A 1,095,470-nucleotide genomic window follows, 5' to 3' on the forward strand; every position below is an offset into this window, starting at 1 on the left:
TTAATAGCTTTAACCTTCTTTCCTCTTCTGGGGGACGGGCAAAGGTTCCCCTGGGGCAGATGTCATGGGGAAGGAGGAAGGGGTGGGTTGATTTTGGGGTTCTCTCCCTGCCCTTAATATAGGGGCACCCTTTGGGGTCTGACCTGGCTGCTCTGGACCGCTGCCCTGACCTGCATCTGGCCCCACTGGAGGGACCACATGGGGGTCTCTCTGAGTGTGGGTGGTCCCCCATTTATCCCAGTTTCCAGGGGCCCCTGGGACTCACCTGTCTCCAGGTAGTGAGAAGAAGGGCTTTTGCTCCCCCCACCCAGAAACCCTGGGGAAGGGGGGTTGAAACAGGAGCCTCATAGGAAGCAGAGAGGAGCCACATCGTCTGTCCGGCAGTGCTGGAGTGGGACAGGGGCTCTTTAGGGGTCAGCTCCAAAGCACTCCCACCCTGGGACTGGAAGAAAGAAGGAGGACCTGGAATTGGGAGCACCCATTAAACCAGGTGCTCCATTGTACAGCTGGGGAAACTAAGGCCCAGGTGCCCAGACTCAGGAACAGACCCAAGCACCCTGGCAAACAAGCCCTGAGGACCCCTCTTTCTGCACCACTCCCCCCAGAGAGGTCCTGTGAGGGGCTGTGCCTCTGCGCCTGCGGGTAAAAGAAGCTGAGTTTGCAGAGGGATCCACTGCCTGGGGTCTGTGCGCTGGGAGTAGAGGGGGACACGTGGATGGCAGGCAGCTAAGCAGCCACAACCCCTGGAGATGGACTTGGGGGCGACAGGTAGGAAAGTACCCTTCCTGCGGAGAGACACGGAATCACAGGCACAGAGAGGAAGCCCCCAGCCCCACCTCGCCAGAGTCTGTCCTTGGACCCCTTCCCGTTATCCCCAGGCGGCCGGAGCTGTCGCTGAGGCGGGAGACCCCAGGTGCCCCGACTCCGGCCCCCTCCGACCGGCTTGGCGCTCGAGGGGGCCGGGGCGGGCAGAGAGCTAGGCGGCGGGAGGCGGCGGCGAGGGGAGCGGGTGGGCGGGGGCGCTGACGTCAGACCCGGGCCGGGCCGCCGGCCGCGGCTTCCCCGCCACATCCTGGTGGCCGCGCTCGCAGCCGGCCGGGGAGCGGGCGGGGGCCATGCATTGGCCTTGAGCGCGCACGGCGGGCGGGCGGCCGAGCATGGAGCTGAGCCTGGAGAGCCTGGGGGGCCTGCACGGCGTGGCCCACGCGCAGGCGGGCGAGCTGCTGAGCCCGGGCCACGCGCGCTCGGCGGCAGCTCAGCACCGCGGCCTGGTGGCGCCCGGGCGTCCGGGCTTGGTGGCGGGCATGGCGAGCCTGCTGGACGGCGGCGGGGGCGCGGGCGGCGCCGGCAGCGCCGGCAGCGGCGCGGACTTCCGTGGGGAGCTGGCGGGCCCGCTGCACCCGACCATGGGCATGGCCTGCGAGGCGCCCGGCCTGGGCGGCACCTACACGACGCTCACTCCCCTGCAGCACCTACCGCCGCTCGCGGCCGTAGCCGACAAGTTCCACCCGCACGCGGCGGCGGCCGGGGCGCACAGCGGCCACCCGCACGCGCATCAGCACCCGGCACCCGCGCCGCCCCCGCCGCAGCGCCTGGCCGCCAGCGTGAGCGGCAGCTTCACTCTCATGCGCGACGAACGCGCCGCGCTCGCCTCGGTGGGCCACCTCTACGGGCCCTACGGCAAGGAGCTGCCCGCAATGGGGTCGCCGCTGTCGCCGCTGCCCAACGCGCTGCCTCCCGCGCTACACGGAGCCCCGCAGCCCCCGCCGCCGCCGCCGCTGGCCGCCTACGGCGCTCCAGGACACCTTGCCGGGGACAAGCTGCTGCCACCCGCCGCCTTCGAGCCGCACGCAGCGCTACTGGGGCGCGCCGAGGACGCACTGGCCCGCGGGCTGCCCGGAGGCGGCGGAGGCGGAGGCGGGGGCGGCGGCGCAGGCGGCGGAGGCTCCGCCGGGTTGCTGGCACCGCTGGGCGGGCTGGCGGCTGCCGGGGCGCACGGGCCGCACGCGGGCGGGGGCGGCGGGGGCGGCCCCGGGGCTGGCGCGGCGGCGGAGGAGATCAACACCAAGGAGGTGGCACAGCGCATCACGGCGGAGCTGAAGCGCTACAGCATCCCGCAGGCCATTTTCGCGCAGCGCATCCTGTGCCGTTCGCAGGGCACGCTCTCCGACCTGCTGCGCAACCCCAAGCCGTGGAGCAAGCTCAAGTCGGGCCGCGAGACCTTCCGCAGGATGTGGAAGTGGCTGCAGGAGCCCGAGTTCCAGCGCATGTCGGCGCTGCGCCTCGCAGGTAGGAGCGCGGAGCGCACCGCCAACCCCGGGGCGCCGGCCCGGGGCTCCCCAGCACCATGCCGCGGCCGTGCGGCCCTCCCTCCGGCTCGGGTCTCCCTTGCCGGAGGTTAGAGCGTGGTCTGCGACCCTGCCCGCCTGTACCGTCGCCAAAAGGGAGAAAGGGGTTGTGCCGCCTTTCCCCCTATAGCCTCCCACCCAGCCCCTCTGGGAACCGAGAATCCCCGAAGAAGCAGTCTGCAGGGTTGCTCATTGTGTCGTGTGTGTGGGTGTGGGGGGGATGAGGGTGCTGTGCCCCAAACGCGCCGCAGCTGTCAGCTCCGGGGTGCCACTCCCCTCTTCCCGAACAGCCCCTTGCAGTGCCTCCAGCCTCGGGGCAGAGAGCCGGGATCGCGCACCGAGCACCGGCGCGGTGGCAGCCAGGGCCAGGCCGGTGCTCAGCACCCCCGGCCCTAGCGCGCGCATCTTTGTAGCTCGGCCTCCGCGATCGATAGCCCCCTCCCCCTCTCCGGCCGTTGGCAAAGGTCACCCGAGAGCGGGCGGGGGAGGAGCGGCCCGGGGGACCCTCGTCCGCACTGTCCCGAGGCCTTCATACCCTGGCCTACCGCCCGCCGGCGCGTTTGCTTTTGGCCCGGGTGCGCGCCCCGCTGCCCGTCTTTCTTTTCTTTTTTGTGTTTCTCTCATTTCTCTGTCGAAACAACCTGGTATCTTTTTTTTGCATGCTCTCCGTTTTTGTCCTGTTCCTCCTCATCCTTTCTCCTTCTCTATGTCAGTCTCTCTTTTTGTGTCTCTCTCTGCTTCTGTGTCTCTGTCTCACTCACACTGACACTCAGTCCCTACCACCCTGGGGACCCGACTCCCACCTCCCTCCCAGCTGACAACAGCTGGGTCCACACCTGCCACCAGAGAGGCGGCCTGGCCAGGCCCTTCTCCTGGGTGCATGTAGGGTTTCAGGAGAGTCCCCCACTGTCACTGCAGTGGGCCTGGCTTGGGAGGGGGTTCTTTCCCTGGCCGCACTGGGGAGGAGGCTGCAGCCACCCCAGCCGCGGGGACAATAGCTGCCGCGGGCGCTGGATCGATTGCTTCTCTGCATACAGGGGCGATGGGGCTAGATGGAGAGGGCTGGGGCTCACACTGGGCACAGTGGAGCAGCAAGGCCGGGAGGGCCATGGCTGTGCCCCCTCCTGGGCAGAGGGCTGGGAAGAGGAAGGCACCGGTGGGGCAGAAGAGGAGTCTTGTGTTCATTCCTCCCAGGCATAGTGGACAAGCCAGGGAGCCTGCACCACACACGAGCCTCAGTTTCCCCCTCTACGGAGTGAGGTGACTAGCTGAGCCACTTATAGGCTTCTTAGATTCTCCACTTTGGGGGAATAGGGAAATAAATTCTCCTTCATATGTGGCAGGTGACCAAGTATGCAGGGAGGCCATTGTGACATGTTAGAAATGGCACCAGGAACCTGGACAGTTTTATGTAAGGGCGGGACCGACTCTGCCCTGCTCCCCATGATATATGCAATGACCAGGTGTGCTCAAAGGGACACTCAATCATATCAACACACAGCCGTGTACAGTGTAGGTGACATCAGGTAGCAGAGAGCACAGCCCCTACTCCCTGGCCAAAGGCATAGCCTGAATGCATTAGACACTAAGTGGTACTCATCAAACGGGTAACGCAGGGCGTTCGACATACAGCCATACTGGCCAACTTCCACTCTTTCCCAGCACATATATTTCGGAGACATTGAATCCAACATGGGTATACCCCAAAGAACACATGCCACTTGCCATTTTTCTCACTGTCACATTATGCAACTAACATGGCCTATTGGTGGTATCTCAATTGCACATTTTGGAGCCACCCAAAAGCTAGGCCAGGGCTTCAAAAAGACAACGCGCAGGTGAGAAGTCCTGTCTGTGGGGGGGGGGTGACACTGCAGGAGGTAGTGCCAGCCTTGGCAGGTGTCCTGCCATCCAAGTCTGGGATTCCCTCAGGCTGCCAGTATAATTACAGATGGGGAACAGAGGCCAGTCAGGGTCCCAGCCGGGCAGCCCCGGCTTCTGCGGGCCCAGGAGCAGCCTCGCCTCTCTGAGCTTCGGCTTCCCATTTTGGAAAATGATTAACAATCGTAGCCCTGTCAGGGGAAAGTGGGAAGGGTGAGCGCGGGGCCTGGCAGTCCTGGGGTACCAGGGATAATGAACTGGGCTGGCGGGACATGTCCTGCGCTCCTCCCACCTAGGCCCATGTCGTGACCCCACCAACCCGCCCGGTCCGTGTGCGGCTCCTGGGCTCCTGCCGCACCTCCGGAGCAATCGGAGCGCGTCCACAGCTCAGGGCTCGGACTGGGATGTGAGAAGTGGCCGAGGGCCTCGGGGTAATTAGGCACGAGCCCAAAGGCCTTTAGTTCCGGTCGCTGCGCAAATGAAAAGCGGTTAAGTGGCGGCAAATCGCGCGGGTTGGGGGGAGGCGGTAGGGCGCATCCCCCTCTTAACTGCGCCACTCCGCGAGCCACAGTCCCAAGCGCCTCAGGTGCCCCTCCCGCTCCCCTTCCGCACATTTCAAACCCGGCAGGGAAGGCTCACCGCCCTTTCTCCTCCCCTGACCGCAGCCCGGGCCCAGCGAGAGCCGACCGCCTGCCCACAGCCTCCTCGCCCTCGGGAATCGCCAGGTTAGCCCTCCAGTCTGGCCAGCGCGCCTGTCCGCCGCGGAGGTGTCGAGGCGGGGTGTCTGTCCTGGCGCTGTGGCCAGGAGAAAGGGACGAGAAGGGAGGGAGACACACGGAGGGAGAGAGAAAGAGACAGAGATAGGTCGGAGAGACAGAAAGTGACAAAAAACAGGACGAAAATGAAGAGGCAGAACTGGATAGACCAAAGCAGAAACAGAGAAAGACAAAACGAGAGAGTGAAAGACAAAGAGAGACCTAGAAATGGGAGGTGAGAGTTGGGGGGGCTGCAGCCCCTCTGTGTGGGGTCCACTGGTCCTGGGTCTCTCCCCCCACCCACCCTCTTAGCTCCCCACTCCTCTCTCCTTCCGAGATCTGGGACCCAGGGGGGAAGGGGTGGTTTCTTTGTTTCTATGAGGTACCCGCGAAATCTGACCAGGTATACCTCAGGGTCCCTCACCCTGTTGCCCCCCCACGACTGCCTTTTCTGTGTGCCTCAGTTTACTCATCTATAAAATGTGTGCATTGGGGAGCCAGGTTCTGAGTCTGACATTTGTAGATTCTGGGACCCGCTAGTCCGTTCAAGGCCGGTCCTATCCCACGGGGACCTCACCCCACCCCATGGTACCCGAAGTCTGACAGTTTCCTAGCCGCCTCCTCTTCGAAGGCCTCCCCGCTCTGTCTCAAACAGTAATTATGGGAGAGGGGCTGGGGGAGGGTCGGCGGGCTCCTGGGCGGGGGGCGGGGCGGTCGATGAATTCGAATTACCGTCTCTAATTCATCACCGTCCCTGGGTCGATAGCTTCGGCCGGCTTCAAATATTGTTTAAATTGCAACTCCGGAGAAAAAATATTTTGTGTAACCGATCAGAAAAAAATATGTATAAAATAAAATATCAGAAGGAGGCAATTGAAAGAAGGGCCCTCTCCTCCTTCGAGAGGCCAGAATCCCTGAGGGAAGAGGGAGGCCAGGGTAGGGGAAATTGAGGCAAGCAGAGAGCCATTTCTGGCAGTTGCTGATGGGAGCAGTCGCAGTGATTGTGGATATTAGGATTGGTGGTAGGTGCGCAGAACAGTGGCCAGGGGTTGGGGGTCTGGAGGGGATGGTAAAAACCTAACTTTCAACTGCAAAAGGCCACGCCTCTTATAGACCCGTCCCCCAGAAAAGACATTCCAGGAGAGCTTAGCCACGGGAACTCACCTGGGCTCCCACACTGCCTGGGAGAGGGTCTGAGCCTCAGTCTCCTCATCTGAGAAATGGACAGAATCAGATGCCAGCTACCAGACGCTTGCTGAGGTTACTCTAATCGAGCCTTTTCCCCTCCCCCCACGGAGACCCTCAAGACACCTTCACAGGCCCCACACCTTAAGGCCATGTTGCTTAATCACCCCCTCACACCCACTTATCATCTTCAGGGGGGTCCTGGTCACTAGCAGCAGCTTGGGCTCAATGGGATCCACAAAGAGTGGGCAGGGGATGCTAGAAGGGTTCTGGGGACTGGAGGGAACACTGTAGGCCCCCATAGGGATGCATGGAGTAGGGGGACACTGGGTCTCTAGGGCTGTGTGTGCCAGAGCCATATGGGGCTGTGCACGTGACTCTAGGTCCCTTCAAAACCAGACTCCTTCTTCCAGACTACAGACCTGGGTTGAGGCTGCCCCAGGACCTGCCCAGGTTCAGTGATTCTGGTTCCACCCACTTCATGCTGATGGGGAGGGAGAGGAGAGGGGCCAGCTGGGATGTGGAAGCCCCACCTCCCCCAGCTAGCCCAGGAATGAGCGATGGAATCATATGGGATGACCTTTAAGCCGAGTGGGGTTATTGTGCGTACTTTACTGACCAGCAAGCCAGCCAAGGCTGAGAGGAAGGAAGGCACTTGCCAAAGCCACACACCCAGTGTGAAGCGGGGACTGTTCCTACAGGGGGACAGACCGAGCTCCCAGAAGCAAGTGAGGTTGCAGCTCCTCCAGCCCCTGAATCTGGTGGAGCTACAAACCTGGCTTGATGTGCTTGAGCGCCTGCCATCGGCAAAGATGGGGACGTGCAGCAGGTGGCCAGTGGGGACAAAGGCTGGGAGGGGGCAGCTCAGTGGATACAGGAGGGTGGCTTTTAAAGTTACGGTGGCTTGGGTAACCACAGGTGAGTGCCTGTGCCTGTTCTCCAGGCTCCTCTGAGGGTGGCAGGATTAGTACTCAAGTGGTACACCAGAGACCTGTGAAGAGAGTTGTAGGGACCAAGTCCCAACTTCCTCCTGTCCAACTCCAAGCCACCAGGATTGCCCCCACACCCTGCTTTTCCTGGCGAAGTGCCCTCTCTTCAAAGCCAGCCCTCTGGGTGGGTGCTAGGCCAATGATAATCCCTTCCTGCCTGAGAGACACGGAGGGTCACCCCCACTTCACAGAGAGGCACACAGATGAGTCTGGGGGAGCCGCTTGCAAGGCAAGAGGCTGAAGCTGGCTTTTGGCTCCTTTATTCTGAAGGCATAAATTCCTAGAACTAACAAAGACCGAGCCATTCTCATTTTTAGTCTCTCTTCCACTCCTGTGCTTCTTCCCTATCAACCATCACCACTCTAGTCTGAATGACCCACCGCCTGCCACCACCTCCTCCTCGCTGGTCTCCAGCCTCTGCTCTCACCCCAGGTATCCTCTTCCCCAGAGGGGGCTTTTTATGTCACTTTGGTGCTCCATCCCCCCTCTGTTTAGCGTCTGGGCACAGGGCTCCCAGAGCCATTAAGATGTGGAGGAAGGCCTTGTGGCAGCCTTCCTTGCCCTAACTTTCTGTCCCATGTGGATATGGGAGGGCAGTGGTAGAACCCGGAAGAGAGGCTGGGAGATGGGAAGCCCAGACCGGCTGTATGGGTTGAGGCTGGGCCCCTGCGACCTGCCTGTTTCTTTGAATGTAGCTGCCATCCGGGCTTAATCAGGGGAGCTCAGGCTGTTTGAATCAAGTTTTTAATTAAACATGGCCCTTGATCAATAAGGAAGGCAGCGCTAGTGGGGGAGGGGAGAGGCTGGGCTGGGAGACCCACGTGACCTTGGCCAGCCCCAGGACACCTTGCAGCCTCAGTTTCCCCTCTGCCTAGTAGTTGTGGATGGCGCTAGGAAATGGGACCCTTCTGTCGCTGGATTCTTGCCATGTGGGCAGATGTGGGGGAGGTGGGGGGCCCCTCAGACCTATGAAGTCACACCCACAAAGCCACAGATGCACAGCGAATGGAAACAGGGACGAGAGGGGTCCGACTGGCTCAGGCTGCTGGAGAGGTGCAGGGGACACAAGCGTAGATGCGCACAGGACGCCCATATTCACACTGGGACGAGTGCGCGCAGACTCCGGCACAGGACCCCTTTCTGCCCTCCGGCCGGGTCTGGCATATTCGAGGCCGCACGGGGCGCGGGCACATCAGGAAGATCCCCTTCTGTCTCCCGGAGACCTGCGCAGATTGCTGGGAATCACCGATACGCCCCCCAGTGGGCTCGGGGGACCACCTCTCCCCTGCGTCCAGGCAGATGTTGTCTGACCCTACTTCCTAGCGGTGCAGGCTTGGGAGGGGGTCGCATCCACCCACAGTGACGGGAGTGCGTGCATAGGGGACCTGGTTCCACGCGTGTCCAAGCGCTCTTGCGCATCCGCACCGTGCGTTGGGGAGGATGTCCGTGCCTCAGTTTCCTCACCAGGCGAACGCTACCCCTTAGTGCTAGGGAAGCCAGCCGCGGAGTCCAGCCAGGGGGCCTCTCCACATCCGCCTAAACCCGAAAGAATCGAGCGTGCCTGGCGGGACCTGGACCCTCCGCAGCCTGGCGGGACCTGGGCTCATGCCGCCGATCTTAAGGAGACAGGGACCCTTGCCTTGCACACCCTCGGCCTGGGGCCTCAGGGTTATGCGCACGCGCTCGACAGGAGAGCGAAGCCCACGACAGGCGCCGGCATCCCGCCCTAGGGAAAACCACAGCCTTCCCCGTGGGAGCCTCTTTGGGGCAGTCTCCCTCCGCGCTTGGTGCGGTGGGCTCTGGGCTCCGAGCGAGCGTTAGGGGCGCAGCGCCGGGGGCTCAGACTTGGGGACGCGGACCCCTTGAGGCGGACTGCAGGGGGGTGGGGCGGGGGACGGGCGGGGGGGAAGGGAGGGAGGAGAGGCGCCGGGAGCGAGTCTGGAGGCCGGCGCTCGGAGAAGTTTGGAAGGATTGTGGGGCGGCGGCGCAGACCGGTGATTTGGCCAAGTCGTTTACCCCGCACTTCGGTTCCTCCAAATGGAGAAGATTCCCCAGTCCAGACGGCGCAGGAAAGGCCCCCTTGCGCAGCAAGAGCAACGGCAAAGCCTCTGCTCTCTCCCTCCACCTCCCTCTGTCCCTCTTATTTAAATATGTTGTAGTATTTTTTAAACGGACGCATTCATCAGGCTCCAGATTTAAATGAGGCAAGAGGGCTTCCTCCCTTGCTCTCCTTTCTGCAAACCAGTTTCTATTTCTCCTTCTAGAGAAAGATTACACTGAATCCAGCTGCTGCAAAGGCACATCCTTTTAGTTTACTTTAAAAAAAGGTCCGTGTGTGGGGGGGAACCCACCACAATGGAGAGCATCCGATTTTGTCCCCTTCCAGACACCGGAACATTCCACAAAAGGAAAGAGGGCTCCTCAGGGTCATTTTTTCTGGCTGTGTAGTATTCTTCTCTTTGGCCATTTCCTCCTTTTTCAGCCACCTCCCAGCCCAGCAATGGTTTGTGGTCGCCCTGGCCACGGTGAATACGTCTGGGGCGGACCATTTGGCATGTGAGTTTATCTGTGGATTTATTTCCCAATCATTGAAATGCTGTGTTCCCCCCACCACCCCCACAAACACACATTTTTCAGCAGAGTTGGCCTCTGCTCTTTTTCTTATCACTGGTTCCTTTCCTGTCATCTTTTTCAAATCCATTTCAAACTGCCAGCTGCTGTGACTTCTCAACATTTTTTTTAAAGATAAGAGCACTGTGTGTGTGTGTGTGTGTGTGTGTGTGTGTGTGTGTGTGCCGATGTGGCTTGCCGCTGTGTGAGGGTGCCTGAATAGGGGGAGTCTCCGTGGCTGAAGGTCCAAGCATGAGTGCTGCCCTTGGGCGGACACACTGTGCCCCCACCCTCAGCAGTGCAACCTCCAGATGGAGCCCCTGGGAGGGGCAGCCCAGAGGCCAGTGGAAATGCTCATTTCCCTGATAAGTCTTTGAAAGGCTCAGAACTAATTTGAAAATGCAGCCATTAAAATCCCATCAGGGGGAGAGAAGGGGAGGGCTCTCCTGAAGGCTAGGCTGGGGCCAAGGTGTGTGCAGAGGCCAGGAGGGGAGGTGAGGTCCAGGTAGGTTGGGGATGGGGAGAAGGGGCAGAGAGTGGAGAGGCGTCGGACGGAGGAGTGGGGGCAATGAGGGGCTGCTGAAAGTCCTCACTTGCGGTCAGGAGTCTGGCTCAGCACTGACTCGCCCCCGGCTCCCTCAAGGGTACAGGGTGTGGATAAAGAGGAGGGACACAGGTAGTGCTCTAGGAGCCCCTCAGAGTAATCTCTGTGTCACGTTGAGCAAGTCACCCACCTTTTCTGGCCTGGGGATGCCAGTGGGGGATGCTCAGGTCAGCTCAGCCCAGTGGGGACAAGCCACCAGGGTGGGGGCATCAATGTTCGCCACATCTGGGGCTGGCCAGCTGGTAGCCAGGGGTGGGACATGTCGCCAAGGAAACCAGTCATCATCCCAGCCGGAGACCTGGCTCCGTATTGAATTGTCTGCTCGGTGAAGCTGGAGCTGAGCGCAGTAGGTGGTCAGAGGGGAGGGACAGCCAGCTCCAGCTCTCGCTTCCACACCCCCATCCAGTCCTCAGGTGGATAGACACTAGGGTGTGGGGGGGAGACAGACAAGAGATTTGGTTGCTGCTTTAGATGCTGCACAGAGTATGACACTGTCTGAGGGATGAGGACAATCATGCAGGTGCCCCCATGTACAAATTCTGGGGCCACCCTCCCACTGTTGTCCTTCCATGTCAAACCCAGCCTTCATGGGGGGGGGTGCTCATCTTCCTGGTGCCACTTTGGCCCAAGCCCCCTCGCTTCCCCTGGGCTTCACTATTCCCTCTTCCCCACTGTCACTGACGCCCAGGCTCCGTCTCCAGGTCTCCCCTCCATGCCCAGGTCTGTCCTCACAAGGAGGCCTCTGGAGCCCAGCCCTGCTCATGTCTTCCCTGCAAATACCCCACCCAGAAGGCCTCCACTGCTCTGAGAGAAGCATCAGCAGCCGTGTTCTGGAACCAAGTCAGTCGTTTCTATTTATCTCTGTGATTATTAGAGCAACGTGGCTTTCACGTCAGTTTGTGGCTCCTTAAAGCAGGGACTGCATCTGTCTTGCTCACAGCTGTCCCCAGCAGTGCCTCGTGCACAGTGCATATAGTAGGTGCTTGGTAAATGTATGAGGAAAGAAGAAAGGAAGGGAGGGATGTGTTGCAGGGTCCCAATCATTCAGTGTTTGCTGCACAGATCTCATGACCCCTGCACGGTGGGACGGTCACCCCCACTTACAGATAAGGACGTCAGGATCATGGGGCACAGCATCAACTTGATAAACCAGGAAACCAATGTCCACAGAGTGTGTGTTCAAGGCCTCTCGGCCCATGGAGCCCAGGCCTGGTGTCCCTGCTGCCTAGGAATGGTGAGGGGGTGGGTGGGCAGCCAGCCGTGGGTAAGCAGACAGGAACCATCCTGGGGGGTTTAGATGGACACAGCCTGCATCCCATGCACTCAGCGGGCTTCTGCTGGGACACCACCCACAGCCACTGTCACACTCAGTCATGTCACATCACACCCCCTGTTCTTCACACTACATCCTCCCGTGTTACAGCCACACTGTGTGTCCCCAAGGCCAGCTAGAAGTGAGTGGCATGCTGAGCTCTGCTGGCCCCTGGGTCTTCCCCCACCAGCTATTTCAGGCCTCTGCCCTCCGCTGCCACTCCAGGTGCCCACGCCACTGCCCGCCTCTCCCTGGATGGCCCTTCTTACCATCACAGGTTGTGTCTGTAACACATTCACATGCATGTGGTTTGGTTGTGTGTGGACACCTCCCACTGTGCCGAAGCGCATGGCACACAACACTCGCCCACACACCACCCTCCACCTGGCCAGGCCCCCTTGCAGCTCCACCAGGCGAGGGCGGAACAGACAGATGGACACCTGCACAGTCAACCTGCTCAAGACCAGGGATAAGAAGGAGGAGCAGGAGAGGAGGAAAGGACAGGACTGGGGAGGGGGAGGCAGAGAGGGGGAAAGAGAGGAGCGGAGGGGGGCGGGGAAAAGGGGAAGGGAGGAGGAGCAGGAAGCAGTGGGGAGGAGGGAGAAGGAGGAGAGGGGAGGAGACGGGGTCTATCAGAAGATGATAGACCTCCAGTGCATACCTGATTCTATCTGACTCCCTGAGGAGTGACTAAATCTGGGGCTCCCTCCCGCATGCCCATCAGCAGGTCCAGACTACTTCCTCACTGATGGGAGAGGGTGCTCCTTGCTGAGGGTGCTCCCAGGGCTCCCACTGGCCCTCCAGGGCAGTGGCTGGCTGGGTCTCCCTGGGCAGGGTCTTTGAGTCTGGGCTGAGTCCCCTCATTGCCCCACCCTCATATGGGGGCGGGTCACCAGGGGCACCAGTCACTGCACAAACATATCCAGCCCGCTATCTCCTGTGGACCCACTCCATGCTGGACAACAAAGGGGTTTCAAGCCCAGGCCTGGTCCCACAGGGTCAGGGCTGGGGGTCCCAGAGGAGGGAGCTGGGGCTCTGCTGGGGTGAGGGGAAGGGCTTCCTGGGTTAAAGACCACTGCTGCAGGGCCTTGAGGGATATATAGGAGTTCTCTGGCTGGGGCAACCCAACTCCCTGCTGCCTTCCTCAGTTTCTCCATCCCTCCCCACTCCAGGAAGACCCCAGGAGAGGTGCTGAGGCTTGAGACCTGTCCTTAGAAGGGGAGAAACTTCATGTCCTCTCAGCATGTGGGGCCCAGAGCTGAGCTCTTTCCAGGGACCCCAAGAAGGGAGCTCCGGGCCTCACTCCAGCCTCTCTATCAGGTTCAGCACTTTTCTGGCTAAACGCTTTTCCACAGCCGGACAAGACAGAGACAATGATTAAGACCATTTTCTAGTTGAGGAAACTGTCTCAGATGGCCAACACTGTGCAGTAATCCCCGAGGGGTGGGATCAGACCCCCTCTAGGGCCCCTGAAGGGGTCCCGGTGGGTGGGGGTGGTCTGCTGAGCCCAGAAACTTTCCAGGAAGGCAGGAAGCAGGAGGAGACAGATGCGGGGGGGGCGGGGGGGGGGCGGGGGGCAAGGCCCTGGGGGTCTGAAAGGAAAGGGCTTCCATCTGGAACTTGAGGGCCCCCCCATTCACCTCCCTTTGCCCCCACCTGGAATATGGATGAGCAGGCCCCGCCCCTCCTGCCTGGGCTGCTTTGAGAGCGCTGCTCTCTGCCGGTCGCGGCGGGAACCGCGGGCCACACGCTACCGAAAGGCCCCCGTTAGCATGCTTTCTGGGCGCCCCGTGAGGGGGCTGGTCTGGGAATGGGGTCTCCATCTCTTCTGGGTCGCCTTTGATCTCCCAGAACCTCTGCCCGCCCCCAGAAGCCAGCCCCAGACCCTGCTCATGTCTGGACTCCAAAAAGACTGGGAGCAGTGGGGAAGACCGGATGGGGTGCGGCACCGGCACCGGCACCCACCGAGATGAGCGTCTCAAATTGGTTCTGAGTATCAAGTTTTCAGTCCCTGGCGTCAAGGAGGGTGGACGGGAGAGAAAGTTGGGACCCAAACCCTTACTCGACCAGTCCCTGGACAGGGTGCGTGAATCATTTTAAGTGCTACAGAAAAAAAAAAGTAAAAGAAAAATTGGTGAGGGGGGAGGGAGAGTTGCAGTATTAAATTGGGGGTTAGAAGGAGCAAAGGCTGGAAGGAGGGAGGGAGCAATGGAGAAACAAGGGGAGAAGCAATGCAGGCGGAAGTGACAGGCAACGCAAAGGCCCTGAGGGTGGACCATGTCCAGGATGAGATCGGTGTGACAGCAGAAGGGTGAGCAGAGTGAGGGCCAGAGGTAGGAGATGACGACAACGAGGTGACTGGCCGGGACGCAGGGAGCGGGGCAGGGGCTGCGTGAGGCGAGCAGGGCTTGGAGTAGCTGCTGTGCACTACAAACATGTCTGAAGGGGGCAGAGGGTCCCAGTTTTGCAAATGAGGGGACTGAGGCTCTGCAAGGGACTGACTCACCCAGGGTCCCAGAGCGTGTCTAATGCCCCAACTCTGCCCCCAAAAAACAACCCCACTAGCCAACCTGGCTGGCTCCTCCTCCTGCTGTCATGGCAACTGTGCTTGGTGGTGAGGGTCTTTGGGCCACTCCTGGTGAGGGGCCTCATCCTCCTGTGCTGGGCACATACATGCAAGATGGGCCCTCTGAGGGGGCAGGTGATGTAGATGAGAATAATGGAGGAGATGGTGCTGGAGGTGCTGGTGCAGGGGATAGTGATGGAAGTGAAGAAAACACAGGAGGAGGATGGTGGAGGTAAGAAAGGTGAGAGAGATGAGGTGATAAAATGGAAGTGGAGGAGGTAATGAGAATGGAAGTGATGTCGATGTAGTGACGGAAGCAAGGGTAATGGAGGTGGTGCTGTTGATAGAGGTGATGGTGGCACAGGTGGTGGTGATGGTGTATGTGACGGAGGGAAAGGTGCTGGTGCTGATGGGGTGGAAGGGAAACTGATGGTGGAGGAGGTGCTGGTGGTAGAATTGATGCAGGTGGGGGAGGTGGAAGTGAGGGAGGTGGGGGAGGGAATGAGGTACTGATACTGGTGGTGGAGGAGGTGATAGAAACAGGAGGGATGCAGGTCGTGGAGGAGGTGATGGTGGAAGAGGTGATGCAGGTGGCATTCCCCAGTGGAGATCATCATGGAAGAGGTGGCCATAGCAGTGGCTGCGCAGTCTGAGACTGGTGGTTGGTGCCTTGGTAAGTCCAGGGCTTCTCATGCCAGCTTCCACTGCCTGCCCTGCTCCCTGGTCAGTCCTTCTCTCCCAGCCTCAGTTTTCACTTGGGTAAAAGGGGTTCATGCCCACAGCCTCTCCTCCTCCTGGGCTGCCCTGGGCGGCACAGAGACTGCAGTGGCCTTGGAGCTGGTGGGGGTGATCCTGTGCGCCAGGTGGGATGCTGATGGGGAGCCTTTGGGCTGCCTCCCCCGACACACCTCAGCAGCAGCAGCCTCCAGGCAAGACTCTGAGGGGCTGTGGGGGATGGAAAGGATGACAAAAGCTGCTCGTGGTAAACAGCTCCAACTGGAGCCTGGATCGATTCAGGCTGTGACGAGCTGTAATTAGATTGAATGCCAGGAAGGAGGGGGGCAAACAGAGCCCCTTTTTGCTGTGATCGACAAAACGTGAAGTTTTTCTCGACTCTGCTTCACCCGGCCCCTCCCCCAGCCCCTGCCTCAGGCGTGCCCATTGGGCACTTGATTGGAGAAGGGGGAGACAGGAAGGAAAGAGGCGACCTGCATCTTACTTCCCTCCCCATCTGGGCCAGTCAACCCTGATTCCTGTCCTGTAATTCCGTGCCCAAGATTGCTGAACAACTCTGGGCAAGTGGCTCACCTTCACTGAGTAGAAATATTCACCTAAGAAGAAATATTCCTGCTTATGGAATTACTGCAGGATTAAAAATAGGACACATGTAAAGTTCTTGTGAGTTTTCTGAGGGGCAATTGTATCTCTGTCCCTACAGTAAATGTAGGATGAATCTGTGAGTAAATTGTTAAGTGAATGAATGAGCGAATAAATGCATGAGTTGAAGATTACAACAGGTAGGAAAGAAGGGCTCCATTGGAATTTAAAGGCCTGGGGCTGAGTTTTGATTCTCCCCCCTGGTCTCACTGCCTAAGACCCAGCCTTCCCTTTGAAAGAATGGGGACCTGGCCCCCTCCCATGACCCAGGTTCCAAGAGTATGGGAGGTCAAGGCAATTGCGTGCATTTCCTTCCAATGTTTTTTCATGCAGATAAAATATGAACATATGTTCTTGCTCTCCCATTTTGTATACAAAGGCTGCTTGCCCTGTTCATCCCCTAGGTTTGCCTCACCGTTTTTCCATATCCATACCACACCCTCTCTCTCTCTGTCAACTTTTCAATATAGTTAAAAATACACTCTTGCCTAAGTCAATTTTCACTATTTACATTATGATTTCTGTGAATATCATCCATTGCTGAGCTACATAGAGTACTGGGATTGAATTTCCTTTCATGTACAACTGTTTGTTTTTCCAGGACTTAGTAGTTTCCAATCACAAATTCTTCCCACACTTCCCAACAAAATGCGAAATGAGCTCAGTAGGATTTCCCACACATTTAGGTTATCTCCCCTTCAGACTTTCCTTGGCGCTTCTGCTCTGATCTGGGTGGAGCTGCCCTCCTTGCCCCTGGTGCCTTTGTGCTGCTGTCTCCCAGCTTCTCCCCTCCTCATTTGGGTGAACCTCTTTTCCCTTTCTCCTAGATTGAACCACACATATCCTGAATTCCACACCTTCCTTTTTTGATTTGCCCCCTCATTTTGATGGAACAGCTCCTACAGTAGCTTTCTCACAAAGGGCGCACAGACGTCAACTTTTGGAGACCTTCAATGTGTCTATAGCTTTATTCCACCTTCATGCTTGAAGTTTGGCTGGGCATACAATTCTAGCTGAACATAATTGTCCCTCAGAATTTTAAAGGCATTGCTCCACTGTCTCCTAGTTTTTGAGAAGCCCAAAGCCACCCTGATTCTTAGTCCATCATATGGCTTTCCTCTCTGGGAGTTTTAACAATCTTCTCTTTTTTCTGGGTCTCTAAAATTTCACAAGGATAAGCCTTAGGGAGTGTCTTCTTCATTCCTTGAGCTGAGCACTTTGGGCTCCTTTAAACTGGACTTTCATGCCATTCAATCCTGCATTATTTTTTCATTATTTATTTGACAATTTCCTTCTCTAGTTTTGGATTGATTGCCTCTTGACAAAACCTGCTCAAGTTATCCTCTAACTTTATTATCATCTTCCTCTTATTTTCCATCTCTGCATCTGCTTTATTCTGTTTCCAGGAATATTTGCTTAACTTTATGTTCCAATCCTTACATTGATTCTATTCCCGCTATTATATTATATATTTAAATTCCAACGCATTTTCTGACCCTTTCATTGTCCTTTTTATTGAACAGCATCCTGTTCCTGTTTCATGGACACAGTATTTTTCTTGTACCCCTCTGAGAATATTAATTATAGCTTGCCCGATTTGTCTGTTTCTTCTGAGATCATCATGCCCCTCGCCTCCTACCACTTTTCTTGTTTATTCTCTCTCTCTCTCTCTCTTTCTCTCTCTCTTTCATTAGAGGCTTTTCTAAAATGTCCAGTAACCTCCAGCCATCACTCTTACTTAATCATAAAACCTGAAACAGCCAATAAGAAGTGTTGTGTGTTCCAAGTGAGAGGGCGATAGAGAGTGAAGTGGTGAGTCGGGTCACATGGGATGGGAGAACCTGTTGTCCCTGAGAAGTGAGCCACAGCACAGGGAACATTCATCTATTTTTGTGGACATGTGTGGACATTGATCTGGCATGCCATCTGGTTCAGACTGTTCCAGAACCAAAATAAGCCAGCTTCGTGTGTGGTCCCAGCAGGCCACTGAGGCTGGCAGTGGGGATCTGCGAGTATAGCCTGCACTCCTGGTCACTTCTGGGGAAATAGCTGGGGGCATGCAGTAGATGGGGAGGCAGGACAGGGCAGGCTCTCCAGCACCCACAATCCCGGACTGGTATGTGACAGAGAAATTGAGACTCTGATAGAGTTTGTGCTGATGTCACAAGCCTCCCCCAGCCCCTGTCTGATGAAGCCCATCTTTTTTACCCGCTGGTCCCCACTGCATTGGGGAAGGGAGTCTACTTTGGAACTGGAGCAGGGGAGAGCAGGAGCGTAGGGGCCAGCTCTGCTCCAATACCCAAGCTGCTGCTGTTTCCCCTTTGCACGCATCTGCTGGCCATGGGGCAGCTTCCTGCAGCTTCTCCCTGCTCTGTGCCAGGTGGTCCTGCGAGAGGGAGGGGTGGTCTTGCACCCCCGCATTCTCCTTAGATCCTCCCAGCTCCACAGGGCCCCTTGGGCACTTGATGGGGGCCAAGTCTGGGTCGCAGTCTGCAGTGGGAGAGGCAGGCCTGGGTGTGGGGTTCAGATATTGGAATCAGGCTGTTGAAGCCAATGTCAGCCTAATACAGGGTCCCTAAGGAGGTCAGGCCTCAGAGGACAGCCCAAGGAAGGAAGCATGGACTGTCACTACCCTTCTGAGAACTTGGTTGCCCCATCACTCTAGGGGGAGATTCCTGCGATTTGTGATGCCCCCAAGGACCTATTAATGAACTGCCTCTTTCACCCATCTACACTGAGCCAAATAACTCACATGGAGACCTTCTGTGTCATTTCCCCCAACATTGCCCGGATGTGGGCTGCAGAAGGGAAGGGGGAGCCACCAACACCAACTGTTGTACTCTTTGGGGTGGAGGTTTGGGGATATGCGCGGGGGGTGGGGGGCCTAGGCTGCAGAATGGGGATTGGAGGGTGGTGGTCCATGCCTGTGGAAGTGTGCTCACGCTGTGTCCCCTTCTTTGTCCCGTTTCCCCACCCCCACTCCTCCATCTACCTTCCCTGTGCCTCTATGCTCTCTCCCACGACTGTCGGCCCTCTCTCCTTCCATTTCTTGCTGTCTCTACTACCTTTTTACTGCCCCTGGTCTCTTCCATGTCGCCCGTCCTATTCACATTTCTGTGTTTCCCTGTGTTTTTCGGCCCTGTCTCTCCATCTCTGTGCATTTCCCGTATTTCTGCTTTCCTGGTGTCTCTGTCTCTGCACTGGGCTGTGTCCGTCTTTCCCATGCTGCTCTCGCCCGGCCACGCGGTGGCGCTGTCTCCCGGTCGCCTGCCCGTGCGTGCGCCGCCACTCGCCCGCAGCTTGCAAGCGGAAGGAGCAGGAGCAGCAGAAGGAGCGCGCGCTGCAGCCCAAGAAGCAGCGCCTGGTGTTCACCGACCTGCAGCGGCGTACGCTGATCGCCATCTTCAAGGAGAACAAGCGGCCGTCCAAGGAAATGCAGGTCACCATCTCGCAGCAGCTCGGCCTGGAGCTCAACACCGTCAGCAATTTCTTCATGAACGCGCGGCGCCGCTGCATGAACCGCTGGGCGGAGGAGCCTGGCGCAGCCCCCGGGGGCCCCGCCGGCACCGCCCCCTTCTCCAAGGCCTGAGGCGTCCGGTCCCCGCGCCCTTCCTGCCTCCACCGCCTGGGCGCTGCCCTCCCACGTCTCCCACCCCACACTCCAGGCCCGGAGACCCGCCCCAGGGGGCGCCTGGAGGAGGTGCTGTCCGGGTCCCCCACACCCAGGGAGAGGACGCAGCACCCCCCCCCCCCAGCCCAAGTGCACAAAAAGGGCCCTTGTCCTCTCTCCACGCCTTCCCTCCAGGCCAAAGGAAGCCCTCCACCCTCCCCCAGAGGGTAGGGGGTGACAGAAAGGGGCTCCCCAGCTCCTTCTGAATTCAGGACGCGCAGGGGCCTCCGGAAAACCAGGGCTCACCATGTCCTCCCGAAAGCGGGTCAAGAAGCACATACTAGAAATATAAACCGGGTATTTAAAAAAAAAAATTAAGAAGAATTCCTCCTTTGCCAGCCCCTCGCCCCCGTAGAGGGAGGCAGGAGGAGGATTCCTCCCCACTCGTCCTCCCGTCCTCCCGTGGACCCTTCCCTGAGAACTCAACCCCTTCCAAAGTCGCCACGTGGAGCCGGATCCCCATGGTGCCCCCACTCACACCAAGACCCACCCCATCCGCTGGCAGAACTGACCCCACAGCCAAGAAGCCAGCTGCCCCTCCCAGCGGCCAGGTTTCCTTGTGCCAAGAATTGCCTGCCTTAACGTCTGGGGAGGGCCCCCCTCCCCCCGCAGCAGCGAACGCCCAGCACCCACAAGCGAGCACCCTCTCCCTCCCTATCTGACTGGAGGGGACTGCACGCTCAAACATGCGGGTAAATTCCAGACGCCTCCCCCCCACCCCCATCCCTCAGTCAGTTCACTTTAGCTTTAGGCACCTTGATGAATGACACACAGGGCGAGACAGACCATAGGAAACAGAAGAAGACATCCAGATTCCACAGAGAATTCCACGGACCCAGAGAGAGCATCAGAGCCCCCAGAGTCCCTGCATGCTGGGGGCATGGCGTTGCTATCTGCTTGGAACTCTCTGGAAGTCACCCACCAATCCCCAGCACTGGGGCATGCTTTGCTGGGCCAGAAGGGGTGACGGGGTGAACCTGTGCTTGCTACGTCTCTCTCCTCAGAGAAGAAGGTGGAATCTGCTTGCTCTGTTTTTTGCCAAAAAATAGAAAAAAAGAAAAAAGAAAAAATTGATAAGGGGGAAAGAAGGGTCAGAAATGAAGATGAGCACCCCATCCACCTCCCCTGCTCGTCTGGTCCAGGTGACCCCCAAGACTGGCTGGCAGCTGGATCCCAAGAACCTGCCTCCTCGGGGTTCAAGATCTGGAGGCTAGAAGGAACCTCTCCCCCCACAACCCAGTCCCCTCCCCTGCCTCCCAGGGAGGTGGCCACCCCCAACCCTTGAGAATGCAAGAGACATTTCTAGTAAAATGCCCCCCCCACCCAGGTAAAGGCTACCTCACTCAAATGTTCATGTCTGTGATTGGAAAAATCACGTCTGATACCAAAGATTTTCCCCCAAGGACTTGTGCTGGATGCTAGAATTCCCTCGCCTCCGACAGTGTGTGCAAGACCCTGCCCTGGAACCTGCCCTCCAGGTGCCACCGCCCCCACACACACCAGAGAGAGAGAGAGAGAGAGAGAGAGAGAGAGAGAGAATAGTGAGGTCGATGAGTGCCTTTTTCTTGAACCAAAGATGTGTGTGAAATGTTCTCTTGTCCTTATCGACTCGCTATTGTCCAGGCTTTGTAAGCAACTGGATCTGAGTGATGCTTCTACAACCGTGGGTGTTGGGGCATTATCCTAAGAGTCCCCATTCCCGCTCAGCAACCAACGCCTCCTCCCAGACACAGGTGGACATAGTCCCTTCCTTCTACCACCCCCCCCACACACACCCCGCTAACACCTATGCCCCACTGGCCAGAGCACCTGCTTGCAGGGGACAGGGCTTCTCGGACACCTCTTCTGGGCAAGTCACTTGCTCTTCCGGCATTCAAGGTCCAAGGGTCAGAGGCCAGGACCCTCCTGTTCTATCCCTTGCTGGAAATTTAGGAATTGTCTTGAGATCCTTCTGGTTGTAGAACATTATAGTGATGGTGAATTGTGGTCAGATGGGGTCAAGCCCCATTGATACAGGTCACAGAAGCGTCCCCCCCATTCCTGGGTCCCTTTCTAACACCTTCATATCACACACGTGCACACACGTACATATATACCAGCTCCCATACCCACTTCCCCACTTGGCCAGGCCCCTCCAGCAGGCTCACAACCCAACCTGAACCCCCTTGAACCCCCGCCTGTCCCCAACACCCAGCTGGTCGTCACAAACCAAAGACCATTTTCCACGCAGGGAGTGACACCTCCAGCACAGCTCCTTTGAGCCTTTGACAATTTTCTCTGAAATACCTCAAAATAGTTAATGTATAGTTTATGTGATTAAAAAAATCCTTAGCTAGTTTTTGGAATACGTGACTTGAAGCTTTATACCGTTAAATTATAATTTTGCAGACGATGGTATGTCATTTCTTTGACGAGTTCTGTGGGAGACATATTGAATGTTGGGGCAGGGAAAGCTGGGTGATGGTCAGAGGCGAAAGGTCAGAGGCAAAGTCGGAGGGAGCGGGAAAGAGAGAGACTGAGAGTAAAGGACCAGGCGTTTACAGATTTCTTATTTAAACGGGTCCTTTAGGAAAGAGAGGAAGAGAGAGAGAGAGAGAGAGAGAGAGAGAGAAGGACACCTTTGTGTTCTCTGGCGTGTTCTGTTTTGGAGTCGTGTCTTATAAGAGTATTTATTATTCTATGTGTTCTGTGTTCAAATGTAATTTAAGAAAAAAAAGGAAGAAAAATGGAAAAAAAGACGCAATGGAATTTGATTTGATGCATGACTAATGTAATCTTTCTTGATGATAATGTACTAAGTGGAGGGATGGGGGGTGGGGACGGGCATGGGGCCGGAGCCCTGGGTTCCATGTGCATTGTTGTGTTTTGTGCCCGATGGTGCTGTTCGGGCCCCTTTGCGCTGCTCTGTTAATTTCCCCCTTTCTGAGGGTCTGTGTCCAGCTGGTGGGAGGTGGGGAGGAAGGAAAGAGAAGGCAGACAGTATGGTCTAAGCACCAAGACCGGGTTGCCACCTCCAAGCACCCACATGCTACCCGCCTATGCCCACAGGTCCTCCTTTTCCTGGTTCTTGGGCACAGGGGGTTGCCACTGCCATCTTGGACTGGTTGGTTTCACATTAGCATGAATTCCTAAGTGTCTTGTTCAGAGGAGAGAGACAATCAGTCAATTCAAGGCTTGTTGCCCCAGGCAGTGGGGCGCTGGGGTATACCCCAACTTCCCAAGATCCAAAGAACCCTCCTGAGACACCCCCCAGGACAGGCACCAGCCGAGTTCACCCAGACACCCCTAGCCTCCTTGGCCCTAGGCTGGGCCTGAATTCACTTTTCTGTCTGGCCTGGGAGGTGGGGGGATGCATTTCTGTGGAGCCCTCCTCCCAGCCTATGTTGGGACCCTGGACAACAGAGGAGCCCCCCAAAAATCATGAAAGAGGGTCTGGGACTGCCTGTGACTATTTCTGCCATGAGGCCCCACACTCCCACCAAGGGAGAGCCCACTGTCCAAGACAGGCACTTAGAAAGGGGTCGCCTCACACCCTGAAGATCAGAGGTCCCAGTTTGGAGGGCTGGGCTTGGGCTGCAGGCTCAACTCGACCAAAATGAGTGTGGGGGTGGGTATGCCGCAGGGCCCCTGCCAGCCAACCCTGCACTAGCTGGGACTGTGGCCAGTGCAGTTTCTCTGCCCAAAGCATTTAAACCACACCAGCCCATCAGAATTCTGGGTTCCTCCTTGTGGCCCCAGCAGACCCACCCCCCTCCAATACCAGAGGGAACAGAAGCCCTCTTTGCCCCACCCTCAGATGATGGGCTTAAAAGTTAAAAAAAAAAAAAATCATCATCATTGTTAACCATTGCTGTGCTGGATTTGTTTTGTTTTTCTCCAATAAATTATTTTCTAGTCACTCACATGAGTATGTCTGTTGGCTGACCGGTGTGTGTGTGTGTGTGTGTGTGTGTGTGTGTGTGTGTGTGTGCAGGAGGACGAGGAATGGAGCTCACCTACCATGAAGATGGGCAGAGAGGGAAGGGACGAGGGAGGAGGGAGTCCGCCTCACCCAGCCTGCCTCTCTCCACTCTGCACCCTGCCCTCTTCGGGCCAAGGCCTTCCCTGAGCCCCCACCCCCTCAGGGCAATACCTTCTACAGGAACAGTTAAGAATCAGAAAAGCCTGGGCCTTTGAGCCAACCAAGCTTCACGACAAACGTCTTGTGGGAACCTGTGTCTGAGGCGTCACTGCCCATTGCTTTCTGGAGCCTGAAGTGAAAGGTGGTTTATTTGAGGGGAAGAAACTAGGGCAGCCTGGTGGGGAAAGAGGCTGTGGTAGTACCGGAATTGGACTTTATCAAGTGCCCTGGGAAGGGCCAACAGGCAGCAGCTGGGGAGCCAGGGGTGGTAAGCAGAATCTGCTCAACACCTTTCTCCCTTTTGAGAGCAATAAAGTTTTATGCACATTAGGTACTCCAGGGTGAAGAAGGAAAAATAAACAAACAAATAATACAAGCTTTCCCTGTAAATCCCCCCCCACCCCACCCCCGCCACTAGAAGACAGTGCTCCTTGAGACTCTTCCAGGATGCATCAGGGAAAGAAGCATTGGAAAAGAGTGAGATTCAAAAAAAAAAAAAAAAAAAAAAAGGAGTGAGCCTCAAGGAGCTCTGGGGTCAAATGGACCCCAGTTTATTAGTAAAGGAAAAGGACGTGGAGCCCTTGTCCTCGGGGGATGCCTTGTGCTTGCTGGTTGGCATTTACTGAGCCTGGGCAGTCACTGTTGCTTACGAGGCAGGGGTGGCTGTCCCATCAGAATAGGTGGAACTTGGCTCCTGCCAGGCACTGGCAGCCGCTCCACGGGTGACGGCTGCCTCTCGTCGTGTGAGGGCTCCACCTCCATTGACTGCTGGCTTGTGGATGAGTCTTCCCTACTTGGTGGCAGAGTTTCCACCACAGGAGTGTGGGTCTTGTTGGGAAGTGGTGCCTTCCCCTCCTGTTGGGGCTGGGGCTCCTTTTGCCCGATATATGACCATCTTTTCCCGGACAGCAGCGACATCTTCCAAAAGGTCATCTTCTCCTCCAAGGACGCTGGCTGGCATTCTGAAGACGACTGGCCTGAAGGCAGTGGCTGGCTCTCAGAAAGTGGCAGCTGGCTTTCTCTGGGTGACGGTGGCCTCTCCTTGGTTGTGGGCAGACTATCGGGAGGAGAATAGAGCCCCTCCTGCTTCATCGGCAACTTCTCATGGAAAGACCTGGATCGCCAGTTTGTGGAGGCAGCCACATGTTGCCTCTCCGCAGTCGAGGAGCTAACCACGGAGGCAAGCCGCATGTCCTCGGACATCTTCCCCCGGTGCTGGTGCCTCTTCTTCCCCAGGAATGACATCTTCCTGTGGTACCAGGGTGTCTCCTTGCTGCTCGGGTCCAACTCTTCATCGGGTAGGCTCATGTGATCAGACAGCATGTCTCCGTTGACCCCTGGTGACCCCCGAAGAATTGTGCCCTGTGTGATGAGGTGCGCATAGCCCTCCCGGTGGGAGAAGGCATAGCTGGAGCGCCGGGCATGTGACGCACGCTGTATGTAAGGCAGAGGCTCCACCGTGATGATCCCCTCTGTCGGGGTCTCCTCTTTCTCCTCCTCCTGCAGAGCAAAGGGGTGAGCAAGGGTTATCAGGCTCCCACACTGTTGATTGCTCTCAGGTCACCTGCTCCCAGTTGGGGCCATTCAGAGCCCTTGGCCACCATTTATTGGCCAGGCTCTTCTCTACCCAGTTGACTCAACCAGAGTCCTCCCTGGGACCTGACTTTGGATGAGCCAAGCACAGTCCTTCACTGGGACTTGACTCTGGACCAGCCACCAGGTGCCTTAAGTGCCCTCAGGTGGCAAAGCCAGGAGCGGTTAACCATGTGGCAGCCATGTGTCCAGCCTGTGTGGCAGAATGTGACAGGTTTGTGGCCATAACTTGGCCCACTATTCCAGCCAATTCTGCAGTCCCTCCCAGCTGCTACCAGTCCTTCTAGGTTTTGGTCACCTGAGCCAGTAAGTCCCTGTCACCTTTTTTCATTGTGGTAAAATAGACATGACTTAAAACGGACCATTGTAACCATTTCTAAGCGCACAGCTCAGTGGCATTAAGCACACTCACATTGTGCTGCCATCCCCACCATCATCTCCAGAACGTTCCATCTCCCCAAACTGACATTCTGTCCCCATTAAACACTCACTCCCCTCCCCTCCCCCAACCCTTGGCCCCACCGTCTACTCTCTGTCTCTGTGAATCTGACTCCTCTGGGACCTCCTGTGAGTGGGATCACACAGTGTTTGTCCTTCTGTGTCTGGTTTGTGTCGCTGAGCATCATGTCCTCCAGGCTTATCCACGTTGTACCAAGTGTCAGTGTCCTTCCTTTTAAGGCTGGATAACATTCCATTGTGTGGATGGACCACACTGCATTTCTCCATTCATTTGTCCATGGATACTTGGGGTATTTCTAAGCTGCCCCTTTGCCTAAACCATTTCTAGGTCATTTCTGTCATCTCAACCCCCAAGTCCTAGAGAATTTATGATGAAAATCTGACGATGTCAGCACTGGAACAGGCTAGCCTCCTCCATCCTAGGAAGGACGGTTTCCCCCTGGGGTCCTGGAGCCTTTATTTGGCCTGATGACACTAGGTGTGCATCTGGGTCTCTGCCCCCTTCCCCCAGCCTCGTGTCTCCTTGGAGTCCTTGTTCCCAGCACAGGCTGGGATCCTGGGAATGTGCAGTGGGGACCCCAGCCTCCCTCACCTTGGGGTATGGCTTCTTGAGGGCTTGGTAAATGACACGCAAGGCCAGTACAGGCAGAGTGTTCAGTGACACATTCAACAGGACCACCAGCAGGATGGAGGGGCGGGACATCACGTTGTGGTCAGCATCTGGTGACAGGATAGGGTCACGGCCCAGCCTGAGGTGGAGCTACCCAGGGCCTGCTCGGTACCCCCTCCTCCTGACACCCCACCCTCTTGTCCAGTTTTCACCCCCAGGATGCCTTTGTACAAACTCCATGAAGCTACAGGTGCCCCCCATCTCCAGGGGTGGCTGCCCTGTCCCCCGCTGGGGGCTCACACAGAAACGGGAAGGTGTTGGGCGAGATTATGAAGAGCTGGAAGCTCTGACTGGCCCAGGTTACGACCGCGTAGAAGAAAAAGCTGAAGAAAATGGCCAGCACGAGCAGGGCCGTCCAATACTTGATGATGAGGATGACCTGAATGGGGAGGGAGGGGTAAGCCAGGGGCGGGCGGGGCAGGCTGGGGCCAAGCCCCTGGGGTCCATGAAGGGCACCTGCTAAGGCCTCCCAGGCAGAGTCACCATGTGGTGAGACCCCTGTGGCCTGTGTCGCAGGCCCCGCCCAGGGATGGGGCAGGCAGCAGCCCTGCCTACCTCTATGGTGATGGACAGCAGGCACGAGAGGGCCACCACCACAGAGAAAGACTGATAGTCACTGAAGCTGAGCGGCCCGGCCGTGTCGTAGCTGATCCACAGGGTCATGAAGAAGTTGATCAGCGAGGTGGCCGTGCCGTGGGCGATGGCTTGGAGGAAGACCCAATAGTTGAAGAGCTGGTCCTTCTGGCCGGCGACATACAGCTCAGGCAACTCCAGGCTCTGCTCGGCACTCACGTCCTGGGGGAGGGGTGAGTTCTGGGAGTTGGTTGCACAGTCATGAGCACGTACTGGGCTGCTCTTGGTGTGCCTGAGTGATGCACGTGAGAATGGTGGAGATGGTGAATTTTGTTATTGGTGTTTTACCACAATTTAAAAACTTTTTAAAACATGAAATATAAAATCTCATTCCTCAGGCCACATCAGCCACACCTCAAGTGCTCATCATTAGAGACCCTTGGAGGGTGGCTCCTGTCTGGACAGCGAAGGCGTGGGGCACCTCTATGGGATGGCCCTAGTCCAGCCCACTTAGCCAGGGCCTCTGGGTGATGGGGGTTGGGTAAAAAGGAGAACCATCTCTTCTGATCCCCTCCCCCCATTGTACAAAGGGGCAGATAGTGGGACTGGGATTTGGGGATCCCACAAAAGGGTGTGGGTAGCTGGGCAAGAGGGCTCCACCCACTGACACCGCCATCAGGCTGGGCTCTAATGGGAGCAGTCACATGGTAACGGGCAGGGAGTGAGGTGCTGAACTGAACTCCAAGGCCTAATGGTCTCCCAGCCCCACCCCCACTCCACCTCAGGTCCCCGGGGGGCCAAGGTGGGGCCAAGACAAGAGCATCTCCAGGGAACAAGAAGGGTACTCCTGCACTGGCTCACCTGCTCAAAGAGCCCGATATAGAGAACTGGAAGGGTGGTGTACAGCACATTGTACAATGCCAGGAACCAGCCTTCATACAGAGGCTGGGGAAGGGAGAAAGAAGGGACACTGCAGTTAGTGGTCAGCCCGCAGATGCCAAATTGTCAGAAATGGAAATGCGTCTTTACCTGAGGAGACCCACCCAAGCTGCCTTAGCACCTGTGGAGTAGTCTCAGAAAGTCACATTTATAATCAAGGTTGAGGCTAAGACCAGGGTTGGGTTAAGTGAGATTTGATAAAGGCTGGAAGATAAAAGGCAGAGAGAAGAAGCATGGTCCTATTCTTTTAAAACAGCATCTTTGAGTCTTTGTTTTAATTGGATGGCTTCAATACAGAGCTACAGGAGGGAAAATGGCTAGAGAATGTGTTTTTTTGTCATTTTAGATTTAGGGAGTCACTGATGGGTAAAAGAGTTGGAAGAGACCCTATGGACAAGTAGCCCAACTCTCTTCCTGATGCATGAGTCCAGTCCGGTTAAAAGGATATGGGTTTCAGTTCCAAAAACCATTTTATGTACATTCTGGGATTGGGCAAAAATACATGATGATCCAGAATCTTACAAGAATCTAGTTTCTCATTGTTGAAGACAAGAGTCGCAAATGAATACCTGGAAAGGGCTAAGCTGAGCCTCGTCCTTCGGGACTGGGATCAGAGGGAGCAGTGTGAACTCACAGCTTTTAATACATACAAGATAGACAGATGGATAGACACAGATATGGAAATACAAATAGGGACAGAGGCAGCGCGTCTGCCCATGGGCTAGGATGTGCACATCTAGCTTTGTCTACTGAGAGGGAAAAAGCACCGCAGGGGCAATGAGCATGCCAAGCACTTAGCTCTTGGTGTCTAACGACCGTTCTCTAATGAAAAGAGCTCCTATGGGAACAGCCGATTCCAGGGTTGGGGAAGGGAAAGAATAAAATGAGCCTGGAACTTCTTGTAGCACCTGGAAGTGAAGGTGTGCTCAGGGGAGAGCAGGCACAGGTCCAAAGGACAAATCAGGGGAACTAGAGCAATGAAATATACAATAAAATAAATATCCAGGAGTCCATACCATTACTGATCAAAGGAATAATGGCACAAATAAATAGGGGGAGAAGGGATGGTTCTGCTCACAGAAGAATTCCAGTTAACAAACGTAGAAAGACTAAATGCTGTCCCACCAAGATTGGGAACAAGACAAGAGTCCCGCCTTCCCCACTGCTGCTCCACACGGCACTGGAGGTGCTAGCCAGTGCAATCAGTAAGGAAAGGAAGTAAAAGGCATCCAAATTGGAGAGGAGAAGGAAGACCATCTCTGTTTGCAGGTGACATGCAGAAAATCCCAAAGGATTCACAGGAAAGCTCCTAGAGCCAATAAATAAATTCAACAAACTTGAAGGGCACAGATTGACATTCTCACACACACAAAAGCAGCTGTGTTTCTACACACCAGCAGTGAACACCCCCAAAGGGAATTAACAAAACAATTCCATGTATAGCAGCATCTAAAGGAATAAAATATCTGGAAATAAAAAATAAAAACGTCACCCCCCTATGACTTTTCTAGGGCTGCAAGGGGCACATCTAGTGTTCACCATGATACTGTCAAGAGTTGTGACATCAGGGACCCAGCCCCCACAGTCCTATCTTCTCAGGATCACGCTCTTCTTCTCACCCCTAGAAGGATGTGCCTTTGGAGCTCTGCCTTGGGTTTCAAAACTCAAATTTGCCAACTAGCCACGAAAATGTCGGGCAATGCTGGGCAGGAACCACACTCTCCCCGTATCTGGATTCTATATCTCTATGAAGGCAGCCACAGAAAAGGCTACGTTGCCCTGTGACCTCAGACAAAGCCTGTCCCACGAGGACCCCAGTGTCAGCGTGACTGCTGCCCTCCTGGAGGCCAGGGAAAGGACACAGCACCCTCAGGCAACCTGAAGGGCTGTCACTGCAGCTCACCTGGGCAGTGAAACCACTGTAGAAGGCATACCAGATCTGGACCATCATGCTGGCCAGCGTCTTGTACACAAAGTAGCGCAGGAACTTGCAGATGCGCATGTAGGACCAGCGCCCGTGCACCAGCAGCAGCCGCCTCAGGAAGCAGAACTGGGCCAGCACGTAGTCACTGCTCAGTACGGCCTGCATCCCTTCCTTTCCCGCCAGCCCCACGCCGATGTCCGCAGCTGCGGGGACACACGGCCCGTGTGTCAGCCTGGGCCAGCCCCAGTGCACCGCACACCTCCCCGGGCCTGCTGCCTGCCACCTACTCTTGATCATGTTGACATCGTTGGCGCCATCGCCGATGGCCAGGGTCACCACATTCTGGTATTGCTTGACCAGTGCCACAATCAAGGCTTTCTGCTGGGGCGTGAACCGGCAGCAGATGACTGCATGGCACTGCAAGGCCAGTGCCATGAAGGCCTGCTCCCGCCACGCTTCGGGGCTCTCGTGCATGTCGGAGTCCTTGCTCTGCGGCCCCAGCCCTGTGCTCTTCAGCTGGGTCCCGAGGATCCGCCACATAAGAGAGATACGCCTGGCCTGTAGGAAGCTTGTCCTCTGCTCCTCCCGCTCCTGCCAGGACTCCATGTCCGTGTTCACACTTCTCACCAGCGTCCTGGGCTCATTGCCCAGGGGCAGCAGGAGCTGATCCTGGCCAGTGAGCAGGGTGGGGGTAAGGCGGCGTGTCACTCTTCCTGCACCCCTCTGTCAGCTCCCCCAACTGATTACCCCTCCGGGCTTCTGTCCCAACCCGAGGCTGGACTTGACTGCACCCCTCTGAAAACCGTCTCTCAGGGCGGCATTCCCTGGCTTTTCCAACAGTCCACCCCCACCCCCCGCATGCTGCTCCTCCCAGCCCATCCCAAGTGCCGGGGCCCGCCTGAGGTCAGCCCAGAGCTGACACTGACCAGAAACTCCCCACTGATGACCATGGCCACCTTGACCTGTGGCAGGAACCAGTTCTTCAGAGAGCCCTTGCCACTCAGCAGGTTGTTGTTCTCCCAGTAGGCCTCCAGAACTTGACTGTGGGGACCAAGCTGGGGTTTAGCCATCCCAGGCACAGCTTCCTTCCATCCCCTCCCCAGCTATGCCTCCCTCTGGGAGTCCAAGCAGCTGGAGGCTGAGGACATTCTGCAGACCCCGGGGGCCACATCTGAGCCATGGGTGCCTCCCCACCCTGCCCCCACCAGCTCATCCACTTCCACACCCCCTCCTTACATTATCTCTTTCTCCTCCAGAATGAACATGTCCTCAGAGAGCAGCTGGCAAGCAAAGCCGATGTTCACTGCTGTCTCTGCAAACCAGCCCCGCTCAGCACCTCAGCAGCTCCCTACCTGGATGTCACACCCACCTCGCCATAGGCCAATCACAGCAGCATGCAGTGGCTATGGTGATTGGTTCCGAGGAAGACATGTGACCCAGGCCGGCCAATGAGAGCCAGCCCTGAGACTTTGGCTGTAGCTCTGAGCAAAGGGGCCTGCATGCCGGCTGGCTGGAAAGGGGCTGCCAGACTGAGGTGGGTCTGGGGCCAGGGCCAAGGGGCCATTAGACATACTGTGCCTAGGGCCTACTGGCATTTTCAGGAACCCACAAAAATGACTTAATTTCTTTTAAATCAGAAGGGAAAAAAAAGTGAATATAATCCAGTCTGGTCATTTGTCTTTATACTAACACAATTGTAAAATGTCATTTTAAATATTTTGTTTGTGCGTCGTGCCCACAGAAGTGCTAATGTGGCCCTGCTGGCACCCACACCCAGTGGGGACCTGGAGACCCTGCAGTGGGGTGGGGAGCATCAGGGCTCCAGGGCCATAGGAACTGAGGTTCCGTGCTAGCTTTACCCCTATGTGGCTGGGCAACCTCCATCAGGTGCCCTGAGGCTCTGAGCCCAGCTGGACCCATCTATCACACAGGGTAAAAAGGGCCCCAACTCATGGGGCCGCTGTGAGGGCCAAACACTCTACAAATGCTTGGTACAGTGCCACAGCCTGATGGAGGTGCCCGCAACTCTAATTGTTCCCATTTCTCCCTTCCCAGGGACAAAGTGGAGGGGGTGGAGGCAGTGCTGAAGCCAGACCAGTGGGACATGCTAACGGTAGTGCCCAGGCACATATGAGCTCTCTCCCAGCAGTCTCCCTTCTTCCCTGTTGGGGGCGCTGCCCCGGACCCACCTTGCTTGTCCCCTGTGAGTACCCACACTTTGATGTTTCCTTGCTTGAGACACTGGATGGTTTCAAGGACCCCGTCCTGGAGCTTGTCCTCGATGGCTGTGGCTCCCAGCAGCTGGGGGGTGGGGGCAGGGAGCAGACTGAGCAGGGACTTGGCTCCCCTGGCAGGGGCATGCAGGGCTGGGGCCGGGGTCCTGGTGCCCACCCATCACGCATGCCCACCTGGAGGTTCTGCTCCATCTCCTCGTACACTTGGTGCAGGGCGCGGGCCCGGTTCTGAAGCAGGATGCCAGCCTCCTGGAGCCGATGGTGCCATTCTTCGTAAAAGTCCTCATCCACCCTTTTGTAGGCCAGGCACAGCGTGCGCAGCGTCTGCTGCGCAAAGGACTGGGAGCCGGCCGGGCATTCTGTCACTACCTGACTCCCCTTGCACTCCTCCCAGCCCCTTGCCCTCTGCCTGGGCTTCCCAAACCTTGCCCCCCACCCATGGTCTGTCCTCACCAGAGAAAGTGGGATCATATGCTGCCCTGCTCCCCACCTGTTCTGTCTCACACCCCCACCAGAGGCCCAGTTCTATTCTGCCTTCAGAACTTTGCTCTGCTGTGACCCCCCCCCCCCCCAGGAACACCATCCCTATGCTGTGTGGAAATTTCTAACTGTCCCCGAAGACCCTCTCAGCGCAGCCCTGCCAGACCCCTCCCCAGTCAGGGATCCCACAGCGCTGGACCCCTCCCTCTGACCCCTGGGCTTAGGAATGGCTGTACCCCACACTCTGCCTCACTTTTCAAGGGCTCTGGGGATGGGGAGGGAACAGGAAGAATCCTGAAGGACCCTGTCTCCAGCCCCCCAGGAAGACCCAGAGCTCACTCTCCCCAGGGACACCTTGGGGGCTGCATAGCCACAAGGAAGGTACCCATCATGGCTCCTTACTTCCCTCTTACTCCCTCCCACCAGGCTTTCTACCCCAGTGGATGGCCCAGGTCTTGCTTTCCTTCTTAACTGGAGGTTCCCTGGCCATCAGGAGCTCCAGACAGGTCTTTGCCCCTCTTGTGCCTCAGTTAACCCATCCGTTCCACGGGGTGGTCAAGCCAAGCCATCTTGCTGGGCTCTGGGTCATTGTTCTGACTGCCCTTCCCCAGTTCTTAGTCAGAGACCAGCTGCCTGTCCCCCACAGCCCCTCCTGGCAGAGCAGGGCCCTCTGAGAGGTTCCAAGTGAGGGGCACAGGGCATTCTTTGCACAGACATCATCACTGGCCCATATGCTAGGTGATGCTGGGGGCCCAGCAAAGCCCTTGGGGAAGCCCCACAGGATCGGGGTTGGGTCAGAGAGGGGGAGGCTGGCATGACATGTCAGCCCCATGTTAGGGTCAGGCAGGAAAGTCTTCCTGGAGGTGGGGTCCTCATGGCAGAGCCTTGAGGACCAAAAGATCCTGAGTGACAAATGAAGAAGGCATCCAAGCAGAGGGAACAATATGTGCAAAGGTCCTGGGGCATCATCTGAGCATGGAGGAAACTGCAAGCCAGAAACTGGGGTCCTAGGGACCCCCACCCCCCAGAGGGGAAGCAGAGACCAGTCTAGAGAGGTCAGCAGGAAACAGAAAGACACAGCTTCAAAAGCTTGGCTGAGGAGTTTGGGCTACACCCACGAAGATGAAAGATTTGGGGCAGGGAGGGTGAACGTGTCCTGCAACCCAGACATAGCTGGGATAGGTAGGTGAAATCCAGGGCCAAAGCCCAACCACAGAGTGTCCTTGTGTGACTTAGAAAAAGACACCCCCTCTGGGCAGATGTAGCTTGGAGTTCAGCACCTCCTTGCCGGTGTGTGGAGGGGACTAGGGGAAGTTCTTTGTGCAGTACACAGCCTGGCCAAATGTACATGGCCACGCTGGGTACCTGGAGCCATTTCGCTGTACACTGTCCTCCTCTGCCTCCCTCTCTGTCTACCTCTACCCTTCCTCCCTTCCCACAGGAACTCACGGCCAAGGCCTGCTCTGTGGTACATTTTGTCAAGCCCTTCTTGGACAAGCGATCAAAGATGACGGTGTCAGCGCCTTTTGTGTAGAGGTAGATGGAGCCCTCGGGGTTGCGGACTGTGGAGGGAGAGGCCTGGCTGCCCACCTGTGCACTCTCCTCCCCGCCCACCTCCATCCTGGGGCCACGGTGCTCACCCAGCACAGACATCCGCTTTCGGATGCTGTTGAAATCCATCATGGCCAGGACCTGGTACACTCGCTTCTCCCCCAGCTCCATCACCGTGATGCTGTCCTGGGTGCGTGCCAGGAACACGTAGCCGAAATTCCTGGCCGCTGTGACCAGTGCCTCCTCATCAGGGGAAGCTGCCTCGTATACCAGCTGGTCTGGTGGGAGAGGGGACCCCAAGGTGTGGGGTGTAGGGGCTCATTCACTGAGAGCCTGCCATCTTTTAGGACCCACTACCCATCTGTGGCAGGTCCCGTTTCCATCTCTATAGCCCAGGGGAGAAAATGGACACAGTGGGCGCTTACTGGGTATTGACAAGACAATGGTCTCTTGGGCCAGCACAACCTCTAAGCCCAATAAAAGAAGGTAGACACTTGGGTCCCAGTCTAAAGGACCTTCCCCTCCCAGCTCAGTAACAGAACTTGAGCCCTAGGCCTGGACGCCCTCTAGGTCCAGTAGAGATGGGGCTTGGGACCAGAGCCTGAGCACCCTCTAAGCCAGATGACAGGAGCCCTGGGGGTTGGGCTGGACCACCTCAGGAGCCGCCTGAGCACTCTTGCAGGAGGGGAATGGCGTGGGGTGGCCCACAGGCGCTCACTGTCTTTCTGTTGCACCATCACGGTGTGGCAGATGGCCAGCAGGCGCCAGAACTCCTGCACCATCCGATCTTTTTTGTCAAGCACGGTGCTCAGGAGCCTCGCATTGTGGAAAAGCAGTTTCCCATCGGCAAACCTGTTCCACAGGTAGGGGTTCTCCTGCGGGGCAGGGGCGGTGGGCAGGCCGATTCTGGGTGGGTCGCTGCCTGGGCCCCCACCATCCAGTGCTGCAGGGCGGCCAGCACTCACCTCACGTAGGGCCTCCTCCTCATCTGGGCCTGGGGAAAGACCCTGCTTCAGGCCTTGACTCCCCAGGACCACTCCGGGTCCTGCAGTCCCCTCCCTGCAATGTCAGGCTTCCTAGAACTGCTGCATGCAGACAAGCCAGGCCTGGACCTGACACCTGGACAACCAAGGACCCCGCCAGCTTTGCCTTCTGCACAAAGGAGAGAACGACGGGCCACGTCTCCCGGGGGCCTCAGAAAAGCAGCTTTGAGTGGGACTTGGCCCCATGGAAGGAATCTTGTTTGATCTGTTTGTGGTGTTTTTTGAAACTCAGACTTGGCCGCCTACTTTGAAAAATTAGGTGATTTCACATAGAAACGTAGGCCCCAAGCGCTTCTAGAAACATGAGAGAACCCAGCCAGGGATTGCTGTCGCTCGCCACAGATACCACCACTCCCTATCACCCACATCTCAGACCCTGGTTGAGGGTCAGGTAGCATTTCCGTTTGTCATACTGGTGACTGCCCACTACACCCAGTTATCACCCAGCTGGGTCCTCTGTGAGCTCTCACTCTAAACGTCCCTTAGTTATAAACTAGACTAGGGGTCAGCAAACTACACCCTGCGCTACTGCCAGCTTTCGTGTGGCCTGCGATCTAAGAAGGGCTTTCATTTCTAATTGGCTGGAGGGACATTGAAAGAATATTGTCTCGTGACATGTGACAATGCTATGAAATTTGAAGCTCAGCGTCCACATGCAGTGGCTGCTTTCCCAGGACAAGGGCCGAGTCTCCAGAGATAGTGTGGTCGGGGGGACCTACTGACTCGCTGGCCCTTGACAGGAAAAGCCTGCTGACACCTAAACCAGCCGATGCCTTTGGCTGTGGTTTTGCGACTCAGTGGGAGTGGGGCTGAGCGCAGGGCATGTCACATATCCCTGAGGCCCACTCAGGTCTCCATGAGGTCTCAGCCCCCCAGGGGTCCTCCTGTACCCCAAAGCCAGTCCTTGCTGGGTGGCCCCGTGGGGAAGGGACATGCCGGGGCTGGTCCCCACCGTAGATGATGCCATCGATGCAGCATTTCTTGAAGGTCATGATGTTCTCTGTGAGTGTGCCCGTCTTGTCTGAGAAGATATACTCCACCTGGCCCAGCTGGTCACTGAGGCTCGTGGTGCGGGCCTTGGCAGGCATGTCATGGGGCTCGTAGTACATCTGCACATCCCAGCTGATGAAGATGCTGTTCCCCAGGTAGATGAACTCAGCTCTGCAAATGCACAATGCTCACATGTGGCCTGCTGCCCTGAGCTTCTACTTGTCCCGGCTGAGGGGGGGGTGGGGTGACTCACATGATAAACATGGCCATGGGCACCATGACACTGAGCAGGATGACAAAGCCCCAGAAGATGAAGAAGGACTCGGTGGCCACACTGTACATGTGCATCTTGGACACGTAGTGGTGCTTGGCCTTGAATTCCGTGACCTTGTACCAGAAGCCCAAGGTCAAGGCGATAGAGATCAGCACCAGGGTCATGAAGATCTGCACAGCGGACAGGAGATGGTGGGGTGTGTGTGGGGGCTCCGGGCAGCACCAACACACCCCAGAGACTTGCCAGCGGGGACACACTCAATATGAAAGGACAAACACAGAGTTGGAAAGCCCCCCCCCCCCAGCTCTACCATTAGGACAGAGAAGGAGGACTGGTGGGGGGAGGTGGCTGGCAGCCCCAGGGGAATTGCAATTTGCAGTGGTTTTGCTGGGTTTTATGGCTGCTACTTTTAAAATTATTACCGTACACTTTTAAAAAGTTAAAGTTAGGCAAAAAGTTAAGAATTATTAAATGTCCGTGGAAGGTAAGTGAGCATTTTATTATCTCCTGTGGTTTTGGAAACATGTCAGGATCAAAATTTATTTTACAAAGACTTTTTTTTTTTTTAAATCATGATTGTAAGAAAAGATTCTCTGACCCACAGACTTGTCTGGAGGATCAGGTTGCACATTTTGCAGACGAGGGAAACTGAGTCCTGGAAAATGACAGCTGGAGCTTCTATCTGTGAAGAGGGGCCCTTTGCCTCCCCCCTCCGGCATGTCCCCCCACCCCAGGGCAGGGGCTCTGGGCAGCTTACCAGGACCACCAGCCTGTTAATCAGGCGGGCTATCTTGGTTCTCTTCTGATGGATCTTGCCACAGTTCCTCATGATCTTTGTGTCAAAACCTGCAGGGTTTGTATCCATCCATCCATCCATCCATCCATCCATCCGTCTTCCATCCACCCACCATCCACTCATCCATCCATCTACTAATCCATCCATCCATCCATGAATCCATTCATCCCTCTTCCATCCACCCACCCACCCACCCATCCATCCACTCATCCATCCATCCATCCATCCATCCACCCATCCATTCATTCATCCACCCCAACCTCAATCCCTCTGTCACCCCACTCCTCCACCCATCCATCCACCTTCCCAGCTGCCCATCCTTCCATCTACATATAAGCACCCCACGTTTTCCAGCCAAACAAAGGTGCTGGCTCAACATGTCCATGTCCATAGTTTTAGAACTCAGGTTCATAGAAGCCATGCCAGGAGCCCCACATCTCATGGCAGCAGACATGCAGCAACCAGGCCTGGCCTTGTGACTTGCTGCCAACGACTTCAGCATTCTCACTGCCGCCCTCCCCCACCCAGGACAGCTCATGCTGCGGAGGCCCCAAGTGGCTGTACCGGCATAGATGACCATTCCATAGCAGGTGTTCGTGTTTCGGATCTTGCAGCCACGTAGGAGGATGTTGCCAATATCCAGGGGGTATTTCTTGCCCTCCCACTCCAGGCACCCCACAAAGTGGTGCATCCGGCTGTTGGGTTCCTCACACACCACCTTGCCTGTGGGTGACCGAGCAGTCAGGGAGCCCATGGCATGGCTGGGCTTGGGACACTTCTCTCCAATGCAGGGTGGGGCAGAGTGTGGGGAACATTCTGTCACCCTCTGGCTCTGGCCACCCTCATGGGTCCCACACTTCCCTAAACTTACCTTGCTGGCACCACCCTTCTCTGCCACCATATAGCTTCCTCCTGGATTCTCCAAAGCTGGCTCTGTCTAGCCTCAGGGCCTTTGTGCATGCTGTTCCCCCCCCGTGGCAGGACTCACACCTCTTCAGGGAAGCCCTCCTGATTCTTTACCCATATTAGTGCCCCCATACCAAGCCCCTTTCTTCATGGTTGCAATCCTGAGATGTCACTAGACATTTTTTCCTGCTGGTGGTGAGCTCTGTGAGAGGAGGTGCCAGCCTCATCCCAGTCATGCTGGGAACCCCAGGGCCCAGCCCAGCACCTGGCACATAGTGTCTGGCCCTCTGAGTAAGGGAGGTCTTTCCCCAGATATCATGAACACACATACAATCAGTGCTTGGATGTCAGAGTGAAGGGGCTGTGGTTTAAGAGAAAGATTCTGCTCCAGCACCAATTAGAGTGTAACTTGCCTTTGCAATAAGACAGGGGAAAAATAGTAATGTATTCCCTTGCTCAGCCACAGGAAACAGTAACTGTACCCACAGGTGTGAAATGTCTCACTTTCCAGGTGGAAAATAAGAAATTGCAGGGGTGGATCATTTTCCTGAACCTGTGCACACAGACTGCCTTTTTGATTAAACAACCAAAAACATCTGCTTTAATGTGACGACATTTTAAAAATAAAATGCAATGCCAGATAAAACAGTGCAGCATGTTTTGCAACAGTAACAGAAAGCACCCCAACTGTTACATGGATTCAGAGGACATGAAACAGGCCTGGGATAAGCCAGCCTGTTAAAAGTTATCCTGACACCCAACACCCCCAGCATATTCCATTGTCATCCCCAAAACCCAGTGAGGTGGGGATCTTTCACACCCGCTGCACAGAGGGACAGATGGAGGCCCAGATGAGGTTGATAGACTGCCACCTCTCACCTTGGAAGGAAGCCACCTTCCTTAAATTGGTCAGTTTGTGATGGGTGACCATCAGGGCCTGCCTGAACTTCAAGTTTGTCTCCCTGGTGATGAGAAAGGGAGTGAGGTGAGAGGTGGGGACAGACGGCACCCAAGCAAGGCATCCCTAGCCCCCTTCCAGAGTCACTCAAACATTTTTGCCAAGCCCCTACTGTGCACCAGCTGCCAATCAAGAGGCTGATACCAAGAGAGGGAGAGGGCCTTGCCCAAGGACACATAGGGTGTTTGAAAAAGGGCTGAGGCCCGAACTTTCTTGCTTTTAGGGTGGCTGCACCTGGCACACAATAGGGCCTCCAGAAATACTGGTGCAAAGAAGGTGGCTCCCTTCATCTGGGTCAATGTTATTGCCCTTGCCAGCCTGCAGGTGCCCCATAAATGCTCCCAGGACAAATGACCTAAATATGCAAGAGGGCTTGAGGAGCCACATTTGGTGGCTGTTGGGGAAGGCCTCGCTGGTGCCCAGGCTCCCAAACCCCTAGTGATGACCCACGCCTCACCCATCGATGTCAGCTGTCTCCACGTAGCACAAGCTGTTGGGCTCCGTGCTGGCCAGCAAGAGCATGTCAGCCTGCGGTGGGGAGGAGTGGTGGGAGGAAAGGAACAGCATGGCCGGGAGGCAGGAGGAAAACAAGCAAGAAGGCAGACCTCCCCCAGGAGCAGGGAGTTCTGGCCAGGCTGACAGCAGCTCACCGGGATGATGTTGTCTTTGTGCAGACAGACGAGGTCCCCCACACGCAGTTTCTTCCATGTTTTGCACAAGAATCTGGGGTGTGGGGGTGGCAGGCGTGAGAGGAAGCCCCAATCAGGCCCAGCTCTGGAGCTCCCAGCCCCCATGTCACCCCCAAACTGGAAGAACACGGTTGGGCAGGGGCTGCAAATGGCTCTGTGGTGCTTTGGTTCCCTGAGTGCCCACATGTGGCAGGGGGACTCAGCCCACACAGGAAATCCAGCCTTCCCTCACACCAACCCCTCCTCCCTGTTCTGTATCCAAGGCCCTTCAGACCTTCCCTGCCTCTCCCTTCAGCTGAATTCTCAGACCTGCGAGGGTTAACAATCTGGTCCTCAGCCCATCATAGGGCCCACTCCAGGCCTGGTAGACAGCAGGCATCTAATAAATGCTGGTTGGGTCCCCGTCAGAATCAACCAGGATATCCGGGGGAGGGCATGAAAGGTTCCAGGCATTCTGCTGGGCACCCTTCCCCGACATGACCTCACCCCTCCCCGACATGACCTCACCCCTCCACCTCCTGGACTGTGCTGGAGTTCCCTTCCTCGGGATGGACCTCCTACACACACGGGGAAGCCTCACCTCTTCCCCACCAGCATCTGGCAGGGCCTGTTGTTGACAGTGTTGTCGCTCCTGTGTCGCCCCTGAATCAATAGGTGGATCTGAGGGGTGCTCCGTCCCCAGCCATGCTCCCTCCCCACACCCACACTGCCCTGGTGTGGGCCCAGGTGCAGAGCACAGTTCCAGATTACACAGGTGGCCTCACTAGTGAGCCCACCTCTGTCCATGGATCCCTGGGGTGGGGTGGGGCTGCTGGGACAACTCCTATCAACAGCAGAAGGAAGGCAGGCTCCACCTGTCACTCAGTGTAGCCACCAAGATGACAGGACCAAAGAGCCATGGGGCACCTGTCCCTTGTGGTAGCAGAGAAGGACTCTGCCCTGCCCCCCATCCCCTCCCCAGATGCTCCCTGACCCCACTTACGATGTCGTCCACCAGGTCTCGGGTGCCCCGGATGACAAGGAGGCAGATAAATGGGGTGAAGAGAGTGAACCAAGGCAGCGTGGAGATATCAGGGATACCCTGACATGGAGGGTAGGTCATTCTGGATGCCCCTCAACCATCTCCCAATGCCTTCTCACCCTGCCCCTCAACTTGGCATCCTGTGCCCCACCTGCCAACCACCTGGGCCCGGGGCCAGCCACCTTCCCCACAAACCTTGGGACAACCGCCCCTCTAGTTCTTCTCCCTGCCTAGAACTTCTCCCTAGCAAACTCATTTTCCTTCTATGCCCAGTTCCTGCGTCACCTCCTCCAGGAAGCCCTACCGACTCTAAGCTTGTTCCTTCCTCAGAACCTTGGCTGTACTGTTCCCTCCCTATAAACCTGTTCCTTACAGTCACCCTTCAGACTTTAGCACCAAGTGAGCCCCAGACCAGTCTGGGGTGGGGGCCATCCCCATCACTGGTACCCACCATGTGGTTTAATGACAGTGGTCCACTGCCGGGTCCCCGGTGTCCATCACAGGACTTGCACGCAATAGGTGCTCAGTGTTTATTAGATGGATGGATAAAAGCAGAGGGAGTCGTGTGGCTGAGGCTGTCCATTCTGGGGAGGGGCTGCACCCTCCTCAGACCTGGGGAGCCAACTAAGCACCTTCCTCATTTAACATATATTGAGCACCTCATATGTGCCAGGACCTGGGCTGGGCAGTGCAAATGCAGCCATGAGGTCACACCCAGTGTGTGAGGAGCTGGACACTTACCCCCAACCACATAGACAAACACACTAAAACAGCCGTCGTGTGTCTGCAGAGCCATGTGATGTGGGTGGTCAGGGAGGGCTGCCTGGAGGAGGTGACTTGAGCAGGCGAAGGAATGGTGTGTGCACAGACACTGACCCCTGGGACTGCCACCACCCCACCCCACCTGGAGGATGATGATAAGAAGGAAGTAGAGGTTGGACACGTGGTGAAACTGCTCGTACAGGTTCAAGGGCAGGAAGGAGAAGAAGTTGTATTTGGCCGTGTGGATGATGTTGCCCTGGAATGAGAGCCAATATGGGGGTGCTGCCAGGTAGGGTTCCTACTGCCTGCCCCACCCCACCTGTCCTTACCATGCCTTCTGGCCACAACCAGCAATAATCGAGCACCCACTGAATGCAAAACCTTGAGCCAGCATTAACTATCTACCAGATCTAAGAACTTAAGCCAGCTATCCCGAGCACCCGCTGAATGCGAGGCCCTCAGGCCAGCATTTACTGGGTGCCTGCGGAGTGCAAAGCCTTGAGCCAACATTAATTGATCCCCTACTGGGTGCAAAGGCTCATGGAGCAGGGCCGTGACCCCAGTATTTTCCAAAGTGAAGCACATGAAAGGGGAGTTTAGGCAGAACCTGATGAACATATTGTGCTTTTAAGGTTTCGTATTAACTTATTTTAACTCGACTGAAGTGGGGCTAATGAGACGAACTCCAGCACTTAAGTTCATGATTAAAATTGGGGAGGGGGGAGGCTGGGTGAGAGGAGAAAGGGGAGGGCAGTGGGCCTGGGTTTACGCACCTTGTACTTCTTCCTCTGCCAACACAGGAAGGACTTCTCCTTGAACTGGTTGTTGTAGGCCCGGTTGTTGGCCTTTACCTCCCAGGTAAATGCTGAAGCCAGGGAGAGCGGGATGTCACATGGGGCATGGACAAACATTGCCTAATGATCCCCCAGAGGAGGGTTAATGGGCCCCAAGGGGACCCAGGCGCTAGGGATGCCCAGCTCATGGCCAGGAGTGTGGAAGCTGGTAAACAAATGCCACCCGGAGCCAGTTCCTAGGCTCAGAGGACAGGCCCTGGGAGACCCATTCATGCCCACTCCTTCTACAGAGGGTAGGTAAACTGAGGCCTAGTGCCAGGCTCCTAGGTGTCTTAGGCTGCATGCCCAGCACAGGTATTTCAGGTGTGCAGCCCCTGATTCCTAAGTCTAGCATTCAGTCATGGGGTTTGGGACTATCTGTAACCCAACAAGAGCCCCATGCTGGGCCTGTCTCCCAGTCGCCACATTTCAGCCACCACATTCTTCAATGCCATCGGCTTCCTCCGTGGACGCGGCACCTCACACTTGGCCCCAGAACATGCACCTGAGTTCTTCTCCTCCTCAAGGTCCTCACGGTAGGTCAGACTGCCCATGCTAGTGGAGCTGTTGGGGAGAGGAACCCAAGGTCACACCAGCAGCCCAGGTCTTGCCAGACTTTGTCCATTACTCTGCCCGCTCCAAAATGTCACCTCCCACGTACATTGGATGGCTCCTCCCCGGGCTCTGAAGTTCCAGCCACTGGCTGTGCATCCTTGTCTGGGTATCTGGGGCCCTGGCTGATCCCCAATCCTGCAATAGCTCCACGTCCACTAGTCCCCCCAGCTAGCATGCTGAGGTTGCCTCACCTCCCATTACAGCCAGTCCCCCAGGGTGAAGGATTCTACTTCCGTTGCTGCCCACCCCCAGGGCTGCCCTTGGTCCAGGCCACCATCTCCTCTCCTGAGATGGCCATACCCACCTCCTCCTAGTAGCCCTGCTGCCCTCTCCTGTCCCAATCCCTGGATGGTACATAATGCCCACCTCAGTAAGGGGCTCAATCAGTGTTGGTTCACTGCCTACATGGGGCCCCAGGGTAATACATTATATCTCTAAGCATGTATAAGAGGGCCAAGTTGTTCTGAGAGGTCTCAGATGGTCTCCGGGCAGTTAACCATGATGGCGGCAGACACCAGACCTTCGACAAAGCCTGGAACCTTCCCACTGGCTAGTTCATGGTCACTCCTTCAATTGCCAGGAATTTGAGTCTCACCAGGGGCCCTCAGCAGCTCCCAAAGTGATCCCTCCACTCCACAGCACTCATCAACTCTGTCCTCTCCAAGCCCTCGCGGGGGCTATTCCCTTCACACAGAGCACCCTTCCCACATGCCTGGTCACTGCTTCCTCACCCTTCTGGTTTCAGCTTATACATCTCAGATGGTCCCGGCTTGTTCAAGTGCCTCCTCTGGGCTCCCCCTCTGTCTGGGGTGTCCCCCATCCCGGGTCTCATCACCCTCTCTCCTCTGTTTCTTTCCCTGTCTGGATCGCCTGCTGAACTGGGAACCTCCCAGGGCAGGGACAGCTGGCATCTGAGTCATGGGTGCCCCCAGTGCCCATAGGGGAGGACCTGGCTCAGGGCCAGCTCTGATGCACCTGGGAGCCTGAGCAGGACCCGTGCCCATTCATCAAATGAGGAGAAGTGAGGATCTGGGTGAGTGAGGCTTAGCCAATGGAACCCAGAGTCCAGAGACCCGGCGCAGGGCAGGTGGGATTGGAGAGGTGCTGGAATGGCCAGAATGCACCCAAAGTGTATCTGCGGCAGCAAGATGCCCCTAGTGCTTGCCCCCTCCTCACTCCCACTCAGCTCATTAGAGCTCCCCATTAGCCCCCGGAAGCCCCAGCATTCCCGCAGCCGCAGGGCGCAGTGTTTGTGGTCCAGCACCCCGGAGCCTCCCTGGACCGGGAGATCCGAGTCCACATCCCTCCGGATCCCGCCCCGCGCGAACCTCTAGGGGAGTCCCCTCCGCTGCCTCAGCGACCTCCAGTCCTCTCTCCCTAAGAGAGGGTGCCCGGGAGCCCGGGAACGCACAGCAGCGGCACCCCGCCGCTCACCTGTGAGGGGGGGGACGGGAGGCGCCGAGCTGCCTGGGGAAGTCCACAGGCGTCCAGGGTGGCGGACGTGATGTAGTTGTCAGCTCGGTGCCAACCGGCCTGAAACGGGCGGTGCGGGTGTGGTCGCGGGGCGGCGAGGAGCCGAAGGGCGGGGCCGAGGTTGAGGGGGTGGGAGATGAAGGCGGGGCTAGGGCAGGTCGGGGGCGGGGCTGTTGGTGGGACCATGCCAGAAGGCGGGGCCACGGTAGGGGCGGGGCCAGGGCAGAGCAGGGCCTGGGAGTGTCTCTGGGATGGTGACCGCGTAGGCGCGAGCCAAGATGGGGTGCAGAGGTGTTAGGGTGGGGGCAGTCTGGGGCTGCGGTGGGCCAGTGGACCGGGCCTCGCACAGCGGAGCGGGATGAGGGCGTCTTAATATCGCCAGGGTATTAAGGGTTCTGTCATTAGGGGCGGGACCTTGTATAGCTCTGCCCAGGAGGGGGTGGATTGGCGCCAGCTGAGGTCGGGCTGGGCCCATGTGGGGCCAAGGGCGGAGGAGGGAAGCACAGGTAGGTAACCGCAGGTACCTACCTGGTCTTGAGTCTGAGCTGTGTGCCTGGGTTTTCACACCTGCTATGCGCTGCTGCAGTGCTGGGCGCTGGCCTGGGAGAGGCCGTTAAAGCCACCGAGCCCTTCCTAACGCCAAGAGGAAGCCCACAGTTCTCTGTCCCAGTGTATGCCCACCCCGCCGGCAGCCGGGGTTCTTGGAGGGAGGGAGGGGCCTTCTTGAAGGAGGTAATGGGGATGGGAGACAGCGGTGAGGCTGGGACACCCTCCGACCAGAGATTGGGGAGCTAGAGCCAGGGTGGGAGTGTGTGTAGAAGGGGCTATTAAAGTTAGGGTCCCCCTGATAGTGAGGGCTCAGGGGAGGGGCAAACGGGACAGAGGGGAGATGATTCAGCTGTGTTTTTCGTATTTGCACTTTTAGGGAGCCCCTGAAGCCCAGAAATAAGGATTGGGATGCCTCCCTATGGCCCAGCCCTGACCCCGCAGGTGGGAGTGCCTGTGTCTGACTCTGCCCTGACTTCTCTGGGGCTGGGATTTCTGAGGCGCAGCATCACCTAGGAGCAGATGTTAAATGAATGAGTGGGTGGGGTGATGATTGCACACAGGATCCCACCGCCCCCGTCAGAGCAGCAACTTCCTACTCAAATTTCTTTGGAAGGTCTGTGCATTCTGCTTAGCCACTGGAGGTACCGATAAACCTCTCCTTTCATTCATTCACTCAACACATGTTTATCCTACTCAACGGTTAATAAAAAGACCCTAGGGGTGGGGCTTGAGCAAACTGTCCTAATAGCCTTTAGAAGAGACCTTGCTGGGTACAGTTGTGCGGAGTGGGTCAGGGGACCCAATTTTCTCCCTGGGGTAGTAACAGAGGGGACAGGAGCTTCCCAAGTGGCAAGAAATGGGTTTTGGTCTCCAAGAGGCAGCAGGTTTGGCAAGCTGAAAACACCCATAACCTTCTGAGCTGGGGAGCTCCTCCCCCAGCTGCCCACAGCCTTCCCTCCCTCATTGTGCCCGGAGGAGGGAGTGCAAACACAACACAGACTCAGGGTTTCTGTGAAGCCACAGGCACATATTTAGAAAACAACTCTTGTTTACCGAAGAGGCAGGAGAAAGTCAACTGGTTCCAAGAGCCACAGAGGGATATGACAGTGGTGGGACCTGATTAGAACAAGCCCTCAGGGCCCCCAGGACCCAGAGAGGAAACCGATGCAGCCCTAGCCCAGGAAGCCCCTCGGGAAGGGGCTGCCATGTCCTCAGTCTGGGATCCTGCCCTGTTGGCCCTTAGCAAAACCCCAGGAGGGTGACAGCGGCCTCCTCCAGGCAGCCCTCCTCCCAGCACCTTTGTGCTCTGGCATCCAGTCCTAAGGCCCCCAGCATCACCGGCCCGGTGAGGCTTTTTCTGGTTTCACTTTGAATAAGTTGAAAGTTGTGACCTGAAAAGTCCTTGCCCTCCTACCCCCACGACCAGAACAATGCACGAATGGGCTGGGTTCAGGGCACTGGGCACACACACATTTTCGGGGAGCACCAGATGATACAGTGGGCTGGGTCTGCCCGGCCCTTTCCGTGGTAGATTGTCAGACGAGCAAGCCCACTCACAGGATTTCGCTGCTGGCTCCACAATCACAGCATCCCAAGAGGCAGGAAGAGTGACAGGCCCCAATCCAGACTGCCCAGAGCTCTGGATCTGCTTGGGAACACTGGGCAGGGGGGTGGCCTGGGTGCTGCGCTGGCTTTCCTGCAGGTGAGCAAGGTTTTGTTCCTGTTCCCCCATTGGGGCAGGTCGTGGTCACGGGGACAGTGACCTCCACAGAGGGTGTGCAGCCACACCAGGCTCCAAGACCACCACCAGACCAAGGTAAAATCCATACAAACATTTATTGTCCCTGCCTGGGGGTAGAGGAAAGGGGGTCAGGGTACTGGGGGGGCGGGGCTGTGGGCCTTGACAGACAGCCCCCAGGAGAGGCTGGAGCTCTAGTGGGAAGTGTCCAAAGGCTGAGGCCCTGTGGGCTGGGGGAGGGGCTGGCTCGGTTCCCAGAGGTCGTGTGTGGGTGGGCTGGAGGAGGCCAGTTCCCACCCACCCAGGCCTAGGCTGGGCTGGACTCTTGGGTCCTGGTAGCTGTCAAGGCGCTGGGTGACCGCTCCCGCCCCCTTGCCCCCATCCCCCAGGAGGGAAGGCAGCACCAGGGTCTTGCTCCTCTGGGTCGGGGAAGATAACTGCACAAGTCATCAGGTTTAAATTAAAAGTAATAAAAATAACAATACAAAAAAAGAAAGCTAACCCCTGTCTAAACAAGCTTGCAACAGCCCACCTGGCCCACCTGACACCCTGGCAGGTGAGCAGCGAGGAGCAGGTAGTTTCAGTGCCTGGGACACAGCAGGGCCCAGCTTGTGTGCCAGGCGGGTGGTCCCGGCCTCGGCCTGTCGTCGAGTCAGCAGCAGTTTCCAGAAGACAGAGGTCTAGGGCAGAGAGGCAGGGGGGCACGAGGGGCCTCAAGGGTGCTGTCTCTGGTGCCGTGGGCTCCTGCCATGCTCGAGGCCTCTGTGTCTTGGCCACGTGGACAGGGTTAGCTCTGAGATTTATTGCACTGTTTTGGAAGAGGCCTGGGACTAGAGGACGGGCCGGGACAGCGGGAGGCAGGAGGCGGGTAGGCGGCAGTCACCGCTTGGTCTTGGCGTCTTCTCGGACCTTCCAGATCACCAGGTGCATGCAGGCGCTGGCGTCCTCACTGGAGCTATGGCCGTCCACTGTGGAGTGGGCAGAGAGTCAGGGTGGGCCAGCCCGGTCTCTGGGCTGGCCCAGCCCGGCCCACCACCCACCGTTGTCCTGGATGATCTGTCTGAGGTAGTCAGCCATGAGATTCCGCAGGGAGCGCTTGTAGGGGAGGCCCAGGCGGTGCGGGAAGAGCACAGATGTGTCCACGACAGTGCTGTGGATGACCTGTGGGAACAGCCAGCACACTGGGGCCTCAGGACAGCTGGGCTGCAAAGGAGCCCGGGGCTCCTGCCCGCTCGCTGTCTCCACAGCCCCGCCGGGCCTCTGAGGACCGAGGAGGGCCAGGTTACCTTCAAGGCCAGAAGGTCGCTCTCCAGGCTGTGTCCGATGAGGATGGTGTCGGCGCTGAACAAGCTCAGCAGGACAGCCTGGACGTCCCGGAGCGAGATGCTCGTGTCGGCGAGGTCAGCCTCAGTCACCCCCGAAAACCTGGGGAAGGACGGCAGGGACCTCAGGGGCCTGGAAAGGCCCCGGGAGCCCCGACCCGGGACCTGGGGTCCTGGGGGCCGGCCATACCGCGTGTTGTAGTCCACCACCTCATTGTCCGGCTTGACAAAGGTGTCGTAAACCACCTGCATATCGCTGTCTACCACGGTGACGCGCGTCAGCTCCAGGCCGTATGTGGTGTAGGACTGCGAGCGAGAGGACGTAACTCAGACATGGCCCCGACGTGGCCCCACACATCAGACACCCCAGCCTCGTGCTCATGACCAGGCTGCCCCTGGACCCTGAACCTACGGCAGACGTTGCCCTGAAGGTCTCTGGCCCGGGGCCAGCATCTCTGGGGGTCAGAGTGGGGGTTGTGAACAGGGCGCCCTTCCCCAAAGCCCGCGCTGCACTCACGGGGCCCGCAGAGCCGCCCAGTGCAGGGGAGCCTGAGTAAAGCCAGCTCTATCAAGAGTGTGTGGTGTGTACTGGGGGTCAGGCGACAGTATCTGCTTGATGACAGGACAAAAGCCCGTTGTGACCAGATGATGGCAAGGCTCAGAGCTATAGACAGCACGTCCCACACAAAGGCGAAGACCTGGCTGCTGTTCACGGCTCTTCGTCCGCTCTTTATACTAAAACCTGCACTGCCCCAAAGCCTCAGAAAGGGGAGCCAGGATAGCCCCATGGAGCAGAAGACCCTTGCAACCTGCAGAGGCCACGAGTTCTCAGCAAGTTCCCATGGTTGCCGCCTGCTGACTCACCATTTCACAGTCAAGGGCGTAGATTCCGGGGTGAGCATCTTCTGGAAGCTCTTTATCAAAGGTCTTCACGAACCCTTCCAGGTTTTCCTTGCGTCCGTCCTGCACGTGTTGCTAAGGGTGAGGAGAAGGAAGGTGAAGGTGGCAGGTTTGGAGGGCAAGGCAAGGAGGAGGCCTCAGGAAAAGCCAATGAGGCCGGGCTCACGGGGCCAGGCCTGTGCTGGGGGTTTTCATGGACCAAACTCCCCTTCCCAAGGCCGATAAACCAAAGGACAGGAAGCAGACAGCTCAGGGGGACCAGCGCCAGATAGGAAAGGGAAGGGGCTTCCCAGGATGAGGAAGCATCCATAGATCAGGGCATAGGGGACATACCTTGGCGACCTGGCAGCCCACAGAGCCGATGGCAGCTGAGCAGCACATGTACTGAGTCTCCCAGCCACCAGCCACTGAAAGGGAAACAGTGGTCAGTGGCTGTCCCCACGCCTCCTGCAGGCAGTTGCTGACACCCAATTTGCCTGGGCTGGCAAGGGTTTCCAAGCAGAGTGGACCCCAGCCCTGGGTTGAAGGGTGGCCCCAGGGAGGCCACGGATTCCAGCCCCCTTTCTGTGGGGGGGAGCACTGGGCCCTACAGAGGAGTGAAGATTTGGGACAGGTGCAGCCCCCCGACCCTGCACAAGCCCTTCCCCAAGTTGGCAGTGAGGACATGTGCAGGTATGGGTCCCACGGGGGCCTGCCTGTGGGAATGCTGTACCCAGGGAACCCTCCACGTGCCCCACAGAGGTGGTTCTGCAGGCAGCAACGGGCACTCCGGGAGACCCATGAGTTCATGAGGGTGGGAATTGGGCCATGTGAGCCACTAAGTGAAACCAGCAGCTGCAGGACAGGACAAACCCTTTGTTCCCGAATGCCCATGCATTTCTACAAGCACTTATGCACAGAGGAAGGGCGGGCGGGCGGGGGCACCGGGCTGTGGGAGGCCTTTCTTTTGTCTGCATCTGAACGTGTGACAGGAAGGTCTTTATGTTACTTTTGTCACAACGTACAACAAAGGGAAAGAAAATTTAAAAGGGGTGGGGGAGCAGAGGGGAGGGGGCCCGCTGGGGTCTCACCTCGGTTTCGGCGGAGTCGCCCCCAGTGATAATAACACTCCTCATCCCGCACACAGCGGCCCGAGGGGGACACGAGGTACTCGGTACCACAGCGGCAGCAGACCCTACAAGAGGCTGTGGGGTGGGGACAGGGGACAGGAGGGTGAGGAGCCATGCCCTCCATCCACACCCACCCCCTGCACCCTCTGTGGAGCACAGGCGGCAGGGGTGACTCACAGTCCTTGGGGGGCTTGTCCTCGGTGGTGAAGATGACAGCACCGCCCGGTCGCTCGGGGTGCAGGAACGGGTAGCCGTTCTCCTTGAGCTGCTCCTCGGTGAGCAAGTACCCCTTGAGGCGGCCATACAGGGCGGCTCCTGTGGACAGACGAGCGGTAGAAGCAGTCACCCCCTGATGAGGCTGGGGGGGGGGGCACCCAGTCCTGCTGTGTCCCAGGCCGCCGGGCTGCTCTCCAGAGCCAGGCTCACCTTTCAGATCCTCAACCCGGGGGCTGCCCGAGCGGGTGATTGAGAAGCTGGTCTTGGCGGCCAACTTGCCCCCCAGCACCACCTCATGGGACACAACCCTCCGGGCACCGGTTTCTGGAAGGGGATGAGGGGAAGGATAAAGTAGGCTCAGACTCCCTCGTCCCTCCCAAGTGCTCCCCCACCTCCTCAGTGCCGTTCCCAGGACAGGGCCTGACCTTGTGTGACCCTGGGGCAGTCACCCCGCCACCACCTTAACCCAGGACCAGCAGGCCTTGGGCTGCCTGGAAGCACCTCAGTCTCCCCTCCATCTCTCCCTGGGTGGGGGTTTTTGCCCTTGTAGAAGGGAAAGAATTTAACACCAGATCTAATGGCCGTCTCTCTCAGGAAGGGAGGGGGGCGGGCCAAGAGCAGAACGGGGAAGCGTCCGCTGATGGCTGATGGCTTAATGCGCCCTGGAGAGGCACCGTGAATGCCTTCCCAGGTTAATGCACAGAGCAAGCAGGCAAGCCTCACGCTTTGAAGAGGCTGCCCCATTAGTGGCAGGCGGCCCTCGATGGAGGAGGGAGGAGGAGGAGGAGGAGGAGGAGGAGGAGCAGGAGGAGGAGGAGGAGGAGGAGGAGGAGGGTGCTTACGAGTGAGAAGAGGCTGTTCTGAAGGCTCGGGCCAACGGCCGCTAAGACAGAGCCTGACAGCAGCCTCTTGTCTCAGAATCTCACCAGGAGGCTCGTAGCCACCCTCTGCTGGCAGGGTGGGCCTGAATCTTCTAGACGCAACACCTAGGCCACCCCTGCCCACTGACTTACTGCTGAGACCTGGCACAGCGCTGGGCGCCAGGCCCCGCAGCTTCTTGAGGGTGTTCACGGCCACGTTCAGATAGATGTTCTTGCTCGGGCTGCGGTCATACGCTGCCTTCTCCTCATTCAGCGCCTGGGGGGACACTCCACTCAGCCCTGCAGTCCTGGACACCCCGATGGGCGGTCCTAGCCCCTCCGTCAGGGACCGGGCTGCACCCCCCAGCCAGCTGCCATCTCCCAAGGTCACACACCTTCTCTATGGCTTCCTGGTTCGAGGAGCAGAACTTGAGACACTCCTCGATAAACAGGTTGAGATATCGTTGGCGGATGACAGTGGGGACTTTGCCGCCAAACTCTTTTGGGATAATGGGCTTCTTTAGACTCTGGAGGGGACACAGAAACAGTGGAGGGTGGCAGCCCCTGCCTGGTCTCTGACGTACTTCTTGGAACCCCCGGCATGTCCCCCACACAGGGTGGAGCCTGCTGGAAACTGGGCCTCCATGACTACGGGGGTGGCCCTGGGCTGGCAGGACCACAGCAGTGTTGACCAGGGGAAGCAGGGCAGAGGGAAGGCACATGGCAACTGTCCTCTGTCTCCGCTCAGTATTTCTGTAGATTAAAATTGCTCTAAAAAGTGAAAGGCTGTGAATTAAAGCAACAACAGAGGGGCGGGAAGAGGGGAAAGCAAGCCTGCGCTGCCAGGTATCGCGAGGGCAAAGCAGTTACCTGTAAAGATGGGCTGTGCGCCACACGTTTGGGGGTGACGGTGCTGGTGGTCTTAGATGCCATACCCGACAGCGTGCGTGTCTTCAAGGGCTGGCTACCTGGCTCAAAACCATTGGGAAGCTGGCTGTTGCTAGCCGGGAGGGTCCTCTTGGCACCTGTGGGGGCTGGCGGGGGACAGGGACCGTGAGCGCAGGAGGACAGCGCGCCCATCACCGAGCTGCAGAGCACCAGGTGGCCACGGCCATTCAGAGTCAGCAGGAGGTGCATCTCAGAGCACAGGGGGAAGGGGCGGGGGCGGGGGCGCAGGCTGTGGAAGGACATTAGGCTCTATGTGCTTTGGGGCAAGTCCATCGAGAGCAGGGACACAAAAATGAGGCTGTGGAGGCCGGTGGGGTGGTCCAGCGAGTGTCGGGGGGTATGGGGAGCCTCTGCCACATATTCTGGCCCCAACTCCGAGGCATTGACGTCTGAGGGAGGAAAGGCCCTGGCTCCTGGGCTGAGGACCAGAGGTTCTGGGACAGGCCGCTCATTGTGACCGGCCAGCCTCTGTGTTCTGCCTCTCCCTTTGATGACGTCACAAGTGAGACAGTCTCCTCCCAGGGACGAGGGCTCAAGGTGGGGGTAGGGGTAGGGAGGCTGGGGAAGGTACACCCCCAAGTGTGTGTGCAGCAGGTCTGACCAGCTCTGAGCCTGGGCTTGGCCCTGCTGAAGGGACAGGAGCAGACGAGGAGACCAAGGCACAGAGCGGAGGGAGGGCCCAGGTCCATGGCCCCTAGGAGTCCTATACCAGTGTTGGCGTTACATGCCACGCAGGAAGGAAGATGCCGACCAGGGAGGATGTGCACTTTTCAGTGGTGAAAGGATAGCTTTCAGGCTCACGCTGACACAGACTTCCCTGCATTTCAAGTGTGCAGCACCGGATGGAACCCAGAAACTGCAGGACAGCCGGCTGGGCTCCAAAGAGCTGGGCAGCAGCTAGGAATTCGGGTGGTGCAGCGGCAACTGCAGATGGCCAGTGCAGTGGGGCAGGCTTATGAGACGAGACCTGTCTCCAGTACACACAGTTCAGGGCCATCTCCCTTTCCTGGGCTAAACCACTGCTACAAACCCACAACCATGCCGGTCACTGTCAACTTCTAACTCAGGCACTGGGGAGGGAGGGAGGGAGGGACGGGGGGGGGGGGGAGGGACGGGGGGGGGGAGGGAGGGACGGGGGGAGGGAGGGAGGGAGGGAGGGAGGGAAGGAGGGAGGGAAGGAGGGAGGGAGGCAGGGAGGGACAGATCAGAGTCTGGAGATGCCAGGGAAGGAAAATCAGGGGAGGGTTGGACGTCTGTATTTGCAGGACCACCACATGGGGCCCGCCCGCCCCCTCCCCCCTTCCCCCCCCCCCCAGCTGGATACGAAAGAGGATCTCTGAACCAGCAGCAAAAACATCCCAGAGTGGGGCCGAGCCTTGTGCTGCGGAGGCAGAGTCTGCATCTGAAGAGGTCTCCAGGTGGCTCCAGCAGCCTACCTGGCGTATTTCCTCAGCTCCAGGCACCACCACATAGAGACACACCCACTGAATGTGCAGCCAAACTTTCTGATAAGGCCCAGTGGAGAAAAAGTGCTCCTCAGAGCAGGACAAGCAGCCAGTACAGCTGCAACCCCTCCCCCAGATCAGCTTCAATTCAATCAGGGCCTGAGCCTGGGCTACTCCGGGGCAGGACCTGGCCTCAGCCCTGCACAGCACCCCCCGGGTGGCTCCCCGTCCCCAGCACTGCTGTCTGATGCCCAGCGCCCACACTCAGACCAACCCCTGCCAGGTACCTGGGGGAGGCAGGGACACAAAGACCAGGCAGGGACAGAGGGGGAGGGCCACAGGGAGACCTCTGGGTCAGGGCCTTAGAGGGAGGCGGAAGGCCAGTGCAGAAGGAGCTTGGGTCTGGCAGACACACACCCCTCAGACTCTCCACAGCCAGCCCCCTCCTGCCAACACCAAAGCCCAGAGAGGCCCAGGGCCGCTGGGCACTGCGCCAGGCTTGCTCTAGCCTCCTGCTAGCAGTCGGGGAGACGATACCATTTTATAGACAAGCACACAGAGACCCAACCAGGCCCCGCCCAAGGCCACCACCGCCACCGTAGTAGGAGCCTGCCACCGTGGACCCGCATTAGGACTCACCTGCAGCCAGGCGGGGGTTGGGGACGTGGGCTATCCTCCTCTTCTCACCGGGGGCTGAGATGTGGACAGAGGATGGCTTCTCGGCTGACCGTGGGGCCGCCTGGAGCCAGTTGGCCGACTCCCTCTGTGCCTGCTGAGCCCGCCAGTAGCACACCTCTTGGGCGGTGGGGGGTCGGGCGGGGGGTGCCGGGCCTTTCCTCACAGGCTCCAGCTGGGTGAGGAGAGATTCCGGGGCCAAGCTGTATGTCAGAGGCACCCAGAGCAGGCCGCCAGGGGAAGCAGGCTGGTAGTAGGGCCATGGGCTGGGCAGCAGGGGCTCTGGGGTTGGGGCTGGGCAGGACGCCCCCAGCTCGGCCTTAGGAGCTTCCAAATGCCCCGGCGGGAACCAGCTCAAACTCATGTCGTCACTCTCCCAGCCTCTAGCTTCTGAGAGCCCAGGCCATGCCCTCAGCCCTGATATAGGCACAGGGCGGGTGGGAATCCCTGCCCCCAATTAGATTGGCATGCTGATCCAATCCCACTTGATCTAATCTTCTCTGGACTGCCTTCCAGAATTCCAACTCTCCTTTGGGACTGAATCAACGGTAGCTTCTGGTTACACAGCTTGGGGCTTACCCTCCACCCAGCCCTCTCTGTGCTAGTTGACAATCTGTCTTGGGGCCACAGGGGAGGAAGCCAAGGCTCAGAGAGGTCTGGCTACTTGCCTAAGATCACACAGCACAGCTTGGAGCGAGACAGGGACTGGGCAGTGTGACCCTGTGGGAGGGCTCACCTGCATCTCACTCTCCCTGCTCTGGGCCCCACTCCCCCCAGCACGGAGCACAACTGGGACTGGAGTGGATGTGGTCCCCAGGCACTTCTCTGCCAGAACACAGGGAGTGCTGGACCCGCGTCTGCCGAAGGAACCCACAGCTCTGGTTGCGCAGACGGGGGTCTCTGATCGCAGTGTAGGCACTTACCCCCTTGCCATGCTTGGACAGATGAGAGACTCTCCTCTTTTGCCCGGGGAACAGAGTGGTTAGGCCTGACTGCTCCCTGTCCTCGGCCTTCTCTTCCTTGGGGGGCTGGAAAACACGTGCGTCCCTCAGCAAGGCTCCCTCTTCTGGCCACACCACCCACACCGACACAGCGTGACTCCCAGGCCAAGAGGGAAGAGGTGGGAAGAGTAGCTTGAGAGGCCACTAGATGGGTGTCTTCACCTCCACCCCAGGAGGTACTCCCAGCCCAGCCTCACGGGAGGAAACAGACTCAGTACACCCCAGCCCAGGACCCCTAGGCCAGCCAGGGTCCTGAGCGCACCTCCCAGGCCTTGCTCAAGGCAAGTTCAGCAGCCGTGCCCCAGCCCTTCCTGGACCACCTGCCTCCTGTTCCCCTCCCTTGCCTGCCCACCTGCCTACCCACCCTGCCCAGGGAAGGGCTCAAAAATGTAGGAATGAAGGGGAGAAAAATCACAGGGCAACACCTCGAAGGGCCATGAACTGGGAGATGCTAAAGGATCACGGACCCTGTGAACCCCCCTCCCCTCGCAGAAGCTGCAGGTTTCTGAGGTTCTGGCGTGGGGACAGCCTGCTGTTGAAACCAGGCTCCCTCTGGTGGCCGATATGGGGACACTGGAATCAAGACCCCGAAGGGCTGGCACAGGTTTGGGAGGGAGGGGAGATGAGCTGGAATGAGTAGGAGAGAGAGGGGAGAGGAGGGGCCAGGGAAGGGGGAGATGGGTAGAGGGGAGTAAAGGGTAATGGAAGGAGAAGAGAGAGGGGAGAAGGGCTGGGGGAGTGGGGTAGGGTGGGGGGAGAGGGAACGGGATGAAAAAGGAGAGAGGGGTTGGGGTACAGAGGAAATAGGATACGGGCTGAGGGGAGAGGGGCTGAGGGGCTGGAAGAAAGGGGAGAAGGGCTGGGGGAGTGGGAAGAGGGGTTGGGTGGCTGCCCAATACCCCACTGCCTGCCGCTCTTGGACGCTACCACAGAAGCCCCGCCAGGTGGGCCGGAACCCCAGGTGGCCCAGAAACCCGGCAGGTGGGCCTTAAGCCAACATCCTCTTTCTGGACAGGGTGCAGGAGGGCAGCAGTCGGCCACCAAGGGTTCCTGAATTTTGGACGACTTAAGAGGCCATCTCCATGTCAGCACTGAGACTCGTCACAGGGAAACTGGGCCAGAGCTCCGGCAGCCCGCCCGCCCACCCATGCCCAGCCCAAGCACCGATCCTCACCTGCCGGGCCAGCCGGCCCCTGTCCTCTGTCTTGACGCAGGTGGACTCGTTGAAAATGCGCAGGCACTCCTCCATGGGGTCTGAGTCAAAGTCAACCTCTCTCTCCAGGGCTGAGTAGTCCACATCGGTGCCCGCCCCCACGGAGGAGGGGGAGGAGGGGGAGGAGGAGGAGGAGGAGGAGGAGGAGGAGGAGGAGGAGGAGGAGGCCTGAGCAGCCTGGCCAGCCAAGGCTGAGGGAGGCGGGGAGGCCCTGAGGCGCTTGTGGGGTCCCCGCGTGGCCAACAGGCCCAGGCTGGAGTCAGAGTCGTCAGAGGCTGAGCTGGAGCTGAAGTTGGGGGGTGCCGAGGGCTGCAGCCCGGGTGTCCTGGACCCTGCGTCCTCGTCCTCACTCTCGTCCCCGAAGAGCTCTGCGTGGCTTAGGGCCCTCGCCTGCAGCTTACGGGTGGCCTGGGAGACGCCCTCGTCTAGTGAGCGGGTCTTTCGCTCTGCCAGCTTCCCTGGTGGGGTCTTCCTGCCCGTCCTGTTCGGCAGCTGGGGGGTGTCCCCATGTGTGGGGCTTGGCCCCAGCCGGTTAGGCCGGCCTTTCCCTGAGCTGGCCACCAAGGTGGCCAGAGATGGCTTTTTCTTGGTCCCCTGGGGAAGCTCTGCCCTGCGCCGGGGGCTGCTGGCCTGTGAGCCCCTCTTGTCCACACGCGGTCTCCCATGCTGTGTGTCTTTACCTCTGTCTGCCTTCCGGACACTGCCCTTGGGGCCAGAGGCCAGCAGCACCCCACTTTTCTTCTTCTTGGGCTTTCCTTCCTTGGGGCCGCTGTGCTCTTGCGAGGCCCTAGCTGGCGCGTCAGACTTGGCAAGGGACACGCCAGCGGGGCCCCTGGGAGGCTGCCCGAGGTCCCCCACATCGTACTGCACAGCCATTTCCTTGGTCTCCCGCAGGCTGCCCTCCTCGGCCTCCTGGCCCTCCCTGGAATCCAGCTTCCCAGAGCCCTTGCTCTCGGTGCCTGCCCGAGCCCTGGGGGGGCTGGCAGTGGTAGGCCTGGCCCCTGGAGCTGGGGCAGCATCGTCATCTGAATCAGAGAACCTGGCATCACAGCCACCAAAGGGGTCGCAGGGCTTCTTGAGTGCGGGCGTATAGGGCTCGCTGTTGCCGCAGGAGCCCCGCGACCGCTTGGGGGGCCGGTCGTCCTTGGAACTGGCCCTGCTGAGCAGCCGGGCGGAGAAGTTGGATAGTGGGTCATACTCCAGGTCCGTGGATGGCTTGGAGTCGTCCACAACGTACTTGCCGCTGGAAACCGGGCAGCTATACCGCCGGGGCTGGCTCACGGCCTTGGGGACGTACTCCAGGGCTCCGCTGCCCCCTCCCCCGTGACCCTGGGCCTGATCCAGAGAGGCCAGTGAGTACTTACTGCCTGGCTCGGCTGGGGCAGCCAGTGGTGTGGGCTGGTAGCTGGCATCGGGGCTTAATAGGTCGCCACCACCAGGGTTGTAATCAAAGGACAGAGGGAAGGTGTCCTCATCCAGGCTGGCAGTGGGGCCGTGGGGTGCCAAGGCCGGGACCTCCGCCGAGATGTGCTCACGCGCTGTCTCCAGGAGCTCCTGGTAGCGCCGCTGCTCCATCTCTACCTCGGAGCGCACGGCCTCAATGGCCTGGTTGACCAGCTCCAGCTCCAGGATGTCCGAGCGGGGCTCCTCCCCTCTGCCCAGGGCGCCATTCTCCCTCTGCACGGGGGCCTTGGGCAGCTCCGGGTTGTACGGGTCATAACCAAGCCCTAGAATAGGAAGGAGGAGGAAACAGTGGTGAGCAGGCCTGTGAAGAGGCAACCACTGCCTTCACCCAGAGAACTGGCCTTCCAGAACCTAGCGGGGGCCAGGCCTCCAGCACACCCCCACCCAGGCCCTGCACACATAGCAAGGATTCCAGAGCACCCCCTTCACAGTCTGCAGCCCACAGAGGCGAGGATGTGCAGAACCCTGGCCTCGAGAGATGGCCACAAGCTCCAGCGACTGGCGTTGGCCCCTGGGACAAAGACTGGAAGGATAGAGAGGACAGACAGGACCATGAGTGGGGTGAGAAGGCAGTGGGATCCCCACTACACAAGCCCACATTGAAGCCACAGCACGCTTCCTACAGCTGGGGTTTGGGGGGCTGGGAGGATGGCACGGTGCGGGGGGCTTGACACTCAGGCACAGAGACACTTGATGGGGTGGGACGGGAGTGTGTGTGGAGCTCCCCGAGTTCAGGGCTGGGGCTGGGAGGGGAGCAGACAGCCCACCCAGCAGGGTCTGATGTGTGCAGGGCTGTCCCACACGCCGCCCTCAGGCAAGTCCGCCAGGCTGTGCCTGTACCAGTGAGAAAACAGACACCCCTTAAGTGTCCACCGCTAAGTAGCACTGAGTAGAAAGATACCCACACACTTTTAATGGAAAACAAGAGGCAGAAGGCAATCTATGGTATGATCCCGTGGGTGTGAAAAAAACGAAAAGGTAGTGTATGTTCAAAAAACGTCCAATAGTCAGAAATAGTCATAAATGCCTGCATCCATCTGTAGGGCCCCAGCTCTGCCCCCGTGGTAGGGGGAGAGATAATTCGTGTGATTGTCTGTCCCCTGCAGTCTACCCTACTCCTGGTTCTAGGGCATGTTCTAGAGGTCAGCACAGCCCATGGCACCGGGCTCAGCAAGAATGTCAAGGAGACTCACTTATGAAGTGCAGACATTCTCAATAAAACGTGAGCAAATAGTGACACTCTGAGAAACGAGTAATATTCCATATTCACATATACCAATCTACCATAAATACTCCAGAATTTAAAGAATTCTCATCACTAGAAATTCTATCAGACACAATCCTGCAGGATCTCTGAAGAAAAGGCCAATAGAGTTAGTTGGTCCCTGCAGGTAGAGAATGACAGCGACTCGCCCAGGAGCCAGCCTTGCTTACACCTGGACTTAAGCCATGACGCCTAGTGTGGAATGGGGCCTCCAGTGTGTGGTGACCTGGTGCAAATACAGCAGTCCCAGGGAACTCGTTTAGGGAGAAGCCTGCAGGTGACAGCTTTGCAGAGGGCAGTGGCTGGGCCTGGGCCGCCGGGGGTGTGGGGGGTGGCCAGGGAGAGACAGGGTCATTGTAGGCGTGTCGTTCGTGTTTTTGAAATTCTATCTGGAAAGGAGAAGAGAAGCATGTATCTACGCTTCAGACCACGAAAGATGCCAGGACTGAGCATGGGAGACGGGAGGTAAAATACCACAGAACCCAGTGCCAGCAGCAGGACAGGTGTCAGGGGCTGTCCTAGTTGGGGTGTTCACACTGGGAGCAGTCACTTCATGCCCCCCATGTCAGAGCTACGGATGTGGGGCTCGCGGACCTGGGGTCAGGACTCACAGCCCCTCTGCCCTGGTGAGGGACAAGGTGATGTGAGTCCTGAGGGAAGGCTAGAGACCCCAACAGGATCAAGACTGCCCTCCCAGGCCACCCTGACCCAGGATGGGTCACAGGGCACCAATGGCAGACCCATCCCCAGCCTGGCACCCAGTGTGTGAACAGCTAGGAGCCAATGCCCTCTCCTCATGCCCTGGAAGTCCTGGCTGCCAGCAGAGTGGAGCCCAGGCCATCAGCCATGAGCCGGGGTCACCTACTGTGCATGTCCACTGGTGGGTGGGGGGGGCCTCCAGTCTACCCTACTCCTGCACCTCCGTGGTGGGGGCCAAGGTTTCTCACGCCCCTCCCAGCCCTCCCAGCGGGGGATGGGAGCAAAGGCCCACCTAGTGTGAAGGCCCGCCCCAAGGGCAGGTAGGTGGAGCTGATCAGGATCAATGGATGGGGGGTCAGGACCCAGGCACAGCCCAAAAAGGGCCACAGGCCACATGCAAATCAACCCAGAGACCTCACCCCTTTTCAAGGTCAGGAGGTCAGAGTGCAGAGTTCTAGGGATTTCGGATTTGAAAGGAAGGGGTTTCCTCAAGGAGCTTGTGCTTTGGAAGAGGCAGCACTGTGCCCTGCAAAGGCCCGAGGCTGCCTGGGGGACCAGAGCCTGAGCTCTGGCCTTGTCACTGGGATCTTGTACTGGCATGTTTGTTTCCTCAGGGCCATCATGCCAGCTGTACCACCACCAGCCTCCCGGCAGCCCAGGAACTAATTTGTACACTGGGGGTCTGAGCTGCTCACTCTGAAGGGGCATGGCTCCTGACCAGAGCACCCAGGTGGAAGCTGCCTTCCCCAAAACAAAGGAAACCACCCCAAGCAGGCCTGAGTCAAGGTCCTGATCCTGCCCCTCTGGGGCCTCGGTTTCCTCACTGGTACCTGAGGCTCCCTCACCAGCCCAAGGATCTCCAGACAGGTTTGAGAGTTTTGCGCTTACAGCTGCAGGGGGCTCTGCTGCAGCCTGAGGCTTAGAGGTGAGCGAACAGGCCCAGAGCTCAGAGGTGAGCGAACAGGCCCAGAGCTCGGTCCCTGAAGCAGATGGCACCCAGCCCCCCAAGGTTACCTGATGGGGGGATAGGGGGGACACAAGCATAGAAGGTACTGGTTCCTGCCGTCTAGCCCCCTGCCTCAGAGGGCCAGGTCCCCTGCGGTCAGGGATCATCGGAGCTGGAGAAGCTGCCAAGAAAATGTCTGCAAGCTGCCTGGTGTCCTGGGGGCCTTGCCCGCCTACTGGTGGAGGTGTCAGAAGGCAACTGACGGGTGACCCTCGAGATATGGGTGACCCTTGAGGTTGGGAGGGCCATCAGCACCTTGGAAGGTGTCCTCCAATTACTGGGGATTAATTTGGGTGAAAGTAAACGTGCTCCTTTGGGGGTTCGCACCAAGTAAGCATGCCTGTGGTAAACAAGATTAATTAAGCTGTTTTTTTGGAAAAGGCGGTGATCTGGGAATGACTAGCAAAGCCCTCAAAAGGCCCGGCTGTGAGACTTACACTCTTAGGAGAAGTCAGACCCCTGGGCCTGGTCCCTGTACCCCACTCCAGGGCAAGTGAGGGCCCGGCTGCTACCCAGCTCCAGGGCTATCTGGCGGTCACTTGAGGGATGTCCCTTGGGGAGGTCCCTCGCCAGGGTGGAGGGTAAGACAGCCCCCACAGAACACCTTCCCCTGGCCATCCGTGCCAGTGCTGTGCACCCAGCACCACACACCCACCAGGACCTGGCCTGGCTGCAGGGACACAGGTGGCTCCCCCAGGGACCTTGCCCCAGGGACTCTGATCATCAGCATCTGGGACAGACGTCCAGCACAATGGAGACCAGGGCTGCTTCTCCCAGCTTCCTGGGCTGGGGGACCCTGGGTGGGAAACTGGTATGGACTGGTGCTACAGAGCCCCAACCCCCACCAGGCCGAATCACAAACAAGACAGGCGGGAGGCCTTCAACAGGTCCTGGCAGCCACCGCCAACCCCTCCAGGCCTAGCATCTGCTCCCACACACCCTCCACTCCAGAAAACGCCCGCACCCTTCCCTAACTGCTGCACGTGGAATCAATGACAAGACATGGAGCATGACGACGCCACTCAGAGAGGATGCGACCTAACTGTCTCTGGCTTCTGAAGGCCTTCATCACCCACCCCTCCTCTCCTCAGTCTGCCCAAGGTCTGAAGATAAGCCCAGGACTGCACAGGGGTCCCGCCCCAGCTTCTTGGCTGATAAGACGTCAGCAGGGATTCCTTCACCAAGCCAGATGGCGGTCACAGCCTGCTGACCCCCCATCCTCAGTGGGGTGGCAGAACACCAAGGAGGAGACACAGTCCCTGCCAAATAGGAGATAAGCGGGGACACAAGGGCTAGTCATGGCAGAGAGACTAGACCCACCCTGGGTGGCAGAGCCCTTAAGGTGGAGCCAGGAGACCGAGGACATTCCCTAAGCCCAAAGTGGTGTAACAGGCTTGGGTCACTGGCCAGCCAGCCCAGCTCAGCAGGAATGCAGAGTGGCAGGCCGGGGGCTCAGAGTTAAGAGCACCCCACACTTTGGACTTTTCTGAGAAGTGGGATCTAGCAGACAGTGCCCCCGAAGGCTATCCCCAATGGAGGGCACAGTAGCCCCTCAGGTCCTCAAAGGGGCCGGCTGCTACACCTTCCACCCTGGCCCAGCTTCTCTGCTCCTGGCAGCCTCCCTCCACCCCAGTTCTGGACATCGGGGTGCCCCACCAGACAGGCCAGAAGCCTGAAGCCCAGGGGTGAAGGCACCTGGCCACTCACTCATCTGACCGAGAGCCCCACACTGCCCAGGGCACCTGACGCCCCGGAGGGAACAGGGCAGACCCCAGGAACGTACTCCCAGGTGTACATGAAGGCCATCTGAGATAAGCCACCGCTGAGGCTGGGCTGAGCCTACAGGAGCAGGGTCCACCCCTGCCTGTAGGGTGGGTGACGTCACTGGAGAGCCCGGGACACTGGTTCGAGGCTCAGACCCCTGAAAGCCTCCCCTCATAGCCCCAGGGCTTTCCCTCACCTCTATAGCTGCCACCCCAGAAGCAGCACAAGGACAGGGCCTCAGCTCAGGTGGCACCACGCAGCCAGCTCCAGGGGAAGGACAAGAGGACCCCCGGCCAGACCTGGGGCCACCATCAAGCCTGTTCCCTCCACGTCCCCAGAGCCACCCTGGTGCAGGTCGTCACACAGACTGTGGGACCACCCTGCTCTCTGGAGCCAAGCAGCCAGGATTGTAATGACAGGCTATGCTTCAAAATCCACAGTAACACACAGGATGGTATAACGCGCAGAGACAGAGCCCCAGGGCTGGGCTGAAGGCCTGTCCTTGGCACCTCTCCATCCTCACAGCCCGTGACAACATGAATCGCTTCCCTGGGCCCACTGAAGAAATCTTCAAAACAGTGCTCCCACTCTTTATGGCCCTGGTGCATTGCCAACTCCCCAAACACATGGGTTTCCAGTGGGTGTTTCTAAGATCACTTCCTCCACCGTGCAGGTTCCCCCGAGACACCCCCAGCCCAGAGGCCTAGCAACTCGGAGCACCTGCTGACGTTCCAAGTGAAGTCAGGTGGGGGTGCGGTCCCGGCCAAAGGGGACGGAAGGCTGCTGCTCTCACAGCGTTCCTGGGACGTGGGGCCAAGGTGAGGGGGAGCCGGTTGCATCCCCTAAGAAAGAGTCCACACACTGGGGTCACACGTGAGCACAGTGGCTTTTATTATCTGACTCCTCAGGCAGGTGCCAGGGAGAGTGATGGACGGCTGGCTCCAGAAACACACCCCTGCTCTGTGAGGGCCCTCTGGGCCACTGCCAGAGGAGGGGACAGTGGTCTCTCCGGACAAGTGACTGTGATGTGTGACCGTCAACTGGGCAGGGATGGATCTCACTTCTAGGACACACAGGGCCAAGCGCCACCAGAATGTGCCTGGAGTGAATGCGGTCCACAGCCCTCGTGACACCCATCACCTTCCCGGCCCTGCCTACTCCTCCCCCTCCCGTCTAGCAGCTCAACACGCTGACCCCAGGCTCCTCTCTGTACCTCAGCTGGCTAGTGCAAATGTCTGCAAAGGTCTGTGGGGTGAATGAGTGAATGAATAAATGAATGAAATACCGACCGAGTGCCACGGGCCCCTCAATGCCTGGAGCACATCCACTCCGCGGACACAGGCCTCTGTGGTGATCAGAAGAGAGTCCCTGCAGGACAGACAGCTCTCAGCAGCCACATGAGAAAGTTAACTGGCTCTGAGTCCCCCCATCTCCCCGTCTTTGGGGCGGACTAGCTGGACCGCGGCAGCACTCTTGGGGCCTGTGCTAGAGAAGGACAAGTAATAAGTCAGTGTGACAATGGGGACACCTGCCAGTCCCGCTGGGAATGGCAGTAATGTTAGGGGCAGACTCTCCTTCCCCCTCCTCTGCCCCTCCAAACCAGAGCACAACATTCCAGGCCTTTCGCTGCTTTCCCTGCCCAGGATCCTGGAATTGCTGCTGGCCTCCCAACCTGCTTCTAGCCACCAGGTAAAACTCCTACTCATCCTTCAAAGCCCAGCTCAGTAACGCCTGCTGGAGGACACACACTTGACTAACTATAAGCCAACTGCCCTCTCATGGACCCCGGCCCGTGTCTCTAATGTTAGACACCCGTCCTTTGTTTCCAGGGCCCCCCTGCCTGGTCCACAGTTAGGTACTGAATAAATACACCCAGCAGGGCCCTTGGAGGGACCCAGGGTCGGCTCCTGATTTTATAGATGACATGGAGGCCGGGTTGTACCAACGCTTGTGGAATGGCCAGTTCCCTGCCAAAGAACCCAGATTCGGGCCCCTCTGGCTTCTTGTCCCGCTCCCTCCGCAAACTAAAGCAGCAGGCAGGAGGGTGCTCACCCTGCAACGCCCCTTGGCCTTCAATCCTGCCTGCCACCCAGCTGTCTCCAGAAAACCCAGTGCCCCCAAAGTGCCAGCACACACGCCTGCTTCCTCAAACGGCACAGGCTGACCACCACAGGACGCCTGAGGACCCAGCCATCAAGGAGGACGGTGGCCAGGACACGCCTCCACGGTAAGTCGGGCCGAGTGTGCCCTGACCGGCCCTAACCTGTGCTCTTTCCACACTTTCCACTTCCTTCTCTATTCTTCTCTGTTATGAATCAGATCACACCAGCCAGTCCACCTGCCACAAGCGGACAGCTCAAAAAATAACAAACCCAACTCCTGGATACCCACCACTCAGCTTACAAACCATCTGCTGGAAATTATTTTGTAAAGGAGATTCCGATGGCGTGGGGGGTGGGGGGGTGGAGGACAGCAAAGCAAGAAGCAGCATTTCTGCAACACAGCGTCTCAGATGGAGGGGGCAGCACTGTTTGTTGAGGCCAATTTTGCAGAAGAGATAACTGAAGCTGATTAATACTGACGAGCTGGAGGCTGGGCCATCTCCTCCCAAGCCAGGCTCTTGGCACAACAGAAAGAAAAGCCAAAAGGCCTTCACTTGGGGCTCCACTCCATCACAGGAGCTGAAAGCCTGCTGGGCACCCCACCTCTTCTCTGGAGCCCTGCAAGGACTTGGGGTGCCACATCCAAGCCCCCTCACAGGGTACCCTGATCCCTCGCAGCTGGCCCATATCGGTGCTTGGGTTCCTGTGTCTCTGGCCTCTGGGCCTAAGGAGCTGGGGGAAGCAATGCTTTTCACGGTCTGTCTCTTCCCTGTGGGCCTCAACCAGCCTGCCTATCCCATTCCAAAATACACAACAGGTCAGCACTGGGGCGCTGATCATGTCGGCACCATTGATATTGGGATGGGATAAATCTGTGTTAGCGGAAGGGGCCGTCCCAGGCACTGTGGGGTGTCGAGCAGCCTCCCTGACTCCCCACTCACTCAATACCAGGAGTACCCCCAGTTGTGACATGCACAGACATGGCCCAGTGTCCCCTGGGGGGGGGGGGGCCGACTCGTCCAGGTGAGAAGCTGCTGCACAGCTAACGTGCACACTCTGCATGACACGTCCACATCCCTCCGAGCAGCCACCTCCCCAGGCCCTTCCGTGCATCCCACCCACTCACCTCCCATTTCCAACGAGCCTGCACCAAGGCTAAGGCTGCCCATTGAAGCCTGGGCCCAGAGTGAGACCCATCGCTCTACTGATCGACAGTAAGCAAAGAATCCTAAAATACCCAAGCCTGGATCTGGGCGAGAAGGCAGGTTTTAAAGCTCCCAGGCCGTCTGGAGGAGCTGCCAGGGGTGGGAACCAGACTAGCGATGGCCTTTCCTCACGGAAAACAGAATCCAACTTAATCAGCGTGGCAGGATCACAACTTTGGTGAAAACACACGAAGCTTTCTGTTTTTAAGGCTGGGAGGAAGCAAAGCAAGATGGCATATGTGGGACTCAGGCCATGTACAAAACACGTTCCTTTTGACTTTCCAGATTCTCCAATGCTTTAAAAATGGACATTAGTCTCAGTCCGGAAAAACAGTGCTTTGAATGGAGGAGGTTTGTGCAGGGCTGAACCACAAACAGAAACCCAGGTTTTTCCACCAGTGATAGCTTGTATGAGAGGTAAACTCAGCGCTGCCCACACTGACAAAGAAACGACTGCTTTGACAAGCCCCAGCACCTGTAAGCTAATCCCACCTTTACAGAAAAACCCAGAACAAAGCAATAGAACCAACCACCCACCAGGTGCCTGCAGGAGTGAAGGCTCCTCCTCCGGGAGGTCCCAAGCTTCAATCCCCTGAGACTGGTGACCCCTGCTCCCTAGAGCCACACCTGGTCACACAGTTTCCTGGGAGGGGCAGGGAAGTGATGCTTAAAAAGTGGCCTCAACAAGAAAAGAAACAGCCCATGACCAGCTCTCACCCTACACAAGGTGGGAGGTGCCACTGCCCAGCCCAAGGCCACAGTGACCGCCAGCTGGCAACACTCTGCAGTCCTCTCACCCTGGCCAGGCCTCCAGACATAAAGGCAATACTGCTCTCAGCATCAGCTCTTTCCTTGGAAGGGGGGAGCCGACCACAGCAGTTCACTTTCCAGGAAAGCACATTTTGTCCTGTCTCTGGAGACTCTCACAGAGCGGTGAGAAGTCGCCCACATGAAATCCACCAACACCAGCCCCAGGGAAGCGGCTGAGGGGCAGTGAGGCCAGGGGCCTGCCTGTTTCAGCAGCTGCACACTTCTGTTCCAAGTCAGCTTATGGAGAAATAAAATACTGACCTTCTGCTGGGAGGCACTAGTTTCTCTGACTCCATCCTCCCTTCCTTGGGGAAGCAGGGAATGTTCTAAGGATGCCAGACCACTGGGAGACTAATCTGAAGCCTGGGGGAGAGGGCTTCCCAGGGAGCTGCTGCTGCCACTGACACAGTTACCCAGCTGGGGCCCCCTGTCTTCCATTGTGAGCCAGGCCTTCCCTCAGGTCTGTCCTCAGGTTTCAGAGCTCTGGTTCTGTGATTCTGACTTTCCCAGGTCTCACTGCTACCTGCCAGCCCCAGGGCAGAGCGCTGAGCCCAACACACAAAGAGTGCCCCATGTGTGGAGGACCCGCAATTGATGAGCAGGGCAAGGCCTGGCCGCCTGGATTCAACCCCATGTCCCCCACTTACCAGCCATCCACACACAGGCTAGTGGCTTCCCATTTCTGGGCCTATTTCCTCATTTGTAAGGTGGGGACAATCATCCCTACCATTAGAAGGAAACACAGAGTTTTACCAGACCAAGTGCTCCCATAGCCGGGCTCTACCACACCCAAGTGTGGAGGCACACGGGGCAGGGGGGAGGGGGGAGGAGGGGGCGTGCCGGGCTGGATCTGAAGGGCTAGAAGGAACAGGATCCTTGCCCAGCCCCCTCATGGGCCTCCGACTGCTGAAAGGCTCAGGCGGCCAATGGCCCAAGGCCAGAGGTGCTGGGCCACACAGGGACCCTGGCATTCCATCTGCAGGCGGCTCCCACCCAGGACCTTGGCAACCCTGTCAGCTGCTTGAAAACAAAACGTGGCCCAGACCACCCCTGCCAGAGCCTCTGTCTGGGCCATGCACATCTGGTCACAAGTGGATTGGCTGAAACCTGGATTGTTATAGCCTCTTCAAGCCAGACAGGAAACTGGGCTTTAAAAAATCTGGAGCAGGGGGAGCTGAAAGGAAGGGGGAGGTCTAGACACATACTCTCCCCTGGCATCCTCAGAGAGCGGTTACATGAGCATGCCACAGAGGAGGAAACAGAGGGTCAGAGAGGACCCACAGCAAGAAAGAGGCTGAGCTGCGATTTGACTGCCCCATTGCAGGGGGAGGTGGCGTTCTAGCAGATCTTCTATCACAAGCCTCGATCAGAGGCCTTCCTGCCATGCCCCACAGATGGAAAGAGGTCTGCTCATTCTCACCTACAAAAGGAAATTGCAGAAGTAGCAGGGTAAGGGGTAGTCAGTTGCATTTTTTTTCCCCCTGGGAAAGTAGGGCAGACAGCACTGCATCACCAAATGAGCTCCCAAAAATGATCCTTTGGGAAATGAACTGGCCATTTGTGATGTAGAAAGAAATCAGAAGACTGACTTGGCATGGAAGACTTGAGGGGAGAAATCAATGCTACAGAGTTGGGAACAGACGGGGAGGCAAGTCAGAATGTCAGTGGTAAAGAAAGTGGTCCTGCCCTGTTTGTCCCAGTAGTGAAAAACCCGGAAGCGAAGCTCTGCAGAACACTGCATACAAAGCCAGTAAGTAAATAAATGGAGTCAAGACACAGAGCTTTTAACAGGATAAAAACAAACCCCATGAGCTGGGTGTCACCACCTCCCATATGCACTGTTCTCTGCTAACTTCCCAGCCTCCGCCAAAGCTGGGGGTAAGTTACCATCTATGCTAGCAGCTCTGAATGCCCCACCCTGCACAGGTGTGGACCCAGACAGACTGCTTGATTCCCACCAGCTGCAGGTGCCCAAGGTCTAAGTAAATTTGTAAGGTAAACCTGAGAACATTCTACCTTGTTGTCCCCCCCCCCCCCCCCCCCCCGCCGAAATGGGAAAATAGGCCCATTATCTAATTCTAGCAAGGGTGCTCCTCTTTTTAGGTGTGAAGGTTCTAAGATGAGAATCGTTGTTTTATGGAGAAAAAGAGAATATTTGAAACTGAGACAGAATGAGATCTGGGTCTGATGGAAAGGGAGAGCCGGTTCTGAAAGACGGAGGTCACCAGTGGGAGCCTGAACTTCCCTGGGAAGGAATGACGCCACACTTAATCCTCCCTCCAAGCCTTTCCTTGTCATGCCCCCCTTGCCCCGTTCTCACTGTCTCAGCTCAAATCTCACACCTCCTACAAGAAGCCCTGCCCGATCCCTCGCAGCTCTCACCAAACTCTGCTGTGACACTGACAATCACCACGATGATGTGATGTGCGATCCATTAACGTTCTCTGCTCAACCCAAAGCAGGGCATTCCTTGGAAGCCTATGTCTCTCCCATCCCTGTCAAGTGGGTTTAACTTACACCCTGTGCGGTCACGTCCGACATTCAGCTTGACACACAGTAGGGACTCCTAAGTAAAGCGCAGACGGGAAAATAGCGCGGAAATGAACAAGAGCTGCCGCAAGGACTTGGGGTCCGGGGAGGCAGCGCGAATGGTTTCACCTCCCCAGGAGCTCGGGCGCGAATAAGGGCAGAAAGAGTCGTGGGCCTGCCAACCAGTGTCACCCGCGGTTGGCTTGCGTTATCTCACTCCACCCTCGCAACAGCTCTAGGAGGGCATGTTCTTTTGTTTACATTTTACACTCGTGGAAACGGAGGTTCTGAGACTTGCACCGGGCCCCGAGGTGGGTGGTCCCGTCCCCGGCTGGGGGACGTTGCCCGCGAGCATGTGGGGAGGGGGGGCTGGGCCGGGAACGGGGGGCCGGCGAAGCCCCGGTGGTGGAGTCGAGGCCCGGGCCAGGAGCCGAGCCCGGGGAAGGCAAGCGGGCGGGCATTACCTGCTGCGGGGAGTGCCGCTCCGCCGCCACCGGGTGCGCCCGGGCCCCGGGCCCCGCGGTGCCGGAAGTGGCAGTAGGGCCGCCGGCAAGGACCCCCGGGCGCCCCAGACCAATAGGGGCAGTCGATGGCCCGGAAGAAACCAGTGGAACGTAGCATGGTCCGTCCCGCAGCGAGGCCCAGGCCCGGAGCTGCCCGGGCCCCCGGGCCCCTCACTGGCGCCTCGGTCGCCGCCGCCCGCGCCTCACGGACCCCGCCGCCGCCATCTTGCTCAGAGGTCCCCGGAGGCCCCCCGGACGCCTTCGCAAAGAACCCCGGGAGCGGCTGTCCGCAGCGCGCCTGATCAGAAACGCATGCTCTCGAGGGACCGAAGCGGATCGCGAGCCCATGGGCCGGGACAGGCAACCGCGAGAAGAATGGTGGAGGGTGCAGACTGTCCTACCTGAGGCATCCGGGAGCCTCGCCGGCGCCACTTCCAGGTCCTCCGCGAGGGCGGCAGCGCCATCTTGAACCGCCAAACGCTGCGGCACCTGGGCTGTCCACAGCGCGCCTGACAACAAAAAAGACTCCACAAGGCCCAGTCGTGGCTCATTTGCATCATTAGCATGTTGCTCTTAAAGCGCCCTCTCCTGGACGAGACGAGTCCTGTACCCGTACCCGGCAACCCCAACATCTGAGTTACCCATTGACTCAAAAACTCGCCTCTGCCCTGGTATACAGTTGGCTTTCAATAACTGCTTAATTTCTCCCACCTGGATTCGTGTCAACAGTCTAATCCCCAGGTCCACAGGAGGAGTCCTGTTCTCATTCACTCTTTTGTCCACCAAATACCTACCTTGTTTCCCCGAAAATAAGACCAGGTCTTATATTATTATATTAAGGTTTGCTCCAAAAGACGCGTTAGGGCTTATGTTGAGGGGATGTCATCCTGAAAAATCATGCTAGGGCTTTTTTTTCCGGTTAGGTTTTATCTTCTGGGAAACGGTACTGAATGCCTGCTCTATGCCAGGCCCTGCCATAGGTGCTACACTCAGCTGTATTTTGTTCATGCATTCATTAGATGCCTGACGTTTGGGTTGTTTCCATTTTTGTCTATTGTGAATTGTGCTGCTATGAGCATGCGTGTAGGTATATTTGTTTGAATAGCAGGTTTATGTCTGTAAGTTTTTTTAATGATGTAAATGTGAAAAAATACATTAAAAAGCAAAAAATATAAGAATGCAAAAAATATTAAAAGACAAAAAGTACATTAAATTTTCTTTTAAATGATGTAAATGTGTTTGTTGCCCATGTTTATAACCTGAGATGTCACGTAAAAACCCGAGGAGGTGGGAGCCTTGGAGGACTGTGGGCAGATGGGCGGGGCCTCACTCGGGTGCTCACACGCGCCCTCGGGTGGCTGCTGCGGGTAGTACAAACTGGGGAAGGGCAAGGGCAGGACCTGACTCAGGCGCTCATATGCACCCTCTGGTGGCAGCTGCGGGGAGGACACACTGTGGGAGTGAGGGTGGGAGCCCAGGACCAGAGCAGAGGGGACTAAACTGGTCCAGGTGGACGATGATGGGGGCTGGACCTGGGTGGAGGCAGAGGAACGAGGAGAAGTGGGAGGATTCTGGATATGTTTTAAAGGTACGGCTTCGGCGAGATTTCCAGATAGACTGGATGTGGGTGGTGAAACAAAGAGTCAAGGTCAAGAGTCACCCCAAGGATTCTGGCCCGCCCACTTGGAAAGATGGAGCAGCCAGTGACTGAGGTGGCGATGGGGAAGGGAAGCCTGTGGGTGGGCTGGGAACATCTGGGTCTGGAGTTGAAGGCAAGGTAGGACTGGCGATGGACCAGGAGGTGTGGTAGGCACACAGGGGGGCCTGAGTATGCAAGGAGCACAGCAAGATGATGGGAAAGTCAGGGGTCTCGGAGGCCGCATCCCAACGGAGCATCCAGGAGACAGGAAGGGACATCTTTGAGCTATTCCCAGGGCACATGGAGAGTGCCCAAGAGAAACTGAGGGGAGAGGCAGCGCACTTGGACCCCGCATTCCAGGAACTGCCACAAAGGGACAGACGCCACATGGGTCCAGGGAGCGATGTCTACAAGCTTGCAGGGCAGAATGCAATAGAAAAACAACATGGGTGAAGCAGGAGCGAGGGAGGTGCAAGAGGAAGGCCGTCCTCGAATAAAGGTGAGGACCGGTGCTCAGGTTGGGGGCGACCTTGGCGGCCACAGTGCAGGACTTTGGGGAGGGTTGGGCTGGAGCCGGCGGTGCAATACCAGGGACGGCCCCCAGATGGCAGGGCCGCCGCCTTCCCGGGGGCGGGAAGCAGAGAAGCGCCCCGGGTGGATCTGCCTTCCCCCTACCTCATCCCCACCTACTTTGGGGCTATGGAGATCGCTGGAATCGGGTTCATTTTTCCTATGAAGGGGTTCAAAATTCGCACCAGCTTCTCAATGCTCATGAGGATGCTAATCCCGCTACCCAAGGGGCCCCTCCCCCACACCAGCCCTCATCCCAATTGGGAGCTGGCACAGAGGAAGCGTACAATACAGGAACGGCCGTATTACTGGGCAGAGGAGCCTATTGGGGTACTGATGGCGGGGCGGGGGCCGTCGGGGGGGGTCCCTTCGGGGAGAAGCCCTGTCGCGCCCGCGGCCTCAGGGGCGCGGGATCCCCCAGCACCCCCCCCCCCCAGGCCGGAAAGGGGCAGGATGCGGACGCCCCCGGGCGTCAAGTCACTGCACCTCGGCCTCGGTTGCCGGGTAACGGAGCGGGAAGGTGAGCGGGGGCGCAGCTGCGTGAGGCGTAGGTGACACAGGGCGGCAACGGGCGCTGCTGCAGGGGGCTGTATTTTGGGTCCCAGCCACTGTGAACTTGCCAAGAACCCCACCAGGTCCGTGCATTCACTAGCTCACTGCCTGTTTTCCCAGGTTGGTGGCCTTGGAGCCACATTGGTAAGCAGGGCAGAAGGGCTCAGAGGACCCACCCGCTGGGGGCCGGCGATGGGAAAAACCATACGGGCACTGAATGGGGGTTAAAAAAGGGCTTGTTTAATTAAATACAAGGATGAGGCCAGGCAAGGCTGGGGGGAGGACACCTCCCCAAAGCACAAGTCCTTAGGGGCCCTACCCTTAAAAGGTGACAGGTAAGTGGCTGGAACCAGGTCCCAATTAACCACCGGCCCCTTGGGACATAAGGGTTTGGGTCTCTCCAGGCCCCTGGAGAGGAGCCAGACAGGGTTCTCAGCCGCCTGAGCCCTGGGCCCAGCACACCACCTCCTACCGACAGGCACCCGCCAGGCCTGTGACGACCAAGATGTCCACACTGACACAGATGAACGGGCCCGCCCCCTTCTGCCCCCACAGACAAGGCACCTCACCACCTCTGAGAGGAAAGATTGACGGCAGATGGACCCGGCCTGCAAAAACCGGCTCAGGGATGGGACCCAAGGACCCTCCCCAGCCCAGCTCCAAAAGGGTTTCCCACCCCTCCCCAGGACCCCAGGCACCTGTCCCTGGATCCTGCCAGGCTGGGTTGGGGTCTGAGTCCACTACACCACCCCCCGAGCCACCCAGCCCCCAATCGGGAGGCTCTGGAATACACGGGGATGCCACAAACCTGCAGCCAATGGTGGTGGAATAGGCCCTTTAGGGTCTCAGGGCACGGAGCCTGGGTCCCCTCCCACTTCAGGGCAGGGGTCCTGAGTTTCTGTCCAAAATGAAATCCAACGGACTCCACCAGGAGAGGGCATGGCATTCACTCCCCACCCTAAATTCGCACTCACTCCCTACCCTAAATTCGGATCATGTGGACCCACACCCCGAGGACAACGGACCACCACAGGCCCGTATCAAGAAAGGGATTGGCGCCTGAAAAAATATTCTACCCGGTCCAAAAAAAACGAGCTATTCCCCAGAGGTCGAGGCCAGTCCTCCTGCCTCTGGTCTGCGTGTGCAGGACGTCAATCGCTGGTCCGGACCGCCCAGGGGGGCATGCAGAGCCAGGGGCAGGATGGAGCCAGGGCTCACACCTCCCGGTGCAGGCTGCAGAGAGGTGTATTTCGCCCAGTGGCTGTCTGGTCCCTAAGGGAAGGGAATGATTGTCACGTGATGCCGCGGAAAGACAGAAGTCAGGGACCCTAGCCCTGCAGTAGGTCTGGCGCCAGCCTCCCTGCACCATCTTTCTCACTCACACACCCACCCAAGTGGGCAGCGCGGTCCCCCAGCCAGCAGAGACAGGAAAATAAATAAGCCAGCATTCATTCCATCCCAATATCGCACCCCTCCCCCAAAGTGAGTCAAACGCTCTTTGGAAGAACCCTAGTTCCTCTCCCTCCCTCCCCCATCTCAGAAGCAAAAACCCAGACCTTACGGACACCCTCCCACTCCCCTCCTGCCCCCACGGCTGTGGGGCCTAGGAGTCCCTCCGTGGGCGGGCAGTGGGGCAGAACCCACGGACACCTGAGATCGAGTACCCGAATGGGGGCGGCTGGGCCACACCCCATTTCCCTGAACATCTCCAATGGCTTTCGGTGGGGTAAGGGGCCAGGGCAGGTGGGAATGGGGACAGTGGGCCCTCAGGCACCCCTGGTTCCTCTATGGCTCTTTGTACACTTCATCCCAACCTAGAGAGAGAGGCCTGGAGGCCGAGTTCAAGCACTGGGGAGGGGGTGCCTTTCCCGGGCTGCCCCTACCAAGGCCCACACACACCCCCAAAGCAAGGAAGTGGCAAATGGGGGAGAACACCTGCAGGCGACCCACCTGGAGTCCCAGTTTAACAGATGGGAAGAGTTACCAATCATGGCTATTTACAGACACGGGCCCCAGCCACCCCTCCCAAGGGCCAACTCCAGGTGACCCCAGTCCAGTCTCAGACCCCCTCCTTGCTTTCTTGAGGGGGCAGGGGCATCTTAGTGCCCTCAGAGGAATGCTGGAAGGGGCGTTAGTCTGTGCCTGCCCTGGGGCCTGGACAGCAGCAGGCCTGTTGCTGGTGCTACGAGCGGGGCTGGACTGGGCCCTACAGGCCAGTGGGGGCCGGGCTGGGCGCAGGGCTGGGCGCTGGGCTGCCAGCCAGGCTGCAGGGCAGTGAGTCGCTGGGCGAGGTGCTGCGAGTGCCAGGGCGCCGCAGCAGTTCCGGGCGGAAGCCAGGGTGGCGGCGTGCGTGCTTGGTCAGGTGGTCGCTGCGGGTGAAGCGCTTGGAGCAGAGCGGGCAGGGAAAGCGCTTCTCCCCCGTGTGCGTCCGGTGGTGGCGGGCCAACTCGTCGGAGCGTGCAAACTTCTTGTCGCAGCCTGGCCAGTCGCAGGCAAAGGGGCGCTCACCTGGATGGAGGAGGCAGAGGAGAGACAGCAGTGGTCAGTGGGGCGGAGGTTGGGGGACAAGGAGAGGGGGTGTCCCATTAGATCCCAATGCATCCCAAGCACTTGTCTCACACACACACAACCCTCGTTCTAGAGACTGGATTCTGCATGTGAACTTAAAACATGTACATGCACAAAAATAAACAAACCCCTGCTCATTTCAGGAATCCCTAATGAATATCGCCCTTGATTTCCTAGGAACTTGTATTAATTACATAACAGTGAGCACTTTTTGTTGGTTAAAGTATAATCAACAAAGGCTGGGTTCTACCAAGCGGCCACCCCATACACGCCCACCTGGAAGGCACTACCCCAGTGACGAGGGTCTCCTAGAGTATTCGCCACACAGATGTGCACGCTGGGTTTTTGGAGGGGCTTCTCCTCCTGCAAATGGACCATGGACCATGCCGTCCCCACCCTCAAAATACTCCTTTCCACTCCTCCTTTAGGGTATTCGGGGCCTATCTGAGACCCGTTAAACCCTTTCCTTTTGGAAATGACCACCTGGGGCGCAAAGTGGAGGGCACAATCTGGGCAGTTTCTCGTGCTCCAGCCCTCCCTGCTGACCCCTGTGGCCCCTCTATAAGCAGAGAGACATGTGAAAGACCGCCCGAGCCACCTGCAGCCCCGCAGAATCAGGTATAGCATGGCCCCACTGGCCCAATCCGGCGTGGGAAAAACGCAACACCTCCGGGAAGGGGCGGGGCGCAGAGGCTTCTGCCACTGGACTCGCCCCGCCCCCGCAGAATAGAAGGAACTGCCCCGCCCTCGCCCCCCCTCCCGCTCAAGGCCGCCACCCTGCAACTTCCTTTGCAGACCCCTCCCATTGCCCAGACCGGCCTCGCCCATCCTGCCCCGCGAGCTTCCGCCATCCCTGCACCCCCATCCCTACTACTCCCCACCCTGTATGGGGTCTCTGCCCAGAACCGTGCGGTGTGCCGCCCGACCCCCAGGTTCTTACAAGCGCCAAGGGCTCCACCGTTAGATTTGGTCCACCCGAGACCCTCGCCATGCCCAGGCCAAAGGGGCCAGGCATCCGGAGCTTGTGCGTTGGCGGACCCCGCCCCAGGTACCTGGGACCGTAGAATCCCCGGGCGTTGTTCCTCAGGTTGCCCAGGGGTTTTGAAGTGCGTGGATAGAATGTGGACACGCGTGCTGGGTCACCCACGCGCGTGTGCAATGCCCCTCGTGGCACTGGATGGAGCCCCGTAGAAAGGGAGACGGACGGAGGGGGTAGGGGCCCACACCGGGGTCAGTGTGTCTCCTCATGGGTTACACACTGGGAGGCCCACTCCGGAACACTTTAGTGACAGGGACAGGCCCTGTTTCAAGGAACACGCCCACCGGTACGGGGGCAGGTAGTGGACGAGACAGACAGACGGGGGCCCTCAATAAGCGGTCAGATAAGACCCCCAAAAAAGGACCCATAGTGGGAGGTGCAGAGGTGACCAAGAGCCAGTGGGAGTGGCCATGGGACAGACCCGCAGCCATGGGGGGAACAGGGCCTGGATTCTCAGGGTGACCCGGTGACATTTCTGCTCTGAAAGCTGAAGAATTGCCCTAGGGAGAACGCCTGGGGGGAAGGGGGGAAGATGTAGGCGCCAGTAGACTCCAGAGGGACTCAGCCCTCACCCAAGCCCAGGGAAGAGCTGAGTGAAAACCTGCTCTCTCCCACCCTCCTTGCCAGTCAGAGGTCAAAACCCAACAACCCCCCAGGTTTCTTGTGGGGCACCTGTCAGTCATGCTCATAGCTGGGGGCGGACAGGCCCAGGAGGCTGTGAGCCCAAGTGTCCGGGAAGGAGCACACTGGTGCCACCTTCCCCAGGGGGTTACAGGCCACAACTATGCTGCTGTGCGGAGAGCAACTGTCCCCAAGACCACAGGCAGCCCTCAATCCCTGAGGCTGCACCCTTCACGCCCCATGCCTCCCCCGAACAATCCAGAAGGCAGGGTCAGCAGCAGTTGGGGGAGTGGTCACCACAAGGATGTCCTCTCCATAATCAGGGGGTTCGAAACAACTCCAGAAGGGACTCCAACCCCACCCCGACAGCGACCACTTGGGATCTGACAGCTCCTGAAGGCCGCAGTCTGGGGGAAGGGAGTATGATTATGGCTTTCGACCAGACCCGGGACCTAGGACAGCAACGCCCCCTCCCCCCAAGGGGGCATGCAATCGTGTCGCCATCTTGCAGGCGCAAGAAGGAGAGCAGAAGGGAGGGGGGCATCCCGCTGTTAGTGTGCCCCGCAGTTGGCTTACTTCCCTATTTAGGGTGGCGGGGCTATTTCCCGCCCCTCCCCCTCCGCCCCGCAGTTACACTTTGAAACGAGCAGGTTACAAGAGCGGCGCCTGCGTCCGCTGGGGCAGGACACACGCAGCCGGGAACACAGCTGCCGCACGTAGCTAGCGGGGGGGGGGGGGGGGGGGACACACACACACACACACACACACACACACACACACACACATCCGCAGCCTCAGCCCGCCCTGCTCACGTGGTCCTGCTCCCGTTGGGGCTGGGGTCAACTTGCCGTCAGGAACGCCTATCAGCCCCTCCCCACACTGTGGCTAGGGGAGCGCATGTGGGTGGTGGGTACCCATGTGCGCAGACTTCAGCCCCCACAACGTTGGGCAAGTGCCTACAAGATGCCAGGACCTGCCACCCTCTCACAGTCCACTGACTGGCCAGGAGGGGGGTAATATTTGGGGGCTCAGGGCATGCCCGGGCCCCAGATGCAACCATCCGGCTGCTCCAGGCCAGCCGACTAGGCTGGAACCGGCGCTGGGGTGCACGCGGTGGGCGGCGCGGTGGGCGGGGCCGCGGTGGACTTGACCCTGTGACTTGGGCTGGGCCGGGGCTAACTCGGGACAACGGGCATGGCACCACGCACGGTCAAAAAATGGAGGCCAGGAGACCTCGTAGAGGCGAGCCTGTACCGTGTGCCAGGCCAGGCCTAGCCTGCTTGGCCTTCACAGGGAAGAGTGCCCCACCTCCCTGGGCTGGAGCAGGGGCCAAGGGCCGTGGGTCTGACAGCTAAGCTTCACCATGACCTTCTGAGGTTATCTCTAGCAGTAGGGAGGGAAGTATGGCAGGCAGCACGCCCTTGCACAAATGCCCACCTACCCGGTGGACTGCTTGGGTGGGGGAGGGGCACAGGTAAGGGACCATCCCAGGAGAGCTGAAGAAGGCTAGGGCTGCAGACTTGGGGGGCGGGGCGCCAGGGTTCAGGGGGCTTCCCAAAGGAGATGGTCCCTGAGCAGGTGGTAAAGAACTCAAAAGAGTTTTGAAGACACAACAGGAAGCATATAGATGGTTAGGTCTGGAGGGCAGGGCAAGGGGGGGGGGTCCCCTGTTGTTGGCCACCCTGATAGCTTTACAAAGGCCAGAGTGTGGGAGGGTCATCTGCTCTGTGATTTTAAATACCCGCTGGGATCTGCTCCCCAAAAACCCAAGGCTTACCACCCACCACCCTCCCTGTTCCCCCACTCTTCCTGTAGGCTTCCCCTTTCAACCACTCTGCTGTTGCCACCAAAAATTTAGGCAGGCATCTCCCCAGGGCCATCTCAATCCCTCACCTCCCCACATGGTACCTGGCAGCAAATCTAGTCAACGTCCCCCTTTAAAATATCTCCAGACCCTACTCTGGCTCCAGTCCCCAGCTCATACTTGAACTGGTCCAGTAGTTGTCCATCAGCTGGTGCCTGGGCTGCCCAGTCTTCGCTCTGCTCCACACCCTCCCAGAGCTGCCCCTGGCTCAGAGTCAAAGCTGGAGTCTTAACCTTGACCGCTCGTTCTCCCACCCACCCCCAGGCTTCTCTTCAGCCCCACCAGCCACTCACATACCTGCTGCCTGGAACCTCTCCCTGGTCACCTCTGTCCCTTCTCTGTTTAGTATCACTCCTCAGAGTGGTCTCCTTACACTGCTGGTGTCCCCACCCTCCACTGGCCCCCATCCTGGGGTTTGCACCCCAGTGCTCAGCATCTCCTGAGTGTGCCACTGCCCTCCCCCCCACCTGACTGTGAAGCTGAGGGCACCCACCTGGCATGCCTTGGATGCTTGACACATCTCTGGAAAGAGTCTACAGGCCCAGAGACTAAAGCTCAGGTTTCTGGCTCAGCAGCAGCTATCTTCTTTATGCATGCCCCCCCCCAACACACACAGGTAGGAGCTATGATTACCCCCATTTATTTAAAAGGATAGCCATCTGCAGCCGCTCCCTCTTCCGTCCTCCCTCCTGGAGGACCCAGGCTGCCCCAGCTCACTTCCCACCCAGACTAACATCTTTGCCATGAAGGAGGGGTGGGGGTGGGACTCTTAGGGCCTGGGGTGAGGGGGCACAGCTCCCACAGGCCCCCAGACACACGTGTTCCAGAGACTTGATGTTTTGGAAACAGCACTGAGCGAGGATGGCCCACCCAGCCCCCTCCCTTCCTGGGAGGCTGGCTCCTCACCCCGTATCATTTGCCCACTGCCGGGCCATCTGGGCTACCTTTATCAGGGAGCCTGGGTGGCGGGTGGTTATCAGCCCCTACAATGTTGGGGGGCCCTTCCCCCCAGGTAGGGCACAGGCACTTGCAGCCAGTTCCAGCTGCTCTCCCTATCCTACCCACAGGAAGAGGCAGCTAGGTGGGGAAGCAGTCCCTGAGCAACCTGGCACACCTTGAGCATGGCAATGTCCCCCTGATCCCCTCCACACCTGTCTCTTGAGCCCCACCTGACACTAAGAGAGTTCTCAACTCTGATTGGGGTGGGTAGCTACTTCCCCTCCAGACCTGTTTTCCCATCTGCCTCTCCTTCTGGGGGCCTCTTCATCAGACTATCACCACCACCCTGCCCCTTGGGCTGCTGGATCAGAAAACTGGGGGTCACTCTAGCCTCCTCCATCCCACGTTCTGAGGCTTCTGCCTCCCACCTCTCTCCAACCCCTAATCTCTTCTCCATAAACCGCTTTGCCTCTGCAAAGCCTGGCCTGTCTCCCAGCCTGCTCCCTACCGTGCCCTTGGGATTAAATGGAACCCTTCATCGCCTCTGCCCCCTCCCCACCTCACCTTAAAATCCATGCCCCAGGGCCACACCCCCTGCAGCCAAGGTGCTGTTCCCTCTCCAGGGACACACCCCTCCCCGCCTCACCGGACCCCTGGGCTTCAGATCTCTACTAAGAGGCCTCTTCCAGGAAGCCTTTTCCTCCATCAACCCCCTGCCCGCAAGGTTCCAGGGTCCCAGGGGACAGAGTTGGGCCATCCCCACAGTTGAGCACACAGTAGGTGCTCAACTAGTATTTCTCGGACTTAAGTAGACAAGGTTTTAGAGTAAAACACAGGGTCTCAAGTAAGGGTGATCCTCCAGCCCTCTAGGGGACACTGGGCAATGTCAGGGGACAGCTATGCTGTCAAAACAGAAGGGAGCCCCTGGCATCGAGCAGGTGGGGGTCTGGAGAACTGAGGCCCCTCAAGGCGCACATGGCTGAGTGCGAGCTGGGCACTGGGGGCGCAGGCGGGGGAGCCATCTAGAGATGAGTGAGGCTGGGAGAGCAAGTCGACAGCCAGCCTCTCCTCCCGCCCCCGCCCCATCTCCCTGCGCTCCCTTGTATCCACGGCAACGGCATCAACATTTCTTTCAGCTTCCAAAGTCCTTGCCCACCTCATGCAGGAGAGATCTTCGCTGGGCCAGGGGCTGCAAGCAGGGCAAGGGGGATCACAGGACAGCCCTCCCTGCTCCCTGTGCAGCTGAGTGGTCCTGTTAAAGGATCCCATGGCCCCTTCCAGCCTCCCCACCCCACTGCACCCAAGGAGCAGGGATGATAGGGCACCATGCTTGACTCCAGTGCCTCAGTCTACACATCTGTCAAACAAGCCTAGGTCAGGATTGGCATTGCCTTTGCAGAGAGAATAGTCCTCAAGCGGGGGTGGGGGGTGGAGGGTGGAGGTGGGGACAGGACTGCCTCCCAAGGGCCCTCAGCTAGCATCTAATTATGCTTCTTGTCAGATCTGCCCCTACCCTTGGGACACCCAGGGCAAGCATGACTTTCCCACCCCCAAAAAGAGCTTAACAGCAGCTGTCCCGTCCCCTGGGGGTCAGAAAAAGCAAAAGGCCTTTACACAGACCCCAGGCAGGCCTTGGTGGACCTGGGGGTCGGGGAGACATTGCACAAGCAATCATTAAGCACACACGTGTCCAAAACCCTTGGGAAGCAGCTGTGGTTATCATAGGTACCTGCCAGTGGGTCCGGGAGCTGTGCCCACCAGGTCTCTGCAGCAGTGTTATAAAGACAGGATATCCAGAGTCACAGCTCCCACGGGTGCAGGACGCAGCAGGGATGGCACCCTGCCCTCCCACAATCTGCACTTTCCCCTGGACACACTGACTTGGCCTCCTGGGCCTTAGTTCTCATTAAAAATGGGATGGCAATACTGATGTACTGGCCCCAACAAGGAGTCCACAGCCTTGGGGGAGGGTGTGACCACAACTGCCCGGGGTGGGGGGGCTACCAAGGCTCTGAAGGATCCTAGGACACCCGAAAGAAGTGTCCCTTGGTGGGAGGAAGCCTGGCTTCACTCCACCAGGGAAGTCTAACAGGGTCTGAAGAAAACCAAGCCAGGGCACGGGGGGTCCTCCCAAAGGCTCTCAGGAGCCACACCATGCAGAGAACAGACATCTCAGGCCAGAGGTTGGACTGGCGGAGGGGCAGAGGAATGAAACGGGGTCTCTCTGTCCCCTCTGTCGAGAATCTCCAACTCCTACCCTCCATGCTGTTCAGATGGGCACACTCACCCCAAATGAGCCACACAACCCACCGCCCGGGGAGGAGCCTCCCCTCTGCCCTCCACAGGGGCACCAGGCCGTCTTCATGGACTCCCAAATGTCTCTGCCACAGACACGAGGACCCCACTACCTTTAAGAGGAGATCATATTCAGTGACCACACAGAGAAGGATGGTGGCTCCTTGGAAAAAAATGTAAACCCTACCCGAAGTCCTGTGGTGGCAGTGCACACAGGTGGGCGAAACCGCCAGGCCCCAGGGTCAGTGACTGAGCGAGAAGTAGGAAGAGTGTAGAGAGGGGAGGAGAGCTGCCGCATTTGAGGTGTCTGCCACAGCACTGAGGCCAACTTGCTTTCTTGCACCCTCTCCACGTGTTCCCACAGTAGGAGCATGTCCACCTAGCTCCTGTTGCCCAATGTGACACCCAGTGACCCTCAGAGAAAAGCAGCCGTTTGTGCACCTTTTATACAGATGAGAATACAGACCTGGAGCAAGTAGGTCACACACCAAAAAGTGGCAGAGACAAAGCACCAAATCCAAGGGCACCCTCACAGCCTGCTCCCAGATGCCCACCCGCGGAAGGGATCAACACTTCCAACACTCAAACCCAGGCTGGCCGCCAAAGTGCGGTCTCCTGTGCCCCAGACCATTTTCAGGGTGAAGGATGGAAACCTATAAGACCCACAGGGAAACAAGCGTAGGGGTGACAGAGTGAAAGGGTGACCCGCGCCCTCCTGCCTCCCGGTTCCCCTAGCTGCCCCACCCCACCCACAGCTGGGTTGTGAGAGGTGACTGTCACAGAACCCTCCCCCTCAACCCGGCGCACCTTCAGGGCTCCCGCAGCAAGTGAAGGCAACCAACACGCTGCAAACATGGTGAGTACCTGACTCCCTCTCAAATCCCTCTTCCCCAGACTCAGGCCCCAATCCGAACTCCCAGCCCCGCCCTCCGCCTTATTAAAACACAGAGGAAACGTGTCGGACACCCCCCACGCTGGCCCTGCGCCAAGCTCTCCGCCGCCCTCTGGGGTGAATCCACGAGACTACCCGAGGCGGCGACGCGGCTCCTCCTCTCTCTACAGAAAAGGAAACTGAGGCAAAGCAAAAGAAAGAACGAGAACCTCAGAGCTGGATGATCCAATCACGGTGCCCACCACCCAGATCCGAACGCAACAGAAAGTAAAAGAGAATGAGGCCACGGGGAGCAGGGGCTGCCGGGGAGCCCGGATCCCACCCGCGGACCCCGCGGAACCGCGAGCCCAAGCCCCAGCCCCAGCCACTGCCGCCGCGCCCGCCCTCGGCGCGCCGCCCGACCGCGTGGCCGCCACGCCCCCTGCGCGCGCCCCACCCACCGAGACCTCACCCCCCCGCGGCCGGCGCAGCGGCGGTGGCTCCGGCGCGCCCCCCTCCCCACGCGCCACGCAGTTTCGGGGTCCCTGCGGGGGTGGGGACACGAGAGGCCGCCCACGCGCGGGCCCGGAGCACGGCCGGACTCACCTGTGTGCGTTCGCAGGTGCGATTTGAGGTGCGAGGACTTGTAGTACGCTTTGGCGCAGCCCGGGAAGGGACAGCGGTGGCTCTTGGAGGCCGCGGGCGCGGCGCCGGAGGCGCGGCCAGAGGACGGGGACGAAGCGGCCGATGAGGAGGAGGCGGGTGAGGCGTCCCCCGGGGCAGCGGCGGGCCCGCCGCGCAGGTCGGCCAGGATACTGGCAGCCAGCAGGTGGGGTGCGGCGGCGGCGGAGCCGGGGGCGACCCCAGGAGGTGGCGGAGGCGGCCCCGATGGCCCAGGCGGGGAGGCCTCTCGGCGCGGCGCGCGCATTTCCAGGCCGGCGGCAGGGCCCGCGCCCTCGGGGCCCGGCCGCCCGCGGTGCACCACGGCGCCCGAGGAGATGGCCATGAGCACGTTGGCGGCGAAGTAATCCACGCACGCCACAGCCGCCGACATACCGGGCAAGGGCGCGCGGCGCAGACAGAGCTGACGGAGCGGAGGCGGCGGGAGCAGTGCCCGTCCGGCCGGCGGCGGCTGCTTGAGTGCGGGAGGCGGAGGAGGAGGAGGAGGAGGCCGGCGCGCGCCGCCGCCGCCCGCGCTCGACCCGCCCCGCCCCGCCTGACGCGCCCTGACGCACCGGAGCCCGCGGGGGCGGCCACGGCGCGCCCCGCCCGGAGGACGCCCCCTCGGGGCGCCGCGGCCACGCCCCCCGCCCGGCGCGCCCTCCACCTCGCCGCAACCCGGTCGCGGTAGCCGGGGGCGGGGCCCGGGTGGGAGGAGCCGCCCCCGGCGCGTCCCCTCCTGCCCTGAGCGCGCCTTCCCCACGCGGGGCGCCGGGAACCCGCCCCTCCCAGCGAGACCCCTGCTCCTGCGGCACGTCTCCCAGTCCCCTTCTCTGAGAACCCCTCTGTGTGCCGTGAAGCTCCGCCCTCTCCCTGAAACGGCTCTCCCTCCTCGGCACGCACCCCGCCTCCTCCCGGCACGCTCCGCCCTCTCCGGGCGGTGACGGCCCCACCCCCTGCCGCCGCACCCCTTATCTGCGCGCGTCCCGCCCCTCACGGGCGCGCCCACCCCACGCCGGGGCGCGCGGCCGGCGGGAGCCCGCCCCTTCCCTGGGAGCTTCGTCTCGGACCCCCGCGCGCCCCCGTTTGCGATGGGGAAGGGTTCCGCACCCCACGTGGCCGGGGGGTGCGGATGCGGTCAGCCCCGCCCCCCGGCCACGTGCGCGACCCTTCCCCCTCTCCTCCTCCCCGGCCTAGGTTCCTGAGGGACCGTGTGCTTCTGCGTCCCCTCACCCTCTTCTGTGGGGCGTGCTCCTCGCCGCTCCGGGAGCCCCGTGGGGCCTACCCGGCCGAGGCACCGGGAGGGATGAGGCGCCTCGCCCCGCCGGGTCGAGAGAACCTACGTTCGTTCCTCTTTTTGCGTCCCTTTCGGGAGTCACTCGTGCGCACCTAAGGTTGGGGAGGATCGGTGTCCGCTCGGGGAGGGCCAGGGTAGGGGGGGGGTCGGAAAAAGGAACCCATCAGGCTCTCAGAAGGCTGGGCTAGGGACTCCCTTGCGAGGCAGAGCGTCCTGGCCTTGTTGGAATACGTGAGTCGGGGGCATCACTCCCCGGCGCTGGGCAGGGATCTTGGGGGTTCGGACCATGTAAGTGGGGTCTCTCCAAGCCCCCCCGAGGACGTGCAGGCCAAGTTGTTTAATAGCGGCAAGGACACGGTAGACGCAGATAGCCGGGGTCCGCCAAACCCTCAGGCCCAAAGTAGTGGGTGTGCGGAAGGGGACGACAGCACGGCCCTCTCCCTTGTAGTCACGCCCTAGCCCCTTCCTAGGCCGTCGGTAGGGGCCGTGCAGTGACCCCAGTGGCCTCCAGAGGGCAGACCTGCTTGGGCCTGAAGGCCTCCCAGCCCGGGTCCCAGTCTCTAATGCTTGCTTGCTTGGTCACTGGCTCTGAGCTGGGTGTGGACAGGGGCTGTGACCCTGTTCCCGGCCCCATCCCTATCCTTACTCCACCTGCAACCCCTGCTAATTGACCGGAGCAGGCTTGGCCCCTTTGCCCCCAGGTTGGTCACTGTCCCCTCAGCCCCCTTGGTCCCCTAGGTCCTACTTTCCTTGGTGGTGCCAGCTTGTGCCAGTCCCCTCTGGCAGCCTCCACGGAAGGAGGAGAAGGGAGTACTGACTTCAGGCTCCCTTTGACAGCTGAGCGCAATCTGGACAGCCACTATCCAGGTGCCACTCAATGGCACGGGCAGCCAGCATTCCTACTGGCCTGAGTTCCCCTGTGCCTTTGAAGATCTAGGCGGTAGATCACCTGGGCAGGCCCCCACCCACCCCATTTGAGTCCTCAGGGGCCTTGGATCCCGCACCCACAGGTGTTGCCCGATCCCCACAGCCCAACCCCTCTAAGTCCAGAAGTGTCAGGAGGTACCTACCTCAAGGGCTCTCCTCCCAGGCACATAGGCAAACAGCAGGATGAGAAAGAGGCGGGAACCCATTCCTTCCATCCATGTTTAGGACTAGAGCGAGCCGCTCAGTGGCTGCCCTCCAGGAGCTCGTGGTCTAGGGCAAAGCATCTGTGAGTCAGACAGTGGCACAGAAGGGCGGGCACAGACCTGACAGGTGGAGGAAGTGGGGGCAGCTCCCACTTGGGGCCTGAAGTGTGAGAACCCCCAGCCAGCATGTCAGGGATAACGGGCAATGACTGAGGAGGTGCCCTCTTCCCACAGGCAGAAGGGGATGAGTCGTGGCAAAGCAGGGGTCCAGGCTGCCGTCCTGGTTGTGCCTGGCAGGCTGAGTGGGCCAAGACAAAACATTCTCTTGGGGCCTCAGGTGTGCACCACTCCCAGCAATAATCAGGGTCTTGGGCCTATGGCCTTTGTCTACAGGCCACGCTGGTCCTTCCGCATGCAGAAGCCTTCATTTGGGGACCCACACTCCTCTCCTGGGGTTTTTCTTCACACCCACGCCCCAGGAACACCTGGGTGACCATAGACATAACCCTCAGAACCCAATGACCTCTCTGACCTCATGCTCAGTGTGGTCTTGTGCCTAGTCACTGTTCTATGATCCTTCAGGAGTTGTCACTCCTATTTCACAGGCTGGGAGAGGGCTGAGGAGCGGCCAGCCTATGCAGCACTAAGAGGCAGTGAGTGGGAAAAACACAAATGGAGGCGGCCTGAGCTTGGTCCAGGCTGGACACACCCGGTGTCTGTCCTTTCTTTCTCCAGTCCTCAGTTCCCTCACCTGTAAATGGGGGCCCATCTCTACCCTTCACTGACAGCACCAAGGAGCTCAAGAGGGGCCTGTCACCTGGCCGCTGGGCCCACGGAGCTGAGCTGAGGGGCAGATGTAGCCAGTTGTGGAAGTAGAAGGCATGCAGTTTCCTGGAGTGCAGGTGAAAGGCAGGTTACATAAAGTGGGGTGCACCATGGGACCCACTGGCCCGCAGGGAAGGTGTATGATAGGTCAGGTCAGAATTAAGGCTCCAAGGTTGTGTGTGTGTGTGTGTGTGTGTGTGTGTGTGTGTGTGTAGACAGGCTGGAATGGCCCTACCTTATTTTTAAGTGAAGCCTTTAGTATTTAATAGTTTTAGTAGTACTTTCTGTTCAAGTCAAAATTTTTTTCTACCTATGTGTAGTTTTTACTTTTATTTCCTTTAAATGTCAACAGGTATCTAGACAATGCAATTATGGGTCATGTATCCTTTTTTATATTTTTCTGGATGAAAAATTATTTTCTAACTACCCTTTAATGTGGGCTGGGCTCAGCGACTCGCTTCCAAAGAACAAGACAGGGAAAGGAGAGGACAATAACCTGCCATAGGGACACTCTGTAGACCCCACCTCAGCCAGGTGGTCAAGGTCAACCTCAGGGTGATGTCAACCTCAGGGTGATGTGTGCATGTCAGGGAGCCCTGATGGGATGTGGCCAGAAGAGCACCTCACCTCGGTATGCTCTTCCCCAAAACCTACAACCTTGGTCTGATCATGAGCAAACAGGCCAAATTAGGGGACATTTCACAAAATGTCCCCCAAACTATCAAGGTCATGAAAACCAGGACTGAAGAAGTACCATTAGATTGTATTAGATTGTAAGAGACTAAGTGATGACTAAACGCCACAAGGGGGCCTGGGTTGGATCCTGGGACAGGAAAGGGCATCAGTGGAAAACCTGATGAGACTGGAGTACAGCCTAGCATGTAGTTAGTGGCAACGCACACAAGTTAATTTCTTGGCTTTGACACAATGTTAACGAGGGGCACTGAGTGAAGGGTAAACTGGAACTCACTGTACTGTCTTTGCAACTTTTCTGTAAACGCCAAATGATTCCAAGATGAACATTTTAAAACAAACGTGGGTGTCATTTAATAATAATGAACGCATCAACATTAGCTCACATCAGAGGCCCCACGCATGATCTCACTGCCCTGCACGTAGCTTAACAAAACTAAATGTTGTGCCCTTTGACACAGCAATTCCACTCCAAAAAAGGTACCCAAAAAATATTCATAAGGAAGGAAGCATGTGTAGTTGCATTGTTTGTAATGGGAAAAAAGAAAGAAGGAACCTCAATGTCAGTTACTGAGTTACGGAGAACATGCTGTGGGAGAACCAAGACATGCGGTCAGGTGGGAGGTCAGCTCCAGCTCCAGAGGAGATATGTGCCCTGTTCATGTTGTGATTTCTGTGTTTTCGCTTCTATCTGCAGCCTGTCCAATAGTGGTTACCTCTGGAAGGACCTGCAGGGACCTGCTCAGGAGGAGCAAGAGGGGAGTTGGGGTTTAGGAGGTGGTGGACCAGCTCCTAAGGGGCACGCTGTGCAGCACGCACCTGATTCTGCCACCTGCCTGGCATCGGGCACTGACAGGCGCAACCTTGACCTCTCAGTTGGTCCTGCTCACTGCTCTGGAGCAAATACAAAGCCGCCGCCGCCCCTTGCTCCAGCAGGATGTCCAACTTTGGTGATGGAGTATTTTAGAAGTTAATGCACTCTTCCGTAAGGCACCCATGTTTATTTCTAACGTGTGTGAGACGACCAGGGTCTGGGGGTCCCTCACACACAGGAGCAGCCAAGAGTGCAGGGTAAGAAAATGGACATGCCCGGGCACAGCTGGCTCCAGGCCAGCCTAGCCCAAAGGTGGGCATGTGGCTGTCCTCTACTTGGAGGACAGCAAGGCCACTGCTGGCACACCGCACAAAATGTGACAGCCCCCTGCTCAGAGCTGCTGGGGACAGAGCCAGGGTCCCCATTTCTTCTCCAGGAGACAGGAGAGGGCAGGATCCAACTTCCTTTCATGTGGGGACACCCCTGCCCCCAAGCTCCTGCTCATCCTCACTCCTCGGCTGGCCTGGGACCCTGAAAGCAGTGGCTCACAGCGGCATGAAGGGGGTTTCAACTGCCCAGATCTCAGGGATACCCATGGACTTGGTCTCAGGCCACCTCTGACAGGCCCATCCATGCTCCTCTGGTGCCCACCTGCTGGAGGAGGAAAGCCCTCTTCAGGATGCCCTCCGCTGACACAGGTGTGGGGGGGGTGCTCTGCTAAGTACGCTGGGCTTCAGACAACACCCACTTTAGCTGCTCTCAGCAGTGACCTCAGCCAGGCCCCTTCCCCTCCGAGTGCCACTTGCACATGCTATGGACAAACACGGGGTCCCAGGGCTTGCTCTCTGGGGGCAGCTTGGCCTGAGCTGTCTCACCTGTTAACTAGGGGCCTGGGGGGGGGGTGGGGACAGTGACCCCAGGGGTCCAGGGTTGTCATGAAGATCGACCTGGAACATGGCAGGAGCTCTGAAATGTAAGGGGGGCCAGTACCGCTCTCTGATGGATCCCACAGCCAACAGGTCAGCCCTGCACCCCGACTGTGAAGCAGACAAGTGCTGCCTTGTGGGGGCACCCACACCTTAGATCAGGGTGCTTGGGCCCCTGAAGGGTGGCACCCACTGGAGGCCTCATCTGAAGTATGTCAGACAGGACTGAAGGTTCTGGGTTGCTGTGTGCTGCCCTGCCGGGTTGGGGGGACATGCTCAGGCGCCTATTGGGCAGCAAGAGAACGCTGCTGCTGGGTATGAATACACGTGTCCAGGAAAACTCACAAAATGGAGAACTGAAAGTTGGCCCTTCTCCCAGGTAGCCTGGCCCATGGACCATACCAAATGGAAGGGAAGGGGGGGTGCATCCTGGAATGTACCACTGGCTTCCCCAGCACTGTCTCTGTGTGTGTGTGGTTCCCCAAGTCCACAGAAGAGGACCGGGGCAAGACCCTCACAGGCACTCCATGTGGAGAGACGAGTCCCTGCAGACAGGCAGAGCCCACAGGCCAGGTCAGCCCAAGGAGCTGTGGTCCACAAGGTCCTGCCTCAGTTTATTCCTTATGTGCAATGGGCTGGCAGAGGTAAAAGCAGGGGTGTAAGTGCTACTGAAAAAAGGGCGCTGTTCATATCAACTTGAGAAAAGCCACTGTTTCACCAAGGTCAACACCATGCACTGTGAATATTTGGGGTAGGATGCACTCCCTTAAGTTTTCAGAACCCTTCCTATCACAGAGTGTCTTGTGGAACTGGCATTGTGTGGAATATGTGCAAGGCATCAACTCTTCATCATAAGATAGCAGTTTTCTCTCGAGTTACTCTATAAATCTAAGCAAGCCCACTTTCTGTAAAAAAAGTCCAGGGTAAGAGAAGTGGATAAGTCTGCCTGAGGTTGACAAGGAAAAGGAACATGGAGGAGGGGAGATGGTCTCTGGACCTCAGTGATGAAGACAGTGGGGCTCAGGCTAACGGATGATGCAGGCCAGGTAGTCATGCGACAAAGACAGCACTCCAGTGCGGAAAGACGACTGCCAGGAAATGGAGTTGGGGCAAACAATTTGGAAAAAAGGAGTTTGGGTTCCTACCTTAGTCCTTCCCAGAAGTGCTTTCTAGAATTACACCAAAAATGTAAATATATATATTTTAAAAACCACTATATTTCCAGAAGAAAATATCAAATATAATCTTGAAGCAGAGAAAATATTTCTCAGCATGACAATGCAGAAGCCACACATGAAAAAACTAATAACTTTAAATGCCTGGCAAAAGTAAAATTTGAAAGAGAAAAAGAACACAATTGAGTCAAAGACAAATGACAGATCGGAAAAAAGAGTTAACAGACAATGGGCTAATTTCCATAACATGCAAAGTGCACCTAGAAAATAACACCAACAATCCAATAGAAAAATGGGCAAAGAATATGAAATACAAACAGCTTTTAAATATATGCATATTTATAATAAATATAGATCTTTCCAGTTTCAAAATGATTGTATTAGTGGTAGAAATGACCGACATAAAAAAGTAAATCTGACAAAACCATTATACTTCTAGGAAACACAAAGCTACAATAAAACTATTTTACGCCTACCATCTCTGCAAGATCAAGCCAATGGGGGACACCAGCCCCTTCCTTTGTTGGGCAGGGGGCAATGTGGTACTACCTGTCAAGAGATCATGTACCCAGTCAGAGATCCGTGGAAAGCCTTTTGACCCAGCACTTCTGCACTAAGGAATTCAGCCAACAGAAGTATCCCTACTTGGCTAGAGACATTTGTACAAGGATAGTCAACATTCCTTGTTACAAAAGATGAAATAACCTAAATGTCAAACAACAGTCAACAGTACAGATAAATTATAGTACTAATAAAATATGGTACAACCATTAACACGAATGAATCCAATCTGTTGGAACTTAGCAAGCACCTCCAAGAGGGATCACATGCACAGTGAGCGACATCCTGTACAAACACATTAGGTATACATGAAGATTGTTGATACACGAGAAACTGGTTTATCTCTGCCCCAGGGGAGAGGGATCAGGGTCTTGGAGGTCAGAAGTGGGAAGGACACTGAGTTTTCACCAGACACCCTTTCATAGTCTGAATTTTTTACTGTGTACCTGAAAACATTTTTGTTCAGTTGTAAGCAGTTGCTTTAAACTTGCTGTTTTGCAGGGCCCTGGCTCTCAGTAAACTTACATTCTGATGAGGTGAAAACATGCTGTGACAAGTACATCACCAGTGGTCAGAGTACAGGGCTGAGGGGTCAGTGGGGGTTGGGGAGTGGTGTTTCAGGGAAGAAATACTGCAGCAAGAGAATGAGAGGAAGTCAGACCTGTTAAAAAACGTTAGCAATGCTGAGGAGCTCTGCACAAGACCAGGATGTAGTGAGGGCATGTCAGACACAAAGGCCAGTCTGTGCAAAAGTCCTGTGGTGAGAAGGGTAACCGAAAGCTAGAACCACAAATGTTCTCTGCTCTAGTGAGTACACATTTCACATTCAGTTTTGCGTCTAAACATCGTGTAGTATAAAAATGACCCTAGATTATCAGCAAGAGTGGCCCGTGGGACTCGGGAGGGACGAAGGCACCAGCACCTTCCCCGCCCACTCCCAGGCCAGGGGACTTTCCTGTGTGACAGATGGGCCGGACGGGACTCCATAGGCTCAAGGGCTGGGTTACCCCAAAGAGGCCAGAATACTCGGCCAAGTCTGGATGAACGGCAGTGGGAGGGGTCGGTAGGAGGAGCGTCTCTAGCGTGACCTCCCGTTGAGTTACCTCCCGTCAGTAAGAACAGTACCACTCTTTAAGCGCCTGGCGGTCCGTTCTAAGGTCCCTGAGCATCGGACTGGCAATTCCCAATTGTGAGTAACAAGAAACTGGGGAGCAAAGTACTCGGCGGCCTAATCCGGCCGGATTGACGGGGAGCGACCCACCGCCACCTGATCCTGCGTGGTGTCAACACTGAAACCGGCGGAGATTGCTGGACTGTGTGCGGCCCTACCCCGCGGCAGCTCATTCTGCATATGGGGACGTCGAGGCGCTTGGGGACGGAGGGGAACCGTCGGAAGCGGCGGGAAGGGCAGGGACCGGCAGGACGCAGCCCGAGCCGCCGCCACTTACCGGCGACGCCGCAGTCTCCTCCACGGTCCGCCGCCACCACTTCCGCCCCAGCTTCGCAGGTGACGCGATCTCCCGAAGGCCGCGCCCCCTCGGCGGCGTCCCCGCCCCGACTGAAGCACCGCCCCTCCTTAAAGGGGCCCAGGCACCCCCGCCAGAGGCCTCGGACCTGGGAAGCAAGCCGCTCCGGGTCTGGGCCCGGCCACCGTCCGACCCCGCGACACAGGTTGAGCCGCCACCCGACCCCGGTGGACGACAGGCCAACCGTATCCGAGGTGTTCCCCGCTCTAGGGCTCTGTCCCTGGAGGTCACAGGGGGCACTCTAGGCCTGGTGGTGAGCCGGGCCTCAGTTGGTGTTCAGAGACCCGGGCCCTCAAGGGCAACCCGGACGAACACGAGATCCCGCGGCGTGTTGCGGGAGCCGAGTCCCACGGTGGCTCCTTTTCCTGGGGAGAGCCCACAGGCCCTTCGGACCTGCCATTGCCCTCAGCCCGGACCTCAGCCTCCCCATTTGCGAAAGAAGAGGCCTGGTCCAGGCGCTCAGGATCCCGGTGGACTGTCTTAGCATTCTGTGCAAGGCGGGCGAGAGCAGGCGGGACAGTAAGGGCAGGCCTACGATTGCAGTGTCCTTTTCTACCACGGGAGCGATTGCGCAGCGCCCTTATCGATCATGGGAGCGGAAGGGTGCCTCCTGCAGCCCCAGAGCAGGCAGAGCACAAACCCACTGCAGCCATCCCCCGGGGTTGTTTACAAGACAGGGAGCCCACCTTCCCTGGAGGCGTGCCCAAGCTAGGCAGGGGGGGTCCTGGGTTGGAATGCTGCCCATCCAGCCCCCTACCCCCATCGCCACCCAGGCAACTAGTCTCAAGGAGCACTCCTGAACCCCACCCCCTCTTCTGCAGGGAGAGTTAGATGATATCTGCATTTGTGCTGAACTTTCCTGGAGGTTTGGAGGCAAGCCCAGTATCTATCCTCTGTAACTCACTGAGCCCAGGGGAACAAACACACGGACAACGAATGCAAGAGAAGCAAGAGGAACCCTAAAACTTTAAATCTTTAATTTGTTTTCACCGTTTTTTTGTTTTGTTTTGCTTCCAAAAGGAAAGGAGAGCGTGGCTCTGTCGCTTGCTTGTACATTGTCCACAGCCCCTGAGCCAGGGCAGTTCCCGTCCCCTGGCCCGCCTGGGGGCCTGGGGTGGTTCACATGCAGCAGTTGGGCCTGCGCGGCCCGGGGCGACTCCAGGAGCCGCCTTATTGCTCAGGTCCCTCCAGGCGCGGCTCCGGGTGCAGCTTGTCCGCTAGGCTAGGCGCGCTGGCTGGGCAGCTCCTGGGAGATGAAGCGGCGCAGGCGCTCCAGGTACTGGCTGTAGAGCTCAATGTCATTGTGCCCGGCCCCCTCTACCCACAGCGGCTCCACGGCCTTGGGACAGCGCTCGTAGAGTGCCAGCCCGTGCGAGAAGTCGATCACTTCATCCTCCGTGCCGTGGATGATGAGCACCGGCGACGTGATCTTGGACACCTTCTCGATGCTGCGGGGCGGGGTGCGTCAGGCCTCCGCGCCCTCCCCCGCCGAGGCCCCGCCCCCCCGGGCCCGCCCGGCGCTCACTTGGGGAACGCGTCAAAGCAGTAGGTCTTCTTGGTGTCGGGGAAGGCGACACGCATGCCAGAGGTGAGCGGGGAGTGCAGCACCACGGCGGCACACTCGTAGCGCGAGGCCAGGTCCACGGTGGGCACCGTGCCGATGCTCTGCCCGTACAGGACGATGCTGTCCGGGCTGATGCCGTACCTGGCGGCGGGGCAGGGTCAGCCGCAGCCACAGCATGCACATGCCCCTCCCACCGCCTGCCCTCCTCCCTGGTTCTCTGCACAGAGCCTCCAGGAAATAGGGCCTGTCGAGGGATCCTCCCTTGCCCTCCCCCAACGCAGGTTCACGTAGTAGGCAGCCAAGGACTGGCAGGTGTGAGGACAGCTGGCCAGGCCACAGCCCCAGCTCACCCGGCTCTACCCTTAGTTTCTCCAACACGATCTACCCGGTCATGCGTAAGGAGTGCACCTAATGAGGGCCCCACAGTGGCTCCTGCCTGCAGGATAGCCTAGGCGCCTCTCCTGCTCCTCCTGGTCGCCCCACTTGCCCCCAACCCTACACATACTTGACCAGGGCCACACCCAAAATCTGCTTGGGGTTTTCCTGTCCCTGCTGTTCCAGATTAGATATTCCTTCTTGGTCGCAGTGACAGGGGGCCTGTATTCGTCCCTGAGCCTCTCACCTACCCCCCTCGTTGTGGGGAATCAAAGGCAGCTGTATCCCCCATGCCCAGTTGGTGCTTAGTACAACAGGTGAGAGAGTGGTGGCTGCTGCGGGGAGGTGGCTGGGCACCACATCCTTTTCTATTCACCTTCCCTACACAGTAGCCAGGTCCTAGGCCTCCCTCCTCAGTACCAACACCCACCTCCAGGCTCCAGCCCCTTCACCCGCCCTGCCACCTCCCCTAGCATCCTGAGCCAGCTCCACCATGCCTGTTCTCACCAGCACAGCGACCCACTCACCACCTCCCCATGCAGAAGGCCTCCAAGGCTCTCCTCCAGCATACCTCGATCCCAAAAGGCCACCCCTCTTCCTGGTGGATGGGGCCAAGGCAGATGTGCATCTTACCTGGGGAGCCAGACTCCAACTCCCTGTCCATCCACGGGCATCCCCACCTGTCCCTGGCCTGACAGCACTCCAGGTTAACCCCTGCCTGCCCCCAGGCCTCAGGGATGCCACCTGGCCTTGTGCCTACCACCCTGACCACTGCTCCCAGGCTGCCACGGCCACCTCTGTGCTAAGCACCAGCTCAGCCCTGTCACCCAGCTCCAGGCAGGGACTGCAGGCAGCCCCTGGAAATCTCCACCTGGATAAACGCGACAGGTGCCAGATGGAGCGAGCAGCTCTTCTCCAGGCCTCCCAAGCCCCGGGTACTTGGGCCCAAGCATCCCATCCTCCTGCTGCCTCTCAGTTGCTGGGGCTGAGGGATCAGGTCTCTGGAAGTCAATGCTAGCAGCAGGACAGATGGATGATGGACAGAACCCAGAGCTCTCATCCCACAGTGGGGTATGATTCTGCCAGTGACACCGGCCAACAGGGATGGCAGGAAGGGTTGAGGCAGCCGATGGCAAGCACATACCTACACCACACTACCCAGATGGGTCCCTGGTGCCAGGGTGGTGCCAGGGGACCCCATTCCCAGGACCTGCTGCAGGGACTGCCTAGTGCATCACTGTGGCAACCAGGGCCCCATCTCCCCAGGGCAGGCTGACTTTGGTCTCTGAAGGAATGGGTCAGGCAGATCAGCTAGGCAGGGCTGAGGTGGCGCAGCCCCCAACAGACAGCAGGCAGGGCACCACCTCCAGGAGGGCTGGGGTCACTTCTAGAGCAGTGCGCGTGCAGGGCCGCACACTGCAAACGCTGGTTCAGAGACCGAGCAAATGTGCTTCGGTAGTGAGCATTAGGGTGGGAGTCACCTTCCCCGGATGTGGATGACCAGAACGGTGTGAGTCCAGGGAGGTGTGGGTGTGTCCTCTGCTTGCTGACCTCCCATCAGCCACCAGAGCTGTGCTGGGCACCAAGCTGCCCAACACAACCCTCCAGAATCCTCTAGACCCAGAGGAACTCCACCCTCGCCCAGTCCCCCCAGGATGAGGCCAAGTTCCACAGCCACAAGTGCCTCATGAGCCCACCCCCAGAACCACATATAGCAACTCAGTCCTGCCCTGCACCCCAAGTGCTTCCTCGGCTTTGGGGCTCCCAAAGTCCATTCATACAAGCCTTACAGCCCCCTCCTAGGCCCAGGTCCTCTGCCCACTGCTGCTTCCCAGAAAAGTGTCCATTCCCCTGAAGATAGCCCCATCCTATGCCTGCCACAGCCCCAGGAGGTTTGGAGACTGCCCACCACAGTCTCCCTGCTGAGGGAACATGGGTCAGGCCTCACCTTCTGGCCTAGTGTGGCTGCTGACGGCTCCCTCTCCCGCAGGGCCACCCACTGGGATCTAGTGGGCACTTCGTCCCTCCATAGGTAGGCCAGCCCGAGTTTTTGGTGGGCACCTTCCAACCCACCCAGTTTCAGGGGCTCTGGTCCCCTTGGAGGGGACGCTCTCAGCTGACTGTTCCCCTGGCACACAGCTCACCGGGTGCGCAGGGCCTGCCAGGCGGCGTCAATGTCAGCGTAGAGGTTCTTCTCAGAGGGCCTGCCCGAGCTGACGCCGTAGCCCGAGTAGTCGTAGGAGAAGATGTTGCAGTTGATCCGTGAGCCCAGGCCAATGTAGAAGCTGCTCATCTGGCCCAGGTCCACGGCGTTGCCGTGGGAGAAGAGGACTGTGTACCTGGGGGCAGGAGGCACAGGTCAGGGGCAAGGTAGGGAGGGGCTACTCACGCCCCACCCAGTACAGGACTGGCAGGCGGCCTGTGCAGCCAAGTGGCCTAGCTCCTTCAGCCTGTGTGATCTCGGGCAGGGAAACGCCCGCGGAGCCTCAGGCTTCCCCTCTATGAAGGGGGCCGTTGGGACCATGGGTCACATTCTCAGCACAGGGTGGAACCCTCTCCTCCGAGGCATTCCCTTTGGAGAGGCTCCGGCAGCCTGAGGATGGCAGGCACACAGGCCCACTACTCAGAGCCTTCCTGGGGAATGAGACAGTGGCTTCTAGGCTGGCAGGGCTGTTTGTCTCCTCTCTTTCTGACAGCTGGCACCTGCCTCACAAGCAAATAAAGCCAACCCGTGATCACAGTGGTGCAGGTCTCCCCCTCTCCTGCAAGAAATGACCATGACACTGATTTCAGCCTTTGCATCCCATGGTGGCTCTGCCAGGCTACCGCTAACAGGACCTGCACAGGACATGCTAACAGCAGGCACCAGGCTGGTGGATTCCTGGTCTTCTGCCTCCAGCACCACCCCACCCCCAGCCCAGGCCAGCCCAGAGGAAAAGTCAGAGCTTGCCCTTTGGACTTAGACCTGGAGACAGAAGCACTTGGAAGGCCGCGCCTCTGCCCCACCCCTAGGCTCAGGGAAGAACTCTGCTTGCAGGTCCTGAGGCGCCTGTTAACAGGGAGCCAGACTAGGCCTGAGCCACTGGCTGGCCTCAGGTGTGAAGACCTCACTGGGCACTGAACACCGGAGAGACCCTGAAGCAGGTGGCTCCTTGTCGAGCAGGTGGTGTGACACAGCCCCTCAAAGCCACTTCCCTGAGTGTTGGGGTCCTCGTCTTCAATATGGGATGCTGAGAGGGCCCCTTACAGCTGCACATGAAAGGGCCCAGAGCAGCTGGGCAGCAGCTGTGGGCAGAGCGAGGCCAGCCCTTGGTGGTTCTGGTCTGCCACCCCTTGTCAAGAAGCCTCCCCAGACACCGGCACCACCCGGTGGTCTTCACCCAGCTCTGGCACTCCCAGGGCCCTCCCCCCCACCAGGGTGGGTCCGGGTCACATCTGAGAGGCTCACCTGGCTCCTGGCACGCAGCGTACGTACATACAGGCAATGCGGTTGCCCCGGCTGCTCTTGGTCAGGAAGACCTCCACGGTGTCCAGCTCGCGCTGGCTGTACTGGAAGTCAGCGCGCTCCATCAGGTGGAGCTTCCAGCGCCCGGGGGTGCCCACAGAGGCCCGCAGGGTCCCTGAGGGGGCAGCCCCAGCCCCGCCAGGCCCCGCCTCGGGCTCGGGCACCAGCGAGTAGGTGGGCTCTGGCGGCAAGAAGGCGAGCTTGGCGGCAATGCGGCCGGGACAGGGTGGGCAGCAGAATAGACAGCAGAGCTCGGTCACTGACAGGCCGTTCATGGCGGGCACTGGGCACCAGGGTGGGCGTCGCTCGGCAAGGGAGGGGGAGGGGTGCTCCAAGACACGGGCGGGGGGGAGGGCGACCCCCAGCCACCACCCCAGATGAGAGCCCCGTTAGGAGGCTGCTGCCCAGCCCCATCGTGGTCCAAGCCGAGCCCTTGGGAGCCTTGCCACCGCACGTCTCCATGTGGCGCACCGAAAAGCCCTGCAGAGAACAGCAAGATGTGGGTCCCCAAACACCACCGGAGCCCGGGACCCAGTCTTGCCTGTACTGAGCCTCTTGGCCTTCCCCATGGCCCCCTGCACCCTTTCCTGCTCAGACTGCTCCACCCTCCACCCCCATGGACCTGCAAACCCAGCCTGCCCTCTGAGGGGACCAAGCACCTCCCAAGTGACCTCTGTGGGACCCAAAGCTGACCTGGCCCTGCCTGCTATCGCCCTTCCTCAGCATGCAGTCACTTAAATCCATTCATCACCCTGAGCATGGCCTGCCAGCTGTGCTGGTAGAACAGACCCCTGGCCCACCCACTCTCCCCCACATGGCCCCTGCTCCGGGCTCAGGGAAACACTATCACTCCCCCATGCCGGTGTCCACAGGGTGGGCCCAAACTCTCCTGCCAGCCCATCTCTGTGCTGTCCTTCAAGGATCCATCCTACAACCCCAAGTAACACAGAACAACCGAGGTAAGGACAGACTGCTGACTGGAGGGAACCAAGGGCACGCTCCCAGGGGCCAGAACCATGACAGGGCTGTGATGTCCAGAGACAGAGGAGCCCAGGCAGAGGAAAACAAACAAAGGCTCTGGGAACAAAAGCAGGATACATCTCAGGCTTAGAGGCCTATGGGCTAGACAATGGCTCTCCCCTGTGCTGGGGGCCAGGCTGCTTGGAGGGGGAGGTGTCACAGGCGATCCTCCAGCTCTGCCAACTTAGGGGTCTGAGACCTTGGGCAAGTCGCTTACCCTGCTGGGGCCTCAGTTTCCTCATCCATCCATGCAGATACCACTCACCTCAAGGGGGAGGGAGTAAACAAGATGAGAGTAAGGGGTGGGTGGGGCATGGCTCAGAGTAGGAGCTCAAACGTTCTTCCTTCAGAGCATCGTGAAACGCTGTATGACATAGACTACAGCTAAAGTGCTAAAGCAACTACAGTCGTATACAGAGCTGCCAACGAAGAAACTAAGAGAACTGAGGTTTGAGAAAACCTGCCCACTTACTACACGTTCCCTACAGACTGGACCAAGGGGGAGACACACACCACTCGATTCTAGCAGTAAAGCACCTTGGTACGTTGAGTTTTGGGGCCACAGCGTCTGAAAACCACTGGGCCAGGAACATTCAGCTTCAGAACAGGTCAGAGCAGTCTGAGGCCCAGAAATATATCTGCTCCCTCTGGACTCGTGACTGGAACTGTGACCTGTGACCGAGGGCTGGAGAGAGCCACATCCCACAGTCACCTGGATTAGGGGCACATGGGGGGAATGTGAAAGCTGCCAAAGCCAAGGTTGGGAGGGACAGACATGGATGGCTTCCAGGAGTCCCCGAACTCCCAAGCAGGACACATACTTTATGTGCAAGTATTTTACAGAGGGGAGAACACTGGTTCTCAGATACAATGAGTTTGTCCCCCGGGGACACTTGCCAACAACTGGAGGTATTTTCGGTTGTGAGGATTGGGGAAGGGAGCTCCTGGCATCGAGAGGGTGGAGACCACGGATGGTGTTCAACACCCCACAGTTCACAGGAGAGAATTATCCCCAAATGTCAACCTACATATTCTCAAAGGGGTCCAGCCCCAACAGGTGACACTCCGCTGGTGCACGGGGGTACTGGAGGGTCTGGTGTTTGGGGACACAATGAAGGCTGGTTTTGACAGGAAGGCCTGGCTGAGAGACAGCGCGCAGGGTAGGAGGCCCCCAGCCACCTAGAGGACGAAGGGCACACCGAGGTGGCCAAGCCCCATGACCAAGCCAGAAATCCTGATGTTGTCCTTGACTCCTCCCCCCACCTCAGACCCACCCATCAGCAGAGACTGCTGCCTCTTCCTCTCTCTCCTTTAACTGCCACCTGGTCCGCGCCTGTCACCTTTCACCTGCACTGCTTCTGCAGTCTCCTTCCTTGCTGGTCCCCACTCGGCCACTATCACCTCGCTCCAGGCCATTTCCCCGCCAGCAGCTGAAGGATCTTTTCACAACACAAATCTGATCACGCCACCTCCCTTTTGGGGTGTCCCAGTGGCCTCCCACTATTTTCAGGATAGAGATCAAATCCCTTGTCACAGCCTGCCAGGTTGGCAGTTGGCTGGGGCAGCCTCCCCAGCTTCACTCATCTGGTACCCCACGCCCCCTCACTCTCCCGAAACAAGCCACACTGCCCACTCCTGCCTCAGAGCCAGAACCCAGATAGTTCCCCTCCTGGGGACCCCTCCCCAATTTCACTAGACAGGCCTTGCCCTTGTCCTGTTCACCGTTCAGATCTCATCTCCAATGCCCTCAGAGAGCCTTTCCAAGCCAGGTCAGGTCCCCCCACCCCCAGGCCCACCATGCTCTCATGGTTCCAGGTTCCAACTAAAGAGAAACTCCATGATGGCAGGGCCGTTACCGTGTTTCCCGAAAATAAGACCTAGCTGAACAATCAGCTCTAATGCGTCTTTTGGAGCAAAAATTAATATAAGACCCTGTCTTATTCCGTAAACACGGTATCTGGCTTTGCTCAATAAACACCGGCTTAACGAATGGGCAAAAAACAAGGGTCAAAGAAGAAAAGGAAAGGCTACAGAGTCTGCCAGGTTTGACAGAGAAGGCGGAAAGTCTCTTCTCGGGACACCAGCACCTGTGACCTCCCGCATGTTATTTATGGGTGTCACTGTGTGTGCCCCAAGAGCCAGGCCTCAAACTGGGCAGTGCACATCCACGTGCCTCTCTCACTGGATACACACCCAGAGCCCCAGCAATTCTGCCCACAAGCACATACTGGGCACCCTGCTGCCAGGCCCTGTGCGGACTGGCGGGTGTTCTGAGGACTAACGAGGAAACAAGCAATTGCAATACTGTAGGACGACCTAAATACGAAGGACCGTGAGGGCACCTCACCCAGCCAGTCAGGGTGAGAAAGCTGCCTGGAAAAAGGTGCAGTCTGAAAGGTGCAGAGAAAATGGCCAGGTGACAAGGGACAGAGCAGAAGGGAGAGCATGGGCAAAACCCCAGAAGTGACAGCCCGTTCCAGGAACTGCGGGTACCGGTTAGAGAGGACACCGGGAGGAAGAAGCATACAGAGGACTCGCAGAGGGAGCCGCGATCGGGTCACGCCCGTGAGCCCTGCTGCAGAAATTGGACTTCAAACCGGGAGCCCTGGAGGAGTCCTGGGCCGGACAGCCTGCGAATGGGCAGAGGCGGCTGGGAAACGTTCAGAATGCAGTGCTCGGATTCGGGCTGCTGGGGCAGGGCCGAGTATTGGGCTGGGGGGCCGATTCAGGGGTAGGGGCAGAGTCCGCGGCTCGGACGGCGCACTCCCGGAAGGAGCAGGTAGCGTCCCGGGTGGGTTGTCACCCACCCCTCGTCGGAAGGCTAAATGGAGGGGACACAGGGCACTGCTAGAGTCGGAGATGCTGGCTCGCGCGGTTCCTGCCCCTGGTCTGGGGGAGCCCACCGGCCCGGAACATGAACGCCCCGGGAGTACGGGATTTCGGGGGCGTTCGACCTGGCTGCCCCGGCCTCACGGCCCGGCCCGGCTCCCTAAACGGCGACGGAGGCACTCAGGTCAACCCGCGCCGCCGTGCCCGCTCCTGTCCGGCACTCACCGCCTCAGCTTGCGCACCCCGGCCGCGGGGCCGCGCTCCATGGCTTCCGGCCGCCCGCCCGTGCGTCCGTCAGGGCCCCCGAGCCGCAACCCGGCCTCCTGCGCCGCAGCTGGCGCTCCCCCGCTAGCGGAAGTGAGCCTCTCTCCCGCCACCGCCCCGGAAGTGACGTCAGGCGCGCGCGGAAGCCGAAGGGGCCGGGGTCCTGGCTCCCGCACCGCTAGTGACTGGGGGCCCGGACCAGGATTCTGGGGGCGGAGTTGGATTGCTGATGAGGCAGGGCCGGGCTTAGGGGCGGGGCATGGCTTGGGGGCGGGTTGAGCGTGGGCTGGCCCGGCTGAGTTGTGGTTGGCGGGTGGTCCGGGATTGGGAGCGGGGCTGGCTCGCGGATCGGAAGAGGCGGGGCTGTGGTGGGTGTGGCTGATACAGTCGGGCGGGGCCAGACTGTTGTGGGCGGTTCCTCGCGGGGTGGGCGTGGTCCCGGCTCTGGGTTCTAGCGTTGGTTTTCAGACGCAGTCTGCTCTTCATTCATTAGTTCTTTTACTCATTCCAGGGCCTGGACTAGGGTGAGGCGAGTGAGGTAAGGTTGTGCAAGTGCAGGAGCGGATCCTGTCGTTATTTAAATGTTCCTCACGGGTTCTTTTTTTTTTTCTTTTTAAATCAGGCATTTATAAACAAGAAAGCGTACATTAATTACATAAAAATAGTTCTCGAGTAGTAGAGAAAGTCATATTGTTTATTAGCAGCAAAGGAGAGAACAGGTGGTGATGCAGCCGCTCCTGGCAGGTACAAAGGTACTGCTGTTTTTTCCCTTAATTGAAAAAAAAAAATTTCATTTGTGACTCCTGACCTTGAGCAAGAACAAGCCGCCTCTCCAGCCCCTGAGCCTGGTGGACGTGGCGGTGGGAGGGAGAGGATAGGCCCAACCCAGAGCTCCGGAAACCGGCAAAGGGCATCTGCGGTGTTCCCTCTGACAGACGAGTGTGTTCTTCCTCAGTTAAAAACAACCCAAAAAACAAAACAACTGCCAGGTAAGAAAAGGTTTCTGGAAAAGGAACCACCACACACACGTGTGACACAGAATGCAAAGGGAGTATTTACAGGGCGATACTTGTACATCAGCTAGTTCTGTACGAAAAGCAGAGTGTTATGTGTATGAGTTACTTGCTCCATAGATATGTTATTGCTGTTGTTTTTTCTTTTTGTTAAGTTTTCTTTCAACATAGAAATAAAGGATAATTAAACTGAATACACAATCATTTCGATAGTGGGTGTCACACATAGGGAGTCGACAGCCTACAGGTTGGATCCCTCTCCTCCCTTCTGGAAAGATCTGAGCTGCAGCTGAAACAACAGGAGGCAGGTCTTGAGATTGGGTCCTACCTGGGCCTGCAGAGTGGAGCTGCACCCTGAGAACTGAAGTGGCCGAGGCACCCTCCATCCTCCTCATCCAGGTAGCTGCCCCGGAAGTCTGAGCTGCTGGTGAAGGGGAGCCCACCTCATCTGATTCCCACTCCACCAGCTCCACGACCCTCAGGAAGGGTGGGCCTGAGTGGGACAAAGCCTTCCCAGGGCTCACATCCTTCAAGCTCTTGGGGACAGGCTGCTGCTGTATATCCAGGTCTTTCCAGACGTATGGGTTCAGAGCCAGCTATCATGTTTCCCCAAAAATAAGACTGGGTCTTATATTAATTTTGCTCCAAAAAATGTGTTACAGTTTATGTTCAAGGGATGTCATCCTGAAAAATCATGCTAGGGCTTATTTTCTGGTTAGGTCTTATTTTGGGGAAAACACGGTAGCAGAATTATGGACCTGATGAATGGCAGAGATGTGTGGGTGACCGGAGGGTACTGCAATGGCAAGGAGAGGCAGTGCCCTCACACACCATTCAAAACTCAATGGGTCTAGAAATAAACAAACAAACAAAAAACAAGTAAAAAAGAAAAAAACAAATTCAAAGGATCTAAAAGTCTGAGCATAAAAGGCCTCTTCCCCTCCTACTCAGTGCTGAGAAACCCAGCATTTGTGTGTACCTCCCAGCTTTAAACTTTTTAAAAAACTTTCATAGCTTTCCATAAACAGCATGCAGATGGTCACTTCTGCCTTGGCCTATCTGCGATGCTCTAACACAACCCCCAGGGGTGGCCAACTGCTGGTGTACTCAGTCCCCACTTGCTGGACACGAAGGTTGGTTCTGGCTGTGGCCAGAATGGAAACGGCACATGAGGCATTTAACACTCTCAGGCAGAGACCTTCGGGAAGATGCCTGGAAGCAAACCTTCTAATGAGAAGGTCCACCCAGCTGTGTACAGGAAACAAAGCAGCCATAGGCCCCCCTCTAAGAAAAACATGCCACAATGAGAACAGAGGGTGATGTGGGGGTAGGGGGAGATGAGGGAATGGGTGATTTTTTCTCTCTTCTTCATGCTTTGACGTCTTCTGAGTTTGTTTTGGTTTTGCTTGGCAAAGGATGTGTTGCACTGCTAGGATCAGGAAAAGACTGAAATAAAGCTAGATGGCCAAGTAAAGACTGGCTGTTAAAAATGCACCTTGGTTGGTACCCAAAAAAATGAAAGCAGGGACTCAAACAGAGACCACTACATGAATGTTCACAGCAGCATGATTCACAATAACCAAATGGTGTATCCATGGCTGGATGAATGGATAAACAAGATCTGGTTCATCCACACACTGGAATAGTACTCATCCTTAAAAAGGACAAACATTCTGACACCTGCTACAACTGGACAAACCTGGAGGACATGATGCTCAGTGAAATAAACCAGACACAGAAGGGCAAACACTGTGTGATCCCACTCACAGGAGGTCCCCAGAGGAGTCAGATAGAGAGAGGAAGTAGATGGTGGGGGCCAGGGGCTGGGGGTCGGGGGAGGGAGTAAGGGTTTAATGGGGACAGAGTGTCAGTTTGGGGAGATGGAAAATTCTGGAGATGGATGGTGGGGACAGCTGCACAGAAGTGTGAATGTGCTCAATGCCACTGAGCTGTGCACTTAAAAATGGTTATAATGGTAAAGTTTATGTTATGCATTATTTCACCATATCAAAATAAATAAGAGTTTATGAAACCATGGGGCCAAGGGAGAGCCCCAGGTGTTTGGAGCAGTGCCAGCTTCATGGGTTGAGACCTGTGCAGTCACCCAGGTCCCCTAGCTCAGAAGGGCTCCACCCATGATTACTGCCCTGTGGCTGCTGTTTTGAAATTCCTAATAATTTTTTAACAAGGGGCCCTGTATTTTCATTTCGAATTGGGATCTGCAAATTACTGTTTCCCCGAAAATAAGACCTAACCGGAAAATAGGCCCTAGCATGATTTTTCAGGATGACATTCCCTGAACATAAGCCCTAATGTGTCTTTTGGAGTGAAAATTAATATAAGACTCGGTGTTATTTTCAGAGAAACACAGTATGTGACCAGTTATGGTTTGAAGAAAGGACAGGGAAGCCCAAGTTCAGAGTCTGGGACCCTGGGGCTGGTGGAGAAACACCCGAACTTGTGAGTTGTCTTTGCGCCACCACGAGGGGAGAGAGTGAGACCCAGTCAGGAAGTGGGCTCCTGACACAGGCCAGGAAGGAAGTGGTGGGATCCTAAAATAGCACCAGTAGCCCAACTGATTGGGTGGGGGTTGGGGGGTAGAGAGGGGAGGTTGGACAGGAGTGAGCCAATGCCAGGAGGCACAGGGGCTTTCCTGAGGAAGCCCCTTCCCCGAACCCAGCCCCTGGGCTTTGGTCTACATCACCAGACCCAGCACCCACTGCCCCACCTGTACTCCCCAAGAATCAGATTTTAAAACAAAGAACGGGGCACCCTGGAAGCTTGTGTTAGACAGCGTTCTCCAGAGAAACAGAACCCATAGGACATATAAGAATAGAAATAGAGATACACATGAGGTGTGATCAAACAATACAGTGAATGTTTAAATAAAAGAAAAATTATTATAGTAAAAGACATATTGCCATTAATCCCCCTCAAAATACTCCCTCTCACTTCAAACACACTTATCCCGTCATTCTTGCCACTTTCTGAAGCAGTTCTGGAAGTCCTGTTTTGTAAGTGTCATTAGATGTGCTGTCATGGCTGCCTCAATGTCCTGAATGGATTGAAAATGTTTACCTTTCTTGGGGCGGCCGGTTAGCTCTGATGGTTAGAGCGGGTGCTCTTAACAAGGTTGCCAGTTCGATTCCCACATGGACCAGTGAGCTGCGCCCTCCACAACTAGATTGAAGACAACAACTTGAGCTGAGCCACCAGTGGGCGGCTGGATGGCTTAGTTGGTTAGAGTGCAGTGCTCTTAACAACTAAGGCTGCTGGTTCGATTCTTGCCTGGGATGGTGGGATGAGCCCTCCACAACTAGATTGAAGGACAACTTGACTTGGAGCTGATGGGGCCTGGAAAATACACACTGTTACCCAATAAAATTTTTAAAAAGGTTACTTTAAAGAAAAAAATATATATACCAGAAGCGATGTGTGACATGGAACTTCATGACGCTGGATGATTTACGGCACACTTTAAAACACACCTCTCAACCGTAGCTCACACCTAACTGCACCAAACAAGTTGAAACTTGTCACACACTGTTACTGAGGTTCGAAGCTCCACTGCTATATTGAAGATCTCTGTCTTTCCCTTGGATGGCACTTGGCAGCAACATTCACCATCTTTTTTTATCACAACGGAGAGGCTCCGTGTCACGCATTCCTTCTAGTATATGGCAATTTCTGCCAAATAAAAACATCACAGTGTGTCCTCATCCACCTTATTTATTGGATCTGGCACCGGCTGGCTTCCAGCTCTTCCCCAAAGTCAAAATGACCATCAAAGGTAAACTTTTTGAATTCATTCAGGACATCAAGGCAGCCATGACAGCGCAACTAAAGACACTCATAAAAGAGGACTCCCAGAACTGCTTCAGAAAGTGGCAAGAATGATGGGATAAGTGTGTTTGCAGAAAGGGGAGTATTTTGAGGGGGGTTAATGGCAATGGGTCTTTTACTGTAATACATTTTTTTTTAATTTACCGTATTTTGCCATGTATAGCGTGTACTTTTTTTGCCCAAATTTGTGAGGGAAAAATAAGGATTCACATTATATATGGGTAGTACTAATTCTGTACTTATATAAATGTTTTAATTCTTTTATTTATGCTTTGAGTTATAAGTGTAACTCTAGAAATCAATAACGATATCCGTATGCAAAATAATACCCTGGAATAGGATCATCTGTTTTGTTGAACTTACAACGAATTTGTAACAATGAAGAGTTCTTGGCCTTCTATGATGCATAATATTGTAAATTTGTTACTGGTACATAAAATTTCTTGTACCTTGTATCTGTTTTTGTGTTTTGTAATTATTTGTTACATAAAATTTCTTTTTCCGTAATATGTTGAAAAATAAATGCTAAAATTCCTTTATAATACAAAAAACAAGTATCTAAATGTAAGCAAATAAAAATTTTAACTAAAAAAATTGAAACGAGGGCCGGCCCGGTGGCTCAGGCGGTTAGAGCTCCATGCTCCTAACTCCGAAGGCTGCCGGTTCGATTCCCACATGGGCCAGTGGGCTCTCAACCACAAGGTTGCCAGTTCAATTCCTCGACTCCCACAAGGGATGGTGGGCAGTGCCCCCTGCAACTAAGATTGAACACGGCACCTTGAGCTGAGCTGCCGCTGAGCTCCCGGATGGCTCAGTTGGTTGAAGCGCGTCCTCTCATCCACAAGGTTGCCGGTTGGACTCCCGCAAGGGATGGTGGGCTGCGCCCCCTGCAACTAGAAAATGGCAACTGGACCTGGAGCTGAGCTGCGCCCTCCACAACTAAGACTGAAAAGACAACAACTTGAAGCTGAACGGCACCCTCCACAACTAAGATTGAAAGGACAACAACTTGACTTGGAAAAAAGGCCTGGAAGTACACACTGTCCCCCAATAAAGTCCTGTTCCCCTTCCCCAATAAAATCTTTAAAAAAAAAAAATTGAAACGAAAGTCTTTTCCCCCTGAAAGTGTGGGCCAAAAACGTGGGTGCGCATTATACATGGAGCACATTATACGTGGTAAACATTCACTATATTTTTTTATCACATTTCATAGATACAGATTTAATATGAGGTATTGACTCACGTGACTCTGGTAGCTGAGAAGTGCCATGACCTACCATCTGCCAGCTGCAGACCCAGAAGAGTGGGAGGTGTGAGCCCAGTGCAAGGGTAGGAGACAGTGAACGGCCCAGCTTGATTGGTCAGGCCAAAGGGACACATTATCCCTTCCTTTGTCTTTTCTTCTATTCAGGTCCACAAGGACTGGGTGATAGCCACCCAGTTTGGGGAGGGCCATCTGCTTACTGAGTCCACTGATTCAAGTGCTAATCAGAAACCCCCTCACAGACACAGCCAGCAATATTGTTTTTAAAAATGAAGCTATAACTTACAGACTGTACTGTGCACAGATTCTAACTGTACAGCTTAATTAAACTGCACACATATAGGTAAAACATTGGATACGATAAAAAGACAAGGGGGTTAGGGAGGAGGGATGAATGGGTGGAGCACAGGGGATACTTAGGGCAGTGAAAATATTCTGTATGACACTAATGGTGGACACATGTCATTACATATTTGTCCAAACCCATAGAATGTACAACACCAACAGTGAACCTTAATGTCCACTGTGGACATTGGACGATGATGACGTGTCAGTGTAGGTTCATCCTTGTAACAAATGTCCCACTGTGGTGGGGGTCATTAATAGTGGGGGAGGCTGTGCATATGTTGGGGCAAGGGGTATATAGGAAATCTCTGTACTTTCTGTTCAGTTTTGCTCTGAACAAAAAAATATATATATATCAGCCTGTGCACTGCCACCCACTTCCAATCCCCACACCCCTGCCCTGGAGGCTCCCTCCTGGTCTTCCCAGAGGTCACCACTAGTTGACTTCTATTACAGTTGATTCATTTTGCCAAGTTTCGTAATTTCTGTAAATAAAGTTATGCAGAGCATTCTCTTTTGTGTTAGCTACTTCCACTCTACATTGAGCCTGTGTGATTCAGCCCTGGGGTTGTGTGTAGCGGTCATTCACCTTTTTCATTGCTGCATAGTAGTCCATTGTATAACCATACCACTTTTCTTGACACATTCTCCTGCAGATGAATACTTGGGTCGTTTTCAGTTTGAGGCTATTATGAACAAAGTTGCTGTGAACATTCATGCAATTCTTTTACTGGACATAAACACTCATTTTATTGGGCGCTGTATTATTTTGCTGAAACTGCCATAACACAGTAGGACAGATGAGGTGGCTTAAACAATAGTCATTAGTTTTCTCCCAGTTCTGGAGGCTGGAATCCAAGATCAAGGTGTCAGCAGGGCTCATTTCTCCTGAGTCCTCTCTCTTTGGCGTGTAGACACAGCCTTTTCCCTGTGTCTTCATATGGTCTTCCTTCTGTACAAGTCTGTGTTCTAATCTCTTCCTATAAGGACACTGTCATATTGTATTAGGACCTGCCTCAATGACCTAATATCACCTTAATCACCTCTTTAAAGGCCCCATCTCCCAATACAGTCACATCCTGAGGTCCTAGAGGTTAGGGTTTCAATGTATGACTTTTGGGGGACACAATCCAATCCATAATATCCTTTGAGGAGTTGATTTCCTGCATCATAGAATACAATGACTGGGCCGGGCCAGTGGCTCAGGTGATTGGAACACTGTGCTCCTAACACTGAGGTCACCAGTTCAATTCCCACATGGGCCAGTGAGCTGCACCCTCTACAACTAAGATTGTGACCAACAGCTCTCCCTGAAGCTGGGCTGGCATGAGTCGCCGTGGGCTACCGCTGGCTGTCGAGTGCTGCTACGGGCTACTGTGTGCCGCCATGAGCGGCCGGTGGCCAGCATGAGTGGCCGGCAGCAGGCATGAGCTGCCAAGAGCTGCTGTGAGCGGCTGACTGACGACTGGCCACCGACTGCCTCAGCCGGGGGGAGCGCAAGGCTCATAATACCAGCAGGGGCCGGGTAGCTGTGTCCTACACAACTAGACTGAGAAACAACAGCTTGAACCAGAGTGTGTGTGGGGGGGAGGCAGAAGAAGGGGGGGAAAAAATATAATGACCATTAGTTGAAACTGCCAAATGGTTTGCCAAGTGGCTGAGCTCTTTGGCTTCATCTCTTTCACGCGCCCCTGTGCTCACCAAACTTCACCCTGTAGTATTCCCAGTTTGAACAGGCGTAGCCAGGGCCTGACTCAGGATCTTTATGTGGGCTGTTCCCTCTGCCTGGAATACTCTTCCCACAGAAAACATCTCATCATTCAGGGCTCAGGGAAAGTGTCCTCTCTGCAGAGATGCCTTCCCTGACCACTCCATTTACCATGATGGCAACACCTGTGTTCAGCTCTCTATAGAGAAGTTACTCCATTGGAAATGATCTGATCTCTATTTTATCTTACTTGGCACGTAGTAAGCATGAAATAATGATGGTGTCCTCAACATCTGAGCCATCAGGGAAATGTGAACCTGAACCACAGTGAGATGGGCACTTCACACCTGCTAGGACAGCCATACTCAAAAAGATAGACAATAACAAGCATTGGGGAAGGTGTGGAGACACCAGAAACCTCGCACGTGGTAAGTGGGAATGTAAAACAGGGCAGCTGCCATGGAAAACGTGGAAAATGGCGTGGCAGCTCCTCAAAAGGTTAAACACAGAGTCACCATCTGATCCAACAAGACCGTTGCCCAAGGTCCCCCACTATGATCAGTATATTCCCCTGGCTCCAGGGCAGGATTTCTCAGCCTTGGCACTATTGACATTTGGGTGGATGATTCTTTGTTGTGGGGGCCTCCTGGGAATTGTGTATGTATGTGGGGGAGGTCTTTGAGCAGCATCCCTGGAGCCAGGCGCTGGAATGGCGGTGGCTGTGGCGGTTTTGGGAAGCACTCAAATAACCGTCCCCACTTATCCTGCCTGAAGCCACGGTTTTGGCCATGCCGCCTTTGATCGGTAGGTGGCGACAGCGACCGCTTCATATTTGGATAGTCGTGAAGAAGGGGTGGGGCGAGGATGTGAGGGCAGTTCCACTTGTCTTGCTAAAACAACACATTGTCTGTTCACGTGCTTTGAGTGCTCACTCTGAGCTAGGCAGTAGGGATCCGCAGTGAACAACATTTCCAGCCCTCGTTGAACTGACGTTCTAGATAAATGACATGTCACCAGATAATAAGTATTGGGAAGACAATAAAATAAAGGAGTGGTCCAGGAGAGAACAGGAACATTTTTCCCCCCTTCTTCTGCCTCCCCCCACCCCCCATTCTGGTTCAAGCTGCTAGTTCTCAGTCTAGTTGTGTCACAGCTCCCTGGCTCATGCTGGTATTATGAGCCTTGCGCTCCCCCGACTGAGGCAATCGGTCGCCAGTCGTTGGTTGGCCGCTCACAGCAGCTTATGGCAGCTCTTGCTGGCTGCCTGCTGGCCACTCACGCTGGCTGCAGGCCACCGGCTGCTCATGGCAGCACACGGTAGCCCTCGATAGCCCACGCTAGCCAAAGGCAGCCCACACCAATCTCCGGCTTTTCACGGCAGCCGAACTCCAGCGAGAGATGTTGTTCACAATCTTAGCTATAGAGAGCGCAGCTCACTGGCCCATGTAGGAATCGAACCAGTGACCTCGGCATTAGGAGCACGGCGCTCCAACCACCTGAGCCACTGGGCCGGCCAGAGAACAGGAATATTTGAAATGGGGGTTCCCCCTAACACTCCAGTTCCATGTGGTCAGGGCTCCGGGGAGAATCAGTTGGAACTGTGTGCCTCTTGGGGTGCATTTCCAGCCCTGTAACACATGAAGAGGTCATTTCAACTCTTCAGCACTTGTACTGTCCTAGAGAGTTGTAGTAAGGATTAAATGAGATAATATAAGATGTGTAGAACCAGAACAGTGTCTGGTTTCAAATAAGCACTCAATAAATATTAACCCTTATTAATTAGTAATAATGGTTATTATTATATTACATTATCATTTCATTAGTGTCAGCTTCTGGGACTTGGGAAAGCAGAGAACCAAGTGGGTTATTATTGTGTGCAGACTAAGGGTTAAAGGGCTGTGAGAAAAGAGGTCGAGTTTTAGAATTTGGGAACACTTGAGCTTGCTTTTCAGAAACTGTTTTCTGACCAGAGGCAGTGACCAATCGTTGGCAGCTGATCATTTGTGTGTGTGTGTGTGTGTGTGTGTGTGTGTGTGTGTGTGTGATGGGGTCATGGAGCCTTCTAAGAGTTTGGGTAGGTAGGAAGGAATTAATTTATCAAGAGATCTGTTGGGGGCAGTAAACCTCTGGGAAACAGGAGATGGTACTCTCCCCTCCTTATCAGGGTCCAGTGGGCTTTGATCGGCCTTCCTGGGCAGTTGAAGGAAGTCCTGCCCCAACTCACCCCATTTCCAGGAAGAGCTTGGTCTGAGGATTGCCGCAAAAGCGGGAAACACCTGGGGCCCATACAACTGCATGTAGCAACCTCAGAATGTCAACAGGATGATGAGCCGGATAAACACAGGCTGCACAACGTGGCCCCTCCTCGGACTCATTTCTCGATGGTCTTGCAGATGTGGATGAGCTTATGGCCACACAGCCGGTCAGCAGTTGACCCAGGTTTCTAACTGATGCCAGGGCGCTTTCCACTGCCATTAAGCTTACAACTGGGGAACTAATTCCACGTTTTTTCCAACCTTTTAGCGCTGGTCATGAGCCTGTTGCCATGAATTTTGAAGGTCACACTTGTGAACGGTGTTGGAGTGAAAACAAAAGGGATCCTATCAGTCAGAGCTCTTGGTGTATAAAGGACTGAAATCATGACTCAAATTAGCTTAAGTCAAAAAAAGAAAAGCAAAAAAACAAAGCCAAAAAACACAGGAAAGCTGAAAGGCCTCCTGAGTCAGTCATGTCTGGATCCAGGTGCTTAAACAATATTGTCAAGGCATGAACCAATCTCTCTCTCTGGGATCTGCTCTCTTCTGTTTTGGCTTCATTCTCATACAAGCTTCACTTTGGGATGGCTAAAATAATTTTTGGCAGCTCCAGGCTTACACCCTAAAGCAAGAGATCAACTCTGCTTATATTTCAAAGTCCCAGGGATGACTCTCATTGGTCCCACTTGAGTCACATGACTATTCCTGAACTAATCACTGTAGCTAGGGGTAGGGAAATGCTCTGATTGATGGGGGCTGAGTCAGCAGTGGGGTCTTGGAACTGCAGTGATAGACTTGAGTGTGGGGAAAGGACAATCTCCCACAAAAAAACTGGGGTGCCAGATCCAGAAGGGGAGTTGGGTGCTGAGGGGGCAGAATGCAAATGCTACTACAGGGCACTGACCTATAGCAGGGCTTCCACTTTAGGGGATGCTAATCCACTTCCATTCCCACCCCAATCTGTGTCCTGGAAACATAAGCTCAGGTGGTTCCTTCACTGCTTCCTGATCAGGGATCAATGCTGTATAGTATTTCAGTGTATGGATGGACCACATTGGGTATATCCACTCATTTGTTCATGGATATTTGAGCTGCTTCCACCCTTTGACTGTTGTGGATAATGCTATGAACATAGGTGTACAAATATCTGCCTTAGTGCTCGCTTTCAATTTTCTTGAATATATACCTAAGAATGGACTTGCTAGGTCACAGGGTAATTCTATATGTATTTTTGAAGACCCATCAAACTGTTTTCAATGGCAGCTGCACCATTTTATATCCTTACCCATGTCTTTTTTGCATTTTGAGAAATTAAAAACAGGCTGAAAATTGCATTGAAGGGATTCATTTTTTTTTTTTTTTTTTTTTGGGGGGATTCATTTTTTATATGCAGAAAATCTAGGCATCGTTTTTAGTGACATTGTTAAGACAGGGGATTGTAATGGTGGCACTAAATCTTCTATTTTTGAGATTTGGATCTCCGGTATAATTCAAATTAATAAGTGTAATTTAGCTTGGAACTTCTTGAAAGATTTCTTTTCTTTGCCTCTTAATGATTCTGCTTCATATACATTTACTATGCAGTTTCAATGTTTCTATTTACTTAGGCCCAGTGCTGGCCCTGTGACTTGGGAGAAGTTTTGCCATCTGTATGGGATCCGGTCCTGGCTCCAACTGAAATCTACATAACCTATGCAAAGGTTGCCATAACCAGTTTTACTGCAACTTCTCCCACCCCCAACTACAGGAAAACATAAAACTTGAGACCAAACAAAGATGCAGTAGTTTCCAGCAGACTCTACCCAACCGACCTTCCTTGTACTTTAATACATCTTCTATATTTCTATGACTCGTGAATTCTTTCACGGCCCACGAGCGAGCAGACACAACAGGTATGCCAAAGACCATCATCAATTTTTTTTTCTTTTTTAATAATCAGCGAACAGAGGTCCTTTTAGACCTGAATTTTTCTCCTTACTTAGCAATGGGGTTAAACCAGGGATTTCCAACCCTGTGGACATTTGGGGCTGGTTCTGTCTGGGGCACGTCCTGTGCATTGTTGGGTGCTGAGCAGCATTCCTTGGCCACCAGGTTTTGATGCCATTTGATGCCAGGTGCACCACCCACTCCCCCAGTCGCAACAGCCACAAACGTCCCCAGACATCGGCTTGTGCCCCTTTGGCTTTGTGCGGACAAATTGCCCCTGATTGAGAACCACTAGGTTAAACCTGTTTAAACAATGAATAACTGGATCTCCCCGTAATATTAGCATGTTTTGCCCAGGAGCGTCAAGAGGTTCCTTTTGCCTACTGTACAGATGGGAAAACTGAAGCCAGGAGTCAGCCAGGGCCCCAGACCAGAATTGGAAGCTGACCCCATACGGTGGGGACAGCCCCTCCGAAACTATGTGGCAACAACAAACTGGCCTCGGTGACTGACTGCAGCGGGTGTCGTGTGCCTCTCTGCCTCAGTCTCCCCATTCTGTTGATTTCCCAAAAAGTCGACTTTCCCTGCCCCTCCTGTTGGGTGTCGAACCTTAACTCAGCGCTCAACCCGTGCTCCCGCTGGTCACGGGAGCACCCAAGTGGAGAGATGCGGAGCGAGGCGGCTGTGGCCTTGGCCTTGTGGGGATTGTAGTCCCGGCCTCGCCTCCTCCCCGTGCAGACCCCGCCCCTGTAACTACGCTCCCGTCGTGCACCGCAGCGCCAGGGTAAGGCGGGGCGGGCCGGTTGCTAAGACTGTGAAGCGCAGGGCTCGTGCCCGTCTCCTCAGGTAAGCGCGCGGCCCCGTGGTCTCGGGCTCTTGTGGCCCAGGCTCCCTCGGATGGCGGCCGGGGTCGGCGACGGGGATCTCGGCTTTGGGGGGCACCGGCCGCGCGCAAGGGGCGAGGGGGCAGCCGGGCCAGGCTCGCGCACGCCTCGGGTGGGCCGGGGGAGAGTCGCGTGTGCGCGTGCGCGCGTAACGTCCGGGCCTCAAGACCCCGTTTCCCGCTCCAGAGCCCTGCTACGCTTGCGTCCCAAAGGCTCGGCTTGGAGATTCTGTGTGTCCAGCTGCTTCCGGCGCGCCCTGCAGTCTAGTCATTGGGCCAGCTCCCTGCCTCGCGGGGTGCCTGTTTATTAGCTTCCCGCGCGCGGAAGGTCCCCAATGTTTCTATACGTCCTAAACATTGATGATCATTCCTGATACTTGTGGGATGTGGGAGTTTTCAAGGCCTTTTCTTATCCAGCTCCAGGATAAGGAGCCTCTGTCACACCCCACAAGCCCGAGGTTCTCGAACTTTTATGCACAGAAGGCCCACTTGTACGGTGCCGGGTTCAGCAAGTAAACATGCAGGACGCCCTGTTAAATTCTAATTCTATGCAGACAACGAGTAATTTTTTAGTATTGATGTGTCCCAAAGATTGCGTGGGACACACAGTAAAAAATCCGTTCACTTGGAATTTGAATTTAATGGGATGTCTCATATGTTATATGTCGACTGCAGGCCATAGGGGAGCTTGTTAGAGATGCAGATTGCAGCCCCCTCTCCTTTCAGTGGGTCTGAGTCCTGGAAACTGCATTAGAAACTCGGCACATCTGAGACTCCAGCACTGGCTGTTCCTTCTGCTCAGGCCTCCCTACCTTGCTTTGCCCACCTTCCAGGCCCAGCTATGGGTCACCACCTCCGAGGAGCCCTCCTGGAATCTGCTGCCCTGGGCCCCTGAGGAGCTGTCAGGTTGTTTACTGCCCAGGACAGTACAGGGCCTCGCTCCTAGGCCTTTCATGGATTTTCTCACTTTCTGCTGAGGACAGCCCTGTCTGATGGTGATGGATTCCCATTTCACAGAGGGTGAAGTGGGGGGTTAGGACAGATGCCTGAGGTCTCACCAGTCAGGAAACGGCCAGGGTGGGGCCAAGACACAGCTGGGTCCAGGCTCTGGCCTTCCTAATCCAGGGAGAAGATAAGGTCTCCTTCCTGAGGTTTACGTGGTTGCCTGCAGAGCCTGATTCACCTCACTGAATAAGCACCATTTCCTTTGTTCCTCCCAGAGCCAGAGTCCATTCCTGCTGTGACCCCAGGCCCACTGCCCTCTGGGTGCTGCCACCCAGTATCCCCAGGAGTTCCAGCACACACGTGTTTTCTGGTGGGGTGCTATGGGTGGTGGGTGGTCCTAAGCTTGCTGAGAGGACTTGTAGTTAGGGGTTCGTCCAGGGGCTGCTGATGCAGTTGAGCCTCTCTGACTCTGGACAGTTGGCACTCAGGGCAGATGCACCACAACTATAAATGTGACGGGTTTTCTACGGAAGCTGTGGCTGCCCCCTGGAGACTGGACGGGCAGAGGGAAATGGACGTACCAAGGGAAGGGACTGAGCTGGGCGGGACTGGCGGAGAGCTCAGGGGAAGGGTCATGGGGGCAGTCAGGTCACCGGGAGCTGGAGGTTGCTTTGGTCCTTTGAGGACAAAAAGAGGAACCTGGCGTCAGCAGCTGCCTCCAGCCACGCTTCAGCTCCCCAGATGCATTTAAGTAAAATGTTTATGCACAGATTCTGTTCGCAGGTGGACTGGGTCTTCCTTTGGGGGCGTTGGGGTCGGGGGCTTGGGCGGGTCACCCTCTGTGGAACCTGGTTATTTCTCATCTGTGGACTCAGGACACCCACCTTGCAGATGGGCTCAGAAGGCAGAGTCCAGGTGCCGATGAGCACCAGCCACATGCCCTTGTCACCTCAGGGAGCCTCTTGTCCAATAGAAAGGGGACAGTCCTAGGATCTCCCTCCCCTGTTGTTGGGAGGAGAAGGGGAGCCCATTTGTGGAGCGTTAGGACACATGGTCTTGCAGTAATGGCAGCTGTCATCCAAGGCGCTGGGCCTGGTTTAGGGTCTGCTGATCTAGCGACTGCCAGATGTCCTTTCCTCTCTCCATTTTTCTTTCATAGCATCTTTACTGAGATACAGTTCATATACCATGTAGTCCACTCGTTTAAAGCATACATTTTAGTGTTTTTTAGTATAGTTATAAGGTTATGGAACAGTTATCATTATCTAACTCCAGAACATTCCATCACCCGAAAAAGAAACCTGTCCTCATTAGGAGTCACACATCCCCTTCCCCCAGCCCCTGGCAACCACTAACCTATTTTCTGTCTCTCTGGATTTGCTTGTTCTGGACATTTCATATAAATGGAATCACACACTGGGTCTTTTGTGTCTGGCTTCTCTCACTGAGTGTCATGTTTTCAGGGTTCATCCATGTTGTATCAGCACTTTACTCCTTTTTAAGATTGAAGAATATTCCCTTGTGGATGGATCTCATTGTTTGTGTCCATCACTTGCTGATGGACACTTGGGTTGGTCCCACCTTTGGGCTGTTGAAAATCCTACTGCTGTGAACACTTGTGTGCAGGTTTCTATGTGGATGTGGGGTTTCAGTTTTCTAGGCATATACTGAGGAGTGGAGTGGAATTGCTGGGTCAGATGGTGACTGTCTTGTGATTTTTATCCATCCTCTCTAGGAGTTGGCGGCCCAGCTAGCAGTGTCCCAAAGGCAGCCTCCTTTATCTGTGGCTTGTTTTGTTTTGATCAGACAGAGGTTGCACTCTTGGAGGGACAAATGAGACTGTGTCTGTCTTTCGCCTTGCAGACAGTGGGAGCTTTTGTGGCCTGGGGCAGGCCATGCAGGCTGTGGGATCCTGGGCATGGTGTGTGCCGGGAGCAGGTTCAGTCGGCACCATGGACTCCTGTGTGCCCTGCCCATCACAGGCATCATGGGCACACTAGGAGCTCCCTCTACGCGTTCCACTTCTCCTGGCTGCCTCTGGCGCCGGGTTCAGTATGTTTGCCAAACTTGCATTGTGAGCTCAGGACACATCATGGTGGGCGAGGACCTCACATTCTCTCTGAAGGTCTTGGCTGATAAATAAACGAGGGCCCGTGGACCTGAGGAGTGAGTGGAGGCCATATCACAAGCAGTAAAAGCCCACAGTGATTTCAGCTGTTCTGACCACTCCAAGTCGCCGGTGGGGCAGTGTGTTCTGGGTGGGTAGTGGCACCTGAGATCCTCGGAAATCCTATTGAGATTTTCTGTAGTTTATCTCTAACATTATCGACGGCAGTCTTGACCAATAGAAATGTAATATAAGGCACATCCTTTTTTTTTTTTTTTTTTAATTTATTGGGGAACAATGTGTTTTTCCAGGACCCATCAGCTCCAAGTCAAGTCGTTGTCTTCAATCTATTTGTGGAGGGAGCAGCTCACTGGTCCACGTGGGAGTCAACCCGGCGTCCTGGGTGTTATGAGCACTGTGCCCTAACCAACTGCGCCAACCGGCTGCCCCATGAGGCACATACTTAATGTTAAGTCTTTTAGAAGCCACATTTTTAGAAAGTACAGAGAAATAGGTGAAGTTCATTTTAATGTGTTTAGTTAACCTAAAAAATGCCGTGTTATCACTTTAACACGCAGTCAGTATAAGCAAAATTTTTGAGACAGTTTGTGTTCTTTCATTTTAAGTCTCAGAGATCCAGTGCGCATTTTCACTTATGGTATATCTCAAAGAAAGAGGGCAGGTGGGGCGGGGAATCAATGGTGGTTTAAATTCTGTGCAAACCAAGAGTTGGTAGGATGTGAGTGAGAGCATGACCGGTGATGCACGGTGCTTGGGCTGGAGCTCTCAGATGAGCCCTCAGATTCGGAACGCTCCTGGGATGGACTCCTCAGCTCCCTGGGTGTCCTGCGGCTGACAGATGACGCTCTGCTCCGATCTGTCTCCCACAGTCGGAGCCATGCCTAGGACGGACCCTCCCAGCGGCGTGGAGCACCATAGGGATGAGAAGGTTGGCAGCTCGGAGCCAGAGCCCCTGCCGTGGCAAGCCCTCCCGGTCCTGTCTGAGCAGCAGTCTGGGGGTGTGGAGCTGGTGCTGGCCTACGCCGCGCCCATCCTTGACAAGCGCCAGACCTCGCGCCTCCTCAAGGAGGTGTCGGCTGTCCACCCGCTGACCGCCCAGCCTCACCTCAAGAGGGTGCGGCCAAGCCGCGATGCCAGCCACCCACACGTGCTGGAGATGCTGCTGTGCCTAGCAGGACGGGCCCCAGGCATGCGATCGCTGGCCGAGCTCCTCCCGCAGCCAGCCGTGGACCCCCACGGACTGGGGCAGCCCTTCCTGGTGCTTGTGCCCGCCCGGCCGCCCCTGACCAGGGGCCAGTTCGAGGAGGCACGCACCCACTGGCCCACGTCCTTTCACGAGGACAAGCATGTGACCCGTGCCCTAGCCGGGCAGCTCTTCTCAGCTCAAGAGCGGGCTGTGATGCAGGGCCACATGGAGCGGGCTGTGTGGGCAGCGCAGCAGGCAGCTGCCAGGGGCCTGAGGGCCGTGGGGGCTGTGGTGGTGGACCCGGCCTCGGGCTGCGTGCTGGCCACAGGCCATGACTGCAGCGGCACGGCCAGCCCCCTGCTGCATGCCACCATGGTGTGCATCGACCTCGTAGCTCAAGGCCAGGGCCGCGGCACCTACGACCTCAGGCCCCACCCCGCCTGCTCCTTCGCCCCGGCCACCACCCCCCTGGGCGTCCGGATGGGCCCTGTGCACAAGCTGGATGGGGACATGGACACGGAAGCGGATGAAGATGGTGAAGATGGCCTCCCCTACGTGTGCACCGGTTATGACCTCTACGTCACCCGTGAGCCCTGTGCCATGTGTGCCATGGCCCTAGTGCACTCCCGCATGCAGCGTGTCTTCTATGGGGCGCCCTCCCCCGACGGTGGCCTGGGCACCCGTTTTCGCCTCCACACCCGGTCCGACCTCAACCACCGCTTCCGGGTGTTCCACGGCGTGCTGGAGGGCCAGTGCCGTCGTCTGGACCCCGACACATAGGCTTATGCCCACCAGCTCCAAACCGTCCTCTGCTCTGCCAGCCTCAGCCTCCTCTTGGATCCACGTGGGCCCTGGCTCCCTTATTGTCGTCCAGGGGCTGCAATCCTGTCTGTGGGTTTCAGGGACACTCAATGCCTCCCAGGCCTGGAGCCTCACCCCGCCGTTTCTGCCAGCACATGGGGCCATGTTTCTGCTAAACTGAGCTTTTCCCTGGGCTGGAGCATAATGGGGGTCCAGCTGAGCCTCATTGATGCGCATTTGGGCCTTGCTTCTCTGGCCACCTCCACCCTGAGCCCGTGGGTCCGCTAGGATTGTGTCCCCTTTGTCTCAGGTTTGACCTGTGAAAATAAACACAACCCAAAACCAGGTCAGTGTCTGTTGACAGTTGTGGGGACATTTCCGCCGAGGGCCTGGGTGTACACAGGGGGAGGGGGACTTCTGAGCTGAGCGTGGGCAGAACGCTGTCTGTGTCCTGGGTCTGCAAGGGTGTGGCCAGCCAGGGTGTGTCGACTCAGCTGACTGAACAGCTCCTTTGGGACTGTCCCATTTCCTGTCCTTTCCAGGTGGCCAAAGGGTCCTCCCCAAAGGGAACCAGCGGGTGTCAGTCATAGAGCAGTTAGCACTAAAACCAGTGTGTTTGTACGGGACTTGGAGTGGGCCATTTGTTCATCCAGCAGACATGCTCTGTCTGACCATGTGGGCACTGCAGGGGCCTGGGACATCCCCGCCCCAAAACTACCCTTGAACCCCAGGCTGGGGGATGTCCCCAGCTTGTGGAGACAGGGCAGGCGGGGCAGTGGACAGATACAGGGGGTGTATGAGGCCACCATGTCTGCAGGGAGGGACAGCCAGGGATCTGGGGGTTGGGGACCTGGGAACTCCATGTCACTGGAACTGTCTCACCTTGACTGTAGGTGAGAAACTTGTCCCCAGTGCCTGGCCCCAGGCACAGCTCTCTGCCCGCTCCAGTGCCAGGTGCTGGGATGGTTTAGGCCCAGCTGTGTCGTATAGGCCGGTTGGGCCCCTTTCTGAGGGTGGCACTGTCTAGCAGCAGAGCCCTTTTGGATCCAACCATTCTGCTTAGTTGTACACATTGGTGGTGGCTTGGAATGTGGGGCTGTTCTGTGACACAAGCTCACGTGACTCCTAAGTAGGGCTGCTGAGTGTCAGGTGCGTCTCCAGGAGTTTCACTTGGGTTGCAGTGGGGTCCTTGGCTCTCTAAGGCTCACAGGGTGAAAACTACAGACCAGAGAGGTGGTGTGATTTGTCTAAGGTGACACAGCAGTGAACGTGAACCTAGGCTTGGTGACTCGGAAGGCGGGTGCTCAGCCATCTGTGGATAAAGGTTGGGGAGGACGAGGAGGCGGGAGGGCAGTGGGGTGGTCACCAGGATTTTAGAAGCAGCCTGGCTTCAGGCTGGGTTGTGGGCGGCAGGGTGCTGCAGTCTGACCCTTCTCCTTCGGCCATTGCAGAAGCTGCCCAGGGGGCTCTTAGGTGAGGTAACAGCTGCGGTCACCCATTTGGGGTAGGCTTTCAGGTGAGAGCCCAGACACCCCTGTGGACAATCTGGCAGTTAGGATTCCACCTGCAGTAGCCAACTGGGCCTGCAGCTGGGCTCAGGGTCACTCTGCAGCCATGGGCACTCCCTGACTGTGGCTGTTTCCCCTCCAGGTGGCTGCAGGCTTCAGCCCCACCGGGTTGTCACAGCGGAAATGTCAGGTGAGTCTTGCCCAGGGCCCTGCAGTGGGTTCCTGTGTCTGTGTCCCTCTGGGCAGTGTCCCCGGGTGGGTGTAGCCCCTGCAGCCCCTCTTGGCACACACCTCATGTTCCTCTTCCCATGAAGGGTGTTGGGGTCGCCCTCCAGCACCAAGTGGACAACAGGGAGGCACTGCACTGCCCATGAGTTGTCACAGCAGGTGTGAGGCCCAGCCGGCACTCTGCCTGTGCTCTGTTGTGGGCACCGTGAGCGAGCGCACGCCAGGTGCCGAGCACCTGGCTTCATGCCTGCATGTGAGACGGCACCTTCATTCCCTCGGAAGCTGCAGCGAGCACCCAGAGTGGCCTGCCTCGTCCTGCTTGGAAATGGGAGAGGGCATGCCAGTGCAGTGAGGCGGCCCTTGGTCATCCCGCTGGTGGCAGAGCTGGGATTTGAACCTAGGCCCCCAGGCCCCAAGTCTGCGCAGAATGTTTAGAGAAGAATACAAGCTTTCGAGGAGCCACGCAGTAATTTGCAATTGGCAATTTGGCAGGTGGTTTTCTGCCTCCTTCCTGGCTCTGCCAGTGCTTGCGGACTGACGGCTGGACTCTCTGTGGGTGGTGAGAAACGTGGGGGTCAGACCTCAGTCAGGCCAGGAGAGGAATGCTGATGGCCAGGGGGCCCGCAGGACTGGAGGATGGGGGCTGGGTGGGGGCCATTTTCATGGCTTGGACAGACCATAGTGGGGGGGGGGTGTGAGCAGAGCAGAGTGTAGCAGGCTGTGTCCATGCTAGGAGACCCCCTGAAGGCCTGCTCACTGGGAGGGCAGGAGGCCAGAAGCCCCACCTCTCATGGTCTCATCACCGAGACATCCAGCCAGCAAGCTCAGGACTCTCCCTCCCCCTTGTCACTCGGTAATGCCTGAGGCTGCTCAGTGGTCAGCAAGGTGTCGCTGACCCACCTGCTCTGTCCTTCAGCCCCTGAGCTCCTTGCTCCTAGATGGGCAGGCACTCACCCTAGGGTCTTTGCGCTGGCAGCACCTCCCCCAGAATCCGCTGCACTCCCGTCTTCACCTCTTCAAGTTTTCGTTCAAATGCCACCCTTTGAGTGAGGCCCGCGCTGACCGTGCTCTCTGAAGTCACAGCTAACCAAGCCCCAGCATCATCCCTGGTGGCCCCCAGCTGCTCCAGTGGTTCTTTACAGCACTTGGCATGTTTCAGTACACCGTTTGTCATGGTGCTTGTCGGTGCTCTCCCTTCTCTGGCTGGGACAGCAGTCTGAGGACAGGGCTCCCTCCATCTGTGTTGTCCGTTGTCACCCTGGCAGGTGCTCAGGAAGCTGCCCTGCAGCAGCACGGGTGCATGAAGGTACCTGAAAGGTGACAGGGCAGCACTGATGTCACACTGCTGTTGGTCAAATTGTGGTCCCAGAAAGACATGTTCAAGTCCCGAGCCCCGGTAACTGGGAATGGGACCTCATTTGCAAATAGGGTCTTTATAGGTGTATTAAAATGCGGTCACTCTGGAATAGGGTGTTTTTAATCCAGTGGCAGGTGTCCTTCTAGGAAGAGGGAAATTTGGAAATTTGGACAGATACACAGGGAGAGGCCACGTGACCATGGAGGCAGACACGGGGTGACGTCACCACCCCAGGGACTCTTAGAGCCCCCAGAAGCCGGAAGAGGCAGGAAGGACCCTCCCCTACGGACTTGGGAGGGAGCGGGGCCTGTGACATCTTGATCTCAGGCCTCTGGCCTCCAGATTGTGAAAGAATAAATCTCTGTTGTTTTAAACCATTTGTTACAGCAGCCCCAGGAAACTCACACATTCTAAGTGCCAGAACCCTCCCTGAAGACATAGGTGTTAACAGCATCTGGGCTGTGCCACTGAATCTGTGTGTTTCCTGTGATGGTTCCAAGAAATCATGACAAATGTAGTGACTTAAAGAGAAATTATCATCATAGAGTCCTGGAGTCAGGAGTCCCACACGGGCCTCTCGGGGCTAAACCCAGGTGCGGGCAGGGTTGGTCCTTCCAGAGGCCCCGGGAGAACCGTTTCCGGTCTGTTCCAGCTTCTAGAGGCACCGCGTCCCTGGCTCGTGGCCCCTCCTCCATCATCACAGCCAGCAGTGCAGCCTCTTCCATGTCTCTGACTCTGAGCCTCCTGCGTCCCTCTTATGAGGACCCGGTGATGACACTGGGCCCCCTGGAATCCAGGGTCATCCCCATCTCGGGGGCCCTGACTTAATCCCACCTGCAAAGTCCCTCGGCCACATGAGGCAACATGTCCCGGGACAGGTCGTGCGTCTCTAGAGCCCTTGCTGAGGGGCCCCAGCTGGCTTAGCCCCTGTGCTCTATCCTTGCAGAGAAGAACAACTTCCCGCCGCTGCCCAGCTTCATCCCGCTGAAGCCCTGTTTCTATCAGAACTTCTCAGATGAGATCCCCATTGAGCACCAGGTCCTAGTGAAGAGGATTTACCGACTGTGGCTGTGTGAGTGGCGGGGTGCTGTGGGCCAGGGGTGGGGGGGCCTCTCTGCACCCCCGCAGAGACCCAGGCCCGGGCCAGCCCTGGCCACAAAGCTCCCAGTCCTTGGTCTGTGGGAGCTTGAGGCTTCTGTAATCTACAAATCTTCTCCCTGATAAAATTGGTCCTGGAGGTGGCATGGTGTGGGGGGCGGAGTAGGTGGGCTGGCTCTGTGGGAACCTGTGTCACCTGAGCCCTCTGGCCCATGGCGCCTGCGCAGTGAGGCAGAGGTGTCCCAGTGCCCGTGCCCTGCCGACCCGGCTTAGCCTCCTTGCCTCCCATCCACAGTCTACTGTGCCACCCTGGGGGTCAACCTCGTCGCCTGCCTGGCCTGGTGGATCGGCGGTGGCTCAGGATCCAACTTCGGCCTGGCCCTGGTGTGGCTGTTGCTCTTCTCCCCCTGCGGCTACGTGTGCTGGTTCCGGCCTGCCTATAAGGCCTTCCGGTAAGTGGAGGCATGGTCAGTGCCTTGTGGGGCGTCAAGGCGAGTCTGATGGTGGAAAGTGTACTCAAACTGATAAGCCGGACACTGCCCAGATGCAGAGCTCGGCTGTGTGCCGATCCCCACACCCAGGACCTGTGCCTGGTCTGCCCCTGTTACCCTGGCCCAGATGTTAGAAAGCATCCCACTCTCCTCTCCAGTTTGGATGACAGCTTGTGTCAGGGTCTGCAGACTGGCCCACTGCTGCCTATTGTGTTGTGTCTTTTAATAACTATTGAGTTATACTTTCCATTCCACACAATTCATCAACCTCACAATTCATTGTTTCTAGACTGTTATACAACCGTCACCTATAATTCCAAAACATTTTCACCATCCCAAAAGAAGCCCCATCCCCATCAGCAGTCTCCCCCAGCCCCCATCAACCATGAACCCACTTCCTGTCTGTGGATGTGCCTCTTTCGAACATTTCATGTAAGTGGAATCACACACTGTGTGGCCGTGTGTGTCTGGCTTCTCTCATGAGCCCCGTGTGTTCAAGGTCCATCCACGTTGTGGGGAGTGTCACACCTCCCTCCTTTTCACGGCTGAGTGACACTCCCGTGTGTGGATGGCGGCTGTTCCTATCTTTGGCCTTCGTGAATCCTGCTGCTGTGGACATATGCCCCCCGCCAGCCCCTACTACTCAGGCTGCACCATTTGCCTCAAATGGTCCCTAAACCCCAGACTCTCATGAGTCAGAAAGGGTCCCTGAGGGGACAAGAACCTGACACCCACTCATATTTGCTGAAGCTAAAAGGGGCCATCACTGGAGGGCAGGCTGCCTGGAGCAGCCTCGCACAGGAGCACTGTACACAGCAGGCCACGGGGACCGCCAGGGAGCAGTCCCGCATGACCAAATGCTTCCCTGCCCCCTCCTCTTTCATCGAACTGGAAACAGCCTGGGTGAGGACCCTCTGGACTTCCTTGGGGTGCAGCATCTTCTCAGAGGGACCGTGTTTAGGCCCCTGAGAATCTGACCACGTGGTCAGATTCTGTGTGAGTGCATGCAGTAATTTGTGCGCGTGGACACACCTGAGGAAGGGGATTTCCCTGTCCTGCTGCCCCTGCCTCAGGTCTTCCTCTGGGTCATGATGCCTGAGTGGCCAGGGCCAGCGTTAACAGGCGTTTCCTTCTCCAGGGCCGACAGCTCCTTTAATTTCATGACGTTTTTCTTCATCTTCGGAGCCCAGTTTGTCCTGACCGTCATCCAGGCCATCGGCTTCTCGGGATGGGGCGCCTGGTAAGTTGGTGACGCATTGACTATACACGTGAGTAGTTATGTGTGTTGGTCGGTGTGGGCTGAGCGCTGTAACACAGACCCCAGCTCCTGACGACTGAAGGAGAGCAGAAGTTGGCTTCCTGCTCCCGTAAACACTTTGAGGACATGCCTGGGCGTGTGTGGCACTCTGCTGGTGAATGTGTGGTCCGTGGCCACACTGGTCACAGGAGCCCGGGAGGTGTGAGCCAGCACCATTAAGAGAGAGCTGGTGTCCTGTTTGCTTGGTGGGGTATCATGAGGTTTCCATGGCTGCGGTAACAAAGCACTCCAAATTCAGTGACTTAAAGTGAAACACATTTCTCCTCTCCAATTTTTGGGTCTGGAGTCCACACAGGCCTCTCGGGGCTAAACCCAGGTGCGGGCAGAGCCGGTCCTTCCAGAGGCCCCGGGAGAACCGTTTCCGGCCTGTTCCAGCTTCTAGAGGCACCGCGTCCCTGGCTCGTGGCCCCTCCTCCATCATCACAGCCAGCAGTGCAGCCTCTTCCATGTCTCTGACTCTGAGCCTCCTGCGTCCCTCTTATGAGGACCCGGTGATGACACTGGGCCCCCTGGAATCCAGGGTCGTCCCCATCTCGGGGGCCCTGACTTAATCCACGTGCAAAGTCCCTCAGCCACGTGAGGTGACACGTTCGCAGGCCCGAGGACTGGGACGGGGGCACCATCAGGACTGTTGCTTAGCAACCACAGGTGGTGTCTGGCATCCAGCGTTGGGCAGGAACATCTGGCTGGATCTTCGTGTGCGTGCAGCTCAGGATTGTCCCAGCGTGCTTTGTTGCGTTTTCTTAGGACATTGGGAGTCATTCTGTCTGTGCAGTCAGAGCCCCCGATTCAGGGACCTTCCCTTGTATCATGTCCTCTGGTCCTCTCGCTCCACTTGTGGTGTTTTCTGGGTCTTGGTTTGAGGCACCCTCTTGCCGTGATTTCCGTGGGTTTCCTCCCTGTCACTCTTTCCTTTGGCCACTGGCAGCGCCACCATGGTCTGTCCTCAGCAGTGGGAAGCCACACACACTCTTTTGTTCCTTGAGGCTGTGTGGGTTTCCATGGCCTCTTCAGCCTCTCCCCTCAGCTCCTCCCTTATGGTTCTTTTCCTGCTACGTCTTCTGCCCTTCTCTGCATGGACTCTCGAAATCATCTGCTTTTCACCCAAGTTCATTTCCAGAATGCGTCTGCCTGAGTCTTCCTGACACTGCTCCCTCCCCCATGCTGAGCACATGAGCTCTGCCTAGACCCTGAGTACTGGGTTTCTTCTTGGCTGATGACCTCCCAGACCTGGGTCTGGAGGATTGGTTAGGTATTGTCTCAGGGTCCCTAAGACCACCCCCGGGTGCTTATATTCACGAGGAGGACCCCAGGACTCAGCAGTGGTTGTCCTCACGGCTGGAGTTTCTACAGAATTAGGACAGAGCAAGATGAGCTGAGGGAAAAGGCACGTGGGGTGAGGCCCAGAGACCACGCAAGCTCTCCTGGTGGATAACCACAGAATTTGGTTAATTCCCCCAAAACGAGACATGACGGTGTGTGTGAGGTACGGTCCGCAGGGGGCTCCCAGGGACCCAGGCAGCGCCCACGGTTCTCACCAGGGGCCTGGCATGTGCGAGATCCCAGACTCCAGGAAGAGTGGGTGGTCAGTGTGAACCACGTGTTTGCACACACCGTTTAGGGCCAGGGAGCCCCCCTGTCAGTGAGGGTGGTAGGAGCCCCCCAAGTGCACTTCCAGACATCACGAGGGCCAGCCTTGCAAGCCAGCCTTTCCGAGGTCTTGGCCTCAGGCCTCTGTTCAAGCTCTTTTCTGCCTGGTGCCTCCACCGCCTTGGTTTCCACACTGGGCAGATGGGAACAACTTCCTTGGGGGCTGAACAAGGCAGGGGACGGGTGCTAAGCAGCAGGGGACCTCAGGGAAGGGCCTGTTGGTGTTTCCCTTTTCTGTGCGATTAGGAGGAGGAAGCGAGAGATAAGACACGGATGCTGCTTGTGCAGGTGGGGCCTGGGCACCTCCACGTGTTGACTCCCACCCACAGACGAGGCTACGGACGCGGTGCAAGACTGGTGTCCAAGGCCCTGTCACTCCCTCGAGTGTGTGGCCAGCAGCCCCTCCTGGCTCCGGTGTCTTTGATTGTTCCTGCACTCAGACCTCTGGGCTCTGCACAGGGGCATTGAGGACACTGTGCTCAGCCCCTTGGCCTCCTCGGGGCTCAATGTGGAGACCCCCAACCAGCCACAGCTCTGCTAGCCTGCACTTGCCCCCTTCCTGGGTCTTGCCCTCCTGGCCCAACGTGACTGGCAGTCCCACAGCTCACCACCAGGGGGCAGGCAGACCACAGGCTCCTGTGGGGCTGCCTGTGGGGCAGGAGCAAGGACCAGTAGGAACAGTTTGCTGTGGAGACCGTCAGGCTCGTCTCCAAGCAGAGGAGATGCTCTCAGGAGCGCCCCTGTCACGGTCACCCGCTCCAGCCATCCTGTGACCTGGGGACCTGTCACTCCCTGCACACCAGATGTCTGGTCTCCTCAGCAAACACTGCCCTGTGAATCTATAAAGAAAAAGGACGCTTAGAACATGTGACCATATGATATGTGTATGTAACTGTGATGTGATCTCACCCCTACGACACCCACAGTTGGCCCTTCATACTCTCAGGTGCTCAGAAGTGCTCATGCTGTCTCACATTTCTTGTTCCTTTTGAAGTCACCTTTTAACCTTGGGGATTTTGAGGTTTACGGAGGGTATAGAGACGGGACCAAGTGCTTGTCTCACCCCTCAGCCTGACAGCTGGACGACAGGCTCTATTTGCACTTCTGCGTTTCCACGAATACCTTTTTCTGCTCAGGATTCTGTGTGGCATTAATTTAATGTCATTTTAGCAGTGTGTTCACATCAGACCCAGGCGAGCAGTGCCTGTTTCAGTGGGTTGGTGTCTCTCCAGCTCTCCCTGATCTGTGGGCTCAACCGTCCTGTGGGGTGTCCCATGTTGGGGTTTTTCCAGTAATAGCTTTATTGAGATACGCTCCACAGACCAGAAATTCACCCTTGAAGTGTACAATTCAGTATTTTTAGTACCCCCACAGGTTGTGCAACCAGTACCTCTGTCTAGTTCTAGAACATTCCATCACCACAAAAGGAAACCTTATCCCCATCAGCAGTCATCTACCCATCCCCCTCCCCAACCCCTGACAACCACGAATCCACGTCCTGTCTGTGGACACGCCTGTTCTGGACATTTCCCATAAGTGGAATCACACACTGTGAGTCCTTGTGTGTCTGGCTTCTCTCATGAGCACCGTGTGTTGAAGGTCCATCCACGTGTGGTGAGTGTCAGCGTCTCCTTTTCATGACCGAGTGACACTCCCGTGTGTTGACGGAACACACTGTGCTTGTCCATCGCCCGCTGATGGACACTTGGGTCGTTTGTACTTTTTTGCTGCTGTTAGTGCTGCTGTGAAATTTCTACACATTTCTATGTGAGTGTGTATATTCATTTTTTTTGGGTGTACACAGCAGTGGTGGCATTGCTGGGTGACATGGTAACTACTTTAACTTGCCCATAGATTTTTCAGGCTGTGTCCCTCTGCTGTCCTTTTGCAAGTTCTGTCCCCCTCCCCCTGCTTCTAGCTGCTCGAGCTCCTGGCTGAGTGGCTCTGGGGGAGCACCTGGCACCCCATTGTCCCCACCCTAGCCCTGCCCTCCGCCACCAGGCCTCTATCCATTCTCCCTGCTCCCCGCACTGCACACCTTGGCCTTTCTAGATACAGTTGGGGTGCAGCAGGCTCACTCACCCATTTGTCACTGATCAAGGCCAGTTTATTAACCGCTGCTCTGAGTGACGTCATCCTGGGTTGTAAATGAGCTTGTTCTCTGGGAAGAGGTGGCTGCTAGCTCACGCCTGGGCAGGTCTGGGAGACTGGTGCTGAGGGGCTCCCTGTTCTACGTTCCCACTGTGGTACATACACCCTCCCCAGAGACTAGCTGTCCCTTGTTCTGGGGCCCCAGTTCTGGTGGGAGATCACTTGTCCCCAAAGTGACGATCCCCCAGGAGAGCCAGCTCCTCCTCCCCTCCCAGGAGTCTGAGGGCACCGCCCCACCTGGCCAAGCCCCAGCTGTCTGTCCATTCCACTCAGTGCCCACCCGAGCTCTCCGCTGCCCGTCTTTGCTCACACCCCTCAGTGCAAAGCAGTGTGCATAGAATTTCCCCTTGTTTCACAGAGCGGGGATGGGTACTTTGTTCACATGTCCCTGGGTGCACACACACGTTTTTCTAAGCTCTCTATGGAAGGCTCCATAACAGACATATCACATTGGTTCTCTTTGGGCCAGGGAGGGGGTCGGCAGGAGAGAGATTGTTTATTGAATATTAAGTTTCCTGACTCTTGAGCCATGTGGTTTTATTACTTATTAAGAAAAAATAATTCTCAAAAATACCATGTTTCCTGCCTCCGCCTCCAAGAAGCAATCATGGATGAGTGGACGGATATGCTTCCTTGCGCAGGCCGATGATGCACCGGTTTCCTAGGACCCTGCTGTGCTGACTGAGCTTCAACTTCCTGTCCTCCCTCTTATTTTTTAATCTCTCCTTAGTATTGTGTTATGTGGCTGTAGCATGACTTCCCAGCGTCATTCCCAGTCAGGGCACAGGGAGGGCACACCCAGCTTTTCGTGATTCCAAACAAGTTTTAGACGTAGAATCGTTGGGGTAGGAGGCGGGACATTTAAGGCTTTGTATAGATTTTGCCATTTCGCTCCAAAAAGGGTGTACACCAGTACTAAGAGAGTGTGTTCGTGTGTCCCTTCCCTCACACACGACGTTGGCGGGCACGATCCTTGTTGTCACTTACATGTCTTCGTTGGTGGGTTTGAGCATCATTTTGTGAGTTTATTGTTACTTTGGAAGTCCTTGTACGAATTGTCCACATCTCTGGGTCGTTTATCTTTTTCTCATTGGTTTTTGGGAGCTCTTTACATGTGAAGGATAGTGGTCCCTTGTCTGGCAGATGTACTGGCACCCACACTCTCTCTTGCCCCTTGCAGTGGTTGGCTGGCAGCGATTGGGTTCTTCAAGGAGAGTGTCGGGGCCGCCGTGGTCATGCTGCTTCCGGCCATCATGTTCACCATGTCATCCGCCATGATGGCCATTGTGATCATGAAGGTAAGTCCTCTGGGTCCCAAGACATCCAGCTTCTTCCCATGTGTCCTGTCACTTGACCCTCCTGGCCCTGGGGACTCGCCTTATCCCCGTTTCAGGAACAAGAGACTGAGTGTCTGGGAAATGACGTGATCACCATTAGCAAGGAAGACCCTCTCACAGTCTAGACCCTCGACTGCTCCGGGCAAGACCCTGCCTGTCCCATGCACGGCAGCCTTCCAAAGAGGAAGGCCTTGGGGACATGGCTCAGTGTGGGCCGCCAATAATTGCGCCTGCCTTGGGGGTTGCTGTCTACCAGAGCCCTCAGCACACACACGTCCAAAAGTGTCGCCCACGCCGCCTGATTTGGGCATCATTGGCCACATCTTGCCATTTGCAGTTAAATTAAGTAAAATTAAACGAAATATTAAGTGCTCAGTGGCCGTGGGGGCTGGTGGCTTTACATCGACTGTCTGCACCGTCACAGAAAGCTCCCCTGTATGGCACCACTCCAGATGTGTGGGGACTTCCAGCGAGAAACATCTGCCCCGTAGTCCCAGAGGCATCGGCCATGTGTGGGCTATCCCAGAGCCACGTGAAGGCCAAGGGAGACGACGAGGCTGGCAGCGCACACGCCCCTCCCACCCGCCGAGAGAGGGCCATCTTGGCTGTACATGCAAGTGCGCTGCTCAGGGCAGCCAGCTGCACTGGGCTGCAGGGTGGCCAGGATTTTTAGAGCTGGGTTTGGGGTCCCTCCCAGCCTCCTTGCCATGTGGTTCTAGCTGTTCCAGCCTGCGTTGAGGCTGGATTCAGTCAGTGTACTTGGCAGTCAGTGAGGACAAAGGAATGCTTGGCTCCCCCATATCTGCACCCCAACATCCTTTCAGCTGTGTGGACAGTCTGAAGGGAAAGATCAACAGAAACCATGAACATACTTGGAGATCCCATGGTCAGTGTCCGTGAAATTCCAGGGCAAAGTCCACGGGCGAGCTGACTGTGCGTCCACCAGCAGCTTCCACTCAGTGGCGAACGTCATAGAACGAGAACTACAAGCCTTGAACACCCACAGGCATAGGAGAGAGGGGTTTTGTGGGCTCACAATGGAGTGAGTGCCCCCAAAACAAAGGGACAGATGACCCCTCTGTCAGGGTCCACAGGGCCACCTCAGGTTTGGAGATTTGTTGGGATTATAGTTGTACAGAAGAAGAAAGACATTCCTTCGGAAAACGCAACTGTTCAATTTCACTAGTAATCAAGAGCTTTGAGCTAAAACAAAGTGCCATTTTGTCAGTATTGAATTTGCCAGGATTTCTAGAAATAGTATAGCCCAGTGTTCCCAGAGGCACAGCCCTTCTGGATGATGGGGAGGGAGTGGGTGGTCCATCCCCAGGGCGCTCTGCTGCGGAGACCATCGCTAGCACTCAAGGATGGCTGTGTGCCACATGCAGGGGCCAGGGCCTGATGGTCCCCTGCTGGGAGGCCGTTTTAGTCATCGTCATATAAGTTCCCGGCGGGTGTCTCCATGCCAGGCACTGCTCGAGAGTGCCCAGAGCTGCCTGTGAGGTGGTAGGTGTTGGTGGGGGCTGTCTGCAGGGAGAAGCAGAACCCTAACCTGCGGCAGTGTGAGCCCCTTTCCAGGACACGCACTAGTGGGCTGCTTAGGGCAGCGGAGGTCGGCACTGAGAGCCACCAGGGCCTGCGGCCCGGGGTGCAGCTTTGTAAGGCCACCATCTTGGCTTCTGTGTTTTCTAATGTTTCCACAACGACCATTCTGTGGCTTTTGTAATTCACCTTAACCATGAGTGGCCTCTCTGTCACTCACAGATGCACTGATGTCTGTTCTCTGCTCTCTCCCTCGGCCCTGCAGGTACACAGGATCTACCGGGGAACTGGTGGAAGCTTCCAGAAGGCACAGACAGAGTGGAGCACAGGCACTTGGAAGAACCCTCCATCTCGGGAGGCCCAATTCAACAACTTCTCAGGGAACAGCCTGCCCGAGTACCCCACTGTACCCAGCTACCCGGCCAGTGGCAGCCAGTGGCCTTAGAGGGAGCTGACCGGCCCTGCCACCTGCCTACCCCTACCGGCCCACCTCCTCCTCCCCATCCACTCCTGCAGCCCCGCTGGGTCCACTGAGGCTCTAAGCATCTGTCCCCTGTCCCTCCCAGGTGGCGGGTAGGCCCCTCACCCCAGCCAGGAGGCAGCCCATGTTAGTGGCCACCAGGAGCTCCCCCAGCTATGACCCCAGACCTCTGCGACTCTTGGGGAACCCATGCCCATGCTCATCTCACGTCCAAAAGTGGAGCTCCTTGCAAGCAATGCCCAGAAGCAGGCCAGCCCCTGCCGTCTGGTAGAAGGATACCCCTCTTACTCCTAAAAATGTTTGGTCACCATGACGTCCACTGCAACAGCCACATTCTCTCCCCTCGGGGTATCAGAGGGCTGACTCCTGGTCTCCCCTGGAAGTCAGAAACAGGCCGGCAGCCCTCCCTCCCAGGGCTGATGATGCTGAGAAGAGCTTCTCACGTTCACCCCATCCTGCCCCTCCCAGTGCCCAGGAAGAGGGGGCCCTTCTCAGCACCAAGTTCCCGTCCCCTGCTGGCAGCGCAGGAACTTGATGTATGGTCGAGTCCTCAATATTTTGGTCCTCTTAAGTCCCCCCACCTGCAGCCAGGGGCTCATGGATGAGTCCATGGGGACGGCCAGAGGCCAACTCACTGCCTCAGTGTCATGATCTCAGCTTCTCCTTGTCCGTCTGCTCCAGTCACTCCGCACTGGGTCCTCAGCCATGTGCAGGGTCATTAGCCAGCTCACCTCCAACCTTCCTGCCCACGGTTACTCTCCCCTCGTAACGGGTGTTCAAACTTGCACCTGGCTGGTTACGCCCATGCCGGGAACCTGGCCAGGACTCTGAAACCTGGGACAGAATCCTTTGGTGGGGTGTTTGGCCTCTTCCCCACATTGTGCAAACAAGAAAACAAGTATCTCAGCAGAGTGCATGTGGGCCTGTGGTCACTGCCACCCCAAGGCCTGAGTGCTGGGCTGCTCGGGCTGTGATCCACACGGCCCTCTTCTGGATGTGGAAACAGGAGACCATGTTTCTCAGAATGGCCTTTGGGAGGAAACAAGACGTGACAAGTCTCTGTGCCTTACTGAGGAATCCAAACCCTGTCACTTGTCTTACCCCGATTCTTCTAGCTCCTTTTGAGATGGGGACACCAGATGTCACGTGGGCATCTCTACAGCACCTTTGCGCTTATATGGTCCAAGAAAGATGTCCTGGTGGCCTATCAGCCCTCATGGCCAGGCTTCCAGGAACACTGCCCCTCGGCTCCTGGCTACCCGCTCCCGGGGCAGGAGAGTGACCCGACCCTGGCACCCTGCTGGGCTGCCAGCCTTTTCAGAAGCCCGGCATGGCCGGAACATGCTTTCACACCCACGCTTGCTTTGGTTTCTTGTGCTGAATGCCACGTGGTGTCCAAAGGTGGCCATGGTCCCTGAGGAAGCACCCGGGCCTGGGTCTCCAAAGGACAAGGCCTCCTGGATGGAAAACGCAAGCCTGGAGTCTCCTGGTCCCCCGTAACGCCCCCAAGCCAGCCTCCTGTGATTGCCAGAGGCCCGTGCTGCACTAACCTTGGGCTGGATCTTGTCATGACTGATACCAATGGTGACAGAGCCAGTTAACCAGGTGCAGGACGAACGCCTGGACTTGCCCACAGCACCCCCTCTGCCTTGCTGTACTTGGCACCTTTGTTACGTTGTAGTGGTTTTTGTTACGTGAAAATATTCTGGAAGTAAACACATCCTTTATTCAGCAGACCAAGCCTCCCAGGGGCTGTTTGTGGCATGTATGTGTGTGTGTGTGTGGGGGTGTTTCCCCACTTGGGCCTTCCCCCCATGAAGTACCCCCAGTGCATATGGCCTCCAGCAGAATAAGACCAGGACCAACTTGTGCACCTGAACCTGGGTCCTGTCATTGGGGTGGCAGGTTTCACTGATGGGCCACCCCAGTCCCACGGGCGCGGCCCCTGTCTGTGCACCCTGGGTGGCCCTGTCCTCATGCCACGTCCACACACCACAGCAGTGCAGTTTCCTTCAGGTTTTTCTTTTAAATCAACTTTTCTTCACATTAAACAATTTTCATTTGAAAAAGGAAATTAGCAGAAAATGAAAAAACAGTTTGCTTGCCATAAATGAAAAGTAACGGTGAGCATAGCTGGACTAGCGATGACTGTCTTACAGAGAACGGCCCAGCTGGAGAACCACACACCCCAGGGCTCCCGGGGAAAGTCGGTGGCAGAGGTTGGACCCCACACACAGACACAGGAGGGAGGTGGCAATCTGTTACTCCACAGGACATTTTGCCACCATGGGAAGGAAACCAGACCTGCAGAGAGAAACCAGGCACTGTACCCTCCAGATTCACATGTAGAAGTCCTGACCGCCGCCCCCACCCTGGTCTCAGAACGGGACCTTATTTAGGAAATGGGGTTTTTGTAGATGTAATTAGGGTGAGTGGGGTGGCCCTAATCCAACATGACTGGTGTCCTTATATGAAGGGGACATTGGGCACAGACACACAGGGAAGCCCCATGTGAAGGTGGGGGCAGAGACTGGGGTGATGTGTCTACAAGCCAAGGCCACCGAGGATGCCAGTGCCACCAAAGGTTGGGAGAACATAGGAGTAACAGCAAATATCAGAGAAGTGGAGAGACGGAGATCAAGAGCAGTGAGCTGTAGGGACACAGGATGGATATGCCTCGAGGACGGATAGCAGGCGTCCCGAGCTGGGCTTGGTGATGGGACAGCAGGAAAGGAAGGAACTGGCAAAGTGGGGGGCCAAGGACATAGCTGACACCTAGGCCTGGAAAAACCAATCTGTGGGTCATCAGCTCAAAAGTGGCATGTAAGGACACAGGACGAGGGAGAAGAACGAGGATGGAGTTGAGAAGGGGGCTGTTGGCTGGGGCAGCTGTGACAGAGGACCACAGACTGGGAGACTTAAACTGGAGGGATTTATCCTCACATTCTGGAATCCAGAAGTCCAAACCCAAGGTGTTGCAGGGCCCCACACCCTCCAGAGGCTTCAGGGGAGGGTCCTTCCTGCATCTCCAAGCTTCTGGGGGCTCCAGTGTCATTGGACTTGTGGCCACATCCCTCGTCTCTGCCACCATCTTCACACAGCCTTCTCTGCCTCCTATTCTGTCTCTTACAAGGGCACCATCATTGGATTTGGGGCCACACTAATCCAAGATATCTTGAGATTCTTTTTTTTTTTTTTTTTAAAGATTTTATTGGGGAAGGGGAACAGGACTTAATTGGGGAACAGTGTGTACTTCCAGGCCTTTTTTCCAAGTCAAGTTGTCCTTTCAATCTTAGTTGTGGAGGGCGCAGCTCAGCTCCAGGTCCAGTTGCCATTTCTAGTTGCGGGGGGCACAGCCCACCATCCCTTGCGGGAGTCCAACTGGAAACCTTGTAGTTGAGAGGATGTGCTCCAACCAACTGAGCCATCCGGGAGCTCAGCGGCAGCTCAGCTCAAGGTTCCGTGTTCAATTTTAATTGCAGGGGGCGCTGCCCACCATCCCTTGCGGGACTCGAGGAATTGAACTGGCAACCTTGTGGTTGAGAGCCCACTGGCCCATGTGGGAATCGAACCAGCAGCCTTCGGAGTTAGGAGCATGGAGCTCTAACCACCTGAGCCACCGGGCCGGCCCTATCTTGAGATTCTTAATCACATCTGCAAAGACCCTGTTTCCAAATAAGGTCCCATACGCAAGCTCCGGGATGTGGACATGTCTCTGGGGCCACCACTCGGCCCCTGCAGGGGCACCATGGGCTTCAGAGCAAGAGGAAAGCAGAAGGATTGAAGCATCTGCTGACCAGGCCCTGCTGAGGTCTCACGAAGGGACTTGGCCACGGCGGACAGTGTCCCTGGGATGGGCCGAGAGCCACGTTGATGGTGCAGTGGGTGCAAAGTCCAAGGGGGCCTCAGGTAAGAGAGGAGGGCACTTGGGGATGCCTGGGGGAGGCATAGGCTGAGAGGACTTCTCAGCAGGATCCAGAGGGAGGCGCTGACCATGGCCTGGTGCAGGAACAGGTCACCCCTAGTGACAGGAGGCTGGTGGTCCTGCTACTAGAAGTGAATTGCTAGTTGCCAGCTTCTTGCAAACCTTCCTTTAGCACGAGTCCCCATCTCGGCACTGCAGACATGGGCTGGGTCACTGTGGGGATCCGCCCTGGGCACTGTGGGGTGTTGAGCAGCATCCCTGGCCCCACCCACTGCTGCCAGGATCATCCTAGTCATGACAACCACAGATGCCCAGACATCACCCGGTGTCTAAGGGGCAGGATCACTCCAGGTGAGACCTCTGCTTTAGCTGCAAGATTTGACCTGGCAAAGCTGTTCTTAGAGGAAGTCAACAGCAGTAACTGAATTGGAAAAATTGATATATGTGTGTGTGTGTGTGTGTGTGTGTGTGTGTGTGTGTGTGTATATATATATATAATTATATATATACAATTATATATATACAATTATATATATATATATATATATATATATATATATATATATATATATATAAATCTGATTGAAGGATCATGTACTAGTTACATAGAAAAGCATCAGTCCTGATGGTCACTCAGTTTTCAATGCTCTGCCTCCATCAGCCCAGACCCATAGCCTCCCCAGGGCCAGGGGCAGAAGGAACATCCATGGCGCACACAGTGGGGTGTGAATTAGAGCCCGGGCCACGTAGCAAGAGGCCCGCAGACCAGGCAGCATTAACGACAAGGACTGGAGACTGGTGTCCTCGGTCCAGGTGTCACAAGGTGAGAGCTCTAGGGGAGGGTCCTCCCTGCCTCTCCCAGCTAAATAAAGATATGTATTATATTAGGGTTGAAGACAGAAAATTTAAAAACGTTTCTTAATGTCCTTTAAAAATAAATTCATTGTATTTTAACATTTTTTAAAAAGCCCTCGTTTTAAAAAAGGATGTGTGGCATTATTTTCATTTTACAAATCTCTTTAATGTCTGGCTTACAGAGGGCAACAGCTAGATCCCCCACTGGCTGCTGCACTCACTCGGTTGCAACATGATATTTTGGCCCCAAGACAGAGATTGAGGGCAAGAAGTTTATCTGGGAGGCATAAGTGAGCAGGTCGCAGCCGTGGGCAGTTTGGGCCCAGTCCCTCTGGACCCTTTGGGAGGTACTGAGACCTTGTCTTCCGTCCACAGGCAGGGGATCTAGGGGGGGCATTTATCCTCCAATTCCCACACAGCCAGGCTGGGGGGCATTGACTCTGCCCTCAGGTGGGAGCTGGTATGTGTACATCTGTGCATGTTCATATATGTGTGCATGTGTGTGGCTGTGTGTGTGAGGTGCATTCACGTGTTTGCGTGTCTACATGGGTATATGTATTTGTGTTTTAAGTCGAATTATAACAAAAAGTCTGTATGTTGAAGTCCCTAACCACAGTCCCTCAGAATGTCACATCTTTGGAGACAGGGTCATTGCATGTGGGATTTGTTGAGATGACACTAACAGGATGGGTCATGCACTGTGGCTGGTGTCCGTATAAAAGGGGACATGTGGACACTGACTGCACACAGAGACGCCATGGGAAGACTGGAGTGATGCTGCCACAAGCCAAGGAGCCACCAGAAGCGCGGAGAAAGGCCTGGAACAGACCGTCCCCCAGCACCTTCAGAGGGAGCACATGCTGATCTTGGGCTTCTGGCCTCCAGGACTGTGAGAGTCTTCATTTCTGTCTCAGCCTGTGGTACTTTGTTACAGCTGCCCTGGGAAACTCACAGATGGGTCGTCTTGTCACCCAGTCAGTCTTTATCTCTGCTCCTATGACTCTAGCCACCACCCACCAATTCCTTCCCCCACGACCCAGAATATGTCTCACTACCTCATGGCTTCTGTTTACCCATCATGTCAGCCAGGCACCTCACCTCAAGCACTAGAAACCAATTTCGGCACTTCAAGGGAACCAGGAATTCATTTTTCAGAGTGAATTTACTTATGGGAACTTAGATGTCTGTGGACCCTGAATCGGACGCTGGCAGAAGTGAAGTTGGCTGTGTGAACCAAGAGATGCGAGGTGGAACGTCTCGAGCGTCTGTGTGGTGAGCAGGCGGGACCCACAGCCTCATCGGGTGTAGCAGCTGTGAGCTGGCTCTTTCCATCCCACGCTCCAGTTTCCAAACCCCAAACAGGACTGTTTGATGCTGTTCTAGTCTCCTGGGGCTGCTGTAACAAATGACCACAAACAGGGAGTATTAAAACAGCAGAGATTTATTTCCTCTCAGTGCTGGAGTCCGGAAGTCTGAGATCAAGGTGTTGGCAGGGCTGGGTCCTTCTGAGGCCGTGAACAAGAATGTTCCAGGCCTGTCTCCCAGCTTCTGGTGGCTCCAGTGGGCCTCGTCATTCCTGGATTGTAGATGAATCACTTCAATCTTTGTGTCGTCACGTGGCCTGTCCCTGAGCACTTGTGTTCAGATTTCCCTTTTCATATAAGGACACCAGTCATTGCGTTAGAGCCACCCCCCCTCTGGTGTGACCTCATTTTAACTTAATTACATCTGCAAGGACTCTATTTCCAAATAAGGTCCCATTCACAAGTACCGGGGGTAAGTATTTCAACGTATGTTTTTGGGGGACGCAATGCAACCCATAACATTGACCAAATCCGGGTCCACACCTGTATGATTTTCCTGGGACCACCATAACAAAGCACTACAAACTGGGTGGCTCAAAACAATTTATCCTTGCACATCTGGAGCTCAGAAATCTGAGGTCAAGGCGTCTCAGTTCCCCACTCCCTCCTTCCTGCTTCTTCCAGCCTCTGGGGGCTCCAGTGTCCTTGGGCTTGTGGCTGCATTACCCCAATCTCTCCCTCTCGTTTTATGGACATCTTCTCTCTCTACCTCTGTCTCTGAGTCTCTCTCTTTTTCTATAGTTTTATGTCCTTTTAATAAACACCCTTGCATAGTTATATGCATGTCTCTCTTCTTATAAGGACACCAGTCATTGGATTCAGGGCCTACCCTAATCTAGTATGACTTTATCTTAACTAATTACATCTGCAGAGACCCTATTTCCCATTCTGAGGTTCTGGGTGGACATGAGTTTGGGGGGATGTTATTCAACCCTCTACCTTTTCCAAACCTTGGTCCTCTGGGAGTGGGGTGAAGGAGCTCCTTGTAACTCCTGGTGACAGGCAGGACACTGTATGCCACGCTCAGGTACTGAGTCATCCTGGTTTGCTGGGAGTTTTGGGTTTTAGCACTGACAGTCCCAGGAGACCTGGGCAAACTGGGGTCCCCTACACTGTATCACAACAATGGGGAAAGTAGATGCCTGAGAAGCCACACATGGCAGAAGGTCACTATCTGGTAACAAGTCAGGTAGGATGCTTCCTCCTGCTCAGCAATCTCAGACGAGGACCTGATTGGCTCACTCTGGGCCAATCAGAGATGGCTGGGTGGTCACATGGTACAGACCGGAGTGCTGGGGGCTGTTCTCAGAGGATGGGGAGACCCATAAGGTGGACAGTTCACCCCAGGAGCTTCTGCATCCTCCAGGCCTCAGTTTCTTCATGGCTGCCCCTCACCACCTCTCTCATGTGTCTTCTGGCCTCCGTTTCCCCTCCATTGCTCACAGTGGAGAGAGAGAACTTTGACTTGTCCCAATCAGTCGTGAGCATATGGCATCAGGCCGTGCCTTGGGTGGAACACCCTCTTAAACTACAGCCACTGGGATTGGGCTGTGTGTGTGGGGGGGGTCCCAGGCTGCCCCTCAGAATAGTTGGAGCCAGCAGTACCCACCTGTGGAAGGCAGCAACATTGCAGGTTTGAAGCCAAGGTACGATGGGCAAATCCCTTTGCCTCTTAAACCTGTTTCCATCTATAGCTGCAAAATAGGAATGTGCATGTCCAAATGAGTCCCTGACCCGTGTGGGGAGGGGCCTGACGGCAGGGAACACTCATTCCATTCAATTGGACAAAACGGAACCAGGACACCTGCTTGTGCCTGGGCCGGTGCTGGACACAAGGACACAGCCCTGGGCCTCTCCTGGGGTCTGTCCAAGCAGGGGGAGACTGATGGATCTGCCTCTTGTAAGGGTAAAGAGGCAGAAGGGATGCTTCCTGCCATCTCCTCCCCGAAATCCACAGCTGTTTAGGATTTATTGGGAGGCCAGGATATTGACTTTCTGGGGGGTGGCGGGGAGACCAGCTCATCCTCTTTACAGTGTTCTTATTATTTTAACAAGAGCCCCAAAGGGGGTTTCCCACTCCAGCTTTCCCAAATGGTGTCCCCATGATCAAAGCCAAAGGATGCAGGAACATGTGGAGAACATTTGATGCAGGTTAAAAATGAGAAAGCTGGAAAGGCGGTTTGCTTTTTCAAAGATCCCAAGTGATTAGAAAGAAATATGTTCGTTTGAGGCAGAAGGTCCTATGCTGACAGTTCTTTATTCATTAACTCATAGATTCCCGCCATGAGGGGGCTATCGTTAGTCCTAACATACAGATGAAGTTGTGGAGGACCAGAGAGGCTCAATGATCTACTCAGAGTTACACAGCTTCTGACGGGCACAACCCCTGCCTTGGCCTCACTTCCTGTGTTCTTTCAGCTGCACAAGCCTCCCTGCCTTTTACAGGGGCAAGGATGGAGCTGGGGCTTAGGGCTCAAATACCACTGGAGGATAGACCCTTTGCCCCCCTGGGAGCTGAATTGCTTAAAAGCAGATGTTCCTGAATGTCAAGAAAGGGAAAGAAGAGGAGAGATAGGGCTTGGAAATATGAGGAAATGAAACCCTAAGTTATCCAGAATCTGGGAGGACCATGGAGTTCATTTGTTCTTTCATTCATTCATTTGCTACACAGACTGAGTGCCTAGTGTATGTACAGGCAAAGCAGTGAGCAAAGCAGACCTGGTCCTGACCTGGCGTGGCTGGCAGAGGAGCTTGATTTTAAACAAACACACTCCTTTATGGTAAGGCTCAGGTTGGAGAGGATCAAGAAGCAACGAGAAAGGACAGTACGGGACATGGCTGGGGTTTCCTGGAGACTGCAACATTGCAAGTGGGACTGAAGGAGAAGGACTGGGGCAGAATAAGCCCTAATGCCTGCCTCTGCAAGGGCCTGGCTTTGCCCCAAACCATTGTCATTCCACGGTCCCATTCCAGTTTAATTGTCTTCCCCATCTGGTTACTGGTCAGCAGGACAGTAAGTAATCAGAGACCATGGAATCTTCTTCTCATCTGGTCACACCTAGCTTTAGCCTGTAGGGTGTGGCTCTCGGTCACGGCTCCGCGCTGCCTTGACACCTTCTGAAACCACTGTATCTACTTATTTAATGTCCTGTCTCCTCTTCCTCCCCAGGACTGAGGACTCCCTGGAAAGTGACGCCAAGAATACAGCTCACATTCTGTTCTGAGAGCCGCTGGCAGGTACTTAATACTTGAATGGATGAGTATCCTCTAACGTTAAAATACCCCCAAGAGGCACGCCGGGCATGCGGGAGGGCAGGCACCGTTTCTCCAGGTCCTGTCGAGGGTGGAGCAGGGCCTCACCGCGGGGCCTTGGTCAGTCACCCCTCCCCACGCCTCCTCTCGGTCTAGGCCGTAGGCGGTGGCGGTGGATGTTATCGAGTGCCAGCTGCGTACAGGGCCTGTGCTCCGCCGGGCGGCCCAGCAGCACCCCAGCCAAGCCAGCTGCCTTGGGTGACCCACGGCGGAGGCAGCCCGGTGCTGATCCCTCCGTTATTCCTCACTGACGTCACCACTTATTAGGACACTGCGAAGACCATCCACACCGATTGCCCATCACCCTAGACTGTTTTCACATCCCGGCCCCACCCGACCAGTCCCCAGCCACCAGCCCTCAAAGTCGACCCATCTCGGCGCCGACCACACCCCGCGGCGCCGCCCGGCTGTGACGTCAGGTGGCGAGACCGTGACGAAAGAGAAGTGCGGCCGGTCACGCGTCGCCATGGCAACGGCGGGGCGGGCCCGAGCGGGTGGCGAGAGCACCGTCCCCCCGAAGGGTGGACGCGGCCCGTCTCCCTCCGCGCGCCCGCGCGTCCCGGCACCCGTGTGCTTTCGCTGGCTCCGCGGGCAGCAGCCTGACTACCCCAAGGCGGCCGCAAAGCACAGCGGTCGTAGCGCGGCGCCACCCGCTGCCGCAAAGCAGCGGGCGCGCCGCCGGGCCCCTCCCCCCGCGCTGTGACGTCGGCGCGCGCCCTGCGGCGGCGGAGGAGGCGGCGGCTGCGCAGTGAGCGCCGGGTCCTCCCCACGACGCTGGCGGCGTAAGCGCGGGCCTCGGCGACGCTACGAGACGGGCAAGCCGGGCGCCCGCGCGGCGGGGACGGCCCGCGCCCAACATGCGGAGGCCGGCGGCGCGGCAGCGGAGGCTCGAGCGGGCGCCGGAGCCGGAGCGAGAGCGGGACCCGCAGTGGGGGACCGCGCCGCGCTGCTGAGGGAGCCAGGCCGGCCGGCCGGCCGCGGGGCCACGGCCACGGCCACGGCGGAGGCCGAGAGGTAACGACGCGCGCGCCCTCGCCGGCTGCCGCGGCCACGCGCCCGGCCCTGCGGCCCCACCTCCGCGGACTCCGGTACCCCGCCGCCCCTACAGTACCTCAGCACCCCGCCGACCCCCGCACCTTCGACCCCACTACCCTTACAACCCGCACTCTGGACCCCCTTACCCCAGCTTCCTTTGCCCGTACAACCCGCAGAACCCCGCACTCCGAACCCTACTGCTAACCCCCACCTCCACTGACTCCACACTCCGATCCCGTTGCCCCAACAGCCCCGTGACTCCCACACTCCAACCCCTCTGCTCCTACAGCCCACTGACTCCCATACTCTAGCCCCAGCCCCTCACCCCTTACTCCCTTCACTCCAGACCTTGCCCCTTCAGTGACCCCCAAACTCAGGCCTTGCCACTTCTGCCTCCCGCTTATCCCCACAGTCCAGACCCCGTTTCCCCCCACTGTCTCCTCACACCAGGCCCAGCTGCTCCCACTGATCCCGCACTCCAGACCCTGCTCTCTCACTGCCCACTTAGCCCCACCTCACCTGCCCCCATCACTGCCCACTCCCTGTGACCACTCCAGCTCTCTCCCTTGGATGCACACATTTCCCCCCACCCCGCTGTCCTGAAGGTCTTGTGGCAAGAGCTGGAGCCTTGGGGTGGGGAACGGTTGTGCAGCAAAGAACGGTCTCGACCGGGGTGACCTGTTGCGGGGTGCTGCTCAGGCTCAGCCTTGCTGCGCCCTCCCCCTTCCGCCCTCACCACTGGCTTTGTTTTCCGGAAACACTTCAGATCAGGGAGGGGGTGGTGAGAGGTCTGTGCCTCCTTGGTGGCCACACTCATCCCACCGCTGATCCCTGCCCTGCCTGGAACGGCGCTTTCCCTGCCCCTTCTGCTCCAACTTTCTTCCTAGGGAAGCTTTCACGTTACGGGCTGGGGACCTAAGAGAAAGCCTCACGGTGATGTCCAAGCTGTCATCCTGGGCAGGCTCTGGGCAGCTGGGCTATTCCCGCGTTGTTTGCAGGAAATGGCCCTGGAGGATTCTGTGATTGTAGGTGGAGTCTGGCATTTTCTCCCCAGTGCCTTTCACAGGGGAACCCAGGCCTGGCCAGTGTCTGGAACTCTGGGGGTGGGGCTCCAGCTTCCTGGGTCCTCCATCCCTGTCCCTGGGGACACAGACAGGCTCAGTTGGCGTTTGCCAGCCCCCCCAGGGCCTCCGGTAGCTCATGGGTGTGAGGTGAGTGGGGAAGCACAAAGGCTCCGATCTGGGGGCAAACCGCCTGCCGCGCATGGGGAGCGCTCCTCTGATTAGGGAAGGGGTGGCCGCCACTGGGGAATGGAGTCTTTGTGAGAAGAACAGATTGTGAGCAGGCCCACAGGTTTGAAAGGGGGAAGTTTGCCGTTGTTGCCAGTAGTTGGTTTCTGTTTTTCGTACTAAATTGTGCCCTGAGAAAGGAACCACTCTGGGTTCTGCAGAGCGAGGGGAGGGCGGTGGGCAGGGCTGGTGCAGCACCCCCAGAAGTCTCCAGGACTGCAGGTGTTTGTTGCCCTGCCTTCAAGGAACCGAATGGGAGGGCTGCTAGAGGCACTGGGGGTGGGTTAGATGCCAGTTTTGGGGGCCAGTTGTGTCTGCTGCTCTCGGCAGCTGGAGGGAGATCTGGAAGGAGCTGGTTGGACCCTCCACCCCAGGATGGGGGAAACCCCTGGGGCTCTGCAGTGGTGGTCACGCATGGGTTTGGTTTTTCCATGCACCATTGTCAGTCTGCCCTTGTAAAGCGTCTTCTTGTCTGCTTCTGATTCCTTTCATTTCTCTGAAGTGGATGGGACGGGCATTTCATTACCTGGCTCTGGGCGTCCCTTCACGGTGACGACAAAACCCTGTGCAGACTGACTTCTTTGAATTGCCGGTTCTGGTTCCATCTGACTCTTCTAATTACATAGTAATTATCTCTGGGTTGCAAGAGGAAGCAGGTAAGTTTTTTTTGTTTTTTTTTAAACTAAAAGCCTTCCTATGTGCTCCTTCCAGTTTTGGGGGAGCCAGCACGCCAGCCAGTAATTTGGGAAGCAAGTCAGCTGAGAGGTGTCCCAGACAGCTGTAGAGCCCCTTGTGTCCGTGCAGGTTTACTGGTGGGTCTGAGCAAGGTCCCTGAGAGGCTGACCTTAGGGACAGTGGCCTCTCTCCCAGAGACACCCAGTCATACCTTGTCCCATGGTTAACTTTGCCGCCCCTCTTGGATCCCAGGCCACCTCAGGAGCAGTGGGGCCCCTCATCATTGTGGTTGTGGAGTCGGTCCCTGTCTTGGCATATCCATCCTTTCTGGGCCAAGAAAACCCAGGGCTAAGCAGGCAGGGCAGGGAGCTGGGTGCAGGGTGCAGGGTGGCCAGGGGCCTCCAGCCTTCAGGCCTCCCGGGACATTGATGGGATGCAAGGCGCCTCTCAGCACCGGGCCTCGGCTTCCCTGTGTGATACAGTCACAGTAGTCACAAATGGGCAGTGACGAGTGCTTTGGAGGGACAGTATGCCAGTAGCCTAGTTAAAAAAACAAAAAAACAGATGAAAATCATTCTAATATACGTTGTTCAACTCGGTATGTCCAGAATATCATTTAGACATGTGATGGGTGAGAGACAGCTTATTATTTCTTCTTTGGGTATGCATTTTACGCTCAGGGTTCATTTGGACCCTACATTTTCATTGGAAATGCTTAGTTTTAAGAAATACACATTTTTGAGTAGAAAACAGCGCCTTTGGGACCAGCGAGTCCTGGGAGGTCTGCCAGCTGCTCTGGGTCGTGCGTGCCCGCATAGGCAGCTCAAGGGTGCCCAGGGGAGGGCAGCTTCATGTAGGTGCGGCCAGACGAGCAGATAAAAATGCAGGCGCCCAGCTAAATTTAGTTTCAGACAAACAACCCAAAATTGCTTGGTATAAGTATGTCCCGAATACTGCATGGGGTACACTTACTCTAAAAGTTGCTTATCTGGGCTTCAGTATTAACGGGGCACCTGCGTTTTTGTGCCTGGGCTGGCATGGGCACCCTGGCTGTGCCAGGCTCGGGGAGTTTGGTTTGGGGCAGGCGGCTGGTCGGCCAGGTGGAAAATGGAACCTTCACGACTGAGTGGTGGCTCCCAGCCCAGCTGCTGGTGTTCACTGGGCATAGGTGCCCAGGCCCTGCCCAGTCCCCGGCAGCAGCATCTTGGCAGGCCAGGAATCTGGGTTTGCAGTGATTTTGATGCAGCCTTCTGGGCACGGGGCTGTTCTACCCTAGGGCTGATCTCAGAGACCAAAGAGGGGTGCTGCCTCCTCATCAGGATGAGCCAGAGAGAGGGCTGGGCAGCTCTGGGGTCTTCAGGTCTTTAAGTGCTACCTGAGCCTCTAGTGTGGCCCTGGGGGACTGGCTCCCTGAGCCTCCTGATGCATGAACCCCATTTGTGCACAGGTGTGTGGGAGCCATCAGGTTCAGGAACCTTGAAGGTGCTATGTGAACTCAGTGTCCCAGGTCCTGGGGGCTGGCCTGTCCTGGGTGGTTGTGGGGGGCCTCTGCGTCTGCTTGGGTCTCTCCCAGGGCCTCTGAAAGGGCTGAGGCTGGCAGGCTAGTGTCATCTTCTCAGGCAGCCAAGAGTCAGCCCCTCCTCTTCCCCCCCACTATCTCGCCAGTTTCTGTGTCTGTTACTTCCTCTGTGGGCACACACCTCGATTCCTCTGTGACAGAAGCTGGTTCAACACGGGCCCAAGGGCAGGAGGTGTGGCTCTGGCAGCTGTCCTGCGAGCTGGTTGCACTTCGATCTGCACAGGGGTGAGCCCTGCTCTCAAGGCCTCCAGCCTCTAGAGCCGCGTGCTCTCAGCGCCTTGGCACCAGCTTTATTGGCACGCCACATGCTCCCTTTGTAGTTGACATGTAATTCACAGACCATAAAATTCATTGAAATGGACACCTCAGTGATTTTTTACTATATTCACAATGTTTAGCAACCAGCACCTCTGTCTAGTTCCAGAATATACCATCACCCCAAAAGATACCCCATCCCCCTTAGCAGTCACCCCCATGCCTCCTCCAACCCATGACCATCACTAACCCACTTCCTGTCTGTGGACGCGCCTGTTCTGGACATTTCCCATAAGTGGAATCACACACTGTGTGTCCAGCTTCTCTCATGAACACCGTGTATTCAAGGTCCATCCACACTGTGGCGAGTGTCAGCGCCTCCCTCCTTTTCACGGCCGGGTGACACTTCTGTGTGTGGCTGGGCCACACTGTGTTTATCTGTCATCAGCTGTGGGACCTTTGGGTTTGTCCACCTTTTGGCCGCCATGAGTTGGGCTGTGTGAGTACCGTGCAGTGCTGTGTGGAGGTCTGTCTTCCATTCTCGTGGGTGCGCACTGAGCAGCTGGTTTGCTGGGCCGTTGGCGTCTCCGTGTTGAACTTTTTGAGGAACGGCTGACTGTTTCTCATGGTGGCTGCCCGATTTTACATCCCACCGCTGTGGGCAAGGGTCAGTTCTCCTGTCCTGGGCTGGGCTCTGACCCTTTATGGTGGCATCTCTGCCTCCTCAGAGTCTGGGAACCTAGACAGGATTCTGGCAGCCTGCCTGCCCGCCACCCTGCACTTTCCAGAAAGCCAGTGCTGGTGCACAGCCACTGAGGTGGCCCTGGGCTGGATCTTGCACTTCAAGACTTTCACAGACTCATGCCTGCCTTTGGTCATGGTGAGTTTTGGGGCCCAGTGCCCTTGACCGCTCTCCTGAGAAGTGTATCCGGTGTCTTTGACCGACAGGACCAAGGCCCACAGGACCTGGTGCCCCCGGTGAACGAGACCACAAAACCCACATCCTGTTCTTATTTTTAAGTAGCAAAAAGTAAAGCATGCACATTGAAGAAAATGAAAATTACAGCAAAGTGTAATGAATGCTTTTGAAAAACCACTCAACACCCAAGAGGTGGGTAGCATTCATACTGGAGATCCTTCCAGACACCTGAAAACACGAGTGTGTTTATAAGTGGGACATGGCACACAGTGGTCCTGCGTGTTCCGGGGAGTGGCCCTGGGCCGCCTCCGTCCCAGGCTGTGCCCCTCCTGCCTGTCGGCCTCCAACCAGGTCCCAGTCCAGTCCTGAAGCCATGTTTCCAGAACTCTGGGTGAGAATTCTTCTCTGGGAAAAGGGGTTGGGTATCTGGGAGGGGGGCCCTCAGGCCTGCGTGCTAAGCATGGGCTGGGCCTCCCAGTAAGGCGGCTGCCCCAGTGTCACGGGTCGACTCAGTGGGCAGCCTTCCTGGCCTGGTCCTCGGTCCAGTGTGCCCAGTTCTGGGGGACGAGTCTGGACTGAAGGGTGGAAGCTGGCCTGCCCTGCCCCCCTCCTCCTCCTGCAGATGGTCAGGTCCCCTGGGCAGGCCTGGCCCCTGGAGGTGACGTAGGGTCCACCCCAGTAAAACCGGGGAGCTAGGCATTGTCTCGTTCTGTGCATTCTGGCTGGTTTTCAGGTGCCTTGGGGGCCCTTTCATTTCCTCCCACATAGGTCCCAGCGGAACTTCCGGCCGTGAGATCTCCAACCCTGCACACCCTGAGCCTCCCATCTGCTCACACCCACCTGGCCCTGACAGCTCTGAGTGGGGGGGGCGGGCGGCTGCCAAGAGCGCCTTCCTCATCTGCCTTTTCCCCAGCTCTGAGTTTAGGAAATGCAAAAGCATTGTTTGCATGTGAGGTTTGCAGGTGCTCACTAGGAGGGAGGAAAGGGGATTCGGGTGGGGGAAAGGTGGAGGGAGGGGCCTGCGCCGAACCCCAGCCCCAGAGATCACTTCCGGGGCCCACCCACCTGTGGGGATGGATTTGTGGGGCTGCACCATCTGCCACTTCCTTTCTGTGCACAAGCTGAGAGGGCAGCACCCACATAGCTGTCGCGAGTCCTGCACCATTTCTCTGGGTGGTGTGGCCTGGATGGAGAGCCGCATTTACCTGACCGACAGTATTTCCCTTTAAACCCAAGTCCCCCTTCCTCACGCTCTCACCCATACTGAATGTTACTCCTGCTGTAGCCCCAACGGGCAGAGAAGTCTGAGCATCTGTGCTGCTTTCATCTGCTTGTCGTGTTGCAGTGATGTGCCTCCGGGAGGCTGGCTGCATCGCCTGCGGATTTGCCCGCTTTCTCTTGGATTTGTTGGTCTGCTTCACATCAGGTGTTCACCAGTCTCTGAGTTGCTGCCTGGTACCTGTACCAAAAGCCTCTGTGTCCTTGAGCTCAAGTTTGGGGCAGGCGTCCCGTGACCACATACATGCTGCTTCACGGCAGCGGGGTGCAGGGCTGGGGGTGTGTGAGGGGCTGGAAGGGCAGTCTTGTGACGTTTGAGTAAGGAGCCTGAGTGGGCACCATGTGCGTATGCCTGAGGGAGGGGCATGCCACTGTAGTGGGTAGGGAGGCCACTAGGCGATGGAGGTTTAGGTGTTTGTTTTGTTTTGTTTTAAAGGGGGCGCAGCTCACAGTGGCCCGTGCGGGGATCGAATCAGCAACCTTGGTGTTATTATCACCACGCTCTAAGCAACTGAGCTAACCGGCCACCCCTGGGATTTTTTAAATAAACTTTGTTTTAGATGCACAGAATTACTGCGATGGTGCAGACCCCGTGTCCCCCACCCCATCTCCCTGTTCACACTTTCTTCAGTGCGGTACCTTTGTCACAACTGACGAGCCAGGACTGAGATACCATTAATAACCAAAGTCCATATTTACTCGGATTTCCTCAGTTTCCCCTGACGGCTTCTCTCTGTCCCAGGTCCCCATCAGAATTCCACGTGGCACTCTGTCGTTACGTCCCCTTTGTGCCTCCTGTTGAGACGGGATCCGTACCTCTCCTGTGTGGATGCTCTGAACCATCGTCTCCTGCAGGACATCCCCACTTTGGGGTTTTAGGTGTTTCTCCATGACTGCACTGAGAAACGTGCCCTGCTCGTCCGTGACGGCAGGGTCCCTGCTGTCCCATGGGTCCTCACGGCTGATGTTGACCCTCGTCTCCTGGCCGGGGTGCTGGTCAGGCATCCCCACTGGGAATCCCTTTCTGCCCCCTTCTCTCCCAGGTCTGGAGGAAGAAGTCCGAGATCAAGGTGTTGAGGGCCGCGCTTCTTGCCATGGCTCCTCCAGCTTCCTGTGGCTGCCGGAGTTCCTTGGCTTGTGGCCGCATCTCTCCTGTCTGCCTCCATTGTCACAGATGAGGGCCCACCCTGACTTGTAAATAAGGTCACACGCTCAGACGCCAGGGGTTCGGATGTGTCTTGTCGGGGACACGTCTTAGCCCACACCCAGACAGCTGCAGGGCTGGAAGTGCAGCTGCATCGGACAGCAGGCCGGCCGGGACGGGCCTGGCAGGCCAGGGCGAGGGGCCCGCAGGGGCCGGCATGTGCTGTGGGACACCCTGCCCCTCGACGGGCAGTTAGCTCAGTGTGAAGCTGAGAAGGAGGGTTTAAGGGGTGTCTGTGGAGGCTGTGGGGAGAGGCTGGCACTGTCAGGAATGTGCTCTGAGGTGATGGAAGGTTCCAGATGTGCTCTTTCCAGGACTATGCATACCAGTCACCCAGGCGGTGACACCAGAACCTGTCATCGAGCCCTGTCTCCCAGGGCAGGAGCCTGGGTTCCCTGCCCCCCCCCCCCCCAGGCTCCCTCATTTTCCTTTCAGCTCTCCAGGGAGCGATTTTCGAATTTGCCCAAATGTGGAAAGAGTACAGTGACTCCCGTGGGCCGCGCCAAGTTACCAGCATTTGTTCCACAAGCTGAGGCCTCTCCCATGGACTCAGTGTAACATTGCAGCAGCTTCTCTGTGGCCAGGTCACCGCTGCGCCTGCAGGCAACACTGCCACACACCAGGGCCACTCCTCTGTCCTTAGTATTTAAAAGATGCGCTTTTACTACCCAGACTGTCGCTTGGCGTTTGGGTGCTGTGGTCTGAGGCTGTGGAACTTGTAGCAGCAACCTTGTCTTTTTGTCTTAATTTTGAAAACGTTTCAAATCTCTTGAAAGCTTGCAAGGAAAGTACCTGAGTACCCTCTGTCCTCATGGGCTCACTGCAAACTGTGGCCACGCTTGCTTTTCCTGAACTGTGAGAGTAACCTGCCACCTGTGACTGTCACCTATGAATCTCCAGCCCTCTCCCAAGAGCCTCAGCGCATCTAGTCCACCCTTTGGCTCCTTCTGTGACAGGCACGTGACAACTGTCCCATCTCACAGACCAGCCTCCTTCCTCCCGGCTGGTCCCAGTCAGAACTCTGGGCACGCCTTCTGGGGCGGTGCTGGCTGGTACCCGCACCCCAGATCACTGACAAGTGACTTCGGGCCACCACCTTGGCACATTTGGCTCCGTGCTGCCCGCTGGTGGAGGTTCCCCCCACCTCCGGGGGGTGGGGGGGTGCTACTTCCTCTCCCTCATCTGTAACTCGGTGTATTATGATCATTTCTGCTTAATCCGTTTTGTCACTGACCTCTACCGGGTGCTGAGCAGGCAGACTCTTGTGCAGTCATCCTGGGGCACCACTTCTCTGCCATGACATGACCTTGCAAGTGCCCTTGGACTTCACAGCTGTGGCCCCAGGGTCCAGGTCCCTCTGGGGGAGCAGCGTGCAGATGCCAGGACGTGGCACATGGGGGCTCCTGGGGACGCCTTGTTTCTGGGCCCGGAAGAATCCTGGGGAGGAGGCCCTACCTCCGTGTGTCACCGATTCCCAGGCAGAGGTGGGCTCCCACTTCGGGGGGGGGGGATGGAAAGACACGTATCCATAGTTGCCTAGAAGGGGCTGTAGCTGGGATCACCTGAGTCCGGGTACTTCCAAGGCGGCACCTGCAATGGGGTCACCATCCGCTGTGGAGCCAGGTGGCTTGCGAGGGGCCACGCCCAGGGAGGGAGGCCACCTGCCCCAGACTTGGCAGGCTATGGGCCTGGGTGGTGCTGGTGATGTCACCAGGGACTGTGACATCACTGAGTGGAGATGGTCAGAGGGGTACCTCGGGCCCCCACCAGGGGAGCGGGCCCCCAGCCCTGACAAGATGGAGGACCCCGAAAAGAACAGGGCAGGTAACTCACCTGAGAGGGGTGCTGGCAGAGGAGCACGGCCCTGACGTGGAAGCAGACTCTGTGAGACCCACTAAGTGTGAACCTGGGCAGGATGGCAGCTTCCAGGCGCCAACCCCTGGGAGCCATGTCAGTGCGGAATGAAACTTGGCCATGAGGGTCCATGCAGAGCCCATGGCCCTGGAGGGCCTACCCTGCATCAGGGAGGCTCCAGGGATGGAATTGGAGGTGTTGTTGGTGGGGTGGAAGCCAAGTGAGGGATGGGAGGCTCCCTCCCCCATGATAATTACTTTTAGCTCCTGGGCCTGGGCCTCAGAGGCCTCGGGGAGCTTTCACCCAGGTGTGCTGGGCTGCGCCCCTGCTGGCCTCCTGGTCTGGGTGGGCATTCGGCTATGGTCTTAGCCCTGCCTGGGGCCCTCTTTCCGAAGGTCAAGGCCAGTGCGTGATCTGCTCTTGCTATGCCCCTGCAGGTCCCGTCTGGCTCAGCATCGGGAGAGAGCCCAGCACGCGCCCCCCGTGTGGCGTGGGTGGTGGGCAGCGCCTTCCAGAGTGTTGGCGGGTCTGTGCCTCCCGCTGGGCCAGGGTGGCTGCTCTTATTTGTGGGGTGAGCAGGGGCTGGTGTCCTTGGGGAGGGGGTCAGCTTTCTTATATGCTTCCCAGTGCCCGCTGTCCCCTGCAGGCAGTGAACCACAGGTGTCCACACACCTGCCCTGTGTAAGGGGCCTGCAGGGGGCCCGGGTGCACGTACTACAGTTGGGGTCACTGGGATCGTGCTGGGGACATGTGGGCTGAGGGCCCAGGGGGTGGGGTGGGGCGCAGCAAGTGCGCCAGAATCTCCAGTTTCCCAGCTGGCTGCCATCTCCTTGCCGCCTGCTCGGGCCAGGTGGTGCCGACGTACATGGACCCTCTATGCTACATGGGGCCACAGCCCCTCCACATTGGCTGTGCCTCGGCTCCAGCGTCACTTGGATGTTAGACCTCTCTTGGTGCCTGGTTTATACACACGGCCCCTCTGGAGAGGACTGCCGGGCATGGGAGGGTGAGAACATGTGTGCGTGTGGGCGTGGGAGGGTGAGGACACGTGTGGGTGTGTGCGCATGTGAGCGTGGAGGTATGTGCATATGTAGGGGTGTGCATACATGTGGGTGTGCAAGCACAGGAGGGCGTGTGCACACCCCTGGGTCCCTGCCATCGTGTGGTTTCACTCTCCATGAGCAAGTGGCCAGGGTCTCCCTCAGTGGGGTCTCCACCTCATCTGACAGGCTCGGAGCCGGTTCCCAGAAGCAGAGCCACGGGTTTGTCCGACAGCAGGCTCTGTCTTTGGCCTGGTTCTCAGAGACCCCTAGTCATGTGTCCTCTTGTCATCCCCAGGGCCCTGCCTTGCCTCAGGGTGGGGGGAACCCTGGGTCAGGGGTTGAATCCCCCCGAGTTCTCCCCCCAAGGCCTCCAGGTGTCACCATGTCTGAGTCATTACAAGTCCGTCTGCAGCTGGCTAGGCCCTCGGTCAGTGGGGGCCTGTCTCCCCACTCGGCCATCTGTTCTCTTCCCTCTTCAGAGGAGTGACCCCTCTGGCTTAGGGGAAAGGGCCGTGGGATAGGTGGCTCCCACTCTTCTCTGCACCCAGGTTGGGGCTCCCCACCTGGTTCTGGGGCCTCTGTCATTTGACTGGCCATCACCCTTCCGGCATAACCGTCCTTGAGCTGTGTTGTGGGGGGGCATCTCACCACTTTGACATGGGAATTCACCGCGGCCTCTGTCCCATGGAAAGCCAGGTCGCACTTACATCTTCAGAGATCTTTCTAGAATACCATCCTGCCACACCAGCCCTGTCACTTAATGCCACCCTACCGGGCTATCCTCGCTTCTCTGGGCTATGTCATGGGCGGCCAGGTGGTTGAGTGGGTCTCGGCCTTCTAACCTGTGCTTTTGTTTCCCCCCCAGCTGGGAGCCACGAGATTTGAGGCAACGGGACCTGTCAGCAGAATGTGTCCTTTCCCTGTGCGAGACCCCGAGGCCACCGAGATGAGAGCTGAGGCCTGGCCCTCACAAGCGCCCGCGTCTCACTAGCCAGGAGTCTGCCGGGCGCCATGGTGTACTAGCCCCGAAGAGCCGCCCGCAAGCTCAGGTCTCCACAGACCCGGGATTTGCACGGCAGCGGAGTCACCGTGGAGAGGCCAGGGTACCACAAACTTATGGATTTTGACAAGAAAGGAGGGAAAGGGGAGTCAGAGGAGGGCCGGAGAATGTCCAAGACCGGTGGCCGGACCAGCCACAGCGTCCGGAGCACAGGGACCAGCTCGGGGGTCCTGATGGTGGGCCCCAACTTCCGGGTCGGGAAGAAGATAGGCTGTGGCAACTTCGGGGAGCTGCGGCTAGGTGAGCCCCACTCATTTGCATTTGGGGGGTGGGGGAGGGGGAAGGCCGCCGAGGGGATTGCGGCCCCCGATTATCAGGCCTGGGACACAGGTAAGTGTGTGAATTGCTGCTCCCTGAGGAGGAGGTTGTGCACGAGGGGTGGACCCCCAACCTCACTCCTGTGTGTCTGAGGAGCAGCCATGTTGGGGGGTGTCCAGGACCACACACAGGAGGGCTGACACAGAAACTGCCAGTTCTAAGCTGGTGGGTCCAGGAGCACTTGCAAGCTCAGCTACTTGCTCAGCACTTAGCTTTTGGGAGCTCTGGGCAACTCCAGGTTTGGGGTTTCTGAATCCACGAACTGTCGGGTTGGGGGCCCAACTCTTTCTGCTGGTGGGCGGAGCCGTCACATCAGTCACTGAGATTCGGTGGGCATGGGACAAACTGGCACCTTCCCTGCCCGGTCCCCACAGCCGGGCCCCGAGCAGCATGGCAGCCAACTCTTCAGCTTCCCTTGGATGGAGCCACCCTGCTGCCCTGTTAGGGTATCCATGTGTGTGAGCACACACGCAGGCACACATAGGCCTGCAGACACATGCACATGCCCCCAGGCCCGGTCCTGACCTGCAGCCTGGGGGCGGCCTGTACAGCTTTGGGGACTCAGATGGTATCATGGGTGCTGTCCTGGGGCGTCGGGAGCACCAGCCTAAACAGTACAGGTCTGCACAGAGGAGAGGGTGTGTGGAGGGGTCGTGCTGGGTAGCAGCTTTTGGCTTAACAAAATCAAGATACGAGTTTCTTTCCACATGGCTTCTTTTGTTCTGTTTTTGAGAGTCTCCATGTTGTCATGTGTGACTGCGCCCTGGTTTGTTCATCTCTTCTGCACAAGGACATTTGGCTCTGCCCAGGTGTTGACTATTGTGAATAAAGCTGCCCTGCGCATATTTTTCCCCAGTCTTATGTACAAGTGTTTTCGTTAAAGTGCTGGGTCACGGGGGAGGTTAGTCTTGGTAGGACCACCAGCCTGATTTCCAGACAGCTGTACGCTTTAAACCCCTTTGGGCAGCGTCTGAGTGTTCTGGGCATCCCACATGTTCACCAACCTGGGGTTGTCAGGCTTTTCCAGGTTGACCGTGTTAGTGGGCGTGAAATGGTGTCTCACTGTGGGTTTTAACTGCATTTCCTTGATGACTAATGTTGAACATTGTTCCCCTGTATGTAATGAGTCTTTTTCTCTGGTTGTTTCGAAGATTTTCTTTGGTTTCAGATTTTCATTCTCCATTGTTTAGGTGTGGTTTTCTTTGTATTTATCCTACTTGGGGTTCTTTGAGCTTCTTGGATCTGTATGTTACACTTTCTTATTAAATTTGGAAAAACCTCAGCCATTTTTTCAAATGTTTTTTCTGCCTCAGTTTACTGTCTTCTTATTCTCAGACTCCAATCACACGGATGTTATGTATGTTTATTGCTGTCCCACAGATTTGCTCAAGCTCTTTTCCATTTACTTCAGCCTTTTTCTTTTTGCTTCTGTCTGGACAGTTTTTATTATCCTGTTGTAAGTTCACCTTTTTTTCTGCAGTGTCCAATCTATTGTTGGAGTTATCCAGTGAATTTTTCATTTCATACCCAGTGTTTTATTTTATTTTTATGTTATTGGGAAATATTGGGGAACAGTGTGTTTCTCCAGGGCCCATCAGCTCCGTCGTTCTCCTTCAGTCTAGTTGTGGAGGGCGCAGCTCAGCTCCAAGTCCAGTTGCCATTTTCAATCTTTAGTTGCAGAGGGCGCAGCCCACCATCCCAAGCGGGAATTGAACCAGCAACCCTGTCGTTCAGAGCTCCTGCTCTAATCACCTGAGCTACCCGGCAGCCCTGACTCCCCTATTTCTTGAGATTTCCCATCTATTCATCCATTTTGCCCTTTGTGTTGAAATCTTTGAACATACTTGTAGCTGTTAGAAATGCCAACATCTGTGGTGCCTTTGACTTTATTTTTCCTTGTTACAGTCCTATTCTCCTCCTTGTTCATGTGTCTAGCAATGTTTTATTGTATGTTGGACATTGTGGTGCCACATGTCACAGACTTTTAAGTCTGGATTGAGGTTTGTCCTGATGACTTATCTTGACTCCGTCAAGGACTGGTTTTGGTTTCATTGGGGCAGGCTGAGAGCAGACATTATTCAAGGGCTGGGGTCACTTCTCTCCCCACGTGTGGGCTTTCTGGGTTCTCAGCCTAACATCGGAGGAGAACAGGAAGGAGGCCTCCCTGCTCTGCACAGCTGCAGCTCCAGCGTCGTCCCATCTCTGTGGCCCCTGGAATCTTCCTCCTGCTCACAGCCCCTTAGGAGTGGTTCTCTGCCAAGCCTGTGGACTCGCCTTCTGCGTGCACGACTGAAACTGCTAATGTGAGCGTCATGAGACTCTCGGAGCCCAGAGCCCTGCACTGCCCCGGGAGTCTGTACGTGCAGACTCCGGATGCCTAAGAGGCACACATGCACACGCACACACACGCTGATACACATACTCATCTGAATCTCAGGCTGGACCCCAAGGACTTGGCCTCTCCCAGAACTCAACATGCAGTCAAAAAATGAGGTTTCCTCAACAAGTAACAGAATAAAATATGACCAAGTGCCATAGGGGATGAGTTAGACTTCATCAACATTTAAAACCTCTGCTTGTGGCAAACATCGTTAAGAGTGGGAATGGGCAAGCCAGAGACGGGAGGAAGTGTTTTCAGAGCACCATTTGACAGAGTGCTGATGTCCAGGATACATGAAAGGATGACAACTCAGTAATGAAAGGACAGACCCCACTTAAAAGTGGGCACGAGATCTGAGCAGAGAGACAAATGGCTGAGAACACAGAAGGCACCCACCGAGTTATGCCCCACATTTGCAGAGGAGCCAGCAAACCTGCTGGAGAAGCAACCAGCCTGCCTGCAGAAGGCCCGTAGACAACACCCCCTATAGCTCTGCCTGCGACAGAAGACAGAAACCACCCAGGCATTCCCCGTGGTAACTATGTCCCCACGCTGGGGTAGGGCGCCACTCAGCTGTCAGCAGCAACCACGGACACACCTCAATACAAGAATCTTGAACACATCATGCTGTGTGAAAGGAGCCAGGGGGAGAGAACATGCCAGATGATCCCACCTCGATGCAGGTCAGGGGACCAGGAAGGGGCATGAGCAGTGGATATGGTCTCCGGTTTTGCTAAGGGTGGGGATTGCATAGGATCACGCCCTGACCACAGCTCCTCAGGTGGCACACTTCAGACGTGTGCATTTCATCTCCCATGGGACAAACGAGAACTAGAAGTACACATTGAACTTGGCCTGCATGCTGGAGATTTATGGGTCAGGGACTCATGTCTGCAACTTTGACATTTATCTAAAGTCAGAGATTCATGGGTGATAGATGTGCAATAGAACAGGTATCGAATTCTTCACTGTATAATCTAGGCAGTAAGAATATGGCTGTTCACTGCACGGTTCTTCTGTTTTTCTGTGTACTTAAGACTTCTATAATAAAATGGTAGGGTGAAAACACAAGAGGCACACCTATTTTTTATCAAAACCCAGGAATCAGGACTAGAAGGGGGCTTTCTTTCCCTATTAACTGTGTCTCTGAAAAGCCTTGGGTTATCATAATGACTAGACACCTCCACTCACACCTTACGGACAATGGCAAGAAATGGAAATAAAGGGCAAAGAGATTGGAAAAGAAGAAACGCCACTGACCAGTCCCCGATCATACCCATGCAAAAGCCAGAATAATTTTAGTAAGTAAGCAGAGGAGAATGAGTTTGGCAAGGCTGCTGGTCCTACCAGCACTGAGACTGGCTGTATTTCTGTACTCAAGCAACAAACAATTGGATAATAAAGGTGTAAAAACAGTGCCAATCTAAGAATGCCAAAGCCCATGCATGCCTCCAGAATAAATCTAACAAAGGCTGCACAAGCCCTCAACCCTGAGAGCCACATGGCTGGGAGAAGTTAATTCCCAGGGCTGGATGGGACTGTTCAATGTGAGATGTCGCCTCCTCCGGTTCTGCTACAGATGCCAGGACACCGCAGAGCGCAGGGGAAATTGACAAGCTGACTCAACCGCTGTGGAAACCGGGGCCCAAGAATTGCCACGGCGCAGCAGAAGACACCCCGACCTCTGGGTGCCCTAGTGATCTGGGCACCTGGGCGTGCACTGGGGTGAGGCAGTGACTGGGGCCAGTGGGGCAGATGTGCAGTGGGGGACCCTGGCCTCAGCCTGTAGGGTCAGACATAGTGGTGTCTGCTGCCATATGAGTGGGGCTGGACCAGGCTGTCCAGCTGCGGCCTAGAGGTGCGGGCACACGATGTGGGCTTGTGTTTGTGATGGTCAGGACCTGGCAAAGGCGGTCCCATAACAAAGTTAGGACAGGACAGCGCTGGGAGAGGCCGCTGGACCAGGGACGGTAGTGCGAGTGTACATGGCACTGTGCACAGGAACTCGCAAATGCACACGAGGGGCTGGGGCGGCTCCTTGTTTGTGTGGCAGGTGACCCAGCAGTGGTGGCTGGACCATGTGGGACTCTGCCAGCATTAGGGAATAACAGGTAAAAAACTGGACTTCATCAGGTTTTGGAACTAGTGTTTGTGCAGCTCCGTGAGGTTGGGCACTTGGTTTTCTCTGTGGGCACCTAGAAGACCTGGTGGGTGGGCTCTTTCTCACCTGGGAGGCCTGCCAGGCCCTGCTGCCCGGGCAAGGTGGCCCTGGACAGGCCATGGGCAGGCAGGGTCGTACCTGACTTTGCCATGGGGTCCAGCATGGGAGCCGAAAGGCTGCACAAACCCTCTGCCCGACCAGGGTGGGCTTCCAGGAGGAAGATACAGGATACCTGGGGGAGCCCTTTGCATGCCATGACAAACCCCCCAGGCTTCTGGCCAGGGGTTCTTACTTCATAGTCATTGTGGGGATGGGGAGGAAGGTGCTGGGATTACCATGGGAGGGGGTGGGGAAGGGAGGCTGGGGGGCGTCCATCGGTGCAAGGGACCTGCTGGATGAGAATGGGAGGGGGGCCATGGGCTGGTCCACACTAGTTGCCACCTCCTGTCTGCTGGTCCCACTAGGAGGCATTGAGCACACTACTAGGGCCTAGCTGCTTAGGGGTCGGGCTAGCTCCCGTTTGCTGCAGCAGGTTCTGAGAAGGGCTGTTGGTCGCGGGGCCTTTGTTCCATTTTCACTGTTGTAGATGGGAGAACTGAAGTGGGTTATACAGGTGAGGATTTGGGGATGGCCCCCATGAGTGGGCAGAGGTGGGAATGGGGGGTGCCTGGGTGAGCTGGGGCTGGGGTCTTAGAGCGCTGAGAGGGAGGCGAGTCAGAGCTCGGGAGGTGCGGGTGCAGGGCAGATGGGGACCCTACAGCTAGTGCAGGCACCATGTGGGCACCCTTCTCACTTCTAGGGTCTGGGAGGACGGCCAAGCTCAGTGGGAGCTGCTGGGAAACAGGAGGTGCCCCTTGGAGTCAGTGGGTCACTCAGGGTGTCCTGCCTGTTGAGGTGGGGGTGAGTGGGGGGCGGGTGGCCCTAACGGCCTGACTCCCTTCTCCTCCACAGGAAAGAATCTCTATACAAATGAATACGTAGCTATCAAATTGGTGAGTATGAGCCCTTCCCCGCAACAGCAGAGACTGTCCCCATGTGAGGCCCATCCTGGTGGGGTGTGGGGCAGGATGAGGGGTGAACCACACCCCAGGTAACTCGCCACTTGGTCCGCCTTGGCCTTCAGGAGCCCATCAAGTCTCGGGCGCCGCAGCTGCACCTGGAGTACCGCTTCTACAAGCAGCTCAGCACCGCAGGTACCCAGCAGGGCCCAGTGGGGCGGTAGGGCAGTGGGTGCCGGCTGCAGGCCTCCGTACTCCGTACGTATGTGTGTGTGCTCGGCCCCCAGAGGGCGTCCCGCAGGTCTACTATTTTGGCCCATGCGGGAAGTACAACGCCATGGTGCTGGAGCTGCTGGGGCCCAGCCTGGAGGACCTGTTCGACCTGTGCGACCGCACGTTCACGCTCAAGACGGTGCTCATGATCGCCATCCAGCTGGTGCGGCCCGGGACCCCGGGGAGGGGCAGCCTGGGCGGGGGGCGGGGCCCGTGGCCAGGCTGGCGGTGGGCAGTGGGGGCTGGGCGGGGCCTGAGCAGGTGGCCACACTGCGGCCCGCCCCCAGATCACGCGCATGGAGTACGTGCACACCAAGAGCCTCATCTACCGCGACGTGAAACCCGAGAACTTCTTGGTGGGGCGCCCAGGCAGCAAGCGGCAGCACGCCATCCACATCATCGACTTCGGCCTGGCCAAGGAGTACATCGACCCCGAGACCAAGAAGCACATCCCATACCGCGAGCACAAGAGCCTGACGGGCACGGCGCGCTACATGAGCATCAACACACACCTGGGCAAGGGTGAGCGGCGCGCGGGCCGGGCGTGGGGGCGCGCGGGCCGCGCTGACCTGCTGTCCCCCCCCCCCCCCCCCCCCCGCAGAGCAGAGCCGCCGCGATGACCTGGAGGCGCTGGGCCACATGTTCATGTATTTCCTGCGTGGCAGCCTGCCCTGGCAGGGGCTCAAGGTGGGCCGGGGCTTGCGGCGTGGGTGGGTGGGCTGGTGAGCAGCGACGCCAGCTAACGGCTGTCCCCGCAGGCGGATACGCTCAAGGAGCGCTACCAGAAGATCGGGGATACCAAGCGGGCCACACCTATCGAGGTGCTCTGCGAGAGCTTCCCAGGTGAGGGAGGGCTGCCTCCTTGCCCCCGCTCCGGGTGTCCCATGGCCGCCCCCCATGTCCACACGCCCGCCCTGCCGGCTCTCTGCAGAGGAGATGGCCACGTACCTGCGCTATGTGCGGCGCCTGGACTTCTTCGAGAAGCCCGATTACGACTACCTGCGTAAGCTCTTCACTGACCTCTTCGACCGCAGCGGCTTCGTGTTCGATTACGAGTACGACTGGGCCGGGAAGCCCCTGGTACGTGGGGGCGGGTCCTGGGGGCGAGGGCGGGGCCCAGGACGTGGCGGGGAACCCAGGTACTGGGAGCCTTGGTGCGGATTCAGGTGGGACCTTGGTTTGTGGGGGTGGAGTGGCTCCCTACCTCAGCGTCGCGGCCTGCCGCCCTGCAGCCCACGCCCATTGGCACCGTCCACGCCGACCTGCCCTCGCAAACTCAGCCTCGGGACAAAGCCCAGTTGTACAGCAAAAACCAGGTGAGGGCGGGGCCAAGGACCCCAACAACCCGGGGCGGGCGGGGTGGGGTGGGGCGTGGTGATCACTGCCCACGTGACTCCCCTATTGCCTCCGCCCCCCACCCACCCACCCAGGCGCTGAACTCCACCAACGGGGAGCTGAATGCAGATGACCCCACCGCTGGTCACTCCAATGCCCCCATCACAGCTCCCGCAGAAGTGGAGGTGGCCGACGACACCAAGTAAGGCTAGGGTAACAACCGGGGGCTGGAATGCCTTGGACCCATCTGGCTCCCTTTTCATGCTCTACACCCCTCTCGCCTCCCAGGTGCTGTTGTTTCTTCAAGAGGAGAAAGAGGAAATCGCTGCAGAGACACAAGTGACCCTGGCGGTGGCGCTCTGCGCCTCCCGCTGCAGCCCTTGGGGGAGCTGGTGCGCCAGCTGCCCACGGGCAAGACTCAGACCGGGCTCCGAGCTACCGGGCCGCCCGCCCCCACGTGGGTCACCCCCTTCACATAAGACTTTGGCCGAAATTTCTACACCTGTGTCTAGTCCTCCCCTCCAAGAGCATTAACTATTTAAAACAAGGAAAAGAAAAACAGCGGCCACCTGCCCTGCGCCCCTCCCGCCGTGTCTGCTGAAGTGAGTAGTGTGACCTGGAGGCCCTGGCCCCCCGCGCCGTCAGTGTCATAAAGTCCAGCTTGTCTCCCTCGATCCAAAGGCCGTTTTCTCGAGGGCACTGTGGGGCGTTGCTGCGAGGGTGTGCCCGCCCTGGGCCTCCCCAAACCAAAGGGGAAGGTTGGGCTGGGGGCAGTGCCCCAAACAAAATGCTGCACCAAAGCTTGGGGGATGGTGTGGCCCACAGGTATTCTGCCACACCTGCTCCTGGAGCCCGGGGGCAGCCATCCGCATGGGCACTCGGCGGGGGCTTCTCATGCCCGCACTCAGTGCTGCGGAGCGGTGGGAGACAAGCGCCTTAAAGCCCCATCCCAGCCCGCAGCTGCAGTCCCTGGGGTCGGGGGTGGGGTGGTCCTCGGGGTCCCCTGGAGGCCACCGTGCTGCCCGCGGAGCAGCTGGAGTGCCGGCGGCAGCGTGTGCGTCTAGGTCTTGCTTTATAAAGTGTACAGAAATGGCACTTCCGTTTCTCTGATGCTTCTTGGAAGCCATAGAACTTAGGGGCTTTTTTAAAAAAATAAAAGAAAATGAAATCAGTTCTAAGTGTGGTGTCTCAGTTTTTCCCAGAGGCTTGGCTGAGCAGGGCAGCAGCTCAGATGCCCACGTCCCTGGCAAGGGACAGGCTAGGAGGTGGTGATAAATGGGGGAGGGAGTGGTAGCCAGAGAGAAATGGAAGCTCAGAAACAAAGTAACAGAGCTACTTAGAGTGTGAGAGCTGGGCTTGGTCATGTTATTGGGGTGTTAGTAGGAAAAACCACCATCAACCTGATGATGAGAAGGGGAGAGGTCACAAACACGGGAACTGAAGCGCAGCTGAACCGCAGCGGGTCACCTGCTGACGACACTGCCTTTGGAGTGCTAATGGCTCGTCCTCTCGCCCCCTGGGAGGCACCAGGCACCAGCTGCGTCAGGATGCTGTGTCCTGAGTGCACCAAACAGCACCAACTGGGAGGTGGCTGGAGGTAGCTGGGAGAGGAGCAGACGGGAAGTCCCATCCCCTCAGTGGACTGAATGTGGTCTCCCTAACCCCAGGGCGGGGGTGAGGGTGGGAGGAGGGGGGGTCTTTGGGAGGTGACAGGGTTCCATGAGGTCATAGGGTGGGACCCTGTGATGGGATTGGTGTCCTTGTCAGTAGAGGAAGACACCAGGGCAAATCCAGACTTCTCTACCTGGGGACAGGAAACCCGCCAAGCTCAGCAAGACAGCAAGACTTGGCCCCAACAGCACTTGAAGGTGTGAAAACCATCTTGGATTAGACATTCAAAAACTAAGAACAGAAATGGGCAAGAGACAACCGAAAACAGCAGCTTGAATTCAAGAAGGAAATGTGAGTAAACAAGCGATTTTAGAAATGAAGACTACAGTGCAAGGTCTGAGGATAGGCCCTGACCCAGCACAGGAGGCGGAAGACGGGCTGACCACGCAGGGCGTCGGCAGGCGGCGGAGAGGCGGGACTGGCCGAGTTCTTGAAGAAGAAATCCACACCTAATGTTTAAACCTTGTTCAAAGAAACCTTCCAGGCAAAGAAAAGAGCCTGCATCTGTGTTGAAGAGACACCGGGGGAATTAAAGCCATCACGAAAAGACACAGCCTAGTAAAAGGATTCTATTTTTACAGATGACAATCCTCGTGGCCACCAGAGTAGACAAAACAATGTACAGAGGGAAGAGAATTTGTCGCCAGACTTTTCGAAGCTGACACTCCAAAGCAAGGTGACAGTGGCTCGGCAGACCTTCCTGCAGGTCCAACCGGCAGTCAGCTGGTTAAAATGCAAACATGCGTCCAGAGGACCTCTGACTATTCAGCTTTTGGTTGCCTGAAATGGCTTTATTCCACCTGCATTAATGAAATGTGTTTTCACTGGGAGTGGAATTCTCAGCTGGCAGGTGGTTTGGGTTTGGGTTTTTCTGGGAGTTTTGTCATTTAAAAGACATCATTCTGTTGTTTCTGATGAAAGCTGAGTTGTTGGCAGTATTCCCTTTAAAGTAATGTTCCCTTTTTTCTGGCTGCTTTTAAGAACGTTCTTTATCTTTTTTTTTGAAGTTATTTGACGATGTATTTGTTATCTTTGTATTGTCCTACTGGACATTCACTGAGCTTCTTAGATCTGTGGGTTGGTATCTTTCATCAATTTTGGAAAATTCCTGCTGTTACCTCTTCCAGTAGTTCTTTTGCCCATTTTCTGTCTTTTTTCCCCAGAACCCCGGTTACCTAATATGTAGAACAATCTTATATGATTCCACAGATCTCTGATACTCTGTGCTGTTTTTTTCTATTTTCCCCCTTTTCTATTTTTTTTTAAATCAAAATGACTGGATATACAGACAGTCCCCAACTTCATGATGGTTCGACTTCACGATGGTGCGAAAGCGATATGCATTGAGTAGAAACCATACTTTGAGTTTTGACCTTTTCCCGCGCCAGCGATTTGCCCTACGATACTCTCGCGATGCTGGGCAGTGACAGTGAGATCGTTTTGCCCAACTGCGGGCTAATGTGATGTCCTGGCACGCTAACCGGGGGCCGGGCTGCAGGCTCCGCTGTGATACGCAGTAGGTTAGTGTATCAAATGTATTTTCCACTTACGGTATTTTCAGCTTACAGTGTGTTTATGGGGACACAGTCCCATCATAATCAGTCAAGGCACATCTGTACTTTTCCTATTGTGTGTTTTGTCTGCCCGTAAGCTATTCAGTAAAATATGTTCAGATTTTTTCAGTTCTACGGTTTCTGTTTCTCTTTGTGGAGTTCCTATTTCTCAGTTGAAATCTGCCATTGCCCCACCCCATTTTCCTCTGTTCTCTCACAGATTCATAAGCGACGTTACTATCCTTGACCTCTGATTTCAACATCCAGGTCCACTGCAGGTCTGCCTCTGTGGGCTGTTTTCCCTCTCGTTTATGGGTAATGTCTTCCTCCTCAATGTCTTCGTCATTTTTATTTTATTCTGAACACTGTGAAAGGATAAGCCAGGTGCATTTCTCCCCACACACCCCTTCCTTTACCAGGCAGCTTGGCCGAGTGGGCTGGGCTCTCAGGGCTGGGCTGGCTTCCCACTTGGGTTAGCGTCATTCACCCCTTGTTCGGATGTCTTGAAGTTTGTGTCTTGACCTGTCTTATTTTTTTCGCCAGCGCCACGTTCTAGCAGGACTTTGATTTCTATGATTTTCTATGAGTGGAAAGGCTGCAGGAGATTTCAGTCCACCTTTCACCCCCACCCCCACCTTACCACCCAAGCACCAAGCAGAGTCCCATGGGGAGAATCTGCCGATCTTTCCAAGCTCCTCCAGGTCCTGGCCCATTCTACTGGCCCACACGGCACCAGCCTTTCAGCAGCTTCTCCCTAGAGAATGCCCTGCCCCCAGCGCGCCCAGCTCAGATGCTGCTGGGGGGACGCTCCGCAGCCTCTGCTCCCCGGGAGGGGCTCTCTTCTCCCTGGACTTCAGTCCCTCTGGATTTCTTAGCACCCCATCCCTTTGAAGTATTTACAATTATATGTGATTTTTACATTTAGGATATACAAGGTGATGAGCTAATATCCATATACGTTGTGAAATGGTCGCCACCATGGGGTAACTGACACCTCCAGTGCCCCACTCTGTTAGTTACCTTTGTGTATGTGTGGTGAGAACGAAGATCTACTCTCTTAGCGCCTTTCAGGGACACCATGCTGTACGTGAGATCCCCAGGACTGAGAACCAAGCGTGTACCCTTTGGCCAAAACCCCCCATTTCCCCACCACTGCCCTGCGATCACCACTCTCGGCTCTGGTTCTATGAGCTCAACTTCAGTTTTAAATCCTCCTGTAAGTGAGATCATTCTTACCCCACTCAGCACAGGGTCATCCAGGGTCATCCAGGGTGTCGCAAATGGCCGGACCTCCTCTTTTAAGGCTGAATCATTCTGTTTATACATACACATGTATGACTGTATGTGTCTATGTAAAATGTGTGTATCACCGTTAGTGTCCTCTCCTCCATCTAGGACACTGAGGTGGTTTCTGTGTCCCAGCTGCTGTTAATCGTGCGGCATTGAACATGGGAGTTACTGAATATTTGAGTTACTGATTCCATTTCCTTAGAGATACACCCAGCTGTGCAATTGCTGAGTCGTGTGGTAGTTCTAGGTTAAATTTTTTGAGGAACTTCCACACTGTTTTCCTATTTCTGCAGTGAATGTGTTCTTTTTCTAGCGTTTATTTTTCACCAGCTGAAGTCATGGTCGACCGTGACAGTCTACTGCTAACCGGAAATCCAGCCCCTTACCATCTCTTCGATATCTGTAGGACCTTTGCTGGTGTTCCCTTTGCATTCCTGGCACTGGTCTTAGTTAAAGTTTTAAACCTTTCTGCTTTTCCAATCTATACATAAAGTGTAAATTTTCCCCCAATTCTGCTTTAGCAGGATCCTCAAATTTTGGTGAATTATAATTGCAGTATCACTCAGTTCCAAGTATTTCCTAATTTCCATACAGTTTCTTTTTTACTCTGTTTATGTAAAAGTGTCTCTTGATTACCAGACATTTAGGGGTTTTCGTTGTTGTTTTCCTGTGGTTGATTTCCAGTTTGGTCCCACTGTAGTCAGAAATTATATTTGTTTAGAATTGCATTATGATACAGAACATAACCTGTTTGGACCATTGTTTGATGTGCACTTGAAAGTAACGTGTTGTGCCATTGTTGGGTGTACTGTCCTGTGTGTTTGTCGATTAGGTCAGATCTGTTGTTCGTGTGCAAATGGTAAAGACACGTCCTGATTTTTGTCTGCTTGTTCAGTCACTTAGAGACGGGTATTAACTCCAACTCTGATTACAGACTCGCCAAGTGCTCATTTTTTGTTCTGTGATCTCTTGATTGAAATATTTTGAACCTGTGTTATGGTGCATAAATATTGAGGGCTGCGGTATTATGTCCTCCTGGCGAATTGCCCCTTTTATCATTGTGAAATGTCCTTAACTTTTACTAACTACTTACTGTCTTAAAGTCTGCTACTTCTGATACAGGCACGTGGACTTGCTTTTGCTTAGTGTTTGTACAATGTAACTTTCATCATCTTTATAACTAAAGTGAGACTTGTCATTAGCAAATAGTTTTGTTTTGTTTTCGTATCCAGTCTGACAATCTTTATCCTTTAAGGGGAGTGTTTAAATCTTATAGTTAATGTGATTACCGATACAGTTGAGTTTGTCTACCATCTTGCTGTTCCTTTTCTTTTGACTCTATCCATCTTTTGTCTTTACTTTCATTTTTGAAGGGCATAGGATTCTAGTCTGGTAGTACAGTAGTCCCCCCTTATCCACGGTTTCAGTTACCTGTGGTCCAAAAATACTAAATGGAAAATTCCAGAAATAATCCATAAATTTGAATTTGCACACCTTTTTGAGTATCGTGATGAAATCTCGCTGTCGTGCTCCGCCTGCCTTGGACATGCATCACCCCTTTGTCCCACGTCTCCGCGCTGTGACGCACCTCACCCGTTAGTTACTCAGGAGCAGCGTCTGTCGCACTACTTGTGTTCACGTCACCCTTACTTAATAGAGCCACAGTCACATCACTTACAATTGTTACAATTGTTCTGTCTTAATCTCGTACTGTGCCTAATTTATGATTAAACTTCATCATAGGTTTGTATGTGTAGGAAAAAAACACACTATATATGGGGTTTGGTACAGACATCCACAGGGGATCTTGGGACCTGTCCCCCACAGATAAGGGAGATGACTATACTTTCTCCTGGCTGCTTTTAAGATTTTTTTCCTTTGGGTTTTAGCAGTTTGAATTTGTCTTTTGTTGTTGTTTGTTTATAATCCCACTTTGGGTCACTGGGATTTGTAAACACGTGGATTGATGGTTTAATTCTGGAACATTCTTAGCCACCTTTTCATGTACAGCCTGGGCCCCACTCTCCCACCCTCTTCTGGGACCCACTGACAGGTGCTGGGACCTTCATGTCCCCATCTCCTGTGCTTTGCTCTGTTGTCCATTCTTCTTACTTGTGCTTGACCTTGGGTATTTTTCACTGCTGTTTCCTGGTTCACTAATCCTGTCTGCTGTGAGCACCTCATCACAGATACTGTGTTTTTCAGTGGTAGAAGGTCAAACAGATACATTCCAACTCTTGAAATTCTCCATTAATGCATCGATTCTGTTCTTCATTTCCTCCACTGCCTTGAACATATAAACTCCCAATTTCTGACCTATGTGTGGGTGTTTCTGTTTTCTGTTTTTTCCCTTGCTTTGTAGTTCTATTTCTCAGCATGCTTTGTAATTTTTAACAGGATGCTGGACATTGTCATGACAACTAGCAGTGACCAGCAGGGGCCCAGGTCAGGTTACCCACCCCTGCACAGGTGCGGCCTGGGGACCCAGCTGAGCTCTTCTGGGTGCCTATACACACCAGGTGCAGCCCCAACTCCAGAGGGCGGAGCCTACAAGGTCCCTACACAGCTCATTGCATGGGGTCCGTGCTGACACTCCAGAAAGTGCTAGCAGGCTCCAAGGGGCACAACCTGTCTGGGCACAACCCCACAGTGTGGCCTCCTCTGCGGGTGGCCGTGGCCATGCTGCCCACCCACCCAGGTCCCCCTCTGCTGCACTGCAGGGGCACGGCGGGTCCCCAGCCTCCCTAGAGTCCCCAGTGCACTGTGGATGCCTCCAGGTGGGAGCCTGGGTTGGGAGACAGCAATTCCAGATGGAGGCAGGGGTGCCAGTCTCCCCTCATACAGTGCTGGAAACAGCTGTGGAGAGGACAGGCCCAGGTCCCAGAGCTGCCAGGGTCCTGCCGGCTCTGACGGGAAGAAGCACCCAAGTCAGGTTAGGTATGTTTTCCTTTATTAAAAAAAAAAACATTTTGGGGTGTGGTGTGAGGCCACACATGGCTTCGGGGACGACACAGGTTCCAAAAGGAATCACTGGGGCAGAAACACATGGGAAGGACCAGGGGGTCAGGGGAGGGGCTGCACCCTCCAGCACCTCTGGGACGGGTGGGGTACAGTATGTACAGGTGGGTAGTGCCCTCCAGACCCCATGGGCCAGCGGGGATGTGGCCACCATGGCTGGCCCACAGCGTCACCCCTCGCAGGCAGACGGGCTGAGGCCTATGCCCTTAGCTGTGGGCCAGGAGGGTCCTGTCCAGAGAGGCTGAGTGGGGCCTGGCGGGAGCCAGCCTGCAGGACCTCGAGGGGGTGCAAGCCCTCCATCAGTCCTACTGCGCAGGGCTCAGGCCTGCATCCTGTGGCCAGAGTCAGGGTGGCCTGTGCGTCCCCAGTGAACAGACCAGAATGAAAGGAACACAAGACCCCAACCAACACACTAGGGGTGTCTCCCACACCCGCTCCTGCCGGAGAAATGGAAAGCCGAGATGCACTGCCATGTGCAGTTACACAAACGAGACAATGGCCCACATGACCCACCATCAGGCAGCTGGTCAGGTGGCCCAGGGACCTGGCTGAGGCCTCAGCTCAGGCAGGGTCAGGCCAGCCCTGCCCCCAGTCCTGAGGGACTGTCACACAGCCCCACCTGCCCAGCCACTTCCCAGCTCCTCTGAACAGGCACCCATGCTCGCCCTGGTGCAGATGCCTGGAAACGTGGTGGGAGTGGACACTGCCTGGGGCCCGGTGGGCTGGCGTGAGACCTGGGGCAGCCTACTTGTCTCAGGTGTCTGGGCCGCTGTCCTCACAGCCACGCTGGGGCCGGCGCACCTAAGTGTAGAAGATCACTTCTGGGATCTGGCCGTCCTCCACAGACGTCCCATTGTTGTTCCCTGCTGCGTAGCAGAAGGTGAAGCACGTCTTGGCCCCCGTCGTGGGCGACTCATGGGTCACCTTACGCAGGCCTTTGGTGCCGTAGTGGGAGTCTGGGCCCTGTGGGGTTGGGGCCACAATGTGATCAGGACACCCCGGGACCGGGACCCCAACTGGGTGGAGGGCAGCAGAACCCCAGCCAAAGGCGTCTGCTGTGGGGAACCGCAGGTGGCAGACCCTCCACACCCACAGCAGATGGCCATCCCCTCCCTGCCCCACACCATTGCCGGTGAGTGAGGGAATGTGGGTTGGGGTTCAAGTCTGGGTCCTGGAGAGGGATCAGGGATCAGAGTCAGGGTCGGGTCCTGGGTGGGTTCAGGTAGGGTTTTCAGGTGGGAATTCCCGCCTGTTCTCAGGAGTTTCGTTCGCTTTCCCGTTCCCAAATCCCAAGCTATAAACTGTTTTCTGTTCTCCACGATGAATTGTCTCCACAAAGTGACGGCTGATACTACCAACCACCTGGGTTCACAGAGCCAATTCTCCCAATTTCCCAGCCAACTTTTCTCGGGATTCAGGAATGGAAAAGCAAAAAAAAATTCCCGAGAAAGGGCGGGAATTCCCACCCGGAAACCCTAGCGATAAATAGGAAAAATGTCTAAGAGATACATTGTGTGTAGTACATTTCCCATTGTGGGTATTACTGGGTTCAAGGAGTCGATTTTCCCGATTTCCTGACCAACTTTTCTCGGGATTTGGGAATGGGAAAACGAAAAAAATTTCCTGAGAATGGGCGGGAATTCCCACCTGGAAACCCTAGGTTCAGGGATCAGAGTCAGGGGCCTGCATAGGTTTCACTGAATAGAGTTGAGGTTCAGCAATCAGTCGGGGTCAGATGTCAGGGTCGGGGTCCTGGGTAGGATTCATCGAATAGAGTTGGGGTTCTGGGTATGGTTTAGGGATCAGAGTTTACTTCAGGGTCGGGGTTGGGACCAGGCACACCTTGAGTGTGGCGCAGGCCGTGTAGTTGACGTTAGGCAACACTTCCACCGGCTCCTTGAACATGACCCGGAAGGTGCTGGCGGAGCCGTCGCAGCTGAAGCCCGTGTCGTTCTGGCCTAGGACTGTGTTGCTGTCTGTGTGGATGATCTGTGAGGCAGGAGCCAGGCTCGCTCACCTGAGGCCTCCGGGCGCCCTGCCGCCACCCGCGGGGCACTACAGAGGCCTGACTCGGCTGAGCCCCACCCCAGAGCTGGCAGTGCACCGTCCAGCCTGTGACCCACAAAGGAGGCCCATGGGGTGAGAGGCATACTCCCCATGGACTCCAGAACATTCTCTCCACTACGGGGTGTGACACGGAGCAGATCCTAGAAGAGGAGGGGGCAATCTGAGGGGGAAACTAGGGGGGCGGGGCAGAATGGGGAGGCAGGACACAGGATGGAGGGGCTCGGGTGGGAACGGACTGAGTCTGAGGGTGGGGCGGGGGCAGGACGAGGGTAGGAGTGCACCTGGATGTTCACTTGGTAATCCGTGGGCCCGTGGATGGAGCCGTACAGCCCGAAGCCAACCACGAAGATGCGTTTGTTGACCGAGAACCTTATGGACAGGAGCAAGGTGCTGAACTCCGGAAGACCGCAACCCGCCGAGAGAACATGGGCGAGGAAGCCCCACGGGCTTCTACCCTTCCCTGTGCTGGGGTCTGGAGAACCCCCAGGGTGGGGCTGGCAGCAGGAAGCCCCCTTCCAGGCCTATGCCTCACTCCCGATAACCCAGCGCTCCCCTCCCCCAGCACCACCCTCTCTGGCGCCCGGCCTGTCCCAGTGCCCACCTGATGCGGTCACTCGTGCCGCTGTAGCCCCAGCGACTCTCCACCTGCTGAAAGCGGTTGATGCTGCACTCCTTGCCGCGGAGGCAGCAGCGCGGCCGGTCGATGAAGTCCACTCGAGGCTTTGGGTTCACGGTGAAGTGCAGGAAGAGGCTGACCACCTCCCGGTCCACGAGGATGCCCGACTGCGCGGGCCCTGCGGGCATAGGATGGGTGGGTCGGCCCAGGCAGGGTCTGGCCTGAGCTGAGGGGGGGGGAGGCAGGGATGAACGCCCGGCACAGAAGACGCCAGAATGCACGGGCATCTGGAGTTTGCAGCATCTCTGAGATGAAAACGGATTTTCTGCAGAACGCGAGGGATCCAGGCAGCCCTTCTACCCGACCATCGGAGAGGAGTCCCACACAGGCGTGGGGCTGACGCTGATTCACTGACTCATTGGGTAAAATACCCCATTGTGCCCAAGGTCTCCTGGGCTGCCCTGGGGACCACCCCTCAGGTCTACCCCTACTTGACAGAGCATGTGGCCATCAGCAGCCATGGGATGACTCCCAGCTAGAAGTGGCCGGGGAGCTCTTGGCCAGGCAGCACTGACTTAGCAAGGGGGAACAGGCCAAGACAGTCAGTGAAGGGGACCCACATGAAGAGATGTGACAGCAATAATGAAGGCCACACGAGAGGACCGGCGGGGCTGGGGGCTGCTGGCCACGGGCAGAAGCGGGAGCCTAGGATGCTTACACAAACCCCCAGGGGACAGAACACAGGACACAGGCCTCACACTTCACAAGAACGACTCATTCCCCAACTGCAAACCCATTTCCGCAGAGGGCCACAGCGTCACTCATGGCCGCCCCAGCGCGACACATCAACAAAGGCCCTCACAACGGGACAAGAGGCGGGTAAGGATTCAGTGAATAAGGAAGATACAAAATTGAATGCAGAATGTTGACCATTGTCGTTTTTAATCTCTGCATAGAAAATGGAGAAAAAAAAATACATCAGACCTCAACAGTGATGCACAGAGCAGGGTGGGGGTTTCGGGGTGGTGGTGGTGTCAAACTTCTACTGTACTTTGAAATGAAACATAAGTCAGGGAATCCCCCGAAGCAGAGTGACCAAGGACCAAAGCCCCACGGGACCCACCACACAGGGACAGGCCCAGAAGGACATACACACTGTCCTTCTGGGAGCTTTCCAGCTGGGGGGAGGAGTGTGAGGGACTGGTGCTTCCAGAAGGTGGGCCGGATGAGCTGTGTCACAGGGCCCTGAGGCTCTGTGGGGGCTGGGTAGCCAGGTGGGCTGGGGAACCTTGAGGAGAACCATTCTGGGGGTGAAAGCCAGGCTGGAGAGGGAGGGCCCAACAAGGCTCCTGCAGATGTCTTAGCACAGGACAGTCCAATGCTGTACCGAGGGGTCTCCCCCAGGGGATCCTGGCCCCCCAGGGGACCCTGGGCCATGTCTGGGGACATCTCTGGTTGTCACAACTGGCATGTTCCTGGCATGGGGGGGCATTGATGCCGCTCAAACCCCACAGTGCCCAGGAAGTCCCCACACAGAGTGAGGCAGCCCCATGACTCCTAGGACGCAGACATTCTCTGAGGCGTCCCCTCAGCACTGATGTAACACTGGGCTGTCAGAGAAACGCAGGAGAGCTGGTCCAATCTGACTTGCAGATCAACAGGACATCTGCAGGGTAAGTCTGTCCCAGCTGGTGCGCGGGAGACATTTATGCTCAATTATTTGTTTGCTATTGTTGTTAAATATGGTGACCCTGAGCCCAGGCAAGAGCAGGACAGCATGAACCCAGGACAGACAGGACAGCGGGTGTGCCCAGAGCCCTACCCAGAACCTTCCGGGCCTATCTGACTCCCGGGCCGAGGAGGCAGCGCAGCCCCAGGGGAAAGGGTTCCAAGTCGGCCACTGCTGCCCAAATGGCCCCAGGACTTGGGCGTCCACATGGGGCAGGAGGCACAGCCTGGACCCCAGGCCCTGCAGCAGGGTCCCCACAATGCCAGCCCCTTCACACCCCTTCACAGGCTCGTCAAGGGCACTGAAGCCGGAGCCAACCCCCAGGATGTGAGCCCAGGACAGGGACCCTCAGTGGCGAGTACAATCATACACATGCATGTGGACATGGGACACACGGAGGAAACGAGATGCGGGACGCACAGATGACATCTGTGGGTAGTTCCATCTTTATACCTTTGTGCACAGTCCGAGCTTCCTGTCAATATGGCGAGTGTCATCAGTAGAGAGGAGCATACTTGTGTTCCTGGCAGGGGCTCTCAGGCCAACACATGGCCAGCGCCAGACCCAGTGGGACACGTGACTGAGTCACACACAGGGTCCCCGGGCATCACACTCCTCCAGAGAGGCCCTGCGGCCCCCCCGACCGTTACCTGCAGCAAACTCCTCGATGGTCATCAGCGGGAAGCGGATGAGGGCCAGCGCCTTGCCCAGGACCTTCCGCTTGTTCTCGGGCGTCACCTGCAGCTGCTGCCGCTGACACTCAGCCTCGGACCAGCGGACAACGGCATTGAACAGGCGCACCTCGCGGATGCCCAGCGTGTCCCGCTCTAGGACGGCCACCAGTGTGTCTGCAGAGGACAGGGAAGCTGCGTCAACGTGGACACTGTGGTCTCAGCCAGGGGCTGTCGGCACCCCATGCACGGTCTCTGCCTGTGCTGGCGAATGAGGTTCACCAGCTCGTGGCCACACCCGTCCACCGTCCTGTCACCAACGGCTGCACAGTGGGGTGTACCTGGCAGAAGCCCTGTGGCCAGCAAGGCCGAAAACACAGATCACTGCCTGTGCAGGAGGAGGGTGCCCACCCTGCTTGAGGATGGCGGGGTCCCACGACACGAGGTGACCCCCCCCCCCAGGCACCCCACCAGCCTTACCCAGGTCGATATCTGTGAAGCCCTCTGCGGTGATGGCGTCGGCCGTGTTTTTGTCAATGTTCTCCAGGCACAGGCTGGCAAGCTGTGGTTCATCAAAAAGCCGGGCCTGCAAGGGACAGTGCGTCATCATCAAGCCCCGAGACAGGACCCAACACGCATCCCCTGGTTCAAAACTTGTCACAAATTTCAAGTCTCAGAGCCTGCAAAGTGTCAGCCCCAGGGGCCAGTGAGATTTTCCCCAAGTTCAGAGACAGGGCTGGGGTCTGGTGAATGAAGGACAGGCTCCAGCAGGCACCTCTAAAGCCGGGCCACCTCACGGGTCAGGGCTGGAGGCGGGGACAGCAGACAGGGCCAACCCCCAGGGAGGAGCACCACACCCTCGGCTCAGGCAGGAGCCCCTGGGGAGAGGACCATAAATGACCAGTGGGACACGGAAACCTGTGTCCTGAGATTGCTACATTGGGAACCCACACACGAAGCGGGAGCCAGGGAGGGGAGAAGATTCTCATTCATTCTGCCCAGTAGCTGGAGGTAGGCGAGACCCATAACCCCTTGGCCTCCACTGTGCCCAGGGCCTGGCTAGGACACCCCACATGACCACAGCTCTCAGCAGATGGCTGGGGGCAGCTCTGGCCCTTCAGAGCAATTCAGTAACTGGCGGGTCAGGGCCTGAGGCCCAGGTGCCATCCCAGCAAAGGGTTTGCAAATCCAACCCGTCTGGGGGTAGCTGTGACCCATCCAGGAGAGGGCGCCCCCCCCCCATGCCTATTTGTGCCCAGGTATCTTCCCAGCCTCCCAGTCATCACAGCCCCACCAGCCCCACCACAACCCGGCTGACCACATAGAGCCTGAAAGGGACCCTCTCAAAGAAACAAAGACAAACCTTTCTCCCCACACCTGAGCCAGCGACTAGGTGCCAAGGAGGCCTAGAAACTCACCCAGAAAACTCAGGGGGGCTACCATGGCGGGGCGGGCACAGGGATGGGGAGCACTCTCCCCGGCACAAAGTTTAAGGGGAGTCAAAAACTCAAGAAATTCCCCCCATGCACCTGCTCCCGCCTCCCTCGCTCACTAGCGCCTGCACACCTGCGTCTTCACTTGTCTGCCCAGCCCTGCCTTTACCTGCCCTGCCCACTGGAGCCTCCACCCGGTGTCCCCCACCCCCACCATGTGCCACTCCCGCACCCAGTCCCCCACATCCTTGCCGTCCCCACACCTGTGTCAGCAGCATGAACGCATTGTCCGCACGCAGGTTCTTCTTCAGGAACTCCACACAGTGGGCCTCGAGCGCGGGCACCGCGTACTTCTTGGCGGTGTACAGCGTGGTCATGACCGTCTCGGGCCCGATCTGAACCTCATCCGAGTAGAGGAACCTGGAGGGGGCGGTGGGGAGGCCAGCGGCCATGAGGCAAGGGCCACCCAGCCTGCTGCGGCTCTACTGGGACCATCAGACCCCCAGTAGGAACTCACACCAGCCCCCACCCCATGGGCCAGCCTGAGGAACCTTCCAAAACCAATGCCTGTTGTCCTCTGACCTGCAGACAGGACCCAGCAAAGGCCATTACCAGTGAAAACCCATGAGGCTAAACCACCCACTTTCCAACACGGGAAACACATCTACTGCATAGGCCTTCTCCTTTCCCAGGCACGAAGGCTGAAGGCCATCATGGGTTTGCTGGGGAGACGGGACATTTCTACACCTCTGGACCTGCACAGCAGGCCTGACGGCAAAGCTCAATGAGATTTGGGCAAATCACGGGACTGGAAGTGCCAGCCTGAATCACGGAACACTCATGGACACTGACCACTGCCATCGCTGGATTCTAAATGTGGGTCAGAAGTTGGGGGTCATAAAAAAAAATGGTGAGGCCATGGAGATATCAGAGACCTTTTGCATGGCGGATGGGGGTGCAGAACCGAACAGGCCAGGAAGGGGGCATCCAGTCCTGAGTCCAGGCCCCAGCGTGCGCCAGGAGCCCAAATACAGCCCAGTAGCTGGAGTCCCTAAGGCCAGAGAGACACTTGAACCCTGCTGGACACCCCACCGTGACCCATCCTAATGTCAGCAGCGCAAGGGGGGACCCTGTAATGGGGACAGGCCCGATTACATGCAAAGGGACCGGTGTCACACATGAAGGGTGACAGTGTCAACCTTCTCAGGAGGGCACATCAGCGTATTTATCAAAAGGCAGAGACAAAGTCTAACCTAAGGCAAGGTTTGGCAAACTGCAGCTTGCCACCTGTTTTTGATTTTTTAAATTGATATCATTTTATTTTTTTAAATTATGGTAAAATACACATAACATGAACTTTACCATCTTAGCCAGTTTTAAGTGCACAGCTCAGTGGCATTAAGCACATTCACACTGTCATGCAGCCATCCCCACCATCCATCTCCAGAACTTTCCATCTCCCCAAACTGACACCCTGTCCCCATTAAACACTCACTCCCCTCCGCTCCCCCAGCCCCTCACCACCACCTACTTCCTGTCTCTATGAATCTGACTCCTCTGGGGACCTCACATAAGGGGAATCACACAGAATTTATCCTCCTGTGTCTGGCTGATGTCACTGAGCATCATGTCCTCTGGGTCCGTCCACGCTGTAGCGTATCAGAATGTCCTTTATTTCCAAGGTCGAGTAATATTCCAGTGTGTGGCCGGCCCACCCTTGTTGATCATGCATCTGTCTCTGTCTGCCTTTTGGCCGCTGTGAGTCGTGCCGCTGTGGACACGGGTTTGCAGGTATCTGTTCGAGTCCCTGCTCTCAGTGCTTCGTGTGTACACACAGCAGAAGGACTGCTGGGTCATATGGTGACTGTGTTTAAATACTTCAGGAACCGCCATCCCATTTCCCACAGCGGCCACCCCATTTCACATCCCCCCAGCCATGCACAAAGGTCCCAATTTCTCTATGTCTTTGCCAACTCTTGTCATTTTTCTTTTTAAAAAAAAAATTATAATTGCCATTCTAGTGTGAAGTGACATCTACTTGTGATTTCGTCACCTGTTTTTTTTTTTAAAGATTTTTTATTGGGGAATGGCAACAGGACTTTATTGGGGAACAGTGTGTACTTCCAGGCCTTTTTTTCCAAGTCAAGTTGTTGTTCTTTCAGTCTTAGTTGTGGAGGGTGCAGCTCAGCTCCAGGTCCAGTTGCCATTTTCTAGTTGCAGGGGGCACAGCCCACCATCCCTTGCGGGAGTCGAACCGGCAACCTTGTGGTTGAGAGGACGCATCCAACCAACTGAGCCACCAGGGAGCTCAGCAGCAGCTCAGCTCAAGGTGCCATGTTCAATTTTAGTTGCAGGGGGCGCTGCCCACCATCCCTTGCGGGACTGGCGGAATCGAACTGGCAACCTTGTGGTTGACAGCCCATGCTCCCCTCGCTCCAACCAACTGAGCCATCCGGGAGGCAGCTCAGCTCAAGGTGCCGTGTTCAATCTTAGTTGCAGGGGGCGGAGCCCACCATCCCTTGTGGGACTCGAGGAGTTGAACCGGCAACCTTGTGGTTGAGAGCCCACTGGCCCATGTGGGAATCGAACCAGCAACCTTCGGAGTTAGGAGCACGGAGCTCTAACCGCCTGAGCCACCTGGCTGGTCTTCGTCACCTGTTTTTGTAAATAAAGTTTTATTGGCACACAGCTCCACCCATAGTTTACGAACTATCCTGACTGCTTCTGTAGTCACAATGGCCATAGTGGAGACAGAGCCCACCAGCTGCCCAGCAGAGAAGCATCCACCCACCATCTGGGCCTGGGCAGAGGGAACCATTTGAGAAGGTGCATAGAGACGGATAAAGGAGCTTGTTCCTCAGAGTGCTGTTGTGACCTGGAGGACACTGGGGACAGCCACAGGACTCAACAGAGAGTCAAGGGTTACGGGGCATCCACAGACGGAACCAACTAGAACAAAATTATACCCAACAACGCACTGTGGACACCAGAGAGAAAAGGGGGTAAGGACACAGGGGGGTGGAAGGGCGGCTGTGACACATTACACACACGGAACATGAGCCAGGAGGGGCCAGCAAGGTGGTGTCCTGGCTGTCTGAGAGGGGGGCACAGGGTTAGCCCACTTTGTTCTTTATGCTTCTCCGTATCAACTTTGTGTGTGTGAGAGCCTGTGCCATTTTGATCACCGGGAGGAAAAAAATAAACTGCATTGAAAAAGATGTTTTCGGGGTGGCCGGTTAGCTCAGTTGGTTAGAGCACGGTGCTCTTAACAGCAAGGTTGCCGGTTCGATCCCCACATGGGCCACTGTGAGCTGCGCCCTCCACAACTAGACTGAAACAACTCCTTGACTTGGAGCTGATGGGTCCTGGAAAAACACACTTAAATAAATAAAAGTTTTTAAAGAAAGATGTTTTCACTGTTTGGGATAATCTTTAAAGTTACCTATGACAATTTACACCCAGCGTTCCTGGGAGCCAGCTGGGCAAGGAGATGGTACGGACATTCTCGAGAGCTCACCCCGCTGGGCAGCCAGGACCTCGGCCTGTACCTGAAGCCACTGCCTGCGGTCGCCACCCAAGCTTTGCCTCTCCTCCCCTCTCATCCAAGTTGGCTCCATTTCCTACAACTGTGTGACAACCCCCATCCCCAGGCGTTCATTGTACTTGAGAAAAAATTCTGAAACTTAAAGGGAAAAAATAAAGGCGGCATATAAAATCCTTCCTTTATGCTACTTCTTTAACTCTATCGACTACAAAGGATCAAAATGAAGGGTTCACATACACACGACATACAACGTGAATGACCTTGAAAATGACGCTTAGTGAGACAAGCCGGACATAAAAGTCCACATGGCGTGTGATTCCATTTACGTGAAATATCCAAAACAGGCACATCCACAGACACACAAAGGGGTTAGTGGTAGTCCGAAGCTGGGGAGGGGGATGGGAGTGACTGCTGATGGGGACGGAGTCTCCTTTCTGGGGTGATGGAAGCTTCTGGAATTAGATAGAGGCAGTGGTTGAACATATCTATGAATATACTAATAACTATTAAATTGTACACTTTAACTGACTAAATTGCATGGTATATGAAGTACATCTCTATTAAAACCACAAAAATTAAAATTGGGTGGGGGCTCCCAGAGACACCCCCCCACACACTGTGGAAGCAAGTTCTAGAAACTTCCAGGGAGCCAGGGCTCTGGAGGCAATGTCACCAGGGTCACTATTTTCTCCAAGTCCCATCTGTTTTCCGATGTGTAACCATCCGGCGTCCATCCCGCCCCTCGGTGGTGAGGCCCCAGAAGGTCTTACTTGAGCAGTGCCAGGAAGGCGGCTGGCTCCACATCGGGCAGCTCGATCTCGGTGGACGTGGTGGCCATGCCCCCATTGAACATGGCGTCGAAGACAGCGCTGCCCACAGCCAACACAAACCTGGCAGAAGAGAAAACCTGGTTACCTTCTGCGTGGCCCTGCCTGTCCCCTCACCCGAGCATGGGGCTGTGGGGAGGGGGAGGAATATGTGTAAAGTGAGTGTCCCCAATGGAAATTCCCCCACCGGAAAGCCTGGGAGGCACTGCAGCAGCAGCTTCTCTGCCAGCTGCCCCCCTCCCACACCGTGCCCAGAGCATCTCCGTTCATCCATCCATCCACCCACTCACTCACTCACTCACTCACTCATTCACTCACATGCTGGCTCTACAACACCTGCCCTGTGCTCAGGCTTGGGGCACTGGGGCCCCCACCTTCTTGGAGGGGAGCAGACAGAGGTCAAGAGCACAGACAGCCTGACAGTGGGGTAGGAAGGAGAATGCAGGGCTGTGAGGGGAGCAAGGGGCAGGGGAGGTCTGACAGGGAAGTCTGAGGCAGGCCGAGTCTGCGGGGAAGGGTGTTGAAGGTAAGGGAACGGCATGAGCACAGGGGAACATTAGGAGGCAGTGGCCGTGAGGAGACCTGTGGGTTCTGCCAGGAATGACTCACCCACTCGGGGCCACCTGCCCATGTTTTCTTCAACTTGAGGGGCAGGAAGGCCCAGTGGGTGAGGAGCCCCCAGCCTTCCCTCCAGCCAGCTGTGAACCCTCCTGTTGGCCCTGCCCATGGGGGCCGGTAGGATTGTAGGGGGACTCCATGGCGTCTGCACTCAGGATGGGGCCACCAACTCTGCGGTCCATGCGGCCCTCCAGGCCCCCAGGGAGGCAGAGGACTCAGGGGCCACAGCTCCGCAGCCGTCTGCTGTACAGCATCCGTCCCCGGGTCTGCGAGGCCCCTGTACCAAACCCCTCCTGGGATCACCACTGTGACAAACGCAGCTCTGAGCAGCCACCTACTTGGGAACCTCCAGAGTCAGCAGACACCGGCAGGTGGCACAGAGCCAGCCCCACCCCGCACCTCCCGGCCTCTGCCCAGTGCCTCGGGCGCCCTTCCCACAGCTCCCAGCAAACCCCAGGCTGGGCCTCCCCTCACTTTCCCCAGGGAGAAGCCCTGTCTCTCCCCAGTCCCCACGTCCTCCCCCATCATGAGACACTTGTCCCCTGGCCCTTCCAGGCCTTTTTCTGGTCCACAGCCTGGCCTAGGACTTGGCCCCACTCTCAGGGCCACATGGGAAACCAAGTGTAGTGGGATGAAGTGTGCCCTAAAATGTACACGTACGGAAAGTCAGAAGGGAGCCTCATCTGGAAATCGGGTCTTTGTAGGCGTAGTTAGGATGCGGTCACACTGGAGTGGGGTGGCCCTGATCCAATGACTAGCGACCTTATGAGGGGAATGTGGGCACAGACACACAGGGAGAGGCCACGTGACGATGGACACAGAGACTGGGATGGTGAGGCCACAAGCCCAGGCTTGCTGGAGTCCCTAGAGGCGGGAATGGGCAGGAAGGCCCCTCCCCTGGGGTCCTTGGGAGGGAGCGCGGCCCTGTGACCCCTTGGGCATGGGCTCCTGGCCCCAGGGCTGAGAGCACCAATCCCTGTGGTTTGCCCACTCATCTGGGCCTGGCCTGTGTTTGTGCAGAGACGCCCTACACTGGACTGTCAGGGGCCTCACACGCCCTTGGCGGCAGATGTGAGGACAGATCCCAGGTCCTGGAAAGACCGCGGGCTTCAAGGCGGTTATGTCCTGTCCCCGAAGCTCTTCCATGCAGGCCCTGCCCACCTGGCCCCTCAGGGCCTTCATGTTCTGGCCAGAAAGTCTGCTCCCTCGGCTCCTTGCTTGTTCCTGCCTCCGGCCAACCACAGGCCCCAGCCCCACACTGAGGGCCTCCCCGTCATGTGTCTTCTACCCTCCTTCTCCAAAAACATAACAATAAATGCAAATCAAAACCACAGCGAGGCACCACCTCACCCACTAGGATAGCTAGAATTAAAAATAAGGACAATAACAAGAGCTGATGAGGACATGGAGAAACCAGAACCCTCGTTTGTGGCTGTGGGAGCCACCACGGAAGGCTGGTGGTACCGCAGACAGTCAGCCATGAGCGGCCATCTGACCCAGCAATTGCACGCCTAGGTGTCTGCCCCACAGAAACACACGTCCACACAAAACGTGAACACGCGTGTGCACAGCAGCATGATACCAATGATCAAAATGTGAAAAGAAATCAGCAAACATTTGGAAATGGAATGACACACTTCCAAGTAACCCAAGGGTCACAGAAGGAACACAGGGACATTAGAAAATGAAGATAAGACACATCCAAATGTGAGGGAGGCAGCCAACAGTGCTCAGGGGTAAATACCTCGTACTTATTAAATAAAGACCCAAAGTCAACAAGGTTAGCTTCTACCTCGAGAGTCTAGAAAATGAATGGGAAATCAAACCCAAAGAAAGACGGAAATAATAAAAGTAGGAGCAGGAATTAAGGAAATTAGGAATGGGGAAACAGAAAACCAATGAAACCAAAATAGCTACTCTTTGGGGGGGAAAAAAATCAGTGGCTAAAACTTCAGCCAGACCAACCAAGAAAAGAGAGAAAAGACAGCAGTTAGCAAAATCAGTAAAGAGGGAACTTCACTGCAGACTCTAAAGAAGATAAAAAGTCATAAGACAACTTCATGCCGACAAATTAAGACAATTAGATGAAACAGACTATTCTTAGAACGACACAAGCTGCCCAAAGCAACTGATGAAGAAACAGAAAATCTAAACAAATACATAACAAGGCAAGAAAATGAACTCAAACGTTAAAATCTTCCGCCAAAGAGAAGCCCAGCCCCGGGTGGCCCCACAGGGGGTTCTGACCTACTTTTCGGTAGAAATAACACCACTGCATCCACATTCCTCTGGGAAATAAGAGAAAGGGGAGCAGTTCAACTCATCTACGAGGGCTGAGGCTCCACAGGAGTCTGGGGGACAGTTTCTCACCATGTCACATGTAAGACTTATGCTGTTGGGTCGACCGGATGGTTAGAGCGCAAGCTCTGAACAACAGGGTTGCTGGTTCGATTCCCACATGGGCCAGGGAGCTGCGCCCTCCACAACTAGATTGAAGAAAACGAACTGCTGCTGAGCTGCCGAAGCGGTGGCTGGATGGCTCAGTTGGTTAGAGCACAAGCTCTCAACACCAAGGTTGCCGGTTCAATCCCCACATGGGCCACTGTGAGCTGTGCCCTCCTTAAAAAAAAAAAAAAATTCCAAGCTTGCACTGTCCAAGATGGTTGCTACTGGCCACACACGGCTATTTAAGTCTAAATTAAAATTCAAGTAAATAAAAGGTTCAAGTCCTCGGTTGTGACGGCTACTTATTAAGTGCTCTGTAGCCACATGTGACTAGTAGTGGACAGCATAGATCTAGAACATTCCCATCTTCACAGAAAAGTCTACTGCATGGGGCCAAACAGATGAGATGAACAATTATGAATACTAACTGTTCAGAAAGAAATCGTTCAAATAACATAAAAATAAATATGCCCCCAAATCTATAGCTTCCCAGCTAGAAAAATGCAGCAGAGAAAAACAAAAAAAACCTGAGCAAAAACTCAGCAATAAACGTGCAAGAGCTACACAATGAAGAAAACTACAAAGCTTTTGTAAGGATGCTGAAAAATGCCCTGAATACATAAGTGGATAGAGATCTCATGTTCCCAGATATATTCTAAATTGCCATTTCTCCTCAACCAGGCACCTTTGGGAAGACCAATTCCCCACTAAATTCCGTTAACGCGGAACAAATTGATGCTAAAGATCATAAGGAACCACTAGAGGGAGCAGAGTAGCAAACTCAGCCCTGGGACCCAATCGAGTCCACCACTTGCTTTTGTAAATAAAGTTTTATTAGAACACAGCCATACTTGTTCATTTATGTCACTGTTTTTTGCACTGCAAGACAGAATTAAGCATTTGGAACAAAGAAAATATTTATTATGTGGCTCTTTACATATGCTTGGTGCTGCTGTGCTAGAATGTAAATTCCACAGGGAAAGAGATGTTTTTCTGTTCGCACCATGTTTCAATGGCTGTTGGGTGGAGGCGCAGACGGATGGGTGATTCTGGAAGACTCAATGTGTTAGACCAGCTGAAAAAGTCTTGAAGCAGAATAAAATTGGGAGCAACTTCCTCAGCAATTCTCAAAACACACCACAGAGCCACCGTCATAATAAAAAGATGTCACCGGCCTAAAAACACACAAACAGGTCAATGCCACAGAAGAGACCCCAAACACAGACTACTCCACATTCTAGACTCTCAGCCTGGCGACATTTTCCATGAGACAGTGAAGACAGTCATCTGAGATGTTAATTGTATGGGGCCACCCGATTTGTACACCCATGAAAATGCCACAAAGACATTCGCTGTTTGCTCAGAGCGAACCTGAGAAAGAAGACACACGTTAGATCCCAGCATGCTGGCCGACGTGTATTTACTGAACACCCGCTGTATACCGGGCATTCTCCTGGGCATTTGGTGTGCAGGACAGAATGAGACAGGCAAAGCCAATGACAACATAATATCAACATCGAGCGTTAGAAGTTAGAAGGAAAAGGTGTGAAGAAAAAAGAAAAGTGGGGACTGCAAAGCTAAGCAGAGCAGGAACTGGGATGGGAGCTTAGCCAGGGACAGCCCCTTTCACTGTCAAAAGTGCCAACCTGTGTTCTGGGGTCCCATGCCCCACTTCACCCTGCACCAAGTTCACGGGTCACTCTGAGCCCCAGCAGTGAGCACCCCAAGCCTGGCCCTGGGAGCTGTGGCTCCAGACCACACCTTGAAATCAGCACAAGCCTCAATCTCACTCTGCTTTTCAATCAACCTCAGGCGTTGTTCTCATGTAACCATTCTGGCCCAAATGTCCTTTCTGCCCCAGGGCCCCATCCAGGACCCCACGTGGCATCTCATCGTCCCTTAGGCATCTTGGGCTGCGACAGCTTCTCCACCTTTCTCTGATTGTCCTGTCCTGGGCAGTCTTAAGAGCACTGGCCAGGGTCCAGCAGGTCTCCGGTCCGTGTTTGTTGGGGATTTTCTCGTGATTAACAGGACAAACTGGTCTCCTGGGGCTGCTATCCAAAGTGTTGGCAAACCAGGTGACTTGAAACAACGGAAATCTATCTTCTTACATGCAGGAGGCCAGACAACCAAACGCAAGGTGTTGCAGGGCCACGCTCTCACTTGAGGGTCTTTCCCGTGTCTTCCAGCTGCTGGGGGCTCCAGCATCCCTGAGCTGGGGACCACATCACCCCATCTCTGCCTCCGTCATCACATGGCCATCTTCTCTGTCTCTCCTCTGTGTGTCTCTCATGAGGACAGTTGTCATTGGGTTTAGGGCCTACCTGGATAATCCAGAATGATCTCATCTTGAGACCCTTAACTTAATCACAGCTGCAAAGTCCCTTTTCCCAAATAAAGTGCCAATCACAGGTTCTGGGGATTAGGATGGAAACATATAGGTTGGTGCACAAGTAATTGCGGTTTAAAAGGTTAAAAATAACTGCAAAAACTGCAATTACTTGTGCACCAGTCTAGTATCTTTGGGGGGACACCATTCAACCCACTACACACCAGGGTTATAGATTTTGGGGAAGAGGACACCAGGTGAGATACCTTCCCGTCAGAGGTCCCCGACATACACACATCACCCTGAGATTGACCTTGACCACCTGGCTGAGAAGGGGGCTACTTTCCATCCTACTCTTTACATGGAGTCCTCAAATCCAGCCCCCCAGAAGGGGGTGGGAACAAGGTCCAGCCAGGGGTGTCACACATACCATGTTTCCCCGAAAATAAGACCTCACCAGACAATCAGCTCTAATGCATCTTTTGGAGCAAAAATTAATATAAGATCCGGTCTTATTTTACTATAAGGTCGGGTCTAATACAATACAATACAATACAATATAACATAATATAATAAATATAATATAATATAATATAATATAATATAATATAATATAATATAAATTACCATTGCAGGTAAATTTTTCACAATTCATATGAAATAATAACCCAAAGGCTAAAAATAAAAAGAATTTGAACCTTCTATTAGGGGATCCAGAGTAGGGAATCAACACCAGGGGAATGGGACAAGAAAAGTGCCATTGGCCTGGCCCCAGACACCCTCTGGACATTAAGCACACAGGGAGACAACTGATGGGTGCAGGGACCTGCGAGGTGTGCCAAGGGAACCAGACAGAGCGCCATCAGGAGACATGGGACTTATGAAGTTACAAGCACAAGAAAGTAACAGGTCCAGAGGTGGGCCAGTCTGATGGTGAACGTTGGGGTGCAGGCATGAAGAGCCTGCACCCCATACCCCATTTCGGGGTGGCTCCTGGCTGCCATTCCTAAGCACCCTTTTGTCCACACGCTGCCCCCAGGCTACACCACACACTCCCATCAGTACGGACCCCCACGTGCTGCAGACCCGTCACCCATCCCTCTGGTCATACTGTTTCCAGTCATCTCTCTGGGGTGTCTCAGCCCCTCCCCATACAACATGTACTTCCATGCCTGTCCTCCCCTGGGATGCTCAAGCCAGGAGTCCAGGAACTTCCGCTTGGTCCCATTTACCCTCACCTGCCAAGCTACCTCCTCACATCACAGAGAAGTACCATCCCCAGAGAAGCTGAACCCTCTGCTTCCCAGTTCTGCTGCCCCCACTAAGCCCATCATCTCCCATGGTGTCTCATTCCAGCCTTCAAAGCAGAAGAGGTCACTGTGCCCCCTCTGCTCTGGCCTTGCTGTGGCTCCCGCTTGCCCACCCCTCTGCTCTCCAGGCCTCACATTCCTGTGCTCCCCTCCCCTTCCCCTGCTTTGCTCAGCGCCACTTGCTCAGAGGTGTCCGTCTGGAGCAGGTCAGCCCTGCCATTACCCCGGGCCCTGTCTCCCTCCTGCACTCAGAAATTCTCACTAAATGTCACACCCATCCTTCCTCACGTAACCTCCACCTCTCACCAGAGCCAGGCCCCTCTTCTGCTTCTCTCCGGGGGTGTTCATATCTACCTTTCTTATCCCCACTTTGCCACCAGCCAATGGACCTTGAAGCATGATCGAGTATGTATCTCAAGGTCAGCCGGCATCCAGGGAGGCCCCCACCAACTCCCTTGCTCCCCTCAAGTAGAAAACCTGACGTTCCCTCACTGGGTGGGGTTTCCAGCCATATCCACCTGCCCAGTGAGGGTTCCAGTCAGGGGTCGGGTGGGCAGGAGAGCCCAGACTGGACTGAGCACCGTTTAAGAATGGGAGAGGTGAGGGAGGCCGGTGGCTCAGGAGGGACTACTAGGTGGCAAACAGACCAGCCCCTACTCCAAGCTTAGGAAGGTGGCCCCCATGGGTGACGGGACAGGGCTGCACACACACCAGGGAGGGACGAGTCAGGGGAGGTCCTGGGAACCCAACCACAAGCCTGGAACCTTCTGAGGACAGGAAGCCAGACTCAATTGTACATAAATAACCAAGAAAAAGACACAAAGACTGTCAACCACACAGGTTAAAGGCCACATGCCAGAGAGGTGGGACGACCCTCACAGCAGGTTGGGGGACACTCCAAGCAGAGCCAAGACCCCCCCCCTTCCAGGGTGGAGCCCCCAGCGAGCCTTCCCCACCAACGTCCCTGGGATGCAACCGGGAGCAGGGTCAGGGAGTGGGCAGGCCGGTGTCTGACAACAGCTCACCCAGCCCAGGAGTCTGGGGCTGCACCCTAGAAACTGGCAGAGGGATGGGGCCTGGAGCAACAGTGCCCCCTTTCCCGGAGGGGACGCCTGAGGGTTAGGGGGTGAAGGGACTGGGGAGTGTCAAGGACTGGGGGAGGGGCAGGAGGGTGAGAAGGCTGGAGGAGGGTCAGTGGGCTGCGGGTTCAGGGGGCTGGGGAGTCAGGGGGCTGGGGGCTATGTGGTTTGGGAGTCTGGGGAGTCCTGGGTTTGTGAGGCAGGAGTCTGGTGGGGATGTGGGGGTCATGCACGCCTGGACAGCATGGGTTACTTAGTGGAGGAGGTCACTGGGGCAGCATGGCAAGGCCCAGGGTGGAGAAAACTGGTGGGGTTCGCAGGGCCTGGAGATTCTGGCAAGAGTGGCAGGGTGGAGAGTGTCCGATGGCGGTGGACGGGCGGGGGTCCAGGGGCTGGGGAATGTCTAGTATCTGGGGGCTGCGGGACGGATGGAGCTCCAGCAGAACCACAGGGCACGGGGATAATGGGGCCTGGGGAAGGGGGCGCCCTGGGGTACTGGAGGGTCCGAGGGCTGCAGATAACGGGGATGGCGGGTACCAGGATGGCGGGGTCCCAGGGAAGAGGGTCTAGGGATGGCGGGTCCGGGGGATGGGGTCCCGGAGCCCGGGGGCCCGGGAGCGGGCGCGGCCCACCTGTGCGCCGGGATGCGCTGCGCGCCGAGCCCCTTGCCCACCAGGAAGTGCACGTCGCACAGCACCTCGTTGTTGAAGAGGAAGGCGAAGCGCTCCTGCACCGTGGGCTTGGTGGCCTGCCAGTTGTACACGGGCTCGCGCAGCAGCGCCGCCGCCCCCGGCTCCTCGGCCGCCCGCTCCCCTCCCGGTGCGGCCTGTGCGCCGGGCCCTGAGCCCGGAGAGGACGTCCCGGGGGTGGCGGGGACCGGGCCGGCGGCCGCAGCCGCATTGCTGGGGGCGGGGGCGGCGTTGGCACTGGGACCCGGGCCGCCCCCCGCGCCCGCACCGACCGCCGGCGGGCACGATGCGCGGCCGCCGCTCCCACCCGCCGCCATCTTGTCGGTGCGGCGCCGCGGGGCGGGCGGGGCTGTCGGAGCGGGCGGGGCTGACAGGGAGGGAAGGGGAGGGACGAGGGAGGAGGGAGGGGTGAGAGGACGGGCATGCGGAGAAACGGGAGGGGATCCCGGAGGACGAGGAGCGGGGACAGGGGAGGGAAACGGGGAGGACGGAACTAGGGGCTGCGGGGCAGGAGAGGAGAGAGGGAGGGAGGATGCAAAAAGGAAGGAGGGAAAGGGCGCGGGGCAGACCATAGACCCCGGGCCCCAGATCACAGACCTCAGACTTCAGACCTGGGACCCAACATGCTAGATCTCCTACTTCAGACCACGGACTTTAGAGACTCCAAACCTCGGATCCCGAATCCTGGACCCCAGGTCCGGGACCTCAGACCTTGGCCCCAGATCCTAAATCCTCAAACGCAGGCCCCAGACATCAGATCCCAGATCCCAGACCTGGTACTTCAGACCTAGGCTCCAGACACTGGACCTTAGATCCCGGATCACCAGACCCAGATCCTAGATCCTCAGACCCAGGGGCCCCAAACCTCAGGTCTCAGTCTGCACCCCAGCCTCCATAACCCAGACATCAGATCCTACATTCCAGACCTCAGGCCTCAGAGCCCCGGCTCCAGATTCCAAACTCCAGACACCAGACTCCAGACTTCACACATTAGACCCCAACCCCAAACACTGAACCCAGTTCCCTGGACCCCACAGCCCAATCTCTGACCCAGATTCCCAAATCCCAAATTCAGATCCCACCCCAGACCTTGAGTCCTGGGCCTTGGACCCCAGAGTCCAAACCCCACACCTGAGACCCTGGACCCCAGCCCTTAGCCCCCAGCCCTGGTGGTCTGCCTGCCCAGTGGAGGAGACCCCACTGTACAGAGGGGTCAAACTGAGGCCCTGGGAAGTTGTGGCTGAATGGGGCGGGATGCTCTTTTCATCCAAGACTCAACAGGTATACAGGGCAGGGCTTGGGGCCAGGTCCAGGACACAGCCCTAGGGATCCTGGTTCAACTCTTTCCAGCCGGTCACACAATAGGTGCATGAAAAATAAAGGCAGGAACTTGGAAATGCCAGAGAAACACAGGAAAGCAAATTAATATTGTGTGTCATCCTGCTATCCATAAACAACTAGTGTTAACACTTCAGTGTATTCTTTGTCTCTTTTGTGTGTGTGTGTGTGTGTGTGTGTGTGTTTTGTTTTGTTTTGCTTCGTGTTTTACGAAGAGTAGAGTCTTTTCATATAGTTGGGATCACTTGAATACGTATCACTTGGTAAAACGATATCAGCCTTTTTATGTGGCTGATGCTGAAAAATGGTTCATCTGAATAAAATCATGTGTGGATATAATACTAGTGACTCAATAAAGAATGAACATCCTGGGGTGGCCGGTTGGCTCAGTTGGTTAGAGCGCAGTGCTCATAACACCCAGTTCGCCGGTTCGATTCCCACCTGGGCCAATGAGCTGCACCCTCCACAACTAGATTGAGAAAAAAAAAAAAAAAAAACTTGACTTGGATCTGATGGGTCCTGGAAAAACACACTGTTCCCCCAATATCCCCCAATTAAATAAAAAAGAGAGAGAATGAACATCCCGATTCTTGCCTTTTGAGGATAATGGATTCATGGCATTCAGACTCCGGTCATTTTAATTCCCTGTAATCATTATTGATGAAGAATACCTTTAGCTGGGCTTCTGCTTATTCCTACAACCCCCGGGACGTGGAGAAGCACCCTTGCCTGCTGATGAGAGATTCCATCCCTTGTACCTTCTTTGCCCTGAAACACAAAACCAGCTAGTCTCCAAAGAGCCCTCATTCCTTGGGGTGGGGGAGCGTACTGATGACTACATTTTGGATATTGGACATAATATTGCACATAAATTTTTGGTGGAAAACTGATTAAAGGCTACTTCAGTGGTTAGATAGAAATGGTAAGTTTTAGAGATTGTGAGTTCATAGTGTTGTTTCCAGTTCATCTCTAACACTACTCCTTAACAGGTGTCCTCGGTAACTATGCCTGACCCGGCCCACCACCTGTCGATTTAAAGAAAGTTTTATTGACATGCCGCTATGCCCAATCATTTGCATGTTGTCTACGCTGCTTTCCAGCTTCCGAGGCAAATCTGAGTAGTTGCTTCAGAGACGATATAGCCGTCAAAACCAAAAAACTTACTCTGTGGCCCTATACAGAAAAGGTTTGCAGGGTAAATTATTTTACCATTTTCTTTCATCATCTGGTGAACCACATTAAGTTTCTGAAGATCCTGGTTATAACTTGTGTAATTTCTCATTTGTTTTATCTGTCAACATAAAATTTAAGTCCAGACCATAATAGTCATATCAACAGTATCTAAAATAACTACTAGTTGGAAAATAAGATCTAAGATGCAGCTCTCGCGGCATCAATGATGGGCCAGCTGCTGGGTTCAGACCGGGCATGTGACCAATCCTGGCCAATGAGGTGAGAGGACAAGTCTGCATGATGGGGGAGTCCAGGAAAGGTTTCTGCAGAATGATCCCCTGAATGGCAGAGAAGGGAAAGGGAAGGGATCTGGGTCTGGAATGACATTGATTGTCTTGATCGTCCTGAGCCTAGAGGCTGCCATGGTGTCATGCAGGGTGGCCTGCAGGGTCTCTGCTCCCGCTCCCCATACAAGAACGCAGGATATGGTGAGGCCAAAAAGGAACACCCACGGAGCCATAGGTAGGGGAGTCATACCACTTTATTCTCTCTGGCGGCACTATACTCTCACTGGAGGCTGGATACACACTGTCCGCAAACCGCCATCCACGCTTGCCAGCCCAGCCGCCATCTCCTTGCTAGCCCCATCCTTCTTCTCTTTCTCTTCCTTCTCTCCCAGCGTAGCCACAGCAGTTATATTAGTGGCCAATGGCTCACTGGTTACAGCTGACGGCCAACTAGCCACAGCTGATGGCCATGCAATCACAGTTGGCCATTTACTACCTGAGCCAGCACCTGTCTATGTGAGGCCGAGAGCCTGGAAACTACTCTCTGGGGCTCCGCCCCCACACATGGCTTGGGGCTGTTTGTTCTCTGAGCTAATAAACATCTTTATGGAGTTAAGCAAGTAGAGTCAGGTTTTCTGTTACTCATGGCTAAAGGCATGTAATTGATGCAATTGGCCCTGGTGGCCACCTTTGAACACCTGTTGCTAACAACAGACAAGAAAGTGACTTAGTGTTCACCTCCCTTATAATAAGCTCTGAGGCTGTATGATTACGTATATAAACAGTTGCCTGGTGAGTAGTTTCAGTTATCTATGAGCACAGAGCAAAACCACCTACAGATTTAGACACTTCACTCTAAGAGCAGGCAGGGAGGGGCTGACTGGGAAGGGACAGGAGACAAATTTCTGGAGGTGTGTATTAGTTTCCTAAAGCTGTTGCAACAAATTTTCACAAATGTAGAGGCTTAAAGCAGCATAGATGTGGTCTGGCCCGGTGGCTCAGGGGGTTAGAACTCCATGCTCCTAACTCCAAAGGCTGCTGGTTCGATTCCCACATGGGCCAGTGGGCTCTCAACCACAAGGTTGCCGGTTCAACTCCTCGAGTCCCACAAGGGATGGTGGCCTCCACCCCCTGCAACTAAGATTGAATACGGCACCTTGAGCTGAACTACCGCAGGAGTGCAGTTTCCAGGCTCTCGGCCTCACATGGAAAGCTGCTGGCTCAGGTAGTAAATGGCCATCAACTGTGATGGGATGGTCATCAGTTGTGGCTAGTTGGCCGTCAGGTGTAACCAGTGAGCCATTGGCCACTAATATAACTGCTGTGGCTGTGCTAACAGCAAATGGGGGCTAGCAAGAAGATGGTGGCTGAGCCTGCAAGCGGCGCAGTGAGGGTTGAGAATTGTGTGGCTCCTGTTTCCTGTTTCTCCAACACAGCCGCCAGCGAGAGTATAGTGGTATGACTTCCATACCTATGGCTCCATGGGTGTTCCTTTTTGGCCTCACCATGTCCTGCGTTCTTATGTGGGGAGCGGGAGCAGAGACCCCGCAGGCCCCCCGCACGACATTGACTCCCGCAAGGGATGGTGGGCTCTGCCCCCTGCAACTAAAATTGAACATGGCACCTTGAGCTGAGCTGCCGCTGAGCTCCCAGATGGCTCAGTTGGTTGGAATGCGTCCTCTCAACCACAAGGTTGCCGGTTCGACTCCCGCAAGGGATGGTGGGCTTCGCCCCCTGCAACTAGCAATGGCAACTGGACCTGGAGCTGAGCTGCGACCTCCACAACCAGGACTGAAAGGACAACAACTTGACTTGGAAAAAAAGTCCTGGAAGTACACACTGTTCCCCAATAAAGTCCTGTTCCCCTTCCCCAATAAAATCTAAAACAAAAAAAAACAAAAAAAACAGCATAGATGTATTATTGCACTGTTTTGGAGGTCAGGAGTCTGAAATGGGTCTCATTGGGCTAAAACCCAGGTGTGGGCAGGGCTGGTGCCTTCTGGAGGCTCCAGGGAGAACCATTTCCTGATTTTTCCACCTTCTAGAGGTGGTTGCTTTCCTTGGTTTGACTTCTGCTTCCATGGTCACATCTTTTTCTCTGACTGACCCTCCTGCCTCCCTCTTACAAGGACCCTTGTGATGACACTGGGCCCCCTGGGGAATCCAGGATAATTCCCCCATCTCAGTATCCTTAACTTCATCCCATATGCAAAGCCCCTTTGCCATATAATGTAACTATCAGGACTTCTCAAACAGCTATAGTCATTTAGAAAGGGGCTAAAGGACAGACAAATAGATAGATCAGGAGCCAAGATGGACTATATTCACATCTAGAGGGTTGATTTACAATAGAGGAAGTAGTGCAGAGCAGTGGAGAGCAGACAATCTGGTCAATAAATGATTCTGGGACAACCAGATATCACTATAGAAAAACTATGAAAGGTCACCCCTGCCTGACACCATACACAAACCAATGTGGGGAGGACTGCAGACCTAAATACAAAAGATAAAACGGACGGCCAGATGGCTCAGTTGGTTAGAGCACGAGCTCTGAACAACAGGGTCGCCGGTTCAATTCCCACATGGGCCAGGGAGCTGCACCCCCTGCAACTAGATTGAAGGACAACGACGTGGAGTTGATGGGCCCGGGAGAAACACACTTGTTCTCCAGGTGTGTGTTCCCCAATATCCCTCAATAAAAACTTTTTTAAAAAGATGAAACAATAGCATTGTAGAAAGTGATGTAGGGTAATACTTTTATAACTTTGTGGTAAGGATTTCTGAAATACAAGGTCTGACAATTAAGTTTGTAAAGTCATCCTAGAAAAAGCGCTACATACCTCATTGCTGAATATCACTATGGTCACCTTCGAAATACTCCCCTTGGGAAGCTATGCACCGACGCCAGCGCCTAGTCCACCCTTCAAAGCAGTTTTGGAACTCTTTTTCTGGAATGGCCATCAGAGCTGTCGTCGTATTACCCTTGATGCCCTGAATGTCATCAAAATGTGTTCCTTTCAATATTTCCTTTCTCTGGGGCCGGCCCAGTGGCTCAGGTGGTTGGAGCTCCATGCTCCTAACTCCGAAGGCTGCCACATGGGCCAGTGGGCTCTCAACCACAAGGTTGCTGGTTCAACTCCCGCAAGGGATGGTGGGCTGCGCCTCCTGCAACTAGCAACAGCAACTGGACCTGGAGCTGAGCTGCGTCCTCCACAACAAAGATTGAAAGGACAATAACTTGACTTGGAAAAAAGTCCTGGAAGTACACACTGTTCCCCAATAAAGTCCTGTTCCCCTTCCTTAATAAATTCTTTTAAACAAAATATATTTCCTTTATCTTTGGGTAAAGAAAGAAGTCATTGGGGCCAGATCAAGTGAGTAAGGAGGGTTTTCCAATACAGTTATTTGTTTACTGGCTAAAAACTCCCTCACAGACAGTGCGGTGTGAGCTTGTGCATTGTCGTGATGCAAGAGCCATGAATTGTTGGTGAAAAGTTCAGGTCATCTAATTTATGCACGGAGCATTTTCAGTGCTTCCAAATAGTAAACTTGGTTAACTGTTTGTCCAGCTGGTACAAATTCATAATGAATTATCCCTCTGATATGAAAAACGGTTAGCAACATTGTTGCAACAAAGTTTGCGAACTTAATTGTCATACCTCGTAGGTCACATAACAATAAAGGAAGAGAATTATACATTGGGTTATATTAAAATAAAGAACTGTTCAAAGACACCATCCATTAAGAGAGTGAAAAGGCAAGTCACAAAGGAGATGTTTGTAATACATGCAACTGATACAAGGCTTATATAAAGAATTTATAAAGAATTCCTAGAAATCATTGAAAGTCAGGCAGCCAAGTTGAAAACTGGCCTATACTTGGCTAAATGAATTTTGAAAAGTTGTCCAGCCTTATTAGTAAATAGGGAAATGGAAATTAAATCACAACCACAATGCGATAGCAATACAGACCCCACATATTGGGAACTAAAATTCAGGCGAGTAAGCAAAGACACAAGGCGACGGGAGCTACCTCATGGTGGGTGGGGGTGTAAATTCATGCAACAACTTTGAGAAAGAGTTTAACATTTTTAAGTGAGTCTGAACATATACAAAAACTACAGCTTGCAAATTCCACTACTATACCCTAATGAAATAAATACACATATATAGCCAGACACATTCACAGCACCATTTTTTTGGTAATAGCCCAAAACTGAAAACAACTCTAGTCAACCCGATGGTATATTCATACAATGTGATATACACAGTTATAAAAATGAATACATTCAGCTACATGGAATAATTGAAATAAACTAGACACAAAAGAATACATGCAGAATCATTTCACTTATATACATTTTTTAAGAGGCAAGAATCAATTTATTTAGACTGCATGCTCATGTTTTCAAACTATAAACAAGGTGAGAAAGTCATAACCATAAAATTTAAGCGACAGGCTACACTGGGGAAAGAAAGGACTGAGTCCAGATGGGTTTTAAGGTTGCAAGAGGGTGGGTGGGAGGGGACTTCTTAGGTCCTAGCAGTGCTATGTGTTGGCTTTATAATAACTTGTTAAATTATCCATTTGCCTGGCGTGCACTCTTTTGAAAATGCATTACATTTCACAATAAAAAGGTTTTCACAAATGATGTTTGCAAAAATATGAGTCAGATTATTAGTAGTTCACCTACTTGTAGAGTTTTTGTTTAAAAAAACAGAGAGAGAGAATTCAGAAAGCTTTAGCCATGTCAACTTGGTACAAAAATGCAAATCTTTGCAGTAATTAAAACATGATGTTTGACCCCAATGTTGCATCATGTTGTATGTGCCTTATTGCTACAGAGATGAATAAAAAAATTAAAAAAAAAAATCTTTGGGATGTATTCTTCTTAGCAATATGTAAGGAAATATTCTGAAATGTGAGGAAAAAATGTTCAATTTTAATATGCCCTATTCTTGATTATATTTTAAACTGAAAGCTTTCCTAAATTTGAAATGATTTTTAATTTGTAAGTAAGTATGCACTTTTTAAAAATCAGCTGTGGTTAGAGAAGGGGACTACCATTGTCCTCTCTTTGAAGTGCCAGAGCCTTGGAAAAGGTTGAGCAGATCATTTGGATCAGAGAACGTCTTCCTCATGACCAAGATTGTCTTTTCAAGTCAAAGCCAGGATGAAACACAAAGCTGGTGACCATCATGCTATCTCACACCACCATTGTTAGGGTCCGTGGGTGGTCAAGGTAATCAAATTACTTTCAAGGTATAACTTACATGATCTTTATTTATTGTTTAAACATCTCACACTTGCATGTCCAGCCAGGGAAGACAGCAATGCATCTATCAATAAAGGTGTTTATGTTTCAAGGGGGGAAAATGTTTAAAATTTCTCTCAACATGAACTTTTTAACCTCACTTTGTCTTCCGTTTGCAACATCAGTTCTTTAGCAGATGCTGAGGAAATCCCCTGTGTGGCCCCAGCTAAATGAATTTCCGGAGCAGCATAACTTCTGTGGTGACAGAAATCAGGACAGTGGTTGTCTGGGGAATGGAGGCAACTTTCTGGGATGCAGGAATGTTCTAGATCTTGATGCGGGTATAGGTGACATATGTTCCTGCCTAAATTACACATCAAACTACACTTAGGATAAGTGAAGATCCCTGTAACTAAACTATACCTCAGTTAAGTTCAATTGGCATAATAATAATATTGCATTTTTTTACCTTCAGGTCTGATGTTTTTTCCAAAACACAAAGATTAGCTGTGACTACAGAAAGCTGAGCTCACCCTGGCGCCAGGTGTGACAAGGGAAGGTTGCCAAGCCTTTTTTCCTCACCTCATTGACATGTTAAGCTGCTTGCTGATCAAACACCTGCCCTGAGTCCTTTGCAGCCTTGCAGTCTTTGACAGTGTGAGTTTTCCCCCAGGGTCCTTAAATTACCACAGCCCTGTCTAAGCTGGTGGTGGCCTCTAGAGGGGGCTGTTTACATGCCAATCCCAGGAACTCATTTCTGGAGCTTCTATAATTTCTGTGAAACTCTTATTGGTGAATAAGATGGGATGTCATTTCCCACCCAACTGCCCCAACTCTAGGACACTGGGGCTATCACACAGGGATATCATTCACGCCAAAAATGCCTGACGTTGAAGAAAAAATTGGATGGTTAGCAAAATCTGGGGGTTGGCGTGGGGGGAACAACTGAAAAGGACCAGGATATGCCTCCCCAAAATATGTCACTTTGGCATAAGAATAGTTTTGAACTGAAGGCATTTGAGTTCCTGAAACCCCTTATGTCCCTAAAGGCAGAGCCTCTCAGAAGGAAAATGTCACGAATCTTTTCCTGATATCAACTCTGATTTTCTCTTCTCAGAAAAGAGAAGTAGGCACTACTCCCAGACAGACTTTGTCACAAACTGTTATCTCTCCTGTCTATTCTCCTGAGAGCCCGTTTATCTTTCGTAAAATTAATTTGCTCTCCCGCACGTGTCCATTGTCACTCTCCCTTCTCTTTATTACTATGTATACAAGCTCTCCAAACTCACCATTACTTTTGGTGTTCGCTTCTTTCTTTAATGTCCTGAGCACATAAAATTAAAAATTAATACATTTAATTAACAAAATTAAAAATTGATAATGCCTGCTGTTAAAAATGTCTTTCATCAGTTTAATTTGCAAGCCTCCAGGAAAAAAACTTAAGAGGGTAGAGGGAAAGGTTTTCTTCCCCCACACAACAGAAGTTTGCCAATGAGATCAGCTGTGTGTTGATGCTGCTTGGTTCCACTTGGCCTACATTAGCCAAGGTCAAAAGTGGAAATGCTTCTGGCAAGCCGGCCCAGAATTCTCCTTGGTCCAGGAGGGGACCTCCTACAAGTGGGTCAGTGACCCCAAATAGGTGGAGCCCAGTCCAGGTGCCTGGTGCCAGAGGACTCTGCCTGGATTTAATCTGCGGGCCATTTTACAGTTTCACATCCCAGTCAGGTTGTGGAATTTGCCTGGACACTGAGCAGAATCTTCACCCATGGGGAAAACATGGTCCCTGTTAGGTCATGAACTGAGTGTATGACTGGTGTATGACTTGGTTTGGGGAAAGGGAGACATCACCTTTGATAAAGACTAGCAAGACCAGCCAAGAGTTTGCAGCTTTTCATGAAATTCTTTTTTTTAACTTATATTTATTTAAGTGTGTTTTTCCAGGACCCATCAGCTCCAAGTCAAGTAGTTGTTTGTTTCAATTTAGTTGTGGAGAACGCAGCTCACAGTGGGCCATGTGGGGATTGAACTGGCAACCTTGTTGTTAAGAGCACCGCGCTCTAACCTGCTGAGCTATCCGGATGCCTCCATAAAATTCCTGATTGAGGCAATGACATTCAGTGAGTGGTGTTGAGGTAACAGGTGAGTTGTGAAAGGGCAGCCAGTCCACTGGCTGGGCTGGGATTGTCACATGAGTCACAACCAGGCTGCTTGTATCACGCTAGGCCAAGGATGAATTTCCATGAGTCCTTGTCTCAGGTCCACTTCTGGGAAACCGACCCAAAAGAAATATCAGAGGAAAAACCGGTACTAGGGGTCTGCAGTTCTTCATACGAACAGAAGGGCCTATGAGCATCAGCATGATGGGTCTGATTGATGCATTGATTTGTTTACAACTCAGCTGAGCAAATTCTATTCCCCACAAAGAGACTCTAGAGATTAGCCCAGTGACCTATTTTAAACGCTTCAGATAGACTGCTATGGTCCATGAAGGCTGACCAGGAATGAATATTTAACAAGCTGGGATGTTCTGAAAGAACTTCGCACTGTGATCAGAAAGGACAGTGCAGCTCTCAGGACCTCAGGAAAATAAGTGAGGGCACCTGAGCCAAAGCAATGGGGACCCCACCTCCCTCATGCTTCACACTGATCTCTCCAAAGTCCTCGTGTAAGGACATCCTTTCCTCAGCGACCAGACTGCATACTGAGGTCTGCTTCCCCCACCTGGTGGAGGTTGCATCCGTATCATAATATTTCTTTCCCTGAAGCAGCACTGGGGAGAGTGAAACTCTTGGCATGTGTGACCAGGAACTGGCAAGAGGCCAGCTCTACAAAATGTGGAGACGCTGGCGTCCTCATGTGGGGGCGGAGGCTATGAGGACCTGGCGTTTCCATTCTGTTTTCCACGGTGTCTGAAGGATGCAGGTCTCCCATTAGAACTCAGAGGAGAACAGGACAGGTTTGTGAACCAAATGGCAGCTGAGCAACAGGGAGTCTTGCCTCCCTGTCTGTAGAGCAAGGTGGGTGTCCATTCCACCCTGGCCAGCTGGTGATGTGAAGGAGGTGGCCCCACCCCCACCTGTTCGTCTCTGTGGGGTTCCTTGCGCTTCCAGTGCTGGCAGCAAGACCCCTTCTCTGGACAGCTTCTGTGCAGCAGCCCCCATCCCCAGCAGACAGCTGGGCATGACCGTGGCCTGGGGGAGCAGCCCTGCGCCACACAGGGGCCGGTGCTGTTGGTCCCCACTATTCTGGGCACTCTCAGTGCCACTGCAGGGCTGCACCCCAAGCCTCTCGGGGCTGCGTGGGCTCTTGTGAATAGTAGTCTGGCCGATGAGCTATGGATGGAAGGCACGTGACTCACCAAGGTGCGTTCTTCTAGGAGCCTGTCCCCTGTGTCCCATTGCAGATGGAGGCTGCGTGCCCGGTAGGTAGTAGGGAGACAAGCCCCAACACCCCGTGAATAAAGCCAGAAATAAACCTGTGTGGAGTTTGTTTTACTTTACCTTTTTTTACTGTGGTAAAATATACGTAACATAACTTTTCTGTGTTAACCATTTTAAGTGCACAGCTCAGTGGCATTAAGTAGTCACGCCATTGTGCAGCCATCCCCTCCATCCATTTCCAGAACTTTCCTTTTTCCCAAACTGACACTCTGTCCCCATTAAACACTCACTCCCAAATTCTTGCCGTTCTCATGGAGAAATCAGTCCTCCCCAGCTCCCACCTGCAACCTGGCCACCGAAGGGCTAAGGGCAGCCCAGGTGCTAGGACTCACCTAACTGAGAGGGCAGAGCAAACTGCAGACAAAGCACAAACAGTGTCACCGGACTTATGTGGTGTGGTGGGGAGAACTCCTTGTAGACAGAGACCCTGACATGTGCAACGGAGCCTCTCCACACCACGGGCTGTCAGGAAAAGCATCACGTGGACACCTTAAATGAAAGCATTTGTTCACTTAGGAATTTGTTAAAACGCACAGCACAAACATATTTGATATGTTTTCATTCTGGGAAATAAAATAGTTCTGGGTATATAGCAAATACATATTGCTTTTATGATAGGAAGGCAGGGAGAGGAGAGGGAGGCAGGGATCACGGAGGGGTGGGGGAAGAGGCAGAGGAGACTTAAGAGTGAAATAAAAAGAAACTTGTGTTTGGTCAGAGAGCCCAGCTCCGATTGTAAACACATTAGCTGTGTGCCTCTGAGCAAGTGACTTGACAGCTCTGTACCTCAGTTTCCCCATCTGAAACTGCCTCCTCCTCCCTCTTTGGGATGCCTGGAGTGGCCCTTCCCACCCCAGGCCCCAAACACAGGGGTTAGGGGCACTCTATTGTCACTGGGTCCTTCACTCTAGGGTGGGGCCCCAGTGGATCCCCTCCCCATGCCACGCCCTGCTGCAGAGTGTGTTACCCCAGGTGGCCGTCACAGGATGTGAAACCCGAGGAACAGCACCAGTGAGGGGTGAAGGTGTGGAAGGCAGGAGGATGGCCCCCCGGTTTTAGAGATGGGCATAAGTGAGACCTAGGCTGGGGCAAGTCCAGTTTCATGTGGAGGGAACAGAGTGAGGATTAGGCAGCCATCCAGAGACCTCACTCACTTAGCCTCTCCCTCCACAAGCATTTATTGAGCACGAACTGCGTGTCCAGAGCTCAGGACAAATGGATGGAGGACATGAGAGCTGGGGACCAACCAAGAACTCGGGTGGAAACCAAAGACAACACAGAGACTGAGCCTCCTCATCTGAAAAAGAAGGGATTGACCTGCATTTCCCAATGGGGGCCCCAGCAGCCCAGCTGGGCTACATAAATTTAAATCAGTGAAAATGAAGTGACTGAAGCATTCTGTTCCTCATTTGCATTGGCCACATATAGTGGCTGAAGTGTTAGTGCAGATGGACACATCCATCATTCCAGAAAGTTCTATCAAGAAGCTGCCAGGTTTGATGATCCAGTCTGATGTTCTTTTATCTCCAGGTGAGAAGAGAGGGAGAACTAGGTCTGTAAGGTTGAACACATGTGTGGTTTGCTTTGAAACCAGAGGGGTGGGTATGGGAGGAATTGCACACATAGCGGATACAATTGACAGTGGCCACTTTTGAATGAGATGCATTGTAGCAATTTCAATATCGTGGTTGTGATGTTGTAATAGAGTTTTGCAAAATGTTACCATTGAGGGAAACTGGGCAAAATGCTATTTCTTGCAATTGCCTGTGAATCCACAAGTCACTGCAAAATTTCCCAGCACAAAATATTATCATCTTGTTGACTGCACTTTTTTGTGCCTCCTTACATTGCCTGCCCAGGTGAGGGTCTCGCTCAGCCCTCCCTGGTCCTGGTCCCAATTTGGAGTGGTTGGGAGCCAGTTTCTTGCCACTGCGCACCCAGCTAGGGGGTAAAAACATCCTGGGACACAGGGACTGTGATCAGTGATGAAAGACCATGGGCTGCCCAGGGTTGAGTCACTGGGCTGATGACCTCAGGCAAGGAGTGACCAGGGCTCCAGCCTGCAATCCTTATGTGGCTCCAGCACCCGCGGGGTGGGTGCCACTTTGAACATTAGTCCCCGTTTGTCATTCTGTTCTGGGGACTTGCTAACCTCTCACCAGATGCTCTCCCCAAAAGCTTTCTGCATGGGTCCTGGGACCCCAGACTCCGAGGCCTCCCTGGCCCCAGAGTCAAGTATACAGTGCAGGGCAAAACCCCTCTCGTTGGTATCTGAGCCTTCTGCAGTCTCACAGGAGGTCACAAACGGGAAACTGAGGCAGGGGAGAGCTGGAGGCATTGCCCTCCCATTCCACATGAAGAAACTGATTCTCTGTACGAGACATGATGGATGTGACAGAAACCCCATGGCATCTTCCCAGGGTTGCCCACAAACCCCAAACCCTGCGTGGGGAAGAGTGCTATGTGAGTTTGACAGTGGAACACAGCCCAGATTGGGGACCACACAGTGCCAATGCCAGCACATGATGGGCTAAGAGCCCCAGAGGCAAACAAGGCAGGTTGGGCAGAGCCCTGGGTTTACCCAGGTGTCCCGGGGAACCAGAACCGAGAATCTGGTCCCCCCTCCCTCTCTCATACCCCAGCTCCTTCCATCCAGGCTTTGATCAACTGGGTAGGTTCTTCCCCACATCTGACCTATGAACGCTTTGCTCTAAACCCATTTTCTCCTCCTTCTGAGTGAGTCCAAGACCAGTGCAGGCCATGGGTTTCCTCTGGAGACAGGAGAATTAAGGAGAACAATGACATGCAGTGATCCATGGGGAGGGCTTGTCACAGTGATTAGTGACAATGACAGGAATGAAAATGTGCACAAGTCCCTAAGCTCTGGGGAGAAGATGCCTATGGTGGCCTCCTCCCCACCCTTTGGAGTGATAAATTGCTCCTTGGTGCATTTATTGAGCAATTACTGTATACCAGACCCAGCAGACTCAGTCCCGTTGTCCTTTTAATGTTTATTAAGAAAAAGTTCACCCTTTTAAAGTGAACAATTCAATGATATTTACTACATTTACCATGTTGTGCAACCATCACCTCTAATTCCAGAACATTCCATCACCCAAAAAGAAACCCGTTCCCATTAGCAGTCCCCCTACCCCCTCCCCAGTGCCTGACTAGCACGAACCCACTTCCTGTCTGTGAATGTGCCTGTTCTGGACATTTCACATATGTGGAATCACACACTGTGTGGCCTTGTGTGTCTGGTTTCCCTCACTTCATTTAAAAAATAAATTAATTTTCAGAAAAGTTTTAGGTTTTCAGAAAAACCATGAAGACAATACAAAGTATTTCCATACCTTCACCCATTTTTCCTATTAACGGGGACATCAGTGTGACACTTTTGTCAAGGGAGCAGAGAGAGCAGCTCCCCAAGGCACAGAAATGACGATTCTGACATGATCTTGGGGTGACGGGTCCCACTTGCACAGCCTTTACTGGGATGTGCGTGGCCAGCGCCTGCGGGCAGTTGAGGAGCCTGAGCTGGTGTCTCCATTTATCCAGGTGAACCCTGGGCCCAGGGGGCCAGGGAGGCAGCCGTCAGAACCGGGAAAGGCTCTCGGCTCCTCCAGCTCCAGGATTTTCCTGCTGCTCCTGGAGGAGGGAGACGTGGAAGGGGCGGGATCGACTGAGAGGAAACCACAAACATAAAATCCACAGCAGTGGCTCAGAGAACAGGCTGTGCCCTGCTGCAGGACTTGGCAGGCGGCAGGGGGCAGGGAGCGGTCATCGCTGAGGCCTGGCAAGGCTGGGCAGGGCTCTGTGCCACCTGGGAGGGCGGTGGCTTGGCATATGGCATGCACCCCTCCCCCATACACACACATGCTAGGGCAGGCAAGGAACAAGGGAGGGACCTGGGGGAATTGAGGAGGGCTGATGGGGGCTGCTAGGGGCCTGGTGGAGGGCGGAGTAGCTGTGAGGTCTGAGGTAGCTGAACAAATGCAGGTGGCAGGGGCCTGGCTCAAGGGTGCCCAGGGTTCCTCCTGAAGGTCTGGGTGGGGGGAGGGTGTGCCACCTACTGAGCTCAGGCTCTTTTGAAGGAGGGGTGTGACCTGCTGCCCCCTGCCGTCCCAGGGGTCCTGTTGCCTCCTCCTTGCCAGGTGCACCTGCCCTCTTGACAGCCTGGAGAGCCCCTCCCTCATTCCCAGCCTTCGTCCAGGCTGTCCCCACGTGCTGGCAGGTCACCTCCTCAGCAGGCCCTGAACTTGTCGTTTTGTGGTCTCCTAGCCAACATCCCTGCCAGGCCTCACTGGGCTGGCTGCGAGGGTGACAACAGTTCACCAGGTCCTTTAGGCCCCAAGTCCACACTCCACATGGTGGCAAGAAAGGTCCTTCCAAAAACATGACAGGCTCACATTCCTTCTGTGGTGTCCACTCAGGACGAAAACAATGGCCACACAAAACCTGTGCGCATATGTCCACAGCAGCATGACTGACAACGGCCAAAAGTGGGGACAGCCTAAGTGTCTGCGGATGGAGGAATTGATAAACACGTGGTCCAGCCACACACAGGAGTGTCCTCGGCTATGAAAAGGAGGCATTGACACTCGCCATGTGGATGGACCTGGAACACAGTGCTCACGAGAAGCCGGACACAAAAGGCTCTCAGGGCCACCACTGGCCGCACCCCCAGGCCCTGCAGACAAGCCAGACCGGTGCCCCTTCTGCATTCCTGACTCAGCCTCATCACTGCCCATGAACTGTTTGAAGCCACTTGGTATGCGGCATCTTGTTTCACAGCAACAGAAAACTAGGATGCAGGTGCACCTGAGGTTTTGAGTTTTATTAAATCCTTATAAAACAGAATACAAAATTCCGGCATTGACAGTTGGTGTCAGGAAAACTTCTGAGCTGTATCAGTTCACCTGGTACAGTGGAGTTAAAGTGCTTGGATGTTTTTCCCCCCACTTAAAAAAACGCTTGAGTTTTTTTTTGTCTTTTTTACATCTTAACATTTAAACACTGCCGTTCCCTTCCCCCGGCACCGGAACAGCCTGGGACCCTGACGTTCATTCACAGTAACGGTTCTAACCAGACAGCCCCGAGTCACACTGTCATTGTGACAAGGGGGAAGAAAGTGGATGCCCCACCTTTGGGGGGGCGGGGAGAGAAAGCTGTTCACAGCTCAACTTTCCAGAGTAAAATGGCCATATCACCTGCAGCCTGCAAGGCTCCATTTCTTTTACAAAAAGGCAGAACCCCCAGTTGTAAAAATGTGGACTCACTGATGGGTGAGAAATGATGAGGGGGAGGGCAGCTGCCTCTTCCCAGGGACCTTTGGAAAGGCCAGTCCACAGATCCAAGCAGGTGGGGACGGGGAGCAGCATGAGCCCCCACCAGCCACCAGATTGCAACAATCATACAAGATTTGGGGGCCCAGGCATGGCATCTGGGCCCCCAAACCCTCGAGGCCCCCCTGACTTTCAAGTATTCTTCAAGAACAAGGAAGGGAATTCAACTGTTCTTAAAATACTAACGAAAGAGGATGAACTAGAAGCCAGAGGGCCGTGCGGCCCGCCAGCCTGGACGACTGGGCCAGACCCTGGGCCATCTGCCCTGGTGGGAGCCGGGCTGACCAGCAGAAGCACGTGTGCACGAAGGAAGAGGAAGGCTGTATTGCATAGTGTTTCCCACCCGAGGACAAAGAGGGGTGTCAGAGTCTCCCCGAGCCTGGCGGGTCACACGACATCTGACCTGGGTGCTGGGGTGGGGGAGGGGAGCGCTGGTTCCTGTGTGCCCAAGGGAGGCCGTTTTCCTGAAGGTGGGCAGAGCAGGAACACTGCCATGGCGGTGGGGGAATTCAGCGGGTCCCCAGTCAGCCCTAGCTCTGGGGAGGGGCAGAAGCAGGGCTGGCAGAGATTCCATGCCAACCAGAGGGGCGATGGGGGCAGGACATGGCCATGGTCAGACTGAGCCCTGAGAAGGGGCACTCGGGTGCCTGGGTGGGGGGTCTGCAGGACCCCCCTGTTGGCTGACGGGTGCCTGTCCAGCCCTCCCACTTCCTTCAGCGCCCTGCTCCTGGGTGCGTGGAGCCCCTGGTGGAGAGGGCTGAGGAGAGGCAGTGGGTGCACGCCCGGGTCAGCTGCAGCTTAAGGTCAAAGTTCGACAGAGCCCCGATTGTCAGTCAGCGAGGGGTGGGGGCAGGGGTGGAGGGAGTGTCCAGTGGGTGGCCATCCACCCCACCTGCCTGCACCCAGGCCCCCACTGGCCACCAGGGTGTCTTTGGGGTGAGAGGAGGTGCGAGGTCAGCCCAGCCTTGGAAACACTGCGGGCAGGGGAGGGGGCGTGGGCCCCAGCTCTGGAAGACAGCAAACGGCCTCCTCTCCTGAGTCACGTGGGGCGGGGGCTCTGGGCCCAGGGCCTTTCACAGTACAGGTGAGCGTGTGGAGCTGGGGTGGTGAGGAGGGGCACACGCAGCCACACGTGCCCTCCACTCTCCTCCCCGGGCGCCTGTTTGCTTTCAACACCATTCAAAGGAAAAAAGGAAAAAAAAAAGCATGGGGGAAAGAAAAAAGGAAAAACCCAACAGCAAAAACTTTATATAAAAAGACCCCCCAGCTGAGCCGAGCGCCTTGGAACCCAGCCAGGGGGAGCGCAGCCCGCTGGTCACCGGCTGGCAATAGCTTAAAAAAATCTTTAGCTCTGACAGGGAAAGGGGGGACCTATGTACAGAGGGGGAGAGGGGTCACGCGTGGTCCCCCACAAGGACCACGGGGGCCGCGGACAGGCTGGCTTGCTGTCGCCGCTGGGCCAGCTTGGACTGAGATGGCGGGGACAGCTGCAGGCAGCGTGAGGTAGCTCGGATGACTACGGGCTGGCCCTGTCCTGCCTCCTCCAAAGCGTCCTCTTCACGCTGGGCCAGCTGCCGGTTCATGGCGATGGCCTCGGCTGCGAAGGACGTGAGGTCTTTGGCACAGCTATTCCTGGGGACAGAGAACGCGGAGGTGGCCACCAGATGCATCCCTGCTTCCTTTGGGACCCTGGGGTCTGCGTAGTGCCCTGGAGGAGGGGCCACTGGGCCCAGGCACCCCCAGTTTTGCGGGAGGGGGCAGCTGGGGGCCCAATCTATCACCAGGTACAAGGACACCCAGCGCCTGAATGCCTTCCCCCACAACTTAAAGAGGGAGTGTTTGATTTAGACAACTTCACGTTTAACGCCCCCTCACATTAGGTGCCCCCCTCTCCGGGCCCCAGACCCCACGCAGGCCTCACCTCTGTAGGACCATGGGTGTGGGCAGGGTGTTCTCCGGGGCACACTGCAAGGAGAAAGGAGGAAAGGGGCTAGAAAGCAGAGCCCAACCTGTCCTCCCCAGGGAAACCATCCCAGTTCCCCAGCTGGCTGTGACACCACCATGGTTAAGGGGTGCACTCTCCTGGAAACAGGCAGGCTGGGGAAAGGCAATGTTGCAGGAGCCCCAGTGCGTGTGGTTGGGGGCCAGTGGCTCCCCAACCACCCCTTCCTGACTATACCCAGCCCAGCCCCTCTCCCTTCTCAATTGATGAATCTCCTGACACCCTAGGCAGGGCTTCAGAGCCTCCCCCACTAGCTTGCTCCCTGCAGGCGGTCCTTGCTCCCCATGGGGGTCCCTTCCCTAGTGGCCTCAGCTTTAGACAACCACTGGCCGGGAACCACCAGGCTCTTCCTGGATCAGTGGGGACAGAGCCTTGGAGGCTGGCCGCCCACCTGTCTGCCCCTGACTGACCTCAGCTGGCTGCTGTGTGCCAGGCAGGGAGAGGCCCCAGTACCTCCAGGGTAAGGGCAGCAGCTCCTGCAGCCCACACCCCAACCTGGTCAGCAGGTGGGGGGACTTCACAGCTGTGCCCACGCCTCCAGAGGATGTCTGTAGCCGACCCCCAGACCCACGCCACATCTGGGGGTCCTGAGGATGGTCCCCCTCCCCTGAGGGTTCTTGAACACTTGCTCTGAGTCATCCCCGACCCATCAGAGGCTAGGCGGAGGTGGCTGATCCCCATGCCCCCTGGACCCAGTGCAGTGGGCACTTACCCCCTGCACCCAGGGATGCTGCAGGACCTGTGCAGCGCTCAGCCTCTGCTTGGCGTCGCGTACCAGGAGCTTCGAGATGAGGTCTTTGGCAGCGAAGGAGATGTGGGCCCAGTCCTTCTCAGGAAACTCATACTTGCCCTCCTGAATGCTCTCGAACAGCATATTCTGGGGGAGCACACGAGGTACGGTCAGCCACAGCCAAGGGCTGAGGCCCAGCCCCCCATACCCAATGGGCAAACCTGGACCAGGGCGCTACCACACTGCAGAGTGACAGGCTCTGTCAAGGCCCCCAGGCCCAACCACGTGGCCTGACCTGTGGCCCTGGTACAGGGACGTGGGACTGGCCATCCAGAGAGTGGGGTGGGGCTCAGGCCCAGGGTAATGGGATCCGCTGGCAGGACGGGAAGTCCTGAGGGTCCAAGGAAGGCAAGAGGACAAAGGTCTGAGGGCAGCAGAGTGGGACAGCCGGCCTTGAGATCCTCAGTAGGCTCTGCCCAAGTGGGGCCTGGCTCCAGAGTGGGAATCGTGAGCCTTGCTTGAGCCCTGCACAAAAGGCTGGAACCTGGTCACCCCAAACCATAGGCCTCACCCTAGCTCAGCTCCCTGATCTGACTACTTTCTGCCTCTGCGGTGGGCCAGGGGACCCAAAAAGCCTCAGGAAACACAGGAAGGTTAAACCGGGATTACTCTGCAGACCTGGTCACTGTTCCCCAGCCAGGCCCTAGGGGTTGCACGGGCAAGGAGTGGGGGATGCACCTGGCAAGCTGGGCAGGCTTCGCCGCGGTCCCAGCCGCAGTCACTGCCACAGTGGCCCACAAAGGGCGGGTAGCCGCTGAGCAGAATATAGAGGATGACGCCCAGGCTCCAGAGGTCACAGCGCTTGTCGTAGATGCTGGCCTCCTCGCTGAAGGCCTCCACCACTTCGGGGGCCATGTACTCCGCAGAGCCGCACTGTGGAATGGGCGTGGGGAAGGGCGTCAGGCTGGGGAACTCGGCAGGAGGGGAAGGGGAAAGCCCAAGGGAAGGTGCGCCCCAGCAGCTGGGACTTCCCGGGGTCACGTGACGCGAGGGAACGCCCAGTCACCTGAGCCCGAGCCGCTGTGCCTGACAGTCCTGCTCAGCCAACCACAGACTACTGATGAGGGACGACCCCACCCCCACCTGACTGTGGCCCCTCCCCAACCCTCACCCCCGCCCAATCAACAGGTGCTAGGAGCCAGCCCCTCCCCGCCTGACCGCAACTCCGCCCCGTGACGCCCAGACAACCAATCAGCAGCTGTTGCTAAGCGGAAACCGGAGTTCTGAGGCCCCAGGCGGCTCAGCTGAGCCATCCACAACCGCTGCGTGGGACCAGAGGCAGTCCCGTCTCCTCGCCCCCTCCCATCCCATCCCTCTGACCCTGCAGGCTCTCACCGGGGTGAGCAGCTCTGGGGTGGAGATGGGGGAGCAGTCTCCGTTGAGTTTGATGCCACTACCCAGGTCGAAGTCACAGATCTTCACCGGGGAAACCTGGGAGGGGTTGGGAAGGGGCAGTGAGGTGGGGATCCCAGCCCTGAGGGTCCCACCCAGCGTGTACCTGACCCATCCGCCCCATCCCACAGACAAGGCCACCCCCCCAGCGTCCCTCACCTGGTTGGGGTGCTCACAGAGAATGTTCTCTGGTTTTAGGTCCCTGTGGGCAATGCCTAAGAGGAGAAGCACGAGGGAGAATCAGAGGCTGGGGTGGGGCCACCTTCCAGGAGTCCTGGACAGGTGCATGGGGGCAAGGCTGGACACCTGCGGAACCCAGGGATCTTTGGGCAGGCTGGCGAGAAGTAGGCAGCACCCTGAACAGCAAGCCTCACCACCCACCTTTATTGTGCAGGAAGTCCAAGGCACTGGCCACGTCTTGAACGACCACACTGGCCTCCAGCTCGTTGAAGTGCCGTCGCTTGTGGATGTGGCTCAGGATGGAACCTGGGGCCGGGCCACAGTGAAGGGAGAATATGTAAGGGTCACTTCTGTGTCCCCAGGCCACTGCCCAGCAACAGTACCCATTTCCACCTGGCAGGGAAGCCCCCACTCTGGCCTCCCTGGGCCCAAAGTCCTTGAACCTGAGTTGCTGTTTGGACACGAAACGGACTACACAAGCCCCTTCCGATGTGCCAGACCCTCTGAAAGGTCTTCCCTGGTGGCCCTGAGCCCACAGCCCATTAGGACCAGCTGGACATGTCTCCCAGGTCCCACATACCGCCCCGCATCTTCTCAAACACCAGGTAGAAGCGGTCCTCCTCCTCGAAGAACTCAATGAGCTCTAGAACATTCCTGGGGTGGGGGTGGGGGGCAGGATAAGAATTAGACTTCTTGGCCCTTGTGTACACCCATCCCAGGAGCTTGTCCTCCCCACCCCCACGGCCCACAGGAAGACGGACTGGGTCCACCGGCCGGCTTCCGCCTTGCCCACCTGGGACTGCCTGCCCAACAATGGATCCACCCTTGCACAGGGCCTGGCACACAGTGGGTGCTCCCTAAATGCTTGCTGGAGGTGAGGAGGCATTCAGGCCCATTCATCCACTAAAGGTGGTTTGGGGCCCAGTGCTGTGGTGAGGGTCACGTTACCTGTGTCCCTGGCATTGATACAACATCTCCACCTCACGGAACACTCGACTCCGAATGTGGCCGGGCTGCTTCTCAATGATCTGAAATATGTGGGGGTGGGGAGACACACCACCTGGATCAGCCAGACTTTCCAGAGCCCAAAAGGCCCCAACCAGAAACTTCCCCTATACCTCGCCTGAAACCTTTAAGCTCTAGAAAGCAGAGCTCTCCTATGGGGATCCAGAATTTGCCAGAAGTCAGAACTGCAGCATCAGCACAAGCAGGGGGCAATGTGTTTCCCAAGCAGCACCAGAGGCAGGATGAGTGGGACAGGAAAGGAGCCAGGCCCTCTCCTCTCCTGACCCCAACAGGCCTCAGGGGTATATGTGGGGCCTGGGGCCCCTGCAAAATAGCCGTTTAGAATGTCAGGTTTCCTTGGACAGAGCAGCCTCCCCTCCCTGACCAGGAGACTGGTGGCCACTGTGCTGGCTCCCACACCACCCAGGGGACTAGAGGGGCCGCAAGGACCTGGCTGCCAGCCAAGCCGTGCCCGCTTGCCTCAGTGCCAAGTCCTGCCTCCTGAGTTCCACATCAGTCTGGGTACATGTCCCTAGCCCCATGAGCCTGGGTGTTTCAGGCCAGCCCAGATTGGCACCGCCCAGCAGACACAGCCTGCACCTCTGCCCCCAAACCCCTCTGGCACCAGGAGCATTGAGGACCAGAGGGTTCTGGGCTCATCCAGCTTCCCTCAGGCCCACAGAGAGGTGGGGTCAGAAGGTGCCTGATGGCTCTCACTGGGCAACCTCAGGCCCTCTCACTAGGCAAGTGGGCAGGCTGAGTTACCACCCATGCCTGGGGCACTCTGCCCACCACAGCGGCCTGGAGGAAGGAAAGGTGGTGTGTTCCATGCGTCAGGCCCCTGCAGCAGGAAGGCACACAAGTCCACTGGTCCCCAGGGCCTGGGCACTATCCCACTTGTCTTGTGACAAACACACCTGTCGCAAAGATAGGCAGAACCAGATTCCAGGGACTCTGGAGACAATGCCCCCAGCCATGCCCTTCTGGAGTGAACTGAGCCTTATCCTGTCCCTTGGAATCTGGCTAGCACCCCATTTCATGAGGACTGCAGTCCCTTAGGGGAGGGAGGGAGAGGCCTTCTGGGAGGTCACATACGGTGTGATTCAGGCTACCTAATCCCTCCGAACCTTAGGAAGATCCTCAGGAGGAAGACATTCAGAGATACATGGGTGTGTAGAAAGCGCTCGATGCTGTGTCCAATTCTCCAGCAACACTGCCTCACCACACCTGGGAGCTCCCAGGGGTTAGGGACCAGGGCCGTCTTTGTCACGAAACTTCCACCAGGGCCTGAGGCTTCTGGTCAGTTCTGCTCACCAGGGAGCACCTGGCCCCCCTGCCTGGGCAGCCAGCCTCCTGTGACCCACCCAGCCCAGATGCAGGGTCATGAGGAAAGCCTGGAAGGTTTCCTGGAATGCAGGGTCTGACAGTCCAGCCAGATAACACAGGTCATGAGGCTACAACTGCCAGGTTGTACCCTGGGTCAGAGGCTGCACAGGGGCACACAGGAGGCTCTCGAGGGCCTGCCTTGGTCTCCCCAAATGCCAAGCCCCCTGGGTCCCGAGTACCACGTGGCCTTTTAATCCTTGTAACCAATATGGGGAAGCATTTGTCAGCCCTGTGAACCGGTCTGAGGTAACCCAGCAGGCAAGTGTCAGCTCTGAGCAAAGCCTCCTGCTCTCAGAGGCCACTCTGGCACTAGGTCCTCAGCTACCCGCATTAGGGGCCACCCGTTGTGGCCACTTCCCACCTATGCCTGGACTCGGGGGCTCAGCCCAGGCTGACCTGGATTCTTTGGGATAGCCTGAGTCACCGGCCCTGGGGACATTTTTAGACACTGGTTTTCCCCGGTTGCCAGTCCAGGAGCTCATGTGAGCTCCCTTCCTCCCACCACCCAGGCCAGTGCCAGATCGCAGAGGCTGCTGGGGAGAGGTGAGGGGAAAGGTGAGCGTGCCGAGCTCACCTTGACAGCATACTCCTGGTTGGTGATGAGGTTGATGCAAGTCTGCACACGGGCGTGGGCGCCCTCTCCGAGCACATCCTCCTGAAGCTGGTAGACATCTGGGGAGAAGGGGAGCAGTGAGAGTCGTCCCAGGGGGCCCCGTCATCTCCCTGCCACCCCCCTCCCTGCCTGCCCCACTCACCTTCAAACCTGCCTGAGAAGCTGTCAGTAGCCCGGCACCGCTTTTTCTTCTTGCCCCTCTTCTTGGCGTCCGGGATGTCGATGGGCTGGCTCGTGGGCATATCTGTGCCAGGAGGCCCAGAGGTGAGGCTCACTTGGCCCCTTTAACTCTTAGGACCGACCCAGTCCTCACCCACTGCCCCTCCCACCTGGGCCCTCACCAGGACGGGCTGGGCACTCCAGGCTGAAGTCAGTCTCCCCGGGGTGGGCTTGTTCTAGAGAGAAGGCCAGCTCAAAAGGATTCTCCCCCTGCAGGGTAGAGAAGAGAGCTCTCATGCCCCATCGCTGCCAGGGCGGTTCCACCACAGTGACCCATATGCCAAGGGGAAGAAAGCCAGGCTTTGACTGACCATGAAGAAGTGGACCATTAATCCCTAGCACAGGGCCCTTGGGGCCTCTGGGAAGGAGGCGTGTGAGTCACCATGGACACCTCGGTTTGCTCACCTGCAGAGTGGGGACAGCTGGTTGGAGATCAAAGGCGCAGCGAAGTCAGTGGAGGGTGAGTCACCAGCTCCAGGGGGCGGCTCCCAGCCGGCTGCCCAGCCTGCTTTCCCAAGGCCTCATGGGCTCAGCCCTACCTGTGCAAGGCCCTTGCTTTTCTGGCCTCAGTTTCCCCTCTATGAAATGGGGCACCATCAATCTCCCTGCTGTTCCCTCTGGAAGCTCACAGGAAAGGTGCCCAGAGGCTCCAGCATGAACATTGGGCCACCCTCTCCTCAGACCAGAGCATGCACTGTTCTGTTTATCCCCAGACACCCCCCAAGTGGGAGCCCCTCACAGGCTCAGTACCCAGTGAAGAAACCAGCCCTGCCAGGGAGGGGCCTGTTCAAGGCCACCCGGCGACCCTCAGGACCTGGGCGAGGATTCCAGACTCTGACCAGGGCAAGCAGGCAGCTGGGGGATGGAGAAACCTCGTGCCCAAACCAGAAACTTGCTGGGATAAATGCCATTTCTGCAGAGCATATGATCCCACGGAATACTGATAACCCCTTGCACAAGGGGTGAGCCCTTCGAGGCTGGGACACTGAGGCCTGGCCAGATTCCTACAGGAGTTAGCCCTAATTCAGCTCCCCTGATCCAGGTGGACCAGGAGGCCAGGTCCCTGGTGGACATGGGGGGGGGGCTACACACACACTGGTGGTGCCAGTGCTGATGCTGGGTGACCTGGACCAAGTCACTGCCCTCTCTGGGCCTTGTGACAGCTGGGGCCAGGGCTCTGGCAGTAGAGTCATCCAACAGAAGAGGAACTCCAGGAGAGCCCTAGGGAGATCTCCAGGGGCCCACTCTGCCAGGTCAGATTCCTGCAGATGGGAGGCCCGGAAGCCAGGCTGGCTGCAGAGGGGGCAGGTGGAGGTCAGAGGGAGCGGCTGAAAAACAGGCGGGCCCTCCCAGCCTCCCCACCCACCCTGCCGATAGTTGCTAGGAGGAAACCCAGGCGGGCAGGAGAGGAAAGGGAGCACTCCCGCCTTGCTGGGGCTTATCCACCAGCCCCTGCCCTTGCCCACTGAGGAGTCTGGCCCCCACAGGGAAGGCAATCAGCTCCGTCCTTCCACCTGGGAGGAGGGACTTCAGGGTGGCCACAAAAGGAGGTGATTAGGATGGAGGATGTATGTAAAGAAGCTGCCTCGATCTCATGGGACCGCATAAAGACGCAAGGACTCAAGGGGACTACAAGTCCCCTTATCACCTCCATGCGTCTGTCCCAGCCCCTAACTCAGAAGAGCCGGGCCCTGGAGGGCCACCGCAGAACCAGCATTCCCTGTCCAGTGTCCCTCCTCCGTCCCCTGGGACTCCCAGTCACACTTCAGCACAGGGCACAGGGCTGTAGGGTGGCCTGCAAAGGCCAGCCTTCAGACCTGAGCAGTGTGGGCGGGCCAGGCCCAGGGCTGGCTGCGGGCCTCCAGTCAGCAGGCCTTGGCAGGAGGTGGCTGGAACCATCCAGAAAGCTTGAGTTTGTGTTGGCCGCTGAGCTGGCCCTGCGCACTGACCCTGTCTCAGCTCAGGCACAGCCCCAGGAGGTGACAGACCACTGCCACTGATGTCTCACGTCCACCCCTCTCCCACCCAGCCTCAGACACTAGGACATGCCACGGCTGTTGCTGTACTGGGGGGAAAGCAAGGATGACAGGCGTTTGGAAAGGGTGGGGCACTGGCCTGGACACTGGTTCGACAGGCCTGGGAATTCTAGCCCAAACAGTCTCAGCTGGCTCCTCCCACCCTGGTGCTCCGCACACACCCCCAGGTCCTCCTCCTCTACAGGGCAACAGGTCCCTGCCCAAGGAGGCCCAGAGAAGCCATTACATAACTCTGCAGAAGGGTGGGGCAGCCGCTGACATCACTGCGTCCCCTAAGCCAGGCCCCAGGGGGCCCCTGCCCAGCACCTGCCCGACCACCCTAGACTTGTTCGTCTGAGACCAGGACTCAGTAGCTGCAGGGCAACCGCAGCAACTTCCCACTCTGACAAAAAATAGTGGTGCTTGGGCCTGAGGTGTCTGGGAGATGTAGGGCTGAGGCTGAGGGGAGCATTCAATCCATTCCCCCCATTCTGCAGACCACCTAGGAAGGAGTAGGGGAGGGTCTGAAACCCTGCCTGGGGTTTCTGGAAGGACCCCACAGACCCTATAGCACCGGGGACAGAATTGTGGCCTGCACACCACCCCCAGCACTGTACATCCAGCTAAGGTTTGAAAGGGACACGCAGGCAGGGGGCCCCCTTCCGCCTGTGGTTCCTGGAGGAAAGACCCCACAGGCCCCAGGGCGCTGGAGGCACGGCTGGGGCAGCCCCGGGCACAAGGTGGGGGTTGGGCACGAACCCCAGGGGATCCTGAGGGCGGGCTCCGCGCCGCCCCCACTCCCGCACCGGCCACTCGGGTGGTCCAGCTCCGGACATCCCCCAAACCGACCCGGCCCTCACCTTGAACGAATGGTGGAAGCCCTGAATTTCCGCTGTTTTCTTCTGCACCATCTTCTGTCCGGGCCCCGCCAGCGGGGGAGAAGACGCAGGGCCCGGGGGTCGGCCCGTGGGCGGGGGGCGGCTGGGGAAGGGATCCTGCAGACGGGAGCAGACAAAGGAGGGCGTGAGTGACCGCGACCGGCGCGCCGGGAACCCAGGCGTGGGCGGCGAGGCTCCGCGGGGCCCGATCCCCGCGCCCAGGTCCGGGATGGGCCCAGGTCGCCAGGCCTCACTCACCGGAGTCAGGCTCGGACTGGGGCTGCAGTTCCTCCGTCGCCGCCGTCCGAGACACGCAGCCCGGACCCGGCTGCGCGGACCGCGCGGGTAACAGCGCCGCCGCCGCCGCCGCCGTCGCCGCCGCCACTGCGGACTCCTCCGCCTTGGCCGCTGCCGCCGCCGCCGCCGCCGCCGAGAGGAGTCGCGCGCTCAGCGCCGCCGCCGCCTTTATGGGGCAGGCCCGACCCCGCCCCTGACGCAGGCCTCGCCCCTCCAGCCCCGCCCATACGCGCGCGGCTGAGGCGGAGCTGGAAGGGCGCTGCGGGCTCGAGTGCGGCTGCGCGCTCCGGCCGTGTGGCAAGACCATGCGCCTGCGCTGTGTGTCACGCCGGGCTCCGGGCACGGAATCCGGGAAGGGTCTCGGCGGATGTGGGCGGGGCGGGGATGTCTCAGGCTCCGGGAGGCCCGCGGGACCCTGATACAGAGCCGGAGCTCGTCCCGGTCCTCTGGCACCTCCCTCAGTTTCCTGGCGGGGGCCTAGTATACACCGATGTCTTTTGACGACACCCCTGCTCTAGAACCTGTTGTGGCTCCCTCTTGTGGCTCAGGGAAAGGGGACCACAGTAGGGAATGGGGACCGAGATCTGTGAAGGAGCCTCCCTCAGTCCAGCGAAGGAATGTTTTGCCTGGACTGATAGGGGAAAAGCCCTAGGGCTGGGGGGGCCAGGACAGAAGGTTAAACAATCCCATTTCGGCTGGGATCCCGGACCCAGGCTTGGATAGAATCAGCCTGTCCTGAACTGGGCCAGCTCCCTGTTCCCATGGCATGGTGGAGGAACAAAGTCCTCAGAACCCCTGTCCTGGACACATGGGGGCACAGGCCTGCGGGCTGGACAGTCCTCCCTGTCTTCCAGCCACAGCTTGTCCTTCCAGCCACCCACCCCCAACTGCCAGGCCCCGCTGACCTGAAGCTGGACTGTCCTCTCTCCTTCCAGCTGCCTCTATATGCTGCCCCACAAGGCTGCGGCTCATACCTCAGCCAGCCCCAGAACGTTTGGCGGAACCTCCCCAACCAGCTCCCTGCCATCCCCAGCCAGTGCCCTGCCTGTTCATGCGTGCAATTGTGTGTGTGTGTGTGTGTGTGTGTGTGTACAACATACATTGGCTCCAGGTGCCTGGGGCGGGGCTACCAGACCTGCCTACCCAGGGGAAGCCTCCCTGTCCTCTCCACCCCTTGGCTGTTCCCTCCTAACCTCTCCTCCTGTGTGTACGTGGTCACCTGCAGGACTTCATGCATTTGTGGATGGCACGAGTGGATACAGATGAACCATTGCCCCTGCCCAGAAGGTCAGCTCCACGAGAGCACAGATCTGTCCACTGCCGGTCCAGCGCACAACATAGGGCCTGGCACACACACAGGAAGTGCTCACTGAATATTGATGAAAAGAACGGATGTGTTTGAGTGTTCGTACGTGTACGTGTGTGTGCACGTGCACACCTGCATATAAGGGTTGTGTAAATGTAATATGTTCCTGAGGTTGCTGTAACAGAGTACACACACGGCGAGGCTTAAAACAACAGAAATTTATTTTCTCACATTCTGGAGGCCAGAAGTCTGAAATCAGGGTGTCAGCAGGGCCACACCCTTGCCAGAAGGCTCTGGGGAGGATCCTTCCTGCTTCTTCCAGCTCCTGGTGGTGCCAGCAATCCTTGGCGTCCCTTGGCTATAGACACACGGGGCTGAGCACTGGGAGTGGCCTGGGTGCAGGCATCGGTGGGTGCCTGGACTGTGCTGGCCGGTTGAGGCAGCCAGGGCCAGCCCCAGCCTGGCCTGCATGGGGGTGAAGGGAGTTGCTAGTGGGAACCAGGGAAGGGTGGGACCTCTGTGCCCTGCCTGCTGGCTCTGAGACCTCTGTGTTCTGCTGTGGGCTAGCCGCCAGCCCCAGAGAGCTGATACCTGCCATTTTCCTGGAGGATGGCCCTGTTTACAAGTCCAACCCCCAGAGGTGCTAGGCACCCAGGAGATGAGAAGAGAGGGAGGGAGAGCTGGAAGGTACCTGGGGGGCGCAGCTGGGCCTTCCCTCTCTGCCTAGCTTTCCCGGGTCCCCCAAGGGTCTCACCTGCCTCAGGGAGGGAGACCATACCTGCTGCTGGGTGGAAGGGACCTGCCAGGCAGGTGAGGCAGGAAGCCTGGTCCCTGCTTCTCAAGCCTTCCTGGTTGCTTTACAGGTGGCAGGTTTCCTCCATCCAGACTGGGGCAGTGACAGCGAGCATGGGACAGTCCAGCCAGGGCTGGTGGGCAGGATAGGTGGGCCCAGGACAAGGATACCTCCCAAAGGATACCAGGGGAGATGGTCAGCCTGGGAGGTACCTCAGGATTGCCCTGGGGGGGCCTGGGGCCAGCTTGAGGTTCCCAAAGCGGGGAGAGGTCCTAGGAGGCACTGGCCAGAAAAAAGGAGGGGCTGGTAGCAATGCCTTTCCTGCCCCAATCATGGAGGGGGCTTTGCAAGTCTTGGGCCAAAGGTGCAGGGAGCCAGCTTCTGCTGGGTGACTCTCAGCCTATGTTGTACGTGGGGTCACCCAAAAACCCCAGAAGAGATTCCAGGCAGGTCCTGACTGCATCCCTGGAGACTCTGCTCCCCGCTGAGCCAGGAGGAGGCAGGCTGGCTGGGTGGTGTCCACTCTGACCTGATCAGGTGGCCAAAGCCCTAGCATCCTAGGGGCTCAGTTGGTGCAGAGCTCACCTCGTGGTCAGTGTCCGGGGACCCTAGGGCAGCTCAGGGATTCCACAACCAGAAAGTAAGGATCCCATATTTAGCATATAAAAATACAGGATGCCGGGGCTGCCGGATGGTTCAGTTGGTCAGAGCGCAAACTCTTAAAAGGTTGCCGGTTTGATTCCCACATGGGCCGGTGAACTGCGCCCTCCACAACTAGATTGTGAAACAACGGCTTGAGCTTGGAGCTGAGACTTGAGTGGGCCTCCAGTTGGCTCAGTGGTTAGAGCATGGTGCTCAGAACACCAAGGTTGCCGGTTTGATTCCCAAATGGGCCAGTGAGCTGCGCCCTCCACAACTAGATTGAAAACAATGATTTGATGTGGAGCTGATGGGTCCTGGAAAAACACACTGTTCCCCAATATTCCCCAGTTAAAAAAAATACAGAATGCCACTTAAATTTGAATTTCAGATAAACTATGAATAACTTTTCAGTATAAGTCCCATGCATAAGCAAAGCATAGCAATTATTGTTTATCTGAAATACAAATTTAACCGGTGTCCTGCATTTTATCTGACAACCTTAGCAAGGGGTGACAGTAAAGACCTTTGTCCTCCAACATTTAAAAAAGGCACCATTTTGGTGCTTGAGCAGGTTTGGGTGTGTATGTGTGTCTATGCACGTTTAGAGAGGCACCGAGCCTGGGTCTGTGTAGGGCAAACCGTGAGCTTGTGTGGGAGTGTGGAGGAGGCATGGGGGCCATGCACTCACTTGCTGGTGTGTGCACACGAGAGCAGTGGGTGCCCATGAGTGGGGCTGGGCACCTTCGGGCTGGTGCTGGGACCACTGCAGTATCCTCACAAAGCCTGTGCTGTTGAGAAGGCTGGGACCCTCCCTCCTCTGCTCACAGCCAGCCACCTGAGGCTCAAAGGGGGCATAGGGCTCACCCTCAAGCACTGAGCCAATGTGGAAGGAGCCTGGATCTCAGCACAGCTGCTAAGTGAGGATAAGAGTGTCAGAATCAGGGTCAGCACTAGAATCTGGGATGGTTGTGGGGATGGGAGGCAAGTGGAGTCGGAGTCCCGGGCTGGCACCCAGCCTTGCCTGCATCCCCTCTGCATGTTCCCACCTGTCTGGCCCCCCAGGTCCCAAGAGGTCCCCAGATAAGTGAGGTTCATGGGCTTGGGCCTCCAGTCCTGGGGCCAGGAGGCAGGAACATCTGATGCAAGTGCTTGTAAGTGTCCCTTCCTGCTGGCTGACTCATGGCTCATTCTAGCAGTCCTGGGGACAGAGCCAGGGCCCCTGTCCTCCTTGAGGGTGGGGGTAGGGCAGGGAAAGGGAAAGCAGGAGTGGGTGTGGCCACGAGCTCCCTGCCCAGCTCTGGCTTCGGGTGTCTGGGCAGCCTTGGGACCTGCCCTGCTATGACAGAGGGTAGCACTGTGTACATCCTGCTTCCCAGGGGTCAGTCACTAAAAGTTCCCAAGGAAGAGGTGGAGGTGGAGCCAAAGGGTGGCCAAAGGCCACTCCCCTGCCCCAGTGACCAAGAACGGGGTGTTTGGCTTGTCATCACTTCCTCTCCGCCCTGTCTAAGGCATTGGACACCCAGGTGGCTCTTGGAGGAGCCAGGTCTCCTGCTCCCAGCTGACCTGCTCCCCAACAGTGACCTGGTGCATCACATACAAGGGCCCCTAGTTTTGAAGAGGGTGGAGGGATTTCACAGCATGTGTATGTCCTGGGAGGGGCACAGCCAGAGGAGGGGTGGGGTGTGGCTAGACAGGTATTGGGGGCTTGGAGGAAAAGGGAGGCAGATGTGGGAGGAAACCCTATGCCTGGCCAGGCCACACCACTCAGGTCACCTGCTCCCAAACTCTTGTCACGAAGCCAAGGGCCTCTCTCTGCTGGCTGACTCCAGGCCTGGTTCAGAGGCCACCTCTTTGGGGCAGCTCCCTGCCTGGCTGGGCCCCAGGTCTGGAGTAGCGCTGAGTTCTGCATGTGCTAGTGACACTTCTCCTAGGACCAGGCAGAAGGCAGAGCTGGCTCCATGATGTAGAAAGTCAGTCACACCCTAAGGTGGGCAGAATAACGGTCCTCAAACACATCCCCTTCCCAGTCCTGGACCTGTGGATGTGTGACCTCACAAGATATAGGGACTTTGCAGGTGGGATTAAGTCAGGGTCCCCGAGATGGGGACGACCCTGGATTCCAGGGGGCCCAGTGTCATCACCGGGTCCTCATAAGAGGGAGGCGGGGGGCTCAGAGTCAGAGACATGGAAGAGGCTGCACTGCTGGCTGTGATGATGGAGGAGGGGCCACGAGCCAGGACACAGAGCCTCTAGAAGCTGGAAAAGGCCGGAAACTGTTCTCCCTGGAGCTTCCAGAAGGACCAGCCCTGCCCACACCTGGATTTTAGCCCAGTGAGGCCCATTTTGGATATCTGGCCTTCAGAACTTTCACAGAATAAATTTCTAAGAAAGCCCCTAAATCTGTGGTAATTTGTTACAGCCGCCCTAATACAGGCACTAATACCTGAGCATCCCAGAGTTCCCATTTTGCAGATGAGCAAAACAAGGCAAGACCAGCCAGGCCAGGAGGAGGCAAACCAGTCTTCCTGGCAGGGTCCCTTGATGGAGCCGGAGACAGGGGCGATGTGTCTAGGGGATAGGAGAGGCCTGGAAGCCTGGACAGCTGGGCCTGGCTCCTGCTCACCTGCGAGGGCCATGGAGGTCGCTGTGGCAGGAGGCTCCAGGTTCCTTCTAACCACGGGCCGTGCAGGGACCAGACTCCAGGAATGTACTCCTCCAGGGTTGGGTTTACTTGTACTGCTAAATGCTTGAGCCTGTCTGCTGCCGGGCGTGTGACCCGGAGCCTCTGACCCCTCCCTGCCCTCTGCAGCCCGAAGCCCGCGGCGCCCAGCCAATTCCCACGCCGTTACCCCCACCAGGCATGCAGTCCCCGGGATGCCTCCTCATCATCCACATAGCGGGGCCTCCTGGCCAGCTGTCCTGGGGTGACGGGCAGTGGGGGTCGGAGGCTAGGGTTGCCGTGATCTCCCGGGTCCGGGCCAAGAGCCCAGGGGACCCGCGGTGGCGGCGCTTGCGCCCTAGATCGGGCGCTGGGCGCTGGGTACCTTCTGTCCGATGAGCCGAGTGGTTGCCAGGGCAACGCGCTTGCGTCAATGCACCTGGCTCAGCGCCCGGACTCCCAGAGAGTGGGGGGCGTGGCCCTGGCGTTGGGCCAATAAGATTCCAGGGACCGAGTGTCAGAGGCGAGGCCTCAGCCTGCGCTCCAGCCAATAGGACTGTTGTTGTCGGGACGCGCGAGTAGGGCCGTGCCCCTTTTAAAGGGAACGCACGCAGCTTTCTGAGCTCTTCTTGCTTTAGGGTTCAGGGCTCGAGGCGCGGCGTGGGTTTGGGGGTACGCTGGTCGGGTTCCATCTGCCCCCGAGCCTCAGTTTCTCCAGGCGCGCATATCACGGGCGCGGGGGAGGCGCATCCAGAGCTCCTTGCTTCCTTGAACGACGCCCCTGCATTTACGCGGCGCCCATGCAGCGCCCGCCCCTACCCCGGGGGTCACCCAGGCCCCGTGGCTTTATGGCGAGCGCGCACTCCAGAAAGGCATATGGCAGGTGGGGGATCGGATTTGTCCCCAGGCCTGGGTCCCTACTCCCACCCCTCTTCCAAGGCGCCAGGAAACAGCCCTTGCAAGAACCCTTGGATCACTTGGAGGGGCGGGGAGTTTGGTTCTCTCAGGTCTCAGGTCTCAATGCCTGGAACTCCCCTTGCGGGGGCTCTATCTCCTGACTGCGGAAAGCAAAGGTGGGTGGTAATGAGTATCTGGACCCTGTGGACTCCCAGGGTGCAGTGGCCATGATCACAATGTCCCACCACCCTGGACAGGCTCTCTTCTCCACTCTCCGTGTCCTAAGCCTGGGCTGCCTCCTGGGCGTGGCCGGTGGGAAGTGGCCATGTCTGGCCTCAAGGTATAGGGGTGGCAGGGCCCAGAAATTTGGGGAGGAGGGGGTAATTAGCCAGGTAGGGTCTCTGGTCCATGTCAGGCTATGGCATGTGGACTCAGCTTCCCCCTGGTGGCCCTCCTTCCTGTCCCTCCGTCATTCCCCACCCCAGCATCCTCAGACACCAGTAACCTGGGGTGACTTGCTTGATCCTTGTTCCCTGGTGATGTAAGATGTTAGTTTTCGGGGAAACTGCGTAGGGGGCATCCAGGAACTCTCAGTATAATTTTGAAACTTTTCTGTAATTCTAAAACTAGTTTAAAATAAAGTGAAATGAAAAAGAAAGTTCACCACTAGTGCAGCACAGCCCTCCAAGGCACACAGCTGGACATGCCTCTGAGGTGCCACGGGCCTCCAGCTGTTCTAGAAGCAGCTTTCCAGCTTCCCAACAGGCCAGGTGGAGAGGGTTGGCTTTAGTCTGGGTGCGCTGTCGGCTGTTTGTGGTCTCCACACTTCTCTGGGGGCCCTGGCTAGTAGAAAATACGCCGATGTGTTCAAGATTCTTCGGGGTCTGTGGCGATACCACTGGGGTAGGCTGTGAAGATGGAGGAAGGAGCCACAAGCCAAAGATTTGGTGCCTCTAGAAGCTGGAAATGGCCAGAAACAATTCTCCCCTGGAATTTCCAGAAAGAAATAGCCCTGCCCACACATGGGTATTAGCCCTGTGAGGCTCATTTTGGACAAATGGCCTCCAGAACTGTGAGATGATAAATATGTGTGGTTTTAAGCCACCAAGTTTTGGCAATTTGTCATGGCAGCCCCAGGAAACCACCATGCCCTCACCCTAAGGGATGAGGGTTCATGGATCTTCTGTTGCTGCTGTGACAGATTGGCATGGCTCCTTGGCAGCTTTTGGGGATTGGACTGATAGATGAGGATGGTCATTTGATAGAGGGTAGGAGGGGTTTGCCCGCTCTGGGCCTTTCCTGCAGGACTCCTAGCGGAATGTGTGTTCTTCCCTTGGCCTGATGGAGTGGTCAGAACTCATGGCGGCCCCCAGAACTGAGTTGAGGAACAGGCAGGAAGATCTGCTCATACAAATGGGCCACATGACAGGGTAAGGACAGGGGGTCCAACACATGCAATGCATCTGCAGGGACCCTGAGCTCATTGCCACCTCTGAATCATGATAGACCAGGGACCTTGCTGTGAGGTCCTGGCCAGCCTCAGGGCCCATCCCTTGTGAGGTCAAGACCAGGGCCTGGCGAGAGGGAGAAGTTTCCAGCAACTTGGTCCATCAGGGCAGGGGTCCTGGACTAGGGGTTCAGGAGAGAGGATGCCTGACTCCATCTCCTCTTTCCAAGGAAGTGCTGGAGGGAGCCAAGTGTCGCTGGAGTGAAACTCAGGTCAACCTTGGCATCTGATGAAAGCTCAGATCCCCAAGGCCTGGCAACAAAGCGACGGGGACCCTGCTGGCCTGGCAGGCTTGGGGACTGGCATCCCCCTCGTCTGTTCGCAGAGGACAGAGCTGTTTCTGGCTGTTTTCCAGGGTAGGCGGCATTCCTGGGATGCCCCCCCAGGGACTGAGGCCCCAGGCAGGGAGGGGTGGAGCGCGACAGCTGGTTTTGTTTTTCATCGGCTGTCTTTGGTTTGGAAAAAAGGGCAGATGGCTCCAGAAATAAATATCTAGGAACGTGCCCCTCCCCCCTCCCCAGCTGGTGATGGGCGGTGGCATCAGAACCCTGGCAAAGGTGCCATGCAAACAGCAACTGCAAAATGCAGCTCCTGGCACAAAACTGCACATGATTGAGATGGCAGAGATGGACACAGCCCTAGTATCCATCAAACTACCACAGATTTAGGGCCTTTCTTAGAAATGTATTCTGTGACAGTTCTGAAGGCCAGAAATGCAAAATGGGTCTCACTGGGTTAAAACCCAGGTGAGGGCAGGTCTGGTCCCTCTGCAGGTTCCAGGGGAGAACCGTTTCTGGCCTTTTCCAGTTTCTAGAGGTGCCATGTCTTTGCAACAGAGAGGCAACATGTCCGCAGGCCCCGGGACTAGGACGGGCACGTCTCTAGGGGTCGTTATACCAAACAACAGTAATAACTCCTAAATTCTTAAACCGGTCCTGGAAGTTGTCATACCGTGCTTGCAAATCAAAGGGTAAGGCGACAAGGGCTTCTTTGGAAGGTATTTCCAAATAATGTGGAATTAATTCACTTGGAAGAGAACTCTCCGCTTTCCCACGGAGCCAGTGCGCCCTCTGCGGGCTAGAAGCCATAGCAGCTCGCAGGCTCCTCCTGGTGGCCGGCAAACCCGGTGGCCTAGCATCCACCTCTGCCTCATCTGCCATCCTCCCGAGGAGCACAGGCCGCAACCCCCCTTGCAAAAGACCAAATGCTGTTGGCTCTGGAGCCATGAAATTTGACGTTTGAAAGGGGCGCCTGAGTAAGAAATCGACTCCCATTTTTCACACACGAGAAAACTTTGAGGGTGACTTTGTCCTGTGCCCAAGGTCGCAAAGCTAGATAGTCACAGCTGGAACAGAAACACCCCTCTATCTGTCCCCTCTCAATCTATTCTTCTGTGCTCAGCCCATTTTCTGGAAACTTCTTTCACATGGCAATAAGGCAAGGAGTTAGGATCATGTTTGGTAAGTGCGGGAAACAACTCAGGCAGGACGATGGGAGAGCAGAACCCCGGCCTGTGTCTGACACTTTTATCCTCATCTCCCCCGACCCTGCTCCCTATCACATTCTAATGCCACCCACATTCTGTGCATCTGTTTATGTATTTGGGGCACTTTGTCAGACCACAAACTGTTGTGACATCTAGTATTTCCTTGCCCTTGGGGCTGAGAGCACTCTGACAGGAAAAAAGAGAAATGACAGCGAGCAGCCGTGGGTACAAAAATGGCACAATTTATTTGGATACTCATGTGGGAACACCCACAGGTGTGGGAGAGGACAATCCCTGCCCACAGTCCCCACAGTCCCTTCCCTGACTTGACCGGGCGGAAGGGAAGAGCGGGTGATCTGGGGGTGCACAGTGGTTATGGCGTTTGGGCATGGTTTTACATTTAAGAGGAGCTACATTCCATAAGACGGTTTTCTGCATCCTGCGGGGTCTGTGTGGACCCAGTGGTGTCTGGGAGGACCAGGCCAACGCCTTGATAATCACCCTTGTTTGGTGTTGGGTGACAGCGCCCTTCTCTTCTGCGAGCACCCCAGACATCGGAGGTCCCTAGGGGCAAGCGTGGTCGGGGGAAGGGCTGCCAGGGGAAAGGCCACTGCAGGTACCAGTGGGTGGGTGGAGCTGGGGGCAAGGTATGGCTTCTTCCATCACTTCAAGCGGCTTCACACAAGCCCTGGCCACACCTCCTGTGGAGACAGTGCTGGGACTCTGGTACCGTGACCATGGAGGCCACAACAAGGTTTCCACACAAAGCGGGCAGCCAGGCTCCGTGCAGGGTCATCGCGTTATTCAGAACACAGGGGCATTTGTCTAGAGTGGTGGTAGGCTCACTATTTACAGGTAGAAAACTTTCTTCCCCCAACATCTCAAGGTGGTCGTTAGGGAGACTGCATAAAACCTCAATCTTTCATGATATGTGAAAGGCCACAGAAAACCTGGGGTATAGGTGTGGGGTATGGGAAGCCCTGACAGATGAGCCCAGTGTTTTGGAGGAACTGAAGGAACAGAAGGAGACTGAGGAAGAAAGGTGGGGGGGAGGGAGCAGGGGACATCGTACCTCTGTGACAGATACCAGGCTACGGGGGGCCTGGTGGAGGTGGGTTCCTGTCTCGCTGACCTGGAGCCCACAGCTGGTCCCCTCCCACTCTGAGCACGTTAGGGGCATGTGGGCCAGGCCTGCTGTGTCTGGTGAGTGGGGGCTGAACTCGCCCTTGGGCAGACGCACGTGCTTCACAGAGGAAGTGGTTTTCCCGGTTGCTCACAGCGTACAGAGTTAGAGCCCAGGTTCACTCTTCCCCACCGTGGAGCTCGGGGAGGCCGGGCCCTGCTATGCATAGACCCATGGCTGCTGCCACCTTGGAATCAGAGAGACGACTCAATGCCAGTGTTCAGTGGAGCTTGGGCAGCACAGAGCACGCTGTCCGATGGCTGTGGAGGTCACTGAGCTGCTGGGCCAGAAAACACGGTCCATGTTCCGGGGAGATGGCGCTGTCACTGCCTCGGGAACAGTGGGGCCAAGGGGGCCTCAGTGGCACATCCGTGCAGTCATTTCTTTCTGTTAAGAACAAGCAGGACATCAGGTATCATCATAAGAGGCAATGGAAATCACTCACACACACACACACACACACACGGAAAAGCGGGGACGCAGTCTCTAGGGAAGCACGGGCTTCACTGCTTCATTTAGAGCCAAACCTTACAGAACAGGGAACAGACAGCAGCACTCCTGCGAGGGCAAGCTCTATGACGGGCCAGAGAAGCTACTGGTGTCTACAGACACCAGCTGTTTTCCATCCGGCTGCTCAACTCTGCTGTTGCTGAAAACAGCCACAGCAATGAGTGTGTGGCTGCATGTGCCAATAAAGTTTTATTCACAAAACACAGTATACTGGCCCCCGTCTCATACACTGCATCAGACACCAGAAGGAACCTTCTGGAAAACAGCCTGGGCATAAATAAAGACGAATACCCGTAAAACGACCTTTCACCTGGCGAACCCACTCTTGGAAATCTGTCCTTGACAGGTGACTGATAAACAAGACATGGAGACATGAAGACGCCCACCGCCACATTATGCAAGCTCGCAAAACCCTGAAAATCTTACAAAAGAGCTGACCAGATCGTCATACAATCTGTGTGATTCACAGAAAACCATGGGAAAAGTCAAGACCTTATTACGTTATTGTCCAGCTCCTTCCAGACAGAACTCTAGGCATCTATACCAGAGAAATGATGATGGGACTACGCCACTAAGTTACAAAGCACACCACAGTGGTCAGCATTTGGTGAGTAACAAGCTGAGGAGACATTCACATAAAATGAACCATTATAAAGTGAACGATTCAGCGGCACTCATCCACGATAGTGTGCGGCCTCACCTCCCTGGTCCAGAACATTCCATCCCCCAGAGTAAAGCCCCTTCCCCATTAAGTGTGTGTACTAGTAACTTTAACGGTGGAAAAATGTGTACTGATAGCCAAAGCCTGTAAGGGAATATATAAAACTGAAAAAGTGACGGGAAGATGTTTTTAGCAATTTTTAAAAATTGTAAAAGAATAGCCTTTCAAAGACCCAAATCAATGGAGGAAACGCCAGAAAAAGCGCCCATATGGACTCCAGGGCCCCTGCGAGGGTCTGAGAAGGGGACCCAGAGTTACGATGTCGGGGCAGCCCCGGGTCACCCCAGCGTTTCCAAGCTGGGGAGGTGCCCAAAGAGGGGCATGTAGATGCTCCCATTACCATAATAACTCTGGGGGTTCTGAGCACCAGCCCTGGGTTCTCACACTGGCCCCACCAGGACCCCTGAGGGACGTTCCTGACCCTTGTGAACAATGGTGGTGGCTGGTGGGCACTGGGCGAGCAGCCACCTGCCGCCCTTTGACACCACAGATCCTGCTCAAAGCAATTTGGGGAACCCTGCGCTGGACCTGGGGCAGTGTGGGGCATCCAGCACTGATCAGGCACTAAGTCTACAGCTCATGTGATGAGGAAGGGTCCCAGGTGAGCCACTCCTGCTACCTGAACCATCCCCTCTCTAGGGTGGGGTCAACATTGACTGATTTGGCAAATCCGCACACAGAGGAAGTGGATTCATAGTTCTCAGGGTGATGGAATATTCTGGAATGAGCGGAGGTGACAGTCGCACACCCTGTGAATTTACTAAAAGCCACTGAATTATTCAGTTCACAATGGCTACTGTTAAGGTATGTAAATTTTACTTCAATTAAAAACAAAAATTATTCCTTGTTCTCTGGCCAGGCAGAGAGGAGGAGGTTGGGGAGATGGGGCCATTGGGGCCACGGGCCAGCGGGCCACTGTGTGTTCGTTCAGTGCACGTTCTATGTGGTTCAGTGTCTGTGGAGACTCAGCTTCTCCTACCGGGATAGCGAGTGGGGTGTGGCTGCAGGAAGGAGCTCCTAGTACCATTCTGGGCCAAGCAATGGGGGTGACCCCCCAGGGGACCTGTAGGCACGGCAGCCCCAGCATCCAGGGCCTTTGCATCACATGGGGCTGCATCCCCATGACACCCACCCACAGGGTGGCAGCTGAAAGAACCAAAATCAAACCTAGCGGATGGGTCCCAGGCACCAGACTCTGGAAACCAAGCGACCTATGCCAGCTGTGGCCACATCCAGTGTCACCATCACAAATGTGGGCCAAAACCTAAAGAGCCAACGTCTGCTTCACTTGCTGACTCTGGGCATTTGGGGCCCCAGGATCGGGGGCCACAGTGACCCCGCCTGCCCACTCACCAGCGGCTCCAGCTCCTTGGTGTCGATGAGGCTGAACTCCTTGACGAAGTAGTAGAAGTGCTTGTAGCAGGTGTTGACGTGCGCCTCGGAGCCCATCTGTGCGATGCGGTCGAAGTGGTGGATGTACACGTGCACGAACACACGGAATAGGCGTGACAGGATCTTCCTCACCACCTGCAGGAAGTTCTTGGGGAACGGCGTGCCTGCACAAGAGAGGGGTCACCTGAGGCTCAGAGGGGCTGACAGCCTACTGTGGTCACACAGCCCGCCATGGCTGGTGACATTCCAGGAGGAGCCCCTTTCTCCAGGACCCCCAACCCTGGTCTTTGCGCCGCCAGCCCCAGGGAGCCCTCTGAAATGCAGCACCGCTCTGCTGCCTGATGAAGTCCAGGGGACAGGACGGGGACAGGTAAAGCCCATCCTCAGGGCACCTGATGTCAGCGGCTCAGATCCCGGGTGTCGAGGCTTCGCTGGGAACGCTCTGGGAGCCACGCATTCCTTCTGCCTTTGCCCAGAGTCCTTTCAGAACGAGAACGTTCCCCGCCTGCAGGTCTGCCAGCTGTGGGTCTGCTGTTTCCACTTCGGGGTCCGGCCATGGGCTTCTGTGTGTGGTTTTTCTAGTACGGTTTATTTTTCTTAATAGATATTGGACAACCCATAAAAACATATTTTTTTCACTTGGTATTTTCCACTTGCTATCTTTCTCTCTCTCCTTCTTAGTATGCTTTTATAATATTTAAATTTGATGGTCTTGTCACAGCTTAACTGAATGCATAGACTATGCTGTAATTTCTTCTCCTGTTACTGAATACTTGATTTCTTTATTTGTTAAAACTGGCAAAATATACCATGAGATTCCCCATCCGAACCATTCTAGGCGACAGCTGGTGGCACCTGGCACGTTCACAGCACTGTGTGCCCTCATGGGCTCCTTCCCACTGTCCACCAACACTTCATGCCCCACAGGACAGATGGAAGGCGTGTGTTCATGAGATCCAACCAGAGCTACCAGGTGGGCGCCTGGGACCAGAAAAGACAGACCAGCCCATCCTCGAAGAGAGGGCCTCAGGGGCTCATGGCCCAGGGGACACATAGATGTCGCTAACCGTGGGGAAGCCCTAGTGCACCAGACACATGCCCCCCGGAGATGGGATGTCAGCAGCTGGACAGCACTGCTCACGGGGCCTGTGGTCAGCTAGGTAATGACCCAAAGATGTCGAGGCGAGTGTGGGAAGGCTCACAATGTGGTGTCCGCAGCAAAACCGAGACCCAGAGCCCCGACCAGGGAGCCGACAGGGCTACTCAGAATGGGAGAGGGTCTGAGACGTGTCCAGTTAAAAGGAAGTGGGGAGGAACTGGCTCTCTGCGTGTGCTCCCTCCTGCGTGAGAACTGATGGTGGTAATGTATTCCCTTGGCTCCAAGCGTCTGAATGGTGTTGTCACAGCGGCTCGTGGGGGACCTGACTCTGAGGAAGGTTCCGTCAGCATCAATGAGACTTCTCAGTTTTCTCCACCGGACAGGAGAAAAGGCTGAAGAGGTGTGCTTGACTCTCCAGAGAGGAGCCCATGTTCACGGGTGTCTGAGGAACAGGTGCTGTCCTTGAAGGCCTTTGAAAGCCATGTGGATGGATGGTCCCCTCAAGAGGGTGGTGACCCCATGCACTAAGGGCCTCTAACAGTGGTTAGAAATCAGAAAACATGGAGCAGAGAAAGGCAAAACAGAGTGCCTGGCTCGGCGCCCAACCTACATGAGACCGGGTCTGATGCTGACCCCACCCCCTGCCTGCTCTCCAGGGTGGTGCTGGGGGAGGGGGCCATGTCGAGCAGCCCAGCCTACGACAAGGACCTAGAAATGGAATCCTCAGGACTGTGCTGCCTGTGCTTGCAATGGTACCCTCACGCTGGGGGTGAAAATCTAGGCCACCCCTGCTTTTGTAAATAAAGTTTTATTGGAACACAGGCCTGCCCATTTGTTCATATACTGTCCATGGCAGCTTTCAGGCTACATGGCAGACCTGAGAAGCTGAGAGAGAACATCTGACTCATAAAGCCAGACAGATTTACTATCTGGTCCTCTTTGGGAAAAGTCTACAGGCCTCAGTCTAACACTACAGAGCATGGGCTGGTGGCTTGGCGACTAAGTGGGTGGATAGGCATCGACGGCACTTGGAGCCCGTCCTTCCCTGGCTCAGCCACAAATCTAACCCCAAGGGATGCACGGCAGGCTCTGGTTTTCAGAAGCATCATGGACAAGAAGCAGGTACCACTGTTATGTCCACAGCGTTTCATTCCACCTCCCTAGCTGGGGTCGGAACAGGCTGAGGGGCCCAGGATTGGCAGACAGGGCAGGAAGGTGAGGCCTGGGCCAGGCAGGCCCCCGGGGAAAGCAGCAGCAATCCCAGAACCCACGACGAGAGCCTGGACGTCAGGGTGTGGCCTCAGAACCGCTGCTGGGCAGCCGCGTGGTGCCTGCCAAGTTCATTTTCTATTTTTTGTCAGTTTCCTCTTTGATAAAATTGCTGGCATTCTCCTTCTCAGGCGAGGGGCTGACAAGAGGTGCTCAGGGTCTAAGATCTAGGAGGAGGCCCTGTGTCGGCAGGCCGAGTCAGGACAGGGAGCACGTGCAAACCAGGCTTCAGGGCTGCAACACAGTCTTGGTGACCTGTCTGGGGGCTACCCAGGAATCCCTCCTTTGAGAAAGTGTCCATCGTGGGCCAGCCTTTTCTCAGACAGGCCTCTGAAAGCCCTCTGCTAGCGTCTGGCTATTTCCTGTACAGATGGCGAGTGAGGTCCAGAGGGGTGAGAAACTTGACCAGCGACCAAGAGCAGGGGCCCGAGACCCGCAAGGACATGGGCGCCCAGACCCATTCACCGTTTCCCATGAAGGTGTGTTGAGACCGATGGTGAAAGCGAGAAGGGCCTGAGTTGGTCTCCGGGGGCTGCTGTAAGAAATTACCTGCGGCTCAGGTGCTCCCTCACAGTCCTGGAGGCCAGGGCTCCCACATCGGTCTCGGGGCGCTGAGGTCAAGGTGGGGGCAGCACTGCTTCCTTCTGGAGGTTCCAGAAGAACCCGTTTCCTGCCTTTTCTGGAAGCTGCTGGCATTCCTGGGCTCACGATCCCTTTCTTTTGTCTGTTGTCACATTACCTTCTTCTCTATCTGTCGCATTTCCATGTGCCACCCCTTTGTAAGGATCCTTGTGGTGACATTTAGGATCCACCTGGATAATTCAGAATAATCGCCCCATCTCAAGAGCCTTTACTTGAAGCAAACCATGGCCCATCCACACATGGAGTGTTACCCGGCCGTGGAAAGGAGGGAGGCACCGACACTCACCACAACGTGGATGGACCTTTTTTTTTTTTTTTAAAGGAGGGCGCAGCTCACAGTGGCCCATGCAGGGATCAAACTGGCAGCCTAGGTGTTATTAGCACCACGCTCTAAGCAACTGAGGTAACCGGCCGCCCCCATGTGGATGGACCTTGAACACACGGTGCTCATGAGAGAAGCCAGACACACAAGGCTACACAGTGTGTGATTCCATTGATGTGAAATGTCCAGAACAGGCACATCCACAGACAGGATGTGCGTTCGTGGTTGCCAGGGGCTGGGGGAGGGAAGGGGGGTGATGCTGATGGGGACGGGGCTTCTTTTGGGGGGTGGAATGTTCCGAACGCCACTGAACTGTGTACTGTAGGCAGGAGGACTTCTTGCCTAGGACTGCTCTTGGTAAAGCTGGCCGCAGGCACGGCCCCCGCCCGACTCACCGACGCTGGTAGGGAACACGTCCTCGTTGTTGATCTGCACCTCGATCCAGTCCATCAGCAGGTCCATGTACCGCGGGGCGGACAGCGCTGTGGGCCTGCGGAACTTGTGCTCGTCCTGCCAGCGGTACTCGTACTTGGGGCCGCCCGACATGACGGGGCACGACTGCTCGGTGCAGCCGTCGCTGATGGTGCCGTAGATGAGGTTGACGCGGTTGAAGAAGTCCACCACGTGCACGGCCACCCAGTCGTTGAGCTCCTCGCCGGCCGGCAGCTGCACGGCCAGCTTCAGGTCCAGCCCCGCGTTCAGCGACGCCTGTGCCCTCTTGTGCAGCTCGAACCGCTGCGTGCCCGGCTCGAACTTGCGCTTGGGGCGGAAGGTCTTGTCCTTGCTGAAGACCTGCTTCAGGAAGGGGTTGGACATCGTGACTCGGCCTCGCCGTGCGCTGCTGGAGGGGTGCTCGTGCCGCTCACCAGCCCAGAGGTGACGGCAAGCTCAGGGGCCCGGGGTCTTCCCTGAGATCTGAAATAAAGAAACAGGAAGAATTGTCATCTGTTCCCAGAAACCCTGTTCTGGAAGCATGAGTGGGCTGGACTGGGGAGTTCCCCAGGACTTGCGTTTGTTTTTTTTGTTTCAGTTTGTACAAAACAACATAAATACACATTTACACCCCTCACAAAGTGATAACCCCTTCAAGTCTACTACCCATCTGACACTGTACACAGCTGTTACAATATCATTGACTATATTCCCCAAGCTGTACTTTACATCCTGTGACTATATATACAATATATATATATACATACATATATATGTATATGTATATCTATATGTATATATATATGTGTTTATATATATATATAAGTTGACATTCAATATAATTTGGTATTAGCTTTAGGTGTAAAGCACATTACTCTGCCATAAAAAAGAATGAAATCTTACCACCTGCAACATGGATGGACCTAGAGTGTATTGTGCCAAGTGAAATAAGTCAGACAGAGAAAGACAAATATATGATCTCACTTATATGTGGAATCTAAAGCACAAAATAAATGAGCCAACAAACAGAAGTAGACTCAGAAATACAGAGAAAAAACTGATGGTTGCTAGATGGGGGGGGTTGGGGGATGTGAAGGGATGACAAAGTACAAACTGATCGCCACTAAATAGTCACAGACATGAGACACGTATGGAGAATATAATCAATAACGTAAAGATGTCGGGTGCCAGATGGTGCTGGACTTATTGGGGGGATCACTTCATAGATTATATAAATGTCTAACCAGGACTTGTGGTCTTGAGTGTCACTGAAAGGGTGCCAGATCCACAGGGCACAGAACAAAACTGCCCCGTGGGTGTCCCGACTTCTCAGAGCAGGAGATGCTGAGTCAGGGCCCCTGGGTACCCAGACCATCCAGGGTCCTCCGCCCCTGCCCAGAGGCTTTCTGTGAAGTGGGAAAGAGCGCTGAAACATGTACGGCCACTAAGGGTAACTGCAGCGGGCTAAGCAGTGGCATCTGTAAAGATATGTCCACATGCCCGGGAAGTAAGAACAGGACCTTATTTGGAAAAAGGGTCTTTGCAGATGTGATGAAGGATCTCGGGCCGTGCTCATCCTGGATTATCTGGGTGGCCCTAGGTCCAATGTCCTTATAAAAATGAAGACAGAGACGCACAGGGAGACGGCCATGTGATGATGGGAGGCAGAGGTGGGGTAATATGTCCACAGGCCAAGGGACGTCAGGGATTGCCAGCACCACTGGAGCTGGGAGAGGCCTGGAACAGACACTCCCTGGAGGCTCAGAAGGGATCAGCCCTGCTGACACCCTCCAGCGGGGCTGGCGGGGAAGAAATTCCTGTTGCTTCTGTTCTTCCGTGTCCAATGATGAAAGCAAACACTCAGGCCGCAGTCACCACGGTCTCCCCATCAGCAGCCAGTTTGCTGCTATGTTGGTGCTGGCCGGCCACAGCCCCCAGCTCTCTGGGAGTGTGTATGTTGGGGTCTCTGGGGAGCTCCCCAGGGAGAAGCCGCAGAAGGGGAAGTGCAGAAGAGAGGAAGTGAGAGCAGGGCATGTGCACCTCCCGGCTAGCTGCAGTGTGCGCCCGCGGGAGGAATAACCGTTGACAACATTCTAGTGAGTTCCCAGACCCCTTTTGCTGCGTTTAAATTTCAGTGTGAACAAAGAAGGGGCAACAGGGTAAACCTGACAAGCTCAGTGACTGACAGTAACCACACGGGGTGGTCTGATCACAAATTCCTCCTGGGCAGGTCGTGGTGGGCACTCACGCCCCACAACCAAGGCTTCCTCAGAAAAAGTCAGCCTGTACCCTAAGGGAGCCCTGTCCAAATAAATGCTCGTGTCCCTAGGATAACACAGCTTGAAATGCCAGAGCCCTTGTAGGCGTAACCACCCTCACAGTCACCCTGTCGCCCACATACCATCTCTATGTGCCCTAAATGCTAAATGTCAACTGTCCTGAACTATCCTGCACCCACCCGTGTCTCTGCATTTTCCTTTCTATCCAATCCTAGCGATTTCCTGCTTTGTTTTCTCCTTAATCTCGTTAACCTCCCACCAGTGGTTTCATGTACTTTCTTCCTGTTCCTCCTTTGAGTCCAAAAGCAGAAAGAACTGCAAACCGCCATTCTCTAGAGTATTTCCTCAGCTCTTTGAGACCTTGCTTCTGGGCATGCCCTCAGTTTCACTCAAATAAACTCTTATAAATTCTTACAGGTTCTTCTACAGGTTTGGACATCCTTTCGTCGACAGTGGGAGTTCACAGTTGTGACCTGCAGCCTGCCCTCCAGACTCAGCACACTGTGCAGCAAATTACCACTGAGGGGCTTTGAATAGCCGAATTATCAGAAAGTTCTAGATATCTTGTGTCTGAAACGGGCCTCACACCTCTGTAGGGACACTGCTCAGCCCGCAGCACCCAGGATGGCCCCCAGGGACAGTGAGCCAACGAGTCTGGGCTCAGCCAGGGCACGGTGCGGCCCTATACCCAGGTCAAGTCCAGTCCTTCCTGGGCCCAGAGGCTCCTGCCCGACTCCATGGCAGCCAGCACATATACACCATGTCCTGGGGGCAAAGGCAGAGTAACTCTGAGGACAAAATGGCCCAAGGGCACTGATGATTTCAGCCAGTGTTTAGGGAGAGCTGAGTGGTGACTTTGCCACCTCCTGGAACCCAGCATTCCCTTCCCATCTCTGGGTGCAGGTAGAAGAGTATCTACGAGGGTGGAGGACTCCCAGGTCCTGGCCTTCCAGAAATTCCTCTAGAACTGCAGGCAATGCGAGTCTCTCTCATTGTTGGGGTCAGAGGGGACGCAGCAAACTGCCAGCACAATCTTTCTGTGCTTAACAAAGACTTTCCAGTGGAAGGCCAAGCTCTGTCTTCTGGAAGCCTTTGGTTTAATCCCAGAGACTAGATATACAATACAAAATGCCTACCCCAGTGTTCTCAGCTGGGTGAGCCTGCCCCCAGGGGATGCTGGGCAGTATCTGGGGACCTCTAGGATTTTCAGACTGGGGGTGCTCCTGGCATCAAGAGGATGGGGCCAGCATCCCAGTGTCCAGGATGTACCCACCCGCCCCCAGAGAGTGACCCGGCCCCGGTGTCTCAGTGCCGTGGGATGAGGGTAGAGAACAATGGTGGGGAAGAGACCCTGGTTTAGGTCATTGCACACAATTGGTGAAATTGGGCAGAGCTGCTTTTCCGTGTGGCCCGAACCATGTAAAACCCAAAAGCTGCGCATGGGGACAGAGGAGCCAAGCAAAGACAAAAGGGCCAGAAGGATGGGAGAAACACAAGTGCAAAGGGGAGGAACCCACTCAAACATGAGGATGGCTATGATCAAAAAGGACAATCAGTGGTGCTGGTGAGGATAGGGAGAAATCAGAACGCTTGTGCCCGGCTGGTGGGAATGTGAAATGGGACAGTGCTGTGGGAAATGGTCTGGCAGTTACGCAAACAGGTACCACCTGACCCAGCAACTCACTCCTAGCCATCTACCCTAGAGAAATGACAACACATGTCCACACAAAACCTGTACATGGACGTCCACAGCAGCAGGATTCATAATCATCGCTGAAGGGTGGGGTCAGCCTGAGTGTCCATTAGCAGGTGATGGACACACACAGTGTGGCCCATCCACATAAGGCATATTACTCAGCCGTGAAAAGGAGGGAGGCGCTGACACTCCCCACAACGTGGATGGACCTTGAACACACGGTGCTCATGAGAGAAGCCGGACACACAAGGCCACACAGTGTGTGATTCCACTTACGTGAAATGTCCAAAGAGACAAATCCACAGAGACAGGAAGTGGGTTAGTGGTTGTCAGGGCTGGGAAGGGGGTGAGGGTGACTGCTGATGGGGATGGGGCTTCCTTTAGGTTGATGGAATGTTCTGGAACTGGATACGGGTGGTGGCTGCACAGCACTGTGAATGTACCAGATGTCAGTGCACTGGGCACTTTCAGTGAGTGGAGTGTAGGGTACGTGACTGATATCTAATAAAGCTGTTATTTTTTAAAGTAGGGGGACAAGCAGAGCAAGTGTTAGCTGAGCCTGTGCCCCAGGAATCTCAAAGAACTAAAGATGCTCCCTCTCGCTCAAACTGAGGCAGGCACCCCTGTAAAACGGCTGTCTGCTGTGAAATGTAACCCAATTACACAAAACAAAGGTACAGTGAACGATTTGCCCCGAGTGCGAGTGACACCACCCGAGGCAGGCTGTGCTCTGGAGCAAGGAGGGCCCAGTGCCGGCCACCAGATCAGACATACCTTCACTTCCTTCCCCAAAGCCAGCCCTGGTGCCCTGGGCCCCACTGTCACTTCCTGCCACCTTGGTTAACACCCAGCTAGGCACTTTATAGTGACTCTGGGAGGAAAACACTATTCCCACTTTACAGATGGGGAAAATGAGGCCCCAATAGGGTCTCCCCTCGGCATTGCTGACATCAGGGCCAGGTCACGCTCTGTGGGGGCGTCCTGGGCACTGTTGGGTGTTAAAGAGCATCCCTGGCCCCCCACTTGATGCCAGGAGCACCTCCTGTGCTGACAACCACAGAATCGCCCAGTGTCCACTGGGGGCATCACTGCCCCAGGTGAGAGCCCCTGGGTTAGAGGATAACAACTCAGTACTAACTAGTTTATGATGATTACGTAGGTCAGTGATTCAGGCTGTGCAGGTGGTAGACGAGAAGCCTGACTGAGCGGGATGCCTGGGTCCTGTGGGTGAAGCCACGGTTCTTGCTGTCGGGCCTCGTACTGCCATAACTCACCCGCTCTGTTATTCCGGCTTCCACCCGTTTTACCCCAAATCCAGGGCCAGGAGCCCTCCGGGCTGGGCTCTCCCACACTGGGCACCTCTGCAATGACAGCCGAGTCTGGACCAGTGACCCGCTCTGGTTTTGTGGGTGGGCATGGGCCCAGGTGCCTCGGACCTGGAGGGTGGAAGGGGGTGCCTCCAAGAAGGGAAAGGGACCCAAGAGAGGAAAGGGCAGATGCAGCCATAAACACCCACCTGCCCGCTTCTGTCCTACCATGGAAGGGCAAGATGGGGCCCAGCCCAACACCCTCCAGAAAGCTCCAATTAAGAGGCCACCTCCTAAACCCCGTCTCGGGGACTGGCTGAGGCCCCAAGGGCTGGGCAGCCCAGGACCCTCCATGCCATGGGCGTGTGTGCCAGACCTGACGGTAAAGACACTGAGGCACCACCTGGACCCGCTAACAGCCCCAGCAGCCCTCGCACCTGCTCAGGTGATGAATATGCAAACAGCTGCTCAGAAAAGCTGGGAGCTTCCTAGAGCCCTCACTTTCTCATGCTTGGTCTTATTGCAGCCTCCAAACACCTCTCCACATGGGCAAGGGCAGCTCCACTTGGCAAGATGAAGTGGGGTGCTAGCCTGTCTACTAGCTGAGGGGGGCTGGCCCTGTGCCACAGGGCCCCGCAACTGCCTCTATTACAGGCTCCTGTTTACCCTGCAGCAAACCTACCTGATGGGAACCCCAACACAAACAAATCTGTACCCACCTGACCGGTTGCTACCTTCTATTTATTATGGGGCCTCTTGGGTGACGGTTGGGAGCTGAACCTCTGACAAGGTCATCTGGGGATAAGTAACCTGCACAGACAGAAGCCTCAGGGAACCCCACAGCCTCTAGGCCGGCCACCATGTCTTTGTTCACATCTACTTAAGGCTGTCGCCCAGAAAGTTCTAGAAGGTTCTGTAAGACTGGGCAGGGCAGCGGAAGGGGCTTGCAAGACTGCTACTCACCTTTCTGACTCTTCTCAGAAGGTGGGAGGGTTTTTTTTTTAAGTGGAAACAACAGTTTTCTGGAAACCTTCATGGATGGGCAATTCCCGTCAAAGCCAAGAACTTTCTATCAGAAACACACACACACACACACACACACACACACACACACACACACACAAGTTCTGTGCGGCCCAGGGGTGGCTGGCCGCCGACCCCCATCGCTCCCACCACATCCCATTACCATCTCTGCAGAACCTTTCTCCCAGCTCCTTTTAGAATACCTCCAAGGGCACCGCGTGGGGAAGGGTGGGACCAGCGTCTGGAAATTCAATGCTAAGGGCTCTCCTGGCTCCCAGTCAGACAAGATGTGCTGGCACTTAGAAGTTTCTAGAGTGACAGAAGTAAGATGACAAAATTCCACTGAGCCAACATACACCCACCCCCTTTTTTTTCTGAAAACAAAACAAAACACAGTTCCTCTGAGCAACCGCCTCTCATGACCCTCCCAGAGAGGTACAGCGGCCCAGCCCATTGCCACTTCCTTCCGGTGCCTCCACATCCTGCCTCTGCTGCTGACACTGCCACCACCTCAGGACACTGACCCAGACCTGCTGGGGGTGGGGCTGGAGGGCCAGGCCCCACCCTGCGGGGCACTCACAAGGCAGTTCGGCTTGGCCTTTCCCCCCACTCCCCATCCGCATAGGGAGGGGGAGGGTGTTTGCATTTTGTTGGTGTTTTGTGCTCACATCTTGGTTTCCTGGGTGAAGTTCTCCAACTTGTATTGTTTGAGGGCAGGTAGTGAGGTTTGTGGGGGCCGCTCCAGGCGTTACTGAGGGGTTCCTTAGATTCCAGCCCAATTGAGATATAATTTACATCCTTTAAATTCCTCCTTTTTAAAGTACACATGCTGGTGGCTTTTAGGAAAATCAGAGCGTGCAACCATCCCCTCTAATTCCAGGCCACTCCCATCATCCCAAAAGACACTGTGCCCATCAGCAGTCACTCCCTATCCCATTACGGGTTGAATCATGTCCCCAAAAAAGATATGTTCAAGTCCTGTGAGTGGGACCTTGTTTGGAAGTGGGGTCTTTGCAGGTATAATTAGCTAAGGTGAGGTCACACTGTAGTGGAGTGGCCCTAATGCAATGACACATCTTTAAAAGAGGGAGATTTGGACACACATACACAGGGAAGACGGTCGTGTGACGACGGAGGCAGATGTGGTGATACATCAACAAGCCCAGGGACACCAAGGGCTGCCAGTAAGCAGCCGGGAGAGGCCGGAGGGACCCACCCAGGGCCTGTGAGCAGAGAGCCCACAGCAAATGGAAGTAGGCTGGGACCTGAATTGGGGTCCCTAACCGTCCGTGTTTGCTCCAGAAAGATAGAGGGGGCCTGAGGTGTGCACAGACCAGCGTGAGGATCCTGCACCTGAAAGAGACCTCCTCCCCCTGCCTCAGTTTTCCACAGGGCAAATACAGATACAGTGTTTGACAAGACTGTGCTGCCTGGGGAATAGACAGGAGAAGAAGGTGAGTGGTTATGGGTCCTTGTGTCCACCTCTGAGGACTCGGCCCAAGGTTTCAGGAGATGCCACCACGTCCTAACTGATCAGAGCCTGTGTGTCAGGACACATGGAACAGCGCCCCTGAACACGCACACACTTGCCCTCGCTGGCTGTCCACGCTGCCCTCTGCCATCAGGATCCTGGGGCCGCGGACTTGACTGTGACTGACCTCGGAGGAGGGGAACAAAGGGTAAAGGAGTCACAGCTCTGAGCCGTCCACCATGAGCCAGGGCCTTCCACTCAAGGGTCACACTCTCTCCTGGGTGCTGTAAGCTCCCAGCAAGTCAGCTACAACTGTGGGTCTCACCAGGTGGTCATGTCCCCAGCGGACTCTGGGCGATGTCTGCATATCTGTAGATGTCATGACTGGGGGCTCCTGGCATCAAGTGGGTGGGGCCAGGGATGCTGCTCAGCGCCCCACAGTGCCCCCGACACTGCCCCCTCAGGCAATGGCCTGGCCCCGCCCCGATGTCTTACATGGGACTTGGGTGGCAGGAGTTACCCTGTCCTTTCCAGAATGCAGTTTCTTAAGTCAGATTCCCCGCTTCTGCTTAAGCAATCTGAACTTTGGGATTCCAGGAAATCAGGAACAGGGCTCACCAGCTGGGGCTCATCTGGAACTTCCCAGAGTAAACACCCAAGTTCCCAGCCGCTGCTGGGGAATTTTGTTAAACCTCCATTTTATGAGGCTCTGGGGATGTGAGAACAGCTCCCGAAGGATGATTAATGGCTGACTTTTCCGCGAACTTAAGAGCACAGCCAAAGCGTTTGCACAGATGAAACAGCCCGCCCTTCACCTGTCTGAATATGAATCGTCTAAAAAGTTCAGGAACTGAACTGGCACTTCTGTGAAACCCTCAGGGACTGAAATGACCTCTTTTGCTTTTGTGGGGGCAGTGGGGCGGAAGAGGGCAGAGAGAAGGAGAGAGAGAAAGGGGAGAGATAGAGAGAGAGAGGGAGAGAGAGAGAAAGACAGGGGAGGAGAGGGGAAGAGAGAGGGGGAGAAAGGGGGAGAGAGAGGAAGAAAAGGAGATAAAGGAGAAGAAATGGGGAGAGAGGGGGAGAGAGGGGATGCCACTTAAGACTGCAGCACAGGGAGAATTCTCGCTGCACTTGGCTTTGCAGGAGATGCAAAGATGATACAGACACAGTCTCTTCTTTAGGGAGGTTCCAATAAAAAATAAGCTATCAGCCATGAAAAGATACAACTAAATACAGATGACTAATGGAAAGAAGCCAGTCTGACAGGGCGACAGACACACTGGGATTCCAACTCTAGGACATTCTGGAAAAGGCAGAATGAGACAGACAGTGAAAGGATGGGGATTGGTGGGGAGGAGGGATGAATAGGGGGAGCACAGAGGAATTTTAGGGCAGAGAAACTACTCTGTATGACACTTGTGGGGACAGAGCCCCAGAAAGTAGTTTACAGGCTCTCGGCCTCACGTGAAGGGGTACTGGCTCGGGTGGTGAATGGCCCTCGGCTGTGGCCGGTTAGCCGATTGGCCGCTGGTATAACTGCTGTGGCTACGAAGGATTGCCGAGGAGCTGAGCAGAGCCGAGGAGAGCGGAAGAGGAGAGCCGAGAGAGAGGAACAGAGTCGAGAGAGTGGAGGAGAGTCGTCGGTTGGTCGGTTGGCGGAAAGGCGGACGGCAGGTCACGTGTCTGGTGAACCCAGCCTCCAGTGAGACCGTGGTGGTGTAGCTCCCCTACCTATGGCTCCGTGGGTGTTCCTTTTCGGCCTCACCATATCCTGCGTTCTTGTGTGGGGAGCGGGAGCAGAGACCCCGCAGGCCGCCCCGCCTGAAAGATGGCGCGGCGAGAAGGCCTCCGCGCACGACAAATGGCGCAGCGAGCAGGGTCCCCCGCACGACAACACTAATGGTGGACACATGTCATTATACATTTGTCCCCATCCATAGAATGTCCAACACCAACAGTGAATGAACCTGATGTCAACCTTGTCAGTGTAGGGTCATCCTCGTAACAAACGTCCCGCTCTGGTGGGGGACGTTGAGAGTGGGGGAGGCTGTGCATATATGGGGGCAGGGGCTACTGGAAAATCTCTGTACCTTCGCCTCAACTCTGCCACGAGCCTGAAACTGCTCTAAAAAGTAGTCTACTAAAAAAAATTATAGCTAATGCCGATTCACCCATCACAACACACCAAGCATTTGGCTAAATCCTTTGAATAGCTCACCCCATTTAAGAAATTAGTAGAGCCACAAACAGGAAGCAAAAAAAAACAAAGCCTATGAAAGCAGGAGATGGACATACATTTGTGGAAAGAATAAGCACCATGGAAGGCACTAGAAATACAATGTGCGCCCCATGTAGAATTTCAAATTTTCCAGTAGCCACATTGCAGAGTAAGAAACGAAACTGCTGAAATTAATATTCTAATGCCATGTTTCCCGAAAATAAGACCTGGCTGGACAATGAGCTCTAATGCATCTTTTGGAGCAAAAATTAATATAAGACCCAGTCATATTATATTACATTATATTATACTATACCGGTCTTATAGTAAAATAAGACCAGGTGTTATATTAACTTTTGCTCCAAAAGACACATTAGAGCTGATTGTCTGGCTAGGTCTTATTTTTGGGGAAACAGGGTATATTCTATTTAACCCAAAAGCAGCAAGACACCAACCATCTCAGTAGAGAAAATACTAAGGAGATATTTTGCCTTTTGTGAACAGACCAATCTCCGCGACCTGGCGTGCACTTTGCACGCACAGCACATCCTAATTTAGACCAGCGATGTTTCAAGGACTCATTAGCCACGCATGGCCGGTGACTGCTGTCCTGGACAGTTAGGCTCCAGAGAAGTTGTTGTGTTTTTTTTAATTAGTTCCAGGTGTACAAAGCAACACAATGATTAGACATTTACATCCCTCACAAAGTGATAACCCTAACAAGTCTACTACTCATCTGACCAGAGGTTTTTAAAAGAGGGGGGAAAACCACCTATTGGAAGACCAATGGGACAGGTGTTGTCTGAGGTGGGTGCTGGATTCCTACCCCAGGGAGGGGAGACCACATCAGAGTAGGTTCCAGGGTAAAGAAACAAAGGGGACTTTTCCAGAGGGAGGAGGGAAGCTGGGCCCGCCCTGGGGGTTGCAGGCAGAGGGGCAGGGCAGCCAGCTCTTCCACTTGCTGTGTTCTCACTCCATAATCAGTACACACATTTAGTAAGTTCTGATAACAGACCCTGACAGGATAGCGCAAACAGGTGAGGGAAAAACATCAGTCCTTAAGACGTCAACTAGTGGGGAGGGGTGCTGGGGCTCCACCAGGCTTTGGCCAGAAGCGGGACCCTGGCATCACTCAGCACAGAATCTGTAAAATGGGCTGATAAGAGCCCCCTGCATGTTAGGTGGACTGAGGAATGAGGGAGCAGTTGCCCGGAGGCCACGTGTTGGCTTCTGTTGAAGCAGGTCCAAAACCAGATGGTGCAGGCAGGCCCCTGGGCTGTGAAATATGCCAAAGTGTAAGTGCATCATGTTCAAAATTTACCTGACAGTATGCTTTCAAAATGTGCAGTTCATTGTGTGCCAATTAACCTCCATAAACATGATAAACAAAAAGACAGGAAGAATCTTACTCCAAAGTTAACAGTGGCTCTCTGGATAGTAGGACACCCCTGATTTACTTTCTGCTTTGTGACTTTCTGTATTTTCCATCCAATCCCCTTCCTCTTTCAGTGACACTTGATAAAATAGTCATTTAAAACAAACGCCAGCCCTCCAGGCAACGCAGAGAGGAGGCTGCGAAGCCCCCTCAATGGGCAGTGCTGACACCGCCAACACCTCGTGCACAGCCCTTGCCCAGTGCTCAGTGACTCCGGAGCCAAGGAAGCAAGAAGCGCACTTTTAAAAACCTAGTCCCGGTGGTTTGGCAGCCCTGAAATCCTGCGGACTTGATCCAAACCAGGAAGCGGGGTCCTGGCGATAGTTAGTGTCACGGCCCATGGTTGACCACAAAGTGACATTTGTAGCCACGAAATCGACCGAAAGCCCACTACAGCTCCCTTCCGGCAGCCCGCCTTCACCTCTCCTGAGGGACTAGAACTCCCATTGCCCGTATTCGCTCATCTGAGAACCCACCTACCGTCCTACGCCGACGGGCCGTGCCGCAGTCCCCTCGGTCCTCTGTCTCCTGTCGTCAACCCGTGTTCGGATTGCTTCGCCACCCGCTAGCGCCGGCCGCATAGCCTGCCGCGGAGGAACACCGCGCACGTCTCGGACACGCCCGCCCAGCCGGATCTACTTCCGCCACAGACCGAGTCTTTCCCGGAAGCGGAGCTGGGGGCGGACGTCTAGCCCGGGGGGCAGACCCGGTTACCGCGCTCTACGTTACCTGACCTTCAAAGAAGGGCCGTAATACCATTGGCTGCTGCTCGCAGCTCAGCCCGTGGGAGGAGCTTCGCAATGCTGGGGCTGAGGGGCGGGGCCTCCAGCAGAAGCCGTCCCAGAAGAAGTTTGCACGGGTCTGGGCGCGTGCAAGGGGCGCGCTCTGAGGGCGGGGCCAAGCTGGGGGGGGGGGCGGATTGGAGACGCGGGGGTTGGAGGGGCGGCTCGTGGGCGGGCCATGGAGGCGGAACCGGCCTCGTCAGTTGTCCGTTGCGGGGGCGCGGCCAGGATCTGGAGCGCGCGGTTGGTTGCCGCGCGGCGGGCGGAGACGGGTCATGGCGCTGCTTTTGTGTCTGGGCCTGACCGCGGCGTTGGCCCGCGGCTGCCTTCATTGCCATCGCAACTTCTCGGAGAAATTCTCCTTCTATCGCCATCACGTGAACCTCAAGTCCTGGTGGGTGGGCGACATCCCGGTGTCGGGCTCGTTGCTCACCGACTGGAGCCAGGACACGATGAAGGAGCTGCACCTAGCCATCCCCGCGGAGATCAGTGAGTGCGGGGCGGGGGTGCGTCCCGCCACGGAGCGCTCCCGGACCAGCCAGACACCGGCCGGGCAGCTCACCCGCTTCCTCTTCCCGCCCCCAGCCCGGGAGAAGCTGGGCCAAGTGGCGAACGCCGTATACCAGAAGATGGATCAGCTGTACCAGGGGAAGATGTATTTCCCGGGTAAGGGGCTGCCCACCGGCCCGGGACACGCCCCTCTGCCCATCGCCTGAGCTAGATTTTCTTCCTCCTGCCACCTCCCATTAGGGTATTTCCCCAGCGAGCTTCGAGCCATTTTCCGGGAGCAGGTGCACCTCATCCAGAATGCCATCATTGAAAGTGAGCCAATAAGGACGGGGAGGGGGAGAGCGTGCTGCCCAGGGCCTTGGGGACGCGGCCACGGGCGTATTTCAGAGTCCGCATAGAGGCTGGGGTGCCGGGCCAGGGTGTGGCTGGGGCTGGAGTGATGTGATGTGGAGAGGGTATCAGTGCAGCTGGGTGATAGAACTCAGAGCCTGCAGCTAGCACGAACAGCACAGAAAGCGGGGAGCAGAGCAGCTCCCCTAGGGAGGGACCCTTTCATCTCATGGACACCAACCGGCAAGGCCCCTTGTAGGATAAATCCCACGCCTCCCTCCCCGCCACCTCTCCCAACCAGTCCCCTGAGGTACCAGTGAGTATTGCTGCACCCCAGCCCCGTGGTAGCTCCATCCCAGGCTAGGGGCCATACCACAGGGCTGATGGACAAACCCTGAGCCTTGGGCGGACCAGAGAAGGTGGGCTGGAGTGGGGGACAGGCTGCGCCCTGCTAGAAGGCGCCCACCGTGCTCTTGTCCCCGCACAGGCCGCATCGACTGTCAGCGTCACTGTGGTGAGTGCGCCTTTGTCCAGGCTGTGGGGTGCAAGGGCGACAGTGTGGGGCCCTGGAGGATGAGGGGAACCCGCAGCCACCTCTCGTGTTGCAGGCATCTTCCAGTATGAGACCATCTCGTGCATCAACTGCACGGACTCACATGTCGTCTGCTTTGGCTACAACTGCGAGTAGGGCTCAGGCGTGGCAGCTATGCTGAGGGCCCCGCTGTCCACGGGGTCTGAGCCTCTCCCCAAGGGGACCCTCCTGTGACTCCTCCCTGGCCTTGCACCACCTGGGTAGGGTGGGGTGGACCGGGCTGGTCCTGTGACCTTGGGGCCATACCACCTCCACGCTCCATGTCCCTGCAGGTCATCAGCGCAATGGGAGACAGCTGTGCAGGGCCTCCTCCTTTACATGTGAGTTGGGGCAGCCCCGCTCGGAGAGGGGACCCCGACTGAGGCCACTTGACTCCTGACTCTAAACCCACTGTCATTATAGAAATAATTGGCACAAGTAAGTTCCCTGTCGCCCCAAACCCAACGTGAGTGTTGTCAGAGGCAATAGGGTGAGTATGTGCAGGGTCGGCCGCCAGGAGGCAGGACCTGGCCCCACTGCTCAGGGCCCAAGCCCCTTCCTCCCTCGAGGGTCTCTGAGCTCAACTGGCACAAGAGGGTAGATCATCCTGGTCAGGGGGACCCCATCAAGTCTGGGGGTGGCAGGGCTGTGGTCAGAACGTAAGAGGACACCCCACCCACGATGTGTGGGACCTAAGGAGGGGCCTGGGGATCACAGGCACAGCCTCAGCCCCAAACTTGGGGCTGACCAGGGCCTGATCATGTCTTTCAGACAGGACACCAACATGAGGTAAGGCCCCCTTGGCCCGTCTTCTGCAAAGCCCTGGCCTGGGTGGGGGATAAGAACGGGGGAGTGGGGTCTGATGGATGGGGGTGTTGGACTGGGTGGGCACAGGCAGGCAGGGCTCTCTCTGCACCTGGGACGTGCCAGACATCACTTGTGCAACATCCATGTGATCACTTCATGAATAAACATGTCCTCCTCCTCGCCACCTGGATGCACAGTACCACTCCAGCCTTGTGAGTCACCCAGAGGGAAGAGGCTGCAGAGACCTTGGGGGGCCGGGGTGGGGGTGGGGGGGCTGGGGCAGGGCTCCAGGGAGAGGGGTTGTGCTTAAGCCAGAGATCAAAACCCATAGGCCAATTTACAGCAGACTCCACCCATGCACTTTTGCAGCCTGTCATGGGAATACTGGGTGGGGACCAGAAAACAGGCAAGGCCTCCCAGTTCAGCTTTGAGGGTCTGTGTGCAACCTTGTTACATACCCCTACTGGGAGGAGAGATCCAGGTCCCCAGCGGAGATCCAGTAGTTGGGGAAGGCGGGGAAGGGAGAGGAACTACTGAGGCGCCTGTCTCCTCACAGCCTGGTATCACCAAGCTTCACATGTCTAGAGCCCCCACACCTGGCCAACCTGACCCTGGAAACTGCTTCTGAGTGCCTGACGCAGCACTGATGGCCGCCGAGCCCACCGGCCCCGCCCCAGCCTTGATGTGGGGCTGGGACTCAGCTGGGCTGTCCCAGCCTGACCCTGTGGAGCAGCTTGCTGCTCCCTGGGGTTCCCCCACCCCATCAAAGCCTGGGCAGAGGTGGGAGGAGGGGAAGGGAGATGGGTTTGTATATAGCAGATGCCAGGCTGGATCAGAGCTACTGGATGGATGATTAAATGTCCCTGACACTTCTCATCGCGGAGCAGTCCCTGTGGGGGTGGGGAGAACCACATGGGGTGCTGGGGCCAGACAGTGGGTCCAGGGGATCTGCCTAAGTATATCTGGACAGGCTTTCCTGGAAATGAGTTTGGGAGCGAGTGGGTTCTTCCTATGACTCAAAACCAGAGTGCTGTCTGATGAAAATCAGGGCTGGCCTGTGTTGTGGGGTTCAGATCACCAGGTCATGTGGGGCTGGCTGAACCTCAGCCCAAGGAGCCCCACTGCACTGCTGCTTTCTGCAAACACTACCTGTGGGTGCTGAAGGAGGCTTCCCCTGAGGAGCTTGGTCGGGACTGGACTGCTGTTTGGGAGGGAGGCTAGCTCAGAAGCAAGCACGGCCCGGACCTGTCTGCGTGCCTGTCTCGAGCCTGGGGACCCTGCATGGCTTTCTGCTGAGGTTTCGCGGACAATGCTGGCCACCATTTTCACGGGAGCATTTGTGTTTAGGTCAGGAAAACTCGGCAGGGGTTAAAACAGCGGTGACACCCCGGGTAGACTGTCCAATGGCAGAGTCACAGGATGTCTTGAACAAGTGCCCTTCTGAGGGCCACGTGCCAGGGCAGGGCGGGTAGATGACCAGAATCATGGTCACTGCTGTTCCTGCTGCCTTGGCCTTTTCTAGCCCGTGCGGCTGGCGCCACTGCAGGACGCACCTTTTCCCAAAGAACAGCAGGAAAGAGCCTCCTGGTGAACGCTGGTAAAAGGTGGCCTTTCTCCTCATCAGGGCACCCCAAGCTGGGGTCTACTGTGCGGCCGGTCTGTGCTCGCTCCTCGACCTCTCACACTCTGGGATTCAAGCTGTGGCTGGTTTGGTCTTTGACCACTTACCTAGCCTGACTCAACTCAAATTATCCCTGTCCACGCAGCATCAGGAAAGCCTGTGGAAACATGAATTAATGCAATACCAGCAGGGCCTCCCAACATCTGCTCCCACTGCTCCTCCTCTCACCACTGGGGTCCCAGGAAACAAAAGGAGGATGATGGCCACCATGTGTTGTTGGTGGACCCCATGGGGCCCTACTACCCTGAACCCAGGGGCCTGGATGGCTGATGGGGTCATGTCATCTCCTGAGGGGATGGGGGTACAGGGGGCAACAGGGGCAGGGCTTCCCAGCACACTGACCTCCGCCTGGGTGCCCCACAGCCCACATTGAGACCCCGAGCAGCTCAGGGACTGTCTAGAAATGCCGGCTGTGCAATAACCACCACCTCCCCCACTGTGGCGTGATGACCGGGATGCACACTGCCACGGGCGTGAGACCCAACAGGTAAATGTATGTTTTGCAAGTTTATTGGTCATGTTGACACAAAATCATGACAGCAGCGTGATAATGTCTGTCTCTCCTTTACACGGGAATGTTGACAGCAAATAAATTCTTATATAACACATCATACAATTTTGAGATTCTAGAATCACTGCACAGGATTCTGCAATAGATTACATGCTAAAGTGACAGTTTTCATCAAAAGGAAAGTTAAAACGTCATTGAGAACCATCATCTCTGAGGAAAGTTCCATCTTACTGGGGTGGGCAGGGTCCCCTTGCCCTGCCTGTGAGGTGCATTAAAGGGGCCCGGCCTCCCCAGGACACAGTTGCTTCACCACCGGGGCATGGAGCCGAGGACTAGGCCCTCCTGGCAGCTGCGGGCATACGTGGGACAAACCCTGTGGAGCATTCAGTGACGAGGAGGGGACCTGGAATCGTAGCACTCTACCAGATGCTCCTAACAAGGCCAACCAAAACATATTCTACTGAAAGGAAACTGACAAAAAGGTCAAGTCCCTGTTCTGTCAGGGGTCCCAAATGGATCCCTACCCTTGGTATCCACCGCCATTCTCCTCCCGGCACACGAACACCACAGTGGGACACAGAATGCAATGGACAGTGGCCTGCACGACCCTTTTCCCACCATGTGTCCTGGGGAGAGAGGACCTGACTTACAACTGTGACAGGTGGAGGGTAATGTCAATATCACCGTGGTGAGCAGCCGGCCTGTTCTTCACTCCCCAACTGCCACCAGGCAGTGGACTTGGGGACTTGTGGGACTGGATGGCTTCACAAAAGCAGGACGCTCCCCCTCCCAGCCACCCATCTGCTGACGGGCCAGCGGTCATGCTGGCTCCTTGGGCAGCCCCTGTGGCTGGCATGTAGCCAGCCCCAGCTACAGGAGCCACTGCTGGTTTGGGGACTGAAAAGGGGTTTCTCCCCAAAGAGTGGGAAGGGGCAAAGTAAAAGAGATGACAGCAGAAATCAATGAACACATGACCTCGATGTCTAACTGGTGACACGGTGACTTTAGATTAACGCGGGGCTGGATAAGTACATGCGACAGGAGAAACCTAGCACTTGGAAAGTATCTCTCCATCACAGTCTCGCCAACGACACTCAGCACTTGGCCAGTGTCGCCTTCACCTCTTCCAGCAGGTTGCTGAGCAGCGTCGAGTCGCTACACTTTCCATCCACCGACACAGACTTCTCACCCTGAAAAGGGAAACTGCCGGGAATGCTGCAGCCCCATGGCTACACGCTGTCCTACACGTGGGGCTTTGCTAATCAAACAGGAGGGGTCCCAGGTAAACGGCAAAGCATGTGCACGTCTCCCACCAGGAGCTATGAGGCCTGAATGGAGGCCTACGGCGGTAGCCTGGGCAGCCTGGGCCTATGACCAGACCCGGTGTTGGCGGTAAAGAGCTCGGCAGAGTGGGGCGACTAAGCCCTGTGGTCGGTCCTGGGAGGAGCTTGGGGCAAGTGACCTGCAAAGCTGTTCATGAACCGAGTTCACCCTAACGAGCCAGTGCACCAGATGCTGAGAATACTGAGCATGGGTGGGACAAAGGCTATGAAGACGGACAGATGTTGGAACGAGACATCCTGCAGCAGAGCCTACGTACTGACATTTCCCACAGGATTTAAACAAGGCCCGGAGTCTTGTTTAAGTCAAAACATCCAAGATATAGTCTGAAATTACTCAGCACAAAGACCAGGAGGATCTCAGCTCGCTGGAAAAAACGATCGGTAAGCACCCACAGCACAATGAGGCGGATGGCAGCTTGATCTTACCGGTATAAAGCAGCTGTTACAAGAGTCTCCAACAAGCAATCACAACACTTTGACACAAAGAGAAAACAGCATCTCAGCCAAGAAATGGAAGGTATACAGAAGAACCAAATGGAAATTTTAGACCTAGACATATGATAAGCAAAATAAAAAACTCACTGGACGGACTCAACAGCAGAACGGATATGACAAGGAAGAGTCAGTGAACTTGACAGCCCGTTAACAGACAATCCAGTATGAGCAGACAGCACAGGGACCAGGGTAGGGCGTGGGGGGCAATGCCCAGAGACCTGAGGAGCGGCAGCAGAACCTGTGGGTTCAGGTCACAAGACCCCCGAAGGAGGGTAAGAATGCAATGCTGAATAAGTAGTTAATAACAGCCGGGACTCCCCATATTTTGCAACAGATACACATACACAGGTTCACGAAGTTCAGCAGACTCCAAACAGATAAACCCAAAGAAGCCATTGCCCAGACACATCATAAACTGCTCAAAACTGGAACAAAGAAAAATCTTGAAAACAGCCAGAGAAAAAGCCACACTCCCTATAAAAAGAATAAAGGTGCAGGAGTGTGGACTTCCCATCAGAAACCATGGATGCCAAACGGAAGTGGCATGTTTTTTAAAGTACAGACGGTCTCTGACTTAGGATTTGTCGACTTTACGATAGAGCGAAAGCATTCCACAGAAACCATACTTGGAATTCTGAATTTGGATCTCTTCTGGGTTATCGACAGGAGGCCTGATCCTGGCCCCGCGATCACAAGGGTGAATGATGCAAGCTGTGTTGCAGCGTTTTCTGGATCTTGTGTTTGGCACACTTTTAAGGTCGGCCTGGCTAAGCTCTGGCGTTTCGCAGGTTAGGTCAACAAACGCATTTCTCACTTATAGTATTTTCAACTTATGATGGGTTTTTCAGGACATAACCCCAGTGTAAGTCAAGGAGCACTGACCAAGAGAAAAGACCAGAATTGTAGATGCAGTGAGAGGAGCCTTGAGGAATGTTGAGATGAAGAATAACCGGGTGAAGGACAACTAAGAGAACTCCTGGATGGCAGACCTGTTCTAAAAGAACTGCTGAAGAAAGTTCTTCAGACAGAAGGGACTGAGCCAGAAGGAGGACGGAGAACATTAGGAATGAAAGAGCAACAGACGTGCTAAATGTGGGCGAACACATAGACCCCTTTCCTCAAGTTCTCTGAAATCTGTTTGAGGGTGGAAAACAGAAGTGCAATGTGCTGTGATGGTGTCTTTGACGTCTACGAATACAATACAGGACAACTGTTCACACAAGGGAGGATCAAGGGACAGACAGAGCAGTGAGATATCCATGGTCTACCTGAAGAGGTGACGTATCAGCTCCAAGTTGGCCGTGATGGGCTAAGAGTGTATGATCCCTAGAGCACCACACAACAAACACAGAGACAATGTCCAAAACACAACACCGGAAACTAAATAGCAGTCACAGAAGCCAAAAGGGAAAAAGAGGAATGAAAAATAGAAGGAACAAACAGAAAACAAATAAAATGGGAGACTGAAATCCAAACACAACAGCAATACTTTAAATGCAAATAGTCTAAACGCACCAGTTAGTGGACAGATTGGCAGAATGGATAAGGAAACATAACCCAAACTATATGGTGTCTCCCAACAAATTCGTTCAAATGTGATGATAAAGTGAGACTCAAAGTAAAAAGACATCCCGTGTAAGGACCAATGAAGAGAAAATGGGAGTGGCTATACTGATATCAGACAGAATGGACCTCAGAGCAAAGAAAATTCCCTGGGATAAAGAGGGGCATCATGTACTGATTTTGCCACAAAGACCCCTGATCCTAGTGGTCCATACAACTAACAACTAAGAAGTCGTAGCCATGTGTGAAAGAGGAAGTCTTGACAATGTTTTGAAGTGCACAGAGATGAAAATAAAAGACGGGGTACAGCTAAAGCAGTGCTTAGAGGGAAATTTATAGCAGTAAATGCTTTACGAGCAAAGAAAGGCCTCTTGGAAAGGTCTAAGCTTTTACCTGAAGAGACTCATCAAGGAGCAAACTAAACTCAAAGCTGGCAGAAGGAAGGAGACAAAGAGAACTCAGTGAAATTTATTTATTGTTTAAAAAACTTTTTTTTAAGTTGGATTTTAAAAGGTTTTGAAAAGGTCAATGACATCAATAAACCTCTAGGATAACCAAGAAAAATGAGAGAACACAAACTGCCAGCATCAGGAATGAAGGAAGGCTATAGCTACTGACTGCTTGGACACAGTTCGAACACCACCTGGACAAGAGAACCACAAATGACTCTGCCCACACCCATTCGGTAACTTAGGTGAAACAGACCACAAACTATCAACACTCACCTGAGGGGAAATAGAGAAATCAAGGACCCTATGACTATTAAAGAAAGTGAACTTGTAGGTAAAACCCTCTCAAAAAGAAACCTTCAGGCCTGGATGGTTTCCCTGGTGAATTCTGCGAAACGTATTAAGGAAGAAATACACGAATTACACATGATGTCTTCTAGGAAACGCAGGAGGGGACAACAGCTCCCACCTCCTTCCATGAGGTCACGAGTGCCCTGATCCCAAAACCAGACAGAAAACTCAAGGCCCATCGTCTCCAGAAACACAGGCCCATAGCCCTCAGCAGAGCTGGCAGACTGAACTCAGCCATGTTACACAGAAGAATCTGAGGGGGGAAGGAGCAGACGTGGCGTGAGGGGCGAGAAGGCCGCCTTCACACAGGCTCACCTTCTTCACCAGGAGGCAGACGTGGTGGCCCTGGATGGAGCGGCTATACAGGGAGGCGCAGGAGTCCACTCGCTCCACAACTGTAACAGACCAGGCAGGGGTGAGGCTGTGCGGCCCCGCAGGCAGATCCACATGGGCGCAAAGGCTGTGCCGTTAACCAGCCCCATCAAATCCCTTACCAGAAAAATGGTGGTGAAAACAGATCTTTGCCAGAAGGTTCTGGAAGCACATACTAATGCCATCAACTTTGATTGAACTCATGTTCAGGTCCCCAGACTCTAGCAACTTGGCAAAGGCATCGCTGTGGGAAGGACAAAGGCAGGACAGAGATGCTGACAACAGGCAGGTTCCCAAGCATCAAGATAGATAAAGCCCCAGCCCCAGGGGGTGGGACTTCTCCTATGTGCCTGTGACTTGGGAGGTCTCCAAGGGTCTTATAAAATGTCATGTGCTGAACCCCAAAATGTCAATGTCGAAGCCTAAACCCCCAGGACCTCAGGATGTGACTATTTGGAGACAGGGTCTTTACAGGGGTGATCAAGGTAACATGAGGTCACTAGGGTGGGCCCTGATCCAATCTGACTGGTGTCCTTCTTAGAGGAGATCAGGACACAGACACACAGAGGGACAGGGACATAGGGAATAGACTGCGTCCACACGCCAAGGAGAGAAGCCTCAGAGGGAACCAGTCCTGCCAGCACCGTGACCTCGGACTCCAGCCTTCAGCACCGGGAGAAGCAGTGTCTGCTGCTGGAGCTGCTGGGCCTGTGCTGTCTGTTACACGGCCCGAGCTGCCAATGTCAGAGGAGCTGGACTTTCTACACTAACTACAAGCCAGTCGCCCAACAACTGTGCTCTTTCACTTCACATCTTAGGGCAGACGACTTTCTGAAGTGACTGCGCAGAAAGCCTGACGGCATGAAAACAGGGTGGGCCCGCGCACCTGTAGCATGGTGTTGCGATCAAATACGAGGTGCAACTGAAGTGCAACTTGAAGTCCAGCTTCTCGTGGGTGGACCCTTCCTCGTTCTGCTGGGAGCAGGGGCGCAGGGTGAGTGAGGATGAGCTCGGGCGCATCCCGGTGATCTGGGAAGGGCTCCCACCCAGGGCCTCACGTGCCCTTAGGATGCCCGTCCCCGGGTACTGGGTGCACCTGGAGTGGTGTGAAGGGTCCTGCAGGCCCCACCACGGCCTCAGGCCCTGTGTACCTTGGCAATGAAGGACAGGGTCCCCTTGAGTTTCTGGGCCATGACGATGCTCTGAATGGTGAACACAAACTGGGCTTCGTTGGAGATTCCTGGCGAGGGTAGGACAGAGAGCGGGGCCTGAGAGGTGTTGTGCCACGGGCCCAGGAGGGGCTGCCAGCTCCCTGGCAGCAGGTAAGTGGGCACCTGGGACTGAGGCAAGGCGGTGTGATGAGGAGCTCAACCTCTCGGTAGCACCGGGCCTCCACCAAGCCCTGGATGTCATGGCTGGCTCACCTGGGGGCAGCTGGAAAGGCACAGGGACGCCATCGTGGACGGAAGAGCCCTCAGGCCGGGCCAGCTTGGTGTTGAGTGAGTCCAACACGTTGAGCTCCATGTTCTTCAGGACGCTGTGGCCCTGGTTCTCCAGGACGATGGACACGGTGACCTGGCTGTGCTTCTGCAGGCTGCCCTGGATGTCGTATGTCTGCACAGCAAGGCCTAGGTCAGGGGGTGCAGCGGAAGCCCATGGGGCCCCTTCCTGGCCTGCACAGGGTCCCGAGGGAGCGCGAGCAAAGCTCGTTGTCAAGAAATGCTCCCGAGTCTTCACTGAAAACCATGTCTCCATTTTGTCTGTATTTTCAAGTGTTCTTGTCCTTTCTTCGAGAACAGTTTGCCATCCCATCAGCCCCTGGCCCTGCCCTGCCCACACCGTCAGACACGTGGTATGGGGTCCTTTCACCAGAGAGGTTGCTGATGCTCCCATGGCACAGCTACCTGCCCTCACGTGCAAAGGGCCCCTAAGCTGCACCCCACACCCTGGAACCATCCACATCACTCACCATTTTAACGTAAGAGTTCTCAGCCAAGAGACAGTAGCTGGACATGGGCTAGAAACAAAGGAAAACAGCTCAGCTTTGGATCGCCGGGGCCTCAGAGTGCACCCACCCGCCCACAGAATGAAGCCTGCTGTGTGCTATCAAGTGCTCTGGGTTGAAATACTAGGACCATGAGATTCAGGGGGCAAGGAATCCCCCAGACAACGAGTTTATGCCCAGGAGCTCCTGATACCGGCATAGCAGGGCAAAACTCCCAGGCAAGAGCGATGTCCCCTGACACCCAAAGCCAGGCTCTGAGGCCCACCAGTCCGCCATGGCCAGCTCCTGGACTTGGCCTGGTTCCTGCATGGAGGCCAGGGCCCCCAGGAGGAGAGTGAAGTGCCCTCACCGGCAGAGGCTCCTCCTCGAGTGCGCCGTTCTCCACGGGCCCCGCTGCCCCCTCACATGAAGGTAGCTTCTTCTTGGCTTTCTTCTTTTCTTTGGGTCTCTCCTCCTTCTCTTTCTTGTGCTTCTTCTTATGCTTGGAAGGTTTCTGAAGCCGGAGAAGAGGTCAGCGTCAGCCCCAAACTTCTTCGACAATGCCCTCCCCTCCCATCCTGTGGCCTGAGATATAGCAACCAAGTGAGCCTAGGTAAGGGGCACACGTCAGGTGGACAGGCCAACAACCCCCCAGGGTCCACGGGGAATGCACAAGGCCCAGATCGCTGAGGTTAAGAACACACAATGGCCTAGCAACTACCAAACTCCTCGAAGCACACTAGAGAAGAAAACCTATGTCGACATAGAAACCTGCACACGTGTGTCCACAGCAGCAGAGTCCCAACACCCAAGAGGTGGGAACAACCAAAATGTCCATCAAACGGATAAACGGACACACACAGCGTGGCCCATCCACACAATGGAATACTACTCGGCCGTGAAAAGGAGGGAGGCGCTGACACTTGCCACGTGGATGGACCCTGAACACACAGTGCTCATGAGAGAAGCTGGACACACAGTGTGTGATTCCACTTACGTGAAATGTCCAGAACAGGCACGTCCACAGACAGGACGTGAGTTCGTGGTTGCCAGGGGCTGGGGAGGGGGGTGGGGGTGACTGATGATATGGACAGATTTCATTTTGGGTGATGGAATGTTCTGGAATTAGGGGGATGGTTGCACCACTCTAGGAATGTGCTAAGACTCAGTGAACGGTTCACTTTAAAAGGCTGAGCTTTGTGTTAAGAGTTACAGCTCAATAAGCTGCCATGAAAACCAGAACGTCCCAAGCACAGCAAGAGGGGGCCACTGTCAGCAGGCCGAAGGCCCCAAGTGGAGGAATTTGGGCAGCAGGGGACCACCCTCCCCCCCTCCGGCCTAGGCTCTCCCTGTGAAGATGGCCAGGTGGGCACCCTCACCTTCTCAGGATCCTGCTGCGGCTCCTCGTCATCCTGCTCCAGTCTCCTGGGTTCCTCATGCTCTTCCTCGGGGGCAGTGACAACGGCATTCACCCCTGGCTCTTCCTGCAGGAAGCCCAGTGGTTGGGCTCAGAGGGTTTCCTCTACCCTTGTGCTGACCCACCCTCAGCCAGGACACCCTGTGAGTGACAAGCCCTGGGCCGCCTCTGCCCGGCTTCCTTCTGTGTCAGGTGCTTTGTCAGAAGGCAGGTGTGTGGCCACCAGGAAATGCAATGGCTGGCAGAGAGGAAAGGCCTGGCCTGAGGCCAAATGAGCACTAACTGGGGTCACCGCCGGGCCCTACCTACTTTCACAAAGCGACTGCTCAAGGCTACCGCCCAGATCGTGGGCACTGCACTAAGGGCCAGCCACTCAACCACTCCATACTGCTACAGCCAGTGCCTAGGCAAGCCCTGGGGCATGGGAGCTGGCCCCAGTCGGGCCCCCCACATCTGCCCACCCCAGGGGCCTGAGTAGCTGGGAAGGTCCAATGGGTGACGGAGGGGGAGGGCCGCTGCTGACAGCACCCAGAGGGAGAGGCAGACATGTAGGGGCTGGGAAGCACATGCGTTCAGCAGAGGACTATGTGGGGTCAGCACAGTGCACCCGCACCCTAATCTCTTACCATGGACAGGCTGGGGACAGTGGCAGGCGGTGGCGAGGTGGACAGCCAAAAATCTAAGTCCTCGCTCTGAAACCACAGAAAGACAAAGCTTGACCAAAGCAGCAGATGGGCCCCACCAGCCACAGGGCCCCGGGGATGAACACGCATGTGAACACAGGAAACATCCAGTGTTCCACCAAGGGCGGGGCTTGCCACCCCTCGACTGTGACCGGTGCGACAAGTCTCAGGGCCTCACCTTCCGCTCCTTCTTCTTCTTTTTCTCCCGGTCTTTCTCTCTGTGCTTCTTCTCCTTTTTCCTGGGTTTCTTGCTCTTCTTCTCCAAGGCAGACACGTCCTCTTTCTCAGGAGACTTGGAGGGCTCAGCGTTTCTGTGTTTCTGGATGGGCAGCTTCTCGCTGTCGGCTAAGGGCCTGGGGGTGGGGGGACAGTCACAGGAAGAGCTGGCTGCCTGCCCGTAGGCCCCGAGCCCATCCTCCCACATGCAACCCCTGCCACGTGGTACACGTATGGCCTGTGACGAGGCCTGGAGGAGGGGGAGCCCTCACCCAGCCCTTCTGTCCGTATGTGTTGTGTAAGTGCAGAGGGGGGGGGGGGGACAGCAAGGACACACGGACACGGGGAAAACCTACGCCCAGCCAGCCCCCACTCACTTATCCAAGTCGATGTCCAGGGCCCTGTAAGGGTCATTGGGGTCTTTGTCATCCTCATCACTGGGCAGAGCATTCTGAGGGAAGAGATGGACTCGGCGTCCAGTTCACCCAGCCCCTGCCGGACCCCAAGCTCGAGCCTAACAGGAATCCCGCCCCCTTTCTCAGAAACAGACACTCAGGTCACACCCATGAGGGCATCTGACGTGGGTCAGGTGCTCAGAGTGGGCAGGGAGGTGGGGCTGGGCCAGCATCCCCAGGCTGCGGGACATAGTGGAAGTGCAGGGGGGGATGTCCAGTCATAGCCCAGCCTGCCACACCCCCAGCCATGGGCACAAAATGGCAAGCGGCAGGCCCGCTGGGCCGCACGGGGGAAGAGGGAGCCTGACCTCGGGCATCTCCTCGGTGACAATGTCCACCTGCTGAGCGGGGGCGATGTCCTCATCGCTCTCTGTGTGCAGTGAGCTGTGGCGCCGCGGCTTGCCCTTCTTCTCCTTCCGCTTTTTCCTCCGCCGCTCCTTCTCCAACCTCTGCCGGTGCCGCCGCTCCTCCTCCAGCTTCACATATTGCTCGGACGTGGGCAGCCCTGCAGGCAGGCATGGTGCTCAGCCCCACGCAGCTGGGAGCCATACACTGGCCACCAGGGGCTCAGGAGGAGCACCCCCATCTGCACTAGAGAGCAAGGGGACACTGTTCCTTAGGACCACCTTGATGCAGGCAGGGCTTTCTGAATGTCGTCCGAGAACTGGTGTCCAGGAGTCCCGCCACACTTGCAGCAAGGGGGCTCCCTGTCCCCACGCCTCCCGCCATCCCTCACTGTCTGCGCAAACACTTGCCTGGCACTTTCAGGGGCACCGAGAGGTCGATCTGCACCACAGGTATGTGCTCCACACCTGGTGCGTCCTGGTACCGCTGCAGAGGGAACGCAGGTGTCACTGGGTGGGACAGTCAATGGCAGCCTGAGGTGGGGCCAGGGGGGGCTGAGGGGGGGGGAGTCGCCGCCCAGCGGGAGGCACAGACGCCAGGGGGAGCAGTCTGTAGCATGAAAAAGTATGTCCATCAATTTTTCCCTCTGAATTTTTTCTGTCCTAGTTAGACAAGCAAAGCAGGCTCGACATCTTGGTGAGACAACAGATGCCCCCTGGACGGCAGGATCAAGCAGCCAGATGACACAGCTACCAGCGGGTGTGGAAATGCAGCCCTTGTGCACGGTGGGTGGAGAAGGACCTGCAGGCCCCTCAGGAGGCTGAGTAGTCACCAGGGGAACCAGCAATCCCGGGGGGACACACGTGAGTACCTGCCACATAGAGCTGTGCCCTGCGGGGAGCCCTATGCACCCTTAGTGGGGGTGCACTGTGTGGAAGGTGCTGATGAAGGTAGCAGGTGCCACCCCAGACCAAGATCTAGAATGTTCTGGCCAGGCGGAACACCCCGCCCTCCCAGGCACCACCTCTGCAGCCTCTCAGCGTCCAGTGGTCAGAGCAGCCTGAACGTGGGCACCGTGCTCAGGACCCCCTCACAGTCTTGCCACATGGCTCAATCGGGAGAGCCCATTGCTTGCCCCACTGACAGGAGCTCCTGGTGTCCACCCGAGAATGGCCTAGGACCCTTAGGGCCAGGGGGACAGCCCTGGAGGATGTATGGGCTGGTCTCACCTTTTGCGGGGACGGGGAACTTTTGATGTAGAATGGGTTGTTGGCCTGCTCCTGCTTCCGGGCTTCTCGACGCTATGGAAATAGGATTCAAGGTCAGTAAACACATGGAATTCAAGCCCTTGTTCCCTCCTGAGTGTGGGCCACTTTCTCACTCCATGTCCCAGGTGGAGGGGCTGGGTCCCTTGATACTTTCACTGTGGCTCTTTGACCGACAGGGAGACTGAGGTCGGCGGTGGGAAGGGGCAGGTGTGGGGACAGGCAGCAGGTGGCAATAACCCCAGGAGAGGTGATGACTATCTGGTTTAAGGATGGGGGCACAGCCGAGACGGGAGCTAGGTCGGCCCCTGAGGGTCTCTACGGAGTTCTGGGGCCAAGAGAAGGGGAGCTTCTCGTTTCAGCAGAACCCGATTGATGCTGGCAAGAGCTGGTGCAGCACTGGGCTCACCCGGGCCAGCTCTTCCTCCTCAGCCTCGGGTGGCCGCTGCTTGGCGTGCCGTGTCTCGTCGTCGTGGAAGATGGCCTTGGGCATCTCGTCCTCAGACTCACTGTCTGGGGGCGGCTCATTGATCCAGGTGTCCAGGTCCAGGCTGCAGGGCACAGCGAGATCACACAGTGCCTCTGGCTTGTGTGCCCAACCCTGGGACATTCACTGCAGGGCTCATTGTGGATGAGTCAGCACCCAGGGGACCCTGGAGTCTGGGCTGCCCCTCACAGCCCTCCCCACAGCCTGGCGCTCCCACATAGGCTCACACTACCCCCGAGGTTTGTGGGTGAGGGCTGTCAGCAGACCCACTTCCCGGGGTGGCACCAGGGATGGGACCAATAGGGCCCCACGAGAACTGGTGAACACCCAGTATGGTCTGTGTGATGGGGATCCATCCAGTCCACTGGGGGCTCAGGCATGGCGGGGTGGGGTGGGGTCATTCCTCCTGCGTTTCTTCATTTTGTCCACACCATTCCGCTTGGGACCACAAACCCTGCCCCCAACTCCATGTTCTGACAGCCGCCCGACTCACCCTTCAGGGACCGGAACCTTCTTTTGGGCCTTTGGAGCTACTGGATTCAGCTCCCCAGCAAAGAGGGCACTCACTTCTTCTGCCACTGGCACGTCCTTGGCCTGAAGCTTCAGGATGTGCTTGACCAGCTGCAAGATGCAGGAAGCCTGTGGGGGCCACAGAGGAGCCATGGGTCAGTCATGGAGAAGGGGGCTCTGAATGCCAGGTGACAACTGTAGGACCGTCAGTCAGGCCATGTGGAAGCCCCCGCTGCCCGAGGAAGGAGATGCTGAGCCACTCAGCCACACCAGGGCCAGAGCCCTGATGAGACCACCCAGGAGGCTCCATGAGCGGCCCTCGGCTGTGGAGGGGCCGGCCCAGGAAGGAACCAGCCCCATAAGCAAGACTCCGGGGTCACACCATCCTGCAGGGAAAGCGCGTAGACAGGGCAGCGCCCCAGATGCCCAGCAGCGTCATGAAGCTCCAAGTCAGGGCTCCCAGGGCTGTGGCATCTGGCCTCAGCCTAACACAGGAATCAGGGTCCCCGGCCACTGGACGGCTAACGTCACACACCTGCCCTCAATGTCAGAGAACAGCAGGGTCCACTGAGCACTAGTAAGTACTATGTGTTGTGTCGGAAACTGAGAACTCCCTGTCAGCAGGGTGTCAGAAGCAAGCCAGGACGTCTAGCCATCAATGACCACGTTACCACCCTCAGCTGTCACCCCATGGTCACAGCTCGTGCCAAACCAGCTTTCTGTGGTGAGAAACAGCATCCTACCCCCAGCACCCACCAGAAATCTGCCATCCCCTTGGACGTTTCCCTCTTGAGCTGATCAACCCGAGTCCGGCCCAGTGATCCCGAATCACCTGATCACACACCCTGAAATCGTGTCCCATTTGCCCACACACCCCTGGCAGGCTTCGCTCACCCCCTCAGAGGTGCCCTGGCTGGCGGTGCATACCCTCTCCTGGACCTCCAGGTCTGCGCTCTGCACAAACTGCGGCAGCCGCTCCACCATGAGCCGGGTGAGCTCCTGGGCCGCCTCAGTGTCCGAGCCCCGCTCCGTCTGCTGCAGCATGGATGCATACAGCTTCACCACATTCTGCACATACACAGCCTGGATGTGGCCGGGCAGGGTGGTGACCTTGGGCCGCAGCATGGCCTCCAGGGTCTGCTGGGGCTCCTGCAGGTGCCTGAGGGCAGGGAGGCCAGGTGAGCACATGCCCCCGCCACGGGGACTCCCGGGAGCCGAGAAGGGACCAGGTATTCTGCTAAAGGGGGTGGGTGGGTGTGCTCCAGACCCTATCCTACCAGGGGCTGAGGGAGGGGATCTGAAACAGGAAACCATAGCAACGATGTGACAATCATGAAGTAGCCAAACGGAGAAGAATGAGGGGAAAAAAGAAAGGAAACCTGTTCACTGACATGAATATACGATGGACACCCAGCAGCAGGCAGAAGGAAGCTGGGTCCCACGGCCTGCAGACTACTTCCCGAGGAGAAAGCGGCTGCAGCACGCTGATGGGGGAGCCGGTCTGCAGACCAGGCTTCGGCGCAGCAGGTGCCGGCACAGGCCCAGGGCCCCGCGCCCACTCACTCGGAGAACTCCCCGCAGATCCAGGCAGCCGCGTACAGCACCTCGCAGAGCCCGTTGCGCTGGGTGCTGCTGGCCACCAGGTGAGCGCTGTCGAGCAGCGCGGACATCTGCGACACAGCAAACCTGCGGATGGCCTTCACGCGGATGGCCACATCTAGCATCTGCGCGGCGATGAGGTGGCCATGGCGGGTGCCTTCCAGCCGGGTCAACTCCACCAGGATGCTGATGTACCTGTGGGCGGGAGGGCGCCAGTGAGCTGTGCCGGCTGGAGGCAGGTCCCCGCTCTGGCCGCAGGCACGCACCACTCGAAGTTGGTGATGTGCTGGTAGTTGGACTGGCTGCAGATGTCAATGATCTTGGTGAGCAGCTCGTCCCGGTAGGTTGTGCCCTCTGCCTTGTCCACGTGCATCATCAGCTTCTTGACGATCTCCATCAGGTTCTTCTTGGACACCTGGGAGGGTGGGGTCACGGTGAGGGTGGGGCAGGCCAGGACACGGAGCAGCGAGCGCCCACCCAGGAGGGGCACGCACCATTCCGTACAGGAGGTCGAGGGCCCGCAGCCGGATGGACTCGTCCTTGTCGTCCAGACACTGCAGGACGAGGTCCTTGTGGGCCTGCACGGACTTGGGGTGCGTTCTCAGGATCTTAGACATGGCCAACAGCCCCAGGTACTTCACTGAGGAGATGTGAGGCGTGGTTAAACCCGTGTGTGCCCCGCCAGTCTGCAGCACTTCGGGCCGACAGTCTGCAGCACGGCCCCCGCCTGGCCCTGACAGCCTGGGCGCACTGGGGCGTGTCTCACAGCTGGCACCGAGGGGTCCTGGACGGCTGGTGGACTCGAGGTGTGCTCTGGAGGGTATGGTGGGAGAGGCAGCCTCGGGGCACGTCACCAAGAAGGAAGGCAGGCTACCCTGCACTCTAGCTGTCACCTCTGTCACTCAAAGCGGTCACCAACGCTCTCCAAGTGTGGCCATGAACATGACACCCACCTTCCTGCGTGGCCTGTGCCAGGGGAGTTGACAAGAGTATCCCAGGCTCCATGGGCCCCACGAGGACTTCACATACCAGGGACCACTGTCCACTGCGGAGTGGCCCCAATACAAATCATCTAAACCAGGGATGGCAAATTGTAGCCCATAGGCCACGTCCAGCCAGAAGCCAATTCTGTGAACGCAGGTGAGCCGGCACACGGTTATGCCCGTCACTCACAGGTGGACTAGGGTGGCTTCTGGGCTCCAGCACCAGAGACTATGTGCTGCGAAACTCAAATGTTACTAGCTGACCCTGCTCTAAACAAACAGATGTGCACTCAAAACGAGCAGCCAACACGCCTGGGCCTCCGAAGCCCCGGTCAGTGCAGTCAGGCAGCAGGCAGTGTCACTGGCTGGAACCTCTCAAGAGAACACGTCTACGAAGAGCACGCATGTGCAGAGTTGCGGTGTGCCAGCTGGGACAGCCACCAGGGAGCCATAATGACAAGATAGCCTCACACCTCCCAGAGGGAACACATACAGCTCTACAGAGGGAGGGCAGTGACTTACAGTTTTGATCGGAGTCTTCTATTAATATCCTCAGCTTCTGAACACAGAGCTGCAAATGAGGAGATAACACTGGTCACGTCTCCTGAAGCCATGATGAGTGCAGCGACCCCTGGCCTGCCCCACTGGCCCGTGGACAAGGAGGCCTGCATACATCGGGGCCTCACTGCGGATGGAGACCCACCATACAGGAGACACCGCAGAGGACAGACAGCAGGTCCCAACATGGATGCATGGGAAGCACCCACAGAAACATGCACGGGACACCCTGGCGCTGCCACGGGTGCCTGCATGGGTGAGGACACAAGACGAGCACAGTGGTGCCTTCTGGGGAAATGCTGGGACATGGGGACCTACTTACAATTTAGGTAATTAACTCCAAACCCCCCAAAACAACGGAGCGACCACTGCAATTGTCCTTAGGCCACTCAGGGAACCCCCGGGGCGCTGCACTTAAGGATGGATGCAGCACTTACAGGGCTGACGAAGAAGCTGGAGACCCAGGGTGGTGGGGGATAAGACACAGGTATGTGTGCCAGTGGCTGAAGGGGGAGCCAGGAGCCACTAGAGAGCTCAGCTGGAACTGTCACCAGGGCAGTCAGCCATTGGTTCGCTCCCTCCCAGGCCCAGGGCAGGGCCCTGGGCATGAGCATGGTGGCGTGCGAGGCTGGGCCGGCTTCTGTCAGACCACAGGGGCAGGGGCTTCCCAGGGGGGACACTGAGGGGAGAAGAGGCCCAGCAATGGCAGATCCTTGGGACCCTGTGCTGTGTGTCTGGCCCGCAACGTACCTGGATGCTGGCACTGTGGTTAGGCATGCCGGAGGACAGGGAGATGAGGACTGAAACAGACAACCTTGGGTTAGGAGCTCACTTGACGTGTCCATCGTGCGTCCAGTGGGAGGGACTCAAGACGGAAACACCATCACACTGGGAACTGCATGGCCCAGTTGACGTTTGTGCAGGAAAGGGTTAACACAGCAGTCCGACCGCAAGCATGCCCTGGAAAGGCAGGCTTACAAGGCCAGCCCTGAGGCAGTATCTGGGAAAGAACTCTGGGGGTGCCTGCCACCCTCACTGATGGCAGTGGCTTTCTGTCCCTAAACGGTCTTTGCAAACACATGAATCATGCTGAGCACCAGCTCTTCTGGAGTCCGGTGTCTCATATGTCCTGGGCCCCAGTGAGAACCCTGGGCGTTGGGTCTATGGCCAAGAGAGCAGATCGAAGACCTAAGGGCACTGTATCTGCCCAGAGCAGTTATATGGAACTCAAACTTCATACTCCTGCTGACGCTCCGCAGAATCTCCTGAGACCCGCTGCCCCTACGATGTACCAGCCCCTAGACAGCCCACCCAGGCCCACCACCACCCGCCCTGCACCCCAAGTGCTCCACCCATCTCCAGGGCTGTCTGATCCTGCCATGCGCAATCCTCCCCACTGACTTTCCAGATGCAGAGCCCACTCTCCAGGGTCTGCAGTCTCCACCACCCCGCCCCGCACAACCACCCTTGCTCTTCTTTACTGTCACCAAGCCACAAGGACACTCACAACCCAGGCCACGCAGCTACAGACACGGAGCACAGACCCTGGGCCAGCCTCCTGTGCACCACTGCATGTAAGGCTGCCCACAGGACCGTGAGGCTGCCTCCCAACATCTTTGGGAAGGGACTGGCAGGGACAGGCAGGTAATGAGAGGCCGAGCCCCTCAAACCACCAGCTCCCACTGCTGGTCTACAAGGCACGGGGCTGCAGAACACGGGACCCAGACGGCAAACCAGGAGATGGCCAGCTGGGCCCGGGAGCAACAACTTGGGTCCCAATAGATATGGAGTAGAGGGGCCTATAACTCAACGGTACGGACACACGTCTGTAGCACACTGTGCGGCCCTGGGTCGGGTCCTGAAGGCAACACATGGCCTCTCAGGAGACCTGAGCAGCACGTGACTGCACCTCACTCACTGTCTGCTGTGGACTCCTACACCTAAGTACCCAAAGGTCAAATGGAGGACGTCGGAGGTCTGCTCTCAACAGAAAAACTAAGGCCTGCAGAGGCGGTGTGACAGGTGGACCAAGAGTGGCAGGGTTTGACATGGGGACTGGGAGAGGGCAGTGGGCTCTGGCTGTGACACTTCCCAGGGAGTCTAGATGGGGGTGCGCACAGCTCAGCAACGGCAGAAAGCTCCATGCACTGAGGGCAGATAGGAACCTGCGAGTCCAGGTAAGCTTGCACCACACTGGTGGGGCCTGGGGACGGCCATCAGGGACGGGCCTGTCACAGACCCCACCACCAGGACCAGTACCCTCCCCTCCCCGCCTGAGTACCCATTCCAGAACCAGGTACCAGTTCTCACCTGCAATGACGGTGTTCACACACTCGTAGAGAAGGGACATGGCAGACGTGCTAGAGAAGGGAAACGAGAGATGTGAGGACTGTGCTGGCCGCTCTGCACTGTGCCTGGGAAAGTGCAGTCATGACGGCAACAGGGCCCTGACACCTACTGCCTGGAAGCCACACTGGGGACGGCACTGCCCTTTGGCTCAGACCCCTCACCTCTCCCTTTCTCCAAGGCGGGACTGTGGTGGGTCCTGGATGCTGTCCATGACCCTGGCACCTCGGTCCGCTCAGCACGGCCCAGGGGCCGCTCTCACCTGAGTCATCAGAACGTTCCAAAGGACAAAAGCATCCCCCTTCTAGTCACCACAGGCAGCCGGAGGTGCCTATTTCCCTAACCTTCCAACTATGTGACACCCATGAAGAAAAGACCAATCCCCTGTGCGCTCCGGCAGCACGGAGACGGCCGCAGCAGCCCAGATGCCACTGCCTATCCCTACTCCAACGGGGGGGGGCTGAGAGGCAATCGGACAGAGCCACACAAAGGCAGGCAGAACACTGTGCTGACCCAACATGACCCCAGGGCACCTAGGGGACACGGGGAGCACAGCCCAGACCGACGACTGAGGCGGGCACCCAGTGGGTCTACTCCACTGATATTCTCGTGGCTGATGCTCTCGAGCCTCATCACCAGCATGTCCCAGAGCACAGGCCACCAGAGCTAGGCCAGATCCTCGGTCACGTGACCGATGGCCTCTCGTTAATCCTCTCTGAAAACCATGGCTATGAACTCCATGACTGGTTATTCATTTAAAACCAAAATGTCCCAAGCCCAGATATCTGTTGTATCTAATTATCTTTTAACATCTGATTGGTTTATGAGCCAGGAGACTGAAGCCCAGGGGATGGCAGACTTGCCCAAGGCCAGGCCTTACTCGGAGGAGCGGTTCCTCCTGCCTCCCATAGCTACTTGTCATTGGGACCCTGGGAGCAGATCTACTGAGCCACCTGCTGCTCGGTCCCCATAATTCAACCACAGGCACCCAGGGTGGTGTTGAAACCCTTAGAACATTCCAGAACTGGCCAGCAACAGTCATCTAAGGCTCTTGACGAAGACCACTGAGGTCCACTGTGACCAGGGAGCTGAGCGGGGTACCTTTCTTCCTTATTTTTGCTGTTTCAAACGTTGAATGAGAGGGAAAGCCAGCCCAGCCCATGTCCCAGGAAGGCCAGCGGGTGCCAAGGCACAGCTCCTCAAAACTCATCTGGAGCAAAGTCACCCTGTGTGCCTGCTTCTCAATCCCGAGACCTCCCTTAGGCGTGCCTGAGGCGGGCGGAGCTGAGGACGGGGCCCCGAGGCTCACCTGTGGATCAGGTTGGTGAGAGGCTCGATCAGCTTCTTGCCCAACCTTGGCTCCAAGGGGGTCAGAGCACCAAACTAGGGGATGAGAGGCCAGTGGGTCACAGGCAACAGGAGCAGGGCTGCGCGTCTGGGATTCCACACAACCACGTTGACCAACCCCGCCCCCTACCCTCCCGCACCGAGCTCCCAGGACACCCCCATGGCCTTTCCACACGAGAAGAGGGAAGGTCGGGGACACGTGCCAGTTTGATGATTTTGATGAGGACCCAGTTGTTGGTGGAGGAGGTCATCAGTTTGAAGAACAGTGGGGCCAGGGAAAGGTAGTTTTTGGGATTGCGCCTGGCCAGCTCGCAGATGACATTGACAGCCGCCGACTGGACCCCTGTGAGGCAAGGGACGTCTCCATCAATAAGGGGTGGTGCTCAGCAGGCTGGCCATTCCGTGTGCAGGGCCCCTGCTGTGCCTGGCGCTGCGCCCATCACTTGTGGGCACAGCTCAAACCCCAACCGCTTAGAACCCTGACCACCACCGCGCCCCCCAGAGAAGGGGGCCCGAGGCTGCAGGACTGGGCCTGGCAAGACCAAAGTGACTCCAGCAGTGGGACGCCCACTACATGAAGTGACTGTGTTCCCCTCCACCTGGGGTGGCCACCACTTTCGCCCCTAGCCTGCTGTGCCCAGCCAAAACTTTCCGCACATATAATTCCCCGTGATGCGGCACAGATCCCCGAGATACATGGGAACCCACAGCAGCTTTAGAGAAGCTACCTTACAGCTGTTCAGCCCAGAGTCTCCCCAGAGGAGGAGTAACAGAAAAGGATGAGCAGAGGGCAGGCTGCAAGGAGCCCTGCGCGGTGGGCTGGGGGCGGGGGGGGGGGGGGGGGCAGAGGCGTGGGAGGAAGCTCCTAACGGCCACTGTGTGGACACCCGCCCGGACAGGCCCCCAGTGCGCCTAGAGGAGCAACACTGCAGCAGCATGGGCACACCCAGCACCTCCATCTTGGTGTCTAGAACCTGCACCAATAAATGGGAGCAGGGCTGCGTGGAGACACAGCGGATTCCAAGGCCCAACCCGTCCCTTGTGGCACCAGGAACTTCGTGGCTGTGCGTCTGGTGGGGAGCGGAGGTCCCGGACCAGCGCCACCTACAGCTTCCTCACACCAGGTCCCTGACAATCCCCATCTGAACTCAAACCAACAAACCGGGGTCAGGGTCCTCCAGCTTCTCTTTGAGGCGAGAGAAGGCGGGGCGCAGGGACTCAGGGTACTTCAGGAACACCTTGTACATGATGAGCACGGCCTTCTTCCGGATGTACGGCTTGGTGTGCGACATCTGCAGGGGCAGGCGACCATCAGGCTCCCCTGGCACTGCCCCACGCACCCGCGCGCTCACCTCCCACCCTGCGCCGCGCACCCACCTCCCACCCTGCCCCCGCGCACCCGCGCGCTCACCTCCCACCCTGCCCCGCTCACCTCCTACACCTGCCAGTGTCTCACCTCCGTTCCTCGGAGGAAAGCCCTCTCCAGCTCCAGCCTTCGAACCCCACATGCACACTTGCTCTGCACCCCCACCAAGTCCAGGGACCACACAATGGTGTCCTGGGCACAAGCGAAACCTGCCTCCCAGTGTCCATGCCCCGCGGCATGTCACCCGCAGGCTGAGCCCCTCCTCCTAAACTCCCCGGGGACCAATGAGACATGGGGAGCAGGCGAATGGAAGGTCACACTAGACAGCCTCTGCCCATCAACAGTGGCATACACCTCTTCCAGCTGCCGAGGCCTGTCCCCAGAGCAGGGTGCTGAGGGGCGTCCCAGGCCCCCTCCCATGCCTTAGTCCCCTCGGCGACTCCACACTGCACTGCCCTGGACTGTCCTGCTGGGACCCAGCTCTGGTCGGGGAGGCCTCTCAACACCATGTGGGCACACAGCTTATCCACCAAGGCCCCAGAGAGGTTCCCCTGAGAACACCACCCCAGCCCCCCAACACCAATACGACTGTGAGCAAATCACTAACACCCCTATGGGTTCGAACCACTGTCACCTAGACCAGGTCAGCACACTTTCTGAAATCACCTGATGGTCACTATTTGCGGCTTTGGTGGGCCAGGTCTGCTCAACTACTCGGCTCTGCCTTTGAGCGTGGAAGCTGCCAGGAGGTGCGAACGAATGGGCGGATAAAATTTTATCCGTGTTTGGATAAAGTGATTCACAACAGGTGGCTGTGATGTGCTGCCCTGATCTAGAAGCTGACGGCACTGAGATAGACCATGAGCCGACACCTGCCCACTGCACAGCAAACAGGCTGACTGGTAAGGACAGAGCCTCCAAGAGGCTTTAACGTGACCCGAGAGGAAAGAAGCCCCCAACCCCGCAAGGAGCTGGAGACCTGGCGCAGTCAGTGTCTCCCTGAGCACGCTGCCTGTTGGGCCAACTGCTACCGTCACAGGCCTCAGAGAGAGAGTAACTGGGTCACGTGCCTGACCACCCTTGGCCAGACCTGACCCGCCAGCAGCATCCACTCCTCCCCCAAGCAGACTATTTCAAAGGAGATGAAACAATGCAAGGACGACAGTGGCCCCAGGCCGGCCCCACCAAGTGTTGGAGGGGAAGACAGTGACTCAGTTTCCCCTCTCATCCTGGGGTCCCCAGTCCATTTGCGCATGCCTGTGTTCTTGGTGTGACGTTTTAGCCTCGGTTTTCCAGTACCCGTATGTTCCCAATCTCCTCACGGAGCAAAGGCTCAGGGGTGACAGCACACTGACAAACTCACCAGTGTCATGATGTCATTGGCCAAGTCTCTGGCAAGATCTGGGGTAACAAAACAGGACAGGCCAGTCAGTGCAACACCAGTGTCATACTGGCTGGGGCTGCTCAGGTCCTGAAAAAGGAGGGAGAAGGGTTAGGGGCGAGTGCCGACCGAGCATCGCCGGGGTCCCCGCTGCCCCCACCAGCCCGAGGAGTAACACGGAGCAGCCAATTCCTCACTGTCACTGAGAAGAGCAGGATGGGTGTAAGAGGGCTGCCCCTGGCTCCCCACACAGCCCATGTCCCAGGGGTGCGACCAGGGCTGGGTTCTTGAGGAGGCTCCCTGCCTAAGAACACAGGGCTAAGGAGACGGCAAGGCCGACTATTACTAGCCACCCATCGGGCATAGGGTGGGGAGCCCCGGCACCCCTGCTTCCATTGGGGTGTCTCCCTTACAACAACCAAAGCAGAAGGTTCAGCCTGTGCCCCATCCTCCAGGTGAGGAGGAAGAGCACGTATCTGCCCTACCCTCCTCTGACGTCTAACCTGCGGCCGGCCCTCCATTTCTAGTTCTCACTAAGACTGACAGCACGAGTGCCGTGTCTCAGCACAAGGGAAGTGTTCTCATCACAGACTTGCTCTTGCGGAGACATTTTCTAAGGAACCCCCCAAAACTTTTTACACATGCATATGTGGTAAAAATACACTGAGACGCATTTTAAAGAGTTAAGCTTCTAGACTGCGGTAATGATTTGAAAACACGGGCTTCTCACTTCCCTCTAGCCCAGGCTGAGGAGAGAAACCACATCAGAAGCCGTGGTACAGAACTTGGCCCGATGGGCCGAACTGTGCACCTGTGCGTGGTTCATGAAGAGCAGAGCAGAGCAGCAGATGCCAGGGGAGCTGCCATGGGGCTCCTTGGCAATGGGGCTTTGTACAGAGAACTCAGTCATTGTCAAGCAGGAGGAAGCCCAGCCCTGACGGGCAGGTCTGTGGCAGCTGTGTTCAGAAGTCTCAGGTTCATTTACAATGGTACGTACGCACAGGGACAGCCAACACTGGGGACGTGAATGGAGTGGAATGGCAGTGGCAGGCGCGGCTGTGGCTGCTTAAAGATAGGACCCTTTGTGCGAGACTGAGACAGCAACAGGCAGAGGGAGCAGCAGCAAGGGTCAAGGTCACCTGCCCAGATCTTACTCTAACAGGATGTATTGTTCCTTCAATTATGAGGACATCTCAGGGTGACCTGCCTCTAACACATCTCAATGTGAAGTGGTGACAAATCTGTGTCTGAATCAAGGCTGTTACAAAGGGGCAGGCAGGGAGCAAGGCTGTGCCAAGATGAGCAGCAGAAAAAACAAAGGTGGGCCTCAGCGAACGGGCTGGCCGGCTGGCATCTGGGTATCCAGGCAGCTCGAGCCCCTCCGCCCTCCTCTCTCCTGCCACCCTTCCATTTACTGTCCCAGCACCCCACACCCAGAGCGCTTGCTCGGCCCTCCCTTCCACCTATCCAGAGCCACTCCAGGCCAAGCTCACAGCTCACCACCCCATGGCATCTATGACCCCCAGCACTGGGCACCAGTACCCATACACCCAGCCTGCCTGCCCACAGCATCTGCCCGGGAGCCCATTCCCAGTTCTCTGGGTTACTGTGTGGGGTAACCAGAGCTCACAGGCATCTGTCTCTGGCCCTCGGCTGCTGAGAGCCTGCAGCTACAGGCTATGGCTTCCGACTTGTGGTCTGGGGCTGGGAAAAGGTGGGTCTCTGATTCTCGCTGACACCCTCTGACCACTCTGCCATGAGGCAGTAAACAAAAGACGCTGCATGTCCTGGGACCAAAGAGGAAATTCATGACTCGGTGTTCTTCAAAGCCCATATCAAAACATGTGACCAAAGTACACCCAGTGGGCAGAAAGCTACCACACTTGGGGTGGAGGGTGAGGGCAGGTAACCTCAGTGGGCACTCCGGCCAGAGGGAGAGGACCAAAAAGGAGGAGTGTGGCCACGCAGACAGCCTTCCAACACCAAGAAGAGAAAAGGAAAAGAGAGCAGTCCAGTGACCTTCCGCCTCTCCCACCCGCTGGGTGGAAGGGCAGACCGCTCTGCCATGTCTGGGTGTGTCTTGGGGATGACGAGGCTGCAGGTGGAAGACTGCTTGCTGTCGGAATGCTAACAGTGAGATCTTGCTGACCTCAGCACTTTCTACTCACACATAAGTGACAGGGAAACCAGCATGCAGCACAGACACTCACACGGGGGCCCAAATGAGCCCGGCCCCGGGGCCGAGGAGGCGGCAGGAGTGCGGCAGGGCGGGCCTACCTTGCGGATCTGGTTTGTTGTCAGCATGATGACATCAGTGCCTTCGTGAAAGCACTGGGAAGCAGCGAGGTAGCCAATGCGCTGTCGAGTTGAACAAATGAAGGTGTCAGAGGGGAGACTAGGGGACAACAGCACCCTTCCAGGAAGCTCCCAGCCCTTCTCGGGATGGGCCCCAAGCAGCCGCAGGCCACAGGTGGGCGGGCACAGGGAAGTCATTCAAGAACCGAGCCGGGAGTCTATAAATCTCCAGGAGCACAAGTGTGTAGTCTTTGAAATACCATGTTCCTTTAAGATTTGCCAAACCATGGAGTCCAGTTAGTAATGCTGCATTTTCCCCTTCAGTCAGAAACTGCTTTTATGACGTCAAGTAGTAAGTCAGCCAGCCTGAGTGCAGGGCTGTCTAGGACAAGCGGACGTGGCCACCTGGACACACGTGCACGTGTATATATGATGCTTTAACACACGTGCAGGCACCGCCCCAGTTTTGGCAAGTGTGCCAATTTGTGTCTTCAAGCTCACAGGCATCTGTCTAACCAGCAGGCAGCTAGAGCCCAATCACAGCAGGGATCACAGGCAGGCGCTCAGGGCTGGAAACAGCCTCCGCCACCTGGCCGCTGTGCCTTCACACAGAAAACCAACCCAACCCAGGAAAATGACAGAGCACCCACAAATGAGCCAGGGTGCCAAAAATGGTTTCTCAGAGTATTTACTAAAACAAGAGACACACTTGTAATATCAAGAGAGAAGAAAGCAGTGTCCCAAACTGCTCACGAGTGGGATCCCTCAGACGACGAACAAGAGGCTACAGGACAGGGTGACGAATGATGGTGGCCTCTGGGTGAAATGATCAGCGTTTGATTGGTTTCTCTTTTTTCATTTTTGAAGAGTTATGAACTTATTTTAATTTGTATAAAAAACACATAACCAATCCCACAAACCCATAATTTCACTGACATTACTTAAAATTAAAAGTGTTACATACAGTTAATAAATAATTTGACAAAAACTATGAAGGTGTGATGTTTGAGTGGCTATAGTTGGACTGAAATAGCTCACTTGTGTTTTTGTTTTTTTCACAGCACAGCCTGTGGCTACAGGACACTCTGCAGGAATACCCAGGGGACCCACCCCGCCCTAGTCCCCATCAGCACGGGGTTCAGGCCCCAGAGCAAGCTCACCTTGAATGTGAACTTGGAGGCGCTCATCACTTCTATGATGTTGAAGGCGGCCCAGCTGATGTCGTATCCCAACATCTGTAACTGTTGAAGGGACACACAGTGACTCACTCACCAGATAAAGCTTAAGCCCTAACATCCAGCATCCCATCCCGGCTCGCAAAGGCTCGCAAAGGACACTCGTCATTCACAGTCTGAGCACTCAGGCTTCACTCGACACAAACCCCTGGGCATTTCATGTCCTCTGACCAGTTATTTTCACACTGGAGACTGTGAGGACAGGTTAGCAACAAATATTACAGGAGGATGAATGTCTGAGCTGAAATCCTAGTGGCCCATGTCTGGTTAAAAGTCCCTACAACGATACTCATAAAACCTATAATGTGATGGGATACCCAACCCACAAACCCTAAGTCTCCCCTCTCTGACCAGGAAAGAGGCCAGGAGGGGGTGCCCAGCCCAGCCTAGGCTCACACTCCAACCAGGACTGCAGCCAGGCAGGGAACCCTGTAGAAAAGCCACCCTGGGCAATTCAGAGCTCCACCCACTAGGCTTCCCAGCACAGTCCCCAGGAGACCTGAGGGCACTCCTGCTGGCTTCCATGTGCTAAGGGCTCCACATGCCCAGTGATACCTGATAATCATGGCACATCTCTCTTGACTCTTAAGAATTAGCCGTGTGCCTCAAGGCCAGCTCCTAGAGCTGATGGCATTAATCAGTTTTTAGCAGGTGGACAGATGCACAATGGGTGGAGGGATGGAGGGGTGCTGCAGTTGACAACCGGCCTGACAGCACGAGGCGCAGAACGTGGGCATGGCTAAGCCGCACTGCCTGAGCAAGCAGCCCTGCGGCACTTACATACGTCAGCTTACAGACCGCATTCGCTTTCACCGCGATGTTGTCTTGCTTCAGTTCTTGTTTGATTTCATCAATGCACTGAGAGATATACTTTGCCTAAAAGAAAAAGAAATTAAGAAACTAGGAGTGCCTGGCGAAAACCGTGAAGAATAATTATTTCAGAAAGAAGCCAGACTCAAAATAAAAGGCCACACAGCATTTGATTCCATTTATGTGAAATATCCAGAACAGGCGACTCCAGAAGTGGATTCCTGGTTGCCAGGGACTGGGGAGGGGTGGGAGGATGACCGCTAACGGGGAAGGGGTTGCTTGTTGGGGTGACAGAAGGTTCCAAAGCTGATTGCGGTGACAGTCACACGACTGACTCTACTAAAAGACCACGGAATTGCACATCTAACACAGCTGTTGTTAAAGAAACGATTTCAACACGATAAGATCCCTGTGATTCCTTCAATCCCGAGGGCAGGAAGGGCCATGGGAGTGGGGATGGAACCAGAGTGCTGGTTGAAGGGAGAGGAAGCGCCAGTTCCCTGTGGCCATCCAGGAACAGCATCAAGGCACACAACGCACAAGCAGGCCAGATCACAGGCAGGCCAGATCGTGTTGGTGCTGAGGGCTGCGACCGGTGTGGGGACACAGACGAGGACCGGGCTAGGGGAAGATCGGCTGTGTGCAGCCACTTTTGTCCTTGGCCCCCCAGGTATCCAGTTGCTTCCAGGGCTCCAGCTATATCTGGTTGGCTGTCCACTGGGCCCACCACCCAATGGGCATGCTCCTTGAACCTGCCGCCTACTGGCTCCCCGGTCCCCTTTCGCAGAGCCTGTCACCCAGGCAGCCTCTCCCACAGCAGCAGTAAGCTTAATTAGGTATCTCTGTCTGTGTCTCCCCACCTCTTTCTGGGCAGCTCAAGGCTCTTCCAAGCTGCAGCATCAGCCCTTGGCTCCTGTCCCATCGTGTGACGCGGACCACACTGTCTACCGACTTCCCTGTGGACACTTGGAGCTTTTCCACTTTTTGGCTCTTGTGACTTGTGCTGCTGTGGACATTTGTGTACAGGTGTGAACATGTTTTCGATTTCCTTGCTGAATCAGCACTTCTCAAACACCATTCAAAAAGGTTTGACCTGAAGCAGTACTGATCCACAAGGTCCAGAGTGACTGATGTGCTCCTATCACCCCCTGCAGGGACATGCCATAGCAGCCGCAAAGAGCACCGAAACCTGTTGCACGGTAAGCGGCAATAGCCTTGGGATTCAGAACGAATCCGTCCAGTGCTCCATGAAGCACAAGGAAGCCTCTCAGTTATGTGACCAACAGAAACAACGGCCGTCCAGCTGGTGGCAGGTTTCCATATTCCCCATTTTCCCCCAATGCGCCATCCAGACAACCTGCCTCCGAGAGACCAGGCTGGCAAGCATGCAAAGCAAGCGCAGATGGCGGGCTCCTGCTCTGTCAGGGCGGCCCCAGCGGCTCCCACCATCACGTGTCACTTGGACTACCCCAAGACCCTTGGAAAAGAGCTGCTCAAGTGCTCTCTTGGCCACAAAATGTTTTATGAATATTTTATGATCAAGAGTTGGTATAATGGAACAAGTGTCACCATATCCTTCCAACGGACTTCAGATTACTAAATCCTGCTCAGGGGACCTCAGATCCTGTCCCTGTGCACGAATGACCCTTCCTGCCTCCCAGATCAAAACTGTTAATGATTTAAAAGGGAAAGAACAAGAAGACAATAACAAGTGTTGGAGGAGAAATGGCCCCACACACAGCAGGTGGGGGGTGAACAGTGTAGCAGCTGTGAAGGACAGCTGCAGCTCTTCAAAAGGGTAGCACAGCTCCCACTGCCAGGTGGCCCCCCGAGATTACTGACAACAGGTAACAGGTGGTCAAACACACATTGGCACCTGAATGTACAATTAGTGACAACCCCAGAGCAGAAACCCAAATGGTCCCTGGCTGATGACAGACAAACACAATGTGATCCACCTCCCTGTGTCAGCTTCCAGGAGGGCAGGACAGGGTCCAGTTTCAGGAATGTCTGAGCAGCTCCCATCAGACCAAGCCCCCCACAAGTACTGTTTTAACAACTCTCTGGAGCCACTGGAGACAAGCAAAAGCACGGTCGAGTGTCCTGTTTATCGTGGCTTTTATCTTGCGCGCTGTGCAGAGCAGCTGAGACCGAGAGGAGACTCGCGTCCAACTGGCTTCGAGAACCAGACAGAGCAGAGCTTGCCGTGAACACAGTCACTGGAAAGTGAAGAGGGAAATCCCAGAGACGAGACAGATGGGAGTGCTGTGACATGCTGCATATAAACTCAGCCCAAAACTCTGGCCAACTGAGAACTACCGTGTTTCCCCGAAAATAAGACCTAGTTGGACCATCAGCTCTAATGCATCTTTTGGAGCAAAAATTAATGTAAGATCCAGTCTTATTTTACTATAAGACCGGATCTTATATAAGATTATATAAGATCCGGTCTTATAGTAAAACAAGACCGGATCTCATATAATATAACATAATGCAATATAATACCGGTCTTATATTAATTTTTGCTCCAAAAGATGCGTTAGAGCTGATGGTCCGGCTAGGTCTTATTTTTTGGGAAACAGGATATGCATGAACAGGCACATTCCACACAGCCCAGTTAAAGGTAAAAAAATAAACCTATCTCACAGGCCTTGTGCCCCTGCAAGAGGGTCAGAGCTGGAATCTCAGCCCAGATGAGTTAACAGTCCACCAAGTCCCCTCCCACAGAATCAACACCCTGCCAGAGAACACAACAGAATCCAGTCTCCAAAAACTTCCCATCCGCAGTATCTAGGACATAATCCAAAAATACTCAAAATGAGAAACAGGAAAACATAACCTACACTCAACAAGAAAAGGACAGCCAATGAGGACTAGCCCTGAGAGAACCCAGATGTCGGAATTAACATACAAAGATATCAATTTAGCAACTGTAACCATGTTCTCATGGAACAAAAAGAAAACATGCTCATAATGAATAGAGAGGAAATCTCAGCAGAGAAAGTGACAGAAAACAACCAAATGGAAACTCTAGAATTGAAAGATAATTTCCGAAACAAAACATTCATCTAATAGACTAGACAGCAAATTGGAGATGAAAACAGAAAGAGGGGGCAAATTTAAAGGCGGAACTACTGAAATCATCCCATCTGAAGGAGAGAAGTTCGAAGATGACCAGCGCCCCAGGGACTACGCAACAACGACAAAAGGTGTAACATACACTTAATTGGGGTCCCAGGGAAGGAAAGGATGGGACAGAGAAAATATTTGAAAAAATAATGGCTGAAACTTTCCCAAATTGGGAGAAAGACCTAAATGTACAGATTCCAGAAGCTCCACATCCCCAATAGGAAACAAAACCACACCTCGGCAGATCATGGCCAAATCGCTGAAAACTAAAGGGAAAATCTTCAAAGCAGCCAGAGGAAAAAGACATGTCACATACAGAAGAGCAAGGACCGGAACAGCTGCCAGTGTGTTGTCAGAAACACTGGTAGGACAAGACGCTGGACAACACTGCCGGCCCAGACCTGTCCAGCCAAGAACACATCCCTGAGGAGTGACGGCAAACCAGCCTATAGACATCCATCCCTGCTCAGCACAGCTCTCAGGGGAGGACAAACGAGACCCACAGAGAGTGGCTGACCTTCAAAAAGACCCTGCCTGAAGCTTAGTTTTAGGTATAAAATAGCTGCACAAGTTCACGGTTTCTCCACACTGGAAAAGGGAGGAAAGGGTTATAAAATATGGAAAAGAATATTGGGAGTGCTAAACAGTGATCTAAAACTGAGTTATATGAAGTTAAAGTGAGGAACGTGGGAAGGAAAATATTAATCTTTTATTTCCATATGACACTGCGAACTGAAAGTAGATTATTTACTCCCCCTTTTACAAGAAGGAAAAAAAATGGTTAGGGTATGCAAACATGATCTAGATTGAGAAAATTATATTATGAACATAAATTAGAAATATTTTAAGGTACAAAGTATGAATGGCTACGTGTCACTGGTATATTTTTAGAAGGAGAAGCTAGCAGTGCAGCATGACCAAGGCCCCAGCCGCCAGACGCTGTACCAGCATCATGTTCACTGCCACAGAATTCCGTCTGCAAGAGGCTACAAACACCCTTCACAGCTGTGCCCCTCAGGCTGTAATAAAACAGACGTTTCAACCCTGGCTGCCCAGCAGACTTCCTGGACGAGTGGAGGCAGATCTCTAGGGGTGAGGCCAAGTCTGTTTTTACAAAGTCCTGCAGTTGATTCCAAGACCATGTCCCTGACGTAGCCCAGTGTCCTCAGGGGCAGAAGTGCCCAGGGAGAGCCACTGCCGGAGAACCAGAACACGCAGTGGAAGGACATGGGAACCAGCAGGTTTGGTGGCAACAGCAGCAATGAGAAGGGCCCTGAGTGGCTTCTATGCGCTCAGGAAACCGGGAAGCACATCTGTGAGAGGGGGGTGGGTAGTTTGAGGACTTTTCCAGCACAAGTGGGGACAGGGCGCACGGTGGGCCAACCCAGGGCTGGTGTCGTGTGTGCAAGGTAGATGGCAAGCGAGATAGTGGTAGGAAGGCAGCTGGGCTAGGCTGATGAGGGATGAAGGGGTGTGGTTGCACTGTGTGACCTGAGGGGCTTAGGGCGGGAAGCAGTGGCTGTGGGAGCTGACTGGAAAGGAGGTGAGACCCAAAGGCCAGCAGGCTGGTCAGTGTGAGTCTCCTGAAGCTGCTGTAACAAGTCACCACACATTTTATAGATTAAAACCACACACATTGATTCTCTGACAGTCCTGGGGTCAGGAGTCCCATACGGGCCTCTCGAGGCTAAACCCAGGTGCGGGCAGGGCTGGTCCTTCCAGAGGCTCCAGGAAAACCGTTTCCGGCCTGTTCCAGCTTCTAGAGGCACCGCGTCCCTGGCTCGTGGCCCCTCCTCCATCGTCACAGCCAGCAGTGCAGCCTCTTCCATGTCTCTGACTCTGAGCCTCCTGCCTCCCTCTTATGAGGACCCGGTGATGACACTGGGCCCCCTGGAATCCAGGGTCGTCCCCATCTCTGGGGCCCTGACTTAATCCCACCTACAGAGTCCCTCAGCCACGTGAGGTGACACATCCAAAGGTCACGGGGACTAGGATGGGGACATCCCTGGGTGCCATTATTTAGTTGACCAGTCAGATCACCCAGGGCCCGGGGGGAGACTAAGACCAGGAAGGAGGAGGCCACAGCCCCCATGACCACAGCAGAGAGGCCAGCGCCACCCTTGTCCTCAAGGGCACAGGCAGCCCATCTAGAGGACCAGGTGGGTCCAAAGTGACAGTCCCAACCCCGGGGCCCTGGACAACAGGCAACATCAGCCCCAGGGGACAAAAGGGGAGGCTGCAGTGTCTGCATGGGCTTTGGAGACTGGTGACAGAGAGTGAGGCTAACAACTCAATCCAGGGCCTCCCAGTAGTAGCTGACCCCAGGATGGGGTTAAATGTACCTGGATATTGTTGGGGACAACTCCTACAAGAGGAAACGGGAGGGAGCTGGGAGATAGCCATGTGGGTCTGGCCCTGAGTGAAGGGCCAGGAAGGAAACGCTGGATGGAAGTGGCTAAGGAAAGTTTAGCAAGGCCAGTCACCTGCCTAGGTGGCTCTGTGCACTGTCACCAGCTGGGAGTGGGCAGCGGCAGCGTGGCCTTTGGAGCACAAGGTGATGGACCGCAGAGCCCTGCGGCTGGGCCCCTAGAGACGCCAGCTTGGGGGCTCACCTAGAGGCACAGAGGGAGGCCTCCACAGCCTCGGGAAGTGCAGGGAGCTTCCAGGAGCGGGGCCTAAACCGAGTATGAAAGCAAAGGCAAGGGAGGGTGTGCAGTCACCGGGTACTGAGCACCAGGCAGGGGCAACAGATGCCCACACTTACAATGCTTCCCAGAATCTAAATACCAACAGGTGTGTGCAGAGTTTGTGCCCCATGGAGTGAACGGTGGCCCCAGACAGCAAACAACTAGAAGCACTTAATGCCCATCCGAGGGGGACTGGCTACGCTCACATGGAAAGCTGGCAGTGAGACGACACTCATGGCAAATCCCAACAGTCTAAACCTACACTCAGAATCACGAGTGATTTCTACAAACAGACAACAATCTCGAAGTACAGACACCAAACTGATTCACAGGGAGAGGTATTGTCCTTTTTAACTTAATGAACATAGCTTATTACAAAAAGTTATGGGTATAGATTAAAAGAAAAAGTTTCCCCTGAAATATAAAAAGTACCGTGAGAATGAAATATTGAGTTACTTGGGATTGTTGCCACGCAGCAGCCTACCCATCTGCCCCTCATACCTGCCCCTAAAGAAAGGAGAGTCTGTGAGACTAATCCTTTCAGGGACTTTGCTTCACCTTTGTGCTTGCACCTCATGTCTCCCTGTTTGGCCCCAGAAAGATGGCTGGTCAGCCAATGACGAGTAAGATTCCCCATGGGGAGGGGGGCGGCAACCCTACCCAGACACAGCCATGTGGGGACCATCTGGGGAACTCATGGGGTCGACAGAGGTGGGCACAGCCCCCACCTTCCCCTGACTAAGGAGAGCCTCTGCCTTGGTGGCTGCATTCCTTCCCACACCCTGCAGGGGAAGAGATTCAATGGTGTGCCTCCATTTATTCATATGCATATAGGTTTTGTCCCTTGGGGAAGAACACACATCCTGAGACTTAGGGTTCAGCTGCTTGCAGGCAAGGGTGATTGGCTTGAATCAGTTTCCTATTATGATGTGTGGGATTCACAGATCCTGAGATTGACAAGCTTTATCCCTTTATTTCCTCACCTAAATAATAAAAGCTAATGCGAGGCCCGATTAGGCGCCTAGTCCAGTCCTTTGAGGCTGCAGGTCCCTTGGCCCCGCTTAAACTCTATTCATGGCGACTGTCTTTCTTAACCCTGCGACTGTCTTTCTTAACCCTGCGCCGCCCTCCTTGCTCCCCACAACTCTCGTCGTGCGGGATGCGACAGGGATTTCTCCTAGTCGTATCCAACTTTTAGAAGCAACAGCATTCCCCAGTGGATTTCCCCCCTACGTGCCAACATCATCCTTGCTGTATCTTAAGAACAATAAATTCAAGCACCCATAAATGTGTGAATTAGGCCACTATTTTTCAAACTTTGAGGACTCATTTCAAGAAATATGCTTTCCATGCTAACCCAACACACATACAGGTACACTTAGTATCCTAAGCCGAAGTAAAAGCTTATCAAGAAACAAGAGTTACCCTACGTGCTGCTTGCGGTCTGGGATTTTCTTTTTTACATAACCCATTAAGTTGAATTCATAACCCACTATGGGGTCAGAGGATAAGATTCGGAAATAGCAAGGCAGACAACTTCCTGGGGTACTCTGGCACTCATAGAAGCCTGCATTATGTCACTTACTGCACCCTCATAAGCACTCTGTGAGGAGGGGAGGCAGCTGTCGCCCCCACTTTACAGGTGAGGAAACCAGTCAGGGGCTCTCCCAAGGTCACACAGTTAAACAGGTCCAAGAACTTGGACTCAGGTCTCCTAAACTTCATACAATATAACTTCCACTAAATCACCCTGCCTTTCCACATGGCTTTTGAAGTTACTGCTAAGCCTCATTTCTACGATAGCATACGGATGTTTTAAGCTAAAATCTATCATAAAAAGTAAACTTTGCGAGGGGGAGGGAATTGTACTGGTACAGAAAAAGGATATTGTCAGAAGTCTCTTGAAGAGGTGTAGTGGGGTGGGAGGGGAGAGCCTATTTTAGAGAGTGGGGGAACTAGCAGAGTAATTCAGCAATCCTTGCCTGCACTGCCACGGGACAGAGATGAAAGTCAAGTCAGAAGTGACACCTCAGTAATGACCCTCAGACCATGACAACCTGAATACAAAAGATCTGTGCCACGTTCTGCTGGGAATCGCCAATAGGCCAAGGGCAGGGTCCATGCAGAAACCTGACTTTTGAGGACTTCCAGCACCAGCCTGGCACTGTGCTATTTGAAAAATGCTTCCACCATCAATACACCCGTTTAATGGGCCCCAAGCCTGTGGGAAAGACGTTATCAATTTCCACCAATTCCAAATGAAGAAACCAAGGGTTGGGGTACTGCCCAGTGATGATGGACACACCCTCCTAAAAACCCAGATGCCCTAACTGCAGTGTGTTTCTCTGCAGGAAAGACCCAGTGGCCTGTCCTCAGAATCGGGAACAGGCTGCTCAGTGAGGGAAATCAGGGAGGATAACCAGTGCAAAAAAAGAAATCTACGGGTACAAACCAAATTTGCTTAGCCACTGCTCGGTAATAAAGGCCAACCAGCTAATCTTTTAACTCAGAAAGAAACTTAAGATCAGGACAAGAGTTAGCTGCACATTGTAACACTTGCCATTAGGCAGAGCTTCAACATAAGGCAAAACCCAGGGAAGGGAAAGGTGATGGAAATGAGAGAAAATAACCTAATTTCATTTCAGTGAAGTCACACCTATTCTGAAAAAGTGCTACAGAGGCAGGAACTCAGGCTCCCAGCACAGGGACCTGGGCTGAGGGTGCCTATGCCTCCCAGCAAATTCAATTTCCTCTGCACCTTGCATTCTGTAAAGCACACTTCCCTGGGTGCCATTGTGAGGAGGGCATTAGCCTCAGGCAGTGGGACCTGCACAGCACCAAACAGGTGCTCTCCTCAGGGCAGCCTCTCTCCATGCAGCCTGTAAAGTGGAGACTTTCTTTAATGTCCCACTGTATAACAGAGGGCTTGGGCCTCGTCCATGAAACCAAAGGTCTGGTGGCTACTAACTGTCCCCATTCCTCCTAAATCTAGGTCACAGGTAGGGGAGAGGAGAAAAAGAAGGAAATGGTGCCCACTGTTACAATTTTACTTCTGGAAAACCTGTCCCTCATCCTGGCTTTTGGGTTTCTAGTTAAAGTCGGCTTCCCCATTCCAGGAACCCTTAGCGGCTTCCTTCTTTTGGCCAGGAACACTCCTAGCCTCCCCTCCCTCTCTAAGAGGGGCGGCCCCACCTTCCCCAGGACACGTGCCCACGAGGCAAGGACCAGTTCCGGGCTAGGCCGCAGGGATCGACCTGGACACGCACTAATCCCATAAGGGGTTCCTCTGGGGGCGGCCTGAGGACAGGAAGGTCCCCCAACCAGGAGTCCAGAGGCTTAGGGCGAGACCGGGGACCCTATGTTTTGAACAGGGGATCCCAAAACACAAGGTTGGAAGGCCGCCGCTCGAGGGGACCTGCGAAATCTCTTCCGGAGTCACCGGCGGGGAGAGGGAAGCAGCCCCCATGGTCGAGCGGATAAACTGAGACTCCTGGAGAGAGGCCACCCAGCGGCAGGGTCACGCAGGCAAACAGATACATGGGGGGGGTCTGAGAACCGCAGCTTGGAGGGCCTTCGGGGTCTCTTCTGGGGCCGCCTTGGGCCCTCAGGGGTACACTGAGGTTCGGACAGAGGGTGTGCGGCGCCCAGACCGCGGGCAGGTGGGACTCGAGCCGTGAGCGGGACCTCTAGGGCGGGCTGCAGGCCGGGATGGAGGGTCGGGGTCGCGAGCAGAGCCAGGCCGGCCCCGCGCGGCGCTTCGGGCTCACCTCGTCCTCCTTGTGGTTGCGGATGCCGCGCACCAGGTCCTGCAGGTTCTTGTCGAACATGCGGTCGATGCTGCCCTTAACCATCTTGAGGGCCATCGCGGCGGCCGCCGGCAGGCTCGAGCCCCGGGAGGCTCGCGGGTGGGTGCCGTGCGGGGGTCTGGGTGCTGTGCCTGCCGCCCGCGGAGTGCTTGCTGCCGCGGAGGGACGGGATCCCAGGCCAGGCCCGCGGCGGTCCGCGAGGAGGAGGAAGAGGCGGCGGCGGCGGCGGGCGGAACCCGCTGGGCAGGCCGCACTGCCCTCCCCTCCCGCTCCGCCGCGCTTGCAAATGGCGGACAAGATGGCGGCCGGTCAGCTGACCGCGCTGGTGCCGCGGCGGTCGGCCCTCCCAGAAGCCCCGCCTCCCACTAAGACCCGCCCCCTAACTCCGGACATCACATTTCCCTGACGACGCCAAGCCGCCCAATGGAAACGCAGACAACCCATTCTACGTCCACATGGCCCCGCCCACTCCTTCTCAGGTCTCTTCCCTCTCATTGGTCAGTGTCCTCAGGAGCTCCACCCACTTCCTCGTTCCGGTTCCAACCATGCCCCCCTAGGAGAAACCTCCCAGTCCGCCCCTCAGTTAAGTGACAGAAGTGGGCGGGGCCTGCTGTGGGCGGGGTGCTTACGTGGAGCTTCTTCGGCAAGTTCCTGGAGAAGACTCCAGCTCCGCCTTTCTGATTCTAAAAGCTGACGCTGCTTGAGAACCTTAAAACCTACGCTGCAGAGAACCGTTTCTGCGTCTCTTGCAAGTCTCACAAAATCGTGTGATATGAGCAGGAAAAGGATAACCATGGCCCAGAGCTAGGACTCCCAAGCAGTCATTCATTCAACATTTATTGCAGGACCTGCTATGTGTGCCAGGCATGGTAGCGATCCCTGGACACCCAGCAGTGAATGAGATACCTGCGGTGCTTGCCCTCCGGATACACCACTAAGAGAGTAAAAAAGCAAGCCACAAACTGGGATAAGCCATTTGCAATACATATATTTGACAAAGGACTTATTGCCATAATATGGTTCAACAAGCAGAAAACAGCAGAACAAGACAAAAATGCCTACAAATCATGAAGAAAAATACCTACTTAAAACATGGCAAAAAACGAACGTGCGTTTCACAAAAGAAGACATCCATGTGGTCAGTGGATATATACAATGGTTATATGCTCCATCTCAGTCATCAGGAAAATATAAATTTAAACCACAATGTGATATGTCTCTGTACCCCTATGAGAATGACTAAAATTAGAAAGACTGATGACATCAAATGTTGAACTCTCCTCTTTTATACTTCAGGTAGAATTGTAAAACTACACAGCTAAATTAGAAACCCACCTGGCTGTTTCTTAAAGCTAACATATACATATCCTATGACCCAGCAATTCCAGTACTGTTCCTAACAATGCATTAATATATCCATCAAATATTTGGACAAGAATATTCAAAGTAGTTGTATTTATATTAGCCAAAAATCCAAAATAACCCAAATGTCCATCAACAGAAATTGATAAGTAACTTTTGACATAGTCACACAATGGAATACTATGCAGCAACAAAAAATAACAAATTATTAATACACCGAACAAAATGGATGAATTACACAGACACGTTATTATGTTGAACATAATAAACCAAGTACAAAAGATTGTACAAAGTATGATTCTATTGATGTGAAGTTCAATTACAGGTGAAACTAATCTAAAATGATAGTTAAGTATTAAGAATGACTAAGATTTTTAGCATAAATAATTCATACCAGAAGACAATGGAATAATAGTTTTAAAGTACCAAAACAAAATAAACCCCTATAATTCTATATCCAGTAACAATGTATTGTAAAAAATGAAGGCAAAATACATATTTTCAGACAAATAAAAGCTGAGAGAATTTATGAGCAGTAGACCTACATTAAGAAAAATGTTAAAGAATATTCTTTGGGACAGAAGGTAAATGATGCCAAACAGAGATTTGGATCTATGCAAAAAAAAGAACACAAGAAATGTTTAAAATGTGGAAAATATAATTATTTCTCAATTTATGAAAATGGTAATTGACTCTTTAAAGCAAAAATAACAATAATGTATTGTGAGTTTATTTGTAACATATTTAAAGTAACATAGTAGTATATATAAGAATAGAAGGTGGAAATGGAAATGTACTCTTGTAAGGGTCTTACATTATGTGTGAAGTAGTGTGGTATAACCCTAGGAAAATCACTAAAAATAAAGAGGAATCATTAATAAGACAATTATAGGTATAAATGGAATAATAAAAAGATGGTCAATCCAAAATAAGGCAACGAGGAAAAAGATTACAAAGAACAGGAGGGAAAAATAGCAAGATGGTAGATTTAAACCCGACCATATTGATACTTCCATTAAATGTAGTAAGTGGTCTAAACACTAATCACTAATTTAATGGTGGAAACTGACAGCACTGGTAATACACACACACACACACACACACACACACTCACACGGTGCAAAAATCATGCATACACATTTTAAGAAATGTTAACACTTTGGTCAACGTTGCTCAAGCAGTAGTTCACCGTAATCAGAAGTGTCTGGACTCTGATGGTAATCACTTTGAGCACCTCTTGTAATTGCGGAAGTCAAACATGACTTGTAGGGCCGGCCTGTGGCTCAGGCGGTTGGAGCGCCGTGCTCCTAACTTTGAAGATTGCCGGTTCGATTCCCACATGGGCCAGTGGGCTCTCAACCACAAGGTTGCCGGTTTGATTCCTCAAGTCCCTCAAGGGATGGTGGGCTGTGCCCCCTGCAACTAGTAACAGCAACTGGACCTGGAGCTGAGCGTGCATTGCATGCACCCTCCACAACTAAGCCTGAAAGGACAACAACTTGAAGCTGAATGGCACCATCCACAACTAAGATTGAAAGGACAACTTGACCTGGAAAAAAAGTCCTGGAAGTACACACTGTTCCTCAATAAAGTCCTGTTCCCCTTCCCCAATAAAACCTTAAAAAAACACCACACACACAAAAATGTGACTTGTATTCATTTTTTGTTATCGGTATATATTGAGTGTTACAATTTTAATAGTTTTCCTTTCTTAAAATGTGTATAAGTATTTTTGGCACCCTCCATATATATGTTGCCCACTTTATTTTATTTTTTAAAATATTTTTATTAAGATATAGCCAACATATATTAGTTTCAGGTATTACATCATAGTTATTCAATAGTACCCACCTGGTACTGTACATAGTTATTACCCTATAATTGATTATGTTCCCTATGCTAAAGAAGTGATCACCATTGATAAAAGCGAACTGGCATTTTAAGGAAACTGACCAGGGAGTTGGGAGGTCTATGGATGGAGCTGGGCTTCCTGTTACTCTTTAGTCCCCACTTCCTGGTCAGTTTCCTTAAAGTGCCAGTTTACTTTTATCACCATGATAAGTCCAGCAACCATCTGACACCATAATCACGCTATCACAATATTACTGACTATATTTCCTATGCCGTATGTTACATCCCCAAGACTTTTTTATATCTGGAACTTTGAACCTCTTATTTCTCTTTATCTTTTCCCTCTTTTTAAAAATTTTCAATTACACTTGACATTCAAAATTATTTTATATTAATTTCAGGGGTACAGCATAGTGGTTAGACATTTATATAATTTACGAAATGATCCCCCTGACTAGTACCTACCTGGAACTATACCTAATTATCACCATATTATTGATTATGTTCCCTATGCTTTACATGCCCATGACAATTTTATAACTACCAATTTGTATTTCTTAACCCCTTCACCTTTATCATCCTGCCCCGAAACACCCTCCCATCTATCACCCCAACAAATCTAGCACCCATCTGACACTATACATAGTTATTACAATGTTACTGGCTATATTCCTTATGCTATACCCTACATCCCCATGACTACTATGTAACAACTAATTTGTACTTCTTAATCCCTTCCCCTTTTTCGCCCACCCCTAAACCCCCTCCCATCTGGCAACCATCAAAATGTTCTCTATATCTATGAGTTTGTTTCTGTTTTGTTTGTTTGTTTGTTTTGTTCTTTAGAATCCACTTATAAGTATAATCATATGACATTTGTCTTTCGCTGTCTGACTTACCATACTCAGCACAATACCCTTTAGGTCCATCCATGTTGTCGCAGAAGGCAAGACTTCATTCTTTTTTATGGCTGAGTAATAGTCCATTGTACATACCAGGGGTACCAAAAAAATGTGTACAAGTGGACACTTTGGTCAACGTTGCTCAAGCAGTAGTTCACCATCATCAGAAGTGTCTGGACGCTGATGGTAACCACTTTGAGCACCTTTTGTAATTGCAGAAGTCAAACGCAACTTGTATTCATCTTTTGTTATCAAGTATATATTGAGCACTACAATTTTAATAGTTTTTCCTTTCTTAAAATGTGTGTATATTTTTTTGGCACCCTCTGTATGTACCACCTCTTCTTTATCCATTCATCCATTCAGGGACATCCAGGTTGCATTCATATCTTGGCTGATGTGAACATTGTTGCAATGAACATGTGGATGAGCATGTCCCCTTGAAGTAGTATTTCGGGTTTGTTCAGATAAATACCCAGGAGTGGGATTACTAGGTCCTTCTTTGTGTCTTGTTATAGTCTTTGTTTTAAAGTCTATTTTGTCTGGTATAAGTATTGATACCCCAGCTTTTTTTGGTTTGTTTTTTTCCATTTTCATGAAATATCTTTTCCATCCCTTTACTTTCAGTCTGCGTGTGTCTTTTGATCTGAAGTGAGTCTCTTGTAGGCAGCATATGTGAGGGTCTTGATTTGTTATCCTTTCAGCTCCCCTATCTTTTGAATGGAGCATTTAATTCATTTACATTGAAAGTAATTGTTAATAGGTATGTAGTTATTGCCATTTTATTATTCTTATTTTTTTATTTTTTATTTTTTTCATCTTAAAGAAGTCCCTCTAAGAGTACTTAAAATATTGATTTGGTGGTGATGAACTCTTAGCTTTTTCTTGTCTGGGGAGCTCTTTATCTGTCCTTCAATTCTAAATGATAGCTTTGCTGGGTAGAGTAATACTGGCTGTAGGTCCTTGCTTTTCATCACTTTGAATATCTTCTGCCAGTCCCTTCTGGTCTACAAAGTTTCTGTTCAGAAATCAGCTGATCTTCTTATGGGAGCTCCCTTGTAGGTAACTAACTGCTTTTCTCTTGCTGCTTATAAGATTCTCTGTCTTTAACCTTTGGCATTTTAATTATGATGTGTCTTGGTGTTGGCCTCTTTGGATTTATCTTGTTTGGGACTCTCTCTCTGTGCTTCCTGGGCTTGTATATCTATTTCCTTCACCAGGTTAGAAAAGTTTTCCATCATTATTTCTTCAAATAGGTTTTCAATTCCTTACTCTTTCTCTTCTCCTTCTGGTAACCCTATAAAATATATATTGGTATGCTTGATGTTGCCCCAGAGGCCTGTTAAACTTTCCTCATTTTTTTGGATTTTTTTTTTCTTTTTGCTTTTCTGATTGGGTGTTTTCTGCTACCTTATCTTCTAAATCACTGATTCGATCCTCTGCTTCATTTAATCTACTGTTGAGTCTCTGTAATGTATTTTTCATTACCATTATTGTATTCTTTATTTCTGACTGGTTCTTTTTTGTTTTCTATCTCCATTTTTATATTTACTATCTTTTTGCTGAAGTTCTCCTTGAGATCCTTTAGCATCCTTATAACCAGTGTTTGGAACTCTGAGTCTGGTAGATTGCTTATCTCCATTTTGTTTAGTTCTCTTTCTTAGGAGTTTTGTTCTGTTCTTTTATTTGGGACATGTTTCTTTGTCTCCTCATTTTGGCTGCCTCCCTGTGTTTGTTTCTATGTATCAGGTAGAGCTCCTTTGTCTCCCAATTTTAGTAGAATGGCCTTATGTATTAGGTGTGCTGTGGGGCTCAGTGGCAGTCTTCTTGGTCACCTGAGCCATGCACACGAGGTGCATCCTTTGTGTGGGTTGTGTGTGCCCTCCTCTTGTAGTTGAGTTCTTGGTTGCTATTTGCACATCAATGGGAGGGATTGACCCTAGGGCTCATTGGTTGTGAGGACTGCCCTTGACTACACTGGAGGAGTTGTGGTGCAGGGGCTGACCCTACAGAGCAGGATCTGCCTCACCAGGGTGCCTGCCAAATCCGTCCCCTCAGGTGTGTCATCCTTTCAAAGCTGGCCAATGGGTGGGCCACCGGGGAGGGGACCCACTGTAAGTCAAGTTCAGCCACAGCCCATGTCCCTCCCACCTGGGGCGACCCAGCAGGAGACACAAAGCAATATGCAGAGGCAATCACAGCCACTGCCTGTGCTGTGCTTGGAAGTAAGTGCGTCCAGAGGCCAAGCCATGAACCAAGGTGAGCTGCAGCTAGTGTTGGGTTTAGGGCTGCTCAGCCAGGGGTACGGGACACACTCAAACCAGATGTTGCTTGTCTGGATTCTGCGAACCTTTGAGAGACCTTAAGAAAGCCTGCAGCTTGAGCCAAGGTAGGCGGTTTGAACAAAAGAGCCACTGGAAGCGGCTTGGGTGTGCCTGAAAGTTGAGTGGGGCAGGATCTCAGAATCTTCAGGACTGGGTCAGGTTGATGGAGACTCAAACATGGTGACTGCTTATGTCAGCACACCAGTAATGGGGAGGACTAAACAAACAAACAACGGCTTCTGCAAGCTCCTCCATAGGGGAGAGAGCTGCTCCTCCAGCCCTCATCCTGAAGTCAGACAACTCAGTTAAACCCCCCCTCCCCATATGTCATTGTCACCTCTCCAGCTGCTGCTCCAGCATTGGATCTCAGAGTCGGTGAGTCTGTTGGTGAGTAAGTCCATGCACAGTCCCTTTAAGAGGAATGTCTGGGACTCCAGCTGCCTTCCATCTCATTCAGCCACAACCTGTGCTGTTTTTCACAACCATCAGCTGGGGAGCTTGGTGTGGTGCTGGGACCCCTTGTTCCTTAGGGGGACACCTCTGCAGCCGAGATATGCCTCCTGATTCTTAATGGTCACACAGAGGTGTGGGACCAGCCTGTTCCGCGTCTCTGCCCCTCCTACCAATCTCGAGGTGGCTTCTTCTGAATGTCTGTAGAGGTAGGATTATCCATGTTGGTTGTTTTGTAGTTTAGTTATAATTTTGATGTGGTCATGAGAGAAAGTAAGCGTGGCATTTACCTACTGCACCATCTTGACTGGAACCCTGTTATCCACTTTAAATATAAAGACATGGATAGTGTAAAAGCAGAAAATGTAATAAAACCATTTAAAAATGAACAAGATTGAAGGGCCAACTTGTTTTTAAGACTTATTAGGAACCTTTGGTAATCAAAACAGTGCAAAGACAAAAGAGAGTCAAAAAGTGGACCCACGCTTATGTGGTCAATTGATTTACCACAGACGTGCCAAATAACTCAACAAGGGACAGAAATCACTTTTTCAACAAATGGTGCTTAACAACTGAACATTAAAATGGAAAGAAAAAAATTGTCCTTGACTCTTAATGTACCATATACAAATTTAACTCAGAATGGATCATAGACCTAAATGTAGAAGCTAAAAGTATAAAACTTATGGAAGAAAACATAGGAGAAAATCTTGTGAATTTGCTTAGATTTTTTTTGATAAGACAAAAAGCACAAACCATTTTTTGAAAGGAATAAGATAAACTATCAAAATAAAAAAATTTTTTTCTCTTCAAAAAAATGTTAAGAAAATGATAAAGTAGGCACCAACTAGGAAAAAATATTCACAATACATATATCTGACAAATAATAAGAAATAATTTTAAAATGGGCAAACCAATTTTTAAAGCAGGTAATATATTTGAATAGCAGATCTTTCACCAAAGAAGATTATGAGTGAACAATAAGCACATGAAAACATGACAAGATACTCAGCATACTTAGTCCTTAAGGAAATGCTCCCCAATGGGATACCACAGTATATCTATTAGAAAGACTAAACTAAAAAGTCTATTAACACCAAGTATTGGCGAAGTTGCAGCACAATTGGAACTTTCATTCACCGCTGGAGGAAATGCAAAATGGCACAACCACTTTGAAAAATGGTTTGGCAGTTTGTTACAAAGTTAAAGATACATCTACCTGTATGACCCAGCAATTCCACTGTTGGGAATTTACCCAAGAGAAATACAAACCTATTTCCACACTCGAACTTGTATGCACACAATCATAGCATCTTTATTCATAGTAGCCGCAAAGTGGAAATAATTCACGTATCCATCAACAGGTGAATGGTATATCCATCCAATGGAATAATCCTCAGCAACAGAAAGCAATGAATCACTGATACACACAGCATCCTGGATGACTCTTCAAAGCATTATCACACTAAGTATAATAAGCCAGACTGAAAACACTACCTACTGTATGATTCCAATCTTTGGAATTCTAGGAAAAGGAAAACAATATTGACAGAAAACCTACCAGTGGTGGCCTGGAGTCAGGCTTCAAGTGAGAGTTGACTGCAAAGGGAGAAAGAACTTTGGGATGACAGAAGTGTTCTGTATTGTGATTGTGATATAGTTACACAACCATAAACAATTTCCAAATTTTACTGTACTGTAATCTTACAATAAGTGAATTTAATTGTATGTGAAGAATACCTCTATAAAGTTGAGAGGGAAAGGCTATAGATGGTGAAAAAAACTTTATATAGACAAAAAAAACAACTAAAAGATGGAAAAAGCTATGCCTCCCAAACACTAATTGTAAGAAAGCTGGAGTAGCTCTGTTTCTATCAGGGAAAAAAAAAAGCCAAAGCAAGGAATATTAAGGAACAAAGAAGGGCATTAAAATTAGAAGGACGAAGAATTGACCTAACATCAGAGGGATCAATTCATCAGGAGGATATAACAATTCTGAATACGTATGACCCTAAACTAAGTTCAAAACACACAAAGCAAAAATTGATGGAACTGAAATGAAAAAAATAGTCAAATCCCTAATTATGGCTAGAGACTTCAACACCGCTTTCTCCATGATTAGTAGAACAAGAGAATCAGTAAGGCTATAGAAGCTTTGAACAATACTTTCAACCAACTTGATATTTACAGAACACTCCAGCAAAAACCAGCAGTATGTCTAGTCCAAATGCACACGAATATTCATTAAGATGGATGGATAATGTGCTGGGTTGTAAAATAAGTCTCTACATGGAAAAGGATTAAAATCATACAGAATATGTTTCCTGACCACAATGGAATTAAACTAGAAATCAATAACAGAAATATAATTGGAAAACCCCAACATATTCCTTTGCAATTAATAAATATTTCAGGGGAGATACTTCGAGACTATATGTTTATCTTGCTTCTTATCATATTTTTCCCTGAGACGTTAGCGTTTGATGCATTCATTGGTTTCAGACTTGCTGAGACACTGCACAGCTTCTGATTTTTCTGTCTCAGGGCCTTCTCCAAAACCTATCCACCCAATGCCCCAAGGTCTCCTCCCTAGAGAAAACCACCCATTAGCAGTTTGGGATGTCTCCTTCCAGACCCTTCCCTCTGCATTTATATACTTCAGCCTCTACCTGTTCCGTTGATGGGCGAATGCATTTTCATGTAAATGAGATCACACTGTCTGTTCCTTCTCTTCATGCTGTGGTGGGCAGAATAATGCCCCCCAAAGATGTCCTTGTCGTCGTTCTGAAACCTGTGAATGTGTCACCTCACGTGGCAGAGGGACTTTGCAGATGGGATTAATTAAGTCAAGGTCCCTGAGATGGGGACGACCCTGGATTCCAGGGGGCCCAGTGTCATCACCGGGTCCTCATAAGAGGGAGGCAGGAGGCTCAGAGTCAGAGACATGGAAGAGGCTGTGCTGCTGGCTGTGACGATGCAGGAGGGGCCACGAGCCAGGGACTCGAAAGCTGGAAGAGGCCGGGAAGTTTCTCCTAGGGCCTCCGGAAGGACCAACCCTGCCCTCACCTGGATTTAGCCCGGAGCTACCTGTGTGGACTTCAGACCCCAGCATAGTACGAGTGTGTTATGTGCTGTTATAAACCACTACATTTGTGGTGATGCATTGCAGCAGCCGCAGGAATCTCATACAGATAGTTTTCTGCAACAGATTATGAAGCTCTTGTCTTGTTTTCTGTTTTAATTGCTGTACTGTCATTTTCTCTAGGTGGAAAGATATGTTGTTTCCATATTTTCCCCTTACAACCACTGCAGCTACTGTGCTACAAGGGTGAAGGGTGTTCTGGGGAGAGGAGCAAGGAAAATAAAGGCTGGAAGGTGATCAGCATCATGGCAGAATTGGGGCCCGCTCTATGTGTGTGGAGGGAGGCAAGATGTGGGGCCTGGGGGGCAGCAGGGAAGGGACTTGGGGTCCTGTGAAGAATGCCCTGCTGGGGTGGGAGCTCCGTGTCCCCTCCCCTGAGAGCTGACAAGGCAGCACTAGGTCTCCTTCCTCCTTTATCCCCTACCCTCAGGGCAGGATTAGCACATGACAAAGTTCATGACGGCTGGGAGGTGACTTACATGAGTGAGTGAAGCAAGTATTCCTAGCTCGGCAGTCTAGAGCAGCTACAGAACTTTCTTCTACGATGGCACACCTCCACCTGCACTGTCCAGTGTGGCAGCCACCAGCCACGTGTGGTGACTGAGGACTTGAAATGTGGCCAGTGAGACTGAGAAACTGAATTTGAAATCTTACTTAAAATTGAATACAATATCAAGAAACCAGACATTAACAAGAGTAGACAAGGATATGAAGAAATGGGGAGTCTTGTGCAGGCCTGGGGGGATGGGATAGAAAAACAGGGCAGCCACTGTGGGAACTGGTCTGGCGGTTCTTGAAAGAGTTAAACACAGAATTACGATATGATCTAACAGGTCCACTTCTGGGTAGACAGCCAGGAGAATGGAAAGCAGGGACTCAAACAGATACCTTCCCACCTGTGTTCACAGCAGCACGATTCGCAACAGCCAAAAGGTGGACACAACCCAAGTGTCCGCGGATGAATCCGCAGGACAGTGAAATAACCCAGGCACGGAAGACAAATACTGTGTGAGTGCACTCACAGGAAGTCCCTGGATGAGTCAAATCCATAGAGACAGAAAGATGGGCAGGGGTCAGGGACTGGGGGAGGCAGACGGAGAGGGGAATTAGTTTTTAATGGGGACTGAGTTTCAGTTTGGGGTGATGAGAAAATTCTAAAAATGATGGTGGGGACGGCTGCACAACAATGTGAATGGACTTAATGCCACTGAGCTGGCACTGAAACTGGTACATGTGTATTTTACCACAATAAAACATTGAATGTGGTGGCTACCAAGGGCCATGTTGGAGAGCACAGCCTCAGAGGATGGTCAGGTGGGGAGGCGTGAGGCACAGCGAGGGGGTCTGCAGTCAGAAAGACCCTGGTTATGCTCCCAAATCTGTCGGGAACTCAGGCAAGTCATTATTGAAGCCTCAGTTTTCTCATCTGTATTGGGATCAAAATTAAACAAAAGCCTCAATTCAGGGGGCAGAACTAGGATTAATCCAGGATTTCTCAACTGTGGGTAATTTTGCTCCCAGGTGACACTGGGACATGTCTGGGGACATCTGTAGTTGTCATGACTTGGGGTGCTCCTGGCATTGAGTGGGTGGGGGTCAGGGATGCTGCTTAATCCCCACAGTGCCCAGGATGGCCCCCCAGGGAGAGTGACCCCAGTGTCAGTAGTGCTGAGGGGAAGCGACCGGATCTAGAAAATGCAAGTTAACATATAGTGACAGAAAACAGAGCCGTGATTACTTGGGGACCGGGGGCTGGGAGGAAAGGGAAGGAGGGTCACAGATGGGCACGAGGGAACTTTTGAGGATAATGGAGACCTTCATTACTTTGATTATGCTGAGGGGGTATACATATGTCAAAAGTTATCAAATTGTATGTTAAACATGTGCATTTTATTGTATGTCAAATATACCTCAATAAAGCTGTTTTTTCTTTATAAATTGAAGCCCCCATTGTACTCTGTTCCCTTCCGTGTTGGATTTTTCTCCTTAAAATGTATCACCTTCTAGCGCACCATATTTTTTACCTTGTTTTTGTTTATTACTTTGTTTATTTTCCGTCTCCACCATGAACACAAATTCTGTGATCTAGGGATCTTTGTCATTTTGTTTGCTGCAGATGCTTAATAAATGTTTAAGCTGATGAAGACTATAGGATGGTTTTGATAAGAGCTGATTTTTACAATACGGGGAGCTGGTAGGTTGCCTGCAACCCCCAGGATAGCCAGCAGAGGGCGGTGCTAGCCAGGCTCAGAGTGGGGAATAGCTTCCAAACATCGCGGCCTGGAGCCCTGAGCCTGGGGACTGGCCTGAGGCCCTGACATCTGCGATCAGTTCCAGCTCCACCGTGAATCACTTCCGTCATCCACAGATGACCCATCCACCCATCCATCCATCCACTCACCCGCCCACCTATCCATCCACCCACCCACCTATCCATCCATCCATCCATCCATCCATCCACCCACCCATCTCTCCATCCACCCATCCATTCATTCAGTAACAACATACTGAGTGTGTACTGTGCCAACTTTGGCAATGAACAGAGATGGAGGACAAAATTGTAGCCAGGAGATTTGGGGGCAATGGCCCAGGTAGACTTCAGGACACAGTGACAGGTTAGAACAAACAGCATGGTGGAGGAACAGAGAGGAGGCTGGTGTGGTTGGAGCTGAGCAATGAGGGGAGTGAACAGAGGTGAGCTTGGTGAGTTCGACAGGGGCCAGATTAGGCATTACTTTCCAGGAGCATTCTCGCCCCTGGAACGCTTATGGTATACCCCACGTGTGCTAGTCTGATGCACAAGACAATGGATGAGGGCCATCTCTTTTTGCTCTTGACAGAAGAGGCTCAGAAAAGTGAGGTCAATTAACCAAAACCCCACAGCTGGCAAATTGCCAGAATCAAACCCAGGGCTCCAGTTTTTCTCCTACTCCCAGCTACTTTTGGATTCAAGTCAGACACCATTAACAGGTGCTCCCATCAGCACTTGGTCTCACAGCTTTGAAGCTTTCTCAGCCCAGTGAGGGGGGACACCTACTTATTAGTCAGCAAGTGTGATCATTCTGCATAATAAACTACACCAGAGCTCAGGGGCTTAGACCATCATCATCTACTCCATTTGTGGGTCAGCTGGGCATCTGTAGATCTAACCATGGCTCAGCTGGTCTTGGTTCCAAGCTTTAGGTTAGCTCACACATGTTCCATGGAGGGTGCACTGGCAAATACTGAACAACTGGCCTTTGGGAGGCTGACATTCATTTGTCAACTTTGCCAATTTCCATGGTGTAAATATTCCTACTGTGGCTGATTTCAAACTACCATTGTGACATCAGTGAATACAGAGTTGGGGTGACACATGTGGTAGCAGGCCATTGTTAACTATCTCAGTCTGGTCAGGCAGTTATAACAAAAATACCATAGACTGGGTGGCATAGAAACACAAGCATTGATTTCTCACAGTTTTGGAGGCTGGAGATCCAAGTTCAAGTCTCCAGCAGATTCAGTGTCTGGTGAGACCCGCTTCTTGATTCACAGACAGCTGTCTTTCTGTGTGTCCTCACACGGTGGAAGGGTAGAAGGAGCTCTCTGGGGTTTCTGTTATAAGGGCACTGATCTCATTCACGGGGGCCCCACCCTCAGGGCATAATCCCCTCCCAAAGGCCCCACCTCCTAACACCATCACATTGGGGGTTAGGTTTCAAGATATGAATTTGGGGGGACACGTTCAGTCCACAGCATATACTATTTCCACCATAATGACACAATAGGTATAAATAACACCAAGAGAATAGTACAATGGTAAAACAAATGGGAATAGTGAGTTTTGAGTATTGATTATCTTTGCTTTAATTACAATTAATGTAATTGTATATTTATATAATTTAATTTTTAATACTGGCTGTGTTTAAAAACCAGTCACAAAATTCCTAAATATTTAACAACGCACCAGTGTGAGGCAGCTTCAGCACACGTCGGCACTCATCTTCCCGGGGCCAGCCAGATGCAACTTTTTTTTTTTTTCCAGAGGCAACTTTTGAGCACCATCATTTCATTGACCAGAGCAAGTCAGGGCCACACACACACACACACACACACACACACACACACACACACCCGTGAGTCAGGGGTGGAGTCTTCCTACGGTTGGGAGATTTCAATCTCACCTGGAAAAGTGTGTTGACACAGGGAGGGGTAAAGAATATGAAAGAATAAAACAAGGAACTACATGTGCCATTGTGCCCCCCCCCTTTTAAAAATAATGACCATTGAGATATGTCCAGGAAAAACTTACTTCTCCTGTTTGTGTGTCCTTTACTCTCACACTACCTGCCACACTCATAACACTTCTGACACCAGACTGTGTAGTTTTTCCCCACACAAAGCAATTCTCTATGACATCAGCTGGGAGTCCTACAATACAATCACTTCTGCCACCACCTCCCTGGAGACAGCATCATACCCAATGGGTTAACAGTTCAGCCCCACTAGACTGCCCCCCCTTCAGACACCAATCCATGCATCTAGGTTGTCACCTGTGCTTCTGACCGATAGGCCATAAGTCTGAGGTTCCCACGATTCCCTCCTTGGTTTCAATTAACTTGTTAGAGAGGCTCACAGAATTCAGGAAAACAGTTTATTGGTTTATTATAAGAGGATATGACAAAGGATACAGATGAACATCCAGATGGAAGAGATGTGGGAAGGGGCTTGGAGCTTCCATGCCCTCTCCCAGCACACGGCTCTCTCCACAGTTCCACCTGTACACCAACCTCGAAACTCCCCAAATCCCTTACCTTTGGGGTTTTCATGAAGGCTTCCTCACGTAGGCATGCTCAATTACTAACTCAGCCTCCAGCTCCTCTCCCCTCCCTGGAAGATGTGTGTGGGGCTGAAAGTTCCAACCTTCTAATCAAGGCTTGTGCTTCCTGGTGGCCCCCATCCAGAAGCCCACCCAGAGTCACCTCATTAAACAAAAGACACTCCTGTCACCTAGGAAATTCCCAGGCATTTAGGAGCTCAGGGTCAGGAACCAGGGGCAGATACCAAATATTAGAAAAAGAGATGCTCCTAGCACTGTTATCACTTGAAATTATAAATGTTTTAGGAATCTTGTGTCAGGAGCAAGGGGACAGAGACCAATATGTACTTTCTATTATTTCACAAGGTATACTTTACATACTATAAAACTCGTCCTTTTCAACGTCCAACTCAGTGGTTTTTAGTATACGTATTCAGTTGTGCAACCATCACTGCTATCTAATTCTAGAACAGTTTCAACACCAGAAAACAAAAACCAAGCCAAAAAAACCCTATACCCTTCAGCAGTCACCCCCACCCCCTTCCCAGCCCCTGACAACCACGAATCACTTCCTGTCTTTGTGGATGTGCCTGTTCTGGACATTTCACGTAAGTGGAATCACACAGTGTGGCCTTTTGTGTCCAGCTTCTCTCATGAGCACCGTGTGTTCAAGGTCCATCCACATTGTGGCGAGTGTCAGCGCCTCCCTCCTTTTTATTGTCAAATAATAATCCATTGTATGGATAGACCACATTTTGTTTATCCGTTCATCTGTTGATGAGCATTCAGGATGTTTCCACTTTTTGGCAATTATGAATAATGTTTCGGTGAAGTATTTGTGTGGACATATATTTTCATTTCTCTTAGGCATATACCTAGGAGTGGAATTGCTAGGTCATATGGTAACTATATGTTTAGCCTTTTGAGAAAATTGCAGACTGTTTTCCACAACAGCTGCATCATTTTACATTCTCTTTAGCGATGTATAAGTGTTCCAATTTCTGCACATCCTTACCAACAGCTGTTTTATCTGTGTTTTTTATTCTAGCTGTCCTAGTGGGTATGAAGTGCCATCTCATGGTGGTTTTCATGAGCATTTCCCTGATGGCTAATGATGTTGAGCATCTTTTCATGAGCTCATTGAGCATTTGTATGTCTTCTTTGGAGAAATGTCTATTCAGATCCTTTGCCCCTTTTCACATTGGGATTATTATTATTAAGTTGTAAGAGGCCTTTATATATTCTAGATACATGTCCCTTATCAGATATCTGATATGCAAATATTTTCTCCTATTTCATTGGCTGTCTTTTCATTTTCTCAATGGTGCACAAAAGGTTTTCACTCTGCTGATGTGCAGTGTAATTTATCCATATTATGTACATTCTCGTGCACATCTTTTGAGTACTCTCATTTCTGTTGGCTATGTTTCCAGGACTGGAATCTCTGGGTCATGGGGTAAGTGTGTTAGTTTTAATAGTTGATGCCAAACAGTTTCCCAAAGCATTGTAAGAATTTACAATCCCAGCAGCAGCAGGTGGTGGGTGTTCCAGTACTATCTGTTCTCGCCAACACTTGGCTTTTATCAACAATGTTTGATCAATGAATATACACACATAGGTGACTGCTAAGGTGCCCACCTGGCAGACAAGGAAGCTGGGTCTTCGAGAGGTAGGTGGTTTGCCCTGGTCGCCCAGAAGGTCAGTGGCAGAGCACAAGCCATGTGGCTCAGTAAGAAAACACCTCCTTTGAAGGGCAGAGTCTTCAAGGCTATGCCTGGTACCTGGGTGAGTGATTGGGCACCTCCAGCCCCAGAGACACCAATTAGGCTGCCTCAGGCCCTGGGTGGCTGGGGAAAAGGTCCCAGCAATGAACCCATCATCTTGCACTACTTGTGTTCCTGGTATCCACAGGCACCAGGTCTGCAGGGAGGACACAGAGAAGCTGGCAATACCTGTCAAAATGGCAGTGCAAGTTGGGCCACCAGGGAGGTGGCTAAGAAGCCTGGAGGAGCATGGTCTTAGCCAGCGCTCCACCAGGAACTCAACCTGACAGCAGGATCCTGGGCCTCGCTTTCCCCAATTGTAAAATGGAGTTATGATATTCCTTATTGGCCTAGTCTCATGGGAAGAAAGAAGGGCAAAGGTTTTCGTTACGTTGACATGGATAATACCAATGGGTGTATTTATTGAGTATTTACTGTCAGCTTTGTCTACAGTGACTCATTTAATGCCCTTATGTGGTTCGTATAAAAATCAGAGGCTGAGGATCCTTGTCCAAAACACAACCATTAAGGGGGCAGCACAGGGATTTGAACCCACTTATATTTCTACCCGAGAGTTCCACCTTCATTATTCCCCAGAGGGAGGCTCTGATTGGGCCACTAAGTAACCTCCAATACCTGTACTGGCTAGAACTCCAGGCCTCCTGATAGGCTGCTTTCTCAACCTATGGCTGGCTGCTTTGGTGAGGGAGCCAATCCCTGTCAAGGAACTATGGTCACATGACAGTCACATGATAACAAATATGGCCCTGTCCTGACCATTGTGCACTTCACTTGTAAAGCCCATCTGATAAAGACCTCCAAGGGCACAACTGTGGTCCCAGAACATTAGGTTTATTAACTTGTTGCAGCAAGAGAGACCACAAAATAGAGGAAGTATGGGGCACCTCACTGAGAGAGAGGCGAGGGAAAGGGAGAGGGAGATATCACAGGATTTGGGGGGAAATTAGAGTTTAGGTAATATTTACATGAAACGTAGTTTGTAGACTCCAAAGCTAGACAGAACTAAAATTAAAGAGGTTGTCATTAAGCTTGGGCTGAGTGAGATGCAGACGCAGGGTCCTGGAAACTACCAAGTGAAGTGTTGTGTTTAGACATGTTGCATTTTGAAGTTCTGCGCCTGGGTTGGAAATCCAGGTTTCTACTCTGGGTCAAAGTAATCTACAGGGGTCAGACCCTCCAGACAAGAGCATGATGTTGCCTTCTCACCAATGAGACTGAAAACAACAAAGATTCTGACAATCTATGATTTTGGAGAACGTGTTTTTTCCCCCCTCTCACTTTTTAATACTTTTAATGGTTGGTGCCAAGTCACCCTCCAGACCTCTAGCCAGAATATAAGAGTGTCTATTTCCCCCACACTTTTGCCAACACTGAGAAATAAAAATATCATTGTTTTTCAAATTTCTATTTAATAGTTGAACATTTCTTCATTAAGAATGTGTCCCTTAATATGCTAATATCCTTAATGTGATTAACTAAATCCATTTGTACAGACTGACATCACAAATCTTTGTCACATCACACAGAACTCCTAATAGTTCACAACACCAGCACCCAGATTTTGGTTTCTCACTGTTCTCCAACAAAAGCTAAGCTTGCTGGAGAAATGGCTGAGTCTAGACTTAGGCAGGAAATATACATGAATAGCCTGGAGCAGCTTGTAGTACCAAGAAGTAAGTGTTTAAAAATCCACAATGATGGGGTATGTCAAAGGGACATAGGAACCAACGGGAACCACAAGATAAAATAGTATTAGACTCTGGGGCCGGCCCGGTGGCTCAGGCGGTTAGAGCTCCGTGCTCCTAACTCCGAAGGCTGCCGGTTCGATTCCCACATGGGCCAGTGGGCTCCCAACCACAAGGTTGCCAGTTCAATTCCTCGAGTCCCGCAAGGGATGGTGGGCTCTGACCCCTGCAACTAAGGTTGAACATGGCACCTTGAGCTGAGCTGCCTCCCGGATGGCTCAGTTGGTTGGAGCGCGGGCTCTCAACCACAAGGTTGCCAGTTCAATTCCTCGACTCCAGCAAGGGATGGTGGGCAGCGCCCCCTGCAACTAAAATTGAACACGGCACCTTGAGCTGAGCTGCCGCTGAGCTCCCAGATGGCTCAGTTGGTTGGAGCACATCCTCTCAACCACAAGGTTGCTGGTTTGACTCCCGCAAGGGATGGTGGGCTGTGCCCCCTGCAACTAGCAATGGCAACTGGACCTGGAGCTGAGCTGCGCCCTCCACAACTAAGACTGAAAGAACAACTTGAAGCTGAACAGAACCCTCCACAACTAAGATTGAAAGGACAACAACTTGACTTGGAGAAAAAGTCCTGAAATTGCACACTGTTCCCCAATAAAGTCCTGTTCCCCTTCCCCAATAAAATCTTTAAAAAAAATAGTATTAGACTCTAACCCAAAATATAACATAAATATCCATGACTCCATGTTGATAATACAAATGATTAATAAATGGGAGAATTGACAGATCTCCTACAGGGAGAAGAGTTCAAAATAATTTACAGGAATACTCAGCCTTCAAGGAGAAGGAGCATAACTCCCGACCCATAAGTGTGGGCCGTGCATAGTGACTTTCTTCCCAAGCAGACAAAATGGAAAGGGGGAGAGAGGGACTTCACAGTGGAGAAACCTGATGAACACACTCAGCCAGGGAGTCAAGGTCAACATCAATAGTGACAGGTCACGGTGACACATCACCCCTCATATGATGGGAGGAGAAGGGCCCTGAATTCTGTGGTCTTCCTCCCAGAAGCCACCATCTGGGCTAACCAAGAGAAAAACCCCAGAAAAACCCCAACTGAGGGACATTCTATAAAATCCCCAACTAGCCCAACTAGCGCTCCTCAAAACTGCCAAGGTCACCAAAAGCAAGAAAACCTGAGAAACTATCTCAGCCAAGAGGAGCTTAAGAAGATACAATGACTAAATGTCATGTGGTTCCCTGGAAAGGATCCTGGGACAGAAAAAAAGACGAATAAGCAAATTCATAGAGATAGTAGATGGTGGTGCCAGAGGCTGGGGGAGGGGGATGGTGAGTTAGTGTTTAATGGGGACAGAATTCCAGTTTGGGAAGATGAGAAAGTTCTATAGATGGATGGTGGGGACAGCTGCACAACAATGTGAATGGACTTCATGCCACTGAGCTGTGCACTTAAAATGATTAAAATGATATATTTTATGTTATGTGTATTTTACCACAATTTAAAAAAATAGACAAAAACCAAGAGACACTTAAGAATCCCATGTGCTTGACCAGGTAGCTTCTGGAGGTTGCCATGAGGTCAAAATAGCAAAAGAGTGTCTTTTTGTTTATTTCTCCTTTGTTTTTAATCAGCATGTTCAAACCAACTGGTATAGTTTGAAGGCAAAATTTGGACACTGAGTTTGTACAGGAGTGACCTTGACTAATTCCTAAGAGGTGTGTCAGGTAAGGAGGGCTTCCTTCAATCACAGATCACCCTAAAATATTTAGATTCCAGGAAAGCTCCAAGGTCTTGGGCTGCCCTACAACTCAAGGCTGACTCCCAGCTCGAGGCCAAGTAAGGACCTGGAAATAGGAGGTGTGGGGTGTAGTTAGCAAGACAAAGCAGGAGCTAGGACCCCAGTGACCCCAAACCATTGGCCAAGAGAGGCAAGCTGGGGGGTATTTCAGTACCATGGAGAGCTCTGAGTTGCCGGAAAGTGGCAAGATCCCATATCCTGCCATAGTGAGGAGGACTTGGTGGTCTGGACTGAGGGAGGTGGGGAAGATGCAACCGCAGACCCCAGGGACTTTATTGGGGGCTGTACTCTAAAATAGCTCTGCCTACTTTACTTAGTGAGGGAGCAAGTCACCACTTTTTAAAACCCTACACTCAGCCCTCTCTTGCCTTCCTCCTGCCCACAAACTCTTGGGGCACTGCCTGTCTAGCACACTGGCTAACAGCTCTAGCTCTGGAACTAGACCAACCCAGCTCAACCACCGACTGGCCACTAGTGCCTCAGGCAAGTCAGTGAACCCACCTAAACCTGTTTTTTCATCTGCAAAATAAAGTATGGTAGGCAGATAAATGCCCCCTTCCCCCAAAGATGTCCACATCCTAATCCCTGGAACCTGGAACCTACATTAGGTTACGTGGGAAAAGCTCATAGATAGAATTAAAGTTGTGAATTAGCTGACCTCAAAATGGAGTTCACCCTGAACTATCCGGCCAGACCCAAGGTAATTAATCACAAGGCTCTTTAAAAGTGGAAGGTCAGAAGAACAGCAGCTTGAGAGGGACTCAGCCTGCTGCTGTTGGCCTTGAAGATGAGGAAAGGGGCCGTGAACCAAGAGAAGCAGGCACCTTCTGAAGCTGGAAAAGGCAAGGGATTGGACCCTCCCCTAGAGCCTCCGGAAAGGATTGCAGCCCTACAGACACCTTGATTTTAACGCAGCCGGGGTTCTCCAGAGAAACAATATATGTGTGATAATAAATTTGTGTTATTTTAAGCCACTAAATTTGTGGTCCTTTGTTACAGCAGCTGTAGGAAATGGATACGAAAAGAATGTCCTTCACAGGATCCTTGTAGGATCAAGAGCAATGCTGTGCAAAGTGCATGGCCCAGCATTTAATAATGGGAAGTGGTTTAATTGCCAACCCCCCCCCCATTGCAGGGAACTTGGAAGCCCTGGGTCCCAATGGGGTCAGTGGGCTGGATCCTGGAGCAGAAGGAACCTGCAGCAATTCTTCTGTTCTGTGCAGTCACAGCTGTCACTTCTGAGACTTCAACATAAGCTGTGAAGAGCTAGCAGCTCCATCATTTCCCTTCCGAGGGAAATTTGGTGAATTCAGAGATTTCCCAGAGCACCTGGCGATGAGATTTCATCCTTGGCGTGCCTGTCTTTGCCGTGGAAAAGAAAAAGAAATCCCACTTGTGGGCCATGGGGTGGGAGGCCATCAGCGTAGCAGAAATGGTCACAAGTTAAATTACCACTGGAAGAAAATGCTGTGTAATGGGGAGCTGAAGTGTGTGGTGTGAAAGAGGACAGATAAACAATCCACTGCTTCTTGTGCTTTGAGTCCCAGCAACCAGGAACTCAACAAAACACAGCCCCCGGGGCCAAATCCAGCAGGACGTTGGTGAGGTCCCTGCTTTGTGTAGGGACATGGGGGGGCTTTGCCCCAACCCCCTGCAAGCTTGTTGGGTACAGCTAGGCAGCTGATTCCAGGTGGCGAGTGTCCTGATGCCTTATACATCAGGGGCTGGCATACTTTATGCAAAGGGCCACAGAGTAAAGGTTTTTGGCTTTGCGGTGGGAAAGCAGCCACAGATCATGTGTAAACTAACACATGTTGTGTTCCAATAAAACTTTATCTACAAAAACAGGGCTGGGCTGGTTTAGACCGTGTCTTTAAACAACCCTCCTTAGGGAAGAAGGAATGGGCCCTTAAAGCCTCGCATAATGACCTCGGGGTCTGGAAGCCCCCATTCTTGTCCTCTAACTGCCATTAGAACATCAGGTAGGAAAACCTGGCGCGCCTACTGCAGGATGAGACCCCAGACAGCAGAGATGAGCCCTCTACACCAGCCAGCCTGCAGCCAATCCAGTAAATGACCCCAGACACATAGTGACCCCAGGCAAGACAGGCAGAACTGTCCAGCAGGGCCCAGTGCAAATTGCTGACCTATAGGACAAGGAGCAAATTGAGTGATGGTTGTTTTAATCTTCGAGTCACTGGGGCAGCTCTACCAGGAGGCCGTGCAGACTCACAAGGCCCTGGGTGTGTATGTGCACAGTCCTACTGCAGGGAGACTCGGGAGTCGGGAGCAGTGCTCACCACGGTCACGTGCTCTGGTGGGTCAGGAAGAGCCTATGTACACGCAAGCCTATTGTGTTTGTATGCACATACTTACATGCAAGTATGCGCTGCTTCTACACACTCATCAGCACCTTGCTCCTTTCACATAACGTCATGTGCACCTTTCTCCACGTGGACAGCTTTCCAGTTATGTCTGCTGGATGACCTTAAACATGGTGTACAGATTTATAACCCTCCTGCCCTGCTGACAGAGGTATCCGTGCCCCTAGTCCTGCCAAGAATGAGCTCAATGACCCCAGGACATTGCAAATGAGGCAATGGGAATGCAGCAAGTGGACTCGCAGAGCTCCACATTTCTGAGGCAGAAGCCTACCTTTGCCTGCAGAGCTCGTCAGTATGATTCTGTGTGCTACCACTGTTCTTTTAAAATTGTGGTAAATCACACATGACGTGAAATTACCATTTTAACCATTACAATTCAGTGGCATTAAGCATAGTCACGTCGCACAGCCATCCCCATCGTTCATCTCCAGAACTTTCCATCTCCCCAAACTGACAGTCCCCATTAAACCCTCACTCCCCTCCCCCAGCCCCTGGCACCACAATCTACTCTGTCTTATGAATCTGACTTCTCTGGGGACCTCCTGAGTGGAATCACATAGTATTTGTCATTTTGTGACTGGCTTACTTCACTGAGTATAGTGTCCTCCAGGTTCGTCCACGCTATAGCAGGTATCAGTGTCCTTCCTTTTTAAGGCTGAGTAATAAATATTCCAGTGTGTGGATGGACCACACTGTGTTTCTCCATCATCTGTTGGTGGAAATTTTGGGGGGCTTTTGCCTTTTGCTTATTGTGAGTGATTCTTCTATAAACATTTGTGTACAAGTATCCAAGTCAGTTTTCAATTCTTTTGGATATATACCTAGGAGTGGAATCAGCGGATTGGAGGGTAATCCTGTTTAACTTTCCAAGGAACCACCAAACTGTTTTTTCAGTGGCTGCACCATTTTCTATTCCCACCAACCCAGACCTGGTGTTTATGTTTTTCTTTCTTTCTTTGAGGGATGACATACATACAAAGGAAACAAATACACAAATATCAAGTGACTAGTTTGATAAATTGTACCTCTATCTCTATTTCTCTTGCTCCAAGTAATTACCACTCAGACCACAATGTAGAACATACCTGGCCTGCCCCCCAAAGTCCCATATGCCCCTTCCCAGGCAACATCCCCCCGAGACAACCTGTGACTTAAACACCATTTATTAGTTTTTCCTGTCTTTGAACTCTGTGAAAATATCGTAGTAAAGGAAGTCCTCTTTTGTTGTGCTTGACTACCTTCACCTTACCACTGTGGCTGTGAGATTCCTCCGAGCTGATGCACGCCACAAGTTCCCTCCTTTCCTACGCTGTGTGGTGTCCCTTTATATGATTGTACCACAATTTATTCACCCACTCTCCTCTGGAAGGACATTTAAATAGTTTCCGGTTGCCATCTATCGTGAATAAAGCTGCCGAGAACATTCTAGTGCCGTATCTTTCAGTGCGGACATAGGCACTTATTCCTCCTGGGCATACCCCCACATGGGGAACGGCCAAACGTGGCTGCTCCAATTTGCATTCCCATCGGCAATGCGTGGGCGTTCCAGTGGCTCCCCAGCCACTGGATGGACCAACAGTATGGACCAACGCTCCATACTGCCGGTCTCTTTAATTTTGGCTCTTCGAGGGAGGGGAATGTCCACCATGCTTTAAAACAGTGGCCAGGTGACCCAGGTTACATCATCAGCCCTAAGTCCCATTGCCGGCATGTACCCTCATGTGACATGATGAGAATGGCATTTTGTCTCTGTTTGGGTCTTCCTCCCCAAACCCAGGAACCCCAGACCAGCCACCAGAAAAAAGCAAAACAAAACACAATTGAGGGACAAAATACCTGACCAGGACTCCTCCAAATTTTCAAGGTATCAAAACCCAGGATAGTCTGAGAACCTATCACAGCTCAGAGGAGACTGGGACAGAAAAGGATGTTAGGGGCCGGCCTGGTGGCTCAGGCAGTTAGAGCTCTGTGCTCCTAACTCCGAAGGCTGCCGGTTCGATTCCCACATGGGCCAGTGGGCTCTCAACCACAAGGTTGCCGGTTCGACTCCCGCAAGGGATGGTGGGCTGTGCTCCCTGCAACTAGAAAACAGCAACTGGACCTGGAGCTGAGCTGCGCCCTCCACAACTAAGACTGAAAGAACAACAATTTGAAGCTGAACAGCACCCTCCACAACTAAGATTGAAAGGACAACAACTTGACTTGGAGAAAAAGTCCTGGAAGTGTACACTGTTCCCCAATAAAGTCCTGTTTTCCCCTTCCAAAAATAAATAAAAAATAAAATAAAATAAATAAAATAAAATAAAAAAAGGGACCCCAAAGAGTTCCCTCCCCACTTCTAAAAGAAAAGAAAAGAAAAGAAAAGGATGTTAGGAATAAACTAAGGAAATTAAAGTCTGGACTTTCGTTAACAATGTATCAAGATTAGTTACTTAGTTGTGAAAAATGTATCATACTAATGTGACATGTTACAAATAAGGGGAGCTGGGTACAGGGTCTACAGGCATAGGAACACACTGTCCAATCTTTGGTACTTTTTGGTAAAATGTATTTAACAAAGACAATAGTGTATTTCCTTGATTTGAACATGCCTGGGTTTCTTTTCGTCTTATAAGCAATAACAAAGGCTTGTTGCCAGCCCCTGGGAAGGTGTGAGTTATGGGGGGGAGGGGGGTTGCTTTAAAGCTGGAGACCAAGATCCTGCGGGAAAGTGTGAAGCCTGTGGAAATATTTAGGACTTTAGGAAGGATAAGCCAGGTCACTTAAGGGCTGACTCCAACGTAGCTGGTGCCCTGACCTTTTCTCTTGGACGTGACAATCTCTAGAGTCCAACAGCCAGCATCTGCGTCTTATGCTTGAGGACACGTCCAGGACTTGGCACTTCAGACCTACACCCAACTCCACCAATAACTGATCGGACTTGGTGTAGAAGTACGCAAGTCCTTCACTCCTGGGGGCGCTAATCTCAAGGTGCGTGTTTGCACTGTCACCCAGTCCCTCAGATGGTAAAGTTCCAATTGCCCCCTGCGGCAGCTGGTGTGAGAACCAGCCTTTTTTGCTGCCTTCTCTTACCTGTCTCACCACCCACCATACCTCAACAACTTGTATTCAAGTCCTTGTTCTCAGAGTCTCCAGGAAACTCAACAGGGACCGTGACAGTGACAAGAGGAAATCTCTGGAAAGAGGTGCACGAGGGGTGATAGAGGCCATGACAGCTGAAGTCCAAACCTACCGGTCCAGCTCTGAGTAGTGGGGGCGATGGGCATTGCATTTGTCATTTCATCCCCAAAGCTTGTCTCTGCCCTGCCTGTTTGCCCAACTCTGGTCCCCTCAGGACACAGAGGTGACCAGGCTAGAGTCCCTACCCTCACAGGATTCTACAGGAACCAACTGGTCAGAATAACGTTAGAGTAGGGTCTCCCCCGGGCACGGCTGCTACTGGGGCTGGGGGTTCTGTACAGGAGGCCGTCCTAGGTGCTATGCTGCTGAGCAGCATCCCTGGTCCCACCCACTGATGCCAGGAGCACCCCCAGTCATGACAACCACAGATGTCCCCAGATAAGGCCTGGTGTCCCCTGGGGGCAGGATTGCCAGGGTGAGAACAGCTGTGTCTAAGCTGCTAGCTGGGCCCCTGGCCCCAGTCAGTCCTTTTTGCATTAGTGCTTTGTGTTGAAAACTGCCCCTCCCCCCCCCCAGCTTTAAACAGCCCTGTGACATCATCCCCATATAATGAATGACATCTTATCAGTTAACTGTTTGCCGCCCTCTCTAGAACTGGAGCTCTAGGCTATTACGTCCCCAGCAGCTGGAAGAGTGTCTGCTATATAGAAAGGTGCTTGATAAATACCTGTTGAATAAAGGAGTTGAACAAAGGGGCGAGTGGATGAAGGAAGGAAGGAGGGGGGAGATTTCCTTTCTGGCTGCGTGGGGGGATGGAAGCTCAAGCAGAAGGGCAATCCTAAATGGAGTGACCCAACCCTTGTTTGCCTGGCACCCAGATTTCCAAACCTAAAACTGGGATTTTCCCAGGCAAACCAGGATGGTTGGTCAGCTTACCTAACCACAATAACAATTCCAACAGCAAATAAAACTTCTGTTGACCAGGCACTGTTCTAACACTGTTAACCCTCACAAACATCCTGACACTGTGGGGACTATTAGCAGTGGCTGTTTGACAGAGATTAGGTGACCTACTCAAAGAGCCCCTGCAGGGAGGGATGCACCAGGATTGGAATTCTGGAGGCACAGCGGGGTTCTATATATCTTGGGGCCTGGCCTTGTTGGGGGTGGAACAGGAAGGTTCTGGAGGAAGTGAGGGGGGAAAAAGAGAGACAGGAAGGGAGGAATCTAAGGAAGAATGTTCCATGGGGCGGGCTGGGGACAGGGAGCTACAGCACGTGCAAATGGCCCTGGGCCTAAGGTCACCAGCTAGGGCTTGCTTTGACATCCCTCAAAAGGGAAGTGGGGGTGGGCAAGGGGAAGGGTCGGATAAGAGCAGCTGTTGTGAGCCACTCGTTGGCTGCCTGAGTCAGGGTCTGAGAGGACTCTGGGAGTCGCTCTGCAGAAAGTAGGGGAGAGATAGATGGGGAGGAAGAGAATGAGAGGGGAAAGAGATGAAGGAGGAGGGAAGGGGAGAAAGAGATGTGGATGGGGACAGAGAGATGGAGGAGGAAGGAAGAAGGAAGCAGGGAGAGAGAGGGAGGGAAGATGGGAGGGGTGGAAGAGAGAGTTTCCTGTGTCCCTGGTTCCAGCTGCTGTCATGTCCTATGGGATGAAAGCTTAAAATAGTCCCTAGTCCCGAGCCTAGGAGCCTGAGCGACTGGCTCTCCTCCTTGGTAGAAGGGTGGCTCTGGGCTTTGGGTTTCTCAGGCTGGGAAGGGGGTGCTGGGAAGGGACCCCCCTCTCTAGGACCTCCCAAGCCATCCTTGTTCTCCCGGATTGTGAACATCCCTGTGTAACCCCTACACCTACCCCACCCTAACCACTGCCTTGGCTTCTAACACCCGCCCTCACCCTGTCAGTCCATCAGCCTAAGTTGGGGCTCTGCACAAATGGAAGTGACTGCATCTCCTCCTTCAGATTTGATCTGGTCCCTCTCCCTCAGCACTGCTTGTGAGAATCACCCATGGGAGTGTGCATGCTGCTGTCACAACTCCACGGGGCTCCCCTCTCAGCCTCCCCACCTCACCCCTGTGTGACCTTGGGCAGCTGCTGCACCTCTCGGACCCTCATGCACCTCCCTCGGGAAGGGCAGCACCATTTGCCCTCCTGGGAAGTTGTGACACTTAAGTGAAATACTGAAAGGACAAGCGGCTGGCTCTCTAGCAGGGCTGGTTGCTCAACTGTCATAGTCAGGTGACTGTGTTAGTAAGGGTCTCCAGACAAACAGAATCCATGGGGTGTATGTACACACATGTTCGTACACATAATAAATACATACGAAAGTCGGACAATTAAGTTCGCGAACTCACCCTAGGAAAAAGTGATACATACCTCATTGCTGAATATCGCTACGGTCACCTTTGAAGTACTCCCCTTGGGAAGCTATGCACCGACGCCAGCGCCTAGTCCACCCTTCAAAGCAATTTTGGAACTCTTTCTGGAATGGCCATCAGAGCTGTCATCGTATTACCCTTGATGTCCTGAATGTCATCAAAATGCCTTCCTTTCAATGTCCTTTATCTTTGGATAAAGAAAGAAGTCATTGGGAGCCAGACCAGGTGAGTAGGGAGGGTGTTCCAATACAGTTATTTGCTTACTGGCTAAAAACTCCCTCACAGACCGTACCTTGTGAGCTGGTGCATTGTCGTGATGCAAGAGCCATGAATTGTTGATGAAAAGTTCAGGTCGTCTAACTTTTTCACGCAGCCTTTTCAGCACTTCCAAATAGTAAACTTGGTTAACTGTCCAGTTGGTACAAATTTATAATGAATAATCCCCCTGATATCAACAAAAGGTTAGCAACATCATTGCAACAAGTTTACAAATTGTCACACCTCCTATACACACCTATACATATGTAGAAATATATTAGTGTGTATTATGCAGTATGTGTACACACATATGTACAGATATACAGGTGTGTGTATTCAGTATATGTACACATATGTGCACATACTTTTACATGCATGCATGCATGGAGTTTTAGGTGAAGGACTTGGCTCACCTGACCATGTGCTGTCAGGTCAGAATCTCCAGGGCAGGACTCAGCTGGAAGCGGGGGAAGAGCCGATGTTGCAGCTGGAGTCCCCAGACCATTAGTGGCAGAAGGCGGAAGTCTCTTTCTAGGAAACCTGGTTTTCTTCACTCTTCAGCTCTTTGGACGAGGCCCACCCACTCGGTGGCGGTCACAATCTCCTTTACACAGTCTACTAGTTTCCGTGTTAATGTCATCTGAAAAATATCTCCGAGCCACATTTGGGATACAGTGTGTGGGCGCAGGGCCCAGGCAAGTGGACGCATAAGACTGACAACCCCCGTGGCGTTTCTGACACTTGCTTTGTCTTCCCCCATGACCACTGTCATCACCTTTCCAGTTAAAACGGCAGCTCTGTGTGGGCAGGTGATTGCCTCTTTGCCAGCATGGGCTTAGTAGATGCTGTCAATAAGGAGCATTCCTGTTGAGCGAATCCTGTACTTCGACCTGGAGCGGAGGCCCGGACTCCGACCATCATATTTAATGAGGAATTATGGCTTTATTATGGGGGCGGGCCCTTCCTCAAGGGTGGGGCTCGAACCCGCCACCCCAGGCCCCGCGGGGTTTCCCCGGGTCCCCGCTTCAGCCAGCTGAGGTGGCCGAAGGCAGCCGAGGACGCGCGCGCGCGCGTGCGTGCGTGCGTGCGTGCGGGCGAGTCCACGGGGCGGGGCGGGGGGAGGCGCGCGCGGAGCGGCGGGTGGGGCAGCAGGCGCGCGCCGCCTCCTTGCGCCGGGCCCCCCCGCGCGCGCGCGGCGAGTGGTTCGGCCCGACCCCGGCTCATTGTGCTCGCCTCACGCCGGCCCAAGATGGCGGCGGCGCTAGAGGCCCCGGGCCTGTGACTACAAAAAGGGAGCCGTGGCCGGACGGGAGCGCGGCGGCGGCCGAGGACCAGGCCGGGTCCCCTCCCCTCAACCTCCCGCCCTCCAACGCCCGCCCGCCCCGCCCCCGCCGGCGGCGCCCCGCCCCTCCCCCAACCGCTTAACTAGCATGGTGCGGCGGTCGCGGGCGCCGACATGGGGGAGAAGCTGGAGCTGAGGCTCAAGTCGCCCGTGGGGGCCGAGCCCGCCGTCTACCCGTGGCCGCTGCCGGTCTACGTGAGTACCGCCCCTCCTCTCCCCCTCCCCGCGGCCCCTCCTCCCGGACCCCCGCCCCTCCCGCGGCGCGCGCAGGGCCCACCGAGCAACGGAGCAACTCAATTCCAAAATCACTCCTGGGGACCCCCCGGGAATCCCCGCGACTGTTACCAACCCTTTACGGAGGTTGGGTAGCAGGGAGCCCCGGCCGAGGACAGACGCGGCCACGGGGACCCAGCGCCTCGGAGGGGCGCCCGAGCCCAGGTTGCCGTTGCTTGTGCGGGGCTGGGACTCCCGCTCTCTCCCGGCGCCCCCCGCCCCCCAGGGCGGCCGGTGAGCTTGCCTTCCTGTTTCAGGTTTTGACATTCAGGGGTTCTTTTTTTTTCTTTTCGGTAGTTTATTCTTTGAGCTGTCGATGTACCTCGCTTTATTTTTGAGGACATCCTTTCCTTCTCCCTCTCTCTAGTTGTTTTTTTTTAAATTAGGTATTTTTGTCCCCCTAATCTTGAGTGGCAGGACTGGCGGGACCTGAGTGAGTCATTCTGTCCAGTAATCTTGAGTGGGTGGGCTGGCCGGACCCTTGGAAATGAGGCATTCTGACCTCTTAATCTTGAGTGACCCTCGTAAAATGACAGGCTGAGCGGAAATTTACAAAGGCGTCTGTCCCTTGGTGAGTCCACAAATGCAGGGTGCGGGATGGGCGCCCGAACTCTCGCCCGTGGGTGGTGGTGTGGTGCGTGTTGGTGTCCCTGAGTCCACGCTTGGGCTGGGCAGCGAGCAGCTGGGAGGGAAAGGGCAGCAGGCGCCACGGGCGGGCGTTTTCGGGGCGCCCTTTCGCGCGCTGGTCTTGCGGGGGTTACGGGGCCTCCAGGGGACCCGGCGGGGAAGCCCGCGCGCCCCGCCCCTAGCGCGCGCTCGGATTGTGTCAGTTGTTGGAAACGTCGGGGCCGGAGGCGGAGTCGGAACGCGGGGACCGCCCGGGAGTCGGTGTTGGCTCCTGGCCACGGGTTCTCCGTGGTCGGAGGGTTTCGTGGTGCCCAGCCCGCCGCGCGCCGGCGCTTTGGGGTATTGCTCATCCCGCACCGGAGGCAAGGTTGAGCCTGGCTCTGGCTGTTCTGTTTGGGCAGCTCCGGTGTGTGTCCTGCGGAGGGCCTGAGCAGTGGGCAGGCGGGGGCAACGGAAACAAAGTGGAAGAACCTTCAAAACTCCAACCGTTTCACCAGCCTCCGCCTGTCTCTGCCCCTGTGGCTGGTCAGTGCGTTGTTTAAAATTTAATTGTTTCTTTATTCTAAGTGGACATGCGGTATATAATTCACTCTGTTTAAAGTCTGGTTCTAGGGGTTCTGACAGATCCATGGCAATAAGGCAGCAGAATAATGCGTTACTCCTCAGTGACTCTTCTGCTGCCCTTTTCAGCCCACCTACCTCTCACCTCCTGGTCAGCACTGACCTGGCTATCCTTACAGTTTTGCCTTTTCCGGAAAGTCAAATTAATGCATTCAGCAGCACACAGCGTTGTAATTCTGGCTGCTTCCACTCCAAAAGTCACTCCTTTTTCTTGCCGTTGTATTACAGTTTTTCAATGATCCATTCACCTGTTGGTGGCAGGACATGTGGAATGTTTCCAGTTTTGGGGGGATTATGAATAAAGCCACTCTACACATCCCTGGGCAGGTTTCTAGGTGAACCTGTTTCACCTGACTTAGGAAATGCGTGGGAGTAGGACTGGGGGACTGTGCCGAGTGTACATGTAACAGTATTTGTGAAATCAGAAACTGGTATTGTTGCGTGCGGGAAGAGTTAAACCCACTGTGACCCGGCGTCCAGGCGTCTTATACTAAGGTGAAAGTTCACCTGCAGACACCATGTTGTCCTTTTACTTGGAGCGGAGCCAGACCACAGGGATTTGTAACCTTGTGAATGAGGCCTCCTGGGCTGGGACCTGGCTTTCTAGTGGCGGGTGCTTCTGGACTCCAGAGCTTCGTTCCCTTGCTGGCCCTGGCCTCACTTGGCTTGGGACGAGGCTGTGCTGCCCGCCTGGCCAGGTGCTCTACCTGACATCAGCAGGCCCCTTCCTGGTGTGGCTGTCCCACTGCCAGGCCCCCAGTGAAATTCTCAACTAGCTGCTGGGGCCAGCAACAGCCTTACAGCTTTGCAGTGACTTGTCAACCTTCTGTGTCCCTACTGAGGAATTTTGCTTTTTCACGGGAAATGAAGGGGCTGTACTTGATAAGAGTTCCTATTCTGTGATGACTCAATGATGAATACATTAAGAAAATGGACTACTTTAGTAGCTTCACTTTTTGGAAGGTCAGATTACTCATGTGACCACACATTTGAAGTGACTGAACTTGCTTGTTCACTAATTAATTCATTCTACAAGCACATCCTGAAAATGTGCAGCGTTCCCAGGGTCACAGAGGACAGTAGACAGTGTTCTTATTCTCGAGAAACTTATCTGTGAAGGAAGGTGGGTGATGCAGAAACACAAAAGTTAGCAGCCTTAAAGTGCCCGTGTATAGGGCCAGCTGAGGTCCCAGAGGGAGGAGCTGCCTGTGGGGTATGGGTGGCTTCTTGGAGGAGGGGGCATCTGCAAGAGGAAGTGTGAACAGCCACAACTGGCCACACTCGGAAGTGTCCAGCCTCGGAAACTGACTTTTGTGCAATTGACAAACAGAAGAGGGGGCCGGTCGAGTTCTATTCCTTTAGTGACTTTTGAGTTCCCACTACCCACTTGTAGTTCACGGTGGCATCATTTCTAAAGCAGGATGATTCTTTCTTGGGCAGGAAACTAGGTCTCAACTCCAAAGGGAGTAAGTGGCATCTTGAGTTGCCTGCTGGCTGGGCAAGAGCCTATGAGGGGAGGTTGTGCGGGTCCTTTGCCAGTGACTTAGTAAGGCTGTGGGTTGGGGAGCAGTCCCAGCGTGACTGTTCCCACCCCTGGCTTCCTCCCTGGAGCCCACAGTTCTCTGATGAGTACCCTCTGAGCAGTCCTGCCCTTAACACGGGCTGTAAGTAGTAGCTGAGTGGGCGGCCTAGTCAGTCAGCCTGTGACTCAGAAGATATTTTCTGACCTGATGTCTGTGTGAGTCTGCCTAATCCTCCCTCAGGTAGAGGCAGATTAACCCTTTGGAGACTTCGTAGTGGTGAAGTAGTGGGTTTCAAAGGGGAAGAAGGCATGATCAGAAAAGTCTGGTGTTCCACGTGTGGCTGTCAGTTCGGGCATTCTGGTCCAGAGGGTGCGGCTGTCTGCTGTGCACTCTGTTCCCCGTGGGGGGAGTGGAGGGGCAGTAGCTTTGGATGTTCACCCGTGAGCCGAAGGCCCAGTCTCCCTCTGGGAGTACCACCCTTTTTTTCTTAATTAAACTTGTTTTGAGGCAATCGTGGATTCTTGTGCTACCATAAGAAGTAACACAGACACCCCGTGTTCTCTTTATCCAGTTTCTCCCAATGGTGACATTTTATACAATGAAAGAACCATATATAATTATTTTCATCTAATTCCAGAAGCTCCGTCCCTCTTAGGAGTCACCCCCAACCCCTGGCAATGATGAACCCACGTCCTGTCTGTGGACGTGCCTATTCGGGACATTTTCCGTAAGTGGAATCACACACTGTGTGTGTCCGGCTTCTCTCATGAGCACCGTGTGTTCAGGGTCTAGCCACGTTGTAGCGAGTGTCAGTGCCTCCCTCCTTTTCACAGCTAAGAAATATTCCCCTATAAGGACAGACCAGGTTGTGGGGTCTTGAGGCCCTGTTGAGGCATTCATCTGGCCTTCATCCTGGGGGTGAAGGTGACCCCAAATGAATTGGTGTGGCGATAATAATGATCCCTTGATGGAGGTAGAAACAGCTGGAATTCCCAGGGGCACAGCAGGTATTGGCTTTCTAGTGTCTGTACCCGCCACTTGGTGGCAGGGCCTCCTGGGTGGATCGTCCAGTCAGAGGAGCCCCATCCCTGTGCTGTCTCCCTTCCCATCACACTCTTGGCCTTGACCTTGGGCTGGAATGATCTGTGGCAATAAACTGTTTTACCTGATGAGGGCAAGAAAAGTTTTGGGGATGAACCTTTGATCATATGTCCCACGGTCCCACCTATGTCACTTCACAATGGCCGCTCGTGAGACCTCCAGCATCAGGTCGCTCGGCACTTGTAGAGGGGCTCCCTGGGGGCCAGACATCTCGGATTGTTACTGATTGGCTAGTTTTTATTAAAGCAACTGAAGTTTTCTTGTCAAGGCACCTTTGGTCTTAGCTCTGCCCCTGGGGCTACAGGTGGCACCCGTCCTCTTGTGGAGATCTAATTCCCCTTTTTCCACACTGCCCCTTCCTGTGAAAGATGGCTGCCCAGAGCAGGGGCGTCCCATGTCTGGTCCCAAACCTACAAATGTTCTGTCAGTGCCTGGGGTGGCGTGAAGTACATGAGGTGACCAACTGGTGGGGCTAGCACGAGCCATTAGTGTGATTTCGGCATTTCTAGTAGCTGCATTAAAAGGGTCTAAAGAAGGTGGGAGAAGTTTTCCTAAGACATTTTATGTATGATCAAAATACTATCATTTCAACATGTAATTAAAAAATTATGAACGGGGGTTTAACTTTCTTTGGTGTGTGTCCTAAGTTGGAAATCGGTGTGTTTTGCACTCAAAGCACAGTTTGGTCCAGGCCAGTCGCATATCCAGAGTCCCATAGCCCCAGGTGGCCTGTGGCTGCCTGGAGACTACATGCCTCTAGTCCCCTCTTCCTCGCGGGGGCTTCTTCCTCTGGACCCCCTGGTTGTTGCAGGATTGTGGGACTGTGTTTGCTCCGTGGATGCCACCACCCGAGTGAGGCTCAGAGCCCCAGCTGCCTGCTTGCTCCATGAGGTGGGCGTTCATGAAAACTGGAGGTGCTGGGACGGCCTTGGGTGGGGCTACCTTGTCTGAGGCGTTGGGAGCCGTGCTTCTGCAGGTCTCGCAGGCAGAGTGTGTGTGGAGGCAGTTTTCTCCTCCGACCAGCCTTGTTTGTTGCGTGACCTGTGCAGGTCAGAGTGGGCGCTGAGAAGCAGTGGCTGGGGCAGCGTGGCCCTGCAAGGAGAGGTGCCATAGGGGTGGTGGCAGGAGCTGAGCCTTCCATTCTGGTGAGGCACTGCTGGCCCTTCTCTCAGCTCTGTCTTCTGTCTGAGCAGCAGGAGGAAGCATGGGTGAGGGCTAGACCAGCCCAGGGCTAGACAGCGACGACTCGGACCCTCCTCCCCGCAGCCGCCCGTTTCTGTCCCCTTTGCAACGTGACATTATTGTGGGGGCCATGTAAGCATAGTTCTTAAAACTGGTGAGCTCAGAAGCAGTGAGTGGGTGAACTTGACTTTTTCTGCAGCTTCTGGGAGTGCGTTCACTGCAGTCGATTGTCTTGCCTCGCTGTCCCTTCTGTCCCGGGCTGCCCCATCCGGGACAGCAGGCTGAGAGCCTTGGAGTCTGTTACTGTGTGGACATGGGCGCTGTGAGCCGGGATTGTCTCCACCGGGCATATCTCTCCTCAGGTGGGTATGTGACAGCAGAGGTCTGGCAGAAGGACCAGGACAAACAGGAGGGCTTTGCAGCACAGGCACGTCCCCATAGGGTCCAGTGTACGGATGACGGAGCCATGCGCAGGGTCTGTGTGACCCATTTGAGGTCCTGTTTCTAGAAGCAGCATTGTTGGATTCAAACTCCAGCCCGTCCTGCCTGCAAAGCCTCCTTGCGGAAGGGCCGCGCTCGGTCAGTGTGCTGTCTTAGAACTTGCTGTCTTGAATTTGCCGACATGTGTCTTCCTCTTGTCCCTTGCTCCACAAATCTGCTTCTTCTCTGGTCGCCGTCGGCCCGTATGACCCACCATCTTTGCTCGGGTGCCGCAGCAGCCAGGCCTCTCATCCCACACACTTGAACCCTAACTGACCCGATGTCCCAGCAGTACCTGCTCTCTGCCCAACCCTCTCCTGTACTGCCGTCTTCCAGTTGGTTTTTGCTCTTTACTTATTTGGACATGAAGCCTCTGTTTTTTGGTTCCTGCTTATTTTGAACTAGTTAAGGTGCTGTTGTGATCCCTACTTGAATTGGCCATATAAAGAATAAACCACAGGGTGGATGGGTGGCTCAGTTGGTTAGAGCACAACCTCTGGGCAACGGGGCTGCCGGATCGATTCCCAAATGGGCCAGGGAGCTGCGCCCTCCGAAACTGGAATGAAGTCAATGAGCTGCCGCTCAGCTCCCTGGTGGCCAGATGGCTCAGTTACTTGGAGCGTGGGCTCTCAACCACAAGGTTGCTGGTTCGACTCCTCGACTCCTGCAAGGGACGGTGGGCTGTGCCCCCTGCAACTAGCAAGGGCAACTGGACCTGGAGCTGAGCTGCGCCCTCCACAACTAAGACTGAAAGGACAACAACTTGACTCGGAAAAGTCCTAGAGGTACACACCGTTCCCCAATAAAGTCCTGTTCCTCTTCCCCAATAAAATCTAAAAAAAAAAAAAAAGAAGAAGAAGAAGAATAAACCATAAACTAATTGCTTATGTTCCCATCTGAGTAGCAGAGGGCCTCAGGCCCAGCAAAGGTGCTTAGCCTAATCCATGATCCTGTAGCTCCGCTCTGGGGTGCCCACATTCTTGGGGGTGGGGGACAGGGCGCAAGGTGCAGGCTGGTGAAGATGAGGGCCCTGGGGAGCAGGTACCTATGGGCGGGCCTCGGGATCTTCTGGGCGCCCATTGAGTTTGCACCACCTCCTGTTTGCTCGTCCAGCCAGGTCTGCCCACCAAACCCCTGCCGTTAAAACACTAGAGAAGCCGGCTGCCATGAGCCGTCACCCCACCTTTAACATCTTGTCTCCCCCCTTTGTCATTTTCACTCTTTAAAGCTGTTCACACATCACATTTCCTGTCTACTATGATTCCCACGTCACAGCGTCCATCTGCCCCTGTGCTTGTCCCAGCCAGCTGGTCCCACTGCGTCCATGTACCGCCCATGAGTGGGCCTCTTGCCCAATGGCCTCTCATGTGACAGCCAGTGATGGCCCATTCTAAGTCCATGTGGTCTGCACCAGGAACCATTTTGTTTGACTTGCTTTAGCTGTGGGGACCGTATGTGACAGAATCATCCCGACCCCAAGGCTCCAGAGTTGAGTGGAGCCACCAGGAAAGAAGGCAGTGCCCACGAGATCGGAGAGCAGGCGCCCTCCCTGCGGCCACTAGGGAGCCAGAGAGGCTGGTCGGAATGGTCCCAGTTGTCCCCACTTCCCCAAGAACTAAGGGAGCCGTTTCTGTCAGCTGCCAGCATGAGCTTCTGCCCATCAGAGTGAGTCCCTGGGAACTTGGTAGGAAACGCACGTTCTGGGCCCCAGACCTGCTCACGTGGTACTCAGAGCGGGCGCAGGCGTCAGCTGTCACGAGCCCTGCGGGGATGCTGATGCTCGTCACTGTTAAGACTCTGCCTCGTAGGACCCTGGGGTCCTGCCCTCCCAATGTGAGTGACCTCGCAGGGCCCATGGCAGGCCTCGCATGTCATTTTCTTGTTGCCAGTGGCAGTGAAGAGAGGGGAGCTGACAGTGGATTTGCTGCAGTGGTGCATCTGCAGTGCCCACTGTGGGCTCCATTGGCTCCTGTGTCTGCCTCTCCCTCCCCTTGTACACTGAGCACACACACGCCTGAAGTCTCGTGGCCTCAGCATGAATTGGGTATAAGTGCTCAGAACAGGGACTCGTGTCCGTGCAGGGCGTCTAAGAGCCTCCTGTCCACACTCCTCAGAGGAGATGGGGGACAAGCTGGTTTGTCCTCCTGGTGATGGAGAAAGCCAGGCACCTGTTGAGATGAGAGCCAGGCTCCCCACCCCACCTCCCTCCCTCTGTGTGTGCCCCCTCTGCATGCCGCCTCCCTGAATACATGAGGGGCAGCGTCTAGAACAAGCCATGGGCCTCACACCCGCATCTGAGTTGGGAAGGCGCATGGTACCAGAGGGCACAGTTTGGTGTCATCTCAGGGCATGACGACTGCCTCCTGTGCAGTGTGTAGTTTAAGGTGGAACAGTTGCACTTAGCTGGGGACATTGTCACATGATCCCCAAAGTAGGGGACCTGGTGAAGTCTGGGTACCCACCACCCTGCTTTCCCAGCTTCCAGGGTTCCGTCAGATGGAGCTTGGGTCAGTTTGGATGCAACCAACAGGTCTTCCTGCTGTGGGTCAGTGCGGGGCAGGAGCCGCGGACTGGGAAGGAGGCGGTGTGGGGGTACCCTGTGCAAAGGGGCGAGGGCTGGGCCCTAAATCCAGGGTTAGCTAAAGTACTGAAACCACCCAGTCTGAACTTTCCTGGTCTGTTTCTGGAGTCTCTCTTGCAAAGGCCTGTAGAGCAGTAGGAAGCTACGGCCAAGAGGTGATGAGAGCTTCTGACTCATTGATGGTGACCAGGCTTCTTAAGTTGCACCTCTCAGGACTGTGGCTGGAAACTGGCCAGTCCCTGGAAAGATCACTCTGACACCTCAGAAGGCACAGTTGTCAGCTTCTTTGTCCCTTCGTTGTGGTTTTTAAGCTGGGAAAGCACAAGTTCTTCCCATCACAGATGAGACCAAAGTCTAGACACCTGAGCCTTTCCAGGTCTGCATGCTTTGGGCCAAGAAAGTTACTGCAGCTGAGGGCCTGCAGGGGCCTGGTGGTGGCTGTGGCCTGGGGGCCTTGGCCACCAGCAGCCAGCGTGGGGGGCATGCAGCTGCGTGGCACTCTTTGGCGATTGTGAATCACGCTGCTGTGTATGGACGAGTTTGTGTGCGGATGTATATTCTCGTCTTGCCCCCACCTTGGCTAAATAATAGTTCTGTTAGTATTTGCTAATTGATCCTTAGAAAATTGGAAGACATTGTTAAGAACACTAGAAGGCTGGTTTTTCCTTTGCGTTAAAAAATAAGGCTTTGCACAAAAGGCCACACCGTGTCTGATCCCATTTACATGAACTGTCCAGTACAGGCAAATCTACAGACGGGAAGTGGGTTAGTGGTTGCCTGGGACTGGGGAGGGGAATGGGGAGTGACAGCTGATGGGGGCAGGGCTTCTTTTTGGGGTGATGGAACATTTTGGAATTAGTGCAGTGGTTGCACAACTCTGAAAGTACTAAAACCCACTGACTTGTGTACCTGAAACAGGTGAGCTCCCTTCTATCTGAATTCTATCTCAATAGAGCTGTTATTTAAAAGTGAGGCTTAGGATGCAAGGATGTGTAAAGAGTTGTTTTCATACTGTTTTGAGCGCTGGAACACGCGAGGCACTGTTCCAGACCCCTGCCCGCGCAGACACTTTCCTTCTGCGTAAAGGGTAGAAATGGTGGCCTAAGCGAGAGCGTCTTCACTGTCACCCAGCAGCTATTATTGGTGGGCCTGTCCCCCCAAGCCCTTCCTCTTCACTCACCCGCTGCTGTCACCGTTGTGCAACCCTCCCCTGCAGAGTCAGCGGGTGTGTCCTAATCCTGGTTTCTGTGAGGTTTGGGTTAGCTCGCTGTCTGCAGCGACCCCAAAGGCCTGGAGCAGCCCCTGAGCTTCCCTTTAAGAAGAAGCCACACAGTGGGCACTGTGCTGGCCCGGCAGTGTGATCAGCCATGGAGGTGGGACGTCGCTGCGTCCACAGGAGGACAGCCACGTGCTCTCCTGGTGGTTGTTACTGGTGTTTGCCATTTTATAGATGAGAAAACGGAGGCCCGAGAGGTTCATAACGCAAAGCCAGGCCTGTGGCATCCAGGTCGCGGGAGTGCTGGGAAGTGCCAGTAGACATCAGCGGGTTGGGGAGAGGAGGGCGGGGCATAGACTCCACCCAGCCCCTTCCCCACTGCCCGCTGGCGAAGGAGCTCTGGGAACAGGCCCTCCCGAGACTAGCATGTCCCACGTGGGCAGGCCTCTCAGGATGGCACCCCAGTGCCACGGCGGGGCTCATTGGGCGGTTTGGGGGGGGTTAAGAGCTCTGGAGGTCAAGAAATGCAGCGATGGAAAGGCCCAGGGGCTGCAGTGCCTGCCTCCTCTGGTCTCAGGGCCCTGACATGGCCAGCCCACCATCACTGGGTCTGCTCGGTCTCTAAACTCTGTCCCTTTGTCTTTCAGGACAAACACCATGATGCTGCTCATGAGATCATTGAGACCATCCGGTGAGTGCGGCGCAGCCCATCCCTAGTCTTCCGAGCTCCCCCAGCCCAGTCCCTCCTGTGCTCCGTGTCTGCCTCTCAGGAAGGCTCGAGAAGTGGTGTGAGAGTGTGGCCAGCAAAGCCCAGGCCATCTGGTTGTGGCCTGGACGAAGTTCTCCGAGCTTGGCTTCCCTTGAAAGGGGACGGACACCTGAGCTGGCAGGATTCGCAGGGAACCCCCTCTTCCCCTTGTGTTACTCTCTCCTCCACACGTCTGTCTCCCTGTGGGAGTTAGTACTAATTCAGCGGTGGCCCCTGGGTGGGCTGGTCTCCCTCTGCCTGTCTGCGCCTGTCCTGAGTGTGTGGGACCAGTGCAGGGTGTCAGCTGACGACCTGACTGAGCAGGAGGTGGGTGCCCTCCGCTCTGACTAGCGGCCTCCTCCCTGCGCTGGATGAAGGGTCTGGATCAGCCTCAAGCGCTAACAGAGGCTGCTGTTCACATGTTCTGTGGTGGGAAAACCTGTTCTCAGTTCCTGCGGTGAACCTGCGTGTGTGCGGGACCCTGGCATGTAGCTGTGTCGACTTTTAAAATCCTTGACCACGTAGCCACCACGTGGGCCACACGCCATGACATGCACACGAGCCTGCAACGGCTGGTGGCAGGGCCAGGCTGTGGTTCCTGTGAAGGAGGCAGGACAGGCGTCGTCACGCTGCCACCTGGGACTGGTGACCTCACGCAGCCCTGCAGCTCCCCAGGCTGCGGTGCTTTGCTCCTGGGACTGAGCAGGGCTTCCTCGCAGGTTGTTTTGAGGATTAAGTGGGATGCCTGTGTGTGACTTGCAGGGTGGGCCTGACCTGGTGTGAGTTTGAGATTGGGGATCTAGGGTCCAGAAACTGTTCAGTTGGTGGAGCAGCATTACCCGTTGCTGAGTTTGATTTGTTTGATTTTAGAGGCTGCTGGTAGCTTGTGGGGGTGTCGTGGTGAAGAGGCAGGGCTCTGAGCAGGTAGCCTGGTTCTCACCCGCGCCCCGCGTGTGTTCCATGGCGGTCAGCCTCTCCACAGGGTTTCCTCTGCGAAGTGGGGTGCTTCCTTTCTTTTCTACTTTTTATAATGGAGAATTTCCAATATGCATAAAGCTACTCGAGGGTGTCATGAGCCCACAGAGCCGTCACCCAGCCCAAAAGTCACCAGCTGGTGGCTGCTCCTGCTTCATCTGTGCCCTCTCCATGTTCCTCTTGGCCATGTCAGCACTTTTTAAAGTGCAGCCGGGGTCCAGAACTGCACGCGTGTGAAGTGCGGTCTGTGCGGCGTGGCCATGCGCCTGCCCACACAGCACTGCGACAACAGACCCCTCCCCCTGCTGCTGCATGGCCCCTGTGCTCCCGTCCACCAGCTGCCCGGCTGCCTCTGACCTGCTCCCTGGTACTGCGGTCATTGCATTTCTTAGAACTGTCCCCACGTTGCATCTACAGCTGTGCTGACACATGGCATTGAGGGTCCTGTTGTGTGTGCCCGTGGTTTCCTTCTTATCACTCAGGTGTGTGTTGCTATAGGAGGGACCACAGCTCCTTCTCCCGTCGGCCTGGTGATGGACGTGTTTGGGCTGTTTTCCACTTCTGGCCGCCCGCTGGGGTCCTTCCGGTTTGTCCTGAATCCCTCTGACTTGCCCCCGTCTGTTTGGAGCACAAGCTCACTTTCTGGAACCACAGGGTGCTCCACAGTCATCTTGATTTCCCACAGCCACTTCTCCAGGGAGCTCTGTCAAGAACAGAGCTGCTTCTTGAGCCGGGGCTGTGAGAATCCCTGCCCGCTCTGGGGGCCAGTGCGGCGGGTGCCTGGGAGGTGTCATGGCGCAGCTGCTTGTGGTTGGCACGGCACCTCACCGAGTGGGAGTTCCTAACTCACTTCACTCTTTGATGGTTAGGTGCCTGGGTCGCGTCCAGGAAATCTTTTCCTCCCTGAGTCGCAAAGATACTCTCTTTTGTTTTCTTCACGAAGCTCTGTGGTTTTAGCTTTTACGTTCAGGTTTCAGATCAATTGTGAATTAATTTTGGTTTATGTCAAATAGGGGTTTATGATTATGGGGGGTCAAGATTTTTTTTTTTTTCCCATCCGATACTCATCCGTTCCAGCCTCATTTGTTGAAAAGACTCCTTTCCCCATCAAGTTGCCTTGGTGCTTTTGTCAAAAATCAGTTGTTTAAATATCCCTCTCTCTCTGGACCTATTTGTTTACCGCTACCCAGTACCATCCTCTCCTGGTTACTGCAAATTCACAGTAAGTCCTCAAAGAAGGAAGGACAAGTCTTGCAACCCTGTTGTTATTTTAAAAGACTGTTGTGGTGGTTCCAGACTCTCTGCCTTTGTATGACAATTTTAGAACCAGCTTGTCTGTTTCTCTAAAAAAGCCTATTGGGCCTTTCATAGGGAAGATTGTGCGGTTCAGTTTGAGGAGAAGGTTTAACCTTGAACCTTGTATCCCGTGAACAGAGCCTGCTTGTTCATATTGTCTTTAATTTTCTCAGCAGTGTTTTATAGTTTTCAACACAGAGGTCTTACAAATTTCTCATTAAAATGAACCCTAAGGACTTATGTTTTAACGCTATTTTAAGTAGCATTTAAAATTTTTCTTTTTTTAATTCTTTGTTGCGGTTATATGCAATTATAGCTCATTTTTGCATGTTGACCTGTGCCCTGCCACCTTGCTGAATGCACATCTCCAGTTCTAGAAGCTTCCTGTAAATTCCTTATGGTAGACTGCACTGAGCTGTGTCTGTGAATGGGGACGGTTTGCCTCTCCCTTTCCAGTGAACATGGCCCATTCCTTCCTCTGCCATGTGCACTGGCCGGGACCTCTGTCTCCAACAGTGTTGAAGGGACGTGGGGCCCACAGGCATCCTCACCGGTTCCCTCCCTCTGGAGGTGCTCATTCGAAGTAAAGGGGTTTATTCTATAAGCAAAGGAAGAGAGCGCAAATGCAGCCCAGGGAGTGACTCAGGGACCGTGGGATCTGGGGAGCACAGGGGAGGTGACACATGGACTGCCTCGCTGGCCCTGGTGACTGTGAGTTTGGGTGGGGCACCCAGACCCCTGAGGTGGGAGTGTGGTCTGGTGGGGGTGAGGCCCAGGGTTGGGGGGGGGACGCGGAAGCAAACTGCTAGGTGGATTCAGCAGCTGTTATGAGAAGTAACGCTTCCTGCAGGGTGAGGGAGTCTTTTTTTTTTTTTTTTTTTTTAATTTTATTAGTTTCAGGTGCACAAGACAAAGCAAAACTTAGACGTTTATCATTTATATCCCTCACACTATGTGAGCCCCCCTCCCCCCATCCACTATCCCTCTGACATCGCGCAGAGAGGGTGAGGGAGTCTTGATAGATGACACAGGGACCCAGGGATGGAGAGCCATTCCTCCCTCCTGTGAGGTCTCCTGTGCCCTTTGGCGGAGCCCAGCATGGAGCCCTCAGGCAAAGCAGAGGAACATGGGTTTCTGGCTAAGGGACAGCAGCTCCACACCTGGCCCAGCTCCCTTTATTGGGGTGAAGACAGCTCTCCCCATTACTACTTTCCTGGGTTTCATCATGAGTAGGGATTGAATTTTGTCATGTGCACTCCTGCATCTGTTGAGATGAGTGTATTATTTTTTTTCTCCTTTATTCTATTAATGAGGTGAATTGCAGTGATGAATATTTTTTTAGTGTTAAACAGCTCTTCATTCCTGGGATAAACCCCACTTAATTGAGGTGTGTTGCTGAATTTGTTCGACTGATATTTTTGAAGGATTTTTGTATCTGAGCACAAGGAGTACTGGTCTGCAGATTTCCTTCCTCTCATGTCTTTACAAGGCTTTGTCTTTCTCTGGTTTTGGAATCAGAGTAACGTTGGCCTCATAAAACTGGAAACATTTTGGTGAGATTGACGAACTCTGATAGGGTTCACCAGTGAAGCCATCTGGGCCTGACATGTTCCCCGTGGGAAGGGATTGGATTAGGAAATCACGTTCTTTGACAGGGAGAGGGCTGTTTGTTCCCCAGTCAGTTTTGGTAATTGGTGTCTTTCAAGGAATTTGCTCACTTCATCTAAGTTGTTGAATGCTTTGGCTCGCCGTTTTCATCTTTTGCCTTTTATTCCGTGTATGCTGTGTAGTGATGACTCTGCCTTCATGGTTTTTACAAGATTATATCAGGATCCAATGAGCGTTATGCCTTGGGATTAGCTGATGTAGTTTTCTGCCTCTTTTAATCTGTAGGTTCTCCTCCAATCTCCTTTTTTCTTGCCATGTGTCTGTTGAAGAAGTCCCATTGTCACGGGCTAGATAATTCTTCAATAATAGTTCTCTTTTGTTTCTGGTTGATATGTTACTTTTCAGCCTCTCCGGCTTGAGCTGGCTGAGTTCCTCCACCCGGTGACATGTAAATCCACGCAGTCCCTAAGCCAACGTTGTTTGAACTTGAAGCTACATAAAATTTGTGTAATTCACAACGATTTGAAGCAGCGCCTCCCTTCTCTTTCACATTGTGATTTGGGTAATGAGGATGTTTTCGTTCTATATTTGGGAGTAAACAGTGTTTAAGAAAGTTGAGAGTGAAACATTGAGCCTGAATAATCATCTCCACTGTCGTTTCTGCTTTTGGATTTCAGATGGGTCTGCGAGGAAATCCCAGACCTCAAGCTCGCTATGGAGAATTACGTCCTGATCGACTACGACACCAAAAGGTAAGCGGGCTTCTGCCTGAGCTGCCTCCCCACCTGCTGGGGACAGGCTCAGTGCCGGCGAGGGCAGCCTGCAAGTAGTTCTTCGGTGCTGCAAGCTGGTCTGAAATTTCCTTTCAGAGTTGGCTGTAGCCTCCGTGCAGTTATTTTGGTAGGAAATGGTTTATCAAATATTGGCAGAGGTTGTCAGAGTGAGGACCTAATTGAGAACGCCTCATTGTGGAAACTAGAGTTGGTCTGTGTGAAATGACCCGACTTAGTAGTCACAGTTTTTGCAGCAGGCGACTCCAGCAGCCAGCCTCCCTGCCCCCACGCCCCCACCCCGGGGAACCCGCGGGCCTGGCTCACCGAGCCCCAGGCCCTGCCAGCCCTGGTCCCGGTCACACTGTGTGCCCAGCCCTTTGGCTGAGTCCAGCAGTTTCCTGCAGACACATCCTGATCTCGGAGGAGTCCTGTGGGTGGAGATGGGCGAGGCCATCTCTGGAATGCCTGCCTGGAATTTTTTTGTTTTTCTTTGAGAAGAAAGGACAACATTCCAGGCTCGTGCCTGTTTTAGCTCTTGGCAGGCTTGGAATTGGCACTGCATTCTCCCTGAAAGCGGTGGTGTTGTCTGTGGGCACAGGGAGCCACTCTTGACAAAGAACATGACCCGGAGGAGCCCAGAAGCTCCCCGCACAGGACCCGGCACCCAGGCATTCCTGACTTGATGTCCATTTTGGGTTTGGGGGCTTTGGTCCGCAGGTCAGCATGTCCCACCTCAGTCAGCCCCTGATCCTGTCCCCTTCGCCTCCCGCCTTCCTCCCCACGTAATAATCGTTACCTGTTGTAGAAAGCAGGGGACCGTGCTTTCCTTGTCCAGGACACCACATGCTGAGGACCTCGCGACAAAGTCCTCTTGCCCCCAGGTGAGGGTGCATGTGTCACGTGGTCAGTGAAGCGCACCTTTAGTACCAGGTGGTTGCTGCATGTGGGGCTTCCAGCAGCCGCAGGTTTTAGAGGCACTTTTGCTACAAATCGCTGCAGTGGGTGTTTGGTGTTGTTCCCTCCATGTTTACGTCAGCTTAGAAAAGACTGGAAGGATGAGAGAGGCTGGGAGAAGGCAGCGGGGTCAGTCTGATGGCATCCTCCAAGGGACCGGTGTGACCTCAGGGTCAGACCTGCAGTGGAGACCATTTCTCTCTCAAACAAGGGGACAGCAGGGCCAGCCCGGGAGCTGAGCTCGGTCTGTCAGTACGGAACCCCGTTCGGGGCCAGGGTGCAAGGACCCTCGTTGCCTGGGTGCTCTGAGCTCCCGCCTTGCTCAGTCCTGCAGGACAACACCTCCCAGGGCTGGTGGGTGGCTATGAGTGTCACTGTGGCTGGGTTGGAGGGTCAACGTAAAAGTGGTAGCACAGGAAATAAAATGCAGAATAGTGACTAGTGCAGTGGCTTTTCTCTGTGGCCTCAGGAAACTCTGACTCATCCTCCCGTCTGCACAGTGGATACGTGGGGCCTGACAGCAGGGAGGGCCTGTGTCCCCTGTGAGCCTGCAGCCCCCTTGCACCCCTCATCACCTCCCCCAGTCTATGTATGCAGTTAGTCCTCTAGAACGTGCTGGCCTTGTTTCTCCTGGGTTTCTGATTTGTCACATCAACCTTCTCATGTTGTTTCTGGTCACCGTCACTGTCCTTTGTGAGAACTCAACAGGCTTTGGTGGTGGCTGCTCCTTGAACTCTAGCTTTTTCAACTGCACCTGCCATCCAAGGAAGTTGCGACCTTGTCAGGTGGGCGCTGGTCTTAGTTGAACGCATTACTTCCGTTAGAAGGGACAGTGCCTGTAAACTCAGTAAACTGGGGCAGGAGCGAGGATGCGGGTGAGGATGGGGCCATGTCCTGTTATCCAGCCAGTGTCACCGAGCATGTCCCAGGGAGGAAGCACCTTCCTGCTGTGCGTGTAGGTGGTGTAGACAGAGGCCCCATGGATACGCCCTGGGCACAGTACAGACACCTGGTGCCCGTCACCCTCCAGCACTGTGGACATTCAGGCCGGGTCACTCTCTGGGGACTGTCCTGGGCACTGGGGTGCTAAGCAGCCTTCCTGACCCCCACTCACTGATGCCAGGAGCACCGCCAATTGTGACAACACTGATGCCCCTAGACATGCCTAATGTCCCCTGGGGGCAGGCTCACCCTAGCTGAGAACCTCTGGGTTAGGAGACTCGTTCAAAAGTAACAGCTGAAATAAAATGGATCATGTTTGGAAGAATGTAGTTTCGTTGAAAAACTCCGCACTCTTTCATTAGGTGTCTAACACATGCTGCTTGTATCTTTGAAAGTCTCGGAAACTTGTAAAAAGATTAAGCAAACAGAAGGAACGCCCGCGTGAAGCGGGACGTGCTCCCCGTCCTTTCCTCAGAGTCGGTGTTGCGCATGGCCCAGCAGTGCCAGGTGCCCTTGCTGCCTACAGGTGCCCTCGGTGGAGTCAGGCTGCTGCGCAAGCCTGCAGCAGCAGCCAGGGGAGGGAAGGCCTGTGAGCCCCCCTGGCTTGGTGGGGAGTAAGGGCCTGTTCGGGGTCCTGCCCACCTGGGGCACTCCAGGAATGGCTGTGCGAGCCCCTTTTCTGACCTAAGGCCTGCTGGACACACCGTGACCCTCAGCTTTGGTGTGTGAGCACACGGTGCAGCCTCATCACCATGACCACCTCGGCCCAAAACTCCTGGCCCAGCCTCGTGCCCATGTGGGGTGCTCCATGGAGCCCTGTGGTCTCTGCCCTCTCCCTCGGTGGGAGCGGCTCCGCCCGACCCCATGCTGCCTGTCCATGTGCCATCCCCTCCCGGTGGCCTGTTCTGAGCTTGGCAGTGACCAGAGCCTTCCCTTTGCCTTTTTCAGCTTCGAAAGCATGCAGAGGCTTTGTGACAAGTACAACCGGGCCATTGACAGCATTCACCAGCTGGTAGGTGCCTTGTCCTCCCCTCAGGCCTGTCTCCTCATCTGGGCAGTGCACTGTGGTTCCGGACCCCCCCCCCCCCCAACATTCACGTCACCTGAGCCCAGGGCGGCAAGGCCGAGGGGCACCACCCACCCCACATCCCATTTCTTCTCCTGGACAGATTTTCAGGATGGTGGCCGTTCTGAGTCTGGGGTGGGCGGGGCATTGTCTGGTGAGGTGGTAGTGCCCACAGGGCCTGGGCAGTGGGCATTGTGTGCCCTGTGGGCCTCGCTGCTCAGCATTCACATCCATGCACACTCACACACATACATACAGACATCACACAGGCTCACACACAGCCACATATACACATACCAGTATATACATGCTCACACACGTATACACACTCATGTATACGCGTACACACACAGTCTCGTGTATACACAGACATATACACTTGTATATACACTTGCATACACATGTACACAGACACTCATGTATACACACTCGCACACACGTACACAGACACTCACATAGACACACACTCGCACTTTTTTCAATAGGGAGTCATAACTAGGTGTCGGGGTGTGAGGGTCTCACGGTGCATTGTCCCCTGTGTGACACCTCCCGGTGCTCCCTTGATGTCCACAGTGGAAGGGCACCACGCAGCCCATGAAGCTGAACACGCGACCGTCCAACGGACTCCTGCGGCACATCCTGCAGCAGGTGTACAACCACTCGGTGACAGACCCTGAGAAGCTCAACAACTACGAGCCCTTCTCCCCGGAGGTGTACGGGGAGACCTCCTTCGACCTGGTCGCACAGATGATTGACGAGATCAAGATGACTGAGGATGACCTATTTGTGGACCTGGGCAGTGGTGAGTGTGGGGCAGGTGGCCCCAGGGCCAGGCTCTCCGTCCCAGCGCACTGTCTCTGAGAAGGGCCCAGGGCTGGGGTCCACCCTGCCCCAGAACCCCTGGCTCCCCCAGACGTGGGGTGCTCCATCCCAACACGCCCCTGCCAAACCCCTGCTCTCTGGCTTCTTAAAGCCAAGGGGTCCCCAAACTCTCCAGCTCCCACAGCCCCCACCTCTTTGTTATGGGACATCCTCCAGCACCAGAGTGGAGGCTCCTGGAGGCAGGGCCTGTCTTAGCAGGACGTCTGTGGGGGCCTGGCAGGTGTACACGAGATCAGCTTTCTAGAACGAGCAAACATCAGGCTGACTGATTCCTGATGGGATGGCCCAATCAGGGTGACAGGACGGATTACGTGGCTGTTTGTCAAATACCAGACTGCTCCACTGGGAACCCATGCGTAGCCCTCCTCTGGGGCGTCCTTGCCGTCGCCACGTGACCTTGTTTCCACATGAGAACGTTGTGCTTTCAGACTCGAGTCCTATCTCCAGCAGGCACGAGTGGCCTCGGCACTCAGGGACAAGATCGCTTCTTCAGTGGCGTCGTCCTTAGTTTAAGCCCTCACTAAGCACAGAATTCATGTTTTAGTTAGAATGCATGGGGTTCAAAACTCCCTTATCTGAAAGGCTGTGTAACTTACCTCTCTATATTGAAAGGGTGCTGGTTTTTGAAAACCGCCAGCCTTTTAGTGCTCGGCTCTTACCACCTCTCCCTTGCCCCTGGCAACCACGGGCCCCGGGCCTCCATTTAGTGTTTCCAAACAATATGCTTATTTTTATTGTTTGAGTATGTTCTATTCATAATGGGTAATCGATGGGCTCCTAACTTACTATGAATTGCAGAGCTGGCCTCATGTAGGAGGAGGGCTTGCCGGCTGGGACCTGTGGTCTATGTGCTAGTAGGCCCTGCCTCCCACCTGGGCTCGGACACCCAGGGGTGTCAGTGTGCTCGGCCTGCGTGTTGGGTGGCACAGTAAATCTGTCAGCAACAGTGGTTTGGAGACCCTGTTTCTGTTCTTTGGGGGGGCTCCTGCCACCTCCAATCCCACAGCAAACCCAGTCGATGACAAGCATTGATGGTATTCTCAAGGCCATGTTAGACCTAGTCAGCCCTGCCACACTGTGGTGCCAACAGGTGTGGATTTGGGGTGGATGGGAGGCTTCCCAAGGCGTCACTGCATCTCGCAGAGCCATGTCTGTGTCTGGACAGTTCATGCCACGTCTGGCCGTAGACCAAGAACGACTCAAGTTGTGGGAGCCAAAGCGTGACAGCCATCCCATAGTGGGGGCCCTGGTCATGGCCTCAGCACCTTGGACAGCGCTGGCGCCTTTGTGGAGAACCCTGGACCTCAGCCTGTTGACTCTCGTGGCCACCGCCCGCCTGGCCCAGGCCCGACTTCGGCGTGGGCCTGCCGCCATCACAGTGTGCGTCTGTGACGGCCCCCCCCCCTCTCTCTCTCTGAAGGAGTGGGCCAGGTCGTGCTGCAGGTTGCCGCGGCCACCAACTGCAAACATCACTACGGAGTCGAGAAAGCCGACATCCCAGCCAAGTACGCGGAGGTGAGTAGTTCTGGAGACATGTGTTTGTGCCTCCTGACCCACGGCGTTCGGGGGGCTCCCAGGTGGGGCCTCTGGGGGCTTCTTGGTCTGGCACACATATCTGGGCCCCGCTCGGTGTATTTCTGTCCCTGTGGATACTGCAGCCCCATTGCCCCCAGGGTGGCATTAGTGGGGTCACTGCTATGCCAGCTCCCACCTAGGCTGGGGTCAACGGGGTCTGGGGAGTACATGTGTCTGAGCAATGTTTTCTCTCTCTGAAATGTGTTTAGAGTTTATAGGTTGGACTTTGGTGGCCTCAGGTTCCCTGGAGGCTGGGAACTGTTGCAGGCCCCACAGTCTGCTCTCCCTGGGCCCCCCAGCATCCTCCTGGGGCTACTGCTCACAGGGCTTGTCCTGGGTGGTGTTGCGGGGCAGACCAGCAGTCCCAGCCCATTTCATCTTCTGGAGCGGAAGAGGGGCCAAGGGATGGACGGGGCCAGGGGAGCCACCAGCCGCCCGCCCAAGTACATGGAGACACGCCCTCTGCCCCCCTGGCCATCCTGGGTTTCTGACGGGTTGTCTGGTTTCATTCTCTTGCAGACCATGGACCGAGAGTTCAGGAAGTGGATGAAATGGTACGGAAAAAAGCATGCAGAATACACAGTGAGTGCCATCGCTCCATGCCCCCACTGCTAATGAGTCCCCTGTGGCCCCTTCTCCTCATGGACCCGCCATTCCTTTTTCCCCTGGACCCTGGCTCATCCCCACTGGGGCTGCCCCTCCCGGACCTGTTCTTGCCTGGCCTGGCCAGAGCTGGACATGCGGTGTCTGGGGAAGAAGGCCTGCTCGGCCCCCTCCAGAAGCCCCTTGGATGGGGCACCTGGCAACACCCGGAAGTTCCCCATTTTCCCTTTCCCCATCTCTTTTTCATCCTTTCTTGGCTACACTTGTCCTCCTTTCTCAGGGGCCACCTTGGGGGGTCTAGCTCCTCCTCCACCCTCTCAGAGAACAGAGGTGGCACATGGCAGCGTCTTTTCTTCTCAGCTCTCAGCTGTACAAGGTTAACTGCCCACCGTCCGAGTATCTCTGGGAGCACTTGGGGCTCCTTCCAAAGCAGCCTCTCCTTCATGCACGTGTGTGTAGCTGGAGCCCCTGTGAGTTGTGCGGTGGGGTGTGTAGGAAACGGCCTCTTCCCCCATCCACTGGCCAGCTGAGTGGCATCTTTCTCTTAACTGCCTTCCCAGAAACACGTGACCCAGCCTCTGCCTATTTTCCTGGCAAGGCTGGGATTAGCGGCGGCAGGCTCCATGGCTCTCCCGCTGCCCCGTGCCCGTCAGTCTCCAGTGCTCAGGCCGGCCTCGGGCCTGGGTCCTCTGGTCTCTCACTGCTCCTCCCGCCCAGGGGGCCTGCACCCGTGCCTTGAAATGCGTTTCCCGCTCAAGATGCCCCGCTGTTCTCTCCCAGGGGTTCTGTTGCCCGTGGACATACAGCTGCCATGCAGGCTCCATCCACTTGGCGTGGGTCCAGACTGGCTCCTTAACGTGTGCTTCTCTCCCGTCGTGGTTCAGCCCCTCACATGGTTGGGTGGTTGAGGCCCAAACCATTCAGATTCCACTTGGCTCCGCCCACTGGTCCTGTGGCTGCTCTTTTCCGAGAATCCCAGGACTGACTGTTCAGTCCTCTCCCTCCCACTGTCTCCAGCCCAGAGCAGGCTGTCCCGTGAGGTGTTGACTGTTGAGCTGGAACCTACACTCCTTATCGAGTTAGGGAAATAGAATAAATCGTATAACTACAGACTGGGGGCCGATTAGAGGTGTGAGGAGAGCTAGTAAGAGGCATCCTGTTCCTTAGAACAAACCAACAGCTCTTCTTTCACGGATCATGCTTTCGGAGCTGTGTTCAAAAGTCATTGCCAAACCTGAGGTCACTTAGGGTTACTTTCACAGTATCGTATAGAGTTTTACAATTTTGTGTTTTACATTTAAGTGTGTAACCTGTTTTAAGTTATTTTTTGTTGAGGGTGTAAAGTCTGTTTCTTAATTCATTTCTTTGTACATGGCGGTCAAGTTGTTCGAGCACCATTTGTTGCAAAGACTGTCTTTGCTCCTTTGTCAAAGATCATTTGACTGTGTTTGTGTGGGTCTGTTTCCAGGCTCTCTGTTCTGTTTATTGACATATTTGTTCTCTCACCAGTATACACTGTCTTGATGACTGGAACTCGACAGTAAGTCTTAAGGTCATGTAGTGTCAGTCCTCCAACTTTGTTCTCCTTCAATGTTGAGTTGGCTATTCTGGACCTTTTGCCTCCATATAAACTTTAGAATCAATTTGTCCATAGCCAAACAGTAACTTGCTGGGATTCTGATTGGGATTGTGTTGAATCTGTAGATCAAGTTGGGAAGAACTGACACGTTGACAATATTGATTCTTCCTGTCCACGAACATGGACTGTCTCTCCATCTTGTCGTTTGATTTCCTTCTTCAGAGTTTTGTAGTTTTCCTCATATAGGTCTTGTACGTATTTTGTTAGGTTTATACCTAAGTATTTTTTTTGTTTTGATGCTGATACAAATGGTATTATCTTTTGAATTTCAAATTCTGTTTGTTCATTGCTGGTTTATAGGACTTGACCTTTGCAGAATGTATGTTAACCTACAGTAACACCTTTATTCTGTAACCTCACTGTAATTGTGTATTAGTTTGTTTTTTGTGTTGACTTTCTCAGATTTTCTACGTAGAGGACCATGTCATCTGCAAACAAAAACAGTTTTATCATTTTCTTTCTGATCTGTACACCTTTTATTTACTTTTCTTGCCTTATTGCATTAGCTAGGATTTGCAGTATGGTGTTGAAAAGTCATTGGTGAGAGGGCACATCTGCCTGGTTCCTGATCTTCGAGGGAAAGCTTCGAGTTTCTTGCCATGGAGTATGTTACTAGCTGTAGGAATTTTGTAGATGTTCTTTCTCAAGTCTTATTTTGCTGAGAAACATTATCATAAATGGGTGTTGGAGTCTGTTAAACACCTTTTCTGCGTCTGTCGATGCCATCACATGGTTTTTCCTCTCTGGCTTGTTGCTGTGATGGAGTGTGGATGTTGAGCCAGCCATCCACGCCTGGGTTAAATCCCACTGGCTCGTGGCGTGTGTTCTTCTCACACGTTGTTAGGTTTTCGGTTTGTTCCCATTTTGTTGAGGATTTTTGCATCTGTGTCTACTAGGGGTCCTGGTCTGTAGTTTCCCTTTCTTGTACCGTCTTTGGTTTTAGTACCAGGTGATGCTGGCCTCGTCTAGTGAGCTCAGAAGTGCTTGCTCTGCTTTTGTCCTGCTTTCCTGGAGCAGGACTTTCATGCCCAGGGCATGGGCCCAACTCCCCTTCCCTTTCTCTTTCTGTTTTTTTTTTGTGTGTTTTTTGTGTGTGTATTCGTGTTATGTATTTGTAGTCTTACATAGCATATATAGTGCATTGTGAATTGGTTTTCTGGAAGTGGTGGTGCTCTTTGCTAAACCATCCTGCTCTCTTGCTGAAGAATCCCAGGGATCACAGGCACTAATCAGCAAATAGTACAAGAACCCCAAAGAGTTAAAAACTATAGAGGCTTCAGTCGGATAGGTTTGCCCCCTAAACCTGGGTCCCTCTCTAAACCAGAGCCCCCATGGCCACTGCAAGTCAAGCCCGGGACTCTATGTCAATCACTGACCAGGTCAGCTAGCAGTTTCACAGGGAGAAAGCAGCCTGTCTAGATGTCCAAGTAAAACCCTCATGCAGGTAGGGCAAACATTTAAGCAGTAATTGTGTGTTCGTGTTGCTCAGAGGATGGTTGGTACGATTCCCAGAAAGCATCCCAGTCTCTTACAGACAGAGGGGTCATCTTCAATGGATCCTGCAAGTAGGATTCTTCCACCCAAGGGGCTTTCACGTTCTTCCCATTATCACTGTGCACTGAAGGAACACAGAAGCTCAAAGGAGATCAAACCCAGGCCATTCCAAGGAGAGGAAGACCAGGGGCTATCTGTGAGCAGAAACACCAGGCTGAGAGATAAGAGAAGCAAAGTACAAGGAAAAAAATGTACCTCAGATCACCTGGGCCACAACTGCTCTGGACTCAGGAAAGGACACAGATCAGACCAACAGATGCAGAGACTGTCTCCCAAGCCCTGCAAGTTGTGGATTTCCAGTCGGTCTTCCCAAGGAGAGACTGGAGAGGAGCTGGGAGCCTCCAGGTTCTCCACGCTGCTGACAAGGCAGGTCCTGAGCGGACGGCTGGGAGATGCATCTCAGAATCACCTGTTGTCCCCTGTGTTCATTTTTTCTAGGGCTGCCATAACAAGGTACCACAGACTGGGTTGCTTAGACAACAGAATTTTATTGTCTCGTGGTAATTGAGGCTAGGAGTCTAGGATCGTTAGCAGTGTCAGTTCCTTCTGAAGGCTGTGAGGGAAGGGTCTATTCCAGGCCTCTCTCCTCAGCCCGTGGATGGTCATCTTCTCCCTGTGTATCCTCCTCACATCATCTTTCTTCTTTGCTCCTTTGTCAAAGATCATTTGCTCCTTTGTCAAAGACCTTTCCCTTTCTCTTGATAGAATTTCTTCCGGAATTCTCTTTGCTCAGTGAGAAGTCATAGCCTTGACCTCTCCTGTTCCTTCCACATCTAAAGTTCTCTGGCATTTGTACTGTGGGCTGGCCGGCAGTAAGACCAGCTAGTTTCCATTCCCACCTGGTCGCCATGTGCACTGACTGAGAGTTCCCAGATGGCTAACTACTTTTCTAAGACTTCATGAGTTCCTAAAACACAGGATTTTAAATTCAGAGAAAACTTCCTCTTGGTGAGCGAGCCTACCAGCTCTCAGCACCAGCATCAGAGTTTTCATTGGCCTGTTGCCCCACGTAGCCCCAGCGACCCCTGTGCAGTCTCTAGTGCCCCATTCGCAGTGCGGTTTGGAGGAGGCTGCAGGCCCCCGCCCTAGGTGCGTCATTTCTCCTCCTTTCTTCTCTGGGAGTTACCCTCCGGTGGCAGTGTCTGGCCTGCTGGGTATTTGGGGGTCAGTGACATGTCTGAATGTCGTGCTGCTTTGGTGGGCGCACAGCAGGGTCTCCCTGCTTGGGAATCATCTCGTTTTCTAGGTCTCGTGGGGTTTATGGTACTCATTAGCCCTGCATGGCCCTTGTGAAGTGGTGGGGAACAGAATTTGGCTAAAGAACACTGGGTCACAGCCGTGGCAGGCGTCTGGGACAAGCTGGCCACGGGAGGAGAGTCGTCTGTGTCTCTGGCATCCTCGGGCCCGTTTCTAGAGCTTTTCCTATTGGATGCACCCCTGCTCCAGGAGGGTGTGGTGAGAGTCTGCCTGATCACTGAATGCCCAGATTTGGCGGGAACTTGTGTCCTGGGTCTTAAGAGGCCTCCCAGCAGCTTGCTGTGGCTTTGACGAGGTGCCTGGTTGGCAGGCAGAGTCCTGCCTCCTGTTACTTAAGAACTGGAGAGGAAGCAAAGCCAACAGGAACCTAAAAATAGCCCAGTATGCTTTTCTAGGCACCAGAGCCTGCTTCTGGAGGCCAAGGATCCCCTGTGATCCTGTCCTCTCCCTCTGGCAGAGGCGCTGCCCAGCCAGGCTTAGCCCGCTGCTTACCCCAGTGGTTCCCAGGTGGCCAGACCCTTCCTGCCCACCCACAGCCCTCCTCCCATCGGAGCCCTGTCCCCTCCTTCCATCTGGCTAATACCTGCTTATCTGTCCACCTGGGAGACGTTCCCTCCAGCTCCCTGCCCCGGCTGACGTCTGGGCCCCCTCAGGGCCCCCACAGCACTGCAGCCGTCTGCTCACGGTGGATCTCTTGGGTCCTGATGATGGGACTGGCGTACAGCAGGTTTCAGGTGTCCAGAATGTGCCACCTTGGGTGGCCGTGGCCTCATGGAAGTGCCACGTGGGGAAGGTGCTGAGCCGCTGCGGACCTGCCTATGGCCCCTCGGGCAGATCCTCTTTAGGAAGCATCTTGGGGCCTCTCCCTGGGTGAGAGCTGCTCCCGCAGCTGGTCCATGTTAGGATGGCCCAGTGCTGCCGACAGACCACAAAGGTGCAGGGCCCACGTGGCCGTCAGAGCTGCCGGGCACTGGAATGGTGGCTGCTTCTTCCTCGGGAAAGTTATGGAACTGCATGCATTCCAGAAGCCTCGGTACACCTTTACTGGTCCTGCTATGGGCTGAGTCTCTGGGAGTCAGGCAGTTCAGCTGAGCGGCATCTATGTGGGTCTGTGGTGGGTCCTGGGCAGGTTGGCAGAACGACGAGCCCAGGGCCTCCTGTCAGAGGTTCTTGCCCTCCAAGCTTTGGGTGGGGTCTGCCCCAGTCTCCCGGTTGGAGTGGATGTGTCACGCAGGCCATGCTATGTGTCTTGGATGTTGAGAGCACATGTATTCTGTGCAGATGTGGGTGCCTACTCCCAAGAGGATGTCTGGCCAGGCAGAGCCAGCTGGGTGTGCCCACCCTGCCTGAGTCAGACCCTGTTGCTGCCTGCTGGCTTGGGACACAAGCAAATCAGTGGTCTCCTGAGGAAAGGACAGTGCGTGCTGGGGGTCTTCCCATTTCGTTCCCCTCAGGCATTTCTCCACACATGGGAGAAATAGGAGTCTCAGCGACATTGGGGCTAGTCCTCGGGGGACAGGAAGGCCGTGCATATCTTCATGGCCACTGTTAACTCAGGTGCACTGGCTCCAGCAACAGCGCCGACTCAGCTCGTCTCTCTCCTCGGACGGTCGGGACCCACGAGCAGAACTGTGGTGAGGCTGGGCAGGCAGAGGCCAGGACTGGGGCTTTATTTTCTTAAGCCTCGAATATGAAGTCACCATCCGTTGGGGTCCCTAAAACCACTCCAGGATTTGCAGGGAGGACCCCAGGACTCAGCAGTGGTCCTTCTCGTGGCCGGGGTTTGTGCAGAATCAGGAAAGAGCAAGATGAGCTGAGGGAGAAGGCAGGTGGGGCGGGGCCCAGAGGAGACCAGGCGCAAACTTCACGTCCTTTCCTGGTGGGGTCACCAGGATGCACTTAATTCCCCGAAAATGAGATGTGACAGTGTATATGAGGTGAGGTCCGCAGGGGGCTCCCAGGGACCCAGGCAGCGCCCACGGTTCTCACCGGGGGCCTGGCACATGCGAGATCCCAGACTCCAGGAGGAGGGTGGGTGGTCAGCGGGAACAATGTGTTTGTACAGACTGTTTAGGGCCAGGGAGCCCCGCTGTCAGCGAGGGTGGTGGGAGCCCCCAGCCTCCAGTTCCAGACACCGCTGAGGGCCACCCCTACAAGCCAGCCTTTCTGAGGCTAGACGTTAAGCTTTGTCTTGCACAGCACCGGTGAGCACTTTGGATTCAAGTCACTCCCCAGGCCTGGCCTGCATGTCCATGGGGCATGAAGGCAGATTCAGAAGGTTCCTCAGGTGGGGGAGAGGCAGGGGACGACCAGGATGTTAGCAGTTTAGAGTGGGTGCCTCCCCACCCCCCCATGTCCTGTGTTGTCACATCATGTCACGTCACATCACGTCACGGGATTCCCTCAGTGGTTTCCCTGTGAACACTGGAGGACATAGGCTTTGCAGCTGCTTCTCTGTCCCCCCAGGCACAGGGCCTTACTGCATTGCAGTGGCAGCACCCACAGGGCCCTTCTCTGCTCGGGGTCTTCCTTCTCCCATCCTGAGAGAGGTGCAGTGCCCTTCGGGCTCCTGTGGTGGTGTGCATGAGGTCCATGAACAGTTACCCCTACCCCCCTCCCCAGCCCCGACAACCACTAACCCACGTTCTGTGCCTGTGGATGTGCCTGTTCTGGACATTTCCTGTAGGTGGAATCACACACTGTGGCCTTGTGTGTCCGGCTTCTGTCATGAGCACCGTGTGTTCAAGGTCCATCCACGCTGGTCCATCAGCGCCTCCCTCCTTTTCACGGCCAAGTAGTAGGACCACCTCTTGCTCTTGTCCATCATCTGCAGATGGACACTTGGCTGTTCCTCCCTTCAGGCTGTTGAGAATCCTGCTGCTGTGGATGTACGTGTATAGGTTTCTGTGTGGACAGACGTTTGCAGTTCTCTTGGGCAGACACTGAGGAGTGGTGCTGATGGCCTTTTTGAAGGATTACAAAACCAGATTTCTTGGTTTGCTGAATGTTACAGCTCTGGACACTTAGGTTAGTAAAAACTGTGTGCTCTGGATCAGACTCTGCCCTTGAGGCAGAAGGACATCAGTCTGCCAATAATAATAGCGGGGAGAGCAGGCACTGAAGGTGCAGATGGCCCTGTTCTCAGGTAAAGCTGCTTAGAGCCACAGTCCAAGGGTGACCCCATGTCACAGAAAGGAGCCTCACCTTTGTGCGCACTGGTCACAGTGCACTGGTCACTTGGCATGCAGGCGTCTCTCACTGTTAGTCACAGTCACAATGCAGGTGTCTGTTGTGGCCCTTGCCAGCCACCTCTGTCCACAATAGCCTGCGGTGGGGACTGCCCTTGTTTGTGGGGCGCCCTCTGCTGGCCCCACGTGGACATGGCACTGTGACTCTCTACCACATTGTCTAGTGTCCTCGTGGCTCCATGCACCAGGGTGCTGCTAGGCCCCGTGCCCACGCCGGTGGCGTGTGACCTGCACGGAGGTGGGTCTTAGCATATCTCTGTCTGCTCCACCCCATGGAGCCGCCGGCAGCCGTGCCTCAGTTTCACCTGAAGTCCTGCCCACTTTAGCGACTTTGTGCTCATTTCATCTGTTCCTCGCCGGGTTGGGGGGCACAGGGCCGAGCAAGACCCGTGACAAGTGCTTGTCCCTGTTTTCTTCCTTTCAGCTGGAAAGAGGCGATTTCCTCTCGGAAGAGTGGAGAGAGCGGATCGCCAACACAAGGTACGGGGCCCGCAGACAGCACTGGGGCCTGGCGGGGCAGGCAGCCTTTCTCGTGGCACAGCTGGATGGCGGAGGCAGCCAGGGCTTCCCTTCCCTTTCTCAGCTTGGCCTCCCTGCGTCGCCTCCCGCCGAGGGTCACTCTCAGGACTCAGCAGGGCAGGTTGTCAGTGACCGGACCCAGGGTCAGTGTGGCCAGCCTTTGTGGCCTGTCAGGAAGGGCGCTTTCCTGCTTTTCGTGGCCTAGGGGAGCAGGCGGCCCTGTGGTCTGGTCACGCTGTGTCTGCATGCAGACACAGTGCCTGGTGCCTCCTCTGTGGCTTGGTTGGGGGTTGGCTATTTCTGCATTCCCCGTGGTGACCATCAGCAGCCTGTTCTGGCCAGAAACCCCCACGTGTCCTACGTTTCCTTGGACAAGAAGCCGTCCCAGAGCCCTCCTGGCTCCTACAGGCCCCCCACCCCGAGGGCGTCACATGGGACCTCGATGTCCACTAGTTCCTGAAGCTGTGTCTGCAGCCCTCCGCTGTCCTGTGTTTTGTCGTCTTCTCTTTGTCCTTCCTCTGGCCTTGGGCCGATCGCTGCGCTCTGCTGCAGCTTTGAGGGGCCTCGCTGGGCCGGCAGAAGGCAAGGTCGGAGCATGAGGGTCTTGTGTGTATCAGCCAGAGAGGCTGCGTTGCACACGGGAGTGCTCCTGAGGGCAGCTGGCCAGCCTTGCTGCAGTGGCTCAGGTTGCAACCTGAGCTGCTTTCTTGTCTCCCCCGTCCTTCTGGGTGCGTTAACTGCATGTCGCCCCATGTCCCCCACCGTTCGATTCTCCGGGCAAATAGGAGCTAGGCATTGCTCTTTTCACACAAGTATCCCCCTTCATTGCTCTCCTGTGAGCCCACTGTCTCCACTGGCCAGGTCCTCCCCTCTTGAGAGAGGCCTGCTAACCCCATGGGTGTCCCCATCAAACAGGGTCTGGGGCTCTGCTGCTGCTGTGGGAGACTGAGCCAGGCTCCTCCCCCCTGGGGAGGACCCCACGCTCACCGATCGAGTACGGACCAGAAATATCCAGGCCGCAGAGTCGTGTCTTCCACGCGTCTCTGGGATGTGAAAGCCCTGAGATTGCACTGCAGCCTGGCCTCATCTGCCCGTTGTGTGCCTGGCCTGGGGCAGCCCTGTGGGGCCCCTTCAGCACTGGGGTTCAGGCTCTTCTTCCTTGGCCAGACCTGGGTGATGGGAAGACGTGGTGAGGCCCAGAGGCTGGGCCCCTGGACATCCCCCCAGGTGCTCTGCTTCCTGTCAGGGTTGTCCCCTCCCACCAGCTCCTTACCGCCTCAGTTTCCTGGTTTCCTGTGTCCGAGTGTGAGAGGGCAGGAGTCCCTGGAGGCCTTTCTGGCTCCGCCTGCGCGCTGCCTGTGTCACCTTGAGACTCTGGCGTGCAGCCTCCCCAAGCTCGGTCCCTTGTCTGGCACTGTCCATCTGTACCCGGTGGCCGCCGTCCCGCTTCAGCTGTCTGCTCCCCTCAGGGATGGCGCATAGAGAGGCGCTGATCTTCACACCCCCGCACTCTTCCCGCGGCTCCGCGCTCACTGTCAAGTGCCCTGCTGGTTGTGAACAGTTCAGCCGTCTTGATTTTAAAGCCATCAAGACTTAAGCAGTGTGAGGGTGGCATCTCACTCTGTTTTCTGTCACATTCAAAAGAGGAAGTGACCCCTGTCCTCACTTCTGCCATCCGTGGCCCGGTTTTAATCTGGAGGCACTTACAGAGGGGAGAGGAAAGGAGAGCCATGTGACTCAGTGTGGGACTGTCTGTCTCACCTGAACCAGCTGCATGTTGCTTCCAGAGTTTAGCCGTTCAGAGTCCTCCAAGAGGGCTGGGCCGGATCCAGTGGTGAGGGAGTGGGTGGGGGGCACTTCCCCATTCCCCAGCGGGGGCAGCAGCCTCACCCACTGCCCTAGCTGGGGTCTGCAGACTGAGGTTCCCTCGGTCATTGAGCCACTCTGTCCCTCCGAAGAGCTTTGCTTTTGGTCACATGGGCCCTCGGGCAGGGGTGGTGGTGCGGGGGGGCAGTGGCAGCACGTGCAGACACAGCTTGACTCGGTCAGCTGCTTTCCTGCCTGGATGTTTGGTTATCCTCACTCCGCTGTCCCAGGTGACAGTTGTGCTGCCCTTATTCTAGCCCAGAAATGTCCGAGGGGCAGGTGGTAGCTGCCTGGGCCTGCGCACATCCATCTTGGCTTTTCTAGAGAAGCCAGCAGTCTGGTGGTCACTGGAAATTTCCAAGTTGTTGTATGTTAGCAACAAATTGGAGCCGTCCTAGGGACTGGCCCTACAATGGAACTGGCGGTGGAGGCGGTAGGCGTCGTATGCACAGGTGCTCTGTGCATGTGTGAAAATGGAACCTTCGTTTTACTCAACTGGAATATTATTTTGCAGTGTTATATTTGTGAATAACTTTGCCTTTGGTCCTGAGGTGGATCACCAGCTGAAGGAGCGATTTGCAAACATGAAGGAAGGTAACGTGTTCCCCTTTAACCCCGTCCTGCCGGGGCTGCCTCGTGCTCGCCACCTAGTCGGTCTGGCTAGGTGTGGCACTGATCCCAGGTGTTGGAATTCTTCTCAGTTTCCATACCCATCCATTGCAGGCCCAGTTGAAAGACCTCAGGCAGCAGGGATCCTTGGCTGTGGTTGTCATTGTCACCTGGGTGGCCGAGCCAGGTGCCTCCCAGCTCAGTGTGTGCAGTAGACCCTTACTGCTCAGCCAGCCTGAGGGATTTGGGGTGGGTGTCCAGATTAATAAGGAAGATAGAGGCTGTCCGGTTAAATTTGAATTTCCTGCAGACAACGAATAGCTTCTTAGTACAAGGATGCCCCAGCTTATACTAAATGATTATCACGTGTATCTGAAATTCAGACTTGACCGGCATCCCTGCTTATCTGGCAACCCTAATCTGGCATTTAGGCCCGGCTCTCCCACATTTTCTGGGCATCTTTTGTTTGGAACCACGCCCACCTGGCCAGAGCGCCCTGCTGCTTCCCTCTGCTGCCCTTCCCTCGGTCCCAGGTCCAGTGCAGGCAGCAGCCCAGTCCAAACCTGTGTGTGGGTGGGGAATGTCACAGACTCAGGTAGCTTTTCTCTGCCTTCAGCACCACTGGCTTTATGTGTGTGTGCATGCACGCGAGTGTGTGTGTGCCTGTGTCTGTACAGGTGAGCATGTGCGTGTACGTGTGTGCATGGTTGTTCCTAATTATTTGTAAGAGCGAGTGGCTATTGTTCACTGCACCCTGCAGTGGATTTCCAGGGCATCCTGAGGCACTCTTTTGGCTGTTTATCCTGATTCTGCAGCCAACAGTCACCCATGGCCTTCGGGCCACTATGGAATTTTATTCGAGAATGGCCCCTCCATCTTTTTGGACGACACCCGTGGGGCATCCCGGCTCGTTGTCCTGTGGGATGTCACTCATTCTGGACTCACCCTTCATGGTGACCTCGACCTTGCCCTACACAGCCCTGTTTCCCAAGGGCTTGGGTGCCTGGTTGTCACATGTGGGCCAGCTCAGGGTCGGGACTCCCTGCCAAGCCTTCCCATCACCAGCCATCAGCTGTCCTGCAGTGTCGTGCCCTCAGAAGTCCCCTAATGCATCGTTGTCCTATAGGTGTTGCAGGGTGGTAGGTCCCAGATGAGAGCGGTCTGTGGACCCCTGGTTGTATCTCATCGTGCCCCACACTTTTAGGTGCCACCGTGGTTCCAGCGCCCACTCATTCCTGGCACAAGGTCACTGCCTGACCATGCTCCTGCCAGCCCTGGGACCCATCCTTCCTAGTGGGGATGGCGCGCAGAAGCAGGCTGTGTGCTGGGCTGTCATGGGGTGTGTAAGTGCGTGCGTGCGTGCCTGCATGTGCGTGTGTGCGTGTGTGTGTGTGTGTGTGTGTGTGTGTGTGCCTCAAATGGATTTATCCTGGCCTCCTATTGAAATGTAATGTTATTATTTTCTTTAACTTTTATGTTTGGCTTCTGTTCTCATACTGCAGAGTTTGGCGTTAACGTGTGTAGTCGATGTTTTCAGTGCAGGAGGAGCGGTGTGGTGCTCAGAGCGTGAGCAGCACTGTGCACGCGCTCTCACCGTGGCAGAGGCCAGGGTCCTTTTCCTCCCTAGAACTAGCACCTGGATGTGGGGGTAGTGCAGTGACTCGGGAGCAGCAGGGTCTGACCTGACAGCCAGGCTCTGCTTCCGTCTGGCAAGTGTCAGATCCGGGGTTGGGCATAGGCGGGGTCAGTGCCCATGGGCTTTCAGGGGCCTTGGGTGCATTTCTACAGGAAAGCGATTAGTAGGACAGGCTTAAGCGTGCCTTAACTTTGCTTTTACCTGGAGGAAACGGACAGGACCCGCGGTCCTCATGCAGTCCACTCAGTGTACCTGTAGCCTCTCCTCCCCTGCTCTAACTCCACTTTCCTTTCATTGGTGTGTGTGTGGTGGTTCTCCCCGAATGGCAATGATCAGTTTTTGTGTTTCAGGTGGCAGAATTGTGTCCTCGAAGCCCTTCGCACCTCTGAACTTCAGAATAAACAGTAGAAACTTGAGTGGTAAGAAAGTCCTGCATTGTTAACTCTGAACATACGTCATTCTTAGCACTGACGTGAGAGTGTAGCCCAGCACTGCTGACACAGGCGGGTCACTCTCTGGGGGGCTGAGAAGCCTCCCTGGGCCCGCCCCCTCGATGCCAGGAGCACCCCTGTATGACAACCACAGATGTCCCCAGACATCGCCCCGTGTCCCTTGGTGGCAGAACCACCCGGGTTGGGAGCCATGAGCTTGACAGGAGGCTGTGGAGTTACAGGGAGTGGTTTACAAGCTGCTTTGCAGCCATATCTGGTTGGCCTTCGAGGCAAGTGGCTCGTTATACAGCAGGCGGGGCTGCAGCTCCGGCCCCTGGGGAAGAGCCCTGTCGCTGTGTGGCACTCACCCTCGAGCACAGACCTGTTGGGTGCTGGGTGTGCGGGTAGCTTGTTCTTCCTAGGTGCTCCCCAAGTGCTTTCCCATCCCTCCCCGTCAGCTCTCCGCGGTTCTCCTTGGACACCCACCTGGGTTAGTGGGACCGTTGTGCTCATCATGCGCCTCCCTGACCCGCCAGTGTGCTGATCAGGCGCCTCGCTGTCTGGCGGGTGGGATGGCTGCACGTGATGGGGCCTGAAGCCTGACCTGTCCGTCCTTGCAGACATCGGCACCATCATGCGCGTGGTGGAGCTGTCACCGCTGAAGGGCTCGGTGTCATGGACGGGGAAGCCAGTGTCCTACTACCTGCACACCATCGACCGCACCATAGTGAGTGTCTGCGGGCGAGGCCCAGGCCTCCCACAGCACAGGTGGGCTCCAGTCCTTGTGTAGGCTGGATGTTGTCCCGAGTGACATGTGATGACAATTCCCTCAGTGTCAGAGGTGTCTGGTATCCAGGGAGCCCCTGGGCCAGCTGGGCCCGGTCCTCACCCAGACTCGCCCCATGTGACATGGCCCTATGGGTCTGCACGACCCCCAAGAGCCGGGGCCTGCAGTTGGGGTGGGTCTCTGGGCAGAGACATGTCCCTGCCAGGCTTGATGCCACTCTCCAAGGACATCTACTGTTGGCATGTGCAGGCAGGTTGGCGTTGACTTCCAATAAGATGTTTTCCTTTCTTTTCCATTTTTAGCTTGAAAACTATTTTTCTAGTCTGAAAAATCCAAAACTCAGGGTAAGTGTGTGCTTTATTCCTTCACTGAACATCGTGGGGTATTGCTTGAGGCGCTCCGAGCTGTGGATGGGGAGCACCGCTTTGAGGGGTGGGGATTACGGCGCCCACTGAGCCACAATTCCTGGGAATAGTGTTTTGGGAACTAGGTTGAGTGAGTTGCGACCTTTGAACAATGTTTGGGTAACTTGGTGCGTTCTGCAAAGTGTAGGACGAGTGAGCCGCTCACGGTACACTGACCCATCGCGTCCAGAACTGAGGCCCGAGGCAGTTGGAGCACCCGCGGTCCTCTCTGGGTGTGGGCAGCCCCCCGCTCAAGGGGAGCTGGTTTAGGCCCTGACATGGTGGTTTTGCTGCTGGTCTCAGCGTCCTACAATGCCCAGTCCTGGCACTACACCCACCACCACCACCACCACCATCACCACCCCCACCACCCCCCAGGCCTCACAGGGCATCTGCCCAAATGCCTGTCTTTTTGGAGACTCAGGCCAGCATCCGAGCAGGAAGAGGCCCCCACCACACCCCAAGCACAGAGGACAAGCTAAGCCGGCGGCACCGTCCTCCCTCTTCCCGGGGCCTGTCCAGCAGCCTCCCTGGGACGGCACCGCTCTGTGCACAGATGTGCCCCAGTGTGCGCCCCCACCCCTCAGAGGAGAGGACTGGCGGGCGGCTTCTTCATCGCTGCACCCAGGGCCTTTTGTCTTTGATTTTGTTTCCTTTAATGTGTCACAGTTTTGAGGGCCACCGGGTTTCTAACTGACAGATTTGGGGGTGTCTGCTCGCTCATGATAGACATGCGTGTGGCTTGTGGCCAGCTAAGGGCCAGGGGTGGCACACGGGCTTCTCTGCCTCAGTTTCCTCACCTATGCAATGGGCAGAGAAGTTGACATGAGTGGAGCGGGGCCTGCTAGCCCACCTCAGGGTTGAGGGGGACCCTGACAATGCCGGCACTTTGAGGACACGTCCAACACTTGCTTTCCAGGAGGAACAAGAGGCAGCTCGGCGTCGGCAGCAGCGAGAAAACAAGAGTAACACGACCACCCCCACGAAGGTGCCTGAGAACAAGGCAGCTGCACCCGCGGACACCCCTGTGGTGAGCGCCCACACCCTGGGCCCGCATGGCTGCCAATGGGCACAGTGTCCAGTTGCCCTGCCCTCGCCCTGGAGGGCAGCAGTGCTGGAGAGCCCACACATTGGTCAGCACTGGTCACCGGCCTCAAGACAGAGGGTTTTCCTGGGGTGCAGGGTGCCTTGTCCAGTCACTCTGGAGCCTGTATCTCGGGCTCATTAATAACGATTTTGATCCTTCGACATTCCATCCACTAGGATTCTGGTGCTGAGGAAGAGAAAGTGGGGACGACTGCCATCAAGAAGCCATCCCCCTCCAAAGCCCGGAAAAAGAAGCTGAACAAGAAGGGGCGGAAGCTAGCCGGCCGGAAGCGCGGGCGCCCCAAGAAGATGAGCACTGCAAACCCTGAGCGTAAGCCCAAAAAGAGCCCGACTGCACTGGACCTGCTGCGTGCCCAGACTGCGTCCCAGACGGCTGCCGCCTCGCCACAGGGTGAGCCAGCCACAGCCCCTGAGAGAAGGTGGGGGGAGCTTTCCCAGCACACCTGGCAGGAACCACGTGCTCACAGGGATTTCGTAGAACTACCAAGACGCGGTACCTGGCCGTGCCCTTGGACCCCAGGAGCTGTGTTGAGTCTTGTCTTTGAAAAAGGCAGAGAAGCCCCGTAGAAAGTCTGTAATTCCCCGGGAGGGAGTACTGGGCAGTTGTTGACACATGGGTGCTGTTGTCTCCCCAGATGCGTACAAGTCACCTCACAGCCCGTTTTATCAGCTACCTCCCAGCGTGCAGCGGCAGCCGCCTGACCAGCTGCTGCTGGCACCCACCCCGCCTGCACTGCAGAAGCTGCTAGGTGAGCCGGGATGGAAGGCGCAGGGCTGGGGGTCTGCCCCCAGGGGACACTGGTCAGTGTCTGGGGACATCTGTGATCACATTGGGAGTGCGCCTGCATCAGATGAGTGAGGCAGGGCTCCTGTGGCCCCAGTGAGGGGGCTGGGCCCGTCGGGGATGAGCCCTCCCTCACCTTGTGGACCTCGACCTTGAGACCTCTCATCTCTTTAAAAACTGAGTGAAGGAAACCCTTTTGAATCATGGGAGCTACCGGTTTCCCCAGTTCCACATCTATAGCCTGTGTTTACTGGGAAATTTGGCAGATCTGGTCATGGAAACCCACAGTCCCGGGGAGAAAGAAAACGCAGGTGGTGATGGCAGGAGCTGCGAGCCGCTCGCAGGAGGATCCCCCTGCTGAGGGGCTCCGGGCGAGGGGGGGACCAGCCACAGCTGTGGTGAGGGACATCAAGGCAGTGACGGGACCAAGGGTGCCGGCACCGTCACCGGCAGTTCTCCACAGCATCTGACGACGGCCGGGGGAGCTCCCAGAGAAATTGAAGCCCGCCCGCCAGCCTTTTAGCCTCAAGACCTCGAGGCTTCTGCTCTGAGACCTTGTCCCCGGCTCTTCTAGAATCCTTCAAGATTCAGTACCTGCAGTTCCTGGCATACACGAAGACCCCTCAGTACAAGGCCAGCCTCCAGCAGCTACTGGACCAGGAGAAGGTGAGACCCACCGGTGGCTGCATCCCCAGCGCTATGCAGAGGGGCGAGATGGCCAAGCCCTTCACCTGCCAGCTACCGAGGGCCCCAGCCCACCACAAACAGACTGCGCTCCCTGTCATGTCCCCTGGTCCCCACTCAGAGGGCCCGCCCGCAGTGGAGGCCATCTGTGGTGGCACTGGGAGTGTGGGCGTGCTCAGCCCCTGAACGGGTGCCGCCTTCTGATGGCATCCTGGGGACCAGCTGGTCCTCGCATCTGGGTGCCACGGCTGCACATAGGGAGGTGGTAGCGTTCATCAGTGAGCCTGTTGGAGAGAGGGGACAGGGTGGAGTGCGGCCGCACGCTCACCTACGTTGTCTCCGCAGGAGAAGAACGCCCGCTTGCTGGGCGCTGCACAGCAGCTGTTTGGCCACTGCCAGGCCCAGAAGGAGGAGATCAAGAGGCTTTTCCAGCAGAAACTGGATGAGGTAGAGCTGCCCAAGGCTGGGTGACCCAAGCGCAGGATGGGGGGAGGCAGCTGGGGGCACAGCCAGGACGGCTGAGATCCAGAAGAACCACTTCCTTTGTGGTGCTTTTTCCGGTGGCTTAGAACCGGATTCTGGTCAGAGGGCTGCTCCCTACATGGGGCCGGCACAGACTTGTGTCCTGGGGTCACCCCTTTGCTCCTTTCTCTGGAGGGCTGCAGCCTCTGTCATGTGTCCGCAGTTGGGAGTGAAGGCCCTGACCTACAGCGACCTGATCCAGGCGCAGAAGGAGATCTCGGCTCACAACCAGCAGCTGCGGGAGCAGACAGAGCAGCTGGACAAGGACACCCGGGAGCTGCGCACCCAGAGCCTCCAGTTGGTGCGTGAGCGGTCCCGGCCCGGCCCACTGGCCTCCTGCGCTTTCCGAGGGCCGCTGCTTTGCGTGGCTCTCTGAGCTCGTGAGCGTGAGTGGGGCCCAGGGCCCACAGGCGGCACCTTAGCTTCCTGTGGGGCATCCCAGAGGCTCTGATGATTCACTAGACAAGCCCCGGAGGGGGCTCAGACTCTCCTGGTCCTCAATCTCCCAGTACTGGACTCCTTCATGAGCCACTAGGGCCGGGGTACAGACCCCTGTGACCTCACTCAGCGATGGGGACCCATTGCGAGATGTGCAGGGGCCTCCCTTCTAGGGGGCTATCCTGCCCCATTCCGTGGGACCCCTCACCGTGCTCCTCAGGCATTTCCTACGTTGACCCTGGTCTTCTCTTTGGCCCTTCTCTACAGCCTGGCCTTCCAGAGCAAGAGGGAGAGAGGGACCAGCCCCTGGAAACACCTGCCCAGATGCCCTCCCTGTCTCTCCTCAGGGGCCCAGTGTCGGGGCGGGAAGCAGACCCCCTGCTGGGCAGTCCATCATCCCCATAGCACCCATATTGCAAGGCTGGGCCCGCCTGGCCCAGGCTCATGGCCGTAACTACCCCTTCCCCACAGCTAAAGGCTCGGTGTGAGGAGCTGAAGCTGGACTGGTCTACACTGTCCCTGGAGAGCCTGCTGAAGGAGAAGCAGGCCCTGAGGAGCCAGATCTCCGAGAAGCAGAGACGCTGCCTGGAGCTGCAGGTAGGGCCCGGGACAGATGCATCGGCCTCTCTGGGCTTCAGCCATGGTGTCGGGAACATGCTCAGAGCTGTCAGCGTGGAAGCTGCCCTCCTCCCAAGGACAGGGCATTGGCTCCCAGTGTCACAGTAACTGACGCCCCCCTGTTAGCCCTGGAGGGGAGCAAGGAGCAGGGCAGGTGGGGCCCCCCACTCGCCCCCAGGGCATCTCGCTTGATCCCAGACTTCAAAGGTTGCCAGAGCACCTACTGAGGAAGTGTTTCTGACACTGTCACGGAACAGCTTGTGCTTTTTTGATGGGGTGACCCGTTTCTCAAGAGCAGCTAGAAAAAAGTGCGGGGTAGGGAAAGCACAGCACAGAGGCTGTGGCTGAGTCCCCAAGTCCGGGACTTCTAAGCAACAGAATAAAGGCAGGCATCAGCCATCACGACTGTTCTGTGTGTGCTGGCTCTGGCCCTCATGGCGCCTCCCCAGCCTGGCTCTGCAGCAGGCAGAGCACTTCTGGCCAGCAGACCGCTGGGGCTCTTTCAAGTGGGTTATCCTTATAAAATGACACTGCAACGAATTTCTCTACACTGATGACTCCACTGAAGGGTGTTTCCCTAAAGTCCTTGTCCTCAGAGTAGACCTGTGAGCAGTTTCAGGTCCCACAATACATGTCTTGTGCTTGCCGAGCAGCAGTGTGCATCATGGAAAGAGGTTTGCTGACTGTCACCAAAGCCAGGCCTTGTTCCTACTATGCACGTGCCTGCAAGAGCAGTCTCCACAGGGGGATATTTGAGTTCCAACCCTTCAATGTAATCAAGAAATGGTACATGTTCTTATGGGGGAAAAATCAAACAGAGTGCGTGAGCTGAAAGAACAGAAATGTGGTTGGGCAGGCAGCTGAGACAGGTAACCTGTGTGCTCCTTGTTGAGTCACTGCTTTCCTCAACTCTGGTGCTGGAATGGCGGTGGGCACAGCAGCATCCCATTCTGTAGCCTGCTCCTACCCCAATCTTTCTTCGATCTTGGGGTCCCCATTCCCTCTCAGTCATCCCAGACTCCTAGGGGCTGAACCCATCCTGGGGACTGGACTAAGCAGTCACTTCCCTCCACCTGGGCTCTCAGGGGGGTGATGGACTCTGGCTCACCTCTCCCCGGTAGCACAGACCCTCCTTTAGCCTGCGGTTGTCACCTTCTTCCTCTCTAGCCTCCAGGCCCATCTCACCCTCTCCTCTCGGCTCCTAGCTTTGCGGGGCCCAACTGAAGTCTTGTTGAAGCAGACAAATCAGTTTCAGGTTCTGCTCATTTCCACTTGCAGCAGAGCCCATCCCCCACCCCTCTCCCCTGCTCCTGAGGACCCTTACTGAGAACATGAAGTTTTCAGTTTTGCTGTGCCTAAAGAGCATTCCTTCTCTGGCAGTCTGGAGTTTTGCTCAGTAATGCGTGTATTTGTTGGGTAAGGGGGTGGCGCTGTAATGTCAAAATCTGTTGTGATAAATGATTCACATGGGATCCAAAAGTAATAATAAATAAAAAAACAAATGCCCCGTGTCCTGACCCCTGGAAGGAAACTCCTCCAGGGTTTTTCCCAATGTCTTACACTCCGGGAAGCACTGTGTCCTCTGTCTTGCTTTCCGGGGCATCAGCGGATGTGCGTCTGCAGAACTGCCCTTGACCCTCACATGTTGTCTTGCCCAGAGCGCCTTGATTGAGTTTGGGCAGCCGGCTGTCCTGGCCTCCATGTCCCTGCAGCCAGTGTGACTGACTGTGCTTTCCCCCCTTCCTGGAACGGTCCCTTCCGGTGGGCTGCTGGGTGGGGCTGGGCCTTGGGCCTGATGCCCTCTGTCTCGCAGATCAGCATTGTGGAGCTGGAGAAGAGCCAACGGCAGCAGGAGCTCCTGCAGCTCAAGTCCTGTGTACCACCCGACGACGCTGTGCCTGGTCACCTTCGCGGGAAGGGTGGCTTGGGCCGTGAGCTGGAGGCGGAACCCGGCCGGCTGCACCTGGAGCTGGACTGCTCCAAGCTCTCACTGCCCCACTTTAGTAGCATGAGCCCGGAGCTCTCCATGAATGGCCACGCAGCCAGCTATGAGCTCTGCAGTGCGCTGAGCCGGCCCTCGTCCAAGCAGAACACCCCCCAGTACCTGGCCTCACCGCTGGACCAGGAGGTTGTGCCCTGCACCCCTGGCCACAGCAGCCGGCCCCGTCTCGAGAGGCTGTCGGGCCTGGCCCTGCCTGACTACACCAGGCTCTCACCCGCCAAGCTGGTACTCAGACGACACCTGAGCCAGGACCATGCGGCCAGCAGCAAGGCTGCCACCGGCGAGCTGCACCCACGGTGAGTGTGCGGGCTGGTTGGTCTGCCCCTGGCGCCCTTCGGCCGTTGTGGGGTCTTGGGAGTGGGAGCTCATCGGTTTGGGAGGAATTCGGGGGGTTGCTGGGCCCAGGCCACCAGCTCTGAATGCAAAGTCCAAGCCGAGGGAGCTCCAAGAGTGACCGAGGGGTGTGTCTCATTCCAGAGCCGAGCATACCAAGGAGAACGGCCTTCCATACCAGAGCCCAGGCCTCACCAATGGCATCAAGCTGAGCCCTCAGGACCCACGGCCCTTGTCCCCCGTGGCCTTACAGATGACAGGAGAGAAGGGCAGCGAGAAGGTACGTGCAGCTGCCAGGAGGGGCCCGTGGGGTGGGGGCCTGGGGGTGTGTTCACCTGCACCCGAGCCGGGGCTGTGGGGACACTCAGTGGATGTCTTGAGTGGGTCTATTAGGAGAGGGGTCCAGGTGAGGGCCCAGGAGGGGGAGTCCAGGTGAGGACCGGTGGAGCCAGGAGAATGCCAGGTGGGGGTGGAGGGCTCGGGAGTCCGTCAGGTCCTAGTCCACGGTCACCTCACCACTGCGTGGGGACGAGACTAGGAGAGTGTCTTGATAGCATAGCCCTGTTAGGGAGGTATTGCCCTATGGGGACAGAAAGAGGAGGGTAGCTCTATCTGTGTGTGTGGCTGCAAATTTAAGAAACATTGGAAGGTCAGAGCTTGAGGACCTGGTGATTGGTGGCTATTGGGTTGATGGGCGAGACCCTGGAAGGTCAGGAGGAGCTGGTTGGGGTGGAGGGCTGGGTGTTACTGGGTTGAGGGGACGATTTGTGGCTGGAGGGTCGCTGTGTCCTCTGGGTGGTGCTCGTGGCCTGGGCTTTGCTGGTCAGCAGGAACAGGCAGTCTGCTATGTCTGCAGGGTCTGAAGGAGCGCGCCTACGCCAGCAGTGGGGAAGCCATCACCAGCCTGCCTGTCAGCATCCCGCTCAGCACCGTGCAGCCCAGCAAGCTGCCCGTCAGCATCCCCCTGGCCAGCGTGGTGCTGCCCAGCCGTGCCGAGAAGGTGGTAAGTGCGCGCCGCGAGGGCCAGGCCCGGGCTCTAGGGTACTGCTGCGCCCGGAGCGCCCGTGCAGGCAGAGGGGGCTGGTGTCTGCTTTTTGTCCCCTTCTGTTAAACTGCATGCTATTGAATTTTGAACACACCATGGTACCCAAGAAAAACAGCATCCAAAATCCAGATCTAATTACCATAATATCTTGCTGTTTTCATCTCAGATATTTTTTTGTAAATGGGTGTGTGCCAGTGGAGAAGGGATCAAACTGCCTGATACGGTAGAAGCTGGAAGCCCACCCTTTCCTTCAGTCTACACGTGCCTTCTCCTGCCTCACATGTGTGGACTCATGAGCACAGAACCTCATACAGTGCAGCTTCTTGTCTTTACTGAGCTGTAATTCACATACAATTCACCATCCAAAGTGTGCATTATAGTGGCATTTAGTACATTCACAGGGTTGTGCACTTACCACCTCTCTAGCTCCAGAACCTTCCATCACCCAAAAGGAAACCTCATTCCCGTTAGCAGTCACCCCCACCTACTCCCCAGCCCCTGCAACCATGAACCCACGTCCTGTCTGTGGATGTGCCTGTTCTGGACATTTCCCATAAGTGGAATCACACACTGTGTGTCTGGCTTCTCTCATGAGCACCGTGTGTACAAGGTCCGTCCACATTGTAGCGAGTGTTAGCGCCTCCCTCCTTTTACCGAGTGACACTCCAGTGGGTAGATGGGCTACATCTTGTGTATCTTTTCATCTGTCAGAGAGTTCCCACTTTTTGGCCGATGTGGACATGCGTGTACAGGTTTTGTGTGGTCAGTGTTTTCATCTTGTTCCACATAGGAGTGGAATTGCTGGGTCAGAGCGTAACTGCAGCCCGTCACTGCTCTCCCTGCCCCCTTTACCCATAGCCTGAGCCCATTAGCTAGAGCCATTCTTTAGGACCCAAGTCAGACATCTGTCCCTCCCCTTATCAGACCCTTCTGGTGGCTGTCCCCCATGCCCACACCCTGAGCAGGTCACTCCCCGCTCTGCACACTGCTTCTCACACACGTGCCCTCTCCCTGCCGCATACCCTCAGCATGTTCTGTGGCCTGTGGCCCCTCCCCAGTGTTCAGCCGCTGGCCGTCTCAGGTGACAGTGTGCTCTCTCCACAGAGAAGCACCCCCAGCCCTGTGCCGCAGGCACGAGAGTCATCGTCCACACTTGAGAAGCAGATGGGTGCTAATGCCCACAGTTCTGGGAGCAAAGGCCTCGCCCTGGCCCCCGCAGGTGAGAGTGATCCTCCGACTTCCCCCAGGGGCCAGGCCGGAGGTGCAAGTGAGGCCCCCAGAGATGCTGGGCTGGGTTCAGAGCCTGACTCCTCCTGGCTGTTGGGTCTGCGCTGAGTCAGGGCAGTCGTCCCTGCTGGCGGCAGCAGCACAGCATTGCTTGAACCTGTGGCTGGCATCCGGATGTGGACGTGCTCGGTCTGGCTGTATTCCAGCCTATGTGGCTGACTGGGTGGCATGGTGGCTGTCCTTGTCAAACCACTGTGGGCGCCTGGACTGCTCCATTTCTGGCTGGTTCTGGTTTTCAGAGAGCGCCAATTCTTGGCACATGTATGTGTTGACACGGGGCCAGGGGCACTATGGCTCTGCAGCCGAGTGGGTCTCTGTCACAGCTGCTCAGCTCTGATATGACAGCCCGTGGGCAGGTGGTGGGCCTGTTCCAATACAGGCCGGGCTGCAGTTTGCCCACCTGCGTGAGCACATGGCCTATTTGGAAATTATTTTCCTAGGCATAAAGAGTGACTTGCACAAGCCAGTACTGAGACTAGGTCCTTCCCTGGTCTCCTGGTGCCCCACTACTCCAACACTGGGGCACAGCTTTGCAGCAGGCGACATAACCAAGTTCTGGGCAAGAGACAAATTATCAGTTGGACACCACCCAGGTTTTTGAGCGTCTGGGGAGGCCCCCTAGAGAGGGGTTGGGGTGGGGAGTTGGGGACCGGCTCCAGGGCTTCCGATGGTGCCACACCCAAACATGGGAAGGAGCTCCCCGCACCTGGGCACTGTCATGCCAGCCCAAGGGCACCTGCCTTGTCCCTCTGTGCCATCTCTGGTGGCAACCACAACATGGAGGGTGGTTCTCAGGGCCTGAGCGTCCTCACCAGTTCCACCCCAGGTAGCGCCATCTTCAGCCAGTCTGAGCATCCTCTCCTGGGACTCGCTCCCCTGAGAAACAGTGTTCTTCTTGACAGGCTTCTCCTACACCGGTTCAGTGGCCATCAGCGGGGCCCTGGCAGGCAGCCCGGTCCCGCTTGCTCCTGGAGCCGAGCCCCCCGCCTTTGACGAGTCCTCTAGCTCGGGGAGCCTCTTCGCCACCATGGGATCCCGCAGCTCGACCCCACAGCATCCCCCACTGCTGGCACAGCCCCGGAACTCTGGCCCGGCCTCACCTGCCCACCAGCTGTGCGCCAGTCCCCGGCTGGGCACCGCCCAGGGCCCGCTCCCTGATGCCAGCAAAGGGGACCTTCCCTCCGAGGCTGGCTTCTCAGATCCAGAGAGCGAGGCCAAGCGGAGGGCCATCTTCAGCATCTCGGCCGGCACCAGCAGCACCAAACAGTCGCCTTCCAACAAGCATAGCCCTCTGCCCCCGGGCACCCGCGGGGACAGCAGCCAGAGTCACGGGCAGGACAGCCGTAAGCGGGGCAGGAGGAAGCGGGCGTCGGCAGGGACCCCCAGCCTGAGCTCGGGCGTGTCCCCTAAGCGTCGGGCGCTGCCGTCCGTCGCCAGCCTCTTCACGCAGTCTTCAGGATCCCCGCTCAACCTCAACTCCATGGTAAGTAAGGCCAGGAAGGGGCAGCCTTCCCTCCAGGCCGGCCCACACGCAGCAGAGAGCAGGGGGCGGGCTTCCCGGTTCCCGGGGCTCAGCCCACCAGAAGGCTCTGGGCAGCAGGGACCTAAGCACAGCCCGTGGGGTTGGTGTGTGTGGCTGTTGACAGGGTTGTGCTATCTGTGCTGCTCTCTCAGGTCAACAACATCAACCAGCCTTTGGAAATCACGGCCATCTCATCCCCCGAGAGCTCCCTGAAGAGCTCTCCTGTCCCTTACCAGGACAACGACCAGCCACCCGTGCTCAAGAAAGAGAAGCCCCTCAACCAGACCAACGGAGCCCACTATTCCCCACTGACCTCGGATGAGGAGCCGGGCTCTGAGGACGAGCCGGGCAGTGCCAGGTGAGGGGCTGGGCTGGGCTGGGCAGTGGGCACGGCAGGGCTCTGACGGACAGGTCCTCGTGGTCAGGCGTGACCCCCGAGGGCAGGCAGCTTCCCCTTGCCGACTGTGGGTGGATGCAGGGGTCCTTAACAATCCCTCCCCTCGCCCTGCCCCAGCCCCTGGCCCCTACCTTCTGCTTTCTGTCTGTGAATCTGACTCCTCTGGGGGCTTCCTGGGAGTGTGATCACACAGTGTTTGTCCATCTGTGACTGGCTGATGTCACTGAGCATAATGTTCTCAGGGTCCGTCCACTCTGTAGCAGGTGTCAGTGTTTTTCCTTTCTAAGACTGAGTAATATTCTGTCGTGTGGATGGACCACGTTGTGTTTCTGTGTCATCCATCCACGGACACGCGGGTTGCTTCCAGTTTTAGCTACTGTGGACCGTGCTGCTGTGCACTCACAGACATGTTTGTCTCTGTTTCCCTCATCCTGAGTGGTGGAGTTGCTGGGTCTGTGTTTAACTTTGTGAGGAGCTGCCTCCCTGTGTTCCACGGTGGCCACTTGCTGCACGTCCCCACCAGCCGCGCTCCTGCGGCTCCTCCCCATGTCGCGGGCCTGCTTCTGTCCTGTAGTGTAACAGCTGCTCTTGTGGGTGTGGAGCGGAGTGAAGTGTCGTGGTCCTGGCTTCCATCTCCCTGACCACCAGTGGTGTTGAGTGTCACTTCACGTGTCATCTGTGTCAGCTCAGGTCCTTGGTCCCCTCTGTCCTTGGGTGTCCTTTGCTGCTATTGAGTTATGAGAGTGCTTTATGTGTTTCTAGATCCGTGACCCCGTACAGACATACGGCGTGTGAATGTTTCCTCCCCTCTGGGCTGTCTATTCACTCTCTTGCTGGTGTCCTTTGAAGCACAGAAGTGTCACATTTTCATGAAGTCCCATTCTTTTGTGTTGTCTTTTGTTGCCTACGCTTGCGGTGTCTTGTCAACGTTATTTCTTTCTGTTCCTCATCCACATACGCACATTGCATTTTAGAACTTGCACGTGGATGCTCTCCACTTGTGTTGGGCACATCCAACTTAGCAATTTCCGAATTCTTTCAGAAGCTCTCCTATGCCTGGCGGTCATAGTGTCCTTTGGGACGGACTGCACAGCACTGATACAACGCACACTACTTATAATCGTGCTGCTACAAATCCCGGCCACTGCAGCGTCCTGCATGCTGTGTGTCATGTGCACCACAGCAGGCACACGTGGTCTTCAATAGCGTGAGAGAAGTGAGCGGAGTCGGCCCGTAGGGACAGTGTGTCTCTGTATATGTGGAGATGGAGGTCCTGTCTCTTCTGCAGTGGCTGAGCCTTCAGCCCTGTCTCCCACCAGAGGTAGCTTTGTGCTAGCGCTGGGGCTGCGCACAGGTGTGAGGGGCGCCAGGGTCTGCCCGGCCTCCTGGGCAGCTCGGTGCACACGTGCCACTCTCCGCATCACGTGGATTTCAAACAGTCACCATCCGTTTTTTTTCTCGATAGAATTGAGAGAAAAATTGCCACGATCTCCTTGGAAAGTAAATCTCCTCCGAAAACCTTGGAAAATGGTGAGTAACAGTGCTCCCATCGCTTGACCCCCCGGTGCTAAATGACACAGCCCCCGGATAGCAGTGACGCCCAGGCTCAACCCACTGCCGACCTATGAGGGGACCACACCAGGCTTCTAGAATTGCCTCTGGGGGACGTTGGGTACCGCCTGGCCACCTCCCCTGGGCAGACAGCGCTGTCAGAAGGGCCGTCCCCAGGACAGGACAGGCTCAGTGCTGCAGGGCTCCATGTCCTCGGTTGCGGGGGCAACGAGTCTGTTTCCTTCCTGGTTAGATGGGCCAGAGCCTGATTTCTGTGCTGGCCCGCCACACAGCTGCGTCTGTCCTCGCCTTCTCTTGCAGTCCCACCCTCACCACATGCAGGGCCAGCACGACCTCCCAGGACAGGCCCACGTGGACCTAAGTGCTCTTCTCTGGCTGGAAGGGCATCTGAGCCATGGTGGTCTGAGCCCATGCAGCTCCCTCCTGGACCCCCTCACAGAGCCCACACCACAGCTCCTGCCCCACTCGGCCCCTCGGAGGCATCCAGGCCTCAGCCCCTGCATTTCCTTGTCAGGTGGTGGCCTGGTGGGAAGAAAGTCAATGCCCGCCAGCGAGCCTGTCAACAGCAGCAAGTGGAAGGCCACCTTCTCGCCTATCTCCGACCTCGGCCTGGCCAAGGCCACTGACACCCCATTGCAGGCCAGCTCTGCTCTGAGCCAGAACTCCCTATTTGCTTTCCGGCCTGCCCTGGAGGAGCCCGGCTCGGCCGACACCAAGCTGGCTGCCCACCCCAGGAAGAGCTTTCCCGGTGCCCTGTCAGGGGCCGGTGGGCTGAGCCCAAGCAGCAACCCTCCCAACGGCTTCGCCTTCAGTGGGGGCCTGGCCACTGACCTCAGTTTACACAGCTTCAATGATGGTGCTTCTCTCTCCCACAAGGCCCCCGAGACGGCCAGCCTGGGCACCCCTTTGAGCTTTCCCGCCCCGCGGGGCAAGGAGGGCGGCACAGAGCCCAGCACCTTTGTGAACAAGAGGCAGCTGGATGGACTGGGAGGCCCGAAGGGCGAGGGGGGCAAGAGCAGGGAGGCAGACCTGGGCCTGCCCTCTTGCACACCCACGGACAAGGCCTCGCTGGCACATATCAAGGCGGGCAAGGGCCGGGACCGCGAGCCTGACTTCAAGAATGGCCACAACCTCTTCATTTCCGCCGCCACCGTGCCCCCCGGGGGCCTCCTCAGTGGCCCGGGCCTTGCCACGGCAGCATCTTCGGCGGGCAGCGTGGCCCCCTCTGCCCAGACACACCGGCCCTTCCTGGGCACCTTCGCCCCCGGCCCGCAGTTCTCCCTGGGCCCCGTGTCCCTGCAGGCCAACCTGGGCTCATCCGTGCTGCAGTCTCTGTTCAGCTCTGTGCCGGCCGCCGCCGGCCTGGTGCACGTCTCGTCTGCTGCGACCAGACTGACCAACTCACACGCCATGGGCAGCTTTTCCTCCGGGGTGGCAGGCGGCGCAGTTGGAGGTAGGCAGGAGCACATCTTTCTCGGCTGCCTAGGGTTCCGCGAGACCTGCTCGGGGGTCCGAGACGCCAAGCCGCAAGCCATCATCGCGGCCTCTTGGACCACTGGGTTTAATCACTACTGCTTTACAGGTTCCCTTCCAGAGCCCCCTAAGGGTCGAGAGGCTATGCCTGCGTGTCCTCTTGTGCCCACTTTGCACCCACCACCTCGTTCCTTTTCATAAAATGCAGATGTGACTGTCACATGGGCAGAGCACTTGCGCGTGAGTCGGCCTGGCAGGCTCTGGTTATGACAGCATCTCATACCTTCAGGAGAGCTGGCACCGAGACTAGAGCTTTCCTGCCTGCCCGGGAAAGTCACCATCAGACCTGACACACAGCCCATGGGCTTTGGGCGGCTTTGGGGGCTGGCACTAGGAAGAGTGGCCACAGTGCCTGCCGCAAGAGGGCTCCGTGTAGGGTGGAGTGGGGCCTCGAACTGGGCCCTCTGTGGTCTCAGACCACTGCTGCAGGCCCCTTGCTGGGCACAGGCAAGGGAGATGCTCACAGCTGGGACACCGTGCGGCCTGCCTGAGGGGTTGTGGCCGTCCTGCAGGCAAGTTTCACCTGGCCACCTGCACCCTGCCTACTGCTTTGCCCCTGCACCTGCGTGCACGCGGAGCTGCGACTGCTGTCCCTTTTGCGTGTGTCGCATCGCTTGCCTGGAGAATGCCACCTGTTGAAGCTGAGTTTTTCTCTCCTGTTTGCAGGTGTCTTTAACCACGCGGTGCCTTCCGCCTCCGCTCATCCGTTTGGAGCCAGTTTCGGCAGCGGGGCTGCGTGTCGCAGCGCCACGCTGAGCTTAACCCCGCTGCAGGCGGTGGCCAGCACCCCCGCCTCTTCCTTTCAGGCCCCGCCCTCCATGGAGCCGAGGCTGCCCCTACCCCCGCCTGCTCCGCCCCTGGGCCGGCCCCCTGCGGGGCCACCCACCCTCCACGCGCCCCCTCCTCCTAACGCCGCCTTGCCTCCCGTTCCCGCGCTGCTCCCCGCTAACTCTGAGCCCGCGCTCCTGCAGAACCTGGCGCCCCTCCCTGCTAACCAAGCTTTCTTACCCGCCTCCTCTGCCGCCTCTCTGCCTCCTGCTAACGCCTCTCTGTCCATCAAGCTCGCCTCCCTCCCGCACAAGGCCTCCCGCCCCTCCTTCACGGTGCACCACCAGCCCCTGCCTGGGCTGACCCTGGCCCAGGCTGCTCCTGTGATCCCACAGGCCAGCTCCACGGGGCCATCCGCTGTGTGGGTTTCCCTTGGCATGCCGCCTCCTTGTGCCGCGCGCCTTGCGGGGGTTAAGCCGCGATAAAGACCTTGCTTAGCTAGCAGTTCTGTTATGTAAGGTAAGGCTAGAGCCAACCAGGTGGCCCATATGAGAAACTCAACTGTCCTTCCTTTCGCAGAGAATAGATGGGCCCACAGGACTGCGCAGAGGCCTGGGGACCGAGGCTGCTTTGCCTTGGCTGAAGGGTGGAGACTTGGGGTTCTGAGAAGTGCAAAGGAAACATAAGCGCAGGGTGGGAAGGGAGACTGTGGCGGCCGTGCCCATAGGCCGCTGAGGGCTGCCTGAGTGCCAGCACAGAGCTAGGAGGGGTGTGACTGGCCCTTGCCGCCCACCTGGACCTTCACACTAGGTCCCAGTAGCACTCCTGCCCAGGGGCGCAGCACATCAGGAAGGCCCCACGGGCCTGCAGGCTGGAAGCTGCATTCAGTCTTGCAGGGAGGGGACCAGGAGGAAGTGCGGGCGTCCGGCTGTGGGCCCCAGCTCAGTGTTGCCGCCGCTCTCCAGCTGTTGGTCTCTGGTGGTCAGGGACCGGGGCAGCCCCAGTGGGGCCATGGGGCAGCTCAGAAGCCCACCTTGCTGTCTGTCCACTGTTGTGCCTCTCTCAGCCTGTTTACTTAACCACACGTTGGGTGCATTTAAGGCCCGTGGTACTTGATGGGCCTTTAGAAGACAGTTGTGTGTTATGCTCCTTGGCTAGAGGTCCCTGCTGGCAGGCCCCCACCCACATGCCCTGGGGGCTGTTGGGCAACAGGAAGGGCTGCCTGGCAGGTGGGCGGTGCTCCTCCGGCCTCCAGGGAACTGGACCCGTGCAATTTGAGTGTCAGTGTGGAGTCAGTGGACAGCAGTGTAGGAAGGGCCCGCCTTTGGGAATGGGATGAGGAATGTGGCCGTGAGGCCTTCGGGAGGGCCCTAGTCCACTGCTCCGCTGTGAGGGCGGTAGGGAGCTGGGCCCTGGGACAGCTGATCCAGCCACTGCTGGGTGCCACCTGGCATCCCCTGGGGAAAGGGCCTTCTTGGGCAAGTCTACCGCTATGGGCGAGTGCTTGAGGAACAGAAGCCGGGCACTGACTGGGCACTGCAGGCTAGGCGTCAGGTCTGTCTGCCATCCTCAGCCCTTTGCATGTGTTTAAGTGGAAGTAGACGTGAGGCCGCAGGAGTCTGACGACCTCCCAGTCAGGGCATGGGTCTGGGGATGGGCTGTGCCTTGGTCCCATTGGAAAAGCCTGGAAGGTAGGTTGGCAGTGGCTCACAGAGGCCTCACGCCATCAGAGAAGGGCACGGTGGCCAGGACTGGCTGGAAGAGGTCAGGGCTGTGCACGCGGAAGCATTTGGGCATCGGGCCCCCAACCCAGTCTGGCCCGCAGTGGACACCTACCTTCTATCCGCCCAGCATAAGAGGTCTCCCTGGGCTGGATGGCGACACCTCACTCCGGGATATGCACACCTGTCAGTGGGGGGCTGCTCACAGGACCCCCTGAGCAGTGCCTAGCTGGTGGTGACCAGAGAGGGTCTCGGGTTCCAAGATTGCCAGGGAGTGGGGGAGGCCAGGACCCAGAGCCCCATGCGGGCCTTGGGACTGTGACCTCCCACCTCTGACTGGGCCAGGGGAATGGCATGAGAGTGTCTGCGACAACCACATTCTGTCCACCCATCTGTCCATCTGTAGGCTTTGCTTCCCCGGTCTGGGGACATGTGGGCTGCTCTGAGTGAAACACTAACGCTGTGCTGCCTTTCCTCCCGTGCCGGTCTCTGCAGGTAACTAGGATTTCTACCTCAACGGCGACACCTGTGCGAGGACAGGTGGGCCACAGGAACGGCAGCCAACCACCGGACAGCGGGACAGACCGAGGACGAGGCTGTGCCGTGAGTCCACGCTGCACAGATATGCAGGAGATGCTGGGCCTGGCTCCAGCGTATACTGTTGATAGTTTTAGATAAAGTATTTATCGTTTTTTAAAAAGTATAAACAATTTTGACTTATTTTATTCCACCGAAGTCATAAAGGCAACCTATTGAGAAATGTAAATACTATATATGAGAGGATCTATATAAAGACCTGGACCCGACAGACTGGCCGCCCGCGGAGACCCCGACAGCCGGCCCGGTGCTATCTCACCGCCAGGCCTCGCCGCCTCCACGTTCTCTTGGTGCTGACTCGAGGTTGACCAACGCCAAAACCAGTCCTTGCTGCGCCCTCCCCGTCATCCTGCGCTCTCCCGTACCAAAGGCACACCTGTCTTCAGGTCAAGGGTGGTTCACTCAGTTTCTGATGTCCCTCAGAAAAGCCCCTCTCCCCCATCACTGTGAACACTCCCGGCCAGACTGTCAGCCCTGGATCCTGGGACAGCTCCTTTGGTGTGTGGTGTGAGACGCGGGCGAGCGGTGGGCTCCCTGATGCTGCAGGAGGAGGCTGCTGTGAATGGTGCTTGTAGGGGGGTCTGGTACCTGTCGTCGCGTGTGTCACGGAGCTGCTGGGAAACAAGTGCTTTACTTTGTACGTGCTGTCTTGGACTCGGGCTCACGCAGCCCAGCAAGGCGTGTGGCCGCCGGCCGGGGCATGTGGCAGGTCAGCCGTGGGTGCCTGGTGTGTCTGTACAGAAGAGAGTCACACTGACGAGTGACAGTATTTTATAGAGATGTGATGAAAATTTATAAATTTCATAGACTTGACTTTGTTTATTTTTAGATCGTATAATGCACAGTAAACTTAAAAGGGAGAAAGAAAAGTGAGGGGGGAAACCTTTTTATTTATTCAAGTGCACACAAGTGGCGTTGGCCCAGGGCCAAGCAACCCTTGTCCCTCTGCTCAGCCTGTGCCACTGCTCCATGTCTCCATTGGCCCTCCAACCCCGCAGCTGGGGTGACACCTGCCCCCACTGGAGTAGCCTCCATGGTGCTTGGGAACCAGTTCCCCGGGGTGGGCTGGCAGGGCAGAGGTGGGCTTCGCAGGAAGGCAGGAGAGCTGTTGCCGATGCTTCCAGAGGCTGCTAGTAGGGTTCTCAGGTCCCTCTAGCGCAGCTGTCTGTGACTAGTTCTGGACCCTGTGTTGTCTGCGGAGTCCCTGAAAGGGCAAGTCCAGAAGCCCTCAGGACCCCATTGTGTGAGCTCCAGAAAGGGCTGAGCAGGTGCAGTCAGAGCTTTGGCCTCAGGTGCTTGACCCCAGGAGGTGGCACCCCCCCAAGGAACAAAGAAGTCCTTTTTCTAAAGGTGGGGCTGTGCAAAGGGATTTGACCTGTTCCTGGAGAAAAGGCCTGAGCTCCGCCTTCCCCAGCCTGGCCAGCAGGGGCTTCCGCCAGGCCCCTGCCTCCTGATCCCTGGGGGCAAGGCAGGCCTTGGCAGATGGGAGGAGGGGGGTGGAGGGCAGGGGGGGGCGGGGGCCTGGGAGAGCCCTGCCTCCTGTGTGCCCTGGGGTGGTGCCTGGCCCAGAGCAAATCCAGGCTGAAGATGGTGCTTGGTCAGGTTCTTGGAACCGGCTGCCCTGTAACTGCTGCCCTGGCTCCCTTCCCTGCCGGTCAGTGCACGAAGGTGCTGTGCTCACCCCAAACCCCATATCCCCCCACTCCCTTGTCAGGAGCACAGGGCCCCCTAAAAAGCTGCAAGGCTGACAGTAGCAAAGTCACAGCACGTGGCGAGTCCCTAGTCTGGAACTAAGCAACCGTTCTCAACAGTGCTTCTTTTCCAGCCTGAGGTCCTCATGTGGACTTCATACTGACATGCCATATCTGCCCCACAGCAGTTAGCACTGGGGGTCTCCTTTCTGTGCCCGCGCTCAGCCCCCAGGCCCTCCTGACCAGGAGATCGATCAGCCACTATTGGCTGCCAGGGAGGGGAGGCCGCATGGCCCTGTGGGGAGCAGGGTCTGGTCTCTGTGCAGAGACTCGGTGCTGCTGTGACTGTGGGCAACTTCAGGGAAGCCCAGGGCTGCGAGGGCGCTTTGCTCAGGAAACCTAAGTCGGACGACCCTCCCAGTCAGGAGGAGCCAGCCTTCCCTTCCAGCTATGACTCGTGATTTATTTAAGACCCACTCACCCCTTTATTTATCCACGCCATCTGCAGTAGGAGACTGTTTTCTTGTCCTTTTACCACCACCCGCCACCCCTGCCATCATTCCCATTCAGTCTCAACCTTGACTATTAACTCAGATGGGGCCCTGCCTGCTTTGTGGTTCTGGTAGACTGTTTCAGATGGGGGTGCTGGTGTGGCCTTCTTTCCCGACGGGAATCCCACTGCACTCTGATTTCCATCTCTAGACTGTAATAAAAGACTTGTTTTCACTTGAACTTGGTCTGCTGGCATTTCTTCCTGGTTACCACACAGTGAGACCTTAGCCTTGAGGGCCCAAGTACAGAGGACGGTCACTCCCAACAGGCCCCACGGGCTCCTGAAAGCAACCGCTGTGACTAGCAGACTGCAAGTGCCCACCTGAGGGAGGCCCAGCCCCTGCAGGGCTTACACCTGACGAGGTCCAGCACCCCAAGGACAGCCCTTTTGATGAACTAAAACCAACCGACTGGGACTTGGACACGGGCAGAACCCTTTCCAAGGTCCCACATGCACCCAAGGGGAAGGCCTGTGACGAGGGGTGGGATCACGGGCCACCTGAGGATCCCATCACACCCCCGCCTCCATCCTACCTTAGTACCTGTGAGCACCAGAGGCCCCAGGGGCCAGCCTCCCTGATTTTCCAGGCTCTGGGGTTCTGGGTCTCCTCCCCTCTATTTGGGCAGCCCAGCCCCTTCTTCCCAGGCACTTAAATCTCAGGCCTGGAAAGGACCTGTCCCCCAGGAGCCTTACTTCCTTCAGGGGCCAGCTCCAACGGCCTGGGACCACCAACCTGTGGAGGATCCATGTTCCTCTCTGCATTCACTGCACCACCAACCCATGTGGAAAAAAGAGGTACCTTTATTTGAACAGAATAAGTACACGGGCCCAAGGGCGAAAGCTCCCAGCTCTGCCCAGCGGCCTCCAGCCAGGGCCTGGCCCTCGTCCTCAGCAGGACAGTTCACAGCCCTGATCCCTTCACAGCATCGTCCAGCTTTATACAGTCAGCCTGCACAGAGCAGGAGCTTCGGGCCTCCCTCACCAGGCCCTGGAGGGATGTGCCTGAGGGGCCAGGCACAACCGCTCCCCAGCAGCAGCATGTGGCACCCAGAGGTGCTGGACCAGTCTGGCGGGTCCTGAGGCACAGCCCCTGCCCACTCTCAGCAGCCTGGGGCCTTTGAAGTCTTGAAGCCAAAACACCTCACTCCGTAAATCCAGGCTTGAGGAGACCCAGATCCCAGGGAGGGTGGGGGGGCTCCTCTCAAAACTGGTGAGTAAAGCTGAGGAGCCTGATCGTGGACTCATGCCTTCAAGCCACTCAGCTGGAACCGGGCCTCCTCCGATATGCCGAACTGCTCCAGGGGGTCCTGTGGGGTGGACAGCATAACATGAGCCCCAGCCCCCAAGCCACCCCCGTCCTAAGCCGTGTGCCCCATGCCCACCTTGCCGGTCATCTTCTGGATCTCATTCCTATAGAAGATGAGGCTCCGGCGCATGAACTCGTAGCTGGGGGAGAAAGTGGCCTGTGTTCACAGGGCTGGCTCTACCTCCACCCCAGGCCCCCGGGCCGCCCATGCCCCACCTGGCTCGACGAAGAGCCCCCATCCACTCCTGACACTGCTCCTCGCTACGGCACTCAAAGTGGTACTTCCTCTCCGGATCCTCGATGAAGCCTGCAGAGGGAGGGGCCCCGTGTGTCCCTGCTCACTCCCACCCCCACCAACCACAGGTTTCGCCTGTCTGCTGCCACTGTCCACAACTGCCCCCTCCTCCAGCCCGGGCTCGTCGCTTCCCACCAGCTGTGGGTTGAACTGTGTCCCCCAAAAGGGTAACTTCAAGGCCTAGCTCCCAGAATCTGGGAGCAGGGTCACTGCAGATGTAATTAACGTGAGGCCACACTGGAGTGTGGTGGACTCCTAATCCAATAGGACTGGTGTCCTTACAAAAAGGGGGAATTGACAGACACACAGGGAAAAGGCCAGGGGGACGACGGACGCAGAGAGGAGAGTGATGCTTCAACAAGCCAAGGAATGCCAGAGGCTGCCAACAGCCTCCAGAAACTGGGAGAGCCTGGGACAAATCATCCTCAGAATTAACCAGTCCTACCGACAGCGCAACCTGAACTTCTGCCCTCCAGCAGTGAGAGAAGTTAAGTTTCTGCTGTTGAAGCCCCCCAGTCTGTGGCAGCCCCAGGAAACTAAAGTTCCGGCCTTCCCTGAAAACTCCATCCTCTCAAAGAGACCCAGAAGAATCCTCCGGGGTCCCCTGCACAAAGCCCGGCACTGAAAATGGGTAAAAACAGCAAGCATTGACCCGAGGGCAATGCTCCCCAAGAGAAGATAAAGTCCTCGCGGCCTTGCGGTGGCAGCTAGGGAGTGGCTGGGACGGATGCGCGCAGCCTGCATCACAGGGAAGGAGCCCAGCCCTAACCCCGACAGCAAACTCTGTTCCTGGGGCGGGGAGGGGCAGGGCGGAGTTGGGGGTCATGACCGGCATAGCCCCACCCCCCGCACTCACTGATGGAGAAGCCGCTGGGCTCTTCCTGGGTGATTCTGCAGTGCTCCAGCAGCAGGGCTCCAACGGGCTGGGGGCAGACGGGGCGCATGGGCGGGTCACCCGAGGACCCCAGGACCCCAGCCCCCAGCCCGGGACCCGCCTCCCCGCCGCCCTACCTCTGCCTCATCCGTCCGGAAGTAGAAGAGAAAATTAACCACCAGCTTCACCAGTCGCCGCTTCACCACTGCGGACACAGGGCGGGCTCGCGAGGGCTCGGCGGCCGCCCAACCCGCCGCTGCCCGCCCGCCCCGACCCCCGGCCCCTGGCCTGCTCACCGCTGCCCTTCTTGGGACCCCGCATGCCCAGTTCGGCCGCCAGCTCGGCCGGCTGCCTAGACAGCGCCTGCAGCTCCTTCTCGTTGTAGCGCATGGCGCCCCGAGGCCGAGAACGTAGAGTACCGGCCGCGCCCTACCGGCCGTCGTCCCCGCTCACGCCAAAAACGTCCCAGGGCACGTCCCGGAAGTTCTCCCAGAGCTACTGCGCCGGCGCGCCCCAGGCCTGCCCATCCTGTCAATCACCGGCGAAGGGAGCTGGTGTCCCGGGGGCTGCAGAGACCGAGGGGAGCCCTCGTGGGGTCCACGGGAAAGTCAAAGACAGACTGTTATATGTATCATGCAGTGTTAGGCCCAGGATAGAAAAAATAAAACACCCCTACGACCCGTGGCGCCCTTAACTGAAATGGACAAGAATAGGCGGAAAGTCTGGGGACAAGTCGCTGCCCTCCTTCCCGCGAGAACTGGCTTTAGCGAGTACAACCGACCGAGAGGCCATGGAGAGCCCGTTGGGCATGCGCACTTCAGCTTCCGGCCTGCCCTCTGTAGGTCCTCACACCTACAGAGCTTCTCGTTCGCGCTACTGGGTGGGCCGGACATGCGCACATGGGAGGCCCCGCCCCGTTTGCCCCGGAAGTGCATTCGTAGCCCGCGGCGCACGTACGCAGGACGAAGTCGTGGCGGTAGTGGAGGCTGAAAAGGCAACGGGACCGCTGCATCCGGTGCAGGTGTAAAGCGGAGCGAGAGCGGCGGCCCCGGAGCCCGGAGTTCCCTAGGAGGTAGCAGACGTGAGCGAGGGGCGCCTGCGGCGCCTGCGACGGGGGCGCAGGCTGAGGGCGGGCCGCCGCGTCGCCCCCTCCCCGGAGAATGACGGGCCTCTGGGTCCCCGGAGCCCTCCGCTCGCTTGGGATTCTCCAAAGACCCGTTGGGATTGGGTCGGGGTAGCAGCTCACATGGCGCCTTCCGTGTAACCGAGGACCCCTCTGAGCATTAATTTGTATCCGTTAGTTGACAGGCTCTGTGGTACGGGAGTCACTCGGTTTCTCTGAGCCTCAGTTTCTGTAACTGGAATGGGGGTAACAGTGATCACCAGTTCCAGGCCAAATAAATAATACATAAGGTCCTGGGAGTAGAGTGCCCACCGCCGTGCCGAAGGCCACCGGAGCCAGTTAGCTGGCTGCATTTCGCCGGCGAAGCCCCGAGGTTAAATGACTTTTCCACCATTCAGACTGCGATGCCCGGTCAGCTTCTTTCTTTTATCCATTGGCCTTGCAGAACGTGCGAGAGGAGCTCCCGATAATAAACTGTCTGCCAGGTTTAAGGAGGTAATAGTATGTTCATCAAAAGCTGCCATTCATCCGTGCTCGGTCCTCTGCCCCGGAGGCCGCCTCTGCTCAGTTTTTTAAAGCCGTCTTTATCTTTGTAAACATCATTCTTTCTGGATGTGCTGGTGTTAGACGCGACCTGCTAACTTCTTACGTGATTGATGAGGGCGTATTTCTGCCTCCCACCCACTCCCACTTCAGCCTCCTACCCTGGATGCGTTTACATATCACAAGCTTTAGTCAAATTATTAGTTCTGTTTTCTGAGACTGAAAGTATTCTTCGTCGCTAAGGCAAGTTACAAGTTCATCTGTGCGGTTTTTCCTGTACTGTTCTCCCCCAACCCCCACCCCGAACTAATTAATGTTTTCATTTTTTCTGTTACCCTGACTTTCTTTTCCTCCTGTTAATTTTTCCTCAAAGTTCCATCCACCTCAAATGGTGATAGACTGTATTTTTCCACAGGTTTAAACGAATTGGTCCTTTTTTAAAAAAAATTTCCCCCATAGAAACATCTCTCCCAAATGCTGACATACTTCTGCTTCACTTTGTTCTGGTTGCTCACCTTACAGAGAAGCAGTTGTCCTAGAACTTTCTGTCAGTGCTCTCCCGGGTTGGCTTGTTTCCAGTCTAACTATCTCCTCTTCCTTGTGTGAGCCCATCAATTGCAGGGTAGCTTTTGAAGAAATTGATTGATGGATTGATTGATTGATTTTGAGTCCTGAAAATGGCTTTATTTACTTACACTCACAGTTGGGGCATAAAATGGAAACTCTGGGTTAAAAATCTACATTGAAAACTGTGGGAGTATTGCTTCTCTTACATGCTCAGTTCTGAGAGTTCTGGCCCCATTCTGCTTTCTAACCTCTTGCTTCTGATATTCTGTCTGTGCAAATGGAAGATGTTTCTCATTGGTGTGAAGTTTCATGATCCATTTATTGAGAGTCTTTTTGCTTCTATTGGAAGGAATAGGTCCTGTCAGTCCTGGGGCATTTTCTTTCAGTTTTTTGGTAATGCTTTTGTGTTAGCTCTTTGATAATATTTCTTTGATAATATTCTCTGTGTTTCTGTCTGTTTTCACTCTGGAATTTCATCAAGGTTCTTCCACTGCCTCATATGTTTTCATTTTTCTGTTGTTTTCCTTATGAGATATTTATTTGACTCTTACCTCCGAGCTCTCATATTCAATTTTTTGTTTGGATCACCCTGTCTTTCCCAGGGTTCATTGCGGTTTTAATTCACTGTGCTAACCCTTGGCAAGATGTTGTCACCATCTATTGAGGTTTCCATCAGGTTTATTTTTTTTCCTCAGCTGAATAGGGATTTTTTGTGTCTGTTACGTGAAGTTGCCACCTCTGTGTGTGAGAGCTGTCTATGCTTCTCATCTGATGGGTCTCACTGCTCAGTCGGCCTGGCAGGGAGCTGGTATTTTATTTGGGGCATGAGGGACCCCAACTGTTAGTGTCTGAGAATGCTTTCCCTGGCGCTCCTTCCCCAGAAAAGTCTCCTGAAGTCCTCCCTAAGCTGGGGGCCTCTGACCTGGGCCACCTGCCTTTGGACATGGTGTAGGAAAGGGCAGATTGCCTGCTGGTCACTGGGCAGCTTTTGATGAAATCCCCTCTTCAATCTGGCCCTCACCCACAGCCTCTCTGTGCCTGGCTCTCAGCCCAGAGGCCCCTCATTCCAGTTCTTAGAATCAAACTGATCTGCCCAGGAGCCCAGATACCTGTGCAAAGACCTTCACCCCAGGCTGTGAGCTCTCAGTTCACTCGGGGTGGGAGTACTGCTAGGGGAGGAGGGACAACACATGAGCAATGGTCTTGGAGTAACCAGCAGTTTTGGTTTCCAGTGGTTACTGGTTTTGCCCTGATTGGTGAGCGGTTGAGTATTTACATGGGTTTAGATTTCCCTAAGTCAATCAGATTGTCTGGACGAGCTTTTCCCAACCCCAGCCAGCCACTGGCAACATAGGAGCTTATTCTGGCCATTTAGGATGGAGGGATGCCGGGATGGGGCGGGGAGGGGGGTGCTGCGGCAGGAGTCCGGGGTGAGAGACAAATGTGAGGGGCATGGTCTCCTTGCCTGCCTGTCTACCAGTCCCGGGGAGGCCCCAGTGACAGCCACCAGGTTCTGCAAGCTCACTGCCTCTCCCCTTTGCTCTCCAGGTTTCTCCCCGGTCCAGTAAAACCCCAAAGCCCTCACCATGGACTTCCAGCATCGCCCCGGGGGCAAGACCGGGAGTGGAGGGGTGGCCTCCTCTTCGGAGAGCAACCGGGACCGCAGGGAGCGTCTCCGGCAGCTGGCTCTGGAGACCATTGACATCAACAAGGTGAGGTAGGGCTGGAGGGGGCTCCCCATAACCTCCTTTCTCCCCGGGGAGTCATGGTCCAGATGTCACGCCTCTACCCTTGAGCAACCACCCAGCTCTCTGGGCCTCGGGTTCCTCACCTGTAAACGAGGGAACTTAACCTAGAGCAGCAAGTCTCCACTGCCCACCCAAGACCGCCTGCTGTCAGTGACCCCATGTTTGAGGGGGTTTCCTCTGTGTAAGGGGTTTTGTTTTGTTTAATTACCCAGCGGCGTGGAGAAGCAGTGGTGAGGGCCATGACGGCATCATGTAGGTTGGTACCATTCCAGCCACGGGCAGTGAAGGGCAGCATGTTTGTTCAGCTGCACAGAGCTGTTGGTAGAGCAGGTCTCCCCCGGCACTGCTGAGGGCCATCCTGGGCACCACAGGCTCCTGAGCAGCATTCCTGCCCTTACCCACTCGATGCCAGGAGCACATCCAGTGTGATAACCACAGATGTTGAGTGGCCCAGGTGAGAGCCCAGCAGTCAGTATATGGCTCCCTTAGACTTTGAAACCCTCTGAGGTGTGTGGGGCCCATGCCTGTTCTGTTACTGTCCCCATTTTGCAGGTGAGGAAACAGTCATGTGGAGGGAGGGGTCATCATTGTCAAAGATGACACAGCCACTGGCCAGTGGAGTTAGGGTTTGGACCCTGCCAGTCTGCTCCATGCCTGCCCCCGCTGCCTTGGTTTATGGCCAGTAAGCTGTCCAGCCCACAGCACTTGCAGAGACATGGGTCTCCATGGTCTTTCCCTTAACCCGCTTACTTATCCAGCTTGTGCTGGGACACTTGGAAGGCTGGCAGGGTTTGCTGCCAGAACCAGGCCGAGGAGCTGGATGACCAGCAGTGCTGTTTGGGCTCTGCCTCCTTCTAGACCCCAAACTGCCACAAATATGTGGCCAGGGATTCCCTGGAGATGCCCACTGCTAGAGTGGGGGCCAGGGACCAGCAGTGTCAACCCCAGCCCTGCCAAGTGGTCCCCATCTCCACAGGGCCCCAGGTGGTCCTGCAGTGCTGCCCTGGGAGTCCCCTGCCGGGACAGCCCCAGGCTTCTCCTAGCCCTCCGTCCCAGGCAGACGGCTGTGGGGCCGCAGGGCGCCGTCTCCCACAGTCTTAACGGGCTGTGCCTCCGTCCCCAGGATCCTTACTTCATGAAGAACCACCTGGGCTCTTACGAATGCAAGCTGTGCCTGACACTGCACAACAACGAGGTGAGTTCTCAGCACTACTCCCTGTGCGGCCCACATCCTCTCCCCAGGCCCCGCCGGCAGGGTGCGCTGCTCCCCCATCCTCAGGGCTCTTATTAACCTGACTCGTCGTGGTTCAGAATGCTGCCATCGTTCAGAATGCTGCCGGTGGCAGAGGGGCTCTGACTGGGGCCCGCTGGTCACTCCACGTGAAGGCCACGCCCCTTTGTACCCAGCCTCTGACTGGCACTCCGGGCCCCGGAAGTCACCACTGCTGTGGATTTCTTGCTTGCACGTTTTCCTTTAACACCGTTGGTGCCATTGCCACACAGGTGTGCGTCTGTGAGCACGGGGCACTTCCGGAACATTCTACATTGGGGTTTGAGGTCTCATGGCGTGGTTCCTGTTCATTTCCTTTAATGACCGTTAGGTCATCCATACGATAGTCTGACAAGTGCTCACTGTGCAGTAATGAGCAGGCTCCGTTTGTCCTTTCCCATGTTGTACATTTGCTTTGTTTTAGAATTTATTTACAACCATGGACAGTGCACTATTGAATAGCCTTGAATGTCAGAGTCTCTCCCTTCTGCACTGTGGACACTGGGGCCCTGCTCCCAGCAGGCGGACAGGATGCCAAGTCCATCCTGCTCACTTTGTCCTTAATTGTGTCCCTGTGTTCCCACTCCAGGGGAGCTACCTCGCGCACACCCAGGGGAAAAAGCACCAGACCAACTTGTGAGTACATCACCCCCACGCCCAGGGTCAGGAGCTGACACTTCCCTAGCATCTGTGAGCCACACCAGACGACAGCGCAGAGGTGGTCTGGGGCCAGCCTGGCCTGCAGTCGGAACACTGAGCCTTGCCAGGGGTGGGGGGGTGGGAGGTACAATTGCCTGGATGTGAGAGGACCAAGGGGATGCACCTCTCACTTGGCAAGAGTGAGGGTTCTGTGGAGAGAAGACGGGTGGGATTCTCCGGAGGCGCCTCAGTAGGAAGTGGGAAATGTGTTAGGAAGAGAAAGGTGCTCTTGTCTGTCCCATCCCCACCCAGCCCCCTCACCTGGCAGAGGCACTCCAAGGTCAGTGAGGGGGCAGGGTAGCTCCTGGCACTGGGGCCTGTGGCCTTGGCAGCGTGTGTGTGTAGGGACCACAGTGCCATGTGCATCCCGCCTGCAGGGCCCGGCGAGCTGCCAAGGAGGCCAAAGAGGCCCCAGCCCAGCCGGCGCCAGAGAAGGTCAAGGTGGAGGTGAAGAAGTTTGTGAAGATTGGCCGCCCAGGCTACAAAGGTAAGTCTGTTGGGGGATGTGGGGGGCGCCACAGCTGGCACCAGTGGGAGTGACCCTGTCCCTGAGCCACACAGACACTGCTGTTCACTGGTCTTCACTCGCCCACCCACCTGGGATCTGTCCCACCTTCCTGACGTGAACTTTCCCAAACACAACTGCTGAGTACAGCATCCCTTGTGCACGTCTTAGTGTCGTGGGAGCTCATAATTCTTCACATTCCTGGGAAGATGAGTGAAGGGTGGGAGGGACAGCAAGCCTGCTGTGTCTCTCCCCTGGGAGCTTGGAGCGTGGCTCCTCTTAACCTAGACCGGAAGTGGAGTGGGCGAGAGAGGGTCTGTTCGCAGCAGCTTCCTCAGTAGGACCTGGCAGAGAGGAAGGCTCTGGGTTACCTGGGTCGGAAAGCAGGCCCCGTGACCCACTTGGAACCCAAGGGACTGTGTTCTAACAAGGTGGGGGCGTCCTGTGGGTGACTGGCTTTGTAAACAGGACGTAGCGTGCAAAGGCCCTGGGGCAGGCCACCTTGCTGAGTGAGGGCGGGAGTGTCAGGATCCAGGTGGTCAGCCACCAGAGGCCTCTTGGCCACAATAGGCTGTCTGGTCTCTGTCCTGAGTGTGACGGGGAGATGTTGGAGAGTTTAAAGAAGAGTGTGAGATGCTCTGGAGCTGTGCGGAGAATGACTTGGAAGTCCCAGGAGCTCTGCTGCCAAGGGCACCCTCCCTGGGAGGCAGGGGTGCAGGCCCTCACTAGTCCCCCGCCCCCAGTGCCTGGTCCTCAACTCCTGCTCAGTGCGGTCCCAGGCCTTGGGTGAGGGTAACATAGCCCGTTCTCCCACTGCAACCCGCGACCTCCAGGTGACTTCCCCTAGTGTCCCTCCCTCCATTTAATGGGTCCTTAGTTTCTGGGGGGGGGGGGGCAACCAGCCGGCCTGGACCTGAGACCCTCGTGTGTTGCAGTGACCAAGCAAAGGGACACAGAGATGGGGCAGCAGAGCCTCCTCTTCCAGGTGAGATGAGTCCTGGGGTCCGGTCATGATGGGAGGGGCTCCGGAAGGCTGTGCTGCCACTTGGCCGTGTCCCCACAGATCGACTACCCTGAGATCGCCGAGGGCATCATGCCTCGCCACCGCTTCATGTCAGCCTACGAGCAGAGGATCGAGCCCCCTGACCGGCGGTGGCAGTACCTGCTGATGGCCGCCGAGCCCTATGAGACCATTGCCTTCAAGGTAGCGTGTGCTGGTCCCCATGCCTGTCCCTTAGTGCAGCCCACTCCAGAGGTGCTCCTTCTGGTAGGGCCTTGCCTGTGGGGTGGGAATCAGCGTCCCAAGGTAGTGCCTGCCAAGAGTGGACCCCCCCTGCATGTCCAGCAATGACAAGCCTCTATGCCAGGCTGGTCAGGGATTCTGTGACCACATCGTGTGCCCGGGCAGACAACAGTGAAAAACAGCATTAACCGTGACTTCCCTGGGGCGGTGGGGTCGCTAGGCAGCAGAACCAGAATGTAAGCCATACCTGCTGCCCCAAGAAATTGAGCTCTAGCCCTTCTCAGGGCCTGGTCCCCTGGGCCATCTCCAGGGCTGAGGGGCAGTCTCTGCCTGAACCTGGGCCCTGGAGGGTTTCTTAAAGGCCCATCTCCACCCCCCCACATACCCCCACCCACCCACCCAACCTCCCCACGCAGGTGCCGAGCAGGGAGATTGACAAGGCCGAGGGCAAGTTTTGGACTCACTGGAACAGGGAAACCAAGCAGGTAAGTTGCTCCAGGTCTAGGCAGTTCCAGGACCTTCCAGCCACTGCCTTGGCAGTCCTGTCCCCCTAGCCAAAGCCCCGAAGAGCACTACTCAGTCTTCCCTTCCTCTCCAGTTCTTTCTCCAGTTTCACTTCAAGATGGAGAAGCCTCCGGCCCCACCGAGTCTCCCTGCCGGGCCTCCTGGGGTGAAGCGGCCACCGCCCCCACTGATGAATGGTTTGCCCCCACGGCCGCCATTGCCTGAGTCTTTGCCCCCGCCCCCGCCAGGAGGCCTGCCTCTGCCCCCCATGCCACCCAGTGGGCCTGCGCCCTCAGGGCCCCCGGGCCCTCCCCAGCTGCCCCCACCAGCTCCCGGGGTTCACCCGCCAGCACCAGTGGTCCACCCACCAACATCTGGGGTCCATCCCCCTGCTCCTGGGGTCCATCCCCCAACACCAGTGGTCCACCCACCAACATCTGGAGTCCATCCTCCTGCTCCTGGGGTCCACCCTCCAGCTCCAGGTGTCCATCCTCCAGCCCCAGGGGTCCACCCTCCTCCATCTGCTGGAGTCCACCCGCAGGCGCCAGGCGTGCACCCACCGGCTCCTGCAGTTCACCCCCAGGCACCAGGGGTGCACCCACCAGCTCCTGGGGTCCACCCCCCAGCTCCAGGGATCCACCCTCAGCCTCCTGGTGTCCACCCACCCCCTCCTGGGGTTCATCCTCCAGCTCCTGGGGTCCACCCCCAGCCTCCAGGAGTTCACCCCTCCAATCCTGGGGTCCATCCCTCAGCTCCCATGCCCCCGATGCTGAGGCCCCCACTGCCCTCAGAGGGCCCTGGGAACATTCCACCCCCTCCCCCAGCCAACTGAATAGCCGCACCCTGACTCTGCAAGTCTGCATTTCTGTTTTCCTATATTTTCTCCCAGAGCGAAGTTTGATGTTTCTGTATAGAGCTATGCTGTGTGCCCAGATCTCATTAAACAGCCTCCCTGGCACCTGGATGCACTGCTGTGGTGGTGGGTGGGCTGGGGGGCTGACGGGCATAGTGGCACCACTCTCCTACGGGGTCCTTCCACCACGTGCAGGGTGGCTCAAGGTCAGGCTTCGAGTCCTTGTGGCCCACCAGACTGTGGGTGCCCTGATGTGTTAGCTGTGTCCTGGAGATGGCAGGGTGGAGGACAGGCTGCCAGTTTGCAGCAGGGCCGGGGCCGTCCTGCGGGGGTAGAGCAAAGCACAGGATCTTTGCTGTCCTCGGGCTCTCCAGGCCAAGATGTCTGTGCTCCCGAGAGCCTCCGGTAAATGGGCAGGAGATCCGAGCCCTAGTCGGATCTAGACACTGCCCTTCTCTGGCCAGGCCCACCCACCCGGTGGTCTGAACACCCAGACATCTGGTGCCCCTCAGGGCCTGGTCTGTCCTCCAGCGCATGGGCTCTACCCCTCTGTTCTCCTACAGACCTGATTCCACTGATGTTTGGCCCATCTGGGTCGGTCACTCCCTGCTTACATTCCCACTCTGGAGAGAAAAACTCGTCAAGGACAGTTGGACAAATCAGTCACAGGCCACACTTTGTATCACTGGTGGGAAGGAGATAGAGGTGGGCGGTCTGGAACAGAAGGGGCTTTGAGGAGGCCCAGGGTTGTGGCAGACACGGGTGCTGGCTCCCAAGGTCACATCCCAGGAGGAGATAGGGGCTGTTGTCCAGCACACACACACCAGGCTCACCGATCCATATAAGCAGGGGCAGCCCAGCCCCTTGCAGCTCCCAGGATGCGGGCTGCACCTCTCTCTCGGTTGGCCCTGGTGCTGTGGGCCATGGGGGCCCTGCTGAGGGCCAGGACCCCTGGAGAGGAGGCCTTGCCTGGGGAGCCCCATGCAGGCACCGGGGGTCTCATCTTCCACCAAGACTGGGACTGGTCGCCCCCAGGTGTCTGGCCCCCAGGCAGCCCGCAGGACCCCCTGTGCCTGGTGGCACTGGGCAGGGACAGCAACGGCAGCAGCACCCCACTGCGGGTGGTGGGGGCCCTGAGCCGCTATGAGCGGGCCTTCCTGGAAGCTGTGTGGCACGCCCACTGGGGGCCCCGCGACCTGGCTACCTTTGGGCTCTGCACCCCCAGCCATGGGCATGCTGCACTGCGCACTCTGCGGTGGCTTCAAGAGTGGCTGGGGGAGCCCAGGGGGCAGCGACTGGTGGTCCTGCACCTGGAGGAAGGTACGTGGGGGCCCAGGCTGGGCGGGAAACCCCACTCTGGTCCCCAACCACCACTTGTTTGCATGGTGACCACCATTTTCCCAAATAAGAGCCAAGGGCCCTCCCCAGCCTCCTGGGGAAGTTGCTAATGGCCCGGCTCCCCTTGACTGGGCTGTGGGTCTGGCCGGAGGGGTGTGTGCCCTTATCTTTGCCATATCTGGGGGTTGATGGTTCCCAGTGCCGGGCTCCCAGATCTCTCCTGCATTGCTGGGGAAGGTGCCTCCTTCATCTGGAAGGAGCCCAGGGGTGGGGCCAGCAATCCTAAAGGTTCAGTGGAGGAATGCCCCTTCTGCACACTAGGCAGCCTGGGGTGGGAGGTGGCTGTTCCCTAGGGGCCACTGGCCTCAGATCCACTTCCTAGAAAGGGGCTGCCCAGGTGATCCTTGTGGGCCTTCCCCTAGTTCCCCAAACCCAGAGACTCTGTCAGTCCTCCCAACCCCCCCTGTCCCGGCAACGTCCTGCACCTCGTGTCGGGCTGTCCAACCTCTCCCGCGGGCTCCCCAAGGCTCCTAGTGGCGGTGAGCTCCTTGCAGGCCTGCAGGACAGACTTGGAAGAGGGACTCGGCCTCAGTGGCTCAGGCGTCCCCCTTCCCCATTGTCCTGGCGGCAGTTACATGGGAGCCAGCGCCCTCGCTGAGGTTCCAGGAGCCCCCACCTGGAGAAATCAGCTCCCCGGAGTTGGCGTTGCTGGTGCTGTACCCCGGGCCAGGCCCTGAGGTCACTGTCACAGGGGCTGGGCTGCCCAGTGCCCAGGTAACAGGGTGGAGGGTCATTTCCCCGCCCCCAGGAACCCTCACCCAGGGCAGGGGAGGAGGATCGGGTTTCAAAGGGTCTGCACTGAAGAGAAAGGCTCCAGGTGTCCAGGGTGGAACCGTGAAGGGCAACCGACAAAGCAGGGGCACCCCTGCTCCCACCACCCCCTGCCCAGCCAGGCTGAGAGCACCAATTTCCTCAGAGTCTCTGCCTGTCCGGGGACACCCGCTACCTGGCGCTTGCCGTGGACCACCCCCCAGGGGCCTGGCGCAGCCCTGGGCTCGCCCTAACCCTGCGGCACCGCGAAGAAGGTAGGCTCCATCGAGAGGGAGCGGACTGGGGCGGCTACCCTGGGCCCAGACCCTGAGCCAGCCACTCTCCCGCGCAGGTGCCCTCCTGAGCACCACCCAGCTACAGTCGCTGCTGTTCGGCGCCGACGGCCGCTGCTTCACGCGGATGACCCCGGCCCTCCTCCTGCTGCCGCGCCTGGGGCCCGCGCCCCTGCCCGGGCATGGCCGGCTGGACAGGTTGCCTTTCCCATCGTCCAGGTACGCGCTAGCTGGGCCCAGGAGCGCGGAGGAGGTGGGGGAGGCGCCGCCTTGCGCACACACCCGACCCCCCTCGCCTTCCAGACCGATCCTGGAGCCGAAGGAGCCACCGCCCAGCACCGACCCCTTCCTCGAGACGCTCACGCGCCTGGTGCGCGCGCTTCGGGGGCCCACGGACCGGGCCTCGCCTCCACGCCTGTCCGTGGACCCAGGAGCGCTAGCCGGCTTCCCGCAGAGCCTTGTCAACCTGTCAGACCCCGCGGCCCTGGAGCGCCTGCTCGATGGCGAGCAGCCCCTGCTGCTCCTGCTGCCGCCCGCCGCGGTGGATCCCGCGCCGCAGCCGCAGGGACCTATGTCCTCGCCATGGGCCGCGGGACTGACGCGCCGTGTGGCCGCCGAGCTGCAGGTGGCGGCCGCCGAGCTGCGTGGCCTCCCAGGGCTGCCACCCGCTGCCCCTCCGCTGCTGGCGCGTCTGCTCGCACTCTGCCCGGGGTCCCCGGGGGACCCAGGAAGCCCCAGTGGCCCGCTGCGTGCGCTGCTTCTGCTAAAGGCACTTCAGGGCCTGCGCGCCGAGTGGCGCGGGCGGGAGCGTTACGGGCCGGCGCGGGCGCAGCGCAGCGCGGGGACCGGGGCCGCCGGCGGGCCTTGCGCGCTGCACCAGCTAAGCATAGATCTGCGCGCTGAGCGCTCAGTGCTCATCCCCGAGACGTATCAGGCGAACAACTGCCAAGGTGAGTGCGGCTGGCCGCAGTCTGACCGAAACCCACGCTATGGCAATCACGTGGTGCTGCTTCTCAAGATGCAGGCCCGCGGGGCAGCCCTGGAGCGCCCGCCCTGCTGCGTGCCCACGGCCTACGCGGGCAAGCTGCTCATCAGCCTGTCGGAGGAGCGCATCAGTGCGCACCACATGCCCAACATGGTGGCCACCGAGTGCGGCTGCCGATGACCCTGTGTCGCGCCCCGACTGGCGCCCAGCACTGCCCATATTTATTCGAACCCCAATAAAGACCATAGCACGCGGCAGGGGTGTCCATGAGTGTTTGGAGGCAGGCGGGGTCGTCGTTCGCCAGCTGTCCTTTGGCGCACAGGACTCCGGTCATCACCGTTGGCACCCACTGCCTCCCCCCACCTTTCCCATCCGCCACTGAACCCCCATCTGAAGTTCCCATCCCCGCCATTCAGGTTCTGGGGTCAGGACGCAAAGGAGCAGGCAATGCAGGGGGCCGCAGTACTCGCTTTATTTTGCTGGAACCGGGGGCCACCGAGAAGATGTCCCAAGATTCCAGCGCAGGATCCAGACCCAGCTCAGTCCCGCCACTTGCCAGAGCGGTGCTTCTGGCGGCCCCGAGGCCGGTCTTCCTCGCCAGGGCGCCGTGGGGAAGTCCAGGTCTGCCTTTTCCTGTGCTCAGAGTCTCGGGAGTCCCTCACCCACTGCCGAGGGCCTTCTTCGCGTGCCTCCCATCCCCGGAGTAGGGTTCCCTGGGGCTCCCTAGTGGCCAGTGGCTTTTCAGCCTTCCGTGGTCTCTCCTTCCGGCGCCTCTCCTTCCGTGGACTCTCTTTCTGCTGCCTCTCCTTGGGCCCTCGGTAGGCCAGGGGCGAGCGCTCCTTCCCAGTGGCCTCCCCTTCATCCTTCTCTACAGCCTCCGCGCTCCCAGGAACCTCAGTCTTCTTCCCTGCCTTCACCTGGGGCACAGGGGATCCGGATGGGGGCGCCAAGGCCACGGGCGCTGGCTGCCACGCGGGTGTGTAGGGTGGTGGGATCAGCGCAGGCCTACACTACTGGCCTAGGCCCCTTCCCTGAATGAGGGCCCCTCTGCCCAGGGTCGTTGAAAGAAACACTTACCAGGAGCGGAGCTGGCTCCTTTGGGGCCGAGCTTGGTAGGACCCATGGCTCAGGGACAGGTGCAGGGGCATCGGCCTCCCCAGACACGGCATCTGGGAGAGGACCAGAGGTGATGTATGTCAGCCTTCACCAAGAGGCCCACCACACTGTCCTTTCCAGCCCCTCCCGCGAGAGCTCCCTGCCTGGGGACAGGTGAAGGGGCCAGCCGCACTCCAGTGGGTATGCTGAGGTTGGGCTGGATCCCTCCAGGCTCTGGGAAGCAGATCCGGGTCTCCCCTGCTGCGGGGCCCCTCCTTCCCCCCAAACCTCCCTCATTCGGGTTGCAAAAGAACAGATCATGTTTCTCCATGGGCTGCAGAAGCACCCTGGTGCAGGAGAAAGGAGTGCCTCACCAAATGGGGGGTGCACACGGCCCATCCTGGGCATGCAAGGTCCATGGAGGGGGGCTGTTTATCGGGGAGGGAAGTACACTAAGGTCCATACTGGGAGGGGAAGCTCCCTCAAGGTCCATAGTGGGGGAAGGGGGAGGAAGCAAGCAAAGCTCGTCCTGCAGAGAGGGGCCCAGGCCCGACTTTGGAATAACATGGTTGGTCTCTAAACAAGGTGCACAAGGCAAGGAGGGCGGAGGAGTAACCCTGCACAAGGTCCATGCTAGGGGGAAGGGGACTCTCAAAGCAGGGGGTGGGGGTGACAGGGGCCTGTCCATGGAGGGGAGCACAGACCCGACCCTGGGAGTGCAGGCTCACCGTGGCATAGCTGGAAGGCTGAGCCCAGCAGCGCCACCAATGAGGCGAGCACCAGGCACTTGTTCAGCGACAGGTCTCCCCAGGGCAGCTCCTCGCTCAGGGCCGGGGGTGGTGGGGGCGGCTGCGGGGGTGGCACGGCCTGTGCCTTTTTCCGCACGGGACTCCGGGGGGCTGCACGAGCAAGTGCTTGGCTGAGGGTGGCACCAAGGAGCAGACCGGCACCCTAAACTTGGCTCAGTCCTGCCCTGGCTGTGCAGCCCTGAGTAGGGGAACTAAGTTTGGCAGCTTCAATAGGATGTGGAGAATATTCTAGAAGATAATTAGCTGAATCATGAATTAGCAGAGGCTCCCAGCCCTTTTAGTTACTGCCTGTGACACCTGGACACCACTCAGCCAGGAGCTCCCATTGCACCCTGTCTCCCCCTGCCCCCAGGTCCAAAGACCCAGCCCAGGACTGACTCCCCATGCCAGTCCATAGCCAGCCCCCACCTCACCCCTGCCTCCTGCAAACCCACTTGCTCCTGCTTTCAGCCTCTCCTTGCTGGGTCCTGGGGCCACTTTGGCCACAGGCCCCTTTTCTGTCTTCTTGGGCCTGGCATCCACTCCGCCTGTGGGACTGCCCTCAGCCTCAGGCTCCCGAGAATCCTGTGGGGAGTCATCAGTCATCCCAGGTGTTTCCTTCCCATCTTTCCTGTGAGGGAGCTCAAGCCTTTGCCATGGGTTGTAGAAACCCATCCCTTTGGCCAGCAAGTCCCTGACTCCAGGGGCATTCTGGGCTGAAACCCGAGGGCCCCAGCTACTCACCTGGGGCCAGCCGCTGGAGTCAGCCAGGCTGGGCATCACTGTTGGTGGGGAAAAAGGGAGACTAAAGGTCATGAGGTTCCCAGGCCAATCCCACCCTCCACTGGGCTCTGCTGGGCAAGGGCCTGCTGGCTGCTCCCACTTTATAGATTGTAAAACAGACAGACTCAGAAGCAGCCTTGCCCAAAGGCACACAGTATTTCCCTGGCAGGCTGGGATCTGAACCCTGACCTGTGTGGCCAAGCCCCTCTGCTTTTTGGGCTCCTCACAGACCTGAGGCTCCCTGAGGCACCAAGGGGCCAGAGGTGAGAACCAGGAGTACAGTTTAAGCCAATGTAGGGGTCCAAGTCCTGGTCTCTGAAGATGAGCCACCTGGCTCAACGGGAGGATGGGGGCATGAGTTTCATGCTGCCAGTACCCCCGCGGGTACCTCGAGTCCTGTTCTCCTGAGGCCGGCCTGGATAGCGGTCATCCAGTGCAGAGAGGTCCGCACTTGCCTGGCAGTTGCCCAGGCCTCCATCCAGCTCTTCCAAGGCCCTGGTTGTCATGGAGCTGTCTGAGAAGCAGTAGGTCCAGATGTGGGCTGTGGAGGGTTGGAGACAGGAAAGACGCGGCTTGCATTTACTAAGCCCCACTGTGCCTGGGCCTGACCTGGGGAGTGGGGGGCTCTGCGTACATGAATTACCCAACCCCTGCCTCCTCCCAGCCCTTTAATGTCCTTCTGCACGCAGACTCTTCACTTGGCAAATTCAGACTCATGCAGGGCATGGCCCAGGCACCCTTCCTGACTCCCCAGGCCTGCCTTGGGGCTCCTGCCCATCGCCAGCCTCTCTGGGGCCCCAGCATCCCTGAACCCACAGTGGAGGCTGCTGCAACCCAGAAAGGGCTGGGACCCACCCACAGTCACACAGAGATGAGCAAAGAGCCCAAACCAGAACCCTGGGCCCCAAGGTCGACTCATGTTCTCTGAGACCAGGGACTATTTTTATCCAGTACCCAAGGCCTGCAGGACAGGCCAGTGTGCAGCACAGCCCCTCCCCGGCCTTTGCCCCCACAGGGTCTCTCTTTAGACCATCCTCACCTGCCATTCCTGGCACCCAGTTCTCCCATGACCTCCTAAATCTAGGAACTCAAGCCCAGCAGGCAGGACCAGCCTCATTCTGGCCTCAACAGGCAGAGGGAGGGTGAGGGGGTCCTAGGCATCTCCCAATCCAACACTGAGGTCCCTGTCTCTCACTGCGTCTGCTCCCACAAGCAGAGGAGGAAACTGAGGCTAGGGACAGAGGCATTGGCCAGAGGTCATGCAGAGCTTGAGATCAAACCCAAGTCTGTCGGCTTCCCAAAGTCCTGCTTTTCAATTTCCCTAGTGCCTCAACTGCCAGCATTAGTTTGTGCCATCCCTGGGCAGAAAGACGACCCTTCCCTGGGGCTGGAGCAGGACAGTGGGGGAGGGGTCCAATGGACAGGGATTGTATGCCGCTAGGTACGTACAGGGACAGCCACAAGAGTTGTGGATATCCCTGGACCTCAGAGATGCCTTCCCCAGACCCTGGAGACCCCAACCTCTGTCCAGGCTTCCCCTGCCCCACTTACTCCACAGCCGCTTCGCTGGGCCTTGTGGACAGGATGGAGGGTGGCCCCAGGACAGACAGCAACAGGTGGCTGGAGGCAGCAGGCTGAGCCAATCAGCTCTGTGGCTGGAGTAGGAGGGGGAAGAGGGCCAGGCATAGCTGCTGCATCCCCCCCTGCAGCCGGAACAGGCATTGGCCAGGGGTTACCCACCCCCACTTCAGCACAGAGCCACTGTCAGGCTGGCCACGGTGACCCTGGGAACATTTCTTCCTGTCTCTGAGCCTCAGAAAAAAGGGCTCTGGGGGTGAGGGCACCCACAAAGGGTGGACTCCTTGGCTTCTCTCATGGATTCAATCAGCAAGACTTTGCAAAGCATCGCTTGTGTGCCACCCACATAACCAGGGTGACATATGGAGTCCAGGGGCATCAGGAAGGGCTTCCTGGAGGAAGACCACTGCAGGAATCCAGGCTCTGCTGGCTGGCCTTGGCAAGGCCACCAGCTCAGAAGCCTCAGTTTCCTTATCTACAAAGTGGGATCACTTTCTCCCAGGAGAGCAGTAAGATTAAAAGGCATTAATCCGTACTAAACAACCACTCAATACCTGTAGGCTATTTTGGTGTCACGACACCTATTCACACAAGCACACTTTTATTTAGTTGATGACCGAACGCGTCACACCAAGCCCAGCCCCGCTGTATGGGAAATCATTTGTCATCTTTTAAAAATAACAGCTTTGGGAGGCCGGCCCGGTGGCTCAGGCGGTTGGAGCTCCGTGCTCCTAACGCCAAAGGCTGCCGGTTCGATTCCCACATGGGCCAGTGGGCTCTCAACCACAAGGTTGCCGGTTCGACTCCTCAACTCCCTCCAAGGGATGGTGGGCTGGGCCCCCCTGCAACTAGCTACGACAACTGGACCTGGAGCTGAGCTGTGCCCTCCACAACTAAGATTGAAAGGACAACAACTTGAAGCTGAGCTGAGCTCTCCACAACTAAGATTGAAAGGACAACAACTTGACTTGGAAAAAGTCCTGGAAGTACACACTGTTCCCCAATAAAGTCCCCTTCCCCAATTAAAAAAAAAAAAAAAAAAAAAAAAATATTTAAAAAAATATAACAGCTTTGGGCCGGCCCAGTGTCTCAGGTGGTTGGAGCGCAGCACTCCTACCACGGAGGTCGCTGGTTCGATTCCCACATGGGCCAGTGAGCTACGCCCTCTATAGCTAAGATTGTGAACAACACCTCTCCCTGGATCTGGGCTGCCGTGAGCAGCTGGAGGCCGGTGAGAGCTGCTGAGTGAGAGCTGCTGAGTGCTGCTGTGTGCTGCCAGTGGCCAGTGGCCAGCATGAATGGCCAGCAGCCAGCATGAGTGGTCGGCAGCCAGCGAGAGCTGCCGTGAGCTGCTGTGAGTGGCGGATCAACAACTGGTGACCAACTGCCTCAGCAGGGAGGAGGGGGAGAGCGTAAGGCTCATAACACCAGCATGGGCCAGGGAGCTGTGTCCTACACAACTAAACTGAGAAACAACGGCTTAAACTGGAGTGTGTGGGGGGGGAGGCGGAGAAAGGGGGGAAAATAAATAAAAAGTAAAAATAACAGCTTTATTGAGATACAATTCACGCACCATACAATTCAGTCTTTTAGAGAATACAATTCAATCACGTTAAGTACACTCATACAGTTTTGCCACCATCACCTGTATCTAATTTCAGAATATTCTATCACCCCCCAAAAAAGCCCCTTCTCTTAGCAGTCACTTCCCAAATCTCCACCTTCCCCAGCCCCTGACAACCACTAACTACTTCCTGTCTGTGGATGTGTCTGTCTGGACATTTCACATAAGTGGAATCACACACTGGGTGGCCTTGTGCGCCTGGCTATACACATACACATATAGAGTATAACCACAGATATTAGAAATATACACAGAAAAAAAGGTCGGGTAAGAAACATACCCACATCTATTTAGCTCCCTCAATGAGTATCCATTGCTCTTATACTTAGCAACAACTTGCTAAAAAGAGAGCCCTGGGCAACATGGGGCAGGAAATTGATGGCAGAGCAGTTACGTTCACGCTCAGGCTATGAATCTTTCTCTTTTTTCTGTGATGAAACCTTTGTGAAAATATTTGAAATATCAAAAGTAAAGTACTGAAATGTGTATCGAGGAGCACAGAAAAAAATACATACAAAGGGTGCCAAAAAAAGTATACACTTTTTAAGAAAAGAAAAAACTATTAATTGTAATAATATATACTGATAACTAAAGATGAATACAAGTCACGTTTGACTTCTGCAATTACAAGAGGTGCTCCAAGTGGTTACCATCAGCGTCCAGACACTTCTGATTACGGCGCACTACTGTTTGAGCATACATAACATCTCTTAAAATGTGTATACATTTTTTTGGAACCTCAGTACACACACACACACACACACACACACACACAAGGTCTGGCAATTAAGTTTGCAAACTCATCCAAGAAAAGGCGCTATATACCTCATTGCTGAATATCACTACGGTCACCTTTGAAGTACTCCTCTTGGGAAGCTATGCACCGACACCAGCACCTAGTCCACCCTTCAAAGCAGTTTTGGAACTCTTTTTCTGGAATGGCCATCAGAGCTGTTGTCATATTACCCTTGATGTCCTGAATGTCATCAAAATGTCTTCCTTTCAATATTTCCTTTATCTTCGAGTAAAGAAAGAAGTCATTGGGGGCCAGATCAGGTGAGTAGGGAGGGTGTTCCAATGCAAGTATTTGTTTACTGGCTAAAACTACTTCACAGACAGTGCTGTGTGAGCCGGTGCATTGTCGTGATGCAAGAGCCATGAATTGTTGGCGAAAAGTTCAGGTCGTCTAATTTGTTCACGCAGCCTTTTCAGCACTTCCAAATAGTAAACTTGGTTAACTATTTGTCCAGTTGGTACAAATTTATAATGAATAATCCCTCTGATATCAAAAAAGGTTAGCCACATTGTTGCAACAAGTTCACAAACTTAATTGTCAGACCATATGTGTGTGTGTGTGTGTGTGTGTGTGTGTGTGTGTGTGTGTGTGTGTGTAATTAAAACAAAAAAAACAGTCACCAGTTTGAGATAAGCACTGTTCATTTCTGGCCAAGCCCTGTCGTCCTTGGCAACTGCATGTTTTTACAGCGCTGTTGCAATGCTACTGACACTTTATCATCCCCCACAGATGTGTGTGTGGATTTGTGGCCCAATTGCAGCAACTGGAAGCCTTCCTTGGGCCTGGTTCTTGCCGCAGGCTGTTTGACGCAAATTAATGATAGTTGGTCCTTGTTTACTTCCCCCTTTTCTTGCAGCTTGGCTCAAGAGTTTTGTTCCTGAGAACAATGTTAGGAGAAGTGGCCAGGCTTGAAAATGGCAATGAACGTGGTGAAACAATGCCCAGGTTTTTTTTTATTTTAACTTTTTAACATTATATTCTGACATTTTTCAAACATGCAGAAAGGTGAGGGAGCTGCTATAGGTGATATTCTGCTGTGTTCACCCGGGGCCGCCTCCGTCTGACTGTCCATGGCTCTGTCTACCCATCTTACTTTGTAAACTTTGTTTCAAGGTCAGCTGCTGGCATATAACCACTCCAGCGCACACCTCGTGCTAGAGATCAGTCAGAACCTGTCTGTGGCTTTCGTGTTTACATGAAATTTACAGTGACTGGAATGTAAAGTCTTAAGTGCACTGTCGGATGGCTTTTGTCAAATGCATGCACCAAGTGTCATCTTCCAGTGATATAGTCCCATCACTTCATGTATGAGTCTCCTGCAACTGCTGAAACAAATCACCATTAACTGAGTGGCTTAAAACAACACATTTATCGTCTCACAGTTTTGGGGTCAGGAGTCCCACTCAGGCCTCTCGGGGCTAAACCGAGAGAGGGCAGGGCTGGTCCTCCAGGAGGCCCCAGGAGAACCGTTTCTAGCATTTCCCAGCTTCTAGAGGCACCGCGTCCCTGGCTCGTGGCCCCTCCTCCATCATCACAGCCAGCAGCGCAGCCTCTTCCATCTCTGACTCTGAGCCTCCTGCCTCCCTCTTATGAGGACCCTGTGATGACACTGGGCCCCCTGGGGAATCCAGGGTCGTCCCCATCTTGGGGGCCCTGACTTAATCCCATCTGCACTTAATTCCCTTTGCCAAATAAGGTGGCATGTCCACAGGTCTCACGAATTAGGGGTGGACATCTTTGGGGGCTCTTATTCAGGTGACTACACTCTGCGAATCTTTTTAAAAAATCATAGTGAGACCCTCAGCCTCCCCCACTTATCCCCATGTCCTAACCTCGCCATACTGGACACCCAGCATGGACCCTCCAGCTTTGACCTGCCATTCCCACACTCTCCACTGTCCATTCCCAGCAGCTTAGCTCTCACCACCTCCAGGAAGCCCACCTTGATGTCTTCTTTCCCTCCCTGCAGTCTGGGGGCCCTTCACGTCTCACAGACTCCCTTCTCCCAGCAAGTCACCTCCCCTTGTCTGATTTCCCTCAGTCCTCGTCAAGCCCAGCCAGAGCAGGCTGCCTTGGCCACTGTGCCCATCCTGAGCCTTTAACTAGGGTGGTCTGCTGAGCGTGAAGGTTGCCTCTCTTAGAATCAGCATTTGTAGGCATACCCAGATTAGGCAGAGGAAGGAGAAAGTGACACTTGGGGGACACTGGGTGGTGTCTGGGGACATCTGTGGTTGTCACGACTGGGGGTGCTCCTGCCATCGAGTGGGTGGGGGCCAGGGATGCTCCTCACTTTCCCCCACAGTGACCCCAGAGAACAACCTGGCCCCAATGTGGAGAGTGGGAATTTTCTGCCTCAACAACTGAACACTGCACGCTCCATAACCAAGATCCAACAGGAAGTAAGCCTTTCAGTGCCAGATGAAATCTGGAAGGAGATTCTGGTCTGGCTTTGGAGTTTACAATGTTGGGGGTGGCAGGTGCCTCCGTTCCTTCACCCTAACTCCCCAGCCCCCGCCCCGCCCAGCGTGCCCTCACCACCACACACAGGGAGCAAAGCAGAGGACAACATTCCCCATCCTGCAATCTGGTCACTTCCAGCTCCCTGACATCAGGCAGAGGCTAGCTAGCTGTCCAGGAACCAGAGCCCACCATCCCCACAAGGGTGATATGGTAGTGCTCCTCCCTCCCTCTGGGAGCCCTCAGAACCCCTAAGCCCGGACATGCCCTGCCCGGACCCTACACACACTTCTTTTCTCCTCCACCCCTGCTCTTTTACAACCTGTTTCAGTCTGTTTTTTACCAACAGGCTGCGTTTTTATCCCCTTTCTACACACGCTGATTGCAAATTACCCCATACTTAGTCCAGAAGCAGCACACAGCTGCCACGGAAGAAAGAAGTCTCCTCACTTGGAGTCTTAGCACCTGAGGTTACTGGGAGTTCCCCAGCAAATGAACGGGCCTGAGTGTTGCCTAAAATTCATCCCCTAGATTCTGGCCCACCAGGGAAGGAATTCTTGGAGACACCCCACTGGACCTATTCTGTGTGAGCTGCAAGGGCCACAGTCTTGAATCCACTGTGCTGGGTGTCAGGGATGACCTTGGTCAGTTTCTGGCCTCACTTAGGAGGTGCAAACACAGTGTGACCCAGTGACCAGTAGCCAGCCATTGGCAGGTCTGCATTCTGGACTCTTGGCCCAGAATCCTCTGGAGATCTACCAAGAGGAAAAAAACACATTTTGAAACCCGGAGGCTCTTCCAGCCTCAAGAAAACAAGGCCTAAATAATAAGAAAGATACTAATTCTACAAATATAGAGGACACTTAAGAAGCACACTAGGATGGGTGGGTGGGTAGGTGGGAGTGAGCCCTCCCAATAAAAATGTGTGCCTCTATGGAAAAATTGAAAACAATTACAAAGTTAACTAAAAATGCATCTGCTTTATGTTTTCACATTGAGACCATGAGCTGCAATTCTAAGTAATGTCATCCATTTAATAGTCTTCCTCTGGGAAAATTATTTGGTTTGTCCAATATTTGCAATTGTTACAGTTTTTGTTGCGCTTTAATAATGTATATTACTATGCATTAGATATTTTTATTACTTATAAATATTGTATAAGTAAATAAATACTGCATTCCACAGGGAAGGGAATTTTGAGATACACAGGGTTTCAGACACATGGTGTGCAGAGTAAATTTCTATCCGTTTTGTAATCATTCAAGGTCCCTTTGGGGAAAGTTTGTGTGTCTAACCCAAATAGACACAGTAGATTGGGAATAAAAATGAGATAAAAAAGACAAAGAAACAAATAGGAGTTGCTTCAATTCCATGTAACATTTTAAGTTTCTATTTGTGCCTAAAACGTGAAACTATGAAACAAAGTGGGACCTGAAAGGAACAGTATTTTCACTTGGTAAGTGCAAAATTTAGTTCTGATATGTTTTTCTAACTTAAACTGCCAGGAGTGATATCTTTGCTTGGGGATAGTTCACACATGAAATATCCGAGTTTATCTGCAAGAAGTAAAATTTTTGTTAAGCCCAAATGTTAGACAAACTATCTTAAAATTTGAATATCTTTAACATTGAAAGCTCTTTTCTCAATTGTAAGTTGTTTTAAGACGTGAAAGACTGAATCCAGAAAACCATCATTATGACCGATCATTATGAGGTTATTACTGAATATAATTTTGACCTATTGGTGAGTGAGGGCGCTAGGACCCCCCTCCCCCCAAATACCCACGGTCTTGTCGCCACAAGCTGCAGGGGAGGGGGCCCCTGCTGGAGGAAGGGACCCCAGGGAGGTCGACAAGGACCACGGCGGAGACTGGGCCACCGCGAGACCCCGGAAAACGAACCTAGCACGGCGCCCCTGGTGATGGGGGCGGAGCGGACGGAGGGGGCGGGTTGGGCGCGCGCGCGCGCGTTCTCGGCGCCACGGTGGCCCGCCCCCTAAGCATCTCGCCCAATTCACGGCGTGGTCTCGCCCCGACCCCTCGCGGTCCGCCAATCAGACGCCGAGAGGGGCGGGCGCGCCTGGTTTCCTGGCGGCCTCGCCCCCTCGCGCAGCCGTGTTCCCGGAGGCGTGGGGGGCGTGGCCTGGGCGCGGCGGCTATAAAAGTGAGCGGCGGTAGCGGCGCCATTTTGCGAACGGCGAGCAGCGGCGGCGGCGCGGAGAAGCGCAGCGGAGGTTTTCCTGGTTTCGGACCCCAGCGGCCGGATGGTGAAATCCTCCCTGCAGCGGATCCTCAACAGCCACTGCTTCGCCAGAGAGAAGGAGGGGAATAAACCCAGCGCCACCGTCCACGCCAGCCGCACCATGCCGCTCCTCAGCTTGCATACCCGCGGCGGCCGCAGCAGCGAGAGGTGAGCGCCCCGCCCCCGCCCGAAGCTTCCAGAAGCGCCGCTGCGCAGGGCCGCGGGGGGCGGCCTCCGGGCGCCACGGAAGTCCCGGGAACGCGAGATCCGCTCTTTTGTCGAGGCGGCAATCACGCGGGTGGCGAGTTCTTGGCGAGCTGGGGGCGGGACGGAGCCGGGGTCCAGGGCCTGGCAGGCGATCGGGGGGCGCGGGGGCACCTGGCTGGGTCTGGGTGCCCGCGGGGGTCCGTGGTCGAGTTTGGGGAAAGGCCGCGGGATCGGGGGTCGGATTTAGGGAGTGGTTTGGCCCGAGGCCGAGTCGGGCCCGTGAGTCCCATGAATCTGCATTTTGCGGGCGCGGCCTCCTAGCGTTGACCGGGGGGATCTTGAGCACTCCGCGGGTGGGAAAGTTCAACCAAGCGGGGTTTCGTACCCCGCTCTCCGTTGTGGTTCCCTTGGTGATCCCCCTTTTTGGCCCCAAAGGGCGTCTGTCCGGGTGCGCCAGGCCTCCGAGGACGCGCGGGGCGAGGCGGCGCCACGTAGATGCCGCCTGGGACCTTTCTCGGGGTGGCGGCCCGACGGCTCCCCGCGCACTTACGACCCCCGGCCCTTCGTCCCTCTCCTTCCGTTAGGGACGTTTTGGTTGAACGTGGTCGTGTCCGCCTCCGAGGAGCGGGGGACCGAGATGAGGTTTGCCTGTTGTAGTAGTTGGCAGTATCCTAGACCTCCCACTACCCCGGCTTTTTACTAGCTCCACAGGGCTGTCGGGAGCTGCAATTCCCGCGGGCCGCGGTTTGGGGGGGCCCCGATGGGAGTCGTGCAAAATGGAGGCGACTTTGGGGCTTGTTTACACTGCGCAGCAAATGGCTGCTGGCGCTCCAGACTGCGCGATTGTGAAAATCTCCCCCGGGGCACAGGGCTGCTCTGCCGAGATGACGCAACCCCGAGGCCTGCGGTGGGGAGGGGCCCCTCCGCAGGCCTGTCCCCGCCACGCGCCCTGCCTAGTGGTGGGCCGGCAACAGAAGGGCTGTCAGAGAGGAGGCTTCATGTAAAAAGACAGGTTGCTGGCCGCCTGAGAAAGCACTAGAACTTCGACTTTTACAGCGGACAGCGAAACGGGAAAGGGGAAGCTAAAGTGGTGTGAGTTAGAAATGGGAAGTGAAGTTTGTCAGGGAGGTAGGATTGGGTTGGTGAGCCTTTATATATGTCTTAAGATAGTTCAAGGGCAAAAGACCACCAAGTGGGATTTTAACTCGTTAACAGAGGTGTCCAATTGAAATTACTGTTTGTCTCTACCTGGGGTGGAGCTTTTGAGCTGACTTAGGGCAGATTGGGAGGGGGGAGGCGAGGAGTCCTGGGTGGGCATGGAGTCTGGAATACCTTGGCCTTCAGCCGAAGGCCGGTGCCACTAACCACAACCCGTTTTTCTCCAGTTCTAGGGTCTCCCTTAACTGCTGTAGTAACCTGGGTCCAGGGCCTCGGTGGTGCTCCTGATGCCCCTCACCCACCCCTGAAGATCCCAGGTGGGCGAGGGAATAGTCAGAGGGATCACAATCTTTCAGCTAATTTATTTTACTCTGTAAGTATTGGGGCCCTGGGCTCCCCAGCAGGGCCAGTGGCTGTCCACCTGCTGGCCAGCCCCTGTCTCTCTGACATTTCTTGTGCACCCACTGTGAGCCAGCTGTTCTGTGTACATGACTTCATTGATTCTCAGAATCCTGGCGTGGGGGTTGGGGGTCAGGGACACGCAGGCTGAGCTGCAGCCCAGGCCCTGCCCAAGCCACAAGTAGCCCTTGGCCAGCTCCCATTTGTGCCTCAGCGTGGGGCTCCTGCCCTGACCCTGCGTCGGAGGCCCTGCAGCAGATGGCAGCACTGCACGGGGCTGGGTAACTGGTCATTTCCATACTTTTCCGATTTCCCGAATTGTGATGCTGAGGGGGAAAGACCCCAGTGTCCGTGTCTAAGGTCCGTGTCTTTCACAGGATAATCGGCTGACTGTAACAGAGGAACTAACATCTAACCACAAGACGAGAATTCTCAATGTCCAGACCAGGCTTACAGACGCCAAACACATCAACTGGAGAGCGGTGCTGAGCAGCTGCTGCCTCTACATCGAGGTCCCTGGTGGCGCTCTGCCTGAGGGGAGCAAGGACAGGTGAGGGCAGGCCCAGGCGTGTCCCCACTCCGGGGGAGGAGGGAAGCCCGAGTCAGCCAGACTGGCTATCCTCATTTTTCGGGTCGGGGTTCCCTTTTGAAGCAGTGCACCAGTAATTCTCAGGGGATTCCACCCCAGGGGACACTGGGCCATGTCTGTGGACATCTGTGATTATCATGACGGGGTGTTTTGGGCATCGAGGTGGGGGATAGGGCCAGGGGTGCTGCTTAACCTCCCACAGTACTGGGGAGGACCCCCACAGAGTGACAGGCCCCAGTGTCCCCAGTGCCCAGGGGGAGACCTGCTATAGACCTGGAAGAATGGTGCACCCTGTGAATCTGGCCCCGGAGAGAAGTGGGAGGTGCGGGGCTGGGCTCCTCCATGGGGGGCAGGCAGGCAGACACTGATGGTGGCACTTCAGCTTCGCAGTTCTTCTCGAATTTGCTGAGGAGCAGCTACATGCTGACCACGTCTTCATTTGTTTCCATAAGGACCGCGATGACAGAGGTAGGTGATTGCCCATTGCCAGCCAGTCCTGCTGGCATGAGAGGAGAAGGCATCATCCATTCCCCCTAGGTGGCAGAACCGGGGTGCAGCCCAAGGTCCCGTTCTCAAATCTTGGTTTCTCAGTCCTGCTGTCCGTGGGTCTTGCCACACCCTGTTGGGTGTCCTCAGTCTACACTGCCCTCTTCCCATTATTGCCAAAGCTCCTTGGGGCCTTGTGTTAGGGGGCCCGCTGGGCGGGTGGGCACAGCCCAGGGTACTGGAGGCCCCACTGGCTCTGACACAGTTTGCTCTGCAGCCGCCCTGCTCCGTACGTTCAGCTTCATGGGCTTTGAGATTGTGAGACCGGGGCATCCCCTTGTCCCCAAGAGACCCGATGCTTGCTTCATGGCCTACACGTTTGAGAGAGAGTCTTCTGACGAGAACGAGTAGTGACCGAGCCGCCTGCGCCCCCTCACCTTCACCTCCACCCGCAGATCATCACAGACCGCAGCCCCTTTGTGTGTTACCCTTTGTGGGTGGTGTGACCATTGGCTGGGGCTGCAAAATGCCAGGCCTGCTCCCCTCTTCTGGGTTTGTCTGCATGTTGTAATTGTGCAAATAAACGCTCACTCCAAATTAGCGATATATTTCTTGAAGTTTAATATTGTGTTTGTGATACTGAAGTATTTGCTTTAATTCTAAATAAAAATTTATATTTTACTTTTTTATTGCTGGTTTAAGATGATTCAGGTTATCCTTGTACTTCGAGCAGGAGTTTCTTATTTGAAGTTTTAGAAACAGTCTTAGATCTTAACTTGGAAAGACAGGTATTATTAATCTATCCTATTGATCTCAAAAATCTGAATAAAAGTGATTACACCTCCAAGACCTGCTTTGGCTGCCTGTGTTAATGTGCCAGCTGGTACTTTGGGCCAGAGGGCAGGGCCTCGGTTACCTGGGCTGGGGTGGGACAGCGCCTTGTGCAAGGTCCTGAGTGACCCCTTTTGAGAAAGACTGGCCTGCGATGGAAAGCCAAGGGCCTGGTCTCTCTGGCCACAGCCAGGTTGCTGTGGGATGTGTTGGCTGGTTCAGCCCCCCATGGGTGTGAGGCTGTCTCCACACCCTGGCTGCCTCTACACCTCACCTGCCCACCTTCAGTGCAGCTCTGGGTGGCAACCTGCCGCTCCTCTGCTCCTGTGCCCTTCCCTGCAGTGGCTAATCCTAGACGCTGTCCAGCTTCTTGCCCACCCCTAAGGGCCTCACCTTTGGGGCCCACTGGGACTTTGCCAGCTGGGGTGTGGGAGTGGCTGTGGGTCCCCGCACGACCTAGTTGCTCTTGGTGAGGGGCTTGCAGTGCTGTGCTGCGACTGGAGCAGTCTTGGCAGAAATGGGTGCTGCAGTGGGGGGGGGCTGGGGTGTGGGGGGGCTTGCTGAAGAGGCAGGATGGGCGGACTGCAGCACCACCTGCTGGCAGCATCTGGGAGCACCGCCCACAGATTTCATATCCAGGGCTTGAGTAGGAAACAGACTGCAAAGGGAGCATTTTTTTTTTTTAATTTGTTAGGGTGACAGTAAATAAAACCATATAGGTTTATAATGTACAGTTCTATAATACATCATCTGTATATTGCATTATGTGTTCACCCAAAGTCAAATCTGTCACCATATACCCCGGGGGGGCCAAAAAAATGTATAAAACTGGACCCTGGTCAGTGTTGCTTAAGCAGCGGTTCACCGTAATCAGAAGTGTCTGGACGCTGATGGTAACCACTTTGAGCACCTCTTGTAATTGCAGAAGTCAAACGTGATTTGTATTTATCTTTTGTTATCGGTATATATTAACAATTTTAATAGTTTTTTCCTTAAAATGTGTATACGTTTTTTTTTGGCACCCTCTGTATTTCACTTTACCTTTTTTACTTCCCTCCCCTTTTCCCTCTGGTAACCACTAAACTGTTGTCTGTATGAGTTGTTTGTCTTGTTCATTTGTTTTATGTCCCACATACGAGTGAAATCATGATTCTCGACTTTCTCTGCCTAACTTATTTCGCTTAGCATGATACTCTCAAGATCCATGTTGTTGCAAATGGCACTATTTCATTGTATGGCTGAGTAGATTCCATTGTATATATGTACCACACCTGTGCAGAGGGAGCATCTTTTACGGAGGAGGAAAGGTGCTGGGGGAACTTGAGTATATTTGGGGGTGGGCTGGGATACTTAGCAGCTACCTGAGTGATGATGGATCCAGTGTTCAAAGGTCTGGGAGGGGACAGAACTGGACACACACACTCCCAGTTTATGTGAGCAGGGCAATGGCAGAGAAAGGGCACTGGGGTTGGGACATTGAAGGATGAAGAGGAATCTGAAGCAGAGGAACAGAGGGGAGGGTGTTTCCAGTGGAAGAAACAACTTGGGCAAGGCCTGGAGGCCAGAAAGTACCTCCAAGGATGAGCAATGTAGCAGGAGGGGTGGGCCAGAGAGCTTGCAGTCTTTGGAGGAGCCCCACTGTATTCTGAGGGTATTAGGGAGTCATGGGAGATGTCTGAGCAGGAGAGGGACCTGGTCATATCTGAGAGTTAGAAAGACACCCCCCCCCCATCACCATGGTTGGGGAGGGGGAGTGAGGAGGCATTACTGGAGGCTCCAGGCCAGGGCAGTGGGACCTCTCAGCACTCCTGTGTCCACTTTTCAGAGTCATAAACTGAGACCCCATTCTCTCCTTCGGGACCCCTGATGAATCTTGCATGCAGTTTCTTTATTCTGTCATCCTGTGCTATTAATTAAGCACCCTGTTTTCAGGGAACTCACAGTGACAGGTAAGAGACAGTAAATAATTCCAGGTGGTGATTAGTGCTCTGGAGGGGAAAGAAGGCGGAAGCAGGGTGAGGAGCTTAGAGGGCCCAGGAGGGGCAACTTTATTTACTTAGAGGGGGTGGGATTGGAACAGTCTGGCCGGGGGAAGAGCCCATGCAAAGGTTAGGCGGCTGGACAGAATTTAGTGTCACAGAGGAACAGCCAGGAGGCCACGGTGGGTAGAGAGTTGGGGAGGTGGCAACTCCCCAATGGGAACATTTGGGAGGTGAGTTCAGACTCCAATAGGGTGGGCTATGTTGGGTGGGCCTACCCTCCCCCTGGAGACCTGAAGCAGCTCTTGAAGGACATTCACACTGGAGGAGTCGGCACAGGGGGGTGCTCCAGGGCCAGGAGGGCCTCGCATGTTGGCACTGGAGGGGTGTCCGCGCTCTTGTGGAGACAGTGACTGGCAGACCCCAGCATGAGAAAGGCACCCTGGCTTCTGGAAGTGGGGAGAGGGGTTCCACACACTCAGAGACACTGATCGGCAGGGAGTGTTCACACCTGGAAGAGATGAGTGTCCCTGGCATCAAAAAGCCTCAGCTGGCACTAGCCATTAGCCTCCTTCCTTCTTGGGGAGGCCTTGGGGCTATGTCCCCAACATAGAAGGGGCAGGTATTGCGGGGGCAGGGAAGGGGGTGGGAGGTGTGCCCTCTTCTGTATTCTCTGCTAGCTTCTTGCTCCTTCTGGAAGGAGGGATCCACCCTATTGTAGAGACACTGCCCCCAGCCCCAGCTCTGGGAAGGGGTGCCTGCCTCTTGGAGAAGTCCTGGAACAGGCGCATCGCTCTGGGAGGAATCAGCCCCACAACAGCTCCAGGGCGTGGCCCATTGAGGCCTCGGTGGCCTCCACCAGGTATTCACAACATAGCCAGTCCTCCAGGCCGGGAACCTCACCCCCAGCGGCCCGCTGCGCGAGGTGCAGGACCAGCAGCGCGCGGCGCACCCGCAGCCAGGGCCCCAGCGGTGTACCGCGGCCTCGTAGCTCGTACCCCGGACCCCAGAGCAGCGCCTGCAGCGCGCCGCGCGTCAGGGTCGCAGAGGGTTGTACGCGGGCCAGCTGGGCTGCCAGGCGCTCCAGGCCCGCGGTGAAGGGCGTGGCCAAGGGCACGCGGGCGAGCAGCGTGCGGAGCAGGCGGCCCAGCTGTAGCGCGTGAGCTCCCAGGGCTTCCGAGGGCCGTGGGTGGACACGGCCGAAGTCTGCTAGCAGCAGGCGCTGGGGCCCGGAGGCCGCGCAGCCCCGCGGCGCCACCAGCAGCAGGTTCTCGGGACGCAGCTCGGTCAGGGTCGCGCCCCGGGTCTCCAGGTGCTCCAGTGCTCTACTCAGCTGCAGCAACGTCAGGGCCACGGCCCAGGCAAAGTCCGGGGGCCTCTGCGCGCCTGCCTCCACCAGCCACTGGGCCACCGTGCGCTCTGGTACCTCCGCCGCCAGCACCACGGGGCCGATCCAGGGCGCCTCTGGCAGTGTACCTTCGGGCACCACGCCACACAGCCCCTGGAGGTTGAAGTGTGGGGGCAGTGAGGCCTGCAGCTCCAGTCCCCACGGGTGGGGCTCCTTGGCTCCTGGCTTGGGCACCTGAAGGGCAGAGGGGGCCATCAGTGTCTGACCCAGGAGCCCCCCCCCCAAGCAACGGAGCCTGCCCCAGAGGCTCTATCTGTCCTGAAGCCGCCCACGCCCACCCCCACCTATTCCCACTCTAGCTTTGGAGGGGCATCCTGCCCGCCTCCAGAAGCAGGGGTTAAATGTAAATTCAGTTGTTAGTTCCCAAGATGTGGCATTAAACTCCTGCCTGCCAAAGGAGTGGATTCTTCCTACTTGGTAAAGTGGGAGGGGACAGCTAAGGTGGCAGAGCTGGGCTGTCCAGTAGAAATACAATGCTGGCCATTTAAATTTTTCAGTAGCCACATTAAAATAAAAATGGAAAACAGGTGAAAGTAGTTTTTATAATATATTTTATTTAACCCTATAGATCCAAAGTGTTATCATTTAACAGCTCATCGATATAAAAAATATTGAGATGTTTTACATTATTAGTATGTTTTGATACTAAGTCTTCCAGACCAGGTGTATATTTGACACTCAGAGCATATCTCAGCCCTGGACCAGCCACATTTCACGTGCTTAGAAGTTGTGCATGGCCAGCGGCTGCAGTACTGGACAGCAAAGCTCTTTCTAGAAGATCAGGAGATCAGCAGGTCGGTGGATTACATTAGAATCATCTGGTGGGGGTGTTTAAAAATTACAAGTGTTAAGGAGGGATTGGGGGGGGGATACTTAAAAAATAAAGTCCCCAGGGGCCTCTGAGATGGAGCCAGGATCCTGCTGTCCACTAAAGAACTCACAGCCAGGGCCTTTTGTAGTTCGTAAGCCTGATGATTGGGTGTTCACGCTGTTGTGTGAGATGTGCCTCCCTCAAACCTTGTTGTGGGCTGGGCTGGTGGCTCAGGTGGTTGGAACGCCATGCTCCTAATGCCAAGGTCACCGGCTCGATTCCCACATGGGCCAGTGAGCTGCTCCCTCTACAGCTAAGATTGTGAACAACAGCTCTCCCTGGAGCTGGGCTGCCTTGTGCTGCCACTGCAGCTGCTGCGCGGGCTGCCAAGAGCTGCCGCGGGCTACCGTGTGCCACTGTGAGTGGCCGGCAGCCATCGTGAGCGAGCCAGTGAGAGCTGCCGTGAGTGGCCGACCAACGACTGTCCACTGGCTGCCTCAGCCAGAGGGAACACAAAACTCATAATAGCAGCATGGGCCAGGGAGCTGTGTCCTACACAATTAGACTGAGAAACAACGGCTTGAACCGGAGTGTGGGGCGGGGCGGGGCGGGGCGGGGTGGGGCAGGGGGGGAGGGAAAAAAGGGAAAAAAAACAAAAACAAAAAACAAAAAAAACCTTGTTGTGACATCGGCACATTGCCCATCTGACAGGAAAAAAAAAACTCAGCCAACAGCCCCCTCAATGCTCCAGTCTGCAAAATGGGCCCACAATAACACATTCCGTCCAATTGATGAGGTTCCCCCATTTGGTGATGGTTCTGACGCTTCGTAGTATGGCTTATTTAACAGGATTTTTTTTTCTTAGTGGTACGTAAAACAAAAGCATCTTAGGACCAAACGTGCTGATATTTGCATTATTGTTATTACTTAAAGTGGTAGCTGTCAGCCTGCTGTGGCTGGTGAACTCAGTGGCTTGCTAGCCAGAATTCCCTGGGGAGTGAGTTAAAATGCAGATTCCTAGGCCCCTGAGTGGTGTGAGGAAGGAGTTTTAATGAGACTCCCAGGTGATTGAGAACCATGGTTCCAATGGCTGACAGTGTTAATTTCTGTTAGTTCCAAAATAAGCATTTGAGCCCAAACTGCAGGTGTGGGTTAAGCCTAAGACGGAAAGTTGGGGAGCCCTCTGAGGAGGAGGGCTGGTGGCTGGGCTCACCTTGGCGGCCAAGACGTGCCACGTCTCCTTGTCCGCCTGCACAATGCGGTAGTAGAGGGTGTCCCCGCTCGTCACACAGGGCAAACTGTCCAGGAGGCGGAAGCTGCGGTGGGAGTGACAGGGGCCTGGGCGGCCCCCTAGGAACCGGGCCTGGAGCCGGATGTGCACAGCGCGGAGGCCCTCCAGCTGCCTGGCTGCCAGCACAGCATGCACAGCCTCTGGGCAGTGCAGGTCATGGAGGGACAGGCCTAGCTCCACATCCAATGAATAGATGGGCAGCTCTGCAGGGGGACAGGCTGGCCTGGCCTCATCGCCACCTGCCTGGCTCTCATCCACACTACAGGACCCCAGAAGGGGCCTCGGAGGCTGCCCTGCTGGAGTGGGGCTGGGGCTGAGGACCCCGTGGGTTGGCAAGGACCAGGCCCTGGCCAGGGTCTTCTTAGGGAGGGGGGGGGGCAGGGGCTGTGGGCCCGTGGAGGAGGACCCGGATGTCGGGGTTCGGCAGGCCTTGGAGGGCAGCAGGTGGGCACGGACCTCACCTGTGAGGAGAGAGTGGGAGGTGAGGGGGGTGAGGACATGCAGAATATGGGGCCCTGGACGCACGACTCCACTCTTCAGCTCCATGCCCCCATCTCTGAAATGGAAATCAAACTAACACCCAAGTGCCCCGTGCATTGGGGGCAGAGACGCCATCCCCATGTATAGATGAGGAAACAGGCTCAGAGGAGTGACAGTGAGTGGCAGAAAAGCATCTGGCCCGGCACCAGGTGACCCCACATCCCTGCGTGGCTCTGGGCAGCTGACCACACCTCTCCGAACTCCAGTTTCCTCATTTTTACAAGCCGATGAGCCCAGACTTATTTTTTTAAAAAAATCAAAGTTGGGGAAAAAGCTAATATAATTGAGTTAAACGGTCATTAGGCAGAGAGTTCCTTAAATGGTAAAGAGAGACTCCACCCCTTTGCTCGGGGCACCCGCCCTCCTCCCAGCCCAGACCCCTCTCCATGGCTCACCGAGGTTGCTGTACATGGGCTGAGTTGGCCAGGTGGGAGCATTGAATCCAGGGGTCTCGGTGGGAGGGTCGGGGCTGCTCATGCTGCTGAGTGGGGGTTATTCGTGGGTAGGCACATGCAGGGTGTCCGTGATGGCAGTGGGTGGGTGTGCACGGCCCTATGTGAGAGCAGGGCAGTCTCCCATACCTTGGTCCTCTTGCCCAGCCTTGACCCTGCTGTGTGACTCTGGGAGGGTTTCTTGCCCTCTCTGGGCTCCTTTCCTCATCAGCAAGACAGGAATGTCGCTTATAAACCTTTCAGGGTGGTGGGAATGACCCTATACTTTTGTGACATGGATAGAATGTCCAGCTGTGACCGTGGGCTCTCTGGGGGACAGCTGAGGGCCAGTCACAATATTCAGGGAGCCGAGCTTGGGTCTTGTCGTCAGAGCTCAGCCCTGTCAAACCGATAGCAGCCAAGCCCCAGCCCTGCCCCACCCAGATTCCAAGTCACCCCAACCTGCAAAAGTGGCTTCTACCCTCTCCCTGCCCCAGCACCCCCCCAGGAGCCCCCTACCTTTAGGACAGGAGTGACCACGGGCAGGGGACCTTGCGGACAAGTTCCCAATAGCTGCAACCCCTGGCTTCCCAGGACTGTCTGACCTGTCACCGGCAGTGAACCGGAAACGCCTTGCAACAGTTAGACCGCAGGCCGGGGCTGGGGTGGGGGGCCTTTCTGTATCACTTCCCCAGGGACTGACTGCAGGCTTACTCAAAGGTGGGGACAGCTTTCCCGGCAGAAAGAACAGCCTGGGCAAAGACCAGGAGGTGGGACCTGGAAGTGAACAGTTCCAGGGCTAAGAGCAGGATGGGAGCATGTGGGGAGATGGGCTGAGGTCCTGAGGTCACTGGAGGTGAGCAGCAGTGAGGAGCCTGGGGAGATTGGGAGGGCCATATATTTGAGGCCCCCCACCTTTGAGGAAGGAAGGGAACCCCAGCAATGACTGGTTAGGGAAAAACGCAACGAGGGTTCTTTCCTCTGTGGCTTTCACTTCCTGGAGAACCACCTTCCCTTCTGTAGGACCACCTGAGAAGGCCCCAGTGTGCGCCCCCCCCCACACCCACCCACCAGGACCCTTGAACTGGGACCGAATACTTCCTGTGTTCTGGGTAGGTGCGGCTCCATTCAAGCCCAGCTCTGTTCTGACTTGCTGTGGCAAGTCCCTGCCCCTCTCTGTGTTCAATGAAGAAAAGTGTCTCCCACTCTCTTAACAGCCACACTAGCTAGATTTCTCTTTAAAAAATTGAATCATCTCACCCAGCACTGGGATCTCCCCTTCCCCCACCCCGCACCCCAAGAATAAGACAGGATTCAGGAAAGTGGTTTGAACCAGGGACTTGGCAACACCTATGGGTGGGGAAACATGAAGCAATCGTTTTGCCTGTCTTTGCTGTAGGAGGAATAGGGTAAATGAGACTCCTAGGGAGGGTCGCACAACCTAGCACCCCCCACCCTCCAATTTCTTGGAAATCAGGCACAGAGGGCGTCCATCCTACAGCCCCTGACATGTCCCTACCCTGCTTCTGCCTCCTGCAGGGCAGTAAAGAAACCTTCTTCTCATGCTCAAATGGGGAAACTGAGGCCCAGAGAGCAACTATTGGGTGGCAAATGAGAGGCTGTCCTTGACCATGGTTTCTCCTGACTGCTCTGAGTCGATCTACCTTGTTCCAGAAAGAGAACAGGCCTTCAGGGACCAGCAGGATTTGAGCCCTGACACGGCCCTGTCCCTCAGTTTCCCCATCGATCAGGTGGAGGTCAAAGTGAGGACGAAGCACTTCTCAGTATTATGTGCAGCGCTCACGGCTGCCTGCCTTTCCCCGAGTCCCCCAGAGGAAAGGACGCTGACGGGCCCCCCTTAGAAGAGGAGATCCCCCACAAACCCCAGGGGAGGAAGCCACCAGCTTCAGGAATATTGGGAGGGGGTGGGTCTGTGCCTCACTTCTCCTTTCTTCCCCACCATGGGCTCTGCCCACAGCCCAAGTTTGGGGCAGGGGGTTCCCTGCCAGCCCAGTTCCACCCACCCCTCTCAAAACCCACCTGTCCCTAGATGGGGGACTATCAGCAAATGCCCTCCCTTTGCCCATCTGTAAAATGGGCTCTTATGTAGTAGGACCCAGCACACAGGGTTGTCATCAGCGTGAAAGGAGTTAATGATATAGGAAAACAGCACAGGGAACAGCATGGGCGCTCCTGACATGCCACCTCTAACTTTTCACCCGATTCATTCACTCTCTGTCTATAAACACCCTGTGACTCGGGGTCAGTGCTGGGCCTGGAGCCAGGAAGCTCCCTCCAGGGAACCGAGCAGACCTTATCCCTTGTCCCTACTTTCTGGGACTACTCCTCCATGAGAATAAAAAAAATCTGAGGTTTGTTATTAAATTGGTTTCATTTTTATTAGATTCCAACCAAATACAGCAGGGTGGGGTGGGAGATGGGAGGTGTTGATTCATATTGGAACAGGGATGGGCAGAGGGGGCTGGGAGACCCCACTACGTGACATTCTGTAAATCCCAATGCTGCAGAGAACATACCCCCTCTGGTCTTGATGATGCTAAAGGCACTTGGATGTCGTTTTGAAAGGCCCTCCGGGTTGTCATGGCAACCAAGGTCAGGAGGATGCTAAAGGGAAAAAACTAGTCGGTTCTGCTCAACTTAGGTGGAGTTTGGGGCTGCTAGACACCCTCTTTGGCCCTCATTCACTTCCCTCCTCAAGGGGGGTTGGGACGGTGTCCCCACCCTGGCTGGCCATGGTCAGTGGCCCACCACCTGGCCTGCTGGCCATGTGTACATCGTGGGAGCAGGACCTGGGCCTCCAATGTCCTCAGCCACAGCCCAGGGAGAACTGCTGGTGTCTCCTTCCCAATTCTGTCTGAATCCTTTGCTGAAAAACTCCAGGTTTTACTCAGCTTTCTCTCTGGCTCATCTCAGAAAGATCATGAGGGGTCCAGGATCCAAGTTCACCATCAAACCCATCCATGGCCTGGCCCCTGTGTATATAGTGATGAGTTTAACCCTCAGACCCATTTTACAGATCGATGGACATCGATGGTCTAAGTGGTCCTCAGTCTAAGCGATCACCAGGGAATACACAGCTGGGAGAAGGCTTCCAGTCTTCCCACAAGGTCCTTGAGAATACTGTCCTAACCTCCTGGCTGGTGGCCAAGCTCCTTTCTGGCTGAGGTCAGACCCCACAACGTTTCCTGTGCCCTTTCCCCCACAATGATGCCCTAACCGTTGTCTGGCCGAGGTAGAAAGTGGGGGCAAGAACCAGGCTGGGAGGCAGGGTCATGAACGGTCCCTCTCCGGTGTCTGAATACTTCTGCAAAACCTCAGCTCCTACTTGCTTACCCCCAGTGACAGGGAACTCACTATCTGAAGAGCAATGGGGCAGTGACCTTGGGGAAACTCTTCTTTAACCTGAGTCACAGTCTGCCTACTCTTTGGTCCTAGATCTGCTCCAAAATTGCAGAGACCAAGGTGCCTCTGTCACCTCCCATTGATGCAGATCCAGGCCTCCCTGTAGCCTGAGCCCCTGTTTTGGCCTTTCTCCCCATTGCTGTCCTACAGTGCACATAAGAGGGACCTTGAGAGTTGCCCACACTCTCTAGTCTCATTCCCCAGGTGAGCTATGGTACATGGGCTAGCTCAGGGGCAGTGTAGACTCAGGATTGAGGGTCACTCCAGCTGGCCTGCTGGAGAGGGACACCCTAGAAGCCAAAGTCTTGGTCCAGGGGCCAGGTCAGCTGCCCCTCCTGCATGGTGTGGGCTCAAGAAGGAAGTGGCAGGCTGGCCTGGTGGGCCAGGTGGTTGGAGCGCCGTGCTCCTAACACCAAGGTCACGGGCTCGATTCCCACATGGGCCAGTGAGCTGTGCCCTCTATAGCTAAGATTGTGAACAACAGCTCTCCCTGCAGTTGGGCAGCCAGCGTGAGTGGCCCGCAGCCAGCATGAGCTGCTATGGGCTACCGTGTGCTGCCATGAGCAGCCGGTGGTCAACGTGAGTGGCCGGCAGCCATTGTGAGTGGCCAGCAGCCAGCAAGAGCTGCCATGAGCTGCTGTGAGCAGCCAACCGGCGACCAACTGCCTCAGCCGGGGGAGCTCAAGTCTCATAATACCAGCATGGGCCGGGTAGCTGTGTCCTACACCACTAGACTGAGAAACAGCGGCTTGAGCCGGACTGGTGGGGGGAGGCGGAAGAAGGGGAAAAAAAGAAGCAAGTGGCAGCTGTGAGGGTGGAGGAGGAATCTGGGGAGATGGCTTCTCCTGGTGGCGGCCTGCCCAGTGGATTCTGGTGAGAGGGAGTCTGGGGGTGGGGGTGGGTCCAGCATGTCAGGTACCACCTGGTGCGCTGGGCCTTCTCAGGGTGACGCTGACCTTAGCCAAGCCCCCAAGGTCTGTCCGGCCCCCGACGGCCAGCTGAGCAGGAGCTGGGTGTGTCTCACGTGTGAGCCGGCTGTGTTCTGAATTTCAGCTGCTTGTCCCAGGTGTGAGCTGAGCTCTCACGAGAGCCCTGAGTGCCCGTGGTGAGCTTCAGAGTTCAGGGCACCTGTTTAATGTCAGCTGGGTGTCAGGTGTTTCACTGTAGAGCTATGCATACGATTGTATCCTGGGATCCTGGGTGTGAATACGTGTGCACTGGGTGTCAGGTGCAGGTGTCCAGATGTGAACAGTATAGGCTTTTGTGCACCCTCCCCTTGGGGCTGGGCTGCCCTCTATGCATCCTGGGTATAGACCATCTCCGCTGGGGTGTGAGCTGTCAGGGGACTGTGGGCAGCTGTGTACCTCCTGGGAGTGAATTGTGAGCCCTGAAGACCCTGGGGTCTTCGAGCCCCCACTATACCCCCACACAGCTCAGCGATCACCAGGGCCTGGAAGGGCGGAGGCCTCAGAAAACGCTTGAGAAACTCTGCAAAAGATGCCTCCTGATGAAAAAGCAGTTCTGTGGTTGGGTCTCTACAAAAAAAGGGAAGTTCTGCCAGGAACCGGCTTGCAGCAGCCCCTATGGAAAATGCATAGGTGTCATCAACGGGCTGGTGAGGGGCGGGTGGGGACTGGCTCTCCGGGCTCCACTAGGAGCCCACAACCCCAGCAGGGAAGGGCAGTTTGAGGTCGACCCCAGAGTCCTCAAATCATCTTCATGTTGAACTTGCGGGCGCCCCCCTGGCCTGAGGCGGCAGCCGGCCCGTCCACCTTGCGGAAGGAATACTCCACAGAGAAGTTGTTCTTGTGCTGCCCGCGGCCGCGGCTCCACACGAAGAGGAGCAGGAAGCAGAAGAGGACGACACCCAGGAAGGTGATGCAGCCCATGGCTGTGGACACCAGGATGGTGGTGAGGTCCAGCGGGAAGCGTGCAGCCGCCAGCGTCTCGTTGTGACCCTCACCCGGTGTGGGGTTGGCAGCTGGCTCGGGCTGCACGGTCAGCGTGGCGAAATACGTGTCGTTGCCGCCAGCATTGCTGGCCACGCATGTGTAGGTCCCGCTGTCCTGCGGCCGTGCGTCGCGGATCTCCAGCGTGCCACCCGGCAGCAAGTGCGCCCGGCCAGCGCTGGCGGCGGTCACCGCGCGGTGCTGAGGCGTCACCCAGGCCACGGTGGGCGCCGGCTCGCCCTCCGCGCGGCACTGGAAGCGCACGTCCTCGCCTGCGGTGGCCGCGACCTGCTGCAGCCTCCGTTCGCGGATCTTCGGCTTGCGGCACACGAAGTACTCAAAGAGCGCAGAGTCCGGCAGATTGCGTAGCGCGTCTCCGCGGACCTCGGCTGGGGAGGCGCAGGCCGGCAGCCGCCCGTCAAAGTTGAGGGTCTTGCGTCGCTGCACGATCCACAGCAGGCGACAGTCGCAGGCCAGCGGGTTCCCGTCCACGCGCAGCGTCTCCAGCGTGTTGACCGAGTGGAAGGTGCTCTCCTCCAACGTGGACAGCAGGTTGTTGGAGAGGTTGAGCAGGCGAATCTGCCGTAGCCCCAGGAAGGCCTGTGGCTCCACCACGGCCAGCAGGGCCCCAGCCAGGTGAAGCTCACGCAGACGGACCAGGTCGCGGAAGGACCCGCGCGGCACCGTGCTAATGGGGTTGTGTGACAGGTTGAGGCAGGTGAGGTGGGCCTGGTGGCGCAGCGCAGCAGCCGGCACGGCGGTGATGTTGGTGTGGGTGACGGACAGCGAGGTCAGGTTGAGGCCCTGTAGGCTGCCCGGGGCCACCTCCTCCAGCAACGGCCAGTTATCAATCTCCAGATGCAGCAGCCCCGGGAGCCTGCGGAAGTTCTGGTCCTCCAGGGCCGCGATGGCCAGGTGCCGCAGCCTCAGGGTGCCCAGGCCCCGCAGGTGTCCCAGCGACTCGCCCGATAGCGCTGTGAGGTTACAGCGCTCCAGGGTCAGCTCCTCGAGTGCCAGCAATCCTGCGAAGGCCCGGCGCGAGATGAACACCAGGTCGTTGTCGCCCACCTCCAGCCTGTGGAGGCGGCGCAGGTCCTGGAAGGTGTAGTCCAGGAGGATGACCAGCTTGTTCTCGCTCAGGTCCAGCAGCGTGAGATTGTCCAGGCGCGTAAAGACCCCAGGCGGGATGAGCTTGAGCAGGTTGCCGCGCAGGCGCAGGACGCGCAGGCACGGCAGGTTGGCAAAGGCGCCGGGCTCCACGTGCGCAATCATGTTCTCGCTCAGGTCCAGCTCCTCCAGGAGCGGCAGGGAGGCCAGGTCGCCTGGGTTCAGGCAGCGGATGCGGTTGCGGCTGAGCTCCAGCAGGCGCGTTTCTGCAGGGATGCCGTCGGGCACGGAGGTCAGCCGGCGCCGGGGACAGGCCACCGTGCGCGTCTGCATTGTGCACTCGCAACGCGCAGGGCAGCCCCCTGCTAGGGGCGGGGTAGCGGGCAGGAGCAGGAGCTGCAGGCTCAGGACGCACAACCAGCAGGTCATGGTGTGGAGCCTGGGCCTAGGGCCACGCCACCATCCTCATGGGCACCTGGAGATGGGGGCAGCGTTAGCAGTGTGGGGCCTTCTTGCCCCGCCCTAGCAGTGCACTGGAGAAGCATTTGTCCACCTGCAATCCCACTCCTGGGTGTCTATACAAAAGGACTGAGCACACAGGACCTCACAAAAACCTGTACACCCATGTTCACAGCAGCAGCATTCTTTTATTAGCCAAAAAAGTGGGAACAGCCCAAGTGTCCATCCGCAGAGGAACGACAAACGCAACATGGCCTGTCCAGAGACTGGGGTGTCACTCGGCGGTGAAAATGAGGGAGGCGCTGACACTCGCCACAGCGTGGATGGACCTTGAACACACGGTGCTCATGAGAGAAGGCAGACACACAAGGCCACACAGTGTGTGATTCTATGTATGTGAAATCCACAGACAGGAAGTGGGTTCATGGTTGTTTGGGGCTGTGGAGGGGTGGGGGTGATTGCTGATAAGGATGGGGCTTATTTGGGGGTGATGAGAATGTTTTGGAATTCCACAGTGGTGATGGTTGCACACCCCTGTAAATATACTAAAACCACTGAATTGTGCACTTTAAAAGGGTGAATTTTGTTTTGTGAATTTTAATCTCAATGTTAAAACTTGCAAAAGAAAGCATTTATTGAACTGGAGAAGAACCATACAAATATAATGTAAAACATTTTGGTATCAAAGAACCCCCATTTATTGAGTGCCTACTGTGTACCAGGCTCTGAATATACCAAAGAACAGGGCAGACACAGATCCTGCCCTCCAGGGGCTCACATCCATCAGGTGGGGATACCGGGGGTCTACATGTTCCCCTCTCTCCCCCAGAGTCCTTACCAGCTCCCCCACTCATCTTGTCCTCCCTCTGTTACCTGTCTGTACAAGTCGAACCATGATGTGACATGATAACCCATCTTAAAACCTGTTCACTGTCTGTCTCCTCCAACTGCCTTGTAAACTCTCCAGGGCCTTTGTGTTAGTCCAACCTGGAACTGTGCCTGAGACAGAGCACCTGCCTGACAAATGTCAACGCGTTCGATACACAGATAACAAGACCAGAGGACACACTGCAAGGGGCTGTGTGGGGAAGCAGTGTGGACAGACGATCAGGATGAACAGATGCAGGGGCGACTTCAGACCAGGAAACGTGACATATGAGCTGAGACCTTGCAGTGGGTGGAACTGTGTCCCCCCAAAAGACATGTTCAAGTCCTGATTCTGGTTCCAATGAACGGGGCCTTGTTTGGAAGTAGGGTCTTTGCAGATGTGATTAGTTACAATGTAGTTAGTTATATTGGGATAGGGTAGCCTTAATGCAATGACTGGTGTCCTTATAACAAGAAGGGGATTTGTCCCTACATATATAGATTCACACAAGGAATAAGGCCACATGAAGATGGAGGCAGAGACTGGAGTGATGGGGTGGGAAAGCAGCTGCCGTAGCTGAGAATGTGCTCATCACACCATGAGGAAACTGAGGGACTCCTAGTCTCCAGGAGGTCGTAATTCTTAGGTCCCTGTCCCCAGCTGGAAAGTATAGTCGGGAGGCTGAGAGAGAGAACGAGTCCTTGGCCGTGCCCTCCCACATGGTGATTATTCTTAATCCCGACCTGGGTATTGCAAGGAACATAATCCTTCCCCCAGGCAAACCTGCCTTCTGAGACTGTTTTTCTAGGTCATTCTCTCCCATGTTGTTGCCTCGGACAGCACATGGTGAGGCTGTGTCCCAGGTGGGGACAAGAGAGCCAGAACGGATGGTTCCCTGTTCAGCTGCCCATCTCGTGCCTCTGGCAACTTCCTACCTGAAACCTACCCCCGAGTCTGAGGTCACTCCCAGTTCCCAGTTGTGCTGCTCTCTGTGGTCAAGGGGAGACTATCCCCTCACGCAGTAATGGGGGACAGGGCCTGAGAAGCCTGCTCTGGAGGAATTGGGACCTCCTGGCTCTGTCTCTAGGAGGAAATGGCTGGTATTGTTCAGCCCCCCAAATATAGAGTCCTTGTGGGGCAGAGCGGCCTGATTTGTTCTTTCTGCAGGAGAGAATTTCACGCCCCTAGAATAAAATTGAAAGTCCCCCCCACGGCCCACAGGCCCTGTGTGACCTGCCCCAGTCCCCTCCCTACCCTTACCTCCTCTCTGTCTCCGCCTCACTCACTGTGCTCTAGACACATGGGCCTTCTTGCTGTTCCTTCAATATGCCAGGCACCTTCCTGCCTGAGGACTTTTACATCGCTAATACCTGGAACACCTTCCCTGCATGGCTCTCTCCCTGACTCTATTTGGGTCCACCCCCAATATCACTGGTTACTTTCTGAACTAAAGTCCCCACCTTAGTCTCCCAGAAACACCATTTAAACCTTCATTTAATGAATTGTCATTACCATCACCCTCATCACCATCATCACCCTCATCACCATCATCACCCTCACCCTCACCGTCACCATCATGGCACACGCTTCTACAGCCCCTGCTCTGTGCCAATGCAGGCTAAAGGCTCCACCTAAGTGTCCCTTTTCATTCCCACAACAACCTCATGGGGGGCCCACTGTCACCCCTACTTTGCAGATGGCAGTAATGAAGCTCAAAGCAACAAGTCACCGGCTCAGGTTCACACAGCCCATCAGAGGTGGGGCGAAGTGGGTGGCGCTCTCGCCCCTGTAACACTCACTAATCTCCTTTTTCTTTTTTAAACACAGCCTGGACAGGGTCCTGACTGCTCATTCAGCTGGAATTTAAAATACAGTTCTGTTTTTGCTGGACCAATTTTTATCACCACCTTTGGAAATACTGTAACATTGGTTCCCTCATACGTTGATTCAATGTGTCAGTCAGTCAACAAACAGGTACCGTGTGTCAAGCATGTTCCAGGTGCTGGGGACACAGAGCTCAGAAGACAAAGAGGTCAGCTTTCTGGGAGCTGACGGATAGTAATACAGCCTCTCCTGCCTAGAGTGCCATAAGTGGAGAAAAGTAAGTCCAGGGAAAATGCCACGCTGGTGTCAAGTGATTGCAATGATCTAATTTACTGAGAAAGGGATGTTCTTGCAAAGACTTAAAGGAGAAAGGGAGCTGAGCAGATGGTGCAGGAAGGGCAGTCCATGGGAGGGCACAGCACGGGACAACGCGGTGAGGGGCCCCGTGCAGTTCAGGCATGGAGGGGAGGGGATCGCTGTGGTCAGAGATGGAAATGGACTTTTCAAAAATTTCGTTTTTTTCAATTGGAAATAATATTTTAAAAAAATAGTTGCCATAGAAGGTGGATAAGGATGAAGTCAGAAAGTACTGAAGTGAAGAAAGGTCGGGACGGCTAGGGCACAGCTACTGTGATATAGTGCAGAAAGGCCGGTGGGAGACCTCAGTTCTGACAGGCTGTGTGACCTCTGATGAAAAATGCACCCTCTCTGGACCTGGCCTGTCAAAGGGAATGAGAACCCTTGGGGTGTTTGAGCTCCAGCTCTATAATTACTCGCAGGATGAGAGGACAACTGCTTCACAGCACCCAGTGGGGGCCACTCAAGCTGTGACCCCATTTGTCAGCTCTGACCTCTCCTGTGGGCACAGCTCTGTCATCTCCTGTACAGGGTTGGAGGCTAGTGAGAGGCACAGGGAGGAGGCTTGCTTGGGCTACAGCCTCTGATGCCTCCCCCTAAAGTTCTGGCTCCTCGCTTCGGGGTAATTCCTGGTTATTGGAGTGGGAATGGTGGGGACTCGATTCTGCCTGTAGGACCCCTATTCCCTCACTTTCCCTGACACTGGCTGGGCCTGAAAGTGGGAAAGCACGTGGGATGCTGGTCTCGGGTGGAGGGCTGCAGGGGGCTGTGGCCCAGACACTCGAATGCCCCTCAGTTCCTGCTACTCTCAGATGATAAAGGGGGTGGTGGCCTGCCATGTGAAGGACCCTCTCTGGACCTGTTTCCTCTCCCTGGAAGGCTGGACCTTCCAGTGGGGTTAGAAGGCCAGGACCCCCACTTCCCGATTAGGGTGGGGGTCTGAATTCCAGTCCTGCTTCTGCAGGGCTACGTCTTTAGCGCCCTCCAGACACCCCTGTCCCTCCCCAGGGAGCTGCCACCCACCTGGGGCCTTTCCTCACGTCCTCACAGGACTCAACACCACTGTTCACTGATGACTCCTGATTTTGTGTCTCGGCCACCAGGTGTCCTCTGAGCTTCAGCCCTGGGATGCAATCACATCTCTGACCTTTCTCAGGAGGCCCCGCAGTGTCCCAACTTTACCACTGGCAGTGGGAACAGTCCTTGCTCACCCCCTCCTGTCTCACAGGCAACTCCTGGCTCACACCCTTGGCAAACCCATCACCAGGTGCTGTCCAGGTACATCCCAGATCCACCCGCTCTACATCTCCTGCCTTAGCCAGGCCACCCCAAACCTCTCCTCCCAGCACAGGCTCGAGCTCATACCCCAGCACTCAACAGACGCTCATCCTTCCTCTGGCCTCAGTGTTCCCACCTGCAGAATGGGACGGGGGTGTGTGTGTGAGGGTCTGTTCCCCTTGGCACTGCTGACATCTGGGACAGTCATTCTCTGTGGGGAACCAGGCTGGCCACTGCGGCATGCTGAGCAGCCTCCCTGGCCCCCACCCACTCCATGCTAGGAACACCCCCAGTGTGACAACTACAGATGTCCGAAGACATGGCCCAGTGTCCCCTAGGCACAGGACCACCCTGGTGAGACCCCTGCTCTGTGTGTGTATGTGGGGGGAGGTGAGGGGAGCTGGGCACAGAGCAGCCATCCCTAGCAGGAAATAGACTGATAGCCTGTGTCTAGATGGGAAAGCAGGGCCCAGAGAGGGAAAGTGACTCGCTCAGGGCCACACAGCAGGTGAGAAGCAGATTCAAGACTCAAACCCAGAACTCCAACCCTATATTCCCACAGCTGTCCCAGGGACGGGGCACTCCCGTCCCCCGTAGATCCCTGACTTCTGCTGGCTCTGCAGACCCAGGAGCCTCTCCTGTGCCAGCTGGGAAGAAGTGTGAGGCTCCAGAGCTGCCCTAGCAGAGCAAGTCTCCCTCCTCCCATACCACAGAATGCTTCAGGGTCAGGGAGCTCATGGCAACATGGCCGAGGGCAGAGGAGCCCTGTGGCAGCCTGCTCCTGGGCTTTCTGCATCCTTGACCACAGGGGCAGGGCTGGGGTGGACGGACAACACGTGTCTCAAGGACAGAGATTCACCATCATGCACAACGAGCCACAGTGGAGGCCGTAGTCACTGTGGGCAGAAGGCAGGGGCCTGCCTGGAGACGGCTGGGGTGTCCCACGTACAGACGCCCTGCTACCCAGCCAGTCACATCCGGGTCTCCATTTCTCCTGCTGAAACCTAGTGTGCGGGGCCCTGAGCTGGCATTGGGGCATAGTGGCACCCCGGCCTTCATGGGGTACATTTTCTCCCATTTCAAGTGTTCAAGTCAATGTTTTTTAGTACATTCACAGATACATGCAACCACCACCTCTCTCTAGTTCCAGAACATTCCATCACCCCAAAAAGAAGCCCCATCCCCATCAACAGTCACCCCTAACCTCCTTCCTGGCCCCTGACAACTACGAACCCACTTCCTGTCTGTGGATGTGCCTGTTCTGGACATTTCACATAGATGGAATCGCACACTGTGAGGCCTTGTGTGTCTGGCTTCTCTCACTGAGCATCGTTGTCAGGTGGGCAAGCAGATAAGAATCATGCAAACAAGTGAATGAAGTAGATCATTTGGGAAAAGGAGGGTCACATGGCTGGGGGAAGCCAGTCTGAGTTGATAACTGAATGGTGGGCAGTAGTCCATCAGGCAGAAGTCTGGGAAATAGTGTCCGAGGTGGGGATCCCCGCTGGGCAAAGGCCCCATACTGGAAGGAGCCTGGTGCCCCGAGGAGCAGAGAGGTTGTGGCCCAGGTGTGTCCGAGTTTGGGTGTGACAGTTGGGGTCTGCAAGGGTGAAACCACACAAGGTGTTGAACCTACAGTGAGGTGTTCAAACTCGATTTGGACAGCAGCAGGGAGCCATGGGGGGTTTCGAGCAAGAGCACGGCAATCTAAGTTGCAGTTTGAAGATGTGTCCAGTTCTGCGTGGTCTGACCCTGTCACCCTACGTCATTTGAGCCTGGAAAGTCTTGTCTCCTGCCTGGATGGCAATGTCATGAGAACAAGGACCACATTATCCGTCTTTCCCTCCCAGTATGCACAGAGCTGGGTCTTGGAGGGCCCAGTACTATCCAGCAAGAGTGGGGCAAGAGTCTGCAGCCTGGACGAGACTCCTGGGTCCCTATCGGAGCCTGCCCAGTGCCTTGGGCAGAGGTTTTTAATGCCCTGAGCCTCAGTTTCCTCTTTTGAAAAGGGGGCTACCATGACCACCTTGGGATCCGTCAGAAAAAGTCTCCATTGGGTGCCGGCTGGAGTCAGGAGCCCTGAGTTCTAGGTCCTGTTCTGCTCTTGGCCAAGTCTTCACTTCATTCATTCATTCATTCATTCATTCATTCATTCATTCATTCATTCATTCTATAAGCATTTAATGGGTGCCTGCTGTGTGCCTGGCACTGTTCTCGTTTGAGCGGGAAACAGCTTTGAACAAACCCCCATTATTCTGTCTATGGGTGAGAAACAGAAGAAAGAGTTAAATAGACCATATGTGGGCAATACTATGGAGAAAATCAACAAGGAAGGTGGGGTCTAGGGTGGGAAGAGCAATGCCCCCCCACCCCACCTTCAAGATGCCTGTGTCCTAATTCCTGGAGCCTGTGAATGTTACCTGATGTGGCAAGGGGATAAAGTTTGCAGATGAAATTAATAATGCTAATGAGCTGACCTCCAGATGGGGGAGATTGTTCTGGATTCCAGGGGGCCCAGTATCATCACAGGGTCCTCATAAGAGGGAGGCAGGAGGCTCAGAGTCAGAGACATGGAAGAAGCTGCACTGCTGGCTGTGGCGATGGAGGAGGGGCCACGAGCCAGGGACGGTGCCTCTAGAAGCTGGAACAGGCCGGAAACGGTTCTCCTGGGGCCTCCAGAAGGACCAGCCCTGCCGGCACCTGGGTTTAGGCCAGTGAGACCATATCAGATTCCTGACCCCAGAACTGTGACCTGACCCCAGAAATGTGTGGTTTTAAGCCACTAGGTTCATGGTGACTTGTTACAGCATCTGCAGGAGACTCACTGAGGGTCTTGAGCAGGAGGTGGGCTGTGCGTCTGCTTCCAGGAGCCAGGAGGTGGAAGGGGCCAAACTCCCTGCAGGGTCTATGAGCAGCCTCAGCTCAAGTGTATAGACCTACCTGGGGAGAGGCCCGGAAATCTGTCCATCACGGCAGGACCTGAGAAGTGGAGACCTTTCCTCTCATCCACCCTAAGCTGTTCTGGACTAATTTGCCATGAAACTCTCAACCCAAGGAGGAGGCAGACTGTGGCTCGGGGTATGTGAGCCCTCTCCTTGAACTCCAGACCCTTCTCACCCACCTCCTCTATTCTGAATGAGCTTTCTCACAGGCCACATGGTCCCTTTCCAGGCCAGGGGATGCTGAAGACTCCTACGCCTGGCTGGGGTGGCAGCTGAACCCACAGGGAGGGTGGGGGCAGGATGGGGAATAGATACTGGGAGCTTGGCAGCTCTGTCCCCAGGCCACCGCTCCCTCTGCCCTCCACCACCATTAAGGCCAGAGGGAGCAAGGGGAGCATAGTTTGTCAGTCTCTCAAAGCATCCCCCATTCAAGCTTCCAGACAGACTTGGGAGGTGGGGGCCCTCCAAGGCCTCCTTTTGGGAACACACTTCTGATAGCCCCAGGACTGTGGTGCTTCCTGTGTCCTAGATCTGAGTCCTCCTGAGGCTCTCATCCATGACAATTTGTTAAGTTCTAATTAGCCTCAGTTTGCTGTTAGTCCCTGTTAACCCTTATGGGGGGCTGGGGGCCTCCCGACCCACTTTCCTTGCCAACCGGTGGGGGGTGGGGAGGCCGCTGACTGCCCTGTCAGGTGAGGCCTCTAGATCTGGAACCACATTTTTAATGTCCACAGTATACTGTGGCTGCTCACCCACTGGACTAGGGTGGGTGGGAATAATGGAAACCACTTGGAGAAAAGGAGACTGAGGGTCAGAGTGGTCCCCAGCTCACCTGGCATCACTCAGCTTGAGAATCAACTTTTGAATACAGGTCTGATGCTCACTCCTTTCCACTGAATCCCAGAGCCCAGCTGGAGGGTCAAGGGTGGAGGGTACTCTTTTGAGGCCCGGGATTGACACATGGTGGTGGGTGGCTCCCTTGGGCCCACCTGGGACAAGCTTTGCTTGGAGAATTCTCTACCTGGTGACTAGGTGGTGACTCAGGGGCACCCAGAAATGACAGGATTGTGGGACGAGAAATTAAGCTGCTGCCTCAGATCTGCTTTTTATTCCCACTCAGCCAGGCACCTTCAGATCCCAGGCTTAATCTGGGGGCGGCTAGGAGCAGCCACCCCCATTGTACAGGAGAGCATACTGAGGCTGAGCTGGTCCAAGGCAAAGCTGCTGTAATAACAATAACATAATAAGAATGGCCCCTATTAACTGAGCATCTAGCTTACAGAAGCACCAGGCTGGGGGCGTGATGTGTGTCCATTTGTCTCATGTCATGTGAGGTAAGTCCAGGTTTGTGTTTGTTTAGTTCCAGAACTGGAGCTCAGAGAGGGGCTGTCCTTTGCCAAAACTCACCAGCTGGGACAGAGAACAGAAAAGCAGGATGAGGAAGGCTGGGTTTAGCCCTTCTGAGCCCTATCCAGTGGCCGGGTGGCCTCTTCCTGTCACCCAATGTTACCCAGATAGAGTGTAGGCACTGTATCTGTGGGGGGCCCATGGGCACTATGTGGGCCCATGGGGACTACCAGCTCAGATCCTTTCACCTGGCTGCTGCTTCAAGGCAAGGAGCTCACAGCCCACCGTCCAGACAAAGGAGGGTCTGACTCCAGACAAAGATCAGTCCTGACTCCAGACAAAGATCAGTCCTGCCCTCCCCCCACGGCTGCGACACCCCTCCCCACCCATACACCTGGTTTCCACCTGCCTCATCCACACTGAGACCCTATGTCTGCCACCTTTGGGCACTCATGCCACACCCTTCCCAGTCTCCACACCTCCTCCATGAAGCCCTCCAGGGTTGCCCCACATCTCACAGCCCTGCTGGTCCAAAGCTCCCTCCATCAAGTCCCAGATGGTCCCCTTGTCACACCAGATGCCCCTTTCCCACCCCTTGCCAGAAGCAAGAGACTCTCAACCATCTCTGTGCACACATGGATTCACTAGGGTCTTACTGTTAAAAATACAAGTTCCAGGGCTCAACCCCCTGAAGTTCTGATTCATCAGAGCTGGGGAGCTTGGATACCTGCGTCTATCATGCAGGGGAACATGTTGAAAAAAGCAGTTATAAGTCACTCTCCAAAGCAAGGCCAGGTCTGTTCTTGTGCCCAGATCCAGACACTAGGTGCTGTCCCCCAACCCCTCGACTTGTTGAATGGGGCTCAGTGGCCTCCCCAGGGGGGCACCCAGGCTCAGCCTCAGAGGATGGAGAGAAGCCCCCCACCACCCATGTTGCTGCTTGGACACAGGCCCATAGAGCAGCCCAGTGCCCTCAAATCTATCCCACCAGGCTAAGCTGTCCCCAGCCCCAGGGATGTAGCAGGTCCTGGTCTGGATCTCAAACCCAAACACCCCCTTCGCCTTCCTAGCAGCTCCGACACCCCCCAGGCTGGACCAGACCCCGCTGCGGGGAGGACCGAAAGACTCTGGGCTGAAGCCTCCATCCCAGCCTCCCCACCTCCTCAGACCCAGCCAGTGTCCCCTTCTTCCCCCCATGGATGGGGGGGTGCATGCCCTCAGGCGTCTCTACTGCTCCAGAGAGATGCCCACCCGGCTCCCGGCTCCACGCCCCAGGGGAGGTGCGGGGTCACCCTAGCGTGGTGAATGGTGCTCAAAGTTTCCGGGGGAGCGCTGGGGGCCTGGTGAGGGGCAATGCGCCCGGGAGGAGGGCGCGGGGCGAGTGCCCCCAGGCGACTATGGGGGCGCGAGTGGGGGCTGCGGGAAGCCGGTGGAGTGGGGTCACCGGGCCCCGCGCGGCCACTCACCTGGGCGGCTCCGCCGCGGACACGGCGCGGGCTGCGGCGCGGGGGCCGCCCGGAGCCGACTGGAGCAGCCGCTGCTGCCGCCGCCGCCGCCGCCGCCGCCGCCGCCGCCGCCGCCGCCGCCGCCGCCGCCGCCACCGCCGCCGCCACCGCCGCCGCCACCGCCTCCCGGGCTCGCCGTGCGCGCTCCCACCGGCGTGTGCCCGCTGCCACTCTATCTGGTGCGCGAGGCGGGGGCGCGCGGGGCTGCGTCCGGCCGTGCACGCAGCCTGCTGGCTGAAGTGAGGGCACTAAGGGCCGCAGGTGTCTGGGACTGCGGGACTCGCGGGGACACGTGCGCGCAGGTGCCAGGACGCGTGCCAGGACGCGCGCCAGGGCGGCGGGCAGGGCCGGGGGACCAGGCCTGGGAGCGAGTGGGGCTCTGGGAGCTCCCTGCCCGCGTTGGCGCGCCTCTGAGGACCTCTGTGGCTATGGCCTTGGTGTGCCTGCAGAGACCCCAGACCCCCATATGTGCCCCTCTGGGACCTGCTCCCTCCTCGTTGCTCCCCAGTCCAGGCTTCCACCACCTGGTACCTGGACACCTGCCTCAATCTTGTCCACTAAGGCCAGCACGCCAGGCCCATTCCCCATGTGGGTCACAGAGGAAGCTTAATCACCGGACTCCAGAAACAACTGTGGTTCCCTACGGCCCTCAGGATCTCATCTAAATTGTGCCCTGCCTTCTTCCCACCCCCCCTCATTCCCATCCCAATGCAGGTCCCTTTGCTCTTCGGTAAATATGCTGCCCTCCCTCCAGCCGGTCTCAGAGCCTTTGCATCTGCTGCTCCGGCTGCCTGGAATGCCTTTGCCTCCATCCTTCCTTGGCCAGTTTACAATCGCTTCTGTTTATCTGTCTACTGGGGCTTTTTCAAAATCACCCCCTTGCCTGGTCTGTGCAGCATGAAAGACACTCAAGAGGTGTTTGCAGGAGAATGAGTCTTGCTTGTATACACGGAGAATGGTTGGGGGGTGGGGCTGTGGGCTCCCCAATGCTTGGGAACCTCACGTTAGGAGGGAATCCACCTCGCCCTATGAAAGGTGTCTTGTGGGAACAGACACCCTAGAATCATGGAACATCAGGGTGAAGGAGCCAGAGCAGAAATGGGACCAGGAGTGGGTCTTCTGAAACCCCTAGGTTGGGGCCTGCCCCACATAGGCCAGGAATGAGTGGTGTCCGATTCAGGAGGCTCACGCCGTGGAGTCCACCAGGGGAGGTGGGTTTGGGGTGCCTGGGCAGAGGACAGAAGTTGGGGGCGCATCCCCCATCATGCTAACAATCCCAGCTGAGATGGCTAAGTGCTTACTACATGCTGGTCTCTGTTCTAAACAGGGGCTCTCAGCTCCTTGCTGCACCCTCACTATCACAGGCAGACACTTTTATTGTTCCCATTTCACAGATGAGCAAACTGAGGCTTAGAGATGCCATTTGACCAAGGAAGGGGTGAGAAACAGGACTGGCTGCCCTGGGGGATGGGCATGTAACCTTGTACTGTTCCCTCCCAGCCCTCCCCAACCACTGTGTCCTTCCAGCTACTCTGATGGTGGCCTGGCGTCAGCTCAGCCACCTGTGACTCAAGCAGGCTCCATTCCCAGACTGTCGTGTTGGCTGGAGGCCCAGAAATCACAACCCGGGAGGCCACAGGCCAGGCCCCCCACAGGCTGAGGGGGCAGTTCCCTTCCCAGCCTGGGAGGTGCAGAAGGAGGATGTGGTTCCCTGCCCCCAAAGCCAGCCCAGAGCCCTGCACAGAGAAGTCATCCCCTGGACGTACTGAGTGACCTAGGGCAGTCACTTCCTTCCTCTGAGCTTCTCTCTTCCCCCTGTTGCCTGACTTTTAGGGCTCTTGGAGGAAAATGTTTATTGAGCACCTACTGTGTACCAGGAAGAAGGAGGCACTGGGGGGAACAAAAGGGCTTGCCATGGAGCAGGTGGAACAGACTCATGAAATAATTACAAAGTGAGGTGGAACACTCAGTGAGATACCCAGTGCCCCACCTAGGCTGGGGTTTAGGGACGCTTTCCCAAGGAGGGGGTGCTGGAGATGAGTCCTGCAGGGTGAGGGGGTGTCAAACGATGTGATGGGTCCAAATCTTGGTCCTGTCACTTCCTGGCTGTGGGACTGTGGGAGACCCCAGCCTCTCCAGCCTCAGTTTCCACATCTGTAAAATGGGGATCAGAACAGTACTCATCTTCTAGGACCACAGACACTCCACCCCCAATGACAGAGCAGGACACCAGGATGCTGGTGTCTCTGCCCAGCTGTGGTCATTGCTCTTGATACCTGGCTGAAGGACAGAGTGAGGCCACGGGCACACGCCTGCCTTAGGACCTTTGCACGGCTGTTCCCTCTGCCCGCACCATCCTTTCCCCAGATATCTGCCTGGCCCTGCCTGGCTTCCTGACTCCCATTGCCCACTTGCCTACTTCTATCCCATCTCTGCCTCCTCGCCACTTTCCCCAGTTAAGATACTCTGTAATTTACTGGTTTATCTTGTTTACCGTGTGCCTGTGGCTCCAATAGGCACACAGTACATGTGCAATAAACACTGGTTGAAATGAAAGAGAGACCTGGTGATGCTGAGGGTGGTAGATTTTGCTCCCGGAGGTGGGGCTTCTCGGGGTCTGAGTGGGGAAATGGCACCTATTTCCCTCACAGGGTCTTTCATTCCCTGAAACCACTGCGTGTCTTCTCCTTTCTGTCCTTGGCCAGTGTCTCCCTGCTCCCTGTCCCCAGTGGGAGCCCGCTGAGGGCAGGGACCACTCCTATCTTGCTCACTGACATGTCCCCTGAGCCCATAGTAGGTGCTCAGCAAATGGCTAGAATGTGTACATTGGTTTCCAGCAGGAGAAGGAGGTGGGTTTGGCTGCTGGGTGGCCTCTGCTGGGTGGGATGCTGCCATTGGGGGCGAGGGGAGCATGGGAAAGGGGTGCAGTCATGGGTTAGAGCTTCTCAGGTGTTTCGGGGCCAGTACCTGGTTGCTGAAGTTACAACCATCTGTGATGGGGATGTTACCATGGAGACAGACCACCTGGGAGGAGAGGGTAGCTCCAGACGGAAAAGCTGTGGGAGAGGCTGGGGGGAGGAAGGCGGCCACCTGCCCAGGGGGCTGCCAAGTCCCCGTGTGCCCCTCTGGGTAGCCAGGTATGGCAGGGGCCACGAACTCTCCTCATCCTGCGCCCTCATTCCTAGGAAAGCCAGTGGGAGCCCTTATGTGGCAGTAATTATTTCTAAAATTAAAAGTCCTCCTCCTCTGGCCATCTCTTCTCCATCGAGATACGGAGGATTGGCAGTCGAGGCTGGTGCAGGGAGGCTGTGGGGGCAGGTGGCCTGGGAGCCACCGGTGTGGCCCCAGAGAAGTGGCGCCCACTCTGTCATTGGCTGTGGAGCCATCAAGTGTAGGGAGGCAAAAGTACAAAGTGATTGAGGCCTTGGGCTCCTGATTCAGATCCCTGGGGTCACACTGGGTCCCTGCTGTAAGACCCAAAGCAAGTGACTGAACGTTTCTGAGCCCCAGTGGCCTCATCAGCAAGTGGGAATAGCGAGTAACACCTCTAGGTTGTCCAGCAGGCCAGGAAGGTTGTGTCCTGCCTCTGGCTCTTTATTCCTGAGTGAGGCCTGACCCCTGCTGGCTCCAGTCAGCATGGCAGGTCCGGAGCGGCGGGCCGCCGCGGTTGGGTGGGGTGGGTAAAGAGGCCCCAGGTTGCTGACCTGGGTCCTGAATGAAGGTAGAAAGTGAGGAAAGACAGGAAGGTACTCCTTCAGCAGCCGAGGACGTTTATTGGGCGTTAGAGACCCTCACCCATCAGCTCCGAGACCAATGGTGGGGGGAAGGAGGGACCTGTTCCTGCAGTGGGGGGAGGGCGCCCTGGGTGGGCGTGGCGCTGGGGAGGGACGTGCTGAGAGCAGCAGGAAACAGGAGGGCCAGATTGGGGGCAGTGTCCTCTCTCAGCCTGGGCTAACCCTGAGTTCCAACCAACACCCCCCTGGATCTAAGACCCCCCCAACACACACATTTGTAAAGTTTCCCCATTCACAGAACACTCTTCCTCTTACGTCCAGGCGGAACCCAGGACCCCAAATCAGACAGCAACATGCCCCGAGCTGCAGGAGGCTTAGTGGCTCTGCGGTAGAGGGTCCCAGGCCTTTTGTTGGAGGTGGGGGTTACAGTGAGGTCTCCTCTTGGCTGTTGGCAGCAGGAACGGACCTGCAGCGTGAGAGTGAGGACACCTGCTTCCTCCCAGCTACTTGGGCCAGGGCGGTGGGCAGGGGCTCCTTCCCTTCTCTGTTTGCCTCCCCCACATGTGGGCCCCCACCCACCTAGCTTTGGGCTTCAGTTTGTGCACCCATGAGACGGGAGCAGTCAACCTCAGTAGCTTTAGAGCACAGGAAGTGTATGGAGGGCAGAAGGTGCAGGAGGCAGTGTGTGTGGCAGTGTGTGACCCTTCGAAAGTTGCTTCACCTCTCTGGGCCTCAGCTTCCTGATCTGTAAAGGGGACTAATGAGAGGGTTTGGGGGAGGGTGAAGTGAACCAGAAGGGGAGAGTTAGCCCATCCTGTTATAAAAGGTCTTTTGGGGAAAGGCAGTTGGGTGGGGGCGTGGCAGGGCTGACCTTCACCAACGTCAAGATCCTGTCTACCTTTCGAAAGACTGGACTCTGCCCTGGAGCGGTGTCCTGGGCCTCTCCGACTGGTCTGAGCTCTAGCCGGGGTCTGCCCCTTTTTGCCCACCTGCCAGGACCTCTGGCCACATCTCCCAGAGCGGGGCTTCCATAGACAGCACTTGAGGCTTCTCGGCTAGCACCTGGAACCCGTGAGCGGTGGGGATCATCTGCACATGCAGCAGAGCTGGCCCCTGGTCCGTTGGCCGCAACCCCTGCCCAGTGTTCCAACGCCTGCATGGACCTTGGGCCGGGAGCTGAAAGGGCGGGATCCGGGCAGGAGCCATAGGACAGCCTCCCTTGGGCATGGTGGGCTGGCTGGTGGCTGAGAGGGCCAGGGATTTATACCAGGGCTAGGAAGGTGGGGAGGGCAGGATCCAGTGTCGCGGGCCAGGTGGCTGTGTCCTCATTTCTCTCCCTCTCCCTGTCCTGCCTTGCCTTTCTCTGTAAATCTTTCTCTGCTTCTCACCAGGTGCTTCTGGCCTTCTCTTTCTCAAACTCCTTGTAAAATATTAAAATCTCCATGTAATAGTAAATGTCAAATATGAAATATTACATTTCTCCTTGTGAAATATTAAAACATGAAGAACAGGCTAATAGGCCACTTTGATCACCATCTTCAATTCCAGGTCACCAGGTGTCTTTCCAGATCTTTCTCTATATATTTAAAAACATAGAAACATAAGATTTTTAAAAAAATTATCTCCCCCCCCCCTTTTTTCCGCCTCTCCCCCACACTCCGGTTCAAGCCGTTGTTTCTCAGTCTAGTTGTGTAGGACACAGCTCCCCGGCTCATGCTGGTGTTATGAGCCTTGCGCTCCCCCCGGCTGAGGCAGTCAGTCACCAGTCGCAGCTCACCACAGCTCTCACCGGCTGCTCACAATGGCTGCTGGCCACCGGCAACTCACGGCAGCCCAGCTCCAGGGAGAGGTGTTGTTCACAATCTTAGCTGTAGAGGGTGCAGCTCACTGGCCCATGTGGGAATCGAACCCACGACTTTGGTCTTAGGAGCACCCGTTCCAATCACCTGAGTCACCTGGATGGCCCTTAAAAAATTATCTTAATTAAATGGTATCATACCCTATGTATCAGCGTGATAAACTTGTGTTTCCCTCTGCAATCTGTCATAGGCCTCAGTCAGCAAATCTCAGGGACCTGTCACTGCGTAGCAAACTTCCCTCAAGCTTAGTGGCATAGAACAATTTATTATTTCTCATGATTCTGTGGATTGGCTGAGAAATTCGGCTGCAGGTGTCACCTGAGTTAACTCGGGAGGCCTCAGACGCCTGCAGGGTGGACTCTTGCCAGTGCGCAGGCTGTTGGCTGGGGGGCCTCAGTGCTCCTCCATCAGCTTCTCAGCCTCCAGGAGGCTGGTCCAGCTCCCTTGCATCACAGCGGCCTCAGGGCCATGTTCCCAGAGGACAAAGGTGGAAGCCACAAAGCCCTTTTGCAAACTAGGCTCTGAGTTCCCACACTGTCACTTCAGCTATATTCTTATCAGCAATGCAAGCCCCCAGATCCTAAGGGGTGGAGAAATATCCCCTCCTCTTGCTAGGGAGAGCTGCAGAGAATCTGCGGCTATATTTAATTCACCCCTGCACAGAGAGAACGTTTTCGTGAAAAGTCACTTTGTAGTAGGTGGAAGAACCAGAGTTTATATAGCAGATCCCCGGGGATGGACAGCTAGGTTACTTCCAGTCTTTTACAAACTAGGTCAGAGTGACTCTCTAGGGCAGATATGGTTCAGTGGAATGATCTCATCTTATCCCCTTTCTGGGGAGTTCTGCCTGAGCCCCCAGGAAGTTGGGATCTCCCTCTTTTGGGCCCTCACAAGATTCTGCTTTCGTCCTCACATTTGAACACAAAGCTTTGTGCTCTTACCCATCTCCCCACACAGCTGTGGCCCAGTGCCAAGTCAGAGAGGACATGCAATGCCTTTTCTTGAACTTGAGAGAAGAAACTGGACCTCAGAGAGGTGGGGACACTTCCTATAAGCCACACAGCAAATGGTGAGATATTTGAACCCTGGACTTGGTGGCTGCTTGTGTCCTCATCGGCTCTATGGGAGGTGAAGGGGTGGGCAGAGCAGTCTGGAGCCTGGGGGCTGCTTTGAGGGGTGTAATGGTGGGGCAGAGGGGTACCAGGGACAAGTTTTGCTTCCTGTTGGAAAGCTGGACGTCTCTCTATTCTGGTGCCTGGGCTGCCCAGGGGCTCTGATGAAGCCTAATTAGCCTGCAAACTTGCTGCTTCCCTTGTCGAGGTGAGCCCCTGGGCCCCCTGACCCTCAGCTCAGACTGTCTTGTCCTCAGATGGGGCAGGCTGGTGTCGGAGCAAATAGACCAGGAGCCCAGGTTCTCAGTGCCTCCACGTGGCCTTCCTGCCCGAGTCCTGGCCCCACAACTGTCAAATGGACAGGGGAGAGTTGCTCCCCCACATCGAGGCATAGAGGGTTGGATGATGGCATGCTGGGTACACCCAGGTTCTAGGTCACAGCCTTCCCTGGGGGTGCGAACCACCCACAGCTAGGCCAGCACCCCCACTACCCAGCTGTTGGAGGCTTTAGCTCTGGGCTAAGGCCTCTGCTAAGGGACTGGAATAGGCGGGTAGGGTCAGATGGCAGGGAAGGGGGCAGGAGGGATGAGGGGCACGTGCAGGGCCCCCTAGTTAATCCCCAGCAGCTGGCACTAAGGTGCCCAGCCATAGCAGAGCCCAGATACTGCGATAAGCCAGGTGCCAGCTGGTTTGCTTATCTGGTGGCCATGATAGACAGGTAGTGCACCAGCCCACCCAGACCCATCCTGCATGACCCCAGAACCTCTGTGTCACCAGCCATTGGCTAAGGGGTTGCTGGCTGGCAATTCCCAGCCTCTTTCAGGCATCCTGAGTGACAAATCAGACAGACATGGCTGCTGTCAGCAACGACAGTCCCATGTGGGACAGAGTCCTAATAAGGACACTGAATTTAGGAAACAGAGGCCACAGAAAGCCCTTCTTTTGAGGGGCATTGAAGGGTATTTATTAGCCCCACCTGGTTGAGCAGCCGAGGGGAGGGGAAGGGTGGGATGTTGTGTTGGGAGGAATAGGGGAAGGGCCCTGGGTGAGCTGGGGCTGGACTAAGGGCAGGTGAGAAGGTTGGGCCAACGTGGAGGCTCCATCTGCTCTGTTCTCTGAGGCGAGCATATGGAGGCATTGAAGGGACAAATCAAAGGGAGGACGGGCTGCTGGGAGGGGAGCTGCCTGCTGAGAAGCTTGGTGGCTGGTCCACCGTCCCGGAAACACTCTGCAAAGACTCGGACTCACATGTCCCCATCCCCTGGCCTGGACGGTGCACACCTGGGTCTTCACACCCCAGTCCCCAGCATGGACCACAGCTGGCACTTGACAACTCTGCTGGGCCAAACCCAGACTTTGCCAGAATACCAAGGCCAAAAGCAAGGCTCTGGGGCTCCTAGAAACGTGAAGTTTGCAATTTTATTAAGAAAACAAAAAACGTAACCTATACAAAAAGGAAAGCGCTGTTCCTCTGAGTCACACATAAGGGAGGAGGGGCAGCTGCGAGTCCAAGGGCAGCCCTGTCCTCTCCTCCGTCTGCTAGGCCTCCTGCTGCTGGATGAAGGGGTTGGGGATGGCCTCCATGCCGTCCTGTGGGCAGATGAGCACGACAGAGGTGCCCCTGCACACCACCAGGCCCAGCTGGCGGGTGTCCTCCGTGAGCTTATACTGGTCGTCAGGGTCTGCGGAGGAAGAGGGTGGGAGTGAGGACCTGACACCGAGCCTGGGGTGAGATGGGGTCTGAAGACCCAAATCGAAGGGAACCCCGATCATTCCCTCCCCTCTCCCTCCAGGAACTCAGTGGGGACATGCTGGTCGGGCGGCAGGCCAAACACCTCCCAAACCAGACATGCAGCCTTTCTCCCTGCATCAGCTTTCAGGGGAGAAGCCTGCCCTGGTTCTGCAAGTGAGAACACAGAGACCCAGGGGACTGTGGGCTATGGGGTGGAGCTAACAGGGGCACTGGCACCAAGCCAACAGAGGGCAGCTGGAATACAAATTGGTCTGGGGCTCTGGGTTTCTGCACAATGGCAGAAGCCCTGTGGGGCCCATTCACCTGTGTCAGTGGGGTGTTAATAGCAGGGTGAGAGGGACCCCATGGAAGTAACAGCAAGTTCGAGGGAAGCTCTTCAGAGGTGACAGTGACTACAAGTCCCCATTACTGTTACTGCAAGATGTTGGGCGGGGAGAACCAGGTGGCCCGATGAAAGCAGGCAGATCTGAGAGGCAGTCTTCCACGCTCAGATCCTGCAGGGACAACGGCTGTCTGGGCCTGACCCTCCCCTCCCGGGAACCGTGCGGTGTGTCAGGCCTCCGCTGGGGACGCACTCACTCAACAAGTGAGTCCGCTGCCTGGTAGGAGACACTGAGGAAGGAGCAGCAGCCACACCACTTAGGGCCTAAAGGCCCTAAGTGCTTTGCACACTCAAGCTGACTTGGTTTCCCCACGGGCCCCATGCAGTGAAACTGTCCTACAGACAAAGAAATGTATCCACCCAAGGAGGCAGACCCAGGCAGGAAGAGAAAAGATGAGGGCAAAGAGAGAGGCTCCCCGGAATTGGCTAAGCTGAAACCATGCTTCTCCCTCAAAGAGGGCCTCTCCCCTCTGTCCCCATGACACTCATGTGTGGCTCCATTAATTTTTCACCAGAGTAACGTGTGTGTCAAGACACTGACGGTCCCCTGAGGGACACCGCCCTCCCTCCCTTCCTCCTTCCTAGGCCTTGGCACCCCCTTACTGCCTGGCTCAGGCTGAGCCAGAAAACTTGCTGGCTCATGGGCCAGGGCTGGCCTGACTGCCGTGGGCTGCTGCGAAGGGTCTGGGGACTTGGAGGGACAGGAACTAGGGTCAACACATGGTGACAGCAGGAGACCAGCTGACATCTTTCTAACCATGCCGGGTACACTCTTAGTGCCCAACATGGGCCTCAGGACCAGTGAGGGTGGATCAGCAAAACACCTCCACATCCTTTCAGTCCCCAGACAACAGCCTATTGAGCTTGCCTGGAATGCTGGGTTAGTGGGAGATGAAACACACCTGGTAGAGGCCTGCTCTACAAGGACCATGCTCACCACTAAGATGGCAGGTGAGTGGGTCTGGGACAGTAACAAAGGCCCGGCAAGGAGGCCTCTGAGCCCCGTGGCTGCACTCACCTCTCATGTATTCGATGGTGCCATCAAGCACAAGGTTGAGGAGCGGGTCAAACCCTTTCAGGATTCCACTGGCTTGTGGGAATGACCAAAAAAAGAAACAGAAAGGGGTAAGATCAATAGTCATTTGGGCGGCAGGTACCAAATGCCACTAAATCGCATACATTAAAATGGCTAATTTTATGTTCTGTGAATTTTACCTCAATTAAAAAAACAAATAGGCATCCTAGGTTATGGCTCCTTGACCAAGTGATGTATCTTTGCACCTGAGAGGTGGTGCGGTCTGCGTGCCCCTGACAGGCCACCCATCCTTCCACGCTGATGCCTCTCCCAACCATTCTCTCTGGCCTGCAGACCTTCACATCAACCTGTGCTTCTACTTGTAATGCTCCACCTCCCACCCCTCCTCTTCCAGGCCTCCCTTTGCCCTGGTCTCACCTAGTGGAGGCAGGTACCCCACTATGTCAGCACTCTGCTTGCCCATTTTCCCTGAAAGGTGGGGACCAGACGCTGTACTGCCCTCTCCTCACTAGATTCCAGCAGAAGATGCAGTTGAGCACCATGTTAACACATAAAGCTGCAAACTGTGACAGGTGTTACCAGGAGGTTAAGAGGTTATGACAAAGAGGATTAACCCAGGCTGGAGGGTCAGGAAAGGCTTCCCAGAGCAAGAACCTTGAGCTGAGAGCAGGAAAATGACTGGCAGTTAACCTGGTAACAAGTTAACCTCCTAAGAGTACTCCAGGCAGAGAGAAAATAGTACCTTTACAGCCCGGTGGCAGACGAAAGCTCCACTTGTTGTTACTCTGAGGTACAAAAGGTTTGTCCTTACCCTGCGACAATGGGGAGCCCCAGAAAGCTGAACAGCGCAAACAAGATTTGATTTGTTTTTAACAGGTTCCTCTAGTCCATACCGGGAGTCTCACTGTAGGACTCTGTGGTCTCAACAGGGGCAAGTCTGCCCCCCAAGGGACACTGGGTGAAGCCAGGAATGCTGCTCAACACCCCACGGTGCCCAGGACCGACCCCACGACCTAGAACATTCGGGCCCCGACGTTAACAGTGCGGAGCCTGAGGAACCCTGGTGTAGGGAGACCAGTGAGGAGCTGCAGCGACAGAACCGCACAGGAGGCAAAGTCTGAACCTCGGACGACCCACTGTGGGTTGGATTAAGTTTGGTCCCCTTTCCATATCTCAGTTTTCCCACCCGCAGAAGGGGCATACCAGCTTCGAACTCCCGGCGTCGCTAGGAGACTTTCGCGAGTTATTTGGGCAAAGCGCCTAAGCTGGGCCCGGGCATCAGCTGTCACTATCGCCGCGTGTTACTTTTCGTTAATCGTTAGGAGAGTGCGGGAGTGGGGGGCCTCACCTTCGCGGCCTCCCTGAAACTTCACCCGGATCGTTTTGTCGATGTACTTGGACAGATCTAAGATACTCTCCTTCTTCTTCTTCTCTTTGTCCTGCAGGAGAAGCAGAGCGTGTGAGGCGAAGAGCGCCGCCGGCCCTGGCGCAGCCCGCCCCTTCGGCCCCGCAAGCACAGCCTCGCACTCACCGCCATTCTGCCGTGTCGCGCCGCTCTGCGCAGGCGCCCGCGTCGCGCCCTTTGACCCCGCCACTCACGCATGCGCGGAATATGTACGGCGCTGGCGCGGCGCGGCGCACCGCGCTGGGGCGTTGCTGGGAAACATCTGGCGACGCCTGCGGCGGGGACCAACAGACATGGCGGCGGCGGCGGCAACCGTGGTTTGGCTCTGGGCGGCCATCCTCCTCTTCGTGGCCCAGGTGAGGGCTTCGCCGGCCCCGCTGGCCCCGCCAGATGCGGTGATCCGGCCCCTCGGTCCTCGGCCGCGCGCACGACCCGCGCTGGGCCCGGCCTGGGGGCAGCCTCTGGGACCCGAGCCCCCCGCGCGGACGGTCCGCGGGCCCGGAGCTCCGCCGTGACCTTGCGGGCCTGTCTCTGGCCCGGCTCCGTTCCCCGCCTCGGAAGTCCTTCCCAGCCGCTGCGTCACTCATTTCCGTGCGGGTCTGAAGTTTGGGGACCCCTCTTCCTCCCCCCGGGCCCTGCTGGTCTCGGAGCCTCTAACCGCTGCCGGAGACTCCCGTCTGTCTCCGTAGCCTTGACCAGGTGGCTGCGCCTCAGTGACCCCTTAAGCACGATGCTAGCGCCCACCCCGGTGGTTTTGGTAAGCTGTCCAGCGCGGCACCCAGTGCCTGGCACTGACGGGGAGCGGCCAGGAGTCCAGCCCTGGAGAGGGGGTCGAATTTCCTTCTCACTTTTACTCCATGACCTTGGGCAAAGGAGTTCCCCCGCTTTGGTCGTCAGTTGCTCCTCCGCAAAAGGAGATAAGAGTACAGCGCGGACTCAGCAAGATAGTGCATGGGGTGATGAAGGCGCAACATACTACTTTTTTGTCATTTAACGTTAAGGGTCTTTGGTGCTGGTGGGGGACTGACCATGAGATGGCTGATGTACATTGTCATAAGCGCATCTTTTATTTCCAAATCCTTCCTCTCCCTGGATTCAGCAGCTCAGGGAATGGTGCCCCTAACAGCTGTAGAAACACAGCCATCAACCTTGACCTGTCCACTCCCGCCCACCACCACCTCTCCGCTGTAGCTCCCAGTGGGCGGCCAGCGTTCTCCCTGTGGCCACTTTTGTCCGCCACGTCCCAGTCCATTCTCAACACAGCAGTAGTGATCTCTTTCAAAGTGTCTCAGGTCTTGTCCAGATGACAGCTTTCAGGTGGCATCCTGGTGCATTTGGGAGGCCTCTGATCCCTCTGACCAGGAAGTGCCCCTCCCTTTCCAGCTCTCCTTTATTGGAGGCAAGCTGCTTTGTTTTGTTTTTTTCTGTTTCCCTGGAATGCCGGGGTCATCCTGGTGTCAGCTTAGCTGTTGTCTCCCCCCAAGCTCTCCTTGTACTTCCCCCGAGCCTGTTTAATCATCTTCCTCACTGGCCTGAGCAATTTGAATGCCAAGAGTTGGACCTCTCCGCACGTTTTGAATGAGAGTAGAGAGAGGGAATGAAGGGGCATGGGAACACCTCAGAGCGAGTGGGAAGGCTTTTCAGAAGCAGTGGTGCCCGAGGGCTGTTCTGAAGTAGGTGTAGGAGTTTGCTAGGTGGTGCAGGCTGAGGGAGGGCACTGCAGGTGGTCTGAGCAACGTGAGCTGGCGGAGGTGTGAGAGCTGATGACTTATTTGGGGACGGTGAGGGGTCCACTGTGGCTGGTGTGGAGGCTGGTCTGTTGCCTAGATCCTGAGATAGATGTCACTCTAAAGGAGGCCCTGGGAGTGCACTGGAAGGCAGGCTGGGGTTTCCCCCTCAGCTTGAGGGCCACAGGAGTAAATGATAAAGACAGAGGGTAAAGGGGCAGGCTGGGTATGTGGCCTCCCTGGGCTGGGCAGGGAGTGGTGGACGGCTCATGGTTCTGGGGCCTTTGCACTTTATCCCAGGCAGGCTGAGGCTTATCCTTAGCACGTAGTGTTGGGAGAGAGTGAGGAGCACAGTGGGGCCTGCTCTTCCTAGAACAGACCCCTGGATGTAAACACACGCTGACACAGGACGGTGCCCTTCGGGTGGGTCTGGTTCTTCCTGGTACCTGGGAATAGACTACCGCCGCACTGGGCCCTAAACTCACTTGCTACCATTTTGAGATCTGGGCGATGGCTTTGACCTTCCCCAATAGGCCCACATCCCCCAGTTGCTATGAGATGTGTAAACAAAGGCCTGAACAGAGGCTTATCAGCAGATTAACTAATGTCAGTGCCACCCTGCCCTCCTCCACTAACCCCACCACCACCTGTCCCCCCCCCCCACTGCTCCACTGGAACTTCTGCTTCCCACCTGGGTCCTCGTTTCTCCACCGCCTCCCAGAACTCGCCACGTCCTATGAGAAGGAGCCCTGCCCCAGCCTGGGCTCTAGCCTCCCTCAATCCCCAGATATGGATGCTGTCATGGTCACCCTAAAGCACAGGTTCCGTGGAAGTTCCTGGACCTGCCCGGTGTTGTGACGTGTCAGAAGCTGGCTGGTCCTGGTTCTCCAGGTGGGGACGGGCCGTGCTGGGACGCGGGCACTTGCAGCACTGGGTCCTTTGGACGAACTTCTGGTTCCTGTAAATCAGCAGTCAAGGAACCCACATTCAAAGTGAAATTGTGCCCTCCCTAGCGTTGGACACAGCACACGTTTAGTTGTGCAGGTCGTGGGGAGGAAAGTCTGTAGGTGTGCTTGTGTACTCCTAAATGACCTTTTTATAAAGAACTAGTTTCTACCCATTCCCATTTTACACAAAGGACACTTTTTACCAACAACCCAGCTCTCATGGATCAGGGCTCAGCAAACATTTTCGGAAAGGCCCAGACTGAATATTTTCGGCTCTGCGGGCAACTGTCCAACTCTGCAATGGTAGCTGAGAGCAGCCAGAAGCCCTGCATACAGGCACAGGGCAGCCATGTTCCAATAAAACTTGATTTGCAAACACAGAACGTGGGCCGGATGAGGCCTGAGAGTTGAGGGACCGTACACTCCCCGCAGTGACCCAGGGTCAGGAGGTGGTTCTGACCATGGGGGTGTCCCATCAGAAGAGGGATACACTGAGCACGGTAATTGGGGGCAGTCTGGTGGGGAGAACCTGGAAGAGGGACCTGCTAATTCTGCCCGGCTGTTAAGGGACCGAGGTGACATGAGAAGTGTGGAGATTCTGTGGGAGCTGAGGCAGGTGGGGGCAGGATACTGCCTTAGTGAAGTGCTCTGACACCGCCTCCGTCAGCTTCAGGCAGCCCCCACCCCACCCTCCTCTCCTGTGAGTGCTCGTGGCAGTGGCCCTACACACCCAGCTTCTTTGGAGCTTGGTACCCTGTGAGCACTGCTTTGGCAGTTGGCACCTCACTCAAGGTGACAAAAGGAAGTGCCCAAGATGACAGGCTAGCTGGAGCAGTGGCAGTCAGGGACTGTGGGGCCGGGACTTGCACTGGCGCCTGGTGTCAGCCTCTAGGCTGTGAGGTCAGGGCGCCTTCACCACCACTAGGTAACCAGGCCAGGATAAGAAGCTGCCGGAGGGCCTGGCTGTCTGAGAGCCAGTCCGTACCCCAGGCTTGGTGTCAGGGCCCACGGCCCATCAAGGTGGACGCCCCACCTTGGCAATGCAGCGTCCGTGCTGTGGGTATGGGTCCTGAGGTGCCGACTGGCATCCATCCCCATCTTATGCCCATAGCTGGGAGCAGCTGCTACCTATTTGTCTCCGTGGCAGGCTCTCTGGCTCTGTCTGGAGGCATATGTAGCCCAAGGACAGCAAGGCTGCAAAAGGACGTGTCCCAGGAGCGCGAAGCATGCGGAGCGCGTGTTAGGCAGGAGGGTCCAGGGCCCACAGCATGATGCAGCTGGGCACTAGCAGGGCCGTGGTCACACCCGGCTCTCCCTGGGGACACTTGTCCCTGAGCTTGCCACCCTCCCTCGTTTTCTCCCCCCGAGATACGTACGATTGTGCCCCATGTGTCCTGTTGGAGGGAGGAAACCAGCCTGACCCCCATGGCTGTCCTTGTTTGGTTTGACCCCTCCCTGCCCCATTGCTCCAGGTGACCTGTGAGTACGGCATGGTGCGCGTGGTCTCTGAGACGGGGGGCCCCAAAGGCAAGGACTACTGCATCCTCTACAACCCACAGTGGGCACACTTGCCACACGACCTCAGCAAGGCGGTGAGTACTGCCGGCCCTCAGGCTCGGGGTCTTGTCTGTCTTGTGGCTGTCCCCCTTCCCTCCCCGATGTCCAGAGGGGCCCTCTAGGAGACTCATCTGCAGAAAGCAAGCTGTGGGGTAGGAGGACCTCAGCTGGGAGACCAAGGTAGGATCGGGTCACACTCAAGAGGCCGTGGGGCCTCTGGAATCTGGGGCATTCCCAGAGGGGCCCTGCAACCTTTCCAAGCCTCAGTTTCCTTGGTCATGAACTGTCAACAGAAAGGCCCTGCTGGAGGCACTGGCCAGGCTTCCCTGTGCTGGCCTGGGGCTGGCTGGCAGAGGCGGCCTGGGAGGAGTGACAGCAGAGGGCATGGGTGAGCTGAGCGCCTGCCCCTTCCTCATGGGAGCAGTGCTCCTCCACCCAGAGGCCCGGGTGCTCTAGCGAGGTGGGTTCTCACCACCGAGGCTGCTGCCAGACCCTCATGTCCCCCGTGGACGCGGGAGGTAGAGCTGGAGACACAGGGAGGATTCCTGAGGGGTTGGCTCAAGCACACGCTGCCCTGTCCCTCTGTCCTTGGCTTGGGCGTGTGCATGTGGTGTCTGCAGGCCCCACCCACCTGCCACGTGGGGCTGAGACCTGGTGGGGTTGAGGGCGGGGGACTCAGGGATGGTCACTGCAGTGGTCTGGATACTGAAGCCATCCAGCAGACTTACAACTTGGTTCCCCTGAGGACTTGGCCCCACCCTGGCTTTGCTAGAACAGCTCATGTGTGCGCCCCCTTCCTTCAGTCTCTCCTACAGCTGCGGGACTGGACGGTCTCCATGCTCTGCTCCCCATCGGACCTCCCCGCCAAAGGCTTTAGCAACCAGATCCCTCTGGTGATGCGGGGGAACTGTACCTTCTACGAGAAAGTGCGGCTGGCCCAGGGCAGCGGGGCACGCGGGCTGCTCATCGTCAGCAAGGAGACCCTGGTACAGCCGCCTGGGTGCCCCTGCTGGGTATTGAGGACCCTGGGCGACAGCTGCCCTGCAGGGCAGCAGGACCTGCCAGGGGCAAGGGTTGGAGGCAGGGAGGAGCCCGAGGGCCTCAGTGCCATGGGGTTGGACGGCCATGGCTGAGGGAGACAAGTTCAGTTTGCTGACCATGGCTGTAGACCTGGGCCTTTGGACCATGGTCTTGGAGGGGGCTTGTCCCAGAGCAGTTCTGGGGCTGGGGGCTATGGGGCCTCGGAACGGAGCTCTGGGGGCACCTTCTGAGGAGCAGGTGGAATGTGCCCAGGTGCCGGCCTCTCCTTCAGGCATTCCTAGGGCGGATTGGCCCCTAATTGACCTGACCCCAAGGTTTAAGTGAAGGGCAAACTTTTCCTCCCCCGGTGGGGGATGGGGAGGAAGGATGAGCCTGCCAGTGTCCCTCCTGGCAGGTCCCCCTCCCTGCCTGGCACCTGATGACCCAGCACATGCCTGGGACTGTTCCATTCCCTCAGGGCTGGCTCTGCAGGCTGCCCCATCTTGGGTGGGCTTTGGTCAGCCAGCAGGTCTGCCTCCTCTGGGCCCTCAGGTCCCCCCAGGAGGCAACAAGACACAGTATGAGGAGATTGGCATTCCTGTGGCTCTGCTCAGCCACAAAGACATGGTGGACATTTTCAAGGTAGGGTCCCCTGTCCCTTGCAGTCTGAGTACATGGTGGGTGGAGCCATGACAAGGCTGCCCCTCGCAGGCTGGCTGTGGGTGATTCTTGGCTACTGGCCCCTTGAGGGAGGGCCCCCAGTGCCCCCCAAAGTCAGGAACGTAGGCCCCGGAAGCACTCTGTGGACGCCCAGGCTGCAGGCTTGGCAGGCCTGACGCCACCCACACACAGACTGAGCGCCACCCCCTCCCGTCATTCACAAATGCTGGGCCGGCCTCCTGTGCACCCAAGGCCCATGTCCATCTGTGACGTGGAGTACTGGGTCTGGAGCAGGCAAGTGGCATTTACAAGTCAAATGGGAATGTCCAGTCTTGGTGGAAACTTTCAGAAGGTCACAGTAAACGTTCCTGACAGCAGGCTTCACGCCTCTCCCCATGGGGGCCTCCCTTGGCCTCCTGGATGCTCCCCAGGCCACCTGCACCCTCACACACACACACGGGGCCGCTCTCCTGCCTTCAGAGCAGATGGCCTGGGGTCAGTAGTGGTGGGTGAAGGTGTGGGGCAAGGGGCCTACGGATGGCAGCCGACCTCGAGCTCCTGTGCGTCTTCCGAGGCAGAGTTTTGGCCGAGCAGTGAGGGCAGCACTGTACGCCCCCCATGAGCCCCTGTTGGACTACAACATGGTCATCATCTTCATCATGGCCGTGGGCACCGTCGCCCTCGGGGGCTACTGGGCCGGGAGCCGGGACGTGAGGAAGTGAGTACCCCACGCAAGTGTGTGTGCGTGTGTGTATGTGTGCGCACGTGTGACGGACGGTGGCCGTAACTCATGCTGGAAAGTGAAAACATGAAAGTAACAGGACTGCCCACATGCCCAGAAAACCTTCTGGAATACTGCCGCTGTGAACACCCAGAAGACCTGGCCAAAGGCCCTGAGGGTCCTGCTGCCTGAGATCCTGCTCTGGTTCTGGGGTCTGGGCCAGGCCTGCCCAGGTGTGGGCCGCACATAGGACGGGGGTCCCTGGGTGGTCCCAGCAATAGTCGGCATCCCCTAGCTTTCACAGCATGGCCCTCAGGTGACCGAGGACATGTGCAGGAGCCCTCCCTGCAAGGCCCCCGAGCTCCTGGACAAGGATCTGCGGTCCATGGGGCAGGTCTGGCTCTCCTGTTGTGGGGTGGGGACACTGGGGACACGCGGGTGCGTACAGGGCAGACAGGCCAGGGGAACAAGTGGCATGTCATCGTGTTCTGGGGAACCTCCTTCCCCGTCTGTGGCCCTCGACCCCTGGGGCTGTGCCAGCCAGCCAGGCATCCTTGTGACTCATCTGTGCCTCACAAGAAGGTACATGAAGCACAAGCGGGACGATGGGCCCGAGAAACAGGAGGACGAGGCCATGGACGTGACGCCCGTCATGACCTGCGTCTTCGTGGTCATGTGCTGCTCTATGCTGGTGCTTCTGTACTATTTCTACGACCATCTTGGTGCGTACGCAGCGGCCGCAGCCCCGCTAGAGAAATGCAGCAGGTTGCGGGTGAAGGGGGTGGGCCTTGGGTTGGCCTGTCCCTTCCTCTCACTGGGCGCGTCACTCTGCCTGGGTGTGTGGGTGCCCGGGGCCCCGGCAGCCCTCTCCTCCCCTCACTGCCCCCTGCCCACAGTCTACGTCATCATTGGGATTTTCTGCCTGGCCTCCTCCACCGGCCTCTACAGCTGCCTTTCACCATTGGTCCAAAGGTTGCCGTTTGGCAAATGCAGGTGAGCCCTTGTGGGCGGACATTGCCCGGCCCTGCCCGGCCCCTCGCCCATGGTTCTGCTCGCAGAGGTCCTGCCTCACAGCCAATCACTCTGTCTCCCATTCCCTGGGCCCTGAGGCTCCCAGCTGTGCTTCCACAATGCGAGGACCCCTCTCTCTCCCATGGCCTCCAGCCATTCTGGCACAGCACGTGCATACAGCAGGTTCTCACTCAGTGCTGGCTGGGGGGCTCACAGGCCTTGGGAGCAGGGCAGAATGGGGAGGCCCCTCTCTCCCCATATCCTCTTCCGAGCAGGCCCAGTGTGGATGCAGGGATTGAGTGGGTGATATGACTGCATGTGGGTACTGGGCAGGGGTGGGCCAGGCCTGGAGGCTCCCTGCTGTCGGGGGCTCCGTCTGCTTCTCACAGGGCAGGTGGGCAGCTGCTCAAGGATTTAGACAAGGGTGCTGTGTGCTCTTGTGGGCAGGCCAGCTTTGTGACGCCCAGGTGTGCTCACCCTAAGTGCCTGTCCACACCTGACTCTGTTCTGCCCTTGGCAGCCTCCCTCCTAGAAATGTAACAAAAGGCGAGGTGATGGTGGGTTTAACAGAGAATGTGAAGTGGAGGAAAGGGTAGGGTGAGGTAGTCAGTGTGGGGGTTCCGAGGGCCTTTTGGGCAGGAGTCGAGATGACCTCTCTGGGCACTGGGTGGAGATGAGGCTGGGGTCTGGATGGTCACGGCTGGGGGAAGACGAATTTGGTCAGAGGTCGGAGGTGGCTGGTGAGTGGCGTGCTGCCCCTGACAGCCCCCCCCGCCCCCCTCCGCAACCCCAGGGTCCCTGACAACAACCTGCCCTACTTCCACAAGCGTCGTCAGGTCCGCATGCTGCTCCTGGCACTGTTCTGTGTGGCCGTCAGCGTGGTGTGGGGTGTTTTCCGGAACGAGGACCAGTGAGTGCTGCCCCCTGGGAGGCCCCCAGCTGATGGGTGGCCCCTCCCTCCTGAGGGCCGTCCTCAGGCGCTCCGAGTGCTGGACCGTGACTCCCGGTGCCTCCCCCGAGGCCGTTTAGGGGCACCTGGAGTCGGTTCACCGCCTTGGTTATTAAAAGCCCTCCTTTCAGTCCTCTGGAAGTGGTGGCCTCCAGGCTTCCGCCCTGCCTGCCTGCTGCCCGCGTCTAGTTTCCTTCAGTTTCTCCAGGTGCCATGTGAGCTGTGATTAGAAACTAGATAGGAGGTGCTGCAAACGCTCCTGGCCCGGGCACCCCGAGCCGAGTCCTGCAGGGTCCCATGTCCTCCAGGACACTCCCCGGCCCTGGCGCCACTTGTCCCCACGGCTGCCGTGGGGGTGTACAAGGGGTGTGCTCAGCCAGCGTCCCTCATGAATGGTGCAAGGAGGCCGGCTGGCTTCCCCCGGCTCGGCCTCCCCTGCGAGGCAGCGTGCCCACGGCCATGGCCTAGAGCCCGGGCTGGGCCGGGAGGACAGAGCAGGCCTGTTCCCACTGGCCCCTCCTGTCGCTGACACTGTCTGGGACTCTTTCTCAGCCTTTCCCAGGGCAATCAGTGCTCTTGGCGGCACCTCCGTTTGCAGCCGCAACAGTTTTAACTGGCAGAAGGAAAGTGGGAAAATATTTAAAATCCTTTGTACACAAAGAGAATACTAAGTCACAGTTAAAGCTAAGCCAGGAGACTTTCTCCGTCGTATAAAGTTAGAACAAGCCATGGTGCCTGTACCTCTGGGCGCAAGCAGCTCACGGCTGCCTGCAGACCTTCCCTGCCCAAGTTGTCTTAGCCCGTCTCATGGGAAGCATCTGATAAGTGACATGGGCAGGCGGAGTCCAGACCGGGGTGCAGGGCACTGCAAGAAGGGGCTCACAGTCTGGGCAGGGGTTGTGGGGCTAGGACAGCATGATCCCCAAGGCCAAGCAGGTGGGGCCACACGGCAAACGCCACCTGTCTCCAACAGCCCTTGTGTTGAGCCAGTTATGTCTTAGAGCCTCGGTGTGGGACTTCACAGCACAAATACAGCTTGTGTGGCTATGGGATGTCAGCACCGACAGTGTTGGGGTAACGCAGACATTTGGGGTGTGTCTTGCCTCTGCGTCCTCCTCTGCTTCTTGTACCCATGGGACTGTCCTGGGGGACTCCAGACGCTCGCCCTCAGGGCCTGCCCCTGGCATATCAGGCCCCGAGTTCCCATGGGCAGAATCTATAGAACCTGGCTGGGTACAAGTTTGTAAATTATTTTTTAAATATCATGGGAAAGAAATTGGAATCCAGTAGAGACAGTCTCCCCACCCTGTCCTGTGATCTGGGTGTAAAAGTCACACCTATAGAGGCACGGAGGCCCTGTCATGGGTCCGCCTCTTTCTGGCCTCTGGCATCAGGGTGCAGGAGTCATTCACCCCCTGTCCCTGCTGTCCATCTCTAGCCTGCCTGTCCCAATGTGGTGGGCCCGTCCCGCTGGTGTCGTGCCGGGGTCTTGGGCTCATCCCACAGGTCTTGGACCCACACTACTGCCTCTGGCAGTGCCTGAGTCTTCACCGCACAGCAGGGTTAGGCCGGGTGTAGGATGTTGCAGACTGCTTGGTGGCCGAGGAGAGAGGGACCCAGTGGATGTGGCTCTTGGCGGAGCCCCTGTCCCAGTGGTTGATGCTGCTCTGCCCTTCCAGGTGGGCCTGGATCCTTCAGGACGCGCTGGGCATTGCCTTCTGTCTCTACATGCTGAAAACCATCCGCCTCCCCACTTTCAAGGTGAGGGCCATGGGGGGGGCCTGGGCGGCCTGAGGCCGGAGGACTTCTTCCATGCCAGTCGTGGGCCTTGAGCGGCCCAGGCTTGCCTGCCACCAGGCTGTGCCTTGGTCTTCCCCTCTGAGCCCACAGACCCAATTCCCACTCAGAAGCACACGGGGACCGTGAAGAGGGCCGTCACCGGCCCACACCCATAGCTGACCCGTCACGAGCTGTGTCTCTCAGCACTCACCTTTGCTTCCTTTCCTATAGCTGGGAACCCTAGAGTGGGACTTGTCCTCTGTCCCTACCCTCCATGGGGCATCACTTGTGGAACACTCTCCTGTTGCCTGAGGGCCAGGGTGGGACTTGCTCAGGCTTTCTCAGAAAGGCTTCGTCCCAGTGGGGACGGTCTGAGCCTTGTGAGGGAGCCGAGGGTGTGGGGGTGCGTCAGGGTCCCAGGCCAGCCCCTCAGGACACTGTCCGCAGGCCTGCACGCTGCTGCTGCTGGTGCTGTTCATCTATGACGTCTTCTTCGTGTTCATCACGCCCTTCCTGACCAAGGTGGGCGCTCTGCCCTGCACCCCACACCCTCCCCCCATGCCCCACCCTGCCCGCATTCTGACGCGGTCCCCTGTGTTAGAGCGGGAACAGCATCATGGTAGAGGTGGCGACTGGTCCCACAGACTCAGCCACGCATGAGAAGGTATGTTCAGGCCCCGGTGGCCCGAGGGGGGTGGTGGCTCGCTGGGTCTGCAGGTGCTGCCTCCTCCCCACAGCTGCCCATGGTCCTGAAGGTGCCCAGGCTGAACACCTCGCCACTGGCCCTGTGTGACCGGCCCTTCTCCCTCCTTGGATTCGGGGACATCCTGGTCCCAGGTACGGGGGCTGGGCACAAGAGTGGGTGCCCCATGGTCCTTGTGTTGGGCCGGGGGGCCAGTAGGTGGACATGGAGCCAAGCAGGTGGGAACAGGATGGTGCTGGTGGGGCAGGTGGTGGGGAGGGCTGGTTGAGGGGACCCCGGGGGTAGCCGTGCCTGTGTTGATCACGGCTGCACAGATGTGCCTGCCTGGGTTGCCATTCCCCCCGGCCCCCAGGATCCACCCAGGGCAGGACCCCTGTTACTCCGTGCTGTGGGATCTGTGCAGGCCCACTGTCTCATGCTACAGTGTCGTTCTGAGCTGGTGGCATGGCCATCCTGAAATAGCAATGACAGCTGCTAGATGGGGTGACACACAGCACCCGGCCCTTTCCCACGGGGGTCCCCGGCCCACGTCCTCTCCCCCCAGGGCTGCTTGTGGCGTACTGCCACAGGTTCGACATCCAGGTACAGTCATCCAGGATCTACTTCGTGGCCTGCACCATTGGTAAGCACTGAGCAGGAAGGGCGGGGCCATGGCGTTCACACCTCCATCCGTCCCGTCCTTGTCCCCTGTCCCCTGTCCCCAGCTCCTGGAGCTGGGCAGGGGCCAGCCTATGCTCACCACACAGTCCTTTTTCTCACTTTTCCATGATTGTTGTAGTTTTTCTTTTCTCTTGTCTCCTTTTTTTCTTTCTTCCACTGGTTTTGTTACCAAAGCCATTGACACAAGGTGACATTTCCTCGTTTTCTCTTGAGCCCCAATTGTTTTTAAAAACTTTCCAGCCAGTTTGACTGTGCTAACCAAGAAGTGAGGTGCACACTCAGCCCCCCTCTGCTGGAGCAGGCTGGTGGGGGCGCATGTCCCTGAACCCAGGGGGCAGAGTACACAGGCCCAGCAGCCCTGACACCAGTGGAGGGGGACCCGTAGGTGCCACTGTAGCACCAGGCTGGCCTTCGGGTGTGTTTTTTAGTTACTACTGCCTGCTGCTTCCCACCCTGGTCCCTGCAGCTGCTGGCACGTTGTACCTGAGCCTTCCCTCGGGTTCACAGTCCTTGAGATTATTCTGCAAAGGCACAGCTGCATAGGTTTCCTGTGAACTGCAGTGTTGGTGGCTCTTGTAGTCCCATCAGTAGGACCCCTTAGGCCTGCAGCCACCAAACACTGTCCTTCCATCGCCTCTGAGTCACTCTCTTGGGGCGCTCAGGCAGTGGACACCAATATGTAGGAAGCTTCTGAGTGAGTACGTCACTGGGAAATGTGGGGTGTGGCCCAGGCAGAACACAGCCGAGTGGAAGCTGGAGACTGGCTCGACCCTGGAAGTCACAGGCTTATTTTCTTGTAACTTTTACTTTGGAACAATTGCAGGGTCACTGTTGTACGATGAGTACCAAGGACTCCTGCTGTCAGCTGATGGAACAGTTGCTGATGTTTTGTCATATTTGCTTCTTTGTATTCTCTCTCTCTGTGCGTGTGTGTGTGTGATTATATGTTCACACTCAACACACGTAAGGATCCCCACTGTTTTATTCTGAGCTGTGAGCACACTGCAGACGTCAGGCCTTTCACCCATAATGCTTCACCAAGTGTCTCAGGAACAAAATGTTCTTTTTCAGGGTCACCATTTAGTTATCAAATATTTGATTTCCCAATTCATTACGTGTGTTACTGTAATTCAAAATTATTTTTCTAACTAAAGATTTATAAAATACAGGTTATTGGGGCATATTCATGGCTCTTTTCTCCAGCTGCTTCTGTCGGTCCGGACCCTTCCACAGCTGCCAGCTGCTGATCAGAAAGCCCCGTGGTCTCCTGTCCCTGTCCTCTCCCCAGTGTCCTCAGCCTTTTGGCTGCACCATCGCTCCCTCCCCTCTTCTCACTGACACCTGACTCACATCTTACCTGCCCCCTCGGGGCCTAGTGGGAGCATGTGTCCTGGAAGATGCTAGAAGGTTCTGTTCATTTCTAGAAGCGCCTAACTCTTGTTGGCTTGCCCCTGTGTCATGTCTGTGGTGGCCCCTGCTCTGGGCATCCCTGCAAGCAGCAGGGTGGCCTCCGGGACTGGCCGGCCCGGGTCACACCTTAACTGTCTCCCTCCAGCCTATGGCATCGGCCTCCTGGTGACGTTCATGGCCCTGGCCCTCATGCAGCGCGGCCAGCCAGCCCTCCTCTACTTGGTGCCCTGCACACTGACGACCAGCGGTGCCCTGGCCCTGTGGCGCCGGGAGCTGGGCATGTTCTGGACGGGCAGCGGCTTTGCGGTGAATACCAGTTTGCTATGACTGTCTGCGACAAATAATAACCCATAAGCCCTAACTAGAATTAAAGTTGAGTAAATCCTCCAGTTTTACACCTAAACCTGCAGCCCCTGTCCAGTGGTCCATGTCTCCCCATTTCTGGAACGTTTTCATGTGGGTGTCATGTCTGTGGCTCTGGGGACTCCAAGCCGTCCCCACGGAGGGGACAGCTCGTGGCTGTCGTGACGGGTGGGACTTGGTGGTGGCAGTCCTGTAGCACGGTAGCACCCCATTTGACTGGGCACCGGCTCCGGCTGTTTCCACCACTGAGAACACAGCACCACACTGGGCAGGGGTGGGCACTGGAGCCCCTCTGCCAGGGCGAGAACTGTCATAGCTCAGGCTCTGGGCTCTGTAGGGGACCTGGCACCTCCTGGCCCAGCCAGGGAGACTGAAAGCAGGGAGAGTGTGGGCCAGCCCAGCCCTTCCTGGACTGCAACCTCAGCTCAGCACACTGCCAGCAGGAAGGGGCGCCTGGGGCGTCCCCACCTGTGACGCAATGCCGTCATGCTCAGCAATGCTGCCAGTTATGTCACTGTGTTCTGTTCTTGGGGAAGGTAAAACATTCATCCCGTCCATCCTGGCATGGAAATGCCAGGAAAGAGCAGAGCCCCGGGTGTAACCAAACAGTGAACCCTACGCTCGGGTCTGTGCTCACCGGCCCCAGCCAGACCCTCTACCAGGCCCTTGGAGAAGTCTTGGGTTCAGTCCCAACAGGTGGTGGCTTTGCCACAGAGCTGGCGGGCTCTTCTAGAAGGTTTAGGAGGGGGAACAAGCCAGCAATGTTGGAGTCGGGTTTCTGCCTTGGGCCCCCTTCCCGTGGCCCACACGCTGGCCTGTGGGACTGTTCCCACTCATCCTCGGCCTGGAGCTTGAGCTTCGGGCCTGACTCCTTTGCCCTGCCCGTCACCCCCACCACCAGGCCCTGCTGGCCTGCCCTGCTCAACCTCACCGCCGACCTCTCTCTTGCAGAAGGACATACCTCAGCCTTCTTGGGCACCGGCTGCAGCTCAGGGCCCACAGCCTCCAAAAGAGTCTGAGGCCACGCTGTCCCAACAGCCTCCGGGTGAAGCACAGGTCATGCCTGCCCTGCCTGCCGAGCAGCCTCCAGAACTGACCAAGCCCAAGGACGTAGCTGGTGTGTCTACCTAGGAGCCCGTGGGCCTGCCGGGTGCCTCAGCCTAGGGGGCAGTGCAGTCTCGGCCCCTTGCTGCCGTTTCCCCCACCCTCCACCGAGACTGGCCCCCCTGGCCCCCAACTTGGTGCTCTGGTCTGGCCAATGCTCACATCTGCCTCCTCGAGCCCAGCCGCACCTGGACCCCAGCCCTGCTCCCAGCTCACGTGGCTGCTGCACGCCCCTCAGACCACCGACGTCACCGTCCCATGACTCCAGCCCCATCATCTTTCTGGTGGGAGTCTCTTGGTGGAATCTCAGAAGGGGCAGGAAGTGTCACCTCACCCGCCGATGGCTGCAGATCCGCCACATTGGTGCTTACCCACACGGCTGCTTCCTCCAGGTCTCCCTAAAGACGCCTTGCCCTGGGCAGGGGGCAAGGTGTCTGCCCTGAAGCCGAAGCCGTGGCTTTCCCTCTGCGGTCCAGCCGGTCCAATGCCGAGAGCCCAGGTCCCAGAGGTGTGGACTGGGCCATCAGCCCAGCTGGCGGAGGCCGAACCCGCCTCTGGGTTGGTAGTGGGCCCGTGAGGAGGGGGAGCTGGGCTGAGGGCTGCCAGCAAGGCTGGCAGTACGTGGACAGCGCTGTCGGGCCGGGCCCTGAGCCCGGTTCCTCCATCAGCCCTGGGGGCATTGGCACCTGTGCTCCATCCAGTCCCTCCATGTCTTAATAAACTGCCACGACTTTCTGAAATTTCGGTGGTGTCGCCTCACTTGGACTGCCCTTCCTAGGGTAGGGGTGGGCACCATGCTGGGTCGACATGCCCTTGGGGTCCACAGGGCCCTGTGTCCCCAGAGCCCTCAATGGCCGGCTCTGCCCTTTGCATGGGCTCCACTTTGCCCCCTTCTCACATCACGGGCATCTGCATGTTCTCACCCCATCCTAGTGACACAATTCGCCGGCCTCCAGCTGCAACGTGGGCAAGGCGAGCCCACCATCACCATGAGGAGCTTTTGGGATGTGGGAGAATATTCTGGAACTGGCCTTTCATCTTCTACCTCACCGACAGGGCTCTAAACCTCACGACATACGGGCGGTAGAGTTGGTCCAGAGGCGCCCATGCCCTGGCACCCCCCTCCCATTGTGTCACATGTCACCACCACTCTGAAGCCAATGACAGTCACCAGGGGCTGTGGACCAGCAGGGATGTCTTGGCTCTGGGGCCTCCCCCTCCCCTTTTGTCCATGCGGCCTCCAGACTCAAGTTTGGAAGGATATTTCCTTTGGCGTGTCCTGAAGGCACAGACCCTCCAGCCATGTGGTGCCCACGCATCTGTTGTAGACCGTGAACGCCGGGCCAAACCATAACCCACTCGGAGAATACCAGTGCCAGATAGACTCACACACCCCCTTTGTTAGCCACGCTTCTCGTGGGAGACATTTTATACCTAGGAACACAAACAAGTCATCTTCCACCTGTTTCCGTGTATCTCTCCTGGAAGGGAGAGCAGCAGGGCCAGCAGGCCCGCGGAAGCTCCTGGACTTGGGGGCCGGGACCCAGATGCAGCCAGGGCGGAGGAGCCGCATGGACCCTGCCTGCCCCTCGGCCTTAACCTAAGCCATTTTGTAGGTCGGTGTCAGAGCTACCAATCTTCTGTTTTGGAAATTTGACAAACAAATGTCACGACTTTAGAAGGCGATGTTAGTTCCTAAAGTTTCCGTTTCCAGTTTTGGCCTTGCTTCTGTTCCAATCTTATAATTAAACAGCACTTTTGATTTGTAGGACTCGGCCTTTACCTTTCCCGCGGTGCAGTGAGCTCGGTAGCCGGGAGACGGCGGGTGGGGGCGGGGCCGTCGGCGGGGCGGGGCCGTCGGCGGGGCGGGGCCGTCGGCGGGGCGGGGCCGTCGGCGGGGCGGGGCCGTCGGCGGGGCGGGGCCGTCGGCGGGGCGGGGCCGTCGGCGGGGCGGGGCTGGCTCATCCTGCCCGGACACCTGCAGTAAGGTATGAGTGAAATCCACGATCGTACCCGCTGGCGCTGAAGGGGGGGTTTTGCTGCAGTGCTGCTAACTGTTGTGTGGGTGTTGTGTCCTAATGAGTGGCTTAGAAGTAACAGTATGTTCCCTGTGTTTTGGATACTGTTAGCTTATTCGCTGTTATCTAAGGCGTCTGGAGGGGGATCCCCACAGCAGGAGCCGAGACCTGTTGTAAAGGGCCAGGTAGCCAATGTTTGGGACTGTCACACAGCCTGCCACAACTAGTGAACTCTGCTGCTGTGGCCGGAAGCATTATAGACAACGTGTGAACAAATGGCAACTGTGGCCAAAACTATTAGTGGACATCGAAACGTGAGTTCTCTATACCTTTCACATCAAGAAATACTTTTTTGGTATTTTCCAAATGTGTAAAAACATAAAGCCCTTTCTTAGCAAGCAGCTGTGCAAAGACAGGCAGAGGGCCAGATTTGGTCAGCTCCACCCCACGTGCCGACCACCAGTCTGCAGGAATGCAGATCCTGAAGACATGGGCTCGTGTTTGGCCAAGGGAGCTGACCAGAGTGTCGGGGGCCAGTGTTCCGTTGTCACCAGCCCCTCCTTTCCATGTACAGGAGGCGAGTCTCTAAGGCCACTCAGCCTGCAGAGGGCCAGCCCAGGTTCACGTGAACTCCTCCAGGCTCACACTGAACCGTGCTGCTCACCGGCATCACCATCCCTTTCTGGGGCAAAAAGACCCCAACCCCTGTGAAATGGGCCAAACACAAGAACACAGCCGCCAGTGAGGTTCAGGGCAGACGCCGCAAAGCCTAATTTAAACCACCTGGGAAGGAATGGCTTCATCACTGCAAGGTAATTCTAGAATATTTAAAGTCACAGTTGTTTGTAAATTTTAACTATTAGCGATCCACCACTAAACTATCTAAAAGGAGAGCCTCAGCGAGGACTTGGGCAGGTGTCACACCCTGACTCTGAGTCCTCTGTGACATGGGAGTGGTGGCACAGAGGACAGGCACGGGGGACAACCCTGAGATCTGGTGCCTGGAGTGGCACTGAGCAGTTGGACTGACCTGGCTGTCTGTCCGTCCTACATGACAACTGATGGTGGGTTAGGCTTTTGTGAGGGTGGTGGGCCCCAAGAGTTCACATCTTGCACTTAAGCTAAAGAGTGGAACGATGCTGTGAAAACAGTGATTTCCTTTTACTAAGCAGGCCAGAGCTTACACAATTTTCATTCATTCATCCATTCATTCAGACATTCAAGCAGTCTTCACTGAATGCCTTCTGTGTGCCAGGCTCCCCTTCTCCGACTTGGGCTGGGGATGCGTGAGTCTCAGAACCCCTCTGGCCCAGGTGGCTCACCCTGATGAGGAAGGACAGGATACAGGTCAGTGCAGGAGAGGCCCCCAACTCTGACTTGGGGGGGCAGGTATCAGGGAAGACTGCCTGGAGGAGGTGACTTTTGGCTGAGCCCAAGGGATGCAGGAGGGGTGGTTCCAGGCCATGGTGGGGGAAGTGAGAATGGCTGGTGCCAGTGTTCAAGGATGGGGGGTGAGGAGCCCGGATGGAAAGTGATAGGGGTTGCCAGCCACATGGGGAAGTCAGTAGCATGTCACTAGATGGTTAGGGGGCTGTAGCTCCAGAAAAAAACAGTGGCTAGAGGAGAGAGAGAATGGTGGCCCCCAGGGGTCACAGGCTGCTCTTCACACAGCTGTCCTGGCTCAGAGAAGGAGGCAGCACAGGGGAAGAACACAGGTCTGGAGCCAGATGACCTTGGAAACGTCACTGCCCTCTGGGGCTGCAGCTGCCTTTTCTACCAGAAGGGGTGACAGCTACTTCTTCAGGGTCATCAGAAGCACCAGAGAGTCTGCACATATTCAGTAAATGGGACCACACTGCATGCAGCTGGGACCCCGGGGGATGGCAAAGATGGCAGTTCTAACAGAGGGCACAGGCTCGCAGAAGGAATAGGCAACGTGCTATGGAAGCTGGAGGGGAAGGCTGGGCTGCCACATGGCCATGCTAGGTGCCCAGGTGTGTCAGAACAGACCAAGCCATTGCTCCAGCCAGACTGTGAGAACGAACCAGACGAACCCCAATAGAGGGGCAGCTACCAAATTCCTGACCCCCCTCACCACTGCCCAAGGCGTCCAGAACGAGGAATGTCTGAGAAACTGTCATAGCCTGGAGGGTTCCAAAGAGACAAGAAACCTGTCACGTGGGACCTGGGACAGAGGACATAGGGAAAACTGAGGAATCTGAATAAAGCACTTGTGTTAGTTAATAATGTGTTGATATTAGTTCATTAATTGTGACACTAATGTAAGGTGTAAGTAATGAGGAGACTGGATGTGGGTACAAGAGAACTAGTATCTTCTCTGTAAATCTAAAACTGTTCTAAAGTCAAAAGTTTATTTTTTAAAATATTGTAGTTATTCACACAAGACACCGCTCCCCCATCTCTCTGCTGCCCTGAGCATCTGCTCTGTGCAGGTCCCAGCTCCCCTCCTCTGCCCTCTGTCCACGGTCACCTGCCTGTGTGGGCTCCTGCCCAGGCCCTCCCTCCACCCGGACGACCGGCTCCATCCGCAGCAGCCCCAGGGCCCAGGGACGGACCACCCCCGTGGCTCCCGGGCACCCAGTGCGTCCACTCCTTTCCCTCTGCTGGTCGGGCTCCTTCCCGGAACTGGTGGTAGACTGATGGGACCCGCCTGGGCCCGGGGCTCCTGACGGGCTCACGGGGCCGGCTACCCCAGTGTCCTTTCGAGTCCCCACCCCGGCGGTGCTGAGGGAGGCAGGCCAGGCTCAGGTGCGCAGGGGAAGGGGCAAACAGGAGGTGGGCAGGGGAGGCTGGGGAGGCTGGTGACTGAGGGTTGGGGGGTCGCCCCCAGGCTGAGTCCCGACCCCAATGCGTGATAGTACCCCCAGCCCAGGCCGGGCCCCAGCCCAGGCCCCGCCCCCAGCCCGTGCCACCCCCCCCAACCCAGGTGCCACCGCCCCCAGCCGGTGATGCTTCCAGCTCAGGTGCCGCCCCCGCCCCGCCCGGCTCCCTAAGGCCCCGGCTCGCTTCGCACGGCGGCGGGAATAGGAAGCCGTGCAGCTTCAGGCGTAGCACGGTGAGTCGGGCGACCCCGGGCGCGGCGCCCCCGTCCCGAAATGGGACGAGGGCAGCTCCTCCCTCCCTGTGCCTCAGTTTATCCAAGACCTCTCTGTGTGGTAGCGGCTTTGTAGACGAGTGAACGGGCTGTGTGGACGCGGTTGCGGTGTGTGAATGAGGCCGGGCTGTGTAGACACGGGTGGGCTGTGTAGATTGCGGCTGTGCAGAAATGTGGGCAGGCTGTCTGGACGCAAACAGGCTGTGTAGACGCCGCTGGGGTGTGTGAATGTAGCCGGCCGTGTGTGTAGACGTGGTGGGAGCACACTGCCAGTGCCGGTCCCCCCAGGGCTCCCCACAACCCACAGCAATTTTCCCGCATTTCTGAGAATTAACTTGGCTAAAACCAAGCGCGGTGCCTCAGCCTGGACCTTTGGTGGGGGCTGCGACTGCGGCAGGAATGTGCTGGACAAAGACCGGTGAGGATTGCCCTGTGTGTGATAAAGGGGTGCCCTGCTTCTCTCCCTCTCCTTTGTCGCAGCCTTTTAGTGGCTGGTGAGTGAATAAATGACAAAAATTTGGGGGTAACCATTTGGGGAGGGTGTGGTCATAGGTGTGAAATTGGGGGTGGTGTTATCTTTGCCTGGGGAAGGGGCTGTCATGCATTCAGTTACATGTGGCAGGAAAGCCGCCTTGGGCACACGTTGTGTGCTGTCCTGGAAGTGCCCGGAGCTCGGTGAGGATGGCCAGTGCCGGGGTCCTCTGGAGCCAGGCCCTCACCCTCCTTTCCCATCTCACAGGGGTCAAAGCTAGTCTCCAGGGTGGCAAAAGGTTTGGGGAACATGTGTTCACATCCACACAGGCCCCCTTTGTGAACCTGGACACAAGTAATCCACGTTTCGTGCATCATGACCATGGGACATAATATCTGACGAGCAGGGCTGGCAGCCTCCAGAGCAGATCTATCTATGCCCATGGGGCATGGAGCCTGCAGACCCGCCGCCCACCCTGCATGTCTGGGGCCTGGCCAGGTGTGGTGTGGGTGTGAGATTGTGAGTGTGACCATCGTGTGTGTGAGATTGTGTGTGACTGCGTGTGGGCATAATTGTGTATGGTTGTGTCATTGAGAGTATGTGGTTGTGTATGACTGTGTGTGGTTGTGTGTCTGTATAACGGTGTGAACACGTGTATGATTGTGTATGGTTGTATTGCAATAGTGTGTGGTTGTGTGAGGTTATGTGTATGGTTGCATGTGTGCAAACTCCCTGTTACTAGTTTCCTCATCTGGAGAACGGAGCCAGAGTCAAGGCCACTCACACAGCTCTGACGGCCACACAAGTTAAGTCCACCTTGAGGCGGGCAGCGTTCTTGTCCCATCAAACAGAAGCCCAGACGTTCGTCCCGCTTGTCCGACCACAGTGTATGGATTTGAGCAGGCGGATATGCAGCCCATGCTGGCTCTTGCCCCATCCCTGCTGAGCATCTGTGTGGCGTTCAAAGCTCCTCTGCAGAATTCTGAAGGTTTAGGGCATAAAGCATGGAGCTTGGAGACTGCAGATAGAAGCATGTTGGGTGGCCTTTTGTCAAGGCTGGGACTCCAACTCAGAACAATCTGCTTACAGAAAGCTCTGCTCTTGTTATCACAGCTGTCCGTCAAGAGTCTGGATCTGTGGCAGGGTGGTGGAGGCCTCGTCTGGGACCCGGGGACCACAGAGTGAACAGGCAGAGGCAGGCATTCCCTTGACGGCGGCCAGGTGAGTCCTGGGTCCTGGAGAAGGAAGCTGGGAGCAGAAACAGGGGTGGGGGGTCTGGGCAGTTGTTCTCACCCTGCAGTAAAGGAAGGTGAGAGAGCCGTGTGGATGCTACTGTGTCAGGTCCCCATCTTCGTTGCTCACCTGCCTCACTTGGACAGCAGGGCCCTGGGGTAGCAGAGGCCCGTTTCATGATAGAGAAGCAGCAAGCAGCAAAGTGGGGTAGGGGGGCATCCTGGAATTCTAAGAACTGCGCGTGTATAAGAGAGAGGAGAGGGAGAGAGACAGAGACAAAGAGAGGCAGAGAGATAGCTATACAGAGACAGAGATATATAGAGAGAGGGACAGAGAGACAGAGAGACAAAGAGGCAGAGACACAGTGGAGGTCATCTCTCCAAGGCTCAATTTTATCATCGATAAAATGGGGAGAGTCATGCGGGTCCCTGGAGGGCTAACGTAACTCACTGACGTCCACGGCCCACACACACGTTAGGCTTGGGCTTTGTGCTCTCCTGGCATGAGCATCTCATGCACATATGTGGGAATAGCTGTGTGGAGCAACATCTGTGAAATGAACCTGCGTGACCCTAAAATTAACACAGAAGATGACCACTTCTGGGTCGTTGGCTGATATCCACATAAAGCTTTGTTGTTTTTCCCATTTTACCTCTGTTAATTAAAGATAATGATTCTGGAATTATTTTAGTTGCAAAGACGGCAGGGAGAGTACCCGCCTACCCTTCACCCAGCTCCCCCTGGTGTTCAGATCTTACCTAACCACAATGCAATGGCCACTAGTAAGAAATTAACATCGTACGACACTCAGCAGACTGCATTTTAATTTCCCATGTTCCCACTCATGTCCTTTTTCCATCGCGGGATCCAAGCCTGGATCCCCCATTGCATTCAGGACCATTGTATTCCTTTAAAGTTACACAAGTCCTAAGAGATTGGAAGTTTCTTTTTTGAATCTGCACGCTTTATCCATTTTCCTGGGTATCACCCATGTTTATTGTCTTCTCCTCTTGACACCCCCCACCCCCGGATCTCTGACTCTCTTTTCCCCTGTGCACGTTAGAAAGTTACAAGAACACAAGATATCATCGCCACAAATAGTTTTCTCACAAACAACGCTTCCCATGAAAACTTAACAAAAAGTCCATAGACAAAAAGAAGAAAAAGCAGACCGAGCTTATTAAATTTCCTTTAGGCTTGCTGAGTGATTTATTTCATGAAGTTGGGGCAAAGGGGAGGGAGGTTTCCTGGCTCGGTTCGAGTCTGAGGACGGGGACTGGGAGAAACCGGAGAGGCTGCGGCACAGACAAGTGATGTCTGTTCCATAAACAGGCCTTGGCTGCGGTGGGACTGAAAAAGGGCAGGCACGTGGGATGGCAGAGTGGAAAAACCATGATCACCTTGGATTAGGAGAAAGACAAAAATCATACAGAGCAAGAGTTGAGAGTGAGGAGGAGGAGAAGTTTAGATGCCCGGGGGGCAAAGCCGAGATGAAGCTGGGGTTTTATGGACGTTGAGAGCTGGCCCTGCCTGGAAAATGGGAACCCGAGCACTGTGTCTCCCCTTGGAGAGGCTGAACCACTGCCGTAACCAACTAGGTAAAACCAGGTGGTAAGGCAAGGAGAAGATTCACAGCCGAAGGACAAGGGACTAAAGACGACATGAAGAGAAGGGTGCAGGATGGGCTACCGAGAACAGAGTACTTGCTTCCTGGGAGGTAAAGTGGAAAAGCAGACAGAAGGGTCACAGGCTATGGAGTCTTGTGCATTAGTTATCGGTTGCTGTGTCACAAATTATCCCCCAAATTTAGCAGATTAAAATGAATGTTATTATGCGTATTTCTGTGAGTAAGAATTAGGGAGGATTATCTGGGTGGTCCTGCCTCAGGGTCCCTCATAATGCTGCAGTTAAGCTGCCAGCGTGGACCGCCTCATCTGAAGGCTCCACCAGGACAGGAGGGGCCCCTTCCAGGATGGCTCCCCCACAGGGCTGCTAGCGGGAGACCTCAGGTCCCCCATGGGGCCCCATGGTGTCCTCACAACGTGGCGGCTGGCTCCCCCCAGCCCCCAGAGCAAGTGGTCCCAGAGAGAGAAAGGCAGAAGCCACATGTCTTTTATGATGTAGTCTCAGAAGTTATACTCCCTTGCTTCTGGTACATTAGGAGCACGTCATCAAGTCCAGCTCACACTCAGAGGGCGGCAAATTAAACTTTGCTAAAGAGAAGACGGCAAAGAATTTGTGGACATGTCTTCAAACCACCACATCTTGTGACCTTGGGCAGGTCACCAGGCTCCTGTGTGACTCTGTTTCCTCCTCAGTCGGATACAGCTGTCTCCTAGCAGAGTTGTGGTAATAAATCAGATATGCATGTAACTGTCATTTAGTGCAATGAATTTCTCCCAGCACGTTTCCATTCTCTTGAGGAATGACGTACCAGGTGTAGCTATCAAACAGCAACCTTGGAACTGCAAGGCAAGAGTGCAGAGTGAGCTAGCTTGTTCTCTTGGTCAATATTGTGCTAAAGAGTGGGGAGCATGTCGTGGCTGTTCTCTCCGTGGCTCCCTTCTCCCAGGGTTAGCCACTTCTCCCAAGGGGGCCCCAAGGGACCCCAGGCTCTGGACCTTGGCAGAAGCCGTCCTGCCATCTCTTCCCATGGGTACAGCTTATATAACCCAGGAGAAAACAAACAAAGCAGGGGAGGCGGAGGTGACCGTCATGAGGATATAGATAAGCACATCAGGCAGAGGGCGCAGCACGTGCAAAGGCCCGGAGGCTGAACTGTGCCCCCTGTGTTTGAGGAACACTGAGGAGGCCCAGTGGCTGGAACTGAGGGAGGGAGGAAGTAGGAGCTGCAGACAGACAGCAAAGAGCGGGTGGGACCAGGTCACGCAGGGCTTTTGCCCTGAGGGAGAGCCACATGGAGATTTGAGCAGAGGCGGGCATGGCCTGACTCAGATTTTAGCTGGCAAGGATGGAAACAGCCAGCCCTCAGTGAGGCCGGGACAATGCTCTCCTTAGTCCAGGGGAGAAGTGAGGGACGTGGCCCAATTCTAGATATCCTTTGAAGGTGACTGACAGCATTTGTTGGGCAGACTGGTGAGAAAGGCCTCAGGACCCCAGGGAGTTTTGGAGATTCTGTCTGAGATGGGGAAAACTGGGAGGAACAGGTATTTGGGGGGCACATGAGAAGAGATATCAGGAACTCAGTTTGGTGCATGTCAGAGTTGAGAAGCTTGTCAGTCATTGGATTGTGGTGAGAAGTTGCTACAATTTTGGAGGTTTGAAACAGCTCCTATCTACCATCTCCCAGTTTCTATTGGCCAGGAGCTCGGGCACAGCTGAGCTGGCTTCTCTGCTCAGGGTCTCACAAGGCTGCAGAAGCAGTGCTGCCCGGGCTGCCATCTCATCTGAAGGCCTGACTGGGGAAGGACCCACTTCCAAACTTGTTCAGGTTATTGGCCAGTGACAAAGGGCCCAGCTTTGACTGGCTGCCAGCTGGTGGCCACTCTCAGCTCCTAGAGCCCTCCCATAGCTCCTTGTCCCTGGGCCTCTCCAGAATAGCCCCTAGTCGTTTAAGACGGAGTCTTACCTAATGTCATATAATCGTGACAGTGACATCCCATCACTTCTGTCATATTCTACTGGTTAGAAGCAAGTCACAGGTCCTGCCCACACTCAAGGGAAGGACATTAACACGGGGGTGTTAACACCAGGAGGTGTGGGTCATGGAGGTCACCTGAGGTCCCCCAGAAGGAAGTTCCTGTAGCCAGTTGGACTTGAGTCGAGAATTCAGATGAGTCTGGGCTGTTATTAAAACCACAGACTGGATGGGATCCCGGGGGTGGACACATAGCTGCAAGTAGTCCATGAAAATAGTTATTTAATCTTCTTTAAATGGCCTACTTTTTAAAACTGAAAAAAAATTTTTTTAAAGAAACTTTGTCACTGACATGTACAAATGGAAAGCATGTAAGAGAATGCTACTGAAAACATAAAAGAAATGGGAGGAAAACCAAACAGTGTTCTTAAATTGTTACTGTCCTCCAGGGCCCAGATGTAGGTAAAGCAAGCAGGGCTGTCACCGTGTGCCAACATTTAGAGGGATGCCGAAAATCTCAGTCATAGAGAGAAATAATACTGTAATGCAATATTGTAAAATATATGGGTGCACAGGGGACCTCAATAAGCAAAATTTCACCATTTTAAGCAAAGACAGCAGTGGACAGGGCTGGGATTAGTAGAAGAAGAACCAGGTGAGTTGGGCAAGTGCAAGGTCGGAAACTGTCTTTATGTAAAAATGCTGACATTTGGTTGGTCATGGATTTTAATTTTTTATTTTTAAAAATTGTTGCATGAAAATGTCATTTATCTCGTGGCCCGAGGTTTTTGGTGTCCCCTTAACTTTTGCCCCGAGGCCAGTGCCTCGGTCACCTTGGCCTGCTCATCCCCCTGGAAGGCCCTGTGCCTGAGGCTCACTCTCTCATTTTGGAAACAGATGCTGGCAAGCGTGAGAGTGGCATTAAGGACACACTGGTCTTAAACCGAGATTCCCCGCGTCATCGCCAGGAGGCTGCGAGCAGATGTGGTTCCTGCCTCGTCCATAATTTCGGCTCAGTTCCCAAAGTCCTCTTGTGTAGCACCTCCTTAGAAAGCCCCCATATTGCTCCACCCTTCTGGCAGATGAAGACAGATGGGTGGGTAGGGTGACCAGATGTCCCGATTTCCAGGTTCAAACTGGAACAGTTCCAGGTAACCGAGGATGATCTGTCCCCCAAGTGGGAGGGACTTGCTCAGTGTCACGCCATCACCAACAACCGAGTTGGGATGAGAATCAGGCCTTCTGACTCCAGCCTGGGACAGAGGACGCCAGGACAGTGGCATGTGTTCAGCTGGAGGCTGGTTGAGCCACAGGCTCAAGTTGGGGACATTGGTGCTCACAGTTCACAAGTTATTCCCGCACTAAATGTTGGTCCCTTCCCTGTATCTTGGTGCGCCCTTCAGATCTCAGATCTGGCACCGATCCTTCTTGAAGCTGCTAGGACCATTCCTGTAACCGGGGACAGACAGTGAGTGCTGAGTGCACCCCTCGCCCACCCATGTCTCTCATTCTGCAACTCCAGTTTTGTCTGGAGTGTTCTCATGTATCTCTCAAGCTCAGGTGGTAACTTATCCTCCTACGTGGCTTTCAAAAAAAATCGTTATGCCCCATCCTATCAAGGGCTCTCTCGTAGCCTGAGGTCGCCGTGTGGAGCCGCCACCGCCCCCTGTGCTCCCTTTCATTCCTGGTAATCAGCTATCTTCCCTCTTTCTACTTGGCTTTTGTTTTCTATTCTCTCCCACTCCAAATCTCTGCAAAAAAAAAAAAAAAAAAAAAAAAAAAAAGAATACAAATAAAGCAAATTCTAGAAGCAATTTTGTAGCCTAAGATTAGGAGTGTCAAGGACCTTCCGGAACCTTCCATCCCTTTGCCGCTCTCTCTTAAGCAAAACACCCACTTATCTGAGACAGGCTGTCTCCAATCCATCTGAGTGAAAAGAAAAAGATACATCTAAACAGGCAGATTTGGTTTTTGGTCTACCCAACACCAAAGAATTTATTTGGCTGCCTTTTTTTTTTTTTTTTTTTTTAAAGCCCTGAGTGAGCTTTACATGTTGGTCAGAAGTTTACTTGGATTTAGAAATATGGGTGTTTGTGGAAAGTTAGGTGTCAAATGGACGCTGCCTTATGCCTGGAGACTGATAATTAGCCCATGACGATTCCAGCTTCTGCTTCTCAACGTGAGGTGGAAGAGAAAGCCAGCCACACAGGTCGCTGCTGGGCAGTGTGGGCTAATTATCATCTTGGCAAAACTACCGATCTCATAGCCCTTCACCTTTGGCAAAATTGTCTGCTTTTCACTCAAGTGGCAACTGTCTGCAAAGACTGCAGGGAGATGAGAGTGTGAGGAGGTGCAGAGGCTCGTGTCTGACCTTGAGGAGCTGACGGGGGTCGAAAGACCCTGTAAACTGGGCATGTCTGAGCAGCACTTCATAAGCCGGGCTCCACTGTCTTCTGTGCTTTGAGGACTGCATCCGCACCAGACATTCCTGGTCTTGTGTTCGCCGTGGCGAGGAGGGCCATAAGTTTCCACCCGTCCATTCTTTGCTGACTTTTCTCAACAATTTTTTCACTGTGATAACATAAAATTCACCATCCTAACCATTTTAAGTGCACAGCTCAGTGGCATTAAATATATCCACACTGCTGTGCTGCCATCCCCACCATCCACCTCCAGAACTTTCTCATCTCCCCAAACTGGCACTCTGTTCCCATTAAACCCTCACTCCCCTCCCCTCCCCCAGCCCCTGGCCCCCACCACCTACTTCCTGTCTCTGTGAATTTGACTCCTCTGGGGACCTCCTGTGAGTGGGATCACACAGTGTTTGTCCTTCTGTGACTGGTTTGTCTCACTGAGCATCATGTCCTCCAGGTTCGTCCACGTTATAGCAAGTGTCAGGATTTATTCCGGAACAGAATAAACGTGGACGGGCTGGAGGTGGGAGCAAGTAGTGCTGCGGAGGGAGTTGCGGCTGAACATTTGAACTTGGTGCTAAGCGTAGTGAGGAGCTACAGAAGGGCAGGGAAGGAACATGATCATATTCGTACAGACCACGCTTTCTCCCCCTCGGCACAGCTGGCATTTGAGGTCCTCCTGCGCACTGTGGGGGTTGAGCAGCATCCCTGGCCCCACTCACTTGATGCCAGGAGCACCCCCAGTTGTGATAACCACAGATGTAACCAGATGTTGCCCAATGTCCCCTGGGGGAAGAATCATCCTGGGGGAGAACCCCCACTGTAGGCAGATATCCTTAGTTGTATGAAAAAAATGGATAGGTGGGGGCAGACCTGGAGTTAGCAAGAACACCACTAGCCCAGGGAAAGGGTGAAGGTTGTGAGAGTGGGGATGGGTAGGTGGAGTCCCTGGAGAGGAGGAAGGAAACAGAGTGGCCAGATTTGGAGGTGACCAGCAAGGAGGGGAATAAGAAGGAAGGGTGACAGAAGACTCCAGGGGTTGGTCTACAGTATCCACCGATGGGAGAGGTAGTACCCATGGGATGAAGGAGTGGGTACTGTGATTGGCAGGCCCGGGTCCATTGGGGACCAATCACTGATGGGGGATAGGCATGGATATTGTGATTGGCAGGCTTGGACCCAGTGGGAACCAATTACCAATGGGGATGAAGGAGTGGCTACTGTTGATTGGCAGGCCTGGATCCAATGGGGACCAATCATGGATGGAGGGAAAAGGGGTAAATACTGTGATTGGCAGGCCTAGCGGCCAAGTGGGTGGGCCACTATGATTAGGGTGTGACTTCCCCAAAGAAAGAAATTCTGGGAAGACAAAAAGGACATTGTCACCTACATGCCATAGAAAATTAGAACCAAAGGGTCAAAGCTGATCAATGATCAGCTGTAACTGAGGCTAGGAGAGGTAAACTGCTTCTGGAATTCACAGAACCAGTCAGATTGAAGCCAGAGTGTGGACGTTGGTCTTCGGGTGACCAGCATTCCTCCCACTCAACCCCAGAGGACAATGGGGAAAGGGCAGGTCCCATTTTCAAGTTTCTCTTCCTACAAAGTGCCCAGAGCCTGGATCAGCAACCAATCCTCTCAACCAAGTCAGCGCTGGGTAGTATTGCCCACAGAGCCTGTATTAGTTTCCTGTTGCTGCTGTGACAAAGTGGGCCAAATAGGGCTAAACCCAGGTGAGGGCAGGGCTGGTCCTTCGGGAGGCCCCAAGGAGAATCGCTTCCGGCCTTTCCCAGCTTATAGAGGTGCCACATCCAGTGCAGCTTCTTTCATCTCTGACTCTGAGCCTCCTGCCTCCCTTTTACGAGGACCCTGTGATGACACTGGGCCCCCGTAATCCAGGGTCGTCCCCATCTCAGGGGCCTCAACTTAATCCCACCTGCAAAGTCCCTTTACTCTGGGAGAGGACATGTCTACAACTCCCGGTACCAGGATGGAGATGTCTTTGGGGACATTATTCTGCCTGCCACAGTGTCCAAGCAAAATGCCATTTCTATGGAAGCACCAGAGACACTGTCAGAATTTTTGGATCAAACAGCCACTGCCTTTTCTGGGCCTTGCTTGGTTCAAAGGCAGATTTTGTAGCCTGATTTTTATCTGCTCCCCATCAGGCCTGCCAACTGCTGGATGAGGTTTCTCTGCCCTTCGAGGGTCGGGCCGGGGCACGGGTGCACTGGCGCATGAGGGACGCCGAGGGGGGCAGAGCTGTCCCAGCTTGCCTGGGTTTCCTTGTTTGTTCATAGATACTCACTGCTGGCTCCCCTCATTCTGGATATTTCTGTGTGGAAACAGTTCCAATGTGTCCCATTGTCCCCTGTGGTTCTTGGGCTTCCAGCTCTCCCTTCTCACATTCTAGTTTCCAGCAATTTCTCTCTCTCTATCTCTCTTAATTATTTTCTTTTTTATTACGGTTAATTATATGTAACATAAAATTCACCATCTTAACCATTTTAAATGCACAGCTCAGTGGCATTAAGCACATTTATGTTGTGCAACAATCCCCACCATCCCCTCCAGAACTTTCTCATCGTCCTAAACTGACACTCTGTCCCCATTGAATACTCAGTCTCCTCCCCTCCCCCAGCCCGGCCCCTACCATCTGCTTCCTATCTTTGTGGATTTGTTTGTGGCAATTTGTTACGCAGCAGTAGCTGACTGACACACTTTCTCTACGTTGTCCCTTCCTTCCTCCCTCCCTCCTGCCACAGGCTTTTGGCACGTTTTGTTCTCGCTGTATGGGCAGCTGTTCCTTCCACTGGGCACCTACCGAACTCTTCATTATCCTCCAGAACTCAGATAACTCATTCCTCCCTCAGGAAGCCTCCCCTGACTTCCTGTCTAGTCCCATGGATGCATCTCTATTTCAGAGCCTTTATTGTCACTGTAGTTTTCATTTATTTAGGTCTCTGCCAGTAAGGTTTAAGCTTTATGAGCTCAGAGAATCACATAGGCCTCATTCTGGGCTGGGTACCCAGCACAGAGCAGCCAGGTTGCAAATATCAGGCAGAGAGAGCGCGAGTGAATGGTGCTTCTATATTCAATGCTAAGTAGCAGTGGGGCCCCTTGTGTGCCCTAATGATGGTGATGACAAGACAATTTAGAGAACACAGGGATCCTTAGAAAACCCACTGGGTGGGGGGAGCAGGGGCAGCTGGGGTTGAACAAACTTAGTGTGTGTGTGTTTGGGGTGGGGGGACATCAATGAGCTCATACACTACATTTGAGTTTCCAGCCCTAATCACAGAAGTGAATCTTGGTGTCTTTGTCCCTAAAACATTTCATCAGTGATTCTTAGTTCAAGTGTGAGAATAAAGGGGTAAGTGTTGTGTAGCCTCACTCCCTGCCAGGCCCTTGCCCCGCCACCCCCACGCATCTCCCCTTTCTGTCAGCTCTGGATGGTAGCAGTGAGGCACAGAGCAGCCATCCCCAGCAGAGACACGTTCCCTTGATAGGATGGAGCATTCTGGCTGGGCTCCAGCATGCAGTTCCAGAATTAACAGGAAACATACTGAAATTTACACTCGGGTAAATTTGAATTTCAGATACACAACAAATACTTTTTTTTTAAGTATAAGTATGTTCCAAGTATTGCACAAGACATACTTATACTGATTAGGGACTCCAGAGAGTTCTCCAGAGAAATAGCACTAATAGAATGGAGAGAGGAAGGGAGGGAGGGAGAGCGAGAGATTAGGACGTGGATCATGCTATTGTGGGGCTGGCAAGTCTGAAATCTGCAGGGCAAACTGGAAACTCAAGAAAAGTTATGTTGCAGTATGAGTCCAAAGGGAGTCTGGAGGCAAAAGTCCTTCCTTCTTGGGGGAGCTCAGTCTTTTCTCTAAAGCCCATCAACTGATTAGATGTGGCCCACCCACATTCCAGAAGGTCATCTGCTTTACTCAACATGTACTAATTTAAATGTTAATCTCATCTAAAAATTACCATCATGGCAACATCTAGAATAATGTTTGACCAAACAATGTGGCACTGTAGCCTAGCCGAGTAGACACACAAAATCAGTTATCCCAGGGACATACTTATGCTACAGAAGTATGTTTTGTTTATGTGAAATTCAAGTTTAACAGGACGTCCTGTGGGGCCTGCCATGCATCTCTAGGGGCCTGCAAAGCAACTCCATAGCTTCCCAGGAGGACCCCAGCCGAGAGGGCACCTTCACAGAACCCCATCAAGGGAAATAAGGATCTGATTATCCCCCCAGCTTTGTTCCCTGTGGTTTTCTAACAGGGAAAAATATGTCGAGGCCAGATATGAATCACCCTCCACCCACACAGTGCAGGGAGATCCCCAGCAACCGAGGCAGATAGTGGGTAATGAGGGCCACCTCTGCAGAAAGCAGAAGGGTGATTTGGCCCCTGGGGAGAGGAAGGCTCCTCTGTGGACTGAGAACGCCTTTGGTTTGGTCTCGGGAACATTAGAGAATTATCCAGCGAGGGGCTGAATTGGTTATGCATTCAAGGCTCTGTCTTAGGGCTCTTCTAGTCACAACTGTCAGGAAGAATTTGTTGGCTCTTGACGGTAAGTTTCAGAAGCAAAAGTACCAGGGCTCAACCTGTCACCTCCTCCCAGCTCTGCTTTCTCAGAACTGAGACTCTGGAGCTCCCAGAAGCAGCAGAGCCCTCCATTTGGAGACGTCTGACTTCCAGAAAAGCAGGATAATAAATCTGTGTTCCTCTAAGCCTCTAGGTTTATGGTAATTTGTTACAGCATTCCCAGGAAACTCATACATATTCTTTCCATAAATGGACCCCAGTGACCTACGGGGAGCCCACGTGCACCAGCCTAGCCAGCATGTGGAATCCATTTTTTAGGGCTATTTTTTTTTAGTTTCAGGTGTACAAAACAATGTAATAGTTAGACATTTACACCCCTCACAAAGTGATAACCTCCCCCACTACTACCCCTCTGACATTGACTATAGCTGTTACAATTCCATTGACTATATTCCCTATGCTGTACTCCACATCCCGTGACTATATTTAATTATAGGTGACTTTCCATTTTTTGAAGGCTTTTTGAGTGGAGTCCATTGGTGCCTAGGGCACTGTTGATGGCTGTCACATCTGCACATGTAAGACCCTGGCTTAGGGGAAAAGAAACGCCCTCCTGTGCTGATACCATTTTTCTGCCCCTTTATTGCTGGCATCCAGGTGGCTGTCCTGGGGTCGGGAGCCATGGAGCCCACCATTGGTGAATTACAGCTCGTGCCCGGGGCAACAAAGGAAGTCCCTGCTCAGGACACCGCGTGCTGCCGAGCAGCTCTGTCCGCGGCGGTGGCCACCAGCATCGTCATCGTCACCCTGGCAGTCCTTGTGGGTAAGTGGCCGAGGGCTGGCATGGGTTCACATGCCAGGTGCCTTGCACAGAAACTCTCAGACTTGCCTCAGTGTTGTCTGTGTGATGGTCCCAGAAACAGAGGGCTGAGCGTGCCTACATGGAATTGAAGGCTGGCCCTTTGGGCCACCCAAGGGAGAAGATGAGCTGGACAGTGCCCAGGCACACAGTCTGGGATGGGTGGGCACGCGGGCACGTATATGTGGGTTTCTCACCAACAGCGTTCTCCGGGGACGTTTTCATGGCCAGGTTGAAATGGAGACAAATAGGGATAGGGAAAAAAGCTTTTTAAAAATCTTGAGAAATTTGAAGAATACCGAAAAGTATTTTTAAAATGAACTGTTGTCTATATTCCCACCACCCACAGTCACAATGGTTCCCATTTCATATTTGTTTCCAGTCCATATTCATAGAATTTAAGATGAAATGTGCAAAATGATGACCCATCTATATGGTGTGGGGCTGCGGTTATAAAATAAACAAGGAAGCGCTTTTTATATTTCAGTAGAATGATGTAAAACTTCCTACAAACTGGGCTGCTCCCCGGGCGGCCCTTTGTCCGTGCTGTCCACAATGGCAGCCCCGAGCCCTGGTGGTTATTTAGAGTTAAATCCATTACAATTAAATAACCTGTAAAATTCAATTCCTCTGTCCTCGCCAGCCACATTCCATAGTGGCTCAGGCTACTGTACTGGGCAGTGCAGATCGAGAACATTCAATTATCACAATAATTTCTGCAGGTCAGTGTGGCTCTGAACCAGGCTTATTCTGAGCTGAAGAGGTTCCTATGGTTTGGGGAGAGATGTGAAAACCACCTTGCTTTCATGAGATGGTGATAATAAGTGGCAGTTTCCAGGAAGATGCTCTCATGAGGCAAAATAATAAGTTTACAATCCTACGTGGGTCTCCCTAGTTATTATTTTTTGAAATGTATGTGTGGAACAGTAAGACTGTCTCACAGCCGGGCACGGTTGACTGAGGCCCCCTATTGGCTGTGGGAGTCAAGGGCAGGAAAATTCGGCTCTGTGTGTGTGTGTGTGCACGTGAGCATGTGTGCGTGTGTATGTGTGTATACATGCGTGTGCCTGTATCCTTGAACGAGGGAGGGGTGGGAGCAGGGTTTCACACCTTTATTCTAGAAGCACAGATACATTTTTGGAACAAGAGATAAATTCCCGTATTTTGCTGTGTATAATGCACACTTTTTTGCCCTAATTTGTGAGGGAAAAATAAGGATGCACATTATACATGGGTAGTACTAATTCCTTATCTATATAAATGTTTTTAATTCTTTTATTTATGCTTATGAGATAAAAGCTCTGTAACTCTAGAAATCAATAACTATATGCATATGCAAAATAAAGCCCCGGAATATGATCATCAGTTTTGTTGAACTTACAACAAACTTGCAATGAGGAAGAGTTCTTGGCCTTCTATGATGCGTAAATATCGTAAATTATTTTTTTAATCTGCCCCTTTTCTAAAAAGTTTTTTTTTGGAGGGGGGATTATTGGGGAACAGTGTGCTTTTTCCAGGATCCATCAGTTCTAAGTCAAGTCATTGTTTTCAATCTAGTTGTGGAGGGTGCAGCTCACTGGCCCATGTGGGAATCGAACCCGCGACCTTGGTGTTATGAACACTGCACTCCAACCAACTGAGCCAACCGGCTGCCCCAAATGTCGTAAATTTGATACCGCTACATAAAATTTTTCGTACCTTGTATCTGCTCTTGTGTTTTGTAATTATTTGGTACATAAAATTTCTTGTACCATAATATGTTAAAAAAATAAATGCTAAGGGTGGCTGGTTGCTTCAATGGTTAGAGCGCAGTGCAAGGTCGCCAGTTCGATTCCCATATGGGCCAGTGAGCTGCACCCTCCACAACTAGATTGAAAACAACGACTTGACCTGGACCTGAGCTGCACTCCCCACAACTAGGTTGAAAAAACCAATGACTTGGCATGCAGCTGATGGGTCCTGGAAAAACACACTCTTCCCCAATATTGCCCCCCCAAAAAAAATAAAAAGTAAAAATAAAAATAAATAAATGCTAAAATTCCTTTATAATACAAAAAACATGTACCTAAATGTAAACAAATAAAATTTTGAATTAAAAAATTAAAACGAAATATTTTTTTTTCTGAAAGTTTGGGCCAAAAACGTGGGTGTGCATTATACATGGATACACGTTATACACAGCAAAATATGGTAATCCCCAGCAGGATCCCTGAAACCAAGGAAGGCTTTAAGATGCACTTAAAATTTTAAATTAAAAAAATATATATTTTAAACTCGAGGTGAAAATGTGTCTCTTTCCCCTTGAAGACAGCTCACAGCTTCCAGTGGAGCTGTTAGCCTTGGGGGGACGTAGGAGTAGGGCCCTGGGACCTCTCTGTCCGGTTTCTCCAACCTCTAGGGGTCTGTGATTATTTTGGGGGAAAATGTAAAGGCTTAGTTGGGTACAGAGCATAAGCAATTTGGTTTACATGACAGGGTGCTCGTTTTTCTTTATATTTAGCTTTTGAAGAGAAACCAAACCACTTTTAGAATTGGTTTTGAATATTCGTTCTATTGAATAGACAAATATCTAAATATCTGTCTAGATGGGTACTCATTCAGAATAAATAGAATTGGGAGCCGGCTTTCACGGTTTATGTGGCTGCTGCTTTCATTTTCTTATTTTGCAATTATGACCATTTTTTGCTAGTGTGTCCTTTTGACAGTTCCAATATATTTTCAACAGAAACGTGTTTTCACAGTTTACGTGCTTGCTATCATATTCTTTTTTTTTTATTAGTTTCAGGTGCACAAGACAAAGCAAAACTTAGACGTTTATCATTTATATCCCTCACACTGTGTGAACCCCCCTCCCTCATATTCTTTATTTACATTTTTTTATGATTGTCACTCCTTGCTAGTGTGTACTTTTGACACAGTGTTTCCGACAGTTGGAAAGCCATGTGTTTTCAGAGGGTGGCATCCTGGGGCGGTGGTCTGAAGGTCCTGATACCCGTGACTGACTGTAGCTGTGCCCCTGTGGTTTTTGATGTCCCTTTCCCAGGGAGCAGGTGGGGACTGTTGTTCCAAAGTGGAAGGAAGGTCTCCTGAGGCCATTTCAGCCATTTTTGACTGAAGTTGGTTTCAGGCCCTTGGGCCAGACACAACTGGTGAGACAAAAATGACCAGGAGCTAGTTCTGCCCTCAGGCAAAGCCTGGGGAGCTCTGGGGCTTTGTGTTATACCTAGGGGCCTCCAGGTGGGTGACATGTGAAAGCTGAAAGGGGGGCACTGTTAATAATCACTCAGGACAACCCCTGGGAGTCAGCCCACTCACCTGTTTGTCTGGGTGACCTAGCCCCTGGGTGGTGGGGGCCTTCAGGGCCCCCTAGCTGAGCCCCGACTCCATAGTTGGGCTCTCTCACGGGGCCCTGGTCTCCCCCGCAGCCTCCCTCTCTACACAGGGTGTCGCTGTGGAGCACACGGCCGAGCTGCGGGGCATCTGGTACGCCTGCAGCCTGCAGCAGGAGGCCTCCGACTACTACCGTGCACTGACGCCTGCCCTGGAAACGCTGGTGAGGGCCTCCCGGATGCAAGGGGGCGGCCGGGGGCTTTCACCCAGAGGAGCCCCCCAGGCCCGAGAAAGCCCAGCAAGGCAACGCCCAGGCAGGAGCTGGGCAGGGAGGTGGGCCTGTGGGGGAACAGGACAGGTGGGTGTGGCGGGACTGGTGTGTTCCGGAATGCAGGGGAGAGTGGTGTCGGTGGGAACTGACTCCAGCAGGCCACATTTAAAGGTTGCAAACTATATTATGGTAATAAATCAGAATCCTCATACATGGCCAGTAGGAATGTGAAATGGGGCAGCTGCTGTGGAAAACTCTCTAGCTTTCATCAAAAACTTGTCAAATATAGAATTACTACCTGACCTAGTAGTTCTGCTCCTTGGTAGATACCCAGGAGAAATAGGAACACACTTCACACATAACTTGCTCACGTGTCCACAGCAGCCAAAAAGTGGAAACATCCCAGATGTCCCTCAGCTGATGATGGACACACACAGCGTGGCCCACCCACACACTGGACTGTCACTCAGCTGTGAAAAGGAGGGAGGTGCTGACACTCGCCACGTGAATGGACCTTGAAAAAATGATGCTCAGTGAATCAAACATCCATTTTAAAATTTAAGCATGAATTAATTAAAATGTATAAATCAGTTCCTCAGTGGCACCAGTCATGTTTCAAATGTTTGGTAGTCACCTGTGGGTGGTGGCTGCCATACAGGGTGGGGCAGATGTAGAACATTCCGAAAATTTGTGGAATGTTATATAAGACAGAGCAGGTCTAGATGCAGGCAAGCCCTGTCCCCATCGCAGTCGCTCCCCATGACCCAGTCCTACTTCCAGCCCCTGACAATCACTAACCACTTCCTGTCGCTGAGGATTTGCCTGTTCTGGATGTTTCATATAAGTGGAATCACACACTGTGACCTTTTGTGTCTGGCTTCTCTCACTTGGCATCATGTTTTCAGATTCATCCACATGGTAACGAGTGTCAGTGCTTCACTCCTTTTCGTGGCTGCATAATATTCTACCTTGTGGATAGACACATTTTATCTATCTGTTGATGGAGCAATATTTTCATATGAATAACTTTGAAATGCCCTTTCCTGTCGTTTACATTGCTCAATGAAGTCACTGCATGAATTGGGTCTAAGAGGAGGTGATTTTCCGCCCCCCTTCTCCAGCTCTCTGCACACAACAGGCTTCCTCAGGGATGGGAGCCCATGCTGCCGTCTCAACATTGCTGCTGTGTTTCCGTTGCAGTTTGTAAGCAGCTTTCGGAACACAGAGTTGGAGGCCAGCTGCATGGGCTGCACGGTGCTAAGTTACAGGTGTGTCGGGGCCTCCTTGGGGGTGAAGGAACCTTGGTGGACTCCCCAAGGTGCCAGAAGAGTCCAGGGAGAAGAGTCCTCCCTTCAAGGGCCTCTCTCCTGCCTGCAGGGATGGGAACTCCAGCGTCTTTGTGCGTTTCCGTCTGCACTTCCTGCTGCTGGCCCTGCGGTCACTGGACCTGGGCCTGGAGCGGGAGCTGCTGCAGCAGGGGCTCCGAACAAGGCTGCAGGGCCACAGCATCCCCCTGGGTGCCCACGGCACCATCGTGTCTGCCGAGCTCACAGGCAAGTAAGCTGTAGAGGCCCAAGATGTCGTGAGGGACATGCTGTGGGAGGGGAGCGTTAAACTTGGGGTTTTCAATAATCACCCACTCCCATGAAAAGGAAACGCATGTGCACTGCTTCACCCTCCAGGGCTTCACCTTACAGGGCTATTGCAACCTGTAAATGGCCAGAGTGTGATTATTTCCCTCTTTGCAGCCCACTTGACTCTGCTATTGTAGCACAAAATTGGCCCAAGACAATGCATAAGTGAATGGACATGGCTGTGTATCAATAAAACTTCATTTACAAAAACAAGTGGGGGGCCGGATTTTGTCAACTCTGGGTATAGAGATAAAAGTAAATGCTAAACTCTAAAATCTGAGGATGCATCAGGTTGTTGTCAGATTGAAGGTGGATCACCTAACCCTTGCCCTACAGGACATTTATGGTCCCCTCCCCATCAACGCTGACACACCTGAGAGTTGAATCTTAGTGACTTAATAGAATTTCCAGTGGTGGTGGAAATGTTCCATGTCTGCGCTGTGGTAGCCAGCAGCCCCCGGTGGCCGTGGAGTACCTGTCATGCAGCCAGTGAGACCACAGTGCTCCATTTGGTTTGCTCTTAATGGATTTCAGTTAGGCTTTAAGTGGCTCCTGTGGTGGACAGCTCTCTGCTTTGCAGAGTAATGTTTTCAAAGAACATTGCCACCCACTGACTGAGCTAATATCTCTTCACAGGAAGCCAGAAGGGGCCGTTGACAGAAAGAGACTTGAAATCAGGTATGCTTTCTCTCTGTCATGGGCTCCCTGCCCTCTGCCAGGTTTCCTGTGATTGTGGCCACTGCCAGAGGGTTCCTAAGACTGGGTTCTCCTAAGAAGACGCCCAGGGTGAGCTGGCTGTGCACCCCAGCCTCCTCCGGGGGACAGATTCACAGTCCCGTGTGCACACAGGATTGTGGATGAGGCACTTTGATTTATGTGGCCAAGCGTGAGTGAGAGAAACCTTGTTGGGATTTTAAAAGCTGTTGTTAAAGAAAAGACCACAAAAAAAGTTTATGGGGGAAAAAAGGAAAAAGAGTAAATGTCACCTGGACTCTCATCACTTTTAATATTCTGGTGACTATCCTTCCAGACAGCTCATGACATATGTATAGATACACTTATTTAGCGTCACATCAGTGGTCCTCAACCAGGGGTAGGTGATGTCTGGGGACATATGTGATGGTCACACTGCAATGCTCCTGGCATGCAGTGGGGGGGCCCCCACAGTGCCCGGGGATGGCCCCCCACAGACAGTGACTGGGCTCCAATTAAAGTGGTTAAAACGGCAAGCTTTACATTATGTGTTTTACCATAGTTTAAAAATTTTAACTGCAGCTTTCTCACTTTTTTAAAACATGGCTTCTAGAAAATTTGGGGGTGCACACATGATACACATACACTTACGCTGCCCAGCCCTGGCTCCATGCTGACCGACATTCTCGTGCTGTGTCCCTGCTAATTCTGAGAAAGTCATCTCAGAAACACCAGAGGCTGGGAGCGATGGATTGAGGGTGGGAACCGGCTCTGCTCTGCCTTCAGGTCGCTGTCCAGGGAACGCCTTCTCCTGCAGGGACAGCCAGTGCGTGACCAAAGTGAACCCGGAGTGTGATGACAAAGTGGACTGTTCCGACGGATCTGACGAGGCCCACTGTGGTCAGTCCACCCCTGCGGCAGGAGCCCACCCCCATCCCTTCCCAGGGTCAGCTGCCGCTGGGCTTCCTGGCCCACCCTGTACAGCAAAGCCAAGTGGGGGACCCTGGGCATGTCCTGGAACGTGGGGGCCTTGTGGATGAGAGACTTGGGTGCATATGTGCCGAGGGAGCGTGGCCGTGGTCCTGCCTTCTTGGGGTCCTGATGGGTGATCTGTGTCTTGCAGACTGCGGTTGGCAGCCGGGCTGGAGGACAGCCGGCAGGATTGTGGGGGGCATGGAAGCGTCCCCTGGGGAGTTCCCTTGGCAAGTCAGTCTCCGAGAAAACAGCGAGCACTTCTGTGGGGCTGCGGTGATTGGGGCCAGGTGGCTGGTTTCTGCTGCCCACTGCTTCAATGAGTGAGCCCCAAGCCCCTGTGGCCCAGAACCCACCCCACCCCTGTACCACACCTGCCCTGCCACCCTGCAGATGCCACCTCTCCTGGGTGTCCTCAGAGCCCCTTGGAACTCACTTTTGTCTTTCTCTCTTTACTTTTTCTTTACTTTTTTGGTTGAATCCAGATACATTCCTTTTTTCAAAAAATAGTTTTTAAATGGTGGTAAAACATGTATAACATAAAGTTACCATTTTAACCATTACAACTCAGTGGCATTAAGTACATTCACACTGCTGTGCAGCCATCCCCACCATCATCTTCAGAACTTTCCATCTCCCTAAACTGACACTCTGTCCCCATTAATTAAACACTCACTCCCCTCCCCTCCCCCAGCCCCTCGCCCCACCGTCTACTCTCTGTCTCTATGAATCTGACTCCTCTGGGGACCTCCTGTGAGTGGGATCACATAGTATTTGTCCTTCAGTGACTGGCTTACTTCACTGAGCATAATGTCCTCCAGGTCCATCCACATTGTAGCAGGTGGTGGAGTGTCCTTGCTTTCTAAGGCTGGATAACATTCCAGTGTGTGGATATATAATATTTTGTCCCCCTTAACATTTCTCACCCTAATCGGAGCCCTGTTGGAGCCTGTGTTTGTTTAAAATGTTGCTAATTCCAACACTGTGGGTCTTTGTTGCATCATGATTTTTGACAATGTTGCTTAAAAATATCATCCGTCTCGATGACTGAGTTTTGAGGTGCCCCTTTACATTTGCCTTGCCCTCCGCCGGTCCCGCCCCCCAACCCGCCCCTTTCCTGCGCCCTCTGAGTTGCGGTTTGTTCACCCCACAGGTTCCAAGACCCCACCGAGTGGGTGGCCTACGCGGGTACCACGCACCTCAGCGGCTCGGAAGCCAGCACGGTGCGGGCCCGCGTGGCACAAATCATCACTCACCCCTCCTACAACTCCGACACGGCCGACTTCGATGTGGCGGTCCTGCGCCTCGGCAGCCCCCTGCCCTTCAGCAGGCACGTGCAGCCCGTGTGCCTGCCGGCCGCCTCACACGTTTTCCCGCCCAGGAAGAAGTGTCTGATCTCGGGCTGGGGCTACCTCAAGGAGGACTTCCGTAAGCTCTCACCTTCCCAGAGAGAAAACCCTGCGGACAGGACAGGTCGTCCTCTTTACCCTCCTTATCCGCGGTTCCTGATTTGCGAACTCACCTACTTGCTAACACCTATCTGGAACCTCAAAGGGGCACAAACGGCAATCTGTGCGCACTTGCGGCCGTGCACAGAGCAGTGACAAGTTGCAGTTGGAACCAGGCTACGTCTGCCTCTGTTTCAGCTCAGATGTGAAGCAGGGTCCTCTTCCTGTATATTTCCTGCCACTTTTTTTTGCATTTTTGTGCTTTCGTGGCAGATTGTGATATATGGCCCCCAGCGTAGAGCTGAGGTGCTGGCTGATGATCCTGAACCAAAGGCTGGGATATGCGCTCATGAAAAAAACATGTGTTAGGTCAGCTTCCTTCAGGCATGAGTTACAGCACTGCTGGCCTTGAGTTCAGCATTAATAAGTCAATGATACGTTAACTTGAAAATAAAAAGCCTTTCAAAGTGAGAGGCAACAAGCATTTACTTGAGATCAATAACAATAGCTACTCAGGAACCATTCAGACAGAAGAGGGGGAACAGATTTAGGAAGGGGTACAGAGAGGTGACACCTCAGCTAAGACCTGGCCAATTAGGCAAAGCCAGACAGGCAAAGAGTCAGAGGACAGGAGAGTGTCCTGCAGAGAGAATCCCCATCATCGAGCAAAGTTCTATTGGACAATGTTGGTCCAGAACAGCCTAGAGCTACAGTGTCCAATACAACAGCCACTAGCCTCAGGCCAACTCAGCAGGTGAACAGGTCTACAAAGACATTGCCTGTCAATGACTCTGAAGCCTGGGGGTGGGGTACCCAGGTCTGAAGCCCTAGCAACTTCCCCCACACACACACCCCGAGTTCAATGAGAATCTGAGAATCCGACACAGCCTGACCTCCCTAGCAGTGCTCATTGGCTTCCGTTCTGGAGTTTTCTCAGGTCTATGTCTGCCTGAGAAGAAAGAAAAATCCTGGAAGAATAGGATTTTTGTGATAAGGAAAGATATTTGCTACAAAGACAGGAGGTCTAAATATCTAAGTAGGAGAGAAAGTCTTTGAGGACTGAATTCAGTCAACAAACATGTGAGCCCCTCCAGCTCACCAAGCATTGCTCCAGTGATAGGCAGGAAGCAACGCATATGTAAACCCCTGCCCACGTGGTGCTCACTGTCTGGACCAGCGCCATCCAGCAGAACTTTCCTCTGTGACAGATGTTCTCTACGTCTGTACCGAGCACTAATGGAAGACACCAGCCCCATGAAGGGTGGCCAGTGTGACTGAAAACCTGACTTTTACATTTTATTTCATTTGACTGCATTTAAATCTACATTTACATAGCCACATGTGGCCAGTGGCTACTGTGTTGGACCTGGCAACTCTAAGGGCAGCAAATACTAAACAAGATAAGTGATAGATGGTGATGAACACAATGGAGATAAATAACCAGAGATGGGGTGGGGGAGAGATGCAAATTTAAATAGGGTGTTCAGAAGGGGCCTCCTTGAGAAAGGAGAGGAAGGAGGAAGGCAAGCCGATTCTACAGGGACAAGCACGCTAGGCAGGTGGAGCAGATGGTGCAAAGGCCCTGGGGTAGGCAATCCAGACTGGGTGTTTAGGCTAAGTTGGGGTGGGGGGAAATGCACTGGAGTGTTTGAAGAAACACACAGTATAACCTGATTTAATGTTTAGCCAAGATGGCATTGGCTGCTGGTCTAAGAAAAGACACCAGCAGGGTAGGACTAGAGTAACAGCGGGTACAGGTAAGAGGAGAGGAGCTGAGGAGCCCAGTCTTGGATGTTAACCTGGATGCATCTTTTTTTTTTTTCAGTCTTTTTTTTTCTTCCTACTTTTTTTTTGTGGGGTGGGGGAAACAGGACTTTATTGGGGAACAGTGTGCACTTCCAGGACTTTTCTCCAAGTCAAGTTGTTGTCCTTTCAATCTTAGTTGTGGAGGGTTCTGTTCAGCTTCAAGTTGTTGTTCTTTCAGTCTTAGTTGTGGAGGGTGCAGCTCAGCTCCAGGTCCATGTTGCCGTTGCTAGTTGCAGGGGGCACAGCCAACCATCCCTTGCGGGAGTCGAACCGGCAACCGTGTGGATGAGAGGACGCGGTTCAACCAACTGAGCCATCCGGGAGCTCAGCGGCAGCTCAGCTCAAGGTGCCATGTTCAATTTTAGTTGTAGGGGGCGCTGCCCACCATCCCTTGTGGGACTTGAGGAATTGAACTGGCAACCTTGTTGTTGAGAGCCCACTGGCTCATGTGGGAATCGAACCGGCAGCCTTCTGAGTTAGGAGCACGGAGCTCTAACCGCCTGAGCCACCGGGCCGGTCCCTGGATGCATCTTAATTGTCCCGGTCAAAAATGTTATAATCAGTAGGTGTTTGTGGAGCGCTTACTCTTTGCTAGTATCTGAGGCCAGTGCTGCAGCAGCTCTGCTTACCACTGGGGAAACTGAGGCTCAGAGAGGAGCTGTCCTTCAGCCTCCTGGCTTGGGGTGACTGCCTGGGGCCATGGAATGCTCACCCTGCTTGTCTCTTCTGTCTTTGGCAGTGGTCAAGCCGGAGATGCTGCAGAAAGCCACCGTGGAGCTACTGGACCAGGCCCTGTGCGCCAGCCTGTATGGCCACTCTCTCACAGACCGGATGGTGTGTGCTGGCTACCTGGATGGGAAGGTGGATTCCTGCCAGGTGAGTCCTGGTGCCGCAGAGGACCCAGACAATGGCACACCCACTGAGGTGGACTAGGAAAGGCCCCCAGGTTTCTGCCCCATGGCTCCCCTCCCGCCAGAGGGGAAGTCCTCAGTTTCTGGTCCATCACCAGGGTGTCCCTTTGCTTGATTTTTAGCACAGCTGTGGATTTCCTTCCTTTTAGTTTATATTTTTTGCTCTCATTTCTAAGCCTGGTGGGTGGGGAAAAGGTAGAAACGAGACTGCTACATATGCTCAGGTCGCCATATCAAAACCAGAACCTGCAGGAAATGTTGGGAAATAATAAGAGAGTACTTGTGTTTGAGAGTGTAAGAGTCAAGGTGAGCTGTGTGTGATCACAAGACAGGAAGGGTGAGGGCAGATCAGGCACTTCAGGAGAATGCCACAGCTCCCAGTGATACTGTCAACTTAAGGAGTGATATTATCAAAGATCTACTGGGATTAGGAGGGGAGGGATGATGTTGATTGCGACTGGGTTTTTAACTGCCAGTAGTAGAACTGAAAGCTATCTTAACGGTCCCGTAGTCTGACTGTCCTATTCTATTTTTACAGGAGAGGAAACAGGGTCTGAGATGTGAACTATCAGCCCACAGTTTATTCATGAGCTCGTGAGCTCACATGGAGAGAGGTCCCTGTCCATGGTGCTTTCTCTGACCCTGCAGCTCTGGGATTTGAGGCTGAGGCCAGGGAGCTCTGACCCCTCCTAAGGGTGTGCTTTGTCTCCTAGGGTGACTCAGGAGGTCCCCTGGTCTGTGAGGAGTCCTCTGGCAGGTTCTTCCTGGCCGGCATTGTGAGCTGGGGCATCGGTTGTGCAGAAGCCCGGCGTCCAGGAGTTTATGCTCGAGTGACCAGGCTGCGAGACTGGATCCTGGAGGCAATTGCCATGACAAGCAAGCCTCTGGCCCCCACGGTGGCTCCTGCCCCGACCATCCCCAGCACTGCCTGGCCCACCAGCCCCGAGAGCCGGGTGGTCGACACCACCACCAAACTCACACTGGACCCCAGCTCTGTTCCTCTTGACTCAGTGACTGCTTCTAAGCCACAAGGTATTTCCTGGGGAGACAGGCAAAAGTAGGTGTCCCCTCCCTGCAGGGTCAGATCAATTGGTACTGGCTTCCTGAAGCACTCATGGGAAAAAGATGGGTGATTGATTAGTGATGTGTCATGAACACAGGCTAGGTCACATTGACCATCCTTCAGATTTACTGCCTGGCAAAGTCAAGTAGTCCAAGAATATCCTGAATATCCTGAATACACAGAATATCCTGAAGGGTCATCAAGAGGCTAATGACCTTGACTGTGGGACCAGGATGGGAGAGAGACTAATTTAGAGTTTTCTTTCACACGTGGGTGTCCTTACATTTTAATATCTGAGAACCCTAATTTCCCTTCTTTTTACCCAGGATTTTCCTAGACACACTTGTGTGCTTCTTTTTCCATGTGAAGAGTAAAACCAGCTTATCTAGTTTTTAACATTTATTTTATTTTTAATTGTGGTGACAAACACATAACATAAAATCAACCATTTAAAGGTTTGGTATCTGGTTCAGTAGCGTTAAGTCTATTCACATTGTTGGCCTGGGGAAGCTACCTTGATGAACACCTGGGTCTGGTCACATGTTCTACATCTGTCTTCACTTTGTGGTTTCCAAAGAGCCAGGTCCAATCACAGCCCAGATATGATATTGACCCTTCTGTATGGTCCCATAAACCTGCATTGCTCTGAGACCATCAAAACTTGGCCTTATGTAAATGTCACCTACATCCCACCCTGTCCCCAGATCTCACAATAACCTAACTCTTCCTTTGTTTGGTGAGCTGCCCCATAGTTCTGGTGTGTGCCCCCACCCCTTGTAGCCAGCCATAAACCTGACCTTGGGGATGTAGGTCTATGTCTGGCAGGGCTTAGGCTGATGGGGCCAGGGCGCTCTATAATTTTATCTCATCCTTTTTAACCTATACCCACAGCTGTGTCACATATGTGCTGTGAGACATTAGGACACCTTTAAGCCTTGGTTTCTTCATCTGTATAATGGGGGTAATTTGCCCCAACCCAGCCAGAGCCAGGAGGCTGCACCCTGGTGTCCCCAAAACTCTCTGGGCCCAGGTGCTCTCACTCTGAGCTAAAACACCCAGACCCTCCTCTCTTGTCCCCTCACAGAGTGTGGGGCCAGGCCGGCAATGGAGAAACCCACCCGGATCGTGGGGGGGTTAGGAGCCGTTGCCGGGGAGGTGCCCTGGCAAGTCAGCCTGAAAGAAGGTTCCCGGCACTTCTGTGGAGCGACAGTCGTGGGGGACCGCTGGCTGTTGTCGGCAGCCCACTGCTTCAACCAGTAAGACCTGCCTCGGGCCAGAAGGGCTGCTCAGCTCCTCCCATCATCACGGGGTCCCCACCCCAGCCCCATCAAATCCCCATGCATTCAGAAACCACTATGACCAAGCCTGTGGCTACCTGTGTGATAGGGTGGCCACAGTGGAGGCAGCCCCCTGGTTCCCACCCCACCCCACCCCAGGGCATCTGGATATCCATATGCAAATGAGAGGGTGGAACATGGCCTTGGGGGTGCCACCTCAAGGGCCCAGGCCTGGGCTGCAGCTTCTGGGAGGACAATCTGTTGAGCTGGTCTTTGGGGGACAAATAGGGGCTAACTGGGGGTGGTGGTATGTGTGACAAGTGCTCCTTCCCCTCAGCTGTACAGCCAGGGGGCTTTGGTCTTTGAGACTCATAAAGCTATAAGGGCCTCTCGTGCTGCTGGGCCAGTTCCCTCTTGTTACAGAAAAGCAAATAAGGCCCAAAGGGGCTCCCTGCCTTGCCCTGGTCCTCTAGCCTGGGACCGCTTTTGGGGAGCAGCCATTTGAGGGTGGGACCCGTTTTTGGGGGGACCCGTTTGAGGGCCCCTCATCCTCATGGTGCCCCTCCTTAGAATCTGGGCCCTGAAAGTCTACCTGGGTCCCTGGGGGCAGCAGAGGTGTCTGAGCGGCCCCTTGTCAGCAGCACAAAGGTGGAGCTGGTGCGGGCCCACCTGGGCACCGTGTCCCTCACGGGCATTGGTGGGAACCCAGTGAAAGTGGGGCTCAAGAGGGCAGTGCTGCACCCCCAGTACAACCCCAGCATCCTGGACTTCGACGTGGCTGTCCTGGAGCTGGCCAGGCCCCTGGACTTCAACAAGTACATCCAACCCATCTGCCTGCCCCTGGCCATCCAGAAGTTCCCTGTGGGCCGGAAGTGCATGATCTCTGGCTGGGGTAACACGCAGGAGGGAAATGGTGAGTTCCTGGCAGGATCTCTGCTCCCCACACCTGCAGACCACGTGCCTCTACATTCCTCCATGGGTCGCAAACTTTGGCCTGCGGGCCCAATGCGGTTGCGTTTTATAAATAAAGTTTGGTTGGCACACAGCCACACCCATTCGTTTTACAGATGGCTCGGGTGGCTTTCCTGCTACCAAAGCAGTCCCGACAGAGACTGGCTCATAAAGCCGAAAATACTCTGTGGCCCTTTCTAGAAAAAGTTTGGAGACCCTGGTGCTATATCCTTCAGAGACTCCAAGAATTAATGCTTCCTTTGAAACCTCAGAGTTGCCTCCCCGCAGGTCACCCAAGGTGCTGGGGACAGTGGCGAGATCCTAGGTCTCCGAGTTGGGACCCTGGGCTCTACTTCCTTCTCGCTGTGAGCCTCAGTTTCTTCGTCTGCAGGATGGGGGTGGTACCTCATGCCGAGGTTGTTGTCAGAGCTAACGTGGGTATTGAACGGTGACCACTCTGTAAGTGGTGTGGGGGGGTGTCTCCTTCCTGCAGCGACGAAGCCAGACACTCTGCAGCGAGCGTCCGTGGGCATCATAGACCAGAAGGCGTGCAGTGCACTCTACAACTTCTCGCTCACAGACAGGATGCTCTGTGCCGGCTTCCTGGAGGGCAAGGTGGACTCCTGCCAGGTAGCGTTCACAGACGGAAAGGGGGTATCTGAACGCAGTGCCCACACACCCTCCCCCCCCACCCCGACCGGCAAGGCTACTTGTGTGGGCACAAGGACAGGAGGAAAATACTTTTTAGTGCAGCAGAGTTGAGCAGGGAGAATCTGGGATGAACCCAATGTCTTGAAATGTATAATTCGGAGAACTGATAGTACATGTGAGCAGTTGGGTATATGTGAGTACAAGGCAGAGCCACATAAGTACTCCACTGCGTTTAAAGGTGCACAGTAATGCTAAGTGCAAAGCTAACCACAGATGAGCGCACAGACTGACCGTGCTGCCCCACAGGGTGGTGAGCGCTACTCCCCCCGGGAGGTGGGGCACTGGGTGGAGGCGGGGCGGTATCAGTCCCTGTGACCATGTGTCCCCAGGCCACGTCCTCCTGCCCCACTGATGGGTCTCTCCCACTGTGAGGACTCAGGAGGGCCTGGCAGCACCCTCTGCGGAGAAGGGGCCAGATGTTCACAGCCAGCCTTCTTTGCTTCTTTGTCAGGGTGATTCTGGGGGGCCCCTGGCCTGTGAGGAGACCCCTGGTGTGTTTTATCTGGCGGGGATTGTCAGCTGGGGGATCGGCTGTGCGCAGGCCAAGAAACCCGGCGTGTACGCACGAATCACCACACTGAAGGGCTGGATCCTGGACACCATGTCATCCCAGCCTCTCCCCACACCTGCCCCCTCCACGACGAGGACACCTGCCACCAGCAGTCATGCTGGCCTCACAGTCCTGGGTGTCACGGCCAGCAGACCCCCCCTGTGGGCCACCAGCAGGGCCACCAGCCAACCTGCCAACAGGACCGCCACAGCCATGAGCACCACTGCTAGGGGGCACACGCCACTTCCAAACACCCCCTGGACCACCATGGGGTCCCAGCTACCAGGTACCGGGAGGACGCGGTGACACGTGTGGGTGGCAGGGGCCCCATATCAGTCAGCTAGGTCTGCCGTCACAATGTCCCAGTCTAAGTGACTAAAACAACTAACATTTGTTCTCTCCAAGTCCTGGAGGCTGCAGTCCCAGGTCACGGTGCTGGCAGGGTTGGTTCCCTCTGAGGCTTCTCTCCTTGGCGTGTGGACACCGTCTACTCCCTGTGTCCCTGTCCCTCTGTGCGTGTCTGTGTTCTGATCTCCTCTGAGAAGGACACCAGTCAGATTGGATCAGGGCCCACCCTAGTGACCTCATGTTACCTTGATCGCCCCTGTAAAGACCCTGTCTCCAAATAGTCGCATCCTGAGGTCCTGGGGCTCAGGATTCCCACTTCTGGATTTGGGGGGACATGGTCCAGCCTGTCATCAGTCCTGACAGCCAGGGGCATGGGCACTGATTGGGCAGACCTACACTGTCTAGTGGCAAATGCCTTATCCTGCAACCCGTCTGCTCCCATTTTAAAAAGGAGACTTCAGGGCACCGTGGGCACAGGGAATCCCTGGGCAGGGGTCTCTGTTAGGGCAGTTCTCCTTCCATTCATCCTGTGCTTGCCTAGCCCTCCTTTCTGCCAGGCCCCGTGCTAAGCTTGGGTGCAACAGGGAGCCAGGTGCTCGAGAAACACACACCTAATACAATGGCAGGAGTCAGGAGTTAAAGGAAGACAACGCAGGACAAAGCTAGGGCAGGGGTCGGCTGGCCCCCAGGTTCCCTGCTATGTGCCTAACTGGCTGGTAGAGACACTGAGAGAAAATGTACCCGAGACCTTTCCGCTCACATCGAAATACTGGGTTCACTTTTACTGACTATTAGAACTCTGTGAAATTGCCACATTTGTATTATAGTTCAAAGCCCCATCAGATACAGGCAATGTCATGTGGCTTGAGCTAAGTCAGAAGCCGTCTGTACTGTCTGGTGGACTAGAGAGAAAGGACTCTGGCTTCTGCATGACATAGGGTGTGCCGGGTGGACCCCCATGACAGATGGTGCCGGGAGACACCATCCCCCTCACCTCAGTCTTGAGGGACAGGATGGCCACCCAAGCAGAGCTCAGTGGAGAGGACGTGGCTCTCTGGAAAAAGGTGAAAGTGGGCGGGGCCCAGCAGAAGGTACGGCTCCCCCTACCTCCACCCCTGCCTGGCTCTGGGTCACAAGCTGACCCCCAGTCCCTGCCTCTGCGTCTCTGTGCACACAGCCCCAACAGACCTGGATTTGGTGCTCTCACAGCCAGATTCTGGGCACCAGGTCTAGTCTGGGGGGCCAGGGGTGCTGGGCCCACGCTGCTTCTGGGGGCCACCAAAGGAGACAGGTGCTCAGCCCAGAGGGCTGCTGGTCTGTGCAGGCTGCACCCATCTTCCTTCACACTGCGGACTTTCCCAGAACTCCCGTGTCTTGGTCCCTGTCATCCCCACAGTGACTCCCCACAGGACTGATCCAGAGAAATGACTCCGCCCCTTTCCTCTGTCATCAGCCCCCCCCCCCCCCCCCCCCGGCCTCCCCTAAGCCGCCAGTCCTTCAGATCAGTGGCTGCCAGAGGTGTGTGTGCATAACTTAACCCCATTACAGAGAAGTTGGGGGGAAACCACCCATAATCTTACTGCCCTATCCTGACCTTCATGCCGTGTCATGAGGGTGTTTTTTCCTCCCTCCCCCCCAACATATATTCATAGTGTCCTTGTCCCATCAGCCCAGGTCACCCAGACACAGACCTGAACCCTAAGGTTTGTGGGCTCTTTGCAATGAGGCAGCCCAAAGGAACCAGGGGTGCCTCGCCAAACAATGGAAGTCAGGTTGTTATGGGATCTGGGGGGAAGAGTGTGGTGTAGGTAACTTAGACGAAGCAATTTCGATGGGCTCAGAGCAAAGCAGACCATGTGCCAAAGGCCTGGGAGTGGGTCTGGATGGTGAGGAGGACCCAGATCCTGTCTCCTTAGAAACCAGTTAAGACAGAGGTGACAGGTGAAATCCAGAAGCCCCTTATCTGAGCCCTGCTCCTGGACTGGAAATCCAGGTAGTCTCGGTGACTTAGACCCTCCATGGCTCTGCTTGGTGACAGCAGTTTCTGCCAGTCTGAGTTTAGGGCACAAGGTTTCCAGCAGGGCCCTAGGAAACCAGGTGTTTGATACTTTATAGCTAGCCCATTCTTAGGAGAAACAGTTTCTTGTTAACTCTGCAGCTGACTTTATCTGGGCTTGGCCTCCAGCCTGATGATTTTCACTTTTCTAGTATGTACAGGCTGCAAATTCTTAACTTGGGGGCCCAGACTTGGAGGAAGGCCCTGAAAGGGCAGCACTGTCCATTGTGGGAGTGGTGTTTCCAGGAGAGGGGCTGTAGCTTCCGCGGGCCTCCTGGTTCTGGGCGAGGTCCAGATGGTGTCAGGAAGGTGGAGGAGGTGGGGCTGACGGCACTGGGCAGGTGGCTTCTTGTATCCCGTCCCTCCTTCTACCGGAGGCGGGGACCTTTCCCAAAGCGGCGCTACAGGGGAGACAGGCGGCTTTTCCGGCGGCCGGGTGGTGGGAGAGTGCTGGAGAAGGGTCGGAAAATGAGCTCCAGAGCCGGAAAATGCGCTGTGGGGATCGGGTGGGTAAGAGCACCCCTGCTGGGTGAGAATGGCGCCCTGGCAGCATCCTTTTGAAAGCACCTTGTTTCTTCTACAGTCGTGTTCGTCTGGGCAGACAGGTTAGCGCAGTGGGACGCAGCAAGGTCCTCCTGGGCAGTGGCTTTGGGTGTGCCAAGGCTTTTCGAAGCGTGTCCCCCACTCAAGTGGCTGTGCGGAGGGGGCCCAGTGCGTCCACCCGCCGACCCGCGGCCCTGCCCCCTCCTCCAACAGACTGCGGCCTGGCGCCAGTGGCAGCTCTGACAAGGATCGTGGGCGGCAGCGCCGCGGGCCGCGGGGAGTGGCCGTGGCAGGTGAGCCTGTGGCTGCGGCGCCGGGAGCACCGCTGCGGGGCCGTGCTGGTCGCCGAGAGGTGGCTGCTGTCTGCGGCGCACTGCTTCGATGTGTGAGTCCGGCCCGCCCCCAACGCCCCGGCCGGTCTGTGGGTCACCGGACCGACCTGTGACCCGAAAACTTACTGTCATGCCTCCGCGTCTTTGCCTGGAATGCTCCCCCACCCCGAGGCTGACCATACGGGAATTCAGGGGCCCAGTCCGTCCCCGGGCCCCCACCAAACCCGGGGCCGCAGCCTCTCCCAGCCCAGGGTCAGGCTTCTCCGGGTAACTGTGGGACATCTCCATCCCCGGTGCCAGCCCCCAATGGCCATACTCTGGGGGGTCCCCTTCTTGGAAGGCCGCTCAGTCGAGTGGACCAGGCAAGGGGCCCTGCCCTCCATGGAGACACCCAGCTCTTGAACGCGCACTGTGCGCCTCGTGGGGCGGGGCCCTCTGGCCACCAAAGCCCTAATATTGGGCAAAAATGAAGACGGCTTGTGGTGTCACCTCGTTGCCCGAGTGGGCGCATCTCCGTCATGGGCACCCCTCGCTGTCCTAGGAGGGGAGGACTCAGACCCATTGACCCAGGCCGAGAGGTCAAGTGCCCAGCCCAAGGCCCCCAGCCGGCCGCTGGGGCACAAGCAAGGCCTTGGACACAGCATCACCGGGCAGCGTCAGGCGGGCGGGGGCCGTGGCACAGGGATCTGGGCCAACGCCTGTCCGCGCACCCTGCAGCTACGGGGACCCCAAGCAGTGGGTGGCATTCCTGGGAACGCCATTCCTGAGCGGCGCCGACGGGCAGCTGGAGCGTGTGGCGCACATCTACAAGCATCCCTTCTATAACCTCTACACGCTCGACTACGACGTGGCGCTGCTCGAGCTGGCGGCGCCCGTGCGCCGCAACCGCCTGGTGCGGCCCATCTGCCTGCCCGAGCCGGCGCCCCGGCCAGCCGACGGCGCGCGCTGCATCATCACTGGCTGGGGCTCGGTGCGTGAGGGAGGTATGCGCGGTCAGATGCCCGCAACCTCGGGGGTGAGGGGTCCAGGGGCGTCGGGAAAGCCCCAGCCCGTGCCCCGCGCGGCCCCACCGGCCCGTGTCGCCTGCAGGCTCCATGGCGCGGCAGCTGCAAAAGGCGGCCGTGCGCCTCCTCAGCGAGCAGGCCTGCCGCCGCTACTACCCGGTGCAGATCAGCAGCCGCATGCTGTGCGCCGGCTTCCCGCACGGCGGCGTGGACAGCTGCTCCGTGAGTGTACCCTACTGCTGGAATAGGGGCTCTGCGGGGTCCAGGTCCCACCCACCGAGGGCGAGGGCGAGGTTCTAGTAACTCTAAAGCCCATAAGCCAGGCGCTCCTCTCCAGTGCAAACCGGGGCTGATCAAGCAGGGCACCTTCTCCGTCTCCGAGTTTTCACTCCACCATCGTTTATTGCGCATGGGCATCCGTCACCAGCCAGTTCCCACCCATCCCACCCTCCTGTCCCCTGGACCTGCAGAGGAGGGACAGGGACATGCTGCAGTGTGAGGCCCTATTCTGCTAGGGGACCACAGGGGCAGGTGTCCACAAATGTCCACCAGCCAAATGAAATGGCTCATCCTGGCACTGAACCCATTTCCCAGATAATAAAAGTGAGGTTCACAAGGGTAGTTACTTATCTAGCGTCACAAAGGGACCACAGGCAACACTGCTGTGGTGGCCAGCAACCCAGGGGTGTACAGATCAGGTCAGTCCTTCCTTGGCACAACAGCTGTTGGGGAGGTACTGGCCTGCTCTGAGCGCCCTTCCTCTCTCCTCCCCTCAGGGTGACGCTGGAGGACCCCTGGCTTGCCGGGAGCCCTCCGGACGGTGGGTGCTAACTGGGGTCACCAGCTGGGGCTATGGCTGTGGGCGGCCCCACTTCCCAGGCGTCTACACCAGGGTGGCTGCTGTGAGAGGCTGGATCGGACAGAACATCCAGGAGTGAGGGCCCATAGGCTGCCCAAGCTTGAGATGTGAAGGCAGCAGGAACCAGCCGGCCACCCCGCCCCAAGGTGGAGTCCAGGTGGTGGGAGGGCAACGGGCGCAGTTTTACTGCATGTTTCGCTCCAATAAACAGCCTTGTCCATAGCTTGCTGTCTCAGCACCTCCGTATCACAGCAAGAACCACTTGCCTGCATATCACCCAGGGCCCAGAAATGGAAGGAAGGATGGGGTAGGGAAAGCAAGGCCTCCCAGGGAAAGGGCTACCCCACAGCCTTTGGGGCTAGGGGAAGTTCAGCCTCATCTTCAAGGCTCCCTTTTGTCCAGAGAACGCAGTAGCACCAAGGGGAAAGATAGTGGGGGTGGCTCAATCTGGGCAACCATCTCCCACGGAAGCCTCCTGCAGAGAAGACTCACAGGGCTCTCTCCGCCCCCCCTCGGCAATTTATTTGTCAGCCCACCCCCAGAAGGTCACAGCTCAGGTGAATCTAATCACACCCTACATCCCCAGGTCCACAGGAGGATTTTATGCCCAAGGACTTGAGGTTGCCCGGGCACACTAGGGTAGGTGCCACCGGACTGCCAGCACTTTGGGAAGTTCCAGGGCCCCCAAAGTCCCCAGCTACACTCTCTGGCAGTGGGAGGTGGGTTGGGCGAAGGGGAGGGGCAGAGTCCCAACTGTCCCAGCACCAGTCTCATCCTCATAAACCAAGGGCTGGCAGCGCGCACACGCAGGCGCCCGCCTCACAAAGAGAATTATGGAAATGTTGTAGGGGGTGAGGGTGGCCTGCAGGCTGGGCCGGGCCCGGTGCGTCCGGGTCACATGTTGGCTCGTTCCCGTTGGAGCCGCGAGTTGTAGGCGCGGGACACGGTGTTCCAGGCGTCCATGTAGCGGTCCATGCACATGGCGATGCACTTCTGGAGACGGGGAGAGCGCGCGGCTCAGCTCGGGCTCCCCCACGACCGGCGCCCCCAACCCCGGGCAGTGGTCCGACCACATCCCCCCCTTAGTACGCGTACGAGCACAGGTCCCGGCCCGCGGCCCCCACCAACGCCGCGGGTCTCACCTGCTCCGAATTGTCCAGGGAGCCCCCCGGCTTCCCAATGCACTTCCGGAAGCACTTGTCAGTCATCCTCTGTGGGGACACGCGAGCCCTCAGCCGCGACGCCCGCCCCCTGGCGGACCCCGCCGCCCTTGGCCCCCGCCCCCGGCCCAGCCCCGGACCTGCAGAAGCTCCTGCGCGTTGGCCACGGCGATCTGCACCTTCACCTGCTCCATGATAAGCCCTGGGTCCAGCTTGCCACCGCCGGAGCCCCCGAAATCCGAGCCGAAGCCGCCCTCCATGGCTCTGCAAAGTCAACCGGACCAAGGCCGCGTGCGCCGACCCGTACCTGCGCCGGAAGTCTGCCGCCCAGAGCTCCATGGGAAATGGAGTCTGGGCGTGCTGGGGGCGGGGCGACGGCTGGACTACGATTCCCACAAATTCGCGCGGACTTTTCCGCGCATGGGCAGGCGAGACTGCGCAGGGAGGGTGTGGCTACGACCTAGCTCCGGGAGAGGCACTGGACCCGCGGAGGCCTGTCACTGTGCTCAGATGCGGTGCTTGGCTCATCCCACCGCACGTGCCTACGGGGACAGTGACACGTGTACCCTGCGCCCTGCAGTGAGGGTGGAGCCGGAAGGAACCAGTGCTCCTTGCTTGACTGAGAGCACAGGTCATGTAGGAAGCTCTGGTAGGAAAACCATGCAGGGCCCCACGCAGGGCGCGCCGGTGGCTCAGGCGGTTGGAGCTCCATACTCCTAACCCGGAAGACTGCCAGTTGGATTCCCACGTGGGCCAGTGCCAGACGGCTCAGTTGGTTGGTTTGTGGTTAGACTCCTCCACTCCCTCATGGGATGGTGGGCTGCACCCCTTGCAACTAAGGCAACTGGACCTGGAGCTGAGCTGCACCCTCCACAACTAAGACTAAAAGGACAACTTGAAGCTGAATGGCACCCTCCACAACTAAGATTGAAAGGACAACACCTTGACTTAGAAAAAGCCCTGGAACTGCACACTGTTCCCCAATAAAGTCCTGTTCCCCTTCCCCAATTAAAAAAAAACAAAAAACTGCAAAACACTAGGGTAGTGGTAGCACCAGGGAAGATTAGGAGGTGGAGCTTGTCACCTGTGTCATGCAGGGGACCCTGCTCGCTGCGTCATTTGTCATGCGGGGCGGCCTGCGGGGTCTCTGGTACCGCTCCCCATACAAGAACGCAGGACATGGTGAGGCCAAAAAGGAACACCCACAGAGCCATAGGTAGGGGAGTCATACCACTATAGTCTCGCTGGTGGCTCAGTTGGAGACACAGGGAGCAGGAGCCACACGATCCACAATCCACACTCGGCCGCTTACTGGCTCAGCCACCATCTTCTTGCTAGCCCCCATTCTTCTCTTCTCTGCTAGCCTAGCCACAGCAGTTATATTAGTGGCCAATGGCTCACTGGTTACAGCTGACGGCCAACTAGCCACAGCTGATGGCCATCCAATCACTTTGATGGCCATTTACTACCTGAGCCAGCACCTGTCTATGTGAGGCCGAGAGCCTGGAAACTGCTTTCTGGGGCTCTGTCCCCACAACCTGCCACTGGGACTTATTTGTATGTATGTGGTGGTGCTGGTGGTGCTGGTAGTGGTGGTGGGTCTTAACCACTTGTTTACCCTGAGAAAGAATATTCCAGCCGAGAATAATTGGGCTCAAATTCATAACCAGCGTCTAGCAGCCATTGTTAACAGGGGCCCTCGACACTGCATTTTAGGGAAAAGCCACAGACCAAGCTGCCAGCCTTGTGCACTGTGTTCCTGCTGGCTGAGTCACCCTTATGAGAGCTCCTAGGATTGTAAGTCTACCAATGGACTGAAGATCTGCCCCTTCCAATCAAAGCTGCACAATTACATCCTTATTTGTATATTTACTGACTAATCAATGTATGAAGCTGACCAATCAGGACAATTCTTTATGGACCAAACTGTGCAAATTTGGAGTCCTCATTTGCATAGGAAGGGACCAATTGGAAACAGGGGCAGGCACTTTTCTCTAGAGAAGGCAGCCTCACATAGGCTTAAGTAGAGTACTGTTTTCCCTGTTTGCAAATGGAGCTTGAACACCTGGAGCCGCCTTCCTGAGCCACTGCTTCTACTCACCTGTTTCACACCTGAGCTGGTCCACAGCCTAAACGGACACTTTCATAAGGAGGGGTGTAGTGAGGACTCTTACCTTACTAGCACTGGTGTGTGTGTGTGTGTGTGTGTGTGACCACCCATAATTTTGAATGCAAAATAGGTAACACATGCTAAAATTCTCATGTTAATCAGCTACCTCCTGGTGGCAGGGGAGGGGACTTTGGCTGATTACATGTCCAAAAATTATGGTCCAGAGAATTGCAGCCGGCTAGGCCTCTGGACAAAAATCACGAGATGATCTTGAGCTTTCTTGGCTAAGATGAGGTTCCTTTGAAGCCCCAAAGTGTGTCTATTTGTAAAACAAATGGGATGGTATGCATATTTTAAATGACTTCTGAGGCCTCTTTTTTTATTTTATTTTATCGGGGAATATTGGGGAACAGTGTGCTTCTCCAGGGCCCATCAGCTCCAAGTCATTGTCCTTCAATCTAGTTGTGGAGGGCGCAGCTCAGCTCCAAGTCTAGTCGCCATTTTCACTCTTTAGTTGCAGGGGAACTAATGCGGGAATTGAACTGGCAACCTTGTTGTTCAGCACTCTAACAAACTGAGCCACCCAGCTGCCATGTGGCCTCTTTTTCTCTGTCCCGTCTTCTTTGGCGAGGGAGGGGAGCTGCCATTTTGTGCTCAGGCTCCATGTCCAGAGCAACCTCTCTAGGACAACCTGCCCCTATAATCAAGCCTTCTGAGGCCATTCTCTGCTTTCTGACCTGTCCAGCTTTACTGGGCATACTTGTCTTCCATCTTTGTTTGTGTTTGTGGACAAGTCCACCTTATGGGGCACCCTTAAAGAAGAGGATCTCAAGTTTCTCAGAGAGGATAGACTGTGTTTTTGATTGATTATCGTATAGAGCATTAACTATGAACACAAAATGGACTCTAATAATTCTGATGGCTATGTCAGTCACAAAGTGACATCCCGTGAAAGGCATACCCAGTGAATGCCCTACCCAGATAACTCCAGACGCAGGGTGGAGTGTGACCATCTGGATGGCTTCATTGGATTGCAGATGGGGGCACCGCACCCCGTCCTGAGCATAATAACATCAGAGCTCTCTGATGGCTCCTCCCTCAGCTCTCAACCAAGAAGCTGACAGCCACATCTGCACTCGTACCAGATGAAGCCTTGAAGCCTTGACGCCTGACAATCCTGACACCCCACACTATGCACCCCAGCGCCGTAGGGACTCTCGCTGAACCCCAGACTTTCTCATCCTTCTTGCGTAAGACTGTTTCTGTTTGCCTTGCCTAACTCTACTGCTTGCACACCTGTATGACCCTCTTATGTGAAACCGCTCTACCGCGACTATTGGAGACTGTTCTCCGGCTGGAGCCTTGTGGTAAACCGAGTCAGTAGGACTGGATCCATGGCTTTATTCTGATAAAGTCTGATCTTGTGGAAAGACACAAACGTGTGTGGGACTGCTCCTTTGATAGCTCTGTCCCACTCACGACAATTATAAATTAAAAACAGCTTTAAAGGAATTCTTACAGTATGCAAAAGCTTTGGCCACCTGACAAAACCTTAACTTACTCCATCTGCCAGAAACATAATTTGGATCCAAATTTTTTTCCCCACTTTTTTCCCCTTCTTTCGCCCCCCCCCCCCGCCCCCACTCCGGTTCAAGCCGTTGTTTCTCAGTCTGGTTTCTCAATCAGGGACACAGCTCCCTGGCCCATGCTGGTGTTATGAGCCTTGTGCCGCCCCCCTGTCCCCTGGCTGAGGCAGTCAGTCGCCGGTGGTCAGTTGGCCGCTCACAGCAGCTCACGATGGCTGCCGGCCACCCCACAGCAGCACACAGCAGGCCTTGGCAGCTCACACCAACCTCTGGCTGCTCCCTGCAGCCCGGCTCCAGGGAGAACTGTTGTTCACAGTCTTAGCTGTAGAGGGCGCAGCTCACTGGCCCATGTGGGAATCGAACTGGCGACCTTGGCTTAGGAGCCCCGCTGTCCAACCACCTGAGTCACCGGGCAGGCCCTGGATCCAAATTTCAAGTTTTGTGTTATTGTGCTGTGTTTGTGTACATCCACGTATTTAGGTTATAGATGTGGTATATTTCTGCTGCTGGTCAGTATTGCCAAAGTTGATTTGTAATTTCAAATTAGGTTGCAAAGAAGACTTATTTAATTGGCTTAAAACACATGAGCACTTACACAAATTTAAGAAATAACAGAAAGTAACCCAACTGTTTCTCAAGTGCACATGACCTAGGGTCAATCTTCAGTGAGTAAAAGCTGGCTAACTTAAGGTCATTGGATTGATTAAAACGGGCATGTCTTTAGAGAGAGCGGCTAATCTCGTGAAACCATCAGGGAGTAATCTAAAATTACAAGCAAACAGTTTAAAGATAAATGGGATGAGAGTGCCACAATTTCACCCAGACAGTTTCCCAAATCCTTTGGTTACTCGAAACCTTAAAGTCTATGAAGATCTAGACACTTAAGACAAAATGATTGCATATGGAGAATAAAAGATGTGTGCTTTGTAAAAGAAGGTATAAGGAATGGAAGTACATTCTGTTGAAGGAAATGAGTAATTTTGTCCTAGAGTAAAACGATCTAGAATGAGAAAGGAAAAAGATAAGACAAAAGCTGAAAAGTTTATGAAAGTTGGAGGTTTGTGGGAATCTTAAATTTTGTGTTCAGGCTGGCTAGGATTGGAAGGGATTTGTTTAGGTTGACTGATACAGAATTGGAATATGGATTTCTCTCCCTATAAAAAGACAGTTTTCCTAGACTATTGATATGCTCTTCATAAGAAATTATAAAGGGAAATATTTTGTTTTGGTAAAATGATTTCCTGTGCTTTGCACAATTAGGTCTTTGATGGTTTAGGTAAAGCAAACATTCCTAATACTAAGAGCTAAATTGCTTCCAACCATTTAAATTCCTGCAATTGCTCGTGAAGTCTTTAATTGTTACCAGGATGAAATGAATAACCAAAGTAAGGGACTCTACACAAAAGGGGGAAATTCAACTAATTACTATTGATATGCTCAAATTGTGAGGTTTGGAAAGTGGATGTTATCCAATTGCCCCCTTCTGAAGGACATAAATATATGTTAGTGAGGATTGTATGTATCTCTGTGTCGAAGGGCTACAGCCACAACAGTTACTAAAATAGCTCTAGGAAGGATTTTTCCAAATTGGGGAATCCCATTAGCTCCATAGTGGTCAGGGGGACCCATTTTACAGGATAAATTCTGCAACAGTTTTGTGAAAATTGGGCTGATATTGCAGTATTTCCATTGCACTTATCATCCCCAGTCCTGTGTATAAGAAAGTGATTATAACTCAATTGGTGAAACTTGTTGAATCTTTTAATCTGCCTTGGCCTAAACCCTTCCCTTGATATTGCTTAACCTGAGATCTACTCCCATTGATAAACATCGACTGTCTCCTTTTAAAATGGCCACCAGGAGGCCCAGGAGGCTAGATCAGGGAATGTATGAACCTGCTTTATTGAGGAGACCCCCTGACTTATTGTAAAGAGCTTATCAAAGGCTTGAAATTAAGGCAACGTTGTAGACCTCTGCACAGGACTCCCTCCAGCCTCGTGGAAGGGGTCATCCTGGGTATTGCTAACTGGTTCCTGAGCTTCAAAGTTAAAAGGTGTGGACTCGTGGAACATGTTTCTCGCTTAGAACGGCTCCCACGCTTGCAGCTCGCTTGCCGGACTGGACCGCCCGCCTGCAGGAAATTGTCCAGAGCACTTTCCTAGGACCAGCTGCCACAGCCCTCTTGTGCGGTGTAGTCCCTACGTTTGTTTCATAGTTATCATAATAATACAGTGCTGGGTACACGAGTGATCTGAATTCTCCTGCAACAAGATGGTCACCGTCCCTCAAATTTAGACTGTTATTTAGTTATTCCTTATAATTAATCCCTGACTACACAGGACGACCTAATTTTTCTGGTTTTAACCCTGTAAATGGGAAACCGGCCCTGACTTTACTCTCGATTTCACCAAACCCCCTCCTTCTGAGACTTACTGGGTTAGGCTACAAAAGGGGGCCCAGCTCTCCCTTGTGTCAACTGAAACCCACCCTCTCCATTGATCCCAGTACATGCTCTCCCGCAGTGGAACCTGGCCACCTCCTACCACTGACTTTGTCTCTAGCCGTCCCTAATGGCATCACGACCTGTATCTTAAATGCCTTAAATCGGCAGCACGTGCCTCACCCCTGACTGCTGTGGAACGCCCCGTTTTCCTGCCAGCAGGGCAGGAAACAGTCCTATTCAGCACAGTGTTCCCCGCCCCATTGAAATTGACATTGTGGTATTTTCCCCACAACCCAGTGGGGAAACAGCCAGTTATTAAGGAGAAATCCTAGGTTCATGTTCACCCTGAACAAGGAGCTGTTTTGGACCTGTGTCCATGTGCCCTTGTTTCTGACTCATCAGTGAAGACACACTTGTGTGTCCTGGTCGGACGAAGTGCTGCTGGTTCATGGAAAGTACGTTATGTTCCTTCTATCTTGCTTCTCATGCTGGAAGGGTTTGAAACCTCTCTATGGATATCGGACCAATTTTCTAAGTGGAAATGACCTGTATTTCAATTGAGGTGATACAGAGCAATGTGGTAACAATTGATGGCTGAAACTGTTGTACACGATCTTTATGAACATATGAGAATGCTTATTATCCTCTCCCCAATACCTTCAACTGAAGAGAGGCAGTTTCAAGTATAAGAAAATCTCCTGATACAGGAGCAGTGTCTCAACAGAGGTCACTGCTGGCTGAAGGCTCTATCCAATACAGGTATCTTCCCTTTGTCAGTTCCTTACCTTCTACCTCATGCCAGTGTTTTTAAAAAATTGAAATGCATTTTAAGTGATGTTAGAATAAGCCTAACATTTCAAATATCTATTAGTACGGATAACATTTTGCAGTCTCAAATTCTGTAAATTGCATTATTGGAGTTCAAATGTACTATATGATGGGTTGTCTTTTGTGGGGCAGAGAGGAAAATCTTTTTCCAGATGTTATCCACCCGATGGTACTCATACCCCCACACTTCAGTGGGTCCTGGAGAGGACATGGGAGCCATGACATCTGATCCTATTCACTATATTTTATTTTTTATTGGGGAATATTGGGGAACAGTGTGTTTTCCCAGGACCCATCAGCTCCAAGTCGTTTTCAATCTAGTTGTGGAGGGCGCAGCTCACTGGCCCATGTGGGAATCGAACCAGCGAGCTCAATGTTATGAGCACTGCGCTCTAACTGAGCCAACTGGCCACCCCCACTACATTTTAATTTGATAGAAAACATCAAACTGTTATCTGACAATTACGAACAAGCTGACTTCATTCGCAGCTGGTCTTCACTTCTCAATCATTGACCCACAGACATATTTCAACCAGAGGCACGGCTTCCTGGAAAACAGGCTTATTGCAGAATACCAGGAATATTCTGGAAACAAGAAATTCAATTCAGTGGATACTTCAGAGCGCTTACCTCAGCCCAGACACTATAATAAACTGCATCAGATGATGAGCATGTGCAGAAGTGGTAGAGAAACTGACTTTGTCCCCCTTTGTCTATGAAAGCAGAATGATAGTGAAAGGGAAAGATTATTTTTCTTTTTTATTCCCTCTCTTTTGGCAATCAGCAGCTTGTTCTTTGCATTTAAGGGTATGTTTCTGTTTTAGTTATTAATTTGCTTTTTTTTATTTTAGATTTCACATATGAGATCATACAGCATTTGTCTTTCTCAGTCTGACTTACTTCACTTAGCAGAATGCCCTCTAGGTCCATCCACGTTGTCACAAATGGCAAGATTTCCCTTTTTGTGGCCGAGTAATATTCCATTGTATGTATGTACCACAGCTTTATCCATTTGTCTAACCACGGACACTTAGGTTGTTTCCATATCTTAGCCATTATAAATAATGCTTCCATGAACATAGGGGTGCAGATATCTTTTTCAAATTACTGTTGCTTTCTTTGGATGAATACCCAGGATAGGAATTGCTGGGTCATAAGGTAGTTCTATTTTTAATTTTTTGAGGAACCTCCATACTGTTTTCCATAGTGTCTGCACCAATCTGCAATCCCACCAGCAGTGCACGAGGGTTCCCTTTTCTCCACATCCTCGCCAACACTTATTTGTTGATTTATTGACGATACCATTCTGACAGGAGGTGAGATTGTGGTTTTTATTTGCATTTCTCTGATGGTTAGTGACATTGACCACCTTTTCATGTGCCTATCGGCCATCTGTGTACCCATGTCTAGTCAGGTCCTCTGCTCATTTTTTAATTGGATTTTTTGGGGGGTGTTAAGTTGCATGAGTTTATATAGTTTGGATGTTAACCCCTCAATAGATGTTATCATTGATTATCTTCTCCCAATTGGTAGGTTGTATTTTCGTTTTGGTGGTTTCCTTTGTTGTGCAAAACTTTATTTTAATGTAGTCCCATTTGTTTTTGCTGTTGTTTCTCTTGTCCGAGGAGATATATCCAAAAAGATACAGTAGTACCTCGGTTTTTTAATGTGTCCATTGACGAACATTTAGGTTTACGAATGCTGTAAATTTTATGGATTTATGGTATCATTAGATAGTAAAATGTATGCTAAATTTGCAGTTTTAAAGGTTGATTTTAAAGGTCTGGGATGGATTAATCCATTTTGCATTACTTTCTATGGGGAAAACATGCCTCAGTTTTTTGAACGTTTTAGAACTTGAATGGACTCCCAGAATGGATTACGTTAGAAAAGCGAGGCACCACTGCATTGCTAAGACGGATGTCAGAGGTTACTGTCTGTTTACCTCTAGTTTCAGGGTTTCAGGCCTCACACTAAAGGCTTTCATCCATTTTGAGTTTATTTTTATGTATGGTGTAAGAAAGCGGTAGTTTCATTCTTTTGCCCATGTCTGTCCCGTCTTCCCAGCACCACTCATGAAGAGCCTGTCTTTCTTTACCCTGTTGTACATCCTCACCTCCTTTGTCAAAGACTAATTGACCATATGAGCATGGGCTTATCTGGGCTCTACTTGGTTCCACTGATCTGTGTGTTTTCATGCCAGCACCATACTGCTGATGGCTGTAGCCCTGTAGTACTTTCTTAGCAGGGTGCATGATACCTCTCACTTTGTCCTCCTAATTTCTTTGGCTATGTGGTGTCTTTTGCGGTTCCATAGAAATGTTGGGATTAGTGGTTCTGGTTCTGTGTGTGCGCATGCACGTGCGCCCAAGGTGGTTCACACCAGAAGAGTTGAGGAAACCAAGCCCTTTGCGATGGCCTCTCTCTGGCCAGCATTCTAAGTCTTGTAAGTGACCTGCAGGTATCTCCACCCTCTTCCGTGTCACACATGGACCCCGAGCACGGTTGAACCAACAGGATGTGGAAAAAGCTGGTTCCTTGTAATGTTTTTCATTTCAGTTATTGTATTCAAGTCTGCATGGTTCTTATACTTTTTGTTGAAGTTCTCCCTAAGGTCCTCTATTCCATTAAAATTTAGTGAGCCTCCTTAGGACCATTTATTTGCATTATTTATCAGGCAAATTACTTACCTCCTTTTCCTTCGGTATTTTTTTCTGGTGATTTTTCTTTTTCCTTCATTTGAGAGATTTTGCCTTTTCATTTTCACTTTGTATATAGGAATTAAACAAAATAGCTCTCTCCCAGGCTTGAAAAAGTGGCCTGATGCAGAAATGCCCTGTGTGGAATGAGTACGGGTGGGAGCCAGTCAGGCGCTTGCAGAGCTGCCAGGGGGAGGCAGTGCCCTGTGACATCGCTTGCTCCCTTTGTTGGGCCGGGAACGCACTTCTACCACTTACTTCTACCAGAGCCCCTGGTAGAGCCTGCTGCCCTGTGGAGGTGGGGCCGATGAACAGCCCCAGCCTTCTGTTCGTCTCGTTTGCTGTCAGCTGTTCAGTCCCTCGCTTGTCCTGCAGACTGTGTTCTGTGTATGCGTGTACTGACCTTGCTCCCAGGAGCAGTGAGGGCAGCAGCCCCAGCCCCTCCAGTTGCTCATTTGGGGAGGTCATTGGCATTTTAGCAAATGGACTCCAGCAGCCCTGCGTCAGTGAACTCAGGCAGAACTTAAAAGCAAAATGTTTATTGGAGTGTTGTACAAAAAAGTTTCCAATCAGAAAACGTGTATTACAAATAATGGGAGGAAGAAAAGACCACACGTTGGGCACGCACCTTAAAGTCGCCACCACCCGCCTGCCAGGTAGTCCAGCCGTGGTTCTGCAAGCTGATGCCACTGCCCAGTGTGCACGTGTGCTGGGGCCGGCGTGATGTGCTGCCTGGAGGAGTATCAGCTGCTTGGCTGTGCCAACGTGGGCAGAACTGCTGGGTCTCTGCATCAACCTTGGCTAAGAGCCGAGCTACTGTTTTCTAGGTAGGCACCCATCCCTGGCTCCAGACTCAGTGGGAGGGCGTCAAGTCACCCCCCCTCCCAGCGGCCAGTCCAGCTCTTTTCTAGGAGGGGTGCTGGGCTCGGACAGAGGAGTGGCTTAGGGCTAAGCTTAAGTACACGTACACTGTTTCCCAGGCCATAGCCAGCAATGTCACACTGGATTCTGCTCCGTTTCCAAATGATTATCCATGAGTGCCACCAACCAACTTCCAGTGGCCAACTGGCCACCCAGTCCAGCTGCCTCTCCCCCAAACTGCCAAGAATACCCATCGCTGCCCACACCCTTTTCCTCTCTTCCTGTCCACAAGCTCAGCTGGGCAGACTGTTCCAGCAAATCAGACCAAAATTCCAGAACAGAACTCTGATCCCCCCGATTCCTAGTGTCAGGATGTCAGTGCCCCACGTCTGGGGTCCACTACGACCCTCTTCTATGGCTGCACCTCACCCTGGCCAGCCACTCAGTGTCACATGGTTCCTGCTATGGGGGTGGGGACGGGGACAGCCCTCAGCCTCAGGGGCCCTGGAAGCACTCCTGGGAAAGATCACACATGGGGTACAGGGTGCTCCATTGCCAAGGCAGGCAAGCTCTCCAGGGCCCACCAGAACTTTCCATTAAGTTATTCTGATGCCCCACCTCCTTCAATGGCTGGGAACATAGGGTGGCCAGGCCACAGGAAGATCTCAGATCTGTAAAGACCCATAGGCAAAGGCTGCGGGCGGACTCGAGACGAAACAGCTCATGGGTAGTCAGCTAGCACTCTCCTGGCCATAAGCAATTCCTAAGGAAAGCCAGGCCTGAGGGTGCGCCCAGGACAGGGCAGGCATGCTGCTCCCGGCCGCCCAGGCAGCACGCCACCACGGCTCAGCGCTGCATCTGTAAGACTTGAGCTGTGCTTCTGGAAGGAGTTTGCTGTCTGGGGCTCAGAGCTCACCGAAACAGCCCCCCGCCCCGGGACTATCCCCATGACCCTGGCCCAAGCCCCTGAAGCAGGATCAGCAATCTGAGTACTGACCAATGTAAAAAAATAAATATCCATTAAAAAAATAACTTCTGTGTAGTAGGTGGGGGGTATAAACGGCAGGCTAACGCAGAGGGGGTCGCTGGGCAGCCAGAGCTGGCCTGTGTAATGGTGAGCCACCCTAAAGGGGTGAGCTGGTGGTGGCCTGTCTGAGTAACATCATTTCAGCAAGAGCGGTACAGACAGAAGCAAGGTTAGCGATATATACGCATAAGAATATACATGAGCCGGCGGGAGGTGGCACTCAGCCCTGGGCACAGACGCGGCGGTCCACTGCTTCACCCTGAAGCCAGTATCTTCAACAGGAGGGCAGGAAGTGGTTGTTCCACGTGGACACTGTTCTGAGATCCAAGGCGTTTGCTGCTGAGCTTGTCACACTTGACCCCTCACTGGTGACAAATCTTTGATCGGGAAGTGTCCCTATCCCCAGGTTTCCTTCTCGCCTGTCCTGTTGGTCTTGCTCCAGAAGCACAAGGGTCAGGCATCCAGAAAGGGAACAAAAGCCCCCCCATGGTGCCCCGATTCACATAGGCTGACAAGCCCCATCTGCCACCTGACGCCATCAGAGCAGGAGTTGGGAACCTGCAACTTCCAAGCACCCCGACACTGCCTTCTGGTTTCCAGTTGACTGAGCTGCCAAACTCCACAGGGGACGCCCCTGCCACTGCCAGGCAGGAACCTGGATTCTGAATTTGTTTTTTAAAAGCTTAGTAACACAAATAGCTATTGAATCCCGGCACAGTTCCTGTGCCCACCTCCAGGCCCGTGGGTCAGCCCTGGTCTGCGATGGAGGCAGGCCCTCCAGCCTCCAAGCCCAAACCCATCAGCCATTCAGTTCCTGGGCCTCAAATCCAACCAATGGGAACTGTCACCGAAAAAAGTCTGGATAGTGGTGAAGGGGGAAGAGGAGCCCATGGAAACCCACCCCCACATTCTGATAGTTTGCTTAAAAATTCTCTAGAAATGTATCAAGGACTAAAGAAAGCCAATGATATAAAAATAGTTTTCAGTGGCTCTGGGTAAAGAAAGATGTGTGATGAGGCATATTCTGTTCACATCACACGGCAGCCTCGTGAGGTGGTCCTGGGGTCCCCCTGGGAGGAAGAAAGGATGGCAGCAGTTAGGTAGGTCGAGGAGGCAGGCGTGTGCCCCCCTCGCTAGGCAGGTAGCTGGCGGCCCCCACCCCTTGCCAGGGAGGCCTGGACCAGGCCCAGTGCCTGAGCCACCTCAGGAAGACCAATCCTCCACCAGATGACAGAGCCAGTGGCGACAGCCTCAACTGTCCCTGTTGTAGACCTGTCTATGTCTCCCTTAACTCTGTTCTGAGCTACACATCACAATTTTATGTCTCATGCACCACAGGTCTCATAACATCTAATACAGTGTGGTCCTGGGCTCTCAATCTTCTCCCTAAAAACCATTTAAGTTACTAGTCTCAGACAAGGAATCATGCTACCAGAGAACATTCTCTGAGATCCCCAGGGCTATGCTGGTGCCACTTCAAGAGGCAATCAGCTTTTAACACCCCACTTTTGGCGCTCCGGGCCACTATCCCAAGGTCCACACAGGTTAAGACTCAGAGGCAAGGAGAGCTACCCACGGCCGTCTCTGGGTTGTGGAGCCCAGTGGAGACAGGGCCAACGGGTGGGCGGTACCAAGGAGAGGCCAAAGGCAGCTCTGCCCAGAGCTGTGGCAACCCACGTGAGCATGGCTTTGGGGGTCCAGCCAGCAGGGCTAAGGGGTGTGCGTGAATGCATGTCCACGCCCCAGTGTGTCCCTGGGATCCCTACCTGCTGATGGAAAAGGTCCTCCTCACCAAACTCGGCTCCCTCTTCTTCTCCCTCCTCCCCATTCTCAGCCTCCCGTGCCACTGAGGACTGCTTCACTGTTCTGACCGCCACTTCCTGTGTGAGACAAGAGCCATGGCCACTCAACCCCCAGGTGGGGGCCCAGCCCATAGTGGTGGCAGTCAGCATGCTCTTGCAGGTGTCACCAAGCTACAGAGCGCCATCCAGGGACCACTCATGGGCTCTGCCGGCCTATGTTCCAGCTCAGAGCTCCTGCACCAGCCTGTGGGTTGGGGTGGGGTGGGCTGGACAAAGGAGACCTCAGGACTGCGGCAGAGGAACCCCACACCCAAGCCCCAGGCACCCACCTCCCCAGTGGCGTTGACCAGGACAGTCCGGAAGCTCTCGCCTGTGCTCCAGCTGTTCTGGCTCTTCCACACGAGCGTCGAGGGGGGACTGGGGGCCACCCCCGCACCAGCTGCCCACACCTGGGGACACAGGAGGACCTCCTCATCAATGCTGGCTCTAGTCCTGGTGATATATGCCAGCAGCTGGTCTTCCATCACAATCCCCCTTCATTGCCCCAGGAAATTTATTGGGGAATATTGGGGAACAGTGTATTTCTCCAGGGCCTATCAGCTCCAAGTCGTTCTCCCTCAATCTAGTTGTGGAGGGCAGAGCTCAGCTCCAAGTTCAGTCACCATTTTCAATCTTTAGTTGCAGGGGGCACAGCCCACCATCCCACGCGGGAATTGAACCGACAACCTTGTTCAGAGCTCGGGCTCTTACCAACTGAGCCATCCGGCCACCCCTGCCCCAGGAATTTAATCCTTCCAGCCCTACTGGGTCCTGCCCAGGGACGATGGTCACCAGGGTATGAAAGAAGAGACTGAGGTCCACAGTAGCCAAAGATAGTCATTTTGGCAAACAGGCCAGCTGGACTCTGAAGCCCGTCAGCTCCAGGGCCCACGCCCATGACTGTTCCATCTCTTACCAATGCCTGCCGGCCCAGACAGCCTGGACCCAGACTGCCTCTACTATGGGACCTGCCATGTCACCCAGGCCTCCAAAGGGTTCCAGGGAGGGTGCAATGGGGCAATGCTGGCACCGATGATGTGTGACAGCAGGCAGCTGTTCCCAGAGCCAGGAGCTCAGCCACCACCCAGCCCCAAGCCGTGTCCTGCTTCTCACATCCTGTCGCCTGTGTGGCTGCCACTGTGACCTCCGTCCCACTGCCTATCAGTCCACCAGCCCTTCTGCAACCACCTACCGTGACGGTCTGGCCAGCACGCAGCACATACTTGGGCGTGAACTTGTAGGCAATCTCCTCCCCTTCCAGGACCTGCCTCTTGACCTTCCAGTTCCCCAGAGACTGGTCCTGGAAATGGGACACCGTCTGACACAATTCTGGAAGACCCAGCCCACAACCCCAGCGCCTGGCCCCTCACCTTGTCGGAGCTGTTCTTCAGCTGCACAAACCTGCCCTCCAGGTCGACCTCCTCGATGCTGATGCTGCCCGAGGCCGAGGTCTGCTGGGCCCGGTGGAAGCTGCCACTGCCACCACATGCGCCGATGCTGCTGGAGCCTGTGCCTGGCGGCTCCTCAGCCTCCAGCCGCCTCCGCTTGCTGCGGCCTGAGCGCCCTGCAGTGGCCATACTGCTGCTGCTGCTGCTGCTCGAAGTGGCCCTCGAGATGGTTACCCGCGACGACGGGCTGGGGGACAGCTTCAACCTGGGAGGGACATGGGGTGACTGGCAGTGAGAGCCAGGACAGCCACTCCTGACCTGCCCCAGGTCCATCCCTTCCTCCTCCCCTCCCCCGCCCAGTCTCTCCTGGCCCCGCCCCCTCCCCCAGACCCCCACCTCTCCTCTTCGCCCTCCAGCAGCTTGCGGTAGGCACTGATCTCCATGTCCAGGGCCAGCTTGACATCCAGCAGCTCCTGATACTCGGCCAGCTGCTGCTGCATCACATCCCGCATCTCTGTCATCTCCAGCTCCTTGGCGTCCAGCATCTTCCGGAACTTGTCGCGCTCCCCAGCCATAGCCTCCTCCAGCTCGTGGATCCGATCCTCGGCTGCATTTGCCTGGGGAGGGGTCCGAGGTCCAGGTCAGGGGGAGATAGGGTTCAACAGCGGGCCAGCCCCACTCAGGGCACAGAAAGGACAGTAGAGGGCATGGCCGGCTCCTGACCTCCAAGGCTGCATGTACTACCCAGGGGCAGAAGGAAGGACCTGCAGGGATCGTGGGGCAGGAAGGGGCCTCCATGCGTCACCTGCTTCTGCAGGCCAGACAGCTGGTAGCTGAGGGACTCCACCCGCACGCGCGCCTCCTTCAGCTCCTCACGGGCGGCGCTGGCGGCCTTGTCGTTCTGCTCACAGCTCAGCTTGGCGCTGTCCAGCTGAGGGGACAGGGCGAGTGAGGGGCCAGGTGTGGGGCAGAGGGGCCGCCACCCCCCTGCTGCCTGCCCACCCACTGCCCTCCTCCACCGCACCTTGGCCTGGTAGGTCTGCTCCAGCTCCAGGCGGTACAGACGCACTTGCTCGTCATGCTGGCTGCGCAGCTCCTCCAGTGCCTGTGCCATCTTGAAGTCGTACTCCTGCTGCCGGCTGCTGTCCACCTCTACCAGACGCCGCTCGTGCCGCCGCCGCGTCTCCCGCACCTCCTGGGGACAGAGCACGGTGATCCCATCCTGGTCACCAGTACCCTCGACCCAAGTGCCAGGTGCGAGCAAGGGTGCCAACAGTGACCTCTGGGGGTAGCCCTGGTTACTTGTTCACATTTCACAGTCACCAGAGAACACAGCCCAAGTGTCTGTCAGCAGGTGACAGACAAACATAATGTGTCCCATCCACACTCTGGAATATTACTCGGCCGTGAAAAGGAGGCGCTGACACTCGCCACAACGTGGACGGACCTTGAACACACGGCGCTCATGAGAAAAGCTGGACACACAGGCTTCACAGTGTGTGATTCCACTTATGGGAAATGTCCAGAACAGGCACATCCACAGACAGGACGTGGGTTCGCGGTTGTCTGCTAATGGGGACTGGGCTTATTTTGGGTGATGGAATGTTCTGGAATTAGAGGTGATGGTTGCTCAACTCTGTGAATGTACTAAAACCACTGTAAATCACACACTTTGAAAGCTTTAAGGTATGGGAATGTTTCAATAAATCTGTTATATAAGAAAAGAATTCCTGACTGGGCCCATCCCAGGTGCCCAGAGCCTGAGATAGAGACCTGGCTATCAGGACAGCTGTGGAACGAGACAGTGACAAGCTGAATAAACCCCCACTGTGGCTGACGGACACCCACATCACATGTCCCATGAGTGCAGCTGCCCAGGCACGCAGCAAGCTGGGGACTTTAGGGGAGAAGGCTCCACTCTCACACTCATGCCACCTCAGAAATCAGTCACTGTTACTGTGTCATCGGTCCCTAAGAACAACAGAAATGCTCCTCAAGGAAGCCAGTCCTGCTCACAGGGAACTGACGCCGCTGTCCGTGGGAGCCACGACAACACACCCACCTTCACCACGGCCCTCCAGGCTCTCATCATGGTCCTCTTCATGGCCTCCCTCCAAGAGCTCGTCACAGCCCACCCTGGGGACCCCCTCCAAGAGTCCTTCCTGGGTGCCTTCCTGTTTCCTTGTGTGGGTCTCTTCATGGGTCCCCTGACATATAGGGGTGCCTTGACTGGCCCCCCCTCAGCTGCCCTCCTGGCTACCTCCCGAGCTCCCCTGGTGGCCCTGGTTGTCATGGGGCCTGGTTGGAGCCACAGACCATTCTTCGGCTGCATGGCTGTCCTCCCAGCAGCAGCTCTGCAGGGCAGTGACCACATAAACCAGTCAGGCCCCAGGGTTCCATTCTGGGCCATGACAGCACAGTGGGCTGGGTGATGATGAAGTGGGAGGGTCCTCATGTCGGCCCCCTCCCAGAGGGCACAGGACCACTGCTCTACTTGTAGGGACCTCGGTCTCTGGCAGCCAGGCCTGGCCAAGCCCAGGGGCAGAGGCCCAAGGGTTAGGAGGTCAGGGGAGGGAAGTGCATGGGCCGCACCCATCCTTTGACAGGGAGGGAGTAAAATAGGCTTAATGGTGGCCCCATAAAGTATGTCTGTGTCCTAATCCCCAGAACCTGGACCTTATTTGGAAAAAGGGACTTTTGCAGATGTGGTCGCAAGATGAGATCATTCTGGATTATCTAGGTGGGCCATAAACTTAGTTGATAAGTGTCTGTGTTAAGAGACAGAAAAGAGACATCAGCCCCACCCTGGAGTGAGAAGACCCCTCCCTCGCTCCCCTTAAAGTTACAAGTCTGACAACTGTAACTCAACCAAGGACCCTGCTCAGCACACAAACGTGTCTGAGATCCCAGCATGGGGACATGTGAAGGTGATTGAATGGAATGAGCAGCAGAGGCGGGAAGGGCAGACCGGGCACAGATGCAGCCAGTGCTCCCGGCCCGCTGACGCGTTGGCAGCGGGTGCAGGATTGGGGCTGCAACCCTCGCATAGCAGCCGGGGGCGGAAGGGGCACAAGCCACATTCCGACCTAAGTGGTGACGGGCAGAGACGCGGCACACCCGGGTGGGAGCCGTGGACTCGAGGCCGCCCTTACCAGCCAGGCGGCAAAGAGCAGACTCGCGAACCGCCTTGGACAGCACAGCGTGCTGGCAGCCACTGGTTTCAAAGAGGAGGCGCCAGGAGCTTCACCGACCGCCACATTGCACCACAGGGGTGGGGCTCTGAGATCCAACAACCCAGATACAGAGGGGACGCCCACCACCTCGGGGAATACTGGACGCTTTCCATGACCGAGGCAACACCACCCCCCCAGATCCGGGAGGTGCCCCATGCAGGTGAGAAAACAAACTTGCGCTATAGCACCACCTGCTGGAAAGGAGAAGAAAGACGTCTACTTATCAGCCTGATGATTTGCTAAGAGCTAAACAGCATCTAAACCGGAGTTCACTGCCTCAAATCCACAGGCAGAGAAACAAGCCATCAGGTACCATGAATAACCAAGGGTACCACACTCCCTGACTTCAAACTATACGATAAAGCCACAATAGTCAAAACATGGTACTAGCAGAAAAACAGACACAGACCAAGAGGACAGAACTGAGACCCCAGCAATAAACACACTCAACATGGGCAATTAATTTTCAACAAAGGAGCTCAGAACATTCCATGGAGAAAGGACAGTCTCTTCAATAAGTGGTGCTGGGAAAACTGGACGGCCACATGCAAAAGAGTGAGACTAGACCGCCATCTGATGCTATAGACAAAAATTAACTCAAAATGGATTAAAGACTTAAATATAAGACCTGAAACGATAGAACAGAGAATAAAACATAGGCACTAAATTTACAGACCTTGATCTCAGATGGGTTTTTGTGAACTTAACTCCAAAAGCAAGAGAAAAGAAAAAATTAATGAACGGGACTATGTCAAACTAGAGAGCTTCTGAACAGCCAAAGAAACGATCAACAAAACAAAAGGCAACCAGATGAATGGGAGAAGACATGTGCAAACGATATTTCTGATAAGGGGCTAATATCCAAAATATATAAAGAACTCACACAACTCAACAACAAAATCCAATTAAAAATTGGGCAGAGGACCTGAGCAGACACTTTTCTAAGGAAGACACCCAGATGGCCAACAGATACATGAAAAGACGCTTACCACCACTAGCTCTCAGGGAAATGCAACTGGAAACCACAATGAGGTACCACCTCACACCTGCTAGAATGGCTATTATCAATAAGTAACTAGTGTTGGTGAGGATGTGGAGAAAAGGGAACCCTTGTATACTGTTGGTGGAAATGTAAATTGGTGCAGCCGGTGTGGAAAATATGGAGGTTCCTCAAAAAATTAAAAATAGAACTACCTTATGACCCAGCAATCCCACTTCTAGGTATTCATCTGAAGACATATGCAGCCCTATGTTCACCGCAGCATTATTTACAATAGCCATGATATGGAAGCAACCTAAGTGCCCATCAGCAGATAAAGACAATGTGGCATATATACAGTGGAATATTACTTGGCCATTAAAAAAAGAATGAAATCTTGCCATTTGAATGAAATCTTGCGACAACATGGATGGACTTAGAAGGTATTATGATGAGTGTAATAAGTCAGACTGAGAAAGACAAATACCATATAATTTCACTTACATGTGGAATCTAAAAACAAAACAAATGAATAAACAAAACAGAAACAGACCCTGTGGTGCAGAGAACAAGCTGATGGATGCCCAAGGGGACAGAGTGGGGGAATTGGAAAATAAATTGTAAATCACATACCTGTAAGGAATTAATATAAGTAACAGATTAGCACTGCACTATATATTATTCATAAAGTGATCATTTTAGCACACTCATTTTTAGATGTGGTTTTATCACCTAGATAAAAGAAGAAAGAAAGAAAGAAAGAAAGAAAGAAAGAAAGAAAGAAAGAAAGGAAGGAAGGAAGGAAGGAAGGAAGGAAGGAAGGAAGGAAGGAAGGAAGGAAGGAAGGCCACATAGATATTCATTTCCTTGGTTGGTTTCAATATTGAGTTCTGTTTAACTACTACTTTCTGCACATCCAGTTGGTTCAACCGTGCTCGGGGTCCATGTGTGATACGGAAGAGGGTGGAGACACCTGCAGGTCACTTACAAGACTTAGAATGCTGGCCAGAGAGAGGCCATCGCAAAGGGCTTGGTTTCCTCAACTCTTCTGGTGTGAACCACCTTGGGCGCACGTGCATGCGCACACACAGAACCAGAACCACTAATCCCAACGTTTCTATGGAACCGCAAAAGACACCACATAGCCAAAGAAATTAGGAGGACAAAGTGAGAGGTATCATGCACCCTGCTAAGAAAGTACTACAGGGCTACAGCCATCAGCAGTATGGTGCTGGCATGAAAACACACAGATCAGTGGAACCAAGTAGAGCCCAGATAAGCCCATGCTCATATGGTCAATTAGTCTTTGACAAAGGAGGTGAGGATGTACAACAGGGTAAAGAAAGACAGGCTCTTCATGAGTGGTGCTGGGAAGACGGGACAGACACGTGCCCACAGCACCCTGAGACCCACCTCCTCGAAGACACTCTTGCGGAAGTCCAGCTCCTCCTGCAGGCTCTGGCAGCGGTTCTCCAGGTCCACGCGCATCAGCGTCTCCTTCTCTAGCTGTTTTTTGGCCACTGAGTGACCATCCTCTGCCTGGGAAATGCAGGACAAGCTGAGGTGACTCTCTGCTTCACCACATGGCTCTTCGTGCCTGGGGGAGCCCCTTAAATACACAAACTCCAATGTGGGTGTCAACTGGGTTAGGGGTCTGCAGGCCACTGGCACCTGAGCCCCAGGCCGCTCACACCTACACGACATCCGTCAGCCACCCGCACATGCACACCAGCTTGAGGCCTCCCGTCTCCAGAGTGGGGGCTGCCCAGGGCTTACCTTGGCCAGCTGGGCCCGAAGCTCAGCCACGTCGCTCTCAAGGCTGTGCTTGTCACTGAGGGCAGCAGCCAGCTCTGCCTCACTCCGGTGGAACAGGGACTCCAGGTCCTTCACACGGCCCTGGGCCACTGTGAGCTCGCCCTCCCTCTTCTTGGAGCTAAAAGTCAAGGGCAGCAACAGCCAGGAGGGGTAAGCAGCTGTGCACACAGGAAGGGCCAACAAGCTCACTTGGGCCTCTGAGCAGTGGGCCCTTTTGCTCAGGGCGGGCCTGAGCCACCCTGGCTCTCAGGTAAGGGAGCCTCACCTATCGGCACAAAAGGTGACCCTTCTTCAAACCTGCCCCATACCATCGGGACTCTGTTAACTGACAGATACAAGCACTCAAAAAACCCTCAAGGCATGGGTGCTCATGTCCCTTCCTGAGGTTTTTGGACATGGAAAGATCATTTAGGGGAGAACTCTGATTTTTTTAAAATTAATGTATAATTTATTAAAGTTATAAACTAAAACCCTGGTCTCTGAGAAGCTGACCTCCTTTGTAAACTTAAGCTATGTTAAGAGGGTCTCCGTAGTCTAACAGACCGTTATCTCTAATATCGAGCATTTAAGATGCCAAATAGATTCTTTAACAAATAACTCTTAATAGTGTGAACGTTATGCTCTTAGACATTTCTGAATGTAATTCTAAATCTTCTCGGGGTTGAAAGCTTACCCACCTCGCCCTCCATGGAACTGACTGGACCATACCCAGCAACTGTGGCAATATCCAGGCTCCCCCTCGGCACTGCTGACACCGGGGCCGGGTTGCTCTCTATGGGGGTTGTCCTGGGCACTGTGGAGGTTCAGCAGCACCCTGGCCCCACCCACAGATATCAGGAGCACCCCCAGTCATGACAACCACAAATGTCCCTAGACATCACCCAGTGTCCCCTGGGGGCAGCCACCCTGGGTGAAAACCACTGGGGACACGGCACTGCCTCAGCTCGCATGAGGTCGGGTGGCATCAAGACCAGTGACTTCAGCCTGGAGAATGCCATCCTTGTGCCAGATACATCTGGAAACAGCCCTGTCCTCACGAGACAGAGATGACAGTGAATATGCTGCCTGCTAATCTGCAGTAAGAACAGATGAGTCGGGGGATGGGGACAAGGCTTGTGCCAGGTGAAGGCTACACCTTTAAGTGGAACAGGCCCTGCAGGAGGGGACCCTGGGAATGAGCCAGGCCCAGTATGTCCAGAACTGCAAAGTGGGTGAGCTGTGCCCTGCAGGTTCAAGACCACCAACAAGGCCAGGGTGACAGAGCAGAGAGATCAGGATATGAGGAAAATTTCTAAACAACTTTAGGTTCTGCAGAACTACATGGAATGGTCCAGAACGCAGGGGCACTCACTGGCTTACGCACCTGTCTTAATTTGTTGGGTCCTCTACAGCGCCACCTGCGATTCTGTCATCATGGGGATTTAGTGATAAATTTGTCAGGAAAAGAAAAGCACTGGATGTGACCTGTCGGGAAATTCAAATTTGGGGTGACAGCTCACCCACTTGCAGTCCTGGAGGGGCTCGCAGACCTGAAACAGGAAGTCAGGCCGCCAAGAAGTACCTGCAGATCTGTAATTGCTCAAGGCGGGAGACTGGAATGGGTGCCTCGGGGCCCAGTGAGTCCAGCAAGCCTCCTTTCTAGAGCAAGGGCCTTAACAATTAAGTCACCAGCCCAGATGTTTACAGTCCCTCCCTCCAGGACCACTGCATTCAACACTCTTTGTTGTCCTCCTGTTTTAAATGTCTGCAGACCCCACCACGCCCAGAAGGAGGCCAGTCTCACTTAGAGGCCAAGGAAAATGACTGGTCTGAGGGCACAGTTGCCACCCAAACAGGTCACAGAACAATGGGACCAGCCTAACCAAGCCACAGGAGCCACTGGTGACAGACTCCGAGATGCTGGAACATGGCAGCAGCCAGGACATCAGGTCAGAGGACATGGATGAGTCAGCAAGCTGCCTAAGAGGCTCGCTACGTCAAAGAGCGTCATCGGCATCTAACTGTATCCACTTTAGTTTAAAAGGCGGACAAGAAACGCACCAGGTCTGCCAGCAATCCGTTGGGGTGGGGCTGGCAGCTCACGGAGACCTTTATTTTTCTCTTTAAATCATCTTGCCTTTCCCGCTTTCTCCACAGTGAGCATCTATGACTGACAAGCAGAAAAAACGTAACTTCTTCTTCCATGAGTAGCCGGGCCAGGTCAACCCTGAACTTCACAACCACGTTATGATTGCGGCTCATCCCACCATAACAATGTAACACACTCATTAACCAGGCGGATTTCCGAAACTAAACTGTCCACTCATTTTCCTGTAAACCTAAATCTGCTTATAACCTTGCACCACAAACATAAATACTATTAATTAAAATGCCTATTAATAAAAAAAAAAAAAAAAGAAGAAAATGCTGCTAGCGTGAAGGTGGCTGTTGGCTGCTGGGACGAGAGGGCCTCAGGAACCAGGGTCCAGGCCTGGGTCACGGCCGAGCTAAGGGACCAGTCCCCAGCCCTGTGCCTCAGTTTCCCCCTCTGTAAATGGCGATGACAATTGGGCCTGCTGGGGTCACTGTGAGGATGAAAGGGGATCACACCTGAACTGGTGTTATTCATGGTATCCCCTTTATTACTTTAAATTGTATTTAAATAACTTTATAACTTACTTTATTACTTCTGTATTTAAATTACTTTATTACTTCTGCTATCACCTCCAGCACCACCTTGCTCTCCAAATTTCCAGAGCCCTTGTGGGGGCAGAGCCCCAGAAAGTAGTTTACAGGCTCTTGGCCTCAAGTGGAGGGGTGCTGGCTCGGCTGTGGCCGGTTGGCCGATTGGCCGCTACTATAACTGCTGCGACTACGGAGGAGAGCGGAGGAGAGTCGTCGGTCGGTTGGCAGAAAAACAGACAGCAGGTCGCACGTCCAGTGCGCCCAGCCTCCAGTGCGACCATAGCAGTATGACTCCCCTACCTATGGCTCCGTGGGTGTTCCTTTTTGGCCTCACCATATCCTGCGTTCTTGTGTGGGGAGCGGGAGCAGAGACCCCGCAGGCCTCCCCGCCTGACAAAATGGCGCAGCGAGCGGGGTCTCCTGCATGACAGCCCTTTACTCATAAGCAGGCAAGAGAACATGCTTTGCAAATAAAAGCCTCCAGCCTGAAGGTTGCCTGTCCCTGCCTTGGCCTGTTAGGGCAGGGGCGTGCAGAAGCTGGCCCCAACGTTTCCCAGTGTGGGGACCCTGAGAGGAGGCACAGAGGACAAAGCAATGAGGGTCGGCACACCAGTGGCTCCCAATTCCAGGGCAGAGGAGGGAGGTGGTGGGTCCTTGAGGAGGCTGAACTCTATAGCCTGAAGGAGGAGGTGGTCCCAGCACTCCCAGCTCCCCTAGATTCAGTCTCAGGAGAGCTGCTTGGGTTGAAAACCCTCCTCAGGCCAAGTTATTGTTGGGGTGGGGAGAAGTAAGGTGGTTGGGGGCAGATAGAAGGTCAGTGCTGCCCGAGCGGGGACCCCGCTCAGACCCCATCCTGATGTTCTCAGAGTGGTCCCTGCCACGGGAGTTGAGGTGATAAGGTGGTGGTGACAAGCCACTGCCCCCAGCAGCCATTCCGCCCTGCACACACATGGCCCTGGAATTGGGACATTATGCCAGCTGCACCCCATACCTTTTGTTGGCCTCTTCCACCTCAGCCTTCAGTTTCCCTATTTCGATCTGTAGCTGGGCGCGCTCTCGGGCAGTCTCATCCAGCAGTCTGCGGGTGTCAGCCAGCTCTGACTCGTACAATGTCTTGATGCCACTCACCTGAGAGGACAGCAGGGTCCAGGTGAAGGAACCCCCCCCAACCCTGACAGCGTGTGTCCAGGCAGGCCTGTTGCGGGACACAGGCCTACTGACCCCAGAGGCCTCCCAACCAGCTCAGTCCTGCCCAACCTGGCCGACCCCTGCCTGCCGGACCTGGTCCTGTCACTTGTCTCCTGCCAGGTCATACCCACCAGCTGGGTGCATAACTCATATTTCCTCTTGGCCTTCTTGCCCCCACCCTCCCCCTGTCAAAGTGCACAGGGCCACGCACATGTGTTCACAAACCAGGACAGTGAGACACCCCCACTGGGTTAGCTAGAGTCAAAAAGATGGACAGTTACAAGTGTTAGCGATGACATGGAGAAATGGGAACCTGCGTCTGTGGCTGGTGCAGCCGCTGTGGAAGACAGTCTGGCGGATGTTCCCTCAGCTGGTTAAACAGGTAAGGTCAGATATGGACTCCTGGCCCCATTTCACAGATGGGAAAACGAGGCACAGAACAATAAACTGCCCTCACCTGACCTGAGAAGATACAGGACAGAGCAGGTCTGCTGGAGGCAATTCCAAGAGGACACATGAGGTGGGAGCAGACAAAGCAAGCTTCTCCCTCCTGTACTCTGGCTACCTCCGGCAGCCCCCACCCACACACAGCAAGGGCCCTCGCTCCCACGAAGGTGTCACCTTGGGCTGCCCTCTCCATTTCTGTCCTCTGGGAACTGCCTTCTGGAATAAGCTCTGAATTCACAAAAAGCCGCTGGCTACACTCTCTAAAGATAGTTGCACCTGGGTTCACGTGCCTGTCTTTGCCCTGTCTCCTGTCATTTTACCTTCCAGAACTCTCCTGAGCCCCAGGGATGTTCTACACAGACAAGGTCTCCTGCCCCTGCCCCGATGGCATGCCTGCTGGGGCCCCTTCTCTCACGCCCTCCCTTCCCTGGACAGGAGGATCTTGGGCTAGACCAACACAACAGGAAACTAGGGCAAGATCAGAACTGAGCCGGGTTGGACCACAGGGCAAAAGGGGAACCAGCAATTCTCATACTGGACTTTAGGTTTTGATCTTTTGTGCACTGTGGATTTGTTGCATTCATTTTAATTTTTAAAAATATTTCATTAAAATGTTACTTATCCCATCAGCCCAGCCTAACCATCAGAAAACACGAGACCCCAATAGAGGGGCATTTACCAAAATCCTGACCTGCTGCCCTCGTGACTGCCCAGGACATGAAAAATGAGGAAGGTATCAGAAACTATCACAGCCCAGAGGGGCCCAAGAAACCTGTCATGTGGGATCCTGGATGGGGTCCTAGGACCTCAGGGGAAAACTAAGGAAAGGTGAACAAAATGTGGGTGTTGGTTAAGGAAGATGTATCAATACTGGTAAGTTAGTCCTGAGAAACACTAACTAAAGATGTAAACGGGAAACTGGGTTGGGGTACACAGGAACTCTGTACCGCCTTTGCCATTTTTCTGTAAATCTTAAACTGGCCTAAAAACATGGTTAAATGTTTAAAAATATATCATACAGTTCATCCCCATTACTGAGATTTTGGCCCTCCCATGAGATTATGAGCCTGAGGCAAGTGCCCCCTTACCCTTCTCCCGGACCCTGGCCCATCTCAGTGTCTTGTTTAAAGCACTTATGTTCTTGGGGTATTTCCGGTGTGTGTGCTAATAAGGCAGTTACCTATAACCAGGCCTGCAAACTCATGTCCAGGGCAGAAACTCCAGCCCACTGCCTGTTTTTGTCCAGCCTGCAAGCCCAGGATGGTTTTTAAGTTTTTAAATGACTGAGGAAAAGAAAAGGAAAGAGCTATTTTGTGACGCAGGCGATTACATGAATGCCCACTTCAGCACATATACACAAAGCTTTACCGGCACAGGCCGGCGTGCTCCTCCACATGCCATCTGTGGCAGCTTTCCCACTGTAAAGGCCCAGTCAAGTAGTAGTTGTGAATGAGACCGTCCCACCCACAGAGCTCAAAATGACTCTGGCGTTTTTCAGAAAACGTCTGCTGACCCCAATCTATGGCACTGGGATGATTTAGAAAATTCTTGTGTAGAGGACGAGCAGACAGCGGATCTCTTTCAGACCACTAACAGGCGCTCCCTGCACCTGTGACCCTCACTGTGGTCACTGCTGAAGCCTGGGGCACCACCTGGGAGAGGGACAGCTTGGGCCTTTTGTTTTTTACTGCTTGCATCAAGCTTGAGGAATCCCGACAAATGTGTGAGTACTGTTGGCTTGGGATGGGGACAGACAACCCCAGGTGGCCTTTTCCTTGTTGCCTATGTCCCTCGGGGGACAAAATCACTCCGTTGAGAAACAGCTCTGCATGTAAAGCCAAACATGCCTTCCCATGGGCAGACACAGGCTCCCTCCCCTAAGCTCCAGGAGCCCAGCCCAGTCCCTCCTCTGTTCCTCTTGGGGAACATCCTCCCACCCCCAACCCAAGCAGCAACAAGACACCTGTGCGGGTAAGGGAAAAGAAACTGAAGCCTGGAGGAACTTAACACCCGGTTGGGAAGGCTCCCTGGAGAACCTTCCCCCCCTCGCTGTTCCACCCCTCCCGTCTCCCAGCACCCAAGAGCTTCCTCAAACACAGATCTGGACAGCATGCCACCCCACCACCCTGCTTCCAGAGCTCCTCCAGTAACAGCAGCGGTGACTACTCACCCCAGTGCTGCCCACCCAAGTACTGCCCACCCAGCCAAGAGGTACCAACTGACATCCAATGGGAAAGGCCTGGAAAGTACGCGGGCTCGGTTTGTGTGTGAGCAAGTGTGAAGGAGAGAGACAAAGGGGCAAGACGGCCCCAGCTGCTGGCAAGGGACACGAAGCTTTCGTTTTACCTCGGGCATCTGAATTGCTCGGGTTGTATTACAAACATATGGGATGCTTCTAATATTTTAAATGGCATCTTCAAAGTGTTCCTTAAGTGGCTTCTCAGCCCTGATACTAATGGTATTTGGGGCCATCCTGGGCACCGTGGGGTGTTAAAGAGCAGTCCTTTATGCCAGGGGCAGCCCCAGTCGTGACGCCCACAGATGTCCCCTGGAGGGCAGGGTCACCTGGTGGGAGTGTCCAGGTGATGTGCACACTCCTCGGTGTGACGTGTCCACGTCTCTCCTAGTGCAGCCAACTGCCTAGCTCCCTGCAGGCCTCCCACGCACTCACAGCCCACTCCCTGCCAGCCTGGCCAGCCTGAGCTGAGGCTGCTCACCTCTAATGGCCTCATCCTGTCACTCACTGACTTCCTGCCCGGGCCCCACTGTCATTTCCAGGTCACTCCCTCCCGACAGCCCTCAGTGACCACCTATACCCACTGCTCCAGGTCCCCTCCACTCAGCAGTAAAGACAAGCATTATCACCCCAATCCCTCAAGTAGTAGGAAGCTCCTGGAGAACAAGCTAGTTGAACCTCCCTAGCCCTGTCATTGCCTAGAGCCCCCCATAGCCTTTGAGCCCTGAAGCTCACAGTGCAGCAGGCTTACCCCACCAAAGCCCTTCGCTCCCAGGTGTTAGCTGCATTCCAACAACCCTTAGTAACAGAGAAATAAGCAAAAGCCAGACAGGTAGGGGGCGGGGCAAGTTGCCTAGGCCGGCCCCTGAATGTGACCATGCCCATCCAGTGGGGCCAGTACCCTCCTCCCTTGCCACTTCCACCATGCTCACCAGGCCCAGCACTACAGCAGGTCAGTGCAAGTCTTGCCCCATTTGGAGGTGGGGAAACTGAGACCAGGGGAAAGACAAGAAACCAGCTCAAACATGTGGCGCGTATCAGCCGGGCAGGAACGGGCCGGCACGCTGAGGACCCTCGCACTGCAGAGGCGGGCAGCAATGCTCAGGGTGGGACAATTCACCATGTACAGGTGACAAAACAGGCTTCAAAAGGCCGAGTGACCTGCCCAAGGTCACAGATTAAAGGCAGAGTTTGGACCCCAAGTCTGAATTCAATCCGGAGCAACCTAGAACACCCCCAACCGCCGGATCGTTTTCCTTCCCCAATACCCAAGCCCCACTTTCTGAGCTGTTTCCTGTCCCCGTGACTATTAAACAGGGACAACAGAACCCAGAACCCAGACGAGTGCCTCTGCTGGACACCAGTCCTGTATTCTATGGCGTTTACAGGTAACCCCTGTAAAACACAATTGTTAGGGTCCTAAAAAATGCCATGTTACGTAAATCCGTGTTATATGAAACAAAAAACTAGAACAAAAAAGGGGGTTAGGTTCCAAAAATTAAACAAAAACCATACTATTATATTTTTATAATTAAGAGAAGTATCTTTATTAAAGCGATTTTCACCAAAAGTATAACATGTTAATATGTATTAAATGTTTTTTTCGTCATCAATACTAAGCTTTTATTACATTCTGTGTTCTTCAGGGATTTCCCTAATCTTGAATGAGATATTTTTTTGCTCTTAAAAGCTCTTATTGGGACGGCCAGGTGGCTCAGGTGGTTGGAGCTCCGTGCTCCTAACACGGATGTCTCTGGTTGGATTCCCACATGGGCCAGTGAGCTGTGCCCCCTACAGCTAAGATTGTGAACAATGGCTCTCCCTGGAGCTGGGCTGCCCTGACCCAAGGTGGGGAGCAGCAAAAGGTTGGCGTGCTGCTGTGAGGCACCCACCTGCGAACAACGGCCTGGGTGGGGGGGGCTCTTATTATGCTCCATATTGTTCGGGGATTTCTCTAATTCTCAAACTGTGTTTAGAATGAAACCCTGTTCTAGGATCTGTGTTGTAAGAGGGTTTCCCCCAATTCTTCAGCTGTGTTAGAGCAAAACTGTGTTACAGAGGTGCGGTGTTATGGGGGAGGGCGGAGGGGGTTACTTGTATTTTACAAAACAAACACTAATTCATCGTGGCCCCATAGACAATCCTAAAAGGTGCGTATTATTTCTACTTTACAGAAAACGCAGACTCAAAATGGTTAAGTGACTTGCCCAAAGTCACACAGAGGGCAAGTGGTTCTCAGAAATGACCACCCTCCCATCTGCTTCTCTCCCAGAAGTCCGTCATTTGGCCCATTCTCCCGATGGGGAAGGCGAGGCTCTGAGTAGCTGTGCAGGCTCCCGGACCCACCTCCCACCAGGCTCACCAGGAACCACGTGGTGGGCACTTCCCACTTTTTCAAAGGACCCCCTTGAGTTGGGCGGGGCCAGCGGAAGGGAGAAAAGAGGGGAGGGGTTTGAGTTGGCAGCCACAGTCCCCAGAGCCCGACATACCTCACCCAGGTCCTCCCGGACCCCCCCCCCCACAACCCCTTAGGGGGCGGGGCTTACCCAGCCCCTTCGCCTTCAGTCTGCAGTGAAGCTGGGCCTCACGTGACTCCTTCCCCAAGACCTCGCGTCTCCTCTCCTCACATCTCCTGGTGGTGGGGAGGCGGGGTGGACAGGGCCTACCAGGCTTCTACCCATCAGCCAAGGGGGTCCGAGGCCAATTAAGGGCCTCCCAAATTTCCTCGGGACCCCCGAGGCATCAGACCCCCTCTCCTCCGATCCCACCCTACCCCAGGCCCGGGATGAAGACAGGTCTACTGCCCAACCGCCAACCCAGTCCCCAAACGCCCCAGGACTCATCAGGGGACACCTGCAAAGTTCCACGGAGAACTGAAACCACGTGATTCTCCCAGGGACAGCCCCTTAGTGAGCCCCTCTGCCCCTCCTGAGGGACCCTCAGAGGGCATGAGCCTCCAATCTCCGAGACCAGAGAACCGCCTCCAATTTTCTCCCCGGACACCCGAACCACCAAACGCAACCCCGGAGACTCCCCAGAACTCCCTTGGGGGCGGGACCTCGCCTAACTCACACCCCCTCACAGTGCCCCCCCGATTTCCTCGAATCCCTTGGTGCGTGGGGCTTGGCCCGGCGTGCACCCCTCACTCAGGACCCCCCAGGCCTCCTGAGGACCCTTCAAAGGACGGTTCTACCGCAGACTGCACTCCTCAGGGGATACCCGAAACCCCCTGGAGAGCCCTCGGTGGGCGGGGCCTGCCCCAGCGTGCACCCCTCACTGAGGACCCCCCAGACTTTCTGGGGACCCGTCGGTGGAACCCCCCCCCAGAGGCCGGGGCCCGCGCCCACCTCGCGCGTGGTCACCTCCTCCCTCTCGGAGATCTTGAGCAGGAGCCGGTCGTTCTCCAGCTCGAGCGCGCGGACGCGGTCGATGTAATGCGCCAGTCGGTCATTGAGCTCGCGCAGCTCCTCCTTCTCCTGCAGTCGCGACAGGCGCGTAGGCGACAGCGGCGTGGCGGGCCCGCCCGCGCGGCCGGGCAACGGCGTGGCCATGGCGGCGGAGGCGACGGCACCGACGGCTCGGGGCCTGCGCGGCTCGGGACAGCTGCCGCGGATCAGCGGGCTCATTCAATCCGAGCCTCCGACCAAGATGGCGCTCGCTGCCCGCTGCTGCCGCCGCGGGGCAGCTTAGGACTTGTAGTCCGGCGGCGCGGCGCGCGGGGCACGCCGGGAGCTGTAGTTTCCTGCGTGGGGGGGAACTACAGCTCAGTTTTCCCTCGGTCATTAGCTACTATTCATTAAACATTAGCAGAAGGTGCGGGGTCCAGAACCAAAGCACCGGTTTCAAAATCCCAGTTTGGCAACGATTTGAAACTGGGTTTCTTTCCAGTGCCTCAGTTTACCCACCTGAATCACCTACCTATCTCTTTGGAGTCTCATTAAAATTAAAAGTGGTGAAGGACCCTTAAAAACATGCTCAGTGATTTCACTTATTTGTGAAATCTTAAAAAAAAAACCAAAAATGAGCTCATAGAAACAAAGAACAGATGGGGGGCAAGAAATGGGTGAAAGGGGTCCAGTTATAAGACAAGTAAGTCCTGGGGATACAATGTACGGCATGGCAACTATAATTAACAATACTCTATTGTATATTTGAAAGTTGCTAAGTCAGTAGATCTTAAAATTCTCATCACAAGAAAAAAAATTGTAACTATGTGTGGCTGTTAACTAGACTCGTGGTGGTGGTCATGTCACAATATATACAAATAGCAAATCATTGCCTCACATACCTGAAACTAATATCATATGTCAATTATACCTCAGTTTAAAAACATGCTCGGTGAAAGAAGCCAAACACAAAAGCCACATACTATGTAAAATCCCCACCAGAGGCCAATCGATAAAGCGTGGAAGCTTGGGCCCCATCCCTCCCTGCAGTGGGGGTTCGTCCTGTTCCTTATAGGGTATGGAGTAGCATCCCTGCTCTCCCCTCACCTGATTCCAGTAGCACTAACCGCCTCCAGTCTGGACAATCAAAAATATCTCCAGACGTTGCCCCATGTCACCTGGGGGGAGAGGAACAAATTTCCCCCAGTTGAGAATTACTTCCTTCCTGTACCCCTGGAAGTTGCCAGGTGTTCTTTCTGTCCAAAGAACCCCTCCCCACACATCACACCTGGGGAACTGGCTGTAACTACCTCCCTCAGGAACCCTAGCCAAGCCACCAAGGTGCTAACCAATCCTGACACCTGATACGCACTCACTAATCCCCTCTAACCAGAAACAGAGGGCTGATCCCTAGAATCCAGGCAGCACGGAGTCCCTGGCTAAACTGTGACTACGCTGTCTTTTTGAAAGTTACCTTGTGTTTGTGGATCTCCTACTGTTTTCTTTCCCTCCTACTGGCAGGAATATAAAATATTAAGACAAGGGGCAAAACGTGGGTGTTTAAATCAAAACATGAATAAGTGATATTACAGGAGGCAGGGCAGAAGGGGAGAAAAATGATTGAAGTTTGGGGGTGAAATGGGGTCACTTTTCCTACCCTCCACCGCCCCCCCCCCACGTAGCTAAATCCACTCCCCATCAAAGCTCCAAATGACCACCAAACCTGATCCCCACTCGCCTGTCATTCAAGGCCCAGCAGGTCCCACCCGCCGCCTGCCTCCCACCGCCCTGGCCCCTCTTGGCACTTGGATATCCAATCCGCCTCTGGGTCTTTGCCCGTGCTGTCCCCCGCCTTCCCGTCAGGATACCGTTCCCTCCTATATTAAGGGTCGGGCCTCAGTCTTCTCCTCGGTTAATTGAAGTCTGGCCCCCATTCCCTGCCCCGATCTCTCAGCACTAGGCGGGGCCTCAGGGTGCTCGGAGCACCCCGCCCTCCGCAAGACCACCCACCCCGGGGGCTGGACTCCAAGTCCCAGAAAGCCCTGCGCTTCCCGTGGGTGGGGCCGGGGCTCCTGCTCCCCGCGCGCAGTTTGGGAGGTACTAGCAATTTTCAAACTTTGGCGCTGAACGCGGGGGCGGTGTCAACTCCGGCGTAGCCCGCCCCTTCCCTGGAGCCAGAGGTGTGGGGCACCCTGCCAAGTTGGCGTGTACGCTCCACGAGCTCCCCAGGCACGACACGGGGCGCTGACTCCGGGAAATGGGTTTTCGAGCCCATTTCCAGGGCGGGAAACTGAGGCACACAGGGATTTACGGGACCTGTCCTGAGACCCCAGCAGGGGCTAGGCGGGGGCGGGATTCGAACCTGGGACCTTCTGACCCCAGGGCGCTAGAAAGTTAATGGGCAACTGCTGTCTGCTTTGTGGGTATGGGGTGCCAGCGGTGGGCGAGAAGTCGGCGAGCCTGGGACTGTCCAGCCCCGCGAGCTCTGCCTCCCCGGTCCTTCCCTGTCTCCCACCCCCACACGCGGCGCCGCCGCCCCGACTCGGCGCGGGAGTTTGGCGCCACATTTTCCAAAATCTCTGCGCATCAGCAGCCGCTGGCTTCCGGCCTGGATCCTGAATTCCGGAGCCTGGATCTCGGGATCTCGGATTCCAGAGTCTGGATTAGGGGAGAGGTGGAGGCAATGGTTGGGAAGCCTGGATCTGGGATCCCCGATTCTGGCGCATGGATCTGGGAACTCCCGATTCCAGAGCCTGGATCTGGGCCCTCCCTCCATTCCAGAGCCTGGGGAAGATTCTAGAACCTAGATTCCAGAGCCTGGAGGGTAGACCTGGAATCTAGGATCAGAATTCGGGAATCTGGGGATGGAACCCTGTCATCCCAACTGATTTTGGAGGTAGGTCGAGTGCAGGAGCTTATGGGAATAGCTTTTTGTTAAGTGGGAAAATGGAATAATGAAGTCAATAAATATTGATTGAGCATCTCCGTGTGCCTGCCACTGGGACTGCCTCAATGACTAAAACAAAAATCCCTGCTTTTCGCCAGAGGAGGGAGACAGGAAACAAATGAAGTGAACAAATAAGTAAATGATAGGGTATTGGAAGTTAGTAAGTATGGAGAAAAAAAGCAGGGTAAAGGGGCTTGGGAGCATGTAAGGTAGGGGGCTGCATTCTTATATAGGGTGTGCCTCTTAGAGAATGTGACATTTGAGCAAGGACTTGGAGAGACTCGGGGATGAGCCAGGTGAACATGTGGGGAGAAAGCCTTTTAGGGGAAGGGACCAGCCAGTACAAAGTCATGTTCTAGGCACAGTGGACATGGAAATGAATGAGAACTTCCAGTGCGCGGAGACATATTAAAGAAGGAAATAAATATGTAATATAACATCAGCGTATTAGTTATCTATTGCTGCATAAAACCTAACCTCAAAATATATAGTGGCTTAAAGCAACTCATATTTCTTACCCGTTTCTGTGGGTCAGGAATCTGGGAGCAGCTTAGCTGGGTGGTCTGCCTCCCGGCTTCACAAAGCTACAGTCAAGGACTCACTTCCAAGCTCACTCATGCAGTTAGTGGAAGGGTTTGGGTCCTTGCAGGCTGTAGCTGAGCGCCTCGGGTCCCTGCTGGCTGCTCTCCAGAGGCTATCTCTTGTCCTTAGCACATAAGAGGATCTGATTTGGGTTGAAAGCTTCATTGTTTGTTGTAATAGGGAAACAAAAACTGAAAATAACCCAAATATCCATTGGTAAATATAGCCCGATACCCTTGTGTATATTCACACAGTGGAATATTACACAGCAGTAAAAAGGAATGCAACCCAGCAACACCCATCCACAGGGTGACCTCCCCATTATAGGATTGTACAAAAAGGCAAAGTGTAGAAGCATACCTACAGGACCCTGCCGTTTTCATAACATTCAAAACGTGGCCAAACTAGCTGTGTTATTTAGGGGTGCTCCCAAATGTGATATAATTGAAAGGAAAGTGGGGACTGGTTATCCTGGAAGTCAACATAGTGGTTGCCCTCTGTAGGGGGGGGGGCAGGTGGCACGTGGTCCTCAGTCTCTAGAGGGAACCAGCTCCGTTGACATCTTGATTCTGGATGTCTAGCCTCCAGAAATGGGAGAGAACGAATTCCTGTTGTTTTCAGTGTGTGGGGCTTGTTTGTGGCTGCCCCAGGAGACTCATACACTGTAATTGCAAATAGAGCACTTTCCTGCATTCTGAGTTGTCCCAGTGAAACTTTGAGCCCCAGGGTAATCGTGGGGAGCCCTGGATTTGCAGCCAGCTGGTCTGAAGTGAGCCCTGAGTAGTGAGCTGACTTCTGAAACCAGGCCAGTCTGACAGGAACTGTGCCCTCAAACCGTATAAGTGACTAAACTCCACGTGTCCAGAGAAACAAATTATCTGACGGAAAGTTGGGGTCTGCTCTCTATCAATTTGTACCTACTAAGCAGATTCATTTCCCGATCCTGATTGCCTAGAAATGTGTGGTTCTTTGAGTTCTTTGAACCGGTGGCGACATCTCTCTGTTCTTCTTGTTAATTAAATACAATCTTTGACACATGTTCATCGTATATGCACATAAAAATCATGCTTTTTCATTTTTCAAAAAAAAAGTGTATCCTTTTAAAATAATGCCCAGACCCTCAGAGTGACGTTGGGGACTCATTCAGTCATTCAACCAGCACACATTTATTGAGCACCTACTTGTGTACCAGGAACACCACGTTGAGCAAAACAGACCAAAACTCCGCGTGGCAAAGCTGATGTCGCAGTGAGGGGTGCAGATAACAGCTCTGGCGAATAAGTTGAATAGGTAGTACGTTATGTGGTATTTAGTGCTAAGAAGAAAAACGGGGGGGGGCATGAAATGTGTGGGGTGGGGGTGTGTGAAACATACAGTGGGTGGCCCAGGAAGCCTGACAAAGAGGAGAGACAGAGGCAAGATGACATGGGGTGGGCAAGGGAGTCCAGGGGTGGGGGGGAACCAGCAAAGAAAAGGGCTGGACGGAGGACATGCCTGGTACAGTCTAAGAACAATAGGGAGGGTTTCCGGTGATGTTTGTCTTTGGATGGTGAGCAGAGGACACACATGGTGAGACAGGTTCTGGAAGGGGCCCTTTGGGCGCTGCAGAGAGAGCCAGCTGAGGTGGACACGGGCATCCAGGGAGGGAGGGGATGGCTTCAAGTGGCTTTCAAGCTAACTACAATAGAGAAGGTATACGGAGCACTTTCTCAATGCCAAACCCAGTCTAGGTCATTGTTTATGATTTTTGGACAACCTGGTTCTCCCACGTCGAGAGGGAGTTTCAGGGAGGTTAAGTCATCAAGGACACACAGCTTGCAAGCAGGGGACATGGGATTTGAACCAGGCTAGCCTGACCTCATAGCAGAGCTCCCCGCATTGTCCCCAATGTGCGTGGCCTCTGGCCTCCCCACCTTAGCTCCTGCCTTCTCCCATACCTGGTGTGTCATCCCCACCTCCTCCAAGCCCACCTTATCTTACCAACATCTCAAAGTTCAGGTGACTCGCCTCCACCAGGAAGCCTCTCCCTGGGGACAGGAATCATGTCTTGTTCATTTCTGCAAAACAAAACAAGCATGATGTCAGAGGCCAGTCCTGCCCCTGCTTCAGACTTGACAATTCCTTCCTGGTGCATCCAGAGTAAACCCAAACCCCTGGGCCTGCAGCCACTCAGGACTTGCTGACCTCATCTCCCGACGGTCCCCTCATTCACTCTGCTCCGCCACCTGGGCCTCCTGGGACTCCTCAAATATGTCGGCTGCTGTCCCGCCTCAAAGCCTTTGCACATGCGGTACCTGGAACACTGCCCTTCACAGCTTCCCAAGCCTGGCTTCTTCATGTCACTCAGGTCTCCATTCAAAGGTCACCTCCTCAGAGAAGCCCACCCTGACCACCCCACCCAGTGCCAAATCAGCACCTAGTAGGCCTGTAGTGTCTGAGAGTTAGATAACAGCCCCCATTTAGAGGTCGCACGACCAGTGTCTTCTAAAGTGGATAACAGAATGAACTCATTTTGTGCTCAGAACAATCCTAGGCAATGCTACGATTTCCATTTGCAAGGGGGAAACTGAGGCACGGGGGTGGAGGTGGGATAATGCCCAAGCTCACATGGCTGGTCAGAAGGAAAGCTGGAATTCAAACCCAGGCAGTCAGAAGTCTTCTTGGTCACCCCCATCCCTCCCATGTGCTGGTTGGGGGGATCTGTCTGCCCCCCATTTTTTTCACCCCAGCCCCTCACACCCCTCCTTCCGTAGTCTGCTCGGGCTGCCATAACAAAATGCCATAGACTGGGCAGCTTAAACAACAGACATTTATTTCTCGAAGTTCTGGAAGCTAGAAGTTTACAGTCAAGGTGTTGACAGGGTCAGTTCCTGGTGAGACCCCCTTCCTGGCTTATAGATGGCCACCTGAGTGCTGTGTCCTCACACAGTGGACAGAGACTCTGATCTCTCTTCCTCTCCTTGTAAGGACACTGATCCCGTCATGGGGACCCCATCCTCATGACCTCATCTAACCTTTATCACTATCCAAATGCCCCACCTCCTAATACCATCCCACTGTGGAGAAGGGTTTCAACATATGGATTTTGGGGGGACACAAACATCTGGCCCACTACATCTCCCACAATATAGGGGCCTTAACTTTGCACTCACATCTATCAATGTCCCTCCCCAGCTCTGGACTCATAACCCTCCTGAATTCCAGCCACCATGCTGAGAGGGAACCCAGGACTCACCTTCCTCCCAGGCAGACCAACTCCCTACCCTTCTGGAGACTTGGTTTCCCAACTCTGTCCATTGGGAATATCTACCCCCTGCCTTCCAAGTTTGCTTGTGGGGGGCTGGGGTTTAAAAACAGGGTCCCAAGAAGCAGGGCTGGGACTAAGGTGAGGCAAAAACTCAGTCATGATGAAAAATCATAACTTAATGCAACATTAAAAAAAATTAAAACACATGCAAAAGAAAAATGTCATGCTAGAGATAGTTTCACAATTTGAAATCAAGACAGGATCAGTCATACTGATTTCCCCTTTCAGCTGGGTTCCTAAGGCTTGTGGGCGCTGGCACTGACCGTGCCTTGGTGGGAAACATTAATATTCCATTCGTCTGGGTGTTGTGACGCGGGTTTTGATTTAAACTATTGCATTAAAAATATTATTTATCTCAAGCTGGAGTAGTGGTGACAGTTGCACAAACTTATGATTATACCAAACCCCAATGAACTCTTTTGGGTGAATTTTAGGATCTGTGAATTAAATCTTGATTTTAAAAAATGGGAGGAAAAAAGATTATTTATCTTGATACTGAGTTTTTTGGCGCCTCTTAAAATTTGTGCCAAAAATGTGAACGCTCTCCTCAGCTAAGGAGGGCAAAGTAGTACCTCAAAGAATATGTGTCCAGGTCTGTCCTCTGCATCAGTGATGACAGCCTCACCCTGAGAGGCCACGCCTCTGTCTGCACTGGGTCCTCTGCATGGCAATCGGTTTCCTATCTTTACCAGGAAAACAAATACTCATCCTTCAGGGCTCATTTTGCTTTGTCCTCCCCTACTCTGACTTCCCTGACCTGCATTCTCCTCAGCTCTTTCCTTCTAGACTCCAAACATCCTGTCCTAACCTTGGAATATCTACAGTATCTGGGAATATCCTCAGGGAACTCCAGCTGTGTGCCCTTGAACCAGTAACACTGTCTTCTTGAGTCTCAATTCCTTCCTCTGTAAACCTGGAATAGTCACACCAGTGCTACTCCATTGAGGGCAAAACTGCTTACAAAATACTTAGCATGTAATAAGCGCTCCCTAAATGTTTGTTCTTATTTGTATTTTCAGTGCAATGCAACATTGATAAAAAAGTAACTACGTTAATGGATTCTCATTTGCAAGGTAGGTATGAATATACCCACCATTTTCCTGACCGGGGAAGTCCCCGCCTCACACATTCTCTCATGGGGGTGGTTCTGGGTCCCCTCACCCTGGTAGATGTGTCACCTCTCCTTGGGGCAGACAGGGCCATCCTCAGGGATGGGCCCAGGGCAAGGGAGGCATTGGCCTCAGGAGCAAAACCTAAGGAGGCACCAAAAAATTCAATCAAGGTGAATATTTTCATGCAGTATTTTAAAAAAATCAAAATCAACACAAAAATCCACGGTGAAGAAAAAATCAAAATTGTAAATAAACAGGATCTGACCCTGCACCGGTACAGCTCACCTCCCAGGGCTTCTCCTAGTCCTCACCCTTTTGAATCCTGTCTACATTTAAAATCTTGAACTTTTTTCATCATGGATGGGGTTTTGCATAAATTTTGATTTTTAAAAAATATTGCATTTGGATATTATTAAATACATGTTGTATCTGTAAAATATTGTGTATATCAAATATTGCAACTGTTACCCAAGTTCCAGCCCTCCTCACCCCACCACCCCAGCCGGTCCTTCCTTCCGGCGCTGCAGCCGCAGAGACACCGTTCGGCCACCAGGTGGGGCCGCCGCGCCTCGCAGCGCCTGGGACATTTCGCGCCCCCAAGGTGGGCGGCGCGGAGGCGGCGCGATGCGTCAGTGAGTCCGCAGGCTCGGGTGCCTGGGGAACCGAGCGGTGGGGCTGAGGCAAGACCCCAGGCTTAGCGGGGGAAGGGACACAGCTGTGAGTCACCTGAGAGCCCCCAATCGGCCGTGGGGGACAGTCCCACGCGGGCCTGCCAGCCTGGTTCGTGAACTACGTTCGCGTGAGACTGTGAGACTGGCGGCCGACCCTGCGTGTGGCTGTTCCTGGCGCACACGTGTGGCTCCAACACCAAGTAGCTGGTGGCTCGGGAGAGTAGCGACCTCACCAAACCTCAGTTTGCCCTTTTTCATCATGCAGATAAGTGTGGCTTCCCGGGTCCTTAGAGATTAAATGAACCATGATACAGGGAGGCTGGTACATACATAGTACGCGCTCAGTACATATCAGCGCCCACCCTGGACGGAGGAAATAAAAGTGAAGACCGTCGTTGCAAGGGGACCCGAGGTGACAGCGTGCGGCACAAACATGAACCATTTCCTTGATTTCTCCCAGGCCAGGTGTCCAGGTACAAATGGTGGCACGAGAGGCGCCGGCAGGGGGCGCACAGCTGGCTGAAGCCCAGCCACCTGCGCCTCCCACGCGCACCCCACCCTGAAACTCAAAGCTGGTGGGCAGGGGGCCTCGGGCTTGTCCTTAGGGCTCCTAGGGTTTTGCAGCCCCTGCTGCTGGGGACCTCGAGATGGCCTCTCGCGACCACTAGGTGACATTTATTGAGTGCTTACTCTGTACCCCTTATTTTATGTCATGCTCCCTGCAACCCAATGAGGCTAGTATACATTCTCATAGGACAGGTGGGGAAACAGGCCGAACTTCGCAGCCCCCAACATTGGGGACCTCGAGGTGGCCTCCGGCGACCACCACCGTTTATTAAACGCTTACTTGTGTACACCTTATGTTTTTAACGCTCCCGTAACCCGAGAAAGCCGGAGTTGCATGCCCATTAGACAGGTAGGGACGCAGAAGTTTAGTCACCCAATGTCTAGGGTCCTGCATTCAAGGGAGACCCTCACCATCACCACCTGGGAGGGATCAGGCTGCAAACCACGCCTGCAAGCCCCCAGCAGAATCTGGGAAACTCGCGGCCCGGGGACTCTCCAGGGACTGGGAGGGGATTCCGGCGCCCCCCGCCCCCGAAAGTCCGGTATGCCTCGCGCGCTGGAAATCCCGCGCGCGCCCCGAAACGCGGCGCGGCTGCCGGGAAATCAGGAGAAAAACTTCTGCTTTTTTTTTCTTTTCTGGCACTCTGGCTCCCCCCCCCCCCCCCCCCCGCACCCTCCTCCTGGCTCTCGCCCCCACGTGGGACGCCCCCGCGCGGCGCCCCAACGCCGACCAATCGCCTTGTGGGTTCGCCAATGGGCGGGGAGGACGGCCGCAGAAGACACGCCCTATTTTCCAGTTTATAAAAGGCGGCGCCCAGGGCTGCGGGCTTAGATCGCTGAAGCCGGTAGCTCGACTGTTTCCTTTGTTGCCACCTGGATTATTCTTGCTGAGAACTTTGCAGTCTTTTTCCGCCTTTTTGGGGGAGGATTTCGCTGCCATCCGAAGGTCTGGGACGAGCGCTCAAGCTCCTTGGGAAGGTTTTGGGCTCTCCTGCTTCGGATTTTCTATTTTCTCTTTGGGATTGTCGTGGGGCTGCTTTCCACTGTGGATTATAACTGCAACATGACACTGGAAGAGCTGGTGGCGTGCGACAACGCGGCGCAGAAGTAAGTAACTTGAGGTCGGGCGTGCCGGGAGGGGATCCGAGCGCCGAGTGACCGGCCGGGCGTTGACCCCCTCCTCTTCCCTGCCCCAGGATGCAGATGGTGAGCGCCGCGGTGGAGGAGCTGCTGGTGGCCGCGCAGCGCCAGGACCGCCTCACCGTGGGGGTGTACGAGTCGGCCAAGCTGATGAATGTGTGAGTCAGACCCCGTCCCAGGGCGGGGCGTGTGTGGGGACCCCACTCCGCTCTGCAGGTTTCCTGCTGCACCCCTCTCTTGCATGGGCCTGGGACTTCCCCAAATGTCCCCATTGTGGATGGAGGACCTCTCTGCTATTTTGGGGGGTTGAGGGGCTGCAGTATCCTGACGCTGCATCATTTGCAAGCGTTCTCTCTCTATTATGCTTCTACCGTACTCCCCAATACTTTGAACCGTGGTCTTACCCCTCCACCCTGCCAGCTGCTTGCACACCTGCGGTTTCTCTGTTTTTGCAAATTTCCACGTGCACGGTGGCCCCTCCCCAGGACCCCAGCTGACCGGTTCCCTTCCTCTGTCTCCCTCAGGGACCCTGACAGCGTGGTCCTGTGCCTCTTGGCCATCGACGAGGAGGAAGAGGACGACATTGCCCTGCAGATCCACTTCACACTCATCCAGTCCTTCTGCTGCGACAATGACATCAACATCGTGCGGGTGTCAGGCATGCAACGCCTGGCGCAGCTGCTGGGCGAGCCCACTGAAACCCAGGGCACCACTGAGGCCCGGGACCTGCACTGCCTCTTGGTCACGGTGAGCTGGGCCTCCTGGGTCTGCCCCGCCCCGCTAGGGCACCTGGGCTGGTGTTTGTCAACAAAGTCCTGCACCAGCTCAGCCCTCAGCCATGATTGGCATGTCCCGTGGGCAGCCCCACAGGGGCCTCGTCACCCTGCAAGCTATTTTGAACCAGCCTGTTTTCCCTACAGGGGCCCTGGGAGAAAGAGGCCACTCCTGGGTCTACCACTGAACCTCATCTTTTTCCCATCCCACAGAACCCTCACACAGATGCCTGGAAGAGCCACGGCCTGGTGGAGGTAGCCAGTTACTGTGAAGAGAGCCGGGGGAACAACCAGTGGGTCCCCTACATCTCCCTCCAGGAGCGCTGAGACGCCTGCCAGCATCAGAACCGGTGGAGTTGCTGCCAAAAATAAATAAATAAATATTTGACCCCCCTCCCCCCAGAACAACCCCCCAAAACAACCTAACCCATGAGACCATCGGGGGCAGAATCATTGGAGACAAGGAGAGGGGAGTGCGCGGCCACCCCCAGGGCGGTGAGCCTGGAGCAGCGCCAGTGGGCGGCCACCGTGAGAAGAGGAGAGGGGTCCCAGGCCAGCAGAAGAGGGGACCCTGGAGCTCAGGCCTTGTGACAGAGCAGAAGCTGCAGTGGGGGAAGGCCTGGACTCCACGCTTCAGTAGTGGGGTGAGATTGACGGCATTCCCCCACCCTTCTTGAGGTTGGAGCTGACATCTGCACGCGGGCCTTGGATGATGAGGGTTGCAGACCCTCACCAGGACTAAACTTTGGGACTGGGAGCTGGGGCTACTGTTGCTCTGTACCCATGAACTCCCAGTTTGCAAACTAAATAGACAATATTTTGTTACTTGCACTGTGACTTGAACCACTGAGAGACGGGAAGCTTACAAATACATCTATTTTTACTTCTATGAGGATGGCCTTGTAATAAACTTCTAAAGCTTCTGGGTTCTTGTGTGTGCGTGGCCTCATAGAGGGACCAGGACCCCGCCCCCCCCACTCCAGCCGCCCTGGCCCGCCCCCCTCCTGCAGGCTCACCAGGAAATGTTACTTAAGTCCCTGTTAGCAGCTCCAGGCTCCTTCGCAAACACAGTGCCTCTTCTCTGTGCAGCCGGCGCCACCCAAGTCCAACAAATCTTTGCCTCTTTTTTTTCTTTTCCCTCCTCCTTCCCTGTAGCAATTAAAAGACCGGTTTATTACGAAACCTGGCCGCCGTGCCACTGCTGTTACTGGCTGTGCTGGAGCCAACCCCAACCTCTGGGCACATACAGATGCACCCTCCCCAGGGCTGGCTGCAGCCCCTGCCTGCCCAGCCACCACCGCAGCCCAAGGTCCAGAGAGGTCAAGGGGGGGGGCATGTGCGACCACACAGCGAGGGCTTGGGCCTTGCAGGAAGTTCCTCTGGGGATCCCCCCCCCCCCCCCCCCGCGCCCCCGATCCCCCCCCCCCCCTACCCCGGCCTTCTCCTTCCCAGGATGGGACTCTTCACTGCACTAAAGAAAAAAAATTTTTTTTTCTTTTCCCAAACTAAAATCAACAAGCAGAAAAATACCCCAGGAAGTCTTGCTCCTGGCCCAGCTGGGCTTGGCACGTTACAGTGTTTTGCCTCCAAACCGAAACTGTTGGGCTTGCCTCCTCCCTGTTCTCCCCAAGTTGCTTGCAGTGACTCCCACTGCCCCGGGCTGGAAGCTGGCAGCGCCCTGAGTCTGCAGGGTGGGCTCCTGCCTGGGCAACCTCACCTCCCCTCTGCCTGGTCCGGGAACTGGGGGAGATGGAGTGAGGGGACTCCTCCCTCAGGCCGCGACCTTTCCACGGAGAGCCCCACGTGGGCGCGTGAGGAAAACCCCGACGCCCCCCCCACCGAGTCACAGGACTAGGGGAGCCCCGCGGGGAAGGATGAGGGGAGGGAAAAAGAGAGGGGGAAGTCCCAGAGGGAGGGGGAGGGGCGGGGATCCTTTCCGGGGTTGGGAGGAGGGGAGAGCCCAAGGGGGGAGGGGCGGAGAAACACCTGTACGAGGTGGGGGAGGGGAGATGCTAAGTGGAGGGACCCAAGCCCCCGCGGGGAGGAGCGGGGAGCACAGCTGGGTATGGCGGAAGGTGGGGGGGAAACCCAGAGGGGCTAGGGGTGGGTGAAATAAACCCCTGTAGGAGGTGGGGGAAGGGAGTGAGGAGACTGAAGTGCCTAGGGGAAGAAAGGGGGACTCCACCAGATTGTGGGTGGGCGCTGGCTGAGCTGGGCGGGGCAGCAGAGGCTGAAGGATCTCCTCCTGAGGTGGGGAGCTCAAGGGGAAAGAAGGAGCAGGGACAAGTGTCAGTCCAGAAGCTCAGGCTCTTGGTGTCAGATCAGCTCCTTCCAGGGAGGCTTATCCCCGTTGACTCCTGCGGGCTTGGGACCCTCTGTTCCCATCGTGACCCTGGCCATCCAGAAGGGCTGTGTGACCTCTGACCCTCTCATCCCTCAGTCCCCTGTACAGTGGGTGCAAGACCCCAGGCTCCTGGGCCCCAAGGAGATACAAGGCATGGATGGGACTCCAGTTGTGTGACCCGCTGTGGATACGTCTGTGTCTCAGTTTCCCCTCTGCAAAATGGGGATAATAATATTACCTACTTATATATTTTTGAGACAGTTCAATGAAATATAAGAGTCTATTCCCTAGCTCAGCGCCTCCTACATAGAAAGCATAGAAAGGATTGGCCATTATTGCTAATACTACTATTATCAGCACTATTATATCCCTGCACTTCCAGATTCATCTCTAATCCTCTCACAGTCACCCTGTGAACCAGCCCAGCTGAGACCAGGGTGAGGCCAGGGTGACACGCCTTCCATGCAAAATTTACGAGAGCAGCACTTCAAACCTCAGTCATCAAGTTAAAGAATATTTTCAAGCACTATTTTTTAAACTCGAACGATGCAAACCAAAAAGAGAAAATGCCGTGGTAAACAATTGTGAATCAAGTTAAGAGCAGCAGTGCAGACTCTTCCTTTTACCAGGCTCCAGCACCTCTCAGCGGCCCTGGCCCGATCCTGTGTCATTTAAACGCTTGATACTTGGTTCATTCATTTTTTGGGGTGTAGAACTGAAGGCTCAGAGGAACATGTGACTTCCCAGGACCCCAGACTCTCCCCTGTCACCAGCATGAACACAGAGGGTCCTGGCTCTTACGAGTAGTCCTTCTATCACCATTACTGTTGGTATTGTTGTTGCTGTCATTAAGAAAAGTATTAAGTCTAGGAATCGGCTTGCAAAGCTGCTGTTTTGCTGAGTTAATAACGGCAGTTAGGCTTATTTGGTCTTCCCTGGTACAAACACCCTTAACCTTGACGGTTGCTCCATGGGAATGGTGCTGATATCTCACTTTCCAGAAGAGGAGACTGAGGTCCAGAGTGGAGCTGCCACAGCCTGGCCAGGAGTCTTGAATTGTTGGTGGCCAGCTAGCTAGTCAGCCCCTGGGGAAAACCCAGGGGTGGAGGGGAGCAGGTTGCACCACCCTCAGTACCTCCCACCCACCAGAGTTCACGCTGGACTTGGTAGAAGTTGTCACAGGTCACCAAGGCTCAGTCACAGCTGTAGGTGACTCCCCTGGGCTCCCATCACTGGGGTGCCAGGAGACATTTTGCAACCTCAGCAGGAGGGTGCAGGTAGCTGGGGTGGCTGGGGTACATGCTCACCTCGGGGTACCTACACCTGCCTCTGTCCAGACCCACACCCATGGGTCCGAGACATACACACACCCCGTACGAGGTTATATGTACTCAGAGCCGTGCACACAGCTACCCAAACACCATACACACTGTCACGTACTCAGGTCCACGCACTCCCAGGCAGAGGGCTCAGATTCCAGCTGTACCCCGATCTCCTGGAGACAGCAGCTTGGCTTCTCTGAGCTGCCTTTCCATGTCTGTCAATTAGACATACCATCTCTCACCAGCGTATGTCCACACGAGTACACACATGCCATGGACACAGGGACACGCTCGTGGTGCCCAATGTGTAAATACAGATATGCTCGCTGCCACCAAGCCTCAAAGGTTTGTAGGATTCTAGCTATTTCCCTGAACCCTCCCGGCCTGGAGAAGAGGGAATGGGTTTGTAAGCATGTCATAAAACACATAACACATCCCTGGACTTGGGGACCAGGCTGGGGGCCAGGAGGAGACAGCCAGACACGGCCTCCCTGGTGGGAGGAGTAGCACAAAAATAGCTGATGGTGCCCTGGGCCTGCCCTTCCGCCCTGTTATCGCTTTGTTCTAGAAACAACCCTACAAAGTAAGTACCATTATCATAAGTGCTTTTTACCGAAAGGGAACACAAGAGCTAGGAGAGGTGCAGTGACTTGCCGAAGGTCACATAGCTGGACGGTGGCAGAGTCAGGGACCAAGCGAAGGCCTGCGTGATTCAGAGTTAGACTTGTTTATATTTATAGACAATGGAGCTATAACTCACATACCGTAAAATTCACCCTTTAAAGGGTAATTCAGTGGTTTTTAGTGTACTACACCAAGTTGCGCAATCATCCCCACTAGTTCCAGAACATTCCATCACCCCAAAAGGAAACCCCAGGGGCAGGAACTCTCCCTTCCCTTCCCCCAACCCCTGGCACCCATGAATCCACCTTCTTTCTCTGGATGTGCCTGTTCGGGACATTTCACATAAATGGAATCACACACCAAGTAGCTTCCTACCCTTGCATGTTTGGGGACTCATCCCTGTGGTAGCACGCGTCGCTCTCAGAGTCTGGACTCGGATTGCCGCCCTGTATCTGTGGCCCCCAGTGTGTGTACTACAGCACCCTCCCATGTAGACGGGATATATAGGAAGTCACTCCAGGGACGCAGTTTATGGTCAGAACACACCTCCACGTGCGGCATTGCACACACCCCCTGCCTCCAGACAATGCGTGCACACCTGGCTCTCTAACCTCTGGCTTGTGCATGCTGACCCCTCTGCCTAGAACCCTTCCGCCCTACCTTTCCCCCAAGCCAATGCCCACTTGCCTTTTTGTTCTGTCAGTGACCCCTCCTCAGGGAAGCCCTCCAGCAAGACCCTGATAGCCACCCAGCTCCGTCCACCTTCTCTTCTTGGCACCTGCCCTAATGAAATGACATTTTGTCCTGCCATCATTGACTTCTTCACTGTGTCCTGTGTTAGGCTGCAGACTCCAAGAGTGCTCAGAGAGGGTCTGTTTTTCTGGCCCCCTCGGCCCCATGTGGCCGAGCTCAGGGCCTGGGACTTAGCTGACATGTCATAAAAGCTTGTGACATAAAGACTCAAGCCTGAGCCCCAAGTTGCATCAAACTAGAGATTGACCTATCACTGACCTCCTTCTCTGGGACCAACTGTTTTATCCCTAAGGGACACACGCTAGCCTGCCAAGGGCTGAGCCCTGGCCAGAGACAGTGACACCAGCCAGCGCAGAGAAGCTGGGACCTGGACCTGTGCCCTCATGCAAGTTCCTTCACCTGTTTGGATTAAGGCTTACCTGCCAAGTGGGGACAGGAGTGGGAGAGCCATCTCTTGGGGCTGTCATGAGCATTAAACCAGTGAGAATATATCAGGCATTCAGAACAGTGGGGAGCCTTCCGGAAGTGTTAGCTATTACTGTGTGAGTCGGTATGAGACTGCTCAAGGTTCTTTCTACCTGGACTGGGTGTCTACCATCTGTTTGCCTTAAGTAGGGCTAGTCTCTGAAACCTCTGCATACAGCTGATGTTCGGGCGGCAGTACCTGTACTGCGACATGGGGTGGTGGCAGTACACATGCATGTGTGGCTGGGCCTCAATTCCTGGACTCCCCAGAGCAGGCCTCGGCTCCCAGAACTGGAGCCCAGGGGTCCCCCGATTCTACCTAGAGCCTTCTCCCCGCAACTCTGCATCTCCCTGAGAAGTCAGGTGGCCCGGGGGCCTCACCTCCGCGGGGAGGCAGCAGATGTGGCTGGTGGTCCGAGGTCTATCTCTTCTGAGCTGCGGACATGGAAGGCCACAGACACACACACACACACACACACGTGTGCAGGGCATACACTTAGGTGTGCATACTTGCAAATAGGCATGGACACACACACACACACACACACACACACATACACACACACCACTGTTCTTAACCCCTACACACCCACTGCATGATTTTCCTGGGGCAGCCGTAACAAAGAATACGGAAGGGGGGTGCGTCCCAGAGATGTATGGGCTCCCCGTTTTGGAGGCCGAAAGTCCGAGCTGAAGGTGTCGCCAGGGCTGGTTCCTTCTGATGCCGTGAGGATCTTTCCAGGCCCCTCTTGCTCCTGGTGGCCTCAGATATTCCTTGGTTTGTAAATGTTCTCCTGTATCTTCACATGGTCTGCCCTCTTGGTGTGTCTCTGTGTCCAAATGTCCTCTCATTATAAGGACACGAGTTGTATTGGATCAGGGCCACCCTCATGGCCTCATCTTAACTCAATTATCTGCGAAGACACTAACTACCTCCAAATAAAGTCCTATTCACAGGTACCAGGGGTGAGGACTTCAACATCTTTGGAGGAGACACAATTCAACACCTCACCCAAAATACCCAAACAGCACTCCCAGGCACACAGAGACGCGGGGGTGCTCGGCTCACGTGACAGGTACACAGGAACACAGGAACACACGCCAAGAGACACCTCTCCTTATCTTGTTCCCTCTGGTTCTCCCAATACTAGCACAGACTAGTGCACAGTGGGGGCCCAATAAATGACGAGAGAAAAAAACACAGGGCTACAAGTTCTCAGACATACAGGTGCACCCAGCCCCTCTTCTCCTTCCTGCCCACTCAGAGGGGTCCAGATAGAGAAAAGCCCCAGGAAAGTTGTGGGGTGTTGGGAATCGCCCGAGGCAGCCGTGATGGTACAGGGGTAGCATCTCTGAAGAGTAGGTCTCAGAACTCAGGGTGCATGGGCAGCCAGGGGCACAGCATTACACTTCTGGCTCCTTCCATTTGGTAGGTATGATGGATCCTCAGACAGTACTGTGATTTGGGGAGACCCAGTATCCCCAGAGTCAGAATGTCCCACTCTGGTCCTCACCTTCTCCCTTCCCTCTTCGAACCACCACCAAGCACTTTTAGGCTCCCTGCCTTGGTTCCTGGGGTGTCTTGGCTGGGTCTCTGGCAAGTGCCTCCCCTCTGCTTCTTTTCTCTCCATTCCCAGGCCGAGGATGTGGCCTCCCTGCTAGATTTTCGGGATCCCAGTGGTGCCCAACCCAGAACTGGGCACACCTGGCAGTGTGGAGGCAATCAAGGAGGGTGGTGGTTTTATCTGCTGGAATTGGAGAGTCTGGGAATGTCGCCCCCTGATTTGTGCAAGATGGGGCCTCAGAGACCTGTGAGCTGCCAGCCCCAGCCCCTACCACAGTGTAGTGAGACAGGCCCTCACGTGGAACTGTATGCCAGTGACAAACAGCTTTACAGACACCCAGGGTCCCAGGGTGACCTCCAGAGACCTAGATAACCCAGAGTGACAGCCCTAGTGACATCCCTCCCCCAAGGATGACGAGCCAGGAAGCCTGCAGACACGTTACAGACTCTCAGAAGCTCCATCTGCACAGTGGGGGGGCGGGGGGGCGGGGGGCGGGAGGGGTTTCCTTTCGCAGCCCCTCCCTGTGCTTTCCCTTCATTGTTCGCTCCTCCTCGTTCCCACCCCACCCCCTACTCCGGGCGCTGGAGGTTCCCAGGCTCAGGGGCAGGGGTACGGTGCGGGGCACCGCAGGCAGTCAAAGACCCTTGTGCACCAGGGGCTGCGCCGCCCCATGCGTGAGCACACACGTGTGTAAGCGCGAGCCTGAGACCACGTGCGTGCTCACGTGGGACGGTGTTTGTGCCTCTGCGTACACAGCAGGCGCGCCATAAATGCCTTGGGGATAGCAGCAGCGGGGAAGGGGCAGAGTTCAGGCCACACTGGGAGAGACAGCGGCAGCTTTGGATTAGAATCTTTTCTCGGCGGTTTACTAGCTTGTAGCATCATGCGGCAAGTGTGACTCAGTTTCCCCATATATAGAAGGGGAAGTCTCATCGCCTTCCCACGTGGCGACGTGAAACCGCATAACGCACGGAAGCGCTTAACACAACGCTGGGCCTTGAGAACCCTCATTACGCCTTCCCTCCGCCCCACCCTCTCTCCAGACACTCTGGGGGTGGAGAGGGGCGCTGACCCAGGCCCCAGACACCCCTCCCTAGCAGGCAGGAGTCCTGGCTTCCTCGGTCCCTAAATTGGATAATTGGAGACAGAGGCGGGTGTGCAAGAGACAGAGAAATCCCTGAGTGGGCGAAGTGCAGGGGCCTGTCTCCCTAGTTAGTCTTCCCCACTCGCAAGTCCCGACCCTCACCAGCGCCCCCACGGGTGCGCCCTGGGCGCACAGCCCGTGCCCTGGGCCGCCGACCCCCTCCCGTGCCCGGCGGTGCCAGCCTCCCTTTGGTGCCCGCCAGGCGCGGTGTCTGCGGCCGCCCGGGATGGGGGGGTTCGCGCCGGCGGCGGCCCCGGCGGCGTCTCCCTCCCCCGGCCCTTGGCGGCCGGGCCCAGGGCGGGGCGTCTGCACAGACCCTCCCTTTGTGAGCGGCGCCTTCCCCGGGCGAACTGGCGCGCAGGCCCCGGGCACCGCGCCAGCGCCGGGAATAGCCTCCCTGCCCCGCCGGCCGCCCCACGCCCCGCGGGAGCCACCTGACCTGCGGGGCCGGGCAAGGGGGTGGCGAGGTCGAGCCGCGTGGCGCGGAGACCCAGTGCGTGCTCGCGGGCTGCGCCACCACCCGCCCCATGTGCTGCAAGGCCTACTGTGTACAGACCCCCCACCTACATGTAATCGCCCACTGTGTCAGCCCCCTGTCTGCGTGCAGTACATACTGTGTGCAGCCCTCTGCTGGGTGCAAACACCCACTGTGTGCGAACACTACCTATGTGAGAACACCCATGTGCAGACTTTTACCTGCATGCGAGACCCACTGTGTGTAGACCCTGTCCTGCAGTGCAGCAAACACCCATTGTACGCAGACCCTCACCTGCCTACAAACACCTACAAAGAACAGACACCCTCATGTGCTCAAATGCCCACTGTGTGCAGACACTGACATTCAAACACCCACTGTGTGTGGCACCTGAATGTGTGCCCGCACCCACTGAGCCAAGGCACAGACATGCTTACACACCCATTAGCAGGGACGTCCTATACTTTCAAATGCCCTGGTCTGCAAGCACCCACATGGCGGGCAAAAACCCTAACGCGTGGACATCTGCATGCGTGTGGTCATCAGGACAGTGCAAACATTTTCCCAGTTCAAATGTTCGCTGTGCAGAGTCCCTGCAAATGCCCACTGTATGCAGAGACTGTCTCCGAGGGCCCTGTGTATGTGTGTATGTCCTTAGTTGATTCCCCTTGCACACTCTGCTCTGCCTGATGCTCTTCTGGTCCCCATGGTGAGGGGCTCTGAAGGTGTGGGAGGAAGTAGGTTGCACACCCCCTGCATTGTGTGGGTCTGGGTGGTGGACTCAGGCATGCAGGGCTGTGGAGTGGGCCTCTTGGGGCCTTCCTGGAAGCCCAGGGGACAGATGCAAGGGCAGGCGGGCTCTGTGGGCAGGATGCCAGCGGGTGGCTTCCCTGAAACTGGGCACAGCAGCTGGGAGAGGTTTCCGGGCCCGCCTGGCCCCACCTGGCCCCGGGCACTCTCGGCAGATGGGAGGGGCAGGCGGGCAATGCCAAGGATGAGCCAGGCCCCAGCTTGCACAAGCCCGCACAAGAGCCTGGTGGACCTGTGCACCCACACCTGTGTGCATGCATGTGCAAACTCTGCACCCAACGTACAAATGTGCATGCTCGTACATACACACAGGCTTGCCCTTTTGTGTTGCCTGTAGACCACAGGAACAGGCAATGGCCCCCGGGGTCCACATTCACCCTGAGGCTTCACAGGACAGATATTTGTCTGTATTGCTCACTGTGTGTCCCTAGCATCTGACGTTGGTTGGTGCTCCGTAAATATTTGTGGAGTGAACCTTTGAATAAAGGGAGACATCATTTTGCAACTATGTACTGAATGTCTATATGTGCTGAGCACGTGTACATCTGAGAATAACCAAAAGATCCTTGGGTGACATTCTAGACACTCATGCAGGAGTGTGAATCAGCTCACACCCACACTGATCAGGAAACATGAGTCCACTTTAATGCAGTCACCTGCAGAAATCAGAGCTAGATGTATGCATCCAGCCCATGTGGACGTGCACACATTTTCAGGCACTCGATTTTCCCTCTTCCCTCCCTGGCAGCTGCTTGTGCTATCCGCTCAGCTACCGGCTCCTGACCTCCCCCTCAGAGGCCACTGGGTGTCCATACCTGGGATTGGAGGTGTTCCTCAGGGCACAGCGAGCCCCACACCTCACTCCCCAATATCTCTTACCAGGTGCCCCCCATTGCACCTGGAATCTCCACCACTTGAACTCCTCTGAAGGCTTAGGTTATGTCTACAGAAGGTTGGTGGGATCAGAGCTGTGAAGGATGAGGGGCTCAGAGGACCAGCTCCTGGACACCCGCAGAAAGCAGCCTGGGAAACTGAGGCCCAGGACACCAAGAAGCAGATGCCCTGCTGGGCCCCCTCTACCTTCTCATCCCCTTGTAGCCTTAAACAGTAGGTTCCCACGGCCTGGGCTGGCTGCCTGAGGTGGGGACAGGAAGGTGGGGGACCTTGCTGGGAGGAGGAGGCCTGCAGGGGGAGGAGGAGCCTGTGGGTGCCTGGAGACAGATACAGAGACGGGAGGCCCAGAAATACCCAGCTTACTTACAGACAGACACACAAAACGGACAGAGACCCTATCTGGGACACATAGACACTCACTGTCCCCTTCTGTCGCAGGTGCTCCCTTCAGATGGGACTCCTGGGGCCCCTGTATTTCCTGGGGGCGGAGAGAGAGAGAGAGAGGTGAGTGCCTATGTGTATTTGGTGTGTAGGTGTAGGTGACATGCATTTGTGTGTACTGTGTGTTTGTGTTTTGCAGGCATAATTACGTGTATGTGGGTATTTGTGTAGGGGTGTGTGTGCATATTTTGGAGGGTGCCCATGTGTGCACACATGCATTTGTGTGTATGTATGTATATGGAGTATAATTGTATGCATGCATGGGTTTGTGTAAATGTTTCAAGTGTGTGTGTTTCTATGCATACTATTTTCATATACATGTATACACATATGCTTGTGTGCTTAGTGTGTGTGTCTGTGGGTGAGTATGTGTGTGTGTGTGTTTAATTAAAGTTTCTTGGGATGACAATTGTTAGTAAAGTTACGTAGATTTCAAGTGTACAATTCTGTAATACATCATCTATATATCACATTGTGTGTTCACCACCCAGAGTCAATTCTTTCCCTCACCATATATTGGATCCCTTTTACCCTCATCTACCACCCCTCTCCCCGGTGTGTGGTTTTTGAGTGTGTGCAAAGTAGTCTCCAACTTCCAAGCTCCAAACTCGAGGATCTGGTTTCATGGGGCCTGGGCAGCTTGCATACACAACAATAGCAACAGCAGCAATAATAACACAGCTATCATCTACTATTTCTGTATTGTGTATGGAGCATTTTTATAAATACCTTACATTCATTTTTCTAAGCTAGGTTTATTGAGGTATAATTCATAAACAGTAAATTCATACTTTTGTACAATTTGACGCATCCTGACAGATAGTCATGTAACCCTTACACAATAAGCCTGAGAGCAGGTCCACCATCCTGGAAGACCCCTGCGGCCCCTCTGTGCAGTGAGTCCCCTCTCCCAATTACCAGCCTCTGTGACCACCAGTCTGCTCGGTCCCTATAGGTTGGCATTTTCCAGAAAGTCACAGAAATAGAGTCACACGGTGATCACACAGCCTTTTGAGTTAGCTCTTCAAACTCAGATGATGCATTCAAGACACAGCCATGTTGCTGCATGTATAAGTAGCTTGTTCCTTTTTTTAAAAAAACTGAGATATAATTCACATCCATAAAATTCACCCTTTTAAAGTGTATAATTCAGTGGTCTTTAGTGTATTCACAGTTGTGCAATCATCACCTCTAATTCCAAAACATTGTCACCCCCAAAAGCAACCCTCTCCTCATTAACGGTCACTCCCCAGCCCGGGACAGCCATGAACCCACGTCCTGTCTGTGGATGTGCCTGTTCTGGACATTTCCCATAAGTGGAATCACACACTGTGTGGCCTTGTGTGTCTGGCTTCTCTCATTAGCTATAGTGTTTTCAAGGTTAATTTGTTTCTCTTTATTTACTGACCAGTAGTCTATGGTATGGGTGGACCTCAGTTTACCTTTTCACCTACGGATGGATAGCCTGGCTGTTTGCAGTTTTTTTGGCGGGGGTGGGCAGTTAGAAACAAAACTATGAGCATTCACCTGGGGTCTTGGTGTCGACCTGTTTTCACTTCTCTTGGATCATACCTAAGGGTGGGACTCCTGGGTCCTGTGATGAGTAAACACCTCCATTTATTAATTCATTGGTTCCTCATAATCTAGGAGGTAACTACTATTATTAGATCCACTCTCTCTATAAGGAGAGTAGACGCTCCCACACATCTCTCTCTCTCTCTCTCTCTCTCTCTCTCTCTCTCTCTCTCTCTCTCTCACACACACACACACACACACACACACACACACACACACACACAGCAGACAGGAATGTTGGGCGGATCACCCACCAGAGGCCCTCCAGGACTCAAGCAAACGCCCAAGGCTCCCCCTGCACATACAGCAGCATGGTTGTCACGAGTCACACCCCCAGAACAGACGCTGGTGCGGCCTGCAGACCCAGACGTGCCGCAGACACACTGCGATTTGTTCATCTTTCCAGCCAACCCGTCTCGTCCTGACAGTAATTAGCTCCCAGACTGGCGGGGAGACGGTGAACAGGCTCCGAGTCATCACCGTGGCCCCACGCCCACAGGCCACGGGCACCCGGCTGTGTGTTCATCCAGGCTGGATGCCCCCACCCCCTCCACCCCAGGTATTACAGACAGGCCTGGAGAGTCAGGCTAGGGTTTCCCACCGTTCCTAGAGCCAGCCAGGACTGTACGAGCCCACCGAGCTGTCAAGCACGATCGTGCCCTGGGGGTTTCAGGACGTGCTTTTGTCCGTGAACTTGTGCTTGCTAACATACCCTGGGCACGCCCAGGTGTCTGTGCATTAAAATGGTGTTTGTCCCTGCGGTCGCCCGGGCACTCCATACTAGTGGAGTGTAAGCGCGCAGGGCTGGCCGTGCGTGGAGAGGACCACGCGAGCCCTGGGCTGGCGTGGGGGGTGGGTCACCGAGCGAGAGCATGCCCCGCCCCGCGCCTGCCCGGGCGCGGGCCGGAAGACGTGAGGTGGCGGGCGCTGGCGTCACGGGTTTCCACTGGGGCCCCCGCGCGGGGGCCGGGATTCCCTGGCGCAGGAACGCCCGTGACGGCGGCGCCGGCCTGCGTCGGCGGTGCTGGGAGGCTGGACCCGGCTGCGGATGACATCAGCTCCGGCGTTTCTGGAGCCGGCCTGGGCAGGGAGGAGAGACTGGAGAAACCAAAGTGACACCGACTAGCAACGCGTGCGCCTGCGCTTTGTACCCGCCCCATCGCGGGCTGAGCGTTGTGCCCCATAGCTACTAATCCAGGTGCTGCTAAGGACTCCCATTTCACAGATGCAGAAAGTGAGGCCCGCGGGCTCTCATCTGTGAAACTTCTTTAAAGCTCTGAACGCATGGCTGGCACATAGGCCGATGCTCAGTTCTCATCGTGGGGTCTTCAGAGAGTCCCCAGTCCAGAGTGAGAGCCTCCTTTGCCCAGCGCTTTCTGGGGTCCAGACCCCCTACGCGCGTGTCTCCCTCTCTCTTGTGAGTGGCAACCAGGCTCAGAGGGCATGTGGGTGCCCTGGCGTCCTCCAGCAAGGCAGGCGCTGAAGCCAGATCTGTCCACCCCGTTGGTCTCTCCCCAGCCCTGGCCCAGCGGTGGCCAAAGGCGGTGCCTGCGTCTGAGCCAGGGCGCCTGAGCTGCCCGGCGGGGTGTGCCCCCCGGCTGGCTTCCTTTGTGCTGAGGCCTGGGCAATGGACTCTAAAAATAGCCCGGGAGGAGGCAAGGGCTATTTTTAGTCCCGGTGGCTCAGGGCCCTCCCAGTTCCTGGGTCAGCAGATCTGGGCCAGGGCTGTGGCGGGGGAGGGGTTCACTTTCCAGGGTCTCCACCCCTCTTGGGTGTCCTCTCCCCCGATCGCGGGGTCAGCCAGCCCTGAGAAGGCCAGCTGGAGAGAAAGGTCCAGAAGTGGGGTAGGTGTGTTGGGGGTGGGGGAAGGGGTCGTCCGAGGCCACCTTTCCTCAAGCCCCACCCCTCAGCTCCCCCTCTGGCTGCAGAACGGCCCGCCCTGGCGTTTTGTTGGGCAAGGAGGCTGCTTTCTATTTTGGGAAGGTGTTGGAATAATTTCCCCGGCTATTTTTAGCTGCTTTGGGGATTCCTCCACCCAAGCTGGCCGCCCCGCCTCTCCGCCTTCTTGTCATGCTCGTCCTCCTCCTCCCAGCTGACCCAAGGCTCGCCTGTTCATAAGGGGCAGACAAGGACACACAGCCCCCTGGAGCATGGGTGGCAGGGTGTCTCCCCTGGGGAAGGCCTGGAGTGGGGAGACCCCATATTTCCTGGTTGTAGTTGGTGGGGGCTCTCAAGGGCGTTCCCACGTTCCAGGTGAGCTACACATTTGGGCTTCAAGGAATCTATGACTCCCTACATCTGAATTCCACCTCCAGGGCAGGGTGGGGGCTTCCTGAAATTCTGACCTTTCACCTCCTTTCAGGGTTGTGACAGTTCCACTCTGCTGAGAACTGAACTTGACCCCCACACGAATTGGTTGGAGGCTTCCATGTCCTCAAGAGGAAGATCTGCTTGGTGAGAGTAAACTGAGGCACAGAGAAGCTGCAGGAGTGGCCCCATCTTAGGCTCACTCCCTGATGGTTCCATTTCCATCCATATCCTTAACAGCTGGGTGGCCTTGGTGGGAGAGACTTCACCTGTCTATGCCTCAGCCTTGTTTGGGAAAATAGGGTAATAATAGCAATTGAGTTGTAGTAAAAATGTGAGTGAGTATATTAACAATCTTAGATCCTGGCAGGAGATGGAGCAGGTGGACCCAAAAAGGATGCTGAGTCTGTCTGGAGTCCAGAGGAATGTTTTGGATTCTAGCTGGCTCCACACCTTGAGCCGATTCTCCAACTACCTGTGTACTCCTCACAGTGCAGGAGGCCGGTGAGAGTAACCACGTGCAAAAGATGAGGCCTTGGAATAATTTCACAGGCCCAGGGTCTCATGACTGGTGACAGATGGGAGGCCGGCACAGTCTCCTGACTATTCTGGCTCTGACCCACACGGTATTCCACAGCTGCCTTTTGCATTCTTTCATCCGGTCCTTCACTCATTCAGTAAATATTTGTTGGGCACTGTATGAGTTTCCTAGAGCTACTGTAACAAGTCACTACAAACTTAGTGGCTTAGAACAACCCAAATTTATTCTAATCTTACAGTTCTGGAGGTTAGATGTCTGGAGTCAGTTTCACCAGGCTAAAAATCAAGATTTCTACAGGGCTGTGGTCCTTCTGCAGGCCCTAGAGGTGCGCGCATCCCTTGGGTCATGGCTCCACAACACAAGGCCTTTTTTCTTGCTCCCATCCTTATGTCACCTTTTCTTTCTTCCTGCCTTCCTCTTACAAGGACCCTTGTGATGACACTGGGCCCACGTGAATAAGCCAGGATATTCTCCCCATCTTAAGCTCTTTCATTTAATCCCATTAGCAAAGCCTGCAAAATACTCACAGGTTCTGAGAAGTAGGACGTGGACATCTTTGGGGGGGCTATTATCTAGCCTACCACAGGCACTTTCTTTGGTCAGACTCTGCTGGGTGCTACACTGTGAGGAACAAAAGCTGAGGCGTTCCTGGAACTCACAGGCCGGGGCCCACTGATAAATTGATCACATGGTCACAATGATGAACAAATAATTATAAACAGGTTGCCAAATAAATACAGCACAGCTGGTTAAATCTGAGTTTTAAATAAACGTATTTATTAGTATAAATATATCCCATGTAATATCTGGGGTATACTTATGTTAAAAGAAAATTTAGTATATCTCATTTAATATTTGTCATAATTATACTTAAAAAATTTAGCTGTATAAAATACTGCCACGCGTGACTAGACCACAACACAAGTTAAAATTGATCATAGCAGGGTTTTAATCAGAGGTAATAAATAAGCCGATACGTGTGTTAGGATAGCTCTGGGTTTAGCATGGGGACTGGGGCTGTGTTCTCCACCTGGGTGCCCACTTAGTGCTTTTCTAGAGGGTTCTTATTAAGTGGGTGGGTCCTATGCGGAAGGCTCCACACCTCACACCTGCACGGGTTCACCCTGCCCTTCAGCGTCCTGAGCCCTTGGGCCAATCAGAAGCGGAGCCTTAGCGTTAGGTTCTGAGGATGCGCATACCTAACTAACTCGGGGCCTTCTGCTCAGCCTCGCGGAGGGCGGAGCCTCGCGGAGGGCGGAGCCTCGCGGAGGGCGGAGCCTCGCGGAGGGCGGAGCCTCGCGCAAACGGCCCTAGTGACACCACTTAGCTGAAGTGCACTGATGATGGGCAGCGACCACGGAGCTCTTGGTAGGCTCGGCGGGCACCTGGAGACCGTGATTCGGGGTTTAGGCCGGTGGGGACTCCCGTTACCGCTCTGAGAGCCCCGGCCCGGCTCTGGGCACCAGTCTGAGGAGCGGCGCCCGCTTGGCCGCCATAGCCCCTTACCAGAATGTTGGGCGGTGTCCTCCAGACCTGTTTGTCCTTCTGAGAAAAGCCGCAGATTCTCCGCCTGGGTGGGTGGGTGGGGAGCTCCTGGATTCGCAGAACGGAGGCAGGATCGCCCTAGCTGCCTGGGAAGGGAGGTGGTTGCCTGTCTTCGCCGAAATGGGCCGGAAACACAGAGGAAGCAGCGGCCGGCCCAGGCGGAAGTTAGCTCAGCCCGAAGGCCTGAGTCTGTGTCATTATGTACTAGGGTCTGTGATGGAGGAGCTTGCCCTCATCCTTCCCGCCCTTTGCAGCGCATTGGATCACAGCAGCCACGACAGTAACAGTGGGCTGTGTCGTTTGTTTAATTAATTTATTTTCTGTGGTGCCATTTGATTTCTGTGAGCCTTCTCTGTGTACCTTCTCTCCAAGAGAGGATAGTCTGCCTGCAGAGATAAGACCCAGGAACAATAGTAAACATCGTTCAGCATTTGGCAGGAAATGCTCACAGGAGTCAGAAGAGGCAGTTGTCACTTCTTTGCACCACAGGCCACTTGGAGGGTGAGGGCATTACAGCATGTCAAGATTGTTGGCCAGTTTTACTTGTATGCTCATTATGTACTTTACGCCTACTACATATCTTCACAACAACCTCAGTGCTACTAATTATCCTCATTTTACAGAAGAGGAAACTGCCACCGGAGCCAGGAGTTGCTGGAAGTCCCCCAGGAAGCTGGTGGCAGAACCTGCCCCACTGGTTCCTTTTCCATCTCACCTGCCACCTCTTGTTTGAATGGAGCCACCCTGTTCCTCCCCTCCCCCGCCATAGTCATGGGAAGGTAGTGGTGTTCCCTAATCGATCCTGGGCCAAGCCCACTGCGCCCTCCAGATCTGAGGTGTCTTCTGAAAACAAAGAGTTCCCGAGAACCCACCAAAGGAATGTTTCAAAGTGTGCTGGCCAGGAAAGAGAGCAGACACGAAGGGCACTTCCTCCCTCGCTCTGCTCCAAAGGTCGCCCGGATGCGACTGGCAGACGGGACAAGACAACAGGAGTGTCAGGAGGAAGGCAGCTTCCACTGCTTCCTCCCGGTGGGGGGATGTTGCTGGGAGAGCAGTTCCATGACCCAAGGGTCAGGCTTTGGCTTTTTTTGGCTCCTAAAACAGTCTGTTTCATGCCTTCTACAGCATGGGTGACTGTAGCGCTGACCCCATAGTTGTGCCGAGGTTGTCCCACGAAACTTTTAGACCCTGGTCTGAGAATTCCTCCTTCCCAGAGGCAGCTGCACGTGGCTTTGAGGATGGGGACGTGGGTGTTTGCCAAACTCAGAACCTTTCTAGATTCTCCTGCGACTTGGGGAGTAGGCTGGGTTCAGGTGAACTGCCTGGCAGCACTGGCAGTGCATGCCGGGCTTTTCCTGAATGTTCCCGTGAGTAGGAATTCATCTTTCTCCTGCTTAAAGCTGATTTCTTACGTAGACTTGAGCTTTAGGAGAGTGTCCCTACTACTTGCTCCAGAATCCCAGTGCTGCTCAATGTGTGATTATTCGTTTTCTTGATCACAGAAAAGGAGTAAGACGATGTCACTGAGATCATCTGTGGGAATGAAGGTACGAGAAGGGATGTGGCTGCCATATGAGATCACAGAGCAAGTGAGGGGCAGAGCTGGACACCTGTTAGCTAGCCTAGTTTTCCACCTCACCCTGTCCTGTGTCATGTAGGCTGACAGGCTGTGGTGTTCTGACCAGAGGAAACATTTCTTTCTCAACCTGGGGCTTGGAGTTCTTCCCAGAGTGATACATTCTGGCGAGAAAGTGCCACATTCTTAGGGCTGGCTCGCCAGTGAGGCCTGGCATCACTCTTTCCACTGTAAACCCTGTGCTGACTTCCACACACCAGCCACACATGTACTGCAGAAAGTGCTGAGCCTGATGTGGCCACCCAGGGGGAACCCCCATCCTGGAGACTTTGATGCTGCCTCAAGGCCCTGAATGTGGGATATTTTTCCTCAATTCTTTGGATCACTGGGGGACACTGAATCCTGAACCTGCTGCACTGGCTGCCAGGGCTCCAGAGCCCAGCCATTGCTTGTGAAGGACTTTCTTGGAATCTATGGACTAGCCAGGAGGGTGGAACTGGCAATCAGGCAGGTTCCTGCAGGACGGAAGATGGCAATGGCCAGGAGTTGAAGCTGGCAGTGGGTCAGAGGCACAAGCCCCGATAGGATTGAAGCCATCACTTAGAGAAATACTTTTGCTTCTGTACAACAGCCTTACAAAAGTCTCATTTACCCTTTCTTTGGTACAAAAACAGACTTACTAATGATTATATTAAATAAAGTGTGTGCAACATGAAGGTTGGTTGGTGATCCTCTGTTACCCTTCTTTCATTTGCATCAGTTTCCAAAGGTTTCTCTTTAGTGCAGTCGATTGGTGCCAAAGGTTTACGTACAGAAGAATGTTAACTATAAAAACTAAAGACGGACGAGGCTGGTGGGTATGGGGATGTGCTGCCCACATCCCTTCAAGGACGAGCTGCCCTGCTTCTGGGAGTGTTGTCAGTGGACACCCTTCAGCTGTCAGCCCCCACAGTAATTGCTTCAGCTGCAGAGAGCGGCCTGGCCCAAGGTCAGGATCAGGGCATTCTGGAGGCAGCCCATTCAATGGCTGATCAAGATGGAGGCCTAAAGGCCTGCAACCCCTGGGCTAGCTTGAGGCATTCCCACTCCCACATGTTTTGATCCCAAAAGTCCTAATAAACATCCTGAATGCAACACCATCTGCTTCCCAGGGAACCCAACCTGCTCTTATAACACTGACATAACCACGCTTGTGTGTCTGTTTACTGCTTTCCTTTTGTAGAGCAATGAATTTGAAGTGATAGAAATGACAGAATGTGAGGGTTAGTCTTCTAGAACTACTGCAGGACCCTTAGAGTTCCTCTTGTTCTGACTTTTGGTATTTTAACGCCGTGTTATTAGTGTGAGAATTTCATCTTGGTTGTGTTTTTTATCGTTATAAAGAACGCTAGAAGGTCTCCTTGGATGTTTCTGACCTTGCTCTCAACTCTAAAATTAAGCACCAGTTGTTAGTGACTTGCCCAAGGTCACAGGAAAGCTGGTCTGTTTCCACTTGTTAAGGGTTTTTAATGTACTTTAAAGAAGAGGAAGAGATACCAAAACAGGATGAAGAAAGTGTAGCAGAAAAGAAATATATAGATTGTAGGAAGAAAAAAATTGAATACGCTATTATCACAAAGCGAGGGCAGGATTTACAAAAACAAGAATTCCTCGTGCCCTGCAGGTGGTGTGGTCTGCTGTGAGGAATGTGCTCTTTCAATTTTGTCTCTGCGCCTTTCCCTTCCAGTTTCTTTTGGAGAGAGCACAAAAGTCTAGAGATGTTATCGTCAGTCACAGAGTTGAATATAGGTCTGGATCTTAATTCAGTGGTGTCGCCACCATATTCACGCCTCCATCCTGCACTGTTCGGTATTTTGTGTTCATAAATTAAAAGAATAAGCATGACGGGCCTGAACAGCCATTGAGCCACTGACCAGGCTGTGAATGCTGCTGTGATGTGAGAGTTTTTATCTTTAAAAAGTGATCCTGAGTGAAAGATTAGCCTCTTAATTTGATAAATGTAGTCATTTTGATTTGAGAGGTTTTAAAAAAAAATTATACCATCTCCTGAGCAAAGAGGTTTTGTGAACTAGAATGCAAGGTCAGTGAACGTTTTTTGCATTTGTTGAAAAGCTGGTTGCATTGCAGGAGGGTTACAGGTTCCCTGCTTCTGAACAAACCATCTTCCAACTTCCTGCATCGAGAGGCAGGGCAGGCTTCGCAGGCGTGCGGACTGTGCAGCCGCCTGGGTTTAATGCACTACTATTACCATCTTGAAATTCTTAACTTAAAAAAATTTTCAATTACAGTTGATGTTCAATATTAGATTAGTTGCAGGTGTACAGTGTAGTGGTTAGACATTTATATACCTTCCAAAGTGATTCCCTCCGATAAGTCTAGTAACCCCTTGGCACCATACATAGTTATTATGATATTGTTGATTGTGTTCCCTGTGCTGTACTTTACACCCCCCGAAATTCTTCATTTTTGAACAAGGGGCCCCGTGAATTCTGTAGCTGGTCCCACTGAGAGGCTGTGACTCAGAATTTGCTATTTCTTCCCTCTTGGTTTCAATAAACTCTTTGAAGGAAGATTCTGAAAATTGTACTGGTGTCTTGAGTTTGTGCAGTGAGCGCGTGGATGATCATTTTGAATTTCTTTGTTTACTCTCTGCGGGGCAACGTACGCTTAATTTGGGAGTGCACTCATACTCAGTTAGGTCATACCCTCCCCCTCTCAATGCCAGCAGGCCCGACCCCGTGGCCCCAGGCCTCCTGCTTTATGGGGCAGGACGTCTGCATTCTGGATGCATGCGTTGCCGTCCATGGCTTATCTCAGCTTCACGACATTCGACATACGGTGGGCTTCACCAAGTGGATAATGTCACGTCTCCACCATGACCATGGCCTTCACAAGTGTCACTGCCACACCTATTCATCCTTCCCCCAACCCCTGATCTTTTTACCTCCTCCATGGTTTTGCCTTTTCCAGAATGTGATAGAGTTGGATTCATACAGTGTGTAGCCTTTTCAGACTGGCTTCTTTCCCTTAGTATTTCCTTGTTTCCAGCTTCTAGAGGCACCTCGTCCCTGGCTCGTGGCCCCTCCTCCATCGTCACAGCCAGCAGTGCAGCCTCTTCCATGTCTCTGACTCTGAGCCTCCTGCCTCCCTCTTATGAGGACCCGGTGATGACACTGGGCCCCCTGGAATCCAGGGTCGTCCCCATCTCGGGGGCCCTGACTTAATCCCACCTGCAAAATTCCTTTCATCCCATGTAAGGCGACAGAGCCACAGGCTCTAGAAATGATAGGATGTGGACACGTTTGGGAGTCACTCTTCTGATGGCACAGCCTGGGCACAGGTTGCTGTTCTAGAACTTCACAGCATGGAATCACACCGGCCATCCTCTGTGTGAGGCTTATTTCATGCGGCACAAAGTTTTGGGAGTCACCCAGGTCACTGTGCTTTTGTACTAGTTTATTCCTTGATATGCTGCGTGGGATTCAGGAGCATGAATGGACCGATCACAGTTTGTTATCCACTCACCTGTTGCTGAACACCTGAGATGTTTCCAGGTTTTCACTATTATCAGAGCTGTTCTGTACATTCCTTCCAGGAGTTTTTGTGGATATGTTTTGATTTATCATGGGGAAACACAAGTGCAACTGCCTAGTCATAGAGATGTGTGTTGTTTGATAAGAAATGGCCAGACCTTTTCCCAAAATGGTTGTAGCATCACTCCCTGCAACAAGCTTGGAGTCCAAGTTGCTCCACACCCTCAACAACTCCAATCTTTTACATTTCAGCCCTTTAGGTGGATATTGGGTAAGGTTGTGTGTTTTTCTTTTTGTGGTAAAATATATGTAATATGAACTTTATCATTTTAGCCAGTTTTAAGTGCACAGCTCAGTGGCATTAAGCACATTCACACTGTCATGCAGCCGTCCCCACCATCCATCTCTAGAACTTTCCATCTCCCCAAACTGACACCGTCCCCATTAAACACTCACTCCCCTCCGCTCCCCCAACCCCTGGCCCCCACCACCTACTTCCTGTCTCTATGAATCTGACTCCTCTGGGGACCTCACATAAGGGGAATCACACAGAATTTATCCTCCTGTGTCTGGCTGATGTCACTGAGCATCATGTCCTCTGGGTCCGTCCACGCTGTAGCGTATCAGAATGTCCTTTATTTCCAAGGCCGAGTAATATTCCAGTGTGTGGCCGGCCCACCCTTGTTGATCATGCATCTGTCTCTGTTTGCCTTTTGGCCGCTGTGAGTCGTGCTGCTGCGGACATGGGTTTGCAGGTATCTGTTCGAGTCCCTGCTCTCAGTGCTTCGTGTGTACACACAGCAGAGGGACTGCTGGGTCACCTGGTAAGGTTTAGGTTTTTGAACTGCCTTCTAATCTTATACTTTTTGATACACTGGGGATAATTTTCATGTAGTCGAATCTGTAAATGTTTTATCAGAGAAAGTTCTCTGCTTTGAGGTCAGAATCACCCAATTGCAGACATATTATTAAAACTTGAAATCTTTGTGTCCTGCTGAATTGGGCCACGACTCACTCCTTTTCCTGGCTGTCTCCGGTGGTCGTGATGGTCTCTGGGTGATGGGCAACAAGACTGCAGGGGTGAGATTAAGATCTTCTCAGGCTCCCAGGCCTTCAAAGAGCGAGGCGTCTTCTCATGGGCCATGCCAAATAGTCCAGAGCCGTGGGACACATGGATCACTCATACGCAGACTCTCAAATAGCCTTTCCCCTACATGCTCTAACTACAAATCACAAATCCCATCGAGGCTGAAGGCTGCTCATGTGTGCTGCTGCCTGAAGCAGGTCCCATCCGTGTTGCGTCTTCTGAGGGACAGGTGGGGGGAGTGGGTGGTGTGGGGCAGCCCCTGCCCCCCCCCAGCAGCGGCCAGGGAAAGAGTGGAAGACCCAGAGCTGGGAGAAAAGGACAGTGAGCCTTTTATTGTGGATTAATTCACTTTGTATTAACAATTCCACACAATATTAAAACACTGAGAGAAAGTGGGTGTGATGCACCTGGAATTTTAAAAAAATAATAAAAACCACCAGACATCCAAACGCAGATGGGGTAGAACCTGCCAGAACCACAGATTGCTTCTGAAAACTGGGAACTGGTTGTTACAACATTTGGCAATGGGTTCCATGGACGGAGAAGGAAGAGGGCCAAGTGTCTGACATATGGCTTGTTTTCAGGGGATCCTGTGGCAGGCTGGCTTTTTATTAAGTGCTCTGGAAGGACCTTCTGTGGCCTCACCTTGGCCTAGAAACTGCCCCTGATCACTCATGCTTGGGGTGAGGGCCCCAGGGCCTTCTCCTGCAGCCTCAGAGCTCAGGGCAGGGCTGACTGAAGCTGGTCACAGGGTGGATGAGCTGCCTGGAGGCCCAGCGCTGTCCTGGACAGGAGGCTGGCTGGGACATCAAAGCCACAGACAGCACCTTCCCAAGCAGCCCTGGTTTATATCCCCTGGTGCTGGGGATTACAATGCATCACTTAATTCTTAGCCTCTGGATCACCTCTGGGAGGATGGGGGAGGGGTACATGGACTAGATTCTTCCTGGGGTGGGGGGTCATCAGATTGGGCAGCCCCACTGGGCACACTGAACCGGCTGCAGAGGACAGGGAGGCCCCATGTCTCCCACCCCTGCCTGCTGTGTATGTGTCCTTAATATTTTTCCCCCATGACATGGTGGGGAGAGGATGGTTTCCGCAAGGCTCATATTGCCACCCCGCCAGCTCCATAATGCAAAGGGCTGTTCCAGGCCACGAAACGCCCCATAACCATGTTTCCACGGCGAATACTTGTGTGAGGAATGGACAAGCAGCATATGTTGTCACGAGTGCTCTGATGCTTCAGGTCTAATTACGGACAGTGACAATTACTTTAAATTTTAAAAAAAAGGAAAGTTTTGTTTTGGTTTTCCTCAGCCAGAAAGAAAACAATGGTGGGGTTTCTGCCGATCGCCACCTCCCTGGGGTCCGAGGCTGTGGGCACCTGATGGCCAGGCTCAGGGGACAGGGCACTGGGCACCTGGGGGAGGCGCTAAGCAGGTGCAGTGAGAGGGTGGGTAAAGGGCTTCAGTTTCCCCAGACCACTCAGTGTCTGACTGGGAAGCCTCTCCTGGCCCAGGACGCGGTTTACTGCAGGGTTGGGGGTGGGGGACACGTTGGGCGACTGAGCCCAGAGCAGGTGATGGAGCCGATCAGCTCAGGTTCAACCCCACCTCTCAGCCAGGGGTCCTGGGCTTTGCTTCCCACTGGCTTCTCTGGGGTCACTTGGGTGGGGACACAAGGTGGGGCTGGGCAAGGCCGGGGGTGGAGAGAGGGGAGGCTGGGCCCCAGGGTGCTCCTGTCACTGATATCAGGACCTCCCACCCTCTTTGGGCCTGGTGGCCGGACAGTGGGGGGACGCAGGAGGAAGGATGGGCGTGCAAGGATCTGATGTGGGTTCAAGGGATTAAGGCTTTTGTCACAAAGCAAAAGGGGAGCACTCGTTGCTAGTCACCAGAGGGCTGGTGGGAAGGGCCAGCAGATGCCCCCCACTTCCCACCGGCCCTAGGACTGGCTTTTGTTCCATCCTGCCGGGGACGGCGAGAGGTGCCCAGCCGCCTACTCCCTGCCCAATGAGACGTGGCTGCAGCACTGGGCACCTTCACGGCTTGCCCCCTCCAACTGCAGGTCTGGAGGTGCCAGGCTCCCCGAAGCCCCTGGTGCTCCCGGACCGGCCGGGGAGAGCTGGGTGTTGTGGAGAAGGACTCGGCCTTCCAGCCTGTGCCCTCGGGGAGCTACATGGAGGGTCATCCTCTGGAGCCATCTCAGCTCTGGCAAGATCTGAGCCTTGGTCCTGGCCCTGGCCCCGCGGCTGTGAGGGGAAGGCCTGGGTCTGGCGGCTGTCCAGGACCCCGCTGACAAGGGCCTCAGACTCTGACGTCCACTGGGGCCACAGGGGCAGAGCTGGGCTCGTTTCTTCCCACAGTTTGCCTCCAGGCCCAGGGATACGACAGGCAGGGACCCGAGTCGAGGGCTGTGTGGGGTTCTGGTGGGTGCAGGTGGCACTGGCAGGGGAGGGAGGGGGTTGCTTTCGGCCCCTTCCTCCAGCTGTTTTAACTGTCCATGTTGTAACAGAGGAAAAAGTAATTTTAAAAAAGGGCCCCTGCCTCCACCCCCTGATTCCATGAAATCTTAAATTTCCAAGGCTGGTGGGAAGAGTGATGAATTGTCATAATTCCTCTCACTTCCTCCAACCAGACGTTCTGGGTTTGTGGGGTATGAAAGCAGATCCCCCGTTAGTAGTGAGTGAGGTGGGGCTGCAGGCCCTCACCGTCCAGGCCTTCCAGCTACTTCCAGACCAGTTAACACCTTTTCAGTCGAAGCACCAGGCAGCCTAGCCTACCAGACAGGGCCTCCCCAGGTTGCAGTTCTGTGTGAACAGTGGCCATGCCTCTGACACATGCCGTACAAATGCCATACAGCGGGGTGACACTTGGTGACACAGGGAGTGTTTTCCAAAGCCCCCGCTCAGCCCCCTAAAATCCACTTGTGCGTTATTACATAGTACAGCTTAGCTGCATGTTCAGCCATCAAAATCTGATTTTAGCAGTATGGAATAACTTTTTTAAATGAAAAGGAGAGATTTTTCCAGAAAAGCTCATTATGTGCCACCCTCCCCGCAATTTTACTCAGCTTAAAATAAAAAACGGCACGGTAGCATCGACTTGGCAGAAGTCTTCACAAATGGCCCAGTTGTGTGAGAACGGCCAGCCAGCCAGGTGGCCCAGGTTGGGGGACCAGCGGCTATCACACCTGCCCCTTCCCTTCTCCCAGCCCAGCTCGGGTCTGGACCACAGCTCAAGCGGCCACTGAGAGTTAAAAAAATGGTTACCACATTGCTTGGGCATTTCAGTCATTCCTAATCGGAAGTGGCTGTGAAGCCACCATCCCTCTTTTGGTTGGGCCCTGAGGGCTGCACTGTTTGGTCTGAAAATCCATCATAACCCAGAGGATACATTTCACCCCAGCTGGGTGGTGACAACTTTTTGCATTTCTTTTGGCATTAAAAGTTTCAGGGATTCAAAATGTGTTGCATACTGAATGATGCTCTGACTGAGACGGGGTGGGGGGAGGTGGCGGGAGAGCAAGAGGGAGAGAGGAGAACACACGAGAAAACAAAGCTATAGAATGATACAAGGCTTCTTGTCCTTAAAGGGGTTCTCGGAGGCGGGGACTCCGACCAGCAGGGGGTCATTCCGGGCGTGCTGCTCACAGTAACTCATGAGTTCCGACGAGGCTTTGGAGACCTGAGTGTGGGCACAAGGATGAGAGGAAAAGTAAGGGGCTGATACACGTGTTCGTAGCAGCAGGATTCACAATGGCCAAAGGCAGACACAGCCCAAATGTCAATCAACAGGTGATGGACACACACAGCGTGGCCCGTCCACATACGGGAGTGTTACCCAGTCGTGAAAAGGAGGGAGGCACTGACACTCGTCATAATGGATGGACCTTGAACACACGGTGCTCATGAGAGAAGCCGGACACACAGGCCACACAGTGTGTGATTCCACTTATGGGAAATGTCCAGAACAGGCACATCCACAGACAGGACGTGGGTTCGTGGTTGTCAGGGACTAGGGAGGGAGATGGGGGTGTGACTACTGATGGGGGCTTTTTTGGGGTGATGAAATGTTCTGGAACTGGATAGAGGTGATGATTGCATAACACTGAACATACTAAATATCACTAATGGTAAACATTATGCTCTGTGCATTTTACCACAATTTAAAAAGATTACAAGAAGAAGGACCGAGCCTCCCTCAGCAGTTGCCCAGATTTTGAACAGAAAGGGTCAGAGCTAGATGCAGTCTCTTTAGGATCCAGCCGAAGACTATCCTCCTCAAGAAAGGGCCGGACAGGAAGACTTCCGCCTGCACATCGGTGCAATTGAGGGGACGAGACAAGCCTGTCTGTGTCTCCTTTCTGTGCAGTCTGAACCTACTGGGGTTCAGTGACCCCCAGCGAGGGCACTGACCCTTCGAACTACCTGCATTGGGATCCCCAAAAGAGGAGGGAGAAGGGAAGGTGCCTGGGGAAATTGACATGGGTAAAACATGGTGCTGAGCGTCCGGGGAGCGGAGGAGCACTAGCAATGGCGCCGCTCGGCCCCAGGCAGCCCCTTGGCCACACGCCCCAGTCCGCCCGGTCGTGCATTTGGGGTGCTGCAGGGGCCGTCCCGGGCTTGGGTGAACAGGGCATGTCCATGGGATCTCATCCCAGGGGCGGGAACTGTCTGTCCGTGGGGCTCCCTTTCTCAGTCCCCCGCTTTCTCGCCCATAAGGCCAGACAACAGTGGCAGTTGTGCAGCGGTTGCTGGGTGGGACAGATGAGGCGGGGGGGGAGAGCGCTCTTTGAAAAGCCTCTGCAGTGTCTGCGGCCTGCAGAGGTGCATCTGCAGCCTAGGCCCTGCACCCCAAGGACACCTCTGCCCGGTGCTGCTGAGGTCTGCACGCTTGCGGGTTCAGCCAGGGGATGCTCCCACCCTCAGATAGCGACAGTTGCCACTGTCATGAGCGTGAGGCTGCTCCCAGGCGGCCACCTCTGATGAGCAGACGGAGCTCGGCGTTCCAGAGTCGTATTTGGAAAGTACCCCTCCCAGATGACAAAAATAGTCTCCAGGCCCTGAAATAGCTGGTGCTGTGGCTCTGGCGTGTGGTAGCCCCCTGCCTGTCTCCGGCGTTGACAGGAAGGCTCTGCCCACAGTGTCAGGGCCACCATGCCCGCAGCGCATCCCAGGCCACATGACCAGGCGGACCTTTCAGACAGGCCGATGGTCTGTAGTTCTGGTCGCTGTTTTGGGAGGACACAAAACCTCAGGCGGGACTGGGAGGGCGAGTGGGTCACGTCCTGACTGCCCTCCTCCCCACTTTCAAAGGGGCGGCCGGAGGCTGCTCCTGAACTTCAAACGGGCGGGATGAATCACTGCTCCGCCAGGGCTGGGGGCTGGCACCGCTCACAAAGCAAAACCACTTCAACCGGGCCCTTCTCTTTCTTCAACCCAAAGGAATGCTTTGAATGTGCAGAGTTCTGGTACATTCACCAACCTCCGGGGAGGCACTTCCCCCCATGGGGGCTCAGCCCTCCCACCTGGCTGGGTGGAGGCCCATGGGCCTCCCAGAATCGTTCCCCACTCCCTTCCACTACCTGGCCGTCAGGTGTGAGTCTGTCTGCACCAGGGCCGGGCTGGCCCTTCCTAATCAATTCCTGTGACCAGCCACGACTGCGGAATGACAGGTGCTCAGGAAGACAAGGTCTCAACAAATACGTGAGGTGGTGGTTGATTTTTATGTGTCCACTTGGCTAGGCCACAGCATCCAGACAGTTGATGTAACACCACTCTAGATGTCTCTATGAAGATACTTTTTAGTGACATGAACACTTAAATCAGTCAGCTTTGAGTAGAGCAGATCAGCCTCTATAATGTGGGTGGGCCGCGCCTAATCAGTTGAAGGCCTTAAGAGCCTAAGACTGAAGTTTCCCCAAAGAGAATTTCTGCCTCCAGGTGGCCTTGGGACTCAAGCTACAAGTCAATTCTTCCCTGGGTCTCCAGCCTGCTGGTCTATCCTGCAGACTTCAGACTTGCCAGCCCCCACGATCACATGAGCCAATTCCTTAGAACACATCTCTCTCTATGTAGATATGTACACACAGCCTGTCAGTTCTGTTTCTCTGGAGAACTGCGACTCACCAAGCACATAGCTGGAGCAGGGCTAATCGAGACGCGTAAAGCGCCAGGACCTCCTAGTTGGAGACTCCCTGGCCCTCGCCTGGCAGTCTGCAAGCTGGGGTTGGGGGCAGGAAATAGCCCCTTGGAGGTGCCTCACTGTCCTTTGCAAAGTGTACACGGGTTTTATGAGAGGGTGCCTTTGAACAGTGTCAGCACCTTTTTCATGTAAGAAGCTGTGACTGGCCCACTGGCCCACGTCCTTGGAAAGAGGGAAACTTGTGAGTCTGGGATGCTGTCCTGATGTCCCCTCATGAACTTAAAATTCATCTACATAAACACAGCATGGCCCGTCCACACAATGGGGTGTCACCTGGCCGTGAAAAGAATGGAGGCGCTGACACTCGCCACAACGTGGATGGACCTTGAACACACGGTGCTCATGAGAGAAGCCGGACACACACAGTGTGTGATTCCACTTACGGGAAATGTCCAGAACAGGCGCGTCCATAGATAGAAGGGAGGTTAGTGCTTGTCAGGGGCTGGGGGAGGGTGTAAGGGGGAGGGATAGTCTTTTGGGTTATGGAATGTTCCGGAATTAGACAGAAGTGGTGGTTGCACAACCCTGTGACTGCACCCAATGCCACTGAAATGCACACTTTAAAATAAATGGTTAACTTCATGGTATGCAAATTATTTTTTAAGACCTTTGTCTGCAGACCTGCCTGTGCAATGATGCACTACCCTACTTTGCTTTGCATGTTCCTAGTCTCTGACGGGTTAAAGTCTGTGAACAGGAACTGCTGTCCTTTTTCTTTTTTTAGCATAAAAAGCAAATATGTTTATTTCAAAAAATTGAAACAGCGTGGAGGTGAAGAAAACTGTCCCCTCCCCTCCCTGGACCACGTCTCTATCTTCTAGCTGCATTTGTTGTCAGAGGGAGAGGAGGGGACACAAGAGACAAAGCGCCTGCTTCAGGCTGGCCCTTCTGGCAGTGCCTGAGGCGACCTTCACTGGGGCTTCCAGGGAGAGATCCCAGGGGCTGGGGGGGCGAGTTCAGTGTTTATAAATTACCTGGCACCTGGGATCATCACCACCCATGACACAGGTTTACATCAGCTGTGTCTTTCTGCTAAGGACACTGAGGCTCAGAGACATTAATTGAGTGGCCTGACGTTGCACAGCGAGAGGCAACATTAATTGAGTGGCCTGACGTTGCACAGCGAGAGGCAAAGCTGGAGTGCAAGCCCCACCTCCTGCCCAGGCACCCTCTGTGGGCCCGTGGGTCTCCCCCCACCCCCACCACTGCTTGGCTCACCTTGATGCGCTCGATTCCGGCTTCAATGCGGAGCTGCTCCACCAGCTTCCGGGCCTGGGCTATGTTGTTAGTGGCTGACATTGTCTGCCATCAGCTCTGGGCCTCCGGCGTCCAGAGAGCTGTGGGGGGGAAGCAGACAGCGTGAACCAGCTCGGCAAGCCCCAGGATCTCATGCAGCCGAGGATGGAGAGGCAGCATGCACCCCCCCCTTCTGAAGCCCCCTAGTCACCCACCCCACCACCCTGCAGCTCCACTCTGGGGACTGGTCACATTGTGTGTCCTCAAGGTTGGGGGTGGGAGGCCCAGCGGAGACCCTCTTGTCCCGTAGTCTCCTCCTGTGGCCAGTCACCGGTTGTGACTATCAAGGGTCCCCCAGGAGAGTTCGTGAAACCACAGCATCAGTTCCTGGTTGACTCCAGAGGAGGACTTGGTAGGGAGAAGCAGCAGGAGTTTCCTGAGCCCTGCCCCTGCTCCACGGTCCCCTCTCCACCCAGCTGATGTGGGGCCCGGTCACTGTCTATGGGCAGCCGTCCTGGACACGGGGAGGTATTGGCAGCATCCCTGGCCTCAGCCCTCGATGCCAGGAGGACGCCCTGGTGTGATGACCGCGCTAGTCACCAGATGTGGCTGTCTCCCCTAAGTGGCAGGTCACCTGGGGAGACCACACACTGTGGCTCCTGGGTCCGTCACCCCCTGTTGGAGGGCTGGGGCTGTTTCATTCGTTCCTTTATTCACATGCTTGTCTGTTCAGCAAACTCTCACAGAAAAGGTCATGCCATGTGCCAGGCACTTCTCTGAGAAGCAAGCTGATGATGGTTGTGTGTATGTCTGTGGGGGCCCAGTTCAGACTTCCGCCCTGTCTGCTGGCCCACTCCCCACCTGAGGCCCGGCTGTTTCTGTAACAAACCGGCGGCAGGACCTGGTCTTCCACACCTGACTGGCTGTCCGGGGCAGGGCAGGAACAAGAAGTGCTGGCTCTTTTCTTCTGCTCAGGAGTGGCTTTGGGGGCGGTAGGGTAGCCATGAGTAGGGGATTTGCGTCAGAAACTCTGGGACAGCTTGGTTCTGCAGGGTTTCCAGAGCTTTCCAATGAGCTCGGGCTCATGTTCCTCCATTAGTGTCCTGGGGCAGCAGTGACAAATGACCACAGACTGGGCAGCTTAAAACAACAGGAATTTATTCTCTCATATCTGGAGGCTGGAAGTGTGAGATCAAGGTATCGCTGGGCCGTGCTCCCTGAGGGCTCTGGGGAGGGTCCTTCCTGCCTGTCCCAGCTTCTGGTGTGGCCAGCAATCCCTGATGTCCCTTGGCTTGTGGCTGCATATCTCAATCTCTGCCTCTGCTGTCACATGGACTTGTCCCTATGTGTCTGTTTCCAAATCTTCACCTTATAAGGATACCCGTCACTGGATTCAGTGTGACTGCATCCTACCAATCAGATAAGGTCCTGTTCTGCGGTTACAGGTGGACATGAGTTCTGAGTGTGGATGGTGTACTTGGAGTAATGCACTTAGCGTGGATGGATGGTTCCAGATGAGGCCCCCCCCGCCCCGCCCCCGGCAGACCTTCAGTTAGTTCAGCTCTAGGACAAGGGAGTGCATGAATGCACCAAATCCCACCTGTGGACCTGTCTCCCCAGAACCCTTAGGAATCGGGTGTCACACGTCACAGTTTAGGGGTCAGAGAGCTTACGCACCTGCTCCCCCACCAAGAAGAAGGCCCACCCTTTAATACAGCAATGATTCCTGCTTTGTTCTTGTTTGGGATGGTTTTTATGTTCTTTCCAAAATACTTTTAGTAATTTATTTGAAATTAGATTTAAAATTTTAAGATGCCTTTAGATTCCCATCAGTTGTAGGAAATGATAGAGAGAGGCTGAGAACCCTTTGCCCAGTTTCCCCCAAGGGTGACACCATGAAAACTGTAGTGAGATCACAACCAGGACGGTGACACCGACACAGGAAAGACACAGGGCACTTCCAGTCCCAGCGTCCCTGCTACGACCCTTTAAGGCACAGTCACACCTCCCCCAACCCACCTCTACCCCTGGCAACCACTGACAGGTTCCCCTTCTCCACGAGTTTGTCACCTGGATGTTATATAAACGCCACCCTGTGGTATGTCACTGCTTTCCCCACTCGATGTGACTACCTGGAGTGCCATCCGGGCTGCTGCCTGCACGCAAGGGTGGCTGCGCCTTTGCACAGCTGACTGTGCTCCAGGGCGTGGGTGTGCACAGGAAAACACGGGCCTGTGCAAAGACATGCGGGCGGATCGCACATTTCGGCTGTCATGGATAAGCTGCCATAAGCATTCCAGTGAGCACAAGTCTTTGTATTTCTCTGGGAAAAACGCTGAAGACTGTGATTGCAGGTTTAATTTGTAAAGAAAACGCCAAACTTGTTTTTAAGAGCGGCTGTACTATTTTATATTCCCACAGTGATGTATGAGTGATGATGTTAACTTGTTTTTATAATTCAGTTATGCAAACTTTTTTCTGTTCTTTAAGGCCATGAAAATTCTACTTTTCCTATCCAGTTTTCATTTAGTGAGCCCTAGGGTGTGGTTCTCACCCGGGACAATGTCTGGGGACAACTGTGGTAGTCACATGGGGGTGCTCCTGGCATCAAGTGGGTGGGGGCCAGGGATGCTGCTCAACCCCCCAGAGTGCCCAGGACGCCCCCACAGACAGTGACACGGCCCCGAATGTCCAGTAGGACCCTCACGGGCATTAGTGCTAGAAGAGTCGGCAGCCCTGGCCCCAGGGGGCAGGCATCTAACGCGGAAACTAAGTAGCAGTCTGTGCTTCTGTCACGACACACTGTATCACTGTCCGCTTGGCAGTCAGTAGGGCCAGGTGGCAACAGAAAACTAAAGATGTTCCATGTCAAGATTTAAGGTTTTCAAAAAATTTTTCACTTGGCAATTAAGAGGGACGGTCTATTGATCAGCACGCCTTGGACGGGCTCTACGGAGTTCCGCTGAGTGCAAATCGCCGCTCCCCAGAGGTTACACACTGTTCCCTGCCATTTTATGGGCTATTTTTGAGACAAGATTGTGGAGATGAAAGATAGATGGGTGGTTGCCGGTGGGGCGAGGGTGGGTGGGGCCTGGGAGAAAAGGGCGACACAAAGGTCCTCATGGTGCTGGCAATGTCACATATATATTGATGTTGGTGGATCCACGTGCTCCCCAGGTGACAAACGTGCAGAGAACTTAATACACACACACACAACTGCAGAAATCGGAACAAGGTTGGGGGACTGTTCCATGCCAATATCCTCGCTGCGATATTTACTGGGGACTTTGACAAAATATCACCACTGGGGAAAACAGAGTGAATGACACATGGAATTTCTCTCTCATTTGTCACAACTGCATCTACAGTGACCAAAGTTTCAGTTAAAAAAAACAAACAACCCTTCCACACCACCGGCTCCCTGTGTCCGGCGGACACCCAGCCCACTTTCAGGTCAGAAGAGGCCCGAGTGTGTCTGGACCAGGCTCATAGAACCCACGTGTGGGCTTCTAGAGCTCTGATTCAGCACACAGCTTCAAAGCAGCCACAAAACATCCAACTCAGAGAAAACTGCCCTCCCTTCGGCTCAAAAATACCTAAATTACTCAGTGCTAAATATAGACGCACACAGAGAACAAACGGGGTGGCCCCAGGCGTATTTTCCTTGGAAGGCCGGGGAGTCCTGTTCAGCATCCTGAGTGTCCCCCAGGACCCCCGGCAATCCCAGCTGTGGTCTCCCTCCTGAGCACAAAGCCTGATGCAGGCGGTGCTGGATTCCTGCCCAGGCATGCGGCCCCAGGCTCCCTCTGGGCTGGTGACAACCCAGGCCCGAGAGGCTGCAGGGAAGGCGCATTAGGATGTGCTTGTGTTTGTGCTATCAGTGTGTGCGCGCATGTGCACGTGCGTGCTATCAGTGTGTGTGTGTGCACGTGTGCGCGTGCATGCTATTAGTGTGTGTGTGTACGTGTGCACGTGCATGCTATCAGTGTGTGTGTGCATGTGCACGTGCGTGCTATCAGTGTGTGTGTGTGTGTGCGTGCACGTGTGTGCTATCAGGGTGTGTGCACGTGCGTGCTATCAGGGTGTGTGCACGTGCGTGCTATCAGTGTGTGCGCACGTGCTATCAGTGTGTGCGTGCACGTGTGTGCATGCTATCAGTGTGTGTGCACGTGTGTGCGTGTGCACTATGAGTGTGTGTGTGCGCTATCAGTGTGTGTGTGTGCACGTGTGTGCGTGTGTGTGAGAGCACTGAGATGCCGAGACCCAGACACTGGACGCGTCACTGCAGCCAGCGTGGCAGACTCAAGTCCTAGTCCTGGCTGGTGTCACAGCCAGCCACTGACTCATGGACCACTGTGTCCCCCACCTCCCCTAGTGAGGCCAACATGCTGAGTCAGCTCAGGGAACATTTCTCACCAGCTGTCTCTTAGCAGGAGGCACGTGCCAGCATGGGCACCTGACCTGCCTGGGCCCAGCAAAGCCTCGGAAGGTCATGGAAGGCGGCAGGCCCTTGGGAAGCTGGGGGGTAGAGAGGGGGGACAGGCAGTTCCAGGAGGGAGGGGCGAGGCGGTCGGAGCTGCAGGCGGTGGTCACATTCCAACTCTGGGTTCTGCCTCTGCAGAGAGGCTGGTTCAGGCCTGGTGAGGCCGAAGGCACGACTTGGGGTGAGGTCAGCCCGAAAACAGAACCTAAACAGATGTCACCAGGCTCTGGGCTGGCCTCCCAGTGAAGGGCTAGGAAGTCACAGCAGGTTGAAGCTGGCTCCTGCAGAAGCGAACATGCGCAGAGCAAGGACAGTGAGGCCGACCCTGTACTGCAGGCCCTGTGACGCTGTGAGAAAAAGAGGTGGTCACCCCACGTAGTGCACTCAGCCGAGACACGCAGCTCCAATGCACATGAGGATTAAAACCGGGGACAGAATTGCCCTTTCTTCAGTAGTGGCTGTGGGGATGGCAAAATGGGTTTTGCCCCAAAATAGTTTAGAACAGTTTTTCCCCCTGGGCACTGCTGACGTGAGGGCGGTACCACTCTCTGTGGGGGGCTGTCCTGGGCACTGTGGGGTGCTGAGCAGCCCCCTCGATGCCAAGAGCACCCCTAGTCATGACCACCACAGATGTCCCCAGACATGGCCCAGGGGCTCCTGCAGGCAGAAGCTAAGGCCTGGAAGGAACTCTGTTCTTGCTCATTTAGGCAAAATGCAAATAGCTTTTTGGGAACTAAAATGGCTCAGTTTGAACTTAAATGAAATGAAAACAAAAACAAAAACCAGAAGCATGTTTCCGAAAGGGGTTTAATTTTCTTAGCATCTAAATCCTCTGTGACTAGAAGTTGCACTGGGTCAGAGCTTCCCCATGATGCAACCAACAACACATCTAAAGGGGGCGAGAGGACAGAAGTGGAAGGTGGAGCCACCATACAAAGCAGAAGACCTGAATTCTGCTCCGACCCCCAAAGCTGTGTGGCTTTGGGGAAGTTACCTCCCCTCTCTGAACGCTGCTGGAATGCTCAGAGCAACCCTCCCTCCATACTGGCAAACCTCCAGGTCTCTAAGCCCCTGTGCCAGAGAACAGGCTGGGGCGCGCCCAGAGGCTGCAGCCACTGAGAGGGCCCTTTTTCAGGGACTCATGGCAGCTGCCAAACACAAACACAGCTGCCAGAGAGGTGGAACGAAAGACAAGGTGACCTAGACATTGCGCCCAAGCGAATGTGGAAGGGCAGGCTTGCTGGAAGCCATTGGGAAATCCTGCTCCTCACGATCAAGATGGCCACTCCCCTCACCTGTCTAGGGGCCAGGTCACAAAGCCTACCTGGCCCAGGGGAGACCTGGCAGAGTTTGAAGTTGGTCAGATTAAAAATATGGAGTGGACGAAATTAGTGGGAGAGTCAGAATTTGAGAGTCCATTTTCATGCTTTCTGACATAAAGTGTGCAAATCCCTTCCTCTTCTGAGCCACAAAGTGAGACTGGATTCTTTTACGCTCTGCGATGAATTCCCAGAGTACATGGTGGCAGCCACACCCAGGTCACTTCCATGCCACTTTGGGAGACGTTTAGAGCTGTTTTATCCTCCAGTGACCCTGAGCTGCAAAACTCTCTTCCTGTATCCACAGAACTTTCGGGTATCAGGAAGAAATGGGGCACTTTCCAGGGACCTCATTCCAAGGGACAGAGGCAGCTGGCCACTGGTTCTTGAAGACACACATGCAGGGCATGTCCGGAAGTGGGAAACCTGATTTGCATCCTGGCTCTGCCCTGACCTGGATCTTAGCCTCTTCAACTGGAAAATAAGAGGTTGTTCCAAAAGGGTCCCAGTGTGTCTCCTGTGGCTCTAAAGTCAAGATGAGCTACATTGATGACCTCCTCCTAAGCCGTCTGGACTTTAGGTAAAACCTCTATCTGCAGATTTTGGCTTGCTCAACAGTAGACGGTTAATATGGATAGACTCCTGCTGAGGGCAACTGGCATAGAGACAGACACATGCTTGGAGGCATTGGAGGGCTATTAAGATGGTGAAGAATTTCCCGCCAAGGTCTGGGGGAAGATGGAAGCCCAGGAGTCTGGCTTTGGGGATTACTTTTTCCCAGGTGGAGGGTTTGCTGAGAGGCTGTGATGCCTCTATCAGCCTCAAAAGGCTAGGGGCACAGAGGTTTAGAACCAGGGCCTTCGAAGGGGAAAGAGCTTGGTGACCCCCCGCCCCGGTCTGAACTGGGACAACAAAGTGTTACACTCTAAGAATGAGGGGATACAGGAAGTACACAGGCAATGACAGTGACTGGAGCTCAGTTTTGAATAACCTCAGTCTCTGATACTGAACTGAAGTGACCCTAGATTGCTAGCAGCCCTGGACAGAAGTAGACATAAATCTTCCCTGGTGGAAAAGAAACCCATCATCTTAGCCTTCAAATGATTTCTACAAACAAGTCTGCAATCATAATGTGTAGCACACAATTAGAAATAACCAGACACACAAGGAAACAAATGAACAAAAATGAGCAGAAATAATGGGCAAGACAAACAGACTCACAGTGGTACCTTTCATGGGAGACTTTAAAATAATTGTATTAACTATGTTCAAGGAGATATTTGGGTGAGATTGGGATTTTAGCAGTGAGTCAGAAACTATAGCAGAAAGAATCTGTGGACATGTGGAAAGTGCCAACATCTGAAATGTAAGAACACTGGAAAAAATAGTATTGTTAAAGACAATTAAAGAGAAGATTAGTGGGCTGGAAGATAGTTTAGGGGAAAATATCCAGAATGAAGCATGGAGACACAAGGGGAGAGAAATCACAGCAGAGAAGGTAGATGCAGGGGATGCACTCATAATTGGAAGTCTGGAAGGAGGAGAGAGAGAATGAGGCAGAAGTAATCTCTGAATAGACAATGATGGATAATTTCCCAACACTGATAAAAAAGACCTCCCGCCACAGATTCAAGAAGCCCTAGAACCTCAGGCAGGATAAATATCTTAGAAACAGATAGAGAAATGGCCAATAAGCCCATGAAAAGCTGCTCAATGACTAGTCATCAGGGAAACAGAAATGAAAACCACAATGAGAGGCTGCTTCATAACCACCAGAGTGGCAAAGATTAAAAAGGCTGACAATACTCAGTACTGGGGAAACGCTGGGAATTCACACATTACTGATGGGTGAAACAGTACAACCACTTCGAAAAACAGTTTAGCAGTTTATTATATGGCTACACATATACTTAACCTATGATCCAGCAATTCCATTTCTAGGGATTTAACCAGATCAATAAAAACATATTTCCGCAAAAGGACTTGTACAAGACATTTGTACATCTTCATTTATAACAGCCACAACTGGGAACAATGCAGATACCCATCAACAAGAGAACGGATAAACAAACGGTGGTCATCCACATGACGGAATGCCGCGGCACAACGGGAAAAATCAACCTACTGACAGATGGAGCCACACGTGTGGATCTCAAAAGCATTTTGTCAAGCAAAAGAAGACAGACATTAGAAATGTTCTGTATCTTGATTGAGGTGTTGGTGTACACAGGTGTATCTATTTTTTCAAAGTTCATTAAACTGTATATTTAAGATCTATTCATTTTACTATGAATTATGCCTTAATAAAATCAGTTAATTACAAAACATACAGACAAACATAAGTTGTCAGAGGAAAAATGACCAAGAATTAGGCGGACCCAGTGAAAATTCTAGACCTGGTGAAAATAAACTTCAAGAATTAGGGGAAAATAAAGACATTTTCAGACAAACAAAAACAGACTTTCTCACCAGCCGACATGCCTTATTAAAGGTAAAAATGAAAGGATAGTAGAGAAAAATGATCCCAGATGAAAGGTAGGAAATTTGAGGGCTGAAAACAAACGAACAAACAAACAAAAGTTGAGTAAGGAGAGGAACTTGATAAAATAATGAGAAAGTTCCTGTGGAAAATAAATGAGTGAAAGCCTTTGGAACACACATGAATCATGAGCCATCAATTCCAACCAGTTCGTCCACAGACGATGTTCTATGCTTCTGCTTTAAAAATTTTCTTAAAAAAAAAAAAAAAGAAATTTTCTGACACTACTTTTTATCATGCTGTTTTGATGGTTAGATTCCAGTAATTAGAGCCCTCAATATTATTTTAGGACTTGGCTAGTGACATCTTATTTGAATTGAATGACTTTACACACAGGAAAAAATGAAGTCAGCATCTGAAAAAAACATGTATTCATCTCCATGTGCTGCGACTGCCCCAGGGCAGTGATGACAGGGCCCAAGGCCAGCTGGCCCCTCCCTGCACGGTCACCACAGTGGCCCTCAGTTTCCATCACATTCAGAACTAGAAAGGGGTTTCATTTCCATTTGTTTCATATGTAAAATTTAAAAATTCTTAGAACAGCTTCGTACTATAGAAATGTAACCAACACACACTAAACTGAGTATTCGTAAGCTCCCGATTTGAGGACCGTGGGCATGGACACACACCTGTGGGACCGTCGCCACACTCACGAGAATGACCACATCCATCATACCCACCGGCTCAGGGCACAGCCAGTTTCTCGTACTGCTCTGAAGCCAGGGGTTTCTGCTCTGTCCTAATTCATGTCTCAGACGAGGATACTGAGGCTCAGAGACAGTGATCTGTTCAAAGTCGCCCAGCTATCAAGTTGTAGAAGCAGAATTAAAAGCAGTACGAATACGGGTGCTGGGCCTGGGCAGTCCTGTGCAGCTGCCAGGGTCAGAGAAAACCCTGAGTGACATTTAGTAACAAAAAGCCTTAGCTTGGTGCCTCCTGTCCGGCGGATTGTAAGGGGCGCCGGGGACCTCTGCGTCCTGGATGTTTCCTCCCCAGGACTAGAGCACTCTCTTGCCAGCTTCTGACAGAGCTGCCCAAATGTGCACTCCCTGAAAGGCATCGTCATCTCTGCATGACGTGGAGGACCCCTGCGACAGCTTCTCAAGGCTGTATTTCTGTTCACTTTCTCCTCCTTACATATTTCTGTCCCCTTTCTTCTACGGGGTTTTGTGGCGGCTGAGTCCTGCTTCCGTCTTGGAGTCAGACAGAGTAACGGGCACACCCTAAGGCTGCAGGACAGGATCAGATGTTGTGGGTTCTAAGATGTCATTTGGACTCTGGTTCTTGCCAAGACACTGGGCTGTGTGTCCGCATTGCCCATGGTGGAGATGCATGGCAAGTAGGTACCCCAAAACCCCTTGGGGGCGGCAGGCTGAACCTCGGCATCCTAGGGTGCAAAGCCAAGATGCAGACAGCAAGCCTGGGGTGGCCCCAGCCCCTGCAGGGACCGTTGAGCTCCGCGGTTGCCAGGATGTGCTCCCTGCCTCCCTGGCACGCTCCCTGGCATTCCGGGGAAACTCAAACCTGCCAGGCGTGTCTCGGCTAGGCAGACAGAGGCCCACTCAGGGCCAGGCTGGCATTCCCCGGAGACTGAGAGCTGACGAAGCTCCTCTGTGGGTCTATGATGCCATCTCCACCCTCGGAGGTGTCTTCCGGCTGCACAGGAAGAATGACAGTGAGACACAATAATGCCGGCAATCCCTGTGAATTCCACACATAGCTCTCATAGCTGGGACGAGCGCCACTCCCAGCCTGCTGGATAAACCCTACGCGAGCCACTGCCGGGCTGTCTGCTTACCAGAAGAGAAAGAACTGGATGCCAGCAGAGGCTTCTGAAAGTTGGCCAGCTGGGCTGCATAAAAGCAGAAGAATGTGAAAAATGCTCCCGGTGGGGCTGAGGAGGTGGGAAGGGCCTTCGAGGAGTGAGGAGGGGAGAGGCTCCTGGTTCTGGTGGCCCCAGAAGCTGAGCATCCGGTGGCTGCTGAGGACCCCTCCCAGGTGTCCGAAAGGAGGGATGTGAGGCTGAGGCCAGGCTTCCCTAGGGCTGCCTGCCACGGGCGAACACCCAGGAAGCAGCTCTGTGCCCTGAAGGTTTGATGGCTCTGCAGACTGAGAGAAGGACAGGCTGGCCCCTTGCTTCTCCGAGGTTCTCAAGGTTCCCAGAGGCAGCCCCAGGGTAACTCCTAAGTTCATGAATAAGGGGGCTGATGGGGCTGGAAGATGAGAAAAGCGGGGCTCAGGAATCAGTTCTCCCACCAACCTGCAGTTTGACTGCTGTGTCTCAGAGAGATGCCCTTTCCAAAGCAGCATGGCCACCGGGCCTGGCAAGAGGCCAGTTGGGAGCCCTGTGGCTCTCAGAGCACTCCGAAAAGGCTCCCCACTGTCATGAGCAGGACGGACAAGGGCGGGGTCCTTTGCCCTCAACCCTGCTGACACTGGGGCAGGGTTATTCTCCACGGGGGGCCGTCCTGGGCACTGTGGGGTGTGGAGCAGCATCTGGCCTCACCCACTCAGTGTCCCAGTCATAACAACCACAGATGTTCCCCAGACATGGCCCAGCATTCCCTGGGGGACGGATCGCCCCTCAGTTGAGAACTACTGGGTTAGAACCCCTCAAGAGAGCCTCACCGCAATGCTTCTTTCCTGAACTTTGCTGTTAAATAAGGAGAATCACAGGGAATGGGAAACCAGAGGTGTTTCGGGCGGTGTGTTGCTGACTTCAGGCCCCATTCTGAGTCAGGGCCTCATCTCACCTGCAGTCACCATGTGCACAGGAGGCCCCCACCTCTCCTGGGGACTGTGGTTTGGCAATTACGAGGCATGTGTCACACCCGTTATGTCACACTGAACCTTCCCCAGCAACTCAGCAAGGGCTCAGCAGGGTTACCTGAGACAAGGTGTGGCAGGCACAGCTCCATGATGACCCCAGTGACCTTGTATAATCACCGCCCCTAGGGTGCGGTGGGACCTGAGAGTATGCTGGGATTTGCTCGGGGCCAAGGCCCTGTCATGTGGCACAGAGACTTTAAGTGAGGGAAACAATCCTTGGTGGGCCTGATCTAACCAGGTGAGCCCTTAAAAGGGAGCAGAAATGATATGAAGCTTGAAAGGGATTCAATGCAAGGGAGACCCTCTGTTGCTGGCTTTGAAGACAGAGCAGGTGGCAAGGAATGGGGTGGCTCTTAGGGGCTGACAGCCAGCAAGGCATGGGGACCCGGGTCCTGCAGCTGCAAGGAATCGAATTCTGGAACAATCCAAATGGGGTCAGAAGACGACCTCAAGCTCCAGACAAGACATTTCAACTTCAGCCCATGGCAGAGAAGCCAGCGTTGCCACGGCCAGGCGTCTGACCTGCAGACCTGCAAGGCAGCACATGGGCAGTTCTATGTGGCTACATTTGCGATAGTTTGTTCTGCAGCCCAGACAGCTCATCCACAGGCCAGGGTGACACCAGGATGGCGTCACCTCACTGTGGGACTAGAATCTTTCTAGTGTCCTCCATGCTACGTTGGTCCTGCGGCCCAAGCTGATTACAGCCAGCATTCACTGCTGGCCGCTGAGCGTGGACACGACACTGGGTGTGCTACACAGGTGATTCCTGCTACTCTCCTCTGTAGCAGCCCTGAGACGCAGGAACAACACTGAGGCCAGAGGGCTTTCTGGTAGCTTCTGCACTGGTGGGCTGAGCCATTCCCTGTGGTTCCCGTAAACTGGGGCATGAAGGCCCTGTGCATTTAATCCCGATGGCACAGGCCTCAGGGAATTCCAGCTCAGAGAGAGCCTGGCTGCTTCCAGGCAGTTCCACAACGCTCTTCTGCAGTCTCATCCAGGCAGACAGGGCTTGTGCGGCCGGCATGCTGGTGAGTCAGAGCCTGGGGAAGGTGGCCTTGCTGAGGGCGGGCGGGAGGGGCAGCAGCTGGCAATCCTAGAGGGCTGCAGAGCTTAGCTCACATTTCCTGGCAGCACCTCGGGGAGGAGGGGAGGCGGGCAGGCAGGCAACACTGACTCCTCGTCTTCAGAGGGAACAGACACAGCCTTCATTTTGCTTTAAAACTTCCGGAACCGGTAGCTTTACAGCTCACCGAGCTTCTGAATTCTTTCCTCCCAGGGCCCCGTGGTTTGACCCCCCCACCCCTGCCTGCCATTAAATAGGAAAGAAAAAAACAAACAAACCCCCAAACACAAACCTCCAGCCAGATTCGACAGGAGGACAAAGGATGAGGGTGAGGACGCAGGCTGTTCCCCCAGCTGAGCTGACTGTTCCTGGGAACGCCGTGTTCACAAGAAGAGACAGGCTGTTTTGTTGAAAGAAGAAAAAGAAATCCCAAACCAAAACAAAACGAGATGGAGGTTTGGGAGAAAAGACGGCTCCAAGGTACTATTAGGGCAAGCCGCCTTCTCGCAGGGCCGAGGAGCTGGGTTTGCAGATGGCCCGTCCGCAGGGACCTTGATCAACATACATTTCTTGCAAGCCTATTGTGTGTACATTTCTTGCACACTTACTGCGTGCACAAAACGGCCCCACACACCTCCAGGGGTAACATTTGCACCACAGTCCATGTAATAGAAGCCCCTAAGGGTCTCACCCCAGGCAGTCATGCCCCCCGGGGGACATTGGGCCATGTCTGGGGCATCTGTGGTTGTCACACTGGGGGTGCTCTTGGCATGGAGTGAGCGGGGCCAGGGATGCTGCTCAGCCCCCCACAGTGCCCAGGACGGCCCCCCACAGAGATGACCCGGCCCCAATGTCAGCAGTGCTGAGGGGAGACCCTGCTCTAGACTGCACAGAAACATACACACAGTGTGGACAGCACACGCTGGGTGTTAGGGGGGCATGTGCTTCCATGTGTCCCCAGCAGCTGGGATGGGGTTGTCCGCTGGCCCCCTGGACCCACCCCATAGAGGGTACTGCGTTGGCATTTGAACTTCAGAACAAGGCAGACACAAAACCTCTTTGACCCGCACTCCCCTGATAGCCAGGGGCCGAGTGGGCAAGCATGGGGAGGGAATGCCACATGAGGTCCTTCTCTGACCCTCTGTTATAACTGTGACCTTTTGGTGGGATCGCGGGGGCCCTAAAACCCTAATGGGGACTTTGCGAGGCAGATGCTTCCCAAGAGAAGGCACGCACCCACTGGAGAACGGCATCTTGTGACTCTCTGTCACCGGTCCCTTTGTGCACAGGCTAAATCCGTCCCCAGGAAGCTATATTTAGAAAGAGTCAGAGAAAAGGGAATGAATGAGGTGCCCAGAAGCCAGAGAAAAACAGCAGCGGGGCAGGCGGATGCTGCCTGCAGCAGGGAGCCTGGAGCGCGGGAATGAGCGGCTGTGGGCGCTGGAGGACAATGAGCCTGTGGTGACGAAGGGTGACGATGCAGCTAATGAGCGGGCAAGAGAAAAGGCTCTCTCTGTCCACCCGGGGCTGATGCAGTCATGTGAGAGTTTGCAAGCCCAGGGACTGGGCCAGGCCAGGGCGCTGAGCATGCATGGCTCACGGCTCTCAGCTCTCAGCTTCCTGGCACTGACAATGTGCTGTCACCCTGGCCCCGTGACACAGCAGCTTGGTAGCCACTGGGTAGGAGGGCTGGGGAGGGAGGAGGGCAGATTCAGGCCTTCCCACCTTGGCTCAGGCAGGTCCTTCTCCGCCTGGGCCCAGAAAAACTCCTACACATCCTGCAAAGCCCCATGAAGGGCCAATTCCTCTGAGAAGTCCCTAGCCTGCTGGCCGTGGACAACCAGGCCACACTAAAACCTCTTCTGCTCCTTAGACATTCCTAAGGAACTGTATGCACTTCTTGTGACTGCTGTCACAAATTACCCCCAACGGGGTGGCTTAAAACCACACATTGATTCTCTGACAGTTCTGGAGGTCGGAAGTCCTAAAACGCAGGTGAGGGCAGGGCCAATCCTTCCAGAGGCCCCAGGAGAACTGTTCCCTGCCTTTTCCAGCTTCTAGAGGCACCGCGTCCCTGGCTCGTGGCCCCTCCTCCATCGTCACAGCCAGCAGCGCAGCCTCTTCCATGTCTCTGACTCTGAGCCTCCTGCCTCCCTCTTATGAGGACCCGGTGATGACACTGGGCCCCCTGGAATCCAGGGTCGTCCCCATCTTGGGGACCCTGACTTAATCCCACCTGCCTGCAAAGTCCCTCTGCCATGTGAGGTGACACATTCATAGGTCCCAGGGATTTGGACATGGGTGTCTTTGAAGGCTATGGCCAGGAAGCTGGGGACCAAAGGGCCACCTGGATGGAAAGGACTGGTGGCAGCACTGCAGGTATTGACTAAGGATGCTACTTCCAGGAATTCCCACTGTCCCCAACGCCAATCTTGCTCCCAGGACAAGAGCTTCCAGGACCAGGCAGCCCAGGGCAGAGCACCTGGCCACACCTGATGGCCTGCCTGGGGCACACACATTTTCGAGGACCGACCGGGACCTGGGTCATTGGCTGCAGCTTCTTGCTCTGGGCTCTGGGTCGCTGGTCAACACCCACCAGCATACTGGATCACAGAATGTTCAGTGCTTACCATGCAGGTGTACGGCACCTGCAGGGATGCCCACCCCACTTGTGGTGCTGTTGGAAAGTCCTGGAATGAAACAGATCCAGAGAGGTTTTTCCTAAGGCTAGTTGTAGGTAGGGTTATTTCCCATGTTAAAAATTAAAAACCAAATAAAAAACAACGCAGCCAGCAATGGGATTAACTGAACAGTTTAGGGAGTTCTCACCCAGGTTGGTTCTGTCCCATAGGAGACACCGGGTGATTTCTGGGGACATCTGTGGTTCTCACAACTGGGGGTGCTCCTGGGATTGAGTGAGTGGGGCCAGAGATGCTGCTCAACACCCCACAGTGCCCAGGAGGACCCCCAAAGAAAATGGCCCTTCCCCAGTGTCAGCGGTGCTGAGGGGGAGAGACCCTAATCTGAGGAATGTTCCAGCCTAGGGGCCAGTTTCCTGGGAAATGTGTCCCTTGTTTTGGTCCCATTGGGGCCAAGTGAGAAGCCTGGGTGTGCCGAGGCTGCCGACGTGGTTCCCGGCACCTGTTCTGGCTCTTACCTGAATCTTCAGTGTCCAGGCAGGTCCCAACTCTGAGGGGCCCCAGGTGTGGACAGGAGGCTTTGGGCTCAGATGTCAGGGCACCCCACCCTACAGCAGAGCATGAGGACAAGTGGATGGAACCCCTACATGGGTGCCCACTGACTTGTGTCTGGCTGGAAACTTGACCCTCAATTGTGGGGGTGGGGGGAGCAGAGAAGCAAATGTCTAGGTTCGGGATGCAGGTTTTGGCCAGTGCAGGCGGAGAGGGCTTCGCAAGGCCACCACCAAGGTGTCGCTGGGCTGTGTCCTCATCCGGGGATATGAATAAGGAGTGAAGGATCCATATCAGCTCTGTGGTGGTAAGCATGGCATTTGGGGTCTCCTGTGGAACCTTCCAGAGAAGGACAACTGCAGCTACCCTTGCTGAGGATCCCAGTGCACTGAGCCCAGGGAGGAGTGTCCCAATGCCCAGGGGCCCGCAGGCGGCAGCAGGACCTCCGTGGCTGGCTCTGGATTTGCAGAAAACCCCTTGCGGGAGTGAATTCATCTCAGCTGCCCAGCAGCCTCTGCCCCGAGACGAGGTTTCGATGACCCACATGGAATTTCTAACGAGACTGAGTGTCTGCTTCTGTTCACACTGACACCCCCTTTTCTCGTCCGTCCAAATTCTAGTACGCCTCATCTTGTTAATGCAGAAACGCCGCCAAGCCCTGGGCTGCCCCGGAAGTGCTGAGGTCTCCCAGGGCGCTCACTGGAAAAGGGAACCGTGGTCGCCTTGGGGCTGGGTGCCCGTGGCTCAGAGCCTCTGCAGGACTTAGGAAGGACAGTTTGGGCCAAAAGCAGTACACAGGAAGGGTGAAGGATGCACAGAATTGGGCAACGCAACCTCTGCCAGCTGGCTTCATGAGGTAAGCAGCTATGTTTAGGAAGCCCACCTGGCAAGGTGCTGTGGGAGACCCCAAGTGGCTGATGGCAGCCTCCAGCTGCCAGGTGGCAAGCACACAGGTGTACAGTCCCACAGCCACAAGGAGACAAATTTTGCCAACACCCCGAGGGAGCTTGGGAACAGGTTCTCTTCCATTTGAGCTTCCAGGTAAGAACACAGCCTGGCTGACACCTGGATGGTGGTGGCCTGGGAAAACCCAGCTGCTGTCCCCGTCCTAACACTCCCATGGAAAGTGACCATGGGCATGGGTGGCTCTGAGGGGACCGTCCAGATTGGCAAGTGGTCACGCAGCCTGGGAGGCCAGGTGATAGTTATTTTTACATGTCCACTTGGCTGGGCCAAAGAATGCCTTCTATGTGGTCAAACATTGTTCTGGATGCTTCTGTGAGGGTGTTTCTGGATGAGATTGACAACTGAACCAGTGGACCTCGAGTAAAGCAGATTGTTCTCTATAATGCTGGTGGGCCCCGTCCAGTCAGTTGAAGGTCTGAATAGAACAGAATTCCCACTCCCCGAGCAAGGGGAACTTCTCCAGCGACGGCCTTTGGACTGGAACTGCACCTCTGGCTCTCCTGGGTCTCCACCCTGCAGATTTTGGACTTGCCGGCCTCTATGATCAATTCCTTAAAATAAATCTCTCTGTAGATACACCTTCTACTTCCGTTTTTCTGGAGAACCTGGCTAATACAAAACACTAGGTGCTTCATGGTCAGACAGAAATGAGCTCAAATCCTGGCCCTGTTGTCCACTGGCCACTGAGTCATGCCGAGTCTGTCTGCTGCTAGGCCTCAGTTTTCCCACCTGTAAGATGGGGATAAGGGAACCTGCTTCCTGGGGCTCCTATGGGGATGAAACGAGACACAGCAGCTGGCATGGCCCACACTAGGTGCCCAGTAAGCATCTGCTGAGTCGCTGAGTGGGGTCTGTAGACAGGGGAGCGCAGTTGGAGGGACGAAGAGAGGGGACAGCGGTCAGCAGCCAGCATGGCTGGGCTGCCTGGGAGTAGGGCCACAGGGCTCAGCGCTCACTCACAGCCACAGCCTGACTGGAGCTAGCTGATGTCAGGGGCTGGAGCTTCGTGTCATTCTGCCCTCCTCCGCTGGCAGGTGTTACATGCAGGAACCTAACCCCACAGCAGGCAGCTGAGCCTGCTCTCCTGACCCCTGAACCTGGCAGAGGTAGCCTAGCCCCCCTGACATCCTCGCATACATGTGTGTCCCAGGGGACCCCACGCTTGCTATCGGACTTCAGGCAACCGAGCCTTGCTCTGTCTGTCAGGAAAATAGGTGCATATCTATGCTTCGCCGATAGAGAGCATGAAAGGACCAGAGACTGCAGCTCCTGGTAACCACAGGGAACTGGCCACCTTTCAGATCATCATCCTCTTCATTGTCAGGCTGGGCTGGGGTGATTCATCTTGGGCGTAAAATCTAAGGGGCACCTGTAGCTCAGCCACTGGGATAACTCAGACTTTCATGCAATGTTTTTATACAAAGTCAGAATGAGTGCAAAACATCCATGTTTTGAATCAATATCAAGTTTTCATTAGAGACAGGTCCTGATAGGGCTGGGGTGAGGGCAAAGCGAGCCCCTCTTCATTTAAAATTTTGACCTTCACTGTGATCTTGGCATTGATTTTGATTTTTAGAAAATATTGCTACATTAAAATACAATTTATCACGCTGGGTCTTTCATTCTGTGCCTGGGCCGAGTGCTGGGCTCTCCTCCCCCAGCCCAGGTTCTACCTGAGACGCTTGCAGGCTGCAGGCAGCAGTGTGGCGCCCTTGGGGCAACTGAGACCCAAGAAGCACAAGCTGGAGGGGGGTGAGCCTCCAGGGTGGGGACGGAGGAGCCGCTGGGGACCAGTGTGTGTCAGCGCCTACAATATTCCTTAGAACCCCCACCCCCAAGCCAACCCTCCCTGCACCTCACCAGCGAGCCCCCAAAGGTCCTGAGATAAGCCTGGGATGGGAGCCAGTTCCAGCCACCCCGCCACTCAATGTTCTTGACTGAGCAAGGCGTCCCAATGCCCTTTCCTTTACAAATGGATCACAAAACTGATGGAAATTAGGCAACATGCTCTTAGACAAGTGACAGTTCCCAGAAGAAACCCCAAGGAAAAGTAGGAAACACTATGCATGAAAATGGGAACACAAACGTAAATGCCTGTGTTCAGGACGGTCTCCATCCACCACCTAACTTCACACCTTAAGGAACTAGAATGGGAAGAGCAAGCGAAACCCAGAGCCAGAAGGAGGAAGGAAATGACAAAGATGCAGAGAAAACGAAACGGAGGCTAGAAAAGCGAGAGGAGAGTCAACAAAACCAGAAGCTGGTTTCTTTGAAAAGGTCGGCAACGTTGGCAAAACCTTAGCCAGGGTGATGGAGAAAAAGGAGGGAAGACGCAGTAACTGAGGTGGGAAGGGAAAGCGGACATGACTGATAGATTTTGGAAATGGAAAGGGTTAGAAGAGGAGCCGTGAAGGACAGCTCCCACAAATTAGGTAATCTATGTGAAATGGACAAACTGGAAATGCACTTGTGACCCAATCCACCATGGTTCCAGGTCCCACACACATCCCAGACCCACTTGGACGCTGGCACTGTGTGTTTCTGTATCTGTGGGCTCCGTAATCTTTGTGACATTCTTGGGAAGTGGGAGGATGCTATTTCCGTGGCAGAGATGAAAAGAGCCCGCCCACACGTGACAGCCGCTCAGAGGCGGACCTGAGGTCTGAACTCAGGTCTCCTGGCTCTGAGCCCAGAGCTCTTTTCACGGTGACACAATTCCCAGTGTGTCATGTGCGCGTGAATGCTGTGGCTGTTTGTTCTTTTTTCTGAAAAACAAGAGATTCCAAGCGCATGAAGTAAAGATAAAATGCTACATACCTTTTTTAGTTTTTCCAAGAAGCACTGCTCTACCCTGTTGAAAAAAAGAGAGAGAGAAAGAAAGTACGGTTAAATTTTCTTTACTTAACCATCTCCATGTTTTCACAGAGAAATACTTTCCTGTCACCAAAAATATGGCACGTGTCCTCCAGAGAAACTGGGGGCAAGAGTCCAATTTATTCTTCACGACTGATCCATTCAGAAAGACAATCCTGTGTCTTTGGGTGGGGGGGAAACAAGTCAAGTTTTCTTATGAAACTTGTATTATTCCATTTCGGAACATGGGGACCCCAAGCTGTGGTCCAGCCCATCAGACGCGCCAGCACGAGAAAAACAAAGTATCCAGGAACCGAGCCTTGAATGTAATGCATGGTGTTTTTCCATATCTGTTTTTTTACTTTGATGGAAGCCACGTGCCAGGGCAAAATAGGGAGAGCTGGAAAAAGTGAACTCGGGGGCAAACCAATTAACCTCGTGTGGAAGAGGTGACAGGTATATGGGTGCAGGAAGGCGCGGGATCTGAGGCTGGCCGCCTGGGGCCAGGAGGTCAACAGGAAAGAAAGGAAGTCGCTGTGATTGGACCCCGGGGGTGGGTGGGCTCCGGCACTTTGGAGCTGCTACAAGCGGAACCCTGGATAACCCTGGACGGAGCTGCAACCCTCCCTGATTCTTGATGCAAACAGCATGAGGGTCCCTGGAGGCCACCGTGTCTACCTGCTGGGGTGACCCCAAGACTAAAGCCAGCCTACATCCTGCTCTCCACGCTGCACCAGCTGCCTTAAGAATGCACTGCCTGGGGAGGCACGGAGGAAGGGGCGCGGTGACCCTGGCTGTCCGGCTGCGGCAACGGCCTCCTATTTGCGGACAAGGAGGCTCCAGGCTACGGCCTGGCTGGAGTCTGCACGTGCAGATGGTCCAGACAGATGCCTGGAGCTGCGCTCCCATGGGACCCCTGCAGCTGCTGGCTCGGATCACACTTCAAAAACCGGCAGTCGACCACCCTCCAGTTCTAGGGGAGGCTGGTCCTTGGGACTCATTCTGCTGCAGGCTTGCCCTGGGGAGGTCAGCACAAGTCCCTGCCCCTTGGCCAATGCAGGCCACACTTCCTGAGCTGCGAGGACCACTGGCAAGCGAGGCTGTGTCTCTCTGGCTCTGAAGGTCCCCTGTGGCCTCTGAGAGCCGGCCCCTCTTCCTTTGCAAACATTTGCTCTTTCCACAAACCAATGGGTTTTTTTCCACCTACACAAAGGGACACACGACAGCTGCCACTCCTGGGTTAGAGCTGAGGGCCACTGAGCTTTTCTCAGTGGCTGTGGGCCAGGGGTGGGGGTGCAGCGGAATCAGAAGCAGGGAATGGGAGGACTGAGGTCAGGCTGGACCTCTCACCCTGAGGCTCACCAAGGGAGGCCCAGCCTGAATGTCACAGAGGCTCCAGGAAGGAGGTGACTGGGGGTGGCTTTCTCTAAAACAGGGGTCTCTCCCCCTCAGCACTGCTGTCCTGGGCACTGAGGGGATTAAGCAGCTGCCCTACCCTTCGATGCCAGGAGCACCCCCACTTGTGACAACCACAGATGTCTTCAGACATTGTCCAGTGTTCCCTGGGGGCAGGCTCACTCTGCCTTAAGGGAGGGCTGGGGACACACACACACACACACACACACACACACAGAAACATGGCACCAAGCAGGGAGAGCTCCTGCCACAGTCCCAGGCAGCCTGTGGACCCCAACCCTGCTGAAGGTGAGCACTGGAGCTCCCTGGGCCTGGTGGGGACACAGACCATGGCCAGGCCGGTGCGCGCGGCATCTGAGAAGTCTGCCCTGGGTGTGCTGCGTGTGGGCACCAGACTGGGGGTTACATAGAGTCTGCCCTCATTATCCGTGAATTCTGAATCTGTGAATTCACCCAGTCACTAAAATTCATTTGTGACCCTCAAATCAACACGGGACGGGGTTCAAAGTCATTCAGGACATGTGTGGAGTGGTGAAAGATCTGAGTTATGACCAGCACACAGGCCTTGCACTGCCTCCTCTCAGCTCAGACTGTTAAACCTGGGCCCTTGTCCATATTTAGTGTCATGCTTTTTGCATCATAGTCTTTTTGTGGGTAACTGAAATGTCCCCCAAGTGCAGAGCTGAAGGGCTGTCTAGGGTCCCGAAGCCCGAGAAGGCTGTGACATGCCTTCCAGAGAAGATGCATGTGTCAGAGAAGATTCTTCATGCAGTTTAGGTGTGTTATAGCGCTGTTGGCCTGCATTCAATGTTAATGCAGCAACAGCGTGTATTAAATAAGGTGTCTTTAAACAGAAACAGGGTAACACAAGGTTATGTGTCCACCACTTGACTAAAACGTTGTGACCAGAGGCGGGCAGGAACCTAACTCTATTTTCCCATGAGCAGTGCTTCCATAGCCACTAATTCAGTGTTTGTTGTAAATAACGAGAATCAACTACATCTATCCATATAAGTGTATATATTATCCTTCTTCATGACTCTGAAAGGTACACAATTTCATTTTAGAAAATCTGGAAATCACACAATCATCCACAACCCCAGCACTTCATTGTTTCCAGGCGTGTACACGTGCCCACCCGGTTTTTACACGTGCAGGTCTGATATCCTATTTGATCACCTGCCTTTCAATTCTTCTTGGTTTACATTACATTGTGAGGCAAACGTTATTTTCCCACACCATCACAAATTCTTCGAGCATCTGACTTAAAAAAAAACAACCTTTATATTGTAGTAATTTTAGATTGACAGAAAAGTGGCACAAATAGCACAGCGGGTCCCCATGTGCCCTTCAGCCTGCTTTCCCTAAGGCTGACAACTTGTAACAATGAAGAAACAAATACGGGAGCATTACATGAGTCACACTCTACCTGGATTTCCCCGGGTTTCCCAGAATGTGTTTTCTGGTCCGAGATCGAGCCCGGATATTACACTGCACTGAGTGACTTCTAAGCCTGTGTCTTATACTTTACGGATGTATCATAGTTTATATTATTATTGCTATTATAGACATTACTGCCCATTATCGGACATTTAGGCCACCCTGGGCAGGAAGCTATAGGTGTTGGGTTCAGATGCCTTTTATTTTGCCACAGCCTGAAGAGTCACAAGCACACAGGCGTGTACAGACCATTTAGGCACAGCTCCGTGCACTTGCAAGTGTGCGCACCTGTCCCCGTCACCCGCAGCAAGACACAACACATTTCCTGCACTGCTGAAGGCACCTGTGGCCCCTCCGAGACTGAGTCACTACTCTGGGGTAATTACTCTGATTTTCGTCATTATGATTCTCCTGACTTTTGCTCCTGAAAATAGAAAAGAGGGGACAGATGCTGACTGCAGGATGAGATGTCTGGGTGAGAAGAAGAACTGCCTGTAAGGTTCTAGAAGACAGCTAGGTGGCACGGACTCGGAGGCGTGGACTCGTCAGTCTTCCCAGGCTGAGGCAGAGCGAGGAGATTTGGAGCCAGCCCTGGCTCTGCACTGCTGTCTGGACGCCTGCCCACTTGCTCTCTGAACCTTGATGTCCTGTCTGTAACGTGGGAACCCCACTGCCTCATTCTTGGGGTCACTGGAAGGATGAAATGAAATGAGCATAGTGCCTCGAGCTTCGCAAGGCACCACTTCATGGCAACAATGATAAAATATATATACCCGGGATGCCAAAACAATGTACACAAGTGGACACTTTGGTCAACGTTGCTCAAGCAGTAGTTCACCGTAATCAGAAGTGTCTGGACGCTGATGGTAACCACTTTGAGCACCTTGTAATTGCAGAAGTCAAACGTGACTTGTATTCATTTTCTGTTATCGGTATGTATTGAGGATTACAATTTAAATATAGTTTTCCTTTCTTAAAATGTGTCTCCATTTTGTTGGCGCCCTCTGTGTATAGCCACAGGCTAATAACCCCAAATTGTTAGAAGTAGGGGCTCTCTGAGGGTCAAAGGCTGACGGGCCTGGGTCGTGGCCAAAGGCTTTCGTTCTGGGGCTGCAGCGGAGAGCCCCCTCCCCCCCCAGTGCCGGCATCTTTAGCTGGTCCATTATCCTAATTTTATCCTAATTTTATGATGTTGGAGCAGCTGTGAGGGACACAGCTGGGCTGAGGTCACACGGGGTTGGGCTGGGGACGTCAGGCTTACTCAGTGTTTATTACAGGTCAGAAGTTTAATTTCTCTTCTTTCTCTACAACACTGCTCAGGAAGGTGTTCCGACTGCTTGCACAGCCGGCCTGGCAGGGCCCCCAGTGCTTCTGCGACACGTGCTGTCCCCTGGCTCGCCTGTCAGAAGGAGGAGAGGAAACTTCCAGAACCCTGGTTACTTGGCTCTGCTGTTTCACGGCCAGGCCTCGCATGCTATGCAGGTGTGTGTGTGTGTGTGTGTGTGTGCGCGCGCGCGCACGTGCGTGCAGGTGGAAGGGCAGGTCACGAGGTCACCGTCTCTCCTGGGGTAACCCTGTCCCCCAGGGGATACTGGCCCATGTCTGAGGACATCTGTGGTGCTCCTGGCATCAGTGGGTGGGGGCCAGGGATGCTGCTCAACCCCCACAGTGCCCAGGACGGCCCCCCACAGAGAATAACAAAGGGGTCCTGGTTTGGTCCCACAAGCACTGGTGCCACCATGCAGAGCTGCCCCTGAGCCCAGGACAAGTGGCTCTGGGCCTTTGCTTCACCTCTGGTGCCCTCACCTGGGCCCTTGTCCTTGCAGGGCTCAGCCTGGCCTCCCTTAGGAGGGTTTCAAAATAGATCATCTGCTGTTTTTTTTAAGTCTCAGAAATGCCTGAGAGGAGCTGCCGGTGAGGAAGCTGCCCTGGGCAGTACATGAAACCGGAAGTGCTGCAGTTTGATTTTTAGCAGCTGTTCCGGGCAGCAGGTGGGTAATCCCCCTCTGCAGGCATTTCTCTTAGAAGGCTCTCTGCTTTCTGCTTCTCAGAACAAAACTGGCTCCATGCATTCACATCCTTCGCTCACTCGGGGCTTTGAAGGGGTTCAAATTGGAGCCAGGACCTAGGCACCCAAATACTCAGAGTAGCTGCCCACGCCACCCACCCCCTGCCTGGCCTCAGCCCAGCTAGGGGTGGGGGTGGGGTCCCATCTTGTCTCAGCTACAGGGAGATACCTACAGCTGATTCTTTATTTAAAAAAAAAAAAAAGACCAATAAATAAACATCATTTTAGTTCAGCTGAAAGCTATCCTCACTTTCAACAGCTATGACAGGGTCCCCCCTCGGCACTGGGGACACTGGGGCCAGGTCACTCTCTGTGGGGCCGTCCTGGGCACTGTGGGGGGGGGTTGAGCAGCATCCCTGGCCCCCACCCACTTGATGCCAGGAGCATCCCCAGTGTGACAGATGTTCCCAGATGTCACCCAGTGTCCTCTGGGGCAGAACCACCCTTGCCCCCATTCCATTGAGAACCACTGTGCTAGGATTACTGAGCTAATACCTTTGAACCCCTCCAGTGTATTCACTTACAGTGGGAATTTTTAACATAACTCTTAACTGTCAACTTACTTTTTAAAAATTTATTTGTATTGAAATATAGGGGACACACACCGTTGTATACGTCTGAGGTTACAATGTCCAGACTTGATACTGTACATGCTACAACACAACCGCCCACTGATTTTAACGTTCCTGCTGATCCTCCCACCCCTCCCTGGCCCAAGATGAATTTGAGGCACTGACAAGTGCAAACACAAAGAGGAAGGAATAATAGGAGAGGTCACGAAGTGGGAGTGACAATGACGGAAAGGACTGCTTTGTGTCCAGCTAAACAAAGGTAATGTCTGTTGGTTGTAGTGGGTTAGACACGGTCCCTCAGATACTCTCCAGGAAGCTCAGCACACGGTCTAATTCGGAGAAAGGGTCTTTGCAGATACATGATGCTAAGAATCGAGAGATGCACTCGTCCTGGATTTAGGGCGGGTCCTAGACCCAATGACTGGTGTCTTTGTAAGAGAAAGGAGTGGGACACTGAGACTTAGACACACGGGGAGAGGGGAGGCAGAAGCTGTAGGAACGCGGCCACAAGCCCAGGGACACCTGGAGCCCCCAGAAGAGAAGCTGGGAGAGGGAGGAAGCACCCAACCCTGGGACCTCGGGAGAGAACGACTCTGGGACACCTTGATCTCAGACTTGTGGTCCCAGAACTGTGGGAAGATAGTTTCTAAATGGCTGTATTACCCCATCCTCACCATCCAGGAGTGCTGAACTCATTGAACTTAGGGAGTTTTCTGTGCAGGGGAAGATGGGACAAGGGAGGGATTCTTAAGAAGCAGAGACAATTAAAGCATGTGATATAAGTGCTAAGTAACAAACACTTTTTTTTTCTGTAAAAGGCCAGATAGTAAATATTTTTGCTTTTGTGGACCACATGGTCTCTGTTGCAAAAACTCAACTCAGTTGTGCCAGAGCCACTATTAACTAAATGCAATGGGTGTGCTGTGTGCCGATAAAACTTTATTTGCAGCAACAGGCAGAGGGCCAGATTCAACGGCCTGGCTGCAGTTTGCAGGATCCTGAGCGACACAGAGATGAACAGCCTCTGAGGCTAAGCAATGGCAGCTTCTCAAAAGGTTAAAATGGAGTTACCCTGTGACCCAGCAATTCCACAGCTAGGTACACGTACAAGAGAAGTGACAACACACGTCCACATAGAAACAGGTGTACTAATGTCCACATAGCACGGTCCACAACAGACAAAAGCTAAACCAACCGAAGTATTCACCAACTGGTGAGTAGATAAATCAAATGTGGTGCATATGCACACACAGGAGTGCCACTCGGCCGTGAAAAGGAGGGAGGTGTGACACTCGCCACAACATGGATGGACCTTGAACACACGGTGCTCATGAGAGAAGCCGGACACACAAGGCCACACAGTGTGTGATTCTATTTATGCGAAGTGTCCAGAACAGGCACATCTTGAGGTTTGGGGGGACAAGGGGTCCCCTCTGCACCTAAACCACAGGAGGGTTGTGGGGGATGGGAAGAGGTAGGCCGAGATTGGGTAAATCAGGGGTTCTTTCAAGCAGTGCTGAGGCCATCGCCAGATACATCCTTTTTTTCAAGTCACTGAAGCAAGGGGAGCAAAGCCTGGCCCCCAAGCACAGAGAGGCCCCCACCCCGTCACTTGGCGCCCCACCCAGTGGCCTTTGGCTTTTAGTCTAGCTTCTGAGAGCACCGCAGAGGCCACGTGACACAGGCTCCCAGTGAAAAGGAGTCTAAAGCACACCTCTACAGGATGTTTTGAGTAACTCTCTGTGGCCTTTCATGATCCTGTCCCCACCAGGCCTCATCACCGTCACCTACTACAGTGTCCGCTCATCAACACTGACTGAGCCCAAGGACCCTGGCAACCACTAACTCACTTTCTGGTCATTTCTGCGGGTGGCTTTAAATTAATACAATTCTTGCCAATTACCTGGTCTGGCAGCAGCAATCAAATAGAGAAAGTCCATTCTCTTTAAGCCAATACAATCCCGCAAAGCCTAAAATACATGCATTTACTCTCTGCTTTTGTCAAGCCGTGGAATATTATGCAGCTGTGAAAAAGAATGAGGCAATCTATGTACTGATGTGTAAAGTTCCTGGAAGAGATTATTCGGGTCAAAAGGACTTCCTTAATTTAACAGGTACCTTGCGGGATCATGGCTCTGAGCACCTCTCCCCCATCAGGTTTACACGTTGATGGAGGAGGGTGTGCTAGTCAGAGGGAAGTGACCGAAAGACACAACACCTTTCTGTGTGGGCCTTGTCCCTTCTCATCTGCATGCCCCTGGTCAAATCGCTTTTTTATTCTCTGCATAGAACCATCTAAACACAGGACTGGTATTTACCTCCCTCATTTTGTCTGAGGGATCCGATGAAACTCAGTCTGGAAGAAGCCAGAAAAACTATGTGAATATGACAGACTGTGGGTGGTCGAGACCAGTTGCTAAGAGGGGCCATGGCCCTGAATACTGTAGCCCCGAGGAGCCAGGAACATCCCAAATGGGGGGCTTCCTTTTTTCCTCCGTTCTTGGGTCTAGCCAGGAGCATGACACACCTGTGCTGGGCGGAGTCCAGGTAAAACCCAGCCAGCTTCCCCTGCTGTGGTCCTCTCCCCCCTTTCTGGGGGTCTCTCCTCTAGCTGCACCCACCCTGCCATCCTGCCCTTACACTCAACAAGGTGGGGGGCGGTGAATCTATGGCATGTGTGCTGAGCTGGAGTCTTAGCTAAGCCTTTCTCACCAGGAAAGCTCAGCTTTTTATCATTGAGTTAAAAAAAAATTTAATTGTAGTAAAATGCACATAACATGAACTTTACCATTGTAACCACTTTTAAGCGCACAGCTCAGTGGCATTAAGCACACTCACATTGTGCTGCCATCCCCACCATCATCTCCAGAACGTTCCATCTCCCCAAACTGACACTCTGTCCCCATTAAACACTCACTCCCCTCCCCTCCCCCAACCCTTGGCCCCACCGTCTACTCTCTGTCTCTGTGAATCTGACTCCTCTGGGACCTCCTGTAAGTGGGATCACACAGTGTTTGTTCTTCAGTGACTGGTTTGTCTCACTGAGCATCATGTCCTCAGGGTCCGTCCCACTGTAGCAGGCGTCAGAACTCCCTGCTTTCTAATGCTGAGTACTGTTGCCCTGCATGGCTGGACCACGCTTTTCGGCTGTCGTGAATGCTACTGTGAACAGGGGTGTGCAAACACCTCTTCAAGTCCCTGCAGGAAGAAATGACCACAGGTGCACTTGCTGGGTCACATGATTCGATTTTGAAGTGTTTGAGGTCCCACCATCCTGTTTCCCACAGTGGTTGCCCCATTTTCCATCCCCACCAGCCATGCTCAAGGGTCCCCATTTCCCCACACCCTCACCACTTCTAAGCACCACTGGAATCTGAGCCTTAGTACCCTCACCTATTAGGTGGGGCTGGTGGCTCCTCCTACAGCCCTGCAGGAGACCCCGCGGGTGGGAGCCCGTGTTTGTGGGGACAACAATGGCTGTCTCTGAGCTGTCAGGAACCAGGGAAGAAATGCTGGTTGGCCTTTGTCTTTTGAGATTTTTTTTTGGCCGTTCTTGAGCACCGATTTGGAAGGCCACCGGGAGAGGAACAAACCAGGAGCACGGACGCCACCCTCACGCACGCAAGCACGCACACGCACACACAGATACATGTCGCATACATACGTGTTCCCAGAGAAGGGGTCTTGGGGCTGGCGGCCTTGGAGACTGAGTTTCCTAGCTCGACGCTAGGTGGCCCTGGGTGACGTGCAGGCATGCGGCCTGGGTGGTGCCGGAAGCCAGCAACACAAACAGACAGGCCCGGCCGGCTGAGAGCTCCCACAGCCTGCACGTGGGGCGCTGGGACTCTGCTCCTTCCTGCAGGGCCACCGTGGTTCCTGGACACGTGCAGAGCCCACCGTCGCCAGGGCCTGCAGCACGGGAGGGGAGAGGGACTAGAAGCAGCTGCTGGCAGCCCTCACACGTCATGGGAGCTTGGGTGTCCTTCTGAGTTCATTCATATGCACTGCTCATCAGGGCCCTCCCTGGTGTGTGCAAAGCTCTGAGACTCCTGGTGGCCCCGCCCATGGGCTTGCAGGCTGGGGTACAAGGTCAGTGCATTCGATTTCTGTGCTGTGTACGGAAGGAATCACCACAAACACGGTGGCTGCAAACACCACCCTTTTGTGTCTCCCAATTTGGGGTTCAGGAGTTGGGACACAGCTAAGCTGGGGTCCTGGACCCAGGAGGCTGCCATTTCATCAAAAACACAAATAGAGCAGGGCCCGCCTCTGAGCCCCCTCAGGTTGCTGGTAAGATTTACCTCCCTGAGGCTGCAGGACTGGGTTCCCCAAGTTCTTGATGACTGTTGGCTGGGGTCACGCTCAGCTCCTACAGGCGTCTGTGGGGTCCTGGCCATGTGGCCTCCTCCACCAACCCTCTCATACTGTGGCAGCTGACTTCCTTCTGCAAACCTGCTGCATTGGAGTCTTATGTGACATAACTAACCCACAGGTGTGACACTGTCACCTTTGCCACATTCTGCTGGTTACAAGTAAGTCAAAGGATTCTCGCACAGGAAGGGGGAGAAGATTACACAGGCCTGTGCCAGAAGGCGGTGCAGACTGTCACCTCCTGGGCCCTGGGCGCAGATAGATGGAGAGCTTACCGGCTGCCTGACGCCAGCTGTGCGGGCCCCCAAGTGGGCCCGAAAGTGGGGGTACATATACATGTAATGTATATGTAACTTACGTAGACACATACACTTACATATACATATGGTACATATAAATACATAGGTAATACATGCATATAAATATGTAATATATACACACAAATATATGTACATAAGTACATATTTTTATATATTTAGTATATTTATATATAATTATATATAAATATAAATATATATATTTATATGCATATATTACCTATGTATTTATATGCACACAATATTATCTATCTATACTGTATACTTATATTTATGGATAAATCTAGTAAGATTTATTCTAACCTAATATTCATTAAGATACATATAAATATGTAATATATGCATATAAATATATACTTTTATATATTTAATATATATTGTTTTATATTCTATTTAATAGTTACATTTAAATATATATTTATGATACATATAAAGATACATATGAACATATATTTAAAATATGTAAATGTTATTTTATGCATACGTTACATATTTATTCATATGCGCACAATATTATATTAATATATACCGCACGCTTATATTTGTGACTAAATCTGAACAAATGTAAAAGGCACAGCAGTCCCATTAAAGCGCTATGGCACGTCCGCAGCACAGCGACATCATGGACGGTGGTCACTTCCAAAGGCGGGGCTCTGAGGCTCACAGATGCTGAGTTTCGGGGGAGCCCCTGGAGAAGCTGGGCAGGAAGCTGAGTGCAGCGGCAGCCATGTGGGCTCCCTGGTACTCGATTTTATAAAGTCATTTGTATTTTTTTATCGGGTTGTATCCCTTCCTGAACGCTCACCTTGGTTCTTTGTGGAACGAAGCGCAATATGAAAAAATCAACACAAAACTGCGCTCAGGCATGTGCAGCAAGCGACTGGTCTCCTGGGGCTGAGCGTGTCAGTGTGCAGGGCTGCCCAAGCGCGTGACTGGATGCTGGGTGGCATGGACCCCGGGTTCTGCTCTCAGAGTCCCAAGACCTGGATAGGAAGAGCGGGCCTGTGTCCCTGTAAACCATCTCAGCACTGGGGACACTGGGCGGCCGTCCTGGGCACTGCGGGGAGTGGAGCAGAATCCCAGCCCCACCCACTCAGTGCCAGGAACTACTCCAGTCTTGATGACCACAGATGTCCCCAGACATGGCCCAGTGTCCCTTGGGGGCAGAGTCACCCCAGGTGAGACCCCCTGGGCCAGGGGGTTTGCTGATCCCGGGAGACTACGTTCCATACCCACCTGACTGAGGTCCCAGGAGGCTGCACACACTTAATACACAGCCTGAGTGGGAGGGGGTGACTCACAGATGCTGGGGTCACCCTGGTTTACCTGGTTTTACCATCTGACTGACCATTGGGGACTTATTCTGGTGTCTCCTGTGAGCCTAAGGATCTAACTCAATTTTTCCCCCAAATAATGAATGCAGGGTCATCCCCTTGGCACTTGGGGCCAGGTCACAGTCTGTGGGGGCCCTCTTGGGCACTGTGGGGGGTTGAGCAGCATGCCTGCACCCCCCCCCCCCCGCCCCGATCATCAGGCCCCAAATGTCAACAGTGTCAGGTGGAGAAACCCCGCGGTAAAAGATTTCCAAGTCACACAGCTAGGAAAGGGTGGAAGCAGTGCTTCCTGCCTTCTGGGCTGTGGCAATGCAGAACCCAGTCTGCCCCCGGCATGGAGGACCACCAGCACTGGTGGGGCGCCAGCTGCGAGGGGCCAGGAAATGCCAGGGAGAGAGGATGTGAGACAAACAAGCAGCCCAAGAATGCAGCCCGCGCCTCTGGTCCAGCCTTGCCTGCCAGCCACTGTGTACTCTGGAGGGACCCGTTACTCTGGGGTCCTGCCCCTGCTGGACATGTCCAGGCACAGAGGCCACCCGGTGCACTGACCTGTGTCCTGTGGCCCTGTGTCATGCGTTAACAAGAGCAAAGAGACACTCCCAGCAGCATGGGCTACCATCCTGGGCCAGGGGTCACCCTGTCCTGCAGAGCAGCTGGCCAGGTGGGCACCCAGAGCTCTGGCTGGTAACTCACTGGGACCCTGAAAGGGACACAAGCCCCCTCCCAGGCCACTGGGCATGTGCCAGAAGCCGTGTGGCCAGGGAGAAGGGGAAGCAGAAAGTCAAAGAGGGGACACCAGGAAGGCGGACAGGGGGTGTGCAGACTGTCTGGCAGGAGCTGGACTCAGGTTTGGGGGCTCTAAGACCTAGGCACACAAGTGGTTTCAGTTGGGAAGCTTTAGAGCATTTGCCCTCGAGGCTGGAAGTGTTCATGGTGACAAGATAGGGAGATACACAGTTCCTTGTGCTGGTCACCTCCTCGGGGACACATCAGGACGGGCCACCCACCTGAGGGGCTTTCCAGAAACGAAGAAGGAGGGCAAAGGATGCTTTTCTAGTCACCAAACAAGCAAAAATCCAGTTTCTCAGTCACTCTGTGTCTGGGTTTCCTGGGGGTGGCCGTAACAAGTACCACACATTTTGTAGATTAAAACCACACACATTGATTCTCTGACTGTCCTGGGGTCAGGAGTCCCACATGGGCCTCTCGGGGCTAAACCCAGGTGCGGGCAGGGCTGGTCCTTCCAGAGGCCCTGGGAGAATGGTTTCCGGCCTTTTCCAGCTTCTAGAGGCACCGCGTCCCTGGCTCGTGGCCCCTCCTCCATCGTCACAGCCAGCAGTGCAGCCTCTTCCATGTCTCTGACTCTGAGCCTCCTGCCTCCCTCTTATGAGGACCCTGTGATGACACTGGGCCCCCTGGAATCCAGGGTCGTCCCCATCTCAGAGGCCTTGACTTAATTCCACCTGCAGAGTCCCTCTGCCATGAGAGGTGACATGGTCCCGGGAATAGGACAGGTACATCTTTGGGGCTGTTATTCTGTCTGCCACACACACTGTTCTAGAAGGATTTTTTTTTTTTTTTTTTTTAAAGATCACCCATGTTTAAAATCAAGCTGTTGTAACAATAAGGCGTGTCTGGCAGGGAGGCTGGGTGTGGTGTGACATACCCTATGGGTCTCCGGGAAGCCTGATGTCCCAGGATGTGCAAACACCGACTGGCCCTGCAGACCACGGAGCACAGGGGTCCATTATGACCTGTGGCATGCACAGAGCTGTAGGGCTCCTGGCTGCTTATATGCGTTTATGGGGGGGGGGGGGACGGGTTTAGGGGTTGAATTGTGTCTCCCCCAAAATTTACATGTTGTAGCTTAACCCCCCAGTGGATTGGTGTTAGGAGGTGGGGCCTCTGGGAGGTGATTAGGTCACGAGAGTTGGGGCCCCCACGAATGTGCCCAGGGCCTTTATCACAGAGGCCCCAGACAGCTCCCTCACCATTTCCCCCATGTGAGAACACATGACACCAGCTAGGCTACATCAGGACTTTTAAAGATCTTTGCATCCCCATTGCCAGGCCCTGAGCAGACACTCAAGTAAATGTTTTAACGAACCAAGAAGGGAGCCCTGGAGAAACATGTGCAGGGAGATCAGGGACCAAACACTGCAGGTGAGTGGGACCCCCATACCCCCACCCTGCCACTGGTCCTTGCCTCTGACATCGGCCCTGGCCTGCCCGCCTCTCCTAATCTCTTCCATCATGCCCCCCACCTAAATGCAGGGGACAGAGGCAGTCCAAGTCCCTGAGCCTCTAGAAAGCTCATCTTGCTTCTCTTTTCTTATGCCCCAAATCAGGCCACAAAGAAGTTTCAACTAGAAACTTGTCCCCAGGGCACAGCGCTTTCTTGGGCAATCCAGTCCTGACAAGACATTAATCTGTAGTTTGGCCCCTCCCAGACCCCTAAAGAGTTTTCTTTAAGGACATAAAGTTCCCAATAATAAGACAGGAGAAAAAAACAACAACAAAAAAGACAGTCTAGGTGACAGAGTGATGGGAAGGGGTGGCCTGGGGAGCCAGGTGTCAATTCCAGCACTTGCAAATTGCCCAGGAGGGCTCCCAGGAGGGGTGGGCTGAGTTCTCAAACCACAGGAGGGTGAGAACTGGTCCCTCACTGTGGGGTGGGGCTGTTCCTCATCCCTGCGTTCCCCAAAAAAGGCAGCAAAGTCTCACCTGCAGCCAAGCTCCCCACTGCACCCTGAATGCCTGTGTGCCCTGTAGGAATGAGGTTTTCTGTATTTATAGGGACACCTGCCCTTGAGGGTGGAGACCATGAGACATGCCTCCTACCTCTAAGTGTCTCACGGGGTCCCACTCACTCCTCATCACTCAACAGATGTGGGATCAAAGGGTGAACCCCAATTCGTACAGGTCATAGCTCTGCCCATGGCTGGCACACCATCGTAGGGTAAAATATGACAGTTTTTCACAAGGCAATGTGTGGCTGCTTGTTCACTGTGGCTAGAGGCCCAGCGGACGCTGGGAGGGGATGGGGAGCTGTGTGAGGGAACCGTCTGTGGAGGCCCACAAAGTGGCCTATGGCCTGCGGGCTGCCTGACGATTGTTCCCATAACTCTCCTTAACACGGGACGCCGCCATCGTCCTATGACACCTGTTCACTGTCTCCAGCTGAGATTAGGACTGTGGCCTGTGGGATTCCTAATTCACTGCAACAAAGTAAAAAGGCAAAATGGGAAATGCTTTGCCACATGTACGAAGCGCAAAACACTGAGTTCCTTACTATATAAAAATCTCCGATAAATCACTGAGGGGTGAACAACCGACTTAAGGGATCCTAAATGGGATGGATGACTGAAAAAGTTCATTAGTGGAACAACGGGTGAGATTCCATCAGTTCTATGCTTTAGTCAATAGTACTGCAGTAAGGCTGATTTCTTAGTTTTGATAAATGTGCTGTGGTCATGGAAGATGTCAGTGGGGGAGACTGAATGGTGAATGGGATAGGGGAACTCTCTTCTGTAAGTCTCGAGTTACCGCAAAACTTAAAAAAACGAACTGTTTACAATGGACAGAAACAACCCACAAAAAGCACTGTAAATATCCATTGTGAACATTTCACTCTAATAATGAAAAGATAATAGATAATGCAATGAGATGTGACTTTTCTCCTTTGAATCCAAGGAGACTGACGCCTGGACACAATGGGGGACCCTGGGTGGAGGAAGGGCTGCGAAGGACGGGCGTGATGGACCGCGGATTGGAGCGCTAGGGTTCTGTAAGAGAATGTCCTTGTTCTTAGTTAATGCTCACGGGGCATTCAGGGGCTAAGGGGTATGATATCTCCACCTCAATCTCAAAAGGCTCAGAAAAAATTAATATGCATACGTGTATAACTGCAAATGTGTACCACTGTATGTGTGTAACTACGTTACTATATACACTATAAATAGAACTCCATATACATACACACACACACACCTCTGTACATGTAACGTACACACACACGTATCCACATACAAAGAATAATGGAAACGGCTGGCATACCTGGATATAAACGGTATATGGAATTCCTGTACTATTCTTGCAACTTTCCAATAAGTCTGAAACTATACCAAAAAACAGTTAGAAAACGTCAGTGTGGAGGATATTTTAACAGTGGTTATCTCCAGGACAGGATGGCTGATGAACTTCTAATTTTTAAAAAATTGGGATATTGTTCACATACCATAAAACTCACCCTCTTAAAGTGTAAGTTCAGTTATTTTTGGTATTCTTTCTTCTTTAAGCCTTTGTGTGTTTTCTGAAACTTTTTTAAAACCATGAGTATGTATTACCTTTACACATAGGAAAAAAGCTAGTAAAAAAAAAACCCAAAACACCTGACCGTCTGTGCCCTTTACGGACTGTTACAAACTGGACCAAGGGTTGGCCCAGACGTCTTGAGGGCATTGTGATGGCATGAGAATGACCTCAGGAGGGACGGAGAGGGCGGCCCTTCGCAAGCTTGGCCCCCAGCCCACGCTGTGTGACAGACGGGCCCATGTTGGTGCAGGTGCCAGGGCTGCTGGCACCTCCCACCTTCCAGAGCGACTGTCACCTCCCTGATGAGTTTCCCATCTGCTCAGCAGGGCCATAAATTTGGAGGGTGGGCCACACATGGGAGTCGCCTGAGACTGTGTCTGCCTGGAAAGCTGTGAGCCAGGATACGGGACATGGGACATGCCGCTGGTGTGGTCTCAGGCCCCTGGAGCCAGCTGAGGCTGACGGACTGGCGGGGTGGCAAGGGCACACACAGGCATGGGGGTGGGCCGGCCTGGGTGCGAAGCCCAGTTCTGGTGTCCTTGGTTTTTTCTGAGCCTCGAGTTCCTCAAATGAAAAGGGAGACAGACAGACGCACATATGCCTCTCAATGGGAACTCAGAATAAATACTACATTTGGGTCCAACTGAATAAGACTTCAGAATCATAATTAGAGTGGAGAAACCTGGCCAACACAACCTCAGACAGGGGTCGAGGTCAACATCAAAGGTGACAGGTCATGGTGACATATGACCCCGGATATGATGGGATGAGAAGGATCCTGCACTCTGGGGTCTTCCAGAACCCACCAACCCAGTCTCACCACGAGAAAAACACCACATAAACCTACAAAATCCCTGCCCAGTCCTCCTCAGAACTGTCAAGGCCACCAAAAACAAGGAAAGTCTGAGAAACAGCCCAGAGGAGCCTAAGGAGATGTGACACCTGAATGTCAGGTGGGACCGCAGGACAGGAAGATGCAAGAGCTGGTGACATCGGAATAAATGGTGGAGTTCTGTTAATGCTATCGTGCTGGTGTGGCGTTCTTGGCTGTGGCAACTCACGTGGTGATGTCAGATGCTGACACGCCACGAGGGGAGGCTACATGACAGGCAGGTGGGGGCTCTGTCCTGTCTTTATGACTTTTCTGTAAATCTAAAATGATCCCCTAAAAAGGAAAGGTTTACTTAGAAGATGATCAGAGCTGCCAAAGCGCTTCACTCGGCGTGTCCTACAGCACTGCCCCTGGCTCCAGTGGACAGATAGCAGGACGGTCGGACACCAGAACATGTTCAGTTGAATATTCTCGAGCTGTGCGATGTCTTGGGACATCTGTGGTTGTCACACTGGGGGGGGGGGGTGGCCCTGGCATCGAGGGGGTGGGGCCAGGAATGCTGCTCAGCCCCCCAGTGCCCAGGATGCCCCCCAGAGATGACTGAGCCCCAGTGTCTGCAGCGCTGAGGGGGAGAGACCTGCCTTAGGCCTCAGGCAGCAGCAGCCAGGATGTGTGTGCTCCATGGAGACGCCCACCTGGCTGGGGGGGCCCAGCCACGCGCAGCTTCCGGGAGTCAGGACACAGTCCTGACACTGCCGGGCCTCTCTTCCCAGCAGGAAGGCCTCATCCCAGTCATCTTATCAGTGTTATGACACGCACGGGGATACGGGAAACACGGGAAACACAGACCTGCTCCTCCCTCACAGAGCTCACAGTCCCAGGAGGAACCACATAACCTGAGAATACAGAATCAGAAACCACGATGACACTTTTGAAGGAAAAATGCAGGAAGTCATGAGCACACATACCAGCGGTCCTGATTTTGCTTGGGGAGTGTCTTTTGATCGGAGAAGGAGGTTTAGGAGGTGCAGAAGCTGAGGAAGTGGGAGTGGGGACGTGTTAACCCACGAACCGCATGGATGCAGTTTCACTTTTTGGACTTTTGTTTAAAAATGGGGGTTCACATGCTAGCAGCTGGGCTCTAGGACCCAGCAGGAGTGAGGGGATGACTCCCCAGGCCTTGGGATGTTATAAAGCGGCCGCCCAGCTGCTGGTAGGTGACCAGAAATGATGCAGGATCATTGGTGCCGCTGCACTTGAATTCTACGGGGGCTCAGACCGGGGAGGTGATGGGGGCTCAGACCGGGGAGGTGATGGGGGCTCAGACCGGGGAGGTGATGGGGGCTCAGACCGGGGAGGTGATGGGGGCTCAGACCGGGGAGGTGATGGGGGCTCAGACCGGGGAGGTGATGGGGGCTCAGACAGGGGAGGTGAAGGGGGCTCAGACTGGGGACGTGCCAGGGGCTCTGCCCTGTGCTGCTACTGGGTCCAGGTCCTGGGCCACCAAGCAGAGGTCCGCTTCTCCCCTGCCAGGGTCAGCCATGGGGTCTGCTCTCCTGTGTGGCTTTGGTGACTCTTCCACTCAACTCTCCAGTGCCCTTTTGGTTTAAATGTCTACCTTTTTAGTTAAAACTTTGTTTTGAAAACTCATAGAGTCATAGAAGTTGCAAAGAAAAATGCAGGAAGTCCTGTGCATCCCTCCTCCAGCTTCCCCCAATGGTAACATCTCGTGTAACACAGTTAATATCACAGCCAGTTTTAGTCTGCTTGGGCTGCCATAACAAAAGGGCACATGCTGGCGGCTTAAACAATGGGCAGTGTTTCTCACAGTCCTGAAGGCTGCGTCTGAGATCAAGGCGCTGGCAGGGCTGGTTCCCGGTGAGACCCACTTCCTGGCTTCCTCACGTAGTGGACAGAGATTCTGATCTCTCTGCCTCTCCTTCCTGATCCCATCATGGGATCGGCTAACCCTTATCACCACCCAAAGGCCCCACCTCCCTTCCTTCCGGGGGGCAGGAAGATGGAGTGAAAGTCGTCCAGATTGGAGAGGAAGGAGAACCATGTCTCCTCTTGCAGATGACACGATCTGGTATAAAGCGTCCCTGGGCACACATTTCACGGCAGGCAGCGGTACAACGGGCGCTAAGAACCCTGGGGGAGCCTCTGGAGTCAGAGCTCTTTCTTAAGGTTGGTGGGAGCATGGGACGGGGGCTGTAGGGGATGATGGGAGCCCTGCTGAACTGCAACTGGCCTTTACCTCTAATCAGCTCCCCTGGGACAACCAGAGGGCATCAGATTAAAAAGTCACACTGAGATAAGCCTGTGAAAGGATATCTGCAGAGAGACAGGTAGTAAACAGACCTCTTAAACACGTCAGGAGGGCTTTTTGCTTTTTTTTTTTTTTTTAAAGTCAACAGCTGCCCAGAACCCAGCAGGGCAGTCAAAGAGCCTGTTCCTTGGCCGGGAACAGGGTGGGGACAGAGGGCAGCTGGAGCTGGACGCCAGCCCTGTGGGAATGTTGTCCCGTCAGGGGCTGTATTTCTTCTCCATCGTCCTCTGACCTTCGTTCCAAACTGCCTGCTGACGTATCTATGCTTGGCTGCTTTGTGGGAACCTCAAACTCCGAGTGACCAACTCGTCCTGGTTTTAGCCCTTCAAGTGCTGGGCCCCCTCAGCCCCTGCAAACTGGGACGTCTGGTCCCCCCACCCGCTCTCCAGCTGGTCATCATTCCCCCCAGGCTCTCCCAGTTGGCTTTGTGGCACCATCTTTCTCCCTGTTTGCTCAGGTGTGACACTGGGGGTCCCGTGCTGTCCACCGGGCCTGTCCAACTTCCAGGTCGCCTTCCTATGGCTCCTCAAAGTGTCCCACCTGCCTCTAGACTGTCCCGCATCGTCCCCACTTCTGCTTCCTGAACCTGGTCCCTGCCTCTCCTGTCCAAGCCGTGGAGAAGGACAATAAAACACTCATCTGGTGCTGCAGCCCTGTGCACGGGGGGTGCATGATGTCTGTGATCGCTTACAACTGCAGCGTACACTCGCTACAACATGGAGGAACCCCGAAAATATTATGCAGAGTGAAAGAAGCCACACACACAAGGCCACACAGTGTGTGATTCCACTTATGGGAAATGTCCAGAACAGGCACGTCCACAGACAGGACGTGGGTTAGTTGTTGTCAGGGGCTGGGGAGGGGGTGGGGGAGTGACTGCTGATGAGGACGGGTCTCCTTTGGGGGGGACGAGAATGTCCTGGAACTAGATAGTGGTGATGGTTATAAACTCTGTAATATACTAAAAGCCACTGAATTGTATACTTAAAATGGTGAAGTTTATAGTATATAAATTTTATCTCAATAAAAGTTACTAGAAAATAAATGATAGGTAACAACATTATCAGGTTGGGCTCTTTATCCAAATGGGCTTTTCAAGCAAATATATTTTTAAAAGTATCATTAAAAAAAAAAAGAAAAAAGAAAAAATAGAAGTGCGATGGAAAAAATAGAATAGGTAAGGGAGAGCAGGTCACTTTTCAAATCACTTTATCAAGCACATAATCATTTTCATATATTTTTATAGATGAGGAAACTGAGGCTTAGAAATGGTGGAATTACGTGAATTATATCTTGATAAAACTGTCATATCTGTCTGTCTGTCTATCTACCTATCTACCTACCTACCTACCTATCCATCCATCCACCCACACATAATGGAAATAAATGGTAGAATTGCAACTAGAATTCAGGGCTTGCAAATCATGGTCCAATACTATTCTTATCCTTTTAAAATGTCAATACCTATTTTGTTTCTCAGAGTTGAACATGACTGTACGTTGTTCTCTGGATTCCTGATGCTCATGGTAACCTAGCAACTCAACATGCTCAGAGAACGCAGTGGAACATTCTCGCACAGCATGTTCGACTCGCAAACAAGGATTCCAGGCTCAGAGGGCTTGTGTGAGCCGATGATGCAGATGTTAAAAATAATCTACCCTCCTTGCGACTTCTTACAAGATTTGTAAGGAACACTCCTACGTGCCAATACTATCTGCCAACATGCTACCCCGTCTCCACTCACAATGTGTTCTCTCCTGTAAGATGCCGGCGAAGCATGTAGGATCGGACTCCGCACTCAGACCCACAGCGCCGGCCAGGACTGAGGCGCTGCTGCCCACCGTGTCTGCCAGGACCGGCCGGCCTGCAGAGCTGCAGCACAAACCTTGGTTTGCTGAAGCTCACTTGAAAATCAGTAGTGGCATTTAAGAGAAAAACCTGATTTCTGTTGCTTCTTCATGCCTTTTTGGGTATTTTTAGGTTGTCTAGTAAGGTGTTGCTTTTGTAATTTGAAATCAGATTAAAATGGGTCTTAGAACAGCTATTGATATGGAAAAACTGGAATCCTCGTGCATGGCTGGTGGGGATGTAAGATGGGGCACCAGCTGTGGGAACTGCGAGGAAATAACCTCAAAAAGTTAAACAGACAATTACCATGTGACCTGGCAACACCACTTCTGGGTTTATACTTCAAAGAACTGAGAGCAGGGACTTGAAGAGATACTGGGACTCCCCTGTTCACAGCAGTGTGATTCACAACAGCCAAAAGGTGGGCACAACCCAAGTTCCATCCACAGATGAACAGATAAACAGTGTGGTCCATCCACACACTGGAGTGTTACTCAGCCTTGAAATGGAAGGACTCTGACACCCGCTACAGTGTGGACGGACCGAGGACATGATGCTCAGCAACATCAGCCAGACACAGGAGGACAAACACTGTGATCGCACTCACAGGAGGTCCCCAGAGGAGTCAGATTCAAGAGACAGAGAGTAGTTGGTGGGGCCAGGGGCTGGGGGAGGAGTGCGGAGGTTGGCATTTAATGGAGACAGAGTGTCATTTTCGGAAGATGAGAAATTTCTGGAGATGGATGGTGGGGACGGCTACGCAATGGTGTGAATGTGTTTGTCGTGCAGGAGACCCTGCTCGCTGCGCCATTTGTCGTGCGCGGAGGCCTTCTCGCCGCGCCATCTTTCAGGCGGGGCGGCCTGCGGGGTCTCTGCTCCCGCTCCCCACACAAGAACGCAGGATATGGTGAGGCCGAAAAGGAACACCCACGGAGCCATAGGTAGGGGAGCTACACCACTATGGTCTCACTGGAGGCTGGGCCCACCGGACGCGTGACCTGCCGTCCGCCTTTCCGCCAACCAACCGACCGACGACTCTCCTCCACTCTCTCGACTCTGTTCCTCTCTCTCCGCTCTCCTCTTCCGCTCTCCTCGGCCCTCCTCGGCTCCTCGGCAATCCTCGCAGTCCTTCGTAGCCGCAGCAGTTATACCAGCGGCCAATTGGTTAACCGGCCACAGCCGATGGCCAATCAGCCACAGCCGACGGCCATTCACCACCCGAGCCAGCACCCTTCCACGTGAGGCCGAGAGCCTGTAAACTACTCTCTGGGGCTCTGTCCCCACAGTGCTCAATGCCACTGAGCTGTGCTCTTAAAATGGTTAGGATAGTGAATTTGAGGTTGTATCTGTTTTACCACACAAAAAAGCTATATGTATTTGTAAAAGGCCAGACCCTCGCAGGGCCTCACCCCGGGGAAGAAAGACTACGCAGACCCGCGTGGCATGCAGAGGTGCAGTCAGGGTGCTGCCTCGACGCAAGTCTGCAGGGCTTCTCTGAGGACCGGCAGCCTGTGCTCACCCCACGTGGCTCAGAACCAGGAGCTAAGAAACCAACAGAGACTGTGGTTCTGCACATGTGGAGAACCTCCCAGAAACCCAAGCACCGTGAAGGGACATGTTCTCAACCCGGGCCAGAGCAGTCAGCCTTGCTAAAGCTCAGGAGGCCCATGTGCCGTGCACGTGTCCCACAACGTGTCCATAGGGGTGCGCGTGCCTTGGAAGAATCTAGAAAGAAAGTTTCAGAGGTGACGGGAATGGTGATGACGACAACGCAAAAGTGGCATTATTTAGCGCCTCCTCTCCTCAGACCTCCTACTTAGCTGTTACTGTCCCTGGTCCCAGGTCATGCTCACAACAGCCCTGTGCAATACATGGCTATTCCTCCTGTGCACACAAGTGTGGGGACGTAAGAAAACCAAGACACTGGCCCAAGACTCACGTCAAAACCTGTGGGCACACTTACACTGGACAGTCGGCCTCCTGCCACTGCGTTAATGGCCGGGAACATGCGCCCTCCCCACACGCTCAATGGTGGGCCGTCCAGGGGCAGGTGTGTGATGGGAGCTTTCCCATTCTCATGCCTGTTATTAGATTTAGTTATAAATACATTCTCAACGGATGGGGGCGAAAATCGATTCTCAGGGAGGCGAAGAAGACCTTACTCTTTTATGTGGAAAGCACAGCTGTATGGATAGACCATGAACAGATACACAGTACACCGAGCTATTAATATTAATAACATTTCATGGGATTCCCACAAGGACACTTTTTTTCCCATCAACTCTTTGATTACCAGACCAGTTTTTCCCAGCAACCAGCAATCTGCACAGGTGAGCAGTGGAGGGTTTTTTTTTTTTTAAGTATCACTATGAAGTCAGGACATTTTGAGATGTGAAGTGTCTTCATCCATTACTGGCATTAATCTTTTTGATGAGCAATTATGAAGAAAAAGTCCTGAAAAGGGTCCTTGGGGAATGGGGGGATGGTCACCAAAAAAAGAAAAAACAAGGTTGAGAAAACACTGATGTATGTTCAGCTAGTATCACTTCTATATCAATTTCTTTTTTAGTGAAGGGGAAAAAACTGGAAGCTGAAGGAAAAGGTCATCTCGTTTCAGCTGGAAACAAGTCTAGTTTCGAGAAGCATTTCCAAAAATGGGAAGTTGAATTTGCAGCGTGCCACTGAGTGCTGGAAAGAGAAGGGGTTGCAAGGCGGGGCAGGCACAGCCAGAAGTGGGGTGCCCCATGCTTGGCTGGAAAGCCAAATGCCATCGGGCCGTGGGCACACAGGCGGGAGTGGGCTTGGGGCACAGCTCTGGTGCACAAACACGACGTGGCATTTTGTTAGACGGCGGCCCACTGTCCTGGGCTGACCTTGGGCAGCACTGCACTTTCCCTCACTGACTTGGGGAACGTCTGTGTCCTGGAACATCTACATGAGGGCTGAGGTTTCAATTTCACCAAAATAAACACTGCAGGGGCCCACCCCTTCCTGCGAGCTGGGGCTCCATGAATCTAAACAAACCAGGCGGGCTCTGAGCGTGGATCCAGGGTTTCTAGGGGAGAGAACGCTGCCCTGCCAGGCTCCAGAACGTAGGACACAGGCGCTGGACTTGTGTGCCCATGTCAGCCCTGCGTGCAGGTGTTCTGTCCCCCCAGTGGTACTAAAATTTGGGGAAGTCTGGGCATTTCTCTAAGGTTGTTAGTGATCAATGAAACGTGGGTTTCATCCATAACCGTGAAGTTCAGAGGTAGCATGGAAGCCCCTGTAGGAGAGCATCTGTTACAAAGGAAGGAGCCTTCAAACTCCAAGAAGCAAAGACCCCGGGGTGCGGGGTGGGGAAAGGGGGCAGTGACCACTCGGGCACACCTGCGTAGCTCAGACCCCAGGGGGTAGGATTTCTAGAAGAGGGTCTCCCCTCAGCCCTGTGGATATTGGGGCTGGGTCATTCTCCATGGGGGGCCGTCTTGGGCACCATGGGGTGCTGAGCAGCATCCCTGGCCCCCACCCACTTGATGCCAGGAGCCCCCAGTCATGACAACCACAGATGTCCCCAGACATGGCCCAGTGTCCCCTGGGGGCAGGCTCACTCCAGGTGAGCGTCCTGGTCTGGAAGAAGTCATGATACACCAGCAAGCATCTGTCCTGTGCTGATTCAGCTCAGGGAGTGTCCACTGTGCTGGTTCTGAAGGCCTGACCTGGTGTCCCCTCCCTGCTGGCACAGCCCTGGGCAGGCAGGACATCTTGCAGGGCTGTGTGGGCAGCGCCCCACACGGTGCTTGCTCCTGGAGAGGCCTGGGCATGGCTGGATGACAGACACATGAACAGACAGTGAAGAAAGGGTGCTGTGGTGACGCAGGGTGTCCCGCTAACAGGCAGGTCAGTCGTGTACTACACCCTCTTCTCAGGAGAAGACCGATAATCACAAGAAAAGGAGCTCACCCTCACTGGCCACCAGGACCGCCGTGAGCTAGCGCTTCACCTACTAGGAGGGCCAGCGTGGGAAAGACAGGCAGTAACAGTGTGGGGGAGGTGGGGACAGACAGGGACCCTCAGGCACGGCTACTGCTGGGAATGTGAAATGGGGCAGCTGAGGTGGGAAAGTCTGCGGGGTCCTCAGAAGGTTTAACAAGGAATTTCCCCGCGACCCAGCAGTTCCACTCCTAGGTGTCCGCCCAGGAGAAGTGAGAATCCACGTCCTCAAAGAAACTACACAGATGTTCACAGCAGCCAAGGAGTGGACAACAACTTAGGACAGATGACAGGGGCATAAGATGTGGCCCATCCACATACTAGGGAGTCACTTGGCCAAGAAAACGAGGGAGGCGCTGACACTCGCCACAGCGTGGATGGACCTTGAACACACGGTGCTCATGAGAGAAGCCGGACACACAGTGTGTGATTCCACTTAAGGGAAATGTCCAGAATGGACAAATCTTTAGAGACAGGATGTGAGCTTGTGGTTGCCAGGGGCTGGGGGAGGTGGGAATGGAGAATAACTGTTAATAGATATGGAGTTGTTGTTTTTTTAGTGGAGGACAACATTCTAAAACTTAATTGTGGTGATGATTGCACAACTCTGAATATACTAGAAACCGCTGAATTGTACACTTTAGATACGTGAATTGTGTAGTGTTCGAAAATCTCAATAAATCTATTCTATAAAAATACACAGCATATGTACATAATGATGATAAAAGCTTATGAGGGAGGGTACGTGGGACAGCAGAGGGCAGGAGGGAAATCTCTGTACCTTGCACTCAATTTTGCTGTGAACCTAAAATTGCTCTAGAAAATAAAGTCTATTTTTTTTTAAATGACTGAGGACCCCAAACAGTGTGTGTTAAAGAATAAACTATTGCTAACATTTTAGCAGGACTACGTTTTTAAATGAAAAATAATAGTTTATCAGAAACAAGATTTCTTTTAGGAGAAGCGTGGCGTTGTCCTGCACCTGAGACCCTTTTTCATGTCTGGCTTAAGAGGAGACAGTTGGTCTCTGCTGCTGGCTGCTGCACTCCACGGGCTGTGCTACCTCCTTCCCACTGGAAAGATCCAGCACACAGACCGGAACACGAGAGTGAAAGGCAGACAGCATATCAGCGCTATCATGTGACAACAGGGAGGACACTGCCACACAGGTTTCTTCTGTGCTCACAGAAAGCACGTGAGCAGCACAAACCCACCGAGTGTAGTGAAGGTAGACCTTTCCACCTGCTCTGCTCTGTCCAGGTGGCCTGGGGTACATCTGGGACTTGCGCCGCCTCCAAAGCCCTCGGACATGAAGAGGTCACCCCACATGACCTCCTCAATTCAATCCAACCAACATCTGACCGCCCTCCCTGGACCAGGCCCTGTGTTGCCATAGCGATGGGATGGGGTCCAGCTGAGGCTCGTGCGGATTTGCAGATAGACACACGTGCATATGTGCAGTGTACGTGCAGTATACGTGGTCTGTCCCCCTTGCTCTGCCGCCAGGGTCCCCACTGCTTGGCAGCAGGAAAAGAGAAGCGCTTGCAGGAAGGGAGTTGATGTCACCTCCCCAGTGCAAGATTCTGTTGAGGAAAAGAACAGGCGGCGGCCTCCCAGACGGTCATTAACGTTCCTTCCAGAAGCTACAAGGAGTATTCTGGAGGCATCGCCAGGAAGGAAGCCTGCTGGGTCCTGAGACGTGCTCCTGGCGGAGGCTGAACGGTCTGCAGGCCCCTGCATTCTCGTACATTCGCTGCCTCCCTTCAGAGCCCTGGGGAGAAGCTGCCAGTAGAAAAGAACAATCTGTGAGAGGGCTCCAGATTACACTAGCCCCCCTGCCCCTCAAGTCAGCAGAGCAAATGAAGGCGCGGCGGGGGCACCTTGGGTGGGGCCCTCAGCACACGCTCCGACGCAATCGTAACAGCATGTGCTGCCTCCGACGGTATTCTGAGAATCTAAATTAATGCCAGACACCCTGCTGCAGTGCAAAAGCCGATGTCAGCCCAGGCAGCGGGCCACCTATCCTCTCTCCCCGCTTTCTTAGATCAGAATTGCCTTTTATAGCCAGGCTGGAAGTTAACAATGGGGAAAAGGTCAAAGGCCAAGGGAAGTAAGTCCGAGAAGTGTAGGGCCCTGGGCTCTAGGGCAGGTGCTGGGCACAGAAGGGGCGAGAGGACACGGGCCCAGGGGCTTGCCAGGGTGAAAGGGCAGGGCCTGGGTGGATATCCTGCTCCGTGCTCCTCACTGCGCTGGAGGGAGGGTGTCTCACCCACCTTCTCTTATTTTTAACAAGAGGTGACATGCTTCACGCTGTGTCTTGCACTGCTGGGCAGAGCTGAGGTTCAAAGGCAGATCTGCTGTGCTCCTTCCACGCCATGGGCGTGGAGGGGACAGTGGTAGCTCTCTGGGCTGCAAATGTCAGATGGAGATGCCCGAGGAATCCAACCATCCTGGGCTCGGAAATGCAAACTCAGGACCGTGTTTTCAGAGCCCACAGTAGAGACCGACCGAAAGTATGCAGGGCTCATGGGTTCAGAGGGGCAGCTAAATTTAGGAAACCCAACTGTCTGAGCATGCCAGCAGCCAAAGCCGGGAGCAGCCTCTGCCTCTGGGAAGAGCATCTAAGTTTGTTTTTATTCACCCTGCACAGATTGTTTTTTTTTTTTAGTTTCTTGTAGGGCGGTAGAGCTGGGAGGAATGTCAGAGTTTGTGTCACCTTGATTCATTTCACAGATGGGCGAACTAAACTGGCGAGTCAAGGACCTTTCTTTTTTAAGAAACTGAAAGGTTTTGACTTCTGATGGTGGTGTGGAGGCCTTTCCCACGCCCTCCACTTCTCACTTCTCACCGTGCCACAGTCACGGATGAAGTGAGGCCTGTTGGGACGCTTTTCCCAGAGAGAGATGGAGGACGACGGTGGGAAGAGTGAACCCCAGCCGTGACTTCTCGCCCCTTAGAAATACTTGGCTATGGGTCCAAAGAAAGCCCCCGAACTCTGGGGGTGCATTAGTTACAGTGACTGGAATGCAAACCCTTTGGGTAGTGGGTCTTCATTCCTGGGGCTACTGTAACCAATCACACTGATTTGGTGGCTTAAAAGAGCAGAAATGTATTCTCTGCAGCTCTGGAGGCGGGAAGTCTGAGATCCGTGTCACTGGGCTGAGATCAAAGGGTCACAGAGCCACGCTGCCTCCAGAGGCTGCAGGGAAGGGTCCTTCCTGCCTCTCCACCTGCAGGGGGCTCTAGGCGTCCCTTGGCCTGTGGCTGCATCACTCCAGTGTCTGCCTCTATTGTCACACAGCTGTTCTCTCTGTGTGTGTGCAACCTCCCTCTACCTTCCTCTTCTGAGGACACTTAGACTGAATCTAGGCCCACCAGGATCAGTGATCCATTGCAGAATCTTTAATTTCATCCCGTCAGCAAAGGCTTGGTTCAGGGATTCAGGACCTGGTATCTTTGGGGGTCATTCTCCCGCCAACAGGAACGTCTGCTTTCAGGATAAATGCACGTGCTAACCAGACACGACCCGCATGGGCCAGCAGCCAGGCGGGCCTCTGTGGGAGCACGCTGCTTGGACGGGAGGAGGTGGTGGCGGCAGTGAGCCACGGTGGCACGGTCTTTCTGGAGGATGTCCCAAAATGAAGACCGGAAGGCTCCCGTTTCAGCTGATGAGAAAGTTCCAGAACTAGATGGCTGTACAATGCTGCTAATGTGCTAAATGCCAATGAGTTATCCACTTGAAAAAGATGAAAATGGTGGACACTTTCTGAAAAATGAAGCTGGGCGATAAAACTGTCTGATGTCGGCCTCCATCGGGAGTTCAGTGTGGCACACCCCTTCCTTTCCCGTGGCAGTGCTGCGACTGACAGCACAGACGTATCATGACTGACCCTTGTCACCACCAAAAACAAGGCACAGGCTCTCGAGGCAGCACCCACTTTGACAGCAAAACTTGCAGCCACAACCAACCAAGGGTGGGCAGCAAAACGGGTTCTTCTCGGCCGGCAGCACACACGGCCTCAGCAAGTTCCTGGGATTGGGGTACAGCTCCTTGAGGGGGCGCCTAAGATCAGGTGGCATTTGAGGAAAAAGGTTAGGCTGAGTTGAACACGACACAGAGCAAACCACAGAGGTTTCCACCCTGAAAAGTCAGAACAATGTGCAGGTGGTGAGTAGGTGGAGAGGAGGAGGGGGAGGGCTGAGGAGGAGAAAAACCGAAACGCGAGAGTAAGATCTGATTCAGCAAAGCTTCTGCCCACACATGACCTTCCCTTCGAGAAATAGAAGCCCTACGCCATTCACGGGCAGGCCTGCAAACCGAAATGACAAACGGACCGAGGAGGCTTCCTGCACACAAACACACGTGCACACGGGAGGGCGTGGATAGTCCACGGGGGCAGATGGGCCAGCCTGCACGGTGGGAGCTGAAGGTGCAATGATCCCTGAATGACGCAGGTTTGTAATCTGGGGACAGGCGCTGGCTCACGTGTCCCCAGATGCAGGCACACCTGTGCTGTCTTGGACGCATCCCAGAGTCATGAGGCGGGAGCCCTGGCAGCTGCCGTGCTGCTTCTGTCGGACACCTGGGTCAAGGTGCTCAGAGTCTCCTCCAGGAACTCCTGCTTCTGCTAGGAGCTCAGAGAGAGTCCCAGTACCCCCTGGGGCGGGCAGAAGTGCAGGACACAGTGGCCCTCAGCCTCCAGGCCTGCGGTTTGCTGCCACCCTCTCGGCCAGCACCAAGGCCTCCACCAGGTCCCTGCAGGCCTGTGGACAGCCCAGACCTGCAGGCCTGCTCCAACGCCATGCTTCCCTCGACCTTTGCCTTTTCTTTTTAAATTGAGGTAAGATTTGCATAAAATAAAACAAACCATTTTGAAGTGAACATTTCCGTGACATTGAGTGCATTCACAATGTTGTGCAACCAGCACCTCTATCAAATTCCAGAACATTCCCATCAACACAAAAGAAGCCCTGTCCCCATCAGCAGTCACCCCCACCCCCTTCCCAGCCCCTGACAACCATGAACCCACTTCCTCTCTGTGGATGTGCCTGTTCTGGACATTTCCCATAAGTGGAATCACACACTGTGTGTCCGGCTTCTCTCATGAGCACCGTGTGTTCAAGGTCCATCCAGGTTGTGGCGAGTGTCAGCGCCTCCCTCCTTTTCATGGCCGGGTGACACTCCTGTGTGTAGACGGGCCACGCTGTGTGTGTCCATCACCCTCTGACGGACATTTGGGTTGTTCCCACATGATTACAAAAAAAAAAAAAAAATCAAAACCAACAATGAAATCCACCATGAACCAAACAGCAGCATGTGAGAGGGAGGCAGGTGACAACGCCGTATCGGAGGGCCGTCCTGCAGTCCGAACCAAGAGGGAAACCCAGAACTGACCCTACCTTCATTTACAATTTTGAAATTTGGTTCATCACGGATTTTCACATTGACTTTGGATTTTCAATGGAAGTAATAAACGTTACATTAAAATGTTTTACTTTTACATTAAATCAAATTAGAATTAGATTAAATAAGTAAAATTAATTCACATTAGTTAGTTTTCATTTTACACTATTTATGTTGATCACTCAGGTATTTGGTGTTTGCTTAGATTTTGCCTCTCTTGCCACCCCCTGAACCCAGCATTGTGATTTGTGGTCTTGATGTCTCTGGAGGGAAATCCCAGCCCCACCGGTTACTTGCTGGGGGGACGGGTCCTCAGGCTCCTTTCTCTGAGCTACATTTTGGCCGTTTCTAGACTCCCAGGTGTGCATGGCAACTGGTGGGTTGAAGCGACGCTTGCCCAGAGTGTCCCAGTGCCCAGAAGGGTCGGTCCCACCTGTGAGCATCAGTCAGGTTGCCAGGGCCTGGAAGGGACCGGCACAACTCAGAACGACTAGCAGGGACAGGCTGCAAGCAAGGCTTCTGTTTCCTCTTGGTACAGAGGACGAGGGAGTGACAGCGGCCGCCGTTATTTCCTGAGGCCCCATTTCATTGTCAACAAAACTGGGGTGATAGTAAAGCTTCCCTCGCTGGGATTGTGGGGGGGGTGGGTGGGAGTTCCAGGCACAGGGCAGGTTCCCATAAATGCCAGACCTTATTGCCTTGGCCTCCCGGGCCCTTAGGACAAACTTCCCAAAGAAGTGGGCTCAGGGTAGGTGGTCCCCAAAATGCATGCAGCCAGATACACCATGCTGTTAAGGGTTAATGTCCCTCTAGACACTTCTGAAGAGTCCTGGCATGGGGAGAGGAAGAAGAGGCGGCCCCTGGCCTCTCCCCGAGTCAGCAGGGCCTTTGTCAGGAACGTTCTACCACGCTGCCACCCTATGAGGCTTCAATGAAGGACGTCAGCACTTTCTTAGAAAATGATCTGTTCTGCAGCTGGCACCAGAGGGCACTTCCCTCAGCCCGCCTGGCCCTGAGCTGTGTTCGGTAAGGTCCTGGCACCTGCCTCACCTTCCTCCTCAGGGCACGTGGCATTCTGGCTCCCAGAAATTAAGGCAGGAGGTGCCATCCAGGTCCCCACAGGACAGGTGTCCCAATGTCTGGTGCCAGGGATTGAATTGTGTCTGTGCCCCAAGTTCATATGTTGAAGTCCCAACTGCCAGTACCTCAGAATGTGACCTTATTTGGAAACAGGGTCTTTACAGGTGTGATGAGTTTCAATGAGGTCACTGGAGTAGGGTGGCTCTAACCCAGTATGACTGGTGTCCTTATAAAAAGGGGAAATTTGAACACACACACACACACACACACACACACGTAGATGGCCACGTGACAACAAGGCAGAGGTGAGGCGTGACTGCCAGCGAGCACCAGCAGCTGTGTGAGAGGTGGAACAGACACTCCCGCACGAGCCCAGAAGGACCAGCCCTTGATCTCGGGCTTCCGGCCTCCAGAGCCGGGAGAATTTCTGTTGTCTCAGCCCCTCAGTGTGTGGTGCTCTGCTAACGGCCGCACTAACAAACCATGCACTGGGTTAATACCCTGGAATGGCCTTCAGAGCCCAGGACCACAGACTGTCCACCTGGAAGGTTCTGGTGGGACCTGGTGATGCCCCAGTGTCTCTCCCCAAAGCCTCAGACACTCCTATCATTGGATCAAGATGATGACATTTCAGGAAAAGCACCTCTTGAGGGTCTCACCCATAGGGGGCGGGCTGGAGTAGCCTAAGGAAACAGGAAAAAGACCTGCTTTAACTTTTGCAAGATGCTGCCCCATTTCAGAAGGGGCTGGCACCAAGGCGGGGCTAAGCTTCTCCCAGGCCAGGTGTGGTTTCAGTGTGGCTGAGGGTGCAGACACCTGTCTTCTGAGCATTCAACCTGAGACTCTCAGTTCCCAAAAAGCAGCAAGGGGGAGAATTCAAGGCCAGACCCAGAGCAGGCAGTTGGGGCTGGGCCGAGGGCCAGCTGGGAGAAAGGCCATGGGCTGGCTAAGCTGGTCATGCTGGTCTGAGACCTCCCTGGCTCTGGTGGCGGGTCAGGCTCATCTGTACTAGCTGGAGGGTGGGTCCCCTTTCCTCGCCCGCTTTCCGAGAAGCAGGGCTCCCCCCAGGGTGCTGTGTCCTGGCTGCCCCCACCCAGCCACTCAGGCCAGACAGCCTCGAACATGCACAGTGGGGGTAATGACCCAGAATGAGGATCACGAATGTCTCCACGCAGACTGACTTAAGGAGAGAGGAATCCCGCCGGCGGGTGTCTAGACTGCGGCGTTTCTGGGATGCTGGGACTTGGAGCCAGGAACTGCCCCCAGCAGGAGGGCTGTGCTGCCACCTGCTGGCCGCTGCTGGAAGGGCCGCATGGCCTGGGCCCAGCAGAATGTCAGGTGTGTTGGGGTGTTGCTGTGAACGGTGCAAAGAGGGGTGCTGGCCCTCCTGGGGACTGTGACCCGGTGAGGAAGGGCGTGTAAAACCTGCATTTATTAGGGTGAGACCCCTGGGCCAGAGGGTTTGCTGATCCCAGGAGACTACGTTCCATACCCACCTGACAGGTCCCAGGAGGCTGCACACATTTAATACACAGCTTGAGTGGGAGTAGGGAGGGGGTGACTCACAGACGCTGGGGTCACCCTGGTTTACACCGCTTACCATGGGGGACTAATTCTGGTGTCTAGTGTAAGCAGGGATCAAATTCAATAGTTTTCCAAATAATTAGCACAGGGTCTGTCCCCGCAGCACCGCTGACATTGGGGCAGCACCGCTGACACTGGGGCCGGGTCACTCTGTGGGGGGCCATCCTGGACACTGTGGGGGGCTGAGCAGCATCCCTAGCCCCACCCGCTCGATGCCATGGGCACCCCCAGTGTGACAACCACAGATGTCCCCAGACAGCGCCCCGGGAATTGTCCCAGGTTAGAGACACTGGCCATAGGTAATTATACTTTTGTTATTGGAGCCAATGTCCCTCCTTGTTAAGTAGAAACCTTCCAGGCTACTGATGCCAGCATTACCGACAGAAGGGGCCCCTCCCCTCCCTCTGTGGGGAGCCTCCATTCAGGGATGGATGAGGCCAAACCCGTGCTGTGGGGTACGCAGGAGGACAGGGGTGCGGACTGGAGGACCACCCACAGCTTGGTCTGCAAGCAGCAGTGGGAGCGGGAGGCAGGCCAGGCGAGGGGCGGTCTGAGAGGAGGGGTGTTTGCTAGTTCAAAGGGGCACAGGGCTGCGTCCAGCCAGGAGGGTAGCCTGTCACCACACAACTGTTTCTGACTGGTTTTCATGGCCTGTGAGCTCAATCGTTCCCTCTGGCTTGACCTGTGTGTAGGACCACGTGGGGACTTGGGCCGGCCTGCGGCCCCGCCTCCCCCACACAGCAATGCCGAAAACTACGCTTCACAACTGCATCGGTGTAAAGGTGGTTATAAACCAGGCTGGACTCATGATTCTATATTCACTAATATAGTATTCATTTTTTGTTGGCTGATTTTAAAGGAAGTTAAACTTAAAACGTTGTGATGGGCCACTAAATGTCTCTCTCCGTGGACATGGGCCCCTCCTGGAGGTCAGCTTTGTCTTCGAGGCCTGGGACTCTCCCCTAGATCCTTCTCAACCTGGGGTACTGAGCAATGTCTGGGGACATCTGTGGTTGTCACACTGAGGGTGATGCTGGCATCGAGTGGGTGGGGGCTGGGGGTTGCTCAGCACCCCACAGTGCCCAGGATGGCCCCCCACGGAGATGACCCAGCCCCAAAGTCAACAGTGCTGGGGGAGGGGGGACCTGGTCAGGACCAATAAACCCAGAGCCTGAGGCTTGTGAAGTCTCGAAAGACTCACATCGCTAGGAGCTCCGAAAGGGACTGTGGAGCTGGCTGACAGCTGCAGGCAGAGTGACATCTACAGGATGGCACACATTATACAAAAAGTCAACCGAGGAGCCACGTCCCCTGGGCTCACCCCCAGGGCTCCTCAGGAGGTGGTGACGATCCACACATTGGAGCAGGAACCATGTGTCCCACTGCGTGAGAGGCCACTGCAGCCCAGGGGGCACCTCTGGGAGCTGACCCAGCTTGGGAGGGGGAGGGAAAGTGGGGAGTTGGTGTTGCACTGCCACGGAGCAAGGTCACATGACGCCAACACCCACTCCTTGCCCCCGACGTGCTGTGCAGGGCGTCCTGCACGTTACAGCCCAATGTGCATGCAGTTAAGGCGGGAACCCCTTGACACTGCTGACATTGGGGCTATTCTCTCTCTGGGGGCCGTCCTGGGCACTGGGGTTGAGCAGCATCTCTAGCCCCCCCACTCGATGCTGGGAGCACCTCCAGTCATGACGACCACAGATGTCCCCAGACATGGCCCAGTGTCCCCAGGAAGCAGGATCACCCTGAATGAGACCCCCTGCCTTGCTCCAATAATAGAAATGACTTCGGAAGCAGCTGCTTAGACCCTCAGGCAGTGCCCCATGATGGCAGGGGTCTTGTGTGAGGTCCCGGCATCCTGGGCTGCTGTGTGGGAGCTCTCAGCACAGAGGCTAACATCTCTGTGGCGCAGTCCCTGGAAAGCACAGTTCTGGGCCCTCCTGCCAAGGGGCCTGGGTGGTGCTCCTACACTGCCGGCGGCTCTACTGGACCCCATGTTGCTCCCGGCAGGTGCAGGGAGCAGCCCTAGCTGCACAGGAAGGTGGGACTGGGCAGCGTGGTCCCTGTCTCCCCCTTCTCAACAAGCCTGCACTGGAGGTGGCTCTCACCTGGGGTGACTGCACCCAGGGGACACTGGGCAATGTCTGGGGACATCAGCGGTTGTCATGATGGAGGGTGCTCCTGGCATCGAGGGTAGGGCCAGGGATGCTGCACAGCGCCCCACAGTGTGCAGGACAGCCCCCCCAGAGATGACCCTGCCCCAGTGTGCGCAGTGCTGAGGGGTGCCCTGTGCTAATTATTTGGGAATAAATTGAGTTATGTTCTTAGGTTCACAGGAGACACCAGAATAAATTCCCAATGGTCAGACAGTACAAACCAGGTGACCACAGCGTCTGTGTGTGTACTCCATCCATCCGCAGGTCAGGAATATGATTGTGGGAAGAGGGAAGAAGCTGCAGGCCTGAGGCAGGCAGGGAGAGGTCAGGGGAGTGGCACCAGGGACGCACTGCAGGCAAAGTGCATGTCCCCATCGCTGCAGCCATCGCAGGTTAGCACACAAGCAGGAGAAGTAAACACGGACGGGCGCCAAGGACAGCCTTGCCGCAGGATGACCCACGCGGGCGCTCATGGGGACGCAGCCTGGTCTGGGTGGCCTGGCCCTGCAGAGGGCGAGATGGTCCTGGGCCTGAGGCCCAGTGTCTTGCCAGAGCCCTCCCCTCTCTGGCCTCACCAGCAGAGCGGACAGGGCTGCCCTGTTCACTCTCATGCAGGTGCTCAGGGCCCTGCAGTGAGAGTTCGGCCCTGGTTGCAAGTCCTGCTCACGGTCTAGGATCTCCTGGTAATTTCTGAAAAGGGCCCATGTTCTCGTTTGGCGCCAGGTTCTGAAGATTCTGCAGCGGGTCCCTCGGCTACAGATAGGGACTTTCTGAGGCCTGGCTCTGAACCCCATGTGGACACGACTGTTGGGGAAGCTCAGGCTGAGCCGGTGGGGGGGCCAGGGCCAGGGCACTGAGCGAGGAGGGCCACACCCGAGTCCACGCCCTGCTTTATACCCAGGTGTCCAGCGTGAGCAGGAATCGGCCTGATGTTCTTCCAGACAACGCAGGGTCTCCCCCCGGCACTGCGGACCTTGGGGCCACAGCGTTCTCTGTGGGGAACCCTGGGCACTGTGGAGGGGGGGGCTGAGCAGCATCCCTGGCCCCGCCCACTCGATGCCAGGACAACTACAGATGTCCCCAGATATTGCCCAGTGTTCCCTGGGGGCAGAATCATCCCTGGATTAGTGGTTGCCAGGGGCTGGGGGAGGGAGATGGGGAATGATGGCTAATGAGGACAGGAATCTTTTTGGGGTGATGGAATGTTCTGGAATTCGAGCAATGGTTGTACAACTATGTAAATATACTAAAACCCACTGAAATGTACGCTTTAAATGATGAATTGTATGGTGTGTGAATTATATCTCAATAAAGCTGTTATTAAGAAAAAAATTTTTTAACTTGAAGAATTAAAGAAGCAGATACGCCTGTGCTTTGGCAGCAGGTTTCATTGCTCTGCCCACTAGGTCTCACTGCTCTGCCTTGCAATCCCCACCACAGACAGTCCAGCCCTCACCCCACCCCCACTACAGCCCAGAGCAGGGCCCACCCTCTAGGAAACCTGTCACCTCACTGGGTCGCTCAGGCCACAAAATCAACACGATATAAAAGAAGGGGCAAAACAAATTAGAAAGATCTCAGGCAAAAAGGCACCATTTTAAAGCAGTTAAGGGCAAATGGAAGACTTCAGGGAAATGTGCTGGCTGCCGGTGGGCTTCAGCGATCAGGGCGCCAGCCACACTGGGAGACCCCATCAGCATGCCTGGCTGGGTGGCTGGCCTTGTGCACAGAACCCATTCGTGGGGCGGAAATGCTGCATCCACTCAAGGCTGCTCTGTGACCTTGGATAACCTCCCCCAGCCTGAGTTTCTACTTTCATTTATAAAAGACTCCCCCGCTCCCCCCGGCAGTGACCTTTCTGAAGGTCAGAGATTACATCTCAGCTAAATGACTCACATGGGGCTTGTACAAACAGGGTCCTATCCATGGTGCTTTTACCAGCTGCAGGGGCACCCTCCACGCTGACCTACTCCCCTCCCCTCCTGCACACTCTCACAGGTCCCTTACTAAGGACAAGTTCAACCCACCTCCCCCATGGTGGGTTAAATAGAGTCCCCCCAAATTAATGTTTATGCAGAACCTCAGAAGGTGACTCGTATGAACTAAATTGTGTGTCCCCCACCAAATTCACAAGGTGGGAGTCCTGAGCCCCAGGACCTCAGGATGTAACTATTTGGAGACGGGGTCTTTAGAGGGGCGATCAAGGTAACATGAGGTCACTAGGGTGGGCCCTGATCCAATCTTACTGGTGTCCTTGTCAGAGGAGATAAGGACACAGATACGCACAGAGGGACAGGGACACAGGGAGTAGACTGAGTCCACACGCCAAGGAGAGAAGCCTCAGAGGGAACCAGCCCTGCCAGCACCGTGACCTGGGACTGCAGCCTCCAGCACCGGGAGACCACATGTCTCCTGCGTAAGCTGCCCAGTGTGTGGTGCTTTGCTGTGGCGGCCTCAGCAGACACATACGGGGACCTTATTCGGAACATCATTCTCACTATATACCATCTGCACCTGTGAATTTTTATACCATGGACGAGGTATTTTTCCCCCCTAAAAGTGTGTGGGCCCAAGTGAGGGTGGACGAGGCAGAAGCTGCCTTGTGGCCCAGGTCCCTGACTACACAGCTCAGACTGGGCTCCCCCCGTGTCCTGGGCGTGGACGGTGCCCTGCAGGCTGCACTCAAGGTAACAAGCCAGAACACAAAGGTGTTTCATTCCCAAAAGAATTAAAACCAGGGTCTCAGATAATTGTATACCTACGTTAATAACAGTATTATTCACAACAGTTGAAACGTGGCAACAGCCTGAATGTCTATGGATGGATGACGGAGAAACACATTGTGGCCCGTCCACACACTGGAGTGTCACTCAGCCATGGAAAGGGGGCTCTGACACCCGCTACAGCGTGGACGGACCGAGGACATGATGCTCAGTGACATCAGCCAGACACAGGAGGACAAACACTGTGTGATCCCACTCACAGGAGGTCCCCAGAGGAGTCAGATTCACAGACAGGAAGTAGATGGTGGGGCCAGGGGCTGGGGCAGGGGAGGGGAATTAGTGCTTAATGGGGACAGAGTGTCAGTTTGGGGAGATGGAAAGTTCTAGAAATGGTGGAGATGGCTACACAACGGTGTGAATGTGCTCAATGCCACTGAGCTGTGCACTTAAAAATGGTTAAGAAAGTACAGTTAAGTGCATTTTACCACGACAGGAAAAAAAAATAAGATGCTCCGAAAGCTCCTTGTTTTTCCTGTGTGGAGCAGCACAGCCCATGGGTAAACACGGCAGCCCTGGTGCCTCGTAACGCAGGTGACTTCCCTAGCTGGCATCCCTACCAGGCTCACCCAGGAGGTGGCTGAGCAAGCCTGAGTGTTCAGGGAAGGGAACCAACTGGCTACCCTTTCCTGATAATTCCCGGGGACAGGGAAACCTGGCTCCTGCCCCCCATCTCCTGGTGTTTACTGAGCTTGCAGAGGTCCACTCCAAGGGCTGGGCTGTTCCTGAGGACAGGAAAACAAGGTCGGTTCAGGACACAGAGCCCCCGCCTGCTGCCGTCCTTCCTGGTGGATGCAGGGCTGGGCCACAGAGCATGGATTCCTGCTGGTCACTTGCAGGGGCTTGGCTCTGGGCCAGAGGGCAGGGGTCCAGGGCTCACCACCAACCTGGGGCCTGGGTCATTCTCTCAGTCCTGGTGTTTCCATGGGTACTAGAGAAGCCAGAAGACTTCCACTGCCTTCGGGAAGGACTGGTAAGGCAGGGTGAGAAGGGATGGGCGTGGGGGCATGGACTGCAGAACGGATGATGTCATCCAGTCCTTGCAGCAACCCTGGATGTCAGGGATGGTTATCACCCCAATTTTATCAAAAGGAAACTGAGGGCAGGAGTAAGTGCCGGACTGAGCAAGGGTCTTGGAGCTGGGAGTTGCCGAGGCAGGCGCTCCTTTCTGGGCCTGGCTCCAGTGCCCACACGCGCTCCTACACCAGCCTGGCCAGTGGCACTGTGGAGACAGCCGAGGCCCGCTGGTACCTGTGCCCACCACCGCTGGGGGCAACTGGGGCACCCTCAGCTTCTGGGCGCTTCAGTTGCCTAATCTGTAAAACAAGGTCAATTGATTATTGCCAGGGGTGGGGCTGGAACCCTCTATGGCTCCCTACTGCCCTCAGGATAAAGCACCATCTCTGCCTGTGGCTTCCTTGCTCCTTCTCCCAGCCTCTGCTGCTGTGCACACACAGCTCCCACCCTTTGGAGGGTCCGCCCACCCTCATTAGCTCCAGGGCACTGCTGAGGCCTCAGACAGACTCCCCTCCCCCCCGCCGCCCCCGGGGTGAGCACCTGCTCTCACTTTCAGGCAACGTTAGCATCATCAGTTCATTCAGCCAGGGTCTCAACTAGGGTGGTCCTGCTCCCAGGGGACACTGGGTGCCATCTGGAGACATCTGTGGTTGTCACAGCTGAAGGTGCTCCTGGCATTGAGCAGCTAGGGCTAGGGATGCTGCTGAGTCCCCCACAGAGAATGACATGGCCCATGTCCCCAGTGCCGAGGCTCCCAGCCCATTCCACCCTGGCACCATGATGCAGGAGACCCAGTAATGGTTTGCCCGGGGCACTGGTGCGTGTGGCCATAGTCCCAAGTGCCCAAAGCCGCCTCTCTTTCCTCCTACTCTATGTGCCAATCTTCACACCTGCAGCCCCAGCTCCTGTCAAGAATACCCACCGCTGGCAGCTCGGGTGCCATAAACCCTTGCCCGGACCTGGCTGTCTGTCCCTCCCATGCCTGAGCTTTTCGAGACTTGTGGCTCCGGGAGCTGGTGTCCAGTCCCAGCAGGGCTCTGAATCAGTGGGACGTCAGGGGCCAGGGAACAGCATGTCGCATCCCAGGCACCTCACCGACTCAAACCTCAGGTCCACGGTGACTCACCAGGGAAGCTCCATGGGAGCGCTGCTCTTTTCAGGTACGACAACTATGTCGTTGGGGTTGCATTCACTGTCCCCGGCATGTCAGCGGTCCTGGTCACAGGCTCATCTCTGTTCAGGGGTCAGGTAAGGATTCTTTCATTGTCTCACTCACTCGCCAAACGTCTGGCAGGTGGGTGGACAAGATCCCTGGCCTTAGGGAGCTTACGGGCTGGCCAGCTAATTTGAATATCACAAAACAGTTATTATGTGGCCCTAGGCAAGTGAGCCTCTCTCTGCTACTGTTTTCTCATCTGTGACTAGATATAATCAGCTCTAATTTGCATGGTTGTGGTGTGTTTTAGACTAAATGTGTGAGAAGCCAACACAGGAGGTGAATCAGTGAGCTACTACTGAGTAACTAGTTGTCACAAACTTAGAGGTGTCGTCTCACTGCTTCTACGTCAGGAATCAGGGCACAACTGAACTGGGTCCTCTGCTCAGGGTCTCAGAAGCCTGAAATCAAGGGACTGGTTGGGCTGAGTTCCCATCTGGAACTTAGGGTCCCTTCCAAGCTCTTTCAAGTGGTAGGCAGAATCCATGTGCCAGCAGCTGTAGGACTGGGGTCCCCATTTTCTTGCTGGCTGTGGGGTAGGGTCTCTCTCAGCTCCTAAAGGCCCCACGGCCTCCTCCACCGGCAGTTCACAGTGTGGCTGTTTGCTTTCTTAAGGCCAGAAGAGAGGGTCTGCCACTGTCTGTTTCTCCCCGTCTCTCTTTATTAATTGGGAAAAAAGCACGTAACATAAAACTTAGCACTTTAGCCAGTTTTAGTTTTAACAGCTCAGCGTGTTAGTACATTCACACACGAGTAAGAAATGCTCTCTCCACTCTCCAGACACGCGCTGGTCTTGCACGCTGCTAACTCCAGCGAAGGCTGGTTTGCACCTGTGAGGACTGTGGGGACCTCTGTGCACGCTCAGTCCCCGTGCTGATTTCAGGGTCTGTGCTAGTTAGGATGCGCCTCCACCGGGGGGAGCTGGGGAAGGGTGCATGGGACCACCCTGCACAATTCTTGCAATTTCCTTTGTAATTATTTCAAAATGAAGGTTTTTTTGTTTGTTTGTTTTTTTAATTAGGTGAAAACACAGGTACATTTAGGTGTACCTGGGCTGAAGCATGCCTAAATTCTCTAAACACCTCCTTTCTCCCCCACTCCAGACCTCTCCCCAGAGTCCCAGCAATATTCCTTGCAGGGAGGGGCGGAAGGCTGAAGGAAGGTGGAGATGCCCCTACTTGGCCCCAGTAGAGACTCAGCGCTGGCTGTCTCGAGCAACTACGGCCTCCTTTCCCCCATAGGGCCAGCAGGATCCTCAGAGACCCCACATCCCTGCCCCCAGTGAACATGCCCTGTAGATGAACCCCCGAGTGTGAACAGGACTTGTGAACACGATAAGATACCCCTGATTGGGGTATTTTGTACAGAAGAAGGGATTTGGAGGATGTAATTAAAGTCCCAAATCAATTGACCTTGAGTGACTCAAAAGGGGAATTGGTCTGGGTGGGCCTGGCCTAATCAGGTGAGCCTCTCAAAGAGGCGCGTCTCTTTCTGAAGCGAGAGACTGGAAGTATAAGGGGGCCTCTGGAGGAGACCATGTGGCCAGGACAGGACCTGAGATCCACCCAAAAAGCAGAGTCAGGCCGTGCCTCGCTGGTATCTGGCAAGATGACTGAAAGGCACTGGGTCCTGCCGACAGCCTGAATGAACCTGGAAGTGGGTCTTTTCCCAGCCGAGCCTCAGATGAGAACTCAGCCCTGGCCAAGCCCACTGAGACCCTGAGCAGAGGCTTAGCCATGCTGTGTCCACACTTCTGACCTGCAGAACCGGGAGCTAATGGGCAGGTGTGGTTTCAGCTGCTATGGTTATGGCAACTTGTTACATAGCAACAGCTAGCGAATACACTCTGTGTGAGATGGCAGGGCAGAGCACTTTCATGTTAGTCACATACGTGGGACGCTCCCATCCCTCCATTAATTCCAAGCATTCTGGGGGCTGTGAACCAGGGACCATGGGTGAAGACCAAAATATGTACATATTATAAATCACAATCACACCCCCCAAAGGACCCACCTCCAATTAGCATCACGTTGGGGGATAGCTTTCAACATTTGAATTTTGGGGGGACACCAACAGCAATTAGAGATGATTGGTAATTTGGTCTACGGCAATGAGAGACAAGCTCCCAACATACCAGGTTCCCGCAGGCCCTGTATTTGACCCACCAGCTCAGGCTTCCACTGAGCTGACAGCAGCTCAGGAATCCCGTCCCCCAAACCTCCCGAATCCTGAGCACACCCCACCTGGGCCCTCTCCAGGTACACAGGTGTTTGATGACTATAAGAATGAAGTGGGAGGGGTGGAGGGATGGCTCAGTTGGTTAGAGCACGAGCTCTGAACAATAGAGTTGACGGTTCGATTCCCACATGGGCCAGGGAGCTGCACCCTCCACAACTAGATTGAAGAGAAGGAGCTGCTGCTGAGCTTCTGGTGGGGCGGCCGGATGGCTCATGGCTCAGTTGGCTCAGTTGGTTAGAGCACGAGCTCTCAACAACAAGGTTGCCGGTTCGATTCCCGAAAGGGATGGTGGGCTGCGCCCCCTGCAACTAAAGATTGAAAATGGCCATTGGACTTGGAGCTGAGCTGCGCCCTCCACAACAAGATTGAAGGACAACTTGGAGCTGATGGGCCCTGGAGAAACACACTGTTCCCCAATATTCCCCAATTACAAAAAAAAAAAAAAAAAAAAGAATGAAGTGGGAAGGGAGATGAGGCGCCAAAGCCCACCACCTTGGTGCCCGACGGCTCAGAGGGAACCCGGTCGCTGCAATGCAGGGCTGGGATGAGCCCTAGGGTGATGTGGGGACCCCTGCTGCCCACCCCAAATGAGCCCCTCCCCTGCCGCATCATGGCTTCCCCGTCTGCCCCTGCCTGCTTGTCATACGGGACTGTCATCCTATGTGTGTTTTCAGTCTGCTGACTCCTCGATGACTGCAGGGGTGCATCATCCCATCCTGAGGGAGGCTGACTGTTCAAGTGGTTGCCTAGCAATGAGCACATGGCTGGATGTGGTCCGTGGGTGTGTGTGCCTTTGTTGCCGGTGGGCTGCCCCACTGGTGGATCCCCTCTTCAGTGACCTTGGACATTAACTTTTCTGGGCCTCGATTTTGACTTTCAAACCAGTAAAAGCGGGTGGTAGTGCTAACCAAACTGTGAGAGGACTAGCTGACAGCTCAAGAGTGTGGCCTATTTACTGGGGCCTAGGTGGGGACAACAGGAAGCAGAGAATAACGAGAGTGGTATTGAGTCACCCTGTGAGGCAAGAATCTCGTGGAGCAGGGTCTCCCCTCAGCACTGCTGACCTCTGGGCTGGGTCATTCCCTGGGGAGGGGGGCCGTCCTGGGCACTGTGGGGGCTGAGCAGCATCCTTGGCCCCACCCTGCTGATGCCAGAAGCACCCCCACACAGGACAACCACAGATGTCCCAGACATGGCCCAGTGTCCCCCGGGGACAGTCATCCCAGGTGAGACGCTGCTGTTGGGGGTCATGCTTGTGTCTGAGCCGGGCCCACTCCCTTAGGAAGCACCATGTGGCCTGGGCTCCAAAATCATAGGCCACAGGCTGCAGGGAGAGGGTTTGGGACACTGTGGGCTGTGCAGGGAGCCCCATAATTACATTCATACTGTACACGTTTTCTGTTGGGACGGCGGTGGCAGCCGTGGCTGCTGCCGTGACCGTCTATGAGCTACGTTTTGACTGTATGAGTGTATCTTGGCAGTACTTTCAGGAGAACAACGTGTCCATGGAAAGAGCTGATAATAATGTGCATTTCAACACACCCAGGCCAGACGGAAAGCGGTAACCAACCAGGGAAGACGAGCACTGTGCTTCACATGCCGGCTGGGGTTGGAGTTTGTTCCCCACAAAGGGCCACTCTCTCGAGATCAAAGTTCTGGCAGTGCTCTCAGCAGAAATGCTCAAAAACTCCCAGAGAACAGGAGGATCAGAAAAACACGCTCTGCTGTTTGGAGGTCAGGCAGTTTGGTGCTGTACGCAGTGACTGAGATGGCTGCAGAAATGCTGGTCCTCAGGCAGCGTCTCCCCACGGCGCTGCGGACATGGGGCCAGGTCACTCTCTGTGGGGGGCCGTCCTGGGCACTGTGGGGGGCTGAGCAGCATCCCTGGCCCCACCCCCTCTATGGCAGGAGCATCCCCACTCATGACGACCACAGATGTCCCCACACATGGCCTAGTTCCCGTGGAGGCAGGATCACTCTCAATTAAGAATCACTAATTTAGACCAAAACATGCAAAAATATAATCATTTCCCTTCATGGCCCCCTTCTAGGTACTAAACAGCGCCCTGTAGCTAGTGGCTACCACTTTGGAAAGCGCAGCTCCGGACAGGGCATTCAACTCAATGCTGATGTCACCTTCCAAAGGAAAGCTAGCACCACAGTGGTCCGGACCTCTGAGCCAGATGACCCCAAGCTGTGAGGGCAGTGCACTCAGGGCACGGCGACCCAAGGCATCCTTGTAAAGGCCCAGCCCTGCACGCTGCCATGTGGGAGGGGTTCTCGCTTCCATTCCAGAGGCAGGAATCTGCCAGCTGTGGTCCAGGCCAGCTCCCTGGAGCTTCCAAGACAATGGGAAGTTGCACCCACATGTGGAAATTTAACCACATCCACTGTTTGAGAGGAACCAGTAAGGCAGGGGTCTCACCCTGTGACCCTGCTGCCAGGGGACACTGGTCCATGTCTGAGGACCCCTCACGGTGAGTCCACAATTGTAGCTAGTATGTCAGCTCTGTGCAAGCCGGGGCCTTTGGCGGTCCTGGTCACTGCTGTTTCCCCAGGGCCTGGCCCAGGTGGACAGGTGGAAGTCCTTGCTCAGTGAATGAATGAAACCCCTGGGGATCACCACATGCCAGGCCAGGCCAAGCACAACTACTCAGGTGACTGTGCCTGAAGGGGACACCGGGCAGATTCCATATGCCCAAGGGGGCTTCTGAGGGCTGGTGTCATTTATGAGAGTCCCAAAGGAGGGGCTGCATGGGGCTGGCCTGGGGGAGGCCTCACATGGCCAGACCTCTAGCCACTATAAGAGCCAGTCTTTGAGGGGTGGGAGAGCCCCCGACCTTACCTTTTTGCTTCCCTGTTGCAGCCTCCTCCGCTCTAGCCACTGGGTTGTGCCCGGGTACAGGGTGGATTTGGGGGGATGCAGCCCCCCAAACCCCCAAGGCTGAACAGCCATGCTTTCTGCCTCCCTCCTAAACCCAGCAGAAGGAGACAGCTGGCAGATACTGGTCCTGACCAGCAGAGGCTCCAGGTCTGCCAGGCGGGCGCCACCCAGATAGGGTGACCATAGGACTCTTGGTACTGAAGCAAAATGTCCCAGAGATTGGAGACAGGGTGATTACAGGGCTCCAAGAGGGGCGAAGGGCTGGCTTAAGATATCTGTGAAGCCCACCTACACCCACCTTCATCTCCAGCCCCTGGTGGATCCCATGGACCTTCTCTGCCCCCTAGTGGCCGCCAGAGGGAACAGCAGCTCTCTGGCCAACGTCACCCAGCCTGAAACCCCTGAAGCAAAAACCCCACCAGCCCCAGGAATCTGCAGAAATTCAGAGGAGCAGACAGGAGCGCTGGTTCTGCCTCCAGGACCAGCGACCGTGACCCTCACTCAGCGACACACCCGCTTTGCAGAGACATGGCCGCTCAGCAACGGGAGACCCTGACTAGTCCTGTTCGTCTCAGACCCTCAATCTGCTCCTCTGCCTGACGAAAGTGAACTTGACTGTGACTCCCAGCACTGTGCGGGAACTGAATTCACGAACCCCGGAAGACGACTAACACCGCTCTGGCAAACGGTGGGCTCAACGAGTGACTAATATTCAATTTTTTTTAAATAATCAGGAAAAGCCCTGCACACAGCGTGTGGTTCAGCAAATAATTGTCTCCTTCCATAGGGTCCCCCCTCGGTACTGCAGACATTGGGGCCGGTCACTAATTGTGGGGGGGCATCTGGACACTGTGGGGGGCTGAGCAGCCTCTCTGCCCCCATCCCCTCCATGGCAGGAGCACCCCCAGTTGTGACAACCACAGATGTCTCCAGATATCACCCAATGTCCCCTGGGGGCAGAATCCACCCCCAGTTGTTTGTAAAGGTATTAAAACCAAAGAAAATGCATTTGGAATTTTCAGCTACTCTGGGATGCCCCATTGACATGTTAGAGTGAAACTCAAGCTCCACACTGAGCTCAGACTGCTGGAACGTTCTGTCCCCGGATGATTTTTCCCAAATCATCTTCCCTAGAAAAATTCTCGGTAGCACGTATGGAAATGTAATTAAACGGCCATTTTTCCTCTGCGGTGATGACACAGTTTGGGTCTGTAATAAAGACAGACGAGTCCCTTTAGAGCTGAGGCCAGACGGGCAGGGCCCCCAGCACTGCTCTCTGTGGGGGTGTCCTGGGCGCTGTGGGTGTTGAGTGGCCCCACCCACTCATTGCCAGGAGTCCCCCCACTGTGACAACCACGGATGTCCCCAGACATGGCCCAGTGTCCCCTGAGGGCAGGATCGCTCCAGGTGAGACCCACTAGCACAGCTGAATTTCATATGGCTCACGGATGTAAGTGCAAAATACACAACCTGAACACAGTGCAGATGAATTGTGTTTTTATCATCTTGAAGTTGAAGAATACCTCCCAAAACACAAAGGACAACACTGGTGTCTGTGAAATGTTTACAATTCCCTATGACAGAACCACCGCCCGCCAAGTGGAAAGATGCGCTCAGAAAAACAGTCGCAATGCATGTGATGGACAGCATCCAATGGAGAAATACAGAAAATGGAATAAATGTGTCCGAGGAGCTCAAGCAAGTGCATGAGAGAAAAGGCAAGCGAAGAACACGGCCAGGCCTTTCGCAGCAGAAGCTCCCAGAGGAAATGCTGAAGTCACGGCTAACCCAGGGGACCCAGCCACGCCACAATCCCGGCTGGTTGGATTGGCAGAAATGTGAAGACTGTGTTGGGAGGGAGGGACCAAGGCCCTGGGAGTGAGAACACCCTGATTTAAATACACCCCCCCCCCCCAAACCTACATATAGAAACTTACAATAACCAACCAAGGCCATACAGTTTGCACAAGGGCATGCATCCCACAGCACAGCAACAAAGAGAGAGAGAGGGGGAGAGAAAGGAAAAGAAAAATACCCACAAAAGCCCACCAATAGATCAGTCAACTCAATTATAAAATTATTTTAAAGAAAAGAGTTATAATTTGTCTATAATGTTAAGCCGCTATCAGGAAAGATGATGGAAATCTAGGTTTATTGACAAGAAAGGTGCCCATGAAACAAAAACCGCTCATTAAAGTGGAAACCTACTCGTCTAAACTCACGTGTGTGAGTGTAACTCAGAGAGACGGCTGGATGCTCACCAGACGTCAGCAACGGTCACCGCTGGTGGGTTTTGGTGACTTTGCCTTCTCTGTACTTGCCCGCACCTCCACTTTCTTTTTACAGGAAGTCAGTCTGACACTGATGTTGACGAGAATGGATGAGTGGGGCCCGCCCTCCTCAGGCCACGCAGACGGGCAGGTCCGCCGGCCACCTGTGGCCACCTGTATGCGCGGCTCCCGCGCGGGCCTCTGCCTGGCAACTTTGTGAAGAGAGTTAACCCGTTAAATCTGCTCTGGACCTAGGCTGAGCAGAGGAGTCTGACGGACCCCAGGGTTCCAAGCTCGGCCTTAGGGCGGTCCTCAGGGACGGCCTCTCTCGCGAGCTTAGCTAAAACACCTGTATTTTTAACCTTACTGAAGTGCACTTTACCTTTTGTAAAATTCACTGGCAAGAGTGCACAACTCAAAGATATTCTAGTAAGTTCACCCAATTGTACGATTATCCTTGTCACACAGTGTTGGACCATTTGCTTCACCCCATCACATTCCTGGTGCGGTCACACTCACCCCTTCCCATCCCAGCCCCTGGCAACCACAAGTCACCCTCCTGTCCCTAGAGGTTTGCTTTTTCTAGAAATGTCATCTAAATGGAATCATTCAATGGTTGTCTTTGGAGTCTGCCTTCTTTTCCAACATCTTTCCTTACACACACACACACACACACACACACTGAATGGGAACAGCCAACATTATAAAGATAGCAGATCTCTCTCAAATTTATTGATAAATGAAACACAACCTTAATAAAAATTCCATCAGAATTTTTGTTAGAAACTGGGAGTTTATTCTAAAAATTCTAAAAACTCCGTGAGGGCAGCAAAACGTTTAAGGAAAAAGAAGACAAAGCTGTGGGGCCTGCAGGCCAGGCAGCGAAGCACAGCGGTGACAGTGAGTCCCCGGGCGGCAGCGGCCACAGCACCTGCACTCTGCTCAGTGCCCTTTGTTTCCTCTCCCCACATTACAAAAGCCACTCGGAAGACTTTGGGGAATAAGACCAGAGGTAAACAAACACACAGGAGCTAAGAGACCAGACCTGAGCCTTAGCTCTGCCCCTCCCTTGTTAAAAACCAACCTTCCTGAGGCCACTGTGGAGTCTGCAGGGTGGGCGGCAGGTTTCAGGTCACATCCAGGGACTTAGCCCTGCTCCTGACAATGGTTAAGGATGGTCCCCCTCTACACAAATGGGGAATGGGGTGAAGGGGCTCCCTAATTAAGCCTCTCTAGGATGAAGCTAACACAGCGAAAAGCAGGTGGCACAGTTGTGCACGCTCTGTCCAGATGCCGTCCTGGGGTACCCAGGACCAGTCCACGACCCCTGCTTTGTGATGACCGGCGCCAAAGAGCAGAAGACAGCCCCCGTTGCTCCCGGGCACTCTGGGCAGACAGGACAAGCCCCTGGAAACGAGCAAGGCTGGGAAGGTACAGGCGTGCCTTGTGAGGACCACTGCCTCGACGGCAAACCAGCCTCTTAACTCTCACGTGGGCCCAGAATGGCCAGCTCAACGCCCGTGTGAACATGGAAAAGAGAAAACCACTGTGACACTGACCTGTGCGTGAGGCCTGGCTGTCTTCAGCGCCGAGGTTCCAGGAACCAAACGTCCGCTCCCTGGAAGAAAAATGTAACACTTCAGTTGAGTGTCACGTGGCTAGAAATGTGGGTGTTTCTGAGGGCATCCGCATGGAAGAGCCCCACACTCACAGGGGAACAGTCGTTTGGGGAACTGTGCCTTTTGGTTACTCTGCCAGACACTGGGGACAGCACAAGTAGGGTGCTTCAAGATGCAGAGAGGGCAGATTTAAGAAGGCAATTAGAGATTGATGATGTTATCCCTGATAAAGTTTCCACGTTTTCCAAAACTCAATTGAATAAGATGATAGGATGTTTATAGGACCTTTTAGAGTTTATAAAAGATGCCCACTGGCATCCTTTGAACCTCATGGTCCCCTGGAAGGCAGAGGAGGAGACTGAGTCACCCCCTGCCCCAGGGTGACCAACTCACCCGGGTTGGCCTAAGGAGACATGAGGACCAAATGTAAGGTGGGATCTTGAATGGGGTCCTGGGGCAGAAAGAGGGGAAACTAATTAAATCCAGAAGAAGAATGGCGCTGAGTTCACAGGAACGTCCCCATGTCTGTCTCTTGGTTGTCACAAATGTACTGTGATTATGGAAGATGCAACCATTGGGAAAATGGCTGATGGGTAGATGGGAACTCGCTGTAAAATCCTGAAACGCTTCTGAAAATCTAACACTATTCTAAAATAAAAAAATGTATTTAACAAAATAACTCAATAAAAAGTTTTAAGAGCTGGTTCCATTCTCTGAGTTCAGGCTAATTCGTAGTCAGTGACAGGCCAAGAGAACTGAGATCCCCACCATCGCCTGCAGGTGGCGCCGTCGCCCCAGGAACACCCCAAGCCCTCTGGGATCCTGGAGCTGCTAGAATGTCACCCGGCAGGGATTGGCTTTTCTTGGCAGCCACTTAGGAAAGGACTTGCTGCGGCACTGGGACGAGAGGGGCACCCTGGACGACCAGGATGGGCAGCAGTGGACAGCAGGGATGAGCGACGAAAGGCCTGGAGCAACATGCCCATGGGCCTGGAGGCCAAGATTTGCCCCAACCTTGCAGGATCTATGCGTTTGCTCCTTCGAATGTTTATTTTTAAATGAATTAAAGACTCACAAGAAGTTACAAAATTAGTAAAGAGGGGTCCCAGGCACCTTTCACCTAGTTCTCCAGATGGCGGCTCTTTATACAACTAAGGGAGGTTATCAAAACCAGGAAACAGCAACTGATAAACTAGGCATCATTGTTTTTAGACAATCTTATTGAGATGTAATTCTCATGCCACACAACTCACCCATTTTGAAGCACTCAACTCAGTAGTTCTTAGTATATTCACAAAGTTGTGTGATCGTTACCCCAACCCATTCTAGGGTATTTCACCCCAAAGGAAATCCCATCCCCATCAGCAGTCACCCCCATCTGTGGAGTGTCTGTGGACGTGCCTGTTCCGGACATTTCCTGTAAGTGGAATCACACACTGTGTGTCCGGCTTCTCTCATGAGCACCATGTGTTCAGGGTCCATCCACGTTGTGGCGAGTGTCAGCGCCTCCCTCCTTTTCACGGCTGAGTGACACTCCAGTGTGTGGACGGGACACACTGTGTGTGTCCATCACCTCTGATGGACACCTGGGCGGTTCTCACCTTTGGCGGTTGTGACTTGTGCTTCTGTGATCATGGGGGTCTTATGCATCATTTTAAAGATGATTTTTCACTTCCTGCCCTCACATCTACCACCTGCAAATCTCCCCATCCCCAGCCCTGTAACACTAGTTACTAGCTGCTGTCCTTGAGCCCTTGAACTTGGACTTGAGCAGTGAGGTGACCACCACAGACCCCCACCCCAACTCTGGCTGCATGCAGCCCAGACCAGCTTGGGTGGAGCAGGAAACGGTGTGGACAAAACACAGCCCGGCAGCTCTGAGCCCAGGGGCCAGGGGACGGCAGCTGCGCTGCACCAGCTACCACCAGGCTGTCCCCATGACCTTCACCAGCTCTACCCCTGGACAGAACACTGGGCTTTCACTTTCCCCATCAGGATGGATCCCAAGGCCCTGGAAGGACACGCAGTGGAATGAGGAGGAGGTGGGACTCTCCACAGGACCTGCTACAGAATTTACAAAGCTGGCGGCAAAATGAAACGGTGGGACCTCTGGTTCAAAAATTTGTGCAAATTTGAAGATGGCGACAGCAGAGCCCTGGTGCTCGGGTGCCTGCAAACCCCACACAGACCTTGCCCTCAGGAATTGTCCTCCAGGCAAGGTAGACAGACCTCAGAACCAAGCAATGAACATTCCAGGAGGAAAGCACCGGGTGCCATGAGGGAGAAGGAGCCACGAGCAGAGACCAGCATCACTTATAAGGGTGGCGGCCAGGGACGCCTCCAGATGCTCCCATGACTCCTATCGTGGGCAGTGCTTCCTACCGCTTCAGGCCCCACCTTGTCCACAGCCTTCTTTCTCTTTTTAAATTGAGATATATACATATACATATATATATAATTCACATACTAGAAAATTCACTTCTTTAAAGTATCCAATTCAGGGGCTTTTAGGACATTTACAAGGGTGTGCAACCATCACACTATGAAACCTCAGGACACGGTCACGGCCTCCTGAAGGGAGCCCATGCCAAGCAGCATGTGCTGGTTGAAAGCTGAGTCTCCTCGGCTGGACGAGATCCCCAACAGCAGGAATCTCATGTGTTTTGCTCACCCGGGCGGTTCCAATAGCTCTCACCAAACCCACCCCCAGGAGGAGTTCAGTAATTCCTGAGATTGTGCTAAGGGACAGCCTGCATTGTCGGACGACCTGGGGGAGAGCGGACTGACCCCAGAGGTGGGTGAGGTTGGGCCCGTTCCCACCTGGAGCCCGGCTGGGCCTGACACCTGGGAACCCCACTGCGTTTCTATGGGCCGGGTACAGGGCATGGTCAGCACAGGCTCAGCCTGGAGCCAGCCCTGAAAGGCAGGCCCGTTCTCAGCCGCAGACTTCAGCTGTGTCATCTGTCACCTTGACCAAGGAACACAGAAACCACAATCTGAAACCAGGAGTGCTCCAGGGTTTTCCTCCGTTAATTTCCTGGTGGTTTTGTTTTCCTCATAATTCAGAAAGGGTGCGACAGATTTGTCAGATTGTCAGCCTAATGGCTGCAAGTGTTGGACAGCAGGTGGGAACAGGTGGCTGGACCCTTGCTACTGCCAAAAACAGGGCCATAAAACTGGCTGTTATGGGTGATGGGGGATCCCTGAGAAGCCGATAGGCTGGAGGGCTTGATTGGTCTGGACCCGCCAGAACCTCTCCCCAGTAAGAAGCGGCGGAACCAGTGCTGACAGACACAGGGTGGCACACCGGGGCAGGAAGCCAGCAAGTCACAGCACAGTTCTCTAGATCTGAGCTTCCAGAACTTTTTCAAAGGGTTTGTACAACCGACACATATCTGCAGAGGCCTATTGTGTGCAAACGCTGCCGTCCCTCCCTCTAGAATTTCGGAGTCCCCCCACCGCTGACATGGAGCTCAGGTAACTCTCTGTGGGGGGCCGCCCTGGGCACTATGGGGGCTGAGCAACATTCCCGGCCCCACCCACTCAATACCAGGAGCATCCCAAGTAGTGACAACCACGGATGTCCCCATATGTGGCCCAGTGTCCTCTGTAGGGTAGAGCGTACTGCACTACAGCTTCCTGAAGTTTCTATTTGCGATTCTGGGCCTGCTGGACACAAGAGCTCATGAGCTGCTGTCCCCTCTTGGAGGGCAAACCCTTTTTCAGGCAGGACCCTGTTATCAATCTCGGGGGCAAAGGGGTGCTCACAGAGAACTTGGGGGCACGAGGGCTCGTAGGCTGTGCAGGTGGGATGTCATGTGGCTTTAACCTGTTAATACCAAAGCCAGGGGCCCCTGGACAGATTTCAACACACACCTGAGACCTAGGATTGATTACACTCTCACTGAGCAGTACAGAAGGGACATGCTGGCCTGTCATTCCCGTCGAATATAAATACTTTCAAATCATGTGCTCTCTGTAGAGGGAGTTTGCTTCTTGGTGCAAAAGACAAGGAAATCTTAGATATCACAATGGTTGTGGCCCCTGGGGGCCCCAGCACATAATAGATACGCAGAATCAGCATTATGAGAATTTCCTACCGGGGGGCTGATACACACTGGTTTCTCCTGAGGAAGAAAAAGAACACTCTACACTAATTATATGGCAGGAGTCGCTGGGCAAAAGTGACGGTGCCACGTGGCTGTGGGTCAGGAAGACGTGTGCTGAGTGCCGGCGATGGCACCTGCTGGCTGCGTGTTTTGAAGTCCCCGGGCTCCGTGTTCCCAGCTGAGAAAGAGCAAAGACTACTTGGGGGGTCGTCTACTTGGGGGGTGGGAAAAGAAAAATGAGATCTGATCATGAATGCAAACCCTGCAGCACGCAATCGGTGCTCTGTGAGAAGCGCTCCTTTAACCCCAAACAAAAGACACAGAAACAAACTTTGTTTCTGGTCTGCCTGGCCCCTGTGACCCTGCCTCCTGGTGGTCACGCCTTTGTCTAATTCCTCCCCTGGAGTGTGCTCAGCCAGAGGGGTGTCACTCCTGCCAGTTCCTTGTAGAAGAGTGTGACTTTCAGCTGGCTAACAGACTCAGCTGCCAGCTCAGCCTGCACGCGGGCAGGGAGCCATCAGCCAGCTTGGCGAGGTCTGCGTGGCCTCCAGCCAACAGCCGAGAACAAAGGCCCTAGAGGAACTGAATCGTGCCACAGCCATACAAGCTGCGTGTGGCAACTGCCCCCATTGAGCGTTCTGATGAGACCTCCGCCCCGGCTGCCACCCTGACTGCCACCAGTGAGAGATCCTGAGCAGAGGTCCCAGCTAAACCAACATCCGGACTCCTGCACCACAGACATGGTGAGACACTACATGTGTGTTGTTTTAAGTGACCACTTTTGGGGTGATTTGTTACCCAGCACTAGGTAACTAATAATATAACAGGAAACCATTTATCTAAATCATTCATACAACAGAATAAAAGTATCTTAACACCTACTCAACACTCACGTGCCACTCTCTGGGACAAGAGTTTAACATACTCATATGTCTGCTCATTTAGTTATAACAAACACCATCACTCACTTCACTCAGTCCATGTGTTTCTGAGGGGCCCCCTCACCACACAACATGGACTGCCAAATTCTCTGGTTTATCCTGGTATAGTGTAGAAAATTATCTGTATGACTAATGAAAATAAAACACACCTCGTGGAGATACCTATATCTATTAGGTTAGTGCAAAAGTAATTACGGTTTAAAAGGTTAAAAAGAATTGTAGGGGTGGCCAGTCAGCTCAGTTGGTTAGAGCGCGGTGCTAATAACACCAAGGTTGCTGGTTCAATCCCCACGTGGGCCACTGTGAGCTGCGCCCTCCACAACTAGATTGAAACTACTACGTGGCTTGGAGATGATGGGTTCTGGAAAAACACACTTTAAAAATAAATAAATAAATAATAAAAATAAAAATAATTGTAAAAACCACAATTACACTTGCACCAACCTAATAACTATCGACAGATATAGATACAGATATATAGACACAGATATCTCCATGAGGAGTATATATATATATATATATATATATATATATATATATATATACACACACACACACACTAGAGGTGCCAAAAATATATATACAAGCAAACACTTTGGTCAACGTTGCTCAAGCAGTAGTTCGCTGTCATCAGAAGTGTCTGGACGCTGATGGTAACCTCTTTGAGCACCTCTTGCAACCGCAGAAGTCAAACATGACTTGTAGTCATCTTTTGTTATCAATATATATTATTATCATTTTAATACAGTTTTCCTTTCCTAAAATGTGTCTACATTTTTTTGGCACCCTCTGTGTATCACTTATGAATGAAGAAATTGAGTCAGAGAAAGGAAGTAAGCTGCTAAAGGTCACATGCTAGCACAATGGGACTTGCCACCAGGCCAGACAGACCCCAGGCCTGAGTTCCTAACCATCTCCCAATACTGGGCTGGCAGATAACAAATGTTAGCTAAAGGTAATAGGATGACCTAGAGGAGAGGTTGGCAAGCCCTGACCCCCTGCTTGTTTTTGTAATAAAGTTTTATTGGCACACAGCCATGCTGCTTCATTCACCAATCTTTTGAGCTACAATGGAAGAGCTGAGTAGTAATGACAGACAGCATGTGGCCAGCAAAGCCAAATATTTACACTCTGGCCTTTACAGAGAGTTTGACAATCCCTGAACTAGAATTCCATTCCAGAGGGCTTCAAATGCTAGGAAAAGGGAAGTCCCAAAGTTTTCTGTGCAGAGAGAGACATTGCAAAAACAACGTAGGTGGCTTTCGTGTGCTGGAACCCTCTGGTGGGGAGGTCCCCCTGAACGTGAAGCAGTGTCACAATAATTGTTGAATGATGGTCCTTGAAATTACAAAATAATGGCACTCGTAATAAAAAGAAACACAAAGGCACATATGTATCGATACTGGCTCATCAGTTGTAACAAATGCACCACACCAACGCAAGATGGTGACAACAGGGGGAAGCGTGTGTGTGTGTGTGTGTGTGTGTGTGTGTGTGTGTGTGTGTAGGGGGAGAGGAGAAATATGGCAACGCAGTGTACTATCTACTCACTTTTTCTGGAAACCTAAAAGTACTCTAAAAAGTAGTCTATTAAAAGAGGATCTTGAAGAGATAAATTGGAAGTTACATCAAGAACCAGGAATTCTGATTTTAGGGGGCCGGCCCGGTGGCTCAGGTGGTTGGAGCTCTGTGCTCCTAATTCCGAGGTAGCCAGTTTTGTTCCCACGTGGGCCAGTGAGCTGCGCCCTCTACAGCTAAGATTGTGAACAACGGCTCTCCCTGGAGCTGGGCGCCCTGAGCAGCCAGAGGCTGGCGTGAGCTGCTGTGACTGGCCAACCAACAACCGGCAGGGAGCGCAAGGCTCATAACACCAGCATGGGCCAGGGAGCTGTGTCCTACACAACTAGACTGAGAGACAATGGTATGAACTGGAGTGGGGGGAGGGAGAGGTGGAAGAAGGGAAAAAACAAAATCCTGATTTTAGGAAGAAAAGAAGTTAGGAAGGAGGGAGGGAGGGGAAAGCCTGTCTTAGACCAGACATTCCCTAAGTGTTCACATTTTTACCAGCTCACTCCTTCAGTCACTGTTATGAACAAGACCCAGAGAGAAGCCAGGTCAGTCCTGGACAAATGCATTTCCTACTTCTCCTCCTAGTCCCCTACGAGTGTCATAACAATATAATACTGTGAGGATCAGAATCTCCTGACTGCTCGGGCCTGCGTTAACCAACACCAGAGCCCTCGTGTGGCCCAGGGACCACACAGGCCCAGGAGCAGATCAGAGAAGAACCCTAACCGAATCATCGCATGTGCCCTCCCGTGGATTACTCCCAAATCCTGTTTGGTCAATGGAAAGCACATGCTGGCCGGGGATGAGCCGCTTCTGTAAGATGGCACTGAGCAGGACACCACCTCCTCATCCTCTTGTTACCAACCAGGCTCTGTGCAGTCCCACCTGACCCTCAAGCCGTCCCTCCCATCTTGCAGCGTGAAGGTCTCGGGGAGACCCCCCCTTCATCCTTCTGCCTCAATCCCACATGGACACATGCCTCTTCTCCACCATCCCATGTCTGTCCTCCAAGTTTTGCAGGCAGAAGGGTACAAACAGCTGAAATAAGTGGGCAAAGACATCCCAAGGATGGTTCCAGAAACTGCCATTCTACCCAGAATGCCCCGGGAACGGCCTGTGCTCAAAACACCAACTGCCAGGGCCGGCCCGGTGGCTCAGGCGGTTAGAGCTCCGTGCTCCTAACTCCAAAGGCTGCCAGTTCGATTTCCACATGGGCCAGTGGGCTCTCAATCACAAGGTTGCCAGTTCAATTCCTCGAGTCCCACAAGGGATGGTGGGGCGGGTTGGAGTGCGTCCTCTCAACCACAAGTAGGCTCTCAATCACAAGGTTGCCAGTTCAATTCCTCTAGTCCCGCAAGGGATGGTGGACTGCGGCCCCTGCAACTAGCAATGGCAACTGAACCTGGAGCTGAGCTGTGCCCTCCACAACTAAGACTGAAAGAACAACAACTTGAAGCTGAACAGAACCCTCCACAACTAAGATTGAAAGGACAACAACTTGAGTTGGAGAAAAGTCCTGGAAGTGCACACCGTTCCCCAATAAAGTCCTGTTCCCCTTCCCCAATAAAATCTTTAAAAAACAAAACAAAACAAAAAAAACCACCAACTGCCAATTCTAGGCGAAATCACTAAATCCATCACTTCACATACCACTTCTTTGTGATGGCAGGTGGTGCGCGCTTCTGTTTTTGGGACATTGGGCAAATAAATTAAATGTCTCATTTGACTGATTTTCAGAGATAAGTTCACCTGCTGTGGTAGCCGGTACTCTGATATTCATACCCTGTTGTAGTCTTTTCCCGCTCTGTATCACAGTTGGTCTGTGTGATCAATTGCATGTGGCAGAAATGAAAGTGTGTCACTTCCAAGACCAAGTCATAAAAGACACATGGCTGGGCTGGCCCAGTGGCTCAGGCGGTTGGAGCTCCGTGCTCCTAATGCCAAAGGCTGCTGGTTCGATTCCCACATGGGCGAGTGGGCTCTCAACCACAAAGTTGCCAGTTCGATTCCTTGAGTCCCACAAGGGATGGTGGGCTCCGCCCCCTGCAATTAAGATTGAACACGGCACCTTGAGCTGAGCTGCCGCTGAGCTCCCAGATGGCTCAGTTGGTTGGAGCGCGTGCGGGCTCTCAACCACAAGTTGCTAGTTCGACTCTGTGCCCCCTGCAACTAACAACAGCCACTGGACCTGGAGCTGAGCTGCGCCCTCCACAACTAAGACTGAAAGGACAACAACTTGACTTGGAAAAAGTCCTGGAAGTACACACTGTTCCCCAATAAAGTCCTGTTCCCCTTCCACAATAAAAACATTTTTTAAAAAGTAGAACATAAAAAAAAAAAGTAGGTCTGAAGGGGCAATGAGTCAGTTGACTTAAAAAAAAAAGGACACATGGCTTCCTCCTCACTCTCTCTGGGGATCACTGGGGGGGCGGGTAGCTGCCACGTTGTGAGGATGCTCAAGCAGCGCTGTGGAGGGGCCCCTTGGGGGAGCTGAGGCCTCCCACCAGCAGCCATGTGGGGGAGCCATCCTGGAAGGGGCTCCTTCAGCCCTGGTTGAGCCTTCAGATGAGGCGGCCCTAGTCGGCACGTGCTCTGCAAGCTTCTGAGAGTCTGTGCCAGAACCACCCAGTTAAGCTGATTCCAAATTCCTAACCCAGAGAAGCTGTGGGGTAATAAATTCTTGCTGGTTCAACTAAGTTGGGGGTAATATGTTACACAGCATTAGACAACTGATACAGCTGTACCTGGGCTGATTCACCTGACATCTCCACGTGGACGTCTGATCAACCATGCTGTATTTCTAATGACAAGCACTGAATAGCACTGGGATTTTCATTTTCTTGTTTTCTCAGCCTCTATCACCCTGATATTCTGGGGCGACTCAAGAGCCTGACAGCATGCAGTAAATTCAATGAGGAGAGAGCAGTAGAACAACTGGGGCAAGAAAGTGAAGGCTTAGGGATTTCACAAATTATCAAGATGTCAATGCCAGCACCAACTTTCTGAAACTGAACAAATCCACTGCCTCTCTGCTTCCCCCAAAGCCAGGTTCCTCCCTTCCGGCACTGCTGACATGCAGGGGGGGCCCCCATGCGGGGGGGAGCCGTCCTGGGCACTGGTGGGTACTGAATAGCACTGCTGGCCTCTACCCCCTCGATGCCAGAAGCACCCCACTGGTGACAACCACAGAGGTCCCCAGACATGGGGCAGGATGGCCCCTGATGGGATCCTCTGCTCTAAGAAGGCCCCTCACAGGCAGAGACTGCCAAAGAGCCAGCATTTGGTGACAAGCAGCTCTCCCCACCCAGGCGCAGGTCCTGCCTGTGGAAGCTGAGTGGGGAGACCAGGGTGCCTGCGCCCCTTCCCTTCCCACACGGACATCCCACACGCACGTTGCAGGAGCACTTCCTCTCATTGGAGGCTCGATATAGAAACAGCGCTGTCTTTACGCACTCGCTGCAGCTATCACCTCAGCCTTCACTTATCACCACAGCAACCATCAAAATATGTCACCCTAACGAGCTCTGACTGCAAAGGAAGGGGGACAAGTGTTGGGGACAGGGCAGTGATACGCTTCTCCAAAGCCACATGGCGATTGCAGGCTCAGCCCGGAGTGACCCAGATCAGGTGCCATCACACCCCTACTCAGACAAGGCGAAAGGGCACGGGTGCTTGGCCCCAGGGGAGCCAAGAGGACAAGGGCAAAGAATGCTGCTGCCCCCGGTCCTATGAGCTCGGTGCGTTACAGGCCCGACCCTCTGCTACGTAAGCTGGCGGGGGCAGGGGGGCGCCCTGGTTTACACTGACCATTGAGATTTATTCTGGTATCCAGTGTGAGTAGGAATTGGCCTCAATTTTTTTCCAAATAACTAACACAGGGTCTCCCCCTCAGTACTGTGGACATTGGGGCCGGGTTGTTCCCTGGCCCCCACCCACTCAATGCCAGGAGCACCCCCAGTGCGGTAACCGCAGATGTCCCCAGACATTGCCCAGTGTCCCCTGGGAGGCAGAACCACCCCACCATCGCTATCACACCCCCACTACCTGGGATTGCCATATATGGAGGGATAGGCAACTAATTTGGGAAGAGGACCAATTTTGGACAAAAAAATAAAATAAAATGAGTACAAATGAATTTCTTTTTCCACTCACAATTAAAAGAGCTACGCTGAGTCCCAAGGGAGGGAGTGGGTGGGGACATACACTCTTGCATCTGACAGGAAGCACAGTGTCATGCTCTCTGCCCTGACTTCATGACTTACTCACTCTTCCACGCCTGTTTCCAAATCTAGAACGTGGAGAGGATGGCAGCACCTCCTGGACAGGTTTTTTTTTTGGATTAAATAAATGAATATCTATAAAATGCTTAAATCAGTGCCTGACATATTGTTAATAGCATCTAATTGCTTTATTATTATAATTTCTTTATTATATATATTATACATATCTGTATCTTAGTATGTTGTGAGGTGATGTGATGTGATGTGATATTATGTTGTATGTTAGAACTTCTATTACCTGCCTTGTTAACAAGACCAGTGCCCAGCAAGGTGTTTCTGAAGGGCCAGCTGGTAAATATTTTCAGCTTTGTGAGTCAAATGGCCTGTGTCACTACAACTCAAATAGACTGTTGGAAACAACTGGGTGTGGCCATGTGTCAATAAAACTTTACTTACAAAACCAGGTGGTCTGCATTCGGCCCCTGGGCTGTAGTTTGCAACCCCTGAACTGGAGGGTGGCCTACAAGAAAATGGCACTATTTTAGCCACAAATGCTCCCATCCAGGTGCCACTGCAGACACATCATTCCACTCTCTCATTTGGAAATTAGATCCCGGGTCATAGGGGTAGCTCAACACTGCCCCTTGGCACTGATCCCCGGCAAAAGGATCTCAGACCATCCTGCAACACAAAACACAACCAGAGGTGTCGCTTCTTTTAAATTCAGAAGAGGGCTGTTGCCTCCCCATCACCGTGAAATACCTATCGCTCAACTTTTTGTTAGTAAATACCTTGTCTTTATCAACTGGCTGAAAAACTTTGACTGCAAAAAGCATCCAAAATACCTAAATTCATCATCAATAAATAAACAAACAACAAGTGTTGGCGAGGATGTGGAGAAAAGGGAACCCTCGTGCACTGCTGGTGGGATTGCAGATTGGTGCAGCCGCCTATGAAAAACAGTATGGAGGTTCCTCAAAAAATTAAAAATAGAACACTTTATGATCCAGCAATTCCACTTCTGGGTAATTATCCAAAGAAATCCAAAACACTAATTCGAAAAGATATCTGCACCCCTCTGTAAATAACGGCACATTATTTACAATAGCCAAAATATGGAAGCAACCTAATAATCCACCAATAGACAACTGGATAAAGAAGAGGTGTTACATATATACAACGGAATATTATTCGGCCATAAAAACGAAATCTTGCCATTTGTCACAACATGGATGGACCTAGAGAGTATTGTGCTAAGTGAAATAAGTAAGATAAAGACAAATAAAGTATTTTTTCACTTATACAAATATGTGGAATCTAAAAAAATTTTTACAAAAATGAGTAAACAAAAGAGAAACAGATCCATAGATACCATGTTTCCCCGAAAATAAGACCTAGCCAATTAGCTCTAACGCGCCTTTTGGAGCAAAAATTAAAGTAAGACCCAGTATTATATTATATTATATTATATTATATTATATTATATTATACCCAGCCTTATAGTAAAATAAGACCGGGTCTTAATTTTTGCTCCAAAAGACTCATTAGAGCTGATTGTCCAGCTAGGTCTTATTTTCGTGGAAACACGGTACAGAAAGCAAGCCGATGGTTGCCAAATGGGACGGGGGTGGTGGTGGGAATACAGAACAAACAAACAAATAAATAAATAACAAACTACCTAAATTTGGTGAGCAAAATTTTCATATCATTCGAAATAGGACAGTGTATCATCTGTAAAATCGCCACTGGTCAGGCTCCCTTATAACCCACCCCTAGAGAGAGAACTGGTTTCTGCATATGGAAATTTGAGAAACCATCGCAACCCAGAAGAGGCCTAAGGAGATATGAGGACTGAATGTTACCTGAGGTCCTGGACCGGGTCCTGGGGCAAAAAAAGAGTGTTAGGGGAAAACTACGGAACTCTGAATGAAGCGTGGACATTAGTTAATAAGAACACATCAATATTGGTTTGTGACGAATGTACCTGAGTGATGTGTGATGTTAACCAGAGCAGGGCAGGGTGTGGGGTAGATGGGAACTCTCTGTACTGTCTTCTCAATTTTTCTGTGACTCTAAAATGAAAGTTTACTTAAAAAAAGAAAAGAAAGGAGTGCCGACTGACAATTAGCTACTTATGCGAGAGAATGTTTGAAGACGTGACTGAGGGAACATGAAGTGCCTGTGACAGCATCTAACAATGACAGGATTATATAAAACCTAGAAAAGAAAGACACTAATAACAGGATATGCTAATCGGAGGGGAAGTTTGCTCTTATGAAAGAGCAAATGAGGAGGGGGAGAACAGACAGGTGGCTGAGTGGCGCCTGCGCCAGCCATATCGGCCCTGACGCAGGGACTGCTGCTGGAGGAAGCCTCTGGAACACCCAGGCAGACCCGGGCAGTGGGGAACATCCACTCAGGAGGCCAGGGTGCCCAGGCGGCACTCAACCAATGCCTGCTGAGTGTGCAGCCAGTGCCCAGGCCTGGAGGAGGGCAGCGGTTTTATGGATGGAGAGTTCTGGAATATAAGAGTGAAACCGTGGTCCAAAGAAAGAAAGACAACTGTCATGAAGTGACTGATACCCTGTCTTACAAGAGAACTTGTTAGACACCAAGGTCCCCCCTCAACCCTATGGATATTCAGAGCTGGACTGCTCTGGGGGGGGGCATCCTGGGCACTGGGGGGCTGAGCAGCATCCCTGGCCCACACCCACTCAATGCCAGGGGCACCCCCCAGTTGTGACAACCACAGATGTCCCCAGACATGGCCCAGGGTCCCCTGGGGGCAGGATCATCCCGCATGAGAACCACTACCCTACAGGATTTAACAACCTACATAGGACGCCATTAAGGAGCACAGTCATCCTCATTCCACAGATGAGGAAACGAGCTCAGAGAGGAGACAAAGCCAGCCTGAGGTTCCCAAGCTAGGAAGAGGCCTCAGAGAAAAATGAGGTAGTCATAAGTGTCAAATACCACCTTTAATAAGGGGCCTCTGCATTGGGAAGGAGAAGGGCCATGCTGACCTCTCAGAGCCCACAGGCGACATCTGGCCCACCATGTGTTTATAAATAAAGTTTTATTAAAACACAGCCATGTCCATTCTCTTAAATAGTCTTAAATAATGAGCCAGTATCGATACGTTATGATTAACTAAAGTCCACACTTTATTCACATTTCACTAGCTTGTCCCTAATGTCCCGTTGTTGCCCCAGGAATCCATCCAGGATCCCGTGACATTAGTCACCATGTCTCCCTAGCCCTCTGGGCTGTGACAGTCTCTCTGATGTTCCTTGTCGTTCATGCCTGGATAGTCATGAGGGGTCAGGTCAGGAGAACGTCCCCTGATCAGGGTTTGTCTGGTGTGTGCTCACGGTCAGACCGGGTCGTCGGTTTGGGGGCAGAGCACGCAGAGGTGAGGTTCCCCTCTCATCACAGCTCAGCAGGGCCACCTCCCGTCCGCAGGACTCATCACTGTCAGTGTCAGCCTTGAGCCTTGGCTGAGGCAGAGCCGAGTAGCTACGAAAGAGACTGTCTGGCCCACAAAGCTGGAAATATTTACTCTCTGGCCCTTTATAGAAGTTTGTTGATTCCTCGTAAAGAGAGATCTGACATCACCACCACAAGGCCCTACAGGGTTTTCTCTTCAGACTCTCAGTCTGTGTGCTCAGTGAATATTTTGTTGAAGGAATGAAGACGGCAGAGGCAGCCTCCCTAGGAGTGAAATGAGTTTGGCCCGATTCAGCCTGGTTCTGGCCAAGGAGCCCGCCCAGGTTCCTCTGCTCAGCCAGCTGGGGATCTGCCTTTCCCGGAGCCCGTCAGGTGGCTGCCAGCCCATCTGCTGTGGAGGCCCCACGGGGGCGTGGGCAGCGCTGTCATCTCCACCCAGCTCTCCCGTGGGGTGGAGAGGGGGCTTCTGCTCGGAGCTCTGGTGCTCCGGGAACCACGTTCACCTGATTCTGCAAGGTCAGCCCCTGGAGGGCAAACCGCGCTGAGCGGGACGGGCTCTGCCCATGCACCAGCTCATCTTCCCAGACCCCCAGCGGCCCAGGCGCAGCTCCAGGTCCCGGGGCGAGACCCACAGAGTATTCTCTAATCTGAAGTTCACCTTGGTCCACACTGCGGACACTGGGGCCGGGTCACTCTCTGGGGGGGGGGAGGGGCTGTCCTGGGCTCTGTGGGGGGTTGAGCAGCATCCCTGATGCGGGTGGCTCGGGGCCTCGCTCGCATGGCCAGCAGTGGCTAGCCGTGTCCTTCGCACTAACCACAAAGTGCTCCCAGGTGACGTGCACTCACCTGCCTTCCAACGTGCTTCTCTGATTTCCAGCCGGGAACAAACTGCATGGAAACACTCCCCTCAAGGGCAGAGGCTGGGGTTGCTGAGCTCCAGTGCCCATCCCGGGGTCATGAGTTTGAGGTGGGTCCAGGGCAGGCAGGTGACAGCAGTGTGGGGCCCCGGAGAGATGACACCTGGCTCACTGGAAGGGGACAATGCTCCTAGGGCAGCTCTGTCACCATGTGGGAAGGGGCCTGATGTCATTAGCACTTCCAGTTATCCTGAGAAGCTGGGAGCGTTTTTATTGTACAATCTCCTGATTTTTTAATGTTGGCAATAATTCAGAGTTTAATCCACTCAGCTCTGCCTCAGCCAAGGCTCAAGGCTGACACTGACAGTGATGAGTCCTGTGGACGGGAGGTGGCCCTGCTGAGCTGTGATGAGAGGGGAACGTGACTCACCTCTGCGAGCTCTGCCCCCAAACCGACGACCCGGTCTGACCGTGAGCACACACCAGACAAACCCTGATCAGGGGACGTTCTCCTGACCTGACCCCTCACGACTATCCAGGCATGAAAGACAAGGAACATCAGAGAGACTGTCACAGCCCAGAGGGCTAGGGAGACATGGTGACTAATGTCACGGGATCCTGGATGGATTCCTGGGGCAACAACGGGACATTAGGGACAAGCTAGTGAAATGTGAATAAAGTGTGGACTTTAGTTAATCATAATGTATTGATACTGGCTCATTAATTGTGACACATGTGCCACACTAACGTGTTAACAATGGGAAACTGGCTGTGGGGCACTGGGGAACGCTGACTATCTCTGTAACTTTCCTGTACATCCAAAGCTACTCCGAGACAAGTTTATTTTAAAGAAGAATTTATAAACTATATTGCCATAACATACTGCAGGATATTCACAATTTCCTTATAATTTGCTGTTAAAAAGCCTCGATTTGTCTTCCAAACTCAATGGGCTTGTTCTCAAAAGTACTGTCAAATAAATATAGTCATGATGCACTTTTTAGAAATTACAAAACTGCTGGGTTGGTCAAGCTCCCAGGAGTGAGGGCAGGATTTAGTCTAAGAACCACCAGACCCAGTTTGGAGGGGATGGCACAAATGTTCGAGGCAGGGAGCCCCTGAGGGGCATGGAGGCCAGCCCTCCGTAGTACAGAGGGGCACAGAGGTCCCCGGCCCCCAGCAGCCTCTAAGCCAAGGAGGGCCACGAAGCCACGTCTGTGGACACCATTCTCGGGTGGAAACAGTGACCACAGCCGCCGGGCTCTGAGCTGGGGCCCTGCGGGCTCCTGTGGCTTCCTGCCCTGACAGCAGTGTGGCTGTAAGGTCAGGGACCTTTCTATTTCAGATAAGGAAAAAAGCGCTTTAGAAAAAAGGCAAAAAGGCAAAAGAAAATATAAAACACTGTCTAAAGTTAAGAGGAAAAGGAAGGGTTCATACTCAGGTTTAATTCCGAAGCTCGTGAAGGAGATATCTGGTGTAACCCAGGGGTTCCCACATGAGCACACTGCGTGGTGTCACTACTCGGGGTGCTCCTGGAATTGAGTGGGTGGGGACACCCTGCAGTGCCCAGAACAGCCCCTACAGAGAGTGGTCCGCCCCAGGGTCAGCAGTGCCGAGGGGTAACCGTGATGAACAAGAAAGAAGTACTGTCTTACACACTGAGACCCTGACACCACAGAGCCGGGGTGCTGCTGAACCCCGAGAACTGTAACCAGTACGCTGACTTGCACAGCCATTTGGGTTCAAACGCTTTTCTACAAAGATGAATTTGTATACACACACAAAAATTCTAGAAGAAAACACAACTGTTAACAGTTCCAATGGTGAGTAGGACGACGGGTGGGGAGTTCATTCTTGGTTTTATGCACTCACATCTTATTTGAAATTTTACTTACCATGATAATTAAAATTTAGTTCCACTAACTGGAGATCTGATGATATTCAGGAAAGCTCTGGCCCAAAATATCAACAGTGCCCAAGTAGAGAAATGTAGATGTGTGGGGCAGATGAGGACAGGTTTCAGGTCAAGGGCACAGCCCAGCCTCTGCCTGTCAGGCCGCCCTGTGGAGACCACGTCCACGTGCGGCTCAGCTGCAGGAGGCTGCTTCCTGGCAGACAGCAGGGCAGACACTGCAGTCAGTGAACAGGCTGCCCCGTCTACCACACACGGAAGGTGCCTATGCACCCCAAAAAGCAGGCACCACACAGAACTTACTGTGTGTTGACCACAGCATTTTTACAAAACCAAACTTGAGGCTTTTCAGCCTGAGCTTTTGGCCTCGGTGAGTAGCTTTATAAGGAAAGCACCGAGGCTAACTTTTGTCCTCTGCCATTTTTATTTAACATTCTTATTATTTAACATTCTATCATTGGCATTTTCTCACATCACTAGTGTTCTTTGAAAACATGGTTTTTCACGGCAGCCCACGTACTTACAGAGTTAATACTCGTATATCATTACTGATGAACCAATTTCCTTATGAGTGGACATTTAGACTGCCCCCACTTCTTGCTTTATAAATAATGCGCCATGAGCATGTTTAGTCCCGTCTGTAATTACTAATGTACCCCTTAGTACACACTTTTAGAGATGCTATTTCAGGATCGGAGAGCGGCAATATTTTTAAGGTTCTTGAAAACACACTACTAAACTATTGTCGAGAAAAATTATTCCATTTTATACTGTCCTTCTGTCCACACCCTCATCCGCACTGTATCATATTTTAATACTTGTCATCTATTTTAAAAGTGAGAAATAGAATCTTCTTGGCGTTTTCCGTTCATAAACGTTTCACTTGGAAATCATTTTAGATTTGCAGAAGAGCTGCAAAGACAGTGCAGACACCTCCTGTATCCCTCACCGGCCTCCACGAACGTTAACAACTCACATAACCAGGGCACACTTGTCACAACGGAGCGTGTTGCCACGCTACCACTAACCAGACACCACAGAGATCCAGAGGTCACGAGTTGCTCCACTAACGGCCCTCTTCTGTCCCAAGACCCCACACTCATTCATGACACTTCCTGTAAGTTTTCCCTAGTCCTTAAAACAACCTTGTAAGCTAAAGTTTAACATCCCCATTTTGCTGATGAGGAGATGGAGGTTCAGAGAGGCTAAGTGACTTACCAAAGTCACACAGCTGGTGAGGGGCACAGCGTGGATGCAACCCCCACCTGAGGAACTCCATAACCAGGACCACTCCCAGCGTGCTTCCCTGCCTCTCATCCTGTCCTGAGTCCCCGTGCAAACATGCAAGGGCTGGCCTCTCATTGTCCTCTGACACACGAGGTGACCCAAGGCATGGTACTCCAATGTGTGTAATTAACCACCAGGACAGAATGCATGGTGGCACCTTCCCTTCAAATAGCCACCTTGAGAAACGTTCAAAGCAGCATGCCATCTCATGACATTTCTGGATGCTTCCTCAGAAACCGCCTTCAGACAGTAGAAATGTTAACACTGAGAGAAACAGTCCTGTGACTTGGCAATAATAATATCTCCCATTCAACCAAAATCAACGCTGCTACTGTTGGTCTTCCACCTCATTCACCACCGAATGGCCTCTGGCTGGGTGAATGGCACTCTAGGACAGTCCCCCAGCAACCCCCAACTCCTCACGCCTTGTGTCATTGCCTCCGGAGCAGGGGGTGACCTGTGCCTTGCTTCTACCCACTAGAATCCGGCAGAGGTGATGGATGTTGTGGCGCCGCTATCTTACGTGAGAATGTCAGTCCCACCTTTTTAGCAGACTTCCCCCTTTGCTGCTGTAAGGAAGCTGGGATAGCCACCAGCCACCAGCCAGAAATCTGAGAGTGGCCTCCAGTCAGCAGCCAACGAGAAGCTAAACCATGTCCACAGCTACACAAGAGAGCTTGGCAGTGGCTCCGTCCCCAGCAGCGGCGAGGCTGCAGACCAGGCGACAAACTGATCGAAGCCTGAGAGACCCAGCCGAGCCGCACGCAGACTCCTGAGCCACGTGAGCTGCGAGACAGTAAACTGTGTTGTTTCAAGCCACTATATTTGTGCTGATTTTTTATGCAGCATTAGCAGGCTAACACAGGCTGTTCCCCAAATTGAAGTCTACCCTCAAAAGATAAAACTCTAAAACACATTTGAAACATACAAATTTATATATCTGAATATATAAAAGCACAGCAGCTCGTGAAAGGCCGTCACAAGTCAGCACTGTTGGAAGTACAAGGTCTCCCAAGGTGACTGCAAAAAGAGAGGACAGCTGCTTTGATGTGAGATCTGGGGGTGGTGACGAAAACAGAGCTAGCCTTTGTGAATGCTCAAAACTCAGATTTTCGCACTCAGTGGCCTTTTTCTACATCACCGGGTTTGAAAGCGGTGCTGTTACATATCCCCCAGAAGAAAAGCTGATTAAGGAAACAATGCTATACGTTATATATATATCGTACTACTTTCCTTAAAACAGAACTGGTCTAACACCTCTCCCTCTGGCTGAGACTAGAATAGATAAGAAACCAGATTTTTACACTTGGGACTGGCACAGTTTTAACACATGGAAACGCTGTGGGGTAGCAAACTGCTTTGTATTCCTCACACACACCACCAGCCACGTCAACCCCCCTAACAGCTGGACATGTTCGTAAATTATCCAAAACAGATCACGTTCTTGGAGACAGACGCACAGCGGGCTCTCTGCCAGATGGGGGACTAATTAAATCCCCGATCCATCACAGAAAACAGGAGTCTGGCTTTATGGGAATAGAGCGGCTCAGGGAACATGGGGAAAGGAGCGTGCCACAGCCAAGTTCAGTGTTATCCACTGAAAACCTGTCACCGCCAAGACCAGGAAATGCCAGCCGGCAAGGAGACAGAGAGGTCACTCAGAGGTAAGGAAGCTGGGAACATATTTACCAAAGCAGACTGCCTGGAGACTAGAACTGCCACCCTGCATGGCTGCTCTCCTGAGGGCAGCTCTGAAGGGCGGCCATGACCTAATCTGATGCATCTGTGGGTCTTGACACCCAAAGAACTGGCAAAACATTTCCCCAGGGTCCTACAGGATACGAAGAAAAACATACTCCTTGCATGGGGGTTCTCCATGGGGGAAGAGGGACAAATCTGCCCCCAGGGGACACTGGGCCATGACTAGGGACATCTGTGGTTGCCACACTGGGGGGGGCTCCTGGCATTGAGTGGGTGGGGCCACTCAACACCCACAGTGCCCAGGACACCCCCACAGAGAGCAGTGCTGGGGGCCCTGCCCATCTGGCCTCAGCTCTAAAGGGACTCGTCTGTCTTTATTACAGACCCAAACTGTGTCATCACCGCAGAGGAAAAATGGCCGTTTAATTACATTTCCATACGTGCTACCGAGAATTTTTCTAGGGAAGATGATTTGGGAAAATCATCTGGGGACAGAACGTTCCAGCAGTCTGAGCTCAGTGTGGAGCTTGAGTTTCACTCTAACATGTCAATGGGGCATCCCAGAGTAGCTGAAAATTCCAAATGCATTTTCTTTGGCTTTAATCCCTTTACAAACAACTGGGGTTGGATTCTGCCCCCAAGGGACATTGGGCGATGTCTGGAGACATCTGTGGTTGTCACAACTGGGGGTGCTCCTGCCATGGAGGGGGTGGTGGCTCAGCCCCCCCGGTGCCCAGGACGGCCCCCCATGGAGATGACCAGCCCCGATGTCCGTAGTGCCGAGGGGTGTCCTGTTTTACAGGAAATGAGTCCGCAGGACAGCATGGTGTGGAGGGTCAGAAACGTGGACTGTGGAGATTGTACCTCAGAGTTAATAACGCTGATGAAATCCTCCAGAGAAGCACCCACAGTGCTGACAATGATCTCATTCCGTCCCCGCTGTTAGTTTGGGCTAAGTTTTATCATTTCTCCATTTTACGGAGGGAGGCCCTGGGGGACACTGGACAGAGCTCTGGAGTGGGTTGGTTTCCAGTGTAACACCTGTGGTCACCAAGCACTCACTGTATGACCTGAGGCAGGTTTTACAACTGCCTTAAAACGGGACTGTGACATCCATGTCAAATGTTTCAGGCAGGGCCTCTCTCCCTCGGCAGCAGACACGGGGGCCACACCCTTCTCTGGTGTGGGGCCGTGTGGTTTAAGGACTGGACCAACTGCTTGGGTGGCTACCATGGCGTTTGGCACATACAGGTACTTGACGAACAGTTCGGTCCTTTCTCATTTTACGGGGGGTGGGGTATAGAGAAGGCCTCACAGTCAGGCCTGGGTGCTGTGCTCCTGACACGTGTTCAGACCGAGCCCTCCACAGCCCGTGTGCTGACATCACAGAATTATCCCCACGCTCTGTCACCCAGATGAGTCTCCCAGCCCTGCCAGCTGGCTCCCGGGCAGAGTGTGGTTACCTGACACCACCCTCTGTAGAACCTGTGTGGCCCTGTGCGCTGCCATCCTTCACAGACATGAGTGTCAATGTCCCTTTGGCTCAAGGGACAAATTCATCACTGTGACACCGTAAGCCCCTCGTGTCCCCTGCAGAAATGTCCTTCACAGAAATTCTTCGGCCACGTGTGTCTGACCACCAGGGTCAGCAGCCTTGGGAAACGCTGACTGCGGTCCGGTCCCTTTGGCCCTGAGCAGCGGGGGGCTGGCTGTAAGCTGATAGCAATGCGATCTGAGCAAGACACTGCAGGAGGGGACGTGCAGCGGCGGTGGGGACAATAATGATATGTATACTGTATACGGACATTCGCTATGACCGAGTGTGAGCAGTACTACCGTTAACCGTGATGACAGCAATCATGGCGACAGCCTGCCCACCCCCGCCCAGGCCACTGCCTCGTACACCATCTCGACCTTAGGACGATCCTGAGTGGTGACTCCTAGCCAACTAGGCTCACAAGGTAAAAGAAAAAAAGAGGTGCAATGTTTTGCCCAAAATCACAAAGGGAGAAAGTCATCCAGTGGCTAAGCAAGAATTCCAGCCCTCACTATGCCACCATGCTCTGTACATTCCAAAAGGTTCCATAATCCCCAACCTTCCACCTCTCACACATCTTACTTTCTGGTCCCTCTTCCTCAAAGGAGGACAGAACTTTCATCGGTCCCACATCTTCACCTTACTCACTGCTTTCTCTCAGGGACCTGGGTGCACCTTCCTTCCAAACCTAAGTTACACGCATGGCCGGTTACAGCCCAGAAGGCTGTGACCACTCAGCAGCCCCCCACACACAGGAATTCATGACCTTGTGTCCAACTCACAAGGACAAGACTTAAAAAGAGACCACGCTGCTCCACAACCAGGCTTGACCTAAGGCAGAGGGCGGGGAGGGGATCCCAGGGGAAAAACAGGGACGGCCCCCACGGCCCACTAAGGACAGTCAATGGTCTCATGCCCTGAAATGTGACCACTTCAACCAACATGTTGTTTTGTTTCTTTTTGGGTAAAATACATATAACATAAAATTTACCATTTTTAACATTTTAAAGTGTACAATTCAGTGGCATTCACAATGTTGGGCAACCACCACAGCCATCTAGTTCCAGAACATCCTCATCTCCCCCAAAAGAAATTCCATCCTCCACAGCAGTCACCCCCACCCCACCCCCCGGCCCCGACAACCACGAACCCACGTCCTGTCTGTGGACGCGCCTGTTCCGGACATTTCCCATAAGTGGAATCGCACACTGTGTGTCCGACTTCTCTCATGAGCACCGTGTGTTCAAGGTCCATCCACGTTGTGGGGAGTGTCAGCGCCTCCCTCCTTTTCACAGCCAAGTGACACCCCAATGTGTGGACAGGACACACTGTGTGTGTCCACTTGGTTGCTGATGGGCACTTGCGTTGTTTCCACCTTTTGGCCTTTGTGAACAGTGCTGCTGTGAACATTTGTGTAGTTGCTGTGTGGATGTGGGTTACTGCTGAGTCACATGGAAACTCTGTTTAACCTGCTGAGGACCCGCCAGCCTTCCCCACAGCAGCTGCCCCACTTTCCGTTCCCACAGCCGAGCCTGAGGGCTCTGATTTCTCCCTGATCTCGCCAACTCTTGCTATTGTCTATCCTTTTGATTCTCGCCATCCTGGTGGGGTGAGGAGTGTGCAGAGGTTCCCACCCGCTCGTCTGATTTGCATTTCCCTAGGGACAAGGATGCCCTGCATCTTTGCATGTGACCCCGAGAGTTGTTAATACGAGGTGGCAGGTGCACCAAGCCGGCCTCCGTACTCTCTCCCATGGCCAGAAGGAAGTGTGGCTGGTTCTGTCACCAAGACAAAAGTGCAGGCAGTGCCATCAGTAGCCTTGTCTCACAGACGAGCTATGAGGTGGCAGAGGCCAGGGGCTGAGGTCCCTTTTGGCTCAGCTCCCCATGCTGAGCCTCAGTTTCTCAAGACAGACCCTCAGGGGGCTCTCCAGGCCGTGCTTTGGGGACAGTACAGCCGTGGGTGGGAGTCATTATGCAGAACGTTTACTGAAGACAAGAGTAACAGCAAATCACAGAAACTGAGACATGGGGCAGGCGCAGGTGGGGGAGAAAGATGCCATTGTAGCCCTGGGGGAGGGAAGGCATAGAATTAGCCCCAGAACCACAGGCTAGTGCATTCTGGAAGGGTCAGCCCTGAGCTGAATGAACAGGCACTCCTCTAGAGAAATGCAGCTAACACAGCTTTAATGGGAAGGTCAGGTCCGAGGCAGCAGGGGAGAGCCCCGCGTGGTGGCCCAGCCGTGGGCTTTGGCGGCAGTAAGCGGTAGGAATCCCACTCACTCGTCGTGGGGCAGCACTGCCCATGAGTGGGGGGCACTGTGAGCGTGTGTGATGGACGAGACGAGACGAGAAGCTAAGAGGACACAGAACTTTATCTGTGATGTAATTTCCTAAACTAACTATATGGATTGCCTAGAGCTGCTGTAACAAGTCACCACACATTTTATAGATTAAAACCACACACATTGATTCTCTGATAGTCCTGGGGTCAGGAGTCCCACACAGGCCTCCCGGGGCTAAACCCAGGTGCGGGCAGGGCTGGTCCTCCCAGAGGCCCCGGAGAACCGTTTCCGGCCTGTTCCAGCTTCTAGAGGCACCGCGTCCCTGGCTCGTGGCCCCTCCTCCATCGTCACAGCCAGCAGTGCAGCCTCTTCCATGTCTCTGACTCTGAGCCCCCTGCCTCCCTCTTATGAGGACCCGGTGATGACACTGGGCCCCCTGGAATCCAGGGTCGTCCCCATCTCGGGGGCCCTGACTTAATCCCACCTACAGAGTCCCTCGGCCATGTGAGGTGACATATTCAAAGGTCCTGGGACCAAGATAGGGACATCTTTGGGGCCACCACAGTTTCTACCACAGCTTCTTCAGCCTTTTTCACTCTCCCATGCTTTTATCTGAATAAAAAAGCCCATTCTTCTGCACATTGCCCCCTGCTGGCTACTTTGTACACATTCTGTGAGGTCTTCTCAATGCCCTTGAGGCAGGAGCCTCTTTTACAGAAAAAACAAACCCACCAACCAAAACCTAAAGCTTAGGCGACAGAACACTGGGCCAGGTCCCCCAGGGCTACAGGGTGGAGGTGGCTGGAGGTCTGGCAGGTTTGAGGCACAGGAAAATACTGGACACAAGGGTAGGTAGTGGGCAGGGGGAGATGGAGAGGCGACTGCAGGAGGGGCAGCTGAGAGTGAAAGTGGAGTTTGTCAGAGCAGAGAGCAGAGGTCCTTCCAGGTGAGGAGGACAGGAGTGAGACCCCAGGACGGCAGGGAGAAGACCCACTGCGCTGCGAGAAAGCTGCCTGGGCGGCGGACGCAGGGTCATGGCTGCTCCGCAGCGTAAGCGATGGGGGCAGCCAGTGGACGTCAACTGGCTGGATGGACATCAAGGATGAATGGACTCAGCCAGTGGATGTCAACTCCTTCCACAGCCCCCAAGGGCTGAACTGCCAAAGCAGCAGCAAATGGACAAAAATCCCAGTGGGCACAGAAGCACAAACAGTCCACAGGTTTAAAAATAGATGATGGGCCCCGCAAAGCCACTCCTGGGTGTCCATCCAGGAGAACTGAAAACATCCACATAAAAACGTACACCCAAGTTCACAGCAGGAGGATTCACGACAGCCAAACGGTGGGAATGACCCATGTCCATCTGTGGATGGTGGATAAAGACAACGTTCATACAACAGAATATTACTCTGCTACAAAACATAAACGAGGATGGGCCTGAACACACGGGGCTCATGAGAGAAGCCGGACACACGCTGTATGATTCCACTTATGGGAAATGTCCAGAACAGGCGCGTCCACAGACAGGAGGTGGGTTCGTGGTTTTCGGGGCTGGGGAGGGGGTGGGGGTGACAGCTGATGGGGACGAGTGTCTTTTTAGGGTGATAAAAACATTCTAAAATTGCCTGTGGTGATGGTTGCACAGATCTGCGAATATGCTAAAAACCAATGAATGGTACTTTAATGGATGAGTTGGGTGGTATGTGAATGGTATCTCATTCAAGCTGTTAAAAAAAAAACAACCCTACCCAGCACAGAAGCAAACCACACACATAGTCCATAGGTTTAAAAATAAACGACAGGGAAAAAACAAAGAGAACCGACCTCCTAGAACAAAGCCCACAGAAATGCACATGAAGAACATGTGTGGGATCTCATTTGGGGCTCAGCTTCAGGATACTGAGGGCCAGCAGCTCCGTAAGGCTGTCTGTTGCTGACTTACGTCATTTGATTCTCCACGGTAACTTACTGAGGTCAGCATTTGTGCCCATTTTAGAGAGGGGAAGACTGAGGCTCTGTACTGGCTTCCTGGCATGCCCTCTTTCCCCTTCCCCCTCCGTCATTCAACTAACCAGAAGTGATGTAAAGTCCCTCACAAATCTGCCCGGCGAGGGTCACCTAAAATCATCTCATCACCCTCTAAACAGGCTGTCCTTTGACGTTTCTGTCCTCCAACCAGCTGGCCCTGCTTAGAAACTAGCCATTGGACACGCAAATCAAAGCTGCAGTGAACAACCACCTCCTGCCACCAGGAAGGCTGGACTCAAACAACCACAAGTGCCTGCGAGGCTGTGAGAACCTGGCGCCCCGTGAGCGGCTGGTGGCAGAGAAGACGGCCTGGTAGTTTCTCAGTGTGTTAACAGAAGCTGGTGAAATGACCCAGCAATTCCACCCCTAGGAATCTACCCAAGTGAAAGGACAAATCCTGTGATTCCACTTATACAAGGTCCTCAGGGAGTCAGAGTCACAGACAGGAGGTAGATGGTGGTGCCAGGGGCTGGGGGAGGGGAGGGGAGTGTGTGTTTGATGGGAACAGAGTATCAGTTTGGGAAGATGAAAAGTTCTGGAGATGATGGTGGGGACGGCTGCACAGAAGTGTGAATGTGCTTAATGCCACTGAGCTGTGCACTTAAAACTGGTTAAGATGGTGAATTTGACATTATGTGTAATTTAGCACAATGAAAAATAAAACAAGCAAACTGGGATGGGCAGAAGAGGACACAGGGCGGTGAGCGGGGATGTTCCCGCCGCCCTGGGCAGAGAGATGGAGGTGGTGAGAAGGAAACTGGACGATGTCTGGCGTGTGATACATTGATTCATTGATCCACAGTAACTACCATGACTGACAGGTCCCCTCCCCTGGGGGTGGGGGTGAGGGACATGGCAGGGGACGGTCCCATACACTCAGCACATGGCAAGATCCTGCTGTTGTTTGCTGAGTAGAAAGAGGCCACTGAGAAACAGGCCTTGTGCAACAAAGGGTCCCATTCACTGTCCCAAAGTGGCTGCAGAAACTCCTGCCCTATCCCCAGGGAGACTGCCCGTCCACCCAGTTTCACTTCTAAAGGCCACGCCGAACACCTCCCCACAAGACAGCCAGCTTCCCAGCAATGCCCTGCCTTCGAGGAGAATGAAGATGCAGGGCTGACCCTGAGCAAGGGCAGGGGTACCCATGCTGTCACATAGCTTGAGCTTTGGGCCACCTGTGCTGCAACTGTACCTCCAGATCTAAAGCCCCCCTCATTAAAATATAGCACCTAGGCAAAGCTGTGCTACAATACTCGGGGCCAGATTATTTCAGTCACCAGTGATGGGACCCATACACGCCTCCCCCAACCCCCGCCACACACGGATTTGGGACAGGTGGGACCCATGCGTCTCAAATTAGAAGGTGTGTAAGACGATGAGTTTCCAGCTCCCAAAAGACTACCTGGGCCTGGAGATCAAGGTCACCCTCAGGGTGACATCCTACGGGGGGGCAAGGATCCCCAGGGGGCTATGACGAGAAGGACACCACACCTCTGTATTCTCTTCCCCCAAACCCATAATAAGCCTGGTCTGATCACGAAAAACACCAGACAAACCCGGATCCAGGTACATTCTGTAAAACTCCTGAACTGTCTTCCTTACAACTGCCCAGGCACAAAGACAAGGAAAATCAGAGACGCTGTCACAGCCCCGGGGAGCTAAGGACATGTCACGGCTAATATCACGAGGATCTTGGATGGGGTACTGGGGCAGCAAAGGGACATTAGGGACAAGCTAGTGAATGTGAATAGTGTGGATTTCATGGGCTAGTAATGCAGCCATGTTCATTTCTTAGCACGGCCAAGGTGCTACAGGAGGGAGTATAAGATGCTAACGAGCTGATGTGGATACTCGGAAACTCTGAGACTTACCTGTGCCTCTCAAATTAGTCCAAAGTAAAAAAATTAATAATAATAAGAAAAAAACAGGTCCGGTAACTCAATCTGCTGACTTTCTTAGAGATGCACGTGCGGGGTGCTGTGCCACCTTACACAGAGAGAGGGGTACGGATGTCCCCTTATCCTAGATAGTCCATTTCACAGCGAGGGAGACAGAGGGGAGGAGAGGAGACTCTCTGCTGTGGAAATGAGAGGTGGAGCCAGGGCTGGAACCCGAGGTTCTGGAACCCCCATCCTCTGTCCCTCTGCGCCCCAAACCTACACAGCTCTGAGGCTGTGGACACCAGGGACACGCTTTGGTTTCCTTTACACAGTCCCTGAGAGCCTGCTGAACCCTTCAGTGGGAGGGAGCGACAGAGAGAGAGAGAGATGGACGGAAAGAGAGGGGCCAATCAATTTTTTAAACAATAAACAACCCTGACCAGCCCCATTTCTTATCACCTCCTGTTGTCCACTTGAAAGTTAGAAGTCAAAAGCAAGCCTGTATTTCATTCAGTAGCAATTTGAAAAAAAAAAAAAAAAGACAGAAAATCTTCCATTTCTCGTCCCTGCCTCGAATATTTAAAACTCAGCCCACATGAAGAACTAATGGCCTGTCAATTCTCAACCTAAAGAGAAAGGCATTTCGCAGTTCAGCGGGTGCTGAACAGAAACTGTCCTCGGCACCCAGCCCAAGGAAACGTTTGTCTTCACTGTAACTGGCCGATTTGCAAACTTCGCTCAGGGACAGTCTGCCTGGCAAACTGTGGCTCTTGGAACATGGTCGGAAAAACACCCATCACCGAAGGTCAAGATTGTTTCTCTAAAAACATGGTTGGATGACCGCTGCTTTACTGTGTTACTGGTTTGTTTTTATTTATGTTATACACTTTTTTTCAGTTTATGGCATAAAAGCTATGAGCACAGCACATCTACACACAGTTTTACATTCGTATGCCTTTAAGTAACATTACAATAAACATAGCTGCCATTTTCAAATGTGTTCTAGATTTGAACTGAGATGCTCCAGCTCATCAAATCTCGGAGCACTATTTCTAAGATGAGCTGTTCTATGTTATAAAACTAATGAAAATAATTGTTCATCTTCTTACTAAGTATGTATAGCAAGGGCTGTGGGAAATAATCATTCTAAATGTCTGTTCCCACACGATTACCCTGCTCATCCAGGCGGCTACGGGCATGCCAGCTCCTAGCCAGACAACATTAGGGGCAACATTAGGGGAAGTTAAATGTTCTTTGCTCACCTAGTACTGGTAGTTAAATGAAACGATAAAAACTATGAAGCCGCCAGTTCAAGTCCCAGCACTGCCAAGAACCCATGAAACCACTGGGCCTCAGTTTCCCCATCTGTAAACCATGCACGTTACACCAGAGGGACTGACAGACTTTCTGTAAGGAGCCAGAGAATCAATACTTTCAGCTTTTTGAGCCACACGGTCTCGTATGTGGTACCATGAAAGCAGCCACAGGTGACGTGTGAACAAATGCGTGTGGCTTTGTGCCAATAAAACTTTATTTCTGGACACTGAAATGTGAACTCCACATAATTTTCATGTATCACAATTCATATGCTTCTTTTGATTTTTTCCCCAACTATCTAATAATGTAAAAACCATCTCCGCCCAGGGGCCATATAAAAACAGATGACGAGATGGATTTGCCACATGGGCCATGCTGCTCCCTTGGACTGGACAATCTGGGGGACCATTCCAGAGCTGACTTTCTAGGATGCTCTGATTCTCAACCCACATTTCCAACCAGCAGACAGATACTTTGAAAGCTCTAAAAACAAGCCATCACATGTCCAAGCGCTAAGCTACACCCATATGCCTCCAGAGGTCTTATTTTCTCCTAAAATTTCCTCTATTTCCTAGACCTGCAATGCCCAGTGTGGCAGCCACTGACTGTCACATGACATTGAGCACGTGGAATGTGACTCATTCTGAGATGTAAAAATCTGTGAGTGTAAAAAACACACCAGATTTCAAAGGCTTTGTACGGAAGAAAGAATGCGAAGTGTTCACTGACACCTTTACACTGATGACACGCTGCGATGCTCATATTCTGGGTGCACTGGGTCACGTCAAATACAGCATTAAAGTGAGATTCACTTGGTTTGCTTTTTGGAATTCTGTTTCCGTTGGAGAGACTGCTTTTTGGAGAGGAGAAGGGGAAGAATGGTTCATATAAAACTCCACAGCTTACAGAATGATATCTCCCCTCCAGGCACTTGAGGTGACTATGTCTCATCGCTTTGTCCATAAAAACAAAATAATGGGGAGAATGAAGAGGTGGAGCACAGAGGATGTTTAGGGAGCTGAAGCTACTCTGTGTGACACTATAATGGGGGGTACGTGTCTTTACACATTTGTCCAAACCTACAGACTGCCCAATGCCAAGAGCAGACCCTGATATCAACTACGGACGGTGGAGGCAATGCTGTGTCCATGTAGGTTCATCAATTGTAACAAATGTCCATTCCGGTGGGGACGTTGACAAGGGGGATGGCTGTGTACATGTGAGAGGCAGGGGATACATGAGCAATCTCTATGCCTTCTGTTCCATTTTGCTATGAACCTTTAACTGCTCTAAAAATACAGTCTATTTTTAAAAACAAACATCATTTTACTTTAATGCAATCATAAAATCTTATTAGAAATAGTTTACCCCAATGGTTCCCAACTGGGGTGGTTCCGTACCCAGGGGATCCTGGGCCATGTCTGGAGACAATTGTGGTTCACACTGCAGGTGCTCCTGGCATCGAGTGGGTGGGCCCAGGGTGCTGCTCCGTCCCCCAGTGTCCTGGATAGCCCCCCGCAGAGAAGGACCCGGCCCGAGCATCCACGGTGCCCAGGGGGAGACCCAACTGAAGACAACACGGAAAGACCCAGGCCCAGCTTGGTGCTTACACAGGTGGGCAGCTCCCTGCACCTGTCCCTGGGCTAATCTGTCACTGCAAAGCCTCTCTGGTGTCGTCCTCTGATTATCCATCCTATGCACAGGTGTCACCCCCACCTCTCTGCTCCCTGAAAAACTTACTGCCATTGCACCTGTGGAGCTTGTGGACGACACAGGCCTGGGACCCTGGCTCCGCCACCTCCCCACATGCGCACACAAGCATCATATTCCCGGTGCTCCCGGTGCCTGGCTCACATCCTGAAGCCTGATATAGGCACACAGCCAGCCTTTGTTGGGGAGAGGGGGAAGGAAGGAAGGTTTCAAACAAAGGACACAGCAAACCAGCTGTCCAGGAACCCTGGGCATGCGCTGGGGTGGGCAGCAGAGGAGAGCAGTTCCTGGAGTCAAAGTGAAGGTCGCTCTGGAAAGGTAATGTGGGGCCAACTCCCACGGTGCCTCGAAGGCCGTGAGGGATTCTGAATCTGTCAAGTGGGTGACAAGTTAGTGAAGGTGGCAGGGAAATGACAAACTGATCTGTGCTTTAGAAAAAGGATCCTGGTCATGTGGGGTGGACCCAGCAGAGAGGGAGAGAATGCAGGCTGATCCAGGGCTGGGATGCTCTCAGCAAGAGACAGGAAAGCACTTAACTCAGGGGAAAAGAAACACAGACGGAAGAGAGAGAGAGAAAACCCAGAGGGGTGACGCCAGACAAACCCCCCAAGCTTCGGTTTAGTGGCTGTGGAGTGCCCAGGGAAAAACCATTTAAATAGCCGCACGATTCTTCACTTCCAAAGGTCGGAGCAACCCTGATATCTGTCAATAAATGAGCGGATAAACACAGCGTGGCCCAGCCACACTCTGGAATATCACCCGGCCGTGAAAAGGAGGGAGGCGCTGACACTCGCCATGTGGATGGACCTTGAACACACGGTGCTCATGAGAGAAGCCGGACACACAGGCCTCACAGTGTGTGATTCCACTTATGGGAAATGTCCAGAACAGGCACATCCACAGACAGGACCTGGGTTAGTGACTGTCAAGGGCTGGGGCCTGACTGCTGATGGGGAGGGGACATCTTATTGGGGTGACAGGACGATCTAAAATGGGTTTATGGGGATGGTTGTCCAGCTTGTTAAACTTACCAAAAAAATGAACTGTGTGCTTCAAATGGCTGAGTTGTATGACATGAAAATTGTACCTCAATTTAAAAAATTAAAAATAAGACTTTCCCTTTTGCAAGGTCCTCAAGGAGAACTAGTAGCCATTTCTGTAAGTCTCAGAGCTGCCCAAAGCCTGTGCCCACCTGCTGGCAGGACAAAAGGCACTGACAGAGTGGAGCTAACCAAGACCATGCAGGGAAGAGGACGGAAGTAAGTGTAAGTGACCGCCTGGGACCGGTCACCCCCTTTCAACTTCCCGTCTCAGCTCTGAGGTCTCCGGGGTGACATGTAATGAACACTTTTCTCTAGACCCTGAAGAGAGAGAGGCCTCACCAAAGAGTAGCATGAGAAAGAATTGGTGAAGCACCAGAATGGTGAAAAGGAACAGGGGGAACGAGAGAGGCTCCCCAACAGAGGGTGGGCTATGAGACTGCAGGAGCCAGTCTTTAAAGGACCCAGGAAGGGGACGATGGGACACAAGCTTCACTGCTATGGTCAGTTAAACACACAGGAAGGGGGAGATAAGTGTGTGTCAACACCCATCAGTCACACAACTATCCTGGTAACCCATCACTCTAGAAAGCTCTGCAAAGTTCCAATGTCATGGAGGCCAGGCCCAAAGACCCTTTCATAAGAAATTATAATTGAAAAATGGGCAGAGGACCTGAAGAGACATTTCTCCAAAGAGGACATACAAATGGCAAATAGACATATGAAAAAATGCTCAACATCACTAATCATCAGAGAAATGCAGATGAAAACCACAATGAGATATCACCTCACCCCAGTCAGAATGGCTATCATCAACAAGACAAATAGTAACAAGTGTTGGAGAGGCTGTGGAGAAAAAGGAACCCTCATACACTGTTGGTGGGAATGCAGACTGGTGCAGCCGTTATGGAAGGCAGTGTGGAGGGTCCTCAAAAAATTACGAATAGAATTACCATATGACCCAGCAATCCCTCTCCTGAGTATCTACCCAAAAAATCTGAAAACATTTATACATAAAGACACGTGTGCTCCAATGTTCATTGCAGCTTTGTTTACGGTGGCCAAGACATGGAAACAACCAAAATGTCCTTTGATAGATGAATGGATAAAGAAGTTGTGGTATATATACACAATGGAATACTATTCGGCGGTAAGAAAAGATGAAACAGGACCATTTGTGACAACATGGATGGATCTCGAGAGTATGATGCTAAGTGAAATAAGTCAGACAGAAAAAGCAGAGAACCATGTGATTTCACTGATATGTGGTATGTAAACCAAAAACAACAAAAGAACAAGACAAACAAATGAGAAACAAAAACCCATAGACACAGACAATAGTTTAGTGGTTACCAGAGGATAAGCGGGGAGGAGGGGTGTTAGATGAGGGTAAGGGGGATCAAATATATGGTGATGGAAGGAGAACTGACTCTGGGTGGTGAACACACAATGGGATTTATAGATGATGTATCACAGAATTGTACACCTGAAATCTATGTAACTTTACTAACAATTGTCACCCCAATAAATTAAAAATAAATAAATAAAGTGATTATTGATAGGTGAAAAAGAAATTATGTAAGAAGTTACAATGGAACTTCAAGAATATGAAGGACCTAGTGAATTTTAAAGACGATTATTTGTTTCCAGGTGCAAACGAGAAAACCTGTCATAACACCTTGAATGGAAGAAGCTTTTACACTACTACATGGTGGACCAAAACACAAATGCCTCCATTCAGTAAACACGGAGCTGAATCATCTGTGTGTCAGGGTAATTCAGGTTCAGCTGTCTTTCCCTTCAAAGGAAAGGGCCCAGGAGTTACGAAACAAGAGCAGAAAACAATGGTGTCAGTCACAGGAACTTTCCTACAGAAGACAGAGAATTACCTAAGAACTCAAGCCTCCCACTCTGGGTTGAAAACCACGGAGGCAAACTGCACACTTGGGCATTTCAGTGTCTGCAGCTGACCAATTAACCCCAGTTAAAAGCAGTGCAAGTGTTCAAAGACCTCATAAAAGACCCACCTAGAAAGAGGTCAGTGTTTCTAAAATTCTCTAAAAGCAGTGTGATTTTCATTTTCTTTCTTTTTCCTCTCAAAATGAGAACACTAGATGATTTAAAAACAAACTCCAAATCTGGGCCGAACTTCCCAAGCATCTAAGGGGAGATGTGGTCTTTAAAAGAGAAAAGAACTCAGTTTGGTTTATAACCGGGGTTTCAACTGGGGTGATGCTGCCCCCAGGGACACTGAGTAATGTCTAGGGACTTTTGTGGTGGTCACACTGGAGGTGTCGAGTGGGTGGGGGCAGGGATGCTGCTCAGCCTCCCTCAGTGCCCAGGGTGGTGCCAAAATCAGCTGAGCCCATGGAGGGACCTAGGTTTATCCTATCAAGTTGTAAAGCTCATATATTTAAAGAGCAGATAATTGTGGCCCAATGCTTCCCTTTGGGGTACACAACTGAAGGGCTCCTGTGGGGTACACCTAAATCAGAATGCCCATGAAGCCTTCTCTTAAGTAGACATACTTGTTCCTTAACAAACCTTCAGAACGTCCAGGCAGATTCTGCTTTTTCTGTTTGTTTTTCCTTACTTTTAATAAGATGGACTATTTTTTTTTTTTTTTTTGGTGATTCTTTTTGAAAGCTCCAGGGGTGACTCTGACGTGCACCCCAAGGTTGAAAGACTGGAGTCAAGTTCTAACTAATTCCCTCCCGCCCCTCCCTGACACATCCAGTCATCATTTTACCCACCCACCTTCCCCCTCCCAAAAAACCTTAATTTAGACCATTATTATCAAGGCAGCACGTAGCCTCGCCATGTGCCAGGAGCATACTAGGTGCACGTATTTGACTTACATGCGACCCTATGAGGTGCTGTGACTGTTTCGTTAGGCCTGTCTCACAGAGGAGTACACTAAACCTCCCAAAGCCCACTCGGCCAAGCACGAGTCCGCTACACTGTTCATCTCTGCAAGACCTCAGCATCGCACTGAGCACGTCTGTGAACTTGGCCTTTGCCTGGCTGACACCTAGCAACAGTGGGAGCCTTTCCCTGCTGCTCATCACTCTGTCTTCTCCCGCCCACCGTCCAGCCCCTAGCAACCCCCGCTCCCCAGGAAAAACAAAGTGCCGCCCACATCCCTCAATGTCATCATCCCCAACTCCCACTTTGGTTCCTCACTCCTGAGCCCAAAAATTCCTGAAAAATTCAGTCACCAACACGAGCCTTTCCTGCTTCCCAAGATGCTCTCGTCCACACTCTCCATCCCAGACACAGACCCAGCAAAGTACGTTGAACCCCATCTCCTCCAGCTCACTGGTGCCAAGGGGTTTCTGCCCTATGCCCCCTACACTGAATGATTAGCCCCCAAAAGTGGGGGCGTCCCCTCCACAATCCTTATAACTGACTTCTAACCGAGAACCCCCATTTCCTCCTGATTAGTCAACCTCCCGAAAAACACCCGCCATTCCTCTATCCAACAATCACTGGGTCCCCCACCTCCTTTCTCATCACCCCAAGCACTCCAGACTCTCCACGCCTCCGGATATCCCTCCCGCCTCTTCTGAAAGGAGCCTGACCCCACCTCCATCCTGCAGCCCTCCCCTAACTCTGCCCTCTGGCCCCTCCTCAGCTCACCCCAACCCTGGGTTCCTCAATCACCCTTCCCTGCCAGCTCCACTCCTCAGCCTCCTCCCCAGCTACCCTCCACCTTCAAGCCCACTCCCTGCCCCCTCCTCAAATAACTTCCACCCTCAACTCAAACCCTGTGCCCCTCCCCAGCTAATCCCGACCCCCAACTCCATCTCCAGCCTTCTCCCCAGCTACCCTCCACCTTAACTTCAGTCACCTCCCTAGCTGACCTCGACCTGGCCCCATCCTAGCCGGGACACCCAACTCCAACCCCAGCCCCTCCTCAGCAGACCCCGACGCCCAAGTCCGCAGCCAAATAGGAGCCCTCTCTGTGCCCACTGCCTCGGCCTGCCTTCCGCCCAGCCGCGCACTGACCCCCGGCGCCTGAGTTGGGGGCGACGGACCCGAGCCGGGACCGCGGCCGCACGAACTCCTACCTGCTTTCGGGCCGCCGCGGCCGCCTCAGCCCCGCCGCGCAGCCGAACCCCTCGCATGGGGCCGGAGCACTCGCTCCCCTCCGCGGGGCGGGGCCGGTGCGCGGGGGGGCGGGCACTGGTGGACGGCGCAGCCAATCACGGGCCCCAGCGGCGGGAGCCCAGGCCAAGGGCGGGGCGCAGGGCCGGCAGCGGGGTAGGCTGCGCCCAGGAACTGGGGCCGGGCTCCGGGCGTGGGCGGGGCCTGAAGGCGGAGCGCTGAGTGGCACAGTCGCTGGCCAAACGCAGGCCGGGACCGCGCCGGGTGGGAGGGGCTATGCTAATATGCAAATAGAACGCTGTGGCGGACTCCGCGGCTGGGCGACTAGCGGATTTTCAGAGGCTACTCGGTGACGTCAAGGAGGCGCGAGGCATTTCGTGAGTTCGAATCCCGAATCCTAGCTGCTAGGGCTCACTTAAGAAAAGGAAGAATGTCACCTCCTAATTGGTCTCTTGACTTGCAGTGCGGGACAATAATAACTGCTCCCTCTCGTTGAACCTTCTGCATAAGGCTAGGGAAAGGTATAATCCCCATTTTACAGAGGTGGAAACTGAGTCTCACAGAGGTTAAACCCAAGGTCATTTGCCCAACCGTATCTCCTAATTTCCAGGGTTTTTCAAGTTTCTAACTCCTGGGCCTGGATCTTAAAAAGCAGTGTCCTGGGGCCCCACCCAGATGAAATGATCCAGAATCCTGTAGGAACTGTATCTCTGAAATGTCACTTTTAACACGCTCCCCTGGTGATACTGGAAAACATTTAGTATGCCTCCAAAAGCATCCGGCGCTCACGGAGGGGAGAGTTTCTTACACAGGAGGATTCAGCCACTCTATTCTGGGCTTAGGGAACTTTGTGCAACGATGAGGCTCTGTGATATGAGCAGCTAGCCTCCCAGCTGAGCACCCTAGGGCTCCTGTCATCCCAACAGGAACTTCCCAGCTCATCCCCTGCAGCACACAGAGAAAACGAGGCTCCTGGGGTGGGGGTGGGGGACATCTCACTCCCCAGCTCGTTTTTCCAGAGGAATTACTGTCTGAACAAAGGGTTGCCAACTGGTGCACCCCCCTCCCCTTACCATCTGAACAAGGATCTCAAACTCGTGGCCCCCAGGTGAGATGTGGCCCAAACATCCTTTAAAAATTCTAAATTCATTGTCAGCATTAAGTCTAGGATTTCTGCAGCATCTGAGTGAAGCGGCTGCACATGCTTCAGGCCCCTAGGGCCAGGCCTGGGGTGAGGCATGTGAGGAACTTTTCTCAAATCCAAAACCCAAAGGGGCAGGAAAAAAAGCCCTCGCCATCAAGATAAATGTTAATGATATATTTTTAAATGTCAAATTAAATGCAGAAATAATCCAAAATGAACAAAATACCAAAATTTTCAAGAAAGACACGATCTGATTCTGTGCTCATACAAACCACCCCACGGCCTCTCCCCAGCCCAGGCCCTGTCAGATCCTGTCCTTAAAAGATTGATATTTTGTTAATTATGGCTTCCTCTGCATTACATGGTGCATTAAAATGTCTCTTGATGGCTGAATTTTTTGCCAACCCCTCTTAAGATTTGCTCCCATGGCAATTGCCTTGCTGTCCTCACCCTAATCCTGTCCCTACTCAGCCGTGAGCCATTTAGCAGATGGGAAAACTGAGGCCCTGTGGTTCTTCTCCATGTATGCATAATATAGGGCTCATAGTGCCTGCCCAATCCCCTCAACTGGCTGCAGTAAGTGCGGGGTCTAGCTGGCCTGTGAAGTCTCTTCTGGGGACGATCATGTTCCCATAATGCCTTGATGTCCTCGTCATAAAAGTCCAGACTCCCCCCACAGCTCACTGGGCCCTTGTTGGACCCCTGCTCACCTCCCTGAACTTCACTTCCACCCTCCCCTCACTCCTCTCCTGACACCCTGGCCTTCATTGGCTCCTGACTCAGGGTCTGTGCATGTGCTGTTCTCCCAGCCTGAGGCTCTATCCCAGGTCATCCTCTTGGGGCTGGCCTCTATTCCACCTTCGTGTGTCAGCTGAGTGTTACCTCCTGAGTCAGCGCAGCCTCCCTGACCACCGGACTCCTGCCCCCATGTAACTTTTGTGGTCAGGTTTCCCTTATCCACAGCACAAATCTGAGATGATCTGATTCAGTTGTGTGTGTGTGTGTGTGTGTGTGTGTGTGTGTGTGTGTGTGTTGGGGGCAGAGGGTCCTGCATGCTAGTAGGTTTTGAGCTCTGAGAGGGCAAGAACCCTGGGGTTTTAGGCAGTCATTGCTGTGTGTCCAACATCCAGGAAAGGACCAGGCACACAGTTGGTGCCCATTACATACTGAATGAATGAGTGAGTAAATGAATGAATGCAAGTGAATGGATGGTATCTCAGTTCTTCCTCTCAGTTTTTCCCTGAACCAGGCCGTATCTCTTACCACTGAGACACCTGCCGAGCCTGGTCTGGATGGGCAGGAAGGAGGCTGGAGTGGCAGATGAGGTCACATGGGATGGGTAGGGGGAACAAAGAAGACAGTCCCTCTGCTCAGTTCCCTCCGGGGTTCCTGTGAGCACCCCCAACATACCCCTTCTGCTGGGCCCTGCAGGGAAATGGCTCAAGTTCACAGAGTCCAGTCTGGGAAGGTGCCCCCAGGTAACGTGTGCAGAGTGAATGAAGAACCGAAGGCCCCGGGGAGGAAACTGGCCGGAGCCACACGGCCCGGCTAGCAGAGCCGAGTGCTCCTGCCTCTCCCGCTTCCTCATGGCCCTGTCTCTCACCTCATCTGTCCTCTCCACCTGTAGCATCCCCACCTCTCACCTCCCCCAGACCCACAGGGCTCTCACTGCCCACCTCTCAGCTCCTCCCTTCTCCACCCCACTCTTTACCCATGTCCCTCACCTCCTGTGTCCCTCAGCTCCATACCCTTCATGTCCTCATCCTTTGCAGCTAGCCAGCTGACCCCCCGCCCCCACCCCAAAGACAGCGCACCAATGGAGAATGTAGGATCCACTTCTTTATTGCAGGAAGACTATTTCTAGAGTGAACACTATACATACCCCACAGTGGGGGGCAGGGGGTACCCACATGCGGGGGGAGAAGGGGTAGGGGTGGAATCACAGCAAGCATGGCCTGGCATGTCCCCAGACCCAGGGATCCCCAGGCAGGATAGGCCAGCAGCCAAGGCAGGCTCTGGCCCCCTCCTACTGCAGAAACCCTCTGTCCCCAGGGTCGGGGCAGGGCCTGAGGTGGGAGAGGCCTGGAGGGGTGGGGCCCCAGGGAGATTGTGCTATCAGGGTGTGTCCCTGAGAAAGGGCCGCAGATCCCTGACCAGCCCCACCCTCTCCAGCACCTTCAAGGCCCAGGAACCACTCCCGGAGTGGGGGAGAGGGAAACACCAGCTGCTGGTGGGCCCTGGATCCTCTACAGGATAAGGGGGCTCAGCTGTGCTCAGACAGGATGCTGCCAGATCTGTGGGCCCATCCATGTGCCCAGTGTTTCTCTCTCTCTCTCTCTCTCTCTCTCACACACACACACACACACACACACACACACACACTTTTTCTCTCATAGTGAGCCCCATAAACATTTGTGAACAGTCACATGAACAAAAAGAAAAACAAACACACTGCCACCAAGTTGAACACAGAATCCCTCTGACCTACATATACTTCCACATGGCCACACGACTGGACAGCCACATAGCCTCTCTCTCTCTCTCTCTCATGCACAATTCAGTCTCAGTGTGCACAAGCGCACACAAGCACATACACACAAACAACTTCCTCACACCCAGTGCTTCAACCGGCCCTGGGGAGAGGCCCATGGGGCAGGGAGCAGAGGGCAGCTCCTGCTGACAACCAATGAGCAACTGAGGCCCTCATCCAGCAACCACAGGGGACTGAGTGTTGCTGACAACCATGTGAGCTGGGAAGTGGGTCCTTCCCCAATCAGGCCTTCAGATGAGACTGCAGCCCAGACAGTACTATTTCTGCAGCCTCGTGAGACCCTGAGCAGAGAAGCCAGCTTAGCTGTGCCCAGGTTCCTGGCCCACAGAACCTGGGAGATAACAAACATGTGTGGTTCCAAGTTGCTGAGTTTATGGTCATTTGTTACACAGTAATAGCTGACTGATACAGATTTTGAGCCAAGAGCCACCTTGCTACAGAGTCAAACAGGCTTAGTGTTCCTCACACAGTGACAACATACCGGTTCACAGATGCTCCCCGATAGATCACGTCACCTGCTCCCAAAAACACAGTCACACTCATGTTGGTACATCCAAATATCCAGTCCTGTCGACAACCACACCACCCACCCCTACATGTACCCCACACATACACAGACTGTCTCACGCACATACCACCCCAGTGACAGCCACACACAGGTGCACACACAGACACAATCTTACACACAAGCCGTCAACCTCTGCACAGCAACTTGCACAAATATACCATCCCATGGTCACTACCCCCTCCAGGCCTACAAGTCAACATCATTGCTAGACAGCCCCGTGGGGTCCCATGACTGTAGAGTTATCTAGACACTCTCACAAAACACTCAGAATCTCATGGTGGCAGAGACATCCCAACTCTAGAACACACGCCTTTCTGGGGGCTCCCCTCTGGGGTGCAGGCGGTGGGAAGAAGTGGGCTGGGCAGGGTTCTGCCTTGAGCCCCCTCAGATTCTGCTGATGGTGATTCCAGTGCCCTGCCCCTGGAGGAGGCCTCAGGCGCCCCTCCCAGCACCACAGACCCCTGCCCAGGGCTTGCTGATGATGCGCTGTGCCAATCTCTGTCTGCAAGCCATCTCCAGGAAGACCCCTCACATTCATGCTGAGCAGTCCCCAAAGTTGTGCTGTGACCATTGGCTGGTTCTGGGCCTCCCCTGCCTGCACGCCAGGCCCAGGCTGGGCGAGGAGTAGGGTTCTGGGCTGGCAGGGTGCTGCTGCGGGCCCTGTGGTTATTGCCTGGCAGCCTGAGGCCTGTCCCGCAAGGCCCCCCACCCCAAGCTGTGGGGACAGAAGCGAGAGGGGTGGTCTGGGACCCAGGGCAGGGAGCACAGGCCAGAGGTCGTGAGGGATGGAGGTGGGTGGGCGGCGTGTGTGTAAACACCAAATAGGAGAAAACGAAATCTGAGGTCCATGTGCATTTCAACTCCCTCCTCCCCAGCAAGGTCACAGTGATCTAATGGGTGGGTGGCACAGGTCTAGCTGGGGACACCCAGGGGAAAGGGACAGAGATGGGGGTCCAGGTTGACACGGAGATGGGCAGAGTTGGGGAAAAACCGGCATCCTTGGTCCCCATGCAGACAGGCAGCTCCTCCATTTTCCCATGTGCAGATCAAGGGGCCACCTCCAGCACTTGGCTTTGTGGGGCACGGACAGGAGGGTGGGACAGAGGATGGGGCGGAAGGATATGACAGAGCCGGGTTGGAGCCTCAGACCTGCCGCGGGCTAGGAGGGGCCTCGGTGTCCCCAGTGGAGATGTTGGATGATGTCAGAAAAGTGGGAGGTGAGAGAGGGGAAGGCAGCGCTGGCTGCAGGGCGGCGTTGGGGGAGGCATGGGGCTGGGCCGGGGCCAGGATGGGCGGCTGTGGGGCGGCCGGGGCTCACATGAGGACGCATTTGCCCTTGATGCCGTCTGTCCTCTTCTGTTTGCTGGAGTGCTTGCCATCGATGTTGAGACTCATGTTGCGGCGCGTTTCCAGCGTGAGCAGCTCCTGGAAGAGCTCCTTGACGTTGTAGTTCATCTTGGCTGACGTCTCCATGAAGGCGCACTTCCACTCCTGGGCCACGGCCTGAGCCTCACGGGTGTCCACCTCCCGCTGTGTCTCGTCACACTTGTTGCCCACCAGCATGACGGGGATGTCCTCCACGCTGCCCTTGATCTGCACAATGAGCTGGTAGATGGGCCCCAGCTCTTCCAGCGACTGCTTGCTGGTGACGGAGAAGACCAGGATGAAGGCATGGCCCTTGGAGATGGACAGCCGCTGCATGGCTGGGAACTGGTGGCTGCCTGTGGTGTCGGTGATCTGCAGCGTGCACACGCTTTTGTCACAGCTGATCACCTGCCGGTAGGTGTCCTCAATGGTGGGGATGTAGGTGTCTCGGAACGTGCCCTTCACGAAGCGCAGCACCAGCGAGCTCTTGCCCACACCGCCTGCACCAAACACCACCACTCGGTAGTCGTTACTCTGCTCAGGCATCTTTCACTCCGGGGTGGGGGTTCGTGCCAGCTGCTAGAACCCCAGGCCGACCCTGCACAGAGAGGAGTGTCAGACACAAAAGGCCGCCTGGCCAGGAGGGGACAGCTCCAGGCCCAGGGAGCAGGAGGGGCAGTTTCTCAGAGGAGGTGCCGTGTTTCTCCTGCGTCCTGGGAAGGCCCTTCTGGGTAATTGGGCTGACTTTGCAATTCTGCCCTGCATGCAGGCTCGGAGCCAGCCCCCTCTGCTTGTTCCCCCCACCCAACAAAATCTGGGGCCTAGGCTCCTTCCCAGGGGACTGTGGGCTGACAGAGGTATGGAGATGGGTCCTTCCCCACCTTCATGTTTCCTAGACCCCCAGGCTGCATCGGCTTTTCCCTCTCTTCCCAGTGTGGCCATGGGCTCCCACAAGCCAGCAGGCCTGGCTCTGTGACCTGGGCAAGCCTCTCTGCCTCCTGAGCCTCAGGTTGCCCCTCTGCAAAGTGGGTGACATGGTGCCTCCCTCCAACAATCACAGGCTCCCTGCTCTTCCCCAGCCCAGAGGCTCCTCAACCTTGTGGGAGCCACGTGGTGGGGAAACTTTAAAAATGCAGCTTGCAGGGCCTCAGCCCTGGAAGTGATGAATCAATTGGCCCAAGGCCACAACCCTGGGAACCTGCATTTTAAAGCCATTCTCCTGCCCTCATCCCATAAGTGTGATCCTAATGCTGGAGGTCCAAGCATCCCAATTTGCAAATCATGGCTCTGATTTGGGACAGCAGCCCTGGGTGGCAGGGGTGCACAATCCAGGTTGGATATGAGAAAATGAAAGCTGAGGCCACTGAGAAAACTCTCCACTCCCTAAACACTGCACCGTGACCATGGTCTGCCTGCCCTGGCCTCCTGTTTAGGTCCAAGGTATCCATAGGCACAAAACTCCCCAGGAGGGAGTCCTTGTATCATCTATTCCTCTCTTGTGCTCAGAGAGGTCCAGCGGCCTCAGGAGGTCACACAGCACAGCAATTCCTGAAATGATGGAAGTGGAGGAGGAACTCCAGGGTGGGATTGGGAAGGCAGGAGACCTAGCTCCAGTATCCAAGTAGTTATTAACAGACAGCAGGAGAGACCCCCTCCCCTTCCTCCTTCCCAGCCATCTCTGAGGGTCCCTCAGTACAAGGGGTGGTCTACAGTGGGAGAGGAGACACGATAAGATTGCGTCTTGGCCAAGTTCCTTCCCTTAGGTGTGTGTGTCAGGTGTGTGTAAGTGTGTGTAAGACCCGAGGTGTGAGCCTCGTGGCAGGAATGCGAGCAGGTAAGTTGGTGTCCCTGAGCCTCGAGCCTCGGTTTTCTCTGTGAAACATGAGCAGTCGCAGTGCCCACTCCCCAGAGTTGCCAGATGACAGTGTGACAAGCTGGAGAAAGCCCTTAGGCAGGTGCCTGGCACATGGGAGCCCTTGCTAAGGTTGGATAATCAGGATGATCGATTACAGGGGGTCAGGGTGGGAGCCTGTAGTGGGCTGAGAAGGCATGTTCTGAATGATCAAAGGTAACAGGTTTGTCAGAAAAAGGTATATGACGAAAGTCACCGCAGGCACATACCCCACAAATTATGTGCCAGCCAAACTTCCAGGAGCTTTAACATTACTAACTCAAGGTTGACCACTAGCATGGGAGGACTTTGGGTGGGGGGCTGGCGAGGGGTGCCAGCCAGCTCTGCAGTCACTGCCCTTTCCTGGGTGGGCGCCCCAGGGAGCGGGCACACGTGCAGCCAGGCACTGCCATGACTGGCCTGGGACCCAGGGTGGCAGGTGACATTCAGTTCTGCCATCCCAGACCCAGCCCTGGCCTTGCTCTGGGTGCAGACCCCCAGGCAGGGCTCCAGATCCATCAGCAGGGGTGTCCGCCAGGAGGGGCCCTGTTGAGGTCTGGGATCCCTAACTAGGAGGCCCCATTCAGTAACCCACAGTCCATGCCAGGCACCCACCTGGTGCTGTTGGAAAACCACCCTAACCTCCTGCAGAGTTGGGGTGGGGGCATCTCAGGGACTCATGCTCAGAGAGGGGAGGCAATGGCTCAAGGTCACAGAGCAGGGGAGGTGGCAGAGCAGCGCAGGATTTGAACCAGCCCTGGTTGGCCTCAAGGCCCGGGGTCTTCTCCCTGTGCAAAGCAGCCCACCCTGAGACTCCCAGATAGGGAATCAGCCCAGCCCTGGGTCCCCGGAGCCCAGTGCCAGGAAGTTGCAGTCACCTCAGGTGCAAGAAAGCAGGCCTGACCCACGGGAGGGCCTGGGGGTCAGGATGCTTGCCCAAATTAGGGGGTGGTCAGACCAAGGGACTACGTGACTAATGAAGGGCTTGGTGAGAGAGAGCCCGCTGGAGGGGCCTGAGAGACAGGAAACACACTGGGGGGGGGGCCAGCCCAGAGACTCCCCTTGGTTGGAGGAGGATCTAAGTGGTGGGGGAGGGTGTTGACCAGGGAGGTTCTCCTGAGTGAGGCGGTTGGCTTGGCCCAGGGGGCAGGAGGGATGAGGAAGTCGTGGTGGGGGAGATAGTCCCACGGCCCAAGTGGCTCCTCGTATAAGGACCCTGGCTTAGCAGGACCGACCAACCCGGAGAGAGTGCTGAGGGGCACTGAGGAGGATCTGGCTCGGCCGCGGGGAGCCCTGTGGGTACCGTAGGGGAGGGGAGGATGCGGAGAGGGAGCTGTCCAAGGTGGGAGCGAAGGGCGGTCGGGGCAGGGCGTCGTGGACTGGAGAGAGGTTCCGGGTGGAGGGCCCCGCCGGGAGGGTGGGGCTCTGACAAAGGAGGGGGCGTGCAGGGAAGGGCCCCGCGGGCCGCGCGGGTGGGATGCAGCAGGCCCACGCCCCAGCCCCCGCCCCGGCCCCGGCCCCGGCCCCGGCCTCCTACCTGGGCGCTCGTCCCTGAGGCGCCGCCGCGGCTGCTGCTGCCCGGCTCCGTGTCCTCTCCGGCGCCGCCGCCCCCCGCGCGCTCGAGCCGCTGCCGCGCCCGCGCCGTCCCCGCCCGCCGGGCGCCGCGCTCCGCCCCTCCCTCGGGACCCACACCCCCAGCCAAGGTCACTTCCACCCGGCGCCCCGCCGCCAGCACAGCCCCTCTCGGACACCCACCCGGTGTCCCCAGCCCGCGACCCGCGCCCAGCCCTGCTTGCGTGCGGCCCCTCCTGAATTCCTACCCCGCGCACACAGGCTCCTGCCTGCCTCCAGGGAGGTCGCCAGGACGCGGGGACGCAAAGGGGGTGGGGTGTGTTTCTTCCCGAGCCCCGAGTGGGAGCTGGCGCGCCCAGGGTCACCCCGACAACTAGGTATCTGGCAAGAAGGGGACAGAGCCGAGGTCACGGGGAAGGGGGGGGGGGTTGCAGACAAAGGGAAGGAGCGGTTGGCAGAACTGCAGATAAGGGGGTTTGGGGAGCAGACTGGGACACCCTGGGGTTGGTGGGGTCGTGGTCCAGCTCAGGGCCATGCACCAGAGGAGGGGCCTTGGTGGAATAAATAAGTAATCAACCAATAAACAAACAGACGTATGAGAAGTCAGAGGTGGCCACAGGAGGCTGGGGGAAAGAAGTGTACCTGGAGACTACTCCCCCACCCCAGGGGTTTGTGGGAGGGAGAGACAGAAAGGAAGTAAAGATGACCTAGGTCTGGGTTGGTGCCCCTAAGGCAGCCCACCAAAGGGGAGATGGCAGGTGAGCCTTTTAATGGGTCTGGAGGGCAATTTGGTGGTGGTGGGGTGGACAAAGGGGGCTGAGGGAATGGTTTTTCCATGTCCTGGTGTGAAGATATTTATCTTCCTCAAATAGGTAACTGAAAATAAATGTTCGTCTTTGGGAAGCATCTTGTGCATTTGGCATATCTGTGTCCCTGTTTAAGCTCACAAGATGTCGTCTATCCCTCCCTCCAGAAGAGACCAGACTTCAGGGTGTAGCCCCGGGGCCAGGGTTGTGCATGAGACAGCCCCAGGCTCCAAGCCTGTTAGAGGACAGTGCCCCTTGACTGTGAGGCCTAAAGTCCCACCAGGAGGGGCTTTCTGGGGTCAGGGCAGTCGGAGGGTGAGACGTGGTGAGCTCCTCACTGTGAGAGGTGTGAGCAGATGCTCAGCTGGAGCCCAACGGCCCCTCTGGCTCTTGGCTCTTTGATTCTCGCTGACCCACCATTTCTGTTGCTCTGGCTGAGGCAGATTCTTCTGGGGCTTGAAGGGCTCCATTTCTCCCTGACTCAGCGCCTCCACTGCATCCCCAGGCCTCTCCCGCCTGAATCATCCCACCCGCCTCCTTCCCGGGCTCATCCTCATCAGCCCTCTTCCATTCCGGCATTCAGTGCCCCGCTTCCAACACAGGCCTCCCTGTTCTAACACTGCCTGTGGCTCACTTTTCCTCTGGCTCAAGGTCCAGCTTCTCAACCACTGGAGTTCTCCTGCTTCCTCCACCACTGGAGGTCTCCTGCTTCCCCATCTTCACCCTGAATACCTCCCTCCTACCCTGTCCTGGCCCCGTGAGGCACCTCAGAGGGAGGACTGGTCCCCACTCTTCATCTCGATGTGCTACCAGCCAGACATGGAGACAGCCCGTGGGTAGACAGATCGTGGCCTCTGGACTGGGTTGCCGTGTCCCTGCCAAGTGCCCCTCTGAGCCTCAGTTTCCCCATCTGTGAATGAGGCTCACTGCTGTCTGGCCTCTCAGGGTTGTTGGGAGCAACCAGGATGATGTCCACTTACGTGGGGCTGCTAGGCACACAGGCACTCACATGGCAGCCCCGCTCCCTACTACTCCAAATGCCTGCCTGCCTTTGTCTCCCAAGTGACCGTCCGGTGCTGGGCCAGGCCTCTGGCCTCTGGCAGCTCTCTGGCTCCTCCGGGCGCCAGCCCGGGCTGGGGCAGGCTGACTCATACGCAGGAGCGTGGGCACAGCAGCAGTGCCACTCTGCGGGTGCTATTTATAGCTCCCAGGACAGGCTCGGCCTCAGTAGCCAGGGGAGGCCAGGCCCCGAGTCCCCTCCTTGTACTTCCCAGGGCACGGGGGCCCAATCCCCACTCCAACACCCCAAACTAGAATGGTGGTACCCCTTTCCCTGTGGCCAGAAGGAATAGGCCTGGCTTTCATGAGTGTAGGAGTGTGTGTGTGCGTGGGCCGGGGATAGTCACTAGCTCTGCCCTCCGTGGAAATGGAGGCTCAGAGAAGGGAATCAGCCCAACTGCAAGGGACGGCCGTGCACCTGCACAGACCCTGTTCCTTGTCCAGCCTTGCAGCCCATGGGACTTCTCCCTGCCCTGGTGTTCTGGGCGGGGGCTACACCAGCCTCGCTTATCCTGCCCCAAATCTGGCCCAGTTGCAGCTGCCTGGTGGGAGGTAGGCAGCTGGGTCGAATTCTCTGCTTTCTGTGCTCCCAAATTAATGCAATTATGCAGTCAAAGCAGAGGCTGGGCCCCACGACGATGGCCTCTCACAGATGCATTTTGGCCCACCAAGGTTTTTTGTTTGTTTTTAAGTTTAGTGTCAACATTTTAAATTAAGGAGGTCATTTGTCAAAACTCAGTTTGCCTGGAAAAAACGAACGGGCTAGCATCTATGAGCCTGAATTCTGTAGCTCAGTATCTGCAGGAGCTGGACCCCAACCCAGGGTGGAAGACGCTGGGTTCTCACCAACGCTACCCGCCTGGCCCCTGGAGGCAGCCTGCATTACCCCTCAGCACACAGGTTGTGTTATTGTCACCACTGTAAGGAGTGGGGTGACCAAAGCCTTCGTCACTGGCAGGATGAGTCCCTAGAACGCTCGGGTCTTTTTACAGAGAGCCAGGAGTGCTTTGGTCAATCAGAAAAAAGGACCGTGACCTGCAGAAAGACCTCAGGGCCTTTGCACAGGCTACTCCTCCTGCTGGAACTCTCCCCCATCTTCTTGTGACTCACATGGCCCTCAGAGATTTCCTCCCTGACCACGCAGCTAAAATCGTCCCCGCCTCCTGTCACTTTGCTTTTTTGTCTTCAGGGCTCTTATTGCTCCCTGATATTGGTCACATGCTAATATGTCATCTGTCCCCTTCCCTAGAATGTGAGCTGCCTTCCATTCTAGGGCAGTGGATCTCACCCAGAGTGAGCCTGCCCCCAGGGAAAACTAGGCCATGTCTGGGGACATCTGTGGTTGTTATGACTGGGGGTGCTCCTGCATTGAGTGGGTGGGGGCAAGGGAAGCTGCTCAACACCCCTAGTGTCCAGATAGCCCCCCCATAGAGAATGACCTGGCCTCCGTGTCCATAGTTCCCAGGGGGAGACCTTACTATAGGGTCCCAGATTGTAGGGCTTGAGTGGCTGGACCTGAACTAGCTCGGAGGGGACCCAGGTGGCCAACTATGGTGGCCAAGTGCAGTTCCTCAGCCATGCCTCCCCTGCACCCAAAAATCAGGAGCTCTGGACCGCCCACCTGCCCAACTGGTCTTCCCCTGCCAGGCTGGGCATACAGTAATCACTTCGGCCCTCGGCCAGAAAAGTGCAGCCTACCAGGTCAGCTGTTCCTGCTCTGGGAGCTGTGGAGGCCTGGGGGGTGGCAGGGACCCCAACCCAGCCCAGTCTGACCTCAGCACCCCAACAGCCAGGAGAAGAGTTCTGGGGTCCTCACAAAACCACCGACAGGCCCTGCAGCGTCCACCCTCTGCTGTCTGGAGTCCCTACCTCCTTCCCTCCCGCAAGCGGCTCTGGGAAGGTGAGATGGGTCTGTCACTAGCTCTGTCATGAAGCTGGCAGCCAGCTCAGGGCGGGCACAGGTTGGGACAGGGAGGATGCACGCCCCTCTCTTCCTGGTGGGGCTGAAGGTCCTGAGCTGGTGGCCAGCACAGGTCTGAAGGTGCTGTGTGCTGGGAGACACCATCCTATCCCTCACCTGCTTTTCGGGGCCTGCAGATGCAGACAGGCCCAGAACTGCGCCCCCCCCCCCCCCGCCCTGCTAATAACTTCTCCACAAGAAACGCAAACAGCAGACAACAGAGGCCCCAACACGCTGTTATTATAGTTGATTCAATCCTCGAGGCCTGGGCGCCGCCTTCTAATTTTCTCCTCTTTTGTCTCCAGATCGGAGAGAACTCAGTCGACTCCATCCAGCTGTGGCTTGTGCCGTGAGTCCCCACATGGGGCAGGTCTTGGGGGGCAGAGGGCGGAGGGGCAGGCTGGGTACTCTCTAGGGGGCCGTCCTGGGCACTGTAGGGGGCTGAGCAGAATCCCTGGCCCCACCCATTCCATCCCAAAGGCACCCCCAGTCCTGACAACAGATGTCCCCAGAAGTCACCCAGTGTCCCCTAGGAGCAGAATCACCTGGATTGAAAACCCAGTTTGCAAAGACCCCTGAGAAAGAGGAATCGCTGCTTCCACTAGCCATGTGACATTTCCTTGATGTCGAGAGATGGATGAAGGCTTTTGTGGCCGACATCTGGTTTTGTGGTGGGGGCTGGTCCAGCACCGCAGGTGGAGACCAACCCACAGCCTTATTCAAGACAAAGCTCTTGTCACCACGTGGTAGTGCTCCCTTATCAGAATCAGTGGGGGGTGGAGCCTGTGACCTGGCCTCAGAAGGCCCTGGTCTAGCAGCATTTGGCCACCATTGGCTGGGGGACCTCAGGAGTGAGCATTGCTTCTCCAGCCTCTGTTAGATGGGACAATCACTCTTCTTACCCTAACATGGAGACATTCTGACCCTTGGCCAAACTTGGGAAAGCTGACCCAAACCGGCCAGGAGACACTTGTGGACCGCCAACACGAGGTGGTTCCCGGAGCAGATTCCAGAGCTGACCCTGCTCCTCCAACCCCAGCAGACAGGAGGGATGGCCTTGGGGGGCCATTGGGGCAGCCTGTGTCCTCCTACAATACCACCTCCCAAACAACTCAGGATCTGTGTGCCTGGGGGGCCTAGAAGCAGATTTGCTGGGGCTGGTTGGATCCTAGGGAGAGAGGGGCAGCCCCAGCTCAGCAGAGACAGGGCAGGCACCAGCACGCCAGGGACCCAAGGATGCTGCGCCCCAGGGTGGTGATGTCTGAGAGACGAAGAGAGGGGCACTAGGGTCTCTCCCTCTTCACTGGAGTGGTGGTACCCTTTCTGCGCCTGTTGGTCTAGAAGCCAGCTCAGAGGGGGTTGGAGGCTTCAATGGGAGGACAGAGCAGCGGGGTGTGAAAACTGGTGGAGAAATAGGCAGTGGTGTCCCTGAGGCCACCCCAGGGAGCCAATGGATGGCATCCTGCTGTGCGCTTTTGGTGATGGGGGTAAGGGGTACGGAGCTGGGGACCCCTGAAGCAGACTGCTGTCCCCACATGTGGTTCCTACTGGATTTGGGGGGACAGGGGCCTCCTGAGCTTCCCTGTATGGAAGGCCCTGATGCCTCCACCCCATACCCTGCCCAGCCCCGTCCCCCAAACTGAAGGCAGACTCTAATCTGTCGGCTCCACAGTGACCTGCCCATCCAGGCCAAAGGCCAACCGTCATTCCTAGAGGAGTGAAGTGGGGTCAGGCAGAGGTCGCAGCACCAGATTTAGCACTCGGAGGAGAGGCTGATGTTCCCACACCCGTGGGGTCATTTCCTGGCTCAGGGTCAAGGCCAGGCCATGCGGGACTCAGAGATGGGTTCCTGGGAACAGGTTCAGACACGAGTTTCTACAATGGGCCCAATACTTCCAACAGTGCCGGGGGCGGGGGGGGGGGGGCTGACACAGTGGAAGGCCCCCAGACTCGTGTAACATCAGTGGAGGAGGCTGGGGCTGTGTGAAAGTCGTGCCTTCTTGCACCTCGGGCTGGCGGACTAAGGGGGCCGCAGTAGGCCAGCCCCCAGGGACCCATGCTCAGACAAGCAGCTAACTGCTCCTGGAGCTCCCAACCTGGCTACAGTGACAACTGGAGGCCCTGCCGAGCTCAGGGCCACGGGCGAGGGGCCTGTCCTTGTCGGGAAGCCTACACGGCTCTGCTGCAGCCATTCTTGGCACTGGTAGGTGCAGGAAAGAAACCTGGGACTCCAGAAAGGCGCACACCTGGGCCCTGGGCCCCGCAGCTGAGCTGATGTGTCAGAAGACAGGAACGGCATGAGTAGTGAGCAGGTGGAGTGGCCCAGGTCAGAGCAGGGAGAAGCTGATGCCGTGGGAACCCAGCCCAGACTGCCAGGCCCAGGCTCCCTCCAGCCTCGCCTCCGAGCCAGGCCAAGCAAATCCCTCAGGAAAGGCTCACCGAGATGCCCACTCCCCAGGCATGGCCCAGGTTGCCAGGACGACAGTCCAGGCTAATGAGAGGTTGCCATGGCACCAAGGGTTTGTACCAGCCTGACACTTGGCTGTTAGTCTCTGCTCTCCTACACGGTCTGGTACTGGCTTCATTTGCCTGGTGGGGGAAACCATGTCAGGTGGCCTCTGCCCGATAGCCTGGTCCATCTTGCTCCAGAGACCCTGGGTACACACGGGGCTGCGAACCAATGGCCAAGCCACGTTCTGGCCCTGCCTGCGTGTCTCAGTCCATGGGTTTCTGTTCCCTTGGGGAACCCACATGCTCAGCCTGGCCCAGCAGCCCCGGCCCCCTAGAGGTCTATCTCCCCATGGAGGAGGCAGCACGAGAAGGCAGGGAAGGAGAGGGTGGTCCTGAGGACCCTGGGACCCCGCCCATCCGTTTGGAGGCACAGCCTCAGGTGATAGGAGTCACAGCACCAACCAGACCCGTCGAATTGCCTGAATGAGGAACAGATGCTCCATGCTGGTGGCCTCTCCTGTTAGCAACACAGCCAGCTGGGGCAGAGGACAAAGGCCTGGGAGCCTCCAACAGCTCCTGTCCTGTTTCACATTTGGGGTGCGCGAGGAGAGGAGGTTCTCGCCTGACCCCATGAAGATGCCCAGCCCTGCCTCCCGTGTGAGTGCCGAGGGTGACATGGCCAGACAGCTTTGGTAAATATCTTTAAGAGAAGTATTTTTACAAGTAGTAGCGGTGCCCCGAGGCTTGGGGTACAAGATCTGGGGTGTGGCCTGGTTCCGGGCAGTCCCTCTGTGCACCGTGGAGGCCTGGGGCTCCCCGAGGGCTCCGGCAGGGCGGGGCAGGACAACCACCATGAGGACGGCCACAGGACGTTCACCACTTGAGGAGGACCATGCCGGCCAGCACGGCGTAGCCCAGCACCAAGAAGAGAACTTTGAGCAGGCGATCATTCTTCTCCTCCAGCTCCTTCCCCAGGATCTCGAAGAAGGTGACGAACAGGAAGGTGCCACCCGCCAGGCCCTGCAGCAGCACCGAGGCCACGCTGCTAGGCACGCCCTGGGCACTCTCGATGCCCAGGCCGAGGCTGATGCCCAGGGGGATCATGGCGCTCACAGTGATGGCCAGCTTGGCCGAGTCCCTCAGGGCCATGGAACTCCGGGCCATGCTGATGCCCAGGGCCACGGCCACCAGCGTCTCGTGGATGGCCACGCCCACGAACAGGCTCACCACCTTCTCCCCCTCCTCCTGCAGGCCCAGGGCCAGGCCCTCGAAGACGGAGTGTGCCGACAGCGCAAAGACCAGGCTGAGGAGACGCAGGGGGCTGGAGCGCGACAGCTCCTGGACGCTCAGCCCGTGGCTGTGGGTGTGGGGCTCCACATAGAGCGCGTGGCCCCGCGCGGCCCCCATGAAGGGGCTCTCATACTCTGAGTCGCTGCCAGCGTCTGAGCCTGCATTGAAGGTCTCCAGGTCGATGAAGGACGGCTTCTCCTTGCGGAAGGTCAGGATGAGCTGCTCCAGGAAGACGGTCATGAAGAAGCCCAGCATGACGATGGTCTCCGCCAGCGGGTAGTCTGTGCTGATGTGTCCGAGACTCAGAACTTTCTGTAGCTGGAATGGAGGACATGAGACAGGGAGGGAGGGGAAAAGAGAGGCAAGAGGGGTTCAGAGCCGGGACCCCTGCCACCAATGCAACAGGGTTTGTCCAACGTCACTGTTCAATTAGCAAAGCACAGTAATACCCAATTCACACAAGAAGGTAAAAAAAGGGAGGGGGCGCGGGGCCCATCCTTGACAAAGGAAACACAAATCCTATTACAAAGAGTCCTGAGGCCTCACTGCAGTGGGCTACATTGTGGCCCCGCAGATACGTCGGCCCACAACCTCAGAATGTGACCTTATTTGGAAGAAAGGTCTTTGTAGATATAATTAAGGTGTTAAGGCCTGAATTGTGTCCTCCCCAAAAAATTAAAATTCAAGTCTTTCAGCCTCTTGTACCTCAAAACTAACTGTATTTGGAGGTAGGGGTGATTCAGTTAAAAAGAGGTCGTTAGGATGGGCCCTATTCCATCAGGACTGGTGTCCTTCTAAGAAGAGGAAGAGATACCAGGACCACCCTATGGACAGGCAGCAAGAGGGGGGCCTCAGAGGGACCCAGCCCTGTCAGCACCTTGATCTGGGGCTTCTGGCCTCCAGCACCGACACCGACCAGCCTTTCCAGCCCTCATGTCTGTGTGAGGCTTGCTTCCATATACCCAGGTGGGGCTCTGCTTCTGGGGTCTTCCCAGCACTCCAACCTCCTGGGTGACACCTCACTGGCATTCAGCCACCCATCAGAGCCAACACGGTCCATTACAACATTCTGTCTGTGCTGTCTCATACAGAAGCCACTAGCCATGCATGGCCCATGAGGACCTGAAACATGGCTGGTATGTTGAATTGTATATATTTCGTTTTAATTCACTGAAACTTGACTAGCCAGGCACGGCTGCCATGCTGGACAGCACAGATTTGGAAGCTGACAGCAAGGTGGACAGTGGGCTCCTCAGAGCCTGAGTTAATTTCCCTGGACTCAGAAGGATGTTTGCATACACCAAGCTCTTTCCAGCTGTGGGACCATGCCACTGGCTCTGTCCAGGACGTTCCACTGTGGTTTTACTCATGGCTAGTAGATGCTCATGCTTACGTTTAATTTCCAAGTACTCTACCTGAACCAGGTGCCCCAGTCTCTGCTCACTGCCCCAATCTCTTCTTTTCCATCACAACCTTCATTACAACCTGTGAACACATGCACATGTGTGCGACACACACACACAGTTCTCAGCTGGGGTGGTCCTGCCCTCCAGGGGACAGGTGCAGTGTCTGGAGACGTTCTGGTCGTTGTGACTTATGGGGGGAAGTGGTGACACTGGGGCTGTCACTCTGTCCTGGACACTGTGGGTGCTGAACAGCATCCCTGCTCTTACTTCTTCAATGCCAGGAGCTTCCCCAGTCATGACAACTAGAGATGTCCCCTGGGGGCAGAATCACCCTGGATGAGAACTCTGCTGCAGATGGCTGTGTTTCTGTAGAGAAGGCATTCATTCATTTACTAAAGGCCTCATGGAGGCCTGCATGTGCCACACTGGGGAACACCAGCTCATGAGAGACACTAACTACCCCCAGAGGGAAAAACATGGGTTGGGAGAGACAAGGCAGACACACAAAGGTTACAGCTTGCGGTGCCATTCTTCATGGGGTGACTGGGACCAGGTGCTGCAGCTGAAGCTGGGTGGGAGCCGGGAGGGGGACCCTGACCTGCTGTGGTATGGAAAGCCTATGGACAGGGGTGCAGCACGGGAGCGGTTTTGGGAGGACCCTGAGAGGGCCACATGCACTGAAGTGGGGCTGGGAGGAGGAAGGCCATTGCAACAGGCCAGGCTTGAGGTAGGAGGGTGACAAGGGGTGACACTGTGGGGATGTGGAAATGGAGGGGCCTGGAAATGGCACTGGGAGTGCAGAAAGCATCAGAGAGGACTGAGCTTTTATCCTCGTTGATGCCAACTGTATGAATGTGCTATGCTGCTAATGAAGGAGCACAAGCTTAGCAGCATAAAGCAGCGTAAACGCGTCATCTCACAGATCTGAATGTCAGAAATCCAGGCACAGGGTACAACTTGCGGATGAAGCAAAAGGCCACACTGGGGAGGCCCATCTGGCAAGGGGCTGAGGGCGACCCTCAGTCTGACAGCCAGGAGGAGACTGTACCCACCTGACAACCACGTGAGCTTAGGAGCTGACCCATCCCCAGTTGAACCTTGAGATGAGACCACAGCCCAGTGGACACTCCAACCGCTGCCTCCTGAGAGCTTGGAGCAGAGGACCCAATTAAGCTGTGCTCAAACCCTTGACCCACAGAAACTGTGAGATAATAAACATGCATTGAAATATATGGTGATGGAAGGAGAACTGACTCTGGGTGGTGAACACACAATGGGATTGATTTATAGATTATGTAATACAGAATTGTACACCTGAAATCTATGTAATTTTACTAACAATTGTCACCCCAATAAATTAAAAAAAAAAAAATTTCCTAAAAAAATAAAATAAATAAAATAAACATGCATTGTCTTAAGGTGCTAAGTTTGTCATAATTTGTTACTCAGCAGTAGCTGTCTAACACAGAACTTGAAGACAGGCCACAATCGCCAGCTTCAGGACACAATGTATGCTACCAGGAATAGGTGGTCTGGTCAGACAATGACTGATGAGCCCAGTGGTTGGGAATCCCTGGTGGACTTTAAACCCCTTATTTACCAGATAAGGCCTAAAGAGGGGAAGCAACCAACTCACGGTCACACAGCAAATTCATTTTCTACTTCCTATCACCCTGTGGTGTCAAGGCCCTTACCAAGCTCAGGGTCAAAGTTGAAAAAGTGTTAGAGACCCTTGGCCATAGGTGCCAAGGGCTGCTGTGACCACCCAGGAAATCCTTACCTTTTCTCTCACGGCTGGCAGTAAAGCATTGAAGCAGGTGGCCAGAAAGACCCCACCTCCAAAGGTGTTACAGAGAGAGAGGATCTTTTTCGAGCGGTGGACCTTCTCAAAATCTGTCTCGATTATCTTCACGGGGAGCAGGGAGCCCAGCAGCATGAAGAAGAACACAACCACCATGCAAAGGATTTTGGCCACCAACAGCTTCACCATGGTGGCGACGCCAGCTGCTGCAGTCACTGCAGGGCCAAACCATGTGCGGGCGCACACTCCTGCCCCACGACGTGCTACCGGGGCCTCATGCTTCAGTCCAGCCCCTGTAAATGCCAGGGTCAACCACGTCAGTTTTTGGAATATCTGATCAGCTTTAGTGACCAAGCCCATCCACCCCAGTATTTCACCCCATTCCAGGCCTGGCACAGGTCCCCGCCTCGTACAGAACATTCTCCACAGCTACATGTCCAATATGGCAGTCATTAGGATGTCTGTTTATGTCAATGAAAAGTAAATAAAAATGTAAAATTCAGCCCTTCAGTTGCACTACCTGTATTTCAAGTGCTTGGTAGCCATGTGAGTCTAGGAGCCACCATTGACAGAGAACATTTCCATCAGTATAGACATTTCCATCTGATAGAACATTTGTTCTATCAGGTGGTGGTGTTCCACCGATTTCCCACTGCCTTCACATAAAATCCAAACACATTCCCCTGAGGCGAATGCTGTAGCCCATCAGCTCCTGCTTCCCCTCACCCCACTCTGGCCTTCGTGGTCCCTGAATATGCCAAACCCGGTCCCGCCTCAGGGCCTTTGCTGTGGGTTGTTCTCTTGGCCTGCAACACTTCTCTCCCTGACATTCCAATGACATCTTGTCTTTCATGTCGCTGCCTCCAGAACTCCTCAGAAAGGCCTCCCCTGGCTGACCCCTGCCCTAAACTGTATCTTTTGTACCCACCGTGAAGCCTGGTGCAGAAGAGACGCTCAGTAATGGCTGACTGAACAACGGCTGAAGTATGCAGTCCTCTTTACATGACTCAATGAGCCAAAATGGAGCAGACTTCACCTTGGACCTGAAAATGTCACCGACAGTCTGAGGGACCTCGGTTGCTCCCCTGTCCTCATGTTTGCCTCCCCCGCCCCAGCTTCCCAGTTCTCACCTCCTGCGCCCTCACTTCAGTAAGCTCTTCAGGTCTCAGCTCAGATGCCACTAGTTGGAGGCCTCTCCCACCCCCTTCCTTGCCATTTTTCTGGCATTACTTGTGCTATAGGGAACTACATAATTTAAAGCCCTGAAATATCTTCATTTGCTCTAGGCTGCTCTAGTGTCTCTCACAGGGAACAGGGAATCAGTCTTTCCTAGCCCAAAGCCAGGTACACAGTAGATGCCCAGTAAATATTTGCTGGGTGCCCATATGCCCCAGTCTGTAGTGTGGAGGTGAGTGGCCTGGACGCTCTGAACTCGGGGGTTAATGGAGCTGGACTCATTCATTCATTTATTCATTCATCCTGCACTTATTGAGCGCCTTCTGTGTGGCCCGCGCGGCACAGGACGCCTAGCGAGGGCGAGGCCGACCTGGCCCCGCCAGAGAGGGGACAACTCGCGCTCTGCTGGGGGAACCGGACGCAAATCACACACATCTCGCCGATAAAGGTGAAGCCAGGGCGGACGCCGCGGCCGAGCCTGGGCTATGGGCGACAGAGTCCTCCAGGCCCCGGACCGCCCCGCGCTCGCTCCCAAACCCTGGCCGGACCCCAAACCCTGGCCGGACCCCAGTCCCAGCCCGCATGTACCTCCGCCGGGCTCCTTGCCCGCCCACAGGCGCTGTCCGCCGCTCAACCGCCGCGCGGTCACGACTCTACAGCAGCGTTCCGGTCGGAGCCCTAGCTCGGCGCGCCGCTGCCTACACCCCGCCCACGCCCCTGCCTATTGGCCTCTCCAAGCGCGGCGGGCCCAGCGCACCATGCCAATGGCTGCTGCAGGTGCCACTCATCCTGCGACACCACCCCTCCTACCGGCACGCAAAAGTAGTTTCCTTCTGCAAAGGGCTAGGTACAGCCAGAGGGCGGCTCCGGCGGGAAACTCCAACCTTAGTGGAAGGGTTCCCGCAAGGTTTGCCTTCCAGAGCTGTCCAGGGGCTCCTGGTGCTGAATCCCGCTCGGATGGAGGCTTGGGAACCTCCATCCAATCCACAGGGAACCATTTCCTTCGGGAGACTGTCCCTCTCTGAGTGTCCTTGCTGCTGATTCCTGGAGCTTACGTTCTAGGAGAAGACACAGAAAATAATGGATAAATATCATAAGTAATGGAATTATGTCAGAAGGGAACAAGTACTCTGGAATAATTGAGCCCAGTAAGGGAGGTGGGTATCTATTTTAAATAAGATGCCTTAATAGACTTTATTAGAAAGAGAGATTTAAGCAAAAACTTGAACACGGGTAAGGTAGTCAGGTGGCTATATGGAGGCAAAGCATTCAGTGCAGAAAGAACTGGGAGTATGAAGGTCTTGAGGCAGGAGTGTACAAGAATGCCAGTGTGGCCAAAACACAGTGAGGGGAGGAAGCGTATTTGGAGATTTAGAGGGTACTGAAAGGACTTTGAAGGAAATGGGGAACCAGTGCAGAATTTTGATCAGAGGTGTGACAGATCCAATATATTTTAACAGAATCATTTGGTTATTTTGTCAATGCTGCCGATAGGTCAAGTAAGATGAAGACTGAAAATTGACTATTGATATCTTTAGATGGGAGAAGGGAACATTGAAAAAAATAGTTTTCTCTACTGCCCTATAAAAACAACCAGATTTATGAAGGAAAAGACTATTCATTTGTTAACTAAAATCTTATTGTCACACTACCATGAGCCAGGTATGGGGAGAAATGCTAAGAATAATGTGGAGAGGGCTGGCCCGGTGGCTCAGGCGGTTGGAGCTCCATGCTCCTGGCTCCGAGGGCTGCTGGTTGGATTCCCATGTGGGCCAGTGGGCTCTCAATCACAGGTTTCCCGGTTCAACTCCTCGAGTCCCGCAAGGGATGGTGGGCTCCATCCCCTGCAACTGGGATTGAACATGGCACCTTGAGCTGAGCTGCCTCCCTGATGGCTCAGTTGGTTGGAGCACGGGCTCTCAACCACAAGGTTGCCAGTTTGATTCCTCGAGTCCCTCAGGGGATGGTCTCGAGGAGGGTCCTCGAGTCCCCCTGAGGCTGGGATTGAACACGGCACCTTGAGCTGAAGGGCGGCTGAGCTCCCCGATGGTTCAGTTGGTTGGAGCTCATCCTCTCAACTGCAGGGTTGCCGGTTCGACTCCCACAGGGGATGGTGGGCTGCGCCCCCTGCAACTAGCAAGGGCAACTGGACCTGGGGCTGAGCTGCACCCTCCACAACTAAGACTGAAAGGACAACAATTTGAAGCTGAACAGCTTCAAACATGGATGAACTTTGAAGACATTATGCTCAGTGAAATAAGCCAGTCACAAAAAGACAAATACTGTATGATTCCACTTATAGGAGGTCCCTAGAGTAGTCAAATTCATAGAGACAGAGAGTAGATGGTGGGGGTCAGGGTCTGGGGAAGGGGGGCAGGAGTTACTGTTAAATGGGGCAGAGTTTCCGTATGGGAAGATGAGAAAGATCTGGAGATGGATGGTAGGGACCGCTGCATGACAGTGTGAATGTGCTTAATGCCACTGAGCTGTTTGCTTAAAAATTGTTAAAATGGTAAATTTAATGTTGCTCTTTCACCACAATTAAAATTTTTTTTAATACAATGAAGTAAAAAAGCAAAATCCATGTGCTGACATTTAACAATCTAGTGGGAGATATAAGTATTAATGAAATGATATACTGCCGTAGGCAGACTTTAAGGTGATTCCAAATGACCCCATATCCTCATATTCATGCACTGGTGTCACTCCTCCTTGAATGTGGGCTGCACCTGGTGACTTAATTCTAACAAACAGAATATTGCAAAGTAATGGGATGTCATGACTGCTGTCTTGCTAGCACGACTCTCTCTATTGCCTTTTCAGCTTGCATGCTTTGATGAAGCAAGCTGAGAAATTGGAGAAGCCCATGTGGCAAGGAACTGAGTGTGACCTCCCACCAATAGTCAGCAAGGCACCGAGACCTTCTGTATAAGAGGCTGTAAGGAACTGAATCCTGCTAACAACCCCATGAGTGATCTTGCAAGGAGGTCTTGACCCAGTAGGGCCTTCAAATGACTGGTGCCCAGCAGACACCTGGATTGCAGCCCTTCAGAGACCCTGAAGCTGAGGAACCAGCTAAGTGCACCTGAATTCTTGACCCACAGAATCTGTGTGATGATAAATGTTGTTTCAAGCCACTCAGTTTTGGGGTAATTTCTTATGGAGCAAAATATAAGTAATATGCATACATAAAGGAAAAAACTACAGGTTGTAATAAGTGCTACGCAGAAAAAAAGAGAAAGAGGGCTCTGTGTGTAAATTAACCAAGTAAAGAGTGGTGAGAAGTAGGAGACAGAGAGGGTATTTGATGCAACAGTAAGAAAGAGTTGGCCATGTTTGAGGAACTGCAGATCCAGTCTGGCTAAAGGTCAGTGAGCAGTGGGAAGATGAGAGATTGGGGCGGTCCTATGGACTGTGTTAAGGAATTTGGATCTTACCAGAAATGCAAGCTGACTCACTGAAGGGTTTTAAGCAAGTGAGGGTTGTGATCCAATGTCTGTTTTAAGGTTATTCTGATTCCTGTGTAAAGAAAGACCGAACTGTAGGGGAGCCAGAGTGGAAGAACGGAGACTAGTTAAGAGCCATTTGGTCAAGAACTGAAGCTAGTTTAGATGAGAGCATTGGCAAGGGTGATGGAGGGGGCTGGATAAATGTGAGAAATATCTCTGAGGGTGACAGAACTTGGCACTGGTTTGTCTGGGTGGGTTGCAGGAGGAGGAGGTGTTGGGGATGACTACTGGTGTTGTTCACTAAAATAGGAAAGACTGGAGGAAGCACAGAGCTTGGAGGTGTTGAAAGACTGAGTTTGGTTTGGCAGAGGTTAAGCATGACATGTCTATGAGTTCTTAATATTGATTGCCAGTTTCTGCCTGCTTCATGAGAAGCACACAATAGGTGGTGGCTTTTTTACTATTATTAAACACAAAATGGCTTGACTTTTTTTTCCTGGTTTCCATAATTCACCACGACAGCAACAAAAATGATCACTTGTAATAATAGCACACCAGGTAAATCCTTACAGGATGACTCATTCCTATAGAAGAATTCATCATGTGCAGCACTTTATTATTATTATTATTATTATTATTATTATTATTTTATTAATTAGTTTCAGGTGTACTGAACAACATAGTGATTAGACATTTATATACCTCACAAAGTGACAACCCCAACATCACATGCAGTGTTTATTCACAATTAGAGACTGAGGCTACTCAGAGGAGCTGCATAAGCTTTGGGCTTTTATTTATTTGATAAATAAAATGGTAAGGGAGACAGACAATTCACAAGAGAACAAACATAAAAGGTGAATAATTATAAGAAAAGATGCTCGATTCATGTAGGTAATCACAGAAATACGAAATTAAACCATTTTAACAGCTTTATTGAGGTCTGTCTGACATACAATGAACTACACATATTTAAAGTATACAATCTGATAAGTGTTGACATATGTATACACCCGTGGAACCATCCTGACAATCAAGACAGTGCAATAGCCTGCACCCCTCAAAAATTTCCTCCTAGTTGGAACTAAATGAAACAGAGGTAACCAACCTATCAGAGACAGAGTTTAGAACACTGATCATAAGAATGTTTAAGGAAGTTAGTGGGAGCATAAAGAAGGATACAGAAATCATAAAAAATAACCAGTTAGAAGTAAAGAATACAATAACTGAAATAACCAGTATATTAGATGAAGCAGAGGACCAAATCAGCAATTTAGAAAACAAGTTGGCAGAAATCACCCAATTGGAACAACAACAACAAAAAGAATAAAAAACAATGAAAATAGTTTAAGAGACCTGTGGCATAACATCAAGTGCAACAACAGGCGCATCATAGGAATATCAGAAGGAGAAGAGAGGAAGCAAGGGATCCAGAACATATTTAAAGAAATAATGACTGAAAACTTCCCTAACCGGATGAAGGAAATCAACATACAAGCCCAGGAAGCACAGAGAGTTCCAACCAAGATGAACCCAAACAGGCCCACACATAGACACATTATAGTTAAAATGGCAAAGGCTAAAGACAAAGAGAGAATCCTAAAAGCAGCAAGAGAAAGACAGTGAGTTACTTACAAGGGAACTCACATAAGATGATCAGCTGACTTCTCTACAAAAACTTTGTAGGCCAGAAGGGAGTGGCAGGAGATATTCAAAGTGATGAAAAACAAAGGCCTACAACCTAGATTGCTCTACCCAGCCAGGCTATCATATAAAATTGAAGGAGAGGTAAAGAGCTTCTCAGAAAAGAATAAGCTAAAGGTATTCATTACCACCAAGCCAACATTAAAGTAAATGTTAAAAGGGCTTCTTTAAGCGGAAGAAAGATGAAAACAATCTAATTAATGAAGACCAGAAATACAAATAACAAAATGGCAATAACTATACACCTACCAATAATCACTTTAAATGTAAATGGATTAAATGCTCCAATCAAAAGACACAGGGTGGCTGAGTGGATAAGAAAACAAGACCCATGTATATGCTTTATACAAGAGACTCACCTCAGATCTAAAGACACATAGGCTGAAAGTAAAAGAATGGAGTAAGATATTTCATGCAAATGGAAATGAGAAAAAATCTGGAGTAGTAATACTTATATCAGACAAAATAGACTTTAAAATGAAGAATACAATAACAGACAAAGAAGGGCACTACATATTAGGTTGGTGCAAAAGTAACTGTGGTTTAAAAGGTTAAAAATAAATGCAAAAACCACAACTACTTTTGCACCAACCTAATAATAATAAAGGGTGATCCAACAAGAGGACATAACCCTAGTAAACATCTATGCACCCAACATAGGAGCACCTAAATACATAAAACAGATATTGACTGACATAAAGACAGAGATCAATAGTAGCACTATCATAGCAGGGGACTTCAACACACCACTGACACCAAGGGACAGATCCTTCAGACAGAAAATCAATATGGAAACAGCGGCCTTAAATGACACATTAGACCAGTTGGATTTAATCAATATTTTTAGAGCATTTCACTTGAAAGCTTCAGAATATACACTATTTTCGAGCACACATGGGACATTTTCCAAGATAGACCACATGTTAGGCCACAAAACAAGCCTCAATAAATTTAAGAAAATTGAAATCATATCAAGCGTCTTCTCTGACCACAGTGCTATGAAATTAGAAATAAATTACAAGAAAAAAACTAGAAAACACACAAATACGTGGAGCCTGAATAACATGTTACTAAATAACGAATGGGTCGGGCAGACGGGTGGCTCAGTTGGCTAGAGCGCAAGCTCTGGGCAATGCAAGCTGCGCCCCCTGTAACTAACAATGGCAACTGGACCTGGAGCTGAGCTGCACCCTCCACAACTAAGATGGAAAGGACAACAACTTGACTTGGAAAAGTCCCAGAAGTACACACTGTTGCCCAATAAAATCCTGTTCCCCTTCCCCAATAAAATCAATAATAATAATAATAATAAATGGGTCAACAATGAGATCAAGGAAGAAATAAAAAGATACCTTGAGACAAACGAAAATGAAAATGCAACAACCCAAAATCTATGGTATGCAGCAAAAGCATTCCTAAGAAGGAAATTCATAGCAATGCAGGCCTACCTAAAGAATCAAGAAAAATCTCAAATCAACAGTCTATTCTTACACCTAAGGGAACTGTAAAAAGAATAGCAAAATAAGCCCAAAGGGAGTACAAGGAAGGAAATAATAAAGATCAGAGTGGAAGTAAATGAAATAGAGACCAAAAAAAAATGCAAACGATCTATAAAAACAAAAGCTGGTTTCTTAAAAAGATAAACAAAATTGACAAACCTTTACCCATATTCATCAAGAAAAAGAGAGAGAGGACCCAAATTAATAAAATCAGAAACAAAAGTAGAGAAGTGACAACAGACACCAAAGAGATACAAAAGAATTTGAGAAAAGACTACAAGCAACAAACTAGACAATCTAGAAAAAATGGATAATTTTCTAGGAGCATACAATCTTCCAAGGCTAACTCAAGAAGAAACAGAAAACCTGAATAGACTGATTACTACCAGTGAAATTGAATCAGTAATCAGCAAGTTCTCAACAAACAAAAGCCCTGGACCAGATGACGTTACAGGTGAATTTTACCAAACATTCAAAAAAGAATTATCACCTATTCTCCTGAAACTATTCCAAAAAATCCATAAAGAGGGAAGGCTCCCAAACTCTTTTTTACAAGGCCACTATCAGCCCAATCCCCAAATCAGACAAAGACATTACAAAAAAAGAAAACTACAGGCCGATATCCCTAATGAGAATAGATGCAAAAATCCGCAACAAAATATTAGCAAACAGAATTCAGCAATATGTTAACAAAGATCATACACCATGATCAAGTGGGATTCATTCCTGGTATGCAAGGTTGGTTCAATATCTGCAAACCAATTAATGTGATACACCACATTAACAAAATGAAAAATAAAAATCATATGGTCATATCAATAGAAAAAGCATTTGACAAAATCCAGCAGCCATTTATGATAAAAAAAAAACTCTTAGCAAAGTGGAAATAGAGGGATCATATCTCAACATAATAAAGGTCATATATGATAAACCCACAGCTAACATCATACCCAATGGGGAAAAGCTAAAACCATTCCCCTCAAGATCAGCAACAAGACAAGGTTGCCCACTTTCATTCAACATAGTGCTGGAAGTTCTAGCCACAGCAATCAGAAAAGAAAAATAAATAAAAGGCATCCAAATTGGAAAGGAGGAAGTAAAATTGTCATTATATGCAGATGACATCATACTATATTTATAGAGAAACCCAAAGATTCCACCAAAAAACTATTAGAACTGATAAATAAATTTAGTAAAGTAGCAAGACACAAAATTAATATTCAGAAATCAGTTGCATTTGTATACACCAATAATAAACTATCAGAAGCAGAAATTAAGAAAACGGACAGTCCCAATTAGCATTGCTTCAAAAACTATAAAATACTTAGGAATAAATTCAAGCAAAAAGTAAAAGACATGTACTCAGAAAATTATAAGACCCTGAAGAGAGAGATTAAAGAAGATACAAATAAATGGAAACACATACCATGCTCATGGATAGAAAGAATTAATATAGTTAAAATGTCCATACTGCCTCAGGCAATATATAGATTCAACACAATTCCTATCAAACTACCAATGACATTTTTCACAGAAATAGAACATACAATCCTAAAATTTACATGGAACCATAAAAGACCCCGAATAGCCACGGCGATCTTAAGAAATAAAAACAAAATGGGAGGTATCATGCTACCTGAAATCAAATCATACTACAAGGATATAGTAATCAAAACAGCATGGTACTGGCATAAAAACAGACACATAGATCAATGGAACAGAATAGAGAGCCCAGAAATAAATTGATACCTATATGGTCATTAAATCTACGACAATGGAAGTAAGAATTTACATTGGGATAAAGACAGTCTATTCAATAAATAGTGCTGGGAAATCTGGACAGACACATGCAAAAAATGAAGCTGGACCACCTCCTTATGCCATATACAAGAATAAATTCAAAATCGATTAAAGACTTTAATGTAAGATCTGAAACTAAAACTCGTAGAAGAAAATATATGGAGGAAAATTTGCAGACATTACCCTTAGTAATATTTTTACTGATATATCCCCTCGGTCAAGGGAAACAAGAGAAAAAATAAACATATGGGATTACACCAAACTAAAAAGTTTTTTCACAGCAAAGGAAACCATCAATAAAACTAAAAGGCATCCTACTGAATGGGAGAAGATAATTGTCAATGATACATCTGACAAGGGGTTAATGTTCAAAATTTATAAAACAGTCATTCAATTCAACACCAAAAAACCCAAACAATTAAAAAATAGGCAGAGGACATGAAGAGACATTTTTCTAAAGAGGACATACAGATGGCCAACAGACATGTGAAAAAATCCTCCACCTCACTAATCACAGAGAAACGCAAATAAAAAAAAAACACAATGAGATACCTCCTCACTCGAGTCAGAATGGGTATCATCAATAAATCAACAAACAACAAGTGCTGACATGGATGTGGAGAAAAGGGAACCCTTGTGCACTGTTGGTGGGATTGCGGATTGGTGCAGCCACTATGGAAATCAGTATGGAGGTACCTCAAAAAACTGGAAATGGAACTACCTTATGATCCAGCAATTCCACTCTTAGGTATCTATCCAGAGAAATCCAAAATGCTAATTTGAAACAATATATGCACCCCTATGTTTATTGCAGCACTTGGCTATACACAATAGCCAAGACATGGAAACAACCGAAATGTCCATCAGTAGATGACTGTATTAAGAAACTGTGGTACATTTATACAATGGAGTATTACACAGCCATAAAGAAGAATGAAATCTTAACTGCAACGATATGGATGGACCTAGAGAACATTATGCTGAGTGAAATGAGTCAGATGGAGAAAGACAAATACCATATGATCTCACTTATATGTGGAATCTAAAGAATAGAATAACTGAACAAACTAATCAGAAACAGTCTCAGAGATATAGAGAAAAAGCTGAGGGTTGCTAGATGGGAGGGGTGTGGGGATAAGGGAGAAGGTGAGGGGATTAGAAAGCACAAATTGGTAACCATAATATAGCCACGGGGATACAAAAGACAGTTTGGGGAATATAATCAATAATGTTGTAAAGATTTAGTAGGATATCCTATGGACACTTGTCTTATTAGAGAGACCACTTCATGGATGGTGTAGATGCCCACAGGATGTGGAGTACAGCACAGGGAATAGACTCAATGGAATTGTAACAGCTATACCATGTCAGAGGGGTAGTGGATTGGGGGAGGGGGGTTATCACTTTGGGAGGGGTGTAAATATCTAACTATTACATTGTTTTGTACTCCTGAAACTAATAAAATAAATAAAGACTTTATTTGAAAAAAAAAATTTCCTCCTGCCCCTCTACCCCCGGCTTCCAATCAGCCACCATTCTGCCGTGGTTGCTCTTAGAGTAGTTTCTGGGGGTGGCTGTTGCTGACAACACTGCTGAGCAGTCCTTGGCCCGCCTTTGGGTTGCCATTCACACCTGTTGCTGTCAGCACACATCCGCAGGGAGAATTGTACAGCTAGGGGTCCTGGGTTTGCCAGTGCTCAGCTTAAAACTTAATGTGTAGCTAACTTTTTCCCTTAGGTGCAGAAAAGAGTTAACACAGCAGGCCTAACATTTGTCCTGGGAAAGGCCAGCTTGCAAGGATGGCCCTCAGTGGCATTTGGAACTGGACTCTGGGGGCTCCCGCCACCCTCACTGACAACGGGGCTCCCTGGCCCTAAAAGGTCTGTGCAAACACGTGGTTTATGCTGACCACACACTCCTCCTGGAGTCTGGGATCTCGCACATGCCAGGCCCCCAGTGAGAACCCTGGGCACTGGGTCTCTGTGAGCCCTCTGGAGACCGCACCTCACATGTGCTGTCACATCTCGCTTTGGGGGAATTAAGTGCATCCTGGTGACCCCACCAGGAGAGGACTTGAAGTTTGTGCCTGGTCTCTGGGCCCCGCCCCACCTGCCTTCTCCCTCAGCTCATCTTGCTCTTTCCTGATTCCGTACAAATCCTGGCCGTGAGGACAACCACTGCTGAGTCCTGGGGTCCTCCCCACGAATCCCCACACCTAGGGTGGTCCTGGGGATGCTGATACATTTTTGTAATTAACAGCATTTGCTTTCGTCTTTTCATTTTAGCCATTCTGGTATAGTCATCTCATATTATGGTTTTAATTAGTGTTCTCCTGATGTGCACTGAAATCGAGGCCAGTTGTGTATCCTGTTTTTTGAAATGCCTTTCTAAGTGTTTTGCCCATTTAAAAAATTAGGTTATTTCTCTTTTTCTCATTGATTTGTAAGAATATTTTATATTTTTTGTCAAATATATGTTGCAAATGCCTTCACCCACTCAACGGCTCATCTTTTCCCTCTCTTTTAATGCAGTACAATTTGTTGATTAAAAACAATTTTTACGGTTAGAGCTTGTATTAGTTAGGGTCTCCAGAGGAGGGAAATACCAATAGAGGAGATAGGTATGTAGATAGATTTTAAGGAATTGGCTCACGTGACCGTGGGGGCTGGCAAGTCTGAAGTCTGCAGGATAGACCAGCAGGCTGGAGACCCAAGGAAGAATTGATGTTGTAGCTTGAGTCCCAAGGCCACCTGGAGGTAGAATTCTCTCTTTGGGGAGACTTCAGTCTCAGCTCTTAAGGCCTTCAACTGATTAGATGCGGCCCACCCACATTATAGAGGCTGATCTGCTCTACTCAAAGCTGACTGATTTAAGTGTTAATCTCATCTAAAAATCACCTTTCCAGCAGTATCGAGACAGCTGTTTGACCAAATATCTGGGTACTGTGGCCTAGCCAAGTGGACATATAAAATTAACCATCACAGTGCTTTTTGTGTTCTCTTTAAGAAAGTGTTGCTTACCCCAAACCATACTCTATTTTCTTCTACAATCTTTATAAATTGGACGAGGTCAGACAATTAAGTTCGTGAACTCATCCGAGTAAAGTCCTACATACCTCATTGCTGAATATCACTACAGTCACTTTTGAAGTACTCCCTTTGGGAAGCTATGCTCCAATGCCAGCGCCTAGTCCACCCTTCAAAGTGATTTTGGAACTCTTTTTCTGGAATGGCCATCAGAGCTGTCATCGTATTACCCTTGATGCCCTGAATGTCATCAAAATGTCTTCCTTTCAATATTTCCTTTACCTTCAGGTAGAGAAAGAAGTCATTGGGGGCCAGATCAGGTGAGTAGGGAGGGTGTTCCAATACAGTTATTTGTTTTCTGGCTGAAAACTCCCTCACAGACAGTGTCGTGTGAGCCGGTGCATTGTCGTGATGCAAGAGCCATGAATTGTTGGCAAAAAGTTCAGGTCATCCAACTTTTTCACGCAGTCTTTTCAGCACTTCCAAGTAGTAAACTTGGTTAAGTGTCCAGTTGGTACAGATTCATAATGAATAACCCCTCTTATATCAAAAAAGGTTAGCAACATTGTTGCAACAAGTTCATGACTAAATTGTCAGATCTTATAGATTCCATTTGTATACATTTCTAAAACAGGTAAAACTAACCCAATGGCACCGAATGCTGGGGCAGTGTAACTCTTTGGGGTGGTAATGAGTGGAAGGGGCATGATGGGGGTCCTGGTCAGGTTCAGTTCTTGTTCTGGGTGCCAATGACACGGGTGTGTTCCCTTTGGGAAAATTCATTGAGCTGTTTGCTTATAATGCGTGCACTTTTATGTATGTAGATTACACTTTGATAAGTTTAAGAAGCACAAATACAAAAGAGAGAATATAGAATGGACTTCCCCAGTCTACCTGACCTTACAAAGACCTGGGGACAGCCACGAGCTGAGCAGAATTTGTGGTTTGCACCCTCCAACCTCACTGCTGAAAGGATTCATATTATCTGACCCTGTATTGCATCAGGGAACTCAGGATGGTGGCCCCATTGCAGCACAACACTCAGTAGAATGTCCCTGGTTGGCAGGACTTACACTTCTAAGAACCAGCTCTGAAAGCAAAACGCTAGTCTCTAGAACTGGAGCCATTTCTAGGCTCAAACTCAGGTGGTTTCAGATTAGATGCGGCCTCTTTCCTTCTGGTTTTGATGCAGCCCCAACAGGGATGGAGGCCGCCGGCAGGTTGTGGTGCTGGCACGCCACCTGGTGGCCTCAGCTTTTCATGTACGAGGGCCACACCAGAGCGTTTGGCCTTTGCTCCCACTTTGAAATCATTGATTTTGCAAAAGGGAGGAGTGGGGTGACTCAGCTTTGGGTTTTCAAGTTACCAAGGATTGGGGTGAAATGTTTGCTGCAATGATACAGGGGCACTCTAGAGCCAGTGAACAAATTAATTTTACTAGCGGCAAAATAGCGTGGGATATTTGTTTGACACATTTGTCTCGGGCTGTGTGCTGGTCATACTGCAGGTTGGGGTTCTCAGTCTTGGCACTGCGCACACTGGGGCTGGATCTTATCTGTGGGGGTACGTCCTGGGCACCGTGGGTGCTGAGCAGCATCCCTGCCTCCACCCACACGATGCCAGGGGCACCCCCAGTTGTGACAACCACAGATGTCCCCAGACATTGCCCAGTGTTCCCTGGGAAGCAAAACTGCCCATGGTTGAGAACGCTGCTTCTGTGAAAGAGGCACACTTTGTTTCTTACTCGTTGCTTCCTGGGACTTAATCTGGGTGAGGTTTGCCATCTAGCCCCCAGGAATTACGTGCCAAGCGTGTGGAGATGGAGAAAACAGGGCCTTCATAACTCCATCTGCAGTGGCAGCCACTGTCTTCTGTGTCAGGCTCAACCTACTCCTGGAAGCCTTTTCCAAGTCACGATTTATGCTAAATCCATAATTGCCTTTTTTTGTTCTCAATGCACCTCTGAAAGGAATATTCAGAAATATCCTATTCCTAAACCATGTGGGATGGAGTAGTAATTATCATGACACACTTCTCATCGAGTTACACAAAGAAGCCACCGGCTTCTAGGGTGAGATGTTGACAGTTCCTCATTTTTTTTTCTTCCCCACTCTACTAGTGGTTCCAAACCAGAAAGTTTCTGGATCTTTCCTGAACAGTTAGGCTGAGCTTGGGGTAAATTTGTTAGAGGCTGTGCAGGGCCTCCCAGCGATGGACACACAGGAAAGGAGGGAGGGCATGGAGACCATCTGGGAAGACCTAAGAGGCACACGTAGATGCTTCTTGAATGCATGGCTCACCTTCAAGTGCCCACCAGTGTTTCTCAAAGTGGGGTTCTCTAAACATGCGGTGGGGCAGATCACCTGGGCTGTTTAAAATGCAGAACCCATTGGGGGCTGACTAAGTGCATTCAAAAGATAGACTCGACCAGTGGTTCTTAAAGCTTGGTGGGTGTCAGAATCACCTGGAGGGTTCATTAAAACATGACTGGAGGGAACACGCAGCTGTCAGTCGCTGCCACCACCTCCCATGGCAGTGTATTCCACCCGCTGGGCCTCGGTCCCAAGTCCCACATCGACCTGTTGCTTACGCGACTAGTGCGACACTAATGTATCGAGGCATCAGGGGTACGTGTGGATGAGATGAGGGGCTACGCTGAGTGGATCATCGACTGTGGGAAGCTGGGAGACACCAACAAAGGAGCCGTGTGTATGGCTGACTCCTGGCTCACAAAGACGTGCTCCCAAAGCTGCTTCCAGGACTGGCCCCTCGGTAGCACGGTCAGAATGGGGGCTACACAAGAATGCTGCAGGTCCCAAATCGGAACGAGCCTCCTCAGGCCAAGATGGCAGTGATTAGTATAAAGGGAACTGCCTCGCAGGCCTGCCCCTGCCTTGCAGGTAGCAACCTTATGCTCAACTAGCTGCTTCAGGGGCTGCGGCCAGACCAGGAAGTAAGCATCTATAACCCACGCACAGCTCAAACACCAGGCAGCCAAAGGACGTGTGGCTCTCATCAGTGCTCATGGTCAGAGGCCTTTGGAGCTGTTTTAACCTCTAAGAACTGGAGTGTGAGTTGTGAAATCGACTGTATTAATGGAGCTCAGAATGTTCTGGGGAGCCAGATGACCCTCTCTTTGCACAATAGATAAAATTCCTTGTATGAATTCAAAAATAAAACAAACACAGATGACTGGGCCCCACCCCATTTCAGATCCAGTAGGTCTGGGGGTGGGGGGCCAAGAATTTGCATCTCTGCCAAGCTCCAAGTAGCTGATGATGCTGGGCTGGAAGAGGGGGTGTCACACGCCGACAGCCATTGTCCTAAAGCAGGGTCTCCCCCTCATCACTGCTGACATCGGCTGAGTCACTCCTTGTGGGGCCACCGGGGCGCTGTGGGGGGCTGCGCAGCATCCCCGGCCCCGCCCACTCGACGGCAGGAGCACCTCCGGTCATGACCATAGACGTCCCCCCCATTGCCCACCGCTCCCTGGGGACAGAATCACCCCTGGTGTAAACCCTATCAGGAGACACACACCTCACTCTTGCCCACATCTACCATCCATACTAGCCTGAGTGCTTCCTACTGCAGCTGACTCCCAGTTGGTATTTTGTGATTTGTTGGAGGATAACTGCTGAGCCTGGAAATCTCATTTCATCTGTAGATGAAGCGGGCGACCCTCACACGGAGGTGGGGTCCTCAGCCAGTCCCTCCCGGAACAGGCACTGCAATTGGGGGTCAGGCTGCTCCAGAAAGACAGTCGAAGCTGTTTCTTCACCTATGAAATGAGTACGATGGTGCTGTCCATGGGATATTGCAAATAGGAATCAAGAGTCCACATGCGGTTTACAAAATGACCATGGAGTGCTTTCTATGTCCACAGAGCCCACACAGCACCCTAGGATCAGGGCTGAGACAAGTCCAGAAGGTTCTTTGGGCTCCTTCCTGAGACCACGTCTCTCCCCTGGAGTAGTTGGTTATAGAAGTTTGGGTCTTTGGATTATGGAATGAAGAATTTATGTGCTGTTAGAACATACCAGAAAGGCGATGCACAATAACCTTACTGTCCTGCCCCCCAAATCCTAGAAGTCTGGCTTGATCCGTAGGGTCATCCTTTACATAGGGGTGGGACTGGAGTCAAAGGTGAGGAAAGGAAGGAACATGGGGACAGCCCAGATTTGCTGTTTCTTGAACCATCTGCGACCCTGGCACACAAAATGCTTACAGTGTTGTGTCAAGCGGGGACGAGTGGGCGATCAAGAAACTCCAGGCTGGGAAGTTTCTGGAAATGTGGGGCAGGGAGGGGGAGGGGTGGCACCCAGAGGCCAACACAGACAAGCAGAGGTCACGATGTCTATTTATTCCCCACGTTACACTCATCACCATGACTAGCACTCAAGAGTTAGGGCTACCTCACTGGCCAGTGATGACTGCTGGTGGTGGCCCTTCTTCCTACTAGTTTCCTATAACACACATAGCACAGGGTCAACCTCGAAGACCATCAGGGAGCCTCCAACACTGCTGCCGGTACAGGGAGCTGGCCAATCTCCCCACCATGCCCCTGTCCAAGCAGGGGCTGTGGGGACATCCACGGTGGACTCGAGTCCTGGGCAGGCTTCCTGGCCTGGGCTTGAATGCTTGCCCTCCTGGGAGGCAGCTCTTGGCTGCTCGGCAATTGAAGGCCAAAGCGGGTGGCACCAGGGCCCCAGAACAGCAGGGGCGCCCACTGGGGCTGGACACACAGGAAGGCCAGGACGGCATGGAGGCCAGGCCCGAAGGTCACGATCACGCTCCTCACGGGCTGTGGAGCGTGAACACTAGGGAAGGACGACGGGAGGGCGAGATGTGTCCATCCAAACGCTGATGGGAAGCAGCCCCGGAGCTGGCCCTGTGCTCCGCGACGGTCCCATGGGCCACTCTCGCTCCTGCTGGGCACAGGGCAATGAACGTGTCTTCCAGGAGTCTGCATCTGGAGTCCCTCATGCAGGAACTTGGGTCCAAGGGCCTGGTGGGTGCAGGCACCCAGACCATGGCTGGCAGTGAGCTCGTCTGAGCAGGGCATGGCCAGGTAGCCAAGGTCGACTCAGAAAGTGGCTTCCCACCGGCTGGAGGCCCCTGAAGACAGACCGAGGGGGTGGTGGGGGCCAAGGAAGGCGCTCTGGATGTGGCTGAACATAAAACCGGCTGCTTGTCAGAAAGCGGCCCAAGGACCATTCCCACTCAAGAATATTCTAGAAAATACTTTTTGGGGGGCCAGCGGGGAGATTGGTGCTGGTCTGTGTTCACAGCTTGCTGGTTCTGTTTCGAGAAGGGTCTGGGAGCCGTGAGTACAAAAAGGGAAGGGAGGGCGAGGCGGGAAAAAAATCATAAAAATCCTCTGAACATGCAGGTCCAATTTCTTTTTCTTTTTCTCTCTCAGGCAGTCCAATAGGAGAAAAGGGCAGAATGTGCGGAGACTTCTAGTCGGCTGGGAAGGGCCTGATGGCGTTGGGATGGCTGGAGGAACAGGACACGAGGGTGGTCAGTCAGGCGGGTGCCCAGACTCGGGGCAGGCACTGCTGGGGGCCGCCGTTGCTGAAACCTAAATCCCCCCACCTCCATGTGGCTGGTGGCAGCTGTGTTAGCACAGAAACAGAGTGCGGCCATTGTTACAGGTGGTTCTGGGGGCCCAGCGGTGAAAACGTCAGTGAAAGTACTTTGGGGAGAAGGTTCCAACAAATAACGAATACAAAATTGACCTCAGCTATGTTTTTTCTTAAAATTAATGCAAAAAACTGGAAGAAAAAAATGACCCAAATATTAACATTAGTTGCTCTGGGTGGAAAGATTAAAATCATTTTTTCTGCCTTATTGGTTTTTCTTCACATTTTTCTACAAAAAATCATGGTGAGAAGGAAAATGGCAACACAGAGGTCGTACCACAGCATAATGCCAACATCCTGGGGAAGAAAGCCGCCTGCCACACGCACTCAGGGAGTGGAGTCACTAGAGAGGACAGGGCAGAGGTCAGGGGCCCTGGAAATGGCTAACTGAGCCAGCCAAGGCCACCAGAGACCCTTTGGGAACACCCAAGTGCATTTTTGAGCAATTGTACATGTAACATCTGCTCACACAAACAAACACTCACACACACGAAAGCCCAACGAAACCAGGCAGAGCAGCTGGGCAGGAAGGAGGCAGGTGCTGCCTGACCTCCCCGCACTCAGGCGACCTTGCGGTGGCTGCTTGCACAGTGCGCGTGCACAGAGGCGTGCGTGTCACCTGTCACCGCTCAGGAAGCAGCCCTTCCAGGGAGCAGTGGGTTTCAGCCCTCACCCCTCCCTCCGGGAGAGTGGGCAGGGGGAGGAACAGCTGGAAGGGCGCCTGAGGACCTGAGATGCCCCCTGCCTGGCCTCAGTGACCTTGAGCCCAGGCCGGCTCCCCGAGGGGACTTACGTGGGGGTCACTCCTGCACCCCGACGACTTACGTGGGGTCACTCCTGCTGCTCCTCGTTGCTGGCGCTGGGTGTCCGACTCCGGATCTGACTGCGAAGCTGCTCGATGAGCTCTGGGTTCTGCTGCTGCATCTGCTGAGCGAACTGCTGGCCCCTGAGGGGACGGGAGGTGCCGGGCTCAGCGGGGCTGGGGGCCCTGGTGCAGTCACATGCCCCCGGATGCGCCGCTCCAGGGCAGTGCGGCCACTCACCACAGGACACGGGACCGAGAGTGCCCGGGGCACAGCTGACGTGTCCCCCACGCCCCCCCCACCTCCGTTTTGTGACGCACTCCTGCCCGCCTGAGTCCCCACTGAGCAGGTTTACTCACGCCTGGATGAGACTGGCCAGGTCGTTCTGTGAGGGGCTGGTGCCGGGGGTCCCCAGGGGGTTGTGGCCTCCAGAGATCATCCCAGACATGCTGCAAGGAGAGCCCATGGCTTGCACCCCCGGGTGGCTCCCATCAGTCCTTCCCCTCCGCTAGCAAGCTGCTCGCCCACATGGCAGGCTCTCAGGGCCCAGCCTCTCCCTGATGGCAGCCCTTGTGAGTCCCATCAGCTTTCCCAGGCACAGCCTTTTGCCTTCAAGACAATGATTCTCAGCAGGGCAATTCTGGCCAAGTGACACTGGGACATGTCTGTGACACAAAAGGCCACACAGTATGAGATTCCATCCATGTAAATATCCAGAACAGGCACAACCAACGACAGGAAGTGGGTTAGCGGTTGTCAGGGGCTGCGGGAGGAAGTGGGAGTGAAGGGGACGGGGAATCTTATTGGGGTGAAGGAACGTTCTGGAATTAGATGGTGGTGATGGCTGCACAACACTGTGAATGCACTTAAGGCCTCTGAGTTGTAAGCTAAAATGGTTAAAATGGTATGTATATTTTATCATAATAAAAAAAGAGATTTAACCTGAAACCCAGTGGAGAATGGCTATCACTTACAGCTGCTGAACTTGGGGGTTGTTCATCAGGTTTGATGCCTGAAGAAAAGAACAGATTGTCACAAGACAGCTTCCAACGTGTCTTAACTGGGGACACACATCCTCATGAGCGAGCGCCCTGGGCTCTCCCGCCCAAGCAACAGGCCTATCACACCGGCATTTGGTCTCCTGGTCTCATTCGAGGTCCCATTTCCCCCTCCACTCCCCTCTATTCCCATGGTGACCCTCCCATTTCACCACTTTAATCCCGCCTGGGACCTTTACTTTAAGAGATTCCAGGGCACCTCATCATTTTTCTGCTCGCTGCTTAGGTTTTGCCACGTGGATGCACCTTGGATCTTTTTTCTGGCCACTGAACACGTTAGGAGAGCCAGTCAGTCCCCAGTTTTGCTCCAGCATAAGTGATGCACTGAGTGCTTCTGTGCAGTCACCTGCCCACTGAGGACACCTCCTTAGGACCCAAGTAAGGGAGTGAACGGGTAGGGACTGAAAGAGCTGCCTGCCAGAGTGGCTCATGGGCTGCTTGCCTTTCTGTCAAGGACTGGAGGGTAAGTACTGTTGGCTTTTGGGGCCACCGTTGTGTCCCAACCACGTAGCCTTGCTGAAAGTCGCCAGTCTTTCTATGTCACTTTGTACGTAATTACCTATTCCATGATGACACTACATGTCATAAACTGAATTCACTGACAAAGACCTAGAGTTTAATTATCAACATGCCAGTCAATAATCTCTCATCCAGCTGGCAAAATTATGCCATAGTTGACATATCTGAAGGAAGTTATATGACCTTCAATTTTAGAACCTATAAAAACACTGACTAGATAAAACCTACACCACGGTCTGAGTCATCAACATGGAAATGCGTGGGTGTGGCCATGCCAATAAAAGTACAAAACCCAGCAGTGGGTGGAACCTGCCCACTCCAGGTGGATGAGGTTGAAAGGAGTGACTGCTGTCAGGCCAAGTGCTCCCGCCAGGACACCCTTTGGACAACTCGTGCCTGCTCACCCCATCCATCGATGGAGAACAAGGCTTTCACAGAGGCCTATACCTATACCAACAGCGTGACCTCTGCCCATGTAGGTGAGATGCACCTTGCTATAGTGAGGATATTTTTCTGCCAGTGGCTTCTGGAATTTTCTCTCCCTGACAATGTGAGGCCCTGTACCCCAAGGCCCTGTGAGCCAAAAGTGCAGCCTCAGGCCCAGCGAGACCACCCAGGGATGGACACGTGTGTGTGGGGATCCGTCCCAAAGGGTCACAGCTGGGAGCCCACTCTCACAGGACAGCAGAAGTGTCTCTGGGGCACCTACCACTCTGGTGTGGCATCTGAACCTGGGGCAGCAGGCAGAGCCCTGTCATTGTCCCTGTGCCCGTGGCAGGAGGGCACCATGCTATAGGGATGTAGTTTTCCCAGGTTAATCAGTTGGGAGAGGCAGGATTCAGTTTGTTTTTTGTACTTAATACGTGTGAGTGTGTCTCACTTGAGACCATGCTGCCCCCAGGGGACACATGACATCTGGGACATCTGTGGGCGCTTCTGGCATCGAGTGGGTGGGGCCAGGGATGCCGCTCAGCACTGCTGTGCCCAGGACGGCTCCAGAGAGCACGCCCGGCCCCAGTGGCCGGGGCTATGGCAGGCAGCACCTGGCAGACCCGGGTGGTGGGTGAGGATGCGGCTGGGGCCAGGGTGGGGTGGGGTGGGGGGGAGCAGTTACCATGCTCATGAAGCCGGGATTGTTCAGCAGGCCCGCGATGTCGAAGCTGCCGACCCCTCCTGTCTGTGGGGAAGAGGAAAGCACCGGTTAGTGGCATGTGGATCCAGGACCACGCCACTAGCACCGGGAACTGAGAAGTGAGCCCACGTGGGGCCTGTTTGGAGCTCTAAGACAGGTGTGCAACTCAGATAGGCGTGCTCTCAGCCTGAGCAGCCAGGCCCTGCGGCCAGGGGTGCTTCAGAAGATGCATGAAGCCCGCCCTCCATCACTAGGGAAAAGCAGTGTGTTAGCCTGCTTTCATTTTCTGATGCTCTGACACCTGGGGCCTGGCAGACCCTGGAGGGACAGTCCCTCCCTGGGGTGACCAATTCCTAGAGACAGTCACCTCAGAGCCCACCCCCCGGGCCCCTCCTCTACAGGGGCTGTCACACTGCAGGCCACTATCCCTCTGCCCTAATCACCCCAGGGCCAGGTGCCAGACTATGAGGGCCACCCCATGTTCCACAGCCTGTTTCCCCTGCCTCACCATTTCCTCCTAGAGAAACCACAAAGGTCTGGTCCATGATTCCCCCTCCCTCTGCCTCCCGACCCACCCTGGTGCTTCCCCGTGTGGCCCTGAGGCCTGTACCCTCCTGCTTCTGCGGACCAGCGAGGATAAAAACGTCTTCCGTCCTGACAGGCATTTCCGCATGTGTGCCTCACTCCTGACTAAGCAAATGCCAGGCCCTCCCAACAGCACAGACGTTCTTTGCACACAGGCCAAGCCCAGCCTCAGCCTGTGAGCTGTGAGGGCACCTGCCTGGCCACTCTACCAGAATCACCACCCTCGCTCCCCGGGGTGACTCACGGGACTGGGCGCCTCCCTGAGCTTCACTTCTGCAATCTTGAGGTTAGACTTGTACGTCTCGTTGTCGGGGTCCAGCTCCAGGGCCTTCCTATAGTAGGCCACGGCCTTCGTGTGCTTGTTCAAACTGGAGAGCGCCAGGCTGCGGGGAGAAATGCCGGGAGGCCTGTCTCTCGTGTGGCCCCGCCCCAGACTGTCTGCACGTCGATGTCACTGCTTGTCCAGCCTGGGCTCAGTGGAGAGGACACAAGAGGAGGTGGGCGGGGCTAACGAGACAGACACTAAGACGTCCTAGTGCTGGTGGATAGTGGTACCCAACACCAAGGGCTCTGAGCCCGAGGAGGAGCTCTGAGGAGGCGGACAGGGCTGGGCAGATAAAGATGTCTACTTGGTCCTTGTCCCTGATCCTGGCATTGAGCTCCAAAATTCCTGGAATCGCCTGAGTCACCAGTGTGTGCTTCGTTATTCATAATGAACCTCCTCAGATCACACCTAAAGAAGGTGACCATGAGCATGTGCCAGGAGGGTGGTGCAGCCCCAACTCCACAGGGTCTGGAACCCTGCGCCCAGGCCTCTTCTGGGCCTTGCACTGGGCCATCTGTATCCTTTCTAACAAGCTGGTGAATGCAGATAAAGCATGTCCCTATGTCCTGTGACCTGTTCTAGAGAATTAACAAACCTGAGGAAGGGTTGTGGGAAAGCCTGACTTAAAGCTGGCTGATCAGAAGCACAGGTGACGGCCTGGACCTGTGACTGGTGTCTGAGGTGAGAGTGGTCTTGTGGGGCTGAGCCCTGAGCCTGTGGGGTCTGCACCAACTCCAGGCAGGTGATCTCAGGACTGAGCCAAATTGCTGGACACCTGCTAGTGTTGGAAAGCTGGCTGTGGGGTGGAAAAACCTCCACACAATTGGGAGACGGAATGTGCTGGACGTGGGGAGAGGGGCAGCCTGGGTCTGGACAGAGACCTGGCTCCCAGGGACGGGCGCCTGCCCAGCACTTACCCCATCCTGCCGTAGGCTTTGCTGTAGGACGGGTCTATGCAGATGGCTCGCTCGCAGTCCTGCACGGCCCCGGCATAGTTGCCGAGTTTGCTGTAGGCTGCAGCTCTGGGGAGACAGATCAGGGCGGTCAGAGAGCTACATCCCTGGCTGGCTGCCCAGGAGGAGCCGTTTGGGGGCAGGCCTCGGTTTACCCATCTAACCACACGTACATACGTACTTACATACATATGTATGTACTACATGGTTAGATAAATGCAGGCTGTCATGGGAATCCGCTTGCTGGGGTGCTGTGCTGCCCCCCCTCACCAGGGGGGAAACCGAAGCTGAAGGAGGCAGAGGGGTGTGGCCCAACACTGCACAGTAGACAGGCCGTGATGGGACGTGGTCCACAGTCACCGGACTCTACTGTCTAGACTCTTCCCATTGCCAAATATGCCAGGATTGTTAAAAAACACCCAAGACCCCTCACAAGACCGCCGTCCAAGCTCTTGGCTATGAGGCAGGGTTCTTTTCTCACCATCTTAGGTTTTAGTGTTTCCACTTCATGCCCTTCTGGTTTTGAAGCACAGAAAGGCGTCAGGTGGAAACACAAGTTGGAACGCGGCAAGGCCACCCAAAGAGTATTCAAGAAGCCTGTGCCACCTGTGAAATTTTTCTGTAAATCTAGAACTATTTCCCCAAAAAGAGTTAGAAAGAAACCAAAAAAAAAAAAGAAGCACATTTGGCCCGGAGGCATGCACCCTTCTGATGTCCTCTGCACCGTGTTCCTGCCTTCCACACTGGGGGCACCATGTGACAGCCTGCTGTCCCCAGTCCCTCTCCTCCTGCTGCCCCCTCAGTCCCTCTTGTAAGTACAATATTCTGTACAGCGAGGCTATGTGAGAGCTAACATGGCTTTTCTTTAAGAGCACAGGCCAGGGTCAAATACAAGGTGATGGAGACTAGACTTTGGGTGATAAGCACACAATGGAGAGTACAGACATCGTATCATAGTTGCACACCTGAAATTTATATAATGTTGTTAACCAATGTTATCCCAATAAATTAAACAAACAAACAAACAAACAAACAAAGTACAGGCCCAACATAGCTCCTCACAACTGTTAGTGCTGCTTTGGGCAGGTGCATGAAACGTTATGCAAATTTTGGGTTATTTTCTAGACTCCACATCTGTGCAGAGAATGGTGCCACATAATTTTAATGTCACTAGCGACTTTGGATGACCCCTTACTGGCCGCCTGACACCTGGTGCATGTGGGACTGCAGGGGGGTGGGGGGAGGAGGGGCAATGGCTGCCATGCCGCACTCACGCCCCAGCCCGTGCAGGCTGCTACCTATTGCAGAAGTAGACAGCGTTGGCGGGGTTGAGCTCGATGGCTTTCCCGTAGAAGTGCACGGCAGCTTCAAAGTTCTCCACTTTCATCTGCTCATTTCCTAGAGGAAGAAAAGAACGCACACCTGCTGTTCACATGGGACCCAAAGGGTCTGAAGCGGTGCTCCCAGCAATTCCTACCAGCCTCCTAACTGCAGGTCTGAGATTTTGGGGGGCAGGATGCAACACTCAGGCACGAGCGAGAGGGTACTGTTTGTGTTGAGCGCTTGAGCCAATGGTGACAGCAGCTGTCACTGCTTTGGTTGTGGTGTTCAAGAACATAAATCTCAAATACTGTCATTTTTTTGTCACCCTTCAGACATAGCCAAGTTTTAATGAGAAGTAACTCACATACTACAAAAAGCAGCCTTTGAAATTATACAACTGAGTGGTGTTTTAGTATATTTGGAGTTGTGCAACCATCACTTCTAATTCTAGAATATTCCATCACCCCAAAAAGCAATCCTGTCTCCATCAGCAGTGACCCCCATCCCCTCCCCCAGCCCGACAACCATGAACCCACTTTGTGTCTGTGGATGTGCCTATTAGGACATTTCCCATAAGTGGAATCACACACTGTGTGGCCTGTGTGTCCGGTTTCTCTCATGAGCACAGTGTGTTCAAGGTCCATCCACGTTGTGGCGAGTGTCAGCGCCTCCCTCCTTTTCATGGCCGAGTAACACTCCCGTGTGTGGATGGGACACACGGTGCATGTCCACCATCTACTGATGGACACCTGGGCAGTTTATACCTTTGGATGCTGGGAATTGTGCCGTTGTGAGCATCCGTGTACGAGCACACCCCTACGAGTGGAACTGCTGGGTCATGTGGTCACTGTGTTTAACTGTTTCTTGAGGTGGTGACCATTTCCCACAGCAGCTGCACCACTTACATTCCCACCCATCATGTGCGAGGATCTGATTTCTCCATGCCATCGCGTCCATGTTCTTAAAAGCCGCCTCCCACCCAGGCCCCATCTCCAAAGGCTGGTTTGCCGCCCGCTACTCCACAGCACCGGGACCAGCAGGCCGCGCCCGCCCCACAGGCCTGGAGTCTCCCCCGGGCATGGAGAATCCTCTCTCACCTTCAGTTTTGAGGCGCTCTGCCTCGGCCAAGTCCTCCTCAGAAGGCGGGGTTTGCTCGGGGCTCAGGCTCCGTGGCATCTCCTGGTCCCAAAGCAAAGATGGTAGTCCCGCTGTCCTCCTCACCCTCCAAACCTGCACCTTGAGCCTCCCTCCCTGTCAGGGGCTGCCCGAGGACCACTGAGCTCTGAGGGCAAAGAAGTGGGGCAGCCCAGGTGCCCAGAAAGGAGGGCTTCCGCGGCTGCGTGCTACCCGTGCTGCTCGTACTGCCCTTGCGGGTGATGGGGCAGCGCAGCGGCTCACCTTGCATGCAGCGGCAGCAGCTTCAAATATTTCTGGAAGAGTCTGAGGGAGTGCGAGGTCACTGTCTTCCACTGTCACCCCGAAAGCGGTCTCCAGGCACTGGATTGCCACTGTGAGGGAGATGGGCATTTTCTTCTGAGCGCACCCACATTTCCGACTTGGGGCCCGGGGGGCTCGCATTCAGTTGTCGTGGAGTGCGCTGGCAGAGACCTGGGCACATAGTGCAGCGCGTGCCCCAGGGCCCTGCTTGGACTCCATCTCCGCAGGACAGACGAACACATCTCTAGCCCAGCAAGCAGGAAGTGCAGGGAAGACACTGTTCCTGCCCAGCGGGGCTCATTGGTGACATGAGTTTCTTGGTGGGGTCACAATGCTGGGGCTACCCAGTTGGGGTGCCGGGGGGCGAGACCAGCCTGGAATGCCATGTTGGGGGCAAGGTGCTAGGGACACCCTATCAGGCCTCTTGGGATTCTGGCTGGAACCCGGAGCTTGAGGTCAACCCCTCCCCCCGAATCTTTATGACTGGGTTCCTTCTAGGGGCTGCACGATCACATGTGGGACAGGGACAGCCACCTGTGCAGGGCTCCCTGCCTACCTTCTGCCCGGACACCAGTGCCTGCCGCCACCTGAAGGAGGCCTGGCCTAATCAATGGAGGGATAGCACCGTGTGGTGGGAGAGGAGCCCTGGGCTAGAACTCAGTCTTGCACCTGCCCGGGGCTCAGTGGTCTTGCCTATGAAATGAGGACGGGGACCTGTGTCCATGGCTGGGCAAGTGCCCTGACCTACCATACCCACCATGTGGCGGGAGGGAGGAGGACACGAGGGGGCGGAGAAAAGGGGAGGGGCAGGGGAGGAGGACAGGAAAAGGAGGGGGGAAGGAGGAGGGGAGGAGGAAGAGGGAAAAGAGGGAGGAAGAGGAGGGAGGACAGAAGTGTGAGCAGGAGGAGGGGTGGGGGCAGGAAGCTGGGGACTGGGGACTCTCTTCCTGGGGCAGGAGGCCCGTGAGTACCTTCCAAGCTCTCCTGTGCATCGGACGAGAGTCCCCCGTGCCGCAGCTGGTCGTGCAGGAAGCGGATGATGGCGAAGGCCAGGCGCTTCTTGTTATCCATCTTGAGACAGGAAGAGATGATGCCCGGAGGTTTTCAGGAGCTGCAGACCCCAGCCAAGAGCATGAGGGCTGGGGCTGCCCAGACAGGACCCTGCAGGTGTCCCCCTCTCAGGCACATTGGCTAATTCTATCTGCGAGGTAAAAAGTTAACCGTCCCATTTTACAGATGAGACACTGAGGCAGTGGGGCCCAGAGCCCCTGTTCTTGGGGGTACAGGCCAGGGGGGTGCCCCTCACAGTCCTGCCTCCTTGCTCTCACGAGAGGACGACGTGGCCCTGGGCCTCTGTCATCACCCTTTCACTGGCTAGATGAGGAACACACGGGGTCTCCCCAGGGACTTGGAGAGCCACCTTGCATGGCTGGAGCCCTGCAGTTCTGTGAGCCCCAAGTTTCCAAGTCCTGATGCCTGCAAGGGACCTGAGGGGTCAGACAGGTATCACGGGTCACAGATCCCCTTCGAGGCCGCCTGAGGGCCTCCTCTGGGTTCCTCTGCAACGTTCTGTACTCTCAGGCCAGGAGCGACCCTGCCCCAACGGACACTGGGCCACGTGTGGGGACATCTGTGCTTGTCAAGACTGGCGTGCTCCTGGCATAGAGGGGGTGGGGGCCGGGGTGCTGCTGAAGGTCCCCCATAGACAGTGATAAGGCTTCAGTGTCCCCAGTGCTGGGAGAACAATAAACGAGTAAGGGTTCTACTACCCGAGGGCCTGTGATGTGTCAGGCACCTCACGTAGCATGTCTTACTCCCATCATACAGCGACCTCCCATGTTCACTGTCGCTCCCAGGTAGAGGACACAGGCGTGGGATGGGGTCCCACATGCTGCCCAAGTTCCTTCACGCCCACCTGGCATGGCTGGGAGTCACGAGTGAAGCGTTCTGGCCCCCCTGAAACACCTCCAATGGGGTGAATTGTCCTAGAACTTGAGGAGCAGGCCTCCTGACCCCACTATCATTAACTCATCGTCCCTGGTCATTCAGCCCCAGGCTTCCCAAGCTGGCTGACCGCAGGCTGGGCTGCTTCCAGCATTTGGCGCCTCACAGCCGCTCGCGGGGCAAGAGCAGTCAGGGTGTGCGAGGCTGGCCGTGCTCCGAGCTGTTTCTGGTTCATGGAAAACAACATCTATCAACTGCTTCTTAAAAAAAAAGAGTCAGAGAAGCCAGACACACAAGGCCACACAGTGTGTGATTCCACTTACGCCAAATGGTCTGGGACCAGGACTGGCCAGGAGACCTTGGGGGCGACACGGGGGCCCACAGAGATCAAACACTGCAATAAACTTATTTCAAAGACAGTGAGGCCCCAACATGTGAGTCATCCTTCCAGCTAGAGGGGACCAACAGAGAGCTGGCCAGGCCAGTCTGCTGGCCCCCAAACCCAAGGAGACAGACACACATGCCCAAAATGTCCATAGTGTTTTTGCTTTACAGATATTTGTTCTGACAGAGAACAGCATGACTCAGAGAAGCCAAAACGTGGATACAACCCTGGCAATGCCCATCGACAGGTGAGAGGATAAATGAAATCTGGTCCATCCACACACTGGGATAGCTTCAGCCTTAGAAAGGACAGACACTGACACCTGCTACAACGTGGACGAACCCGGAGGACATTATACTCAGAGAAGTAAAAGACACAGAAAGACAAACACTGTGTGACCCCACTCATAGGAGGTCCCCAGAGGAGTCAGATTCAGAGACAGAGAGTAGATGGTGGGGGCCAGGGGAGGGGTGGGAGTGAGTGTTTAATGGGGACAGAGTGTCAGTTTGGGGAGATGGAAAGTTCTGGAGATGATGGTGGTATGACACTGTGAGTGCACTTAATGCCACTAAACTGTGCACTAAACAACGGTTAGGATGAATTTTATGTTGTGTGTGTATTCTACTAAAATTAAAGACCCTTCTTTTCCTCCCTTTGGGATGTAAACCTCTGAGATCCTGGGACCCGGATTGTTTTACAGTCTGTTCTAAATCAGGGGTCAAATGTCACATCAGGGCAGCCACCTGCTTAGCCCAGAATGGCTTCTGCATTCTTCTATTATGCCAGTGCCTACATGACATCTTTCATTTTGCCTCCTTGGCCTTTGTTTGCTGACACCTTCCCCTTAAATCACTGTGGTGGCAAGCTGGATGGAGATGTGCCAGGGCCGTACGGAAGGGTCAAAGGTTCAGATAGGTGGCAAGGCAAGTTCATAGGCTGAGCAGCTGGCCTCTGCCTCAGCGTTCCAGACACCACTCTGGACCTTCTGGAGTCAGCATTGGTTCACGTGAGGTTCCCACTGGGCTTTGTGGTGCATGTGTGTGTGTGTGTAAGGGGTCTGCTTCTCCTTCCGGGAAATCTGATCTTTAGCATAACTTTCCTGCACCCTGGGACAAAGCTGGCACTGGAGGGGGTGACTACCGAGGGGTTCACTGAGGGTTTAGGAAACAGAAAGACAAAGTCACCCTCATTTCTGGCATGCCTTCAGTTCTTCCAATGCCCCTGGCCCTTTGTACCTCAGGACCTTTGCTCATGCTGTTCCCACCTCTCCTAACCCCACTGAACTAATTTAAGGCAACTCTCACCTGCCTTCCCTGGTATAAGCTCTCACTGACTGCCTTGTAGGTTTCTCCTGGTCTATGGATGTGTTCTCCTCCCAAGTGTCAGCCTCCCCAATGTGACATACTGAGCGTCAACAAGTCAGGGCCCCTCTGAAGCCTGCCCCCCGGCCAGGGAGGGCAAGGTCTGAAGTCATAATGCCTTAGATCTAGCCATTTCTGCCCAAGGCCAGCTGCATGTCACCTTCCTTGTCCCTGTGTCACAGCTGAAAGAATCCAAGTTGATACCCTCACTCTCCTCTTCTACACAATGGGGTAACAGAGGCATCTTCACAGTCTGTTGTGAAAATTCAGTGGCCTAATGCAGGGTTTCCCCACCCAGACCGTCGACGTGTGGCTCATTTCTCTTCTGTGTGAGGACTGTCCTGTGTACTGCAGGGTGTTCAACACCATCCCTGGCAGCCGCCTAATGTCCCCTGGGAGCAGGGGGTGGGAGGCAGGATCACCCCCCGAGGCCCCTTGGGTTAAGGGATTCATTGACTCCCAGGACCACCTGACAGGTCCCAGGAGACTGCACACTCTTAACACACAGCCTGAGTGGGAAGAGGGAGGGGGCGACTCACAGACGCTGGGGTCACCCTGGTTTACACCATGTGACCATGGAGGACTTATTTTGCTGCCTCCTGTGAGCAGGGATCAAATGCAATATTTTTCCAAATAATTAAAGCAGCGTCTTTCCCTTCAGCACTGCTAATACTAATACTGGGGCTGGGTCACTGCCTGTAGGGGGCCATCATGGGCACTGTGGGGGTTGGGCAACATCCCTGGCCACAGCCACTCGATGCCAGGAGCACCCCTCCAGTGGTGACAATCACAGATGTCCCTAGACATGGCCAAAACTCCCCAAGCTGAAAATCACTGATAGACACTAAGTGGAAAAATAAAGGCTCTAGGTCAACATAAGTCAGATTTTCTGGTCAAATGACTTTGCTGCAAACTTGCAGATCTGTTTGCTGAGCCTTTGGTTTGAGAAGGTGCAGAAACGGGCCTGTGGGTCCAGAACAGTGTCTGACACAGGTGAGCCTTAAAAACTGCTGCTTCTCCTCTCTCCTGACCGAGAGGGTAGGACAGGGAACAGTTTGCCCATCTGACTTCAATGCAGGGCTTTTGAGACGACAAACTTTCTGCTGCTCAGAGCTGGGCCCAGCCTGACACCGTGACAGCTCTTTTGCTTGCTGGCTGCTAGGCACCCGGTGTCTCTGGAACAATCATAACTTGTATGGCTTTGGCTGCTGGACAACACTCTCGAGGCCTACTCTCTCTGAACAGTGAGGCCTGTGTGAGCACTCAGAAGGCCCCCCGCGGCCGCGGTGCATGAAGGAGGCTGTGAGTGTGCACGGGTGCTGGGGGTGGGGATAGGGGTCCTGGGCCCAGCCCCTCTTTGGTGCCTGCAGAATCCCTTCTAGCTGTCGGTCCACCTTTTCATTTTATCATTGAAAAACAAAGAAACAAACAAAACAACACCAGCCTCTATTCATTTCCCTGCCCAGGACTGAAAGGGAAAAAGGACACATCTTACTGAAAATGAGCAACCAGACCCTCACATCGCAGGAAGAAGCACTGCTTTCGGAAGGAGGCCCACCACCTCCATGGGCGCTCTGCCCCTCCACCAGGCATTCCACAGCTCCTGTCACAGACACAGGTGTCTGCAAGCTGGTGCCATGTTCCTCCTTCCTATCCTAGAAACCCTCCTGTATCCAAGAAGGGCTGCCCCCAAACTAGAACTCGGGTTCCAGCCCACCCCCCAAAGCCCAGCCCTGTTTTCTTAAAAAATGCCACCAGGATGTCCTGCACACTCAACAAATCCTCAACAGCTCCCTGAAACGTCACGTGTGTGCACACGGTCCCTCACCACGGGTGTGTCACCCGCTGGGCCTAATCTGAACCCTCTGTGCTCTACGCAAACCGACTGCTCGCCTTTCCTCTGACCCACTGGGGAAACTCTTATTCTCTCTTCCACACTAAGCTTCAAAGTCACTGCCTCAGACAGAGTCTGGACACCTTCTTTTTCCAGCAAAGGCCAAGTACGATTCCCACCTCTGGTCCAGCACCTCCTAAAAGGCTCTAGGACACTTTCCTGGCCTGTCTTACCCCAGTGGACCGCGGGCCATTGGATAGATCATCTGCCCTTGAACCCCAGCTCTTGGGGGCGTTTGATCCATATGGACTCAAGGAAACGTGAGGTCACTGTTAAATTCAGAACCACGCAACCAGGTTCCCTGCGGAGGTCATTCTCTTTGGGACTTGGTTTCCTCATTAGATCTTCAGTCTTGCCTACCTACTCACAATCCCCTTTATTCCTTCAATCCTCACTGAGCATTTCCTACCTCAGCCAGCACTGGGATTTGGCAGAAAAAATGCAGGATGGAGTAAGACTACAGCTCTCGACCTGGGGCAGAGCTTAACTCCATTTACAGTCACTCACCCTCCCAGAAGACTGAACTGTAAACCTCGGGTGAAATCCTTGGAGTCCCAAGGACCTTCCAGGCACTGAGCTAAGTGCTGTACATGCAATTTCAGGGATTAGCAAACATTTTCTGAAAAGGGCCAGAGTAAATTCCTTCAACTTCCCAGGCCACAGGGTCTCTGTGGCAACGATTCAACACTACTAACACAATGTAAAAGCAGCCACAGATAAAGCCCATGCAATTGGGTACGGCTCTAGCCATGAAACTTCATTTACAAAAACAAGCTGCAGCTGGACTTGCTCCCCTGACCACTGTGCTGAATGCCTGGGTTGCTTTGTCTAATCCCCATCCCACAGAAGGGAAAACCGAGGCTTAGATGGATAGGTTGCCTCTCAAGGTCACCCAGCTAAGCCACAAATCAGTTTTGAACCCAGGCAGTCTGACTCCAGAGCTTAAAGGCCGAAGTACCCTTTCCTCTCCCCACAAAAATGGGTGCACACACAAAACCTTGCACATGATTTCTTGTGCCTCCCCCCTCAAAACCCTCCTACTCAAGCTCTTGCTGGTGAAGAACCAGTGGTATAGGGTAGGGTTTAACTTTGGGACTGCTGACATTTGGGGCTGACCATTCTCTGGGGGGCCATCCTGGGCACTGTGGGGGAGTTGAGCAGCACCCCTGGCCCCCACCCACTCAGTGCCAGCAACACCCCAGTCATGACAACCATAGATGGTCCCCTTTGCCCAGTGTCCTCTCTGGTGGACAAAACCACTGGTCTAGGGAGAGGAAAAACAGACTAGCCATTCTCCAGTGAGCTCTTAACAAGCACCAGGAATCTGATTAAAAAATGTCCCAGGTGTATTTAACCTCACAATAACCCTAGCAGGCATATATTTCTACAGTCCCTCTAGCAGAAGAATGGCACTGCTCAGAGAGAGAAAGCAACTCGCCCAAGCTTACACAGCCAGCAGGAGGTGGTGGAGCTGGTCCTCGAGCCCAGATTTCTCCCGCCTCGCGTACAGCATGTAGAAGAGTCTAAGTGTGAAATAAGACTAACTGCTGATACCTCTGTGCTCTCACTTTGCGCTGCGCTCTGTGGCTTTAACCGCCCCCCCCCCCCGGTCCCGAACCCCCCAAGGCAGTGACTGTGACGACGCCCGTTTTACAGAGGGGAAAACTGAGACTCTGAGAAGTCAAGAGGGTGGCCAAGGTTACCCAGATGGAGAGCGGCGGCGCTGGGACAGGGGCCCCGACCTGAGCCCCACGAATGGGGGCTCAATTGAAAGGGGCTGTTTCCCGACAGCAGCGGACACCCATAGTGCTATCACTACGGTGGGCGCTCTTACTTCCTGTTGTCCACCCACGGGCCTGAGAACTAGCATTTCCCGGGCCTGGGATGCGGAGGAGGAAGGCCAGGGCTGGCAAGGGCCTGCCCGACGCCACCCAGCCTCAGTTTCCCCTCCGTGCCGCCCACTCACACAGCACACTGTTGTGGATCGTGGTGACCCCAGCCTCAGCCCGACCTCCCCTTACGGAGCCCAGAGCCCCGGGAGCCCCGAGCCGCGGAACCCAGGCCCGCCAGGCTCAGCGCGGTGCCCAACTACTCACCTCTCAGGCCGCCGAACCCCGACCCACCGACGGCTGCGCCTGCGCACCGCAGCGGCGCCCAACCCCGCCCCCCCAGGCGCGACGCCTGCGCGGAAAGAGCCTCCTCGCGCGCTGGCCGTCATTTTGCGCAAGCGCATCAATTATCCTGGTGGGCGTGGGGGGAAGTGACGAAGGTTAGAGGCGGGAACGAGCTGGTCGTTAGGGCAACTGACCTCTGCGACCGAATGAAGGCCGGAAATCAAGACTGATTCGTCCTCTACAGCGGAAAGAGAGCGGTGCATGGTGGGACAGTGGCGGATTTCTCCGTGATAGCGGAGCGGTCACGAGGCGCCGAGCTGGCCACGTGGTACAGCAGCGTTTGGGTCTCGGGCGCCTAATTGGACGTAGGCGCTCTGTGAATGCGAGCATCTGATACCCACTATCTTTGTGCATTTATTCATCCACCCATTTACCCACGAATGCATTCATTCATTCATTCAATCCATAAAGTGTAAAGGAATACAGAGATTGTTCACAGCAGGTGCCTAATAGTCAACAAATAGTTATTGCAAACCAAGTATAAAGACCAGCAGTGCAGCTTTGTTTACGGTGGCCAAGACATGGAAACAACCAAAATGTCCTTCGATAGATGAATGGATAAAGAAGTTGTATATATACACAATGGAATACTATTCGGTGGTGAGAAAAGATGATATAGGAACATTTGTGACAACATGGATGGATATTGAGAGAGTAATGCTGAGTGAAATAAGTCAGACAGAAAAAGCAGAGAACCATGTGATTTCACTGATATGTGGTATATAAACCAAAAACAACAAAAGAACAAGACAAACAAATGAGAAACAGAAACTTATAGACACAGATAATAGTTTAGTGGTTGCCAGAGGGTAAGGGGGGTGGGGGGTGGGAGATGAGGGTAAGGGGGATCGAATATATGGTGATGGAAGGAGAACTGACTCTGGGTGATGAACACACAATGGGATTTATAGATGATGTAATACAGAATTGTACACCTGAAATCTATGTAATTTTACTAACAATTGTCACCCCAATAAATTTAATAAAATAAAATTAAAAAAAAAAAAAAAAAAAAGACCAGCTGTGTTCACTCTCATTACCTTGTATTGGGGTAGACGGATTATAGAATAGTAAACTAGTATATAAATGAATAAATTTCACTTAATGGGCAAGCGCTGTGAAGAAAAAATGGGGTGTTGTGCTTGTGATTGGGGAGGTAAGTTGGCTGGGATGGTTAGGGAGGGCCTCTCTTAACTGCATTTGAAGGATGGGGACAAACATTCCACGTCCAGGGAACAGTGGAAATGACGACTAGCAGAATTAAGCTTGGTATACTTAGCAGAGGGTAAGTGATGAGAAATACCCGAGGATGACTCAGAACTGCCTACCACTGATGTTAAAGTTGCCAGAAGAGTTCTGCCGATTCATTTTGATCATATTTAAAACGTATGCATGTTTAACTCCCTGGATTATTTTAATTTCTTTTGCAGAAGTGAAGGAGGTGGGTTTGTTTTTGAAGTTTAGTTCTAGTAAATTTTTCTTTCTGGGTACTTTAGACGGTTTAAGATTTTGTTTGAACAGCACTGTTTCGAAACACCTATTGTTTGAAGTTCTGGATCCGTTTACTGAAGCTTTCTCGAGCATACTTAATTGCTTACGTTTCTGTTTTTTGTTTTGTTTTGTTTTTGTTTTTGTTTTTTTAGGGTAGAAAGGAGACAAATACAAATTAATACGGGGACTAGAAGCCCAGGCCGAGGACTGGCAGACAAAACCACAAAGATTCGGAGGTTGGAAGGGACTAGCTGTACGCGTGGGTTTCCACGGAAACGCCCCTCCCCCAAGTCTCCTCCCCCTTGACGCTGAGACCAATGACAGTCAGGGAGGGCTGCGGCTTGCTGAGTGTAAATGTTGACAAGCGCGTGCGCCCTGCCCTCGGTCGCGAGCGCACCGGCCCTCCCAGCATTCAGTGGGCACGCGGGCGGCGGGCGCCTCGGTAGAGAAGGCAGTCCCTACGGCTACCGAGCGGACGGAGGCCGCTGGTCGCGGCAGCTGAGGCGACCCGACGCGCACCAGGTGGAGGGAGGCCGCTGGTGCACACCCGCCCGCCATGAAAACCCCCGCAGGTACATTCCGGCTGCCCCTCGGTACATTCCCGCTCGCCGGACCCCGGCGCCCCTTGCACCCTCGTGCCTCTCCGAGTCGCGCCTTGGAGCTAAGAGCGGAGCCAAGTGTGACCGGGGGATGAGCGGGACCCTGGCGGGGGCGGGAATCGGCTATCCCGGGTATCCCCGTCTTCTCCACGGCAGAATGAATGAACTAGCTTTACCAGCGTTTCACTCATTCTGCCAACTGCACGTCGCTTCTGCTAAGGACGGGTCGGGCCCAGGGGGGGATCCGGGGGGAGACCATGAGTTCTAGACGAAGTTCCAGAGCCAGAGACAGACGTTCAACAAGCAAAGAAGCAAGGGAGAGCTTTAGAGAGTGGTCGGTGCCAGGGCTGGTGGCTCTTCTTTAGAGAGGGCAGTCCTGGAGGGCTTCTGGGAGGAGGTGACATTCCAGCCTGGACTCGATGGGGACATGCAACTGTCCCGCCAAGACCTCGGGGAGGAGCGTTCGGGTGGTGGTAACCGTGAGGGCAAAGGCGGCTAGGCAGGAACGGGTAACGCGTTTGGAGAGTAAGTCATTCTGGCTAGACCACAACTTTTAAAGGTAAATGTGCGCTAATGAAGGGTTTTCATTAGGAGAGCGATGTGACTTGTTTACTGTATTTTAGAAAATCGCCCAGGTTGTTGTATGGTGTCTCCTGGAATTTTCTCTTGTCCGCCTGTCCTCCCCCAGTTCTTTCTCCAGCCCATTGCCATGATGATAATTGTATTAATAATAGTAATTACAACTAGGGTTATGGAGGACTCAGGAAGGCAAAAATGTTGTCTACCTTGTTTGCTGCAAGATTGTTAGCTTGGAGACCCAGCACATAGGTGGTAATCAGTCAGTAAGTGTTTATGGAATGAATAGTTCTGCTCCAATTTTTCAATTCCTAGCTCCTCCAGAAGGTTTTTCTGACACTTTCGGCTCACATGGATCTGTCACCCTTCTGAGCCCCTGGGACCCTTCTTTACCACAAGATACAGACCCGCAGTCCCTTTTCGGCAGTTCTGAAATCCAAAATACTCTGCAAACAAAAGATTTTTCTCTAAGTTCGCAGCAGCCATTTGGCCAGAAAATCTGACCTGTGCTGACTTGAAAGCCCTTCCCCCCCCCCCCTTTTAGTGTATATCAGTGGTCCTCAGCCAGGGTGATTGTGCCACCCCAGGGGACATGGGGCCATGCCTGGGGACGTCTGTGGTTATTACCGCTGGGGAGGGACAGGCATGCTGCTCAGCACCCATCCTACCAGCCCCCAGTGTTGATAATGCTGTTAAACATCGCTGCCCTGGAGACACCACAAACAGGTCTGAGGCAGCAGCACCTTGCAGACACCTTCAGTGTTCACAAGAGTAGGAGGCCAGAACTCCTTTGGCTCTGCTCAACTCCTGCCGTGCCAGAGGAGAAAGAGAGGTAAAGCTGGGTGTTTCCTGAAGCAGCCCCTTATTTATTACGCGTTCTACACCACTCCGTTCATTAACTCAAGTTAGTGCAGGTGTACCCATTCCAGACCTGCAGGTGCTATAGGAATGCTGTGGAAGGGTGGGCCTCTGAGAAAGGAATGTGGAAAGGAAGGCTGGCGGGGTAGGGCCTCAGGGCAGTGGGAATAAACTGCAGGAGGGCTCGGGAGACTGAAATAGGCCAGTGTGACTGGGCACAGAGCAACTGGCAAAACCAGCTGGCCAAACCTGCAGTACAGGACCCAGTAGAGTCTAGACAATGCAGATGAGGAATCAGCAAACTGGTCAGTAAGGGGCCACATGATTTAGACTTGGCGGCCACACGCCACCTCCCATGTGAAGTTACTTTTAGCTCATGGGCTATACAAAAACAGATAGGCCATGGTTTGCCAACCTGTGGTGTAGACTGATGAAGGGTTTGAACTTGACTCCTCAGTGCAGGGTGGAGGTCTGGGAAGGAGATAGGAAGACCTGACAAGCAGACATGCAGATTTACAAAGGTGGGGTGAATATAGTACACCACTTCATAGCGGGGGGGTGGTGGACTCAGACTGGGCGTGAGCCCCACTTCTGCCCCTTGTTGGCTGTGGGATCATCGTGGCGGGAGACTTGAACGCTCCAGATCTCAGGATTCCCACCCACAAAACAGGCAAACGGATGCAGAGTACAGACCAGTCTGAGAATTCAGTGAAGGGACGAGCACAAAACATCTTATGCTCTGAACCCCACATGGAAGTTGTCAAATGACCGCATAGTATGGATCACAGTCTCTTGTTCGAAAGCTCTCGGGGCTAGGGATGTTTCAGTCCTCAGGATGTCCCCCTATTTAGAAAGGTAATACAATACACATGTCCTGTCATATCCAGGGAGGTCAGGGGTTGCACCCTCTCATCACACGCATTCTTTGAGTGAAAAGCAGGTATACATCAAATGTCCACCTTGCCACTGCTGACACTGGGGAGGGGAAGCGTCGTGGGCACTGGGGTGCTCACCAGCATCCCTGACCCCGCCTCCTCAATGCAGTAGCATCACTCCCCAGTTGTGACAACCACTTCCCCAGACATCATCCAGTGTCCCATGGGGAGCAGAGTCACCTGCTCATCTGTTGGGGGACATGGTGGTCCTCTCCCTCCACTCTCCAGTTACTCTGACCCTAATTCTGGACGTGAAGCAGACACTTGGCGTGGGTTTTTGTCTCCTGTGCAGCCTGTGCAGGAGATGCATTGGACACGGCGGCCCCCTGCTCCGTGGTGAACTACCTGAGATGGGACCTGAGCGCCCAGCAAATAGGGGAGCTCACGATGGAGCTCATGGAGCAGACCAAGCGCGTGTATGACCAGGTCGGCTCCCAGAAGTTTGAGGACGTGTCCTATGAGAGTACGCTCAAGGCACTGGCCGACGTGGAGGTGTCCTACACAGGTAAGTCCAGGACAGGATCCGGGCGGGGACCCTGATACCCACCCCCCTGGGGGCCGGGGTAGATGAAGGCCTCCCCAGTGATGGGGCGCCGGTGCCCATGTGCCCTGCTTCACTTGGCCACCTGATGTGCTCGGTACTCATGGTGTGTCATCTGAGGACCCAGAAGGGACAGCGTGTCTAATGGCATCCCTCTCCAAGAGCGCTCAGGTGCCAGCCTTGAAACTGGAGCCCCTCTTACCCCTTTCTGTGTCCCAGGGGATATTTGTTTTCTCTCTGAGAACTGAACTTGGCCCCTTTGCTCTTCTTCTCCCCGTGGGCTCCCCCCGTGCTTTGGGTAACCTGATGCTGTCCCGTGTCCTCATTGCCACCCAGCTGAATCCTCTCCTCCTTGGGGTCTGTTTGCTCCCTTTCGGAGGAGTGAGGTGCTCGATCAAATAGATGGAAAACCTGCTTCCCGGAGCCCCCTCTGTAGAAGTTGGTGGTATAGGGACAAGAGACTGAGAGGTCTCATGGCAGAGCACCCCTCCAAGCCGAGGAAACCCCCTGAGCCCGGATCTCTAGCAAAAGTCATTTTCCTGGGAACCATCGAGACTGCCTGCGTTCCCAGTGTGGGATTCTCATGTGTCCCTGAGGCCTCCCCATGCCAGCGTGGCTGGTGCTGAGCACTGGGTCCCGTGTCCTGCCTCTGCCTCTCCCTCCCTGGCTTTAGGCAGCTGGGCCTCAGATGCCCCTCTTCTCTCTCACAGGCTCTCGAGGGTTGAGGGATGCTAATTCCCACTTCTCAGGCATAACTCCCACCCCCACATCTGCTCCTGCAGCCTTTTTTTCTATCTCTGTTCAGTAGCCCAGGCAATTTTAAAGAAAACTAAAATTGGCTTATGGTCCTTCCCTCTGCCAGGCCTTCAGCCAGACTCCTGGACGGGGCCTTCGGTGCTCTGTACTGTTGGCCTCCCTCACCCTCCCTGGCTGTCTGCCCGGCCACGTGACCTTCCACTTGCTCACTCCTTCCTCTCTCAGCCTGGGGTTCTTCTCACCCTCTGCTTTGCTGGATGTCAGGCTGCTGTGTGATCATAGGAGCCCCTCCCTGGGCCCCCTCTTCCCATGCCGGCTGCCTGGATTAAACCCTCATCCCAAACTGTTTTGATGTCATACTCAGGGCAGTTACCACTGCTTGTCAGCCTGCAAATCCCAAACCCAGAGGGTGGTTCTGTCCTTTTCGCTGCTCTCCTTGGGCAGCCATCATGAGGCCGGCCCAGAGCCCCACTATGTTTAATACAAGTCCGCTGAGCGGGTCCGTCCTTGTCCCTCTCTCAGAGGTCTCCATGGTGTATAGTTAGACACACGCAGAGCTGGGGACATTTCATTGGCCCAGAACCGTGGAAGTGCAGTTTGAATTTAGGTCTCCCGATGCAAAGCATATCTTTTTTTCAAACCTCTTTGTTGAGGTATAATTCACATATCTGCGATTCATCCACTTACAGCATAAGTTCCAGTGGTTTTTATTATATTCGCAGTATTGTCCAACTGTCACCATTATCTAATTTTAGATTATTTTTTCACCCCAGAAAGAAGCCCCATTCCCTCTACAACCATGAACCCACTTCCTGTCTGTGGAAGTACCTGTTCTGGACATTTCATCTAAATGAAATCACACACTGTGTGGCCTTTTATGTCTAATGTTTCTCACTCAGCTTCACATTTTCAAGGTCTATCCACATTGTAGCAAGTGTCTGTGCCTCACTCCTTTTTTTTTTTTTTCTTTTAAAGATTTTTATTTTTATTTTTATTGGGGAAGGCAAACAAGACTTTATTGGGGAACAGTGTGTTTTTCCCAGGACCCATCAGCTCCAAATCAAGTTGTTGTCCTTTTTAATTTTAGTTGTGGAGGGTGCAGCTCACCTCCAAGTCCAGTTGCTGTTGTTCAATCTTAGTTGCAGGGGGCGCAGCCCACCATCCCTTGTGGGAGTAGAACCGGCAACCTTGTGGTTGATAGCACGCGTTCCAACCAACTGAGCCATCTGGCTGCCTAGGAGCTCAGTGGCAGCCATTGTCTTCATTCTCTTTGCAGAGGGCAGAGGGCGCAGCTTGCTGGCCCAAGTGGGAATCGAATCGGCACCCTTGTTGCCCAGAGCTCACCCTCTAACCAACTGAGCCACCTCTCCGCCCCCACTGTGCCTCACTCCTTTTTAAAATAATTGATTTTTTCACATTATGGTAAAATATATATAACATAAAATTTATCATTTTAAGCATTTTGAGTGCACAGTTCAGTGCATTACGTACATTCACATTGTTGTGCTGCCGTCCCCACCATTCATCTCTAGAACTTTCCATCTTTCCAAACTGACACTCTGTCCTCATTAAACACACACTGTCCTCCCCTCCCCCAGCCCCTGGCCCCATCACTTACTTCCTGTCTCTCTGAATCTGACTCCTCTGGGGACCTCCTGTGAGTGGGATCACATAGTGTTTGTCCTTCTGTGACTGGCTTATGTCACTGAGCATCATGTCCTCCAGGCTTGTCCACGTTGTAACGAGTGTCAGCGCCTCACTCCTGTCATGACTGAGTAACACTCCAGTGTGTGGCTGGACACATTTGTGTATCCGTCATCTGTCAGTGGACATTTGCGTTGTTTCCACTATGTGGTTATTACGAATCCTGCTACTGTGAACATGTGTCCTCAGGTTTCTTTGTGGACGTGTGTTTTCATTTTGCATGGGTGGACACCGAGGAGTGGAGTTGCTGGGTCACGTGGGTCTGCGTCAAAGCTTATGCTCGTAAGGCCTCCCTCTCTTCCTCTACTTAACAAAGTGGATGTGCTTTGTCAGTCACAAAATCGCGTAGGAATTTAAAATATAGCCGTCAGCAGCCGTGGCTCTTTCTCAAGAGCGGAGTCCCTTTAGCTTCTCTTGGTATTGTCATACTGCTCTCTTACGGTCCTTCTTAGCTTAGAGTGTTATGAGCTGAATCTGTTTCCATTTGGACTGAGGTCCCCGAGGAAGGGGTGACAGCACTCATTTCTTTATGCCGGTGCCCAGCCCAGGGTCTGGCATGGAGAATGTTCACTGAATGAGTCAGTAAGTGTGGATGAGTTCTCAGCCTGGCTGTGGGGTCGGCACTGGCCACCGTCCACGCGGGCCCCTTGTCACCCGTGTCCCATGCTCTCGTTTCAGTCCAGAGGAACATCCTTGACTTCCCCCAGCACGTGTCTCCGTCCAAGGCCGTTCGGGCAGCCAGCACGGAGGCGGACAAGAAGCTGTCTGAGTTTGACGTGGAGATGAGCATGAGGCAGGACGTGTACCGGAGGATCGTGTGGCTGCAGGTGCGGACGCAGCGAGGACACAGCTCCGGGCCTGCGGGAGGGAGGAAGCCGGGCACAGCGGTCTCTGCATGGGCACCTTTTCGGACAGGGTCATTCTATCCCCCAGACTAAAAGGCAGAAAGCTGGAGAGAGTTCTGGGGGTGGGCAGCGGGATTGCTGTGTAGCAGTGAGAATGGACTTGACGCTGCTGAGCTGTGCACTTGAAAGTGGTTCAGGTAGAAAATTTTGTGGTATGTCTGTTTTACCACAAAAAGCTATTTTTAAAAATGACAAAGATCAATGGAGAGGAATGAGAAGCCTTGCGTTTTCCCACACCCACCACGCCGTTTTCCTTTCCCAACCTTGCTGGGTGTTACCGAGGGATCATGTCCTGCCTCCTGTGTGAGGCGAGCGGGACTGAGTGACCACGCTGGGTGACACAGCACCAGTGTGGGTCCTGCCTCTAGTCGATGCTCGTCAGGGTGAGTGGGGACCTTTGCTGCTGAAGATGGAGGGCTCGTGAAGCAGATGAAGACGCTCTCGTGCCTCTTCATTCCTTCGAATGTGCTGACGTGTCTGCCTCTGGCTGAGACACGCTCTGTGTGCTTTGGCTCAGGCAGTATTGTTTTTAACTCAAATTGTTATGGAGACGATTATAGTTTCATGTGTGGTGTGAGAAATGATTCAGAGGTCCCGTCTACACTTTGCCTGATTTCCCCACTGGAACGTTTTGGCACAAGCAAAGTCAGCCTTACACCCACTTGGTTCTCTGGGAAGCGTTGGCTGCTGCAGGCCCTCTAGGCTGGTCCCGTGGGCTCCGCCAGTAAGCGAACGTTTGGGGACAGCTTCTGTGGATGCAAATCTTCATTCTCTGGGGTAGATGCCCAGGAGGGCGAGTGCTGAGTCAGACAGCTGTTGTATGGTTCGCTTTTTAAAGAAAGCACCAAGCTGCTTTCCAGTGCTGCTGTACCATTTTACCCTCAGTGACGTCTGAGCGATCTACTCTCCGCCGCCTCCCAGCATTCGTCAGTGTCATGGCTTTTCACTCTAAACAGAACTTGGGTTTTCTTATTCCAGGAGAAAATTCAGAAGGACTCACTGAGACCTGAGGCAACACGGTACCTGGAGCGACTAATTAAGCTTGGCCAAAGGAACGGGTTGCACCTGCCCGAGGAAACGCAGGAAGTGAGTGCGGACTCTCGGGGCGGCCCGGCCTTTGGCCTGACGCCGTCTGTCTGCTGACCCTGTGACGGGAGGTCTGTCCAGAGCCGCTTGCTTTCCACACCTGCTCGGCCCTCCATCCTCAGGGCCCCAGTGCTCCCTCAGCTGAGGAGAGTGCAGGACGCTCAGGCACCCTCATGGCCCTCTTCCTTCCATTGTCCCCATGACTTGGTGTGATAGCATTAAGGAAACACTCACCGCTCCTGTATCCCCACCCGCAGTGCTGTGCTGTGCCCCGGCTTCCTTCTGACACCAGACATGTGGGGACTCCACATAAATGGACTCTGCCACCGACTGGCCTGCACTTTAGTTCAGTTCTGACACCGTCTCCCTGGGGATGGCACCAGCTCCACAGGCCCAGGGCTCAGCTCCACAAGGCTGTCCCTACTTCATACTCCAAGTCCAGGGTGGCTCCTGTGCTTCTGACCAACTGGCTCTAAGTCACAGGTTAGGTTCCCACGACCCCTTCTCCTCGGGTCAATTAATTGGCTGGACAGGCTCAGAGCTCAGAGATACGTGTTACTCACTAGGTCACCCATTTAGTGTAAAAGGTTATAAGTCAGGAATAGCAGATGGAAGAGATGGGGGACAAGGGATGGGAGGGGCCTGGAGCTTCTATGCCCTCTGTGGTGCCTCCTCTCCCCACATCTGCATGTGTTCACCAACCCCAGAAGCTGCCCAGACCCAGCTTTGCGTTTTGGGGAGGCTTCATTACATCGGCACACCGATTAAATCACTGATCACTGGGAACTGATTCAGTGTCCACCGTGTACCCGCTCCTCTCGCTGGAGGTGGGGGGGGGCTTGGGCTGAAAATGCCCCCACCCTGTGGGTCTAGGGCTTTCCAGAAGCTGCCTCATTCACACAGACACAGACGTGGTTCCCAGGTGCTCTTGTCGCCTTTGCGCCCCGGGAACTGCTGCGGTTGCTTTCGCACTTAGCAGATTCCAAGGGCTTTAGGAGCTGTGTGCCGGGATAGGGGCCAAGACGAAACACACACTTCTTACTGTGGCGCAGAATCACAGATAGCACCCTGGCTTCTAGTGGGGAACTCAGGCTGGCAGGGTGCCGGCTCTGGGTGCTGTGGTTGACACATGTGGGGCCTGCCCAGCCTGCTGTGCCAGGCAGCCCCCGGGCTCCCGACCGACTCTCCCTCCATCCGCCCAGGCGCTTTCCTCCTTTGCGCTCCTGCGTCACCCCCTCACCTAGTCTCAGGTCGATCTTTAACCCTTTCTAAAAGCCAGATTGACCCTGAAAGGACGAAACAGAGCTCCGTTAGGATGTCCAGAAACTTAGGCTGCAGACTTGGGGGTGACTCCACAAAGCTCTGGGCTGGGGACCCCGGACCGTGAGGCTGCTCAGCACAGCAGGCAGGCAGTTGCTCGGGCCACAGACCTGCTCTTCCCACCTTCGCCTCTTCTGTGGGGGCACCCCAACCCCAGGCGTCTCACTGGCAGTGCTCCCCTCTTCAGGACTCCTCTCTTCTGCAGAAAATCAAAGGCATCAAGAAGAAGCTGAGTCTGCTGTGCATCGACTTCAATAAGAACCTGAACGAGGATACAACCTTCCTGCCCTTCACACGGGAGCAGCTAGGTACGTGGTGGCTCTGCGGGAAGGAGACTCTGGCCCTGCGTCCCCTGTGCGTCCCCAGGCATTGTATCCTGCCACCCTGGGCCGGGGCGATTTTGCATTTGGCATGCTCGGTGTTTTGGAGCCTGAGGTTCTAGATCCTTCTTGGGGAGGGCTGTAGTCTGCACTGACATGCTGCCCCCACGGGAGATGTCCTGGGTCACTGGCAGGAGCCTGGGCAAGGATGTGGGGGCTGTGGCACAGCCACAGTTCCCCCTGAGTCAGCCGGACATCCCCTCAGATCCATGCCCACCCCCACAATGCTTTCTTATTTTTTAAAAGCTTATAAAATGAAGGGAGAGACTGAATCAGCAGTTCCCAGGCATTTTGAAGAGTTAGGGCCTAGACGTCCTCTCTCGTTTCCCTACTTCTCTTTTCCTCTTTATTCTGAAGTTTCACATCTGTAGGAACGTTGTGTGAATGGTGCTAGGATTGGGACGTTCTGCGTCCTCAGTGCAGATTTCACACTCTCGAAGCAGGGCAGCGAATTCAGGAGCCATGGTCCAGAGTGCAGATAGGTTTTCCCATGTCACCTGTCCCCAAGGTGCCCTCCAAGCCCGGATTTAATTAGGGATCGCAATCACATTCAGTTTCCGTGTCTTGCTTGGCAGGTTCCTTTCCTGGCGAACAGTTCCTTGGCCTTTCACAAAATTTCCCTTCTTTCCTGACACTGACAGTTTTGTTTTTTTAATATAATTTTTTTTATTTTTTAAATTGGGGAAGGGGAACAGGACTTTATTGGCGAACAGTGTGTACTTCAGGACCTTTTTCCAAGTCAAGTTGTTGTCCTTTCAGTCTTAGTTGTGGAGGGCGCAGCTCAGCTCCAGGTCCAGTTGCCATTGCTAGTTGCAGGGGGCGCAGTCCACCATCCCTTGCGGGAGTCGAACCGGCAACCTTGTGGTTGAGAGGATACACTCCAACCAACTGAGCCATCCGGGAGCTCAGCGGCAGCTCAGCTCAAGGTGCCGTGTTCAATCTTAGTTGCAGGGGGTGCTTCCCACCATCCCTTGCGGGACTTGAGGAGTTGAACCGCCAACCTTGTGGCTGAGAGCCCACTGGCCCATGTGGGAATAGAACTGGTAGCCTTCGGAGTTAGGAGCACGGAGCTCCAATCGCCTGAGCTACCGGGCCGGCCCCTGACACTGACAGTTTTGAAAACTCCAGGCCAGTGTCTGTGCTGCACGCTGTGAGGGGCTCCGATGAGGTTGCATATTTTCCCCAGCCTGTGTAAGGCAGTGCGGGGTCCTGTTACATGAGATAGGCCCTGGGACGCCAATAGCCTTTTCCTCGGGGACAGCCAGGATGCAGGGATGCAGGGCCCTTTTCACTGAGGCCTCTGAGGGTGGCTGCACCATGGAGACACCCACAGACATGCGTTTTCGTGAGCAAGTGCTTACATATTCCTCACTGCCATGCTCTGCCGCCCCCATTCTCGTTCAGGCCCCCCGTGCCCTGGGCAGCAAGTCCCACTACATGGCTCTCAACATTTAAGGACAGTCGCCATGTTTCCTAGCTAAAGGGGGATCCTGGGTGTCTGGAATCAGCGGAAGGATCTGCTCACCCTCACTGTCTATGGACCTGCTTTGCGGTCCGTTTGTCCAGCCTGAGGGCCTTCTATGTCGGCCTGGCCTCCCGTGTGGGCAGCTTGAATCCCCAGCACGTGGAGTGGATGACTGTGCAGAGCCCTGGCCAGCCTAGCCGCGTCTCGCTGGGGTGGCTGTGGTGGCAGTGGCCGGGACCTGTCTGGAGTTCCTGCTAAGCAAGATTGTAGCACTTGACTTTTTTCTGGTTGCAGAAGAAATACTTGGTGTTATTTTACATAAACATAGACAGTGTACCTCTCTGTTTCTATGTATTTTTTTTCCTGAATCTTAACCAGTTGACTGGGTGAGTCTCCGCCAGACATCTCCACTGTAACGTCACCAGGTTTCCCTTCCTGGTCAATAGTAGTTCTAGAGCAGCTTTGAGACCTGGCTCATCACATTTCCACCCACGAGTTATAGCACCCATGCATGACTAACTCCATTCTTCGTACGTTTGTTAGTTGTTTTTCGCCTGTAAGTCAGTTTATTGATTGATTTATCTATTTATATCAGTGTGGACCAGAGAGTCTATTTTATTCAGTGGGTATATAGTCCACTACTGTCATTTATTTTGAAGGTCAGATTGTGCCCAATTGACCTTGAGGGGCTCCTTCAAGCTTGACGTGTCCCTGTTAGTCTTTGAGCTCCTTTTTGACACAGGATGCTCCAGGTCCATTCCGTCCTTTTCCCCATGAGGCAGGAGCCCCCAGGTATGCTCAGTCCAATGCGATGCACCCAGATCTCTGTCATGGGAGGACAGATCAGGAGCAGGGGACCAGGTGGGAGGCCGTCACAGTAGTGGGGGCTGCCAGGATGGGGCAGGGGTGCTGCCCAGCGGGGCACAGTCAGCTGCTGGGTGGGGTGTGTCTGCCATGGTGCCATTTACCAAGAAAGGATGCAGGAGGAGACAGCAGCCCTGGGAAGCCCATGTCATTCAGGCGTCCAGGAAATGTAGCTTTTCCGCCCTGCGGGAGTCCTGATGCAGATGGTAGCAGATTTCCGAGATGGGAGAGTCCTTGATATCTTTCCTTTGGGGTTCATGGGGGTGGTGAGAGGCCGGAGTCCCAGAGTATGGAGGGGAGGCCGCATCTGTCACTCCCTGCCAGCTCCTGTTCCTAGCCCACCTGCCTTTATAAGCCCTCATGTCCTTTGTGGAACCACAAAGGGTTCCAGAACCCCTCCTGCCTCGTCTGTGTGTTGGTCTTTAAAAGCCCCCCTGATTTCGTTCCCACAGGAGGGCTCCCCGAGGACTTCCTGAACTCTCTGGAAAAGACTGAGGATGAGAAGTTCAAAGTCACCCTCAAGTACCCTCACTATTTTCCCCTCCTAAAGAAATGCCACGTGCCCGAGACCAGAAGGAAAGTGGAGGAGGCATTCAATTGTCGCTGCAAGGAGGTGAGAAGACCGGGTCTGGTGGGGGGGCCACCCATGGAACTGTCTTGCCTGGAACTCGGAGGTGTCAGGCCTGTCCTGTCTGCTTAGTGCTGGTGCGAGTCACTCTGTGTCTGCTGGCTCAGGTCCAGTGACTGGCGAGGCCCCCATGAGCATGGTTGCCCCTGGAGATCTCCCCATTGGGTCTGGCTCTGTCCTGGGGCCACGCAGAGTGGGGGTCGGAGCCTCTACCTCGTCATCCCCTTGTCCTCGCTCCTGTCCTGGCCCCAGACTGGGGCTGGGCAGATTCCAGGTCCCCAGGCACACGGTGTGGTGGTTGGCACTGCTGGCCACCAGCCCCAAGCTCTCGGTTTGACTGAAAACTCTTCACTTGACTTCCAGTTGTAATTTGGTTTCCTGTGGACCAGTTGTGCCGGAGGGAGCGCTCTTTTCTGCTCTGAACCGGCCTGTCTCCTTGTAAATAAAGCCAATGGGTTTCATTTTGTGCTGGCCCCGCGAGCTTGGTTGGCTGAGTCGACTGCTCAGAGGTGCCTGTGGTGATGGGGTGCAGTCTTGAGCCCGGGCCAGGCCCTGCGAGGTAGGGGCAACCCAGTGCACAGTGCCCCCCGAGGCCGTCCTGGAGAGCCCCTACTCCCTTGCTGCTTTCTACTCGGCCTTAGAACCCTTCATGATTCACACCCTTTGTGGTTCCAGAAAGGACATGAGGGCTTATAAAGCCCCACATGTCATATAGGACCAAGTGCATAGAAATCCAGGCCACGAGCCGGAGGGAGGGAAAGCAGATGCAGCTGGCTGAGTCCTGACTTTCCAGAACTGGCAACAGGGCCCTGCAGCTGCTGAGACCCATGAGGGAGTGGGCTGCTGGCTTGGGAGCCGGGGGTGGGTGGGCGGTAGCACCTGTCACCCACAAGCCTGGTCGCTCGTCGGTTCCAGGAGAACTGTGCCATCCTCAGGGAGCTGGTGACCCTGCGGGCCCAGAAGTCCCGCCTGCTGGGATTCAACACGCACGCCGACTACGTCCTGGAGATGAACATGGCCAAGAGCAGCCAGGCGGTGGCCACTTTCCTAGGTAGCCCCACCTTCCTCCACCTCCACCTCCTGGGTTCTGGGAGCAGTTACGGGGCTGTTCTTGACTGTGACATGCTGGTACCTGTGGGGGCCCTGTTCTGTCCACCCTCAGGTGGGCATCCTCATGCCTCCCCTGACCCCTTTTTTTGGCCTGAGGGACTGTAATCTAATGGTTGAGCATTAGGGCTCCGGGGTGAGGCCTGAGACTGGCCCAGCCCTGCACTACCCGGCGTGAGGCTCTGGTCAAGCATCTCCATGTCTGGCTTTCATTTCCTTTTGGTGAAAATGAGACCGATGACCCCTCCCAGGGCTGCTGTGAGTTGACACAGCGCTGGCCTCGGTCAGGCCGTCAGCTCAGTCCTGTCTTTCCTACATGGGGCACCGGAGCCCAGACGTGCACGGCCGGAGAAAGCCAAGGCCACCGTGTCAGGGTTGGCCGTGGAGGGGGTGAGCACTGTGGCTTTGGGGTGCCTGCTGCGGGAGGTAGCCTTTTCTGTGCCCTCTGTCCTCCCAGACGAGCTGGCCCAGAAGCTGAAGCCCCTGGGGGAGCAGGAGCGGGCAGTGATCCTGGAGCTGAAGAAGGCTGAGTGTGAGGCACGGGGCCTGGACTTCGACGGCCGCGTCAACGCCTGGGACATGCGCTACTACATGAACCAGGTGGAAGAGACGTGCTACAGCGTGGACCAGAACCTGCTCAAGGAGTACTTCCCCATGCAGGTGGTCACCAGGGGGCTGCTGGGCATCTACCAGGAGCTGCTGGGGCTGACCTTTGACCTGGAGGAGCACGCCACCGTGTGGCACGAAGACGTGAAGCTGTACTCAGTGAGGGACACAGCCTCAGGGACGGTCATTGGGAAGTTCTATCTGGACCTGTACCCCCGGTGCGTGGGAGCTGGGGCGGGAGGGGAGCCCATGTCTGAGCCTCGGCCTTCTCCCCTGTGAAATGGGAATGTGTGTCAGGCACTACACATGGCAGGGTGAGGGGCCAGGAGTGGTCACAGCATTTGGGGACGTGGGTGCTCGTTCCTCTGCTGAAAACCCTTCAGTGTGTCCAGTTGCCTCGGTTGGCAAATGGTTGGTTGAGGGACGCAGGGTCAGTTAGTGGCAATATCACTCTGTGCCAATCAGCAAGCAAAGTGAACTCCCAGCCAGGCCTGACCTGCCTCCCTCCCACCAGGGAAGGCAAGTACGGGCATGCGGCCTGCTTCGGCCTGCAGCCGGGCTGCCTGCGGCAGGACGGGAGCCGCCAGATCGCCATCGCAGCCATGGTGGCCAACTTCACCAAGCCCACCCCAGACGCCCCCTCGCTGCTGCAGCACGATGAGGTGGAGACCTACTTCCATGAGTTTGGACACGTGATGCACCAGCTCTGCTCTCAGGTGGGCATGGGGGCTGGCTGGGTGGGAGGTTGGGGTGCCCCACCTGCCGCCTGGTGGTTAGTGGGTCTGGAGGCAGGTTCCTCCATGTTGGATTCTTCACGTGCCATTACCATGGATACAGAACACTCATATCAGTTTCCATCACAAAGTTCGCAGACTGGGTGCTTAAACAACAGATACTTCTGTCTCCAAGTTCTGGAGGCAGAAATCCAGGATCCAGGTGCTGACAGGGCTGGTTTATCCTGTGGCCTCTCTCCTTGACCTGTAGACACCATCTTCTCCCTGTGTCCTCACAGGGTTGTTCCTCTGTGCACGTCTGTGTCCTCATCTCTTATGAGGACACCAGTCAGATTGGATTAGGACCCACCCGGTGACTTCATTTAATCCACTCTTTCACATCCAGATCCCGTCTCCAGATCCAGTTACATCCTCAGGTCCTGAGGAGCAGGGCTGCAACCTGGGGATCTGGGGGGGGACACAGTTCAGCCCATAGTAGTTCTCAGACAGCTGTTGGATTAGTAAAGGTGACGTGTGTGTAGCGTGCTTAGAAAGGCGCTCGTGCAGGCCCCCACCTGTTAGCTCATGGTAAGAAACGGTGTGCGATCCGGTGAAAGCCAGCAATGGCGGCCAGAGCACAGACATAGGTCCCGGCTCTGGATCCAGGGAGCACTCACTGAGCCCAGTGAGGAGGTCGAGAATGCTGTCCCTCTGGAGATACAGAGACTCAGGAAGTTGAAGCCACTTCCCCAGGCAGGCCTCGTGGCAGAGACAGGATTCAGCCGGGTTCTGCAGGCCCCCAGCCTGGTGTTCAGGCCACAGGAGCCCAGCTGTACATGAACATTCATTCTCTGGCCCTCTTTCTCACACACGGCCAACCCTCTGTCCTGATGGCGAGGATGTGCCTAGAGGCTGAATGGGAGCTCATGAAAACTGGGTGTTCAGTGATTTTTAGTCAGTTCACCAAGCTGGGCAGCTGTCACCACTGTCCAATTCTGGAATATTCCATCACCTCCAAAAAATTCTTCCTGCCCCTTAGCTGTCACTCCTTACTCTCTCTACCTCCTCCCCACACCCCAAAACCACTAACCCACTTCCTGTCTGTGGACGTTTCACATACATAGAATCACACACTGTGTGTCCGGCTTCTCTCATGAGCCCCGTGTGTTCAAGGTCCATTCTCGTTGTGACAAGTGTCAGCGCCTCCCTCCTTTTCTTGGCCGAGTGACACTCCCATTTGTGGACAGGCCACTTAGAGGTGTTTTTTGATGAGAAGTTTTTGACTTTGATGAAGTTCAGTCTATTAAAACTTGTCTTTCATAGTTTGCACGTTTTTATGTCCTGTTGGAGAAATCGTTTCCTAACCCAGGGCACTAAGATTTTCTCCTAATTTCTTTTTCTGGAAGTTTTAGCTCTTCATTTTAGTCTGTCATCCGTTGTGAGTTAGATGTCTGTGGTGTGAGGTAAGGGTCACCCACTCAGCCGCCAACCTCACGCAACTCAGGGCAAAGCCATTTGTGCTCCCGGCCACTTCTGACCACCTCGTCAGTCCCATTCATGTCCCCTGTCTGTGTAGTATGCTCACAGATTATTTCCCATATCTGGAACGTTCTGTCAGGGACTGTCACAGCTTCATCTGATTTTCTTCAGGTCTTTTTTTCTTTTTTAAAGATTTTATTGGCGAAGGAGAACAGGACTTTATTGGGGAACAGTGTGTACTTCCAGGACTTTTTCCAAGTCAAGTTGTTGTCCTTTCAGTCTTAGTTGTGGAGGGCACAGCTCAGCTCCAGGTCCAGTTGCCGTTGCTAGTTGCAGGGGGCGCAGCCCACCATCCCTTGCGGGAATCGAACTGACAACTTTGTGGTTGAGAGCTGGTGCTCCAACCAACTGAGCCATCTGGGAGGCAGCTCAGCTCAAGGTGCCGTGTTCAATCTTAGTTGCAGGGGGTGGAGCCCACCATCCCTTGCGGGACTCGAGGAGTTGAACCGGCAGCCTTGTGGTTGAGAGCCCACTGGCCCATGTGGGAATCGAACCGGCAGCCTTCGGAGTTAGGAGCACGGAGCTCCAACCGCCTGAGCCACTGGGCCAGCCCTCTTCAGGTCTTTCCTGATACAGTCGATTCTCATTATTTGTAGCACTTCTGTTTTATGAAGCCGCCAAGAACACCGAGTCAGCGGGCACTGAGCCCCTGCTCCTGGGAGAAACGCAGGGTGTGATCCCTGTGCGCCTCCGCTCCCAACACTTCCCTTAACCGAGCAGTACGTGGTGTGTCATATTCTGTTTAGCCCCCTTGTGTGATAAACGTTGCTTCACGTCCAACAGCGTTTAACTCAGGTCTGAATGAAGCTTCTCTAACACGTATTTGCTCCGTGAGGCACATGTCTGCCTTCTAGTGCTCGGAGGCACCAGCCAGCATCTCAGCACCACGCTTGGGGGCCACTTTGAACAGCAAAATTACCTGCAAAACCACAAATGTGCAAAAAAAACCCAGGGCACTCAGTAGACTGTGTGAAGGCTCCCTGTTACAGTCCGAGCTGAGACCAGGAGCGCGCCACAGAGGTGAGATCAGGGCTTACACATAAGTTTTAGTGCGTGGCAGTTCACAAATACGGAGGGACGGGCTGTGTGGCCTCCCCCGGTTCCCGCACTTGACTCTGGCCCTAAAGGACCAGCCCAAGGTTACGGTGCAGCCTGCTTGGCTCATCAGCTGCCAGACCTAGCAGCGCTGTTTTCAGGAAACTGTCAGACACACCAAAGTGGACAAAATGCAGTGCATATTCCAACGTCTGTCATCCATATTCCACCGTTTCCAGGCCTTAGCCTTTTGGGGTGTGGGGCTTTTTGAGAGTATTGGCTTCATGGCTGGGGGAGGGGAATGTGGGTGACCAGCGGGACACGGATGCTCTCTGCCTCCCAGTGTGTTCTGGGCTGAGACAGCCTATCCAGCAGCTGTCCAGGGAGCCTTAATTGTCCCCATCCGCGAACAGGTGTCATGGTCTGGGGGGAGAAAGGGCCCAAGCCCAGGATGTTACCCACCTGCCCGAGTGTGTGTCATGGACCTGTGTGCCCAGGTAAGGCTGGGTGGGCAAGGAGCTGGCCAAGTGGGCCCAGCATCCTGGGCTCTGCCCCACTCCCGCAGGCGGAGTTCGCCATGTTCAGTGGGACGCACGTGGAGCGCGACTTCGTGGAGGCGCCTTCGCAGATGCTGGAGAACTGGGTGTGGGAGACGGAGCCGCTGCTCAGAATGTCCCAGCACTACAGGACGGGCAGCGCCATCCCCCAGGAGCTGCTTGAGAAGCTCATCAGGTCCCGGCAGGCTAACACAGGTGACCCCCTGCCCTGCCCTGCCGGGGAGTCTCTGCGAGGCCGGGAAGGGAGGGGTTCCCCGGTACCCATGCTGCCTCGTGTGCCCTTGGGGATCTCTGGCTCGCTTGGCTGCAGAGCCAGCTCCCCTCTCCTTCCCCCCCGCCCAGGTCTCTTCAACCTGCGTCAGATCGTTCTGGCCAAGGTGGACCAGGCTCTGCACACACAGACGGCCGCAGACCCGGCCGAGGAGTATGCCCGCCTCTGCCAGGAGGTCCTTGGCGTCCCAGCCACACCAGGTAGCCGCTCACGTTCCGGGCCCCCTAGAAGTGTGGGGGGTCTCTGTCATTCTCTGGGTCAAAAGACCTAGTGCCATGTGAAGGGAGTTGGGCCAGTGCACGGGTTTGGGTGACCTGAGGACCCGGTAGCCTCTGGGCTCACTTTGGGGACCCAGGCCTTTGGCTCTGGCTGCGGAGCCACTGGGCAGTTGGGCAGTTGGTTGGTGTGGGTGGTTCCACCCCTGCCGGCAGGCCTACCACTTGCAGGGCTGTGCATGCCACTTCCACGCCTAGCCTCGCACCCTTCCGCGGGGCGCCCTCCCACACTTTGCTTTGTGAGAAGCCTGGGAGGCACAGAAGGAGTGATCTCGTACCCTGCAGATGACAAGTACATGAGGTTTTGACGTGTGGCCTCTGAATGTGCACGTGCTCACATCGGCACAGACACGATTGGTACGTGTGCGTGAAGGTGATCAGGATTCAACATGGGTCGTGTTGCACTGATTTACTATTTCATGAGCATTTGAAAAACCCTTCAAAAAGTGTCAACCGACGCATGTTGTCATGTGGGCGAGCCTTGACTTACCCTGGGGTCGCCCAACGTGGGACCCTGGTGCTAAGGGGGCAGCAGCGTTGTTGAAAATGTTTAGGGTGAACCCTGAGCAGGTCACAGGCAAAGGCTGATGGAGCCTCCCGGCCCTGCTTTCTGGAAGTGTTGGGCCAGTTCCCCCCTTCCGGGTGGGGGTGTCTGATGGGGCTGCTTCGAAGCCCCCTCGTGAGGCAGAGACCTAGAGGCCAGGCCAGGGTGCAGCGAGAGCCTTCTGTGTCTGCCCAGGGACCAACATGCCTGCGACCTTTGGCCACCTGGCGGGCGGCTACGATGCGCAGTACTATGGCTACCTGTGGAGCGAGGTGTTCTCCATGGACATGTTCCACACGCGTTTTAAGCAGGAGGGCGTCCTTAATGGCAAGGTGAGCTAGTGCTGGCCTTCGAGGGGTGTTCCCCACTGCCCAGCACCAGGAACAGCCGTCCTTCACCTCCCTCAGCCCTGCAGGCTCCACCTGACACCCCAACACCCATGCTGGGCTCAGTCAGCTTCCCAGCCCTTTGTTCAGTCACAGCAGAGTCTTGGCGCACCGTCCTGAAGGACGGGGTTCCTGAACACATGCTCACTCTGAAACCCCGTCCCTTGTGATGCTGATGCAGGTGCCCACGGGCCCTCTGGGAGTGGGAGGGACACTTGAGCCTTCTGGAGGGGCGGGGAGACCCTCGCCCAGCCCCTCCTCTGCCCCTTGGCAGGTTGGCATGGACTACAGAAGCTGCATCCTGAAACCCGGCGGCTCCCAGGACGCCAGTGTCATGCTGAAGCTCTTCCTGGGCCGTGACCCCAAGCAGGACGCCTTCCTCCTGAGTAAGGGCCTGCAGGTGGAGAGCAGTGAGCCGCTGGCCTGCTGATGCACTGTGGTTGTGATGGCCCTGGATGGGGGCTCCGGCTCCCGTGCCCTGGTGCCTTAGCTCCCAGCCTGGAAACGGCACAGGAGACGGCTGCCTCCAGCTCTGCATCCAGGGAGGGTGGGGCGGGATGAGGACAGGGGCTGCTCTCCCTGATCATTTCTCAGCCGGTGGCTGGCCTGGACTGAATAGAGCTCGTCCTCGAGATGTCTGGAGAGCACTTGTGTCCTGTCAGGGCTGCCTCTCTGTTGCACTAACATAACCCCTTCCTGGGGAGTTGTCTTGGTAAGGGACGGGTTTGTCTTTGAAATGCAGCCATTAAAAAACAAGGAAAAGAAGAGAGATACTGCTGGCCTGGTCTCTGATGCCTGTCCCTTCTGCCGCAGGATAGTCGAAGGTTGGTTGTCACATTTGGGCTCGGGTTCTCATGCTCCCATTGAGCCCTGAACTTGGCCATGAGCCCTCAGGCTGGGGACGCAGGCAGATGAAGACTGCTCTCTGAGGTGCGGGAGCATTCTGGTCTGTGACCCGTGGGGGTTGCTGGGAGACGGCTGAGCTGTTCGAGTCACTACTGGGGAGCTGCGGTCTTTCACCAAGAGGTCTTTCCTGCCAACCCCTCAGCCAGGATTCTGGGAGAATGTCATCCCTGTGCAGCACTGGCCGCTGTGAGGTCAAGGCCGCCTACCCTCTGTCCAGGGTCAGTGCGGGCCTCCTGGTTCCCTGGCCAAAGTCTGGGAACACGGTTTGATGAGCGCTAGGTTCTGACTAGGGAGCTGCTGGGAGCCCACTGGGAACTTTCTTGTCCTCGTGACCTTGGAGACTAAAGGCAGATGGAGTCTGTCCTGCTTGGAGCTCAGCTGCCTCTGGCAATATGGCAAAGTCTGGGCCACGGCAAAGGGACAGCATTCCTGGGCCCTCTGGTAGTGATATTTTTGGGAAAAGGTCGTCCTCTGCTACTTGAGCAGGATGGGTGGGTGACTCCTTCATTTGGTCTGGACAGTCCCTTCTCCTCCCTGGGCTTTGAGCTCCTTGGGGGCGTGCTTCCTGTCCTGAATCGCTCCCTCCAGTCTTTGTCCCTACAGAGAGTCAGTGGAGCGAAGGACCAAGCAGAATCCTGATCCTTCTCCCTGAGGGCCAGGTGGCCTGTCCTCAGTGGGGATAGCTGCCCACCCTTCACCAGCCTGTCCTCACCAGCCTTGGGCCAGTCCTGCTGTGGGCCTGGCTGTGAGGACCCCTTACGCAGACCCAGCTCAGAGCTCCCTGCACCATGTCTGTGTCTTTTAAATTCTTGCAGCAAGGGGGCGAGTATTCTCACGGCTGGTCTTGTCCAGAGTTGGTGGGCACCATGTGGCCGGGAGGGCAGTGCCTAGAAGGCAGAGGTTGAGACCGGCATCTGGGCAGCTGCTGCTTTATGCTTGAAATACCTGGGGCTTAAAAGGCAAAAACGACAGAACAAACCACCTGGGCTTCCATCCGGGCACTTCTTGATGGATAGAGGGCTGTGTTGGGGGCTGGGGGCTCCTTCCCCTGCACTGGGCTCCCCATGCAATATAGAGGTGTTTGGGCCCCCTCAGCTGTGCACTAGGCAGTCGGGGGAGCCCCGAGTGGGCAGGTGGGGTTGAGCCTCCTTGCTCTGGGCCTCTGGCCCAGACCGAGTGCACTGCTGAAGGCCCTGCCCCTGCCCTCACGTAAGTCTTCAGAGGCCTACGCTGAGCTCAGGCTCCCCAGCCCCCATGTCCTGCTTCTCTGTGGGTATCCAAAGACTTGAAGTAGGGGCACAGGTTCTGGGTCAAGGCCCCTTTCCCCACAGAGACTCATTCTCTGAGCCTCCAGAGGGTGGCAGGGACAGTGGGCGTGGGACCCTGCTGGTGTCCGGTTGCCCTGGCAACCAGAACAGCCGCGGCCTCACCTAGAATGCTCCTGTTTCTCCCGCCACTCCGGGGCCTGTGCATGTTTGGTCCCGGACACTGAACTGATGGCTCCATCCCAGGGACACTGGCCTGTGCCTGGGGCAGGAAGGGAACAGCCGTGCAGCTGTCGCCATTGTTGCCCTGAGGCTGAGGGGGGCCCCCAGGGCTTGGGGTTTGGCCCACACCATTTCATCCTCACCCTCCATGTGGGGTTGTCACAGGTGGTCCACTTCAGGATCAGGGCCAGTGTTTACTCCTTCCCAGTGTCCTCATCCAACAGTGCCCGCTCCAGCCAGCAGCCTGGCAGGAGATGGCCAGGTGGGGCCTCCCTGGTGAGGACAGCTCTGCCTCTGGCATGGGGACGTCGTCTTATGAGACTTGAGGTCAATCCAGATGTTATCAGGTGGCATGGGGAGTGGGTTCAGCCTGGCCTGGGTGGCAGGTGTCTGGGTTCAAGCCTCAGGGTACACTGTTGAGGCCCTGGGATGGGCTTCCAGCAGGAGCTGGGTGGGCCAAGTGGGAGTCTACGTGGCTTCCTGCGGCATCGAGCTCACATTGGCCTCGTAGGGCCGTAGAGCAGTGCCATGCTGTCATCCTCACATCCAGATCTTCCTGTGAGCATTGCATTTCATCCTGCCCTCTGCAGCCCACCAGGCCGGGGCTCCACTCAGTCCCAGAGGAGGTCATGTGCCCAGGTTATGGCAGGTGGTGGGGTCCGTCTCCCTGGCCACAAGAGTTCAGTTCACAAGTGGACAAATAGTGTATTCTTGGCCGGCGCTGTCGGGCCTGTGACTTCTGTTGCAACTTCAGGAAAAGAAGTTCTTTTTTCCCAGACTTCAAACTGGGGCATATAAACTGGCAGGCAAACACAGCCACCCAAGGAGGGAGGCCAGTCAACCCAGAGGAGATGGAGCTGTGCGCGGCCTCCCGGGCGCTGTGTGCACCTGATCCACGTCCCTGGATGGCACAGTAAGGAGCCCGAAGATTCCCTTTTCTGCTCAAGACTGAGCAGCAACTGGAGTTCTGCCCTTGACCTTGTCCCTGCCGACCCCAGCTGAGATAGGCAGGAGCTGAAGGCAGGCTTGTTAGGACAAACTGCTCTCTCGGAGCCTCCAAGGGCTTTCCCTGGGGTGACTATCTTGGATTGGGGTGATGTTGAGGTAATCAGGGCTGGGGGAGGGTACAGGGGTACTGGGGACGGTGGTGTTTGTTCTAGTCTAGGAGGGACTTAGTGGTCGGGTGGGCCCTCACCTCCCTCAGCCAGGGGACACAGGACAGGACTGTGACAGTCAGGATCCGTGCTGGGCTGGGAGCCCAGGGCCCCTCATTCATGCTGAGTCGAAGGATCTGAGAACAATGACCAGGTCTGGAAGGGGGTATGTAGATTCTTTTTTAACAGCTTTATTGAGGTAAAATTTCCATAAAATGACACCTATTTAAAGGATACCACATGATAAGTTTGACATTCGTATATATTCATGAAACCATCAGCACAAGCGAGGGGACATGCTTGTCACTCCCAGTTCCCCGTGCCTGTTTGCAGTTCTCCCCCCAACACACACACCTGTCCATCTGCTTCTGTCACTATAGATTCGTTTGAATTTTCTCCATAGAAATGAAGTCACAGGATGGCCTCTTTATTTGTTGGTTTGGGTCTGGTTTCTTATGCTGAGGATAATTATTTTGAGATGCGTCCATGGAGCGTCCCTTTTTCTCAACTGTATTCCATTATATGAATCTACGTTTTTTCCATTCATCTGGTTTGCTTTGGGGCTGCTTCCAGTTAGGGGCTATTTTGGACCTTTGTGTGGACACATGCTTTTGTGTTTATTGGATAAAGACCTAGAAGTGTGGTTTAGCTACTCTAATCAGTGTGAGGTGGCATCTCGTGTGAGTTTGCTTTTGCCTAATGACAAGTGATGTTGAGCATCTTTTCACGTGTTTATTTACCTCCATGTGTCTTTGGTGGAGTGTCCATGCTCTTACCCATTTCTATATAGTAGCAGAAAGTACATGGAAAGTAAATATTTATATGTTTAAACACCACTTACAACAGCGTCAGAAACATCAAGCACCTAGGAATACACTGGACAAAATACAGCTACTTTTCACTGAAACTCAAAATTTATATTAAAATGCAAAGAAGCTAGAATAGCCAAGGCAACCTTGAAGAACAGTACATTTAGAGGACATATATTATTAGATAACAAGACTTGTAGAAAACCACAGCAATTAAGTATGTGCTTTCGGCACAAGGATGGAGCAAAAGAAACAAGTCCAGAAACAGACCTGCACATTGCATTGTGTGCTCACCACCCAAAGTCCAGTCTTCCTCCATCACCATGTATTGACCCCCTTTACTCTCTTCATCCTCCTCCCACCCCCTTTGCCTGCAGTAACCACCCTTCTGTTGTCTGTGTCTATGAGTTTGGTGATTTGATGTGTTCTGTTTCATATCCCACCTATGACTGCAATCATGGTTCTTGTCCTTTTCTGTCTGTATTAGAGAAATATTTAAATGCACTGTTTCTTTTCATTTCTGGTGCTACTGTCTTCAGATTCTTACCCCCTCCCATCCTTCCTCTTTTTCTATATAAAAATTAAAAACTTTTCTTTGGCAAAGATCACCATACACAAAATTAAAAGAACAAAACGAAATGTTTAATATGATTTTTAATAGGATTATGTTTGAGTCTATCGCACTGTTTATTTTCTATTCACTCCAGTTTACCTGTTTCCCTCTTTTTCTGCCTTCCTTTGGGATAATCGAGTGTTTTTTATGATTCAATTTCCTTGTTGATACATTAGCTATAACCCTTTGTTTTGCTACCTAGTTTGCCACGTTAGGGATTATAGTATACATGTGACTTGTCACAGTCTACCTTCACATGATATTACAGGACTCCGCATAGAGTATAAGAACCTCACAATAGTATATTTCCATGTCTCCCCTAACAGCCTTTACTCTTCTATGCTGTTATTGTCATGCCTTGTTACGGATCCCTCAGTACACTGATGTCATTTCTGATTGTGTGAGGCTGAGAACTGAGCACTGGCAGTTATCAGCAGGACGAAAAGTCCTGGACGACAAATCTGAGCGGCACCATGCATCTTCCCTGTCATGGGCTGAAAAAACCAGACTGAAACAGTTGTTTTGGAAAATTGCTCAACACATTGTCTTAGCCTGTTTGGGCCACTCTAACAAATTACCGTAGACTGGGCAGCTTAATCAACACAATTTGTTCCTCACAGTGCTGGAGGCTGGAAGTCACAAATCAGGGCACCAGCATGACCAGGTTCTGGTGGGAACCTTCCAGGTTGCAAACAGCTGACTTCTCACTGCATCCTCACACAGTAAAAGGGGAGAGGGAGCCTCCCAGGGTCCTGTTTATAAGGGTGCTGGCCCATCACGGCGCCTCCACCCTCATGACCTAATCACCCCCAACGCCCCACCTCCTAACACCATCACATTGGAGATTAGGAGTTCAATTTAGGATTTGAGGGGGGCACAGACATTCAGTCCACACACACATCATGTTTATTGTTGAGCTGGCTTGGGCCATACGGTATCCAACTTCATCTAACCCTCCGAAACTGCTACCTGATGTTTATCCTATTTAACAGCCCTTTGAGGACGTGACTCCCAATCTAGGCTTGAAACAAGTCAGAGGTAGCTCTGGAGAAAGATCCTAGTCCGTTTTGCCTGAGCACCTGTTGACCATATAGCAAAGTCACAATCATAACATTTATAATTATATATCACATAAAACACCATCTCAAGTGCCAAGAGGTCATCTGTTGTAAGGGAGGATGCATTGTCAGCATTGTCCCAGGAGGACCCCATTTCTTGTCTAATAGAAAACATGCAGCCGAGGGCTTGGACTGTTGCATACACAGCTCTATGTAGAAAAAAGAGTGAGAAAGATAAATAGTATACGGAGAGAGAGAACATATAGGGTTTGGATAAATAATATAATTTATTATATACTTATAATTTATCAATAACTTGTTAGATGATTACATTTTACTATATTGTATTTATAGCATGTATTATCATATTATATTAAGAATATATATATATTATTTTTTATATAATATGTTAATATACTAATTATGGTAGTTTTATTACTTTAATAGAACATTATTAATACAAATACATTAATGTTACTAATAATCATCAAAACAATTTTACTAAGTATAAAATGGATTACGGGGTTTTATAATTTTTAAATAGTAATAATAATGATTATTTTAATGGCAAATCTTTATATCTCAGGCATCATGCTAAATACTGCCGGTATAGTCTCGTATTTTGTCCCTCTTAAGCATAGGCGGTGCCTGAACTTAGGGCCGGTGGATGTGCGCAGCCGCAGAAGGCAGCTCAGTCCTGCGGTGACACCGCCCGCGCTGAGAGGGCGCCGCGACGGAAAACAGCACCGCGCGGGAGCCTTCCGGGAATTGTAGTTCGCCGCCTCTGGGGCAGCTGCAGCGTGAGTTGCTGACTAGCGCTCGGCTGGGGGCGTGCGCCCCCGGCGCTGAGGGGCGGGGAGGTGATGGGTCCCCAGAACTCGCTGCACAGACTTCCCCGCGGTGGGATCGGCAGAACCGGGTGGCGCCCGGTCGCTGCGCAATAAGTGCCACCTACACCCGCACCTGGGGCCGCAGCGCCGGGATACCCGCGAGCAGGCCACGCAGCCGTAAGTGGCCGGCAGCTATTCGGACCTCGAGCCTGGCTCCGCGTGGGACGTTAGGTGGACGGGATGGGGGGTCGGAAGGGCGGCCATGGGTGCGTGCGCCTCCTGTCCCTCTGGAGGGGACAGAGGAGAGTCCTGCCGGGCGGTTTGCCCAAGGCCGCCCAGCACTCAGAATGGCAAAGTCCGGCCTTTAGCCCGAGAAAAGCCCCTGGAAGACAGACGTGAGGGCAAACCCTGGTATGAAGTGCATGAAACTCCCAGAGGCAGAACATTAAAGGGAAATGGAAACCCATTTGCTCTAAAGGCAGAGAGGGGCTGGGACGCCCAGACTTCAGAAGGTAGACTCACTCGGGCTCCTTGAGCAAGGCCAGGGGTTTGCAAGTGAGGGTGATGCTGCCTCTGGGAGACACTGTGCTGTGTCTGGGGACACCTGTGGTTGTCACGACTGGGGGTACTCCTGGCATCGAGTGTGTGGGGGCTGGGCATGCTGCTCAGCACCCCACAGTGCCCAGGAGGGCTCCAAATGCCCATCCACAGTTCCCAGGAGGAGACCGTGCCTTACATCTCAGCATCGCCAGTCTAGTGATATCCAGGGACCACTCCATTTATGCCCAGACACGCCTACTAACGAAGGAGGAAGCAGCTGACCATTCGGCCAGATAAAGCTGACACGGAGCTCACCGTTCTCTCCCCTTCCGTGTGAGGAAGTCCTCATCGGGCCTATCTTGTGGGGAAAGGATGAGTTTCCGTGGTTTGAACATTGAAAGGGAAGATCATGAGCCAGTTGCCACAGGTTTGGGTGAATGAGGGGCGCTGAGGGGGTCACTGACATCAACCACCAGGGAGGAGGGTCCCATGACTCACGAGAGTGGGAGAGAGTTGGTCTGGAAATGCTAGGAAGGGGCTGGAGGTCCTGGATCCATTGCCACGAGTTGCAATGTGAAGTCTGAAGAGCAAAGAGGGGGCCCCTTGCAGTATGGGGTCAGGTCGTAACCCCCCACCCCCCAGCTTCACACAATCCCCTGAATGAAGCCCCTGGACAACAAGCTAAGGGGAGGACAAGGAGCTGCCTCTCTACTTGCCTGTTGTTTCCTGGGGCAGCCGAGACAAAGACCACAGACTGGGGGGCTTAAAACAACAGACATTTACTCATATCTGGAGGCCAGAAGTCGGAGATCAAAGGCTGGTTTCCCCTGAGGCCTCTCTCCGTGGTGTGTAGATGGCTGTCTTCTCCCTGTGTCCTCACGTGGTTGTCCCTCTGTGTGTGTATGTATGTGTCCTAATCTCTGATAAGGACACCAGTCATACCGGATTAGGGACAACCTCACTGACCTCATTTTACCTTAATTATCTCTTTAAAGACCTCCATGTCCAAACACAGCCATATTCTGAGGTCCTGGGGAGTCAGGGCTTCAACATGTGAGTTTTTTAGCCCATAATAGAAATTTAGCCCATAATAGAAATACTGTGTATCTGCTTATATACAGTATATCTGTGAAGTATATCTCTGCTTTACACATAAAAAGAACAAGTTATATTTTCCTCTTACCCTCCAAGAACACATTTGTAGTACCCTCTTGGGAATGCATCCCCAAATGTTAATATTTATATTTTTTATTCCCATTCCCTACTCCCTCCTCTTGGGCAACCATCAGCTTGTTCTCTGCATTTATGGGTCTGTTTCTGTTTTGTTTGTTCATTTATTTCGTTCTTTAGATTCCACATATAAGTGAAATCATATGGTATTTGTCTTTCTCTGTCAGACTTATTTCACTTGGCACAGTACACTGTAGGTCCATCCATGGTGTCGCAAATGGCAATAATTTCATTCTTTTTTGTGGCCGAGTAATATTTCACTGTATATATACCACATCTTCTTTATCCAGTTGTTTACTGATGGGCACTTAGGTTGCTTCCATATCATGGCTATTGTAAATAATGCTGTGGTGAACATAGGGCTGCATATGTCTTTTCAGTGTTTTGGATTTCTTCGAATAAATACCCAGATGCTGGGTCATATGGTAGTTCTGTTTTTAACTTTTTGAGGAACCTCCATACTGTTTTCCATAGTGGCTGCACCAATTTGCAATCCCACCAGCAGTGCACTAGGGTTTCCTTTTCTCCACATCCTCGCCAACAGTTGTTGTTTGTTGATTTATTGATAATGCCATTCTCACAGGAGTGAGGGGGTATCTCAGTGTGGTTTTAATTTGCATCTCCCTGATGAGTAGTGACATTGAGCATCTTTTCATGTGTCTGTTGGCCGTCTGTAAGGTAGTAACATTTGTAAATGTTAATATCTTACCATGGAACACTTATCAAAACTAAGATATTAACCGGAATGGTGGTTGCCAGGAACTGGGGGATGGGGCACAGGGAGTTGTCTATCCACAGGCCTAAAGTGTTGGTGAAAAGCCCCTGAGATCTGCGGGCCAACATTGTACCTACATGCAGCGATAGTGTATCGTCCACTTAACAACTTGTTAGAAGGCGTTCCTATCACGATAACGTTGGAAAAACTACTACTAAAGCACTAACATGGATTCTGTACTATTAGCTAGACTACAAACGTTATTCAGATCTCACCAGATTTCCCACCCATGTCCTTTTTCTGGCCCAGGACCCCATCCAGGATCCCATTGGACATTCAGTTGTCACGTCTCCTCAGGCTTCTCCAACCTGTGAGGGTTTCTCTGTCTCTCCTTGTCTTCCAGGACCTTGACGCTTTTGTAGAGCAGTGGCCAGGGATTGTGTTTGATATTTTCTTATGGTTACTCTGAGATTCTGAGTTCTAGTGAGGCATCCTCCTCACGTCCCATCAGAGGGCACCTGACTCCCTCACAGATCACTGGTCATATTAATCCTGATTGCTTGGTGAAGGTGGGGCCTGCCAGGAGTCTCCACTACAAAGTGGAAGGTTAACCGTTTACAAGGGACTTTACAGTGAAGGCATCTCCTGCGTGGTGAGTGAGGACAGAGCAGGACTGCCTCAGGTTTCCTTAGAGAACCAGAGCCAGACAGTTGTCAGAGCGGTAGGAACAGATTTAAATCAGGAGCTCCTGCAATGGGGAAAAGAAAGCTGAGTATAGATCTGGGCCCAACTCTGAGTACAGGGCACACCAGCGGGGCGCACGGGTTGAACTGCATGGGTCCACTTATACACGGGATTTAAAAGTAAATGCATGCAGCACTGTAAAAGTATTTTCTCTTCCTCCAGGAAAATCTCTTCCTGGTGGGGTCAGTGGATGGGAAGTCACTAAGAAGACACGTCAGGGGGATTCTGGCTATCGCAGCTAACAGGATTCCTGCTGTGGCGGCCGGTGACATCACCTGAGGGACAGCAGGGGTTATGAGGAATTTGTTCAGATATCCAGGGATCAGATTTGGAGGCCAGTGTGTGTGTGGGGTTCTCGCTAAGTGACTTAGCCAGGTTCTTGCTTAAACAGGGCCATGCAGAGACGAACTCGGAAGACCAGAGGGTGAGGCCTAGTTGACACCATGGCTCAGAGAAGCCTGACTAAAGTCTGGTCAAGGAGAGCGCCCTGTCACCAAGCAGAGGCGCAGAGTCAGCTCTTTCCATGGAATGAACTGCACGGGTTGAACTGCATGGGTCCACTTATACACAGGATTTAAAAGTAAATGCATGCAGCACTGTAAAAGTATTTTCTCTTCCTCCAGGAAAATCTCTTCCTGATTTTCTTAATAATATTTTCTTTTGTCTAATTTATTGTAAGAATACAATATATAATCCATATAACACACAAAGTATGGGTTCATTGACTGCATTATCGGTAAGGCGTCTGGTCAACAGTGGGCTATTAGTAGTTAAGTTTTGGGGGAGTCAAATGTTATACGCAGATTTTCAACTGTGCAAAGGGCTGGCACAGGTTCTGGAGTTTGAGGACAGGCCTGGGTCTGGTTTTCACTTAGCCTCTCTCCTCCCACAGCTCTGTCTGCCCAGAAACCTGCATTTTCCCAAGAGGCGAGGATGGCTGCTGGCTGCCTGCGCTCCTGGCCCCAGGTGAGTGGGGACTTCCTCCTTTCCTGAAAGACACCCAGTGTGTCTGGAGGGAACATACATCCCAGAAACATGGTCCCTGGTAGAGAAGGGAGCCCCTTGCATTGTGGGAAATGAGGGAGACTTCTTCAGGAGCATCTGGGTCCAGGCCATCCTGCCTCTGTAAGCGGAGGGAGAGATGCCTTTCCCTCCAAGGGCCCCGTGCTTGTGCTTCCTTCTGAGGCCTGAGAACCTGGCACCTTTCCCCACGGAGCGGGGGCTAGGGGGTACCCAGGAAAGCACCATCCTCTTAAAAGGTATTTTTTAAGTGTGGTAAAATACACATAACTAAATTCACCCTCTCAACCATTTTTGAGTGTACCATTCAGTGGCATTAAGTCCCCACCATCATCTCCGGAATTTTCCATCTCCCCAAACTGACACTCTGTCCCCATTAAACATACCCCCAGTCCCTGGTATAACCATCTACTCTCTGTCTCTATGATTTTGACCCCTCTGGGGACCTCCCGTGAGTGGAATCGTACTATATTTGTCCCTCTATGTCTGGCTTATTTCACTCGGCATAACGTCCTTCAGGTTTGTCCACGTTATAACAGGTGTCAGAATGTCCTTCCTTGTTAAGGCTGAAACTGCCTTACTAAGGTGTGTCTATCAGGAGAAGGGTGAGGGGAGTAGCAGCTATCAGATTGGGACATCAGGTCTGTCAGCTTTGGGCAGCAGCTCAGGCACGCAATTGGTCTGCGTCAAAAATACAGAGCTGATTGACAGCTGGGTTTCAGGCAGTCCCTTCTGAGAACAAGCCCTTCTGCGTGGGCATTTGAAGGTGACCCAGGTGGTCCAGCCAGCCTCCATGATGTTGTCAGTTCGGGTCCCCCAGACAGGTGTCTTAGATCTGCACTGTCCCTCAAGTCAAGGTCCTGGCCATCGCGCCTGTACCCGCTGTCGGGTCAGCGTGGCCGCTGAGGCCGAAGCAGCCTGTGCGACACTGTCAGGTTCCGGCCTGGAGTTGCTGCAGGCAGTGAGGCTCTGAATTCAGGATTCCAAACAGCCCACACTGTCTTTCAGCAGCAGCAAAGTCAGACAGCAGGCTCTTGTCTGTCTCAGGGACCACATAGACCCACCCCAGAGGCACAGGAAGCCACCGCCTCTGCGGCACACATCGGAGAGCCCATTAGCAGCTCAGATCCGTGTCTTTAGAGCACCAAATGCGTGTCCCCATCTCTTTTCATATTGTCTGGGGTTCCAGTAGGTGTGAATCATAGTAAAAGTCATGTGACAGAGACTCATTTTGTTTTAATATTTAGAGAGTTTTGATTTTAACCTGCCCACCGGGCAGCTAAGAGCAAAGAAGTTGTGTTTCACTAACACTTTTTTCCCCAGCTTTCCTTGAATAGAATGATCTCACTATTAAGAAATAATATATATTTATATTGTTACAATTATAAATGTTATACATAATAACTATAAAACCATAATAGTTATAGCAATTTTATTATACACCATGTGTAATAGCCGCAAAATACAAAACCATTAAAATTTTTTCCCTTTTCATTTACTTGCACATTTACTCAAACCCTTGCAGTGAGTGAGTTTAGCAATTATAGGGTTAACACCAAAGTGTCTGGGAAGAAACCAGTGGAGCTAGGTGGCCTGCCTAGGATGGAGCTTGCAGCTGCTGCTGGCCCCTAGGAAAGGCTGCTCTTTTTCTGCTGTTTCTAAAATGTGCTGCCACCCCGGGGGACTAAGTTAATCTTTTTACCTCCCTCTGGGGAATGAGCAACAGAAATGTTGAATATTTTTGGTGCACTTCAAAGCTCACCTTTGGGAATGTTTGAGACCTTTCTCTTCCCACCGGAGGAGAGGTGGCACTGTGCTTTTTTTTTTTTTCTTAATGGCCAAAACCAGCCATGATCAGATCGAGCACACCCACTTTCCTGGAGTTGGAGTTAGGTCGCTTATTTTCAAATTCCATAGGTAGTTTTTACCTCTCACGACAGACAGCAGCCCAGCTGCCAGTTCATACCACGGATGCCATGATAGCCAGCCAGGCACCAAACATTGGTCATAACCCAGCCCTTCGTCCCTCATTTTCCGAAGCAGTACTCTGGCCATATTATCCAGTGAGGGGCAGGGCAGCAAATCCCACTTCTTGTTTCATCTGTGTCTAGCAACGTGCAACTCCAAGTCATGGCAGCAAAGAGAACTGGTCTTCACCAACCTCAGGTTTGGGATAAGGGCCCCTTTGGTCACAGGATTGCTAGGCATGGCTTTGAGTTTCTCTGACCCTGTCAATAGCAGATGCCTCACCGACATGAACTCGCTACCACCCTCTGAGGTGGAAATTGTTCTCTCCATTGAACAGATGAGGAGGCCATGGCCTGGGATGGCCAGTGATATAGCTGCTGTCCCATAACCGTGGAGTGCCATAGCCACGGGGCTACAGAGTTTTGGAATAAGCAGGGGAAGATTCTCAAGGGGAAATGTCAGACTCAGATTTAGAAGTTAGAATCCAGTTCAATATGAAATGGGCATATTATTTCTGTCAGACCTGCATGCTGTGTTAACAGCGGGCCCAGGGTCTGTATGTGCCTGTGACTGGAAGCCAAAGACAAGGACCCACAGGCACTAGTAGAGTCTGACTTCTGGACTTCCTGCCCTCCTCCATCTGACTCTCTGGTGCCACCACCCTCAACCCCCTTCTGTGAATGTGGTGGGGGTGTCCCTTGTTGAGCAGAACCGATGTCATCTTTTAGGAGTCAGTGACCTTCCAGGATGTGGCTGTGGACTTCTCCCGGGAAGAGTGGGCTTTGCTGGATGGTGCTCAGAGGAAGCTCTGCAGAGAAGTGATGCTGGAGACCTGCCGGAACCTGGCCTCCGTGGGTGAGACGAGCATCATTCATTTCCATGCTCGGCAGTTCACACTTGCTGAGCATCTGTGTGTCAAGAGCTGTGTTAGGAAGTAGGACTTGACTGGGGATGAGACAACCATGGTTCTGCTCATCTGGGGGTTCACAGTTGCTGGTTTCTCCAACACAGTGAGTAACCTGATTTCTTCTGTACAGTCAGTGCTCACTTAACATCATGGTTAGGTTCTTGGAACTGCGGCTAAACAACGTATAACACAAGCAGTCTTGCCACATCCCTCCTGAATACAGAGTCAGGGCATTCATACTTTTTCTGCCCAAGTGAAGAGCCAGATAAAAAGAAAGTTTGTGTGGTAAAATACATAAATCGTAAAATTTGCCATCTTAATAATTTCTAAGTGCACAGCTCAGTGGCATTAAGCACATTCACATTGTTGTGTGACCATCCCCACCATCATCTCCAGAACTTTCTCATCTTCCCAAACTGACACCCTGTCCCCATTAAACACTCACTCCCTTCCCCTCCCCCAGCCCCTGCCCCCCACCATCTACTCTCTGTCTCTGTGAATCTGACTCCTCTGGGGATCTCCTGTGAGTGGGATCACACAGTGTTTGTCCCTCTGTGACTGGCTTGTGTCGCTGAGCATCATGTCCTCCAGGTTCGTCCATGTTGTAGCCAGCGTCAGAACTTCCTTTTTATGGCCGAGTTCTACTCCGGTGTGTGGATGGACACATTGTATTATCCGTTCATCTGTTCATGGAAACTTGGGTTGCTTCTATGTTTGGCTATTGTGACTAACGTTGCTATGAACATGGGTGTGCAAACAATCTCTTCGAATCCCCGTTTTCAATTGTGTTGAGTCTATACCCGGAAGTAGAATTGCTGGGTCATATTGTGACTCTGTTTAGCTTTTTGAGGACACTCCAGACTATTTTCCATTGCAGCTGCCCATTTCACATTCCCACCAGTAATGTATGAGGGTTCCAATTTCTCTACATCCTCTCCAATACTTATTTTCTGTATTTTTTTCTTCTTTAAAAAAGTTACAGTTATTCCAGTAGGTATGCAGTGGTATCTCACTGTGGCCTTATTTGTATTTCCCTAGTGACTAATGACTGTCAACATCTTTTCATGGGCTTGTTAGCCACTTGTATGTCTTTGGGGAAATGTAAGATCCACATTTTTTAATTAGGAAAATAAAGTCTTTAGTTTGGTCAGTGTGCCCTTGTCTCTTTCAGAAGCCTTGAAGAAGCAAAGTACTAATATGGTTATTGAAGATGGTACATTTTTCCCTGGCACATGCCTCTCAGCACACCAGTCTTTCCCCATGGACAGGGTGTTCACTCTTTTGGCCAGTGGTGTCTTTCCACTTGGAGCAAGGAGAAGCCATGAGGAATGGGGGAAAAGGAATTCCCCAAGCCTCTCGTTCAGGTGAGGACCAGGAAGACATGAGCCACTGGGGTGGGAGCAGTGTCTTGGGAACTGTGGGTCAGAGATCTCTCCATCGAGGCCCCAGTTGTGTGAGGAGAAGGCCCAGGTCCTTGGTGGCACTTTCTCAGATGCCTTCTGCTCATCCTCCAGCAACCTTCTCCTGCCCCTCTTTGGGGACAGAGAAAAGAGCACCCCATTTCCTACCTGTGTTTCTAGTTACATTTTCCCTTCTCTCCTTTTTGCCATTCTTGTTCTCCCTTCTTTGTAGAGCAATTCCTTCTACATTTACATTTTCCCATTTTCCAGAATTGTCAAACGTTTTATGCTTCATCCTGTCCTCAGCACACCAGCTTACTGATACATCTCTTGTTTTCTCATCCTTCCCCCATGTTGAAAGCTGACATTTGAACATGAATCCACAGGTGCCTTGTATCTGTTGGAGGGACTTCTGTCCCCCTTGTATAAGGAGAAGACCGAGGTCCTTGGTGGCACTTTGAAAGTTAGAAGTTTTACTCTGTTTTTTTCCCCCTCTTAATTTATTTCAGATTGGGAGACTAGACTGAAAAGCCAAGAATCACTTTATAAGAAGGTGGTTTTGGGGGAAGAACCATCCAGTGGTATGAATATTATAGAGCTCCCTGGAGAAGACTGTGGATATGGTCAATTTGACGGGAAATGTGAAAACCCCCAGAAACTTCTGAGTCAAATGACATACCTCCAAGTAAAGGCATTTGCTCGAGAGAAGGCTACTGCTTGGCAGGAATTTGGGGAAAACTGTAATCTGAGCTCAGACTTTGTTTCATCACAGGGAGGTGCTGTAGGAAAACACTTCTGTGACTGTGACCTTGATATTGAGAGTTTGGTAGCTGATCCATTCGTAAACCATCATCAGGTGGGATATACAGACCAGAGACCCAGTGAGAGTAATGAACGTGGGAAAGACCTCAGCCAAAACAGTCTCCTTATTCAACACAAAAGAACACAAACTTCTGCATATGCAGAAAGTGGGAGGTCATTTAATCACAGTATGGCTCTTACAATACACAACAAAATTAATAAGGTGGAGAAACCCTATAAGTGTCCCCAGTGTGGGAAAGTGTTTAACCGGAGGCATTCCCTGAGTGAACATCAGAGAATTCATACAGGAGAGAGACCATACGAATGTAAGGAATGTGGGAGGGCCTTCACACACAGCTCCACCCTCACTCGGCACTTGAGAACTCATACTGGAGAGAAGCCTTACACATGCAATGAATGTCAGAAAGCCTTCAACAGGATTTCGTCTCTTACCCAACATCAGAGGATTCATACAGGGGAAAAGCCCTATAAATGCAAAGACTGTGGAAAATCCTTCTGCCAGAGTTCTTACCTGATACTGCACAAGCGAACACATACCGGTGAGAAGCCCTATGAATGTAATGAATGTGGGAAGGCCTTCAGTGACCGCTCATCACTTAACCAGCACGAGCGAACTCACACCGGCGAGAACCCCTATGAATGTAATCAGTGTGGAAGAGCCTTCAGCCAGAGGTCCTCCCTGGTGAGGCATGAGAGAACTCACACTGGAGAGAAACCATATAACTGTAACGAATGTGGGAAAGCATTCAGTCAGAGTTCTTCCCTTATCACACACCAGAAAACTCACACTAGTCAAAAAACCTATAAAATCATTGACTGTGGGAAAGCTTTTTATCAGAGCTCCCACTTTATTGCATTTTAGAGCTTGCTTGCTGTCCTGTAAAATACTTTTTAGCACTCTACCACATGAGTATGTTAGACTTTGCTCCTCTGATGTTCTGCTTGAAAAGAAGTAGGCTTATGCCCCATTCTTAAAGGAAAGCACTGAGGTCTAGATCTGAGAAAGGGCCTTTTAGTGGGGGAAGTTGCCCCACAAGCTCCACCCTCTTGGAAAAGATCAGTAAATGGGAACACTAATACGGAATGGGATTTTGCTAAGAATTATCACATTAATTGAGTTGTTGAATCAAAAGGTGTGCTGTTTCAACTTTTTGTTTCAATCGCCAATATTTTCATTTCAATAATCTGTTTCAATATTTTCTTAATGATCCCACCCCTGTTGGTTACTTAGCAAGGTGCTCACTTGCCCTCATGTGCATTACGATGGTGATGTGGGGCATATGCTAAGAAAGAAAGTGCTTCGGGTGTGACATGAAAAATAGGGTGCAGAGTAGTATGTGTGGCTCTATCCAGTGAAGTCAGGGTTATCTGATTGTGATTTTTCTGCCTTTTGCCATTTCATTGGCTGTTGCTGGAATCATCTTGACAGTAATTAAAAACGCCAAGGGATACTGAGTTTTATTAATCAGTCAAGGAGGATTGTGGATACCAAGATGATGGGAATACAGTGCAGGAGGACTCGGGACAGGGTGAGGTGGAGCGACCTTTGGTGGCCTGGGAAAAGTCCCAACTGTAAGATGTGCTTCCCAGAGTAGAGGCCACGAGTGCTGATACCCATCGTCATCGTCCTCACCACTCCCATTTATGGGTGCTTACTGTACTACTGGCACCACTCCAGCACTTGTGTATGTGTCTGCATTTAACCCTCCCAACAACCCCGTGAGACAGTAGCTTTTCCTATCTCCATATTACAGAAGGGGAAACAGAAATAAAGTGCCCAAAGTCACACAACTAGAATGTAGTAGAATCTGGATTTGAATTTGAGCAACCTAGAGTGTGGTGCTCATAATACCAAGGCCGCCTATTCGATTCCTACATGGACCAGTGAGAAACAACAGCTTGAGCTTGGAGCTGAGCCGCCAGCGGGCAGCCAGTTGGCTTAGTAGTGAGAGAACAGGTTCTTGTGGCAGCAAGGTTGCCAGTTTGAGTCCCACATGGACCAATGAGAAGCAACTGCTTGAGTTTGGAACTGAGCCTCTGGTTGGTGGCTGGTTGGCTCAGTGGTTAGAGTGCAGTGCTCATAACACCAAAGTCACTGGTTCAAGTCCCACATGGGCCGGTGAGCTACACCCTCCCCAACTAGATTGAAAACAACTTGACTTGGAGCTGAGCTGCGCCCTCCACAACTAGATTGAAAAACAGTGCCTTGGAGCTGATGGGTCCTGGAAAAACACTGTGTTCCCCAATATTCCCCAATAAAAAAAATTTAAAAAAAGGATTTGAGCAACTTGTACAAAGACAATATGACATTTGCAAGGAGGGAAACAGAGAGCTATGTTTTCTAAATTCTCCCTCAGAAGACACCTCACTTTCATCTGAGTCTTCCCGTTTCCCTAACAAGCTAAGAAGGAAAGTTGCCTTTCAGATCTTTCACCTAAGTGGGACCTGATCATGTGAATATGGTTGCCTTACCCTAAAGTAGATATCCCTTATCTGGGGTCTGTGTAGAACCCACTGGGTTGATGGATGACTTTCTTTGAGGGCTCTGTAAGCCTTGAGCTGGATGCAAAATGTGTTTTGGGGCATAGATGTGCATTCACCATATTCTTAGGAATAGTTGACTTAGAGGTGTTATGAGTGCACTGTTTTTCAGTCTCGATCTCTCCTTCCCTCCAACAATTATTTGTATAGAACCTGAACTCTCTGTGGTGACAGGTGGCTGTATATAAGACAGACATATATTCCAGTGGTGAAAATGCAGTGTGGCTTCATGGGCAGGTGACCTGTGTGGTCACCCAAGACTCTGCTCTAGAAAGGTCCTTTGATTGGTTTTAACAGTCTGCAGTATCCATCCCAATATTCTTAATAATTTTGAACAAAGGGTTCCCCTTGCATTCTCATTCTGCAGTGATCCCTGTATGTTGTGTAGCCAGAACTATGATAGAGTGAGGGGCAGGAGCAGATGTTAAACAAGTAACCAAATACTTTAAATAATTACAGATTTTGGTAGATTCTTTTGACACAAAAAAATGATATTGCTGTAATGGACAATAAGAGAGACACCAAGCTCAGATCGGGCCTTTCTCGGTCTGAATTTAAGTTGAGATGTGCATCATTGGAGGAACCAAGATGCGGAATTTAACCAAAGGAGAGCTTCCATTTAGCTGTTTTCACACTGTAGTTTTATGATCACTTTAAAAAAAATACTCACAATTTTATTTTGATTTCTCAGACTCAAAAGTATTTTGAGAGAGAATATATTTTTTAAACTTCTGGGTATTTAAATATGTTACCTCTCTTTAAAAATGAATTCTTTTTCTTGTTTTATTGCACTGGCTCACTCCTCTAGTTGCGTGTTGATTAGGAGTGTTGAGAACAGATTTCCTTGCTTTGTTCCTGATCTTAGGGAAAAGCATTCAGTCTTCTACCAGAGAGTGTGATATTAACTGTAGGATTTTTCATAGATGCCCTTCATCCTTACTCTTTTATTAAATATCTGCTTTTATTATGCTACAGTCTGAGAATGTGTTTACTGTTGTAAATCTGTGAAATTTATTGAGGTTTACTATGTGGTTGAGTTTTAGAAGTATTTCATAGATCTTTAGAAGCAGCTGTATTCTCTGCTTTTATGATTAAGAATCTGGCTTGTCTATTAAATCAATCTGATTAATCAGTGGCTCTCAAATTCATGTCAGGAGGTTTGGATTTAATAAGCGAGAGTTGGAGCCCAGTAATATGCATTTTAAATGCCCCAGATGATTTCCTCTTTTAATTACAGTTTGAGAAATGTTGCTTGTCCTTAATTGTCCTTGGATTGCTGATTCAAAGATAATTAGCTCAAGACAATTAAGTTACATTTTGCTATTGCTATTGTGCTGAATTTCCTTCAGTATTTTCTGTTATTTTTGCTTCATTTTTAAAAAATTTGTTTTTGTTTTATTTGGAGCAAATTAATTTATGATAGGTCTTCATTATGAATTATACCCTTTTTTACTTTGAAGTGATTTCTTTGCTTTAATTAATAGCACCACCTCTGCTTTTTAAACAAAATCCGTCTGTTTGATTTTGGTATAATTTTTCATCGCCTTTGAATTTCTACTTTTTAAATCCCCTGTAGCTCTCATTTTAAACATATAGATGGATTTTGTTTTAGAATTCTTATCTTTATTCCAATTACTGCTGTAATAAATGTTGTTGACTTTAATTCTGCTAACATACTTTATGTCATTTTTCTTATCTTTGAAGTTTTTTTCTCTATTTTTTTACTCTGTTATCTGTATTGGAAGAGTGTATTTCTTTTCTGATAATTTGGGAGGTGTATTTCCTGCTTTAACTTTTTTGGCATTTTATTTTGTTACATTAAATATTATATTAAACTTTTATATTGTGATTTATCAACACTAAGCAGTTTCTGAAGGGTGTAAAATCAAATTATGGAGTATGTATAAGATAATGGTATATTTATAAATTTGAATATAGAGACAGTATGTTATACATAGTTTGTAGACCCATATGTTTGGTATGGCGATAATGGATATCACATTTGTGATTATGGTTTCCCCTGAGAGGAGATGGAGGAGAATAGGATCCTGGAGCTGATAAACAGAGCATGTCACTCTATAATGCTTTTGTTATTTCATGAAATCTGACAGAATATGGTGAACTGATAGGATTTAATAGAGCTTAGCAGTAGATACATGAGTATTCAAAATGCTATTTCCAGTATATTTTGTATGATTGAAAGGTTTCATAATAGTTTAAAAGTGACCCCTCCCTTCATGTTGTGTTCTGGTTATCATTAATATATGCTTCTGTGAGGAATGCAAAAATCTGCTCTAATGTTTTGCAAATGGATACTTATGATTTGGGATAAAATTTCTAGTCAGAACATCATCTATCCAAAAAGTCCTATATTTCAGACACAGAGATTCTGTTCTCTGAAGAAATGGTCAGATCACTCTGAGATGTACTGTAGTAGGAGCAGAATCAGGTTGAAGGAGCACATGGAACGTTCAGAGTTGTCTCATGAAAGATGAGACTGGGACAGGAGTTATTTGTGCCACTTACTAAGTTCTTGTTTCTCTGCGTCAGACCAACTGTATGAGTTTCCCGTTATCACTAACAGATTACCGTACGTTCAGTGACTTAATCAATTTATTCTTATAACAGTTCTGGAGGTCAGAACCTAAAATCCAGGTGTTTGGAAGGGCTATGTTCTTTTTGGAGGCCCCAGGGAAAACTGTTTTGACCTTTTCCAGCTTCTAGAGGCATGGGATCCCTGGCTTGTGGCCCCTTCATCATTATAGCCAGCAGCACAGCCTCTTCCATGTCTCTGACTCTGAGCCTCCTGCCTCCCTCTTATGAGGACCCGGTGATGACACTGGGCCCCCTGGAATCCAGGGTTGTCCCCATCTCAGGGGCCTTGACTCAGTCCTTTCTGCAAAGTCCCTTTTGCTGTGGAAGGTGACATAGTCACAGGTTCCAGTAATTAAGATATGCACACTTTTAGGGGGCTGTTATTCTGCTGGCACACTTTTCCTTTTATAGTTGCTTTGTGACGTGGGATGGAAATGCTGTAAAACACATTTCGACATTGCCAGCGGCTTCCCATTAGACTCTGCTAAGGGGAGACGTTGGAGGGAGGGTGGAAGGCTGGAGGAGGGAGAGGGGATTTGTTCTTCCTGGCCTTTCACTCCTTGTATGTTTGAGACTGACTTTCTTTTCCCCGGGCATGAATGACATCCCTGCATGGCCAGAGGATCTTGAGTCACACTCCTTCCCCCTCAGATCTCCGTAATTGTTACTCTCCTCTCTTGTGTCAATGAATGTTTTGTCAAGAATTCAGAGACCAGTCTCATTTTTCTCTTTAATGAATGGAATGATGTTCTTTAAGAGTGATGCTCCTAGGATAGATCGCTAAACACGTTATGGCAAGCAGACAGGAATGCCAAACCCGGTCTGAAGGCTGACTTCTAAATTCTGTGCTGAGTTTTTGAAAGTTGGCAATCATGATTAATTCATATTAAACAAAAAATGCGTATAACCATATGTTATTTTGTAATAGTTTATAAATCCAATGAGTAGATTATTTTATTTTTTATTTATTTTATTTTTTTATTGGGGAAGGGGAACAGGACTTTATTGGGGAACAGTGTGTACTACCAGGACTTTTTTTTCCCCCCAAGTCAAGTTGTTGTCCTTTCAATCTTAGTCGTGGAGGGCGCAGCTCAGCTCCATGTCCAGTTGCCCGTTGCTAGTTTCAGGGGGCGCAGCCCACCATCCCTTGCCGGAGTCGAATCGGCAACCTTGTGGTTGAGAGCCCACTGGCCCATGTGGGAATTGAACCGGCAGCCCTCAGAGTTAGGAGCATGGAGCTCCAACCGCCTGAGCCACTGGGCTGGCCTGAGAGAACATTTTCTAATGAAAGGAGCAGGCATATTAAATGCATTAGCCCCCATCTATTAAGTGTATTAAGAGTTTTCAGGTCTATCCTAAATTTATATAAGCTTTTTTGTTGTTTTGTACCAGTTAAAATAGGAATTCAATTGCCTTAGGGATATCATAGCTTTTAAAAAAGTAAAACCTTTTTCTATATTATGGTGAAATACACATAAGATAAAGTTTATAATCTTAACCATTTTTAAACGGCACAGTTCAGTTTAGGTACATTCATACTGTTTGCAATATCAGCCTTTTCATTTTCATTTTCAAACTCCTCTGGGGACGGACTGAAAACCTGACCTGACATAAATGTCCTTGCAGTATAACATGCACACTGAGAATTCCAACATGTCACTCCTGTGGCTGTGCTGAGAGGAGTCCTGCGGGTAGGCTGGGGCCTCAGGGTCCCACTTCTTAAGGTGGCAAAGGAACAGGGGGTAGCTGACCTGAAGCCCCAAGGTGGGGTGGGAAGGAGGGCGAACTCCTGGTGTCAAAGGTCACATGTCAAAACCAAGGCGGACCCTGCCTTGAACGCGGAGACAGCACTGGTGAGTGTCTTTGTTCTTAAAGGGCACAGATCAACCGTGACTTCTCCCTGGGCTGACCCTGACCCTGGAGGTCTCGAGGCCCTCCTGTCCTGCCCGGGCTGGGCACTGAGGGCGCTCCGCGGGAAACTGAGTCAAGATTTCCCAGTCCAGAGGCGGGCTGCGCAGCTGCGGACAGATGCCGGTCAGCCCGGCTGGGGGCGGGTTCTACTCGGAGCCAATATCTTAGGCGCGGGTCAACCACAAGTGTCCTGATGGCCTGTCAGTCAGAAAACGGGGCGGCGGAGCCTGGGAGAACGGTTCAATCACGGCGCCAGGGGCGGGGCGTGGGGAACAATCAGGACGATACGGGCGGGGTCCGGAGCGCTGTCCAATCAGGCACCTGGAGCATTGTCCAATCAGAGGTGCAGGGGGCGGGTCTTGGTTACCTGTCCAATCAGATGACCCCCTGACGTTGGAGTGCCCGAAACACTGTCCAATCACTATGCAGAAGTCCCGAGCAACGTCCAATCAGAGGTCTCGTGGAAGGGGGTGAGCTAGGACGTCGCTCTCGGCTGGCCAAGGCGTTCGTGCACACCTGTCCCGTGCGGCCCCAAGTGTCGTGTTCCGGGCGCTCTCACCGGCCCCATCCTCGAGGAAGACGCCCTGAGAGCTCGGAGATGGTGAGTCCATGGGGGCTGGGGCTGAGAACGGGAAGGTCTGGTTGGAACTGGCTTGAACCGGCTGCGGGCCGGGTCTCCCTGTGCCTCACCCCCGGGTATCTGCCCTCGCCTGCGGGATGGGGACCCGGCGTTCTGTCCGGCCCTCGCTGAGTCCGGGGTCTGAGAACGGCCTGTGGTGACCCAGATGCGCACAGTTGCATCCGTCCGGGTGTCGGGGAATACCAGCCCCTGGTCCGCTCCTCCCAGCGGACAGCCTTTGGGGCGGGCGGGGAACTGGGGAGACCTGCCTGGGGTCCTCGGGCTAGGACGGATCTTCTGGTAAGTGCTCGGTCCCTAACTGACCCAGACCCCAGTTCTCATTCCCCGGAGGGACACAATTGTCAGCTTACTGGACGCTGGTATTGAGAAGAAAAGTTGAAAATGATTTGGGTGCCCTGAAGGGAGAGAAACTAATCCAAAGGACAGGCAAAGCCCACCCAGTGAGGTGGGGCAGACACTTGCAAAGCCTCATGCAGTTGGACTCACAGCGGGATACCAGCCTGTCCTTTGTTCAGGGATCTCGACTGGGAGCAGTGGAGGAAGGGTGTCCCACGTGGTAGGATGGTTGCGCTTGACCCTTGAGTCGTCTAGTTCCAGTTCAGCACTGCCCTTCCGAGGGTTCCTCACTTTGAAAAGATGTATTCTCTTATTGGAATCTCAGTTTTTCAGCAGATACAAAATATGTTTAATTAATAGAACAGGAAAGATAAAATATTTCCTAGAGTGAATTTCAGGAAAAGAAAAGAAAATGACTTTCATTCCACTTGTTAAACCTTTTTAAATCCTCTCCAGTGTGTAGTAGTTTCACAGGTCTGTTTCTTTGCATGATAAGAAATGGAATTCTAAGCCTGTGGCATTCACTTGCACCTCTGGCTGGAATTTGGGACTTCATTCAGGTGAACTTGAGTGCTGCCATTTTGTTGTATATGTATAGGATGGTGGGCTTAGCAGCCTTTGTCCCCTTTGTCAGGAGCCTAGAGTACCTATTTCAACTGCCCCCTAAATTACTCCTTCCCTGGGTTTGCTTTCCTTGGGGGTAGGGGGTGGATTGTATGATGAGCAAGAAGTATTAATTTTTTAAAAGACAAACTGACTTTGAAAGATACAAAAGTTTATTGCAAGAAATAAAAATTGTGAATGGAATTCCAGGGCTTAGCCTTGAAAGTCCCACTGGGGAAAAGAATGTTAGAGAAACAGACAGTCTCCCTTCCAAATTGGCAGCAGAGAAGTGAAGTGTGGTAGGTAAATTATAAAGATTCGCCAAACTACCAGTTCTTTACCTTGGCAGGGTGGAGAACTTGTGACCAAAGTTAACACTGTTGTTTGCTATTATCTATTACACACTTATTTGTAATCCACAGTGAGTTGATTATTGTCCATGGAAGAGGTGGGAGTACAAGCATCTTCCTTGTTTAAATAAGTTTGTCCCTGTCTCAGGTATTAAAGTGTTTGTCGTTTCTGCCACCACTGTGCTCTGTGGTGAATCAATAGACGGGGGCCAGCTTCCAGAGTTGTCCCTTTCAGTGGCTGTAGTTGCCCATTACTCTGCTGATTCCATCATGTCAGGATTACTATTGCTATACAATCCTTGCTGTGTGATAAGCAGGCCCCTGCCTTGTTCTTCAGAACATTCTGGCTGTTTTGGGAATTTGTTCTTCCTGGTAAGTTTGTAAAATTAGTATTTGTCAAATCTTAAAAAAACAAAATAAAATAAATCTGGTTTGGGGATTTAATGGAGTTTTATGAAGACTTTAGGGCTCCCTTGGGAGGGTTGATATTGGTAACACTGAGTTCTCCTACTGAAGAGCATGTACCATCTTTCCATTTATTTCATTTTACTTTGTTACTATCCTTAATCTTTAAAATTTTTTCCATTTGTTTCATTTTATAGCCTTCATTAGACTTGTTTAGTACTAATTAAGTTTGTTTTTTACCATAGTATGTGTTATCTTTTTAAAATGAGCTTTCCAACTTGCTGTTGCTATTAATTAGAAAGGTGATGAAATGTATTTTTATACTGACTTTTTATCCCGGATTCTTGTTAAAAATCTTATCCTATGATTATCTTTTTGTTCTGTCGGTGTCTTATACATACGGTTGCTAGAGTTAGACATGAAGATGAGGTGTGTTTTTCTTTTCTTTTCTAGTTCTCGTACATTTGTTTGTCTTGTTGGTTCTGGGTTGGCTCTTAGTATGAAGTTGACCAGGAGGGAGGTACTGAGCATACCTGATTTGGATCTAATTGTTTCGGAGAAAACAATGTCATACTGTTTATGTTTCTTGTGCTTTTTTGAACATTATATTATCAGTTTTCCTTTATCAGATTATGCATGTTACCATCTATTCCCTAATGGTAAGATGTATGACTGTTGAATAGTATAAAATAGTTCTCAGCAACTCCTAAGATGATTACAGGTAAATCAGATAAATTGATTTTAGAATTTTCTGTTTTATAATTAACATCAGTGCAGGAAAATGCATATGACATGTGTAGAGCCAACAGAAATATTAAAAAATAATCTTCTGTGTAATGAAATTCAGCCCTAAATGTTAGACAAGCTTTCACACCAGACACCCCACTTGAAATGAACCCCAATGCAGCAGGCCCCCCTCACTCTGATGTGTGTAACTAATGAGTTGAATTATATAAAGACATATATGTATGTGTTTGTGTGTATATATACACACATACATATATATGTATTTATATATTATATATAGGTAGGCATATATGTATGTATATTTTTTAAAGCAATGTAGGTATCAGTTTGCAATGTTATCTCAAAGGGTTATTTTACTGTTCTCCTTCACTCTGCCATGCAGCCAGTCGTTCAGATATATCATAGCAATGTCAATATGTCAACATAGATATATACAAACACATACACATACACATGTAAAGATATGTATCTCCTCCCAACCCCCTTGCTGTGCTGCATTTTCCCTAGTACTTATATTTGATTTGCTCTTTTATTATTTTTCTCTAAAAGAATTTAAGATACATGTGGTTCAGAATTTTTTTCTGGTTCAGTGCTGTAGCCTGAGTGTGGGCAAGTACTAGGACCCGCGTCACTGTAACCTAAATCAGTTTTACTGAATGAAAGAGAAGATGTGAGATCTTCAAACAAGGCAGTCTTCCATGAGACGCAGGGCTTTGCCAGGAAAGGAGCATAAGGATGTAAGCGTGGAACAGGATGCCTCTGTTGGCTTTTCTCCATAATGCCGGGCAGAACCTAGCTCTGTCTTGGTCTCACTGGGCAATAACAGTCACAGTAGCAAAACAACTGTAAGGTTTAGGTGAATGATGAGCAGGTGGTAGGAGTTTGCCTGATGTTACTCATGGACTGTTTACAGTCCTCTGGTGTGAACCAGTTTTAACAACATCTGCTTTACAGAGTTATTATTACATGAACATATGAGCTAATGTGTATCATACGCAAAAACTCTGCAAAGTGTTTTGCATATAATAGGGGCTCAAAGGCACATTTAAAAATGAATGTTGTAGAGTGTTAAAGTATTTGATGGCTTCAACCTCGTGTGTTGGGAGTCCCTGTCTTAGTCCATTCTGGCTGCTATTTGAAAATACCACAGACTGGTGGCTTACAAACAGCAGACATTTATTTCTCACAGTTTCGGAGGGTGGAATTCCAAGATCAAGGTGCTGGCAGATTGTTTCCCAGTTCATAGCTTTGTCCTCATGGTGGAAGGGTTCAGGGAGCTCTTTGGGGTGTCTGTTACACGGGTGCTAATCCCATTCGTGAGGGCCCCACCCTCATGACCTAATCTCCTCTCAGGCTCCACCTCCAAATACCATCATATCTGAACATGAATTTGAGGGGGCACAAACCTTCAGTCTATAGTAGTCCCCAAAGACCACTCGTAGGTTCAGAGATTGACTAGGAGGACTGCCAGGGCTCAGCCTGAGTCGTGTTCGTGGCCGTGATGTATTGCAGTGTGAGAAGAAAGCAGAGTCAGCTCAGGGAAAAGGTGTCTGGGGCCAAGTTCTGAGGGGACCAGGCGCAGGGTTCCCTCTTGTGACATCACACAGCAGCCAGGTGTGAGAAGAACTGTGAAGTACCTATCGGAAGCTAATGAGAGACTCAGTTACAGGGTTTTTATTGGGGGCTGGTCACTTAGACACTTTCTGCCTGGCCCAAACCAAGAATCCAGACTGAGAAGGAAAGCCTGTTTTTGGCAGAAGCCCTATTTGCATAAACAAGCAGAGGGAGCCACTCCCACTAGGTTGGTGGGAACTCTCACCACACACCAGTTCCCATATGCCAGCAAGGGCCAACCTTGCAGGCAGGACTCGAAGGATAAGGACTGTCAGGCCTACTCAGCTAACCCTTCTGCACAGTCCATGCCCTTGGCCTTGGCCAGGCATCTTTACAGTAGAATTGTCCACAGGACCCTGTACAGTAGGGCGAGTATTGGTTTTGGTTATACCCTGTAGGGTCCTGAACTTAGCCAGTTTAAGTAGATCCCATTCACCATAAAGGTCTTCGAAAGCCAGTGGGGGTGGTTCTCAAATTTAGGTATTCTTGTTTTTCTTTATACTGTTCGTTTTCACCTGGCCTCAGGTGTCAATTCCCACACAGCACAACTCTGGCCAGTACGTTGAAGCTGATGTGAGTGCCTTCCATGGATAAGACAGTGTCCTGATATGACACACACCTGAGAAGTACAGCCCCAGAGGGCACACTTGGTCCCCCTGGAGACATAGAGTTTACAGTAGTTGGGGTATCCAGAGCGGGCATGCATTAGTGAGGCAGCCAGGTCAGCAGGGTTCCTGCTGTGGCCTGTGTTTTTAGTGCAGACCTAATAATTCAGCCTAGTCCTTGTTTCAGAGGGACTGCCAGAGACGGTCAGCTTCAGTTCTGTTTATCCACGACACCAGTTCGCCCACCTCACCAGTGTGGATGACATCTGGAAGTGATCTGCATGGAAGGTGACAGCTGTGAAATGAGCAGCTTGATTTCAAGGTGGTCCCATCGGAGAATAGGCCTTCATCATGGGTAATTAAGTGACCACACTGGACCCGTTGGCATCCATGAGGCTTTCTCAGTCTAGGGCTTCACAGAGAGCTGATCTCAGCCTGCCACATTGCAAATCGAAGTCCTGTTCATGGGGCTTACACCTGCTTTCTGGTCAGCACAGTGGACACTGTTGGGTTTTAGCTCACAGTCATGTCCAGGAAGTATATGAGGTCTGACAATTAAGTTTGCAAACTTGTTGCAACGATGTTGCTAACCTTTTTTGATATTAGAGGGATTATTCATTATGAATTTGTACCAACTGGACAAACAGTTAACCAAGTTTACTATGTGGAAGTGCTGAAAAGGCTGCGTGAAAAAGTTAGAAGACTTGAACTTTCGCCAACAATTCATAGCTCTTGCGTCATGGCAATGTGCACCAGCTCACACAGCACTGTCTGTGAGGGAGTTTTTAGCCAGTAAACAAATAACTGTGTTGGAACACCCTCCCTACTCACCTGATCTGGCCCCCAATCACTTCTTTCTTTACCCAAAGATAAAGGAAATATTGAAAGTTAGAGATTTTGATGACATTCAGGACATCAATGATAATACGATGACAGCTCTGATGGCCATTCCAGCAAAAGTGTTCCAAAATTGCTTTGAAGGGTGGACTAGGCGCTGGCATCGCTGCATAGCTTCCCAAGGGGAGAACTTTGAAGGTGACCATAATGATATTCAGCAGTGAGGTATACATCACTTTTTCTCAGATGCGTTCGGAAACTTAATTGTCCAACCTTGTAAATGCAAGTTATGTGAATTCAGAGTACCATCAAACACCAGGCCCCTTTCTTCTCAGCAGCAAAGCTAAGACACTGCAGGGGCAGACAGCTGTGTTCCAAGTGCAAGTAGTAAGTAAGAGTGTCATAAGCCCCTTTTGTCCTGTCTGTCTTAGGGTTCACACTGCTGGTCAATCGCCAGCCTCTACTGGTCATCAGGAATAGGTCTTCATCAGAGCTCTTTAGCAAACTGGAAACTTCTACTTAAAATTCCAAAAGCCTACCTCCCATTTAGAGATTGCCGGTCTTTTCATTTTGTCCTCCCCCTTTTTTTTTTGGCCAGTCTTTTCATTTTATTTCCCTCTTGTTTTGAATCTCTAAAAGGTAAAAATCATAGTAAGAAGTCATCGGTTATGGAGACCTGATATTGTTTCTAATACTTAGAGTTTAAATTCCAACCTGTGCAACAGTGGCAAAAAGCAAGGAAGTTGTGTCTCACTGATGCTTTTTTCTTTGCCCAGATTGGTATGATCCCGTTAGCATTTATAAAATTATAACAATGTGCCATTTGCATCTGTTTCTATCATACACGCAGATGCAGTAGCCAGAAATCACGATCATTTTAAGTAAAAATCTCCTTCCCTTTTTTCTCATTGTAGATTCACTGAAGCACTGAATTAGTTTCCTAGGGCTGCCATAATTTATTGCCATATGTGGGGAGCTTAGAATTTTATTCTTTCACAGTTCTGGAGGCTGGAATCTGACATCACGATGTTGGCAGGATTGTGCTCCCTCAGAATCCTCCAGGGTCCTGGGAACATTCTTATGTGTGGCCCCACAGTTCTAATGTCTGTGTCCATCTTCAGGTAGCCATCTTCACTGCATGTCTCTGTCTTCACAGGGCATTTTGCTCTTCTTATAAGGACACCAGTCACACTGGAATCCGGCCCATATCTAATGCCCTCATTATAACTTGATTACACCTACAGAGATCCTATTTCCAAGTGAGGTCACATTTATAGGTACCTGGAGTTAGGTCTTCAACATACGCATATCTTTTTAGGGGATACAGTTCAACCCCTTACAAGGCCCGAGTTGTAAATTCAGCATTTATCAGGATAAAATTGAAGCTGCCAAGGAAGGTCCTGGCTGGAATGCAAGGGTGGGTCAGGAGGCCACAGCAGCCCCAGCTGGCTGGAGTCCCCCCCCACCCCCATCCCCGCTTTTTCTAGAGTTTTGCTCCAGCCCTCAGAACTGATTTAACGTTTTTCTCTTCCTGATGCAATGCAAACTTTTAGCACTTTTTGCCCATCCAGAGCTCACCTTTGGGAACTTGGGAGCCTTTTTTCCTCCTGAGTGGAGGAGAGAACAAAGCTCAAAGGCCTCACCAGGGCTGTGCTTTTCTTCTCCACGTAGCAGCATGGTCAGAATCAGCCTGTCTGTCCAGTGAGCCAGCCCTCCTGGAGTTAGATCTGTCATTTTTACCACTGTCAACTTTACCTCCCACCAGACAGCATCTCAGGTGCCCTTTCATGCCATGGCCAGTTCCATAGCCACCCAGGCACCAGACTCACCAGTCCCTCTCCCTTCATCCTTCTTCTTCCCCATACAGTGCTTTTGCCATATTTAAGTGAGTCAGGGGTGTCTTAGCAAATCCACTTCTTGTGTCTCCAAGACCACCCACAAGTCCTGCTGGTAGGACTCTCACGATTCAGCATATAGTTGTACTCATGAGTATGATTTATTAAAAGGACATGGACAAATCAGCAAAGGGAAAAGACACATGTAGAGAAATCTGCAGGAAACCAGGGCCCAGCTGTTAAGAGGTGGGGTTACACGGAGCACACACAGCAATGAATGGTGACAATACGTGAAATGTTGTCTACTTGGGAGGCTCATTAGAGACCCCGTGCCCAGGGTTTTCACTGACAATGATGACGGGAGCATGTATCCACACGCCAGACCCGGAAGGAAAGCCGGTGCTCAGCACCAATACTGTTGTCTGCACAGTCAGTTTGGACACCTGAGGAATATCCAAGGTCCCAGACACCAGCCACAGCCAGCCGTGCCAATCATTTCTAAGGGTAAAGTGCAGGCCTGCAGTGTCAACTCTTCTGCACGCTGGGTAAGGGAACTTTACTAGAGGAAATTCTACAGACAGTTGTTGTCCTAACAGCAGTTCAGCTGACTCGCGGCCTCTGTAGTTCCCTGTACCGACGGTAGGGATCATCCTGTTACGCTCTCACTCTGTTGAATAACTAAATTTTGGCAGCAGGATTGTTGACTGAGACTATTTCCTCTGTTCCTTGCTCATGGATGTCAGTGGTTTGATATTCTTTTTTTAAAAACTTAGGCTTAAGGGAAATGTGCAGCCCAGTGATTTGTGTGCTTAGGGGTTGGCCTGACATGCTCATGGGCCCAACAGGAGAGGGACATGGAAATGAGAGATGGTGACAGTGCAGCCTCTAGGGTGATTTTGGGGGAATCACTTTCTCCTGGAATTTGAGATGGGTTGTTTCCTTTGTAGGAAGGTACTGCCAAATCTTATGTGTTTTTAAATCAAGGGCAGATTCACCATTGGATGTTTTTGACTTCAGTTACCTTTTGGCAAAAAGGGATTCTTAACCTTTTCCTCAGGGTGCTTTTATGAGAAATCCAAAACACTAATTCAAAAAGACCTCTTGCTCTGGCCCTTGCTCTCTCCCTTTTCCTCTCTCCCCTTCTCTCTCTCTCTCTCTCTCTCTCTCTCTCTCTCTCTCTCTCTCTTTCCTCTTCCTCCTCTCTCTTTCTCTCCCTCTCCCCCACCTCGGCTAGGCCCGTTCTCTTCCCTCACTAATAAACCCTGCTTGCATATTAAACACACACACACACACACACACACACACACACACACACATGCACCCCTGCATTTATTGCAGTATTACTTGCAATAGCCAAGATATGGAAGCAACCTAGGCGTCCATCAATAGACGATGGATAAAGAAGATGCGGTGTATATATACGGTGGAACATTATTTGACCATAAAAAGAATTAAATCTTGCTGTTTGCAACAATATGGATGGACCTAGAGGGTATTGTGTTAAGTGAAATAAGTTAGACAGAGAATGACAAATACATTTGATTTTACTTATATGTAGAATCTGAAAAACAAAATAAACGAACAAACCAAACAGAAACAATCATCAACACAGAGAACAGACTGATGGTTGCCAGAGGGGAGGGGTGGTTGGAGGGCTGGTTAAAAAGGTGAAGAAATTAAGAAGTACACATTGACAGTTACAAAAAGGTCGTTGGGGTGTAAGTACAGCATAGGAAATCTAATGAATATCATAATTATGGTGTCAGGTGTGTACTAGACTTATGGGAGGGGTCACTTAAATTATATAAATGTCTAACCACTATGCTGTACACCTGAAACTAATGTAATACCGTATGAGTATGTCAACTATAATTAAAAAATGAAGATTAAGAAAAAAAGCACAACAAAACCTCATCCAGCTTTGACTTTGGGCTTCATGTGCACAGTAGGGAAAGAGCAAAGTAGTTTTTGTCATGAAGGATTGGTGTGTCTTTAAGTGCAAATATTTGTTTCATTTGGTAGCATTTCTTTAATTTCTGTAATATGGTCTAAACTCTTTGGTTAGAGAAAGATAAGACTTGATGTGGTCACAGTAAAACCGTGGAGGTAAGTTCAGTGTGATAGCGGTGCTTTAAGTCTATGAGGACGTGAGTGTGGACATGGAGTAAGAGGTTCTGATGACTGAGTCATAGAGTAGATGTTAGGCAACCACAGGACCTCGTTGAACTTCCTGTGAATAAAGTCCAGTTACTCAGTGCTGTCTGCCCCATCCTCTCGCACACATTGTTGAAGAGATGCCTTGCTGAAACAGAACATGTGGGATGTTTCAGGACACAGTGGTCTTTGCGGATGTGGCTGTGAACTTCACCCTGGAGGAGTGGGCTTTGCTGGATGGTGCTCAGAGGAAGCTCTACAGAGAAGTGATGCTGGAAAACTTCAGAAACCTGGCCTCAGTGGGTAAGGATGATATCATGTCTTCATTTAGTCATTAAAAGAACATGCATTTCTTATGTGGCTGTGAATTTCCTGTGAATTTATTTATGGGAATAAAATATCCAAGGAAGATATAGCAAACCTGTTCCCAGTTGGAATGTGGAAAGGGAATACCTTAATTAATAAGACATGGTCACAGCTGTCACAGAGCTAGACTCTAACAGTTTCTCTTGTGAGAAGAATCTTGCGTATTAAACTTTTCCTTTTTTTTTTTTTTTTTGAGTTTTTCTTGTTGTAAAGAAAGCTCCCTTGGTATCATCAGTGGATATAGGTTTCATGGGTTATGGGTTATTAGGGGCCCAGTGAAGTTTGTTTTTCTAACTCTGTGAGAATTTTACTGTGTTTATTAAATTGCTTCCCATTTTGACCCCTTGTGCTTGTTATTGGTGAAGTCCCAACACAGCCAACCTCCTCAGTGTCTTCTTTTTTGGCTAAATGGGACTTTCTTTCTTACAAGATCTGTTCCCTTTCTGCTTTCAGATGATGAGACTCAATTTAAGGCCAGTGGGTCAGTTTCTCAGCAGGATATTTATGGGAATAAAATATCCAAGGAAGATAAAATAGAGTTCTCTGGAAATGACCCTTGCATCTCCATCTTAGGGAAAGTGTGGGAACAACTAAGCACTGAAGATCAGCACACAAACCAGGGCAGACATGTGAGGTGAGTTGTACCCACAAGAGAAAGCGGTATTCCAGGAGGGATCAGTATGTCTTGAAATCTAAAGAGCAAACAAACCAACAACCCACATAAGCCTAGATCAAGTTTGTTTATTCACAGAGATGTTCACCACAAAATTTCCTTAAATGTGACATAGATGTTGAGTGTTAGAAACAGTTGAAAACAATTGGGAGGAAAGCCCATGTTTAAGAAATGCTTTTCGTAATGGCTGTGTTTGAGCCATTCAGTTCATTCTGCTTTAGAACAAGTCAGGGTAGAAAACCTACATATTCACTGAAATTGTTAAAAATGTAATTCTAATACTTATTAAGAAATTATTAATTATACTATGATTAACTTTTTTTTTTTTTCAATTTTTAACAGAAATCATGCAGTGGAGAAACTCTGTGAAAGTAATGATCAGTGTGCAGAAAGCTTCAGTCAGATTCCAAATCTTAATCTGTACCAGAAAACTCTTAGTGGGGTGAAACAGTATGAATGCAGTGCGTATGAAAAAGTCTTCATGCATCATTCATCCCTCAAGAGTCATGTCACCATTCACACTGGACACAAACCCTATCAATGTCAGGAATGTGGGCGGGCCTATAGTTGTCATTCACATCTAAAAATGCATGTGAGAACCCACAAAGGAGAGAGGCCCTACGTATGTAAATTATGTGGAAAAACCTTTCCTCGTACTTCTTCCCTCAACCGGCATATCAGGATTCATACTGCTGAGAAAGCCTATGAATGTCAGCAATGTGGGAAAGCCTTCATTGATTTTTCAAGTCTTACTAGTCATGTGAGAACGCACACTGGAGAGAAGCCCTATAAATGTAAGGAATGTGGGAAAGCCTTCAGTTATTCCTCAACTTTTCGAAGACACATGATAACACACACTGGAGAGAAGCCCTATAAATGTAAGGAATGTGGGGAAGCCTTCAGCTATTCCTCAACTTTTCGAAGACACATGATATCACACACTGGAGAGACACCACATAAATGTAATGAATGTGGAGAAGCTTTTAGTTACTTCTCAGTTTTTCGAAGACACATGATAGCACACACTGGAGAGAAACCTTATGAATGTAAACAGTGTGGGAAAACCTTCATTTATCTCCAATCCTTTAGAAGACATGAAAGGATTCATACTGGAGAGAAGCCTTATGAATGCAAACAGTGTGGGAAAACGTTTATTTATCCCCAGTCCTTTCGAAGACATGAAAGGACTCATGGTGGAGAGAAACCCTATGAATGTAATCAGTGTGGGAAAGCCTTCAGCCATCCCTCATCGTTTCGAGGACATATGAGAGTGCACACTGGAGAGAAACCTTATGAATGCACTCAATGTGGTAAAACTTTCAACTGGCCCATATCCTTACGAAAACACATGAGAACACACACAAAAGAGAAACCCTATGAATGTAAACAATGTGGGAAAGCTTTTAATTTGTCTGCTTGCTTTCGAGAACATGTGAGAATGCATCCAGGAGATAAAGCATATGAATGCAAACTATGTGGAAAAGCTTTCTATTGCCACATATCCTTACAAAAACACATGAGAAGGCACACTGCCGAGAAACTTTTTGAATGCAAGCAATGTGGGAAAGCTTTTAGTTGGCCCGAACTTTTGCAACAGCACGTGAGAACACATACCTCAGAGAAACCCTATGAATGTAAGGAATGTGGGAAAGTCTTCAAATGGCCATCATCTTTACCAATACATATGAGAATGCACACTGGAGAGAAACCTTATGAGTGTAAGCACTGTGGGAAAGCCTTCAGTTGTTCCTCATCCTTAAGAAGACATATGAGAACGCATAGCATAGAAAAACACTACATATATACTGTGGGAAATTCTGCAAATGAATTCATGCACAGTGCTTCAGAAAATTCACACCAGGAGAGGAATCTTATAAAAGTTGCAAATACGGTATTGTCTTTATGAGTACCTCACATTAAAGTGGACCCATAGGGAGTGTATTTCCAGTTGTTTTGCAAATAAACATTGCAGCTGAAAGTAAGTACTCTTAGCTATACTACATAAAACTTGCATGTAGTGTTTTTTCTTATTTCAGTAAATAAAACTTATACCGTTAGTTTGTTGGACTCAACGATGATTTGAAGTGTATTTTCAACATGAGCTTTTAATTTATTTCAGTTGTTCCTTACATAGTTATTGGAACAATGACCCCTTGGTATCTGTTGGATTCTTCTTACTGGTTTAGTGTGGTACATAGTGGCCATCAGTCATCATATATTTTTTACCTTTCTTATTGAAGGAGTATTTATTTTTGACCAGACGAGACTTACTCCATTTTTCTTACAAATAGTTGGCAGACATTTGTAATTATGTACTTCAAAGTGTATAGTCAGTGTGAATTGTTTTCAGCTTTTGCCCATCACTGTTCTTGCTTGTGATTGGGAATTAGACAATAGGCTTTTACTTAAGAGACACTTATGATGTAACCATGAGATACAGAGTTGGAGATTGTTTTTCTGGATTCTGTTTATGTGAACTTGGGTAAATTTGGGAACTATATTTCCCAGAATCCCTTCCCTTTATGATTTTGTGTTCACATTTACCAATAGCCTAACTTGGCATGAGATTTGGAAGACAGAAATGAAGAAGCCATTACTAAGTTTTAGGAATCACTTTAAAGTATGATAGAAGGATTCATAGGTACTTCTGGACATCAGCTTTCAGCTCATTTTCCTGATTCTTTGCCCTACCCATCAATCAAGGGTACCAGCAAAAGAAACACCAAGTGCTTGATTTCCATTTTTCTCAGACGTATAGGCTTCCACAGGTACTTCCTTGGGCTTGGTATCAAAGATCCACTTGTGTGGTCAGGCGCTCACAATTTGGATTTTCCTGCAAACCCTAAGGTGTCCTCCAGACCATTACTTCATACTCACGGTTAGTGTTCTCTGATGCTATGATTCACTCTCATCTAGATGTTAACGTACTTTCAAAGGTCTCCTGTGTGTAGTGAACACTTTGTTCTCAGTACTTTCAGTGACTGTGATCCTGACCCCACCACAAAAACTATAATGTAGCAAAATAAAACAACAAATGGGACTTTGTTAATCTATTGCATTTTTAAGTGTGCTGACCCAGTCCTACTATGTGAGAACACTACCTTCCTCACACATTAGATTTTGGGAGACTTCTGTTACTCAGAGCTAAATGCAGTTTTTTGACATGGGTTTAATTATATTTGATTATGTGTCATTAAAAACATTTTATTTTCAAGGAAAATCTGTAGATATTTCTTAGAAATATCCTATTTACTGTGTTTTCGAGTCACTTGTATATTATTTGTTTCCTAGGGCTGCTGTAACGAAATACCACAACTAGGTGGGCTTAAGACAACAGAAAATTTTATCTCATAGTTCTGGAGGCAGAAGTCCAAAATGAAGGTGTTGACAGGACCAACTTCCTCTGAAAGTGCTAGGTAGGGAAGGATCTGTGCCAGATCTGTCCTAAATTCTGGTAGTTCATTGGCTTATGGCATCATAACTAATCTGTGTGTTTTTCTCCTTTCTTCTGCCTACCCCACACTCCGGTTCAAGCTGTTAATTTCTCAGTCTAGTTGTATAGGACACAGCCTCCTGGCCCATGCTGGTATTATGAGCCTTGTGTGCCCCCAGGCTGAGGCAGTTGGTCACCAGTCGTCTGGTCAGCTGCACCGAGCAGCTCACGGCAGTGCTTGCTGGCTGCCAGCCAATCACGATGGCTGCCGGCCCCTCACGCTGGCCACCAGCTACCCATGGCCGCACACAGCAGCCCATGGCAGCTCACAATGGTTGCTGGCCAGTCACACTGTCCACCCGCCTCCTGCCACTCACGCTGGCCACTGGCCACTCAGGGCAGCACAGAGCAGCCTGCAGCAGCACTTAGCACTTTACACCAACTTCCAGCTGCTCACGGCAGCCCAGCTCCAGGGAGAGCTGTTATTCACAATCTTAGCTGTAGAGGGTGCAGTTCACTGGCCCATGTGGGAATCGAACTGGTGACCTTGGTGTTAGGAGCATGGCACTTCAACCACCTGAGCCACCGGGCGCGCCCATGCCTGTCTTCATAATGACATTCTTTTTATAATGACATCTTCCTATTGGGTTAGGTCCTACCCTACTCCAGTGTGACCTCATCTTTTTTTCTTCTAGGTATTAATTTATTTTTTTAGTTAAATTTATTGGGGTGACAATGGTTAGTAAGTGTACATAGTAAGTACATAGGTTTCAATGGTTAGTAAGTACATGGGTTTCAAGTGTACAATTCTATAATACATCATTTATATATCACATTGTATGCTCACCTCCCAGAGTCAGTTCTTCCATCACCATATATTTGACCCTGCCTTTACCTCCTTTTTCCATCTGCCCTTCACCATTTCCCTCTGGTAACCACTAAACTATTATCTGTGTCTATGAGTTTTTGTTTGTTTGTTTGTCTTGTTCCTTTGTTGCTTTCAGTTTTATATCCCACATATGAATGAAGTCATGTGGTTCTCGACTTTTTGTCTGACTTATTTTGCTTAGGATGGTAATCTCAAGATCCATCCACGTTGTTGCAAATGACAGTATTTTATTTTTTCTAATGGCAGTTATATTCCACTGTGTATATGTACCACCTTTTTAAAAAAAAATTTCAGTGTGTGTAAACATTTTTTTTAAATTGGGGAATATTGGGGAACAGTGTGTTTCTCCAGAGCCCATCACCTCCAAGTTGTCCTTCAATCTAGTTGTGGAGGACGTAGCTCAGCTCCAAGTCCAGTTGCCGTTTTCATTCTTTAGTTGCAGGGGATGCAGCCCACCATCCCATGTGAGAATTGAACCAGCAACCTTGTTGAGAGCTCGTGCCCTAACCAACTGAGCCATCTGGCAGCCCCTCCGGAAGCTCAGCAGCAGTTCGTTGTCTTCAATCTAGTTGGGGAGGGTGCAGCTCACTGGCCCACTTGAGAATCAAACCGGCAACCTTGTTGTTCAGAGCTCACACTAACCAACTGAGCCATCTAGCCACCCTGTACCACATCTTCTTTATCCAATCAACTATCAAAGGACACTTTGGTTTCCATGTCTTGGCCACTGTAAATAATGCTGCAGTGAACATTGGAGCACATATATCTTTGCAGATAAATTATTTCAGGTTTTTTGGGTAGATACCCAGGAGAGGGATTGCTGGGTTCTATGGTAATTATATTAAATTTTTTGAGGAACCTCCACACTGCCTTCCATAGTTGCTGCTCCAATCTGCATTCCCACCAACAGTGTATGAGGGTTCCTCTTTCTCCACAGCCTCTCAAACGCTTGTTATTATTTGCCTTGTTGATGATAGCCATTCTGACTGGGGTGAGGCGATATGTCATTGTGGTTTTGATTTGCATTTCCCTTATAGCTAGTGAAGCTGAGCATTTTTTCATATATCTGTTGCCCGTTTGTATGTCTTGGGAGAAGTTCCTGTTCATGTTATCTGCCCACTTTTTAATTGGACTGTTTTTTTTTAATTATTGAGTTGTATGAGTTCCTTATATAGCCCCTTACTGGAGGCATTGTTTGCAAATACCTTCTCCCATTTGTTTGGTTGCGTTTTTGTTTTGTTGATGGTTTCTTTTGCTATGCAGAAACTTTTCAATTTGATATAGCCCCATTCATTTATTTTAGCTTTTATTTCCCTTGCCTTTGATGTCAAATTCATCAAATCCTCTTTGAATCCAAGGCCCATACGTTTAGTACCTATGCTTTCTTCTGTGCAGTTTGTTATTTCAGTTATGTTTAGGTCTTTGATCCATTCTGGGATAATTTTGGTACACGGTGAGAGCAGCCTTATTTCATTCTTTTGCACATGGCTTTCCAATTTCCCCAGCAATATTTGAAGAGACATTCTTTTCTCCATTGTATGTTTTTGGCTCCTTTGTTGAAAATTATCTGTCCATATTTATGTGGGTTTATTTCTGGGTTCTCAATTCTATTCCATTGGTCTATGAGTCTTTTTCTGCCAATACCATGCTGTTTTGATTTTTGTTGCTCTGTAGTACAAACTGAAGTCAGGGAGTGTGATACCTGCAGCCTTATTTTTTCTTCTTCTTAGGATTGCTTTGGCTCTTTGGGGTCTTTTGTGATTCTGTACAAATGTGATGATTTTTTGTTCGATTTCTTTAAAATATGCCATTGGGATTTTGATGCAGATTGCATTAAATCTGTATATTGCTTTGGGCAATATGGCCATTTTAACTATGTTGATTCTTCCAATCCATGAACAAAGAATGTCTTTCCATTTCTTTGTGTGTTCTTCAATTTCTTTTAAAAATATCTTTTTTTCAGTATATAGGTCCATCACATCCTTGGTTAAAGTTTATCCCTAGGTATTTTATTCTTTTTGGTGCAATTGCAAAAGGGATTGTTTTTCCCCGAAATTTCGTTGTTAGTAGGAATGCAATGGATTTTTATATGTTGATATTGTAGCTGGCAATTTTACTGTATTTGTTTATTGTTTCTAATACCTTTTTGGTGGAGTTGTTAGGGTTTTCTATATAAAGAATCATCTGCAAAAAGTGACAGTTTAGGGCCGGCCCGGTGGCTCAGGCGGTTAGAGCTCCATGCTCCTAACTCCGAAGGCTGCCGGTTCGATTCCCACATGGGCCAGTGGGCTCTCAACCACAAGGTTGCCAGTTCAATTCCTCGAGTCCCGCAAGGGATGGTGGGCTCTGCCCCCTGCAACTAAGATTGAACACGGCACCTTGAGCTGAGCTGCCTCCCGGATGGCTCAGTTGGTTGGAGCGCGGGCTCTCAACCACAAGGTTGCCAGTTCAATTCCTCGAGTCCCGCAAGGGATGGTGGGCAGTGCCCCCTGCAACTAAAATTGAACACGGCACCTTGAGCTGAGCTGCCGCTGAGCTCCCGGATGGCTCAGTTGGTTGGAGCCTGTCCTCTCAACCACATGGTTGCCGGTTCGACTCCCGCAAGGGATGGTGGGCTGTGCCCCCTGCAACTAGGAACGGCAACTGGACCTGGAGCTGAGCTGCGCCCTCCACAACTAAGACTGAAAGAACAACAACTTGAAGCTGAACAGAACCCCCCACAACTAAGATTGAAAGGACAACAATTTGACCATTGTTCCCCAATAAAATCTTAAAAAAAAAAAAAAAAAAAAGTGACAGTTTAACTTCTTCATCCCCAATTTGGATGCCTTTTATTTCTTTCTCTTGCCTGGCTAGAACTTCCAATAGTATGTTGAATAACTGGTGATAGGGGACAACCCTGAAGCAAAAGACTTCAGTTTTTCACCGTTATTTATGATATTAGCTGAGGGGTTGTCATATATGGCTTTTATTATGTTAAGGTATTTTCCTTCTATACCCATTTTATTAAGTGCTTTAATGATAAATGGATGTTGTATTTTGCCAAATGCTTTTTCTGCATCTATTGATATAATCATATGATTTTTATCTTTTATTTTGTCTATGTGGTGTATCATATTGATCGATTTGCGTATGTTGAACCATCCTTGTGTCCCTGGCATGAACCCCACTTGATTGTGATGTATAATATTTTTAATGCATTGTTGCATTCGATTTGCTAGAATTTTGTTTAGGATTTTTGCATCTGTATTCATCAGGGATATTGGTCTGTAATTTTTTTTGTGATACCAGGTGTTGGTATCAGGGTAATGTTGGCCTCATAAAATGAGTTAGGAAACATTCTCTCTTCAATTTTTTGGAAGAGTTTGAGTAGGACAGGTATTAGGTTCTCTTTGAATGCTTGGCAGAATACACTAGTGAAGCCATCGGGTCCTGGGCTTTTCCTTTTGGGAAGGTTTTGGATGACTGATTCAATTTCCTTACTAGTGATCAGTCTATTTAGATTTTCCATGTCTTTGTGATTCAGCCTAGGAAGACTATATGCTTCTAAGAACTTGTCCATTTCTTCTGGGTTATTGAATTTGGTAGCATATAGTCCCTTGTAGTATTCTTAGATGATCCTTTGTATTTCTGTGGTAACTGTGGTAACTTCTTTTTCATTTTTGATTTTGTTTGTGTCTTTTTATATCTTAGTCTTGCCAAGGGTTTGTCAATTTTATTAATCTTTTCAAAGGACCAGCTTTGTTGCGTTAATTTTTTTCTCCATTGTCTTTTTCTCTATTTCATTTAGTTCTGCTCTGAGTTTTATTATTTCCTCCTTCTGCTGACTTTGGGTTTCATTTGTTCCTTTTCTAGTTCTTTAAGGTGTAACATGAGGTTATTTATCTGTGATTTTTCTTCTTCCTTGAGGTCGACCTGTAATGAGACAAATTTCCCTCTTATTACTGCTTTCACTGCATCCCAATAATTTTAAATAGTATGTGTTTTCATTCTCATTTGTTCCTATGTATCTTTTGATCTCTTATTTCTTTTTTGACCCAGTCATTCTTTTAAAAGCATGTTGTTTAATCTCCACATACTTATGTTTTCTGCTTTCTTTTTGCAGCTGATATCCAATTTCAAAGCCTTGTGGTTAGAGAGAATATGCTTGGTATGACTGCAGTCTTCTTAAATATACTGAGCTAGTTTTATGTTCCAACATATGGTCTATCCTTGAGAATGTTTCATGTATACTAGAAAAGAATATATAATGTTCTGCTGTTCTAGGATGAAGTGCTCTATAAATGTCTGTTACGCCCATTTGGTCTAACGTGTCATTTAGGGCTGATATTTCTTTACTTATTTTCTGTTTGGATGATCTAGCCATAGCTGTCAATGATGTAGTTAGGTCCCCTACTATAACTGTGTTTTTGTCAATTTCTCCCTTTAGTTCTGTTAGTAGTTGCTTTGTATATTTTAGTGCTCCCTGTATTGATAAGTGTTATGTCTTCTTGTTGTATTGTCCCCTTTATCATTATGAAATGTTAATCGTTGTGTCTTGTTACCTACCTTTTTTATTCTGAAGTCTGTTTTGTGTGTTATAAGTATGGATACACCAGATTTTCTCTGGACACCATTTGCTTGGAGAATAGATTTCTACTCTTTCACTTTAAGTCCATATTTGTCCTCGTAGCTGAGATGTGTTTCTTGGAGGCAGCATATAGTTGAGTTTTGTTTTTCGATCCAATCTGCTACTCTGTGCCTTTTTATTGGTGAGTTTAGTCCATTTACATTTAAGGTGATTATTGATATATGAGGATTTTCTATATCCATTTTGTGTTTTGTTTTCTGGTATCTTGGTGTCTCCATTGTTTCTTTGCTTTTTTGTTTGTTATTTTAGTGTGGTAGTATTTTATGATTCTTTTCCGTCTGTTTCTTCTTTTTGTATGTTATATATCTCAGTTATGGATTTTTTTTTGAGTGGTTACCATTAAGTTTATGTAAAAGAAAGTTTCATGTATACAGTAGTCATTTTTCTTCAACATGCTTATCTCCATTCCACTTCACAGATTCAGACCTTTGTTCTCTCCCCTTTTATGTTTTTGTTGTCACAAATTATCCCTACTTATGCTGTGAGTTGACTTCTGAGTTGCAATAGCAAGTTGTCTTTTTCTTCTTTTTTCTTTCTTTTAAATTTTTTTTATTGTTTTCTTTAATCAGACACTAGAGTTCACTTCTAACAGTGGGAGGGTGGAGGTGGGGCAAGCTCTGGGAAGTTGGGGGGTGAGTCGGCCAGGCTCTGTGTCTTTGTTTTCTGTTTTCTGCCTGGCAGTGAGGGCTTAAACCACAGTTCTCACCCAAGGTCTCTGCCCCAAATGCTGTATTCAGCCATATTATATGCTGATCTCTCAGGTATGACTGTGGCCACAGGGAGTGTGTCTGCAGCCTGGATTCTTCCCTCTCTCGAGTCCTGTGGCCCATGGCCCACGTCTCTGCACTTGCCCCTTCCCTCCTCCCCTGTTTACCCGATTTTCTCACCTTCAGGTGATTTGATGTGTGGATCTTTCAGACATGCTTGTGTGTTGCTTAAGTTATCCTTTGTTGAATTATAGCTATTCAATTTGTTGTAACTTCCAGGGGACATTTCAAGAAGCACTCCTCATGCTGCCATTTCTGTGACGTAATCTTGTATGACCTCATCTTAACTGTATCTACAACAACTCTATTTCCGCCACATGGCCCATCTGAGTCTCCAGAGGCACCCTGCCACTGTGCATGTACACTTCTACCAAGGCCTGTACTTTGCATAGTCTCCACCCCAGTGGCAACTATGCATAGACTCCACCTCAGAGTATCTGCAGATGCTCAGCCACCTGTTAAGAAATGCCCAGAGACACCTGGGAGCTCAGCCTTCCTGGAATTATGTAGGTGCATATGGGCCGCTTGAGACTCAGAGAAGCGGCTACCAAGGGAAATGTGCAAGCTCAGCCCCCACCACTCTCGACAGCTGCCTGTCGTACCCTGGGTCCTGCAAGAGCCATCTCTGTGGCCCAGTTCCCAAGGCGGCCATCCTCAGGCCTCCGTGAGGACTTTGGGGTTACTTGGGGATGACGGAGTGGGGACTTTGGGCACATGAGACCAGCTGCAGAGAGAGCTGCTGAGGAGACCGCCAATTGAGAAGGTGGACACCATCGTTGCCCTCAGCTTCCAATTGGCAAGCAAAGTGACAAAGAATTGAAGTAGTGATGAGTAAGTTCCTGGAAGAGTCCTGAAGCTGTGGGTGGGTGGGAGGTGGTGGAAACATCACAACCCCAGCTACATTGTGCCCCTGACACTTCTTGCTTAGATCTGCCTCTTGTGGATCTTAAGGAGAGAGGCTTTTTGAACTATGCAGGTTCAGGAAGTGTGACATCCCCATTCCAGGAGTGGAGATGTAAGTAAAATATACAATGTATATGACATTGGTTAGTCCCAACCAGACAGAGCTGTTGGGGGGCAAGGGAGTTGGGATGTTTCAGAGGGCTTGGTTCTGTGTCTCTGGGAGTTTATTATTGTCTGGAGACCTTATCTTGGTCAGTGAGTCTGAGTTTGTCTGTGTCTGAGTGTGTCCACATGTGTGTCCCAGTGGCAAAGTTTGTGTCACACTACCCCGTGTGTCTGTCTGGGAGAGTTCAGGTGTTTGAGTGGTGATTCCCGTGTCATGGCAGGAGCGTTTGTGGTTGTTCATGTGTCTCACTACAGGGTGGTAGTGTTTCCCCAGTATTTACTGAAAGCCCAGTAAACAGTAAGCCAAGATGGATTTACAAGTGACTTGTATTTAACTTTAGAGGCTAGTAGTTATTGTAATATGAAATTCTAATGAAACATTAAAAAAGGGGAAGCTTCACAATTATTTTTGTAGGTTTTCATGAGCTCCAACATTTCACAGAATGCTCACTCCTACAGTAACAGCATGGTACACACTATCAGTAATCTGGATCTCTGTAATTTCTCACATTTAAATTTCTTTCCAGATATAGAGGGTATCAGAAAAAATGTATACACATTTTAAGAAAGGAAGAAACTATTAAAATTACGCTAATGGTAACCACTTTGAGCACCTCTTGTAATTGCAGAAGTCAAACGTGACTAGTATTCATTCATTTGCTATTGGTATATATTGAGTATTACAATTTTAATAGTTTTTTCCTTTCTTAAAATGTGTATACACCAGTGACGTCATAGGAGTGGTGGCAGTGGGGCGCACTTTTTGAGTTCTCCGGATCTTATCACAAACGGGACATATAACCCATCAAAGGACTCTCTGCTCATCACGCAGAACAGCTAAGAGACTCATGCAAGGATTAGTTGCAGGTGGGCAAATTGGGCGAGCAGGGGAAGAGGGAAGGGAGCGGAGTGGAGACGCAGACCACATCTGTGGCGGTGGGGACGCGTTCCGCATCTGTGGCGGTGGAAACGCAGTCCGCACCTTCGGCTGTGGAGACGCGGGCCGCATCTGCAGTGGTGGAAACACAGCCGGCATCCGTAGCTGCAGAGACGCAGGGGATCCCAGGACGGAACAGAGAACACCAAAGCCAGGAGTTGGGCTCTTTCCCTGCGTCCCACAACTGGTCTCTCCCGCGAGGGGACAGCATATCCAGCATTTGAGGCAATAACCTCAGCTGATACCTCCAGTTGGGCCCTAGGCTGGACAAAGGACACAAACTCCATACCTGGGACCCTCCCCCCTGCTCTTTCAATCCTATCCCCGCCCTTCCAGAAACTTGAGCTGGCCCCTGAACTGAAGAGTAGTGTCAGATTACAGAGGAGCCTTAGTGCTCAGGCTCTGGGAAGACTGGCGGGCAGCTCTGACCTAGGGAACAGGCTGGGAAGAGTGTGATTTTTGCTGGGCTAGGAGAGAAGAGACTCCTCCATCCCCAGCCACCACCTTTTCTGGCCTGTGGAAAGAGTGTGACATGGCTGGGCTGGGAGAGAGAAGACCCCTCCATCCCCAGCCTCCACCCTTTCTGGCCTGCCTAGGGCGGGGCAATTACAACTGCAGAGGCACTCCCAGGGATCAGCAGTAAGCGGCTTTCAGCAGCTCAGAAATCTCCCGCCTGCCACACACATGCGCACACACACACGCACACACACATACACATACACACGGAAGAAGTGTACTAAGACTCAGGAGAACTGGACACAGGGCTGGTGGTGCTACTCTCAGTGCGCATATGTGCAGGCAGGGGCAGAAACTGCACTGACTTTGTAAAACCCCTCAGCCCCACGCATCTAACTCTGCAGTTCCAACGTCACTCTGGGCACCAGGTGACCGGCTCTGCCTGCACAATACGCAGGGGACTCTGGTACAGTAGAGGACAACCTGGAGATTACTTGGTGGGCTTAAGCCAAGACTGGTGCTGCTTTTTGTTTTGTTTTGTTTTGTCTTTATATCTTTGATATCTTTGCCTGTGTTGAGTGGGGGTTGTCGGTTGTTTTTACATGTGAATGTATTTGATTTTCTCTTTGTTGTTGTTGTTGTGATTTGTTTTGGTGATTTGCTTTGTTGGTGTGATTTGCTTGGTGATTGGCTTTGTTCTGAAATTGCCCTACCAGGGCCCAGCTTATGAGGCACAAAGTTCAACATATCCAGAGGCCAACTACAGACCAAACCAGAGTACTACCGGGTTTGACCTACAAGTGACACACCCAGAGGGAATTCTCTACAGGCACAAGAGCCCATAGAGGCCAAACCACATTTAAGCGGTCAACCCTCACGCAGCAGAACACCCTGCGGTGGGCACAGCCACGTCTCACAACTAGTCAGCCTAGGAGTTAACCCCACCTACTCACAAGTGAAACGCAATTAAAGATCTTCTTTAACAGGACAATATACACAACACAAGAGTCACCTTTGGAGTACACGCAGAGGAGAAGAACAAAGTAATGCAAGTCAAATATAAAGGACACATACTACATAAGATAACCCAGCAAGAACTAAGAACTCTAGGGGATCTACCTAATATATCAAAGCAAACACAGAGAGTCAGCCAGAATGGGGAAACAAAGAAACATGTCCCAAATAAAAGAACAGAAGAAACCTCCAGAAATGGAACCAAATGAAACAGAGATAACCAACCTATCAGAGACAGAATTCAGAACACTGATGATAAGAATGTTTAAGGAGCTTAGAGATGACATAAAGAAGGATATAGGAATCATAACGAACAACCAATTAGAACTAAAGAACACAATTACTGAAATAAAGAACTCACTTGAAGGAATTACCAGCAGGTTAGATGAAGCAGAGGATCGAATCAGCGACTTAGAAGACAAGTTAGCAGAGATCACCCAAACAGAACAACAGAAAGAAACAAGAATAAAAAACAATGAAGATGGTTTAAGAGACCTCTGGGATAACATCAAGGGCAACAACATGCGCATCATAGGAATGCCAGAAGGTGAAGAGAGGGAGCAAGAGATTGAGAACATATTTGAAGTAATTATGTCCGAAAACTTCCCTAACCTGATGAAGGAAACCAACATACAAGCCCAGGAAGTGCTGAGAGTTCCAACCAGTATAAACCCAAACAGGTCCACACCAAGACACATTATAGTTAAAATGGCAAAGGTTAAAGACAGAATCCTAAAAGCAGCAAGAGAAAGACAGAGGATTACATACAAGGGAACTCCCATAAGGTTATCAAATGACTTTTCTACAGAAACATTGAAGGCCAGGAGGGAGTGGCAGGAGATACTCAAAGTGATGCAAAACAAAGGCCTACAACCTAGATTGTTTTATCCAGCAAGGCTATCATTTAAAGTTGATGGAGAGATAAAGAGCTTCCCAGAAAAGAATAAGCTAAAGGAATTTATTACTACCAAGCCAGCATTGCAACAAATACTAAAAGGACTTCTGTAAATAAAAGATGAAGACAATCTAACTACAAATTTAAAAAAGGCAGTAAGTATGTACCTATCAATAATCACTTTAAATGTAAACGGATTAAATGTTCCAATCAAGAGACATAGGGTGGCTGAGTGGAAAAGAAAGCAAGTCCCTTGTATATGCTTTATACCAGAGACTCACCTCAGATCAAACGACACACACAGGCTGAAAGTGAAGGGTTGGAGTAAGGTATTTCATGCAAATGGAAATGAGAAAAAAGCTGGAGTTGCAATACTTATTTCTGACAAAATAGACTTTAAAATGAAGAACATATTAAAAGACAAAGATGGGCATATTAAAAGACATATTAAAAGAACATATTAAAAGACAAAAATTATTATTTATAATAATAAAGGGATTGATCCAACAAGAGGACGTAACCCTAGTAGACATCTATGCACCCAACATAGGAGCACCTAAATATATAAAACAGATGTTGACTGACATAAAGACAGAGATTAAGAGTAACACTATCATAGTAGGGGACTTCAACACACTTCTGACAACAAAGGACAGGTCTTCCAGACAAAATCAATATGGGAAAAACAGTCTTAAATGATACATTGGACCACTTGGATTTAATCAATATTTTCAGAGCATTTCACCCCAGTGCTGCAAAATACACGTTCTTCTCAAGCGCACATGGAACATTTTCCAAGATAGACCACATGTTAGCCCACAAAACAAGTCTTGATAAATTTAAGAAAATTGAAATCATACCAATTGTCTTCTCTGACCACAGTGCTATGAAATTAGAAATGAACTACAGGAAAAAAAACTGGAAGACACACAAATTCATGGAGGCTGAATAACTTATTACTAAATAATGAATGGGTCAAGCAGGAGATCAAGGAAGAAATCAAAAGATATCTCGAGACAAACGAAAATGAAAACACGATGGCCGAAAATCTATGGAATGCCGCGAAAGCAGTCCTAAGAGGGAAATTCATAGCATTGCAGGCCTACCTAAAGAAACAAGAAACATCACTAATCAACAGTTTATCTTCACACTTAAGGGATCTGGAAAAAGAACACCAAAATAAGCCCAAAGGGAGTACAAGGAAGGAGATAATAAAGATCAGAGCAGAAATAAATGAAATAGAAACCAGAAAAACAATACAAAAGATCAATGAATCCAAGAGTTGGTTCTTAGAGAAGATAAACAAAATTGACAAACCTTTAGCCAGACTCATTAAAAAAAGAGAGAGGTCCCAAATTAATAAAATCAGAAATGAAAGAGGAGAAGTGACAATAGACACCACAGAAATACAAAAAATTTTAAGAAATTACTGTGAGCAACTATATGCCAACAAACTTGACAATCTGGAAGAAATGGACAATTTTCTAGAGGCGTACAACCCTCCAAGGCTAACTCAAGAAGAAACAGAAAACCTGAATAGACTGATTACCACCAGGGAAATTGAATCAGTAACCAACAATCTCCCAACAAACAAAAGCCCTGGACCAGATGGCTTTACAGGTTAATTTTACAAAACGTTCAAAAATGAATTATCACCTATTCTCCTCAAGCTCTTCCAAAAAATCCAGAAGGAGGGAAGACTCCCAAACACTTTTTACGAGGCCACTATCACCCTGACCCCAAAATCAGACAGAGACACCACAAAAAAGAAAACTACAGGCCGATATCGCTAATGAACGTAGATGCAAAAATCCTCAACAAAATATTAGCGAACAGAATTCAGCAATACATTAAAAAGATCATACACCATGATCAAGTGGGATTCATCCCTGGTATGCAAGGGTGGTTCAGCATCCGCAAATCAATTAATGTGATACACCACATTAACAAAATGAAAAATAAAAATCACGTGATCATATCAATAGATGCAGAAAAAGCATTTTATAAAGTCCAGCAGCCATTTATAATAAAAACCCTTAAGAAAGTGGGACTAGAGGGATCATATCTCAACATAATAAAGGCCATATATGATAAACCCACAGCTAACATCATACTCAATGGGGAAAAGCTAAAACCATTCTGCTTAAGATCAGGAACAAGGCAAAGTTGCCCACTTTCTCCACTTCTATTCAACATAGTGGTGGAAGTTCTAGCCACTGCAATCAGACAAGAAAAAGAAATAAAAGGCATCCAAATCGGTAAGGAGGAAGTAAAATTGTCATTGTATGCAGATGATATGATACTATATATAGAGAACCCCAAAGACTCCACCAAGAAACTATTAGAGCTGATAGCTGAATTTAGTAAAGTAGCAGGATACAAAATTAATATTCAGAAATCAGTTGTATTTGTATATACCAATAATAAAACATCAGAAGGAGAAATTTAAAAAGCAATCCATTTACAATTGCTCCAAAGACTAAAATACCTGGGAATAAATTTAACCAAAGAAGTAAAAGATCCGTACTCAGAAAATTATAAGACACTGAAGAAAGAAATGAAAGAAGATACAAATAGATGGAAACACATACCATGTTCATGGATAGGAAGAATTAATATAGTTAAAAGTTCCATACTGCCTAAGGCAATATACATATTCAACGCAATTCCTATCAAACTACCAATGACTTTTTTCACAGAAATAGAACATATAATCCTAAAATTTATATGGTTTCATAAAAGACCACGGATAGCCTCAGCAATCTTGAGAAATAAGAACAAAGTGGGAGGTATAACGATACCTGACATCAAATTATACTACAAGGCTAAAGTAATCAAAACAGCATGGTACTGGCATAAAAACAGACACATAGATCAATGGAACAGAATAGAGAGTCCAGAAATAAATCCATGCCTATATGGCTATTTAATCTACGACAATGGAAGCAAGAATGTACGGTGGGGTAAAGACAGTCTAATGAATAAATGGTGCTGGGAAACCTGGACAGACACATGCAAAAAAAAAAAAATGAATCTGGACCACCTCCTTACACCATATATAAAAATAAATTCAAAATGGCTTAAAGACTGAAATGTAAGATCTGAAACCATAAAATTCCTAGAAGAAAATATAGGAAGAAACTTCACAGACATTACCCGGAGTAAGATTTTTACTGATATGTCCCCTCGTGTGAGGGAAGTAAGGGAAAAAATAAACATGTGGGATTACATCAAACTAAAACGTTTTTTTCACAGCAAAGGAAACCATCAATAAAACAAAAGGATCCTACTGAATGGGAAAAGATATTTGCCAATGACATATCTGATAAGGGGTTAATATCACAAATTTATAAAAAACTCACTCAACTCCAAAAATACAAACAACCCAATTAAAAAATGGGCAGAAGACATGACGAGACATTTTTCTAAAAATGACATACAGATGGCAAACAGACATATGAAGAAATGCTCAACCTCACTAACCATCAGAGAAATGCAAATAAAAACCACAATGAGATACCACCTCACCCCAGTCAAAATGGCTATCAGCAATAAATCAACAAACAAGTGCTGACATGGATGTGGAGAAAAGGGAATGCTTGTGCACTGTTGGTGGGATTGCAGATTGGTGCAGCCACTATGGAAAACAGTATGGAGGTATCTCAAAAATCTGAAAATGGAACTACCTTATGATCCAGCAATTCCACTCCTAGGTATCTATCCGGAGAAATCCAAAACTCCAATTCAAAAATCTTTATGCACTCCTATGTTTATTGCAGCACTATACACAATAGCCAACACATGGAAACAACCAAAATGCCCATTAGTAGATGACTGGATTAAGAAACTGTGGTACATTTATACAATGGAGTATTATGCAGCCATAAAGAAGAAAGAAATCTTACCATTTGCAACAACATGGATGGACCTAGAGAACATTATGTTAAGTGAAATAAGTCAGACAGAGAAAGACAAATACCATATGATCTCACTTATATGTGGAATCTAAAGAAAATAAGTGAATGAACTAATCAGAAACAGTTTTGGAGACAGAGGAAAAACTGAGGGTTGCTAGATGGGTGGGGTGGTAGGGATAAGGGGGAAGGTGAGGGGATTAGAAAACAGTCGGTAACCACAAGATGGCCACGGGGTTTTGAAAATTAATTAGGGAACGTAATCAATAATGTTGTAAAGATTTTGTAGGGTATCCGATGGACACGTGTCCCATTTGGGAGACCACCTCAGGGGTGATGTAGATGCCTGATCACTGCACTGTACACCTGAACAAGCTGAACAATAATGAATGCCAACTATAATTTTATATATATATATGTATATATACATATGTATATACTTACAAGAAGTGGAGTACAGCATTAGGAATAGAGACAGTGGAAATGTAATGGCTCTGTGCGATGTCAGAGGGATAGTGGATGGGGGGAGGGGGTTCACACAGTGTGAGGGATATAAATGATAAACATCTAAGTATTACTTTGTCTTGTGCACCTGAAACTAATAAAAATATATTTAAAAATGTGTATACATTTTTTTGGCACCCTCTGTATATTTGTTTACTAGTTTTCTAACACCAACACTGGTTCCAGCAGATAAACTCTTGAATGATAACTGTCATATGATTTAATATTTTAGATTGTGATAATTGTTAAAGTAAAAGAATGGATGACATCAAAATGGCTCTCCACGCCCCACAACTAGATTGAAAACAGTGACTTGACATGGAGCTGATGGGTCCTGGAAAAACACACTGTTCCCCAATTAAAAAAAAAAAAAGGCTCTCCAAAGTGTATATAATGTGATGTGGTTGACACAATACCATCTTGTTAGTTGGTTTTTCTGTATAACATTAAAGAGAAACTGTTATGTGGTAAGAGTATTAACACAATTTACATTTCAGTTTGAATTTATTCAATTTTTGAAAAATTATTTTAATGTTTATTTCAATAGTTTCCAAATATTTAAATTTACATTACCTCATTTGCATAAAGTAAAGAAATGCAAACACCCACTAACCCTCTGCATGAAGAGTTACATGAAAAAGAGGGCATGTATTTCCAGATTGTGAGGGAAACCAATGAAGTTGGTAGCTTAAATTTATCCTTTGTCAATCTTATAAATTCTCTTCTTTCTCTGACCTATCAGAGCTGTAGAAGAGCACAGAGCACAGATAATTTCTACTTAATAAATGGCGTATTTTGTCTGACATTAAGTTGTTAATTGTTAAATTTATTCTAATTGTGTAAATAACTATTAGTCAGATTTTCTTATTACATGGTGCAATAAGCATTTATTTTTATGCTCACTGGTCTGGTGGTTGGCTTGGGTAGGTTATTACAAGTTGTGGGTCTTCAAATCCATTCTGGGGCTGAAACTGAATAAATAGTACCTTGCAGAAGGTTCCTCATGATGTATCACTTTAGGTATAGAAAACACATTTCAGGGTCTTTCCCACAATATTTGGTCACATAGCACTGACTTAAGCAAGTCACATGGCTCATAATTAAGGGGGAGAATTACAGTCTTGCTACCATGAGATAATTGCTATATTGTTTCACAGGTGATTCAAAATTTTGAGTCAATAATGCAATCTTCCACACCATCTGAATACCCTTTTAGGAAAGACTGCATTATACAGCATACGAGTAATTATAGAGAATGGACTTAAAAATCCATAAGTAGTTCTCCATTGTTTATGTTTAATATTTTATTTTGGGAAAATTCAAACTTTGTATAAATAGAATGATTTAAGAAAATCTCATATACCCATTACCTGCCTTCAACAATTTTCTACCAGCTGTCTTCTCTACAACACCCAGTTCCCTCTAAACAATTTTGAAGCAGTTCTCAGTAAACCATTTCATCTTTGAATATTTTGGAATATATCTATTTGCTTAACATAACCATAACCAATGCTATCATTACACTTAACAATTATCCCTTAACATATCCAAATATATAGGTTTCCAATTTCCCTAAAGGTCTACATAATTTTAAAATCTTTGCTGTTGGGTTGTACGTATTAGGATCCATAATATCGATACATTTCAATTTATTTTCTCTTTTATATCTAATTAATCTATAGTTAATGTATTTTTCTTTGTAATGCAGAATATATTAAATCACATAGAAATGTTCATAGATTTTCTAATTGACTCTTCATGCTCTTATTTAACATCTTTCTGTTCCCTATTATTTACAGGTATTAGGTTAGTGCAAAAGTAATTGTGGTTTAAAAAGGTTAAAAATAATTGCAAAAACCGCAATTACTTTTGCACCAACCTAATAATTGCAAATTAGATCTAGAAGTGTGACCATATCCAGGTCTGATATTTTGATGAGAATAATTCAGCAGTTGTTTGTATATTCCAGCAGGAGGCATAAAGAATCTGGAGGTGTTATATGCATGAGACAAAGACAGCCTCTGTATATTGGCTCTGTGTGGTTCTCTTCTTCACCATAAACCATGGGTTTAAAAGCCCACTGGCGCCAAACTCAGATTTTTGTCCGTCTAGTTGTTTTAAACATAGCCCAAGTGAGCAGGTTTATAGCTATTTAGAGCCTGCTTGGTTTCCATACCCTGTGAAACTGCCCAGCAGCTGCTAGCCATAAATAAAATAATCCCTGTAGCTATAAAAGATGCAGGCTGCTGCTGTCCTTTGGAGCTCTCTGATCCAAAGACTTCCCTCTGGGCTGCAGAGGAACCTCCCCTACACACCTAAGTCCCTATCTGATTCCCCGCTCCCCCGGAAGTGCCCTGCACTACCACCTCCTTTTGGGTAGTGTGGGCCTCTTGCCTTTGCTTCTGGACGGTCTCATGTAGCTACGGTCTCATGCTACGAGGGACTTCCCCAGTATGCCAACCTGTCAAAGGGTTGCCTGAATAAAGCTCAGGTGTGCTACTGCCAACTGTGCTCATGTCTTTTGCCTGCGTCAGGCCCAAAATCTCAAAAAGGAGGTGGAATATCCTTTTGTGTAAGTCAGCCTTGATGACCATTATCTGAAGAATTTATAATGCTTGTGAAGAGTTACATGAAAAAGAGGGCATGTATTTCCAGATTGTGAGGCAAACCAATGAAGTTGGTGGCTTAAATTTATTCACAGATTTGGAGGCTAGAGACTTGAAGTCTGTGACAGCAAGGCCACGCTCCCTCTGAGACTCTGGGTAGAACGCTTCCTTGCCATTTCCTGCCTCTGGTGGGGTCCTCAGTCCTTGGCATGCCTTGTCTTGGTGCTGCATCACTCCCATCTCCGCTTCTGTCATGGACTTCTCCTTGTGTGTCTTTGTTGTTACTTGAAACGATCCTCTCTTTATAAGGACACAATTCCTATTGGATTAGGACCCACTCCAATGGCAGATTACATCTGTCAAGATCCTATTTCCAAATATGTGATCCTATGTCCACTTTTTGGAGTGTTTGTCATTATTATTTTGCCAAAGTCCATGCATTCTGAACATAATATTGTATCAGATATACGATTTGAGAATAGTTCGTTGGGCTCTGTGGCTTGTCTTTTATATTCTTAATGTTGTCTTTGGGGAAGTAGTTTTTAATTTAGATGAATTCCAAGCTTTTGGTGTCATCTCCTATAAATCTTGTCTGATAAGGTCTCTAAGAAATTTTTCCCTTTGTTTCATCCAGAAGTTTCATTGTTTTTGCCTTACATTTAAGTCTATTATAAATTTTGAGTTAATTTCTGTGAATAGTGTGAGGCAACAGAATAAAAGTTTTTTTGCTTTGTTTTGTTTTTACATATGGCTGTCTGATTGATCAGCACCATTTGTTGGAAAGACTATGCTTTCTTTATTGAATTACTTTGACACTAATTTTGTAAAAAACATCAGTTGACTGTAAATAGGTGCATTTATTTCCAAACCTGATTTATGTGGTTTACAAGGGAATAGAAAAATACAACTGATTTTTGACTTTTGATCTTGTATCCCAAAACTTTGCTGAAGTTGTTTATGAGTTCTAATTATTTTAGTATACAAGATTTTCCACCTACTAGATCCTGCCACCTCAAAATAGACACAGTTTTAATCCTTCCTTTCTAATCTGGATGCCTTTTATTTCCTTCCCTGTCTTTCCTGGCTAGAACTTCCATTACAAGAAGTGGCAAGAGCAGGCATACTTCTTTCTGATGTTAGACGGATAATCAGTCTTTCAGCATTAGGTATGATGTTAGGTTTGGGACTTTTCTTTATTAGGTTGAATAAGTTCCCTTCGTAGGTCGTTTCGTTTTTTAATCAAGGGTTATTAGATTTTATCCAATGTGCTTTTCCATGACCATTGATAAGATCATGTAGTGTTTTTTTTTCCTTATTCTGTTGATCTGGTGTATTACATTAATTATTTTTCAATGTTAAACCAATCTTGCATTCTGGGGGTAAATCCCACTTGGTAATGTGTAGAATCCTTTTTAGATGTTGTTGGATTTAGTTTGCCAGAATTTTTGTTGAAGATTTTGTCAAACTAAGCATTGTAAGTTCTAGTCAGTATTACCAGATGCATACAAGTTTAGGCATTTTTCTTCCAGGTAAATTTTATTTTTATATACATTGAGTTTTTGTCATTAAGATAACTTCTTAGTCATTAATAATACTAAAAGTTAATGGTTTGGGTAGCCTATAGAGAAAGACCACCAGTATCACACCTGTAGATGTTGGGTGGATTGAGTTCTAGCAACACACCATTAATGATTGTGGGTTAAAGCATGTTCAAAAATACACGATTTGTGCTTGTGTTAGTTGATTTGGGTTGTGTTCAAGAAAATTGAGATTTTCTCTCTACTGGATGCTATCAGGAATTGAATGTAATTGTATGAGTGGGAATCTTAATAGCTTTTATCTAGAAGGCAAGTAGAATGGAATGGTGATCATACTAATTATTAAAGCAGCAGTCAGTCGGATTAGCAAGAAGAGGGGAAGTTGTTGGACTTTGTTTTCTTAGATTTCTTTAGAGTGCTCTTATTTTTATCTTGATTAATCCTGGTCACCAGGTAGCATTATCTCATGAAGGTGTTGTGTGAAGTTATTTCTTTTCCATAACAGAACACTAAGCCTAGCAATGAGTGTCAGGCAAACTCTAGTTTGTCTGGGGCTGCTTATGTAGATACTGAAATATGCATCAAACACTGTTTTTAGTGTTTTCCTAATTTTATACATATAAATTCAGTCAATCTTTAAACTCTATAAGGTAGGGTATTTATTATATCCTTTTGTGAGTTACCTGAGGGATATAAGTTTATATAAATTGTCAGAGATCACAAAGATAGCAAGGGAAAAATATAGAGTCAGATTTCAAATCAAGCCCTTACTGTTCAGAGAGCAAATTATTTAATTGATGCTAATTTTGAGCATCCAGAGATGCCATGCACTTTAGGTTCAAAACTTAATTATGGTCAAATGTAAACCAATGCACTCCATGTTGTATTGTGTTGAATAAAGAGACATAAAACATACAGGTCATTGCAGTCGTGCTCGTTTTTGTGGGGGTAAAAGTAATTGTTAACAAATGGTAAAACAGGCTTATAAGATGGGAATAAGGGGTTTGGAGGAAAGTAAACAATTACAAGGGAGATAATCGAGAATGCAGGTAGTCTAGTGTATATTTGTTTTCTGTGGAGTCTAGGGAACTTCAGTGAAGCTATCATCATTAATAATTTGTTTATATTATCATCATCTAATATGTTTTTAATAAGCAGCTTCAGGAACTGCTCAAGGGTATTTGTAAATAGTGGGGAGTGACAGTCCTGCATTCATGGAGTTAATAAATAAATAAAATAAGTAATAACAGTATAGGCATGGTTAAGCTTAATGTTTGTAATGTTTAATATTTTAGGGCATGTGACATGTTTCCATGAATTTGGACATGGGTGTCAAAACAGATCCTTCTCAATGATTTAGATTATAGGCTGTGGGTGTTTAATGTTCTTGTGAAAAAATGGTCAACTGTTTTATGTATTTGACATATTTTTGCTTCTGCTACAGACTTATTGACAATTTGTATGCCAGAAAACCACAGGTTTGCACCTAATTTTATGAAGCATTATGGTCATCTGCACAGTTCTACCCCATCATGGTCTTTTCTTATGAGTATAGTGAGTCAATGCAAGCCAAATGTAATCTTCTATTAGAAGCAAGGTGAGTTATAGTGGAGGGGCACTTTTCTAAGGAATAACTGAGATGAGCTGCAGACAGAGGGTACCATTTTGAGTAGCATTCCAATTTAGGAAAAAAAGGTATATTTGACATTCTTAAACAGGGAAAATTATAATACGTTTTATAGGAGGAAAAGGTGGAAGCTTTTTGTTTTAATTGACAAAGTCTAAAAAATGCCATTTTACTTTGTACAGGTATCATTTCCATATACACAGATTTCCAGCACATCTTAGGGAAAAGAAAAAATGTAATAGCATCTTGCTTAATTAAGGAATAAACAAAGTCTAATCTTTGTCCATTTGCCCCATGTTAACTTATTTATTCACAATGGTGTAGAAATTAATGTCATTTGATATTCATTAGCACATTATTTGATCCCCCCCCCCCCCGCCATCTCTTTCATCATACAAATGAAGAAAGTTAAGCAAAGGGGGCAGAGTCTTTTCTAAGCTCATGTGGCTCACAATAATAATAATGGACTTTGTCAGTTTAAAGACCGAATGTGGGCCACCATCAGTGTTGGACATTGTCAAAAAATTTCAAACTCAGAATAACACTGCAAAGTAAGTATACACAATTTTGCAAATATGGCATCAAAATTTACACACAGGACTCAAAAGACAACATAGTGTTCCGTTTGCATGACATTCTTTGGAAAAGACAAAGGTAGAGATTTAGAACAAATTAGAGTTAAGGGTAGGGGGTTAACTATAAACGGGCACCATGAATGTTTTTGGGGGGTGATCAGGTGTTCTGGATGTTGACTGGTGGTACAATTATGCATTTGTGAAAACTGATAGAACACTTAGAATAATGAATTTTTATCTATGTACATTAAAAATGAATTCATATAATACAACCACCAAAAAACCTTTCATATGTTAAGGAAATTTAAAACTCTCCTGAGCCTTGATGTCTCAGTGTGCAACAAGACTTCTTTCCATCACGTTGGGATAATTCTTAAAGAATTACAGGATTTGGGAAAGACCTGTGCCCTAGAACACCCTTTTTGGAAGCCAGGTAATAGTCAGAAACACCCTCTACCGCCCTCACCTCGCATACCTGGAGGGAAGTGAGACCTCTCCTGGAATCTTTGATTTTCCACCAGGTTCTTCAGGTCAGACTTTTAGCAACGCCTTGGTTCTTAAACCTACAGGTGGACTCTTCCTTGGGTCGTCCTAATCCTTTGGGGTCAACATTGTCTTTCCAGTGCCTGTCTTGAGGACATTTCCAGCTCTAAAGTTCCAGAAAGCCCCATCCTCAGCTTTCTTGTGGGGAATGTTATTATGGATGCCAACGACCCGTACCGCTGTTGGGAACATTGTGGCAGCCCCACGTGGCTGTGAGGTGAGCGCAGAAACAGCGGTGGTAGAACCCACGTCATGGGAACTTAGGGCCCTCAGCTATAGCAACTTCTGTCGCACACGCATCTGCTCTGCACAATCATACCCCAAAGACTCTCAAAACCGCTGCTGACGATGCAAAAACGCCTACTGTCACTGCCAACCACCGTTCTGCAGTCACCTCACGCGACCGACTTTTCTGCACGCTCAGGCCCGAAACTCTGAACCCAGTCTTGTGACGTCAACCGCGCGCCAGATACTTTACTTCAGTGCCTTCCTCAACCGCACGCTCCGGGACCGGCCTCCAGAGCCGCCAGCCGCTACGCGTGTGCGCTTCTTCCGGTGCGGAGACCCACCGCGCAGAGCCCAGCCCATTGGCCTGTGGGAAATGTAGTTCCGAAGAGAAGCCCCTCAGTCGCTGGGACTCCCACGCTTGATTGTTCTCGGCATCCAACACGGGCCTGCGTCTAAATTAGCTGTGCCCAGGAGACACTTGGGAACTTGTTGCTTCGCTGAAGTGCACGGGCGCACAAACACGAGGTGGAGTCCGTGAGATGCGGTACATGGCGGGAGCGGTAATGGAAGTGTTGGAAGCCCCGCCTTCTCACTGCGGCCTTAGCTCGGTGGGCCGAGCTCTTGAGGCCTCCCTCCTCTCACATTCTTCTGTGTTCCAGCAGCAGCAACTTAGGGGGAAGGCCCTGACGGTTCAACAAAGTCTCCGTGGCGGGTAGATGAGACTAGTGGAGATGATGGCGTCAGAAGTGACCACAAAGAATATGGTGGCCGAGTAAAGGGACAGACACCAGAGATCCAAAAGTGCTGTGAAGAGTGGGGCATCATAACTCTTGTCATGTTTGACTCCTGACTCTCAGGGGCTCAGGATCCCTGTTTTCTAGTTCGTTTTAGTTGGTGTTAGCTCAGTAAGGCCCTTCTCCACCAGGACGGCTGAACGACCTTCGTTTGGGGCTCGGAGCATGGGGTTAGCCTTCTGCCACATGGGTTGGGCGCGAAAACAATTCATTCTCTGAAGTTCCAGTGAATGTGGCTCTGTGATGACGTTTGTGGACAAACTCCTGTATGTGTGTGTCTGTTGAGTCCAGACATTCAGTAAGTATTTCTTGATATTCTGTGGAACAGATTGTGTTCTAGGTTCTGCAGTGAACAGAAAAAGCAAAAGATCACTTCCCTTGAAGCTGATGTTCTAGGATACAAAAAACAAGTTATATACCATGTTTCCCCAAAAATAAGACCTAGCCAGACCATCAGCTCTAATGCGTCTTTTGGAGCAAAAATTAGTGTAAGACCAGTCTTATTTTAATATAAGAATGGGTATAATATAATATAACATAATATAATGTAATATACTGGGTCTTATATTAATTTTGGCTCCAAAAGATGCATTAGAACTGATGGTCCGGCTAGGTCTTATTTTCGGGGAAACATGGTGTCGTGCGGGGAAGCCTGCGGGGTCTCTGGTCCCGCTCCCCATACAAGAACGCAGGATATGGTGAGGCCAAAAAGGAACACCCACGGAGCCATAGGCAGGGGAGTCATACCACTACGGTCTCACTGGAGGCTGGGTTCACTGGACGTGCGACCTGCTGTCCCTTTTGTCTGCAACCCACCGGCGACTCTCTTTCACTCTCCTCCACTCTCCTCAGCTCTCCTTCATAGCCGCAGCAGTTATATTAGTGGCTAATGGCTCAATGGCTACAGCTGACGGCCAATCAGTCGCAGCTGATGGCCATCTACTACCCGAGCCAGCACCCCTCCACGTGAGGCCGAGAGCCTGTAAACTACTTTCTGGGGCTCTGCCCCCACACTCCAGCTATACAGGTTCTCGCCTCACAATCTACGTGACAAGCGTCTTCCGCGAGGGTCCCTGTGTCATATTAGCCTACTGACACCTATGGACGAAAAGAAACGGTAGTCTTAGGAACCAATAATGGCAAATCCCTCCCATCTGGGAGGATACATGCTAGCTTTTTGTCCTGGGAAAGGAGGGTTGCTGCCACTGGCACCTTTCCCGGTTTGTGGTACCAAACCTTTATGGCAGTGCTTGGGGTCCCTTGCATAGTTTCAACGTGTAACAGAACAGGGGACCCCATAATAGGCCATAGTGAGAGCACATAGTTTCCTCGCAAAATCATCCCAGTATCGGGACCTCTGTATACTACAGTCACTTGAGGTGGCCACTCAGCCACCACCCCTGGCGTCACTTGCAAATCATGAGTCAAACCGGCCCCCCATGGGGCTATCAGACCCAACCACCGACAGTGGGGGCTTTTGACCTGCCAGGGCCAAGTCCATTGCTGCCGTTCCCCTGCTTTCAAGCATGTGGGTGCTGGCAGCAAAATGTTCCCATTTCTGCCGTAGCCTGGCTTTAACAGAGTCTCACTGGTGGTAACTTGTAATTGAATGGGAGCGGCCGTTCGGTGTAGCAGAGCTTCTACTGGCGCGGGCCCTCCCTTCCGTGGTCTCTCATTCAGGACTCTCAGGACGTCCCATAGACGCGAGGCCCAGTCACGCATCGTGGGAGGGTGTTTTGACACCCGGAGACCTTGCTTCAAAAGACCATTATAACGTTCAATCATGCCAGCTGCTTGCGGATTGTACGGGGTGTGAAACAACCATTGCACGTCCATCCTGGCAGCCCAGTGCTGCACTTCTTGCCCCGTAAAATGGGTACCCCTGTCACTTTCAATGACTTGGGGGCGCCCATAGAGGGCGCACAGCCGTGTAAGGGCAACCACTGTATGCCGCTGATCCGCAGCCGGACAGGGCCAAGCAAACATCAACCCCGTAGCAGTGTCCACTGCTGTAAATGCATATATCGCATTGCGGGCCTTAGGCAGGGGTCCAATGTAATCCACTTGCCAGCGAGTGAGGGGCACCCTCCCTCGTGTAATCTGCTGTGTTTCCCAGGGGAGCCTCCGCCTTTGGGGGCTGTCCTGGGCACAGACGGCACAGTCATAGCAGGCATCTGCTATCTCCTGCCATTTCAAAGGCAGGCCCCAGCGTCTGCTCACCTGCCACATGGTTCGGCTTCCAGCGTGCTGTAATTTCCTATGCAGCCAATGGGCCACATCAGTGGCAGGAGCCCGCTCTAACCATCGTACCCGTGCTAGGGCGTCTGCTTCATCATTGCCTGGGGACACTAAGGGGGAGTGACCTGTGACATGCATTAAGGTCACCTCCTTTCTCTGCCCTAGGTCCCAGAGGTCCTGCCACATGGCTTGACCCCACAGTGGACGGTGTCCCACCAACCAGTTTTGGTGTTTCCATGTAGGCAGCCACAACGTTAGGCCCCGGAACACCGCCCAGCTGTCAGTGCAAATAACTAGGGGCCCAGGCTCGTGGCTGATCACCATCCACACAGCCCGTAATTCAGCCCACTGGCTACTCTGGCCCATCCCAGTATCAAACCAAATGGTGTCTGTTTTGGGCTGCACACCAATAGCCGTCCAAACAGCTGCAGCCTCTCGGCTAGAACCATCGGTAAACCAGGCATCCTCAGGTACTGGGGACTGTCCTTCTTTGTAGGGCGAGGGCTCCAAGTCCTCCCCTCTAGGCAGAGCACTTGGCTCAGCCTGGGCTACAAGCTCCACAGGCCCCAGGACCTGTTGTAGCTCTGTGCTCAAAGGGCTTGAACTAAGGGTGCTACGTTGCTCCAAGTAGGCACCCCACTTGGCGAGGGTAGTGGTCTGTGCCACCCCCGTTTTGGGTCCCTGGGTCCACGTACGGACCCACCCCTGGACAGGATACGTTGTTCTAACCAACACGCGTGCCGTTCCTGTGATGGCTTCTGTGGCCACTAGGGCTGCATACACAGCAGCCAGCTGTTTCTCTATTAGAGAGTAGCGGACCTCCGCTCCTTTCCATAATTGGGACCAAAATCCCACTGGCAACCGGAGACGCTCCTGCCGTTGCCAGAGGCCCCATCCGTACCCCTCTTGGGTTACGTGAACATCAAGTTCAAATGGGCGGCCTGGGTCCACTACTTGCAGAGCCTGTGCCTGCTGCACTGCCCGTTTCGTGGCAACGAAGGCTTGCTCTATAGCCTCTGTCCAATCCCATGAGGCCCCCTTTTTTATCATATTGTACAAGGGCCTTGCCATTTGTGCTAAATGGGGTACAAATGCCCGCCAATATCCTAGCAGACCCAAATACGTCTGCAGTTGGGAGACCTTGGTCGGCCGGGGAAAGGCTTGTATTTTGTCAATGATTGCCTCAGGTATAACCTTTGTCTTACCCGACCACACAACACCCAAAAACTTGACGGATAAGCCAGGGCCTTGGACCTTTTCCTCATTCACCGCCCAGCCGCGTGACTTCAGGTGGTGGAGAAGAGAGGGAGCTGCTTGCTCTAAATCAGAAAGAGAATCTGAGGTTAACAGAATGTCATCAACATAATGGAACAAGGCCACAGAGGATGGGTGATCCCACTGTGCCAAATCCTGGGCCACAAGCCCGTGGCAGATAGTGGGGCTGTGCAAGTATCCTTGCGGAAGGACTTGAAAAGTCCACTGACGCCCATCCCACGTAAAAGCAAACTGCTCTTGACACTCGGGTGCAATGTCAATGGAGAAAAAAGCATTGGCCAAGTCCACTACATAGTGATAAGTCCCCAGGCGGACAGTCAGACGATCCATTAAATCATGAATTGAAGGCACTGCAGCGTGCAAGGGTGGCGTCACCTTATTTAACTCCCTATAGTCCACAGTCATTCGCCAGGTCCCATCTGGCTTCTTGACAGGCCATACTGGGGAGTTAAAGGGACTGTGCGTTGGCCTCACAATATGTGCCTTCTCCAATTCCAATATTGTACGACCAATCTCCTCCTGCCCTCCTGGCAGGCGGTACTGTCGCACTGTAACCATGCGCCAGGGCTGTGGCAATGCTTGAGGAGGGTGGTGAGCATGCCCGCGTGTCACCGCTTTCACCACCCGGATCCGGAGACAGAACTCTCCTACCGACGTCTGTAAGCTGAGGCCATGTAGCACGTCCACCCCTAGAATATACTCCGGAACGGGGGAGACATAAACCTTGTAGGTACGAGGAGGGAGCCTTCCTATACCCAGTGGTAAGGAAACGGCTTTCACAGTCACAGTTTTTCCCCCGTAGCCATCAATGCAGATTGCTGGTCCGGGGAACAGTTCTGGGTTCCCATAAACGAGACTGCAGTCAGCACCAGTGTCAACCAGAGCCAAAACCCTCTGTACATTCGAAGGGGACCAATGTATGGACAGTTCCACGTGGGGCCTCCGGTCCCTGCTCGTCCCCTCTGACAGGGTACCTTGGCCCCACCCCTAATCAAGCTGCAAGGAGTCGGCCTCAAGCGGCTGCATGAAGTCCTGGAGGGACACGGGTCGCGCTTTCCCAGACTCCTCCTTTATGCTTCTCCGGAATTGTTGTTCCGGACGCAACTGTTTCCAAAGTTCAAGCAGGAGTGCGTTGGGTTGCTGGTCTATTTTTTCCTGATCAACCCCTGCTGCCACGAGATCACGCCACATCTGTGCGCGTGTTACTCTCTGAGGCCCGTGACCTCGCCCTATTACCTTTGGTTTGGGCTTCCAGGTCTCAACTGTGCGGACCTCCTGTCTTAACTTCCTTCGCCTCCGGCTTTCAACATCCCCTAGGGTGGCCATGGCAGTTGTAACTTCATGGATCCGTCGCCCTACGTACGGTGTAAGAATAGCAACCAAGGATCCAAAAGCACTCGCAGGTGCAGTGTCCAAAACCAGATCTCTCATGCTGGCAGTAAAAAGCTCGTCATCTGGGCCCTGCATGTTGAGGTTAAAAATAGCAGGTCTCATACCCATTTCACGGATTATTTGCGTAAGTTCCGTATATGACTGCCATTGACTCACAGTGTCTGGCAGCTCGCCAGCCTGTTCCCATACAGTGCGTACCGCAGCCGTGAGCCATGCCATCAGAGAATGGTTGTCCTGGTTGTTGGCCAACCTATGGCAGTTTTGTAACCTTTGTCGCAGGGATGGATGCACTGTCACGAAGGCTAGCTTTTCCATCTCGCCTGGGGAGCAGAGAATATTGTCTGCTCCCTCATCCCATAAACGTAACAGCCAAGCCGAGACTGGCTCTCCAGGGCGCTGTCTGTACCGCCTCCCCAGCTCCTGCAACTCAGTGGGAGTGTATGGGGTGTAGGTAGTGAACTCAGTCACAGCTGGGTTGCCAGCAGCAACGCCCCCGGGGCCCAAAGGTTGCTCATGCTTTACCTTGTGCTTCATGATGGGCCGGGCTTGGGGGTTGGGAGCTACATTGTCTCCACTTGCTTCCTCTGCCTCAGAGTCTCCACCTTGGGGCCCCTGTTCTAACAGGCGGACCCGGGTTTCCAGCGCGTCCAACCGGGACACCTGGTCAGGCACCTGGGCCCTTGCATTAAGCACATTTTCCGTGTTGAGACTCAAAGCCGTGAGGAACATCCAGCCCACGCGGCCGGCTGTAGCCTTCTCCTCCTCCGGCAACTGCTCAGCCAGATCCTGCAGGGCCCTCTCCACGCTGGCTGGAGAGCCGTCCATGTCCTCCCACCCCTCCTTGGGGGTCCAACTCTTGAGAACAGTGGCCACCGAACACCATATACTGTGTGGGGGCCACACATCCTCCTGCCCAGAGTCAGACGCCATTCCTACCTGGTCGGAATCTTGCTCACCGTGGCAGGTGTCTGAGTGGGTGGAGGCCTCGGTGTAAAATGTCCACAACTCTAGGAGCCCACGGCAGCAGCAGATCAACAAAAGGAAGACGACACTTGCTCTGGCCAACAGGGCAGAATGCCATCTGGAGGTTTGAGTCTCCCAGGTAGACCGTGCCTCCCATTCCCGGTGTAGCTCTTCACGGGCCTCCCGAAGCTGAGCTTTTACATGCAATAACTGCTTCACCATCCTTCGGTAGGCCTTGGCCAGCACCACACCCTGCTCGCTGCGCCATTTGTCGTGCGGGGAAGCCTGCGGGGTCTCTGGTCCCGCTCCCCATACAAGAACGCAGGATATGGTGAGGCCAAAAAGGAACACCCACGGAGCCATAGGCAGGGGAGTCATACCACTACGGTCTCACTGGAGGCTGGGTTCACTGGACGTGCGACCTGCTGTCCCTTTTGTCTGCAACCCACCGGCGACTCTCTTTCACTCTCCTCCACTCTCCTCCGCTCTCCTTCATAGCCGCAGCAGTTATATTAGTGGCTAATGGCTCAATGGCTACAGCTGACGGCCAATCAGTCGCAGCTGATGGCCATCTACTACCCGAGCCAGCACCCCTCCACGTGAGGCCGAGAGCCTGTAAACTACTTTCTGGGGCTCTGCCCCCACACATGGTATGTGTGTCGGTGGGAGAGTCTCTTACTGCCTCTGGGACTATTATTTCTGAGGGTGTGTCTTTGATGTGTGTCGGAATGTCCACCTATATTTCCCAGTAATAAAAGTCTGGGTGATCCTACATTTATGTTTGTGGAGACACAGTATGTCTGTGAGGCTACATGTGTCCTAGTGGTGGTACCTGTGTCCAGGTAAGAGTGACTGTTTCACTGCACAACTGTGGTGTTTTTGTGTCTATGTGTGTGTTTCCCAGTATTTGTGTAATAAAATATTAGGGCTTGGCAGTCTCAGATTTACAACTGAGTTGTACTTAACCTTCAAGAGGCACACAATTATCATATTACTAAATTCTTCCAGTATATATGAAAAAAACTAAATGCTTCACAGTTATGTTTAGTAAGTTTGTATGAGTTTGATACTGTATGAAATAGGGTGGGATCAAGCTAACTTATTGAGTAATAACTGAAATAATAAAATACAGATAGGTAAGTTGTGACACATGTATAGGTCCATGAAACCATCCCTGTGATCATAATGAAAGACCAATCTCATTTTTGAATAAAAAATAAGTCATAAATGGAATACTGGACAGTAGAATTCCCAATATATTGGATACCTATCAAAGAGTGGAGCTCATTTCAGGGATAAAAATGTTTCCATGTTATGAAATACAAATATCGCCATATTCCACCAAGAAGATGGCAGCAGGCATTACTGAGCAGTGGTAGAAATGATGACTATGTTAACACATGGACAGTAACAAATGGTTAGCTACAGGGAATAATGCATCTTCTTCCTGTCAGCTCCATGTATGATAATCAACTTATTGAAGATTCACATGCAAAGGAGGAAACTAGAACAGTCTTAAAAGCTACAGCAAGTGTTTTATGACTTCAAAATAGGGAGAAAAGAAAAAGCAATAACAAAAAGGAAAGAACTGAGAAATTCAACTCTTAAAACTAAGAATAGTACAATGAAATATAGAATAAAGGGACTACAAAGATAAACCACAGTCTGGGAGAAATTATTTGCAGTACCTAACTGAAAAAGATTAGGTGGGCTTTGTATTCATGTCCAGAGAATACAAAGAAATCAGATGAAACCAGTAAGCATACAAATGAAGTTAAATGATAAAAATGTCATAGGAGATGAAAGACATTTATGAAAAGTGCTCAGTATCTTTGTTATTATACAATAACAAGGCAATTCCATTTCACATATATTAATCAAAAATTAATCAGTTGAGCAATTCTAGTATCGATCTTGTGGATAAATAAACTTGTGCAGGAATGGTGGGAAGGTAAATTCACGTACTCCATTGGCATTTCCTGGAAATTTGAAATTGTCATAATTTACAACTAAGCAACTGTTCTCCAGTGTGTAAAGAATTTGTTATGCATGGGCACTTGGAAACTGAAACAGGATGATAGGAGCAGTATTTTTCACAGGAGCAAAAAATCTCCCCAAACTTGAAACAGCCCAAAACCATAAGGGCTGGAATGTATGAATAAATTGGGTGACCCACAACCTCAGACCCCAGCATGTGTGAAACAGACTGCGGCAAAGAAACCACTGATGACCATGGTTAGGGTAATTCTATTAACATCCTTTTATAAAAATCTCAAGAGGAAAAGTTAAACAAAACACTGCTTTGTGATAATTGATGGTAAAGCTATGAAAAATAACTGTAAAATTCCCAATAGCGTTCACATCTGGAAGTAGGAGAGAAATGAAGTCAGAGTGGACACGGGGGTGTCTAGTATCGGCCCAGAGTCTACTGATTATTGTTTGTGCCCAGCTTACAAGTTTATACTTGTATAATATTATTTGAAATCAATATAAAACTTTTCTTTTTAATTTTTATTTTTTTAAGTGTGTTTTTCCAAGACCCATCAGATCCAAGTCAAGTAGTTGTTTCAATCTAGTTGTGGAGGGCGCAGCTCACAATGGCCCATGTGAGGATCGAACCAGCAACCTTGTAAAAGCAGCACGCTCTAACCAACTGAGCTAATAAGCTGTCCCCTAATATAAAACATTTCATACAATGTTTTCTAAGTATGATATACCTCACCACAAACATTTACAGAATTATTTACACGTGAAAAAATGTACAATTTAAAAATATTTATTTTACCACATTATCTGATCACCTACACTGTTTTGATTTCAATTTTGGAAGGGATTCTCAAGTCTTTTATACTGGATCTATTAAATTTGTATTAATTTGAGCAGGATTTGAGTAGCAAAAGATTGGGAATGAATTCAGTGTCTATTTAGATGGAATTGGTCACATAAAAATTTCATCATGTACACCCTTATAAAAATTATGGAAGTCAGCTATTGTATGAGAAGAGCTACAGGATTTATTTCTTTCCTTTAAAAAAATTGTTTTTTATTGGAGAATATTGGGGAACAGTGTTTGTTTTTTTTTTCCAGGATCCATCAGCTCCAAGTCAAGTCATTGTTTTCAATCTAGTTGTGGAGGGTGCAGCTCAGTTCCAAGTCACGTTGGTTTTTTTTTTTTTTTTTCCCCCCTGATATAGTTGTGGAAGGCCCCGCTCACCGGCCCATGTGGGAATTGAACCGGCCACCTTGGTGATATGAGCACTGTGCTCTAACCAACTGAGCCAACCGTCCACCCAGGATTTATTTCTAATTGAACAAAAAAAAATCAAAGTGCATATCAATGTGTAAACAATGTTACCTTTTTATATGTCAAAGAGAAAACAGAAAAATACAGAATTGAAATTCCTTCTCTACATAAATACTAACTATATGTACAAAAAACAAATATAATTGGAATTTAGGGGTGCATGGGGCAAGTAGACATGAATGCTAGACGATATGCTAGGAGTGAGTTTTAACGCAGACTTCTAAGTCTCAGGCTGATTTTTTTTTTAAATGCCATTTATTTTAGAAAACCAAAATGGCTATATTTTAAAATACTTTATAAATAAGTGTAATACATTTTTAATGGGAAGCCTCTTTTATACATGCTAATCCGCTAAGCACTATTTTTTACAAAAGGGTACAATACTTTTTGCAAACCATGATTTTTTTCATTGTTTGTAAATAAAATGAGGTGGGGAAGGATGGGTAAGGCCTCAACAATGTCAATGGCCAAACATCAAAACTATCTAGACCCTGCATTGCACGTGGTGACATCACTGTTAAATGTCTGCGTTCTTAAAGAGCACAGATGCATGGGTGACCTCAGGACCCCAGACCAAACCCTAACCTCGGAGGACACCAGGCCCTCCTGTTCCGGCCCAGCCAGTGTTCCCCACCTTCTCTAGACTGCGGGATGATGTCGCTCCACTGGGAAACTGAATCTGGACGCAGGAGGTGCCTCCGAGCTTCAAGAAGACACCTGAGTACGCCCTGGTGACCCACAGCTAACTCTACGTGTACGCAAACACCCGTGGTCTGAGCAGCCAGAAAGGGTCAGCACGTGGGCAACTGTCCAATCAGGAGCGGTGGGGAGAACTGGGGCAGGACCTGGAGCATAGTCCAATCAGAGCCCCGTGGGGCGGAGTGCCCGGAGCACTGTCCAATCAGGTGGCGGGCGACTTCCCAGCCGCGTGGAGATCCTGTAGGAGGCTGCGCCGCGCTGTCCCAGGTTATCCCCCTCTGTCGCTCTCACCTGTCCGGGCCGCGGGGAGGACTGGGCGAGAGCCTGAAGCAGGGCTGCAAGATGGTGAGTGCGCGGGGCTGGGGCCGAGAACGGGAGGGGCTGGTGGGAGCCGGCCGGAAGCGCCTGAGGGCCGGGTCTCCCAGCACCGCCCGAGGACCCAACCCGAATGTCTGCCGTTGGCCGTGGGGTGGGGACCCGGCGTCCTGTCCGGCCTGCGCTGGGTCCGGGGTTTCAGGACGGCCTGTGGTGACCCAGATGCGCACAGCTGCATCCGCCTGGGGGTCGGGGAATATCAGCTCCTGGTCCGCTCCTTCCAGCGGACAACCTGCGGGGCGGGTGGGGAGTCTGGGGAGACCTGCCTAGGGTCCCGGACTGGGACGGATCTCCTGGTAAGTGCTCGGTCCCTAACTGACCCCGACCCCAGGGATAGAGTTGTCAGCTGACCGAACGCTGGTATTGAGGAGAAAAGATGAAAATGATTTGGGTGCCCTGAAGGAGAGAAACTAACCCAAAGGACGGAAAGCCCACCCAGTGAGGTGGGGCAGCCACCTGCAAAGCCACATGCACTTGAGACTCACAGCGGGACACCAGCCAATGTCCTTTGGGAGGGTGTTCAGGGAGCATTTCAGTGAACAGGTGGTGGGGGATTGGATGACCCACGTGGTAGGATGGCCGCGCTTGACCCTTGAGTCATCTTGTGTGTTCCAGTTCAGCACTGCCCCTCCCTAGGTTTGTCACCTTGAAGAGATTTATTTGGTTATTTGAGCCTCAGATTTTTCAGTAAATGTAAAGTATATTAAACTAATAGATGCGGAAATATAAGATAAAATATTTTTTAAAAAGCAAGGAAGAGGTAAATTTCAGAAATAAAAAAGTGTTCTAGTGTTGCATTCCATTTGTTAAAAATTCTTCTGTGCTTTTCTTTTTTCTTTTTTTTTTTTTGCTTCCTGGAGCATGTGTGGTTAAGTTTCTTACATCTGTTGTTTTCTTCTCTGTGATGACAAATGGAATTCCAGGGCTTAGCCTTGACAATGCTATTGGGAAAAAAGAATCAGAGAAAAATGGAGAAAATTTGTCTCCCATTATGGCTGGAGAAAAATGAATACATTTCCATACTAAAATATTTGTTATAGTAATTAGTGAATTACAAGACTTGCCAACATGTTAGTTATTCTCGTTGTGCAGGGTGGGGAGTCTGTGATAATGGATAATTCTCTTCTGTCTCATATTATCTGGACTTCAGAGATTAATGCCAAATCCTATGCCCTGAAATGAGCACCACCTTGAAGTGTTGACATATGATTAATGTCTATGAAACATTTTGTTCCCATGGAAATAATAAGTGACATTTTTATTTTCTGAAAGAAATAGGTACTTGTGGGTTTTCTTCTTGAGCTATAAAAGGTGCTCAAAGTTTTCTTCCCTCCTTTATACGTAAACACTGTGTTTGAGTGGTTTTGCTGGATTCTTCAAACACTGGGTTTTTGAATGAGACATCATTTAAATGATCAACAGGGTCGAACATGCATGAATAACCTGGGGCCAGTGACTCCAAACTGAAGCCAGCCATGAGCCTGCAAAGGGAGGCAATAAAGTGGCTTCTTCCTGGGGATTCTCCCCAGTGCGGGTGTCCCAGCCGGCCCACCCCATTGCGGCTTCGGCGGGAGCTGTGTATGCCTAGAGAAGCTTCAGAGCCCTGGACAGTGTGTGTGGTTGGGGGTGATGCTCTTTCTGAGATTGTGCTTGCCATGGCCTTGGGGCTGTTTCTTGATAGTAGTTTGGATTGGGCGCACTCAGTGGTGGTGTCCTTAGTGTAACCTGTGCAAACTGAGAAAGTCTGTGAAGGTCAGACTTAAAGGCAGACTCTTGGGGTCTGTCTGATGGATAAAGCATTTATGAATTTGGGAATTCATTTGGGTCAGAACCTAAAACTGACTGGCTGAGAATTTGCTGGCTAGTGAGAATTGAAGCCTAGAGAGGGAGGCTTTCCGCACTATGAAGAAGGATGAGGATCTCCAGGGTTCAGTCCTATGTCCTCAGTTCCTCTATCCTGTCACCAGGACTGACCCGTTAGAAGGTTGAGATTTCTGCAGTGAGAGTCTGGAGCCCAAGCTTGTGAAGTGTATTCACCTTCTGAGTATGGGTTTTCCTTGCCAGCTGCGGGTCAGTGGCTTTCTGTGAGCTGATGGAAATGTTTGGTTTTCTTCCCTTCTGATTCCTGTACCAAGTATTGCTGCCATCTTACTCCAGTTTCCCTAAGCATTCAGTCATTTTATTTCCTTGTTTGAGTGGGTAAGATTTTTATTTTCTTGGGTGAATATAAGTGGAGGGAGAGAGAAAATGTAAGACAGTAGAATTTAGGCAGCATACAGAGCTTTTCTTCCTGTTTTGGCAAAAGAACCTCCACATGTGAGGTGAGAGTATTTAAATTCTCAGGTTCATCTTTCACTTTTTGCATAATTTTTTACATCAGTGATTATCCGTGAGAATTTTGAAATTTAAAAGGTTTTACTATTCCTATGACAATTCCTATTTTAACTAATTTGAGGAAAACTACGTTTGGATATGTAAATCCTTGCAATTCATAGTACACTTGATGGGTTAGGCCCAAACCCCTAATGTAGTAAATATTCTACTCATTCTTGGAAATAGTCCCCAGTTTGAGATAGAGTAGAAATACAAACTAAGATGTCACTTGTCATTCTAGTTCTAAAGAAGTTTGAGATATTTCATTTTTTTATGGTTTGCACGTTCATAAACTTTAGTGTTCAGGGGATTAAATTTTAAAATGGTTTTCTACATAAAAGAGTGGCTTCCAAATAAAAATAAAAAACATTAAGAAGCAAAAAATGCTTTATAGAGATTTCTCTTTATGTAAAGTAAATAAATTATGCAAACGTTGAACAAATCTGCAAAACATTGAAGCGTTGAAAATCTAACTTAAGACTCCCTACCAGCATATCTGGTCCACTCCAGTTCTCTTACCCCAGCCACCCTCAGAAAACCAGTTTTAATAATTTCTTGTGCATTGTGTCAGTGTTTCTTTATATAAAAAACAAGCAATTAAAATACAAAATTTTCTTTTTTTGTTATAGGCAAGGTAATGATGTACACATGGCAACACACTTTTCTTGTTTGTTCTATTGATAATCCTGCAGATCTTTTCATATCAATGTCTGGTGCCTTTGACTTTCATATGTTTGCAAACACTGCTCTCTAAATACACACTTGGTCTGTAAAAGACTGTCAGTCAAAACAGACATTTTCATGCTACCCAATAAACAAACAAAAATGTATATTTTTTTCTGAACTTAATTGATGCTTTAAATTTTTATTGTGAAATATGTCACAATATTTCACAATAAACACGTATAAGTTTTAGGGGAAGTTTTAAAGCCAATAATGGTGTAAACATCCGTAGTCTCACCACCTAGATTCATAAATGAGCCTTGTTAGGGTCTCCTGGCGAGTCCCTACCCCAACTCACACCATCTTGTCCCATTGAGGATGCCTGTTTGCTTCTTAGCTTAATCTTCATACCTTTACCATCTGTGATTTTTCACTATGCAGTGTTCTGTTTTGTTGTGCCTCTTCACAACTTTCACTAAATAAAAGAGTAATGGAGTTCACTGAAAGGCTTTTCTGAGGAGTCTTTGCATCAGTTTTTTTCACACATGCTGGTGTCGGAGGCTGCAAGCCATCTGGTTTGTTCTTCCATTCCTGTGCTTATGGGGTTTGGGTTTTCAAATTCGTTTTTTGCCCTTGTGAAAAATGCCACTCCTTTGATTGTTGTTTCAGTGTCCAAGTGCAAATGCATGGCAAATTTTCCACATATTGGAGAAAAATTTCTGGGTTTTAGGTCATGGTCAAGTTTAAAATTACTGGGAACTTCCAATGGAGTCTACCAATGGGTTCTCTAAACATCTGTGCACAACTGCGTATTTGATATGAACATTGACGCATAGGATTAGCTAGTGTTTTGCCTTTCTTGATTTGAAATGGGACCTACTTGAGATTTCATTTTGCTTTTTGCTTATTACCAGTAAGGTTGACTTTCTTTTCCATATGTTCTTTCATCTTTTGTCATATGTGTTTTGGTCATTTTCCTATTTAAACAAATTCAATTGTTTGATCATTCATTTTTACTCTGCACAGTGATCGTTTTATATTTGTATATATTGTAAACCGTTTTCTCTCAAATTATGGTTTATCTGTTCAGTCTCGATTTTGATAAGGTTGAAGTCATCAATCTCTTCCTTTATAGCTTATTTTTTTTCTTATATAAGAAAATTCTCCCAATTAAGTTATACAACATTTCCCTTTAACTTTAGAAAGAGTTCCAGTCTTTCATATTAAATCTATAATTAGTTGATCATTGTCCATGAAATCGATAGGGATACAATGCCTTTTTCCCCTCCCTTGTGTACTAAATTGTATGTTACTTCTGCCACTGCTATGCAATGCCTGTTATGTCATTAATCAAATTTCCATATACACCAAGGTCTGTTCAGGATTCTTTTCCTTTCCATTAGTCCATTTGTTTATCCCTCTGCTAACAACCATACTGCCCAGATGGTTAAAACCATAGTTTTAAATTTCCTGCAGCATGTTAGGCAAGCCCCACCTTGTTCCTCGGAGATATATATATATATATATATATTTGATATTTGTTTTTCCTGTTAGGTTTGGAGAAGTCATTGTTGTGAAGTTCTAGAAAATCAGGTTTGGGGATTTAATGGAATTTATTTTAAAGACTATAGGTTTCTTTTGGGGGAGCTGACATGTTAGTGACATTGAGTTATTTTTAAGAATGTGTGCCATCTTTCCACTTATTTCATTTATTATCCAATAAAGTTGAATTTCCCCCATTAGAATATTTTTATACCCTTCATTAAAATTCCATTAATATTTTTTAAATTTATTTTCTTTTTCTTTTCCCCACCCCTTTCTTCCACCTCCCCCCACCCCCACCCCCACCCCGCCATTCTGGTTCAAGCCGTTGTTTCTCAGTCTAGTTGTGTAGGACACAGCTCCCTGGCCCATGCTGGTATTATGAGCCTTGTGCTCCCCTCGGCTGAGGCAGTCGGTGGCCGGTCAGCCGTTCACAACAGCTCACAGCAGCTCTCTCCAGCCTGCTGCTCATAATGGCTGCTGGTCACTCACGCTGGCCACCGGCCACTCATGGCAGCACACAGTAGCCCACGGCAGTGCCCAGCAGGTCACACCGACCTCCGGCTGCTCACGGCAGCCCAGCTCCAGGGAGAGCTGTTGTTCACAATCTTAGCTGTAGAGGGCACAGCTCACTGGCCCATGTGGGAATTGAACCCGTGACCTCAACGTTAGGAGCACATTGCTCCAACCACCTGAGCCACCCGGCTGGCCATAGTATTTTTTTTTAAAAAGCTTTATTAAGATAATTCACATATCATACAATTTGCCAATTTATAATGTACAATTCAGTGGTTTCAATTTGTTCATAGATATGTACAACCAGCATCAGAGTCCATTTTAGAGCATTTTCTTCAATGCAGAAGAAACCTCATACCATTTAACTCTCACCCTCTGTCCTTCTTCCCAGTCATAGATAACCACTAATGTAGTTTCTGTCTGTAGATTTCCTTATTCTGGGCATTTCATGTAAATGGAATAATATCATTTGTAGTTCTCTTTTCTACAAGTTGAAATCACTGTTGAATTCCTCTAGTGACTTAAATTTCAGTTGTTATGCTTTTTAACACCAAACTTTTCATTTGGTTCTTCTTCAATAATTTCTGTCACTTTATTGATGTTCTTTATTTGGTGGGTCATTGTCATCATGCTTTCCTTTACTTCTTTAATCATGGTGTCCTTTAGTTCTTTGAATATGTTTATAATGGTTACATTGAAGCCTTTTTCTGTTTAACCTGACATCTGTTTAGTGTCACAGAGAGTTTCTGTTACCTACTTATGTTTTCTGGTGTAAGGGTCATAATTTCCTTTTTCTTTTCTTGCCTTGTAATTTTTTATTGGAAACTGGACATTATAGATAATATATTGTAGCAACTTAGAGCACTGGCCCCTCTTCTCTGTTATTGTTGTTTATTTGTATTTGCTTGGTGACTGGCTGGGTTATTTTAGTCTAGTCTGTTTCACTCCCATCCCCACCTCCTGCAATGTTAAGCTTCTGATGAGGGAGGTACGGCTTTGTGTGTGCTCTCAGTCTCCCTGGATGGCAGTAGTGTTGGCAGGGCTCTGCTCCTTTCTTTCCCTGACTGTCCGAAACTCCATTCATGCAGGCTGATTGCTCTGTTGTTTCAATTATGCCATGGTGGATACATTGCTCCATAGGTGAATCCAGTCAAATTTGGACTCCTTTCAAGGAATAGTTCCACAGGTCAGTGTTTGATATTTGTTCAGATTCTGTGATGGCTCTTTCCAGCTGTTCCTTTTCCTGTTTCTCTTCTGCAAACAAAGTGGACTACATTTTTGCTAATGTATTGAATCTTTTTCCAATTGCTTTGTACCACAACCTTCACTATTTTTGAGAGCACCCTTAGGTTTGAACTTCTCCATGTTTTGTTGCAAATGAAGTCAGTTCTGTGGGAAGAGACTAAGAACTATCTGCTTTACAGCCTGCTCCTTCCCGCAGTCGAAATGTCTGAACCAGGTCCTGGAGCAGGATGGGGACAATGGCATACTTTTTTCTGAGTGACACCCCACTTTAGGAACTGAGTATACAGTGGAGGAAGGGTAGTAGCCTGAGGTCTTCTCAGCTTGCCAGTCTTGGTGTGGCATCTCCCTTTTATGAGGCACAGCAAGAGCAATTAGGTCCCCAGCAGTCTCAGCAGCCCTGTACCCACCACAGAGCCTTCATTCCACCGGTGGGGGCTGGGTGGAAGGAGGGAACCCCACTTCTCAACCACACTTGCTTGAAACTTAACCTCAGGAACAGGTAACAGGGGTAGGACGAGAAATGCGGATGTCCTCCTCCAGCGGGGAGCCTGTGTACCTGGCTGCAGCCTAAAGTGGAAGTCCAGGGAGGGATGCGGTTGTCCTGGTGCAGGTCATACACTCTCACTTTCCTTCTGAATTTTCATAGACTTTCTTGAATAGCTGTTTGTTAACTTACTGTATGTCCTTAGGACTATTTCCAGAGACTTTAAGTGATGGTTGTTTTCAAACTAATTTTTACCAGTTTCACTGGGGGGAGGTCCACAGAGCTCCTTGTACTGTCATGTAGCTGTGTTACCTTTTTAACATTAACTTTGCAACTTTCCGTTGTTGTTAAATATAATAGAAAGATAATGAATTTTGTTTTTATATTATGTTTTTATTCTGGAATATTGCTAAAAATCTTATTTTATGGTTCTTTTTGTTCTGTTGGGGTCCTACACATACATTTGTTACTGCTATGCATCATTCTAACATTTTATTCTTTAGTAATTCTTGTACATTTGTTTATTTTCAGGTGACACTGGATTGGATCTGTAGTATAATGTTGACTAGGAGCGAGGCAGTGGGGATCTAGGTTTGGCCTTTTTTTGGTAGAAAACAATTAACTTCACATCATTTATGTATTCCTTTTTGAACAGTCTTTTTTCAGTATGCCCTTTATCGGACTATGCACATTACCATCTGTTTCCAAATGCTATAAGGTTTATTTTTCACGTATTTCTGTTGAATATTATAAAATGGTTTTCTATAACTCTTAAGATGATTTCAAGTATATTAATTTTTATAGGTTTTATTGTAAAGTATAACATACATGCAGAAAAGTACATAAGACATATGTACAGTCCATTTAACACTTGTTAAATAAAATCCAGCCCTAGATCTAGACCAATGCTTGACATCAGACACCCCACTGGAAATGATTTCCACTGGTAGGCCTCCTCACTCTCCAGATGTAAGCAATAGCCTGAATTATGTGACAGCAGTATCCATGCTTTTCTTTACACATATACTTTTATCACCTGTGTATGTGTCCTTAAATAAAGGTATTCTGATTGCACATGCTTTGTGTTGCATGTAATATAATCACAGTATATATGCTATTTGTGGCAAGTTTCCTTAGTTCAGAGCTCTCTATCAATATCTCATGGTCTTCCATGGAGTGCTAATGGTTCATTCACCTTTATTACTATCTTGTATTCACTGTCAGGGATATACCATTGTTGTCTATTAACTCTGCTGCTAGTGGCTATTTGGGTCTTTCCAATTTTTTTCCATTATGACTAGTGCTCGTGAAAACATTATTATACACACCCTACTTGGATGTCTTATTCTTATCCCCATCTCAGTATGCCCTGTGCTAAACTCCTCATCCGCTCCCCAAGAACCTAATCCACTTGTGGCCCTCTACATCTCAGGTAATGGAAACTTCCTTATTCCAGGTTTTCCTGTGTGAAATAATCAGAGCCATCCTTAGCTCCCCTCATTCTATCTTGCCCTGTCATCAGGAATCTTCTGTGCTCTCCCTGCATACTCCACTGTGACCACCCAAGCCTACCTGCCTTCTTCTCACCTGGTTATGGCTTTACCCTCCCCTACACCTGTGGCCTGCAGTCTAATCTCGGTACAACTGATGGATCGTTAAAGTATCAGATGAGATTACTCCTTGTGCCAAAGCCTGAAATAGTTTTGCATTTCTCAGAGTCAAAGTCAACTACTTGCCCACAAGATGAAGTGCCCCACCTCCCATTATTCTCCACCGTACTGGAATGTTACTCTCCAGAAAAGTGTCTTCATGCAGCCAGTTGAACCTGTCTACTTGCCAGTGACCTGGAATATGTCAAAACTTAGGGTCTTCTGGCCCACGTTGCAAGTTGGGTTTCCGTGAATCCTTGGGCCTCTCATAGTTGGTGCTGGGGAAAGTATGAAAAGCTGTTAGTCCTTCAGTGTGTTTTTACTTATTAGAATCTTATCCAATGTGTTTTTATTTATAAGAACCTCATCCAGGTTTGAACATGTGGTTCATGTAGTGCTAAGTGATGTAGTGGGCAATAAGGAAAGAGATAAAGTAATTTTTGTCACAAGGAATTGAATACTCATAAAATGGAAATATTTGATTCATTTGTGTACCATTTCTCTCATTTCTCCAATGTGTTTGGGACTATCCTAGACTCTGAAAAAGAGAGAAATCAGACAGGGAGGGTCACAGTAAAAATGTAGAGAGAAATAATTTCAATGTGTTAGTGGTGCTGTTAAAATTAACCACTAGGAAGTGAGTGTGGACATAGATTAGATGCTGCGCAACCATAGGATCTTGTTTGAACTTCCTGTGAGTTGAGTCCACTTTCCCTGTGTTGTCACCCATTCTCTTAATGTATACGGTTTGTTGTAGGACGCAGTGGTCTTTGAGGATGTGGCTGTGAACTTCACCCCGGAGGAGTGGGCTTTGCTCAGTGCTGCTCAGAGGAAACTCTACAGAGAAGTGATGCTGGAGACCTTCAGCAACCTGGTCTCAGTGGGTAAGGACAGCATCATTCCTTCACTTAGTTTTTTAGAGAGTAAATAGGTCTTACTCATTCAGCCTATGTCAAGATTTGGAATGTAGCAAGGAAATACGAGGTCAGACAATTCGCGAACTCATCCTAGAAAAAGTGCTACATACCTCATTGCTGAATATCACTACGGTCACCTTCGAATTACTCCCCTTGGGAAGCTATGCACCGATGCCAGTGCCTAGTCCACCCTTCAAAGCAATTTTGGAACTCTTTTTCTGGAATGGCCATCAGAGCTGTCATCGTATTACCCTTGATGTCCTGAATGTCATCAAAATGTCTTCCTTTCAATATTTCCTTTATCTTTGGGTAAAGAAAGAAGTCATTGGGGGCCAGATCAAGTGAGTAGGGAGGGTGTTCCAATACAGTTATTTGTTTACTGGCTAAAAACTCCCTCACAGACAGTGCCATGTAACCTGGTGCATTGTGGTGATTCAAGAGCCATGAATTGTTAGCAAAAAGTTCAGGTAGTCTAACTTTTTCATGCAGCCTTTTCAGCACTTCCAAATAGTAACCTTGGTTAACTGTTTGTCCAGTTGGTACAAATTCATAATAAATAATCCCTCTGATATAAAAAAAGGTTAGCAACATCGTTGCAACAAGTTCGCAAATTTAATTGTCAGACCAGACCTCGTACATTGGTAAATGAGTCAGACATGGTCACAGCTGTCATGGACCTAGTATCTAATAATTTCTCTAGTAAAAGTCTACATATTAACCTGTGTTTTTCTTTGTCTTGTTTAAAAAACTTAGGATCATTTAATGTCATTAGTGTGGGTATATGAGATCTGACAGTTAAGTTCCCGTGGGTCACTTTGTGGGCACAGAGGGGTTTGTTGTTTGAAACCTTGTGATGGTTTTTCCGTGTGTATTAAATTGCCTACCATTTTTATCTTTTGTGCCTGTTAATAATGAAGTCCTAAAATGTCCAAACTCCTGAATGTATTTCTTTGCTCCCAGGTGACTTACTTCCTCATAAGATTTGTTCACTTTTTTGTTTCAGATGATGAGACTCAACTTAAAACCAGTGGGTCCATTTCTCAGCTGGATATTTTTGGAGAAAAATTATCCAATGAACAGAAAATAGCAAGATTCACAAAAAATGATTCTTGGGCCTTCCTTTTAGAAGAAAATTGGGATGTAAATAAGCACAACAGGGGGAGACATTTGAGGTGAGTTGCACTTAGGAGAAAAAGCAGTATCCTAGTAGAGAATCTTAGTATTTCATGAAATTAAAAAACAAACAAAAAACATAGCTCTAAATTATTTGTTCACAGAGAATTTCACCCCTCATTTTTAAAAAAAATGTGATTTAGACATTGAAAGATAATTCAGTTGAAAACAAGTGTCAGGGAAGCCCATATATGAGAAACACTGTTGTTCTAATGGGCTGTGGTTGAGCCCTCTTCCAAAGGACTCAGCTTATTCCACTTAGAAATAATTCAAATAGGACAGAAAACCTCCATTTATAAAGAAAGTGGTAAAATGTAATTGCAGTACTCATTAATAAATGTTAAGAAATCAATGTGCAAACCATTAATAATGTGCTTCCCTTGTTTAGCAGAAATTATACGGTGGAGAGAGTCTGTGAAAATAATAAAAATAATAAATATGGAGAAAGCTTCAGCCATATTCCAAATCCTAAGCTGTACAAGAAGACTCCTGCTGGAGTAAAACTTTATGAATGCAGTCAGTGTGGAAAAGTCTTCAGGCATCGTTCATCCCTTAAAAGGCACAAAAGAAGTCACACTGGACACAAACTATATCAATGTGAGGAATGTGGGAAAGCTTTTAGTTGTTCTTCATACCTAAGTAATCATGTGAAAACTCACAGTAGAGAGAAACCCTATGCATGTAAATTTTGTGGGAAAACATTTATTCGTTCCCATTCCCTCACTGGACATATAAGAAGTCACACTGGAGAGAAACCCTACAAATGTAAGCAATGTGGGAAAGCCTTCAGTTGTCCTAAGTCCTTTCGAGTACATGTGATGATGCACACTGGAGGGAAACCTTATGAATGTAAGCAGTGTGGGAAAGGCTTCAGTTGTCCCAAATCCTTTCGAGTACATATGATAATGCACACTGGCGAGAAACCCTATGAATGTAAGCAGTGTGGGAAAGCCTATTATTGGCTCACGTCCTTTCAAAGACATGTGAGAATTCACAATGGAGAGAAACCGTATAAATGTGAAAAATGTGGGAAAGCATTTGGTTGGCCCTCATCCTTACATAAACATGTCAGAATGCACAATGGAGAGAAACCGATAAGTGTAAGCAATGTTGGAAAACCTTCATTTGGCCCTCATTCTTCCAAAAATGTAAAAATGCAGACTGGAGAGAAACCATATAAATGTGAAAAATGTGAGAAAGTATTCGGTTGGTCGTCATCGTTACACAAACATCTCAGAAAGCACTCTGGAGAGAAACCTATAAATGTAAGTAATTTGGAAAAGCCTTCATTTGGCCCTCATTCTTCCAAAAACATAAGAATGCAGACAGGAGAGAAACCATATAATTGTGAAAAGTGTGGGAAAGCATTCAGTTGGTCCTCATCCTTGCACAAACATGTCAGAAAACACTCTGGAGAGAAACATAAATGTAAGTAATGTGGGAAAGCCTTCAGTGGGCCCTCATTCTTCTAAAAATATAAGAATGCAGACTGGAGAGAAACCTTATAAATGTGAAAAATGTGGGGCAGCATTTAGTTCCAAATCCTTTCAATGTCATATGAGAACTCATAGCGGAAAGAAATCCTATAAATGTAAGTAATATGGGAAAGTTTGATGGAAAATATTTCATGTATCACAGTTCAGAATATTCACACCAGGAGAGAACTCTTATAAAAGTTATAAATATGTTATTGTCTTGATCATATCTCATCCTTAAAGTGGAACCCTAGCAAATTAATTTCCATTTCTTTTTCAAATAAGCATCGAAATGAGAATTCTGTAAGTACAGCTATAGTATACGAATTTTTATATATAGTGGATTTTTTTCCTCATAAATGCAGTTAATAATTTTTTGTTTCCACTTTGAAGTGTGTTGCAACTGGGGTGATTTGAAGTGCATTTTAAATACGCATTAGGTTTAATTTTTATATAAATATTTTTTATTGTCCTGAAAGTATGGAGCCGTGAGTGACCAATGTAATGATGGTATTTGTTGGGATTTTTTTTTTTAACTGGCTCTGTGTATTCCAAACTGGATATCATTTACCCATTACATATAGTTCACCTTACTATTTTATTGAGAGAACCTACAATTTTTAATGTTAACACTTTTTACTTACATAAGGTATGTATGCTCAGCAATTTTTTTGGCCAAAGGACCATTATTCCATTTTGCTGGCTAGCAAATTTGTAAATATGTAAGTTAGCAGAAATTTGTAAGTATGAGAAGGTCTTGAAAGAGTATAGCTTCATATTAACTACTGTTTTTATCTGTTGCTGTATGCTCTTTGTCCTTGCTTCTGGCTGGGAATTGGACCATAGCTTTGAATTGAGAAGAGAGACAAAGAAATCTAGAGGTGGAGATGGTTCTGTTGGTTTGTGTTATAGAAACATACTGTGTTTCCCCGAAAATAAGACCTAGCCAGACCATCAGCTCTAATGCATCTTTTGGAGCAAACATTAATATAAGACCCGGTATTATATTAATTATATTATATTATATATTATACCTGGTCTTATAGTGAAATAATACCAGGTCTTATATTAATTTTTGCTCCAAAAGACGCATTAGAGCTGATGGTCTGGCTAGGTCTTGTTTTCAGGGAAACATGGTAGATAAGGCTAGGAACTACATTTCCCAAGATGCCTTCTCTATATGATTCCATGATAGAATTCTGTTATAGCCCAACTTACATTAGATTTGGAAAAAGCAATTTTTCAGTTTATTGAGCCATCACTGTACAGGGAGATAGACAGATGCATAGGGACTTTGTGGACCCCAGTCTCCAACTTATTTTCATGATTGCTGGCCCTGCCAAACAAAAGTATCCTCAAAACAAATACCAACTGGTTGAGTTGTGTTTTGTCAGAGGGGTAGGTAGGCTTCCACAGACATCCCTCCCTACTAACTTTCCCATCATGGATACTCCTCCATGGTTAGATGTTCACAGTTCGCATTTTCCTGCGGGCCCTATGCTATCTACCAGGCCACTGATTGGGGTATCATGGCTGTTGATTTTATCTCATGTTCTGACTCCCCTTTTCTCTAGATCTTACCATATATAAAGTCTAATTTGTATAGTGAACACCTCATGCTCTTCATATTTCTCATGCTTTTCTGTTTCTGATTCCACTACAACAGATGCAGTGACACAGCCATAATAGCACATGGTACTGTGTTTCTCTACTGCGTTGTTGAGTGGCTGCACTGACCCAGTACTTCTGTGAGATAAATAAGCACATTATTGACATATCCGGCAGACTGTGTGGGTTTTCTGTTACTTAGAGCTGAGTACAATCCCTCAGTATGTGTTTAGTTATTAAGACTTATGTGTGATGAAACAAATGTGTATTTTTTTGGTTGAACAAAGCTGTGTTTTTGAGAAATATCCTATAACTGTTTTCAAGTAAGTTGTATACTATGTAAATATATAAAGTATTTCTGAAAAATAGCCTATTAACTGTGTTTTTAAATAAGTTGTATACTAACAAATGTCAGGCTCTATTTTTCACTTACTGAAAAGATATATTAAAAATTGCAACTATGAGTTGTCAAATCAACTTTGTAATTTAGTGAATTTAAGCATTATACATTCTCAGTCAATATTACCAGGTGCATACAAGTTTAGGCATTTTTCTAGTAAATTTTATTTCTTATATTGTTATAATGTTATTAATATAACATTCAAAATTGTAAAAACTTAATTTTTTTAAATCAATTTAAGTACTAAATAAGTCTAGCAAAGGATATAAAAACATCCTGATGAAAAACATTTAAAAATTTATTGGGGGGCCGGCCCGGTGGCTCAAGCGGTTAGAGCTCCGTGCTCCTAACTCCGAAGGCTGCCGGTTCGATTCCCACATGGGCCAGTGGGCTCTCAACCACAAGGTTGCCAGTTCAATTCCTCGAGTCCCGCAAGGGATGGTGGGCTCTGCCCCCTGCAACTAAGATTGAACACGGCACCTTGAGCTGAGCTGCCTCCCGGATGGCTCAGTTGTTGGTTGGAGCGCGGGCTCTCAACCACAAGGTTGCCAGTTCAATTCCTCGAGTCCCGCAAGGGATGGTGGGCAGCGCCCCCTGCAACTAAAATTGAACATGGCACCTTGAGCTGAGCTGCCGCTGAGCTCCCGAATGGCTCAGTTGGTTGGAGCCTGTCCTCTCAACCACAAGGTTGCCGGTTCGACTCCCGCAAGGGATGGTGGGCTGTGCCCCCTGCAACTAGCAACGGCAACTGGACCTGGAGCTGAGCTGCGCCCTCCACAACTAAGACTCAAAGAACAACAACTTGAAGCTGAACAGAACCCTCCACAACTAAGACTGAAAGGACAACAATTTGACCATTGCTCCCCAATAAAGTCCTGTTCCCCTTCCCCCAATAAAATCTTTAAAAAAAAAAAAAAAAAAAAATTTATTGGATAGTATGAAAGCAGAATGAAGTGAAATATAAACCATGACAAGGGGGCTGACAGGGAAGGCAGGATGAAGGAAGGGGCTTCAATGAGTGAGTTTATGATCATTAACTCATATATATTCACACTAATATGTCTTAAACACTATTTCTGGAACTTTTCAAAGGTGTTAGTAAATAGTGGACAGTGGTACAGAAACAATCCTCCATTCATACTATTTCCCATAAAAATGAAGATATAGTTCAGCCTCATTTTTGCAATGGTTAAATTTTTTAGTGCATGACATATATGTTTATGAGATTGGACATTGGTATCTGGGACCAGAGGCTTCAAATTAATTTGAACCATGGTGTGTGGCTGTTTGTGTTTAACATCCTTGTGAAAGAATTTGAAATTGCCTTATACATTTGGCATTTGTCAGGTGCTCCTGACAAAATTTGTTCTGCAGAAAATCAGAGTTTTTCACAGTCTGAGGAAGCTTTGTGGTTACTTGCACAATTTTAATCCCTTGTGAGTCTTCCCTTGTGAACAGAGTGATATCTTTGAGAGTCCACTATGATTTTCTGATAGAAGCAAGAAGAGCTATAAATGGCAAAGGTGAATGATTGAAATAAGCTGCAAATGGGGTATCATTTTGAGTGATCTCCCAATTTATTAGACATCCTCCAATAAGGAAATTTATAACGCCCCTTTATAGGAGGAGAATGGGCAGACTTTTGTTTTAATATTCCACAAAGCCCAAAATGCCCATTTAGTTTTTCACAGGTATTGTTTCCATATGCCTACACTTCCACTACATGTTAAGAAAGAGAAAAATGCAACAGCTTTGTGTTTAATTAAAGGACAAATGAAGGCTAGTCTTTGTCTTTTTCCATGTTCACTCTTGCTTTCATAGCACTGCAGAGATTAGTGTCATTTCATAACCATGATTACCTTATTTGGTCACCCCTCAACATCCTTCCCATTTTACAAATGACAAAAGTTAAGCACAGGAGCTGAGTTCTGCTGAAACTTATGCACACCATGATGAAGGCCTAATGTGGCCATCACCTGTACTAGGCACTGTCAAAGTGTTTAAATCTCAAAACAACTCTGGAGAACAAGTATAATTACACAGTTTTCAAAATGTAACATCAAATTTCAAACATAGTACTCAAAAGTCTACATTTATATGACATTCTAGAAAAAGCAGAGGTATAGAGAACTAGGAGGTAAGAGTGGAGGGAAAATTTGTCTACACATGGGCACTAGGAAGTTGTTTTCTTGGGGTGAAGTAGTGTTTTTATCCTGATTATGGTGGTGCCTGTATGCATTTATGAAAATCCATGGAACTACACTTTTAATTGGAAATTTTACTATTTTTCTTTTTATTTATTTTATTTTATTTTTAAAAATATTTAACAGTAATTTCTCGTTTTAAATTTTTATTAGGGAATTTTGGTGAACAGTATGTTTCTCCAGGGCCCATCAGCTCCAAGTCATTGTCCTTCAGTCTAGTTGTGGAGGGCGCAGCTCAGCTCCAAGTCCAGTTGCTATTTTCAATCTTTAGTTGCAGGGGGCGCAGCCCACCATACCATGCGGGAATTGAACGGGAACCTTGTTGTTAAGAGCTTGCACTCTAACCAACTGAGCCATCCGTCCAACCCGAATTTTTCTATTTTTAAACGAATTAGTAGAAAACAAAAATCTCTTATGAACTAAGAGGAAATTTAAACCTACCCAAACCTCGATTTTTAGATGTGCAATAACAGTATTTTCCACCTCCCAAAGACTTGTGACCCATCAGGCGTTTGTTGGAACCCCATCTGAAGCTAGTAAACACTCTCCACAGTCACACTTGCCCTCACCACATTACCTGAGAGAAGTGAGAGGGAACCATCTGTGTGTGTCTGTCAATGTGTCACCAACTTCCTTGGGCCAAAACTCTGGCAATGCTGTGGTTTGATATTTCAAAGGAATTCCAGAGAGTTCCACAGGGGCTTCTCCTGGAAAGAAGTGGGGGTGGTGGTGTTTCCTAGTACTTGGGCATTCCCACCAGGTCCTGTTCTGGAACCACTTGCAACTCAGTCCAGGCTACCTGACATCTCAAGGTCAAACCCAGTCCTGATCTTTATTTCTTCAAAACTTCACTAGGGATCCACACCTTGAGCTCTTCTAGCAGTCATTTCTGTGCAGAAATTCCACATGGCAGTGATCAAAGACTCTGGAAGAAGTGGGACACAGTGACTCACATTCTTCCAGGGCAACAGGCTACCAAATGAACTCCGCACCCTATTTCCCCGCTAGACAAACTTGACTTCGCATCTGTCACAGTTGCAACACATAACACATGCAATTTGTGAGGGAGAACATTGCGCCCACAGCAGTGTGCATTCGCACCCATGCCCGCCCACCTTCCCACTATCTCCATCCCGGCCTCCGCTTCCTACCTTTGCGGAGGACCGGGTTGCACATGCGCCGTCAATGTCCTCATTTCCAAACTCCCCAGCAGTTCCAGGTGTAGACTTGTGGGGGACAGAGCCCCAGAGAGTAGTTTAGAGGCTCTCGGCCTCACGTGAAGGGGTACTGGCTCGGGTGGTGAATGGCCGTTGGCTGTGGCTGATTGGCCGTGGGCTGTGGCCGGTTAGCCAATTGGCCGCTGGTATAACTGCTGCGGCTACGGAGGAGAGCTGAGGACTGCCGAGGAGCCGAGCAGAATGGAAGAGAGTAGAGGAACAGAGTCGAGGAGAGTGGAGGAGAGTCGTCGGTCGGTCAGCTGGTGAAAAGGCGGACGGCAGGTCGCGCGTCCGGTGGGCCCAGCCTCCAGTGAGACCATAGTGGTATGACTCCCCTACCTATGGCTCCGTGGGTGTTCCTTGTTGGCCTCACCATATCCTGCGTTCTTGTGTGGGGAGCGGGAGCAGAGACCCCGCACGACAAATGGCGCAGCGAGCAGGGTCTCCCGCCCGACAAGACTCCTCGACCCTCCCTGCCTCACATGCTCCCGCGCTGGCCGGGAAACGCCCCGTGGATCCCAAGTCCTTGGGAGAAGTACAGCTTAGAGTCAAAGCCTCCTCAGACTCCAGCACCCCGCTTTTCCGGTTACTCCTGGCACGCGACCCAGACGCACCAGGTTGGTGCCGCGCAGACACGTGGGAGTTCTGAATTTGTTGACGTGAGCAGGTGCAGCTTCCTGCGTGGCAGACGCTGAGACCACAGTTCTTGGAAGAGCCGGAGAGTATGCAGGCCAGGTCAGCGTGGGAAAGGAAATGCTGAGGAGACCCTCAAATCCTGCTCCCACTCCTAGCTATCAGCTTCCGGGAGGCTCGTTTGTGCCGGAAGTTGCCTGTCCCGGGAAGAGGCGATATCCAAGCTTAAGAGACCTTCACTTTCCCTTGGCAGATTGTGGCAGGTGTGCTGGAAACTGTGACGGTAGATGGTGAAGGTTGCAGGGCGAACGGTGGGAGCTGACCTGGGGACGACAGGGTGGGGATGCAAACACTGGAGAAAAGTGCAGCAGAGATGATGGAGGCCGAGGGACCGCTGCAGAGAGCGTGACAGAAGGGGGAGGGGCTAAAGTGGGGGCGGGGCCGACGCTCTCCTGGCCGAACTCCCCTTGAGAAGCAAAGGAACCAGGGATGTCAAGGAGTGAGGGCCCCTCTCCTGATGGGAACCTAAATCACCGCGAGCGCCGGAAGCGGGTAGTGCCCCTGACCCGGGCAGTCTCAGGCTCCAGTTACCCTAGGGGGTGATGACACCACTGTTACTGACCCTTTCGGGTGGGGGAACAAAACTAAGGTCCTTTTGTCCAGTGCCATTCCAGCCAATAAAATGAGACTGAGTTTGGTAAAGCAGAGAGAAACTTTATTCTTTGATCAAGGAATGGAGAAAAGTGAGCTCGTGTTCTAAGGGCACCTCCTGGGCTGGAAGGAGCGTTCTGTATTTATAGGCTGAGGAGAGGAGTGACTGAATTCTTTTTTAGGCATGTTTAGTTATTCTGCTGCACTTGGTGCTTTTTGCACACGATGCCCCATTGCCATCTTGGTTTTTGTGCTTGGCACCTTGGTCTTTGCGTTCGGCACTCTTCCTTTTGTGGTAGGGAATCCTTTTCACTTCCTGTAAGCAAACACAACTTCTGACAGTTTAGATATGAAAAATGTTAGCATTTTTAGATAATAGCCCGGTAACTACCGCCTCCCTACAGGTTGTTACAGAGACTGGGGCTGGGGTGGGTGCAGACCGGGTTTTGTGCGCAGTGAGAGTTATGCAATGAGACGCCTCTGCCCCAGCATGTCAGTCAAAGGATCTTTTGGGAATTCCCCACCACTCACAATGACAACCTGTATTATTTGGAATGGGGACAGTAACCCTTCACTCTGGGCAGATCAAGTGGATGTGACCCCATGAGTGAGTTCAGACAAATGGGAAAAACTCTGTGTGTGTGTGTGTGTGTGTGTGTGTGTGTGTGTGTGTGTGTATGTGTACCCAGCCTTTCAATGAGAATGTATTTCCTCATATGTAACAGGCTTTGTACTGGGTGCTGTCTGTTTAGCTGTGATCAGAACAGAGGGAATATCCCTGTCATCTTGGAGCTGAAATTCTGAGGGAAAAACAAGGAAATGTAATCAAACTATAAAGTATATCGAATGGTGGTAAGTCGAAGAAGAAAATGAAAATGGGAAAGGGTGCAGAGGGTCTGGGCTGTGTTTGTGTGTTGGGGAGGTCTGTAAGTGTCCATTATCTCTGAGAGTGTGTGTACCTTTATGTTCAGATTCTAAAGTCTGGGTGATTCTGTCTCTGGAGCCACGTGGGTATGGCTGGGATTGTCCATGTCACTGAGTTGTGTTCAGGCAGGAGTGTTAATGAGTCTCCTGCACGACTGTGATGTTTCTTGTCTCTGTTTATGTCTCCTATTCTGTGTATAATAAATAATCTAATGTTGGCCATTTGGATGTCTTCCTTGGAAAATGTCTACTCAATTCTTCTGCCCATTTTTAAATTGGATTGTTTGGGCTTTTTTTCCCCTTCTATTGAGTTGTGTGAGTTCTTTATATATTTTGGATATTAACCCCTTATCAGATACATGACTTGCAAATATATTCTCCCATTTTGTTGGTTGCCTTTTCATTTTGTTCATGGAGAAATTTCTTAAAGTGATTGAAATTTCAACTGTCTCAACCACCTCATACACATTAGGATGGCTACTACAAAAAAAGAAAACAGGAATAACAAGTGTTAGTGAGGATGTGGAGAAATTGGAAAACTTGTGCACTGTGAGTGGAAATATAATATCGTGCAGTTGCTATGGATACCAGTATGGCAGTTCCTCAACATATTAAAAATAGAATTACCATTTGATTTAGCAATTGCACTTTGAGTATATACCCAAAAGAATTGAAAGCAGGGACTCAAGGAAATATTTGTACATCCATGCTCACAGCAGCATTATTTACAATAGTCAAAAGATGGAAGCAACCCAAATGTCCATTGATGGATGAACGGATAAACAAAATGTGGCGTATACATACAATGGAATATTATTCAGCCTTAAGAAGGGGGAAAGTTCTGACAAACGCCATAACATGGATGAACCTGGAGGACATTATGCTCAGTGAAATAAGCCAGACACACAAAAAACCAAATAGAGACAGAAAGTAGAATGGTGTTTGGTTGCCAGCAGTGGGGTGGGGGTGGGAGGCAATGGGTAGTTATTATTTAATGATATATAGTTGTAGATGTGAACAAAACCAACTTCATCTCTGTATCCCGGATTTCATTTCATTTTTAATTTTCATGCTTTGACCTTTTACCAACTTCACTTTCCTTAGCAAGCATATCAAAGTCTTCTGGTTGAAGATTATCTGTGTTCCTTAAAGTATAGCCATAAATGTTTTTGTTAGCGACAGCCAGAATGGCATGACAACTGAGATAAATATCAAACTAGTTATAATATCGATTATAAACAATCACCCATCACAAGACCACCAGGAAGTATGGCCTCTGGTGCTACTACGTTCTTTGTCCCTTAGTCTTGTCAATCATTAGTACCCGAGTTATACTATAAAAACAGTACTGTAATGAGTCTGTTAGCAGAGAATAATTTGTGCACACTACTGAGTTGTCTATCTGCTCCAGTCCGGTCTTCCCATAAATAAATAAATTCCACTATATGCTATGGAGTTGCCTGCTTTGTATGTCAGTCTTAAGATACTTTCTCATTATGGTGGCCATTAGACCTTTGCCCCGCCATCAGACAAATGGGTATGCAGTTTCAGTTTTGCAATATGAAAAGAGTTCTGGAGATGGATGATGGGGATGGTTGCACAACAGTGTGAATGTACTTAATGCCACTGAACTGTATACTTAAAAATGATTAAGATGGTAAATATTAGGTATATTTTACCACAATTTAAAAATTCAAATTCAGATCCAAATTCATACTTAATACAATAATAGCCAGTCTCCCCCGGAGTGAAGGGAAGGGCATGTCATCTTATGCTGAAGTATTGAGTATCTACTGCTGCTTAATAATATCACTCCAAAACCCACAGATTAAAACAACAGTTATTTTGCTAACAGATCTGCTGTTTGGCCAGGGCTGGGTATTGACATCTCTACTCCACACTCAAACCAGTTTGTTGGAGGAGATAATCAAGATGACATAATTGCTGCTGACCCTTGACCTTGACCCAGGCAATCAGAGGCTCCTCACCCCCTCCCATGTCCTTGGAAAGTATGTTCCGCCTACTTTTCCCACAGTGGGAGTTGTTCTAAGGACATAGCCTTGGGTGAGTATGGTGTTGTTGAGACCATCTTGATTTTATCCATGACTGAATCCAGTTAAGGCCTAGGTATAAACTTTGAAGATTCTGGTGGATAGGTGTGGAAATCTACAGATCTTACCTTGCAAGGAATTTCCCTTGCTAATTAAAACGGCCACCTGCCAGTCTTGAGGGCCCTGCCTCTTCAGTCTCTCCTTGCCTTCTGTGTCCAGGAGCCAGTTTGTGAACCCACACAGTTGGAGTGTTCTTCTGGCTAACTAGTTTTTACAGAGCCTGCCATAGCTTCTTATCCTGTGGATCATAGGGAAGTTACAGCAAATAGCAGTGTTAACAAAATGCAGGACGGTCTCTCCCCACCCATTAGTAAAAGTGTCCTTTTTAGTTCACCATTGGTAAATCTGGTCTTTATCCATTCCAAAAGAAAATAAAAACTAAGTCATAAAAGGACAAAGATATTCTTTTGGCTTGGATTCTCATAACTACTATTTAGTGTCTTTTGCAAACCTGTAAAATAGGCTTTCTTTAGTTGTCATTTCCCGAGGTTTAAGTGTATGTTACCAGGAGTCATCACTAGATGGTAGCAGAGAGCGTAAATCAGATTTCAATAGAGGGTTAAGCCAGCTCAAGCGTTTCCAGGCATCATGTGTCTTCGGAAACTAAGTATGCTGTTCAGGCTAAGACTGGAGCTGAGGCACCTCCTGCCAGCACACACATGGGGCTCCTGTACGTCTTGCCAATCAGGGTTCTGATAGTTCAGACCCTTGGGTTCTGGCAAACGGCTGCTAGTGTCCCTAAATAAAGCTGCTTTGGACAGCAGGCTCACTTAGTGCCTCCTGGCTTTGTGATCACAATTTCCCCCGCTTTTGCACACCTCCCTTCTTGTGGATCTAAGCTGAGTCAATTTGGCGGTTTCACCCCTCCCCCCCTTTTTGAGAGCATTCCCAGCCACAAACATGGGTCTGCTGGGTCATGTTTTTACCTTTCCCTTGGGAATTTTATATGGAAATAAAATGTAAATCTCCAATTCATGCCATACATAAAACTTCTTGACAAGTGGACTAAAGATAAATGTGAATCTTAAACAATTTAAGAAAACATAAGAGATCATCTCCATGAATTTGGAATAGGCAAATTTTTTTTTTTTTAAAGAACACAAAATATGTCTTGGTGTGGGCCTCTTTAGTTTCATCTTGTTTGTGAGTCACTACCCTTCCTGGACTTGTGTGTCTATTTCCTTCATTAGGTAAGGGAAGTATTCCATCAATATTTCTTCAAATAGGTTTTCAATCTCTTGCTCTCTCTTCTTCTGGTACCCCTATGATGTAAATGTTGGTATACTTGATGTCCGAGAAGTCCTTAAGTTATCCTCATTGTTAAAAAATTCTATTCTTCCCCTAAGTCCACTGAGCATCCATAAAACTAGTGTTTTGCACTGTGTGTCTGGTAGTTTGCTTGTCTACATTTTGTTTAGTTCTTTTTCTGGAGTTTTGTCCTGTTCTTTCATTTGGGATGTTTCTCTATTCCCTCACTTTGGTTGCCTCCCTGTGTTTGTGTCTGTGTATCAAGCAGATCTGCTGTGTCTTCCAGTCCTGGCAGGATGGCCATATGTAGTAGGTGTCCTGTAGGGCCCAGTGGTGCAAACTCCTTGGTCACCTGAGCTGGGTGCTCCAGGTGTGTCCCCTGTGTGTGTCCTCCTGTTGTGGTCGAGCCTTGATTGCTGCTGGCACGTCAGTGAGTGGGATTGACCCTCAGGTTGACTGGCTATGAGGACTGGCTCTGACTACAGCAGACGAGCTGTTGTGGAGGTCGGACCCCCTAGAGCAGGATTCATTTTATGGTGCTCGGGGGCTTGCTGAATCCATCATTTGGGTGTGTCATTTCTGGAGATAAATGGGTGGTGCTCTGGTGTGGTCTGAAGCTAACCAGGAGGTGGTGTGTTTGTTCTGGGGCATTTGGGAGGGGCTCCAGTATTGACCCAGGTCAGCTGCTGCCTGTATCTGGCCCGGGACCACCTGGTAGGAGCTACAAAGTGATCTGTAGTTGGTAGCTGCCTGTGCTGGACTTGGAGGCACTTGGGAGAGGCTAAGCTGTGAACTGAGGCTGGCTGTCACTAGTGCCAGGCTTGGGGCTGCTTAGCAAGAGGTGTAGGGCATGCCAAGGACAGTTTCTGCTTGTTTGGTATTTGTGGACCTTTGAGAAATTTTAGGAAAGTCTGCAGCATGGGCTGAGACCTGCCGCTTGTGAGGAACAGCCACTGAAAGAGGTTCGGGCTGATGCTTGGTTTGGATAGGATGGGGTCTCAGGGAACCACCAGGATGGGAGTAAACAGTGTTAGCCAGGTTGATGGAGACTTAGATTTAGTGCCTGCATGCTCATGCAGGCTGGGTGGGGGGAAGGTTCAACAAAGGAACAATGGCACCTGCCAGCACTTCTGTCCCAGCCAGAGCTACCACTCCAGCCCTCACCCAGAAGACAATTCAATTCCTCCCCGTATATCCTTGGTGCTTTTAGAGCTGCTGTCCCTTCACTGGAGTTTGTGAGTGAGTGAGTCTTTGCACAGGTCCTTTAGGAGGAATGCCTGGGACTCCAGCAGCCCTACCTCTCACCTGGATAGAACACCTGCTGATTTTCACAGCCATATGTGGGGACTGGTCTTCCCAGCATTGGATGTCCAGTCTGGGGAGCCCAGTGTGGGGCTGGGTGCCCTTGCTCCTCAGGGGGAACCTCTGCAGCCAAGATATTCCTCCCAATTTTTAGCCATCACATGTGGGTATAGGACCAGCCCATTTCATATCTCCACTCCTTTTATCAATACTGACAAGGCTTATTTATATCCTTAGTTATAGGAGTTCTGTTCCTCCTTCAGATGGTTCTCAAGGGTGGTTCTGTAATTTAGTTCTAATTTTGATGTCATTGTGGGAGGATGCGAGCACAGTGTTTACCTACTCCACCATCTTGACTGAAAGTCAGGATCCTTATTTTTATAGTGTCTCAGTACTCTAGTAACTGCATGGATACAGGACTGTGTATCATTCACACTATTTACAAACACCCTTGAGCAGTTCCTGTAACAGTGTTTACTTAAGACAGATTAGGTGACAGAAATAAATATTAATGAACATATCCTCACTCACTGATGCCCCTACTGTCCATAGAAAAAAATACAGACTACATCTTCCTGCTTTCCCTTGTTATGGATTATTTTCTGCCAAAACCCATATTTCCATTTTTATACCAAATCTCTCTTCTTTGCATAAAAATCTTTACCTTTTTTAACATCAGTTTTTCCACAAACATGTATATACAAGAACTGCAAGGACTTGTTTGTTCCTTGCTTCCACATTGACAGCCTACCACACATGCCTTGATTAGTTTCAAGCCTAATTTTTTTTCTTGATCTGTCTATATGTCGGCTAAAATCTGTTTAATTTATTTAGGTTCTCCTATGTTGGGTGCATAGATGTTTACTAGGGTTATGTCCTCTTGTTGGATCGATCCCTTTATTATTATGTAGTGCCCTTTGTCTTTTATTGTAGTCTTCATTTTTTTATTATAGTCTTCATTTTAAAGTCTATTTTATCTGCTATAAGTATTGCTAGCCCAGCTTTTTTCTCATTTCCGTTTGTGTGAAATATCTTATTCCATCCCTTTACGTTCAGCCTGTGTGTCTTTTGATCTGAGGTGAGTCTCTTGTAAAGAGCATATACACTCAGCCACCCTTTGTTTTTTGATTGGAGCATTTAGTCCATTCACATTTAAAGTAATTATTGATAGGTACATATTTATAGCCATTTTGTTATTCATATTTCTGGTCTTCCTTTGTTAGTTTGTTTTCACCTTTCTTCAGCTTAAAGAAGCCCTTTTAACATTTCCTGTAATACTGGCTTGGTAGTAATGAATGCCTTTAGCTTATTGTTTTCTGTGAAGCTCTTTTTCTCTCCTTCAATTTTAAAAGATAGCCTTGCTGGGTACAGCAGTCTTGGTTGTAGGCCTTTGTTTTTCATCACTTTGAGTATTTCCTGCCACTCCCTCTGGAGTTTCAGAAGCCTGCAAAGTTTCTGTAGAAAAGGCAGCTGATAGTCTCATGGGAGCTCCCTTGTAAGTAAGCTGCTGTTTTTCTCTTGCTGCTTTTAGGATCCTAATTTTGTTTAGAATGGCTGGTAGATAAAAAGAGGTTCAAAAATTAACACTGAGTGGGCCGGCCCAGTGGCTCTGGAGGTTAGAGCTCCATGCTCCTAACTCTAAAGGCTGCCGGTTCGATTCCCACATGGGCCAGTGGGTTCTCAACCACAAGGTTGCCAGTTCAATTGCTCGAGTCCCTCAAGGGATGGTGGGCTCCACCCCCTGCAACTAGCAAAGGCAACTGGATCTGGAGCTGAGCTGCACCCTCCACAACTAAGACTGAAAGGACAACAACTTGACTTGGGAAATAAAAGTCCCGGAAGTACACACTGTTCCCCAATAAAGTCCTTTTCCCCTTCCCCAATAAAATAAATAAATAACACTGAGTGAAGAGCATGGTCTCTGAACTAAAAGGACTGGTTTTGAATCCTGACCCTGGGTTTACCACTTGCTAGCTTTGTAATCTGTAGGCCTGTTAATTCACAAAAGGAGATAAAAGTATCTACTTCATAGTTTCAGAGAATTAACTTATGTTAACAGAGTTAATTTATGGGAAACAACTAAACAGTGCCAGATATATAGTAAGCGTACTCAATAGTTTACATAGTGAGAAAGAAAAATCAGCTCTTAAGAACTGGGACATACATGGCCTGGCATTCACTTGTTGGACAGAAACAATTTTACACAACACTATCATCAGACAAGGTCATTGGGTGATTGTTATGGAGCAAGGAAAAAGCGAGAGCCTATAATCATTATGTAATCATGGCATTACACATGGCATTATGTAATCATTTATTCTGCATGGCATTGCAGAATAAAGAATTATGCAAATCACAAAATGAATACATATTCCCCTAGTCTAGCTAATAAAACTGACTTCTTTATAAATTAATTTTAGCCCCAGTTCCTTTTTTTCTGCCTTCTGCCTTAAAATTCCCAATTATACAATTATATTCACTTCCTCTATCAGATGTCCCCAAGAGCATTCTCAGGTGTGATGAAACCCTAGACAGACTGACAAGATTCAGAAGAGCTGTCAGATTATGATTATGGTGAAAAGATACAGATTAAAATCAGCAAAGGGAAAAGGCATATATGGTGAAGTCCAGGAGAAATCAAGTGCAAGCTTCGAGTTGTCCTTTCTCAGTGGAGTTGCATGAACAGCACTCCCAGCAATGGTGAGTGACAGCACATGTGAACTGTCACCAATCACAGAATCTCACCTGAGCTTCGGTCTCCAGCATTTTTAATGGGGGTCATGTAGCCAACGAGCACCCAGGTAACTGAGTTTATCTACTCGGTGTCCTGGTCCCCTCAGAGGTCAAACTGACACATTGTCACCTATGTCCTTATGCATACAGAAACAGGCATTCACCGTAAATCACATTGTTAGCACAAGGCATCTGGTCAAACTGATACAATGTGGCCCAAGACCTCAGGCAGACAAAACATTCTAATCAATCAAAATTTTCCAAGGTCTCAGAATTTATTATCTCTCAGGAACTGACCAAGGACCATTGCTTTCCTTGAAAAGGACAGAGATGGAGCAATAAAGCTTGCTGAGTTAATACTATACTGCACACTTCCTGGTAACAGCCAACTCAGTGCAAAGCCTAACATCACCTGAAATAAGCCCAATTGCTGTTAATCCTTTCTAACAATTTCTGGGATGTCCTGTTGTTCCTCATGCTATGTGGTCACCCCATTGCAATAAGTCAGTAAACCTAATTTTGTTTAACTGCAGTTGTACTTCTCATGGTTTTTGGTTAGTGGGCATTGACATAACGAATGTATAAGCTTTTGTCCTTACAAACAAATAAGTGGTGTCAAGGGAAAAATTGTTTCATATTATAAAAAAGTTTTGAATGAAAGAAATCTAAAATATTTATGTACTATGACCTCAGAACATGTTTTAAAAGACAAATGTAGGATGATTTGACAATAATTGTATTGGAATATTTTAACATATTCTGTCAGCACATGAAAGATTTCATTAATATACAGCAAATATAAGACTAGTTTTACTAGGATTTTTCTAAGAAATATGTACAAAACTTTTGTGTTTGACTAAAAAAAAGTAACCTATTTTACAAATATAAAAATTGTAATGAAATTTTACATATTAAATTTATTGTTTAGAGATTACACTGAGGTGCCTAGTTCTCTCATGGAATTGTCTGGAAACAAAAAGTACAGAATAAATGCAACCACTCAATAATGCAATCAGGAAACAAAGTTCTATGCATTTTCTTTCACCATGTTGTAACTTTCAGGGTGGAGTCAGGAACACGGGGCCACTAGACACATTATAGGAAGATAGTTACTACACAGAGTAAACCTAACATAAATATGTAAGAAGTGGAGAAAAGAGGGGGTATCAGAGGTCACCAACCCAAACCTAAATAAGTTGCCTGGCTGGATGTGTTGGAGCTTGTGGGAAAATCCAAACTATGGATGTGTGAGAATGGAAGTGAATCCATGACAGGAGAGCTACTGGAAATGTCTGTAGAAGGTGCTAATTCTGAGAGAATAAGGCCAAATACTTGGTGTTTGGTTTGTGGAATCAACAGGCCCAGATGAGAAAAATCCACTGGAAATTGGTGCCCACTGAGCCCTTACATACCTATCTGCCTGTAGCACAGCTCCAAATTGAAAGGGGAGGAACACTTAAAATCTCCCTTCTAATGGGGGAGCATTTAAGTGAAACCATGTTGACACTGAGATGAATGCTGAGAAATTCAGGGTATTGGGTCTTCACCCTTATGACAGTGAGCTGCTTTCATAATCGGTGTAACTCACTACACACGAGTAAGATGTTCACAGGTTTCTGTCCTATTAACCTTTACAGATCTCACAAATAGCTAGTTGTGTTGGAAACAGTTGATTATGCCTCTTTGTAAATCTGAGTGTGATTCTGGTACTTCTGTGGCTATAAGTTGTCCTTTTGCTAATTCCAACACTAGTTTACGTATATAGCAAATAAACCTAATGTTTAAATGCCACCAGTAGGAAGCATGTAAAAGCATGCAGGACTACCCTTTTTAGTTATAGGTTGTGCTATCCATCATTTGCCTTCATTTGAACTCTTCTCAGATGTAGCTGAATCTTGATCGTTCCCAGACAAGGGCAGGTAGAATTTGAGATGAATATGGGAGGACAACTGTTTTTGTATGATTGTATGCTCATGGACTGGGCTTGTCACTGCTCATGTAGATACAACAATACAAACTGTAACAGGAACAGTTAACAGCCGACTCAGCTGCTGGAGCCAGCAGAGCTCAACAGAGGACTTGTGGGTCCCCAGCTCCGTGGTTGTTGACAACAGAGTCCCCTTAGATTATCTGCCTGCAGCTCAAGGAGGAGTTTGTGCCACAGCTCATACATCTTGTTACACTTGGATAAACACCCTACATGGAGAATTAGAAACAACCAAGCTTCTTAAACTTGTCAAGTGTCTCAAGAGACATTCCAGTTTCATAACAAGTGCCACTAATTGGTTAGGATCTGAACTGTCAGATATTTTCAGTGGTGCCCACCTCGGATCAGGGCTATTTTCTGGTCTCAATTGCAAATTGTTCTACTCATCATTGTTCCGGTCTTTCTGATATAACTCGTTGTTACATGTTTGATGTTTTGTGTAACCTATTGTGTTAAGTGCCCTGTGAAAACTCACACAATGGTTGCACAAAGATAAAAAATGACCAGTGAAGCCTTCCCTTCTGAAGGACCACTCACCATAGCTGAAATCCTGATAAGGGGCAATTCTGGCTAAGGACTATGCCTAAGACAAACTCCTCCTAACCTTAGTTCTCAAACATGGCCATTGTCCCTATGAGTACGCCTCCTGTTCAATGACGCGTATTTACCCCCCATGTGGGACATGATGTGTTGAAGATAAGGCTTCCTATCCACAAGAGACCACACATTCCAACCACATGCCAAAATGGTTGAGCATTGATGCTTTCTGTGGAAAGATTTTCATCAAAAGGGGAAAATGGGCATGGGAATGGCCATGAAAGAATCACTTATGTGAAGGGAACTAGAATGAAGCTGGGAGATCAGGAAGAGATTGCCTAATTGTCATGTGGGGTGTCATGTGGGGTCTCTGCTCCCGCTCCCCACATAAGAACGCAGGATATGGTGAGGCCAAAAAGGAACACCCACGGAGCCATAGATAGGGGAGTCATACCCCTATATTCTCGCTGGCGGCTGGGTTGGAGACACAGGAAGCAGGAGCCACACAATCTGCAATCTTCCATCCACTTCTTGGCCAACCAACCCCACTTGCTAACTGCAATCCCCACTTGCTATCTTAGCCACAACACTTATATCAGTGGCTAATGGCTAACTGGTAACAGCTGATGGCCACCCAATCACAGTTGATGGCCATCTACTACCTGAGCCAGCACCTTTCCAAGTGAGGCCGAGAGCCTGGAAACTGTCCCCACATGCACTGCTCACTGCTCCTATGAACTTTCGAACCAGCTAGGAGAACACACCCTAAACTTTACTTCCTCCTCACCATGGCAACCAGACCATCTGTACTCTTCCCGTTGAAAGGAGCCACTGCAGTGCACCAGCCAGTACCTTTTGTTTGCATAGAAAACCTCAATGAGGGTGGAGGTCTTAGACTTTTGTGCTTGCCAGGGAAGTACCTTCAGGAACTTGTTTGCCTCAGAATTTCACGAGTTGAACCTGACCAGTCCTTTTTGAACTGGGCATGACACCATGTTAGACAGCCAATAGGAAAAGTTTCTTCTGTTCCAAACTTTGGATTTTGGCTTTATAAACCCTGCCTTTCTGTTCTCTCCAAAGCCCAGTTTGGGTTGCAACCTGAATCTGCATCTCTTGGGTTGCAATCCTTTTGCTCAGATAAATGCTTTTAACTGTTTACTACAGCCTGAGCATTTTTTGGTTGGCAGAATACATAAAGAACCCTTACATCTCAATAAGAAACACACAATCCATTTGAAAAGCAGGCAAAGGAGTTGAAAGAGATTTCTCCAAAGATGCTATTCAAACAGTCAATAAATGTATGAAAAGATCTCAGTATAGCTCATCATGAGGGAAATGCAAATGAAAACCACAAGGAGAAGCGACTTCACACCCACTAGTATGGCTAGAATCCAAACATCAGAAAACTCGTGTTGTTCCGGATGTGGAGAGGTCGGAACACTTGTCTGCTGCAGGTCAGAAAATGCAGCCCCTGTGCAAAGAACTTGGTGGTTCCTCACAACCTTACCCATAGAGGTCCCCTATGACCCCACTATTCCACTCGTAGTTCCATTGAAACAAATACACAGTATGTGTACAGGAATGTTCATTGTAGTACTAGTCAAAACAGGCCACAGGTGATGTGTCCCTAATGCCCACCCATGGCTGAATGGATAAGCCAAGTGTAGCATATACACAGGATGGGATATACTGAGCCATAAAAAGGAAGGAAGGGGCTGGCCCGGTGGCTCAGGTGGTTAGAGCTCCGTACTCCTAACTCCGAAGGCTGCCGGTTCGATTCCCACATGGGCCTGTGGGCTCTCAACCACAAGGTTGCCAGTTCAATTCCTCGAGTCCCGCAAGGGATGGTGGGCAGCGCCCCCTGCAACTAAAATTGAACACGGCACCTTGAGCTGAGCTGCCGCTGAGCTCCCGGATGGCTCAGTTAGTGGAGCACGTCCTCTCAACCACAAGGTTGCCGGTTCGACTCCCGCAAGGGATGGTGGGCTGTGCCCCCTGCAACTAGCAACGGCAACTGGACCTGGAGCTGAGCTGCGCCCTCCACAACTAAGACTGAAAGAACAACAACTTGAAGCTGAACATAACCCCCCACAACTAAGATTGAAAGGACAACAATTTGACCATTGTTCCCCAATAAAGTCCTGTTCCCCTTCCCCAATAAAATCTTTTAAAAAAAAAAAACCAAAAAAAAAACCTGTTTAAAAAAAAAAAAAAAAAAAAAAAGGAAGGAAGCACTGACACGTGCTGCAACATGAAAGAACCTTGAAAATATCCTTAGTGAAATCAGACACAAAAGGTCACACAGCGTATGATTTCAATTATTGCAAATATACAGAAAAAGGCAAATTCATGGAGACAAAAAGTATTTTAGAGGTGCCCAGGAGGTAGGCTTTTCAAGGTTATCACAGCTTTTAGTGTAAAACTCAGTTGTTTGTATACATTCAGAAAGCGTTGGAACATGACTATGCAATCTGAACAAGAAAATACAGCCTTTCATGTCAAAATTCTCTGGGGACTGACTGAAATGTGATCTGACAAAGTTCCTTACAGCAAAATGCACCCCTGAGAATTCTAGGCGGTGAATTCTCACCTGTGGCTGTGCTGAGAGGAATCCTGTACACAGAGCTGGGGCGGGGGATCCACTGCCCACACAGGGTAGTAGATTGCTTACCTTAAACCTCAATGTGGAGGCATAGATGGAGGACAGGGCCTCCGGATACCAGAGGTCATAGTTCCAAAACAATCTGGAACTCCTTACACCCGGTGAGATTACTGGTGAGTGTTTCTAAAGGGAACAGATCCAAGGTGACCGTTCCCCCTGGTCCACCTTTGACCCCGGAGGTCTCCAGGCCCTCCTGTCCCTCCTGTCCCATTCTGAACAAGGTGTGGTTTGTGAGAAAACTGATTCCGGATTTCCCAGATCTACAGGAAAACTCGGGAGAGACCACTGGCGTATGAATTTAATGCCTGGCCAACTCCACCTGGAGCGGGGTTTTTTTCTTTACCCTCCTACCCCTGGGCCAGGAATTGTCTGCAAAGAAGGTGAAGTAGGGAAAGGCGAAGACCCAGAAATGATGACGTTTCTGCCGTTTTGGGCCTGGTGACCTCAATCTCCGTCCATCACTGAGGCTCTACCGCAGTGTAACTGTCCAATCAAGTAATATGGGGGTGGAGCCCGTGGAAAAGCAGCGGCACTGGGCGGGGCCATGGATCTGTAAACGGAAGGGTCTTCACTTCTGTCCAATCAGGGCCCTCTGCGTGCTGAGCTCTGTCCAGTCATAATCTCCCGGTGAGCGAGTGCCTGGGCTACCGTCCAATCAGAGCTCGGAAGATTGGAGTGTCATCCAATCAGACCCGGAGGTGGGTGCATTCGCAGCCGCGTGGGGGCTGCTCTCCGGAGCCATAGCTGTCTTTTATTGCTGTGCCATTGGGTTCCTCGGGTCTGGACCCATCGCTCTCAGTTGCGGTGGCTGCGAGGAGGACTTCGAGAGCCTGGAGCGCGGCCTGCAGATGGTGAGTGCGCGGAATCGGGGCTCAAAACCGCGAGGGGATTGTTGGACGCGGCCGGAGTTTTCTGGAAGCGCGTCTCGACACTTTCTCCGGTTGCCACACCAGGTCCCGACCGCAGACTACTCTTTCGGCCGCAGGGTAGGGTTCCGGCCACCCGTCCGGTCCCTACGTAGGGATCCCGGGGTCCTGACCCAAGTCTACGTCTCGGTTGTGGGATGGATGGAGGCAGGGCAGGACCACCATCGAATTCGGTGGCCAGGGGCTGATGCCGGGCGGTCTGTAGGGACCAGGCAGGGATCTCGGAGCTGTTTCCGCATCTCAAATCAGAAAGGGGCTTCTATTTTCTGGGTAGTAGAGTGAGCTTGAAGTGGTGTGACAGGCACCATGCTCCGCGTACTGAGCACGTTCTCACCGCCGGTCAGCAAGGGCTGGTGCATGTCAGTGCTTGTTCAGACCGGAGGCTGGAGGGAGGACAGAGGCTGAGTAAAGCTTCGATAAAAAATGGGATGTTGTGATCACTTGGTCATGCTCGTCGATTACGAAAATTCCACAGTTTGTGTGGTGCAACTTTCACTTAAAGGAATTACTGCAAGTGTCTCAAGAAGTGGGCAAAAAGAAATTTCCTTTGGTAGGAGTCAACAAACCTGGGAAGGACCAGGTGTGGTTGGGATGGCAGGTCACGAGGCTACCGCTTTCTCAGGGGCTGTCCCCTGGCTGGGTGGGCTTGGGCCAAACTTCAGGAGCCTGGGGCTAGGAGAGAAGCTGAACCAACATCTGGCCAATAAGCATTTGCTCTGATTGGTCACTGTAGATTCACAGTTAATTGCATCAGAGATGCCCCACAGAAGTGAATGGGGGAGAGGGTGGTGCGTAGGCCCCTGGCCTTGCCCTGGGTAAACCCTGGGGGCAGCTCTGAGTCTTACGTGAATTGAATAGGAAGGGAGGTACCTGCAGAGTTCTCTTTCCAGAACAAAAGGGAGGGGCGTTTCCTTTCACCTCCATCAGTGATTCCCGCACAGAGCTCAACGGGATTCAGCATTGTCACCTGACACCTGTGAGCAGCCTCCTCTGTGTCCATCCAGCTCCACTGAGAGCTTTCCCTCATTCCAGCCTCTGGTTTCCGCCGATGTAAAACGACTGAATTCTTTTTGCCTTGTTTCTTCTCCTTAGTGAGGGTGTTAAGGGTCCCTGGTGTTTTCCTGTTTTTCTCACTTTTGTTATTCTGAGTCTGAACCACAGATGGAGCTGTGGAAAAGTGTCTCCGATACAGAAAATATATTTTCCATTAGAATTGCAGGGAAAATGCACGCACTCCACACTTGCATGCGCGGTGGGTTGAGCTTAGGGTTAAAACATTGATATAAACCATAGCGATTCAAATGCAGGGTGCAGAGTGTGTGACCCTGTGATCCTGTCCCACTTCCTGCTAATAAGTGGGCCTCACAGGTTTATGCAAATTTCACTAAATTGGACTTGGGAAACTGACTTGTGTTCACTTCTTATTTGCTGATTTAGAATTTCTTACCTGAGGTTAATACTGAACTGACACCTGTTTTCTGAAAGAGCTAAGCAGTTTCCTATTCTTTTAAACCATAAAAGTGCCCTAGAATGGCTTCCCCCACTTTGTCCTTGAACACTGGTGGAAGGAGTGATTCTGTGGGTCTTACTTACACAGGTGATGGGGTCCTTGTGTCACTTAGATAGTGACCGCCCATGCTTAAAGCTGGTGCATCACCTGGGTGGGGACAGGCTGTGCCAAAGTTGGGCCTGTGAGAAGTGAAAGCAAGTGCAGTGGGGCCTTGCAGGTCACTACCCCTGCAGGCGGCTCCCAGCCCCCAGAACCACCTAGGAGGAGCTGTTGATGCTGAGAGAAGCCACAGAGCCTGGGAAGGGGATCCCACCTGTGCGTGGGCTGGGTGTTTCTCCTGTCTGAGGTGTACTGTGGTTGCCTTGGGGCTGTTTCTAACCCAATGGTTGATTTTTGCATTCTGATTTAATAATAATACGAACACCTGTGGCTTCACTGCCCAGGTGAACAGCGAGGCCCTGGGCAGTTTGTTAGCACACCCACCTTCTGGGTGTTTTTGCCAGGTCTCATTTCCCTCCAGGGTGATGGCTGTCCTGACTCTATTGTTCTTCATACGTTTGTCACTTCTCATTCATCACCCGGCAGGGTATGGTTTGATTTTGCATCTTAATTTCCAGTGACTGTTACTGTCACTACACCAGTATTGTCACATGGGCTTCTCTGTGATTCTCAGCCCCTGTCTGTGTCACACGTGCTGATGTCTCAGGCTCGGTCCCCCGTTTACTCACCCATTACAGTGCTGTGTGGCCTGGGTCCTATCAAGTGTTTCTCATTAGTCAGCAAGGCTACTACAGGGGGATTCTGGGGTTTGTCTCCAAGTGCAAATTCCATCTTAAGGTTCTGCATAAAGAGGCAAATTGTGGGCTTGTAGATTGTGGATGAATTTAAACTTACTAGGAAAAGATGGGGGAGGGTGTCAATTGACTCCCCCCAACACCTTATCTGCTTCAGTATTCATTCCCTTCAAGTGCTGCCAGCACTTAAATCACCAGCTTAATTTTTGTCCTTCTAATGTGTTGACCCAGGATCTCCTTGGGTCCATATGGATTTTACTGATCACCACTGAGGCTGGCCATGTGGTGTTTCACCTTCTGTTAAGTGGTTTTCAGACCTTTGTTTCCTTTGCTTCACTGGCATGTTTACTGATTTCTAGTGTTTTCTGAGAAACTTGGACAGGGGTCCCTTTTCATGTGCAGAACCTGTTCACATTTTGTCTGGAGTGTGGTTTCTTTACTCTGTGCTGGTGAATGGATTCTTACTGTTCATAGTTTTACTCACCCATCTCATCTTTCTAGCTTATTCTTTGTTTCCTTATGTAAGAAAACTCTGTACTAGAAAGTCATAGAACACTTGGCTCTAACTGTTTGTCAACGTTTTCTACATTTAAATCTCTGTGTGTGTGTGTGTGTGTGTGTGTATACCGGGGGATGCCAATAAACTGTATACAAGTGGACACTGGTCCGTGTTGCTCAAACAGTAGTTCACCGTAATCAGAAGTGTCTGGATGCTGATGGTAACCACTTTGAGCACCTTGTAATTGCAGAAGTCAAACGTGACTCGTATTCATCTTTTGCTATTGGTATATATTCAATATTACATTTAATAGTTTTTCTCTTTCTTAAATTACCTTGGGTGCCAAAAATAAGTATACACTTTTTAAGAAAGGAAAAAACTGTATTAATATTGTGAATACAAGTCACGTTTGACTTCTGCAATTACAAGAGGTGCTCAAAGTGGTTACCATCAGCGCCCAGACACTTCTGATTACGGCCAACTACTGCTTGAGCAACGTTGACCAATGTGTCCACTTGTATCACTGCTCATGCCATTTCAATTTCTACCTAAAGTACTGCCAGTGTAGCCGATATTCTGTGGCACACCACATGCTTTAAGGTCCCCCATAGGGAAGTCAAGTTGTGTTAAATCAGGAGAACGTGCGGGTAAATCAGGAGAATGTGCGGGAAACCCAGCCGCATCTCTTCATCCTATCCACATTGTTCTCGAATTTTAAATACCACTTCAAAATGGTCTTGTGCTCCTTGAACGACAGCCATGGTTCTGCCATTTTCTTTGACTGCCCTGCCTGTCATATTCATTTGATTAATACTATCTTTTGAGCGAACATCATACTACACATTGCTACTATAATTCAACTTCAAAAAGTAATACATAGATAACATCTCTTAAATTGTGTATATAGTTTTTGATACCCCTGATATGTGTATATAGTATCATATCAGAGACGTACAGTAAATTGAAATCTGGAATAAATTGGAGGTTCTCATGAAAATTAGTTTTAACAGTATAGGTTATTTTTTTAAATTTCTCTTAATTGCAGCAGGTAGTGATTGAAAATGAATTGTGATTTATTTTTATATCACCAGAGCATTCTGGAAATTAACTGAAAATTGCATTATGTGCTGCTTCTTGTTCTTTGTGAATCTTCCATAATAACACTTTGAGCTGTGAATATAGGCAACTTGTCTTTCTGCCATAATTCTTATGTGTTTGTCTCCAGTGACCCCTGGTAGGATCTCTACGATGAGTGAGGTAACAGGCCCGTTTTTTACCTAATATTGGGAAAGGGTCTTACTTTCCATCATTGGATGTTCTCCAGTGAACATGCCTTTCCCACATGTCCTTCCTCAGACTCTGCAGGGTCCTGCCCATTCCTCACCTGCTAAGGGTTGTCATGGGGACGCCTGTGGACTAGGACACATCTTGTCCTTCATCTATTCAGGTGCTGTGATGCTGTCCCTTTAAGGTGCTATTGTGATAAATTATAACTGATTTCACCATGTTTAACTGTACAATACAGTGTATGCAGAAAGTGCACAAGCAACTGCACCAGCCACCTCCACAACCTGAGGTGACCGTCCTGTAAGGACAGCCAGGCCAGACCTGGACCAGGTCTCACACCAGACGGGCCTGCTGTCCAGGTGGGTCACGTGTGTGCTCCCTGAAGTCAGTGGACTCATTTCTGCACTTTTTCTTTTCAGTGCACACGCATCACACCGATGTCCGATTATGTGTCGGTTTTGTATTGTTCTCAGTTCTGTACCTTCCCGTGGAATGTTGGCTCTCTCACTTGTGTTGTTCCTTAGTGTCTCCTGATGGGACTGTACCATTTTCGTTTCTTGATTTCATTGGTGGTGGCCAGGTGGGTGGCTTCAAGGATTTCTTTTATGAAAGTGCTTCTAACCACAGTGTTGCATATCTTGTGCATTTGGGTGTCATAGGCTCATTTTCTCAACATTTCCCACACTGGAATCCTGTCCTCCCCCAAAACCATGTTCCATGTGTGCCTTTCTGTTTTATGGTTCTCCTTTGGGTACCTAATCCCAACCCCACCCAAAATGTGTTTGGACTCCAGAACCATGCCACAGGCACACAGAGGTTGAGAAAATATATCAATCTGGGGTGATCAAGTCAGGTGTGAGCTCTTGCTGGAGGCTAGAGGGAGACTCAGAGGGACTCTATTGTGGCTGGGGTGTGAGGTTTGACCTTCCTAATCCCAGGATCACAGAACATGTGTCACTCTTGGGCTCGTTACCAGTTTGCCTGAAGTGGCCCAAGTAGGATAGCGGGAGGGGATCTGAGACTGTTCCCAGTCAGAGCACAGATCACATCACACATGGAGCCAGTCTCTTCATGAGAACTCACCCTGATGTTGGCCTGAGACCTGGCATAGGTATCCTCTCGTTTCATTTAATACGAATTTGTCTGGGTGTGGATTTTGAAAGCCAAGCACCCTAGGACATATCTTAGTGAGGACCAGCAGGTGTTGGAACCCGCTCCTCCTCGGGCTTTGGAGAGAGGCAGGAAATATGTCAGGAGTCCGAGCTCTGCTCTAATGTTTAAGCACTGTATTGCTTGGTGTAATGTGCTGCGTCACTGCTGAGGTTTGTGCAGCCCTGTCATTGTCCCCTCCAGTGGTGGGAGAGATTGGCTATAAATAAGAAGGAAAACTCGGAGCTGAGGGTTATTGATGAATAAATGGTTATGCAATGAGGGGACCCCCCTTTCATACTAACACCTGGAAAGGGGCTCAGAGCAAGAGTTCCTGTCTTCTCTTAGTTACACCAGATGTCCGAAAGGGTGTAGGCCAGTGTTGCTGAGACCATGGCTGCTTCTGGAACCTGACAAGATCAAGGGGAAGCCTGCAAGTTTGAGTGTCGTCACCCTGGGAGATAGTTCTATGTGATATCATAATGGATATCCAGTTTAGTTATCCATGACTGAATGACATCCTGGGAATGTGTCTCTATCCTGATTGTTTTGCTGTACGGACTCCATGTTTGAAGACCAGGGAGGAATACATGCTTCATTATCAAAATGTATTTCTCATATCTATTTGGTCTTGGTCCATAGTTCTGGCTCACAACTCCTCAAACCCTGAAATTTTCTTCAGTGTTGACAGTACCAAAGGTCTCCTTTGTAATGGTAATGAGGTGGCTTTTGGAAAGCCCCTGAGGATGGGGCTAGTGGTCATTGTAGCCAACCTGTGATTAGAGGGTTGTAACTTTCAGTCCCACCCCCTGAGCTCCAGGGAGGGGAGAGAGGGGAGAGACTGAGTCAATTACCGATGTCCAGTGGTGTAACCAATCGTGTATACATCATGGAACTTCCATAAAAACCAAAGCACAGGGTCTGGACAGTTTCCAGGATTGGTGAACACATGCAGATGTGGGGAGAGAGGGCACCACAGAGGGCACAGAAGCTCCAGGCCCCTTCCCATCCCTTGTACCCCCATCTCTTCTGTTTGCTGTTCTTGAGTTATAACCTTTTACACCAAACAGGTGACCTAGTGAGTAATGTGTTTCTCTGAGTTCTTGAGTCTGTCTGAAATTCAAGGAGAGTGTGTCCTGAGAAGTTCTGTTTTATAGGCAGTTGGTCAGAAGTACAGGTGACAACCTGGCATTGATACTGGTCTCTGAAGTGAGGGCAGAGTGGGTGGCCATCTCAGGACTGAGCCCTAAAAGTGTGGTGTCTGATGCCATTGCTGAGTAGATCATGAGAATGGAGGTAATCCTTGTCACTGAGACACTGAGCTTTGTTCTGATAGTTGTCTGGTGGAGGTGTGCTGTACCGCCCCTGCAGTCAAAATTGACTATTAACAGAACAATTTACATGTCATCTAAAAAATGTATTCCTACAGGTGTTTTATAAAATCTCAATCTGCTCAATCTCTGAAACATATGTAATTTTATTCCTGTTACACTTTCATTTGCCCAGGATTTATTGTTTTTCAATACAATTGCCATTATTATAAGAAGGCTATATTTTTAATCTACCTCAATTTGTTTTTCAACACCTATAATTCAGGTATAATTTAAATACCAGAAACTTTGTTGGAAAAATAAAATTCAATAGCATTCATTACATGAGCGGTATTGCGCCCCCATCCCCATGTTCTCATGTTAAAACAGTTTCATCCTCCCACAGATTCTTATATGTACTGGCACTCACTCCCCATCCAATGTGCCTTTTCTTGGGTTCTAGGCATTTTGTTAATCTACTTTCTATAGATTGGCTTTTTCTATGCATTTCACATAAATGATATTACACTCTGTGTGGTTGTTGTGATGTCCTTAAGGTTCATTGATTGCATGTCAGAGGCCATCACTTCATTCCTCTTATTGCCACATTTATTGTATGAATATCCCACGTTTTGCTTCTCCAAATCTGTTGCACTTTTGAATTTCCACTTTTTGTCTATTATGATTCACACTGCTATACGTGTCTGTGCATTAGTTTTTATGTTGATGTTTGTTTGCTTCCCCTGGGTACGTGGACACCTAGGAGTGGAATTGCTGTGTTACATGGTCACCATGCTCACCATTTTGAGGACCCGCCAGGCTATCTTCCCAAATGGCTTCCCCACATTACTTCCTATCAACCATGTGTGAGGATCCCACTGTCCTCACGTCCTCGCCAGCACTTGTGTGTCTGTCTGCACAGCCATCCTAGTGGTGTGAATAGGAATCTGCTTTGGTTTGATTTGCATTTTCCTGATGACTCATGTCTAGCATCTTTCACGTGCTTATTGGCCATTGGTATTTCTTTGGGAAATGTCTACTCATAGTCTGTGCCCCTTATTTAATCATATGTCTTTATATTGTTGTTTTTTATTTTTATTGTCATATGAGCTCCCCAAATATATTTAGAATACAAATTTTGTAGCTGTTGTATGCTTATTCACCCAGTTGCAACCCCAGTTGAAGTAGCATGGTTTCTGTTGTAGCTGTTTTGGTGGTTTTTTCGATAGGTTTTAAGAACATGTTTTTGTTTTTTAAAATATCATTTTCATAATTGTTTGCTCTTTATTTCTTTGGGTTCAGTGCCATCCTATATTGCTCTAAAGATTCTGATGAGTTATATTTTTGTGTGTTATGTCACGTTGGTCTCTATTTCCATCAGATCCTTCAGTGATTTTTCTTTGTGGGGCCATTTTCTTAAATTCCAGGTCCTCAGTTTTGTATGAGACTCCCTACTGGCTTTACAGATTCTTCAGGAATCAGCTACCTCTCTTACCAACAGGTGTGCCAGGCCCAGGCCCTGGCCTGTGTCTCTGTCCACAGTGTCCCCCACATCCTGGATGGGGTCGTGTCTGTCTCTGGCAGATATGAGGGGACTAGATCAGGCTCCTCGAGAGTGACAACTTTGAAGGCGAGAGTTGTCAGATCAGCAGCCCTGGAAAACTCAGTGTTCATGATATCCTGACCTTCTGGTTCCCGGTCTTGGAGCTGATGTGGAAATAGCTTCTCAGTGGCCCAAGTGTGCATTTTTGTATTACTGAATGATTTCATTTTTCAGTCTTTATCTGATCTCAGAATATTCTCCATCTCAAGAGAATTCATTGTATAGTCATGTGAGAAGTATATGTTGGTTGACAAACTTTGCAGATTCCAAGCACTGACCATCACTGAGTGTTGCACATGTCATTTGCTTGTTCATTATCATTTCCCATGAGAACATGAGCTCAGGAGTCCTAGGAATTGAGTCCAGGTGCCTGACTATCAGCTTCCTCCATCCTCCTGCACACATTGGTGAACAAATGCCTTGCTGAAATAGAACATGTGATATGTTTCAGGACACGGTGGTCTTTGCGGATGTGGCTGTGAACTTCACCCAGGAAGAGAGGGCTTTGCTGGATGGTGCTCAGAGGAAGCTCTACAGAGAAGTGATGCTGGAGACCTGCCGGAACCTGGCCTCAGTGGGTGAGGACGGCTTCATCCCTTCCCTTTGGAATGTGAATATGTTGAACAAAGACAGACCTACTCCAAGCATTCATGGAACAACCTAGAGTCAAATAACTTTTCCATGAGAACAAAGTTTCATATATGAAAGTGGCTATTAATCTCCATCAAAAGTCTGAGACTCCCTAATTTTATGTGTGACCATCATCTCCAGTTGCTGTGGGGCTGTGAGAGCAGCTTGGTTTCTACTCCTGAGAAAGTGACACTGTGATTGATACACAGTTCACGTGGACATTTTCCTGCCATTAATCCCACATGTGACCAACATCAATAGTATTAAAGGCCTAAGTAATGGCCCATCTCATGGGATGTTTGGTGCCCTCCATCCTCAATAATATCAGCCTTTTCTCCAGGAGCAGGGCAGCACCATGCACACTATCCAATCAGCCAATGGCATCTGGGGACCATGATTAAAGCTCCATGTAGGGCCTGTGTGTGTCTGAGAACTGCAGGAGAGTGACAACCCTCGGGGAGCAACAGGTTCTAGATAAGGGAATGACATTTGTCCGTGCGCATCAGAAGCATGACTCAGTCTGTGTTTGAGGAGGGTGATGTTTGTCATGTCTCTGGCTGTCTTGTTGGACCTGTCATCCATCCTGCAATACTTGGAAAGGCTTTCTGTGGGTCCTGTTCTACAGGGAGCACTTGCACACATTCATTTTACCCATTTCTTTCCTACTTTGCATTCTGTGATATTAATAATATTTATTTGAACTTCTGTCTCCATCTCTTTTGACGTAGTTCCTAAAATGCAAGTTATTATTTTGACTTATTTCACCTGTTTCTGCCACAGTCCCAAATCGCTGAGGTCGTCAGTGTTCTTATTTCCTCACATGTTGGTTCATTCCTACATTTGTTTGTATTTTATATCAATATATGAAAATACACAAATGATCTCTTTTCTTATTCCGAACACTTCGTTTACATGAAATTAAATTTTCCTCCCAAATGTTGCAGATTATTGCAGTCAAGTTGGAATCAGTGAGTCACGTTCTCAGCGGAGTATTTTGAACAATAATATACTCAGTGAAGAGAAAACAGTGAGATTTACAAGACTTAGTTCTCGGTCACTTATTGGAGAAAAGCAGTTGATCGATAACAATGGAGACCGGCCCCTAACCCAGGAGACTCCTTTTAGGTGAGTGACTGTACTTGGGTCGAGACAGAATATCTGCATAGTGCTAAATTAATTTTAAAAATTTAAAAAGTTTGTAAATCTTCCCAAACAATTGAGTACCCCAGAATTTTAATAGCACAACATTTTCAAAACTATGATTTAGACATTGAGAGTCTCCATAGAACTCAATGCAAACAGTGAGGAAACCCCAGATGTAAGAAGCACTGAAATTTATGGCCCCATTTCAGCCTTTGGCCTGAGCATTAAGCTTTTTACACCACGTAACAATTCAGACCCTGCCAGAAATATACCCTTTCATTGAAAATGGTAAATATGTAGTCAAAGTAAACATTTACATCATAAATAAAGAAATCACTTATGATTATTGATCCCTAATTGTCTGTTTAATGTTTTGAACAGAAGTCCTTTGCCTGGGAGTCTCTGTGAAACTAACGAAGGTGATCAATGTGGACACACCCTGAATGAGGTCACATCACTTCCTGTGGGTGAGAGATGCCCAGGTGGAGTTAAACACTGTGAATGCACTAAGTGTGGAAAAATCCTCCTGGAATGTTCTTTCCTTCAGAATCAGGAAAGGTGTCAAACGGGATATACATCTGATGTGTGTGAGGAATGTGGGCAAGTTGGCAGGTGTGTCTCGTGCCTAAGCTCTCATGTGGGAACAGACTTTATGGAGAAACCCTGTACAAGTCAGGATAGTGAGACAGCATCTAAGAAATCCATAATCAACATGAGTGATAAAAAAGTTTTTTTCCAGTGTCACAAATGTGTAAAAGCTTTTAGTTGTTCCTCCTCCCTTCAAGCACATATGAGGATACACACTGGAGACAAACGCTATGAATGTGACCACTGTGGAAAAGCCTTTAGGTTTCCTTCAGTCCTGCGCGAACATGTTAGAATCCATACAGGAGAGAAACCGTATGTGTGTAAAGAGTGTGGGAAAGGATTCAGGATTTCCACAATCCTGCAAGAACATGTGAGAACACATACTGGGGAGAAACCTTATAAATGTAAGGGGTGTGGGGAAGCCTTCACTAGTGTCTACTATCTTCAGGTGCATGTGAGAACGCAGAGTGGGGAGAAACCCTACGAATGTAAGGAGTGTGGGAAAGCCTTCAGCCTTTCATGTTCCATTCAAAACCATGTGAGCATGCACTTTGGGGTGAATCCCCATGAATGTAAGGAATGTGGAAAGGCATTCAGTATGCAATCCAGCTTTCATAAGCATGTGAGAACTCACAATAGGAAGGACCCCTATGTATGTGAGTACTGTGGGAAAGCCTTCAGACACCAATCTGCCCTTAAATCACATTCAAGAACACACACTGGGGAGAAACCATATGACTGTGACAAGTGTGGGAAAGCTTTCAGTAAGCGATCCGGCCTTACAGCACATTCGAGAATACATACTGGGGACAAACCCTTTGAATGTGAGCAGTGTGGGAAAGCCTTCACTCAGCGATGCAGCCTTGTATCACATTCAAGAATACACACAGGGGAGAAACCCTTTGGATGTGAACAGTGTGGGAAAGCCTTTAGTCAGCCATTAAGCCTGAAAATACATTCTAGAACACACACGGGGGAGAAACCCTATGAATGTCAGCAATGTGGGAAAGCCTTCAGTTTTAAGTCCTCCCATAAAGTACATATGAGAATGCACACTAAAGTGCATATGAGAAAGCACACTGGAGAGAAGCCCTAAAAATGTCAGCAATGTCAGAAAGCCTTTAGTGGGCCCTCATCCCTATATAGACATGTGGGAAAGTACAGTAGGGCAAAACCCTGTGAATGTCAGCAATGTGGCCAAGCTTTCAGTTTTCACTACTCCCTTAAAGAACATGTGAGCACACACAGGGGAGAAAATGTCGGCAGTGTGGGATAGCTTTAAGTTGTCAGTCTTCCCTTTAAGTACATGTGAGAATAAGGGGAGAAACCTTATCAATGTAGGAAATGTGGGAAATCATTCAGTCATTATTTCTCCCTTCAAAAACATGCAAGAACACACACCATGGAGAGAGACCTGTGATTCTCAGCAAGGAGGAAAAGCTTTCAATATTCCACAACATGCACACTCATGAAAGGACACATACTGGGGCATACGTCTGAACACAAGAACTGTGGGAAACCTTCAGTCTCCCTTAAAACCATGTCAATCTGAACAGACAACAGAGAGATACCCATGAATATAAAGAATGTGGGAAATTTTTCAGATGTAGCATTTCACATAGGTGGTACCTGAAAACAGCAGGACAGACATCTACATGTTACAAATATGGTTTCATTTTTGTAATGCATCATTTTTGTGCAATGTGTCAGTAGTGATGTCAATATACTAATTTCTAGTTTGTTTTGATAGGCACATTTTAGATCATAAATATTCCTCTATGTTCCCTTCATTTCTAGTACACATATTCTATTATCTCAGATTTTAAGTAATTGTACAATTACATAAAACTTGTCATTTGCATTGTAGTGTCTTTTCAGCCCATGGGTAATACGTTTTTTGTTGTTGTTGTTTTTTGTTTTGTTTTTAATATTAAGCTTGATATAATTTTACACAAAAACTTTTATGACTATTATGACCTTCCTAAATGATCACACTAGAGACCTAAATTGTTGAAATTTTACTTTTGGTGCACTGCTGTGCATACTGGAATTTTCTGACTAGATATCTACTTTTCGCTTCTGTGTTTCTTATTGAAAGATGTCAATTCCATGTTTGTTTGTTTCCAGTGGATATCACATCTATGTTTGTGGCTGGCTGGGAATTGTATGTGATACATTGAGTTACAATTAGGGATTTTGTAGCGTGACAATGATATCTTGTATCCAAATTGTTTCACTGAATTGTGCTGTCAGCATGGGTGAAGTTGGAAGTTTTATCCCAGAGTCTTTGTGATTACGCTTGTGAGGCAGAAGAGGAAGATGCATGAGGTTGGAAGCTGAAGTGAAGAAGCCATGACTCTCAGTTCCTAACCATCAGGAGACAGATGCATGGGAACCCAGTGGGCCTGAGTTACAGCATTCTTCTGACTGCTGACTCTGCCAGACTGGAACATTTGAAACCAAATACATGTTTGATGTTAGTTCCCCTGAGGCAGCAGATTCCTCAGACTTTTCCACAAGCTCACCCATTGTGGATTCTCTTTCAGGTTCACTCAGATTCTTCCATTTTCTGGTAGCATGTTAGTATCCATCAGGCCAGTTCTTTACGGTGTCACACTTAAAGAACAGGTGTCATCCTGTCACCCCACCCCCCACCCCATCTACAATGTTTCTCCTCATTACGTGCTTTCTGTAGGAAACATCTTGTTCCTTTATCAGTAGATCTTTTTGCAGCCTGTACCCAGAAACACTTAGTGCTGCAGCAAATGCAGGAAACTTCCTATCCAGATTGCACTGTGGAGAGGCTGGACTGACCCTGTGTCACTTGGTTATGGATACTTACATGATTGAAATAAACGTTTGTAAAAAGCCAAGAACCATATGATTTCAGTGCTATGTGGTATATTAAACTGAAAACAAAAGAACAAGACAAACAAATGAAATAAAACTCATAGACATAGACAATAGTGATTACCGGAGGGTAAGGGGGCAGTGGGTGGTACATGAGGGTAAAAGGGATCAAATATAGGGTGATGGAAACAGAACTGACTCTGGGTGGTGAGCACAGAATGTGGTATATAGATAATGTATTACAGAATTGTGCACCTGAAATCTATGTAACTTTACTACCAATTGTCACCCCAATAAACTAAAAAAAAAAGAAAAAGAAACTCATGAATATATTTGGCAGTGTGTATAAATTTTCTTTTATAGGTAACTGCTATCTAAGTCATAAACCCATATTTTTACATTCAATTTTGATGTGATTGCCCATTTTATTCTCATATATGGTTGGAAAAGTGCATTTTTATTCAACGTTATTCTCTACATTGTTTTTATATAAATATGAATACATTCTCAATGCTGTTGTATAATTGCAAGATTATTATATGTTTTATATTTAGTGAGAAGATTTGTTAAGCTATCCCTTTCTGGAGGAATAATTTATTCTTTTTTCCCCTCATTCTGCCTCCCACCACCCCACTCCAAGTTGTTTCTGAGTCTAGTTGTGTAGGACACAGCTCCCTGGCCCATGCTGGTATTTTGAGACTTGCGCTCCCCTCAGCTGATGCAGTCGGTTGCTGGTCATTGGTCGGCCACTCACAGCAGCTTTTGCTGGCTGGCCAGCAGCCGCTCCTGGCAGCACACGGTAGCCCGCAGCAGCTCACGCCGACCTCCGGCTGCTCACGGCAGCCCATCTCCAGGGAGAGCTGTTGTTCACAATCTTAGCTGTAGAAGGCGCAGCTCACTGGCCCATGTGGGAATCGAACCAGTGACCTCAGCGTTACGGTATAGTGCACTACCGGAGCCACCGGGCCAGCCCCGACATTCTGATTTCTTGTTGACAACTTAGAAAACATCTTGAAATTAACTCAAAGTTCACAGAGCAGTCTTTCCACAGTGCACTTCTGGATCAAGAAGACATTGCTGGTCATGAACTACAACCTGGAAACATGGTCTATTGGAAGAGAGATCGCCACAAAGATCCCTCCAGCGTCACTGGGAAGCACCGTCTCAGGTGTGGATTACTAATCTCTGTGTTACAGGTGCCATGTATTGACTCGGAGTCACGTTTCTCGTTTAAAGAAAGGTTCCCTCACTTGCACTTGACTCATGTGTTTGGATTTCCCACACCTCAAAGTTATCTGGAGCAGACAACATCTGAAGAAGGTGGCTTGTCCCAAGGTCTGGGACCACCCAGGAAAGCCCACTGCTGGTCCACATAGTCCTTATGTTTATTTCATAGTTGTCACAACAACATTCCTGGCTATATTAGGGATGTTAATTAGCTTGCAACAATCCAGTCACCATGTCTGTGTTTCAGATTGTATATTTTGACCACTCTATGTCATTAGCCTCTGACTATGCAGTTCTTTTTGGTTTCTGTTGTTTTAACCCATGTAAATGGGAAATCTTGACATAGAAACTTTATGATACAGTACTCTTAAAACCTCACTGTAGGGGACCTGTCAGAGTGCTGGATTTGTCATCCGATGCCTGTCTCTATCTTTGGTAACTGATGATCCATAGTTATTCCTGTTAGCAATTTCTCAACTGTCCCTAAATTTATTGTTTTTTGTTTGTTTGTTTTTTAATTGGGGAAGGAGTACAACACTTTTATTGGGGGAACAGTGTGTACTTCAAGGACTTTTTTTTTTCCCCAAGTCAAGTTGTCCTTTCAATCTTAGTTGTGGAGGGTGCTGTTCAGCTTCAAGTTGTTGTCCTTTCAGTCTTAGTTGTGGAGGGCGCAGCTCAGCTCCAGGTCCAGTTGCCATTGCTAGTTGCAGGGGGCGGAGCCCACCATCCCTTGCGGGAGTCAAGGAATTGAACTGGCAACCTTGTGGTTGAGAGCCCACTGGCCCATGTGGGAATCAAACCGGCAGCCTTCGGAGTTAGGAGCATGGAGCTCTAACAGCCTGAGCCACCGGGCTGGCCCCTTATTGTTTTTATTTAAAAAACACCTCTGTGAAGCCACCATGGCAGGAAACAGTCCTATTCAGCCCAGTCCCCTCTCTGCCATTGAAATTGACATTGCAGTATTTTCCCCACAACCCAGTGGGGAAACAGTAGCTGGTTATTAAGGAGAAATTGTAGCCTCATGATCCCCTTATACAAGGAGCTATTTTGGTACAGTGTCCATGTACCCTTGTTTCTGACTCATCAGTGAAGACACACTTGTGTGTCCTGGTCGGACAAAATGCCACTCGTTTATGGACTGTGTGTTCAGATGGAGTCCCAGGGAGCAGGTTCCAGGCTCTTGGCCTTACATGGAAAGGTGGTGACTCAGTTATGTACCCACCCATGTAAACATGCATGCAACGAGTTGGGCATCAGCTGTAACCAGCTGGCTGTCAGCCACTATTGTTCTGTGTGCTCTATATCTGCTGTGGGTACGTTAGCTAGCGCCATGTTGTGGGTCTTGTGGATACTACTTCCTTTGTTTCGACCGGCTTCCATCGAGAATATAGTGGTATGATCCCCCATCCATGGCTCCGTCGTTCCTTTTCAGCCTCACCATATCCTGCATTCACCTGCCAGGAGCTGAGCTCATTAGCCCCTTCATTACAGTATTTTATGTTCCTTTTATCTTGCTTCTAATACTAAAAGGATTTGTAACCTCTCTATGCATATCTGACCACGTTTTTAAGTGGAAAGGACCTGTATTTCAAGTGAGGTGATACAGAGCAATGTGGTAAAGTAAAAATTGATGACTAACAGAAGGAAACAAAGAGGCCCAAGTGACCTGTACTCCTTTAGGCAGTGAGAGGGGACAAGCATCTCTTCAGTGACAACATCAAAGGTTCACGCTGTGACTGCCTTTTGAGTGATGGGTGAAAGAAGGCTTTGCCACATTCACCCTTGACTCAGTTCCTGCCCCATCCCTGATTACGTCCTTGAGCATGTATCTTTGCCCAACACTTTAGCAGGTGCTTTAGAGAACACATGAAAACAATGAGACCTGGTCCTACTTACTAATTTTAATTTAAGAGAGAAGATCCAAGTCTTTTCTGACAATTAGGGAACTGAGTTCATTGGCAGTTGGTCTTAACTTCTCATTCATTGGTCCTGAAATATATTTCAGCAAGAGACATGGGTTTCTGGCAGACAGGCTTATTGCACAATACTATGAATATTCTGCAACCAAGAAATCCAATTAATTGCATTTTTTAGAGCACCTACCTCAGCCCAGACACTGTAGTAACTATATCAGATTCATGAGAATGAGCAAAAGTGGTAGTGAAATTAAATTGTCCCCTTTTCACCTCTGAAAGTATGATGATGCATTGAAAAGGGTGGAACATTTATAATGTCCCTTATAATGGGGGAATATTTAGGTGAAGCCATGTTAACACTCAGGTGAATGCTGAGAAATTCCGGGGTGTTGGGTCTTCACCCTTATGACAGTGAGCTGCTTTCGTAATCGGTGTAGCTCACTACATGTGAGTGTGATGTTCATGAGGATTCTGTCCTGTTAACCTTTACAGATCTCACAGACAGCCCTTTGCCTTGGAAATAGGTGATTGTGGCTCTTTGTAGATCAGAATGTGATGCTGGTACTTCTGTGGATGTAACTGGTACTTTTTTCTAATTCCAACACTAATCTATGTATATAGCAAATAAACCCAGTTACACAATTTTTAAATGCCACCAGTAGAAAACATGTAAAAGCACATAAGACTATTCTTTTTGGTTACAGGTTGTGATTTCCATCACTTGCCTTCCTTTGAACTCTTAGATGTAGCTGAATCTTGATCATTCCAAGACAAGGGCAGGTAGAATTTGAGGTGATTATGGAGTGATACCCGTTTCTGTATGGTTGTTGGCTCATGGACTGGGCTTGTCATTGCTCGAGTAGATATAGCGATGAAAAATCTAAAACAGGAACAGTCAACAGCCAGTCAGCCACTGGAGCCAGCAGAGCTCAACAAAGGACTTTCTGGTCCCCAGCTGACAACAGTCCCCTTAAATTATCTGCTGCAGCCCAAGGAGGATTTTGTGCTACAGCTCACATATCTTGCTATAGTTGGATAAATACCCAACAGGTAAAATTAGAAACAACCAAACTTCTTAAACTTGCCAAGTGCCTCAAGGGACATTCCAGTTTCATGACAAGTGCCACTAACTAGTTAGGAACTAAATTGTCTGGTATTTTCAGCTGGTTCCCTCCTGGGCTCAGGACTACTTTCAGGTCTGGATTGCAAATTGTTCTACCCCTCATTGTTCCGATCTGTCTCATACCTCATTGTCAAAAGGTTTATGTTTTGTGTAACCAAGTGTGTTAAGTGCCCTGTGAAAACCCAGATGTTTGCTCGAAGATCAAAGATGACCAATCAAGCCTTCCCTTCTGAAGGACCACTCGCCATAGCTGAAATCCTGATAAGGGGCAGTTAGTTCTATGCCTAAGACAAACTCCTCTTAACCTTATTTCTCAGATGTGATTATTGTCCCTATGACTTTGACTCCTGTTCAATGACACCTATTTACTTCCTATTGGGACATGATATATTGAACATAAGCCTTCCCAACCTCAAGAGAGCACATGTTCCAACCACATGCCAAAACAGTTGAGCATCAATGCTTTCTATGGAAAGACCTTCATCATAGGAATAATGGGAATGGAAATGGCCATGATAGAGTCATTTATGTGAAGGGAACAAGAATGAAGCTGGGAGATCAGGAAGAGATTACCCGATGCTCACTGCACCTATGAACTTTTGAACCAGCTGTGAGACCACCCTGAACTTGACTTACTGCTCACCATGACAACCAGACCATCTGTACACTTCCTGTTGAAAGGAGCCACTGCAATGTACCAGCCAGTACCCTTCATTTGCATAGAGGATCAACAAGTGTGGAGGTCTGGGACTTTTGTGTTTGCTGAGGAAGTACCTTCGGGACGTTTGCCTCAGAATCGCACCAGCTGCCACTGAGCAATCCTTTTTGAACTGGGCATGACACCATGTTAGACAGCCAATAGGAAAAGTTTCTTCTGTTCCAAACTTCGGATTTTGGCTTTATAAACCCTGCCTTTCTGTTCTCTCCAAAGCCCAGTTTGGGTTGCAACCTGAATCTGCATCTCTTGGGTTGCAATCCTTTTGCTCAGATAAATGCTTTTAATTTTTCGTTACAGCTTGAACGATTTTTTGGTTGGCAGAATACGTAAAGAATCCTTATATCTGAATAACAAACACACACACAACCCAGTTAAAAAGCAGGCAAAGGAGTTGAAAGACATTTCTCCAAAGATGCTATCCAAACAGCCTATACATGCATGAAAAGATCTCAGTCTCGCTCATCATAACGGAATGCAACTGAAAACCACAAGGAGATGCAACTTCACCCCCACTGGGATGGCTAGAATCCAAACATCAGAAAACACGTGTCTCACAGTTGGAGACATTGGAACCCTGTCCACAGCAGGTGGGAAGGTGTAGCCCCTGTGCAAAGAGCTCGGTGGTTCCTCACGGAGTTACCCATAGGGGTCCTATGACCCCGCTATTCCAATCCTAGCTACACTGAAACAGATACTCAAGATGTGTAAGGAATGTTCATTGTAGCAATATTAAAAACAGCCCACAGGTGACACGTCTACAATGCCCACCCATGGCCGAATGGATAAGCCAAGTGTAGCATATACACAGGATGGGATATTGCTGAGTCTTATGAAGGAAGGAAGCACTGACACGTGCTGCAACATGAAAAGAGCCTTGAAATAAGCTGAGTGAAAGCAACTAGACAGAAGGCCACATAGTATATGATTCCAATGATAGCAAATATCCAGAAAAGGCAAATTCATGAAGATGGGAAGCATTTTAGTGGTGCCCAGGAGGTAGAGTTTACATGGTTACCATGGCCTGTAAATTTGTTCCTAAAAGTGGGGATGTAATTCACAGACCACAATATTCACAGTTTTTAGTATAAAACTCAATGGTTTTGTTACGGGAATGTTGGTTTTTCTTGTCAACATAGTGAAGAATCAGAGGTCAGCAAGCTGATTAGTATGCGAGCAGGTCTATTAGTGATACGTCCTCAGGGAAGAGAATGGGCCTAGTCGAGGTGGAGAAGAGAGAATGTAAGACTGAGAAAGACAGAGAGAGAGTGAGAGGGCATGAGCAAGGGAGGGAGGGAGAGAGAGAGCCCTTGTCCCAAGGACTTATAGTTTGCTGGGTGGGGTGAGGGAGTTACATATTGATTTTGCTCTTCCACAGGAGTTGTGGCCTCCTAAGATGGGTGACAGTCTGGTAACTCAGATCCTTGTCTTGCTCCATATCACCTCTCTGTTGTAAAAACCAACATGTGGCTGGAGGCAGTTAATCAAAGTTAGTTATGAGCTTTTTCTGTAGGTACCATGGACCCCCCTCCCACCCCTCCCCTTCGCCTACATTTTCTAATTTCTACCTAACATTTTCTCCCCTCAAGCAATAGGAACCCAACTCTTTGGGGACTTTGGGGCAACGATCACTCTGGCTGCTTTCTGCTGTAATGGGACATTGAGACTTCTTTGGGTTCTGTCTGCTTGCTAACTGTTGATCAGAGAAAGTGGAGGGAAGTGTCCATCCATCAGTCCATGATAGGTGCCTGGAACTTCAGGTCCTAGGGATCAATAGTTGTTTATGAAGATCATTTGTAGCTTTATAGCCTCCATTCTAGGAGAGATACATTTAGTTAGTGAGCTGATTATCATCGGTCCAAACAGTAACACCACTAGTCTGGTTAATAGCGGGGTTGCAAAACAAAGAAGTAAAGACATGAGCCATGAATTTGAACCCCAGAATGAGGTTGAGGTCTTGATCCTAGATGCAGATTCAAAGATGCTCTGAGTGTTCTGTTGGACTTGTCCTGATTTGTTAGCATAGAAGCATCACTGTTCCTTCAGATATATGCATGTTCCCCCAGCTGAGGCTGTAAGTAGGTCTAATGCCCTTTGATTTGGGAGGGCAACTCCAGCTAATGAGTCCTGTTCTTGGAATGCCACAAGCGTTTCCACTGTTTCAGTTAATGGCTCAGCCATGTCCTGTGATAGGCAGTGGTGGATTCCTAACGAAGCACCCGCTGCCACTGTTCCCGTAGCGGAGAGTGCCAATAAGTGATATTAGAGGACTAAGAGGAGCGCCCCTCTAGAAAAGGTGTCCTTGTCCTCATAATGGGAACAGGAGTGTGGTGTTTGCCCATGCTGTGGAAATGTCAGAAAGAATATACCCAAGAGAGCAGATTCCTCTGCATTGCGGAGGGAGGGTCCAGTATGCCTGGGATCTGCAAATCCAATAGACTCCTGTCGCAGCAGATATTTCTGCTCCCAAAGTGATCTCTGTGAGTTTCACTGGCTGGGTTTCTACAGAGATATATTTGCCATTGACCAGTTGTTTGTTTCTTGGGTATTTAGTACCCACCATTGTAATCCCTGTGCTGCCAGTGAGGCTGCAACCAGGGGGTCTATTGTGGGACTGCAAGACCTTGTGCTATTTATGAATTCATTAAAGATAGAGCCCCTCTTTAAAGCCCCTTTCAAAATGTATGGCAGTTTGAGAGCTGCGGTAAAGAGTTATACAGTACTCCCTTTCCTGTGGGAAGAATTCATTAACTTGAAAGGATGGCCTGCCTTGGCAGTAAGCTGTTTTTTTAAAGGTGGGCTAAGAATAGCTGGCTTTGGAAAATGGATATGTATGAAATTTGTTTTGTCCCCTGAGTTAGGAATTCTTCCAGAGGTATAGGGTATTGTGGTGAGGAAAATTCCATGAGTAGTATTTTGTAAGAGAAGGATTTGGGATTAGAAAATTCTGTTGGCTTTGGCTATTGGCAATCCTTCTTACAGACGTGCCTCCTGGAGCATTATTGGCAATGCAGACAGATAGCCAATCTGAAGATGGTTCATTATGTGAGAGAATAGAGCCCATCTAGGGGAGCATTGACTGCTAGTGGAAAAAAATCTTGAGTAACAATTTAGCAAGGTTTTAAGTAGCTCTGGTGCCCCATGAGTTGGAATATAGAGTCTTTTAATGGAGACAGCATAAGTGAAAAGGGTAAGTAGTGAAATAAGGAGCTACTTATCAGATTCAAAAGTAGTCTGAAAAAGGAACTTGAGGTCTTCCACTGGCTCACAGGAGTAGGTAACGTTGTCCTGCTGTTTTGGAAGTCCTAAGAATTCAGTTAATTCCTTCCACGGTTTGACTTGAAAATGGTGTATCCAGCTGTGGATGCCGGGGACCTTGCCGGCTATTGGAGAAGGCACAAGAATAGGGAGGGGTCCCTTCCATGAGGGTTGTAGTTGAGAACTAGGGGAACTGTCCTTCCAAACTTTTATGAAAACCTGGGCTCCTGGGGCATACAATGGAGTAGTTGTATCCTGGTTAGGTTTTTGCTGTAGGCCAGATTCCCTGAGGGTGGCCTGAAACTGAGCCACCGTCTGTGTGTCTGCTTCCAAAGAGGAGGCCTCCGTGTCTAACAAGAGGTCTGAATATAGAAAAGGCTGACAATATAATGTTTCAAAGGGATTGAATGTCAAGCAGATTTTGGGGGCCACCCTGGTGCAGAGCAAAGCAATCAGCCAGGCTTCTTTCCATTTAAGAGAGGTTTCCTGTGTCATTTTTCTAATGGCAGGTTTTAAGAATTGATTGGCCCTCTCTACCTCTTCCCATGACTGGGGCACAGTGGAGTTTAGAGTTTATTCCCAGGGCTTTGGGGATTGTTTGAGGTATGGTGGCCCTGTTATTGCTCTAAAGTGAACAGGGTAACCCGAATCTAGGAATAATTTCATGCAGAAGCTTTCTAGCTGCTTCTTGGGCCCTCTCAGATCAGGTTGGAAAGGCCTGTATCCACCCTGTAAAGGTGTCTGCAAAGACTAACAGGTAACTGTGTGCTCTCCCATGTAGGGGTGAGAGTATGCAGATGTTTTTCACTTTGTGTACCTGTTTGCGTAACATTTGGAGGGACAGGATTTTCTCCTATAACTATTTTGGTTCCTAACAATTGGAGAAGCTCCCTCCTGAGGAGAGGTGTTGGGCATTCAGGGACTACAAGAAAGTAATGAATGAAATAATATCCATCCCAGAGACAGTCCAAAGGAGGAATGAAGTTCTTAGTGGTGGGCTTTCCCACCACACCCAGGACAGGGCAAGTTTGGGAGGAAAGGAGTTCAGAGAAGGCAATAAGGACAGTGTAGGTGGCCCTAGCATCCAATAAAAAGGTTATTGTCCCACCTGCAACATCCATGCATACCCTAGGTTCCAGTCCAGTAATGGTGACCTCTTGAGTTGGGGCTGACTGGGTCCGGCAACTTCCGTCCTGAGTTACCATACGCAAGGCAGTCGCAGCCTCAGGCCTGGGGGCCCTTCGGCCCTTGGGACAGAGGGCTGCCCAACGGACTGTACTCCTGCATTTGTAGTAGGGCATCTGAGGAGGCTTATTACCATTAGGGCACTCCTTTGACCAATGCCCTGCCTCTCGGCACATGTGACACTTAGTGTCTTTTGGAGCAAGCCATGCAGGGCCTGCAGGATGTGACTGAATGTCCCGCAAACGCGGCTAAAACTTGGGTGTGCCTAGTCTCCTTCCGTTTCTCCTTCTCTCGAGCCCTGGACTCCATCTCCTAGTCGCGGTTGTGAAAGACCACGTTGGTTGTGGTCAGCATTTCATCCAAGGAAACTCCAGGTCTCTGGAGAAGCTTTTGTAACTTTCTCCTAATGTCAGAAGCAGATTGAGTTAGAAATTTGTCCTTTAATATTACTTGTCCCTCGCAGGACTCTAGATCTAAGTTAGTATGTTTAATGGGAGCTTCCCTCAGCCTTTCTAAGAAGGTAATAGAATTTTCATCCAGGCCCTGGCTAATGGCAGACACCTTAGAATAATTAATGGCCTTTTGATGGCCTGCCTTGAGTATCACCTTAACACAGAGTAAGAAATGGTTTCTCTCCCACTTTGGGGAATTGCTGTTATAATCCCATTCAGGGCCCATGGGGGGGACCTTATTTCTCCTATAGGGTATTTGTTGTCAGACAGATGTAAATTGTTAGTGATGTAGGAAATTTTCTGTGAGTGCCGGGATCATGTCTTGTGAAACCGAAGAATGGAAGCACGGACCAAGGAGAGGCGAGGAGTTGTAAAAGAGGATAGTTTATTAAAAGCAAAGAATCACAGCTCTCGGAACGAGAGAGGGTCCCCGACTGGGGTGCCCAGTGACTGAGGCAAAAGCTCTTACTTTTATACCTTCCATTGCCTGCTTGGAGAAGGGGAGCTGGTGCCTTCTAATGGAATTCGTCTACCAGTTTGTCCTGTTTGCCCATCCTGAAGGGATTAACAAACCCATTCTTATCAGATAATTTATTAACCTAAAGGTGCTGTTATATTTTGTCCTGGAGTGAAGGAGTTAGTTCAGAACCTGAAGTTTCAGTGTTACAGATACCAGGACCGGAAAGAACCCAAGCGGCACTCAGAGAGTTAGGAAGGTCAGATTTATTATGCCGGCAGGCTCAGCGGGTTCCTCCCAAATACTGAGCCCCTAGCAAGGTTTTGAGCAGGTTTTTATGGGTTGGGGACTTCCTGGAGTTGGGGAAGGGGTAGGTGTCGTCTGGTGCTTGGCTCAGGGTGTGGCTTGGAGGGGGTTCTGCGGAAGTGGGCTGGGGCTTAGGCTGGGGACTTCTCTCTTCGCTCAGCCACCATTTTAGGTCAGTTTCACGTGGCAGGGAACCATTTTAGGTCAGTTCCCCCCATCATCAGGATATGGCTTTGTTTATTTTACCAGGGACCTCCCTGTCTACCTAACAACATGCTAACTAACCTGTCTCAATGTTAGCAAATTTTCTGCCCCCTTAATTACTTTTTCCTATTCAATGTCTAACAAAGTTTGTCCCAGAACTATCATCACATCTTTCCAGGTCAGTTCATATGCTGACATAAGATGTTGGCAAACATCAACATATTTGTCCAGAATTTCCGAATAGCTCCTGTGGGGACAGAGCCCCAGAGAGTAGTTTACAGGCTCTCAGCCTCACGTGGAGGGGTGCTGGCTCGGGTGGTGAATGGCCGTTGGCTGTGGCTGGTTAGCCATCGGCTGTGGCCGGTTAGCCGATTGGCCGCTGGTATAACTGCTGCGGCTACGGAGGGCCGAGGAGAGCGGAAGAGGAGAGCCGAGAGAGAGGAACAGAGTCGAGAGAGGAGAAGAGTCGTCGGTCGGTCGGTTGGCGGAAAGGCGGACGGCAGGTCGGCGTCCGGTGGGCCCAGCCTCTAGTGAGACCGTGGTGGTATGGCTCCCCTACCTATGGCTCCGTGGGTGTTCCTTTTCGGCCTCACCATATCCTGCGTTCTTGTGTGGGGAGCGGGAGCAGAGACCCCGCAGGCCGCCCCGCCTGAAAGATGGCGCGGCGAGAAGGCCTCCGCGCACGACAAATGGCGCAGCGAGCAGGGTCTCCCGCACGACAGCTCCCAAGGTCAGCTTTAATTTGCCTGAGCTCAGTGAGGGAGATGGGTCTGTGTATTAGTTGGGGCCAGATTCTCCCGTCGTTTCTATCAGGGGCAAGAGCTTAGTTGTCATCACACCTTTAGGGGCAGGAGAAGCAGGGGCCGGTGGTTGTGCTGGGGACCCTGGGTAAGGGGCAGTGAAGAAGGCAGAGAAAGGGCCTTCTCTGGGCTCACTGGAGCCGGGTGGGTTCAGTGAGCATTTAGGGATCATTAGTAGGGCTAAGTTACACTTTTTACATAAATCCCTATGGCCCCTCAAATAGAAAAATACGTGTATGTAAGGAATCTCTGACCATTTTCCAAGATGTTTACAAAAAAGGCTGAGTCGTAGAATTGTGTTATCGTTTAGGGTCCCATTAAGGGGCCAAACCTCCCCTTCCCCTAGTTGGTATTGGGGCCAAGCTGTGTTACCAAAAAAAAAGATTAGTTGGCTTTTTTTTTTTTTTTTTTTTTTTTTAGGATCAAATTGCGACCAATTAGAAAGGATACATCTCACAGGGGTACTAGCGGGAATGGACTCTTGATTCCCCATCTAGAAAAGGGAAAACACCATATGATTTGCTGAGATGAGGTAGGTTGCCCCAGAGAATGGGCAGTGGCAAGACTGTCCCACCTTTCTCCTGATTTCTGGGGATTGAGAAAGAGTCCTGGTAGTTACTGCATTCTTCTGGGAGTTGAAAAAGGTTCGGCCAGGAGTGGGAAATTATAGAGGGCTGATAGGGAAAATCCAGGGTAGATTTTGATTATTCTACCCAGAATGAAGTACTCAAACCCTCACGCAAGCAGTTGTCCCTTTGTTCCTCCACCTACGGGTCTGCTGGTATTAGCGTTACCCCCTGTTGGGCAACAGTGATCAAAAGCAGCATGGCCTTAAGGGATTAGATTGCTGCTCAGCTTGAAAACAAGCATGGCAATTACTCTGTGGCAGAATCGACAGGGGGGTGGTAGAGATGTAAGTAGAGTAGTCAAGAAAGGCATTGAAGACTTGTGAGAGGCAAATTGGAGCGAGCAGGCATAGTTAAAAGAAAGAGGCCTGAAAAGGCCGAGAATCTCCCCTGAAGGTTCAACTCTTGTCTCCTCTCCAGAACTAAACCTAAGTCGGGGGTGTGCAGCAGGGGTGGGAATGTGATTGCCTCTGGGGACAGTGGAACAAATGAAAGATTTAGGGTGGAGAAAGTAACAGGAGAGAGCCTAGGCGGGGCTGGTGGTAGCTCATCTGTAAGTCAGAGAAAGAAAAGGGGAGCCCTGGATACAGGATCAGGGGGTAACGCTGGGTAGAGCTGTCGCTGCCCACTGCTCCCCTGGCTGCAAGTCTCCTTGGGATCCTCAGAATTTAGGAGAAAATAAAAAGTTCATGCCTGAGAAGGGGCATGGGCTGCTCTAGGGTGAGTCTGCCTGAAACTGGAGGCCAAACGTGTCTGGGGCTCGTGCCGCCTGTGCCGCTCAGCCAACAGACCAACATAGGAGTCGGGTCGTAGAATAAGCATTTATTATTGTTCAGCATGGCCGGAGGAATGAGTCGCAGGAGAGCAAAACTGGTCTATTAGAGTTTATTTGGCGTGTTTGAGCTGCGGGAGGTCAGGCTAGAAAAGACCATAACCTCTCTGAGCAAAAGGGGTATGGAGTTTTATAGGAGGGGGTAAACGAGGTTGTTCCCCCTTCAATGACAAAAGGTTTCAGGGCATGAACAGCTCCACACCCTGGCCCCAGGTCGCTGTCTGGACTGCCCAGGTCCACTGACCACAGGCCCCTAGGAGATAAAGCAAGACAGGATCAAGACAAGATGGCTTTTAAGACAAGGTTTCTGCTCCTGGCCTGAATGTGACTTAACAATTATCAGAGCACTGGTGGTCTGAGAAGGCAGCAGGTTAACACCTCCAAAACTGCCTTAACATTCTCAGACAGGCTTGGGGTTTTTAAGGGAAACTCTGGGCGTTCCTCCAGAGGCTACATGACGGTTCCGGGGGTCTGCACGGAGCCTTCCCTCTGGCAACGTGATTCTATGATGGAGTCAGCAACCCAAGAACAATGATGGGATTAGCCTGGAAAGAATGCTAGACCATAGAGATTGTGATCAATAAGCCTGAAGGTATTAAGCATAAGTTTCAGGGTGATTTTCTACCGTGTTTCCCCGAAAATAAGACCAGGCCAGACAATCAGCTGTAATGCGTCTTTTGGAGCAAAAATTAATGTAAGACCCGGTCTTATGTTGTTTCTGCCTCCAAACACAGGCCTAGCATGTTTGAATATGCCTCCCCCACAATGTGGCATTGCTCTTTAACCCCAAAGGTGGGAAAGGCAAGAAAAGCTTGCCGATCCGTATTCACTGCCTTCCAAATGGCTGGAGACAAAGGGTACAATCAGAGTCACAGCACCAAAATGTTACTGGAGTCTCGGTTCTTCTTGCTGACACAGGGAAGAATCAAAGGTCAGCAAGCTGATTCGTATGCGAACAGGGCTTATTCGTGGTAGTTCTCAGAGGAGAGAATGGGCCCAGCCGAGGTGGGAGAGAGAGGCCTAGGCTCCGTGTATTAGTGATATGTTCTCAGGGAAGAGAATAGCCTAGCTGAGGTGAAAGAGAGAGAGAGACAGACAGACATAGAGTGAGACAGAGAGAGCAAGAGGACTAGAGAGAGGGAAGGCGAGAGAGAGAGAGCCCTTTCCCCAGGACTTACGGTTTCCTGGATGGGGTGAGGGAGTTATATATTAACTTGGCAGGAAAAGTGGTACATACTCTTCCATGGGAGGTGACACCTGAGATGTGTGGAGGTGTGTTGACTCAGATCCTCGTCTGTCAGACCACCTCTTGTCATCAGTTGTTGTAAAAACCAACACCTGGCTGGAGGCAGTTAATCAAAGCTAGTTATAAGCTTTTTCTGTAGTCACTGTGGACCCCCTCTCACCCCTCCTCTTCCTCCTCCATTTTCTAACTTCTACCTAGCAGTTTGTGTACATTCACAAAGCTTTGGAATATGACTATACAACCTGAATAAGAAAAAACACGCTTTTATATTTCAAGATTCTCTGGGGACTGACTGAAATGTAATGTGAAAACTTTACCTGCAGCAAAACACACTCTTGATAATTCTAAAATCTCACACCTGTGGTTGTGCTGCGAGGAGTCCTGTGCAGGCTGGGGCAGGGCTTCCACTGCCCACACAGGGCGGTAGATTGCTTATATTAAGCCCCAACATGGGGGCATAAATGGAGGGCAGGGCCTCCGGATGCTAAGGATCATAGGTCCAAAACAATCTGGAACCTTCCGTATACCTGGTGAGATTACTGGTATTTCTAAAAGGAATAGATCCAAGGTGACTGTGCCCCCTGGCCCATCTGTGACCCCTCCTGTCCCCAGGCCCTCCTGTCCTATTGTGGACAAGGGGTGATTTGTGGGAAAACTGAGTCTGGGCTTCCCAGTCCTGGAGGAAAACTCAGGAGAAACCATTGGCTTATGAATTTATGCCTGGCCAGCCCCACCTGGAGCGAGGGTTTTTCTTTACCCTCCTTCCTACAGGGCTGTACTGGTCTCCAGAAAAGGTGGAGTACGGAAAGGCCCAGGCCTAGGAATAATGACATTTTTGCCCTGTTGGGCCTCATGACCTCCACTTCTGCCCAACACTCTGGCCTCACAGGACTGTAACTGTCGAATCAGGTAATTCAGCGGCGGAGCCCATAGAAAAGTCATGAATACTGCGGGGCCGGAACTGTAAAGGGAAGAGGCCGTGGGAGGGTCTTCACTTCTGTCCAATCAAGGCCATCTGTGTGGCGAGCTCTGTCCAGTCATAGTCTCCCGGTGGGCTAAATGCCTGGAATTCCGTCCAATCAGGTTTCGGGAGTTTGGAATACAATCCAATCAGACCCCGGAGCGACTGCATTGCTGGCCCAGCCGTTTGGTGCCTGCTCTCAGGAGCCATACCTCTTTTTCATTATTACGCAGCTGTGCGTCTCCATGACTCAGGTCCCATTGCTCTCAGCTCCGGGGGCAGAGGGGCCGCCAGAGCCTCGAGCATGGCCTAGGGGTGGTGAGTGTGCAGGGGTGGGGGGTCGACAGATCGGAAACGGCCAGAGTATTGGACCCGGCTCTGGACCCTTTCTCCTGACGCCACACCGGCTCCTGACCTGAGACTACTACTTCAGCCGCATGGTGGGGTTCCGGGGCTCCGACCCACCTCTACGTGGGGGTTGCCGAGTCCTAACCCAAGTCTGCCGCTCTGTTGTGGAATGGAGGCAAGACGGGACCACCATTGGATTCAGTAGACAGACACTGATGGGTGGTCTGTAGAGATAAGGCACTATGTGCCCGCATCTCAAATCAAACAGAAAGGGCTTTTCTGGGTAGGAGGGTGTGGGGACAGAGCCAGGAGTGCAGTTTACAGGCTCTTGGCCTCACATGGAAAGGTGCTGGCTCAACTGTGATTGCATGGCCATCAGCTGTGGTTAGTTGGCCGTCAGCTGTAACCAGTGAGCCATTGGCCACTAATATAACTGCCGTGGCTACGCTAGCAGCAAATGGGGGCTAGCAAGGGTGGATTGCGGATTGCAGAGAAGTGGACGGCTGGTTGCAGATCGTGTGGGTCCTGCTTCCTATGTCTCCAACCCAGCCGCCACTGAGACTATAGTGGTATGATCCCCCTACCTATGGCTCCGTGGGTGTTCCTTTTTGGCCTCACCACGTCCTGCGTTCTTGTGTGGGGAGCGAGAGCTGAGACCCCACATGCCACCTGGCATGACAGAGGGTGAGCAGGAAGGCGGTGTGACAGACACCATGCTCAGCGTACTGAGCTCGTTCTCACCTCCTCGCCTCTGGTCAGCAGGGGCTGGTGCACGTCAGTGCTTGTTCAGACCAGGGGCTGGGGAAGAGGACAGAAGGCTGAGGAAAGGTTGGATAAAAAATGGGATATTGTGAGCACTTGGTCAAGCCCATAGAGTATGAAAAACCCACACTTTATTTGGTGAGAGTTTCACTTAAAGGAATTACTGCAAGGGTCTCAAGAATTAGGCAAAAAGAAATTTCCTTTGATAGACCGGAGTGTCGTGCGGGAGACTCTGCTCGCCGTGCCATTTTTCAGGCAGGGCGGCCTGTGGGGTCTCTGCTCCCATCCCCACACAAGAACGCAGGATATGGTGAGGCCAAAAAGGAACACCCACGGAGCCATAGGTAGGGGAGTCATACCACTATGGTCTCACTGGAGGCTGGGCCCACCGGACGCGCGACCTGCCGTCCACCTTTCGCCAACCGACCGACCGACTCTCCTCCACTCTCTCGACTCTGTTCCTCTCCTCTCTTCTGCTCTCCTCGGCTCTCTTCTTCCGCTCTCTTCGGCTCTGCTCTGCTCGTCGGCAGTCTTCAGCAGTCCTCAGCTCTCCTCCGTAGCCGCAGCAGTTATACCAGCGGCCAATCGGCTAACCGGCCACAGCCGACGGCCAATCAGCCACAGCGGACGGCCATCCACCACCCGAGCCAGCACCCTTCCACGTGAGGCCGAGAGCCTGTAAACTACTTTCTGGGGCTCTGTGCCCACACTCTACCCCTACAGGGTCTCGCCTCACAATCTATGCGACAAGCGTCTTCCGCGAGGGTCCCTGTGCCGTATTAGCCTACTGACACCTACGGACGAAAAGAAACGGTAGTCTTAGGAACCAACAATGGCAAATCCCTTCCATCTGGGAGGATACATGCTAGCTTCTTGTCCTGGGAAAGGAGGGTCGCTGCCACTGGCACCTTTCCCGGTTTGTGGTACCAGACCTTTATGACAGTGCTTGGGGTCCCTTGCATAGTTTCAACATGTAACAGAACAGGGGACCCCATAATAGGCCATAGTGAGAGCACATAGTTTCCTCGCAAAATCATCCCGGTATCGGGACCTCTGTATACTACAGTCACTTGCGGTGGCCACTCAGCCACCACCCCTGGCGTCACCTGCAAATCATGAGTCAAACCGGCCCCCCATGGGGCTATCAGACCCAACCACCGACAGTGGGGGCTTTTGACCTGCCAGGGCCAAGTCCACTACATAGTGATATGTCCCCAGGCGGACAGTCAGACGATCCATTAAATCATGAATTGAAGGCACTGCAGCATGCAAGGGTGGCGTCACCTTATTTAACTCCCTATAGTCCACAGTCATTCGCCAGGTCCCATCTGGCTTCTTGACAGGCCATACTGGGGAGTTAAAGGGACTGTGCGTTGTCCTCACAATATGTGCCTTTTCTAATTCCAATATTGTACGACCAACCTCCTCCTGTCCTCCTGGCAGGTGGTACTGCCGCACTGTAACCACGCGCCAGGGCTGTGGCAACACTTGAGGAGGGTGGTGAGCATGCCCGCATGTCACCGCTTTCACCACCCGGATTCAGAGACGGAACTCTCCTACCGACGTCTGTAAGCTGAGGCCATGTAGCACGTCCACCCCTAGAATATACTCCAGAACGGGGGAGACATAAACCTTGTAGGTACGAGGAGGAAGCCTTCCTATACCCAGTGGTAAGGAAACGGCTTTCACAGTCACAGTTTTTCCCCTGTAGCCATCAATGCAGACTGCTGGTCCAGGGAACAGTTCTGGGTTCCCATAAACGAGACTGCAGTCGGCGCCAGTGTCAACTAGAGCCAAAACCCTCTGTACATTCGAAGGGGACCAATGTATGGACAGTTCCACGTGGGGCCTCCGGTCCCTGCTCGTCCCCTCTGACCGGGTACCTTGGCCCCACCCCTAATCAAGCTGAAAGGAGTCGGCCTCAAGCGGCTGCATGAAGTCCTGGAGGGACACGGGTCGCGCTTTCCCAGACTTCTCCTTTAGGCTTCTCCGGAATTGTTGTTCCGGACGCAACTGTTTCCAAAGTTGAAGCAGGAGTGCATTGGGTTGTCGGTCTATTTTCTTCCTATCGACCCCTGCTGCCATGAGATCACGCCACATCTGTGCGCGTGTTACTCTCTGAGGCCCGCGACCTCGCCCCTTTACCATTGGTTTGGGCTTCCAGGTCTCAACTGCACAGTCATCCTGTCTTAATTTCCTTCGCCTCCGGCTTTCTACATCCCCTAGGGTGGCCATGGCAGTTGTAACTTCATGGATTCATCGCCCTACATACGGTGTAAGAATAGCAACCAAGGATCCAAAAGCACTCGCAGGTGCAGTATCCAAAACCAGATCTCTCATGCTGGCAGTAAAACGCTCGTCATCTGGGCCCTGCATGTTGAGGTTAAAAATAGCATGTCTCATACCCATTTCACGGATTATTTGCGTAAGTTCTGTATATGACTGCCATTGCCTCACAGTGTCTGGCACCTCGCCAGCCTGTTCCCATACGGTGCGTACCGCAGCAGTGAGCCACTGCATTAGAGAATGGTTGCCCTGGTTGTTGGCCAACCTATGGCAGTTTTGTAACCTTTGTCACAGGGACGGATGCACTGTCATGAAGGCTAGCTTTTCCATCTCGCCTGGGGAGCAGAGAATGCTGTCTGCTCCCTCATCCCATAAACGTAATAGCCAAGCCGAGACTGGCTCTCCAGGGCGCTGTCTGTACCGCCTCCCCAGCTCCTGCAACTCAGTGGGAGTGTATGGGGTGTAGGTCGTGAACTCAGTCACAGCTGGGTTGCCGGCAGCAATGCCCCTGGGGTCCAAAGGTTGCTCACGTTTTACCCTTTGCTTAAAGATTGGCTGGGCTTGGGGTTTGGGAGCTACATTGTCTCCACTCGCTTCCTCCGCCACTGCCTCAGAGTCTCCACCTTGGGGCCCCTGTTCTAACAGGCGGACCCGGGCTTCCAGCGCTCCCAACCGGGACACCTGTTTCGGCACCCGGGCCATTTCATTAAGCCCATCTTCCGTGTTGAAACTCAAGGCTGTGAGGAACATCCAGCCCACGTGGCCGGCCGCAGCCTTCTCCTCCTCCGGCAACTGCTCAGCCAGATCCTGCAGGGCCCTCTCCACACTGGCCGGAGAACCGTCCATGTCCTCCCACCCCTCCTTGGGGGTCCAACTCCTGAGAACAGTGGCCACCGAACACCATATAATGTGTGGGGGCCACACGTCCTTCTGCCCAGAGTCAGACTCCATTCCTACCTGGTCGGAATCTTGCTCACCGTGCCAGGTGTCTGAGTGGGTGGTGGCCTCCGTGTATAATGTCCACAATCCTCGGCGCTTAAGGCCACAGCAGATCAACAAAAGGAGGACAACGCCTTCTATGGCCAAGAGGGAGGTGTGCCAACTGGAGGCTCGAGTCTCCCAGGCAGACCGTGCCTCCCACCCCAGCGTAGCTCCTCGTGGGCCTCCCAAAGCTCGACTTTTGTATGCATAAACTGCTCCACCATCCTTCGGTGAGTCTCGGCCGGTACCATACCCTGCTCGCTGCGCCATTTGTTGTGCGGGAGACACTGCTCGCTACGCCATTTGTTGTGCGGGAGACACTGCTCGCTACGCCATTTGTCTTGCGTGGGGGCCTGCTCGCCGCGCCACTTTTCAGGCGGGGCGGCCTGCGGGGTCTCTGCTCCCGCTCCCCACACAAGAACGCAGGATATGGTGAGGCCAAAAAGGAACACCCACGGAGCCATAGGTAGGGGAGCCATACCACTATGGTCTCACTGGAGGCTGGGCCCACCGGACGCGTGACCTGCTGTCTGCCTTTCCGCCAACTGACCGACCGACTCTCCTCCACTTTCCTCGACTCTGTTCCTCTCCTCTCTTCCGCTCTCCTCGGCTCTGCTCGGCAATCCTCGGCAGTCTTCGGCAGTCCTCGGCTCTCCTCCGTAGCCGCAGCAGTTATACCGGCAGCCAATCGGCTAACCGGCCACAGCCGACAGCCAATCAGCCACAGCCGAGCCAGCACCTTTCCACATGAGGCCGAGAGCCTGTAAACTACTCTCTGGGGCTCTGTCCCCACACAGAGTCAACAAAACTGGGAAGGACCACGTGTGGTTGGGATGGCAGGTCCTGGGGCCAGCGTGTTCTCAGGGGCTGTCCCCTGGCTGGGTGAGGACAGGCCAGAGTTCAGGGATCTGGGTTTAGCAGAGAAGCTGAATCAAGGTTTGGCCAACAAGCATTGGCTCTGATTGGTCACTGCAGATACTCAATTCATCTCCTAGGAGATGAGACTCAAAAGTAGATAGAGGAGGGGGGAGTGGGTAGGCCCTGGCCTAGTCCTGAGTAAACAGTGGGGGCAACTGTTGTCCTATCTGAATTGACTGGGAAGTGGGGTACCTGCAGAGTTCCCTTTCCAGAACAAAAAGGAGGGGCGTTTCCTTTCACCTCCATCAGTGATTCCAGGAGCACAGGGCTCAGGATTCAGCATTGTCACCTGACACCTGTGAGCAACCTCCTCTGTGTACAGCTCTGACCTGAGAGCTTTCCCTCATTCCAGCCCCTGGTTTCAGCTGGTGTAAAATGATTCAATTCTTTTTGCCTCCTTTCCTCTTTTTAGTGGGATGGTAATGGTGCCAGGTCTTTCTCTGTTATGTTCACTTCCACCATCCCATGTGGGAATTCAAGCAACAACCTTGTTATTGAGAGCTCACACTTTAACCAACTGAGCCATCCGGCTGCCCCTCCGGAAGCTCAGCGGCAGCTCGTTGTCTTCAATCCAGTTGTGGAGGGCGCAGCTCACTGGCCCATGGGGGAATCTAACCAGCAATCCTGTTGTTGAAAGCTTGCCCTCTAACCAACTGAGCCATCTGGCCACCCTCCAATTTACTTTTATCCAATCCCAGAGATTTCCCTGCTTTGCTTTCTCCCACCCTCTTAATCTATCACCAGTGGGCTTCATGAACCCTCCCCCTTTGATTGTATGTTTAAAATAAGCTGCAAACCGCCATTTCGCAGAGCATTTTCTGTCGAGATTTTTCTTCCCCAGCAATTGTCAGTTTGGCTCAAATAAACTCTTTAAGCTTTCTCTTAGGCTGGATGTTTTTCATTGACAAAATTTTTATAAAAACCATAGTGACTTAGATGCAGGGTGTAGAGTGTGTGACCCTGTGATCCTGTCCCACTTCCTGCTAATAACTGCTAACTTTACTAGGAAATGATGGTAAAGGGTATGAATTGACTCCCCCCAACACCTTTTCTTCTTAGGTTTCATTTTTTCAAGTAAGTGCCCGCATCTAAATTACAAACTTTATTTTTGTCTTTCTGATGTGTGACCCAGATCTCTTGCTAACATGGTGTGGGGGCAGAGCCCCAGAAAGTAGTTTCCAGGCTCTCAGTCTCACATAGACAGGTGCTGGCTCAGGTAGTAAATGGCCATCAACTGTGATTGCATGGCCATCAGCTGTGGCTAGTTGGCCGTCAGCTGTAACCAGTGAGCCATTGGCCACTAATATAACTGCTGTGGCTACGCTAGCAAGGAGAGAGAAAGAATGGGGGCTAGCAAGAAGATGGCGGCTGGGCTGGCAAGTGTGGATGGCGGTTTGCGGACAGTGTGGATCCAGCCTCCAGTGAGAGTATTGTGGGGACAGAGCCCCAGAAAGTAGTTTACAGGCTCTCGGCCTCACGTGGAAGGGTGCTGGCTCGGGTGGTGAATGGCCGCCGGCTGTGGCTGATTGGCCGTCGGCTGTGGCCGGTTGGCCAACTGGCCGCTGGTATAACTGCTGCGGCTACGAAGGACTACGGAGGATTGCCAAGGAGCCGAGGAGCCAAGCAGAGCCGAGCAGAGCGGAAGAGGAGAGCCGAGAGGGTCGAGAGAGTGGAGGAGAGTCATCGGTTGGTCGGTTGGCGGAAAGGCGGATGGCAGGTCACGCGTCCGGTGAACCCAGCCTCCAGTGAGACCGTGGTGGTATGGCTCCCCCACCTATGGCTCCGTGGGTGTTCCTTTTTGGCCTCACCATATCCTGTGTTCTTATGTGGGGAGCGGGAGCAGAGACCCCGCAGGCCACCCCGCACGACAAATGGCGCAGCGAGCAGGGTATGGTGCCAGCCAAAGCTCTCCAAAGGACGGTGGAGCAGTGTGTGTGTATGAACACTCAGTCTCAGGAAGACCAGGAGGAGCAGCTGCCGGAGAGCTGGACCCCCGTGGAGGGGTGGGAGGATGTGGATGGTTCTCCCACCAGCACAGGAAAAGCCATGCAGCTGCTGGAGAGATGGAGCCCCGTGGAGAGGTGGAAAGATGTGGACGGTTCCCCAACCAGCATAGGCCGGAGAAAGCGAAGGTCGTTGCAGCCCTGTGGGCCGGGGAAGTTCCTGCTCAGGCAGCCCGGATGCAGGACTTATAGTCCCAGGAGGTAACACTTGCTGAGTCCTCCATGGGAGATAAGGGTGAGGTCAAGGTCATCCCTCACCCCCAGGACAGCCCTGGCGAATGACTATGGACTATGGGGAATTGCCTTCCATTCCTAATTTAATGGACAACTTGACTGTTTGTTTGGGAACATACCACCATGTAGTGGAACTGGGGGATATTTGCTTTTGTGTCTTGACTGGCCACCATTGAGAATATGTAAGCACCTTGATTGTGAGTCGCTGTTGTTCCAGCAGGGTACCCTGAGAGGCCCAGAGAGAGTGGCAGTGCCCTGAGAGCCCTGGCCAAGCCCAGGAAGTGTGGCTGTGCCCACAGAGAGTGGCAGTGCCTTGAGAAACCCTGGCTGTGTCCGGGAAGACAGGTGGTACCCTAAGAAACCCAGGAAGTCTGGCTGAGCCCTGAGATGCCCTGGCTGTGCCCAGGAAGTCGGGCTGTTCCCAGAGAGAGTGGCAGTGCCCTGAGAAACCCTGGCTGTGTCCGGGAAGACAGGTGGTACCCTAAGAAACCCAGGAAGTCTGGCTGTGCCCAGAAGCACTGGTGGTGCCCTGAGAAACCCTGGCTGTGTCCAGGGAGAATGGTGGTACCCTAAGAAGCCCAGGAAGTCTGGCTGTGCCCAGAAGCACTGGTGGTGCCCTGAGGAACCCTGGCTCTGCCCAGAAGCATTCACCTCCAGGCTCCTCGCACAGGGCCCCTCATGGAAGACGCTTGTCGCGTAGATTGTGAGGCGAGAGCCTGTAGGGGTGGAGTGTGGGGGCAGAGCCCCAGAAAGTAGTTTCCAGGCTCTCGGCCTCACATAGACAGGTGCTGGCTCAGGTAGTAAATGGCCATCAACTGTGATGGAATGGCCATCAGCTGTGGCTAGTTGGCCGTCAGCTGTAACCAGTGAGCCATTGGCCACTAATATAACTGCTGTGGCTATGCTAGCAGAGAGAGAAAGAATGGGGGCTAGCAAGAAGATGGCGGCTGGGCTGGCAAGCGTGGATGGCGGTTTGCAGACAGTGTGGATCCAGCCTCCAGTGAGAGTATAGTGCCACCAGCGAGAATATAGTGGTATGACTCCCCCATCTATGGCTCCGTGGGTGTTCCTTTTTGGCCTCACCATGTCCTGCGTTCTTGTGTGGGGAGCGGGAGCAGAGACCCCGCAGGCCGCCCCGCACGACACATGGTTTTTACTAATCACGACTGAGGCAGACCTTGTGATGTTTCATCTTCTATGAAATAGTTTTCAGTTGTTTGGTCGCCTTTGACTCACCTGCATGTTTACTGGTTTCTGGTGTTTTCTGAGGTACTCAGGCAGGAGTCCATTTTCATGTGCAGACATGCGCACATTTTCTCTGCAGTGTGGTTGTCTTTTCACTCTCTTTACTCTGCTGGTGAATGGACTCTTAATACTTTATTCATCCTTCTTGTCCTTTGGAGCTTATTCTTTTTTTCCTTCTATAAGAAAACTCTGTACTGGGAAGTCATAGGACACTTGACTCCAGCTGGTTCTGAAAGTGTTCTACATTTAAGTCTGCATCAGGTTGGTTATTTTACATGAAGTCGATGACAGGGACATTCACTGTCCCCTGTTGCTATCCATTCCTCATCCCCCGTGTGTTACTGTGTCCATCGTCCCCACCCCAGGGCAGTGCCTGCTCCAGCAGAGATTCAGGCCCCACAGAGGGTCCCATGTCACAGACTCCCGTTCTTATCCATGCGTCCCTCATCCTGCTGTGCTGAGCTGTCCCCGTCACTCTTGTGACTTAATGTCTTGATGTGATGTGGGGAAATCTGTCCACCTGGTTCTGTAGAGAACGTGGCTATTCTTAGACATTTGCTTTCATTTTAGTTTTTAGAAGTAGTTTTTCATAAATACAAAAACAAATAAGCCCATCTTGATGTTGGCTTTAGAATAATTTTATTACAACTCTATATCTACTTGAAGATTTCCTGTCATGATGGCGTTGAGTTCACTTTCAGAGAACAATTGTCCTCTTTCCATTTCTTGTTTTGTACTTTGATGTCATTCAGTAAGATTTTATGATTTCTCATTATGACCATTTTATTCTTCATTAGATATTGAATTGGATAAAGTAGTTCTCCTCCTTTGTCTCTCCTTTACTTTCACATGGAAATTTCACTTCTGACAGCTTTGGTCACCAGATAACGTAGCGTTTCCCCACTGCAAGCAGTGCTGTGTCACCATCCAGGAGTCCTGGAGTTTACTTCAATTCTGACACTAGATAGTGGAGTTCCTCAGTGGAGTTAATGAATTCTGAACCTATTTCTAGCTCCTGTCTTCTACCTGCGAGATGTAATTACGTCTGAACAGTCCACCCTTCTAATGTGACAGCCCCGCTCGAGCCACCCAGAGTCGCCTTATTAGAACAAAAGGTTCTCCTAGTGCTCTTATCACTTAGGAAATTACAGGGGTTTTAGGAGCCTCTTGTGAGGAACCAGGAGCAGAATTCAATATATATAATTTCTGTTATCTCTCTGACACACTTTAGGACTTCAGCAATTTTGTAATAAATTGAAAAGTTGTCATTAAAATTACTTTATCATAGTTTAGCTTTGTTGTGAAATTTTTAAAAAATGTGCTTGGTAGTGGTTCCAAGTGAATTGTGATTTATTTATATCATCTTAGCTTTCTGGAAACTCAGTAAAGGTTGTATTTTCTGCTCATTGCCGTATTCCATTGGATTTTCCATAATAACAGTATGAGCTGTGAATATGGACAACTTGTTTTTCTGCCATAGTTCCTACGTGTTTGTCTACAGTGGGGTCTCTACGATGAGTGAGGTAACAGGCCTCCGTATTTTACCTACTGTTGGGAAAGGGTCTTACTTTGCGTCATTGGATGTTCTCCAGTGAACATGCCTTTCCCACATGTCCTTCCTCAGACTCTGCAGGGCCCCGCCCATTCCTGTGCTGCTAAGCGTTGCCATGGGGATGCCTCTGGGCTAGGACACATCTTGTTCTTCATCTATTCAGGTGCTGTGACGTTCTCCCTTTAAGGTGCTATTGTGATGAATTATAACTGATTTCACCATGTTTAACTGTACAATACAGTGTATGCAGAAAGTGCACAAGCAAATGCACAGCCACCTACACAACCTGTCCTGTAAGGACAGCCAGGCCAGACCTGGACCAGGCCTCACACCAGACAGGCCTGCTGTCCGGGTGGGTCACGTGTGTGCTCCCTGAAGTCAGTGGATACATTTCTGCACGTTTTCTTTTCAGTGCACACGCATTACACCGATGTCCGATTGTGTGTCGGTTTTCTATTGTTCCCAGTTCTGTACCTTCCCGTGGAATGGTGGCTCTCTCACTTGTGTTGTCTCCTAGTGTCCCTTGATGGGACTGTACCAGTTTCATATCTTGATTCCACTGGTGGTGGCCACATGGGTGGCCTCAAGTATTTTGTTTGCGACAAGTGCTTCTAACCACAGTATTTTATACCTTGTGCATTTGGGTGTCGTAGGCTTGTGTTCTCAACATTTCCCACACTGAACCCCTGTCCTCCCCCAAAGCCACGTTCCATGTGTGCCCTGCTGTTTTATGGTTCTCCTTTTGGGACTGGACCCAATCCTGGCCCCACCCAAAGTGGGTTTGGATGTAGGATGATGTTACATGCACCAAGAGGGTAATAAAATAGTTGTCAATCTGGGAAGATCGAGTCAGAGACTTTGTGCAGCCCTGTCATTGTCCCCTCCAGTGGTGGCAGAGATTGGATATAAATAAAGAGAAGGAGAATGGAGCTGAGGGTTACTGATGAGTAAACAGTTATGTGATGAAGGGACCCCACTTTTACATTAACACTTGAAAAGGGGCACAGAGCAAGAGAGTGTGTCCTCTTAGCTCAGTTACACCAGTTGCCCAAAAGGGTGCAGCCATGTGTTACTGAGACCACCGCTGCTTCTGGAACCTGACAAGACCAAGGGGAAGCCTGCAAGTCTGAGTGTCCTCACCCTGGGAGACATTTCCATGTGTTACAATGACGGACTGGATAGTTATTCACGACTGAATGAGATTCTAGAAACGTGTCACTATCGTTATTGTTTTACTTTAAGGACTCCCTGTTCGAAGACCAGGGGTGGCCTATGACAATGTGATATAAGAAATACATATTTCCTCATCCAGATAACAAGATGTGTTTCTCACACCTATCTGGTCTTGGTCCACAGTTCTGGCTCATAGCTCCCCAAAACCCTTGGAATTTCTTTGAGTGTTGACAGTACTGAAGGCGTTCTTTGTTATGGTAATGAGGTGACTTTTGGAAAGTCCCTGAGGATGGGGCTGGTTGTCAGTGGAGCCAACCTTCAGTCCCAGCCCCTGAGATCCAGGGAGGGGAGAGAGGGGAGAGACTGAGTTCAGTTACTGTTGACCGATGATGTAACCAATTGTGTCTACATCATGGAACCTCCAGAAAAACCCAAAGCACATGGTCTGCACAGCTTCCAGGGTTGGTGAACACGTGCAGATAAGGGAGAGAGGGCACCACAGAGGGGACGGAAGCTCCAGTCCTCTTCCTGCATCTTGTCCCCGCATCTCTCCCATTTGCTGTTTCTGAGTTATAACTTTTTACACTAAAAGGGTGACCTAGTGAGTAATGCGTTTCCCTGATTTCTGTGAGTCTGTCCAGCAAATTAACCAAATTCAAGGAGTGGGTGTCCTGAAAACTTCTGCTTTATAGGCAGTTGCTCAGAAGTACAGGTGACAACCTGGCCTTGAGAGTGGCCTCTGAAGTGAGGGTGGGGTGGGTGGCCGTCTCCTAGGACTGAGTCCTCAACCTGTGGTGTCTGATGCCATCGTCCGGTAGATCGTGAAAAGGGAGTTGAATTCTTGACACTGAGCTCTGTTCTGACAGTTGCCTGGTGGAGGTGTGCTTACCACCCCCGCCCCGCAGTCAAAATTGAGTGTCAGAGTGCACTTTACATCTAATCTAAAAAATGCCTTCCCACAAGTGGTTTATAAAATGTCAACTTCCTTAATGTCTGAAACATCTGTAATTTCATGTTTCCCCACTCTTTCCTCTTATTGCCCAAGATCTATTGTTTTAGAATAAAATGGCCATTAGGGTAAGAAGGATATATTTAACCTGCCTCAATTTATTTTCCAACACCTATAATTCAGGTATAATTTAAATACCAGAAGCTTGAGTGTTGAAAGTATAAAATCCAGTGGCATTCATTATATTTGCAGCATTGCGCCCCCATCCTCATGTTCTCATGTTAAAACATTTTCATTCTCCCACAGACTCTTATAAGCACTGGCACTCTTATACGTGTGCCTGTCCCTGGGTTCTAGGCATGGTGTTAATCTACATTCTACAGATGCGCTTTTTCTGTGCATTTCATGTAAGTGATATTACACTGTATGGTGGTTTTGAAGCCTGGTAATGTCCTTAAGGTTAATTGATATCATGTCAAGGCCATCACTTCATTCCTCTTATTGCCACACGTGTTTTATTGCAGGAATGTCCCACATTTTGCTTCTCCAAACCTGTTGGCCTTTTGAGTTGTTTCCACTTTTCGGTTATTATGAATCATACTGCTGTCCTGTCTGTGCATTAGTTTTTGTGTTGATGTTTGTTCCCTTCCCCTGGGTACGTGGACACCTAGGAGTGGAATTGCTGTGTTACGTGGTCACCATGCTCACCATTTTGAGGACCCGCCAAGCTGTCTTCCAAAGTGGCTTCCCCACGTTACTTTCTATCAACCATGGGTGAGGGCCCTGCCATCCTCACCAGTTCTTGTTTGGCTGTCTGCACAGCCATCCTAGTGGTGTGAATAGAAATCTGCTTTGGTTTGATTTGCATTTTGTTGATGACTTATGCCTAGCATTTGTCATGTACTTATTGGCCATTTGTATTTTTTCTTTGGGAAATGTCTGCTCAGAGTCTGTGCCCCTATTCAGTTACATTATGTGTCTTTATATTGTCTTTTAGTTTTATTGTCATATGAGCTTCCCAAATATATTTAGAATAAAAACTCACACTCATTGTGTGTATATTAAACTGCTGTTGCAACCACCATTAAAGTAGCATTGTTTCTGTAGCTGTTTTGGCTATTTTGTTCCATAGATTTTTAAGAACATATTTTTGTTTTTAAAAAATCTATCATTTTCATAATTGTTTGCTCATTATTTTTTTGGGGTGTGGTGCTGTTTCATATTGCCCTAAAGATATTGGTTAGTTATATTTTCTCTCTGTTAATGTCACATTTGTGTCTATTACCATTAGATCCTTCAGCAAGTTTTCTTGTGCGGCCATTTTCTCAAATTCCAGGGCCTCGGTTTTGTATTAGAGTACCTACTGTCTTGACACACTTTTCAGGAGTCAGCTACTTCTTTTACCAACAAGTGTGCTAGTTCCAGGCTCTGGCCTGAGCCTGTGCCCACAGTGTTGCCCTCATCCTGTAAGGGGTTGTGTCTCTGCCTCTTGCACATGAGACGACTCAACCAGGCTTCTCAACACTGACGACTTCCAAGGCGAGAGTTGTCAGATCAGCAGCCCTGGAATCTCAGTGTTTACAACATCCTGACTTTCTGGTTGCAGGTCTTGGAGCTGATGTGGACAAAACTTCTGAGTCAGCCAAGTATCCATTTCCATGTTATCTGAATGACGAGTTCATTTTTCACTGTTTATCTTACCCCAGAATCTGCTCCATCTCAGGAAAAATCATTATAATTATTTGAGGAGAAGTATGTGTCAGTTGTCAAACTTTGCAGGTTCCAAGCACTGCCCATCCCTGAGGGTCTCTCATGTGGTTTGCTTGCTCGTTGTCATTTCCCATAAGAACATGAGCTCAGGCGTCCTAGGAATTGAGTCCGGGTCCCTAACTGTCAGCCTCCCCCATCCTCCTCACACATTGGTGAAGAGGAGCCTTGTTGAAATAGAACATGTGGGATGTTGCAGGACATGGTGGTCTTTGCAGATGTGGCTGTGAACTTCACCCGGGAAGAGTGGGCTTTGCTGGATGGTGCTCAGAGGAAGCTCTACAGAGAAGTGATGCTGGAGACCTGCCGGAACCTGGCCTCCGTGGGTGAGGATGGCTTTATCCTTTCCCTTAGGTTTTAGAGAAAAAAAAAATATTTTCTATAATTATTCTTTCTTTTGAAGGACAAGTACTAAAAATATATCAAACAAAGACAGACACACTGCGAGCATTCACATAACAACCTAGAGTCAAATAGCTTTCCCATACATCAAGTTTTCATGTATCAAACTGACTTGTTATTAATAAACAGAAGTCTAAGGCTCCCTAGTTTTATGTGTGACCATGCCTTTAGTTGTGTGGGGCTGTGAGAGCAGCTTGGTTTCCACCCCTGAGAAAGTTACACTGTGGTTAATACACAGTTGACATCATCATTTTCCTGCAATTAATCACACATGTGACCAACATCAATGGTATTAAAGACCTAAGTAATGACCCATCTCATGGGATGTTTGGTGCCCTCCATCCTCCATCATGACGACTTTTCTCCAGGAGCAGGGCAGCACCACACACACTATCCAATCAGCCAATGGCATCAGGGGACCGTGAGAAAGGCTCCATGTAGGGCCTGTGTGTCTGAGAACTGCAGGAGAGTGACAACCCTCGGGGAGCAACAGGTTCTAGATAAGGGAATGACGTTTGTCCGTGTGCATCAGAAGCATGACTCAGTCTGTGTTTGAGGAGGGTGACGTTTGTCATGTCTCTGGTGTCTTCTTGTACCTGTCATCCATCCTACAACACTTGGAAAGGCTTTCTGTGGGTAATCTTCCAAAGGGAGGATTTGGGCATATGTGTTGTGCCCATTTCCTACCTTCTTTGCCCTCTGTGATAATATTTATCTGAATATCAGTCTCCATTTCTTTTGAAGTATTTCTAAGAAAAGTAGGGGGCCATTTTGACTCATTTTACCTGGTTATGCCATGGTCCCAAATTGCTGAGGTTGGCAGTTTTCTTATTTCCCTGCACGTTGGTTCATTCTGACATTTGTTTACATTGTATATTAATATATGAAAATACACAGATTACCTCTTTTCTTTTCCCACCATTTCACTTCCATGAAGTTAAATTATCCTCCCAATTTTGCAGATTATTATAGTCAAGTTAAAACCAGTGAGTCACGTTCTCAGGGAATTTTTTGGACAATAACATATCCAGTGATGAGAAAACAGTGATATTTATAAGAATTGAGTCTTGGTCAGTTATTTTAGACAACCCGTCGATTAATAACAATGGACAGTGGTGTGTAACCCAGGAGACACGTTTTAGGTGAGTGACCATGCTCAGTACAAAAAGGGATATGTGCATCATGCTAAAGTAATTGAAACAAATATAAAAAGTATATAAATTTTCCCAAAGAATTAAGGACCCGGAGAATTTTCATAAGACAACATTTTCATAAATGTGGTATAGATATTGAGGGTCTCTAAAAAAATTCAATGGAAACAATGATGACGAAACCCCAGATGTAAGAAACACTGAAAATTGTGGCCCCATTACTGCCCTTGGCCACAAATTTAAATTTTTTTCACAATGTAACAATGCAAACATTGCTAAACACAGACCCATTCATTGAAAATGGCAAATATGTAGTCAAAGTAATGATTTATATCATCAGTCAATCATTAAGAAAGAAATCACTTATGATCATTAATCCCTAATTGTATGTTTAATATTTTGAACAGAACTCCTTTGCTGGAGATTCTCTGTGAAACTAATGAGGGTGATCAATGTGGACACACCCTGAATGAGGTCACATCACTTCCTGTGGGTGAGAGATGCCCAGGTGGAGTTAAACCCTGTGAATGCACTAAGTGTGGAAAAGTCCTCCTGGAATGTTCTTTCCTTCAGAATCAGGAAAGGTGTCAAACTGGATACACACCTCATCTGTGTGAGGAATGTGGGCTGTTGTCACGCAGCAGCCTAGCCGACTGTCTCCTCCTGCCTTTCCTTAAGGAAAGAAGAGTCTGTGAGACTGTGCCTTCTTGGGACCTTGCTTCGTCTTTATGCTTATGCTTTATGTCTCTCTGTTTGGCCCCCAAAGGATAGTTTGTCAGCCAAGGACGGGTAAGATTTCTCACGGGAGGGACAACCTAAGACAGGCAGAACTATGTGGGGACCCCCATGAACTACCATGAAAAATATGGAAAGGGGCATTATCTCTTTCCCCTGTTCATAGAGAGCCACTGCTGACACTGGCTTTGCCTCTCACCTGATTGTGAGAGAAGTCAGGAGAGCGATAACATCAGCTCTCCCTGTTTAGCTCAACAATAAAGTTTCAACATGAGAAACTTGTCCCCAGGAGGGTGCATACCTTGATTAAGTCATCATGGAAATTTCTGCTTCGGCTGTTTGCAGGCAAGGGTGATTGGTTTGAATCATTTTTCTTGTATGATGTATGAGACTCACAGCCCGTGGAAAAAACAATGTTACTTCCTTGTATGATCAATAAAAGCCACCGAACGGCCCGATTCGGGGCTCCAGTCCTTCACGACTGTGAGACCCTTGGCCCTCTGTGATTTAACTGCATTAAGTCTCCGTTTCTTTCTTTCTTAAAAACTTAACCTAATGTCACCCCTTCTCGTTCCCTCACTGCCCGTGTTGCACTGGACGCGACAGTGTGCAAGCCGGCAGGTGTGTCTCATGCCTAAGCTGTCATGTGGGAACAGACCTTGTGGAGAAACCCTGTACAAGTCAGTATCCTGGGAGAGTGTCTAAGAGATACGTGAATAACTTGAGTGGTAAGAAACCTTTTTTCCAGTGTAGCAAATGTGGAAAAGCTTCCAATTGTTCCTCCTCCCTTCGAGCACATGTGAGGATGCACATTGGAGACAAACCCTCTGAATGTGACCACTGTGGCAAAGCCTTTAAGTTTCCTTCAGTCGTGAGTGAACATGGTAGAATCTACACCAGAGAGAAATCATCTGTGTGTAAAGAGTGTGGGAAAGGATTCAGGATTTCCACACTCCTGCAAGATTATGTGAGAACACACACTGGGGAGAAAACTTAAGAATGTAAGGAGTGTGGGGAAATGTTCAGCCTTTCATGTTCTCTTCAAAGCCATGTGAGAACATACAGAAGAGTGAAATCCTATGAATATAAGGAGTGTGGAAAAGCCTTTAGTTTTCAATCCATCCTTCAAAGACATGAAAGAACACACACTGGGGAGAAACCATATGAATGTGAGCAGTGTGGAAAAGCCTTCCGTAAGCGATGCAGCCTTAAATTACATTTGAGAATACATAGTGGGGAGAAACCCTATGAATGTGAGCAGTGCAGGAAAGCCTTCACTCAGTGAGTCAGCCTAAAATCACATTTGAGAATACAAACAGGGGAGAAGCCCTATGAATGTCAGCATTGTGGAAAAGCCTTCAGTTTTAAATCCTCCCATAATGTACATGTGAGCAAGCACACTGGAGAGAGGCCCTAAAAATGTCAGCAATGTCAGAAAGGCTTCAGTGGACCATCATCCCTTTAAGACACATGGGAACGCACAGTAGGGAGAAACCCTATGAATGTCAGCAATGTGGCCAAGCTCTCAGTTTTTACTACTCCCTTAAAGAACATGCGAGAACACAGTGGAGAGAGAATGTGTGAATGTCGGCAGTGTGGGAAAGCTGTAAGTTGTCAGTTTTCCTTTCAAGTATGTGTGAGAACGCACAATGGGTGAAACATGAATGTAGGAAATGTGGGAAATCCTTCAGTCATTATTTCTTCCTTCAAAAATGTGCAAGAACACACTGTGGGGAGAGACTTATGAATGTCAGCCATGAGGAAAAGCTTTAGGTGTTCCACAAGCTACATGCTCATAGGGGAACACATACTGGGGCATATGTCTGAACACAAGAACTGTGGGCAACCTTCAGTCTCCCTAAAAACCATGTCAACCTGAACAGACACCAGAGAGCTACCCATGAATGTAAAGAATGTGGGAAAATTTCACTTAAGTGGTACCTAAAAGCTAAGAGCAGCACAGGCATCTTTTGTATGTTACAAATATGGTTTGGTTTGTGTAATGTCTCATTTTTGTTTAATGTGTCAGTAGTGATCACAATATACTAATTTTTAGTTCATGTTTTGATATGAACACTTGAGCTAATACCCCTCTATGTCCCCTTCATATCTATTAGTTTGGTGCAAAAGTAATTGCAGTTTAAAAGGTTAATAATTGCAAAAACTGCAATTACTTTTGCACCAACCTAATAGTACACATTTTTTTATCTTAGATTTTAAATAAATGTACAGTCATATAAATTTGTGTCATTTGCATTACAGTGTCTTTTCAACCCATAGGTAATCAGTAGGTTTTTTTATGTGAAGCTTGATATAATTTTACATGAAAAGTTTTATGACTATTTCTTATGTTCTTCGTAAGTGATCATGGTAGACACCTGTATTTTGAAGTTTTTCTTTGGGTCCAGTGCTGTACTTTGCTGGAATTTTCTGACTTGATATCTACCTTTCCCTTCTGTCTTTGTTATTGAAACATGGAAATTCCACATTCGTTATTTCCAGTACATAGCACATCTGTATTTGTCACTTGCTGGAAAGTGGATGTGATGGCTTGAGTTACAACTAGAGATTTTGTAGTGTGATGAAGAAAGCTCGTATCCAAGTTGTTCCACTGAATTGTGCTGTCAGTGTGGGTGAGGTCATAAGTTTTATCCCAGAGTCCTTGTAATTATGCTTCTGAGGCCATGAGAAGAGGAAGATGCATGAGGTTGGAAGCTGAAGTGAAGAAGCCGTGATTCTCAGTTGTTAACCATCAGGAGACAGAGATGAGTGGGAACGCAGTGGGCCTGAGTCACAGCACATTCTTCTGACTGCTGGCTCTGTCCATCTGGAAAAATTGAAAACAAATACACGTTTGATGCTAGTTCCCTCTGAGGCAGCAAATTCCATAGACTTTTCCATGAGGCTCTGCATTGTGGATTCTCTTCCAGGTTCACTCAGAGTCTTCTCTATTTTTCTGTAGCACGAGCAATCTTCTCTCATCCTATCACCCCTCCTCAGTTCCAACACTTCTTATTACGTGATTTCTGTAGGAAGCATCTTGTTCCTTTATTGGTAGATCTTTTTCCAGCTTTCATCAGGGCACATTTAATGCTGCAGCAAAAAAGAGGAAAATTCCCATCCAAGTTGCACGATGGAGAGGCTGGAATGACTGTGCATTAGTTGGCTGTGGATACTTCCATGATTGAAATAAACTTTTATGAATATATTCGGCAGTTTGTGTAAATTTTCTTTTATAGGTGACTGCTTTCTAAGTCATAAACCCAGTATTTTAAATTACATTTAATTTTGATATGATTACCCAGTGTTTTATTCTCATTTTTTATATATGGTTCAAAAGCTGCATTTTGGTCAAATATCATTCTGTACATTGTTTTTATATAAATATGTTTGTGTCATTCTCATAGCAGTTGTATAATTTCAAGATTATTATGTTTTACATTTCATTAATAAGAGGATATGTTAAAATATCCGTTTCTGGAAGAATAATTTATTCATGAATTTATGTACATCTTCTGTATATAATATGAAGCTATGGTAATTATATCAACCACATTTTGACACTTTTCATTCTGGTTTGTTCTGTAATTTTTATGAAGTTGCCATCCTTTTTTCATTACAATGATTGAGAGTACTGGTGGTACTTGTTCTGTTGACAGTTCTGTTAGCAGGAGGAGGATGCATGATGGCAAAACATGTACCATAGAAAATTATTGGGCAATCTTGCCTCCCTGTCTCCAAACTGCAGAGTACTCCCTGTAGTAAAAAATAAGAGCTCTTCCATTAAGGGATTTTTGAAAGTGACTTCTTCTCAGCACTTTCTTTAAAGATGAGAGACATGCCTTCCACATCCTCCTTAGCTCTTAACATTGGAAAACTAATAACGTTGTCTCCTTGCATTTTGTTTTGTCATATGCCATTGACTGTCACATTTCACAAGTTAAGAAACATGTTATTTATTTGTTTATTTTGTCAGTGTTTGCTGTTCTTGAGAAATTATATATGTAAGTTTCAGTGGAATAGATTAAATCTGTTTCTCTTATCAGTAGTCCCAATCTAACTCCTGTTTTTCACAGTCAGAGATCTTCCTTTTTTCTCATTGGTGATCAGGAGAATATGTTCCAGATTCAGGGAACTACAGATTTGTAAGCATATCATGTTAAAGAGTTTCCAATGTAGAAGGAAGTTGCCCTAGAAATTTTACCTCTTGTTTCACTCTTGTTTGGAATTTGCTCTCTCAATACAATTACTGAACAACTCTAAAGGAGCCATTGACCTTGTGCTTTGGACTTTTCCATCATTGTAATCACACTGTGCCTGCAGGTCTCTTGTTATCTTCTATGTATCAAACACCCATCTCCTTATAACACAAGTTACAGTGTATATGTGTGCATTGTACACCAGAGGTTGACGGTTCAGGCAAATCCTTAGAATGTTTTTCTCCCCAAGAAATTTGCCTGATTTTATGGGTTGCTTTCTGGTCAATAATGGAGATCAATTGGGGCATAGTGGTTATATGTTAAAGAAGAGGAAACCAGTGGACCAGCTCAATGCTTTACTTACGAGTCACTTGTGTGTTTTTATGAAAACATTTGCATCCTGTCTCGTAAAGTGTAAGGAAGTTTAGGTGCTGTGTTTTAGGCTTGTTTAAATTATTCTTTTTTTAAATAAGCAGAGTTAAACTATTTTATAAAAAAATTTATTGGGGAATAGTGTGTTTTTCCAGGACCCATCAGCTCCAAGTCAAGTCGTTGTTTTCAATCTAGTTGTGGAGGGCGCAGCTCACTGGCCCACGGGGGCATCGAACCAGCGACCTGGGTGTTATGAGCACTGCGCTCTAACCACTGAGCCAACCGGCCGCCCCAGGCTATCTTATTATTCATTCGTGAGTCATACCCTATGTTTTGGCAATTGTTCTAAGCCAACTATATATAAATATCCCATGTAGGTATATATTTCTTACCATACACATTTCTGATCACTAATAATTAAATACATTAAAGTCTTCGCTAGCTACCTTCTAATTATCTGGTGCCATTCTCTCCTTTTCCAAAGCTTTACTCCCCAGTGCACATTTCATGGAGCATTAGTTCTAGAGGATGCTAGTGCATGGTACCAAAAAGGGTAGGGGGCTCCTTATTCAAATATATTTGGAAAAGGCTAGATGAAACCAAATTAAGTTTCTGTTATGTCAAATGTATCCTTATTTCCCAGATGACTCCATGTCTCCCACACTGAGTGAGGCAGGCGGCCTGACCATCTCCTGAGTTTAATGAGCCTTGGAGTCCCACTCAGCAGGTGTCTTTCTGGAACTACACACGCGATGTCAACATTCCCTTGATTTCATCCTTACATTCCGATCTCTTTTCTTTCTAGAAGGGCTATGAACTGCCCCTCCAGGGTTTCTCAAAAGACATGCAGGACATCAGTGAAGCAAAAATAGAGTCCCCTGATTCATAACCTCATAACTGTTCACCAGGAATTTTCCTCTGTTTGGATCCCACTAAATTCTCATGGACTTCCTCTACAAGCATGAAATGATGGGGGCACAGGCTGGTAGCTAAGGATTTATGGACACTTTAACCCTCACTACTTATACCACTAGATCTAAGTTAATATGTTGGAGCATTTGATGAAATCCAATTCTTCTTTGTCTCACTGATAACTCATGGCCAATGAAGGAACAAAATCAGTTATGAGATCTGCAAATATTTTGGTATTAGTCTCCCTCATATTGTGGTGATGGAAACTTGAGTGTATTGTCATACAGTAAATTCTTAACTCTGTTCTCATTGAGAATGTCTTACATGCTCTGAATTGAGATAGGTATTGGAGAATAGACAAAAATATATGCTATGATTTCTGCCCCCAAAGAGAAGGTAAGACTAACCCAAATGAATGCCTGGTGTTCAGTATAAGATGGTATGTTGTTAAAACCAAGCTGACTAGAGAGGAGACTCTTGACATTCAAAAGGGATTAGTCCAGAGATGTGGTCAAACCTTCCAATATGTACAATTTTGTCATAAATGCATGAATGGGAACAGCAGCACTGAGTGAATGCTGATTAAACGTTTTGCTCACTCACCGGGTAACGGAGGTTCCTTCACAAGAGCCCTGCTGAGCTCCAGCTCAGAATGTCTGCCGCAGCCAAATGACCAGGAATCTGAACTGGACATTTTGGGAAACTAGCAAATCGTTGAACCAGAATGTAAACTATGTGAATGCCAGTGTCTACTGCAATCGTGCTGATACATATCTTGTGCATAATAGGTAAATATGAATGGCTTAGAAGAGGGGATGGTCATTTTGAAGTAGAAGCATCTGGCTAAATTTGTGAAAAAATGGAAGTCAAAACAGACTGAACTATTATTGGAATTAGGAAATCGGAAGAAGAATATTCCAGGAGAGGACTGAAAGGAAATAAGGTAGCTCTGAACTCTGTCATAGGCTAGCAGTGGTCATCCGGAAAGCACTTACAGTATCACAGGTGATCCACATCCTCTCAACCTGGAGCCCTCGTCTGACCTCAGAGCAATTATAGTCTTTTTGTCAATTACAGCTCATTTCCCAATGTCTGCATCCCATCTGCCAATCTGAAATTTGCCAGTAGGTCCAATGCCCCATATAGTTGTGCAGATTGCACACTGCATATATGTCATATCTAAGGGCACAATTCACATAGTTAACACAATAGATTGGTTAAATTATTGTGACAACTTTTCTACAGATGGCAGTAAAGTATGCACTTGGAACAGAAATTGGTGTATTTATAGTCCTATTCAGAGCCATGGGAATGAGGCATCTTGAAAGAAGAGATGTCATTTTCTAATGTTCACAGAGGTACTCTGTTGTCACACAGCAGCCTAGCCGACAGTCCCCCCGTGTCTTTCCTTGAGGAAAGAAAAGTCTGTGAGACTGTGCCTTTTTGGGACTTTGCTTATCTCAATGTTTTACACCTTATGTCTCTCTGTCTGGTCCCCAAAAGATGGTTTGCAGCCAAAGACGGGTACGATATCTCATGTGAGATACAACCTAAGCCAGGCAGAACCGAGTGGGGACCCCAATGAGCTGCCTTAGAAAATCTGGGAAGGAGCCTTGCCTCCCCTTCCCCCTGCATGGGAAAAGCCATTACTGACTGCTTTCTTCCCTCACCTGATTGTGAGAGAAGTCATGAGGGCAATAAAGATCAGCTCTCTCCACTTATCTCAGGGAAACGGTTACAACAGGAGAGACTTGCCCCCCAGGGAGGTGCATACCTCACCTAAGTCATCACAAGACTTTCCGCTCTGGCTGCTTGGGGACAAAGATAATTGGTTCAATTCACTTTTGTGATATGATGGATGAGTCTCACAGACCACGTAAAAAACAATACCACTTCCTTGTATTATTATCAATAAAAGCCACCAGTCGGCCCGATTCGGGGCTCCAGTCTCTGGTGACTGTGAGACCCCCTGACCTTCTGAGATTTAACTGCATTAAGTCTCTGTTTCTTTCTTTCTTAAAATCTAACCCAATGCCGCCCCTTCTCGCACCCTCACTGCCCGTGTTGCACTGGACGCGACAGTACTCCACGGGCAGTTGTCAAGGTGGGCCATGGCAGGAAGTCATGCTTGGCCTGTAGCTTCCTTGACAAAGGTCAATCTTTACTTTAAGTGAGCCTGTCTGTTGTCTTTTTGCATCTAAGATAACATGCCCTTGGAATGTCAGTAATCCCTTTTTCTGGTCTGCCAGGGGGCACAACTCACCACACCAGAGCAGGAAACTACAAAATCCCTCACTGTTATCTTGTTCCCCAAATACAATCCCTATGTGCTGTAAAATGCTATTAACTATCCTGTACCCACCAATGTAAAAGTGTGTGTGTCTCCATTTTACTTTTTATCCAATCCCTGCTTTACTTTATCCCCACCTTAATCTACAACCAATGGATTTCATGTAACCCTCCTCCTTTGATTCTAATGTATAAAATAAGTTGCACAACGGCCATTTTCTGGAGCATTTTCTCAATCTGCTCACTTTGCTTCCTGGCAATTGTCAGTTTGGCTCAAATAAACTCTTAGAAGCTTTCTCTTAGGCTGGATGTTTTTTCTTCAACACTGGTTAAAAACATGAGCTTTTGAATCACACCCAGTTCTGAACTTGCCTAAAAGCACAGTGGACATATGCAAATTTTTAAAAAGAAACTTCTCTAAGCTTCCAGGTCCTCATGTGTGAACTGCATTAGTGTTTTTCGGAGATACATGAACTTATGTGTGCAAAACACCTAGCACATGGGAAATACTAACCTTTACTTGTTTTATTATTCATCTTATGGATTTCCACTAGAACAGATTTCTTTCTTCTGAGAAAAGATCTGTAGCATAACTGCTCAGAAAATGACATGGAATGGAGGGAGGTGGTAATTTATAGCTGAAATTAAAGGGTGGCAGAGAGAAAAATTTTGATCACCTCACTGGATAATTAGAGCAATTGAGAGGAGGGACAAGAGATAAATTTTCTAAGTTAATTTTTCTTTAACTTATAGCCAATATGTTTAAAGTTGGGGTCACAGGGGCCTCACTCAAGTCTGGTTTGGTTGTGGGGTGGAGGGAGGACGGGACCACCATCGGATTCGGTGTCCTGAGGCTGATGGGGGGCGGTCTGTAGGGACAAGGCATGGCTCTCAGAGCTGTGTCCATGTCTTAAATCAGACAGAAAAGGGCTTCTCTTTGGGTAGGAGGGTGAGCAGGAAGGCAGTGTGACAGGGACGGTTTCTCAAGCCAAACCTCCACCTTTTGTTCCAGCCTCTTCGAAACTGTTCTATTAGGGACAATTAAAAGATCTCAGATCCCTCCTAGACCTTCTCACAACCCACCTCCTTCCCCTCTTACCAATCCTTCCTCAAATCCCGCTACTCCTTCCACCTCTCCTGCAGCTCCCTGTCCATATTTTACCCCAGCTCCCAGTCCTGCAGGCACCACATGTAGTAGAGCTCATTTTAACGCAGACTCCCTGCTGCCTCTCTGGGAGTTCACAAATGGAGAGGCCAGTACAATTACGGTTCATGTCCTTTCCCCATGGCAGATTTAGCTCAGGTAGAGATAAAATTAGGAACCTATTCTGAAGACCCTTCTAAGTTCATTAAGGAATTCCAGGGCATAACCATGGCCTTTGATCTAACTTGACAGGAAATTCACATCACTATAACCACCTGCTGCTCCTTAGAAGAAACAGACCATATCTGGGCTCTTGCCCAAAGATATGCAGATGAGCAAGCTGCTGGGAACCCAGGACAATACAGGATTGGGGCTGAGGCTATTCCCAGTCATGATCCAATTGGAATTTTCAAGCTGGCCAACAGGGCCGGAATAGATGAGCTCATATGGTCACCTGTCTTATTGAGGGCATGAAAAAAGGCATTATTAAAGCAGTGAACTATGAGAAGATGAAGGAAATTACTCAAGGTCCAGATGAAAACCTGGCCCTCTTTCAATCCCACTTGACTGATGCCCTCTGAAAATATAGTAACGTAGATCCATCTAGCCCTGATGACATAACTATTCTTAACATGCATTTTATTCAGCAATCAGCTCCAGATAGCAGACGGAAGCTTCAGAAATTAGAGATGGGTCCCCAGACTCTGTCCCTAGCACTCCTAGATACAGCCTTTAAGGTCTTTAACAACAGGGATGAGGCTGAAAGGGAATCTAGGGTATGGAGGGATAAGGAAAAAGTTCAGAGAAGGGCTCAATTAATGGCCGCTGCCTTTGCCAGTGCCCTGCCCTTAGAATTTTATCTGGGTTCAGGCCCATGAGGAGGGAGACCACTGAAGATGGGCCCAAACACCTGTTACAGCTGTCATCAGGAAGGACATTGGAGTAAGGCTTGTCCTTACCTGGCCAAGAGGGCAACCCCTGGTCCATGTCCCCTAAACAAAAAGGCAGGACATTGGAAAAATGACTCTCCCCTCTCCCCTTGAAAGGGAGGCCATCCCGACTCCTAAAAGGCCAAAAGGACGGCTCCTCCAACCAGCTGTCAATGTCAGTCACCATTGACTATGAGCCAGACAATTGCCACCTCGAATGATGGGCCCCAGGATTCGTCCATGCTCCCTGCCTCAGCATCGCAGAGGCCGAGCCCAGGATAATGCTTCACATAGCAGGTAAGAATGTCATCTTTCTTCTTGATACGGGAGCCACATTGTCTGCTCTAATTCATCACCCCGGCCCTACACTTCCCTCCAGCCTCCTCCTAACAGGTACTGAAGGCAATCTCACCACCTACAGACAGACCCTCCCTTTACCTGTTGCTTTGGGTCCTTTGCTTTTACACGTAGCTTTCTAATTATGCCTCAGTGCCCTATAGTTTTTAGGGTGAGACATTATGCAGAAGCTATAAACTTCCCTCCAAATCTCTCCTAAGCCTAGTCTAATAGCTGCTCTTCAGCCTATTTTCCCTTCTCAAGCATTTAACCCTGATCTGTCTATGATTCCTCCCTGGATCAGAAAACAGGTCCACCCCATCGTATGGGTTCAGGAAACTCCGGGCACAGCGTCTCATCTAACTCCAGCACAGATTAGGCTGAGGGACTCTACCTATTTTTTCTTTAAGCCTCAATACCCCAATTAACAGCTAAGCTCTCTTGGGCTTCAGCCAATTATCAAGTTCGTCAGGGCCAGGCTTGTAATTCCCTGCAATTCTCCCTGCAATGCACCATTTTACTGGTCAAGAAGCCATCTGGGCAATACCAGTTGGTTCAAGACTTAAGGATTATTAAAGAGGCAGTAATTCCAATTCATCATTCAGTCCCTACCCTCTATACTGTACTGGGACTAATCCCTCTGGGGACTGAATGCTTCACTGCTCTGGACTTGCAGGATGCCTTCTTTTGTATTCCACTAGACCTTCAATCGCAATTTTTATTTGCTTTCACCTGGACGGACGACCCCACACTCAGGTCCGCAGCCAATATACTTGGACTGTCCTACCACCAGGCTTCTGAGACAGTCCCCACCTTATTGGCCAGGCCCTAATGAGATTTGAGGGACCCTTCCCTCCCTGGGGCAATTATCCTCCAATATGTTAATAACTTAGAAAAAGGTGGTCCAGGGATGGACGGACTGGGCTGGCACTTGGTCTTGGGCCTCCTGGCTTCTGTCTCTCACGGGCCCTCTTGTTTTTTTTCTCCTCATACTAATCTTTGGCCCCTGCATCCTTAATCTACTAACAAAGTTTATTGCATCTCGTTTGCAGGCATTTAAACACCAACTCCTCCTGCACAACCAGATTATGCTCCTACAAGACATCCAGCCCATCCCCACAGTTACCCTGAAACTTCCATCACAGCTCTGTTGACCAGAGCTCCAACTCCCAGCCTGTCTTTAGAGTTACCAGGGCTGTACACTAAGGCAAACATACCACTCTCATTCTACTTGTGTCCGCTACTCAAATCAGCTCATGTTTTCTCTGTTACAAAATTTGTTAAGAAGAAATAACACAAGATGATGGCCAGTCATGATTAAGTCTCTGTGAAATCTTCAGGCCTATTCTAAATGTGATTTTTAAAAACAAATGGTATATTTCAGGATAAATGTATCTAGGGATAAATGGAATAAGGGTTTGTGGGCGGAGTTTTAGCAAATCATTTCCAAAATTCTTTCCTTACTGGAAACTTAAAGTCTGCTGAGATAGGTTAAATGATTAATATCATCACACTTTAAAGAGGTGACATTAGAAAAGGAACATGGTTGTTTGCTGTGGTGCTAGCGTCAGGGCTAGCCACTCAGATGGGAAAGCAGGTAAGAAGTTTGGAGACCTTTGTGAGCCATTTGCAAAGTCAGGAGGGCACAAAATGCGTCAGAGAAAATCCAGACATTTATGACAAAGCATGATTTTGACGTCAAGGGGTGAAATCTTTGGGAAAGTGATGAGAATGAAGAGGAAGGGGTTGTGGTGATTGATAATTCTTGTATATGGAAAGTAAAATATGTGTGTTTGGTAAAAGAAGGTATGAGGAATGGAAATTTTTTTCATTGAAGAAAGCAATTTTGTCCTAAAGTAAGGTGATAGTTCCAGAAAAAAAACGAAAAATATTGGACAAATGTTTCAAGGTTTCTGAAAGTTGTAGAAGGTTTATGGAAAGGGCTCTTGAAAAAGAAATGTTATTTTTGGTCTAGCTAACTAAGATGGAAATCGATTTATTTAACTTTCTCTTAGTGTCCGAAGTACACTAATACAAAATTAGAACTTTGTGTTTTCTCTCTGTTCAAAGGACTGTTTTCCTGTACCATTGGTATGCTCTTAGTAAGATACTGTTAAGGGAAAAGAGGGACTTCATGTTTTATTAAAATGATTTCTTGTGCTCTGCATTATCAGGTCTTTGATTGATTAGGTTAGCCACATCCTCTTAATATTAAAGGAGCTAAAAATGTGATTTAACTTTCTGTATTTACCTGTGATGATTAAGTGGAAAATTACATATTGTTCCTATAAGACCCAGTGTTTTACACCTTTTGATATATTTGAGAAACTTCCCAAATTTTCAAAATTTAAATACAATTTTGATCTTAACCTGAAAATAACTGGCATTTTTTCAGAAGGATCCCTAAAACATTTCAAATGGCCTCTCTTCAAAGGGGGGAAATTCAACTAATTAGTCCTATTTGATATGCTCAAGTCTTGAGGTTTAGAAAGTGGATGTTATGCAATTGCCCCCTTCTCAAGGACACAAATATGTATTAGTGGGGATTGTATGTATTTCTATGTCGAAGGGCTACAGCAGCAACAGTTACTGAAGTCTCTGTAGGAAGGATTTTTCCAGACTGGGGAACCCCGTTAGCTCCGTAGTGATCGGGGGGACCCACTTTACCGGAGAAATTCTACAGCAGGAAATGTGGCTGATATCGCAGTATTTCCATGGCACTTATCAGCCCCAGGCCTGTGGCCTTGTGGAATGCATAAGGAGGTGATTAAAACTCAATTGGTGAAACTTGAATCTTTTAATCTGCCTTGTCCTAAAGCCCTTCCCTTGACATTGCTTAACCTGAGATCTACTCCCATTGGTAAACATCGACTGTCTCATTTTAAAATAATTACTGGAAGACCCCTGAGACTAGATCAGGGAATATATGAACCAGCCTTAAGGAGACATACTGATTTCTTGTCGAGAATTTATAAAACCTCTTGAAATTAACTTAAAGCTCATAGAGTGATCTTTTCACAGCGCGCTTCCGGGACATGAAGACATGGCTCATCGTGACCTACAACCTGGAGACATGGTCTATTGGAAGAGACATCGCCACAAAGATCCCTCCAGCATCACTGGGAAGCACAGTCCCAGGTGTGGATTATTAATCCCTGTGCTGCAAAGTTACAACATATTGACCCTTGGAGTCCCATTTCTCCTTTAAAAAAAGGTTCCCTCACCTGTACCTGACTCATCCCACACCTCAAAATAAAGTTATCTGGAGCAGACAACATCTGAAGAAGGTGGCTTGTCTCAAAATCTGGGACAAGATCAGCTTCTCTCAGCCAGCTGACAATTCTGATCACAATTCCACGAAGTTTTGCAATGTTTTCATCAGTTCTGCTCATTACTGGCTGCTCTGACCTCTCTTCATCAGTGATGCCTTCTCTCCCCTCAGAAAAACCGTTAATCCATTTGTACACTGCTGTTTTCTTCATGGCATTATCCCCATAACCTTAACCTAACATGTCCCTGATTTCACTTTCACTCTTGCCAAGTTGAACAAGAAATTTAATGTTTGTTCATCGCTCTAATTGAAGCTCAGGCAATTTTGTGATGGCACACAAAAACACGCAACAACAGTAATGAACGCCACTCAGCAAGACACCACCGCATGTTGACCTGAACACAGCTGTGAGACACTGATATACCAAGGTTATGAAACTGTAGCAAGCTGTTGTACAGCGCTGCCAAGGTAAGTGTACGGTGGCAAGTTCTCGAACTTAGTTATCAGACCTTGCAGACACAGGCTGGGATATCACCAAGCCTTAAAAAGGAATGAAGCACTGACCCGTTGTGCAACGTGAATGAACCTTGAAAATATACTGATTGAAATCAGCCAGATATAAAAGGCTACTGTCGTGCGGGAGACCCTGCTCGCTGCGCCATGTGTCTCGCAGGGCGGCCTGTGGGGTCTCTGGTCCCGTTCCACGCATAAGAACGCAGGATATGGTGAGGCTAAAAAGGAACACCCACGGAGACATAGATGGGGAAGTCATACCACTATATTCTCCCTGGAGGCTGGGTTGGAGACACAGGAAGCAGGAGCCACACTGTCTGCAACCCGCTGTCCTAACTGCAATCCGTGCTTGCCAGCCACCATCTTCTTGCTAGCCCCCATTATTTTGCTAGCGTAGCCACGGCAGTTACATTAGTGGCCAATGGTTCACTGGTTATAGCTGACGGCCAACTAGCCACAGCTGATGGCCATCCAATCACAGTTGATGGCCATTTACTACCTGAGCCAGCACCTTTCCACGTGAGGTCGAAAGCCTGGAAACTGCACTCCTGGCTCTGTTCCCACACTACATAGTGGGGCAGACGGGTTGCTCAGTTGGTTAGAGCGTGTGCTCTCAACTACAAGGTTGCTGGTTCAACTCCTGCAAGGGATGGTGGGCTGTGCCCCCTGCAACTAACAATGGTCAACTGAACTTGGAACTGAGATGTACCCTCCACAACTAAGATCGAAAGGACAACAACTTGACGTGCATGGAGCTGATGGGTCCTGGGAAAGACACACTGGTCCCCCATAAAGTCCTGTTCCCCTTCCCCAATAAAATCTTAAAAAAAGAAAAGGCCACATAATGTATGGTTCCAATTATATAAAATATCCAGAAAAAGGCAAATTCGTTCATACAAGATGTATTTTAGTGGTCCTTAGGAAGTAGGTTTCCACAGTTATCATAGTTATCACTGTTTTTAGTGTAAAACTCAGTGGTTTTTGTGCATTCGGAAAGCTTTGGAACATGAATATACAATCTAAATGAGGAAATACACCCCATTTTAAGTGAAAATTCTGTGGGGACTGACTGAAATGTGATCTGATTAATTTTCCTGCAGCAAAACCCACTTCTGAGAATTCTAGCATCTCACACCTGTGGCTGTGCTGAGAGCAGTCCTGTGCAGGCTGAGGTGAGGGTTTCACTGCCCACACAGGGCGGTAGATTGCTTACCTTAAGCCCCAATGTGGAGGCACAGATGGAGGACTGGACTTTCAGCTGCCAAAGGTCATAGGTCCAAAACAATCTGGAACCTTCCTTTATACCTGGTGAGATTACTAGTGAGTGTTTCTAAAGGGAACAGATCCAAGGTTACTGTGCCCCCTGTCACACCTCTGACCCCGGAGGTCACTAGGCCCTCCGGTCCCATTCTGGACAAGGGGTGATTTGTGGGAAAACAGACTCCAGACGTCCCAGTTCTGGAGGAAAACTCAGGAGAGACCACTGGCGTATGATTTTTTGCCTGGTCAGCCCCAGCAGGAGCGGGTTTTTTTCTTTACCCTCCTTCCCACCGGCCTGTACCGGTCTCCAGAGTAGGTGGAGAAAGAAAATGCCCAGGCCAACAAATGATGGCATTTCTGCCCGGTGCGGCCTTGCGACCTCCATCTCTGCTCATCACTCAGGCCCCAGAGGAATGTAACTGACCGATAGGTAATTCGGCGGCGGAGCCCGTAGAACGTCATGAATACAGGGCGGGGCCATAGAACTGTAAACGGAAGGGACCGTGGGAAGAGTCTACTATCCAATCAGGGCCATCTGCATGCGGAACTCTGTCCAGTCATAGTCTTCGGGTGGGCGAGTGTCTGGTCTACCGTCCAATCAGAGTTCGGGAGCTTGGTGTACCATCCAATCAAATCCGGGGGTGGCTGCATTGCCAGGCGCGTGGTGGCTGCTCTCGGGAGCCATAGCTCTTTTTCATTATTACGCAGCTGCGCGTCTCCATGAGTCTTCTCCCATCACTCTCGGCTGCGGGGCGGAGGGCCGGCGAGGAGGACGCGGAGAACCTGGAGCGCGGCCGGAGATGGTGAGTGCACAGGTTTGGGGCTCGAGGAGGTGAGGGGCCTGTTGGTAACGGCCGGAGTTTTCTGGAAGCGGCTCTGGACCCTTCCTCCCGGCGCCACACCGGGTCCCGACCGGAGACTACTCCTTGGGCCGCAGGGTGGGATTCGGGGGCTCCGTCCCTTCCCTACACTGTGTCCGGACCCAAGTCTGCAGCTCGGTTGTGGGGTGGAGGGAGGACGGGACCACCGTTGGATTAAGTGGCCCGGGATTGAATAGGGGGCGGTGTGTAGGGACAAGGCAGGGATCTCAGAGCTGGGCTCACGTCTCAAATCGCACAGAAAAGGGCTTCTCTTTTCTGGGTGGGAGGGTGAACGGGAAGGCGGTGTGACAGGGACCGTCCTCCCTGTACTGAGCACGTTCTCACCTCCGGTCAGCAGGGGCTGTTGCATGTCAGTGCTTGTTCAGGACCGGGGTGCGCGGAGGACAGGCTGAGTAAAGCTTGGATAAAAGGAATATTGTGATCATTTGGTCATGCTCGTGGAGTATGAAAAACCCACACTTTATTTGGTGAGTTTCATTTAAAGGAATTACTGTAAGGGTCTCAAGAATTGGGCAAAGAGAAATGTCCTTTGATACACGGGAGTCAACAAAACTGGAAGGACCAGGTGTGGTTGGGATGGCAGGTCCCGAGGCCAGCGTGTTCTCAGGGGCTGTCCCCTGGCTGGGTGAGGACAGGCCATTGTTCAGGGGAAGGGGGTTAGGAGAGAAGCCTAATCAAGGTTTGGCCAACAAGCATTGGTTCTGTTTGGTCACTGGAGACGTGCAGCTCATCTCCTAGGAGATGAGACTCAGAAGTAGATGGGGGAGGGGGCGATGGGTAGGCCGTGGCCTTGTCCTGAGTAAACTGTGGGGGCAGCTGTGAGTCTTACCTGAATTGAATGCGAAGCAGGGTACCTGCAGAGTTCCCTTTTCTAGAACAAAAGGGAGGAACATTTCCTTTCACCTCCATCAATGATTCCAGGAGCACAGGGTTCAGCGGATTCAGCATTGTCACCTGACACCTGTGAGCAGCCTCCTCTGTGTCCAGCTCCGCACTGAGAGCTTTCCCTCATACCAGCCTCTGGTTTCGGCTGTTGTAAAACGATTGAATTCTTTTTGCCTCCTTTTTTCTACATAGTGTGGGTTGTAACGGTCCTGGGTCTTTGCCTGTTCTCACTTTTATTCTGTGTCTGAACCAGACATCGGCCAGAGAAAAGTGTCTCAGATACAGAAAATATCATATTTTCATTTAGAATTGGGGGAAAGTAGTTCCACATTTTCATGGAGGTTGGTTGATTTTAGGATTAAAATATTGATAAAAATCATGGTGATGCAGGGTGCAGAGTGTGTGACCCTGTGATCCTGTCCCACTTCCTGCTAATAACTGGTCCTCAAAGGTTTATGCACATTTCACTAAACGGGACTTGTGAAACTGACTTGTGTTCAAGTCTCATTAGATGGTATAGAATTTCTTACTTGAGGTTAATACTGAACTAACACCTGTTTTCTGAAAGAGCTAAGCAGTTTCCTATTCTTTTAAACCATAAAGGTGCCCTAGAATGGCTTCCCCCACTTTGTCCTTGAACACTGGTGGAAGCAGTGATTCTGGGGGTCTCATTTACATACCTAATGTGGTCCTTGTGTCATGTAAGTCTGTGCTTGAAGAAGGTGCATCACCTGGGATGGAACAAGCCGCCCGAAAAGCTAGGCCTGTAGAGGTGAGGGTGCACTGGGGTGGTGCTGGGCACCTTCATCTACAGGTGGCCTCCAGCCCCCAGAGCCACCCAGAAGGAGCTGGTGGTGCTGGGAGAAGTCAGCCTGGGAAGGGGGACCCACCTGCAGGTGGGCTGGGTGTTTGTCTTGTCTGAGGTGTACTGTGGTTGCCGTGGGGATGTTTCTAACCCGATGGTTGTTTTTTGCATTCAATTTAATAACAGTACAAACACCTGTGACCTCACTGCCCAGGTGAACAGCGAGGCCCTGGGCAGTTGTTCGCATCCCTGTGTTCTGGGTGTTTCTGCAATGTCTTGTCTTCCTGCCACAGCCAGTGTGACCACTTTCCTGACTCTGTTATTCTTCATACCTTTGTCACCTCTCATTCATCACCCAGCAGTGTGTGGTTTGATTTTGCATCTTAATTTCCAGTGAGTGACTATTACCATCACTACACCAGTATTGTCACACAGAGGCTTCTCTGTGATTCTCAGCCCCCGTCTGTGTCACACGTGCTGGTGTCTGAGGCTCGGTCCCCCTGCTTAGTCACTCATTACAGTGCTGAGTGTTCTGGGTGCTGTCAAGTGTGTTTCTCATTAGTCAGCAAGGCTACTACAGGGGGATTCTGGGGTTTGTCTCCAAGTGCAAATTGCAATTTAAGGTTCTGCATAAAGAGGCAAATTGTGGGCTTGTAGATTATGGATGAATTTAAATTTACTAGGAAATGATGGTGGAGGGTATGAATTGACTCCCCTCAAACACTTTTTCTTCCTAGGTATTCATTCTTTCATGTAATTGCCACCATCTAAATTACAAACTTTATTTTTGTCCTTCTGATGTGTGACCCAGGATCTCCTTGGGTCACACTGTTTTTGCTGATCACCACTGAGGCTGGCCATGTCACGTTTCACCTATTAAATGGTTTTCAGACCTTTGTTCCCTTTGATTCCCTTGCATATTCACTGATTTCTGGTGTTTTTTTAGATACTCGGGGCAGGAGTCCTTTTCTTGTACAGACACTGTGCACATTTTCTCTGGAGTGTGGTTATCTTTTCACTCTTTTCACTCTGTGCTGGTGAATGGACTCTTAATATTTTATTCATCCGTCTCATCCTTTGTACCTTGTTCTTTTTTCTTATATAAGAAAACTCTGTACTGGGAAGTCGTAGGACACTTGACTCCAGCTGGTTCTGAAAGTGTTCTACATTTTAGTCTGCATCAGGTTGGTTATTTTACATGAAGTCGATGACAGGGACATTCACTGTCCCCTGTCACTAACCACTCCTCATCCCCACAGAGGGTCCCGTGTCACAGACTCCCATTCTTATCTGTGGGTCCCTCCTCCTGCTGTGCTGAGCTGTCCTCGTCACTCTTGTGACTTAATGTCTTGATGTGATGTGGGGAAATCTGTCCACCTGGTTCTGTAGAGAACGTGGCTATTCTTAGGCATTTGCTTTCTGTTTATTTTTAAGTAGTAGTTTTTCCTAAATTCAAAAACAAATAACCCCATCCTCATGTAGCTTTAAAGGAATTTTATTACAAGTCTATATACTTGGAAGATTTCCTATCATGGTGGCGTTGAGTTCACTCTCAGAGAACAATTGTCCTCTTTCCATTTCTTGTTTTGTACTTTGATGTCATTCAGTAAGATTTTATGATTTTTCATTATGACCATTTTATTCTTCATTAGATATTGAATTGGATAAAGTAGTTCTCCTCCTGTGTCTTTCTCCTTTACTTTCACATGGATTCACATGGAAATTTCACTTTTGACAGCTTTGGTCACCAGATAACGCAGCATTTCCCCACTGCAAGCAGTGCTGTGTCACCAACCAGGGGTCCTGGAGTTTACTTCAATTCTGACACTAGATAGTGTAGTTCCTCAGTGGAGTTAATGAATTCTGAACCTATTTCTAACTCCTGTCTTCTACCTGCGAGATGTGATTACACCTGAACAGTCCACCCTTCTAATGTGACAGCCCCGCTCGAGCCACCCAGAGTTTGACGTATTTTTTCTATAGATTTAAAGAACATATATATATCTTTTTAATTTACTTTTTAAATTTATTGGGGTGACAATTGTTAGTAAAATTGCATAGATTTCAGGTGTACAATTCTGTATTACATCATCTATAAATCCCATTGTGTGTTCACCACCCAGAGTCAGTTCTCCTTCCATCACCGTATATTTGATCCCCCTTACCCTCATCTCCCACCCTATATTTTTGTTTTTAAAAGTCTATGATTTTCATAATTGTTTGTTCTTTATTTTTCTTTGGGTGTGGTGCCATCCCATATTGCTCTAAAGGTATTCATTAGTTATATTTTATGCTATTAACGTCACATTTGTCTCTATTACCTTTAGATCTTTCAGCAATTTTTCTTTGTGGGGCCATTTTCTGAAATTCCAGGCCCTCAGTTTTGTATAAGAGTCCCTACTGGCTTTACAGTCTTTTCAGGAATCAGCTACTTCTTTTACCTACAGGTTTGCCAGGCCTGGGCCCTGGCCTGTGTCTGTGCCCTCAGTGTCGCCCTCATCCTGGGAGGGGTCATGTCTCTGCCTCTTGCACATGAGAGGACTGTACTAGGCTCCTCGACGCTGACGACTTCCAAGGCGAGAGTTGTCAGATCAGCAGCCCTGGAATCTCAGTGTTCACGATATCTAGACATTCTGGTTCCGGTCTTGGAGTTGTTATGGAAAAAACTGAGTCAGCCAAGAACCCATTTCTGTGTTATCTGAATGATGAGTTCATTTTTCAGTGTTTACCTTACCCAACCATCTGCCTCATCTCAAGAGAAATCATTTTATAATTATGTGAGAAGTATATGGCAGTTGTCAAACTCTGCAGGTTCCAAGCACTGACCATCACTCAGTGTCCTGCATGTGGTTTGCTTGCTCGTCGTAATTTCCCATAAGAACATGAGCTCAGGCGTCCTAGGAACTGAGTCCAGGTCCCTGACTGTCGGCCTCCCCCATCCTCCCACATACATTGGTGAACAAATGCCTTGTTGAAATAGAACATGTGGGACGTTTCAGGACACAGTGGTTTTTGCGGATGTGGCTGTGAACTTCACCTGGGAAGAGTGGGCTTTGCTGGATGGTGCTCAGAGGAAGCTCTGCAGAGAAGTGATGATGGAGACCTGCCGGAACCTGGCCTCCATGGGTGAGGATGGCCTCATCCCTTCCCTTAGCTTTTAGACAACAAATCTTTGTTATAATTCTTTCTTTTGAAGACCAAGTAATGAAAATGTGTTGAACAAAGACAGATGCACTGTAAGTATTCATGGAACAACCTGGAGTCAGATGGCTTTCCCATGAAAACAAGGTTTTATGAATCAAACTCACTATTAATCTCCAACAAAAGTCTAAGACTCCCTAATTGTAAGTGAGACCATGGTTTCCGGTTGCTTTGGGCTGTGAGAGCAGCTTGGTGTCCACCCCTGCGAAAGTTACACTGTGCTTCATACACAGTTGACATGGTCATTTTCCTGCAATTAATCACACATGTGACCAACATCAATGGTATTAAAGACCTAAGTAATGACCCATCTCATGGAATGTTTGGTGCCCTCCATCCTCCATCATGACAACCTTTTCTCCAGGAGCAGGGCAGCACCACACACAGTACCCAATCAGCCAATGGCATCTGGGGACCATGAGAAAGGCTCCATGTAGGGCCTGTGTGTCTGAGAACTGCAGGAGAGTGACAACCCTCGGGGAGCAACAGGTTCTAGATAAGGGAATGACGTTTGTCCGTGTGCATCAGAAGCATGACTCAGTCTGTGTTTGAGGAGGGTGATGTTTGTCATGTCTCTGGCTGTCTTGTTGGACCTGTCATCCATCCTGCAACACTTGGAAAGGCTTTCTGTGGGTCCTCTTCTACAGGGAGCACTTGGGGTCATGGGTTGTGCCCATTTCCTTCCTACTTTGCCCTCTGTGATAATATTTATCTGAACATCACTCTGCATCTCTTTTGAAGTGTTTCCTAAAAAACAGGCGTGTTGTAGCCTTCACTACACTCTGCTACCTTCAAGTACATGTGAGAACACACACTGTGGAGAAACCCTATGCATGTCAGGAGGGTGGAAAGGCCTTCACTTTTCAATGTACCCTTCAAAGACGTGTGAGACCACTCACTGGGGAAAAAGCCTACAAATGTGGGCAGTGCAGAACAGCCTTCAGTAAGCGATTTGACATTATATCACATTCGAGAACACACACTGGGGAGAAACTGTATGAATGTGAGGAGTGTGGTGAAACCTTCAGTACACTCTACTATCTAAGATTACATGTGGGAACACAGACCCAGAGAACCGTGTGAATATAATGAGTATGGAAAGGCATTTGGTATTCAGTCCATACTTGTAAAAAACTGAAGAACACAATGGGGAGAAACCTATGAATGTCAGCAAGGAGGAAAACTAGGTGTTCTGCAACCTACACACTCAGAAGAGGACACATACTGGCGCATACGTCTGAACACAAGAACTGTGGGAAGCCTTCAGTCTCTCTTAAAAGCATCTCAACCTGAACAGACACCAAAGAGATACCCATGAATACAAAGAATGTTGGAAACTTTTCACTTACGTAGTATCTGAAATATAAGAGCAGGACAGACATCTTTTACATGTTACAAATATGGTTTGTTTTGTGTAATGTGTCAGCAGTGATCACAGTATATTGATTTCTAGTTCATGTTTTTATATGAACACTTGAGGTCATAAATATCCCTCTATCCCCTTCTCTCTACTACACATGTTAGTATCTCAGATTTGAAATAATTGTATGGTTATATAAAACTTGTTTCATTTGCATTACAGTGTTTTCAAGCCATGGGTAGGTAATAAGCCATTTTTTTAAATTTAAAGCTTGATATAATTTTATATGACAAGTTCTTTTTATTATGTTCTTCCTACATGATAATGGTAAAGAACTGACTTGTTGAAGTTTTTCTTTTGGTCCAGTGCTGGACATACTGAAACTTTCTGACTCGATATCTACCTTTCCCCTCTGTCTTATTGAAATGTATAAATCCCACATTCATTTGTTTCCACTGGATAAGACATCTGTTGTTTGTCACTGGCTGGAAAGTGGATGTCATGCCTTGAGTTACAACTAGAAGTTTTGTGCCATGATGATGAAAGCTCGTATCCAAGTTGTTCCACTGAATTGTGCTGTCAGCGTGGGTGAGGTGGGAAGTTTTATCCCAGAGTCCTTGTGATTCTGCTGCTGAGGGCATGAGAAGAGGAGGTTGGAAGCTGAAATGAAGAAGCCGTGATTCTCAGTTCCTAACCGTCAGGAGACAGATGCATGAGAACCCAGTGGGCCTGAGTCACAGCACATTCTTCTGACTGCTGGCTCTGCCCATCTGGAACATTAGAAACCAAATACACGTTTGATGCGAGTTCCCTCTGAGGCAGCAGATTCCTCAGACTTTTCCATGAGTCCCTGCAGTGTGGATTCTCTTTCAGGTTCGCTCAGATTCTTCCATTTTCCTGTAGCACGTTGGTGTCCATCAGACCAGTTCTTCACGGTATCACTCTGAGCGATCTGTCATCCTGTCACCCTGTCCCCATCTCCGATTCTTCTCCTGATTGCATGATTTCTGGAGGAAGCACTGTGTCCCTTTATTGGTAGATTTTTTCCAGCCGCCACCCAGACACATTTAATCCTGCAGCAAATGCAGGAAACTCCCCACCCAGGTTGCACTGTGGAGAGGCTGGACTGACCATGCCTGACTTGGCTGTGGATACTTCCATGATTGAAATAAACTTTTATGAACATATTTGGCAGTTTGTGTAAATTATCTATTATAGGTGACTGCATTTTTAGTCATAAACCCAGTATTTTTCATTACATTCAATTTTGATGTGATTAGCCAGTGTTTTCTTCTCTTATGTATGGTTCAAAAAGTGCTTTTTGGTCAAATATCGTTCTGTATATTGTTTTTATTGGAATATGTTTATGTACCTTCTTATGGCAGTTATATAATTGCAAGATTATTATGTTTACATATCATTAATGAGAGGATTTGTTAAATTATTCCTTCGTGGAGGAATAATTTATGTATTTATGTCCATATTCTCTTTATAATCTGCATTCATAGTAATAATATCAAACACATTTAGACATTGTTCGTTCTGGCGCGTTCTGTGATTTCTATGCAGTTACCATCCTTTTTTCATGACAATGACTTGTTCATCCAAATGCTGAAAACCTAGCTATTGCTTCTGTCAGGGTTCTGCAGCCAGATCGCCAGGGGTCATGCTTCAGCGTCTCAGCAGTGTGGGATGTATGTCTCCCCTAGTTGTCAGTGGACACCGGGGACAAACGGTGTTCTAGGTGAGGTGAGCACTTCAGTTGGGTGAGGATGAGTTAGGAGACGCAGCTTCAGTTCATAGGCATAAGTACCATGAGCCAACTCGCCTAAATTCTCCTTCTAAATGTTTCTTTTCAAATACCTCTCAGAACTTTAATGGAAAATTGATGCAAGAAGAAAAACACCTTCGTTTTCCTTCTCGTTGCTGGTAATTATGCTGATATCCGTGTTTCTCTCCGTGATGGATGGCAATGGATTTTTATGCTGCTGCCCACTGATGCTCCCTTGTGTTATTTTCACTTGATGAAAAAATGCGTCGTGCTTTTCTCTTCTCATCAGACTGTTTATGGGTTTATTGATCTGCCCTCAGGGGACAAAGGTCAGTTTCTGTCTCTGTCAGGTGGCCTCCTGTGATGCTTCTCTGTCCCTGAGGATGGAGCACGTATTGTTAATTTTGTGTGGACCTTGGTGGGACTTCAGGTCTCAGGTGGCGTGGAAGGTGACTAGTCCTTCAAGGACCTGAGAGAGGAAATGGTCAGTAAAGATATTTGTATCTACTTTCCAGAGAAAAAGCTTGTATCTAAGCAATTCCAGCCATTTCATAATGGCCCTTTCTCTTCAGTGCCATCGATTCACCAATCAACACGTCCATTCTTCATGGGGACACAGACACACTAATAAGGCTCGCCACAGCTGCAGTGACGTGTCACAGCACAAAAGGTGTGGATCACAAGCGCACTGTGGGATTCCAGCACCAGCAGAAAAGAGTCCATTCTTAAACTTTTTCATGGGGATCTTGCCTTTCTATGTCAGGACCATGAAATTCCTGATTTCAAACCTTCTGTACACATGGGTATCCCTTCTGCACACCCAGAGGACGTTTCCTCGTGAAGATACGGTTCATTCGCATCCACTGCTCTTCAGAGTCTGACTCTGAAGTTGTGGAGATACGCCCACCGAGTGCCTGACGAGAATCTGCGTCCACACCTGCTCTGTGTGCCTTTAGGGGATGGCCAGCTATGTGCACTGGCACGAGGGGCCACGGGAAGGCTCAGGAGAACAGCTTATACTGAGGTCCTAGAGCAAATGTCACTGCATGCTAAGGGGGGGTGACACTGGGGGACCCGCATGTCTGAAGGAACAAGGGAGGGGTTTGTGAACAGAGCATGAGGCTGCTTCCTGGAGGTTGGTTTTGGCGTCATGCCCAGAGTCGGTGGACTTTAGTGTGATTTGTGCAACGGAATAAGTGTGAAGGTCAGACTCAGGGAAGTCTCCTTGGGTTCAAGTGCTGTTGACAGGGTTTGTGCGTTTGAGAGTTTCCAGGGGTCAGAACTTAACTCCGAGCGAATGTCATGCACACTAATAGGGGGCGATACTGGAATAGCCCAAAGGCGGTGGGTCCAACTGAGTAGGTGGGGGACCCGTGGGCAAGTGCCTGCAGTGCGTACACTCACGTGGGCTGTGATCGTTTGTGTGGAACCTAAAGTGTGACATGTGAGGGATGCACAACATTTAGCACTGACATTGTGACCTCTGAGGAAGACAGACTCACTTTCATCTTCATCCATGTGAGTCTTGTAGAGTTGTGGCCTTTGGGAAGTTACCTGCAGTCATAAGTCTCAGTTAATTCATCAAAGGCAATTAAGTATCCATGCTATAAACTTTGTTGAAAAGTAACTGAATTTACTTATTTGATAACTGAGTCACTTAATAGAAAACATTTAAAATAGTTTCTGATCCATAGTAACAGATATGTCAATGTTTACAACATAAATGGGAATGGCAAAGGCAGCCCCAGCAACTGGAAGCTGGCCTGGCAGTCACTGCTGGTTTTCTCATTTAATACAGAAACAATTTCACCCGAAGGTCATTGTGAGTCAATTGTGTGACTGTAGTGGGTCCAGACAAGAGGAAGAACACATTATAATTATGTCTTTAAAAAGGCTAAGAATCTAAGGGTCAAATTGACCAAGATCACCACGCATTGCCACTTCTTGCCAATGTGACTAGTGCATATTCACGAATTAGTTTCAACTGCACTTCATTCTCTGCTTTCTAGATCAGAACGATTAATATATCCAACCATAGGGACGGCCGGATGGCTCAGTTGGTTAGAGCATGGGCTGTCAACAACAGGGTTGCTGGTTCAATTCCCACATGGGATGGTGGGCCGCGCCCTCTGCAAGTAAACATTGAACATGGCGACTGGACTTGGAGCTGAGGTGCACCCTCCACAACTAGATTGAAGGACAACAACTTGGACCTGATGGGCCCTGGAGAAACAAAGTGTTCCCCAATATCCAATAAAAAAAAAAGAAATACACACACACACACACAAACACACACAACCATAAAGGTATGTTTGCCTCCTGACAGCATCTAATCCAGAGGAATGGGACACTTTGTGGAACAGTGAAGTCATCTAACACAAGTCTAAATGCTTGACATTATGTGTGCAAATGTGTCCTAATGTTATAGAGGTCACAATATGTCCCTCTTACTGACACACCCCACAGCCCTGCATGAATGCTTATCCCCAGGGCTCTCAATACTTTAAGCAACTAAAAGGTTGATCCTGGTGCATTTTCAAAGTCATTAAATAACTTATTTTAATGACAAAAGTTTTAAATATATTAGAATAAAGTAATTTATGGGAAAGAAAACTCCCCAAACTGGTATGCACCTGGAACTACTGATTAAGGATGTATAAGGGTATTGACTCAGAGTTCTCTTAATTTGAAAATTTACAAGGCTGACTGACAGCCCGTACTGTGACACCCAAAGCAGAAGCAGCAGAGGAAACAATACACGACACGGACTTCATCAAGTTAAAAGCCATTTGTACATCACAGGACTCTGTGAGGATAGTGAAAGACACCCCTCAGAATGGGAGAACATATCTGTAGATCACATACGTGATAAGGTGAATTGTCCAGAATACAGAAAGAGCACGTCCATCTCAATAGCAGAAATGCAAAGAACCCAGGTTAAAAATGGGAAAGGATCAGAATAGACAGGATAGAGGTTGTAGAGAAACTGAACCCTCATACACCTTTCATGGGTATATAAATAACACTCCATAGCTGTGGGGAAGAGCTCGGTGGTTCCTCATGGAGTTACCCGTAGGGGTCCCCTGCAACCCCGCTATTCCTCTCCTAGCTACACTGAAATAGCTACACTCAAGATGTGTAAGGAATGTTCATTGTAGCAATATTAAAAACAGCCCACAGGTGACATGTCTACAATGCCCACCCATGGCCGAATGGATAAGCCAAGTGTAGAATATACACAGGATGGGATATCGCTGAGTCATATAAAGGAAGGAAGCACTGACACGTGCTGCAACATGAAAGAGCCTTGAAATAAGCTGAGTGAAAGCAACTAGACAGAAGGCCACATAGTGTATGATTCCAGTTGTGGCGTGCCAGCCGCCACGAGTCGATCAGTACCTGAAAAGGGGAGTGGGAATGAAAGAAGACACTCACACAGTATGATGATGCGATCGATCAGACTCCAGTGATGCTGAAGCGTCGAGTTTATTCTGTCCCCAGAATTTATACATTCTGTGGACGTGCAGTTTAACAATCAGAAAAATGCATTACCTCATTAACAGTAAATCTTTAACTTTAGACACAGAAACTACAAAATCACTGAAACTACAAAAGATGATTATCTCATGACAGAGTCTACCAATTATCCTGATTACCATCAATCTTTTGTGTCCTGAAACTGGCCGTTCCCACCTCCTACCTCAGTGGCTTGTAAGCACCCTCCAGGTGCAGGCAAAGACAATGCCTCAGGAGCAGAAACAGGTTAAGCATTAACTGAGCCATTAAGGCTTTAAAGTTAACTGCAACCATGGCTCCCCACATCTCCCCCTTTTTTATTTTTTAAGAGCAATATCCATCCAACCGGAATGGCGAGGAGACGGTGCCTGTCTTAGGTGTCTCAGGAAACTAACTTCAGCGCATCCTCTTTGGGCTGTGTATAGCCCCGCCGAAGCAGTGCCCAAGTACTTACCCGTCTTTGCCTAACCCGCCCCTTGGAATGCTCAGGGAGGAATGATTAAGGCTTTGTCTTAAGTTTAAGCTGATGAATGTCATTGCGCAAATCCAACATTTTACTGACAAAACATTTAACGAGGAGGGGGAACAAGCACAGAGCCAGACAAATACAAGTACCCAAGGTAAGAAACAAAGTAATCGAGTGGGTAATAGTAGGCAAAGAGGGCAAAGCATTTTTTAAAACATTAACAAAATCAGAGGCGGCTTGGGCTGCATCAAACTTCAAAGGCTCAGCTTTTCTCATACTTTGAATTTTATCATGAAGCCGAAGCATATCTAAAGACAAATTAGCATTATACCAAATACCTTGAAGATGTAAACGAACTCGACTCCAATCATACTGACTATTATTATATTTTTTAGGAGTAACACAAATCCAATGATATTCCGGATGACATTCTAAAAGAGATTTAACTTTTATACCCTGAATGACCTCTCCCATATACTGAACCGTATCATAAAGAGCATTCACCTTCTGTTCTAATTTTTCATCAATAGCCTCTTGGGTTCCCAAGGCTAAGGTAACATTTTTTTGAAAGAGTATTAACATAATGAGCATTTTGAATAGTCTGAGAGAGAGCCACAGCTGCTGTAGCAGCAGTTGCAATTATGGTAACCAAAGCCATAATTCCAGCAATTAGAAGTCCAATAAACCGTTTAGGTCTACTCAAAGCATATTCAATTTCTTTAAAAATCTGCAAGCTTTTTTCAGCATACCAGGGACCAGAAATATTGACAGGAAGCATAATAAAGGAGGGTTGCTTAAGTACCATAACCTGGGTCCCCGAGGATACCTAAGAAATACAATTAGTCAAAATACAATTATTACAAGACACATTAAATTGATCTCCCACAAAATATACATTAATATTTCCAATCAACAAAGCATAAGGGGAGGGAACACAAGCAGATACATTAACAGTCTCAGTAACAATAGTCCAATCCCTAGTTCCGTCTTCCAAAATCCTCATGGGCAGAGAGAGCCTGGTTTCAACCTTATCCATTGCTCCCATAAGCCTCCATAGTGAATTTTGCTGATACTGCGTATCAGAATTCCACAGTCCAGAAATCAGTTCATGGGCCCGTCCGGACCGGTTATTTTTTGACCAATCAATAATATATCTGCCTGTTCCAGGGATGTCATAACGAACAGGATCATTGCCAGGACAAGCTCTCCATGGAACAGTCTCAGTATCCAGTTTCAATCTTTTATTGCAAGATGGACGTGATGGAGGGATGGGCAGCTTTATCTTGCGTCCTCCGGACCAATCGCCTAGCATGTAAGACGAACAGTCCATCCAATTAAAGAATCATTAATATGCATAGTGACAGGGGAACTACGCAAACACCCAATCATGGAGCTATTTTTTGCAATACAAATAGGCAATCCCAAACCTATGCCATTGTAAGTGAAATTCTTTTCCAAATGCTGTTTCATATGTCCATCAGAAGGCAATCCTAAGGCCTGAGTATCATTAACATAGACTGGAATCTCAGGACCGTCCCACACAGCAGGGTGGAGGATTGGTGGATCAGGTACATAGGCCCAATACGTCTGGTCAGGTTCCGCTTGGCAAAGCATCAGTAGCATCATCAATGGGCTGAGGGTCCACATGTCGCACCAATCTTTCTGGCAGCCACTGAGGACCTTCAGCGTCCTGTGGAAAAACACAAACATGTCCTCGGCCCCAAACAAGGACTGGATCAGGGCCATGCCAAGAGCCCATAAGTGGATCTTTCCATTTGACCAGGGCCTGTGGAGCTGCAGAAGGATGCCAGAAACGCTCTGCAGCACTCTTACCATGGGCATCCAAGGTCAAAAAATTTTGAATAAAGAGACAATGAGACAAATAATTATGAGGTGTCAGGGGGTATAACTCCCCCTTTTTTATTTTATGTAAATTGACTTTTAATGTTTTATGAGTATGTTTAACAATCCCTTGTTTTTGAGGATTGTAGGGAATGTCAGTGACATGATTGATTGCAAATTGCTGGCAAAACAAAGAAAATCTTTTGCTGGTATAACCAGAGCCATTATTTGTTTTTAATTTTTTAGGGGTTTTAATCATGGCAAATGTAGCAAGACAGTGTCTAATTACATGGGAGGTGGCTTTTTTTGTTTGAGCGGAAGCCACAACAAACCCAGAGAAGGTGTCAATGGAAACATGAACATATTTTAACTTTTTAAATTTAGGTATATGAGTCACATCCATTTGCCATAAATTATTAGGACGTAAGCCTCGAGGGTTGACTTTATAATGAGGCACAGGCTGAAGATGTGAACAATTTGGACACTGTTTTATTATCTGACGTGTTGTTTTTTTGGTTATATTATATTGTAATCTCAAGCTCTGACTATTTTGATGGTGGAGGCTATGAGCCTTTTGTGTCTTTTTTATTTGAGTCAAGGCAACGAGCTGAGTAGCAGTGTCTGTAATTTGATTTTTTGAGGCCAAAGGGCCTGGAAGATTAGAATGAGCTCTAATATGGCCAATATAAAATTTTTTACAGCGCAACTGAATGGCCTGTTGTATCTGAAGAAACAAGTCCTGAATAACAGGATTACTGGTGCTAATAAAAGGTACTGTTTTTAAATTTTGGATGGCACGAACTATATAATGACTGTCAGAGAATAAATTAAAAGACTGGGAAGCAAAGTCAAGCAATATCATATGGACTGCTCGAAGCTCAACTATTTGAGCTGAGGCTGGGGGTGTTTGTACTCTTTTGATGTTTTTTTTATTGAGTGTATAGACAGCTACACCATTACTTGATCCATCAGTAAAAATATTAGGTGCAGCAGGAAGAGGAGCATGTGACACTATAGAAGGGAAAATTGGATCATGATGTTGAAAAAATTGAAGCAATTTATGCTTAGGATAATGATTATCTAATGTCCCTGCAAAACTAGCCAGGGCAACAGGAAAACTATTAGTGAACTGTATCAAGCCTTGAATTTGTGTTTTTGTAAAAGGAATAACAATAGAATTTGGCTCCTTTTTATAATATTTTTGAGCTTTTAAGCGGCTCTCCTGAATTAAGCTGGCCACAAATTTATAATAAGGTGTAAGATTTTTTTGAACAGCTACAGGGAGGTGTATCCATCGAAGTGGCCCTTTTTGCTACAACACTGCTGTAGGTGTATGTTTAGTATTGAGAACATACACATACAAAGGTTTAGAGTAATCAAAAAAGGAAACATGCTGTTGCTGAATGGCTTTCTCAACCTTAGAAAGAGCCTTTTGTGCAGGCTCAGTAAGAGATCTGGGAGAGGTTGGATTAGAATCTCCTTTTAAAATTTTAAACAGTGGTTTAAGATCTCCAGTAGTTAGTTCCAAAGAAGGACGCAGCCAATTAATATCTCTCAACAGTTTTTGAAAATCATTAAGAGATTTAAGATGATCTTTTTTAAGCTCTATTTTTTGTGGGGCGAAATGTTGAGCAAACAACTGAAATCCCAAGTAAGAGTAAGGCTTACTTTTTTGTACTTTTTTAGGTGTAATAATAAGACCTGAGGCCAGAAGGTTTTTTTTTATATCTGTCAAGCAAGCTAACAACATTTTTTTTTTTTTACAAGCCAACAAGATGTCATCCATATAATGAATGATATACACAGAAGGAAATTGTTTTTTGGTGTTATCAATTGTTTTACTAACAAACTTTTGACACAAGGTGGGGCTATTAGCCATACCTTGGGGAAGGACTTGTTATTGATATCTCTTTATGGGTTTTTGAAAGTTTGGGCTAGGAATACTAAAAGCAAATTTTTTATAATCTTGGGGATGAAGTGGTATAGTATAAAAACAGTTTTTTAGATCCAGCACTATTTTATAAGTGTCCTTTGGTATAGCAGAGGGATGAGGTAATCCTGGTTGCAAAGCCCCCATAACCTCTATAGTTTTATTTACTTTTTTTAAATCCTGTAACAATTTTTATTTTTTTGATTTTTTTTTAATAACAAAGATGGGCGAATTTTAAGGAGAGGTTGATTTAGTTATATTGTTTTGTTTAAGCTGCTCCTGTACTAGCGCTTGAGCAGCCAATATTTTTTTTTTTGTAAGGGGCCATTGATTTATCCACACAGGCGTATTAGATTTTTAAGTTATTGGCTCTGTTGTTTTATGGTGGAGTACAGGTAAGTCTATGACCCCTGGGGAAAATACCCTAAACCTGTTTTTTGTAAATTAGGATTGGGTGAAATAGGTTTTTGACGTTTTTGTCCTGTACTTTTTAAGCCTTTTTTTGGGAGGAGTTTTTGATCAAACATTTGCTGAGTTACTTGAGCGCTTGGGCTATAAAGATAAACTCTCATATTGTTTATAATATCTCGTCCCCACAAATTAACCGGCAGACTGGGGATAATATAAGGCTGAAACGTTTTTTGATGACCATCAACATCCTCCCAAGACAATAAGTTACTGTTTTGTTGAGGGGAATGAGACTGACCTATACCTTGTAAATTTGTGGTAGTACTTTGCACTGGCCAATTAGATGGCCAGTGCTGCGCAGAAATGTAGGATACATCAGCTCTTGTGTCTAAAAGTTTCTGAAATTTTTTTTTATCAATTTTTAATTGTAGAACGGGTTGGTCTCGTTTTATTTTTTGAACCCAGTACACGTCAGAGGAACCGAATCTTCGATCCCCCCGTTTTTGATTTTGTTGGCTCTTTTTTATTTTTATTTTAGGGAGAATTATTAACTGGGCAGTTTGCATTTTAGCAGGTATATTGGAAATAGTTAATGGTGAATGAACCATGATTTTAATCTCTCCAGTAAAATCCTCATCAATAACTCCTGGGGAAACCTGAATTTTTTTTATGGTCGTACTACTTTTTTCTAGCAATAGCCCAACGGTTTTTGGCGGCAGCGGCCCAAAAACTCCTGTGGGTAGGGCTTGTATTTTTATCTCAGGAGTTAATACGATGTCGGTTGTGGAACACAAATTTAATCCTGTGCTGCCTGAGGTGGCCCAGAATAAATTTGTGATGTATTTTTTCTCTGAGGTTTGCTCCCTTTTTGTTTGGGGATCTGCAGTGCCCCATAACATTGTTGATTTGGGGCCTGGGGCTGGCCCCTCACCCAGTTTTTTTGAATTGGCTTTTTATCTTTATTTGTCTTTGACTTACATTTATTAGCGCAATGTGTGTGTTTTTTTTTGTATTTAGGACAAACATCTGGAGGTTTTTTAACAGGAGCAGCCGCATTTTTTGTGTGTTTTTTTACCGGGACATTGGGCAGTTTGATGTTTTTTTTTTTTTACAAGTAAAACATGCCCCAGAACGATTTTTTGCATTAAGTTTTGTCTGTTGATATAGCACTTTTTTTATAGGTTTTTTTTTAATAGCAGCCGCTATCGCTATGTCTTGGGTAAAAGAGGAGCCCACATCAGTGTACAGGCGAATGTAATCAGATAAGGTTTTTTTTTTTTTTTAATTGGCCTAATAACAGCTTGACATGCCGAGTTGGCATTTTTATAGGCAAGCTGCGTTATAAAGGACTGGGTAGCAATTGACAGCCCAAAAATTTTTTTGGCTGCGGTGGTAAGGCGAGACACAAAATCTTGGAAGGGCTCGTCAGGTTTCTGTTTTATTTGAGATACATGCTCCTCTTTACGGGAGGTATCAGGCAGTATTTGCCATGCATCCTTAGCTGCTACAGAAGTTTGTGCATAGGCGCCCGGGGCAAAACCCGTTTGGTTTTTTAAATTAGCATATATCCCTTTACCTGTTAACATTTTAAAAGTAATGGGAACTCGCCGCAAGGCATTTTGATTAGCCTTTTTTTTGCAATTTTTATAAAATTTTGATTTTTACAAAAGGTAATCGCCCCCAGAAAGGCAGGCATGGGCAATATGTTTTTAATCCTCAGGGGGAGTTGCCTCTCCTGACAAAGCGTCTAAAATTGCCATGGTGAAAGGAGCTATTGGTCTATACTGCACACAAGCCTCTTTTAACTTTTTTATTTTTTTTTATTGAAATGGCTCCCAATGTCGAACTTTGTTTTTTGTTTTTTTGTCAATTTTATCAAAAAGAGGATAGACCCCAAACTGTTTTGTGGACTCGCCTTGCCTATGTGCTTGTTTACAAGCCATTTGAAGTGGGGATCGTACCACAAAAGAGTTAGATCTTGGTTTAAGATATCCTGGTGGAGGCTGCGTGGGCAGGTCCCAAACAGGAGGCTGCAACGGAGGATCCCACATACCAGGGTCCTCAGGAAGCGGGGCAGAAGGATCAAAAGGGGGATTTTCTCTCCCCGGATTTTAAGGATCCTTACAAGAGACTCGTGAGCCTCGAGAACCGTTTTTTTTACTTTTTGAAACCTTAAGCTCTATTAATTGTCTCTGAATCTTTTTTATCTGTTTTGACAAAGTAAGAAGAGCATCAGATGTCGGTTCCTTTTTTTGGGCCATAGCTACGACAGGAGGATATTTATCCCTATCATATTTGGCAGCCTCATCTTTTAATTTTTTTTTATCTCGAGGGCTCAAATTTTTTTATATGTAGTCTGGAAACTTTTGAGCAACCGGCTTTTTGTTAACTTTAAGAACTCCCTCTAACAACTTTGCGCCCCCTCCCTCCTCATCGCCGGCTTGTTTTACTTTTTTTAATTTGCATTTTTTATGTTTAAGGTCCAAACAGTCCCGGATCAAAGTCCACAGTTTAAATGTTCTAATCGGAACCTGTTGAGGCCCGTGGACAGTGTAAAAATCCTTTAATTGTTTTTCCACTTTTTGCCAGGTTTTTAGGCTGACCGTTTGTGTGTTTTTTTTCAGGAAACCACGGGCAGACTTTTTTTATAAAGTCTAAGAATTTATCTAACTGCTCTCGGCTCATACGACTGCTGCGAGCAGCAAGCAGTTTTTTAAGTCCCCTAGCATACAGGTCCTTGCTGGTTGCGTGACCCATCTTATTCCCTGACTCGGCCCTTCTTTCAAACAAAGAAAAACACTCTGATGCCCGTCTGGCCGTGCCCCTCGCGGGACTAAATCTGTCTTGGCTAGAGGCGCTCCGGTATAAACCCCCGGACAGGTGGACTGTAAAGCCCAGTCGCCGTTATGCCGTATGACAGAACCGGAACCGCAGATTGGGGCCCAAGCAAGCTCCGTGACACAAAGTCGTGGAACTATCACTCACTCACACATTTATTCGACCCAGGGGACAGTGCCTTACTCACCGCGCATCCACTGAAATAAGCTCTCTATGAGCTGGGCCCTTGCCACGTGGTGTTCCTCACTATTACCCCTATATTCAGGTCCCCGTTCGGGCGCCACTTGTGGCGTGCCAGCCTCCACGAGTCGTTCAGTACCTGAAAAGGGAAGTGGGAATGAAAGAAGACACTCACACAGTATGATGATGCGATCGATCGGACTCCAGTGATGCTGAAGCGTCGAGTAAAATTACATAGATTTCAGGTGTATAATTCTGTATTACATCATCTATAAATCCCGTTGTGTGTTCACCACCCAGAGTCAGTTCTCCTTCCATTACCATATATTTGATCCCCCTTACCCTCATCTCCCACCCTCCACCCCCCTTACCCTCTGGTAACCACTAAACTATTGTCTGTGTCTATGAGTTTTTGTTTCTTGTTTTTTTGTTGTTTTTGGTTTATATACCACATATCAGTGAAATCTTATTTTTTTTAAGATTTTACTGGGGAAAGGGAACAGGACTTTATTAGAGAACAGTGTGTACTTCTAGGATTTTTTCCGGGTCAAGTTGTCCTTTCAATAGTAGTTGTGGAGGGTGCAGCTCAGCTCCAGGTCTAGTTGCCGTTGTTAGTTTCAGGGGGCAGAGCCCACCATCCCTTGCGGGAGTCGAGGAGTTGAACCTGCAGCCTTGCAGTTGGGAGCCCACTGGCCCATGTGGGAATCGAACCGGCAGCCTTCGGAGTTAGGATCACGGAGCTCCAACCGCCTGAGCCTCTGGGCCGGCCCTTATTTCTTTTTCTTCTCTGATTGCTGTGGCTAGAATTCTAGGTACTGTGTTGAATAAAAGTGGTGAGAGTGGGCATTCTTGCCTTGTTCCTGATCTTAAGGGGAATGGTTTTAGCTTTTCCCCACTGAGTATGATGTTTGCTGTGGGTTTATCATATATGGCCTTTATTATGTTGAGACACGATCCCTCTATTCCCACTTTGCTAAGAGTTTTTGTTTTGTTTTGTTTTGGTTTTTTAATTTTTATTGGGGAATATTGGGGATCAGTGTGTTTCTCCAGGGCCCATCAGCTCCAAGTCGTTGTCCTTCAATCTGGTTGTTGAGGGTGCAGCTCAGCTCCAAGTTCAGTCATCATTTTCTTTCTTTCTTTTTTTTTAAATTAAATTTATTGGGGTGACAATTGTTCATGAAATTACATAGATTTCAGGTGTACAATTCTGTATTACATCATCCATAAATGCCATTGTGTGTTCACCACCCAGAGTCAGTTCTCCTTCCATCACCATATATTTGATCCCCCTTACCCTCATCTCCCACCCCCCACCCCCCTTACTCTCCAGTCACCATTTTCAATCTTAGCTGCAGAGGACGCAGCCCACCATCCCACGTCCCATGCAGGATTTGAGCTGGCAACCTTGTTGTTGAGAGCTCGTGCTCTAACCAACTGAGCCACCTTGTTGTCTTCCATCTAGTTGTGGAGGGCACAGCTCACTGACCCATGTGGGAATTGAACTGGCAACCATTTTGTTCAGAGCTCGCACTCTAACCAACTGAGCCATCCAGCTGCCCCACTAAGAGTTTTTATCATATATGACTGCTGGCTTTTGCCAAATGCTTTTTCTGCATCTATTGATATAGCTGTATGATTTTTATTTTTCATTTTGTTAATATGTATCACATTAATTGATTAGTGGATATTGAGCCAACCTTAAATATCAGGAATGAATCCCAATTCATCGTGGTGTGTGATCTTTTTAATGTATTGCTGAATTCAGTTTGCTAATATTTTGTTGAGGATTTTTGCATGTATGTTCATTAGGGGTGTTGGCTATAGTTTTTTTTGTAATGGCTTTGCCTGGTTTTGGGATCGGGGTGATAGTGGCCTCGTAAAATGAGCTTGGGAGCCTTCCCTTCCTTTAGATTGTTTGGAATAGTTTGAGGAGAATAGGTGATACATTTTTTCTTTTTGAATGGTAAAATTCACCTGTTAAGCCATCTGGTCCAGGACTTTTGTTGTTTTGGAACTTGTTGATTACTGATTTAATTTTGTTGGTAGTAATTCATCTGTTCAGATTTTCTGTGTCTTCTTAATTCAGCCTTGGAAGATTGTGTGCTTCTAGGAATTTATCCATTTCTTCCAGATTGTCTAATTTGGTGGTGTGTAGTTGCTGGTATTATTTTCTTAAATTTTTTTGTATTTGTGTGGTATCTGTTGTCACTTCTCTTCATTTCTCATTTTATTAATTTAGGTCCTCTCTTATTTTTGATGAGCCTGGCTAAAGATTTGTCAATTTGCTTTATCTTTTCAAAAAAAACGGTTCTTGGTTTCATTGATCCTTTGCATTGTTCTTTTGGTCTCTATTTCATTTATTTCCATCTGATCTTTATTATTTCCTTCCTTGTACTCACTGTAGTCTTATTTTACTGTTATTTTTCCAGTTCCCTTAGGTGTAAAGATAACTGTTGATTTGAGATTTTTCTTGTTTCTTTAAGTAGGCCTCCATTGCTATGAATTTCCCTCTTAGGACTGTTTTCGCTGCATCCCATAGATTTTGGGTCATTGTGTTTTCATTTTTGTTGTCTCAAGGTATGTTTTGATTTCTTCCTTGATCTCATTGTTGACCCATTCATTATTCAGTAGCAGGTTATTCACTCTCCATGTGTTTGTGTGTTTTCCAGTTTATTTTTTGTAATTGATTTCTAGTTTTATAGTACTGTGGTCAGAGAAGATGCTTGATATGACTTCAGTCTTCTTATTTATTGGGACTTGTTTTGTGGCCTCGCATTGAGGTCTATCTTGGAAAATGTACCATGTGCACTTAAAAGGAATGTGTATTCTGCTGCTTTGGGGCAAAACGCTCTAAAACCATTGATTTAATCCTTAAGGCCACTGTTTCCATATTGATTTTCTGTCTGGAGGATCTGTACATTGGTGTCAGTGGAGTGTCGAAGTCTGCTGCTATGATTGTTCCTGTTGATTTCTCTCTTTATGTTGTTCAACATCTGTTTTATATATTTAGTTGCAGCTGTGGTGGGTGCATAGATGTTTACTAGGGTTATGTCCTCTTGTTGGATTGATCTGTTTAGTTTTATACAGTGCCCTTCTTTGTCTTTTATTACTGCCTTTGTTTTAAAGTCTATTTTGTCCAATATAAGTATTGCTACTCTAGCTTTTTTGTTGTTCCCATTTGCATGAAATACCTTATTCCATCCTTTTACTTTCAGTCGGTATGTGTCTTTTGATTTGAAGTGGGTTTCTTGTGAACAGCATATGCATGGATCTTATTTTCTTATCCATTCAGCCCCCCTATATCTTCTGACTGGAGCATTTAATCCATTTATATTTAAAGTGATTATTGATAGGTACATAGTTATTGCCATTTTAGTATTCATATTTCTGGTCTTTATTCTTTTAACATTTCCTGCAATACTCACTTGGTGGTAATAAATTCCTTTAGCTAATTTTTTCATGAACATTTGAAGGGTGGAACGCTGCACGGGGATGGCCAGCCAAATGTAGGTGTTCTCACACTACTGCAGTTGTTTTGCTTTTTCCTAAATAAACCCTCTTTTTCGCCAACTACTTATAAAATTGTTTTTGTTCTGCCAACATTTTGGGGTCTTGTCTGCAGTCCAGAGAAGAAAAAACTCTAGTGGCTTCTGAACGGTGAACAAACCAGCTTTGGTGCCTCACAGGGCCAATTGTGGTCGATGCTTTATTTACTCCCCGACTTAGAAGCCTCTGGTGAGTTCTCTCTTGGATCTGAGCCAATGCTTTTGCATTTGTCGCTCTCTGGGTTTTATTTGGGAATTGTTGAAATAAAATGTGTGTGTGTCTGTGTGAATGCGTTAAAGGCCTATTTGTCTATGTTGTCTGAGTATCCATTGTGGTATGTCGGCTTGAATTCTTCAGAAAGCAAGCTGTCCTTTGAGACAAAAAGTGGCCTTCCCCTAATGTCCTTTTGGGGATAGACATTATTTCTACTGAAATTGGACAGTTTTGCCAGTATTAGACTGTGCCGTCTCACTGAGAAAGTGAGAAGAGTGTCACCCAGCGCAGCCTATAACTTAACTCCCTGAGAGTTGGTTATTTCCCTGGAAATGGCTTTCAGCCTTTGGCCTGGTTCTCAGTGATCAGACTGTTCCAGAGCGAGGTGAGCTGGAGACCTGCAGGTTGCTCGAGTTGTGAAGTGTTTAGGGCCCAGTATTGAAAATGGGATCTCTGCTGTCTAAGCCTCTAAAACTGTCTCTCCAACGGAGACATAGGCTGAATATATATATAAAACCTGTGGGAAATTTTTCTGCACGTATTTAACAGATCTCACTAAGAGTAATGTAGAAAATCGTGGCTACTTTGGGGAACTTTGGAAATTCCCAAACTTGATATTCTTAAAACTAAATTGGATAATAACAGTGGTGTGATTAAGAAAGAGAAATGGAATGCCTATTTTGAGTAGCACATTGAGGCTTCCAAACAAGACTATGAACCTAAAGTTGCCCATTTACCAAATAAAGTCTCAACATTCACAAGGGCTGCGAAAATTCAAAAGGAGACAAAACGGCACCGAAACCTCTTGCACTTCCTCTCCAGCACTGCCTTCCCTTGCCCCCACTTCTCCTTTATCTCAAGCTCCACCTCCCTCTCCTCTTGTCTCTCACTCCACTTTCAGCTCATCCCCCAGAGGCACCTTCTCTTGAATCTTCTCCTTTTTCTCCTTCCTCAGAACATGTTAGTACTTTCCCATTTAAAATTAAAGCCTTCTGGAGATCCTAATGAGCCCCACGTCTCCTATATTCCCTGGACTCAAGCTGAGTTAAACGAGCCAATGTAAAGAAATTCCCTAAGGTAACTGAGGACAGTAATAAATTTGCTGAGGAAATTGATATTACTATTCAGGCCCATCCGCCTGGGTTTTCGAATTTGTATCAGCTAATGAATATGTTAGTTGGTGAAGGCCAACCTTGACATTGGATGAGGATTGCCAGATGGGAGTATCCTGATAGACGTTTAAGAAAAGCAGACCTCCAATTATTGGGAGGAAGGCAGGGAACTTGCTCGAAAACTACATGAAGCAATTCCTAAGTCTCCCAACGCCCGAACCTAAGCACCAATTGCAAGGTTTTCTTGGTCTAATAGGCTATTGCTGAAATTGGATGCCAGATCTCTCTAGCGGCAAAACCTTTGTATGTCCTACTAAAGAATGACAGTCCTGACGCAATTTCATGGAAAGGACAGGATGACAGATTTTAAAGCCTTAAAGGAGAATTTAATAAACACCTTCTCTTGGGCATCCTAACTATCAGATTCCCTTTGTCCTTTTTGTGAATGAAAAGGACATGCCCCTGGGGTGCTCATTCAAAAACAAGGGATCAACATGGACCCCAGCACACTAGAGTCAACAACTGGACCCTGTGGCTCGGGGATACCCCTCCCCCCTTTGCCTTAGAACCATTGCGGCTACTGCCCTTTTGGTTAAAGCCACAGAGAAGGTGTCGTGGTTAGATCCCATCTAACCATGGTTGTGACTCATATATTACAAGCTTTCCTGTTTTCTCATCACACCCAGCATCTTTCAGTCCCCTAACTTCCTATGAAATGCATCTGCTAACCACTTTTCATATAACCCTTTCATGTTGTAATAACCTTCACCCAGCTACTTTTCTCTGTTCTTAGAGTGAGGAAGCCCCTCATGACTGTCTGACACTCACAGATCACGTCCTGACTTCTTGTGACGATTTGCAGGAGACTCCTCTAGGTAAAGCTGATCTTTCTTAGTTTACAGATGGTCCATACTTAACAAAATGGAAATGGTAAGTAATGAGCTGGTTATTCTGTCGTAACTCCTCATGGAGGCAGCACCTTTGCCTCTGGCCACTTCAGCACAGCAGGCTGAATGATACCCCCTCACTGCAGCTTGTATTTTAGCCAAGGGGATAACTATCAGCATTTATACTGACAGGAGATACGCCTTTGGAGTAGTTCATGACTTCGTATATGGAAACTTTTTATGTATGGAACACTGTGGTTTCCTTCCCTCCAATGGAGATCAAATTACTAATGTCCCCATGTTCGGGGATATTGGACACTATGGTTTTCTCTGATGCTTTAGCTGTTATTAAGATTCTAGGACATTCTAAACTTGACCCCGGCAAGCTAAAGGAAATCACCTTGCAGATATTTCTGCTATGAAGGCTACCCTTTAAGGCATCAGTAGCTGTCACATCTCTGTCATGATTCAAAGAGATGTTCCTCCAATTGCTAACTTAGAAAAACTGGCCAAAAAAGACCAATAATTGGCTTCAGAAGAAGAAAAACAAGATTGGAAATCCAACAATTGCTGCTTTGGTAAGGAAATAAGCTCTGGTTTGGACCAAGTAACCCAATGCTACCAGAAACTCTAAAATTCCCACTCCTAGCTATATGCATTAAACCACTGGTCCCCTGACAAAATGGTAGCATTCATGGACCAAGATTGGTGGGGAGATATTAACAAGGATGCAAACAGTGCCCACCTTACATGTCCCACCTGTCGAAAGTATAACCCAGGGAAGCCTGTTCACACTGTCCCTGCACAATTTAAATTGCTGAATGGGCCTTTTGAGGTCTGGCAAATAGATTTCATAAAGTTTCCCCCATCTCATGGTTACAAATACGTTTTTGTTATGATGTGTATGTATTCTCACTGGACTGAAGCTTCCCTCGTAGACAAGCTAATGCAGCTACAGTGGCTAAAGTCCTGTTAGAGAAGATTATTCCCGCTTGGTGAACTCCTCTCCAAGACCACAGTGACTGAGCAACCCATTTCACCGGTCAGGTGCTAAAGCAAGTCTGTGCTATTTGGCCAGTTCTACAACATTTTCACTGTGCTTTACCATCCTCAATCTTCAGGTTTAGTTCAATGAGCTAATGGTATTATTAAAATTCAATTGGCAAAAATTGTAGAAACTCTTCAAACACCTTGGCCAAAAGCACTGGCATTAATCCTTTTAGATCTCAGGTCTACCCTTTTCGGACTCCAGCTTTCACCTATCGAGCTAATTACAGTCCACCAGATGCATTTGGCTCCTGGCTCTTATCATTCACAGTTGGTAAAAGGGACATACTTCAATATTGTAAAGGCTTCATTGCTTCTCTTGACAAAATCATGATTGGGTACAACAATCTCTTTTCACAGTGCACTTCAGGGAAATGAAAAACTCACAATCCACACTCCACAACCTGGAGATTTTCTTTACTGGTGTCGTGCAGGAGACCCTGCTCGCTGCGCCATTTGTCATGTGGGACGGCCTGCGGGGTCTCTGCTCCCGCTCCCCATACAAGAACGCAGGATATGGTGAGGCCAAAAAGGAACACCCACGGAGCCATAGGTAGGGGAGTCATACCACTATATTCTCTCTGGCGGCACTGTACTCTCACTGGAGGCTGGATCCACACTGTCCGCAAACCGCCATCCACACTTGCCAGCCCAGTCGCCATCTTCTTGCTAGCCCCCATTTTTCTCTCTCTCTCTAGCGTAGCCACAGCAGTTATATTAGTGGCCAATGGCTCACTGGTTACAGCTGACGGCCAACTAGCCACAGCTGATGGCCATGCAATCACAGTTGGCCATTTACTACCTGAGCCGGCACCTGTCTATGTGAGGCGGAGAGCCTGGAAACTGCTTTCTGGGGCTCTGCCCCCACACCTGGAAAGACACCTCAAAAAGTCTCCCTCCAACCTCATTGGAAGGGCCTTTACTAGATGTGGTGGTCGCACAACAGCCTAACCGTTTGTCCCCTCCTGCCATTCCCTAAGAAAGGAAGGATTGTGGAACTGTGCCTCTTTGGGATTAGAGTTTTATGACTTGTGTCCCCCCACCTGGTCTCCAGAAAGAAGGGTTCGCAGTCAAAGACCAGTAAGATTCCTTAAGGAAGGAACAACTCAAGCCAGACTGGGCCCGTTGAGACCCCTGATGAGCTGCTGTAAAATAAATGGAAAGGAGCCTTGTCTCCCTTCCCCCTTGCTTGAGAAAAGCAGCTGCTGACTCTTGCTGCTCCCTCTCAGCTAATTGTGAGAGAAGTCCATTAGAGCGATAAGATCTCGCCCTCACTGCTCAGCTCATGGAATGGCTCATCGAGGGAGACTTTCTCCCCTCCGGGAGGTGCATACCACACCTTAGATAGACTATATACTTCGGTTGCTGTGGGACCTACAATTGGGCTCAAAAAGCATTTTTTAAATTTTGCAAGAGTTTCACAGGCCGTGCCTAAAATCACGTGATTCCTTTGTTTGTAATCAATAAATACCCCTGTCAACTCTATTCGGTCTCTTGAGGCTGCGAGTCCCTTGGTCCTCTGTGATTTAACTGTGTATGAGTCTCTGTCTCTTTATTATAGTTTAACCCTTGTGGGGGCAGAGCCCCAGAAAGAAGTTTCCAGGCTCTCGGCCTCACATAGAAAGGTGTTGGCTCAGGTAGTAAATGGCCAACTGTGATTGCATGGCCATCAGCTGTGGCTAGTTGGCCGTCAGCTGTAACCAGTGAGCCATTGGCCACTAATATAACCGCTGTGGCTACGCTAGCAGAGAGAGGGAGAGAGAGAAAGAATGGGGGCTAGCGAGAAGATGGTGGCTGGGCTGGCAAGTGTGGATGGCGGTTTGCGGACAGTGTGGATCCAGCCTCCAGTGAGAGTATAGTGCCGCCAGAGAGAATATAGTGGTATGACTCCCCTACCTATGGCTCCGTGGGTGTTCCTTTTTGGCCTCACCATATCCTGCGTTATGAGGGGAGCGGGACCAGAGACCCTGCCGGACTCCCTGCACGACAACCCTCGCCGCCTCCCTCGCCTTCCCACGGCTTGTGTTGTGCAGGTCGCAACAACTAGATATCCTTGACTAACCCCTGTGCTGCTAAACTGCAGGGAGTAACTCTTGGATATACTTGTCACCTAAAGAAGGTGACACCTGATTGGAACTGCACACTGTGTGATGATCTGAAACTACACCTGTCAAAAATTAAAGCAGGTGGCCTCTGAAGGAAATAAATTGCCACACGACTGAATCCCCCTGCACAGCTCTTCTTACTACTGATTCTTACTTCATCTTTCTCTTTTCCATGGAAGGAATGTGCCATCGTTCGCATTTACTATGCTACTGTGAAAGAGGGGGAACCTTTGTGATCGTTGAACCTGTTATCCAGAACTTTGATCTACTAAGATAATAACGGTCTTTGTTTCATTATCCACAGGCTTGAACTTTTGGGATAAATCTGTCAAATAGACTATGTTATGTTGTTCTAATCCTGTTTTAAATTCTTATTGTTATTAAGCTCTGCACCTGCTGTCTGTTGACCCTGGACACGAGCTGTTCCCCAGCCACACACTTTCCTTGTGATGTGAGAGATGACACCCAGAAGTCCTTCCTGACATCGAGGGATAAAAAGAGTGAAGACAGAAGAACCGACTGTTGATCAATGATGCTTTTGGAGAAGGATCTTGATCAGAAGGTGGGAATGAGAAACGTGAACTTGGAAATTACTGAAATTAATCAGGCTAGGAGGTGTGTGGATAGAGCTGGGCTCCTTGAATTGTATGGCCCTAACTTCCTATTCATAAAACTCTATGGCTCTAACTTCCTGTCTCCCTGCCACATATGTACATATATAGCCACCATCTTGGCGTAAGGCAGAATGTGCACGTGGCTCGCTGGGGCTGCATGTTCTCATGCTGCTGCAGGACTTTTCCCTTTTCCCTAAGAAAGCCTTTTGGTGACGGACTACCTAGTCGATGTTATTGTTCAGTTGACAAGGCAAATCCATAGCAACAGAAAGTATCTTAGTGATGGCCAGGAGGTAGGGGTGTCATGGTATTCTGTCCTATAAATTTGTTTGTAAAAGTGGAAATACGCTTCACAGTTTCACATGTAAAACTCTGGTGTTTGTATAGTCACAAAGCTGTAGAACAACACTACAATGTAAATAAGGAAATGCAGCCTGTCATATATTGACATTTTCTGGGGACTGACTGAAACATGATCTGACAAATTTCCTTGCAGCAAAATGCACCCCCGAAAATTCTAGCCTCTCACAACTGTGTCTGTGCTGAGAGGAGTCTCGTGCAGGCGGGGGCGAGGGTTCCCACTGTCCACAGAGCACTGTGGATGCTTACCGTAAGCACCTAGGTGGGGGTATAGATGTAGGACTGACCCTCCAGACGTCAAAGATCATAGATTAAAACCAAACCATCGTTACACATACTTAGGTCACTGTCAAGTGTCTTGGCCTAGAATTAACCACTTGTCGTTAGCAGTGCGTGACAAGAATTCACGAGAATCTACAACGTGGGAGAGCAAGAGAGCTTTATTGAAAAGTCAGCAGAGAAAGAGAGTTCTGTTTGGAACTGGCAAAAGGGGTTTTGCCAGAGAAGCCTGATAGAAAGAGCTGCTCAGACCGTAGGGTAAGAGAGACACTGGCAGGAGAAATCTGCCAGGGCAAAGTCTCATGGAGATGGCTGTGCTGATGAGAAGGAGGGCTGGGGTTTATATTTTCCCATTCAGGATGTAGGGTGCTTGTCAGCATGCAGGGGGGCTGCATTACAATTGTCGTGTCCTGGGAACTGTCCTCTTCCAATCTATGGTGGATGTCTGCTGCAGGGTGTTGCGGTTGCAATTGGGAACTGTTCTGTTCCCACCTATGATGGATGTAAGATGCTTGGCAGCCTGCAGGTGCAGTGCTAGCCAGGAGATTCAGAGCCAAGTGGTTAATTTTTAAGCTCTTTCCTGATAACTCACAAACTCGCTCCTGTTAACTCTTTACTTGTCTCATCAGTGAATGTTTCTAAAGGGAACGGATCCACGGTGACCATACCACCAGCCCACACCTGACCTTGTATGTCACCAGGCCTTCTGTCCATTCGGTGAAAAGAGGTGATTTGTGGGAATACTAAGTAGGGACCTCCTAGTTCAGGAGCAAGACTCAGCAGGGACGACTGGCCTGTGGGTTGATGCCTGGTCAACCCTACACTAAGCTCGTTTTTTTCTGCACCCTCCTTACTGGTCTATACTGGTCTCCAGAAAAGGTGGGGCAGAGAAAGGCTAATGATCAGAAAAGGATTTTCTGCAGCATTCCTCCAAGTGAACTCACTGTCTGCCCTTCATTCAGGACCCATGGGACTGCACTTCTGTTCAATCAGGTAATACTGGGTGGAGACCCGAGACAGATCATGAATACTGGGCGGGTTACCAGGGAACTACCAACCCAAGTGTTCAAGAAGAAGCTTGAAGTCTGTCCAATCAGGGCCCTGTGCGTGCCGAGCTCTTGTCCAATGAGACTCTCCGGCTGGGCGAGTGACGTGTCTTCCGTCTAATCAGAGATCGGGTTCTTAGTGCGCCGTCCAGTCATATTGATGGGGCGGGTGCATTGTGCGCTCTGAGGTCGTTCGTTTCGGAGCCACAGATCTTGTTCTTTCCCATACCGGCGCCGTTCCCGGTCTCTACTTCCTGTGCTCTCAGCTACCGGGCTGGAGGGGCAGAAAGTAGGACGCGGAGAGCCTGGAGTGGCGCGTGGAGATGGTGAGTGCGCGCGCGGTCGGCCATGGCTCCAGATGGGTAGGGGCTGCTTTCAAAACAGACTGGAAGCTGACACGGGTGGGATCTCCCAGCGCCTCACGGGTCTGACCTGAGATGCCCCCTTCGACCTCAGGGTGGGATCCCGTCCCCATGTGTGTGTCTAGGGGGTTCCGACCCGAGTCTCCTTGCTCGGCGAGGTTCCGCTGCCCCGTCCCGTCGCTCCGTGGGAGTTGGGGGTGCTGACCCAAGTCTGCGGCTTGGTTGTGGGTTGGAGGGGTGGTGGGACCACCGCCGGATGCGGTGGCCCGGGACTGGTGGGGGCGGTGTAGGGACAAGGTCTGATCTCAGAACTGTGTCCGTGTCTGAAATGTGGACGAAAAACAGCCTAAGAGAAAGCTTACGAGAGTTTATTTGAGCCAAACTGACAATTGCTGGGGAAGAAAAATCTCAACGGATTGAGAAAATGCTCTGCGAAATGGTGGTTTGCAGCTTATTTAATACATAGAATCAAAGGAGGAGGGTTACATGAAATCCATTGGTGATAGATTAAGGGGGTGGGAGAACGCAAAGCGGGCAATCTGTGGAATTGGATAAAAATAAATTGGAGAGATTGGTACTTCTTTCACGTAGGTGGTATAGGATAGGTACTAGTTCTCATAGAGATGTTAGTCAAGAGACGAGATTCATAATGAGGGATTCTGTACTTTCCTGTTCTGGTGGGGATGGGGGGCCGAAGGGATTACTGACATTCCAAGGATGTCATCTTAGGTGCAAAAACACGATAGACAGGCCCCCTTAGAGGCACAGATTAACTTTATGAAGGGAGCTAAAGATGTGACTTCCCACCATGGCCCACTGAATTAGGCCTTTTTTATGCTCACGCCATCTTATGTGGTTATTTTCAGTCTCCTGAGCTTGTGGCCCCTTAATATGTGGCCCCTTTTCGGTCCACAGAGATCAGACAGAAAAGGGCTTTTCTGGGTAGGAGGGTGAACAGGGAGGCGGTTGACAGGGACCATCGCCCGTGTGCTGAGCAGGTTCTCACCTCTGGTCAGCAGGGTCTGGTGCATCTCAGTGCTTGTTCAGACCTGGGGCTGGCAGGGAGGACAGAAGGCTGAGGAAAGCTTAGATTTAAAAATGCGGTATTGTGATCACTTGGTCAAGCCCGTGGATTATGAAAATTCCAACTTCCGTGAGACTTTCATTTAAAGGAATTACTGCAAGGGTCTCAAGAACTGGGCAGCAAGGTATTTCCTTTGAGAGACAGGAGTCAACAAAACTGGAAGGACCGACCAGGTGGGGTTGGGATGGCAGGCCCCGAGGCCACCTTGTTCTCAGGGGCTGGGTGAACGTGGGCCAAAGTTCAGGACTGTGGGGTTAGTAAAGAAGCTGAAGCAACATTTGTTCAACAAGCATTTGCTCTGGTCACTGCAGACATGCAGTTCACCTCGTCAGAGGAAGCACAGAAGTGATGGGGGAGGGGCAGTGGGTAGGCCCTGGCCTTGTCCTTGGTAAACAGTGGAGGCAGCTGTGAGTCTTACCTGAATTGAATGGGAAGTGGGGTTCCTGCAGAGTTCCCTTTTCTAGAACAAAAGGGAGGGGCATTTCACCCACATCAGTGATTCCAGGAGCACAGGGCTCAGAGGATTCAGCATTGTCACCTGACACCTGTGAGCGGCCTCCCTGTGTCCAGCTCAGCTTTGATGACTTTCCCTCATTCCGGGCTCCGGTTTCGGCTGATGTAAAACGACTGGATTCTTTTTGTCTACTTCTTAGTGAGGGTGGTAATTGTTTTGGCTGTTCGCTCGCGGGTTGTAGAAAGAAGATTTATTAAAGTAAGAGGAGGGCCGGCTGGGCAGCCTGCTGGAGACTACTGCAACCAATGCCTCGAGTCTGCGTTTGGTCTCAAGTTTATATTTTCTAACCAGGATGTAAATTGCTTCGGCCTCTGGTGGAATTTTCTGTTGAGGTCAGCTTTGTCCATTGGGGTGGCGGAAGGTGCAGTTGAAGTGGTTATTTGCAACCTTTGCCTGTGTTATGTAGATTTTAGTTGGAGCCAGGAGTGGATCCCATACAGATGCAAAACTTGTCCCAAGTCACTGACCAGCCCTAGGGTGAAGTAAATAGAAACTTGAAGCCACTATGCATAGTAAATGTAGAGCAAGCAGAATCCTTAAGGCCTGCCTTAAAGGAAGTGGAGAAAGAAAAGCTTTCAAAAAGTCCCAACATTTGGTGTCGCCCTGTGGCTTAGGTGGTTGGAGCTCCATGCTCCTAACTCCGAAGGCTGCCGGTTCGATTCCCAAATGGGCTAGTGGGCTCTCAACAGCAAGATTGCCGGTTCAACTCCTCGAGTTCCACAAGGGATGGAGCGCTCCCTGCAACTAAGGTTGACAACACACGGCACCTTGAGCTGAGCTGCCGCTGAGCTCCCGGATGGCTCAGTTGGTTGGAGCATGTCCTCTCAACCATAAGGTTGCCGGTTCGACTCCCACAAGGGATGGTGGGCTCCGCCCCCTGCAACTAGCAATGGCAACTGGACCTGAAGCTGAGCTGCGCCCTCCACAACTAAGACTGAAAGGACAACAACTTGAACCTGAACGGCACCCTCCACAACTAAGATTGAAAGGACAACTTGACTTTGGGGAAAAAAAAGGTCCTCGAAATACACATTGTTCCCCAATAAAGTCCTGTTCCCCTTCCTCAATAAAAATCTAAAAAAACACATAAGTTACACTTATTAAATCAAATTATATCAAAGATCCTTGAACAAAAGAGAACATGTACCGTGTTTCCCCGAAAATAAGACCAGCTCTTATATTAATTTTGGCTCCTTTAGGGCTTATTTTTAGGGGATGTCTTATGTTTTCATGTACAGCTATCTACATTTATTAAAATACAGTCATGTTATCTTCTTCTGGAACATCGTCATAACGTACTAAATGGGTCTGTCTGGCTGACGGTCTTAACTGGGGTTAATTTTCGGGGAAACACGGTATAGTGCCACCATTACAATCTCCCTGTCTTAAGAGTAACAGTCCTGGGTCTTTGCTCTTCTCACTTTTGTTATTCTGAGTCTGAACCACAGGTGGAGCTGTGGAAAACTGTCTCCGATACAGAAAATACCATATTTTTCCATTAGAATTGGGAGACTTGCACACAGCAGTTCCACACTTTCATGGGAGGAGGATTGAGTTTAGGATTAAAACATTGATAAAAACCATAGCGACTCAGATGCAGGGTTCAGAGTGTGTGAGCCTGTGATCCTGTCCCACTTCCTGCTAATAACTGGGCCTCACAGGTTTATGCAGATCTCACTAAATGGGACTTGGGAAACTGACTTGTGTTCAATTCTGATTAGTTGATTTACAGTTCCTTACCTGAAGTTAGTACTGAACTGACACCTGTTTTCTGAAAGAGCTAAGCAGTTTCCTATTCTTTTAAACCATAAAGGTGCCCTAGAATGGCTTCCCCCACTTTATCCTTTGTGGATGGAAAAGGGGGCCACATGTTAAACCTGACAAGCTCAAGAGACTGAAAATAACCACATAAGATGGTATGAACATAAAAATTCCTAACCAAAGTGGGCCATGGCAGGAAGTCACATCTTTAGTCTGTAGCTTCCTTGACAAAGGTCAGTCTATATCTTAAGTGAGCCTGTCTATTGTCTTTTTGAGAATAACATGCCCTTGGAATGTCAGTAATCCCTTTTTCTGGACCAGAGCTGGAAGCTATAGAATTCCTCATTATTATTCTAGTCTCCTGATTACCATCTCTATGTGCTGTAAAATTGAATTATTAAATGTAATGTACTTATCTGTGTAAAATTATTACCTGTCTCTTCAATTTACTTTTATACAATCCCAGAGATTTCCCTGCTTTCCTTTCTCCCACTGCCTTAATCTACCAATAGTGGATTTTATGTAACCCTCCTTCCTCTGATTCTACATATAAAATAAGCTGCAATCTGCCATTTTACGGAGCAGTTTCTCTACCTGTTGAGATTTTGCTTCCCAGCAATTGTCGTCAGTTTGGCTCAAGTAAACTCCTGTAAGCTTTCTCGTAGGCTGAATGTTTTTTCGTCAACTTTGAACACAGGTGGAACTGGTGATTCTGCGGGTCCCTTGTGCTACCTTTGTGACCCCCAGTGCTTAAGCAGGTGCATCACTTGGGTGGGGAGAAGCTGTACCCAAAGCAGGTCCTGTGTGGGAGTTGAAGGCAGGTGCAGGTGGCCTCCAACCTTCAGAATCACCCAGAAGGAGCTGGTGATGCTGAGAGAAGCTACAGAGCCTCGGAAGGGGGACCCACCTGCACATGGGCTGGGCAGTTTGCCCCCTCTGAAGCTGTTTCCAACCGGATGGTTCATTTTTGCATTCAGATTTAATAATAATAATAGTAATAATAATAATATGAACACCTGTGGCCTCACTGCCCAGGTGAACAACTAGGCCCTGGGCAGTTGTTCGCATCCCTGTCTTCCGGGTGCTTCTGCAATGTCTTGTCTCCCTCTCGCGGCCACCGCTGTCCCTGCTCTGTTACTCTTCATACCTTTGTCACTTATCATTCATCACCCAGCAGTGTGTGGTTTGATTTTGCCTCTTACATTTCCAGTGAGTGACTATTACCATCAGTACACCAGTATTGTCACACAGAGGCTTCTCTGTGATTCTCAGCCCCCGTCTGTGTCACACGTGCTGATGTTGATGTCTCAGGCTCAGTCCCCGTTTACTCACCCATTCAGTACTGTGTGCCATGGGTGCTGTCAAGTGTGTTTCACATTAACAAGGCTAAAATGCATTCTGCGACCGGCCCAGTGGCTCAGGTGGTTGGAGCGCTGTGTTCCTAATGCCGAGGTCACCGGTATGATTCCCACATGGGCCAGTGAGCTGCGCCCTCTACAGCTAAGATTGTGAACAAGGTCTGTCCCTGGAGCTGAGCTGCAGTGAGTAGCAGAGGTTGGCGTGAGATTCTGGGCTACCATGTGCTTCCATGAGTGGCGGTGGCCAGCAGCCATCGTGAACAGCGGGCATCCGGCGAGAGCTGCTGTGAGCGGCCGACCATCGACCGACTATCTCAGCTGGGGTGGGGGTCGGGGGAGCACAGTGCAAGGTTCATAACACCAGCATGGGCCAGGGAGCTGTGTCCTACACAACTAGACTGAGAAACAATGGCTTGAATCCGAGTGGGAGGGCGAGGTGGAAGAAAGGGGGGAAAATAAAATAAAATACAAATTTATGAGGAAATTAAAAAAAAACAACAACAGGGGTTCTGGGGTTTGTCTCCAAGTGCAAATTGCATCTTAAGTTTCTGCAGTAAAGAGGCAAATTGTGGGTTTGTAGATTATGGACAAATTTAAATTTACTAGGAAATAATTGTGGAAGGTGTGAATTGACTCCCCCCAAATACCTTTCCTTCCTAGGTATTCATTCTATCACATAATTGCCAGGATCTAAATCACAAACTTTATTTTTGTCCTTCTGATATGTGACCTAGATGTGATGTTTCATCTTTGAAATAGTTTTGGTCGCCTTTGATCACTTGTGTGTTTACTGGTTTCTGGTGTTTTCTGAGGTACTTGGGGCAGGGGTCCATTTTCATGTGTAGACACTGTGCACATTTTCTCTGCAGTGTGGTTGTCTTTTCACTCTCTTTACTCTGCTGGTGAATGGACTCTTAATACTTTATCCGTCCTTGTCCTTTGGAGCTTATTCTTTTTTTCCTTCTATAAGAAAACTCTGTACTGGGAAGTCATAGGACACTCAACTCCAGCTGGTTCTGAAAGTGTTCTACATTTAAGTCTGCATCAGGTTGGTTATTTTACATGAAGTCGATGACAGGGACATTCACTGTCCCCTGTCACTAACCGTTCCTCATCCCCCATGTGTTACAGTGTCCACCATCCCCACCCCAGAGCAATGCCTGCTCTGGCAGAGATTCAGGCCCCACAAAGGGTCCCATGTCACAGACTCCTAGTCTTATCCATGGGTCCCTCCTCCTGCTGTGCTGAGCTGTCCCCGTCACTCTTTTTTTTTTCTTTTTCTTTTTTTTTTTTATTGGGGAAGGGGAACAGGACTTTACTGGGGAACAGTGTGTACTTCCAGGACTTTTCTCCAAGTCAAGTTGTTGTCCTTTCAATCTTAGTTGTGGAGGGTTCTGTTCAGCTTCAAGTTGTTGTCCTTTCAATCTTAGTTGTGGAGGGCGCAGCTCAGCTCCAGGTCCAGTTACCGTTGCTAGTTGCAGGGGGCACAGCCCACCATCCCTTGCGGGAGTCGAACCAGCAACCTTGTGGTTGAGAGGACGCGCTCCAACCAACTGAGCCATCCGGGAGCTCAGCGGCAGCTCAGCTCAAGGTGCTGTGTTCGATTTTAGTTGCAGGGGGCACTGCCCACAATCCCTTGCGGGACTCGAGGAATTGAACTGGAAACCTTGTGGTTGAAAGCCCACTGGCCCATGTGGGAATCGAACCGGCAGCCTTCGGAGTTAGGAGCACGGAGCTCTAACCGCCTGAGCCACCGAGCCGGCCTGCTGTCCCCATCACTCTTGTAACTGAAGTCTGTCCACCTGGTTCTGTAGAGAACATGGCTATTCTTAGACATTTGCTTTCTCTTTATTTTTAAGTAGCAGTTTTTCATAAATTGAAAATCAAATAACCCCATGGTGGTTTTGAACATAATGTTATTCTATTAAAATTGTGCATTAATTGGGAGAGTTAATATCATGGTGGCATTGAGCTTGCAGTCAGAGAACATGTGCCATCTTTCTATTTCTGTGAACTTGATGTCTTTCAATAAGGTTTTATGATTTTTCATTGTGATCGTTCTGTATCCTTCATTAGACATTGAATTGGAGAAACCTTGAATTCTCCTCCTGTGTCTTTCTCCTTTACTTTCATGTAGAAACTTCAGTTCTGACAGCTTTGGTCACTAGATAATGGAGCGTTTCCTCACAGCAAGCAGTGCTGTGACACCAGCCAGGGGTCCTAGTGTTTGTGTCAATTCTGACACTAGATAGTAGAGTTCATCAGTGGGGTTAATTAATTACTAGGTTGGTGCAAATGAAATTGCAGTTTTTGCATTGTTGGAATTTGCCATTTGATATTGGAATACATTCTTAAATAAATGTGGTTATGTTATACATCATTTTAATGCACATTTCTCGCTTTATGTTTTTTTGCTAATGACTTATTACTTGCCACTTATTTTATATTTATTTTAGACTATGGAAATGATGTTAGACAAAAAGCAAATTCGAGTGATTTTCTTATTTGAGTTCAAAAGGGGTTATAAAATAGCAGAGACAACTCGCAACATCAACAACACATTTGGCAGTGCTGGTTCAAGAAGTTCTGCAAAGGAGTCTAGAGCCTTGAAGACGAGGAGTGTAGTGGCCGCCATGGGAAGTTGACAACGACCAATTGAGAACAATCATCGAAGCTGATCCTCTTACAACTACACGAGAAGTTGCCGATGAACTCTCAACATCGTCCATGCTACAGTCTTTCAGCATTGGAAGGAAATTGGAAAGGTGAAAAGCTCGATTGGTGGGTGCCTCATGAGCTGAGTGAAAATCAAGAAAATTGGCATTTTGAAGTGTCCTCTTATTCTATGTAACAATAACGAACATTTTTTGATCGGATTGTGACGTGCGACAAACTGATTTTTTTTTTTACGCTAACCAGCGCCGACCAGCTCAGTGGTTGGACCGAGAAAAAGCTCCAAAGCACTTCCCAAAGCCACATTTGTACCAAAAAAAGGTCATGGTCACTGTTTGGTGGTCTGCTGCTTGTCTGATCCACTAGTTTTCAGAATATGGCGAAACCACATCTGAGAAGTACGCTCAGCAAATCGATGCGATGCACCAAAACCTGCAACGCCTGCAGCCAGAATTGGTCAACAGAAAGGGCCCAATTCTTCACGACAACGTCCAACCGCACGTTGCACAACAAACGCTTCAAAAGTAGAATGAATTGGGCTACGACGTTTTGCCTCATCTGCCATATTCACCTGACCTCTTGCTAACCGACTACCACTTCTTCAAGCATCTCGGCAACTTTTTGCAAGGAAAATGCTTCCACAACCAGCAGGATGTAGAAAATGCTTTCCAAGAGTTCGTGGAATCTTGAAGCATGGATTTTTATGCTACAGGAATAAGAAAGTTATTTGTTGTTGGCAAAAATGTGTTGATTGTAGTGGTTGTTATTAATAAAGATGTGTTTGAGCCTAGTTATAATGATTTAAAATTCACGGTCAGAAACCAGAATTACTTTTGCACCAACCTAATATTAACCCATTTCCCACCTCTGTGCCCTCCCCACGGGGTGTGATTAGGTCCAAATAGTCCATCCTTCTAATATTTGGGTTTTCTGGTGACAGCCCCTCCGAGTCCTCTCATTAGAACAAAAAGTGATGTTAGTGCTGTTATCATTTAGAAAATTACAGAGGTTTTAGGACCTTATGCCAAAATCCAAGGGCGAACACATATAGTATTACATCAGAAAGGTACAGTAAAAAGAAATTTGGAATAAGTTGGAGGTTCTCATCAGAACTGGTTTTAATAGTGTAGGTTATGTTTAAAAATTTCTCTTAACTGCTGTGGGTAGTGATTGAAAATGAATTGTGATTTCTTTTTATAGCGTCATAGCATTCTGGAAACTCACTGAAAATTGTATTCTGTCCTTGTTCTCTACAGATCTTCCATAATAATTCTTTGTGATTTGAATATGGGCAACTTGTTTTTCTGTTATTATTCTTGTGTGTTTGTCTCCAGTGACTCCAGATGTAGACTCTACGAGGAGAGAGGTTCGGGCCTCCGTGTTTTACCTACTGTGGGATTTTCGTCAGTGAACATGTCTTTCTCACGTGTCCTTTCTCAGACTCTGCAGGGTCCCACCCATTCCTCAGCTGATAAAGGATGTTGTGGGGACGCCCATGGACTAGGACACACATGTTCTTTATCTATTCAAGTGTTGTGACATTTTCCCTTTAAGGTGCTATTGTGACAAATTATAACTGGTTTCATCGTGGTTAACCGTTCAATACAGTGTATGTAGAAAGTGCACAAGCAACTGCACAGCCACCTACACAACCTGAAGTAACCGTCCTGTAAGGACAGCCAGGCCAGACCTGGACCAGGCCTCACACCAGACACCCCACACAGGGCTCCCCAGGTGGATGACACGTGTGCTCCCCGAAATCAGTAGATTTGTTCCTGCATGTTTTCTTTTGAGTTCAGATGGCATCACACCAGATGTTCAATTATGTGTCAGTTTTCTGTGATTCACAGCTCTGTACCTTCCCATGCAATGGTGGCTCTCTCACTTGTGTTGTTCCCTAGTGTCCTCTGGTGGGACTGGATCATTTTCTTTTATTGATTCTGTCGCTACTGTACACATGGGTGGCTTCAAGGTTTACTAATACGACAAGTGCTTCTAAGCACAGTATTGCGTATCTTGTGTTTTGGGTGTTGTAAGCTCATCTTCTCAACATTTCCCACACAGGGTCCATCCTCCCCCAAAGCCATGTTCCATGTGTGCCCTGGTGTTCTGTGGTTGTCCTCTGTGGCTGCATCCGCCCTGATCCTCATAGGAAATGTGTTTGGACAAGACGACGATGCCACAGGAACCAAGAGGATAAGAAAACAGTTCTCAATCTGGGGAGATCGAGGCAGCTGTGAGCTCTTGCAGGAGGCTCGGGGAGAGCTGAGGGACTCTGTTGTGCCTGGTGATGGGGTGTGAGCTTTGACCTTCCCGATCTCGGGATCACATGACGTGTGTCACTTGTGGGCTCGTTACCAGTTTGCCTGAAGTGGCCCAAGTAGGATAGCGGGAGGGGATCTGAGACTGTTCCCAGTCAGAGCACAGATCACATCACAGATGGAGCCAGTCTCTTCATGAGAACTCACCCTGATGTTGGCCTGAGACCTGGCATAGGTATCCTCTCATTTCATTTAATATGAATTTGTCTGGGTGTGGATTTTGAAAGCCAAGCACCCTAGGACATATCTTAGTGAGGACCAGCAGGTGTTGGAACCCGCTCCTCCTTGGGATTTGGAGAGAGGCAGGAAATATGTCAGGAGTCGGGCCTCTGCTGTAATATTTCAGCACCATATTACCTGGTGTAATGTGCTGCATCACGGTTGCGGTTTGTGCAGCCCTGTCATTGTCACCTCTAGTGGTGGGAGAGATTGGATATAAATAAAAAGGAAAACTCGGAGCTGAGGGTTATTGATGAATAAATGGTTATGTGATGATGGGACCCCACTTTTACACTAACACCTGGAAAGGGGCTCAGAGCAAGAAGGCCTATCCTCTCTTAGCTCAGTTATATCAGATGCCCAAAAGGGTGCAGCTGTGTGTTGCTGGAACCACAGCTGCTTCTGGAACCTGACAAGACCAAGGGGAAGGTGGCAAATCTGAGTGTCACCCTGGGAGACATTTCCATGTGTTACAATGACAGACTGGATAGTCAGTCATGATGGAATGAGCTTCTAGAAATGTCAATATCTTCCCACTGTATGATTGTTTTGCTATAAGGACTCCGTTGGCCTGTGACATTTGAATAAGAAATATATGTATTTCATCATTCAGATAACCAAAATATTACTCATTTGTATTTGGCTGTGGTCCAGAGTTCTGGCTCACAGCTTCCAAAAACCCTTGGAATTTCTTTTAGTATTGACAGTACTAAAGGTGTCCTTTGTTATGGTAATGAGGTGACTTTTGGAAAGCCCCTGAGAATGGGGCTGGTTGTCAGTGGAGCCAACATGTGATTAGAGGTTTGGAACATGTGATTAGAGTTCAATTACTGATGCGCAGTGATGTAACCATTGTAACCATTCATGTCTACGTCGTGGCACCGCCATAAAAACCCAAAACAAGTTCTGCACAGCTTCCGTGTTTGGTGAACACGTGCAGATGTGGGGAGAGGAGGCACTGCAAAGGGTACAGAAGCTCCAGGCCCCTTCCCTTCCCTAGTCCCCCCATCTCTTCCATCTCCTATTTCTGACTTAACCTTTTATACTAAACAGGTGACCTAGTGAGTAACACATTTCCCTGAGTTCTGTGAGTCTGCCCAACAAATTAACCAAATTCAATGAGAGGGTGTCCTGAGAACTTCTACTTTCTAGGCGGTCAGTCAGAAGTACAGGTGACAACCTGGCCTTGAGAGTGGCCTCTGAAGTGAGGGCGGGGTGGGTGGCCGTCTCCTAGGACTGAGTCCTCAACCTGTGGTGTCTGATGCCATCGTCCGGTAGATCGTGAAAAGGGAGTTGAATTCTTGACACTGAGCTCTGTTCTGACAGTTGCCTGGTGGAGGTGTGCTTACCACCCCCGCCCCGCAGTCAAAATTGAGTGTCAGAGTGCACTTTACATCTAATCTAAAAAATGCCTTCCCACAAGTGGTTTATAAAATGTCAACTTCCTTAATGTCTGAAACATCTGTAATTTCATGTTTCCCCACTCTTTCCTCTTGTTGCCCAAGATCTATTGTTTTAGAATAAAATGGCCATTAGGGTAAGAAGGATATATTTTTAACCTGCCCAATTTATTTTCCAACACCTATACTTCAGGTATATTTTAAATACCAGAAGCTTGAGTGTTGAAAGTATAAAATCCAGTGGCATTCATTATATTTGCAGCATTGCGCCCCCATCCTCATATTCTCATGTTAAAACATTTTCATCACCCACAGACTCTTATAAGCACTGGCACTCTTATACGTGTGCCTGTCCCTGGGTTCTAGGCATGGTGTTAATCTACGTTCTACAGATGGGCTTTTTCTGTGCATTTCATGTAAGTGATATTACACTATATGTGTTTGTTGTGAAGCCTGTTAATGTCCTTAAGGTTAATTGATATCATGTCAAAGCCATCACTTCATTCCTCTTATTGCCACACGTGTTTTATTGCAGGAATGTCCCACATTTTGCTTCTCCAAACCTGTTGGCCTTTTGAGTTGTTTCCACTTTTCGGTTATTATGAATCATACTGCTGTCCTGTCTGTGCATTAGTTTTTGTGTTGATGTTTGTTCCCTTCCCCTGGGTACGTGGACACCTAGGAGTGGAATTGCTGTGTTACGGGGTCACCATGCTCACCATTTTGAGGACCCGCCCGGCTGTCTTCCAAAGTGGCTTCCCCACGTTACTTCCCATCAGCTGTATGTCAGGGTCCCACCGTCATCACATCCTTGCCAGCACATGTGTCTGTCTGCACAGCCATCCTAGTGGTGTGAACAGGAATTTTTTTTGGTTTCATTTGCACCTGATGACTCATGTCTTTCATATGCTTATTGGCCATTTGTATTTTTTCTTTGGGAAATGTCTACTCACATTCTGTTCGCCTTATTCAATTACATTATATGTCTTTATATTGTTTTCTTTTATTTGTATTGTCATATGAGCTCCCCAAATACATTTAGAATAAAAATTCATAGGCATTGTGGGCTTATTAAACTGCCCTTGCAACCACCATTGTAGTAGCATTGTTTGTGTAACTGTTTTGGCAATTTCTTTCTATAGATTTTAACTTTCTTTTTTTAATCTATCATTTTCATAATTGTTTGCATTTATTTCTTTGGATGTGGTGCCACACCATATTGCTCTAAAGTTGTTGATTACTTATATTTTCTCTCTCTTAACATCACATTTATCTCCATTACCATTAAATCCTTCATCGATATTTCTTGTCAGGCCATTTTCTCAAATTCCAGGCCTTCAGTTTGTATTGGAGTCTCTACTGGCTTGGCAGATTCTTCAGGAATCAACTACTTCTTTTACCAACAGTTGTGCCAGGCCCAGGCCCAGGCCCTGGCCTGTGTCTGTATCCACAGTGTCCCCTTTATCCTAGGAGGGTTCGTGTCTCTGCCTCTTACACATGAAAGGACTCAACCAGGCTCCTCGACGCTGACGACTTCCAAGGCGAGAGTTGTCAAATCAGCAGCCCTGGAATCTCAGTGTTTACAGCATCCTGACTTTCTGGTTGCAGGTCTTGGAGCTGATGTGGACAAAACTTCTGAGTCAGCCAAGTATCCATTGCTGTGTTATCTGAATGACGAGTTCATTTTTCACTCTTTACCTTAACCCCAGAATCTGCTCCATCTCAGGAAAAATCATTATAATTATTTGAGGAGAAGTATGTTTCAGTTGTCGAACTTCAGTGGTTCCAAGCACTGACTGTCACCAAGTGTTCCCTATGTAGGTTTACTTGTTCATTGTCATTTCCCATGGAAACATGAGCTCAGGAGTCCTAGGAATTGCGTCCAGGTCCATCTCAGCCTCCCCCATCCTCCTCACACATTGGTGAAGAGGAGCCTTGTTGAAATAGAACATGTGGGACGTTTCAGGACACGGTGGTCTTTCCGGATGTGGCTGTGAACTTCACCCATGAAGAGTGGGCTTTGCTGGATGGTGCTCAGAGGAAGCTCTACAGAGAAGTGATGCTGGAGACCTGCCGGAACCTGGCCTCCGTGGGTGAGGACTCATTTATTTCTTCTCCTATCTTTTAGAGAACAAATCTTTTCTATAGTTATTCTTTCCTTTGAATGCCAAGTAACGAGAATGTGTTGAACAAGGAAAGACGCACTGGAAGCATTCATGGAGCAACTTAAAGTCAAGGGCTTTCTTATGAAAACAAGGTTTCATGTATCAAACTGACTTTATTAATCTCGAACAAAAGTCTAAGGCTCCCTAATTTTAAGTGAGACCATAGTCTCTAGTTGCTGTGGAGCTGGGTTCTGAGAGCAGCTTGGTTTCCGTGCCTGTGAAAGGTACACTGTGCTTAATACACAGTTGGCATGATCATTTTCCTGCAATTAATCCCACACATGACCAACATCGATGGTCTTAAAGACCTCAGTAATGGCCCATCTCATGGGACGGACATTTGTTGCCCTCCACCCTCCATCATGAGGACCTTTTCTCCAGGATCAGGGAAGCACAACACACACTATCCAATCAGCCACTGGCTCCTGGGGACCATGAAAAAGGCTCCATATGTGTCTGAGAACTGGATGAAGTGACAACCCTCGGAGAGCAACAGATTCTAGATAAGGGAATGATGTTTATCCATGTGCATCAGAAACATGACTCAGCCTGTGTTTGAGAAAGATGACATTTCTCATTTCTCAGGCTGTCCTGTTGGAGTTGTTATTTAAATTAAAACACATAGACTTTCTATGGGTCCTCTTCTAAAGGGAGCACCTGGGCACATGCTTAGCACTCATTTCCTTCCTGCTTTGCATTCTTGGGTAATATTTATCTGAACATCAGTCTCCCTCTCTTTTCAAGTATTTCCTAACAAAGCAAGTTTCCGTTTTGACTAATTTTACCTGTTTCTGCCACTGTCCCCAATTGCTGACGTTGTCAGTTTTCTTATTTCCCTGCATGTTGGTTCATTCCTACAGCATCTGTTTGCATTTTATATCAGTATATGAGAATACACACGTTATTTCTTTTCTTATGTCCACCATTTCATATCCATGAAAATAAGTTATCCTCCCAATTGTTGCAGATTATTACAGTCAAATTAAAACTGGTGAGTCACATTCTCAGTGGATGTTTTTGGACAATAATATATCCAGTGAAGGAAAAACAGTGAGATTTCTAAGAATTGATTCTCGATCAGTTATTGGAGAAAACAAGTTGATGAATAATAATGGAAATCGTCAGCTAACCCAGGAGACTCCTTTTAGGTAAGTGGCCCACTCAGGACCAAAGGGGATAATATCTGTATACTGCTAATTAATTGAAAAATTTAAGAAGTATATAAATCATCCAGAAGAATGGAGTAGCCAGATAATTTTTATAAGACGTTTCCATAAACGTGAGGTAGACATTGAGTATCTCTAAATAATTCAATGGAAACAAGGTGACGAAACCCCAGATGTAAGAAACACTGAAAGTTGTGGTCCCATTTCCGCCCTTGGCCACAAATTTAAACTTTTTTCACAATGTAACTGCATACGTTGCAAAAAACAGATCCATTCATTGAAAATGGTAAGTATGTAATTAAAGTAATGATTTATATCATTAATCATTCATAAAGAAATCACTTATAATCATTAATCCCTAATTGTATGTTTAATGTTTTCAACAGAAATCCTTTGCCGGAGAGGCTCTATGAAGCTAATCAAGGTGATCGATGTGTACATACCCTGAACGACGTTACATCTCTTTCTGTGCGTGAGAAGTGCCCAACTAGAGTTCAACCCTATGAATGTACTCAGTCTGGGAATGTTCTCCTGGAATGTTCTTTCCTTCAGAATCAGGAAAGATGTCAAACAGGGTCTACATTGCATCTGTGTGAGGAATGTGGGCAAGCTGGCAGGTGTGTCTCACGCCTAAGCTCTCATGTGGGAACAGACCTTGTGGAGAAACCCTGTATAATTCAGGATAGTGAGAGAGTGTGCAAGAAATACGTGAAGAACCTCAGTGGTAAGAAATCTTTTTTCCAGTGTAGCAAATGTGGAAAAGCTTTCAGTTCCTCCTCCCTTCAAGCACATGTGAAGATGCACATTGGAGACAAACGCTATGAATGTGACCACTGTGGCAAAGCCTTTAGGTTTCCTTCAGTCCTGCATGAACATGTTAGAATTCACACGGGAGAGAAGCCGTATGTGTGTAAAGAGTGTGGGAAAGGATTCAGGGTTTCCACAGTCCTGCGAGACCATGTGAAAACGCATAGTGGGGAGAAACCCTACAAATGTAAGGAGTGTGGGAAAGCCTTCAGCCTTTCATATTCTCTTCGAAGCCATTTGATAACACACAGTGGGGTGAAATCCTATGAATGTAAGGAGTGTGGAAAGGCGTTCAGTTTTCAGTCCACCCTTCGAAGACATGAAATAACACACTCTGGGGAGAAACCCTATGAATGTGAGCAGTGCGGGAAAGCCTTCAGTAAGCGCTGCAGCCTTAAATCACATTTGAGAACACACACTGGTGAGAAGCCCTATGAATGTAAGGTGTGTGGGAAGGCGTTCAGTTTTTCATCTTCTCTTAGAAGCCATGTGAGAATTCACAGTGGGGAGAAACCCTATGAATGTAAGGAGTGTGGAAAGGCCTTCACTGTTCTATCCACCCTTCGAATGCATGCGAGAACACACACTGGGGAGAAACCCTATGAATGTGAGCAGTGCGGGAAAGCTTTCAGTCAGCGATGGAGCCTTAAATCACATTTGAGAAAACACACTGGCGAGAAACCCTATGAATGTGAGCAGTGTGGGAATTCCTTCAGTTTTCTTTCCAACCTTCGAATGCATGTGAGGACACACAGTTGGGAGAAACCCTATGAATGTGCGCAGTGCGGGAAAGCCTTCAGTCAGCGATGCAGCCTTAAAACACATTCGAGAATACACACTGGGGAGAAACCCTATGAATGTCAGCAATGTGACAAAGCCTTCTGTGCGCCATCATCCCTTTATAGACATCTGGGAAGGCACCGGAGGGAGACCCCTATGAATGTCAGCAATGTGGTCAAGCTCTCAGCTTTAAGTACTCCCTTAAAGAACATGTGAGAACACACAGTGGGGGGAGAATGTGGGAATGTCGGCAGTGTGGGGCAGCTTTAAATTGTCAGTGTTCCCTTAAACTACATGTGAGAATGCCCAATGGGGAGAAACCTTATGAATGCAGTAAATATGGGAAATCCTTCAGTCATTATTTCTCCCTTCAAAAATATAGAGGAACTCTCCACGGGGAGAGACTTATGAATGTCAGCACGGAGGAAAAGCTTTAGGTGTTCCACAACCTGCACACACCTAGGAGGACACATAACAGCAAATGTCGGAACACAAGAACTGGGAAACTTGCAGTCTTCCTTAAAACTGTGAACCTTAAGAGACAACAGAGAGATATCCATGAATATAAAGAATGTGGAAAATTTTTCACTTAAGTGGTACCTGAAAGTTAAGAGCAGGATGGATATCTTTTACACGTTACAAATATGGTTTGATTTGTGTAATGTCTCATTTTTGTGTAATGTGTCAGTAGTGATCACTGAATTAGTATACTAATTTCTAGTTCATGTTTTGATACGAATGCTTGAGGCCATAAATGTCCCTCTATGTCCCCTTCATCTCTGCTACACATTTTATTATCTCAGATTTGAAATAATTGTACAGTTACATAAAACTCATTTACATTAGTGTCTTTTCAAACCATGGGTTGTAAGTAGGTTTTTTTATGTGAAACGTGTTGTAATTTTACGTGAAAAGTTTTGTGAATGTTTCTTTTTATTATGTTCTTCGTTAATGATCTTATTAGAGACCTGAATTGTTGGAATATTTCTTTTGGTCCAGGGCTGTACATAGTGGAACTCTCTGACTAGGTATCTACCTTTCCCTTCTGTCTTTTCTATTGAAAGACATAAATTTCATATTCGTTTGTTTCCAGTGGATATCACATTGTGTTTGTCACTGGCTGGAAAGGGGATGTGATGCGTTGAGTTACAAGTAGAGATTTTGTGGCGTGATGATGAAAGCTTGTATCCAAGTTCTTGCCGTAAATTGTGCTGTCAGCGTGGGTGAGGTGGGAAGTGTTACCCCCAAGTCCTTGTGATTATGCTTCTCATGTTTCGAGAAGAGGAAGATGCGTGAGGTTGCAGGTGAAGTGAGGAAGCCGTGAGTCTGTTAACTGTTGGGAGACAGATGCGTGGGAACGCAGAGGGCCTGAGTCACAGCACGTTCTTCTGACTGCTGGCTCTGTTTGTCTGGAATGTTAGAAACCAAATACATGTTTGATGTTGGTTCCCTCTGAGGCAGCAGATTCCTCAGACTTTTCCACGACCTCTTCCATCATGGATTCTCTTTCAGGTTCACTACATTCTCTTGTAGCACTTTGGTGTCCATCAGGTTTGTTTGTCATGGTATTGCTCTGAGTGACCTCTCATGCTGTCATCCCTCATCGCCAGCACTTCTAATTACCTGATTTCAGTAGGTAAATCTTTTCCTGGCCTCCACCTGGGCACATTTAATCCTGCAGCATAATGCAGGAAACTACCGTGTTTCCCTGAAAATAAGAGCTAACTGGACCATCAGCTCATAAGACCTGGTCTTATATGAATTTTTGCTCTAAAACGCGTTAGAGCTGATGGTCCGGCTAGGTCTTATTTTCGGGGAAGCACAGTACCTACACAGTTTGCACTGTGGAGAGGCTGGACTGACTGTGCATTACTTGGTTGTGGATAAGTCGATGACTTAAGTAACTTTTATGAATATATTTGTCAGTTTCTGTAAAGTTTCTTTTATAGGTGACTGCTTTCAAGGCATAAACCCAGTATTTTAAAATACATTTAATTTTGATGTGATTGCCTAGTGTTTCATTCTCTTTTTTAATGTGGTTAAAATCATATAAATTGGTCAAATATTCTCTACTATGTTATAGAAATATGTTTATGTACATTCTCACCGTAGTTATGTAATTGCAAGATTATTATGTTTTACATTTCATTAATGAGAGGCTATGTTTAAATATCCTTTTCTAGAGGAATAATTTATTTGTGAATTCATGTCACTTTTCTGTACAATCTGAGGTTATAATAAAAATATCAAACACATTTTGACATTTTTCATTCTGGTGTGTTCTGTAATTTTTATTCAGTTCCCATCCTTTTTTTATGACAATGATTGAGAATAGAGGTGATACTGATTCTGTTGACAGTTCTCTCAGCAGGAGGAGGATGTTTGAAGGGAAAGCAGATACCCTAGAAAATTCTGAGTACTTGACTTGGGCAATCTTGCTTCCCTGTCTCCAAACTGCAGAGTCCTGCCTATCATAAAAATAAGGAGCGCTCTCTTGTAAAGGGAATTTTGAAAGTGACTTTTTCTTAGCACTTTCTTTTCAAGATGAGAGAGAGACATGCCTTCCACATCCTCCTTTAGCTGCTAGGATTGGAAACTAATAACATTGTCTCCTTTTGTTTTGCCATATGCCATTGACTGTCACATTTCACAAGTTAAGAAACATGTTATGTATTTATTTATTTATTTTGTCAGTCTTTAGTATTCTTGGGATAGAAATTACATAAGTAAGTTTGAGTGGAAATGATTTAATCTGTTTGTCTTGTCTCTAGACTCAACCTAACTCCTGTGTTTCACAGTCAGAAGTTAACCTTTTTCCTCATCGGTGTGCAGGAGTATGTGTTCCAGATTCGGGAAACTACAGGTTTCTAAGCATATCATGCTAAAGAGTTTCCAGTGTAGAAGGAAGTTGCCCTAGAAATTTTACCTCTTGCTTCACTCTTGTTTGGAATTTGCTCTCTCAATACAATTACTCAACTCTAAAGGAGCCATTGACCTTGTGCTTTGGACGTTTCCGTCATTGCAATCATACTGTGCCTTCAGGTCTCTTGTTACCTTCTATGTATCAAACATCCATCTCCTTAAAACACAGGTTACACTGTATGTGTGCATTGTGCACCTGAGGTTGATGAGTCAGGCAAATCCTTAGAATGTTTCTCTCCCCAGGTAATTTGCCTGATTTTATGGGTTGCTTTCTGGTCAATAATGGAGATCAATTGGGGCATAGTGGTTATATGTTAAAGAAGAGGAAACCAGTGGACCAGCTCGATGCTTTACTTACGAGTCACTGGTGTGTTTTTATGAAAACATTTGCATCCTGTCTCATAAAGTGAAAGGAAGTCTAGGTGCTATGTTTTAAGCTCATTTAAATTATTGTTATCTTCAGGCTGCCTTAATATTTATTCGTGGGTTATACCTTGTATTTTGGCAGTTGATCTCAGCCAACTATATATAACTATCCCATATAGGTATATATTGTTTAGCATATATATATATATATATATATATTGTTGGGGAATATTGGGGAACTGTGTTTTTCCAGGACCCATCACCTCCAAGTCAAGTCATTGTCTTTCATTCTAGTTGTGGAGGGCACAGCTCAGCTGCAAGTCCAGTCGTTGTCTTCAGTCTAGTTGTAGTGGGCACAACCTACCATCCCATGCGGGACTTGAACCGGCAACCTTGTTAGGAGCTCATGCTCTAACCAACTGAGCCATCAGTCGCCCCAGCATATACATTTCTGATCACTAATAATTAAATACGTTAAAGTCTTCACTAGCTGTCTTCTAATTATCCGGCATCATTGCCCCCTTTTCCAAAGCTTCACTCCCCAATCAACATCCCATGGAGCGTTCGTTCTGGAGGATGCTAGTGAGTGTTACCAAAAAGGTGTTGGGGGCTCCTTGTTCAAATATATTTGGGGAAAGCTAGATGAAACCAAACCAAGCCTTTGTTCTGTCAAATGTATCTGTTTTCCAAATGACTCCATGTCTCCCACACTTAATGGAAGGTGAGGCAGGCCTGACCATCTCCTGAGACTAATGACCCTTGGAGTCCAACTAGTCAGGTACCTTTTTGGAACTACATACCCAGTGTCAACATACCTTAGATTTCATCCTTACATTCGGATCTGTCTTCTTTCTGGAAGGGCTTTGAGCTGCCCCTCCAGGGTTTCTCAAGATATCATGCAGGACATCGGTAAAGCAGAAGTACAGTCCCCTGATTCATAACCTCATATAACTGCTCACCAGGAATTTTCCTCTGTTTGGATCCCACTAAATTCTCATGGACTTCCTCTACAAGCATGAAATGATGGGGGCACAGGCTGGTAGGTACGGATTTATGGACACTTTAGCCCTCACTACTTATACCATTGGATCTAAATTAGTATATTGGAGCATTTTGATGAAATCCAGTTCTTCTTTGTCTCACTGATAGTCATGGCCAATGAAGGAACAAAATCAGTTATGAGATCTACTGCAAATATTTCGGTTCTAGTCTCCTTCACATTGTGGTGAGGGATACTTCAGAGTATTGTCATAGAGTAAACACTTAATAAGTGCTCACTGAAAATTTCTTACATGCTCTGAATTGAGATAGTTGGGAAAAGACAAAAATACATGACAATTTCTGCCCTCAAAGAGAAGGTAAGACTAATGTATCAATGGCTGGTGTTCAGTATAAGATGGTATGTTGTTAAAACCAAGCTGATGAGAGAGGAGACTCGACATTCAAAAGGGATTAGTACAGAGATGTTTTCAAACCCCACAGTATGTACAATTGTATCAAAATAAATGAGAACAGCAACACAGTAGATGCTGATTCACAGGTTTTATTCACTCACCAAGTAATTGGGCTTCCTTCACAAGAGCCCTGCTGAGCTCCAGCTCAGAATGTCTGCCGCAGCCAAATGACCAGAAAATCAGAATTGGACATTTTCGAAAACTAGTAAATAGTCAAACCAGGACATTTACTATGTGAATGCCAGTGTCTACTGCAATTGTGTGGACACATATCTTATACATAATAGATAAGTATCATGAATGACTTAAAAGGTGGGAAGGTCGTTTTGAGGTAGAAATATCTGGCTAAATTCATAAAAAGTACAAGTCAAGGGCCGGCCCGGTGGCTCAGGTGGTTAGAGCTCCATGCTCCTAATTCCGAAGGCTGCGGGTCGATTCCCACATGGGCCAGTGGGCTCTCAACCACAAGGTTGCCAGTTCAACTCCTCGAGTCCTGCAAGGGATGGTGGGCAGTGCCCCCTGCAACTAAGATTGAACATGGCAACTTGAGCTGAGCTGCCGCTGAGCTCCTGAATGGCTCAGTTGGTTGGAGTGCATCCTCTCAACCACAAGGTTGCCGGTTCGACTCCCGCAAGGGATAGTGGGCTCTGCCCCCTGTAACTAGAAACGGCAACTGGACCTGGAGCTGAGCTGCGCCCTCCACAACTAAGACTGAAAGGACAACAACTTGAAGCTGAACGGCACCCTCCACAACTAAGATTGAAAGGACAACAACTTGACTTGGATAAAGGCCTGGAAGTACACACTGTTCCCCAATGAAGTCCTGTTCCCCTTTCCCAATAAAATCTTAAAAAAAAAAAAAAAAAAAAAAAAAAGGAGTCAAAACAAGCTCTGAAATATTAGTAGAATTAGGAATTCAGCACAAGAATATTCCAGGAGAGGAATGAAAGAAAATGAGGCAGCTCTGAATTCTATCATAGGCTAGCAGTGGTCATCCAGAAAGCACTTATAGTATCACAGGTAATCATATCCTCTCAACCTGGAGCCCCTTCTCTGACCTCAGGCTAATTATAGTCTTTTCCTCTCCCAGATGATTACAGCTCATCTCTCAATGTCTGCATCCCATCGTCTAATCAAAAATCTGCCAGTAGGTCCAATGCTCCATATAGATATGCAGATTGTATACTACACAAACATGTCACATCTAAGGGAAAAATTCACATACCATGTTTCCCCGAAAATAAGAGCCGGACAATCAGCTCTAATGCATCTTTTGGAGCAAAAATTAATATAAGACCTAGTATTATTATATAAGACCTGGTGTTATAGTAAAATAATACTGGGTCTTTTATTAATTTTTGCTCCAAAATACACATTAGAGCTGATTGTCTGGCTGGGTCTTATTTTTTGGGAAATATGGTCTTGGAAAAGGGGTGGTGGTCAGTCTTCTGTAGCTGCTTCAGGCTGGGTATGGGCATGGAGCTGTCCCACCTATGGGATTGCTGGTTAGAGATGGTGGAACAATGGGGACCCAGAAAACCCAGGCAGCCTCCTCTATGGATTTAACTGAGCTAAGGACTTCAGGCTGGAAGTCAGAGTTTCGATCTGAGGGACTGAAGGCCTCTGATGTTGAGGAGGGGAGCCTAGACAAATCCCAGGGCCTGTCATACAAGATGGCAGTTGTCTGGCTCATAGTCAACAGTGCCTGAAATTGGCAGCTGTTGTAGGAGCTGCCCTTTTTGCTTCTGGGAGTCAGAATGACCTCTCTCCCTCCTTGAGGGGAGAGGGGACAGTCCTTCCAGTGTCCTTTCTTTTTGCAAAGGGGACAAGGGCCAGTGGGTGCCCTCTTGGCCAGGTGAGGACAAGTCTTAACTCTAATGTCTTTCCTGATGACCGTTGTAACAGGTATTCGAGCTTGTCTTCAGTGGCCTCCCTCGTGGTTCTGAACCTGAGTAAGGCTGTGAGGGCACGGCACTAGCAAGAGTGACAGCCATTAATTGAACCCTTCTCTGATCTCTTTCCGTATCCCTCTATACCCTAGACTCCCTTTCTGCCTTATCCCTTTTGTTAAAGACCTTAAAAGCCACATCTAGAAGGACCAGGAATGGAATCCGGGGACCCAGCTTAAGTTTCTGAAGCTTCCTTCTAATATCTGGCAAGGATGTTTGTGCTCTCGGTGCCTGTAGGTTCTAGGTTGGTAGGATCCAGGTTGGTAGGATCTAGGTTGGTCCAGTGCAACAAGAGCTGTGGGAAGTGAGAAGGGCAGCACAGGGTTAAGAAAGACTGTAGCCAAGAATAGAGTGCAAGCAGGGCCAAGGAACTCCAGCCTCAAGGACTGAGCCCCAAATCAGGCCAACAGCATAGCTCTTATTGATTAACAAATGAGGAAGTAAAGCTTGTTAATCTCAAGATCTGTGAATTTCATACATTATAATAGGAAACTGGTTCAAACCAATCACTCTTGCCTGCAGACAGCGGAATCAAAAGTCACAGGATGTCTTAGTAATTGTTGTAAGTACCTCCCTAAGGGACAAAACCTTTATGCTGAAACTTGCTAATATGAATAGATGGAGAGCTGATGTTATCACATCATTGAATCTCTTCCCAAGCAGGATGTGGGAAGGAATGTAGCCACAGAGGCAGAAGCTCTTCTCAGCTGGGGGAAGGTGGGGGTCTGTGCCCACCTCTATCAACCCCGTGAGTTCTCCAGATGGCCCCTATGTGACTATGCCTGGCTTAGGTTGTTCCTCCCTTGAGGAATCTTACTGGTCATTGACTAGCCAGCCATCCTCCGGGAACAAACAGGGAGACATGAGGTGCAAGCACAAAGGTGAAGCAAAGTCCCTGAAAGGATCCGTCTCACAGACTCTCCTTTCTTTAGGGGTAGGTATGAGGGGACAGATGGGTAGGCTGCTGCATGGCAACAGATAACAATGTCATGTTGGAGAAGTACACATACATATAAGTTTAAGAGTTTCCAACATATGTTTACTACTGAGCAAAAATCACTTGGGTAAATATACAAATAACATCAGTAAGGAGTATCCAAAAGCAATCATAAGCTCTATAGGATAACTATTATAGTAGATGCCAAAAGCTCACCAAACTGGGGGAGAACAGCACTGGAAAAGTCATAAATCAAAACCTTGTCATATCTGTAGCTGAGAGAAACTCAGGCGTCTCCCACACCTTTGTTTGTTTCCAAGAAAGTTGCTGCTGTTGTTGTTGTTAGAAGTCAAGGTGTCTTCTGATGCTATAAGCTGCAAGCTGCATATGTTTTCAAGGTGTTAACAATCTGAAGAATATTGCTGCTGTTGTTGGAAGTTAGGACGTCTTCTGATGTTGTAAGCTGCAAGCTGCATACTTTTCTAGATGCTAACAAGTTCTCAGGAAGGCTAACCTTGGGGAACAACAGTGGACAGGTTGGGAACCAGCCAGACATCAGCAGGTTCACGGCTGGAAGTCAGGACATCTCCTGGTGTCATAAACTGCATGTTGCTGGAAGTCTTCAAAATGTTAGAAGGATGAGAAATCACCAATGACAAATGACCAAATGATGAAATAATAATTACACTGTCAACTGAGGCCTGTCTTATGTACATACACCTTTTCCAAAAACATACCTTAGAGTCAGGCTCTTTGTTCCTGCCTCCCCCTCCAGGAAATAGCCAGTTCTGGGAGGGTCCGGCAGTTACTGATATGAATGTTGTCCATCCAGCCAAAGGTCCAATTCATCTGAATAAGGAATATCTACTATTCTTGTTTAGGACCATCAGCCCAAGTCTTCCAAAGCCTGGCAACGTGTCTGTCACATTGTCCTGATATAACTTAGCTACTTCACTTCATCTGCTGATGTGGGCGAAACAGACAGAACAAGGAGGGAATTCTCTCAACCCCTGATCAAGAATTTCTTTAACCCTAAGCTAACCATCACCTCACAACACGGACGAAACAACAAACATCATCTCATGTCTCCCCTGCTTGGGAGAATGAAACCAGAGGGGGACAGAAAAGCAACCTCAACCCCTGTCTCCCCTCTTGGGAGAATGAGACCCAGAAAGCAACATCATCTCATATCTCCCCTGCTCGGGAGAATGAGACCAAAGGGGGAATTTACTCAAACCTCTGATCACAGTACAGAAATCACCTCATATACAGAAACAGATAAAAGCTAATAGACAAAAGCTCACATCAACAAATGAAGGCAAATTTTCCTCAACATCTTCCCTACAAATACCTAGGAATAAACTTAACCAAGGATGTGAACGACCTACATATTGAAAACAATAAGACATTTTTAAAAGAAATTGAAGACAAAGAAATGGAAAGACATTCCATGTTCATGGATTGGAAGAATCAACATAGTTAAAATGGCCATATTACCCAAAGCCATATACAGATTTAATGCAATCCCCATCAAAATCCCAATGGCATTTTTTTAAAGAAATAAGACAAAAAGTCATCGGATTTGTGTGGAACCACAAAAGACCCCGAATAGCCAAAGCAATCCTAAGAAAAATGAACAATGCTGGAGGTATCACACTCCCTGACTTCAGCTTGTACTACAGGGCAACAATAATCAAAACTGTATAGTATTGGCAGAAAAACAGACACACAGACCAATGGAATAGAATTGAGAACCCAGAAGTAAACCCACATGGACAGATAATTTTCTACAAAGAAGTCAAAAACACATACAATGGAGAAAAGACAGCCTCTTCAATAAATGGTGCTGGAAGAATTGGAAAGCCACGTGCAAAAGAATGAAATTAGACTGCTATCTGTCACCATGTACCAAAATGAACCAAAATGGATCAAAGACCTAAACATAAGACCTGAAACAATAAACTACATAGAAGAAAACATAGGTACTAAATTTATGGACCTTGGGTTCAAAGAGCATTTTATGAAATTGACTCCAAAGGCAAGGGAAGTAAAAGCTGAAATAAATGAATGGGACTATATCAAACTAAAAAGCTTTTGCACAGCAAAAGAAACCATCGACAAAATAAAGAGGCAACCAACTGAATGGGAGAAGATTTTTGCAAACAACACCTCTTGATAAGGGGCTAATATCCAGAATATACAAGGAACTCATGCAACTCAACAACAAAAAAACTAAACAATCCAATTAAAAAATGGGCAGAGGACTTGGAGAGACATTTCTCCAAAGAGGACATACAAATGGCCAATAGACATATGAAAAAATGCTCAACATCACTAATCATCAGAGAAATGCAAATGAAAACCACAATGAGATGTCACCTCACACCAGTTAGAATGGCTATCATCAACAAGACAAATAGTAACAAGTGTTGGAGAGGCTGTGGAGAAAAAGGAACCTTCATACACTGTTGGTGGGAATGCAGACTGGTGCAGCCGTTATGGAAGGCAGTGTGGAGGTTTCTTAAAAAATTAAGAATAGAATTACCATATGACCCAGCAATCCCTCTCCTGAGTATCTACCCAAAAAAATCTGAAGACATTTATCCATAAAGACATATGTGCTCCAATGTTCATTGCAGCTTTATTTACGGTGGCCAAGACATGGAAACAACGAACGTGTCCTTTGATAGATGAATGGATAAAGAAGCTGTGGTATATATACACAATGGAATACTATTCTGCCAGAAGAAAAGATGAAATAGTGCCATTTGTGACCACATGGATGGATCTTGAGATTATTATGCTAAGTGAAATAAGTCAGACAGAAAAAGTTGAGAACCGTATGATTTCACTGATATGTGGGATATAAAACTGAAAACAACAGAAGAACAAGACAAACAAAAACTCATAGACACAGACAATAGTTTAGTGGTTACCAGAAGGTAAGGGGAGGACAGTGGTAGATGAGGGTAAACAGGGTCAAATACATTGTGATGGAAGGAGAACTGACTCTGGGTGGTGAACACACAATATGATATATAGATAATGTATTACAGAATTGTACACCTGAAATCTATGTAACTTTACTAACAATTGTCGCCCCAATAAACTTTAAAAAGAAAAAAGAAAGGACCTGTGTTTTCCTGCCCTGGGTAATTACGCAATCTAAAGAAAGGAAGTTTCACTTTGCTAACAGAATCTCTGTTACCTCCCCTGCCCCCTCATCTTCTTTATTCAGACTATTTTCTCCCAAGTCTCTGAGATTTGTTTGCTTACCAGGGATGTGGGACTTCCAGAGTTTGAAGGTTCAGCCACTTCTTGCTTCCTGAGTTCTCCGTGACCAAAAACGCTTCTATTTATTTTGAAAGTGGGAACAATGTCATTTCATTGCCTGCATGCACAACTCCAAGATGCCTGAAACAATTTTGCTCAAACTACCAACTCACCTTTGGGCCGAGACTAAACAGGGAAAGTTGGGCCCTAGAGGACAATTTTTCTGAAGTTGAGAGCAGGTAGAGGCACATCGGAGTGATGAAAGGCATCTGACATTTGTCATCTGCCCTCTTTGCAGCTCCCTTCTTGTTCCTCCCTATCCCCTGGGGAGGCCTCACTTTTCTCTCCTTTCAATGACATTAGCAGTTCCTCACTCCCTTTCTTTTCCCTGCTTGTCCTCTGGGATGAAGCAAAGGCTTTAAACTCGTAAACTGTATAAATTGACTCCAAAGTACCTGAAACTGTGTTTAAATTGGAAGGAGAGGCTTCACAGATGGAAGTAGCAGCGATGCACCCACATAGTTCCGACGCAGCTGGCAGGGCTGCAGTCCGACTGTGTGGGCTAGTGAGCGCTGATGTCTGCAGATAGGTTTCTTGTGTGTGTTTATGTGACAACTGTTCCCCTGCAAACTGTGAGAATGTGGGAAGAGACCAGGTTTTCAGTGGATAACGCAGCTCAGAATCCGTATTTAGAAGCTGGATCTCATGTAGTAAATGATCAGAGACCCTATGGAAATGCACATGGCAGACACAGCTGTAAGCCCTTACTCTCCAAGGTTCCAACTCATTCTTCCTGAGGATAACAAGCTGTGCCAGCAGCTACTTGAGCAAGTAGCCTGGGTTCTTTTCTCTTGAAGTTCCTCCATAGCCCCGTCCCCGCTATAACTGAATAGCAAAGAACTCTGGTGCCCACAGGCACAGACTATGCCCCCTCTCAGCAGGAAGTAGGAAGAGTGGGCGTCATCCCATATCAGTGCCCCCAAACCGGTGATTAAACCTCATGTACTACTTTGACATTCTAGAAATACATGAACATATGACGGGGCAAATGTAAGGGTGAAACTCAATAAATCAATAATACAGATTTAGCCAGTTCGCAGTTCGACTCACTGCGTAGCTCGCTATCTAGCCACCTATAATTAGACTTAGTTTGTTTACAGTTATATCAACCCTGATATGGTTCAAATATCCTTAATGTTCATAGTTTTACATGTAAAACTCAGTGGTGTTTGTACATTCACAATTTGAATGTACAATCTGAATAAGGAAATGCAGGCTTTTAATTTCAAGTAATCTCTTTTCTCTTTGTTTCTCCCCTCACTGATTAACTTAAGAACTCTGTTTTGTTCCCTTTCTCAAGGCTACCCATACCTTGTTAATTAACAGAATCCTAACCGGAAAAGAGCAATTTCTTAATCCTCAGGCACCCAGACACCAGAATCCACTTTTACCAGTCCCTTGCAATTGTTACTGGTGACTCATAAAAGGCCCAGGCCAGCAGTGGCCCAGTCAGTTGGGAGATAACATTATCTTCAAACAGACCAGACCCCAGGAAGTGACATCAGTCCTCGGACCTGCCTCACAGACTCCCCCTTTCCTATGTAAGAAAAAGCTAACCTGATGTGCAGCCGTATCTATCAGACCCTGCATCTGACGACTCCCCTCTCCCTCCCACTAGTGTTTCTCTCCTTACTACCTGTGGCAGCTGTCATCTTTAGACACTGCCATGGGTATTCTCTCTGCCCAATCTTTTTGTTTTTTAATTGGAGAATATTAGGGAACAGTGTGTTTTCCCTGGACCCATCATGTGGGGACAGAGTCCCAGAGAGCAGTTTCCAGGCTCTCGGCCTCACGTGGAAAGGTGCTGGCTTGGGTAGTAGATGGCCGTCAGCTGTAACCAGTTAGCCATTGGCCACTGATATAACTGCTGCGGCTGCGCTGGTTGGTCAGTTGGTTGGGTGGCAGGCAGAGAAGCGGACAGCAGGTTGCAGGTCGTGTGGGTCCAGCCTCCAGTGAGACTATAGTGGTATGACTGCCCTATCTGTGGCTCCGTGGGTGTTCCTTTTTGACCTAGCCACATCCTGCATTCTTATGTGGGGAGTGGGACCACAGATCACGCAGGCCGCCTCGCACGACAAGTGGTGCAGCGAGCAGGGTCTCCCACACGACACATCAGCTCCAAGTCAAGTCATTGTTTTCAAATAGTTGTGGAGGGGTGCAGCTCAGTTCCAGGTTAAGTCGTTGTTTTCAACAGGTGCAGCTCACTGGCTCATGTGGGAATTGAACTGGCGACCTTGGTGTTATGAGCACTGCGCTCTAAGCACTGAGCCGACTGGCCGCCCCTTGCCCAATCTTTAAGAAAACCTTTTCTTGCTCTCCCTGAGGTTAATTCCCCACCCTAACAGATATGGCTCAAATATCCTAATGTTCACAGTTTTACATGTAATACTAGGTGATTTTTGTACACTCACAATTTGAATGTACAATCTAAATAAGGAAATACAGGCTTTTATATTTCAAAATTCTCTGAGGACTAAGTGAAATGTGACCTGACACATTTCCTTGCAGCAAAATGCACCCCTGAGAATTCTAGCATCTCATACCTGTGGCTGTGCTGAGAGGAGTTCTGCGCAGGCTGGGCTGAGGGGTCTCTGTCGCCAGAGGCTCATGGGGATGTCCAAGAGAAGAGACATCCTAGAGCAGTAGTTATGTACAAGGTAGACTTCAAGATTGAGAGATTCAGGAAAGTGGAAGTGATTTACTGAAAATGGAAGTACATAGTTAAGAGGAAAGTGTGGGAGAACTCAGAGAATGAGTTCCTCTGAAAAACTCATAATCAGAGGTATTTATCTTTCCCAGGGCAGGAATTGGTGACGTCCTAACGACATGGTTGATTCTTCTCCTCTCATGGGCGGGACCATCTGTTTTCTACTTATCCTTCCTTATTTGATTCATGTGGAACATTCATGGCATCAGATGCATAATGGGAGTCATAGTGAGTGCAATGCAAATGATATTACAATGACATTATAATTTGCTACGTTCAGGTCCCCGTCATAGGGATCAACCCAGGTGGAAGAAACTAGTTCTTGTTTTTCTCCAGCTGCAGGTGCTGGATACATTCACTTTGTTACAGGTGTAAGCAGTGAAGCACCTCATGTGTATCCTGGAGAGGGTTGTCAATTTCCTAGACTACATGTCCTGCCTTGATTTATGAGGTTGGCCCTGAGAGATTTTTGGAGCTATAATCATCTGGGTTGTTGAGAGACTGGAGGTCAGACTTCTGTAGCTGCTTCAGGCTGAGATGGGGCATCAACCCTACTAGCCTGGAACCGAACATCCCTACCTGCCTGTCTAAGGGGTCAAGACCTCCCTCCAGTGTGGTTTCTGTTGAGGGCACCGGCTGAAATCCTTGGAGGACCATCATCTTTATGTAGAACTGCTATAACCTGGAGGACACAACTTTGACAAGGAGATTAAAAAGACGTGGTCTGAATAATAGTGGAAGTAGTTTAAAGGTCAAGGGTCCTAGCAGGGGCACAAACCAGGTTATGGAAGGCAAAACGCGTTTTACAGCCTGCCAGATGGAGTCAGCTGTTGGGTTTCCCTTTGCAAAATCATGAGGCCATTTAGCTTGATCATACATCTTTTTGATGTATGCTTTATTTCCTCCACATCCTTCTAAATACATTCGCACTCTCAGTTCAGTCCAGACCTTCCGATTCCTGTCACTGGCCTCAGCTGAAATCCATCCCATTATCTCTTTAAACTTTCAGTCTATTGGTCACACTTGTGGCTTCAATAAGTTTCCCACACGGCACTCCCTCTTCACACCAGCTCTTATGTAGCCACTTCCTGGCCCTCTTTAATGTCCTTCCCTACTCACACCTTAATCAGCCTCCTTATAAATGTTGTTGTCACCCAGATGAACTGGGACTTTAAGGAAACTGATCGGGCTGCAAAGTCTGTGGGAGGAGCTGAGGTCATGGAAGTTCATGAGCCCCTTAGTCAAACTCTATGGTCCTAATTTCCTTTCCATAAAACTCTGTGGTTCCTACTTCCTGTCCCCCACCCTTTATAAACCCTCCACGTTAGCACACAAGTAGTATGTGCACGTGGCTTTCTGGGTCTGCATGTGCAGGTGCTGTGTTGCAGCCCTTTTTCCTTCTCCCGAATAAGAGTTTTTTGGTGATGGGCTACCTAGTTGATATTGTTCCATTAACATTTTGGGGCTTGTCCAGGATCCAGAGAAGAGCAAACCCCAAGAGTTTCAGAGCAGGTGAGCAACCAGCCGCTGGCATCTCACATAGAGCCATTCTGGCTCACTGCTTGCTCTCTGATTTGGAAGCCTTAGGTGAGTTTTCTCCTGGGTTCAAGATAACATTTTTTGTGTTTGAAGCTGTCGTACAAGGAGTCACGCAGGGTCTCTTGTCCCACTCTCCACATAAGAACGCAGGACATGGTGAGGCCAAAAAGGAACACCCACGGAGCCTAGATGGGGGAGTCATACCACTATATTCTCGCTGGCGGCATCCGCCTCTCTGCAATCCACTCTTGCTAGGTCAGCCACCATCTTCTTGCTAGCCCCACATTTTCTGCTAGCATAGCCACAGCAGTTATATTAGTGGCCAATGGCTCACTGGTTACAGCTGACGGCCAACTAGCCACAGCTGATGACCATCCAATCACAGTTGATGGCCATTTACTACCTGAGCCATCACCTTTCCACGTGAGGCCGAGAGCCTGGACACTGCTTTCTGAGTCTCTGTCCCCACAGAAGCTCTCCTGGCTTTATTCTGGAATTGTTTAGAGGTGTGTGTATGTGTGTGTGTGTGTGTGTGTGTGTGTACTGTGTTGAAAGTTTTGCTTGTTTGTTTACCTGTTGTCTGTGAGTACTCAATTTGGCCTATTGGCCTGATTTCTTTGGAAAGAGGTTGTCCTTTGAGACAAAACTGGCTTTTGCCTAAAGATCTCTTTGGGGCAGAGATATTTCTACTAAAATTAGTCAGTTTGGCCCAGTGTTAGACTGGCCCAGTGCCTTCTCATGAGAAGAGTGCCATCCAGCTCAGCTTATAACTGGACTCTCTGAGGGTCAGTTATATTCCTAGAACTGGCTTTTAGCCTTTGGCCTGGTCCTCTGTGATCAGACTGTTCTAGAGAGAGGCTGGCTGGCAATCTGACCTGCAGATTGCTCGAGCTGTAAGTTGTTTGGGACCAAGCACAAAAATTTTTTAAAAGGGATCTCAGCTATCTAAGCTTTTTAAGATCGTCCCTCCTTCATCAGGGAAGCGGGCCGAGTACATTAGTGGCCACTGTTGGGAAATTTTGAGATCCCCAGACTTAATTTTTTTAAAACCAATTTGGACGATAAACGATAATAGCACTAGAATTGATGAAGCCGGGTGGAATGCCTATTTTGAATGGCATATTAAAGCTTCCAAATGAGACCATGAACCTGAAATTGCCTCTTTGTGATAAAAAAGTCTGAAAGTTAACAAAGGCTGCTAAAAATTCAAAATGAGGAAATGGCATCTGAAGCCTCATCCTCTCCCTCTGCAGCTTTGCCTCGCCTTCCCCAGCTACTCCACTGTTTCATGCTACATCCTCGGGACAACCCCGTTCCATGGATACTTGGTCTCAAACTTCTTCCCCAGCTCCTTTGTCTCCTTCTCCACCTCTGATGCCATCTTGCTTTCCCCTGCTGCCTCCCTTGCCTTCAGCTGCAACCCCAGTGGCAGTTTGCCTTGAATCCTCTCCTTTTTTTTCTTCCTCTGATAGGTCAGCTGATAAAGCAGCACGCATGGTCAGGTGTGGGGGCAGAGCCCCAGAAAGTAGTTTCCAGGCTCTCGGCCTCACATAGACAGGTGCTGGCTCAGGTAGTAAATGGCCAACTGTGATTGCATGGCCATCAGCTGTGGCTAGTTGGCCGTCAGCTGTAACCAGTGAGCCATTGGCCACTAATATAACTGCTGTGGCTACGCTAGAGAGAGAGAGAAAGAATGGGGGCTAGCAAGAAGATGGTGGCTGGGCTGGCAAGCGTGGATGGCGGTTTGCGGACAGTGTGGATCCAGCCTCCAGTGAGAGTATAGTGCCGCCAGAGAGAATATAGTGGTATGACTCCCCTACCTATGGCTCCATGGGTGTTCCTTTTTGGCCTCACCATGTCCTGCGTTCTTGTGTGGGGAGCAGGAGCAGAGACCCCGCCGGACGCCCCGCATGACAAATGGCGCAGCGAGCAGGGTATGGTGCCAGCTAAAGCTCTCCAAAGGACGGTGGAGCAGTTTGTGCGTGTGAACACCCAGTCTGAGGAAGACCAGGAGGAGCAGCTGCCGGAGAGCTGGATCCCCGTGGAGGGGTGGGAGGACGTGGACGGTTCTCCCACCAGCACAGGAAAAGCCATGCAGCTGCTGGAGAGATGGAGCCCCGTGGAGAGGTGGAAAGATGTGGACGGTTCCCCAACCAGCACAGGCCGGAGAAAGCAAAGGTTGTTGCAGCCCTGTGGGCCGGGAAGTTCCTGCTCAGGCAGCCCGGATGCGGGACTTATAGTCCCAGGAGGTAACACTTGCTGAGTCCTCCATTGGAGATGAGGGTGAGGTCACGGTCGTCCCTCACCCCCAGGACAGCCCTGGTGAATGACTATGGACTATGGGGAATTGCCTTCCATCCCTAATTTAATGGACCGCTTGACTGTTTGTTTGGGAACTGTTGTTAGTGGAACTGGGGGATATTTGCTTTTGTCTCTTGACTGGCCGCCATTGAGAATATGTAAGCACCTTGATTGTGAGTCGCTGTTGTTCCAGCAGGGTACCCTGAGAGGCACAGAGAGAGTGGCAGTGCCCTGAGAGCCCTGGCTGAGTCCAGGAAGTCTGGCTGAGCCCTGAAGATACCCTGGCTGTGCCCAGGAAGTCGGGCTGTTCCCAGAGAGAGTGGCAGTGCCCTGAGAGCCCTGGCTGTGTCCAGGAAGTGTGGCTGTGCCCACAGAGAGTGGCAGTGCCCTGAAAGCCCTGGCTGAGTCCAGGAAGTGTGGCTGTGCCCACAGAGAGTTGCAGTGCCCTGAAAGCCCTGGCTGAGTCCAGGAAGTGTGGCTGTGCCCTGTGACGGGCCAGCCGCCACAAGTCGATCGGTTCCCTAATGGGGGAGTGGGAATGAATAAAAGACACTCTCACATATGATGATGGCGATCCCGGACCCCAGTGATGCTGAAGTCACTGAGTTTATTTTACTGCACCCATATAAGCAGTTTGAGTAGTGCAAGTATGTATTAACATAACAAATGTAAATTCTTTAACTTTCACATAGAGGATACAAAATTCACTGAAACTCTCACAAGTAATTATCTTATCAATTGCCCTGATAGGCATCAGCCTTCTGTGTCTGGGAACTGGCCGTTCCCACCACATTCCTCAGCAGCTTACAAGCTCAAGCTCCCCCCAGGTGCAGGCAGAGACAATTGCCTCTGGGGGAGGAAAACAGGTTAAGCATAAACGGAGCCATTCTGTAAAGCTTAGAGTCACCTGTAACCATGGCTCCCCACAGTGCCCACAGAGAGTGGCAGTGCCCTGAGAAATCCTAGCTGTGCCCGGGGAAACTAGTGGTACCCTAAGAAGTCCAGCTGTGCCCAGAAGCACTGGTGGTGCCCTGAGAAACCCTGGCTGTGCCCAGAGAGCCTGGCTATGTCCAGGATATTGCATTCACCCCCAGGCTCCTCGCACAGGTCCCCTCGCGGAAGACGCTTGTCGCGTAGATTGTGAGGCGAGAGCCTGTAGGGGTGGAGTGTGGGGGCAGAGCCCCAGAAAGTAGTTTCCAGGCCCTCGGCCTCACATAGATAGGTGCTGGCTCAGGTAGTAAATGGCCATCAACTGTGATTGCATGGCCATCAGCTGTAGCTAGTTGGCCGTCAGCTGTAACCAGTGAGCCATTGGCCACTAATATAACTGCTGTGGCTACGCTGGAGAAGAAGAGAAAGATGGGGGCTGGCAAGAAGATGGTGGCTGGGCTGGCAAGCGTGGATGGCGGTTTGCGGACAGTGTGGATCCAGCCTCCAGTGAGAGTATAGTGCCGCCAGAGAGAATATAGTGGTATGACTCCCCTACCTATGGCTCCATGGGTGTTCCTTTTTGGCCTCACCATATCCTGCGTTCTTGTATGGGAAGCAGAGACCCCGCCGGACGCCCCGCACGACAAATGGCGCAGCGAGCAGGGTCTCCCGCACGACACCAAGTCTCCTACATCCACTGGACTAAAGCTGAGTTACCAGCCATTGTATAGGAATTCCCTAAAGTAAATTAGGACCCTAATCAGTTTGCTGAGGAATTTGATATTACTATTCAGGCCCATCAGGGTTTTCTGATTTGTATCAGCTAATCAATATGTTAGTTGGAGAAGGCCAGGCTCGACACTTGATTAGAACTGCTGGATGGGAATATCCTGAAAGAAATTAGGAAAAGCAAACTTCCAATTATTGGGAAGAAGATAGGGAACCTACTTGAAAACTACATCAAAAAATTCCTAAGGTTTCCCAATGCCTGTTGTTTGGAGCAAAATTCAGCCTCACTCATGAAAGTCTGACAAATTAGTTCATGACCATTATAATAGACGTCAGGTCCTTGCTAAGGAAAACTCTGGTCTTCCTTCAGATGTTGACTCCACACGGGTAACTTTTAATTCTTTGTTTGTCAATGGGCTAAATAAAATCCTTTCTATAATAGTTAAGAGAACCAGGATGGAATGGGAGATGACAGCGACCCTAGATTTGGTGAATTTGGCAAATCAGCTTGCCCATATGCTAGATTAGTCACCTAAATGTAACATTGCCAAGATTTAAAATTCTCAACCTTTGCAAATGAGAGACCCTATGCAAAACTCCAAATTTTTGCTACTACCACAAGGAGCCAGGACACTGGAGAAGGGATTGCCGTAAGTGCAAACACTTCAGATGCTCTGCCTTCTAACCAGCCTGTTCCAGGTCCTCCTGATCCCCAGTGATGGGGCTCCAGGGGACTGGAGAGGCTTTTTCCAGTCCTTTCTCATCAGCTTGGAGAAACTTCTTTTCAAATTGGGAAGGAAACTGTTTCTAGTCTTATTGACACTGGTGCTACACTCTCAGTGCTCAGCCCCACTATATAAAACAGCCCCTGACTCAGAGTAATAATACATTTCAAATAGTGGGGATTTCAAATAAACCTCAACAGGTTAACACGTCGGAACCTACTCCCTCCTTTTGTTTTGGACCTTTAAGAGGTACACATTTTCTCCATAGTTCTGCTCCTACCCATTTCTTAGGCTTGGACTTCTTAGAGAAGGATCATGCTAGAATATCCTTTTCTTGAAAAAAAGAAGCAATGTTAGAACTTGATGGTAACTATCAGAATGACCAGTTAGGTGAATTACATGGCTTTTCAGCATATTTTATTTGTGCTGTTTTTGATGGGACAGTAGCTAAATCTGAAAGCACCGATCAATTGTCCCTGTTGGACCAACTGCCATCTACTTTATGGGCAAAATCTTCAACTGATATTGGCAGAATCCACATTGCACCTTCTATTAAGATTCACACTGATCCTTCAAAACCTCTGGTCAGAATTAATCAATATTCTATAAGTAAACAGGCCTTTCGAGGTATAAAGCCCATAAAAGATGACATACTCAGGGTCTTATTATCCCTTGCACTAGTCCTTGTAACACTCCCCTTCTACCTGTGAGAAAGCCAAAGGGGATGAGGGTGGAGGCTTGTCCAGGAATCTGAGCAATAAACCACTTTATTACCCCTTGATACCCTGTGGTTTCTGACCCTCATATGCTGCTGGCAGCCATTCCAACTGGAAGTAAATTCTTTACAGTAATTGATTTATGCAGTGCATTCTTTAGCATCCCAGTTGAGAAAGCTAGCCAATATCGTTTTCATTCACTTGGGAAGGAAAGAAATTTACCTGCACTGTAATGCCTCAGGGTTTTACTGACTGCCATTCTTAAGATTCTGAAGACTGTTTTGGATGACGTAGTTTCCCCTAAATATTCCATGTTATTGCAATATGTGGATGATTTACTTCTTTGCTCTTCTTCTCAGGTTTCCTCACAGGAAGATAGCATCCATCTGTTGGAACTTTTGGTCTTAAAGGGACATAAAGCCTCTAAAGAAAAATTACAATTTGCCCAAACTCAGTTTCAGCATTTGGAACTTCTGATATAGGAACAAGGTCTAAACCTGGATCCAGACAGACTTCATGGTGTCCTGTTTCCCAAGGCCCAAAACTAAGTGCCAATTGCAAGGTCCTCTTGGGCTAGTTGGCTATTGCCAGAATTGGATTGCAAATCTCTCTTTTGTCAAAACCTCTATGTGTCCTACTACAAAATGTCAATCCTGACCCAATTTCATGGGAAGGACAGGATCACATAGCTTTTAAAGCCTTAAAAGAGAGGTTAATAAACCCACCTTCTCTTGGAACTACCATATTCTTAACTATCAGATTCCCTTTTTCTTTTTTGTCCATGAAATGGAAGGAAATGCCCTTGGGGTGCTTGTGACGGGCCAGCCGCCACGAGTTGATGGGTTCCCGAATGGGGGAGTGGGAATGAATAAAAGACACTCTCACATATGATGGCGATCGCGGACTTCAGTGATCCTGAAGACACTAAGTTTATTTTACTGCACCCATATAAGCAGTTTGAGCACGTGCAAGTATGTATTAACATAACAAATGTAAATTCTTTAGCTTTCACATAGAGGATACAACATTCACCGAAACTCTCACAAGTAATTATCTTATCAATTGCCCTGATAGGCATCAGCCTTCTGTGTCTGGGAACTGGCCGTTCCCACCACATTCCTCAGCAGCTTACAAGCTCAAGCTCCCCCCAGGTGCAGGCAGAGACAATTGCCTCAGGGGGAGGAAACAGGTAGCATAAACCGAGCCATTCTGCAAAGCTCAGAGTTTCCTGTAACCATGGCTCCCCACAGGTGCTCACTCAGAAACATGGTGATCAGTATAGACTCCCAGGATACCATAGTCAACAACTGGACCCTGTGGCTCTGCGATACCCCTCTCCCCTGCCTCAGAGCTTTTGTTGCTACTGCCCTCCTGGCTAAGGCCACAGAGATTGTTGTGGGATCCCCTCTGACCATCTTTGAGCCTCATGCAGTAGAAGCTCTCCTGAATTCTCATCACACCCAGCATCTTTCAGTTGCCTAACTTCCTATGAAATCCATCTGTTAACCACTTCCCATATAACCATTTCATGTTGTAATAATCTTTTTTTCTCTCTTTTTTTTTTTTATCAAAGTTTATTGGGGTGACAATTGTTAGTAAAGTTACATAGATTTCAGGTGTACAATTCTGTATTACATCATCAATAAATCCCATTGTGTGTTCCCCACCAAGAGTCAGTTCTCCTTCCATCACCATATATTTGATCCCCTTTACCCTCATCTACCACCCCCCTCCCCCCTTCCCCCCGGTAACCACTAAACTATTGTCTGTGTCTGTGAGTTTTTGTTTCTCATTTGTTTGTCTTGTTCTTTTGTTGTTTTTGGTTTATATACCACATATCAGTGAAATCATATGGCTCTCTGATTTTTCTGTCTGACTTATTTCGCTTAGCATTGTATTCTCAAGATCCATCCATGTTGTCACAAATGGTCCTATTTCATCTTTTCTTACCGCCGAATAGTATTCCATCGTGTATATATACCACAACTTCTTTATCCATTCATCTATCAAAGGACATTTTGGTTGTTTCCATGTCTTGGCCACCGTAAACAAAGCTGCAATGAACATTGGAGCACACGTGTCTTTATGGATAAATGTTTTCAGATTTTTTTGGTAGATACCCAGGAGAGGGATTGCTGGGTCATACGGTAATTCTATTTTTATTTTTTTAAGGAACCTCCACACTGCCTTCCATAGCGGCTGCACCAATCTGCATTCCCACCAACAGTGTATGAGGGTTCCTTTTCTCCACAGCCTCTCCAACATGTCACTATTTGTCTTGTGGATGATAGCCATTCTAACTGGGGTGAGGTGATATCTCATTGTGGTTTTCATTTGCATTTCTCTGATGATTAGTGACGTTGAGCATTTTTTCATATGTCTATTGGCCATTTGTATGTCCTCTTTGGAGAAATGTCTCTTCAGGTCCTCTGCCCATTTTTCAATTGGGTTTATTTTTTTGTTGTTGAGTTGCATGGGTTCCTTGTATATTTTGGATATTAGCCCCTTATCAGAGGCACTGTTTGCAAAAATCTTCTCCCATTCAGTTGGTTGCCTCTTTATTTTGTTGATGGTTTCTTTTGTTGTGCAGAAGCTTTTAAGTTTGATATAGTCGCATTCATTTATTTTAGCTTTTACTTCCCTTGCCTTTGGAGTCAAATTCATAAAATGCTCTTTGAACCCAAGGTCCATAAGTTTAGTACCTATGTTTTCTTCTATGCAGTTTATTGTTTCAGGTCTTATGCTTAAGTCTTTGATCCATTTTGAATTAATTTTGGTACATGGTGACAGACAGCAGTACAGTTTCATTCTTTTGCACGTGGCTATCCAATTCTCCCAGCACCATTTATTGAAGAGGCTGTCTTTTCTCCATTGTATGTTTTTAGCTTCTTTGTCAAAAATTATCTGTCCATATTTATGTGGTTTTATTTCTGAGTTCTCAATTCTATCCCATTGGTCTACGTGTCTGTTTTTCTGCCAATACCATGCTGTTTTGGTTATTGTTACCCTGTAGTACAAGCTAAAGTCAGGGAGTGTGATACCTCCAGCATTGTTCTTGTTTCTTAAGATTGCTTTGGCTATTCAGGGTCTTTTGTGGTTCCAAACAAATCTGATGAGTTTTTGTTCTATTTCTTTAAAACATGCCATTGGGATTTTGATGGGGATTGCATTAAATCTGTATATGGCTTTGGGTAATATGGCCATTTTAACTATGTTGATTCTTCCAATCCATGAGCATGGAATGTCTTTCCATTTCTTAGTGTCTTCTTCAGTTTCTTTTAAAAATGTCTTGTAGTTTTCAGCATATAGGTCTTTCAAATAGTGGGTTAAGTTTATTCCTAGGTATTTTATTCTTTTTGCTGCAATTGCAAAAGGAATTGTGTTTTTTTATTTCTTTTTCTCAGATTTCATTGTTAGTATATAGGAATGCAATGGACTTCTGTACGTTGATTTTGTAGCCGGCCACATTACTGTATTCGTTGATTGTTTCTGATAGCTTTTTGATGAAGTCTTTAGAGTTTTCTATATACAGCATCTTGTCATCTGCTAAGAGTGACAATTTAACTTCTTCATTCCCAATTTGGATGCCGTTTATTTCTTTTTCTTGCCTGATGGCTCTGGTGAGGACTTCCAACACTATGTTGAAAAGCAGAGGTGATAGGGGACAGCCTTGTCGTGTTCCTGAACGTAGAGCAAAGGGCTTCAGTTTTTCACCGTTAATTATGAGATTAACTGAGGGTTTGTCATATATATCGCCTTTATTATGTTAAGGTATTTTCCTTCTATACCTATTTTATTAAGTGTTTTAATCATAAACGGATGTTATATCTTGTCAAATGCTTTTTCTGCATCAATTGATATAATATGATTTTTGTCCTTTATTTTGTTTATGTGATGTATCACATTGATGGATTTGCATTTGTTGAACCATCCTTGTGCCCCGGGGATGAACCCCACTTGGTCATGATGAATAATCTTTTTAATGCATTGTTGCATTTGAATTGCTAAAATTTTGTTTAGGATTTTTGCATCTGTATTCATCAGAGATATTGATCTGCAGTTCTCTTTTTTTGTGTTGTCCTTACCAGGGTTGTTATCAGGGTAATGTTGGCCTCATAAAATGAGTTAGGGAGTACTGTCTCTTCAATTTTTTGGAAGAGTTTGAGCAGGATTGGTGTTAGATCCTCTTTGAAAGTTTGGTAGAATTCACTAGTGAAGCCATCTGGTCCCGGACTTTTGCTTTTGGGAAGGTTTTTGGATGGCTGATTCAATTTTGTTACTGGTGATTGGTCTGTTTAGATTTTCCAGTCCTTCATGGTTCAGCCTAGGAAGACTATATGTTTCTAAGAACTTGTCCATTTCTTCTAGGTTATTGAATTTGGTGTCCTTCATAGTATTCTTGGATGATCCTTTGTATTTCTGTGGCATCCGTGATAACTTCCCCTTATTCATTTCTGATTTTGTTTATTAGTGTCTTCTCTCTTTTTATCTTAGTGAGCCTAGCCAAGGGTTTGTCAATTTTGTTAATCTTTTCAAAGAACCAGCTCTTTGTCACATTAATTTTTTCTCTTGTCTTTTTGTTCTCTATTTCATTTAGTTCTGTTCTGATTTTTATTATTTCCTTTCTTCTGCTGATGTTGGGTTTCACTTGTTCTTTTTCTAGTTCTTTAAGGTATAACGTGAGGTTATTTATTTGAGATTTTTCTTGTTTCTTGAGGTAGGCCTGTAATGATATAAATTTCTCTCTTAAAACTGCTTTTGCTGCATCCCAAAAATTTTGGTAGGATGTATTTTCATTGTCATTTGTTTCTATGTATCTTTTGATCTGTCCTCTAATTTCTTCTTTGACCCTGTCGTTCTTTAAAAGTATGTTGTTTAGTCTCCATGTATTTGTGTTTTTTCCTGCTTTCTTTTTGCAGTCGATATCCAATTTCAAAGCCTTGTGATCAGAGAATATGCTTGGTATGATTTCAGTCTTCTTAAATTTGCTGAGGTTAGTTTTATGTCCCAATATATGGTCTATCCTTGAGAATGTTCCATGTACACTAGAAAAGAATGTATAGTCTGATGTTTTAGGATGAAGTGCTCTATAAATGTCAATTATATCCATTTCATCTAATGTGTCACTTAAGGCTACTATTTCGTTATTTATTTTCTGTTTGGATGATCTATCCATAGCTGTCAATGATGTATTTAGGTCCCCTAGTATAATTGTGTTTCGGTCAATTTCTTCCTTTAGTTCTGTTAGTAGTTGCTTGGTATATTTCAGTGCTCCCTGATTGGAGGCATAAATATTAATGACTATTATGTCTTCTTGTTGTATAGTCCCCTTTACCATTATGAAATGTCCATCTTTGTCTCTTGTTATTTTTTTTACCCTGAAGTATGTTTCATCTGATATCAGTATGGCTACAGCTGATTTTCTCTGGATACCATTTGCTTGGAGTGTCAATTTCCACCCTTTCACTTTGAGTCTATGCTTGTCCTTGTAGCTGAGATGTGTCTCTTGGAGACAGCATATGGTTGGGTTTAGTTTTTTGATCCAATCTGCTACTCTGTGCCTTTTTATTGGTGAGTTCAGTCCATTTACATTTAGGGTGATTATTGATATGTGAGGATTTCCTGTCGTTCTATCTTTAGTTTTCTGGTAAGATTGTGTCTCCATGGTTTCTTTGCCTTTTTGTTGTTGTCTATTATTTCTGTGTGGTGGTATTCTATGATGTATCCCTCTGTTTCTTCTTTTATTACAGTATATATTTCAGTTCTGGATTTTTTTTTTGAGTGGTTACCATTAAGTTTATGTAAAAGAAAGTTTGATATTTAGAGGATTCCATTTTCTTCAGCACGCTTACTTTCTCCATTCCCGTATTCCGGTTCAGGCCTTGACTCTCCCCCTTTTTTATGTTTTGGTTGCCACAAATTGTCCCTGTTGATGGTGGTCGAATAGCCTCCTCTACTATTTCTTATAGTGCAGGTTGTGTATTAGAAAATTCCCTCAGCTTCTGTATTTCTGGAAAGGTCTTTATTCCTCCTTCATATCTAAAGGATATCTTTGCTGGATATATTATTCTTGGCTCATAATTTCTCTCTTTCAATAGTTTGAATATTTGGTTCCACTCCCTCCTGGCTTGTAGAGTTTCTGCTGAAAAATCTGATGATAATCTAATGGGCTTTCCTTTCTAAGTTACCGTCTCCTTTTCCCTGGATGCCTTGAGGATTCTTTCTTTGTCGTTGATTTTAGACAGCTTCAATACAATGTGCTTTGGAGAAGACCTGTTGGGATTGAGGTAATTAGGTGTTCTATTTGCTTCTTGGATTCGAGGATCCAGTTCTTTCCATAAGTTTGGGAAGTTCTCATCGATGATTTGTTTGAATATATTCTCTGTTCCCTTCTCTCCTTCTTCATCTTCTGGTATGCCCATTATTCTTATATTGCTCTTTCTGATGGAGTCAGAAAGTTCTTGTAGAGTTCTTTCATTTCTTTTAAGTCTCAAGTCTCTTTCTTCTTCCATCTGTGTCATTTCCAGGTTTCTATCTTCGATGTCACTGATTCTTTCCTCCATCTGGTCAACTCTACTACCTAAGCTGGCTGTTTCATTCTTAATTTCTTTTATTGAGTTCTTAATCTCCAGAAATTCTATTTGGTTCTTTTTTAAAATTTCAATCTCTTTTGTAAAATGTCCATGTTGTTCTTTGATTGTGTTTCTGAGTTCATTAAACTGCCTTTCTGTGTTTTCTTGCGTCTTGTTGAGTTTTTTAAGAACTGAAATCTTGAATTCTCTGTCATTTAAGTCACATATTTCCATGTCTTTAACTTCCTTTTCTGGAGACTTTTCACTTTATTTCTGAGCTGTCTTGTTGCCTTGGTTATTCATGGCAATTAATGATTTATTATTTCTCTTCCTAGACATCTACAGGAGTGGCTTCTGCAACAGGTTGATAGGAAGAGGTCTTTCTTTTGTTTTCCAGTTGGTAGAATGTTTTATTTTCTCTCCGACTGCAGTCTTTTTTTCTCTCTCACACTGTAGTTCTATGTTTTCTCTGCACTATTCCAGCTTCTCACACAATGGGGGGATTCCCTGGGAGATGGGCTTCTCCTCTGTTAACAGTTCGCGTGGGTCTCAGGGCGCAGTGTCCGTATGGGTATGTGGAGAGCTTTTGAAGTTCCAAGGCTCTTCCTGCACCAGATTCAGAGCCCGTGTGTTTCAGCAGTTCTGTTTACTCCTGCAGGGATCCACCCAGATAGGTGGGGACAAGGGCGGGGTGAGTTGTGAGAGGTGGCCCAGAGCAATGGCGGCAACCACCACTACAGCCAGTCCTGCTTCCACAGCTCCCTCCCTTTTACCGGAACTAGTTGGGCTGCGAATCTCTGTCTGTGGACCACAGTTCTCAGAACGGCAAATATTCTGTTCTTTTGATCTGACACCACTACTGTTCCATCTGACACTACTACTGTTCCACTTCTAGCACTGGACAGGTGGGGCAAGCTCTGGGAGCATAGGGAGGGGGCGGCTAGTCTCAGTGCCTAAGGCTTCCATTCTCTGTGGCAGTGAGGGCTTAAACCACCGTTTTCAACCTTCTTCCCTCTGTCTTTGCTCCAAGGTCTCCACCGTGAGTGTTGGGTTCAGCCGTGTTATATGCTGTTCCCTCAGCCCTGTGGGACATAAACAGAACCCTAACAGTCCGAGTTCTTCCCTTTCCTGCAGCTGCGGTAGTTCTGGGATGCAGTGAGCTCAGAGCACTGAGCTAGGTCTGCGTCCTGCGCCCCCGCGGCTCCGTCTCCGCACTTCTCCCTTCCCTCCTCCCCCGCTGGTGCGATTTGCCCACCTTTAGGTGAATTCAGTAGTGAGCCTCTTCATCTTGCCTGTCTGCTGTGCAGGGAGTCCTTTTTGGAGTTATAGCTGTTCGATTTGTTGTAAATTCCGGGGGAGATTTCCAGAGGCTCATCTCACGCTGCCATTTTGATGACTATACTCTATTTTTTCTTTATTCCCTGAATAAATTCTTTTGGTGATGGAATACGTGGTGGATATTATTTATCAAGTCAATATTTGGAATGAAAATATGTTGAAAAAAGGAAAGACATTGTCCAAGTCTTCATGGATGCTACCTAGTGTCAAATGACTTTTCCCTGAAAACAGTGTTTGATGTATTAATCTCACTATTTATTCCTATTGATCAAAAGTCTGGGGCTCCCTGATTTTACGTGTGAGCATTGTCTCCAGTGTCACTTTTGGGCTGTGAGAGCAGCTTTATGGTTTTCACCCCCGAGAAGCTTACAGTTGGATACTACACATCTGACAAGGTGATCTTGCTGCAGTTACACCCACACTTACCCATGGTCACTGGCCTTGAAGCCCAAGTGTCAGCCCCTCTCATAGAAGGTTTGGCCCTCCATCCTCCCTCATGATGACCTTTCCTCCAGGAGCAGGTCAGCCCCGCACACACTGTCCTGTTACCCAATGGCAGCTGGGGCCGTGAGGAAGGCTCCAGGTGGGGCCTCTGCTCCTGCAAACAGCAGGTGAGCCCCAACCTTTGGGTGCATAGGTTCTGGGTTGGGGATGATATATACGGACATTTGTAACAGAAACATGAGTCAGTCTGTGTTTGTGAGGGTGACGTGTGTCATGTCCCTGGTTTCCCTGTTGGACTTGTCATCCACCCTCGCTCACCTGGGAAGACGTCCTGTATCTCCTCTTGTAAGGGGAGCACGTGGGTAGGAACAATTTTCCCAGTTGTTTCCTACTTTGCATTTTTATTATATTTATCTGAACATCAGGATTCATTTCTTAGAAGTATTATTTAATAAACAGGCTGCCATTTTAACTCATTTTACCCATTATGGCCAGAGTCTTAAAACACTGCAGTCATCAGTTGTTGTTGGTTTTCAATCTCATGTCTGTTCATACTTACAAACTGTTTCCATTTTTTTTGATCAGTATGTAAAAATAAATCCACATATGGTCAACTTGTTTTGTTATCTTTATCCTGCTTTTTCATTTCCAAGAAAATAAATTATGCTACACATTGTTGAAGATTGTTTGACTCAAGTGAGAACCAGGGGATTGTGTCCTTAGAGGAATATTTTGGACAGTGCAATGTCCAGTGAAGAGAAAAGAGTAAGGTGTAGAATAAATGATTCCCCGTCTGTTGTTGGAGAAAACCCCATATTTCATGATATTGGTGATCAGCATGAAACCCCAAAGAGGTGTCCGAGGTGAGTGACACTCCCATGGGGAAAACAGGTTCTCTGCAGTGTTTCCCACTACCTTGAAATTTAAGAAAAAGTATAAACTTAGCTAAACAATTGTGTACTCTGAGCATTTTAATAGGACAAAATTTTCATAATAGTGATGTAGACAGTGAGCTTCCTAACACAATTCCTTTGAAAACTCTCATCATGGGAGCCTAGATGTAAGAAAGACTGAACATTATGGTTCCGTGTGACCCCCTCAGCCAGAGCCTTAAGGTTGTTCCATGTTGTGACAATGCAGACAGTGCCAGAAACACACCCATGCCATGGAAATGGCAGCTACATAGTCCAATCTGCATCAGTCAATCATTAACCAAAACATCACTTTTACTCTTCAGTCCCTAACAGTGTGATTCCCATTTGAACAGGAGTCATTGTGTGGAGTGTCCCTGGGAAGGTCATGGAGGTGATCGGTGTGGACACACCCTGAACCAGGTCACAGAGCTGCCTGTGCCTGAGCGACATCCGACTGGAGTTCAACCCTCTGACTGCAATGTGTGTGGAAAAGCCTGCACGGATTGTTGTTTCCTGAAGAATCAGCCCAGACCTCCCACTGGACACAACTTTCATGCATGTGAGGAATGTGGGCGAGGCTGCAGGTGTGTCTTGTGCCTGAGCTCTCATGTGGGAACAGACCTTGTGGGGAAACCCTGCACAAGTCAGGATCCTGGGACAGCGCCTAAGAGACACGTGAGGACTCTTAGTAAAAACTCTTGTGAGTGTAAGAAATGTGGAAAGGCTTTCAGTTTCTCTCCCTCTTCTGAGGAATACATCAGGATAAATGTAAGGAGTGTGAGAAAACCTGTATTACTCTCTACAGTCTTTGAGTACATGTGACAAGCACACTGGTGAGAAACACTGTGAATGTAAGGAGTGTGGGAAAGCCTTCAGTCACCAGCAATACCTTCGAATACATTCAAGAACATACTCTGGGGGAAAACCATATCAGTGTAAACAATGTGGGAGAGCTTTCAGACGTTTCTACTACCTTCAAAGACACTTGAGGACACACAGTGGAGAGAAACCCTGTGAATATAAGGAGTGTAGAAAAAGCTTCAGTCACCTAGCTAGCCTTCAATCACATTCAAGAACACACACTGTGGACCAACCCTATGGATGTAAGGAGTATGGGGAAGCCTTTACTGCTCTCCACTATCTTCAGGTACCTGTGTAAATTGACCCTGGGGAGAGACTTTGTGAGTGTATGGAGTGTGGAAAGGCGTTCAGTATGCAATCCGCCCTTTGAAAACATGTGAGAACACACACTGGGGAGAGAGACCCTTTGAATGTGAGCAGTGTGGGAGTGCTTTCGGGTATTCCAGTTCTGCGAGTACATATGAGGAGCCACACAGAAAACTGAATACAAGTCCTGTGCAAGAGACTTTTCTCCCTTCAACTCTTGTTAGATATGTGAGCAGTCATACAGGAGAATAACCTTATGACTAGAATCATTTGGGATGACTTTTATGACTTCACTTATTTTTTACATGGAAAGTTGGGACAGAATTCTTCTAATTGTTGTAAACTTAATTTTGCCTTTGTAAATGCTACATCATCAGTAGGAATCCCACTGTATTTCTATGTTTTGCTGCTGATATGACCTCTTAAGATACAAATATCCCCCATGTCCCCTTTCATCTATATTATATATATATAATTCCATAGTTGCATAAAACATTTCTCATTCCAATGCAGTGCCTGTGGACTCGGGATAAGTGGTTTTTTATTTTTCTTTTCAATTTCATGTACAACTTGATATAATTTTAGATAAAAGGCTGTGTGATGCTTACTTTTTATTATGTTCCTAGGCTGCGCGCATCATATGAGTCCTATATTGTTGAAATGTCTGTTCTGGTTCACCTATGAAGATACTAACTGTGTATTCAACAAGAGTACATTATTTATGCATGGGATACTCACAGGGAGGGGTCCAATACATCAATGTGTCATTCCCTCACCAATTGGGAATTGTGGTTGTTGGACCCAGGCTCTCTTGGCAGTTGTCTTTGGTGTTGTTTAGAACATGCAGGAAATGGTGTTACTGAGTTAGTCAAGTCACTTTATTTCAAGGGCTGTTGACATCCTTGGCAGTTTGCCATCCCACCAGGGCACTGGTGGTCACTCTTTTTTTATTATTGGGGAAGGGGAACAGGACTTTATTGGGGAACAGTGTGTACTTCCAGGACGTTTTTTCCAAGTCAAGTTGTTGTCCTTTCAATCTTAGTTGTGGAGGGCGCAGCTCAGCTCCAGGTCCAGTTACTGTTGCTAGTTGCAGGGGGCACAGCCCACCATCCCTTGCGGGAGTCGAACCGGCAACCTTGTGGTTGAGAGGATGCACTCCAACCAACTGAGCCATCCGGGAGCTCAGCGGCAGCTCAGCTCAAGGTGCCGTGCTCAATCTTAGTTGCAGGGGGCACTGCCCACCATCCCTTGCAGGACTTGAGAAATTGAACTGGCAACCTTGTGGTTGAGAGCCCACTGGCCCATGTGGGAATTGAACCGGCAGCCTTCGGAGTTAGGAGCATGGAGCTCTAACCGCCTAAGCCACCGGGCCAGACTGGTGGTCACTCTTTGTATGCACCAAATCTGCTTGTATCTACAGAAGGGTCAGCTTCCAGGGCTTGTTCTTGGGCCAGGGCATCAGCTTACAGATGGCCAGGAGGTGTCAGTGCCTCATGAGCCTGGACATGGAAGAGAGTGAGGACTGCCTCAGACATCTAAGGTGAAGTCATATGTCCCTCACATGTCCTGACCCCACAAGTCACACATGCTCATCCATTCCTTGGCTTCCCATTGTCCAAACCACTGGATCGATTCCTTTAAAGCAGCCCAGTCATCAGTGCAAAGGGTGACCTTCCAGGGCTCTCGAAGGATCACTACCCAGACAGCTCTGTCTTCTGTCCAGTGAATTCTGTGGTTCATGCCTTTGTGAGACTCCACCTGGAGGGATGCTGTGGGCACTGCTGGGAGCTGTTCCTGTGTGGGCATACACCAGGTTCCTGTTCCCTGCAGAGCTGGGACCCCTCCTAGGGCTACCGTCTCTGCCACAGTGCCTGGCCCATACCTCCTGGAGTCACACACACAGAACCCAAATGGCGGCCCTGCCTGGGAGATGTCCAGAGTTTTATTCAGCTTCCCCAATATTGCCTTTCTTCTCAAAGCTGGCTCACTGCTCTGATCCTCAGTCCCACAAGTGCACTTTCTTTGCTGGGTGTCATCAGAGACAGAGGCACTATGCCAGGTGGGGATTAAAAGTCCTCCCAACTCCCAAATCTTGACACTTGCACCCCTTTCAGGTTTTCAGGGACTGGATAGGCTTGCACCTGATCAAACAGCCTCTAGGGCAGCATGTTTCTCAACTGACCAAGGATTTCCAAACGTCATGTTAGTTCCTGGGCCTTGAATTTTCTCTGGGTTCACAGCCAATCTTGACCCTCCCAGGTGTTGCAGCAAAGCCTGCAGTTTCCTGCAGCAGAGATGTCTTCATGTGTTAAGATGACATCATCAAGGTAATGGGCCCATTTTACTGATGTGGGCAAGATGAAGACAGGTGTGGGGCTAGTACCTGAGGTTCAGTGTGAGGCTGTGCAGGCAGCCTCATAGAAGCACTTGAAAGGGTTATTATTGTCCAAACCAGGAGAACGAAAATTGCTCTCAGTTACCAGAAACCTGTACTTGTCACCATCACCACGAATCTCCTTGAAGGTGAAGAATTTTTGCCAGAAGATCTCTTGTCGAAGCCTCAGAATAAAACAATAACTGTCTGCAAATGACAAAGGACTTAAAATGGCCATGGTGAAAGATCTGATGGCAAGGTTTTATAATACAAGTAAAAAAGAAATTTGGTTATTTCTGTAACATGCCCTTTTAAGTTATGAATGATAACATACCATATCGTATCAGAGTTTTAGAAATTTCATATATATACCCTAAAGGGAATTTATTTGAAAGTACTTCCCATGAAATTTAGCATGTATAGAAGATTACGTAGTTCTAAAATAAACATAGCTTTTTTACTAGAGGACTCAGTGTCATGCGGGAGACCCTGCTAGCTGCGCCATTTGTCGGGTGGGGCGGCCTGCGAGGTCTCTGCTCCCGCTCCCCACACAAGAACGCAGGATATGGTGAGGCCAAAAAGAAACACCCATGGAGCCATAGGTAGGGGAGTCATACCGCTATGGTCTCACTGGAGGCTGGGTTCACTGGACAAGCGACCTGCTGTCCGTTTTTCTGCCAACCAACCGAGGACTCTCCTCCACTCTCCTCGACTCTCCTCGGCAGCCACAGCAGTTATACTAGCGGCCAATTGGCCAACTGGCTACAGCTGACGGCCAATCAGCCACAGCTGACGGCCATCTACTACCCAAGCCAGCACCTTTCCACGTGAGGCCGAAGCCTGTAAACTACCCCCTGGGGCTCTGTCCCCACACTCCACCCCTACAGGGTCTCGCCTCACAATCTACGCAACAAGCATCTTCCACGAGGGTCCCTGTGACATATTAGCCTACTGACAACTACAGATGAAAAGCAACAGTAGTCTTAGGAACCAACAATGGCAAATCCCTTCCATCTGGGAGGATACATGCTAGCTTTTTGTCCTGGGAAAGGAGGGTCGCTGCCACTGGCACCTTTCCCGGTTTGTGGTACCAGACCTTTATGGCAGTACTTGGGGTCCCTTGCATAGTTTCAACATGTAACAGAACAGGGGACCCCATAATAGGCCATAGTGAGAGCACATAGTTTCCTCGCAAAATCATCCCGGTATCGGGACCTCTGTATACTACAGTCACTTGCGGTGGCCACTCAGCCACCACCCCTGGCGTCACTTGAAAATCATGAGTCAAACTGGCCCCCCATGAGGCTATCAGGCCCAACCATCGACAGTGGGGGCTTTTGACCTGCCAGGGCCAAGTCCACTACATAGTGATATGTCCCCAAGCAGACAGTCAGATGATCCATTAAATCATGAATTGAAGGCACTGCAGCATGCAAGGGTGGCGTCACCTTATTTAACTCCCTATAGTCCACAGTCATTCGCCAGGTCCCATCTGGCTTCTTGACAGGCCATACTGGGGAGTTAAAGGGACTGACTGTGCGTTGGCCTCACAATATGTGCCTTCTCCAATTCCAATATTGTACGACCAACCTCCTCCTGTCCTCCTGGCAGGCGGTACTGCCACACTGTAACCACGCGCCAGGGCTGTGGCAACACTTGAGGAGGGTGGTGAGCATGCCCGCGTGTCACCGCTTTCACCACCCGGATCCAGAGACGGAACTCTCCTACCGACGTCTGTAAGCTGAGGCCATGTAGCACGTCCACCCCTAGAATATACTCCGGAACGGGGGAGACATAAACCTTGTAGGTACGAGGAGGGAGCCTTCCTATACCCAGTGGTAAGGAAACGGCTTTCACAGTCACAGTTTTTCCCCTGTAGCCATCAATGCAGACTGCTGGTCCAGGGAACAGTTCTGGGTTCCCATAAACGAGACTGCAGTCGGCGCCAGTGTCAACTAGAGCCAAAACCCTCTGTACATTCGAAGGGGACCAATGTATGGACAGTTCCACGTGGGGCCTCCGGTCCCTGCTCGTCCCCTCTGACCGGGTACCTTGGCCCCACCCCTAATCAAGCTGCAAGGGGTCAGCCTCAAGTGGCTGCATGAAGTCCTGGAGGGACACGGGTCGCGCTTTCCCAGACTCCTCCTTTATGCTTCTCCGGAATTGTTGTTCCGGACGCAACTGTTTCCAAAGTTGAAGCAGGAGTGCATTGGGTTGCTGGTCTATTTTCTTCCTATCGACCCCTGCTGCCACGAGATCACGCCACATCTGTGCGTGTGTTACTCTCTGAGGCCCACGACCTCGCCCCTTTACCTTTGGTTTGGGCTTCCAGGTCTCAACTGTGCGGACCTCCTGTCTTAATTTCCTTTGCCTCCAGCTTTCAACATCCCTTAGGGTGGCCATGGCAGTTGTAACTTCATGGATCCGTTGCCCTACATACGGTGTAAGAATAGCAACCAAGGATCCAAAAGCACTCGCAGGTGCAGTATCCAAAACCAGATCTCTCATGCTGGCAGTAAAAAGCTCGTCATCTGGGCCCTGCATGTTGAGGTTAAAAATAGCATGTCTCATACCCATTTCACGGATTATTTGCGTAAGTTCTGTATATGACTGCCATTGACTCACAGTGTCTGGCAGCTCGCCAGCCTGTTCCCATACGGTGCGTACCGCAGCCGTGAGCCACTGCATTAGAGAATGGTTGCCCTGGTTGTTGGCCAACCTATGGCAGTTTTGTAACCTTTGTCACAGGGACGGATGCACTGTCATGAAGGCTAGCTTTTCCATCTCGCCTGGGGAGCAGAGAATGCTGTCTGCTCCCTCATCCCATAAACGTAATAGCCAAGCCGAGACTGGCTCTCCAGGGCGTTGTCTGTACCGTCTCCCCAGCTCCTGCAACTCAGTGGGAGTGTATGGGGTGTAGGTTGTAAACTCAGTCACAGCTGGGTTGCCGGCAGCAACGCCCCCGGGGCCCAAAGGTTGCTCACATTTTACCCTCTCCTTCAAGATTGGCTGGGCTTGGGGGTTGGGAGCTACATTGTCTCCACTCGCTTCCCCCGCCTCTGCCTCAGAGTCTCCACCTTGGGGCCCCTGTTCTAACAGGCGGACCTGGGCTTCCAGTGCTTCCAACCAGGACACCTGGTCCGGCACCCGGGCCATTTCATTAAGCGCATTTTCCATGTTGAGACTCAAGGCCGTGAGGAACATCCAGCCCACGTGGCCGGCTGTAGCCTTCACCTCCTCTGGCAACCGCTCAGCCAGAGCCTGCAGGGCCCTCTCCATGCTGGCCGGAGAGCTGTCCATGTCCTCCCACCCCTCCTTGGGGGTCAACTCCTGAGAACAGTGGCCACCGAACACCACACACTGTATGGGGGCCACACGTCCTCCTGCCCAGAGTCAGACACCATTCCTACCTGGTCGGAATCTTGCTCGCTGTGCCAGGTGTCTGAGTGGGTGGTGGCCTCCGTGTATAATGTCCACAATCCTCGGAGCCTACAGCAGAAGCAGATCAAGAAAAGGAGGACAACGCCCTCCATGGCCAAGAGGGAGGTGTGCCATCTGGAGGCTCGAGTCTCCCAGGCAGACCGCACCTCCCGCCCCAGCGTAGCTCCTCGCGGGCCTCCCGAAGCTGAACTTTTGTATGCATAAACTGCTCCACCATCCTTCGGTGAGTTTCGGCCGGTACCATACCCTGCTCGCTGTGCCATTTGTCGTGCGGGAGACCCTACTCGCTGCGCCATTTGTCGGGCGGGGCGGCCTGCGGGGTCTCTGCTCCCACTCCCCACACAAGAACGCAGGATATGGTGAGGCCAAAAAGGAACACCCACGGAGCCATAGGTAGGGGAGTCATACCGCTATGGTTTCACTGGAGGCTGGTGTGGGGGCAGAGCCCCAAAAAGTAGTTTCCAGGCTCTCGGCCTCACATAGAAAGGTGCTGGCTCAGGTAGTAAATGGCCATCAACTGTGATGGAATGGCCATCAGCTGTGGCTAGTTGGCTGTCAGCTGTAACCAGTGAGCCATTGGCCACTAATATAACTGCTGTGGCTACGCCAGCAAGAGAGGAAGAAGAGAAAGAGAAGAGAAGAGAAAGCATGGGGGCTAGCTAGAAGATGGCGGCTGAGCTGGCAAGCGTGGATGGCGGTTTGCAGACAGTGTGGATCCAGCCTCCAGTGAGAGTATAGTGCCACCAGAGAGAATATAGTGGTATGACTCCCCCATCTATGGCTCCGTGTGTGTTCCTTTTTGGCCTCACCATATCCTGCGTTCTTATGTTGGGAGTGGGACCAGAGACCCCGCAGGCTGCCCCACATGACAAATGGTGCAGCGAGCAGGGTCTCCCGCATGACAAATGGCGCAGCGAGCAGGGTCTCCCACACGACACTGGGTTCACTGGATGTGCGACCTGCTGTCCATTTTTCTGCCAACCAACCAACGACTCTCCTCCACTCTCCTCGACTGTCCTCAGCTCTCCTCGGCAATCCTCGGCTCTCCTCGGCAGCCGCAGCAGTTATACTAGCGGCCAATTGGCCAACTGGCTACAGCTGACGGCCAATCAGCCACAGCTGACGGCCATCTACTACCCGAGCCAGCACCTTTCCACGTGAGGCCAAGAGCCTATAAACTACCCTCTGGGGCTCTGTCCCCACACTCAGTCTTCTTAAGTCATCAAAGACCTGATAAAACAGAATCTGTTTTCTAGGCAGATTACATGAAAGGTAAAGAAAGACCTGCATTTACAATTTCCTATAAGAGCAGACCAACAATGTAAGAAAGCTTCGTCCTTTTGTACCAGAGTGGAATGCTTGGCCTCTCTGACTCCACTTGTGCAGCCTGCATTGTTCCCGTGGCCTTCAGGCTACGAGCTCCTGCTGAGTCTGGCATATGGACATGCTGATTGTTACAGGATTCCTGCTCTAGCTTGAGGTTTACCAAAACAGCCCCTTACCAGAAGGTGTGTCTCCTGAGGAGATGTGGGAAATATGTACAAGAATAATGATTGTTTACAAAAGATTTTCAGGAACCTCATGACCAGACTCACACCAACTGGCACACACTTCATCAGACCCCTGCTGGCACCTAGATGTCTGCGGGGTCAACCACCTCTTGACCCTCCATGTCCCCTTCCCTTGACATGAAAGAAGCGTGAGCTCTGTACTTCGGTAAGGGGGATTCGAGGAGTAGGGCTTCCATCTTTTTGGTTGGCGCCTTCTTGGTGAATAAATCTTTCCTTGCTCCAAACCTTGATGTTTTCACCTTTGGCCTTTCCAAGCATCGGGCCCACGGATCATGGACTGTTAACACTGTGTTGCTCTGACTCATCTTATTCTGGGGCTTAGTCAGGGAATGTCTGGGAGAAGTGTCTCCAGAATGTCTTCTCTTCCATTATAGTGACGGGAAAAAGGCAGAAATTTCCACACTTGAGAGTGAGGTGAAGACATGGATTCAAGGGTTCATTAAAATACTACTGACTCCTCCATACAAGGTACAGAGTTTGTGACACCATGTGATCCTGCTCCATATCCTGTTAATACCCTGGAGTCGGATTAATGCAAATTCAGTAAACTACATCATGTCATGTCAAGTGAGATGTGTTCTATTCTGATTACAAACTGATACACGTATAGTAACACCATTACCTATAACAAGTTTACAACTATTATCCTGAAGATAATAGTGAACTGATCATCTGTTTTCTGAAAGGAATGAGCAGTTTGAACTTAATTAGACCAAAAAGTGCCCTAGAATTCCCTCCCCCCCCCTTTATCCTTGAACGCATGTGAAAACAGTGACTCTGTGGGGATCATTCAATCTGGGATGGAGTCACTGTCTCATTAAATGACCTCCAATGCTTGAAGCTGGTGCATCACATGGGTGGAGACAAGGTTTGCCCAAAGCTGGGCCTGTGGGAGGTGAATGCAGGTGCAGTGGGGTCTTGCTGGGCACCTCCATCTGCAGGTGGCCTCCAACCCCAAGAGCCACTCAGAAGGAGCTGGTGGTACTGAGAGAAGCCACAGAGCCTGGGAAGGGGGACCAACTGGCATATGGGCTAGGTGGTTTGTCCTGTATGAGGCGTACTGTGGTTGCCTTGGGACTGTTTCTAACCCATTGGTTTGATTTTAGCAATATCAGCAATGTGGGAAAGACTTCAGGTATTGCACAAACCAGCCAGCCCATGTTAGGACGTACACAGGTGTGAAACTGAATATAAGGATTGTGGAAAGACTTTGTCACCTCAAAAACTTGTGAAAGTGAGCAAACACACTGGAGAGATACGTTAATGGAAAAATTGTGGGACTATTTCAGGTATAGCACTTATTTTCTACAAAAAATTCAAGTGGGAAAGATTTTTTTCAAAAGATACAGTTTTCTCTTTGTAAGTGCCTCATCATTAAGAGGGATTGCAGTATATGAATTTCTAGTCCCTGTTGTCTATATCAACACTTAAGATGATTAATATACTTCATGTCCTTGCTCGTCTTTACCACCTACTTTTTGCTACATTGAATGTAAAATAATTATATAAAATTATAAAATTTTATATAGTTTTACATTAGACTTTATAAAAGTACAGTGGTACCTCGGTTTTCAAACGTCTCAGTTGATGAACATTTCGGTTTACAAAATGCTGTACATTTTATGGCTCTATTGTATCATTCAATAGTAAAATTCATGCTAAATTTGCAGTTTTAGGGGTGATTTTAAAGGTCTGGAATGGATTAAGCCATTTTGCATTACTTTCTATGAGGAAACCGTGCCTCGGTTTTCAAAAGTTTCAGAACTCGAACGGTCTTCCAGAACGGATTACGTTAAAAAACCGAGGTACCACTGTATATAGTTAGATGATACTTGTTTCATTTCCATTACAGGGTCTTTTGGATCCTAAGGTTATAAGTCCTTTTTCTTTATGTGTGACAATGTAAATTTAGGTGACTTTTTTTTATTCTAAGTTTTCATTACTTTCCTAATATGTGATCATGATATGAGACCTGTGTTGTTGAACTTTCTTTCCTTGTGCACAACTGCAGATACTAGAGTTTTCTAACTCGATTTTTACCCTCCCCTGAAGTCTTCTTTACTGAAAGCCTTATGTTTCACATTTGTTTATTTCTAGTGGATGCCACATCTGTGTTCCTCACAGAAATTCGTAATTGCGGGAAGATTTTAGACGCTGACGGTCTCATCTGATTATGTTCGTATTTTGACATCTGCTCATTGTCCTTGACCCTGGTTTGATACTGGACACGATGCATTGGGTTATGAAGAGAGACCTTGTAGCATGAAGATGAACGCTGGTGTCCAGACGGTTCCATGAATTGTGTCGTCAGCCTGGGAGAGGTGGGAACTATATCCCATCGTCCTTCTGTTTGTGGTTCCGAGGTAAAGGTCATGAGAAGAGGAAGCTATGACTCGCTTCTGTAGTGTCAAGTGACAGATGCGTGGGGACTCAGTGGGCCTCAGTCACAGCACATCCTTCTCACTCCGGGCTCTGCCCATCTGGAGCAGCCCCAAGGAAACACATGTGTGATGGTAGTTCCCTCCTAGGCAGCACATTCCACAGACTGTTCCAGGGCCTCCCCCATTGTGGACCCTCTGGTTTGCAGGTTCACACAGGTCCTTGCATTTTCCTGTAGCTGTCTGCTGTCCATCAGGTCACTCTTTGTGGCTGTCGCTCTTAGCGATCTTTTCTCATGCTGTAACCTGCCCTCATCTTCAATGCTTCTATCAATACCTGATTTCTGTAGGAAGCATCTTGTTCCTCTATACATCTGTTTCCTGCCTCCACCTGGACACCTCTAATGCTGCAGCCACAAATGCAAGAACCTTACTTCCCCGGTTGCATTTTTGAGAGGCTGCACTGACGCTGCATTTCTTGACTGTGGATACTCCTGTGATTACAAGAAGTACCTGAGTACATTTGGTGATTGAGGAAGCTCCCTTTTACACCTGACTTCCATCTAAATGATAAACCTAGTATGTTCAATTCTTATACATTTTTATGCAGTTCCATAGTGTTTAATTGTTTCATTTTTTATATGTAGTTCAAAACCGATGTGCATTATTGCCAAGTATAGTTCTCTGCATTATTTCTTACAAAGCTCTTATTACTTAGTTTTCAAATTTGTTTTATCCTTTAAAATGTTGTATTTCATGAATGTTGCGACAAATCAAGAGTTAACAGGAGTGGGCTTGTGAGAGGCAGGATGGGACAGGCACCGAGTTAAGAGGAGAGAGCTTGTGGGCTAACCAGAATGAGCTAAACATTAACTGCTTGGCTCTGAATCCCCTGGCAAGCACTGCACCTGCAAGCTGACAAGCAACTTATACCCATCATAGGCAGGAACAGAACAGTTCCCAATGGAAACAGCCATGTCGACATCCACCATAGATGGGAACAGGACAGTTCCCAGGAAAAGACAATTGTGACAGCAGCCCCCCTGCAAGATGACAATCATCCTATGTCCCACTTAGAAAAATGTAAAACCCCAGCACTCCTTTCTCATCAGTGCAGCTGTCCCTACTGGGCTCTGCCCTGGCAAAACTCCCTTTGCCAGTAACTTTCAAAATCTTCCACAGCTGTCTCCATCGCACTCTGCCCTGGCACAACTCTATTTGCTGGTATCTCTCTTACCCCTCTGTCTCGGCAGCTTTTTCTCTCTGACTGCTCTGGCAAAACTTCTTCTGCCAGTTCCAAACAGATCTCTCTCTCTCTCTCTCTCTCTCTCTCCTTTCAATAAATCTTTTCTTCCTCTTGTAGAGTTTCATAAATCCTTTTACATTCTGCAAATGACCAGGGGTTAATTCTATACCAATACATTTTGGTGCCAAAACCCAGGAGTTCAACTGTACCTTCTCCTCTCCAGGAGTTTGATTCTACATCCTCCCCTTTGGGAATTTGACTCTACTTCCTCCTCTCCAGGCGTATAACTCTACCTCATTCTCTCCCCCGCCCGGGTTTTCTCCTGGTGGCTCTCGGGAGTCTCTCGCAGATCCCCTCCCTTGAGGGTTGGAAATTGACGTTTTAGGCTGGGGTTACTCTCCAGAGGAAACGAAAGTCTGACCTCTGTTGGTTGGGGAATCCCCTTGCTGGACACGGCGTGAGGCTCCTTTCTATTTCTTGGGGGACAGGCAAGTCACATTGGCTGCACTCTTAGTGGGCACGGGATGGACACGTAAACACCCTTAGGGCATCCGCCACTTGAAAGAAGTCTCCCATGATAGGACGACTTGGTAACGCTCCAGGACTCTAGGAGCAGGTCCCGCCAGGCGCAAGGCAAAGACCCGCTCATCGGACAGGCTCACGAGTCTAAGACACACAGTCCCCCTCCCCACTGGATACTCCCTAGTTCTTTTCAGTGACTCAATCCCCATGCTTTTCTTGCTTCTCTGGATCTCCGTCGCCACCTCCATGGGCCTTTGGTCAGTACGTGATACGCCTTGAGACTTCCGTGATGCGCCGGGAATTCCCGGGGCGGGTCTACAACCCTGGACCATAGGTGTGCAGGAGACACCCTCTCAACTAACGGTCATTTCTTTCCTCTCTTCCCCCAGAGTACACAGTAATGAGCACACTAATTCCGTAACTCTTGGGTCAGAGACTTGTTCGGAGGCTCTTTGGGGGAATGCCCCTCAATCTCGGAGTCCAGTTATCACAAGATCACCATCCCTAGCACCATGGGCAGCTCCTCTGTCCCTCTCAACTCTCCTCTTGGCTGTCTCTCCTCTCTTAAGAATTGGACAAAATTTGACCTCTCTCCTCTCAAAAAGCTTTTTCCAACTCTCAGTAACTTTCAAGACCTTACAGATAATCTGAAATATAAAGAAAGCCACTGTTGCCACAGCCTGAGGCTGAGGTAACTGAAGAAAAGAGGCACTTATAAAGCGGAACACAAGCAGCTAATCTCTCGAGCCAAACCTCCACCTTTTGTTCCAGCCTCTTCGAAATTGTTCTATTAGGGACAATTAAAAGATCTCAGATCCCTCCTAGACCTTCTCACAACCCACCTCCTTCCCCTCTTACCAATCCTTCCTCAAATCCCGCTACTCCTTCCACCTCTCCTGCAGCTCCCTGTCCATATTTTACCCCAGCTCCCAGTCCTGCAGGCACCACATGTAGTAGAGCTCATTTTAACGCAGACTCCCTGCTGCCTCTCTGGGAGTTCACAAATGGAGAGGCCAGTACAATTACGGTTCATGTCCTTTCCCCATGGCAGATTTAGCTCAGGTAGAGATAAAATTAGGAACCTATTCTGAAGACCCTTCTAAGTTCATTAAGGAATTCCAGGGCATAACCATGGCCTTTGATCTAACTTGACAGGAAATTCACATCACTATAACCACCTGCTGCTCCTTAGAAGAAACAGACCATATCTGGGCTCTTGCCCAAAGATATGCAGATGAGCAAGCTGCTGGGAACCCAGGACAATACAGGATTGGGGCTGAGGCTATTCCCAGTCATGATCCAATTGGAATTTTCAAGCTGGCCAACAGGGCCGGAATAGATGAGCTCATATGGTCACCTGTCTTATTGAGGGCATGAAAAAAGGCATTATTAAAGCAATGAACTATGAGAAGATGAAGGAAATTACTCAAGGAATGGATGAAAACCTGGCCCTCTTTCAATCCCACTTGACTGATGCCCTCTGAAAATATAGTAACGTAGATCCATCTAGCCCTGATGACATAACTATTCTTAACATGCATTTTATTCAGCAATCAGCTCCAGATAGCAGACAGAAGCTTCAGAAATTAGAGATGGGTCCCCAGACTCTGCTTCCAGTTCTCCTAGATACAGCCTTTAACAACAGGCACAAGGTAGAGAGGGAGACTGGGTACAGAGGGATGAGGAAAAGGGTCAGAGAAGGGCTCACTTAATGGCCACTGCCCTTGCCAGCGCCCTGCCCTTTCAGTCTTACCCGGGTTTGGGCCCACAAGCAGAGAGGCCACCGAAGACAGGCCCAAACACCTGTTAAACTGTCATCAGGAAGGACACTGGAGTAAGACTTGTCCTCACCTGGCCAGGAAAATGCGCCCTGGCCCATGTCCCCTTTGCAAAAAGGAAGGATACTGGAAGTAGGGCTGCCCCCTCTCTCCTTGAGGAGGGAGGCCATCCTGACTCCTAAAAGACCAAAAGGATGGCTCCTCCAATGTCAGTCACCATTGACTATGAGCCAGACAATTGCCACCTCGAATGATGGGCCCCAGGATTCGTCCATGCTCCCTGCCTCAGCATCGCAGAGGCCGAGCCCAGGATAATGCTTCACATAGCAGGTAAGAATGTCATCTTTCTTCTTGATACGGGAGTCACATTCTCTGCTCTAATTCATCACCCCGGCCCTACACTTCCCTCCAGCCTCCTCCTAACAGGTATTGAAGGCAATCTCACCACCTGCAGACAGACCCTGCCTGTACCTTGTTGCTTGAGTCCCTTGCTTTTACACGTAGCTTTCTAATTATGCCTCAGTGCCCTATATCCCTTTTAGGATGCGATATTATGCAGAAGCTATAAACTTCCCTCCAAATCTCTCCTAACCCTAGTCTAATAGCTGCTCTTCAGCCTATTTTCCCTTCTCAAGCATTTAACCCTGATCTGTCTATAATACCTCCCTGGATTGTAAAACACGTCCACCCCCTTACTCGGATCAGGAAACTCCGGGCACAGCAGGCACAGCGTCTCATCTAGCTCTAGTACACATTAGGCTGAATGACCCTACCTATTTTCCTTGTTAGTCCCGAAATCCCATTAGCAGGGAGGCTCTTCTCGGGCTTCAGCCAATCATGAATGATTTCCTCAGGCCTGGGCTTTTAATTCCCTGCAACTCACCCTGCAATACACCATTTTACCATTCAGGAAGCCACCTGGGCAATACCGGTTAGTTCAAGACTTAAGCATTATTAACGAGGCAGTAATTAGCGTGCGTCCTTTAGCTCCTAGGCCTTATACCCTGTTGGGGCTAATCCCTCCGGGAACTAAATGGTTCACTGTTCTGCATCCCGCTACACCCTCAATCTCAATTTTCATTTACTTTCACCTGTACGGACCCCCCACACTCAGGTCCGCAGCCAATATAGTTGGACGGTCCTACCACAAAGCTTCCAGACAGTTCCCATCTTTTCAGCCAGGCTCTAACTGGAGACTTAAAGGGCCTTTCCCTCCTCAGGGCTACTATCCTCTTATATGTTGATGAACTCCTTGTTTGTAGCCTGGACAAGGAAAGTTCAGATCAATGTACAATAACTCTAAACTTCTTATCAGAATGGCGATACTAAGTATCAGCCCGAAAGGCTCAGGTTTTCCAACAGCAAGTACGTTATTTAGGATTTATCCTTTCACCTGGCTAATGACAGATTAGTGCTGAGAGAAAGGAACTCATCACCTTCCTAGAGCCCCAACTACCAAGAAACAGCTAAGGACTTTTTTAGGCATGGCCGGCTGCTGCCACACCTGCATTCCTCAATTCAGGGGTCGTAGCAAAGCCTCTGTATGAGGCCCTCAGGGTCTAGAGCAAGAGCCCTGAGACTGAATTGCAGACTTCAAATGCACATGCCACGTCCTTCAGAAGGGTCTCACTGAAGCTGCTGCTTTAGCTCTCCCAGGTCCCCAGATCTCTCCAACCCTTCTCACTCTGTATCTTGGAGAGGAGTGGAATTGCCTTAGGGCTCCTCATCCAGGACCTGGGCTCTGATCCCAAACACAATGCTTGTCTCTCTAACACCTTAGACACAGTGGCAAAAGGCTGGCATCCTGTGTGGGGACAGAGCCCCAGAGAGTAGTTTACAGGCTCTCGGCCTCACGTGGAAAGGTGCTGGCTTGGGTGGTGGATGGCCGTCGGCGGTGGCTGATTGGCCGTCGGCTGTGGCCGGTTAGCCAATTGGCCACTGGTATAACTGCTGCGGCTACGGAGGACTGCCGAGGAGCCGAGCAGAGCTGAGGAGAGAGGAAGAGGAGAGCCGAGGAGAGCGGAAGAGAGGAGAGGAACAGAGTCGAGGAGAGTGGAGGAGAGTCGTCGGTCGGTTGGCGGAAAGGCGGACGGCAGGTCGCACGTCCGGTGGGCCCAGCCTCCAGTGAGACTATAGCAGTATGACTCCCCTACCTGTGGCTCCGTGGGTGTTCCTTTTTGGCCTCACCATATCCTGCGTTCTTGTGTGGGGAGCGGGAGCAGAGACCCCGCAGGCCGCCCCGCCTGAAAAATGGCGCAGTGAGCCGGGTCTTCCGCATGACAAATGGAACAGCAAGCAGGGTATGGTGCCGGCTGAAACTCTCCGGAATACACTGGAGCAGTTTACACGTATACAAGCTCGGCTTCGTAAGCAGAGTACAGTGCCGGCCAAAACCTACCGAAGCATGGTGGAGCGGTTTGTGCGTGTGAGAGCCCAGCTTCGGAACGCCCATGAGGAGCGACACGGGAACGGGAGGCGCGGTCTGCCTGGGAGACTCAAGCCTCCAGCTGGCACATCAGCCTCTTGGCCGTGGACGGCGTTGCCTTCATTTTGTTGATCTGCTGCGGCCTTAAGCTCCGAGAGTTGTGGACATCTTCCGCGGAGGCCTCCACCCACTCAGACACCTGGCACGGTGAGCAAAATTCCGACCAGGTAGGAATGGTGTCTGACTCTGGGCAGGAGGACGTGTGGCCCCCACACAGTATATGGTGTCCGGTGGCCACTGTTCTCAGGAGTTGGACCCCCAAGGGGAGGTGGGAGGACATGGACGGCTCTCCGGCCAGTGTGGAGAGGGCCCTGCAGGATCTGGCTGAGCAGTTGCCGGAGGAGGAGAAGGCTGCGGCCGGCCGCGTGGGCTGGATGTTCCTCACGGCCTTGAGTCTCAACATGGAAAGTGGGCTTAATGAAATGTCCCAGGTGCCTGACCAGGTGTCCCAGTTGGAAGCACTGGAAGCCCAGGTCCGCCTGCTAGAACAGGGGCCCCAAGGTGGAGACTCTGAGGCAGAGGCGGAGGAAGCAAGTGGAGACAATGTAGCTCCCAAACCCCAAGCCCAGCCAATCTTGAAGCAAAGGGTAAAACATGAGCAACCTTTGGACCCCGTGGGCGTTGCTGCCGGCAACCCAGCTGTGACTGAGTTCACAACCTACACCCCATACACTCCCACTGAGTTGCAGGAGCTGGGGAGGCAGTACAGACAGCCCTGGAGAGCCAGTCTCAGCTTGGCTATTACGTTTATGGGATGAGGGAGCAGACAGCATTCTCTGCTCCCCAGGCGAGATGGAAAAGCTAGCCTTCGTGACAGTGCATCCGTCCCTGTGACAAAGGTTACAAAACTGCCATAGGTTGGCCAACAACCAGGGCAACCATTTTTTGATGGCATGGCTCACGGCTGCGGTACGCACAGTATGGGGACAGGCTGGCGAGCTGCCAGACACTGTGAGTCAATGGCAGTCATATACAGAATTTACGCAAATAATCTGTGAAATGGGTATGAGACCTGCTATTTTTAACCTCAACATGCAGGGCCCAGATGACGAGCTTTTTACTGCCAGCATGAGAGATCTGGTTTTGGATACTGCACCTGCGAGTGCTTTTGGATCCTTGGTTGCTATTCTTACACCGTATGTAGGGCGATGGATCCATGAAGTTACAACTGCCATGGCCACCCTAGGGGATGTTGAAAGCTGGAGGCAAAGGAAATTAAGACAGGAGGTCCGCACAGTTGAGACCTGGAAGCCCAAACCAAAGGTAATAGGGCGAGGTCACGGGCCTCAGAGAGTAACACGCGCACAGATGTGGCGTGATCTCATGGCAGCAGGGGTCGATAGGAAGAAAATAGACCGACAACCCAATGCACTCCTGCTTCAACTTTGGAAACAGTTGCGTCCGGAACAACAATTCCGGAGAAGCATAAAGGAGGAGTCTGGGAAAGCGCGACCCGTGTCCCTCCAGGACTTCATGCAGCCGCTTGAGGCTGACCCCTTGCAGCTTGATTAGGGGTGGGGCCAAGGTACCCAGTCAGAGGGGACGAGCAGGGACCGGAGGCCCCACGTGGAACTGTCTATACATTGGTCCCCTTTGAATGTACAGAGGGTTTTGGCTCTAGTTGACACTGGCGCCAACTGCAGTCTCGTTTATGGGAACCCAGAACTGTTCCCTGGACCAGCAGTCTGCATTGATGGCTACGGGGGAAAAACTGTGACTGTGAAAGCCATTTCCTTACCACTAGGTATAGGAAGGCTTCCTCCTCGTACCTACAAGGTTTATGTCTCCCCCGTTCTGGAGTAGACTAGGGGTGGACGTGCTACATGGCCTCAGCTTACAGACGTCGGTAGGAGAGTTCTGTCTCCGGATCCGGGTGGTGAAAGCGGTGACATGCGGGCATGCTCACCACCCTCCTCAAGTGTTGCCACAGCCCTGGCGCGTGGTTACAGTGCGACAGTACCGCCTGCCAGGAGGACAGGAGGAGATTGGTCATACAATATTGGAATTGGAAAAGGCACATATTGTGAGGCTAATGCACAGTCCCTTTAACTCCCCAGTATGGCCTGTCAAGAAGCCAGATGGGACCTGGCGAATGACTGTGGACTATAGGGAGCTAAATAAGGTGACGCCACCCTTGCACACTGCAGTGCCCTCAATTCATGATTTAATGGATCGTCTGACTGTCCGCCTGGGGACATATCACTATGTAGTGGACTTGGCCCTGGCAGGTCAAAAGCCCCCACTGTCGGTGGTTGGGTCTGATAGCCCCATGGGGGGCCGGTTTGACTCATGATTTGCAAGTGACGCCAGGGGTGGTGGCTGAGTGGCCACCGCAAGTGACTGTAGTATACAGAGGTCCCGATACCGGGATGATTTTGCGAGGAAACTATGTGCTCTCACTATGGCCTATTATGGGGTCCCCTGTTCTGTTACATGTTGAAACTATGCAAGGGACCCCAAGTACTGCCATAAAGGTCTGGTACCACAAACCGGGAAAGGTGCCAGTGGCAGCGACCCTCCTTTCCCAGGACAAGAAGCTAGCATGTATCCTCCCAGATGGAAGGGATTTGCCACTGTTGGTTCCTAAGACTACCGTTTCTTTTCATCCGTAGGTGTCAGTAGGCTAATATGGCACAGGGACCCTTGCGGAAGACGCTTGTCGCGTAGATTGTGAGGCGAGAACCTGTAGGGATGGAGTGTGGGGACAGAGCCCGAGAGTAGTTTGCAGGCTCTCGGCCTCACGTGGAAAGGTGCTGGCTCGGGTGGTGGATGGCCGTTGGCTGTGGCTGATTGGCCGTCGGCTGTGGCCAGTTAGCCGATTGGCCACTGGTATAACTGCTGCGGCTACAGAGGAGAGCCGAGGATTGCCGAGGAGCCGAGGAGAGCCAAGGAGAGCGGAAGAGAATAGAGGAACAGAGTCAAGGAGAGTGGAGGAGAGTCGTCGGTCGCTTGGCGGAAAGGCTGACGGCAGGTCGCGCGTCTGGTGGGCCCAGCCTCCAGTGAGACTATAGTGGTATGAATCCCCTACCTATGGCTCTGTGGGTGTTCCTTTTTGGCCTCACTATATCCTGCGTTCTTGTGTGGGGAGCAGGAGCAGAGACCCCGCAGGCCGCCCCGCCTGAAAAATGGCGCAGTGAGCCGGGTCTCCCGCACGACATCCTGCCTCAGAGTTCTTGCAGCTTTAGCCTTCCTATTAAAGCAGGCTCAGAAGTTCACCTTGCATCAGCTTCTAACTGTTTTTACCGCACATCAGGCCACAGATGTCCTTAATTCCAAGGCATCACACTGGCTGTCAAAAAACAGGCTTGCCCAATATCAAATCTTGTTTTTAGACTCCCCAGACCTAACCATCGAGCCTGCAATACCTGGAACCCCTGTACCTTGTGCCAGATCCCTCCTCCCCAACCCAACAACAGTGCCTAGAAGCTCTAAACTTTTCCCGTGCTGCTCAGGATTTAGAAGACACTCCCTTTCCAGACCCTGATGTAATCTGGTTCAGAGATGGGAGTTGCTTTATATCCCAAGGGCAGAAAAGAGCAGGATATGCTGTTGTTTCTTCCACTATGGTAATAGAGATGGGGCTCTCCCCATCCATACTTCAGCTCAAAACGCTGAATTAATAGCATTAACCAGTGCCTTACTCCTAGCTAAGGACTTAAGAGACATCATTTATAGATTCAAAGTATGCCCATCATGTCCTACATGCAGCCATCTGGCAAGAAAGGGGCTTTCTGACAGCCCAGAATAGCCCCTTGAAGCACAAAGAAGAGATTTCAGTTACTTGCGGCAGTCCAGGCCCCTACTAAAGTCACTGTCATCCACTGCTGGGGCCACCAATCAGGTAGCGACAAGATACCTCAAGGAAATAATTTTTCTGACTGTATGGCTAAGTCAGCTGCTTTTTGTACAGAAGGTTATGATATGAAAATTGGGGAGCCGGACACTCCTCTCTCGACTCTCCTAGGCCATAATCCTTAGAGTGCCCTCACAGGCTCTGTCCGTTTTTACCCATAAACCTTACTTTCCAACCTGTCTATAGCCCTAAGGAAAGACAAAAGGCAAAAAGGGAAGGGTGGTAGACCCCTTCCCCTAACTCTCAGGGATGGCGCACAGACCCCCAAGGGAAACTCAATACCTGAGCTTCTCAGCGGAAGCTTGTTTACAATTTACAGCATTCTACTCATCTGGGCGCTATAGCTTTACTTGAGATTGTCAAGCACCACTGTACAGGGCACAATGTCCTCTGGGAACTCCAAAGCATTTCTAAGATGTTCCCCATTTGCCTCAAGGCTAACCTGGAGGGACACCTTCGGCCCCTCTCACTCTTAGAGGCGGTTCAAAGGAGAGGGCAGTCCCTGGGGGAGGACTGGCAAATAGACTTTACCCGTATGCCCCCCTGCAAAGGATATCAGTATCTTCTCGTTTTTGTTGACACCTTTACTGGATGGATAGAGGCCTACCCTACTAAGACCAAGAAGGCCTCAGAAGTCCCCCAAGCCCCACTCGAGGAAATAATTCCTGTTTGGCCTGCCTCGTTCCTTGGAGAGTGACAAGAGGCCTGCTTTTTGCTCAGTTTACTCAGCAAGTCTGTGAAGCCCTTAAAATTACTTATCATGTACACTCTGTCTGGCACCCCGTCCTTGGGCAATGCAGACAGAGCTAATGGGCATCTCAAGAAACAGCTCACTGATCTCACCCAGGAACTCCAATCATCCTGGACCCAGCTTTCACCGTTAGCACACCTAGTCTCAGGGTCAGTCCCCACTCGGATGCTCACCTGAGCCCCTGCGAACTCCTCTGTGAGAGGCCTTTCTTATCTAGACCTACTACTGCATCAGCTAATACCAGTTGTGGTGGGAAAATCTCCCTGTCTTGGGGGTCCTGGTAGTGGACTTTTCTCTCACCTTTACTGGTTCCTCTTCTCATTATCCTTGGGCTACTCTGATTTGGACCTTGCCTTTTTAACCTGCTATTCAAGTTTATCTCTTCCAGAATCAAGTCTATTAAGCTACAGATGACTCTTATACAAGGCTTCCAGCCCATCCCCCCGAGCAACTGTATAACCACCTTCGGTTCCTCGGATGGAAACTCTAACTTCCAGCCTGAACTCCTTAGCTCAGTTCAATCGATACATGCGGCTGCCTGGGTTTTCCGGGGCCGTCATTCCACCATCTCTAACCAGCCTGAAACAGCTGCAGAAGACTGACCACCGCCCCTTTTCCTAAGAATAGTTACCAAACCCAGAGCGGGTATTTGTTATGCCCGCCTCCTGGGCAAGATTATTTTATAAATAAATTAGCAGTGGCTTCAACTTCTTAAAAATTAATATGGACACCATGAAAGCTGCAAATGACTCCTTTCCATCAGGAGCAGAAGCGCTGCACTTCGCAAAGGGAGCTTTCTGCCATTCCTCCTTTTATTTTGCTTTGCTTTCTCAGAGAAGGTAAATTAGAGACACGTACATCAGCAGCTCAGGTTAAAGAACGGGGAAGAAGAGAAAAAAAGAGTTTCATTTCATGTCCCAGTGGTTTAGAACTTTATTTGGAGCTAGTCACACCCCCGTCTTCCTCCGAGCCATTCTGACAGCAGCACAGCCTGGGCTGCCAACCGGCAGACACAGGCACCCTGCGCTTTGCTGGAAACACACCGAAAGGCCGCGGAGAAGGTCTGGAGGTTTCTGTCAATGGTCAGGCAAGTTCAGTTTCCGGAAAGGGAAGTCCACTTGTGGTCAAATACGCCAAGAGCTGATTGCTAAGTCCTGCCCAGTGTCAGCTTCTTCCAGAGGTTCTTCCAGAGGATCTCAGGCATGTCTTTCAACTCAGGTTTTTCCTCCAGAAAGATGGCTGCATGTTTTTCCCCTTGAGAAGATAAAATAGCTCCACTTGGCAAAAATAACTGCCTTTATGAATGTGACCAAAATAGGCAAAGGCCCTGAAACCATAACCATGTTTATGCCCTGGTGAGGTACATTTCTTCCTTTCTACCCCAATTCAGCCTTCCCCCCAAGCAAAACAGAGCAGAGATCTTAAAGAATCAGATACCTTTAGGAAAATTAGCATATCACAAATCTCTATCATTCATTGTCCTATTAGTTAAAACTCCCTCTTAAAAATTTCCATACTTTCATGGCAAATTCAAAAATGATGGAAGTAAAAAGGACTTGGAAGTCTCATAAATTCTCAAAGTACATTCTGGACTATCAAAGGTGCAATTATTTTATCTCCCTTTACAGGAAATTACATGTTGTCTCTTTCTGCCTTTGAAAAATGATAATCCATATACAATGGTTATGGTGACTATATAATGGCCAGAATTCTAGATGAATGAAGACGACTCCAACCCCACCAGGTATCAGAGGCTTTATTGCACATTCCATTCTGGAGCCGCCATAGAGACAACCTTACTGGGACTCCTTTGCTACTTTGTTATAGCTGCAAACTCCAAAGTTGACAAGAAACAAATAAACGTCAAAAAAAAGCTCAGTTTTTGGAAAATCAGCAATAAAAAAAGCCTTTTAATGGACACAGCAGGAATCCCCCTCAAAGCACCACTACTAAGCAGTTCACTGAAGTGAAATTCAGGAGGTCTGACAAGCACAGAGGTCACTGACTTTGGGAACTCAGAGGCTGCAGATTCAATTCCCACAGGGGACAGTGGGCTCTCAACCACAAGGTTGCTGGTTCCACTCCTCGACTCTCGCAAGGGATGGTGGGCTGCGCCCCCTGCAACTAGCTACGGCAACTGGATCTGGAGCTGAGCTGTGCCCTCCATGACTAAAGTTGAAAGGACAACTTGACTTGGAAAAGCTCCTGGAAGTACACACTGTTCCCCAATAAAGTCCTGTTCCCCTTCCCCAATAAAAATCTTTAAAATAAAAAGAGAAAGTGACCCATGTAGCAGCAACAGAAGTGGCACAGCCCAGATCCTGCTGTGGTCCAGTCCCACACAACACAACCCTTATCAGGAAGGGCCTCGTTTTCTATGAGGGCAGTAGGATGTGTGTGCTTTGGGATTGAAGAGCTGGGAAGCTCTTCTGAACAACCCACTCATCAAATTATAAAGTTTGCAGAATTCATATTGCGTGAAATGATTTCTACAGCCTTTGAGGATTTTTTTTTTTTAAGTTTTAGTTTCAGCAATTAGGAAAATTGTCATAGATTGGTGAAAATTAATGTGCACATAAAGTCACCATTCCGGAAGGAAATCAAGACCACACACACACACACACACAAAGGATGCAAATTAACATAGCACAGCATTTAAAAGGCACAGATATCCTTTTTATCTGAATGGTTTAGACTTCTGAAATTTGAATTCCACACATTTAATCAAGTTAGTTTCACAAATCACTGAATTAGGAGATGAAAATGCAATACACTGGCCTCCAAAAAGGCTTCAGAAGAGAACCACATGCAGTCATTTTTATAAATCTGGACTCACGACACTCACATTGCCCAAATTCAGAATATAAAAGCTTTCATTCTGAAAATTCAGAGGGCCAGAGGAACAGGACGACATCAGCTAGACTAAACTTTGGCTGGTCTTTGCCAAATGCCTGTGGCCAAATGGCTTGGCTGACTCTTTTAGACCTGGTTTCAGGTATTTGTCTGAGTTTTTGGTAGCTTTGGTAATTGGAGAGATTGGTCACTTAGAGAATCTGGTTTTCGAAAATGGACCTGAAGCCTGCTTTGTGGTCCTTAAATGCACTGGACGGACGTGGTGAACAGAACAGGCTGGCATAGGGTGGGGTGGGAGATGAGCAATGGCTCATTTGAAGGTGTATGAGCAACAAAATACTATTGAGTTTTAGAAGCCACTCTCACTACGAGGTTTCAATGTCATCTAAACAAAGAATAAACAATGCCAAAGCTGGAGTAAATTTCAAAGAAGAGATGTACATTTAGATACAACTTGTAAAGTGTGAAAATAATGGATAATACAGAATTACTTATCTATGAGATAGGTGGTTTATACAGATGATTATACAAGATGCTTGATCTTCCAAGCTTTTTTATGGAGAACACAAAAGCTGGCAAATAGTCTCACCCTGTAAATAAAGGCAAAAGGCTGCTCTCCCTCTCCTTCACGTTGTCTGACAAACCTGGAGAGTCCAGACTACAGCTCCCCACCCCAAACATGTCCATGATTCTGACCGCTCAACACAACAGACATTGCCAACTGCCCATGGAGTACCTCTGTGAACATTAGAAAATGACCTCTTCCTTCAAGATGCCTTGTTTCCATGGCTCAGAAAAGGACAGTATTTGCACTGTAAATATACTATAATTTTACAGTGTGTAAGTACACTATAAAAAGGATTACACATTGATTTGTTCTGCCATCTGCAGAAAAGTTGTCACAGTAATTTTACCAATCTGTTAACTATGTGAGTTGCTCCCTTAGACATGACATGTTTGTGCAGTGTGCAATCTGCATATCTATATGGAGCATTGGATGAAGTGACAGATTTTCAATTGGCAGATGGGATGCAGGCATTGGGAGATGAGCTGTAATGGAGAAAAAGACTATAATTGCTCTGAGGTCAGACGAGGGCTCCAGGTTGAGAGGATGTGGATCACCTGTGATACTGTAAGTGCTTTCCGGATGACCACTGCTAGCCTATGACAGAGTTCAGAGCTACCTTATTTCCTTTCAGTCCTCTCCTGGAATATTCTTGTTCTGATTTCCTAATTCTACTAGTATTTCAGAGTCTGTTTTGACTTCCATTTTTCATTAATTTAGCCAGATACTTCTACCTCAAAACGACCTTCCCACCTTCTAAGCCATTCATAATATGTATCTATTATGCCTAAGATATGTGTCCATACAATTGTAGTAGACAATGCCATTCACATAGTTAATGTCCCAGTTAGACTATTTGCTAGTTTCCCAAAATGTCCAGTTCAGATTCCTGGTCATTTGGCTGTGGCAGACATTCTGAGCTGGAGCTCAGCAGGGCTCTTGTGAAGGAACCTCCGTTACCTGGTGAGTGAGCAAAACATTTGACTCAGCATTCACTCAGTGTTGCTGTCATTCACTTATTTTGAAAAAATTGTACACATTGGGGGTTTGACCACATCTCTGGACTAATCCCTTTTGAATGTCAAGACTCTACTCTCTAGTCAGCTTAGTTTTAACAACATACCATCTTATACTGAACACCAGCCATTGGTGCATTAGTCTTATCTTCTCTGTGAGGGCAGAAATCATGTCTTATATATTTTTGTCTTTTCCCCACGACCTATCTCAATTCAGGCATGTAAGAAATTCTCAGCGAGGACTGATTAAGATTTTACTCTATGACAATACTCTGAAGTATCCCTCACCACAATGTGAAGGAGACTAGAACCGAAATATTTGCAGTAGATCTCATAACTGATTTTGTTCCTTCATTGGCCATGACTATCAGTGAGACAAAGAACTGGATTTCATCAAAATGCTCCAATATACTAATTTAGATCCAATGGTATAAGTAGTGAGGGCTAAAGTGTCCATAAATCCGTACCTACCAGCCTGTTCCCCCATCATTTCATGCTTGTAGAGGAAGTCCATGAGAATTTAGTGGGATCCAAACAGAGGAAAATTCCTGGTGAGCAGTTATATGAGGTTATGAATCAGGGGACTGTACTTCTGCTTTACCGATGTCCTGCATGATGTCTTGAGATACCCTGGAGGGGCAGCTCAAAGCCCTTCCAGAAAGAAGACAGATCCGAATGTAAGGATGAAATCTAAGGTATGTTGACACTGGGTATGTAGTTCCAAAAAGGTACCTGCCTAGTTGGACTCCAAGGGTCATTAGTCTCAGGAAATGGTCAGACCTGCCTCACCTTCCATTAAGTGTGGGAGACATGGAGTCATTTGGAAAACAGATACATTTGACAGAACAAAGGCTTGACTTGGTTTCATCTAGCTTTCTCCAAATATATTTGAACAAGGAGCCTCCAACACCTTTTTGGTAACACTCACTAGCATCCTCCAGAACGAACGCTCCATGGGATGTTGATTGGGGAGTGAAGCTTTGGAAAAGGGGGGAGTGGTGCCAGATAATTAGAAGGTAGCTGGTGAAGACTTTAATGTATTTAATTATTAGTGATCAGAAATGCATATGCGGGGCAGCTGGATAGCTCAGTTGGTTACAGCACGAGGTCTTAACAAGATTGCCAGTTCAATTCCCACATGGGCCAGTAAGTTGTGCCCTCCACAATTACATTGAAGACAACGAGCTGCGGCTAAGCTGCCAGTGGGCGGCTGGATGGCTCAGTTGGTTAGAGCACGATCTCTCAACAAGGTTGCTGGTCCAATTCCTGCATGGGATGGTGGGCTACTCCCCCACCCCCCACAATTAGATTGAAAATGGCACTAGGCTTGGAGCTGAGCTGCAACCTCCACAACTAGATTGACAAACTTGACTTGGAGCTGATGGGTACTAGAAAAACACAGTTCCCCAATACTCCTCAATAAAAATTAAAAAACAAAATAAATGTATATACTAATCAATATATACCTATATGGGATATTTATATATAGTTGGCTGAGATATAGGGTATAAGTTGGCCAAAATATAGGGTATAATCCATGAATTAAGGCAGCCTGAAGATAAGAATTTAAATGGACCTAAAACATAGCAACAAGACTTCCTTACACTTTATTAGACAGGATGTAAATGTCTTCATAAAAACACACCAGTGACTCACCAGTAAAGCATCCAGTTGGTCCACCGATTTCCTCTTCAACACAACCGCTATGCCCCAACTGACCTCCATTATTGACTGGAAAGCAACTCATAAAATCAGGCAAAATTCTTGGGGAGAGAAACATTCTAAGGATTTGCCTGAAATGTCAACCTCAGGTGCACAATGCACACATACAGTGTAACCTGTGTTTTAAGGAGGTGAATGTTTGATACATAGAAGGTAACAAGAGACCTGAAGGCACAGTATGATTGCAATGACAGAAATGTCCAAAGCACAAGGTCAATGGATCCTTTAGAGTTGAGTAATTGTATTGAGAGAGCAAATTCCAAACAAGAGTGACACAAGAGGTAAAATTTCTAGGGCAACTTCCTTCTACATTGGAAAGTCTTTAACATGATATGCTTAGAAATCTGTAGTTTCCTGAATCTAGAACAGATTCACCTGCTCACCAATGAGGAAAAAGAAAAACATTTGACTGTGAAAGACAGGAGTTAGGTTGAGTCTAGAGACACCAAGAGAAACAGATTAAACCGTTTCCACTCAAACTTACATATACAATTTCTATCCCAAGAATACTAAACACTGACAAAATAAATGAAGAAAGAACATGTTTCCTAACTTGTGAAATGTGACAGTCAATGGCATATGGCAAAACAAAATAAAAGTTTATTAGTTTCCAACCTTAGTAGCTAATGAGGATGTGAAAGGCATGTCTCTCATCTTTAAAACAAAGTACTAAGAAGTCACTTTCAAAATTCCCTTTACAAGAGAGCGCTCCTTATTTTTATGATAGGCAGAACTCTGCAGTTTGGAGACAGAGAAGCAAGACTGCCCAAGTCAAGTACTCAGAATTTTCTAGGGTATGTGCTTTCCCTTCAAACATCCTCCTCCTGCTGAGAGAATTGTCAAAAGAATCAGTATCACCTTTACTCTCAAACACTGTCATGAAAAAAGGATGGGAACTGCATAAAAATTACAGAACACACCAGAATGAAAAAATGTCAAAATGTGCTTGGTATTACTACTATAACCTCAGATTGTATAGAAAATAATGACACAAATTCATGAATAAGTTATTCCTCCAGAAAAGGATATTTTAACATATCCTCTCATTAATGAAATGTAAAACATAATAATCTTTCAATTATACAACTGCAGTGAGAACATAAACATATTCCTATAAAAACAAAGTAGAGAATGATATTGACTAAAATACATGGTTCTAACCACATAAAAAAGAGAATAAAACACTAAGTAATCACATCAAAATTAAATGTAATTTAAAATCCTGGGTTCATGCCTTGAAAGCAGTCACCTATAAAAGAAAATTTACAGAAACTGACAAATATATTCATAAAAGTTTATTTTACTCATGGACAAATCCACAACCAAGTGACACAGGGTCAGTCCAGCCTCTCCACAGTGCAACCTGCATAGGTAGAATCCTGCATTTTGCTGCAGCATTAAATGTGTCCAGGTGGAGGCCGAGAAAAGACCTACCTATAAAGGAACAAGATGCTTCCTAGAGAAATCAGGTAATTAGAAGTGCTGGCGATGAGGGATGACAGCAGGAGAGGTCACTCAGAGCAATACCATACCGAAGTGACCTGATGGACACCAAAGTGCTACAAGAAAATGTAGTGAACCTGAAAGAGAATCCATGATGGAAGAGCTCGTGGAAAAGTCTGAAGAATCTGCTGCGTCAGAGGGAACCAACATCAAACGTGTATTTGGTTTCTAACATTCCAGACAGACAGAGCCAACAGTCAGAAGAATGTGCTGTGACTCAGGCCCCCTGCGTTCCCACGCATCTGTCTCCCGACAGTTAACAGACTCACGGCTTCCTCACTTCACCTGCAACCTCACGCATCTTCCTCTTCTCGAAACATGAGAAGCATAATCACAAGGACTTGGGGGTAACACTTCCCACCTCACCCACGCTGACAGCACAATTTACTGAAAAAACTTGGATACAAGCTTTCATCATCACGCCACAAAATCTCTACTTGTAACTCAATGCATCACATCCCCTTTCCAGCCAGTGATGAACACAGTATGATATGCACTGGAAACAAACAAATATAGAATTTACATCTTTCAATAGAAAAGACAGAAGGGAAAGGTAGATACCTAGTTAAAAAATTCCACTATGTAAGACACTGGATCAAAAGAAATATTTCAACAAAAAGAAACAGTCATAAAACTTTTCGTATAAATTATATCACGTTTCACATATAAAAAAACCTGACTTATTACCCATGATTTGAAAACACACTGTAAAGGAAATGAGACAAGTTTTATATAACTGTACAATTATTTCAAATCTGAGATACTAAAATGCGTAGCAGAGATGAAGGGAACATAGAGGGATATTTATGACCTCAAACGTTCATATCAAAACATGAACTAGAAATTAGTATACTGTAATCACTACTGAACTACTGACACATTACACAAAAATGAGACATTACATAAACCAAACCAAATTTGTAACGTGTAAATAATGTCCATCCTGCTCTTAGCTATCAGTAACCACGTAAGCAAAAAATTTCCCACATGCTTTACATTCATGGGTATCTTTCAGTTGTCTCTAAAGGTTGACAATGTTTTAAGGGAGACTGAAATTTCCCAGTTCTTGTGCTCCGGCATTTGCGGTTATGTGTCCTCCTAGGTGTGTGCAGGTTGTGGAACACCTAAAGCTTTTCCTCTGTGCTGACATTCATAAGTCTCTCCCCGTGGTGTATTCCTCTATATTTTTGAAGGGAGAAATGACTGAAGGATTTCCCATATTTACTGCATTCATAAGGTTTCTCCCCATTGGGCATTCTCACATGTCGTTTGAGGGAAGACTGACAATTTAAAGCTGCCCCACACTGCCGACATTCCCACATTCTCCCCCCACAGTGTGTTCTCACATGTTCTTTAAGGGAGTACTTAAAGCTGAGAGCTTGATCACATTGCTGACATTCACAGGGGTCTCCCTCCGGTGCCTTCCCAGATGTTTATAAAGGGATGATGGCGCACAGAAGGCTTTGTCACATTGCTGACATTCATAGGGTTTCTCCCCCGTGTGTGTTCTTGCATGGTTTTGAAGGATGGATAGGTAACTAAATGTCTTTCCACACTCCTTACAATCATAGGGCTTCTCACCACTGTGAAATCTCATGTGTCTTCGAAGAGAACATGAAAAACTGAATGCTTTCCCACATTCCTTACATTCATAAGGCTTCTCACCAGTGTGTGTCCGCAAATGCGACTTAAGACTGCATTGCTGCCTGAAGGCTTTCCCGCACTGCTCACATTCATAGGGTTTCTCCCCAGTATGTGTTCTCAAATGTGATTTAAGAATCGATTGCTGCCTGAAGGCTTTCCCGCACTGCGCACATTCATAGGGTTTCTCCCCAGTGTGTGTTCTCACATGGCTTCTAAGAGAACATAAAAAACTGAACGCCTTCTCACACACCTTACATTCATAGGGCTTCTCGCCAGGGTATGTCCACAGATGTGACTGAAGGCTGCAGCGCTTACTGAAGGCTTTCCCGCACTGCTCACATTCATATGGTTTCCCCCCAGAGTGTGTTATTTCATGTCTTCGAAGGGCGGACTGAAAACTGAACGCCTTTCCACACTCCTTACATTCATAGGATTTCACCCCACTGTGTGTTATCAAATGCCTTCGAAGAGAACATGAAAGGCTGAAGGCTTTCCCACACTCCTTACATTTGTAGGGGTTCTCCCCACTGTGCGTTTTCACATGGTCTTGCAGGACTCTGGAAATCTTGAATCCTTTCCCACACTCTTTACACACATATGGTTTCTCTCCCGTGTGGATTCTAACATGTTCGCGCAGGACTGAAGGAAACCTAAAGGCTTTGCCACAGTGGTCACATTCATAGCATTTGTCTCCAACGTGCATCTTCACATGTGCTTGAAGGGAGGAACAACAACTGAAAGCTTTTCCACATTTGCTACACTGGAAAAAAGGTTTCTTACCACTGAGGTTCTTCACGTATTTCTTGCACACACTCTCACTATCCTGAATTATACAGGGTTTCTCCACAAGGTCTGTTCCCACATGAGAGCTTAGGCGTGACACACACCCGCCGGCTGGCCCACGTTTTTCACACGGATGAGGTGTGTATCCACTTTGACATCTTTCCTGATTCTGAAGGAAAGAACATTCCAGGTCTTTTCCACACTTAGTGGAAAAGGGTGTAACTCTAGTTAGGCATCTCTCATGCACAGAAAGAGATGCAATGTCGTTCAGGGTGTGTACACATTGATCACCTTCATTAGCTTCACAGAGACTCTCCAGCAAAGGACTTCTGTTCAAAACATTAAACATACAATTAGGGATTAATGATTATAAGTGACTTCTTTATTAATTGATTGATGATATATGTCATGACATTGACTAATATTTGCCATTTTCAATCAATGGGTTTGTTTTTGGCAACGTCTGCATTGTTACATTGTGAAAAAAGCTTAAATTTGAGGCCAAGGGCAGAAATGGGAACACAACATTCAGTGTTTCTTACATCTGGGGTTTCATCATCGTTTCCACTGAATCATTTACAGAGGCTCAATGTCTACATCACGTCTATGAAAACGTTCTCTTATGAAAAATCTCTGGCTACTCCATTGTTTGGGAAAATTTATATGCTTTTTAAAATTTTTCCATTAATTACCACTATGCAAATATGCTCTTTGTTCCAGAATGAGGGTCACTCACCTAAAAGGAGTCTCCTGGGTTAGGTGACGATCTCCATTATTATTCATCAACTGGTTTTCTCCAATAAATGACCGAGAATCAATTCTCATAAATCTCACTGTCTTCCCTTCATTGGATAAGTCGTCGTCCAAAATATTCCTCTGAGAACGTGACTTACTGGTTTCAACTTGACTGTAATAATCTGCAACAATTGGGAGGATAACTTATTTTCATGGATATGAAATGGCGGAAATAAGAAAAGATAATCTGTGTATTCTCATATATTGATATAAAATATAAACAAATGTAGGAATGAACCAACATGCAGGGCAATAAGAAAACTGATGACCTCAGCAATTGGGGACTGTGGCAGAAACAGATAAAATGAGTCAAAATTGTAACTTGCTTTTTTAGTAAATACTTGAAAACAGAGGAAGACTGATGTTCAGCTAAATATTATCACAGAGGGCAAAGTAGGAAGGAAATGGGCACAACCCATGAGCCCAAGTGCTCCCTGTAGAAGAGGACCCACAGAAAGTCTTTCCAAGTGTTGCAGGACGGATGACAGGTCCAAGACAGCCAGAGACATGACAAACATCACCCTCCTCAAACACAGACTGAGTCATAATTCTGATGCACATGGACAAACGTCATTCCCTTATCTAGAACCTGTTGCTCCCCGAGGGTTGTCACTCTCCTGCAGTTCTCAGACACACACACCCTACATGGAGCCTTTCTCACACTCCCAACTGCCACTGGTTGATGGAATAGTGTGTGTGGTGCTTCCCTGCTCCTGAAGTAAAGGTCCTCATTATGGAGGAAGGAGGGCAACAAACATCCCAGGAGATGGGTCATTACTTAGGTCTCTAAGAACCGTTGATGTTGGTCACATGTGTGACTAATTGCAGGAAAATGACAATGTCAACTGTGTATTAATCACAGTGTAACTTTCTCAGGGGTGGAAACCAAGCTGCTCTCACAGCTCCACAGCAACTGGATACATAAAAGTAGGAAGCCTCAGACTTTAGATGGAAATTAATAAACAGTCAGTTTGATACATGAAACCATGTTTATATGGGAAATCTATCTGACTCTAGGTTGTCCCATGAATGCTCACAGTGTTTATGTCCTTGTTCAAATATTCTCATTACATAGCCTTCAAAAGAAAAAATAATTGTAATTGTAGAAAAGACTTGTTCTCTGAAAGCTAATCAAAGAGACAGACATCCTCACCCACGGAGGCCAGGTTCCGGCAGGTCTCCAGCATCACTTCTCTGCAGAGCTTCCTCTGAGCACCATCCAGCAAAGCCCACTCTTCCCGGGTGAAGTTCACAGCCACATCCGCAAAGACCACCAGGTCCTGAAACATCCCACATATTCTACTTCAACAAGGCTCCTCTTCACCAATGTGTGCGGGAGCATAGGGGAGGCTGACCGTCAGGGACCTGGACTCAATTCCTAGGACGCCTGAGCTCATGTTCTCATGGAAAATAACAACGAGCAAGCAAACCACATTCGGGACACTCAGTGGTGGACAGTATTTAGAACCTGCAAAGTTTGACAACTGACATCTACTCCTCACATGATTAGAAAATGATGATTCCTCAGGTGCAGCAGATTCTGGGGTAATGTAAAGACTGAAAAATGAATTCATGATTCATGTAACACGGAATAGGTTCTTGGCTGACTCAGAAGCTATTTCCATATCAGGTCCAAGACCGGGAACCAGAACGTCAGGATATCATGAACACTGAGATTTCCAGGGCTGCTGATCTGACAACTCTCTCGCCTTGGAAGTCGTCAGGGTCAAGGAACCCAGTCGACTCCCCACACGTGCAATAGGCAGAAACACAACCACTCCCAAGATGAGAGGGACAGTGTGGGTACAGACACAGGTCAGGGCCCGGGCCTGGCACACCTGTTGGTAAAAGAAATAGCTGATTCCTGAAGAATCTGTAAAGCCAGTAGGGACTCTGTTACAAAACTCAGGGCCTGGAATTTCAGAAAATAGCCCCACAAAGTAAAATTGCTGAAAGATCTACTCGTAATAGATACAAATGTGACGTTAACCCAGAGAAAACATAGCTAATCAATATCTAGAGCAATATGGGGTGTCACCCCACCCAGAGAAATAAAGAGTTTTAAACAAAAATGTGCTCTTAAAATCTATTTAAAAAAAAGTCAACAAGGCTACAGAAAAAATGCTACTTCAACGGTGGTTGCAACAGCAGTTTAATAAGCACACAATGCTACAAATTTTTATTCTAAATACATTTGGGAAGCTTATAGGACGATAAAACTAAAAGACTACAATATAAAGACACATAACGTAACTGAATAGGGGAACAGAATGTGAGTAGACATTTCCCAAAGAAGAAATACAAATGGAAAATAAGCACATGAAAGACACTAGACATGAATCACCAAGAAAATGCAAATCAAACAAAAGCAGATTTCTGTTCACACCACTAGGATGGCTGTGCAGACAGACACACAAGTGCTGGCGAGGACGAGAGGACGGCAGAACACAGACACATACATGATGGGAAGTAACGTGGGGAAGCCACTTTGGAAGACAGGCTGGCGGGTCCTCAAAATGGTGAGCATGGTGACCACGTAACACAGCAATTCCACTCCTTGGTGTCCACGTACCCAGGGGAAGCAAACAAACTTCAACACAAAAACTAATGCAGAGACACACACAGCAGGGTGATTCATCACAGACAAAAAGTGGAAACAACTCAAAAGTCCAATGGCTTTGGGTAAGTAAAACATGGGATATTCATGAAATATATAAATATATATATGGCAGTAACAGGAATGAAATGACGATCATGACATGAAATCAACGAGCCTTAAGGACATTACCAGGCTTCACAACAACCGCATGTAGTGTACTATTATTTACATGAACGGCACAGAAAAAGCCAATCTGTAGAAAGTCGATCAACAGAAAACCTAGAATCCAGGGAAAGGCACACTGGATGGGGAGTGAGTGCCAGTACATATAAGATTCTGTGGGAGGATGAAAATGTTTTAACATGAGAACATGAGGATGGGGGCACAATGCTGCAAATACACTGAGTTTTATACTTCAAATAAGTAAATTTTTGGATACTTAAATTATTTAAATATTTAAATTAACCTCAATTAAAGCTGTTGAAAAATAAACTCAGTAGATTAATAATACACCCCTCTTAGATTAATAGCTATTTTATTAAAAAACAATAGATCTTGTGCAAGTAGAGACAGTGTAAAAAACCAAACAAACAAAATTACACATTTCAGAGATTAAGCACCTTGAGATTTTACAAACAACTTGAGGGAAGACCATTTTTAAATTAGATATAAACTGTACTGACACTCAGTTTTGACTGTGGGGTGGTAAGCACACCTCCACCAGGCAACTGTCAGAACAGAGCTCAGGGTCAGGAATTCAGCTCTATCCTCACGATCTACGATAGCATTAGACACCACATTGAGGGTTCAGTACTAGCAGACGGCATACACACCGCACCCCCACTTCAGAGGCCCGTCTCAAGGACAGGTTGTCACCTGTACATCTGACTCTAAAGCAGATGTTCTCAGGACACACTCTTCTTGAATTTGGTTACTTTGCTGGCCAGGCTCACAGAACTGAGGGAAACGCATTACTCAGTAGGTCACCCGTTTAGTGTAAGAGGTTATAACTCAGAAACAGGACATGGAAAAGATGCGGGGACAAGGGATAAGGAGGAGTCTGGACAGCTTCCAGGGTTGGAGAACTTGTGCAGAAGTGGGGAGACGGGCACCGCTGAGCGTACGGAAGCTCCACGCCCCTTCCCATCCATTGTCCCTGCATTGTGCTTTGGGTTTTCATGGAGGTTCCATGACGTAGTCACAATTGTTTACATCACTGGTCATCGGTAACTGAACTGAATCTCTCGCCTCTCTCCCCTCCCTGGAGCTCAGAGGGTGGGACTGAAAGGTCCAACCCTCTAATCACAGGTTGACTCCACTGACCACCAGGCCCATCCTCAGGGGCTTTAGAAAAGTCACCGCATTACCATAACAAAGGACCTTCAGTACTGTCAACACTGTAGGACATTCCAAGGGTTTGGGGAGCTGTGAGCCAGACTGTGGATCAAGACCAAACACATATAAGAAATACACTGTGTTATCTGAATGATGAAATATATATGTTTCTTATACCACAATGTCACAGGCCCCCAACAGGTATTCGAACACGAAGTCCTTACAGGAAAACAATCATACCGTGGAAAGATACTAACGTTTCTACAATCTCAATCGTTCAGGAATAACTATCCAGTCTGCCGTCACATCACATGGAAACGTCTCCCAGGGTGATGACACTCAGATTTGCAGGCTTCTCCTGATCTTGTCAGGTACCAGAAGCAGCTGTGGTTCCAGCAACACACAACTGCACCCTTTAGGGCATCTGGTGTAACTGAGCTAAAAGGTTACTCTTGCTCTGAGCCCCTCTCCATGTGCTAGTGTAAAAGTGGGGTCCCCTCATCGCATAACCATTTATTCATCAGTAACCCCCAGCTCCAAGTTCTCCTTCTCCTTATTTATATCCAATCTCTCCCACCACTGGAGGGGATAATGACCGGGCTGCACAAAGTCTCTGACGCAGCACATTACAGCAGGTAATATGGTGCTGAAACATTAGAGCATAGGCCCGACTCCTGACATATTTCCTGCCTCTCTCCAAAGCCCTGGGAGGAGCGGATTCCAACACCTGCTCGTCCTAAGATATGTTCTGAGGACACGTGGCTTTCAAAATCCACACCCAGACAAATTCATATTAAATGAAATGAGAGGCTACCTAGGCCAGGTCTCAGACCAACATCACAGTGAGTTCTCATGAAGAGACTGGCTGCACGTGTGATATGATCTGTGCTCTGACTGGGAAGTCTCAGATCCCCTCCCGCTATCCTACTTGGGCCACTTCAGGCAAACTGGTAACGAGCCCACAGGTGACACACGTCATGTGATCCCGGGATCGGGAAGGTCAAAGCTCACACCCCATCACCAGGCACAACAGAGTCCCTCAGCTCTCCCCAGGCCTCTGGCAAGAGCTCACAGCTGCCTCGATCTCCCCAGATTGAGAACTGTTTTCTTATCCTCTTGGTTCCTGTGGCATCGTCGTCTCGTCCAAACCCATTTTCTATGAGGATCAGGGCGGATGCAGCCACAGAGGACAACCACAGAACACCAGGGCACACATGGAACATGGCTTTGGGGGAGGATGGACCCTGTGTGGGAAATGTTGAGAAGATGAGCTTACAACACCCATAACACAAGATACGCAATACTGTGCTTAGAAGCATTTGTATTAGTGAAACTTGAAGCCACCCATGTGTATAGTAGCGACAGAATCAATAAACGAAAGTGATACAGTCCCACCAGGGGACACTAGGGAACAACACAAGTGAATGAGCCACCATTCCATGGGAAGGTACAGAGCTGTGAACCACAGAAAACTGACACACAATCGGACATCCAGTATGATGCCACATGCACTCAAAGTAAAACATGCAGGAACAAATCCATTGATTTCGGGGAGCACACACATGTGGTCCACCTGGGGAGCCCTGTGTGGGGTGTCTGGTGTGAGGCCTGGTCCAGGTCTGGCCTGGCTGTCCTTACAGGACAGTCACTTCAGGTTGTGTAGGTGGCTGTGCAGTTGCTTGTGCACTTTCTACATACAGTGTATTGAACAGTTAAACACAATAAAACCAGTTAAATTTATCACAATACCACCTTAAAGGGAAAACATCACAACATCTGAATAAATAAAAAACATGTGTGTCCTAGTCCATGGGCATCCCCACAACATCCTTTATCAGCTGAGGAATGGGTGGGACCCTGCAGAGTCTGAGAAAGGAGACGTGAGAAAGACATGTTCACTGACGAAAATCCCACAGTAGGTAAAACACAGAGGACGAATCCTCTCTCCTCGTAGACCCACCCAGAGTCACTGGAGACAAACACATAAGAATTGTGGCAGAAAAACAAGTTGCCCATATTCAAACCTCAAAGAATTATTATGGAAAATCCCTAAAGAACAAGAAACACAGAATAGAATCTTCATGGAGTTTCCAGAATGCTGACTATATAAAAAGAAATCACAATTCATTTCCAATCACTACCCACAGCAATTGAGAAATTTTTAAACATGACAATTAAAACAATTATTTTTTTTAAAGATTTTATTGGGTAAGGGGAACAGGACTTTATTGGGGAACAGTGTGTACTTCCAGGACTTTTTTCCAAGTCAAGTTGTTGTCCTTTCAATCTTAGTTTTGGAGGGTGCCGTTCAGCTTCAAGTTGTTGTCCTTTCAGTCTTAGTTTTGGAGGGTGCAGCTCAGCTCCAGGTCCAGTTGCTGTTGCTAGTTGCAGGGGGCAGAGCCCACCATCCCTTGCGGGAGTCAAAACGGCAACCTTGTGGTTGAGAGGATGCGCTCCAACCAACTGAGCCATCCAGGAGGCAGCTCAGCTCAAGGTGCCGTGTTCAACCTTAGTTGCAGGGGGCAGAGCCCACCATCCCTTGCGGGACTCGAGGAGTTGAATGGGCAACCTTGTGGTTGAGAGACCACTGGCCCATGTGGGAATCGGACTGGCAGCCTTCAGAGTAAGGAGCATGGAGCTCTAACTGCCTGAGCCACCGGGCCGGCCCCCAAAAGCAATTTCTGATGAGAACATCAAAGTTATTCCAAATTTCTTTATACTGTACATCTCTCATGTAATACTGTATGTCTGCCCTTGGATTTTGGCATAGGTCCTAAAACCCCTGTAATTTTTTTGTTCTAATGAGGGGACTCTGGGTGGCTCCTGCAGGGCTGTCACCAGAAGAACCCAAACAATATTAGAAGGGTGGACTGTTTGAACCTAATCACATTCCCCAGGGAAGGCACAGGGTGGGAAATGGGTTAGTATTACGTTGGTGCAAAAGTAATTCCAGTTTCGGACCGTGAATTTTAAATCATTATACCTAGGTTCAAACACATATTTATTAATCAAAATAAGAACCAATACAATCAACACATTTTTGCCAACAACAAATAACTATGTTTATTCCTGTAGCATAAAAATCCATCCATCAGGATTCCACGTACTCTTGGAAAGCATTTTCTGCATCCTGCTGGTTGTGGAAGCGTTTTCCCTGCAAAAAGATGTCGAGATTCTTGAGGAAGTGGTAGTCAGTTGACAAGAGGTCAGGTGAATATGGCAGATGAGGCAAAACTTTGTAGCCCAATTCATTTGAAGCGTTGGTTGTGCGATATGTGGTCGGGTGTTATTGTAGAGAAGAACTGGGCCTTTTCTCTTGACCAATGCCGGCTGCAGGCGTTGCAGTTTTCAGTGCATCTCATCGATTTGCTGAGCATACTTGTCAGATGTAATGGTTTTGCTTGGATTCAGAAAGCTATAGAGGATCAGACTAGCAGCAGACCACAAAACAGTGACCATGACCTTTTCTTGGTACAAGGTTGGCTTTGGAGCTTCTTATTGGTCCAACCACTGAGCTGGTCATCACTGGTTGTGGTATAAAATCTACTGTTCATCGCAAGTTACAATCCGATCGAGAAATGGTTCGTGTTGTTACGTAGAATAAGAGAAGATGACACTTAAAATGCCAATTTTCTTGATTTTCAGTCGGTTCATGAGACACCCACCAAACAAGCTTTTCCACCTTTCCAATTTCCTTCAATGCCGAAGACCGCAGAATGGTCGACGTTGAGTTCTTCGGCAACTTCTCGTGTAGTTGTAAGAGGATCAGCTTTGATGATTGCTCTCAGTTGGTCGTTGTCAACTTCCCATGGCGGCCACTACACTCCTCATCTTCAAGGCTCTCATCTCCTTTGCAGAACTTCTTGAACCAGCACTGCACTGTATGTACATTTGCTAGCAGTTCCTGGGCCAAATGCATTGTTGATATTGCAAGTTGTCTCCACTGCTTTACAACCCATTTTGAACTCAAATAAGAAAATTGCTTGAAAAGAATCCTCAAGGCAGCCAGGGAAAAGAAGATGGTAATCTACAAAGGAAAGCCCATTAGATTATCACCAGATTTTTCAGTAGAAACTCTATGAGCCAGAAGGGAGTGGAACCAAATATTCAAACTATTGAGAGAGAGAAATTATGAGCCAAGAATAATATATCCAGCAAAAATGTCCTTTAGATATGAAGGAGGAATAAAGACCTTTCCAGACATACAGAAGCTGAGGGAATTTTCTAATACACGACCTACACAACAAGAAATAGTAAAGGAGGCTATTTGACCACCATCAACAGGGACAATTTGTGGCAACCAAAACATAAAAAGGGGGAGAGTAAAGGCCTGTACTGGAACATGGGAATGGAGAAAGTAAGTGTGCTGAAGAAAATGAAATACTCTAAATATCAAACTTTCTTTTACATAAACATAATGGTTACTGCTCAAAAAAATCCATAACTGAAATATATACTGTAATAAAAGAAGAAACAGATGAAAAAATCATAGAAGACCACCACACAGAAATAATAGATAACAACAAAAAGCCAAAGAAACAATGGAGACACAGTCTTACCAGAAAACTAAAGATACAATGATAAGAAATCCTCACATATCAATAATCACCCTAAATGGAAATGGACTGAACTCACCAATAAAAAGGCACAGAGTAGCACATTGGATCAACTGCAAAAAGAAAGCAGGAAAAAACACAAATACATGGAGATTAAACAACATACTTTTAAAGAACGACCCAGTCAAAGAAGAAACTAGAGGAGAGATCAAAAGATACATAGAAACAAATGACAATGAAAATACATCCTACCAAAATTTTTGGGATGCAGCGAAAGCAGTTTTAAGAGGGAAATTTATATCACTACAGGCCTATCTCAAGAAACAAGAAAAATCCCAAATAAATAACCTCATGTTACACCTAAGAACTAGAAAAAGAAGAACAAATGAAACCCAACATCAGCAGAAGAAAGGAAATAATAAATATCAGAACAGAACTAAATTAAATAGAGAACAAAAGGACAATAGAAAAAATTAATGTGACAAAGAGCTGGTTCTTTGAAAAGATTAACAAAATTGACAAACCCTTGGCTAGGCTCACTAAGATAAAAAGAGAGAAGACACTAATTAACAAAATCAGAAACGAAAAAGGGGCAGTTATAACGGATGCCACAGAAATACAAAAGATCACCCAAGAATACTATGAAGGACTATATGCCACCAAATTCAATAACCTAGAAGAAATGGACAAGTTCTTAGAAACATGTAGCCTTCCTAGGCTGAACCATGAAGAACTGGAAAATCTAAACAGACCGATCACCAGTAACGAAATTGAATCAGTCATCCAAAACCTTCCCAAAAGCAAAAGTCCGGGACCAGATGGCTTCACTAGTGAATTTTACCAAACCTTCAAAGAGGCTCTAATACCAATCCTGCTCAAACTCTTCCAAAAAATTGAAGAAGAGATAGTACTCCCTAACTCATTTTATGAGGCCAACATCACCCTGATACCAAAACTTGGTAAGGACAACACAAAAAAACAAAACTACAGACCAATATCTCTGATGAATACAGATGCAAAAATCCTAAACAAAATTCTAGCAAATTGAATGCAACAACGCATTTAAAAGATTATTCATCACAACCAAGTGGGGTATATCCCTGGGGCACAAGGATGGTTCAATATACACAAATCCATCAGTGTGATATATCACATAAACAAAATAAAGGACAAAAATTATATGAGTATATCAATTGATGCAGAAAAAGCATTTGACAAGATACAACATCCATTTATGATTAAAACACTTAATAGGTATAGAAGGAAAATACCTTAACATAATAAGGCTATATATGACAAGCCCTCAGCTAATCTCATAATTAACGATGAAAAACTGAAGCCATTTGCTCTACGTTCAGGAAAACAACAGGGCTGTCCCCTATCACCTCTGCTTTTCAACATAGTGTTGGAAGTCCTTGCCAGAGCAATCAGGCAAGAGAAAGAAATAAAAGGCATCCAAATTGGGAATGAAGAAGTTAAATTATCACTCTTTGCAGATGACATACTATATATAGAAAACCCTAAAGATTCCACCAAAAAGCTATTAGAAACAATCAACGAATACAGTAAACTTGCCGGCTACACAAAATCAATGTACAAAAGTCCATTGCCTTCCTATATACTAACAATGAAATCTCAGAAAAAGAAATTTTTTTAAAAAATCCCTTTTGCAATTGCAGCAAAAAGAATAAAATACCTAGGAATAAACTTAACCAAGGATGTGAAAGACCCATATGTTGAAAACTACAAGACATTTTTTAAAGAAATTGAAGAAGACACTAAGAAATGGAAAGACATTCCATGCTCATGGATTGGAAGAATCAACATAGTTAAAATGGCCAAATTACCCAAAGCAATATACAGATGTAATGCGATCCCCATCAAAATCCCAATGGCATTTTTTAAAGAAATACAACAAAAAATCATCAGATTTGTTTGGAACCACAAAAGACCCCAAATAGCCAAAGCAATCTTAAGAAAAAAGAACAATGCTGGAGGTATCACACTCCCTGTCTTTAGCTTGTACTACAGGGTTACAATAATCAAAACAGCATGGTATTAGCAGAAAAACAGACACGTAGACCAATGGGATAGAACTGAGAACCCAGAAATAAAACCACATAAATATGGACAGATAATTTTTGACAAAGAAGCAAAAAACATACAATGGAGAAAAGACAGCCTCTTCAATAAATGGTGCTGGGAGAATTGGAAAGCCACGTGCAAAAGAATGAAACTGGACTGCTATCTGTCACCATGTACCAAAATTAATTCAAAATGGATCAAAGACTTAAGCATAAGACCTGAAACAATAAACTGCATAGAAGAAAGCATAGGTACTAAACTTATGGACCTTGGGTTCAAAGAGCATTTTACGAATTTGACTCCAAAGGCAATGGAAGTAAAAGCTAAAATAAATGAATGCGACTATATCAAACTTAAAAGCTTCTGCACAGCAAAAGAAACCATCGACAAAATAAAGAGGCAACCAACTGAATGGGAGATTTTTGCAAACAGTGCCTCTGATAAGGGGCTAATATCCAAAATATACACGGAACTCATACAATTCAACAACAAAAAAATAAACAACCCAGTTGAAAAATGGGCAGAGGACCTGCAGAGACATTTCTCCAAAGAGAACATACAAATGGGAAATAGACATATGAAAAAATGCTCAATATCACTAATCATCAGAGAAATGCAAATAAAAACCACAATGAGATACCACCTCACCCCAGTCAGAATGGCTATCATCAACAAGACAAATAGTAACAAGTGTTGGAGAGGCTGTGGAGAAAAAGGAACCCTCGTACACTGTTGGTGGGAATGCAAATTGGTGCAAAATTGGTGCAGCCGCCTATGGAAGGCAGTGTGGAGGTTCCTCAAAAGATTATGAATAGAATTACCATATGACCCAGCAATCCCTCTCCTGGGTATCTACCAAAAAAAATCTGAAAACACTTATACAAAAAGACATGTGTGCTCCAATGTTCATTGCAGCTTTATTTACGGTGGCCAAGACATGGAAACAACCAAATGTCCTTCGATAGATGAATGGATAAAGAAGTTGTGGTATATACACACAATGGAATACTATTCGATGGTTAAAAAAAAAAAAAAAAAGATGGAATTGGACCATTTGTGACAACATGGATGGATCTTGAGAGTATAATGCTAAGCGAAATAAGTCAAACAGAAAAAGCAAAGAACCATATGATTTCACTAATATGTGGTATATGAACCAAAAACAACAAAAGAACAAGACAAACAAATGAGAAACAAAAACTCATAGACCCAGACAATAGTTCAGTGGTTACCAGAGGGTAAGGGGTGACGGGGGTGGGAGATGAGGGTAAGGGGGATCAAATATATGGTGATGGAAGGAGAACTGACTCTGGGTGGTGAACATACAATGTGATTTATAGATGATGTAATACAGAATTGTACACCTGAAATCTATGTAACTTTACTAACAATTGCCACCCCAATAAACTTTATTTAAAAAAAAGAAAATTGCTTGAATTTGCTTTTTGTCTAACATCATTTCCATAGTCTGAAATAAATATAAAATAAACAGCAAGTAATAAATCATTAGCAAAAAAACAAAGCGAGAACTGTACATTAAAATGATGTATAACATAACACATTTATTTAAGAATGTATTCCAATATCAAATGGCAAATTCCAACAATGCAAAAACTGCAATTTCATTTGCACCAACCTAGTAATTAATTAACCCCACTGATGAACTCTACTATCTAGTGTCAGAATTGACACAAACACTAGGACCCCTGGCTGGTGTCACAGCACTGCTTGCTGTGAGGAAACGCTCCATTATCTGGTAACCAAAGCTGTCAGAACTAAAATTTCTTCATGAAAGTAAAGGAGAAAAACACAGGAGGAGAATTCAAGGTTTCTCCAATTCAATGTCTAATGAAGGATACAGAACGATCACAATGAAAAAATCATAAAACCTTATTGAAAGACATCAAGTTCACAGAAATAGAAAGATGGCGCATGTTCTCTGACTGCAAGCTCAATGCCACCATGATATTAACTCTCCCAATTAATGCACAATTTTAATAGAATAACATTATGTTCAAAACCACCACGGGGGTTATTTGATTTTCAATTTATAAGAAACTACTACTTAAAAATAAACAGAAAGCAAATGTCTAAGAATAGCCACGTTCTCTACAGAACCAGGTGGACGGACTTCCCCACATCACATCAAGACATTAAGTCACAAGAGTGACGAGGACAGCTCAGCACAGCAGGAGGAGGGACCCACAGATAAGAATGGGAGTCTGTGACACGGGACCCTCTGTGGGGATAAGGAGTGGTTAGTGACAGGGGACAGTGAATGTCCCTGTCATTGACTTCATGTAAAATAACCAACCTGATGCAGACTTAAATGTAGAACACTTTCAGAACCAGCTGGAGTCAAGTGTCCTATGACTTCCCAGTACAGAGTTTTCTTATATAAGGAAAAAAAGAATAAGCTACAAAGGACAAGAAGGATGAATAAAGTATTAAGAGTCCATTCACCAGCACAGAGTAAAGAGAGTGAAAAGACAACCACACTGCAGAGAAAATGTGCACAGTGTCTGCCCATGAAAAGGGACCCCTGCCCCGAGTACCTCAGAAAACACCAGAAACCAGTGAACATGCAGGTGAGTCAAAGGCGACCAAACGACTGAAAACTATTTCATAGAAGATGAAACATCACAAGGTCTGCCTCAGTCGTGATAAGTAAAAACCATGTTAGCAAGAGGAGATCTGGGTCACACATCAGAAAGACAAAAATAAAGTTTGTAATTTAGGCTGCGGGCACTTACTTGAAAAAATGAAACCTAAGAAGAAAAGGTGTTGGGGGGAGTCAATTAACACCCTTTACCATCATTTCCTAGTAAATTTAAATTGGTCCATAATCTACAAGCTCACAATTTGCCTCTTTATGCGTCCCTGCTTCTGCCTCTCCCCTCCCCACTCCGGTTCAATCTGTTGTTTCTCAGTCTAGTTGTGTAGGACACAGCTCCCTGGCCCATGCTGGTGTTATGAGCCTTGCGGGGGGGGGGGGGGGGGGGGGGACCCTCCCCCGCTGAGGTAGTCAGTCCCTAGTCCTAGGTGGGCGGGCAACAGCAGCTCACAGCAGCTCACTCCAACCTCTGGATGCTATGGCAGCCCAGCTCCAGGGTGAGCTGTTGTTCACAATCTTAGCTGTAGAGGGCGCAGCTCACTGGCCCATGTGGGAATAGAAGTGGTAACCTCGGTGTTAGGAGCTCAGTGCTCCAATTACCTGAGCCACCCAGCCCACCCTGCAGAAACTTAAGATGCAATTTGCACTTGGAGACAAACCCCAGAATCCCTGTAGTAGCCTTGCTGACTAATGAGAAACACACTTGACGGCACCCAGGAAACACAGCACTGTAATGAGTGACTAAGCAGGGGGACCCAGCCTCAGACACCAGCACGTGTGACACAGACGGGGGCTGAGAATCACAGAGAAGCCTCTGTGTGACAATACTGGTGTACTGATTAATAGTCACTCACTGGAAATGTAAGAGGCAAAATCAAACCACACACTGCTGGGTGATGAATGATAAGTGACAAAGGTATGAAGAGTAACAGAGCAGGGACAGCCGGATGGCTCAGCTGTTGGTTAGAGCGCGTGCTCGTCTCAACCACAAGGTTGCTGGTTCGACTTCTGCAAGGGATGGTGGGCTGCGCCCCCTGCAACTAGCAACCGCAACTGGACCTGGAGCTGAGCTGTGCCCTCCACAACTAAGATTGAAGGACAACAACTTGACTTGGATGGAGCTCTTGGGTCCTGGGAAAAACACACTGTTTCCTAATAAAAAGTTCCGGAAATACATACTGTTCCCCAATAAACTCCTGTTCCCTTTAAAAAGTGAAAAAAATAAAATAAAAAATAACAGAGCAGGGCAGTGGTCACCATGACCACAGGAGGGAAACAAGACCTGGCAGAAGTACCTGGAAGATGGGGATGCTAACAACTGCCCAGGGTCTAGCTAGTCACCTGCGCAGTGAGGCCACAGGTGTTCACATTATTATTATTATTATTATTAAATCTGAATGCAAAAATCAAGCATCAAGTTAGAAACAGCCCCAAGGAAAACACAGTACATCTCAGAGAGGACAAACCTCCCAGCCCACGTGCAGGGGGGGTCCCCCCATTCCAGGCTCTGTGGCTTCTCTCAGTATCAACCAACTCCTTCTGGGTAATTTTGGGGCCTAAAGGCCGCCTGTAGGTGGAGGTGACCTGCAAGGCCCCACTGCACCTGCATTCACCTCCCATAGGCCCGGCTTTGCGCGCAGCTTGTCCCCTTCCAGGTGATGCACCTGCTTCAAGCACAGGTGGTCACTTAGATGACACAAGGACCCCATCGCGTATGTAAATGAGACTCACAGAATCACTAATTCCAATTGTGTTCAAGGTGTCGAGGAAAAGACATCCAGCCTAAGAGAAAGCTTACAAGAGTTCGTTTGAGCCAAAATGACAATTACTGAGAAGCAAAATCTCAACAGATTGAGAAAATGCTCCGCAAAATGGCTGATTGTAGCTTATTTTATATGTAGAATCAAAGGAGGATGGTTACATGAAATCCATTGGTGGTAGATTAAGGGGCTGGGAGAAAGCAAAAGCTGGAAATCTCTAGGATTGGATAAGTAAATTGGACAGACAGGTACACAGTTGGGTACAGGATAGTTAATAATTCAATTTTACAGCACATAGAGATGGTAATCAGGAGACTAGAATAATAATGAGGAATTCTATAGCTTCCAGCTCTGGTCCAGAAAAAGGGATTACTGACATTCCAAGGCCATGTTATCCTAGATGCAAAAAGACAACAGACAGGCTCACTTAAGATATAGACTGACCTTTGTCAAGGAAGCTACAGACTAAAGGTGTGACTTCCTGCCATGGCCCACCTCGGTTAGGAATTTTTATGTTCATACCATCTTATGTGGTTATTTTCAGTCTCTTGAGCTTGTCAGGTTTAACATGTGGCCCCTTTTCCGTCCACAAAGGATAAAGTGGGGGAAGCCATTCTAGCGCACTTTTTTGGTTTAAAAGAATAGGAAACTGCTTAGTTTTTTCAGAAAACAGTTGTCAGTTCAGTACTAACGTCAGGTAAGGAACTGTAAATCAACTAATCAGAATTGAACACAAGTCAGTTTCCCAAGTCCCATTTAGTGAAATTTGCATAAACCTGTGAGGCCCAGTTATTAGCAGGAAGTGGGACAGGATCACAGGGTCACACACTCTGAACCCTGCATCTGAGTCGCTATGGTTTTTATCAATGTTTTAATCCTAAACTCAACCCTCCTCCCATGAAAGTGTGGAACTGCATGCATTTTCCCCACATTTCTAATTGAAAATATGATATTTTCAGTATCTGAGACACTTTCCCCCAGCGCTATCTACAGTTCAGACTACTCAGAAAAACAAAAGTGAGAAGAACGGGTAGAGACCCAGGACCATTACTGTTAAGACAGGGCGATTGTAAAGGTGGCACTATATATCTTCTATTTTGAGATTTGGATCTCTGGTATAATTTGATTTAACAAGTGTAATTTACCTTGGGACTTTTTGAAAGCTTTTCTTTCTCTGCTCCCTCTAAGCCAGGCCTTAATGATTCTGCTTGCTCTACATTTACTATGCATAGTGGCTTCAAGTTTCTATTTACTTCACCCCAGGGATCGTCAGGTGACTTGGGACAAGTTTTGCATCTGTATGGGATCCACTCCTGGCTCCAACTAAAATCTACATAACACAGGCAAAGGTTGCAATAACCACTTCAACTGCACCTTCCGCCACCCCAGTGGACAAAGCTGACCTCAATAGAAAATTCCACCAGAGGCCGAAGCAATTTACATCCTGGTTAGAAAATATAAACTTGAGACCAAACGCAGACTCGAGGCATTGGTTGCAGTAGTCTCCAGCAGGCTGCCCAGCCGGCCCTCCTCTTACTTTAATAAATCTTCTTTCTACAACCCGCGAGCGAACAGCCAAAACAATTACCACCCTCACTAAGAAGTAGACAAAAAGAATCCAGTCGTTTTACATCAGCCGAAACCGGAGCCCGGAATGAGGGAAAGTCATCAAAGCTGAGCTGGACACAGGGAGGCCGCTCACAGGTGTCAGGTGACAATGCTGAATCCTCTGAGCCCTGTGCTCCTGGAATCACTGATGTGGGTGAAATGCCCCTCCCTTTTGTTCTAGAAAAGGGAACTCTGCAGGAACCCCACTTCCCATTCAATTCAGGTAAGACTCACAGCTGCCTCCACTGTTTACCAAGGACAAGGCCAGGGCCTACCCACTGCCCCTCCCCCATCACTTCTGTGCTTCCTCTGACGAGGTGAACTGCATGTCTGCAGTGACCAGAGCAAATGCTTGTTGAACAAATGTTGCTTCAGCTTCTTTACTAACCCCACAGTCCTGAACTTTGGCCCACGTTCACCCAGCCCCTGAGAACAAGGTGGCCTCGGGGCCTGCCATCCCAACCCCACCTGGTCGGTCCTTCCAGTTTTGTTGACTCCTGTCTCTCAAAGGAAATACCTTGCTGCCCAGTTCTTGAGACCCTTGCAGTAATTCCTTTAAATGAAAGTCTCACGGAAGTTGGAATTTTCATAATCCACGGGCTTGACCAAGTGATCACAATACCGCATTTTTAAATCTAAGCTTTCCTCAGCCTTCTGTCCTCCCTGCCAGCCCCAGGTCTGAACAAGCACTGAGATGCACCAGACCCTGCTGACCAGAGGTGAGAACCTGCTCAGCACACGGGCGATGGTCCCTGTCAACCGCCTCCCTGTTCACCCTCCTACCCAGAAAAGCCCTTTTCTGTCTGATCTCTGTGGACCGAAAAGGGGCCACATATTAAGGGGCCACAAGCTCAGGAGACTGAAAATAACCACATAAGATGGCGTGAGCATAAAAAAGGCCTAATTCAGTGGGCCATGGTGGGAAGTCACATCTTTAGCTCCCTTCATAAAGTTAATCTGTGCCTCTAAGGGGGCCTGTCTATCGTGTTTTTGCACCTAAGATGACATCCTTGGAATGTCAGTAATCCCTTCGGCCCCCCATCCCCACCAGAACAGGAAAGTACAGAATCCCTCATTATGAATCTCGTCTCTTGACTAACATCTCTATGAGAACTAGTACCTATCCTATACCACCTACGTGAAAGAAGTACCAATCTCTCCAATTTATTTTTATCCAATTCCACAGATTGCCCGCTTTGCGTTCTCCCACCCCCTTAATCTATCACCAATGGATTTCATGTAACCCTCCTCCTTTGATTCTATGTATTAAATAAGCTGCAAACCACCATTTCGCAGAGCATTTTCTCAATCCGTTGAGATTTTTCTTCCCCAGCAATTGTCAGTTTGGCTCAAATAAACTCTCGTAAGCTTTCTCTTAGGCTGTTTTTCGTCCACATTTCAGACACGGACACAGTTCTGAGATCAGACCTTGTCCCTACACCGCCCCCACCAGTCCCGGGCCACCGCATCCGGCGGTGGTCCCACCACCCCTCCAACCCACAACCAAGCCGCAGACTTGGGTCAGCACCCCCAACTCCCACGGAGCGACGGGACGGGGCAGCGGAACCTCGCCGAGCAAGGAGACTCGGGTCGGAACCCCCTAGACACACACATGGGGACGGGATCCCACCCTGAGGTCGAAGGGGGCATCTCAGGTCAGACCCGTGAGGCGCTGGGAGATCCCACCCGTGTCAGCTTCCAGTCTGTTTTGAAAGCAGCCCCTACCCATCTGGAGCCATGGCCGACCGCGCGCGCACTCACCATCTCCACGCGCCACTCCAGGCTCTCCGCGTCCTACTTTCTGCCCCTCCAGCCCGGTAGCTGAGAGCACAGGAAGTAGAGACCGGGAACGGCGCCGGTATGGGAAAGAACAAGATCTGTGGCTCCGAAACGAACGACCTCAGAGCGCACAATGCACCCGCCCCATCAATATGACTGGACGGCGCACTAAGAACCCGATCTCTGATTAGACGGAAGACACGTCACTCGCCCAGCCGGAGAGTCTCATTGGACAAGAGCTCGGCACGCACAGGGCCCTGATTGGACAGACTTCAAGCTTCTTCTTGAACACTTGAGTTGGTAGTTCCCTGGTAACCCGCCCAGTATTCATGATTTGTCTCGGGTCTCCACCCAGTATTACCTGATTGAACAGAAGTGCAGTCCCATGGGTCCTGAATGAAGGGCAGACAGTGAGTTCACTTGGAGGAATGCTGCAGAAAATCCTTTTGTGATCATTAGCCTTTCTCTGCCCCACCTTTTCTGGAGACCAGTATAGACCAGTAAGGAGGGTGCAGAAAAAAACGAGCTTAGTGTAGGGTTGACCAGGCATCAACCCACAGGCCAGTCGTCCCTGCTGAGTCTTGCTCCTGAACTAGGAGGTCCCTACTTAGTATTCCCACAAATCACCTCTTTTCACCGAATGGACAGAAGGCCTGGTGACATACAAGGTCAGGTGTGGGCTGGTGGTATGGTCACCGTGGATCCGTTCCCTTTAGAAACATTCACTGATGAGACAAGTAAAGAGTTAACAGGAGCGAGTTTGTGAGTTATCAGGAAAGAGCTTAAAAATTAACCACTTGGCTCTGAATCTCCTGGCTAGCACTGCACCTGCAGGCTGCCAAGCATCTTACATCCATCATAGGTGGGAACAGAACAGTTCCCAATTGCAACCGCAACACCCTGCAGCAGACATCCACCATAGATTGGAAGAGGACAGTTCCCAGGACACGACAATTGTAATGCAGCCCCCCTGCATGCTGACAAGCACCCTACATCCTGAATGGGAAAATATAAACCCCAGCCCTCCTTCTCATCAGCACAGCCATCTCCATGAGACTTTGCCCTGGCAGATTTCTCCTGCCAGTGTCTCTCTTACCCTACGGTCTGAGCAGCTCTTTCTATCAGGCTTCTCTGGCAAAACCCCTTTTGCCAGTTCCAAACAGAACTCTCTTTCTCTGCTGACTTTTCAATAAAGCTCTCTTGCTCTCCCACGTTGTAGATTCTCGTGAATTCTTGTCACGCACTGCTAACGACAAGTGGTTAATTCTAGGCCAAGACACTTGACAGTGACCTAAGTATGTGTAACGATGGTTTGGTTTTAATCTATGATCTTTGACGTCTGGAGGGTCAGTCCTACATCTATACCCCCACCTAGGTGCTTACGGTAAGCATCCACAGTGCTCTGTGGACAGTGGGAACCCTCGCCCCCGCCTGCACGAGACTCCTCTCAGCACAGACACAGTTGTGAGAGGCTAGAATTTTCGGGGGTGCATTTTGCTGCAAGGAAATTTGTCAGATCATGTTTCAGTCAGTCCCCAGAAAATGTCAATATATGACAGGCTGCATTTCCTTATTTACATTGTAGTGTTGTTCTACAGCTTTGTGACTATACAAACACCAGAGTTTTACATGTGAAACTGTGAAGCGTATTTCCACTTTTACAAACAAATTTATAGGACAGAATACCATGACACCCCTACCTCCTGGCCATCACTAAGATACTTTCTGTTGCTATGGATTTGCCTTGTCAACTGAACAATAACATCGACTAGGTAGTCCGTCACCAAAAGGCTTTCTTAGGGAAAAGGGAAAAGTCCTGCAGCAGCATGAGAACATGCAGCCCCAGCGAGCCACGTGCACATTCTGCCTTACGCCAAGATGGTGGCTATATATGTACATATGTGGCAGGGAGACAGGAAGTTAGAGCCATAGAGTTTTATGAATAGGAAGTTAGGGCCATACAATTCAAGGAGCCCAGCTCTATCCACACACCTCCTAGCCTGATTAATTTCAGTAATTTCCAAGTTCACGTTTCTCATTCCCACCTTCTGATCAAGATCCTTCTCCAAAAGCATCATTGATCAACAGTCGGTTCTTCTGTCTTCACTCTTTTTATCCCTCGATGTCAGGAAGGACTTCTGGGTGTCATCTCTCACATCACAAGGAAAGTGTGTGGCTGGGGAACAGCTCGTGTCCAGGGTCAACAGACAGCAGGTGCAGAGCTTAATAACAATAAGAATTTAAAACAGGATTAGAACAACATAACATAGTCTATTTGACAGATTTATCCCAAAAGTTCAAGCCTGTGGATAATGAAACAAAGACCGTTATTATCTTAGTAGATCAAAGTTCTGGATAACAGGTTCAACGATCACAAAGGTTCCCCCTCTTTCACAGTAGCATAGTAAATGCGAACGATGGCACATTCCTTCCATGGAAAAGAGAAAGATGAAGTAAGAATCAGTAGTAAGAAGAGCTGTGCAGGGGGATTCAGTCGTGTGGCAATTTATTTCCTTCAGAGGCCACCTGCTTTAATTTTTGACAGGTGTAGTTTCAGATCATCACACAGTGTGCAGTTCCAATCAGGTGTCACCTTCTTTAGGTGACAAGTATATCCAAGAGTTACTCCCTGCAGTTTAGCAGCACAGGGGTTAGTCAAGGATATCTAGTTGTTGCGACCTGCACAACACAAGCCGTGGGAAGGCGAGGGAGGCGGCGAGGGTTGTCGTGCAGGGAGTCCGGCAGGGTCTCTGGTCCCGCTCCCCTCATAACGCAGGATATGGTGAGGCCAAAAAGGAACACCCACGGAGCCATAGGTAGGGGAGTCATACCACTATATTCTCTCTGGCGGCACTATACTCTCACTGGAGGCTGGATCCACACTGTCCGCAAACCGCCATCCACACTTGCCAGCCCAGCCACCATCTTCTCGCTAGCCCCCATTCTTTCTCTCTCTCCCTCTCTCTGCTAGCGTAGCCACAGCGGTTATATTAGTGGCCAATGGCTCACTGGTTACAGCTGACGGCCAACTAGCCACAGCTGATGGCCATGCAATCACAGTTGGCCATTTACTACCTGAGCCAACACCTTTCTATGTGAGGCCGAGAGCCTGGAAACTTCTTTCTGGGGCTCTGCCCCCACAAGGGTTAAACTATAATAAAGAGACAGAGACTCATACACAGTTAAATCACAGAGGACCAAGGGACTCGCAGCCTCAAGAGACCGAATAGAGTTGACAGGGGTATTTATTGATTACAAACAAAGGAATCACGTGATTTTAGGCACGGCCTGTGAAACTCTTGCAAAATTTAAAAAATGCTTTTTGAGCCCAATTGTAGGTCCCACAGCAACCGAAGTATATAGTCTATCTAAGGTGTGGTATGCACCTCCCGGAGGGGAGAAAGTCTCCCTCGATGAGCCATTCCATGAGCTGAGCAGTGAGGGCGAGATCTTATCGCTCTAATGGACTTCTCTCACAATTAGCTGAGAGGGAGCAGCAAGAGTCAGCAGCTGCTTTTCTCAAGCAAGGGGGAAGGGAGACAAGGCTCCTTTCCATTTATTTTACAGCAGCTCATCAGGGGTCTCAACGGGCCCAGTCTGGCTTGAGTTGTTCCTTCCTTAAGGAATCTTACTGGTCTTTGACTGCGAACCCTTCTTTCTGGAGACCAGGTGGGGGGACACAAGTCATAAAACTCTAATCCCAAAGAGGCACAGTTCCACAATCCTTCCTTTCTTAGGGAATGGCAGGAGGGGACAAACGGTTAGGCTGTTGTGCGACCACCACATCTAGTAAAGGCCCTTCCAATGAGGTTGGAGGGAGACTTTTTGAGGTGTCTTTCCAGGTGTGGGGGCAGAGCCCCAGAAAGCAGTTTCCAGGCTCTCCGCCTCACATAGACAGGTGCCGGCTCAGGTAGTAAATGGCCAACTGTGATTGCATGGCCATCAGCTGTGGCTAGTTGGCCGTCAGCTGTAACCAGTGAGCCATTGGCCACTAATATAACTGCTGTGGCTACGCTAGAGAGAGAGAGAAAAATGGGGGCTAGCAAGAAGATGGCGACTGGGCTGGCAAGTGTGGATGGCGGTTTGCGGACAGTGTGGATCCAGCCTCCAGTGAGAGTACAGTGCCGCCAGAGAGAATATAGTGGTATGACTCCCCTACCTATGGCTCCGTGGGTGTTCCTTTTTGGCCTCACCATATCCTGCGTTCTTGTATGGGGAGCGGGAGCAGAGACCCCGCAGGCCGTCCCACATGACAAATGGCGCAGCGAGCAGGGTCTCCTGCACGACACCAGTAAAGAAAATCTCCAGGTTGTGGAGTGTGGATTGTGAGTTTTTCATTTCCCTGAAGTGCACTGTGAAAAGAGATTGTTGTACCCAATCATGATTTTGTCAAGAGAAGCAATGAAGCCTTTACAATATTGAAGTATGTCCCTTTTACCAACTGTGAATGATAAGAGCCAGGAGCCAAATGCATCTGGTGGACTGTAATTAGCTCGATAGGTGAAAGCTGGAGTCCGAAAAGGGTAGACCTGAGATCTAAAAGGATTAATGCCAGTGCTTTTGGCCAAGGTGTTTGAAGAGTTTCTACAATTTTTGCCAATTGAATTTTAATAATACCATTAGCTCATTGAACTAAACCTGAAGATTGAGGATGGTAAAGCACAGTGAAAATGTTGTAGAACTGGCCAAATAGCACAGACTTGCTTTAGCACCTGACCGGTGAAATGGGTTGCTCAGTCACTGTGGTCTTGGAGAGGAGTTCACCAAGCGGGAATAATCTTCTCTAACAGGACTTTAGCCACTGTAGCTGCATTAGCTTGTCTACGAGGGAAGCTTCAGTCCAGTGAGAATACATACACATCATAACAAAAACGTATTTGTAACCATGAGATGGGGGAAACTTTATGAAATCTATTTGCCAGACCTCAAAAGGCCCATTCAGCAATTTAAATTGTGCAGGGACAGTGTGAACAGGCTTCCCTGGGTTATACTTTCGACAGGTGGGACATGTAAGGTGGGCACTGTTTGCATCCTTGTTAATATCTCCCCACCAATCTTGGTCCATGAATGCTACCATTTTGTCAGGGGACCAGTGGTTTAATGCATATAGCTAGGAGTGGGAATTTTAGAGTTTCTGGTAGCATTGGGTTACTTGGTCCAAACCAGAGCTTATTTCCTTACCAAAGCAGCAATTGTTGGATTTCCAATCTTGTTTTTCTTCTTCTGAAGCCAATTATTGGTCTTTTTTGGCCAGTTTTTCTAAGTTAGCAATTGGAGGAACATCTCTTTGAATCATGACAGAGATGTGACAGCTACTGATGCCTTAAAGGGTAGCCTTCATAGCAGAAATATCTGCAAGGTGATTTCCTTTAGCTTGCCGGGGTCAAGTTTAGAATGTCCTAGAATCTTAATAACAGCTAAAGCATCAGAGAAAACCATAGTGTCCAATATCCCCGAACATGGGGACATTAGTAATTTGATCTCCATTGGAGGGAAGGAAACCACAGTGTTCCATACATAAAAAGTTTCCATATACGAAGTCATGAACTACTCCAAAGGCGTATCTCCTGTCAGTATAAATGCTGATAGTTATCCCCTTGGCTAAAATACAAGCTGCAGTGAGGGGGTATCATTCAGCCTGCTGTGCTGAAGTGGCCAGAGGCAAAGGTGCTGCCTCCATGAGGAGTTACGACAGAATAACCAGCTCATTACTTACCATTTCCATTTTGTTAAGTATGGACCATCTGTAAACTAAGAAAGATCAGCTTTACCTAGAGGAGTCTCCTGCAAATCGTCACAAGAAGTCAGGACGTGATCTGTGAGTGTCAGACAGTCATGAGGGGCTTCCTCACTCTAAGAACAGAGAAAAGTAGCTGGGTGAAGGTTATTACAACATGAAAGGGTTATATGAAAAGTGGTTAGCAGATGCATTTCATAGGAAGTTAGGGGACTGAAAGATGCTGGGTGTGATGAGAAAACAGGAAAGCTTGTAATATATGAGTCACAACCATGGTTAGATGGGATCTAACCATGACACCTTCTCTGTGGCTTTAACCAAAAGGGCAGTAGCCGCAATGGTTCTAAGGCAAAGGGGGGAGGGGTATCCCCGAGCCACAGGGTCCAGTTGTTGACTCTAGTGTGCTGGGGTCCATGTTGATCCCTTGTTTTTGAATGAGCACCCCAGGGGCATGTCCTTTTCATTCACAAAAAGGACAAAGGGAATCTGATAGTTAGGATGCCCAAGAGAAGGTGTTTATTAAATTCTCCTTTAAGGCTTTAAAATCTGTCATCCTGTCCTTTCCATGAAATTGCGTCAGGACTGTCATTCTTTAGTAGGACATACAAAGGTTTTGCCGCTAGAGAGATCTGGCATCCAATTTCAGCAATAGCCTATTAGACCAAGAAAACCTTGCAATTGGTGCTTAGGTTCGGGCGTTGGGAGACTTAGGAATTGCTTCATGTAGTTTTCGAGCAAGTTCCCTGCCTTCCTCCCAATAATTGGAGGTCTGCTTTTCTTAAACGTCTATCAGGATACTCCCATCTGGCAATCCTCATCCAATGTCAAGGTTGGCCTTCACCAACTAACATATTCATTAGCTGATACAAATTCGAAAACCCAGGCGGATGGGCCTGAATAGTAATATCAATTTCCTCAGCAAATTTATTACTGTCCTCAGTTACCTTAGGGAATTTCTTTACATTGGCTCGTTTAACTCAGCTTGAGTCCAGGGAATATAGGAGACGTGGGGCTCATTAGGATCTCCAGAAGGCTTTAATTTTAAATGGGAAAGTACTAACATGTTCTGAGGAAGGAGAAAAAGGAGAAGATTCAAGAGAAGGTGCCTCTGGGGGATGAGCTGAAAGTGGAGTGAGAGACAAGAGGAGAGGGAGGTGGAGCTTGAGATAAAGGAGAAGTGGGGGCAAGGGAAGGCAGTGCTGGAGAGGAAGTGCAAGAGGTTTCGGTGCCGTTTTGTCTCTTTTTGAATTTTCGCAGCCCTTGTGAATGTTGAGACTTTATTTGGTAAATGGGCAACTTTAGGTTCATAGTCTTGTTTGGAAGCCTCAATGTGCTACTCAAAATAGGCATTCCATTTCTCTTTCTTAATCACACCACTGTTATTATCCAATTTAGTTTTAAGAATATCAAGTTTGGGAATTTCCAAAGTTCCCCAAAGTAGCCACGATTTTCTACATTACTCTTAGTGAGATCTGTTAAATACGTGCAGAAAAATTTCCCACAGGTTTTATATATATATTCAGCCTATGTCTCCGTTGGAGAGACAGTTTTAGAGGCTTAGACAGCAGAGATCCCATTTTCAATACTGGGCCCTAAACACTTCACAACTCGAGCAACCTGCAGGTCTCCAGCTCACCTCGCTCTGGAACAGTCTGATCACTGAGAACCAGGCCAAAGGCTGAAAGCCATTTCCAGGGAAATAACCAACTCTCAGGGAGTTAAGTTATAGGCTGCGCTGGGTGACACTCTTCTCACTTTCTCAGTGAGACGGCACAGTCTAATACTGGCAAAACTGTCCAATTTCAGTAGAAATAATGTCTATCCCCAAAAGGACATTAGGGGAAGGCCACTTTTTGTCTCAAAGGACAGCTTGCTTTCTGAAGAATTCAAGCCGACATACCACAATGGATACTCAGACAACATAGACAAATAGGCCTTTAACGCATTCACACAGACACACACACATTTTATTTCAACAATTCCCAAATAAAACCCAGAGAGCGACAAATGCAAAAGCATTGGCTCAGATCCAAGAGAGAACTCACCAGAGGCTTCTAAGTCGGGGAGTAAATAAAGCATCGACCACAATTGGCCCTGTGAGGCACCAAAGCTGGTTTGTTCACCGTTCAGAAGCCACTAGAGTTTTTTCTTCTCTGGACTGCAGACAAGACCCCAAAATGTTGGCAGAACAAAAACAATTTTATAAGTAGTTGGCGAAAAAGAGGGTTTATTTAGGAAAAAGCAAAACAACTGCAGTAGTGTGAGAACACCTACATTTGGCTGGCCATCCCCGTGCAGCGTTCCACCCTTCAAATGTTCATGAAAAAATTAGCTAAAGGAATTTATTACCACCAAGTGAGTATTGCAGGAAATGTTAAAAGAATAAAGACCAGAAATATGAATACTAAAATGGCAATAACTATGTACCTATCAATAATCACTTTAAATATAAATGGATTAAATGCTCCAGTCAGAAGATATAGGGGGGCTGAATGGATAAGAAAATAAGATCCATGCATATGCTGTTCACAAGAAACCCACTTCAAATCAAAAGACACATACCGACTGAAAGTAAAAGGATGGAATAAGGTATTTCATGCAAATGGGAACAACAAAAAAGCTAGAGTAGCAATACTTATATTGGACAAAATAGACTTTAAAACAAAGGCAGTAATAAAAGACAAAGAAGGGCACTGTATAAAACTAAACAGATCAATCCAACAAGAGGACATAACCCTAGTAAACATCTATGCACCCACCACAGCTGCAACTAAATATATAAAACAGATGTTGAACAACATAAAGAGAGAAATCAACAGGAACAATCATAGCAGCAGACTTCGACACTCCACTGACACCAATGTACAGATCCTCCAGACAGAAAATCAATATGGAAACAGTGGCCTTAAGGATTAAATCAATGGTTTTAGAGCGTTTTGCCCCAAAGCAGCAGAATACACATTCCTTTTAAGTGCACATGGTACATTTTCCAAGATAGACCTCAATGCGAGGCCACAAAACAAGTCCCAATAAATAAGAAGACTGAAGTCATATCAAGCATCTTCTCTGACCACAGTACTATAAAACTAGAAATCAATTACAAAAAATAAACTGGAAAACACACAAACACATGGAGAGTGAATAACCTGCTACTGAATAATGAATGGGTCAACAATGAGATCAAGGAAGAAATCAAAACATACCTTGAGACAACAAAAATGAAAACACAATGACCCAAAATCTATGGGATGCAGCGAAAACAGTCCTAAGAGGGAAATTCATAGCAATGGAGGCCTACTTAAAGAAACAAGAAAAATCTCAAATCAACAGTTATCTTTACACCTAAGGGAACTGGAAAAATAACAGTAAAATAAGACTACAGTGAGTACAAGGAAGGAAATAATAAAGATCAGATGGAAATAAATGAAATAGAGACCAAAAGAACAATGCAAAGGATCAATGAAACCAAGAACCGTTTTTTTTGAAAAGATAAAGCAAATTGACAAATCTTTAGCCAGGCTCATCAAAAATAAGAGAGGACCTAAATTAATAAAATGAGAAATGAAGAGAAGTGACAACAGATACCACACAAATACAAAAAAATTTAAGAAAATAATACCAGCAACTACACACCACCAAATTAGACAATCTGGAAGAAATGGATAAATTCCTAGAAGCACACAATCTTCCAAGGCTGAATTAAGAAGACACAGAAAATCTGAACAGATGAATTACTACCAACAAAATTAAATCAGTAATCAACAAGTTCCAAAACAACAAAAGTCCTGGACCAGATGGCTTAACAGGTGAATTTTACCATTCAAAAAGAAAAAATGTATCACCTATTCTCCTCAAACTATTCCAAACAATCTAAAGGAAGGGAAGGCTCCCAAGCTCATTTTACGAGGCCACTATCACCCCGATCCCAAAACCAGGCAAAGCCATTACAAAAAAAACTATAGCCAACACCCCTAATGAACATACATGCAAAAATCCTCAACAAAATATTAGCAAACTGAATTCAGCAATACATTAAAAAGATCACACACCACGATGAATTGGGATTCATTCCTGATATTTAAGGTTGGCTCAATATCCACTAATCAATTAATGTGATACATATTAACAAAATGAAAAATAAAAATCATACAGCTATATCAATAGATGCAGAAAAAGCATTTGGCAAAAGCCAGCAGTCATATATGATAAAAACTCTTAGTGGGGCAGCTGGATGGCTCAGTTGGTTAGAGTGCGAGCTCTGAACAAAATGGTTGCCAGTTCAATTCCCACATGGGTCAGTGAGCTGTGCCCTCCACAACTAGATGGAAGACAACAAGGTGGCTCAGTTGGTTAGAGCACGAGCTCTCAACAACAAGGTTGCCAGCTCAAATCCTGCATGGGACGTGGGATGGTGGGCTGCGTCCTCTGCAGCTAAGATTGAAAATGGTGACTGGAGAGTAAGGGGGGTGGGGGGTGGGAGATGAGGGTAAGGGGGATCAAATATATGGTGATGGAAGGAGAACTGACTCTGGGTGGTGAACACACAATGGCATTTATGGATGATGTAATACAGAATTGTACACCTGAAATCTATGTAATTTCATGAACAATTGTCACCCCAATAAATTTAATTTTAAAAAAAAGAAAGAAAGAAAATGATGACTGAACTTGGAGCTGAGCTGCACCCTCAACAACCAGATTGAAGGACAACGACTTGGAGCTGATGGGCCCTGGAGAAACACACTGATCCCCAATATTCCCCAATAAAAATTAAAAAACCAAAACAAAACAAAACAAAAACTCTTAGCAAAGTGGGAATAGAGGGATCGTGTCTCAACATAATAAAGGCCATATATGATAAACCCACAGCAAACATCATACTCAGTGGGGAAAAGCTAAAACCATTCCCCTTAAGATCAGGAACAAGGCAAGAATGCCCACTCTCACCACTTTTATTCAACACAGTACCTAGAATTCTAGCCACAGCAATCAGAGAAGAAAAAGAAATAAGGGCCGGCCCAGAGGCTCAGGCGGTTGGAGCTCCGTGATCCTAACTCCGAAGGCTGCCGGTTCGATTCCCACATGGGCCAGTGGGCTCCCAACCGCAAGGTTGCAGGTTCAACTCCTCGACTCCCGCAAGGGATGGTGGGCTCTGCCCCCTGAAACTAACAACGGCAACTAGACCTGGAGCTGAGCTGCACCCTCCACAACTACTATTGAAAGGACAACAACTTGACCCGGAAAAAATCCTAGAAGTACACACTGTTCTCTAATAAAGTCCTGTTCCCTTTCCCCAGTAAAATCTTTAAAAAAATAAGATTTCACTGATATGTGGTGTATAAACCAAAAACAACAAAAAAACAAGACAAACAAATGAGAAACAAAAACTCATAGACACAGACAATAGTTTAGTGGTTACCAGAGGGTAAGGGGGGTGGAGGGTGGGAGATGAGGGTAAGGGGGATCAAATATATGGTAATGGAAGGAGAACTGACTCTGGGTGGTGAACACACAACGGGATTTATAGATGATGTAATACAGAATTATACACCTGAAATCTATGTAATTTTACTAACAATTGTCACCCCAATAAATTTAAAAAATAAACTAAAACAATAAAATAAAAATTAAAAAAAGAAATAGAAATAGAAATAAAAGCCATCCAAATTGGAAAGGAGGAAGTAAAACTGTCATTATATGCAGATGACATGATACTATATATAGAGAACCCCACAGAATCCACCAAAAAACTATTAGCACTGATAAATGTATTTAGTATAGTATACAAAATTAATATTCAGAAATCAGTTGCATTTGTATTCACCAATAGAAATCAGAAGGAGAAATTAAGAAAACAATCCCATTTACAATTGCTTCAAAAACAATAAAATACTTAGGAATAAATTTAACCAAGGAAGTAAAAGACCTGTACTCAGAAAAGTATAAGACATTGAAGAGAGAAATTTAAGAAGATACAAATAAATGGAAACATATATCACGCTCATGGATAGGCAGAATTAATATAGCTAAAATGTCCATACTTCCTAAGGCAAGATATAGATTCAGCACAATCCTTATCAAATTACCAACGACATTTTTCACAGAACTAGAACAAATAATACTCAAATTTATATGGAACCCAAAAAGACCCTGAATAGCCAATGGTAATCTTGAGAAATAAGAACAAAGTGACGTTACCTGACATCAAATCATGCTACAAGGCTATAGTAATCAAAACAGCATGGTATTGGCATTAAAAAGACACATAGCTCAATGGAACAGAACAGAGACCCCAGAAGTAAATCCATGCCTACATGGTGATTTAATCTATCACAATGGAAGTAATAATTTACATTGGGGTAAAGACAGTCTATTTAATAAAAGTTGCTGGCAAAACTAGACAGATACATGCAAAAAAATGAAGCTGGACCACCTTATTATGCCATATACAAGAATAAATTCAAAATGGATTAGACTCAAATGTAAGACCCAAAACCATAAAACCCCTAGAAGAAAATATAGGAAGTAAATTCACAGACATTTCATTTAGTGATATTTTTCGTGATATATCCCCTCAGGCAAGGGAAGCAAAAGAAAAAATACGTAGGATTACATCAAACGAAAAAGTTTTTTCACAGCGAAGATAATCATCAAAACAAAACAGCATCCTATTGAATGAGAGAAGATATTAGCCAATGATATATCTGATAAGAGGTTAATATCCAAAATTTATTAAAAACAAAAAACCTCATACAACTCAACACGAAAAAAAAACAACCCAATTGAAAAATGGGCAGAGGTCATGAAGAGGCATTTCTCTAAAGAGGACATAACACATGGCCAATGCACATATAAAAAAATGCTCATCACTAATCATTAGAGAAATGCAAACAAAAACCACAAGAGATACCTCCTCACACCTGTCAGAATGGCCATCATCAAAAAATCAACAAATAAGTGTTGGTGAGGATGTGGAGAAAAGGGAAACCTCCTGCACTGCTGGTGAGATTGCAGACTGGTGCAGCCACTATGGAAAACAGTATGGAGGTTCCTCACAAAATTGAAAATGGATCTTATAACCCAGCAATTCCACCCCCGGGTATCTAGCCAAAGAAATCCAAACACTAATTTGAAAAAATATATGCATCCCTACCTATGTTTATTGCAGCGCTATTCACAATAGCCAAGGTATGGAAACAACTGAAATGCCTATTGATAGAAGATGCATTAAGAAATTGTGGTACGAAATCTTACCATTTGCAGCAACATGGATGGACCAAGAAAATATTGTGCTAAGTGAAATAAGTCAGACTGAGAAAGACATAAACCATATGATCTCACTTACATATGGCATCTAAAGAACAGAATAAACAAGCAAACAAAGCAGAAATAGACTCAGAGATATGGGGGGTGGAGGGGAACTGATGGTTGCTAGACAGGAGGGAATGGGGATGGGGGAAGATGAAGGGATTAGAAAGTAGAAATTAGGGGGGCCGGCCCGGGGGCTCAGGTGGTTAAAGCGCCATGCTCCTAACTCCAAAGGCTGCCGGTTCAATTCCCACATGCGCCTCTGGCTCTCAACCACAAGGTTGCCAGTTCAATTCCTCGAGTCCCGCAAGGGATGGTGGGCAGCGCCCCCTGCAACTAAGATTCAACGCAGCACCTTGAGCTGAGCAGCCGCTGAGCTTCCGGACGGCTCAGTTGGTTGGAGTGCGTCCTCTCAACCACAAGGTTGCCGGTTTGACTCCCGCAAGGGATGGTGGGCTGTGCCCCCTGCAACTAGCAATGGCAACTGGACCTGGAGCTGAGCTGCACCGTCCACAACTAAGACTGAAAGGACAACAACTTGACTTGGAAAAAAGTCCCAGAAGTACACACTGTTCCCCAATAAAGTCCTGTTCCCCTTCCCCAATAAAAATCTTAAAAAAAAAAAAAAAAAAAAAAAAAAGTAGAAATTAGTAATCACAATATAGTCATCAGGCTATGAAATACAGTATGGGGAATATCATCAATAATGTTGTGAAGATTGTATGTAGGGAGCCAGATGGGCGCTGGACTTATCAGGGGGATCACGTCATAGACTGTGTAGATACCTGACCAATACGTTATACACCTGACGCTGATGTAGAGTAATATTGAATGCCAACTACAATTAAATACACATATGGACATGGGATGTGGAGTACAGCATAGGGAATACACCGAATGGTATTGGGGTAGGAGATTGGGGGGTTAACATTTTGTGAGGGGGGGAAATGTCTATTTCATTGCTTTGTACACCTGACACTAGTAACTTTTTAGAAAGAAAAGAGACAACAATCCTTGGCAAGGATGTAAAGAAAAGGGAGCCCTCGTGCACTGTTGGTGGGAGTGTAAATTGGCACAGCCACTATGGAAAATGGTACGGAGCTTATATAAAAAAATAAAAATAAAACTACCATCCAAATAAAAAATTTAAAGGCCAGAATACCATGATACCCCAAATTCCGGGCCAGCACTGAGATACTTTCTGTCACCATGGATTTGTTTATTCTGGATATTTCATATCATTGGAATCATACACTATGTGGCCTTCTGTCTAGTTGCTTTCACTCAGCTTATTTCAAGGCTCTTTCATGTTGCAGCACGTGTCAGTGCTTCCTTCCTTTATATGACTCAGTGATATCCCATCCTGTGTATATTCTACACTTGGCTTATCCATTCGGCCATGGGTGGGCATTGTAGACATGTCACCTGTGGGCTGTTTTTAATATTGCTACAATGAACATTCCTTACACATCTTGAGTGTAGCTATTTCAGTGTAGCTAGGAGTGGAATAGCGGGGTTGCAGGGGACCCCTATGGGTAACTCCATGAGGAACCACCGAGCTCTTCCCCACAGCTATGGAGTGTTATTTATATACCCATGAAAGGTGTATGAGGGTTCAGTTTCTCTACAACCTCTATCCTGTCTATTCTGATCCTTTCCCATTTTTAACCTGGGTTCTTTGCATTTCTGCTATTGAGATGGATGTGCTCTTTCTGTATTCTGGACAATTCACCTTATCAGGTATGTGATCTACAAATATGTTCTCCCATTCTGAGGGGTGTCTTTCACTATCCTCACAGAGTCCTGTGATGTACAAATGGCTTTTAACTTGATGAAGTCCGTGTCGTGTATTGTTTCTTCTGCTGCTTCTGCTTTGGGTGTCACAGTACAGGCTGTCAGTCAGCCTTGTAAATTTTCAAATTAAGAGAACTCTGAGTCAATACCCTTATACATCCTTAATCAGTAGTTCCAGGTGCATACCAGTTTGGGGAGTTTTCTTTCCCATAAATTACTTTATTCTAATATATTTAAAACTTTTGTCATTAAAATAAGTTATTTAATGACTTTGAAAATGCACCAGGATCAACCTTTTAGTTGCTCAAAGTATTGAGAGCTCTGGGGATGAGCACTCATGCAGGGCCGTGGGGTGTGTCAGTAAGAGGGACATATTGTGACCTCTATGACATTAAGACACATTTGCACACATAATGTCAAGCATTTTGACTTGTGTTAGATGACTTCACTGTTCCACAAAGTGTCCCATTCCTCTGGATTAGATGCTGTCAGGAGGCAAACATACCTTTATGGTTGTGTGTGTGTGTGTGTGTGTGTGTGTGTGTGTGTGTGTATTTCTTTTTTTTTTTTATTGGATATTGGGGAACACTTTGTTTCTCCAGGGCCCATCAGGTCCAAGTTGTTGTCCTTCAATCTAGTTGTGGAGGGTGCACCTCAGCTCCAAGTCCAGTCGCCATGTTCAATGTTTACTTGCAGAGGGCACGGCCCACCATCCCATGTGGGAATTGAACCAGCAACCCTGTTGTTGACAGCCCGTGCTCTAACCAACTGAGCCATCCGGCCATCCCTATGGTTGGATATATTAATCGTTCTGATCTAGAAAGCAGAGAATGAAGTGCAGTTGAAACTAATTCGTGAATATGCACTAGTCACATTGGCAAGAAGTGGCAATGCGTGGTGATCTTGGTCAATTTGACCCTTAGATTCTTAGCCTTTTTAAAGACATAATTATAATGTGTTCTTCCTCTTGTCTGGACCCACTACAGTCACACAATTGACTCACAATGACCTTCGGGTGAAATTGGTTTTGTATTAAATGAGAAAACCAGCAGTGACTGCCAGGCCAGCTTCCAGTTGCTGGGGCTGCCTTTGCCATTCCCATTTATGTTGTAAACATTGACATATCTGTTACTATGGATCAGAAACTTTTTAAATGTTTTCTATTAAGTGACTCAGTTATCAAATAAGTAAATTCAGTTACTTTTCAACAAAGTTTATAGCATGGATACTTAATTGCCTTTGATGAATTAACTGAGACTTATAACTGCAGGTAATTTCCCAAAGGCCAAAACTCTACAAGACTCACATAGATGAAGATGAAAGCGAGTCTGTCTTCCTCAGAGCTCACAATGTCAGTGCTAAATGTTGTGCATCCCTCACGTCACACTTTAGGTTCCACACAAACGATCACAGCCCACGTGAGTGTACGCACTGCAGGCACTTGCCCACGGGTCCCCCACCTACTCAGTTGGACCCACCGCCTTTGGGCTATTCCAGTATCGCCCCCTATTAGTGTGCATGACATTCGCTCGGAGTTAAGTTCTGACCCCTGGAAACTCTCAAACGCACAAACCCTGTCAACAGCACTTGAACCCAAGGAGACTTCCCTGAGTCTGACCTTCACACTTATTCCGTTGCACAAATCACACTAAAGTCCACCGACTCTGGGCATGACGCCAAAACCAACCTCCAGGAAGCAGCCTCATGCTCTGTTCACAAACCCCTCCCTTGTTCCTTCAGACATGCGGGTCCCCCAGTGTCACCCCCCCTTAGCATGCAGTGACATTTGCTCTAGGACCTCAGTATAAGCTGTTCTCCTGAGCCTTCCCGTGGCCCCTCGTGCCAGTGCACATAGCTGGCCGTCCCCTAAAGGCACACAGAACAGGTGTGGACGCAGATTCTCATCAGGCACTCGGTGGGCGTCTCTCCACAACTTCAGAGTCAGACTCTGAAGAGCAGTAGATGCGAATGAACCGTATCTTCACGAGGAAACGTCCTCTGGGTGTGCAGAAGGGATACCCATGTGTACAGAAGGTTTGAAATCAGGAATTTCATGGTCGTGATATGAAAAGGCAGGACTCCCATGAAAAAGGTAAAGGGTGAGCTCTTCCTCTCGTGCTGGAATCCCACTGTGTGGTTGTGATACAGACCGTCCGTGCTGTGACAGGTCGGTGCAGCTATGGCGAGCCTTATTAGTGTGTCCGTGTCCTCAAACATGGCACGTATTGATTGGTGAATCAATGATACTGGAGAGCAGAGGCCATTCTGACACTGGTTGGAATTGCTTAGTTACAAGCTTCCTCTCTGGAAAGGCAGTACAGGTATCTTACTGACCATTTCCTCTCTCAAGTTCCTGAGGGACTAGTCACCTTGCATGACACCTGAGACCTAATGTCCCACCCAAGTCCACATGAAATACGACAATACATGCACCATGCACCAGGGCAGAGAAGCATCACTGGAGGCCACCTGACACAGAGAGAGAAACTGAGTTTTGTCCCTTGAGGGCAGATCAACTGAACCATAAGCAGTCTGATGAAAAGAGAAATGGACAATCCATTTTTTCCTCAAAAATAACACAAAAGACCATCAGTAGGCAGTAGCATTATCAATCACCATCCATCATGGGAAGAAACATCCTGTAGACATTCAGCAAAATTACCAGCAATGAGAAGTCGGAGATGTTTCTGTTCTGGTATTGATTTTAATTAATCATCTAAGAACTATTTGAAAACAAACACTTAGAAGCAGCATTTCCAAATATTAGGAGAGTTTAATCAAGGCAGTTATATCTATAAATGGAAGCTGTGTCTCCACCCTCATTCCCATGACAGTGAAGTGCTCAGCTCACCTAGAACACCGTTTGTCCCCGTTGTCCACAGACAACTAGGGAGCATATATATCTGCCTTCCCTCCCACATTGTTGAGCTACAGAAGCATGACTCCTGGTGATCTCTGATTGGAGACCATTGACATAAACAATAGTTAGGAATGAATTTCAGTATTAGGAATAACCAATTTTTATTTTAAAAAGATGTCAGTTGCATAAAAATTAAGGAAAAACATACCAGAGAAAATTTTCAAAAGATGTATTTATTTAATACTATTACTCCAGAATATATATGTAAAAATGGTCGCAATCGTAAGAATAAGTTATTCCTTAGAATAGGTTATTTTAACATATCCTTTCAGTTAATGAAACATAATACAAAATGACACATGTCAGTATACAACAGATCAAAAACCTGAATAAAATAGCTTTCTGAGAAACAATGTAGAAAAGTCCATTTGAAAAATAATGCATTGTTTCAATCACCTCTAAAAAATGAAAGAATACTTAGTAATCACATGTAAAAATTGAACATAATTAAACACTGGGTTTATCACTTAGAAAGCATTCAACTATACGAGAAAATTTCCACCGCCTGCCAAATGTATTCACTGATGTTTATTTCAACCATTAAAGTATCCAGAAAAAAGAAATGCAGGGTCAGTCCAGCCTCTCAACAGTGCAGCCTGAGAAGGACCTCCTGCATTTTGCTGCAGCATTACATCTGTCCAGGTAGAGGCTGGAAACAGATCTACCAATAGAGGGACAAGATGCCTCCTATAACAACCACAAAATTAGGAGAGGCATTGCAGATAAAGGAGGTGACAGAATGAGAGAAGATCACTAAGTTCAACAGCCTGAAGAAGTGGCCTGATGAACATCAAAGAGCTACAGGGAAATGCAAGAATTTCTTTGAACCTGAAAACCAAAGAGGGTCCACGATAGGGGAGTGCCTGGAGAAGTCTGTGGAATCTGCTGCCTAAGAGGGAACTAACATCAAATGTGTGTTTGGTTGTGGCCATTTCAGATGGGCAGACCCAGGCGTCATTAGAATATGCTGTAACTCAGGCCCACGGGATTCCCATGCATCTCTGTCTTCTGTTGGTACAGAAGATCTGAGAGTCATGGCTTCTTCACTTCTCCCTTCCAAACGTCATGCATCTTCCCTTATTCATGACCTTTAACTCACAATGATAACCAGAAGGGCTCTGGGCTATATAGTTTCCCACCTTACCCATGCTGATAACACAATTCCTGGAGCCATCTAGACACCAGCTTTCATTGTCATATCACAAGGTCACTCTTTGTAATCTCAATGCCCATTTTTCAACGAAGATCAACAACATTGAGTAGAGGGCAGGCCCGGTGGCTCAGGTGGTTGGAGCTCTGTGCTCCTAACTCCGAAGGCTGCCAGTTTGACTCCCACATAGGCCAGTGGGCTCTCAATCACAAGGTTGCCAGTTCAACTCCTCAAGTCCTGCAAGGGATGGTGGGCTCTGCCCCCTGCAACTAAGATTGAACACGGCACCTTGAGCTGAGCTGCCGCTGAGCTTCCGGATGGCTTAGTTGGTTCAAGTGTATACTCTCAACCACAAGGCTGGCGGTTCAACTCCCGCAAGGGGTGGTGGGCGACGCCCCCTTCAACTAGCAAAGGCAACTGGACCTGGAGCTGAGCTGTGCCCTCCACAACTAAGACTGAAAGGACAACAACTTGAAGCTGAATGGCACCCTCCACAACTAAGATTGAAAGGACAACAACTTGACTTGGAAAAAAGTCCTGGAAGTACACACTGTTCCCCTTCCCCAATAAAATCTTTAAAAAAAAAAAAAAAAAAGCATTGAGCAGAGATCAAATTATGAACATAGTCAGAGAAGACCTTGCCCAATTACTAACTTCTATAAGGAACACAGATGTAGTGTCCATGAAAAACACATCTTTCAATAATAAAGATTAAAGAAAAGGATAGATATCAGGTAATAAAATTCCAGTATCTGCAGCAGTGGAACAGAACAGAAATGCCAATATAGATCTCATATCATGATCACACAGTAGGAACATGATAGAAAGTAAAAATCAAAAAAGTTTTTCATCTGAAATTATATCAAGCTTCACATGAAAGAAAACAAAAACCACTTATTACCCCTGGGTCCAAAAGACATTGTAATGGAAATGAGGCAAGTTTTATACAACTGTACTTTTGAAGTCCAAGGTAATAAACTATATGTAGTCCAGATAAAGGGACATAGAGAAATATTTATTATCTTAAGTTTTCATATCAGCAACATGAACCAGAAATTAATACACTGGAAATCAGTATTAGGAATGAGCTATTTACAAAGGCAAAACCATATTTATAATAAATAGAAGATTTCAGTCCTGCTCTGAGTTCCCATGTACAAAATAAGTAAAGTGTTACATATGAAGGTTTTCCACATTCTTTCCATCCATAGTTTCTCTCCAGTGTGTTTGCACACATTTACAATAACATTTTAAGGAAGAATGAAGGCTTCCCACAGTCCTTATATTCACGGTTTCTGTCCATCGTGTGTCCTCACATGTGCTCGCAGGGATTCGAGATACTTGAAGGCTTTCCCACACTGCTGACATTCATAGGCATTCTTTTCACCATGCGTTCTCATGTGTTTTCTCAGGGATGTTGGATACCGGAAGGCTTTCCCACAGTGCTGGCATTCATCAGGTTTCTCCCCAGTATGGGTTCTCACATGCACTCGCAGGTTGTCAGGATACCTGAAGGTTTTCCCACACTCCTTACATTCATAGGGTTTCACTCCACTGTGTGATCTCATATGTCCTCGAAGAGAACAGAGACGACTGAAGGCTTTCCCACAGTGCTGACATTCAAAGGGTCTTTCCCCACTGTGTGTTCTCCCATGTATTCGAAGGGATGAGAGAAAACTGTAGGCTTTCCCACACTCTTTACATTCATAGGGTTTCACTCCACTGTGTATTCTCATATGACCTTGAAAATGTTGAAGCTGCCTAAAAGCTTTCCCACACTCCTTACATTCATAGGATTTCTCCCCACTGTGTGTTCTCACATGTTTCTGAAGGTAAGAGTGACTACTGAAGCCTTTGCCACATTGCTGACATTCGTAGGGCCTCTCCCCAGTGTGTGTCCTAACATGTACTCGCAGGGATGCAGCATACCTAAATGCTTTCCCACAGTGCTGACATTGGCAGGGCCTCTCTCCAGTGTGTGTCCTCACATGTACTTGCAGGTTTGCAGGATACCTGAAGGCTTTCCCACACTGCCGACATTCATAGGGTTTCACTCCACTGTGTGTCCTCACGTGTCCTCGAAGGGAGGAATGACGACTAAAGGCTTTCCCACAGTGCTGACATACATAGGGTCTCTCCCCACTGTGTGTTCTTGTATGTTCTTGCAGGTTTGTGAGATACCTGTAGGCTTTCCCACACTCCTTACACACATAGGGTTTCACTCCACTGTGCGTTCTCAGGTGTCTTCTAAAGTACTTCGGATTACCAAAAGCTTTCCCACATGCCTTACATTTATAGGACTTCTCTCCACTGTGAGTTCTCACATGTCCTGTAAGGTAGAAGTAATACATAAAGGCTTTCCCACATACTTTGCATGCGTGGATTTTCTGTCCACAAAGACCTCTCAGATGTTCCCGAAATGATGAGGGACAAATGAAAGCCTTTCCACATTTCTTACACTCACAAGAGTTTTTACTACTGAGAGTCTTTGCATGTTTCTTAGGTGCTGTCCCAGGATCCTGACATGTGCAGGGTTTCCCCACAAGGTCTGTTCCCACATGAAAGCTCACGCAAGAGACACACCTACAGACTCGCCCACATTCCTCACACACATGAGGGTTGTGTCCAGTGGGAGGTCTGGGCTGATTCTTCAGGAAACAACAATCCGTGCAGGCTTTTCCACACACAGTGCAGTCAGAGCATTGAACTCCAGTCGGATGTCGCTCAGGCACAGGCAACTCTGTGACCTGGTTCAGGGTGTGTCCACACCAATCACCTCCATGACCGTCCCAGGGACACTCCACACAATGACTCCTGTTCAAATGGGAAGAACACTGTTAGGGACTGAAGAGTAAAAGTGATGTATTTGTTAATGATTGTCTTATGATTATTTTGATGACGTCTTTGCCATTTTCATGTCATGGATATATTTTCAGCACTGTCTGCATTGTTCCATCCTGTAACAAGCTTAATGCTCTAGCTGGGCTCAAATAGAACCATAACTTTCCTTGTTTCTTATCTATATGGTTTCCTGATCACTATTTCTAACTGAATTCTGTTTCAATCATGCAATATCTGTATCAGACATTTAATATCTACATCACATTTATGAAAATAGTGTCTGGTGAGCATTCTCTGCATACACTATTGCTAGGTTTATACTTTTTCTTTAATTTCAAGTTGATCTAACACTCTGCCGATATTCCCCATTCCCCTGTGGGAGTACCACTCACCTCAAATGGCTCTCTTGAGTTTGGTGCTGATCTGCAATGTTATAAACTGTCCAGTTTTCTCTAAAAACGGAGCAGAAATCATTTCTTGTGAACTTTACTATTTTCTGTTCACTGGATATTTCCTTCTCCAAATTATCTTGCTGAGGACATGATGCACAGGTTTTAACTTGAGTGAAACAATCTGCAACAATTGATAGCATAATTCAATTAAATTTTCTGGGAAAGAAATGGTGGGGTAAAGGAAAAAAACAAAATAACAATGTGTGGATTTATTTTCATATAATGATCCAAAAGTGTAAACAAATTTTATAAAGAAGAATAAATTTGTGAACAAAGAAAAACTCTAAGGACCTTTGCTATTTGAGACTTCAGCAATAATAGGAAAAGTGAGTCAAAATAGCAGCCTTTTTTGAAGAAATATTTCAAAAAAGATAGAGATTGAATAGTAAAAAAAATGCAAACTAGGGGCTGGCCCGGTGGCTCAGGCGGTTAGAGCTCCATGCTCCTAACTCCGAAGGCTGCTGGTTCGATTCCCACATGGGCCAGTGGGCTCTCAACCACAAGTTTGCCGGTTCGATTCCTCAAGTCCTGCAAGGGATGGTGGGCTCCGCCCCCTGCAACTAAGACTGAACACAGCACCTTGAGCTGAGCTGCCTCCCGGATGGCTCAGTTGGTTAGAGAGCATCCTCTCAACCACAAGGTTGCCAGTTGATTCCTCGACTCCCGCAAGAGATGGTGGGCAGCGCCCCCTGCAACTAAAATTAAACACAGCACCTTGAGCTGAGCTGCCGCTAAGCTCCCAGATGGCTCAGTTGGTTGGAGTGCGTCCTCTCAACCACAAGGTTGCCGGTTCAACTCCCGCAAGGGATGGTGGGCTGTGCCCCCTGTAACTAGAAACAGCAACTGGGCTTGGAGCTGAGCTGCGCCCTCCACAACTAAAGACTGAAAGGGCAACAACTTGAAGCTGAACGGCACCCTCCACAACTAAGATTGAAAGGACAACGACTTGACTTGGAAAAAAGGCCTGGAAGTACACACTGTTCCCCAATAAAGTCCTGTTCCCCTTTCCCAATTAAAAAAAAAAAAAATCATAAAAAATAAAAAAAGCAAACTAGGAGGAACTGGGCAAAATGCACATGTCCAAATGCTACCTTTACAAAAGGAAATAAAGACAGTCTTTCCAAATGAGTGAGGAAAAGAAAGAAAGCAAGCCAGGGACATCACAAACGTCACCCTCCTCAAACACACACTGAGTCATGCTTCTGATGCACATGGACAAACGTCATTCCCTTATCTAGAACCTGTTGCTCCCCGAGGGTTGTCACTCTCCTGCAGTTCTCAGACACACAGGCCCTACATGGAGCCTTTCTCACGGTCCCCAGATGCCACCGGCTGATTGGATAGTGTGTGTGGTGTTGCCCTGTTCATAATGGAGGATGGAGGGCAACAAACATTCTATGAGAAGGGCCGATACTTGGGCTTCAAGGACAGTGAAAATGTATAGTGTGAGATTAATTGCAGAAAAATTACCATGTCAAATATGTATTAACCTCAATGTAACTTTCTCAAGAGTAAACGCCATAAAACTGTTTTTGCTGCCCCACAGTGAACTGGAGACATGCTCACGCTTAAAAAATTAGGGAGCCTCACACTTTTGTTCAAGAGAAATAAAAAGTCAATTTAACACATAAAACTTTGTTACCATGAAAAAGATATTTGACTCTAGGTAGGTTTCATGAAGGCTAGGATTGCATCTGTCTTTTTTGTAACATTGTCCTTCCTTGGACCTAATAGAAAAGGACAATTGTAAACATAATTTTTCCCCAAAAGATTAAGGGAAGGGATGAAGCCGTCCTCACCCACGGAGGCCAGGTTCCGGCAGGTCTCCAGCATCACTTCTCTGTAGAGCTTCCTCTGAGCACCATCCAGCAAAGCCCACTCTTCCCGGGTGAAGTTCACAGCCACATCCGCAAAAACCACTGTGTCCTGAAACATCCCACATGTTCTATTTCAACAAGGCATTTGTTCACCAATGCATGTGGGAGGATGGGGGAGGCTGACAGTCAGGGACCTGGACTCTATTCCTAGGACTCCTGAGCTCATGTTCTCATGGGAAACGATAACAAAGCAAGCAAACCACGTGAGAGACCCTCGGTAATGGTCAGTGCTTGGAACCCTGAAGCAGAGTGTGACAACTGATATAAAGTTCTCCTCACATAATTATAAAATGATTTCTCCTGAGATAGAGCAGATTCTGGGGTAAGGTAAAGATTGAAAACTGAACTTGTCATTCAGGTAACATGGAACTGGAATTCTTGGCTTATTCAAAATTTATTTCCATGTCAGCTCCAAGACCTGGATCCAGAATATCAGGATGTCACGAACACTGAGATTTCCAAGGCTGCTGATCTGACAACTCTCACCTTGGAAGCTGTCAGCATCAAGGAGCCTGGTCCAGTCCCTTCAGATCCAACAGAGTCAGAGAAACAACCCCTCCCAGGATGAGGTGCACACTGTGGACATAGATATAGGCCAGGGCCTGGGAACTGGAGCACCTGTTGGGTAAGAGGAGAGCCTGGTTCCTGAAGAACCTGATAAGCCAGAAGGGCCTCTGAAATCAACAACTAAGAGCCTGGAATTTAAGAAAATGGCCTCACAAAGAAGAATCACTGAACAAGCTAATGGTAAGAGACAAATGTGACTTTAACAGAGAGAAGAAAAACCCACCTCATGCATATTTTAGAGCAATATGGATGACATCACACCAACGAAATAAAAAGCAATTATTTTAAAAATTGAGATTTTAAAAGAATATATATATTCTCAAAATCTCACAAAAAGAAAACATCCCAACTACATCGGCTACAGAAAAAGCAACACTACTTCAACCAGGGTTGCAACTGGGATTTGCTAATCACACACCTGATACAAAACTTGTATTCTATATACAGAAAAGTCATACGACAAGAATAAAAAATAAAAGGTAACAAATAATGTGATTAAATAATGAGCACAGACTCTGAACAGACATTTCCCAAAGAAGAAATACAAATGGCAAGTAAGCACATGAAAGTCGCTAGACATGAGTCATCTGGAAAATGCAAATCGAACCAAAGCAGATTCCCATTCGCACCACTATTATGGCTGTGCAGACACATAAAAGCTGGCGAGGACATGAGGACGACAAGACCCTCATACACGGCTGATGGGAAGTAACGTGGGGAAGCCACTTTGGAAGACAGCCTGGCGGGTCCTCAAAATGGTGAGCATGGTGACCACGTACCACAGTAATTCCACTCCTAGGTGTTTATATACCCCAGATAATCGAACAAATAACAACACAGCACTAGTACAGTCATGTGTCAAATAACATTTCAGGCAAAGATGGATGGCATATATGAAAGTGGTCCCACAAACTATAATGGATCTGAGAAATTCCTAGTGTAGCCACCGTACTGTCATAGCACCACACATTCCTCACGTTTGGGGTGATGCTGGTGTGAACAAACATACTGTGCAACCAGTCATATAAAAGTACAGCACATACAATAATGTACATAATACTTGATAATGACAATAAAGGACTATGTCACTGCTTTATGTATTTACTATCATTGGGAAAACTCCACAAGGTCCCAAGAGACCGAAAAAAGAGACTGACAACTCCAACATTAAACAAAAAGTTTATTAAGGGATCTTACAGACAGAAGCAGAGTCTTGGGCAGCAGCAAGATGGCATCTCTGCAGCAAAAAGGTGACACAGGTAACATATACATATATGTTACACACACACACACACACACACACACACACACAGGTGGCTTGTAGCCTTGTGGTACATGCCAGGGTTGTAGCTGAGGAGCAATAGGCTGTATCCCATAGCCTAGGGTATACCATGAGTTTGTGTAAGCACAGTCTAAGCAGTTTGCACGGCAACGAAATCCCCCCAGGATGCATATCTCAGAATGTATCCATCCTTAAGTGGCACATGACTGTATAAATATATTCATAGCAGCGCGATTCATAATATCTAAAAAGTGAAAACAATTTAAAAGTCCATTAACTGAATTGGATAAGCAAAATGTGGGATGTTAACACAATGGAATATTATTTGGCAATAAAAGGAATGACGTAGTGATTCCTGGCACAAACTTACTGAACCTTAAGGACATTACCAGGCTTCACAAAAGACCACACTGAGTATGAAACTGCTTACATGAAATGTACAGAAGAAGCGAATCTATAGAGATATAAGTAGATTAATAAATTGCCAAGAACCAGGCATGGGGGAGCGGGACTAAATGCAGGGTGATGGCAGTAGAGACAAGTTTTCATTTGGGGTGATAAAAATGTTCCAACACTACAATATGAGGGTGGCTACACAATTCTGTAAATATACCAGATACCACTGAATTTTATGCTTTAAACAGGTAAATGTTATGGTATGTAAATTATACCTCAATTAAAGCTCATTTTGAAAAATTCAGACAAACTAAAAATATATCTTTCTTAAACTAATGGCATTTTTATTTAAACACAATGGAACTAGAACAAATAAAAATACAAAAAAGGAACAAAATACAGATGATTCAGAGATTAAGCAAATTGAGATATCACAACGGGGAGAGATTTTTGTAGATTAGCTGTAATGAGATAACTATACAGACATCGGTAAACATAGCTGGGATGCTGCAAGGAAACAGAACATCTGAGAATGTCCATGGTCACTACAGAAACACAATCAGTCAACTCAAATACCTCCACACTACAAATGCAGTTCTCAAAAGCTTCCTAGGCCAGGGAACAAAATTCAAAAGTCAGTGATTCCAAATTGTAGGAAGAAATTGCAGGATATTACCAAGACCATAAAGGAGCAATTCAAAACATATTCAAAGACAACATTCACAGATATAAAGGCAAAAGCCTTTTTAAAAGGCAATCGAACACATACACGTATAAAATGCGTCAGACAAAACCAAGTTCATTTCATTCCAGAAAGATGGATTAAATATTGGTTGTTCAATGAGTACAATTTCCTCCATTAATGGAAAAAAGACACACAAACCATAGGCTTCCGATCTACAGATGCTAAGGACACGCCTGTCTTATGTCACTGTTCATTAATGACAATACAACTTAAAGACGAGACGGGAACACGCATAATCAGAAAGAAATGGTGTCTACATAAAACCCAGAGCCAACTTCCTCTTTAACGGTGAAATGTTCCACCTGTTCCCTCTGAGACAGGGCACAAGGTGAGCGTGGGCACGGACTCAGTCTGCGCCTGTGAAGGCCTGCCAGTGCAGCCATGGAAAACAAGAAAGTGGAAAAAGATTTACAAAGAGCAAAAAACTAAACTTCATTCGTACCAGACGATAAGATTTAGCATTTAGAAAGCCCCAAATCCTGCAGACAAATTGTGAAACACGCGTATATATATATAACTGATCATAGCAAGGGTGCTGGTTAAAGTATAATATTCAAAAATTAATTTCAGGGGTGGCCGGTTAGCTCAGTTAGTTAGAGCATGGTACTAATAACACCAAAGTTGCCAGTTCAGTCCTGCATGGGCCACTGTGAGCTGTGCCCTCCTTAAAAAAAATTCATTTCAGTTCCATGTACAGTGACAAGAAGAAAATGACATTTTGAAAGAAACCATTTAGTCTCCTTCTTCCCAGGTGCCCGGTGCAAGGACACACCGAGCGCCAACAAGGAGCCGGAGATGGAACTGGAGGTACTGTGTTCTATTTCTAGAGGAGATTAAAGCTTCTGGGAATTTTCCAGTTTCCTTTCAACGTAGGATGAAAACAGTGATCCCAAAGTTGCCTTAATAGAAATTTCTATCCTGTCCAGGGAACAAGAGGGAAGAGCAGCCCAGTGCGCGCCAGTTCAGACCCTCAGCCACCCTCCCACAGCGCACAAGGCAGAGGTCAAAGCCCTTCCCAGGTAAGGGGACAGGATCTCCCTGTGGACAGGTTGCCCAGGTTGGACCCTCCTAGGAAAGGGATGAGGGGACCCCAAATCCCAGAAACTGAACTCTGGGTCCCCACATACCCTGCTCTATCTCTTCAGTGTGGAAACACCCCCTCCTCCTCCAGGGCCTCAATTCTCAATAAGGAGGAAACACTCAGCAAGAATCAGTTTAATTCTGACCCAAATTAACTTTCAAATTCATCAATTTCCCTCCAACAGTAAAATCCAAATGTTCACTCCCTGAGTCTGACCTTCATAGGCTTACTCCATTCGCACAAATCACACTTAACTCCAACAACTCTGGACAATGCCAAACCAACCATCCCAGGTCACAGTTCACAAAATCTGCATTGATCTTTGACTTCAGCTATTAACAGGAAGTGGGACAGGATCACACAGTGTCACAAACTCTGCACCCTAAATGGCAGAGTCATTATGATTTTTACGAATCTTTTTAATCCATACCTCCACTGAACTCACATGAAAGTGTGGCACTGTGCTCATTTTCCCTACAATTCTAATAAAAGAGAGGAAATTTTCTGGATCTGAGACACTTTTTCCCAGCAGCATCTCTGGACAAACTCTGGAATAACAAAGGTCAGCAGGACAAAGTCCTGAGACACTTACCACCCTCACTAAGGAGAAGAAACAAGGCAAAAAGAATTCAGTCGTTTTACATCAGCGGAAACCAGAGGCTGGAATGAGGGAAAGCTCTCAGTGGAGCTGGACACAGAGGAGGCTGCTCACAGGTGTCAGGTGACAATGCTGAATCCTCTGAGCTCTGTGCCGGAATCACTGATGGAGGTGAAAGGAACCACCCCACCCCAGCCCATAATTTGTCCTCAAACAGGGCGTGTAGCAAGAAGCCCAATCCATCATCTGACATAGATAAGACTCTCAGATGTACTCCATATTTACTATGACAAGGTCAGAGGCAGACACCCCAGACCCCCACTCGCTGAGTCCTAAATGATTAGCGTTACTGCTAGTCCAAACAGAACAAGTTTGTTGGCCAGACTTTGGTTCAGCTTTACTCCTTCCCCCAGGCCCCAAAACTTTAACCTGTCGTCAGCCTGAGCCCACAGACAACCCCTCTCTTTAAAACCAAAACCTTTTGCCCAACTCTCCAGACGCTCACAGATCGTATGATCAGGACGCTCTCCCTACTGCACAGCCCTTTCTCCCCACCCCTGCAGTAACTCCTTTGAATGAAAGTCTCTCCTTAGGAAATTCTGACTTTCTATTTTCCACAAGCTGGACCAAGTGATCACAGTTGCGCGTTTCTTATCCAAACTTGACTCAGGCTCCTGTCCTCCCCACAGAGCTTGTCCCCACCCCGTCTGCACAAGCACTGAGACGCAGACGAGGCCCTGCTGACTGGAGCCCACAGTGTGCTGACCACACGGAGGCCCTTCCTGTCACACCGCCTTCCTGCTCCCTCTCCTTCCACAGAAAAGAAAAGCCCTTTCCTGTCTGATTTGAGAGGCCGGCACAGCTCTGAGATCCGAGTCTTGTCCCTATTGCACCAGACTCTGGAATAAAGTCTCCTTAACCAAGTACGCATGTGACGTTATCTGTCAGGTCCAGAAGAGCGGATCCCCCCACCCCGCGTCCACCCCGCCCCCAGCCCTTACTGCCCGCGACGGTGGTCGTCTCGTCTTCCCTTCGTCCTCCGCCCGGCTAAGGACCCGGGTTCAAACCCCCAGAACCCCCCCCCCCCGAGTGCCGAGACAGGACGCTGGGACCAACCCCGCGGCCAAGGACAGAGACTATGGTCGGGACCCCGCAGGGCGCAGGGAGATGCGGGCCGCGCGCCGCTTCCAGCCGGTTCTGGTCGGTTCAAACCAGCCCCTCCCGGTCTCAGCCCAACCCGCACACGCACCATCTCGCGGCCGCGTTCCAGGTTCTCAGAGTGTCCTCCCCGCGGCTCTGCAGCAGACCCAGAAGGTGAGAGCGAAGGTGACAGGACACCTAAGGCCGCTTACCGCAGGTGCGCAAGAGCGCCTCCACCGGCCGAGAGAGACCGCAACTCAGTATGCGACCGCGCCGCCTCTCGCGCTGAACGAACAATGCTTTGGTCCCTCGCACCCTAATTGGACAATGCCTCAGGAACCCGCGACGTGATTGGACGGGACTCCAGGCCCTCCCGTTCTAAAGAATCTGATTGGACAAATCTCCGTCACGCCACCAGGCCTTTATTGCCCTGTTTTTGAGACCCTCATCCTATCCCGTGACTGGGGAGTTCCTCGACCCGCCCCTACAGTCTCGATTTTGCTCTGGGCCCCGCCTCCGTCCTTCCTCATTGGGCCAGGGAGCTTGAGTGACGGGCGGAGGCGGAGGTAGCAGGGCTGAACGCGGCGCAAGTGCGTGTTGTCGGCTGCAGCGGTTCCCTGCCAGCCATCTTCGGCTGAGCTGTGTCCTCCGGCGGCGGTGAAAGTGGACTCCTAGCTGAATCCGCACCCAGCAGGCGGACCGCGGTTCGCCCCGCAGTTCATGGGCACCACCTTGTTCTCCTCAGGGAGTGGGCAGTCCTGATTCAGTTTTCCCATGGATTTTCACGAGTGTGTTGGAGGCGGGGGGGGGGGGGGGGGGGGCGGACAGGTCCCAACAGGAGGGCCTGGTGACTTCTAGGGTCAGGAACTGGCTTGATGGCTTGGTGGCGAGGACACCGTAGATTTGTGCCCTTTGTTTAAGAACAAAGACTCACTGGCGTGACCTGGTGCAGGCAAGGTCTGGATAGGTTTTCAGTGTGTGACTTTTGACACCGTGAGGCCCCGCCCAGCTCCCCGTCCCCATATTGGGGCTTTAAGTCAGCTACCTTTGGCCCTGAGTCCTTTGCCCCACTGGACCCTGTGGCCCCAGCCATTGTGCAGGACTCGCAGCAGCACAGCCACAAGTGTGAGATGTCTGAATTCTCAGTGTGCATTTTACACTGAAAGGGAAATTTATGTGAGATCAGGCTTTTAGCTCCTGTGAATTTTGAAATCTAAAAAACTGTATTTTGATAAAGATTGAGACTTTAAAGGAACAGTCAGTTGGGAGAAGCTACGGCTTCTGGGAGTTCTTGAAGTGTTGAAGTTCTCCCATACTATGACACCCGGAGAACTTTTAACAGGAAAAACTCTATGCTTACAATAAAGCTCTGTCGTAGTAACCGCCCCTCCCCTTACCTTCCTTTTTTCCTCTCTGTAGTCTCCAACTTGGCACTGTCAACTGGCCAAAGATAACTCTCCAAAAATCCACCAAAAGAACCATTTACTCGGGAAAAGAAAAAGAAACAAGGTCACCGCAGAAGTGTGTGAATGCACACTTCCTGTGCTCCAACCAGCCACCCACGGGCAAAAATCCCAAACCCAAAATGGCTTCTCTTTATTAGCAACGCTTCCCTGGAAGTTACCACAAAGTTTAACAGGAAGTTAGGACTAGAGAGTCAGCAAGGAGCCCAGCTCCACCCATAGTCTTTCCAGCTCTATGGTAAATCATCTTAAGATGCCAGTTCACTTTTATAAGCACAGAGTTCAATATGTGCACTTGGCTTGCCATGTCTGCATGCACTGGGTTGTAATCTTTTTTCCCCAGAATAAATCCTTTTTGGTTACCAAAAAACTTAGTCGATATTGTTTTCCAGTCGACAATTTCCTTATTTATACTGGGGGTGCCAAAAAAGGTATACACGTGACTTGTAGTCATCTTTTGTTATTGGTTTATACTGAATATTACAATTTTAATAGTTTTTTCCTTTCTTAAAATGTGTACATTTTTGGCAACCTCTGTATCGTGATATTGCTCAGTTTTGTGAATGTTCAAAAAGCCACTGGGTTTAACACTTAAAAGTGTGAATAAATTACATTTCCAGTTTTTAAAACAAATGTAAAGGCCATGATAGCCTCAAAAACCCTACCTCCTAGCCCAACTAAGATATTAGGTTGGAGCAAAAGTAATTGCAGTTTTTGCAGTTATTTTTAACCTTTCAAACCGCAATTACTTTTGCACCAACCTAATACTTTGTCTCCGTGGATTTGCCTCTTCTGGATATTTGTTATAATTCGAATCATACACTATGTGGCCTTTTGTGTCTGGCTCCTTTCAGTATATTTTCAAGGCTCTTTCATGTTGCAGCACGTGTCGGTGCTTCCTTCCTTTTCATGGCTCAGTGATATTCCATCCCGTGTATATACTACACTTGGTTTATCCATTCATAAAACTGAAGAGTTAAAACCTCACCACAAAATATCTTTAATTGAAAATTATGGAGGCGGTCAGTCAGCTCAGTTGGTTAGAGCGCGATGCTCATAACACCAGGGTTGCCGGTTTGATTCCTGCGTGGGCCATGTGAGCTGCGCCCTCCACAACTAGATTGAAACAACTACTTGACTTGGAGCTGATGGGTCCTGGAAAAACACACTTAAAATAAAAGCTAAAAAAAAAAATAGGTTTGTATACTAGTTTGGATTAAGCCACAAGAAGGAAGTCAACTAGCTGTTAACTGGACAAAAATAACCTTTAGATAGTTCATCAAAAAGTGAGTTTATTTGGGAAAACAAAACAAAACCAACCCAGCAGTGTGGGAACATGCACCTTCCGACTGGCCAAGCACATGCAAAAGAGGGCAATCTCTCAAGATGGCTCCCCTATAAGCCCTCCCCACAGGAAGTTAGAACCATAAAGTTTAACAGGAAATCAGGACTAGAGAGTAACAGGAAGCCCAGCTCCTGCCATAGACCTCCCCACTCCCTGGTCAACTTCCTTAAAGTGCCAGTTCGCTTTTATCATAGCACCCTATTAACCATTATAGAAATTGCTTGGTCTAGGGCCTGTAAACTACAGAAAAATAACCAAGAGAGCAGAAATAATAGTATATAATAAGTAAGAGTCACAAGATGTACAGCTTCTACCCCTGTACATCAACATAACTTAGTGACATGCATTGTTGTTTTACAACCCACAAAACTAACGACCAATGGAAACCAAGGGTCCTGATTTAATGTATAACTTTGATTTGATATGTAGACCCAGCCCTCTATTCAATTTCTTCACATAATTCCCGTTAAGCCTTAGGCCTTTCCCTTACTAGTCATTAACCCTGAGGCAGCCAGAAACAGGGTCTTGACTAAGGGTCTTGAGTACAGGTTTCTGTTAAGCTAAAGATAACATCACAGCCCAAATGTGTTTCAGCTCCTGAGCCCTAAAGCAGAACGACCCCTGAACACATCCTCATGAAACCAGACTGAGGGACTCCAAAGCTGACCTCAAGACTTGAAATTATGATTTACTGCCCTTACCTCACTTTTAACCAATCAGCAAGATCCACAACCCCAGCCCCCTTTTTCATGATGTCTCATGATATTGCTCTATAAAGCCCCCTGTCTGTAAACCATCCAGCAGTTCAGGCTTTTGAGCATTCGCTTCTCCAGTTCTCCTAGGTGGCACCATTCCTAATAAAACTGCCAATCTTTCTCCACTGCGATTGTTGGTGTTTAGTGTGTTTGGCTTTGCTAGTGCTGATGGACAAGTTCTGTTTGGTAACATTGATCCATTGATGGACATTTAGGATATGTCCACCTTTTGGCTATTTTGAATAGTGCTACAGGGAACGTTCATATAACATATTTGAGTATGATTCATCATAGGTAGGAGGGAAATAGAAGGGTCATACTGTAATAGTTTAATTTTTTGAGGAACAACCAAGCTGTTTTCCACAGCGGTTGCACCGTTTCACATTCCCTGAAGCATACACAGATTCCAATTTCTCCACATCAACACTCTTTTCTGAATTGTTTCATTCTAGCCATCCTAATGGGTATTAGTGGTATCATCTTTTGGGTTTGATTTGCACTTCCCTGGTGATTAGTGATGTTGAGAATCTTCTCCTGTTTATTGCCATTTGTATTTCATCTTTGGAGGACAGTCTGTTCAAGTGCTTTGCCCATTTTTTTAACTGGGTTCTTTATATTTTTGTTATCAAGATGGAAAGGTTCTTTAGGTTTTCTGGGTAATAAAACCTTATCACCTACACGATTTACAAATATGTTCATTCTGTGAGGTGTCTTTTCACTCTCTTGATAGAGTCCTTTGATGCACAAAAGATTTAAATTTTGATGAAGTCCGATTTATCTATATTTTCTTGTATTGCTTATGCTTTTAGTGTCACATTTAAGAAATCATTACCAAATGTGAGTTCATGAGGATTTATCCCTGTTTCTATCACTCTTGGGTTACCCAGGACAACCTGCTCGTGGGGTGGGGATTCTCAGAAAAGCCATGTCCAAGTCCTGGAACTGGAAAGCTCCTGATAAAACACACGTCCCTAGATAATTTTTTAATGTGAAAGGCCATGAAGTTTTAAGGTAATGAAATTTCCACTTTACATGAAAAGTTGTCAATAACCTTTTGTCTATGGTTACCCATAGGTAGTTTTTGAGGTTCTAAAAATGCAATTGTTTCAACTCTGAACAATGTTACTTTTTCTTCCTTTATAAAACTTACACCTACTTCTCATGGTGCTGGCTAGGATACCTAGTCTACTGCTGAAGTGGAACTGGAGTGATGGATATTCTTGTTTGTATATAATTTTATTGGACAAGTGAATGTTGACCACTTATATATGTGTTCTTTCATAAACATTTCTTTTTATGACACCCTTCATTAAGTTGTGAGAGTTCTTATCTATTCCTAAACTCCTAAGAAATGTTGAATAGTGTAAAATGCTTTTTCTGCATTTACTGAAATAATTTTAGATAGTTTTTTTAATGTGCTATTGTGGTGAGTTATCTTAATCAGTAAGATCCACAATATAATTTATATAATTACAAGAATAAGTTAATCCTCCAGAATGGGACATTTTAACATATCCTTAGTTAATGAAACATAAAACATAATGTTAGTATATAACTGATTTGAAAACCTAATAATATCTTCATAAGAAACAATGTAGAAAACTGTATTTAACAAAAAAGTACATTGTTTTGAAACACATATAAAAAATGAAAGAACATTGGGTATTCACATAAAAAATGGAAATTAAACATACTGGGTTTATCACTTAGAGACAATTCAGCTGTAAGGGAAAACCCATAAAATGCCGAATATGTCCACAAGTGCTTATTTCAACGCTAAAAGTGTTCAGAAAAGAGAAACACAGGGTCAGTGCAGCCTCTTAACAACATAGTCAGGAAAGTAAGTTCCCTGCATTTGTGGCTACAGTGTTAGAAGTGTCCAGGTGGAGGCAGGAAACAGGTCTACTATTAAAGGAACAAGATGCTTCCTACAGAAATGTTATTAGCAAAAACAGAAGAAGGGGGATAGAAAATGAGAGAGCACTAAGTTTGATAGCCTGAAGAAGTGACCTGATGGACATCAGAGCTACAAGAAAATGCAAGGATCTGTGTGAACCTGAAAACCAAAGAGGGTCCATGATGGGAGAGGCCCTGGAATAGTCTGTGGAATGTGCTGTCTAAGAGGGAACTAATGTCAAATGTGTGTTTTGTTGGGGTTGTTCCAGACGGGCAGAGCCAGAAGTCAGAAGAATGTGCTGTAACTCAACCCACTGCATCCCCACACATCTCTGTCTCTTGTCGGTACAGAAGATCTGACAGTCATGGCTTCTTCACTTCTGCCTCCCAGACCTCATGCATCTTCCTCTTGTCATGACCTTTACCTCAGAACCACAAACAAAGGACGATGGGATAGTTTACCACCTCACCCAAGCTGATGACACTATTCATGGAAACTACTGGACACCAGCTTTTATCTTCATTTCACAAGGTCTCTACACACTCAATGCATCGTGTCCAATTTCCAACCAAGATCAAGGACAATGATCAGCGGCAAAATTATGAACATAATCAGATGAGACTGTCCTCTTCCAAAATCTTTCAACAAGTACTAATTTCTGTGCAGAACACGTGTGGCATCCATTTACAACAATGTGAAAGATACATCTCTCAGTAATAAAGACTGAAGGGGAGGGTATATATCAAGTCAAAAAATTCCAGTATCTGCAGCAGTGGACCAGAAATTTCAACAATATAGGTGTTAAATCATGATCACATACTAAGAACATAACGGAAAGCAGGAATCAGAAATATTTTCATCTAAAGTTATACCAAGTTGCACAGAAAACAAAAAACAAAACCCACTATCACCCCTGGGTCCAAAAGACATTGTAATGGAAATGAGACAAGAAGGACTGCATTTGAACATCAATAAGACAAAAATCATGACTATAGAAGAAATAACTTTAACATAGCCAATGAAGACACAGAAATGTTTAAAGATTGTGCTAATCTTAGTTCAATCATCAATTCAAATGGAGACTACAGCCAAGAAATCATGAGAAGGCTGAGACCTGGAAGAGCAGCAACGGAAGAATTAGGAAAGGTCACCAAGAGCAAAGATGTGTCATTAGAGACCAAAGCTGAGACCACCCACACACTCATATTCCCAGTTACTATGTATGGATGCAAAAGCTGGACAGTGGAGAAGGCCAATAGGGAAATGATCGATTCATTTGAAATATGGCATGGGAGGAGAGCCCTACGCATACCGTGGACCACCAGAAAGACAAACAAGTGGGTTCTAGAGCACATTAAGCCTGAAATATCACAAGAGGCAAAAATGATAAAACTGAAGTGTCCTACTTCGGGCAGAGCATGAGAAGGCACTGTTCTTTGAAAAACACAGTAATGCTGGGGAAAATGGAAGGCAGCAGGAAAAGAGGGAGACCAAACATGAGGATGGATTGACTCCGTAAAAGCCACAAACATGAGTCTATAGGAGCTGAGCAGGGCTGTTGAGGACAAGGCAGTGGGGACGTGACTCATTCATGGGGTCGCCAGAGAAGGAACCAACACAACAGCATGAAACACACACACACAAAAATAAAACCATATTTATAACAATTAGAAGATTATGTCCTGCCCGGAATTTGCATGTACAAAATAAGTGAAGTGCTACATCTGAAGTTTTCCCCACATTCCTTCCTGTCATGAAGTTTTTCTCCAATGTGTTTGCTCACATTTACAAGCTTTTAAGGGAGAATGAAGGGGCATCACAGTCCTTGTATTCAGGCTTTCATCCCAGTGTGTGTCCTCACATGTGCTCGCAGCCTGGCAGGATACCAGAAGGCTTTGCCACATTGCTGACATTCATAGGGTTTCTCTTCATAGTGCATTCTTGTGTGTTTTGTAAGGATGAGGACCAGCTGAAGACTTTCCCACATTGTGTACATTCATATTTCTCCCCACTGTGTGTTCTCACATGTCGCCGAAGGGAAGACTGACTGAAGGTTTTCCCGCACCACTCACATTCAAAGCGTCTCTCCCCACTGTGCATTCTCACATGTTCACGAAGGGAGGAAGAACAACTGTAAGCTTTCCCACACTCCTTACATTTATACGCTTTCACTCCACTGTGCCTTCTCACATGCCTTTGAAAATATCGAGAATGCCTGAACGCTTTGCCACACACCTTCCATTCATAGGGTCTCTCCCCACTGTGTGATCTCACATGTTCCTGAAGGGAGGAGGAACAAGTGTAGGCTTTCCCACATTCCATACATTCATAGGGTTTCACTCCACTATGTATTTTCACGTGTCTTCTAAAGTATTTGGGACAACCAAAGGCTTTCCCACATTCTGTACACTCATACGGTTTCTCCCCAGTGTGTGTCCTCATGTGCTCTCGTAGGTAGGAGTAACAGCTGAAAGATTTCCCACAATGCTTACATCCGTAGGGCTTCTCTCCAGTGTGAGTTCTTACATGTCGTGTAAGGTAGGAATAATACCTAAAAGCTTTCCCACATACTTTACATGCATGGATTTTCTGTCCACAGTGACCTCTCAAATGTTCCTGAAATGATGAGGGACAAATGAAAGCTTTTCCACATTTCTTACACTCAAAAGAGTTTTTACTATTGAGATTCTTCACGTGTCTGTTAGGCGCTGTCCCAGGATCCTGACATGTACAGGGTTTCCCCACAAGGTCTGTTCCCACATGAGAGCTCACGCAAGAGACACACCTACAGACTCGCCCACATTCCTCACACACATGAAGGTTGTGTCCAGTGGGAGATCTGGGCTGATTCTTCAGGAAACAACAATCCGTGCAGGCTTTTCCACACACAGTGCAGTCAGAGGGTTGAACTCCAGTCGGATGTCGCTCAGGCACAGGCAGCTCTGTGACCTGGTTCAGGGTGTGTCCACACCAATCACCTCCATGACCGTCCCAGGGACACTCCACACAATGACTCCTGTTCAAATAGGAAGCACACTGTTAGGGACTGAAGATTAAAAGTGACGTCTTGGATAATAATTGATTGATAATGATTATTTTGACGATGCCTTTGCCATTTTCATGGCATGGATATGTTTTCAGCACCGTCTGCATTATTATAACATGGAACAAGCTTAAGGCTCTCACTGAGGGGTCACACAAAGAAATAACTTTCCATCTTTCTTACACCTGGGCTCTCCTGATCACAGTTTCCATCTGAACTCCATTTCAGATGCTCAATATCTACATCACATTTATGAAAATAGTGTCTGGTGAGCATTCTCTCAGTATACTACTGATTAGCTGGTTTACACTTTTTCGTAAATTTCAAAGTGTAACACGCTGCTGAGACCCTCCTTCCCCCTGTGGGAGTGTCACTCACCTCAGATGCCTCTCCTGCATTTCGTGCTGATCTCCAATGTTATGAAATATCTAATGTTCTCTAAAAACAGACCAGTAGTCATTTCCTGTGGATCTAATTGTTTCCTCTTCACTGGGTATTTCACTCTCCAAAATGTTCCTCTGAGGACATGATCCACTGGTTTTCTGTCTGAAACAATCTACAACAATGGCACCATATTTAATTTCTTGAGATCAAGATGCTGGGATAGAGGAAAGTAAATAGACTCTATGTGGACTTTTGCTCACATATTGGTCCCAAATGTAAACAAATATTATAAGGATTGGACATGTGAACAAAGAAAATCTCTGAGGACCTCAGCTATTTGGGACTTTTCAATAACAGGTAAAATGAGTCAAAATGGCAGCCTGTTCACTAAGAAATACTTGAAAAGAGATGGACCCTGATGTTGAGATAAATATTATAAAAATGCAAAGTAGGAAGCAAGTGAGAAAAATGCAAGTGCCCAAATGTTCCCCTTACAAGAGGTGATACAGGACATCTTCCCAAGTGAGTAAGGATGGATGACAAATCCACCAGGGAGGCCAGGGACATGACACACATCACCCTTCTCAAACACAGATTGAGTCATATTTCTGATGCTCATGGACAAATATCATCCCCTACCCAGAACCTGTTCCTCCAGAGGGTTGTTGCTGTCGGGGTGTTCACAGACACAGAGGACCTAGTTGCAGCCTTTCTCACAGCCCCAGTTGCCACTGGATAGTGGGTGTGGTGCTGCCCTGCTCCTGGAGGGTCCTCAAGGGGAGGATGAAGGGCAACAGACATTCCATGATAAGGGCCGATACTACGATTTTCAAGGCCAGTGATGTTGGGTAAGTGTGGGTGTAACTGCAGCAACGTCACCTTGTCAAATGTGTATTAACCAGAGTGCAATGTTGTCAGGGGCGGAAACCACAAATCTGCTCTCACAGGTCCAAGTAACACAGGAACAACGCTCACACGTAAAATTAGGGAACCACAGACTTTTGATCAAGAGTAACAAATAGTCAGATTAATACATGAAACTCTGTTATCACGGAAAAGCCAGGTGACTCTAGATAGTATCCATGAAGGCTTGATAGTGCCCTTTATTCAACATATTTTCATTTCTTGGCCTCTATAAGAAATAAAAGTTGTAAGAAATATGCCTTCCCCAAAATAAGGGAAAGAATGAAGCCGTCCTCACCCACGGAGGCCAGGTTCCGGCAGGTCTCCAGCATCACTTCTCTGCAGAGCTTCCTCTGAGCACCATCCAGCAAACCCCACTCTTCCCGGGTGAAGTTCACAGCCACATCCGCAAAGACCACCCTGTCCTGAAACGTTCCACATGTTCTATTTCAACAAGGCTCCTCTTCTCCAATGTGTGCAGGAGGATGGGGGAGGCTGACCATCAGGGACCGGGACTCAATTCCTAGGACTCTTGAGCTCACGTTCTCATGGGAAGTTACAATAAGCAAGCAAACCACATGCAGGACACTCAGGGATGGTCAGTGCTTGGAACCTTGAAGCTCAGTGTAACAACAACTGATAAAAATTTCTCCTTGGGGCCGGCCCGGTGGCTCAGGTGGTTGGAGCTCCATGTTCCTAACTCTGAAGGCTGCCGGTTCGATTCCCACATGGGCCAGTGGGCTCTCAACCACAAGGTTGCCGGTTCAACTCCTCTGAATCCTGCAAGGGATGGTGGGCTCGGCCCCCTGCAACTAAGATTGAACACGGCACCTTGAGCTGAGCTGCCTCCCAGATGGCTCAGTTGGTTGGAGCACGGGCTCTCAACCACAAGGTTGCCAGTTCGATTCCTCGAGTCCCACAAGGGATGGTGGGCAGCGCCCCCTGCAACTAAGATTGAACATGGCACCTTGAGCTGAGCTGCCGCTGAGCTCCCAGATGGCTCAGTTGGTTGGAGCGCATCCTCTCAACCACAAAGTTGCTGGTTCGACTCCCTCAAGGGATGGTGGGCTGCACCCCCTGCAACTAGCAACAGCAACTGGACCTTGAGCTGAGCTGCCTCCCAGATGGCTCAGTTGTTGGTTGGAACGCGGGCTCTCAACCACATGGTTGCCAGTTCGATTCCTCGAGTCCCACAAGGGATGGTGGGCTGTGCCCCCTGCAACTAGCAACGGTAACTGGACCTGGAGCTGAACTGCGCCCTCCACAACTAAGACTGAAAGGACAACAACTTGAAGCTGAACGGCACCCTCCACAACTAAGATTGAAAGGACAACAAATTGACTTGGAAAAAAGTCCTGGAAGTACACACTGTTCCCCAATAAAGTCCTGTTCCCCTTCCCCAATAAAATCTTTAAAAAATAAATAAATAAAAATAAAAAATAAATAAACATACAAGTGATTTACAGTGAGAAAATGCCTGAAAACTATTTTACGGAAGATGAAACACCAAATGAGAAATGCTCACCCACAAGGGTGATCTGGAAACATCAACATGTAACCACAAGGAGATCCACGTCACACGCTCAAGACGGACAATTAGATAATTCCAGTGCTGGAAAGGACAGGTATAAACACTTAAGTGCAACAGTGACAGACTCGATTGACACACTCCATCGGCACTTCCTGGAAAATCTGAACACATCCAAAACCTGCAACCCCTCAACTTCTCTCCAAGGTGTAAACTTTTTTGATGCATTTGCACTTGGAGACAAAAACAAGAATGACTGTAGCAACCCTGCCGACAAAAGCAAGAAATGAACTTGAGACAATCCACACCCCACAACGGCTGCAGTGGATGAGTTCACTAGGTGACCTGAACACAGACACCAGCTCCTATGAAACAGACTGAGGCTGAAAAACCACCGAGAAGCCCCTGTGTGACCTTGATGGTGTAATATTATTGGTAACAGTCACTACTGCAAAGTCAGCAGAGGAAAAACAAACAAAACCCTGCCGGTGAGGATGAACAGATGTAAGCTGCAAAGAGTAACAATGAGAACCGGGATAGTGGTCACCCTGGGGGCAGCACTGGGGGATCTTAAAACCAACCAAGAAAATAAAATTCACAAACCTTCAATGAATGGAACAGTGTCACTGCAGTCACATGGCAGCCAGATTCTGTCCAGGGAACAAAAGGGAAGAGCAGCCCAGTGTGCGCCAGCTCAGACCCTCAGCCAGCTTCCCACGGCACACAAGGGAACCCAAGTCAGAGGTCAAAGCCCTTCCTAGGTGTGGGGCCGGGCTCTCCCTGCTCACAGGTAGCCTAGGGTGGCTGTTTTTCTAAAAGGAGTGATGGGACTCTGAACCCCCTGAAATCAGACTCTGGATCCCCACACACTCTACTCTTTCAAAGGTTTTGAAACAGCCCCAAGGCAACCACAATACACCTCACAGAGGACAAACTGCCCCAGCCCACGTGCAGGTGAGTCTCCTTCACAGGCTCTGTGACTTCTCTCAGCACCACCAACTCCTGGATGGCTCTGGGGGCTGGAGGCCACCTGCAGGGCGAGGTGCCCAGCAAGACCCCACTGCAGCTGCCTTCACCTACCACATAGTACCAGCTTTGGCCACAGCTTGTCTCCTCCCAGGTGATGCACCTGCTTCAAACACTGCTGGTCACTTAGATGACACAAGGACCCGCAGAATCACTGCTTCTACCTGTGTTCAAGGACAAAGTGGGGGAGGGAATTCTAGGGCACTTCTATGGTTTAAATAACTGGAAACTGCTTAGCTCTTTCAGAAAACAGATGTCAGTTCACTATTAAACTCAGGGTAACAAACTGTAAACCAACTAATCAGAATTGAACACATGTCAGTTTCACAAGTCACATTTCTCATCATTTGCATTAATTTTTGACATCAACTGTTAACAGGAAGCAGGACAGGATCACACAATGTCACAAACTCTGTACCTTAAATCGAAAAGTCACTACAATTTTTATGAGTAGCTTAATCCATATCTCCACCCACCTCACATGAAGGTGTGGAACTGTGTTTATCTCCTACATAATTTTAATAAAAGAGAAAACATTTTCTGTATTGTGTCAGTTTTCCTCAGTGGGATCTCTGGTTCAGCCCCATAATAACAGGATTCAGCAGGACAAAGTCCTGAGACACTTACCACCCTCACTAAGGAGAAGAAACAAGGCAAAAAGAATTCAGTCGTTTTACATCGGCGGAAACCAGAGGCTGGAATGAGGGAAAGCTCTCAGTGGAGCTGGACACAGAGGAGGCTGCTCACAGGTGTCAGGTGACAATGCTGAATCCTCTGAGCCCTGTGCTCCTGGAATCACTGATGGAGGTGAAAGGGAACCCACCCCACCCCCACCCCCAGTCTTTTGTTCTGGAAAAGAACATGCTACAAGAACTCCACTCTCCCTTGTTTATCCAGGACAAGGCCAGACACAGACACCACCACCACCCCCAAATCCCTGTTCTGTACCGCATCATTGATTAGACGAACGCATGAGCACTGACCAAGCAGAGCAAATACTTGTTGGCCAGACTTGGTTCAGCATCGCTCCTTGGTCCAGACCCCTGAACTTTGACCTGTCCTCAGCCTGAGTCCCCAGACCACCCTCCTGAGGACAGGCTAGCATGGAGACCTGCCATCCCAACCACACCTGGTACTTCCTACTTTTGTTGACCCCTCTCTACAAAACCAACACTCAGAAAGCCCAACTCTTGAGCCACTCACAGATGGTATGGTCAGAGCACTCTCCCTTCTGCACAGCCCTTTCTCCCCACCCTTGCAGTATTTCTTTCTAATTAAAGTCTTTCCTTAGGAAATTTGGATTTTTATTTTCCACAGGCTGGACCAAATGATCACAATTGCATGTTTTTCACCCAAACTTTACTCAGGCTCCTGTCCTCCCCACAGACTTTGTCCCCACCCCGTCTGCACAAGCACTGAGACGCAGACGAGGCCCTGCTGACCAGAGCCCACAGTGTGCCGACCACAGGGAGGCCCTTCCTGTCACACCGCCTTCCTGCTCCCCCTCCTTCCACAGGAAAGAAAAGCCTTTTTCTGAGGTGTGAGCCTCAGTTCTACTGCAACAGTCTTGGAATGTTAAAAACAAGACAACAGGCTCCAAATGGGGTCACTTACTCTAAGCCCAGTCACCAAACCTAGACTGAATTAGTTTCTGCCCATCCCAGGAATGGACTCTTACCCCTGCCAACCAGGATCACTGGGTTAGCACCAGTGAGGCTGCCTGCCGGACAGACACCACCTCCCCCTACAGGAAAGTGACCTTGCACAATCAGCTCTTTGGTAGTGCAACTTCTTACCATAGTAGCTCCTGCTCCCTTCTGCCTGTAACAGTCTAAAGCTCCTTGGAGCTCCTTTCTATCTGCCGGATTGGCTGCTCCCCATTCAATAATCATTAAATAAAGCCAATTAAATCTTTAAATGGACTCAGCTGAATTTTGTTTTATTAACAGGAATAAAGTCCTTAATCAAGTCCTGATTTGATTGTATGTGTTAGGTCCAGGGCGGTTTCCCCAACCTGGCCGCCCCCCACTCAAGGAACCCCTGACTGCCAACGCCTATCGCCGTCCTGTCTTCCCTCGGACCCCTGCCTGGCCAAGGACTAGGCTCTGGACCTGGGGGATGAGGGGCACGGGAAGACACAGAATGCTGGGACGCTGTCGTGCAGGGGACCCTGCTCACTGAGCCATTTGTCATGCAGGGCGGCCTGTGGTGTCTCTGCTCCCACTCCCCAAATAAGAACGCAGGATATGCTGAGGCCAAAAAGGAACACCCACGGAGCCATAGATGGGGGAGTCATACCACTATATTCTCGCTGGCGGCACTATACTCTCACTGGAGGCTGGATCCACACTGTCCGCAAACCGCCATCCACGCTTGCCAGCCCAGCCGCCATCTTCTTGCTAGCCCCCATTTTTCTCTCTCTCTCTAGCGTAGCCACAGCAGTTATATTAGTGGCCAATGGCTCACTGGTTACAGCTGATGGCCATGCAATCACAGTTGATGGCCATTTACTACCTGAGCCAGGCACCTGTCTATGTGAGGCCGAGAGCCTGGAAACTGCTTTCTGGGGTTCTGTCCCCACACTCCACCCCTACAGGCTCTCGCCTCACAATCTACGTGACAAGCGTCTTCCACGAGGGGCCCAGTGCGAGGAGCCTGGAGGTGAATGCAATATCCTGGACACAACTAGGCTCTCTGGGCACAGCCAGGGTTTCTCAGGGCACCACCAGTGCTTCTGGGCACGGCCAGACTTCCTGGACTTCTTAGGGTACCACCTGTCTTCCCGGACACAGCCAGGGTTTCTCAGGGCACCACCAGTGCTTCGGGTACGGCCAGACTTCCTGGACTTCTTAGGGTACCACCTGTCTTCCCAGACACAGCCAGGGTTTCTCAGGGCACCACCAGTACTTCTGGGCACGGCCAGACTTCCTGGACTTCTTAGGGTACCACTAGTTTCCCCGGGCACAGCTAGGATTTCTCAGGGCACTGCCACTCTCTCTGGGAACAGCCCGACTTCCTGGGCACAGCCAGGGCATCTCAGGGCTCAGCCAGACTTCCTGGACTCAGCCAGGGCTCTCAAGGCACTGCCACTCTCTGTGGGCACAGCCACACTTCCTGGGCTCGGCCAGGGCTCTCAGGGCACTGCCACTCTCTCTGGGCCTCTCAGGGTACCCTGCTGGAACAACAGTGACTCACAATCAAGGTGCTTACATATTCTCAATGGTAGCCAGTCAAGACACAAAAGCAAATATCCCCCAGTTCCACTACATGGTGGTATGTTCCCAAACAAACAGTCAAGCTGTCCATTAAATTAGGGATGGAAGGCAATTCCCCATAGTCCATAGTCATTCGCCAGGGCTGTCCTGGGGGTGAGGGATGACCTTGACCTCACCCTCATCTCCCATGGAGGACTCAGCAAGCCTTTCCTCCTGGGACAAGTCCCGCATCCGGGCTGCCTGACCAGGAACTTCCCGGCCCACAGGGCTGCAACGACCTTTGCTTTCTTCGGCCTGTGCTGGTTGGGGAACCGTCCACATCTTTCCACCTCTCCACGGGGCTCCATCTCTCCAGCAGCTGCATGGCTTTTCCTGTGCTGGTGGGAGAACCGTCCACGTCCTCCCACCCCTCCACGGGGATCCAGCTCTCCGGCAGCTGCTCCTCCTGGTCTTCCTGAGACTGAGTGTTCATACACACAGACTGCTCCACCGTCCTTTGGAGAGCTTTGGCTGGCACCATACCCTGCTCGCTGCGCCATTTGTCGTGCAGGGAGGCCTGCGGGGTCTCTGCTCCCTCTCCCCACACAAGAACGCAGGACATGGTGAGGCCAAAAAGGAACACCCACGGAGCCATAAGTAGGGGAGTTATACCACTATATTCTCTCTGGCGGCACTATACTCTCACTGGAAGCTGGGTCCACACTGTCCGCAAACCGCCATCCACACTTGCCAGCCCAGCCCCCATCTTCTTGCTAGCCCCCATTCTTTTTGTCTCTCTGCTAGCGTAGCCACAGCAGTTATATTAGTGGCCAATGGCTCACTGGTTACAGCTGACGGCCAACTAGCCACAGCTGATGGCCATTCCATCACAGTTGATGGCCATTTACTACCTGAGCCAGGCACCTGTCTATGAGGCCGAGAGCCTGGAAACTGCTTTTTGGGGTTCTGTCCCCACAGATGCCCACCCAAGGCTCAGCGCCGACACTCTGGTCGGGACCCGTGGGACCCCACTCCACTGCAGAAAAAGGATACTCAGGTAGGCACCCGGGCGTTGGGGGAATGCGCGGGGGGCCGGGCCAGTTCGAACCAGCCCCTCCCTGTCTCGGCTCCAGCCGCAGCCTCGCGCACTCACCATCTCCCAGCTGTATTCCCGTCTCCTGGGCGAATTCCCCTCCGCCCCGCTACCTAGGAACCATAAAACCAAGTCCACTTAGCGAGCGCTCCTGCCCCCAGTTCTAATTGGACGATGCTTGGGAACCTCGCGCACTGAATGGACAGTTCTCTGAAACCGCCCCAGGCGCTTATTGGACAATGCTTCGGAGCGCCACAGCCCGCCTTGCGTCGTCTTCCTGGGCCCTGAGGTCCTGATTCAGTTTCTCTGCGAATTGCCCCTGGATCCGAGCCTGAACAGGACAGCAGGGCACGGTGATATCCGGGGTCGGGGTCGTCCGGCGACGAAGCACCATAGGTCTGTGCCCCGTGTTTAAGAACAAAGACACTCAAAAGTGACCTCGTCTCGTGCAAGGCAGGGTGGGTTGGGTTCGCCGTGTGACCTTTGACACGGAGACCCGCCCTCCTGTCCCACCCCCAAGTCTGGGGCTTGAGGTCTACAACCCAGCGCCCAGGGCCCTTTGCTCCCCTGTGAAGTAGGACCTTGCAGCCTCAGCCTGCACGCAGGACTGGTCTCAGCATAGCCTCAGGTGTGAGACGTTAGAATTCTCAGGTGTGCATATTACGCTGCAAAGACATGTCCTTTAAATCTGTTACTGAGTGTGTCTCTACATAATTTTGGAATATAAAAGGCTGTGGTATCCCTAAAGGAATTGAATTCCTATTTTAACCGATTTAAGGAAAAACTAAAAAAGCCTAAATAAATTTGGGTTGCACCTGAAAACTCTTAATGCACTGATTAAATTGGACCAAAACACCTTGGAACATTTCCTATGACTGCTCATTTCAAAAATACCCTCCAGCTGTGGACAGAGTCAAAGTATAAACTCCAATATCATAACAATTTTATTTATGAATATAATTATAAATATGCATTTTCTGAAGTCTGAAAATAGGTTTTAATCATTTTCATAAAAATTAATGTTTAAGGGCCGGCCCGGTGGCTCAGGCGGTTGGAGCTCCATGCGCCTGACTCCAAGGGCTGTTGGTTCGGTTCCCGCATGGGCCGGTGGGCTCTCGACCACAGGGTTGCCAGTTCGATTCCTCGAGTCCCGCAAGGGATGGTGGGCTCCGCCCCCTGCAACTAAAATTGAACATGGCACCTTGAGCTGAGCTGCCGCTGACTCCCAGATGGCTCAGTTGGTTGGAGTGTGTTCTCTCAACCACAAGGTTGCTGGTTTGATTCCCGCAAGGGATGGTGGGTTGTGCCCCCTGAAACTAGCAACGGCAACTGGACCTGGAGCTGAGCTGCGCCCTCCACAACTAAGATTGAAAGGACATCAACTTGACTGGGAAAAAAGTCCTGGAAGTACACACTGTTCCCCAATAAAGTCCTGCTCCCATTCCCCAATAAAATCATTTTTTAAAAAAATTTATTAAAATTAGTGTTTAAGAGAACAAATCTAAGAATGGTTTCCTAAGTAGAAAATACTTCCAATTAAAAATAAATTAATTTTGATGTATACACTATTTACTATTAATAAAAATACGGTTAATACTTTTTTCTTTTTGTGAATCAACAATGCTGCATTTCGACAAGTCCAGCCTGAGACTAAAAATCGAAGACGTGCCCATAGCAAGATCCTCAGCACTCATGTCCTTACCCCCACTCCCCTAGTTACCAATTCCATGAGTTTCCTGTACATCTGCTCAGCATTTATGTAAAAGGGGGCAATTTCACCTAAATGCTTTGCTTTCTTAACTTTGTTATTAAAGAGTAACATGGTGTACACACAGCAATACAATCTGCTTTTTTAGTTCAATGAAAAATAAATCCTACTACTCTTTCATCTCCATAGATGTCTTCCTTAATCTTTATAAAGGGTGTAAGACCATACAAGTTTATGAACCAGTTCCTCTAAATAGACACTGGGCTTATTTCCAGTCTTTTGCTACTCAAATATTGCTCTATGTTGGGGAAGTATAATTGAAAACAAAACCATCTGCCAATCCAGAAAACCTTTCACAAAGACAGAAAGATAAAAAAAGTTTTATTATTAAATCGGCACTAAACCAGAATGTGACATGCATCACAGGTAATCTGCTAAGAAACTGCAAAGACAACAACTATATGCCAGGAGGGCCAAAAAAATGCATACAAGTGGACACTTTGGTCAATGTTGCTCAAGCAGTAGCTTGCTGTAATCAGAAGTGTCTGGACGCTGATGGTAACCACTTTGAGCACCTCTTGTAATTGCAGAAGTCAAACGTGACTTGTAGTCATCTTTTGTTATCGGTATATATTACTACAACTTTAATAATTTTCTTTCTTAAGATACGTATACATTTTTTTGGCACAGTGTGTGTGTCCCAAAGACAAAGAAGTCTTGGCCCCTTCTATAGCCAAGCAGATGCAACATAACCAGTCCTCAAGTGACAGCCCACAGCATGGGTCACACAGTTTGTCATCAATGCTCCTGGTGAGTGATTATCTTTGTTAGCTAATTGGCTTTATCGAAAGGAAAACGTTTCCAGGGCCGCCGGAAGGCTCAGTTGGTTAGAGTGAGAGCTCTGAACAACAGGGTTGCCGGGTTCAATTCCTGCAAGGGATGGTGGGCTGCTCTCCCTGCAACTAAAGATTGAAAAACAGCGACTGGACTTGGAGTTAAGCTGCGCCCTCCACAACTAGATTGAAGTCCAACGACTTGGAGCTGATGGGCCCTGGAGAAAAACACTACACCCCAATAAAAAAAAGAAAAAAAAAGGAAAATGTTTCATATCTTTATGACAGCAGGTTGTTTTGCAACCTAGAGAGAAGCACTTGCAGAAGGTAGGCTCCTACCCTCCCACAGAAACTGGGAGAAGGGTGCCATCTCCTTTGATGACTGCATTTCAAAGAGATGGCTTCCAGCTCCTCCAGAAAGACTCTTGGGTGGTAAAGCTGGCAAGAGCCTTATTTGGCTTTTAAAGAGGGTTACATACATTTTAAAGGGCAGAGAAGACACTCTACAAGTTCTGAAAAGACAATGCTCTAACAAAAAGGAGGGAGAAATCTATTTTCGACAGGGAGAATTAAGGCTCTTATTCTTAATTTGATTTGCCCTCACATCTATAAAAAAGGTAAATTTCAAGGGATCCAGTATAAAAGCTTTGAGAACTTGTTCTGAACTTAGACTCAAATCAAAACGGGGAGGTGGTCACATAACATGGTAAAATAAATATTTGAAAATTGTCAATTTTTTCATGCTTAAATTTCAACTGCAAAGTACATCATACTCAGAAAACACTACACTAAATGTTTATGTTTAGTTTAATAATTTTAAGTAAAAAATTATGTTAAGTTTAAGGAATAATAAAAGTGTGCTATTGACTAGGCACCCACATTCATGAACAGACAGGCAGCTTCATCCCTCGGGGGTGCCCCACCCTAACTCAGCAGCCTCCAGCCCATAGACCTAATCATCCCCCTGAATTTTGTGGTTAGGTGTTTGGTATAATTCTGCCTCTTTTGCAATTTCAGAAAATGAGGATTACTGGAATTATACTGAAAAGCCTTTTCCAGAGTGTGTGCATCTGTGTTTTGTTATATTTCTTTATACTTAGTCTACCGTGTTCCCCCGAAAATAAGACCTAGCTGGACCATCAGCTCTAATGCGTCTTTTGGAGCAAAAATTAATATAATACCCAGTTTTATTTTAATATAAGACCGGGTATAATATAATATAATGTAGTATAATATAATACCGTCTTATTTTAACATAAGATGGGTATATTATAACATAATACCGGGTCTTACTTAATTTTTGCTCCAAAAGACACATTAGAGCTGATGGTCCAGCTAGATCTTATTTTCAAGGAAACATTACGTCTACATTTCCTTTAATTATCCCCAAAATGTTCTTCAGCGTTGGCTGTCCTAACCAAGATGCAATGTAAACCTGGTATTCTATCTCTTCTTTTTAAAGTATTATAGAGTAGGCCAGCCAAATGGCTCAGGTGGTTGGAGGGCCATGCTCTTAACGCTGAGGTCACTGGTTCGATTCCCCCATGGGCCAGTGAGCTGCGCCCTCTACAGCTAAGATTGTGAACAACAGCTCTCCCTGGAGCTGGGCTGCCATGAGCAGCCAGAGGTTGGAGTGAGCTGCCTTACGCTGCTGAGTGCTGCCAGACAGTGGCCAGACCTACATCTGGGAACCCACTGCCTCAGCCAGGGGGAGCGCAAGGCTCATAACACCAGCATGGGCCAGAGAGTTGTGTCCTACACAACTAGACTGAGAAACAATGGCTTGAACTGGAATGGGGGGGGAGGTGAAAGAAGGGGGAATAGATAAATAAATAGTAAAAATAATAATAAAATAAAGCATTATAGAGTAAAAGTGACTATTCTTTTGGTTTGCAGTTCTGTGGATTTTGTATAAGTATAGTGTTATGGGCTGAGTCATGTCCCCTCAAAAAAAATTCCGATGTTGAAGTCCTGATCCCCAGCACCTCAGAATGTGACTGTATTTGGAGACAGATCTTTACAGAGGTAATTAAGGTAACATGAGGTCACTGAGGTGGGTCCTAATCCAATCTTGACTGGTGTCCTTATAAAAAGAGACTAGGACACAGACCTGCACAGACAGAAGACCATGTGAGGAAATGGAGAAGACAACACCTACAAACCAAGGAGGGCAGCCTCGGGACAAACCAGCCCTGCTCACAGCATGCCTCAGACTTCCAGCCTCCAGAACAGTGAGGACATACATTTCTGTTGTTTAAGCCACCTCGTCTGTTATTTTGTCATGGCGGCCCCAGCAAGTGAATTCATATAGTTATCAAGACAGTGTTGTAGTGGCGTAAGGGTTGTCAAACAGATCAATGGAAAGGACTTTAAAAATCCAGAAACAGACCCCACATATGTGGTCAATTAATTTTCCCAAAAGGGGCTAAGGTAATTCAAGGTGAAAATGATTCTGGAACACCTGGAAATCTATGTAAACATAAACTCAAATCTCAACTTCAAACTATAAACAAAAATTATTTTGAGGTGGATTATAGATCTAAATGTAAAAGCTAAAATAGAAAGCTTTGATAACATTAGGGCCTATTTTTGAGATCTAGGGCTAGACAAAGATTTATTAGATAGGACCCGGAAAGCATGCACCACAATGGGGGGAGGAGGAAAATGATAAAATATATTTCATCAAGCCATAACACAAAAAGTGGAAAATAACAAGTCTTGGCTATTCGGAAACATAGGTTTTAACTATTCAGGTATGCTGAGGCCAACAGAGAAGGCAAGTGCCCCTGAAAAGGTATCGTGTTACTCACAACTTCCCAGGGGCACACCTGCCATACACAGGGCCACGCCACTCTAGGAAGCACCACAGTGGGACAGGAGGCAGAGGGATGAAGGGGGAAACGTGGGCAAAAGCCTTTATTTGGCTGATGAAGGGTAAGCAGGCTTAGGACTGGAGGGTTTGAATAATTTCAGGGGTCTCTGGGACAAGGGGGTGGCCCTTGTAGTCTGGCACCTCGCCCTGGGGTGATTAGGGCAAAGGGATAGTGACCTGGAGTGTGAGAGCCCCTGGAGAGGGAGGGGATGGGGAGTGGGCTCTGGGTTGACTGGTTTGCCTTTGAAAGGCAAGCTCCTAGGTGAGCTGTTACTGTCTCAAGGAATTGGCCACTCTGGAAGGTACCTTCCCTCCAGGGTCACTGAGGCCCCAAAATGTCAAAGCATCAAAATTAAGAAAATAAAAAGCATGAGTAATACATTGTGAGGATGTGGAGAAAATGGAACTCTTGTGCGTTGCTAGTGGGAATGTAAAATGGTATAGCTACTATGGAAATGTTTGGTGGTTCCTCAAAAAGTTGAACAGAGAATTACCATATGGTCCAACAATCCCTTTCCTAGGTATATAACCAAAGGAACTGAAAATGGGTGTCCAGATAATGGTGCATCAATGTTCACTGCAGCATGTTCACAGGGAACAATTCAAGTGTCCATCAATCCATGAATGGGTAAAGTGTGGTCCATCCACACGCTGGAATATTACTCGGCCATGAAAAGCAATGAAGCACGACACTCGTTACAATGTGGACGGACCCTGAACACACGGGGCTCAGTGAGAGAAGCCAGACACACAAGGCCACACAGTGTGTGATTCCATCTATGTGAAATGTCCAGAACAGGTACATCCACAGACAGGAAGTGGGTTTGTGGTTTTTAAAAGGGGGTTGAAGAAGGGATGGGGAGTGACTGCTAATGGGGACGGGGCAAAGGTTCTTTATGGGGTAAAGGAAGTGTTCTGGAATTGATAGTGGTGATGGTTGCACACACTGTGAATGTACTAAAACTACACTTTAAATGGCTGACTTGCATGGTGTGTGAATTATACCTTAGTAAAGCTGTTATTTAAGAAAAAGAATGAAATGAAAGGACTCTCTCACATGCAATGTGGAGGTTTGTATCCTAGGGTGGTGTGGTGTAAGGCCTAAAATTAAGGCTCAGTATTATGTGCTGCCTTGATCTGGGAAAAGCAGGAGGGCCCTGAATGGCCTAACCACTCCCCTCCCCCCCAACTCTACTACTGCAGAAAAAGTCCTCTCACCAAACAACCATCCTTATCCAGGTGAACAGATACAGCTTCTGTTTATCCCCAGAAACAGATTTCACTTCTCTGTGGGGTGTGCAGTGTCCTCCTGCCTCAGGCTGTGAGTCTGTGTGACAAATAAACTGCGATCCTTTTTATCTGTCCAGTGAGGAGTGGTGTGGAATGTCGGCCCGCCCTGGGTAGGCATCACTCCTTCACCAATGGAGTGCAAAGGAGGTGATTAAAACAGATGGTATCCCACATGGCAAGATACATGACGTTACTTGTTTATTTGGACCAACCATCTCTGTCCACTAGAATGTAAGCAACTGGAAGGATGAGACTATTATCGATCACCATTGGATTCTCAACACCCAAAGGGTGGAGTCAATGAATTAGAAGGTATTAATAGTGAGAAAAGACTATCACCATATGGAGAGAAAAGGAATAACCCACCATACCAGCCTTCATCTGAACTCAGAAACAATGCAAACCTTAAATTTTGGCTTGTTTTGAAAGATAACAAGGCACCTCTCAAGGCAATTATCATACTACCCATCCCCACCCCACCCAGCAGGGTCCAGGGCAGCAACCCATAATCAAATATAATAGTTCTGCACTGGAAGGTAGAAATAGTCACGCTAAGTGAGGTAACTAAATACTACAAAGAGCTGCACAGAAGTCAGGGTCAGCTTTTTCCTCCAAAAGGAATGTGGATATGGTCTTACGTTTTTGCAAAACAAGTTACCAAAAGGATACATTCTAAGACTTCTGGAATTGCAGGCAAGGGTCTGTGGATCTATATATAATTTCTAAATCTGTATGCACCTAGTAACTTGGCCTCAAAATATTGTAAGAAAAAAAAAAAAGAAAAATTAAAGGAGAAGCTGCAAAATTCAATCAAAATGGGAGATTGGGGCACAAATCTGAGTAACAGAGTTCCAGCAATCAAAAATTAGTTTTTCTTTTAAAACAGGATGTTTTTCAAGTTGTCTCATAGCGTGATCTAATAGACTTACATATGAGTAAAACTCTTAAACCAACAATTAGAAAATACACATCCATGACAAACCCATATAGGGAATTTAACTTTAAAGTAACCACATGCATCAGGGATTCCAAGCATCCTTAAAACAATGGCTTCGGGAGGGATCTTTGTGGTAATAAACATCGGTGTGTCCTGATCTGGGTGGCAGTCGCACGAATCTACATGTCGTAAAATGGCACAGAACTCTACACACACATAAACACACACATACGCGTGTGCATGTAAAACTGGCAAAATCTGAATAAGACCTTTGGACGGTACCAATCCGGTCGATCGCTGGCTTTTGATACTGTACTACAGCCCTGTAAGATGTTACCGCTGGGGGAAGCTGGGGCAAGGGTACTATTACTACAACTTCCGTAAAACTATAGTTATTTTGAAGTTTAAAAAAAGCAGGGTTCTTGGTGTGGGCACTGTCCTATGGTGGGGGATGCCCACAGTAATACAGGGACTCATCCTCCGCTGCGTACCTACCAGCGGCTCTCATTCCGCGCTAACGCGGAGAAACGGATTGCCGCGGCTGCGAGTTCCCTTATCCGCGCTTTCTCTTCCGGTTCCGGGACTGCCGGTAGCGGAAGAGGAGGCGGGCCTTGAGTTTGGGATTGGTGGTGCCTCAAGGGTGGGAGGGCGATCCGCCTCCTCCAATTGCTGAGCATAGCTGGGACGCGATTGGGCCCAGGGGCTGGATCCTCCCCTCTAGGGCGTCTCTGAAGCAGGAAATAGCACTGTGGGCGTGGCTTATACTGGATCAGCCCCGGGGGCGTGGCTAGGACCTGAAAAGAACCAGGTCTGAAGCTGGGGGTGTGGTCACCGTGCAATCCTAGAGCGCCTAGGTTACCCTGATACACGATAACAATTCACATAAACAATACTACGCTTGGTCTGAGCCAAAAGGCCGAGAAGCGATTAATTCACATAAACAATAAATGCCTATTTCCCTCAATATTTTCCTCATGCTAACACACTCCTATAAAAAGATATTCCCCATTGTTGGAATGTTTCTTCCTTGAAAATCTCATTTCTTCCAGAAATAGGGTCATATTTTGTGCTTTTCTTACGTGTGGCTTTTCTTACTAATAAATGCGTTGTGATATCCTGTCCTGACCACTGGATGGCGACGTAGCTCATATTTTCACATTTGTGAAGATTATTTTTGTGCGTTGGGTAGACCCAGGGAAAAGGAATGTGGATTCCTCAAACACATTCTCATTAAGCATCTTCTATATTCTCTACTCTGTTCTCTGCACGGGGGAGATACAGCAATAATGAACACAAAAATCCTTGCTCTCATCCTAAGATTCTGGTTGGGAGGGACCAAAAAAATTAACCATATTAATAAATAGCATATGTGATAAATATACTATATTACAACGTGAACGAGGAAGTGGCTGCAAGCGCTGGTCGCTTCTGCTGTCTCCCCAAGCGCAGCACAGCTGTTTGATTTCCATCCTCCACAGGAAAGCTCTAACATGCCTTTACTATGCCACGCATCCCCTCCTGGGGACCCAGCCCCAGCTTTTTCCAGTTTCTAGGCAAGATGCTTCTGATACTGATGTGCTGGCCCAGGGTGACTGAAGTGGGGCTGGGCAGGCCTGGGACTCCGTGGGCAACTCCTGGCTGTAAGCTGCCATCTCAGGGACCTGGAGAAGCTCAGGTGTGGTGGATGGCAGGTGAGCTGTACTGGGACAGCTGATTGGAATTGCATTAAGTTAACAGGCTCAATTTAAAGACAACTGAAAATTCTTACAGGTCTTCCTTTTACGGACATGTCTGTCTATTCAGAATCAATAACTTCATCATGCTCTACTGTACACAAATCAATTCAGAGTGAATCATAGACCAGAATGGAAGAGCTAAAACTATAAAAATCTAGAAGAAACACAGGAGAAAAACTTTTGTGACCTTGGGTTAGGCAAAGATTTCTTTGATAGGACAGAAAATGTGACAAATACACACCAAGAAAACATCAAGTGGGTCATTAAAAATGTTTAATATTGGGGCTGGCCCAGTGGCTCAGGCGGTTAGAACTCCATGCTCCTAACTCCAAAGGCTGCCGGTTCGATTCCCACATGGGCCAGTGGGCTCTCAACCACAAGCTTGCCAGTTCGATTCCTCGAGTCCCACAAGGGATGGTGGGCTGTGCCCCCTGCAACTAGCAACGGCAACTGGACCTGGAGCTGAGCTGTGCCCTCCACAACTAAGACTGAAAGGACAACAACTTGAAGCTGAATGGCACCCTCCACAACTAAGATTGAAAGGACAACAACTTGACTTGGAAAAAAGTCCTGGAAGTACACACTGTTCCCCAATAAAGTCCTGTTCCCCTTCCCCAATAAAATCTTTTTTTTTAAAAGTTTAATATTGGCTCTTTGAAAAGCACTGTGAAGAAAACAAGAAAGCAAGTGACAGCAAGGAAAAAATATTTGTGAAACACATACTGACAAAATTATTGTATCCAGAATTAAAAAATTATTTCAATGTGAGAGAAAGCATGACCACAGAACCCCTTGTCACTCTCGAAACCAAATACCAACTGACTTTTGGGATAAAGGTGCCCAAAATGCAGGGGGAAATATTTATAATTTACATATGCATATACAGGTATACACAAAGAATGATGGATCAAAAGGGACAAGATATTAACATTGGGGAAACTGGACTGGTACTATTCTTGCAACTCGTCTGTAAGTATGAAATTATAGCAAAATAAAAAGTTACCCCAAAATTGGTTCCCAGTGTGTATTATAAAGTTACAGCCACCGCGAATCCCTTAATTTAAAAGTGATTCCACTGTGAGGATGTGGAGCAACTGGGGCCCTGAGACACTGCTGGTGGGAATAGAAGATGATGTAGCCACTTTGGGAAACAGCCCAGCAGCTTCTGAAAAAGTTAAACAGACACATTATCATAACCATGCCTAACGATTCAACTCATAGGCGTGTACCCAAAAAATGAAAGCAAATTCCAACACACAGAGCTGTACACGTGTGGGGGAAGAGCCCCAGAAAGCAGTTTCCAGGCTCTCGGCCTCACATAGACAGGTGCTGGCTCAGGTAGTAAATGGCCAACTGTGATTGCATGGCCATCAGCTGTGGCTAGTTGGCCGTCAGCTGTAACCAGTGAGCCCTTGGCCACAATATAACTGCTGTGGCTACGCTAGCAGAGAGAGGAGGAGAGTGGAAGAGAGTCGTCGGTGGGTTGCAGACAAAACGGACAGCAGGTCGCACGTCCAGTGAACCCAGCCTCCAGTGAGACCGTAGTGGTATGACTCCCCTACCTATGGCTCCATGGGTGTTCCTTTTTGGCCTCACCATATCCTGCGTTCTTGTATGGGGAGCGGGAGCAGAGACCCCACTGGACGCCCTGCACGACAACACGGATGTTCATTACAGCTTTATTCATGATTACTCCAAACTGTCAATAACCCAAATGTCCATCAGGGGAGAATGGATTAACAAAATGTGGTTCATCTGTGCGATGGAATACCAATGGGGGATAAAAATGAACGAAGTACTGACACACACAAAAACGTAAATGAACCTCAAAAAATTATGCTTAGTGAAAGGCACAGAAGACCACATATTTTGTGAGTCTTTATATGACATTTCTAGAAAAGGCACATCTACAGAGACAGAAAGCTAGGAATGGGAGGAAAGGATTGATTCAAAACGGACAAGAGGGACATTTCTGAGGCGATGGAAATGTTCTAAAATCGTGTTGTGTTGATGGTTGTACAATTGGACAAGTGTACTAAAAATCATCGCGCACTCTGCTTAAAATGGATGACTTCATTGTTATGCAAAATATACTTAAATGAAGCTGTAATTAAAAGTTTCACCAGAAGAGGGTGCCAGAGACCATGAGTGCAAATCAGAACCAACCTACTTGCTTATGTCAGATTTGTAGACTTCCTTCCCTTCCTCCCACCTCCTGGAAGGAATGAACTGGACCCTCAAGAAAGAATTCTGCAGCCTCTCCATACTGAGGGCAGGGCGGTGTCACTGGGATAAATCCACTGCCTTTATTCACTGACGCCATTAGAATAACAATTGGTCCACTGCAAATTTGCTGGGAAGCTTTCAACAGCCTAAAACAGCCATAGCTTGAGGATCAAAAAACAACCTCAGTACCCCCATCCTGCCCAGGCCCAATTGGGAAGAGTGTCAAAAACATACAGGACCCCCTGGAGAGTGCGAAGCCACACTGGACCCCCAACTGAGACAGGCATCCTAGGAAAATAAGCACACACAAAAAAGCAGACACACAAATCCACGTGCATGGACATGTGTCCCTGCAGTCATCCTTCTGGCAATACACGAACGTGACAGACAAGGAAGAATTAAATAAAACAAAAAATATCACAGGGTGGTGAGTAGGATTAGGGGCACATAAGAGAAAGTGATGGAGCCTCGCTGAGAAGAGATTTTTCAATTGCATTCTGGTGGCAGAAGGTGTTCACTGTGAAGAGAGGAGAAAGAAAGGCTGTAACGTGGATCAGTGTTCATCAGTGACCCAAAGTTGAACCACCAAAGCCACCCCCAGATTCCTGCCCACCAGAAACTGTGAGATGATAAAGGCTTACTGTTTCAAGTCACCAAGTCTGGGGGCAATTTGTTCTGTAACACTAGCTAATACGTCTGGATTTCTTCAGAAGCAAGGGCCAAAATCCACCTCTGGAATGGATATGCCTTCCTCCAAGCTTGAGTCCAGGGAGTGGCCCAACTAATGCCACTATGTGGGTACTTCAGTGGAAGAAACCTAGTTTAGATCTGGGAGTTATGTTATAAGGGTTATAAGGCTACATCCTAAAACAAGATGACCTGGGTTCAAATCCTAGTTTAAACATTTAGTAATTGTGAATTTGGGCAAGTCAGTTGACCTCTCTGGGCTTCCGTTTTCTCCTCTATAAAATGGAGATATCAGGATTCGTGGACAATTGAGTGGGTCACTGTAGTACTTAATTTCCCCCTTTGAGCCTTGTAGAGAGTAGAATTGTGTACTTCAGAAAGATTCCTTCTAATCCTAACCCACCTCCCCTCCACTGCCTCCTCCTCTCCCCACCACACCACCTGCAAACGGTGACCTCATTTGGAAACAGGGTTATTGCAGATGTAATTAGTTAAGATGAGGTCATACTGAAGTATGACCCTAATCCAGTGACTGCTGTCCTTATAAGAGTGAAATTCGGATGTAGAGACACACAGGGGAGAAGGCCACGTGAAGACACGCAGCAATGAAAATGATGTGTCTACAAGCCACAGAGGGCCACGGACTGCCAGCCACCACCAGAAGCTGGGAGAGGCAGGAAGTACCCTACCCTGGAGCCTTTGGAGGGAGTTGGCCCTGCCAACGCCTTGATTTTGGACTTCCGGCTTCCAGATGTGAAAGAATAGATTTCTGTTGTTTTAAGCCGCCCAGTTTGTGGTCATTTGTTACAGTGGCCCAGGGGAAAGGAATGCAAGCCACTTTCCACCAGGTGGCAGAGAGCAAACCTCAATCAATGCCAGGTAATTCGATAAATTCACTTTTCCTGGGGCCAGGTCTAGGTTCAAGGACTGTCATGTGGTGTTCAAAGTGGGGGCAGTTGGGGGGCATCCCACCTTTGAGTATCTCCCAGCCAGGCCAGCAACTTCGGAAGGTCCTTGTCCTGCTGCTCTTTGCCATTAATTCCTCCGCCAGACACCAGGGTATGCCTTGTACCTGCAGACTTTCTGCAGCTCCTCCCTAATTTCTAACACTTGGCTATTGTCTCTTGCTCTTGTGGACCACTGAGAAGTTCTGGGGATGGGGGAGAAAAGGGGACAGTTGAAGCCTGTCACCACCTCCCTACGATCACCTCCCTGTGGTCACTCCACAGCCCCCTCTCCACCCTGGGCTTTCTCTTGAGTCCTTTGCCTGGCCCACACCCAACCCAGGTGACCCTGGGGCCCCTGGGGAAGTGGCCTGAGGTCTTCAGGGCAGGCCCAGGGAATTCCAAAGCTTTGGAAATGTAAACCTCTTTTTTTCTCAAACTTTCATCCAGACCTTGGATTTCCACCAAGTAAAGCACTGCTCGGAAGCCAAGAAGGAAATCTGTGCTTCCTCCTTTCCTATCTGCTGTGTCATCCCCTTTCCAAGGGCTCAAGGAGGTTGCGTCTCTGCTGGCCAGGCTGGAGCAGGCAGGGGACAGAAAAAGAAAGAAGCAGTGGGGAGCACATACCAGCAAAAGTACCAAATATTACCCAACCCCAACCCCCCATGCGGAGTTTTCAAAAAGTGAGAATGGAATGGCTGCCAGAAAATGCTTCTGATTTCTACATGGACCTAGAATTTTTCTTTTTGAAGAACCTCAGATCTGCGCCGTCCTGTGGAACTTTCTGTGATGATGGGAACATTCCAGATCTGTGCTGTCCAGTGCAGACGGTCCCCAGCCACATGTGGCCACTGAGCAACTGATAATTGGCCAGAGGGCCTGAAGAACTGAGTTTTAAATTTTATTTTATTTTAATTCATTGTAAACAGCCACAAGTATCTAGCAGAAACCAGACGAGACAAGCCAACCTTGGATGAACTGGTGCGCCCAGATGAAAGTCTACAACCACAGAGAGGAGAGCCAAGTGCACAGAGGGAGGCAATTAGCAGGCCGGATCATAAATAAAATACATGTCAATTAAGGGCCAGTTGAAGGATCATGGGTGAAAACCTTCTTTTTATGGTTCATATACAGCAGCCCTCACTTTCTCCTCCACAGACCAGCCACAAAATACAAGTTACGTATTTACATCAGAACCGCTGGGGGCTACGCATCCCAAGATCCAAACCCTCAGTTACCCCCCAATGACAAAGCACAGATCAGGGGAAATGGAGAGGTCTCTGGTTCGTGTGGATCCCAAGCCAGACACCGGCCCAGGAGCCTATGGCCAGCTGTGAGAATGTATTAGAACCCCATCAGCATTATATGAATTTTGAGCCACTGAGATTAAAACAAGATCAGCTCCAATTCAAACCACATTTGGAGGAAAATGAAATAACAAAGGGAAAATGGAGGTCCCTCTGAGCCAGAGCTGAAGGTGAGGGAGTAAGCCAGTGACTGTCAGGTGGGAGAATATCCCTGGTGGAGAGAATAGCTAGTGCAAAGGTCCTGGGGTAGCCAGAAACTTGGCCTCTCACTCCAAAGCTCCAGATTGACCACTTCACATCTGGAGTAGGCATTTCAAACTGGGCAAACACGAAACTCTTGAATCCCTCAACAGCCCCCTACAGTCCCCCACCCACTTATCTCTGACATCATCCCAGGCCTAAAATACCCACCACCCCATCCTAAATTTGCCTGAACCTGGAAAAAAT

General features: G+C 51.2%; 40 protein-coding genes, 6 long non-coding RNA genes, 1 other non-coding gene and 3 pseudogenes across 151 annotated transcripts; 23 read left to right on the top strand and 27 right to left on the bottom strand.

The window, feature by feature from the left end:
- Nucleotides 1–1,096: 1,096 nt before the first annotated feature.
- On the top strand, nt 1,097–23,280 carry ONECUT3 (one cut homeobox 3). The gene is made up of 2 exons (XM_019743998.3): nt 1,097–2,289; nt 18,927–23,280. The coding sequence occupies exons 1-2, from the start codon at nt 1,158–1,160 to the stop codon at nt 19,214–19,216; spliced, it is 1,422 nt and encodes a 473-aa protein (XP_019599557.3). The 5' UTR covers nt 1,097–1,157; the 3' UTR covers nt 19,217–23,280.
- Nucleotides 23,281–23,547: 267 nt separating this feature from the next.
- ATP8B3 (ATPase phospholipid transporting 8B3) lies at nt 23,548–44,314 on the bottom strand. 9 transcript variants are annotated; one of them, XM_074337478.2, is made up of 28 exons: nt 43,459–43,620; nt 42,618–42,676; nt 42,053–42,144; nt 41,422–41,535; nt 40,479–40,577; nt 40,077–40,138; nt 39,458–39,530; nt 39,265–39,335; nt 38,729–38,811; nt 37,508–37,666; nt 36,905–36,993; nt 36,127–36,317; nt 35,836–36,044; nt 34,806–34,834; nt 34,559–34,715; nt 33,930–34,118; nt 33,739–33,851; nt 31,984–32,148; nt 31,765–31,876; nt 30,812–30,887; nt 30,502–30,616; nt 29,863–30,244; nt 29,555–29,778; nt 27,574–27,657; nt 26,695–26,934; nt 26,380–26,518; nt 26,062–26,189; nt 23,548–24,917 (listed from the first exon to the last, which is right to left on the bottom strand). In XM_074337478.2, exons 1-28 carry the CDS (start codon nt 43,557–43,559, stop codon nt 24,054–24,056), a joined length of 4,419 nt encoding a protein of 1,472 aa, XP_074193579.1. In that variant the 5' UTR covers nt 43,560–43,620; the 3' UTR covers nt 23,548–24,053. The 9 variants fall into 9 exon arrangements, 8 of the variants coding, with proteins under 8 accessions (XP_074193579.1, XP_074193581.1, XP_074193582.1 ...); XM_074337480.2 differs by lacking the exon at nt 43,459–43,620 and adding an exon at nt 44,162–44,314 and having other exon boundaries at nt 34,559–34,834; XM_074337481.2 differs by lacking the exon at nt 43,459–43,620 and adding an exon at nt 44,056–44,312 and having other exon boundaries at nt 34,559–34,834.
- Nucleotides 44,315–46,566: 2,252 nt separating this feature from the next.
- REXO1 (RNA exonuclease 1 homolog) lies at nt 46,567–70,580 on the bottom strand. Of its 3 annotated transcripts, none has more exons than XM_088792206.1 (16): nt 69,924–70,580; nt 56,138–57,903; nt 54,886–54,990; nt 53,927–54,137; nt 51,765–51,928; nt 51,290–51,421; nt 51,048–51,171; nt 50,245–50,358; nt 49,996–50,133; nt 49,780–49,893; nt 49,043–49,116; nt 48,674–48,784; nt 48,000–48,115; nt 47,774–47,912; nt 47,528–47,648; nt 46,567–47,455 (listed from the first exon to the last, which is right to left on the bottom strand). In XM_088792206.1, exons 2-16 carry the CDS (start codon nt 57,749–57,751, stop codon nt 47,367–47,369), a joined length of 3,366 nt encoding a protein of 1,121 aa, XP_088648332.1. In that variant the 5' UTR covers nt 57,752–57,903; nt 69,924–70,580; the 3' UTR covers nt 46,567–47,366. The 3 variants fall into 3 exon arrangements, with proteins under 3 accessions (XP_088648332.1, XP_074193585.2, XP_088648331.1); XM_074337484.2 differs by lacking the exon at nt 69,924–70,580 and adding an exon at nt 69,484–69,772; XM_088792205.1 differs by lacking the exon at nt 69,924–70,580 and adding an exon at nt 67,138–67,159.
- Nucleotides 70,581–72,501: 1,921 nt separating this feature from the next.
- KLF16 (KLF transcription factor 16) lies at nt 72,502–92,166 on the bottom strand. The gene is made up of 4 exons (XM_074337485.2): nt 92,010–92,166; nt 85,508–85,634; nt 83,087–84,529; nt 72,502–74,791 (listed from the first exon to the last, which is right to left on the bottom strand). The coding sequence occupies exons 3-4, from the start codon at nt 83,532–83,534 to the stop codon at nt 74,490–74,492; spliced, it is 750 nt and encodes a 249-aa protein (XP_074193586.1). The 5' UTR covers nt 83,535–84,529; nt 85,508–85,634; nt 92,010–92,166; the 3' UTR covers nt 72,502–74,489.
- Nucleotides 92,167–93,042: 876 nt separating this feature from the next.
- ABHD17A (abhydrolase domain containing 17A, depalmitoylase) lies at nt 93,043–101,764 on the bottom strand. The gene is made up of 5 exons (XM_019743980.3): nt 101,606–101,764; nt 97,475–98,011; nt 96,171–96,365; nt 93,613–93,792; nt 93,043–93,535 (listed from the first exon to the last, which is right to left on the bottom strand). The coding sequence occupies exons 2-5, from the start codon at nt 97,804–97,806 to the stop codon at nt 93,310–93,312; spliced, it is 933 nt and encodes a 310-aa protein (XP_019599539.1). The 5' UTR covers nt 97,807–98,011; nt 101,606–101,764; the 3' UTR covers nt 93,043–93,309.
- Nucleotides 101,765–114,726: 12,962 nt separating this feature from the next.
- On the top strand, nt 114,727–120,286 carry ADAT3 (adenosine deaminase tRNA specific 3). 3 transcript variants are annotated; one of them, XM_088792208.1, is made up of 3 exons: nt 114,753–114,844; nt 118,245–118,401; nt 118,824–120,286. In XM_088792208.1, the coding sequence occupies exon 3, from the start codon at nt 118,832–118,834 to the stop codon at nt 119,918–119,920; it is 1,089 nt and encodes a 362-aa protein (XP_088648334.1). In that variant the 5' UTR covers nt 114,753–114,844; nt 118,245–118,401; nt 118,824–118,831; the 3' UTR covers nt 119,921–120,286. The 3 variants fall into 3 exon arrangements, with proteins under 3 accessions (XP_019599530.2, XP_088648334.1, XP_088648333.1); XM_019743971.3 differs by lacking the exon at nt 118,245–118,401 and having other exon boundaries at nt 114,727–114,844; XM_088792207.1 differs by having other exon boundaries at nt 118,245–120,286.
- A 3,464-nt stretch (nt 120,287–123,750) lies between these two features.
- Nucleotides 123,751–134,835, top strand: SCAMP4 (secretory carrier membrane protein 4). The gene is made up of 5 exons (XM_019743983.3): nt 123,751–124,106; nt 124,428–124,584; nt 125,762–125,863; nt 130,923–131,040; nt 132,884–134,835. The coding sequence occupies exons 3-5, from the start codon at nt 125,784–125,786 to the stop codon at nt 133,061–133,063; spliced, it is 378 nt and encodes a 125-aa protein (XP_019599542.2). The 5' UTR covers nt 123,751–124,106; nt 124,428–124,584; nt 125,762–125,783; the 3' UTR covers nt 133,064–134,835.
- Nucleotides 134,836–139,320: 4,485 nt separating this feature from the next.
- LOC148755219 (uncharacterized) lies at nt 139,321–144,644 on the bottom strand. Its single transcript, XR_016018971.1, has 3 exons — nt 144,110–144,644; nt 140,853–140,937; nt 139,321–139,455 (listed from the first exon to the last, which is right to left on the bottom strand). It is a non-coding gene; the product is annotated as an uncharacterized LOC148755219 (long non-coding RNA).
- Nucleotides 143,293–163,382, top strand: CSNK1G2 (casein kinase 1 gamma 2). 5 transcript variants are annotated; one of them, XR_012497986.2, is made up of 12 exons: nt 143,293–143,569; nt 154,552–154,986; nt 160,557–160,597; nt 160,729–160,798; nt 160,891–161,039; nt 161,164–161,398; nt 161,478–161,563; nt 161,635–161,719; nt 161,808–161,931; nt 162,109–162,192; nt 162,307–162,413; nt 162,500–162,541. XR_012497986.2 is itself a non-coding variant. In XM_074337490.2 (12 exons), the coding sequence occupies exons 2-12, from the start codon at nt 154,803–154,805 to the stop codon at nt 162,552–162,554; spliced, it is 1,245 nt and encodes a 414-aa protein (XP_074193591.1). In that variant the 5' UTR covers nt 143,299–143,569; nt 154,552–154,802; the 3' UTR covers nt 162,555–163,382. The 5 variants fall into 5 exon arrangements, 4 of the variants coding, with proteins under 4 accessions (XP_074193588.1, XP_074193591.1, XP_074193590.1 ...); XM_074337490.2 differs by having other exon boundaries at nt 143,299–143,569; nt 161,808–161,956; nt 162,500–163,382; XM_074337488.2 differs by lacking the exon at nt 143,293–143,569 and adding exons at nt 151,251–152,273; nt 153,081–153,214 and having other exon boundaries at nt 161,808–161,956; nt 162,109–162,413; nt 162,500–163,382.
- A 6,276-nt stretch (nt 163,383–169,658) lies between these two features.
- On the bottom strand, nt 169,659–189,451 carry BTBD2 (BTB domain containing 2). Its single transcript, XM_019743981.3, has 9 exons — nt 189,044–189,451; nt 180,574–180,693; nt 176,523–176,679; nt 175,307–175,412; nt 174,806–175,003; nt 172,412–172,604; nt 172,092–172,179; nt 171,586–171,732; nt 169,659–170,706 (listed from the first exon to the last, which is right to left on the bottom strand). The coding sequence occupies exons 1-9, from the start codon at nt 189,415–189,417 to the stop codon at nt 170,545–170,547; spliced, it is 1,545 nt and encodes a 514-aa protein (XP_019599540.2). The 5' UTR covers nt 189,418–189,451; the 3' UTR covers nt 169,659–170,544.
- Nucleotides 189,452–205,414: 15,963 nt separating this feature from the next.
- Nucleotides 205,415–216,866, bottom strand: MKNK2 (MAPK interacting serine/threonine kinase 2). 2 transcript variants are annotated; one of them, XM_074337492.2, is made up of 15 exons: nt 216,676–216,866; nt 216,400–216,534; nt 213,930–213,946; nt 213,647–213,734; nt 213,448–213,549; nt 213,267–213,364; nt 211,250–211,329; nt 210,882–210,955; nt 210,503–210,607; nt 210,281–210,336; nt 210,065–210,160; nt 209,408–209,602; nt 208,652–208,816; nt 207,859–207,902; nt 205,415–207,569 (listed from the first exon to the last, which is right to left on the bottom strand). In XM_074337492.2, the coding sequence occupies exons 5-15, from the start codon at nt 213,545–213,547 to the stop codon at nt 207,332–207,334; spliced, it is 1,251 nt and encodes a 416-aa protein (XP_074193593.2). In that variant the 5' UTR covers nt 213,548–213,549; nt 213,647–213,734; nt 213,930–213,946; nt 216,400–216,534; nt 216,676–216,866; the 3' UTR covers nt 205,415–207,331. The 2 variants fall into 2 exon arrangements, with proteins under 2 accessions (XP_074193593.2, XP_074193594.1); XM_074337493.2 differs by lacking the exon at nt 213,930–213,946 and having other exon boundaries at nt 216,676–216,852.
- A 9,364-nt stretch (nt 216,867–226,230) lies between these two features.
- On the bottom strand, nt 226,231–245,622 carry MOB3A (MOB kinase activator 3A). 4 transcript variants are annotated; one of them, XM_019743985.3, is made up of 4 exons: nt 245,484–245,622; nt 233,538–234,057; nt 229,772–229,974; nt 226,231–227,574 (listed from the first exon to the last, which is right to left on the bottom strand). In XM_019743985.3, exons 2-4 carry the CDS (start codon nt 233,956–233,958, stop codon nt 227,545–227,547), a joined length of 654 nt encoding a protein of 217 aa, XP_019599544.2. In that variant the 5' UTR covers nt 233,959–234,057; nt 245,484–245,622; the 3' UTR covers nt 226,231–227,544. The 4 variants fall into 4 exon arrangements, with proteins under 4 accessions (XP_019599544.2, XP_019599546.2, XP_074193597.1 ...); XM_019743987.3 differs by having other exon boundaries at nt 245,480–245,618; XM_074337496.1 differs by lacking the exon at nt 245,484–245,622 and adding an exon at nt 240,083–240,222.
- A 34-nt stretch (nt 245,623–245,656) lies between these two features.
- On the top strand, nt 245,657–248,879 carry IZUMO4 (IZUMO family member 4). The gene is made up of 10 exons (XM_074337495.1): nt 245,657–246,274; nt 246,371–246,451; nt 246,536–246,607; nt 247,113–247,139; nt 247,234–247,309; nt 247,490–247,537; nt 247,620–247,634; nt 247,968–247,985; nt 248,201–248,215; nt 248,560–248,879. The coding sequence occupies exons 1-10, from the start codon at nt 246,061–246,063 to the stop codon at nt 248,648–248,650; spliced, it is 657 nt and encodes a 218-aa protein (XP_074193596.1). The 5' UTR covers nt 245,657–246,060; the 3' UTR covers nt 248,651–248,879.
- Nucleotides 248,880–250,178: 1,299 nt separating this feature from the next.
- On the bottom strand, nt 250,179–286,039 carry AP3D1 (adaptor related protein complex 3 subunit delta 1). 3 transcript variants are annotated; one of them, XM_019743953.3, is made up of 32 exons: nt 285,634–286,039; nt 276,021–276,116; nt 275,166–275,246; nt 273,988–274,068; nt 271,693–271,800; nt 270,126–270,255; nt 269,167–269,306; nt 268,926–268,999; nt 267,581–267,630; nt 266,021–266,070; nt 265,235–265,283; nt 264,224–264,369; nt 263,996–264,144; nt 263,694–263,924; nt 263,058–263,289; nt 262,114–262,259; nt 261,543–261,684; nt 261,098–261,169; nt 260,279–260,354; nt 259,832–260,028; nt 259,446–259,519; nt 259,031–259,205; nt 258,796–258,861; nt 258,132–258,236; nt 257,123–257,266; nt 256,738–256,785; nt 256,193–256,382; nt 255,920–256,008; nt 255,655–255,740; nt 254,891–255,012; nt 254,712–254,791; nt 250,179–251,385 (listed from the first exon to the last, which is right to left on the bottom strand). In XM_019743953.3, the coding sequence occupies exons 1-32, from the start codon at nt 285,727–285,729 to the stop codon at nt 251,290–251,292; spliced, it is 3,621 nt and encodes a 1,206-aa protein (XP_019599512.3). In that variant the 5' UTR covers nt 285,730–286,039; the 3' UTR covers nt 250,179–251,289. The 3 variants fall into 3 exon arrangements, with proteins under 3 accessions (XP_019599512.3, XP_019599514.3, XP_074193595.2); XM_019743955.3 differs by having other exon boundaries at nt 255,655–255,743; XM_074337494.2 differs by having other exon boundaries at nt 255,655–255,743; nt 276,025–276,116; nt 285,634–285,967.
- A 17,061-nt stretch (nt 286,040–303,100) lies between these two features.
- On the bottom strand, nt 303,101–315,076 carry LOC141572660 (uncharacterized). Of its 8 annotated transcripts, none has more exons than XR_016018975.1 (5): nt 314,344–314,877; nt 313,965–314,117; nt 308,764–313,859; nt 308,170–308,280; nt 303,101–307,151 (listed from the first exon to the last, which is right to left on the bottom strand). It is a non-coding gene; the product is annotated as an uncharacterized LOC141572660 (long non-coding RNA). The 8 variants fall into 8 exon arrangements; XR_016018977.1 differs by having other exon boundaries at nt 303,101–307,155; XR_016018979.1 differs by having other exon boundaries at nt 303,101–308,886; nt 313,671–313,859; nt 314,344–315,076.
- A 252-nt stretch (nt 315,077–315,328) lies between these two features.
- DOT1L (DOT1 like histone lysine methyltransferase) lies at nt 315,329–369,601 on the top strand. 7 transcript variants are annotated; one of them, XM_074337497.2, is made up of 29 exons: nt 315,329–315,467; nt 325,524–325,567; nt 330,181–330,255; nt 333,121–333,184; nt 333,812–334,040; nt 335,541–335,635; nt 336,215–336,277; nt 344,421–344,476; nt 346,896–346,975; nt 348,977–349,045; nt 349,678–349,784; nt 350,147–350,188; nt 351,168–351,278; nt 351,512–351,746; nt 351,991–352,104; nt 352,714–352,805; nt 353,169–353,270; nt 353,509–353,646; nt 354,255–354,380; nt 356,215–356,699; nt 356,881–357,016; nt 357,593–357,739; nt 358,886–359,000; nt 359,971–360,551; nt 360,743–360,948; nt 362,453–362,517; nt 363,074–364,012; nt 364,759–365,379; nt 367,077–369,601. In XM_074337497.2, exons 1-28 carry the CDS (start codon nt 315,387–315,389, stop codon nt 365,343–365,345), a joined length of 5,184 nt encoding a protein of 1,727 aa, XP_074193598.1. In that variant the 5' UTR covers nt 315,329–315,386; the 3' UTR covers nt 365,346–365,379; nt 367,077–369,601. The 7 variants fall into 7 exon arrangements, with proteins under 7 accessions (XP_074193598.1, XP_088648335.1, XP_074193600.1 ...); XM_088792209.1 differs by having other exon boundaries at nt 364,759–369,601; XM_074337499.2 differs by lacking the exon at nt 364,759–365,379.
- Nucleotides 369,602–370,205: 604 nt separating this feature from the next.
- PLEKHJ1 (pleckstrin homology domain containing J1) lies at nt 370,206–372,667 on the bottom strand. 3 transcript variants are annotated; one of them, XM_019743993.3, is made up of 6 exons: nt 372,194–372,667; nt 372,035–372,102; nt 371,880–371,946; nt 370,945–371,035; nt 370,805–370,868; nt 370,206–370,729 (listed from the first exon to the last, which is right to left on the bottom strand). In XM_019743993.3, the coding sequence occupies exons 1-6, from the start codon at nt 372,285–372,287 to the stop codon at nt 370,664–370,666; spliced, it is 450 nt and encodes a 149-aa protein (XP_019599552.2). In that variant the 5' UTR covers nt 372,288–372,667; the 3' UTR covers nt 370,206–370,663. The 3 variants fall into 3 exon arrangements, with proteins under 3 accessions (XP_019599552.2, XP_074193603.1, XP_074193604.1); XM_074337502.2 differs by lacking the exons at nt 370,805–370,868; nt 370,945–371,035; XM_074337503.2 differs by lacking the exons at nt 370,805–370,868; nt 370,945–371,035; nt 371,880–371,946; nt 372,035–372,102.
- Nucleotides 372,668–372,817: 150 nt separating this feature from the next.
- Nucleotides 372,818–381,057, top strand: SF3A2 (splicing factor 3a subunit 2). Of its 3 annotated transcripts, XM_088792214.1 has the most exons (10): nt 372,840–372,969; nt 373,466–373,515; nt 375,679–375,842; nt 377,002–377,073; nt 377,738–377,784; nt 378,225–378,334; nt 379,288–379,337; nt 379,416–379,556; nt 380,012–380,080; nt 380,194–381,057. In XM_088792214.1, exons 3-10 carry the CDS (start codon nt 375,717–375,719, stop codon nt 380,929–380,931), a joined length of 1,353 nt encoding a protein of 450 aa, XP_088648340.1. In that variant the 5' UTR covers nt 372,840–372,969; nt 373,466–373,515; nt 375,679–375,716; the 3' UTR covers nt 380,932–381,057. The 3 variants fall into 3 exon arrangements, with proteins under 3 accessions (XP_019599526.1, XP_019599527.1, XP_088648340.1); XM_019743967.3 differs by lacking the exon at nt 373,466–373,515 and having other exon boundaries at nt 372,818–372,969; XM_019743968.2 differs by lacking the exon at nt 373,466–373,515 and having other exon boundaries at nt 372,836–372,978.
- A 153-nt stretch (nt 381,058–381,210) lies between these two features.
- On the top strand, nt 381,211–384,633 carry AMH (anti-Mullerian hormone). The gene is made up of 5 exons (XM_019744001.3): nt 381,211–382,272; nt 382,922–383,064; nt 383,267–383,375; nt 383,453–383,612; nt 383,697–384,633. Exons 1-5 carry the CDS (start codon nt 381,831–381,833, stop codon nt 384,556–384,558), a joined length of 1,716 nt encoding a protein of 571 aa, XP_019599560.2. The 5' UTR covers nt 381,211–381,830; the 3' UTR covers nt 384,559–384,633.
- Nucleotides 384,634–384,826: 193 nt separating this feature from the next.
- JSRP1 (junctional sarcoplasmic reticulum protein 1) lies at nt 384,827–391,255 on the bottom strand. Of its 3 annotated transcripts, none has more exons than XM_019743973.3 (8): nt 391,072–391,253; nt 388,596–388,699; nt 387,433–387,585; nt 387,006–387,043; nt 386,717–386,846; nt 386,202–386,372; nt 385,456–385,547; nt 384,827–385,343 (listed from the first exon to the last, which is right to left on the bottom strand). In XM_019743973.3, exons 1-8 carry the CDS (start codon nt 391,074–391,076, stop codon nt 384,918–384,920), a joined length of 1,119 nt encoding a protein of 372 aa, XP_019599532.2. In that variant the 5' UTR covers nt 391,077–391,253; the 3' UTR covers nt 384,827–384,917. The 3 variants fall into 3 exon arrangements, with proteins under 3 accessions (XP_019599532.2, XP_019599534.2, XP_074193602.1); XM_019743975.3 differs by having other exon boundaries at nt 384,827–385,295; nt 391,072–391,250; XM_074337501.2 differs by lacking the exon at nt 388,596–388,699 and having other exon boundaries at nt 391,072–391,255.
- A 4,432-nt stretch (nt 391,256–395,687) lies between these two features.
- Nucleotides 395,688–399,425, top strand: OAZ1 (ornithine decarboxylase antizyme 1). Its single transcript, XM_019743984.3, is given in 6 exon segments — nt 395,688–395,907; nt 397,332–397,389; nt 397,391–397,477; nt 397,881–398,053; nt 398,475–398,560; nt 398,856–399,425. Coding segments are annotated over 6 exon segments (684 nt in total). The 5' UTR covers nt 395,688–395,761; the 3' UTR covers nt 398,990–399,425.
- A 2,008-nt stretch (nt 399,426–401,433) lies between these two features.
- On the bottom strand, nt 401,434–406,480 carry PEAK3 (PEAK family member 3). Of its 3 annotated transcripts, none has more exons than XM_019743964.3 (4): nt 406,389–406,480; nt 405,834–405,990; nt 404,821–405,359; nt 401,434–402,970 (listed from the first exon to the last, which is right to left on the bottom strand). In XM_019743964.3, exons 2-4 carry the CDS (start codon nt 405,913–405,915, stop codon nt 402,194–402,196), a joined length of 1,398 nt encoding a protein of 465 aa, XP_019599523.2. In that variant the 5' UTR covers nt 405,916–405,990; nt 406,389–406,480; the 3' UTR covers nt 401,434–402,193. The 3 variants fall into 3 exon arrangements, with proteins under 3 accessions (XP_019599523.2, XP_074193606.1, XP_074193605.1); XM_074337505.2 differs by lacking the exon at nt 406,389–406,480 and having other exon boundaries at nt 401,434–401,899; nt 402,151–402,970; nt 404,821–405,454; nt 405,834–406,341; XM_074337504.2 differs by lacking the exon at nt 406,389–406,480 and having other exon boundaries at nt 404,821–405,454; nt 405,834–406,340.
- On the top strand, nt 403,744–403,847 carry LOC141572990 (small nucleolar RNA U13). Its single transcript, XR_012498577.1, has one exon. It is a non-coding gene; the product is annotated as a small nucleolar RNA U13 (small nucleolar RNA).
- A 1,766-nt stretch (nt 406,481–408,246) lies between the features above and the next one.
- On the bottom strand, nt 408,247–423,003 carry LINGO3 (leucine rich repeat and Ig domain containing 3). The gene is made up of 2 exons (XM_019743957.3): nt 422,890–423,003; nt 408,247–412,823 (listed from the first exon to the last, which is right to left on the bottom strand). Exon 2 carries the CDS (start codon nt 412,775–412,777, stop codon nt 410,999–411,001), a length of 1,779 nt encoding a protein of 592 aa, XP_019599516.2. The 5' UTR covers nt 412,778–412,823; nt 422,890–423,003; the 3' UTR covers nt 408,247–410,998.
- Nucleotides 423,004–431,038: 8,035 nt separating this feature from the next.
- Nucleotides 431,039–434,456, bottom strand: LSM7 (LSM7 homolog, U6 small nuclear RNA and mRNA degradation associated). Its single transcript, XM_019743994.3, has 4 exons — nt 434,336–434,456; nt 434,153–434,243; nt 432,787–432,858; nt 431,039–431,315 (listed from the first exon to the last, which is right to left on the bottom strand). Exons 1-4 carry the CDS (start codon nt 434,405–434,407, stop codon nt 431,173–431,175), a joined length of 378 nt encoding a protein of 125 aa, XP_019599553.3. The 5' UTR covers nt 434,408–434,456; the 3' UTR covers nt 431,039–431,172.
- On the top strand, nt 434,435–449,560 carry SPPL2B (signal peptide peptidase like 2B). Of its 10 annotated transcripts, XM_088792221.1 has the most exons (16): nt 434,435–434,565; nt 438,356–438,475; nt 439,244–439,426; nt 440,013–440,102; nt 440,699–440,838; nt 441,421–441,563; nt 441,738–441,834; nt 442,646–442,762; nt 444,481–444,562; nt 445,028–445,102; nt 445,182–445,244; nt 445,318–445,417; nt 445,828–445,905; nt 447,499–447,659; nt 448,668–448,833; nt 449,003–449,226. In XM_088792221.1, the coding sequence occupies exons 1-16, from the start codon at nt 434,503–434,505 to the stop codon at nt 449,080–449,082; spliced, it is 1,758 nt and encodes a 585-aa protein (XP_088648347.1). In that variant the 5' UTR covers nt 434,435–434,502; the 3' UTR covers nt 449,083–449,226. The 10 variants fall into 10 exon arrangements, with proteins under 10 accessions (XP_088648347.1, XP_074193608.1, XP_019599517.2 ...); XM_074337507.2 differs by having other exon boundaries at nt 447,499–447,725; nt 448,668–449,560; XM_019743958.3 differs by having other exon boundaries at nt 448,668–449,560.
- A 3,801-nt stretch (nt 449,561–453,361) lies between these two features.
- On the top strand, nt 453,362–488,078 carry TMPRSS9 (transmembrane serine protease 9). 7 transcript variants are annotated; one of them, XM_019744000.3, is made up of 20 exons: nt 453,813–453,914; nt 455,539–455,646; nt 466,896–467,061; nt 470,523–470,650; nt 471,899–471,966; nt 472,076–472,255; nt 472,973–473,010; nt 473,812–473,925; nt 474,149–474,320; nt 475,151–475,425; nt 477,991–478,127; nt 478,876–479,194; nt 480,310–480,481; nt 481,144–481,415; nt 481,947–482,083; nt 482,616–483,000; nt 485,875–486,046; nt 486,711–486,976; nt 487,083–487,219; nt 487,774–488,078. In XM_019744000.3, the coding sequence occupies exons 3-20, from the start codon at nt 466,920–466,922 to the stop codon at nt 487,933–487,935; spliced, it is 3,276 nt and encodes a 1,091-aa protein (XP_019599559.3). In that variant the 5' UTR covers nt 453,813–453,914; nt 455,539–455,646; nt 466,896–466,919; the 3' UTR covers nt 487,936–488,078. The 7 variants fall into 7 exon arrangements, with proteins under 7 accessions (XP_088648350.1, XP_019599559.3, XP_088648353.1 ...); XM_088792227.1 differs by having other exon boundaries at nt 481,141–481,415; nt 485,872–486,046; nt 487,083–488,078; XM_088792228.1 differs by having other exon boundaries at nt 481,141–481,415; nt 485,872–486,046; nt 486,711–486,963; nt 487,083–488,078.
- A 275-nt stretch (nt 488,079–488,353) lies between these two features.
- TIMM13 (translocase of inner mitochondrial membrane 13) lies at nt 488,354–489,342 on the bottom strand. Its single transcript, XM_019743999.3, has 3 exons — nt 489,157–489,342; nt 488,999–489,067; nt 488,354–488,849 (listed from the first exon to the last, which is right to left on the bottom strand). The coding sequence occupies exons 1-3, from the start codon at nt 489,274–489,276 to the stop codon at nt 488,751–488,753; spliced, it is 288 nt and encodes a 95-aa protein (XP_019599558.1). The 5' UTR covers nt 489,277–489,342; the 3' UTR covers nt 488,354–488,750.
- A 9,863-nt stretch (nt 489,343–499,205) lies between these two features.
- LMNB2 (lamin B2) lies at nt 499,206–520,971 on the bottom strand. The gene is made up of 13 exons (XM_019743956.3): nt 520,855–520,971; nt 519,709–520,103; nt 513,482–513,618; nt 509,788–509,944; nt 509,425–509,550; nt 504,824–504,994; nt 504,605–504,730; nt 504,196–504,416; nt 503,782–504,064; nt 503,604–503,711; nt 502,702–502,821; nt 502,337–502,450; nt 499,206–501,640 (listed from the first exon to the last, which is right to left on the bottom strand). Exons 2-13 carry the CDS (start codon nt 519,985–519,987, stop codon nt 501,599–501,601), a joined length of 1,884 nt encoding a protein of 627 aa, XP_019599515.2. The 5' UTR covers nt 519,988–520,103; nt 520,855–520,971; the 3' UTR covers nt 499,206–501,598.
- A 523-nt stretch (nt 520,972–521,494) lies between these two features.
- Nucleotides 521,495–665,707, bottom strand: GNG7 (G protein subunit gamma 7). Of its 25 annotated transcripts, XM_088792230.1 has the most exons (10): nt 665,512–665,707; nt 640,895–640,958; nt 629,540–629,598; nt 580,500–580,533; nt 571,429–571,482; nt 571,155–571,286; nt 561,272–561,390; nt 541,663–541,720; nt 531,863–531,995; nt 521,495–525,333 (listed from the first exon to the last, which is right to left on the bottom strand). In XM_088792230.1, the coding sequence occupies exons 1-7, from the start codon at nt 665,566–665,568 to the stop codon at nt 561,362–561,364; spliced, it is 429 nt and encodes a 142-aa protein (XP_088648356.1). In that variant the 5' UTR covers nt 665,569–665,707; the 3' UTR covers nt 521,495–525,333; nt 531,863–531,995; nt 541,663–541,720; nt 561,272–561,361. The 25 variants fall into 25 exon arrangements, with proteins under 25 accessions (XP_088648356.1, XP_088648363.1, XP_088648361.1 ...); XM_088792237.1 differs by lacking the exons at nt 571,155–571,286; nt 571,429–571,482 and adding an exon at nt 563,422–563,521 and having other exon boundaries at nt 541,610–541,720; XM_088792235.1 differs by lacking the exon at nt 571,429–571,482 and having other exon boundaries at nt 541,610–541,720; nt 665,512–665,698.
- Nucleotides 529,752–531,769, top strand: GADD45B (growth arrest and DNA damage inducible beta). The gene is made up of 4 exons (XM_019743992.3): nt 529,752–530,040; nt 530,130–530,231; nt 530,598–530,820; nt 531,060–531,769. The coding sequence occupies exons 1-4, from the start codon at nt 529,997–529,999 to the stop codon at nt 531,171–531,173; spliced, it is 483 nt and encodes a 160-aa protein (XP_019599551.1). The 5' UTR covers nt 529,752–529,996; the 3' UTR covers nt 531,174–531,769.
- LOC141572661 (uncharacterized) lies at nt 544,431–549,943 on the top strand. Its single transcript, XR_016018980.1, has 3 exons — nt 544,431–545,102; nt 545,621–545,712; nt 547,333–549,943. It is a non-coding gene; the product is annotated as an uncharacterized LOC141572661 (long non-coding RNA).
- A 2,811-nt stretch (nt 665,708–668,518) lies between the features above and the next one.
- Nucleotides 668,519–675,017, bottom strand: DIRAS1 (DIRAS family GTPase 1). Of its 3 annotated transcripts, none has more exons than XM_019743990.3 (2): nt 674,888–675,017; nt 668,519–671,774 (listed from the first exon to the last, which is right to left on the bottom strand). In XM_019743990.3, the coding sequence occupies exon 2, from the start codon at nt 671,720–671,722 to the stop codon at nt 671,126–671,128; it is 597 nt and encodes a 198-aa protein (XP_019599549.1). In that variant the 5' UTR covers nt 671,723–671,774; nt 674,888–675,017; the 3' UTR covers nt 668,519–671,125. The 3 variants fall into 3 exon arrangements, with proteins under 3 accessions (XP_019599549.1, XP_074193633.1, XP_019599548.1); XM_074337532.2 differs by lacking the exon at nt 674,888–675,017 and adding an exon at nt 674,605–674,759; XM_019743989.3 differs by lacking the exon at nt 674,888–675,017 and adding an exon at nt 673,683–673,704.
- Nucleotides 675,018–681,603: 6,586 nt separating this feature from the next.
- Nucleotides 681,604–687,302, bottom strand: SLC39A3 (solute carrier family 39 member 3). 3 transcript variants are annotated; one of them, XM_019743976.3, is made up of 4 exons: nt 687,177–687,302; nt 686,341–686,455; nt 685,392–685,705; nt 681,604–682,523 (listed from the first exon to the last, which is right to left on the bottom strand). In XM_019743976.3, exons 3-4 carry the CDS (start codon nt 685,599–685,601, stop codon nt 681,789–681,791), a joined length of 945 nt encoding a protein of 314 aa, XP_019599535.2. In that variant the 5' UTR covers nt 685,602–685,705; nt 686,341–686,455; nt 687,177–687,302; the 3' UTR covers nt 681,604–681,788. The 3 variants fall into 3 exon arrangements, with proteins under 3 accessions (XP_019599535.2, XP_074193632.1, XP_019599536.2); XM_074337531.2 differs by lacking the exon at nt 686,341–686,455 and adding an exon at nt 684,664–684,760 and having other exon boundaries at nt 687,177–687,283; XM_019743977.3 differs by lacking the exon at nt 686,341–686,455 and having other exon boundaries at nt 687,177–687,295.
- Nucleotides 687,303–687,387: 85 nt separating this feature from the next.
- LOC141572662 (uncharacterized) lies at nt 687,388–690,523 on the top strand. The gene is made up of 2 exons (XR_012497996.2): nt 687,388–687,745; nt 689,412–690,523. It is a non-coding gene; the product is annotated as an uncharacterized LOC141572662 (long non-coding RNA).
- Nucleotides 690,524–700,549: 10,026 nt separating this feature from the next.
- On the top strand, nt 700,550–701,582 carry LOC109453866 (large ribosomal subunit protein bL17m pseudogene; annotated as a pseudogene).
- An 829-nt stretch (nt 701,583–702,411) lies between these two features.
- Nucleotides 702,412–719,662, bottom strand: SGTA (small glutamine rich tetratricopeptide repeat co-chaperone alpha). Of its 5 annotated transcripts, none has more exons than XM_019744268.3 (12): nt 719,524–719,662; nt 712,815–712,954; nt 711,805–711,914; nt 711,504–711,585; nt 710,382–710,481; nt 709,048–709,152; nt 708,050–708,188; nt 707,203–707,265; nt 705,486–705,523; nt 704,871–704,960; nt 704,534–704,654; nt 702,412–703,562 (listed from the first exon to the last, which is right to left on the bottom strand). In XM_019744268.3, the coding sequence occupies exons 2-11, from the start codon at nt 712,912–712,914 to the stop codon at nt 704,540–704,542; spliced, it is 942 nt and encodes a 313-aa protein (XP_019599827.1). In that variant the 5' UTR covers nt 712,915–712,954; nt 719,524–719,662; the 3' UTR covers nt 702,412–703,562; nt 704,534–704,539. The 5 variants fall into 5 exon arrangements, with proteins under 5 accessions (XP_019599827.1, XP_019599828.1, XP_019599829.1 ...); XM_019744269.3 differs by having other exon boundaries at nt 712,815–713,044; nt 719,524–719,606; XM_019744270.3 differs by having other exon boundaries at nt 712,815–712,914; nt 719,524–719,596.
- A 1,785-nt stretch (nt 719,663–721,447) lies between these two features.
- THOP1 (thimet oligopeptidase 1) lies at nt 721,448–741,513 on the top strand. 6 transcript variants are annotated; one of them, XR_016018981.1, is made up of 13 exons: nt 721,448–721,664; nt 724,353–724,565; nt 727,740–727,888; nt 728,945–729,052; nt 730,578–730,680; nt 733,534–733,694; nt 734,625–734,760; nt 735,274–735,640; nt 735,937–736,138; nt 739,123–739,461; nt 739,609–739,737; nt 740,098–740,169; nt 740,552–740,687. XR_016018981.1 is itself a non-coding variant. In XM_088792248.1 (13 exons), the coding sequence occupies exons 1-13, from the start codon at nt 721,649–721,651 to the stop codon at nt 741,045–741,047; spliced, it is 2,091 nt and encodes a 696-aa protein (XP_088648374.1). In that variant the 5' UTR covers nt 721,450–721,648; the 3' UTR covers nt 741,048–741,513. The 6 variants fall into 6 exon arrangements, 5 of the variants coding, with proteins under 5 accessions (XP_088648375.1, XP_088648374.1, XP_074193635.1 ...); XM_088792248.1 differs by lacking the exon at nt 740,098–740,169 and adding an exon at nt 741,017–741,513 and having other exon boundaries at nt 721,450–721,664; nt 740,552–740,688; XM_074337534.2 differs by having other exon boundaries at nt 721,451–721,664; nt 739,275–739,461; nt 739,984–740,169.
- Nucleotides 741,514–747,498: 5,985 nt separating this feature from the next.
- ZNF554 (zinc finger protein 554) lies at nt 747,499–762,789 on the top strand. Its single transcript, XM_088792252.1, has 5 exons — nt 747,499–747,776; nt 751,721–751,794; nt 754,545–754,671; nt 755,895–756,087; nt 756,633–762,789. Exons 2-5 carry the CDS (start codon nt 751,762–751,764, stop codon nt 756,643–756,645), a joined length of 366 nt encoding a protein of 121 aa, XP_088648378.1. The 5' UTR covers nt 747,499–747,776; nt 751,721–751,761; the 3' UTR covers nt 756,646–762,789.
- A 1,508-nt stretch (nt 762,790–764,297) lies between these two features.
- Nucleotides 764,298–794,762, top strand: ZNF555 (zinc finger protein 555). 2 transcript variants are annotated; one of them, XR_016018982.1, is made up of 6 exons: nt 764,298–764,593; nt 774,295–774,421; nt 774,938–775,118; nt 775,500–777,135; nt 785,096–785,707; nt 788,054–794,762. XR_016018982.1 is itself a non-coding variant. In XM_074338703.2 (4 exons), the coding sequence occupies exons 1-4, from the start codon at nt 764,591–764,593 to the stop codon at nt 777,061–777,063; spliced, it is 1,875 nt and encodes a 624-aa protein (XP_074194804.2). In that variant the 5' UTR covers nt 764,299–764,590; the 3' UTR covers nt 777,064–777,229. The 2 variants fall into 2 exon arrangements, 1 of the variants encoding a protein (XP_074194804.2); XM_074338703.2 differs by lacking the exons at nt 785,096–785,707; nt 788,054–794,762 and having other exon boundaries at nt 764,299–764,593; nt 775,500–777,229.
- Nucleotides 794,763–801,733: 6,971 nt separating this feature from the next.
- ZNF556 (zinc finger protein 556) lies at nt 801,734–825,930 on the top strand. The gene is made up of 4 exons (XM_088792250.1): nt 801,734–801,873; nt 821,051–821,177; nt 822,214–822,382; nt 822,772–825,930. Exons 1-4 carry the CDS (start codon nt 801,844–801,846, stop codon nt 823,817–823,819), a joined length of 1,374 nt encoding a protein of 457 aa, XP_088648376.1. The 5' UTR covers nt 801,734–801,843; the 3' UTR covers nt 823,820–825,930.
- A 146-nt stretch (nt 825,931–826,076) lies between these two features.
- Nucleotides 826,077–831,344, bottom strand: LOC109454011 (uncharacterized). 3 transcript variants are annotated; one of them, XR_012497998.2, is made up of 4 exons: nt 829,627–831,344; nt 829,222–829,384; nt 828,648–828,777; nt 826,077–828,335 (listed from the first exon to the last, which is right to left on the bottom strand). It is a non-coding gene; the product is annotated as an uncharacterized LOC109454011 (long non-coding RNA). The 3 variants fall into 3 exon arrangements; XR_016018983.1 differs by having other exon boundaries at nt 829,222–831,344; XR_016018984.1 differs by having other exon boundaries at nt 828,648–828,995; nt 829,222–829,963.
- A 13,448-nt stretch (nt 831,345–844,792) lies between these two features.
- Nucleotides 844,793–858,692, top strand: LOC109439352 (uncharacterized). The gene is made up of 4 exons (XM_019719662.3): nt 844,793–844,926; nt 853,605–853,731; nt 854,728–854,908; nt 855,308–858,692. Exons 1-4 carry the CDS (start codon nt 844,924–844,926, stop codon nt 856,608–856,610), a joined length of 1,614 nt encoding a protein of 537 aa, XP_019575221.2. The 5' UTR covers nt 844,793–844,923; the 3' UTR covers nt 856,611–858,692.
- Nucleotides 858,693–888,080: 29,388 nt separating this feature from the next.
- LOC148755221 (uncharacterized) lies at nt 888,081–891,762 on the top strand (annotated as a pseudogene).
- Nucleotides 891,763–906,050: 14,288 nt separating this feature from the next.
- LOC148755222 (uncharacterized) lies at nt 906,051–953,669 on the top strand. The gene is made up of 5 exons (XM_088792253.1): nt 906,051–906,206; nt 934,782–934,958; nt 950,354–950,480; nt 951,520–951,700; nt 952,105–953,669. The coding sequence occupies exons 2-5, from the start codon at nt 934,926–934,928 to the stop codon at nt 953,519–953,521; spliced, it is 1,758 nt and encodes a 585-aa protein (XP_088648379.1). The 5' UTR covers nt 906,051–906,206; nt 934,782–934,925; the 3' UTR covers nt 953,522–953,669.
- On the bottom strand, nt 917,203–919,600 carry LOC148755223 (endogenous retrovirus group K member 7 Env polyprotein-like; annotated as a pseudogene).
- A 52,819-nt stretch (nt 953,670–1,006,488) lies between the features above and the next one.
- LOC141572664 (uncharacterized) lies at nt 1,006,489–1,064,145 on the bottom strand. 5 transcript variants are annotated; one of them, XM_088792255.1, is made up of 6 exons: nt 1,041,747–1,044,982; nt 1,039,736–1,039,817; nt 1,036,010–1,036,186; nt 1,016,782–1,016,908; nt 1,015,570–1,015,750; nt 1,006,489–1,015,162 (listed from the first exon to the last, which is right to left on the bottom strand). In XM_088792255.1, the coding sequence occupies exons 3-6, from the start codon at nt 1,036,040–1,036,042 to the stop codon at nt 1,013,749–1,013,751; spliced, it is 1,755 nt and encodes a 584-aa protein (XP_088648381.1). In that variant the 5' UTR covers nt 1,036,043–1,036,186; nt 1,039,736–1,039,817; nt 1,041,747–1,044,982; the 3' UTR covers nt 1,006,489–1,013,748. The 5 variants fall into 5 exon arrangements, with proteins under 5 accessions (XP_088648381.1, XP_088648382.1, XP_088648380.1 ...); XM_088792256.1 differs by lacking the exons at nt 1,039,736–1,039,817; nt 1,041,747–1,044,982 and adding an exon at nt 1,064,065–1,064,145; XM_088792254.1 differs by lacking the exons at nt 1,039,736–1,039,817; nt 1,041,747–1,044,982 and adding an exon at nt 1,063,962–1,064,101.
- LOC109453990 (uncharacterized) lies at nt 1,051,878–1,064,101 on the bottom strand. 3 transcript variants are annotated; one of them, XM_019744246.3, is made up of 4 exons: nt 1,063,962–1,064,101; nt 1,057,966–1,058,092; nt 1,056,107–1,056,287; nt 1,051,878–1,055,687 (listed from the first exon to the last, which is right to left on the bottom strand). In XM_019744246.3, the coding sequence occupies exons 1-4, from the start codon at nt 1,063,962–1,063,964 to the stop codon at nt 1,054,160–1,054,162; spliced, it is 1,839 nt and encodes a 612-aa protein (XP_019599805.3). In that variant the 5' UTR covers nt 1,063,965–1,064,101; the 3' UTR covers nt 1,051,878–1,054,159. The 3 variants fall into 3 exon arrangements, with proteins under 3 accessions (XP_019599805.3, XP_019599804.3, XP_074193637.2); XM_019744245.3 differs by lacking the exon at nt 1,063,962–1,064,101 and adding an exon at nt 1,058,530–1,063,663; XM_074337536.2 differs by lacking the exon at nt 1,063,962–1,064,101 and adding an exon at nt 1,056,746–1,056,861 and having other exon boundaries at nt 1,057,966–1,058,085.
- A 4,662-nt stretch (nt 1,064,146–1,068,807) lies between the features above and the next one.
- Nucleotides 1,068,808–1,076,347, bottom strand: LOC109453863 (uncharacterized; the record flags this gene model as incomplete). The annotated part of the gene is given in 6 exon segments (XM_088792657.1): nt 1,068,808–1,071,271; nt 1,071,274–1,072,328; nt 1,072,734–1,072,911; nt 1,073,941–1,074,067; nt 1,075,774–1,075,820; nt 1,076,251–1,076,347. Coding segments are annotated over 6 exon segments (1,632 nt in total), but the record flags the coding sequence as incomplete, so codon positions are not given.
- A 5,062-nt stretch (nt 1,076,348–1,081,409) lies between these two features.
- Nucleotides 1,081,410–1,088,699, bottom strand: LOC141572665 (uncharacterized). Its single transcript, XR_012498005.1, has 2 exons — nt 1,088,619–1,088,699; nt 1,081,410–1,081,665 (listed from the first exon to the last, which is right to left on the bottom strand). It is a non-coding gene; the product is annotated as an uncharacterized LOC141572665 (long non-coding RNA).
- Nucleotides 1,088,700–1,095,470: the final 6,771 nt, after the last annotated feature.

This window comes from Rhinolophus sinicus, chromosome 15, assembly GCF_057876585.1.
Source record: "Rhinolophus sinicus isolate RSI-liver-muscle chromosome 15, RSI-T2T, whole genome shotgun sequence".
NCBI lineage: Eukaryota > Metazoa > Chordata > Mammalia > Chiroptera > Rhinolophidae > Rhinolophus > Rhinolophus sinicus.

Coding starts and splice junctions, on each gene's coding strand:
- ONECUT3 (XM_019743998.3), top strand. CDS start 1,158: ATGGAGCTGAGCCTGGAGAGCCTGGGGGGCCTGCACGGCGTGGCCCAC. Junction 2,290..18,926: donor GTCGGCGCTGCGCCTCGCAG/GTAGGAGCGCGG, acceptor ACTCGCCCGCAG/CTTGCAAGCGGAAGGAGCAG.
- ATP8B3 (XM_019743946.3), bottom strand. CDS start 43,559: ATGAGACCCGGGATGGGGGACACCCCAGACAGAGGGGGAGCCCAGAGG. Junction 39,531..40,076: donor CAGATGCTGGTGGGGAAGAG/GTGAGGCTTCCC, acceptor CCCACACCCCAG/ATTCTTGTGCAAAACATGGA. Junction 31,877..31,983: donor AGATGGAGCAGAACCTCCAG/GTGGGCATGCGT, acceptor CCCACCCCCCAG/CTGCTGGGAGCCACAGCCAT.
- REXO1 (XM_074337484.2), bottom strand. CDS start 69,640: ATGCTACGTTCCACTGGTTTCTTCCGGGCCATCGACTGCCCCTATTGG. Junction 51,422..51,764: donor CGCACAGCCCATCTTTACAG/GTAACTGCTTTG, acceptor TGTCCCCTCCAG/AGTCTAAAGAAGCCCATTAT. Junction 48,116..48,673: donor ACGCCCTTGACTGTGAAATG/GTGAGTCAGCAG, acceptor TCTCGCTCGCAG/TCCTACACCACATACGGCCT.
- KLF16 (XM_074337485.2), bottom strand. CDS start 83,534: ATGTCGGCGGCTGTGGCGTGCGTGGATTACTTCGCCGCCAACGTGCTC. Junction 74,792..83,086: donor GCACCTGCGAACGCACACAG/GTGAGTCCGGCC, acceptor TCCTCCATCCAG/GTGAGCGCCCCTTTGCCTGC.
- ABHD17A (XM_019743980.3), bottom strand. CDS start 97,806: ATGAACGGCCTGTCAGTGACCGAGCTCTGCTGTCTATTCTGCTGCCCA. Junction 96,366..97,474: donor CGCTGCGTGCCAGGAGCCAG/GTGAGCCTCTCA, acceptor TCCTGCCCCCAG/GTACACAGTCCTCTTCTCCC. Junction 93,793..96,170: donor TGGCAGGCCCTGCGCACCCG/GTGAGCTGTGTG, acceptor CCCCGCCGCCAG/GTACGGCATCAGCCCGGACA.
- ADAT3 (XM_088792207.1), top strand. CDS start 118,793: ATGACGCTCTGCTCCGATCTGTCTCCCACAGTCGGAGCCATGCCTAGG.
- SCAMP4 (XM_019743983.3), top strand. CDS start 125,784: ATGACGTTTTTCTTCATCTTCGGAGCCCAGTTTGTCCTGACCGTCATC. Junction 125,864..130,922: donor TTCTCGGGATGGGGCGCCTG/GTAAGTTGGTGA, acceptor TGCCCCTTGCAG/TGGTTGGCTGGCAGCGATTG. Junction 131,041..132,883: donor TGGCCATTGTGATCATGAAG/GTAAGTCCTCTG, acceptor TCGGCCCTGCAG/GTACACAGGATCTACCGGGG.
- CSNK1G2 (XM_074337487.2), top strand. CDS start 154,803: ATGGATTTTGACAAGAAAGGAGGGAAAGGGGAGTCAGAGGAGGGCCGG. Junction 160,598..160,728: donor AATACGTAGCTATCAAATTG/GTGAGTATGAGC, acceptor CTTGGCCTTCAG/GAGCCCATCAAGTCTCGGGC. Junction 162,414..162,499: donor GAGGTGGCCGACGACACCAA/GTAAGGCTAGGG, acceptor CTCGCCTCCCAG/GTGCTGTTGTTTCTTCAAGA.
- BTBD2 (XM_019743981.3), bottom strand. CDS start 189,417: ATGGCGGCGGGTGGGAGCGGCGGCCGCGCATCGTGCCCGCCGGCGGTC. Junction 176,680..180,573: donor GCCTTCCTGGCACTGCTCAA/GTAAGACCTTCT, acceptor CGCCCCCTCCAG/GTTCCTCTACTCGGATGAGG. Junction 172,605..174,805: donor CATCGAGGAGTTTGCTGCAG/GTAACGGTCGGG, acceptor CTATGCCCGCAG/GGCCCGCGCAGTCGGGCATC.
- MKNK2 (XM_074337493.2), bottom strand. CDS start 216,450: ATGGTGCAGAAGAAAACAGCGGAAATTCAGGGCTTCCACCATTCGTTC. Junction 210,337..210,502: donor GGACTTCCTGCACAATAAAG/GTGGGTGGTGAG, acceptor TTCTCCTCTTAG/GCATTGCCCACAGGGACCTA. Junction 207,903..208,651: donor AGCATCCCTGGGTGCAGGGG/GTAAGTGCCCAC, acceptor TTCTCCTTGCAG/TGTGCCCCGGAGAACACCCT.
- MOB3A (XM_019743985.3), bottom strand. CDS start 233,958: ATGTCCAACCCCTTCCTGAAGCAGGTCTTCAGCAAGGACAAGACCTTC. Junction 229,975..233,537: donor CGTGTTCCCTACCAGCGTCG/GTGAGTCGGGCG, acceptor TCTCTTGTGCAG/GCACGCCGTTCCCCAAGAAC. Junction 227,575..229,771: donor CCAAGGAGCTGGAGCCGCTG/GTGAGTGGGCAG, acceptor TGTTCTTAACAG/AAAGAAATGACTGCACGGAT.
- IZUMO4 (XM_074337495.1), top strand. CDS start 246,061: ATGGCGCTGCTTTTGTGTCTGGGCCTGACCGCGGCGTTGGCCCGCGGC. Junction 246,275..246,370: donor AGCCATCCCCGCGGAGATCA/GTGAGTGCGGGG, acceptor TCCCGCCCCCAG/CCCGGGAGAAGCTGGGCCAA. Junction 246,452..246,535: donor GGGGAAGATGTATTTCCCGG/GTAAGGGGCTGC, acceptor ACCTCCCATTAG/GGTATTTCCCCAGCGAGCTT.
- AP3D1 (XM_019743955.3), bottom strand. CDS start 285,729: ATGGCCCTCAAGATGGTTAAGGGCAGCATCGACCGCATGTTCGACAAG. Junction 270,256..271,692: donor CCAATGACATCATGACACTG/GTGAGTTTGTCA, acceptor CTGCCCCTGCAG/ATGTCGCACACCAAGCCGTA. Junction 258,237..258,795: donor CTGTCCCCAGCCTGTCCATG/GTAAGAGATTAG, acceptor GGCTTCCTGCAG/GAAGAGCCAGGGGTGAATGC.
- DOT1L (XM_088792209.1), top strand. CDS start 315,387: ATGGGGGAGAAGCTGGAGCTGAGGCTCAAGTCGCCCGTGGGGGCCGAG. Junction 315,468..325,523: donor CGTGGCCGCTGCCGGTCTAC/GTGAGTACCGCC, acceptor TTTGTCTTTCAG/GACAAACACCATGATGCTGC. Junction 352,105..352,713: donor TGCACTGCAGAAGCTGCTAG/GTGAGCCGGGAT, acceptor CGGCTCTTCTAG/AATCCTTCAAGATTCAGTAC.
- PLEKHJ1 (XM_074337502.2), bottom strand. CDS start 372,287: ATGCGCTACAACGAGAAGGAGCTGCAGGCGCTGTCTAGGCAGCCGGCC. Junction 371,947..372,034: donor TCCGGACGGATGAGGCAGAG/GTAGGGCGGCGG, acceptor GTCTGCCCCCAG/CCCGTTGGAGCCCTGCTGCT. Junction 370,730..371,879: donor GCCCAGCGGCTTCTCCATCA/GTGAGTGCGGGG, acceptor TCCACCCCACAG/GACCCCCTGGAGCAGTTCGG.
- SF3A2 (XM_019743967.3), top strand. CDS start 375,717: ATGGACTTCCAGCATCGCCCCGGGGGCAAGACCGGGAGTGGAGGGGTG. Junction 377,785..378,224: donor AAAAAGCACCAGACCAACTT/GTGAGTACATCA, acceptor TCCCGCCTGCAG/GGCCCGGCGAGCTGCCAAGG. Junction 380,081..380,193: donor GGAACAGGGAAACCAAGCAG/GTAAGTTGCTCC, acceptor CTTCCTCTCCAG/TTCTTTCTCCAGTTTCACTT.
- AMH (XM_019744001.3), top strand. CDS start 381,831: ATGCGGGCTGCACCTCTCTCTCGGTTGGCCCTGGTGCTGTGGGCCATG. Junction 383,376..383,452: donor CCTGCGGCACCGCGAAGAAG/GTAGGCTCCATC, acceptor TCTCCCGCGCAG/GTGCCCTCCTGAGCACCACC. Junction 383,613..383,696: donor TTGCCTTTCCCATCGTCCAG/GTACGCGCTAGC, acceptor CTCGCCTTCCAG/ACCGATCCTGGAGCCGAAGG.
- JSRP1 (XM_019743973.3), bottom strand. Junction 387,586..388,595: donor CCCAGCGAAGCGGCTGTGGA/GTAAGTGGGGCA, acceptor AACCCTCCACAG/CCCACATCTGGACCTACTGC. Junction 385,548..386,201: donor AGCCTTCCAGCTATGCCACG/GTGAGCCTGCAC, acceptor GTCCTCTCCCAG/ATGCCGTGTCTGGGGAGGCC.
- PEAK3 (XM_074337505.2), bottom strand. CDS start 405,444: ATGGAGCTGAAGAGTGGAGTCGTGCGTCCAGGGCCCCATATTCTGCAT. Junction 402,971..404,820: donor GGCACGTCTTGGCCGCCAAG/GTGAGCCCAGCC, acceptor TCTGCCCTTCAG/GTGCCCAAGCCAGGAGCCAA.
- LINGO3 (XM_019743957.3), bottom strand. CDS start 412,777: ATGACCTGCTGGTTGTGCGTCCTGAGCCTGCAGCTCCTGCTCCTGCCC.
- LSM7 (XM_019743994.3), bottom strand. CDS start 434,407: ATGCGTGAGTGGCGGGGTCAAAGGGCGCGACGCGGGCGCCTGCGCAGA. Junction 434,244..434,335: donor CGCGACACGGCAGAATGGCG/GTGAGTGCGAGG, acceptor CTTCTCCTGCAG/GACAAAGAGAAGAAGAAGAA. Junction 432,859..434,152: donor GTTTCAGGGAGGCCGCGAAG/GTGAGGCCCCCC, acceptor CATTCCCACAAG/CCAGTGGAATCCTGAAAGGG.
- SPPL2B (XM_088792215.1), top strand. CDS start 434,503: ATGGCGGCGGCGGCGGCAACCGTGGTTTGGCTCTGGGCGGCCATCCTC. Junction 445,245..445,317: donor ACTCAGCCACGCATGAGAAG/GTATGTTCAGGC, acceptor TCCTCCCCACAG/CTGCCCATGGTCCTGAAGGT. Junction 447,660..448,667: donor GGACGGGCAGCGGCTTTGCG/GTGAATACCAGT, acceptor TCTCTCTTGCAG/AAGGACATACCTCAGCCTTC.
- TMPRSS9 (XM_019744000.3), top strand. CDS start 466,920: ATGGAGCCCACCATTGGTGAATTACAGCTCGTGCCCGGGGCAACAAAG. Junction 481,416..481,946: donor TAACACGCAGGAGGGAAATG/GTGAGTTCCTGG, acceptor TCCTTCCTGCAG/CGACGAAGCCAGACACTCTG. Junction 483,001..485,874: donor CATGGGGTCCCAGCTACCAG/GTACCGGGAGGA, acceptor CTCCTCCAACAG/ACTGCGGCCTGGCGCCAGTG.
- TIMM13 (XM_019743999.3), bottom strand. CDS start 489,276: ATGGAGGGCGGCTTCGGCTCGGATTTCGGGGGCTCCGGCGGTGGCAAG. Junction 489,068..489,156: donor ACGCGCAGGAGCTTCTGCAG/GTCCGGGGCTGG, acceptor GTGTCCCCACAG/AGGATGACTGACAAGTGCTT. Junction 488,850..488,998: donor CCCTGGACAATTCGGAGCAG/GTGAGACCCGCG, acceptor CCCCGTCTCCAG/AAGTGCATCGCCATGTGCAT.
- LMNB2 (XM_019743956.3), bottom strand. CDS start 519,987: ATGAGCCCGCTGATCCGCGGCAGCTGTCCCGAGCCGCGCAGGCCCCGA. Junction 509,551..509,787: donor TTCGGGCCCAGCTGGCCAAG/GTAAGCCCTGGG, acceptor TGCATTTCCCAG/GCAGAGGATGGTCACTCAGT. Junction 504,731..504,823: donor AGCAGACCTACCAGGCCAAG/GTGCGGTGGAGG, acceptor CTGTCCCCTCAG/CTGGACAGCGCCAAGCTGAG.
- GADD45B (XM_019743992.3), top strand. CDS start 529,997: ATGACACTGGAAGAGCTGGTGGCGTGCGACAACGCGGCGCAGAA. Junction 530,041..530,129: donor TGCGACAACGCGGCGCAGAA/GTAAGTAACTTG, acceptor TCCCTGCCCCAG/GATGCAGATGGTGAGCGCCG. Junction 530,821..531,059: donor TGCACTGCCTCTTGGTCACG/GTGAGCTGGGCC, acceptor CCCATCCCACAG/AACCCTCACACAGATGCCTG.
- GNG7 (XM_088792229.1), bottom strand. CDS start 665,568: ATGCGAGGGGTTCGGCTGCGCGGCGGGGCTGAGGCGGCCGCGGCGGCC. Junction 640,959..665,511: donor CCGCGGCGGCCCGAAAGCAG/GTAGGAGTTCGT, acceptor ATTTTCTTGTAG/GCCACCCTCCAGTTCAGGGG. Junction 596,172..629,539: donor CAGCCAGGCCTCACGCACAG/GTCAGTGTCACA, acceptor TTTTTGGTATAG/TTTCAGACTTATTGGAAAGT.
- DIRAS1 (XM_019743990.3), bottom strand. CDS start 671,722: ATGCCTGAGCAGAGTAACGACTACCGAGTGGTGGTGTTTGGTGCAGGC.
- SLC39A3 (XM_019743976.3), bottom strand. CDS start 685,601: ATGGTGAAGCTGTTGGTGGCCAAAATCCTTTGCATGGTGGTTGTGTTC. Junction 682,524..685,391: donor TGCCAGCCGTGAGAGAAAAG/GTAAGGATTTCC, acceptor CCTCCATTCCAG/CTACAGAAAGTTCTGAGTCT.
- SGTA (XM_019744268.3), bottom strand. CDS start 712,914: ATGGATAACAAGAAGCGCCTGGCCTTCGCCATCATCCGCTTCCTGCAC. Junction 711,586..711,804: donor CTGCTGCCGCTGCATGCAAG/GTGAGCCGCTGC, acceptor CTTTGGGACCAG/GAGATGCCACGGAGCCTGAG. Junction 704,961..705,485: donor AACCCCCAAGTTCAGCAGCT/GTAAGTGATAGC, acceptor CTCTCCTTGCAG/CATGTCTGGGATGATCTCTG.
- THOP1 (XM_088792248.1), top strand. Junction 733,695..734,624: donor TCAATTGTCGCTGCAAGGAG/GTGAGAAGACCG, acceptor CGTCGGTTCCAG/GAGAACTGTGCCATCCTCAG. Junction 735,641..735,936: donor TATCTGGACCTGTACCCCCG/GTGCGTGGGAGC, acceptor CCCTCCCACCAG/GGAAGGCAAGTACGGGCATG.
- ZNF554 (XM_088792252.1), top strand. CDS start 751,762: ATGGCTGCTGGCTGCCTGCGCTCCTGGCCCCAG. Junction 751,795..754,544: donor GCCTGCGCTCCTGGCCCCAG/GTGAGTGGGGAC, acceptor GTCATCTTTTAG/GAGTCAGTGACCTTCCAGGA. Junction 754,672..755,894: donor CCGGAACCTGGCCTCCGTGG/GTGAGACGAGCA, acceptor TGTCTCTTTCAG/AAGCCTTGAAGAAGCAAAGT.
- ZNF555 (XM_074338703.2), top strand. Junction 774,422..774,937: donor CAGAAACCTGGCCTCAGTGG/GTAAGGATGATA, acceptor TTCTGCTTTCAG/ATGATGAGACTCAATTTAAG. Junction 775,119..775,499: donor AACCAGGGCAGACATGTGAG/GTGAGTTGTACC, acceptor AATTTTTAACAG/AAATCATGCAGTGGAGAAAC.
- ZNF556 (XM_088792250.1), top strand. CDS start 801,844: ATGTGTGTGTCTGTTGAGTCCAGACATTCA. Junction 801,874..821,050: donor CTGTTGAGTCCAGACATTCA/GTAAGTATTTCT, acceptor GGTTTGTTGTAG/GACGCAGTGGTCTTTGAGGA. Junction 822,383..822,771: donor AACAGGGGGAGACATTTGAG/GTGAGTTGCACT, acceptor TCCCTTGTTTAG/CAGAAATTATACGGTGGAGA.
- LOC109439352 (XM_019719662.3), top strand. Junction 853,732..854,727: donor CCGGAACCTGGCCTCAGTGG/GTGAGGACGGCT, acceptor CAAATGTTGCAG/ATTATTGCAGTCAAGTTGGA. Junction 854,909..855,307: donor ACCCAGGAGACTCCTTTTAG/GTGAGTGACTGT, acceptor TGTTTTGAACAG/AAGTCCTTTGCCTGGGAGTC.
- LOC148755222 (XM_088792253.1), top strand. CDS start 934,926: ATGATGCTTTTGGAGAAGGATCTTGATCAGAAG. Junction 950,481..951,519: donor CCGGAACCTGGCCTCCGTGG/GTGAGGACTCAT, acceptor CAATTGTTGCAG/ATTATTACAGTCAAATTAAA. Junction 951,701..952,104: donor ACCCAGGAGACTCCTTTTAG/GTAAGTGGCCCA, acceptor TGTTTTCAACAG/AAATCCTTTGCCGGAGAGGC.
- LOC141572664 (XM_088792256.1), bottom strand. CDS start 1,036,042: ATGATGCTTTTGGAGAAGGATCTTGATCAGAAG. Junction 1,016,909..1,036,009: donor AGAAGGATCTTGATCAGAAG/GTGGGAATGAGA, acceptor GGGATGTTTCAG/GACCTGGTGGTCTTTGCGGA. Junction 1,015,751..1,016,781: donor CCGGAACCTGGCCTCCGTGG/GTGAGGATGTCT, acceptor CAATTGTTGCAG/ATTATTACAGTCAAGTTGAA.
- LOC109453990 (XM_019744245.3), bottom strand. Junction 1,056,288..1,057,965: donor CCGGAACCTGGCCTCCGTGG/GTGAGGACGGCT, acceptor CAATTGTTGCAG/ATTGTTTCACTCAAGTTAAA. Junction 1,055,688..1,056,106: donor ACTCAAGAGAGCCATTTGAG/GTGAGTGGTACT, acceptor CCATTTGAACAG/GAGTCATTGTGTGGAGTGTC.